Genomic DNA, 1153433 nt, shown 5'->3' on the forward strand with positions numbered 1-1153433 from the left:
GTTACACAGCTAGTAAGTATCTGAGGCTGGATCTAAGCTCAGGCCCCCCTGACTCCAAGGCCAATTCTCTATCCACTGTGCCACCTAGCTGCCCTTTTATTTATATTTTTGTTAAGCTTAAATGAGCTCTCAAAATTATTTTTCTATTGAAGGAATGTTTTGAGTTTTAATGTCTGCAATATATTCTTTGTTTAGCACTGTATTTTTTTCTCATTTTGTAACAACAATGTAATATTTTATAGCTTGTTTTGACGAAAACTCAATTTGTCTGTTTCCTCCTCTGTAAAATTAGGAGACTGAATAAGATGATTTGAAAAAAAAGATTCCTTCTAGTTTTAAGATTATATGTTCTAAAATTCTGTGTTCTTTGGACTGTCATTGTATATTCTGGGCCCCTTCTCTCTCCACTATGCTATATTCTTGGGGTCAATTTTAAATCCAACATTGTGTTATGACATTCTATGTTTTAGAGTTTCTTCTGTCTCACATAGTCTATAAACTCTGAATCTTCAAGATAATGTCAACATTTCATTCTTCTTCCATTAAACGTCCTTTTGGTACAATTTCCATTACAAACTCTCCTGAACATTTTTCGATTGGAATAATATTTTTGTCTTTGCTGAAGCCTGTGGTTGATTAATTATATACATATTTTATTTTGTATGTATAAACACAAAAACAAACTTTCATAAGTTGTGTGTGTGAGAAGGGGGAGAGAGAGCACGAGCAAGAGAGAAAGTGAGAGGAAGAGAATGAGAGAGGTGATTTCCAGACCTATGGTTTCATCTTATATCAGAGACAAAACATGAATTTTAATCGTCTTTAAAAGGAAATAGCTAGGTGGCACAGTGGATAGCAAGGACTTTGAAGTCAGGAAGATGAGTTCAAATTCTGCTTCTGGCACTTAGAACCTGTGTGAACTTCTTGCCTCAGTTTCCTCATCTGGAAAATGAGGATAAAAATAGCACCTACATCACAGGGTTGTTATGAGGGGAAATGAATTATTTAAAATGCTTTGCAAATCTTGAAGCACTATACAAATGCTAGTTGCTGTTTTTGTTATTCTTACTATTACTATTGCTGCTGCTGTAGCTACTGTTATTGTTATTCCTAACCCCAAGGCTTGATTTTTGTCCCCTATGCCACGTCATTTCTCAAAAACAATTCTCTTGAGGCAGCTAGGTGGCACAGTGAGTAGAGCACCTGCCCTGGGGTCAGGAGGACCTGAGTTCAAATCCAGTCTCAGACACTTGACACATGTACTAACTGTGTGATCCTGGGCAAGTCACTTAACTGCAATTGCCCTGCTTTCCCCCTTCAAGAAAAAAAATCCAAAAAACAAAAACAATTATCTTTTACTCTCTCTCTCTCAGTATCTGATCACTTTGAGAGTTATATGTGTGTGGATAGATATTTATATCTATCTACAGAGAGAAAGAGAGGGAGAGAAAAAAAAGTGGGAGGGGGGACAGAGTGGAGGGGGAGAGAGACGGGGAGAGAGAGAGAGAGAGAGAGAGAGAGAGAGAGAATGCTGGAAGTGATTGATCATGTACTTGGAATTGGCTTTCCCTACATATTTTACATGTTTTTTTTAATAGTTCTCTATGGTTCCAAAATGGTTTTTAATGACTTCTTAATGACTCTCAATTATAAAAGTAGATAAATACAACTAATGCGGCTTAGTAAACAGAACACCAACTTGGTAATCTGAAATACTGTTCTATCACAGACTCACTGACCCTGAGCAAGTCACTGTTAGAGCTTCAGTTTCCTTAACTGTTTTTTTCCTCTAAAAAGGAGGTTTCAACAATATATTCTCTTAAATTTTCAAGTTATATAAAATGAGGGATATTCTTATTACAGATTTCCTCTACATTTTCAAAATACTTATCATCCCTAAGCCAATCAATTATATTATAATTCAATAAGCATCAAAATAAAGTGGACAAATCACTCTGAGAAGTACGGGATTTTTGGAACATATCAAATATAAAATCACCACTAAAATGTGATGTCATTAAATTAAAAAATAATTATTTGGCAAAATACATAGCATATACTATTGTTTTCATGATAGAAATTCATTGCTGTCTTTGCTTTTCTCTGAAAACCCATTACATTTGAAATGTTGGTAGGAAATTCACAGCAAAAAAAAATATGTGGAGGTGTACAGTCAGGAAAGGAAATAAAACACAATTTTATTGAATGCATATTTTGTTTAAATGTAAATAGACTGTAGTTTCTTAAAGTAGGAACAACATGCAGAAAGATAATATCTGATTTAAGACCATAGAAAACAAATGCTGCCTGCAAATAATCATATAACCCTGGTTTAGGGTATCAATTTTTAAGGTACAAATGTCTGGTCAATATACCTCACCACCTTACCTAGTAAAAAATGAATCTTTCCTTCTTTCTTTCTTTCTTCTTCTTCTTCCTTCCTTCCTTCCTTCCTTCTTCCCTCCCTTGCTTTCTTCTTTCCTTCCTTTTTTCTTCCTTCCTTCCTTCCTCTTTCTGTCTTTCTTCCTTCCTTCCTTCCTTCCTTCCTTCCTTCCTTCCTTCCTTCCTTCCTTCCTTCCTTTCTTTCTTTCTTTCTTTCTTTCTTTCTTTCTTTCTTTCTTTCTTTCTTTCTTTCTTTCTTTCTTTCTTTCTTTCTTTCTTTCTTTCTTTTTCTTGTCTCCATCCTTCCTTCTCTCCCTCTTTCTTTTTTTCCCTCCCTGCCCCCTTTTATTAACAGGAAATATAAAAGTTCTTTAGGACATATGGTTCCTTTCTCTCTTACTTTATGAGTTTATATTAAATTAACTGTTGAGGATACCAACACAATAGCTCAGGGCCCACAGTTAGGAAAATTCCTAACATTTAGGCAGGGCTTTAGATCCCTATTCTAATTTAAATTTATGGTTTTTCTAGATCATAATAAAAATAGTTTATAGTTAGCATTTATATAGTACTATGATGTTTACAAAGCACTTTACATATATTATTTCACTTGATCCTCTCAACAATCCTGTGCAGTTGGTGTTATTTTTATCCCTATTTTATGGATAAGGAAGCCAACACTTTGAGAGAATGACTTGCTTGTTCAGAGTCACACAGCTTATAAGTGTCTAAAGCAGAAGTTGAATCCAGGTCTTCATGGCTCCAAGTTCAGAACTCTATCCATTGTGTCACCTAACTCCAAACCTCTTTATGATTTTGGCAAAAATTCAGGTTACTGGAAATTTGGGGATTAAAATTGAATAGAATACATAAAAGTATCTGCTAATGAATGGGAAGGCACTAGAAAAAGAATTTTGGGAGAAAGTAGTCATTTTCCCCAGAGTTCCTATAATCCTTGAAGAAGTAAGTATGACTGGTAGCTTCAGTCCAAGATGCAGAAGTATCTGGAGACACTCCCCTATCTCTTCTTTCTCTGACTCAGTTCAGCTTTCCTTCCCTCCCCTGCTCCCCATCCCCTTTAACCTATTACCCTTGTGACACCGATTTCTTGCTGCTCAGTTCTTAAGGTCTTCTTTTTCCCTCTCAATTTGTGTGTCAAGACTACATGTGTCTCTTTTTTTTGGAGGGGAGAGGGCAGGGCAATTGGGGTTAAGTGACTTGCCCAAGGTCACACAGCTAGTGTGTCAAATGTCTGAGGTCACATTTGAACTCAGGTCCTCCTGACTCCAGGGCTGGTGCTCTACTCACTGTGCCACCTAGCTGCCTACTATATGTCTCTTTAAGAGATACAGGGTGTGGAGCAATTCTCCCTTCTTGTTTAAAGATTAAGGTAGTCTGAAATAACTCAGGAAAGAGAATATTTATCTCGGATCTGGAAATAAAGTGAGCATGTTAGTTCTCAAACCCCTAACATACTCAAATGACTTTTCTGACATTTATCTATCTATCTATCTATCATCTATCTATGCTTTGGCATGGATCTATGATTCAAGTGGTGCGGGGAACTCCTGGCCCATAATCTTACTCCATGGATGCATATCAGAAACATTTGTAACTTAGACATCTTGAAAGTTTCAAGGTATTGAGAGGTTAAGTAATTTACCAATGTGTTGGATGCAGGACTTGATTGTCTTTCTGATTCCAAGAATTGTCCTCTATACCAAAGGATGGCCCAAAGAATGCCAGGAACAGTAGTAGCACCACAGAAACTACCAGGAATGCTTCTGCCCCATCAATGGTTTCAAACTTTGTGCAGATAGCCCTTTATTTCTACCACCACCACCACTGTTGACCATCGACCAACAACACAGAACTCAAGCCAGGCATCCTGAAGGAGGGCCATCCTGAGTGGTGGCATGGGCTAGGTGGGTCAAACCATCACTGACACCTCACAATCACCATTTCCCCCAGATCCAGGTGAAGACAGATCAGTATGCTATGCCCAAGAGCCTTGGGAATAGTAGTAGACCTTAGATTACCAGTGCAGTTCCTACAGCCATTCCAAAGAGCTATCCTTATGAAGTTATGAATTGGTAACTTCCATTTTAGATGCTACAGACACAGCTATTGAAAATCCCTCAAAATTTTTTTATTACCACCGAAGTTTTTGGTGCCATCAAATCATTAGAAATGAGTACAGTTTTATCAATGGAAATGATGCTAAAGAAGATGAAGTTTTTCTGGTGCACCCTAAGAACCACTGGTCTTTCAATTTGACTTGCAACTGAAACTTTCTATATCATATATGGTTTCCTCTCTAATAGAATATAAGCTCCTTGAGAGCAGGAACTAGATTTGCTTTGCTATTTGTAACCCCCCAAACTTAGTACAGAACTTTGTACATAGCAGACATTTAATAAACACTCATTCATTCATACATGTATTCATTTGGCCACCCGACCTTTCATTGAGTTGACTCAAGGAAGTCAAATGCTGAGGTGACATGTCACAGAGCCCAGGACTACAGCCAAAGAGATCATCTAACTTATTTAGCTTCTCTTTTGACTAATTTAATATTATTCATACTTAATAAGTAATATTAGTATAATTTGTGGCTTAACATGAATCAAAAACACTTTCAGCTTGTAATTAGTACACACTAAAATTGTACTCTTTTATACATATTAATGTTAAAATAGATATTTAATGTTCATCTAAACTAACCAACTTAAATGACAGTACTACAATAACCTTTAAAAAGAACATTAGAATTTCACTTTTTATTGGTAGAATAAGATGAATACTGGTCAAAGACCTTGGTAAAAATTGTAGAAGTTTCATTATTTTATAAGTGACCAGTGGATCTTTAGTAACATATGTGTGTGTGTGTGTGTGTGTGTGTGTATAAATATTTTATTAAGTGTTATCTTAGGTCCCTGATACACTGCAAATTATACCTACATATTCATGATTGTGATTACTCCAATGTACAGATGATATTATCCTGGAAATTTATATTAGTTCTTTTAGTCAAAAAATAAGAAGCAAAACAAAACAAAAACAAACAAAACCTTCCCCAAGATGCCAAATTCAGCCTCCAGGAATACTGGTCGTGAAAGTCTGACAAAATGAGCTTTTAAACGTACCTTAAACTTAAACGAGTTTTATGCATAGGAAAGTAGCTCATAATTTGTCAAAATTATATCCGTTTCCTCCAGCCCTGGACTGTTTTCTTTTCCCTTCTTCTTCTATCTCCTTGCTGCTGCACAAGCTAGTCTGTATTACTGAGTACCCTGAATATACTCCATGTTTTTCTACCACCTCATCTTTTTTCAGTCTGTCTCCTCCAGCTAGAATGTTCTCTGCTCTCATCTCCTGTTAAAATTCTACTCATCCTTCAAGGGTCAAATGTGGTCAAATGTTGTGACATCCCTCCCTCTACAGCTTCATTAACTGGAACTCATCCCTGATTAAGTCCCATTCCTTCACAAGGGTATACATTTCTTCTCTGAGCCCTTGAACACAGTATGTAATTGCACAAAAGATCTATTATTTTGTTGTTTATGGAACTCCTGAAATGAGTAATTCTTATATCGATAGAGATCTCAACCTCTCCTATGTGAGTCCTAGGGAATTAACTGGCATTTACAGACTTCCCTGATTTCCTTTTAAGACCATTTTCTCTGGCTGTCCCCCATTTCAGTACCTTCCCTCTTCTAATTTATTATTATTAAATTTTATTAATTTAATTTATTTATCAATATTTATTTTTTAGTAAATTCAATTTATTAAGTAATATTGGTTTTGCTTAATTGCCCTTTTTTGTTAGAAAAGTTTTATTTTGGCAAGGGGAGGGGGAAAAATAAATACTTGAAAATTTAAGAAATAAAATTCAACCTAAAAGACAACTCAAACACTATCTTCTACATGAAGTCCTAGTCAAGAGTTTTGACCGGGAATGGTTTCCATTGAGAAATTCAACCTTTGCATCATGACAGCTTTCTTGATTGCCTCAACTGTCAGTCCTCTCACAAACTACTTTATTTTTAATTACTTTGAATTTATTTGTATTTACTCATTTTATAGTTATTCTACATGTATTATATGTATGCACTTGTTTCTCCCACTAGAATGTAAGTTCTTTGCAAGCAGGGATAATTTAATTCATCATGTTTACATTGGTAGCACTTGGGATGATGCTTGGCACCTACTAGATCCTATCTAAATACTGATTTATAGATTGTCTGAAGTGAGTAGTTCAAGTATTAATGTACTCATATTATAGATGGGGAAACAGAAACAGACAGGGCAAGTGTCTTGCTTAAGGTTACTGAGTGGCCTGGCCAACATTTTTCCACTCTTCCAAACTGTCTACCACAAGTAATGCATATAATACTCAATGAATGTGGAAGCCTAATCATATTTATACATATGTGCTGACTTGACAAACAGGCAGAAACATTACTGCAAAATGAAGATCATCTTCCAAGGCACACAAAAACATAAGAAAGACTGAAAGTTTTGCGGTCACAAATTTTAAGGGTATTATCTGAGTATGTTTTTAGTTACTTGAATTTTTTCCCATGTGATTTGATCTCCTACTGACTTAGTTTATTGTTTTAGTGCTTATAATTATTTTGTGCAACGATAAGTACAAATTATCATTAGGACTGAAGCTAATTCAAAGCTTCTTTTATGGCTTCTAAAAATACTGCCTTACAACTATAATGCTTATATTAGTTATAAAAATTTTTCCTTCTCCTTTATTAAGTTGGAAGAAGGCACATGTTCTTTATCTGTAGGTCATGGAAAACAACTAAAATTAAATAACAAATAAGATGAATTAAAAAAAGACAGTACTCCCATAAAAAATTAACCAAAACTCTGTTTTATTAAATATTAAGTAGAATTGCATTGTGACTAATTTTAACCTTAGGGTTTTAAATCAAATAACACACAATGGGCATGCCATGTGTTTTTTTCAAGAATGCCCCTGACTTGGTGAGACAGCACCTACTATTATGTGGAGTTCTATAGGGCTCCAATTCTTAATGCCCCATCCATTATGGAGGTGGGATGACTAATTTGTTGTTTCAGACTAGAACATAAATTTCAGCCCTATAGAAACTGGAAAATGGGCTGCTCCTGATGGGGTACTTGGGTGCTTGTGCTTGGGCCATAACTCTAACATTTCTCCTTAGCCTCTGCTTGAGTGCCTGTGCCTGGACCCCTGTTCTAAAGTCACATTTCTCTCTAGCTTCAAAGCATTGGCCCTCGCAGTCCCTCTGCAGTTCAAGGGCAGCATGCCTTAGCAAAACACTTATCTGTCCTCCTGATACTACATCTAGCTGTGCCTACCTACAGAATTTATTAGCTTGGACTCCCTGTGTATTGCTAATTGGCTATGCACTAGGACATAACAATATTTACTACTTACTGACCTTACTGATATGTATCCTAGACATAGTCAAATGTATATTCCCTTACATTCATCTTGTCTAACAAGACATTTGACAGAAGCAACCTGGATATCTTCAGCCAGCCCTGACCTTTGGTTGACTTAGTGACATTTTGCAGTCAAAACCACACTCCCAGGTAGCCCCCTCCTTGGGTTATTTCCCAGTGAACTCTGGGTAAGATACCTGCATAGTACATACAAAAAGTGCACGTTCCTTTAAGAACTGACCACCCCCTTAACCACTCCCTAATCCCACCTCAAAACACCTAATTGACAGGTTTCACCCCCAAATCTCATATTTAAACTTTCCCTGTAGCCCTCTAAGGTTTCAGGTTCCCTAAGAACTCTTGCCTGCTGTAAAGCGTAATAAATCTTCGCCACCTTGACTTGAAGAATGTTTGAGATCATAAATTCATTCCAGATGGCCCTAACCCTCTCCAATACTCAGGTCTTTGAGGGGCACTCCCTCTCAATGACCCCGTCTGGGAACTCCAGTCTTGGGGCTCTTGGACCTGAGCTCCCCCATCCCTCCACACTCCTACTAGTGGTTATGATTTCCCTAGGTCAAATGAGATAATATATGTAAAGTGCTTAGCACTGTACCTGGGACACAGTAGCCACTAAATAAATGTTTGTTTATTCTTATTCTAGTCTGGAAGTGAATTTGGAACTTAATTTCTGGTAACTGCTATGCAAATCAGCATAGAACATGAAGGACATCACTTCCATGAATGAATGAATGCCACTTTTTTCAACTGTCTTGTGAGTTTACTATGTCATAGTCCAGGTAATTTCTGGTTTATTAAAGAATCACAGAATTTGAGTGTAAGAAGAGACCTCAGCAGCCACCTAGTACAACCCATATGACAAGGATATCTTGTCATCTTTACAGGATGTTGTTGTGAGGTCTTCCTTGCTCTGGAATACACAGGTTGTCAGGGGTTGAGGGTACTTCAGAGGTGTGCTTTTATCAGTAAAGCAAAAGAGAAGTTGTTTCATAGCCTCAGGGCAAGATCTGAAAGAGATGACAGGAAAACTATGACAGACCTTACTAGTTCCAATTCAGGACATAGCTTCCTAGTCCAGTGACCAGCCTTGTTAATAGGCTCACTACTAGTAGCTATGCTGTTAAAAAGTACCAGATACACAGGTCGCATCCTGAAGAATCCAGCCAATGTAATAATGAAATCATTTTCTAAACTAGTAAGGTAGATGAGTAAGAACTGACTTTCAAGCCATGGAAGTAAGAGAATGGGTAAGTGAGCAGAAAACTTGTACCACAAAGCTAGGTGAAATTAAATAGGGCATGAGGGTAAAATGGCAAGCCACTGGAGCCAGGGGTGAGAATAAGAATAGATTAATGAAAAGAGGAGAAGAGGAGGCAAAATAAACTAGCAGAGGAATTGTATGTAGATTAAGGGTGATCTGTGGTAAAGAGTACCTTTAATATTTGGCACCTTGCCCAGCCCCCGCCCCAGTCACCTTCTCAAAGAAGGCTTACCCCAATACCTTATGGGGAGATTGTTTTTGACTCTTATCTTAGCATACAAAGGAATAAAATAGCCTAATCCAATGCTGCTGCTGCACCCCAGGAAGTGCTTTTGATTACAGATTAATATTAAGAATATGTCTTACACAGCACATGGGGAGCAAGGGCAGAAATCACTCATACTGACCTTGTACAAAGCTCACTGTGACAATATGGCAGGCATCTAATTGAATGGAATGTCAATTATGGCAGCTAGGTGGCACAGTGGATATATCACAGGACTTGGAGTTAAGAAGAACCAAGTTTGAATCCTGTCTCAAAACTAAATAGCTATGTGACCCAGGCCAAGTCATTTAATCTCCATTCTTCAGTTTTCTTATTTGTAAAATGGGAAAAATAATAGCACCTACCTCAAAAGAGGTCGTTGAATTAAAACGTAAAGTGCTTTGCAAACCTTGAAGCTCCACATAAATGACAGCTGTTGCTGTTGTTATTAATCTCATAAACTATAAAAAATACCTCAGTAAGGTGGAGCCAAGATGGCTGTGTGAAAGCAGGGACTTGCCAGAGCTCTCCCACAATGTTATGGTAATTAAGGTGGGCCTTTTTTAATTTACTGTTTTCTCTTTTGGAATGCCGAGGTAATCAAGTACCTTTGATGAGTCTTGCCTTTCTAATGTAGTGGCAAGCAAGGTGGACATTTTGTTGTCTTTGTTTGAGTGCTTCTCAGCACTACGGAATCTTTGATTGAATCAGAAGTCTTTGGTGACCTGCTTACATCAAGGGAAGGCCTGGTTCATGTGAGTTTGAGTCACATGGTTGTGATACCCTTTAACCCTGGATTGTGTATATAAGATCTGAGGTTGGTGTTTTGCCTTTGGGGACTCTCACTCACTGGAAGAGCGTCCTGTGATTTCACCAGGTGAGACTCTGGATAGCTGCTGGAGGGCTCCTGGCTTTGAAAACCCCGATGTTGGTGCCTCTCTCTCTGGTAGCTATGTAATTCTTTGGTCAGACAGATACAGGCCTGTCTGTTGATCTCTATGTGTTATTTTCTCTGTTTATATAATGTATGCTTGTAATTTCTGTTACACCCACATCCCTCCAAACACCTGTAAAAAATTACTCTAAACAAATGCTAGAGCTACAGAACCCATGAAATGACAGAGTGAATGAAACAAGTCTCCAGCCCAAGATGGCCTAGATGGTCACAGAGCACAGCCCAGGTTGGGTCACACTGGCACAGACCAAATAGGAGCAGACCAGGTGGGACAGGCCTCAGGGCACTGAATCACTGAGCTGTGGAGGTTTCCAGACATCTCAACCCACAAACGCCAAAGACAACTTAGCAAGTCAGTGGAAAAACTGTTGGACTTGGGTGAGAGAAAGGCAAGGTCCAGACCCAGCCCTGGGGTGGCAGAGGCACAGTGGTGGCAGCAGCAGTAGTAGCAGCTGCTTCCAGAGCTCTAGGTCCACAGACAGTGGGCAGCTGATCAGAGCAGGAGTACAGAGATCTTTTTGCTGGTGCTGAGGCAGGATTCTCTTGCTTTGCCCTGCTTGGATCTGGGTCATAGTCCTGGCTGGTGGTCCTGGGGTGAGGAGGAGTGCTGGTGTGGCAGGGTTTGTGGTGGCTGTGGAGAGGGAGTCCTCCTCATAGTTACATGGCAGAAAAGAGTGCTTGAGATCACACACAGACCAGAGCACAGGCCAGGAGAGGAGTAAACACTTCACCTTGGATCATACACCTGAGAAGAACTGAAAATTTGCAGGTGCCTAGAAGTAGCTCTGAAAACAGCTGTGCAAAACCCATGAAGCTAGGGACAGAGCACTCTCCACTCTTCACTCCACCACACACAACAAGAAGCAGTCATACCTTGACAAAGAGCTCAAAAAGCTGGGAAAATGAGCAGACAGCATAAAAAAACTCAGACTATAGAACCTTACTTTAGTGACAAAATGATCAAAACATACAGCCAGAAGAAGACAACAAAATCAAAGATCCTACATCCAAAGCCTCCAGGAAAAATATGAATTGGTCTCAGGCCATAGAAGAGCTCAAAAAGGAGTTTGAAAATCAAGTAAGAGAAGTAGAGGAAAAATTGGGAAGAGAAATGAGAGTGATGCAAGAAAATCATGACAAACAAGTCAACAGCTTGCTAAAGGAGACCCAAAAAAATACTGAAAAAAAATATTGAAGAAAACAACACTTTAAAAAATAGACTAACTCAAATGTCAAAAGAGCTCCAAAAAGCCAGTAAGCGGAAGGATGCCTTGAAAAGCAGAATTGGCCAAATGGAAAAGGAGGTCCAAAAGATCACTGAAGAAAATAATTCCTTATAAATTAGAATGGAGCATATGGAAGCTAATGACTATGAGAAATCAAGAAATTATAAAACAAAACCAAAAGAATGAAAATAGAAGAAAAATATATCAAAGTCAAGAAAATAAAAGCTAAGAACACTAAGGTTATTAACAACAATTATTAATGGTTTACTTCCTATGAAGTTGTGACATTATTCGAATTCACATTACATATTTCCATTGACCTGAAATGAAATGACTTTATTTTACATAATTATAATGCCAAATATTGCCAATTTTGAATACATATGACCCTTTTACAGAATCCATTATTTGCCATAATGGGGACATAACTGTAAAACATTAAAATTCCTTTGAAAATTTTGAATAACCCACTCCCTGAGTTGTATAGAAAAAAATGAATCATCACAGAAAACTATACCTATATGCATCATTAGAATCACTGTCATAACTGCTGACCTATAATCAGATACTATGATATTCCCCCTAGGTAATATAATTATTCCTTGCAAGTTAGTAGCAATACATAAAATACATACCAGCTACAGTTATATAGATGAGTGTTAGCATTAACTAATCAACAGTATATTATCAATAACATCGCATGCACAGACTTGTGTACAATAACAAAGACATGCATGACTGTAAAATGAGGTGGATGGGTCAATAATAAAAATGAGAGATTATAGTGAGACAGCTTTCCTGCTCCTCCCAAGCTATACTGTGGCTTTGATATAACCAAGTAACGAGAGAGAGGTTCTCAGTGCATTGAGATCTTCTATAGAAGAGTTAGAAAAAAGCTATGAACAATTGCAAGAGAGCAGTTGCAATTACATGGTGAAAGGGATATCCATGTAAATGATGAATTATGTACTAAATGCTCAATAATGAGCATGTAATGAATTAATTTTATTCATATGTCAAGAAAAGAGTTTTGACTAGAAATGATGTTTCCATTGGGGAAGCTGGTGACATAGTATATAGAGACCAGGCCTGAAGTCAAGAGGACTCATCTTCCTGAGTTCAAATTTGGCCTCTGACACTTATTAGCCGTGTGACCCTGAGCAAATCACTTAACCTTTTTTGCCTCAGTTCTTCATCTGTAAAATGAGCAAAGGAAATGGTAAACCACTGTTTCCACAATCTGGCTAGCAGCTTCTGTGGAGGTGTAAGATCCACCCACAGCCAGCACCTAGAAAGCTGCCGGCATGCTGGGAAAGCACAGGTTCTTTTGCTCTGCTTAACTAAGGAAAGCAAGGTGAAGGGGTTGACAACTTACTTTAATTCAGCATACAAATATCATTCACTTAGTTTAGGGGAAGAGACCAGCACACTGAACTTCAGAGCAAATTGCAAACAAATTACAAACGTCAACAGACAGACCTTGTCTGATTCAAATCCCAATACATAGTTACCAGAGTTCAACAAAGTCTCAGCATCCGGGTTTACAAGCTGGAGGGCTCCTTAGCTACAGCTGCCCAGAATCTCCTCATCAACACCATCTCAAGAGCCCTCAAACAAATTACAAACAGACAGACCCAATACAATTCATAGTTACCAACATCTAGGTTCAGCCCGGGAGCTCAGAACAAGGGCTGGCCCAGCCACATGCACCACCACTGCTGTGGGTAAGAGAGCTCCAACGAACAGACAGCCAACCCCTGGTTTTTATATATTTTTCAGCGTCAGGGGTGAGTCACACATGCGACTCACCCACATGACCTAGAATCCTCACAAAGAGGTGACTTAAACCCACGTGGTCTAAGAGCCTCTGCTCTCCCAGACATGTAAAGGAGGCCCTTCCTGGAGTTAGCCCTACCTTGGGCCCCACCTTAGTTGCCAATCCACACCCACTAAGGTTTTACACCTAATAGGGGTTTGGGCCCTGGGGCTTAGCACTTGGTAAGACTCACTGAATTAATCAAAGCAAACAAAAGCCAAACTCTTCAAGGGCACTTGTTGAACTAAGTGCTGAGGAGCCCATTTTGTTTACCAACACAACATCATCTTTGCTAGGAAAACTCCAAATGGGGTCATGAAGAGTCAGATACGACTGAAATGACTGAACAACAACGATGTTTCCATTCAGAAAAAGTACTCTTGCATCAAGGCAGCTTTTCTTAAAAGGAACAACTTTCTATTATTCTTAGCAAGGTTATTTCTGTGTATTTAATTCCCTTCCTATTCCCCACAATTTCTATTAATCTTCATCAACTTAAATATATACATTTCTCCCTTCATATATCCCTAGTAATGAGCTGTAATTTGAACTGTATGTAGGACAACAAATTCTTCCCTCAGGACCCCCATTACACAATACATAGTCAATGGGAGAGAAGTAAGCTATCACAGCTTATTATTTCTCATAATAATCCAGAAAAAGTACAAGTATTCCTGCTTAATGGAATACTCATCAATACACCCAAGCAGTGGTGTCCTTTATAATTTCAAGTTGAAATAATTTCTGCATTATAATTAGGTGACTTTTGTTTTGCCAATGCCAGTACCAACTGCTGACTAATCGCAACCAATGGATACTAACTATAGTTAGAGAGTACTCTTGTAAAATATACCTGCCACATTTTCCTTCACCAAAAGAAATACAAAAATCAATAAAATTAAATGAATTTAGGTTTTCACATTGTTGAGCAAAAGGAGTTCCATATTTATTTTGCTTGACCAATTAAAGATGTGACCAAATCCTTACTTTAGCTCTTATTGGTCTATCACTATCATTAATAAATAGTGATGCAGAAAATTTTAGGAAAAAAAATCCTGTCTATTGCATACATAGTCAGATGTGGTCATCTGTCCCCATTCAATTTTTTCCCTTTGTTACAAATAAGAATTCAGTGCTATAAATTGAGGGAGTAGGTGCAGAGATTTCTATAAGCTATGACAATGATATAAAAAGTAAAAGAAATAAATAAAACTTAGGGTTTCTAATTATTAGGAGCTAACTACCGTATGTTGCTCTTGTAAATAAAGATGAGACCAATATAATTAATATCATATGGAAAAAACAGCCTATATATTGATCCATTAAGCTATCCATATTTGTACCAACCCTGATTATGCAATATAACATTTTAAAATATTTTATTTCATTAAATATTTCCCAATTACTTGTCAAAATATTTTAACATTCATTTTTTTTAAAAAAATTGAGTTCCAAATTTTATCTTTACCTTATACCATCCCCTGACTAGCTGAGTTATATATTGATTATGCATGTGAAGTCATTCATGACATATTTCCATATAAGCCATGTTGCAAAAGAAAACACACACACAAAAACAAACAAAAAAAGAAAACAAAAAAGTAAGCTTCCATCTGCATTCAGAATTGATCATTTTTCTCTCTCTAGAAGTGGATAGCATTTTTTTTTATCATGAGTCCTTTGCCAATTGTCTTAGATAATTGTCTTGAACAGAGTAGCTAAATTTTTCACAGTTGATCATTATAATATTGCTGTTACTAAGTAGAATATTCTCCTGGTTCTTCTCACTTCATTGCCTTAAGTTCATATAAGATGCTCTAGGTTTTCCTGAAATAATTCTGCTTGTTATTTCTTATAGCCTCAATTTCCAATTCCTTGCCACCACAAAAAAAGCTGCTATAAATAGTTTTGTGCAGATCTTTGTACAGATTTCTTTTATCTCTTTGGAACATATATATGTTAGCAGTGGTATTGCTGAGTCAAAGGGGATGAATAGCTTTATAGCCCTTTGGGCATAGTTCCAAATTGTTCTCCAGAATGGTTGGACTAGTCCACAATTCCAACAAGAGCACATTTGATGTCCTAATTTTTCCATATCCATTTTTTTTTGCCTAAAGTATCATACTCAGTTTTACTGGGTAGGTGATTCTTGGTTTTAATTCTAGCTCCTTTGACCTCTGGAATATCATATTCCAAGCCCTTCAATGCCTTAATGTAGGAGCTGCTAGATCTTGTGTTATCCTGATCATGTTTCTACAATACTCAAATTGTTTCTTTCTGGCTGCTTGCAATATTTTCTCCTTGATCTGGGAACTCTGGAATTTGGCTAAAATATTCTTAGGAGTTTTCCTTTTGGGATTTTCTTTCAGGAGGTGATTGGTGGATTCTTTCCATTTCTATTTTGTCCTCTGGTTCTAAAATATCAGGGCAATTTTCCTTGATGATTTCTTGAAAGATGATGTCCAGACTTTTTTTGGTCATGGCTTTCAGGTAGTTCAATAATTTTTAAATTATCTCTCCTGGATCTATTTTCCTGGTCAGTGCTTTTTCCAATGAGATATTTCACATTGTCTACTATTTTTTCATTCTTTTGGTTCTGTTTTATAAATTCTTGCTTTCTCATAAAGTCATTGGCTTCCATTTGCTCCATTCTAATTTTTAAGGCATTATTTTCTTCAGTGATCTTTTGGACCTCCTTTTCCATTTGGCCAATTCTGCCTTTTAAGGCATTCTTCTCCTCATTGGCTTTTTGGACTTCTTTTGCCATTTGTGGGTGGAGACAAAGAAAAATAGGGGCACAACCGGGGTTTTCCTCAGACAGTTTGACAAGATCTGAAGGGAAACCCCACGACTAGGTTTGGTCCCCATGAGGAGTAAACACCTCCAGGCTATGTTCCATTTGCCTGGAGAAGAAGGAAGAGGAAGAATGGGAAAAATTATCTCATAAAAGAGATGCACAAGGAATAACTTTTACAGTGGAGAGGAAATTAGTGGGGTGGTTTGACCTCACTCGCATCTATCTTCTTATGCTTCTTTGCATATTATATTTAAAAGTCACATTTTCTGTTTGGCTCTGGTCTTTTCATCAGGAATGCTTGAAAATCCTCTGTTTCATTAAATTCCATTTTTTCCTTGAAGGATTATATTACATTTTGCTGGGTAATCCTAGCTCTTTTTCCTTCAAGAATATCATGTTTCAATTTTTGTGTTCCTGATTGTGGCTTCACCATATTTGAATTGTTTCTTTCTGGCTGCTAGCAATACTTTCTCCTTAATCTGGGAGCACTGAAATGGGCTATACTATTCCTGGGAGTTTTCATTTTAATATCTCCTTCAGATAATAATCTTTGGAGCCTTGTGATTTCTATTTTGCCCTCTTATTCTGGGATATCAAGGCAGTTTTCTTTGATAATTTCTGGAAATATGAGGTCTAGGCTCTTTGTTTGATCTTGGTTTACATGTAGTACAATATTTCTTAAATTGTTTCTCTGATTTATTTTCTAGGTCAGTTCCTTTTTTTCTGATGACATTCCACATTTTCTTCTATTTCTTCATTTTTTGATTTTATTTCATTGTTTCTTGATGTCTCATGGGATCATTAGCTTCACTTGCCCAATTATAATTTTTAAATTATTATTTTCATTAGTGAAGTTTTCTACATCTTTTTCCACTAAGCCAATTCTGTTTTTTAAAAGTTTTTTTATTTTACCAGAACACAAATATAAAATATAGAAAAGAAACAAAAACATATCATAAACTTAAATATTGAAACTTAAATATAAAGAAAGAAAAAAAGCATGTCATGTGTATAGCAGAACATAGGAGAGGATTCAAAATATGTAACAATAAGTTTTCATTTCAAGAAAGCCTGTATGCTAAATAATACACCTTGTGTTGAGAATTGTCCATCTTTTCTTTGCTTCCTTGTGTTTTCTTTTGTTCTCTGCTGTGCACTTTTTAACTGGTCTCTTCCCTTCTCCCCCCACCCCCAGAAGGCTACAATATAATTTAGATATTTCTTGATATATACATAGACATATATATATATATACATACATACATATATATATATATACATGTATACATATTTACATTACATATTTACATGCATATATAGACATATACTTTCCCAAACATAATCTACTCCTGATCTTTGTTTTTTATGTTTGTACATATCTTTTGTTTCCTGTCCTTCCTGGCTCCTCTACTTGACTTCTACCCGCTACATCGCCTTCCTATTACTTGCCTACCCCTCTCCTCCACCAACTATCCTGCCCTCCTATTACTTGCTTTTCCCCCTCTAAGGATCCCTCCCCTATCCCCCATTCCCATTAATCTAAACTCCCTTTACCTATTCCCTCATCCTCCCCTCTAAAAGTCCCTCCCTTGTCTTAATCCCTACCTTGTCCTTTCCCCCCTCACTATACCCCTACCATTTTATTTCTTCTAACTTTAGAAGAGTTTTATACTCTTCTAAATATATATGTATTGTTCCCTCTTAAACCCATTCCCAATGAAAGTAGGTTACCAGAACTACCAGCCCTCCTCCCCATCTAAATCTTCTGTATCCTTTCTTCTTCTTGCACCTCTTTTGTATGAAATAGTTACTGTTTTTAGTTGTTTTTAAATGGTTTAATTTTTAAATTCATATTGTAGTCACGTTTATCCCCCTCTTTCTTATGAGCTCGACAATTATTAAGAATGTTAGATATGCATTTTACATTTTATGTTATATAAAAGATAAGCAGTCTGTTCTTATAAATACCTTATAGTCAGTCTTTGGTGTGTACCTTATGTTTCTCTTGGTTCTTGTATGTTGAATCTTCTATTAAGTTGAGGATTTTTTTAAACAAAATCTTGAAAGTCTGGGGGTTTGTTAAATGTCCATTTTTTTCCATTCAAGATAATACTGAAATTTGAAGGGTATGATATTTTTGGCCAGAGCCCCAGGTCTTTTGCTCTTCAATATATTGTGTCCCAAGACCTGCGGTCCTTTAATGTCTCTGCTGCTAGGTCTTGTGTTATTTTAATTGTGGCACCATCATATTTAAATTGTTTTAATCTTGATGCTTTTAACATTTTATCCTTGAGCAAGGGGTCTTGGAATTTGACTATGATATTCCTACGAGTTTTCCTCATAGGATATCTTTTAAGTGGTGTGTGATGGATTTTTTTCTATTTCTACTTCCCTGCCTTGTTCTAATGCTTCAGGACAATTTTCTTTAATTATTTCTTGTATTATAGTATCAAGATTCTTTTTTTGATGATAATTTTCAGTTACTCCAATTATTTTTATATTTTCTCTTCTTGATTCATTCTCCAAATCTGTTGTTTTTCTTATAAGATGTTTCACTTTCTTTTCTATTTTTAAATTATTCACGTTTTGTTTAATTATTTCTTGATCTCTTATAATTTCACTGGCTTCACTTTGCCCAATTCTAATTTGCGAGGTGTCATTTTCCTCCTTGAGATTCTGAATCTCCTTTTCTAATTGGTTGGTTTTCCTTTCATAACCTTCTTGTTTTTCTTGAATTATTTTTAGTTTTTGCTTTTCCTCCATTTCTGTCATTTGATTTTTTTTTTAATTTTCATTTTTAATAACAACTGTACAACAGACCATTTTATTCTTGCATCTTTTCAATGGTTTCTTCTTTATATTTGCCCTTCTCCTTTCCAACTTGTCGGGATTTGGCCTTACGTTCAAGAATCTTTTTGCGATCTTTGTCCAGTTTTAGTCTGGTGATAACTACCTTACTAGGGTGAATTCCCACATGGACAGTTGTGCCATTAGCTTTTTCTCGTTGCACACGTTCAATGTAGATGACATATTTCTTTCTGTAAACCTGGACTACCTTGCCAATTTGTTGACCTTTGTAGTGTCCACGAACCACCTGGACCTCGTCGTCCTTCCGGATGGGCATCGAGCGGACGTTGTACTTCTGCCTGAGCTTCTTGGACAGCGGGGACGACATGATCTTGCGCGGGATGCGCGAGGGCGCGTTGAAGTGCCTCTTGCGGTTCTTGCTTCGGTCTGAGGTCACGAACTGATTGAACTTCATTTTGGCTAGCTGGACCACCCGAAAAAGAGACACGTGCGCCGCCCGGTACCGGAAATCTGTGTCATTTGATTTTTAAAGTCTTTTTTTTAAGATCTTCTATAAATTCTTTTTGGGCAAGTGACCATTTCACCTTGCTCTTTGTGGGTTTCTTTACTTCAATCCTCTTCTGAAGATGAACCTCGGTCATCTCTATTCCCGTAATAGGTTTGTATGGTTGGAATCTTTCTCCTTTGCCTCTACATTTTGTTTTTAGTAATAACTTGATTTTTGTAATCACCTCTAGCCCTGGTGCCTCTTGCCCCAGATCTTTAGTTCTCTCCTCTAGCCTGGAACCAAAGTCAAAACTCCAATGTTCTATAAGTGCCCACAGCCAGGGGCTTTCTACCCCACTGCTTCTGTGCTAACCTGGTTCCTTCTCGCCCCCACCACTCTTCACAACACAGCTGGGTGTGGTGTTCCTCGTCAGCAGAGGTTCCTGCAGTCTTCCTGGGCTCAAACGCACCACTCCTTTCACTATCCCGGGGTGAAAAGTTCCAGTGGCTAGGGACAAGGCAGCTTCTCAAAGCAACTAACCCTGGGTCTTGCTGCTAGTTGTTTAAAAGGCTTCCCGGCTTGCTGTTAAAATGGAACCTAGCCAGAAGACGTTTACTCCTCATGGGGACCAAACCTAGTCCTGGGGTTTCTCTTCAGATCTTCTCAAACTGAGGAAAACCCCGGTTGTGCCCCTATTTTTCTTTGTCTCCACCCACACTTTGTTTGCCCTAAGGTGCTATTTTAACTCTTTTGTGGGGGAAAATCTTGAGAGCTTGGAATTTTCTGACCTACTCAGTCATCTTCCCAGAATCCTCTTTTACCAATTCTGTTTTTAAAGTGTTATTTTCTTTGGTATTTTTGTCCCTCTTTTAATAAGCTTTAATAGTATTTTCATAATTTTCTTCCATTCCTCTCATTTTTTAAAACTTATTCTTTTCTATTCTTAGTTGATTTTGGAAATAGTTTTTAGCTCTTTCAGTGAGTCTTATTGGGCTTATGTCCAATTCACATTTTTCTTTGATTTTTTGCTTATAACTGTTTTTACTTCATTGCCTTCTTCTGATTTGCTATCTTGATTTACCCTGTCACCATACAGTTTTTAATAGTCAAATTCTTTTGTTGTTTGTTTGTTTGTTGTTGTTGTCTGCTAATTTATACACCTTATTTCTTGACTTTTAACTTAAAGTTGGGCTTTGTTCCTGACATGGGTAGGGAAGGGTACTTTCCCAAGTTTCAGGCTTTTTTCACAATGCTGTTTTCAGAGCTAGTTCTAGGGATTTGGAAGTTTTCAGTGCTTCCATGGTGGTGTGATATGGAAAGAGGAATTGTCACTCCTCTCCTCGTCTGTACTCTGGGCCTTACCCCACAAAAGGCCCCTGATCTCTTGGGATTGCAATTGATATTACTCCTTAGGAGCCCTGCTCCCTTGGCACCTGGGGTAATACTACTCCTAAGGGACCCTGCTCCTTTGGGACAAGAAGTGATACTGTTTCTCAGGGTGCCTGCTTCCTTCAGATCACAAGTGATATTACTGATCCTCATGGTTCTTGATCTCTTGTGCCTTAATACAGTCCTACTCCTCAGAGCCCCTGCTCCAAAAGTGCACTTCTCTATCCTTTAACTGTGACCCAGAAGTAGATACAGGCAATGGAGTTGTCAAACAGTTCCCTGTCCTATGCCCACTGATAGCACAGAAATTCCCTGCAATCTCCTTCTGACCAGTTACCAGGTCAACTTTCTTTTTCTGGCTTCAGAGTTCCTGAAACTACTGTTGCTTCTTTCACTACAAAACTGGCATTACATCCATGTGTGCTCCAGGTCAGCCTCCACCCCCATGTCACAGATCTTTCCTTTTGACCTCCTAAGTCGTCTTGGGCCGGAAGAATGTCTCACCTTGACCTTTTGTTGGCTTTACCGCTCAAGATTTCTATTTGAGGTCTTCTTTTAGAGCTGTTGGAGGGGAATGTTGGGAGAGGTCAACTGACTATTTCCTTTGCCATCCATGCTAAATAGCATTATAGGAATGTGTTTTTAAATTGATGCATCCCACATGCACATGCTTGAATTTACTCTGTACTTTGACCAATAGAGATGAGCAGTTCAGATACTGCTAATTTACTTGTTTCTAAATTGTAGAGCTCAAGAGAAAAAGAAAAGTGACTTTTTCAAAGGCTATAGATCATTCCCAAGTTCTCTTGTTGTTCTCTATGACAATAGAGCTCTTAGTTCTGTTCTCCAATTCACTGCCACTTTATCACTTTTATCTTGCACCTGAAATTGACTTCTTTCATTGAAATATCCATTCAGTTGATAATTCATTTAAACTTTTGAAGTTTAGTGTCATAAAACTCCATTAAACTGCTACCTAAATGGTTGCTAATGTGTTTAAATTTTAAATTTGACCTTAGAAAGCTTATTCTTAAAGTGATTGCTCTTGGATATTAGGACACAGGTCACATGCTAAAAAGACTGGTTAGTTTAAAAGGCTGTTCCACTAAGTAAACTGATTTTCTGCTTTAAGACATGTTTATAAACTGCTTCCTTTTATAATAAAGTATAGACATTTCCTCATCTGAATTTGATCTACATATTTCAGAATATCACTCAAGCATCAGATGAGGTGCCAAGTGTTTTGTTAACAAACTTATTTCCCAGATGTGGATAGAGAGGGGACAGAAGGCTCAAATGCTCTAACATACCTAACAATTCAATTACAGTTATCTTATGGTGCCATCACATATTTTTCTTCAACAATCAAACAACCTCAGCTGGAAACTCCCAGCAATAACATAAATAAAAGACCATCTGGCAAGAATAATTAAGGATGGCTGGAAATAAAACATTAATTAGTGCAGTATTTCAAACGACCTTCAAAGGCCTTATTATGAAATCATATCCAAAACAGGGAAGCACTTATTTCATATTGCTGAGAAATTTAACTAAGCATGAAAAAATACAAATCCCAAATTTTCTGTCCTTTATTGAATTCTACGAATTCAAACTGTTAATAAAATGTTACCATTTCAGCATGATGATTCATATTTATAGATACAAACAAATGAGTAAGACAGAGACTTCAACTTAGTATTTGGAAGTTCAGGAAATTAGGACATTGAAAACATAGGATGTTCAAGGTGAAGATTCTCTAGAGATCACCTAACCCACCCCTTCATTTTACAGATGAGGAAGCAGAAACTCAATTGATTCAGTTCATATAGTCAGATAGGACTCGTACCTATGACATCTTACTTCTAACCAGTTCTTTTTTTCATAACTGCATTGCCATATTATTAGATTAGAAATAATCTACATTGGAGAAAAGCTACCATCGCATCCTAGTTTGGGGCTTATATGATGGGATGCTATCAAAGGTGATGCAGTACCAAAACATGGTCCTTTGGATATTTACAATAATAAACCAGCTAGAAGGAGGTCAAAGACAGGCTTAGTATATGCTAGAACAGGTCCACATGAAAAATAAACAGTATAAAATCAAATTTAAAAATTTCTTCCCATTCATTATACTGTACCCCACAGTACCTTTTCTATAATGTTTCAATAAAGTTCTTTTCTGTATTGTACATATTATAATAAAAAACTTAGAAAAAATTATAAGACAGGAAGCATATTAAAGTGTAAAGAATACTGGCTGAGGAGTTGGGTCCCTAAATTCTAATCCTAGTTCTGTCATTAACCAGCTATGTAACATCTGGTAAGTCACTTGGGCTATAAATAATAAGGAGGCTGCATTAGATGAGCCTGAAGGTCCCTTTAAACTTTAAACCTCTATAACTCCATGCAATTATCAGTGATATGACATTTCCCTCTCTTCTGATATGGCGTACATGGTTTTATCTTAGGTAATCCATATAATGCAAGCATGAGGCATTTACATTTTTCCCCAGCATTATACATAGCCTCCTTGCAATAAATAGTTTAAGACTGTTCTTTTTTTAGTCTCTCCAGCTTTCTCAGTACCTAGGCTAGGAATCACATTCTGTAAACACTCATTGAAGGTTTGTGCAATCTAATTGAATGTCAGTATAATTACAGTAAGTCCTATGTTAGGACACAATGCCTCTATTGAAATGTATGCAATACATCATTCCCCCCTCCCAAGGTATACTCTTTTTAAAAAAATTATTGATGTCTTTGATCAAGATACCATCGATATCTCTTGTTGCTACAATGCCTCCCTGTATCCCTCCCTTCCCCTTACCAGAAAGTCATCCCTTATAAAAAAAATTATAAATTACATATGAAGAAAAACACTATCTGCATCCAGAGAAAGAACTGAAAAATAGACATATCTATAGAATGATTTTGCATATATGTTTACATATGAAAGAAAAAAAGAAATTTACATGATAATTTTGTTGTATATTTGAAAGGAATAGCAAGTTGTACATAGCAGATTTGCAGCTTCATGTAAAATCATATTTTTATTGTACTATGCTAAGAAAATGTTTTATTTCATAAATTAAAAATAAAATTTAAAAAAGAAAAAATCAGTGAAATCAATCACCATATCAAAAAATCTGACACTACAAGCAATATTTCACACCTGTGGATCCCCACTTTTGCAAAGGACTAAGGGGAGGTATCTTCATAAACCATTTTCAGGGTCAAGCTTAGTCTTTTTTTTGTAATACAAATTTTCAGTTGTTTATGGATATGTCTCTTTCCATTTGCATTGTTATAGTCATTGTGTATATTGTTTTCCTGGCTCTATTTACTTTATTTTGCATCTGCTCTTGTGAGTTTTTTCATGCATTTCTGTATTTATCACATTCATTTTTTCTCATCATATAGTAATAATGTTAATTTATTATATTCACGTACAATATATGTTTAATCATCCCCCAAGTGATAGGTATCAATTTGTTTCTAGGTCTTTTCTACCACAAAAGTGCTTCTGTAAATATGTGGTGTGTATGTGTATGTGTGTTTACACATATACAGACACAAGTTTACATATGTATATCCCTCCTTTCTTTCCTTATGATCTCTTTAGGGTATATGCTTAGCAGTAGAATATCTGGGTCAAAAGTTATGAACATTTAGTCACTTCATTTGCATAACTTCAATTTCTTTCTAGAACAGTTGTACCAATCCTCAGTGCCATCCACCAAAAATGCATTAGTGTGTCTTCAAGGTATACTCTCAATGTTAAAGTTTGGATATCAGCAATATGTTGAAGTTAAATCTTTTTAAGAGTGTCAAAACTGGCAATCAGAAAAAGTTTCCATTGCTTAGTTAGATTCTCTACTCAGGATTTTTAGGAAAAATATGGACAAGAAAACACAGGATAAGATGTCATGGAGATGCCATGATATACTTATAGAACATAGTATACTAATCCTGATGAAATTACAGTTCCACCAAAGTATAAAATTTCAAAGTAAGAATTAATGATGTTAACTGAGAGTCCCTTTATAAGAAATACTATTTAGATAGTAGGTCACACCTTGAGTTCCATTTATTTTATTTTTTGACATTGGATCTCCTTATCTTGCTCAGGGTGAAGTGCAATATTCACTCATTGACCCAATCCCACTACTAACCAATATGTGAACTTTGATCAACTTAGTTTCATTAGCCTGCTGGTCTCCCACTTCTGAGAGCTCACAGTACTAATATCTGAATTAGTGTAAACATCTGATTGACTTTAGCCCTACTGCACAACTCTTAAGCTCAAGTGATCCACCAGCCTCAGCCTCCCCAGGAGCAGGAGTCACATGTCTGCCCCACCTTGCCTGGCTGACCCTGAGTTTTCAAAGGCTACTTCAGTAGAACCCATTCTATTAGCTAGAAAGGTTTTGCTACAACAACAAGCAGTATCAGATTTCTGAGGATCAACCAATCTAAGTATGAAGAACACCATAACCAATAAGTTCACAACTTGGTGATGAGTTAGGTCTCCGTGGCAACTGATGGAAAAATGAAAAATGATCATCAGGTTCCCCTTCATTTTCTGTAGTAACAGGATGTTTGAAAAGGGTGCAGAGGGTCCTAAGAATTATACAATTTTAAGACTATCTAAAAATATTAACTTACTTAATGGCACTTAGAGTGTGTGACATTTTTCGAGTCACCTATGGGTGGTCAAACTAGCACAACAGGATCATATGAATCTTAAGTCCAGAAGGAAAAAGGAGGCTAACCAATACTAAAGTCTAGAATTGTGGTAAACTCCAAACTTAGAACTCCTCTATTATTCAAACTTTAAAGACTAAGTCCACAAACTATGCATATACCACATATAAGAAATTAGGCAGTGAGAGCAGCTTTATTTCTATAGCTAGTGATGAGCATTTAAAATCTATTTATTCAACAAATATTGATTAAATAAATAGCTGCTTTGTGATGAGAGCACCATATTAAGCATTGAAGGAAGTAGAGCATGTAGATAAGAGGAGGCCCTTGACCTCATGGAATTTATGATCAAATTAGAGGGATAGGACACAAACAACCACAATACAATATTATAAAATGTGCAATTATATATCATAAATATACTAATGAGATCCAAACCTAAGTGTCATTTGAATTCTTGGAAGGTTAATTTTTCTTAATTTATTTGATTCTAAACTTAAGAAATAAAACAAGCATTTCCATAATAAAGTGAGGTAGAAAAATAGAGGATTAGACTTGAAATTGCAGATCCATTATGTACAACTTGCTATTCCTTTCGAATAAACAACAAAATTATCATGTAACTTTCTTTTTCCTTTCCACCTACCCCAAACTTTGAGATGGCTACCATTAGACACAAATCTGTGTGTGTATGTGTATACACACACACACAAACACACACATATATATGCATACACACATACATATATGTGTAAACAAAAAAACACACATATATATGCATATACATATACATACGTACATATGTTAGTTCTTATGGATTCAAAAAGCATCTTCCTTCATAGGATCTTTGTGGTTAATTTGGGTATTTATAATAGAATGACTTGGTTGCTCAAAGTTGTTCTTAAAATAATAATACTGTTACTATATACAATGTTCTCTTGGTTCTGTTCATTTTACTCCTCATTATTTTGTGTAGGTCTCTCCATGCTTTTCTAAAATCAGGAAGCTCCTCATTTCTTATAGCAGAGTTATTCCATCATGAACATATGCCACAATTTGTGTAGCCGTTCTCCAATTGATGGGCATTCCAACAATTTCCAGTTCTTTGCCACCACAAAGAGAGCTGCTATAAATATTTTACAACATGTAGGCTCTTTTCCATTTTCCCTAATCATCTTGGGAAACAGACTTAATAGTGGTATTGCTTGGTCAAAGAGCATATATAAGCAGTTTAATAACTCTTTAGGCATAATTACAAATTTCTCTCCAAAATGGTTGGGATTGGATCACAGATCCACCAACAATGAATTAAGGTTCCAATTTTCCACTTCACCTCCAATATTTTTCACTTTTCCTTTCTATTATTTTAGCCAATCTATTAGGTGATATCTCAAAGTTGGTTTAATTTGCTTTTCTCTAATCAATAATGATTGAGAGTAATTTTTTTCATATGACTATAAATTATTTTGATTTCTTCATTGGAAAACTGCCTGTTTATATCCTTTGACCATTTATCGATTGGGGAATGACTTGCATTCTCATAGATTTGACAAAGTTCTTTATATATTTGACATAATGAGACTTTTATCTGAAAAACTATTTATAACCCCGCCCCCCCAGTTTCCTGCTTTCCTTCTCATCTTTGCTACATTTGTTTTTTTGTACAAAAACCTTTTTAATTTAATGTGATCAAAATTACCCATTTGACATATCACAACACTATCTCCTTTTTGTTCACAAATTTGTTCACAAATTTACCTTTCCATAAGTCTGATAGGTAATATGGTCCATGTTCTAATTTTTTTGTAATTTCTCCCTTTATATCTATGTATCCATTTTGTACCATTATCTTGGTAAATGGTGTAAGATATTGATTGGTCTATGCCCAATTTCTGCTAGACTGCTTTCCAGCTTACCCAACAATTCTTATGAAATAATGAATTTTTATCTCCAAAACTTAAGTCTTTACACTTGTCAAACACTGGGTTACTATATTCATTTGCTGCTATAGATTGTATGCCCACTCTGTTCTATCGATCTACCTTTCCATTTCCTAGCCAGTACCAGGTAGTTTTGATAATTAATACCTTATAATATAAGATCTGGTACTGCTAAACCTTCTTCCTTTACATTTTCCCCCATTAGTTCCTTTAACATTCTTGACCTTTTATTCTTCCAACTGAATTTTGTTACTATTTTTCTAACTCCATAGAATAATTTTTTTGGTAATTTAATTGGAATTGCATTGAATATATAATTTTGGTAAAATTGTCATTTTTATTATATTGGTCTTGCCTAGCCACAAACAATTAAAATTTCTCCATTTATTTAAATCTGATTTTATGTGTGTACAAAGTTTTTTTTTAATGGCTTTGTTCATATAGATCCTGGGTTGTTTTGGTAGATGTATTTCCAGGTATTTTATGCTGTCTAGAGCTATTTTAAATGGGGTATCTCTAGCTATCTCTTCCTGCAAGATCCTGTTGGTGATATATAGGAATGCTGATGATTTATGTGGGTTTACTTTATGTCCTTCTACTCTGTTGAAATTATTATTTCAATTAACTTTTTAGTTGAGTTTTTAGGATTTTCCAAGTATATCATCTGCAAAAAAGAGATACCTCATTCCCTATTTTGGTTCCTTCTATTTCTTTTTCTTCTCTTATTACTATTGCTAGGATTTCCAATGCAATATTGAATAATATTGGTGACAGCGGTCATCCTTTTTTCACAACCGATGTTACTGGGAAGGCTGAGGATTAATTGTTAATGAGATTATTTGCCTACTTGAAACCCTGATCAACTGTTCCTCCCTAGCTGTTCTGTGGTGACCTCAGGTCTCTACTTCCCTGACTGAACTGCTACTACTAATGTACTATTGGTGCAAGTCCCTGCAGATTCTTTGACATTTGAAAGGTAGTGTTACCATTCAGACATATTGAATACAGCAAAGGTGGTGGTGGTAGGAATCACTTGTTAGAGTGAGCCAATTAAATTATTAGAAATTATGGCAATAAAAACGTTGCAAACTGAATAGAATTTTCAGAAATCTCTCTATAATAATATACATGTTATTTTTAAAATGTTGGTGATGAAACTGCAGTGAAATCCCTTCAACTAGGTACAACTGAATGTGTCACACTATCACTAATACTATGTGTTTATTTTTAACATTAGCACTCTGCTAGACTGTTTACTTAATTATTTAGTGAAGTAATCACATACTTTTCAAGGGTTCAGAATTAATTTTAGTGTACAATGTTCTGAAGCATTTTATTTGAGCCAATTTCTGCAGCAAGGTGAGGAAATTATGCAGCTAATTAAATTAAATCCTGTGGCGTATTATCTAGAAGTGATAATGAACAGCTTTCTGCAATTTTCCATCTGGGGAACCCACTATTTACAGGAGGATTCCACAAACTGCCACTGTTCACAATGCCTAAGAACATCCTAGCCCAAATAATCCCATAGGTGACCTAAATTATTTAATGAGGAGCTCTATTTGTAAAGGTGCTTGCACCTATGCACATGAGAATTTCTTCCTGAAATTAGTCATAAGCAGTTACCTAAGGCAACATTTGCCTTTTTAAAAAAATAAATAGTAAATCTCCTTCAAGAGTTTAAGAATCAAAAAACCTTGAGATAAGTAAGGTGACGGTTCCTATTAATTCACCATCCTAAGAGGCAGTGGATAATTCATTAAGTTACTATTGTATAGAATGTTGATTTTGGAAGAAGGTACCTGTGGTGGGTGGTAAGGATTGAACATGTAAAAAGAATGTTCAAATCCCAAATTAGAAGGGGAAAGAAAGCTTGCAGGGGAAATATGAAGCCTGGGGTTAAAGATGAGATGAAGATAATCATTTAGTTTGTTAAATAGTCAGTTCAGTTGAGCACTTGCTAGGGGCAGAGCTCCTATACAGTAGGAGAATTTAACTTAAAAGTAATGGGTGAAAAAAAAGAAATAAATCATAAATATATAATTTATTGAACAGGTTGGTTATTGGCCACAGATCAGAACATCAGTAACTATGACATAATCATAGACTCATAAAGATTTAAGGCTGGAAGAAAACATGTACTCCAGCTAAAGCATTTTAGAGATAATGAGACTGGGGCCCTGAACAGGGCAGTGATTTGCCTAAGGTCATACGCCAAGTCACTGGTAGAGCTGGGTCTGTTACAGGTAAAATCATATGTTAAAATCATATTTGGGGAAGGCATTTGCTTGCATATAGAAAAAAGTCAGTTATTAAGCTGATAAATATTTTTAATTGTAGAACAAATATATTACATTTAAGTTGTTTTTAATTTTGATATAAGAGCATAAGACACTCAAGTAAATGATGGCGATGATGATGATCTAACACACAATTTCAGAGTGCTTGTTTTTAATTCCTGTGGGAAGCAGTGCCATGAAGCTTAATAGACTACTAAATTATACAGATTTCTGACATATCATTTGCTTACTAACTGGTGGTCATTTAAACTCATTGTTCCAGTATGAATTTTAGCAGCTATAAAATATTGAGTTTCATTTTTACCATGGTCTAAGACTATCAAATTCCAAATAGATGAACCACTAGTCTTTGAACCGTCCTGTAAATAGGTCAGTGCTTAATATGGTTGATCGAATATAAGTACTATTATAGGCACTAATGAATTGCTATTTGTGTAGCATGAAATGGAAAATCTGTCTCATTGAAGTCACTTAGAAAACAGCAAGGATAATTTGGCAAAGATAATAAAAAAGCATGATAATTATGGCATGTTGTATATCAAAATTTGGACTTATTAAATATGTTTTATCTGGTAAAAATGTTATTATAAAAGAGTTAAGGGAGTTTGCCTTCTAATTTGTTTCTTAAATAATCATTTTAGACCTTGCCCTTTATATTCATAATATTTGGTTGGCACAAAATTATAGATCTTGCTTAATCCATTTTTTTTCCTAAGGAAATAAAAGACACCTGAATGGGGAGACTCAATGGCCTCTTCGTCACAAAGAGAGTAATGAACACAGATGTGAAGATAATAAAACATCCTCTTTACCTTTTGTTAATACTTTACATAAGCCCTTCCCCTTTCATGCCTGCCAAAGGAAATATTGTTCAAAGACACATCCAATAAGCAATGTTTATAAGGCCAATAAATAAGAATATTTTACTATCTAAAAGGTATTTGGGGATTACAATCATGTCTATAGACAGTTATAGAAATAATCTATTTTGTAAAAAACACGTTTTGTCAGTTGATAGCTGAGAGGCAGTAGTGCAGGACAAGTCCACAGTTGGCTGGAGGAGTCAGGAAGATCTGAGTTTAAGTCTTCAGAAGTTATCCAGTTGTGTAAGCCTATGCATATAAATTAATTTCTTTGAACCTCAGCTTTCTTATCTGTAATATGGGGATAAAATAGAAACTACCTCACAGGCTTATATGTCATGATAAATAAGTCTTAAATAAATAGTAGATGAATTCCACTGGCAGACAGAAGTACAGTTAAACTACAATGGTTAGCTTTTGAAAATTCCTAAGGCATAAATGAGCATCAACCTGAATTTCAAAAGATTGCTATGACAAACAAAATCAGATACATATTTTAGTTAAAGTAAGAGAGACTGTGCCAACAAAATTGCTCAATGTAAAAAAGGGTTAAGAAAATGTTTGAGTTGGGGCTAGAACAATGGTCTCAAGTCTTTTCAGTATACTATATTGCCTTTCTCTATATGCTTTTGTTGTAATAAAAAAGAGAAAGCAAGCATATCTTAATCTTTATTAAGACTCAAGTGTTCACTGATTGGGAAATGGCTGAACAAACCAGGGTATGTTAATTAAATGGAATACTATTTTGCAGTAAGAAATGACAAATATAAAGAATACAGAGTAACATTGGAAGATCTATTTGAACTGATGCAAAAACAAGCAAAGCAAAAGAAAACTATACCTATCCACTTGTTGTTGTTGTTCCTCCGACATTTCACTTACGTGTGACTCTTCATGACTCCATTTGGGGTCTTCTTGGCAAAGACAATGGAGTAGTTTGCCATTTCCTTCTCCATACGAGGAAACTGAGGCAAGCAGGGTTAAATGAATTGCCCGGGGACACCCACCTCACAAAAGTCTGAGGCTAGATTTGATCTCAGGTTCTCCTGACTCCAGGGCCAGAACTCTATCCATGGTGCAACTAACTGCCCCACATATTGACTTCTACAATATAAATAAGAAGTTTATTAGACAGAAGTCAAACCAAGTCACTGAAAAACCAATGTGAAACCTATTACTCCAAAGCAGAGGGGCAGGTGACTACTTGGATAGAATATTGTAAACACTGTTATAGGAGGTCAGTATATTAAATATTTTTATTAAATTGTTTTTCTTTATCACAGAGGAAAACTCTGTCAAGATATTGCATGATGGTACTATAAAGATCAAAGTCACTTGAAAATGTATTTTTAAAGACTTGAGATACTATAAAATTTCCAATTTGCAATCAACTCTTAACTATCCACCATTGATTATTTAGGATTTTACCTTGCTCTTAACATCCAGTGTGTCATGAATTCCTGCCTATTATCTAGTAATTAATGCCTTTCAAATCTACCTTCCCCCTTTCCATGTCCAATTTGGTCTTTTATCACCTCAAACTTATACTATTGCAAAAGTCTCATCATTTCTCATAGTCTCATAATTTCAACTCCATTTTTCTCTCTTCTAATCCATTCTTATAACTGACAAATTACTCTTCAAAACCCTTCAATTTTTCAAGTTTTCCAAGGAATAAAATACAAACCTCTTTGATTAGTGCCCAAGAATCTTCAAGTATCTCTCTAACCTCTTCTCCCACTCTATTATAGCCACACTCTTCTCTAAACAAAACATTTCTGGTTTTGCAAATTAGCTCATTCATTTCTTCCTGCATGAAATGTCATGTCTTCTTTTGGCTTCTCTGAATTCTACCCAAAGCTCAGTTCAGGTCCCATTTCCTCTATGAAATTTTCCCTGATGCACAAGCAAGGATGATTTCTCTCCTTTTCTAATCTCTTATAACCATTATCGATTGTACTATTCATTTGTTCTGAACACAAAGTTTCCTGGGAGGTAGGCAGTATAAGTAATATTCCTGAATTGAAGAGGGAAAAACTAAGTCCCAGAAGTGAATTAATTGGTCAAGTTCACAGAGCTGGCTAGTAATGGAGCTGTTACTAGAGACCAGGTCTTCTGACTTAAAGCCCAATGCTCTTTCAGTTATATTTCCTTTCCTCTATATGCTGCCTTATTCTATCAGTTGACTTTGTGTGTCTATATCCTATATCTTCAACTAGAGTGTAATCGCCCTGAGTGTAGCTGTTCTGTTTTTTATACCTACACACTCTTTATGGCACCCAGGACAGGGACTTAAACTGATACACAACGTTGGGAGGTTGTAGCATTAATAATCCAAAACAATTCCTATTTGATTTTGGGATGTCTTACAATTTTCTTTTCATATTCATCTTCCTAATTATGTTTTCATTATTTGAGAATGGGATAATGGAAAAAAGTGATCCCAAAAAACAGTAGATGGCAAGAAGAAGCTAATCTGGGATTAAGTAGTTGTCCAAGTTATTTAAACACAAAGTTCTTATGAATAATTTCTAATCAAATACATAAATACTTTGCAATTTACAAGATTCAAATGCAACCATACTATTTGTTGTGCAGAAAAAGATATGATGAACCTCTGGAGAGTCAATAAATTGTGTTACATGACAATAATGAGATAGATTTGTATTTCACTGTATTTACATCTTGTTCCTGACAGGCATTGTACAGTTGAAATAGTATAGGACACAGAGTTGGAAGATTGATTTCTGATCCCAGATCAGCCACTTAGCAAGTGTATGACTTTGGAAATAATATAACCATTCTGAATCTCATTTTCCTCATGGATAAAATGGGATAATAACATTAGCATTGCCTAATTCACAATGTTGTTGTGAGTACCACATGAAAAAATATGTGTAAAATGTTCTGTGACCGTAAAGTTGTGCACAAATGCCCATTTTTAAAAATAACTTCCAGCTACTGGGACTAACTGGACCATTTTCACTCTGTATTTCTGAATAGCTGAATTGGACCTCTAAGGTCCTGTGGGATCCAGTCTGCTAGATACTCTTTCGAAATGTCAAGTTTCTTTTGAATAAGGTACAACCATCCAGAGCAAGAGTCTAGTAATGGATTTCATCTCAACAAATCTCAGCAATGCATTAGAAGTTAAATGTGCATTAGGACCTCTAGTTCCCTTTATTGTTGCCAAAACAACATATAGATAGACCAGCAGAAAATCACTTAATTCTCAGTGTTCCAATTTACTCTCAGAGCATAAACTAGACATATCATCGATCTGAATTGGTGAAGAGTTTTCCATACTGGGAGTTCTTTCCATTGTGGAAATCACCAAATTAGATCCAAACAACTAAAAGAATATACAAAAAGCAGCAAATGTATACTGAAAGTTAATATGCAGAAATTCTAGGCAGACTGTATAGTAAGGATAATCAAGAATAGGTAGACCATCCATCCAGCAGACTGGATCCCATAGGACCATGAATGGATGACCAGGAGACAGTGGAATTAGTGAATAGAAAAAGATGGAAAATGGAAATACGATGAACAACAAAAGATCTACATGTGGATGTGAAAAATATACTTATCTAACCTTTAGTAACAATTCTTGGAAACTAATTCTAAAGAAAGTCTTAGCCAAATGCTACATAAAAAGACTTATTTGCTATCTAACTATGCAGGGCACAATTAAAATGTATACCTATAGTTGCAACATAATATTAGGAAGCAATTCTTCTTTCAGATCACACTGTTAAAATATTAAAGAAAACATTTTACTTCCCCAGCAGAGAGCATGTTTCAGCATCTGTAGTACTACATAATTTTTAAGTTTTATTATATGCCTTTGAATGTTGGCAGGTTTGTGAAAGTATTATTTCACTGAATATGGTTTTTGTGATTACTAGAAATCAAGTCACAAAAAATGATATTAATTCTGATTCTCCTCTATGGCTTGGGAGAATGTTAACATTGAATCACCTTAAGTTACTATGGAAAGACAAATCTCTCTTCCTTGATGCCACCCTGACACTTTTCATTAATGACATATATAGAATTACTCAGATGAAACTACTGGCCTATTTTTTTTAACTCAATGGAAGCTGCACCTTCCTCAAAAACTATAAGACAGCATAGAAAAAAGTCAAAATATAGTAGTCACAGATATATATCCAAATGAGTACTTGGCAAACCAATAGTTGCTACCACCCTTTTTAGCCCTAAATCTAGTATTCTATATGCAAATACCTGGAGGAAGGAAGAAGGGTGGATAAGATCAGAGATGAGTTAGTAGTCCAAATTGACTTAAGTAAAAAATGTGCGAATGGGAGTAATATGAAATAAGACAGGATAGGAAGTCAGTCTGAGTCAAGCTGGTGGAAACACTCAAACGTAGTTTAACTTCTTTGTATTTTATTCACTTGTGTAATAGGAAGTTAATAAAAGTTTTTAGTCAAAGGAATAATTTAATCAGATCTGGATAATAGGAAGATTACCCTGGCAAATTTGTACAGGATTAATTGAAGATGAGAAGATGAGAGTGATTGGAAGACACCAGTTAGTAGGCTACTGAAATAATCCCGGTGGTGGTGGTGATAAAAGCCTGATGTAGGAGAGTAGCCATGAAAATAGAAAGGATGGGTGAGGGAACAGATTTAGGAGATACTAAAGAGGTAAAATTGGCAAGTCTTGACAATTGAATGGATGGTGAGGGAGTGAGGAATGAGAAAATATCAAACATAATTACGTGGCTTTAAGGCTGGATGACTGGAAGAATGGTGATGTCATAGTGTTTGTTCTAAAGTTCAAAAAACGGAAAACAAAGTAGATGCCCATCAGTTGGGGAACGGTTAAATATTTTTGGTATGTAAATATTTTACCATATTATAAGAACCTATGAATATGATGAATACAGAGAAGCATAGAAGACATATGACAAATGCAAAATGAATTAAGAAGGGTCAGGAAAATAAAACAATATATACACATTGATGGCAATAAGAAAACAAACAAAAATGAATGCTTGGCATCCTGTCTTCACTGCTGGAGCAGATTATGGTTGTAGAACTCTAGAAACCAGCTTAAAATGCTGGACTTTTTTCTGTCTATGCGATGGTTATTTTGCTGAACTATGGATTTTTTCCCCTCCTTTCCATTCTTTGTTATAAGGACGAGCTCTCTGGAAATATAAATGAAATAAATATAGAAGATATCAATAAAACATTTTTTAAAAGAGGCTATGTGATATAGTAGAGAGAAAGCTCTGTTTTTGGAGTCAGGAAGGTCAGGGTTCAAATCCCACCTCAGACACTTACCAGGTACATGAATAAATTGGTTAATCTTTCAGCCTCAGTTTCTTTAACTGCAAAATGAGGAAAATGTTATCTGTAGCACTGCTTTGATAGGGTTATGAGGAATAGTTTTTTTTTTTTTTTTGTAAGCAAAGCTCCAAGTACTTAATTAGATCCCCTTAGGCCTTCTTCCTTATCTTGGGTATTCATTCAGAAGCCAAGGTTTGTTACCACAACATCTCTGCATTCATCTCCAGGTTTTTTTAGTTAAGCTTCTGATCATATCCCTCAGGGATTTCCTAATTGGCCTTCCTTCATCCAGTATCTCTCGTTTTCAATACATCCTTCACATATCTACCAAATTGATATTCGTAAAGTATAGGTCTAACCATGCCACTCCTGCTCTGAAAGCACCAGTTGCTGCGTCTTGCTCCTTAAATAAAATACCAATTCATTTTTTCTTGGTATTTTATATTCAATTTTGTTAAATGATGAAAATCTGCCTTTTTTCCTTCCCTCCTGCTTCCCTCATCTTAACAAGACAGAAAAAGGACCCTTATAACAAATATGAATAGTCAAGCAAACAAATTCCCATTTTGATCAGGTTCAAAAAATATACATCTTATTCTGTCCCTCAAATCCACTTCTCTGTCAGAAGGCAATAGCATGTTTCATCATTAGTCCTCTGGAATTGGCTTGTCATTGTATTGATAACAGACCCAAAAGCAAGGATCTAAGACAACTCCAAAAGACTCATGATGGAAAATGCTATCCACATCCAAAGAAAGAGCTATGGGGTCTGAATGCAGATTGAGGCATACTATTTACTCAGTTTTGTTTTGTTTTTTTTTCTTTCTTGTGGTTCTCCCATTCATTCTAATTGTTCTTTACAACATGACTAATGTGAAAATGTTTAATAAGAATGTATATGTAGAGCCTTTATCAGATTGCATGCCATCTCATAAAAGGGGGAGGAGAGGGGAGAGAAAATTTAAAACTCAAAAGCTTGTGGAAGTGAACGTTGAAAATTAAATTAAATAAATCAATTGAAAAAAAAAAGAGTCCCTAGGTTTTCCAAAGTTGCCTCTCTTTACAATATTGTTGTTGTTGTATAAATTGTCCTCCTCCTAGGTCTATTCATTGCCCTCCTTTATCAACTCATATAAGTGTTCTCAGATTTCACTGAAACTATCTCAATTCTTTGAGTGTAACACTATTCTATCACATTCATATACCATAACTTACAATTATCCCTAATAGATAGGTATTCAAAATACATAGTTTTTTTTGCCATCACAAAAAGAGCTGCTATAAATATTTTTGTATACAAGGGCCCTTTTCTTCTTTTTTGATCTCTTTAGATTATAGACCTCGTAATGGTTTTGCTGTGTCAAAAAGTAGACACAAAATTTAGTATTAGCAAAGGGAACTATAGCAAAATATCACCAAGTTACACATTGTGACTATCCATCATATTATAAATCCAAGCTGGATTTATACCAGGATTTCAAGGCTGGGTCAATGTTAGGAAAATTATAAATATAATTGACAATATTAAAAACAAGAACCACAAGAATCACAGGATCACATTGATAAATGCAGAAAAAATGTTAATGCTAAAATACTAGAAAAAAGAAGAATTAGCAGAGCTTTCCTTAATATAAGTAGCATCTATCTTAAACCAAGAGCCACTACTATCTGCAATGGGGAGCAAATTGAGCCTTTTCCAATAGGATCTAAAAGTATAGGAAGGATTCCATTATCACCATTATTATGCAACATAGTGCTAGAAATGCTAGCTATCACAACAAGATAAGAAAAAGAAATTAAGGGACTATACATAGGCAAAGAGGAAGCAAAACTATCACTTTTTGCAAATTGTATGATGGTTTACTTAGAGAATCCTAAAAAGTCAACTAAAAACTAACTGGAACAATTAACAACTTCAACAAAGTTGCAGGATACAAACTAACAGGAATATGTAAATATATAGCAATCAGCATTACTCTGTATTATCAACAAAATTCAGCAGGAAAAGAAAGAGAAATTCATTTAAAATGAACATAGAGTCTACCTGCTAAGACTATATGAACACAATTATTAAAAAAAGTCTTTACACAAATGAAGCCATCTAAATAATTGGAATATATTAATTATTCATATGTAGGCCAAGGCAATATAATAAAATGATAATACTGTCTAAATTAATTATATTGATTTAGTGAAATACTAAACTACCAAATATTAACTTACATAACTTGAGAATTTAACAAAATTCATTTGGAGGAACAAGAAGTCAAAAATATAAAGGGAATTAATGAAAAAAATGGGAAGAGCATCTAGCAGTACTTGATCTCAAACTATACTACAAAGCAGTAATCACCAAAAGAAGTTGACACAATTAAAGAAATAGGCTGTACAGTGAAATAAATTAGTTTTACAATATACAGAAGCAGGGGGCGGAGCCAAGATGGCAGCTGGTCAGCAGGGACTAGCGTGAGCTCCGTATCCAAGTCCCTCCAAAAACCTATAAAAAATGTCTCTGAACCAATTCTAGAACAGCAGAACCCACAAATCAGCAGAGGGAAGCAGGGCTCCAGCCCAGGACAGCCTGGATGGTCTCTGGGTGAGGTCTATTCCGCACGGAGCTGGGAGCTGGGAGCTGGGAGCTGGGAACGGAGTGGAGCAGAGCCCAGCCTGAGCGGCGTGGACCATCCAGACCAGAAGCCGGGCGGAGGGAGCCCTAGCGCCCTGAATATGTGAGCTGCGGCAGTTACCAGACCCCTCGACCCACAAACACCAAAGACTGCGGAGAAGGTTAGTGGGAAAAGCTGTGGGAGTGGAAGGAGTTCGCGGTTCGGCTTCCAGCCCCGGGGGCAGCGGAGGTGGGGCAGCTACAGTTGCTGCTGCTTCTGGCCCCAGGCCCACCTGGTGGGAGGAATTAAGTGGCGGATCAGAGCAGGAGTGAAACAGACTGCTGAAGATCTAAGCCCAGCCTGGACTGGGAGTTCTTGGGGAAGGAGTAGTGCGGGTCTGACAGAGCTGGCACCTCCCCCCCAAACGTGGAACATAGAACTCCTTAGTCTACAAGCAGTCATACCCCACCGAAAAACTCAAGGGTCAAGTTAGTTGTTTGGGAATATGGCCAAGCAGCGAAAACGTGCCCAGATTCAGTCTCAGACTTTGGATTCTTTCTTTGGTGACAAAGAAGACCAAAACATACAGCCTAAAGAAGACAACAAAGTCATAGAGCCTACAACCAAAGCCTCCAAGAAAAACATGAACTGGCCCCAGGCCATAGAAGAACTCAAAAAGGATTTGGAAAAGCAAGTTAGAGAAGTAGAGGAAAAATCGGGAAGAGAAATGAGAAGGATGCGAGAAAACCATGAAAAACAAGTCAATGACTTGCTAAAGGAGACCCAAAAAAATACTGAAAAATACACTGAAGAAAACAACACCTTAAAAAACAGACTAACTCAAATGGCAAAAGAGCTCCAAAAAGCCAATGAGGAGAAGAATGCCTTGAAAGGCAGAATTAGCCAAATGGAAAAGGAGGTCCAAAACACCACTGAAGAAAATACTACTTTAAAAATTAGATTGGAGCAAGTGGAAGCTAGTGACTTTATGAGAAATCAGGATATTATAAAACAGAACCAAAGGAATGAAAAAATGGAAGACAATGTGAAATATCTCCTTGGAAAAACCACTGACCTGGAAAATAGATCCAGGAGAGATAATTTAAAAATTATTGGACTACCTGAAAGCCATGATCAAAAAAAGAGCCTAGATACCATCTTTCAAGAAACTATCAAGGAGAACTGCCCTGATATTCTAGAGCCACAGGGCAAAATAGAAATTGAAAGAATCCATCGATCGCCTCCGCAAATAGATCCCAAAAAGAAATCTCCTAGGAATATTGTCACCAAATTCCAGAGCTCCCAGATCAAGGAGAAAATACTGCAAGCAGCCAGAAAGAAACAATTTGAGTATTGTGGAAACCCAATCAGAATAACCCAAGATCTGGCAGCTTCTACATTAAGAGATCAAAGGGCTTGGAATGCGATATTCCGGAGGTCAATGGAGCTAGGATTAAAACCTAGAATCACCTACCCAGCAAAACTGAGTATCATGTTCCAAGGCAAAATATGGATTTTCAATAAAATAGAGGACTTTCAAGCTTTCTCAGTGAAAAGACCAGAACTGAATAGAAAATTTGACTTTCAAACACAAGAATCAAGCATGAAAAGGTAATCAAGAAATGGAAATTGCAAGGGACTTACTAAAGTTGAACTGTTTACATTCCTACATGGAAAGATGATGTGTATGATTCATGAGACCTCAGTATTAGGGTAGTTGAAGGGAATATGCATATATATATATGTTTATGTATATATATAAGTGAATGTGAATGTATGTATATATCTATGTGTATATGTATGTATGTGTAGGTTTGTGTATATATATGTTTTTATATATATATATGTAAAAGAGAGAGAGCAGACACAGGGTGAGTTGAAGATGAAGGGAAGATATCTAAAAGAAATAAAATGAAATTAAGGGATGAGAGATCAACATACTGAGAGAGGGAGATAGGGAGAGATAGAATGGGGTGGATTATCTCGCATAAAGGTGGCAAGAGGAAGCAGTTCTGTGGGAGGAGGGGAGAGGGCAGGTGAGGGGGGAATGAGTGAACCTTGCTCTCATCAGATTTGGCCTGAGGGGGAATACCATACATACTCAGTTGGGTATCTTACCCCACAGGAAAGAAGAGGGAGGAAGATAAAAAAAAAATAAAAGGGGGGGGGATGATGGAGGGGAGGACAGATGGGGATGGAGGTAATCAAAACAAACACTTTGGAAAGGGGACAGGGTCAAGGGCGAAAATTCAATAAAGCGGGATGGGTTGGGAAGGAGCAAAATGTAGTTAGCCTTTCACAACATGAGTATTGTAGAAGGGTTATACATAATGATACATGTGTGGCCTAGGTTGAATTGATCGACTTCTTAGGGAGGGTGGGTGGGAATGGAAGAGGGGAGAGAATTTGGAACTCAAAGTTTTAAAATCAGATGTTCAAAAACAAAAAAAGTTTTTGCATGCAACTAAAAAATAAGATAGACAGGCAATGGGGCGTAGAAATTTATCTTGCCCTACAAGAAAGGAAGGGAAAAGGGGATGAGAGGGGAGGGGGGTGATAGAGGGGAGGGCTGACTGGGGAACAGGGCAACCAGAATATAAGCCATCTTGGAGTGGGGGGGAGGGTAGAAATGGGGAGAAAATTTGTAATTCAAACTGTTGTGAAAATCAATGCTGAAAAGCAAATATGTTAAATAAATAAATTTAAATTTAAAAAAATATACAGAAGCAAATGAACACAATAACCCCCTGTTTTAAAAGTATTTTATTTTTTCCAATTACATGGGAAAAACAATTTATAACTTTTTAAAAATTTTTGAGTTTCAAATTTTCTCTTTCCCTTCCACCTGCCTAAGCAATTTGATATAGGTTATACATGGGCAGTCTTGTAAAACATTTCCATATTAGTCATGATGTGAAAGAAAATGTAGACCAAAATAAAAAGAGAAAAATAAAGTAATAAATAGTATGCTTTGATCTGCATTCAAACACTATCAGTTCTTTCTCTGTAGCAAGTCCTTCAGAGTTATCTTGGATCTTTGTATTGCTGAGAATAGCTAAGTCATTCACAGTTAATTATCATAAAATACTGCTGTTACTGTGTACAGGGTTCTCCTGGTTCTGCTCACTTCACTCTGTATCAGTTTATATAAGTCTTTCCAGGTTTTTCTGAAAACATTATGCTCATCATTTCTTACAGCACAATAGTATTCCATCACAATCATCTACCACAACTTGTTTAGCAATTTCCCAATTGATGGACATCCCCTCAATTTCTGTTTCTTTGCCACCACAAAAAGAGTTGCTATAAATATTTTTGTACATATAGGTCCTTTTTCTTTAAAAAATGTCTTTAGAATATAGACCTAATAGTTGTATTGAGAAGTCAAAGAGTATGGACTGTTTTATAAGCCTTTGGGCATAGTTCCAAATTGCTATCTAGAATGATTGGATCAGTTTACAAGTCAACCAACAGTGCATTAGTATCTCAATTTTTTCACACCCCCCTCCAGAATTCATCATTTTCATTTTCTGTCATTTTAACTAATTTGATTGGTGTGAGTTGATACCCCTGAGTTGTTTTAAATTGTATTTCTCTAATTAATAGTGATTTAGAACATTTTTTTCATATGACTCTAGATAGCAATGATCTTCAGCTGAAAATTGCCTGTTCATATCCTTTGACAATTTATCAGTTGGGGAAATGACTCATCTTTTTTTACAAATTGGATTCAGTTCTCCTTACATTTGAGAAATGAAAGAGATATTTGCTGTACTTTCCTTCCTCCAGTTTTTTTTGCTTTCCCTTTAATCTTGGCTCCATTTGTTTTGTATGTACAAAAATTTTTAAATTTAATGTAATCAAAATTATCTATTTTATATCCTCTAATGCTCTCTATATCTTCTTTGGTCATCAATTCTTCCCTTATCCACAGATCTGAAACACAAACTATTCCATGCTCCCCTAATTTGCTTATAGTATCTCCCTTAATGTCTAAATCATGTACCCATTTTGACTTTTATCTTGGTATGTGGTGTGAGATGTTGGCAGCTACATAGTGCATTGGATAGAGTGCCAGGTCCGTAATCATGAAGAGCTGATTTCAAATTCATCTTCAGACACTTATAAGCTATGTGACTCTGGGCAAGTCATTTAAGCCTGTTTGTCCCAGTTAACCTCCTCATCTATAAAATGAGCTGGATAAAGATATGGCAAACTACTCCAGTATCTTTGCAGGAAAACCAAAAATGGGATCAAGAAGATTCAAACATGACTGAAATCACTGAACAACAACAAATCAAAATTATCCATTTTACATCCAGTAATGCTCTCTATGTCTTCTTTACTCATAAATTCATCCCTTACCCATAGATCTGACAGGTAAACTATTCCATGGCCCCCTAATTTGCTTTTGATGTCTCCTTTTATGTCTAAATCATGTACCTATTTCGACCTTATTTTGGTATAGGGTGTGAATGTTGGTCTATACCTAGTTTCTGCCAAACTGCTTTTCAGTTTTCTCAGTAGTTTTTGTCAAATACAGAGTTCTTGTCTCAAAAGCTTGGATCTTTGTGTCTGCCAAACACTAGATGACTATGGTTATCACCTACTGTGTATTGTGTACCCAATCAATTCCACTGATCCACCAATCTACCTCTTTGCCAGTAACAGATTGTTTTGATGATTTCTGCTTTGTAATAGACTATGAAGTCTGGAACTTCTGGGCCACTTTCCTTCACATTTTTTGTTGTTCTTGACCTTTTGTTCTTCCAGATGAATTTTGTTATTATTTTCCCAACTTCATAAAATCATTTTTGGTAGTTTTATTCATACGGCATTGAATAAATAATTTAGGTAGAATTGTCATTTATATTATCCTGGCTTGGCCTCCCCACAACCAATTAATATTTTTTCAATTGTTCAGATCTGACTTAATTTGTGGGAAAAGTGTTTTGTAATTTTGTTCATATATTTCCTAGGGTTGTCTTAGCAGGTAGAATCCCAAGAATTTTATTTTGTATTCAGTTATTTTAAATGAAATTTGTCTTTTTATATCTTCCTGCTGGACTTTTTGGTAATATATAGAAGGCTGATGATCTGTGTGGGTTTATTTTATATCCTGAAATTTCACTGGGGTTGTTAATTATTTCAACTATTTTTAGTTGATTCTCTAGGATTCTCCAAGTACAACATTATATCATCCGCAAAAAGTGATAGTTTCATTTCCTCATTGCCTAGTCTAATTTCTTCAATTACCTTTTCTTGTCTTATTGCTAAGGTTTGTATTCTAGTACAATATTGAATAATTGTGGTGATAATGTACATCCTTGCTTCCCCTCTGATCTTATTGGGAAGTCTACTATAGATAATAGATATAATTCTTGGTGGTTTTAGATAAATACTACTTATCATTTTAAGCTTATTCCTATTCTTTCTAGAATTTTTTAATTAACCTCTTATTTGATAAACCTAAAGATCATCATTGGGAACTGGAGAACACTTACATAGAAATTGGTTTTGATCAGTATCTCATGCTATATGCCAAGATAAGCTTCAAATGAATACATGATTTAGACATAAAAGTTGTAGTAAAAATAAAAATTAATAATAATAATAATTAGCATTTATATTGTATCTGCTATGTGCCAGTGAGTTCTTAAAAATGATAAATTGTGGGAGAAATTGCTTCTCAGACCTATGAATAGGAGAAGAGTTTGTGAAGAGATAGAGAAGTTCACAAAAGGTAAAACGCACAATTTTGATTACATAAATTTAAAAATTTTTTTGCATAAATGATACTAATTCATTTAAAATTAAAAGAAAAGCAGCAAAGCATAAAAACAAGTTTCTCTGACAAATGTCTTATTTCTAAGATATATAGGGAAAAGGAAAGGGAATAAGCATTTATTAAGTGCTTACTATGCATCAGTGCACAATAAATATTGTTTTATTTGACTAAAGAGTTGCTTCGTTTTCTTTCAGCTCTGAGATTCTGTGATTTCTGCCTATCTCTTTTTCAGTCTCCTGATTTATCAGATGTGTCTGCTATCTATTCTAACAGCAGAGGATCTCATTCACCGTTCTGTATTTTTAAGAGTTTTACTATCTTCCTTTATTTGATATAGTTACTAAATCTCTTGAAGTTATGCTTATGACTCTATCTTCTCTTCTATTGTTCTGTGTGTGATTATAGCATTTTTCCTCCCTTCTGAAAATTTATCCTTTCTTTTACTCCAGAGAATTTGTTCATTGTATTTATGGCTTTTTTTGGTTTCTTCATTTCTTGAGCCTCACTACTGTTTTGTTTTGTTGTATTTCTGGCCATGGGTTCCCTAAAAGGATTTCTTTTTGCCTTAGTGATGGTTGTCCTTTCACATTCTGGAGCATTTTTTTCTACAGTTTTTAGGTGGTAAGTGGGATCTGATCTTAGGTCACTAATTTACTATTCTCCTACCTATCAACTCTTTTAGGGAGTTTTCCATATAACTGCCTGCATTCTCTTCTCCCCACCCTCTACCTTTAGCCAAAGTCTGCAGTGTGGCTCAGGTGGTCTTCATTCACCTTAAAAACCTAACAAGACTTGATATCAAATTTGAAAGAAAGATTTTCAGTGTAGCAAATTTGATTTGTCTTGAATTTAAAATAGGCTATCATCTTCCCTTTAGTGCCATACTACAAGCAAGACTCTTTTAAAGAAACTCTTGGAGTAGACTTATCTTTAAATCAAAGGGAGACCTAAATTCACAAGTTTTGTTAATTTAAAAAGAACCTCATCAAAAACTCTCTAAGGTTCTGATATCAGGAGGCATTTATAATATCTTTAACTGGCAAATTTGATGAAATGAGTCATGCTTTGTCTTTTCTTAAAAACCATCCCTTTTCTATGCCAATAAATGAAATCTCCATTTTACACTTTTCAGTTTTCCCTTATGTTTGTACTTCTTTCGAATTTTCTAATACTGGGCAGTTTAGAACCTTTCCTGACAACAAGAATTGGTAGTAAAAAAAAATTACCAAAAATGTAGGTTTAAAAAATACTGTGAAGATTTTAATTTGCATAGTCTATAATCAGGGCAAATAGCTTAGCAATTTGCATGTTCCTGAGTCAATGTCCAGTTCTGTGTTACAGTCTAATGACATTCAATAGATAAAATAAATGAAATAAAAACCTCACCCTCCTAACATTAGTAGAATAAAAAGTATCTCACTTTTCCCTCACAAAATAAAATTCAAACATCTCCCTGTAAGCACAGAATATTCCTTTAAATTTACTGTAATTAAGAACAACACATTGGAAACAAAATTATTTTCTATAGTCTCTTATTGGATCTCCTCTGTTACTCAGTTTATATCAGTCTGCTTATTTAACAACTCAATCTCATGGACAATTAAACAATACCCACAGAGGTATACAAATGTCCAACCCAATCAGTTCCACCTTATTAAACTCTTCTTTCATTGTTTGATTGGATCATGAAGTATACAGTTAAACAGTCCTTTGAAAATAGTTGCACTCTTTCGACTGTGGGGAAAGCCCACTTGCTTTGGTGATTTTTTTCTTTTAAAATGTAAGGTAAATATTCTTTTTATCATTAAAACATTGAAGTTTTCCTTCTGCACTAATTTTCATTAGAGCAGAATGTTAGTGAAAGCACTATATCATTTTGAAATCTACCAAAACTCATAATCGGAGATAAAGGAATTTGCTGGACTTTTAAAAAGAAGGATAGTAAGTTAGGTTTACAAGAATTTATCATATAGTCACAATATTTATCACCAGTTGAAGCCCCAATGAGAAAGTTGAAATAGTAACAAAAAGCAAGGCCAATTCTTATTAGTCTTTTCCCCTAAGGTTTCTAGTGATACTCAAATGCTCATATGGGTGGATCTATGATTTTATCCACTTGAAATTTCCTTCCAACAATGCAGCTCATTACGCAGCCATGTTCATTCATCCAGTGTGATTTCTTAGTCTCCTCCTTACGTCACAAGATGCCGGTAAAACACACTTTTGTCCACCTATGATGCATCCCTTTGTTACATGATTAGATCATCTTCTCTTCCTATCATAAAATTCCTTGACATCATCCAGTATTTTTGTTCTACGCTGATGATTTTCACATCTTACTATCCTGCCCCAATCTTTCTGCTGATTTCCCATCTATCATCTTCAACTGCCTTTTAGACATCTCAAACTGCATGTCCAATAGACACCTTAAATTAAATACATTCAAAATGAAACTCATCATTATCTTTACCCCTACACTCTCCCCCTTCTACTTCTCTATAGTGTAAAGGGTAACACCATTTTCCCAGTCCCTCAGGTTTGCAATCTAGAAGTTATGCTGGATTCCTCATTATCTCTCATTCCTCCATATCCAAGCTGTTGGCCAAAGCCTATTTCACTTTTGAAACATCTCTCAAATCTGTCTCCTTCTTTCCTCTGGTCCTTATCACCTCACACCTGCTTGGGGTGGAGGTGGGGGGAGGTTTGTCTTCCTCAAGTGTCACCCTGCTCCAATCCATCTTCTGTTCAGCCACTAAAGTGATTTTCCTAAGGTATAGATCTGATCATGTCACCCCCCCATTCAATAAATGGCTTCCTATGGCCTCCAGAAGCAAATACAAAATGTATTCAAAGTCCTTAATAACCTACCCTGCTCCTACCTTACCAGCTTTCTTACACCTTACTTCCCAAAAGGTACTTTTAAAACTAGTGATAGTGGCTTCTTGGCTGTTCCACAAACAAGAAGCTCAATCTCTCAGCTCTGGACTTTCTCTGGCCATCCTTTCTAGGGAAAGCTCTCTTTCTTGTGGTCATGCTACTGACCTCCTTGGCTTCCTTTAAGCCCTAACTAAAATACTACCTCCTACAAGAAGCCTTCCCTAATTCCTCCTAATTCTAGTGCCTTTGCTCTGTAAATTATTTCCTACTTATCCTGTATCTTATTTGTACATATTTGTTTGCTTGTTGTCTCCCTCATTAGATTGTGAGCTCCTTGAGAGCAGGGCTTGCCTTTTTCTTCTGTTTCTACTCACAGTGCTTAGGTTGGTGTTTGGCACAGGATAGGCCCTTAATAAAGTTTTACTAGTTGATTGTTCTTCTTTCAAGTTCTTCATTGGCTGGTTATACATCTTGACCTCCTCACACCTGGAATGCATGCTTGCATGCATTGCCTTCTATATGATGACCAGAAATCAAGTGTGAGTATTTGACCCATGATTCCTTAAATAATATAATTACTAGAGAAGAGGTAAAAGTTTTCTCATTCTTGTTCTTACATGTCTGGAATGTACTACATCCTGGGAATATAAGTACAAAAAGTAAAATAGTTACTAGTATTTATACATGGGTATAGATAAATAGAAATGTCTAGATGCTGATATAGATATATAGATATTGACATAGATGCAGAGGAAGTGATAATAGCTATATCGATATTTTATATGTCTATACACATACATACACACAAATACATACACATACATGTAAAGATGTAGTCAAGGAAGGGAATTTTGGATCGAATAGTCACACACAGGGATAATGAATTGATCTATGGGGTGGTCAATTGGTGTGCTATTTCCAGAAGAAATGGTAACAATGAATGTATCATTGTGAGCACGAGTGGTCATGCTCACTAAGTCACTATTCAGGAGTGCTTAGCCCCACAAAGGTAGTTCCAAATAGAAAGAGTCAGGCTATAGAAGATCAGAGTGCCAGACTACGGATTTTGAACTTTCAACAACAATGTAACAATGGCAGCAGCAAGAGCTCTAAATGCACATTTACTGAATAATTTAAGATTTATGAGTGGCATCATGAAATCAAGAGAGAATAAGCCTTGGCATTCGTAAGACACAGGTTCAAGTCAAATCTGAGAATTGCAGGGGTGGTAGGTCTTTAGTCACTTAATATCTTACTGTGTCAGCAACTCAATACAATTGCAAATCTATACTAATAATTTAAGTATCATTACCAGGAATTCCCTACAGCAATGAAACGACTGATTCACACTCTTTCCCTACCACCTTATCTCTACTCCATGATGTTTAAAGCTCTTTATTTATAATCATAGACTGAGGTAGGTAAATAAAATATTATCCCTGCTTTCCAGATGAAGAAACTGAGTCCCAGAGATTTATCTACAATCTATGTAACACATACACACTGGAATTTGAGTTATGGCATCATAATTAATTTAATCTCATGTTATATGACATTGTTTAGTGATTTATAAAAAATAGTTCCTGAAAATCTCAGGATTTTAATCTGTTTAGTACAAATACTTTTTTGCCTTTGTATTCCCAACACTATGGTGGTTGGCACATAGAATATATTATTTAATAAGTGTTTGTTGAATAAATGAATGAATGAATGATATCTTCTACTTTGAGAAAATCAATAGTTACATAGCTTTCATTTCCACTCTTTTTCCCTCCTAGAAGCATTTATGTAGCTACAGTTTGCCTGAGGGGTAGGTAGCATTGCTCCAGCAGTGGCTTCATAACATTAACATAGACATAGCCTCAAAAGGGACCATGAAATCTGTGGTAACTACAATGACAGTGAATTCTTGGGGAATGAAAAACTTATTCAATCCCACATAAACTATATCATTGTAATTCAAAAGGTTTCACCAAGTTCAAATAGTCTAAATTAATTCAACTCAAATGAATTCAATTTGACAGACATTTACTAAATGCCTACCAAATGTGTGAGGCACTAGTGCTAGGTGCTGGATATGAAAAAAGCATAGTCCCCATGCTCAAGGATCTTGCTTTCTACTTTGAAGAGAACAGATAAATGTAGGCTAGATGATAACACAGTTGAATGGATTCCAAACTATTTGGATGGCAATATTCTGATTTTCTAGACTTGTATTTCCCTATTGATAAAATGAGATAGTTGTACCAAGCAAAAACTTCGCAATGATTAGAAATATCTTTAAATGGACTGGGTTGATTTGGGAAGTACTTAGTTCTTGGTTCTAGGAGGGCATCAAGCAGAGGAGAGATGGCATATTTTCAGAGGATTCATGGTTCTAGCAGAGGCTTCCTTAGACAGTTGGCCTCTGAGGTCCTTTTCTTTTCTAAGTTCTTTTGATGTGGTGAGACCTCAGAGACTATCTAGTTTAACTTCTACCAGAATAATAAATGGATTAGATGATCTACAAGATACTTTTTACTCTTATGATCTATGATTCTATGATGACACTGTATGCTGTTAAGCTGTATTGTCTATACTACTAGCAAATTCATATTGCAACTTTTTGAGCAAGGATAGAAATTCTGAACCCAAGTTCAGATCACATTTCTCTCAACATGAAAGTGAAGGGAGAATAAAGATCCTCTGTGTTTGCCAGCACTCATGCTGAAACTTATTTTTTATCTCTTGCCATCTTATACTGCAGCAAAGTAACCTGCAAATTCCCAACAGACAAAATTCTAGAATTTTGTGACAGTGGCATGTATATCAGTGACAGGTCATATCTTTTTTTTTACAATATAAATGTTTAAGTGATACTAAATGAAATTATTATATACAAATATTTCAAGTGATTACTGACATTTAAGGCATTTTAAGTTATAATCGTGAATCTACTGTGATATGTTTGAGCTACTATAATGTACAATTATAATAAATTTTTGCCCAAGAGTATTTTTACATACTTCTCATTATCCTTGTTTTCTGACCTACAGGGATCTTTCATAATCAAAATTCTGACATATGAGTTCACAGTTCAGTTCTGCCTTTCAAATTATCCCTTGGGATTACTTGTACTGATATTGTTTTTTCCCCTCTAGTTTTGACAGCTGAGTTGTGCTCTCCTGATTATAAATTCCATTTTAAATGTTTTTTCATTGGAAAGGGCAGCTATTGGTAATGCCAGTTAATTGCTACATGTGACATTGCTATCAACAAAGGGTTTTTTTTTCAAAGATCTGCAATGTCTCCTTTCAATTTGCTAGTGTAATTTCAGGATAAATCTCTGAGTGCACAGAAGGTCTAGGCCGCTAATAAATGCTATTTAAAACTAAAGAATATCTGATGACATATAGGTGACTATAAGTATCACAGTTGGCTTTTATGGCATAGCCATGAAAATGAAAATATTGGACACAAATCCTTGCAAGTCAATATGCACTTCAGTTGAAGAAGCAGGATCAGCTAAAGTAAATGAAAGTCTATGACTGAGCACTTCTGTTTTTCATCTGAGTAAATCTCCATCATCTCAAATAGTGGCAATTATGAGTATATGAAGAAAGGGTGGGAACAGAATATCATCTGGCACCTTGTCTGAGCCAAGCAGTATGTCACATATTGCAACACTATTAGTATCTGAGATTTAAGTTTGTATTTATGACTACATATAGAGGTAAGCTCCATCAATTCAATTTAACTCCATATAAGTACTTTCATTTGTTTATTTGTTATCCTTCATACTCAAAGAGGGCCAAAATGACATCATGATGTTGGGATCAATGTACATAGTATTTCTGACTATGGCTGATCTGACCAATATGAGTTGAGAAGGCTCTATCATAAGTCAGGCACAAGTGGTCTGTAGGAATATTTGGGATGGAGATGTCTCTAAATTTGCACATCTCATGGTTCTTTTGAGCTACTGTAATTCTGCTTTGCTTGTAGAGCACAGTGCCTTATCTGATGCAGGCATGCCATACTGGTTGGTCCTATGCCAGTGTCTCCCATGTCTCACAATTGATACCAAAATTCTTCACAGAGACTTTAAGAATGTCCTTGTATCACTTCTTCTAGCTTCTGTGTGAGTGCTTACCTTGTGTGAGTTCTCCATAAAATTGTCTTTTAGGCAAATGTATATTTGTCATTTGAACAATGTGGCCAGCCCATTGGAGTTGCACTATTTGCAGTAGAATTAGAATGCTTGGCAGTTCAGCTCAAGAAAGGACCTCACGATCTAGTACCTTAGCTTGGCAGGTGATCTCCAGAATCTTCCTAAGACAATTTAAATGGCAGTGGTTCAACTTTCTGACATGGCATTGATAGAATGTTCAGGTTTCACAAGAACACAACAATGAGGTCAACACAATGGTTCTGCAGACCTTCAGTTGGTAGGCAGCCTAATATCTCTTGTTTCCCACACTTTCAGAAACTCCCAAACGCTGAGGTAGCTCTGGCAATGAATGTGTCAGCCTCATCGTTGGTGTCTACATCCCTGCTAAGTGTACTGCCAAGGTAAGTAAACTTATCCGCAGCATTCAAAATTTCTCCATTTGCTATAACTCATCATTCCTCATATGGATGGAGTGGTGCTGACTGGTAGAGAACTTTTGTTTTCTTGATATTAATTGTCAGGTCAAAATTAGCACAAGAGGCAAAAAATTGACCCATACTCTTGCATCTCAGCCTCAGAGGCTGTATTGAGTTCACAATGATCTGTGAAGAAAAAGTCACATACCAAGTTTCCCTCTCCACTGTAGTTTTGGCTACCAATCTTTTCAAGCAAAATAATTTACCATCAGTGTGGTAGCTGACCATGACGCCATTTTAGACTTTGTTAAAAGTATCTGACAACATCCCTGAAAACATCAGGCTAAAAAGCATGAGAGCAAGTCCAGAGCCCTGCTTTACTCCATTGGTAACTGGGAAAGCTTGGGAGCATTATCCATTATCCAGAATCTGTGCAAGCATGCCATCATGAAACTGATGGTAATGCTGAAGAACTGCTCCAGGCAACCAAATTTCCATATGATCTTCCGCAAGCCATTATGACTGACAGTATCAAAGACTGGTCAGATCAATAAATGTTGTGTACAGATCTCTGTTTTGCTCCTGGCATTTCTCCTGGAGTTGTTAGGCAGCAAACACCATGTTGACAATTCCTCAGCCCTTTCTAAAGCCACACTAACTATCAGGTATATGACTACCTTCCAGGTGAAGGATCAGCCCATTTAGGAAGACTGTGGAAAAATTTTGCAAACAATGAAAAAGTGAAACAGACCCCTATGGCTGTCACAAGACAACCTATTTCCTTTTCCTTTATAGAGACAGACAATGGAGACATCCTTGATCTCCTGTGGGATGACCTCTTCTTGCATAAAACTCAGAAGATTTCAGTCTGTGGACAGTGGACCCCCTGCCTCATAGATCTCTGCTGGAATGGAATCAGCAGCAGGCACTTTGCCATACAAGAGGGCTCTAATGGCATTTAAACCTCTTTTGCAGTTGAAAGTTCAGCTAAACAGGGAATGACTTCAACCTGAGGTATACTGTCAATGGCTTCGGCACCGGTTTATGATGGTCTGTTGAGAACACTATGGAAGTGTTCAGCCTTTCCCTTCACCATCACGTCCTTTTCACTGATCAGTGTAGCTCCTGTAGCACTGGTTAGTTGAGATGCATCGAAAGTCTTTGGCTCATTAATAGCCTTCGGGGCATCATAGAAGCTCTTTGGATTGTAACTATCAGTGTAAAACTGAATCTCATCTGCTCATCTGTCTCCATATATTGAGTAACAGTGATATACAAGACGTCAAGCAAAAGATTGATTTCCAGTGAAGCTTAAGATGGCACCCACATTTTGCAAGCTAAACTATAAATATAAAGATGTCTTATCATTATAGTGGATATTTTCTAAAAAGTTGTATGTATCTTTTGAGAAAAAACTTTATAGATGCAATTCCTAGCCTCTCCACTGATGCATTCTGTGCAATGAGACTCCCCTCTCTAGTATGAATGATAATGTCTCTCATACACAGAACTTAGAGTCTCTTCTAACTTCTTATTGTCAGTTATTATAAACATCATATCCAAATGCCTACTACAACTAGAAAAGATACTCTCTCATCTTTCATGCAATAACTTTCTTTTATATTCAATTTACTTTCTTATGTATCAGTGTACTCCCCTGTTATACCATCTTTGTAACTATCCAAGTCAAAATATACGTCCCTGGACACCATTGTTAGAATATAAGGTCATTGAGGGTAAGGGCCATCTTCACTTTTTAAAAGTTTGTATCTCCAGGTTTTAGTAAAGTGTTTCAAGAGAGACTACATAGGTCCAAATCCCACCTCTGTCACTAGCTGGATGGTCAGCAGCAAAAATTTAAGCTCCAGAGCTCAATTCACTCATTTTACAAATAGAAATAAAAATATCCATAGTCTATTAACAGCCAGCTTGCCAGGCCTGGAGTCAAAGAAGACACATCTTCCTAAGTTAAAATCTTGCCTCAGACACTTACTATCTGTGTGACCTGGGAAAATCACTTTACTCTGTTTACCTTAGTTCTCATCCATAAAATGAGCTGGAGGAGGAAACAGCAATCTACTCTAGTACCTTTGTCAAGTAAACCCCATGTGGGGTCATGAAGAGTCAGACACAATTGATAAACACCTGAACAATAACAACAACAAATAAGTATGATGGAAGGTAAGAGAAAGATAGAACAAGAGAGCCACCAGAGTGTTATAACACTCTCTGGGAAGGGGGAGGCATAAAATATGATGGTAGGAGGGAAGGTTTTAAGGAGGAAGAAACATGAATTTTAGAGGAAGAGAAAGAACCCAAATGATGGTGGTGATGAGGTGGCGCATTCTTAGCATGGAGGTTATTTGTCCAAATGTGTGGAGACTGAAATTGGAATGTAAAGTAAAGGAACAGTCCATAGTATCATTTGGTTAGGGAAAGAGAATACTGTAAAATGAGGCTGCAAAGGCACTTTGTAATCAAACTGTGGAGAAAATTGAATGAATAAATGAAAAAGCTTTATTAAATTTATTAAATACCAGAGTAAGTTTGTGGTTTTGTCCTAAAGGCATTTGGGAGTCACTGAATGTTTTTGTTCAGGGGAATAACATGGTTAGACAAATGCCTTGAAGAATAAACAATATTTTAGCAGCTATGTGAAGGATAGGTAGGAGAAGAGAGAGAGAGAGACTTAATAGTCTGGGCAAAAAGTAACAAGCACCTAAATCACGGTGGTGTAAAAATTAGTAGAGGGATAGAATAGGGATGGGGCTAGATCTGTAATTTTATTGGTAAAGAGAACTCCTGAATGAAGAAACCCAGTAGACCAATGAAAGTCAGCCCCTTCTCTGGAATTTATAGGCTTAGTGAGCTACTTCTTTCAGAGTATGGAGAGCTTAAATGACTCCCCAGGGCCAAACAGTCAGTATGCATCAGAAACAGGATATCATCTCAGCCCTACCAAGCATGGAAGCTGTCTCTCTTTCTATGTAAGGTTGCCCATACAACCAGAAAAAGCGGAGAGAAATAAAAGATATAAAGGTAAAATTCCCATGACTTGGAAATTGATTATATATAGGGGATGAGAAAGAGGGAAGAGTTAAAGATAACATGGGATTGTGAACTTGATTAATTGGGCAGATGATTGACAGTGCTTTCCTCCAAAATATGCAAGTTTAGAAGAGTAGATTTAGAGAGGAAGAAGATTAGTTTGCTTTGTATGAGTTTGATGTGCTGATAGAATGTTTAGATGGAGATGTTCACCAGGTGATTAAGGCAATACGGAGAATCTGGTAGTCTTCTGCATAAAGGTGATATATTAATCCATAGAAAGAGATGAAGTCGCAAAGTAAGAAAATGTGGAGAGGGAAGAGAAGAGAATCCAGGACTAAAACTTGGAGAATGGCTATATGTAAAGGGCAGAATAATAGACAGTTAGGTGGCACTGTGGATAGAGTGTTAGGCCTGGAATTAGGAAGACTCATTTTCCTGAGTTCGAATCCAGCCTCAGACACTTACTAGCTGTGTGACCCTGGAAAAATCATTCAACCTTATTTGCCTCAGTTTCCTTATCTGTAAAATGAGCTCGAGAAGGAAACGGCAAACTACTCCAGTATCTTTGCCAAGAAAATCCCAAATGGAGCCATGAAGAGTCAGAGAAGACTGAAGTACTACTGAACAGCAGCAACAAAGGGGCAGAAAATATGTAGAAGCTTTGATCTTATTGATGGGAAAATATTCCATTTATGGGTAAATGCTAGGAATTTGTTACACAACAGGTTTTTCTTATGTTAAAATTATTTTAGATGTGAGCCGATTTCACAGATTAAGCAGGGTTAAAAATCATCCACTTAGGCGGAGCCAGGATGGCGGCTGGTAAGCACGGACTAGAGTGAGCTCCGTACCCAAGTCCCTCCAAAAACCTATAAAAATGGCTCTGAACCAATTATAGAACGGCAGAACCCACAGAACAGCAGAGGAAAGCAGGGCTCCAGCCCAGGACAGCCTGGATGGTCTCTGGGTGAGCTCTATTCCACACGGAGCTGGGAGCTGGGAGCTGGGAACGGAGTGGAGCAGAGCCCAGCCTGAGCGGCGTGGACGATCCAGAACAGAAGCCGGGCGGAGGGGGCCCTAGCGCCCTGAATATGTGAGCTGCGGCAGTTACCAGACCCCTCGACCCACAAACACCAAAGACTGCGGAGAAGGTTAGTGGGAAAAGCTGTGGGAGTGGAAGGAGTTCGTGGTTCGGCTTCCAGCCCCGGGGGCAGCGGAGGTGGGGCAGCTACAGCTGTTGTTACTTCTGGCTCCAGGCCCACCTGGTGGGAGGAATTAAGTGGCGGATCACAGCAGGGGTGCACAGCCTGCCGAAGATCTGAGCCCAGTCTGGACTGGGGGTCCTTGGGGAAGGAGGAGTGCGGCTCTGACAGAGCTGGCACCTCCCCCCCAAACGTAGAACATAGAACTCTGTAATCTACAAGCAGTCATACCCCACTGAAAAACTCAAGGGTCAAGTTAGTTGGTTGGGAATATGGCCAGGCAGCGAAAACGCGCCCAGATTCAGTCTCAGACTTTGGATTCTTTCTTTGGTGACAAAGAAGACCAAAACATACAGCCTAAAGAAGACAACAAAGTCATAGAGCCTACAACCAAAGCCTCCAAGAAAAACATGAACTGGCCCCAGACCATAGAAGAACTCAAAAAGGATTTGGAAAAGCAAGTTAGAGAAGTAGAGGAAAAATTGGGAAGAGAAATAAGAAGGATGCGAGAAAACCATGAAAAACAAGTCAATGACTTGCTAAAGGAGACCCAAAAAAATACTGAAAAATACACTGAAGAAAACAACACCTTAAAAAATAGACTAACTCAAATGGCAAAAGAGCTCCAAAAAGCCAATGAGGAGAAGAATGCCTTGAAAGGCAGAATTAGCCAAATGGAAAAGGAGGTCCAAAACACCACTGAAGAAAATACTACTTTAAAAATTAGATTGGAGCAAGTGGAAGCTAGTGACTTTATGAGAAATCAGGATATTATAAAACAGAACCAGAGGAATGAAAAAATGGAAGACAATGTGAAATATCTCCTTGGAAAAACCACTGACCTGGAAAATAGATCCAGGAGAGATAATTTAAAAATTATTGGACTACCTGAAAGCCATGATCAAAAAAAGAGCCTAGATACCATCTTTCAGGAAATTATTAAGGAGAACTGCCCTGATATTCTAGAGCCACAGGGCAAAATAGAAATTGAAAGAATCCATCGATCGCCTCTGCAAATAGATCCCAAAAAGAAATCTCCTAGGAATATTGTTGCCAAATTCCAGAGCTCCCAGATCAAGGAGAAAATACTGCAAGCAGCCAGAAAGAAACAATTTGAGTATTGTGGAAACCCAATCAGAATAACCCAAGATCTGGCAGCTTCTACATTAAGAGATCGAAGGGCTTGGAATGCGATATTCCGGAGGTCAATGGAGCTAGGATTAAAACCTAGAATCACCTACCCAGCAAAACTGAGTATCATGTTCCAAGGCAAAATATGGATTTTCAATAAAATAGAGGACTTTCAAGCTTTCTCAGTGAAAAGACCAGAACTGAATAGAAAATTTGACTTTCAAACACAAGAATCAAGAGAAGCATGAAAAGGTAATCAAGAAACGGAAATTGCAAGCGACTTACTAAAGTTGAACAGTTTTGTTTACATTCCTACATGGAAAGATGATGTATATGATTCATGAGACCTCAGTATTAGGGTAGTTGAAGGGAATATGCATATATATATATATGCATATATATATATATATATGTTTAAGTATATATATAAGTGAATGTGTATGTATGTATGTATCTATGTGTATATGTATGTATGTGTATGTATGTGTATATATATATATATATGTAAAAGAGAGAGAGCAGACACAGGGCGAGTTGAGGATGAAGGGAAGATATCTAAAAGAAATAAAATGAAATTAAGGGATGAGAGAGTAACATACTGAGAGAGGGAGATAGGGAAAGATAGAATGGGGTGGATTATCTCACATAAAGGTGGCAAGAGGAAGCAGTTCTATGGGAGGAGGGGAGAGGGCAGGTGAGGGGGGAATGAGTGAACCTTGCTCTCATCAGATTTGGCCTGAGGGGGAATACCATACATACTCAGTTGGGTATCTTACCCCACAGGAAAGAAGAGGGAGGAAGATAAAAAAAAAAATAAAAGGCAGGGGGATGATGGAGTGGAGGGCAGATGGGGGTGGAGGTAATCAAAACAAACACTTTGGAAAGGGGACAGGGTCAAGGGAGAAAATTCAATAAAGCGGGATGGGTTGGGAAGGAGCAAAATGTAGTTAGCCTTTCACAACATGAGTATTGTGGAAGGGTTATACATAATAATACATGTGTGGCCTAGGTTGAATTGCTCAACTTCTTAGGGAGGGTGGGTGGGAAGGGAAGAGGGAAGGGAATTTGGAACTCAAAGTTTTAAAATCAGATGTTCAAAAACAAAAAAACTTTTTGTATGCAACTAAAAAATAAGATACGCAGGCAATGGGGCGTAGAAATTTATCTTGCCCTACAAGAAAGGAAGGGAAAAGGGGATGAGAGGGGAGGGGGGTGATAGAGGGGAGGGCTGACTGGGGAACAGGGCAACCAGAATATACGCCATCTTGGAGTGGGGGGGGAGGGCAGAAATGGGGAGAAAATTTGTAATTCAAACTGTTGTGAAAATCAATGCTGAAAACCAAATATGTTAAATAAATAAATTGCATTTAAAAAAAAAAAAAAAAAAAGAAAAAAAAAATCATCCACTTAGGTCTAGCCATACCAGATCTTAAATTGTATTATAAAGTAGCTATCATCAAAATCACGTGGTACTGGCTAAGAAATAGAGGAGTAGATCAATGGAAGAGGGTAGGCACACAAGACACAGTATTCAATGATTATAGCAATCTACTGTTTGATAAACCCAAAGGCCCCAGCTTCTGGGATAAGAACTCAGTGTTTGACAAAAACTGCTGCGAAAACTGGAAAATAGTATGGAAGAAACTGGGCATAGATCAATGTCTGACACCGTACATCAGAATAAAGTCCAAATGGGTACACGATCTAGGTATAAAGGCTGATACTATAAACAAACTAGGGGAGTAAGGAATAGTTTATCTGTCAGATTTATGGGGAATGGAGAAATTTATGACCAAACAAAAGATAGAGAATGTTACAAAATGCAAAATGGATAATTTTGATTACATTAAATTGAAAAGTTTTTGCAAAAACAAAGCCAACGCAAGATTAGGAGGGAAGCAGAAAATTGGGAAAGAATTTTTACAACTAGTGTCTCTGATAAAAACCTCATTTCTAAAATATATAGCAAAGTGAGTCAAAGTTACAAGAATACAAGTCATTCCCCAATCGATAAATGGTCAAAAGATATGAACAGGCAGTTTTCAGGGGAAGAAATTAAAGCTAACTATAGTCACATAAAAATTCCCTAAAGCACCATTGATTAGAGAGATGCAAATCAAAACAACTCTGAGGTACCACATCACACCTCCCAGATTGGCTAACATGACAAAATAGGAAAGTTATAAATGCTGGAGAAGATGTGGGAAATTTGGAACACTAATTCGTTGTTGGTGGAGCTATGAGCTGATCCAACTATTCTGGAAAGCAATTTGGAACAGTGCCCAAAGGGCTATAAAAATGTGCATATCCTTTGACCCAGCAATCCTGCTTCTAGGGCTGTATCCCAAAGAGATCATAAAAATGGGAAAAGGTCCCACACGTACAAATATATTTATAGCAGCTCTTTTTGTGGTGGTCAAGAACTAGAAATCAAGGGGATGCCCATCATTTGGACATTGGATCAATTGAGCAAGTTATGGCATATGAATGTAATAGAATACCATTGTGCCATAAGAAATGATAAGCAGACAGACTTCGGGAAAACTTGGAAAGACTTATATGAACTGATGCTGAGTAAAGTGAGCAGAACCAGGAGAACATTGTATACAGTGACAGCCACATTGTGTGTAGACTGATTTTGATAGACTTAACCCTTCTTAGCAATTCAAGGATCTAAAACTTTTCCATAGGACTCATGATGGAAAATGCCATCCACACCCAGAGAAAGAACTATGGAGTCAGAATGCAGAGTAAAGCAGACTATTTTCTCTTTTTTCTGTTTTGTTTTGTTTTGTTTTCTTCCTCATGATTTCTCCCATTCATTATAATTTTTCTATGCAACACAGTTAATGTGAAAATGTGTTGAATAGGAATGCATGTGTAGAGCACATATTGGATTCCATGCTGACTTGGGGAGGGAGAAAGTGAGGGGGAGAGAAAATTTAAAACTTATGGAAATGAATGTTGAAAACTGAAAATAAATTAAATATTAAAAAATCCACTTATACATATTTAGTATGAATATTTTATAGCCTATAGTGTGGTAAATTCTTAAAATTAATCTCAAAGAAAATCTGCACAAAACCCCTGAAGCTTAGGACATTGCACCTCCACCCTGGAATCAAAGCTTTACTTTAATAAAGAGTTAAAATTCAAATAATAGGCTTGGAAAATTAGCAAATGATGAGAAAAACTCTGATTATAGAAAGTTACTATGGTGACAAGGAAAATGAAAACACATGCTCAGAAGAAGACAACAAAGTCAAAGCTCCTACATCCAAAGCCTCCAAGAAAAATATGAATTGGTCTCAGGTCATGAAAGAGATCAAAAAGGATTTTGAAAGTCGGAATAAGAGAGAAAGAGGAAAGATTGGGAAAAGAAATGAGAGTGACATAAGAAAATCATGGAAAACAAGTAAACAGCTTGGTAAAGGAGATACAAAAAATACTGAAGGAAATAACACCTTAAAAACCAGACTAACCCAAATGGCAAAAGAGGTCCCAAAAGCCAATGAGGAAAAGAATGCCTTAAAAAGCAGAAGTGACCTAATTGAAAAGGAAATCAAAAAACTCACTGAAGAAAATAATTCCTTAAAAATTGGAATGGAGAAAGTGAAAGCAAATGAAAGCTTATGACTTTATGATAAATTAAGAAACAGTAAAACAAAACCAAAAGAATGAAATAATAGAAGACAATGTGAAATATAAACAACTGACCTAGAAAATAGATCCAGGAGAGATAATTTAAAAATTATTGGACTACCTGAAAGCCATGATAAAAACAAAAGCCCAGACATCATGTTTTAAGAATTTACCAAAGAAAACTGCCCTAATATCCTAGAACCAGAGGGTAAAATGGAAATGGAAAGAATCCACCAATCATCTCTGGAAAAATATCCCAAAATGAAAACTGCCAGGAATGCTATAGTGAAATTCCAGAGTTCCCAGGTCAAGGAGAAAATATTGCAAACAGCCAAAAAGAAACAAGTCAAGTATGGTGGAGCCACAGTCAGGATAATAAGATTTAGCAGCTTTGACATTAAAGGATCAGAGGCCTTGGAATATGATATTCTGGAAGGCAAAGGAACTAGGATTACAAACAAGAATCACCTACACAGTGAAACTGAGTATAATTCTTCAGGGGAAAAAATGGATATTCACTGAGATAAGAGGACTTTCAAGCATTCTTGATGAAAAGATCAGAACTGAATAGAAAATTTGACTTTCAGATACAAGACTCAAGAGAAGTGTAAAAAGGTTAACAGGAAAGGGAAATCATAAGGGACTTAATAAATTTGAGTTGTTTATATTCCTATATGGGAAGATAAAATTTGTAACTAATAAGACCTTCATCATTATTACAGTAGTTGGAGGGAGCATATATAGACAGAAGGCATAGGTGTGAGTTGACTATGAAGGGATGATGTCTAAAAAATAAAATTAAGGGGTGAGAAGGGAACCATTCTGGAGAGGATTTTGGAACTATACCCAAAGGGCTATAAAACCATGCATAACCTTTGACCTAGCAATACCACTACCAGTTCTGTATCCCAAAAGAGAAAAAATAAAAACATAAAGGAAAGAAAATTATAGCAGCTCTTTTATGGGGACAAAGAATTTGAAATTGAAGAGATGCCCCTCAATTGAGTAATGGCTGAACAAATTGTGGCACGTGATTATGATTGAATACTATTGTACTATAAGAGAAAGAGAAAGGGAGTGGTAGAATGGGGTAAATTATCTCACATAAAGGAGGCAGTGGAGGGGGCAGGAGGAAGGTGAGAGAGAATGAATGAAATTTACTCTCATCAGAATTGACTAAGAGGGAATAACATACACACACAATTGGGCATAGAAATCTATCTTACCCTACATGAAAGTAGGAGGAGATAGGGATAAGAGAAGGCATGGTGTTGATAGAAGGGAGGGCAGATTGGGGGGAGGGGTAGTCAGTAGTAAAACACTTTTCAGGAGGGACAGGGTGAAAGGAGAGAGAGAATAGAATAAATGAGGTGAGGAGAGAGAATAGGATAGAGGGAAATACAGTTAGTAATAGTGACTGTGAAAAATATTTTGAAGCAAGTTTCTCTGAAAAACGCCTAATTTCTCAAACACATAGAGAACTAAGTCAAATTTATAAAATAAGAGTCATTCCCCAATTGATATATGATCCAAAGTTATGATCAGTTTCTAGATGAAGTAATCAAAGCTATCTATAGTCATATGAAAAAATAACTCACTATTGATTGGAGAAATGCAAATTAAAACAATTCTGAGGTACTATCTCATATCTATTAGATTGGCTAATAGGACAGAAAAGGTAAATGCCCAATGTTGGAGGGGATGTGGGAAAGATAAGACATCAATCCGTGGTTAGTACAGTTGTGAATTGATTCAACCATTCTAGAGAGGATTTTGGAACTATGCTCAAAGGGCTATAAAGCCATGCATAACCGTTAACCTAGCAATACCACTACTAGGTCTGTATCCCAAAAGGGATAAAATAAAGCAAAAAGGAAAAACATTATAGTAGCTCTTTTCTGTAGACAAAGAATTTGAAATTGAACAGATGCTCCTCAATTGAGTAATGGTTGAACAAGTTGTGGCATGTGATTATGATGGAATACTATTGTACTATAAAAATTGATGAACAGTATCCTCTCAGAAATACCTGGAAAGACTTGCATGGGTTGATGAAAAGTGAAATATACTGTGTACAAAGTAATAGCAATATTGTAAGATGATCAGCTATGAATGACTTAGCTATTTTCAGTCATGTACCAACACTCCCTCCACTTTGGTCTTGGCTTGTACCCTTTCCAAGTTGAAGAATTTACCATCAGTGTGGTAGCTGACTTGATGCTATGTTCATTCTCATTGAAAGCATTTGACGACATGGCTGAAAACATCATGCTAAAAAAAAAGCATGAGCTTTTTAGAGAGCAAGCATACAGCCTGGTTTCACTCCACTGGTGACTGGGAAAGCACAAGAGCATTGTCTATTATCCAGAACCTGGGACAGCATGCCATCACAAAATTGTTGTACTATGCTGATGAACTTCTCTGGGCAACCAGATTGTGACATAATTTTCCATAAGCCCTCATGATCGACAGTATCAAAGGACTTGGTCAGATCTATAAACCAGTATACTAGCACTATACTAGGAAACTGAATTGCTTCCATTTGAATTGTCTTAGGAAGATTCTGAAGATCACCTGGCAGGATTAGATACCAGACTGAGGTCCTGAGGTCCTTTCTCAAACTAAACTGCCAAGCATACAAACTCTGCTTCAGAGAGTGCAATTCTGATAGGCTGGCCATGTTGTTTGAATGCAAAACATATGCTCACCAAAAAAGACTTTTATGGAGAACTCACACAGGGCAAGCATTCACATGGTGGTCAGAAGAAGTGATACAAGGACACTCTCAAGGTCTCTCTTAAGAACTTTGCAATTGATTGTGTGACATGGGAGATACTGGCACAGGACTGCTCAGAATGGCATGCCCACATCAGAGAAGGTGCTGTACTCTGTGAACAAAGCAGAATTGAAACAGCTCAAAGGAAACATGGGATGTGCTAATTGAGAGAATCCACCCCAAATGCTCCCATGGACTATTTGTGCCTGACCTATGATAGAGCATTCCAAGCTTGTGTTGGTCTGATCAGCCATAGCAGGAAACACTGAAACTTGACTCTAGCTTAGTGATGTCATTTTGGTCCTCTTCGAAAATGAAGTATAACAACCAACAGACTGAGCTACTCTCAGTAATACAATGATCCAAGACAACTCTAAAGGATTTATGATAAAAAGTGTTATCCATCCCCAGAGGAAGAACTGATGGTGTCTGAATACAGATTGAAGTATGTGTTTTTTACTTTATTTTTCTTGAGTTTTTTTGTCTGTGTTTTCTTTCAGAACGTGACTATTACGGATGAGTGTTGCATGACTACACATGTATAATTTATATTGAATTGCTTGTTTTCTCAATGGGAAAGGGTGAGGAGGGAGGAAGGAAGAGAATTTGAAACACAAAGTTTTAAAAACAAATTTTTTTTACATATAACTGGGGAAAATAAAATACTAAATAAGATCAAAAAAGCACTATATAAAAAGTTTGGAAAAGAGATAGAAAAGTTTATTTAAGAAAATAATAACTTAAAAATTAGAATTACATGAGTTGAAGCTGATGACTAATTGAGACTACAAGAAACAATAAAGTCAAAAGAATGATAAAATGGAAAAACGTGAAATATCTGATTAAAAAAACAACTGCCTGTAATGTCAAGCAAAGCAGAGCTTTTTGCTGTTTTTTTTCTTTTGGAATACTTCTCAGTACTAAGGTAATCAAGTGCCTTTGAATGAGCCTTGCCTGTTTTTGGATCGAGTCTTTGATTGAATCAAAAGTCTCTGATGACCTACTTAAGTCACAAGAAAGCCTAAGTCACATGAGTTTGAGTCACATGGTTGTGATGCCCTCTGTGAGCTTACCCTGAAGAAGTGTATATATATTCTGAGGTTAGCATTTTGCTTGGGGCGGCTCACTCATTGCAAGACTGTTGTGATTTGGCCAGATGAGACTGTGGGTAGCCATTAAGGAGCATCCCCCTCCCCAGCTTTGAAAACCAAGATGTTGGTGCTTCTCTCTATGGTAATTATGTATGTATTAGAAACCCTGTCTGCTGATTTGTGTTATTTGCTCTGTTTATATAATTTTCTGCTTGTAATTTCTGTGTTTTCTCTGAAGTTCAGGATGCTGACTTTTTCCCCTGAACTAAGTGAATGATATATGTATGCTTAATTAAACTGAGATTGTTAACCCCTTTAAAGTTGCATTCCTTAGAAAAGGAGATAAAAGAACCTGTGCTAGCAGCCCTCCTGTGTGCTGGGGTTGTTGGTCTTACACCTCCACAGCAGCTGCTAGTAACATTGTTATCATACTGCCCTAGAAAAATAGATTGAGGAGATAATTAAGACTTCTTGAACTACCTAAATAGCATAAAAAGAGCCTAGAAAACATATTTAAGGATGTTATCAAGGAAAACTATTCCAATATACTAGAGCCAGAGGGTAAAATAAAAATTGCAAGAATCCATTAGTCACCATATAAAACAAATGCAAATGGGAAAAGTCCCAGGAATATTTTAGCAAAAGTCCAGAGTTCCCAGGTCAAAGAAAAGTACTTCAAGTAGCCAGAAAGAAACCATTTGAATACTGTGGAGCAACACAAAATATAGCAGCTACTACATTAAAGAAGTGGACCTGGAATATGATATTCTCGAAGGCAAAAGAGCAGGTATTACATCCAAGAACAAACAATTCAGCAAAATGCAATCTTTCAAAGGGGGAAAATATATACTTAATGAAAGAGAAGACTTTCAAGCATTCCTAATGAAAAGACCAGAACTGAATAGAAAATCTGACTTTCAAATAAAAGATTCAAGAGAAGCATTAAAAGATAAACGTGAAAGAGAAATCATAAGGGACTCAATAAAGTTAAACTGATTACATTCCTATATAGAAAGATGATACATGTAACTCCTAAGAATTTTATAATTATTAGGGCAGTTAGATGGATTTTACATAGACAGAGGGCATAGAAGTAGGTCTACTATGTTGAAATGAAGGAAAAAGTAAATGGATGGGAGATTGACTTCTGGGAGCCAAGATGGAAGAGTAAGCAGTAAATTGCTGTAAGTCTCCTATACTCACCTCCAAACAATAATAAATACTGCCCCCAAAACAAATCCTGGAACAGCAGAACAAGCAAAAAGATAGGGTGAAACAATCTTTTATTCCAAGAAACTTGGAAGATTAGCAAGAAAAGTCTGCATCACTTGGGTAAAAGGAGATTGCCATCCAGGAAAGGAAGTATCCTAGAGAGCCTGCAGCAAGTGCTACCTCAGCACATTAGCAGTAGATCCTGTGTTCCAGTACAGTTGAGCAGGCAAATGCCAACACTAGGACCCCCCACATACCTCAGCATAGCCAAGTGAATGGGAGACTCCAGCTTGGAGAACTGCCACATGCTTCAGTGTAACCATAGGTAAAGAGGCAACTTGCAGCAGCCAGAGTCCACATACTTCAGTGTAGTTTTGGGCAAACAGGCAACCTCTAGTAGCCAGACCTCCACATGCTTCAATGTAGCCCCAGGGAAGTGCAGAAACACCCCACTGGCATTAGCACAAGCCAGACTCCACCACTAGAACCCCAGCTCAGCACCAGGTAAGTTGCCATACCCTTACAGCCTCCAGCAGTGTCAGCCAGCTCTTACCCCAACCCCTCAGTGAAGCATGAGAAATGAGGGTCCCAAATGGGACTCAGGACAACATCAGTGCAACACCAGGTAAACAGTTCAGGGCCTGCAGCCTTGGCACAAGAAGCCTGACAGAGTTCCCTTTTATCCCAGGAGCAGAGTTCAAAATTAAAAGAAATGAAAAAGGTAAAAAAAGATATGAGAAAAAAGCACCTGACCATAGAAGCTACTATGGTGACAGGAAAGATCAAGACACAAACTCAGAAGAGGACAATGATGTCAAAACACCTATGGGAAAAACCCCCAAAGAAAAATGAGGAGTGGTCTCAAGCCCAAAAAGAACTCATGGAAGAGGTCAAAAGGGGCTTAAAAATAATATGAGAGATAGAAAAAAATTGGGAAAGGAAATGTGAGTTATTCAAGAGAATTATGAAAAAAGACTCAACAGCTTGGAAAAAGAAAACAACTGCTTAAAAATTGGAATTGGCCAAATGGAAAAGGAGATACAAAAATCCACTGAAGAAAAGAACCCCTTAAAGAGTACAACTGGCCAATGGAAAAGAAAGTACAAAGCCTATTTGAGGAAAACTACTCCTTAAAAGTTAGAATTGGGCAAGTGGAAGCTACTGACTCTATGAGACATTAAGAATCAAACAAATTCAAAAGAATGAAAAAATGAAGAAAATGTAAAATACCTCATGGGAAAAACAACTGACCTAGAAAATAGATCCAGGAAAGACAATATTATTAGAATCATTGGACTACTTGAAACCATAAGAAAAATGAGGACCTGAATAGCATCTTTCAAGAAATTATCAAGGAAAGCTGCCCTGATGTCCTGAAACCAGAGGGCAAAATAAATATTAAAAAATCCACACATCACTTCAAGAAAGAGATCCTAAAATAAAAACTCTAAGGCACAGTATAGCCAAATTTCAGAACTACTGGGTCAAGGAAAAAATACTACAAGTATATAGAAAGGAACAATTCAAATAACAAGGAGCTGCAATCAGGATTGCACACAACTTGGCAGATCAGGGGTGGAAGGCAAAGGAGCTAGGACTACAATGAAGAATCACTTACATGGCAAAATTAAGTATAATATACCAAGGGAAAAATGGTCATTCAATGAAATGGAAGGATTTCAGGCCTTCAAATGAAGACAAGAACTAAACCAAAAATTTGATCTCCAATATCAAAAGCCAAGAGAAACATAAATACGTAAAAAAAAAAAAGGAAAAGAAACATGTAAAATGGATAATTTTGATTATATTAAATTAAAAAGCTTTTGCACAAACAAAACCAATGCAACCAAGACTAGAAGGACAGCAGAAATGTGAGAAAGTCTTTATAACAAGTATCTCTGATAGAGCCTCATTTCTCAATTATATAGATAACTATATTAAGTTTATAAAAATACAAGCCATTCCCCAATTGATAAATGATCAAAGGATATGAACAGGCAGTTCAGATGAAGAATTCAAAGCTATCTACAGGCATATGAATAAGTGCCCTAAATCACTTTTGATTAGAAAAATGCAAATTAAAACAATTCTGAGACACTACCTCACACCTATCAGATTGGCTAACACAAAAAAAATGATAAATGTTGAAGAGGATGTGGGAAAATTGGGGCACTAATGTATTGTTGGTGGAGTTGTGAACTGATCCAACCATTCTGGAGAGCAATTTGGAACTATGCGCAAAGGGCAACCAAATTGTGCATATCCTTTGATTTAGCAATACCATTAGTAGATCTGTATTCCAAAGTGATAACAAAAAAGGGAAAAGGACCTATATGTGAAAAATATTCATAGCAACCTTTGTTATGGCGGTAAAATATTAGAAACTGAGGGGATGCCCTTCAATTGGGAAATGCTACAAGCTGTAGTATATTTAATGTAGTACAATTGTGTAATAAGAAATGATAAACAGGCAGATTTCAGAAAAACCTGGAAAGACTTGTATGAAGTGATACAAAGCGAAATGAGCAGAACCCAGAAAACATTGTACACAGTATCAGGACATTGTGTGATGATCAACTATGAAGGACTCAACTCTTCTCAGTGACACAATGATCCAAGACAAGTACAATGGATTCACAAAGGAAAATGCTACTCACATCCATATAGAGAACTGTTGTCTTCTGAATGCAGATCAAAGAATATTATTTCACTTTATTCTTTTTCATGATTTTCCCCCTTTGATTTGTTTCTCTTTTCACAACTGTGACTAATATGGAAATAAGTTTTGCATGATAGCATACATATAACATATCAAATTGCCTAACATTTTCAGAAGAGAGGAGGAGAGGGAGGGAAGGAAAAAAATTTGGAACTCAAAATCTTGTAAAAATGAATGCTAAAAATTGGCTTGACATATAATTATGAAAAAATAAAATACTGTATAAAAATAATTGGGTGGGTAAGAAAGAGAGTTTCCATGGAAGGAGATGGAAAGGAAAAATGGGGAAAATTAAGTCATATAATGGAAGTGCACAAGGAAGAGCTTTTACAAAGTACAAGGAAATGGTGCGGATGGTGGGCAATGCATGATATCTAAAAAAGGTTCAAAGGGGGAAAATATGCATACACTATATTGAGTATAGAAATCCATGTCACCCAAAAGGGAAGTGGGAGGGAAAGGTGATAAGAGAAAATAGGAAGTGATAAAAGAAGGTGGAAAAAGGAAGGCAGAAATCTGAAGCAAAATAGATGTTGGAGAAGAACAGGATAAAAAGAAAGAGGGAGAGAAGGATAAACAGAAGAAAACAGGATGGTGGGAAATGTACCTTTAGGAATCATAATTGTGAATGTGAATAGGATGAACTCACCCATGAAACGGAAGCAGAAAGCAGAATGGATAAGAAACCTTAATTCAACATTATGCTGCTTGCAAGAAATGAAACTGAAACAGACACATACAGATTATTCAACACTATATTAAAATTGTTAACTATAGCAATTAGGCAAGAAAAAGAAATTAAAAGAATAAAAATAGGCAATGAAGAAACAAAACTATGAATCTTTGCAGATAATACCATGGTATACTTAAAGGACCCTACAGAATCAACTAAAAAACTAGTTGAAACAATCATCAATTTTAGCAAAGGTGCAGGATATCCACACACACACGCATGCACGCGCGCGCGCACACACACACACACACACACACACACACACACAATACCAACAGAATCCAGAAAAGATAGAGAAAGAAATTCCATTTAAAATAATTGTAAGCAATGTAAAACTTTAGGGAGTCTACCTCCCAAGACATAACCAGGGGCCACGTGAAGAATATAATTAAAAACACTTTTCGGTGCCATACCAAAGAATTATTTTATAAAGCAAGACAAAATAATAAAAGGACTCAGCTGGAAGAAGAAAAGATTAAGAATATCAAGGGAATTAGTAAAAAAAAATGTAAAGGAAGAAATAGAGTGGTGGAACAGTGGAATAGATTAGCTATAAAATACACAGTAGTAATTAACCATATTATTTTAATGTTTGATAAACCCAAAGATCCAAGGTTTTGGGGTAAGAACACAGAGTTTAACCAAAAATGCTCAGAAAACTGGAAAGCAGTTTGGCAGAAACAAGGCATAGACTAATATCTCACACAGTATACAAGTTGAGGTCAAAATGGACAACGATTTTGACATAAATGGTAATATGAGTAAATTAGGAAGCATGCAAAAATGTACCTGTCAGATATATGGATAAGAGGAGAGAGTTTATGACCAAACAAGAGAAAGAGAGGATCACGGAAAGTAAAACAGATAATGTCAATTACATGAAATTAAAAAGGTTCTGCACAAACAAAACTAATGCAGCCAAAATTAAAAGGAAACTGAGGGGGGAAATTTTACAGCAAGTTTCTCTGAAAAATGCCTCATTTCTCATGTCTGCAGGGTACTGAACCAAATTTAGAAAAATAAGAGGTATTCCCCAGTTGATAGATGGTCACAGGATACAAATACATAGTTTTCAGAAGAAGAAATCAAAGTTTTTGATAGGTATATATGAAAAAATGCTCTAAAGTACTATTTATTAGAGAAATGGAAATTAAAACAACTGTGAGATACCACCTCACACCTATCAGATTAGTTAACATGACAGAAAAAAATTACAAATGCTGGAGGAATATGGAAAAAGAGAGACACTCCACTGTTGGTGGAGTTGTGAACAATATATTCCAGCTATTCTGGAGAGCAACTGTGCATGCTCTTTGACCTAGCAATGCTGCTACTATGTCTGTATCCCAAAGACATGAAGAAAAAGACCTATTTGCAAAAAAAAAAAAGAAATATTTGTAGCCGCTCTTTTTGTGGTGGCAAAGAACTAGAAATAGGGAGGATGCCCATCAATTAGGGGAATGGCTGAAAAATTTGTGGTATATGATTGTGATGGAATACTATTGTGCAATAAGAAATAACAAGCAGGATGGTTTCAGGAAAACCTGGGAAGACTTATATGAACTCGTGCAAAATAAAGTGAGCTTTGAAGTGAACATTGCACACAGCAACGGCAATATTGTAAGGATGTTAAACTGTGAAATACTTAGCTACTCTGATCAAGTGAACTATCCAAAACAATTCCAAGGGACTCATGATGAAAAATGTCTATCTACAGAGACAGAACTGATGAACTCTGAATACAGATTGAATCCCTCCCTCTTCCCTTTCCCTCCCCTACACTCTCTCTTTCCCTTCTTCCCTCCTTCTGTCTCTCTCTCCATCCTGTACTCACTTTCATTCCCTCCCTTTCTTCCTCTCTCTCTCTCTCTCTCTCTCTCTCCAATTTTTCTTGTGTTTTTTTTGTTTTCTTTTGCAACATGGCAAATATGGAAATAATGTTTTACATCACTTCACAGGTATAAATTAATATCCTATTGCTTTCCCTTTCTAAGGGCTGGGAAGGGGTTAGATAGAGGAATAAAATTTGGAACTCAAAATTTTTAAAAATGAATTTAAATATTTTTATATTCAATTGGGAAATATTTAATGTGATAAATAAAAAAATATATTATAAAAAGCAATATAGATATACCAATAGTTGGGAAATGTGTCAACAACTGGGCAACGCTTACTTATTGGCTTTTATAAAATAGGCAATGAAAGAGACTAGGAATGAAACAGAATATGGGGAGGAAGTAAGACAGTTATAGGTACATTTTGACAGCTGAGACTCATGTATATATTTTCTTTATTTTGCATAGCAGAAGGCCCTTAAAATTATTTTCTCAATCAACAAATGAGGGAATATTTCAGCACATCACTTCTGTGTCTTTGCAAATAATGTACTTCTCCCAAAGTAGGCTAGAATATATACATATCAATAAATTAATAAATTATGTATTCAAGATCTACTCTGCTTAGCATTGTTCTATTGTGTTGGCATTATACTTATGCATGTCATTTTTATATATCTAATTGGTTTGCTATGATTCAATCTGACTAAACTGTCCATCAATACAGCTTACTTAATGTAATACCTACATTATTGATACATGGCCTTTAGGTTCTCAATAAATATAAATTGATAAGCAGATGGTCTAGAATCAAATTAACTACAAGTACTTATTGATGATCTGTTAAGAGGAGATGATGTGAGAATATATCCTCTAATATGATTTACAAAATATTTGTATAAGTCAGATTCAGAAACTGAAACATTACCATAACAAGCTAGAGATGTTGTTTCAGATATACACTTATACACTTAACAGGAACAAGAACAATGCCTTACTGCTATCCTATTTTTTTAAAAAGACTGAGTCAAGAGAACAGACAATATTAAACAATATATAGATATACATAGCAAAGAATGAATTATTCCTTTCAGTTGCAAAATGCATTTCCTCAATGTTCAGGAATTCTTCAGAAACTTAAATCAGCATTTTAAAGAACCCAGATCTAAGATTCAAAATATGCCAATTAATAAATGAATTGTTGAAAATTGTAGCTGAATTACATTATCCTGACCTTGAAGAAGAAATCATTGTGAAGCATCATCATTGCATTTATCCTGTTAGCAGTGTAGGAAGACTATGTCCCTCACACTTCATCATGCATCACTGAACTGAAACCAACTCTGACAGGTAGCGAGTGCATCTCTAAACATTATGACACTCTCTTAGTGACAGCTGGAAAGGAAAGGCTGGACACAATCATTTTCCTCTTATTTACCAGAAAAGACATGTCTCTGACCAGATCAGCTTTGTCTCAGAAAAAAAAATATTTAAAATACTTGGTTAAATATCTTTAATTTTACCACTTTAATACAAAGAAAAATGCCAGAGATAATTGCCTAGGCTCTTACCATTAGCAATTTATCTTCAGGTCGTATGCATAACACTGTCACAGAAACTTCTATTAAAAAACCCACAGTGTTCAATAACCTTGCTCCATTATAAAACAATTCATGACAAAGGTCATTTGCAGTAGCAATAATATTTGCATAATAATTGCATGCACGGAATAAAGCTTGAAATGCTACAATAGTATTCCAAGAGTTTTCCTTGTCATAAATTAAGTTTTTGTGCTAAGTACTCTTAAAAGTCAATATTTTATTTCTGAAATTTGTTACTTAAATATTCATTTTAAATAGATTATTACATTCTTGTGCTATACCTTGAAAATTAACAGCAGATAAGAAATCCTCTTAATGAAGACTTTTTGATTAAATAGATTGAGAGAGAAAGGGTATATTTTCAGTATAGCACTAAATTAAGCTTGCAGCTCCCATTAACAGTTTTGGCAGCTGTGCATTTAATTCCATGAGCACCATGCTGGAAATTTACCTCCCTAGATTCAAATATGCAAAGCTTCGTCTGTGTTGCTGCTATCCGAACTTCTGCCTCTCAATTAAAGGGAATATCTGTGTGAAAAATATATCTGAAAACCACAACAATGTTCTTTTGTGAAATGACAGTCACTCAACATATTTCAGTACACAGTCAACCATAGCAACCGGGGCTTGGACTCAACACCTGAAACACAATGAAAATAAATCTTTTCTTATTTCAGATTATAGTGCATAAAAACAGCCTATGTAAGTAGCCTATGTAAGTCTCATTTTGTTAATAAAGTCACAATTTTAAAAATTCAAAGCTCAATTCAAGAAAGCCAAATTATTTCTTAAAACAGTCCCTATGAATGGAGAGAAGATTCAACAGAATATTTTTACTTAGTATGTTATAAATGACATTTTTCGATCAGAAGAACTGATTATCAGTGTTGGCCTATGAATTTCCTCACAAAAATGTTCAGATGTGTCCCTCTATTCAAGGATTCAGAACTCTGCCAAAGAAAATATACAAAAAACATATCATACGTAAATATACATAATTTAAAATAATAAAGTGTGCATTTCCTAATTCAACTGATGATGTCAATTTCAAAATGTTTAACATAGGGTAACTTAAACATTCAACAAAAGATAGTCTATTGTAAGCATAGACTCTCAGAGTTTTAGATCTAAAAGAAACCTTAAAATCCCCTCATTGTGTAGATGAAGCAACCAAGGTGTAGAGAAGATAGTTTGCCTTGGCCAAAGTGACACAAAATGGCAAAGTCAGAACTAGGATCCAGTGCTAAATAAGTGACTTCATTAAGTATGTAGGGAATTAAGGAGACTTAATACATAAAACCAGAATGCACTCTAAGTTGTCTTTTGAAATCTATTAGATATTACTCTATAGACATCCATTCATCTATCTATTGCTCCATTCACTTATCAAGTCTTCTACAAAACAGGCTGCTAACAAAAGTCCTATGAAAGCTTTTTGAGTCTGAGACAAAGTCCATTATACAAGAAAAAGTCAGCAAAAAAAATTATCAAGTATCTACTATGTACCAGGAGCTATACATTGGGGATACAAAGAAAAACAAAAGAGTACTTTTTCTCGAGGAGCTTATAGTCTAATGGGGTAGATAGCATACAAACAACCACATACAAACACACTACATAGAGGAAAAATTGTAAATAATCAACAGAGACGGGGCACTAGAATTATATGGGATTAGGAGAGGTTTGAGGCAGAAGGTAGGATTTTAGCTGAGACTTGAAGGAAGCCAGTTTATGTGAATGATCAGGGTTATATAAATGAGAGATATAGTATCACAGTGCACACTACATTTAGCAAATCAATAAAATGCACTTGGCCACTTCATTAATGTATTCTCCATGTTGTTTCAAACAAAGGATAGTTGCCTTTAAGAACTCTGAAATTAAATTGTATCAAAATCCACATGCATACAAGATTTGAGAATTATGAAAGATAGCCTTGATATTATACAGTTTTGCATTCCAAGAGCCCTATGCAAACTGGCTTATTTCCCAACTACTCGTTTCAAATTGATCTCTCCAAGATGTCTAATGACTTCCTTATTGTTAAATCCAATGGTCTTTTATTCAGTCTTCATTCTCCTGAACTTCTCTTAACACAATAACTTTGTGAATATAAATTATGATTCCAGATATATTTTCCTTCCTTGGCTTGAAGTCTTAGAGGTGCCTTTGAATCTTCCTTCTTTCTCATTCTTGCTTTCTCCTCTCCTCATTCCAATCATTTGCCAAGTACTGCCAGTTCTACCTCCTCGATATCTTTTGAAATACCAGGTAACAGCAAAATTCTACATGATGTGTCAAGTTTACAAACACTTAAATATATTTCACTTGAACGTCTTAACAGCCCTGTGAGTTAGGTACTACAAATATGATTATCTTCACTTAATAGAAATAGAAACAGTGCCCATGACCATACTACTATTTAGAGCACAATGATGCCTTAGTTACCAAGTATAATAGATGTTTCTCTGTCTCCATTTTTCTTGGCCTCTCTGAAGCATTTGATATTGCTGATCACTCTCTCTCCTAGATAAACTCTCCTCTCCATATTTTCATAAAACTTCTCCCACAGCTCTTTTTCTTCCTATCTGACCACTTTCCCCCAGTTTCCTTTCTTAGGCCACCATGCCCTAAGCTCCTGGGCCTTCTTCTCCCTGGGCACTCTCTCCTTGGGTGACCTATTCAGGTCCAATAGGGTAAATCGCCATATCTCTGCAGCTAACTTTCAGATACATATTTCCAACATGTCTCCCTCTTGAGATCTAGTCTTGCATCACCAACTCTCAACTATACATTTTGAATTAGATATCACATAGGTCCTTTAAACTCAACATATCCAAAATACAACTATCACCCTCCCTTTAAACCTACTAAACTTCCCACATTCCCTATTATTGTTACCCAAGCTCATATCTTCTGTATCATCCTCAACTCCTCATTCTCTTTGACCTCATCTATCCACATCAATTGCCAGGTCTTGTTAAGGGAACTACTGCCTAGGGCTACTCCCTACCTAGATGATACCTCCCATCCATTCCCTTTTCTCATCTCATGTCACTACCTTAAGAGATCAAGTGCTTATCACCTCTTTGCTAGATTATTGTGAAAGCTTTCTAATAGATCTACCTTTTTCATCTTTACCTACTTGTATCCATCCTACAAATTGCTGCCAAAGTGCTTTTCCTAAAATTCAGGTCTGACTCTTTCACTCCTATGCTTCAGTGGCTTCCTAACATCTATTGGAACAAATATTAAACTGTTCTGTTTGGCATTCAAAATCTTTCACATTCTGGCCCCAATTTATGTCTTGATATTGCATTCTGACTACCCCTTTTCCCAATCTGCCCTCCCTTCTATCCCCACCCCCTTCACTTATCCCCTTCCCTTCTATTTTCCTGTAGGGCAAAATAGATTCCTCTACCCCATTCCCTGTATATCTTATCTCCCAGTTGCATGTAAAAACAATTTTTAACATTTCTTCTTAAAACTTTGAATTCCACATTCTCTCCCTCCCTCCCTTCCCATCAACCCTCAATGAGAAGGCAAATAATTTAATTAGGTTATACATGTGTAGTTATGCATACACACTTCCATAACAGCCATGCTGTGAAAGACTAACTATATTTCCCTCTATCCTATCCCACCCCCCATTTATTTTATTCTCTTCTTTGGCCTTGTTCCTCCTTGAAAGTGTTTGCTTCTGATTACTCCCCATCCCATTTGCTCTCTCTTCTATCATTACCCGCTCTCTTATCCCCTTCCCCCCTACTTTTCTATAGCGCAAGATAGATTTTCATACCCAAATGAGTGTGTAGGTTATTCCCTCCTTAAGCCAAATCTGATGAGATTAAGGTTTCCCTTATGTTTTCTTTTCTCTTTTCACACTTGTCTTGGGTCTTGGTATTGGAGGCTAGATTTTTGGTTTAGTTCCAGTCTGCTCCTTTTGAAGGCTTGAAATCCTTTTTCATTGAATGTCCATTTTCCCCTTGCTGTATTATGCTTAGTTTTTTTGGGTAAGTGATTCTTGGTTATAGTCCTAGCTCCTTTGCCCTCCAGAATATCATGTTCCATCCACCTCAGTCCTTTAATGTTGCAGTTGCCAAGTCCTGTGTGATCCTGATTACAACTCTCTGATATTTAAATTGTTTCTTTGTCGCTACTTGTATTTTTTCCTTTGCCTGATAGTTCTGAAATTGGCTATAATGTTCCTTGGGGTATTTATTTTGGGATCTCTTTCTTGAGATCCCTCTTGTTTTGGGACATTCAGGGCAGTTTTCTTTGATAATTTCTTGAAAGATGCTGTCCAGGTCCCCCTTTTGAGTATGACTTTCAGGTAGTCCAATGATTCTGATACTATCTCTCCTGGATCTATTTTCTATGCAGTTGTTTTTACCATGAGGTATTTTACATTTTCTTCATTTCTTCCATTCTTTTGAATTTATTTGATTGATTCTTAATGTCTCGCAGTGTCATTAGCTTCCAGTTGCCCAATTCTAACTTATGAGGTGTTGTTTTTCTCAATTAGCTTTTGTACTTTCTTTTTCCATTTGGCCTATTATGCTTTTTAAGGAGTTTTTTTTAGTAGATTTTTATATTTCTATTCCATTTGGCCAATTCTACTTTTTAAGCAGTTTTCCAAGCTGTTGAAACTCTTTTCATAATTCTTTTGCATCATTATCATTTCTTTTCTCATTTTTTTCTTCTATCTCTCTTATATAGTTTTTAAGCTCCTTTTTGAGCTCTTCCATGAGTTTTTTCTGGGCTTAAGACCACTTCAGTTTTTCTTTGAGTTTTTGTCCATAAGTGTTTTGACATTGTTGTTCTCTTCTGAGTTTGTGTCTTGGTCTGCCCTGTCACCATAATAGCTTTCTATGGTCAGATTCTTTTATTGTTGTTTTTGCTCATTTTTTTGGCCTTTTTCCTTTCTTTTAAATTTGAGTTCTACTCCCAGGGTTGAAGGGGCACTGTCTCGGGCTTCCTGTACTAATGCCTGCAGACCCTGGGTATTTACCTATTCTGTGCTGATGTTGCCCTGAAGCCCACAGGGTACCCTCTTTTCTAGTGCTGTGCTGAGGGGTCAGGTGGGTGTTTGCTAGTGCTGCTGGAGGCCATGGGGGTCTGGCAGCTTACTTGGTGATAAGCCGGAGTCCTAGCGGTGGTGTCTGGTGTATGCTAATGTTGATGGGGGTGTTTCTGTATTTCCCCAGGACTGCACTGAAACACGTTTGTCTGGCTGCTGGAGGCTGCCTGTTTGCCTGCAGCTGTGCTGAAGTGTGGTGGGACCAGTGCTGGTGGCTGCCTGTTTGGTTAGGCCTCCATCAGGTTGGTGGCTGTCTCCTTGCCTGGCGCTGTGTTCAAGTATGTGGAGGTCTGGCCACTGGAAGATGCCTGTTTGCCCCAGGCTGTGCTGCAACACATAGAGGTCTAGCCAAGGAGGACACCTGCCCAGCCAGAGCTACACTGAAGCATATGATGGTTCTTGGAGCTGGAATGTGCCAGTTCCCCTGGCAATGCTAAGGCATGTAGTGGGGCAGAGGCAGGGGGTTCCTAGTGTTAACATTTGCCAATTTCACCACACTGGGTTTCAAGATCTCCCACTGATTTGCTGAGATGGGGCTTGCAGCTGGCTTGCTGTGATGCTTCCCTTCAGGGACTGGGTCCCCTTTCACCTGAGTGAGATGGAACTTTCTTGCTACTCCTCCAACTTTCCTAGGCTAAAAAAATATTTGATCCTGTCTTTTTTGGTTCTGTTTTTCTAGGACAAAATGTTGGGGTTCTATTTTATGGTTGTTTGGAGGTGAGTATGGAAGAGTTACAGTGATTTACTGTCTACTTCAGTCCCAGAATTAGTCTCCTTGATCTTGGTATTCTAATATTCGATAAACCCAAAGATCCAAGGTTTGGGGGTAACAAGTCAACATCTGACCAAAATTGCTGAGAAAACTGAAAAGCAGTATGGCAGAAACTAGACATAAATTAACATCTCATACAATATAACAAGATAAGATCAAAATGGATATATGATTAAGAGATAAAAGATGATATCATAAGTGAATTAGGGGAACATCAAAAAATGTATTTGTTTGATCTATGGATAAGGGAAGAATTTATGACCAAGCATGAGAAAAAGAGGATCACGGAAAGTAAAATAATTTCAGTTACATGAAATCAGAAAAGCTTTTGCACAAATAAAATTAACGCAGTCAAAATTAGGAGGAAAATACAAAACCAGGGTAAAAATGTTTGCAACAAGTTTCTCTGATAAAGGCCTTATTTTTCAAATATATAGGGAAGTGAACCAAATTTATAAAAATAAGAGCCATTCCTCAGTTGATAAATGATTAAAATATAGGAACAGATAGTTTGCAGAAGAAAAAACCCAAAACTATCAAGAGTTACATGGTAAAATGCTCTAAATCACCACTAATTTGAGAAATGCATATTAAAACAACTCTGAGATAACACCTCAAACCTATCAAATTGGCTAACATGACAGAAAAGAAAAACGACAAATATTGTAGGGGATGCAGAAAAATTGGGACACTGATGCACTCTTGACAGAACTGTGGACTAGTCCAACCATCCTGGATAGCAATTCGAAATTTTTCTCAAAGGACTGAGAAACTGGGCATAATCTTTGATCTAGCAATACTACTACATGTCTGTATCCTAAAGAGATTAGAGAATAGGGAAGAGGACCTAGACATACAAAAATATTTGTAGCAGTTCTTTTTGTGGCGGCAAAGAATTGGAAATGGAGTGGATACCCAGCAGTTGGGGATGGCTAAACAAGTTGTCACATATGAACTCTTTTGTATTCTAGAATATCATATTCCAAGCCCTCAGCTCCTTTAACATTACAGCTACTAAATCTTAGGTGATCCTGACTGCGGCTCCATCGTATTTGAATGTTTTTTTTTTCTTTTTTCTGGCTGCTTGAAGTATTTTCTCTTTGACCTGGGAGCTCTGAAATTATTTTTATAATATTGTTGGGAGTTTTCATTTTCACATATTTTTCAGGTGGTGATAGGTGGATTCCTTCAATTTCTATTTTATCTTCTGGACTGAGGATATGAAGGTAGTTTTCCTTGATGATTTCTTGAAGTATGAGGTCTAGGCTAGTTTTTTGATCATGCCTTTCAGGTAATCCAACAATTGTTAAATTATCTCTCCTGGATCTATTTTCCAGGTTTACTGTTTTCCCAATTAAACATTTCACATTTTCTTCTTTGTTTCATTCATTTGACTTTTTAAAAAATTGTTTCTTAAAGTCTCATGGAGCCATCAGCTTTCACTTTCTCATTCCAATTTTTAAGGGATTATTCTTTCACTGAACATTTTTACCTCTTTTTCCATTTCACCAATTATGCTTTTTAAGGAGTTATTTTCATCAATGAATTTTTGTTTCTCTTTTTCTATTTGGCCAATTTTGTTTTTAAAGTTTTTTTTTTCCTTCAGTATGTTTTACCTCTTTTTTACCAACTTGTTAATTGTCTTTTCATAATTTTCTTCCTTTGCTTTAATTTCTCAGTTTAAATTTTTCCCCTACCCCTCTTCTCTGATTTTGAAAAAAAATTTTTTTGTTCCCCTAGGAATTTGTTTTTACTTTGAGGCTTTGTTTATAGCAATTTTGATTTCCTTCATTGTCTTCTGAGTTTGTGCCTTAATCTTCTCTGTTACCATTGTAGATTTTTGTGGTCAGGTTCTTTTATCATTATTATTATTGTTTGCTCATTTTCCCACACAACTTCTTGACTTGGAATTTTACGTTAATGTTGAGCTCTATTCCTGTAATGGCAGGGGCAAGGAGGAGGGAGATGGAGCTTTGCTTCAATCTTCAGGCTTTTTCACCTTACCATTTTCAGAGCTAATTCTGGGGGTTTGGAATTTTTCAGTGCTTCAAAGGTCATGTGATCTGGGAAGAAGTGTGATCAATGCTTTCTTGGTCTGCACTCTGGTCCTTACTCAGGAAAGGCCCCTGACCCCTTGGGATTGCAATTGATACTGTTCCTCAGCACCTGTAATATCAATTGAGTTGGGACTTTCTTACTGTTTTAAAATGATTAATCAAGTGTCTTTGAGTCTTACTAGGTGCTAAGCCCCAGGCCCAAACCCCAATTAGGTGCTAAACCTATGTGGGTGTGAATTGGTAACCAAGGTGGGGCCCCAGGTGGGGCTAACTAAGGGAGGGCCTACACATGAGTTTGAGTGATAAGTTTGGGACATCAGAGGCTTATAGACCACGTGGGTTTAAGTTGCCTCTTTGTGACCATTCTAGGTCATGTGGGTGAGTCACATGTGTGACTCACCCCTGACCCTGATAAAGATATAAAACCAGGGGTTGGCTTTCTACTCTTCGGAGCTCTTACCCACAGCAGTGGTGGCACGAGTCACTCTAGGCCAGCCCCTTTCATGAGCTCCCAGGCTGAACCTAGCTCCCGGCAGCTGTAGCTTTTTAACTATCAATCGAGGAGCAGTTTTCATTTTTATAAATTTGATTCTATTCCTTATATATCTCAGGAATGAGAGCTGTATCAGAAAAACTTCGTGCAAAGGATTTTTTTTCCCTCTCAACATTATCTATTTTATCTTCTGTTATTTTCTCTATCCTTTATTTGGTCATGAAATCGTACTTATCCAAATATTTGAAAGGTTAATTTTTCCTTTTTTCTGTAATTTGTTTATGATGCCGTCCTTTATATTTAAGTCATGTATCCTTTTGGAGCTTATCTTGGCATATGGTGTGAGGCATTAGTCTATGTCTAGTTTCTGCCAGATGACTTTTAAATTTTTTCCAGACATTGTTGTCAAATAGGGAATCTTTACCCTAGTAGTTGGGGTATTTGGGTTTATCAAGCATGTACCATTTTCATCTGCTTTTAGATGCTGCACACCTAATGCTTCCATGGATCATTTTTTACCAGTACCAAGAAGAATTGCAGACTTTAAGGGATTATGACATATTACCCATATGGACTTGTGACTAGGAAGTAGGATACATTATCAAGAACATGCATGCCAGGAAAAAAGTTGCACTGGTCCTATTGCAAGAATAAAGAATAACAGCCAAACATACTACCCTACTAGAGCACGGATATTCCTATAACATGAAAAGAACTCCAGGAATTTATCTAGTACCTTGAGTATATTCTTTGATAATTAATTCTTTGTATTATAATTTGAGATGCTCAGCCTCGCCCCCTTCCCTATTCTTCTTCATTATTTACCTGGAGATTCTTGACCTTTTTTTTTTTTTCAGATGAATTTTGTTTTTATCTTTCTATTTCTATAAAACAATCCTTTTATAGTTTGATATGGCATGGAATAAGTAAATTAATTAGGCATAATTGGCATTTGTTAGATCAGCTGGCCTGCTTTTGAGTAATTAATACTTCTCCAATTATTTAGGCTTATATTCTGTAAAGAGTATTTTGTATTTGTATTCATAAAAGTCCTGTGTCTATCTTGGTAGGTAGACCCCCAAGTATTTTATTTAGTCTGAAGTCCTTTTCCTTTTCCAAAACAAAATATGCCTCTGTAGCCACCCTCATATAATATATATACAATTGTGAATGTATACATACATACATACCTATATATGTTTGTATACACACACACCCATATATATATACACACATACACACATACCAACATCTCATTTATACATATACATACATGCACACATATATTTGTTTCTATAGCAATGGAAGCTCCTTGAAAATAGAGATTTTTTTTTTTACTTTTGAATTCCCAATTTAGTACCACAGTAAGAATATCTGTCTTAAGGAGATAGGTCATTGTTTCACCGAAAAGATTGGAATCATTAAAGGCACTGCAAAATTTCACAAATGTAGACCAGCCTGTTCTCCTCCTCCTATCCAATTATGGGGACAGTTCATTGTCCATCTGCAGTATCTGAGAGGAGGCTAATAAAGCAAGATCCAATTTAGCATGATATTACAAAGAAGCCTATAGCCTCACAACTCCACCCTCAGTTTTCATATTCATTTTTAAAAGCTGAAAATGTTGAAAAATGTTTTCCCTTTGTCATAAAATCTCATCTTCAATTTCAGATATACGGCAAGCTTAACTAATAAAGAAACGGGTGGTGAGGGTGGGCTCAGTATTATGGGGAGATTATTGAGCCAATTTTTCTTGTACTTCCTCCAATCTAACCAATTTATTTTTAGTTTTTATGGTTAAAATATAGACTATGAGATGACAGATTTTTATCATATTAAAAACATAAAATATTAAAAAAACAAAGGCCTATACATCAAATGATCAGTTTCCTGAGTTCACTCTTATACATAAATATCTAGTCCCCTGACCAAAAAGTTGAATCTTATCATCAGGGAACATATCAGGTGTAAAATGTTCAAAAATAAATCTAAGGACAGAGATTTGAGAATATATTTCCCAATTTTTTCCCAAATTAAATAAACCTTAAAATTCATAAAAGGACATAAATATGTTTCTGAAATACATATTTTACTGGCTCTAAGGTCATGACTTTAAAAATTAAGTCATTTGATCCTATGAGGGTAAGTGTTTTTCATTTATTTGTGTATGTACGTTTTTTTTCCTTTGATAAAATGAAGCTCCTGACAGGCCAGGATTGGTTTCTTTTTGTCTTTGCATCCTCTAGTGCCTAGCACATCACCTAGCACACAGTGGATACTAAATAAAATTTATGGATTGATTTTCAGTTTGGATAGCATTCCATTCTTATTGTATTGGATCAACTTGTGAATCATTGGACAAATATCATATTTAAGAATACCAACAGTTAAAATTATGTTTATAGATGGTCTTAGAACTGCACATTCTATTCCTTTCTTGGGAGTTATATAGCACTAATAATCATTTTATATTTTTATTCCTTTCAAGGTTTGCTGTGCCTCCAAATTTTTTTTCTGATACTGGACAGCCTTCTGGATATGAGCCCTCCCTACCTTACTAGTCTAGTTCTTGAATAGCTGACCAAGGTCATTGTTGGATCTTTTCCACCTTGATGGTACCTGTCAGAGCTTATGTTATATTTACACTGTCTTCAAGAAGACAAGGTTTTTTTCCCAAGTTCAATGAAAAATAAGAATATTACTTTTGTGGCATGCCTAATTAAATAATAAAAATTATTTTTCCTCAAGAGCTAGAAAATTGTATCTAAAATTTATAATTACAATACTTAATATTCACATCACTGTACACTTAAACTTTTCTAAAAGACACACTATTATAGCAGTACTATATTGGTAGTGATCTGACAAGTATGCTTTGATTTGTCAATTTCAGGTATAATAATTCCAGCACCAAAAAGGATGATAACCATCCAGATAGCCCAGTCTCTGTGTAAATTATGGTACAGATATGCATTCTAGAGTCCATCTAATCCATATCCTGAAAAACCTGATGCAAAAGTGCACCCCCATCTCTTTTGAACTACAACAATAAAGTAGCCCCAAACAACCATAAACCCTCCCCAAAGTTACCTTACTCTGAAAATGATTTAATGGCCTTTGTTCAAAACTAAATGTAATCAATGTATCTTAACACAGACCTTCCAAAATAGGTTTAAGCCTAAGAAGGGAATTCTTTGGTTAGTGATGATCTATTATGAGAAATAAAAGTTAATGCAACTGCCAAGGAGATATTTCTCTCTGCACCGCTCCCCCCCCCCCTACATTTTTTGGTACAACATTGTAGTCAACCAACTAGAAAAGAAGAAATAAATTCAATCTTGCAAAAGTTTTTGTAACATGAAATGAGATTAATGTTAAAAAATATATAAATGTGACATTATTATCACTATCATAATCATGATCTAAAAAGTGGGCAATACTAATCTTAACCTGATTTCGGCAGTGATCTCAGTTCATTTCTAAGTAAGAAAATTTGGCCAAAGGACCCCTTTGTTTTTAAAGGCAGCATGATATACTGAGTGAAAAAAGTCCTGGAGTTGGAGGTAGAAGATTAGAGTTTGAGTTCTGTCTCTGTAACATACTTAGTTGTATGATAATAGGTATTTCAATATCCTTCTTTAAGCCTCAATTTCATCACTTAAAAATAGGCAGAGTATTTGCAATACCTGCTTCATAGTGTTCAGAAGAAATCTTTTATAAATGATAAAGCCCTATGTAAACCTATGCTACTCTTATTATCTCTAACATATGCTAATCAATCATGTTACTGATTAATCAACAAGCATTTAAGTACTGATTATGTGCCAGACGGTGCTGGCCATAGATAAAAATATAGTCCCTTGCCTCAAAGAGGTTATATTCTAGAAGTATCTATTCCTAGATTTTTCTTTAATATGGGATATATTTTTATATCCTCCTTTATGCAGCTTTAAGCTATTAAAGCTTAAAATCAAACAAAGAGTTTTGGGACACCTTGTATTCACCCTTTAGACACAGTGATGGAGGTGGGGGTTGGGGTAGGTTTCAAAAAAACTAAGGAATTGAGAATGAACTCTTGAAAGAGGTTGCTTTTGAAATGAGACTTGAAAAGAGCTCAAAGCAACAAATGCTAAGAGGGAACACACTCCAGGCATGGGGGAGATCCTGGGCAATGGAACAGAGGCAGATGGAATGTCATGTACAGAGAACAGGAAGCAGGGCATTTTGGCAGGAGTGTAGAGTGTGTAAGGAGGAAAGATATGTAATCAGTGTTGAAAGATAGACTAGACCCAGATTGTGAAAGCCTTTAAATGCCAGATAGAGAAGTTATTAGTTAAATGTAAAGTCTGCTAAAGCTTCTTAAACATGAATGACATGGCCAGAGATATGTTTTAGGAATGTTTATGTAGCACAAACATATAACATGTAACATATGTAACATAAGGATATCATTGTGGAGTTTGAAGGGAAACAGAATAGACATTTCTATTCTCTTCTCTCCCCATCCTTCTCTGAGGGAGACTTTATATGCTGCCAGGAGGAGAAGCAGGAGGCTGGGGCCAGAAGTTTGGGTCACTCTGCTCCCCAAAGCGAGAGGGGGTGCTGGGCTAGACTTGTATCTTTCTGCTCCTTTAAATATTGTAGTTTAGATGATGTGGTTTTCAGGTTTAAGCTAAACTTCTGAGCTCTGTTCATTATTGGGAAAGGAGGAGCAAAGCTTTATTATGCAAGTTTTGACTTCCCACCAAAAACCAGTTCCATAATGAGCCACATAGAAAGAAGCAAAGAAATACATTTACCCAAGTCAATGTAAAGATGAAATCAGAGAAAGTACACATAGACGAATATATACCAGGCAATACAGACTAAAGGCGCTTTCCCAAAGGGAGTGAGGTAACTCAGCTCAACCAAAAGAGGAAGTCCCAGATGTTACTCAGGGGGAAATTCCCTGCAGTCTCTAATGTAGCAACCTGAAGACAGGGAGATGATGAAGACTGCTAGCTCTTCTTATGTTTGTTTCTTCCCAGGATCTTATTCTCCTTTTTGGCAACCTGAATAGGTGTTTGGCATCACCTATCATCTCTATAAGAAGCAGGAATCCAGAAGAGTCCTGGAGATCCTCAAGAGAATTGCCGAGAGTCAAAGAAAGTCCAAAGAGGCCTGAGCTTTCCTCTTTCATTCTCTCACCAACTTTGCCTTATCCCTCATGCAGGTATGTGAAACTGATCTCTACTAATAAGGAGAGAGCCATGTATCAACTGCCTCTGGAACGTGGGTTATACTTATTTTGCTGCTGTGTGGAGGATGGACTTGAAAGAATAGAGAATGGATTGTGTGAGACAAATTAGGAAGCTACTATAATAGTCCAGGTGAAAGGTGATGAGAACCTAGACTAGGGTGGGTGTGGAATAAGAATAGAGAAGGGATCAGATGCAAAAGGCATAGAGGAGGTCTAACTGACAACACACAGGAGCAGATGGTACAAAGGTGAAATCAACATACCTTGGCAACAGATTAGATTTAGGGGGTGAGAGATAGTGAGGAATACAGATTTAGAGGAAAAGACAATGAGTTCTGTTTTAGACATGTTGAGTTTAAGATATCTACTGGACATCCAGTTTGAGATGTCTAAAATTAGGTGTTTGGAGATGTAAGACTGGAGGTCAGAGACTGGGACAGAATAGGTAGATTTGACAATCATTACTTAAATCCACGGGAGCTGATGAGATCACCAAGTGGAGTAGTATAGTTGAAGAAGAGGGCCCTGTGTTATGTGCTGAGAGTTATTCAAGATCAGATAATAAGTTCCTTAAGAAATTCAGCACATAACATGGTGTTTTGCACATAGTAGACCCTTAATGTTTCTTGAATGAATATGGAACACTTAGATGCAACATCCAACAATTATCTTCAGATCATCAGGCTATAGCACAATTCCCTGCACATAGTAGGTCCTTAACGTTTTTTAAATGAATATAGAATACTTCCATTCATTTACACATGCTATTTCCTTTGTCAGATATGTAAATGGAACTCGATGGCAGGAAAACAGGAACAAAATCTTTTTGCTGTTGTTCCTTATTTCTTTTATTTATTTATTGAAACCATTAATGTCATTTCACTCATCAGATAAAAGTAACCAGGAAACTCATAGCTTTTAAAATGACATTCATAAACACAATTTACAGCCCTGTTATGAGTGTCTGTTTGCTACTCTGGCAGTTGGAAGGGAAAAAATGAGATCTTCACTTTAAGAATGATCTTAGTAGTTTAGCTGTATAGACATACACCACATCTGACTAACAGTATAGTCAAATCTTAGACTATCAAGCTGCTTCATAACAAATACACTGACCTTTGGAATTTCAGGCTTTAATTATGCCAATTAGCAGTTCATCACTAAAGTGCTTAGTGATGATTAATTCTAACCTTTCCAACATAAGATCAATTATCGTATTGCAACATTTCAAGCAAATAGTGAATCAATTTTTAAAAGTTGAATCATAAGTGAAAATACTGACTAATGCCGCATTTATGATCTCAAATCTGAAATTTTTAAATCAAATATTATTATGATTAAATTTGCTCATGAGTGACCGAGTACCACAGGTGGCTTGTCACTAATAAAAAAAATGACTTGGTCGTTGGCATATGACAATGTCTAAATCATAGTCTGAAAAACCTTGGGTAAGCTTAAAGAATATATGAGTATAAGCTTCCCAGAGAATGCTAAAAGGAAGTCTTAATACCAGATGCCTGTCTCATCAAACCTTTTTGAGATTTATTACAAAAAAAAAAACTATTGCCAAAGGTATCTCTTTGCTTTATAGATGGCAACAATGTCAGGGTCTAAAATCCTGAGGCATTTCCCTCTTCACATTTTAAGAGAAATCCAAGGCTAAGTAACATATCTTTCTTGAATCTTCCCAGTAAAAGAGAAAATATCTATGCCATGGATGATGGAAACAAGTAAATATATATTTTATTCCTTCTAGAAAAGAAAATGAAGAAAAAAATATATGTAGTATAAAAGAGAAGGTAAATAAAAAACTAATGCAAAGAAAGCAAATTCTGGAAATTTTCTACTGAAAGATCAGTTAATAACACTGACCAAATGTTAGCTTTCAAAAGTCTTCCTAGCAAATTATAGAAATCTAACTCTCTTGGGTCATTTAAATACAGATTACACAAAGTACTAGCATATTTGCTGAACACAGACTGTGAAAAAGACTCGATGACCAATCAAATCATCATTAAAAAACGAGGCTATAATAATAAATGTGTGCACAATGTGAAGGGTTTTCTTTTTAAGGAAATAAATTTCCATTTAAAGAAGATCATGAGGGCTGGTTAGAAGCCCTGCATGCCAAGTTTTTGCCCAAAGTGGATTTTAGAGATAGTTATAAACTTCTGACATTAAAAATAAATGTCTAAAATTGGAACACAGATACATGGTTTACTACCATAGCACAGATGTACCACTAAAATAAACCTGTTAGTGGTGTGTTGTAATGCAAGTTTTAATGTACTCTTGATTTTCTGAAAAGGCCTTCTGGAAAAAAAAGAAATTCATATCAATTACTTGTCCCCCAAACGAAACCATTCGCTTGCTGAAACAGAAAGATGGGAGTATATTAAAAAAAATGTATAATTATCTAAACTGAACAAAAGGCCTAATGTTTTTTAATGGATATCAGAAAACTCCTTTATAAAACATGAAAAGCCGACTGCATTTGATCTCATAAGCTAAAAAAAAAAAGGCAAAAGAACTGATTTTTTAAAAATTTCTTGTTAGTGAGACAGTCAACATTTTACCATCAATAGATTAGCCACATCTAAGATATATCTTGAATTCTATGACAGAAAAAGTATTCTTTGCTCCCCAGAAGACTACTAAATGAACAGAGGCTGTTTTCATGGCAAAACATTGAACTTTTTTTAAACAGTGAAAATGACAATCAGGAATTGATCTTTTCTATCATTAAACTTTTAGCTGCCAGATAGAAGATAAATGGTCATTGTAGATTCTTATCTTTTAAATAAGCAATGGGCTTAAAACCCAATGAAATGGAAATCAAAGGTAAGGGAATAAATACACTAAATATGACCAAAGAAAAGAAAAAAAAAGCTGTGGTTTGATATCAAAAGAGAGCTGCAGAAGGAAAATACCCTGTGAAAGGAAGGAACTGATTGTGACCATGATAAGCGTAGAGTGACTCTGATGGTACAAGCTTGTTCAACATGAAGAACAAAAGTGCAATTCATACGCCTGAATAAGCTAGCTAATCTTGTTAGGATATGCATTCATGTAAAATTAGTCTCTGCATCTCTCTCTGAAAGAAGCATTTAGACCTTTTTAATTTTTATAGCCTATGGCAGTAAAGGATTATAATCATTTAACAATCAGACTCTTTACAATTCAGATTTGTTCTGAATGCTCATAGATTCAGTGCTTCCAATTTAACAAGGCTTAAATTGAATTCATTTATTTTGCCACAGTACGTCCTATACTGTAAATTTTACAATCCTGGAATAAGTTGTTATGTTAAAACTTTCTGACAGAGAGCTAACACACAAAGCTGTGTTAGCCACATTTCACTTTCTTTCACAAAAGAAAACAATAAAAAATAGTAGTTAAGATAGCCTAATTACTGAAATGGTCAGATGATCATACAACTGTTGATTGAACTTTTGACTTTTTTGTGGAGAGATTCAGAGTCCCCTATTTGGTCAACACTCATTTCAATATACTTGTTATAACATTTTTTTGTCCTAACATGTCTTGGATAAATTTATTTCAGACCAAAGTATGTCACAGAAAGTTAAAATAAAAATGATCAGGAGGTGCTAATTCCTTGTCTGAAATTATCATAGCCCCTAAGCAGTTTGCTAGTAAGCAGTCATCATAGTTGATGTTGGTAGAGGAGGTTTCTTAAAAACTAAAACTTGTGAATATTTTATGGCTACTTACTTATTTTATAGCTGCAGGACATATTCTTCTAAACAAACAGAACATAACTTTTATCCCCAGAACTTAGCACAGTGCCTGGCCCATGGTGGTTAGCTGATTGACTCTTGTTCATTATTTGAAAAGAGAAATTTCATTTCACTTTTCAAAAGCATTTTATAACTAAAAATTAAAGCTTAATCTTTGGAGAATGGAGTCATTTGCTATAGTTCTTGTCAGTTTCTGTCAAAGAGTTAGAGTTTAAAATAGAAGATCAATGACCAATAAATACATTTTCTTCATTAATAAAAATGAACCTACTGGCAAACTCAAATAATGACTGCATCTGAAAACACTTGCAACATATCATGCCTGCAGCATCCACCCACCTTTCTATTAAGAAAAAAAATCTATTTTCTCTCACTCCTACCCCTGCAATGCCCAGAAAACCCACCCCAACAAATTTCTTGTAACAAATATGCTTGGTCAATCAAAAAATATTTTCCTCAATGGTGGTATATAAAAATATTTGTGTCTCATTCTACACCTTAAATCTGTCATGACTCTGTCACAGATAGCATGTTTATCATTAGTCCTCTCGATAATAATCAATCATTGCATTGGTTATTATTCTTACAGGCTTCAAAGTTGTTTGTTTTTACAGTTTTGTTATTGTACAATTGTTCCTGGTTCTGATCGTTTCATTCTTGTTTGTAAAAGTCCTCAAAATTGTTCATTTTTATAATATTGATGTTAAAGCATAAAGTTTTCTCCTGGTTCTGCTTATTTTGCATCAGTTCATATAAGTCTTTCCAAAGCTTTTAAAAATCCATTTCTTCATTCCTTATGGCACAATAGTACTCCAACACAGTTATATACTACAATTCTTAATTTCCAAGTAGTTTTTTTTTTTTGCCACCACAAAATCAAGCAATGAAACCATCAGTCAATCAACACTTATTAAGCTCCTACTAAGAGCCAGGAAGTGTGCTAAGTGCTGGAGCACTGTTATAAAAAATGTTTGTATTAACGGGATTGCTTTTTCTTTCTTTTATCTCTTTTGGGTATAGGCCTAGCAATGATACAGCTCAGTCAAAGGGTACTATGCACTGTGCAGTAACTTTTTGTGGGTAATTTAAATTTCTTCATGTAGCTAAATGTTTAGCGTTCAAATCTGGGAAAAAAAAATCCACAAAATATATTTTTAACATTTATCGGCATTATTAACATTTCCCCTATGCTTCTTTTAAAAACCAAGCAATCAACAAAATAATAAATCAAGTCCTGATTTGTAGCTTATTTTTTATTTCTTGTTTCTGAGGTGTAAATGCTTACACTGACAATTAAACAATCATCTCTCAAGGGCCAATTTCACTTAACTCCAGAAGACTTCTAGCTATACTTCTGGTTCAATCACTGGTGTATTAACAATACACCAACGTGCCTGTTTTCCCAGCATCCCTCCAACTTTTGTCAGTGTGGGGTGTGGGGTGTGTGGTGGAGTATCAGTATTGCTTTAATTTGAATTTCTCTAATTAGTAGCAATCTGTAGTATTTTTTTAGCATCCTTTGATCACTTATCCATCAGGGAATGACTTTGGTCTTATACTTTTATTTTAGCTGTCTATATATCTTGGATATCAGGAAATTATCAGAGACATCTCATGCAACATTTTCCTACCCTTAGATCTATAGTTTCCCTTCTTGTCATAGTTCCCTTGATTTTATTTGTGGCAAAGTTGTTTTTTTTTTAAATTTAATGGAATCAATATGATTGTCTCATGTTTTGTGATTGCCTCTATCTCTTGTATAGTTAAGAAATTCTTCCCTAGTCATAAATGTAAAAATAACTTGATATGGTTCTCTTTTAATTTCTATATCTTATGACCCTTGTAAATTTTATTTATTTTATTTTTAATTTATGGAATAAAACAAGCTTTTCCATAACAAAGCATAAAAATGATTGTACATGAAACTTCAAATCTATTATGTACAATTTGCTATTCCTTTTAAATACATAATTATTTGCCGAGGGTTGCTCAGTAAATGTGCATCAGAGGTAGGAATTAAACCCAGATCAGCTGAACTCAGTGACTAGCTTTATAACCATTGGCAATGGCTTGTATACAATTGTATTGGTGAAAACTTAAAAAAAAATCTCTGTTACATGGTTCATGTTTATGAACATGCTAATTGTCATTAGGGCTTTTTTTAACATTAAGTTCTAAGTAGTATTTTTCTAACCTTATTAAAAATTATTTCCTTTCTCCAATGTTCAATATGACTCACATAAATGCATACTTTTACTTACAGTCCCTGTCATGCCCACCATTTCTGACAACCAATATTGTGCAATTTACCACCAGCTGGAAAGGCAGGGATGTAATTGTTTGAGCAGCCAATGTAAATGGCAATATCAGCCGGAAAAATGGTTCCCATAAAAACACACATACACAATAGCCTTAATGAAGTTAATAAGAAAATCATTTCTACCTGCTTTACTAATGTACCTGAAGTCTGTATCAAACAAAAGTTGGTTGCTGAAAACAGTTGCAGCAAATAATAGGTAAGGCATAAAAAGGAATAAGGTTATCAGCATTTGGAAAACACTTGCTAGGATGGCAAATAGCTGTGTGATCAACAATGGAGAGAGTGAAGCACATTATACTAACATACTGAGAAACACTCCAGATGTCAACAACAATAAAGCCTCAGCCATTCAGATAATAACAAATGCAACAATATACCCACAGTTTGCTTCTCAACTTAATCCTAGTTAGGGCTAAAGTCTGTCACTATTCTCTGCTTCACTGCAAATGACAGGAACGTTCTTTCATGCAATGTATTCTATTCTGAGGGGTTTACTACATGCATAATTGCCAGGATTCAGTTCCAGCTTACTAAACAAAATGCTATTGCTAAAAAAGAAAGTGTTTAACTGGATCGAAACTAGATGTCCTATTACCAACTTTTATTTCCTAAACTCATCTTGAAGGAGGAGGGGAGAGAGATATATTTATAAGAGAATATGTACTATGTATACATATATGTACGTATATAATATACATGTATATTACATCGTCACTTTAAAATATTTTAAACTATCCTAAGTAGTTTAAGAAAATTTTTTTCCTAAATGGAGTATTTTATTGGCAATAAGAAAATGTTCAATACCAGTGCATTATATCAACAGATCTAACTGGGTTCAGATTCACATGATAAGCTCTCAATTATTCAGAAAGTTTGCAAAGCTTCAACCACAAATTCAGCTGTATGATTCTCATTATAGCTAACTGTCAGAACTAAAATGCTATATGCTGGTTAGAAGATATATCTGAACAAATATCTATAGTGTCTAGTCATTTCCAAAATGATTTACATTTGCTTATTCAGCAATTTCATTTAATTGAAGATTTCTTTCTGAAAGCTTTCAAAGAAATAAGGCCACGTCCCAGATGAATATGCAGGCAGAGAAAGATGGAAGACTTTGTCCTAGCACCCTGCTACGTGCAGAGAAAATTGTTGCCAAGAACAAGATTGTGCAAACTTTAAATGGCTTTGATGTTAGCAATTGGCAGGAGAATTTCTAGATATGAGCAGATTTGAGCAACGAAAATCAGCTAAGGAGTAAATGGTGCCCAAAGTAATGTTGCATTCAAAGGAAACTAGACAGAGTTGACAAGGTATTTAGCAAGGAATATCAGCAACCAACTGAAAATTTTTGGCTTTCATTTCATTTAAGAGCACAGGCATATGAACAAATCTGAAGAATGGAGCATCTACTATTAAATATTCTTGACATCAAAAGGTACCCAGTGATGACAAATGCTCTGGTCCTGATGTAAGGTTACAAAAACAGGTAGAGATGATATAAAGAAACTATAGTTGATTTTAGGATTAAAAATCCCCAGCAATACTAGCACTTTTATAGGAAATTACTAAGAAAGGCATATTTATGAAGTTATAAGCTCTCACACCATTACCCATCCTTGATGTCTTTCCCCATCCCTGCACTGCTATCTTTGTGGCTCATGTTCCTACCCAGGGTTGCCTCTAAGGAATCTCCAAATATAACTCATGTCTCAGTCCCCCAAAATGTGGGGGGAAAGTATAATTACTCAAGATGAACACTACATACTCAGTTATAGGGCAGTCTTTATTACACCACACAGAAAAATGTTGAAAACACGAAGGAAAATCAATTCAATAGCAGGGAAACTGCCTCATTTCAGCTTGTCCCACTTAAAGCCAGTTTTATGATACTGCAATGAGAGGTTGCCTGCTTCCTCCCCTCCCTTCCAAAAAGGAATGCGCTTTATGCCTTTCCACCAGAGCTGTTCTTTTGGTATAGCTCACGCTTACAATGGAAGGTAAAGCTCAGCTCTTTTGCTCTCCCAGATCAAGACAGATTTCCTTGTTGCCACTTCAGACAGAAAAGGACAAGGGTGGAAGAAATGTATTATCCTCTTCTTTCTCCAAGGAGTTGGGTGATCTTGAAAATGATGTTTCAAACTATAATGTGAGTTCTATTCAGGAACCCCCCTTCTCAAGCCAGAAGGCTGAATTCTAGGAATGGACTTCCAAGAACTGCCTCTTTTGGTTCTAGTAGGCTGGACTCCAGAGACCTAAAATTTGGGGTTGCTATCAAGGCAAAACCAAAGTTGGCACTAAACAGGACATCACGTTTCTTCCTAGACTGCTAGATTATTACATCATGAAAATCCTTACCTCCTTCCTTTACCCCTCTATCTAGGAGGCTAAGATTCAGAAATTCTTTCTACTTGGCCACGTGGTTCTCTTCTGCTAAAGCTGGGCTTGCTGAAGCTCAGGCCAGAATATGTAGCCCAGCAACTCTCCTCTTAGGTCATGTGGTCTAGAGCAAATGTAGTTATCATATTCCTCTGCCCTGAGGCATTCATTGCAGTTCTATGGTTTGAGGTTGGGGTGTGTAATCTCCATGCTCCAGGACCCAAGAAATGACCCTCCCCCTTGCCTGGATGCAAAGCCACTCTTCGGACTGTTGTACTTACAATGTAACCCAGCAGAAAGACAGAGAAAGTAAAATTCCATTTAAAATGAGAACAGAATGAAATAATTGAGATCCTACCTACCAAGATACACAAAAGAACTATATACTGTAACTACAAAACACTTTTGTAGAAATAAAGACAAAACTGTAGAGCTCTAGGCAGCTCTTCTGTCCTCCTACAACTACTTAGCAGTTGTTTTACCTACTCATGCCTGGAAAGACTTCCTGGCCTACCTGGTCTACCATTCCATTACACAACAGGCAACCTCTCTGGCACCCTATAACTACAAAACAGTTGCCTTGTTTATCCTTCCTCTACTCTAACTTTCCAGCAGCACACAGCTATTTGACATCCAGGACTAACACTACATCAAGGGTGAACTCTTCCGGACAATAACACCCTAACTAAATTACCTAATCGGTGTTCTCTCTCATCCTGAACAAAACTGTTTTCAGAATTACTGCTGTTTAGGATAACTGGAAATCTGCTATGGTAAGGCCCCTTTCATTCCTGCCCCCCATTTTTTCATTATTTTCCTTGAGATTATTGATTTTTATTGCTTCAATATGAATTATATTATGTTTCTAGTTCTACAAAGTAATCTTTTGACAGTTTGATTGGTATGGAACTTAACAAGTAAATTAATTTACATATTACTGTAATTTTTTATCATATTGGCTCTGCTTACCAATGAAAAATTAATATTTCCCCAAGTATTTGGGTGTTGTCATGATTCATCCTTCCTTCTGGAAGAGGACCAATGACATCACAAGGGTGATGTCTTCACTTGCACATGAATTAGATTTAAGTGAGGCCAAGCTGCTGAAAGTCATCAGCCTCACTCTCTTCTCCAGAGTCAATAAAGTTCAATGACAAGACAAAAGTCAAGATGACTGGAGATGGCTGAGGATGCAGTGGGTGACCTTGGCCTTTCGAAATTAAGGGCTTTCCCAGATCTCAGTTTGTCTGAGGCAATGCCCGATGACATAAGGCTAGGTAAGAATTGAGACAGAGGATGGCCTAATTTACCATCACAAAATAAACAATGAGCAACTGAGGGAGCTGGGGGCTATTATCAAGCATTCAATAAAAGCCAAAGTGATTTGGGTTTAAAGGTTTAGTGAAGTAGCTCCATTTGAATCACAAGTGGCTTTTTTTAAGCTTGTTTTTTCCCAGCTATGTTTCAAGAAATCACAAAAGAAAATAGTGAGGACAAAAAAGCAAATTGTCCCAGATGTTTGATAAACAAAGAAATAAATAGATTTTTTAAAAAAAGTTAAAGTCAACAAGCATTATTAAAGTTCTATTATGTGAAAGGCACTATGATAAATTTGTTGGGGACAAAAAGAAAAGCAAAAACAAAAGAATAAACAACAAAAAAAAAATAAACAAACACACAGCCCTTGCTCTAAAGGAGCTTATAGTCAAAATGAAGGAAAGAACTTAGAAGTAAATTGTATAAAAAAGATATATACAAGCTTAATTGGAGAGAATGTTAGAGAGAAGACACTGCATTTAACAAGGCCCAAGAAAGGCTTCTAGAAGAAAGGGGGACTTAAGCTGAGACTTGAAGGAAGCCAAGAGATAGAGGTGAGGAAGGAGAGTATTCAATGTATGGTACAGCCAGTGAAACTGCCTCCAATAAGAAGGTGGGGTGTTATGTGAAAGAAACAATAGAGTCCAGGGCCACTGGATTACAGAATAGATGGGGAAGAGTAAAGTGTAAGAAGACAGGAAAAGTGGGAAGAGTTTATGTTATGAAAGGCTTTGAAAGTCAAACAAAATTTTATATTTGATCTTGAGGGTAATAGGGAGCCACTGGAGTTTATTAATTAGAGGTGTGACTTACATGTTTGGAAGAATAACTTGACAAGTTGGATAGAAGATGAACTGAAGTAGGAAGAGACATGAAAGCTGTTGTAATAGCTCAGGCAGGAAGTGATGAGGACCTGCTCCAGGGCGATGGCAGTCCCAAAGGAGAAAAATGTGTACATGAGAGAAGGTAGAGTCGACAGGCTTTGATAAATGACTAAATATTTGGCATAAGAGTGAGGAATCAGAAATGATATCTAAGTCGGGAGTCTGGGTGACTGGGAGCATGGCTGTATCCTCAACAAAAATAGAGAACAACCATGATTACAGAGAATACTGTGTACCTTGTGACAGAAAGATGATGGACTAATATATGGAATAAGAATTGCATTTTTGAACACGAACAATGCCGGAATGAACATACTTTGCTTGTGGGATATGACTTCCTTCTTTCCATTATATTGTGGGAAATAGGAGGGAGAAAAAAATGAACACTTGATAATTGAAAAAAAAAATTAAAACTGTTCTACTTTAGTTTTTTTTTTCTCAGAAAAGAGAAAAGAAACTTAAAATCTTCAAATGAAAATGTTATTTTATATAAGGTTGCATAAGATTGGCTCCTTTCACAACATAACTTAACTAATTAATAAGAATTACAAAGACCCATGTTCCATGGAGCACTAAGGTGTATGTAGGTCCATATCTTCCATTAGAAGAAAACAAACAAAAGTCCTAAACAAAGACTCACCCTCTGCAAGTTTATCAAGTTAGTCAAGAACCTCTCCTAATCAGTCATCTATATTTTTAAAGTAGTAAATTAAGTAGATAATAATCAGAATGCTATGATACTTCCAGGGATTCTTCCAGTGCTTTGGTTTCTCACTGATACCCTGGTCTCCATATTGTCACTTTCTCTCAAGTAAGATCAATATATTAAAAGTTGTAGTGATTAAGTGGGCCAGTCCATACACATATTTAGGCTACCTAAAAAAACTGAAGTTGAGTAAGACAATGAAGTTTAGTAGAAACAACAACACCAATAACAACAAGATACCAAGTCATTTAAATTTGTGTATAGTAGTCCTAATTCAGACACTAAATTCTAGGACCTTGACATATCACTTAGCTTTGCTAGGCCTGACTCCCCATGTGTAAAGTGTATCAAGTAATTCTTCTGCCTGCCTGCCTGCCTCACATGGTTATTGTGAGGAAATAAATAAAATTATGGGTGATTATTTGTTCTTTTGATGGAAGGTACCATGTTAAATTAAATTTTTTTTTCTGATGGGAAATCTCTACCTTTTGTGACAACTATAAAGCTAAAGTATTATCTAATTGACAATTTGGGAGACCCAAAAGTAAATATTCCTATTTTTAAGAGGGAAAATTCTTATGATGGAATCTTTTTTTCCTCTGGTAAAAAAAATTGACTATTTTTTCAATATACACACTATAAGTCAGTATGCACTGTGTCTCCAGAGTAACATAAATAGCCTTCCCATGTGCAGTTCCTCCCAGTTGTTGTGGCAGGCAAGTTATTACAGACTTATCCCTAGGCATATGCAATTTATACTATTTTTATAGAATTTAGTTGTCTTCTCCCTCTCAACAGCCACATTATTCCTATTTGGGGCCGAATGTAATTGTTTTCATCTAATCTCAATCATGATCTATGATCTTTGTTTCCTTCTAATGTGCTGCTCAAATCTAGGATATAATAATGGAAAGTTTGCTAGTAGTTCAAGGAAGGAAGCAATTTTAATAAATCTCTTAAGGGAGTTCCGTATGGGCTTAAATTTTTATCCTTACCTGTACTACCTGACAGCTAGAAGTTGATTATTTCAGATTCTTCTAAAGTTCCTTGATAGGCTCTGAGCTCTCTCCCAAGGTACAGTCACAGATTTCCTACTAACCCAAAGTTTTACGACATCTAAAACCAAAATTGTTATCTACGTATGCAAATCAGACTCTTCTCTTAACTTTCTTATTCCTGTCAGTCATCCCACAATTATTTTGGTTGTCTAGTCATAAACACTTTTTAACGGTCCCCCCCTCCAAATTTAGTTAGTTGTCGAGTCTTCTCATTTTGTTCTTCACAATATCTTGGTTGCTTCATTTTTCTGCTTTTCATTGATACTATTATGGCAGCAAATAAAGTCCTTATTACATCATGCATGGTAATAGTCTCTTCATCACTTTCCTTGCCCCTTTCTTCTTTGTCCTCTAAATCTATCCTGTGACACTAAGACAGCCTGTTTATAATAATACTTAGATTATGTCACTTTCTTGCTCCCAAACTTTCATTGGTTCACCATTGCCTACAGGAAAAAGTTTAGTATTCAATTTCCCCCATAATTTGGATCCAGTCTAATTTTCCAAAATTAATCCTAATACTTTCTTACATAAACCCTCTGCACTAGCCAAAAAATGCTTTGGTTTCTCACTGATACCTCTAAATCCTCAAAACCATTTATGGATTGTGTTGTATTTGTCCTTTGTTTTTGAAGAAGACCATGGGATCAGGAAAATGATGACATAACTTGCAGTTGACCTTGATTTGAATGAGAGAGGGCTGTGCAAGGTCACCAGTCTCACGTTCTCCTCCAGAGCCATCTGGATATAGTGACCAGATATTCAAGAGGATGACTGGAGATGGCCCAGGATACAATGGGAGACCCTGTCCCTTTTAGGCTAAGGTCTTTAAAGTTAGGTACTCATTTTAAGTGAGGTAACACACATTCAGTGAATAGGCCTTTTTAAGAAGTGAGTCAAGGGATGACCCCTTTAGAAAAAGAAAAAAAATCAAGCTAACAGGGGAAGACCCTCAGGGTTGCAGTTCCAAAGAGACATTCACCCAGCCCAAAATACAGCCATTAAATGGAGCTTGGACAGGAACCAATTGTGGCCCAATCTATGAGCTTCAGAGTAAACTGGGTTTAAGGTTTTGTGAAAGAGAGAAAGAAAGAGAGAGAGAGAGAAAGAAAGAAAGAAAGAAAGAAAGAAAGAAAGAAAGAAAGAAAGAAAGAAAGAAAGAAAGAAAGAAAGAAAGAAAGAAAAAGAAAGGAAGGAAGGAAGAATGGAAGGAAGGAAGGAAGGAAGGGAGGAAGGAAGAAGGAGGAAGGAAGGAAGGAGGAAAGAAGCAAAGAAAGAAAGAAAGATTCTACCATTAATGGAGACCCTTTTTTAAATGGATATATGTTGTTCTTTTTGCCAAAACCTATGACATGTATACAATAATTGGCATTTACATAGCACTTTAAGGTTTACAAAGTGTTGTACCTATATGATTTCATTTGATCCTCACAATAATTCTGTGAGGTAGGTTATACATTGCTTAGCACATTGCCTGGCACATATGGTCAATTGATTTCAATCATGTCTGACTCTTTGTGACGCCATTTGGGGTTTCTTGCAAAACTGAGGCAAACAGGGTTAAATGACTTACCCAGGGGGTCATGCAGCAAGTAAGTGTCTCAGGCCAGATTTTAATTCAAGTACTCTAGCCTCCAGGGTTGGTACTGTATCCAATGTGCCACCTAGCTGCCTCGCAAATGGTAGAAGCACAATAAATGTTGTTCACTCATTTCACTGTCTGACTCTTTGTAACATCACTTGGGATTTTCTTGGCAAAGATACTGGAGTGATTTGCCATTTCCTTTCTCCAGGTCATTTTACAGATGAGGAAATAGAGACAAATAGTGTTAAGTAACTTGTCCAGGGTCACACAGCCAGAAAGTGTCTGAGGTTGAATTTGAACTCAAGAAGATGAGTCTTCCTGATTCCAGGCTTGGGAAGCTGCCTGTTGATAGACTATAAGTATTATTGTTTTCATTTTACAAATGAGTAAATTGAGCTCTAGAGGTTAACTTTTTTTGCTCATGATTATACACCTATAACAGAGTTGGGATTTAGACCTATGTAGTCTCTCTCCTGACTCCAAGTCCAACACTATACACCAAAAATAGACAGTGCCAAAGCTGAATATACATACATACACACACACATATATATGACTATACATATAAACATATTCATATGCATATGATAGATACAATAATTTAAAGTTTTATACATAAATATATACATTGAATGATATGTAAATATCTTTCTTTTTATTATTTTTTTTTTAGTTTACAACATTCAGTTCCACAAGTTTTTGAGTTTCAAATTTTTTCTCCCTCCTTCTCCTCCCCCAAGATGGCATGTAATCTGATATAGGCTCTACATATACCTTCACATTAAACTTCTTTTCCAGTAATCAAATTGTAAAGAAGAATTATAACCAATGAAATGAACTGTGACCAAGATGTAACAAAACCAAAAGTAAACTTTTTTTTAAAAAGAGAGAGCAAATAGTTGGCTTTAATCTGTATTCAGATTCCATAATTATTTCTCTGAATGTGGATAGCCTTTTCCTTCATGGGTCTTTTGGTGCTGTCTTAGAACCTTGCATCGTTGAGAAGAGCCAAGTCCATCAAAATTAGTCATCACAGAAGCAATGTGTCTGTGGTTGTGTACAATGTTCTCCTAGTTCTGCTCCCTTCACTCATCATCAGATCACATAAGACTCTCCAGGTTCTTAAGATGTCGATCTGTTCCTCATTTCTTATAGCACAATAGTATTCCATTACATTCATATACCACAATTTGTTCAGCCATTCCGCAATTGATGGGCATCTCCTTGGTTTCCAATTCTTTGCCACCACAAAAAGGGCTGCTACAAATATTTTTGTACATATAGGTCCTTTTCCCCCTTGTATGATCTCTTTGGGATATAGCCCTAGAAGTGGTATTGCTGGATCAAAGGGTATGCACATTTTTATAGCCCTTTGGGCATAGTTGCCAGATTGCTCTCCAGAATAGTTGGATCAGTTTGCAAATCCACCAACAAGCAACAGTGTTCCAATTTTCCCACATCTTCTCCAGAATTTATCATTTTCCTGTTTTGACATGTTAGCCAATCTGACAGGAGAGATATGGTACCTGAGAGTTGTTTTAATTTGCATTTCTCTAATCAATAGTGATTTGAGCATTTTTTTCATGTGACTATAGATAGCTTTAATTTCTTTCTCTGAAAACTGCCTGTTTATATCCTTGACCATTTCTCAATTAGGGAATGACTTGTGTTCTTATTATTTTGACTCAGTTTGCTGTACGTTTTAGAGATAAGGCCTTTGTTAGAGACACTGGTTGTAAAAATTCTTTCCCAATTTTCTGCTTGCCTCCTAATCTTGGCTCCATTGGCTTTGTTTGTATAGAAACTTTTCAATTTAACATAATCAAAATTATCCATTTTGCATTTTATAATGCTCTCTAGCTCTTGTTTAGTCATAAAGTCTTCCCTTCTCTATAAGTATGACAGGTAAACTATTCCCTTTTCTCCCAAATTGCTTATAGTATCAGCCTTTATATTTAAATCATGAGCCCATTTTGACTTTATTTTGGTATATGGAGTAAGCTATTGGTCTGTGCCCAATTTCTGCCCTATAGATATCTTTCAACTTAGATTATATGTATATTTAGAGATGCACACATACACAACACATATGTATATATATATATATATATAGTGATAGATAATAAAAGTTAAGATATATACATTTTATACTTATCTATATATGTATTATTCTTCCCATATGTACTTGCACACACACATACATATGCGTGTAACACACATATTCAAATAAGTATTTATAGACCTTTATGTGTATGCAATTTATATCTATATGAATTCACAAACATATATACATGTACAACACATGCTAATTTACATATGTTTATGCTTGTATGTATACACAAATAGATATAAACATTAACATATGTAAATTTTGTATCAGTATTCCCAAATATCTGCAATTTCATTGCTGTAGATATTCTTTCCACAGATAGAAAAAAATAACTTCTTTATTACAAATGATAAGAATGGCAAATGTTGGAGAAGTTGGAGGGAAACCATGCACACAAGGACTACAATAATGCAAATGGAAGGAACAACAAAAACGATGGGATGCTTTCTAATCTTAACAATCAGGCTTGTCCCTGAAGACATAATGATAAAATGCACTTCCGTCCCTTTGGAGAGGTGGAGGCCTATGGCTTTCAGACTCCCTTAATGTGTTGTTTAATTCTGGTTTTGTTTTCTTGCTTTTTTATTCTGTTACAAAGGGGGCTCTCTGGAGATGGGAGGAGAAAGGGATGTTCTTGGAAATGAAGATGATGTAATAACAAAAGATACAATTTTTTAAAAATTAAAAGTAGCCACAAATAGAGCTATAGTGGCTCTAATTCTCAAAGAAACTTGAATAATCTACTTTAAGAATTAAGAAATTTATTTTATATATGAAAGGCTAAACTATTGCTTCAAAGAATCTTCTAATGGAACATCAAAGGATATCTAGTCTAACCTATTCCTAAACAGGAATCTCTTTTATAATAGGCTCGACAAGTGGTTATCTAGCCTTTGCTTGAAAGGCTGTAATGAGGAAAAATATAATATATCCTAAGGAATCCCATTCCATTTTGGATAAATATAATTATTAGGAAGATTTTTCCTTACTAAAACCAAAATGTTCTTCTTTGTATTTTATACTCATTGCCCCTAGTTATTCCCTACAGCCTAAAGAAAACAAGGCTCATCCCTTTGCATGTGATCTAATGCATCTTAAAATTTCATTAAATTTGTTAGCTGCTATAGGGCACTATTCATTAATGTTGGTCTTGTATTATACCAAAATAGCAAATCTTTTTCAAATGAACTGTCTCAAGGCACACCTTCCCCACATTAAACTTGTCATTACAAGCTAATAATAATTCCTTGTTATCTCCCCCACTTCATTCTTTTACAATCTCTCTTCATTATTCAAGTTCTTCCCTTTTCTTTTCCTTCCTGTGGCTGAGCAGAATTAGCATCTGCCATCTTTTTGGTGGGGTTAGTGGGGTAAGATGGCGGGGGGGGGCATTCTACTCAGAGTCTCTCTATCCTTGGAGAGGTCACTAACTTAGGGCTGAGCTCCAGGAAAAAAAAGTATGTTTTCAAACCCTTTGTTTTCTTTTTTGCAACAGCTTCATGTGGCTGGGCACAAGGAGCTCTACTGCTCCTTTTATGAGTGAGACAGGCTCCTTTGGCAGAATCTCCACAGTGGTGGGTGAACTCATGATGAACTAGACTAAAAAATACCTGTGTGTTAGTTTATGCTCTATCCATGGGTCTATGAAAGCTGGTGGGGGAGGCTGTGGAATGAGTACCTTAAGTTTAGAGTTCCCTGGTGTTGATTCATTAAAAATTTGACCTAATCATCAGTATTCTATTTTCTTTTTTCTCTGGGAATTTAGTTGTAATGACTTTCCATCTGATACATAATTCCTCATTTTGGGGAGCTGGAGAATTGAAGTGATTTGTATATACTGAATAATCAATCTGCCATTTTGTTGGTTGCATGATCATTTCCTTTTTTTTCTCATATATAGTCATTTTCTCCATCTCCAAAAATACTCTCAGATTTCCCAAATTTTAAAGAAAAACACTGCTTTCCTTGAAACATATCCCTCATCAAGTCCTACCACTCTACTTCCTTTCATCACCAACTTCTTGAAAAAGTAGTTTACAACTACTTTTACACTTGTTTCACCACCTACTTTTCTCCCTAGAATCACAGAATTTCATTTGATTTTTTCTTTTAATTCAATTTATTTTTAGTTTACAACATTCAGTTCCACAAAGTTTTGAGTTCAAAATTTTCTCTTCCTTTTCCTTCCCCCCTCCCCAAGATGGCATGCAGTCTGATACACACTTTATATATCCATTCACATTAAACAGATTTTCACATTAGTCATGAATTTCATTTTAGAAGAGGACTGCATAGACCACCCAGTAAAACCTATACTTGAATAAAATCTCTTCCACAAAATTGCCAACAAGTGGTCCTCCAAACTTTGCTTGAAACCTTCTAAGGAAGGAAAAAACACTGCCTCCCATGACAGCCCATTCCACTTTTGGATAGCTCTGTTAGGATTCTTTTCCATGCATCAAGTCAAAATTTGTCTCTCTGTAACTCATGCCCATTGCTTTTACTTCTGTACTCTGAGTACAAGGAGAACAATGCTAATGTTCTATATGACCATCCTTTGGCTTTCTGAAGACTATGGCGTTCTTAAGTCTTTTATTTTTAAAATCTAACTCAGGTGCTAGTGCTAGCATGGGTCAGATAAGTGAATCCACTGCTACAACCTTACCTCCCCTCCTATCTCCATGGAGATAGCAAAGGGACAAGAATCCAAGAGCCCTAGGAATATCAATCTCCCTGCCCCACCAACTGACCATCAGCTCAAATTCTAGCCAGGTCCCATGAACTATCATTAAGAGGGAACAATTACCTTCCTCACTGTCATCTATACCACGTGATGACCAACTGCCGCCATTAAACAAATGAGCCTAAGAGCCTAAAGAAAAGCAGTAACTAAACTGATTCTGCTGGTGCTGAAGTCCCTACCTAGCCAGTAATTGCACCTACTAGAGACCTAAGAAAGAAATGTTCTTACCACCAAATTCCTTGGCACTGTAATTTAGTGACAGAAACATTTTTTAAAACATGGAAATAACATTAAAAAAGATGCATTACCATCTGTTTCGCTGCTGCACCCTAAGGATCATAGTACCTTTCCATCTGAATTTCAGGTGAAAGCTCTTATTTGTGTTGTCTTCCCTATTTGAAGGTGAATAGAAAGTGTCTCCACTTTTCCATTTGTATTCCTAGTGCTGCTTAGCACAATGCTTTGCACATAGTAAGAGCTTAATAAATGCTTTTTCATCCATCCATCCATTCATTTCAATGATCCTAATAATATTGATTAATCTCCACATGGCATGATTGTGATCCCCTTCACAATCCTAATAACTTTCCATCTTTTCCATGTCACTTTGCTTATCTATTGGCTCCTTCTCTGCTTTCCTGTTGTGCCTTATTCATTTCAGTTCTGTCCAACTCTTTGCGATCCCATCTGGGGTTTTCTTGGCAAAGATACTGAAATAATTTGCCATATCCTTCTCCAGCTCACTTTACGAAAGAAAAAACTGAGGCAAACAGAGTTAAGTGACTTGCCCAGGGTCACAAAGCTACTAAGTGTCTGAGGCCAGATTTGAATTCAGGTCTTCCTGACTCCAGATCTGGTACTCTATCCACTGAGCCACCTAGCTGCCTCTACCTACAAACATGACCATAAGCAACTCAGCAAATAGGGCCAAGATGCTTTCTCTAAAAACATAGTAATGCCTTCAGCAAGACCAGGTTAAACATAATTTTCAGTATGAAGGACTGCTAATAAAGTCAACTTGAAAAGAATTATTCCTTTTTCAAAGACAAAAGCCAAAATCACTTTGACAGTAAACAACAATTTTCATTTCATCAGAAGAGAATAAAATGTCAAACATCACTAACATGCAAATCATTTAGTTTCCAAACATTTTAGTACCTTAAAATATAATTAACAAAATATATGTAGATTTCAACTAAGAGGTAAATATTAGCATAAAACACATGCCAAAACAGAACACAAAATACTATTTTGGGTTCTAATTCCCTGCTGCTCAAGTAAGTTTCATTTACACTCTTTTTAAAGTGCTAGAAGATGAATAAACTAGAATAATTCTCCAAGGTATTTTACAGAATGGTTAGAAATGCTTAAATGAAAGTCAAGATTTTTAATCACAAATAAATTGAAACTAAATTAAAAATCAATGTCTTTTTTCTTTCTAAATATACAATTCCTCAAAACGAATTTGGCTTTTTTTCCAATCAAAATTGATAGGCTTAATAGCATTCTCTTCAATTACGCATTTTTGATAAATTTACATGTTGCTATTAAACTTATTCTCCTGAAGGTAAGCCACAATTTTTAAGCCTGAAGTTTCACCTGCTATTAACATTCCTTTCTTATTCCTAGTTCCCTAATCATATTTGTACAATTGTGCTCACAGTAATGGTTATGACCCTCCTGAAGCATTGAGAAAATGGCTAGGCAGCATGAACTGTTCATTCTTTGTATGTGTCAAATACACTCCACTTCTACTTTGATTGCTATTGAATTTGGTCTTTGTGTATAATGAGATGTCTCTCTAGGGATTACTAAGTGTACCTTCTTAGTGTGGAGAACCATCAAACTTGAATCACTTACTTATTAGAGAATACAGAATAGTTGAAAACCAATGTGCCAAACTTTAGTTACTGTTTACAGTTAGGAAGGCATGAAATAGTTGTCTTGTAACAGGTGATTTTGTTGTTGTTCAGTCACTTCAGTAATGTCCAATTCTTTGTGACCCCATTTGAAGTTTTCTTGGCAAGGATACTGGAATGGTTTGCCATTTTCTTTTCCAGCTCATTTTTAGAGGGGAGGAACTGAGGGAAATAGAGTTAAGTGACTTGCCCAGGATGATACAGCTAGTAAGTTTCTGAGAATGGATTTGAATTCATGAAGATGAGTCTTCCTGAATCCAAGTCCACTGACCTATTTATTGTGCCACCTAGCTGCCCTTACAAGTTTGTTTAAAAAAGGTAGGATTTAAATGCCTTTCTTCTCCCACCCCCACATACTTATTGGTTTGTCATTCTATGATCAAAATGCCTTTGAGAAGCTTGTCCCAGAGTGAAATTATTTCATTTTCAAGTCATTTAATCAATAACCAGCCATTTAATTTTGGTCTATAAATTTGGAAAAGACCCTACATAATCTCAATATACCAGCAATCTAAAAAAATACATTTCTTATTTGTATCTTAATTATGTTCTAATACACTTATGTGTGGCCATGTTTCTTATGTTGGGGTTTAACCTGCTATTAATGTCAAACATATCACTATAAATGAATAAGATATTTTACACTATGATTTTATCTTGGAGATAATGACATATCATCTTGTTCCTAAACTCTTTATAATGTTACACTACAAGGTAAATAGAAAACTTCGAAGATATTCTTAGTGGAAGCATTTCAAACTATTTGTAATGTCTGCTGATTTGAAAGGGATAAGTCATATCAAACTTAAGACAATTAAGCTCTCATAATTAAATTCAGAGAATTCTTTGAAAACTTGTCTCTACAATGAGATATCTTTGGGATTTTCATTTCTGTGTAACAAATCCCTTAAATATTATCATCTTAGAATATCTGAAAATGTTCCTGCTGAAGAAAGATTTTGTCAGTTTTAACTATAATACCTCTCTCCATTTAGTCTATCAATCCATTCATTTCATTTCAGGCACACCTCCTCAAATCTTGACTGCAACATTCAGTATGTCATGTATTGGAAGAAAGAGGTGGTTAGGGAAAATGGCCAATTAGATTGATAAGAGGATGGAAATGGAGCATTTCAGGTGAGTTAATTTTTTCTTTTTCAATAGCTGACTTTTTTTAAAACAAAACTACCTCTAAGTCCAGGGAAAGAAAACCATGTTCTGTCACATCTTTCTGTATTGAAAAGAAGAATTTTCTCATATTGTGAACATTTATGCAACATTTTAATACTGGTTTTCTTTTCTTCTGTTACAAAAAAATTAATGGATTGCCCAGAATTTTATTAAACTATATTATCTGCAAACTGTCTTCATGGAGATATCACTAAGTTGAGGAGATAAGGTTCGTGAATTCATGTCTGACACAGGGGATACCATAACCTTGTCCTTTGTGTAGAAGAGAGACCTTTAAAACCACACTAGAGAACACATGTTTTTAGTTATTTTTCAAGTAGTGGGGATGAATTTCATCTATCAATTCAAAATGTCTCACCCACATCCTCTTGTAATCAAATGGCATATGTTTGGAAGACAGCTGTCCAATGTTAAAGACAAAGTCTCTGCCAGGAACAAAAAGATGCTACTGATCCAGGCATGACTAATATCCTCTCAATATTACATCACATATACTACAGTACATGCCAGAAAACATTGAATTCTTTTTTAATTCTTTTGAATGAAAACATACACACACTACTTGAATAATTAACTGTATCTATGACACTGAAATGAAGTCATTTTGAGTAGTTTTGAAAAGTTTTTTTTAATTATATTCGTCTAATTAAAATTTTTAAAAGCCCGCAACATTTGCAGAGCTTTCTCCATATTAACTCCACTCCTTTCAAAGTATCACTATTTAGTATATTGTAGGCTCTTCTTCTTCTCATTAAAGGCTGACAGAGCTATTAAAAATTGCTTTTACAATGCCTACAATGGCTTTACCTATTCTCTTGTGCTTAATAATTATGAAGCTGCAAACTTTTAAAATGAAAGACATTAATAAAAATGCAGTGTATAGATATTAAAATCTTTAAAATGGTTAATAAATTACTGTACGGAAATCTGATTATATCTAGTTTTTATTTTGGAAAAACTTGCAGCTTTATTTTTCTTAACAATTACCATGAAACTGCTTGTTGAACTAGTGAGAAATAGGAAGCCATTAGTGAAATTTAAAGCCTACATTTCTATCTATCCTAAGTGATGCTTATAACATTAAAAAAGAAATAACATATAATTTACTTCTTTTTTCCTTAGAGAAAAGAAAACAGAATATATTAGTGGGAAGACACAACAAAATGAATTCATATAGAAATTGTCTTTGTTGAGTCAAAGGCATTACCTGAGCATTTAATTGGCATGCATTTGGCTATGAAAGGGAGAAGACTGAGAATAATATAAGAAGAGACAGAGGACAATACGTTTTGATAAAAGAGTTGTATACACTCACCACCATTACTTGAATCACTTCTTTCTCAGGTCTGCCATATCCTCAAAAGATCTTCACTTGATTCATCCCAATATTTCTCTTCTTTTTAGTAGCTAAACTTGAAAATGCCATTTACAATAGGTGTCTCCAAATCCTTTCCTTTCACTCTCTTCTTAACTTTTCACCTGGTTTCTGACCTCATTATTCAACTGAAATTGCTCTCTTCAAAGTTACCAGTGATTTCTTAACCATCAGATCTCAGTCTTGTTTCAATCTTTAATCTTCATGACTTTTGTAATCTTTGACATTGTTAATTAACCTCTTCTCCTTGATAGTTTCTTTTTCTTTAAATTCTTGTAAAGCTCCTCTGTCCTGATTCTACTCCTACCTATCTGACTGTTCCCTCTGGGTTTCCTTTACTTGTTTATCATCAAAATCATTTCCATCCAATCACCACGGGTGTTTACCACGGCTCTGTCTTGGGCCCTGTTTTCTTCTTCCTATATACTATTTCCCTTAGTGATTTCATCTGCTCCCATTGATTCAATTTTATTTCTACAACAGTTATTATTAATTCTACTTATCCATACCTTAACCTCTCTCCTGACATTCAGCCTCCCATCTCCAATTGCCCATTAGATATCTCAAATTGTATGTCCTGTGGACATTTTAAGCTCAACACATCTAAAACTCAACCTTTCATATTTCCACTCAAACCTTCTCTTCTTCCAAATCCTCATATTATTGTTTTGGGTATCATAAGCCCTCAACTCACCATGGCCTGCAATGTAGGTGGTCCTTCTTGATGCCAAAATACATGTTGAGGTAATGATTTACGACCTAAAGTAAAAAAAATTTTATGTACTTTTCTCCTTCAAAATGGCCTTCAAATCACAGCAGGCAGTGTTTCCAGGCCATTTCCTTTTCTTTTGGTACAAACTAAAGCATTTCTGAATCAATGTTTTCCCCCAAGTGTCTTCCTCATTTATAAATCAAATTCATCTTTAATTCATTTTTTAAATAGAGCAAACTATTCTCTACAAATAGAATAAACCTGTTCAAAATTGGATAGTAATGCAGAAAAAAACAGTTACTTCTGTATCCTGCTTTTCTTAGTGTTGAAGATCTAACCTATCCCTGATTGATTCACTGTTTTCACAAGGTGAATCTTTATTCACTTCAGGCAAATGGGGCAAAGCACAGGACTTGTATTTTGGAAATGCTTTACATGATTTAGTTTTCATCTATCTGTCTACCTTTTCAAAATTGAAAACACTTTAGACTTTATCTTTCTCCAAAATATGACTCTATACTGTTGACTTTAAATCTAAGGTGTTGCACCAGGTACATGCCACTCTCTCAGCACAGAGCAGACAAGCTGCTAATCCATAAATATTACCAAGGCTTACAAAGTATGTTTTTATCATATTCCTTTTTAGAGAGAATAACTGACAACTTTGATCCTCATGTCATAGCATGAGTGGATCCTGAGGCTAAGCCAAGCAATAAGTTCCAGAGTTGAAGATCTCCTAAACTTTAAAGGGATTTAGTCTCTTCTGCTACCTCCCTTTATCTGATATGTCATCTCCCTTGCTACGTCGTGTTGATTCCATCTTTGCAATATCTCTCATATATGCCCCACTCTCTTCTCTCACACTGCTACTGTTCATTACCTCATGCCTAGGTTAACAGCCTTCTAGTTGATCTCCCTGCATCAAGTCTTTACCTACAACACTCCATCCTCCACTCAGGAACCAGTGTTCTTCCTAAAGTGCATTCTGACCATGCCACACCTTTATTAAATACACTCCAGTGGATCTCTAACTAACCTCTAAGATCAAATATAAAACCTTCTATTTGGCTTTTGAAGCTTTTCATAATCTGTCCACTTCTTAACTTTTTAGTCTTCTTACACCTTACTTCACATATTCTACTATCCAGTAACAACCCAACAAACACACATGCCTGAATTCTCCACTTTATAAAATCTTTATGAGAAGGGAAGCAGGGTTGAAAGGGATATGTATTATCAGAAAAGGATATGGGCCAGTCATAGTGAGAAAGGAATCACAAATGGATGACCCAATACAATATTACTACACAAGATCTCTTCTACATACTTACAGTTGTAATTCAAATTTGAGCAAGCTCAAATATGCATACCACGAAGCTCCCTGAGTCCCCAACAATATGGGTTGGGATAGCCTCCTTGATTGGCTATCTGCTTCTTTAAAAGTAGTACCCCCAAGCTGTTGTCTCTCACTTTCCACCATGGTTTTGTCTGTGCCCCTAGCTGATGAAAGCAGCATGGGCATCATGAGCTGAACCAATAAGAAGAAAGGGACTTGCCTTCCCTTGCTTTTACCCTAGTTCTAAGAAATGGAACTGGGGGTGTTAATTTCTATTTTGTGTTGTTTGTCCTCAGTTTCAGGTGCTACAGGTGATCCTCACTGAACTGAGAATTCAAGTCATGATGACCTTGGAGGCAGGACTGTCCTGTATAGCCAGACAGACCAGCGTAGAAGCCCTAAGAAGTCAGGGTGCCTGGGACTTGAGCCCCAGTGGTTTTTCAACCTGGATCTGGGACTGTGCTCTAAGAGAATAGAGCTAATCTATGAACCTAATCTCCTTCCTTTCTCCAAATACTAGAGTGGTGCATTTATTTATTTTTAGTTTTCAACATTCATTTCCACAAGATTTTGAGTTACAAATTTTCTTTCCAGCTCTTCCCTCCCCCCATCCCAAGATGGCATATATTCTGATTGCCCCTTTCCCCAGTTTGCCCTCCCTTCTATCACCCCACTCACCACCCTCCATCCCTTTTCCCCTTAATTTCTTATAGGGAAAGATAGATTTCTATACCCCATTGGCTGTACATCTTATTTCCCAGTTGCATGTGAAAACAACTTTAAACATTTGTTTTTAGAACTTTTGAGTTCCAAATTCTCTCCCTTCTTTCCTCCCCACCCACCCTCCTTGAGAAGGCACGCAATTCACATAGGTTATACATGGATTGTTATGTAAAACACTTCCATAATAGTCATGCTGTGAAAGAATAACTGTATTTCCCTCCATGCTATCCCATTCCCCATTTATTCAATTTTCTCCTTTGACCCTGTCCCTTTTCAAATGTGCTTCTGACTACCCCCTCCCCCAATGTGTCTTCCCTTTTATCATCCCCACCCTTTATCCGTTTCCCCCCTACTTTCCTGTAGGGTAAGACACCCAATTTAGTGGGTATGTTATTCCCTCCTTAAGCCAAATCCAATGAGAGTAAGGTTTACTCATTCCCTTTCCCCTCCCCTCTCTGAAGTACTGAGTATTGAAATACTGGGATGTCAAATGCGAGACAGATTTCTTCTATTTAGTTGGACCTATTTACATTAAAGTTATAAAACACAATATTCTCTATTATAGATTCTATGATATATACAACTTATAATCCTATAGAAGACTTACAAAAACATAATGATCCAACCAAACAAGCAATATCCAATTATGCATCTTGATCTTTGGACTTCATACTTCAGAGCTTCACTGGACCCAAGATCTCACTGAGATCACTGAGACCTGAGAAGTGTCTCCCTCTGCCCATACTAATCATAACTCATTTAAACCTTTACCCTTTAGTAGGATATGTCTTCATGTCCTACTATCTATTCTCCAGAGAAGAACTACCTAATAGGCAAGAGCCTTTCTTTGATTTTTTTTGACATTTCCTGGGTATGTAGTACCTAGGCTCTCCATCTGTTTTTTTTTTTTCCTTTCTATGAGCTCAGACCACTTCCTTTTGATTTATACATTCCCTAGATAATACCCCCTTGTGAGGCAGCATGACCACTCAAATAAAGCACTAGTCCTGGAGTCAGAAGACTTGGATTCAAATCCCATCATATATACTAACTTGCTAGGTGATTACGGGTATGTGATTTTCTCAGAACTCCAGTTGCCAAATTTCTAAAGTGGGGATAATTATACATGTATTACCTAACTCACAGGGTTGTTGTTAGAAAATCATTTTGTAAACCTTACCCAAATGTGAGTTGTTAGTATTATTATAATAGTTTTGCAAATGGATCTTTGCTTTATGTGTGCTGTATGTAGCCTTCTTTCATTCACCATGCATGTCACCAGTGAACTTTGTGTGACTCAATTATAATTCCTTGGAGATTATAGTGTTTCATGATTTGTAATCATGCAGCATCACTTGGAGAATACTGGTATTAAAAATTGAGTTATTGTGTTGGAAAGCAGCTTGAAATTGTGAAATACATAGCAAAACTTTCCAAATAAAATACAGCCTGCTCTTTTTTGCCCATTCAATTCTGGGCTCAATTCACTGTGCATCTGTAGTGCCTATCCTAGCTAAAACTGATGTACTAAACTTGTTCTCAGGACCAAAGAAAAGAATGTATGTGAAAATGCTTTTTAAATTACAAATATTTTACATATGTAAAATATTACTTGGGATCTAGGATTTTGTCTCTGTGGATACTCCTTCCATTAAGACAGATCCCAACACCTTGCTGCCTTAGTAGATGGTATTGGTTGCTAAAGTTGAAAGGAATCACTAGACTGCAACCTGATTCTAGAATAGAGGAAAATGGTTCCTGCCCAATTCCAGCGGAAATCCTTTCCTATTGGTGGGACCTGCCAGAACTTGTGTTCTTCTGGCATGGTTTTCAGGAAACCAGAATCACCTCCGTATCCTGATGGATTTTTAGTGTAAGTCTTTAGTGAAAGATTAGTGTCATTATTAATTCTGGAATTTGGTAGAGGTCTATTGGGAACTGTGAGGTGGCCATGAGGGACAATGAATAGTCTGGAGTCAGGAATACATGATTTCAAATCCAGCCTCAGGCAGATACTAGCTGTAGGACCTTGGGAAAGTCATTTAACCTCTGTTTGTTTCAGTTTCATCAATTATAAAATAGGGACAGCAACTGTATCTACCTCTGAGGGGTTGTTGTGAAGATTAAATGACATGTTTGTTAAGTATTTAGTCCAGTGCCTGGCACATAGTAGATGCTACATAAATGCTTATTCTTTTCCTTTGGGAGCAGCAAATAAGGATATACAGATCTAAAATGATTCACTCTGTTACTAGAATTAGGGACTTTGTATACAGGTAGGGAAGGTACAACCTAAACTGAAGGCTCAGGGGACTTATGATTTCATTTGGACCAAGACTCCAAGTGATTCATAGTTTATGTACCAGACATGTTGCCCTCATTTAATACTATGCTTCAGGAGAGTGGACCCACCAAAAGGATATGGGTCTCCTGAAGCAACGTGTTTCTGTTGCCCTAATTTCAATAGACAATTGCCCCCTTTTTTGTCTACAATACAAGGTGAAAGAGGAGAAAAATTCAGGAATGACTCTGGGATCAGGAACCTGAGTATCCAGGAGCATCATGATTCTCAGAAGTTGGAGGGCAGATACAGACCTAAAAAGGAATGACCTTGCTATATCTTCAGCATCCTGACATCACCACACTGGAAGGACAGGATGGCCTTTGATCTAGGTATTAGCTCATCTAGCCAGCCTCCCAGACTCTTAAAAGTACATCCCACACATGTCCTTGGGACTTTCCTTTTTATATTCCATATTAGGCTGATTGAATCATCCTTCACTGGCAGATCTATAGCTGAGTATCCATCTCTCATCTCAAGCCTTACCATTTATTAAATGTGCAACATGAAAAAAAGGTCAGAACCACCAGTGATCACTGAAAAAATGCAAAGTTATATTTAGTAGGCTATAGAAACCAAGTAGGTACAAACATTCTTGCTGAGACTACTTTTAAGAACAGACAATACACAAGTGTGTGTGTGTGTGTGTGTGTGTGTGTGTGTGTGTGTGTGTGTGTGTGTGTGTGTACAATGGAAGTAGGCATAAAGGTTGAGAGAAGCAATTTGTTGTTGTTCAGTACTTTCAGACTCTTTGTGACCCCAATTTGGTGTTTTCTTGGCAAAGACACTGGAATGGTTTGCTCTGTCCTTCTCCAGCTCATTTTATAGATGAGGAAACTGAGACAAACAGGGTTGAATGACTTGCCTAGGGTCACACAACTAGTAAGTGTCTGAGATAGGATTTGAACTCAGAAAGATGAGTCTCCCGGATTCCAAGCCCTGTGCTCTACCCACTGTGCCACCTAGTTGTCCAAGAGAGCTTCTAGGAGCTACCATCAGATTGTGAGCTCTTTGAGGGCAAATATTTTCTCTTGCCTTTCTTTGTATCCCAGGCACTTAGCACAGTTCCTGGCATATAGTAAGTGCTTAATAAATGTTTATTCACTGACTGGTTTCTACAGTGCACAAGTTTAGATGCTAGACTAACTGTGACATAGGGGTGCAGTGATCAAGGTAAAATTCAGTCTAAGGAATGAGAGAACTCCACAAGCTGGGCCAGTTGCAAGCAGCTAATTGCTCCTGTGCTCCAAAGGCAAAGAGAGTAGTTTGGACACAACTGTGGGAGGGAGGCTTTGAAGACAGGAAAAGAAGAAAGATCCCATGTTGGAGGAAAGGTATAATAATGCCTCTAAATGGACAAATATAGAGTCAGGAAGTGAAGATGATGTGGACTGATGGAAAAGGAGCTTCTGGGGTTGGGAAAGTAGAGATCCTTGTAAATGTGAGGCTTGAGAATGAAGGAAGAAGGTAGATGGGAACTTGGAGATAGGAAGGAAAGGGAATCATAGAAAAAGTGAGAACTAAGGGGGGAAGGCAAAGTTCATGGAGATAAAGTTTGAGGCAGGAAAATTTGAAGGAGTGTAGCAGTGGTCAGTGTCTGAGACCCAGCCTGCCAATGCCAATAGGGGTTGGGAGAGGTATTCCACAGCATGCTTTACATAAATATAACTTTTCATTATTTTCTCATCTTTCCCCTTGAGGCACAAAAATTCTATGTATATGTAATATATGAGATATGATATATTAAAATAATATAATTAATATTATACTCAAATACATTTCTGAAACAGATAAACGCATAGAGATTTTGCTTGTGGATTATGTGCCCCACATTTTGGCTGAAATTGCATCCTCAGTCCTTAGTCTAGCCTCAGAAACCCTCCCAAGAGTTGACTCTGTTACCTTCAGGGTTTCAATTCCAACAAGGCAATATGATGAAAAGCCAGATCTTGTGGGCATTTGGATGCTTGTGCTTTGTGGATCAATACTTACTGAAAATTATAATACCAAAGCGATGTTGCTGGCATTTAAAATCTTTAATAAAACAAAAGGCTGGAACATGACTTTTGAAATTGAATAGCCCATCTTCAGAGGTCATACTTTATTGCTTTCAGTGTTCTTATATCTAGAATATTCAATTCTCTTTCAAGATTTAATTTTCTGTATTAAAAAAATAACTGAAGCTAAACTAGACTTTTTTCCTTTACTGGTGGACTTTTATGTTTGGAAAGGGATTAGTAAAATATCCCCTTTTCTCTTGCTAAAATAAAGATACTACTAGAGTTCAACAACCTGTGCTAAGTATGCTGGCCACATACTACACATAACAATAACCTCCTCAGCTAGCCACTATTATAGGGACACATTCTCATAAAAGTTGCTTCACTGTTATCATTAACAGGCAGCCTTTCAGCATCAAAGGCACCTTCATCTGAGATCCAACAAACATTTATCTTGAGAAAAAAAGGCTTGAAGCACAATAATGAGGAACATTATATATGCACAACAGCAAAAATGGAAATGAGGTTACCATAGATGGAGCTTCAGAGATAGGCCACTGAAAATAACATTGAGACTGCTACCAAATATTTCAATCATTAGCTAGGAAGACTATAAGGATTTTTAAGGTAAAAAACAAATAACAAGCTTCTCAGAATAGTAGTTATATTAACTCTTTTGTACTATTTCCCTTTCCAACATTTTCTGGAGAATATATTTAGTTGTTACCTTCCTAATTAAACTAAATGCTATCAAAATATCTCCTAGTTGTCCACTAATATGCAAATAATTTACTAATCAGGAAATGGGAAAATATAATTAAGAAATTTATAAAAAATCAGCTTCTTTAAGGACCTAAAGTTATGCATTTAAGAAATGTGATTTAGTATCTAATTAATATTTTCAATTGGTAACAGCAGAAATATAAAGCTTTATACCCACTCAAATGTTACAGCAGAGGCAGGATCACTTTGAGATACCTCTAATAAATCTTATCTACTCTAGAAAAGTCTGGGATCTGTTCTACATTTGGCCTTTTTCACCCTGCTGTTAGTGTGGATGTGTGAAAGTGAAAATTGTTTTTCATGTGAAAGCTTAGAAAATATAACCCCCTTCCTTAATAGATGATTGGATCTTAGATTTAGAACTAGAAGGAACAGTGGAAGTCATTGAATCCAAATTTCTAACTTTTTAGATGAAGAAATAGGTTCAACAAAGCCAAGTAAATTGCCCAAGATCAAACAGGTAGAAGATGACATGGCTTAAATTTGAATCCTACTAGGTCCTTTTATTCCAATCCCATACTCATTCCATTTTAACAAAGCAAAGTTAAATTTAACAAATTCTATTTTCCTACTGAATGTGGTATAAAATAAAATAAATGTTCCCTTAAAATATTTGGTCATTGGAAAAATGTGGTTACAACTTGTTTTAATGATATGGGGGGCATCAAATACAAATATAATTATGCAACATTTCCATTTAAATATTTTACTGTAAGCACTCAAGTTATGCTTAAAATCTGAATGAAGTGGAAAATTTTGCTTTATGTCAAATGAAAGGAAAATTTTGCAAAATATTACAAAAGAAGTGATATATATAGTATTTGGGAAGTATTGTATTGTGGTTGTTGCTGTTTTACCTTTACAGTCTTGTTAGTTGATGTAAATTAATGATATATTGATATAAAATCTCCATAACTCATTTAAGGTGACTTCATTTTCATTTCCTATGTGCTCAATAAATATATGTTGATCAAATCAAGTCAACAAACACATATCAAGTTCCAATGATGTGCCAGACACATACTTTTCCAAATTAGACATTTCATAATTCTGTTAAATAGATAAATGTACCAAAAGCCTTTACAATATAGCTATTTTTATGTAATATCTTATTAATGATATTTTTCTAAATTTAGACAAGAACAGAAGTCCCTCCCTACACCCCCCCTCAAATTCTCTAAATGTTCATTTCAGCTCTAATTTTGTTAATTACTTGTGTTTTGACTGATGGGTAAAATGGCCTAATGTAATGTACATAGATTATAATTTAGTGCCATGTCATGCTGCATTCATTCTCAGAAACTTAAAACAAAATACCTTGTCATTTTCCACAAATTACCTGAACATTTCAGTATGATAGCAGGGAGCACAAATAATGGACTTTTCAAATATTCATGTTATTCTCAATGGTGTCATTCAACTGCACAACTGTCCTAAAGTAAAAGTGCATTCACGTAATTAGATTTTGCATTTCAAAGCACTTTTTAATACAGAATATGATTTTATGAGACTTATATCAATACTCTAAGATAAAAGAATAGCCAAAGGTTATATGTAAATTACTAATTATCTAAAGGAAGTAAAACTGACTTATTGCTTAATTTATGTTAGCTCATCTGTTAGGCAAATAACTATTCTGAGAGCAATAATATATTCTCAGTCTTCATTTAAGAAAAATGTTTCATATAAGAGGATGAAATACAAAAATGATCTCTGAAGATAAAGTTTTTTTTAATTTCTATTAGAAAACAATGCTGCAGAGTTTTGGAAATATCTGTCTATGTATCTATCTGTCTATGTTTAAGGATGGCTCCTAGATGGATAGAGTCAACAATTCCTATTCTTTATGGTATACCTAAAAAGATGTTACAGTCTTAATTTTTTTTAAAGAAATATTGAAGACAGAGGGTTTTCTTGATTCCATCAAGACACATATGTTCAAAGGTTATTACCACTATGATTGTCACAACGTGTAGTTAATATTTTCAGAATATTTTTTCTAAAAAGAATGGAAATTATAATGCATGTGAAATGAAGCTCTATGTTTTAAGCTAATAGTCTATCATAAGAAAGGCTTTCTAAACCTTTAGTTAAGTTTCCAGTTAGTTAACCATACAGTTAGATATTTTTGTTTCAAAAATAGTCACAGATTTTAAAGCTAAATGTTATAATGCACAAAATTATTTATAGTCATAGCATTTATAGTAAGGTTTGCAAAATCACTTACATTTTTAATATCCTTGGATCCTTACAACAACCTTGTGAGGGAGGTCCCTACTTTAAAGATGAGGAAACTGAGGCTAAGAATGTTTAAGAAATTTTCCCAGGATTACATATCTTCTAAGTGTCTAAAGCAGGATTTGAACTTGTCTTTCTGATTCCAGCATTCTATTCACTGTGACACCTAGCCACCTGCTTAGAGTAGTAGATAAAATATACACTTTAACCTCAAAGATAAATGAGTTTAAATGAGCCACAACATCTACTAAAAATAGCTTCGAAATAGTACTGGATCTCAGTGTCCTAGGTAGGAGATTAGTGGAATAATGCCTCACAAACTTTCTTCATTCACTTAACTATACTTTCTCTAAAAAGCTGAAATGTGGCATATTTGTCCATGTGATGGTCTCAGTGGGAATGTAAACCAGAGGTGTCCAGCTCAAATAGAAAGGGGGCCACTAAACCACACATAAGGACCCTGTGCACTTTATATTATTTTAGAAAACCATATGTGAGCATTATCTATGTTCTACTGTATTTTTATTTATTTTCATAATTATTTCCCAATTACATTTTAATATGGTTCTACTGGGGAGTGTTTTGGCACATTGTTATCATGTTTGTAGCATTAATCTAAAACTTACCTAAAAGTCTTTAATAGCTACTCATAGACAATACTGAAACTAATGAATTGAAGTTTTTCTAAATTTATGCAGCAGAAAAAAGTAGTGAAGGCAAAGCGTGGGTTGTAGTTGCCTCTTATTTATAAATATTTCAGTTGATATGAAAATTAATCTGAAATGATTTACTGAGATTATAATTTAGTTCCCTGTCATTCCAAGAAATTCTAGCAAAAACTCTCAGTCATTAGATTTAAGTGACTTGTGTAAAATTGAACAGGAAGGATAAAAATAAAGATCCCTTTCAAATATTCATGATATTCCCCCAAAGTATTTTGCTTCTGTACAAGTGCTTAAAATAACAGTGCATTCATTTTAATTATATTTTGCATTTCAAAGCATTTCCCCCACACATGGCATGATTTTATATGACTTATGTCAATATTTGAAGATGAAAGAAAAGCCAAAGGTTATATGCAAATTTTTATCTGAGGAAAATAAAATGAAACTTAGTATATATTAGCTCACATTAACTCTCAGCTGTTGTACAAGCACTGGAATGATAATGACTACAAAAGATCCCAGGAAGATAAGGTGTCAATGAATTGCAAGAATAGAACAAAAGCACTGAGACATTTTTAGACAGCTCAGCGCTGCAGAGAATCTACAGTACACTGAAACAACTCACCAAACATCAGGTACTTCTGGATGTAAAATCAGTCCTGCCAGTTTGGTGTCACATAGCTAAAGGAATTAACCAACTGCACTTTTCACCTTTCAAATAGTTATTTTTTCCATTGAGTCACACTTCAAAAAAATAGCTAACCCAAGTCATTTCAACAATAGCAAACTATTTTTGAAACTATTACCATAAAAGTAGCCATAAAACAACCATAAAAATAGCCTTCATTCTAGTGATTGGCATTCCAATTTTCACAAAAGCTCTCATCGCTATTTAGGGAGAAAATACATAGCAATTGTTTTCTGTTTTTGCCAGAAACTGAGGGTCTTCCCCTTCCAAACTGGTATTTTTGTGATGGCAAACTGGGCCATATTTAGTCTCAATTCTTACCTGGCCCTTAGTCATTCCTTCAAGACACACTGAGATCTGGGAAAGACCTTAATTTAGAAAGCCCAAGGTCACCCACTGGATCCTGGGCCATTGCCAGTCATCTTGACTTTTGTCTTGCCACTGGACTTTGATTACTCTGGAGGAGATAGTGAGGCTGACAACTTTGCAAAGCTCTGTTTCACTGGAATTCAATTCACAGTCAAGTCAAGACATCACCCTTGTCATGTCCTTGATCTTCTTAAAGAATGAAGGATGAACAACAATAATTTTTGTTCATATACGTTTTGTAAAATACATTGGTGATTAAGAGCTAGCTTTATTTTTCTTAAATTAAGATTTAAAAAAATATTTATTTTAAAAGCTAAGCCAATGTGGTTTTGTCCTGTGCAGTTTTAATTTATAATTTCTTGAAATACAGCTATGAAAAAAAAAAACAAACCAACAGGCTTTTAAAAAGCTCATTGTATTTCAAATGGAGCTACATGAGTTTTTGAACCCAAATCACTCAGGATTTCATTGTGTAGCCAATAATAGCCCCAGCCTAAGCCTCAACTGATCATTGTTTAGGTTTTGATCACTTAGAATAAGTGTACCATATTTCACCATGTATAAGATGTACCCCTTTTTGAAAAAATTTGGGATCTAGAAACTGGGTGTGTCATACAGTGGTTGTAGATTTTTTTACTTGCATTTCCCACTTGTCTTTGCGCTCACTGTTTCGTATTTGTTACTGGTATATTAGGCTACCTTTTGCCACATTCTGCCCAGAAATGGCTCAGAAAAGATGTTCGTACAATGCCGAATTCAAATTAAAAGTGATTCAGTTTGCAAAAGTGAATGGAAATCATGCTGCTGAATGTAAGTTTGGTCCTCCTCCAACTGAGAAAACAATACAAGACTGGCTACATGAAGAAGAAACCCTACTGAAAATGCCATGGCAGAAGAAGGCCATGAGAGGCAAGTCAGCAAAATGGCCTGATTTAGAGAGAGAATTGAAGATATGGATTGAAGAGCAAAGGGCAATTGGAATTCCTGTGTCCGCAAAGATGGTTCAGCATGAGGCGAGAAGAATTGCTAAAGAAAAAGAAGTTACTGACTTCAAAGGAGGACACAATCGGAACTTCAGGTTCATGAAACGAAATGGACTAAGCCTGTGTACACACACTAAACTTGCCCAAAAGATGCCTGAAAGCTATGAGCAGATGAATAAAACTTGAGTTCAATAACTTTATGTAATACATTTTTTTTTCAAATTTCAGGCTCCAAAATTAAGGTACATCTTATACATGGGGAAATGAGGTAAATAGCAATTGTTTTCAGTTTTGACCAGAAACTCAGAGGGCCTTCCCCATCTAGACTGAGTTTTTTTAATGGCAAATTGGACCATATCGACTCTGACCTAGCACTCAGTCAAATGATGGGCATTGCCTCAGACAAACTGAGACCTGGAAAAGACTTTAATTTAAAAAGGCCAAGGTCAGCCACTGCACCCTGGGTCATCACTAGTCATCTTAAATTTCTCTTGCCACTGGACTTGTGAAAAATGATTATTAATAACCAATATCTTCAAGATTCAGAGATTCCCCCGTCCCCTTCTTCCAAAATTGTGAATTTTAAGTTCAGTTTTTCTTCAGAAGGACATCACTGATAATGAGATTGCATTGGCTCTCCTTATCCTGGTCAGTCCCACCCAAACTGAGAAGTAATTTAATCTAAGGAAGCCCATAGTGTTCTATTCTAGCTTGGGTGGAGACAAATTCTTTTGTCTAGATAGTCCAAATTAGGGAGTAGGGTTCGGGGTGTACCCTGTCCCCCAGTTTACCTTCCATCTTATCCCAGCTCACCCCATAGTTTGTGCTCTCATCTCCACGGATATAATCCTGCCTCAGCTTGTCCCACTGTGTTCCCATCTCCAAGGAAATCAGTTTGTGTTTTTTCCCTTTAAATAACCTGACCTGGTCGGGGCTGTTCGATTTGAGCCTTTACTCTCAACAGTCATGAGCTTGAATAAATCCACATCAAAATTTATATCCTGGTCCGATAAAAGAGAAATTTCCTCTATCTAGAGGTGAAATGATGATGGTTTGACATCAGCCCCTATTGAAAGGATATATAAACTGTACACCCTAACCCCAAAATGAACCTATTTCCAGAGTGGCTTTTGTGCATGCATGCCACCCACTTTAAGAGAAATAAACATGGATATGACTTAATCCTGTTTGTCTTTCTTAGACCCAACTCTGGAGGTTGACAACTTCAATGACTCTGGAGTAGAGTGAAGTTGATTTTGCATGGCTCTGCTTCACTCAAATCCAATTTACTCACAAGTAAAGACATTCCTCTTGTGATATCATTGGTCCTCTCCAAGAAAGGAGGACAAACAACAACATTGAGGGAGGGAAGAAGAGGAGGTAAACTTTTATTTTATTTTTATGTACTTCTCTTTAAGCTCTGTTTTAGCTGTCAATATTAACTTCAAAATGGGCTCAATTTTTTTTCTGAATAATACAAGGTAGTTTTCTCTTCTTTGTGACCACAAAGTCTACTCATTCCCCAAGAGGCCTACTTTCTCTGAAACAATCTCAATTTTACCTAAAAAAAAAAAATTGAGTTGAGGGCAGAGCCAAGATGGTGGCTGGAAAGCAGGGGCTTGCATGAGCTCCCACCCAGGTCCATCCAAATATCTATTAAAAAATGGCTCTGAACAAATTTTAGAACTGCAGAACCCACAAAATAGCAGAGGGAAGCAGGGCTCCAGCCCAGGACAGCCTGGATAGTCTTGGGGTAAGGTCTATCACACGGACCTGGGAGGGGAGCAGAGCAGAGCCCAGCGTGGGCTGTGCCCAGAATAACCAGACTGGGAGCCGGGTGTAACAAGCCCTAGCGCCCTAAATCAGTGAGCTGTGGCAGTTGCCAGACTTCTCAACCCACAAACACCAAAGACAACAGAGAAGGTTAGTGGGAAAAACTGTAGGGGACAGAGTGAAAGGAATTCATGGTTTGGCCATGCCCCGGGAACAGCAGAGGTAAGCAGAATGGCCTTTGTTTTCTTTGAGTAACTCAGTTTATCTCATTGAGCCTTGCTGGGTGCTGGGCCCCAGGCCCAGAGCCCTGTTAGGTGTGGAACCTTGGTAGGGTAGGGCTAACTCCAGGGAGGGCCTATGTTGGATTAAAGTAAGCTTGTCAACCTCTTCACCTTGCTTCCCTTGGTTAAGCAGATCGAAAGAACCTGTGCTTTCCCGATCAACCCCTTCACCTTGCTTAAGCAGATGGAAAGAACCTGTGCTTACCTGGCATGCCAGCAGAAGTTGTGGGTGGAGCTTACACCCCCACAGAAGCTGCTAGCTGGATTGTTAAAAACAGCTTCCGTTGGAGCCAGAGACAGCTGAAGCCGAAGCTGAAGCAGGAGCTGCCGGTAGCAGAGCTGACCTACGTGTGGATTGAGGAGTGCTGAACAGGGACTTGAGGCCAGTGGGTAATCTTTTTACCATAGAGGGGAAGGGGAAGCATGTATATGATTTTGCTTTATACCATCATGCTTCTCTGTGGCCTCCTGGCTATTCTTGTGACTTATTTGGCCTGGAGGCTTTTCATCAATATATCAAAGTGGGGATGCTGGTTTGTGGGTCTCTTACTCTGGAGCTTAAATACATGCTTTAATTCTTCTGCCTCCTATCTAGAGAATTTCTTATATCCTGCGGTTCCGAACCTTTCAGACATATATATGATTCTCTTTGAAATTATAAATTCTGCCCTCCTATTATACCAACCAGACCGGGAGCCGGGCATAACAGGCCCTAGCGCCCTGAATCAGTGAGCTGTGGCAGTTTCCAGACTTCTCAACCCACAAACACCAAAGACAACAGAGAAGGTTAGTGGGAAAAACTGCAGGGGACAGAGTGAAAGGAGTTCATGGTTTGGCCACCGCCCCTGGGAACAACAGAGGTGGTGCAGCTACAGAAGAGCTACAGCTGCAGTTGCTTCCAGGCCCAGGTCCACCTGGTGGGAGGAATTAAGTGATACGGTCAGAAGAAGTCAACAACATCAAAGAACCTACATCAAAAGCCTCCAAGAAAAATGTGAACTCGTCTCAGGCCATGGAAGAGCTCAAAAAGGATTTGGAAAAGCAAGTTACAGAAGTAGAGGAAAAATGGGGAAGAGAAATGAGAGTGATGCAGGAAAACCAAGAAAAACAAGTCAATGACTTGCTAAAAGAGACCCCAAAAAATACTGAAGAAAATAACACCTTAAAAAATAGACTAACTCAAATGGCAAAAAGAACTCTAAAAAGCCAATGAGGAGAAGAATGCTTTGAAAGGCAGCATTAGCCAAAAGGAAAAGGAGGTTCCAAAGACCACTCAAGAAAATGCCACCTTAAAAATTAGATTGGAGCAAGTGGAAGCTAGTGACGTTGGGAGAAATCAAGATATTATAAAACAGAACCAAAAGAATGAAAAAATGGAAGACAATGTGAAATAGATCATTGGAAAAACCACTGACCTGGAAAATAGATCCAGGAGAGATAATTTAAAAATTATTGTACTACCTGAAAGCCATGATCAAAAAAAGAGCCTAGATATCATCTTTCAAGAAGTTATCAAGGAGAACTGCCCTGATATTCTACAGCCAGACGGTAAAACAGAAATTGAAAGAATCCACCAAACACCTCTTGACAAAGATCCCAGAAAGAAAACTTCTAGGAATATTGTTGGCAAATTCTGGAGCTCCCAGATCAAGGAGAAAATACTGCAAGCAGCCAGAAAGAAACAATTTGAGTATCATGGAAACATAATCAGGATAACACGGGATCTAGCAGCTTCTACATTAAGGGATAGAAGGGCTTGGAATATGATATTCTGGAGGTCAATGGAACTAGGATTAAAACCAAGTATCACCTACCCAGCAAAACTGAGTATCATGCTCCAAGGCAAAATATGGATTTTCAATAAAATAGAGGACTTTCAAGCTTTCTCAGGGAAAAGAGCAGAGCTAAATAGAAAATTTGACTTTCAAACACAAGAATCAATAAAAGCATGAAAAGGTAAACAAGAAAGAGAAATCATAAGGGACTTACTAAAGTTGAACTGTTTTCTTTACATTCCTACATGGAAAGATGATGTATATAATTCATGAGACCTCAGTATTAGGGTAGCTGAAGGGAATACACATATATAGAGAGACAGAGGGCACAGGGTAAGTTGAATATAAAGGGATGATATCTAAAAAAAATCAAATTAAGGGATGAGAGAGGAATATATTGAGAGAGGGAGAAAGGGAGAGATAGAATGGGGTAAGTTATCTCACATAAAAGTGGCAAGAAAAAGCAGTTCTGTAGGAAGGGAAGAGGGGGAAGGTGAGGGGAAATGAGTGAATCTTGCTGTCATTGGAATTGACCTAAGGAGGGAATAACATACACACTCAATTGGGTATTTTACCCCACAGGAAAGAAGGAGGAAGGAGATCAGAATGGGGGGACGATAGAAGGGAGGGCAGATGTGGGAGGAGGTAATAAAAAACAAACACTTTTGAAAAGGGACAGGGTCAAGGGAGAAAACTGAATAAAGGTGATAGGTTAGGAAGGAGCAAAACATAGTTAGTCTTTCACTACATGAGTATTGTGGAAGGGTTTTGCATAATGATCCACATGTGGCCTATGTGGAATTGCTTGGCTTCTTAGGGAGGGTGGATGGGGAGGGAAGAGGGGAGAGAATTTGGAACTCAAAGTTTTAAAAGCAGATGTTCAAAAAAAAAGTTTTTGTATGCAACTAGGAAATAAGATATACAGGCAAGGGGCACAGAAATCCATCTCACCCTACAAGAAAGTAAGGGAAAAGGGGATGGTGGGAGTGGGGTGACAGGAGGGCTGACCGGGGAATAGGGCAACCAGAATATATGCCATCTTGGAGTGGGGGGGAGGGTAGAAATGGGGAGAATATTTGTAACTCAAACTCTTGTGAAAATCAATGCTGAAAAGTAAAAATATTAAATAAATAAAATAAAGAAAAAAAATTGAGTTAATATTTTCCTAAAACCAGACCTTTGGAACTCTGCTTTTATTATTTTGTTGACTTAGAAAAGGTATACTTACTGAACCCCACTTCTTTAACTGACAATGTTTTCTATATCATCTATGACATGAAATACCAGTGAAGATTTTTAAAATACAAAATGAAATTTTGGCCAATGTGCTTTACATTAACAATCAGGCAGTAGGCACAATTAACTCTTAAAAGAGGCATTTACTAAATTAATATAATTAGGACAGTAGCAAAAAAAGTAATTTCTCTCATAAACTTGAGGCAAACTCTCCTACAATACATGTCATTGATTGGAAGAGAAGTTTCAAACTTAGAACAGTACAAATACAGAGTACACATGTGGCCAAGGCAACTCACAACTATAATCCTGTAAGGTCCCAATGTCCTTTCACTCTTACGGAGTACACACAAAATCATCCTTGAGTTTGGAGTCTCTGCTGGGCAAGTTGTTCATCTGAGTTCTCAGGACTGCTCTTCTTCACAGGTTGATTTTCAATTTTCACAGCTTTCTCCCATTCATAGAGTGCTCTCTTCTCTGCTGCAAGAGTTTTCAACACTTCCTTCTCCCTTGAGTGATTGTCTTTCAATATTGAAGGCTATCTGATGAGTGTGTCTCTGCTCACTCAGTTGTTCCACAAACTCTCTTGAATTGATAAATCTTGAACTGATGGACAAATTGCTAAATGAAGTGTCTCCCTGTGGGAAAATTGGGAATAAATGCCAAGGACAGTGGGAGATGGAAGAAGAAAATATTCCTTATGCCTCATTCCCCCTTCAATGGGTTTCCTACCCAAAACTCTTAAAGCTTCTGTCTCTAAATACTTTAGGTTTTAGATGTCAAATGCCTTAAATGAGCTTGGTCAATTTTGTTAGTCAAATTAGTGGTATTCACATTTGTAAAATGGTTTTTAGCAAAAAAAATCCTCCTTTAAATAAATCCTTTTTCTTATGCATTCTCAAATTTCTCCCACTTTTACTACTCTGATGCTTCATCATGACATAGAATTCTATAAAATACTGTTTTCTCTAAAGCAACAACATTGGAATGTTAGCTCTGCCAGGTCCTACCAACTTAGAAAGGTTCTGGCTTTGAGTCTGATACCATCTGTTGTTTGAGCATAAGCTTACCCAAATCTCAGAGAATGTAATCATCAGTAGAACAGTCCAAAGGGGAGACTATAATAACCTTTAAAGGTCTCTTCTAGTTTTACTTGGAAATTTTATGAGATTATGTTCTAAGGAAAATCAACAATGATGTAATTCTATAAAAGAACTCCCAAATGAATACCACATTAGAGAGGGAAAGGCACTAACTGAAGAAAAAAGGAAAGTGATTTTTGGTACAGTTGGCTATGTATTAGGTGGTTCTGAAGTGGGTGTGGGAAAATTGGGACACTAGTGAATTGTTGGTGGAGTTGTGAAGTAATCCAAACATTCTGGAGAATAATTTGGAGATATACCCAAAGGGCTATAAAACTATTTACCCCATAATATCATTACTAGGTATGCACCCCAAAGAGATCAGAGAAAAAGGAAAAAGGACCTATATGTACAAAAATATTAATAGCAGCTGTTTTTGTCATGGCAAAGAACAGAAATTGCAGGGATGTCCACCACCTGGGGAATGGCTAAACAAGTTATTATATGTTATATATAAAATACTGTTGTGATAAAGATGAGCAGGATGGTTTCAGAAAAATCTGGGAAGACATATGAATTCATGAAAAGTGAAGTGAGCAGAATCAGAACATATACATAGTAATAGCAAGATCGTAAGGATAATCAACTGTGAAAGTCATACATACTCTGATCAAGACAATGACCCAGGGTAATTCCAAATGAATCATGATGAAAAATGCTATTCATCTCCAGAGACAGAACTGATGAACTCTGAATGCAGATTGAAGCATACTTAAAAAAATTATATTTGTATTTTGTTTGTGTTTTCTTTAGAAATGTGGCTAATACGGAAATATGTGTTGCATAACTTCAAATTGTTTGCCTTCTCCAGGATGGGTGAGGGGCTAAAGGGAAGAAGTTAATGTGGAACTCAAAATTTCAAAAAATATTTGTTAAAAATATTTTTATATAGTAAATATTTAATAAATGAACAAAATAATAAAAAAGCATGGAAATACTTTGATGAACTGGTGCTGAATGAAGAAAGGAGACCAAAAATAACAATCTATCTCTAATACCAATATTATTAAATAAGCAAACTTGAAGCCTTTTATAAATTAGTGAATATTGAATTGAGCAGAACCAGAACAATTTATATAGTAACAACATCACTGTAACAACAATAAAATTTGAAAGGTATAATAACCTAGACAAATATAACCATCATTCATGAATCCAAAGGAACAATGATTGATTAAACATGCTATCCATGACAGAGAGGTCATAGAATTTATTTTTACATATAAGTATACACACATATATACATACATACATACACACATATATTTTCATATGTGTATAAAGCCACTGAGAATGTATTTTGCTGATTATACTGACACAACCCAGCTGTAAACACTTAATATTCCTCTAGCCATTTAAGTTGTATTTTATTTCTTTAAGGAGTAATTTGCAATTGAATCTATATAAGTATTGAATCTATATAAGTATTTGGTAAATTGATTCCTACATGTTTTAACCATTTTATAGGTATTTTGAGTAGAATTATCCTTACTTTTGTTGCCTCCTGGATTTTGCATAATATACTCCATGACCCAACTTTGTACTTTTTTCACAGGGTATCTCTCATTCCTGGACTGTTCTGTCTTTATTTCTGCCTCTTGCTTTACTTGGCTTCCCTTAAATTTTAGCTAAGACTCCATCTTCTGCAAGGAATCCCTGTTAATACTAATGCTAACCTCTGAGATTACCTTTAATTTACCTGTACCCATGTTGCTTGTCCAAGCTCTTTGAAAGTTGCCTCCCTCATTGTATAGTGTGCTTCTCGAGGGCAGGGATTATTTTTGCATTTCTTTCCCTAGCTATTAACACACAGCCTAACAAATAGTGCTTAACAAATGCTTGTTGACTTGACTTTGTTGTTATTATCGAAATATCATTGACTTTTCTGAGTTGATTTTGTAGCTTAAAATATTGCTGAAGCTATTGTCTCTACTTTCTCTGCTGATTTCCAGAGATTTTCTAAGTAAATCATCTAATCATCAGCAAATAAGGGTGGTTTTATTCTCCTCATTGCTTATTTTTAAATTTTTTTCTTGTCCTGTTACTATTACTAACATTTTGAGAAAAATATCAAACAATAATGGGAGAGTGGACATTCTTTATTTGCTCCTTTATTTACTGGCAAAACTTCCAGTATATTGAGGTTGCATATGATGCTTGCTTTGGGCTTCATATACCTTTGATGATGTTAAATCCTCCTATGCTTATATTTTTAGAGGTTTTTTTTAAGGATAAATGGATGTTGCGCTTTGTCAGTAGTGTTATTTCTCCATTTATTAAGATAATCTTATGATTTTATATATAATCTCAGAGGAAAACAAATTAGGAGTTGTTGGGGCTGGGAAAAGTCTGTAGAATGTAGCATTTGAGCTGAATGTAGAAAGTAGACAGAGAATCTAAGAGATAGAGTTGAAGGAGAAGAATTTGTGGGGATAGCTAATGCAAAGGTGTATAAATGGGATATGGAATGTTGTTTCTGAGAAACTGTAAGTAGTCCACTGTAGCTAGATCGTTGAGTATGTAAAAGGGATTAAGACGAAGGAAGGCTGAAAAGGTAAAAAAGAGCCAGATTCTGAAGATATTTAAATGCCAAACCAATGACTTCATATTTGATCATGGAGGTAATAAGGAAACACTAGGGTTTATGGACTTGGGTGTGTGTGACATGGTCACACCTATGTTTTCTTTTTTTTTTTTTCTTTTAGCAAAATCATTTTGGCAACTGAATGAAGAAAGGACTGTATTAGAGGAGGCTTGAGGCAGGTAGACTAGTGAGAAGTAGTCTACATGAGAGGTAATGAGAACCTGTTGTGGTTTTGTGAAGAGAAAGAAGGGGCAGTATGCCAAATATATGGTGAAGGTAGAAATGAAATATATATGAGTGGTGAGTAAAAGTGAGGGGTGAAGGCTGACCCTAAGATTTTCAGCCTGAGTATTTGGAAGAAGGTAGGACCTTTAAGAGTAATAGGGAGGGCAGAGCCAAGATGGCAGAGTAAAAGCAGGGACTTGCTTACGCTCTCCCCCAAACCCCTTCAAATGCCTGTAAAGAATGACTCTAAACAAATTCTAGAGAAGCAGAGCCCACAAAATGACAGAGTGAAACAAATTTCCAGCTCAAGACAACCTGGAAGGTCCACAGGAAAGGTCTCTTGCACCAGTCTGAAAGAAGAGCATAGTCCAGTGTGGGCCATGCCTGCATTGACAGGGCCTGAGCAGGCCTCAGGGGACTGAATCATTGGCAGCTGTGATGGTTTCCAGACTTCAGATCCCAAACTGAGCTGTCTGAGAACCTGGAAAAGCATAACACTGAATACTCCAAAAAAGCAGCCACAGAAATGAAGAAGATGAATCAGCCCAGACATTCCCTCCGTAAGTACACAGAGCTACCCCTAACATGAAGTCCAAAGTCAAGAAAAAGGTGGGAAGAATGTGCAAAAAACAACAACAGCAACACAATACAAAAAGCTATTATGGTGTCAAGGACATTAAAGAAACAAACTGGAAGAAGGAAATTATTCCAAAATATCTACAAGAAAAAACTCTAAGAAAAAAATGGGCACAAGCTGTAATGGAATTCCTAGAAGATATAAAGTGAGAGTTAAAATATTTTTATAAATGAAATGACAGTGTTAAAGGAAAAAAAATGAGAGCCATGGAAACAAGAGTTAGAAAAGGAATTAATAGCTTAGCACAAGAGGCATAAAACTTTGCCCACAAAGGAAACGCTGAAAATTAGAATAGGAATAAAAGATAAATGACTCCATAAAACAACAATACATATTAAATCAAATTTGAGACTGAAAGAAAATAGAAGAAAATACAAGGTGTCACATGGTAAAAACAATTGACCTGAAAAACAGATTGAGGAGAGATAATTTAAGAATCATTGAACTACCTTAAAGCCATGACCAATAAAAAGAGCCTGACATCATTTAAAAATCATAAAACTGTCCAAATCTCTTGTAATCAGAAGACAAATAAGAAATAGAAAGAATTCACCAAACACTTCTTGAAAGAAAACCACAAATGAAAACTCTTAAGAACATTATATCAAAAATCTAGAGTTGTCATGTCAAAGGAAAAAAAAAATACTTCAAGCAGCCAGGAAGAATTCATATTCTAAGGAATCAGAGTCACACAAGATTTGGCAGCCACAATTTTAAAAGAGTAGAGAGCTTGGAATATGATATTCCTGAAGTCAAAAGATAGAGACATAATCAAGAATAACTCACTTACAAGGCAACTCAAGAATAACTCACCTATAAGACAGCAAGAGGATCTTAAACGGAATAGAGGACTTTCAAGCATTATTGAAGAAAAAACTAGAGTCATGTAGAAACTTTGAAATACAAATATAGGAGTCTAGAGAAACATAAAAAGGTAAACATGATTGAGTAATCATAAGAGACTAAACAAGGATAAATTGTTTACATTCTGATATGGGGAGATGATAAATGTGTCCCCTCAGAACCCTATATTCAGGGGTCATAGAAGAAATTTAATTGGACAGCTAGGTGACATGGTAGATAAAATACCTGGCCTGGAGTCATGAAGACTCATCTTTCTGAACTCAAATCTGGCCTCAGATACTTACTAGCTGTGTTACACTGAGCAAATCACTTAATCCTGTTTTGCTTTAGATTCCTCATCTGTAAAATGAGCTGAAGAAGAAAATGGCAAATCACTCCAGTATCTTTTTCAAGAAAACCCCAAATGGAGTTATTAATAGTTGGTCATGACTGAAAAGACAGAACAACAAACTGGACAGAAGATGTGCATATCAGTATACTATATTTTGATGATCTTAAAAGAAGAATGGAAATGGAAGGCAAGACAAATATATAATGTGGGAATGGCTGAATGATTGGGAAAATTATCTCATAAAATTGGGGTATGCAAGTAGATGTCTATAAATGCCAAGATGAAAGGGTATAGGTAGCAGATGACTCCTGGACCTTACTTTCATCTCAACTAGTTAAAAAAGAAAAGAAGTCACATGTAGTTGAATATAGGCATGAATTTGATTCCATAGAAAAACAGGCAAGAATGGGGAGAATGAAAGGAAGAATAAGAGGGAAAGTAAATTAAGGGAAGTTTTTGTCCTAAGCAAAACAAACTTAAAGTATGGTAGGTTTTGAAGATAAACATAAAAAAAAAGACTGAAACGGACTTGTAATTGAGCTCTGGGTGAGGGGAGGAGACCAAAGAGCAGAGCAGAAGAACCCCAAACAACACAACAACCAACCCACAATTCCAGATCCTCCTGATAGAGCAGTGATGTACTCAGAATACAGATTGATGTACATTTTGGGGGAGACATAGACATTAACGGAATTTTTCTTCTTGATTATAAATGTTAGCACCACAGGTTTTCCTTTCTTTCTTTCTTAATGGAGGATCAGGAGGTATGAGTGGGAGATGGGAAGGAGAACAGGCAGCTTCTGATTGATTGAAAAAATAATTATTAAAAAAACAGCAGTAACTATTATATGTGGGTTCATATATTAATGTTTATACAAAGAAATGAATGTATTAGTACAGTTATGTTAACTAAGGTAATGAACCAAATGATAGATAGCATTTTAAAAATCTATTAAAATATAAGATATACTAAAACACATTTATTTAATTTCAAAACATTTTATGTAAAAGAATAAAGACAATATATGTTGAGATACATATTTAATAGTCTTAATATAGTATGATCCAGATTTTTTACTTTTTAAAATTTTTATTTTCTATATCCTAAGAAGGTTGGGAAAATCAGTTCTTTAGGAAGCTATCATTATAAGGTACTTTGTATAAAACTATCTAATGTGTTTGAAAATGATTAATATTATATCCAAAACACAATGCATCAAAATAAAACTACTTAAAATATATAAAGTACAGATTTCTATGTGACTTATTAAGTGACAAATTTTGATTTCATAAATTTAAAAAATGTACAACTAAGAATCATATCATTCATTTGGAAGCATTTTTCATAAACAAAAGTAGGATATTTTCAAAAAGCTCAGAAACTAAGAAATTTTACCTCATTAAAACTCTATGCACCACTCTGCTCTGTCTATTGGAAATTAGATTTTGATAGATTGCGCATATATCTAAAAACCCACAAATATCTCATGTAATTTTTCTGAGTGATTTAAACATGTGAAAAATCATTAACTAATGCTTCAAAACACATTTCCATGTTTCCCATGGAGAATCATTATGCATATTTAGTGTACAGTTTATTAAAGATAAAGTTGCTAATGTAATGGTACTATACAAAACTAACCATAACTAGTATTTATATAGTACTTTAAGATTTGCAAACAGCTTTACAGTTGTAATCTCATTTGGTCTTCATAACAACTATGTGGGAGTAGGTGCTCCCTTTTATGGATGAGGAAACTGAGGTACACTGAGGTGAAGTGATTTTCCCAGGGTTACACACCTTGTATGTAACAGGCCAAATTTGAATTCAGCTTTTCCTTCCTTCCCACCTACAGATCCACAGCTCATGCCACTGAGCCACTTAACTGCCTTGTAATGACTTCAATGTGTCTACTTTACTATAACTCAGTGTTATTCTATTTATACCTTTCATGTAATATATTTATGCATCAACAATGTCTATACTCAATTGCTCTGAAAAATCACTCCAGATAATTGTTTTATTTGGCAAAATTTTTAGATGCCAGACCCATAACTGGTCCCTAGTCATCTACAAGATGAATAAAAGGTAAAAAATAATAACATTTCCCTTCTAGTCTTCTTTAGGCTTTTTGTTATGTTGATCTACATAAGAGATTGTCAAAGAGAAATTGTTATGTGAGACTTCAAAAGGATAAAATATAATTAACTTGCTTTGTTGAACTTTCCCAATTAATGTTTTATGCATACAAAACAAATAAAAAAATGACTAGTTAAAAAGTAAAACATAACCTCAAACAAAACTATTCTGTTTTACATATGTACCTCAGATTGGTTTGACTTACTCACTGAGATGATTGTAGTTATCTTTATTTGGACATTTTATGTAACTCGGTAACTATGGCAGTTGAGAGGATAGAATTCAGTGGGAAATATGAATGTAATAACTAGGATTTACACCACTTTCGAACCATCTCCTCACCATGCCCTTCTCACTGCATTCTAGCACCTCTATATGTATTGTCCTCCCCAATAGAATACAAGCTCCTTTAGGATACAGCCACTCTGGCTTTGCATTTCTATCTCTAGGGTTTAGCACATTGTTTGACTTATAGTGAGTGCCTAATAATCCTCAATCTCTCTCTCTCTCTCTCTCTCTCTCTCTCTCTCTCTCTCTCTCTTCTCTCTCTCTCTCTCTCTCTCTCTCTCTCCCTTCCTCCCTCCCTCCCTCCCCCCCCCCTTTCTCTTTCCCATTTAGGATAAAAATCAAGCAGACATTTGAGGTATAAAGCCTAAATTCTATCCTGAGTAAGAAATTTACAAGAATAATACTTTGAATGGGATATGTGAATATAGGAAGCTATGTGAACAGTATATCCTACTATATTTTATTAGCATTCAGGTTAGTATGGTATAAAGATATTAATAGTGTTTGAGAGTAACAGTGCTTTCCTTTTATAAAAGTCTCATGTATATACATTTTAACACCTTAAGAAATAATGGCTATTAGCTTTCCTTTTGATATGTGTACTATTAGTAATACATACTATCAGTCAGATCCATTTTTAATAAGCAACAGCACTCTCTGAAGTTCAGGCTTCCATTATTAAGAACTCATTAGTAATGGATGGGTGGGAGTGGAGTGGCAAAGATAACTCTAGCTTCCGTCTAGATTCTCAGCTTATGTTTTTGCTGTTTTACCATTGCTCCTTAAAATAAGAGCAACTCCTTTAAGGTCTTCTCAATATGACAGTTTACTCCTCTCACTGTCCCTCTTGCCTCCTCTGACGTATTTTAAACTCTGAGTGGAAGGCCATCTTGCTAGTCTATCATCTACTAAAGAGTCATGCTTATTTTTATTATCTCAAGGCTACATAAAGAAAAGGTCTTACTGTAAATAAAATTAATGTAAAATAGTTGTTTGGGTTTGCTTTCAATGCAAATTTATCAAATTAAATTAGGCCTGTGTCTTTAAATGCCAGGCAACTACAATGAATTGGATTATGACATGACTATGTAGGGTGTAATTTACTATTAATCTATCTTTGTTTAAGTCTTTTTTTCCTTCTGTTTCACAATTTTCTTTCCCCTTTGTACATATATTAGATGGATCAAATTACATTTGATTAATCAAACTGTGAAAACCTTGAGGGCAGAAAAAACATTGATTGTCATTTGTTTAGCTAGCACCACAGGGACTCAAAATGTAAATTGAAAAAAAGTAATAAATGACTATTTAAAATAAGCACTTAAAAACAATTGAAAATATATTCTACATTTCCACCACTATGTTAATCCATAGAAAACAGGTATAATACAAATTAGTGCAATAATTTATAGCTTCTTTTCACCCTTTCTAGTAAACATTACATCAGATTGGATAGATTTATAGCAATGTTGAAGTCAGACAGCCTACTTTGAAATTCTGTGTTATGCTAACTGATGAGGGCACAGTCTCTGGGAACCCCCTTGAATCTGGAATACAGTCTCTGGGAGCCCCCTTGAACTGTCCTTGAATCTTCCAACTAGATCTGGCCTTCCCCTAAGGCCATAAGCTTTACATTATCATTAGGCCCAAGTCTCTACCTAGCCTTGCCCTTTATTGTCCAGCTACTTCCCACCCTTGATACTATCAGCATCCATGCCTTCAGCTACTTCCAACCCTTAATTCCATTCTCTTGGTTCTTGGACTCTGTCCTCATCTTGCCCTCCTCCTCAAAAGACCCTCCCTAAACCCCTCCTCTCTAGTCACTGCAGACCACCCCTCAATCCCTCCTACAATCTTTGTGTATATAATCTCCATCTTGCCTCCATGAAAGTGCTCAGTAGGTTGAATCTGGCCCGCTTGTGAAAACAGGCATCCCAAAGGGTGGGATTTCTTACAACAACCCATTATGGTGAATCCCTAATAAACTTTCTCTTTTCCCTTGGCTGAGAAGGCTTGAGTCAAATTCTTTCTGCAGGACCAGGCGTGTTGGTATTTTGGGGTCACGAGCACCACTAGAAACCTATGGTTCCCTTCCCCATCATCATTTTGCTTAAACCTCTTCACTAACCACCAACTAATCAAAGAAGCATTCTCTTGTGGGTAGAGCACAATGAGCACTTGACAGGTTCAGAAGATCTAGGTTCTAGTCACAATTGCAATACTCAGGAGTTAAATGATCATTGTTGAGTCACTTAATCATTTTCCTCATGTGAAAAATGGTTATAATATTATATGCAACCTATGCCTTACAGAATTGTTGAAAATAGTAAAAGCTTAAAAATTAATAATATCCCTGAAAGTAAATAACAAAACATATCTTCCTCCTCTCAGCAGAGAGAGCACTGGGGGCTACAGGAGCAGAATGTTGCACAGAATGTCAGGTAGAGTCACTGTGTTGTTGCTTTTTCTTAACTACTTCTATTTAGTACAAGGGAATGGTATAATCTCATAGTCGTGAAGTTGGTTCATTTGTGTCTGTGGCAGGGAAAGAGTATGGCATCTAAGAATGATCGTGCTGTCAATAATAATAATAATGATGATAATACTGGCAAGGCCCTATATCAATGTGTTGGTGGTGGTGGCAATAGCAGTAATCATAATCATTATTGTAATCTCAGTTGTAGTCATAGTCAGCGGAGTATTGGTAGAGCATATAAGTAGACATCAATCCTCCTTCAACATCTTATCATTATGTGGAAGTCACCCCAGCAACTCAAAAGCTGTGCGTGAGGGCCATTTATAAGGTCTAAAACCAAGGTTTTTTTTTTTTGTTTGTTTGTTTGTTTGTTTTTTTATTGTGGACCTATAAATGGATGTCACTCAGGTTGTCTGTAATCAACTTAGAGACATTTGGAGAGGCTTATCACCAAAGTTTATCTACTAGGGGATGAATTTGTTTCTGGCTAGGAAATCAACGAAGCCACTGACTAAGACACAGTTTGATTATAATAGCACATACGGAGGAAATCTCACCCTGATGATGTGATGGGTCCTTGAACAATAACAGCAGTACTTATTGTATTATTCATAGTATCATTTAAGAATATGTCTACCAAAATTTTGTTAGTTCACTTTCTGGCTATTTTAAGTATGTACTTTATATTAATTCTCTAAGTATAGTAACATAATAATTATATAGGCATTTATGATAATTTCATTGTAAAATTAGCAACTGTATTTTTCATTTGGGAAAATCAAAAGAAAGATGATAAGTTCTAGGCACTCATGCAAAAGACAGAAGATTTTAACAGGTTTTACTTTTTTTTTCTTGGAGCTAAGACTATAAGTATTTGACATGCAGAATTGTTTTATGGTTTTTTTCTAATGGGGGTCTAGTGTACTATAGACCACATTGGCTAGTTAGGAGATGTTACTTTGGGTGAATTGCAATGATATGTGAGGGGATATATGTGGATGGACATGTAACTGGTTTTGACTGACCTATAATACAAAGGTTGGGTGATCAGAAGGAATCTTTTCCCATTGATTATATAGATGGAAGAGCCAAATCCTTTTAAAAGAGACTAAGATAGCACTGAGTGACTCTCTTTGCAGCATTAACATCTGGGAGATGAACTAACTCCTTCACCCATGCTATATAATAAGGAGGTCAAGGCCTTAGGGCTTCTTTCTTCCCCTAACCCCCACCAAAGCTATAAGGTCCCTAGGAAATTGGGCTTTCTTGGTTTCTTGATTTGTTCTTTTCTGTGTTAGGTTCAAGGAGCTGATTATTTGACCTTAGGAATTTCAAAAGTCAGGAGATAAGTCAGAGGAATCAGGAAATATATACAAATCTAGATCAGATTTGGAGTCAGGCTAGCATTGAGGTCTTGAAGAACATGGAGCTATCATTTAAAATAAGCTTCTGGACTTTACCCCAGCAATCTAACACGTGCAAAGCCAGGAATCTGGCTGCCTTTTGATATAAATTTGGTAGGACCCATGCTATGTGAGAAATGAGCTAAGTTGTGAGCCCAAATCCCAATAGAGACTGACGAGCTTTAGGGGGAATTATGGTCCCAATATGTTGAAGAAAGTATTTGCTCTCCTTATAGCTTCCTTTTTAAATCTACCTGATATAGAATGGTTAAATGGAACTGAAGTGATAATTACTAGCCCCTTAAAATAGAGGGAAACACAAGTAGTGAGAACTCAAGTTAACCGGAGAAAAAAAGAGACATACAACCTAGAAACCTGAAGGTAGATGCAGTAGACCTGTCAGTGAGAGAATAGGGCCAGGGTATATTTGTCACACATTTAAACCAAAACAGAGTCACTCAGTCAGTGATTAATGGAAAGAACACTGGACTCAAGATCAAAATAACTGGATTTAAGTTCTGGCTCTGAGTCTAACTACCTGTGTGACCTTGGACAAATCATTTAAACTGACCCTAGACCTCAATGTTTTCATGTGAAAAATGAGGAGGTTGTATGAAATATAAAATTGTTTTAAGGTCTAAATGCCATGATTCAATGTGTAATAAGCATATTTCATTTTATAATGAGAAAGGTTACAATCAAATTCCTCAAAACGGATTAATTTGGAAAACAAATTCTCAGAAGTTCTGCATGATATTTTGCCTATTTAAAATGTAGCTAACATATATTGTTAATATTTTTCAGGGACATAGCAGAAAATGCCACCAGGAAGTTTTGAAATCATCCAGAAGTTTAGAGAATAGAGGTTGCCTAAGATAATCTTACAATTGATAAATGTGCCCTGGTTCATTGTTGGAGGTGGAAGAGAAAACAGTGTTGCAACGTAAAGAAACTTGGAGTTCTAGATGTGGTTATGCCACATAAGTGACCTATACATAAAATAATAATTATGATAAGAAGCATTGTTTATGGTTCAAAAGACTTTTGACTTTTAAAACAAGTAAATTTGGCTAAGATCAAAACATTCGTAGGAAAAAGCAACTACTTGGGCTCCCCGCCACCCCCTCACCCCGGAAAAATGTTTGTGGTTTCATCTGTAGATATTAATATAGTCTCAACACTTTTCACTAAACATTAGGATTTACATATGTAAAATATCAATTAAATTATACTATTTTCAATAATATTTCCACCCTATTTTATGAAAATGAATGTGATAAAAAGTGATTTGTGCATAATTTCTAATTTAATTATCTTTACTGCTCCCTATGCAAGTCTTAGTTGTAAATTCAGAATCTGAGGTGTCAGATTTCCTGTATTAATTCATTATTACTGTCCTGTCTGTGATCTAGGCACCATGGAGAATTCTAGAACATAATTGTAGATATTGCACAGTTTCTATCATAAATTAAAGTATATAAACATTAAATAATAAACTACTAGATAACTAAGGCTATGTATTATTCATCTTTTTGTCCTCTCATGAAAAGCCCTCAACAAATATTTCACAGGCCCACAGAATTAGAGCCATAAATATAACAACCATGTTGCTAGCAGCTGCTGTGGAAGTGAAAGACCAAATACAAGACCAACAACAAGAGTACACAGGAGGGCTGCTAGCACATGTCCTTTGATCTGCTTTTCTAAGGAAAGTAACTTTAAGGGGTTAGCAATATTACTTTAATTAAACAAACATATATCTTTCACTTAATTCAGGGGAAAAAGTTACCACCCTAAACTTCAGAGCAAATACAAACAGAAACTACAAACAGATCAACAGACAGGCTTTGTCTGATCAAGACATCACATATAGAGTTACCAAGAAGAGAAGTACCAACGTCTTGGTTTTCAAAACAGAGGGGCTCTTAACAATGGCTACTCAGAGTCTCATCTGGTCAAATCACACGGCACTCTTCCAGTGAGTGAGAGCCTCAAAACAAAATGCCAACCTCAGATCTTATACCCTTCTCAGGGTCAGAGGGTGTCAAAACCATGGGACTCAAAACCATGTGATGCTTCTTCAGGGTCAGAAGGCATCACAACCATGCGACCGAAACCTATATGAACTAGGGTTTCTTATTTCTTAAGCAGGTCAAAGACTCTTGAGTCAATCAAAGAAACAAAAGACAACAAAAAGTCCACTTTGCTTGCCATTAAATTTGAAAGGCAAGACTCATCAAAGGTACTTGATTACAAAAACAAAAAAGTCCCACCCTAATTACCATAACAATAAAGTACCTTGTAGATCATCTCTTTCAATACTTCCATTTTACAGATGAGGAAAATGAGGACCAGAAAGGTGAGTCACTAAAAAGAGCAAGACTTGAATCTAGGTCCTCTGACTCAAAATCCAGTGCTCACATAATACTACCCATTTGTTGAATTGAATTGAACCAACTAGTCTAATTTGTAGGCTATTTTTATGCCCATGTTTGCTTATGATAACTTGTAAGCCTTAGAAACTGATACCTTTGAATGTTCATGTTTTGTGATCCTCTGGCAAGCATTATACTTATACATAGATATTGCTATATATTTATCCCTAAAGTAAGAATCTCCAAAAAGACTGATGAATCCTAAAATCTTATTGCAGCTTTTATATGCTTAAATTATAGAAAACTTCATCTTATACATGTAATAGGAAATCGAGGTCCTTAAGGATGGTCTACACATAAACTTTTCACAAAAAACAAAAAAAAGTTTTATAATATAACTACAGTATGGAAAATAAAGAAATCAACAAACTGAGTGTCATTTCACTGACCTGAGGGAAAAAGTGTTAATTTATATTTAAAAGAAATATCAGAATATACTGTAAAAAACATAGATAACATGATGTATTATACAATAATATGTATTCATAATATTTCAAAAAGTGGCTAGGGAAAAGACTAAAATAAGTTAGGGGAGGTGGTAGAAGAGAGGGGGGAAGTTATTCATAAATCATATGAAGATAGTGTAGGTTGAAAAACAGCTCATTTGACTGTAGGATGTCCATTACTTGATTATTTAGTGAAGCTAGATTTTAATAAATTTAAATCACATGATAAAATATGTGGGAGGATTTTTTTTTCTAATTGGAAAGGTTAACTTTTTCTGTAGTTATTAAAATAAACATGATATTTTCCCTGATGATACTATTTTAGCTAGTCAGTCCTGTGACTTAAATAGATACAATGCAGGGAGAAATGATACAGTTTTGATTTTTATGTTCAACAAGTTATACCGACACTCTCGTATTTCAATTAAAAATTAATATCACCTCACATTGAAACAATTCCAATGATTTCTTTCAACTTATGTTTACTCTTGACAAAAACCTATGTCAAAAACAATATGTCACAGAAAAACCTGACATTTTAAAGTAAAATTATAAAGGACATGTAGTAAGAATGAATGGACCAATCTTTCTGTTATTATTGTAATCCTCTAACCAAAATTCACTTATTGTTCCCATTCATTAGCACAGAATAAAAGAAAATTTTCATATCTTTAATAAGGTTAGCAGAGAAATGAGCTTAGAGCTATTATATGAATCGGTAATATTATTAAAAAGAAGTCTTATGAAGTTTCATTTGTGTATTTTTAAAACCCTTTGAATTCTCAGGAGAACTCCTCAGAAGCAATCATATTAATAAAAGAACTCTGATATTAAAATTATACTCAGGTTACTTTTCTATATCCATAAGCTTATCTAATTAATAAAAAGTGGTAACATGTCTGATAGTGAGAACATTTTAGTTGCATTTAAAGTATCTATGGTCTACATGCTTTTTAAAAAATTTTAAACATTCTCTAGATCTTCAAAAAAATAATACAGATTACTGCAATAGAATGAAAAGAATGTATTGGATGAGTGTTTACTATGAAAGATACTCTAGAACATTATGAATACATAGATAGTCTGAAAATTAAGATTTTTGAATTTTTCCCTTTTTTTCAAGACAATGTATCATTACTTAAGACATGATTGAAGCTGAAAAAGCAGTATAGTGAAATATTACCTTTTAGCTGAAATTTTAAAAAAATAATCATGGCAATAATTATTTCAGCCAAGGTAAGTATTTTTAAAACGGTTAACAAAAGGGACATTACTTTATACTTAAAGGCAACATAGATAATGAATACGTTTATATCAAATATCCATACACTGACTGGCATAATGTCTAAGTACTTAAAGGAGAAGGTAACCGAGACAGTAAGACAAAAATTTTCAATGACTTTAGCATCTTTCAGACTTTATTATATCTAACGGATAAGAAAGAAATTAATGATCTGAAAAAAAGTTAAAATAATTTGAAATTACATACCTTTGGAAATTACTAAATGGGAATTTTAAGGAATACATTTATTTTTTAGTATCATACAGCACTTTTACAAAAATTGGTCACATAAAACAGCCTTAAATAAAGGAGTAACAAATATAGAATGACAAAAATATTAAATGAATCCCTTACAGACCATAATGCAGTAATATATACATACATGTATGTATGTATATATATAATATACGTGCACATATATATATATACATATGTGTTTTGCATGTGTGTATTAGATACCCCCCAAAATCTCAAACTTAAAGAGATTAAAACGTAAATCAATAGTCCCACCCCACTCTCCATCACCTACTCTCATTCTAAACGTCTTTATTTATATCTAGGGTACTTCTATCCTTCTAGCCACTTAAGTTTGCTATCTTGTTATCTTCCTCAATTCCTCACTTTCACTCATCCCACTTATGCAATCAATTGCCAAATCCTGTCACTTCCATCTTCACAACATCCTTCATACCTATATCCTTCTCCATGCACATGGTTATTATGCTAGTCAAGGACTTCATCATCTCTCATTTGGACTATTAAAATATAGTTTCTTAATTCATATCCTTGTCTTATATCTCTCATCACGCCAATTCCATTCTTTGCCCAACTGCCAAAGAAATTTTCTTAAATTTAAGCATCACTGCATCACTCTCCCACCCAATAAGTCATTGTGGCTCTCCATTAATTCAAAGATCAAATGGTTAGCATTCAAAGCCAAATATAACCTGCCCCAACCTACCTTTCCAGTTTTGTTACAGATTACTCCCCTTCATATGCATGATAGTGTAGCCAAAATGGCCTCTCATTTGTTTGTCATATACAACATTTCATCTCCCATCTCCATGTGCAGCCCATATAAGCTATGTGGATTCTTATCTCAACTCCCATTGCTACATAGGAATCAGGTCCCTAGAGCTTAGCTACTTTTCTCCTTCAGGATCCTAAAAGTACCCCTAATAATTTAGTAATTTTTTTAGAAAGGAGGTATTTACTAGGGTGGAACAATAAGTATAAGAGATACAAAACATCTCCCCAAAAGTCCATGACATCTTCTTCTACAAGTATAGGTCTAGTGGGAAATAAGCTCAAGCTTAGAGATCATATGGAACAAAGGGATAATTCACAGCTCCTACTTGCTGGAAGTCCTGTTCTCCTATTCATGGGGTGCTCAAGAAGCACCCCTTAAGAAAGGTAAATCTGCATATACCCATCATTGGCTCCTGATGCAGTCATTGTTTTTAGCTTATCCAGAAATCGGTCTCTGACATAAATGCAAAGATGAGAGCTAAAATATCCTCTTACCCTTTCATACTAGCAAGTCCCTCCTTTGGCCAAGTGTTGAGGGTTGAGGGAAGAGAAATGGTTAAGGCTAATACCAAGGCCTCTTTTCCACTCTCCAGGGAGCAGATCTTCAGAGATGTTCTACAAAGTCATGCTTGCTCCAACCTCTTGAATGAATCTAGTTCTAACAAGCTTGCTAATTTGTAAACCATTCCTATATGGCCAAATTGCCTTGGCCTACCCAATCAAGAATCTTGTGCATTGTCACTTCAATTCAGGGGACTTGTTCGGACTTAATCTAAACCCTACATCTCATCTAGTTAAGATATCATGTCTAAAATGGCATGGGGATGGTTTCAACCCTACTTTTATACATCCTTTTATCCCCCAACTCTGTCTATGCATTACCCCTGTGAAATGCCTAGTCGTTTCCAAGACTTAGTTCAAATTCTACGGTTTACATGAAAGGCCTTTCATGATTCCCACTTCCCTCTCCTCCCAAGAAGTGGGTGCTTTCACTCAAAAACTACAATGTATCTATTTTGTATATGTTTATATGTGAATGAGTTGTCTCTCCTTGCTATGATGTAAGCTTCTTTAGGAAAGGAAATTCCTTTTTTGTCTTTTTATCCTCATTGCTTGGAACATAGTAGATGCTTAATAAATGCTTGCTGACTGACTGAAATATTAACAAAGGACAGGTACTTAAATGGTCACCAAATAATGTTATATTAAATAGTGGCCAAAATAGGGTCAAAGAATGGATCATAGAAATGCCAAACAAGTATATTAAGCTCAACAGAGTTTGCTTCCACAGGAGGTTATGGTTTCCCCTTGACTAGAGTTCTTAAAGAAAAGTGAAGAATATTACTTGATAAATGTGATGTAAAGAGAATTCCTATTTAGGTAGTAGTGGGCCTAGATGACCTCAAAGGTCAATTACTACTCTTTACTTCTGCAATGAATGCTTTTCTTTCCATTGGCTCTAAAATTTGCCGCTCTAGGTCACAAGAAAAGCCTAGAATACACTCTTCCTCCTTATTAGACAAACACACTTGTTCCCTTTGCTAAAGAACAATATTTCTACAATAACAGAATATTTGAACGTGGAGATTTATTCCAAATTATTAGCTTTAGTTGGTAAATTCAGCAGAAATCTGTGCATATGAAAGCAATCTGTTTGATTGAATTATTTATTACCTATTACAGTACTATGACAGGTAAAATCTCTTTAGAAATCAGGAAATATAAAGCCTTGAATATTACACTGGGAAAAAATCAGAATAAATCTGACAGACCAGTTTGAGAGAATAGAAGCTGAATATAAGTTATAAGAACAGTAATAGGTTCCTAGTGTTTAATGAAATTTTAAAACATATCCAGGAGAATAATTAGGGAAAACTGAATACATACACTAAACTTATTGATTCTGTAAAAACAGACTTGCTTTCTATTTAAATATTTTTAAATAGAGATAATCACAGTATCATAGCATTAAATCATTGTTGAACAAAATTACTCACATGGAAAGAATCACAAAATATAGAATCAAAAAGAATACTATGTACTAAAAAGTAAATTTCACTTAAAAACTCTAAGGAAAGAAACGATAAATGTATACAGAATACTTGCTGAGCAAGGATTTGACTGTGACATTCCTTTGAACCTTTGAATAAAAGGAAATTCATGCAACAAAAATTAAATTGTCTAATATATACATCAGTGGATTACGAAAATTGATTGTGGTTATATAATTATTTGTCCTTTATATATTACCAAATTGCCCTAGACTTCTAAGGAAAACAAATCTTTAACCCTCACATGCAGATTTCATATATAGATATATAGATATATATATACACACACACATATAAATTAAATTTTTTAACCTAAAATATACTAGATGATCAAGATAGATAAATTGAGACCATTCCATTCTCTAAGAAAATAATTATTACATTTTGAATGAATTATAACAAAATAACCTTTCCCCAAACTCACATGATCATCGCTAAAATTATATATGACCTTAAATATATTACCTAAATTACAGCAGGTTTTTAAACACCATACTGATTGAGACAAATGATTTTCTTGAGATTTGAGGGTTAACTTGGACACAACTGTTTACCTTCATAAGTCTGAGCATTTATCTACTGTTTGCCTTCAATGTTGTTATTTATAAATTCATACAACACAAGAAGAAAAGAAATTACAGGAAAACACTACAACCAGTGATACGATCAGGTCCTATTTTACCCACCTTCTTCTAGCTAATCAACTTTTAGATACTGACTCAATTTAACTATAGCTTAAAATTTGTCACATAGTACAAACCTAATATTGCATTAGAGCTCCTTGCTCTACCTAAACACATGAAATTAGACAAGTTAGTTCATAAATTTAAAATAACCACACTAATACCATATGAGTGCTTGCATCTCTAAATTCACTATGTGAAACATATACATAAGCATTGATAATAGATATGATTTGGATACCTCTCTCCGTCGAGAAGCCCAACAAGTTTGTTTGATCTTCCAGACAACAGCAGCTACCAGTAGGAGGGATAAGAAACAACTGGAAAAAAAGAACAAAGAACAATGTTATAAGTAAAAAATATAATTACAACATCAAATCAAATAAAGAAAAGGAATCACAGACTATTTAGAAGTAACTTCCTTTAATTGAAAATTATTCAACAAAATAAGGATAAATATACAAGTCTTAAATACCACCAAAATATTATCTTTGCTTCTGCTAAAGCTGGAAACTTATCTTCAGGCCTTTATGCAAATATGCATAAGGCCTTTAAGCAAGCAGGTGAAAAACAAAAGAAAAATGAAATCTGAGGCTAATCTACCGGCAGAAAAAGGCAATTCTCTCTGCTTTTTATTTTTCATTAAGACCCAAGAGATATACAATTTAAGGCTTTCCTCAGAGGGGATAACCAATGTAATTTTCCATTTGGTTTTTATGGAGATATGATGATTGCAAAAAGAATCTTTACCATTTCATACTATCAATATTATTATATTTTATTTTTATATAAAAATGTAACTGAAAAGAGCAACAAAGGTTGTTGTCTTGCTTTGCAAAACAAGATTAATCCTTCCCCAAATATGTATTGTTTTCGCCATTCATATTCTATACTTCTCTGAATTTCTGCTTTTTTTGCGAAACATAACCATGTGAGTTTAGTGGCCAACCTGAAGATCCACCTATTCATTCCTTCATTAAATCATTCAGTATACTATCAAATTGCTATTATAGCTACTATGTGCACTGTGCTGTGTGCTGGGTGCCAGGGGATATAGAAATAAATAAAACAATTCCTTCTAAGAGCTCACAAGTCTGTGGGGATGATTAGAAAACATACATGTTTGAGTACGCAAATAAGAAAAGGGTAAGTGCAAAAGAGCAATCCAAAATATCTTGACACTGGGGGATAGAGGAAGTCTAACTGGGAGCATCAGAGATGGCTTCCTAGGAGAAGTAATATTTGAGGTGGGATAGGCAGGACAGGTATTTTATCAAAAGGCAGGTGTGAGAGGAGTATCACAGGTGCAGGGGAAAGTGCAGAGGTGGAAAAACATGGGACAAGTTGACTAGAGTGTGGGCAATATGAGCGTAAAGAGTGTCAGGGGAGGATCTAAAAGGAATGTGAATCAAGCTTGAGAATGGTCTTCAAAGAAAATTCAAAGGTAATTTAGAGCTATTAAGTGCTTGTGAGTAGGGGTGAGGCATTATCAAAAAGGGTAGAGGGTGTGATTGGAAGTAACTTGATCCATTTGAAAAGGATGAGAGTTTTGTTATTTTATTTATTTATGTAGGGGCAAGGCTTTCCCACAGGGAAAGATTAGTACAGTTTTACAAACAGAAACTGACCCTTTTGATTTTTCAAATCTGAAAAAAATTTGATACTATTTTGAAAAAATTGAAAAAGTTAGGAATTTTTTTTCCTTTGTGAAGTCTGTATCATCTCTGGCACTAATCATTGGAATACTGATATCCCAAGGCACTTGGAGATATTAATTGAATATCTTTTGTTAGAGGTTTGAGCCACTCACTGAGATTTGGGCTTTTAAAAGGAAGCAGTGAACAGAAGAGAAAGGAGGCCAGAAATTGGTGAGAAAAGTTTTGGGGAAAAATAGGAGAAAAAAGAGAAGGGCTTGATCTGAGTAAGGAGAAAGAAATTATCAGTGATTTCAAAGGTTTTGGACTTGTGAAAACCAATGGCTATGCCCTTATTTCTTTCTTGTAATATTGCCACACTAGCATTTCTAGAATTATGTCAAATAATGAGGAATGGGGGAGGGTGTAGGGCCATACTTGATTTACTCCTTTAGTAATCAGAAACGTTTTTTGTTTTTTTTTTGCTTTCCCCATTGAAATTGTGGCTACTTTCTGGTTTTAGATATGTGTTTGGGGGTTTTAGAATAAATCAATAATCAATAAATATTTATTAAGTATGTGAGAAACAAAAGAAGAAATTCTGTTTCCACAGGATTAGAAGTTCTCCCAGCTTAAAGTGATAACAGAATGTGAGAGGTGACTGGTTCTAATCAGAGCTGTGAGCCAGAATAACCAGATTTCTGATAAGATAAAAGGTCAGAAGCTTGTAGGCATGCTTAATGAGCTGTTTGAGGGGAGAATATGAAGTGGGCAGTTCAAGAGGTTGCATTTAGCCAGTGGAGAGCAAGGGGGGAAATACAAATTGGGAACAGCATAAAAAGCGTTGCATTTGTCTGAGCAAGTGTACTCCTTTAGACAGCTACCCATTCACTAGGAATGTAGGATAAATATAAAATAAAATGAGAGCCTTCCTGGCTTCATGAGTATTGTTCTTTCTAGAATAAGCACTTTTCTCACAAGAACCTACTACATGTCAGACACTTCATTATCATTTATTCTGGGTTGTGTTATCAATTGTCTTGGTTTTTAATATGATTCATTATGTTAATTTCCTTAATGTTTCCTTAAAGAACCATTCTTGCATGTCTTCTGGAACACCAACTTCATCACAGTAAATAATTTTTGGATGCACTGTTATAATCTTTTTGCTATGGTTTTATTTAAAATTTTTTTATTCATTTGCGATTTGAACCAATAATTCTCTTTCTTTACTTTGTTTTTCTCTTATTTAGGTATTAGAGTCATTTTTATTCCATAAAAGGAATTTGATAGAATTTTTGTCTCAAATTTTCTACAGATTAGATATCAGTCACTTTTTAATGCTTCATAGAGTTCGCTTATAAAATAACATAAAAGAGATTACATAATAGAACAGAAGATAGAACACTGGACTTAGGCATCAGGCAAAGGAGTTCAAATCTTGCCTCAGATACTTACTAGTCACGTGACCCTAGGTAATTTACTTAACCTTTCTCAGCTTCAATTTCCTCATACATAAAACGAAGATAATAACAGTTAGATCACAGAGTTGTTGTTGTGAGGATCAACTCAGATAACATATGTAAAGTATTTTGCAAATTGTTAAGTATTGTATAAATGCTAGTTTAATGAACTATCATTATTTGGAGCATAAAAGTTTAGCACTGATATTACTTTATTATCTACATTTTCTTTTAGTGTTATTTAATTACCCTGTTTATCTCGCTTGACTATAACTTTTTTTTAATTTTTGCTTTGTCTTATAGAATGATCGAAATCTCCTTTTTGGGCATCAATTGATGCACAGTCAATTTTGTTCTAGTCTCCATTTTCATTTTGTATACTTCTTTATTTTTAGAAATATTTCTTGCATACAGTATATTTTGAGATTTCGTTTTCTCAGCCATTATGCCACTCTTTTTTTATTTTCTCGCAGAATTTTCTGCAGATAATAAGCAGACCTTATCTGTTACATTTTTCTGAAAGATCCATCTCTCATTATTTTGTTTTTAAGGTTAATTTTTTTTGGGAGGGGGGTGACTTGCCCAAGGTCACACAGCAAGTAGGTGTGACAAGTGTTTGAAGCTGGATTTGGATTCAGGTCCTCCTGACTCCAGGGCCGGTGCTCTACTCACTGTGCCACCTAGTTTCCCCAATGGGTTTTTTTTTAATTGCATAAAAATTTATATGCTGTTTTCAAGTTGTTTCCTGTTCTATCTCTTCTAACAAAGATTCTTCCACTTCTGAATTTTTGTCCTCCAAAAGAGTTATGTTCTCTCTCTCTCTGTCTCTCTCTCTGTCTCTGTCAGTCTGTCTGTCTGTCTGTCTGTCTGTTTCTGTCTCATTCTTTGCATACATTATCCAAGATGTCTTCTGTCTTCCAAGGCCTGGTGCTGTACATGTGTGTGTGTATGTGTACAGACAGATGTATGTGTATGCAATACACACATATAATAGAATATGTGCATATGTGTATATACATATATAGCCTAAATCCAAGTTAACATTTAAATAAGCCTACAAAAATGCTGGTGAAAGAAAAATAGACTTTTAAAATAAAATAATGCACATAACAAGGGACTGGAAATCTAGCAGAGGTCAGTCCTCCAGACCCATAATCTAGTTTGAAAAAGTACTTGAGGTTGGCCTCCATATACCTCAATGTGAGAAGGCTAAAGATATATATTACATATGTATCTCTCTCTCAATATATACATGCACGCATTATATATACACACATACCTATATACACGTAGGTGCATGTGTATATTGTATACATATGAATATACATCTATAGGATATACACATGTATACATAGACAACCTATTTTTAATTTGCATTGAGAAGTCTGATTTCTGACCCATTTTATTCAGGATGTCTTCATGAAAAAGATTTCTCTTTTGAGCCATTCTGGAGATTTTGCTGATGTTCCATGATTTTTGAGAATCCTTACAATTCTCTTTTTGATTGGAAAGTTTTATTTTTTCTCATAGTATAATATCTGTTAATTTTGTTCCGGCCTCTTTTAAAGTTTTCTCTTCTCTAACATAATGAACATTTTTATTGGTTTGTGTGTTTGTTAGCTAGGTTGTTACTCAGATTTTCTCATTTGGCTTTATGGTCTTTTAGCTTTTTGCTTGTATTTATTCCTTTTCATTTATTTCTGATTTCCTCCTTACTCTGATTCCTCTTCATTCCACTGCTATACACATTCCCAAATCTTGGCATCTTCAACTTTTTCACATAGAAAGGTGTGGAAGCCCACATCGGCTCTTTGTTCAAAGTAAATGCTGGGTCTAGATGGCACAACATATAGAGAGCCAGGCCTGGAGTCAAGAAGACTCAGTTTCATAAGTTCCAATCTGGGCTCAGACATTGGCTTTGTCACCCTGGGCAAGTAACTGAAACATGTTTGCCTTGGTTTCCTTATCTCTAAATGAACTGGAAAAGGAAATGGCAAACCATTCCAGCATCTTTACCAAGAATACTGCAAATGGGGCCATGAAGAATCAGACATGATTGAACAGAGGACTGGCCACTGATGGATTTCCAGTCCCCTAGTGTGTTTATTATTTTAATTAAAAAGTCTATATTTCTCTCACCTACAGTTTTTGAAGGCTCATTTAAATCTTAACGGGTATTTAGGGACTGTTGTGAAAAAGAAAATGAGCTCTCATTGTCTTCTTCTGGGTATATTTTATTAAAATTATACAGTGCTTTTTATTGTTTCTGGGTTCAGATCTTTTTGCAAGGTGAGTTTTCAGTGGTTTCTAAAGCTATAAGACAGCAATGTTGGCAAATCTGAACTATTCTACATACTTCAGAATAATTTACCATATAGAAATCAAAAGAAATAAATGAACACCTGGGGGGAAAAGGGACATAGTGCTGTTGAGGGAAGCTTTGAGGTAGAGAGGGATATATTTCAATATTTTTAACCTTTCTGAAATGGTTATTATTGAAATGATTCAAATATGGAAGCATATCATTGATGAGGTAGCCTCATTTAGGGGGTGAAAAACCCCCACAACATTCTATAGAATTAACATTAGAAAGCAAAATGTTATATTCTAGCAAATGTTTTTGGCGACAAAGAAATATCCTCTAGTGGCAATCTAGTGAGGTGAGTGCAAAGAGAGATAATATTGTTGCTATTTTGTGCCAATTTAAGGTTAACTGATTATGGGCATCAAGACCAGAATGCATATTTCTGTAAAGTATGATTAAAAGCCTTTTGAGGACTGTTAATCTTCCATTTCTCTGAAAAGGTTAGAAACTAGGGAATTGTGTTAAAAATGTACTAGGAGAAGGCAATGATGTCCTTCCCAGAATCTGCTATCCTAGTATCTAATATCTTCAAACATATTTTTCAAAACTTGAGTTTTTTTCTCCCAAGAAAAGAACTTGTAATTTAAATATCTTGTTGGCAAAATGTACATTTTGCATTTTATTAGTGAATATTTAAGTTATATTGGAAACCATGTAGATGCTAGCTATGTTTCTTTTTTAATTTTAATTTTTTTATTAATTAATTTATTTTTAGTTTTCAACATTCACTTCCATAAGTTTTAAATTTTCTCTCCCTTCCTCTCCCCTCCCCAAGATGGCTTGCAACATGATATAGACTCTACATAAACATTTCTCTTAAACATATTTTCACATTACTCATATTGTATAGAAGAATTATAATGGATGGGAGAAACTATGAGAAAGAAAAACAAAACAAAAAAATAGTCTGCTTTACTCTGCATTCAGACTCCATAGTTCTTTCTCTGGATTTGGATAGCATTTTCCATTATGAGTCTTTTGGAATTGTTTTAGGTCCTTGCATTGATGAGAAGGGCTAAGTCTATCAAAATCAATCATTGAACACTGTGGCTGTTACTGTGTGCAATGTTCTCCTGTTTCTGCTCACTTCACTCAGTATCAGTTCATATAAGTCTTTCCCAGGTTTTTCTGAATTCTGCTTGTTTAGCTATTCACCAATTGATGAGCATCCCCTTGATTTCTAGTTTTTGGCTATGAAAAAAGAGAGCTGCTATAAATATTTTTGTACATGTGGGTCCTTTTCCCATTTTTATGATCTCTTTGGGATGTAGCCCTAGAAGCAGGATTGCTGTGTCAAAGGATATGCACATTTTTATAGCCATTCGGGCATAATTCCAAATTGCTCTCCAGAATGGTTGGATCAGCTCACAGCTCCACCAAAAATGAATTAGTGTCCGAACTTTCCCACATCTTCTCCAACATTTACCATTTTCCTGTTTTGTCATGTTAGCCAATCTAATAGGTGGGATGTGGTACTTCAGAGTTATTTTGATTTTCATCTCTCTAATCAACAGTGATTTACAGCATTTTTTCATATGACTATAGATAGCTTTAATTTCTTCCTTGGAAAACTGCCTGTTATATTCTTTGACTATCAATTGGGGAATGACTTGTATTCTTGTAGCTTTGACTCAGTTCTCTATATATTTTAGAAATGAGGCCTTTATTAGAGAGACTAGTAAAAGTTCTTTCCCAATTTTCTACTTTCTTCTTAATCTTGGTTGCATTCACTTTGTGCAAAAACTTTTCAATTTAATGTAATCAAAATTATCCATCTTGCATTTAATAATGTTCTCTATCTCTTGTTTGGTTATAAATTATTCCATTCTCTATAAATCTGACAAACTATTCCTTCCTCCCTTAATTTGTTTATAATAAGTCTTTATATCTAAATTGTTTACCCATTGGGACTTTATTTTGGTATACAGTGTCAAACATTATTCTATGCCCAATTTCTTCCATACTATTTTCCAGTTTTCCCAGCAGTTTTTGTCAAAGAATGAGTTCTTATCACAGAATCCTGCATCTTTGGGTTTATCAAACAGTAGATTGCTATAATCATTGACTACTGTATCTTGTGTACCTTACCTATTCCACTGATCTACTCCTCTATTTCTTAGTCACTACCAAGTAGTTTTAATGATTACTGCTTTATAATACAATTTATGATCTGGTATGACTTAGCCACCTTCCCCAGCATTTCTTTTCATTAATTTCCTTGATATTCTGGAACTTTTGTCCTTTCAGATGAATTATGATATTATTTTGTCTAGTTCTATAAATAATTTTTGGCAGTTTTATGGTACGGCACTGAATAAGTAAATTAATTTAGGTAGTATTGTCATTTTTATTATATTAACTTGGCCTATCTACAAGCAACTGATGTTTTTCCAATTGTTTAGATCTGACTTTATTTGTGTTAAAAGTGTTTTGTAATTGTGTTCCTACAGTTCCTGGGTTTGTTTTGGCAGAGCTAGCTATGATTCTTAACCAAATGTTTAGTCTGCAAAATAATGCACCATTCTCTGTCCAGAAGGCAAGATGATAAAGTACAGGAAGGATAGTGTGGTGGAAAGAGCACTGAACAGAAAAACTTTATTCTAGCCCTGATGTGAAATCTTAGATAAATTTCTTCCCCTCCTTGGGTCAAAATTTAATCATCATTATAATGAGAAGGCTGGATCATTCATTCAGCATCCATCCATCCATCCATCCATCCATCCATTCATCCATCCATCCATCCATCCATCCATCCATTCATCCATCCAGTCCATTAATTAATTTGACAAAAAATGTGTTAAGAACCTACTGATTAGAGATATGGATTCTGTGATGACTAACCTTGATAGACTTCACTCTTCTCAGCAATACAAGGTTCAAAGACAACTCCAAAGAACTCATGAGGGAGAGAGCTATCTACATCCAGAGAAAGAACTATGGAGACTGAATGCAGATTGGAGCAAACTGCTTACTCTCCTTTTTTTTCTCTTGTGTTTTTGTTTTTGTCTTTGTTTTTTTTATTTTTTTTTGGTTTTGTTTCTTCTTTCCCATGATTCATTCCATTGGTCATAATTCTTCTTTACAACTTGACTATTGTGTAAATAAGTTCAATGCAAAGTTATATGTAGAAGATATATCGGATTCCATGACATCTTGTGGAGGGGTGGGGGAAGAAAATCTGGAACTCAAAGTCATGTGGAACTGAGTATCATAAACTAAAAATAAAAAATCGTAATAAAAAAGGAAGAAAAAAAAAGAACCTACTGGTTGCAGAGCACTACAGTAGTTACTATGGAAGATAAAAAGTTGAGAAAAGACAAAGTCTTTATTCTCATGAGGTCTACGATGTAGGGAAAAGACACTGTCACACATAATTATAACGTACAATATTCCTTGATAAATGCCCAAGAATAGTCAAAAAAGTGCTATATAAGGTCCAAAGGAGGAAGTTGTTACATAGCAGGAGATGAGAGAAAGAAAGCTTCATGGGGAAAATGGTATTTCAGGTGGTTTTTGCAGGACCCAGAAAAACTTGATACCAAAGAATGAGTAGGTCAGTAGGAGAATAGATCTAAGAAAGGCACAGAGATAGAAGTATGTGCTCAAAAAGCAGAAAGCAGTCTGGTGTGGATACAGCACAGAGTATAAAGAGAGGAGTAAAATGAAGGAAGCCTAGCAAGGCGGGTTGGGAAAGGATCATTAGAGCCAAAGAAATCTCAGTAATGTTAATCAGATAATAGGAAATCATTAAAAATTTCTGAGCTGAAGAAAGGTACAACCACATCTATACATAAGAATTACATGATTGGTTAAAACTTCTCCAAATCTAACATTCTATAACTCATCCCCAACACACTGATGGTGTCTTCCACCACTGGTTTGCCTTCTGCCTGAAAATCTATCATCTGTTATTTACTGCTTTGAAATAATAAGTTCTTTTAATATTCAAATAGCCCTGAGCGACAAAACAAATTTAACTACTGCTAGTTATTCATTCCCTCACAAGTTCTCTTTGCTATAACTGGTAAAAATACCATGAAATAAATTAGAATTGAGGGAGAAAGGAAGAAGAAGAATATTTTTGGATTGTTGAGCACTGTCTAGAAAAGGTAGGCAAGGATGGGCTTTCATAGTGATAAAAATGATGGCAAGGAAAGAAAGGTGATGGAGAAAGTTCATACATTAAAAAAATACTTTAAAGTTAAGTGCAGAATATTAGACCTATTTTATAAACAGCAAAACTGAAATTTAAGGTTAAGTGGTTTTCTAATAGTCCTATCACTATTAAATAACAAAGCTTGTGCTGAGTATAGGTAGGAAAGTATATATTCATAAGTGAAGGACATGTAAAAACAAATGACATCAATGAAATTCTAAAATAATAATAATAACTAACATTTATGTGGCACCTACTATGTGCCAGGCATTGTACTAAGCATTTTTGTAGTTATTATCTCATGTGGTTTTCACAACAATCCTAGAGGTAGGTGCTATTATTGTCTCCATTTTACAGATGAAAAAACTGAGGCAAACAGAGGTTAAATAACTTGCCTAGGGTCACACAGGTAGGAAGTGTTTGAGATCAGATTTGAACTCAGGTCTCCCTGACTTCAGACCAGGTGCTCAATCCACTTAGCTACCTAGTTCTAAAGGAAGAAAAAAGTGTTCATATTTGAATATAGATCTCTTGACTCAAAGTCCAGTTTTTTTTTCCACTATACCAAGTTATTGTCCCTAAGCTTACAGATAAAATTTAATGTATTTCATAATTTTTATCAGATTAACTTTGACCAAGCAGTGTTTTATTTTTTTCTGTAGAATGTGGGGCATTGCTATCAGACATGTAATGTCCCCAAAATAGCTAACCTAGATCCAAGGAGCCCTGTTGATTAGAATTTACTTAAAATTATACTTCAAGAATCTTGACAGATGTGTTTGCTTTATCTTTAGCCAACCAGAGAACACAATTAGTGAAGTTTAATGAATTATAATAAGAAATATTGCAACAAAGCATTCCTCATATAATCCTAGGGCACAGTCTATCACCATTAGTGGGTAGAGTATGTGAACATGGGAATTACAAATGAGGGATGCATATATGACCATGACACACACAGAAGATCAATTCATGCTTCCGATGCTACAGGGGCATTGATATTATCTGGTACTATCATTGCAGTACTCATAAAGGGCCTGCTTCCCATGGGATGTAGTCTCCAATGAGCTCATTACTCTACTCCTCCTTGATAGTTTTATGGTGACTGCTGGGGAAGTACTGTTAGCTGAGCATTTCTCCCCAGGACCTGTAACATGTCAGTCAATAAGCATTTATTAAGTGCATACTAAGTTGTATTATGTTTAGCACTGGGATACAAATACAAAAATAATCCTTGTTCACAAGGAGTTTACAATTTTATGGGGTGGGGCATGAATGACACACAGAAAGAAGCTAAAAAGTAGAGGGCGTAAGGACGGAAGGTTCCTGGTGCAGAGGATATGAGGGAAAGGTCTAAAGGAGTACAGCCAGATGGAAAATGAAGAGATAACTGGTCTGGAAACCCTCCATGGAGGGTTGGGAGGAGCTTCTTGCTCAGCTCTGTAATCAAAGGGTTCCCAGGGAAAGAGAAGATTGATGGGGTGTGAGTTCTAGAGCTGATTTTATCTTGCAGGATGAAGAGGTAATTAAGACATAATTAAGAAATCCAAAGGAGTGCAGCCAGGGGAAAATGAAGATCAATTTTTCTGGGTACATTGCTGATCCCCACTAGTTTCATGGTGACTGCTGAGGATGTCTTCCCCTGGCCTTCATGACATTAGCTAAATTTGCAGCCGTCTCTACTCGACATCACTCTGCTATCCACTTCACAGTTTATCTCTTAAAGGTTACCCTCTGGGTATGGTACCTCAACTCTATCTTTTTAAAGTGCAGTGGCTAGAACCTTTCCCGATACAGGTAGTCTGACAAATCTTCACAGCTACCACACCCTACCAACAAAACCACATACAGGGTCCCCTATCTCTGAGTGGAGATTGAAGCCCTCTGTTACCCACAATTATGTAAATTAGTGTTAACCACTACCAAGGCCTTTTGGGGCTAGGCAATGTAATCAAATTTGAATCAGAACAAAAGGTAAGATAAGGTTGTAAAGTCATTATTCTCTATCTACCTGGCTGAATTCCTGTCTATATTATGCTCGTCAGCTTCAAAGACCCTTTGCTTTGGTTTTGGATTTTGGCCAGCAAAAACCTTGCCTTTTCCCCACACTTCAATAAATCTGTTATCTTACTGAAGTGAGTATCTCCTTCAAAGGTACAGATGGCAACTCATCCATGCCTTCTTATTTGTGAGACTCCTGTCTGTATCTTTCCATAAATTCTCCACAGGGAGTCCATCCCTTTAGCTGGGGTAGAGGGGGAAGGAGCTTTTGCTGTTTCCTGACATCACCTGGGTACCAATATACCAAGCTGGCTATCCATCTGTTATCTGTCAATGCTGCTAATGATAAGAAGCACTAATAAAATAAAATTTTGTTTCTAAAATGTATGATTATAACTTTTCATAATGTATTTGTATTTAAGTAAGGCAAACATTCATCTCTAATCATAGTAAATAATGCCATCTGTTTATGCACTCCTAACACAAACAAAATACCTTTAAAATATAACATGGTTGCATAAAGAACACATACTCAAACGTTAAAAAAGCTAATCATAGATTTAATTGTCATTTTGTTGCTTCCTGTTGACTCTTCACATTTCATATTCTTATTCCATTTATTCAGAAAGAAATAAGTTTATCAGTAATATAATTTTGTCTACAGATGTCTTTATATCCTTTATAGAAAAATACAGACTTTGTTAAAAGGAACTAGTGATCTTTAGTGTAAAGATGACTTACAGTGAACATTATCATCATCTTAGAATATTTGAAAGGTTATTATTATACAAAGAAAAATTAGATTTACTCTACTTGTCTTCAAAAAGCAGAACAAAAATCAATGGGTCAAAATTACAGGGAACCAAATGTTGGTTCAATAAAATAAACCTCCAACAGAACCAGGACTAGGGATAGGAAAGTTAGATAGCAAGAGTTCAAAATACAACAACAGAAGATAGTAGCCTGCTAGGAGGCAGAGGGTTCCAAATTCCTAGTAAACATTCAAAGATGCATTTCTTTACTAAATCATAAAAAAGGTCAATAATAGTCACCCCACACAACTCAGGCATTCACAGAAGTCTCCCAGGGTCTTGGGTTAGATACACCACCAGGGAAGGTTGAAAGCACATCACACAGGGCAGAGGGCAGGCAGCTATTCCTAGAGACTTTTAGAAGTCTTTTTTGCTTGAGTTTTATATTCCTAAAGCCCATCCCAGGACAGGCCAAATGTTTTCATAAGCCAGAGGCTGGAGCTAGAGTAGAATGATTTGGGGGAGTTCTGGGCCCGTCTAGTATACTGCATTCTCCCTACCTAAGTCAGGCAGAAGGAGCCTTTCCTCAGGCCTGGAGATGGTTGCCTCAGTATTGCTCCCAGGATGGATAGCATCAGAGATTCTGGGAGTACAGCACTTCTAGAAAGAGGCTCTGAGACAAGACAAGTTTGAACAGAAACTAATCCAGGCATAGCCTAACAGAAAGAACAGACCCAGGTTATTCAAGGTAGGATCCACATGGTAACAGGAGCCAGCCAAACTTTGGGGAAAACATCATAAGCAAAACCCAGTCCAAGAAGTTCCTAAGGCCTGAGGTGGAGCCCAGAGCAAGAGGAGCCCTTGAGTCTAAAAGCATATTGGTATCTGTAGCCAGTAGAGGTGCTGAGAGTCCTGTAATAAGAGTAAAAGCCCAAGCATAGCCCAGCACCAGAGTAGCCCCAGAATCTCCTAAAGGAAGGGCCTACTCTGGCCCACTAGACTCAGAACAAGGTAGGTTCTGATCATACACTGAGATGTAGAGTTTGACCTTAGGGCAGGTGCCTTTAAAAAGAAAACTAACAGAGACTTTGAACATCATGACACATTACTTTGGTTTGAAGAATACTAAGAGAGTAAGGCAGCTGTGAAATGGTCTAACCATTCTGGAAGACAATTTGGAACTACACAAAAAAGGCTATAAAATTGTGCATACTTTCTGACCCAGCAACATCATTACTAATTGTGTATCCCAATGAGATCGAAGAAAAGGGAAGTGTACCTATCTTTTGGGAAAAAAAAAATTAGAAGCTTTTTTTGCGGTGGCAAAGATATGGAAATGGAAGGGATGAATATCAATTGGGGAATGGCTTAATAAATTGTGGCATATTATTGTAATGGAATATTATTTTCCTATAAGAAATAATGAGCATGATAGTTTTAGAAAAATATGGGAAAACCTATATTAACTGATATAAAGTGAAGTGAGCAGAACAAGGAAAACAGAAATAGGGACACAGTAACAAGATGGCAGAGTAAGGCAGGAACTCACCTGATCTCTCCCAAATTCACCTCCAGACAACTATAAAATAATGCCTCAAAACAAATTTTGGAGTGGAAGAACCAACAAAAAGATATGAGTGGGGGAAGAGAACAATTTATCAGCTTAAGTCAACTTATAAAGTCAACAGGAACAATATGTCTCACCTGGGAAAAAGGGGAGTACAATCTAAAGTAGGTGGCATTCAAGTAAGCCAGTAATAGGCCATTCATCAGAAAGCTAGTGGCAAGGCACCAAGCCCAGCCAGTTCATCTGCAAAGCCCCACAGCCATGGCACAGCAGGTCAGTGGCCAGGCTGTGTGGCCTCAGTGCAACAGGCCAGCAGGAAAGCCCATGTTCCTGGCATGGCAAGCCAAGAGTGAGGCTTTACAACCCCTAGTGATGGAGGCCAATAGAGAGGGCCTGAACAACTTGAGACAGTGCCCCCTCCACCCTAGCAGCACAGTCCACCTTTAAAAATCACAAAATACATTGAAAAGTTAGCAATATAAAAAATAACACAAGAACCTGACCATAGAAAGTTACTATGGTTACAGGGAAGATCAAAACAAACTCAGAAGAGATGACAACAATGTCAAAACACCTACATGCAAAGGCCTCAAAGAAAAATGTGAATTAGTCTTAAGCCCACAAAGAACTCTGAGAAGAGTTTAAAAAAAGTATTTTAAAAATCAAATAAAAGAGATAGAAGAAAAATTGGGAAAATAAATGAGAGTCATGCAATGGAACCATGAAAAAAGAATCAACAGCTTGGTAGAAGGAGTACAAAAAATGGAAAAAGATGAACAAAAATCCACTGAGGAAAACAACTCCTTGAAAAAAGAATTCACTAAATTGAGAGGGAGGCACAAAAGCTCACTAAAGAAAATAATTCCTTAAAAATTAGAATTAGGCAAGTGGAAGCTCATGACTCCATGAGATAACAATAAGTAATAAAATAAAATAAGAAAAAAGAAGAAAGTATGAAATATCTACCAGGAAAAACAACTGACCTGGAAAATAGATACAGAAAGTATAATTTAAGAATTATTGGACTACCTAAAAGTCATTATCCAAAAAGAAACTTGAATATTGTATTTCAAGAAAATAACAAGAAAAACTGTCTTGATATCCTAGAACCAGAGGGTAAAAGAGACGTTTAAAGAATTCACCAAAGATGGCAGCTGGAAAGTAGGGACTTGTTTAAGCTCTCCCCCAGGTGTCTCCAAACACCTACAAAAATGGCTCTGAACAAATTCTAGAGCTGCAGAACCCATGAAATAGCAGAGGGAAACAGGTATCCTGTCCAGGAGGGCCTGGATGGTTGCCTGGAAGGGTCTATGGCATGGAGCTGGGAGCGGAGTGGAACGGAGCCCAGCATGGGCTGTGCCAGAACCAACCAGATTGGCAGCTGGGTGGAACAGGCCATAGGGCCCTGAATCATTGAGCTGTGGCAGTTACCAGACTTCTCAGTCCACAAATGCCAAAGACAATAGAGCAGGTTAGCGGAAAAGCTGCTGGGACAGAGTGAAAGAAGCGTGCAGTTGGCCCTAGCCCCGGGGGTGCTGGAGGTGGTGCAGCTCTGAAGCTGCTTCCAGACCTACAGCTGCAGTTGCTTCTGACCCTAGACCCACCTGGTGGGAGGAATTAACTGGCGGATTAGAGCAGGAGTGCAAAGCCTGCTTTGCCCTGCCTGTATCTGGATCTCAATCCTGGTTGGCAGTTCTTGGGAGAGAAGGAACGCTGGTGTGGCAGAACTTGCTGTATAGAAGCAGCTCTGAAAACAACAGCACAGCCTCTCAAGCTTCAGACAAAGTACTCTCTACTCTACAAGCAGTCATATCACAAAAAAAAAAAAAAGCTCAAGGGTCAAGTAGTTGGCTGGGAACATAAACAGGCAGCAAAAACAGACTCAGACTTTGGAATCTTTATTTTGGTGACAAAGAAGACCAAAATGTGCAGCCAGAACAAGTCAACAAAGTCAAAGAGCCTACATCAAAAGCCTCTAAGAAAAATATGAATTGGTCTCAGGCCATGGAAGAGCTCAAAAAGGATTTGGAAAAGCAACTTAGAGAAGTAGAGGAAAAAATGGGAAAAGAAATGAGAAGGATGCAAGAAAACCATGAAAAACAAGTCAATGACTTGCTAAAGGAGACCCCCAAAAAAATACTGAAGAAAATAACACCTTAAAAAATAGACTAACTCAAATGGCAAAAAAGCTCCAAAAAGCCAACGAAGAAAAGAATGCCCTGAAAGGAAGAATTAGCCAAATGGAAAAGAGGTCCAAAAGACCACTGAAGAAAATACTACCTGTGCTAGTAGGCCATCCTGAGTATGCTAGGGTTGCTTGCTCATACAGGAGGGGAATTGATAGAAGGCAGGGTAGATAGGAGGAGGTTGTAGTTAGGAGTGAAAAACTTTTGAGGATTGACAAGGTGAAAGGAGAAAGAGACACAGAGAGAGACAGAGAGAGAGAGAAAGAGAGAGAGAGAGAGAGAAAGAGACAGAGAGAGAGAGAGAGAGAGAGAGAGAGAGAGAGAGATAGAGAGAGAGAGAGAGAAAGAGAGAGAGAGACAGAGAGAGACAGAATTAAATAGGGGAGAAAAAGGATGGAGGGAAATAGGAAGTACAAAGTAATCATAACTAAGAATGTATATGGAATTAACTCATCCATAAAGTAAAATCAGAAAGCACAGTGGATGAAAAACCAGATTTCTACAATATGTAGTTTGCGAGAAACACATTTGAATATGTTGTTTACAAGAAAAACATTTTAAGCAAAGAGATACACACAGAGTAAAGGTAAGGAGCTTGAGCAGAATCTATTATGCTTCAGCTGAAGCAAAAAAAAAAAGCAGGGGTCACAATCATGATTTCAGAGAAAGCAAAAGCAAAAATAGATCTAATTAAAAGAGATAAGGAAGGAAACTACATCTTGTTAAGAGGTACCAGAAAAAATTAAGTAATATCAATACCAAACATTTATTCACCAAAAGGTATAGCATCCAAATTTTAAAGGACAAGTTAAATGAGCTATAGGAAAAAATAAACAATAAAATTATGCCAGTGAAGGATCTCAACTTTCTCCTCTCAGTAATAGATAAATCTAACCAAAAATAAATAGTAAAGAAGTTAAGGAGGTGAACAAAATTTTAGAAAAGTTAGATATGATGGACTTCTGGAGAAAACTGAAAGGCTATAGAAAGGAATATGCCTTCTTCTCAGTGCTACATTGCACCTACACAAAACTGACTAAATATTAGGGCATTAAAAACCTTACAGTCAAATACAGAAAGACAGAAATATTAAATGCATCGTTTTCACATCATAATGCAATGAAAATGACATTCAATAAAGGGCCATGGAAAGAGACAATAAAAATAAATTGGAACCTAAATAATTTACTCCTAAAAAATTAGTGGTTCAAAGAAGAAATCACAGAAACAATAACTTCATTAAGGAGAAAAATAACAATGGGACAATACACCAAAAGTTATGGGATGCAATCAAAGCAGCATTTAGGGGAAAATTTCTATCTCTGAACACTTACATCAATAAAAGAGAGGAAAAGCAGAAAAATGAATTGGGCATGCAGCAGCAGCAACAACAACAACACAACAACAACTAGGAAAAGAACAAATTAAAAACCACCAATTAAACACCAAATTGGAAATCCTGAAAATCAAATAAGAAAGTAATAAAATTGTAAGAGAGAAAACCACTGAACTAACAAATAAACTAGAAGCTTATTTCAGGAAAAAAAAACAAAAAAAAAAACAAAAAGTAGATAAACCATTAGTTAATTTGTTTTTTTTTAAAAGAAAACCAAATTACTGAAATCAAAAATGAAAAGGGTGAATTTACCACCAATGAAGATAAAATTCAAACAATTATTAGGACCTATTTTGCCAAATTATATAGAATAAATCTGGCAATCTAAGTAAAATAGATAAATGTTTACAAAAATATAAATTGCCCAGATTAACAGGAGAGGGAATAGAGTACTTAAATAACCCCACCTTAGAAAAATAATTTTAACAAGCCATCAACAAATTCCATAAGAGAAAATCACCAGGGTCTGATAGATTCACAAGTGAATTTTACCAAACATTTAAAGAACAATTAATCATTATATAAGTAATTTGGAAAAATAGGTAAAGAAAGAGTCCTATGAAATTTTCTTTTATGACACAAATATGGAGCTAATACCTAAACAAGGAAGAGCAAAAACAGAGAAGGAAAACTATAGATTAATTTCCCTAATGAATATGGATGCAAAAATTTTAAATAAAATAGAAGCAAGAAGATTATAGCACTATATCACAAGGATCATACATTATGACCAGGTGGAATTTATACCAAGAATTTAGGTCTTGTATAAAGAAAACTAACCATATAATTGACCATATAAATAACAAAAACAATAAATATGATATGATTATGTCAATAGATGCAAAAAACCCAAAAACAATACCCATTCCTATTAATAACAGTAGCAAGCATAGGAATCAATGGAAACCTTCTTAAAATTACAAGTAATATCTACATAAAACCAAGAATAAGAATTATCTCTAATGGAAATAAACTTGAAGCTTTCCCAATAAGATTAGGAGTGAAGCAAGCATGTCCATTATCACCACTATTATTCAATATTGCACTAAAGATGCCGGGTATAACAATAAGACAAGAAAAAGAAATTGGAGAAATAAAAATAGACAATGAGGAAACAAAACTATCACACTTCGCAGATGACATACTGGTATACTTAGAGAATCCTAGAGAATAAACTAAAAACTACTTGAAATTATTAATAACTTTAGCAAAGTTATAGTATATAAAATAAATTCATATAAATCATTAGCAATTCTATATATTACCAACAAAGTCCAGCAGCAAGACACAGAAGGAGTAATTACATTTAAAATAACTAGGGATGGTATAAAATTTGTGAATCTAGCTGAAAAGACAAACCCAGGACTTATATGAACACAGTTACAAAACACTTTTCATACAAATAAAGTCAGATCTTAAATAACTATAAAAATATCAATTGCTCATGGGTAGACTGAGCCAATATAATAAATTGACAAATCTACCTAAATTCATTTATTATTCAGTGCCATAACAATCAGATAACCAAAAAATGTTTTATAGTGCTAGTAAAATGACAAAAGTCAGCTGGAAGAACGAAAAGGTAAAAAATTTCAAAAGGATTAATGAAAAAAAAAAACATGAAGGATGGTGGCCTGGCCTTACCAGATCTGAAACTGGAATATAAAGTGGTAATCATAAAACAATCTGGTACTGGCAGATCTGTGGAGAAGTGTAGAATTAACAACCAAACAAGAGATAGCATTACAGGATATAAAATGGATAATTTTTATTATGTTATATTAAAAAGATTTTACAAAACTAAAACAAATACTATGAAGATTAGAAGGGAAGCAGAAAGTCCAGAAACAAATTTCATAGTAAATGTCTTTGATACAGTCTCATTTCTCAAGTATATAGAAAAGAATCAAATTTGTAAGAATACAAGTTATTGCACAATTAATAAATGGTCAAAGGATATGAACAGTTTTCCAATGAAAAAATTAATGCTGTTTATAGTCATAAGAAAAATGTTCTAAATCAGTATTGATTAGAGAAATGCAAATTAAAACAACTCTGAGGTACTACCTCACACCTATCAAATTAGCTATTATGACAGAATGGAAAATTATGAATCTTTGAGGGGATGTGGGAAATTGGGACATTAATGTACTGTTGGTAGAGTTGTGAAATGATCCAACCATTCTGGAGAGCAATTTGGAACTATGATTAAAGGGACATAAGACTGTGTATACCCCAAACCAGCAGTACTACTAATTCCATATTCCAAGGAAATTTTTTTAAAAGGGAAAAGAACCTATTGGTACAAAAATATTTATAGCAGCTCTTTTTGCGGAGGCCAGTTTGAAATTGAGTGGATGTCCATCAACTGGGGAATGGCTAAAGATGTTGTAGTGTATGACTGTAATGGGAATACTACTATATTATAAGAAATGATAAGCAGGACATCTCAATACCCCACAGGCAACTCTCTAAGACTGTGAATTGCAGAGTACTTGCCAATCGGTACTAGTGGAGAGTTTCCTCATGTAATCAAAAGTCAATAAAAGAGTGGTACTTGATTTGCCCATTGTAAAACTATCTTTCTATTTGTTTTTCCTTCTTTGGGGGGACTTAGACAATGTAAAGTTAATTTTGGAATTACTGCATTATTTTAAACTACTGTTTATTTTTAATACATTTTATTTCATTACATATTTTCTATTATATACAAAAACTAGCATTTAAAAACATTTTGAGTTCTAAATCCTCTCCCTTCCTCCTATTTCTCACCTTCCTTGAGAAGGCAATCAATTTGATATCAGTTATACACATGAAGACTTGCAAAAAATATTTCCATATTAGACATTTTGAAAAAAAAACACAGACCAAAAAAATCAAGAAAAATACGGAAACTTTAAAAAGTATCCTTCAATCTGCTTTCAAAATTTGTCAGTTCTCTCTAAAGGTGGGTAACAATTTTTTCATCATGACTCCTTTGGAATTGTCTTTGGCAATGTCTTGATGAGAGTAGGTTAAGTCTTTTCCAGTTGATCATCCTTACAATATTGCTGTTGTTACATACAACGTTTTCCTGGTTCTTTTTATTTGATATTTTATTTTCCCTAATTACATATTAGGGAATTAGCATATTTTTAAAATTTGAGTTCCTAATTCTTTCCCTCCCTTCTTCTCTCCATCCCTTTGCCCCTCCCTGAGATGGTAAGCAATTTGATAATGCATGTGAAATCATGCAAGACATATCTCCATGTTAGTGATGTTGTCAATGAAGACAGACCAAAAAAAACAGCACCATCCCATCAATAAAACAAAATGAAGAATAGCATGCTTTGATCTGCATTCAGACTATGAGTTCTTTCTCTGGAGGTGGACAGTATTTTTCATCATGAGTTCTTTGTAATTATCTTTGATTATTGTATTTCTGAGAATAGCCTTCATTCACAATTAGTCATTGTACAATATTGTTGTTACCATGTACAATGTTCTCTCAGTTCTGCTCACTTCACTTTGCGTTTGTTGATATAAGTCTTTCCAGATTTCTCTGAAAGCATGTTAAGTGATTTGTTCAGGGCCACACAGCTAGACTGTCAGAGGCTAACTTTGTACCTATGTCTTCTTAACTCAGAGGCCATACATCTATCGAATGTTCCATGTTTCTAGCATAGACATGCTTGCATAAATATTCACTAAACAACATGGTGTTAAAGTAAGCACAGAAAATTTCAAGGAAGCTTCTAAGAAAAAAAAAACCATTACCATGCATATTTGTTCTTTTCAGTCCTGTGTTTAAACAAACATAAAAACCTAAGAAACTATGTACAAGTTGCCATTTGGATCATTGGGTTGTTTCTAAGTCACTTATAGAACATTACAACAGATATTACTACAATTGGTAAATGAAAAGAAAGTGACTCAGAGTACAAGAAAATGGCTGAAATGTATCTGTGACTAAATCACTACTAGTCTAGAGATTTGCTAATTTGAGGAAAAATAAATTTAATGCATTGTTAACAACACATCACCTTACTATATAATTCAACTACAACTTAAAAAAAATACAAAAACAATGCTGGCAATGAAGCCCATTATTATGGAAATTATATTGTTTTAAAAGGTCTTTTATCAACCAGTTTACATTTGTTTTTCTGTGAGTTTCAAGAAAATGTGCCAGATTTGCAATCAAGAAAACCCCCACAACAAACAACAAACCCACAAAGGATCCCTATAACAGAGTTGAATAATACTATGCAAGAATTCTGGCAGATCACTTTTTCTATTTAATATAATACTGATCTCACCAATATTGCATTTTCTTGTGGAACTAACCACAAAGAAACATCTGAACCTGCAAAATCTTCTAGCTAGGTGATAGGAGCCATAGCCATTAACTCTCTATTGGAGCTCAACTTAAGGGCAAAGTTGAAATTTTGTTGTCTGAACTCAAACCAAGACCTAGAGCCTGAAAAACTTAGATTGGTAGGGCAGTGACTAAAATGAGTCCCAGATCAGACCACTTAAAGCAGAGTTCTGATTAATTTGTTGATCAACCACTATTCCAGAGTACCAATAATGAAGCATGTACCCACTTTCTGACAGAAAGGATGGGTTCAACTTGTAGAATGTAACATGTAGTTTTGGATATGCCCAACAAGGGAATTGATTTTGTTTGACTATGGATATTTGTTATGAGGGTCTGTCATCTTTTCTCACTTTTGGCAATTTGCTATGTGTAAGGTGAAACCTCAGAGTTGTTATGATTTACTTTTCAGTTACTATTAGTGATTTGGAGCATTCTTTCACATAGGTACAAATAGTTTGCAATTCTAAAAACTATTTGTTAATATTGTTTGAACAAAATTTGTCAGAAATGTTTTTATCAATTTTATTAATCCTTTCATTTACCAGCGATTTTTGACATTTTTGCTTTTCTTCCCCCACAGTCAAGTCTTTTCTTATTATTTTAATTGCATTGTGAGTATAACTGATTTGTCCAGTCACACAGTTAATATATGTCAGAGACAGAATTTGCATCTAAATTTTTCTACCTTACTGGCTCACTCTACAACCACTGGGCCATGTTGCTTTTCCTATGAATTTAAAAACAATGATTTATTGTTGCAGAAGAAACATAAACCATCTAGGAATAGAACAAACACATAATTTGCAACTGGAATTTTCCCCAACATGCTTTCAGTGAGTCTATAGAAAGTGAGCTTCTACAAACACCATCCCAATAAAACTTATTCAATTACAAAAGTGGTCATTTTTATCAACTTACAAAATAACCTGCAGAATACTACATTTAAAATAGAATAACAACTTCTCAGATCATTGCTATCAGCACTCTATCAAACAGATAACATGAAAATAATGATGATATTTATAATATGATCATATAATAATACTATAATATCTCAAGACTAATTGCTATGATGTGAGGGCAGAAAAGATGGTAAGGTAGTACCAGCCAGGATGATGTACACTAGAAATTTTATGTGCCCTGAGATTAATATGAGATTTGTAAAGACCTGGTAGACCTTATAGTGATAGCAAACTAGACTTGGAAGATATGACTATTTGTGTTAGGATGCAGTCTTTGTGAAAGAATACTCCTATGAATCTAAAGAATACATGAGATGGCACAGGGTTTTGGGCTAACCAGACCAAGACCATTGTGACATGGCAAGAGCTGTATGACAGATGAATGGATACAGCTGTCTTTTGAGTTCTGGTATCACAACAATGCATGATAGACTAAAAAATTCATAACTGTCAATACCTTACCTGGTTTAAATACTTCATTACAAATGGCACTGAAATACAAATCAGGTAACCCTTGAGTATTCATGATATTGAGTGAAGGTATGAATATTTCCATTATGTGCCAACAAACTTGGATACAGATTATACCACTTATAAGGAAGGGTTTCTTATTCTTTTTTTTAAATAGTATCTTCTTCTCCAATTCACATAAGAACATTCTATTGACCAGTATAGGGCAATTATTAAATTAAAATAAAACTTCATTCCTATCCTTGTATAAGATAACATAACAGATGGAATTAGAGGGGCTATTAAAATATGGAAGGGAATTATTACAGACTTTGAGGTCACTGAAATTTTTCCTTTAGAGCAGACTCTAGAAATCATACACAATAATGAAATGGATGAGAAAAGTAGTTCTGGTGTCACAAATTATTTTCATAAGGAGATAGCCATACTAAGATGGGAATCCTTAACAAGTCCCTTTGTTAGTTTGATGGTATGGATACAAATATTAGATCAATTCTACACAATATATTTTATAATCTTAATGAATGAATATATTCTCAAATAATATTTGATAGAATATGGCAAGATATTTCAGGACCTACATAAAGCAGGATAAGTGGCAGCTTTTACTAGGAAAAGAAATATCATAGAAGAAAGGTAGAATTATCAAAAAGTACCCATGAGGACATGCATCAAACACCACCATGGAAGAACTGACTTGACTATTGATTATTCGAGGAAAAAATAGAAGATTATATCAATATGTAGGTGCAGCATACAACAAAAGGCTTGAATGCCTTACTACATAATTAAAGGTAAAAATAATGAATATTGGAATGGAATCTGGAAAACAAAAATATAACAAATATTCTAGATTCCTGCCATCAATAATTGAAAGGAAAACCCAAAAGGTTAAAGTGATATAATGAGTCAATAAGTGTAAAAAATAAACAATTCAATAGAAATAAAAAGTTTACCACGTACAGAGGTGTGTGACAAGTAAAGAAATGTGAGAGAGAAGGAGAGATAGAGATAGAGAGAAAGACAGACAAAGAGAGGGAAGACAGAGACAAAGATAGAAATGGGAGGAAAACAGACAGATAGACTGAGATAGACAGACAGTCAGAAACAGAGAAACAGATACCCTAGAGGAGGTTGTGTGAAATTTCAGGTCTTTGCCTTTCAAACACAACAATCAAGAGAAGCATGAAAAAGTAAACAAGAAAGAGAAATCATAAGGGACTTACTAAAGTTGAACTGCTTTGTTTACATTCCTACATGGTAAGATGATGTGTGTAATGCATGAGACCTCAGTATTAGGGTAGCTGAAGGGAATATACACACCTGAACATCATGATCAAAAAAAGAACCTAAGCATCATATTTCCAGAAATTATGAAGGAAAACTGCCTTGACATTTTACATTCGGTAAGTAAAATAGAAATTGAAACAATTCACTGATCACCTCCTAAAAGAGGTCACAAAATCAAAACTCCCTAGAATGTTATAGCCAAATTTTACAGCTTCTAGGTCAAGAAGAAAATATTTCAATCAGATGGAAAAAAAACATATTTAAATACTATGGAGCCAAAATCAGGATCACACAAGATTTAGCAGTTCCCACATTAAGAGAGCAAAGGGCTTATTCTGGAAGGCAAAGGAACTAGGATTACAATCAAGAATACCCAGAAAAATTGAGTATATTCTTTCAAGGGAAAAAATGGACACAATGAAATAGAGGACTTTAAAATATTCCTGATGAAAAGACCTGAGATGAATAGAAAATGTGGCTTTCAAATAGACTCAAGAGAAGCATAGAAAGGTAATCATAAAGGAGAAATCATAAGGGACTCAATAAGGATAAACAGTTTACATTCCTTTATAGGAAAATGGAACATGTAACTTCTAAGAACTTGATCAATTAGAAGGATTCTCCATAGACAAACAGAGGGCATGGGTATGAGTCTATTATGTTGAGATAATCACAAAAAGCCCTGAAGGAGTGAGAGAGAGGGATGCACTGGGAGAAGTGGGAAGGTAATGGAAGAATGGACAAAATTATCTCACAAAAAGAGGTATGCAAAGAAGAGTTTTTACAGTGAAGTGGAATATTGGGGGGGGGGGTGGACAGTGCTTGAACCTTAATCTCACAGGATTTAGTTCAAAGAGGGATGTATGTGTGTGTGTGTATGTCTGTATGTATACCCATTTTTGATAGGGAACTGAGTCAAATTTATAAAAATAAGAGGCATTCTCCAAATGATAAATGCTAAAGGGATATGAATAGGCAGTTTTCAGAAGAAGAAATCAAAGTTATTGATAGTCATATGAAAAAATGCTCTAAATCAGGGCTTCATATACTTTCTCCACTCACTACCCCTTTAGAGCTTCTTAAACTGTAAGTCATAACCCCATACGGGGGTCACTAAATCATTATAAATTAGGGAGATCGCAATAAATTAAAATCATTATAAATCAGAGAAATGCAAATTAAAACCCTCTGAGATACCTATCAGAAATGACAAACCTATCAGAAATCACAAACCTATCAGAAATGACAAACACTGGAGGGGATGTGGGAAAACAGGTACACTAATGCACTGTTTGCATGCTTCTCAGGACTAAGGGTTGAGTGCCTTTAATTGAGTTTTGCCTTTGTTTCAATCAAGAGTCTTTTATTGAATCAAGAGTCTTTGATGACCTGCTTAAGTCACAAGAAAGCCTAAGTCCCATGAGTTTGAGTCACATGGGAGTTGTGAACTGGTCCAACCAATCTGGAGAACAAATCAAAACTGTGGCCAAAAGGCTATAAAACTGACCCAGCAATACCACAACTAGGTCTGTATCCCAAAGATATCAAAGAAAAAGGAAAAATACCTTTTGTACAAAAATATTTATAGCAACTCTTTTGTGGTTTCATAAATTTGGAAACAGAGGGGATGGCTATCAATTGGGGAATGCCTGAAAAAGTTATGGTATATAATTGTGATATAACACTATAGTGCTATAAGAAATGACAAACAGGATGGTTTCAGAAAAATAAATATAGTAAGACGTATGTAAACTGATGTAAAGGGAAGCCAGCAGAACCAGAAGATCATTGTATACAGTAACAGCAATATTAGAATTATGATCAACCATGAAAGACTTACCTACTTGGATGGATACAATGATCCAAGACAATTCTGAAGGACTCATGATGAAAACTGCTATCCGCCTCCAGAAAAGGATCTGATTCACTGAGTGTAAATCAAAGTATAATTTTTTCACTTTCTTTATTTTTCTTGTGTGTGTGTGTGTGTGTGTGTGTGTGTTTTGCAGTACAGTTAATATGGAAATACATTTCTAGCAATTACACGTGAATAATGGGTATCACATTGCTTGCCTCCTCAATGGGGGGGGGGGGGAGAGTTTTAGGGAGGGACAGAACTTGGAACTCGAAAAATTTTTTAAAGTATCAATAGTGAATTTGAAAAATTGCTGATCATTGGATAACCGCTGCAATGTCTTGCATTGATCATACCTGAGAACAAAGCTTGTACTTGCAGTTAAGCTTCAGGATTTATCACCTCTTGGCTGAACATTCCATAATGAATTCTTTTGTTTATAAAATGAAAATTCATAATGGCAAAATTCAGCCTCTTGCATTATTAAATGCAGAATGATGGAAAAGGAGGAAGAGGGTGCTAAGACTCACACAGTTTTTAAACTCTCTGTAAATGTTAACTATACTGTTAATATTCTAAATATGAGATTCTTATCCATAGACTAAACTGTTCCTTCTGTTCCTACAGAAGGAAATGATTCACAGAAATCTGAACATTTTTATTATAAACTAAACCAGAAGAAAACAGGATCTCTTAGCAAAATGGAAGGATGTTTCAGAGCATCTCCTCAGAAAGACAGATAAAAGAGCTGGCTTTATCATGTATCCAAGCACAACAAGCAATACTATTTCATGGAAAATTTGATTATCTCTTGCTGCATAGTACATTTGATCAGTACTTGAAGAAAAGTCATAAAAATAATTGTAGCTTATTAACCATATTAGTTGTAGAGGATGAGGAGGTAAAAAAAACTTTATGAACTTGATAAATCCTCCAAATTATATCAAAATACACTTATAACTCAGTGACATTCATTCACCTCAGTGACATGAGGAGGATGAAAAAAAATCAACAAATTGTTGGAAAATATGATTCACAAGTTCGGAATGAGAGGGAACAAAGAATAAGAGACTACCAAGAAGCCCAGCACCCATAAGTCATGAGTACTTTGAGAAAAGAATTGGCAAGGGACTGGCCACAGTGAGCACAAAATCATATCACAAAAATTAAGATTACTGTATTTTGACAGACAGTAAAGGACTCAATACTGACATGACATTACCAGATTAGCTATCTGTGAGCAGTCAGACCACTTTGTTAAAGCAAAGACAAAAATTAATGAAACTAGAATAAAGAAGGAAAAAAGAAAATACAGTATTCCATGAACATAGCTCCAATTTAATTTATTATAAAAAGTTATTGACACAAAAATGGTTGGATAGAATGACATTGTCACTGGCCTTAACAACTGTGTATGTAAGTTTAAATAATATAAATCAACTGCCATAATGAAAAAGACTTAAAAGAGCCCATAAACTATCTTAATCAGCAAGTACTTGAATTACTTGCTAAAAAGAAAGATATGGCAGCTAAGGGAAGCACTTATTTAGAAAATAAATGCTGTTGCAAAATCTTACAGTGTGGTAATGGAGCAGGAAAAATTTGTTTAAAGAAGGCTTGGCAAAGTGCTCAGTTACCTTCAGGCCATTTAAGGCTAAAAAGGGGAAGGAGGAAAACAAAGAAATACAATATGGAAAAGATCAGCAAAGAATATTGTAACAAATTATTAACAAGAAATAACAAATGGTTGAAGAATGCCTATTGTCTACTCTGATCTACTGTTAGAGGAATAACATAGAGCTTGGAGATCAAGTTATATCTTGCATAGGCACTGCAGAAATAGTGAGAAAGTTTAGAATAGAATAGGTGGAGAAGAGTGTAATAGGTTGTTTTTGGCAAACTGCTAACATTTTCAGATGACTCCAAGTTTCTCTCTGAAATGAAGGACCCCCTTTTCAATACCAATATTTTTCTAATATAACATATAGTACTACAGGTTATGAAACATGATACTGCATTAAGAATGACACAATCAGTGAATGACAAAATTATACAGGGGTAAGAAATGTCAGAAGTCCTAGTTCATACCATATTACCACTGAAAAATCCCAACCTAGTTCAAACCATCTGAAGTTCAGGGTCACCCAAAAGGCAATGGACAGGTCAAAGCACATGTGAGTAAGCTATAACATATTACAAGGAAGGAATTATGTAAGAGAAGTAGTATAAAAATGTCATCAAAATGTATAAACAAAATGGACTGGTCACGTAGCAAGAGCAAGGGATAGCCAATGGATGGTCTGTGTGCTCTGCTGATACCTTAGTGATTTCAAGAGAACACAAAAAAGACCCCTCAAAATATTTAGTGGATCAATTGGGATGAACTTTTAAGAGGATATATCATAAAGTATTGCTCAGGATGGGCAAGAATAGATGAATTGTTATCTGCATCATTAGAAGACATCAGTGAGATATTACAAATCCACTAAAGCACTGGAGTATGGATTAAGCATGTTAATGTGTCCTGCTTTAGAAACCTGCCTGCCATTAACAGCATGACTTACTGGGAAAATTTGTTCAAAGTTTCAAACTTGTAGAATGTTGTGAATGGGAATTTGAAATGAAAGCAAAGCGTATCTAAAATGCACTATCAAACAAGTATTAATAGTGTCTGAATACAATATAGTTTCTACTACCTGTTTTAGAAGTAAAGTTTAATAATTTAAACCAACTTTTACTTTTATGTCCCTCAATTGTAAAGAAGAGATGATGTATGAATAGGGATTTAATTTAGACTAGGCAGATATAAGCTACCTTTCTTTAACCTGCAAGCTCAGAATTTTGGTTATGACATTCCTAGGAATTTACATTTTTAGGTTTATTTTAGAAGGTGATTGGTGGATTCCATTTTCAATTTCTCCTTTGATTCTAAAGTTCTGAGCAGTTTTCATTGATACGGCACACAAGCTTTTAACTTTCCCTTAGTGATTTTTAGGTAGTTTGAAGCCTTGTTGTTATCTCTCTTTACCCTATTTCCCAGCTGAACTATTTTAAATATTATATTCCCTACCCTCTGTTCTTTCTTTTTAAAATCATTTAATTTTGTTTTTTAATATTTCTTGTACTCAGGGAAGAGCCAAGATGGCGGCTGGAAAGCAGGGACTAGCATGAGCTCCCTGCCGAACCCCTCCAAAAACCTATAAAAATGGCTCTGAACCAATTCTAGAACTGCAGAACCTAGAAAATAGCAGGGGGAAGCAGGGCTACAGCCCAGGACAGCCTGGATGGTATCTGGGTGAGGTCTATCCCACATGGAGCTGGGAGCGGAGGTGAGCAGAGCACAGCAGAACCCAGCATGCGCTGCACGGACCAACCAGACCAGGAGCCAGGCGGAGCATGCCCTAGCACCCTGAATCAGTGAGCTGCAACAGTTACCAGACTTCTTAACCCACAAACACCAAAGACAGCAGAGAAGGTTAGTGGGAAAAGCTGTAGGAGTGGAAGGAGTTCCCGGTTTGGTTACCACCCAGGGGCAGCAGAGGTGGGGCAGCTACAGAACTACAGCTGCAGTTGCTTCCGGCCTCAGGCCCACCTGGTGGGAGGAATTAAGTGGCAGATCAGAGCAGGAATGAAGAGCCTGCTGAAGATCTAAGTCCAGTCCGAGTTGGGGGTTCTTGAGGAAGGAGGAGTGCTGGTGTGGCAGAGCTGGTGCATCCCCCCAGGCTTGGAACATAGTTCTCTTAACTCAGCAAGCAATCATACCCCATTGAAAAACTCAAGGGTCAAGTTAGTTGGCTGCGAATATGGCCAGGCAACGAAAACGCACCCAGATTCAGTCTCAGACTTTGGAATCTTTCTTTGGTGACAAAGAAGACCAAAACATACAGCCAGCAGAAATCAACAAAGTCCAAGAGCCTACAACAAAAGCCTCCAAGAAAAACATGAACTGGTCTCAGGCCATGGAAGAGCTCAAAAAGGATTTGGAAAAGCAAGTTAGAGAAGTAGAGGAAAAATTGGGAAGAGAAATGAGAAGGATGCGAGAAAACCATGAAAAACAAGTCAATGACTTGCTAAAGGAGACCCAAAAAAATACTGAAAAATACACTGAAGAAAACAACACCTTAAAAAACAGACTAACTCAAATGGCAAAAGAGCTCCAAAAAGCCAATGAGAAGAAGAATGCCTTGAAAGGCAGAATTAGCCAAATGGAAAAGGAGGTCCAAAAGACCACTGAAGAAAATACTACCTTAAAAATTAGACTGGAGCAAGTGGAAGCTAGTGCCTTGATGAGAAATCAAGACATTATAAAACAGAACCAAAGGAATGAAAAAATGGAAGATGATGTGAAATATCTCATTGGAAAAACCACTGACCTGGAAAATAGATCCAGGAGAGATAATTTAAAAATTATTGGACTACCTGAAAGCCATGCTCAAAAAAAGAGCCTGGATATCATCTTTCAAGAAATTATCAAGGAGAACTGCCCTGATATTCTAGAGCCACAGGGCAAAATAGAAATTGAAAGAATCCACCAATCACCTCCTCAATTAGATCCCAAAAAGAAATCTCCTAGGAATATTGTCGCCAAATTCCAGAGCTCCCAGATCAAGGAGAAAATACTGAAAGCAGCCAGAAAGAAACAATTTGAGTATTGTGGAAACACAATCAGAATAACACAAGATCTGGCAGCTTCTACATTAAGAGATCGAAGGGCTTGGAATATGATATTCTGGAGGTCAATGGAGCTAGGATTAAAACCTAGAATCACCTACCCATCAAAACTGAGTATCATGTTCCAAGGCAAAATATGGACTTTTAATAAAATAGAGGACTTTCAAGCTTTCTCAGTGAAAAGACCAGAGCTGAATAGAAAATTTGACTTTCAAACACAAGAATCAAGAGAAGCATGAAAAGATAATCAAGAAAAAGAACAAGAAAAAGAAATTGCAAGGGACTTACTAAAGTTGAACTGTTTTGTTTACATTCCTACATGGAAAGATGATGATGTTTATGATTCATGAGACCTCAGTATTAGGGTAGCTGAAGGGAATACGCATATATATATCTTTCTGTATATATATGTATATGTGAGTGTGTATGTATATATATATATATATATATGTATGTGTATATATATATAGAGACAGAGAGAGAGAAAGAGAGAGTGGGCACAGGGTGAGTTGAAGATGAAGGGAAGATATATAAAAGAAATAAAATCAAATTAAGGGATTAGAGAAGAATATATTGAGAGAGGGAGATAGGGAGAGATAGAATGGGGTAAATTATGCTGCATAAAAATGGCAAGAAAAAGCAGTTCTGCAGGAAGAGAAGAGAAGGCAGGTGAGGGGGAATGAGTGAATCTTGCTCTCATCAAATTTAACCTGAGAAGGGAATACCATACATACTCATTTGGGTATCTTACCCCACAGGATAAAAGGAGGAAGAAGATAAAAAAAGGGGGGATAATAGAAGGGAGGGAGGATGGGGGTGGAGGTAATCAAAAACAAACACTTTCAAAAGGGAACAGGGCCAAGGGAGAAAATTCAATAAAGGGGGATCATTAGGAAGGAGCAAAACATAGTTAGTCTTTCGCAACATGAGTATTGTGGAAGGGTTATACATAATGATAAGCACGTGGCCTATGTTGAATTGGTTGACTTCTTAGGGAGGGTGGGTGGGAAGGGAAGAGGAGAGAGAATTTTGTACTCAAAGTTTTAAAAACAGATGTTCAAAAACAAAAAAAGTTTTTGCATGCAACTAGAAAATAAGATACACAGGCAATGGGGCATAGAAATTTATCTTGCCCTACAAGAAAGGAAGGGAAAAGGGGCTGGGAGGGGAGTGGGGTGACAGTGGGCTGACTGGGGAACAGGACAACCAGAATATACACCATCTTGGAGTGGGGGGGAGGGTAGAAATGGGGAGAAAATTTGTAATTCAAACTCTTGTGAAAATCAATGCTGAAAACTAAATAAATAAAAAGTTACACGGAAAAAAAATTTAAAAAAAAATCTTTCCTGTACTCTCACTGATTTCATTGCTGCTTGGCTCATTCTAATTTTCAAGGCATCCAGTCCTTGAGTATGATTTTCCATCTGTCCTGAGGCATCACTTCTCATTGCCATTTTTCTCCTCCTAACTATTCCATTCTGTGCTGCTTGTTTCATTTTTCCAGGGCCTCTGGTAGACCTTAGAGCTAGGATTTTCTTTTCTCTGAGGCTCTATTTGGACTTGATGTGGAGTTACTTTTTTTTCTTCTGGGTTTATGTCTTTATGCCTTTCAGTCTAAGGTATTTCTTCATTGCATTTGGTACTTGCTCTGGTTTACTCATGTCAGGAGCTAGTGCTTGGATCAAACTAATCTTGTTTTCCTATATGGTGTGGGCAGGCCCTGCTTGCTCCTAAGTATTGTGGCTAAGATTAGGCCACTCTGTACATGAATTTTTCAGCCTTGTCTCCTCTGTTTTGTGCTCAGGCTATCTAGATTCTTTTCATTCTGCTCAGGGCCTTTCTCTTCTTTTCTATTGTCCTCCCTGGCAGGCCATTTGGGGTCTTTCTCTCCCTTTCTGCTCTAACCATGAGACTTCTGGTGCTCTTCTCCTGTTGGCAAAATACAGAACTCTGGGGTCATTCTGCCTGTGGCATCAGACTGCTTTTTATTGCATTTCAGCTTCAATGTACCCTGGCTTATATTTATGTTTAGGGTTTCTTCAGGAATCCAGCAGTCTTTTGTGCAGTTCTGGACTGTGTGGAGGAGTTTATAGCTTATTCTCTTTATTTTTTTCAATCTGGTGTATTTTTAGAGCTTACTGGGGTACTTAGGAGCAATCTGAGCTCTTCTGGTTCCTCACACTCCAACCTATTCCTAAAAAACTCCTGCACTTTCTTTTCTAAAAAAAGCCAGTTCTTTCATTTTTTGGTGCATTTTTGTCTGTTTTGTGGAGGTACAGGAAAGGCTAGGCTTATTCATGACACCCAGATTCTTTGAGGGAAATTTTTAGGTTCTTAATTTCATTTTTATATCTGTGTCATGAGAACTGCTTATGGCTAGGTAGATTCAGCTATTCTTACAGGAATGTGACTTTATTCTCTGGATCTGGGTACTTTGTCCATATCCTTGTCCTCTATGAGGACCTAGGAGTTCTATAGCTTGGGGCTTTAAAAAAAAAACAGAATCCAGTTATTTCTTCAAAAATCTTCGCCTCTCTGAAAACTTCTCCCTCCCTGGACCAGGAATTTGGGGCCTTAGCCTCCAGATATACTATTTTAATACCAGATTTGTCTTGACCAAGAAATTCCCTTGATTGTAACATGGTCAACTCTGGTCACCAAGCTACAACTAAATGGAATCTCCATTTAGGCACAAGTCATTTACATTTCATTTATTTTTAGCTTATTTATTTAGGTAATAATTCACATTTATAATGTACTTTCATAATTAAAATTTTTGTGGTATAGGTAATACTGGTAATTATGTCTCCTTTTCATAGATGAAGACATAGGCTCAGAGAAATTAACTTGTCCAAAGTCTCATAACTGGCCAGTGCTGAAGTTTTGTAGGAAGAAATTTGGCTGGCAAGTTGGTGGCCACTTGTTCCCATTCCAATGGCACTACCACAATATACTAGACTCTGCCAGTGAGCTATTGCCACATATCTCTTTTGTAGTTTCAAAAAAAAACCAAACATTCTCTACCTCTGTGATGCAAAGTGAATATTGCTTACTATTGACTGATTCCACTCCCTCCCTCCACACAATTTTGTTTTGCCATTTGGCCTGTTGCTATGTTTGTTAGGTCAATAGATATGCTAAAATTTATTCCACAGCTTAACAATACAAAATGTCCTTTCAGCGTGAACATTTCTTTAATATATTCCAACAGAAAATTGATTCAAGTACTGAACTGATCCTTTGTGGGAGGGTGGAGTCATCCACTAAAAGTACTTCATTCTTATCATGTTTGACAATTTCCAGTACTTTGCTCGAAGACTGTATCTATTCATTCTTTCTCTATCTTCTTTGAAAAAATTAGAGAAAAAGTATGCCACTATTTGCCTGCCAAACTTACTTACCCAAAAAGAGGGTTTGGAGTAGGAAAGGTAAATCATAGGACAATGCTTAAATATTTCTTTGTTGAAAACTTCTGAATGAATCATTATAATTAATTATAATCTCTTCTAACCACATGAATTAAGGCCTCATTTTTACAAGAAGAGTTTCTGATAAAAGTAGATTTTCTTGTATTAGACAGCGCATAGGAATTGATATACATGTACATGCACACATGCATATATATGCCATTTGTTTGCTTACCAAAAATGTAATAGCACCATCCTCTTTTCCCCTTTTGATATCTAATCAACTCCTGTGGTGTTTTGAGGGGGCTTTCTGTCTAAAAAGTAAAAATGACTACATGGGTAATTGGCATGTAAACGTAACCGTGCAGACCACAGGCCAAAGCCAAGGTCTTACACTCATGACCTTGTATAACAAAGGTCAGGCATTCTCAGCCAATCTGACATTACTCTTTCAGCCAGTCATTGTCTTATTACCCTCATGACTTAGATCAAGAAGAATAAAACAAGTAACAATTCCATAAAGAGGAATTTTAAGTTCCAAAAGTCCAGAAGCTGGGTAATCTCATGCATTCTCAACTTTCTACCAATGTAGGACTTCACCATTAGTATTTATATCTAAATACTAAAAACAGCTTTGTGAGGAATAATGAAGGTATCCATGCTCTATTATTAGGGGACTGGCTAGTAATGCTACATTTTTCAATAAACCCTTGAATACACAGGTTGAGTGTGAGCTATTTTTATTATTCCTGTGTATGACTTCTGATTTAACACCCATTTGGAAAACTTTTTTTTTGATAAATAGTAGGTAAAGACAGGATAATCTGATTACTTATCCACTTAGCCTACTCCAAACTCTTCACAATATTGAACCACAATTTGAGCTCAGCACTTTTTACTCTAAAGCTTCTAGTATTTCAATATTCCATATTTTCTCCAAGGTCAAGGGCCTGAAGAGGAAAAATTCTTTGAAGAACTTAACCAAATACCACATTAAATCAACATGTACTGTGATACTCAGTGACTTGCATGTGCAGGTGGCACAATGAAGGTCAATGAAACATGTTGAAGTAACAATTCAGGTTAGCCAAGAAGATGGTGAAGTAGTATGGAGAACTATATGTGAGTTCTATCCCACAGCTCTTCCACACAGATCTAGAAAATGTACTGAACTGAGCCCTAATCCTGAAATCCAAGATAAAAATGATACATTTTTCTAGCCCGAGTGGACAAAAGGAGATTGAGAAGTCTTCAGATTCCTAGCCAGGAATAGCTACATGGAACATTCCAGCACAGAAAGAGGCTATGCATCAGAGCAAGAAGTAGTCCCAGATACGGTTTAGAGTTCCTGATATTGTGCAAGGTCTAGAAATAATTAGCAACTCATAGCTCTGTTGCTCACTACCCCAGGTCTAGGTTACACATCAAGGGTCGAGACTGAAATAACTTAAGAATCACTGAAAGCGAGGTGGAGTCAAGAAGGAGGCTGGAAAGCAGGGACGTGCCTAAAGCTCTCCCCAAGGACCCACCAAACACCAATAAAAATGGCTCTGAACAAATTCTAAAACTGCAGAACCTACGAAATAGCAGAGAGAAGCAGGGCTCCAGCCTGGAAGTGCCTGGATGCTTGCTGGGTAAGGTCTGTTGCACCGTGATGGGAGCGGAGCAGAACAGAGCCCAGCGTGGGCCGCCCAGACCAACCAGACTAAGAGGCGGGCAGGACAGGACCTAGTGTCCTCAATCAGTGAGCTGTGGCAGTTACCAGACTTCTTAGCCCACAAACACCAGACAAAAGAGCAGGTTAGTGGGAAAAAACTGCGGGGACAGAGTGAAAGGAGTTCGAGATTCAGGCAAGGCCTGGGGGACAGCAGAGGTGGTACAGCTACAGAACTACAGCTGCAGTTGCTTCTGCCCCAAGGCCCACCTGGTAGGAGGAATTAAATGGCAGATACCAGCAGGAATGCAGAGCCTGCTCAGATCTGAGTCACAGTAAGGGGTAGTGGTCCTTGGGGAAGGAGGAACACTGGTGTGGCAGACCTTGCTGTGTAGAAAAAGCTCTGAAAACAACAGCGCAGCCTTTGCTTGGGACAACATACTCTCTACTCTACAAGCAGTCATACCCCCACGAAAAACTCAAGGGTCAAGGAGTTGGCTGGGAACATGGCCAGGCAGGCAGCAAAAACAGACTCAGATTCAGTCTCAGACTTTGGAACCTTTTTTTGGGGACAAACAAGATCAAAACATACAGCCAGAAGAAGTCAACAAAGTCAAAGAGCCTTCATCAAAAGCCTCCAAGTAAAACATGAACTGGTCTCAGGCCATGGAAGAGCTCAAAAAGGATTTGGAAAAGCAAGTTAGAGAAGTAGAGGAAAATTTGGGAAGAGAAAGGAGAGTGATGCAGGAAAACCATGAAAAACAAGTCAATGACTTGCTAAAGGAGACCCAAAAAATACTGAAAAATATACTGAAGAAAAAAACACCTTAAAAAATAGACTAACTCAAATGGCATAAGAGGTCCAAAAAGCCAGTGAGGAGAACAATGCCTTGAAAGGCAGAATTAGCCAAATGGAAAAGGAGGTCCAAAAGACCACTGAAGAAAATACTGTCTCAAAAATTAGATTGGAGCAAGTGGAAGCTAGTGACTTTATGAGAAATCAAGATATTATAAAACAGAACCAAAGGAATGAAAAAATGGAAGATGATGTGAAATATCTCACTGGAAAAACCACTGACCTGAAATTAGATCCAGGAGAGATAATTTAAAAAACTATTGGACTACCTGAAAGCCATGATCAAAAAAAGAAGCTTGATATATCACCTTTCAAGAAATTATCAAGATAAACTGCCTGGATATTCTAGAACCAGAGGGTAAATTAGAAATTGAAAGAATCCACCGATTGCCTCCTGAAAAAGATCCCAAAAAGAAGACTCCCAGGAATATTGTTGCCAAATTCCAGAGCTCCCAGATCAAGGAGAAAATATTGCAAGCAGCCAGAAAGAAACAATTTGAGTATTGTGGAAACACAATCAGAATAATACAAGATCTAGCAGCTTCTGTATTAAGGGATCCAAGTACTTGGAATATGATATTCTGGAGGTCAATGGAACTAGGATTAAAACCAAGAATCACCTACCCAGAAAAACTGAGTATCATGCTCCAAGGCAAAACATGGATTTTCAATAAAATAGAGGACTTTCAAGCTTTCTCAGTGAAAAGACCAGAGATGAAGAGAAAATTTGATTTTCAAACACAAGAATCAAGAGAAGCATGAAAAGGTAAACAAGAAAGAAATCACAAGGGATTTACTAAAGTTGAACTGTTTTGTTTACACTCCTACATGGAAAGATGAGGTGCATAATTCATGAGACCTCAGTATTAGGGTAGCTGAAGGGAATATATATACATATATATATATATACACATACACATATACCTATACATACAGAGGGCACAGGGTGACTTGAATATGAAGGGAAGATATCTAAAAAAATAAAATCAAATTAAGGGATGAGAGGAATATATTAAGAGAGGGAGAATGGAAAGATAGAATGGGGTAAATTATCTCACATAAAAGTGGTAAGAAAAAGCAGTTCTGTAGGAAGGGAAGAAAGGGCAGGTGAGGGGGAATGAGTGAATCTTGCTGTCATCAGATTTGACCTGAGGAGGGAATAACATACACACTCAATTGGGTATCTTACCCCACTGGAAAGAAGGAGGAAGGAGATCAAAATGGGGGGACAATAGAAGGGAGGGCAGATGGCGGAGGAAGTAATCAAAAGCAAACACTTTTGAAATGGGACAGGATTAAGGGAGAAAATTGAATAAAGGAGGATAGGATAGGAAGGAGCAAAATATACTTAGTCTTTCACAACATGAGTATTGTGGAAGGGTTTTACATAATGATACACATGTAGCCTATGTTGAATTTCTTGCCTTCTTAGAGAGGGTGGGTGGGGAGGGATGAGGGGAAAGAATTTGGAACTCAAAGTCTTAAAAGCAGATGTTCAAAATAAAAGTTTTGCATGCAACTAGGAAATAAGACATACAGGCAGTGGGGCATAGAAATCTATCTTGGCCTATGAGAAAGTAAGGGAAAAGGGGATGGGGGGGAGTGGGGTGACAGAAGGGAGGGCTGACTGGGGAAAGGGGCAATCAGAATACATGCCATCTTGGAGTGGGGGGCATGGTAGAAATGGGGAGAAAATTTGTAATTCAAACTCGTGAAAATCAATGCTGAAAACTAAAAATATTAAACAAACAAACAAAAAAAATAAACAAACAAATAAATAAAAGAACAGCAACAAAGAACCTGAAATGGAAATGTTGTAAAATATTATAACAATGAAGCCAATCCCCAAAGAAGAAAAAAAAAGAATCACTGAAAGCTATAATTTCTTTTTTAAAAAAAAGAGCTTGGAAACCATATTTCAAGAAATCATAAAAGAAAATTGTCCAGATCTATCAGCAAAGTGGAAATAGGAAAAAAAAATTCCTCAATCACCTCCTGCAGGAAATCTTAAATAGAGTGGTAGATCAGTGGAATAGGTTCAGTACAGAAGACGCAGAAGGCAATGACTATAGCAATCTACTCTTTGATAAACCCAAAGAATCCAGCTTCTCGGCTAAGAATTCACTATTACACAAAAACTGCTGAGAAAATTGGAAAATGGTATGGCAGAAACTGGACATAGACCAATATCTTACACTGTATACCAAAATAAAATCAAAATGAGTTCATGATTTAGGTATAAAGGCTAATACTGTAAGCAGGTTGGGGGAGCACAGAATAGTTTATCTATCAGATCTAGGGGAAAGGGAAGAATTCATGACCCAACAAGAGACAGAGAGCATTACAAAATGCAAAATGGATAATTTTGATCATGTTAAACTGAAATGTTTTTATATAAAAAAGCCAATGCAACAAAGATTATGAGGGAAGCAGAAAATTGGGATAAAATCTTTACAACCAATGTCTCTGATAAAGGCCTCATATCTAAAATATACAGGGGACTGAGCCAAATTTATAGGAATAAAACTCATTCCCCAATTGAGAAATGGTCAAAAGATATGAACAGGCAGTTTTCAGAGGAAGAAATTAAAGATATCTATAAGTATATGAAAAAATGCTCAAATAACTTCTGATTAGAGAAATGCAAGTCAAAACAATTCTTAGGTACCATATCTCTCCTGTCAGATTGGCTAACACGACAAAACAGGAAAATAATAAATGCTGGAGAGGATGTGGGAAAACTGCAACATTAATACATTGTTGGTGGAGTTGTGAACAGATCCAGCCATTCTGGAGAGCAATTTGGAACTATGCCCAAAGGGCTATAAAAATGTGCATACCCTTTGACCCAGTGATACCACTCATAGGGCTCTATCTCAAAGAGATCACACAAGTGGGAAAGGGACCTGCATGTACAAAAATATTTATAGCAGCTCTGTTTGTGGTAGCTAAGAATGGGAAATCAAGGGGATGCCCATCAATTGGGGAATGGCTGAACCAGTTTGTGGTATATGAATGTAATGGAATACTATTGTGCTATAAGAAATGGGGAAGATACAGACTTCGTAATAACATGGAAAGACCTACATGATATGATGCTAAATGAGAGGAGCAGAACCAGGAGAACATTGTCCCCAACCACAGACATATTGATTCTGTGACGACTCACTCTGATTAACTTGGCTCTCCTCAGCAATACAAGGCTCAAAGGACTCATCATGGAGAAAGCTAGCTATATCCAGAGAAAGAACTGTGGAGTCTGAATGCAGACTGAGGCAAACTATTTGCTCTCTTTTTTTTCTCTTTCTTTTTGTTTTTTTTTCTTCTCTCTCATGACTCATTCCATTGGTCATAATTCTTCTTTGCAACTTGACTATTGTGTAAATAAGTTTAATGTAAAGGTTTATGTAGAATCTATATCAGACTGCATGCTGTTTTGGGGGGTAGGGAGGAGGGGAGGGAAGGGAAGAAAATTTGAAACTCAAGAACATGTAGAACTAAGTGTTGTAAACTAAAAATAAAAAATCTAATAAAAAAGAAAATTCCAAGGAACATTATAGCTAAAGGCAAGGAGGCAGAAATAAAGAATATAGGTAACAAGGAGACATAGGCTCATAGAAGATTTAGTAGCCACCACTTTAAAGTAAGGGAGAATTTGAAGTACTATGATGGCAAAAGAAAAAGGGTTACCAGCATAATAACTTACTCAAGAAAATTGAAAATGATCCTAGAAAGGAAAAAGAGATTTTTTTTTAAAAATAGTGAACTTGCTAATATTCCCAATCAAATGAACAGAACTGTGTAGAAACTTGGAAGTTCAAGCACAAGAAGAAAAGCAAAACACAAAGAGTTAAACATAAGCAAACAATCATAAAGATAACCTATAAAAAGGATAACCTATTTACATTCTAATATGATGAGAAAACATATGTGTCTTTCAGAGGCCTATCAGCAATAGCATTCATAGAGGGATTTTGGACAGAGGACTTGGGAATGGATCTATAATATTTTGATGACCTTAAAAGAAGAGCAGAAAGGGAGGGAAAGAGAAATACACTAGATATGCAGAAAAGGAGAGGAAAAATGGGAAAAATTTATCACACATATGGTGGGAAAACAGAAGTCTATTCAAACAGAGCAGAGGGGGTAGGAGGAATGATCAATACTTAAATTTCATTCTCATCTGTAATGGTCAAAGGAGAAAAGAATGCACACATGCACAGTTGGTTATATAAATCCATTTCATTTTACAGGGAAACAGGAGGAAAAAGAAACAAGCCAGATTGAAGGAGCAATAAGAGTGAGTATGGATTAAAGAAGGGCTTACTCCTAAGCCAAAAAAGGATGTTCAAAAATCTTTATAGTAACTCATTTTGCAGTGGCTAAAAAAGAGGAATCTAAGGGATTTCCATAAATTGGAGGGGAAGTGGTGGTTGTTGTCCATTCTTGAAGAGGACCAAAATAATGTCACTACACTTGAGTTAAGATTCAATGTGGGGGGACTGAATAAGTTATTGTATAGATAGAATTGTATAGATAGAATACTATTGTGATGCAAGAAATGATGAAGAGTATTATGGTTCCAGAGAACCCTAAGAAGACTTAAATGAAAAGATGCAGAGTTAAGTGAGAAGAAGCAGTAGAACAATTTATACAATAACAAAGTTCTAAAGACAAACAACTTTGAAAAATTAGTGAACTATGATCAATTAAGTTTCCAGAGGACTCATGAAGAAAATGACAGACATGTGACAGATTCAGATAAAGTGCAAAGTGAGGCATATTGTTTTGGATATGGCTAATACAGGAATCTAACTAGAGAGAATACAATTGATTCTCAAATAGAAATAGAGAATCAACTGCATGTATGAATTCAAATCATTGACTTGTTAAAGCAAAAGTCAAAATCAATTCCCAAAGGAAAAGATAAATTTGAGAAGACTGTGCTATTTTGATAGTTCCAATCAAACTTCTTTAAACAAGTTGTTTTCTCTGCTAAAAGAGGAAATGGATAAAAGTAGACATTGATTCTGATTATCACCATTTCTTAGAAAAGTGTAACTGACATAAAATAGTTGTTACATTGATAAGTCCAAGAATCCCCCTCAGCCTGAAAATGCCTGATTCCCTTTCCATGAAGAGAGACATGTAGCCAAGGATGATACAATTTCCTTTTCCTTTTTCTTTAGAAGTTTATGTTATATTTATTTAATATTTTATTTTCAGCATTGATTTCCACAAGAGTGTGAATTAAAAATTTTCTCCCCATTTCTACCATCTCCCCCACTCCAAGATGGCATATATTCTGATTGCCCTGTTCCCCAGTCTGACTGCCCTTCTGTCACCCCACTCCCCCCCATCCCCTTTTCCCTCACTTTCTCGTAGGGCAAGACAGATTTCGATGTCCCACTGCCTGTATATCTTATTTCCTAGTTGCATGAAAAACTTTTTTTTGAATATCTTCTTTTAAAACTTTGAGTTCCAAATTCTTTCCCCTCTTCCCTTCCCACCCACTCTCCCTAAGAAGGCAAGCAACTCAACATAGGCCACATGTGTATCATTATGCAAAACCCTTCCACAATACTCATGTTGTGGAAGATTAACTATATTTTGCTCCATCCTATCCTATCCAGCTTTATCCAATTTTCTTCTTAACCCTGCCCCTTTTCAAAAGTGTTTGTTTTTGATTACTTCCTCCCCCTATCTGCCTTCCCTTCTATTGTCCCCCCTTTTTGATCTCCTTGCTCCTTCTTTCCAGTGGCGTAAGATACCCAATTGAGTGTGTATGGTATTTCCTCCTCAGGTCAAATCTGATGACAGCAAGATTCACCCATTCCCCCTCACCTGCCCTCTCTTCTCTTCCTACAGAACTGCTTTTTCTTGCCACTTTTATGCGAGATAATTTACCCCATTCTATCTCTCCCTTTCTCCTTCTCTCAATATGCTCCTCTCTCATCCCTTAATTTGATTTTTTTTTAGATATTTTCCCTTCATATTCAACTCACCCTGTGCCCTCTGCCTATATGTGCGCGTGTGTGTGTACGTATATATATACACACACACACATACACACACACACACACACACACACACACACACATATATATTCCCTTCAGCTACCCTAATACTGAGGTCTCATGAATTATACACATCATCTTTCCATATAGGAATGTAGACAAAACAGTTCAACTTTAGTAAGTCCCTTGTGATTTCTCTTTCTTGTTTATCTTTTCATGCTTCTCTTCATTCTTGTGTTTGAAAATCAAATTTTCTCTTCAGCTCTGGTCTTTTCACTGAGAAAGCTTGAAAGTCCTCTATTTTATTGAAAATCCATATTTTGCCTTGGAGCATGATACTCAGTTTTTCTGGGTAGGTGATTCTTGGTTTTAATCCTAGCTCCATTGATCTCTGGAATATCATATTCCAAGCCCTTCGACCCCTTATTATAGAAGCTGCTAGATCTTGTATTATTCTGATTGTGTTTCCACAATACTCAAATTGTTTCTTTCTGGCTGCTTGCAGTATTTTCTCCTTGATCTGGGAGCTCTGGAATTTGGCAACAATATTGCTAGGAGTTTTCTTTTTGGGATCTTTTTCAGGAGGTGTTTGGTGGATTCTTTCAATTTCTATTTTACCCTCTGGCCCTAGAATATCAGGGCAGTTCTCTTTGATAATTTCTTGAAAGATGATATCTAGGCTCTTTTTTGATCATACCTTTCAGATTCCCCAAGAGTTTTTAAATTATCTCTCCTGGATCTATTTTCCAGGTCAGTGTTTTTCAATGAGATATTTCACATTGTCTTCCACTTTTTCATTCCTTTCATTCTGTTGTATAATATCTTGATTTCTCATAAAGTCACTAGCTTCCACTTGCTCCAATCTAATTTTTGAGGCAGTATTTTCTTCAGTGGTCTTTTGGACCTCCTTTTCCATTTGGTTAATTCTGCCTTTCAAGGAATTCTTCTCCTCATTGGCTTTTTGGACCTCTTATGCCATTTGAGTTAGTCTATTTTTAAGGTGTTGTTTTCTTCAATATTTTTTGGGGTCTCCTTTAGCAAGTCAGTGACTTGTTTTTCATGGTTTTCTTGTATCACTCTCCTTTCTCTTCCCAAATTTTCCTCTACTTCTCTAACTTGCTTTTCCAAATCCTTTTTGAGCTCTTCCATGGCCTGAGACCAGTTCACATTTTTCTTGGAGGCTTTTGATGTTGGCTCTTTGACTTTGTTGACTTCTTCTGGCTGTATGTTTTGGTCTTCTTTGTCACCAGAGAAAGATTCCAAAATCTGAGTCTGAATCTGATTCCGTTTTCGCTGCCAGACCATGTTCCCAGCCAACTCCTTGACCCTTGAGTTTTTCAGGGGGGTATGACTGCTTGTAGAGTAGAAAGTACTTTGTTCCAAGCTTGAGGGGATGCGCTGTTGTTTTCAGAGCTATTCCTACACAGCAAGCTCTGCCACACCAGCACTACTCCTCCCCCAAGAAGTGCCAACCCAGACTGGATTCAGATCTTAAGCAGGCTCTGCACTCCAGCTCTAATTCACCACTTAATTCCTCCCATCAGGTGGGCCTGGGGATGGAAGTAACTGCAGCTGTAGTTTTGTAGCTGCAACACCTCTGCTGCCCTGGGGAGGTAGCTGAATCACAAAACTCCTTTCACTCTGTCCCCTGCAGCTTTTCCTACTAATCTTCTGTGTTGTCTTTGGTGTTTGTGGGTTGAGAAGTCTGGTATATTCCAAAGCTCACTGATTCAGGGCACTGGGGCCTATTCCGCCCAGCTCCTGGTCTGGTTGGTCTGGGTGCAGCCCACACTGGGCTATGCTCTGCCCCCAGCTCCATGCAAGATAGACCTTACCCAGCAACCATCCAGGCTGTCCTGGGCTGGAGCCCTGCTTCCCTTTGCTATTTTGTGGGTTCTGCAGTTCTAGAATTTGTTCAAAGCCATTTTTTTAGTCGGTATTTGGAGAGTCCTGGGGCAGAGCTCTAGGCAAGTCCCTGCTTTCCAGCTGCCATCTTCTACAATTTTCAATTACATGCAAATTTGCCATACATGTGAGAGAATAAAAAATTATAAGCAAGGTTATGTCACAAAATTGTAAAAAGGAGTACATGGGAAAAGGATTCTGTAAAAAGCTTGGAATGTGAACACATAAACCAGATTATCTCAAGAACATTCAAAGATTAAACTAAATGGAGAATAGATATAAAATAGGTTACACTTTTCAGCACTCCTCTAGTGATTTATTCTCATTTCTCATGAGAATAGAAGTACCACATTTTAGATTTTAAACCCTTGAGGACACAGACTGTGTATTTTTATTTTCTAATACTCAGCATTTGCCATAGTTTCTTGTACACAGTAATGACTTTGTGTTTCTTGTATTGAATTTCAGAAAATTCCATGATGCCTACATATCAAATGTATTTATTTATTGATGAGAATTCTTAGCATTAAGGTGGGTCTCCTTCCACATTTTTGCCCCATTCTGGTTCATTGGAGGTTAGACATTTTGTAAGAATGACTCAGTAAAGCAGATTAAAATAAAACACTCAAAACTCTTAATAGGTAACAATAGCAAGGGTAGAAAATACATTTATGGGCATAGCTCTCCAGTTCCTCTAGTTATTCATGATGAAGTCTTAGGAATAGAACACATATGAGATTGAAGAGTCTGTTGGGTCAATTAATTAATAAATAAACATTTATTAAGGCATGCACTGTGACAAGTACTGGGGATACAGAAAGTGGCAAAAGACAGTCCCTGCCCTCAAGGAGTTTATAATCTAATGGGGAGACAACATGCAAACATATACACAAAGCAAACTATACACAGGATAATTAGGAAATAACTAACAGAGGGACGGCAGTAGACTTAAGAGGGATTGGTAAAGGCTTCCTGTAAAAGATAGAATTTTAATTGGCACTTAAAGGAAGCATTCAAGTACTTCTTGATAGGCAGTTACTTACATGGGGTTTATCAAATCACCAAAGACCTTAAGGTATTTAGTCAATCTGTGAAGCTCACAGGGATCTCTCACTTAAACTGGAATTTGAATATGCTTCCTATTTTAGTCATTTTTTCAGTCACGTCCAACGTTTTGTGAACCCCCTCCCTTTCAGGATTTTCTTAGCAAAGACACTGGAGTGGCTTGCCATTTCCTTCTCCAGCTCATTTTTTTTCTTTTCCTTTTCTCTTTTTCTTACAGACAAGGAACTGAGGCAAATAGATTTAAATGACTTGCCCAGAGTCACACAGACAATAAGTGTCTGAGGCTGCATTTGAACTCATGAAAATGAGTCTTCTTGATTCCAAGTCCAGCACTCTACCCACCACACCACCTAGCTTACCTTGAATAGGCTACTTTTTTGTAAAGAACAATACCCTATTAAGCTGCTACCTATATCCATTTTCTGGATGTCTATGTTATATACCCATGACTGGGAAAGGCATGCCTCTCTTGAATTTCTAAATGTCCTGTGGCCAAGTTAGACCTTTAATGACTGAGGCCTAGGGAAAATGTGCGTTGCTGTCTATAATCCCCTTATTGAACAAATGGAGGACTCCCATTGTACGGAAGTAATTTGAAACTATATCTTATCATTTCTTCAGGCTTCATTTCTCTTTCAGATGTTACCCAAAACTATGGCTTATGTGGTCCCCTTATCAGGGAATGAGGACATAGGAGCTTTCTTTTTTGCCCTTCTCTGTCCTTATTTTTAATAAGAGATTAAGACATGGAAAATTTGGAAGTGGAAAAATTGTAAAAACATAGAATTGAGCACCTTCTCCAAATCTTGATTACTGAGAATTCTACCATCACTTTTTCTACTACTGCTAATTCTTGTGTGTGCCATAATGGAATGTTTTCTCTTTTCCCCCTCTATTGCTACAAATCCTACTATTTATTGCATTGTTTAGATTTTCCTGCCTGCACCTGAGTTGTTATTTCCTTTCCCTGCCAGATTTTTCTTTATACAAGCCTTCTCAAAGCCACAGAACAGCTATCCAATATTACATAGCACAATTTGTTTTTAGATCCTCATACTTTTAGAAGCCACAGGGATAATATGCATCCTGGTAATTGAAGCTAATGGTAATGATCAAGACACTACATCATAAGCACAGGGCGATGTCACCTATATGGGTAAAAAATCCTCATGGCCATGACCTCTCATTGAATGACAGATATATACAGTCTTGCACACTTACTCAGCAATAGAAATAATAGCATTCTAACAACAAAATGCTTAAATTGTTTAGGAACATATTCCAGGCAGTGCTGATATTAAATCTACTGTATTTACAGAGATACAATTAAGACTGTATCCAATATTCATATGGCCAAGTAAAAGTAAAATTGTATAGTTAAATGTTCCCTTACAGGAAAATTTTATTAAACAATTTTATTAACTTTCTATTTTAAAACTTATTAGTTGTAATTCCTTATGAATCTAGATCTCTCTTCAGTGGTAATAATTGGATTTAAAATTTTAATAACTAAAGAAGTTAGAGCAGCTTCAATACTCTATCTTTGCTTGTCCCCTTGGATTATTACAATTCAGCTCAAGGACCAGCAATATTTCTTTACTGCTGTAAACAGGTTGCTCATTTCTTTGATGTCACTCATTTTGAGAGTGCTATACCCACTGTGTCTGACAGGGATGGAGATTGGCAGACTGAGAAAGCCATTTGTCATTTGTTATAACTTAAGATGACATTGTTGCTGTGAGCAAACCTTCACTGCTTTATTTTTTTAAACTTCACTAACCTTCACCCCACTATACCACATGCTTACATTTTAAAGATGAAACCTCAGAGTTAACATTTGCTACAAGTTCTTAGACTATGCCACAGAAGGAGAGAACCATTTCTGCTATGAATGTAAATGAAGAAAGCATAATTTCAAGACCATTTGTCACAGATGAGTATACATTCTAGCAGGTCTAGTGTGAGCTTTCAAATTAAAGGATGATGGAATTGATTTATGTAAAAGGAAGTGATGAGGACTAAAGGATGGGTACAAGAAAAACAGCTCTTAACAGTAGCTTATTTAACCTAAGAATGTAATTTATTAGCACTCCCTATGAAAACCCTCCATCAAATATAGATGACTGTATTCAGAATATATGATAAGACATCTAATTGAAACCATTTTATCTTCCTTCAGGAACAAAGGACCTGAAGAAGTAAAGGATTCAATGAAAATAATCAAAGCTCCAAATAAATTGAATATATACATATACATATATAATGACATACTAATTCATATGTTTTATTTACATAAAAATATGCATTTGCATGTATATTTGATCTTTTTGTTTATTTCTAGGCATACATTCATAAGTGCCTATGTACCCAAATTTAAAATGTATATGTGAACTGGTCAACATAATGATCAACATATTTAATGCAGATAAATTGATAACTCTCCATTTATCCAGCACAGAATAAAGTTATCCATACTGATGAATTTTCTAGAGAACTAAAATTTACTCTTTAAAGAGGCAAAACTATTATTTTTTAAAAAATCAGTTTGAATGGACATCTTTTCCCCCAATTATGCAAATCTTTCCTCTTCAATAGAGTTCACTGAATAAAATTAAAATTTTTCTTGATGATCAATACTTTAATATTCCTAAACATCCATGTGATTTCACTGATGTGAGTACTGCTTCCACCAGTACTGCTGTAACTGCTTCCATTTCTAGATCACATTTCTTCTACATCTTGATAAGTAGTTCATGGATTGTTGTAATAAACAAGATTCGTCATCTCAGTGCTTTTTGGTGATGAGCTTCTATAAAATTAGCCATGTTGGTCCTCAAATTATAACCAATTTCAATGTTCTTAAATGAAGCACTTCCCATTTGGTACAACTTTCCTGGGCCCTTAATTCATTGGTATGGCCTTCAGGAATGTAGGACCACCATCACACCACATATTGGCACTTGAGGACTGTGTCAGAGGTATCATTATAAATAATAATTATTCTAATATTATATAGTATATAAAGCCTCTATAGACTATGTTAAAAGCTTGATATTAAACAGTCCCGGATTCCTATGAGTTTTAATTTCTCTCACAACTTTTTAGAGTTATTATGTCTATGATGAAATTATCAGTTTATTCTTCCTGCTCACCCTAGGCAATTTTCTACCTTTCACAATATCATTTAACAATTAATAGTGATACAACGTGACTATGTTTTACATTACTGAACATGTATAACCTATATCAGATTCCTTTCCATCTTGGGAAGGAGGGAGAAAAATTTGTAACTCAAAATCTTTCAAAAAACAAATGTTGAAAATTGTCTATATGTGTAATTGGAAAAAATACTATTAATTAAAAAAAAAACAATAGTGATGTCTATAGTCTTTCACATGCATGTGTCCAAGACATTACAATCAACTTTTAAATATGTACAAATGATAAGAAGTTTTCTTTTATATTAAGCCTAGATTTATCTCCATCTTCTCCAATGTAGTCCTTGAGAATTTCTTTATACTGTATCACATATTAGAATAATCAATGCCAATAAGAATGCCCTTAACAAAGGTCTATTATAATGCCTATTTGAAATGGAGGGGAGATAGGTGATACTGGGTTGGTGAAGAACATTTGAATGGATTGTAAATTTTGGAAGGTCATAGCAAACTGGGAATCTTTCAAGTATGAGCCATGAACACACTACAAGATCAGGATTTTTATTGGAGATAAGAGCAAGATCAATATCAAATAAAAAGAAAATATTCAATGTGAAGACATCATGTATAACTGAGACAACTCCAACATGGTTTGTTTTAAAAAGCTCTGGGCATGAAAAATAAGAAGTCTGTGAAATGACAAACATTTCTTAAGGATATTAAACAAATATAAATTAATTGCTACAACAAGGAAACAAAAAGAGCCTAGAATTTGCTTCAGCTAGCAAATATCCAATCTCCTTGCTAAGTGAAGAGCTATGGCAACCAAGGAGACACTAGTTTAGACTATAAATAGTCCTAATTATAGAGTTTAGAGTATAAAACAGTTCCTGCTCTATTCAGACCAAATTTGGAATATAGTTTTTAGTTGGGATGTGTGTGGATAATCACATTTTAGAAGGACTATTGATAAGATGGAGAATATATGAACAGAGAAATAAGAATGATAAAGTATCTTAAGTTTATGACATATGAAGACTGGCTGTAGGAATTGTAAATATTTAGCTTGGAGAAAAGAAGACAGGGGAGAGATGAGAACTTCATTCACATATTTGAAGATCTGCACGTTTCCAATTTGCTTCCATAGGACAGCTTTGGGAGTAATGGATGAAATTTCTACAGAGGCACATTTAGTCACAACTATAAGGGAAACTTCCTAAAAATAAGAACAATCTAAATGTGAAATTGGTTGTTTCAGGAGGCAGTGGCTTAGTGGACATCTTCAAACAAAGCATGAATGATTAGTTGGTAGATATGTAATAGAAGGAATTCTTGTCCACATAAAAGTGGGACTAGATGGCCACTGAGGTCACTTGAAAAGCTGATATTTTATAGTTCTTTTAGGGACACAGCTGACAATCCAGCTTGTTAATGAAGTCTTCTTTTCAAATCACAGCCCATCATACTCTCCCAACTGTTTATTGCTGTTATTCATGCTACACTTGTCATTGTTAGTTATTTTCTTAAGAACGTATCTCCTGAAATATCTTTAATGTAAATGTATATGTAGAGCCTATATTGGATTGCATGCTGTCTTGAGGAGGGGGGAAAGAGAAAAAATTTGGAACTCAAAAGCTTGTGGAACTGAATGTTGTAAACTAAAAATAAATTAATTAAAAAAGAACATGTCCTGACTTCTACATTAGAACTGCTTTTGAGGGACTTTTAATTAAAAACAAAAAAAAATCCCCAAAGCACCTAGTACATAGTAACTGCTGAACAAATATTGACTAACTGAATGATAAATCATTAATATTTGACTTAAGAATATATGTGCATTTTAAATTTTAATCTACTTGATAACTCTAATTTTAATATTTTGATGGTAGGTACCTGGGTATCCCTGGAATTCTTATTTTACCATTCATTGACTTTAAAGTTATTACAAAACAAACAAATAGACCAGCTTGATTTTTAAACCTCCTAGTTCAGACTCTGACTATTCTGGATTAAAGATTCTGCTGGGTTTTTTGAATTTAAAATATACATTCTCTCTTACTCCTCCCCTAAAATCACTCCATCTCCCTTAAAAATTAGTCTTGAGCTAGCTTAAATATATATCTTTCAAAATAGTTTACTCACAAAAATTTATACCATTATAATATTAGCTATATTTATAGGCATTTCAAGTTGAAAATATATATTAATATGAATTTTAGATATTTAATATTATAAATGTACTGAAAACTCATAACAAAAATTAGCAATGACTATTTTAATTTCATTTATTATTCCTTTAATTTTCTTTTGCAAATATAGGAAAAAATCCACAAAATAGGGGACAATTCAACATCAAAATCAAGCAAACAACAAAGAAATTTAAAGTTTTATTATGATATACGATATTTTCATGCAAAATATTTGGAATTTAAAACTTTGAAAAACAAAAATGATAGTTTATACAAATATTCTTGCCTTTCACATTTTCAAAACTGGTACATACAACATTAGTAAATTGCCAAATTTAAATTGTACTTATTTTTGGAACTTTGTAAGCAGTTTTTATATGTTTCTTAAAAATCTATAAGCTACATTTTATTAATAGTATTAGGAACTGTTGCGAGCCGAGTTAGAGCTGAGCCCTGTCCTCCTCAGACCTCCAGGCCCAGGGGCCTGCTGAGATAAACTCAGGGCTTTGAGATATGGGTGGAGCCAGGAGGAGGGGTCTTGCCTTTGTTGCCTCCCTAGCAATTCCAGGTCTTTGCCCGGACCTGCCTGACCACGTGGAACTTCCGGCTCTCTGTCTGGGCTTGCCAAAGCCCGTGGAGTTTCCGGTTCTTTGCCTGGACTGCCTACCCGCAGGGAGCATCGGGTTAGCGCGGGAAGAGAAGAGGAGGAGAGTAGGCGGAGTCGGGGCAGTCCTAGTTACCCAGGTGAATTGAGTTTTACCTGTCCTTCACCCATGTAACCAAAGAATGTACCTACGTCACTAAAGATATAAATGTGCTGCTTGCTGAAATAATAAATGGAGTCATTCACCATCGTTGGGCTCCCGCCCTGTTCATTGTCCGCGAGATCAGGTCCTTTGCCTAGGCAAAGGCCTGGGGCTTGGGGGGAACCCCGAGCATAGTTACAAGGCTTCGGAAGCCTGTAACAAGGAACACTGTTACATTGCTGGTGGAGTTGTGAACTGATCCAGCCATTCTGGAGAGCAATTTGGGACTATGCCCAAAGGGCTTTAAAAATGTGCATACCCTTTGACCCAGTGTTACCACTCCTAGAGCTATATCCCAAAGAGATCACACAAGTGGGAAAGGGACCTGTATGTACAAAAATATCTATAGCAGCTCTCTTTGTGGTAGCAAAGAATTGGAAATCAAGGGGATGCCCATCAATAGGGGAATGGCTGAACAAGTTGTGGTATACAAATGTAATGGAATACTATTGTGCTATAAGAAATGGGGAAGATACAGACTTCATAATAACCTGGAAAAACCTACATGATATAATGTTGAGTGAGCAGAGCAGAACCAGGAGAACATTATACACAACCACAGATACATTGATTCTGTGATGACTAACCTTGATAGACTTGGCTCTTCTCAGCAATACAAGGTTTATAGACAACTCCAAAGGACTCATGATGGAGAATGCTATCTACATCCAGAGAAAGAACTATGGAGTCCGAATACAGATTGAGGCAAACTATTTGCTCTCCTTTTTTTTTCTTTTATTTTTTTTCTCTTTCGTTTTTGTTTTTTTTGGTTTTGTTTCTTCTTTCTCATGATTCATTCCATTGGTCATAATTCTTCTTTACAAATTGACTATTGTGTAAATAAGTCTAATGTGAAGTTATATGTAGAAGATATATTGAATTCCATACCGTCTTGGGGAGGAGGGGGGAAGAAAATCTGGAACGGAAAATCATGTGGAACTGAGTGTTGTAAACTAAAAATAAAAAATCTTAATCTAAAAAAAATAGTATTAGTGACTAGAAGCCTGCAGAGACTCTGAGGACAAATTTTCAATACATAAAAATTACATTTAGATTCTTCTTCCCAGAGCCAATAAGGTAGAATGAGCAGTAAATTGCTGAAGCTCTCCCATATTCACCTCCAATAGTGCCCTAGAACAAATCCTAAAAAGACAGCCAGCAGAAAAATTGGGTGAAGTGATCTTTTAGGCTGGGAGGATCAGCAAGATAGATTTGTCTCACTCAGGTAAAAGGGGAGTGCATTCCCAAACAGAAAGCATCTCAGCAAGCCAGCAGCAAGCCTCACCCAGGAAATCAGTGGGAGATCCTGCACCCACTGTGGTGAAGCAGACAAATGTTGATACCAGGATCCCCCACAGGCCTCAGTATGGCCAGAGGAACTGGCAGACCCCAGCTCTGAGAACCACCAATACTTCAGCATAGTCCCAAGCAAATAGGCATCTTCCAGCACCCAGACCTCCACATGCTTTAGCACAGCTCTGGGCAAACAGGCATCCTCCAGCTTGACAAGAAAGGAGGCCAGACTTTCACATGATTCAGCACAACTTAGTGTAAACAGGCACACTCCAGTGACCAGATCTTCAGTGCAGTCCTTCAGTGTAGTCCTAGGGAAAGACAGAAAAACCCCACCAGGCCTCAGCATACACCAGACACCATGACTAGGACCCGAGCTCAGCACCAGGTAATCTGCCAGGCCCCCTATGGCCTCCAGCAGCACCACCAAGCCAAGCCTGTCCTCAACACAGCATCAAACAAAGGGTCCCCTGGGGGCCTCAGGGCAACATCAGTACAGCACCATATAAACAGCCAGAGCCTGCAACCACTAGCACAAGAAGCCTGAGACTGAGCTGCTGCCACCCTTTGAGCAGAGATCAAATTTAAAAGAAAGAAAAAAGGCCAAAGTAGAGCAAAAAAAAAAACAACGACAAAAAAGAATCTGACCACAGAAAGTTATTGTAGTGACAGCCAGACCCCTCCCCAACACCTCAGGAAACTGAAGGCTATAATACACTAAGATGCAAACTCAGAAAATGATGACAATGTCAAAATACTTATGGGCAAGACCCCAAAGAAAAATCCAAAGTGTCTCAATCCCAGAATTAACTTATGGAAGAGCTCAAAAAGTAGCTTAAAGTCATATAAGAAAGACAGAAAAAAATTGGGGAAAGAATTGAGAGCAATGCAAGAGAATTATGAAAAAAGAATCAAAAGTTTAGAAAACTGCTTTAAAAGGAGAATTGGCCAAATAGAAAAGGAGATACAAAAATCCATTGAAGAAAACTCCTTAAAGAGTACAATTGGCAAAATGCAAAAGAAAATAAAAAGGCTAATTGAGGAAAACAACACCTTAAAAGTTAGAATTGGGTAAGTGGAAGCTAATGAATCTATGAGACATCAAGACTCAATCAAACAAATTCAAAAGAATGGAAAATGGAAGAAGGTGGAGCCAAGATGGCCTTGTGAAAACAGCATCTTACCGGAGCTGTCTCACAAGTTCTGTCTGATTCCTGTAAAAAAGTGAATCTGAGCAGACTTGAGAGAGTTAGAAACCCGAGCAATCTGAGTAAGGCAAATTTCCAAGCCAGGAGAGTCTGAAAGGCCAATGGGACGAATCTGTAGGCTGGGAGAGCAGTCAGCGTGCGGAGCTGCTCCAAACATAACCAAAGCGGAAGCAGCTGCGGAAACCAACATGCAAGACACGCTGGGAGAAAGTTGGGCTCCCAAAACCAGCAGAAGTCCCCAGGCCTCCCAACACAGGATGGCAGTCTGTGGAAGCAATGAGAGGCAGCAGCGCAAAGCCACTGGCCATGAGACATCAACTCCTGGGGTTTGCAGCCCAAAGGTATGAAATGAGTCTTCTTGAACTTCCGGGAGACATAATGGCCAAGTAAAGGGCTCTAATCCCTCCTGCCACCCAGAGAATTCCTTGGGAAAAAATGCTGGAATAGAGGAGACAGAAGTGGGGCTTCACTGGCCAAGTAGTAGGAGTTCCTGAGTCCCAGAGGAGCAGAGCCAGCAGGGGTCAATGTCAGAAGCCCAGATGTACCCTTGCACTCCCAGGGGAAGTGCCAGACACCAGCACAAATAACAAACGGCTGAGACTGTTGCTGAAGAGCAACGGTGGTGGAGAGCAACCCCAAGGGAAGAGGAGGCTTCAGACAGCCAGACCCCTCCCCAACACCTCAGGAAACTGAAGGCTATAATACACAAAGGCACTTAACTAGACCCACAATCCCCAGAATAAGAAACCTGGGACAGAGAGCCCTGAGCCCCCAAAGCAGGTATTCATTGTAAAGCTGGGAAAAGGCTAACCAACATGTAGAAGAACACAAAAAAACCGAGAACCATTGATTCTTTTTATGGAGACAAGCATGATCAAAATACAAATTTGGAAGAGGATAACAATGACACTATACCCACATCTGATACCTCAAAGGGGAATGTGAACTGGTCTCAAGCCCAAAAAAGCATTACTGGAAGAACTAAAGGAGGATTTTAAAAACCAAATTACAGAGGTAAAAGAAAAAAAATGGAAAAAAATGAAAAAAAAAACACTGACAAAATTAAGTCCTTAAAAAATAAGATTGGTGAAATGGCTATGGAGATTCAGAATCTAAATAGAGAAAATGACACCCTGAAAGGTAAAATCAGCCAACTGGAAAAGGAGACTCAAAAGCAATATGAAGAAAGCAACTCACTAAAAGTTAGAATTGAGCAAGTGGAAGCTAATGACTCTATGAGGCATCAAGAAGTAGTCAAACAAAATGTAAAGAATGAAAAAATAGAAAAATGTGAAATATCTGATTGGAAAAACAACTGACCTGGAAAACAGATCTAGGAGAAACAATTTAAGAATTATTGGTCTGCTGGAAATCTATGATGAAAAAAAGAGGCTTGATAGTATCTTTGAAGAAATTATCAAAGATAACTGCTGACAGGAGAAATTGGAATATGATATTCTGAAGGGCAAAGGAGCTGGGACTACAACCAAAGATCAACTACCTAGCAAAATTAAGCATAATTTTTCAGGCAAGGAGATGAACATTCAACGAAATAAGGGAACTCCAGACTTTCCTGATGAAAAGGCCAGAACTCAATGGAAAATTTGATCTTCAAATACAAAACTCAAGAGAGACATAAAAAGATAAATGGGGAAAAATACCCCCATGAACCTTATTAATCAATAAGGGCAAATTAGTTATATCTTTATGTAGGATTATATCATCTTATGCATGTTATACATATGCATATATATGTATGTGTATATATATATATATATATACACATACATATATATATGTTAATCTTGGGAATAGTACAGCTACTATGACAATTGAAAGGGATACACATAGGCTGTAAATGTCTGTACAAAATAACTGATATAAGGATAAAAATATAATTAAGAGATGTAAAGGGAGGGTTATGGGAGAAGAGGTAAGGAGGTAGTAGAAAAGGGTAAATTACACCAAATGAAGAGGCACAAAAACACATGATAGTAGTGGGAAAGAAGGGAGAGAGAAAAGTAGTATTTGAGCTTTACTGTCATCTGATCTGGTTCAAGAAGGGAATAACATACCCTGATAAGTACAGAAATCTAACTTATCCTACGGGCAGTAGGAGCTGAAAGGGGGAAAAAGGGATGGGGGTGGTCAGAAGGGAGGGAAGAAGTAGCAAGTGGAAAATGGTAAGATAAGGGAGGGGAATCAAGAGGGAGGGTAAAGGGAGGAAGGCAGCGGACAAAACAAAACTTTGTTGAGGAGTGGAAGGGGAAAGGGAGAAATAAAAGCATAAATGGGGGAAATAGGATGGAGAAAAAGACACAGAAATCATAACTGTGAATGTGAATGGGATAAACTCTCCCATAAAACGGAAGCAGATAGCAGAATGGATTAAAAATCATAATTCTACAATACGCTGTTTACAAGCAACACATTTGAAACAGGGGGATACACACAGGGTAAAGGTAAAAGGCTGGAGTAAAATATATTGTGCTTCAGCTAAAGCAAAAAAAAAAAACAAACAGGTGTAGCAATACTAATCTCAGACAAATCAAAAGAGATAAGAAAGGACACTACATCCTGCTAAAAGGCACCATAAACAAATGAAGCAATATCATTGTTTAACATATATGCACCCAAGTGATATAGCATGCAAATTCTTAGAGGAGAAGTTAAGGGAGTTATAGGAAGAAATCGACAGCAAAACTATAATAATGGGAGACCTCAACCTCCTCCTCTCTGAACCTGATAAATCTAACTTCAGAATAAATAAGAAAGAAGGAGGTGAATAGGATTTTAGAAAAGGCAGATATGATAGACCTCTGGAGAAAACTGAATGGGGATAAAAAGGAATATACTTTCTTCTCAGTGGTACATGGCACATATTCAAAAATTGATCCTGTATTAGGGCATAAAAACCTCACAATCCAGTGCAGAAAGGCAGAAGTAGTGAAAGCATACTTTTCAGATCATGATGCAATAAAAATTATTTGTAATAAAGAACCAAGGAAAAATAAGCTAAAAATTAATTGGAAACTAAATAATCTAATTCTAAAGAATGAATGGGCCAAAGAAGAAATCAGAGAAACAATTAATAACTTCATTCAAGAGAATGATAATAATTAGACAACATACCAAAACTTATGGGATGCAGCAAAAGCAGGTCTTAGGGGAAGTTTTATATCTCTAAATGCTCACATGAATAAAATAGAGAAAAAGGAGATCAATGAATTGGGCATGCAACTGAAAAAAGCTAGAAAAAGAACAAATTGAAAATCCCCAATTAAATACCAAATTAGAAATATTGAAAATCAAAGGAGAGATTAATAAAATTGAAACAAAAAAACTATTGAATTAATAAATAAAACAAAGTGCTGGTTTTATGAAAAAAACCAATAAAATTGATAAACCTTTGGTCAATTTGATTTAAAAAAAGAAGAAAATCAAATTACCAGTATCAAAAATGAAAAGGGTGAATTCACCTCTAATGAAGAAGAAATCAAAACAATAATTGGGAATTATTTTGCCTAATTGTATGCCCATAAATTTGACAACCTTACGGATATGGATGAATATCTACAAAAACATAAATTACCCAAGTTAACAGAAGAGGAAGTAAAATTTCTAAATAACTCCATCTCAGAAAAAGAAATTGAACAAGCCATCAAAGATCTCCCTAGGAAAGAATCTCCAGGGCCAGATGGTTTTACATGTGAATTTTATCAAACATTTATAGAACAATTAATTCCTATACTTTGTAGACTATTTTGGAAAATAGGTGAAGAAGGAGTCCAACCAAATTCTTTTTAAGATGCAAATATGGTACTAATACCCAAACCAGGTAGAGTCAAAAAAGAGAAAGAAAATTATAGACCAATTTCCCTAATGAATATTCATGCAAACATTTTAAATAAAATATTAGCCAAAAGATTGCAGCAACTTATCACAAGAATAATACACTATGACCAGGTAGGATTTGTTCCAGGAATGCAAGGCTGGTTCAATATTAGGAAAACGATTAGCATGATTGACCATATCAACAAAAAAACTAGCAGAAATATGTGATCATCTCCATAGATACAGAAAAAGCCTTTGACAAAATACAACACCCACTCCTATTAAAAACACTAGAAAGCATAGAAATAAATGGAGCCTTCCTTAAAATTATAAATAGCATCTACCTAAAACCATCAACAAGCATTATTTGCAATGGGGATAAGCTAGGTGCATTCCCAATAAGATCATGGGTGAAACAAGGATGTCCATTATCACCCCTACTATTCAATTTGGTACTAGAAATGTTAGCTGTAGCAGTAAGAGGAGAAAAAGAAATTGAAGGAATTAGAATAGGAAAAGAAGAAACTAAATTATCACTTTTTGCAGATGATATGATGATTTATCTAGAGAATTCTAGAGATTCAAGTAAAAAACTACTTGAAATAATAAAACAACTTTAGCAAAGTTGCAAGATATAAAATAAACCCACATAAATCCTCAGCATTCCTACACATTACTAACAAAGCCCAACAGCAAGAGATAGAAAGAGAAATTCCATTCAAAGTTACTGTAGACATAATAAAATATTTGGAAGTCTATCTGCCAAGATGGACCCAGGGACTATATGAACATAATTATGAAACAGTTTTCATGCGAATAAAGTCAGATCTAAATAAGTGGGAAAATATCAGTTGCTCATGGTTAGGCTGAGCTAATAGAAATGACAATTTTACCTAAATTAATCTATCTATTCAGTGCCATACCAATCGAACTACCAAAAATTATTTTACAGAGCTGGATAAAATAATAACAAAATTAATCGGGAAGAACAAGAGGTCTAGAATATCTAGGGTATTAATGAAAAGAAATGCTAGGGAAGGTGGCCTAGCCATACCTGGTATTAAACTGTACTATAAAGCAGCAGTCATCAAAACTACTTGGTACTGCCTAAGAAACAGAGTCATGGTTCAGTGGAATAGGATAGGTATACAAGATGGAGAAGTCAATGACTATAGCAATCTACTCTTTGATAAACCCAAAGAATCCAGCTTCTGGGCTAAGAATTCACTATTTCACAAAAACTGCTGGGAAAATTGGAAAATGGTAGGGCAGAAACTGGATCTTACACCATATAGCAAAATAAAGTCAAAATGGGTTCATGATTTAGGAATAAAGCCTGATACTATAAGCAATTTGGGAGAGCAAGGAATAGTTTACCTATCAGATTTATGGAAAAGAAAAGAATTCATGACACAACAAGAGATAGAGAGCATTACAAAATACAAAATGGATAATTTTGATTATGTTAAACTGAAATGTTTTGTATTAAAAAAAGCCAATGCAACAAGGATTAGGAGGGAAGCAGAAAACTGGGAGAAAATCTTTACAACCAGTGTCTCTGATAAAGGCCTCATCATATCTAAAATATACAGGGAACTGAGCCAAATATATAGGAATACAAGTCCTTCCCTAATTGAGAAATGGTCAAAGGATATGAACAGGCACTTTTCAGAGGAAGAAATTAAAGATATCTATAGGCATATGAAAAAATGTTCGAAATCACTATTGATTAGAGAAATGAAAATCAAAACAACTCTTAGGCACCACATCTCTCCTGTCAGATTGGCTAAAATGACAAAACAGGAAAATGATAAATGCTGGAGAAGATGTGGGAAAATTGGAACATTGTTACATTGCTCCTGGAGTTGTGAAGTGATACAGCCATTCTGGAGAGAAATTTGTAACTATGCCCAAAGCGCTATAAAAATGTTCATACCCTTTGACCCAGCAATACCACTTCTAGGGTTGTATCCCAAAGAGATCACAGAAGTGGGAAAAGGATCCATATGTACAGAAATATTTATAGCAGCTCTTTCTGTCATAGCTAAGAATGGGAAATCAAGGGGATGCCCATCAACTGGGGAATGGCTGAACAAGTTGTGGCATATGAAGGTAATGGAATACTATTGTGCTATAAGCAATGGGGATGATACGGACTTCATAACAACCTGGAAAAACCTACATGATATAATGCTGAGTGAGCAGAGCAGAACCAAGAGAATATTATACACAACCACAAATATATGGATTCTGTGAGGACTAACCCTGATAGACTTTGCTCTTCTCAGCAGCACAAGGTGCAAAGACAACTCCAAAGGACTCACGATGGAGAATGCTATCTACATCCAGAGAAAGAACTATGAAGCATGAATGCAGATTGAGGCACACTTTATGCCTGCCTTTTCCCCCTTTTTTCCTCTCTTTTTTTTTGTTTTTAGGGTTTTTTTTGGTTCTGTTTCTTCTTTCTCATGATTCATTCCATTGGTCAGAATTTTTCTTCACAACTTGACTAGTGTATAAATAAGTTCAATGCGAAGTTATACGTAGAAGATATATCAGATTCCATGCCATCTTGCGGAGGGATGGGGGGTGGGGGGGAAGAAAATCTGGAACTCAAAATTATGTAGAACTGAGTGTTGTAAACTAAAAATAAAAAAAAATAAAATGGAAGAAAATGTAAAATACCTCATTGTAGCCAGAATGGACTTTGTTTTCTTTGAATGACTCAGCTTGCCTCGTTGAGCTTCCCTGGACGCTGGGGCTTGCTCTTCTGGGGCAAGAGGCCCAGCGACCATGCCAGGGATCGGAGAGCTTCCTGTGTGATGAGTCATGGGGCTGGCTGAGGGGAGGTGTGTTAACGTGGTCTACGCTATGGGGAGGGGCCAAGTCAAGAACCAATCGGCCCTGGTCATTCAGGCGGCGCTTGATGATGTCAAAAACTCTGTAAGAGGGGAGAGGACAGCTTGAAGATCCTCCTTTCCTTTTCTGGTTGGAGCCAGAGACGCCTACAGCCGAAGCTGAGCTGCCGGTAGCAGAGCTGACTAGAGGCTAGTGGGTAATCTTCTTACCGTAGAGGGGAAGCATGTATACGATTTTGCCTTATACCATCTCGCTTCTCTGTGACCTCCTGGTTACCCTTGTAAGGCGGACTTATTGGGCCTGGAAGCTTTTGATGAAAATATCAAAATGGGGATGCTGGTTTGTGGGCTTGTTATTGTGGAGTGTAAATACATGTTTTAGTTCTCCTGCCTTCTGCCTAGAGAATTCCTTATATCCTGCGGTTCCGGACCTTTTAGGCACATATGAGATTCTCTTTGAAATCATAAATTCTGCCTTCCTAATATACTCATGGGAAAAAGAGCTAAGCTGGAAAACAGATCCAGGAAAGACAATATCAGAATCATTAGACTACCTGAAAGCCACAATGAAAAGGAAGGCCTGGACACCATCTTTCAAGAAATTCTTAAGGAAAACTGCCCTGATGTCCTGGAACCAGAGGACAAAATAGGCATTGAAAGAATCCAGTGATCAGCTCAGAAAAGAAATCCCCAAATAAAAACTTCAACAAACGTTATAGCCAAATTTCAGTACTATCAGGTCAAGGAAAAAATACCACAGGTGGCCAGAAAGAAAAAAATATCAGGGAGTCAAAATCGGGATTACACAGGATTTGGCAGCTGCAACATTAAAGGATGAGAAGTCATGGAACACAATATTCTAGACAGTAAAGGATCTAGCACTACAACAAAGAATCATTTACCCAGGAAAATTAAGCATAATACATCAATTGAAAAATGGTCATTCAATGAAACAGAAGGATTCAAGCTTTCATGAGAAAAAGACTAGAACTAAATAAAAAATTTGGCCTCCATTATCAATACCCAAGAGAAGTACAAACAGGTAAAAAGGGAAAAAATCTTAATGGATTCAATAAAGCTAAACAATTTGCATCCCTACATGGGAAGATTATACTTGTAATTCTTAAAAATTGTACAACTAGTGGTACAGCTATAAGGAATATATATAGACAGAGCATGCAGACATAATATGAATTTGAGGGAATAACATAAAAAATTTAAGGGATAAAGAAGAGGAGCACCATGAGTGCAGAAGGAAGGGAGAGGTAGAAGAGGGTAAATTATTCCACATGAAGAGACATGAAAGACCTATGACAATAGAGGGGAAAATGGCATAGTGGGCAAGGAGCATTGCTTGAACGTTACTCTCATCAGTATTGGTGCAAACAGGGAATAGTATATGCAATTAGTTGAATATAGACATCTATCTTACTCAAAAGGGAAGTAAGAGGGAAGGAGATGAAGTAAGGTGAGGTGACAACTGACAGAAGGGAGGAAGATCAGGAGAGGTGGTAAACAGAAGCAAAACTCTGGTGAGGAGGGAAAGGATGAAAGGAGATAGAGGATAAACAGGAGGAAGAATAGGATGGTGGGAAATACACAGTAATCATAATTGTGAATGCGAATAGGATGAAATCTCCCATAAAACAGAAACAGATAACAGAGTAGATCAAAAACCAGAATCCTACAAGATGTTATTTACATGAAACACACTTGAAGTAGAGAGATACACACAGAGTAAAAGTAAGGGGCTGAACCAGAATATATTATGCTTCAGCTGAAGTAAAAAAGCAAAGGTAGAAATCCTGATTTCAGACAGTCAATAAAAAAGGTGTAATTAAAAGAGGTAAGGAAGGAAACTACATCTTGATAAAAGGTACCATAGACAATGAAGCAATATTGATACTAAACATATATGCACCAAGTGGTAAAGCATCCAAATTATTTTTTAATTTAAATTTATTTATTTTTAGTTTTCAACATTTGCTTTTATAAGATTTTGAGTTCTAAATTATTTATTCCCCTCTCCTTTCACTCTCCCCTCCCCAAGATGGCATACAATATGATATAGGCTATACATGAATGATCACATGAAACATATTTCCACATTAGTCATGTTGTGAAAGAAGAATCAGAACAAAAGGGAAAATCATTAGAAAGAAAATACAACAAAAGAGACAGAAAATGGTATGCTTCGATCTGCATTCAGACTCCATAGTTCTTTCTCTGGATGTGGATAACATTTTTCACTATGAGTCTTTTAGAATTGTCTTAGCTCAGAAGAGCTAAGTCTGACAAAGCTGGTCATTGCACATTGTTGCTGTTATTGTGTACAGTATTCTCCTGGTTCTGTTCATTTCAGTCAGAATCAGTTCATTCAAGTCTTCCCAGGTTTTTCTGAAGTCTGCCTCCTCACCATTTCTTATGGAACAATAGTATTCCATTGCATTCATATACCACAACTTGTTCAGCCATTCCCCAATTGATGGGTATCCTCTTAATTTCCAATTCTTTGGTACCACAAAAAGAGCTGCTATAAATATTTTTGTATATGTTGGTCCTTTCCCCTTTTTTGTGATCTCTTTGGGATACAAACTTTGTAGTGGTATTGCTAGATGAAAGATCACAGTTTGGTTGCCCTTTCAGCATAGTTCCAAATTGTTCTCTGGAATGGTTAGGTCAGTTCACAATTCCATCAACAACGCATTAGTGTTCCAATTTTCCCACATCTTCTCCAACATTTATCATTTTCCTATTTTGTCACGTTAGCCAATCTTATAGGTGTGATGTGGTATCTCAGAGTTGCTTTAATTTGCATTTCTCTAATCAGTAGTGATTTAGAGCTTTTTTCATATGACTATAGATAGCTTTAATTTCTTTATCCAAAATCTACTCTTCATATCCTTTGACCATTTATCGATTGGGTAATGATTTGTATTCTTATAGACTTGACTTAGTTCTCCACATATTTTAGAAATGAGACCTCTATGAGAGACATTTACTATAAAAATTGTTTCCCAGCTTTCTGCTTCCCTTCTAATCTGGGGTGCATTGAATTTGTTTGTAGCATCCAAATTATTAAAGAAGAATCTAAATGAGTTGCAGGAAAAAATAGACAGCAAAACTACACTAGTAGGGGACATCAACTATCTTCTCTCAGAACTTGGCAAATCTAACCAAAGAATAAACAATGAGAAACTAAGGAAGTAAAAAGAATATTAGAAAAATTAGCTACTACAGACCTTTGGAGAAAACTGAATGGGCACAGAAAGGAATATACATTTTTCTCAGCAGCACAAAAATTGTGCATAAAACCCTCAAAATCAAATGTGAAATGGCAGAAATAGGAAGTGAATTCTTTTTGTATCATAATGCAACAAAAATTACATTCAACAAATGGCAGTGGAAATATAGATTAAAATTAATTGGAAACTAAATAATCTAATTCTCAAGAATAAGTGGGTCAAATAACAAATCATAGAAGCAAATAATTTTATTAAAGAGAATGACAACAATGAGACAACGTAACCAAAATTTATGAGATGCAGCCAAAGCAGTACTTAGAGGAAATTTATTTCTCTTAATTCTTACATGAACAAAATGGAAAAAAGAACAAATCAATGCATTGGGCATGCAACTAAAATTGGAAAAAGAACTAATTAAAAATCCCCAATTGAACACCAAATTGTAATCCTGAAAATAAAAGGTGAAATTAATAAGTTTGAGAGTTAAAAATAAACAAACTGTTGTCCTAATAAATTAATCTGGGAAGTGGTTTTATGAAAAAACCAATAAGATAGATAAGCCATTGGTTAATTTAATTTAACAGAAAGAAAGAAGAAAGCAAACATCCAGTATCAAAAACGAAAAGAGTGAAATCACCACCAATGAAGAAGAAATTACAACAATCATTAGGAAATATTTTGCTCATATATATGCCAATAAATCTGACAATCTGAGTGAAATAGATGAATATTAACAAAAAAACTATAGATAACCTAGATTAACAGATCTGGAACTAGAAAGCCCAATAACACTATCTTAGAAAAAGAAATTGAAGAAGCCATTAAGGAACTTCCTAGGAAAAAATCACTAGAGCCAGATGTATTCATAAGTGAATTCCACTATGCATTTAAAAACAATTAATTCAAATATAATATAAACTATTTGGAAAAACAGGCAAAGAAGGAGTCCTCTCAAACCCTTTTATAACACAAATATGGTGCTGATACCTAAACCAGGAAGAACAAAAACAGAAAAGGAAAATTATAGGACAGTTTCCCTAATGAATATCGATGCAAAAATTCTGAACCAAATACTAGCAAGGCAATTACAGCAATATGTCACAAAGATTATACATTATGCCCAGGTGGGATTTATACCAGAAATGTAGGGTTGGTTCAGTATTAGGCAAACTATCAACATAATTGACCGTATCAATAACAAAACCAACAGAACTCATGATTATCTCAATAGATGCTGAAAAGGTTTTTGACAAAATATAGCACCCGTTCCTATTTTAAAAAAAACACTAGAGAGCATAGAAATAAAGGGAGTCTTCCTTAAAATGATAAGTGGTATCTATCTAAAATCATCATCCAGCACTATACATAACAGATATATACTAGAAGCCTTCCCAATAATATCAGAGGTGAATAAAGGGTGAGCATTATCATGTTATTATTGAATCTAGTACTAGAAATGTTAGTTATGCAATAAGAGAAGAAAAAGAAATTGAAGGAATTAGAATAGGCAATGAGAAAACAAAACTATCACTCTTTGCAGATGATAAGATGACTTAAAGAGTCCTAGAACATCAAATAAAAAATTACTTGAAATAATTAACAACTTTAGCAAAGTTACAGGACATAAGGTAAATCCACATAAATCATTGTATTTCTTCTCAGAGCTTCTTAAACTTTTTTCCACTTATGATCTTTTCAGCATTTCTTAAACTGTGGGTTGTAACCCCATATAGTTCACTTAAAGTTCTGCTTTAGATGACTAGTAAAGCCCAGCAGTAAGAGATAGAAAGCAGAATTCCATTTAAAATAACTGTAAACAATATAAAATACTTAGAAGTCTACCTGCCAAGAGAAATCCAGGAACTATATGAACACAATTACAAAACACTTTTCACCCAAATAAAATCAGATCTAAACAACTGGAAAATATCAACTGCTTATGGGTAGGCTAAGTCAATCTTTTAAAAATTACAATTCTGCTTAAACTTATTTACCTTTTCAGTGCCATACCAATCAAACTACCAAAAATTATTCAATATAGCTAGAAAAAAATAGCAACAAAATTCATTTATGAGAACAAAAAATCAAAAATATCAAAGGAATTAATGTAAAAAAAATACAAAGAAGGTGGCCTAGCAATACTAGATATCAAACTATACTATAAAGCAGTAATCATCAAAACTATCTGGTACTGGCTAAAAAATAAAGTAGTGGATCATTGGAATAGATTAGGTACAGAAGACACAGTAATCAATGACCATAGTAACCTAGTGTTTGATAAACCCAAAGACCCCAGCTTTGGGGATAATAACTCACTATTTGAAAAAACTGCTAGGAGAACTGGAAAACAGTAGGATACAAACTAGGTATAGACTAGCATTTCACACCATATACCAAGATGGGGTCAAAATGGGTGCATGATTTAAACAAAAAGGGAGACATAGTAAGCAAAGTAGAAGAGCAAGGAATAGTCTACCTGTCTCATCTATGGGGAGAGGAAGACATCATGACCAAACAAGAATTAGAGAGCATTATGAAATGTAAAATATATAATTTTGATTACATTAAATTAAAAAGCTTTTGTACAAACAAAACCAATATAGCCAGGATTAGAAGGAAAGCAGAAAGCTGGGAAACAATCTTTACAGCATTTGTCTCTGATAAAGGCCTCCTTTCTCAAATACGTAGAGAACGGAGTCAATTTTATAGGAATACAAGTCATTCCCCAATAGATAAATGGTCAAAGGATATGAACAGGCAGTTTTCAGATGAAGAAAGCAAAGCTATCTATAGGCATATGAAAAAGTGCTCCAAATCACTTTTGATTAAAGAAATGCATATTAAAACAAATCTGAGATTCCACCTCACACCTATCTGACTGGCTAATATGACAAAACAGGAAAATGATAAATGTTGGAGAGGATGTGGGAAAATGGGACACTGATGGGACACTGATGCACTATTGATGGAGTTTTGAACTGATCCAACCATTCTGGAGACCTATTAGGAACTCTGCCCAAAGGTCAACCAAACTGTGGATACCCTGTGAACCAGCAATACCACTAGTAGGCCTGTATCCCAAACAGATCATAAAAAAGGGAAGAGGACTCACATGTACAAAAATATAGCAGTATAGCAGCTCTTTTTGTGGTGGCCAAGAATTGGAAATCGAGAGGATGCCAATCAATTGGGGAATGACTGAACAAGGTGTGGCATATGACTATAACGGAATACTATTGTGCAATAAGAAATGATGAACAGGGAGATTTCAGAAAATCCTGGAAAGACTTCTATGAAATGATGCAAAGTGAAGCGAGCAGGACCAGGAAAACATTGTACACAGTATTAGCATTATCATGTGATGACCAACTATGAATGACTCAGCTCTTCTCAGCAACACAATGATCCAACACAAGTACAAAGGACTCATGAAGGAAAAATGCTATGTCCAGATGAAGAACTGATAGACTGAATACAGATCAAAGCATATTGTTTCACTTTATTCTTTCTCATGTTTTTATCCCCTTTTGATCAGTTTCTTCTTTCACAACTGTGACTAATATGAAAATATTTTTACATGGCTAATCTTTTATTTTCATTAATTTTTTTTACACTACACAGAGAGAAATGTCCTTTGCTTTTTGAAATTTGAAAATAATTATATTTCTAATTCAGGATATTATTATAACCAAAAGATACTATTAATGTAGCTCTGTTTTTCGATTATGTGAGATCACATTTTCTTGAGTATTATTGTATTTTTTCATCAATGTATTTGGATTTGTCCATTATTGAAGCACTATCGATGCTGTTTTATCAATCATTATCTATCTACAACAGCATGTGGTGATATTTCCTACAGTTATCATACAGTATCTCTATTGTGTTAAAGAGTAATGAGAGTTGTTCTTTGGTGGGAAATAATGGCCTCCACTGCCATAAAACATATTAATTGTGTCACATTATTACTTGATAATGGTGTTATTACCTCCCACTACCACTGTAAATCAATTCTAGTGAGTAAGTTTTCATGTGTTATATCAAACACAGTTTCTAGATCTTCAAAACTATTCATCTTGACTAGTTATTATATTCATTTTAATATTGTTAAAATCCCCTGGAGTATTGTGTGTAAAGATGAAAGATTTCAATCATATTCAACTTATTTTGTGTTCCTTTAAGATTAAACATTTTTATGGGCAGCTAGCCACCACAGTGGATAGAGCACTAGCCCTGGAGTCAGGAGGACCTGAGTTCAAATTTGGCCTCAGACAATAGACACTTACTAGCTGTGTGATGCTGGGCAAGTCACATAACCCCAACTACCTTGTAAAAAAGGATATAACATTTTTATAACTAAGATTTTTCTAGATTTTAATCCCAAAACAAGCTAGCAGACATTTTCATATAGAGATTCAACTTTTTTTCATCCCTAATTCTTGTAACCCTTTGATTACCATTATTCTCTTGGTTATCCTTTTCTCTTGTCTTACTCCAAAAATATGACCCTTTCTATTTTCTTTCTATTTTCCCCTATATGACACATGAGGAAAATCTATTTTACCTTTTCATTTAATTACTATTTTGATTTATAATTTCTCAAGTGCATGGAAAAAAGGATTGGGATATAATAAAAATGTTAGATCTGAAGCTATCTTTGAAAATTACTTGCTAACTATGTAATTTCATTAGTCATTTCAAGTGTTTGAGATTCCATTTCTTTATTTCTTCCCCCCTCCCCCCAAAAGAAGGGATTTAACTAGATCTCTCTAGGTTCCTCTCAGTTAGATTCACTGATAAGATACTTCTGTAGACTAAGAATGTTTTTGGTGATTGACTGAACAGATATACAACATGAAAGGGGGGGGGGGAACTCATGAACATTAAAGGCAGATTAGTCTAGCCAGTGAACAGAGTAGAATCCAAGTAATTTGAATGTAATGTCAGTTTTATCAAAATGACTGAACTCTTTTCACTGAGACATAGGCTAAATGATTTTGCAGTCAAGAACTTATGGTTTTAGAAAAAGTACTAAACTAAAATCCCATTAATTCAATAAATTGAATACAATTACTTGTTATTAAATTATTAAATTAATTCAATAATTAATTCTATTAATGATGAAACAGGAACAGGGCTAAAGGTAACATTTCATAAGGAGACTTCATAGATTGTGAAAATTATTAATGAAGGAAAGATTGAGGAGTAAAGTGGATGATACTTCAAATAAGTGCGAGGAAAAAAACTTTTCAAGTATCAAATATCTATGGCAATTATACATCTTTCTAATGCGCTAATCAAAGCAGATGACCTAAGCATTGTTATCCTGGTTAGAGTTACAGTCTATATTTGAAAATAATAAAGGAGCATTTAATTTTAAAAAATACTCAAAAATTGAGGTGATAAACTATTTCTTTTTACAGATAATATGATGATATTCTTGAAAACTCTGACTCAGCTAAAAAGTTAGTTGAAACAATTAATTTTAGCAAAGTCATAGGATATAAATCGACATAAATTATCAATATTCCTATATATCACAAACAAAACTCTGCAAGAAGAGATAGTGAAAAATACCCCATTTTAAATAACCCTAGACCATATAAAATGCTTGTGAGTATGCCTGCCAAAACAAACCCAGGAACTATATAAATAAAATTATGAAAAAAATCTTTTCATACAAATAAAATCAGATTTAAATTATTGGGGAGATTATAATTGTTCATGGGTAGGCAGGGCCAATATAATAAAAATGACAATTTTACCCAAACTAATTTATATATTCGATGCCTTCCAAATTAAATTACCAAAAATTATTTTACTAAATTAGAAAAATAAAAACAAAATTCATTTGGAAAAACAGAAAAATCAAGAATATCAAAGGAAATAATGATAAAAGTATAGAGGAAGGAGGTTTAGCAGTGCCAGATCATATATTGTATTATAAGGCAGTAATTATCAAAACTATCTGGTTCTGGCTAAGAAATACAAAGACAGATGGAACAGAGGAGACATACAATTTACCGCAGCAAATAAACACAATATCATTTTATTTGATCGTTCTAAACACAAAGTTTTGGGATAAGAATACACTATTTGGTAAAAATCGTTAAGAAAATTGGAAAGCAATATGACAGAAATGTGCCATGGACCAATTTACCAAGATAAGGTCAAAATGGATATATGTCCTAGATATAAAGAGAGATTTCATGAGAAAATTAGAAAACATGGAATATACTACTTATCAGTCTTACAGATGGGTGAATAATTTATGAATAAACAAGACATATAAAGCAAATTTAGGTGTAAAATGGACAATTTTGATCACATTAAATTAAAAATGATTTGTACAAATAAAAATGAATATGCCAAGATTAGAAGGAAAGCAGAAAATTGGGAAAAAAATTTATAGACAATTTATCAGATAAAGGTCTCATGACTAAAATATATCAAGAACTCTGTCAAATTTATAAGAATACAAATCATTCCCCAATTGATAAATGGTCAAAGAATATGAACAGGCAGTTTTCCAATGAATAAATCAAAACAATTTATAGTCATGTAAAATATACTAAATTATTATTGATTAGGTAAATGCAAAATTAAAAACAACCTTAAGATATCATTTTACACCTACCAGACTGGCTAAAATGATGGAAGGGGCAAGTGACAAATGCTGGAGAAGAAGTGGAAAAATTGGGACACTAATTCATTGTTGGTTGAATTGCAAAATTGATCCAACCATTTTGGAGAGCAATCTGGAATTATGCCCAAAGAGTTATTAAACTATTTATGCCTTTTGACCCATCAATACTAATACTTGATCTATTTCCAAAGTTGATTAGGGGAAAAAGAAAAGAACTTATATGTTCTAAAATGTTTATAGCAGCTCTCTTTGTGGTAGCAAAGAACTGGAAATTGCAGGGATACCCATCAATTGGGGAACGGTGAACAAATTGTGCTATATGATTGCGATAGAATATTACTGTGCTACATGAAATCATGAGCTCAATGATTTTAGCAAAACATGAAAAGACTTGTATGAAATAATGAAGGGCAAAATAAGTAGAATCAAGAGAGCATTATATACATAACAGCAATACTGTTTTAAGAACAACTTTGAATAAGTTATTTTGTGTATTATAAATACCCAAATTAACTATAAAAGACATATGAAGAAAGATGATGTCAACATCCATAGAAAGAAATGATAAATAGTAGTATGCATAGAATAATTTTACATATATATATATGTATCTATTAGTGTATTAGTGTCTAACGGTAGCCATCTCTAGGGCAGGAGGGGGGAAGGGAAAAAAAGAAATTTACATGATAATTTTGTTGTATATTTGAAAGGAATATCAAGTTGTACATTGCATATTTGCAGTTTCATATACAATCATCTTTTTTATTGTACTATATTTTAGAAATTCTTGCTTTATTCCATAAATGAAAAATAAAATTAAAAAAAACAAAAAATACTTAAAAATTCAGGGTTCTTGATAATTTAGATTGCCCTACTCTTTGGATTCAAGTTTGTGAGATTTTATTATATTATTTCTCCACATTCCACTCTTCTATGATATATCAAATAATTACAGAATTTTTAGACTTATACAGGACAAGAGAGATTATTCCAGTCCCATTATTTTATAGACTGGGACACAGATATTTAGGAAAAGTGACTTGTCAGAGGCCCTCAAAATTGAGTGTAAACTTTTGCAAGAGTGTTTGCACATGTTCTTCAAACAAACATTGGTCTTAACAAGTTAACTGCTAGGGACACCCATGGTGTAGGGCAATTTTGACAGGGATTACTCTACTTTGTGGCTGATTACCCTGTTACCATGGCTTGTTGGAAAGCTTTCATATTTACTTCTACCAGTCATAACTGTAGAGTCTATAACAGTAGTAGCAATAGTGATAGCATATGTTACTGGCCTGAAAGAATGATGACTATTACTTTGTATCTTGATGCCCAGGGATTAAAGGGTGAGGGTACTGCCTAATGCTTCACTCTTACCAAGTACCCTTATAATAGTAATTATCATTGAAATATTTGAGCAAACTTTATTCAGATCAATTTGGGGATATAAAAATTTATTGTTAATTTAACTTTAAGTTTCAGCATATTTTTCTGCTTTAAAAAAATTCTAACTTAGTGATGTTATATGGAAAATCAACTTCAAAACATTCTGGGCATTTTATTGCTCAACAATAAAACAATCTTAAAACAATTTACATTTCATTGCTTGAAGAAATTTAAATGACAAAAAAACCTATCAAACATATTTTGTCCTGCACAACAATTAGAACATTTTACTTCACTCCATATCTAATGACAGTCTAAATAAACAGAATCATCTCTAAGACAAGGTGCATATTAACATCAAATTACTTTTACTTAATAAAATAGTTATTGAATTTAAAGCTCACAATTTTTAAAACTCAAAGTGGGAAACCTAAACATATTTATGCAATTTGCATATATATTCAGCTTTGTGAATTTTTATAAGATATCTGAACTTTTCAGAATTGTTCAATCCACCATTATTCTGCATCAAAGAATAGTTCTATTTTTACACATCAAGAATATTCATTCAATTGTAACTTCCATTAGTATCCACAAACATATTGTAACCCAGCTAATAGCTTTAAAAGGTTCATTTCTATTCAGAATTACAAAGGTACAAATTGTCCAATATGCTTTGGATCATTTCTACAATTGAATCTTTTTAGAAGAAAAATTTAAAATATAATTAAAACTTAACACTATTTTAATGGAATGCTACTTTGTTCTCTTAAGCATTGTTATCTTAGTAGGGTGTTTTCCATGGAAAAGCAATACAATGGAGATAGCATTATTAAAATGCTTGTATATGAATTAAATGTGGCAGTAATGAATAAAAATGTATTTAGCATAAGAAAACCAAACTTTCAAATGCTGACTTTACAAAAACTGCCACCTTGAACTTTAGGATAAATATACCTGTTTGTTAATCTAGAAAATATAGATAAAATACTTGCAGCAAAACCTAGTAGGATTGTTGTAAGGAAAACATTTTGAAAGCTATAAAGTTCTAGATAAATGAGTTATTATGTTGTTGTTGTGATTATTATTATTATCTGGGTTCATGTTTCATTGCCCCTTACTAGATTTTAAGTTCCTAAAGGTAGAGAATGGATATTTATCTAGTATACTTTTGAACTCGAAGTTAGAGGGGCCTGAGTTAAGTTACTGCCTCAGACATTTACTAGCTGTGTGACTCTCAGTCAGTAGCTTAACTTCGTTTTGACTCCATTTCCTCATCTATAAAATTGAGATGGAATTGATAGTCTTTAAAGAATCTTTTCCAGGACTAAATCCTATAACCCCATGATTACATACATACATACATATATACACAGACACAGATACGGAAACACACACAGACATATACACAGTATACATATATACACACATAGTGTGTGTGTGTGTATAAATACAAAAATTGAGCTATTGATTTCATTGGTATAAGGAGCATCCAGTAAAGAACTTCCTCTACTGATGCAAATCAATGCCTCTAATCTAATTTATAGTCTTAGAAAGTTGCGTGGAACAGTGAGAGACTTGCCCGGGGTCACGCAGCCAGTATGTATCAAAAGCAAAATATGAACAGAAGTCTTCCTGACACTTTCTATCCACTATATCATACTGTATATAGAGAGTAAATGTTTAATGCATTTTGGTGGTGGTATTGAATGAATGAAAGAAAGAATCTATATAGCCTTGTCTTCTACTGATCAAATCTCCCATCTTAAGAAGATTTTGTGAGAAGGAAAGAAAACTGAGATTTAGGGTCAACACGAGACTTGTCCTTAAGTAGAAGAGCTGTCACCTACCTCTAAGAAGGTTTTTTTTTTCTTTTTGGCCTGAGAGGAAAAAAAACTAGGAGTAATAAGTGGAAATTACTGAAAGGAAGGGAAAAATTTACAATTCTCTGGTCCCAAACACAGAAAGGCTGCCTATGGAGGTGGTTGGTCCCCCTTACTGGAAGTCTTCACCCAAAGTCTGGATAACCACTTCTCAGTGGTGTGATATATTTCCTGCACCTACATGGCCCCTTGGATCCTTTTCAGCTCAAAAATTCTGATTCTCTTATCTCTGATGTAACAACACACTTAGTATGTCTACCATATAAAATTCTTGAGAATAGAGATTATATGAAATAGTTCCTTTTCTGTTTCTAACAAAGTCTAGCATAGTAGGAATTCTATCAAAATTTGAAATATATTAACTTGTGTTTCTACTCACAGCCTCTGAAATATATGCAGTTTGTGATCATCTAATTAAGATGCCTACAAATTACCTAAGCTAGAGAACCCATATTTCCACAAACTTTTCCACAAAGAAAGTATTTCTTGTTATATTACAGAACAATAAGATCTTTTCTAAGACAAGGCAAGTTAGAGTTTAAGATTTCATCTGCTCGATGAGGTGTGCACTTAAGTGAATAAATCCTTTCAAGGTATGAAGTATGATATTTTAAGGTTAAAGAATTTCTAAATGACATAAAATATTGACAGGACATAAATCACAATGCAAGCTTAACAAGTCAAAAGTCAGCAAAAGCAATTTACCTGAAGAAGGTGACAAAGAATTGCACAAGATCCATGATAGTATTGTGTTGTGAGAATGCAATCTGTAAATCAAAAGAAAAGCAGGTAAGTATAAAATTTAGTAAATCTGTTCTTTCCCTTTGAGTTTCTAAGATAATCTAAAATTGGCACTATTTTTAAAACACTTGGTTTTACAATAGGAAGTTCATTTATATCATGTTATTAGGGTATTAATTTGCATATCACTAATCACATGTGAATCTTCATAAAACATTTGCAAATGATTAGACAATCTGTACTCTTCACACATCCTTAACCATCAAACATTAGGAAATCAAAGAGATTTTCTTCACATAAATAAAGATAAGTGACTAATAGTTTCATTCAAAACTTGAAATGGATGAAATATACCCTGTAAAAGACTGATATAACTGTTTTCTCCATCTAATATCTCAAGATACTTTCAGACATAAATCATAAAATCCCATTTAAAGCATAGGAATAATTTTCAGCTAACAAAGATATGTTAAGGGCAATGAGTATCATCCCCATTAACTCTTACATAAAGAAGAAATGTACACATTATACATAATATAACATTCTAAAGAATAAAATACTGTTGTATAATTTAAGACACTCAAATGATCTGAAAGGGAGTTTAGGTAGGAGAATCAGGTAACTATTTAAGACTCACTATTTCTTTCTTCAGTATGATAGCTAAAACTATGGTAATGCCTCATTTTTCCAAATGATGTTATCACAAATAAGTAATCAATCCCTTTTAAGAGTCAAAACTTGAAAAAATACATTTTACCTGAAATCTTAATACAACAATTATATACCTGGATTCTTAAATAGTGTATCCCTCCTTGACTCAGGGTCACCACTAAGAATATTAGTTATCACAACATCTAACTTGACCACATGCTTCTTCTTTCCTTTCTCAATCCTATTCCACAAGCCTGTTTCTTTTTCTTTTCTATGAACAGGTTGTGTAAATTTCTGGTTTTGTGTTCTTGCTTAAACTGTTCCCTATAGATTAAATATCTTTCTGACTTACGTGACAATATTAAAATTGTTTGAAAACTTTAAGACCCTTGAGAGGTAAATGTAGGCTTTATGTAAAGAAAAAAAATTCCTAACCATTAATGTTATTAAAAAAGCAAAATGGGCTGCCTTTCAAGGGCTAGTTGACAAAGTCCATAAGAGGACTTGACTTGGACTGAGGAAAACTAGAGTTCAAATTCAGCCTCACTTACTACCTATGTTTCCATGGATAAGTCATTTAACTTATCTGCCTCAATTTTTGCATCTATAAAATAGGGATAACAACAGTACCTACCTCCTAAAGTTGTTGTTAGAATAAAATGAGATATATTTTTAAAGTGTTCTGCAAAACATAAAGTGCTGTAAATAGAAAGCGGAGTCAAGATGGTGGAATAAGGCAGGAATTTGCCTGACCTTTGCTACATTCCCTTCCCATTAACTTTACAATAATGCTTTAAAGTGAATTTTGGAGTGGCAGAACCAACAAAAGGATGGGGTGAAATAACTTTTCAGTCCAAAACAACTTAGAATATCAAGAGGAAAGATCTGTCTTACTGAGGTGAGAGTGGAGCAGCTGGGCAGCCAGTAGAAAACCCTGTCCCAAAAAGTCAGTGCAGGCCTTAGAAGCAACTGAATCATCATGGCAATCCCCAGATCTTTCAGCCCACAGATGGTAAATGGGGGCAGAAAGCTGGTCATAAAGAGACTACAGGGGACATTTTTTCAGGACTCTATTGCATTGACAAAACAAGGATGTGGGTCACAAACTAAGTTCACAGTACCAGGGTGAGAAGGAGCACTAGTACACTAGAGTATAGCCACAGGGGACCAGGTTTCCTGGTCACAGGTCCAGGACAGAAAAGAGTACGTGCAGTCACTCACAGACCAGAACATGGGCCAGGAGAGCAGTGAACACATCTCCATTTAGATCATAACACCTTGGAAGAATTGAAAATTTATAGGTCCTGAGACTTAGCACTGAAAACAACAGCATGCAAAACCTGAAGTTTGGCACAGTGCCCTCTCCACCCCAGGAGCAGAGCCCAACTTTAGCATGAAATTAAAAGTCAATAAATAGCCTGGAAAAAATAGTAAAAACAAAAAAATATATAAACTGACCATGGAAAGGGACAGGGAAGCTCAAAATACAAAGTCAGAAGAAGATAACAATATCAAAACAGCTATATATTAAGCTTCAACGAAAAATGTAAATTGGAGTCAAGTACAAAAGGAACTCCTGATGTAAAAAAAAACTCAAATAAGAGAGATATAGGAAGAGTTGAGAAAAGAAATGAGGATGATGCAAAAGAATCTTGAAAAATGAGACAACAGTTTGGTTAAAAAAGTACAAAAATGGGAAAAGATGTGTAAAAGTTCACTAAAGAAAACAGCTCCTTAAAAAAGTAGCACTGGCCAAATTGAGAAGGAAATACAAAAACTCACTGAAAAAAATAATTCCTTAAAATTCAGACTTGGGCAAGTGGAAGTTAATGAGTCTTTGAGACATCAAGAAAATCAAATAAAGTCAAAAGAATGAAAAAATAGAGGAAAATGTGAAATATCTGATTGGAAGAACAGGGAGATAGATCAGGGAGAGATAATTTGAGAATTAATGGATAAGACAAAAGCCAAAAGAGTCTACTCATCATCTTTAAAGAAATGATCCAGAAAAACTGTCCTAATATCCTAGAATGAAAGGGCAAAATAGAAACTGAAAGAATTCACCAATCACCTCCTAAAAGAGGAAAACTCCCAGGAATAGCCTCACCAGATTTGGGGGCTCCCAGGCCAAGAAGAAAATATTTCAAGAAGGCAGAAATAAATAATTCAAAAATTATGGAGCCACAGTCAAGATTACAGAAGATTTAGCAACTTCTACATTAAAGATCAGGGGGCTTGGAATATGATATTTCCAAAGGCAAAGGAGCTAGAATTATAATCAAGGATCACCTAGCTAGTGAAACAGTATAATTCTTCAGGGGGAAAATGGATATTCAATGAAATAGAGTACTTTAAAGCATTCCTGATGAAAAGAGCAGAGCTGAAAAGAATTTTTGATTTTCAAATACAAGACTCAAGAAAAGCATAATAATAAAATTCATATGGAAGAACAAAAGGTCATCAATGTCAAAGGAAATAATTAAAAAATGTGAAGGAAGGTGGCCTAGCTATACTATATCTGAAACTGTATTACAAACTAGTAATCATGGAAACGATCTGTTACTGGCTGGAATATAGAGTTTAGGACCAGTAGAATAGATTAGAGACACAACAGATTATAGTAAATGACCCCAGTAATCTAGCGTTCAATAAACTCAGAGCTCTAAGCTTTTGGGATAAAAATTCATTATTTGACAAAAACTGCTGGGAAAAGTGAGAAACAGTTTGGAAACTAGGTATAGACCAACATTTCATACCTTATACCAAAATAAAGTCAGAATGGGCACATGATTACGACATAAAGGGTGACACCATGGGCAAATAGGAAAGTATAGGACAATTTTCCTGTCAGATCTATGGATGTGGGAAGAATTCCTGACAAAAAAAGAGAGCATTATGAGATGTCAAATAAATATCTTTGATTGTATTAAGTTAAAAAAGTTTTGCACAAACAGAACCAATGTAGCCAGTATTAGAAGGAAAGCAGAAAGCTGAGAGAAAAAAAAAAAAAAACTTTTTTACTAACTGTTGCTGATAAAGGCCTCATTTCTCAAATATCTAGGGAATAACTGAATTTATAAGAATACAAGTCACTGGGGGGGGGGTGGCGTTGAGCCAAGATGGCAGATGAAAAGCAGGGACTAGGGTGAACTCCCCGCTGAGCCCCTCCAAAAACCTATAAAAATAGCTCTGAACCAATTCTAGAACTGCAGAACCCAGAAAATAGCAGAGGGAAGCAGGGCTCCAGCCCAGGACAGCCTGGATGGTCTCTGGGTGAGGTCTATCCAGCACGGAGCTGGGAGCGGAGAGGAGCGGAGCGGAGCAGAGCCCAGTGTGCGCTGTGCAGACCAACCAGACCAGGAGCCGGAAGGAGCATGCCCTAGTGCTCTGAATCAGTGAGCTGGGGCAGTTACCAGACTTCTTCTCAACCCACAAACACCAAAGACAACAGAGAAGGTTAGTGGGAAAAGCTGCGGGAGTAGAAGGAGTTCGCAGTTTGGCCACCGCTTGGGGTCAGCGGAACTGGGGCAACTACAGAACTACAGCTGCAGGTTCACCTGGTGGGAGGAATAAAGTGGCAGATCAGAAGAAGGAGTGAAGAGCCTGCTGAAGATCTAAGTCCAGTCCGGGTTGGGGGTTCTTGGGGAAGGAGGAGTGCTGGTGTGGCAGAGCTGGCGCATCCCCCCAGGCATAGAACATAGTTCTCTTAACTCTACAAGCAGTCATATCCTGCTGAAAAACTCAAGGGTCAAGTTAGTTGGCTGGGAACATGGCCAGGCAGTGAAAATACACCCAGATTCAGTCTCAGGCTCTGGAATCTTTCTTTGGTGACAAAGAAGACCAAAACATACAGCCAGAAGAAGTTAACAAAGTCAAAGAGCCTACACCAAAAGCCTCCAAGAAAAATATGAACTGGTGTCAGGCCACGGAAGAGCTCAAAAAGGATTTGGAAAAGCAAGTTACAGAAGTAGAGGAAAAAATGGGAAGAGAAATGAGAAGGATGTGAGAAAACCGTGAAAAACAAGTCAATGACTTGCTAAAGGAGACCCAAAAAATGCTGAAAAATATACTGAAGAAAATAACACCTTAAAAAATAGACTAACTCAAATGGCAAAAGAACTCCAAAAAGCCAATGAGGAGAAGAATGCCTTGAAAGGCAGAATTAGCCAAATGGAAAAGGAGGTCCAAAAGACCACTGAAGAAAATACTACCTTAATAATTAGACTGGAAGAAGTGGAAGCTAGTGACTTGATGAGAAATCAAGATATCATAAAACAGAGCCAAAGGAATGAAAAAATGGAAGACAATGTGAAATATCTCATTGGAAAAACCACTGACCTGGAAAATAGATCCAGGAGAGATAATTTAAAAATTATTGAACTACCTGAAAGCCAAGATCAAAAAAAGAGCCTAGATATCATCTTTCAAGAAATTATCAAGGAGAACTGCCCTGATATTCTAGAGCCACAGGGCAAAATAGAAATTGAAAGAATCCACCGATCGCCTCCTCAAATAGATCCCAAAAAGAAATCTCCTAGGAATATTGTCGCCAAATTCCAGAGCTCCCAGATCAAGGAGAAAATACTGAAAGCAGCCAGAAAGAAACAATTTGAGTATTGTGGAAACACAATCAGAATAATCCAACATCTAGCAGCTTCTGCATTAAGAGATCGAAGGGCTTGGAATATGATATTCCAGAGGTCAATGGAGCTAGGATTAAAACCAAGAATCACCTAACCAGCAAAACTGAGTATCATGCTCCAAGGCAAAATATGGATTTTTAATAAAATAGAGGACTTTCAAGCTTTCTCAGTGAAAAGACCAGAGCTGAATAGAAAATTTGACTTTCAAACACAAGAATCAAGAGAAGCATGGAAAGGTAATCAAGAAAAAGAACAAGAAAAAGAAATTGCAAGGGACTTACTAAAGTTGACCTGTTTTTTTTACATTCCTACATGGAAAGATGATGTGTATGATTCATGAGACCTCAGTATTAGGGTAGCTGAAGGGAATATGCATATATATATATATATAGATAGATAGATATATATATATATATATAGATATAGATATATATATATATCTTTATGTATATATATGTATATGTGTATGTATGTATATGTGTGTGAGTGTGAGTGTGTATGTATGTATATATGTATGTCTATATAAATAGGCACAGGGTGAGTTGAAGATGAAGGGAAGATATCTAAAAGAAATGAAATCAAATTAAGGGATGAGAGAGGAATATATTGAGAGAGGGAGATAGGGAGAGATAGAATGGGGTAAATTATCTCGCATAAAAGTGGCAAGAAAAAGCAGTTCTGTAGGAGGGGAAGAGAAGGCAGGTGAGGAGGAATGAGTGAATCTTGCTCTCATCAAATTTGACCTGAGGAGGGAATATCATACATACTCATTTGGGTATCTTACCCCACAGGAAAAAAGGAGGAAGAAGATAATAAAGGGGGAGTGATAGAAGGGAGGGCAGATGGGGGTGGAGGTAATCAAAAAGAAACACTTTCAAAAGGAGACAGGGCCAAGGGAGAAAATTCAATAAAGGGGGATAGGTTAGGAAGAAGCAAAATATAGTTAGTCTTTCACAACATGAGTATTCTGGAAGGGTTATAAATAATGATACGCATGTGGCCTATGTTGAATTGGTTGACTTCTTAGGGAGGGTGGGTGGGAAGGGAAGAGGGGAGAGAATTTGGAATTCAAAGTTTTAAAAACAGATGTTCAAAAACAAAAACAAAAAAAGTTTTTGCATGCAACTAGGAAATAAGATACACAGGCAATGGGGCGTAGAAATTTATCTTGCCCTACAAGAAAGGAAGGGAAAAGGGGATGGGAGGGGAGTGGGGTGACAGAAGGGAGGCCTGACTGGGGAACAGGGCAACCCGAATATACACCATCTTGGAGTGGGGGGGAGGGTAGAAATGGGGAGAAAATTTGTTATTCAAACTCTTGTGAAAATCAATGCTGAAAACTAAATAAATTAAAAAAAAAGAATACAAGTCATTCCCCAATTGATATGATATGAACAGGCAGTTTTCAGAAGAAGAAATCAATAGTCACACAAAAGTGCTCTATATCACTAGTGATTAAAGAAATACAAATTAAAACAACTCTCAGATACCACCTTACATTTAATTATATACATGTTGTCTCCCTTATTATAATATGAGCTCATTAAAACATGACAGAAAATAAGAAATGTTGGAGGGGATATAGAAAAAAAAACACCATAAACTTCACCCACAATTCATACTATCAAATTTGATACACCTATCAAATCCATGAGTTACCTGATTTTATTCTAATGTTATAGATGAAGAAAATAAGGTCTGACAACTTAAATGACTGATCAAAGGCAATAAAGTCAGTTGGAATAAGGTCCACAATTAAGTCCTCTCACAATTCAGAGCTCTTTCCAATATGTCAATCTCCAAACAGATTACTTATAAATAATTTCCATAAAAATTATTCCATTTTTCAGATTATTCATGATATTATGTTGTTTATCACTCTGAACTCTTTTAGATGTGTATGATTTCTTTTCCATCTTGGCCCTTTTTCAGAAGCAAAAGCCCCAAACAACTTATAGCTATATATTAGCAAATGAACAAAGTGAGTTCTCTGTTTCAACTTAGGTGTTTTGACATTTATATTTTCAGTTTGTTTTAGGTGATTTTAGAAGGAATTGACTTATTTTGGCAGAAATGGACAAATTACTAAAAAGATATCAGGATACTTTTCAGCTATAATATACACATTTTTAATGGTTGCTCAGGCCCACCATTTAAAATATTGGTAGGATGGAAAGAGAATAAGCATTTATATAGTGCCCATTATGTGTCAGTCACTGGGCTAAGAAATTTTTACAAATATTATCTCATGTGATACTCATAACAACCTTGGGAGGTAGGTACTATTATTACTCACATTTTACAGTTGAGGAAACTGAGACAAAGGTTAAATGATATGTAAAGGTTACACAGGTATCAAGTATCTGAAGCTGTATTTGAACTCAGGTATTCCTAACTCCAAGGAGTCAGCAAGGTGGCTCAGTGGATTCAGTGCTGGGCCTGGGTCAAAAATTCCTTAGTCTAAATGTGACCTCGGACACTTACTAGATATGCGACCTTAAACAAGTCACTTCACCTCTGTTTGCCTCAGATTCATCATCTGTACAATGAAGAAGGGAAGGAAATGGCAAACAATTCCACTAACTTTGCCAAGAAAATTCAAAAATGGGGTCACAAAGACTGAAATAACTCAACAACAACATTTTAAACTCCAGGTAACACTCTATCCCCTGTGCCTCCCCAGAAACTCTGAAAGACTAATTGAAATAAGAACTGATGAAAGATTTTGCAGTGTCTATGTGAAAGAGTAAATAGCCAAAAGACAAACATTTTGTTCTTTTATTTAGGTTTCTGTTATAGATAATAAATGCCAAAGTGGCCAAGGGGTAGACTATTTACTAGTGTCATCAGATGACAGCCAAAGTGAATTGTCATCTCCTATAAACACTCATATTCGACATTCAGAAGCTAAAAGCTGACAACTACAGGCAGAAAAGAAAACAAAAAGCCAAGGTCAGCTTAAATGATATTGATGCCAAATGTACTAATAACAATTTTCACTTCTACATAAAACCCTTTAATATGCTAAGTTGTATTTTTCCACTGGACTACAAAATTTAACATTGAAGCATTTATTTATTTAAATAATTTCATCATGTAGTTTTCATTATTTTTTATTTTAATTTGTTGACCAAAAAAAAGAAACCTAAAATCTAATCATTAATGCAAGTCAAACTTCAAATGCCTATCTATTTTTACTATGAGCCATCTTCCAGAACCGTAATAATACTTCTGTCACTCTACTCTGGTAGGTATGAATGTTGATTCATATTACCAACAAATTAATTAAAATTAAAACCCCTATATTTTGACCTGGTAACCATACAGCAATGCTTAAGATATTGTAGATATTTAATAGATACTTACAAATTAATTTTTAATGTGGCTCCTTTAATGTGCTTAGAGGTGAAAGGTGATATAAAGATGTAGGGCTATTTTACCCTGCACATAGATGGATAGAGAGTAAAGAGGGAAAGAGAGGTAGAGGGAGAAAGAAAAGGTGAGAGTGAGTGAGAGAGAGACAGAGATAGAGAGACAGAGAGAAAAAGAGGGACACAGAGAGACAGAGATGTGAAAGGAAGGAAAAGAGAAAGAGGGAGAAGAGAGAGAGAGAAAAGAGAGAAACATATTTGAGTAACTACACACATTAGTACTCTGATGCCTCATTATAGCATAGAGGTGAACCCAGGTCATAAATTCTACCAGTGGGTCACAAGTGAGTTCTGTCTGCCATGCTGGAAATGTTTTGAGTATAATACAAGGTGGGTGGAACTATATCTGCTTTCTAAACACTAGTCTACATAAGAATAATTGAGAACATTTTCAGTAATAGATTCTGCATTTGCTGATGAATTATTTCAGCACGATAAATTATGAAAAAAAGAAAAGACAAAGCAGCCTCCTTTTGCCAGTAATGGCAGCAATATGGTTGAAAAGGGACAGATCACAAATTAATTTAGCTCTTGGTACTCTAAATGTGAGATCCTTGTCCAACAAGTAGAAATACTACTAGATAAAGAAATCATATCAATTTTGGTAGTAGCAATATCAATGAAACCTGAAGACAAAAGGAAATTGCATCCAAACAAAGGAAAACAGATTTTCCATGATCTTATGCAAACTTCTTTTACCTCTTCAACACATACATATGTATTCTTGCTTGATTAAATAAAAATATCCTGATTCCTTCAGGATCTAGTACTGATTTTGGGTATTTGGTATCAATTTTGGGGATTTGCTTTGCTGTGTACATGTCTCCATCACTGCTGAAGGGATTTAAATTTCAAATCTGTCACAGAAATAGTAACAGAATTTACAGAAGATGATGAGTTGAGAGGAAGGGAAGTAAAGAGAAAAGTAGAGAGGGAAAGAGAACAAGAATAGAGGAAGAAAACTGTGATGTAGAATTAGATGGATGTGATGTCAATCAGTGATTAAAGATCTTTCCCACCCATTCAATAGGCCTCAGGTGGGGCCAGTTAAAGGAGGTTTGATTACAGGCAGGCCCACACCCTTTACTTACTATAAGCCCCAGGCCTACACCCTTTTGCTGATTGGGTGTGAAGACATGAGGCCCTAAAAAGAGTATAAATACCCAGAAGGTAGCCACTGTAAGTTCAGAATTCAGAATTCATCCCAAGGAAAAGAAGTAGGAACTCTGAGATAACAGAGTTGAGAATCTGCAGACTAGCAAACTATAGAACTTAAAGAGCTGTGGAGACACAAGTGAGAGCTGCAGAGAAAGTGCAGAGCAAAGAGTCAAAACCAGGATGCTGTGGAGACCAGAGAACTGAGGAGGGAGAGAACACAGGCAAGGAGACAGTTGGGATTTGTGTGTGTTTACAGGAAGCTGTAAACCCTGTAAACCCTGTAAAACCCTGCTGGGGGTAAGGTTACAGGATGACTTGGTTCCTTGATGTAATACTGTGTTCTAATTTCCTTGTTGTTACATTGAGGTGGACTTACTGGTTTTGGAATACAATTACTGCTATATCAAATTGGAATTACTGGTTCTGTTATTTGATCCTCTGGTGACTAAATAAATGTTATACTTCCTCTTCCTTCTATCTAGAGAATCTCTTACACTTTGTGATACTGAATTACACAGGCATGTTCATGGTCATCTTTGAGGTCATGAATCTTGCCTTACTGATACAATAGGCCATCCACAGAGTTAAGCCATCAATACCTGCATTTCAAATAGACACTATTCATGGACAATGAGCTGGACACATAATTGAAGCACAGTATTGAACTATAGGCTAGATTGCCTTTGGGAAATGGTATAGTACTTTTAGCCCAAGCTTCTTGAAACAAACATTCCTCTTTTTAACTATAGATTTCCAGTGATGCTATATATAGCTGTTACCGAAACCTGGCTCCCCACTGAGGATGAAGGCTCCTTGGCCACCCTTTCCATTACTGACTTTACCTTTACTCATTCCCCTTAGCTCACTGGCCAAGATAGGGAAATTGGGATTTTCCTTGATTCCCATTGCCATTTCTAGGTTGCCCCCTACCTCCATCACTCAGCAACCTCTTCTACCTTGAAGTTCATGCTATTCATATCTTTTACTCCAAGTCCTGATAGTTGTTTTCTACAGATTTTCAAATTACTCTCCTTCCTTCTTCAATGAATTGAGTACATGACTCACAATTTTCTCCCCTCTTCAACACCTGACTTCACACTAGGGAATTTCAACATACATATTAGCTCTCCCTCAAAAACTCAAACCACCATTTCCTTAACCTATTCACTTGAGCTACTCCTTCACCCTACCTAAGCCATACTCAAAAGATGGTCATGCCTTTGACCCAAAATGAACCTCTTCCATGTTTGACTTAAAAAGCCCTTTTATTTCACCATAAACTATTTAATTTTTTTTTATTTTTATTTATTTATTTATTTTTATTTTATTTTATTTTTTATTTTATTTTTTTAAATTTATTTAACATATTTAGTTTTCAGCATTGATTTTCACAAGAGTTTGGATTACAAATTTTCTCCCCATTTCTACCCTCCCCCCCACTCCAAGATGGCGTATATTCTGGTTGCCCTGTTCCCCAGTCAGCGCTCCCCTCTGTCACCCCACTCCCCTCCCATCCCCTTTTCCCTTCCTTTCTTGTAGGGCAAGATAAATTTTTACGCCCCATTGCCTGTGTATCTTATTTTCTTGTTGCATGCAAAAACATTTTTGTTTGTTTTTGAACATCTGTTTTTAAAACTTTGAGTTCCAAATTCTCTCCCCTCTTCCCTTCTCACCCTCCCACAAAGAAGTCAAGCAATTCAACATAGGCCACATGTGTGTCATTATGTATAACCCTTCCACAATACTCATGTTGTGAAAGACTAACTATATTTTGCTCCTTCCCAACCCATCCCCCTTTGTTGAATTTTCCCCCTTGACACTGTCCCCTTTCGAAAGTGTTTGTTTTTGACTACCTCCACCCCCATCTGCCCTCCCCTCCATCATCCCCCCCATTTTTTTTATCTTCTTCCCTCTTCTTTCCTGTGGGGTAAGATTCCCAATTGGTTATGTATGGTATTCCCTCCTTAGGCCAAATCTGATGAGAGCAATGTTCACTCATTCCCCCCTCATCCCACAGAACTGCTTCCTCTTGACACCTTTATGGGAGATAATCCATCCCATTCTATCTCTCCTTATCTCCCTCTCTCAGTATGTTCCTCTCTCATCCCTTAATTTGATTTTATTTCTTTTAGATATCTTCCCTTCATCTTCAACTCACCCTGTGTCTGCTCTCTCCCTCTCTCCCTCTGTCTCTCTCTGTCTCTGTCTCTCTCTCTCTCTCTCTCTCTCCATATATATATATATATATATATATATATATATATATATATATATATATACATACACACACATAGATATATACATACATACACATTCAACCATATATATATATATATATATATACAGAAACATATATGTATGCATATTCCCTTCAGCTACCCTAATACTGAGGTCTCATGAATCATACACATCATCTTTCAATGTAGGAATGTCAACAAAACAGTTCACCTTTAGTAAGTCCCTTGCAATTTCTTTTTCTTGTTTTTTTCTTGATTACCTCTTCATGCTTCTCTTGATTCTTGTGTTTGAAAGTCAAATTTTCTATTCAGTTCTGGTCTTTTCACTGAGAAAGCTTGAAAGTCCTCTATTTTATTGAAAATCCATATTTTGCCTTGGAGCATGATACTCAGTTTTGCTGGGTAGGTGATTCTAGGTTTTAATCCTAGCTCCATTGACCTCCGGAATATCGTATTCCAAGCCCTTCGATCTCTTAATGTAGAGGCTGCCAGATCTTTGGTTATTCTGATTGGGTTTCCACAATACTCAAATTGTTTCTTTCTGGCTGCTTGCAGTATTTTCTCCTTGATCTGGGAGCTCTGGAATTTGGCGACAATATTCCTGGGAGATTTCTTTTTGGGATCTATTTGAGGAAGTGATCGATGGATTCTTTCAATTTCTATTTTGCCCTGTGGCTCTAGAATATCAGGGCAGTTCTCCTTGATAATTTCTTGAAAGATGATATCTAGGCTCTTTTTTCGATCATGGCTTTCAGGTAGTCCAATAATTTTTAAATTATCTCTCCTGGATCTATTTTCCAGGTCAGTGCTTTTTCCAATGAGATATTTCACATCATCTTCCATTTTTTCATTCCTTTGGTTCTGTTTTATAATATCTTGATTTCTCACAAAATCAGTAGCTTCCACTTGCTCCAATCTAATTTTTAAAGTAGTATTTTCTTCAGTGGTCTTTTGGACCTCCTTTTCCATTTGGCTAATTCTGCCTTTCAAGGCATTCTTCTCCTCATTGGCTTTTTGGAGCTCTTTTGCCATTTGAGTTAGTCTGTTTTTTAAGGTGTTGTTTTCTTCAGTGTATTTTTCAGTATTTTTTGGGGTCTCCTTTAGCAAGTCATTGACTTGTTTTTCATGGTTTTCTCGCATCCTTCTCATTTCTCTTCCCAATTTTTCCTCTACTTCTCTAACTTGCTTTTCCAAATCCTTTTTGAGCTCTTCCATGGCCTGGGACCAGTTCATGTTTTTCTTGGTGGCTGTTGGTGTAGGCTCTTGCACTTTATTGACTTCTTTAGGCTGTATGTTTTGGTCCTCTTTGTCAGCAAAGAAAAAATGCAAAGTCTGAGACTGGATCTCGGTGCGTTTTCGCTGCCTGGCCATATTCCCAGCCAACTAACTTGACCTTTGAGTTTTTCAGTGGGGTATGACTGCTTGTAGACTACAGAGTTCTATGTTCCACGTTTGGGGGGGAGTTGCCAGCTCTGCCACACCAGCACTGCTCCTTCCCCAACCCCCAACCCGGACTGGGCTTAGATCTTCAGCAGGCTGAGCACTCCTACTCTGATCCGCCACTTAATTCCTCCCACCAGGTGGGCCTGGAGCCGGAAGCAGCAACAGCCATAGCTGCCCCACCTCCGCTGCCCCCGGGGCTGGAAGCTGAACCGCGAACTCCTTCCACTCCCGCAGCTTTTCCCACTAACCTCCTCCGCAGTCTTTGGTGTTTGTGGGTTAAGGAGTCTGGTAACTGCCGCAGCTCACTGATTCAGGGCGCTAGGGCCCCCTCCGCCCGGCTTCTGTTCTGGATGGCCCATGCCGTTCAGGCTGGGTTCTGCTCCATTCCGTTCCCAGTTCCCAGCTCCCAGCTCCCACCTCTGTGTGGGATAGACCTCGCCCAGAGACTATCCAGGCTGTCCTGGGCTGGAGCCCTGCTTTCCTCTGCTGTTTTATGGGTTCTGCCGTTCTAGAATTGGTTCAGAGCCATTTTTTATAGGTTTTTGGAGGGACTCAGTACGGAGCTCACACTAGTTCCTGCTTACCAGCTGCCATCTTGGCTCCGCCCCCCCAACTATTGAATTTTTACCTCTCTCTCTGTATTTCCTTACAAAACCAGATTCTTTGTCTGCACATGACCCCTCAGTTTTTCCCAGGCCATTTTCTCTGAACTAGCCACTGTCTCCTCTTTTCCTCACCTTGATCTCCTGATGAATCAACTCTACACTATCTTCCTCTTGTGCATTCCTATTCCACTTCATTATTTTGCCAAATGCAACCTGCTAAGCCTAAGTTTTGGATCACTGCTATCATTCATGTTTGCCTCCAGCCCTACACATGTGCTACTGGATGAAGGTATAGAAAATCATGCAATCATTTTTATTAGGTTCTCTACAAATCTATGTTTTTGCAGCTTCAACTGGGTCCTCACTGATGCTAGGCAATCCTTCTATATCTGTCTTATCAATTCACCATCCCATTCTCCACAGTGACTCTTCCAAATCGTTTTGTTCCTCCTCAAATTTCCCATAGCTCTCTGTCTTCCGCACACTCTTGGATAACAACTTTGACTCATACTTTGCAGAAAAATTAAGGCTAACCAGCAGAAGATCCCTCTTGTCATGTTTTCCTCATCTCACGTTACTCATATTCTTTCTTCCAGTATTTCCTCCTTTATCCTCTCTCATAGGATGACATGAACTTACTCCTTACCAAGTCTACCGTGTCTACCTGTTTGACCAGCCTCATTCCTTCCCATCTCCTCCAAGAAATTCTCTATTCTCTTATTCTTACTCTGTCATTTATTTTCAATTTCTCACTTTCTGCTGGCTCATTCTCTATGGCCTATTAGTATGTTCATGTCTCCCTTATTCTAGAAAAACCAATAAAACAAACAAAAAAACCAACAACCAAAAAAACCTCAACTGCCATTTCAATTCTCTCTGATTATTATCCTATTATCCCTTCCAGTCTTTATGGATAAACTCCCCGAAAAAGCCATCCATAGTAATTGCCTCCATTTTCTCTCTTCTTATTCTCTTCTTAAACTCTTAGAGTCCAGCTTCTAACATTACCATTTCACCAAAAGTGTTCTCTCCAGTTACCAATGATCTTTCAATTGCAAAAGTCAATGGCCTTTTGTCATTCCTCTTCTCTCTCAGTTGTCAAGATACCACCTTCTTGAGATTTTCCTCCCACTTATCCTAACACTCCTCGGCCTTCTTTGCTGGATCTTCATCTAGCTCACACCCTCTAACTGTAAATATTCCATAAAGTTCTGTCCTGAGTCCTCTTCTCTTCTCCCTCTATACTACTTTATTCATTCCTCATCAGATCCCATGTATTGAATTACCATCTCCATGCTGACTATTCTCAAATATACCTATTGAACCCCACCCCTCTAATGACTTCCAATCTCTCATCTCCAACTGCCTTTCAGATATCTTGAACTAGATAGGATTTAGACCTTTTGAACACAGTATGTCTAAAATGAAACTCATTATCTTTTCCCCTAAACCTTCCCCACCTGCTAACTTCCATAGCACTGATAAGAACAATATCATCCTCCCAAACACTCAGGCTCAAAACCTATCTCTCAACATACCATATCCAATTTGTTTCCAGGGTTGTTGGCATGACTTTTGCAACATCTCTCAAATACAGACCCCCTTTTCTCCTCTGACATGGCCACTAATATGGTACAGGCCTCCACAACCTCATACCTGGACTACTACAATAGCCTGCTGGTGGGTCTGCATATCTCAACTCTCTTCCCATTTTAATCCAGCCTCCATTCAGCCACTAAGGTGATTTACCTAAAGCAGGGGTAAAACCATATCAATCTCCTACTCAATAAATTCTAGTGACTATATATTGCCTGTAGTATCATATACAAAATGGTCTGCTTGGCATACAAAGTCATTCATAACCTAGTCCCCATGACCAGCCTTGTGAGTTTTCATAAACTTTACTCCATCCAGACACTGTTCAATTTAGTGACATTCTCCTCCTTGTTATTATATGAATAAGCTCTTGGCATTTTTTCTGGTTGTCCCCTATGCCTGAATTACTCTCAGTCCTTATCTCCAGTTATTGGTTTCCCTGGTTTCCTTTAAACACCAACAAAAAATCCATCTTCTATTTGAAGCCTTCTCTAACTTCTCAATTTTGTGCTTTCTCTCAACTAATTCCCATTTTCCTACATCTGTCTTACTCATTTATATTTGTTTGTTTGTTGTTTCCCCCATTAGACTGTTATCTTCTTGAGGGTAGGAACCAATTTTTTTTTTGCCTCTCTTTGTATACTCTGAGTACAGTGTTTGGCACAGAGAAGATACTAAATGAGTGTTTCTTGATTGATTATACAGTTAAAAGTCAGGGAATACCATAGTCTCCAAAAAATTAAGGTCCATGATCTTCCAAAGGGATACGCCTGTAAAACTTTACTACACAAGAATTATATTATAGAAGTAGTGGAAAGAATATCATCAGAGAGATGTATTATCAGAAAAATTGCAATCTTAGTGTGGTGAATGCAAGGGATAATCTGCATTGTTCACTGGGAATCCATTCAATAAGTAGATGTAGAATAAGAGGAAAACTGCCAGGATATTGACTGAATGCCCTATGGAGGATGGTGGGGGGGCAGGTCATAGACAAGAATCCAATCACAGAGAGAATAAATAGGTTGTTGTGTTCACTGCTGGAGGGGGAATCCCCACTGATGTGATTACAGATCAATGGATGCATTCAAACATGTCAGATCTGTGTTACTGTAAAATTCTCCTTAAAATAATATACGCTACTTGGATTATATTATTGGATACCAGGGGCAGCTGGCAGATACCTAGAATCTCTTTCAACAACCTTCACAAATATGAAAATGTATTGACACCATATATTATTAAAAAGTCACTGCCACCAAATGAATAAAGCACAGGATTCAGAGTACAGTAAGGTTTTGTTGCAATATTACTATATTATGGACACAAACTCTCCATTCTTTATGTCTCTAAAATAACATTATCATGCCCTAAATTCATCATCCATTATAAAGTATAATGAAACATGCTATACTGGAAAGTATAATGGATTTGTAGTAAGAGGTCTTGGTCAAATCTGAGTGACCTTAGGCAGGTCACATTAGCTCTCTGAGACTCAGATTCCTCACGTGTAAAATGAAGAGATTGAACCTGGTGTTCTCTAAGTGCCTTTCCAGATTTAAATCAACAATCCTGTGATACAAAGATACTCACTCAGATATACCTATGTGTGTGTGTGTGTGTGTGTGTGTGTAAAATACCTTAAATTTTTTAGAACTTAATGCCTTAAGTTCCTTTGAATAAAATCACAGGATCAGGAGATGAAAGCATTTTAAATATGTCTTTGTCTATTCGGTACAACTCACATGGAAAAAAAAAAACGTATGGCTCAGTAAAACAGGTACCTAATAACATTCTTTCTTGAGTAAAAATACCTAAATTAGCACTAAACAATACACACTTTATGCTCAGATTCCAAATCCATAATAATTTTAAGTTCCACTTTGAAGAAAATATATTTGCTTATCTAGATGATGTTTTAAATAAATCTTCAAGTTCTCTGTCCTGGAAAATAAATATTTTCCAAAATCTCATTAGGAGGTGAAGAAGAAATAAAAGCATTAGGCCCATAAAACTTATGTATTGATTTAAAAAAAACTTCTAAAATGTATTTAATGTTTAAAATAGATATTTCCCTTTCTAGAACATTTGTCAGAATATAATATTTCAAGAGACATACCAGCATACAGAGACAAAACACAAGCAATTTTCAATAGATTTCCTAAGTGACGCCATTAAAAAGCTATTTGTCAGGGAAAGCTTTACATTTTACATTCCTGCAATTATTTTCACTTAAAATGTCAGCATTTGTAGGAAATGTCCCTTGTTTCAAAAACAATTATTGTCAAGGAAAAGTATGGCAATCAATAACTACAGTTCTTCTGATTATAAATGATGGAAATATAAGATAACTTCTACATCAAATATTTCCAACAGAGGCCAGTACCTTTATTCTTCTTTTTCTACAACATATTATAAAGGCCTTCATTTATATCTGTTGAATAAATTTTAGATCACTATAAGCTTTTAATGATACTATCTACAAATATTTATAATGGGGAGGAGAGCACTTTTAACAGATATAGTCATGATGGAATATGCATTTCATAAGCTAGCATAAACCAGTGGAACCACAATATAAGGAAAGTGCCAGCTTGATAAAATACAGTATGTGTAGGGATCATCAGTAACAGTACTCGTCACCTGCAGTGCCCCCAATCAAAAATTATCTTACCCTTGTTAGAAGATCAGGCATAGTGCTTTGTATGGCTTGCACATTCTTATTATGGCATACTCGACATTGCAGTTTGTATATCTGTGCCCTATAAGCCCTTTAATATATTCACTATACCCTTCCAATAGACTAAAAGCTCCATGAGGATGAGGTATGTTTTATTTATCTTTCTAGCTCCCTGAGAAACTCACATAGAACTCTGCATAGAATAGGCAATTAATGTTTATTGAACTGAATGGAATATACCTCATAGAATGTAGAACTACTTTGGACCTCATCTTCTTTCTGGAGAAGCAGTAACAGTTTCCTCAAATCCTTAGGACAAAAGTCATCCCTGTTAGTGATAGCAAGGGTCAACTGACTGCATTCATGTTTAATCGAATGTGCACTATACATTACTTGTAGTCAGAAATGTCTTAGAAATGTTTCTCCTTCAGAAACAATTTCTTTTCACTACTGCTAACCAGAAATTATTATGGATATATTATTCAGCCAAATCAAAACATATTGATGATATATATGTACACAAAATAAGCCTTATATTAATTTAGCAAATAAGTGGCTAAATTATAACATGTTTATAGTTATAATTAAAAGCAGCTCTTCTCCAAATAGATATTTCCATAAGGTTAAAGAATTGACTTAAAAAATTTTCCCATGAAAGGAGGATTGTACATAAAAAAAAACTTTTGGGTTTATTACAAGACAAAATTTAAGATATCAAGATCATCTTTGACCTGTCCTTATATAAATGAAGGTTATCATAAATGTATTTTTCTGTTAACGAGACCATATTTCAGTTGGGCAGCTAGGTGGCACAAAGGATAGAGAGCTGGGCCTAGAGTCGTGAAGACCTGAGTTCCAATCCAGCCTTGGACATTTACTAGCTGTGTTATCCTGGGAAAGTCACTTAACCTTTGTTTATCTGAGCTTCCTTAATTGTAAGGAGAGATAATAATAGCACCTACCTCCCAAAGTTTTTATGAGGAACAAATGAGAGAATATTTGTAGAACAGTTAGCACAATGCTTGGTTCATGGTAGGCAATATATAGAAATTGTCCATAATTAAATTTCTCTTTCCACTCTTGGGCTTCTTGATTATGATTAATATCTCCAAAAGAAAGTACTTTGAATGCTTTCCCTCCTCCTCTCCACCTATTGGCTTCCTCTGCTTTCTTCAATCCCTAGTCAAGACCCCACCTTCTTCAGGAAGCTCTTTTTGACCACCCCAACCCCTTAATCCTAGTGACTTCCCTCTGTTCATTCTTTACAATTTACCCTGTATATCACTTGCTTGTACACAGTCATTTGTATGTTGTCTCTTCTATTGGACTTTGAGCCCCTTGAAAGTAGACAATATCTTTTACCTTTCCTCATATATTGAGAGTTTAGCAGTGCCTGGAATATAGTAGGCATTTATAAATGGTTATTGATTGACTGACTGACATAGGAGAAGAAAGGCTAAAAAGGACTAGACTAAGTGTCACATATATCTGTATTATTATAAATGAAGGAATAATGAAGCTTTACATGATCTTGTAATTTAAGGGCACATCTATATGTCCTTTTTTTAAGGGGCAGCTATGTGGTGAGGTAAACATAGTTATGAACTCAGATTCAGGAAGACCTGAGTTCGAATCAAGCCTTAGACACTTGCTAGCTGTATAACGCTGTGCATGTCACTTAGCCCTGTTTGCTCAGTTTTCTTATTCATAAAATGAGCTGGAGAAGGAAATGCAAACTATTCCAGTATCTTTGCCAAGAAAACCTCAAGTCAGGTCATGAAGAGTCAGAAATGACTGAAAAATAACAAACGTATCTTTTTTCTCTTTATTTCATCTCTTTAAAGTATAGGTTTAGTAGTAATATTACTGGTATAACAGGACACTTAAAAGCACTATCTCCAGAGCATTCTCACTCTGTTCTGCTTACTCCCAAGAAAGTGCCAAGTAAAGCCCTTCTGACATTGGTTGATGGTACAAAATGAATGGTCCTGGCTCTTTATTTAGAAATGACTATTTCCATTCCACTGACCATGTGGTAAAACAACAACAACAAAGTCAGGCTTCTCATTGGTTTCAGAGCCAGAACTGGGAGTACATACAAGTGAATCCTTGGGTGGGACCTGTCCCGTTTCCCTTTTGTATAGTAAAGAAATCAAGCTATTGTGGACCTCTGGGTGAGTCATGAGCCAGTAGGTCACTTAATAAGCATTTATTAAGTCCCTACAATATGCCAAGCACTATGCTAAGTGCTGAGAACATAAAGGCAAAAGACAGCCCCTGCCCTCAAAAAGCTCACAATCTAATGGAGAAACAAGAAGCAAATAAATATGTAAAAAAACAAGCTACATATAGGATCAATAGGAAATACTTTAAAACAGAGAAGATACAATCATTAAGAGGTTGGGAAAGGCTTCCTGCAACATGGGATTTTACTTGGGACACAGAGAAGGAGTGAGAGTATTCCAGGCATGGGGGACAGTCAGAGGAAGTAAACAGAGCCTAGAAATGAAGTGTTTGATTCAGGAACAGCAAGGAGGAGCCAATACTGAATTGTGTCCCAGACCAATTCACAGCCTCATTAACAGTGCATTGATGTACATACTTTCTTGCAGCTCCTTCAAGAATTATCATTTTTAAAATGGGGCAATTTTTAACAAATACAGTCATAATGGAATATGCATATTAGCCATTTTGCAAAAAAGAAAGGACAAGAAAAATAAAGTAAAAATATGCTTCAATCTGCACTCAGAGGTCATTGGTTTTCTCCTTTCAGGTGGACAGCATTTTTCATCATTAGTCCTTTGGAATTTTCACGGATCGTTACGGTGTTGATCAGAGTAGCTAAGTCTTCACAGTTGACTATTATTACAATATTGACATTACAGTGTAAAATGTTATGCTAGTTCTGCTTATTTCACTTTCCATCAATTCATCCAAATCTTCTCAGGCTTTTCTGAAACCACTTCTTTCATAATTTCTTAAAGCACAATAGTATGTTCAGCCATTACCCAATAAATGAGCATTCCCACAATTTCCAATTCTTTGCTACCACAAAAAGAGCTGCAATAAATATTTTTGTACATATGGATCATTTTCCTTTTTCTTTGATCTATTTGGAATACAGACCTAGTAGTGATATTGCTGGGTCAAAAGGTATGTACAGTTTTATAGTCCTTTAGGCATACTTCCAAATTGTTCTCCGGAATGGTTATACCAATCCACAACTCCACCAATGGTGCATTAGCATGCCTATTTTTCTATAATCCCTTCCAGCATTTTTCATTTTCCCTTTGTATCATGTTATGCAACCCAATGGGTTTAATTTGCATTTCTCTAGTAGTGATTGACAGCATTTTTTAAAAAATCTGACTAATGGTAGTTTTGATTTCTTCTGAAAACTAAATGTTCACATCTTTTGACCATTATAAAGTTGGCTCAATTTCTTATAGATTTGAGAACCAAGGCCTTTTTCAGAGAAAATTGCTGTGAATCCTCTCCCCCCTCCAAATTTCCTGTCTTTCTTCTAATTTTAACTGCACTTGTTCTGTTTGTGCAAGATCATTTTAATTCTCCTGGATCACTACATTGTCACATTGAAGGGGGATGTATAGGTCAATGAAACTATGAACATGCAGGGTTACCCAAGAAGGGCTGGTCATAGTAGAGACTTCTGATAAAATGTAATCAACCAGGGGCGGAGCCAAGATGGCAGCTGGTAAGCACAGACTAGAGTGAGCTCCGTACCCGAGTCCCTCCAAAAACCTATAAAAATGGCTCTGAACCAATTCTAGAACAGCAGGACCCACAGAACAGCAGAGGGAAGCAGGGCTCCAGCCCAGGACAGCCTGGATGGTCTCTGGGTGAGGTCTATTCCACACGGAGCTGGGAGCTGGGAACAGAGTGGAGCAGAGCCCAGCCTGAGCGGCGTGGACGATCCAGACCAGAAGCCAGGCGGAGGGGGCCCTAGCACCCTGAATATGTGAGCTGCCGGCAGTTACCAGACCCCTCGACCCACAAACACCAAAGACTGCTGAGAAGGTTAGTGGGAAAAGCTGCGGGAGTGGAAGGAGTTCGCGGTTCGGCTTCCAGCCCCGGGGGCAGCGGAGGTGGGGCAGCTACAGCTGTTGTTACTTCCGGCTCCAGGCCCACCTGGTGGGAGGAATTAAGTGGCGGATCAGAGCAGCGGTGCACAGCCTGCTGAAGATCTAAGCCCAGTCTGGACTGGTGGTCCTTGGGGAAGGAGGAGTGCGGCTCTGACAGAGCTGGCACCTCCCCCCCAAACGTAGAACATAGAACTCGTTAGTCTACAAGCAGTCATACCCCACTGAAAAACTCAAGGGTCAAGTTAGTTGGCTGGGAATATGGCCAGGCAGCGAAAACGCGCCCAGATTCAGTCTCAGACTTTGGATTCTTTCTTTGGTGACAAAGAAGACCAAAACATACAGCCTAAAGAAGACAACAAAGTCAGAGAGCCTACAACAAAAGCCTCCAAGAAAAACATGAACTGGCCCCAGGCCATAGAAGAACTCAAAAAGGATTTGGAAAAGCAAGTTAGAGAAGTAGAGGAAAAATTGGGAAGAGAAATGAGAAGGATGCGAGAAAACCATGAAAAACAAGTCAATGACTTGCTAAAGGAGACCCAAAAAAATACTGAAAAATACACTGAAGAAAACAACACCTTAAAAAATAGACTAACTCAAATGGCAAAAGAGCTCCAAAAAGCCAATGAGGAGAAGAATGCCTTGAAAGGCAGAATTACCCAAATGGAAAAGGAGGTCCAAAAGACCACTGAAGAAAATACTACTTTAAAAATTAGATTGGAGCAAGTGGAAGCTAGTGACTTTATGAGAAATCAGGATATTATAAAACAGAACCAGAGGAATGAAAAAATGGAAGACAATGTGAAATATCTCCTTGGAAAAACCACTGACCTGGAAAATAGATCCAGGAGAGATAATTTAAAAATTATTGGACTACCTGAAAGCCATGATCAAAAAAAGAGCCTAGATACCATCTTTCAGGAAATTATCAAGGAGAACTGCCCTGATATTCTAGAGCCACAGGGCAAAATAGAAATTGAAAGAATCCATCGATCGCCTCCTCAAATAGATCCCAAAAAGAAATCTCCTAGGAATATTGTCGCCAAATTCCAGAGCTCCCAGATCAAGGAGAAAATACTGCAAGCAGCCAGAAAGAAACAATTTGAGTATTGTGGAAACCCAATCAGAATAACCCAAGATCTGGCAGCTTCTACATTAAGAGATCGAAGGGCTTGGAATGCGATATTCCGGAGGTCAATGGAACTAGGATTAAAACCTAGAATCACCTACCCAGGAAAACTGAGTATCATGTTCCAAGGCAAAATATGGAGTTTCAATAAAATAGAGGACTTTCAAGCTTTCTCAGTGAAAAGACCAGAACTGAATAGAAAATTTGACTTTCAAACACAAGAATCAAGAGAAGCATGAAAAGGTAATCAAGAAACGGAAATTGCAAGGGACTTACTAAAGTTGAACTGTTTTGTTTACATTCCTACATGGAAAGATGATGAGTATGATTCATGAGACCTCAGTATTAGGGTAGTTGAAGGGAATATGCATATATATATATGTATGTATATATATATATGTATATGTTTATGTATATATATAAGTGAATGTGTATGTATGTATATATCTATGTGTATATGTATGTATGTGTATATATATATGTTAAATAAATAAATTTCATTTAAAAAAAATGTAATCAACCAGAGGAGGAAATGGCAAACCACTCTAGTATTTTTTGCCAAGAAAACCCATGGACAGTCTTAAAATGATAAAAGATATGACATCAGAAGATGACCCCTTCATGTCAGCAGGTATCCAACACACTACTGGGGAAGAGAACTATAAGTAGGTCCAGTACTAAGTTCACAACTGGGCAAAAGCTGAAAGGAAGCTTAGCTGCAGATATGTCTGGTGATGAAAGGAAAGTCCTGTGCTGTGAAGATAAATATTGTGTAGGAACCTGAAATATAAGCTCTATGAACCATGGTAAGCTGGTTGTAGTCAAACAGGAGACAGAAAGCTTAAACAATGACATCTTTTGTGTCAGTGAACTTATATGGATGGGCATGGGTGAATTTAATTTAGAAGATCACTATATATACTACTTCGAAGAAGAATCCCTTAGAAGAAATGGGTAGCCCTCAGAGTCAATAAAAGGGTAAGAATAGCAGTACTGGGCTGTAATTTCAAAAATGACAGAATGATATCTATTTGAATCCAAGGCAAACTATTAACCATAACAGTAATATAAGTCTATGTTCCAACCACTAATGACAAAGAGGCAAAAGTTGATCAGTTCAATGAAGACCTACAACATCCAGACATAATACCTAAAAAAATGTCACATTCATCAGAGAGGGTTAGAATGCTAAAGTAAGAAATCAAGTAGCCAGAGACCTGGACCTAGACCAAGACAAAGCCTGAGCCCGAGCAGTAGGCTGGAAGCAAGCAGGGCCAGCGAGCTGAGCCGGCAGGCAGGGGCAGGCCAGCCCACGATAGTGATGTTCCCCAGCCTCTTGGCCTCAACACAAGGGTGGCAGCACCTCCCTGCCAGAGCCTGGGTCAGTGCCCCACAGCTCCTGGCTGGCTAGGTGCCGGCAGCAAGAGTGGCCTCGAGGCCCAGTACAGCTGCCCCATCTGCCTGGAAGTCTACCAGCAGCCCGTGGCTATCAGCAGCTGCAGACACACATTCTATGGGGAGTGTCTGCAGCCTTGTCTCCAAGTGCCATCTCCACCCTGCCCAATCTGCCAAATGCCCTTTGACCCAAAGAAAGTGGACAAAGCCTCTGATGTGGAAAAGCAGCTGTCATCCTACAAGGTTCCATGCTGGGGATGCAGCAAGAAAGTGACTCTTGCAAAGATGAGGTCACACATTCTTCCTGCATGAAGGTCCAGGAGCAGATGGCCAACTGTCCCAAGTTTGTCCCAGTAGTGCCAACATCCCAGCTCATTTGAATGGTCTGTCTCATCTGTTCAGCCATGCCCTGGGGCTATCCCAGCTACAAGAGTTCCAACTTGCTACAGCACCTCCTCCATCAACACAAATTCTCCTGACACCTTTGTGGACTACAACATCTACAAAGAAGCTGTGTTTCAGACTGCCTTGGTGCTGTCTCTCTCTGAGAACTGAAGGTAACTTTGGCTGGGCCTGAACCCAAATCTGTGGTCAAAAGTCACCTTTTCCATATGGAGGGACAAGAGACTTGCTCATTCTTCAGCATTCTCTAGCAGTGAGACCTTCTTGTCACCTTTATTTGAATTGTACCTTTTTTATAAGATGGAATCTTTATTCCTTGCAAAAGGAGAGCAGGCCAACCCCAGGGGCCAATACTTAGTGTTGTTCCATGGCTGGGAAAAGATTGATGCACGGTTTACCAGTTCAAAGGTTCGGTCTAAGTGAGGACTTTCACCTCTCTTCTGGGTTGTTTGGTGACCCAGATGATCCCTAGAGGGCAGCTGAGTAGAGGGAGGAATGTTTGGCTTTGCAACATCGAGTTCATTTTATTTTTCTAAACAGTGGTTTGGCTTCCATGCTTCTTAAGAATTCATGGAGAGCCCTGACTCTCTATCGTTGCTGATGCAGAGAGGATAGACTTGAGAGGAGTGGAGAAGTGGGAGAGACTGAAAGAGAAACTTAGCTGAAGACCTGAATGGGAAGAATATTTTCCTAAGCCTCATCTTAACATCTGGCATTCAGTAAAGTTTCCACCTTGGTCATTTGGTACCAACTTCTGTGATGCTTAGAGATTCTGGCATTTTTCTATATTAAACAGTGTGATAACCTTTTCATATTTTATAGAGCGAGGAAAAAGCAGTTACTCTTCATATTGCAATATCTGCATTTGACCGGGAAAATAGCATTTTTATGGAACATTTTAAAAAATTACATTTTTAAAATTAAAAACAAACCCAGCATAGTATCAGCATAGGGGGAGTGATAGGGAGCCTGGGAAAGCCTGAACCAAAACTGGAATTAAGAGGGTTTTTCCACTCCCACTTGTGTGAGTTTGAGGTGGCCATGTTAGTTAGATTATGTCTGTATTTTTAAAGTTCTCATTGTGTCTGGTTACCTTTTGCTACCCTTGTGTAAGCTGTGACACTGCTGGGGTGTCAGGTTCTGGGGCCCAGATGGATCCTTACACAGTGGAAACAGAGTTGTTCCCAGGCTTGGGAGAAGACTAGACCAGAAGGGAGAATAGAGGAGAAGAGGTGGCTCCCCGGCCCCTTTTATCACCTTCCCAAAGAGATGACTAGAATTCACTCCTCAGGCAGAGACTTGGGGATAGCCTTACTGTAGGACAGGGTCTCAGGGTCTGTAGCATCCCACAGAGCCAGGCCAGGGGAGCAGTGTTGAGCTCTGGACTATCTTCCCCCACCAGTATTTGGGCTCAGCTTTGGGGCTTGGGAAGAAGGTCGTTCAGCTTTCTGGTTTCTTTAATGATATGAATTATTGTTGTCTTTTTTTAAAAAATAAAATATAAAGTTTCAGAGCATCCACAGCCAAAAAAATAAAGTGAAAAATTAAAAAAATAATAGGAATAACAGGCATTTGACCTTGGAGTACAAAATGAAGCAGAACAGAGATTAATAGAGTATTTTCAAGATAACCCGCCAGTCATAGCAAACATTCTTTCAACAACTCAAAAAGGCAACTCTACATATTGACATAAGAGTTGGACATGAATGACAACAAAACAACAACAAAATCAAAATTATCCATTTGACTTTCTATAATTCTCCCTATTTTTTATTTGGCCTGAAACTCTTCCCTTATCCATAGATATGAAAGGTAAATATTTTTGACCCCTTAATTTGTTATCTCAATCTGTAGGTCCAAACCATGTATGGGGCATGAGATGTTAGTTTATGCCAAGTTGCTGCAAGACTGCTTTCCAGTTTTCCTGAAAGCTTGTCATGTAATGAATTCTTTTCCCAAAGGCTTGGATCTTCTGGTTTATCAAACACTAGATTAACTATGGTGAATTTACTTCCATATATTGAATACTTAATTTCTTCTACTAATCAACCACTCTATTTCTTATCCAGTACAAGATTATTTTGATGATTATCCCCTTGCTAATATAATTTGAAATCTAGTATTGCTAGGCTGACTTCCTTCACATTTTAAATAATTGATTTTCTTGATATTCTTGACCTTTGTTCTTCCAGGTGAAATTTGTTATTATTTTTTAGCTCTATAAAATAATTTTATGGTTGTTTTATTGGTATGGTACTGAATAATTAAATTAATTTAGGTAGAATTACAATTTTTATTACATTGAATCAGCCTACCCATAAGCAATTAATATTTCTTCAATTGTGTAGATCTGGTTTTATTTGTAAAAGAATTTTGTAATTGCATTCATGTAGTCCTTGGGTCTGTCTTAGTAATTAGATTCTAAAGTATTTTATATTGTCTGTAGTTATTTTAAATGGAATTTTTCCTTTTCTTTTTGCTGGGCTTTTTTGGTAATACATAGAAATGCTGGTGATTTATGTAGTTTTATTTTATATCTTGCCACTCTGCTAAAGAAAATTGTTTCAACTAGTTTTTTAAGGTGATTCTCAAAGTATATTAGTATCTGCAAAATGTGATAGTTTAATCCTCTCATCACCTATTCTTGTTCCTTCAATTTATTTTTCTTGTCCTATTGCTATAGCTAACTATAGCTAATACGATGTTGAATAGTAGTGGTGATAATGTACATCCTCGCTTGATCTTGGATCTTATTAGGTAGGCTTCTAATTTAGCCCTATTACAGATAACTTTTGCTTTTGCTTTTAGACATATGCTACTTACCATTTTAAGAAACTCCATTTATCCCTATGCTTTCTAGTGTTTTATTAGGAATTAGTGTTGTATTTTATTAAAAGCTTTTTTGGTAACTACTGATAAAATCATACGATTTTTGTTGTTTGTTACTGATATGGTCAATTATGCACATAGCTTTTTTAAAAATATTGAACCAGCCCTGCATTCCTGATATAAATTCCATCTGGTCATAGTGTATGATTTTTGTGATATAGTACTGTAATTCCTTGCTAGAACTATATTTAAAATTTTTACATTAGGGGCATCTAGGTGGCACAGTGAGTAGAGAACCTGCCTTGGAGTCAGGAGGACCTGAGTTCAAATTCAGCCTCAGATACTTGAAACACAGAGAAATGATGGGGTGCTTGGGTGCCTGTGTTTGGACCCTAATTCTAACATCACATTTCTCCTTAGCCTCTGCTTGGGTGCCTGTGCCTAGACCCCAGGTCCAAAATCACAACCAGTTCTAAAATTACATTTCTTCCTAGCCTCAAAACATTGGCCCTAGCAGTTCCTCTCCAGTTCAAGGGCAGCATGCCTTAACAAAACATTTATCTGTCCTCCTGATACTGCAGCCAGCTGCACCTCTAGAATTAATAGTTTAGACTCCCTGTGTATGTGCTAATTGGCTGTGCTCTGGGTCATAACAATATTTACTACTTACTGACCTTCCTGATACACAGTCAAATGTAGACTCCCTTACATTCATTTTGTCTAACAAGACATTTGACGGAAGCCACCTGGATATTTCCAGTCAGCCCCTACCATTAGTTGACTTAGTAAGTTTCACAGTCAAAACCTCACTTCCAGGTCACCCCCACCCCCACCTTGGGCTATTCCCCAATGAACTCTGGGTAAGATACCTGCGCAGTAGATACAAAAAATGTATGTTCCTTTAAGAACTGACCACCCCTTAACCACTCCCTAAATCCACCTAAAAACACCTAACTGACATGTTTCACCCCCAAATCTCATATAAAAACTTTCATGTACCTGTGTAAGCTTGCAGGTTCCCTAAGAACTCTTGCCCACTGTAAAGTGTAATAAATCTTTGCCACCTTGACTTAAAGAATGCTTGAGATCGTGAATTGATTCCAGACAGCCCCAACCCTCTCCAGTACTCAGGTCCTTAAGGGGCACTCCACCTCAATGAACCGGTCTGGGAACTCTAGTCTTGGGGTTCCTGGAGCTCATCTCTCAACTCTCAACATTACTAGTTGTGTGACCTTGAACAAGTCACTTAACCCCAATTGCCCTGCCTTCCCCCCTCCAAAAAAATAAAAAAAAATTAAAATTTTACATTAATATTCATTAGGGCAACTATTTATAGTTTTCTTTCTATGCTTTTGCTCTCCCTAGTTTAGGTATCAAAACCATATTTACATCACAGAAGGAATTGGGTGACTCCTACTTTTTCAAATAGTTTATATCATATCACAAAATAATTTTTAAAAATATGTGGTAGAATTCATTTGTAAATTCATCAGTCCTGGGGATTTTTTCCTTAAGCAGCTCTTTTATTGCATTTTCAAATGACTTTTATTTAAAATTTAGGGTTTTTAAGTATTATATTTCCTCTCTTGTTAATCTGGGCAATTTATATTTTTTTCTAAATACTCATTAATTTCACTTAGATTGTCAGTTTCATTGTCACATAATTGGGCAAAATTGCACTTAATAATTGATTTAATTTCATCTTCATTGGTGGTACATTCACCCTTTTCATTTTTGGTGGTGGTATTTGGTTTTCTTCTTTGTTTAAATCAAATTTACCAATGGGTTTATATATTTTATTGTTCTTGTTAGTTTTTTTCCCATAAAACTGGTTCTTTGTTTTATTAGTTCAATGGGGTTTTTTTTTAAAAAAAACTTTCAATTTTATTAACCTCTTCTTTGTTTTCAAGATTTCTATTTTGTTGTTTAATTAGGGATTTTTAATTTATTCCTTTACTAGTTTTTTAGTTCCTTAATTCATTGATCTGCTCTTTCTCTCTTTTACTGATGTCGGCAAGTAGACATGCAATTTTTACTCTAATTATTAATTTGGTTGTATCCTATCAATTTTTGTATGTTGTCCTGTCATTGTCATTATTTTTAAGGAAATTATTTCTACAATTTGTTATTTGACCCCCTGATTCTTTGGGATAAGATTATTTAGTTACCAATTATTTTTAATCTATGCTTCCAAGTATCTGTATTGAATGTAATTTTTATTTCTTTTTTTTAATTTAAATTTATTTATTTAACACATTTGGTTTTCAGCATTGATTTTCACAACAGTTTGAATTACAAATTTTCTCCCCATTTCTACCCTCCCCCTCACTCCAAGATGGCATATATTCTGGTTGCCCTGTTCCCCAGTCAGCCCTCCCCTCTATCACCCCCCTCCCCTCTCATCCCCTTTTCCCTTCCTTTCTTGTAGGGCAAGATAAATTTCTACCCCCCATTGCCTGTGTATCTTATTTTTTAGTTGCATGCAAAAACTTTTTTTTTGAACATCTGATTTTAAAACTTTGAGTTCCAAATTCTCTCCCCTCTTCCCTTCCTACCCACCCTCCCTAAGAAGTCGAGCAATTCAACCTAGGCCACACATGTATCATTATGTATAACCCTTCCACAATACTCATGTTGTGAAAGGCTAACTACATTTTGCTCCTTTTCAACCCATCCCACTTTACTGAATTTTCTCCCTTGACCCTGCCCCCTTTCCAAAGTGTTTGTTTTGATTACCTCCACCCCCATCTGCCCTCCCCTCCATCATCCCCCCCCCCTTTTATTTTTATTATCTTCCTCCCTCTTCTTTCCTGTGCGGTAAGATACCCAACTGAGTATGTATGGTATTCCCCCGCAGGCCAAATCTGATGAGAGCAAGGTTCACTCATTCCCCCCTCACCTGCCCTCTCCCCTCCTCCCACAGAACTGCTTCCTCTTGCCACCTTTACGCAAGATAATCCACCCCATTCTATCTCTCCCTATCTCCCTCTCTCAGTACGTTGCTCTCTCATCCCTTAATTTCATTTTATTTCTTTTAGATATCTTCCCTTCATCTTCAACTCACCCTGTGTCTGCTCTCTCTCTTTTACATATATATAAAAACAGACATATATATATATATATACACACACACACACACACATACATACACATACATACATATACACATAGATATATACATACATACACATTCACTTATATATATACATAAACATATACATATATATATATGCATATTCCCTTCAACTACCCTAATACTGAGGTCTCATGAATCATACACATCATCTTTCAATGTAGGAATGTCAACAAAACAGTTCTTCTTTAGTAAAGTCCCTTGCAATTTCCGTTTCTTGATTACCTTTTCATGCTTCTCTTGATTCTTGTGTTTGAAAGTCAAATTTTCTATTCAGTTCTGGTCTTTTCACTGAGAAAGCTTGAAAGTCCTCTATTTTATTGAAAGTCTATATTTTGCCTTGGAACATGATACTCAGTTTTGCTGGGTAGGTGATTCTAGGTTTTAATCCTAGCTCCATTGACCTCCGGAATATCGCATTCCAAGCCCTTCGATCTCTTAATGTAGAAGCTGCCAGATCTTGGGTTATTCTGATTGGGTCTCCACAATACTCAAATTGTTTCTTTCTGACTGCTTGTAGTATTTTCTCCTTGATCTGGGAGCTCTGGAATTTGGCGACAATATTCCTAGGAGATTTCTTTTTGGGATCTATTTGAGGAGGCGATCAATGGATTCTTTCAATTTCTATTTTGCCCTGTGGCTCTAGAATATCAGGGCAGTTCTCCTTGATAATTTCTTGAAAGATGGTATCTAGGCTCTTTTTTTGATCATGCCTCTCAGGTAGTCCAATAATTTTTAAATTATCTCTCCTGGATCTATTTTCCAGGTCAGTGGTTTTTCCAGGGAGATATTTCACATTGTCTTCCATTTTTTCATTCCTTTGGTTCTGTTTTATAATATCCTGATTCCTCATAAAGTCACTAGCTTCCACTTGCTCCAATCTAATTTTTAAAGTAGTATTTTCTTCAGTGGTCTTTTGGACCTCCTTTTCCATTTGGGTAATTCTGCCTTTCAAGGCATTCTTCTCCTCATTGGCTTTTTGGAGCTCTTTTGCCATTTGAGTTAGTCTATTTTTTAAGGTGTTGTTTTCTTCAGTGTATTTTTCGGTATTTTTTTGGGTCTCCTTTAGCAAGTCATTGACTTGTTTTTCATGGTTTTCTCGCATCCTTCTCATTTCTCTTCCCAATTTTTCCTCTACTTCTCTAACTTGCTTTTCCAAATCCTTTTTGAGTTCTCCTATGGCCTGGGGCCAGTTCATGTTTTTCTTGGAGGCTTTTGTTGTAGGCTCTCTGACTTTGTTGTCTTCTTTAGGCTGTATGTTTTGGTCTTCTTTGTCACCAAAGAAAGAATCCAAAGTCTGAGACTGAATCTGGGCGTGTTTTCGCTGCCTGGCCATATTCCCAACCAACTAATTTGACCCTTGAGTTTTTCAGTGGGGTATGACTGCTTGTAGACTAACGAGTTCTATGTTCCACGTTTGGGGGGGAGGTGCCAGCTCTGTCAGACCCACACTGCTCCTTGCCCAAGAACCCCCAACCCGAACTGGGCTTAGATCTTCAGCAGGCTGTGCACCGCTGCTCTGATCCGCCACTTAATTCCTCCCACCAGGTGGGCCTGGAGCCGGAAGTAACAACAGCTGTAGCTGCCCCACCTCTGCTGCCCCCGGGGCTGGAAGCCGAACCGTGAACTCCTTCCACTCCCGCAGCTTTTCCCACTAACCTTCTCCGCAGTCTTTGGTGTTTGTGGGTCAAGGGGTCCGGTAAGTGCTGCAGCTCACATATTCAGGGCGCTAGGGGCCCCATCCGCCTGACTCCAAGTTTGGTTGTTCCATGCCGCTCAGGCTGGGCTCTGCTCCACTCTGTTCCCAGCTCCCAGCTCCGTGTGGAATAGACCTCACCCAGAGATCATCCAGGCTGTCCGGGGTTGGAGCCCTGCTTCCCTCTGCTGTTCTGTGGGTTCTGCCGTTCTAGAACTGGTTCAGAGCCATTTTTTATAGGTTTTTGGAGGGACTCGGTAACAGAGCTCACTCTAGTCCCTGCTTACCAGCCGCCATCTTCGGGAATTTCCTCTGTAATTTTTATTTCATTATGGTCCAAAAGGGTGCCTTTAATATTTATGTTTTACCGCATTTATTCGTGAGATTTTAATGTGCTGGTATATTTTCAATTTTTTTTGAAACCTCCATGTACATCTGAGTAAAAATGGCATATTTATTTATATTCCCATTGGATTTTTCCACAAATCAAACATATAACTTTTTAAAAATTCTATTCATCTCCTTAACTGCCTATCTAATTTATGTTTAAATTTATCTAGTTCTGAGAGGGGAAAATTAAAATCCCTCTCTAATATGGTTTTATTGTCTATTTTCTCCTGTAACTAATATAACTTTTCCTTTAGGAATTTGTATGCTATGACATTTGTGGTGCCTATATATTTACTATTGACATTACTTCATTGGATTTGGTACCTTTCAGTAAAATGTAAATTCCCTGCTTGTCTCTTTTAATTAGGTCTATTTTTTTTTGCTTTTGCCTTATCTGAGATCATGATTGCCACCCCTGACTTTTTTTTTTTTTACTTCAGCTGAAGCCTAATAGCTTCTGTTTGAGCCTTTCATTTTAACTCTATGGATATCTTTCTCTTTCAATTAAGTTTCTTGTAAACAACACGTTGTTCAATTCTGGTTTCTAATATGCTTTGCTATCCTCTTATGTGTAAGGATGAGTTCATCCCATTTTACATTCACACTTATGATTGCTAAATGTTTATTTCCTTCCATCCCATTTTCTTATGTTCATTCTCATATTCTCTCTCTCCTTTCTCTCTCTCTCCCTCTCCCTCCCTCCTTCTCTCTCTCTCTCTCTCTCTCTCTCTCTCTCTCTCTTTTTTCTCTCCAACTTCCCTCTTCCAACTGAGTATGTATATGTATTCTTTCCTCTTTGAAGTAGTTCAGATGAAAAAGAGAATCAAGCATTAACCCCGCCCCCAATTTTCCTCTCCATTGCTAAAACTCTTCCATAGGTCTTTCTTTTATATGAAATCATTTACCCCATTCTTCCTCTCTGTCCCCACTTCTCCCAGTAAATCCCTTTTTCTCAGCCCCTTTTAAATGGAGATTAAAATTTTAATCCCAAGAAAGTGGAGAAGCAACATAATTCAATGGGTAGGACTGGATTTAGAATCTAAAAAACCTGAATTTGAGAACCTTCCACTTTCTTGGGATTAAAAATTTAATCTCCATTTTAAAGAAAAATTATTGGTTACTCAAGTCATTTTCAAAATGGAAAAGGAATAATACCATTCTAAACTTTAAATGGACTGCCTCATTGGGATACATGATATTTTGAAAATTATAAGCACCTTTGAAATGTGTGGTAAATAACACAATTTGCAAATATATATATATATACACTATATGTATATGCATATATACATATACATAGTCATTACTTTCATTACTATACTTTCATCAGAAACAGGAAGCTAATATATCTGATGGATATGATTTTAAATTATAAAATTATCATGTCTCTTTGGTATAACAAAAAATGTTGAGTTATTCATTTTATTCTAAAAAACAAAATTTTATACTGAACAAGGGAAAGACAGCTAGGGAATTTAAATGGTGGTGATTTTTTTTCTTTTGCAAACAAAACAACTATACTTCCTTATATAGAGTAAAGCTCTAAGGTCAGTGGAAAGAGCAGCTAGGCTTATTTAACATAATTGCCAGCTTAAATACAGTGGCACTCATTTTTGCTGTTACTGTGCATAAAATCACAAGGCATTTTAACAGAGACAGAAGAAAGATAATTGCTATATGAAGTTGCTTGTAGATTTTTATAAAAAGACAAAATGCCTTAGGAGAATAGGGGGAGGGTATTCAAAGTTTAAAGCAGAAAAGCTGCAAGTTATTTTTTTTTCTGGTGATTTTCAAATAGAAAAAAAGTAAAAAGGCAATGCACCAAAGAAATAAGACTCAAAAGCAACCTTACACACATAAGATAATGATTGAGATACTTAACAAGAAAATTCCACAGATGACAATCAAATAATTTCCTGGACAGTAAAGAAAACAAAACATAGAAAAGATCAATTGACTTATTACAGTAATATTGTCACAGAGTAGGTACTTCATAAATATTTGTTGAATCAAATATTCTCAAACATTCAAAGTGTCCTTAATAAAATAAAGGGATATACTATAGGTGACACTATAGGACATAATCACTATTGTGGAAAAATCTGCTAAAAGACTATTCTTATTGAACCACTAGAATACAACACCAATTGAGGAATGGAATTAAATGCATATATTATTTAATAATCAAAATATGTGTTTTCCAGTGCCAAGAGGGCAGAGTGAGGAAGGAACCCTCTGAAGCCTTCCAAAATTCTGCTCCAAACAACTAGAAAACCAACCCAGAACTGATCTAATAGTAGGGAAGCAGCTTACCAATGGCCAGGAAAGGTCTGTGTTGCTGGGGTGGGAGGGGAACAAGGTCCAAAAGAAGCAGCAGCAGCCAGGGTCACAGTAGGGGACATAAAGCAAGGCTCCAAGCCTAAGGAAATCCACCAGCAAGGTCCTGCCCTCCTGTAAGCCAGCAGCCCCCAGACAAGTGAACAGTCTGTCTAGCACCCACACCAGTGACACTACCTGCAGCACAAGCCACCAGGAGGGCTCTACCCCATTACTGACTAGTAGTAAAGCCCTGCACCCAGTTCTGGCCATGTGCAAGACCCTGCCCCGGGGGTATACAAGCAGAGAGACCCTGTTTCCACAACAACCCAGTAGCAGGGTCCCATCCCTAGAACAAGCCAGCAGCTAAATTCCTCAGGGGAGGCCAACAGGGAGGCACACCCCACTCTAGTAGTACAAGCTAGAAGGAACACTACCCTCCAGAGAAAGCAAGCAGCTAAGCCTTAAAGCCCAGTGAAAGCCAGCAGAAAGACCCACGACTCCAGCACAAAAAAAAATTGGGAAAGAGCAGGACCAGAGCCCAATTCTCACATAAAAATATCAAGTCACAAAAAAGGACAGAAAAAATAAGCAAAAAAAAAGTGCTTGACTATGGAAAGTTGCTAAGGTCATAGGGAGGATCAAGGCATAAACTTAGAAGAAGACAATAGTGTCAAAATGGATACATGTGAACCTCAAAGAAAAATGTAATTTAATCTATGGCCCAAAAAGAATACCTGGAAGAGCTTAAAAAGATTTTAAAAAGCTAAGTAGAGAAGTAGAAGAAAAATTGGGAAAAGAAGTGAGAGTAATTCAAGAGAGTCATGAAAAGAGTCAATAGCATGGGAAAAGATATACAAAAATTTACTGAGGAAAATAACTACCTGAAAAATGGAATTGGCTAAATGGAAAAGGAAGTACAAAAGCTCACTGAAGAAAATAATTTCTTAAAAATTAGAATTAAACAAGTGGAAACTACTGACTCTATGAGACATCAATATACAATAAAACCAAATCAAAAAAGTAAAAAAAATTGAAGAAAATTTGAAATTTCTCATTGGAAAAGCAACTGACTTAGAAAATAGCTCTAGGAAACATAAGATAACAATTAGTGTACTACCTGAAAGCCATGATTTAAAAAAGGCCTGGACAACATCTTTCAAGAAATTATCAAGGAAAAGTGCCCTGGTATATTAGAACCAAAGGGCAAAATAGAAATTGAAAGAATCCAGTGATCACTGCTTGATAAAGATCCCCAAGTGAAAACTCCCAGGAACATCATAGCCAAATGCCAGAGCTCACAGATCAAGGACAAGGTATTGCAAACAGCTGAAATGAAACAATTCAAATATCATGGAGTTAAAGGGAGGATTACCAGGATTTGGCAGTTTGCACATGTAAGAACTAGAGGGCTTGGAAAATGATATATGGGAAGGCAAAGGAGTTAGGATTACAGCCAAGAATCACCTGCCCAGCAAAATTGAATATAATCTTTATGGGGGAAAATGGATATTTAATGAAATAGAGGTCTTTCAAGCATTTCTAGTTAAAAGACCAGAGCTGAATAAAAAAAAATGTCCTCCACATACGAGACTCAAGGGAAACATAGAAAGGCAAAAAAAAAAAAAAAAAAAGAAACAAGGAAGAGAAAACATAAGAAATTCAATAGGGCTAAATATTTATATTTTTATATAGCAAGATAATTTGTATAACTCTTAACAACTTTATTACTATAAGAGCAATTAGAAGAAATATATGCATGTAGATGGTGTGGATATAAGGTGACTTTGATGGAATGACACCCCCAAAACAAAAAAAAGGGATGAGAAAGAAAATTTCACAAAAAAGAAGGAGGGGAGATTGAATGGGGTAAATCATCCCACATAAAAGAACCATGAAAGAGCTATTATCATGGAGGGGAAGATGAGGTGTGATGGGGATGGCGAGCAATGCTTAAATCTTACTCTTATCAAAATTGGCTCAAAGAGGGAAAAACATACACACCCAGTTGGATATAGAAATCTTACTCTATAAGAAGTGAAAAGCAATGAGGATAACAGAAGGGGGAGGAGGGACCGATAAAAGTGAAGGCATATTGGGGATGGTGGTGATCAGAAGGGAAAAAAAAACTTGTGAGAAGGGAAAGAGTGAGGTATAAAAGAGGGGGTAGGGATAAACAAATGAAAAATACCATGGAGGGAAATACACGGTTAGTTATCATAACTATAAATGTGAATAGGATTAATTCACCCATAAAACGGAAGCAGATAGCATAATAGATTAAAAACCAGAATCCTACTATATGTTATTTACGAGAAACATATTTGAAGAAGAGATATACATACAGGGTTATGGTAAGGGAACAGAATCTATTATGTTTCAGCTGAAGCAAAGAAAACAGGGGTAGCAATCATGATTTCAGATAAAGCAAAAGAAATACATCTAATTAAAAGAGATTAAGAAGCAAAATATATCTTACAGAAAGATACCATAGACAATGAAGTCATATCAATACCAAACATATATGCATCACTTGGTATAACATCTACATTTTGGAAGGAGAATTTGAATGAGTTACAAGAGGAAATAGACAATAAAACAATGCTTGTTGGGGACCTCAACTGTCCCCTCTCAGAACTAGTTCATTGTAACCAAAACATAAACAAGAAAGAAGTTAAGGAGGTGAATAAAATTCTGGAAAAGTTGGATATGATAGATCTCAGGAGAAAACTGAATGGTAAGAGAAAGGAATATACATTTTGCTCAACAATACATGGTACCTACACAAAAATTGACCAAGTATTGGGACATAAAAATCTCACAACCAATTGCAGAAAAGCAGAAATAGTAAATATATCCTTTTCAAATCACAATGAAACAAAAATTACATTCAATAATGGACAATGGAGAGAATAAAAGTTAATTGGAAATTGAATAATCTAATCCCAAAAACACACCAAAATTTATGGGATGCAGCCAAAGCAATACTCAGGGAAAATGTATATCTTTATTTGCTTACATCAATAAAACAGAGAAAAAGCATATCAATTAACTGGGCACACAACTAAAAAAAAACCTAGAAAAAGAGCAAATTAAAAATCCCCAACCAAACAACAAATTGGAAATTCTGAAAATCAGAGGAGAGATTAATAAAACTGAAAGTAAGAAAACCATTGAACTAATAAATTTAGAAGCTCCTTTTTTTTGGAACAAAAATAAAATAAATAAACTATTGGTTAATTTAATTTAAAAAAGGAAAGAAGAAAACCAAATTACTAGTATCAAAAAATGCACCAATGAAGAAGAAATTAAGACAATTGTTAGGAGCTATTTTGCCCAATTATATGACAATAAATTTGACAATCTAAATGAAATGGACAAATATCTACAAAAATATAAATTATCCAGATTAACAGTAGAAAAGGTAAAATACTTAAATAACCCAATCTTAGAAAAAGAAATTGCACAAGCCATCAATCAATTTCCCACGAAAAAAATCCCAAGGACTAGATGGATTCACAAGTGAATTCTACCAAACATTTAATGAACAGTTAAGGGGGCAGCTTATGTGGCACAGTGAGTAGAGCACCTGCCCTGGAGTCAGGAGGACCTGAGTTCAAATTCGATCTCAGACACTTGACACACTTACCAGATCTGTGACCTTAGGTAAGTCACTTAATCCCAATTGCCCTGCTTTCCCCCCTCCAAAAGAAACAAAAAGACCCAAAAAGCAAAGAACAGTTAATCCCAATACTATATAAATTGTTTGGAAAAATAGGCAAAGAAGGAGTCCTCCCAAATGCCTTTTATGACACAAATATGGTGTTGATACCCAAAATAGGAAGAGTCAAAACAGAGAAAGAAAATTATAGACTGATTTTCCTAATGAATATTCATGCAAAATTTTTAAATAAAATACTAGCAAAGAGATTATAGCAATACAGCACAAGGATCATATACTATGACCAGGTGGGATTTATACCAGGGATGTAGGGTTGATTCAATATTATGAAAACTATCAGCATAACTGACCACATTAGTTAAAAAAAAACAAAAAAAAAACCAGAAATCTTATGATTATCTCAATAGATGCAGAAAAAGCCTTTGGCAAAATACAGCACCCATTCCTATTTAAAAAAAAAAACTGGAGCACATAGGAATAGAGCTTACCTTAAAATGATAAGTAATATTTATCTAAAACCATCAGCAAGCATTATCTGTAATGGGGATAAGCTAGAAGCATTCCCAATACAATCATGGATGAAGCAAGGATGCCCATTATAACCTCTATTATTGAATATTGTACTAGAAATGTTAACTATAGTAATAAAAGAAGAAAAAGAAATTGAATGAATTAGAATAGGCAATGCAGAAACAAAACTATCACTTTTTGAAGATGATATGATAGTATACCTAGAGAATCAACTAAAAAACAACTTGAAATTATAAACAATTTTAGCAAAGTTGCACAATTTAAAACAAACCCACATAAATCATCAGCATTTCTATATATTATCACCAAAGTCCAGTAGCAAAAGATAGAAATAGAAATTTCATTTGAGATAGCTGTGGACAATATAAAATACTTGGGATTCTACCTGCCAATACAAACCCAGAAACTATATGAACACAACAATAAAAAACTTTTCACACAAATAAAGTCAGATCTAAAGAATTTGAAAAAATATTAACTGCTCATTGGCAGGCCAAACCAACATAATAAAAATGACAATTCTAACTAAATTAATCTTTTTATTCAGTGCCATACCAATCAATCAAAAATTATTTTATAAACCTAGAAAAACAATTAAAAAATTCATTGAGAAGAACAAAACCTCAAGTATATCAATGAAATTAATGAAAAAAATGCAAAAAGTGGTCAAGCCATACTATATCTCAAACTGTGTTATAAAGCAGTAATTATCAAAACAATCTGTACTGGCTAAGAAACAGAGTGGTGGATCAGTGGAATAGATTAGGTAGAAATTACATTATAGGAAAGGACCATAGTAATCTAGTATATGATAAACCCAAAGTTCCAAGCTTTTGGAACAAAAACTCATTATTCAACAAAAACCACTGGGAAAACTGGAAAACAATATGGGAGAAACTAGGTACAGACCAACATCTCACACCATATACCAAGATAAGGTCAAAATGGGTATATATTTTACACATAAGGGCAATACCATAAGCAAATTAAGAGAGCATGGAATAGTTTATCTGTCAGATTTATGGATAAAGGCAGAACTTAGGACCAAAGAGGACATAAACAGCACTACAAAATATAAAATAGATAATTTTGATTGTAAAAATATTTAAAGTTTTTGTATAAACCAATGCAACCAAAATTACAAGGAAAGCAGAAAACTGGGAAAATTTTTTTGTAAGAAGTATCTCATAAAGGCCTCATTTCTCAAATATATAGAGAACTGAATCAAATTTATAAAAATGCAAGTCATTTCCCAATTGATAAATGCTCAAAGGATATGAACAGGCAGTTTTTAGACCAAGGAATCAAAGCTATTTAAAATCATATGAAAAGATACTCTAAACTACTATTGTTTAGAAAAAATGCAAATTAAAACACTTTTGAGATACTACCTCATACCCCTCAGCATGGTTAATATGACAAAAAGGGAAAATGTCGGATGTTGGATGTGGGCTAACTGGGACACTAATGCACTAATGGTGGAATTGTTAACTGATCCAACCATTCTGGAGAGCAATTTGGAGCTATGCCCAAAGGTCTGTGCGTACTCTTTTTTTTTTTTTCTTTTTTTTTTTAATGCAATTTATTTATTTAACATATTTGGTTTTCAGCATTGATTTTCACAACAGTTTGAATTACAAATTTTCTCCCCATTTCTGCCCTCCCCCCCCACTCCAAGATGGCGTATATTCTGGTTGCCCTGTTCCCCAGTCAGCCCTCCCCTCTATCACCCCCCTCCCCTCTCATCCCCTTTTCCCTTCCTTTCTTGTAGGGCAAGATAAATTTCTACGCCCCATTGCCTGTGTATCTTATTTTTTAGTTGCATACAAAAAGTTTTTTGTTTTTGAACATCTGATTTTAAAACTTTGAGTTCCAAATTCCCTTACCTCTTCCCTTCCCACCCACCCTCCCTAAGAAGTTGAGCAATTCAACCTAGGCCACACATGTATTATTATGTATAACCCTTCCACAATATTCATGTTGTGAAAGGCTAACTACATTTTGCTCCTTCCCAACCCATCCCGCTTTATTGAATTTTCTTCCTTGACCCTGTCCCCTTTCCAAAGTGTTTGTTTTGATTACCTCCACCCCCATCTGCCCTCCACTCCATCATCCCCCTGCCTTTTATTTTTTTTTTTTATCTTCCTCCCTCTTCTTTCCTGTGGGGTAAGATACCCAACTGAGTATGTATGGTATTCCCCCTCAGGCCAAATCTGATGAGAGCAAGGTTCACTCATTCCCCCCTCACCTGCCCACTCCCCACCTCTCCTAGAACTGCTTCCTCTTGCCACCTTTATGGGAGATAATCCACCCCATTCTATCTCTCCCTATCTCCCTCTCTCAGTAAGTTACTCTCTCATCCCTTAATTTCATTTTATTTCTTTTAGCTATCTTCCCTTCATCCTCAACTCACCCTGTGTCTGCTCTCTTTCTTTTACATATATATATATATATATATACACATACATACACATACATACATATACACATAGCTGTGCGTACTCTTTGATCCATCAATATCACTGCTATGTCTATATCCTAAAGACATACAAAAAGGGGAAAAGGACCTATTTGTACAAAAAAAATATTTATAGCAGCTGTTTTGTGGTGGCTAAGAATTGGAAATCTAAGGGATATGCACAATTGGGGATTGAATAAACAAGCTGTGATATATGATTGTAATGGAATATTATTGTGCTACAAGAAATGACAAGCAGGATGATTTCAGAAAAACTGGGAAAGACTTACATGAATTGATACATAGTGAAGTGACTAGAACCAGGAGAATGTTGTACACAGCAACAGTAATATTTTTGATAAAGAATTGTAAATGACTAAGCTATTCTCAGCAATACAATGATCTAAAACAAACCCAAAGAACTCATGATGAAGCATATTATCTGCCTCTGGAGAAAGAACTGATTTTGATTGAATATAGACTAAAGCATGCTATTTTTCCACATTGAAAAAAATGAGCCTTTAAGCAGGAGGCCTGATTATTCTGTTGGAACCCAATGAAAATACAAATACACAGGATAAATAAGAAATCAAAAGAGGGAAACCACTGAAATTAAGAGGGGTAAAGAAAGATTTCCTGTAGAAAGTGTGATTTTAGCAGGAATTTAAATGAAACCAGGGAGGTCAGTAATCTGAGCAGAGGAAGGAGATCATTTTAGATATGGGGGACAGTCAGAGAGAAAATGCCCAGAGCCAAGAGATGGAGTGTCTTGAATAGCCAGGAGGTCAGAGTCAGGGAATTGAAGAGTTCATGTTGGAAAGCAAGGTATAAGATGATTGGAAATGGAGGAAACAGTCAGGGTATAAAAGCCTTTGAATGCTAAACAGAGCATTTTCTCCCAGAGGCAAGCGGAAGCCACTGGAGTTTATTGAGTAGGGGAGTGGCTTGACTTAATGGAAGATGTGTTGGAGCTAGGTGAGACTTGAGGCAGGCAGACACACCAGCAGGCTATTGCAGTAGTCCAGGCATGAGGTGATGCACTAGGGTGGTGGTAGTGATGGACAAGAGAAGAGGAAGTTTTTGAGAGATTTTGCAAAGGTGAAATTGACGGGTCTTGACAATAGCTTGTATATGAGGGCTTGGAGGGGGGAATGTAAAAGACAGCGAGGAATCCAGGATGACTCCTAGGTTGCAAGTTTAAAGGACGGCTTGGGGATGGTGTAGCCCTCTATAATAATCAGGGGCTTTAGGGACAAAGATAATGAATTCAGTTTTGGACACATTGGATTTAAGATGTCTACTGGATATCCAGTTTGAGAAGACTGATAGGTAATGGGAGATGAAAGACTAGAGATCCTCAGGACAAACTTTGTGGAATATATAGAGTTTGAGGGTATAACCCTGGATGAGGATCCAGCAAAGTACACTAAGAAGGAATTATTTTCAAGGAGTTTAACTACAAAAGGCAGGAAAGAAATAGGAAGATTGTTAGCAGAGATGGAAGCATCAAAATGAGGGTTTTTTCAGGGTAGAGAAGACAAGGGTATGTTTGTAGAAAAACTGAAAACAAGTGAAGAGACAGAATGACTGAGGGGACAATCTGTTCAAGGAGGTAGGATAGAACGGAATACTTTGAACAAGGAGTAGGGTTAACCTTGGAAAGGAATAAGGCCACTTCCTCATGAGAGGCAAGGGTAAAGGAAGAGAAAGTGGCAGAAGGCACCTGAACAATAAGAAATGAGAAAGGAGGGGAAGGGAGAGCTCATGGTGAATGGCCTAATTTTTTCCAGTAAAACATAAGGTAAGGTTCTCAGCTGAGAGAGTGTGGGGGTGTGTGAGAGGGAGAGGGGAGTCGTATGAGATTTGAGGAGAGATGAAAAGGTTTGGAAGAGCTGCTGTTAAAAGTGGGATCATAAGCTGATGAGGGAGGTAAAATAGAAATGTGTAGCAGTAGTGAGGCTAGTTAAGGTTGTGTAACAAATTTGCAGTGGACCTAATCAGAATGGTTGTGTGATTTTCTCTACCTTTGCTCAGCAGCACATGTGTAGGTGTCAAGGTGACAAATGATGGGAGTGATCCAAAGGTGAGGCTTAGCACAGTACAATTGGTGATATAAGGGGGCCAGAAACTCAAGAGAGGAGCATAGTCAAATTAGTTCACCAAGGAATCAGGATGGGGAGAAAAGGAGAGAGTAGCTAGTAAAGGGGAGATGTCCTGGGAAGAGAATTGAAAAGTCAAGAGACTGGAGGTTGCAATGATGATAAAAAGTTGGCTATGTAAGGGTAGGCAGAGGGATAGGTGAAAAGCCAATAGATTATGGTTAGAGTAGGAAGATTTTGGAATTTTTGAACATGGAGGTGGTGTATTTGTGGGTAATGGTAAGATTGAAGGTACGATAATCTTTGTGTGTGGCTGAGTTGGGGTGGATTTGTAGCTCATAGGAGGTCAGTAGGTTGAAGAACTGAGCTGTTAGAAGACTTGAAGGAGAATCAATATACCTGTTAGCCAGTATGAGGGCAGAAACTGAAAAGAGAAAAAACTGTAAGCCAGGTATCAAACTCAATGAGGAAGAAAGGGGAGTGACCTTAAGCATGAAAGTACACATATAGGACTATAAATATCCAGTATAATTTCATAAAGAAGAGAAAACTCTAAAAATGAGACAGATAAATAACTTTTTCAGTAAAGAATTTGCTGGCAACAGTGAATAAGATGCACCTAATCAAATAAGAATAATAATTATTAGAAAAATAAGTTATTTTCCACTACACAATCTGCTCATTTAAAAAAAAATCTCATTTTTACTTTTGTGAAATCATTGAAAAGTTAGTATTTTTTCTCTTCTCCTAGGCAGATACTTATCTACAATAACTCATCTCAAAAAGAGAAATATATTAATCAGGAGAAGAATAGTGCTTGCCTACTAAGTATCAGTATTCAGAAACAAAAACAAAAGCAGAATAGTTCTTTCCCTAAGGGAGTTTACATTCGATGGGGAGAGAATAATATCTATCTCATTCTTAAATATCTCTGTGGATACTTGAAACTTACTTTTAAAATTAATTGATAAATGTCATAAGCTTTATATTTAGAAACATTCCTTATACCTAGCCTAAATTCTTCTGCTACTGTTATGTCAATATCTTCTTGCTGACCACTTATATTCCAATAATAACTTTATAACTTTAAAGTTGATAGATTAAAGTGATGAAGCAATATGATGATGCACAGCTCAACTTTGGTCTATGATGGCCTTTGGTTTAAAATAAGTGAAAAAAACCTTCTGTCCCTATTTATGACATTACAGTTACAAGTTGAAGTTGCTGGGTTCTTGTCCTTAGTTACTGGGGGCATCTGTCAGTTTGTCACTAACTTATTTTGTCACCTGAAGCTTGCTCATACATAGCAGTGAATTACCAGAAGATGACTTCCTTCCAAATCTCTCCTGCTCTGGTCCTTTTTTCCTGCCAAAGCACGCGTTTTATTCCTCCTAACTGTATCCAAACCTTTTGCTTCCCTTATTTGTGATCCATGACTATTAAAATCATTTTTTTCTTTTCTGAAATAATTGACCTTTTTGTTAATGTTTAATTCTATTTCAAATTATAACTTGCTACATGTGACAAGATGGAATATATCCTGGTATTTCTTCTAGTTATGGAAAAGAGTGTTATTACTGGACTGATTCTTTCAGTTAAAATACATATTATAGTAAAGGCTCAAAATTTTTTTTGTTATTTTTGTTATATACTTCTTTAGTAGGATGAGTAAACATCTTATTAATGCTTTAGAAAGTTGATTTACCTTCTACAGAAGAAAAGCCTTATCCCCTGAGCCTACTTTAGTCATCACAAGACAAGAAATACTATTATTAATAACTGTAAAATAATGAAAGCATAGCTGTTGTTTTGAGAACCCTTGGACATATATTTTTTCTTTAGCAGCACTAATGATGTGCTACATTTCCTAATGAAATCAACAATTTATATAGTCTGATAACACTTTTCCACTCCAGAGAAGCACTAAAATATTAAATAATCTTCTTCAAGGCATTATAAGGTTGATAGGTATTTATTATATAGTTTAGATGGCCTTGAACAATATATATTTCTGTGGCAGTATATACAGGTGACATGCCTAGGGCTTTTTCTTAGCCTTTAATCAAAGGAAATAGTCTTCTCACAAGGGCTATGCCTGAAATATGACATAGAGTTGGCTGTAATATGAACAAGATAGTTTTTTGAAACTAAACAATCTGAAAATTGTTTCTTTACAGGTCTTCCTCCTTTCCCTACTCAAATCTCTAAATTCTAAGGATCAGCAATGTGGCTAAAGGACAAGCATTTTTCACTGTGTTAGTTTCCAAGAATCTCTTTACTTCTGGAGATAAATTCCATCCAAGCACAGTCTTCTATGCTAAATTAGGCCACTTTGCATGGAACATGACATGCTGTGAAAAAAGTAGGTGGTGCCCTTGAAACAATAATTACTTAGCAAGTTAGATTTAGAAAACATCAGTGGAAAAATAGTACTCTTTTCATAAAAATCTTCATGCATTCTTCATGAAGAAATTGTGATCTGTGAAGGTAAAAAATCCAACAGTCTACTATGACACGCAGGAAAGATGAATCTTTTCACCCAATTCATCATAGGAGGACAACAGAGCTAATCTTATTTGGATAAGATTATTAATATATCATTTATATTTGGAGATTATTCTCACCAAAAGTTCTATGCAGAGGGCATTTTTAAAAGTTATTTGCTGTTCTTCATTCAGCATCAATGCAATAAATTCCCTGATTTCGTACCTGTTTTTTTTGTTATTTTTCAGTTTATTCAGAGATATCACAGAAAGTAATTTAAATCCTGAATCTAATCAATAGTATCACTTCACAATAATGTTCTCTTCCCCATATTTTTAAAAGTAACCTTCCCTTAAATGACTGGTAAACTAATATACTTATAAAGCCAAGTTAATCAAAACATGAATATTGCCTATACCTGTACAGATGGTACTTGATATTGAAAGGACATTCCAAAATTGTATTCTAGGCACTCAAGCTTAAGGTAAATATATTTCCTCCTATATAAATAACAAGGAATGATCAGTCTTATGCCTATGACTTACCAAAAAAAAGAACTAAATGCAGTTGGATATTGAATCAGTCTACTAGTGTGATATTTCCCACAAAATGTCAGAATTTACAAGTTGTGAAAAAATAAGCTCATATTATGAAGGGCAAATTAGTATGTGCAAAATGTCAACTCACCACAAATAATACTGATATGATATACAAGATAAACAAAGGAAAAATGCAACATAAAGAGATGCTGAGATTGCCATGCTAATCAAAAATAACTTTTAACAATATTTTTCAAGTCAGCCATCTTTCAAAATGGTCACATAAAAGTAATTACACAGTGAAAATTTATCAAATAATATTTGACATATATTTTGGTTGATTCAAGGCAAATGGCTTTGATACATAAATGTTATTATAATTATTATTAATACATCACTTAACATTTTTCTTTTTATATATTAGGATCTTTTAATACTCTTACACTAATTTCTGAATTTGCCATTTACTCCCTCCTTTACTCTGGGAGCCTTCTCTTGGAACAAAGATTTAAAAAGAAAAAAAAAGTTTCACAAAATCAACTGATGTATCAGCTACACCTGACAGCTATATAATATTACACACCCAGGGCTGGAGGGAGGTATATTTTCTCATCTCTGTAGAGTACTTATCTTGGTTATTATAATGACATCATGTTCGGATTTATTGTATTGTTCTTTGGTTTGCCTTGTTAAATTCATTGTATATATTGTTTTATTGCTTCTGCTTACTTCATTCTCCATCAATCCATATTAGTCTTCTCATGTTACTCTGAAATATTCATACCTGTTATTTCTTATGATTACTAATATATATATATGTATAATATTACATTCATGTACTCTAATTTGTTTAGTCTTTCCTCCAGTACCCTTCACTTTAGATAAGCATAAAAAAGATACTAGGATACACTTTGATATATATTCTATGTAATCTAACTGATAGGAGATCTTCCTCACACCAAAATCCCATTCAAGCTCTTCTATCCCATGCAACCCTTTTTCAAATCCTTCTATCCTTAGAAAAATTCTCTCAATTCACATCCAACATATTGATGTCCTTCCCATGAAGGATCTTCTGAATATTACTAGGATACCAATAGAACAAATAGAATATTCATCTGTTCTCCATCTTGTACAGTCATACATCTTTCTGTTGCTATCCTTTATGCTATTTCTCTTGTCCAACTATTAGCTGGTAATTAGTAACAAGTTACCAGTGTCTACCAGAAACCTTTCCGTTGCCCTTTGCAATTTAAACTACATACAAATTATGTTATCATTTAAAACCAAACAACATCAAAGGGAAAATATTTTTAAGAGCAAGGACACTTGTTTCAGTAAAGAATTTAAGGCTATTAAAATCATTATGAAATCTCATAAATTAAATCAAGTCTATCCCCCTCATCTTGTTCAATACTTATCTTAACTCATTAATGTACCCTTGTACTGAGTACCCAAGCACTGAGACTGTCTAAGACAGTAGTACTGATGGAACTCCATAGATTGGCCATCCGACCATATCATAGTCTAGCTAATAGATATTCTTCATGTACCTGATTTTTCCAATAGAGAAATCTAGGCCAAACTCTTCTGAGTAAATATTCAGCTCATTTGGTAATCAAAGCTCAAATTTAAGGTTTAAGGTTCAAAAATTGCTCTACATAAAATAGGTAAACAGAAGATAGATGATAAATGAGGGAGGGAATGAGGGGGAAAGATTGAGGGGGGAAGAAAGGGAGGGAGGAAGGGAGGGAGGGAGGGACAGAGAGAGAGAAAGAAAGAGAGAGAGAGAGAGAGAGAGAGAGAGAAAGAGAGAGAGAGAGAGAGAGAGAGAAGATATAATATCATTTGGTTCTAATAAAACCCCTTTGAAGTAAGTTCTTTTATCATAATCCTCATTTTACAAAGCAGAAAACTGAGAGCCAGAGAAGTGAGCTCAGTGTCTTATAGCTAGTAGGTGTCTAATGCAGGACTCAAATCCAGGACTTCCTGACAATAAATTTAGCATGCTATCCACTATGCCATGTTGTCTCTCTAATTAAAAGTTCTACAACATTCTAGTGCTAAATGGAATGAATACAACACCATCCATAAAGAGAAACATCTAGCGAGCCATACTATCTAAGAAGAATCTCTTTGAAAATAGGCTCTCAGTTGGAAATTCTCCAATAGGGTATGAAACACATTTGATGAGTTTACATTTTCCTGTTTTATGACTCTCTTGTTTCTAATAACAAGAGAGTCATTAAACACTGTTATCTTTACTGCCACATTTTCAAGAACTCTCATATGATATTGACATATGCATAGGAGGTAGCTTATTGAGGGAGAACTTTTAAAGTGGCATTTTTTTTTTACTATTTTTTATAGTCCATAAACAATACATTTTTTAGGATCATGAATTACCTACATGTTTCAGTCAGTTGTATAACAATAAAGATGTGATTTGCTACAAAAGCGTTTACACAAACCTATTTCCTCCTCATATCTTCATCAAAGATGCTCTCAATGACCATGTAAATTGTTTTCATAAAAAATTTTGAGAAAAAGGCAGATGGATTCTTAATATTCTCTCACTCAATTTTTTTCTTTTTTGGGTACCAATAAGGTCTGAAATTTCCCACAAAGTATTTGGCATCCTCCTCACTTTCAGGTAGCTTGGGAAACAATCCCTTAAAGCTTTACATGCTTGTTGAATCTTCTACATATATTTTGACTAATCTAGCTGCTCTCCATAACTTTCTTTTCATTTTTTCCCTTGATCAGTTTTCCCATATTTTTGTTTAATGCCATTTCTACTTCTTCATAAAACACATTGATAATTATTGGGTTAAATTACAAGTGAGATGAGATTCCCTTGTAACTGAAGGAGAAGAGTTTGCTACAAATATCTGTACTACTGTTGGGCTTTTTTTTAAAGTATATTTTGTTTGTTAGCTCCTCTTTACCTTTATCCCTAACTACTTTCTTGGTGTATATACACTGTTGCTTTCTTTAAACTTGCTTGTCCTTGACTTGCTTCTTGCTGTTTTGTGAGGTGCTACTGCTCATGCTCTTTCACTATTCTCCCTTTTTGTGATAGCACCAATGATTTTATACACTAAATCTGTTTCCCTTATCTGCCATATTCTTCCATTTAGCCAGGAGAACAAGTTAGCTGACTGAGACAGCCTCTAGGTTCTTTTCTTCTCTTTGTGGTAAGCAATTTTCATTAGGTAAAGTTCCTTAGGAAACAATGATTGTCTGTATTGATGTTTGTTATTTTATGCATTTCACATTTTTTTGTCTGAAGTTTGTTTTCCTGTTCTAGTAAACCAGCAGATTAAATGCATACAGAATGCTGAGTCAAAAATTGTTCCTCTGTTATTAACTAGTCATTTTCTGTGTAATAAAATACAACCAGTTTCAATTTTATGTTATTTGTTTCTTGCTATGTACAAGAACTTCAACCTTTTTCTCAAAGAAAATTTTCATGACAAATATCCATGAAGCTGCAAGAAATCTTAATAAGTCTCCAAGCTTTTGGTCTTGCTAGTTTCCTCTTCCTGAATCACATTTTCCATTGGATTTTCCTTAAACCACCTATATGACTCACCTGTATAATGAATTCACATAGTAAAGTATATGTTTGTGTCTTACTGAGTCCTTTATAAACTTTCTCTACATACTCATATTTAGCAACAGATGTTGCTCTATAGGTAGTAATTATATTAATGATGACTTTGAAAATGTTTATCATGAGAGTTACAATAAGAAATGACCAAATATCCCACGAAAAGAAATATTGTGCTCTCCTGGAACATACAACAAAATCTATTCTGTGAGCGTTTTTACTTGATTTTCTTTTTTAAAATTCTGAACTCTCTCCCTCCCTTCCTTACCCATTAAGAAGGCAAGAAATATTCACTACACATATGAAGATTTCTGCATTAGCTGAGGGCGGGGGGGGGGGGCTTCAATCTAAACTCTGAGCCATGAGTTATCTATCTAGAGGTTGACAGCATTTTTTTAATCAAGAGTCCTTTGGAGCTGTGGTAGATAATTGTAAGGAACAGGTTTTCTATGACTTTCATCAGCCATTCTTTTACTTAGCTGCAACATCCCATTGTTTTCTAGTTTCATTTAATTCACTCCTGATATGATGCATTTACTCCAGCATTGTGTCCTTCTATCGGTCAATGGATAGGGGTAAAAATTTGGAGTAACAATGATTAAGTTAGTATTTATAGATTATCTAAAAGTTATGATTTTTAACACTCACTGCTCCCTTTTGCCATTGTTGTGCCATGGTGCTCCAGCAGTAGAAGAATCATTTTGTAATTTTTCATTTCATGGTTTGCCATACCCAAGAAATCATCACCCAATGGTCAGCCAGTGGTGAGAACCCATTCCATATTTAGCTGGTCTAGTCCTTAGAAAATAGATAATAGTGTGCTGGTAGAAATAACATAGAAGGCATTAGAATGTATTTCAACATATCAACTATAACATACCATTCCAATATGACAGAATTTGTTGGAACCTATGTGACCCAGTGACATAGGACTTAAAAACCCAGGGCTAATTCCATATCACAATTAGGTGCCAAAGAAAGACATTATGGACAATTATTTAGAAATGAATTATTATAAGATACACTTATTGATAATATATAGTTTCTGCTGAGGGGTGATTTCCCGAAAATTTGAGAAAGGCGGAAAATATGTATTTTTTAAAGCAACAGAACACAAGATAGATAATCCCATGAATGAAATATGCTAAGGTTAAAACCATATTAACTCTTTCCAAATGAGCACGTGACAGGTTAAACTCATTTGAAACCTGTGATAATGATAGTTTGATATGCCCGGAATTTTTATACCCAATAAAATTTGTACTAATAATAAAGAATAATTTGTCTTTTAAAAGCCTGTCAATCCTGTATATTTCAATATGTTCTCTATCCATCTATCTACCTATCTATCTATCCACACATACATATATATATATACACATATGTGTATACATGCATATCCATATATGAATGCTTTTAAATGTATATACAGTACCTTTGTTCACTTCATTTGTTGGACCTAACAATTACAATACAAGTATGTATTTTGGATTTTTAGATTTAAAGTAATAATGTCAGTATCATTCTATTAAAAGTCAATTTCAACAAGAGGAAATGAACTTTACATCAACATTTTATCATTCAGAATATATAAAAATGTATATCTCTATGAGAAGTATGACAAGGTAGTACAGTGAATTTTCTTGATTTTGAAGAGTGTAATTTACCAAAAATGTATGTAAAGCATGAAACAAACCCGTTGGAAATGCTGAATAAAAATTCTCTATTTGTAATACTACTTGTTCTTGATTACCCTGGATTAGCATATTTATGAGGTTACTCATAGAGCCTCAGGTTTTAACCCACAAATCAAAGGTTTATATCAGCAAGGGAAATGGATTACACAGAAGTCTATGGCCTATGATATCCCAAAGGTATCTGCCTTTTTATACAATTTATGATTATAATGCTACTTTGTAGAAATTGCATTCCGTGATCTTTTGCTTGGCCTGGTTTTTCTGTCACAAATTGTTAGATGACCAAAAGAGACCTCCTTTCAAGGAGAGATTGACTCAGTATTTCAACTTTACTATTCCTTCTTGCTTCTAACATAAACACACACACACACACACACACATATGAAATGGAAGGCATAACACTGTTGCCACAAATATGACTTATATAACATATGTAAAAAAAACCAAACAGTACACTTACTAAAAAACTCAAAGCTGAATGTATAGGTAGGATCAGTTGAATTCACACAAAAAAATGCACTAGAATTAAGTCATTTTTATAGATACTCTACATTTATGATATCAAACAACAAATGTATGATTAATTCAACCTTCTGTTCACTGTGCCAGAGACTAATGAAAAGGAATTTGAAAACAATGTTGCCATTCAGAAGGAAAAGGTAAAAAAAGTAAGTTGGAAGGGGAACCTCAATTGACATAGTTTTTTTTTTCTCTCAAAATTGTTAGATGATAATTTAGAACCTCTTGAAAATTTCTGACACAGTAGAGGGGAAGGGTTTTAATGTGGAGCAAAGCAGCTAGGTAATAGCAATTTAGTTCAGAGAATGGGAGTTATTTTAATGGGAAATAGAGGAACTGAGGCAGTGATTTCATGGAATAAAATTTAGATGAACAAGAAGCCTTTGCAAACGGTTTGTGGAGGTTTTTTTTTTTCCTTTAGATTTTAAAAACTTGAGCTGGTCAAGCCTTTTCACCTTTATAAGAAGAAACAAGTAGATCAAAACACACAACCAGAAGAAGACAACAAAGTCAAAGTTCCTACAACCATAGCCTCTAAGGAAAGTATGAATTGGTCTCAGGCCATGGAAGAGCTCAAAAAAGAGTTTGAAAATCAAGTAAGAGAAGTAGAGGAAAAACTGGGAAGAGAAATGAGAGTGATGCAAGAAAATTATGAAAAACAAGTCAACAGCTTCCTAAATGAGACCCCCCAAAATACTAAAGAAAATAACACCTTAAAAATAGACTAACCCAAATGGCAAAAGAGGTCCAAAAAGCCAATGAGGAGAAGAATGCCTTAAAAAGCAGAATTGGCCAAATGGAAAAGTCCAAAAGCTCACTGAAGAAAATAATACCTTAAAAATTAGAATGGAGCAAATGGAAGCTAATGACTTTATGAGAAATCAAGAAATTATAAAACAGAAGCAAAAGAATGAAAAAATAGAAGACAATGTGAGAAGAAACAAGTTCACGTGTTAGTACAGTCTCTATCTATGATAGAGCCAAGAGGAAAGGGCAACTAGGTGGTGCAATGGAAAGAGCGCTGGGCCTGGAGTCAGGAAGACATGTTCATGACTTCAAATCTGCCCTGAAACACTTACTAGCTGTGTGACCCTGGGCAAGTCACTTAACCCTTTGTCTCAGTTTCCTCAGCTGTAAAATTATCTGGAGGAGATAGGAAACTATTCTACTATGTTTGCCAAGAAAACCCAAAATGGTTCTTGAAGAGTCAGACATGATTAAAGTGACTGAACAAAAACCCTTCAAAGCTTGGCCACAACCTTTCCTTCTTACATTTTACTTTCCTCCATCCACTCTACAATTCAGCCAAACTGCCCTTTGTGTTGTCCTTCACAACACTTTGTTTCCCTTATTCATGCTTTTGCCCAGGCTGCCACCCAATACTTATGTATTCCCTCCTAAGTTCTATCCCTTAAAATTCCTGGTTTCCTTCAAAACTCACTTTAAGAGCTAACTTCTTCAGGTCTTTCCTGATCCTACAGCTAATAGCCATCATTCCTACCTCCCAAAATAATCCTATATTAATTCTGAGTATATCTTGTGTATATTTATAGTAGCATATGTAGTTTCCTTCATGGGATAAATGCCTCTTATGAGCAGGAACTGTTCAATTTTTCCCCACTTTGGACCCTCAGAGCCTTACACAACATGTGTTATTACAGTAGCTATAACACTGGCAGGGCCAGGCTGACACATATGCTAATTTACACAAAATTTTCTAAACACATATTGAATATAATTTTACTAAAATTGTGTCAATCCACACAAGAATTTTAATGCCTTTATAATTTTACTGTAATTTCTCCTATCTGTGCAAATGCAAATAATTACAAGTTGATATCATTTTACTTTGAAACAACAACCTTCATCCCTAATCTCTATTTTCTTTGCCTTATGGATTAAAAAGAAATCAGTACATCAATTGACATAGCTTGGTCTTTTGAGTTATTATTGAATTCCAGTCCTTCTAATGTTCAATAACTGCTTTGTTCCTTGACAAGGTAATATACATGTATGTATGAAAATTCTTGTACCCAGCCAATGCATCATTGAGGAACTTTGAGCCAGATGCCTGTGTTGCAATGACAATTTCTTCATCCAGAAAATGACAAAAGTGACACAGCACTGATGTCCTTCATAGACCTTCACTGAGGAATATCCAAGAAATGCGAATATATACAAAGAACGTAGAAGAGCGCTTATCATTCAAAGTCATAGAGTGAAATACATAAACATCCAAAATATTTCCAACAAAAGCGGCTGTTCAGAGTTTTCTGAAATATTTACATACATGTGTGCACATATGTATACATACATATATATTCTAAAACAGCATCCCTTTTCTGACAAATATAAAGTGTCAGCTTAAAATGACGCTACTTCCTTTGTCCCTAAGTTTTCTCTATTTTCAGTTCAATTTTATTTGTGGGAAGTTGTCAGTTACTCTGTTTTAAAAAGTCTTAGTGGAAAGTAGGTTACATAGAGCAAAAGTTAAAAACAAACAGGGGGCAGCTAGTTGGTATAGTGAGTAGAGCACTGGCCCTGGAGTCAGGAGGACCTGAGTTCAAATCCAGCCTCAGACACTTGACACACTTACTAGCTGTGTGACCCTGGGCAAGTTACTTAACTCCAATGGCCCTGCCTTCCCTCCTCCAAAAAAAAAAGTTAAAAACAAACAGTGAATTGGGGCAAAAACAAATTTGCGTGTGTATATGTATACTTGTATGCTTCTTTTACTTTTGTGGATATACACACATGTAATAAATATGTATGTGCATGTATGTTTATATGTATATAAACATGTATATCTAGGTCTATTCTGTATGCATGCATGTATAGACATAGCTTGATCTATCATTTATCATATAGTTAGGCAATAGGGATAGAGACTGTACCCGTCATTTCATTAATTCAGAGAGTTTCGATGCAGATTCCTAAACAGCTGATTAGAGAACAGAGGCTAAGGGACTTGCTGCTGGTCACACAACTCCTATGTGCCAGAGGTAGGACTTAAGCTCAGGTCTTCCTATGACTCCAGGTCTGTCTCCACTCAAGTGCTGTCAAACTTATCACTGGCAAAGTTCATGAGGCCAAGTCATATTAAAATATAATTGGAAAATGTTTAACAAATAAATAAATATACACCACAGAAGAGATCACATTAATTTGTTATTTTTGAGCCAATATACAGAAACAGGGCTATTTGGGCTTTGATAACAGTGCACTATAACATACTGCCTCTTATATCTATCACGTGAATCACGAAATTTCGTAAGCCCTGAAGAATCAAAATGGTGGTTGCTCCAAAGAACAATGGAAAGACAGATGGCAGGTATAAATGGACTTCGATAACACATTATAACAAGGATGACTCGGATACAAGAAGTAATATAAAGGATATCATCAAAGAAGTGTGTGGAGAGGAGATGATGCAAAGCAGTCATGTAGCAAGGGAAAAGAGAACAGGCCAATTTATCATACTATTCTGTGATCCAAAATGTTCAAAGACCTAGAGGATGCATTTGTAGATCCTCTGTAAAGGACTTATAGAAAAGTATGAATAAAAATAACACAGTATGAGAATGAATGGGGATGATGCAATCTACACTGGTAGAGGGAACATCTACATTTGAGCTCACCAAAGTATGCATATGAGTATATTCTGCTTCACCCTCATATTGTCCAAGAACATTGATTTAGACCTGGTAGGGACCTAAGAGGGCATATTACTTAACCCTCCTTATTTTATAGATGAGGGAACTGAGGCCCAGAGAGGACGAGCGACATGCCCAAGGCCACACAGGCAGCATATAGTAGATTTGAGGGTCAAACCTCAGTGCTCTGATTCTAAATCTTACTGTATCATGCCAATTCTAATCAACTGATTCTGCCATGTATAACATCTCTCAAATCTTATCTCCTTTTCACCTCATGGGTACTTTTTAATTCAGGTCCTCATTACCCCCTTTCTGGTTTATTATAATAGCCTTCTAACTGGTCTCTCTCCACACAGCTATTAAAACCTATACCTGAAGTGCACTTCTAATCACCTCCTCTATAGTTGGGAAATTTTCACCTTAATATCTGCCTTTCAGAATACTCATTTTCATTCAAATCTTAGCTCAGATGTCAATTTTCCTGACTACCCTACTTATCATTTGCTTCTTCCTCAAACTATCTTGTATTATTCATATCTGTTTGTATATTGTATCCTTCTAGTAAATTATAAAGTTCTGAAAGTACAACTGGTTAATTCTTATAGCCAGATTATTGTATTGCGCATAGTAAGTGCTTAAATAATATTTGATGGAACTGGATGCATGGTCATATACATGCAGAATGTAAAATGCAGGTATGAATACACAGAAACATTATATAATGCATATGTGTAATAGATAGTGCATCTACACACACCAGAATTATAGTGAATGAGATAGCATGGATGACTTCACTCATCCACTAAAAGACCTAAGTAGCTTTCCCAAGTTTCACCTTTTATGTACAAATTCAGTGGTGCTTTAATTTTGCTTTAGCTTAAATGGAGTTTGTTTTCCATTTCTTAACATGTTCCTCTACAAATCTGATATTGATTTATATTGTTTATTCCATGTTTGCATTAACTTCCCAAGCAATAACTCATAGGAAAATAAATCAAGCAACCATATTTAAAATCACTTTTAAAAAAAGCTCTTGAGGTCTTGTGTTAAAGCATGCAAGTCTGATTTCCCAATTAATCCATTAAATGGGGCCCTAAATATTAAAACAAAAATTACTGTAGCTGAGCAGATCTTTTTTTAAAAAGTTTTTATTTCCATTTGAGTTATACCATAGGGTACTATTTTAATTTTGGATTGCATTGTGAATATATGAGAGAGAAAAATCCAAGGAGATTGCCTATTTAAATCACTACAAGATTTTCTCTCTTGAATTATGTCATAGTTATTTGATATATGTGTGGGCCATGAATACTAAAATACTTATAATTCAAAAAGATATTATATTTTCAGTGTTATGTCATTGTGGTATTATCATGACAACTATATGTATTTTAAACATTACTCAATGAAAATACTGAAAATCCTTTATTTCCTAAGATAGAAAACCTAAACTATGTAAGCTTATAATTATTAAAAAAGTAAAAACTTAAATTTTAAAGGAAAAAAATAAAATATCATTTGGATATTTGAATTCTATAAGTATAAAAAGCATTTTATTTCCTTGATTTTGTATAATAGCTATTATACCTTGTATTATAAATACTAGTTATTATAATAGGAAGGAACATGGTCCTTTTTTAAACTTGCATATAAAGATATATTAAAACCATATAAGACTTCTTGAAATTTCAGGTTACACACACACACACACACACACACACACACACACACACACACACACAGAACCCTTAGAATCCAGGCATTAGAAGAGAAATCAAAGGTTGTTTAGTCCAATCTATATCTTAAGAGAGGCCCCTCAATAATGTCCCTGAAAAGCCACCATCCAGGCTCTTCCCCATGATCTCAGGGAACTCTTTACCTTATTAGTCAGCCCATTACACTCTACTTGTTAGAAAGTTCTCCCTTATATCAATCTAAAATCTGTCTCCCAGAGCAGTTTCTAGCCACTAACCCTAGCTCTGCCCTCTGGGACCAAACAGAACAAGGGTAATATGTGACAACCTTTTAAATGCTTGACGATAGCTCTCATGTTTCCCTCTTAATGTGCTCCCTGTTCTACATTCTCTCCCTTTACCCACAATTCTCTTTAGCAGGCTATATATTACTAGTTCCTTTAATTTATGACATAGGACTGTGGTCCCTAGCCATTCTGCTCACCTCTCTCTGGACATTCTGGTCTATATAATCAATGAACTCTATACAATATAATATCCAGGGACAAACATAATTGATATGATATGGTCTAGCCAAGACAATGATCCTGTGATATTTACTGGTGGAGGAAACTTGGGCTAAGAAAAGTTGTCCTACCAATGCACTGCACCATCTTTCTGTGACTTATATTCTTGGAGAATTACCTAGAGAATTGAGAGGTCAACTGACTTGTCCAAGATCACATAGCTAGAAAGAGGCTGGATTGAACTCAGCTATTCTCACACTCTGAGGCTAGCTCTCTATCTAGTACACCATGTTACCTTTCACTTCTATCAATACAAGTCTAAGATTCCATCAGTTTCTTTAGTTTCTACATCAAGCTTCTGGCTCATAGAGAATTTGCTGTTCATTAAAAACCCCTAAGTATTTTTCACATAAACTCTTGCCTGTCCACATAGACCCCACTGCTGTACTTGTATACCTTATTTATTTTTAACACAAGTATAGGAATTTAAATTTAGCCCTATGTAATTGCACATTGTATTCAGACTATAATCCTATTTTGTAAAGTTATTTCTGGATACTAAGTTTCTCATCCAATATTTTAATTATTCTTTTTAATACTACATTACTACATATTAAATACTACCTGCATGTCATACACATATTTAACAAGCATGCCATATATTTCTCATCTAAATCATTGATAAAAAGTGTCAAAGGTAACAAGGCCATGGGCCCTATAGCACTTTAGTAGGGAATTCTTTAAAATTCTGCCACAGATGTAATAAATACTTTTTGGATCTCATCATTTAGCCAGTACAAAATAAATGAATGTTTATAGTCCAAGTCTATCATTTTAACCAGCATTCTGTGAAAGAATCTGTTAGTCCTCTTATCAAATTTTATTTGATTACAAAATGCAGTATTATTTTTGAAACCTTGTATGGATCTCTCCATGAAGCACTGGAAAATTCTAGAACCAGCAGAAATCTTTACCTGAAAACATTCAACTCAAAATAACACAGACTAGTCCTTGGGCATCCATACTAACATTGTTGATGAGCAGCCATTAATAGACTTTGGTTAGGGCAAATTTTATTAAGAACTTGCCCCCAACAAGAACAGCAAGAAATTGGCTTCAGGTACTGGATATGAATGCTGTTCAAATATCCTTTCACATTATGCCAATAATCTCCACAAAATTTCAATTTCTCATTGAATATCTCTTTAATGTCTCCCTTTAATAGTAGCACTGAAAAGTTTACTCTTATTTAGCATACTTCACATAACACAGGCTAATTAATTAAACAAAAATCAGAGAGCCTCTGATCATAGTATTCTTGATGCGTGATGCAAACAAATGAAACAGAGGTAATGGATTTGAGAAATCCCATCTTGTTTCAACTGTCTCCTCTTCTGACTGTCCTGATTTCTATAACACTGCATGTCCTAAGGAGCTTCCCTTCATGGCTTTCAAGAAGACAAAGGAATTCTCCCAAACTGATATTGCATAAACAGATTAAAGATCTGCCCCTGTCCTTACATTTTTTACTTGGGGAAAGACAGTAATTACTGCTTTTTAAACCAAGCTGCCAAGTCCATAGAGGAAATGGTCCTTAAATATGTATGATAAAACTCAAAATTCAAAGTCTTTATTCATCTGCATTACAAAATACACTCAGGCAAATATGCATGGAATACGTGGTGAAATGGTTCATAATTATTGGATGAAAATCATACATACATAAAAGATTCTTTATTGTTTCTTGATTTAAGTAACAAAATCTACTTAAGTAATTTCTATAGCTAAAATCAAATTGTATTATAGATCTCAAAGCCTTTTCATGCCTATGTATGCTTTCCTGTGTTCAAGATTAGAATGGATAATGTTGATGGGGATTAAAGAAAAAATGTTGAAATGATTCCATGAAAATATGCATCTTATATTCATTTTACATAGGTATTCATTTGTATATACTATTATATCAAAATAATATTTGATGTTTAGATATGGCAACACCTGGTCCTATGCTCAGAAAATAGCTAACATTTTATAGAACTTGAAGGTTTGCAAAGTGCTTTACAAATATTATATCATTTGACCTTCACAACAACCCTGAGAGTTAATTGCTATTACTGTTCCTCATTTATAGATGAGGAAATTGAGCCAGTATGAGGTTAAGTGATTTGCTCGGGGTCATATGGTATGTAAGTATCTGAGTCTGAATTTGAAGTCCAGCACTCTGTCCACCGAACTACATAGCTGCCTCTTATGGCACAACAGCAGAGGATCACTGTAACCTCCTTCTTCCAAAAAGAACCATTAAGTGAAGCAGAAAGTTAAGAAATATACAACCAAGTTACTAAAAGTAATAAGTTCCTAAAAGTAAAGTAAGTTGCTAGTAAAAGTAATAATGGATGCACACTTTTAAAAAAAAATGCAATTACCAAAGTATAATATCAATCTGCTTTCTCAAATATCCCTTAGAAAAGAAATTTCAAAAGTAGGCATTCCTTTGGGACAAACATTTCTGTGACTTTGTATTAGTTGATTTTATACTTGCTTTTCCCCACATGGCTTAGTTCTAATTTTTATAGCTTCCTGCCATAAATCATGCAACAAATTTCAGTACTGGCTTTAGGAGACAATTAAACTCACAGATGCAGATGTCCCCCAACAGGAGGTCAATGTGGAATGAGTGACTTCTTTTTCTACTACTGTGTAGTTTAGTAAATGAAGAATTATAAATAGTGGGACATAATTTGTGATTTGACAGGAGCAATCCTTGGAGGAGTTTTAGGAAAAATATAATTATTATCCAGCAGTGTTGAATTTCAAAACCATATATGTTATTTTTTATTAGAAAACAGATGCCCCACCACTAGGGCCATGTTTCTGTAGCCTACAGTAGAGACTTAAATGAGAAATAAATAGGAAAATACAATTTTCAGAATATCTGGGGAGATTCTAGGAAATGAACAACTACAATCACAGTTATCTTTTCTTTTGGGCCAGCCTATTAGTTATTACCATAATTGTCATGATTAAATCAAAAGTGATTCTTGGGGAAAAAACCTTTCCCATTTTAAATGACCTTAGCTCCACATCTCAGAAGGTTGGGTATAAACTTTCCTTGCATATAGAAATGATATTCTATTTTGCACACTTTAATTTCATGTGTTTTCAATAAACTTTAATTCAAACTTAAAGCAAATTAATCAATGCTTATTGTCGCATTATTCAAATATCAAATTACCAATGTACAGTAAAAAAAAAAAACAACAGAAAACGTATCTGTTTTTGTGGACTTCAGTATATTATATCCATTGGAACTTGAATAATATCTAACTTTTAGGATATCAAATTAATCAAAATTAAAATGTCATTATCTTAGAAATTATTTTTTATTCATCAACTTTTTTCTCATGAAAATACAGGTCACAGTAGATATATAATGAATGTAACAACAACTCACTGATACACTGATTTAAAAGCTCTAAGGTACTCTCCTTAAATACCCCAGGGTGTTCACTTGGCTATTTGGGACCAACCTGTGGTAGAAAATTGCAAGCCTGTACTGGTCTGATCAGCCAGAGTTGGAAACACCGTAACTTGCCTCTAGCAAGTAATATCATTTTGGTCCTCTTTGAGAATGAAGGACAACAACCAACCAACCAACTTATATCCATTTTGTAGAGGATGAACTAGGATATCATAGGGATTAAATAATTTATCTATGGCCACACAAATAGTAAGTTTTAGAAATACTTCTCAACTCCTATAAAAACAACTTTACTGATGACAATGCCAACAGAATACAATTTCCATCATTAAAATGGATAATGACAGATAAAATACTATTCTATCCATAGTTATCACCACAATTGAAACTAGGCCAGGAATGCATTCCCAACTCCACCCCAAGGAAAAACTTCTGACATAAACTCCTTCCAGTAAGGGAATTGTGGGAACTGAGTCAACCACACAGACTCCTTCTTGTAATTCAATTCTGGAGCTACCTCAGTTTTCTTTCTATTTAATTAAGGGCCTTGTCCAATTCCTATTTTGTGAGAAAACTTTATCTCATTGTTTGAACCTAAATTTGCATGGCAAGGAAGCTGGACCACCTCTATCTATTGCTTAACTAAGACCTAAGGTATGCAGACCAGAAATCCAATCAGATTCTAAGATTGACGGAAGGAGTTTTCTCACAGTTACACATCTCAAGGAACCCATATTTCTTATCTGAAAACTGTCCCCATACAGTTTCCTTGTTCCTTTTACTGAATACAGACATTTGGGGGAAATGGGACACCTTTTTTCTGATTTCAGAGAATTGCACCTGGTCAATCTCCCCCTCCCAACTTAAAAAGGCCCTAATCTTTCCTCTAGTTAGAAATCAGATTACCTAATCTTGTATTCTGGTTTATATCCCATTTTTTTTCTTTTAATGCAGAAAAATCTGTCTTCCTATGTATTTGGGGTCTAGTTACAAGCAGCAGAAGCCTGGTCTCAATTTGTTATGCAGTTGGCACCTATCATTTAATAGATAGATATACTTGGAAGGTTGAATCTTTGTTTCCTCAGTAATTTCAATCAATCCATTAACCACACAAGGCTTGACCTTCTGTATCCCAGACAACAAAGAGTCTGCATATTCTCTTTGTCACCTTAATAGATAAGCATAAGCTACATAAATGGGTGTCACTCCTATTATGGGGGTAAAGGACAATGAAAAATCAAAGATTACTCTGAGTTTTCAAGCTTGGATCACCAGGAGAATGCAAAAACCAGAAATTTGAGCTTAAGGTGTTAGAAGCTCACTGTGTTGTTGAAATTGAAGCCATCAGAAATGTGGGACTACAGATCAGGGGAGAAATTAGAGCTAGGGATATATCAATTTAGGAATTATCTGAATAAAGGTAAAAAGACAATAACTGAAGCCAAAGGAGTAGATGAGACTACCAAGGGAGAGAATATATAGAATTAGAAAAGCATAGCTTTGTTTAATGCCTACACTTAGGGAACAAAAAGAGATCTAGAATTTACAAGTATTGCTCTGTAACAAGTGATTTGGAAAAAAAAGATGGTTTCAGAAAGACCAGGGAAGAATTATATGAACTGATACATTTAGCAGAACCATCAGAACCATTTATATTATGATGTACATGTTATAAAAATGAACAATTCTAATGAATCTTCATCAAGGAAATGATCAAACATGATTCCAAAATAATAATAATAATGATAATAAATTAAATTTATATAGCACTTACTATGTACAAGGTACTATGCTGAACAATTATTACCTTCGATCCATGCAACAACCATGAGAGGTAGGTGCTATTATTATTCCCATTTTACAGAAGAGGAAACTAAGGCAAATAGAGATTTAAGTGACACACCAAGGATCACACAGTGTCTGAAGCCAAAATCGAATGCAGGTCTTCCTGTCTCCAAGCTCAATTCTCTATGCGCTTTGCCAAGAGTCTTGCCAAACTAATGGTCAAGATAAGATACACTTTTTTTTTGCACATGTAGCCATTTGTTTGCTTGACTGTGCTTATCTGATGCAACGGTTTTATATTTCTTTCTTTTCCTTGCTTTAATTGTTTTTTTTAGTGGGTGTTGAAAGATGAGAGGAAGAAAGAAACATTGAAAAAAATTATTTGAAAAAAGAGGTATAAGAACCAGCAAAGGAAACAGAGAAGAAATGTTAAAGAGGCAAGGGAAAAAGCAGGAAGGTCAATGTAACAAAAGCCAAGGGGGAAAAGCAGTGGTAGTCAATAGGATGATACATTTTTGGTTGAAAATACAAATTAAGTGCATAAATTCCAGTGTAAAGGGATTTTACGTCAGACTGGTAACACTAAAAAATTACTAGATGCAACTAAAGGATGAATACAGCGCCTTTTCTACTTCTTTCTTTCAAATATTATCTATATGTTATGGTAATACTACAAGATTTTGAACATTCTTGAAGTTTTAATCCTACCTCCTGACATAAATGAAAACCACTAAACATACACACAAACATGCATACATACATACACAGATACATATATGTAAAATAAATGCACAATTTCAGATCAGTTATAGCATTGTTGTATGCTGATAGCTTCTGAAACATTTCCTGCACTGATAAAATATCAACATTTCACTTGACATGCATTTTAAAATTTTATTTTCTAAATCCACGACATTAATTAGGTTTAAAGGTAAAACAATGTCACAAATCAAGCAAAAGCAAAATCTATATGCCTTGGTGCTTCTACAGCATAATTCAGGTCTGTCTTTCATTCTGGAAATTTAAGTTCTTAATACATTTTCAAAGGTAGTCCATATAAAAATGACAAAAAGCAAAATAAACTAATATATTAATAGTCCATAAATTCATATATCAAATGAATATTAAATGGAAGATATTTAATGTAAATTTTTTATTAGAAAGTTGCTATAAGTCTGACTTTTAAGGAAGGTACATGTTTCAACCATTCTTTAAAATTTATTTTGGTGTCATTGTTATTGTCTTGTTCTATGTAATGTTTAATTATCTTGAAACCTATTACCTAAATATTCTAAACACAAATTCTAGAAAAATACAAAAATTATTTATTGTGAATCTATATTAAAATCCATGTTATAGGTTTTAAAATATTATCTACCATGAAAATATTTAAAATAATATATTTTTTAGAAACACTTCCTAAGCCTCCCAGCAGCTGATACCATTAAGTAGAAGCTTAATATTTGTTGAAATATTAAGTTAATTATGGAGAGTTTGAGATGACATTCAATTTGAAATGACCAGTAGGCATTTGGTGATATAAGAATGGAGTTCAGGAAAGAAAGCTATACAGATAGAGAGATAGCCACCCACATGGATGATAATTGAACCTATGGCAGCTGAAATCACCAAAAGGGTATAAAAAAAGAAGACCCAAACAACAGTATTGAAGTAGACCATCTGTTCGTTAGCTTGTTCTGATCAAGGTGATTATTCTTGGAAGATTTTTAAGTAGAATAGTGAAGGGATAGGAATATCATTTTGGCAGCTATATGGAAGATGAATGAGAGAAAGGAAATACTAAAATCAAGGAGACTAATTACAAGACTATTACATTAGGCTACAACACATGACAAATGAAGAAAGGATTATGCATAAGGGGTATAGATAATGTCATTGAAGAAATGTATGACTTGGAGAAAAGATGGTTAGTCATATAACAAGAGTGAGGAGTGACCAATGTATAGTCACTTTGCTCAATTAGTGTATCTATGCAATATCAAGAAAATGATGAGAAGACCAGTCACGTGTTGGATGCAACTCCAGATTTAGGGGAGAATGAGAATAAACTATGCAGGACAAGCAGACATGGGTGGCTTATAAACTGTATCAGTGGAGGGAATGCTTATGCCAATGAATTCATAGATTCATTGGTGTATTATAATAATCCAGGAAAGAGATGAAGGCTTTTAGGGTGGAGATTGCAGGAGTAAAGGGAAGAGGATCTTGATATGAGATGTTGGGAAGATAAGATTGACAATATTTGGCAACTGATTCAATATGGGCAGAAATGTGGGAGACAGAAGAGGTACAAAACTTTTAATTTGGAAGGATCCTCAGAGGTTATCTAATACAACTCTTATATTAAAGGAATACCCACTATAATACCCCCAAGAAGTGGTTGTTTTGTAAATATGTGAATACCTCCATGAAAGAAGCCCATTCTATCTTTTAACAGCTCTGATTAACAAATAATTCCATAGGTTCAGCATGATTACAAGATTATAAATCTATATAGCCAGAAGGATTGTGGCACCTTTGATACAAATTAAGAACTCTTTTAGAAAGACAGGTTTGTGGAAAAATATGAATTTTACTTTGAATATGTTGAATTTGACCTATTTATTGGATATCCAGGTAGCTATATTAACCAGAAGGTTAAATGATACGCCTGGAATTCAGGAGGAAGATCATAATTTTATACATATATATTTATTTATTTAGCTGCATAAAGATAACAATTGAATCCATAGAGCTAATAACATCACAGAGGGAAAAATCCTAAAGAAAAATAAAATAGACCAATGCAAATGCTTTACAGAAACCTATGTCTGATGGGCAGGAGGATAATTATCCAGCAAAGGAGACTAATGAGAAATAGTCAAATGGATAGAAGAAACAGAGAGGAGAGTCATTAAAGCAAGGGAGGAGAGATTGTCCAGAAGGAGAAGATACTTGATAGTATCAAAAAACTACAGAAGTCAAGTAGAATAAAGGATGAGAAAAGATGATTCCATTTTATGGTTAATAGATTTCTGGTAACCTTGGGAGAACAATTCTAGTCAGTAGCAGGGTTCGAAGGTAGAATGAAAAGATTTGAGAAATGATTGGAAAGTGGGAAGATGTAGGCATTGAATATGGACAACCCTTTCCAGAAATGTGACTATAAAAGGATAGCTTGAGTAATGGTAGGTAAGATAAAATCGAAGGTGATAGAAAGAGTGATCAACATAGGCTAGCTCCCATAAAGACCAGTGGGGAAGGGATCAAGAAAACAATGGAAGATCTGGCTTCTATTTTCTAAATATTATCAGAAACAAGATCCTTTACTGAGAAGGTAGAGAAAGGGGTGGTGTAGGAGGTATATAAAAGGAAAAGATTTAGAATAGCAGTTGTGGCAAAAAGGATTTTTTAAAATACATGTTTGGGGAAGTTAAAAATAATGACAAAATATGATGGATAATGCCACTAAGGAACACATATACAAGAGCATCTCTATCAATACTTTTCTGTTATAGACCTTACTTTTAAACTCTGATAAACACAATTTCCCCTTGGCATCAGTGTCTACAGAAATAGTTGCTTTCAATTATTGTGTATGCATATAACATAACAACCTAGTTATGATAAAAACTTAAGGACATTATTATTAGGATCCAGCTCAGTTCCTATCTTGCCTTTTATACCTTAATCATTATTAGCAATGGGATGTCACCTATTCTCAAATGGAAATTAGAATTGCAAAGTGAAAAATAATTCTTAGCATCATTCTCATAAAAAATCAAATCTAAATTATGACATCAGTTGCAGATTGACTTAATAGTGAATTACCAAATCCAATTTACTCAGGACCTGGTAATTTAGATTCAATCTAATTTAATTCAATTTAAACTGTGATGTATAAATGTTGATGAGCAACACTACTGCAGAAGAATACAAAGTACTTAAACCCAATGTGCTCTTTCAGTTTTCCAAGTTATTAGCACTGCAGCTACAGTAGTGATTTTTTTCTCCTTTCTGCTGTCAAGATGCAATTGCCAGACATAAAAGCCATAAAAAGTAAATGTTACCAACATAAAATCTCATTCCAGATTCATGCAAGCTAATTCAATAACATAGTTTCTCTATGCTCCAGAAATTTAAAAAAAGCAAAATCCCAATGCGATTGAATGGTAAATTATAGATATGGCTATCCTTCATCAGATAATACTGTCAGGTGACCTCTCGCCACATTTCTCAAATGATATTCCAACACTAAAGTTTTGAGTAAATCATACAAACCCAATTGTTTATGATGTTTTCACTGAAGGCACACATATTTGACAAGAATTCCAAAGCCTAATTAAATTTACAACTACTTTAAATTCACCATTTTAAAAACTAAATACCAATAGTTATGAGAGTAAATAAAAATTTCTTATGTGCTTGAAGAATGTTTAAAGTTTAACTAACTGCATACGAATTGCTATTGAAATCTGCAGATTGATAGGGCATTTTGTTATAGAACTAAGAAAAAAAATTAATTCCTCTTACAATATGATTCCTTAAGACATATGAGGAGAATTGTGATTTCATAGGATTAAGACGAAAAAAAGCAAAGACCAATAAAAAGAAGCCAAAGATACTTACATAAATTTCAGCAAAGGGTTGAAAAAAAGAGACATTTCCAGCCATATAATAACAGTATTGTTTCCAATTTGACCCAAGTATAACTGATCAACCAAGACATGTTAACCTTTCTCATTGAGTTTATAAATTCACATTTAAAAGAAGAACAAGTCTCTTGGTTCCTGACAGTAGGAATGCTAGCACTTATTAGAATAAGTCATGATTTGCTTTTCAGCTTAAGTCTCTACGGTAATCACTAAAAATTAGTGGTTACTATGACAGCCTTTACACCACATGAGGCTAAACACTTGCCTCTGGGCTCTAAGAACTCTCAAAGAAGTACTAACAAAGTATTGGATAATTAATTTTCATTCCAAATTTTTACATTGTTTTAAGTGTAATAAACACTTGATGGCAAAGCAATAAATTTCCTTTAGTTATTTTTGTTCACTGTCAGACAAAATGGTCTGCCCTTGAGCAATATGTGTGTATGTGATGTATGATTAACACTAAAATTTAATTCCTTAAAAAAGATTTAAGGGAACTTTTTAGGAAAGGGGAGAGAGATGAATAAGGAAGCTGAAGAGTTCTATAGTATTATAACCTATGGCTTTTAAAAAAGTTTTATTGGTGTGCTTTGTTTTTACAATACAAATTTTAACAGATTACCCCCATATAATGACAAGTCTCTTGTAATAAAGTAAAATTAATACCAAAGTGACCTCAACTAAAAATGCATTCAATGATTCACATCTGTATTACCTTGACCTATTTGAAAAAAAAATTAACAGAAATCAATTTTTCTTCTACCTCTCAATCATTAGGAAAAAATAAAGAAAAGAAAAACAAATTCTTTGAAATAAATATACATAAGCAAGGAAAACATATTCCTTCAATGCCTGCTTACTTTCAGATAGATAGATAGATCAATATCTAGATGTAGTTGTATGTATATATCTATCTAGATAAATATACACACATATAAACAAATATATTTAGGTAAATGTAGATCCCTATATGTATATCCATCTAATCATACACCCTAAATCTATTATCTCCATATCATGGATAATGTGTTTCATCATTAGTCCTCTGGAATAATGAATGGTTATTTTGAGGATCATTGTTCTTACAGCTGTCAAAGCTGGTGGCTTTTACAGTGTTGCTATTTATAAATTGTTATCCTGTTCATTAAAATCTTTAAAATTGTTCATTATTATAATATTGATGTTATACTACAAATTATTCTTCTGGTTCTGCTTACTGCATTCTGTATCCACTCATATAAGTCTTTCCATGTCTTTTTGAAATCATTCATCTCCTTACTTCTTAAAGCACAATAGCATTCCATCACACTTATATACCACAATTTATTCAGTAATTGCTCAGTTGTTAGAGGGGCTATGGGAAAAGAGGAACATGAATATATTGTTTGTTGGCTTATAAGTGAGCACAATTTCTGGAAAGCAATTATATTACATCTAAAAACTTACTAAACAAACAATGTCCTTTGACTCAGGTACACCACTGCTAGGTATATAACCCAAAGAGATCGAAGAAAGGGGAGAGGGTCTTAGAAGTACAAAAATATTTTTGTACCTTTTTTTGTCATGACAAAAAATAGAAATCAAGGACATAATCTTTTTAACCTCATCATTGTCATATACTGTGGGCAAAAGTAGCAATCGCTATTTCAAGAACTAAAGTTCAAAACCAGCCAGTGTTGTATGTTAGACCCTACTTCAATAAGGCTATGTTTATTTTAAGAAAGGGATACAATGTTATAATATGGAAGAAAAAACCTTTTAAACAAGCAAACTCAATTAAATAGATTTTGAGCACTGACTACGCCAGTGTTCAACCATGTAGGATTCCATATCGCCAGGTACTTCCATTCACTTTTAAATTAAAAGCCAAAAATTATTTCTTCTAAAATTATTTCCCCTAATTACTTTGACACTTCAATAAATCTATCATTTCATTAAAATATGTATTCCCTGCAAGGATGTAGATCACAACTCATCCAGGCCCTCTTATCTTGTATAACTCCACATACCCCTATCACAGCTCTACAGGAGAGGAGAGGAGGGTAAGGGAGGGGAGGGGAGGAGATCTTGATTATCCATTATCCATGATATGGAGATAACAGATTTAGGGTGTATAATTAGATAGATATACATATAGGCATCTACATCTATCTAAATATATTTGTTTATATGTGTGTATATTTATCTAGATAGATATATACATACAAACATATCTAGATATTGATCTCTCTACAGGAGGTCCACCCAGCCTATCTAGGTATTTTGACATTACATATATAATGGAGTACATGATCTTTCCATATGCAATCTTTCTTTTTGATATATGTTCAGTTACTACTCAATCCACTTCCTGTTGCCACAATCCTGACACCCAGCTTCTACATGCACCCAGAATTCTAGTTTCTATCCCGGCACCTTGGCCATCTTGTGATTATTCACTATATCTAACTCCCGGGGTAAGCTAGAGCTGTCTCTTTCTAGCTGAAAAGCCAATTGTTAAATTTTCAATGTAAGCATTTATACCTCAGAAATTAGTAAATAGTACAAATCAGGGTTTTAATTAATATTTTGTTAATTGTCTAGGCTTAAGAAAGTGATGGAGAAAATGTTAATACAGATTAAATGATAAAGTATGCTGTGTGCACAACTTTTTTTCAGAGACCTTATTATTAAACATTTTCTAGTACATCCCTAACTGATCCAGATACACCAAATAACTCTCCAGCCATCTTCACATTACCATGCTCCTGAGTTCCGGCTTCCACCTTTAATCAGGTGTGTAAACTATGACTTGGAAGGTAACCTTCTGATTGGGAAGGCTTAGACCTATTATGCTACTCACCAGCCATTTAATGCCATGTCTCCTGGAAAGCTGCCATTTCTGGAAATCCACTGTCCCTATGAATCTGTCCCTCCAGGCCCAATCTGACCTCTATTCCTCGATATGTGTGGCTTCTTTCTAAGTTAAGCACCTTAAGTTCAGAGATTGTATTGTTTGCTTATATTTGCATTTCCTTAAGGCTTAAAAGGGTAGCTGGAACATAGTGTTTGCTAAATATTTTTTAAAACATTATTCATTCTTTCAGTTCATGTTTTCCTATTTCTTTGCTAGTTCCCTGCTTCTCTGGTATTTCTCTTTGTTGGTAATATAGTGCATGAATTTCATGAATTTTAGAGTGGGATTTTATGTTCTAACACTTTTTCTTTATGGCTTTTAATATCTCATAAGTGCATCTTCTCATGCCCACCAGACATTTCTCCATCTCTTTAGGTTATCTTTAACTTTTCAGAAGCTCTGGGATTCTAATGCTATTTCCCAACAAGGTGTGTAATTAGTGTAATCTATCTCTCACCAGACCGTATCACATGTATTCTGTCTTTCATATCTTCTACTCCTTCATGAATTTTTTTAGTTGAAATAAGTTAATCTCTCCAATTGAAGTGAAGTGACTTGCTCAAAGTGGCACAAGCACTAAGTGGAAAAACTGGGATTCAAATACAGGTTTGCTGATTCTAAATGTAGCCATATTTCTGCTATGCTACAGTTTCCACTATATCATCTCTGGCTAGCACTTTACAAACTTGTAAGTACTATAAAATGTGAATTATGTGGTTATCCAGCCTCTTCTTGACTAACTTCAATGATTCAGAAGTCACTATCTTCTAAGACAGCCCATTCCACTTCTGAATGACTCTAACTGGTAGAAGGAAGGATCTTTCCCCCTCGCAATCTGAAATTTATCTTGCTCTAATCATACAACATTGGATTTGTAAGAAATATAGGAAATTTAATCCATTTTTTTCAAATGTAATGATATCCTCCACAGAAGTTTTTGAGTTTCTGATCATATCTGCTAATGACAGAACAGCAAAAATGGAAGGGACCTCAAAGGTCATCACATCCAAGGTCTATTACCAAAAGCATGACTCACACCTGCAAGTAACCAAAGTGATCATTCAGCATCTGCTACAACTCAAAATATTAGGAAGTTTGGGATTTTCTTGAGTCAAAAACTTCTTGTAATGTTCAACAATGATCCTAGCTCTGTTCTGCTTGAATACTTTGCAGAATCACAGAATTTCAGTATTAGAAGGATGGTTGGTAGTCATCTACTTCAATGCATCTAAAATACATCCTACAAGTGATTAGCAAACATTGTATGAAAACCTACCATGAGGAAGAATCTACAAGCACTCAAGGCAGCCAGTTTGACTGGGACTAACCATTTCTACCAGCCTACGAGGAGGGAAAATGGGGACCTTCCTCTTCCCCACTCCATCCCATCAAAGGATGGTTGAGAGGCATACCAATGAGACATGCTACAACCAAAGGGAGCCACAAACCTTTCCTTTCCCAATCAAACTTCACCACATCATTTCCCTGTTCTCACCATTTGAAGGATGTCCATTGCCAAGTAGATGCTAGCTTCTCCATTCTACTTGCTGGAGCTGTCTCAAAGCCTCACTCTATTGTTACATACTCCTACACAAGTATATTAGAAGTGACAGTAGAAGCAGAAATTTTTTTCTGATTGATAGCAAGGTGGTCCTAGAGCCCTGTTTATTACCTTGAAATCAACAAAAACTCCTAGGTGCTATGTCAATTATTTTTCAGATATGCTTATTAAAAAATAAGCTCAGGTTATTTAATTTTATCTAGCAAATTCCATTTCCCTCCCCTGAAATCCTTCCCCAATAAGATTCACTTTCATATAAAGATAGCCCAATATTCTTCAAGGCTGTTCAAGCTAATCAAAAACTCAGGCTGGTGGTCAAGATGGAAAGACTTATAAGTATGGGTCTCAGAAGAGAATGAATTTCTCTCATCCAACAGCTAGAGTAGTTAAGTTTGGGGAAGCTCATTACCAGACTATATATAAAGTGATTAATCTTTTGGTCACAGAAAAGTCTCAAAGACTATCAAATTATAGAGGGGTTGAGATATCTATCGTTTGACCTTTTAAAATCATGATTCTCTCAATACATTAAATCTGTATCCCCTCTAATGTGCGAAGCATGACTTCATAATTTCTGGAGCTCAATCTAACAGTTTTATATAAACATTGAGAAGAACTGGACCAAACCCAAACTTATTCAGAAGACCACTGGAGACATTTCAATTAAAAAACAATTACAAAGCACATCATGCTGTATATTCACATCACTGCATTGGGTTTGGGGAATACAAAACTATGACTATATAATCATTATATAAATTTTATTTCATATTATCTCACATTTGTCATATATTTTAAAACATGTAATTTTCTTTTACTAATTATATAATTTCACAAAATTTTTGCAAAATAGTTGAGCGCCTCTCTCTTGTCCCTAATAATTACTTCTATTTGTTAAAAGAAAAAAATTATCTCCTCTTTACAACTGAGAAAATACATTATTCTATTTTCTTCTATGTTTTTTATAGTTTCTCTTTAAGTTTAAATCTATCGTCTAGCAGCAATTCACTGAGATATATGATGCAAGTTGTCAATTTACATTCGTTTTATAGCAAATTGTGAAACAATTCTTCCCAAGTACATTTGTTAGGTAATAAGTCCTTTACTTTGGTTTTCATTCTGGAGACTTATCAAAATACTAGTTATTTCTTCACAAATTACATCCCATAGCATTTCAGGATCAAAGAAGTGGAAAGGATAGGTCATCTAGTCCAGCACTCTCATTTCTAGACATTCTGCCCTTACAAATGAATCTAATTCCTACCTGTTCAGATTCTATTAATGGATAAATTTTGGCAGCATTATCACTTTTTCTCATGCCTGCTGGCCTAAGCATCAGCAAAGAATGCCTTTCTAATTACTTGTCTTTCTTTATTTCAATAGAGTATCCTTTCATTGTGAACTCCTTAATGTCTCTTATAAATGCCCCACTTTTCTTCCTCTGACACTGTCTCCACCTGGTATAGACTCTCATCACTTCACTCATAGACTATTGTGGCAAGTAAGATGAGAGTAATTGAAAGGAAGGATTAGACCAAGGGGAATGTAAACCTAGTCCCATGCAGAAAGAGAAATGAAGAAGTACTGTTAAAACACAATCCTTTCTACAAAGAAAGTAGAGGAAGAGGAAAGTAAACAGCTTCATGATGGGCTTTGTTTGGAGGGATAAACTAGCTTTTCCCAGAAAGAGTTATGTTTCCTACAACTACATCCCCATTGCAGGAGCAGGGATATACATTCAACCACCTATCCCAAATCCCCCCACACACATCATAGCCATGGCTTCTGGTAGATGTTCCTGCCTCAACTCCACTCCAGTCCATCCTCCACTAAGCTGACAAAGTGGCCTTTCTAGTCAAGTCTGTCCAAGTCACCCCAGTATTCGATAAATTCCAATGGCTCCCTGTTGCCTACAAGATCAAGTATAAAATCCTTTGTTTGGTATTCTAAGTGCTTCATACCCTGCTCCCTTCTCCAATCACACACACACACACACACACACACACACACACACACTTTCCAGTCGTCTTATACCTTATGCTCGCATTCACCTCCCACAACATACTCAGTGATCCTGTGTCATGGGCCTCCTTGCTATTCTTTGCTCAAGCCACTCCATGTCTAGACTCTGGGCATTTTCACTGACTGTACCCCATAACTAAAATGTGCTCCCTTCTCATCTCTACCTGATATCCTCTCTAATTTTCTTCAAGTCCCAGCTAAAATCCTATTGTCTAAAAGAAGTCTTTCTCAGTTCTTCTTAATTCTAGTGCCTTCCCTCTGTTGATTACCTACAATTTATCCTATACAGAGCTTGCTTATACATAGTTCTTTGCATGTCATACCAGTCACTGGACTGTGCACTACTTGAAAGCAGTCACTGTCTTTTTTTCCATTCTTTGAATTCTCAGGACAGTGCCTGGCATACAGTAGGAATTTAAGAATAAACGTTTATAGATATATTAGGATAAATGTTTGTAGACTGGCTGTATTGTAATTCTATTTATTTACTCTTGAGTGTGTGTTGGTAGGCTGACAACCAGATATTTCCTGTATTCTGTAGTCAGTTTGCATGAGATTTCTCTTGCCATCATATCCTAATGGCTTTTGTTATTTCAATATTGAATGAAAATGGATTTTAAGGAATTATTTGGGATCTTGATACATCAGTAAAATAATTAACTGCCTTGAATAGTTTCTGATCTCTATCCCTCACATAGCATGGTGCATCTCCCATCTTGGCACCTTTGCCATCCTCAATGCCTAGAATGTCCTCCTCACTTTTGCCTTCTTGTCTTACTCTATGATACAGCAGATGTACCACTTTTGACATGAAGCCTTTTCTGTGTCCTACAATTGCTAGTGCCCTCCTACTGAAACTAATTTGCATTTGCTATATGGAAAGCAAGCTATACTTTAAGAGAGATTGGTATTTACATGTACATATACAACTTCTGTTCTACTCTGTATGTAGGAATATTTATCTGGTCTTTTGTGTTCAGAAGATTTTAAAATATGTTATTTATATGTTACATACATATATGTATATATACACACATACATACATGTGTATGTGTATATATATATATATATATATATATATATACATATATATATATGAGGGGGGGGGGAAAGGAGGGAGGCTTGTTTCCTCCATTAAAAAGTATACTCTCTATGAGTTAGAATTGTTTCATTCTTTCTATTTCTATCCCCAATGTGTAGCACTGTACCTAGCATGTAGTAGGCATTCAATAAATACTTGTTGTTAATTAAATGATTGCCTTGGAAGGAAGCCATTATAATATCTGTGAAGAGGAATAATTTTTTGAGTATCACTGGATTATTTGGCAATGTATATATACCTTTAATTTCTTAACTTGGTCATATGATACTGCAAGTAGGTGGGTGACAGCATCCTTGCTTTAATTTATTTTTACTCAAGAAAATGTTTTTATCAAGTAAATTTTACTGATATTTACCAAGAAAAATCTAGTCTTTCCCTACTTGAAGTATTGCTATCTTTTCAATTTATATGGCTTTGATAATGTTAAAATATTTCTTCTATTTCTATACTTGAAAGATATACTATGAAAGATACCCACTGAATAGGCCTCAGGTGTGGTCAACAAAGGGAGGCCTGATTAGAGGCAGGCCCACACCCTTTCACTAACTAGATGTGAGGCCCCAGGCCCACACCCTCTTGCTAGTTAAGCCATTGTGGGCCTGAAGCCCTCAGGACCCTAAGAGGAGTTGCGAAAACCAGAGTCAACGATATGTGCACTGAGTTCTAGTCAATAAGATGCAGTCTAGGACTGTATAAAAAGAGTCCAGATTTGAGAGCATCAGAACTTAGAGCAGCAGAACTGAGAGTGGCAGTATTCAGAAGCAGACATCAAAAGGACATTGAGGCAGAGAAAGCTGCAGGAATTGGAATTCAGCCCAAGGAGAAGGAGCAGGAACTCAGAGTCTACAGAGCTGTAGAAAAGAGTGCTGAGCAGAGAGTTAGGATTCGTGAGTGATTGTTTACAGGGAGGCCCTAGCAGGGGGGAAGGTTACAGGATGTCTTGGCTCCTTGCTATAATACTGTGTTATAATTTCCTTGTTGCTACATTGAGGTAGGCTTACTGGCTTTGGAATATTATTGCTACTATATGGGATTGGAATTACTGGTCCTGGGATTGGATTCTCTTATGTCTAAATAAATGTTATATTTCTTCTGCCTTCTACTTGGAGAATTTCTTATACTTCACGATTCCAAACCATTCAGGCATGTTCATGGTCATTCTTGAGGTCATGAATCTTGCTTTGCTGATGTAATACTTTATAGGCCTTTAAAAAAAAGTATTAGCAAATAAGAATTTTTTAAAGGAATTTCAATATCTAGTATTAAGATCATATAGCTATTATTTTGTTACTTATATGGGAATTATTCTAATTATTTTTAAATAGTGACTCATCTTTGCATTTCTACTATAAATCCAACTAGGTCATAATGAATAATTTCTGCAAATGTTGCTCTAGTCTTTTTGCGAGAATTTTTTTTGGAAATTTCATATTGATATTCATTAATTATATTGCTCTATATTTCTCATTTGCTCTCCTTATCTCTTTATGTTTTCCTTATCTAATCTAGCTTTTAGGATCTCATTTCTCTCATATATGGGCTTTACTGGATTGCTTTCTCAATTATTGAGAATAACTTTTTGTAGCAGATACTCATACCTCTTTAAATATTCAATGTAACTTATTTCAAAATTAATTGGATTAAACTCCCCTCCTCCCCCCTGCAAACACACACACATACACACACAGACACAAAAAAACACTTTTGGTAGTTCCTTTTTGGCTTCATCAATTACTCTTTCAAAGATTGGATTGCTTTAAGATCTCAATTCCCTGTTTTATTAATTAAGGTCCTCTACATATTTAGATGCTATAGATGTAGATAGATTGATAGATAATTTGATTTTCCTTGGTGTCTTTAAGAATACAGTATCACTTTTGACCTCTTGGCATTATGAATTTTAATGTTATCTTATCTGATAAAATTATTGTATACAACTTCTACCTTTTTTGAAATTATCTGATATATAGTATGTTTTATTCTCACCTCTTATTTTCATTCTATATGTGTTCTTACACTTAGGAATGTTTACTCTCTACAATAAATTGTTGGGCTTTGCCTCTTATCCATCAAGGCATGTGCTTTTGTTTTATTTCATCATCATTTAATCCATTTATATTTAAAATTACAATTGTTGGATTTGTGTTTTGCTCCATTTATTTCTTTTGCATTGATTTCATCCCTGATTCTTATCTTTTTCTCTTTTAAATCAACATTATTTCCTTGTGATTTTTTTTGCTTGAACAAATTGGAAGCTTTTTCTTTTCCTCCTTAGGCTCATTCTCATTTACTCGGTCTATCCCAAGTTCTTTGAATTTACTTAAACTGTAACTTTACTTTTTTTAAAATCTATTTTACAATTCTCTTTTACTCTTCTTTCTCCTTTCCCTCCCAAAAAAGAGAATGATTTAAAATCCTCCCTTCCTGCCTTTCCATCTAACCTCTTAATTAATATCCTTTTATGCTGCTTTTTTCCAAGAAGTATTCATTTATTTTCTTCCTTATCTCTTCCCTTGCCCAGGGTATTCTGAATGCTATTTCTTCATTCATGGTGATACGCTATTTGCATTTATGGCCATACACTAAGTCTATTTAGATCCCTTATGAAAAAGATAGTCTTCCTGGAAAGCAAATGCTAAGCTCTGTCTTTCCCCCACTAGTACATTAATAGATTTGAAAAATTCATCCTGTCCTTCCTTCCACTTATTTTTTTTTTGTTTAGAAGTATTTTTCCCCAGGGAAGGTATATTATTTGCTGTGTCTTTCTCCTTGAAATATTAATGTATGAAGGAGAAGCATTGGAGTATGGTAAAAAGTCATTATAACCTGAGCCATGAGACCTATTTTCTGCCTTCATTTTGACCACACATTTTTCCTCAGGCCAATACTTTGGACATATGTCCTCTCTACCACCTTAGTCGTAAGCCATGCCTGTCATGTGTGCACATGCATTTGGGATAGGTGGTTGAATATATATCCCTGCTGTTGCAATGAGGATGTAGTTGTAGGAAACATAACTCTTTCTTGGAGAAGGTAGTTTAGCAGAATCCATTCCACCCAAATAAACCCCATGTTGAAGCTTTTTGCTTTCTTCTTCCTCTGCTTCCCTTGGAGGAAGGAAATGTGTTTTGACAGTACTTCTTCATTTCCTTTTGTGCATTAGACTAGACTTATATTTCCCCTACTCTAATCCTTCCTTTCAATCATTGTCATCTTACCCTTCCATGACTGTCAATCCCTATCAAGAAACTGAAGAAATTATTGTCTCTGCTAATATCCTGACTGGTTTAGGAGGTATCTTCTTCTCCCCTCTCTACTGCATCTTCCTTCTCCCCACTTGAGTGGATTCCAATATGATACCTGCATAATCCTACATACACACACACACACACACACACACACACACACACACACACACACACTTATTTCTTAGAGAATGCGGGTCTTAGTCCATTTGGTACTTTGGTGCTTCTTCCTTTCCTTCTATCTTTAGTACCTTAGATTCCTTTTTGTTTGTTTTCCATGATTCCTCTTTGCTTTTTTATTCAAGCTTCAAACAGATTTCTTTTGTGTGAATGTAATGGGGTGGGGGAGATCTTGTGAATGAGTACCCAGGCCTTAGAGCGTGTGTTTTGTTATTTGTCTACTGCAAACCCACATGGAGTCTTAGCAAGCCTGCTTTGAGGATGAGTAGTAGAAGAGCTCAGCTTTAGTTCAGGGGAATGAGAAAGAATCTAATAACTGTCTATGACTAACTCACTGTGTAGTGATAAAAAGCCATTGTAATTGACTGATCAGCCAAAATTAGATTAAATACAAAAAGCCCTACTGGGGACCAAGCCCTCTCTCACACTAATAGATTTCAAGTAAGGAGGGAAAATCTCCAGGTAGAAGAACCCCTACTCCACCTGGTTGCCATGTGGCCTCAAATACACGTCACTTTCATTTCTTCTATCTCTATTGTTTATTCTTCCCTGAATGTAGGTCAATGAATACTGAAGGCAAAAAAATGCCCTTGTGAACTTTCTAACAGCTAGAAGTTTTAGCAAGAGCAGCAGCATCTGAGTCTAGTTAACCAGAATATAACTGAGGAGTGAGTTGCCTGAACAAGGCCAGCACTGGATCGACCTAGGATCTGAGACACTGTGATGTGCCAGCTAGGAAATGACATTTCAATCAGCTATCACCAGAAGTGAACTTGGTAAGAAAAATGCTTTGTAGCTATACTTTATATTTGAGCCCTCCTCAGGGACTGGGGGAGTAGAGGGCAAATGTGCCCTGGTTTAAGGAGATTTAAAAAAAATAGTTCTTGATCTATCTTACCAGGAAATATCCCTTTGTAAAAGCTCATTGACATTAGTTATCAGTTATATCAATTGATCAAAATTACATTAGGGCAGTCATCACTGAAAATCTTTATTCAGGGAATACACTGGATAGGGGCTCCAGAGTGATAGCTAGCTAGAGAAAACACCTCCAGGTGCCTAGGATCCTAAAGGGAGAAGTAGCAGCTACTCTCTGGGGATATATCCTGCCAGTGTGAGTGACCACCAGAGCTTAACTTGCTTATATGAACTATCCTTATCTAGTCCAAGAAAGAGAAGATAATTGACTTTCTTGCTTTTTTACTGAAGATTGCACTTATTTTTAACTTTTCTTGAGTTTCTCTTCTTTGGAGTGTGCATGAATTGAATGTTCTGTGTTTTTGTTTCTATTGCAAGAATAACTCAAATGCTGCTCTTTATGAAGAACTGTATGTTCATTCTAGAGTAGGCTTATTTTTGCCTAAGGTATTGGAGTGCAAATTTCAGTATCTCTTGCTTGTAAAAATACCATATTCCAAGTTTCATTTTTTTCTGATTTCTTACAGATTTAGAAAAATCCTGGGCCATTCACATTAGCTTTTCTTTTTACTTGAAGGTCATTCTTCTAGTTTTTTGAAAAATGAGTAATTGACCATTGTACTTCTGAAATTTGGCCACTACATGCCTCGGGATTTCAAGGTGCCCCCCACGTTGGATATTCATGGATTATATCAGTCAGCAGCTTCCTCCCCACAGCTATAGAGCTTTATTATATAACTTCCTTCAGTATAGTATTTGTGCTTTTTAATTAATCACATTTTTTTCTGGAAAATATCTGATTCTTAAAATATCCCTCTACATCCTATCTACAAGGTCATTTGCTTTGGCTTGTAAAGAATTCATATGTTCTTGTTGCTCTTCTGCCAAATGTTGTTCCACTCTGTATTTTTGAGTGCCAAGTCTTTTACAGAGGCTCAACTTTTTTTAAAAAAATGATCTCCTTATATATTCAAAGTGTCTACCCCTGTCTTATTTATTTATTCTTATGGCTCTGATTTCCAACCTATTTTTCAATTTTTTTTAAAAAAATGTATTTCTATTTTGAGGCATTCTAGAATTGCTTGCTATTTTTCTACACACATCTAGGAAACACCAGAATTTAATTGCACTCTTTTCATTAAGGGTTTTCATTATAGGTTTTGGATTTGAATTCCTTTAATGTATAAAACGTACTGTGTTGTAACTTTGGCCATTTTCGCCTCTATCCTGATAGGTCTCAATGGGGCCTTATCTGCTTCAGAATTAGCCTTACGTAGAATCTTCAACTGACCTTTTTTTTTCTTTTATAATTTTTTTTTCTTACATTCAAAGAAGTTATCATGCTTCCCACCTCATGATGTGTTCCCCTTCCATGGTCTTGGTGTACATTTTCTCCCAGTATGTCCCTAAATACTTACAGAATTGTTGTGACGACCAAAAGAGATAAAATTTGAAAAATGCCTAATACATTTAATAAATGCTTGCTTCCATTCTCCATACCTTCCTTCACTTCCTTAAGTTCGGTGGCCTTAGTTTATGGTAAATAAGGAGTATAACAGAGCAAAATATGGCCCATGCTTGATCACTCACACCCTCCATTCCTTCTTCCTTTCTCCCTTACTCCTTTTCTCCTTTCCTTTCTTTCTTCCTCCCTCCTTCCCTTTCCTTCATCCCTTCTTCCCTTTTTCCCTGCCTCCCTCCCTCCTCTTCCCTTTCTTCCTTTTTCCTTCCCTCCCATCCTTTCTTCTCTCCTTTACTTCCTCCCTCCTTCCCTTTTTTTCTCCACCTCTCCCTTCCTTTCTCCCTCTTCTCCTTCCTTCCTTCTTCACTTCCTCCCTCTCTTTCTTCCCTTCTTTTCTCCTCCTTCCTTCCTTTTTTTCTTAAGTGGAGTGGCCTTAATTTGCTCAAGCTAAGGAGCATAAAAGAGAAAAATCTGGCCTATGCTTATCACCACTCAGCTTCTATACCACTTTACTCTAGGCAATGAAATCTCCACTTTTGCTAGATTTGTTCTCTCCTCTCTCAGTACAGTAGTTATACTTCCTTTCAATCACAGTTTTTGGTCAGGATCATTGGTTTCCACCTCTTATAGCTTATAAGGAATTCAGGGTGTGTCACTTCCATAAATGATCAAGACAAAGGTCAATATCATCAAAACACAAAATACAAGACTTTCACATTGTTTACACTGGTTATACATAGTGTTTAGGAAGGCCCTAGGGAGGGGGAAGGGGAATGGGAGCTTTTGAAATTTAATAGGTTAGCAGTTTGTTTCTCTGCTGGTCTATAGGAGGGATTACCATGATTCTTCTTTTTATGCAGCTTTAATTACTAAAAATAGATTTGAAACATTTTCCTCATATTTTGAGGTTATTAAGGTAAAAGAATTATGCTTGAAAAAAAACCTACCCCACTATCTTACTTATCATGTGCCATTTTATTACTCATTTTTTTTGTCCAGGAATGGAAATAGCAAAAGCATACTTGGTGCGATTTGGAGTTGCTAAGCTACATAGAAGAATTTTGTTAGGTTCAGGCATGGGAGGAAGGGTTTTGTACTACCCATGGTCTCCCCTTAGCTTTTAGTGGACACTAGTATGGGAGTTTTCCAATGAGTGTTAAAATGGGAAACACTGGGTTGGGCTACTAGCAGTAAGTCTCGGACAGACCTGAGGCCCCAGTACCTGAGTTTACAAGTGTGAGGGTAGGAAGCTTGGTAGATAGTAGTATTGTTTTCCTGAGTGAGTCAGAATGAGGCTGAAGAGTGGCTAGTCCTAAAATCTCTCAGCTTCTAGCTGTGGTCAGATTTTAGTCATTCATTATTTATTTACTTATTTGTTGTACATTAATTTGTACATTTATACATTAATTTGTTCATTCATTTATTTGTTCAGCTTTTAAATTTACTTTGTCCAGGAAAAGAAGATAAGCAACAGTCAAGGAAGTACTTGAGAAGTGTGAGCACCTTTTCCCTTTGGATAAGATTGAGCAAGGTAGGTAAGGAATTCCTAGGTTTTGGTAACTGCATGGGAGAGATAAAAGCAAAGGCCAACCCTCTTTTGGGGCCTAATTGCTATAGGAAGACAGAAAGCAGCTACTTATGGCAACTCTAGAATCCTGATCACATAGGAGAGCCACAGAATCAATTCAGTACAGTTTCCTGGGACAAAAAAAAAGAAAAACAAGAAATCCTACACTCTTTGAACCTGTCCATGAACAATGCATCGAGACATGATTGGATGAAACCAGAATGTAGGTCAGAAGACAGCAATGTAGAAAAGAGCCCTAAAACCTTTTCCCCTACACTCTGACCCCAAAACTTTTTTCTCTCCATTCTCCCTCAAGCATGAAGATCAGAGGTAGTAGTGGGAGATGTAAGCTCATGTTTATCAAACTAAACTGGAAGGAGCTTTGATATGGAACTGATGATAACTATAAGAACATCATTTTATCTTCATTACTAATACATAAAGATAAAGCATTCAAAAGGGATTAGCCTCTAAAGTATCTCATAAAAGATAAACAGCAGTATCACTAAGCATACTCCTCCGAGTAGAAAGATTCAATTCAGCTATCTAAACATAAAGCTTCCCTAATTTTTCTTCTAATAAAACAAATCATACACAATTCTATAGTTTATAACATGAATGGTTGGACAGAAAAAGGCACTTAACAGTCAACAATAGAGACTTCAGAATCAATTGTTAAGAACCTATCCTATTTACTTTTAAAATATTTGTGCAAAGATTTCTAGAGTTTAAAAGAGGTACAACTTAATTCCTCTGGTACCAGCTTCATTAACTGCATTTTAATGATTATTGCATAATGCAATTGAGTATTTTAAAAACTTAATTAGTGATCCTCCTTTCCCACTTCAATGCCAATTAGAGTATCTCTTCACCCATATCAGTATTACTTTTCTGAAAATACCAAATGTTGACTACAGAAAGATATTTCTAAATTCTTCAGACCTTCAAATGCTCATTGGTGAAGGTTAGTTCATTAACTATTTTATTTCCTTACAAATCAAAGAGAAGGAAGACTAATAATATCAGTCAATCTAAAACTATGATTCTAAGTTGGCGATGACTGTTCATAATGAAATGAGTATAAACAAGGATTCATAGTGTTCCTTTTGAAACATAATTCAGAGTCTACAATGAGGAGACATTTTAAAAATCTAATTCATATCATGTGATTTCATTTTTTCCTTCAAAAAATAACTTCTATAAAATACTTCTGCATATACTTGATGAATTATTGTCATATATTAACTTTCTTTGTAGGTCATTCAACAAGCATTTATTAAATACTTATTATGTACTAGGCATTATACTAAGCACTGAGGATATAAAGGAAGGCAAAAAATTAGTCTCTAAGTTCAAGGAACTCAAAGGAAAGGGAATGGTTTTGAAAGGCTTTAAAGAGCAAATAGAGAATTTTATATCTTATTATGGAAGTTGAGTCACTGGGAGTTTATTGAGTGGTGTGTGTGTATGTATGCATGTGCATGTATGTGCATGTATGTGCATGTGTGTGCATGAGTGTGCTTGTTACAAGATAGGTCTGTGCTCTAGGGGAATCACTTTAGCAGCTGAAGGAAGAAAGGATTGAGTAGGGAAAGACCTCGAAGAGAGGCCACTCTGAAGGCTACTACAATAGTCAAGTCATAAGATGAGTAGAACCTGCACCAGTGTGGCTGCTGTGTAAGTAGAGTAAAGAAAGAGATGTTGTTAAGGGAGAAATAAGACTTGGCAACAGATTGGATATATGGCATGAAGATGAGATAGCAGTGGAGAATGATACCAGGGTAGGAAGATGGTGGTGTCCTCAACAGTTATGGGGGAGCTGGGAAGAAAAGAGGATTTTAGAGGAAATGTGATAAATTCTCTTTGGGGCATGTTTAGTTTTCTATGCTTAAGGAAATGCTTAAATCTACTTTGAGACATTTTGGAGGCAGGTGGTGAAGATGTAAGACTAGACCTCAGAAAATGGATTGGAGATGAATATATGGATCTGGGAATACTCTTAATAGAGGTGATAATTGAAACCATGGTTGCTGATGAAATTGCCAAGAGAGATATAATGGAGGGAGAAAAGAAGATGGTCTAAGACAACACCTTAGTGGGTTTGATCTGGTTAAAAAAATAAAGGATATTAAGAAGTAGTCGGATTGGTAGAAGAATAAAGAGCAGTGTCATGCAAACCTAGCGAAGAGGGTCACTGACAGTGGCAAAGGCTGCAGAAAAATAAGGAAAGATGGGGGAAAGCCCTTAGATTTGGCAAGTAAGAAACTGGTGACTTTGGGGACAGCAGTTTCAGTGGTGATGGTGAAAGTCCAGATGAGAAAGGTTTAAAAGAAATTCAAAGGAGAATAGTTAAAGGCACCAATTATACATTGCTTTCTCTTTGAAAATATTTACACTGCTTTTATTGGTTACGTCTAAGCCTTTGATTCAGTTCCACACTAAAGAATTGGTGATGAATTTCAAAAACAGAAAATAGATCGAAACAAGTGAAAACAGTAGAGCATTGGACGTCCACAGGGAAAACTTTTCTGTATTACAAATATAAAAAATACACAAAAATATTGTGCCAGAATAACAAAATAATATCAATAAAGTTGATTTAATATGCAACATCTTCAGGGAGACAGCTTAAGCCTACTATGGTTCTACTTAGACTTAAATTCATTAACATCATTGCTGAACAGAACTGAGTCTAGTTTTCTTTTAAAAATATATTTTGTCAATAAATAAAAAATATTTTCTATTCCTCTTACCTTCCATTTTCATTTTAAATTAAAAAACAAAACCTGTGTGGCAACAATGTATAATTAATCAAAACAAATTTCTGTATTGGCCAGGTCAAAAAATGTTTCAATCTGTACTCCATCCATCATCTCTCTAAAATGTCTTTTTCAAGAAGTTTAGCCAAGAAATAATGTAGCTAAAATGAATGGTAGGATTAATGGTTCAAGTAAAGTTTATTTAAAGGGTAGAGGAGATATTAATGTGTTTGTAGGTGGCAAGGAGCCAGTAGATAAAGAGAAATCAGAGAATGGAGAGAGATAAAGAAGGATAAAGGGGGCAAACAGAGAAGATAGGATGAGTAGGATCACTTTTAATTTTAGCTTTTTTCAAATTACCAAAATAATTATTTTCTCTCCATCCCACTCTCCCTTCCTATTAAAAACAATAAAGAGAGAAACAAAACTCTTTTTAGTAAATATGCATAGCTAAGTAAAACTAATTTCAACAATGGCTATGTCAAAAAATTACATGTCAAAACTGCACCACTGTCAGGAAGTGGATAGTATGCTTGTTTCATCATAGGGATTTTAGAATTGTGGTTTGTCAATGTATTGAACAAAATCCATAAGTCTTTCAAAGATGTCTTTCTGATATTTTGTGTGCATTGCTCTCTAGGTTCTTCCTATTTCACCCTGCATTGGTTCATAGTTCATATACATTCACACACACACCCAAACACATACACACACACACACACACACACACACACACACACAATTTGTTTAGCCATTCACCATTTGGATAATTGTAAGCACTGTGGTGGCACAGTGAATAGAATTCTGGACTTGGAATCAGGAATACTTGCATTTGAATACCACCTTGCATATTTACTGGCTGTGTGACTCTGGGCAAGTCATTTAAATACTCTAACCTGTTTGCTATTTGATAATCCATCTCTGACTTTGCATAAGCTGTCATGATTGAAGCACTCTCCTTCTTCGCTTCTGCTCTGTTGAATCCCCTCATGCGAAATTATTTTGCATTTACTTTGAAGATTTGTTGCATTTACTTATCTGTTTACATGTTTTCTGCCAGTAGAATGTAAATTCTTTGATGTCAGGGATGCTTTTGTTTTCTATCTCCAGAGTCTAGCACTGTTTCTAGCACACAGTAGATGCTTAATAATTAAATAAACAATAAATAATGAACATGATTACACATTTGATATAACAAAGTTTCTAAGGGCTTATAAAACTTTCTAATATGAAAATACTTAATAAAATATTAATATAGCACTTGATGCCTCATTTGAAACAGTACAGCAGTGACCTTGACCATGAACTTGTTAAAATTAATTTGATAACTATATTTTGATGTAATTGGTTTCCTTGATAATCCTCTGAATTTTATTTTGTGAATTTAAAACATTATTCTAAGAAGGGCTTAATCATATTCACAAAGTGGTCCATGACACAAAAAAGGCTAAGTATCCCTGGACTAAAATAAGACATACAAAAAACCATGATGAGAAATGGTAGTGAACATTCACAATGATAAGCTTTACTTAAGTAACATGATCCTGTACTTTGAACATATTCAGTCATCAAAAATGAATATAAATATTGCCGAAGAACCCCACAAATAAAAGAAGACAAGGGCCAAATATTCTAGAAAACTGCATACTGAATGATTAATAAATGGGAATTTGACATTCTCAAATTTTTGTCTTGAGGCCTAAGATTAAAATTGATACTATTTACGACATTAACATTCGTTAAGTATTGCCCACAATCATGCATTCTATTTATATCATATTAATTTTTAATAACCTGATGTTTTAAGTTTTTATTTATTGTAATCAAGGTTAACTGGGGAGTTGTTGTTGACACTGTTTTTTATTTAAAAATTCATTATAATGCTAATTTAAACTACTTCCTCCTTTTCAAATACAGTGACTTTCAAAGTACAAACGCAAACCTAAAGGTTTTATAGAGTTAGCAAATTGAATTTTATTATCAGTTCCAATGTCTCATGTGCACAGTATTTACCCCTATTTTGCCATAACCAGAAATTACTGTTTCAAATAGCTGACAATATCTTTGACCCTATAATATCCTGATTTGCATAAAACTGTACAAGTTCACCTCTGTGTCATGCACATTTTCCAATTAAAATTGGATATGTCTGGAAAGTATACTTTCTCTCATCTCCATTTAGTTGGCTACTTGAGTCATAATTAATTAATAAGATTATTAGAAGACTTTTATAACAAGTTATGTAACTGCTTAAGCTCTATTAAATTTCATAAAATGCCTCTGTTTTCTTTGAAAGCAAATACATTTAAACTAGGGATATGTAAGTAACAATTATGTTTTGGAAAACTTAAGACAACATAAAATTATTCACGTTTTACTTTGGGTGTAACCTGGAGGAATGTACTATGGTAAAAAAGACTGTCTAAGAGTTAGTATCATTATACCTAAGTAGTACCAAAAAATCCTACACACACACACACACACACACACACACACACACATATATATATAATGGAATATGTAAAACAATTTTGTACAAAGGACATTATGATTCAAATTGTGTACTTAAAAGGAGTTTACTTTAATTTCCAAAAGAGATATCAACTCAATTCAATATGAGGAAGATATAACTCACTGAAAAACATGACAGAAAATCATAGAATGTCAATATAGAACTAGAAAGGACCTTGGAGACCATCTACTTTTAATTGTTCTCTTTACAGTTGAGAAAAATAGAAGCCCAGAAAGATTAATTTTTTCCCTCTTAGGGTCAAAGAGCCAGAACTAGAATTCAAGTCTCCTAACTAATCCACTGCTCTCTTATTGTGAGAATTTTTTTTACAAAGAGATTCATGAAGGCAAAAGACATTTCACTTACTTGGTAATTCTCATTTGGTCCCATGATCTGGGAAAAGCTAAACAAAACGGTTTACTGACTCATACAACAGGCATTAAATATACAGTCCTCATGATTCCCAGAAAATCATAAAAAAGTGAATATATAAATTCATACCTTCACCCTTAAAATAAATCAATTTACTTCGCCATGATGGTTGCAGTGTAGTTTAAAAAGGAGCAGAGTTGGGGTGCAGCCAAGATGGGGGATGGAAAGCAGGGACTTGTGTGAGCTCTCCCCACCAGGTCCCTTCAAACACCTGTAAAAAATGGCTCTGAACAAATTCTAGAGCTGCAGAACCCATGAAATAGCAGAGGGAAGCAGGGCTCCAGCTGAGGAAAGCCTAGATGGCCACTGGGAAGGGTCTATCACACAGAGCTGGGAACAGAGCAGAGCACAGCCCAATGTGGGCTGCTCCAGGACCAAGCAGACAAGGAGCTGGGCAGAACAGGCTGTAGGGCCCTGTATCATTGAGCTGTGGCAGTTACCAGATGTCTCAACCCAGAAACGCCAAAGACAACAGAGCAGGTTAGTGGGAAAAGCTTCTGGGGCACTGTGAAAGGAGTGTGCAGTTGGCCTCAGGCCCAAGGGCACGTAAGTAGTGTACCTCTGAGGCTGCTTCCAGGGCTCCAGCTGTGGTCACTTCCAGCCTCAGGCCTACCCGGTGGGAGGAATTAAGTGGTGGATCACAGCGGGAGTACAGAGCCTGTTTGGATCTGAGTCATGGTCTGGGTTGTCAGTTCTTGGGGGAGAAAGAGTGATGATATGGCAGAGCTTCCTGTGTAGGAGTATCTCTGAAAACAGCAGCACAGCCCCTAAAGCCTGGGACAAATACTTTCTACTCTACAAGCAGTCACACCCTGACAAAAAGCTCAAGGGTCAAGTAGTTGGCTGTGAACATGAACAGGCAGCAAAAACAGTCTCAGATTCAGACTCAGACTTTGGAATATTTTGGGGGGACAAAGAAGATCAAATCATACAGCCAGAAGAATTCAACAAAGTCAAAGAGCCTACATCAAAAGCCTCCTAGAAAAATATGAATTGGTCTCAGGCCATGGAAGAGCTCAAAAAGGATTTCGAAAAGCAAGTAAGAGAAGTAGAGGGAAAATTGGGAAGAGAAAGGAGAGTGATGCAAGAGAATCATGAAAAACAACTCAATGACTTCCTAAGGGAGACCCAAAAAATAACACCTTAAAAAATATACTAACTCAAATGGCAAAAGACCTTCAAAAAGCCAATGAGAAGAAGAATGCCTTCAAAGGCAGAATTAGATCAGTCATGGGGGGCGGAGCCAAAATGGCAGCTGGAAAGCAGGAACCAGTGTGAGCTCCCCACCAAGTCCCTCCAAAAACCTATAAAAATGGCTCTGAACCAATTCTAGAACTGCAGAACCCATGAAACAGCAGAGGGAAGCAGGGCTCTAGCCCAGGACAGCCTGGACGATCTCTGGGTGAGGTCTGTCACACACAGAGCTGGGAGCTGGGAGCTGGGAGCGGAGCTCAGCAGAGCCCAGTGTGAGCAGCCAGGACCAACCAGACGAGGAGCCAGGCAGAGCGAGCCCAAGCGCCCTGAATCAGTGAGCTGCGGCAGTTACCAGACTTCTCAACCCACAAACACCAAAGACAGCAGAGAAGGTTAGTGGGAAAAGCTGCTGAAGTGGAAGGCGCTCGAGGTTCAGCCACCACCCCCGGGGCAGCGGAGGTGGGGCAGCTACAGTTGTTTTTGCTTCTGGCCCCAGGCCCACCTGTGGGAGGAATTAAGTGGCGGATCAGAGCAGGAGTGCACAGCCTGCTGAAGATCTAAGCCGAGTCCAGGTTGGGGGTTCTGGGGGAAGGAGGAGTGCTGGTGTGGCAGAGCTGGCACATCCCGCCCAAACATGGAACATAGAACTCTTTAGTCTACAAGCAGTCATACACCGCTGAAAAACTCAAGGGTCAAGTTAGTTGGTTGGGAATTTGGCCACACAGTGAAAACACACCCAGATTCAGTCTCAGACTTTGGATTCTTTCTTTGGTGACAAAGAAGACCAAAACATACAGCCTAAAGAAGTCAACAAAGTGCAAAAGCCTACACCAAAAGCCTCCAAGAAAAACATGAACTGGTCCCAGGCCATGAAAGAGCTCAAAAAGGATTTGGAAAAGCAAGTTAGAGAAGTAGAGGAAGAATTGGGAAGAGAAATGAGAAAGATGCGAGAAAACCATGAAAAATAAGTCAATGACTTGCTAAAGGAGACCCAAAAAAATACAGAAAAATACACTGAAGAAAACAACACCCTAAAAAAATAGACTAACTCAAATGGCAAAAGAGCTCCAAAAAGGCAACGAGGAGAAGAATGCCTTGAAAGGCAGAATTAGCCAAATGGAAAAGGAGGTCCAAAAGACCACTGAAGAAAATACTACCTTAAAAAACAGACTGGAGCAAGTGGAAACTAGTGACTTGATGAGAAATCAAAACATTGTAAAACAGAACCAAAGGAATGAAAAAATGGAAGACAATGTGAAATATCTCCTTGGAAAAACTACTGACCTGGAAAATAGATCCAGGAGAGATAATTTAAAAATTATTGGACTACCTGAGAGCCATGATCAAAAAAAGAGCCTAGATATCATCTTTCAAGAAATTATCAAGGAGAACTGCCCTGATATTCTAGAGCCACAGGCCAAAATAGAAATTGAAAGAATCCATCGATCGCCTCCTCAAATAGATCCCAAAAAGAAATCTCCTAGGAATATTGTTGCCAAATTCCAGAGCTCCAAGATCAAGGAGAAAATACTGCAAGCAGCCAGAAAGAAACAATTTGAGTATTGTGGAAACACAATCAGAATATCCAAGATCTGGCAGCTTCTACATTAAGAGATCGAAGGGCTTGGAATACGATATTACAGAGGTCAATGGAGCTAGGATTAAAACCAAGAATCACCTACCCAGCAAAACTGAGTATCATGCTCCAAGGCAAAATATGGATTTTTAATCAAATAGAGGACTTTCAAGCTTTCTCAGTGAAAAGACCAGAGCTGAATAGAAAATTTGACTTTCAAACACAAGAATCAAGAGAAGCATGAAAAGGTAATCAAGAAAAAGAACAAGGAAAAGAAATTGCAAGGGACTTACTAAAGTTGAACTGTTTTGTTTACATTCCTACATGGAAAGGTGATGTGTATGACTCATGAGACCTCAGTATTAGGGTAGCTGAAGGGAATATGCATATATATATATATATATATATATATATATATATATATATATATATGTTTATGTGTATATATATAAGTGAATGTGTATGTGTATATATGTATGTGTGTGTATATATATATATATATATATATATATAGAGAGAGAGAGAGAGAGAGAGAGAGCGAGCAGACACAGGGTGAATTGAAGATGAAGGGAAAATATCTAAAAGAAATAAAATCAAATTAAGGGATGAGAGAGGAATATATTGAGAGAAGGCGATAGGAAGAGATAGAATGGGGTAAATTATCTCGCATAAAGGTGGCAAGAGGAAGCAGTTCTGTGGGAGGAGGGGAGAGGGAAGGTGAGGGGGAAATGAGTGAATCTTGCTCTCATCAAATCTGGCCTGAGGAGGGAATACCATACATACTCAATTGGGTATCTTACCCCACAGGAACGAAGAGGGAAGAAGATAAAAAAGGGGGGATGATGGAGGAGAGGGAAGATGGGGGTGGAGGTAATCAAAAACAAACACTTTGGAAAGGGGACAGGGTCAAGGGAGAAAATTCAATAAAGCGGGATGGGTTGGGAAGTAGCAAAGTATAGTTAGTCTTTCACAACATGAGTATTGTGGAAGGGTTATACATAATGATACAAATGTGGCCTATGTTGAATTACTTGACTTCTTAGGGAGGGGGGGTGGGAAGGGAAGAGGGGAGAGAATTTGGAACTCAAAGTTTTAAAAACAGATGTTCAAAAACAAAAAAAAAAGTTTTTGCATGCAACTAGAAAATAAGATACACAGGCAATGGGGCGTGGAAATTTATCTTGCCCTACAAGAAAGGAAGGGAAAAGGGGATGGGAGGGAAGTGGGGTGACAGAAGGAAGGGCTGACTGGGGAACAGGGCAACCAGAATATACGCCATCTTGGAGTGGGGGGGAGGGTAGAAATGGGGAGAAAATTTGTAATTCAAACTCTTATGAAAATCAATGCTGAAAACTAAATATGTTAGATAAGTAAATTTTAAAAAAAGAAAGGCAGAATTAGCCAAATGGAAAAGGATGTCCAAAAGACCACTGAAGAAAATATTAGCTTAAAAATTAGATTGGAGAAAGTAGAAGCTAGTGAGTATGAGAAATCAAGATATTTTGAGACAGAACCAAAGTAATGAAAAAATGGAAAACAATGTGAAATATCTGATTGGAAAAACCACTGACCTGGAAAATAGATCCAGGAGAGATAATTTAAAACTTATTGGACTACCTTAAAGCCATGATAAAAAAAGAGCCTAGATATAATCTTTCAAGAAATTATCAAGGAAAAATGCCCTGATATTCTAGAGCCAGAATGTAAAATAGAAATTGAAAGAATCCACTGATCACCTCTTGAAAAAGATCCCAAAAAGAAAAATCCCAGGAATATTGTTGCCAAATTCCAGAATTCCCAGGTCAAGGAGAAAATACTGAAAGCAGCCAGAAAGAAACAATTCAAGTACTGTGGAAACACAATCAGAATAACACAAGATCTGGCAACTACCACATTAAGGGACTGAAGGGCTTTCTATATGATATTCCAGAGGTCAATGGAGCTAGGATTAAAACCAAGAATCACTGACCCAGCAAAACTGAGTATCATGAAACAAGGCAAAACATGGGCTTTCAATAAAATACAGGACTTTCAAGCTTTCTCGGTGAAAAGAACAGAGCTGAATAGAAAATCTGACTTTCAAACAGAAGAATCAAGAGAAGCATGAAAAGGTAATCAAGAAAAAGAAAAAGAAAAAGAAATTGCAAGGGACTTACTGAAGTTGAACTGTTTTGCTTACATTCCTACATGGAAAGATGATGTGTGTAATTCATGAGACCTATCTCTATATTAAGGTAGTTGAAGGGAATATACATATATACAGACAGAGGGCACAGGGTGAGTTGAATATGAAGGGATGATATCTAAAAAAATAAAATAAAATTAAGGGATGAGAGAAGAATATATTGAGGGAGGGAGAAAGGGAGAGATAGAGTGGGGTAAATTATCTCACACATAAGTGGCAAGAAAAAGCAGTTCTATTGGAAGGGAAGAGGCGGCAGATGAGGGGAAATGAGTGAATCTTGCTTTCATTGGATTTGACTTGAGGAGGGAATAACATACACACTCAATTGGGTATCTTACCCCACATGAAAGGAGGGGGAAGGGGATAAAAAAGGGGGGACAATAGAAGGGAGTACAGATAGGGGGAAGATGTAATCAAAAGCAAACACTTTTGAAAAGGGACAGGGTCAAAGGAGAAAACTGAATAAAGGGGGACAGAATAGGAGGGAGGAAAATATAGGTAGTCTGTCACAACATGACTATTTATGGGAGTGTCATGCATAATGATACATGTGTGACCTATGTTGAATTGCTAGCCTTCCTAGGGTTGTTGGGTGGGAATGGAAGAGGGGAGAGAATTTGGAACTCAGTTTTAAAAGCAGATGTTGAAAAAAATGTTTTTGCATGCAACTGGGAAATATGATATACAGGCAATGTGGCATAGGAATCTATCTTGCCCTATGAGAAAGTAAGTGGAAAAAGAATGGGGGTAAGGGGAGTAGGGAGGGCTGACTGGGGAGAGGGGCAATCAGAATATATGCCATCTTGGAGAAGGGGAAAGGGCAGAAATGGGAAGAAAATTTTTAACTCAAAATTGTGTGGAAATTAATGCTGAAAACCAAAAAATATTAAATAATAATGTATGGAATCAAAAAATAAAATAATAAAATAATAAAAAAGGAGCAGAGTTGGAAAGAGCCAAGATGGTGGAGGAGATGAAGCACTTAGGTTATCTCGCCAATATTCCCCTCCAAATAACTTTAATTTAATACCTCAAATTAAAATCTTGGGTGGCAAAACCAACAAAGGTCAGGGTGAGATATTCTTCTGGGCCAAGAAAACTTAGGAAGATCGAAGGAGAGATCTGAATGGAGCCTAGCCTTGAACCCATATGGATACAACACCAGTGGTGGGCCTAGATCGTAGCAACAGAAAGGGCAGCAATTTTTTGAGCTCTTAAACCAGAGATTGTAAAGTGATCTCGAAAGAAAGATTATAGGGAACCCTTGCGGTAGCACTGGTTGCAAGATCAGAAGCTGTTTGGCAACTCCATCACCTATATCCACTTGTGGATCAAGACTCAAGAGCACAGAGGAGCACTTTAGGTCAAGAGGAAGGAGGAGCCCTGAGAAGCAGTTGCTTTCAAACACAAGAGGTCAAGGACCTTAAGGAACAGAATCTCAAAGGATCAGGGACACTTCTTGCATAAGGACCAGAGAATAGACCAGATGGACAGTGACCACACTTTTCCTCAGTTCATACTACCTTGGAAACAAAAAACTTCTAAGCCCCCAGAACTAGCTCAGAAAACAGTACTGCAAAAAAGCCTTTAAAGCTTGGGACAGTCCCTTACACCTGTCCACCCCCCACTCTGGATGTCAGGAATAGAGTGCAGCTTAAATATGAAATCAAATTTAAAAAATAGGCAAGAAAATGAACAAACAATAGAAAAGGACTTGACCATAAAAACCTTCTTTGGTAACAGGGAAGATCAAAATACAAACTCAGAAGATGATAATGAAGTTAAATCAGATACAAGCAAAGCCACAAAGGAAAAAAAATGGGAATTGGAAGAGATTAAAAAATAAGATTTTCAAAGTCAAATAATGGTGATAAGAAGTGAAATTAATAAAGAAATGAGAGCAAGAAAAAGCTAGGTAAATCTAACTAAAAATAAATAGTTAAGGAGATGAATAGAATCTTAGAAAAGATAGATACGATAGCTCTTTGGAGAAAACTGAATGGGAATAGAAAGGAAAAACCCATTTTCTAAGCTATACATGGCACCTTTACAAAAACTGACCATGTTATTAGGCCATGAAAAATTCACAACGAAATGAAGAAAAGCAGAAATGTTAAATGCAATCTTTAAGACCATAATGCAACAAAAATTATATCCAATTGTGGGCTGCAGAAGCATAGATTAAAATTAATTTTAAACTAAATGGCCTAATTCAAAAGAATGATTGAGTCAAAGAACAAATCAAAGAAACAATCTGTAATTTCATCAAATAATATGACAATGAGAGAACATGCCAGAATTTGTAGGATGCAACAAAAACAGTACTCAGGGGAAAATTAATATTTCTAAGCATACACTGATAAAAGAGAGGGAGAAGAGATTGATTGGGTATCCAACTTCAATAAACTAGAAAAAGAACAAATTAAAAATTTCTAATTAAACACCAAAATGTAAATCTTGAAAAGGAAATGAGAGATTAATAAAATTGAAAGTTAAAAAATGAGCTCTTAAATAAAACTAGGATCTGGTTTTATGAAAAAAAATAATTAAATAGATGAACCATTGGTTAATTGAACTTTAAAAAGGAATAAGAAAATCAAATTACTATGATCAATGAAAAAGAAATTAAAACAATTATTATTAGTTTTTGCCCAATTGTATGCCAGTAAAACTGCCAAACTAAGTGAAACGGATGAATATTTACAAAAAATATAAATTGCCCAGATTAACAAAAGACTTAGAATAGTTAAATAACCCTATTTTAGAAGAAGAAATTAAACAAACCATCAATTAGCTCCCTAAGAAAAAATCCCCAGAATTAGACAGATTTACAAGTGAATTGTACCAAACATTCAGGGAACAATTAATCCCAATTCTAAATAAGTTATGGAATAATTAATCTCAATCCTACACAAGTTACTTGAAAAAGTTGGTAAAGAATGAATCCTACCAAATTCCTTTTATTAGAAAATATGGTATTAATATCTAACCAACAAGAGCAAAAACAGAATATGAAAACTATAAACCATTTTCCTTAATGAATATTAATGCAAAAATATTAAATAAAATACTAACGAGGAGATTACAGCCATATATCACAAAGCTCAAATACTATAACCATATGATATTTTCATTCTGAAAATGTAAGCCTGGTTCAATGTTAGGGAATTTATAGGTATAACTGAACACAAAAATGACAAAAACAAAATCATATGATTATATCAATAGATGTGTAGAATAACTTTGATAAAATACAATGTCCATTCATATTAAAAACTCTAGAAAACACAGGAATCAATGGAAACTTTCCTAAAATGATAAACAGTATATATCCTAAACCAAGAGTAAGCATTATCTGTATCAGAAATAAAGCCTTCCCAATAAGCTCAGGGGTGAAGTAAGAATGGACACTATCAACATTATTATTCAATATGGTTTCTACAAATGCTATTTAGAGCAATAAGAAAAGAAAAAGAAATTTAAGGAATTAGAACAGGCAATGAGGGAACAAAACTATCACTCTTTACAGATGATATGATGGTATGCTTTGAGAACCCTGGAGATTCAACTAAACAAACTAGTTGAAACAATTAAAAAAACTTGAGCAAAGTTGCAGGATACAACAATAAACCCAAATAAATCATCAGCATTTTGATATATAAAACTACAAACAAAACCCAACAGGAAGAGATAAAAAGAAAAATCCCATTTAAAATCACTGCCAATAGTATAAAATACTTAGAATTCCACCTTTGAAGACAAACCCAAGGACTATATAACACAATTACAAAAAACTTCACAGCTTAAGGCCATGAATCATTGAGCTGTGGCAGTTACAAGACTTATCAACCCACAAAAATCAAAGAGCAGCTTAGTGGGAAACTGCCGGACCCAGTTCAGAGCGGTCCAGCCACCAGCCCCAGGGTGGCGGAGGTGGTGCAGCGGTGGGGGTGGCAGCAGCAGGAAGCTCCTGAGGCTGCTTCCAGAGTTCCAGTGTCAGTTGCTTCTCCAGTCCCTGGTTCACATGGGGTGGGGCGGGGGAGGGGGAGGAGGAGAGGAATCTAGCAGCAGATCAAAGCGGGAGTGCAAGGAGTGCTTTGTGGGCACAAAGGCAAGTTCTCTTGCTGTGCCCTGCTTGGATCCGGATTGAAGTCCTGGTTGGCAGTTCTGGAGGGAGGAGGAGCGCTGCTCTGACAAAACCTGGGGTGACGGTGTAGAAGAAGTAGCTCTGAAAACAGTAGTGCTTGGACCCTAAAGCTTGGGACAAAGTACTCTCTACTCTGCAAAAAGACATACCCTGCCAAAAAGCTCAAAGGTCAAGTAGTTGGCTGGGAACATGAACAGGCAGTGAAAATGAACTCAGACTCAACTCAGACTCAAACTCAAACGCTAGACTCCTTTTTTGGTGACAAAGAAGATCAAAACACACAGCCAGAAGAAGTCAACAAAGTCAAAGAGCCTACATCAAAAGCCTCCAAGAAAAATATGAATTGGTCTCAGGCCATGGAAGAGCTCAAAAAGGATTTGGAAAAGCAAGTTAGAGAAGTAGAGGAAAAATTGGGAAGAGAAATGAGAGTGATGCAAGAAAATAATGAAAAACAAGTCAACAGCTTGCTAAAGGAGACCCCCCAAAAATATTGAAGAAAATAACACCTTAAAGAATAGACTAACCCAAATATCAAAAGAGATCCAAAAAGCCAATGAGGAGAAGAATGTCTTGAAAGGCAGAATTAGCCAAATGGAAAAGGAGGAATAAAGACCACTGAAGAAAATACCACCTTAAAAATTAGATTGGAGAAAGTAGAAGCTAGTGACTTTATGAGAAATCAAGATATTATACAAGAGAACCAAAGGAATGAAAAAATGGAAGACAATGTGAAATATCTCATTGGAAAAACCACTGACCTAGAAAATAGATCCAGGAGAGATAATTTAAGAATTATTGGACTACCTGAAAGCCATGATAAAAAAAAAAGCCTAGACATCATCTTTCAAGAAATTATCAAGGAAAACTGCCCTGACATTCTAGAACCAGAGGGTAAAATAGAAACCCAATGATCACTTCTTGAAAAAGATCCCAGAAAGAAAAATCCTAGGAATATTGTTGCCAAATTCCAGAGTTTCCAGGTCAAAGAGAAAATACTGCAAGCAGCCAGAAAGAAACAGTTTCAATATTGTGGAAGCACAATCAGGATAACACAAGATCTAGCAGCTTCTACATTAAGGCATCGAAGGGCTTTGAATATGATATTCCAGAGGTCAAAGGAGCTAGGATTAAAACCAAGAATCGCCTACCCAGCAAAACTGAGTATAATGCTCCAAGGCAAAATATGGATTTTCAATAAAATACAGGACTTTCAAGCTTTCTCAGTGAAAAGACCAGAGCTGAATAGAAAATTTGACCTTCAAATACAAGAATCAAGAGAAGCATGAAAAGGTAAACAAGAAAGGGAATTCATAAGGGACTTACTAAAGTTGAACTGTTTTGTTTACATTCCCACATGGAAAGATGATGTGTGTAATTCATGAGACCTTTCTCAGTATTAGCATAGTTGAAGGGAATATACACACATATATAGACAGAGGGCACAGGGTGAGTTGAATATGAAGGGATGATATAAAAAAATAAAATTAAGGGGTGAGAGAGGAATATATTGAGAGAGGGAGAAAGGGAGAGATAGAATGGGGTAAATTATCTCACATAAAATTGGCAAGAAAAATTCAGTTCTGTTGGAAAGGAAGAGGGGACAGGTGAGGGAGAATGAGTAAATCTTACTCTCATCAGATTCAGCTTGAGGAGGGAATAACATATACACTCAATTGGGTATCTTACTCCACAGGAAAGTAAGAGGAAGGGGAATAAAAAAGTGGGGATGATAGAAGGGAGGGCAGATAGGGGGAAGAGATAATGAAAAGCAAACACTTTTGAAAAGGGACAGGGTCAAGGGAGAAAACTGAATAAAGGGGGACAGGATAGGATGGAAGGAAATATAGTTAGCATTTCACAACATGAGCATTGTGGAAATGTTTTACATAATGATAGATGTGTGATCTATGTTGAATTGCTTGCCTTCCTAGGAGGGAAGAGGGGAAAGAATTTGGAACTCAAAGTTTTAAAAGCAGATGCTCAAAAAAAGTTAGGTTTTTGTTTTGCATGCAGCTGGGAAACAAGATATATGGGAAACGTGGCAAAAAAATCTATCCAACCCTACAAGAAAGTAGGGGGAAAGAGAATGGGGGCAAGGGCGGGGTGACAGAAGGGAGGGCTCACTGGGGAACGAGACAATCAGAATATGTGCCATCGTGGAATGGGGGGGAGGGTAGAAATTGGAAGAAAATCTGTAACTCAAAATCTTGTGGAAATCAATGTTGAAAACTAAAATATTAAATAAAAAATGATAAAATTAAAAAAAACACTTCACATAAAGAGACACACCTAGATAATTCAAGAAATATTAATTGCTCTTAGGTAAGCAAAGCCAATACAATAAAAATGACAATTTTACCTAGGTTAATTTACTTATTCAGCATCATATCAATCAAAGTACCAAAAAATCACTTTATGGAGCTAGAAAAATAATCACAGAATTCGTCTGGAAGAAAAAAAGATCAAGCATAATAAAGGAATCAAAGAAAAAAATATAAGCAAGATACCCTAGGAATCTATCATGAAAACAGTCTGGTACTGGCTAAGGAACAGAGAAGTAGATTGTTGAAACAGAGTAGGTACACAATACAGAGTAATAACTGACCTTAGTAATCTAGTGTTTGATAAACCCAAAGATCCAAGCTTTGGGAGTAAGAACTGACCAACTGAAAAAATTGCTGGGAAAAAAATGCATTTGCAAGGAACGAAACATAGGCCAATATCTCACACTGTATACCAAGATAGGGTCATAATTCATAAATGATTTAGACATAAATGATGATATCATAAGTAAACTATGGGAGCATAGAAAAATGCACCTTACAGATCTATGGATAAGGGAAGAGTTCTAAAACAGAGATAGGCAGGATCATCAAAAGTAAAATAGATAATTTTGATACATGAAATAAAAAGGTTTTGCACAAACAAAACTAATGCAGTTAAAATTGGAAGGAAAACAGGAAATTGAGGAACAAAACTTTCCTCTGATAAAAGACTCATAACTAAGCCAAATTTATAAAAACAAGAGCCATTCTCTATTTGATAAATGATCAAAAGTTATGAATAGGATGTTTCGAGAAGAAATCAAAACTATCAATTATCACATGAAAAATGCTGTAAATCATTATTGACTAGAGAAATACAAACTCTAACAACTCTGAGGTGCCACCTCACACCTATCAGATTGGCTAGCATGATAGAAAAGGAAAATAACAAATTTTGGAGACGTGTAAAAATTGTGACACTACTGAAACGGTGAATAAGTCCAACCATTCTGGAGAACAATTTGGAGCTATGCCAAAAGGTCTATAATTTTGTACATACCCTTTGACACAGCAATATCACTACTAGGTCTGTATCCCAAAGTGATCAAAGAAAAAGGAAAAATGCCTATTTGCACAAAAATTTTTATAGTAGATCTTTTGTAGTAGCAAAGAATTGGAAATTGAGGGGAAGCCTTTCAATTGAGGAATAGCTGAATAAGTTATGGTATATGATTGTGATGGAATACTATTCTGTTATAAGAAATGATGAAGAATATGGTTTCACAAAAGCTTGGTGAGACTTATATGAACTCATGTAAAGTGAAGTCAGCAGAACCAGGAAAACACCGTACACAGTAACAGAAATATTATAATAAGGATTAACTGTGAAAGATTTTGTTAGTCTGGTCAAGACAACGATCCAAGACAATTCCAAAAGACTCATGATGAAAAATGCTATCCATCTCCAGAGAAAGAATTAATGAACTCAGTGCAGATTGAAACATACTTTTAAATTAAATTAATTTTTTGTTTTGTTTGGGTGTTTGCCATTGCAAAATGGCAAATATGGGAAGATATCTTGCATGACTTCACATGAATACTCTATTTCATACTGCTAGCTTTCTCAAGGGGTAGAGGAGGAAAGCAATGGAGAAAATTTAAAAATCAAAACTTTAAAAAAAGAAATGTTAGAATTTTTAAAAGTAATTGTAAAATACTTTATGAAAAAATAAAAATATATATTTGAATAAAAGGAGCAGAAGGTTTTAAGAATTATACTGCATGGACCCTAATATATGAGATACTTACTAAATAATAAACAATTGGTCCTAATATTAGAGTGACTGAATCCAACCACCTGTAACTTTCCAACGAAGGAAACCAAATGGAAGAAGAGAATTTTTGCTAAATGTAAACATGGTTATTGGGTTTTCTTTGAAGTGCTAAATAGACAATAAGAAACAATATTCCACATGAAATTTAGTCATCGCATGTTGTAATATTTATGATAATGAGTGGTTTAAAAATCACATTGAAAATTATTGCAATTCATAATATCTTTGAAGTGAATGAAGTCAAGAAATTCTTTTTAAAAATAGCTTAAGATTATCCAAATTAATCAACATATATTTTGAAAATCAGCAATTTCAGTGTAAAAGGGGGCATAAGTAAAGATGGTGAAATATGCTACAAAATTGATTGAGGATTAAGAAATGAGAGAAGACAAAGAATTAATGACTGTATAACTTTAATACCTATCCATCATGAATACGGTTTCTAAGAAAAGAAACAAAATGCTGGACATAATAACCACCAAAAACACTAAAAAAATAAATTTTATTAAATGTAATTGATAGGAAAAAACCCACTAGTGATGTGTGGAATCATTCTTGAATGTATGTATACATTGAGACCACCGACTTATTAAAAAAAATTAAAATTAATTTAAAAAAATTAAGAATAGTGAGAAAGAATATGGTATACACTTAAAACATCTCCTACTTTACCTATTTAAATAAGTCACTTAAAATATATTTACCATTTTAACACAAGCCTCAAAATACAGTCAAAGTTGGGGAGAGATTCCTACTAGATGGTATGTTCTCCATATGCACCTATTTGTTAAAGATATTGTATTTATCATAACAAGTCCCAGAACAAAGATCTTCTAAGTAAAATTCATAATTAGTCTGTCCATGTGAGAAAAAACCCACTGTGAATGAAGAATGCCTATTCTCCAAACTGCAATAGGCCATTGGTTAAAAATCTGTAGAACTTATCCTTTAGTGTGGATATAAACACACATATGTGTGATGGTATGTACATATGCATGCACATAAATTAGTATATATGCACAAATGTACCCATATCTATGATTTTGTACAGATGCTAGAAATGGAAAGATGGCTAGGCACAAAATTAAATAGGAGAAAGAGAGTGGGTTAGATTGTATTTGGAAAAACTATAAGAATTTTCTAACAACTCCAATTTTCTTTATAAAATAAAGGTCTATTTTTGAATACCTATATTTTCCCTGTGAAATGTGGGTATGAGTCATAGGAAATTAGAGTCTCTGAAAATGTTGACATCATACAAATGGAAATGGATAGACCAATGATGGATATAAACAGGATACAGAACAGTGCAGAGAAGGGATTTAATGGAAGTGGTATAAAGAATATCATCAAAGAAACAGGTATTAGAAAAAATAATATGAAAGGATCACATAGGAAGAATGAAGAGAAACCACTAGGGAGTTTGAGTGTGAAATTAATTTCCTTAAAATCTCATAGATCCCCTCTGGTGATCTTATTGGAAGACAGAGAAAAATATTACATCAGTAAAGCGAATACCCACATTATTCAAGTTCAATGGAATATTGGAATAAATCCTTTTATTATAAAGAAAAGCGATATATTTGGGGGAATTTACTTAAATTCTGGGAATGAAATCTTACACATATTAAAAAATTTGCTTCATAAGAAAAAATGGGGGTGTGGCTGACTTATTCTTTATCAGTATAATGGGATTTTCTTTTAGATGATTATGTTATTTCATAATTTCTGTAGTCTTTTAATTTTACATATTAACTATTTCTATACTAATATTCTAGGTTTCTATTTTTTGTTTTTTTTAAATTTTTCTAATTAATTGCATACTCAGTTCATTAATTCTTTCTATTGACCCTGTCAGTATATGCTTTTCAGAATCTTTTCCTCTGAGGATCCCTTTGGCAGAATCTCAAAAGTTTTGATATGTTGTCTCATTATTATAATTTTCTTTATATAATTAGTATTTCTATTTCTCCTTTGAATGACTCATTTTTCATGATGTTTTCTTACTTGCCAGAAGGGGCCAGGATTGTGAAGAGTCTGAAGGGACAAATAAAGGAATTTGTACTTTATCCCAGAGACAATAGGAAGCCAGGAACCTGATGAACTGGAATACTTCAATGGCCCCCTACTTGTTTTCCTTGCCTCTAATATCTCCCCTTTCTAATTCATCCTATATATCTGCCAAATGGATGTTCCTAAAATACAGATTTGGCCATATCATTACCATGCTCAAGAAGTTTCAGTGGCTCCCCGTTGCTGCTAGGATAAAATACAAATTTATTTGTGTGGAACTTCAAACCCTGTATAATGTGACTGATTGATTTCACATTATGCCACCTCACATTCTCTGTGTCCCACCCATATTAACATTTGCTATTCTTTGTACATGGCCATACTTATTTTGCCTTCCTATCTTTGCAAAGATTGTGCCACACATGTGAAGTTCTGACCTTCATTACTCATGCCTCTTGGCATCCTGAGCCCCCTTCAAAGCTAAGCTCAAGTTCTAGGGGCTACTGGAGGCCCTTCCTGATACCCCTAGCTGTGAGTGCCCCTCTCGTTTAAAAGAACAAAAACATGATGAAACAAAAAGCTTATTTTGTATGTACCTTTCTATATACCTTGTCTATACTTCACACTGGCTTAACTGTGTATAAGCTTTTTATAGGTAGGAACTGTTTTGTTTTCATCTCTGTAACCATAGTGCCTTATCAGGCACTTAATAAGCAATTTTAGAATTTGAATAAATTAATAAATATTTTGTTGCATTTTGATCTGTAAAGGAAGTGTTGTTTATTTTTTACCTTTAATGATAATGTCTCTATTTTCCAACATATGGTCTATTTTTATAAAAGTATTATGTGGTAATTGCAAAAATATGTATATTTTTAATATTCTCATTCTGTATATGCCATAAGCTTTTCAAATCTTTCTCTTTCAACAGTCTATACAATTCTATATTTTTATTTACGTTTCACTTATATTTATCAAGCCATAAGAGAAAAAACATTAAAGAATCTTGCAATTATCATATAACTAGTTACTTCTTTTTTCCATTGTTATCCTTTGTGAATTTAGACATTGTGCCATTTGGTGCATATACATTTAATAATATTATTTTATGGACTATGTTGCCTTTAAGCATACTGTAGTTTCCATGTTTATTTCTATTGGCATTATGAATTTTTTTAAAAAATTTTATGCTTTGTCAGATAGCATAATTGCAACTCCTGCTTATTTTAAGAGTAACCTGAAAAAGTTAACAAAAATGGAGCTTTCCATGCAGCACATTTTGTGGTTTCATTTTCTTATGAATTCCACTGCGACTGACTGCACAGCAAAGTAGATTCAGGAAGATCTGAATTCATGTCCAGACTCTCATACACATTAACCGTGAAACAGTAGGCAAGTCACTTAACCTTGTAGGGCTTCAAGCACCCTGCTACAATTATAAATTGAGATGGAACTTCCTCACCAGGAGATCCCCTTCACAATGAAAATCTAGGTTCCATCCCATCCCGTGTATTCTGTCATTCTCTTTTATCTTAATGGGAAGTTTAATTCATTCACATTCCAGGCTATACCTGTCAGGTTTATGTTGCCCTCCATTTATTTCTTTTGCATTTATTTTGATACCATTTCTCTTCTAAATCTGTCCCTTGTGCCTATGATTGGTTTTCCTTACACTCGTGTTTTTAAGCTATTGTTTTTTCCGTCACAGGATTTCTCTCTTTACCCTATAACCTCCCATTTACCTGCCCTATGCCAGATTCCTTTAGTTTACATAAATTGTTATGTTATATTTTAGCTGTTTGTTCAACAATTTAATTATTTTCTTCTCTTCGTCACTTTCCTCTCTCTATTTAAGAATGTGATTCAAAATAACTTCTCCCTATCTTGCATCCAACTTCTTAATTTGAGTAATATTTACTTGTTTTTCAAGAAATATTCATTGAATTTGGATATACAGCTATGTACTTTTCAGAATTTGGTTTTTTTTTTACATTTTATGAAATATATCTACTTTTTCTTTGCTGAAATTTTAGTTACTATAGATTTGGTTTTGGTGGATTTTTTTCTGCTTTGGTATTGCTTAGAAGGCAAAATTATATTGAAAAAACTATATTTCCTACATTGCCAGTCACGTAACACTAGAGGCAAGTTTCTAAAGATCATAAATCTATCATAGAAGCACAATACATTTGTGATTGAAAACTTCAATCATGTATATAGGCCTCTGTCACTAAGAGTAGAAAATATTATAAATATTGATTTTACTTTGCTGATATTGTAATTTTCAGAAGACAATGATGATATTAGCTAACTATCTAATACCGTATGATTTAAGAAGCATTTCATACATGCTCTCTCCAAAAAGCATAGGCAATGAAGGGAATTGCTATTCTGTATCTGACTGACAAAAAGATAGAATAGCTGGTGAATCTTGGGAGGAAGTAACCATGCTAACTCAAGATTTGTGAAAGATAAAGAATAGGAAGCACAGACTTAACATATGGCAAATTTTAGAATTCAAAGAAAGGAGAAAAACTTGAGAATCCCATTATTCTATTCCACAAGGAAAGACAGCTCAAGAGAGATCCAAGATCCTCAGGAGAAGAAAAATTTAAAGATAAAAACATAAATTATTACAAGGAGGAAGAAAAGGAGGAGCTAGCAAAGAAGAACATTATGGCTGCACCAAAAAGGCATATACACTAGGAAAGCAGAGGCTGGTAAGTGATTGTAAATACAAACGAACAGCACAGCCATGAAAGAATAACAACAGAAAAGGTAAAATACAGAATGCACTGAAGCCTTTTAATATGGCAAAGAACTGAAGGGTCTTTAAAAAAACACACAAAAAAAATCTGTTTTGGGGACAATAAGAGTAACAAAGAAAAGCTAGGATCCCTGTTTGGGTTTGACTATAAGATAAAGAATGATGGAGGGCAGATAACAATACTACACCACTATTTTGCCTTTTTTCCCCTACCAATTGGGATAAACAAAAATATCCCAGGAAATTAAAAATCAAGTGAGGAAATGTGAAGCAAATACCCAGATGATGTTGTTCAATTCAAGTCAACTGGCCTGAGAAGACTCCACCCCAGGGTACCAAAAAAAACCAAAACAACTTGCAGGTATAATTGCTGGACCTTGGTCAGTGACAATTGAAAGATCATGGAAGAATAAAAGAGGTACCACAAGACTGAAGATTGATAAAAATTGTCCCAGTTTTCATTCATTACTCATGAAGGCCCCTTCTTAGTTCCTGACATGGTAGCTCCTCAGCAATACCAACATGCTTAGGGCATCTGACATTCTAGTCAGGGGTCCTCCTGTGTGGGATACAAGATTGTTTGTGAAAGCTTCCCATGAATAAATCAAGCAAGGTAATACTCAGATAGTACAAATTTAGTTAGGATGTAGACCTCACTAGGCCTAAGCTTCATTTTCCTGTAAATCATATGCTTTCGGGGAAATCAGGTGGTCTCCCCCTCTCCTCCTCACCTAGCCTACTCGCATGCTGTCATCTTAACATTGAGATTTCCCTATAAGGTAATTCTGTGGTTTCTGTGCTAGTATTGGATAAACTTATTCTGGGATAGATTGTGAGGCCACCTGTCCCAGCAAATAGGGACAGGGGTCCAGCCTCTAGGGGTGGAATTTCTTAGAATTGTTTGTACAAGGTTATATATCCCCTTGCTTGCCCTCTCCCCCTTGCCTCTCCGCACTACCATCCCGCCCTGGTAGTGGGAGATGCCCAATTCTCGCGAGACTTGATCAAATAAAGCTTCTGTTTTGTTTCTACCTTGAGAAAACCGAGACACCTCTGTTTTTGTTTATTTTGAGCCTGTGGTTTGTCCCACACAGTTGGGGGCTCGTCCGGGACCCCCTCGATTGGGGGGGTTCTCCTCACCAGGGAGCAGGATCCAGCGCGCACCACAAAGATTTATTGGGGGTTCCTGGTCCTGGTGTGGGGCTCCACCCAGTTGGGGGAAAATCCCGAAGAGAGGGACTCGGAGGAACAGAAGCTGTGCTAGGTTCCAACATTCCAAAAGTAAGAGATAAGAGAAAAGTCCGGCCGGCCGGTGTGGTGTGTGTTGAAGTCATAAACAAGTACGGGTACTCTCTGAAGGTAAGCAGTCAGAGGTCTGGGGGTGAGTCTGTTGAGTCTCTGACTCGGGGAGTGCAGCGACGGCTCCCGACCAAATTAGGGTGGGATATAACCCCAATGCAAGGATGCTCTCGAGAACGCTTCGCGGGGGACTTTGGGGGAGTAGCTGCCCCCTGGGGAGTTGAGGCATGTGTGCCCTCCCCGTTCAGCTAAGTTCTGTTGAGTCTCGGACTCGGGGAGTGCGGCAACGGCTCCTGACCAAATTATGGGGAAAAACCAATCTAAATCTGTGCAGTCAGAGCACAACTGTGAGGTACCTGTAGATAGACCTTTAGGCAATTGATTGCAAAATTGGAATGAACAACAAAAGCAGAAAGGGAAAATGGCCATAGACAAAAGCTCTTAAAATATTTGACCTAGGTGGGTGGAATGGATTTTTCCTGGTGTTTTGAGGAAAGCTCTCCCGGGGAAAACGAAAAAAAAAGGCTTTTGGATTTCTGTATCTTTGTGTCTGTTTCTGTCTGTATCTGTGCTTCTGTGTGTGTGTGTAATCTGACACCCTGTAATGTCCACTATCTGGCTTTCTCTCCCTCCCTGACTCCTCCTGGCATGCAGAGGAGCAGGAGGGCGGGGGAGAGACAAAGAGAGAGAAAATGTTTTCTTGTTTAAGTTATGTGATGGAAAAGGCAAGGTAAAGAGGAGTGTCAGGTCAGAATTAGAAAGAAATAAAGTATGTGCAGTTTTACAGGGGCTTTCATCAAAGTCCACCAGAAAGGAAAGGCAAGAAAGTTTAACCATATAGGGAAGAGACATGTGAAGGAAGTTTAAAAAAGGCATAATCTATTTGCACAAATAGTGTGAATAGAGGTTTTGAGAGTGCAAGGTGGAAACTTTTGGGAAGTTGTTTTAAAAAAATTATGTATATATATGTTATGTATATATACATTATATGTATATATATGTTCTTTCTGTCTCCCTCCATCCCAGATCTGGCCAATTTGGAATGTGGAGAGATAAGAAAGAAAGTGGGAACTTTTCCCTTAAATTTAAGTGAAATGTGTTACTTCTAATTTGATGCTCAGAATTTATTATGCTATTTGGTACTAAGGCAAATTCAGAAAATGCATAGATATGAAAAAGAGACACTTTGAGCTCCCTAGTATGAGGAGAAAAGGAAAAATCTAGAATGTGTACTACGATGCATTGTAATTATGGTTTCCCAATTTTCAGACTTACGAACTTTAAGTAATGATCTTACAAATGGAATTGGAAAATATTTAATAACGTAAAGGTATTAAATAAATCTATAGAGTTAGTAAGTACTCTTTTTTTTACATACAACTACAGAGATCCTTATGTGCAATTTAGTGACCCTTGTTCCTATTTGAATTTAAAAATGGCTTAAAGTTTCCAAAATAGAGAAATATGACCAGAGAATGAGAGGCAATCTGAACATATTTTACCCAAAAGACTGTTGCTTATTACATTCCTGAGAAACAGAAATACTTCCTAGAATAGGAATTAGCTCAATAGATATAGATATTTCTAACTTGCTGTGATTTTCCTAAGTTTGTGACTCGAAAAGTTTAAAAAGTGATTCGGCTGCGAATATACAATAGAGAGTTGGCTCCTTTTCAAAAATAATTACCCCACTGACAACAGCCCTGGACCCCGGGCACCCTGAAGCCCACACTTCTAGGCAATTGCCACCCCCCCACACACACCACTGGAACCTGGAATTTTTGCTCCTAGTCTTCCAAACCCGACAACCCCTGTTAGAAAGTAAAGATCTCTCAGAGACCCTCCTAAATGATTCCTTAGACCTTTAATTCAGGTGCTGGACTCTGCAGCTTCCCAGTACCTTCCCCCTCCATTCGCCCCCCCCTCCCGCCTTCGGTCCACAGCTAGGCTCTGCAACTATGAGGAGAGAAGAAAAGCCTTTATGCTTGGTAAGCCTAAAATATGTAATGATTTGGGAATGCAATTAATGTCATCTGAAAATCTTTCTATTTGTACTATTACTGTGCTTCTAAATTGTAGTAAAATGTCCTATATTGCAAAACTTAAGTAACCGAAAATAGTGTTAGACAAAGCAATTATTAATCTGAATTCTGTTGAGGAGAAGAAAAAAAATGATATGAAAACAATTATGTAAAACTGGTTAAGTTACTTTCTCAGCCTTAATTGCCGTTTAGAAGACCAGGTATTTTCTACTTTACCTGTAGTTAATGGAAGGTCACAGCTAAAACAATTCAGCCAGCACTTACTTGTAAGATTGTTAACTAGGTTATTTGGGATTACTGTTTTAATGTTAAAGACCAAGACAGTTCTGAAGAGATAAATTATGTCCATCCATCTTTTGGGCTAGATTTGTGGGTGGGTTCTATTAAGTCTTATATGGATATTAATTAGGGTAAAGATATTGATTGTTGTGAGTTATTATTGTTGCTGTTCAATTAATTATCAACCCCCTCCGCCTGGAAGGGAGGCTGACTATACCTTGTTGACAATGATTCAAATTTCTTAGGCTTCCTTTTTACCTGGGGCAAAAAGAAGTAGTTACTGGCCCAGCACATTTTAAACTGATCTAATTATAACAGGTGATTGCAAACTATTTGTAATGTGAATGAAACTTAGAAATGCATATGTGAATAATTTTCTAGAAAAAGTGCATATTGTTATTTGGCATTGAGAAATTTATTAACTATATAGCCCCAAGAAAATTCTATTTACTGTAGTTCACTGTTCAATAAGGGGATGGTGGTGGAATCCATTCCCAGGGATATTACAAGGATCGCATGATTGTAAAGGTGCTTGGCACAATGCTTGGCGTAGAATAAATGCTATTTGAATGTACACTGTTTTAAGTTAAAAATAATTGCTTCATATTTATTAACCTTATGTGGATTTTCTTCACTGTGAAGTTTTGGTGATGAGATGAATGATTCTCTGTATCAGGCAGTTCGGGGACATATCTGAGGTAAAGCCACCACAATGGAAATTAATTGGTTTTGGTTTTCAAGTTTAAATAGATGATAATTGTTTATGATATTGTTATATGTCTAAAATTCTTCTTATTGCATAACTTGGTAAGCAGCTGTATCATCTGTGTTGTTGGAGAAGCAATTTCTTTTACAATCTAAATGTTATTAGGTTAAGAACTGTAATTTAAGAAATCTTAAATTACCAAATTTTGTCTTTAATTGTTTTGCTATCATTTGGGAAATTTGTGAGATCATTAATTAAGCTGTTGATGTTACTGCTTAGAGATAGTATTTACCAGAGTATGTTTAGTTTTGGTTTTTTCTCAATTATGTGGAAAAGGTTTGGTGATCAAAATTTGGGAATTGTTTAGCACTTAGGAATTAATAATAATATCAGGATAAATTATGAGCTGTTTCTGAGAAGGAGAGATTTTTTTTTATAAAAAACTTTTGTAAAATCCTTTGTATGATTTTTAGAAAGCCTCGACCTTGGATAAGTATGCTCAGAGAAACAGCAAAAGATAGCAAAAAGACCCAAGGTTTTTCTATTTAACCCCTTCTTGGGGTCCATGTTACTTCTCCTTATTTTGTAAAATTGCCAAGGCACCTGGAAAACTATCTGCATGGGCAAGGTCATCAGCCCCAGACAAAGAACTTCTTTGAGTTATGTAGGTCCTAAACACTGAACTTAGCTTGCTGAGAAATTAAAAGTTTATGTACAATAGATAGAAAGGATTCTAATATTTGGCTTTTACACCACGACAAATTTAAAGTGGAGAACGAGAATATTTAATTAAATCCCTTATGTATGTGAGTCCTGGTAAATCTTTACTGCTTATTGCAGCTCCGTATCTGACTCTAAGCTGTGACTGCTGGGACTTGCTGTTTAAGGTTAAAAAGGAGTTGGGACTATAACTACTTTTGTTTTAAGTTTGAATCTGGGTATGGTTGTCTACAGTACACAAGTATCTGAGAGAAATGCCACAAGCTACTCAGAAAGAATGTGATCCATACTTTTAACAGTGGAGATCTGCATTTGGGACAAAAGCCGAGGGGACAATCTTAGCCTCAGTCTAGGATGGGATCCTCCTGGCCTCAGTTTCCCCCGTGTTCCTTTGGAAAGGAAGTTTCCCACCTATTTCTGAGTGTAGCAATGTGGTGGCAGAGATACTACATAACTGAGGAATCAAAACTATATCTGGATTATAAACAAGAGCCAAGAATGTTTTATCCTGTAATATTTGACATATCACGTGTCCCTGCCTTTTTTTCCTTCTATAGCAAATTTCTGTGATCAGAGCAAGTAGTCAGTAAAAGATATGAGCTCTTTTTGTGTTATCTTACTGGGCAATCTAATATTATTTTATCTAGAACTAGGGCAGGTACGGAAATTTAAACAAACTGCTTAAGGCTCACTTTAAGATGTTCCCTTTGTCTAAAAGGAATCTAAGAGCAGTAGTATTTTCCTATGATCACTCTCTTACTGCTATCAATGTGAGATTCTATTACAACACCTCTTTGACTAAGAAACTTTGTAATATTTAGGAATCCTGCTATAACTAGAAACTTTGTTTGTTATGATGCTTTGAAATTAGTGTTACTTATGGACTTTTGCACCAACTTAGTAAAGCTTTATGAAGAAGAGTAGAAATGCATACGAGCCACTTAGAACTCACTTTGTAAATGTTCCCTAAGCAATGTGAGAATGTTATTTTGTTATTTGATTAATATCATGCATGCTTAAAATTTTGGGAAAATATGGGAGGAAAGGGGGGATGATAAATAGTAAAGGACGAGACCTGGCCCATGTCACCTTGGTCTCTCAAGTGTTAGAAAACTTATTATTACCAGAAAATATATCAATAATCCATGTGAATAGTCATCAATCCAGACAATCCTTTGAGGTTAGAGGTAACCGCCTGGCAGATGAGGAAGCACGGAAAATAGGAGCTATAGAATCTGAACTACCCAACCATTTGCTGGTACTAATTCCCTCTTTTCCTCTGAGTCTTCCTTCCCCAACCTTTACTACAGAAGAACAGAAGAAGGTGTCATCTTTAGGGGCCGAGGAGCGGGAAGGCCGATGGTATCTCCCAGATGGAAGAAAGGTACTGACCAAGTCAGGTATGAGGCAGGTCCTTCACCATTTACACCAGGGCAGTCACTGGGACGTCCAGAACCTGTGCGATGCTGTTCTCACACGGTATGTGTCAACCGGCCTTTACACCCTAGCAAGACAGTTGGTACAGGGTTGCCTTGTTTGTCGAAGGACGAACAGGACTGCTTTGTGCCGAACCCCGATGGGTGGAAGGCCACCAGGTCTTCGGCCGTTTCAAAGCATACAGGTGGACTTTACTGAGCTGCCCCCCATAGGCCGTCTCAAATACCGGCTGGTCGTAGTGGACCATCTGACATCTTGGGTGGAGGCTTTTCCCTTGCCCCGGGCTACTGCCCCTATGGTATGTAAGATTTTGCTGGAACAAATAATCCCACGGTATGGGATGGTGGAACGAATTGACTCAGACCAGGGGACTCATTTTGCGGGTAAGATCCTGCAGTTCCTTATGCAAGCCTTGGATCTTACATGGGAGTTTCATATTCTTTGGCATCCTCCCTCATCAAGCAAGGTAGAAAGGATGAATCGGGAGACCAAGAGACAGCTCATGAAGTTGATATTAGAAACGCAGTTACCTTGGACTAAGTGTCTCCCCCTGGCCCTACTCAGAATACTAAAGTACTAAACCTCAAAGGGACATGTGGTTGTCTCCTTACGAACTCCTATTTGGTCACCCTTATCTAGGAAGAGGAGAAACTTGGGATCCTACATATGAACAGAAAGATAGGTTTTTAAGGGAATATGTATCTGCCTTGGCAAAACACCTCCTTATTTTACAGACTAAGGGGTTGATCGCTCAGACCCCACCTTTAGGCTTTCCGGTGCATACGTACCAAGTAGGAGACTGGATCCTGATCCAGATGTGGAAGGAGGAAAAGCTTGCCCTGACCTGGGAGGGGCCTTTCCAAGTCCTGTTGACATTGGACACCGTGGTGTGGACCACAGAGCGAGGCTGGACCCATCACTCCCGAGTGAAGACATTCACTAAGCCGCCCAGCGAATTTGAACCCTCGTCCCAGGGGGACCCATTAAAAATACATCTGGGGTGTAAGCCTCCCACCGGCTGGATGCATGAACCCTGAACCCCTACTTGATCCATAAGATTGCTAATAGCTATAAATGGAGCTGTGCTCCTTCCAATTTGCCTCCCGTGTATGCTGCAATTGATTACCAGAATGATAATAAGGACTCTATCAAAGATGATTAAGTTAGAAGGTACAGCCAGTGGATCTATCAGACGGATGATCCTTAAAGGGGGGGAATGGGAACCAGTTGAGCAGGAGGACCCACTAGAGCAGACCAACGAGTTGGATCGTGCAGTTGAAGCAGTGTATATGAATTGGCGTGGGAAGCTTTCAACTATGGAATAAGAGGGGGGATTTTGTGTGGGATACAAGATTGTTTGTGAAAGCTACCCATGAATAAATCAAGCAAGGTAATACTCAGATAGTACAAATTTAGTTAGGATGTAGACCTCACTAGGCCTAAGTTTCGTTTTCCTGCAAATCATATGATTTCGGGGAAATCAGGTGGTCTCCCCCTCTCCTCCTCACCTAGCCTACTCGCATGCCGTCATCTTAACATTGAGATTTCCCTATAAGGTAATTCTGTAGTTTCTGTGCTAGTATTGGATAAACTTATTTTGGGATAGATTGTGAGGCCACCTGTCCCAGCAAATAGGAACAGGGGTCCAGCCTCTAGGGGTGGAATTTCTTAGAATTGTTTGTACAAGGTTATATATCCCCTTGCTTGCCCTCTCCCCCTTGCCTCTCTGCACTACCATCCCACCCTGGTAGTGGGAGATGCCCAATTCTCGCGAGACTTGATCAAATAAAGCTTCTGTTTTGCTTCTACCTTGAGAAAACCGAGGCACCTCTGTTTTTGTTTATTTTGAGCCTGTGGTTGTCCCACACACTCCTATGACATAATGGGGGTCACAGGTCAAGGTTAGCGCTCTGATTAGATTCTTCACAATATCCCTTGGAGTCTCATTAAAAAAAGTGTAAGCATTCTAACTCTAAATTTGTGTAGCTTCAGTGAGTTGGGTTTTTCCCTACTGGAAGTCATAAAAAAAATCATTGATCCAGGAGGTATTTGAGGTACAGTGGTAGGTCAAAAGAGCTAACAATCATCTTGCTGTACAGAGATACTAGGTGCATATGCCAACATTAGCTACCTCATCCTGTTTTGTAATTAACTAAAGGAAGCTTCTTGATAATGGCTATCATCAACACATAAGGAAGACCAAAGAAGTGAATTCAGGAAAGGAAGATGAGTAAAACCTATAAAAAACAGGATAAGGGCAAAATTGAATGAGCTGGGAATTTACTGAACTTCCTCAATGACCTGGGCACAATACACATAGTACTACTGAAAATCAGGTTAATTATTATTACTATATGGATAACATACATGACAGTCTCTTATCTTTGAGATGTTATTTCATACACTTTACAAATATCCCATATTTGCCAACAAAATAACCAATAAATATCATATAACTTTCAATTATATTACATTCCCTAATTATCTCATTTCCACATAGGATTTTGAGGTTAGAAAATAACAGTTAGCAAAATTCTTTCTACTTTAGTTTTATCTCTACATAAATAGTAATGGGACAATAGAAAGCTGTGACTACTGGATTCATCCTTGACAAGAGAATGTCTCCCTTAACAAAATATCACCATTAAATATCATATTTTTGATAGTAAAAATGATTTTCAAGAAAATATTTAAGTTCTAAATAAAACATAAGGAATGTAAAAATGTAAAGTTACTGCTGCTATTCCTTAGTTAACAGATGTCATCATCTCTCTAATATATTGTGTTTTCAAATAGAGAAATAACTATGATTATCAATACACATTCTTTGTTTTACAATGGTGTTGAATTAAAAAATAAAATCAATAATCACTTCATTTTCTGAATTCTTTATATGTAATATTTTACTGTTAACCATTATTTAAGAAATATAGTATTATATCTGAAAAGATTTTAAATGGGAAAGAAAATAAGATTAGATACCTTATAAAGCATCAGCTCTAGCAAAAGAAAACGTTGTAATCTGCTGTAGAGCAAAAACCAAGTGCATAATATAATAGAGCATTTTACAACAATCAAAAAAGGGAAATATTTTAAAAATTTTAATGTTAGCATTGTATTCTTACTAAATTAAGCTACATATCATAAGTGAACAAAATATTCAAGTAGTGAAAACAGTGCTGCAGGGCCAAAGCAAAAAAAAGCAACAAAAAGCTAATCTGATTGAGACCAACATTTACGTAACTTTCCTATAACTCTCTTTCACATGAGCACTAAATAAAAACCAAAGGGAGTAGATTAGAAATGTGTGGATCAAGTCTCCACACCCCACCTCCAAAAAAGATAAAACCCCAGCTATATCAAATCAGTGTAATTTTCTTTCAACCCTTCAGGGTGCCTCTTTTGGATGTGAATTGAGAAATGAATTTATTACTTTGCAAATAATACCACCACAATTGATTTTTACACCTCCCCTCACCACAGATGAATAGAGTTTACCAAAGTATTTTCTAAACAAATTCAGTTTTGTAGTTTATATCAATAGAATCAGAATGAATTGATATTAGTTTTTAAAATCCAATGTATTAAATGTGAATTTGTAGCTTGGTCATAAGTCACCCCCCTGAAAAGAATCAAATTTTCTCTCTTTTTCTAATTTAAAACCATTTTTGTGCCTTCACAAAGTTTTACTTGTTGCTTATAAAGATATTATAAATGAAAGGGGCATCAAAGACTTGATTAAAAGCTATTTTCATCTAAAGGTATAACAGATCGAATTTCAAATTATTTCTAACTCTGACAATAGGGAAAATATACTATACAAGGTCTTTTCCTTACCTCATACTGATTTGTACCATCTTAAATAAGTAAATGTTTGCACACTATATAATTTGCATAGTCCATATGGGAAAGACACCCTTCACAATGTTGGTTCATATATTTACTTGGTCGGTAAACAAAGTGGTTACCCTCAGCCTTTCTCTGCTGGGTGTTGAAAATACAAAGACAAAAATGAGATATCTCTGCTGTCTACCTTTAAAAAACTTACTTTTATGGGGGAAAGATAACATGTACACATAAAAGCATAAACAAAATGAATACAATGTATTTCTTTTTGATAGGGGGAGATACTTTGGCTGGAGGAGATCAGGAAAGGGTTCATGTAGAAGTTAACAGCTGATCTAAGCTTTGATGGGGGGTAAGAGATTACCAGGATCACTTTATTCCAAGTAATATAATTTAGAACCAAGCATTTGTGAAGCCCATTTTGTGCCATATGAGGTAAGGTGCTGTAAGGTGCTGGATTAAAGATGCAAAAGCAAACTAGTCACTACCCTCAAAAATTTCAAATCCTATTGAGGAGACACAAAAGAGTTTATTTCAATAAAAGATCTATCACTTTTTGATGAAGATGTTTCTTTTTTTGAGGGGGAAAGGCAGGGCAATTGGGGTTAAGTGACCTGCCCAAGGTCACACAGCTAGTACGTGTGTCAAATGTCTGAGGCCGGATTTGAACTCAGGTCCTCCTGACTCCAGGACTCTGATCACTGCGTCACCCAGCTCCCCCAGATGAAGATGGTTTTAGGGGAACCTGGGAAGATTGCTATGAATTGGTGCAGAGTGAAATGAACAGAAATAGGAGAATAATTTACACAGTGAGTAAAATATGGCAAACAACTTTAAAAGAATTAGAGAGTTTGAGCAGTGCAACAACAAACCACAATTCCAGAAAACTAATAATGAAACATTCCAAAAACTTCCTTTTTTTTTTGTTTTGGAGAGGGGAAGGCAGGGCAATTGGGGTTAGGTGACTTAGCCAAGGTCACACAACTAGTGTTTCAAGTATCTGAGGCTGGATTTGAACTCATGTCCTCCTGACTCCAGGGTCACTATGCCACCTAGCTGCCCCTCTACTAACTTCTTGACAGAGAAATAAAGGATTCAGAATGAATAATAAGACACACACACACAAGTGCACACATACACACACACACACACAACATAGACAATCCAGAAACTTGTTTGTTTGACTATTAGTGTTTTTAACAGTCTTTTTTTTGTTGTTGTTGTTTTACTTTTGTTCTTATTGGGGGAGGGGGACTTGTAAAAGGAAGAAAAGAAGAAATTTTTGTTGATTCAAAAAAATGTATATTTTTTTAAAAAAAATCTATTTTAATAGAATGAGTTCAATCAGATTTATCATTGTTACATAGTAGTCAAGAAAGCTAATACAATCTTAGAGAATATAAGAAAGCTTCCAGCAGCTTGTAGTTATACTGACCTCAGCAGTAGTAACAAGAGATCCCGAGTATCCTCTTAATTCTGTTGATCATATATTCAAAGGGCTCTCATACAAAAGAGAGATTAGACTTGTGTAAGAGTGTGAGATCAGGAAAGAGACTGCCCCAAGCAAAACAAACTAGAAAATTACTGGGAAGGGAGTTGCAAGATCTGGTGATTTCCATATCCCTATGAGGCTGGAGTACTTATTAAGCTAAATCTAACAAGACGATATTTAATCAGAGAGGGGTGGTGGAACCAAGATAGCAGAGAGAAGGCAGGGACTTGGCAGAGCTCTCCCTTAAAGCCCTCTGAACACCTTTAAATGATGCCATAAAACAAATCCTGGAGTAGCAGAACCCACAAATGGACAGGGTGAACCCTGTACAGCCCAAGACAACTGAAAAGTTTGTCAGGAAAGGTCTATTGCACCTGGATGAGAGCGGAGTACAGTCCAGTTCATGCCCTGCCAGCATAGCCACAGCCCTAGTAAAGCAGGAGAAGGGTTTGGGAGCCACTGAATTAGCAGAGGCAGTCACTGCTTTCAGAACTCTTGGCCCACAGAAGGTAAGGGGGTGTTGAACAACTGGTCAGAAAGAGATTACAGGGGTCTCTTTGCTGGTACTGGAGGAAGAACTCTGTTTTGCCCATACTCAGATCTGGATCACAGTCCTGGGTGGCAGTCCCAGAACAAGGAAGAGCACTAGCACACCAGCACTTATGGCCACAGTGGGGCAGGGACCCTTGTTACAGTTCCAGGGCAGAAAAGAGTGCTTGTGATCACTCATGGACCAGAGCACAGGCCAGTAGAATAGAACATGCCTCTCTTTAGATCAAACTTATTGGTCCCTAGAAGTATCTCTGAAAATAGATGTACAAAACCCGTGAAGCTTGGGACAGTGCACCTTCCACGTTGGAAGCAGAGCTCCACTTTGTAAAGAGTTAAAAGTTAAGAAACAGGCTGGGAAAATCAGCAAACAGAAGAAAAAAAATATAATCAAGAAGACAGTAAAGTCAAAAGTCCAAAGGCCTACCAGAAAAACATAAATTGGTCTGAGAACATGGAAGAGCTCAAAAAGAATTTTTAAAATCAAGTAAGAGAAGTATAGGAAAACCTGGGAAGAGAAATAAAAGTGATGTAAGAAAATAATCAAAAAAGAGTCAGCAGCTGGATAAAGAAGGGATAAAAAATGCTGAAGAAAATAACACCTTAAGAAACCAAATAGGCCAAACGGTTAAAAAAAAAAGGTTCAAAAATCAAATGAAGAGAAGAATGCCTTGAAAAGCAGAATTGGCCAATTGGAAAAAGATATACAAAAATTCACTGAAGAAAAAAATTCTTTAAAAAAACAGAATTGGACAAATGGAAAAAGAGACACAAAAATTATCTGAAGAAAACAAGTCATTAAAAAACAAAACTAGCGAAATAGAAAAGGAGTCACAAAACCTTGCTGAAGAAAGTAGATCTTGAAAAATTAGAAATGAGCAAGTGAAAGCTAATGATTCTATGAGACATAAAGAAAAAACAAAACAAAATGAAAGGAATGAAAAATAGAAGACAAGGTGAATATCTTATTAGAAAAACAAATGACTGGGAGTGGAGCCAAGATGGTAGCTAGAAAGCAGGGACTTCCTTATGTTTCCCACCAGGTCCCTCCAAACACCAATAAAAATGGATCTAAACAAATTCTAGAGCTGCAGAACCCAAGAAATAGCAAAGGAAAGCAGGGCTCCAGCCCAGGACAGCCTGGATGGTTGCTGGGAAGAATGAATCACAAGGAGCTGGAAGCAGAGCACAGCTTGGGCTGCACCAGGACCAACTAGACCAGGAGCCAGGTGGAACAGATGTAGCACCCCAAATCAGTGAGCCGTAGCAGTTATCAGACTTCTCAACACACAAAAGCCAAAGAAAACAGAACAGGTTAGTGGGAAAAGCTGCTGGGAAAGAGTGAAAGGAATTCTGGGCTGGCCACCGCCCTGGAGGCAACAGAGGTGGTGCAGGTCTGAGGCTACTTCCAGAGCTACAGCTGCAGTTGCTTCCAGCCCCAGGCCACCTGGTGGGAGGAATTAAGCCTCAGATTAGAGCTGGAGGACAAAGCCTGCTTTGCCCTGCCTGGTTCTGGGATGCAATCCTGGTTGGCGGTTCTTGGGGGAGAAGGAGCGCTGGTATGGCAGAGCTTGCTTTGTAGAAGTACCTTCGAAAACAGCAGCGCAGCCCCACAAGCTTGGGACAAAGTACTCTCTACTCTACAAGCAGTCATATGCCGAGAAAAAGCTCAAGGGTCAAGTAGTTGGCTGTGAACATGAACAGGCAGCAAAAACAGACTCAGATTCAGACTCAGACTTTGGAATCTTAATTCAGTGACAAAGAAGATCAAATCAAACAGCCAGAAGAAGTCAACAAAGTCAAGGAGCCTACATCAAAAGCTTCCAAGAAAAATATGAATTGGTCTCTGGCCACGGAACAGTTCAAAAAGGATTTGGAAAGGCAAGGAAGAGAAGTAAAGGAAAAATTAGGAAGATAAATGAGAGTGATGTGAGAAAACCATGAAAAACAAGTCAATGACTTGCTAAAGGAGACCCCCCCAAAATACTGAGGAAAATAACACCTTAAAATAGACTAACTCAAACGGCAAAAGAGCTCCAAAAAACCAATGGGGAGAAGAATGCCTTGAAAGGCAGAATTAGCCAAATGGAAAAGGAGGTCCAAAAGAGCACTGAAGAAAATACTACCTTAAAAATTAGACTGTAGGGGTGGAGCCAAGATGGTGGCTGGAAAGCATGGCTTTCCATGAGCTCCCACCCAGGTCCCTCCAAACACCTATAAAAAATGGCCCTGAACAAATTCTAGAACTGCAGAACCCATGAAATAGCAGAGGGAAGCAGGGCTCCAGCCCAGGACAGCCTGGATGGTTGTGGGGTAAGGTCTATCACACAGACATGGGAGTGGAGCAGAGCAGAGCCCAGCCTGGGCTGCACCAGGACCAACCAGACCAGGAGCTGGGCAGAGCAGGCTGTAGTGCCCTGAATCAGTGAGCTGTAGCAGTTACCAGATTTCTCAACCCCAAAACACCAAAGGCAACAGAAAAGATTAGTGGGAAATGCTTCCTCAATAGAATGAAAGGAGTTCATGGTTTGGCTACTGCCCCCAGGGCAGTGGAGGTGGTGGAGCTCTGAGGACAGAAGTACAGCTGCAGTGGCTTCTGGCCCCAGGCCCACCTGGTGGGAGGAATTAAGCGGCAGATCTGAGCAGGAATGCAGAGGCAGCTTAGATCTGAATCCAGTATGGGTTGGCTGTTCTTGGGGGATGAGGAGCACTTGTGTGGCAGAGCTTGCTGTGCAGAAAAAGCTCTGAAAACAACAATGCAGCCTCTAAAGCTTAGAACAAAGTACTCTATACTCTGCAAGCAGTCGCACACCAATGAAAAGCTCAAGGGTCAAGTAGTTGACTGGGAACATGGCCAGGCAGCAAAAATGGACTCAGATTCCGACTCAGACTTTGGAATCTTTTTTTGGTGACAAAGAAGACCAAAACATTCAGCCAGAAGAAGTCAACAAAGTCAAAGGGCCTACATCAAAAGCCTCCAAGAAAAATATGAACTAGTCTCAGGCCATGGAAGAGCTCAAAAAGGATTTGGAAAAGCAACTTAGAGAAGTAGAGGAAAAATTGGGAAGAGAAATGAGAGTGATGCAAGAAAACCATGAAAAACAAGTCAATGACTTGCTAAAGGAGAGCCAAAAAATACTGAAGAAAATAACTCCTTAAAAATAGATTAACTCAAATGGCAAAAGAGCTCCAAAAAGCCAATGAGGAGAAGAATGCCTTGAAAGGCAGAATTAGCCAAATGGAAAAGGAGGTCCAAAAGACCACTGAAGAAAATACTACCTTAAAAATTAGATTGGAGAAAGTGGAAGCTAATGACTTCATGAGAAATCAAGACATTATAAAACAGAACCAAAGGAATGAACAAAAGGGAAGGCAATGTGAAATATCTCATTGGAAAAACCACTGACCTGGAAAATAGATCCAGGAGAGATAATTTTAAAATTATTGGACTACCTGAAAACCATGATCAAAAAAAGAGCCTAGATATCATCTTTCAAGAAATTATCAAGGAAAACTGCCCTGATATTCTAGAGCCAGTAGGTAAAATAGAAATTGAAAGAATCTACCAATTGCCTCCTGAAAAAGATCGCAAAAAGAAAACTCCTAGGAATATTGTTGCCAAATTCCAGAGCTCCCAGATCAAGGAGAAAATACTGCAAGCAGCCAGAAACAAACAATTAGGTGATTGTGAAAACACAATCAGGATAACACAAGATCTAGCAGCTTCCACATTAAGGGATCCAAGGACTTGGAATACGATATTCCGGAGGTCAACGGAGCTAGGATTAAGACCAAGAATCACCTACCCAGAAAAACTGAGTATCATGCTCCAAGGCAAAATATGGACTTTCAATAAAATACAGGACTTTCAAGCTTTCTCAGTGAAAAGACCAGAGCTGAATGGAAAATCTGACTTTCAAACACAAGAATCAAGAGAAGCATGAAAACATAAACAAGAAAGAGAAATCATAAGAGACTTACTAAAGTTGAACTGTTTTGTTTACATTCCTACATGGAAAAATGATATTTGTAACTCATGAGACCTTTTACAGTATTAGGGTAGTCGAAGGGAATATACATATATATATATATATATATATATATATATATATATATATATATATATATAGAAAGAGAGAGGGCACAGGTTAAGTTGAATATGAAGGGATGATATCTAAAAAAATAAAATTAAATTATGGGATGAGAGAGGAATATATTGAGAGAGGGAGAAAGGGAGAGATAGAATGGGGTAAATTATCTCACACAAAAGTGGCAAGAAAAAGCAGTTTGTTGGAAGGCAAGAGGGGACAGGTGAGGAGGAATGAGTGAATCTTGCTCTCATCGGATTTGACTTGAGGATGGAATAACATACACACTCAATTTTGTATCCTACCCCACAGGAGAGAAGGAGGAAGGAGATAAAAAGGGGGTACAATAGAAAGGAGGGCAGATAGGGGGAGGAGGCAATCAAAAGCAAACACTTTCGAAAAGGGACAGGGTCAAGGGAGAAAATTGAATAAAGGGGGATAGGATAGGAAGGAACAAAATATAGTTAGTCTTTCACAACATGACTATTGTGGAATGGTTTTACATAATGATACATGTGTGGCCTATGTGGAATTGCTTGTCTTCTTAGGGTGGGTGGGTGGGGAGGGAAGAGGGGAGAGAACTGGGAACTCAAAGTTTTAAAAGCAGATGCTCAAAATAAAAGTTGTTTTTGCATGCAACTGGGAAATAAGATATACAGGCAATGGGACACAGAAATCTATCTTGCCCTACAAGAAAGTAAGGGAAAAGGGGATGGGGGGAGTGGGGTGACAGAAGGGAGGGCTGACTGGGGAATGGGGCAATCAGAATATATATCATCTTGGAGTTGGGGAGTGGCTAGAAATGGGGAGAAAATTTGTAATTCAAAATCTTATGGAAATCAATGCTGAAAACTAAAAATATTAAATAAATAAAGAAAAACAAGACCTAGAAAATAGATCCAGGAAAGATAATTTAGAGATTACTAGACTACCTGAAAGCCATGAGCAAAAAAGAGCCTACATATAATCTTTCAAGAAATTTTCAAGGAAACTTGCACTGAAATTCTAGAACCAGAGGGTAAAATAGAAATGAAAAGAATCCACCAATCACCTCCTGAAAGAAATCCCAAAATTTAAATTCCCAGGAATATTATAGCCAAATCCAAAGCTTCTAAATTAGGGAGAAAATACTGCAATCAAAAAGAAACAATTCAGGTATTGTACAGCCACTGCCAGGATAACACAAGATTTAGCAGCTTCTACATTAAAGGATCAGAGGGTTTGGAATATGACATTCTGGATGGCAAAGAAGCTGGGATTATAACCAAGAACCAACTACCCTGCAAAACTGAGTATAATCCTTCAGGCAGGAAAAATGGACATTCAATGAAACAGAGGACTTTCAAGCATTTCTGATGAAAAGAACAGAGCTGAAGAGACAATCTGACTCCGATATAAAAGATTCAAAGAAGCATAAAAAGGCAAACAGGAAAGGGAAATCATAAGGGACTTGATAAGGTCAAAACTGCTTACATTCCTACATGGGAAGATGATACTTGTAACTCATAAGAATTTTCTAATTACTAAGGCAGTTAGAAGGAACAGATATAGACTGAAGGCACAGGTGTGAGTTGAATATGATTGGATGATATTTTTAAAAATAACATTAAGGAGTAAGAGGAATCCACTGGGAAAAATGGATAGAGGTAGAATGGTTTAAATTATCTCACATGAAAAAGGGAACAAAGATCTATTAAAGTGGAGGGGAAGATGGGGGAGGATCAGGGAATGCATGAAACTTACTCTTATGAGAACTGGATCAAAGAGGGAATACCATAGACACTCAATTGGGTATAGAAATCTATCTTACCCTACAGGAAAGTAGGAGAAGGGGACAAGCAAAGCAAGGGTGCTCATACAAAGGAGGGTAGATTGGGGGAGGCAATAATCAGAAGCAAAACACTTTGGAGGAGGAACAGGGTGAAAAGAGAGAGAGAGTAGAATAAACATGGGGGGAATAGCATGGAGGGAAATATAGTTAGCAATAACAACTGTGAAAAAAAATTTTGAAGCAAGTTTCTCTGATAAAGTCCTCATCTCTCAAATATATAGAGAAATGAGTCAAATTTATAAAAATAAGAGTTATTTCCCCAATTGACAAATGATCAAATAATATGAGCAGTCATTTTTCAGATGAAGTAGTCAAAGCTATTGATAGCCATACAAAAATGCTCTAAATCACTATTCATTGGAGAAACGCAAATTCAAAAAATACTGAAGTATTATCTCATATCTATTAAATTGGCTAATAGGACAATGATAAATGTTGGAAGAGGTGTGGAAAAATTGAGACACTAATGCACTGTTGGTGAAGTTGTGAACTGATTCAACCATCATGCAGAACAATTTGGGACTATCCCCAAATATTTATAGCAGCTCTTTCCTGGTGGCAAAGAATTGGAAACTGAAAGGATGCCCACAAATTGGGGAATGGCTGAACAATTTGTGGTATATGATTGTGATGGAATACTACTGTGATACAAGAAATGATGAACTAGATGCTCTCAGGAAAACCTGGAGAGATTTACATAAACTGAAATGAGTAGAACCAACAGAACATTGTACACAGCAATATTGTAAGATAACCAACCATGAATGACTTAGCTATTCTCAGCAATACAATAATCCAAGATAACTCTGAAGGACTTATCATGAAAAATGCTATCTGTCCCCATAGAAAGAACTAAGTACAGATTGAAGTATACTTTTTTACATTTTTTCTTGGGTTTTGTTTTGGTCTATGTTTTCTTTTACCAGATGGCTAATACGGAAATATATTTTGCATTATTACACATGTATAACCTATATCAAATTGCTTACCTTCTCAATGTGGGGGAGGAGAAGAATTTGGATCTCAATTTTTAAAATGAATATTGTTTTATGTAATTGCGGGAAGATAAAATGCTAAATAAAATGATATTCAATGGAGGTCAATGTAAGTCTATAATTAAGTTCAATAAGTCAACTTTACAAGTGTGATACTGAGGAAGCATGGTTAACAGTAGTTTTTTTCTTCTAAAAAAAATCCTGGGATTTTAGTGGACTACAAACTCAGGAAAAATCAGCAGTGTGATATGGTAGCTAAAAATACTGGTGAGATCTTGCGTTTTATTAAGGGAATCTACTGACATAGTTTACAGTAATAATGGTATGACAGTCTCTCTATACTTTGCCTTTGTCAGACCACATCTGACATACTGTGTTCAGCTGTGGGTACACAACTCATGAAGGATATTGACATTGACCTCAATTCTTTGACTTTTCCTTCATCAGGTAGATGTCTGCTTCAGCTAAATATACAAATAAATCATCATAATGAACAAGAACTTTTTAAAATCCCCCCCAAAGAATAAAAAATAGAAATGTTCCAACAGCCTTGAGCAAAGCCAAAAACAAAAGGTACCAAACATTGGCACTCATTATTTCATTTCTACATGAGATAAATAAAACTAGATGAGTGGAGGCAAAAAGAAATAACATGACTGATAATTACATAAGATGGGCAAACCAGAAATTTTCATCACATATGTACTGATGTCTATTGATATATTTCCCAAGCCTCTGAATATCATATTTAGCATGTTGTGACTAAAAAAATAAACACAGAAACAAAATATAAAATTATGCACAATGAAAAATTCATGGAGCATACTTTAAGGTTATATTGTAAAAATTATATTAATTTAAAAAACATTTAGCATTCTCACTATTTTTTAATGTTTAGGAAAATTATAACTACATTAGCCTAAGTGTCATCCTTAATTCCTCTCTTTATCTCACCTCCCATATCCAATCTGTTGACACATTGGTTGAATTTACCTTCATAAAATCACTCCTAACACAATACACTCCTGTCCACTCCAAGCATTTTCACTGGTTATTCCCCATGCCTAGAATTCTCTACTTCCTCATCACCATCTCCTGGGTTCCTTCAAATCTCAGCTCCTGTCCCACCTTCTACAAGAAGTCTTTTTAGATCCCTCTTAATGCTTGTGTGTTCCCTCTGCAAAGATTTCCAATTTATCCTGTATGTAACTTGTTTATACATAGCTACTTATATGTCATCTCCCTCATTAGACTGTGAGCTTTTTGAGAACTGTGACTATTTTCTTCTTTTTTTTGCCTTTCTTTGTTTAGCACTTATCATAGTGCCTGATACATAGTGGACAATAAATCCTTGTTGACTGACTTTCTGACAGCGTGTACTGTACCTAAAACACTTTATAACCAGATATTTTCAAAGAAAGCAGAAAGGTCGAGATTAAGTGAATCACATTTTTTATCTTTCTATTAAAAATAAAGTCAGAAAAATTATTAAAAAGAAAAAGGCAACAAATAAAATAGAATAAAACTTCATTTTAGTACGTGTAATTTGAATTTCAATAAAATATTCTTCAACACCAAAACATCCTAACTTACCATGGACTTACCGAAATTTCAGCATAAATTGTATTATATTCCTGTTCAAAAATATCCTAGTGGCTCCCTATTGTCTCTGGGATAAAATACAAATTTGTCAGTATGATTTTCAAGATCCTATACTATCTGGCTCCAAAATACCTGACAAGACTTCTTTCCCATCTGCCCCTCCTCTATTCAGCCTTCTTTCTAGGCTAGACTACAAGCTCTTCCCCTAACTAAACATGACATTTCTTTACTCTATACATTGATGTTAGCAGTTTAATTGCTTAGATTTCATTCTTTCTTCTCTGCATTTTGGAATCCTCATCTATGTCTCAGGTCAGATACAACCTTCTTCCCTAGTACTCCAATTGGTAGTATATTATCCCTGCACAAATTATCTTGTATTTATCTGTGTGCATAATTCTCCTAGTAGACTGTCAGCTCCCAGAGGGCAGAGATACCTTAATTTTTGTTATGATATTACCCAATGCATGAACACTTAATATTTAGTCAATGAACAAGTATTTAAGTGTTTAATATCTTCCAGGCACTATAAATACAGGCAAAATACTGTCCTCGCTCTCAAAAAGCTCATAGTCTAATAAAGGGACATTATTCAAACAATTATGTACTATATACATATATATGTGCTAAATGAGAAGGAATCAACAGAGGGAAGGCATAGAATTCAGGGGAATTAGAAAGGGTTTTTTAAAAAGGTGTGATTTTAGCTGAGACTTGAAAAAAGGTAAGGTAGTAAGAGCCAAAGCTGAGTTGCTCCAAGCATTGAAGATAGCAAGTAAAAATGCCCAGAATTTAGAGGTAGATGTCATATGGGAGGAATGGCAGGAAGCCTGGTGTAGCTGGATTACAGAGAACATAGAGGGAGTGGAGGTAAGGAGCAAGAACACTGGAAAGTTGGGAAGGGGCCAGGTTACGGAGGACTTTAAAAGCCAAGTGGAGTATTTTATATTTGATCCTGGAGGCAACAGGGAGCCACTGGAGTTGGCTAAATGAGGAGTATGTGTGACATGGTCAAACCTACACTTCAGGATGACTAATTTGACAGATAAAGGGAGGAAAAATCAGAGTCAGGAGAGAATTGAGGCAGGGAAATAAACCCATTCCTACTTCAGGAAGCATATACAAAATGTTATGAAGGCAGAAAAAAAGAAGTTCAATTATAAATGGGACAAGAATAAGCAATTGAGGCTGACACCTAGGTTACAATTTGGGGTGTTTGGGAGGGTGGTGGTATACTCCATAGTAACAGGGAATACAGGAAAAGAGGAGGGATTTTGCGGGGGAGAGTGACAGCAGTTTTGGATGTGTTGGCTTTAAGATGTCTACAAGATATCTAATTCAAAATGTTCAATAAACAGTAGGACAGGGGAACCTGGAGTTCAGGAGAGATGTTAGCACTAGACAAATCTGATCATCTGATCATCACTGTCTACATAGAAATCCCAGTTGAAACCAAGGAACTTGATGATATCAGCTTAATAGTATAGAGGAAGAAGAGAAGAGCACCTAGGGTACAAATGCTAGTGGAATCTCAGATGGGATAAACAAACACTTCTAGAACACAAGAAAAGATGTACTTATTTGTAACTTCTGTATGTAGTTTCTTGAGCACGTTAAAGTCTGAATCCCAAATCAACATCCTATAGGCATCCCAGAATCATAGAATTTTAGATTTGGAAAGGACCTCAGCCTCCATCCAGTCCTACTTATACCATTAAGGGGACTCTACAACATAATACTCCAAGATGGCATTTAACCTATTTGATGACTTCTAATGAGGGGGCAGGGGATACACTACTTACCATTGCAGCCCATTCTAAATATGGATAATTTTAATAATATCAAATTCAACATGTCTAGTATGGAGCTCATCTTTTGCCCCAAACTCAGTCTCTGTCCAGATTCCCTGGTTTCTATTGAGGGTACAACATCCTTCCAAAAACTGAGGTTTAAAACATTAGAATCATTCAGCACCCTCACTAAGCCTTAGAAAAGTTAAAAGATAATTGTCTTGTGTCTTTCTAGGACGGCCTTTCCATACTATATGGACCAACTTGATATTAAGCTTCTTTTGTCTAGTGAATTTGCATTTCAAAAGAGACAGCTCAACTCTGGCTATCTCATGAATGATGGAAAGGATAGATTTTGATTAAAGTTACCTTTTCCAAGTGAGAATGAGCTTATCTTTGCAAAATAAGTTACCCTTAGGTGTATGTTGTTGTGCTTTTATGCACATCAGTATATCATATTTCACCTTTATTTTTGCTTGCTCATTTCTTCATTCAGTTCCTTTACTGATTTTCCTACAAAGTTTTCCCCATGAAACTTTCTTTTTGAAAGCATATATCTTGTCGTTTTGAAGTGATGAGGAAAAACTGGGCATAGATATAACTGTTTACTCATCCTTATTTCTGGAAGTCTACTAATCATCAGTAACAAATATTTAATTCAAAAACATTTATTAAGTGTTTACTTTGTGCCTTACTATGCTAGATGATCTGAACTGAAAGAAGAAATTCATCCTCTACATTTTTCATGGGCTGTCCAAAATCCTTTAACGGGCTCAATGTTGTGCAGGTCTGAAATAGACTGTTCTCTAGGAGCTTACATTCTATACAGTACAAACATACATATATCTAAATTATAACCTACAGACAGCTAAGTTAATACAAAATATATGCAAAGTAATAAAAGGATTTCAATAGAGAAAGAATGTGAAAAAATGATCTAATTGTGTTTTGAAGGCAGTTAAGAATTTCTTGAGGTGAAGGAGACAAGGAAGGGGATGGGTCAAGACAGTAAGAGCCATCTATGCAAAGTTAAGAAAGCAGGAGGTGGAATATCATGTATGAGGAATAATGAAAATAAAGAATTCAGGGAAACAGGGAAAGCTGGTGTGAATAGATAAGGAAATAGTCACCAAAAATATTAACAATACCAAAACAATCAAATAAAGATGACAAAACAGATCAAATAATAAAAATAATTTTAGTCCTAACCTACTGAAGTTTAAACACATGTTCTTTTTGGATAACAAAGTGGAAAGTAGAATGTCACATATACAAACATATTTAATGGTTTTCAGGGAATGTATTTTGTGGAGAGAGGACAATTTGTTTTTGAGTTGATTAGAAAATGAATCTTCTACCAAAACAAAATACTTTAGAATGTAAAAATTCAAAAAGTAGTCATGCTTTTTTCCTAGAAAAGTAATACCTTTGCATATTTTAATGCATATGTGATCTCATCAATGTGGCCTCTCTATCAAATTACATAGAATACACCCACCCATAGCTTCTTGTCCACTGTAACTTTTAACCAGGTCCCCACGTAAATTCTGTAAAGGAGATCCATCTAATGTGCTGGTAGAATTTTTGCATATCTCTCAAAGTTTATAAGCAACGATTTTATGATTATATTCATTCATTCATTCATTACTTAATTCATTTATTCATTCATCTAACAAATATTCATTGAGAGCTTTACTTTGATAAATCACTAATCTCACAGCATGGGTATATGCTCCAATGTTGCACATTACAATGATCTAAATGTTTAATTCTCAATTTTTCCTGTAATTCCACAACAGAGGATCCACTCTACATGTTGAGGGCTTTCCTAAGGTATAACGGTATTATGTGTATACCAACGTGCACAATTAGACTCTTCGCAGAAATAAAAAAATACTTAAATATTGGAGGTATAGTCATTGTTTATGGTTGAGTCATAGGAATATAATAGCAATAATCATAGTACCCAAATTAACTTAAAGATCTGGTGGTAAAAATAAAAATTACTCAGTGATTATATTAGAGAAATAGATAAAATAATAACAAAATTTCATTTGCAGAAAGAATCTGGAATTTAAAAGATAATAATGGACAAATGTAAAAATGCAAACTCACACTAATTGTAAAATAAAGAAGTTATATATGTGTGTGCATGTGTATATACACACATACACACATACATATATACACACACATAAATACATATATATGTATCAATGGAATATACACCCATATATCAGTGGAATCTCTCAATGTACTCTATATATAGTGGAATAATAGTGATCAAAATAATCATCAAACAGTAGCTCAGTGTTTAAAAAACTCAATGACATGAACTTTTCTGATAAGGATTTTCTATTTAACAAGAATTTCTGTGGAGAAAACAACAGAAAGTAGTTTAGCATAAAATAACTTTAGATGAGGATCTTATACAAATAGTATAATGCATTTCAAATGCATAATATGCAACCCAAGTATTAAATTCACACCATATACATAATTAGGGGAAAAGGGTGCTACATTTCAAAATTATGATGACGGGGATCTCTCTTAATCAAATAAGGGACTGAAATAATTATAAAAGAGAAATTAATTATTATATACATTTAAGAAGCATCCCAAAATGCAATCAATGCAGCAAGCTTAAGAAAAACTCTGGTAAGTAAAAAAAAAAATTGGATTCAATATCTCTCATAAAAGCTTGACCCAAGCTATGCAAGAAATTGCTTGTTAGCTCACTGTTCCTTGTAACAGCCATTTAAGGTAGGTACTCCATACCATTTTACAAATAAGGAAACTAAGGCTGAAAGAAGTTATGTGACTTGCCTAGGGTCATACAGCTATTAAGTGTCTTAGGGAGGATTTGAACTCATGCCTTCCTGACTCCAAGTCCACTAGCTACTGAAATATCACAATGGCTAGCTAGGTGAACAATTTTCCAGAAAACTGAAAAATAACAAGAAGCAATTTTTTTAAAAAACTACTAGCATTTAAATCAGATTTTAAAATGAAAATTGAAATTTCTCTGAGATTTTACCTTATACAAAGAAAATTGGCAATGACCAAAGGAAGAAATAGTCAATGCTGTAGATAATGTGGGAATATAGGCCCACTAAATATTGTTGGTATAGCTAAGTATTGGCCCACCTACCTGGGAAAACAGTTTGAAACTATTTGAGGAAAGTAATTAATCTATTCATACCCTATCACTCAGAGATCTCACTACTGCAAGGAGGTCAAAGACAGAAAGACCAAATGTTACCAGAATATTCACTGAAATAACAGATGGGGGCTACACAGAACTGAGAACTATTTTGCACCTCCCCCCCAAAATTGGTTGCTATTACTAAAGAATTTATTAGCAGTCAATGGGTTCTTATTAATTGCCTACCCTGGCCCTCATAAAGCACATATCAGAGAAGCAGAGCCACTATGGCAGAGAAAAGGCAGAGACTCACTTGAGCTCCCCCCTCCAAAACCCTCTGAACACCTTTAAATAATGCCATAAAACAATTCCTGGAGCAGCAGAACCCACAAAAGAATGGGGTAAAATAATTTCCAGCCAAAAATAACTTTGAAGGTCAGCAAGAAAATTCTGACACACTTGGGTGAGAATGAGCACAACCTAACACAGGCCCTGCCAGCACAACCCCAGCCCCAGCAAACCAGGAGTAGGTCTGGGAAGCCACTGAATCAGCAACTATAGTGGATGCTTTGAGAGCTCTCAGCCCACAGATGGTCAGGCAATTGAACAACTGATCAGAAGGAGATTACAGGGGTCTCTTTGTTGGAACTGGGAGCAGGATTTTGTTTCTTTACCCATACTCAGATCTGGGTCACAGTCCTGGGTGGCAGTCCCAAATATTTAAAAAAGTCAAACCTCCTACATCCAAAGCCTACAAAAAAAAATATGAATTGGTCTCAGGCAATAGAAGACCTAGAAAAGGATTTTAAAAGTCAAGTAAGAGAGGTAGAGGAAAAAATGGGAAGACAAATGAGAGTGATGGAAGAAAATCATGAAAAATGAGTTAACAGCTTGGTAAAGGAGACACAAAAAATACTGAAGAAAATAACACCTTTTATTTTTAATTTATTTTTAGCTTTCAACATTCATTTCCACAAGATTTGGAGTTACAAATTTTCTCCCCATCTCTAGCCTCCCTCCCACCACAAGATGTCATATATTCTGATTGCCCCTTTCCCCTGTCTGCCCTCCCTTCTGTCACCCAACTCTCCCCACCCATCCCTTTTCCCCTTACTTTCTTATAGAGCAAGATAGATTTCTATGCTTTCTATATTGCCTGTATATCTTATTTCCCAGTTGCATGTAAAAACAATTTTTTAACATTTGTTTTTAGAAATTTGAGTTCCAAATTCTCTCCCTTCTTCCCTCCCCACCCACCCTCCTTGAGAAGGCAAGCAATTCAATATAGGTTATACATATATCATTATGTAAAACACTTCCATAACAGTCATGTTGTGAAAGACTATATTTTCCTCCATCCTATACAGTCCCCCTTTATTAGATTTTCTCCTTTGCCACTGTCCCTTTTGAAAAGGGTTTGCTTTTGACTACCTCCTCCCCCAATCTGCCCTCCCTTCTATCATCCTCCCCCTCTTATCCCCTTCCCCCTTACTTTCCTGTAGGGGTAAGATACCCAATTCAGTGTGTATGTTATTTCTTCCTTAAGCCAAGTCCAATAAGAGCAAGATTCACTCATTCCCTTTCACCTACCCCCTCTTCCCTTCCATTATAACAGGTTTTTATTGCCACTTTTATGTGAGATAATTTACCTCATTCTATCTCTCCCTTTCTCCTCACAATATATTCCTCTCTCACCCCTTAGTTTTATTTTTTTAGATATTATCCCTTCATATTCAACTCATCCTGTGTTTTCTTTCTATATATATGTGTGTATATATATATATGTATATATATATATATATGTACATATATATATATATATATGTACATATATATATATATATATTTATGTATATTTCCTTCAACTAACCTAACACTGAAAAAGGTCTCATGAGTTACAAATATCATTTTTCCATGTAGGAATGTAAACAAAACAGTTCAACTTTAGTAAGTCCCTTTTGATTTCTCTTTCCTGTTTACCTTTTCATGCATCTCTTGAGTCTTGCATTTGAAAGTCAAATTTTCTATTTGACTCGGGTTTTTTCATCAAGAATGCTTGAAAGTCCTCTATTTAATTGAAAATCTATACTTGGTCCTGAAGTATTATACTCAGTTTTTCTGGGTAGGTGATTTTGGTTTTAATCCTAGCTCCGCTGACCTCCAGAATATCATATTCCAAGCCCTTCAATCCCTTAATGCAGAAGCTGCTAGATCTTGTGTTATCCTGACTGTGTTTCCACAATACTCAAATTGTTTCTTTCTGACTGCTTGTAATATTTTCTCCTTGATCTGGAAACTCTGGAATTTGGCTACAATATTCCTAGGAGTTTTCCTTTTGGGATCTTTTTCAAGAGGTGACTAGTGGATTCTTTCAATTTCTAACTTACCCTCTGGTTCTAGAATATTAGGGCAGTTTTCCTTGATAATTTCTTGAAAGATGATGTCTAGGCTCTTTTTTATCATAGCTTTCAGGAAGTTCAATAGTTTTTAAATTATCTCTCCTGGATCTATTCTCAAGGTCAGTGGTTTTTCCAATGACATATTTCACATTGTCTTCCATTTTTCATTCTTTTTCTTCTGTTTTATAATTTCTTGATTTCTCATAAAGTCCCTAGCTTCCACTTGCACCATTCTAATTTTTAAGGCAGTATTTTCTTCAGTGGTCTTTTGGACCTCCTTTTCCATTTGACTAATTCTGCTTTTTAAGGTATTCTTCTCCTCATTGGATTTTTGGGGCTCTTTTCCCATTTGGGTTAGTCTTTTTTTAAAGTGCTATTTTCTTCAGTATTTGGGCGGGGGGTCTCCTTTAGCAAGTCGTTGACTTGTTTTTCATGATTTTCTTTCATCACTCTCATTTCTCTTCCTAATTTTTCTTCTACTTCTCTTACTTGATTTTCCAAATCCTTTTTGAGCTCTTCCATGGCCTGAGACCAATTCATATTTTTCTTGGAGGCTTTTGATGTAGGATCTTTGACTTTGTTGACTTCTTCTGACTGTATATTTTGATCTTCTTTGTCACCAAAGTAAGATTCTATAGTCTGAGTCTTTTTATTCTGCCTGCTCATTTCCCCAGACAATTATTTGACCTTTTAGCTTTCTGTCAGGGTATGACTGCTTTCAGAATAGAGAGTGCTCTGGTGCAAGCTTTAGGGGTTTTGTGCTGCTGTTTTCAGACCTGCTTCTATTCTGAGGTGATATGATACTCCTCTCCTGGCCTGTTCTCTGGTCTGTGAGTGCAAGCACTCCTTTCTGCCATGTAAATACCAGGAGGACTCCCTCTCCAAAGCTACCACAACCTCTGTCACACCAGCACTCCTCCTCCCCCAGTGACTGCCAACCAGGACTGTGACCTAAATACAAGCAGGGCAAAGCAAGAGAATGTTGCCTCAGTGCCAGCAAAGAGATCCCTGCACTCCTGCTCTGATCAGCTGTCTGATTTCCCCCACTGTCTATGAGTGTGGCACTCTGGAAGCAGCATCAGCCATTGCTGCTGCTGCAGCTATCTCTGCCACCCTGGGGCTGGGGCTGGACCACACTATTCTCTCACCTAGGTCCAACAGTTTTCCCACTGACTTGTTAAGTTGTCTTTGGTGTTTGTAGGTTGAGAAGTCTGGAAACTACCACAGCTCAATGATTCAGGGCCCTGAGGCCTGCTCTGCCCAATCTACTCTGCACTGTTCTCTTCTGGCGAAGCCCCAGTTGAGCTGTGCTCTGCTCCCAGCATGGTGAAATAGACCCTTCCCAGCAACCATCCAGGCCATCTTGGGCTAGAGACTTGTTTCACTCTGTAATTTCATGAGTTCTGTAGCTCTAAAATTTAATTAAAGTCATTTTTTACAGTTCTTTGGAGGAATTTGGGGGAAAGGTCAAGCAAGTCCCTGTTTTGCTTCCACCCCCCAAAAAAATAACATCTTAAAACGCTGACCAGGACAAATGGTAAAAGAGGGTACAAGTCAATGAGGAGGAGAATGCCTTAAAAAGCATAATTGGCCAAATGGAATAAGAGGTGTAAAAATTCACTGAAGGAAAGAACTCCCTAAAAAACAGAACTGGCCAAATGCAAAAGGAGGTACAAAAATTCATTGAAGAAAATAATTCCTTAAAATTAGAATTGAGTATGTAGAAGTCAATAACTTTATGCAAAATCAACAAACAATAAAACAAAGCTAAAAGAAAGAAAAGATAGGAGACAATGTGAAATATCTCACCGGAAAAACAACTGACCTGGAAAATAGATCCAGGAGAGATAATTTTAAAAATTATTAGACTACCTGAAAACCATGATAAAAAAAGAACCTAAACATCATCTTTCAAGAAACTCTCAAGGCAAACTGCCCTGATATTCTAGAATCAAAGGGTAAAATAGAAATTGAAAGAAGAAAAAAAATAAAATAAAGAAGAAAGAAGAATGTACTGGGACAAAGTAAAAGGGAGAGGTAGAATGACATAAAGTATCTCATAAAAAAGACACAAGAAAAAGCTTCTACAGTAGAGAGGAAGGAGGGAAAAGAGGGTGAATAAGTGAACTTTACTCCCATCAAAAATGGCTCAAAGAGGGAATAACATACACACTTAACGGGGTATAGAAATCTATCTAACCCTACAGGAAAGTAGAAGCAGAAGAGGATAAAAGAAAGGGGGGTGATAGAAGGCAAAATGGGGGAATCAGTAGTCAGAAGAAAACTACTTTTGAGGAGGGACAGGGTGAAAGGAGAGAGAGGGAAAAGAATAAATGTGGGCGGGGAAGATAGGATGGAAGGAAATCCAGTTAGCAGGAGTAACTGAAAAAATTTTTGAAGTAAGTTTCTCTGATAAAGGCCTCATATCTCAAACTTATAGAGAACTGAGTCAAATTTTTAAAAATAAGAGCCATTCCCCAATTGATAAGTGATAAATAGATGAACAGTTTCCAGATGAAGTAATCAAAGCTATCTATAGTCATGTGAAAAAGTGCTACAACTCAATATTGATTGGAGAAATACAAATTAAAACAATTCTGAGGTACTACCTCATCCCTATTATATTGGCTAAAAGGACAGGAAAGGTAAATGACAAATGTTGGAGGGGATGTGGGAAAAATGATACATTAATACACTGTTGGTGGAGTGATGAACTGATTGCACCGTTCTGTAGAACAATTTGGAACTATGCCCAAAGGGATATAAAACCAGCATACCCTTTGACCTAGCAATACCATGATTAGGTCTCTGTTCTAAAAGAAATAAAAAAAAACAAAAAGGAAAAGGACCTATATGTACAAAAATATTTATAGCAGCTCTTTTCTGGTGGCAAAGAATTGGAAATTGAAGGGATGCCCATCGACTGGGGAATGGCTGAACAAATTGTGGTGTGTGATTTTGATGGAATCTTGTTGTGCTATAAGAAATGATGAGCAGGATGCTCTCAGAAAAACCTGGAAAGACTTACATGAGCTGATGCAAAGTAAAATATACTGTATCCAAAGTGACAGTAATGTCAGAAGATGATTAGCTCTGAATGACTTAGCTATTTTCAACAATACAATGATCTAAGACAACTCTAAAGTACTTATGATGAAAAATGTTTCCATCTCCAGAGAAAGAACTGATGGTGTCTCAATACAGATAGAGGCATATTTTTTTTTACTTTCTTTATTTGTCTTGAGGGCTTTTTTGGTCTATATTTTCTTTCACAACATGACTAAAACGAAAATGTTTTACATGACTACAACTGTATAAGCTATATCAAATTATTTACTTTCTCAATGATAGGGGGTGAGTTTGGGGATGAAGGGAGAGAATTTGAAACTCAAAGTTTTAAAAAATGAATGCTAAAATTGTTTACATGTAAATAGGGGAAAATAAAGTATTAAATAAATTCCAAAAAAAAAAAAAGAAAAAGAAACCACATACCATCCACTGCCAGGAGTAGCATAAAATTTGTTTCCCCTCTTTCGATCATGATAGAATATACCAGAACTTATGTTCTTCTGGCTTAGCCTTCAAAATCTTGGGGTCAATTATTAATGATGACATTGAAATAATATTTTATGGATGCCTTCGAATTCCTAGTAGACACAAAACCCCAATGGAAGAGACTTTGTGTGATAAAGGAATATACAGACTTCTCTCATGGGGCTTATATTCTAGAAGAAAGAATATATTGGCTAATTAGGTTTTAGCTAATTAGGTAATAGGTTTTCCTATTCTCAGTTTTGAGTTGAAGGAAAAACCTATTGATCAAGGATCATTGTTCATAGAGCATAAAACATTTGATCTAGGCAACTAGGTGGCATAATGAACAGAGATGGATTTTGAGTTTGGAAGACAGAAATTCAAATCCTCTGTTAGACATACTGTTCTAGTTCTGATGCTGGACAAGTCACTTAACCTCTCTCTGCTTCAGTTTCCCCGACTGTAGAATGGGGATAATAATGTCTACCTTGCAGGTCATAATGATCCAATGAGGTAATATATAAGAAGTACCTTGCAAACAAAATACTTCTTGAAGTCAAGCTTCTTTTACATTGATCTGGAAGTGACCTCAGAGCTTTAAATAACCTCTATGTTCTTATTCCACATAAACAAGAAGAAAGAATACAGTATTTTATTTTTGAAAAATTTCCCCCTTTCTACCAGTTTGCCACAGTGACTACAAAAGTGCAAGAGGACTACAAAGGATGGAGAGCTATTTTGTGTTTTTGAAGATGTATTTGAAAGCAAAGACATATTTTTTCCTAGAGAAGCTTAACTGGGAATTTTTCCCCCTACCCAGTAAGTATCCATTAAGTATCATTAAATTATTGAACATGTGAAAGATTAGTAGTAAGTTTGTCAAATGAAAACATTAAAAACAAAGGAAGGTAATGATAGCACAAAATACAGGCATAATGATAATTTCAGGTAAGTACAAACAGCTTTTACTTCACTCATTTAGAACATCTGACAGCTGTAATGTTGTTCATGTACCTAGAATGCAAGTTAATATGGCAATTTTAACAAGACTGCAATCTATAATATAATGTCAGCTTTGTGTATTTTTTTCTGTCACAATAAACAACAAAGTAAAACTACAAGAAAATCAAATCGATGGGGTAGAACCTTGTAACATAAGTAGAGAAAAACAAAATAGTAGCACATTTCTAGATATTTTGGTAATAGGTCTATACCTTTGGGAAAAAAATACCCTAAAATTATTACATAAACATTAACTATGGTAAAACTTAAGTTTATCACAAAAGTGATGAATTTAATAATCAAGAATGCTAAATTCAATAACCTAATAATATTCTTTGGTTATTAGCAAAACTCTGCTGGTGTGCTTAGCATGAACTAATTTAACCAAATAGTTTGTTATCACTAAAATGATACTTTAATTAAAATTAATCTTATTAATACATACTTTTTATTTATTCTCCTCAAGGGACATATTATCACCTAATTAACTATCCTAGACCATACAGCTATACTTTCTAAATGAATGACAATATTTAGAGTAAAATAAAGACTATCTCACAAAAGTGACATTTGTTATCACTGATGTAGGATTGAATTTGCAAGTTACATCCTATAAAAGCCATCTCATTTATGTATCTGTAATTCATGCAGATGTTATCAGGTGCCTTTTGGAACATATCAGATTATTCAACCCTTCTCCAATAGAGATAATGAAAATGTTAGTTTAAAACATGTACTTTTCAATTAAATATGCCTTCTCTACAGAAACAAACTATTCTATGCATACACTGACACACACATACACATGTTGATAATTTGAACTAAACACTAATTTCCTTTATCTAACAAAAAATAAGAAAAATACAATCTTAGGTATTTTTTTTAAAAAAAAATGCCAATTCCTAGTAATGAATTGGTGCCTTCTCTCTGGTAGTAACCATTTTCTAAAAAAATCAATTCCTATGATCTTTAGTTAATATCATTCACAACATAGCAATGTCAGTTGCAGCTCACTTTGTACTTTTCTCTGGTTTTTCTTTACTCTCAGAAGAGTTTGACATGATGACTACGTAGTATCATCCATTTCCCATGATTCATCTTTTTCCCTACTAAGAAAAGTTAGAATTCATTTGTACTTCTCCTTGATGGACTTTGCTCCTAGTTATCTTAATTGAAAATTTGTAAGATTTCCTAGAGATCAGCTAGTCCAACATCTTTGTATAGATGAAAAAAAATTGCTTGCCCAAGGTTTGCTAGTCAATTAACAATAGAGCTAAAAGTAGAAATTATTTCTCTTGAATCTCAATTCAGCAGCATTTCCAGTACAACATATTATCTCCCTTTCAGCTCTCTTGATAATCTGTATAATCCAGAACTGCCTTAAAGCAGGGCTTCTTAAACTTTTCTGTCACAGACCCCATGGCAATGTAGTGAAACCTATGGACCCCTTCTCATAACAATGTTTTAAAATGTATAATACAAAAAATTCCATAGGATTATATTGGAATAGTGAATTAAAACAAATAATATCAAAGATTCTTTCTGACACAATCAATTCTCCAAAATGACAATGTTTTCTTCAGTTCCTGAAAGAAACTTTGCCGTGTTTATAAATGCAAAACCTTATGAACACCTGATTCTTTGAAAAATAGCCATTTGATATTCAATTCTAGAAAACCCTAGCAAACTTTCCCCATTCTCTTAAAAGCTGTAAAAATTCATCCATAGAACAATTCTTAGAGACCGAAGGGGTTGTGAAGGTTGACATCTTATCTAATCATGTATTTTGTGATAGCTATTTTAAGATAATAATTGTAAAGTGCTTAGCATAGTACCTGTGACATTGAAACAAGTAAGTCCCATAGAAATGTTAGCTATTATTATTACCATTAACATTATTTCATATGCACATACTATAGGTGTAAATATATTTATTTGCGCAAGTACATATATGTACACAGCTATGTGATGTTCACATATAGTATCTATATTGCACCTTTAGTTAGAAAGCCTTTCATATATATTATTATCACATTGATTGTTGAGAAAGTGCCCACCTTCCTCATCACCATAAGCAACAACTGCTCACCAACCAACACTAATAGGCAATTAAGAGAGCCTTACAAGAGACAGTAATCCCTCTAAACAGTCCTGCTTCCAGCCCACCCTTGTAGCTATCGTCCAGGTAAATAGTTCCTGTGGATAAAAGGGTAAATAATGTCCACTAACTACCAACCAAATGCCACCCATAGAGTAGGCAAGCCAGGATAGCTGAAGCAGCCAAAGAGGAAGAGACAAGAGGTAGCATGTGTCAGACAAGTCAAACAACCACCACCACTGTGTTTCCCTTCAAACTCTGATGGAGACAGCCCAAGACCCCAAACCAAAGAGACAATCAAATATAATTGCTTCCATCCCATAGTCCTCAGCCATCATCCTTGGAAGCAATCCCTGTGGAAATACAGGTTGGGAACTGCTCACATAGGTGCTATAGACACAGATACTGAACACCCAGAGAAACAGGTTCTTGCCACCAAATACAAGTACACTATCAATTGGTGTAACAATGGAAACCAATAAGATTTTATAGATAAGTAAAGGAATTTAAAATGGCTGTTTTGACACTTTTAAGTGTTATGACTGGTTTCCATAAGACATGCTCTTGCCACATGGAAAAAGAGGCATTGCTTTCTGCTTTGCTACTGCATCCTAAGAACCATGAGGCCTTTCTAATTGACTTGGAGATGAAACCTTCTACATGTGCTGTCATCTTTCTATTAGAATGTGAGCTCCTGGAGAGCACAGATTATTTTGTTTTTTAGTCTGTATTTCCAGCACTCTTAGCCCAGTAATTTGCACATAGCAAATGCTTAACAAATGCATTTTTAATTCATTTCATTCACTCATATTAAATGTCTCCTAAGTTCATTATAATTTATTCTAAAAGAGTGGGGATTGTCAAATAGCTCACAAGTGAATATTTGAGCCTTTCAAATATCAGCCAGATTAATTAGGTGTGTCTGAGGATTAATTGTCTTTATCAAGGATTTCAGTCATTTTTGTATTAATAAAGTCAGTCACCTAGTCTCATTCATAGATACCATTTTTCAACTCAAAAGTTGTGAATTTGTTTTTGTATTTATAAGATTTGTACCTAGAAAAAGCTACTTAATTTTTTTGTTAAAAAATTATTTTGTCTGTTTATTTCTCTAACTTTTTTCTAATGTTAAACCAAAAAAAGGTAACACCTTCCCCTTTCCTTGGCAGTTCTTCCAGTTATAAGTAGCTTTTATAGAACTGTATTGTAAGTTTCAATGTACAACTTTTTAAGTGTACAAATAAAACAATACGTTTTTCAAAGAAAAAAGAAATCACTATCAATATTCATTCCACATAAAAATAATGTATTTTGGGATTCAATTTTCTATTAAGAACATAGATTAATAAATAATAATATTCAGTGCAAGAAATATTTTAAAATAGAAATAAGATTCAATAGTCCTTAAAGGAATTAAGAAATTTTGTTATGGATTGTTTGTTGCCAAAAATGTCCTAGGCACTATTCATATGAATTCATCCCTACCTTGTGCAAATATGTATAAAAGACCACAAAATATGTATGTTACAGAAACACTGATCATTTTGATTGACCAATTTTAGCTCTTTTCTTCTTTTTGATTTTCTTTTTTTCTTCTTTTTTTCTTATTTAGTTGAAATGGCATAAGCATTATAGAAAAAGACAATTACTACAAATGGGGCTATAAGATGAACATTCTTAGCTATCCCACTTAGGCTGAGTAGGCTATAAAGTTATAATGTTTTTAAATAACTTTAGAGTAATTGTTTTTAGAAAGTTGTACCTTAAAGAAAACATTCTCCTTTGTAGCAAAAACCATATTGGGGGGGGGCGGAGCCAAGATGGCAGCTGGTAAGCACGGACTAGAGTGAGCTCCGTACCCGAGTCCTTCCAAAAACCTATAAAAATGGCTCTGAACCAATTCTAGAACGGCAGAACCCACAGAACAGCAGAGGGAAGCAGGGCTCCAGCCCAGGACAGCCCGGATGGTCTCTGGGTGAGCTCTATTCCACACGGAGCTGGGAGCTGGGAGCTGGGAGCTGGGAGCTGGGAACGGAGTGGAGCAGAGCCCAGCCTGAGCGGCGTGGACGATCCAGACTGGAAGCCGGGCGGAGGGGGCCCTAGCGCCCTGAATACGTGAGCAGTTACCAGACCCCTCGACCCACAAACACCAAAGACTGCGGAGAAGGTTAGTGGGAAAAGCTGCGGGAGTGGAAGGAGTTCGCGGTTCGGCTTCCAGCCCCGGGGGCAGCGGAGGTGGGGCAGCTACAGCTGTTGTTACTTCCGGCTCCAGGCCCACCTGGTGGGGGGAATTAAGTGGCGGATCACAGCAGGGGTGCACAGCCTGCCGAAGATCTGAGCCCAGTCTGGACTGGGGGTCCTTGGGGAAGGAGGAGTGTGGCTCTGACAGAGCTGGCACCTCCCCCCCAAACGTAGAACATAGAACTCTGTAATCTACAAGCAGTCATACCCCACTGAAAAGCTCAAGGGTCAAGTTAGTTGGTTGGGAATATGGCCAGGACGCGAAAACGCGCCCAGATTCAGTCTCAGACTTTGGATTCTTTCTTTGGTGACAAAGAAGACCAAAACATACAGCCTAAAGAAGACAGCAAAGTCATAGAGCCTACAACCAAAGCCTCCAAGAAAAACATGAACTGGCCCCAGACCATAGAAGAACTCAAAAAGGATTTGGAAAAGCAAGTTAGAGAAGTAGAGGAAAAATTGGGAAGAGAAATAAGAAGGATGCGAGAAAACCATGAAAAACAAGTCAATGACTTGCTAAAGGAGACCCAAAAAAATACTGAAAAATACACTGAAGAAAACAACACCTTACAAAATAGACTAACTCAAATGGCAAAAGAGCTCCAAAAAGCCAATGAGGAGAAGAATTCCTTGAAAGGGAGAATTAGCCAAATGGAAAAGGAGGTCCAAAAGACCACTAAAGAAAATACTACTTTAAAAATTAGATTGGAGCAAGTGGAAGCTAGTGACTTTATGAGAAATCAGGATATTATAAAACAGAACCAGAGGAATGAAAAAATGGAAGACAATGTGAAATATCTCCTTGGAAAAACCACTGACCTGGAAAATAGATCCAGGAGAGATAATTTAAAAATTATTGGACTACCTGAAAGCCATGATCAAAAAAAGAGCCTAGATACCATCTTTCAGGAAATTATCAAGGAGAACTGCCCTGATATTCTAGAGCCACAGGGCAAAATAGAAATTGAAAGAATCCATCGATCGCCTCCGCAAATAGATCCCCAAAAGAAATCTCCTAGGAATATTGTTGCCAAATTCCAGAGCTCCCAGATCAAGGAGAAAATACTGCAAGCAGCCAGAAAGAAACAATTTGAATATTGTGGAAACCCAATCAGAATAACCCAAGACCTGGCAGCTTCTACATTAAGAGATCGAAGGGCGTGGAATGCGATATTCCGGAGGTCAATGGAGCTAGGATTAAAACCTAGAATCACCTACCCAGCAAAACTGAGTATCATGTTCCAAGGCAAAATATGGATTTTCAATAAAATGGAGGACTTTCAAGCTTTCTCAGTGAAAAGACCAGAACTGAATAGAAAATTTGACTTTCAAACACAAGAATCAAGAGAAGCATGAAAAGGTAATCAAGAAACGGAAATTGCAAGGGACTTACTAAAGTTGAACTGTTTTGTTTACATTCCTACATGGAAAGATGATGAGTATGATTCATGAGACCTCAGTATTAGGGTAGTTGAAGGGAATATGCATATATATATATGCATATATATATATGTTTATGTATATATATAAGTGAATGTGTATGTATGCATGTATCTATGTGTATATGTATGTATGTGTATGTATGTGTATATATATATATATATGTAAAAGAAAGAGAGCAGACACAGGGTGAGTTGAGGATGAAGGGAAGATAGCTAAAAGAAATAAAATGAAATTAAGGGATGAGAGAGTAACTTACTGAGAGAGGGAGATAGGGAGAGATAGAATGGGGTGGATTATCTCCCATAAAAGTGGCAAGAGGAAGCAGTTCTAGGAGAGGAGGGGAGTGGGCAGGTGAGGGGGGAATGAGTGAACCTTGCTCTCATCAGATTTGGCCTGAGGGGGAATACCATACATACTCAGTTGGGTATCTTACCCCACAGGAAAGAAGAGGGAGGAAGATAAAAAAAAAAAATAAAAGGCAGGGGGATGATGGAGTGGAGGGCAGATGGGGGTGGAGGTAATCAAAACAAACACTTTGGAAAGGGGACAGGGTCAAGGAAGAAAATTCAATAAAGCGGGATGGGTTGGGAAGGAGCAAAATGTAGTTAGCCTTTCACAACATGAATATTGTGGAAGGGTTATACATAATAATACATGTGTGGCCTAGGTTGAATTGCTCAACTTCTTAGGGAGGGTGGGTGGGAAGGGAAGAGGGAAGGGAATTTGGAACTCAAAGTTTTAAAATCAGATGTTCAAAAACAAAAAAACTTTTTGTATGCAACTAAAAAATAAGATACACAGGCAATGGGGCGTAGAAATTTATCTTGCCCTACAAGAAAGGAAGGGAAAAGGGGATGAGAGGGGAGGGCTGACTGGGGAACAGGGCAACCAGAATATACGCCATCTTGGAGTGGGGGGGGGGGCAGAAATGGGGAGAAAATTTGTAATTCAAACTGTTGTGAAAATCAATGCTGAAAACCAAATATGTTAAATATTCCACAAGAAACTAATTCAACACCAAAATAAATTACTTAACATCTGAAAAAAAAAACCATATTGTACTTGCATACACTATAATGATATTTTCACTTAAGAAATTGATTATAGAAAATATAAAAATAATCCCAATTTTGGTCATTAATTTCTCCTTTATTTAACATGAATTGATTGTTATCAAGTAACCTTTGATATTATGGATGTTTCATTTTTAATAAAATTCATAGATACAGTGAAATAGGAAATGAAAAACCTTGAGAAGGAAATTAAATTCACGCATCAAAATTTCTTTTCTCCATTTCCTAATCTCTGGGCATCTATTATGTTGCTAGATTTTGGCTGTTACAAAACAAAAGCTGATATATTTTGTTGTATATTATAAATTTCTTTTTATCACTGACCTTTTAGCTTTGACTAGGAACAGGACTACAGGGATGAAGAAAATAAATGTATTAGTCACTTAATGTCAAACGAGTTTCCAGAATTTTTACCTAATTCAAATTACCACTAACAGTGTCTTGGTGTGTATGTCTTCCCATAGCCCCTTTAACATTAAATATTACTATGTTTTTTTCACCTTTTCCTATTTTCTCATTTTAAAGAGAAATTTTAGAATTGTTTTAATTTTTATTTCTCTTGTGATTAGGAATAGGCTTTCATAGGATTTTTAGATTGCAATTCTTCACTGTAGTCATCCTATCCTTGTTTTATTGGAATTAACCATTTTAGGACAGGAAAGGATTGTATATGATATTGAGAATCTCTTATGTAGAGCTTGCTTTTCTCTTTAGTACAAATTAAATTCAGCAGGTTATTTTCAAAGCTGTCCTCTTTGTCTAGGATTCATTTTGGCCTTCTTTCTTTCTTTCTCTTTTCTTTTTTTTGGGGGGGGGGTGAGCAGAGTGAAGAGGGGGAGAGTAGGGAAAGCCTATGCTTACCTCCTTTTCCCTTCCTACTTCCTCTCCATCAAATTAAAATAAAGAGAAGAAAATCAAAACTCTTACAATAAAATTGCATAGTGAAGCAAAACAAATTCCCATACTAGCCACATATTTCTTATTTACATCTGGAATCTGTCACCTCTCCTAGAGATGGATTAGTATCATTGGTACTCTGGAATCAGGATTAGTCCTTTAATTCATCAAAGTTCTTAAATCTTTGAAAGTTGTATGCCTTTACAATGTCTCCTTCATCTTTTAAGTAAGTACTTTGTCTCTGTGATTAGTTTTGGTTGAACTTATTGAAATGATAATTTGTTGCCAAAGATTCTCCAGCTCCTATTTGCCTGCCTTTTCCCTTTTTCTTTCATTATATGTTGTAATTAGTCAAAAAAATTTCCTTTCCTTCATCCTCTTCTATTTAATTTTTAATTTGTTTGCTAAGATTTTTCACTATTTTCACTTTCAGTCTATTCTGAATTTTATTTTCTTATTTGTGAGTTTTACACATATATGGTTTATCTTTGTTCTACATTCCTTGTGGGGTTAAAGTTCCTGGAGTAACAGGATTTGAACTTTCTCTCCTACCTCTCTAAATACTATTGCCTGAATAGATTTTTTTCTTCTTCCTTTTTTTATGCTATGCCTCATATTAATTTATGAGAGAAACAATGTTGAATGAAAATAGCATCATATGCTAGAAATCACCCTGTTTCCCAAATTATGTGGCTCACTTGTACTTTCTGCCATGACCACTCTCTTTTTCAAAGTCTGTGCCTTTTCATCTCAGGTTCTATGTCCTCCCCATCATTCTGGGTGCCAAGTACCCCCTGAAATCATATACTTCTCCTAGGTCAGAGTGCTGTTGTTGGAGAAATAACATTCCCTCCTAGATGGTGGCCCCCCAACACAAATTCCTCTCAATCTAATCCATCACAAAGTTCCCATCTCCAAACAAGGGCATATAACTCTTCAACCCACGGAAATTCACTTTACTGGGATTACTCTTATCTGCTGGATTAAAATGCCCTTTCAAGCTGTATGGTCTTCCAAGACTTCCTCTTTTGACAGACTATTTAAATTATCATTTTCTTGCTCAACACTGATTTTGGCAGGAATGTATCACATATTTTCCTCTTTCTAATACTCTCTCCATCTAAGTAATCTGCCATTCTGTAATTATATCCCATGAAAGACACTGATATAGTTATGAGAAAAAGTAAATATCTTTTCTTCTGCTTAAATTTTTGTCCATTTTTCACTATTTGATGCTTCATTTGTTCTTTTTCTTACCCTCTAAGTTAATCTGTGTCTCTCCCTCTCTTTAAAAAATGATAAACATTTTTCAATTGATTTTATGATTTTTCTTCTCTTGATAGTTGCACTTTATCTTGATACGTTTATTTTATTTTATTGTATTGGGTTTTTTTTTTGGAATGGCGTTTACAAGCCAAACATTCTATTCATGTATTTTTTCCTTCATCTTGAATATTTTATATTAATCTTTTGTTAAACATCCTTTTTTTTCTTTGATAATCACACTCAGTTTTGCAGGATATGTCTTTTTTGGGTGTCACTGAATGATCTTGAGCTCATTTCTCTCTCCAAATATATTATTTCATTTCTTTCTATAATTTCTCATGACTTCAGAATAATCTTGTGTCATTCCAATTTTTTTCTCTTCACATCTAAAGGTCTTATTCCAGGACCACTTGCATAATTTATTTCCTACCAAAAATGTTAAATTTACACACAATGTATCTTAGAATATGAAACATTTTTTCCTAGCACTGATGCTCAGATTCTCTTGAATGATACTTTATTGTCTGTATTCAGAAGTTCTAGATAGCTTTCTTGAATTATTCCCTACATTATTGTATTCAGGTTTTTTATTTGTCATTTTTTAGAAGAACTATGATCTAGTTTCTCTCTGCATCTTGTCTTCAAATTCAGTTGCTTTGGTTTGTATAGGACTCATATGCTCCTTTGAAATTGTTGCCTTTTACTTCTATTCTGCCAAATTTGTCTCTACTTCAGTATTTTGTGTTCTAAACCTGTTCTTTCACTGTTTTAGGAGAGAGTCTCCACCATGGATTCATTTTAAATCATTTTTTTTTAATTTATGCATTGTGAGCTCAAATGTTTGATACTTTCATTTCTGAATGTTTAAACTTAATTTTATTCATTCTAGGGTTTCTTAGTTTTTTTTCAGCTTTCAAAGGAGTCAATAGGACTGCAGCATTATTGGTTTATATTTCTTCACCTTAAAATACTTGTTAAGAAAGGTTTGTATTCTCTTTGAGATTTTACTCATTCCTCTTTCTGCTTGTAGGCTCTACTTTGTTGGTTTATCTACCTGTGGTCTGTGATTTCTTTTTAGATATTCTCTCGATAGCTTTGGTGTTACAGCTTTTTTACCTTTATTTTAACCAGGGCTTCTGAGAGTTCCCTATAACCCATTGTCTGGCTCTTCCCTGTAACTCACTGTCTGGCTTCTTCTGCCACTCTATAAGGCAGATCCTAGAGGCTGAGCTACAAGGCTACAACTCTTCATAGTATGGGATATAGGGTTTGCTGGCAAGGGTCCCTATCATGGGGACCAGGGGCCATGCCCTAGTGAAAATGCCATGAGACTTCTTTTGTAGGATTAGAGGATAAAGAGCTATTCTAGTAGAGTCATTGCAACAGCATGAGAAGTCAAAACGGGCCCCAAACAAGTCTGTACATTTGTTTCTGCTCCTGCTACAAAACCATGGAAGGTGGTGGAGGAAGTAAGCAAACACTCTAAGTACAAATGTTCCCTGGTATTCATTTGTAAAGGATTTTGCCTTGTTGAATCCTGTAATCTTTAATTTCAATTATTCACTGACACATAATTCCATTTTTGAGGTGTGAGTAGGGAAGTATTATAGAAAATGCTTAATTGACCCTTTTTCTGATCACATGATATTAACTTAGATATTGGGGAAAAATGAAATTTAACACATAGAAATTTCAAGGAAGTAAATCTGACAAAAGAAAAAATTTCATAATAGTTTTGGTGTTATCCAAAAGTGGGATAGGGTGCCTCAGGCAGCTGCAGGCTACCCATCACTTGAGTTCTTTAAGCAAAATACAGGTGAGAACTCACAAGATCATTTTTTTAGGTAGAAGTTATACTACAAGGCATGTGAGTTCTCTTCCCTCTCTGAAATTTTACAATTTTTTGGCTTCCCAGTTCCTAAAGACAGATACAACAAAAAACCTTCTATGTTTCATTTTCAAATTCATTTTAATAAAGTAATTGGATTTGTAGTACCTCATTAACAACAGATTGCTAAAACTCCTCATGGCATTTACCGATAACTTCTACTCCTCAGAGTTTTTAAATCAGTATTTGTCACTGAGCAATGTTAAATATTCAGAAGGAACTCCAAAACAAAGAAAGTTGAAATAATTAAATATGCTACACTGAGTAAATTTTATTATGAGGACAGATGTTCTTTTTGACTTTTATTAAGCAATTTTTTCAGTTACAAGGTTTAGTCTATTAACATGGGAGATAACATCTTCATAGAACTCTGAAACCAGAACTAGTGTAGCAAGAGGACTACTGACTGTATTTTCCACAAACTCTACCAGTGAAACTTGAGATAGAAAGTATTTCATTATTCAAGGGAGGACATTCATTTTAAAACTTCACAATTACCGGAGGCAAATCCCTAAGGAAAAAAATCCCATTCTTGTCATTGGCCAAAAAATATGTTAAAGGAAAACAATAAAATGTTACAAATATCCATCATTTCAGTAAAAGTGTTTTCACTAATGTATTTTATTATACTTCAAGGCATTACTATAGTCACATTGTTCTTGTCATAATGCAAAATTCTGTTAGGAACAGAAAATTAAGATGAATATGTTTCTCAACAATAGCAGGTACTTTCCATATTCTCATTATTTCAGATCATCTTAATGAGGAAGATTTAAAGTTAGATATCTTTAACATTAATCCTGGTGGTATTTTTGATGTGGTAAACACATACATACACCCTACTCATTCAAACACAGGGAAAAATTCCAACATAGAAATAACATTTGGCTTTCTATCATATAAACCATGATATCCCGTAGACTTTACTTAAATTAATGAAAATTATATTATTGATGAATAAAACACATGAAAACATTATGATAATGCATTTCAATTTCAAATATTATTTACAAAGATCTATTCATGGAAATAATGTTTTACTTATTAAACTTGCTTGAACACAATCTTAAAATCCAAGCTATATCAATAATGGCAAATGAACAATTCTGTATTAATCACTGTCCATAGCAGAGTTAGGAAAATAGTATGGAAAATAATGCTGGTACCTTTTGTCCTTGGAAAAAAATTTTAATCAGTCAGTTATTGAAAATTTTTGATCCTTGAGTACCCAATCTCTATCACTACATATACAAACAACTTAAGTGCCTTTTTAAAATTTAAAGATGGTTTCACATAAATAATTTTCTTCTTACTAAATATTCAGTTCCCTTCTTTTAGAGGTTATACCCTAAACTATAAATAGATTTTTTGTCAATTAATATTTATATCAGTCTTTCATCCTCTAAGAATCACATAGGTAGTAACATAAATAAAATGGTTATGGTTTTATTACTCACTTGATAAATTATTTTTTGATTTATAAGGGAAAAAAGTTAGTTGCAAAACCATAATTTAAAAAATAGTAGTTACTATCTCATATAAAGGTAATTTCAAGTGATATTTTTCTTTTAATCCAGTCCACAATAATCACTATAAATTTTTTTTGGAGGGGGGAAGGCAGGGCAATTGGGGTTAAGTGACTTGCCCAAGGTCACAGAGCTATTAAGTGTGTCAAGTATATGAGGCCAGATTTGAACTCAGGTCTTCTTGACTCCAAGGCCAGTGCTCTACTCACTGTGTCACCTAGCTGCCCCCACTATAAATATTAGTATAAATATTTAAGTATTTAATTTTTCCTTTCTCTGAGAAATCAAAATAATAATAAAATTAATTAAATTAATTAAATATTTATTAAGCACCTACTGTTTACCAAGTAGTCTAGTACCTGCTATGGAATACAAAGAACCTGTTTCCTGACTGTAAGGAGTTCATAGTCTAGTGAGAATTCACATGTATAGAAATGACTGTAAGTTAGAATGTGATAATTACATAGGAATGCTATTCAAAAGAGACTCCTACTCCAGGACTTTATTGTGATTTTTTGATCTTACCAAGTGGGAAGTGCTCTGAGTATAGACCGTCTAATGGATTCTATGTCTATCATATAAGTACCAGCCTTAAGAGGTTCACTACCAGGTTGGCCAAAGATTGATGATGCATTTTTCAGTCACACTAATTCTTAACAAGTCATAAAGAAGTTGTGATCTATAGTGATCAAAGGAGTAACAACATTTATACCAATAAATCCTTGGGTTCCTGAAGCACTAAAGGCTATCAATGATGCTTAGAAGCAGAAATTCACCTCTTTTTAGGAGAGTGATGATTTAGAGCTAGAAGGGAACTCAGAAATCACCTAGTCCTGCTGCCTCATCTTACGGATGAGGAAGCTGAGGTCCTGAGAAGCTAAGTGACATCACGGTTAAGTCAAAATCTGCTCCCCTAACCTCATACCTTTCACTAACCTGGTTTTCTTACAGACCAAGGATGCCAAGTTTAATACACATGACAACTCTTCAAATCCTTAAAAGACTAATTCAGGCTCCAGTCCAACCCCTCTCATACACATAGCTAATGATTTTATTAATTGAAATCTTATACCTCCTTCAATTTGGATATGTGTACATGTATAATGCTGCTAAAATATCAGTTGTTTTTATTAATGCAGACTGTTAAGCCAAACAGATGAAATATAATTTGCACTTACCTGTATTTTAATTGGCCAAGAAAAGTTGCTGACATACACATAGAATGTAATGTTAGGATTGCCTCTGAAATTAAATTTTTCACAGGAAAAACTATCTCTGAATTCCTTTATTTTGACCCTGTAAATCAGCAGAATTTCCTCTCCAGATATTGTCCCAGCTAAAATGCAAATAATCATATTTTAGAACCCATATCAAGCAACACAGTCATATTAAAATCAAGCAATATAATTTCATACTCACTCATTAAAAAGAAAACTACTGTATATTTTAAAACATAGTCTGAATACATTTACCTTTATCACATATTACAAATTAGGAATAAGACCTGGCTCTGTGATTTCTATGATAAGCAGAATTTCCAGATAAGGGTACCTTCCCTCCTAATTAGAGACTTAAAGAGTTTCTCAGAGCACTGAGAGGTAAGATGATTTGCCTAGGCTCATACAGCTACTATATGTCAGAAGGAGAATTTGAACTCAGGTCTTCCTGGTTCTCGGTCTAACTCCTGATCCACTATAACATGCTTGATGATATCACAAATATTCAACTGGCTAAAAGTAGATATTATCAATGAAACTTTGAAAATAATAATTTAACTACATCAGAAAATTCTCAGACAGCTATTATTTACAATGAAAAGTACAAAATTAAGCCAATGAGTTGGTATTTCTCAATTTCCAAATAAAGACCCCTACTAATTTAAAAATAATTGGGAATCAGAGGAAAAGTCCATATTTTAAAACTTGAACTAATTGCTCATTTCCTGAAATACATGGTAGGCATTAAATAACTGCTTCTGGAATTTAATTGAACAAAGTGATGCCAAGTTGATCCTGCTTCAATGTTAGATTGACATCTAATTAGCATACTGTTATATGCTTACTGGTATTTCTAGACTGACTAGTCTAGAAATGTCTGGTCTAACTCCAAATGTTAAGCATCCCCTTTTATAATCTCTTTCATATGATTAAACAAAAGAAAATATCAGCCCAACTTAAAGCCAATGATCATGAATCTTGAATTAATGAATTTTACACTGTTGAAGTTTAGCTATAATTTGGGTACATAAAACTAGGTGTAAAAATATCTAGATGTCAATTACATTTTTTATTTTTACCTGAATGTTTTGATAATTGTGCAAAATCCTTAAGTCCCTTATAATACTGTTTATATCCATGTATCTCTACCTATATATCTCTATTTATATAATATACATTATATATACACATATACACATTATATATGCACATAATATATATTATATACACATTATATATGCACATAATACACATTATATATACACATGTGGGTATAGTGATAGTTATACTTATGGAAACTAGGAAATGTATACTACTGTTTTTTAAGATTTTATAAGGTTATGGGCTGGACCTATATTTGATTGTTACAGGGAGCTACCAGATGAGAGAACTCTCTTTACCAATAAAGTCCTATATGTTCTTTGTGATTTTTAGTTATATAAAGTTGACTAGAGCATTGAGAGATAAAGGGATTTCATGCCAGGGTCATGCAACCAGAATGTTGTGAGAGGCAGGACTTGAACTCAGATCTTCAAGGCTCTGAGATCAAGGCTTTCCATTTTAACCATTTATCCAAATGATAGCTATAAATATAAACTTCCACATTTTTGCAAGATAAAAACTGGTAACTTTCAGTCTTATTCAAGTGTATTTATGACTTAGTAAACTAAGATGGAGCAATGCATTTCATTCATAGAAGTATAAGAAAAGAGGAAGGGAACATGCTTTTCCCCCTGGGGGTGATAGTAGTGGTAGTGGTGGTGATGTGGCGGTGTAATTCAACATGAGCATTTGTATTTCTCCTTGGATGTATTTTTCAAATGGCAATAAATCCAATTCATAAATGCTTTCTTTAAAAAGACTTATTAAATAAAGCTTTTATTCTCTCAACACCAAAGTTGAAAGGGGGAGGGATTTTATAGGTTGAAAATAACAGATAAGCCAGTGTTATCACCACACACAGAAGAATTTCATTGTATAATATCAACATTAAGGTTAATAATTAAATTTTAGCTTCAACACTGAAACAAAGAATTTAAATCTCAGTCTCTCCAGTCATTAACAGAGTAATTTATCTTAATTAAAATCACAGCTTTTCATAACAGTACCATTTAAAATTTTTAAATAGAATACAAGTATTTGTTATCCAAGTAATTTTAATTGAATAAGGGAGAAAGTTAACATGTTAATGAAGCTTTATTCATATTACAAATTATTATCCGTGTTTAACTAACACAATTAATAAAAACATAATGATAGTGGCAAAGAATATTTTAAGTTTGTTACTGAATTTGAACAAAAAGTCAATCATATTAGAATAACTTCTAGAAGTAGTGCTTTTTAACAACACAGAGAAAAGAGATATATCATTAAAAATGTTCTTACCTGTTGAACTAACGGACCATGTAATATTCAGATTAAAGTTGTTTGAAGCATTAATAGAAATATCCAAGTTTTTGTTTGACTGACAATAAAAAGAAAATTAAATGTAAAAGGCCAGAATTAAACAACATGGCATCTTAACTATTATGCCTTACCCAATAGATTTCTCAAACAAGCCTTCAATCCTAGGTATCTTTCACTGGAGAATAAATGTTGGATTTCAACCCAAAAGAGAGATTTTTTCTTTTGAAAAAAAAATCAATATAGATTTTACTATACTTTTACACAAAATAGAAGCAAATTATTTTATTATATTAGCAATCTAGAATAGCTTCATAAAATTTTTTCTCTAGTGATTTTTCCATTATAGATAAGGGTGACTGATTTTATGCCCTTTTTGTCACTAAGGTAGCTTTCTTCACAGATTTCATTGTCAGTTAATATTTTGTTATTAGCTTTTTTCCCTGACCAAGTTTTAATCCTGTTCATCTTAATTTATACCTCAACTTTTGACCTAAAAATTAATCTGCTCCTGGGTCAATGACCACTTGTTATAATGGAAATGTTTTTAGGTATTGATGATACATAGCCACTAAGGTACCTTACAATTCTGAAAATTCTGTAATTTTGTGATTCTAACTATGAGTGACATCTATTTTCTATTTACTATTGGTTTTTATTTTTAATTTGCAAACAATGAAAACATAATGTTTATACTTTCCCTAAATCTTCAGAAAAATATACTTTGAGGGCTCCCTATTTCAAAGCACTAGGCTTATATATTAATATTAAAAACTAAAAAAAAAACACTTTTATTACATTTTATGTTGACTATTCTATTTTTCAAGAGTGTGTTCTCTTAAAGTAAATCACATGGTTAAATAGCTGAAATTCAGCCACAGACTGTGGCTAGATAATATTCTCATCATTAAAGTTTTGGCAAAGCTTTCTCCATTTTAGTAGCCTAACACAGAATTATATTGGTTTTAGACAATTTAGTTTTCAATTTTACTGACACAATACAAATTTAAAACATATTTATTTTATTTGGAATATTATCATATACATGTATATATGAGTATACACACACAGAGATGTATATATGTATGTGTGTGTTTGTATAAAATAATCTAATGGTCTTCCGCTAAAAGTCCTAACTTTATATTCCACTGTGGCATGAAAGTGACTTTAGGCTCCTGATCATTATAAAAGTGCTATCCAAGTTCTAACAGTTCCTTCCCAAGCTGAAAAGGATCTGAATTAGGGCACACACGGAGAGTACATGCTGGTTGTCTGAGGACTGGCTAATTCAGAGAAGCTCATTACTCAGTTGACTGCATGATGATTAACATTTTTGGTAAGAGAAATTCTTGAAAATTGTCTATTTGAGTTATAAAGTGATTATAATCTATATTGGGCAGTTAGGTGGTGCAGTGATTAGAGTGCACGCCCTAGAGTGATGAGGATCTGAGTTCAAATTGGACCCCAGATACTAACAAGGTGTCTGACTGATCAGGTATGTTACTTAATCCTGTTTGATTCAGTTTCCTCATCTGTAAAATAAGGAGGATAAGGAAATGGCAAACCACTCGAGCATCTTTGCCAAAAAAAAAAAAAACCCAAATGCAATTACAAAGAGTGAGGAATGGTGACTGTAATGACTGAAAAAGAAATGAGCTACATGGTAGAAGAAGTAGACTCATTGAGGAAATTACAAATATTACAGTATTTACATATTATCTAAGACATTAACTAGTCACCAATTTCAAAGACAGTGAACAAATATATTTAGAAGTATTATTTGCCTATGTATTTGCCTTATTTCTTTGGTCACAAGTTTTGATGGTTTTAAAGCATGAATTCCTGTTTAAAGCATGAATTCTTCAGGGGGCGGAGCCAAGATAGCAGCTGGTAAGCAGGGAATAGCGTGAGCTCCCTATCGAGTCCCTCCAAAAACTTATAAAAAATGGCTCTAAACGAATTCTAGAACGGCAGAACCCACAAAACAGCAGAGGGAAGCAGGGCTCCAGCCCAGGACAGCCTGGATGGTCTCTGGGTAAGGTCTATCCCACACAGAGCTCGGAGCTGGGAGCTGGAAGCTGGGAACGGAGTAGAGCAGAGCCCAGCCTGAGTGGCGTGGAACAACCAAACTTGGAGTCGGGCGGATGGGGCCCCTAGAGCCCTGAATATGTGAGCTGTGGTAGTTACCAGACTCCTCAATCCACAAACACCAAAGACTGCTGAGAAGGTTAGTGGGAAAAGCTGCGGGAGTGGAAGGAGTTCGCGGTTCGGCTTCCAGCCCCGGGGGCAGCGGAGGTGGGGCAGCTATGGCTGTTGCTGCTTCCGGCTCCAGGCCCACCTGGTGGGAGGAATTAAGTGGCGGATCAGAGCAGGGGTGCACAGCCTGCTGAAGATCTAAGCCCAGTTCGGGTTGGGGGTTCTTGGGGAAGAAGCAGTGCTGGTGTGGCAGAGCTGGCACCTCCCCCCCAAACGTGGAACATAGAACTCTGTAGTCTACAAGCAGTCATACCCCACTGAAAAACTCAAAGGTCAAGTTAGTTGGCTGGGAAGATGGCCAGGCAGCGAAAACGCACCGAGATTCAGTCTCAGACTTTGCATTCTTTCTTTGCTGACAAAGAAGACCAAAACATACAGACAGAAGAAATTAATAAAGTCAAAGAGCCTGCAACAGAAACCTCCAAGAAAAAACATGAACTGGTCCCAGGCCATGGAAGAGCTCAAAAAGGATTTGGAAAAGCAAGTTAGAGAAGTAGAGGAAAAATTGGGAAGAGAAATGAGAAGGATGCGAGAAAACCATGAAAAACAAGTCAATGGCTTGCTAAAGGAGACCCAAAAAAATACTGAAAAATACACTGAAGAAAACAACACCTTAAAAAACAGACTAACTCAAATGGCAAAAGAGCTCCAAAAAGCCAATGAGGAGAAGAATGCCTTGAAAGGCAGAATTAGCCAAATGGAAAAGGAGGTCCAAAAGACCACTGAAGAAAATACTACTTTAAAAATTAGACTGGAGCAAGTGGAAGCTAGTGACTTGATGAAAAATCAAGATATTATAAAACAGAACCAAAGGAATGAAAAAATGGAAAAACCACTGACCTGGAAAATAGATCCAGGAGAGATAATTTAAAAATTATTGGACTACCTGAAAGCCATGATCAAAAAAAGAGCCTAGATATCATCTTTCAAGAAATTATCAAGGAGAACTGCCCTGATATTCTAAAGCCACAGGGCAAAATAGAAATTGAAAGAATCCATCAATCGCCTCCTCAAATAGATCCCAAAAAGAAGTCTCCCAGGAATATTGTCACCAAATTCCAGAGCTCCCAGATCAAGGAGAAAATACTGCAAGCAGCCAGAAAGAAACACTTTGAGTATTGTGGAAACCCAATCAGAATAACCCAAGATCTGGCAGCCTCTACATTAAGAGATCGAAGGGCTTGGAATACGATATTCCGGAGGTCAATGGAGCTAGGATTAAAACCTAGAATCACCTACCCAGCAAAACTGAGTATCATGCTCCAAGGCAAAATATGGATTTTCAATAAAACAGAGGACTTTCAAGCTTTCTCAGTGAAAAGACCAGAACTGAATAGAAAATTTGACTTTCAAACACAAGAATCAAGAGAAGCATGAAAAGGTAATCAAGAAAAAGAACAAGAAAAAGAAATTGCAAGGAACTTACTAAAGGTGAACTGTTTTGTTGACATTCCTACATGGAAAGATGGCGTGTATGATTCATGAGACCTCAGTATTAGGGTAGCTGAAGGGAATACGCATACATATATGTTTTTATATATATATATATATATGTTTATATATATATATATATATATATATATATATATATATATATATATATATGTTTATATATATGGGTGAATGTGTATATATATATATATATATATATATATATATATAGAGAGAGAGAGAGAGAGAGAGAGAGAGAGAGAGAGAGAGAGAGGGGACACAGGGTGAGTTGAAGATGAAGGGAAGATATCTAAAAGAAATAAAATCAAATTAAGGGATGAGAGAGGAACATACTGAGAGAGGGAGATAAGGAGAGATAGAATGGGGTGGATTATCTCACGTAAAGGAGGCAAGAGCAAGCAGTTCTGTGGGAGGAGGGGAGAGGGCGGATGAGGGGAAGAATGAGTGAACATTGCTCTCATCAGATTTGGCCTAAGGAGGGAATACCATACATACCCAATGGGGAATCTTACCCCACAGGAAAGAAGAGGGAAGAAGATAAAAATAAATGGGGGGGATGATGGAGGGGAAGGCTAATGGGGGTGGAGGTAGTCAAAAACAAACACTTTCAAAAGGGGACAGGGTCAAGGCAGAAAATTCAATAAAGGGTGATGGGTTGGGAAGGAGCAAAATATAGTTAGTCTTTCACAACATGAGTATTGTGGAAGGGTTATACATAATGATACACATGTGATGTTGAATTGCTTGACTTCTTAGGGAGGGTGGGTGGGAAGGGAAGAGGGGAGAGAATTTGGAACTCAAAGTTTTAAAAACAGATGTTCAAAAACAAAAAAAAAATGTTTTTGCATGCAACTAGAAAATAAGATACACAGACAAGAGGGTGTAGAAGTTTATCTTGCCCTACAAGAAAGGAAGGGAAAAGGGGATGGGAGGGGAGTGGGGTGACAGAGGGGAACGCTGACTGGGGAACAGGGCAACCAGAATATACGCCATCTTGGAGTGGGTGGGAGGGTAGAAATGGGGAGAAAATTCGTAATTCAAACTCTTGTGAAAATCAATGCTGAAAACTAAATATGTTAAATAAATTTAAAAAAATAAATAAAATAAAAATAAAAAAAATTTTCTCATGTTTTTTTTTTCTGTCAAAGGGCAAAATTACAAATGTTATTATAGCCTAATTAATTATGGCAATGGGTAGAGGGCTGGTCCTGGAGTAAGGAAGACCTGAGTTCAAATCTGACCATAAACATTTACTGGCTGGTGATTCTGAGTAAGTCATTTAAACTCTACTTTCCTAAGTTTCTTCATCTGTAAAATGGAGTTAATAATAGCACCTACCTCACAGGGTTGTTTTGAGAATCAAATAAGATAATACTTAAAATGATCAAATATTTAAAACAATGCCTGGTACATATTAAGTGGTACATAAATGTTAGCTATTACCATTAATATTATCATTACCATGACATGACATAAGAGACTCAATCTGACACATTTTTAAAGCATGTCTTCTAGTCCGCCTATTTCCTTTAATTTTAAAATTTTTTAACTGGTGCCTTTCCTTTTTAAGTTACATTTATTTTTTTATCATGCTGCTTCTTTACCAAGGAGGCTTTGCATTTAAAAAAAGATAGCAAAAGGGGGAGGGGGTAGACCTGTTAAGAAAAAATGAACTAACACACTGAACAATTCTGCTAATGCATGCAATAGCACACCCTGAATAAACTATTATTTCTAATGGACAAAAAGAAAACAAAATAAATAAATAAACCACTTATAAAAAGAGTATGACTTTTTAAAGACAAGTGCCAAAGAGTGTGCCCAGTAATAACAGCTGCTATTTACTAGGATAGAAGACTGAAAGGAAAAGAAAAAGGGAATTTTAGAATGAATTATCTGATCTAATTATTTAATTTGCTTCTCTTCCTTTTCTCTCTCTTTCTATGATTTCATTAGACCTTCTAGCTAAGGGTATACTCTAAATATACCAGTAATGGATGGAAAATATTTTTTCTCCTGGGCAATTCTCATGAAAATTTGTTTTTCAAGCAAAGATTTAAAAATTTGTAAAATATTTATGGTTTTCAACAATCTCAAGCCTCATTGGTATAATTTAATTTTATAAATGTTCAGAACATCTTTTACAAATATAAAACAATTCATATTAACCAAAAGAACAAAAAGTACACATCATGAAGAAATAAACATTTCTCAACGCTTTTATATTGAGTAACAGTACATAGAATGGATAGCAAAATATTCACATTATTTTGTGTCATCTTAAGTGGCTTTGCCTTGATATATTTTCCATTTGGTTTGAATCAAATGATGCAATGATTTAAAAATATATACAATTTAAATTATATATCTAAAATAGTTTGTACATCAATATATCAATCAACAACCTATTAAGTTGCAAGAACCATAATTCAAGCAACTCAGAAAAATTACTGCAATTACAAGAGGACCAAAAAAGATTCAAGTTTTAGTAAAAAGAAAATATTTTCAATATCCTTTATATCAGGAATGTCCAATTTATTAGAATTTTCCTAGTTTGAGAGAATGATTACAAGATGAATGCTTGTATATATTAAGTGTGAAAATGATAAATATAAATATATTTTAAATTACAAAATATCTTGGAAAAGGTTCCTATATTTATATTTTTGAAAACAAAAGAGGAGATAGGGTTGGGATCGTCCATAAAACTCTATGAAGTGATAACTCTGGGCAGAGGTAAAATCACGATGAAATATAACAAAAAAGTTGAATCCCTTGCTCCAGTATTATTATGTTGTGGAAGATGAATGATGTTTTCTTACCTGTTCTGGATTTGCTATGAAGTTTATGGCTGTATGATGGCGATCATCTTCCTGTAACAAACTGAAGGTAAACTGGTAGTCAATCAAAAGGCTGTCTGTGGACAAAGAAAAGAATAAGCATGAAAGTCTCCATACCTACTTAAAATTATATATGCCAAATTTAATATAGTATCTAAAATAGAGTGCAGACTTTTAGTTAAGATATGGGTTTCATTAGATGTTAGAAGGAGATTTCTGGCCTGAAAACATAAAATTTATCATCAAGCAACTGATGGAAAAAAAATGAAAAAACAGAAAGAAGTTCCTAATTCCAGATGGGTAAGACAATTATTGAAAAGATGCAAGCAAAAACTATTTAATCAGCATATAAATGTTATTGCCAACTAAATAAAACTCTAAATGTAACACAATGTAAAAATTTTTCCACAATAAATGAGAAACTGAAAAACTGGATAATAAGCAATCATAAAAATATTTTTAAAATTATTTCAAATAATCCATAGCCTATATTTTATTTTGTGCATTCCTGTGTGATTTTAAATTTTAACCTACTAATCTCTGTATAGACAAAATATCTATGGAATACTGCTACCATTTTGGTCTCAGATTTTTAGAAGCTAGTCAACAGAAAGAAGAGACGAAGTATTTGAATGGTCAGTATCTTTTACTTCAGCACTGTGGAAATATTTCATACAGTATAGCCAATTGATATTTAATGAGCCAATTATCACTGAAATATACTGTTACTATGTATAAATTTAAATTACTTGTGGAAAACAGGTATAGTGTTATATTTGTGCAGAATTAACAAGAAATCTATATTAACAACCAGAACTCTCCTATTCACAAATGAGTAAGGAAGTCCTATGGTAAAGAATAGTCTTTAGTCAAAGAACTATGCCCATAGTTTCTAGCATACCAAGTGAAAAGTCCATTTAAGGGATATGTCTTCTTTCTTTTTCTTATAGATAGGCACATTTAAGCTCTAGGCCCAAAACTTTAACCAACTGGTAGTAATCATTGTAAAGCATCTAAAAGGTTCACAGCACAGTTTGAAAAACAAAAGAAGTGTGTGTTAGGGAAAAAAGGCAGAGGTAAACCATATTATTTTGCCTGTAAATTCCTATACAACACAGAAAGAAAGTATGAATATATATTTTATTTATGGATTCATCTATTTTCCTTAAGAAGACTTACATACACATTTATGGAACAGTGCATTTTTAAGACCAGGCTTTCCAAATAGATTCGAATAAGAAAATATTACAAAAAAATTCTTTCTTTCATCCTTTCTCTCTCTCTCTCTCTCTCTCTCTCTCTCTCTCTCTCTCACACACACACACACACTACACACACACACATTCAGTTCCATTTTTAAATTAGTTCATATTATTAAGATGAAAATGATATTTTAATAACTACCAAAAATAATAATGTACACAGTCAAGATTAATTTTAATTATGATGATAATAATTTACCCTGGATATTAAATGTCAGTGGGTCTCATTATAGTTGGAGATATTATATTTTAAGGTTTGATAAAGATTGAAATTTGAAAGGAATCTTAGTATTTGTTACAATTTTTGAAGACTAGTGGAAAGTTGAGAACAAATGATATTGATAAATATGAACAGGGCCAAGGAAATTTTTGTCCAATGAGGGACAAATTTTTGACATTATCTTTGTCAGAGAAGCAGAAGTGATTGTCCATTTTTAGTTTATTGGAATAAGGCATGTGAGAACATTACAATCACAAACAATAAATGTTCATTTGGATTAAAGAACAAGTAGTTTGAGCCAGAGGAAAGGCAAATGTTTTATGATTTTTATTACTCCTCCTCCTCCTATTCTACTACTATTGCTACTTACATTTAAATAAGATTTTGAAGTTTATATAAAAGATCATTACTTCATCTGAGCCTGACAACAAACTCATTATATTTTGTGAATTTATCTTTTCAAAACCTTAGACTTCATTACTACTGAAAATGTCCTACTTGCATGGAGAATAAAAATATTCCTAGAATGGAAAAATAAGATTTAGAAAGCTACTCATGAGGTAAATCTGAATACAAATAAATTCTAATAATTATTTTACAATATTGATGAAAATAAAATTATCCCATAAACTGAAAAGAATTTACTGAAATTGCTAACATTGTCATTAACCAGAGCTTCTTGGAAATGCAGCTGCAGATGATTAAATCCAGACCAAACTTTACTGAAAACAGCATATTGAGGCTCTAAAGCATCTAAACATTAAAAAAGTTGAAATTTCAAGTAATGATATCATCAAAAGACTGTTATATTCTTTTTCAAGAAATAAAACCTTTTCTGTTTGGATCCTAAGACACATAAAATCTAATGGGATGATTAAATCCGTTGTTTACTTTTCTTCATTTTCTTGTACCTTGATGGAACTATGACATTAAAGAATTTAGTTTGCTTTTTGAGACATAATGGAATGATTAGTCTTCAGCTGTTATTGTCTGCTAATATACTGTTTTAAATGAATTGGCTATACCACTGCGATAAGTTAGAGGTTGCTAAGAATATTGAACATTTCCTTTTTTGCAATTTCCATTAATTAATATTTCTTATTGAAACCTTTAAGGACGGTGGACTTATGCTCTAAGATTCTTTTTAGTTCTAAATCTACAATCCTGTGGTAAGTACATTACTGAAAGTAAGTATAAAATGTTAAAGGTACTAAATCATCCCAACTTTCAAAGAAAATTTCATGACTTCTAGGTAGCACACTGAATAAAGTACAATGCTTGGAGTAAGAAAGGCCTGAGTTCAAATCCTACTGTATACACTTACAAGTTGTGTGACTCTGGACAAGTTATTTAACCTATTTGTATCTCAGCTTCCTTATCTGCAGGATATGAGGATAATAACAGCCCCTATGTCACAGTGTTGTTGGGAAGGTCTATTTAAGTAACATGTAAAGTGCTTTGCAAACCGTAAATGCTATGTAAATGCCAACTAGTATTTTTATCTCTAGCTATAATAAAGCAAAAGATCAAAATATAATTACTTAGAGTAACACAATGGTATATATGTATGTAGATATGATATATTTAGAGTTCATTGTTGTAAGTATCTGAGTCCTGTCACTTAAATTGTTACTCATTTGCATGTTATTTGACTAAACAAAGACTTGTAAGTAACTGACCATGTAGAAAGGAAGAAATTTTCTGGAATAAAGTATTTAAACTGTCCATGGATACCACTTCCTTGAAGATACCACTGTTATCTTACTTTTCTTTTAAAGTATTAACCTGGAAATTTATATATGCAAATTGATGCATATGCACATATTACCTCCAATTTACTCTGTACATACTTTGCACCTACATAATCCTTTGCATGCTGCCTCCCTAGGTAGAATATGAACTCCTTGAGAATAAGGACTATTTTTACTTTTCTTTGTATCCTCAGCACTTAGCACAGTACCTGGCATATAGTAAATGCTTAATAAATACTTGTTGATTGACTACATGTATAGTATTAGGTAGATTTAGAATCATATGAATGACCAGACACACACAGACACACACAATGATTCATGTCAACCTAGAAAAAGGTCTCTAGTGTGTGGAATGCCATAGGACTTTGCCTTGCCCTTGTTTAGCAATTTTTTCAATAATTTAGTTGAAGGCATAAATCCTATGCTTATCAAATTTGTTGCTAAAGCAAAGTATGAGGAAATAGCTAATGGGTATGATGGGAGAGTTTGATATAAACATACTCTAAAAGATTAGAGAGGACAATTCTAATAAGAAAAAATTTAAAAGATATAGAATTACTAAGTCACAGTAAGAATTTCAGAGTCAGAAGGGATAAGTTAAGCCTAAACCTAAAAATGAAGCCCTTAGCCTACCAGTGGTCACAGAGATTTTGCTTAAAGATTTCCAAAGAGAGGCAACCACTATCTCCACTGTATCCCATTTTACGTTAAGGTAACCCTAATTATTAGGAGAATTTTCCTTACATCCAGCATGTTTGCCTCTAAAAGTGATATTTATCTTTTTAAAAACCTGAAGCCAACTTTTATGCCCCACCTAAATCTTCTCAAGCCTAAGTATTCCCAGGTTCTTCCACAGCTCTAGAAATATATGAACTCCAGGGCATACAACATCATAAATACTCTCCTCTGTTTACTCTCCAGATTATAAGTATTCCTTCAAAATGTGATACTCAGAATTTAGCTCAATTCTACAAAAATGGTCTGACACAGGGCAAAGTATAGTAGGATTATCAACTTCTTATTATTAACAGCTATGACCTACATTCTTAGTATCTTCCACATTTCCCTGTCATTTCATATTAATTATACTGTCTACCAAAACCACCAAAAGATAGTATAGATAGCATAGAGTGCTGGAATTTTAATCAGGATGACTTTTGTTTGAATCCTGCCTCAGACATTTGCTATTTGTTTTTGCCTGGGAAAGTCATTCAACTTTCATCCCCAGGTTCTTCAACTGCAAAATGGGGGAATAATAACTTCTACCTCACAATAAAAGCTTCTATCTGCAGGTTTATCATAAGGATCAAATGAGGCAGTATATTTAAAATGTTATGTGCTTAAAGCGCTATAGGTGAGAACCATAGAGATATATAGGGTAAGTACAGTTCAATTACTTTTTTGAGTATAGTTCCAAAGTGTTTTCCAGAAAGGTGAAAATTTTATAACAAGTCTTCCCATAGCCTCTCCAAAATTTAGCATTTTCATTTTTCTATCTGTCCCAATTTGCTAACTTGAAGCAAAACATTAGACTTTAAAATTTTTTAAATATCTATTATTATTGATGTTTTGTAGAATTCTTTCATATACTCTTCATTTTTTTTCTTTTGAAAGCTGTTTGTTTACTAGTAGGGGATCTCAAATTTCACCTCTCAGAAAGCTAACCAAAAAATAAACAAGAAACAAGTTACAGAGCTGAACAGAATTTTAGAAAAGTTTGATATTTTAGACCTCTTCAGAAAACTGAATGGGAATAGAAAGGGATATACTTTTTCTCAATAGTACATGGTACTTGAACAAAAATTGATCATGTATTAGAGCATAAAAACTTCACAACAAAATACAGAAAAGCAGAAATACTAAATGCATCTTGCAATGCATTTAGAATTATAATGCAATAAAAATGGCCTTTAATAAAGGGCAATGGAAAGATCGATTAAAAATTAATTGAAAATTAAATAACCTAATCCTAAAGAATAAATGGGTAAAAGAACAAATTACAGAAATAATAAATAATTTCACTGAAGAGAATGACAACAATGAGTCAACATACCAAAATTTATGGGATACAGCCAAAGCAGTATTTAGGGGAAAATTGATATTTTTAAGTGCTTACATCAATAAAACAAGAGAAAGAGCAGATCAATTAGTTGGGCATGTAACTAAAAAAAAGTAAAGAACAAATTAATCCCCCCCATTAAACACCAAATTGGAAATTCTGAAAATCAAAGGTGAGATTAATAATAGACAGTAAGAAAACCATTAAACTAATAAATAAAACTAGAAGCTGATTTTCTGAAAAATCAACAACAACAACAATAGAAAAGATAAACCATTGGCTAACTTAATTTGAAAAAAAACTCAACAAATTACTAGTATCAAAAATGAAAGGGGTGAATTAATCACCAGTGAAAAGGAAATTAAAAGAATTATTAGGAGATATTTTGCCTAATTGTATGCCAATAAATCTGACAAACTAAGTGACATGGATAAATACTTACAAAAATACAAATGGCCCACATTCACAGAAGAGGAAATAACTCCATCTTAGAGTTAAATTGCCCAGATTCACAAAAGAGTTAAGAAAAAGTTAAGAAAGTTAGGAAAAAGAAATTGAACAAGCCATCGAGGAGCTCTCTAAGAAAAAATCCTCAGGGTCAGATGGATTCACAATTGTATCAAACCTTTAAAGAACGATTAATTCCAATAATAGGGAAAACAGGTGAAGGAGTCCTACCAAATTCCTTTTATGACATAAATGTGGTGATGATAGCTAAAGCAGGAAGAACAAAAACAGAGAAAGAAAACTATAGATCAATTTCCCTAATAAATATTGATGAAAATTTTTAAATAAAAAAGTAGCAAGGAGATTACAGCAATATGTGGTAAGGATCATACATTATGAACACATGGTAGTTATAGTTCAATATTAGAAAATCATCAGAATAATTGACCATATCAGGAACAAAACCAAAAGAAATCATATGATTATCTCAATAGATGCAGAAAAAGCCTTTGATAACATTCAATACCCATTCCTATTGAAAACACTAGAGAACATTGGAGCTTTCCTTCAAATGAGAAGTAACATCTATCTAAAATCATAAGCAAGCATTATCTATAATAGAAATTAGCTACAAGCCTTCCCAATAAGATCAGGCATGAAAAATGTATGCCTACTGTCACCATCATTACTCCATATTGCACGAGAAATGCTATCTATAAGCAATAAGAGAAGAAAAAAAATTGAAGGAATTAGAATAGGCAATGAGGAAACAAAACTATCATTCTCTGAAGAGGATATGTCATATAATATACTTAGTGAATCCTAGAGAATCAGCTAAAAAACTACTTGAAATAATTAACAACTTTAGCAAAGTTGCAGAATATAAAATAAGCACACACAAATAAACAGCATTTCTACATGTTACCAACTAAGTCCAGCAGCAAGAGACAGAAAGAGCAATTCCATTTAAAATAACTGTAGACAATATAAAATACTTTGCAGTCTACCTGCCAAGACAAATCCAGGAACCATATGAAAAGAATTACAAAGCACTTCTCACACAATAAAGTCAGATCTAGACAACTGGAAAACTATTAATTGTTCATTAGTAGTCTGAGTCAATAGTAATAAAAATGACAATTCTACTTAAATTCATCTACTTATTCAGTGGCACACCAATCAAACTACTAAAATATTATTTTATAGAGCTAAGACAAGTAATAACAAAATTCATCTAGGAGAACAAAAGATCAAGAATATCGAGGGAATCAATAAAAAATATGCAAAGGAAGGTGGCCTAGCCATACCAGATCTTAAACTGTATTATAAAGTGGTAATCATCAAAACAATTTGATACTAAGAAATAGAGTGGTGGATCAGCAGACTAGATTAGGTATATCATATACAGTAGTAAATGACCATAATACTTTAGTGTTTGATAAATACAAAGATTCAAGCTTTTGGGACAAAAACTCATTATTTGATTAAAAACTGCTGGGAAAACTAGAAAACCATACGTCAGAAACTAGCCATGGACTAACACCTCATGCTGTGTACTAAGATAAGTTCAAAATGGGTACGTGATTTACACATATTGGGTGATATCATTAACAAATCAGGAGAGCATGGAATAGTTTACCTGTCAGATCTATGGATAAAGGAGGAATTTAGGACTAAACAAGAGATAGCATCATGAAATGTAAAATATATAATTTTAATTGTATAAAATTTTAAAAAGGTTTTACACAAACAAAACCAATGAAACCAAAATTAGAAGGAAAGCAGAAAACTGCAGAAAATTTTATAGTGAGTATCTTTGATAAAGGCCTTATTTCTCAAATATGTAGAGAACTGAATAAAATTTATAAGAATATAAATCATTCCCCAATTAACAAATAGTCAAAGGATATGAACAGGCAGTCCTCAGATAAAGAAATCAAGGCTATCTATAGTCATATAAAAAATGCTCTAAATCACAATTGATTAGAGAAATAGAAATTAAAACAACTCTGAGGTACCATCTCATACCTATCAGATTGGCTAATATGACAGAAAAAGAAAAGAATAAGGGTTAGGAGGAGGTGAGGGAAAATTTGGACACCACCGCACTGTTGGTGAAGGTGTAAAGGGATACAATCATTCTCAAGAGCAATTTGGAACTATATTCAAAGAACTATCAATTTCTGCATACCTTTTGATCCAGTATTCCTACTAATAGATCTGTATCCCAAAGATATATAAAGGAGGGGAAAGAACCTGTTTGTATAAAAATATTTAGAGCAGTTCTTTTTGTAGTGGCTAAGAATTGGAAATCAAGGGGACATCCATCAATTGGAGAGTGGCTGAACAAGTTGTGGTATATGATTGTAAGGGAATACTATGTGCTACAAGAAATGATGAGCAGGATACTTTCAGAAAAACCTGGATTTAGACAAACTGATGCAAAGTGAAGTAAGCAGAACAAAGAGAACACTGTACACTTTAAGAGCAATACTGTATGTTGAACAACTGTGAATAAGGTAGCTATTCTCAGCAATACAATGATTTAAGACAATCTCAAAGGACTCATGATAAAAAATACTATCCATCTCCAGAGAAAGAACTGATGGCATCTGAAAATGGACCAAAGTATACTATTCTTCCTTTCTTTCCTCTCTCCATCTTTCCTTTCTTCCTTTATCCTTTCCTTCCTTTCAAGTTTTTCCATGCAAAATGACTATATGGAAACATTTTACATGATTGCATAAGAATAACCTGGATCAGGTTGCTTATCATCTCAGGGAATAGGGAGGGAAGGGAAGGAGGAATAAAATCTGGAAGTCACCACTTGAGAATGAATGTTAAAAATTGTTTTTACCTATAATTGGGGAAAAGTGAGATAATTTTTAAAACTAGAAAAGGTGCTTCTTCTTAGACTGTGTCCATGTATTTATTTGGGAATGGCTTTTGATTTTTTATATTTGCATGAATTCCTTCTCTATACTAGATACCTAACTTTTATCAGAAATCTGGAATGCAATTTCTTTTTGTAACTACTCCTCCTGAGTTTTAAAATCATTGTAGAGAATGGATTATGAATTTTGTGGGTTTGTTTTATGTTCTGCTACTTTACTGAATTTATCAATTTTCTATTGAATCTCTAGTATTCTCTAAATAAACTTATAATTTCTTTGCACAGAGACAATGGGCAGCTTTGCTTTACTTGTGATCTCACTGGGAAAGATGTTTTTTAGCAATTTTCAAACACAAATAAAGCTAGCTTTTGTTTTTACAAACTGTTCAGTAATTCAAGGAATGATCAGTTTTTTCTTGTAATAGTTAATGAGTTGTTTGGTGGTGTTGGTGGTGTTTCAACACACAATGGAGTGTTATATTTTGTCGACGGCTTTATTTCGGTATCTATAGATATAATTATGTGATTTTTATTTTCCTAACATTGAAAATTCTTGAATTTCTGTCATAAATCCAATGTAGAGCAAATGGCACAATATAGTATTGTCCTAGTCTCTTTATTAAGATGTTGTTTACTATTATTGTACCAATATTCCTTAGTTCAATTGGTGTGAATCTTTCTTTTTCTGCTTTATCTTCCTGATTTCAGTATCAGGAAAACGTTTTTGTTCTTGCAATTGTTTATTAAGGTAAAGTCTATCCCCATTTTTAAAAATGCAATATAAGAACCGTACCACAAATAACATACTGATTTGCATATTGAAAGGTTTTTAGCTATAAAGAAAGCTTGTTGTACCATTTTATATAAATGTGCTACATTGCTTAAAAATATAGCCAAAACAATTGTTTAGTTAAAAAGAAATCTTTGATCCCACTTGTTAACATCCTTTTAACATCTTTTTAATCATTTAAAAATGTTTCAAGAACTTGATTACTTACTAAATTAAGAAAAATAAGAGTGGTTAGGAAGATTACAATGATCCCTTATACAAAACAAGAACCATTTTAACTAAAGAGGAAAACAAATTTTAAAACAATACTTTTCATTTATACACTGAAACTCATTTCAAAAGGACTATTCTCACTCATGAATGCAAGCTGCCTCATTGGGATTAATGATGTCTGTGGGTTAATAGTCAAAAGAGGACAGATTTGTTGACACCATGCAAGTCTTTATATCAAGTTTTCCTTTAAGGACTATTCCCATTTTTACACATATATATTCTGAGCAGAAAGGAATAGGTCAAAACATCCAAACTTAATATTACATCATACAATTCAACAACTGTGAATAATCTAATTTTTAATTTTAAAAAAATCTAATGCATCTCTCTGCTTAGTTATAGTGTCTTAGCGGGTTCCTAACACAACTGATTAAACTACATATGATTTCAGTAGACTTTTTTGACAAGCCCTTCTTTTCAGCATCACTCCTAAGAATAGAGTTAAAAGTTTTTCATTTAGAATTGGAAAATGCCAGTGCATTGCTAGGTATGACTACAACAGGAGAAAGAAGAACACTGTTAATAATGATCTAAAATATGCACATTGAATATTCTGGGTCAGAATAAACTATAGTTGGTCAATATAAGAAAAACAATTACTCTATTAACTGGATGTTTTGTATCATTTTGATTCAGAAAGTACAATAAATGTATTTTAACAAAAACTAAAGTATTTTAAAACATAATTTATTCCATTGTATTGATAACCAGAGAATGGCATTCTTGTTCACTGGGGCTAATAGAGGTTTAATTACCTGTTTTCTTTGCTTTGGTACAACTTCTAAGAACACTACATCTATAGAGAAGCAAATGATTGTGTGCATGCACATGGACATAAGAGTTGGTATTTGGGGAGAGAAGAGAGGATGAAGGGCATGAAGGACAGCTTTTCTGCTATAAAGCTATCATTCTATATCTCTCCTCCTGTTTTTAGTGAAACCTATAGAAAAAGCTGTCTCCATTTACTCTTACTTCACCTCTTCTCATTAATGGTTTAACTGTTGACTTCCAACTCATCATTCAACTGAAACTGCCCTCTCCAGAGTTTCTACATGCTTCTTAATTGACACATCTGATGGTTTTCCTCATTCTATATTCTTCTTGACATCTCTGCTGCAATTGATTCTATTGATCACTCTCTCCTATATGATATTTTATCCCCTCCGAATTTTCATGACACTAATCTCTCAGTCTCCTTATCATCAATCTCCTTATTATTGATACCACATCCCTTAACTCTGCATATTCATCAAAGCTATATCCCAAGCCCTTAGTTACCATGAGCTTCATCATTACCTATAAGAAGACTGTTCCTCACAGATCTCTATATCCAGACACAATCTTTCTCCTTGGCTTTAGTCACATCACAATGTCTACTGGACACTTAAACTGGAAGTCCCTGAGCCATGTCAAATTCAAATTTTCCAAAACAGAAATGATCATCTTTCCCCACAAACACACCACTCTACTGGACTTCCCTATATCTTTTGAAGTTGCTACCTTTCTTCAATTTTCCAAGTTCATAGCTTCAGTACTGTCCTCAACTCTTTACTCTCTTTCAAAATTTGGTATTTCTATATCCATCACATTTCTTGCATCTATCTCATTCTGTAACATAGTCAGCTAGCATTTATTAAGTGCCTAACATGTGCCAGGCACTCTCCTCAGCCACCAATTTAGGGAAGTCCCTTATCATCTGTCACCTAGACTATTGCAATGACTTCTTAATTTATCTCCCTGACCTATGCTACTCTATATTCCAATCCAACCTTCCGACAGCTGACAAATTTATTTTTGTTAAGCATATGTTATCTCATAATCAATAAACTTCTGTGGCTTAATGCCTCCAGAATAAACTTGACATTCCTCTTATTGACTTCTAAAGTCTCTCCATCTCTCCTCTCCATTTCTACGCATTTGCCATCCTCTATCCGAGAATTCACACCCTCCTTGCCTCTGGCTCATTGAATTCCACTCTTCCTTCAGTATGCAACTCCAGTACTCTCTTCAATACTTTCCTAATTCACTCCCATGATTGCTAGTACCCTCCCTCCAAACTATTTTGTATTTAACTATTATATATTTGTTTTGTATTTATTCTGAATACTTACATGTATAAATTCTGTCTCCACTAATTAATGTGAGCTCTTTGAGATTATGGATTATTTCTTTTTTTTGTATCCACAACACATCATACAGTGTCTGCCACATATTGGATACTTAATAAATGTTTACTGATTGATTGATCCCAATATGCAGAGTCTGACCTGTAACTTTTAGCTAGGTTCTAGTTCAGTACGTGATGGTATCTTTTACAATAACATCACCTTATATTCAATAAGAATAAATGAGTTGGATGTTTGAATAGCACATCATACTTTTAAAATGCTATCATATCCATATCTTAATAACAGGGCTAAGAGGTAACCAGGGCAGGTCTATTATTTTCCTTTTTACAGAAGTGGAAACTAAACCCAACACATTTTAGGTGTTCTCTACAAAGTCACACAGATTGTAAGCAACAAAACCCTAATGAGAAGGCTAGTCAGACTCTTTGATACTGTGTGTCTGATAATAAATACCCTTGATTACTTTGAATTGGCTCTCAGATAACTTTACATATCTCGGTATGAGAAGATGCCTAACCTTCAGATGTTGTGTAGAGATTTAGTGTAGTTTAGTGTAAATATAACTGTATTTTAGTGAATAAATGAATGAAAAGTATATTAAACATTAAATGTGTGCAAAGCACTATACTAAGTATTGGGGATACAAATAGAAAAGTGGAGAAATGCCTTATTCTCAAGGAATTTACAGTCTAATGGAGAAGGCAACACATATAAGAGGTTTCAGCTGCAAGTCAGATGGAAAGGTGACACAGTCCATGATGTACAGTGGATGTTGATACAACTTCTGTAATGTTATTTCCACTGATAAAATGATATTTTTTTGCTTCCATTTGTTGAAGCATTTGGTGGTTCCAAGGATTTTGGTGGCCAAAATTTTATTTTCCAGGTTATCAATAGCTATCTGTTGAAAAGATAGAGGCAGAAGCACCTGCAGAAGAAATCACTAGGTGGCATCTCTACAACTGTTGTTTCTCTGGGTGATGGCTGCAGGGGCTAGACTGAAAGCAAGAAAGTAATTTAGGATAGGGATACTACTATTTTCAGGGTTTGGGAGTTCAGAGTATTGGGCAATCTCCATTAGGGTCAGGATGGAGGTGGTAGTGGAGGTGGTAGTAGAAGTGGTAGTAGTGATCTGATTCACCTGGCACATGCTGCCTCCAATTTCTCCCTTAGGCTTTCTCACTTCTCTATTTAAGCTGGCTTGCCTAGCCCATAGGTGACAGTTAACTACCAGTTGGTGGGGACAGATGACCCCTTGTTCAGAGCATTTCTTCCTTAGATGATGGCTGCAGGGGCTGTGCCAGAAGAAGGGCTAGAGGTCTAGGAGACTTTTATCAAAACTCAGGTTTACCTGCCTATTCATAAGAGTTGGTCAGCAGATGTGTTGGTAAGAATTATGGGTCTCCTTTTTCACATTGAAGGTTGCTCTCTTCAATGAGTGTTGCATGAAGTCATAATATCAAATTTGGAAAAGTTTCTTTCCTATGTACTGGTTATGTGACCTTGGGAAAATAATTTATCCTTATACGGATGATTTAGTTTCCTTATCAATAAAATGAGGATGTGAGAGAGATGATCCCTAAGGTTTTGGTCTGAATCCTTTGATCATCATGCCTCACAATGCCTACATATACTTTCTACCTCTTGCCCAACCCCATGCTGATTTTCTCTCCTTGCCATGCGCTAATTACAATACAACTAAGGGCTATGCTTACATTTATTTATCTATCTAGATAATAAAAAGCAATCTCAGTCTTTGTACCTTTTCAGAGGAAATTGTTTTCCATTTAATAGTTCAAAATGTTTGTAGGTTTGAGGATTTCAATTCAAGTAAATTCAAGAAACAAATAAGAGCCTACTATGTATCATTCACTCTACCAGGTCCTTTGGACACAAGGACACAAATTACACAATCTTGAGCTTCAAGGAGCTTTCTTTCTCCTGAAGAACATGATATGGATTCAAACAAGTACAATGCATGGTACACTAAAGGAGAGGACAAGAGAAATTAAGAGAAGCATCAGGGATGGCTTTCCAGAGGAGGTGAAACCTGAGTTGAGACAATAAAAGGCAAAAATTCTGACATCTGTAAATAAAGGGGTTGGGCAACTAGGTGGCACTGTGGCTAGAGTGCCAGGCCGAGAGTCAGGAAAATGCATCTTCCTGAGTTCAAATCTGGCCTCAGACACTTGTTTGACCCTGGGCAAGTCACTTAACCCTGTTTGCCTCAGTTTCCTAATCTGTAAAATAAGCAGGAAAAGGAAATGGCAAACTACTCCAATATGTTTGCAAAGAAAATCCCAAATCACGTCAGGAAGCATAGCACGTAACTAAAACAACTGATCAACAACAAAAATAAAAAGGGAGTGTGTTCCACAAGTGAGGGACCACTCATGAAAAAATATAGAGATAGAAGAAGACACAGCATATATGTGGAAGAGCTAGAAAGGTAATTTGACTAGAGTGAAGAATTCAGGACAGGGTGTATTAAGTTGACAAAAATAGTAGGTGGGAGGCAGATTGTGGAGGGCTTTAAATGTCAAGCTATGAAGTTCATATTTTATCCTGTAGGTAATGGTGAGCTATGGGAGGATTTTTAGCAGGACAGCAACAAGCAGTGACATCTGCATTTTAAAAATATTATATCAGCCTACATGGGAATGAATTGAAATAAGAAGAGAATGAAATGAAGAAGCTTACGCCAGTGCAGGCATAAGGATCTGAACTTCGGTAACTCTCTAAGGGAGAGGAGATACAGCATCTAAAACTTGACAACAAGATACATAGGGAAGATGAGGAAGAAAGTAGTTAGATATAATCCAAGCTTCTGAATCTAGGTAAACTTGAAAAATGAATTTATAATTCCAATTTAATATGATAATTCCTGCCCTGTTTGTGTCAAGCTCCTTTATGAACCAAATGGTTTCAAGTATTCCAGAACTCCTATTAGAGAAACCAAGTGTAACTATGTTCTAAGCCTTAATCAATGTTAGATGAAGTGTGGCATAATGTGAGATCAATCTTCTTAACTAGGATTTTTAAAGTATTCCTCTATGAATCTGGAAACCCAGACATCCAGTGTACACTTTAATGATAACTATGCCACTACACTGCCTGTGGCTTGGCTTTTAGTTAGACTAGCTACTAATATTGGCATTCTAAAACTCAAGTTCCTGCAGGAGAAGGAAGTCCTTAAGGACATGGGCTGAGGAGTTTTGTCTTTAATCTTCATGCTTTTTTTGAATTGAATTGAATTTATTCCTTGAGGGTTTTATTCAGTAGGACCACAAAAGATTCCATAGGTCCAGTACAACTCCAATAAAGGTGATAAATAATTCAAATATATGAGTTCTTGTATTAGATATAATAATTGTTATAATTAATAATATTATTTGTCATGATTTAGAAATATTATACACTATGATACTATGATTGTTTATTATGATAAATAATATTTAAAACTGCCACCTATAAAATTCATTATACCTGATTGCTGAAATCTGGATGAGTAATTTCCTAAATACTAATGTGTCTTTGACAAGGAAGACTGAATAATAACAATAATAAAAGCTAGCATTTATAGTGCCTACTATGTGCCAGGCACTGCATTAAGTGCTCTTATAAATATCCTATGATTCTGACACAACCCTCAGAGGTATTTGTTATTATTATTATCTCCATTTTACAGATGAGGAAACTGAGCCAAATAGAGGTTGAATAACATGCCCAAGATCACATACCTAGTAAGTGTCTGAGGCCAAATTTGAACTTGTTTCTCTGATTCTAGCCAAGCACTCCATGTACTGCACCCCATCTGAATAATTAAAACTTTATTCTAGTTTTCATGAAAAGATGGAAATAAAATTAAAAGTCTTATGAGAGGAATCCCTCTACCTCTCAACACCCTATCACCAGTGAGGTAATCAATTATTTTTCTTGTAATTATTGTTAGGAACCCAAATGAAATTTGAAAGTGGGCTTCTCATTAGGAAGATATGAATACTGAAGATCAGTTAAAAATACTTGAAAATTGTTCCTAGCTCCCATATTCCAGTCCAGGCAGTTATGAAAATCAAACCTTTGTTGTTGTTATTGTTCAGTCATGTCTGACTCTTTGTGACTCTGTAAACCATAGCATGTCAATACTGTCTGGAGTTTCCTTGGCAAAGATACTAGAGTAGTTTGCCATTTCCTTCCCCAGTGGATTAAGGCAAACAAAGGTTAAGTGACTTGCCCCAGGATCACACAGCTAGTAATTGTTGGAGGCTGGATTTAAACTCAGGTCTTCCTGACTCCATGCCCAGCACTCTATCCACTGAGCTATCTGGCTGCCTCTTCAATATGCTCCTCCCCACCCCCATCCCCCACAGGATGGTGAATTCCAAGATCATCTGAGTAAGATACAAGTTCCAAAACAAGTAATTTTTAAAAGTGTGAGCCTAATGCAATAGGAAGAGAAGAGAGGCAAAATGAATTAAGTAAGAGTGTACGTAGATGGAGAAAGGGAATCGTGTGACCTCAAAACACTGAAAAATTTTAACGATCCTTTAGTCCAGGCCCCTTGGTCCTAACAATTATAAAAAAACACTAAGAACTTCAAGCACTTCAAAGATCCAGGATTAAGACTTTATCCTCTCTGGATTTTGACAGGTGTGTGTGTGTGTGTGTGTGTGTGTGTGTGTGTGTGTGTGTGAGAGAGAGAGAGAGAGAGAGAGAGAGAGAGAGAGAGAGAGAGAGTGAGGGAGGGAGAGAGTGTGTGTCATGGTAAAATAACAACATTAATAATAAAAATGATTTCCTGAAATGCTGGCAAATTAGGCTCAGGTGATAGCATTTATTGAGTTAGCACTCCAATCCATGTACTTAATTGTTCACCAAAGTCTAAGAGATTGACAAGGTGACAGAGGGTTGCAGAATGATCCTATTGAAATGATTGGTATAATCACTTTTTTAATATAGCATGGTTTCTTAACCTGTTTTTGTGTGAAAGACTCCTTTGGAAATCTAGTAAAATTCATGGACTCATTTTTAGAATAGCATCTTTAAATATATAAAATAAGATACACGGAATTAGAAGGGAAACCAATTATATTGAAATAGGGATTTTTCCCCATGAAAATTTATGGACTCCTGAAATACATCCATTGACCCTTTGGGGGTCTATGAATTTCAAGTTAAGAAGGATAACAGAGTAAGTAAAGCTCCTTAGCGTTCCGATAGCACAAGAAGGAAAGACAGATTGGAACAAATTAGAAATACCAATACACCCATCAGCTGGAAATGCTTCAAGGCAGATGATGTTTGAGCACTAAAACAGGCAAACCACAAGTGTGCATGAAATTGACTTAAGAACAAATTAATTTCATTACTTGCTAGTAGTATTATTTCACAACAAAATTGGAAATAGATTTCACCAGCCACAGGCAATAGTTTCATACTGCTTTTTGTCAACTTCAAATCATACAACAGCAAATTGTAAAAAAACAAAAACAGAAAAATGCAGAACTACAATAATCAATAATTATATCTGTAAGCCTAGGTTAGACAAAATAAATTATGAAATCAAGGTGATACTAAAATATTATGAGCAAAAAGTTGACTAATATCAGATCATTGAAAATCTTTAAAAATCTAGAAATTATACCAAATAATTAAACAGATAACAAAAGTAGTAAGAAAGTCTCAAGTGATTTTTGAATAGGAGATGGAGAAACTCAGACCGGAATTTTTGAAAAAACTTTTTCTCTGTTTGATGGCATAAGTTCATTTAGTGAACTAATTATACTAAAACAGTATTCAACAAATCTGGTAACTGCTGCAACCATTATGAATGATCATATGCTGTGACAGTAATCTGACAAAAACGTAATTTGAAAGAATGTGTAAAAATATTTTAGTTAAAGGCTGATAACAAGTACAAACTACAGGAATTGCTTAATGTAACTAAAAGTGACTTACACACAGGTAAAGTCAATAAATGTTTAAACTTTAAGAATGAAAACAAAAGACCCTTCATGGGCACCAATAGCATAAACTTATCCAAAATATATCAACAAAGAAACGAGGCTGAGTTGTGTAGATTTGTTTATCAAACCAGGTGATGTTTGTGGTAATAATTGATGAGTTAACTTCCACTAGAACATAAAGGGATTCCTTAAAGAGCCCTGACTTAGTGATCAATGTAGATTGTTCAAGAAAGCAGTAGAAACTGTGTAATGCAAAACTGCAGGCTATAAAAATTTACTACCTGCTAAATACCTAGCAAGACATGAACTAGTCATTAGAATTGGACATAAGAAACTTACTTCTTTTCATGAACTGACAGATGGCAAATCTCCATACTACAAATATATGTTCTAGAGAACTCAACCACTAAACTATATGAAGTGATCATTATCAAATATTAAACTTACAGAATATTATTTAGACAAACAGTGAGCCAAATAAATTTAAGAATATTTTTAATAGGGGGCGGAGCCAAGATGGCGGCTGGTAAGCACGGACTACAGTGAGCTCCCTACCCGAGTCCCTCCAAAAACCTATAAAAATGGCTCTGAACCAATTCTAGAATGGCAGAACCCACAGAACAGCAGAGGGAAGCAGGGCTCCAGCCCAGGACAGCCTGGATGGTCTCTGGGTGAGGTCTATTCCACACGGAGCTGGGAGCTGGGAACAGAGTGGAGCAGAGCCCAGCCTGAGCGGCGTGGACCATCCAGACCAGAAGCCGGGCGGAGGGGGCCCTAGCGCCCTGAATATGTGAGCTGCGGAAGTTACCAGACCCCTCGACCCACAAACACCAAAGACTGCTGAGAAGGTTAGTGGGAAAAGCTGCAGGAGTGGAAGGAGTTCACGGTTCAGCTTCCAGCCCCGGGGGCAGCGGAGGTGGGGCAGCTACAGCTGTTGTTACTTCCGGCTCCAGGCCCACCTGGTGGGAGGAATTAAGTGGCGGATCAGAGCAGGAGTGCAACAGCCTGCTGAAGATCTAAGCCCAGTCTGCACTGGGGGTCCTTGGGGAAGGAGGAGTGCGGCTCTGACAGAGCTGGCACCTCCCCCCCAAATGTAGAACATAGAACTCGTTATTCTACAAGCAGTCATACCCCACTGAAAAACTCAAGGGTCAAGTTAGTTGGTTGGGAATATGGCCAGGCAGCGAAAACGCGCCCAGATTTAGTCTCAGACTTTGGATTCTTTCTTTGGTGACAAAGAAGACCAAAACATACAGCCTAAAGAAGACAACAAAGTCATAGAGCCTACAACAAAAGCCTCCAAGAAAAACATGAACTGGCCCCAGGCCATAGAAGAACTCAAAAAGGATTTGGAAAAGCAAGTTAGAGAAGTAGAGGAAAAATTGGGAAGAGAAATGAGAAGGATACGAGAAAACCATGAAAAACAAGTCAATGGCTTGCTAAAGGAGACCCAAAAAAATACTGAAAAATACACTGAAGAAAACAACACCTTAAAAAACAGACTAACTCAAATGGCAAAAGAGCTCCAAAAAGCCAATGAGGAGAAGAATGCCTTGAAAGGCAGAATTAGCCAAATGGAAAAGGAGGTCCAAAACACCACTGAAGAAAATACTACTTTAAAAATTAGATTGGAGCAAGTAGAAGCTAGTGACTTTATGAGAAATCAGGATATTATAAAACAGAACCAGAGGAATGAAAAAATGGAAGACAATGTGAAATATCTCCTTGGAAAAACCACTGACCTGGAAAATAGATCCAGGAGAGATAATTTAAAAATTATTGGACTACCTGAAAGCCATGATCAAAAAAAGAGCCTTGATACCATCTTTCAAGAAATTATCAAGGAGAACTGCCCTGATATTCTAGAGCCACAGGGCAAAATAGAAATTGAAAGAATCCAAGAAATCTCCTAGGAATATTGTCGCCAAATTCCAGACCTCCCAGATCAAGGGGAAAATACTGCAAGCAGCCAGAAAGAAACAATTTGAGTATTGTGGAAACCCAATCAGAATAACCCAAGATCTGGCAGCTTCTACATTAAGAGATTGAAGGGCTTGGAATGCGATATTCCGGAGGTCAATGGAGCTAGGATTAAAACCTAGAATCACCTACCCAGCAAAACTGAGTATCATGTTCCAAGGCAAAATATGGAGTTTCAATAAAATAGAGGACTTTCAAGCTTTCTCAGTGAAAAGACCAGAACTGAATAGAAAATTTGACTTTCAAACACAAGAATCAAGAGAAGCATGAAAAGGTAATCAAGAAACAGAAATTGCAAGGGACTTACTAAAGTTGAACTGTTTTGTTTACATTCCTACATGGAAAGATGATGAGTATGATTCATGAGACCTCAGTATTAGGGTAGTTGAAGGGAATATGCATATATATGTATATATGTATGTGTATATATATATATGTTTATGTATATATATAAGTGAATGTGTATGTAGGTATATATCTATGTGTATGTGTATGTATGTGTATATATATATGTGTGTTTATATATGTATGTATGTATGTATGTATGTATATATATATATATATATATATGTAAAAGAGAGAGAGCAGACACAGGGTGAGTTGAAGATGAAGAGAAGATATCTAAAAGAAAAAGAAATTAAGGGATGAGAGAGTAACATACTGAGAGAGGGAGATAGGGAGAGATAGAATTTGGTGGATTATCTCGCATAAAGGTGGCAAGAGGAAGCAGTTCTATGGGAGGAGGGGAGATGGCAGGTGAGGGGGGAATGAGTGAACCTTGCTCTCATCAGATTTGGCCTGAGGGGGAATACCATACATACTCAGTTGGGTATCTTACCCCACAGGAAAGAAGAGGGAGGAAGATAAAAAAAAAATAAAAGGTGGGGGGATGATGGAGGGGAGGGCAGATGGGGGTGGAGGTAATCAAAACAAACACTTTGGAAAGGGGACAGGGTCAAGGGAGAAAATTCAATAAAGCGGGATGGGTTGGGAAGGAGCAAAATGTAGTTAGCCTTTCACAACATGAGTATTGTGGAAGGGTTATACATAATAATACATGTGTGGCCTAGGTTGAATTGCTCAACTTCTTAGGGAGGGTGGGTGGGAAGGGAAGAGGGAAGAGAATTTGGAACTCAAAGTTTTAAAATCAGATGTTCAAAAACAAAAAAAAGTTTTTGTATGCAACTAAAAAATAAGATACACAGGCAATGGGGCGTAGAAATTTATCTTGCCCTACAAGAAAGGAAGGGAAAAGGGATGAGAGGGGAGGGGGGTGATAGATGGGAGGGCTGACTGGGGAACAGGGCAACCAGAATATAAGCCATCTTGGAGTGGGGGGGAGGGTAGAAATGGGGAGAAAATTTGTAATTCAAAATGTTGTGATAATCAATGCTGAAAACCAAATATGTTAAATAAATAAATTGCATTAAAAAAAAAAGAAAAAAAAATTAAAAAAAAAGAATATTTTTAATAAAGGTTACTTACTATACCAAATATTCATTATTATCAAAGTACATAGAATGAAGCACTTTCAAAATAGAGAAGCCTAGCAAAGTTAGAAATCATGTGGGAATCCGATGAGGTGCACATTGTTCCTGTTGTCTTATCTACACTACCGAAGCTACACAAAGGATCCTTTTAGTAAACCTATGGAGGATATCTGATTATTTTTATTCAAATATAACAAGCAGTTGTTTTATACATCTATAATACACTGTAAAACATTTAAAATAATAGCAAGATAACTACTTACCAAAGCATAATTTCTATCTGAACACCATAAAAATAATAATGATGATAATATAGTGCTTTTGTTGATTATCACAAAATCTTTGATTTGGTGTCATACTTGTACCATTTTTTAGGTATTATAACTATATAAAATAGATTCAGAATGGTGAAAATACTAGAGTATTTTATGTTCATGAAAGTGTTCTTTATTTAAAGCATTCCTTGAATATAATGATGTTAAGAGAAATGGATATAAAATGTGGCATCTTTTACAGAGATAGCTTGAGCTCTTTACAATTCTTCTCTAGGCTTAAATTTATTATTAATTCTCCTAAATAGAACTGAGTATGACTTTCCAATTAAAGTGGCAGCTAGGTGAGGAAGAGCAAAAAGTGCTGCACTTGGAGTCTGAAAGACCTGAGTTCAAATGTTGTCTGAAGCACTTACTGGTTATATGACTCTGGGTAAGTACCTTAACTTCTATCAGCCTTACTTTCCTCATCTGTAAAATGAGGAAAATGAGAATACCTACTTCCCAGGATGGTTGTGAATATCAAATGAGATAACAAATATAGAGGGCTTTATAAACCTTAAAGGGTTATATAAATGCTGTTATTATTACTATTGTTTTTATTATTATAATTACCAGAAGTATACTGTATTACTTGATATACATGGTTAACATAAATTTTATGACTCCATAGAAGGATATATTCAATATCTTCATCATCTTATGTAATCTTTGTCTGATAATATCAAAATGTTACTTATACTTAATAAATGAAAATTTTTCATGTATACCAAGGACAGACAGATACTAAAGACTTTAAGCTTGATTTCAGAAGTCAAACTGTAATAATGGATGAAGATGATGCTTATGAACACCTTGGTTTCCTCCAGTCATGTCAAATGAAGCAAAAGCTTTTAGGAGAATACTATGGCTGTGTATATTAAAGGCCTAACAGAATCAGATCTCAATGGGAAAAACACATTTACGACAATGAACATCTATGGAATATCAGTATTAATGGGCATTTTCAGAATAATAACAGTATACTGTAACATGTTTAGAAAGTTTCCTAATAGAAACCAATATATAAAACTGACAAAACATAGCATCCATTGCCCTAAGGTAACTATGGAAATATTAATATTTCATCAATAGGAGGAAGAGGATTGATAGATATAAGAACACATGATAAATAGATTTAAAAGTTACAGAAATATTTTTTGAATGAGCAGACATTACTGAGCAATAGTAAAAGTAGATAACAGGTATATACGTTTGACCATTTTGATCTTCAACACCAAAAATGATTTACATGTGGATGTAATTTATGCAACAACTATGAACCAAGGGTGGAAGCAAAAAGTTCTTTATAGACGACATGCACATGAACCTAACCAACATCATAGCGAGATAGTGACAAAGAGTCTAACAAATGGTTGTCATATTACTTTGCTTGTGGACACTGATACATTTGTGAGGGCAATTCAGGATTAGGTCATTGGCACTCCAAAATATAGATAGGTTATCCTTATGGTCCCCAAAACTACTTCACATTGCAAACTGCTATCATTGCAAAAAGACTGTGCAATAAAAAACTGTAAAAAAGTTAGTACCTACCAAATAGCCAGAAAGACATAGCTATTGGCTAAAATTATACAAGAAAAGGTCACTTTCTTTCATAAAGAAATAGACAACATAACTCATGCCATAAATACAAATATATAAATATCCTCAAGAGCTTAACAAAAACTACAGTGAAACCAGAACTTTGTCACAGATAGAATTGATGATTAAAATTACCTGGTTATAACATTGATCTATAAACATTTAAGAACAATATATTTTTTTTAATTTAAATTTATTTATATAACATATTTGGTTTTCAGTTATCTGATTTTAAAACTTTGAGTTCCAAATTCTCTTCCCTCTTCCCTTCCCACCCACCCTCCCTAAGAAGTTGAGCAATTCAACCTGGGCCACACATGTGTTATTATGTATAACCCTTCCACAATACTCATGTTGTGAAAGGCTAACTACATTTTGCTCCTTCCCAACCCATCCCGCTTTATTGAATTTTCTCCCTTGACCCTGTCCCCTTTCCAAAGTGTTTGTTTTGATTACCTCCACCCCCATCTGCCCTCCCCTCCATCATCCCCCCACCTTTTATTTTTTTTTTATCTTCCTCCCTCTTCTTTCCTGTGGGGTAAGATACCCAACTGAGTATGTATGGTATTCCCCCTCAGGCCAAATCTGATGAGAGCAAGGTTCACTCATTCCCCCCTCACCTGCCATCTCCCCTCCTCCCATAGAACTGCTTCCTCTTGCCACCTTTATGCGAGATAATCCACCAAATTCTATCTCTCCCTATCTCCCTCTCTCAGTATGTTACTCTCTCATCCCTTAATTTCTTTTTCTTTTAGATATCTTCTCTTCATCTTCAACTCACCCTGTGTCTGCTCTCTCTCTTTTACATATATATATATATATATATATACATACATACATACATATATAAACACATATATATATACATACATACATACACATACACATAGATATATACCTACATACACATTCACTTATATATATACATAAACATATATATATACACATACATATATACATATATATGCATATTCCCTTCAACTACCCTAATACTGAGGTCTCATGAATCATACTCATCATCTTTCCATGTAGGAATGTAAACAAAACAGTTCAACTTTAGTAAGTCCCTTGCAATTTCTGTTTCTTGATTACCTTTTCATGCTTCTCTTGATTCTTGTGTTTGAAAGTCAAATTTTCTATTCAGTTCTGGTCTTTTCACTGAGAAAGCTTGAAAGTCCTCTATTTTATTGAAACTCCATATTTTGCCTTGGAACATGATACTCAGTTTTGCTGGGTAGGTGACTCTAGGTTTTAATCCTAGCTCCATTGACCTCTGGAATATCGCATTCCAAGCCCTTCAATCTCTTAATGTAGAAGCTGCCAGATCTTGGGTTATTCTGATTGGGTTTCCACAATACTCAAATTGTTTCTTTCTGGCTGCTTGCAGTATTTTCCCCTTGATCTGGGAGGTCTGGAATTTGGCGACAATATTCCTAGGAGATTTCTTGGATTCTTTCAATTTCTATTTTGCCCTGTGGCTCTAGAATATCAGGGCAGTTCTCCTTGATAATTTCTTGAAAGATGGTATCAAGGCTCTTTTTTTGATCATGGCTTTCAGGTAGTCCAATAATTTTTAAATTATCTCTCCTGGATCTATTTTCCAGGTCAGTGGTTTTTCCAAGGAGATATTTCACATTGTCTTCCATTTTTTCATTCCTTTGGTTCTGTTTTATAATATCCTGATTTCTCATAAAGTCACTAGCTTCCACTTGCTCCAATCTAATTTTTAAAGTAGTATTTTCTTCAGTGGTCTTTTGGATCTCCTTTTCCATTTGGCTAATTCTGCCTTTCAAGGCATTCTTCTCCTCATTGGCTTTTTGGAGCTCTTTTGCCATTTGAGTTAGTCTGTTTTTTAAGGTGTTGTTTTCTTCAGTGTATTTTTCAGTATTTTTTTGGGTCTCCTTTAGCAAGCCATTGACTTGTTTTTCATGGTTTTCTCGTATCCTTCTCATTTCTCTTCCCAATTTTTCCTCTACTTCTCTAACTTGCTTTTCCAAATCCTTTTTGAGCTCTTCCATGGCTTGGGACCAGTTCATGTTTTTCTTGGAGGTTTCTGTTGAAGGCTCTTTGACTTTATTAATTTCTTCCGTCTGTATGTTTTGGTCTTCTTTGTCAGCAAAGAAAGAATGCAAAGTCTGAGAGTGAATCTGGGTGCGTTTTTGCTGCCTGGCCATATTCCCAGCCAACTAACTTGACCCTTGAGTTTTTCAGTGGGGTATGTCTGCTTGTAGATTACAGAGTTCTATGTTCCACGTTTGGGGGGAGGTGCCAGCTCTGCCACACCAGCACTGCTCCTTCCCCAAGAACCCCCAACCCGAACTGGGCTTAGATCTTCGGCAGGCTGTGCACCCCTGCTCTGATCCGCCACTTAATTCCTCCCACCAGGTGGGCCTGGAGCCGGAAGTAACAACAGCTGTAGCTGCCCCACCTCCGCTGCCCCCGGGGCTGGAAGCTGAACCACGAACTCCTTCCACTCCTGCAGCTTTTCCCACTAACCTTCTCAGCAGTCTTTGGTGTTTGTGGGTTGAGAAGTCTCGTAACTGCTGCAGCTCACTGAATCAGGGCGCTAGGGCCCCCTCCGCCCGGCTTCTGGTCTGGATGGTCCACGCCGCTCAGGCTGGGCTCTGCTCCACTCCGTTCCCAGCTTCCAGCTCCCAGCTCCGAGCTCCGTGTGGGATAGACCTCACCCAGAGACCATCCAGGCTGTCCTGGGCTGGAGCCCTGCTTCCCTCTGCTGTTTTGTGGGTTCTGCCGTTCTAGAATTGGTTCAGAGCCATTTTTTATAAGTTTTTGGAGGGTCTCGGTAGGGAGCTCACACTATTCCCTGCTTACCATAAGAACAATATTTTAACAGATGCTGTCATAGCAAATATTCATTATCTCTAAACTATGCATAAGAAGCATTTAAAAATAATCGAGATCTAGCAAAAGAAACCAACCTCATGTGAGAACAGAATGTGGTGTGTGTGTGTATATAAACATATAATCATATATATGTATGTATGTCCCATCATTCTGTCTGCTACTTGAGTTACCCCAAAGATGTTTTCAGTGAGCATCTGGGACATGAGCTTATATCCCTATACTTTTACTCAATTTAAAAAGTTATCATATCTACTTGTGAAATAGTTCACAGAATATTAAATATTAAAGAAAAGAACTACAGTGACTAGTCCTAGATTAACTTCTATTTGAATTCCATAAAAAGAGAACAATAGGAATAACAAGGACAGTAGTAATAATTGTTAACTGATATGAGAATGAGTTTCTCCACACTTAGTCAAGCTGCTACTCAGAGGACAAGAATCAAAGCTTTTCCAACTTGATAGAAACTACCAGAACTTGCACTGCACTAAAAACCTCACACAGAATCCAGGATTCCTGCCACGCAGGAGTAGGATAAGGAGGAAGGAAATATGGAAAGAGCATGTGAGGTCTGGTTCAAACAAAGAGAGAAGTCTTTGCTTCAATAAGTGTGGTGGGGACCAAGGACAATAACAACTTTTCCCTTTCCATAGTGTTTTACGGCTTACAAAGGCCCAAAAAATAGCCATGTAATGGTAGACCTAGTTAAGCTATCTCCATTTTTTTCAAGGAGAAAAATGAGTTTCAGAGAGAGAATATGGTTTTCCCGGTGGTTATATATTGAGTAGTCAACTAGCATTTGAAGCCAGGTTTCATGTTTTAAGTTCAGTCCTCTTTCCACATCAGGCTGCCTTATCAGTACCACATCTTTCTCATATCACATAGTAATGCTACCTTGTGCATACAACCCAAAGCCCTTTCTTTTTTTTGAGGGGGGGAGGCAGGACAATTGGGGTTAAGTGACTTGCCCAAGGTCACACAGCTAGTAAGTGTGTCATGTGTCTGAAACTGGATTTGAACTCAGGTCCTCCGGACTCCAGGGCCTGTGCTCTACTCACTGCACCACTTAGCTGCCCCTACAAAGCCGTTTCTTGAAAATTACCCCATTTATATTTTACAACTACCTTGTGAGGAAGGCAGAGAATTTTACATAAAAGGAAACTAATATTGAGGGAGCTCTTTTTTTGGCTTTCAATATAAATTTTCCTTCATTGAACAAAAAAAAATAGTAAGGCAAAAAAGGTTGCCACCTTTTATTTGTGTTTTCCATTTCAGCTTGAATAGGTACACAGTATTTATAGTAAGTGTTACTGTTGCAATAACTGAAGCAGGGAAGGACAGTCATTTAGCAGGAGCCACATATCCAGATATTTGGAGGAAATACTTTAATTTTTATTTAGAAACCCTCAAAAGTAAGCCTCACACTTGGCTCATTTGGCATGCTGGTAATGGAATCCAGCTCCTAAGCAGAGAATAATTATTGAGTGCATACAGAAAAATGGGGCATGTAAAAGAAAATGGCAGAAGTGGACAAGTTATTGACTAGGTGAGGAGTTGCTTATACTACAGAGAGCAACCATAAAATGGCCTCTAAATGTTGACCTTTGATCTAATTAGGGATTCAGTAGAAGATGGAGAAAAATGGTAGCAAAGTTCAGCCTCTTGAAGCTAATTCTGGGCTGGGCATATGGATAATGGGTTCTATGCCCAGTTAAAGTTGATGATCCCTGTCTACAGAGTTGATACATGAATCACAGATCACATATCATTTCTCATGGAGTGATATTTGTATTTGGAGGTCTGTGATGATGAAACCCTAGTGGATGTGAACAAGTGGTTGGAGCATTTCTGGGCCCCAGTAATCTCTTGGTGCAAAAAAAAATGCAGGCAGAAGCTGTTGTACCCCAAACTGAAGGTGAATGTTAGAGGGTCAATGTCATAAATGGGATTAATTTTAAGGTAGTAAAATCCCTTTAGGTGTGTCTATAAAAATGAATATATGGGCAGATAGATAGATAGATATAGAGAGATTCCATTATGCCTCATGTATTGCCTAAAGAATAAATAAAAAGGATTGAACCTTGGGTTTCTTTTCATGATGCATACCCATTTCCCCACCAGGAACTGAGAGGGGGGAATCTTTCCTGACATGGATTCCATAATCAACGTGTCTGATTATTTAATAAAATGATTTTGTATTATTTAAGGAGAAAATAAAGGTATACTATCTACTGTCTCCAGTTACATAATTATTGGATTATATAAAGAACTTCAATTATCTCAGATAAAAGGAATTACACATAAGTCAAATTAAAGTTTCTACTACACCAGTTATCTTTTGAAATCTTTCTGAATTGCTTTAACATAAATGGATGCCACGATCCAAGGAGAAAATGTAATAGTGAGCCACTAGTTCAGTGTCTTATTTGTATCACTCGAATACTGCCAATTATTATGGAAGAGGAAATACAAAATGGATGAAGATCTGCTAGAAAGGTGAAATTGAAAGGAAATCCTTAGAAGTGGAAGTACTGGATTAACAAGTGATTATTAAGAATTGTCTGAAGTACCAATTTCCTAGCACATTATCTTCTCTTTCAAAAAGTGGTGCCAGTATGACATGTTCCTAGCTAACAAAAAGTAAAAAAAAAATCCCTTTTTAATGGAAAATGAAGAAGAATAAGAACATGAAATGACCTTTTAAAATATAAGAATGCTTTATAAGTACAGAATATATGCTAGGAAAGTATTCTAGTTTAAAAACAGCAATTTTTAATCAGGGAAAACTTTTTGTAAAATTATTTATCTTTATCCCTTAAGTACTGAATTAATATTTTACATATGACAGAAATCACAATTTTTTGTTTTGTGTGGTTATATTAGTTATATTAATAATATAATATTATTATATTATACATACATACATACATATGTACTGCATAGTATATATATGTACATATATATATACTGAATATTAATTATTTCATTGTTTAATCGATTATCAATGTAGGCAGTTTTTTTTCCCTGAAAATAAAATGTTCTTAAACTTCTACTTTTATCCACTAAAATTTTGCTTAAAATAGAAAGGAAAAGAATTTTAATTGTTATTGGTCTACCCACATCTCTTTTTAGTGTATTAACTTATCCTTCTGGACAGTCAAATTGAATAAGACATTATAATTACTTAGGATTATTTTAGGATCATCAGATTTAGAGTTAATTTCATTGATGAAGATCCTGGGTCCCACTTTAGCAGTGTAGTATGTATAAATTCTATTCGTGTGCATCCATGGAGTTTGAAACAAGATATTAACTTTTGCTGAATCAAAGCAATTAATGAAGAAATTAAGGTTCAGGCATATGTTCAGTGCTCAATAAAAGTGTTTTGGGATAATTGAATGAATAATTGTTGCTAGAAACTTTTATGATATGACACTAAATAAGAAAATATATTCTTTATTACCTTAAAATGTAATTACATGACCAAAAATAGGATTGTATCTCTATACAACAGAAACTAATAGTTATCTATGGTAAGAGATTATAATGAATGTCAATAAATGAAATAAAGAGATAATTTAAAATCTCATTTTTCCATAGTTTCTTTCAATTCAATCCAACTCCCCTCTCTCCCTGTCCCCATTAAGAACCAACTATGAGTTCTATTTTGAACATGTTGTACCTGAGATACTGAAGGGAATATTCCAACTGAGATACCCAGCAGGCAGTTTTCAATGCAAGAATGTAAGTCGTGTAATATAAAAGGGCTAGATATATAAATATAGAATTTATATAGAATGGATATAGAATGTTATATTTAGGGAACAGCTAGTAGTAAAATTTGAATGAATCACAGTTCATGACAGGGAGTATAATGAAATAAGGCTGGAAAAGTAGGTAGAAATCAGATTGTGGAAGGTACTAACCATTAGCTAAGGAGTTTGTATTTTAGAGCAGAGGTAATGGTGAGTCCCTGGTTTCTGAGAAAGAGAGTGACTTTTTAGATGATTATTTTATTAAGTCTAGGTGTAACAACAATCTACTAGCAGCTACTGTGGCTGTGTAAGACCAACAACAACCAGCATACAGGAAGGGCTATCAACACAGGTTCTTTGATCTGCTTTTCTAAGGAAAGCAACTTTAAGGGGTTAACAATCTCAGTTTAATTAAGCATGCATATATCATTCACTTAGTTCGGGGCAAAAAGATCAGCCCCCCCTGAACTTCAGGGCACATACAAACAGAAATTACAAACATCAACAGACAGACCTTGTCTGATTTAAATCACAATTCATAGTTACCAGAGAAGCACCAATATCTGTCTGGGTTACAGAGCTGAGGAGGTTATTTCAATGACTTGCCCAGAGTCTCATCACCCATATTCTTTCAATGAGTGTACCCCCAAAACAAAATGCCAATCTTGGATCTTATATACCCATCTCACAGCCCTGGGGCACTTGAGGCTCACCATTTAGAGCGTGAGAAATCAGTGTGGGAAAGCTCCAACCACCAGCACCCACATCATATACAATTCAATGACTCTCGATTGTCTTAGTGCAGAGAAACACTCCAAGACAAAAGATCCCACTTTACCTGCCCCATTCAAACCCAGACCAGACTCATTTTTTGCTGATTAACATTACAGGAGGACATATTGGAGAGGAGAGAAACTGGAAGCAGGGAGATCAATTAGGAATCAGTTCCAGTAGTCCAAAAAAGAGTGATGAGTGTGGTGGCGATATAATTTCAGATAATGGAGGAAGATATGAGACATTTTGTGCAGGTAGCATTAATGAGACTTGGCAAATGATTAGCTATGATGGCGGGAGGTAAGGGAAAGAGAAATGTCAAGGATGACTCCAAGGTTCTGAACTTCAGTGGCAGGAAGAATGGTGGCCCCTTTAATAGACATGGGGGTATTTAAGAGAGAGTAGATTTTTGAGAGAACCTTGTAAGCAATGTTGGGTTCAGAGAAAGATTAGAAGGGACTTAGAAGGAGGTGATAAGGAAGTATAGCTAGCTGGGTCAGATGACCCTTTCTAGGAGTTTCCAGTAAAAGGGAAGAGATATAGGATGATAATTTGAGGCTATGGCAAGGTGAACCAACAGGACTGTTTGTTTATCTGTTTGAGTATGGAGGGGACTTATATGTTTTTGTAAATAGAAGGAAAAGAGAAGGTGTGGAGAGACAACATATATGGATGAGAGTAATGATAAAAGAGTCAATATCTCAGAGGAATCGAAAGGGAAAAGAATCAATGTCATAATTACAGAGTCTGATCTTGGCTAGGAGGATTACTTCTTCCTCAGAGATTAAAGAAAAGGTAGAGAGGATGGGTAAAGAGTTCAGAGACTTGAAATAGGGATGACAAGAGAAAGTGTTGACTTTCCCAGTAAGAGGTGAAGGGGCTTAAAGAAAGAAAAAAAGGTTGCGAACAACTACTGTATGAAAAAATATTGAGAGTTAATTGAGGAATAAAAAGGAGTGTTTTAAAGTAGCAAGGGGCTAGTTGGTAAATACTTCAATTGATTTTTTTAACAGAGTATTTATTAATAACCATAACAGAACATTCCAATTAACGCACAAAAAATAAAAACTAAAATACTTAAAACTCTAAAATCTAAATTGTAGCTTGCTAAAATTACATTCCTATCTCAATATATAAATGCATGTATATGTTTATAATAATATACAAAATCACAATATCTTAGTTGATTCTTTGTCCCCTTCTGATGTATTTTTCTTCTGAATAATTTCTTGGAATTTATTTGTGGCTATTATTCTTGCAAGTATACATGTGCAGGTGTGGGGAGATAAAGACAGAGACAGAGACACAATATATAACATAATTTGATTTGCTAGAACAGCATCTCCTAAACTTATTTAGACTTGAACTAAACTAAAAGAAGCCATAAAGGCTAGTCCAAGTAATCTGGAGTAACAGAAAATCCTAGGATAAAAAGGGAAGTAGGAGCATTTTTAGAAAAAAACAAGCAGCCTGTATTCATACTTTAACATGCTATCATGTAAGTATTTTGGTAATTTATCTTATGTTTAGTGTTTTAAGGATAAAATATTGCTTAATGTATTATTTAATCACATAGCCCCTAGTTATATAATAGAAAACCCTGGGAATATATTGAAAACTGGCATTCTACCTCATGAAAATGATCATTTTCCCCCTGTGTTTATTGTTTGTTTCTCTTTATCAACATTTTGAGAAATTCTTCACTTGTTTAAAATTATGTTACAATTCAATAAACAATATTAAGATAAAGTGGAAGGTTTAACTAAAATATTTAGAAATTTTGAAATACATATAATAGAAATATGCCAATAAGACAGAGGATATAGCTCTACATAATTATCTACAGGGGTTACTTGACTGCTTTAATTTAACAGATTGTTAGATTATGCCAAACTACCACTTAAATATATGCATATGTTTCTATAATATTCATTTAAATGCATATTAAAATTTACCTATGTAAATACATGTGTAAATTTATCAATTTAAATTCAATGATTCTAGAAAGAAATTTAGATCAATGACCCAAAGAGATCAAAGAAAGAGGAAAATTACTCATTTGTACAAACACTTAAAACAGTTCTTTCTGTTGTGGCAAAGAATTAGAAACTGAGGGAGCACTTCTTATGGCATATGACTGAACAAGTTTTGGTAGGTGAATGTGATGAAACACTATTGTGTTATAATAAATGATGAAGACTGTGTTTTCAGAGAAATCTGGGAAGACTTGTATGAACTGATACAAAGTGAAATGAACAGAACAAGAACAATTTATGCAATAATACTATTTTAAAGACAAAGAACTTTGAAAAACTTAGGAACTATGATCAATACCTCAACCAGCCACAATTTCAGAAGGCTCATGATGAAAGATTGGTAAGAGTTTTACATTTTTATTATTTCTGCTTTTGCTTCTATTGAGAAAATAGTGCAATTATTATTGCTTTTGTCCTCTCATTTAATAAACATCTATTTTTATTAGTAATGATATAATAATAACATTTACATAATTCTTTAAGACTTGCAAAGCACTTTATATATTTTATCTGATTTAATCCTTGCAATATCCCTGGGATGTAGTTGCTATTAATATTTCTACTTTTCAAATTAAGAAAATGAGCCTGAGTCAGGTCAAGTGACTTGCCCAGGGTCACATAGATTTTAACTTTGGACTTCCTGATTCTGAGTCCAGCATTCTATAACTCTAAGAGTCAATGATCTCATCATAATTATTTTGTGTGAATGGAAGGCACACTGGTGGGGGCTCAGAAGCTACAGTTGTTGTGTGAATATATATCTCCCCCACATTAGGGTGATCCCTAGAGTCTTGAAAATTATTTGCAGCCAAGTGGTCAAGCTTTAGGCTCCCTCCCCCTACATCCTTTCTTCATCCCTATCCCTTCAAACCTGCCAGCCAGAATTAACTTTACAGTGATTGTGCTCACCTTGAAAGAGCAAAGGGGAGTTAGACTCTAGGGGAAGTGACATATCTGGTCTACCCAAATATAGAAAACATGAATATACAGGGAATAAATATAGATAATTACATGCAAGGTAGTTAGGAAGGAAGTTGGGGCATCAGGAAAAGCTTCATGTAGAAGATGTTGCTCAAAGAAAAAGAAGGCTGCTATGAGTAAAAGGTGAGTAGCAAGTGCTTTGCAGACATGAAGGATACCCAATAGAGACACAGGGTATGATAATGTTTTGTAACAACCAAAGAGAACAATTAAGATGGACTGTAGGGCATAGGAAAAGCAGCAATATGTGTCTGGAAAGATAGGGTAGTGCCAGGTTGTGAAGATCTTTAGAAGTTAAACAAGAATTTACATGTTTGTTATATAGTCATATCTACACTTGGGAAAAATCACTTTAGCATCATTGTAGAGGATGGACTGGAATAAAAAGGAACATGAGGTTTGGAGACTCAATAGGAGTACATTATAACAACCTAGGCAAGGTGTGATGAGGGACTGAACTAAGTTGGTGGCTGTGCAAATAGAAAGGGTCAGAAGTGAGAAATGATGGGGAGGTAAGAACATGAACATTGGTGTTACTAACTGTATATCTTTGTTATAAGGGAGGGTTATTTTTGGGTGAAAGGATTCTTGGAAGTTAATGCACCAGAAGCTTTTATTAAACACTTACCATTTACAAAGCACTGTGCCAGGTGCAATAGATACAATTGAAAAAGCAAAACAGGGCCTGCTCCCAACAAGCTCCCATCAGAGTGGAGGAGACAACATACATGGGAAGTTCCAGCTACAAGTCAGATGTAAAGTCTCACATTCTTTAGGGAATAGTGGCAAAGCAGATTAATAGGCTTCTCCTTTAATGTCATTTTCACTGATAAAATCGTATCAGTCTCTGATGTTGAACTATTTGACTATACCAAGGACTTTGGTGTTAAGAACTTTGCTTTCTGGGTTTTCGGTAGCTATGGCTGCAGCCCCTGAAGGAATAGTTGTCAGGCTGCACCTCTGTAGGGGCTGCTTTCTAGAATGATGGCTGTGGACACTGGATTGGAAGCAATGCTACTCCCACCACTGTTGGCTTCAGAGTCCTGGCCTGTTTCCATTGGGGTCTGAGGGGATATAATGGTTGAAGTCACAGTTTTGGTTTGATTTGCCTTCTACTGGAGACTGCACATAAGTTGATGGAGTCCTTCTTTCAGAGTTCATGACACTGTCAAGGATAACTAACATAGAGTCTATTAGCAAACCTTAACTCTCCTATATAATTGCCCCTTTTTTCTTTTCATATCATGTAATTCTCTCCTGATATCTTCTCACCACTTCTCCTGTGCTAGTCCCTATTACTAATATGCTACATTCTACTAATGTCCACTATACAGCTTTCTACTGCTGTTTGGATGACTGTCAATTTCATAAAGATTGGTATTTCATGACCAGTAGCTACGCATTGTCATGAGAAAAATGGTGGCATATTTTTAAAAGAGCTTTCTGCTTAACCTTTCTTCTTTAAGGGAGTAGCTTGAGGTAACTAAAGAACACTGATCAATTTCCCCAAAAGGGATCTATCCCACTCTTCTCTTCAGTAGTAAATGTATGTCAAGCAATACAAAATGTCAGTCCTTATGGAACTGCTCAATAGGTTGCTTATCCAACTTTGGGTAACAGGCATTCCTCCTTTGTTCTTCTACTGTGCAGATAGTTGAAACTAATATGTGTTGTTATGGATATCAATTATAAGGTTCTGCAATGTTCTAGGTAGCACAGTGAACATAATACTGGACTGGAATCAGGAAAATCTGAGTTCAAATCCAGCCTCAGATATTTACTTAGCTATGTGATCCTGGGCAATTCACTTAACTTCTGTCTTCCTCATATTATTTGTAAAGGGAGTTAAATAATAGCATCTGCTTCACTGACTTGTTGCGAGGACAAAGTAAGATAACATCTGTAAAGTGCTCAACAAAACTTAAAGTGTTATACAATGCTATTTTAATTATTATTATTAATCAAATAAGATGAAATTCAATAAGTATACATGTAAAGTCTTGTTCTTGAGTACCAAAAAATAATTTCAGAAGTATAAAATGTGAAAGGCATGGATAGGCAAGAGTTGTTCTGAAGAGATTTGGTTGGTTTTAGTGGAATGCAAGTGCATAAGAAGTCAGTAGTGTGATGCCACAACCAAAAATCTAATCTTGAGTTGCATTAATGGGGTATACCTTTTAGGAATAGGGGAGTAATAGTCCCTCTGTACTCCTCCCACATCAGAACTCTTCTGTAGTGTTGTGATCATTTCTAGGCATCAGAGTTCCCACCAGAGTGGGAAAACAGGACGGTAAAGGGCATTGAATCTATGTAATATGAGGATCACTTGAAGGAATTGGACATGTTTGGTTTAGAGAAGAGAAGACCAGGGGAGACATAATGATGATAATCTTCATGATTTGAAGAACGTTCTTGTGGACTAGACTTGTTTCACCTGGTCTCATTGTACAGAAGGAGGAGAAATGGGTAGCAGTTGCAAAGTGGCAAATTTTGGCACAATGTAAAGGAAAAACTCCTAAGAATCACAGCTGTCCAAAAGTGGAAAATGTAACCTAGAGAGGTGGTGGTTTTCCCTTCCCTTGAGGTCTCATAGAAAGGGCTGTTGGAATACACCTCTTTTGCTATTGGAAATGAAGAGCAGGCAAATTTCAGAAAATGCTGGAAAGACTTACATGAACTAATGCTGAGTGAAATATGCAGAACCAGGAGAACACTGTACAAAGCAACAGCTACATTGTGTGATGATTAACCATGAGACTTAACTCTTCTGAGTAATACAATGATCTAAGACTATTCCAAAAGAATTGTGATGGAAAATGCTAACCACATCCAGAGAAAGAACTATGGAGTCTGAATGCAGATCAAAGCATATTATTCTCACTTTTTTTCTTTCTTGTGGTTTTTCCCGTTTGTTCTGATTCTTCATTCACAAAATGACTAATGTGGAAGTGTTTAACATGATTGTACATGTATAACCTGTATCAGATTGCTTACTGTCTTGTGCAGGGGAGAAGAGAGGGAGGGAAGGAGAAAAATTTTACAAAAAATGAACATTGAAAACTATCTTTACATGTAATTGGAAAAACAGTATTAAGGAAAAAAAGAAAAAGCTGGATAACTACTTGTTATAGCAGTAATTTTTTCCACGCATTTGGTTTGACTAGGCAGTTGCTAAGGCCTCTTCCAACTTTCAAATTCAGCTACTATATGATTATGTGTCAATAATGCAGATATCTTAAGACCATCTCTCAATGCCCTACAAATGGTATTGCCTCTAGCAAAGATGTATTTTACAAGTATTTGTTCTAGTCCAATAAGTCTCTGCATTTTGGTTTTCTTTAGGGTCATTTCCATTTCTTCATGTAGTATGTCAGAGTTTGTGATGGTAAAGTCAAAAGAGAGTGCAGGTTTTCTGCTTCCAGGAGCTAAGATGGCTGAGTAAGAAATAACTTGCTCTCACCCTCCCTTATTGAGCTCTAAAAGCCCAGAAAATATCACTCCAGGAAAACCCTTGGAACAGCTGAGCCAGTGGAAAAATGGAGTGCAGCAGTCTTGTAGCCCAAGAAGTTTGGAGGGTTAACAGGAAAGGCCCCTCCAGCTCTGGGGGAGGGAGAGAAATACAAGACAGGAGGCACTGTAGCCCTACTTAAGCAAATCAGGGGGAAATTCTGAGCCCCAGGGTGGTGAAGCAGGCAAATGCCAAAACCAGGATCCCCACCCCCTGATCTGAGTGCCTCAGCACAGGCAGGGGAACGGGTAGACATCAGCTCAGAAAACCACTGCATGTGCTGGCATTCTCCAGCAGCCAAATCTCCCAGTGCTTCAGCACAATTCCAGGAAGTATAACTCCAAGAGGCATAACTCTAGGCTAACAGAATCCTCCAACAGGCAAACATTCGAGTGCAAGGCCTGGGTGAACAGGCTCCCCTCCAGGAGCCAGACTCCCCACCCCCACCCCAAGAGCTCCAGTGTTGCTGACCCCAACTTAGCATCAGGTAAGCTACCAGACCCCTACAGCCTCCAGCACCTTAGGACCCAGCACACAAAGCCAGTGTGACTAGCTCCCAGGCTCCTAGCACAAGACATTTAGGTCCGTACTCTTTGCACTCCAGAAGGAGAGCTCAATTCTAAAAGCCAGATAATAGGCAAACACCATGAGCAAAAAGCAGAAACAGACAATGACCACAGTCTTATTATGGGGACAAATAAGATCAAGGCACAAATACAGAAGACAACACTGTCAATATAGCCACATCTAAAGCCTCAAAGGGAAATATGAACTGGTCTCAAGCCCAAAAAGCCTTCTTGGAAGAGCTCAAGAAGGATTTTAGAAGTCAAATAAGAAGAAAAATTGGGAAAAGAATGGAGAGATATACAAGAGAGACTCAATAGACTGTAGGAAGTAAGTCTTTAAAAGTTAGAATTGGTCAAATGGAAAAGGAGTCACAAAAACTCACTGAAGAGAAGAACTCATTAAAAAGTAAAATGGGCCAAATGGAAAAGGAGATACAAAATCTAATAGAAGAAACAATTTGTTAAAAATTAGAATTGGGCAAGTGGAAGCTAATGACTATAAGATATCAAGAATCAGTCAAACAGGAACAAAAGAATCAAAATATAGAAGAAAACATAAAATACCCCATTGGTAAAACAACTAACCTGGAAAATAGATCCAGGAGAGACAATTTAAAATTATTGGTCTATCTGAAAACCAGGATGAAAAAAAGAGCCTGGACAGCATCTTTCAGGAAATCATCAAGGAAAACTGCCCTGAGGTCCTAGAACCAGAAGGCAAAACAGTCACTGAAAAATTCCACAAATCACTTCCTGAAAGAGATCCCAAAAACACACTAAGGAATATTGTAGCCAAATGCCAAAATTACAAGGTGAAAGAGAAAATACTGCAAACAACCAGAAAGAAACAATTTAAATACCATGGAACTACAGTCAGGATTATGAAGGACCTTGCAGCTTTTACATTAAAAGATCAGAGGCCATGGAATATGACATTCTGTAACACAAAGGTGCACGGATTGCAATCAAGGATCAGCTATCCAGCAAAATTGAGCATAATCTTTCAGGGGAGATGATAGACATTCAATGAAATAGGTGACTTCCAAACTTCCTGATGAAAAGATCAGAGATCAACAGAAAATTTGGTCTTCAAATACAAGACTCAAGAGAGGTATAAGAAGATAAAGAACAAAGAGAAAAACAACATATTATTAATAAGGGCAAACTGTTTACATTCCTATAAGGGAATATGACATTTGGAACTCTTGAGAAGAACTGTACTGCTATTACAATATTTTTTTTTGGGGGGGTTGAGTTGTATAATGTTAACAACAAAGTAAAATGAACATTTGCTTCTGTAGCAGCTTATTAACAAATCAATAACATACAGAGGTCAATGAAGAGTTGCTTTAAAAAATAATCAAGTCCTAGACAGGAAAAAGAGCCAGGTCCCTTTCCAGTTCTGGATGGTGAACTGTTTCCCTGGTATCAAATATCAGTCACCCCAAAAAACCCAGAAAGCAACCCCCCCCAACCTCCTTCAGAGGGCGGCTCCCTGATATTTGTCATTCAGCTCAGCTACGTTGTCACTGGAGACGCGGATCCAGCCATCTTCTCGGACGTGGTATAGGTTGACCACACCTCCGGAGTAGGCATCCCGATATGTGGCCTGGTAGATGGCTCTCCGGGCCAGGTCGTAGGCATCTTCCACAGAAAGATCAAATGAGTAGCCCTGGTCCATAACCCCATAAGCATAGACAGAACCGGAACCCACAGAAAAGGTGACTCCAGAGACGCGGTTTCCCTCACTGTCCACGTAGTACAAGCCAGGCCCTCGCTTATCCCAGCCACAAATCATGGTACCCATGGACAGCCCCATGCCTTTGTACTGATAGACCATGTTGGCCAGCAGCTTGGAGGCTGCGGCCACAGAGATGCGCTCCTTGTTTCGGAGCTCGTAGATGCGGCACTGTCGGGCCAGCAGGCGCTCCCAGAAGCTGCAATCCGCAGCTCCCCCAGCCATGGTGCCCAGCAGGTAAGGGTTGATCTCAATCACCTTCTTCACTGTCTGGGAAGCGATGTAAGAACCGGCTGTGGCCCGGGAGTCCACGGCAACAATTACACCATGCCGAAACTTGAAGGCCAGAGTGGTGGTTCCGTGAAGAAGCTCGATCCCCGGCTCGTCCGGGGCACCCCAGCCGGGAGCCGCCAGGCACAGCTCATCTCCGGACCCCCCCCGGACCCAGGTCCAGCAGGTCCGAGCGACCCCCGAGCCCGAAAAATCCGACCCCGTTCACAGGCAGCGAGCTCTCCAACACACTGGCCAGCGCCATGTTTACTAAGGGAAAGCGGAAGTCCTGCTATTACAATATTTAAAAGCGGTATATGTAGACAGAGGGCATGGGTATAAACTGACTTTGATATAATGATAAAAAATCTAGTTAAGTAGTGAAAAGGGACTGTACTCTGAGAAGAGGAAAGGAGGAGGCAGACTAGGGTAAATTACATCACATGAAAAGGCATAAAAACCTATTGCAGTAGAGGGAAAAAAGGTAGGGAGATGAGCATTGTTTGAACTTTGCTCTCATCAGATTTGGCTCAAAAAGAGATTAACATAATCAGGTACAGAAATCCAATTTACCCTATAGGAAGAAGGAGGTGAAAGGGAAAATATATGGGAGAGGATGGGTAGAATGGAGGGAATAAGTTGTAAGGATAAACTTCTAGGGCTGTATCACAAGTGGCAAATGGATCTATATATACAAAAATATTTCAAAGCAGCTCTTTTTGTGGTGGCAAAGAATTGGAAATCAATGGGATGCCCATCAATTGGGAAATGGCTATACAAGATGTGGTATATGAATGTAATGGACTACTATTGTGCTATAAGAAATGAGGAACAGATGGACTTCATAATAACCTGGAAAGATTTATATGATCTGATGCTGAGTGAGGGGAGCAGAACCAGGAGAACAGCATACACAATTACAGACACAGAGTATCTGTGATGACTAACTTTGATAGACTTGGCTCTTCTCAGTAATACAAGGTTCAAAGACAGCTCCAAAAGACTCATGATGGAAAAAGCTATCCACATCGAGAGAAAGAATTATGGAGTCTCAATGCAGATCGAGGCAAACTATATGCTCTCCCTTTTTTTCCTTCTTTTTTGGTTTTGTTTCTTCTTTCTCATGATTCATTCCATCGGTAATAATTCTTCTTTACAACTTGACTATTGTGTAAATAAGTTTAATGTGAAGGTATATGTAGAACCTATATTGGATTACATGCCATCTTGGGTGGGGAGTGGGGAGAAGAAAGAGGGGGAGAAAATTTGGGACTCAAAAACTTGCGGAATGGAGTGCTGTAAACTAAAAAATAAGTTAAAAAACAGAATAGAGGTTGTAAGCGTAAAGGGGAAAAGCAAGGGGGCTAATAGAAGGAAGGGCTGATAGATGGAGGAGGTGGTCAAAAACAAAATTCCAGTGAGGAAGGAAGGGGAGAAAGGAGAGAGAAAAGAATAAACACAGGGGGAAATAGGATGGAGAGAAAGACATAGAGAGTACATTAAGTTGAAAAGTTTTTCCACAAACAAAGCCAATGAAACCAAGATTAGAAGGGAAGCAGAAAGCTGGGAAACAATTTTTACAGCCAATGTCTCTGATAAAGGCATCATTTCTAAATATGTAGAGAACTGAGTAGCATTTACGAGAACATAAGTCATAACCCAGTTGATAATTGGTCAAAGGATATGAACAGGCAGTTTTCATAGGAAGAAATTAAAGCTATCCATAGTTATATGAAAAAATGTTTTAAATCACTACTGATAAGAGAAATGTAAATCAAAACAACTCTGAGGTACCACATCAAACCTATCAGATTGGCTAACATGACAAAACAGGAAAATGATAAACATTGGAGAGGGAAAACTGAAACACTAATGCATTGATGGTAAAACTGTGAACTGATCCAATCATTCTGGAAAGCAATTTGGAAATAAGCCAAAGAGGCTATAAAATTGTACATACCCTTTGACCCAGCAACACCACTTCTTGGTCTGTATCCCAAAGAGGTCATAAAAGCAGGAAAAGGACCCACATGTACAAAAATATTTAAAGCATCCCTTTTTGTGGTAGCAAAGAAATGGAAATTGAGGGGATGCCCATCAACTGGGGAGTGGCTGAACAAGTTGTGATATATAAATGTAATGGAATACTATTATGCTATAAGAAATGATGAGCAGGCAGACTTCAGAAAAACTTGGAAAGAATTATAAGAACTGATGCCGAGTGAAATGAGCAGAATCAGAACACTGTAGACAGTAACAGCCAGACTGTGTGATGACTGACTTTGATAGACTTAGCCCTTCTCAGCAATGCAAAGATCTAAGACAACTCCAAAAGACCCACAATGGAAAATGCTATCCACATCTAGAGAAAGAAATGAGTCTGAATGCAGATGGAAGCTTACTATTTGCTCTCATTTTCTTTTGTTTCGTTTTGTTTCTTCTTTCTCATGGTTCCTTCCATTAGTTTTAATTCTTCTTTACATCATGAGTAATAGGAAAACATTTTTAATATGAATGTATAAATAGAGCCTATATCAGATTGCATACTGTCTTGGGGAGGCGGAGGAAAGTTAGGGGGAGAAATCTTATGGAAGTGAATGTTGAAAACTAAAAATTAATTAATTATATTTTTGAAAAAGAGAGAATGGAGCTCTACTGTCATTAATAAAGAAAAAATATTTAGAAATTTTTTGCAGATACTGTTTTTTTATCTGCTCATTGTTGTCCTTCCAATTTTATCCTTAAATTACCTTGGATTGATTTAATTTTCTCTGTAACATTCCTTAGGAATATTCTCTCAACTCTTACTGGACCCTGCATTCCCATGTAAGTACGACATATAAAGTGAATTATTGAGGATTGGATGGTGAATGAATGAAACTAATTAGCACTTATAATGTGCAAAGCATTGTGCTAAGTTTGGGGGATGCAAATAAGAAAGTAAGGTAGTCCCTGTCCTTAAGGAGTTCACATTCTAACAGAAGAGTCAGTACATAATATGAGTAAGTCAAATGGAAAGGTCTCATGGTCCTTAGGGTACAGAGGCAAAGCAGAGGGTAATACCTTTTCTTTAATGTCATTTCCATGGATAAAATCATATTGGTTGCTGATATTGAACTATTTGACAATTTTATTTTTAAAAGTTGGAAGGATTCTTTTAACAATGTTAATGCAACATTATTTTTAATTTTATCACTTAAAACACTCTTCAAATGTTTTTAAGCTTTAGATGCCTCTTAACCACAACAAGGCTGCCATCTAGTGCTTTATGATTATTTTCATTCTCAAAAAAACTTTGTAATTAAGGAGGAAAGGAGGCTTAAGTTTCCCGTAATTTTTTTTTTTTTACGATTAAGTAAAGTACTGCCAAATTTAGGTATTCTGTCTATAGATTATAACTGTGAAGCCATTATAGCCACACAGAAGAGTAATAGGGCATCAAAGATAAAATAAATCAAATAGACTTTTGCAACTTAGTTTTTCACTTGACTATAAAGAAATAAAATCAAATTTGGGAATATTCTCCTACATGCCCCTTTATATTTTCTAGGATAATGCATGAAAGAGGAGTAGCATGATTCTGATGTTTCCATATCTTTCCATCCCATAGTGTTTTTCTTTCCAATTATAGTCTTTTTTATAATTTAATTTATTTACTATATTTAGTTTTTCAGCACTGATTTTCACAAGAGTTTGAATGATGAATTGTATCCCCATTTTTACCCTCCTGCCCACTCCAAGATGGCATATATTTTGGTTGCCAGTTCCCCAGTCAGCCCTCCCTTCTGTCATCCTACTCCACTCCCATCCTCCTTTCCCTTCTTCTCTTGTAGTGCAAGATAAATTTCTATGCCCCATTGCCCGTGTATCTTATTTCCTAGTTGCCTGCAAAAACTTTTTTTTTTGGTTTTTGAATGTCTGTTTTTAAAACTTTGAGTTACAAATTCTCTCCCCTCTTCCCTCCCTGCCCACCCTCCCTAAGAAGGCAAGCAATTCGACATAGGCCACATAAGTATCAATATGTAAAACTCTTCCACAATATTCATGTTGTGAAAGATTGACTATATTGTGCTCCTTCCTAACGTATCCCCCTTTACTGAATTTTCTCCCTTGACCCCGTCCCTTTTTGAAAGTGTTTGTTTTTGATTACCTCCTCCCCCGTCTGCCCTCCCTTCTATCGTCCCCCCTTTTTTATCTTCTTCCAAATTCTTTCCTGTGGGGTGAGATACCCAATTGAGTGTGTATGGTATTCCCTCCTCAGGTCAAATCCAATGAGAGCAAGATTTACTAATTCTTCCTCACCTGCCCTCTCTTCCCTTCCTACAGAATTGCTTTTTCTTGCCACTTTTATGTGAGATAATTTACCCCATTCTATTTGTCCCTTTCTCCCTCTCTCAATATATTCCTCTCTTATCCCTTAATTTAATTTTAATTTTTTTAGATATCGTCCCTTCATATTCAACTCACCCTGTGCCCTCTGTCTATATATATATATATATATATATATATATATATATATATATATATATATATATACATATATACATACACATATATATGTATATGTATATATAACCTACATATCTACATACATAGGCACACACATATGTATATATATATGCATATACACATATACATATATATATGCATATTCCTTTCAGCTACTATGATACTGAGGTCTCATGAATTATACACATCATCTTTCCATGTAGGAATGTAAACAAAACAGTTCAACTTTAGTAAGTCCCTTATGATTTCTCTTTCTTTCTTGTTTACCTTTTCATGCTTCTCTTGATTCTTGTGTTTGAAAGTCAAATTTTCTATTCAGCTCTGGTCTTTTCACTGAGAAAGCTTGAAAGTCCTGTATTTTGTTGAAAATCCATCTTTTGCCTTGGAGCATGATACTCAGTTTTGCTGGGTAAGTGATTCTTGCTTTTAATCCTAGCTCCTTTGACCTCTAGAATATCATATTCCAAGCCCTTCGGTCCCTCAAAGTGGAAGCTGCTAGATCCTGTGTTATCCTGATTGTTTTTCCACAATACTCAAATTCTTTCTTTCTGGCTGCTTGAAGTATTTTCTCCTTGATATGGGAGCTCTGGAATTTGGTGACAATATTCCTAGGAGTTTTCTTTTTGGGATCTTTTTGAGGAGGCGATCTGTGGATTCTTTCAATTTCTATTTTACCCTCTGGCTCTAGGATATCAGGGCAGTTCTCCTTGATAAAATCTCTTGAAAGATGATATCTAGGCTCTTTTTTGATCATGGCTTTCAGGTAGTCCAATAATTTTTAAATTATCTCTCCTGTGTCTATTTTCCAAGTCCATGGTTTTTCCAATGAGATATTTCACATTGTCTTCCACTTTTTCATTCCTTTGGTTCTGTTTTATAATATCTTGATTTCTCATAAAGTCACTAGTTTCCACTTATTGCAATCTAATTTTTAAGGTAGTATTTTCTTCAGTGGTCTTTTGGACCTCCTTTTCCATTTGGCTAATTCTGCCTTTCAAGGCATTCTTCTCCTCATTGGCTTTTTGGAGCTCTTTTGCCATTTGAGTTAGTCTATTTTTAAGGTGTTGTTTTCTTCAGTATTTTTTTCAGTATTTTTGGGGTCTCCCTTAGCAATTCATTGACTTGTTTTTCATGGTTTTCTTGCATCATTCTCATTTCTCGTCCCAATTTTTCCTCTACTTCTCTAACTTGCTTTTCCAAATCGTTTTTGGGCTCTTCCATGGCCTGAGACCAGTTCATGTTTTTCTTGGAGGCTTTTGATGTAGGCTCTTTGACTTTGTTGACTTCTTCTGGCTGTATGTTTTGGTCTTCTTTGTCACCAAAGAACAATTCCAAAGTCTGAGACTGAATCTGAGTGTGTTTTCGCTGCCTGGCCATATTCCCAGCCAACTTCCTTGACCCTTGAGTTTTTCAGCAGGGTATGACTGCTTGTAGCGTAAAGAGTACTTTCTTCCAAGCTTGAGGGGATGTGCCACTGATTTTAGAGCTATTTCTATACAGCCAGCTCTGCCACACCAGCACTCCTCCTTCCCCAAGAACTGCCAACCCGGACCTGATGAAAATCTTAAGCAGGCTCTACACTCCTGCTCTTATCCGCCACTTAATTCCTCCCACCAGTTCTGTAGCTGCACCTCCCCCCACTGCCCCTGGGGCAGTGGCCGAACTGTGAACTCTTTTCACTCTGTCCACCCTCCCCCCGCCCCGCCCTGCAGCTTTTCCCACTAACCTTCTCTGTTGTTTTTGGTGTTTGTGGGTTGAGAAGTCTGGTAACTGCCCCAGCTCACTGATTCAGGGTGCTAGGGCCCATTCCACCTGGCTCCTGGTCTGGTTGGTCCTGCTGCCATCTACACTGGACTCTGCTCCCCTCCGCTCTGTGCACGATAGACCTCATCCAGCGACCATCCAGGCTGTCCTGGGCTGGATCTCTGCTTCCCTCTGCTATTTTGTGGGTTCTGCAGTTCTAGAATTTGTTCAGAGTCATTTTTATAGGTTTTTGGAGGGACCTGGCGGGGAGCTCACACAAGTCCCTGCTTTCCAGCCGCCATCTATATATTTAGTCTTGATATCTTATTCTTGACTTTCCTATTCTTTCCTTATCCTCTTGGCAAATTTCTTATACTTTTCTTTTTTATTCTTGCCCCAATCTATTTAAACATTTAACTGTTTTTGTTTCATTATAAAGGAAAATAACTACCAAAAATTGTTGAAAAATTATATATATATATATACACACCTCTTTTTCCAGGTTAAACAAAGAAATGAATCATAAGTCCCTGAAAATACCTAATATCTTTTTTTCCCCTGAGTTCATAGCTACCTCATTTTCTTTCCATGAAAGCTTATTTATTCTTTCTGACCTAAATCAACTTAAAACAACTTCATGGAACTTTTCTGGCCAGAAGTCTGAATTCTTGTAGCACTTTTCTCTGCAATTCATAGATTATTTATCACATAGAAGACCCTTCGCACAATGAATCCACTAATACCATGGATATATATCCTTCTTTTCTTCCCCTGCCCCTTTCATTCTGAAGGGCCTCATGACAATTATTCATGGGCTTAGAGAAATCATCCACCTGTCACAAATAGTGATAATGAGGACATTATCACTATAAGTATCGCATCCTGGTTACTCTATTACAATTGTACCTTTGTCTAAAAACAATTTAGTATCACCAACTATTCCTAAGGATCTACAAATTCTTAAGGACTTGGCTACCTTGGAGACAATAAATTAGCACTGAAGATTCAGTTCTATACCTTTATGACAGGCCAGTTAAGATTGACTTTGTAAAAGGAATATTAAGGAGAGGTTGTGCTCAATCAGGTGATTTCCAGGAAAGAAAAAGGATGACGACTAATGAAAGATAATAGACACTATAACAAAAGCTTCTCAACTTTGTTCTACTATCTGTGTCATAAATATGATGTAATCAGAGCACCTTCAATATAATTTATATGTAACATAGTTGTTACAGAAAAGGCTGATTCCTGATAAAGAGCATAGCATAAATTTGAGAAAATATCAATCCCTATATGAGGCAGAAGCTCACATGGAACAGGTAAAGATGATGCTAGGAGAAAAAGACATGACAATAGACAAGGTAATATTTTGGTTCTTGGAGCTAATACAATATGATGTCAGCTCTGAACAGAGTTTAGGCCATGCATTTTTACCACATAAGCACAGGTCTTACCATGTCCCTCCATTAACCAAGAAGCTTCTTTGGCCACCCATTGCACTGGTGACAAAATACAAACCTCTGTTTGGCATTTCAAACCCTTTAAAATCTAGTTCAAAACTACCTTTCTAGGCTAATTATAAGTTAATTCTTTCTTTTAAAACTATACTTTGGCTAAATTGGGATCTGCCTCTTATCAGCTCTGTGTCCTTAGGTAAGGATGTGGTTCTCACTTTTCCTTTTCTATAAAATGGAGTTGTACTATATGGATAACCACTAGAGTTTTCTTCTAGCTCAAAGTCTATGATTCTAGTCTAAAATTCAATGCTTATTCTTTGAACAATTTATTTTTCTTACATTAATGCTAAAACTAGCATTGCTAAAACTATGTTAAATACTAATGATGAAAGCAGACAACATTCTCTATCTTGGTTCTCAACGGGAAAAATTTCTAATATTTCTCATTACATACAAAGCTGCCTCATGCATTCAGATAAATTTTTGTGATTGTATTAAAGAAAAATATATTCCTATATTTCAGTACTTCCACATAAATGAGTATTGAATTTTAATAAATACTTTTCATTCATCTGTTAGTATAATCAGATGGTTTTATTCCTTACATAATTTACTGTGGTCAAAATAATTTCTCCAAAATAAAATACTTGGTAAAAATAATAAAAATAATCTTGCATATTGCATCTTTTATATGATGGCTGTTTTTGACACTTCTGCTCAAAAAAGAAGTTTGTTTTCCTGTAAAGATGAATCTGGATTGATAAATCCATCCAGAGAAAACCTGGGTTGAATTTTCATATAGTGATTGTTCTCAGACTCTTTCCTAGGACACGACAAGGCTTTGAGGGGCTTTAAAAAACAAGCTGTCATTTGAATAAAAAGAAACCTAATATTTTCTGATTAATTTTATTCAAAATGTAACAATTTTAAAACATATTTATTGAAGAGGAGATATGTAACTTTAATAACTAGGAATAATATTCCATATAATAGGTAACCATGTAAGATGATTCACAATTTTACATTTGCTATTTCCTTATATTAATCTTTAATTTGGGAGAAATATTTCAACACTTTGTATATATGCTTTGAAAATTTGAGATTTTTGTTTTAAATTTTCTTTGTAAGTTTGTAAATGACTTTTGTAATTTTGTATATCATTTTTAAAAATATTCTGACTACAACACACCACACATCAAGATCATTAGAAGTAAACCCCAGTTGAAAGTTGCTACTGTCATATATGCATTCTTCTGTAATGAAGTTTTGTTACGTGAACCAATATTTGAACTTGTAATTGAAATACTGAGCTAGGATATTTGTTTCATTGTCATAGTCTTCATTAATAATATGTTTGCTTTTTTGTCTCTTCTACCTTCTTGGTTTTATTATTCTGTCATTTAAATTGTTACAGCAAAAGACTTATGGTATTGAAAAAATCAAAGTAGATAAACATTAGATTATTTTTATATGCATATATATTGGTTAGTTGGTTACTGTCCTTTGTTTTGAAGAGGACCAAAGTGACATCACTATGCTAGAGTCAAGTTTCAGTTTGTTCAACTATGGCTGATCAGATCAATATGACCTCAGAAGGCTCTACCACAGGTTGGGCACAAATAGTCCACATGAACATTTGGGGTGGACTCTAAATTTGTACATCCTGCATTTATTTGAGCTGTCTCAATTCTGCTTTGGTCACAGCGCACAGCACCTTGTTAGATGTGGGCACACCATGCTGAGCTGTCTCGTGCCAGTGTCTCCCATGTCACACAATCAATTCCAAAGTTCTTAAGAGAGACCTTAAGAGTGTCTTGGTATCACTTCTTCTGACTACCCTGTGAGCACCTGCACAGTCTTTCAGGCAAGCAAATGTTTTGCATTCAAACAATGTGGCCAGCCCACTGGAGTTGTGCTCTCTGAAGCAGAGTTTGAATGCTTGGCAGTTTAGTTCAAGAAAGGACCTCAGTGTTTGGTATCTTATCCTACCAGGTGATCTTCAGAATCTTCCTAAGACAATTCAAATTGAAATGATCCAGTTTCCTGGCATGGCACTGGTATACTGTCCAGGTTTCACAGGCATACAACAATGAGGTCAGTACAATGACTCTGTAGACCTCCAGTTTGGTAGTTACTCTAATACCTCTTCTCTCACATACTTTCCTTTGGAGCCTCTGAAACCCTGAGCTAGCCCTGGTAGTGCATGTATCAACCTCATCATCGATGTGTAAATCCCTAGAAAGTACACTACGAAGGTAAGTGAACTTAAACACAGCTTTCAAAATTTCTCCATTTGCTGTAACCAATAGTTCCACATATGGAGGGTGTGCAGGTGGCTGATGGAGGACCTGTGTCTTCTTGGTGTTAACTGTTAGGTCAAAATTAGCAAAAGCAGCAGAGAATTTATCCATACTTTGTTGCATCTCAGGTTCACAGGCTGCATTCAGTGCACGATCATTTGCAAACAGAAAATCATGCTCCAATATGACTTGGTCCCTCCACTTTGGTCTTGGCTTGTAGCCTTTTCAAGTTGAAGAATTTACCATCAATGCGGTAGCCGACCTTGATGCCATGTTTATCCTCATTGAAAGCATTTGACAACATGGCTGAAAACATCATGCTAAAAAGCATGGGAGCAAGTACACACCCTTGTTTTATGCCATTGGGGACTGAGAAGGCATGAGGGCATTGTCCATTATCTGGAACCCCAAGGCAAGCATACCATCATGAAATTGAGATACGATACTGATGAACTTCTGTGGGCAATCAAATGCAGAGGCCATCGACTATTTTCCTCAGGTTGAAGTTAATCCCTCTCTAGCTGAAGTTCCAACTGAAGAAGAGGTTTGCAATGCCATTAGGTTCCTTTCATGTGGCAAAGCACCTGGTGTTGATTCTATTCCTGATGAGATTTACAAGGTAGATGGTCCATTGTTCATATAAAAGCTGACTAAAACATTCCAGGTTATATGGCAAGAGGAGGTTATCCCCTAGGAGTTCAAGGATGCCTCCATTGTCCACCTCTATAAAGGTAAAGGAAATAGATTGTCCTGTAACAATCACAGGGCGAGGGGGGAGGGGAGGAGTGCAGAGCCAAGATGGTGGCCGGAAAACTGGGACTTGCTCAAGCTCTCCCCCAAATCCCTCCAAATACCTACAAAATGGCTCTGAACAAATTCTAAAGCTGTGGAACCCACAAAATAGCAGAGGGAAACAGGTCTCCAGGCCAGGAGAGCCTGGATGGTCACTGGGAAGGGTCTATTGCATGGTGCTGGGAGCGGAGCACAGCCCAGTGTGGGCCATGCCAGGACAGACCAGACTGGGATTCAGCTGGCCAGAACAGGCCTTAGGGCCATAAATCATTGAGCTGTGGCAGTTACCGAACTTCTCAACCCACAAACGTCAAAGAGCAGGTTAGTGAGAAACTGCGGGATCGTGTTCAGAGTGGTATGCCCACCAGCCCTGGGGGGTGGCATAGGTGGTGCAGTGGTGGGGGTGGCAGCAGCAGGAAGCTCCTGAGGCTTCTCCCAGAGCTCCAGCATCAGCTGCTTCCCGAATCCCTGGCTCAAGTGGTGGAAGGAATCTAGCAGCGGTTCAGAGTGGGAGTGCAAGGAGTTCTTTATGGGCACAAAGGCAGGTTCTCTTGCCTTAGATCTGGATTGCAGTCGTGGTTGGTGATTCTTGGGGGGAGGAGGAGCACTACTGTGACAGAGCCTGGGGTGATGGTGGAGTAGAATTAGCTCTGAAAACAGCAGTGCTTGGACCCTAAAGCTTGGGACAAAGTAATCTCTACTCTACAAGGAGTCATACCCTGACAAAAAGCTCAAGGGTCAAGTAGTTGGCTGGGAACATGAACAGGCAGTGAAAACAAACTCAGACTCAAACTCAAACTCTAGATTCCATTTTTGGTGACAAAGAAGATCAAAACATACAGCCAGAAGAAGTCAACAAAGTCAAAGAACTTACATCAAAAGCCAGTTAGAGAAGAAGAAAAGCAAGTTAGAGAAGTAGAGGAAAAATTGGGAAGAGAAATGAGAAGGATGCAAGAAAACCATGAAAAACAAGTCAATGACTTGCTAAAGGAGACCCAAAAAAATACTGAAAAAATACACTGAAGAAAACAACACCTTAAAAAACAGACTAACTCAAATGGCAAAAGAGCTCCAAAAAGCCAATGAGGAGAAGAATGCCTTGAAAGGCAGAATTAGCCAAATGGAAAAGGAGGTCCAAAAGACCACTGAAGAAAATACTACTTTAAAAATTAGATTGGAGCAAGTAGAAGCTAGTGACTTTATGAGAAATCAGGATATTATAAAATAGAACCAGAGGAATGAAAAAATGGAAGACAATGTGAAATATCTCATTGGAAAAACCACTGACCTGGAAAATAGATCCAGGAGAGATAATTTAAAAATTATTGGACTACCTGAAAGCCATGATCAAAAAAAGAGCCTAGATATCATCTTTCAAGAAATTATCAAGGAGAACTGCCCTGATATTCTAGAGCCACAGGGCAAAATAGAAATTGAAAGAATCCATCTATCGCCTCTTGAAAAAGATCCCAAAAAGAAAACTCCTAGGAATATTGTCACCAAATTCCAGAGTTTCCTGGTCAAAGAGAAAATACTGCAAACAGCCAGAAAGAAACAGTTTCAATATTGTGAAAACACAATCAGAATAACACAAGATCTAGCAGCTTCTACTTTACAGGATCAAAGGGCTTAGAATATGATATTCTAGAGGTCAAAGGAGCTAGGATTAAAACCAAGAATCACCTATCCAGCAAAACTGAATATAATGATACAAGGCAATATATGGACTTTCAATAAAATATAGGACTTTCAAGCTTTGCCAATGAAAATTCCAGAGCTGAATAAAAAATTCGAGTTTCAAATACAAGAATTAAGAGAATCATGAAAAGGTAAACAAGAAAGAGAATTCATAAGGGATTTACTAAAGTTGAACTGTTATGTTTACATTCCTACATGGAAAGATGATGTGTGTAATTCATGAGACCTTTCTCAGCATTAGGGTAGTTGAAGGAAATATATATATATATATATATTTAGATATATATAGATATATAGATAGATAGATAGATAGATAGATAGAGATAGAGATAGAGATAGAGATAGAGATAGAGATAGAGACAGAGATAGAGATAGAGGTATAGATATATTTGTGGACAGAGGGCACAGGGTGAGTTGAATATGAAGGGATGATATCTAAAAAATGAAATAAAATTAAGGGGTGAGAGACAAATATATTGAGATGGGAGAAAGGGAGAGATAGAATGGGGTAAATTATCTCACATAAAAGTGGCAAGAAAAAGCAGTTCTGTTGGAAGAGAAGAGGGGGCAGGTGAGGGGGAATGAGTGAATCTTGCTCTCATCAGATTTGACTTGAGGAGGAAATAACATACACACTCAATTGGGTATCTTACTCCACAGGAAAGTAAGGGGGAGGGGATAAAAAAGAGGAGATGATAGAAGGGAGGGCATCTAGATGGAGGAGGTAATCAAAAGCAAACACTTTTGAAAAGGGACAGGGTCAAGGGAGAAAATTGAATAAAGGGGGACAAGATAGGATGGAAGGAAATATAGTTAGCCTTTTACAACACGAGTATTGTGGAAGTGTTTTACACAATGATAAATGTGTGACCTACATTGAATTGCTTGCCTTCCTAGGGGGGGATGGGTGGGAAGGGAAGAGGGGAGAGAATTTGGAGCTCAAAGTTTTAAAATCAGATGCTCAAAAGAAAAAGTTGTTTTTGCATGCAGCTGGGAAATAAGATATATAGTGAATGGGGTATAGAAATCTATTCTGCCCTACTAGAAAGTAAAGGGATGGGGGTGGGGAGTGGGGTGACAGAAGGGAGGGTTGACTGGCAAATGAGGCAATTAGAATATATGCCACCTTGGAATGGGGGGAGAGTAGAAATGGGAAGAAAATTTGTAACTCAAAATCTTGTTGAAATCAATGTTGAAAACTAAAATATTAAATAAAAATGATAAAATAGAAAAAAAACAATCACAGGGTGGTCTTTCTCTTAGTCATTGCTGGCAAGATTCTTGCCAGAATCCTCCTTAATAGCCTGATCCTTCACCTGGAAGATGGTCATCTATCTGAGAGCCAGTGTGGCTTCAGAAAGGGCCAAGGAATGGTTGATATGGTGTTTGCTGCCTGACAACTCCAGGAGAAATTCCAGGAGCAGAAAAGAGGTCTGTACACAATATTTGTAGATCTAATGAAGACCTTTGATACTGTCAGTCATAAGGGCTTGTGGAAAATTATGTCAAAATTTGGTTGCACTCTATATATTGATAGTTGAATGCTTATAACACTATGAATTATGGGGCATTAATGATTAATTTTAGATGATCAATAAGCCAGCTTTTAAATCATGTGATCAAAATTTCCCAATCTCTGCTGGCTCTCTAATAATAATAAACAACAACAAAAGTAGTAACTAACACTTTATATTACACTTATTATATGCCAATCACTTTGTAAATATCTCATTTGACCCTCACGACAACCATAATAAAATGGTTACTTATCATCCACATTATACAGTTAAGGAAACTGAGGTAAACAAGTCAAGTGACTTCCTTAAGTCATACAGCTCATTACTACCTAAAGCATTTATACGCAAAATTTCTTCACTCAAAAACCGGCTATCATTCCTTAGTCAACATGGAAAAGTAGAGACAGTAACTCAACAAAACTCTCCCCAAATTCCCCTTCAGACAACTTTAAAATAACATCCAAAATATAATTCTGGAGTAGCTGAACAACAAAAAGTCAAAGTGAGGCATTTTTCCAGCCTAAGAGAGGAAAGGTCTGTGATACTGGAATGTGGGCCAGACCAGAGTGCAGAGCACTTTGCAGCAAAACCTGCATCATACCTATGAGGCAGATGCCATAGCAGCAGCAGCTTCAGGCACTTTCAGCCCAGAGATGGTAAGGAGTCAGATAACTTGTCAGAAAAAGATTAGAAGGGACCCTTTTCTGGCACTAGGTGCAAGACCCAGTTGCACTGCCCACATACAGCCCTAGATCTCAGTTCCAAGGCCAAGAAGAATACTAGTACTTGCAGCCCCAGAAAAGAAAGGTCCATTCCTGGGTAAAGAGCAGAGCACAGACATCTTTGCTTCACCCATGGTCTAACTGGGAAGGCTTCTAGCTTATCCTCATTACAGATAATGCTTGCTCATGGTGGTAGACAGATACTACTTATTTTAAGGAAACCTCTGTTTATTCCTATGCTTTCTAGTGTTTTTTAATAGGCAATGAGGAAACAAAACTACCATTTTTTTGCAGATGAGAAAGAATTCCAGAGATCAACTAAAAAGCTAACTTAAACAATTACCAACTTTAGCAAAGTTGCAAAATATAAAATAAATCCATATAAATAATCAGCATTTCTACATACTACCAATAAAACCCAGCAGGAAGAGACAGAAAGAAAAATTCCATTTAGAATTACTGTGATAATATAAAATATTTGTGAGTCGACCTGCTAAAACAAACCCAGGAACTAAATGAACATATAATTAAAAAACATTTCAAACAGAGAAATCTAAATAATTGGATAAATCTTAATTACTAATGTGTAGGCTGAGCCAATATAATAAAAATGACAATTATATCCAAATTAATGTACTTTTTCAGTGTCATACATAAAAAATTATTTTACAGAGATAGAAAAATAATAATGAACTTTATCTCAAAGAACAAAACATCAAAAATATCGAGGAAATTGATGAAAAATGAGAAGGAAGGTGGCCTTGAAGTATCAGATTTTAAAATATATTACAAAACAGTAAACAGGAAAACATAATAGTTCTGGCTAATAAAGAGAGTGGTGGATCAGTAGAATAGATTAGATACAGAATAAACAGTAGTAATGACTACAGTAATCTAGTGTTTGATAAACCCAAAGATCCAAGTTTTGGGGGTAAGACTTCAACATTTAATAAAAATTGTAGGTAAAACTGGAAAGCAGATTGGCAGAAACTAGATATGGAATAAAATCTCATACTAGATACCAAGATAAGGTCAATATGAATACATGATTTAGATACAGAGTGATATCATAAGCAAATTAAAGGAAAAAGGAAAATTTTACCTATCATATCTGTAGATAAAAGAAAAATCTATGACCAAATAAGAGATAGAGGGGACCATGGGAAGTAAAATGGAAAATTTTGATTATAGTAAATTAAACAGGGTTTGCACAGACAAAATCAATGCAGCTAAGATTAGAAGGAAAGTAGGAAACTGAGGGAAATTTTTACAGTAAATTTCTCTGATAAAGACTTCATTTCTCACACGTGTAGGGACATGAGGCATATTTATTAAAATATGAGCCATTCCCCAATTGGTAAATGGTCAAAGGATATGAACAGGCAGTTTTCAGATAAAGCAATAAAAGCAATCTATAGCTATATGCAAAAATGCTCTGAATCAATATTGATTAGAGGAAGGCAAATTGAAACAACTCTGAGGTACCATCTCACACCTATCAGATTGGCTAACATGACAGAAAAGGAAAATGACAGATGTTAGGGGAATGTGGAAAAATTGGGACACTAATGTACTGTTGGTGAAGTTACAAACTAGTTCAACCATTCTGGAGTATAATTTGGAACTATATCCAAAGACCTATAAAATTGTGCATACCCTTTGATCTAGCAATGCCACTACTGTGTCTATAGAAATCAAAGAAAAGGGAAGAGAACTTATTTTTTGAAAAATATTACAATAGCCCTTTTTGTGGTGGCAAAGAGTCAGAAATCAAGGGGATGCCCATCAATTGTGGAACGTCTGAACAAGCTGTGGTATATGGTTGTGATAGAATATTATTGCATTATAAGAAATGATGAGTAGTAAGATTTCAGAAAAATCTGGTAAGACACATGAGCTGATATACAGTGAGGTGATCAGAACCAGAAGACTGCTCATAGTAACAGCAATATTGTAAGGATGATCAGCTGTGAATGATTTGGCTTTTCTGACCAATGCTGTGATCCAAGACAATTTTCAAGGACTTATTATAAATGCTACCCACCTCCAAAGAAATGATCAATAGAGTATAAGTGCAAATAGAAGAACAATTTTTCACTTTCTTTTTCTTTTTTTTTTCAACATGGCTAATATGGAAATATATTTTGTAAGATTTCACTTGTATAACTGATATTACATTTCTTCTCTGTTTCATGAATGGAAAGACAACAGGGAGAGAATTTCGTACTCAAAATAAATTTTAAATGAATGTGAAAAATAAAGAAATAACAAAGAATTTTTTAAAAAAAATTTAAAGAAGTTTTTACTTTAAAATTTTGGTTATCAACAATTTAAGGCATTTTATGGTTCTCTAATGATAGATTTTTTATTTAAGAACAAACACATTCTACTTATAACAATGATGCAAGAATCTTAAAGATGTTATCCTAAATTCTTTCCTCCTAAGCTTTGTCAAATCTGTATAATTTACATGAGAAATTTATGAGACATGGCATCCAAGAAAAAAAAGTGATAGTCTCACTATACTGTGCTACTAAGATCACATCTGAAGTATCAAGTTCAGTTCTGGGTATTACATTTTAGAAATGGCATTAATAAGCTAAAGATCATTCAGAAGAAAGCAGTCAGAATGGTAATGGGTCTCAAGTTTGTGTCATATTAAAATGAGCGGAAGAATCCTTGGATGGTAATCCTGAAGAAGAGGAGACGTAGAGGGCAAATTATAGCTGTCTATCATTATGTGGATGATTGCCATGTGGAAGTAGAAATTAAAAAGTGGCAAATTTAGGCTTGATGTTGGGCAAAAAACAACAAAACAATTAGAGATGCTAAAAAAAATAGAATGGGCTGCCTCAGAAAGTAGTGGATTATTCCTTACTAGAAGTCTTCAAGAAAAGGTTGAATGACCACCTATGATGTAAGCTATAGAGGGCATTCTTGTTCAGGTAAAGGTTGACACTAATACACTTTGAGGTACTGTCTAATTAATTCTGGCCTCCAATAATTTCATTGCCTCTACTAATTTCATTTAATATTTAGCCCAAAGTGCTAAAGCTTAGAATTAGAATTTTATTTGTGAAGAACCACTTAACACAGAAAAACGAAATGGAGATATGAAGTAGCATAATAATGTATGGATTGCTATTCTAAGTCTTAGATTTATGGAACTATTTGTGATTAGGTCCCAGGTCTACCTCTTATAATGAAAAATATGCTATTCCTCCTTCCTTGATAAAAGATCTGTAATAGTAGTTAAGGTGGAACTTTTTGCTGTTTACCTTTAATGATTCTGGCCTTTGTTTGAATGGGGCAGATAAAGTGGGATGGTTTTGTATTTCTCAGCACTGAGACAATTGGGCATTATTGATTTGTATCTGATGTGATATTGGGGGTGGGGAACTTTTCTATGCCCAGCCTGGGTGAGGTCAGGGTCCTCGGGGCCCTGAACAGGACATATAAGAGAGGTTAGCGTTCTCTCTCAGGGCTCTGAGCCACAGCAGGAGTGGCGAGTGACTCTGGGCCAGCCATTGTAATGAGCTCCCCAGCCAAATACTCAGATGTTGATAATTACGAATTGTATTTGGTCTGTAATTCAGGATGCTGGTTTTTTCCCCTGAACTAAGTAAATGATATTTGTATGCTGGATTAAAGTAAGGTTGTTAACCCCTTAACGTTGCTTTCCTTAATAAAGCAGATCCAAAGGACCCAGGTTTACAGTGTTCTGTGTGCTGGGTGTTGTTGGTTTTACACCCACACAGCAGCTGCTAGCTGGATTGTTGATACAAGATCTCCTCCCCCCTTTTTTTAACTCAAAAGGAGTTCCTTTTACTGCTACCATAAGAAGCTTAGTCTGTAGTTGGGGGAACTAGCATAAAGTTAACTGTACCAGAAAGAAACGTTCTCATATGATATTTTCTCAATGAATATGGAATCTGAGATAGAATTTTCTCCATCACTATTCATGAACACAAACTCAAAGCTTGTTGTTGTCATTTCAAATAATATGTACTTCTTTCCTTATGCCTGCCATAGACAAACAAAAAAATCATAAAGCTTTCCATATCAAGTAAATGAATCCATAAGCCACAGACTACCTAATACTTAACAACACAGACACTGAATTTTAATATTGCAAAATATGACTACATGGACTCTGACAACCCAGTAATACAAGGTGTTCGAGAGGCAGTTGTAGACACATACATAAATAAAAAAGGCTTTACTTGACATGTTTGTTAAAGAACAACTAAAGGATAAGAATGCAGATATAAGTTTTTTTGTACAGGTTTACAGTGAGCAGTGCTGATATCAGTGCAATGGTGTGTGAAGCCAGAGTACTAAAAAGGGAATGCTGCCAAATCATAAAGACTTTTTTATAGTACCTTGTTATTTAATACCAAGCAGGTAATGAATGAAATATGATGTAAATATCACAGAGTGAGTTCCTTGATCCCAGGATAGTGACAAGAAAGTAAAATAATCAATAAGCATTTAGTAAGAGCCTATTTTGTGTAAGGTTACTGTGCTCAGTGCTGGCAAAATAAAGACCATGAGCACAGTCTGGATCTCCCTTCTAGTGTCCATAAACATGAAAATGCTTGCTAGTGATGTTGGAAAATATGTAAAAATGTGGAGAGCTTTGAATATAGTAGACACTTAGTAAAAACTGAATTTAATTTATTGGATGTTGAGCATATACTCAAGTGTCAGCTGTTTTTCTTTCAAGACAACAATTTATAAACTCTCAAGTATTTCTTTACTTATTCAGACATCTCAACCGTAGAATAAAACACTGGCTATCTGGAATCTTGACAACCAGAATTGCAATGCAAAGTGGTACAGTGGCCACGATATTGAACTTGGAGCGAGAGGACATGAGTTCAAATTGTGTCTAGGCTCCTTATTATTCATGTGATGTGCAAATTGTTTAACCTCTTTGGTTGTCAGTTTCTTCATCCATAAAATGAAAGAATTAAATGATACAAACTAACTAACACCTTTCAGCTCTACAACCATGATATTGTGAACTATATGTCTAAATTTTCCAGATAATCAACAGTTATCTTTCAAGTGGTAGCATACTTTTTAAAACTTTGCATAGGTTTATATGGCTCTTTCTAAAAATATAATATTGTTTCCCTCTCTCTTTAATCATAGTATACTGAAAATAATTTAAATAGCTCAAAGTCTTGGTAATGACAGGAAAAGATCATGACAAGACTTTTGATTTCATTAGTCCAGGGAACTCCAAATGAGGGGTCTTTCTGTCAATGTACTTCAGTACCTTCTCTTCCATTTAAAAGCTTAAAGAACTACCTAGGGCATTAATTTATTTACCCAAGGTCACAAAGCCATTATGTATCAGGTCTTCTTGGCTTCTCTAGCCATTATATCATACTAGCTCTATCATTATGAACATCAATCCATAAGAGAAAGCAGTAGATTCAAATCACTTGTGCTGTGATATGACATTGGTCTTATCTTTAACCACTTCAATTAAACACGGCCATTTTTCTTGAATTCCTCATGCTTGCACACCATGCATCCCTTGCCAAACCCTAACCTTCTCTTACCCCCAACATCATCCTTCTCCTCTCTTATTCACATGCTCATTGATGGATTTCCTCTCTATTGTGCTTTCCACAATGGCAATTTCAAACTATTTTTTTCTTTTCTTAAGACTCCTTCAATACCTTTCCTTATCTCTAAGGAATCTCCTACTTTATTGGTTAAAAAGAAAATATCCACTATGAGCATCCTCTTCTTCCCTACTCTACATCTCTTGAAGGAAAAAGTTCCATCTCACCATGTCATTTACCTGCTCAAGAAACTCCAGTGGCTCTCTACTCCTTTTAATATACGGGCAAACTTCCCTGAAACCCTTCACAATCTGACACAATTATGTTTTTCCAGACCGATCTATTTGATGTTTACAACATTCTCTCTCTCCTCTGTTATCAGTTCCCATGCCATCTCCTTCATGGGGCCTAGCTTGATTTCCCTGGTTGTTATTGCTCTGCCAACAATATCTTTGAATTCAATTCATACACATTTTTCCTTTTGTAGGAAATGCTGTTTTTCCTCAGTAGAATCCAAAATTCTTGAAAACAAGGACTATTTTATCTTTTGTTTCTGTAACTCCAGTGACTAGTACATGGCCTGGCATCTAAACAGTATATAATAAAGTCTTTTTCTATATCTATTGATATACCTGAATGATTTTTGCTGATATGGGATGAGTCTTCAGAAAGTGACTAGAGTGGGTTATGATATAGAAGTAGAAATCTTTTCCACAGAGTTATCATTAGATTCACAGAAATGGCTGAAACTATCAATAGAGATGGTATGGGAAAAAAACAGAGTAAAGGGCTCAAGACACAGCCTTGGGGAAAACCTATCATTAGGATATGGGAGATGCAGCTATGATCCTACAGAGGAAGCCGAGATGAAGCAATCAGAAATGTAAGAGAACAGATAGCATTGTCACAAAAGTAGAGAAAAAAGAGACTATGCAAGAGTAGATGGTGGTCAATAGCTTCAAAAGAAAGCCCAAAGAGTTTATTAAATTGCTTATATCCATTGACCCAGCAATAACACTACTAGGTCTATTTCCCAAGATGATTAGAGAAAAAAGAAAAGAATTTATATTTTCTTAAATATTTATAGCAACTCTTTTGGTGGTATCAAAGAACTGGAAATTGTGGGGATGCCTGTCAGTGGCAGAATGGTTGAACAAGTTTTGGTATATGATTCTTATGGAATGCTACTGTGCTGTAAGAAATTATGACCTTGGTGATCTTAGAAAAACATGGATATACTTGCACAAAATAATGAAGAGTGAAATGAGCAGAACCAAGAGATGTTGTATACAGCAAAAGCAATATTGTTTTAAGAACAACTCTGAACAACTAAGTAATTTTATTATAAATACTCAAATTAACTACAAAGGACATATGATGTAAGAAACTATCTGCATCCAGAGAAAGAACTGATAAATACATTATGGAATGGTTTTACATACAATTACATATGTGTATATGCATATGTATGTGTATGTAGATATATGTATGTGTATATATATGACATATATATGTATATATACATATATATACATATGATTTGTATCTAATGGTAGCCATCTCTAGGGTGGGGGGAGGGAAGAAAAAAAAGAAATTTACATGATAACTTTATTATATACTTAAAGGAAATAGCAATTTGTATATAACAGATTCATAGTTTCATGTATAATCATCTTTTTTTCCTATTCTACCATGTTATGGAAGTGTTTGTTTTATTTCTTAAGTCCAGGATAAAATTTTAAAAATTTTAAAGGATAAGGATGGAGAAAAGGGTACTGGATTTAGCAATTATGAGGTTTTAAGATTAGAAGATGTTTCATTGAATAGTGGGGTAGGCGCCATATTGCAAGAAGTTGAGATGTGAGTTGGAGCAGTGGTGAAGTGCAAGCAAATGAGTGTGACATTTCCCTCTAACCCCACCCCTACTAAACTCTCTATTTTTAGTGGTCACAACTATCCTTATCTTCACCTCTTTACTTTCTTTAACTCCTCAAATGAGATAATATTGTTAAAGCACTTAGCACAGGGCCTGTCACATAGTAAGCACCATACAAATGCTTATTACCTTTTTCTTTCCCCACCTCCTCCAAGTCCACTAAGTTGCCAAGCCTTATCAGTTCTCGGTATCACTTTCATCCATCACCACTATGGATGGACTATTGTAATAGCTTCCTAACTGGTCTCCCTACATCTTTTCTCTCTCCTACATAATCCATATTCTGCATAGCTACCAAACTGATAGTCTTAAAGCTCAGTTCTGATTTTTGTCATTTTTGTTATTGATATGATCAGTTTTCCTAATATTGACTAGCCCTGCATTCCTGATATAAATCTTACCTCATCATAAAGGATGATTTATGTGATATATTACTGTAATCTTCTTGCTAGTATTTTATTTAAATTTTTTCATAATATTTATTAGGGAAACTTGTCTGCAGTTTTCTTTCTCTGTTTTTGCCCTCTCTAGTTTAAGTATCAAAAGCATATTTGTGTCATAGAAGAAAGTGGGTAAGACTCTTATTTTTTCAAATAATTTATATGGTATTGTAATCAATTTTTAAAAAACATTTGGTAGATTTCACTTGTAAATCTATATGGTCCTGGGGAGTTTTGCTTAAGTAGCTCTTCTATGCCTTGTTCAAATTATTTTTTAAGATAGAGTTATTTAAGTATTCTGTCTTTCTGTTAATCTGGGCAGTTTTTAGTTTTCTAAACATTCATCCATTTCACTTAGATTTTCTGTTTTATTGGCAAACAATTGGCAGAATAGCTTCTAACAATTGCTTTCATTTCATCCTCATTGGTGGTGCATTCACATGTTTAATTTTTTATAACAGTATTTTCACTTTCTTCTTTTGTTACTCAAATCAACCAATGGCTTGTCTATTTAATTGTTTCTTTCGTAAAACAGCACCTAGTTTTATTTATTAGCTCAATGGCTTCTCTATTTAAAATTTTTAATCTCCCCTTTGATTTTCAGGATTTTTATCTTAGTGTTTAATTAGAGATTTTTAATTTGTTCTTTTTCTAGTTTTTTTAATTGAATGCAAAATTCATTATCTGCTTTTTCTCTTTATTTTTCAAGTAAGCCTTTATAGATAACAGTTTTTCTCATAAGTACTGCTTTGGCTAAATCCCACAAATTTTAATATGTTGTCTCATTGTTAGCATTCCCTTTAATAAAATTGTTTGTTGTTTCTATGATCTGTTCTTTGACCCTCTCATTCTTTAAAATTAGATTATTTATTTAGATTAATAGTTGTTATTTAATTTTCTGTTATCTATGAGATTTTTATGCTCCAAAACATGGTCAATTTTTGTGAAGGTGCCACATGCAGCTCAGAAAAAGGCATACTTCTTCCTATTTCCATTAATTTTTCTCCAGAGGTCTATCATATTTAACTTTTCTAAAATTCTGTTCATCTCCTTAACTTCCTTCCTGTTTATTTTATAGCTAGTCATCTAGTTTTGAAAGGGGAAAGTTGAGGTTCCCTACCAGTTTAGTTATAGTCTATTTGTTCCTATAACTCACTTAACTTTTTCTTTAAGAATTTGGATTCCATACCATTTAAGGAACATATGTTTAGCATTAATATCTCTTCATTGTCTATGGTACCTTTTTAGTAAAATATAGTTTCCCTGATTGTCTTTTTTGATAAGGTCCATTTTTGCTTTAGCCTTCTTTGAGATAATGATTGTTGCCCCTGACTATTTTTTCTACTTTAGCTGAAGCATAATAGATTCTACCCCAGTCCCTCTTTTAAACTCTGTATGTGTCTTTCCATTTCAAGTACCTTTCTTTTAAACAACATATTGTTGATTTTCGTATCTAATCCATTCTATCTGCTTCCATTTTATGAGTATGTTCATTCCATTCAAATTAACAGTTCTGATTACTATACATTTCTCTCCATCCTATTTTCTTCTGTTTAACCTTCTCTATATCTTTTTATTCTTTCCCTCTTCAAAAGTTGATTAGAAAATTTCTAACACTGCCTCCATTAAGTTGCCCTCCTTCTTATTATCCCCCTTTTCTCTTACCCCTTTTCCTTTCTACGTTTGGTAAGATATATGTCTATACAGAACTGAGTGTGTGTGTGTGTGTGTGTGTACACATAGAACATATTCTCCCCTTTTTTAATCAATTCTGATGAGAGTGAGCTTTAAGTGTTGCCTGCCCCTTCAATTCTCCCTCCACCATAAAATCTTTGCATTACATGCTTCTTTTATGTAAGATAATTTCCCCCACTCTTCCTCTCTCTCTTCCCCCTTCTCCTAATGCACCCCTCTTTTTCATCCCTTCATTTTTTGATCATCCCATCACAGTTAACTCACACCCATGCACCCAATGTACACTCCTTCTAACTGCTCTAATAATGATAAAGTTCTTAGGAGTTAAAAGTATCCTCTTCCCACATACAGGAACATAAATAGTTTAACCTTACTGAATCCCTTGTGATTTCTCTTCCCTGTTTACCTTTTTATGCTTTTCTTGAGTCATGTCTGAATGCCAAATTTTCTATTCATCTCTCATATTTTAATCAGGAATGCTTAAAAGTTCTCTAGTTCATAAGTGTCCATTTTTTACTCTGAAGAATATACTCAATTTTGCTAGGTAAGTTATTTTTGGCTGTAACTCTACCCCATTTGCCTTCTGAAATATCATATTCCAAGGCCTCTGTTCCTTTAACATGAAAGTTGCTAAATCTTTTGTGATCTTGACTATGGCTCCATGAAATTTTAATGGTTTCTTTCTGGCAGTTTTCCTTGATGATGGCTTGAAATATGATGGGAAGGCTTTTTTTAATCATGGCTTTCAGGTAATACAACAATCCTTAAATTCTCTTTCTTCAATCTACTATGTTTGTTAGTTCTTTTTCCAATGAGATCTTTCACATTTTCTTCCATTTTTGCATTCTTTTGACTTTGTTTTATTGTTCCTTTATGTCCCATGGAGTCATTAGTTTCCACTGATTGAATTCTAATTTTTAAGAAATTATTTTCTTCAGTGAACCTTTGTACCTCTTTTTTGATTTGTCTAATTCTGCTTTTAAGGAGTTATTTTCTTCGATGTATTTTTGTGCCTCTTTTTTCATTTGGCAAATTCCATTTTTCAAGGTTTATTTGCTTCAGCATTTTTATGCCTCCTTCATCAAGTTGTTAATTCTCTTTTCATAATTTTCTTCATAACATTTCTTTTCCCAATTTTTCCTCTTCCACTGGTATCTCTTTCTTTAGTTCTTCCAGGAATTCTTATTGGGCCTATTTTTTTTTCCTTTGAGACTTTGATTATAGCTCTTTTCAAATTGTTTTCTCCTGAGTTTGTGTCTTGGTATTTCTTGTCTCATTGTAGATTTTTATGATCATATTCTTTTTTTTTGTTTGCTCACATTTCCAGACTATTTCTTGACTTTAGACTTCATGTTAAAGTTTGGGTTTTGCTCACCTAGTGGTTGGAAGACACTGAGCCAATCTTTAAGCTTTTTCCGAATGCTATTTTTAGAACCAGGTCTGGGACCTGAATGTTTTTGGTGATTCCAAAGCAATATGATCCAGGGAGAGGTCTGCTCACTGATCTCTGGGTCTATGCCCTGGTCTTTACCCAAGAGGGGCCCTTTCTCTCCTGTAACTGCAAACACTAGAACTTCTCTGGGAGTTCTCCCTGGGACTACAACACAGAACTGTATATAGGGTGCCTTGTACTGAAACCAGTGCCATATTAGCTCTTTCTGACTAGTTTTCTGATTTCCTTCCCATTTCTGTGCTGAGAGCTACTAAAGTGGCTGTAGCTGTATACTACTTGTGTTGTTGCTGCATGTGTTCCAGGCCAGCTCCCCTCCTGTGTCACAAATCTGTGAAATTTTCTTGATCTGAAAAAATATTTCACCACAACTTTTTGTAGGATGCGCCACTCCAGAATTTGATTTGACATGTTATTTGAAAGTTGTTTGAAGGGAAATGTTGCAAGAGTGTGGCGAGGTTGCTGCCTCTACTGTGCCATCTTGCCTATACCTCTTGTGAATTTTTCCCTTTTATTTATTTTAATAAGTTAATGAATTTATTTTTAGTTTTCAACATTCACTTACATAAGTTTTAAATTTTCTCCCTCTCCCTCTCCTCCCTCCTCCCCAAGACAACATGCAATCTGATATAGGCTTTACATGTAAATATATATATATATATACATACATATATATATGTATGTATGTATACTCCTATTAAACATATTTTCACATTAGTCATGTTGAATTAGAATGAATGGAACAACTAGAAAGAAAAAAAACAAAAAAAGTAAATAGTCTGCTTCTCACTGTATTCAGATTCCATAGTTCTTTGTCTGGATATGGATGGCATTTTCCATGATGAGTCTTTAAAATTGTTTCAGGTCCTTGAATTGCTGGAAAGAGCTAAGTCTATCAGTCAGTCATTGCACACTGTGGCTGTTACTGTGTACAATGTTCTCCTGGTTCTGCTCACTTCACTCAGCATCAGTTCATATAGGTCTTTCCAAGTTTTTTCTGAAGTCTGTCTGTCCATCATTTCATATAACACAATAGTATTACATTACATTCATATAACACAACTTGTTCAGCCAATACCCAATTGGTGGGCATCCTCTCAATTTCCAGTTCTTGGCCACCACCACAGATCCATCCCCTTTTGCCCACTAACATGGTCACAAACTTAATTCAAGGTTTCATATCTTGTTTCAAACACAGACTATTATAATAGCCTTCTGATTAATCTTCTGCCTCAGATCTTCTTCTGCTTCAATCCATTCCACATATACCTCAGAAAATAATATACTCTTAAAACACAAGTCTTACTCCATCATTGTTCAAAATCTTCAGTGATTCTCCATTCTCCAACATTTATCATTTGGCTTTTCTGTCCCATTAGCCAATCAAATAGGATGAGGTAGTACCTTAGAATTATTTTCATTCACATTTCTCCAATCAATAGTGAGTTACAGCATTTTTTAATGTGGCTATAGATAGCTTTGGTTACTTCATCTGAAAATTTAAATAAGTCCTTTACTAAGTAATTTTTTCACTCTAAAGAAAAATCCTCTTTGTCTTTTGTTTCTCTCAATGGCTTTAGGACATCAACACTATTCAAAGCACTGTCTATGGTTTTTACAAGTCCATGTAATATGAATAGTTAATAGACTTTCACCAATTATTCTACGTAGCTTGCACAATTTTCTCATGAAACAAAGTGGGACTAGTTCTTAACTTTTCAAGAATTTTGGGTCAGGGTGTTCTCTGTTCTCTAGGATAATATACAAACTTTCCAGTTGGTACTTAAAATCCTTTATAATATCATTCCAACTTTCTAACTTTGTAAACTTATTTTCTACTACTTGTGTTCATAAAAGTTACATTCCTACCAAAATGCCCCACCTGAGGTTCTAGAGATCTAGCATTCCATCTGCTGCCTCCAGTCTTTTGCACAGGTTGTCCCTAATGTCCAGAGCATATTACCTTCTCAAATATTCCTCAAAGAAGCCTTAGAATTCTAAAAGTCTCAGTTCATGTCCCTTATTACATCCTCAAATTATGTTATATTTACTTATCTATTTATGGGTTGTATCTCCCCTTGCAACATAAAATCTTTGAGGCAGAAACTGTGCATACGGGAGGCGGGGAGGGTTCTTCTGTTTCTGTTTCTGACTTTCCAGTACTTCGTACAGCATCTTAAATGTAGTCAGACTTAATACATACTTCTCGAAGGGAAATGAAGTGAAGTGAATTGGGCCACATAGATACTGACTGATACAGTTGACCTAGAACTTTTGCTGACCACAGTAACCAAATTAGAACTTTTTTAATAAAATAAACTGAGATCCCTTGAAGCTTTTTTATTTGCTCCTTTTTCAATAAAGTTGAAATGAAACATGTGTAGCTGTATTATTCTTGGGTTGCATAATTGGGCTGCTTTTCTACAAAATTAATTAGTGAATCAAAACGTAAACAAGCCCTTTCTTTTTTATATATTTCATGTCATTCTTCTTCTTAACACTAATTTTTTAACTGATTGAGTATTTTATTTATCCCCAATTACATATAAAAACAATTTTTAACATTTATTTTTAAAAACTTTAAGTTCCAAATTCTCTCTTTTTCTCCTTTCCCACTCCTCTCATTGAGAAGGCAAGCAATTTGATATAGGTTATAGCTGTGTAGTCATAAAAAAACATTTCTATATTAGACATGTTGTGAAAGAAAACAGACAAAAAAAACTCAAGAAAAATAAAGTAAAAAGTATGCTTCAATCTCTATTCAGACACCATCAATTCTTTCTCTGTGGATGGATAGCATTTTTCAATCATAAGTCCTTCAGAGTTGTCTTGCATTATCGTATTGCTGATAATAGCTGTTATTTACAGCTGATCATGGTACAATATTCCTTTCACTTTGTACACAGTACATTTCACTTCATATCAGATCATATAAGTCTTTCCAGATTTTTTATGAGAGCATCCTGCTCTTCATTTTTTATAGCAAAATAGTGTTCTATCGCAATCACATACCACAATTTGTTCAGCCACCCCCCAATTTACAGGAATCCCCTCAATATCCAATTCTTTGCCACCAGAAAACAGGTGCTACAAATATTTTTGTATATATGGTCCTTTCACTTTTTGTTTTTTAATCTCTTTTGGGATACAGACATAGTAATGGTATTGCTAGGTCAATGAGCAATGGTATTGCTTAGTTTTATAGCCCTTTGGGCATAGTTCCAAATTGCTCTACAGAGTTGTTGAATCAGTTCACAACTCTACCAACATTGCATTGATGTCTCATTTTTCCCACTTCCCCTCCAACATTTATTATTTAACTTTTCTGTCCCATTAGCCAATCAAATAGGTATGAGGTAGTACCTTAGAATTATTTTCATTCACATTTCTCCAATCAATAGTGAGTTAGAACATTTTTTAATGTGGCTATAGATAATTTTTGTTGCTTCATCTGAAAATTTAAAATAAGTCCTTTATTAAGTAATTTTTTCAATCTAAAGAAAAATCCTCTTTGTCTTTTGTTTCTCTCAATGGCTTTAGGACATCAACACTATTCAAAGCACGGTCTATGGTTTTTACAAGTCCATGTAACATGAATAGTTAATAGACTTTCACCAATTATTTTATGTAACTTGCACAATTTGCTCATGAAACAAAGTGGGACTAGCTCTTATCTTTTCCAGAATTTTGGGTCAGGGTGTTTTGAGGAAGGTTTACTCAAAAACCTACATAACTTTTACCAAAAGATGAGTATGATAGCTATAAACCTATCCCCTTCATTCCCATCTACATTTGTACTTTAAAACATAATTCAGAGTGTTTCAACTAAAATAGTGTACTAGCTTAATCAGTCTTCTTGCCTCTGGTGTTTCCCCTGCTGCATTCCAATCTTCAGCCACCTGCCCAAGTAATCTTCTTAATTCATTAATCTATTCACTTCATTCTTCTGCTCATAGAGTCTCTCAGTGGTTCCCCACTGCTTATGGGAAAAAATGTTAACTCAATAAATTTTCATGTCCCTTCATAATCTGATCCCAACAAACCTTGTGAGCTTTGTTTCACACTATTATCCTTGTACCCACCACCTAGCTAAATTATACTAGTTCCCTAATCTTGCCCTGCCTTCTCTATCATACATGAATTTGCATATTCTATTACCCATGCCTAGAACAGATGCCCCCACTATCTTCACCTACTGACTACCTTCTCTTTCTTTAAAGTCCACATAAGATACCATGTCCTCCAAAAGTACTTTCTGAAGTAAGCTAGAAGCCATACTTCATCTCTTACTCCTTTTGGTCCAACTTCTCCTATGATATTGTGCATTGACATGATGCCTCTTCATCTTCTTCTACAGACTGCTTCCTAAATCATGACATTACCCCAATATTGGAACTCTCCCTATTTGCTGGTTCTTCTCTTCTACATGTAAACATGCCCATTCTCCCCCAATCCTTAGAGCAAAAACAAAACACTTCACTAGAACCTATCCTTCCTTCACATTATGATCTTATGTTTCTCTTCTCTTTTTCAGCCAAATTCAGGAAAAGAATGTGGGGATGGGAAGTGCCTTTGAGGATAAGGAGAAGCTATTTATAAGTGTTGTCTCTACTTCCTCTCTCTCACTACTAAACCCTTTGAGATTTGGCTTCTAACCTCATCACTCAACTAAAACTGCTCCCTCCATTGATGTCTGAATTGAAAATGAGATATTCCCCCTCAGTTCCCATCTGTCTTGAATCTTGTTGGCATCATTTGACACTGCTGAGCACCTTCTGCTTTTGGATTCTTTCTCCATTAAGTGTTTTTGTGACATTGTTCTCTCTTCGTTCTCCTTTCTGATTATTCTTTCCCATCCTTTGCTGGATGATAATATAGTATTTATTAAACTCTTACTATGTGAAAGGCATGGTACTAACTGCTGGGGAAACAAATAAACCTAATATAGTACCTGCCTTCAAGGATCTTACATTCTATTGCAGAATGACGACACATGCAGAAAAATTAGAAAAGGGAGAGGGAGTACATCAGGTGGAGTATACTTTAGAAATATCCAAGTGATAGTGAGGCCTGGTTTAGGCAAAAAAAGACAAAAGCTCAACTATCAGAGCCCAAGTTCTAAGAGGTAGAGCATAAGTTCTTGTTAAAGGAAGATGGAAAATCTGGAAAGATTTAAATGGACTGATGCCAAGTGAAGTGGGAAGAACGAGGAAAACGTTTTACACAGTAACAGCAATATGGTAATGATGATCAACTGTGAAAGAAAGACTTAGCTATTCTGATCAACACAATGATCTATAACAATTCCAAAGGACTTATGATGAAAAATGCTATCTACCTCCAGGGAGAGAACTAATGAAGTCTGATTTTAGATCAAAGTATATTTTCCCAGTTTTTTTGTTTTTTTTCCAACATGATTAATGTGGAACTATATTTTGTATGACTTCACATATATAATGGGTATCATATTGGTTGGCTTCTCAATAAGTAGTGGGGGTGCTGGAGGAAGGGATAGAATTGGGAACCAAAAACTTAAACACTTAATGTTAAAAACAAATAAATAAAGTTTCTGCTCACTTCATTTTGCATGGAGTTCGAGCAACATAAATAATCTCATTTCTCAGGGACAGCAGTACCAGAATTCCATTATTGATGAAGAGGAGGATCATGGTAAGGAGAGAGAGGTAGAGATCTAAAGGACCTCAGTTTTCTCAACTCTACCCACATTCTTTCCTCATCTCCCTTTTCCTCTGATATTTGCATTTTCTGATAGCATTGTCTTTTTCTCCCCTTTGAGGGTGTTGAGCTCTCTGCCCTATGTTCTTTGTTCTTTATGAACTGTTACCTCAATAACATACTCTCTGCCTCTCCATCCCAAGATTTCTTTCCTTCAAGAGGCAGAATATGTCTCCACCCCAGAAACTCAACTTAAGGACTTTTGTTCATACTAGGTGCCCTGAACTAAAAGGGTAACAAGGGGAAAGGTCTAGAGCTCTTTGGTCTCCCTCTTTGGCTTACCTTGTTGGAGGAGTGAACAAGGTGATATAATCTTAATTGAGAGTTCACTCAGTGGGTGTTTGGGGAGAAGAGAGGAAATGGAGTGTTCCGTTGCATAAAAGTCTTTTGGGGGTGCTGACTTTCTATTCTATCATCTCCAAATACCTGCTGACTTGTTTTATTCCTACCTCAATGTGCTCCTTCCTTTTCTACCTGTCTACTCCCCACCTCTGGGGGAAGTGTTTACAGCATTATTCTTCCCAAATTCAGTTCTTCTCCTCAATGTTTACTTTTCTTCAGAGGGGTCTGTGCCTCACTCTGCCAGGTACACTACCCCCTCTGCTCTATGCCCCCCATATTTGGGGAGTCAATTGCCCTTTACAATCTAAGAAGTGAGTAAAAAGAATTGCTTCAATTCTCAAAATTCCAGAAAAGTCCATTATTTGGGGGGATTTCAATTCCCCCTCCACTCCAAAAAAAATCAGTTCCCTCTGAGGGAGGTGAGTAGGAGTAACAAGAAAACCCTTCCCCTCTCATAATCAAATCTTTACTTCATTCTTTCTCATCCTTTCCACTGCCAAAATTCCATCGTCCAATGTCTTTGGCTTTCCTCTCCTACTTCCTAGGTTTCTCTTTTATGTTAAAACAAACACTTAAGCCTGACATTTACGGATCTCTATAATCTGGATCCAACCTATCTTTCATATACCCTAACTGTAGGCATCCCCTGCTATTACTCTATCCTGGGCCTCCTATTTTCTTTCAATAATCTCTAAGTGAAATAATTAGCTCTCATGGGTTCAAGCATCATCTATTTCCAGATGATTCACAATTCCATATATCCAGCTTGAAACTCTTCCCTGATTCCACAAATGTCTATTGAACATTTAAAACTACAAACCCTAGACACATCTCAAACTCAATGATCAAAACAGAAATAATTCTTTTTCATTCCAAACTCATCCTTCTTATGAACCATTATCCTGTCAGTCTCCTAGAAATATAACCTAGGTGTTATATTTGACTCATCATTCTCTACCGCATACATTCAGTGGCCAGGTTTCATTATTTCTTCCTCTACAACACCTCTTATCTGTCTTCTCTTAATTTACAAAACTATATTAGTTCACTGGTAATCACCTCTATTACTGCAATGGGTTCCTAATTAGCATCCCTGCCTTGGGCTTCTTTTCACTAGAATCCAGTCTATACAGTTATCAAAAGGATTTTCCTTACCACATATTTGACTGTGTCACTCTTTTACTCAATCAACTCTAGTGGCTCACTATTACCTCTCAGATAAAATATAAACTCTTTTTTTTAGCCTTCAGAGCCATTAGAAACCTAGCTTAACCTTTCTTTCCAGGTTCATGATATATTTATTCCTCTCCCTACACTCCATAGGTCATCTACAATGGCTCGTCTTACTATTCCTCTCATATGACACTCCATTTCCCTTCTCCTTGTCTTTGCATTGGCCTTCCTCCCATGACCAGAATGGACTCCCTCCTCACCTCTGCCTTATAAAATCATTTGTATTTCTTTTGTATTTACATAATACATTTTGTATTTAGTCTGTATATACCATATGCCCAGGACAGTGTGGTGTTGTGGATAGAGCCCTGGCCTTGGAGTCAAAGCAACTTGGTTTTAAGTCTTCCCTCTCTCACACACACTTGCTATGTGACTCTAGGAAAGTGATTTAACTTCTCAACGCTGCAGGCAACTCTCAAAACAATAAGTTTAAATAAGGTGCTATCTTGCTTGGTACAATGAATTTACCCATGTGTAAGTTCCTTACATCAATGAAGTTACAGGTCCAGTATCCTATCTTTATTCACTATATGAATACATATATACATATATACATACATACATACATATGCTTGTGTGTATGTATATGTATTTATATATACATACACACACACACACACACACACATACATGTTGTCTTCTTCAGTAGAACGTGAGCTCCTCAAGATCAGGGACTGTTTTATTTCTGTCTTTGTATCTTCTACCTAGCACAGTATCTGGCACAAAGAGGGTCTTAATCACTGCTTGTTGACTGACTGATTGGCTCTCCTCCTTGGTTAACTTTTCCTTGTTTGCAGACTAGACTATAGGCTCCTTGAGTAAACAGAATAAGCAGCTTTTCCAGTATAATGTTCAAAGTAGGTACTTAATAAATTTTCATTGAATTAAAGGGAATATAATTAAGTCAGTGGACTTAAATTTACTACAAAAGGAAGAGCTTCGTTTATTTAATTCATTTATAACCCAGTCTAACAGTTATGGAGGCTGGGTAAATGCCATAGTAAGCTACAACTTAAAATTGCTAAACCTGTTATCTATCAGACAAAAAATATAATAATTTAAAATAGCTTAAAAATCTGACAGAAAACTAATAGTATTAGAGACTTAATGGTGAAAGGCTATCTGGAATATAATACAATTTGTTTCAGACAAATTTATAGTTTTTACTCAATAAAGGAGAGAGTGCAGCAATTTTTTTTTTCTTTTGAAGTGTCTCAGATCTAAAAATATAATTGCTCGGGGGGATATGGGAGGGATCCTTAGAAGGGGAAAAGCAAGTAATAGGAGGGCAGAGTGATTGCTGGAGGAGGTGGGTGGGCAAGTAATAGGAAGATGATATAGCAGGTAGAAGTAAAGTAGAGGAGGCAGGAAGGATAGGAAACAAAAGATATGTACAAATAAAAAAACAAAGATCAGGAGTAGATTATGTTTGGGAAAGTATATGTCTATATACACATGTATATATGTATAAGTGTATGTATATATCTGTGTGTATGTATATATCAAGAAATATCTAAATTATATTGTAGCCTTCTGGGGGGTAGGGAGAGGGGAAAAAAGAACAAAGTTAAAAAGTGCACAGCAGAGAACAAAAGAAAACACAAGGAAGCAAAGCAAAGATGGACAATTCTCAACACAAGGTGTACTATTTATCATACAAGCTTTCTTGAAATGAAAATTTATTGTTAAATATTCTGAATCTTCTCCTATGTTCTGCTATGCACATGACATGATTTTTTTCTTTTTACTTTATATTTGTTTCAATATTTAAGTTTATGATATGTTTTTGTTACTTTTCTTTATTTTGTATTTGTGTTCCAGTAAAATAAAATTCAATTAAAAAATAAAAAAATAAAAATATAATTACTTTCATGTGCCTTTTTCTACAACTGCAATTTATATTCATACTCTCAAACTAATGTTTGAAAAGCTTGACTTCTCTAGGTATTTTCAATTAACTCCAAAATATGTCACTTTTGAAAAACCTCTTGGTCCAAGAATAAACCTCAATAAGAGATGTTATGCTGAAATCTAACTATGTTTATTATACTACTTTATTGGGTCCTATGCTAAGAACATAGGCCCACTCTTGCATAGTCTTGTGAGCAGGAAGAAAATTTTATGTATGTATATATGTATGTATGTATGTATCTATATGTTAGCCTAGACTTTAAAGCAGGAGTTCAAGTATTGGTTTAAGGAAAAAGAGAAGAGTACTTTGACATAGGAATTATAGCACCAAGACCTCAAAGTTTTTTTTTAAAGTTAATAAAACTAGAATGTATCAGATTAACTAATAATGTAAAACATATTAAGAAGTAATAAAAATAAAAGATGCAACTACTTACAATAACATGTTCCTCTGAGTGGGTTACCAACATAACGATTTTCAGAATCACATCTGCCAAAATATAAAATCTCAATCATTATTAAGCAATAACTTAAAAGAATTTTTATGTTATTCAAGTGAAAAAAGTATTGGAATGCTACAGTGAGAAATTCCAAAAAAAAGTAGATATTTTAAAGGTAGAACACAACTCAAGTAACAAAAAATATAAAATTTCTGCCTCAGCTTCAAAATCCTTTTACTTCAAGCTCCATGTAGAAGGGCCTTAGATTTTTTGCTGTTAGGCTTTTAAAGAGGTGAACTCTTCTTAGAAATAAATTATTGTTTGTTTCCTGAGTCTTTTCCATATTTTCTTTTGATAGCTCAGAGCTCTGATAACCTAAAAATTGTTAAGAAATAATAATTCCAATATAAAATACTTGGGAGTCTACCTGCCAAGACAAACCCAAGGACTGTGTGAACACAATTATAATACATTTTCCATGCAAATAAAGACAGATCTAAACAATTCAAGAGCTACAAAGTGCTCGTGGATAGGCTGAGCTAATAAAATAAAAATGACAAGTCCACCTGTGTTAATTTACTTATTCAATGCCATACCAATCACACTACCAAAAGATATTTCATAGAGACAGAAAAAGTAATAAAATTTATCTGGAAGACAAAAGGTCAAGAACACAAAGGAAATCAATAAAAAATGTGAAGGTATGCAGCCTAGCCATAGAAGATTTCAAACTATATTAAAAATCTATAATCATCAAAATAATCTGGCACTAGCTAAGAGATAGAGTGAGAGGTAAGTGGAATAGATGAGGCATACAATACACAATAGTAAATGACCATAGTAATCTAGTGTTTGATAAACCCAAAGATCCAAGCAATGTGGAAATGATTTGACAAAAAAAAAACTGGAAAACAGTTTGGTAGAAACTAGGTATAGACATACATTTCACACCATATACCAAGATAATGTCAAAATGGGTACATGATTTAGATGTAAAAGGATGATATCATAAGTTAATTAGGACAGCATAGAAAATTCTACCTATCAGATCTATGGATAAGGGAAGAATTGATGGCCAAAAAAGAGACAGAGAGTATCACAGAAAGTTAAATTGATAATTTTGATTATATGAAATTAAAAAGCTTTTGCACAAACAAAACAAATGCAGCAAAAATTAAAAGGAAAACTGAAAATGGGGGAAATTTTATAGCAAGTTTCTCTGATAAAGGCCTCATTTCTCAAGTATATAATGAACTGAATCAAATTTATAAAAACAAGAGCCACTCCTCAGTTGACAAATAGTCAAAGCATGTTTCGGAAGAAAAAATCAAAGCTATCGATAGTTATACGAAAACATGCTCTAAATCACTACTGATTAGAGAAATTCACACTAAAACAACTCAGCTACTACCTCACACTTATCACATTGACTAACATGACAGAAAAGAAAAATGACAAATGCTAGAAGAGATGTGGGAAAATAGGGACACTAATGCACTGCTAGTAGAGTTGTAAACTAGTCCAACCATTCTGGACCACAATTTGGAACTACACACAAAGGGCAATAAAATTGTGCATACCTCTTTACCCCAGCAATACCACTAGGGGTTCTATGTCCCAAATCTCCAATGAAATTCAGGACCTTATAATCTAAGAATGTCCCAAAAGGATTAAAGGAAAGAGAAATGAACTATTTATATAAAAATATTTATAGAAGCTGTTTGTGGTGGCTGAACAAGTTATGATATATGATTGTGATGGAATACTATTTTGCCATAAGAAATGATCAACAGGATGGTTTCACAAAAAACCCAGGATGTCTTATATGAACTGATATAAAGTGAAGTGAGCAGAACCAGGATAACATTGTACATAGTGACAGCAGTATTGTACGGATGTTCAATTGCAAAAGACTTAGCTGTTCTGCCAATGACACTGATGCAAGACAATTCCAAAGGACTCATGATGAAAAATCCTATTTACCTATAGAAAACTGATAAACTTTGAATGCAGATTGAAGCATATTTTTTAACTTTATTTTCTTCTGTATTTTCTTTTGAACTATGGTTAAATATGGAAATTGTTTTGCATGACTTCAGATATATGATCAGTATCAAATAGCTTGACTTCTCAAGGAGGGAGGAGAGAGGAAGGGAAAAATCTGGAACTCATAATGTTAAAAAAGAATGTTAAAAATTTATACGTAATTGGGAAATATTTAACAAAAAAAATATATTTAAAAGAAAATACAAAACAGTAATTCCGAGGTGAATGCTTTTTCAAAGCTTTACTCATAAAGTTAAAAGAAAAACTTAGCTTCAATTTCCAGATCTGTCACTGATTATCTGTGTAACTCTAGACAAATAATTTTTAACCTCTCTAAGCCCATTTCCTTATATACATGTTTTCAGAAGTGCTACATAAATGTTATTGTTATAATTTTATTAATAATTATATTTATAATTATACAACAATAATATATTTTAATCAGAAGAACTCTCATTTGTCCAAAGAAATATTTACTTTATCCATGACTTAACGCCCCCACACACACACAAGTAATAGAACAAATCTGTATTTATTTGTTAGCTGATGCAGAAAGACTGCTTCCAAAACCTGTGGGGCCAGATCAATTCCAAAGCAATCAGGACTTAAACAAAAGCCATCAGAGACTGATATCAATACCTCAAACTACAGGAGTATGTAAAAGGATCATGAAAGAATATGACAAGACACAAGAACTTCAAGGTTTTTATAGAATTAGAGTTGTGAAGTTATGAGATCACCTAATTCAACCATCTCTTTTAAAAAAAATGTGACAATTTAGGCCCAAAGTAGTGAGATTATTTACTCTAGTTCTAAGTACATAGCACTGAGTTTTAATCAAGTAAACAGAAAAATGTTACACTAGCTACCTAGAATAGTACCAAGAATTTAAATTAATTTCAACATTTGTGAAGACTATACAAGATTTTCTGATAAGCAATAATCAAAGAAACCATAAAATGCAGATGTATACCACTCAAATGGGTTTGTTGTTGCTATGATGGACTCCTGTACAGTATACAAAGAAGGAATCCCTATGAATGAGCTAGTTCTCAAGACATCCTGCCTTGGTGATTGAATTGTGCTGATTGCATTGAGCTCCAAAACATTACACAGCTTCTCCAATGAGATTCAAGACCTTATAGCCTAAGAGTCTATACAGAAAAAAGAAAAGAGTAATGACTATTGTTTAAAGCGTGTCTTTGATAGATAGTCTATTGCTAAATATATCTTGCACAGAGACATTGCAGACAATGAGCTGGGTCCAGAATTGACCAAAGAAGTATAGAGAGAGCTAAACAAAGTTTGAAAAACTAATCAGTACTTTGAATGAAGTCAAGATGCTCCTTGAAACCAAGACTCATCGTCTTAATGTTAGTATCTGTCCAGGAGTCCTATATGGTACTAAATCATGGAATGTCACAATCTCCAAAGTATTAAAACTTCAGTTGAGCCAGAGGATAATGGAGAACAAAATGATTGATATGAGGAAACTATAGTGTATCACTGACAATGACCTCTTTGCAAGAAATGTGTGAGTGGTAAAGAAGGTGGGTTAGTCCTGTGGCTAAAGAAATGCTTAGCAGAGTGCTTCACTGGCAACCATGGAATATTAACAGATACAGAGAGGGGTGTGGGGTGGGGGTAGGGAAGAGAAATTTAGACCAAAGCTTACAGTACATTGTATAGATCCTCTAATGAATGATTTTTGGAGGACATGGTTAAGAATCCCACAGTATGGAAGGTATGGATAGATATGATCTGTGTTGTTGGGAGTAGTATAAAGATGAGATCACAGATTCATTCACATGTTGATGTAACAAAGAATATATGACTTCGATTTGTTTTGTATGCATAAATAAATTAATCTTTATAATGCTGTGGTGGATAGTCAACAACACAAGCAATTTTGTAATACTCAGTTCTATTTTCCTGCCTTCATATAACACATGTAATTAAACCAGAATATAATACCAGTAGGCTAATTAATTAGGTTACATGTTATTATGTTATAATTCTCAGTCTCATATTTGCTATAAAATGTGCATTTTGCAAAAACTGAATTACAGTAAGAGTGACTAGCTTTATGGTTATATAAGGAAATAAATTAGACATGACATACCCCTTTAATCCTCCTAATTTCATCCCCTAAAGAAACAACATAGCTTATAGGGCTTGATTTTCTCTAATTCCTCAAATCCCCCTTTGGAAATCAGAACCACAATAAGTTTTTTTCTGGCTATAGCTATTGCATAAAAATAAACAAATCACTAAGAATGCCCAAAAGTTAAACATCAGATATTGTTGTAGTAGGATCAGTCCTTAAAAATCTCTGAGCGCTGCATTTTTGTTCCTTCCTCCACTTTTACCTCTTCAAACCCTATCATTCTTATTAAGTACAAGCAAGGTTTGTACAGTAGGATCAATTTACCAACAGTTACAAGTCCCTTTTCCATCACAAGAATAAACCTGAATTGTTGCAATTTAGTATCTCACCACCTTATCTACAATGTTTTAAGAACAGAAGAGGAGTAAACATAATATTCCCTGCATTGTGATAGTAACTTTCTTGTTCAAATGGATGTCATTCAAAGTCCTAGAGCAACCTCAAAATACTAACTCTGGGAAATTACAAGAAATTTTTAGAAAGTGACTTTAAGTAGATAATATTGACATTAAGAACTCAGCTACTGATCCATTTCCCAAAATGTGTTGAATTATAAAGCTTTTCATTTTTGTTACCTGAAGTTGATATCATTCAAACCACCCACTACTGTAGCAAGATAATGTGCTAAAAAGTATTGTAGACTGATTATACTGACCAAGAAGTTATTATGACAGGTTTTTTTTAGTCATTCTGCACTTTTATTCTCATGTAAGGTGAAGCACCATCAGACTTGTTTTTACAGATAAGATATTTTTTTAAATCATGATAACAGCACAATTTTTATTGCTAAAAACAGAATATCTAATTTTAGAGCCAAAAAATCATGAATCATTTTAGGAGGGAAGAAATATGAAATTAGACAGCTCCTAAAGCATACAAAGGAACTTTTGCCCAGTAGTAGTTACAGTAAGACAGATTTTAAAATAATTAAGGTAAGTACTTTCTAACAGTTACAACTGCCTAAAAATGGAATGTGCTGCATTGTGAAGGAGTGAGATCCTCATTATTGGATATGTCCAGATAAAGGCTGAATAATTCTCCAATATAATATAGAGAGGATTTTACCTATATTGCCTGTGATGTTCAATTATTAGTCACTTGGTAAATGTAGAAACATAAGCATTTCATGCTGGTCAAAAAATGTTACATAACCAGTGATTTTGTAGCTTGCAGGTATTCATAACTGTGAAAATACAAACTAAGGCAGCCATAAGCAAAGCCTCACTGCTTCATTTACCCCTAATTTCTTGCTCTGCGTTCATCTGTATATTAAACAAGGAACCTTTAGGAACTAAGATGAATCTTATTGCCACAAATCCCAAACTGTTCCTATGAGTTTTATCAGATGACTCCCCAAAGCAGACTTTGGAGACATTGACTAACAATTCAGGATTTAGAAGATGTTAAAAAGAATTGTCTAAGACTCATCAGACAGTTGGCACAGGCAAGGGAATCTAAGTCAGCCTCAAGAAAAAAGAAGTTAAAAGAATAGATGTAATATCAGCCTGAGGGCTTTGTTGGCTACCTGGTAAGACATAATGATTCTTAGCCCTATACACTGAAAAAGTTATAGTGCTCCTTTGCAAGAGATAGATCTACTAGTTAGTAAACCTCAGCAGATGGTAGCAGAGAGCAGCAGATGGACCTAAAGAGGCTGAAGATTGTCCGATGGTAAAAGGGAGCAGTTCAATGACCATGAGGGGAGTGGAAATATCCAGAAAAGTCAGTGTCACACCCATAAAAACCTAGCAGAAGGTAGAATGTCAAAATCACTGGAGGATATTGGAGGCTCTGTATTTCCAGAGGTGTAATTGGCTTGAGAAGATGTGTGTCCTGGCCATGTATTTCCCTATATATGTACCCATCATTCATGTGACTGAGCCGTATGCGTACTACGTTGGGGGAACCTTTCATGCATTTTCCCTGCTTGCACATGTATATTTTCTTTGTGAATCTCCAGGGCGCTTCTCACTTTTCAAAAACTAATTGGGAAGGAATACATGAATTTCATGGAGGTGTTAATATAAATGGAAGATTTCATTGTCTTCTGAAAGACAAAAGAAATGCAAAAGAAAAGAATAATACAAATGTATTCGACTGGCTAGAAGATTCCGATCTGAAACTGTCAATTGTAAACTGACAAAGAGCACCTCTGTCAAATATCTGGGTCATATGTATCTCAGTAGAAAATGAGCACTAACCAAGAAAAAATAAAGGCACCTGTCAAAAAGCCACATTCAAAGAATCTTCAGTAAGACTTTCATAGAATTCATGGTTATCATCAAAAATTCAAGAAGACTGGCAGGTTCCAGGTCACATGTGCAATGAGGTGATATTTTCTCAAATTTCCACAATCTCTCAAACCTCCCCAAAACAGAAAAAAATGAGCCAAACATAAAGTAATGTCAGTTGTTTCCATGATCTAGGATACCAAGAATTCAAAATGAGATTAAAAAATAGCTCAGGAACTGATACTTACTGATCCTGAGCTCAAACTGGACCCCTCCCCAACTTCCCTTGGCATCCTTTGCTTGACATCAATGCCTCACTAGTAGACAAAAGGAGATAACACAGGCTTACATCAAAACCAGTCCCTTCATTCTGCCTCCCAGCTTTTCAATGCCACAGAGACCCTGACTGCAGGCTGTGGAAGTTTTCTTAGGCCTCCACAGTGTGACTACAACCCTTCGGGAGCAAAAGCCTGTTAGGAGCTACAACATTCAAGTACCAACACTGCAAAGCTCTGAACTGCCAGTGTCAGGAAAAGCAGGCTCTGAACTGCTGATGCCAACGGGATATGAAATATGAGTGCAAACCAAAGAACTAAGAACAGAGGGAGTGGGACAGGTCATTGCCTATGTGGAGCTGTGCAGAATTCCACCAATCCTCAGGGAAGAGAGGAGCATCCAGCTGGGTTCAGTTATGACCACCCAAAAGTCTACTGGGGCAGAGAACTAGGTTGGTGAACTGTGAATTACCCAGTATCAGAAGAGACAGAGAAACTTTAAGATCTAGCCTCCAAGGAAAACACAATAAGAGGGGTAGGAATCAGAAGTGAACAATAAAGAAAATAAGGAAGAGGGGGAGACAAAAAGTACTAAAGATTAGAGAAAGAAGAAATCTCAAAGACCTTGATCGTAAATAGATAAATCAACAGGAAAAAGTAACAATGGAAGGAAATATGGACTAGATATCTAGTAAATTATTTCATGCATCTGTGAATAAATACTGGAAAATGAAGGAAAATGATCCAACATTTGATGAGATGGAGGACCGTGTAGAAGTTGAGGAGAACATGGAACCATAATATGTTGTTCCTGAGTGGTTCAAAAAAGAAACGAAATTTTGAGAGGAGAATTCATGACCTGGACAGCAAACATAATGAACGGAACAGAAAAACTTGAATCTGCAATGGCAAGCCTCAGCAAAGAAACAAAAGAGAGACCAAAGGATTAGTACTGCAAATACAAAGAAATGAAAGACAACCTAGAAGAGAATCAAAGGAACAAGAACATTAATAGTTAATATGTTTACTACGTAAGCAAAATATATGGATCTCAAAGACAGGATAGATAAAGACAATCTAAGGATCATAGGTCTCCCAGGAGAACAAAAAACAGGACAAAAAAACTTTAACACCATAATGAAGACAATATTAGAAGAGAACTCCACAGAACATTGGAACACTGAAAATGAAATTCCAGTTGAAAGGATTCACAGACTGCTTCAAGAGAAAATTTTTAAAACAAAGGGTATAAACTCCAAGACACCTAGTAGCTGAATTTAACAATTCAATTCAGAAAAAAAGTCCTGCAAGCCATCAGGAGAAAACCTTCAAATACAAAGCCAAGGATATTTGAATGATATAAAACTATTCTGCACCCAAAAGGAAAAAATGGAAGATGGATGGAACAAGGTATTCAAAACACCACTGGACTACAGGACCCAACCCAGGGTGACCTATCTAGCAAATCTAAGTCTCACCCTACAAGACAAAATTTGGGACATTCAATAATGAAGAAGACTTCGAAGCATTTTTAGGAAGAAAATGAGAACAGAAGAGATTATTTACATCTCAAATACCTCAAACAACTAATATGCAGGGGGAGCAAATAAATGCAAACAGTCATAGCAACAGAGTGACAACTGAAAGACCTGTAAAAGACTTCTATCTAACTGTACAAAAGGATACAGGGGTGAACATCAAAATCTGACAGAAGTATCAGTGAAGAGGCAGAAAGGTGGAATTATGGACAGAACTGAATGACATACTGTCTGTTGGTGAATGTGTCTTTGGTGGGATGATACTGCAATATGGGAGGGTACATGAAAAGCAGAGGAGGATCAGGGAGATATAGAAGAGGGAGTGAGGTGCCAGGGTCAAATCAATTGCCAGTAGTGAAGGAAAGGTGACCTTTGTGGTGAACTCAGAAAGAGGAGAGCCTGAAGTAGAGTAAGGAGAAGAGGGAAAAGACTAAAAAAAGGAGGAAAGAAGGCCATGCTTTGGAAGTGGGAGGGAGCTGCACTGAAGAATTCTCTGATGGGTGAAGGGAGATGAGGACTTTCCACCGGATAAAGGTTGGGGGTGACTTTGGTGACTGAAAAGTCTAATTGTCCTGACGTGGGAAAAGTGGGAAAGGAGTTGGAACCTCTAAGAGTAACTGGCACCTGGACCTTCTGTGATAGCTAACAATTAGAAACAAAGTCAGTTCCCATGTATTGGGGAACGGCTAACAAACTGGCACAACAATGTAATGGAGTGGTACTGTGCTGTAAGAAATGATGTATATGATGAATACAGAGAAGCATGGAAAGATCTATATGAACTCATGCAGAGTAAAGTAAGCAGAGCCAAGAAAACAGTATACCCAGAACTACAACAATATACATGGAAAACAAACAAACAACGACACACCAAAGTATCAAAAGTAAATGTAACAAAATTATAAAGAATAAATAAGACTAACACAAAGAGACGTGAGAAGATATCTCCAATCTATCCCTTGTTGGAGGTGGGAGGTCCACATATGTTACACATTGCACATGCTTTTAGACCTTCTCAATGTATCAATCAGTTATGCTGTCTTTTTTTTCGCCTCTTTAAAAAAAGATCACTATTTGTCATTTAGAGTGGCTCTCCAGGAAGAAAAGGGGGAGAGATACATGGAATAACATGCTGACATAAGAAACAGTAAACATGAATAAAAATATTTTTTAAAAATAAAGTTTATTTTTTTTAAAAAGAGAACATGGGTGATGTTAACGAAGACAATTTCAAAGACATTTATATTCCTAAGACAAGTTTGACAATGGCACATCCCTGCTGTGTGACCCTGGACAAATCACTTAACTTCTTTAAGCCTCAGTTCCCTCATCCATAAAAAGAGAGAATAGTATTTACGTAACTTTGTAGTTGTGGTTAAAAACCTTACACCATACCTAAAAATGTGCCTTACACATAATGTGCTCAATAAATTTTGAAGTAAACTTTTTCAAAAGTCATGAATATCTAGCTATGCCATCATTGCTAAGGATGTCTCCCATGGATGTACAGTCAAAACGAATCAAGAAAAATAGATTTTTAACCAAAAAAAATTTAAAAATTTACTTTTTAAAAGAACTAAAATAAATGAACAAGAAAGAATAACCTGCCCTTATCCCTTTGATACCATTTGGACATTAATGGGATGAGAAATGTAAAAAGACCTTTAAGGACTTTAAGATGATCATCTGTCTCAAGAATGTATTGGTTCTGGTTTATGCAGATTCAACCAAGGTCTATTCCTTAGATACCTACTCTTGCCTAGCAAGACTGAAAGCAGTTTTATACCAAGAGAATGGTAGCCATTGGAAATATATTACATTTTATATTACAGAAGTCATTATCCTATACATAAATTGAGGCTCTTTACTTTGAAGTGACTAGAACTGAATTTCAAGTATAAACATAACAATTCATTGTTATGTACTTACTGTAGCTAAGTCACATACTACTTGTCACAGATGTGTAGAAACAATTGACAACGAGGAGTTCAGTGTGCACTCTCATCTAGGGAAAACTAATGTGGATGCAGATGCCTTGTGCCATAGGTCATGTACACCCAAAGCTATGATGATAACCACAAAAGGAAGAAAGCTGATTTGACAGGAAATCAGACCTCTCCCACATGAGAGTGCTACTGACATTCAGGGATTTGCCACCAAGAAGTATATCGTCAGAGGATGTGAATTTTGTTGTGTTGAGCTAATACTTGTCTTAACTGTCCTGGGATAACTAGTAGCAAAAGGATGTAGATCTACAATTGTTTATTGACATTGAACTATAATTGAGGGCCTCACCCTATTGTGGTGAGGCAGAAATTGGAGCTCTGCAATGGAGTACTATATCAGACTGTGACTGATCTTGATCCGGTACTAGGAAGCAATTAATGCTACTCAAAAATCTAACTCTATTGCCATGATGAAAATGGATACATGAATTGAGGAAAGCCCCCTCTAACTGGCAATAAATGGCTTCTATTTGCCCAAGTTGGTAGCAGATAACTGAATGCAGTATAAGACTTGTACTGGATGTATTCAGGAGATAGAACCAACATACAATGCATACACAGAGAGTATAAGTACTAGAAAAAGCACTGTATCTCATATATAGATGTTTTGTACTGGAAAGGGATAAATAGAACATGACTATCTGGGTGAAGATAGATTAATCCATTTTGTATGAAGTCACACCTAAACAGAAACCTTAAAAGCTTCAGGAATGTAAAGGTCTTGTGAAAAAGACATGCTGTGTTTATGGCTTCTCCAAGATCATTTTTTCTGCTCAAGGGAGAGACTTTGAGAGAAAGCTAATGAAAAGTATACTCTTAACAGGAGCATTATCTTTGCATCCTGAGATAGATCTGCAGTATGAACTCAGCCATGTTCCCACACATACACCTTTCTTGTATGTGCCTTGGTAGCATGTTATGGAGTATATTTGTGTTTTCTGTTCATGTTCCCCGCTCACAAAATTGCCTTTTCCATATGCATTCCTACTGGTGGTATGGTTACCCATGGAAGAGTATTCCTCATGCCCATAGTGGGTTAATTTTTTATTGTCTCTCAATTTGCTACAATGATTGAATGTCACTTGGTATGAACTAATGTGCCCCTGCTTGTTGGCTTAACAAAAGTAAACACACTGGAGAGACTTATTAGCTATGATTTTGAGAAGATGCTGATCCAAGTGCCTCAAACTTGGGTTATGACTCACAAGGCCTCACCTCCTGAGGGGATACTATAATCAATTTTTAATGGATTCAAAGCATCTCTGATGATTCTCATTTCTCAGATTAACATTCATTTAAACTGGTAGGCTGTATGCAACTACAGAAGCCAAATATGTCCTTTAAGAATTGCACTAATATAACAGTATTCCATTAATTCACAGAAACAGAATAGAAACATAGACTCTATCTAAAGCATTCTGTATTGACATTAATACCTTTAGGAAATTAAATATATGTGTATGTATGTATATATAGATACACAATGAAAATTTATTTCACTACTTTGATCTTTAAGTTCTTCAGTGCATGAATTCCCTTTACTGATTGTAGCCAGAATGGCCTTTGTTTTCTTTGAATGACTCAGCTTACCTCATTGAGCCTCTGGACACTGTGGCTTGCTCTTCCGGGGCAGGAAGCCCAAAGAGCATCCCAGGAAGCAGACAACTTCCTGTGTGATGAGTCATGGGGCTGGCTGAGGGGAGGTGTTAACGGCTACGCTAGGGGGAGGGGCCAAGTCAAGAACCAATCGGCCCTGGTCGTTCAGGCGGTGCTTGATGATGTCAAAAACTCTATAAGAGGGGAGAGGACAGCTTGAAGATCCTCTTTTCCTTTTCCGGTTGGAGCCAGAGACAGTTACAGCGACAGTTACAGCGACAGTTACAGCGACAGTTACAGCCACAGCCACAGCTGAAGCAGGAGCTGCCAGTAGCAGAGCTGACCTACGGGAGAAAGCTGAACAAAGACTTCAGGCCAGTGGGTAATCTTATTACCATAGAGGGGGAAACATGATTTTGCTTTACGCAATCATGCTTCTCTGTAGCCTCCTGGTTACTCTTTCAAGGCGTACTTATTGGGCCTGGAAGCTTTTGATCAATATATCAAAATGGGGTTGCTGGTTCATGGGTTGGTTACTGTGGAGCCTAAATAAATGTTTTGATTCTTCTGCCTTCTACTTTGAGAGTTTCTTATATCCGGCGGTTCCGAACGTTTCAGACATGTTTATGATTCTCTTTGAGATTATAAACTCTGCCCTCCTAATACATTTGGCGACCAGGATGGGATCGCTAGGTATAAGATCTCTATTTAGAAGCAGAACAATTCCAGAGGAAGAGATGAATATCCCAGGATGGGAGGATCCATTTTATTCCTCCCTAGCAAAAGAATTGGCTAAAAAAGCTGGACCCTGTGAAAACTGGGAACCAAGGCTACGGAGAGGAGATCCTAGGGATTTGGAAAAGTGTTTACGAGAAGTTGGGATTCAGTCAGGGGCATCACTATCTAGGCAAAGCTGGATAGTGTTATCAGCCTACCGGCTAGTATACGAAAGATTGAGATTAAGTGAAAGACATGGGGGCACTCCTACCCCACAGGAAGAAGGGGAATCTCAGATAGCAGGAGACCAAACTGACTCAAATGAGAACTTTTCTATTAATGTGGCTAAGAGCAACAGGAGACCAAAAAAGCCCAGAGTGCATTTCAACCCAGCCCAGAAAGAGCCTGACTGCCTGCTTCGTCCTAGCCATGGTGGCAGAGGAAGTGAGTGGGGAGAGAATGAGACAATGTTAGGGGCTGAGGCACAAAACACTACTGGGGTTCAGGATGTGCCTCACACAGAGAATAGGAGATGGTTAAATGATCAGACAAGGGCTCGACCCATACAAAGGAGGAAGACAGAAACCCGAGGTGAAGATTCAGTTACAAGGGAAATTCAGGAAGATTTCTCACTAGCAAGAGGTCACAGATATTTTGAGTAGATTCAGCCAAAGAATAGGAGAACCATTGATATCTTGGATGGTAAGACTCAGTGATCAAGGGGCCAGTGGAATATCAGTAGATAGGACAGACTGCATGAGATTCATAGGTATCAGCCATGATCCTCTAGTTCAACAAGCTTTTAGGGAACATCATCAGCAAGGAGATGGTGATAGCAGGACTACTCTGTTGGCATTAGCCGCTGTGGGATGCAATAAGAGATATGCTACTGATTCTATGTGGCCCACTGAGCACAGACCCTGGTATTCACTTAGAGATTGTATCATGAGACTAAAGGAGGAGGTAATGAAGACTGCCATTATGATAGGAACTGCAGACAAATATTACAATGATCCAATGGAACTGCCTCATAGGAATTTAATAATTAGGACAGCTCCCCCTGCTTATAAACAACTAATTTTGAATTTATTACTTGGAGAAGTAGGGAGCCGTCTTACAACAGTGATAAATAAGATTTTACAGTTACATGACTTAGGTGACTGGGGAAGGGATAGATCTCCTCGAGAGAGAAGGGTGAATAACCAGCAAACTTGGCGCCAAAGGAGAGTAACAAGGAAAGAAATGTTTACTGCTTTATTGAGAGCAGGGGTAGGTTTTGAAATGATAGATGGAATTCCAACCAATGAATTATATAGAATGTACAGAGATAAAGGCCTTGATAACAGGAGAGATAGGGAAATAAGAACTGCTCCTGCAAGCCCACAAGCCACTCAGACTGAAGGTGACCTTGTGTGATTAACGGATGAAAACTTGTACATTTGGGGAAAGGCTGGGAGGACAATCTTAGTCTCTATCTAGGGTGGGATCCTCTTGGCTTCCTCATTATGTTCCTTTTGAAAAGAAACATTTCCCACCTGAGTTTGGCTCTGATGTTGGATCTTTGCATAACTGAAATCTCAACCAAACTTGAGATGATTTTATTTGAAGAATTATAGTCCATACTTGTCTATTCTTTTTGTCCTTTGTTTTGGCTAACCTTGTTGCTAGTTTTGTTTCCTTCAGGCTTAAGCACCCTGCACTTTCCGGTGACTGCCTAAGCATGTAGCATTCTTGGAATTCCTGCCAGCTCGTTAAAGAAATGACCTCTGGAATGGGACTTTTTGGGGGCAGGGCCATCTCTACATCCAATTTCAGCATGAAGAAGCTATGGAAAATGAGACCTTCACCCCTCACCCCAAGATTTTGAGCCCCAATCGTTCAAGGGGGGTGGAAATGATGATAGTGTTCTGTTTACTTATTTTGTGTTATCCTTGCTGTGTTGTTTTATTGTTATGATATTATTGATCCTATGTAATGGATACAAGGATTTAGGGGTGGACATTTGAATTATTAATAATTATTTTGGGGATGATTAATTGAAGAGATTATCTTGCTGGGACCTAGGGGTGGATCACATTTGAATCGTAAACCAATATTTAGGAATGTCACCAAATGATATGTTTTGCTTTATAATGAATGATATGTTTTAGTTTCCTTTGTAATTGGATCACAATGTATGTTCTAGGATACATGGCTGATTAGATTATGTATCCTATAACAAGGGGTGGAGTGTAGCCAGAATGGCCTTTGTTTTCTTTGAATGACTCAGCTTACCTCATTGAGCCTCTGGACACTGTGGCTTGCTCTTCCGGGGCAGGAAGCCCAAAGAGCATCCCAGGAAGCAGACAACTTCCTGTGTGATGAGTCATGGGGCTGGCTGAGGGGAGGTGTTAACGGCTACGCTAGGGGGAGGGGCCAAGTCAAGAACCAATCGGCCCTGGTCGTTCAGGCGGTGCTTGATGATGTCAAAAACTCTATAAGAGGGGAGAGGACAGCTTGAAGATCCTCTTTTCCTTTTCCGGTTGGAGCCAGAGACAGTTACAGCGACAGTTACAGCGACAGTTACAGCGACAGTTACAGCCACAGCCACAGCTGAAGCAGGAGCTGCCAGTAGCAGAGCTGACCTACGGGAGAAAGCTGAACAAAGACTTCAGGCCAGTGGGTAATCTTATTACCATAGAGGGGGAAACATGATTTTGCTTTACGCAATCATGCTTCTCTGTAGCCTCCTGGTTACTCTTTCAAGGCGTACTTATTGGGCCTGGAAGCTTTTGATCAATATATCAAAATGGGGTTGCTGGTTCATGGGTTGGTTACTGTGGAGCCTAAATAAATGTTTTGATTCTTCTGCCTTCTACTTTGAGAGTTTCTTATATCCGGCGGTTCCGAACGTTTCAGACATGTTTATGATCCTCTTTGAGATTATAAACTCTGCCCTCCTAATACACTGATACAAATTATAATTCTTCTACCTATTCCGGCACTGTGTGATTTTTGTCCATATCCTTTTGTCAATTTCTCAATGAAGTCTCACCCAACAAACTAGAGGACTTCAGCTGACTGGCTATCTTAAGACTGTTTTGATACCATCATGGTACTTAAGCTGTTATTCATCTTTATCACCACATAACCAGCCTACCTGGTTATGTAAAGTCATATTTGTCCTTGAGGATGTCTTTTACATTAATTACTCCTTGTCCATAAACCATTGTTGGTTATATAGTACAGCATTCTTACATCCATCAGTTGTTTTTTCCATTAAATTTGAATCTATTGAAGTACTGATTCTTCTGGAGTAGGGATGTTTCATATTTCTCAGGCATATAGCCTCATTTCTTAAATATAAATCATGTATTGCACTACATTTTTGGCCACCACTGTCCTGAATCTACCTTCCTATAGAAATCAATTAGTAAATGAGTATTTACAGTATGTGGATTTAGTTTAGTGGATACTGTCAATTCTTCACAGAATTTCTTTATTTCCTCCTCTGCAACAGCTGATGGTATAAAAGTTGCAGTTAAATTTATGATGGTCTGTCTGTCATCTCATCCTTATTAACCTGAAGTGAAATAAGCATAGGTTTCACGATATGAAATATCTTGCTGCCTTTGAGTTAATGATGAAACCAAATTCTGTACTCACTTTGGACTTCTTTGACTTCTGCACTATGCCCTCACACTGGATACCTTCCCCCTTACTTTTCAGCTTTCTTTTGTGTGTTGTCTTGTTCCACTAGACAGTAAATTACTTGATTGTGACTTTTTTTCTTTATTTGTCTCCACAAGTGCTTGCCATAGTGTCTAGCACATAGTAGGTATTTAATAAATGTTTACTGACTACTGACTGTTAAAATTTATCACTTTGAGTGAACATATATTTGCTTTCATTAAGCTGCCACTTCTTTATATTTTTAGTTTTATTTATAGTAAGAATGTGACTATTTTAATAATAATTAATATTTTCATGCCACTTTGAGGTTTACAAAGCCAGTTCCTTAACAAATCTTCCAATTATTGAAAGTCATCAAGTGAAAGCTAGATGACCACTTGTAAGAAATATAAATGGGACTCACACAGGTAGGAGTTTTGCTAGATTCACTCTAAGGTCTCTTTCAGATGAAGTTCTTAATTCTGAGAGCATTTCATTAGGGTTATAATGCTATGGCACAAAAAAGGAGAGGAATAAAAAATGAAGGAGAATATAGACTAAGAAAGAAAGAGGGACCTATTGTGTGGTTTGAAAGTAGTACCTTGGTTGTCTTAGAAGGCATCAATTGTATAGGCTCCCTTATCCTATATACAAACATACATTAGCATTTATGAATCAATTAATTCTTATTGAGTACCTATGTCCTAGGTAAGAGCTAGGTGGTCTGCTAGATAGAGCACTGTACATTGAGTCAGGAAGACCTGAGTTCAAATCTGGCCCCAGACATTTAATAGCTGTGTGATGCAGGGCAAGTCACTGGACCTTTCTCTGCCTTTGTTTCATCAACTATAAAATGAGAATAATAATGGCACCTACCTTGTAGCGGTTTTATGAAGATCAACTGAGATAATATTTATATAGTTAGTATTTAATAAATTTTGTTTCCATACGTCCTATATATCAAGGACTATGTTAATGGGAAATACAAAAGAAATATAAGATGTGCTCCCTTTGCCTCATGGATCTAATGGAAGAAACAAGATATGCATTCATGAAATAATATTGTGAGTAATAAGTGCTGATCAGTGCGGTAGAAAATTAAAAAAAGAATGAGAAGTTTTGAAATTCTAAGAGTGCTAGGGAATTTAAGAGGAAAGCAAGAACAATCATTTCCAGAACACTTTTCCGTAGTTGTTAAGAAGATCATCTGTCAGTGTTACTATGGGAAGAGAATTAACTTTAGGATTCAAGACTTGGGCCCTAGCCCTCCTATTTATTAGCTGGGTATCAGGTCCCTGATTCTCTGTTTTCTCTACTGTAAAACAGGGGTGATGATAATATAATCTGCCTCACAGATAATACTGTAAAGCGTTACAGTATTAGTATCATGTGTAAGCATGTTGGAAAAAGGGCTGCCTTGCCTTTAGTCTCTCCTCTTTCCAATTTGTCCTCCACACAACTGTCAAGAAAGCATTTAATTATTAAGGAAACCAAAAAATATGGAAGGATTATAGATATAGCTTAGTTCCTCTAGTGATGTAACTACTCATTAGCTAATGAAAAATTATTAATATTAAGAGGTCCAACAGTTAAAAGACTGGTTGATGTATGTCTGAGAAATATGTGATTTTTAGCAAATATTCTTCCATTTCCCACCTCTCTACAACTAAAAAAAGAAGCCACACAGGAATAAGGGGGTGGTTTGTATTTTTCTATTTCAGGAGTTGCCATTACCCAAAATACTTGTATCTTTAGGGACAACCTTATGGCCAAGACACTCTCTGTACTTAATTGGGTAGATTCTTGAACATCATTCAGAGTCCGTCATCAGATTTGTTTGGCAGTCTTTTGTTTTTGTAAATCCTACCAGAGCATGTGCTCTCCTGGCATTACCCTTCAAAAAACCCAGGGTTACCTCCACACTATGATGAGGCTTCATTGTAAGACTTTTAAAATGTAGTTAACATATCTGAATATGCACCATTTTACAATTTAATCTAAATTAAGGATGATTTTAAGAGACGTCTAGTCTTGAGAACAATTTGAAAAGAGACTATGATTAGTTCTAAAGGAAATAAACCAAAGTGATTTTGTCATATAATTTAATCAAATATGATCTTGAGAAATCAATATAATATTCATAATATAAAATACATGACTACACAATGCATCATCATAACATGATGATGTATCTTTATACTCTTGTTTTTTTAACTCCAAAGGTTTTATAAACACTGAAAAAGTATTATCAAGAATATACGAAAAAGAAAAACAAACAAAAAAAAGAATATATGAAAAAGTCTTAATATACTCTTTGAAAGATACCAATCAATTGAAAGGGGAGAAGTAAAAAACTAAAGAGAAATAATTTGGTTGGAAAAATTAATGTATTGCAATGTTAATGGTTATTTCTAGAAATATATGTGTGTGTATAAATGTGTGAGATTTGTGTATATATGTGCATATGTGTGTTTGTGTGTGTATGTTCTAAGTCCCAGTTTAATTCTGTTCCCAAACTGTTACTATTCTCCATTAAACATGCATAGTGTAGCTCATGTGAATTGCTTTGAATAAGTCAAGAAATATAGTTCCAATTATGAAACTGCTATTCAGTGAATTAGTTCTACCATTATACATTTTAGTTATTGAAGTAATTGTTTTGTACTTTTCCAAAAAGCCAAATTACAGGGTGTTTAAAATATAATGTTGAAACCAAGGTGGACATATTTTACCTCTGAAATATTTTCAGCTCTTAGGAGAAGCACTTAGATTAATATAATATTATTATTACCCTCTCCACTTAAAATATTCTCATAGTCCAAAGATTTTAAAGTTCTATACAAAAAAGCCCATATTTTCTTATATCTTATTTTAGGTGAAGAGGTTTAATAAGTGCCATGATCAAGTAATTAGGCTGCCACAAAGAAATACAATAATGACAATAGAAATGAGGTTCTGCCATCTTTCCCCCCAATTCTTCCAATATTAAACTGCAGTATGGTGTTCTATGTTACCCCCCTATTGTGATGCACAGTATCTGTGCCTCAGTTGTTTGTTTTAATAATACAGAAATGGCCTATGCTGTTGCTTTCACGTAAAGGGGGCATTTAAAAAATTTATACTTTTTTTCTGGCTATAATGTCTACTTATATGGAAATCACCTAGAAAGCACAAATTTTCTATTTCTCAGAAGTTTCCCTCAAATGGTGAATCCTTTTTTTAAAATGATTTTATTATTTATTTAATATTTTAGTTTTCAACATTGATTTTCACAAGATTTTGAGTTACAAATTTTCTCGCCATTTCTACCCTCCCCCACTCCAAGATGACATATATTCTGATTGCCTTGTTCCCCAGTCAGCCCTCCCTTCTGTCACCCTACTCCCCCCAATCCCCATTCCCCTTATTTTCTTGTAGGGCAAAATAGATTTCTATGCCCCATTCCCTACATATCTTGTTTCACAGCTGAATGCAAAAACATCTTTTTCTTTTGAGCATCTGATTTTAAAAATTTGAGTTCCAAATTCTCTCCCCTCTTCCCTTCCTACCCATCCTCCCTTAGAAAGCAAGCAATTCAATATAGGCCACACATGTATCATTACATGAAACACTTCCACAATACTCATGTTGGGAAAGAATAACTATATTTCCCTCCATCCTATCCAGTCCCACTATATTCAATTTTCTCCCTCGACCTTATCCCTTTTCAAAAGTGTTTGCTTTTCATTACCTCCTCCCCCATCTGCCCTCCCTTCTATCATACGCCCTTTTTATCCACTTCCACCTACTTTCCTGTGGGGTAAGATATCCAACTGAGTGGGTATGTTGTTCTTTCCTGAAGTCAAATCCTATGACAGCAAGATTCACTCATTCCCTTTCACCTGCCCCCTCTTCCCTTCCAATAGAACTGCTTTGTCTTGACATTTTTATGTGAGACAATTTACCCCATTCTATCTCTCCCTTTCTCCCTATCTCAATATATTCCTCTCTCACCCCTTAATTTTATTTTTTTAGATGCCATCCCTTTATATTCAACTCACCCTGTGCCCTCGGTCTGTGTGTGTGTGTGTGTGTATTCCCTTCAAATATACTAATACTGAGAAAGGTCTCATGAATTACACACATCATCTTTCCACGTAGGAACGTAAACAAAACAGTTCAATTTTAGTAAGTCCCTAATGATTTCTCGTTCTTGTTTATCTTTTCATGCTTCTCTTGATTCTTGTATTTGAAAGTCAAATTTTTTATTCAGCTCTGGTCTTTTCATTGAGAAAGCTTGAAAGTCCTCTATTTTATTGAAAATCCATATTTTTTTTTATATTTTTTTTATTTTTTTTTATATTTTTTTTAAATGCAATTTATTTATTTAAAATATTTGGTTTTCAGCATTGATTTTCACAACATTTTGAATTACAAATTTTCTCCCCATTTCTACCCTGCCCCCCACTCCAAGATGGCTTATATTCTGGTTGCCCTGTTCCCCAGTCAGCCCTCCCCTCTATCACCCCCCCTCCCCTCTCATCCCCTTTTCCCTTCCTTTCTTGTAGGGCAAGATAAATTTCTACGCCCCATTGCCTGTGTATCTTATTTTTTAGTTGCATACAAAAACTTTTTTTGTTTTTGAACATCTGATTTTAAAACTTTGAGTTCCAAATTCCCTTCCCTCTTCCCTTCCCACCCACCCTCCCTAAGAAGTTGAGCAATTCAACCTAGGCCACACATGTATTATTATGTATAACCCTTCCACAATACTCATGTTGTGAAAGGCTAACTACATTTTGCTCCTTCCCAACCCATCCCGCTTTATTGAATTTTCTCCCTTGACCCTGTCCCCTTTCCAAAGTGTTTGTTTTGATTACCTCCACCCCCATCTGCCCTCCCCTCCATCATCCCCCCCCCTTTTATTTTTTTTTATCTTCCTCTCTCTTCTTTCCTGTGGGGTAAGATACCCAACTGAGTATGTATGGTATTCCCCCTCAGGCCAAATCTGATGAGAGCAAGGTTCACTCATTCCCCCCTCACCTGTCCTCTCCCTTCCTCCCATAGAACTGCTTCCTCTTGCCACCTTTATGCGAGATAATCCACCCCATTCTATCTCTCCCTATCTCCCTCTCTCAGTATGTTACTCTCTCATCCCTTAATTTCATTTTATTTCTTTTAGATATCTTCCCTTCATCTTCAACTCACCCTGTGTCTGCTCTCTCTCTTTTACATATATATATATATATATATATATAAACACATATATATATACACATACATACATATACACATAGATATATACATACATACACATTCACTTATATATATACATAAACATATATATATATATATATACACATATATATACATATATGCATATTCCCTTCAACTACCCTAATACTGAGGTCTCATAAATCATACTCATCATCTTTCCATGTAGGAATGTAAACAAAACAGTTCAACTTTAGTAAGTCCCTTGCAATTTCCGTTTCTTGATTACCTTTTCATGCTTCTCTTGATTCTTGTGTTTGAAAGTCAAATTTTCTATTCAGCTCTGGTCTTTTCACTGAGAAAGCTTGAAAGTCCTCTATTTTATTGAAACTCCATATTTTGCCTTGGAACATGATACTCAGTTTTGCTGGGTAGGTGATTCTAGGTTTTAATCCTAGCTCCATTGACCTCCGGAATATCGCATTCCAAGCCCTTCGATCTCTTAATGTAGAAGCTGCCAGATCTTGGGTTATTCTGATTGGGTTTCCACAATATTCAAATTGTTTCTTTCTGGCTGCTTGCAGTATTTTCTCCTTGATCTGGGAGCTCTGGAATTTGGCAACAATATTCCTAGGAGATTTCTTTTTGGGATCTATTTGAGGAGGCGATCGATGGATTCTTTCAATTTCTATTTTGCCCTGTGGCTCTAGAATATCAGGGCAGTTCTCCTTGATAATTTCCTGAAAGATGGTATCTAGGCTCTTTTTTTGATCATGGCTTTCAGGTAGTCCAATAATTTTTAAATTATCTCTCCTGGATCTATTTTCCAGGTCAGTGGTTTTTCCAAGGAGATATTTCACATTGTCTTCCATTTTTTCATTCCTCTGGTTCTGTTTTATAATATCCTGATTTCTCATAAAGTCACTAGCTTCCACTTGCTCCAATCTAATTTTTAAAGTAGTATTTTCTTCAGTGGTCTTTTGGACCTCCTTTTCCATTTGGCTAATTCTGCCTTTCAAGGCATTCTTCTCCTCATTGGCTTTTTGGAGCTCTTTTGCCATTTGAGTTAGTCTGTTTTTTAAGGTGTTGTTTTCTTCAGTGTATTTTTCAGTATTTTTTGGGTCTCCTTTAGCAAGTCATTGACTTGTTTTTCATGGTTTTCTCGCATCCTTCTCATTTCTCTTCCCAATTTTTCCTCTACTTCTCTAACTTGCTTTTCCAAATCCTTTTTGAGTTCTTCTATGGCCTGGGGCCAGTTCATGTTTTTCTTGGAGGCTTTGGTTGTAGGCTCTATGACTTTGTTGTCTTCTTTAGGCTGTATGTTTTGGTCTTCTTTGTCACCAAAGAAAGAATCCAAAGTCTGAGACTGAATCTGGGCGCGTTTTCGCTGCCTGGCCATATTCCCAAACAACTAACTTGACACTTGAGTTTTTCAGTAGGGTATGACTGCTTGTAGACTAATGAGTTCTATGTTCTACGTTTGGGGGGGAGGTGCCAGCTCTGTCAGAGCCGCACTCCTCCTTCCCCAAGGACCCCCAGTCCAGACTGGGCTTAGATCTTCAGCAGGCTGTTGCACTCCTGCTCTGATCCGCCACTTAATTCCTCCCACCAGGTGGGCCTGGAGCCGGAAGTAACAACAGCTGTAGCTGCCCCACCTCCGCTGCCCCCGGGGCTGGAAGCCGAACCGCGAACTCCTTCCACTCCCGCAGCTTTTCCCACTAACCTTCTCCGCAGTCTTTGGTGTTTGTGGGTCGAGGGGTCTGGTAACTGCCGCAGCTCACATATTCAGGGCGCTAGGGCCCCCTCCGCCCGGCTTCTGGTCTGGATGGTCCACGCCGCTCAGGCTGGGCTCTGCTCCACTCCGTTCCCAGCTCCCAGCTCCGTGTGGAATAGACCTCACCCAGAGACCATCCAGGCTGTCCTGGGCTGGAGCCCTGCTTCCCTCTGCTGTTCTGTGGGTTCTGCCATTCTAGAATTGGTTCAGAGCCATTTTTATAGGTTTTTGGAGGGACTTGGGTACGGAGCTCACTCTAGTCCGTGCTTACCAGCCGCCATCTTGGCTCCTGAAAATCCATATTTTGCCTTGGAGCACGATACTAAGTTTTGCTGGGTAGGTGATTCTTGGTTTTAATCCTAACTCCTTTGACCTCCAGAATATCATATTCCAAGCCCTTTGATCCCTTAATGTAGAAGCTGCTAGATCTGTGTTATCCTGACTGTGTTTCCACAATACTCAAATTGTTTCTTTCTGGCTGCTTGCAGTATTTTCTCCTTGATCTGGGAATTCTGGAATTTGGCAACAATATTCCTAGGAGTTTTCCTTCTGGGACCTTTTTCAAGAGGTGATCAGTGGATTCTTTCAATTTTTATTTTACCCTCTGGCTCTAGAATACCAGGGCAGTGCTCCTAGATAATTTCTCCAAAGATGATATCTAGGCTCTTTTTTTCATCATGGCTTTCAGGTAGTCCAATAATTTTTAAATTATCTCTCCTGGATCTATTTTCCAGGTCAGTGGTTTTTCCAATGAGATATTTCACATTGTCTTCCATTTTTTCATTCCTTTGATTGTGTTTTATAATATCTTCATTTCTCATAAAGTCACTAGCTTCCACTTGCTCCAATCTAATTTTTAAGGTAGTATTTTCTTCAGTGGTCTTTTGGACCTCCTTTTCCATTTGGGTAATTCTGCCTTTCAAGGAATTCTTCTCCTCATTGACTTTTTGGAGCTCTTTTGCCATTTGAGTTAGTCTATTTTTTAAGGTGTTATTTTCTTCAGTATTTTTTGGGTCTCCTTTAGCAAGTTGTTGACTTGTTTTCATGGTTTTCTTGCATCTCTCTCATTTCTCTTCTCAATTTTTCCTCCACTTCTCTTATTTGCTTTTCCAAATCCTTCTTGAGCCCTTCCATGGCCTGAGACCAATTCACATTTTTCTTGGAGGCTTTTGTTGTAGGCTCTTTGATTTTGTGGACTTCTTCTGGCTGTATGTTTTGATCTTCTTTGTCACCAAAAAAAAGATTCTAGAGTCTGAGTCTGAGTCTGCATCCTTTTTTGCTCTCTGGCCATGTTCCCAGCCAACTACCTGACCTTTGAGCCTTTTGTCAGGGTATGACTGCATGTAGAGTAGAAAGTGCTTTGTCCCAAGCTTTAGGGGCTGCACTGCTGTTTTCAGAGCTACTTCTACTCCACTGTCACCACAATCTCTGCCACACCAGCACTCCTCCTCCTCCAAGAACTGCCAACCAGGATTATGACTCAGATCCAAGCAGGGCAAAGCAAGCCCTGCACTCCTGCTCTGGTCTGCCACTCTTTCCTCCCATCGTGTGAGCCAGGGACTCTGGAAGCAGCTGATGCTGGAGCTCTGAAAGCAGCCACAGGAGCTTCCACGTACCACCTCTGTCACCCCCAGGGCCAGGGCCTGACTGCTTTCTAACCCAATCTAGCAGTTTCCCACTAACCTACTCCATGGTCTTTGGTGTTTGTCGGTTGAGAAGTCTGGTAACTGCCACAGTTCAATGATTCATGATCCTAGGGCCTGCTCCAGGCCAATTCCCGGTACGGTCTGTCCTGGGCAGCCCATGCTGGGCTGTGCTCTGTTCCCAGCACCGTATGATAGATCCTTCCCAGCAACCACCCAGGATGTCCTGGGCTGGAGACCTGCTTCCCTCTGCTATTTCGTGGGTTCCACAGTTCTAGAATTTGTTCAGAGCCATTTTTTACAGGTGTTTGGAGGAATTTGGGGGAGAGCTTAAGCAAGTCCCTGCTTTTCAGCTGCCATCTTGGCTCTGCCCCCCCCCAAATGGTGAATTGTTTACTACAGAAGATGAAGACTTTGCATTTATTAAACATTAGGCTACAAGGCTACTAGGTCTCTGCATCAATGCATTTAATCTGTTTCACTGATTTACTTCACTATCTTTTAACCAGTACCAAAAAGTTTTGATGATTTAATATTTTGTAATATAATTTAAGATCCAGTACTGCTAAGCCCCTTTCCTTTCCATTTTTTTATTATTTCTCTTGAGATTTGTTCCCTGTAATGAATTTTGTTATATTTTTCTAGTTCTATAAAGTAATTATTTGTTATTTTAATTGCTATGATACAAAATAATTTAATTAGGTAATACTATCATTTTATTAGTTTATTATTGGCTCAGCCTATTCATCCATGAACAATTAATATTTCTCCAAATGTCTAGGTCTATCTTTATGTAAAGAGTGCTGTGTGATTGTGTGTGTATGTATATGCATGCATATGCATATATGCATGTATATATATACACACACACAATCGTGGAGGTGTGGGATGTCTGTGTGTTTGAACTATGGAACAAATGCCCCCTCTCAGGATAAGCTGATCACTTGAAATCCATTCATCATCTTGCTAAGTCATTGCCTTGGATATATATATATATATATATATATATATATATATATATATATATATATATATATATATATATATATATATATATATATATATATATATATATATATATATATATATATATATATATATATATATCCCCCTTTCCAACTTCCTCAGTCTCTTTTCCCCACTGACTAGAAGGCTGGAGGGTGGAGCACTAAAATGCTCCTGAACTTTTCCTTATAGAAGGCATGATCTGGACTTTCCAGGTCACTCTACACTTTCCACTCTCCATCTATAGCTCTGCTTGATTTGAAATCCACAGAACAAGATGCCCTCCATGTGGGTGCCACCTAGATGTTCTCACCTTACCAACTTCCTTTTGTGTGTTATATTCCCTCATTCAATACTAAGTTCTTTGAAGGCAGGGAGTATCTTTCCTTGTTCTTACATGTATCAGTAAGTATTACTGTATTATCCAGCGGTCCCTTTTCATCCTTAGTTCTTAGGTTCCCTGGCTACCCTAAAGTCTCATAAATAGGAAATAAATAAAGGAGGGAAGATACTAGAATCAAGAGGGGTCAAGACAGGCCTCTTGTGGAAGATAGGATTTTAGCTGGGACTTAAAAGCAAGACAAGAAATCTGGTTTGTGGAAATGAGGATGAAGAGCATTCCAGGCATGGGGGACAGTTAAAGAAAATGCTTGGAGCTGAGATGGAGTGTCTTCTTCAAGGTACATCAAGAAGACCAATGCCACTGGATCAAGAAATACATGATGGAGAGTAAGGTATAAGAATACTGGAGATGTAGGAAGAAGGTAGATTACAAAGGGTTCTGAAAATCAAACAGAGGATCACTGAAATACATTATTTTTGATTCTGTCAGTCAATAATAATCAATAAGCATTTATTAAGAATGCATCATGTGCCAGGCACTATCACAAACAGAGGGGATCCAAAAAGTGACAAAAGACAGTCCCTGACCTCAAGTTTTCATCTAAAAGGTAAGACAACAAGCAACAATATTGCCCCTTCATTTCTACTTTTTTATTATTTCTCTTTATATTCAAGATGTTTTGTTATTCCACATGATTATTATTTTGTCACATTATATAAAGAATCCCTTTTATAGTTTGATTGCTGCAGAATTAAACTGTAAATTAGCTTTCATAGCACTGTCATTTTTTTCCATTGGCATAGCCCAGCCATGTGTACTTAATATTACTCAGTTTAAAAAAAAAACACTGAAACAAACCCATGATTTCATTGGCATAAAGAACTCCATGTATCAATGAAGATGAGCAGCTGCTTTATAATTTATAGTTTTATTAAGTCACCTGTGGCACTGACAGGTTAAGTTTCTTGGGTATGGTCCCATAGCCTTTATGTGTCAGAGGCAGAAACTGAACTAAGCCTTCTCACCTTCAAGGACAGTACCTATTCTCCGCAACACAGTTGCAGTATCTTTCTCTGCAACACAGTCTCAATATCTTTTATTTCTTCAAGGACCAATGTGTAGGTGAATCTATGTGAATATTTTGTGTATTTTGGCAGATTGATCCCAAAACATTATATTCATTTTGTTTTTACTTCAAATGGAGATTTCTGATTCTAGAAGTGCCTCTTGGATTTTGTCAATATTTTATGAAAAGTTTATTGATTTTTGTGAGTGTAGTTTTTAATCTGAATCTTTACTATTGTCTCCATTAGTATTTCTGCTGATGCCCTAGGATTTCCCAATTAAACCATATGCTATGCAGAAATAGCAATACTTTCATCTTCTCTTTTTCTTATCTTTATGTTATAAATTCCCCTTGTCTTATTCCTAGCATTTCTAGAATTATTTCAAATAATAATGGGGAGAGTGGGCATTCTTGCTTTATTCCTGTATTAACTGGGAAAGCTTCTAATGATTCCCCATTGCATGTGACACTTACTATTGCAATCCTGTTGAGAAAGAAATCATAAATATTTTAGTTCTAATTTCTCAAGCAATTTAAAACATTTCTATATTTTCTTCTGTTTATATTTCTGAGAGAAGAACACTGAAGTCTCTTAGACACCATGCTGAAATAATGACAGTAACCATTTCCTTCATATTGCAGTACCTGGCTCTGTCTCAGCAACTCAGATTCACAGAGCAGGGCATGCCCACACTTCATCAGCCTATCTACATGGAGCTGTGACATACAAACTGTGAGCCTTTGGCCCCAGGTCCCCAACACTATATGAAAGCTAGAGAAAATATTTCCCTGTCTGACCTGTAAAAACCTATTTCTTTTTCTCTCTGAACTCCATGTCTTCCTCTTATACCTATCTGTTTTTCCCCATATCTCTTTTCCCATTCTTCGATAGTCCCTTTCTTCTTTAGAGATTACATATGTTATCCTCCCTTCATTATTTACCATTGACAATTTGGGTATGTCACACATTCTCTTCTAACTTCTCCCTTTAATAATAATTATATGTAAGTGTGTGTATATATATATATGTATATATATATACACATACATATGAGAAGCAAACATATCATTCCTCAAAAAAGAAAAGTAAAACAGACATGAGCAGATTGCTAGCTTTGCAAACAACCCAAATGAGAAATAGAAGAAAAGTAAATAAATATAGCTACTGAAGAAAGGATAAGTAGCAAAATAAGTTAATATGCAGAGAGAGAGAGGGAAAGAGAGAGAAAGAGAGAGACAGAGAGAGAGAGAGAGAGAGAGAGAGAGAAAGAGAGAGAGAGAGAGGGAGGGAAGGAGGGAGGGAGGGACTACTAAGAGGAAAGAAATAACCTCAAAAGTAAAATGCAACCATGGGATTGAACAACAAAATAAAAATAGGAGCCCATTAAGAGATTTCTTTCCAAAAGTACACAAGGGGATTAAGACTGAAGAGAAATTTATACATGAGAACTGGAAATAGAGGAAAATGTCTGTAATATCATAGATTAAACCTTAACTACATGTCACTCATTCATTAATCAATAGGTTTTTTATATTTATATTTGAAGGTCTTCTGATTACCTGCAGGATTTGCTCATCGTCATTGGAATTGTTATATTTAACAACTATGTGTCTTACAATTTATAACATACTTTCTGAAGGAAATCTGTATATTTTTGGATCAGCAGTGTTTTTTCCCATAGTGAGAAGCTCTGGGCAGTTTTCCTGAATTATTTCATGAATTACAGAGTTTAGGTTTTTTCATGTATCATGGTCTTATGAGATGCATATATAATCCTTAAATTGTCTTTATGCATCTTGTTTTTGAGATCAGTGTGCATTATTTATACAGAAATCATATATTCTTTATTACCACAATTTGCTTTTCTTCTTCTAGATAGTCTTTCATTTCACTATATTTGTATTCACAATTATTTATTTTCTCTTTCACTTCTTTGGAGAGAGGCACTACTTTGGATTCAAAATTTTGTCTTCCACTAATTATTTCTGCTCTGCAGGTCAGAAATTTTACTATTTTTTCTCTTTTCACATATGCTTTCAAGAATATTTCTCTCTAACTACTTGTGATGATCTTGCTGTGAATCCATGGCTTCTTGAGAATCCCCAGGTCCTCTACATGATCAGATATGGGTTTAATTTTCTTTGTCTTTCAATGTTTATTTACAGATATTTAGACTCCTTTTGACGTTTTAGTAGCTATCTTCCCTTCTGTTTTTAATATTTTCCCTTAGGTTTATTTGTTTCTGCTGTAGGGTTTCTAATTGTGCTTTCTTCCTCCCAAGATCATGGGTAATTTCAGCTCCCCTCCCCGCACAATTTTACCCTATTTCTCACTTTCTGAGTCCTTGTACATTTATGATAGATCTCCTGGCAGTAGAATCTCACATAATTCTCCATCTCCTCCCAAGTTGAGGAATTTCCTTTCCACCAGCCTCAGTTCTTGCACCAAGTGATTTCTGGGACAGAATTTATTTTAACCAGATGCAAGCCTCCTCTCCTTCAGGCTTTTTGGAGCACCTCATATGCTGATGCCTTTATTCCCATTATTTTCTATTCTTGAATTCTCTGGATAAGCATTGCTTCAGAGTGCTACTTCCTCATGCAAAGCACAATTCCGCTTTTCTATACCTCTCCCTCCTCTGGAAAGGAGTGGGAAGAGATAAGATTGATTTCTTGCGGACATAAAGTGGTGGGATGAGGAAAGGGACAGGGATTGTAGCAGTAACAAGGAAATTGCTAAGAGAATCCCAGAGAAGAAACTAGTTGGGATAGGTTAGTGCCCTGTCAGAAAGTAAGGGCTAGTGGGAGAGTGCATAGTGAGTGTCAGAAATTAGCCTTCTCTAGCATTAATTCATTAAGTTAATATGTTGTTATATTTCTCTGTGACTTGGCCTGTGGAAATACTTGCGATCGTTTAACCTCTTGAGAACAATTGCTATCTAGGGGAGTTTTGAGAGTTTGTGAGAAATGGAAAAAAAATGTCTAGTCCTCTATCTTATTGGTCATAAGAAATGGAAGTCTACCTCTTATAATTCTGTCTTTGTTGGTCTCCCTGCCTGCCTCTTTAGTTTCATAAACCACACGTCAAAAAATCTACATAGTTTATTGTTCCCTGAATGCTACATAAGAAAAAAATAAGAACTTAAAGAATACTAGAGTTTAATGAAGAAGTATACTACAACATCTGATAATAGTACTCTGGTGAATTATACAAGCTACTTTGTTTCATACAAAAGCCTAGAAAAAGGGCTTATTGTATGTATTAATCATCCAGTAGCCATCTTTATAATTTGGAATAAAATTTAGAAATTGTAATTAAGGCAATAATACTGAAAAGTACCTTAGAAAATGGTTAAGGCCAAAAATGCTAACAGTCTAACTAGATGAAATCTAACTTTTTTTGAAAGAATAATTTTAATTGCACATGAAATTTAATTAGATTTATGAAATTTATTGTCCAGCTATGTTTAATCCTATGCAAGTTAGGCTACCTAAGGTTAGTACAAAAATTGTAATGTTATTATTTCTGAAAGAATCCCAAATGAAATTATTGAAATATAATTGTTGGGAGGAAAGTGGTCTGTGCATTGTACTTGAAGTCAGGAAAACTCAAGTTTGAACCCCATGTCAGACACTTACTAGCTAAGTGACATTGGGTAAGTCACCTGACCTATCAGCCTCAGTTTTCCTATTTGTAAGATGGACATAATCAAAGCACCTATGTCATAGACTTGTTATGAGGATCAAATGAGACAGTAAATGTAAAGGGACTGGCAAACTCTAAAGTGTTACATAAATACTAGTTGTTGTTATTAATATTATATGTTAAACTTGTTTCTAAGAATGAAGGCTAAATTCTATTCACTAACAAGACAGATAATTCTGCATATGAAACATAAGAACTTTCAAGGTGGTTAAAAAAAAGAAACATAAGAATTCATATACAGAACTCCTAGCATTCACAAGTAAAATTTGTTTGCACCAATTTAGAACCTTATGATATCTGATATACTGACTGACATATTTGAGAAGTAGAATATACTATTATGTAACTTACAGAGCCTTTTTATTTATAGAACAAGTTTGCCATAACTTTGGAATTTTTAGCATTAATATGGTCTCTATTTTATAAAAAACAAACTGAGGCATATTAGGAGTCATGCTACTTTTCAAGGTCAAAGTCATATTAGAAAATTCTGAATAGTATAGGAGGAGCACATAATATAGACAAAACAATGATTTAAAAGCAACATGAATACATGCATCAATATTCAAACTACATTTATGAATTAGATAAATGTCTTCTGAGATGTAGGTTAAATAAGATTTTGAAAACTGATGGCATTTTTGTACAAAGAATCTTCAAAATACTTCCTCATAGCTTGATTAAAAATATAACATCAAAGACTTGAATGCCATTAAGCAAACAGCAAGAGATATTTTTAAAAAACTGAATTGGGTTGAAATATTTATAAGGAATTTTAAATAATGTTGCTAAAAGACTCCCTAATAATGGCCATAACATGTAAATGTGTGCATTATATTATAGCTATTTTAATTATGGTAATTATGAAGTATTAATATTTTCTCTCATGATGCTATTTTACAAGATGGCATGGCACTCTTTTACATATCTACAATAATACTATTCACAGAATATGACTTGCATTTCCCTAGGGTACAAAATTTGACCTGAATTTTCTTTCTTGTTCATAAACTTAAAAAAAAAAAACAAAAAGACACTTGCAGAGTTAAAATTTTGGTATAGCTTGTCAACAGATGCTTTAAATAAATTGATGTAAATAATTTTCTGATGTTTTTCAAGCAAAAAGAGGAATTAGAACAAAGTAATAAAAACTATTTGATTGTATGTCATACTGAGTCATAATGTTAAATCAAATGTGTGTGCACAAGTCAGGGCAAGTTAGAAATAAACAAACATTGTGGGAAGGAAGACATTCCACATTTCCATTACAAGTCATGTTTGTTCATTAGTGAAAGGAGTTGGTTGGGCTAGATAATTTGTTGGGTCTTATTTTATTCTACATATCATTATTCTATTATTTTCTTTTCCTTAATAGCTCACAGTGCTTTATAGTTATAGAACACTCTACATAATCTCATTTGAGTTTCATAATACTTTTAGTATCAGAAGAATTATTATTTCTCTTTTAAAGATAAACTAAGATTCAAAGAGGATAAATGACTTGCCCAAGGACACAGAGTAAACAACTGAAAATACTGGAACTCTAAGACAGGTTTTCTGGCTCCAAGGCCAGTACTAGGAGACATTACCTCCCATGATTAAAGAAAAAGGATCATGATGGAAATAGCTGTTGTGTTGGGAAATAGCCAATGGTTTAGTTTACATTGAATCATGTAAAGAGGATATGGGATAGAACTCTTGATATTTTCATGAAATAAGCTATCATTATAGATATAACTTTAAGAATATCATTATATAGGTTGACACTGGACTTGGGAAATGCAGGAAGTTCATAGCAGTTTGAGGGAGGAGAGGGTTCTATGGAACTCTTCCCTGGTTAAATCATATCTATTTCTTTTAGAAATATAGCCCAGTGTAGCTGATCTTGGAACTAGGAAGATCTACGCTGAGTCAGGCATCTCATGCCTTCTCGATATGTGATCTTGACCAAATCACTTACATGCAGAGTGCTCTAACAGAGGTGTCAAATTCAAAGCCTTCCAGACAAGACTGAATCAGACTAAAACACAATTGGAAAATTTTTTAACAAAATAAATAAAGTTTTAAAAATACAGTGTAACATAGACAATGTTAATTTGTGATTATCTAAGTGAATATGCAGCCAGCAGGGATCATTTCTATTTCAGTGTGACACCACTGCTCTAAGCAACTCTCTAAGATTACAAGCTGCATAGAATTTATTAATCTGCACTGTTAAAAGTTCTCTCATCTTGAAGTTACCTTTATAGATGATATTCTAGATACTGTGCCTACCCCTTGTTTCATAGAATTTCTCTTTCCTGGTATTTATACTGTTTAGAGGGCATAAGGAGAATAACTGGATTCAATAATGAAAAGGATCACCTTATCAAAGACTAGCTAAGTAGGAGAGAATAGGGCATGGCTTCAGGAGTTTGGAGGTGTGGAGCAGGGAAGAAAAGGAAGCTCATAAGGATACCTTCAGTTCTCTCAAATGCAAGGTTCTCTGGTGGAGAGGGAAAGAGTAGGATAGTGGACTTGATAAGAGAAGGCTTAGCACATCCACTGTGGGGGACTGAAGAGCTAGTTAAGATGAGACCGCACACATCCATAATGGATTTAGGTAAATGATTTACTGAGCTTCCCCCAGAAGTATTTAACAGCACACCAAAAGGAATAGGAAAGGCAGGTTGTAGTACTATTAGGCAGGATTGTAGCTGTACAATGTGTCAGCAACAGATCAAAGAAGCAGCAGCGAGTGATTTCTAAAGTAGAGGACAGTGTATATAGTTACACTAGTTAACCATAGAGTCAAGACTGTAAAGTAGAGAAATCATTCTTAAATGCAAGTCAAAGCACTGATGACAGACTGGGAGAAAAAGAAGGATTTGGAGAACTGGAAATTGTGGTAAAGATGAGGAATAATTTCCTCATGTTTAGGAAGCATGAAATCATGAGAAATAAAAGACTATAATCAAAGAGGGGGATTTCAGTGTTCCATTATGATGGCATTCCAGTATGAAGAAAGGGGAGATTAAGGCTATGACCATCTTTCTGTCTAGGTGGACTAGATGGCTTCTGAGGTCAGTTTTAACTCTGATATCTTATGACTCTACGAAGAAGCATTTGAGCTGCATAGAAAAGCTTCAAATAAAAAATGTAATACCCATCTATAAAAAGTAGATTTATACTAACAACAATTGATATGAGAAAGACTCAATGAAAAGAACTCAGTGGCATTTCAAAAGGTCTAGGAAATTTTCACTCTTGATTTTATTTTTGCTGAATTTGTTATTTTGTTTTCTATGATAGTATAGGTTTTTCTTAGGATTTATGTTGTTTACATAGTTTCTTTTGGAATTTAGAAACACAGAAGAATTGAATGATGCACGTCCATGATGGAGAGGCCTTTCATACAAGTCTGTGGTTCATAATAAGACCGTAACTGTGTAGTTGTAGTTACTTATACTGCAGTCACAGTTTTGTAGCAGAATGTTCTAACCTCTCCAGAAAAGTGACAAGGCAAACAAAACCTCAAGGCCTAGGTTTCATCTGTTACAAATTCCAATTTAAATTGATGTCTCACTGCATCTTTGGTTGTAGTACAGAGATCACTTCTAGAACCACAAAGTGATTGGCTTCCTAGAATAAAGTAATAAGACAGTAATCTATATTAGCAGTACCACTCCATTGTTGTTATAAGTTTGAACAAAATAATCCTAGTCCTGGGAGAAAAGGAGATGGGGAGACAGAATGGTAAAAATACTATATGTAGAGAAATAATTCCTATAGTAACCTATAATATTTCCCATACAACCTTTAATGGCAGATCTTGGGAAATATTGTTAACAAAAATTAATGCTTCAATATAGACACTAAAATTTCAGCTAAAGGGCAAACATACTTTATTATTGATAACTTGTTGTATGAGTTATATTCACAGCTTTGAAAACTAGACGAAAATAATTACATTTAAACAATAAGGGGATTATAATGAATGTGTATATTTGTGAACCTTTCAATCTTGCCTTTGAGTTAAGTGAAAACGAGTATAGAGAATAGAAATATCACATAGAAATTACCAGAAATCAACAAAATCAAGATGTACTGTTCATTTTTGTCCATGTATCTTTCTTTTACTCAATTCTAGTGACTTAAAATGTGACTTTTCTTCAGACAACTTGACTATAATTTGCAAGTATGTTTTTAAAGGGTTGCTTCTTCAATATATTTGATTTTATTGATAATCAAAATGTGAACATAAGACATTCTGCTATACAAGGTGTTCTACAAGTCATAATGCAATTTAAGCTTTAATGACCTCAGAAATATAAATACTACAAACTTACTGAAAATGATATTTGAAAGATTAATTACTTAAATTTTAAAATATTAATGTTTCTTTTGAAAACTTAACATAATCACCTTATGTTCTATATCACTCTAGTCAATTTTCTGAATTCTGTAAGACCTTTCACCAGCTGCTGCTCAGTAAGTGAGATGATTTCATTTGTAATCCTAGACTTAAAGTCATTGTAAGAGTGAGGTTTTGCTTCACACATAACAATTTTGACTTGAACCCCCATAAGAAAAAGTCTAATGAAGACAGATCACAGGATGAGGTGGCCAAGCCAAAGGACCTCCTCTAAGTCTGATCTATTAGTCTAATAAATTATAATACAGAAAACTAAATTAAAATAAAAAATACATTACCCAAAATTCATAAAAGTGAGTATAAAAAAATTTAAGCAATTACATATTCAAATTATATTTTACAACATTTATACTTCTAAAGTTATTAAAACTTAAAACTACACTAAGACTTTTGAGATACCCTGAATTTTAGCTAACTTTTAATAGAGTACAGATCAAGTCTTACAACAACCATACTTGTAACATGGCTGCTCTACTCCAGAAATCAGATCCTAAACTATATCTACTACTTTCATTGTCCAATGCTGTGAGGTTCTACTTCTTCAAATATCCTAGTGACTCACTATTAAATGCTCCCAGGGGCATGGAAAATTTCTTTGCTTATCCAACCTCATTGGTTCCTTCTGACTAAATCAGAGATATATTTGGATTTTATAAAGTGATGACCAGATATGATCACAGTTTTATAATTAGTTTACTACATTGTTGCCACATTAAAATTTTATCAGCTGTGACTGCAGAAATTGAAGCGGGGAGATTGAGGCAGGAAATAACAGTTATTAAAAATAGGAAGCAAATGAAAAAAATTAGACTTTGTGGAACAGAATTGGATGGACTGCCACACCTAGAATTTCAATAGCATATTCTTCATTATACTAATGAACTATAGATTCCATGGAAGCAGAAACTGTTTTATTTTCACTTTTATATATCCAGAACCTAAAACAGTTCTTTTCACATAGTACATACCTTCAATAAATACATGCTTGTTGAATTGAATTGAATTATCAAAGCACTTTTAATCTATCCATTCACCTCATTTTACTTACCCAAAAATCCCTATGAGGAAGGAATGGCAGGTATCATCCCTATTTTTATTTTGAATAGAGATGAACAAACTGTTAAGACTCACTGTTTCTACACTAACTTATTATATGTGTACCTATACTATGCAGAGTGGTTGTAGAGCATGGAATGATGTGGGGAATGGGAGTTTTTAAGTCAGTGGAGGGAGAAAGAAGCATGGGAGATACCAAGGGATTATAAAGAAGATTATTTGGCTAAACACAAATTAGAAATCAGTATAGTGCCAAGAATCAGAAAAGAGAAATGGTGAGTTAATTAAGACAGTGGAAGATTCAGATATCAGGTGCTAGATACAAGAATAGAACAAGGCTAGGAGGTCTTCATGCAAACAGTATGATCAGATCAGTCAATAAGCATTTATTAAGTGCTCTCAGGGTGCTCCCAGGCTAATGGGAGAGACAACATGAAAACAATTAAGTACAAATAAGATATATACAAAATTATGTGGAGATAATCAACAAAGGAAAGTAATCATTAGCATTAAGAGGATCAGGAAAGGCTTTTCATAGAAGACAGGATTTTAGCTGGGACTTGAAGGAAGTAAGAGAGACCAGAAGGTGGAAATGAAGAGAGTACTTCAGGCATGGGAGCAGCCAGTGGATAGGCACAAAATCTGAAGGTGAAATGTATTATTCAAGAAACAGCACAGAAGCCAGAATCACCGGATGAAAGGGTAGATGAGGGAGGAGTAAGTATATGACTGGAAAGGTAGGAAAAGGTCAGATTAAAAAGGACTTTGAATGATAGAGGATTTTATATTTGATCCTGGAGATGACAGGAAGTCAATGGAATTTATTGAATATTGAGATAGCATGGTCAAATTGTACTTTAGAAAAATTAATTTGAAAGCTGAGTAGAGAGTGTAATGGAGTGGAGGCAATTACAATGGTCCAGGCAAGAAATGATGAGGGCTTGCACAAGGTGGTGGCAGTGTCAAAGGAGAGAAGAGGTTATAAGGGAGAGATGTCAAGAAGGTAAAAACAGCAAGCCTTGGCCACCAACTACAAGTGGTGGGGGTAAGGGAGAATGAAGAGTTGAGAAAGACAGCTAGATTGTAAGCCTTGGTCACTGGGGAGTCCTCTGGTTGATGTCCAGTCCATCTTCCAATCAGCAGTCAAACTGAGCTTTCTAAAGCACAGATCACTTCCTCATTCAATGAATTCAAGTGTCTCCCTATCACCTCTAGGATCAAATATAAAACCCTCTGTTCGGAGTTCAAAGCCTTTGTGAAACTACCCTCCTCCACTTTTCCAATTTTCTCACACCTCATTTACACTTACATACTCTGGGATCCATATACACTGACTGCCTTGCCGTACCTTAGACAAAAACTCCAATGCCAGCATTTTTGCTGGCTGTCCCCTATGTTTGGAATTCTCTCCCTTCTCATATCTGCCTTCTGGCTTCCCTGGATTCCTTTAAGACAGAGCTAAAACTAAAATAAGCTTTTGACATCTTCTTTAATGCTAATACTTTCCCTCCATTTTCTCCAATTTATCCTGCATATATCTGTACATAGTTGTTTGCATATTGTTTCCTCCATTAAAGGGTGAACTCCTTGAAAGCCTCACTTTGTTTCCCCAGTGCTTAGTACAATTTCTGGTATATAGTTGGCATTTAATAAATGCCTATTGATTGACTACATCAGCAAGTCCAATTTGATGGGAAAGGTAGTTGTAAGAACCCAAAAAGAATATATATGAAAATCCTTTGAGAATTTAAAGTATTATATAAATTGTTATTAATATCATTACTATACAATGGCTCCTCTCTGACTAACAACATCATGAGGTAAAAATAAGGGTGAAATTCAGTTGCTCAGAAAGAAAAAAGAAGTTAAATGATTTGTTCAAGATTACAATGCTAGTGAGTTTACCCAGAACTAAAATTCAGGCTTCCTGCCTCCTAGTTCAGTGCTATTTTTTTTTTCCTAGCAGATCACTCTAGCTAGGAGAAAGTTCTTTTTTTAAAAATCCTATTTTAAACTCAAGGGCCAGAACATAAATACAGAATAGAGAAAAAGAACAAAACATATCATAAACTTAAATATTGAAACTTAAATACAAAGTAAGAAAGAAAAAAGCATGTCATGTGCATAGCAGAATGTAAGAGAGAATTCAAAATATATAACAATATATTTTCATTTCAAGAAAGCCTACATGATAAGTAATACATATTAGGTTGAGAATTGTCCATCTTTTCTTTACTTCCTTGTAAGGTTTCTTTTGTTCTCTGCTGCGCACTTTTTTACTTTGGTTTTTTTCTCCTCCCCCAACTGCCCAGGCTACAATAAAGTTTATATGTGCTTCTCTATAGCTATAGATATATACACACACATATGCATACATATATAGACATATACTTTCCCAAACATACTCTACTCTTGATCTTTGTTTTTATATTTGTACGTATCTCTTGTTTCCTATCCCTCCTGATTCCTCTGCTTCCACTGACTACCTTGCCCTCCTATTATTTGTCTACCTCCCTCCAAGGATCCCTCCACTATCCTCCCATTCCCAGAAATCTAAACACTCTTCTATATCCCCCTTTTACCTGTTCCCTCATTCTCCCCTCTAAAAATCCCTCCCTTGTCCTCTCCGTCCCTCTCTACCACCCCCCCCACCATTTTATTTATACTAAATTTAGAAGGCTTTTATACCCCTATAAACATATATGTATTGTTTCTTCTTAAACCCATTCCCTATTAAAGCAGGTTACCAAAACTACCAGCCCTCCTCCCCCATCTAATTCCTCTGTACCCTTTCTTGCTCTTGTACCTCATTTGTATAAAATAGTTACTCTTTTTAGCTGTTTCTAAATGGTTTTACTTTTAAAATTTATTTCATAGTCAGGTTTACCCCACTCTTTCTTACGAGCTTGCCAATTATCAATAAGAATCTTAGACATACATTTTACATTTTATGTTATATAAAAGGTAAACAGTCTGTCCTTATGAGTCCCTTACAGTCAGTCTTTTGTATGTTCCTTACACTTCTCTTAGTTCTTGTGTGCTGAATCTTCTATTAAGTTCAGGATTTTTTTAACAAAGTCTTGAAAATCTGAGAGTTTGTCAAATATCCATTTTTTTCATTCAAGATAATACTTAAATTTGCAGGGTATGATATTTTTGGCCAGAGCCCCAGGAGCCCCAGGTCTTTTGCTCTTTGACATACTGTGTTTCAAGACCTGTGGTCCTATATGTCTCTGCTACTAGGTCTTGTGTAATTCTAATTGTGGCACCATCATATTTAAATTCTTTTAATCTTGATGCTTTTAATATTGTGTCCTTGAGCTGGGGGTCTTGGAATTTGACTATGATGTTCCTATGAGCTTTCCTCATAGGATCTCTTTTAAGTGGTATTTTATGGATTTTTTCTATTTCTACTCCCCTGCCTTGTTCTAATGCTTCAGGACAAGTTTCTTTAATTGTTTCTTGTATTATTGTATCAAGAATTTTTTTTGATCATAACTTTCAGTTAGTCCAATTATTTTTATACTTTTCTACTTGATCTATTCTCCAAATCTGTTGTTTTTCTTTTCAGATGTTTCACTTTCTCTTCTATTTTTTTCCTTATTCATGTTTTGTTTAATTATTTCTTGATCTCTTATAATTTTACTGGCTTCACTTTGAACAAATCTAATTTTCAAGGTGTCATTTTCCTCCTTAAGATTTTGGATCTCCTTTTATAATTGGTTGACCTTTCTTTCATAACCTTCTTGTTCTTCTTGGATTATTTTTTTTAGTCTTTCCTCCACCTCTGTCATTTGATTTTTAAAGTCTTTTTCAAGATCTTCTATAAACTCTTTTTAGGCAGGTGACCATTTGACATTACTCCTTGGGGGTTTCTTTACTTCAGCATCCTCCTCTGAAGATGAACCCCAGTCATCTCTATTCCTGTAATAGCTTTCTATGGTTGGATTCTTGCTCCTTCAGCTGTGCATTTTTGTGGTAAAATGTTGATTTTTGTAATCACCTCTAGCACTGGGGTTTGGGAAATGGTGCCTCTTGCCCCAGATCTTCAGTTCTGCCTTCCAGTCTGGAACCAAAACCAAACCTCCAACCTCCTGTAAGTGCCCACAGCCAATGGCTTTCTGCCCCACTGCTTCTGCACTCACCAGGCATGTGCTGATTCCTTCTTGCCTCCACTGTTCTTTGCAGCATAGCTGGGTCTGGTGTTCCTCATCAGCAGAGGTGCCCTCAATCTTCTTGGGCTCAAACGCCAAACTCCCCTCACTATCCAAGGGTGAAAAGCTCCTGTGGCTGAGGCTTGATGTAGCCTCTCAAACCAACTAACCCCAGGACTTGCCACTAGTTGTTTAAGCTGCTTGCCTCTTGGTGTTAAAAGGGAACCTAGCCTCAAGGTGTTTACTCTTCCCAGGGACCAAACCTCACTCTAGGATTTTTCTTAGGATCTTCTCAAATTGTCCCAGGAAGATCCCTGTTGTGCGTTGTGCTTCTATTCTTCTTTGTCTCCACCCACACTTTGCTCATCTTACGGTGCTATTTTAACTCTTTTGTGGGGGAAAATCTTGAGAGCTTGGGATTTTCTGACTACTCTTCCTTCTTCCCAGAATTCTCCAAGAAAGTTCTACTAAGAATCTTCCTTCCTTTTCTTCTCTACAATGCTGGCCCTCTATGGTGACAAGATGAATAGTAAAGGTTGTTGGTCATTTGCTTTATTCCTCATTTCTCAAAAGGATTTTGTTATTGTTTCATAAAATGAGAAAAGATAAAAGTAGAAACCCTGAATAAATTTCTTTTAATCATCCTTAGCAATGCTGACTGTTTTTTCTGATTAATAAAATGAGATCTACCTGCCCAATAATAGCAGATTAGCGTCAATGCTACCATCATACATAATTTCTGGAGGATTTTAAAACCTGGTCATTGGATAGTCAGTAAGGCCTAGTAAGTTCATCTCTGTTTCTGTGCCTTTAGATTTGTATACAAATGCCAATTACTTCTTTTCAGTTATAATCCTTTAATGAAATATATATGTAGCTTCATGTAAATATCAAAGAAATACAATATCGACAATATTATGTAAAATCAACAAAAGGACAACTAAAGCTGCTTTTTTCACATACATTCTTTTGATGTGTTTAAAGCACTTTTTATTTTATTTCTATAATGAGGTCTAAGTTTTCCCTGAAAGGTACAAACTGGAAAAGAACAATCTACAAAGGTGGCACATTAAGCCATATGAGCAATTTTATACAAAACTCCAGTAATATCTAAAAGGAAAATGCAGTAAGCTCTTTCTCCTCATTTTCAATATAAACTATATATTGAAAAACATTTTTCCAATTTATTACATACAAAGTTCATTAGCACATTCAAATAAAATCAACATGAGAAATTTTAACTATGCTTAAAACTATAACAAAAGGAGGTCAAGAAATCATGTTAATCTTATCTTTCTATATAAAATTACTATTTTTTTTACTATCTTGAACACAAAATTTAATATAAAAGGCAAACAAAAGTAAGAATAAATTAGAATAAAATTATACTGTACTTGGTGACTCCGAAGAACATTTAAGAAAATTCAGGAAATAAAAATTTTATCTAAATTAAATTTGGTACTGAAATAGAAACTTTTTATTATAACAAGATACTCTCCTAATATGAAACATGTTGGTTAAACATTATAATGGTTTCAAAAATAATAGACAATAACCGGTAAGCCAACCTCTGCATTGTAGTAGACCAGACTTCAGCTATTGCTGAAGATTTTCAAATTATATTTGAGATACTTATGCTAGATTAGAGAAAGCCTAACAAAACACCTCGAACATTTTTCCCTAGTTTCCTAAACTTTACATCAAAAAACACAAAGGACATTTTTTTCAATTGACTATAAGTGATGAAAAAAGAAACTTAACATTGATTCCTGATTTTCCAGTAAGAGTTATAAAAATACCAAGAACATAAATATATATACATATATATGTATATATATATACATATATATGTATATATATATATATATATATACATATATATATATATTTCTTTTTTAAGACTCTAAGTGTAACTGAGAAACAAGTAGATATATAAGTGTTTATACCTATCTTTGAAGTGAGGACAACTGAAGTGTCAAGAGGACAAGTGACAACTAAGATTAATACATTAGTGGTATAAGCTATTCACAGAAATGTGCAGGTTGGTACAGCTTCCACCCTTCACAACTGCATATATAACATTATATTTACACCAATGCATTGTATTCCAAACCTTATTTCAGATCGAATTATCTATATATTAACATTACTTATGTTTTCAGTAGCTCAAGAATAGTAGAGAAGCAGTGTGATAGAGTATGATAGAACTGGCTTTGGAGTCAGGAGAATCTCAGGTTTGAATTTCACTTCTGACACTGATTTATTCTCTCCGAACCTCAGTTTAATTCCTTATATAATGGGAAAAGTAATACCTGTAGTTTATATTTCACAGAGTTTTAAGTATCAAATGAGATAACATATGTAAAGTGCTTTTCAAACACTAAAGCTATGTAAATATCAGTTTTTTGTTATTACACAATAGGTTTTAAGAAGATATAAAGTAAATTAAAGACATATAAATTATCCTTTTAGAAAAAAAATTATCCTTTTAGGAATCAGAGGTCTGATAGAATAACAGAGAAAAGTTGCCTTTGTTTTAAGAGAAATATATGAACAAATACATGCTCATATTGTAAAAATTATAAACAAAAGTATGCAAAAGTAACACTAGTTTCAGTTATGGGTAATGACAAACAGGACCATAAATAGGAATTTTTGCACATAGTACAAATCACAAAACTGGGGGTAGAAAGAGACGCGGACACTTAGCATGGGGACAACACAACAGAAATCCAGGACACTGGCTACAGGCCTCCTGGGCCATACTACACCATGTCCAAAAATGGTACAGATAAGAATTTCTTGACATGTTGTGGCAGGGCCAACAAAACTTTAATGGTTTCAATGAAGTTAAATGTCTTGTTTCTGAAGTTATATATATTATTTTATTATTACTTGTCCATACTTTTGTTCATTACAGATTTTGCAAGAGCAATTGCTATACATCTCAGTCTGAAAAATGTAAACCAATCGAAATTTCTTCCTATAAAATACATACATGTATATATCCACAGAAATATATACATTTATGAATAGCTATATTAACAAGTAAGGCTTTGTCAGGATCTTTGGATATTGAAAATTTATACCACCTTGGGTATGGAATACAAATTATCACTAATATTTATTACCCAAGAAAAAAATAAAAACATCTTCCTACTTAATATCAATCCAAGACCAGCCTCTTGTCATCTGCCATATCAATTGGTATTTAAACATTTTAATTTTCCATTTCTTTGTCCTCTCACCTCTAATAATCTCACATAGTTAAGTGTTCTTCCGATCCCAGAAAGCTTCACACTTATAAGACAATTCATCTCCCAAACTCTCTGCTATCTAACCCTTAGCAAACCAGTGAACACTTCAGTCCCATACTCTAATCCTTCTCAATCATAGTCTATACTCAATGTTGCAAATGTAATCCCCCAAAAGGAGGAAGCATCTCTAACACATGTCAAAGAAGGGATTTTTCCTATACAAAAAAAGAGGAGGAGATGAGAGGCGAGAAGAAGGGAGGGGAGAAGTGCAGAGAGAGGAAGGAAGGAAGAAAGCCATGAAGCCATCTTTGGAACTCGCACAACACCCAAATCTTGAGAGCTGTCAAACCACCTCCATAATCTGAATACATATTTGGAGTCTCACAGCATCCCAGTCTCCTCTCCAGACAGCTTGAAAGAATAACCCTTCATAAATTACCATTGGATATATGAACTCTTATGTGTGAATTTTCTTTTCTCTCTTTTGCAAATACATGGGTATACATAACCACTAATTTGGCAAGGCATTCACCACCAAATAAAGGAACAGAAATGGTATTTTACCTTGATTAGGAATTGATTCCTCAAACAGGCAGGACCCATTCTGATTGTTGTAGTGAGTAGCCCTAATTTATTTCTATTGTAATAATTTTCTTCCACAAAAGATAAAATATATAATACATTAAGTTAATCTCTCATTCTGAAGCTGATGTTTAACCAAAAAGAAAGAACTGGTTGAAGTAGAAAAAAAAAGAGATTTTGGAAAAAAATTGAATATTTCACTATACAACATATGTGGGTGTGTTTGAGAGGCAGGGTTGTCCTTCATTCACAAAGAGGACCATGACAACAGGGAGATGATGACATGAATTGCAACTGACTTTGATTTAATTAAGTAAGGGCTGCACAGAGTAATCAGCTGCACTTTCTCCTCCACAGCCATCTGGGTCCAGTGTCCAAATATGGATCAGGATGACTGGAGATGGCCCAGGATGCAGTGGGAGACCTTGGTCCTTTTAAGCTAAGGTCTTCTTAAATTTTCACTTTGAGCGAGGCAATGCCCATTCAGTGAATAGGAGTCTTTAAGAAGTGAATCAAAAGATGGCTCCTTTAACAAAAAAAAAATCAAACTCAGAGGGGAAGACCTTCAGGGTTACTGGACAACAGAAAGACAACAGGAAAAAATGAATTATACATGCAATATAGATTTGGGAAAACTAGAGTCTCTAGGTTAAATTATGAAAAGACAGAGAAAAAATGAGAAAGAAAAAAGGCATCTTTCTAAGGAAAATAATGAGGATAGATTGGGAGCTAACTATTAGGTGGGAGAGGTACATAATTAGAAGTTGAAGGCAATAAAATATAATAAAAGATGCATGAAGATGTCAAAATCCTGTAAAAACAAAATGAAGTACAAAAACCCAAAATGAGCTGAGAAATATGTTGAATGCTAAGGACAATAAAATGTTGTTGCTTGTTGTTGGGGGATGGGAGTGGATGAAGAACAAAAAAAAAGGAACAGGAATATACCTCAAGGTGAATACAAAAATGATTAGAGACAACAGAGAAAATAGAGAATTGATAAGATCTTTTTTGTTAGTTTCTTCCAAAGAGTGTAATGTTCAAACTAGAATAACAAAATGGTAAAAACAAAAAAAAACAAAATAATGAAGAAAAAGTAAAGGAACACCTAACTGCCCTTGTCACAATGCCTAGAAAACTTCTAACACAAGGCACTGTAAGAATTTACGGAAATGGGGGCAGAGCCAAGATAGTGGCTGGAAAACAGGGACTTTAAGCTGTCTCCCAAATCCCTCCAAACACCTGTAAAAAATGGCTCTGAACAAATTCTAGAGCTACAGAAGCTATGAAATAACAGAGAGAAACAAGTCTCCAGCCCAAGGTGACTTGGATGGTGGCTGGGACAGGTCTATCACACTGTGTTGGGAGTGGAGCAGAGCCCAGGTTGGCTGTGCCAGGACAGACAAGACTGGGAATCGGACAGAGGAGGCTTCAGGCCCATGAATCACTGAGCTGTAGCAGTTACCAGACTTCTCAACCCACAAACACCAAAGACAATGGAGCACTTTAGTGGGAAAACTGCTGGATCTGGGTGAGATAAGTGGGCGGGCCAGCCCCAGCCCCTGTGGAGGTGGCAGGGCATGGCGGCAGCAGGAAGCTCCTGTGGCTGCTTCCAGAGCTCCATCTGCAGCTGCTTTGGGGCCCAGGCCCACCTGGTAGGAGGAATCAAGTGGTAGATCAGAGCAGAAGTGCACGATTGCTTTGCTGGTGCAGATGCAGGGTTCTTTTGCTTTGCGCTGCTTGGATCTGGGTCACAGTCCTGGTTGGCAGTTCTTGGGGGAAGAGGGGTGCTGGTGAATGGAGCAGAAGTAGCTCTGAAAACAGGAGTGCAAAGCCCCTAAAGCTTGGGACAAAGTATTCTCTACTCAAAGCAGTCATACCCTGACAAAAAGCTCAAGAGACAAGTAGTTGGCTGGGAACATGGCCAGGCAGTGAGAAAGGACTCAGACTACAGAATCTTTTTTTGATGACAAGGAAGATCAAAACATACAGCCAGAAATCAACAAAGTCAAAGAGCCTACATCAAAAGCTTCCAAGAAAAATATAAATTGGTCTCAGGCCATGGAAGAGCTCAAAAAGGATTTGGAAAAGCAAGTAAGAGAAGGAAGAGGAAAAATTCAGAAGTAAAATGACAGTGATGCAAGAAAATCATGAACAACTCCTCTTCCTTAAGGAGACCCAAAAAATACTGAAGAAAATAACACCTTAAAAATAGACTAATCTAAATGGCAAAAGAGCTCCAAAAAGCCAATGAGGAGAAGAATGCCTTGAAAGGCAGAATTAGCCAAATGGAAAAGGAGGTCCAAAAAACCATTGAAGAAAATATCACCTTAAAAATTAGATCAGAGCAAGTAGAAGCTGGTGATTTTATGAGAAATTGAGAAATTATAAAACAGAACCAAAAGAATGAAAAAAATGGAAGACAATGTGAAATATCTCATTGGAAAAACCACTGACCTGGAGAACAGATTCAGGAGAGGTAATTTAAAAATTATTGGACTACCTGAAAGCCATGATCAAAAAAAAAATCCTAGACATCATCTTTCAAGAAATTATCAAGGAAAACTGCCCTGATAGTCTAGAACCAGAGGGTAAAATAGAAATTGGAAGAATCTACTGATCCCAAAAAGAAAACTCCTAGGAGTATTGCTGCCAAATTCCAGAGCTCCTAGATCAAGGAGAAAATATTGCAAGCAGCCAGAAAGAAACAATTCAAGTATTGTGGAAACACAATTAGGATAACACAGATCTAACAGCTTCTACATTAAGGGATTGAAGGGCTTCGAATATGATTTTTCAGAGGTCAAAGGAGCTATGATTAAAACCAAGAATCAACTGCCCAGCAAAACTGAGGATAATACTACAAGGCAAAATATGGACTTTCAAGCTTTTTCAATGAAATGACCAGAGCTGAATAGAAAATTTGACTTTCTAATACAAAAATCAAGAGAAGCATGAAAAGGTAATCAGGAAAGAGAAATCATAAGAGACTTACTAAAATTAAACTGTTTTGTTTACATTCCTACTTGGAAAGATGATATTTGTAACTCATGAGACCTTTCTCAGTATTGGGGTAGTTGAAGGAAACATACATACATATATATATATATATATAGACAGAGGGCACAGGGTGAGTTGAATATGAAGGGATGATATCTAAAAAAATAAAAGAAAATTAAGAGGTAAGAGAGGAATATATTGGGAGAAGGAGAAAGGGAGAGATAGAATGGGGTAAATTATCTCACATAAAAGTGGCAAGAAAAAGCAGTTCTATTAAAAGGGAAGAGGAGGCAGGTGAAAGGAAATGAGTGAATCTTGCTCTGATAGGATTTGACTTAGGGAGTGAATAACATGCACACTCAATTGGGTACCATACCCCACAAGAAAGTAGGGGGAAAGGAGATAGGAAAGAGGGGATGATAGAAGGGAGAGCAGATTGGGGGAGGAGGTGATCAAAAGCAAACACTTCTGGGAGAAAACCGAGTAAAGGAGGGCAGAATAGGATGGAGGAAAATATAGTTAGTCTTTCACAACATGATTATTATGGAAGTGTTTTGCATAATGATACAGGTGTGGCCTATGTTGAATTGCTTGCCCTCTCAAGGAATGTGGGTGGGGAGGGAAGAAGGGAGAGAATTTGGAACCCAAAGTTCTAAAAATAAATGCTCAAAATAAAAATTGTTTTTACATACAACTGTGAAATAAGATATACAGACAATGGGGTATGGAAATCTATCTAGCCCTACAAGAAAGAAAAGGGAAAGGGATAAGAGAGGGGCAGTGGGCTGACAGATGGGAGGGCAGACTGGGGAAAGGGGCAATCAGAATATATGCCATCTTGGAGTAGGGGGGAGGGTAAAAATGGGGAGAAAATTTGTAACTCAAAATCTTGTGGAAATCAATGTTGAAAACTAAAAATATTAAATAAATAATAAAAATATGAAAAAACTTAAAAATAAAAAGAATTGATGGAAATGATTTTTGTCTAGGTCTCAGTGATCTTTTTAATATCACAGAGAATGGGAAAACTACACATGAATGGAGAAGGTTCAATGTTGATTTTCAAAAAAGCCATGAGTCTGCAATGTATATGCTAGTCATTGTGGCTTTGATCCTTGGCAGCATTCCAGACTCTATGATTCGTGAGCAGTTTGGAAAGAGAAGTGCTCATTACTAATATAGCCAGTTCTCAAATTGGTAAAGTCTTTCCTAAAATGTGATGCCCAGAAACAAACACATTAAATATGTTTTAAATGTATTGTGAAAAAGACTGACTAGAGCAGAACTACCACCTCTGGATTCTGAATGGGACTTCTCTTTCAATGAAGCCTAAGACCAAGATCACAATTATTTATTTGTCATGTCACACTGTTCAGATATTTTTAACATACATTTATGCATGTGTCTGTGTATATATGGAGCAGCTAGGTGATACAGTAGAAAGAGCACTAGGCTTGGAGTCAAAAAGACTCATCTTTGTAAGTTAAAATACAGCCTGAGACATTTACTAGAGGTGATACCCTGGACAAGTCATTTAAACCTTTTTGCCTTGGTTCCTCATCTGTAAAATGAGTTGCAGAAGGAAATTGTAAACTACTCTAGTATTTTTGCAAAAAACAAAGAAACCAAAAATCAAACACCAAAACAAAACAAAAACAGAACACAAATGGGATCAGACATTACTGAAATGGCTAAACAACAACATGTGTGTGTGTGTATGTGTGTGTGTGTGTGTGTGTGTGTGTATATATATATATATATATATAAATATACACACACACACACACACATACACACACACATATATATATATATGTGTGTGTGTATGTGTGTGTGTGTGTGTGTGTTCCATAAACATACATCCTTGTATGTGGAATATATATATATCCATATTATAGATAGAATATATATATCCATATTATAGATGGAATATATGTATCCATATTATATATGGATTAGATATATATATATATATGGAACATAGGCAGGCAGAAATGCCTGCCATTCATGTGTGCAGTTTTTAAATTAAAATGTAATATTCTAATTGTATCCCTTTTAATCTTCATTTTATGAGATTTAGTCTATAGTTCTAGCCTACCCAATATTGAGACCCTGAATCTGTTACACAGGGTATTAACTATTTCTCTCAGCTTAGTGCCTGCATAACTCTAATAAGCATACAACTATGACCTCATTCAATTCACTATTCCTACATGGAAAGATGACATGTATGATTCATGAGACCTCAGTATTAGGGTAGCTGAAGGGAATATGCATATTATATATATATATATGTTATGTGTATATATATATATAAGTGAATGTGTATGTCTGTATATATGTATGTGTGTGTGTATATATATATATATATATATATATATATATATATATATATATATATATATAGAGAGAGAGAGAGAGAGAGAGAGCAGACACAGGGTGAGTTGAAGTGAATGTGTATGTATGTATATATGTATGTGTGTATATATATATATATATATATATATATATATATAAAGAGAGAGAGAGAGCAGACACAGGGTGAGTTGAAGATGAAGGGAAGATGTCTAAAAGAAATAAAATGAAATTAAGGGATGAGAGAGGAATATATTGATAGAGGGAGATAGGGAGGGACAGAATGGGGTAAATTATCTCGCATAAAAGTGGCAAGAAAAAGCAGTTCTGTGGGAGGAGGGGAGAGGGCAGGTGAGGGGTGAATGAGTGAATCTTGCTCTCATCAAATGTGGTCTGAGGAGGGAATAACATACATACTCAATTGGGTATCTTACCCCACAGGAAAGAAGAGGGAAGAAGATAAAAAAGGGGGGGGATGATGGAGGGGAGCGCAGATGGGAGTGGAGGTAATCAAAAACAAACACTTTCAAAAAGGGACAGGGTCAAGGGAGAAAATTCAATAAAGGGGGATACATTAGGAAGGAGCAAAATATAGTTAGTCTTTCACAACATGAGTATTGTGGAAGGGTTATACATAATGATATACATGTGGCCTATGTTGTATTACTTGACTTCTTAGGGAGGGGGGGTGGGAAGGGAAGAGGGGAGAGAATTTGGAATTCAAAGTTTTAAAAACAGATGTTCAAAAGCAAAAAAAAATTTTTGCATGTAACTAGAAAATAAGATAACAGGCAATGGGGCGTAGAAATTTATCTTGCCCTACAAGAAAGGAAGGGAAAAGGGTATGGAAGGGGAATGGGGTGACAGAAGGGAGGGCTGACTGGGGAACAGGGCAACCAGAATATACACCATCTTGGAGTGGGGGGGAGGGTAGAAATGGGGAGAAAATTTGTAATTCAAACTCTTGTGAAAATCAATGCTGAAAACTAAATATGCTAAATAAATAAATTTAAAACAAACAAACAAAAAAGAATGTGAAGCAATACAGTGATAAGCACAGACCTCTAGGGCAAAAAAAGAGGTAGTTTTAGATGTAATTACACTTTGTCCTGGTTATATCACATGTGTAATATTGTCTTCAGTTCCAGGTACTATATTTTAGGAAGGGTATTGACAAACTGGAATGTATTTAGGAAAGGGTAACAAAATAATAAGTGAACTGGACAACATGCCATATGATAATCACATGAAAGAACTAAGGATGTTTAACTAAGACTTAGAGAGGCTATGACAACTATCCTCAAGTATTTTAAAATGTCATATAGAAGATTTATTCCACTGAGCTTCAGGTGTTAGAACAAGGAACAATGAATGAAAATTTCAGTCAGATTTAAGCTTGACATAAAGGAAAATTTCTGAACAATTATACATGTCCAAAAGTGGAATGACCTTCCTTGGGAGGTAGTGGGCTCCCACTCACTGAAGTTCTTCAAATAGAAGCTAGTTGTGCACTTGTTGTGAATGTTATAGACTGAATTCCTGTTAAGTTAGAGATTTAATTAGATACCATCTGTTGTCTTTCCCAGGTCTGACATTTTGTGATCTTAATGCAATCACTAAGATACAAAAACATCTTCGATACAATTGGGGAATGGCCTCCAGGGGTTTTGTGCCTCTGTAAGTGATCACCAATAGTATACACCATCCGCATCAAATCATGTGTGCGTATATTAGATGAGTAAGCCTAGCATTCGAATATTACATTAAAGTTTGCAAGTCTGCATATATTGTCTCATTTGCTCCTCATCACGACACTGTAAGGTAAGTCCTATTATCCTCATTTAAAAATAAGAAAACTGACTGGCCCACTTAACACAGCAGTTAAATGCCTACAGGATTCAAACTCAGTTTTTTTTGGCTCCAAAGTCAATGCTCTATCCCTGTTACTACCTCTCTGACTATGAATATTTATAAAGAATAAGAATGGCAGAGCCATGACCAGTTCAGGTGCAACAAATACTTAAATGACTCTTCTAGTAGAGAATTACTGCTGATGATGTAGATCAACATCCATGTGTGCCTGTCTCTCTTGGGTGACTCTTGCCCTTGCTCCATCATATCTTTACCAGAGAGGGTCCCATCCAAGTTGCTGGAGGCTTCCCTCATTTTCACCCAACATTATGAGAGGGCTAATAGATCATTCTAGCTGTCTAGGTTTCCTCCCTGGCTTTTGCCACATAATCAACCCATCTTCTCTTCCTATCATAACTTCTTGATGACTATTATTTCTCTTATTTTTTGGAGATTTCATGATGAAAAGAAAGGCCTTTGCTTTCATAAGAAGCTTGGAATCAGTAAAAGAGCATTACAATTTCCTAAGAACTATCAAATTAACTCTCCTTCTATTTAACTCAGGGCCCAATCCTTGTCCATCTGTACTGTCTGTCCCAGGTTTTATATGTTGTTGGACATGCTTTATAGAGTGTACATGCAAATGCATGTATATATCTGAGGCAAGATATCTTCCTCATCCAATTAGACATTCCTATACGAATGAACAGGCTAAACTCATTTTATTAATAAAACATCTATTCCAGAAGACTCTATAATGTCATGGGACTTGATGAAATAAGTACTTTGTCATTCATAATAGGTTTACCTGGAAGACCTCATCATCCCCATAAGATACACCTAAAATCTAGACTCTATGCTGGATCTCCTGCACAGTGGCAAATATCTTTGGTGAAGACATATCTTCTATTTTTATTCCTTGCCTAATATTTATTACCAGAGTCACTGAGCAGAGTTATTTTTGTTATTGAATATTCCAAGGAGTCATAAATAAATTCCATGTATGGATGAGAGGAGCCTAGTTGTGAAAAAGTCTGTTAAACAGTATTTTATTCTACCAAATGAAAGACTTTTGTATAGAAGATGGCCAAGTAAAGGCAAAGACTTGCCTGAGCTCCCCCAAATTCCCCTCCAATCATGTTAAAATAATGCTTCACAACAAATTCTGAAATGGGAGAACCAACAAAAGGATGGGGTAAAACAATTTTCCAGTGTAAGACAACTTAGAAGGCAGGCAGGAAAGTCCCATCTCATTGGGGTAAGAATGAAACACAGTCCAGTGTAGGCTGAGCCCTGGCAAGCCAGTATGAGGCCATGGGGGTGACTGAATTGATAACTCTAGCTTCCAGAGCGCTCAGTCCAATTGACAGTAGAGTTGCCAGATGATTGGTCGGGAGATTACAGGGGACCCTTTGCTGGCACTGGGAGCAGGACTCTGTTTCATTGGCCAAATGCAGCTCTGGTTTGCAATCCCATAGTAAGAAGGAGCACTAGCAGAGAAGCAGGGACCCTGTATGCAATGCTACAGCAGAAGAAAGTGCTTGTGAGTTCTAACAGAGCAGAGCACAGGCCAGGAAAGCAGTGACCACACTTCTTCTCAAATAATTTCACCTTGCTAGAACTGAAAATTTACAGACCAACTTATAGCAACTTGAAAAAACTGAAGCTTGAGACTGGGTTCCCTCCTGTCCAGGAGCAGAGTCCAACTTGAACATAAAGTTAAAAGTCAAGAAAAAGTCTGGAAAATGAGCAAACAATAACAAAATAACCTGACCATAGAAAGTTACTTTGATAAAAAGGAAGGCTAAAACACAAACTCGAAAGAAGACAACAATGTCAAAACAGCTACATGCAAAGCCTCAAAGAAAAAAATGTAAATTGGTTTTAGGACCAAAAAGAATTCCTGGTAGAGCTCAAAAAGGATTTAAAAAATCACAGACGTTGAGAAAGACTGGGGAAAGAAAAGAGAGTGATTCAAGAAAATCTTGAAAAAGGAGTCAACATCTTGTTAACTGAGGCACAAAAAAATACTGGGGAAAAAAACACCTTAAAAAACAGAATAGGCCAACTGGTAAAAGAGACACAAAAATCTAACTAAGGGAAGAACTCCTTAAAAAGCAGAATTGACAAAATGGAAAAAAGTTGTACAAAAGTTCACTGAAGAGAAGAACTTATTACAATCAACAAACAATAAGCACAATAAGGTTCAATGTCCTCTACACCTTTTGGATAACTGTAAAATTATAAGTAGGTAACCAACTGTTAAATATAACTTGTGAAAATCTGCTTGTTCTCTACTAATATTAACACTGAAAATAACCTTGATTATCTTGGAGGTGATTTTCATAAAGATTTTATAGAGATGGAAGCATAAGCATATAATTCCATAGTTACTGATATTCTCAGTCATCTTTTTTCAGTATTAAAGAGGTCTGAGATACTATATTTGGTATCTTCCCCTTCTTTACATACCATATATATCAGTACCTTAATGCCCTCCTAGTTATACCTGCTCTACCACATTGGTGCTCTAAATATGCTTGCTCCAATGAAGATTCTTTTTCTATCTTTTTTTAAAATTTTTAAATTTAATTTAATATATTTAGTTTTCAGCATTTTCACAAGAGTTTAAATTATGAATTTTCTCCCCATTTCTACCCCCCTCCACTCCAAGATGGCATATATTCTGGTTGCCCCGTTCACCACTCAGCCCTCCCTTCTGACAACCCACTCCCCTCCAATCCCCTGTTTCCCTTCCTTTCTTGTAGGGCAAGATAAATTTCTATCCCCCATTGCCTGTGCATCTTATTTTCTACTTGCACACGAAAATTTTTTTTTTGTTCTTGAACATCTGTTTTTAAAACTTTGAGTTCCAAATTCTCTCCCCTCCTCCCTTCCCACCCACTCTCCCTAAGAAGTCAAGCAATTCAACATAGGCCACATGCATATCATTATGTAAAACCCTTCCACAATACTCATGTTGTGAAAGACTAACTATATTTTGCTCCTTCCTAATGTATCCCCCTTTATTGAATTTTCTCCCTTGACCCTGTCCCTTTTTGAAAGTGTTTGTTTTTGATTACCTCCTCCCCCATCTGCCCTCCCTTCTATCATCCCCCCTTTTTTTATCTTCTTCTTCCTTCTTTCCTGGAGGGTAAGATATCCAATTGAGTGTGTATGGTATTCCCTCCTCAGGTCAGATCTGATGAGAGCAAGATTCACTCATTCCCCCTCACCTGCCTCCTCTTCCCTTCCTAGAGAACTGCTTTTTATTGTAATTTTTAGGTGAGATAATTTACCCCATTCTATCTTCCTCTCTCATCCCTTAATTTGATTTTATTTTTTTTAGATATCATCCCTTCATATTCAACTCACCCTGTACCCTCTGTCTATATATACATATATATATATACACATATACATATATACATGCACACATACACACATATATATATACATATATACATACACACATGTATATGTGTGTGTGTATATATATGGATACACACACACACACACACACACATACATGCATATTCCCTTCAGCTACCCTAATACTGAGGTCTCATGAATCATACACATCATCTTTCCACATAGGAATATAAACAAAACAGTTCAACTTTAGTAAGTCCCTTGCGATTTCTTTTTCTTGTTCTTTAACTTGGTTACTTTTTCATGCTTCTCTTGATTCTTGTGTTTGAAAGTCAAATTTTCTATTCAGCTCTGGTCTTTTCACTGAGAAAGCTTGAAAGTCCTCTATTTTGTTGAAAATCCATATTTTGCCTTGGAGCATGATACTCAGTTTTGCTGGGTAGATGATTCTTGGTTTTAATCCTAGCTCCACTGTCCTCCAGAATATCATATTCTAAGCCCTTCGATCTCTTAATGTAGAAGCTGCTAGATCTTGGATTATTATGATTATGTTTCCAGAATACTCAAATTATTTCTTTCTGGCTGCTTGCAGTATTTTCTCCTTGACCTGGGAGCTCTGGAATTTGGTGACAATATTCCTAGGAGTTTTCTTTTTGGGATCTATTTGAGGAGGTGATCTGTGGATTCTTTCAATTTCTATTTTGCCCTCTGGCCCTAGAATATCAGGGCAGTTCTCCTTGATAATTTCTTAAAAGATGATATCTAGGCTCTTTTTTTGATCATGGCTTTCTGGTAGTCCAATAATTTTTAAATTTTCTCTCCTGGATCTATTTTCCAGGTCAATGGTTTTTCTAATGAAATATTTCACACTGTCTTCCACTTTTTCATTCCTTTGGTTCTGTTTTATAATATCTTGATTTCTCCTAAAGTCACTAGCTTCCACTTGTTCCAATCTCATTTTTAAGGTAGTATTTTCTTCAGTGGTCTTTTGGACTTCCTTTTCCATTTGGCTAATTCTGCCTTTCAAGGCATTCTTCTTCTCATTGGCTTTCTGGAGCTCTTTTGCCATTTGAGTTAGTCTATTTTTTAAGGTGTTGTTTTCTTCAGTATTTTTTTCTGTATTTTTTGGGTCTCCTTTAGCAAGTCATTGACTTGTTTTTCATGGTTTTCTTGCATCATTCTCATTTCACTTCCGAATTTTTCCTCCACTTCTCTAACTTGCTTTTCCAACTCCTTTTTGAGCTCTTCCATGGCCTGAGACCAGTTCATGTTTTTCTTGGAGGCCTCTAATGTAGGCTCTTTGACTTTGTTAACTTCTTCTGTCTGTATGTTTTGGTCTTCTTTGTCACCAAAGAAAGATTCCAAAGTCTGAGACTGAATTCAAGTGCATTTTTGCTGCCTGGCCATGTTCCAAGCCAACTTACTTGACCTTGACTTTTTCAGCAGGGTATGATTGCTTGTAAAGAGTACTTTGTTCCAAGCTTGAGGGGATGCACCGTTGACTTCAGAGCTATTTCTATACAGCCAGCTCTGCCACACCAGCACTCCTCCTTCCCCAAGAACCCCCAACCCAGACTGGACTCAGATCTTAAGCAGGCTCTGCACTCCTGCTCTGATCTGCCATTTAGTTCCTCCACCCAGGTGGGCCTGGGGCCAGAAGCAACTGCAGCTGTAGTTCTGTAGCTGCACCACCTCCGTTGTCCCAGAAGCGGTGGCCAAACCAGGAACTCCTATCACTCTGTCCCCTGCAGCTTTTCCCACTAATTTTCTCTGTTGTCTTTGGTGTTTGTGGGTTGAGAAATCTGGTAACTGCCCCAGCTCACTGATTCAGGGCGCTAGGGCCCGCTCCGCCTGGCTCCTGGTCTGGTTGGTACTGCCACCACCCACACTGGGCTCTGCTCTGCTCCCAGCTCCATGTGTGACAGACCTTACCCAGAGACCATCCAGGCTGTCCTGGGCTGGAGCCCTGCTTCCCTCCACTATTTTGTGGGTTCTGCAGTTCTTCTCTGTTGTCTTTGGTGTTTGTGGGTTGAGAAATCTGGTAACTGCCCCAGCTCACTGATTCAGGGCGCTAGGGCCCGCTCCGCCTGGCTCCTGGTCTGGTTGGTACTGCCACCACCCACACTGGGCTCTGCTCTGCTCTTTTTTGCCTTTTCTATATCCTCTATAAGCACATCCGGCATTGTGACATCAGGGTTCAAACATGGTGATTCTGTCATCCTTGATGGAGAAAAAAATTTTCACAAATTGTTTTTCCAAATCTTTAATCTTTTACTTGTATCCTTAAGTGTCTTTTGGATGCACAAGCGGGAAAAGGACCCATATGTACAAGGATATTTATAGCAGCTCTTTTTGTGGTAGCCAAGAATTGGAAATCAAAGGGATGCCCATCAATTGGGGAATGGCTGAACAAGCTGTGGTATATGAAGGTGATGGAATACTATTGTGTCATAAGAAATGGGGATGACGCAGACTTCGTAACAACCTGGAAAAACCTACACGACATAATGCTGAGTGAGCGGAGCAGAGCCAGGAGAACGTTGTGCACAGCCACAGATATATGGATGCCGTGAGGACCAACCCTGACATACTTTGTTCTTCTCAGCAACCTAACGTGCAAGGACAACTCCAGGGGACTCACGATGGAGAATGCTATCTTCATCCAGAGAAAGAACTGTGAAGTTTGAATACAGACTGAGGCGCACTACATGCTCGCCTTTTTTGCTTCTCTTTTGTTTTTGTTTTTAGGGGGTTTTTTTGGTTCTGTTTCTTCTTTCTCATGATTCATTCCATTGGTTATGGTTCTTCTCCACAACTTGACTAGTGTGTGGATTGATTCAATGCGAAGTTATACATGGTAGTTATATGAGATTCCATGCCATCTTGGGAAGGGAGAGGGGAGGGAGAGGAGAAAATCTGAAACTCAAAATTATATGTAGAACCGTGTGTGGTAAACTAAAAATAAATAAATAAACCCAAAATAAATAAATGAATGAATGAATGAATGAATGAATGAATAAAAAAAAAGAAAAAAGTTTTCTTTTTTCAATTTTTAGTCTAATTTAATTTTTCATTATATTTTAACTTACAAACTGTCTCCCTTACTCTCTCCCCACCTCTCATAAGAAAAGGCCATTTGACACAGATTTATAAATACGTATATGAACCATACTATGCATACTTCTCTTTATCACTTCTTTCTCTGGAGGTGGATAGCTTCTTCTTTCACATGTCCTTTGTAGTTGATTTGCATATTTATAATACTCAGAATAACTTGGTTGTTCACAGTTATTCTCTGAACAATATTGCTGTTACTGTATACAGCATTCCCTTGGTCCCACTATTTCACTTTTCATTATTTCACGCATGTCTTTTCATGGATTTTTTCATTAAAATGATAAAAAGTATGTACCTAAAACCATCAGCAAGCATTATTTGTAATGGGGATAAGTTAGAAGCCTTTCTAATATGATCAGGAGTAAAACAAAGATACCCATTATCACCAATATTATTCAATATTGTATTAGAAATACTAGCAATAGCAATAAGAGAAGAAAAAGAAATTGAAGGAATCAGAATAGGCAATGTTGTGATAAAGTTAGTTGATAACTTTTAGCAAAGAAACAGGATATAAAATAAACCCACATAAGTCTTCAGCATTTCTATATATCACCCAACAAAACCCTGCAAAAGAGAGGAAGAGATACTACATTTAAATAACTGTAGACAGTATAAAATAGCTGGGAGCATACCTGCTGAGACAAACTCAAGCTTTCTTTAAACTGCTTTTACCCTGTCCTGCTTCTCTCTGCTTTAGGAGAAAATGCTGCTCATAATCATGCATCATTGTTCTCCATAAGATTTTGTAAACTACTTTATATTCTGTCCCAGTGTTGATTTTGATAGCCATTTCTCTGCTTTGGCTAAATAATTCAAATGTTTGCTAACAAACTCTAATTCTAAGGGCAAGCAGAGATCCAGAAAAAGTGTTATATGAAAATTTAGGGAGGAAAAAACATACTTTTATAAGAAAAAAAAAACAAGGAAATCTTCATAGAACAATGAACATCTGACCTGGTTCTTAAAGGGAGAAAAGGATTCCAATATATGAAGATAATCAATGAGAACATTCTAGGCATGGAGGTGACAGAGCACAGTATTTGATCAGGGAATGATTGGTGGAACATTTGGGTTGAGCCACAAGTGTATGAACTTGGACTTAAAAGGCAGATTGGAGCCAGATTATGAAGAGCCTAAGGAATTTATATTTTTATCTAGTGGACAACAGAGAACCAGTAAAAGTTTTTGAGAAAGGTAAAGACATAGCAAAATATTATTTTGTACCTTCCAAAGATAGCTGGGTAAAAGATGGTTTTAAGGGTAAGAAAAGAGTGACAAGTTGGGAAACTACTAAAATTGTCTAGGTGACACATGATGAAATTACAAATCAGCGTGGTAGAAGTATGAATGGAAAAGAGATGACAGTTGCTGGAGACACAGTGAGAATAAATTCAGTGGGACTTGGCACTTGGATGTGGAAGATAAGAGAGAAGGAAGTATTTTTAAGTTTTGAAGTTAGATGACCATAGGACAGAAGTGCCAACAAAAGAAAGAAGTTATATGTTTAGAGAAGGAAGTTATGAGTTCAGTTTAGGGCATGTTGAATCAGAAGTTCCAGCAAGCTCTCCAAGAAGACAAATCCACCAATGAATTAGATATCATAAGATCATAATTCTAGAGCTGGAAGTTACCTCAGAAGCCATACAGCTCAAGCCTTTCATTTCACAGATGAGAAAACTGAAGCAGAGTAAATGACTTGCCTAAAGTCTTATAGGTAGTCAAAGGTCAGATCTGAAGACAAGTCCTCTGACACCAGAACTACAACATGTTTTCTATAGTACAGCAATAGCTAAGGGAGAAATTTAGGCTGTATGTATAGATTTGTGAGCCATCTAAAAGGAAGTAATAATTGAAGCTGTGGGAGTTTATGAGTTCCCCAAGAGATAAAGTATGGAGAAAGGAGAGAAGATCAAGAGTAGAGTTTTAGGGAACATACATACTAAGAAGGCAACATGAAGACAATGAGCTATGCTACACAGAAGGAGGTCAAGGAGCAGCAGTTAGTCAGGCAGAAGAACCAAAAGAGAATTGTGTCATAGAATTCAAAGAAGGAAAAAATATCAAGAAGTACAGAGTGATAAACTTTATTATATATAACAGAGGGGTCAAGGAGGATGCAGATTGAAAAAAGGCCACTAGAATTGGCTGTTAAGAGGTCATTGGTGACAATGGAGGGAGTGCTTTCAATAGAGAGATAGGAATGGAAGCTATATTTCAGGATGTTGAGGAATGAATAAGTTATGAGGAAGTAGAGACAGTGAGTATAAAAGACTCTACAAGTTTAGCAATGAAAGAGAAGAGATTTGGAATACTGGCTTGATAAGATAATAAGGTTTAGAGAAGTGTGATGCCTACTACAATGGTCCTATCTACAGATGCCTGCTTCATTCTAATGTGAAATTATCTTCCTAGAATTAACATCACTTTATTATTGACATTATATGTTATAACTAATGAAAACAATTGCTTTTTAAAATAATATATAATATTTTATGTCTCTAATGACATTTGGTCAAATTCTCATTGTGACAAGAAAGAAAATGAATATGTGAGCAAAGGCTTAGGACTGAGCACGTTGTGTACATAGTCATACACCATAGTCAAGAACAGACTGTAATTAACAAAACTGTAGTTTTGGAGGGCTGATGAATGTGGTGCAGTAAGGATTACAGACTGCACAAAGTCACTAAAAGGTCCCATATTTCCTGTGATGTTACTGAGTAATAAAGACCTGGGGAAGCACAGAAATATTTTATTCAGTAAATTGAAAGTTTCATTTTGTGGAGAAAAATTTTGACTGTGGCCACTGTTTACTTTCTTTAAAGAATCTCAGACACTGCCTTCAAATAACTTATATTATGAACCAATCCTTTCCCCTTCATCTGATGGTTTGTTCTACTTAAGCTTTTTAAGTCACACAATAATTGGCTCCTGTTAGATTTACTACCTTTCCCAGCTGACAATATTCCAATCTGTTCTAAATGCCAGCATGGAAATATGTCCCACCTCATTTTGTTTCAATCACATAAATAATAGGATTTTAAGTATAATATTTATATCATTTTATATATTACTGAAGAGATTCTCTATTTACTCCTCTAACACAATGTTTTACCCTGATTTGATATGGAATAAAGACATCTACGTCAAATTCTTTTATTCCTACAAACAACCAAAGTAAAATGTAATGATAACAATGACACTTCATCATTGAAAACATAATTTTATAGATTTCTTTTCATCTAAATCTGTTTTTTCTCCTTTTGTCAACATCTCTCATTGAAGGTTATGAAATGTGAAATCAGCTTTCTCAAAGCTACATTACATAATGAGAGTATTTGATTTTGAAATATCACCAGCCAGTCAGAAATATGGAACTTCTGAATGTCACCTCAAATAATTTTAGGTTACGTGCTGAGGTACTTCATCATCCAGTGAATACAAAGCATGATCTATATATTCCATAAATTCAAGAAATGAGAGTGCATGTTCTAAGGAAAGAGAAAGCTCTTTTGGCAGGTTTTCCAAGAAAACATTCCAAAAATTCACTCTTTATGATAATTCAACATTTGCAGAATATTCTAGTGCATAATTGGAACCAAGTAGTGCTTGGGTTAAGTTTAATGGCCAGCAGTTAAGCTTTCATTTTTAAAATCTTCAGATTAATACCAATGACTCAAAAGTATTACACTTCCTGCCACCTTATCAGGGGGAGGAGAGGAAAGGAACATGAATTAATAAATCCAGAAAGCTAGCAAAAATGACCCTCCTTTTAAAGATTAATTTTGATAAGTCTTCATAAGTCACAATGGTGGCACATGCCCTGTATGTTTAACTATGTACCATTCAACTGATATTTGAAAAGCAGAGTTACCTCTGGCATTTAAAACTAAATTAAAAGAACATATTCTGACTATTGCTTTTAGCAATTCCTAAATATTGATCATTGAAATAAATTGTATTGTAAATAAGCCTATGACTTTTGTGAAAAACACTATACAAATGCCCTTTCATGCTATTAAATGCCAGACAAATATTCCCTATTCTCTGAAATTTTTATAATTTGGAATTTAACTCCTTAATTTGAATGTGACTCATTTGTTAAAATGAAGCCTTCCTTATTCTTGAATTTTAAATTTTGATATACTTATTCGTACCCAGAAAACACTGAAGACTCTGAATCTTCAACTACAATTTACATTCATTTTTACTGATGTTAAATAGTTTATTAGGGAAGTTCCATGAGGAACTTGATGAGGATAGAGGGTGCTTATATGCCCGATGGCACCATCTTGAGAGTACTGAGGATGATTTCTGGACATGGGTACTTGTCTGACCCATTCACACCTCAGTGAAAATTACTGATTGAGTCTCCGAATGGAGTATGATTTAATAAGCCAGTATTTGTGCAGCAGAGCAATTCTTAGTGTTGGGCTTATACAAAAGAACCAACTTTTTGTGGGACTTCATTCCTTTTTTTTCTAGGAGATCCTGAGGGTAATTAGGAACAAGTCAGCAACTTAGGTGCAGATGTGAGCATTCAGTAAAAAAAAAAAAAGCCCATATATCCACAACATACACCCTCATCTCTACTCCTGCATGAGAGGAATTTTGTAATTAGAGGTTTTCCCAGCCACATGCCCTGAGAGGCAATGATAGGGCTTCTCAGCCACATAGTCATAGGAAAGTAACTAGACCTCTAAGTTCCTAGTGCCAGGAACAGTAAGGTAGTAAGTAGAATTGACTCTGAGTCTGAAAAAATGGTTATAGTAATTATAGTGAGGAAATGTCTGAGTAAAGGGAATTCGTACACCCTATCCTTCTGAAGGAAGGTCAAGATTTCTCTATCTGAGAATCCTAGCAAGAAGATCAAAAACAAGATGAGTGACAAGGGATTGCACAAAGGCATATAGGAGTAAAACACCTGGATTTAGCCTTCTATTTAGTTGGTCAGTGCAGGTCCAAAATTGCTGCTCTAGAAATCCCAAATTCATCTCCTTCCTCAGGGAAGTTGAAGCCCTAAGGGTAGTATCATAAGGCCAGAGGCTTGTATGGTCCCCTGGGGGTAAGGACATATTGGAAAGGGAAAAAAAAATTTTAGTGACTATTTCATGGCTACTATAAGTCTTGTATGTTGTCTCCATTTTCCAAGAAATTAAATAAATTTTCTACTGTATATGAAAATGACAGTTGTTAATCACTGTTACCTTACATGCAAGCCAGGGCAAATTTTACCACATGGGAAGAGTACTATGTCCTTTCTTTATTCTCCCTTATTGATATTCATTTTGGTCCATTGAGCCCTATTACTAAGTAATTAAAATGTATAGACTAATTAGTGACTAATCTGAAACTTGGCAAAATTACAAATACAACAATGTGTTTATAATGTGAAGAGATTAAAAGGTTTTAGATCAAGAGTTTTTAACCTTTTTTGTTGTTTCATAGACATCTTTGGAATTTTGATGAAGTCTATGGACCCCTTCTCACAATGTTTTCAAACAAATAAAAGTAAAAGCACAGAATTACAACAGAAACAATTATATTGAAAATAGTCATAATTTTAAAACAAGTTCATGAACATGAGAGCAAGGAGCCCTGCAGGTCAATTAATTCTTTATTAAAAAAAATTCTCAAGGATTTTGACAACAAAAAATCATATAAACCATGACCAGTGTTCTCCACTCCACCGAAGACTCTGGGATCATACAGCCCAGGCATGAGCCTGGACTCCTGAAACAAACATGGTCAGTTTCTTTCTTTGCTCATTGCCCCAGTTAAAGAGTTTTGCTCAAGAGAGCCTTGAAAAATACATATCAGTTCATGTCGAGGTTTCTCCAAATGAGGGTAAGAGTGTTCTTAACTCCCACATAGGCACTCAATGAGCTAGTCAAATCATTAAGCATTTATCAAGTGCCTTCTACATACATGTCACTGTGGTAAGTGCTGAGGATACAAGGAACAAAAGATAAAAAACAAACAAACAAAAACAGTCCCTGATTTAATGGAGCACACAGTCTAATGGGGGAGACAACATGAAATCAACTATGAGCTAACAGACATATACAGGTTAAATTGGAGATAATCAACAGAGAGAAGATGATTGAATAAGAGGATCAATAAAGGTTTCTTACAGTAAGTGGAATGTTAACTAAGACTTGAGGGAAGTTGGGGAATCCAGGAGGTAAAGATGAGAAGACAGAAAATTCCAGGCATGGGGGACAGCCAGTGAAACTTCAGAGTTGGGAGATGGATATGGGTATAAGATAAGGGGCAACCTTTATTTCACTCCTACAGAAAAATAAGATATCAAATACTGACAGGAGACTGAGAACAAATATATAAAGATGAAATACTCAAACATCCCTTTGGAAGGCAGTTATTTGCTAAACAAGGTTGCCCCTACATCTCAGATGTGCACTGTCTGAGGAACTCCCCACCTTTGCTTTCCAAGTAGGGTGCTGCATGAGATTTATGTGGATATACCTTCTTCCTCCAAGGAAGTCATTGCATCAGGAATATTCTCATATTCTCTCTCTCTCTCTCTCTCTCTCTCTCTCTCTCTCTCTCATTACCTGAGCTCAGAAATTTTCTAACTTGGAAACTCTGGAAGAGGGAACTACCAGTGGGGTAATTAAAGGCAGGTCACATTTTCCCAAAACAACTCCTTTTGAACCCTTTCGAGCCATATGCAAGCATGTGCTGACCAGTATCACGTACCTTTGTAGGAACTCCACCACAGTTCTGACCACTATCATATATTATGGGCATGAAAGTCCACTTTCATAAACCTTAATCTCTAATCTCTGACCATGAAAAACAGATTGGCTAAACAAGACTATATAGCAATTGGGTAATTCACCTAGGTAGGAAATTACCCCTTGAAAGATTTACATTGTGGGAGATCTACAAGTCCAGGATAGAGTATGTGAAAAAGTCTGGGGTCCATTATTTTCTGTTTATCTCAAGGGAGAGATAACCTTTTCCAACAAGAGTATGTTTCACCTGATTTTCTGTTGCCAGTCACCTTGGAGGAAGCCCTAGGCATTTGCAACTAGTCAGACAAGTTCCCTGTGTCTTCTCAGCAGGATGCCAGGGTACATGCACAGCTAGGTGGGAGATACCTTTCAGACAAAAGTCCTCATGCTGGAATTTTGCCAAGTTGTTTGAAGAACTCATCAGAATAATCAGGAAGTGCCCTGAAGAAACCCTCTTAAACATAAATCCAATATTATTTGAAATGTTTGAAATAGAGTGGCTTGTATTTATCATGTACTTAACATATATTAAATTGGAAAACATTTTTATATTAAATATGCATAAATACAAAAGTAATGAACCTATTATGTGTACAAGTGATTATGTGTAATCCAATGCTAGTGTAGCTGATTTGAGATATTGTTTCCATGAGGTAGCAAGAGATTCAGAGTAGATATAGATCATGGTTGTTCTTGTAGTAAAAGGAACCAGATTTCTGTTGCCTATTTTAATACTACCTGACACAACAAACTATCAATATTGTTTTCAAGTTTACAGGAAAAAAACTGGAAAATATTGTTTTGACTCAGATTTGCTGAACATTTTTAATAAAGGGAGAAAATGTCATGCTTGCATTAGATTTTTTATTCTGCTCAATTTTTGATTGAATCATAAGTAAAATGGCGATGATTATTCCAGTAAGAGAGTCCTCTAAAATATTTTCAATCATGCTCCACTTTTCTCAAGAGGGTGAAATGTGCTTAACTACGTAACATTTCCATTGGGCATTAAGGAATGAATCAAGCTGACACACTGTTGTATCACAACAATTTATCACATGATTCATATGTATTGTGAATGATTCCTTATTTTGATAAAGCATGCACAGATATGTGATAAATACATTTTTACACTAAGTGCCGAAATGTATTTGAGTTTACCATTATCACAAAAGGACAAATTGAAATATATTCAGGGGACTATCTATTTCACAACTCGATGGTCCAACTTAACTTTCAATAATAATTATAATGGCATGTCACCAGTGATTTAAAATTGAGAGGCAGCACAATGTAGTAGTAAAGAATGACAGACTTAGAACCAGGAGATCAAACACCATGGACAAATCACTTCACATGCTGAAGCCTCAGTTTCCTCATTTGGATATGAGGGAGAATAATATTAAATTCACAGTGCTATTATAAGGATCAAGTGAAATAATATATGTAAAGCATTTTTAAAATCTTGAAGCACTATGGAAATACCAGTTATTATTGTTATTATTACAACTACTAGCTTCACAAAGTCCTGGCTCTATACAGCACCTTTACAAAAAAATGACCATGTGTTAGAGCATAAAGCCTCAGAAAGAAATGCAGAAAATCAGAAATACTAAACATTTTAGTGACCATAGTGCAACAAAAATTATATTCAAATAAAGTGTCTGAATAAAAAGACAAAATTAATTGGAGATTAAATAAGTTAATCCTAAAAATAAAATGGCATATTAAACTGTAGCATTTAAGAACACTGATCAGTTCAATAACTAACCACAATTCCAAAGGTCCAATGATGAAACATTCTACTCACCTCCTAATAGAAAGGTGATGGAATCAGGATGCAGATAGAAATATAATTTTGGAAATGACCAGTGTGGCAATTTGTTTTGCTTGCAATGCATATCTGTTACAAGAGAGGGTTTTTTTCCTATTTTAATGTGGGGAGGAAGGTGAGGGTTGGAGGAGGGAAAATAGATTTTTAGTAAAAAAAAAATAACTTTTTAAAAATTCCTGGCTAGGGAGTTTGCATTTATCCTAAAGAAAAAAAGCAGCCACAGAAAATTTTTTTAGGAGAGTAATACCATCACACCTCTGTCTTAGCAATATTTGTTTGCCATGTTTGTAGAGCATGAGTAAATAAAGAAAAGACTTCATTTTTTATTTATTCAACAAACATTTATTAAGTGCCTATTATATTCCAAGTACCGTATTAGCCATTGAGGTATAGAAATGAAATAAAATTGGTCCTACCTTCAAAGTACTTCTACTAGGGGGAAAAGAAACCTAAATAAATAAATACGAAGTTAAGAACAACATAGGATCATAGGATCATAAATTTAGAGTTGTGATGTACCTTAGAGGCCATCAAGTCCAACCCTCTGATTTAACAGATAAGGAAACTGATGTAGAGAGTTTAAGTGTGACCCCAGGATCACAAAACTAGTAAGTGTATGAGGCAGGATTTGAATCTAGCCCTTCCTGACTGTCCAGCAGCTGGGGGAAGTTAAGATAAGAGGTAGAACAGAAAAAGCATTCCATAGGAGATGGTATTTGACCTGAGTTGTAAAGGAATTTAAAATGTCTAAGAGGCAGAGGTAACATCTTGTGCAAAGGCACAGAAATGGGAAATTGAGTATCATGTTTCAGGAAAAACAAGATCCATTTACCTTTACTGAGTAATGTGGAATGGCAAGTAAAATATAATGAGGACAAGTTGTGAAGGGTTTTAAAAGCTAAAAAGAGGAGTTTATATTTTATCCTAGAGGCAATAAGGAACCACTAGAGTTTAGTAAGTGTACCAGTAAGGCAAGATTCATGACCTCAAGGATGACCATGTACATGCCTGTATGGTTCAGAATCACAAAGTATGAAAAGCTCTCTAGGTAGAAGGCAGAGGAAGTATAACATTTACTTAGACACCAGAGCTTCCAATCCCAAGACCAATAACCCCAATTTGATATAGCAGTAATTATATTCCAAAACCAGTAAGCCCACCTCCATGGAGCAACAAGGAAATTATAATACTGTATGATAGCAAGGAACCAAGTCATCCAGTAACCTTCTCCCTTGCTAGGGCCTTCCTGTAAACAATCACTCACAAATCCTAAGTGTTTGCTTGCCTATGTCCTCTCCCACAGTTCTGAAAGCCCTTGCAGTTCTCAGAGTCCTTGCAGTCTCCTGGATTTTCTGGATTCTCAGTTCTCCAATCTCTTGATGCTGTACATTCTCAGTTCTTTGATCTCCACAACTCTCTGGTCTACACTCTCCGCTCCCCAGTGTCTCTCTGGATGCTGGCTTTCTCAATGTTTGCTCTTCAAGGCCCTCTTGATGTCTACTGCCTTAATATCTTCTTGATGTCTGTTCTCAATTCTGCTGCTCTCACACTCTGGGCTCTCCTTATATACAGTTCTGGCTAGCATCTGATTGGCTAGAACTCAGGTCTCTGATTGGCTGAATTCATGCACATCTGATTGGTTAGAATTCAGTGCACATACAACTGGCTCTGGTCTTAGCATCTCTCCTTAGGGCCCCGAGGGCTTCACAGGGCTGGTGTCCTAATTAGCAAAAGGTGTGGGCCTGGAGCTTTGTATCTAGTAAGTAAGGGTACAAGTAAAGGCCCTATTGAATGGGAAAGATCTTTAATCACATTAACACCATACTAAGTGACATGATCAGATTAGCACTTAAAAGGAAATGATTTTGGCAGCTGGGTAGACAGATTAGGGAAAGAACTGGCATAAAACAGGGAAACTATTACAATAATCTAGATGAGGTATAATGAATGTTTGAACTAAGACAATGAGTACAAAGAAGGGGTCCAATTCAAGAGATGTTGTATAAATAGAAATAATGGTATTTGGCAACTGAATGAATATGTATGGTGAGGAAGACTAAGGAGTGGAAAGAAACACTGACTTAGATTGCAAGCCTGAAAGATTAGAATTGTGTTGCTTTTTATAGAAGTAGAGAAGTTTGACATAGGGATGTTATATTTTATACATGCTGAGTATGAGATGTCTCTGATACATCTAGTTTCAACGACCAATACACAGTTCTGATGTGGGAATGAAGTGAGAAGAGAGGCTGGGACTGAATATATAAATATGAGTTATTTTCATAGAAAAGATAATTAAATCAAGAGTTTTGTGACTTTCTCCAGTACTGTTAAACATCCTTTGAGTAGGGGCAGAGGAAGCAGTTGGTGGGGGTAATCTGAGGTTTGGTTTTGTACTTAGCCAAGAGGTCCAGGGATTTGAGAGCAATGACTAGGTGTAGTTTAACTAGTTAATAAGGTCAAGATTGGGAATCAAGAAAAAAAAGAAACCACCTTTCTGAAAAACCACTAGAGAATTGAGGATATAGAGCTCATTGTGAGCATGACATATTCTAAAGAATACCTTTAGAAAGAGTGAGACACAGAGGGATATAATAGCATAGTAGGTTATGCTCACATAAGACAACTTAGTTGCTGACCAGTGAAACGAAACACGTACGGATTATAGCAAGATCAAGGGTATGAGATGCCTGTATTCGACAGAAGGGATGTAAAGGTAGGTCATGGAAGTTGACATTGTTGATGGATTCAGAAAACAGACTATGAGCACACTACCTGATTCCTTGAGAAAGGAGGAAGAATGATATGCGAAATGGTAGATAATTGCTACCAGGATCTGGACAAGGTGATGTAACTATGTGAAGCAAACCCAAAAGGCAGAGGGGTTGCTGAGGGAAGGTGGTAGAGGAAGAATCTGGAAATGGCAATGAAAAGCAAGGATATACTTACTCCTCCTTTGCTCTGGATATTGTCAATGAAAGAAGATTAATTCAGTATTAGAAAGGATGTCCAGGTATATAACATCTTTAGGGAAAACCCAAATCTCCAAGAGTGCCTGAAGAAAGAGTGAACATTAGACAAAACGGTCTAAAATGAAGAGACTGAGAGTTGCAGGGAGCACAATAAAAGAGTAGGACAGAACTAGAAAGGTAGTTGGGAGGGATGATTAGAAATGAAAAAATAGCAGAGGAGCAAGGAGCAAGGGTTTTTTTTTTTCTTAAGTAGCTGGCAATTCTAAATTACCTGAATTATAATGAGAGCTGAGAGTTTGCTAGCTACAAGGTAGGGATGTAGTACTTTCTGACTGAAAACAATTGGGAAGATATTATTATAGCACACCTGATGAAATCAGAGCTGAGATTACAGCTGTATTAGTAGAAATAAGGGAACACATGCTAGAGATCTGGTGGAGGTAGGATCAGTAAGTCTTGACAAGTGATTGGATATTCTGGAGAAAGGGAGATTAAAGAGGCCTTACCCTTGAAGACCATAATAACATTACTTTTAGGCTTTCTATTCCCCAAGTTCAACAGTGTAAGTTCCTATGAGTTCTTTTCCAAAAAAAGAAAAATCATTCCTTTAATTATTGAAAATTCTATTATGTTAATAATTTTTGTGGTTGTAACATTTTTCAAGTTTATCCTGTGTAGACTATAACAGAACAAAGAACTTTACTAGGGGTTATTTCTATTGTTAAGTATAAAGGGAAAAGTGGTCTCACTGTACATGTGATATCACTTTATTTATGGTTCCAATATCAGAATCATATTTGCTAGAGTCATGTTTGATGATTCATAGCCTCATAGATTTAGAGCTTGAAGAACCTTAGAAGTTTAGCTCATGGTTCAATATGATCCCTGGGGCCTTTGCTATTCCCTCAATTGTATTTTTACTTCTTTTTTTCTAAATCCAATTACTTGTACATACTGAACTCCATCATTCTTACAATTCCTCCATTTGTTAACTCCACTCAGTGTGTTGGCAACCAAAAATGGGCTCCTTAGCACTTAGTCAACAAGTGGCCTTGACTAGTTTGGCTTTTTCCCCTGAACTGAATGCTGTCTGTATGTTGGACTGGAGTAAGCTTGTCGGCCCCTTCACCTTGCTTCCCTTGCTTAAGCCGATGAAAAGAACCTGTGCTTTCCCGGTCAACCCCTTCACCTTGCTTAAGCAGATTGAAAGAACCTGTGCTTTCCCCGGCGTACCTTACACCCCCGCAGAAGCTGGATGGTTAAAAGCAGCTCCCGTTGGAGCCAGAGGCTGCTACAGCCGCAGCCGAAGCAGGAGCTGCCAGTAGCAGAGCTGACCTACGGGAGAAAGCTGAACAAAGACTTCAGGCCAGTGGGTAATCTTATTACCATAGAGGGGGAAGCATGATTTTGCTTTACACAATCATGCTTCTCTGTAGCCTCCTGGTTACTCTTTCAAGTCGTACTTATTGGGCCTGGAAGCTTTTGTTCAATATATCAAAATGGGGTTGCTGGTTCATGGGTTGGTTACTGTGGAGCCTAAATATATGTTTTGATTCTTCTGCCTTCTACTTTGAGAGTTTCTTATATCCGGCAGTTCCGAACCTTTCAGACATGTTTATGATCCTCTTTGAGATTATAAACTCTGCCCTCCTAATACATTTGGCGACCAGGATGGGATCGCTAGGTATAAGATCTCTATTTAGAAGCAGAACAATTCCAGAGGAAGAGATGAATATCCCAGGATGGGAGGATCCATTTTATTCCTCCCTAGCAAAAGAATTGGCTAAAAAAGCTGGACCCTGTGAAAACTGGGAACCAAGGCTACGGAGAGGAGATCCTAGGAATTTAGAAAAGTGTTTACAAGAAGTTGGGATTCAGTCAGGGGCATCACTATCTAGGCAAAGCTGGATAGTGTTATCAGCCTACCGGATAGTATACGAAAGATTGAGATTAAGTGAAAGACATGGGGCACTCCTACCCCACAGGAAGAAGGGGAATCTCAGATAGCAGGAGACCAAACTGACTCAAATGAGAACTTTCCTATTAATGTGGCTAAGAGCAACAGGAGACCAAAAAAGCCCAGAGTGCATTTCAACCCAGCCCAGAAAGAGCCTGACTGCCTGCTTCGTCCTAGCCATGGTGGCAGAGGAAGTGAGTGGGGGGAAAATGAGACAATGTTAGGAGCTGAGGCACAAAACACTACTGGGATTCAGGATGTCCCTCACACAGAGAATAGGAGATGGTTAAATGATCAGACAAGGGCTCGACCCATACAAAGGAGGAAGACAGAAACCCGAGGTGAAGATTCAGTTACAAGGGAAATTCAGGAAGATTTCTCACCGCAAGAGGTCACAGATATTTTGAGTAGATTCAGCCAAAGAATAGGAGAACCATTGATATCTTGGACGGTAAGACTCAGTGATCAAGGGGCCAGTGGAATATCAGTAGATAGGACAGACTGTATGAGATTCATAGGTATCAGCCATGATCCTCTAGTTCAACAAGCTTTTAGGGAACATCATCAGCAAGGAGATGGTGATAGCAGGACTACTCTGTTGGCATTAGCCGCTGTGGGATGCAATAAGAGATATGCTACTGATTCTATGTGGCCCACTGAGCACAGACCCTGGTATTCATTTAGAGATTGTATCATGAGACTAAAGGAGGAGGTGATGAAGACTGCCATTATGATAGGAACCGCAGACAAATATTACAATGATCCAATGGGACTGCCTCATAGGAATTTAATAATTAGGACAGCTCCCCCTGCTTATAAACAACTAATTTTGAATTTATTACTTGGAGAAGTAGGGAGCTGTCTTACAACAGTGATAAATAAGATTTTACAGTTACATGACTTAGGTGACTGGGGAAGGGATAGATCTCCTCGAGAGAGAAGGGTGAATAACCAGCAAACTTGGCGCCAAAGGAGAGTAACAAGGAAAGAAATGTTTACTGCTCTATTGAGAGCAGGGGTAGGTTTTGAAATGATAGATGGCATTCCAACCAATGAATTGTACGGGATGTACCGAGATAAAGGACTTGATAACAGGAGAAATAGGGAAATAAGAACTGCTCCTGCAAGCCCACAAGCCACTCAGAGTGAAGGTGACCTTGTGTGATTAACGGATGAAAACTTGTACATCTGGGGAAAGGCTGGGAGGACAATCCTAGTCTCTACCTAGGATGGGATCCTCTTAGTTTAATTTTCCCATTGTGTTTCCTTGTACATCTGGGGAAAGGCTGAGAGGACAATCTTAGTCTCTATCTAGGGTGGGATCCTCTTGGCTTCCTCATTATGTTCCTTTTGAAAAGAAACATTTCCCACCTGAGTTTGGCTCTGATGTTGGATCTTTGCATAACTGAAATCTCAACCAAACTTGAGATGATTTTATTTGAAGAATAATAGTCCATACTTGTCTACTCTTTTTGTCCTTTGTTTTGGCTAACGTTGTTGCTAGTTTTGTTTCCTTTAGGCTTAAGCACCCTGCACTTTCTGGTGACTGCCTAAGCACATAGCATTCTTGGAATTCCTGCCAGCTCGTTAAAGAACTGACCTCTGGAATGGGACTTTTTGGGGCATTAACTGATTGTCTTACTGTTCCAATCACCATCTTGATTTGCCAGACAATAACTCTATTTCCTTGCCACCACTCTCCTCCTCTCCACCACTGGGATGCATGCTACTTGAGGACAAGGATTGTCTTAATTGTGTATTTTTATCCCTAGTGTTTAGCATACAATAAATGCTTAATAAATGCTTTTTGTTAATTCATACCTCCAGTAAATTCCTACTCCAATGAGCCTAGTTTCTGGAATCACAAGGTCAAAAGGATTTTGATATGAGCTCAGTGCCTGAGATTTAAGAACTAGCCATTTTAAGATTAGAGACGTTCATCTCCAGAATATTGGCAATAAATGGTTATTTTTTTCAGCTACTGAAACTTGTAAAAACTATTTATTAATAGTCTTTACTTATTATCATGGAAGGCTTGTGACCTGCATCAGTGAAAAGAATATTCACTCTTAATAAGATAATGAATACTTTTATGTTGAACATATATATATATGTATATATATAAAATACATATTTGTGTATAGACATTTATATAGTATAAAGTAGCTACCAATATATTTTTGTTATAAAACTATTTTTATCACATTATCTAGAAAATAAATTGAAAAAGAAAAACTCAAGCTTCCAAAGGTTAACTCTTAAAACAAAGTATTATAGTACAATATGATATGATAGGAGAAACCCATCACTACATTACACAGTCCTTGCAAATATATGGAAAACAATGAAATTTTTGATTTTTTAAAAAATTATTGGTGGTTTATCTAGAATTCTTAGTAGAAATCCAAGGAAGCTCAAAAGTGATGAGAGTTAGATTTAATGTTATAGTCCTTTGAGTGCACAGAAGGAGAGAGATGTGTAAAGTGTTGGACAGGTAGAATGGACAAGACTTGAAAATGGAAGTGTAAGGGAGAGAAAAGTGTCAAAAAATACCCTAAGTCTATAAACCTGAGTGTCTGGGAGGATGGTGGTATCCTCAACAAAGGAAGGAAAGTTTGGGAGTGAAAAGATGTAATGGGGAAGTAATTAATTCTAATTTAGACAAGTTCATTTTGAGATTTTTATCTCAAATCTATCTAGGAGCTGTCATTCAGTCAGTAGTTGACCACATGGGATTGGAAGTCTAAGGGACTGACTAAGGATGGAGATGTAGATTTGAGAATTGACTCTAGAATGAAGATCCTTACAGTACAAAGATGCAGGACACAACAACTGCTCTCAAACATATGAAAATGGATGAATGAATAAAAGTTTGTTCAGTTTAACTGAAACTGTCTGAATGATTTTCAGAAAAAAACATTTGTATTCAACATTCCTTGAACCTGGTTCACTCTAACAAAAACCACAAAGGTAAAATCATCCCCTTAATGAGATACTAAGAAGTTTTTTTTTCCTTCTTAAGCTAATTTTATCAGTTTACTTTATTTTCTGCTGTCATATCATTTTTTCTTGCCTGCCCAAAATTGCAGTGTCATATTTCTACTCGATGAAATTTCTTCACACCATAGGCAAGGCCACTTTATAGGCCAGGTTACATTTCAGTTAATCAGTACATAAGGTACTTTCAACAATGCCACTATTTTTAAATCATCTTATGATATTTTCATTGATTTTTTTGCTTGATTATACACTGCCCTTTTATAACTCCCCACTCAGTAAAATTATGAGGCTATAAATTTAGAAGAAATACTCACACAGGATATAATCAGCTTCACAAATTCACTGCTGCCAAAGGTCACTAAATGAAACATGGCTCACAACTAAATATCTGAAGGTATGTAAATTATTATATCCTTTGGGGTATAATCTGATCATATAGAAGGTCAAATAAGATTGTTGCTTCCTTTCATATCCCTTTCACCAATGTAATATCATTCATACCATTACTTTTCTCTAAGGAAATGCTCACTATGTATAAGGTAAATTAGCAGGATCCAGCTTGACACAATTTACTTTCCTAACATATTGGAAAGTTGCTTTTCTTTTCCTGAATGAAAAGGGATCATGAAACATCGTGATAAAACTACTAAAAATATTTAAAAATATAAATCCCCAAGAGAATACAATTCAGGTTATTTTAGATTCAGGAACTTTTACCTTGAATTTTTTTTTTTACTCTGAACAATTTTACTGTGCTGTTCCACCAATGACCATTCTATATACAAAGGAGCAATAAGGTAACTATGAATTTTTTTGGTTACATATAATTGGAGTGCTCTGTTGAACTTGAATCTCTTTATCACATAAATACATAGACTTCAGAGATGGTTCAAATAAATGATCAGTTGGGGGGAAATAAAAACTACTATACTGAGGAAAGCATAACAAAATTGGAGCAAAACAAAATACCAGACTATTTAGCATCTTTCATATACCTAACAGAGTATCATAGAAATGAAATTAACTATAAAAAAATCCTCCAGATATGATAATGGAATTTATGCAGAAGTTAAATACCAGAATTTCAGAATCTCAGAGTTGGGCATGATCTCAGGTAAAATCTCTGAGGATTTCTAGGCCACCTGCACCTAAACAAGAATAACTTCTACTGCATTCCTGACAGATGATCATGCAGCCTCTGCTCAAGACTTCCAGGAATGTGGAAAGTCTTCCTGAGGCAGACCATTCCAGTTTCAAGTAGTTCTAATTATGAGGAAGCTTCTCCTTGCACTGAGCCAAAATTCACCCCTTTGCAACTTCAGTCTACTGCTCCTAGTTCTTCCTTCTTGGCCCAAACAGAGAAAACCTCATTTCCTCTTCTACAACATGGCCTTTCAGATAAATGATAACAGCTGTTATGTCTCCCTTCCACCAGCAAGTCTTCTCATCTCCAGGATCAACACCTCCAGTTTCTACAAATTGTTAATGGGTTGTAACAGTTTCAAACCCCTTCACATCATATTGGTCACTATGGAGCTAAGAATTGAACACAATATTCCAGATGTGCTATGACCTCTCTCCTTCTAGACACTATGTTTTTCTCTCTTAATGTAGTTGTAAGATCAACTTGGCTTTTTGCAAGAGTCTAAATTGAGATTACATATATCAGCTAGCATTTCTTGACTATGGTCTAACAATTCTAACTTCTTTTCTCTCTTATGGGTTGGATCCCTAGTGGGCGTCTAATGCTCCCAGTGTCTAGAGAGTAGTTGGGGGCTATACTCCTAAGATTACAGTTCACAAGCCCTCACTGGTGTGCTTCCACTTAAAAGTTAGCCCAGTTGAAATAATTAGCTTTTAGCAAGGGCATTTACTAAGATGGCATAGTAGAAATAGTAGCTATGAAAAAAAAATCATCCCTGTAAACCTGGAACATGTACACAGCATTTGTGGCAAGAGTAGTCCCAAACAGAATAAAATATTAATGAGGCATAAATGTAAAAAAAAATATGTTGCCAAGACTATTAGCTCCTCCTATAAGGCAGGGCCTCAATGAACTTTTTTTCCTGACTTATCCTCACAAAGCCCCCCTCCACCCTGGGCACAGAGTCTCTCGTGAGTGGATTGTTTAGCTGTTTCTGAGGGTCTGTTCATTTCCATATCATAACTCTCTCTTGAGTCTTTTCTCTACTACTAGGGGTGATACTGCTTGAAACTGCATTAACCTTCAATTGACTGCCTCTGCATCTCTGTCTACCTCAATCAACCTCTCTCAAGTTGCCTCTCCACTTTATGGAAGGGATGTCTTCTTCTGGCAAGTAGCTCTGCCACTAGATGTCATGATTGGCTGGAACAGAGAAAATCCTTTCCCACTCCAAAGAAGTAAAGATCTGTGTTATTCTTGGATGGATGGCTCAATCTTGGACTCCTCTAACTGAAAGGACTGAGTTTTTAAGAGTTGTTTAACTCCTTTAAATCTATAAAAGGAGGTAACTTGAAAGTACAAATTATCAGGTAAACTTTTGGAATTTTCTCTAAGAAAGATAATTCAGAAAAGGGGAGCCTTCACCCCATAGAATAATGGGCATTTATATACTATTTTAAGGTTTGTAATATGTTTTACAAATGTTAACTCATTTTATCCTCACAACATGAGAGGAAGATACTATTATTATGCCCATTTTACAAGAGAGGAAACTGAGGCTGACAGAAGTTAAACCCAGGCTGACACGCTTAGTAAGGGAGTAAGGCTGGATTTGAACTCATGACTTTCTGAGTTCAGGAACATCACTTGTAGATAATGATGTGCTAAAGTACCACAGGGCATCCTCAGACTTGGGCCCAAAAAAGCCTATTTTTTTGAGTCATTCAAAAATCAAAATCAGATTTTATGGGCTTCCACTAATGTCTTTATTTTAGTAGGTCAACCTGGGAACTTATTAGTTCAAAGCAAAACACATGTGATGAAACAATATAGCAAAACAAATGACAAAGGTTTTCCTCATAGACACAGGAGTACACCTTCCCATAGGTTACCCACATGAACATTTGGGAAGAAAATACGTTCAGGGAATATGCATGACAAGAGGGAACACACAGAAGGCATCTGCACAGGAAATGTGTGTGTCCAAGAAAGATGTGATCAGAGATATATGCACAGAGGATATATGTGCTCACAGACACAAATATCCCCGGGTACTGACCTTATACTTCTCTCTGCTGCCACCTGTTGCACTTCATCATCAATGTTGTTTCTCTATTATTGCTCTTCTGTGCTGCATCCTGCTGGCCTCAGTCAGTGAAGATTTAAGAGCCAGCAATTCTCCTTAGCTCTTTTGTGATATGGACTCCAGTCACACCCAGTAAAATCGTAACTGAAGACTTTGGGCTTTTAATTTTTTCCTTATTGGCCATTTCCTTTCTCCTACTCTGAGTTATAGCTCCAAATTCCTTTCAATCCTTAAGTCCCCTTTAAGTGATCTAGTGACTCCACTTATCAAAACTAAAAGAACTGGGTGGAGTTGGGATAAGGAGAAACTTTCCAACTCTCCTAACACAAGTGGTTGTCATGTAAATAAAGTCAGAAGCAAGAATGACAAAGGATAAGCTAACAAAGTAAAGTTTGTGATCTTTGTTCTACTTTGGCCCAGTAATCAAAATTGCTACACTCCATATATTGCCAATGTGTGCCATTGGAGGCTGGTTCTTAGCTTATAATTCTTCTATATTTGTGACTAAGGGTCTTTCGAAAAATGAAATCAATAAACCTGGAAAGTAATAAGTCATCAAGTTACATAATGTTATAGGAAAGAGAGAACATCAAATACAGCTTCTTCATTGTAAAGATAAAAAAAAAAAAAACCTGAGATCCAGAAAGAAGATTATTAGCCCAAGGTCAAAATTCTATTCAAAGATAAAACTGAGCTCATAACCTAGATCTCTGGAGCCTCAAAATAACGTAATTCCATTAACCCAGTGGTCTTCAAGGTGGAGGTAGGGAGAGGGCATATATAGTGACCACAAGGGGTATATATTCAGACAATTAGGGGGTGGGAGTGTAACAGATTGCATGCTACATTTGCTGAGACAGCCACTTGTGGAGCTTGTCTCCAATACAACCACATCTCCCCTATCCTCCAACACTCCCCTACTTCTCCTCCTACTGTGCAAGCTCCCATATTCCCTCTTCTGAGCTTCCAGGTACCCACAGCAACAGTCATACAGGTGTCATAGAGAAAATTCTGTCCCCACTCCCTGCCCTTGTAGTTCATCTAGTGGCTTTAGTAGCCATCCTGCAAAAGGATTCTCTGTTCTTGTGGGCCATGATAAGCAAAAACTCCACTTTTCGATTTTGAGTAAGAATGAGTCACACAGGATCTGCATCACAAGTATGATTACATTTTCTTTCCCTTCAAACCTACCCCTGATCCAAATTTCCTTTTCTTGTTAAGTATACCATAATCCTTCCAGCCCCACAAGTTCTCACCATGTCAGTGTCATCTTCAGCTTTTCATTTTCCCTCACCCTATATTTCCAATCACTTGCCAAATCTTGTTGGGTCTTATATTCGCAAGCACCATAGCACACCCAGGTTGGCCTGCTAGCACAAGTTTTTTGATCTGCTTTTATAAAGGAAAGGCAACTTTAAGTGGGTCGACAATATTGCTTTAATGAAACATATATGAATCGTTCATTAGTTCAGGGGAAAGATCACCACCCTGAACATGGAGAAAATACAGGCAGAGAATACAAGCAGAGCAATTAGCACAGAGATCAACAGACATGGCTCCAGCTGTCTGAACAAAGTAATACAACCACCTACATACACCACCAGATTGGAGAAGCATCAACATCTGAGTAGCTGGGGGTGAGGGTGGGCCCCCCCTTAACAAATGGTTACTCAGAGACGCATCCAGAGAACCAAAAGGTCCTTCTCAGGAGCAAGCCCCCAAAGCAAAATCTCACCTCAGAATATATGTACCAATAGGCTCAGAGCCAGAAGGCATCACAACGCTCCTTGGTGCCTAATTAGCTTAGTACCAAAAGCTGTGAAAGCCTTCCTACAAGTAAGCTTCCCTTAAGCAAGCTTTCCCTTAGGCAAGTTCCTCCCCCATTGGGATCTATGTGACTCAGGATGTATCACAGCTGTGATTGAACACATGTGGTCACATAGATCTATTAATGGACAGTGAAGATCTTATATTCCATTAATATTACAGGTCTACCTTCACATCTCTCACGTCTGTCCATTTCTCTTTACTCATGTGGTCACTATCAAAGGTCACATCCTAATCATTTCTCTCCAGAATCCCTATGATAGCTCTGCAGGTCTCCCTGCCTCAAGTATCTCCCCCTTCACATCCACACAGCCATCAAAGTGATTTTCCTAAAGTGTAGGTCTATCCATGTCATTCCCCTATTCACAAAATTCCGGTGACTCCTTATTCCTAGGATCAAGTATTATTTTGCCTTTATCTCATCCTTTTAAAATTTTTGTTAAAAAACTGAAACTTTTTTGTTTTATAATATATATATAATATTTCAATAATATGCATATTTAATTTAAAATAGTAAATACATGCTAGTCAAAATATTTTTAACTGATAGGAATATGCTATCAAAGTTTGAAAACCACTATATTATATTATAGAAATAAAAAGTTGTGTTTTCTCTTAATTGGTAGAACATATTTTAAAAGATAAACAGAACCTGAATTCTTGCTCCACATACGTAAGAATGTAATACAATAATATTTCATCTATATGACATTGCTCCACTTAAGAGAATTTTACAGGTAATTAAAGTTTATCACTTTATGTGATAAAACTTTTCAGGGAAACAATTTTAATGGTAACTTTCTTAAATATAAACATAATAAATCTGCATGGTCTTTTTAAGCAAAACAGAATGAACATCATTTTGTCTTTTCTTTAGGAGTCAGAGTCACCATTACGAACATCAATAATTATATAACAATGCCCTCAAGGGCTATTGAGTTGTTCAGTGCTATCTTTCTCACTACAGTAATAGCCCCAGATTTCTTGACTTTGATTACTTCTTTTCTCTGCTTCTTAAAGTAAATCTGTCCTCTCTTTGCTCCTAGGTGAGAAGCAGTATAGTATAATTGAAAACGTACCAATCATCTTTCTAGATCTAAGTGAAAGGATCACTCCACAGTCAGGTCACAATAAGCATAAATAATGACTTCCTTGAAGTCAATGTGTATATTTGTATTTTTACTATTTGAAGTTAAAATTACATAAAATATGGTAATTGGTTATAGCTCAATAGAAATAATGCAAATTTGAATAATGCAGTCACTTCACGGGATGATTACTCCCATTAAGCATTAATCAGAATCAACCCATCCTATCCCCTACCACCTGTTTGACTCTGGGCAAGTGAGATCTACAGATCTCAGTTTCTTCCCTTGTACATCTCTATAAAATGAAGGGGTTAGACCAGAAAGTATCTAAGTTCTGTTGCAACTCTAAATCTGGCATCCAAATGCTGGCTTCCAGTAGCCCTGCCACATGCTAAATTATTATCTTCAATATTTTATGGAAAGGAAAACCAACATAGCAAACAGTATTCAGTCCAATGGAATTTTTTTTTGGTGGTGAACGACATTAACGTATCTTATTTAGTCTTGTCTTTGTCCAAGATTAGGAATGGCCAAGTTACAGAGCTGGTATGGAGGCAGTTAGGTGGCACATTGGCTACAGCGTTGGACCCGGAATGAGGAAAACCTGAGTTCACATATAGCTTCAGACAATTACAAAGTGTGTGACCATGGGCAAGACACAGCATCTGCCTCAGTTTCCTCATCTGTAAAATGGGGATAATAGTAGCACCTATCTCACAGGGTTGTTGTGAGGATAAAATGAAATAATAATATATGTAAAGTATGTTGTAAACCCCAGAAGTGTCATAGAATTGCTAAGTATTGTTACTGTTATTGTCATTGTTACTGTTATTAGACACTCTAAGAATCTGCAGACATCCAAAGCAGTCTCTAACAGAAATGAATATAGCCTAAATTTTGGAACATTATCAAGCCTTTGACTAAATGATGCTTTTTTTACAAAGTAATTTAAAAGTATATTGGCAAACAACTACTTATCATTCATTTTTCTTATCATTTTCACCTTTGTTTTTTGTGCCACCACATAAATTCAGGCCATTATACTCTACAAATTGATCTCCTTTCTCCTAATCTTTCCCCCTTATAATCCATCTAGCAAGCAGCCCCCAAATTAATGTTAATAGACCACTTTCATAATCACATAATTTTAGTAAAGGAAATGATCTTCCTAATCACCTAATCTCATTTCTTTTTTATATATTAGAAAATTTAATGCCCTATAAACATCTTAAATGTCACATGTCCAAAACATGACCCATTATGTTCCCCCAATACTGCCCAGTAGCTACCCCTCTTCATCACTTTCCTATTTTTCTTGAAGACAACCATTGTTCCAGGGGGCAGCTAGGTGGCACAATGGATAAAGGGCTAGGCCTGGAATCAAGAAGACTCATTCTCCTGAGTTCAAAAGGCCTCAGACACATAATAGCTGCATGACCATGGACAAGTCATTTAACTCTGTTTCTCTGAGATTCCTCATCTATAGAATGAGCTGGAGAAGAAAATGACAAATCACTTCAGTATCTTTGCCAAGAAAACCCCAAATGGATTCATGAAGAGTTGGACACAACTGAAAAAAATGACTGACCAACATCATAGTTCCTTTCACAGAAGTTAGCTGGAACAATCCCTAGTTCTTTTTTTCTCTCTTAGTCTACATGGCCAGTTGATAAGTGTTGGGGATCCTATCTCTACGTCATTTTTATTTTTTTTTTGTCACCTCTCCACTCAATCTTCCCCTACCCTAGTTCAGGCAGTCATATGGTCTCCCTCTCTCAAATCTCTTTTCTCTCCAATCTATCTTCCACACAATTGTCAAACCAGTATTTACCAAACACAGGTCTGACTATGTCACAGACCTGCTCAAAAATCTCTAGAAACTTACTATTGACTACAGAATAAAATATAAACTCTGTTGTTTGTCATTTAAATTCCTTCATAATCTGGCTGTAGACTACCTATCCAGGCATATTATATATTACTCCTGTTTTTCTGGACTTTGCACAGGCTGGTCCCCCACTCTCTTCTCACCTCAACTTCTTAAAATCCCTTGTTTCATTAAAAGATATGCTTAAACACCACCTCCTCTATGAGACCTTTCCTGAAAGGCCCCAACTATCAATACTCCACCATGAAAATTACTTGGTATCTACTTTGTATATATTTTATATTCAGATATATGTACTACATAAATGTTAGCTATAATAGTAATAATATGTTGTTGTTAATAATAATAATAATAATAATTAAATGCCAGATGTGAACTCAGTAAGATGAGTCTTCCCGACTCCTGGCACAGGATTTTATCCACTAGCTACCATGAATTGCCCATTGCCAATAGGACAAGTTTAAATTCCTTATCTTATCATTCAAGGCCTTCTACACCGTGTTCTCAATATACTTTTATAAATATATTTTCCATTATTCAACAAGTTCTTCAAATAAAGGCTTGATTTATTGTTTTGAGGATTATCTAGACTTAAGAAAATGGAGAAAATGTTAATAATATACATTACACTTTAAAGTATATTGTGCATACTTACACTTCCTCCCCACCTTGAGATCTGGTTGTTAAACAATTATCAGCAAACCCCTAAATATAAGTAAATACAAAACTTATTCAAAGTAGACATGTGGTTTGGCATTTGTAGCTATAACAAATGATCTAGTTCAGTCAGATAATTAAGATATAAATAAATAGGAAGTAATTTCTAGGAATTAAGGGAGACACGTAAAAATGTAAAAAAAAAAATCAGAAAAGGTCTCTTACAGGACATATCACTGAGCCCAACTAGGAAAAGCACTAGAGATTCCAGGAGGTAGAGGTAAGGAGGGAAAACTTTCTAAAAATTGGGGACAGTTTATGAAAAGTCACGGAAGAGAGGGAGGGAATGTTCCCTCCATGGAGCATTAAGTAGGCCAGTTTGGCTAGAATACAAGGTGTATCAGAGGAATAATGTGAAATCAATCTGAAAAGATACAATTGAGACATTGCGAAGGACTTGGACACTTGCTGGTTATATTATAGTGGGGATACCTTTCCTATATGGGTTAGACTAGATAATCAGTGAGGTCCCTTGGAACTTTAAAATACTGTGATTCTGTCTCTTTAAATTTCAAAGTAGAATACCATAAAGGAAATCAGGAGCCTCTAAAGCCTCCTATTTAGAGAAATGGTTTGGTTGGACCTGTGCTATTTATTTAGGATTATCAATTTAAAAGATATATGAAGATGCATTACAGAGGAGTTAGAATCAATTAGAACATTATTGCAAGACCCCTAGAAGTGATCATTTCTTTAATAATTTTCAATTCCTACTATCTATTGGCTTCTTTCCTACTATCTATATACATATTGAGGTATATGCCATATTTAACCTTTCACTTGATGCTACCATACATACATGAGGCTATTTCCCCCCTTTTACATACACACTCAAAGAAAAAGTCATATATGTTTAACCTGTCCCTTCTAATTTTTCTCCCAAGGCCGTATTCTCAACCCCTCACAATCTGCCTTCTGACCTCATGGTTCACTTGAAACTGCTCTCTAAAGTTACTAATAATCTTTTAGTTGCAAACTGATGGCCTTTCATCAGTCTACAACTTTAAGTACATAATAAAAAAGAAAAGAAAAGAATCCAGGGTTACCTCCAAGTCACATTGAACCACAGGAGTAAAGTTTTGTGGAGGTTGTGACTGAATTTTTAAAAAATTAAATACAAAATTAAGTAACACAGATTGATAAGCTAACAACCCATAGATTCAATCATTTAATATGTAAAAAACCTAACTTTTAAAATAATATGCTATAATATCAAAACTTGTATATAAAGTTTATTATATTAATGACCTGAAAGATACTTTCAAAAAACATTAACAAAAGCTCCACCACTTAAGATTTCTAACACTTGGTCTAGTCTTCACGTCCCAGATAGTCTGAAGCAATATGGTCTCTTCAGAGTTTCCCAATAATAAAGTAAAGATTAGAATTTAATGTGGATTTTGTAATAGGCCATTTCACATTTTGAACTGAGCTAAAATATCTACCAAATTTTTGTTCTATATTAAAGGTTTCACTTGGGCATCCTCTCTCAACTTCTTCCTCTTCTCCTTCCTCATCTACAACTCCCACTTCTCAACCAAAGTGGCTTTGTGAATATGAAATATCACATATTTCATAATCATGCAGAATGGATAGCCCTTAGGAATATGAGATACTAGTTCTTTAGCTCTAAGACTAAACTCCTTCATTACTCTAGACAAATACACTGGATTAAATATTTTCAATGAATTCAGGGGTTTTTTGTGCTAATTTATCCAGAAAGTAGTTTTCTGTACCACATTTATGAATAGCTAACATTCTTCACAAACAAATTGATAAAAAGTCAGAAACAAATCTCTGCATCAATTATAAACATCTATTAAGCACCTACTATGTGTCAGGCATTGTGCTAAGATCATTCATAAAATGTAACACTGTGTAATACCTAATGAATTTGTTATTTCTTATTTCACAAAAGCACTCGAAGAATGGTTAGTTTCATACAAGTATATTTACATAAATTGGAGAGAGAGAGACAGAAAGAAACAGAGACAGAGAAACAGAGAGAGACAGAGATAGAGAGAGAGAGAAACAGAGAGAGAAAGGATGATTTGATACGTCCTACTGGTATAGTTTTTATTTCGTTTTTGACTGCACCTGTGATTTTTTTTCAAACAACTTTCAATTTATTTTTAAATAAATTCATTTTTTACATTTTGAATTCCAAAATCTCTCCCTCACTCCTTTGCTTCCCCCAAACACTGAGAAGGCAAGCAATATGATATCGATTATACATGTGAAATAATATAAAACATATTTTCATATTAGCCATGTTGCAACAAAAGGCAAGAAAAACAAAGTTAAAATTTATACTTTAATTTGCACTCAGAGTTCATTAGTTCTCTGAAGGTGGATAGAATTTTTCCAGAATGATTGGACTAGTTTACAAGTCCATCAACAGTGGAATAGTGTCCCTATTTTTCCACATTCCCTCCAGCATTTGTCATTTTTCTTTTCCGTCATGTTAACCAAGCTGATAGGTATAAGATAGTAACTCAGAAGTATTTTAATCTGCACTTCTCTAATAAATAATTATTTAGAGCATTTTTCATCTGAATTATGACAGTTTAGATTTCTTTTAAAAACTGCCTATTGATATCCTTTCACAATTTGTCAATTGGAGAATGGCTCTTATCTTTAGAAATTTGGCTCAGTTCCCTGTATATTTGAGAAATGAGGACTTTATCAAAAAATTTTGCTGCAAATTTCCCCCTCAATTTCCTGCTTTTCTTCTAATTTTGGCTGCATTGACTTTGTGCCTTAAAAATTTGAATGTAATTCATTATTGACTATTTCCCTCCTCATGATCAGCTCCAATTTATATTGACACCTCTACACTAGGTCCATGCCCTTCTACTTTTCTGAGTTTCAGTTGTTCCCAGAAGCTCTGATTTCCCTTCCCCTCAGATAGGATGAGTGACCTCTCTAAGCAGCAAATTCAGAAGATAATATCTATAATATAATCCCAATCTCTCTTCACATGAGATCCCTTATCAGCAATCAAAATGCATACTCTTTGATCCAGCAATACCACTTCTAGGTCTCTACCCCAAAGAGATCATAAAATAGGGGAAAGGACCTACATGTACAAAAATATTTATAGCAGCTTTTTGTGGTGATAAGGAATTGGAAATTGAGGAGATGCTCATCAAATGGGGAATGGCCAAACAGCTGTGATATATGAATGTAATGGAATACTGTTGTGCTATAAGAAACGACAAGCATGGGGATCTCAGAAAAATATGGAAAGCTTTACATGAACTAATGCAAAGTGAAGTAAGCAGAACCAGGAGAACATGGTAGGTAATAACAGCAACTTTGTATGATCATCAATTCTGACTGATGTAACTGTTTTACACAATAAATACAATGATCCAAGACACATCCAAAAGACTCATGATGGAAAATGCTCTCTTCATCCAGAGAAAGAACTGATGGAGTCTGAATACAGATTCAAGTACACTATTTTCACTTTTATTATTTTTTTCATTTTTTTCCTTTTGTTCTATTTTTTTCCTTTGTGATGTAACTAATATGGAAATGTTTTACATGATTGTACACATATAACCTAAATCAAATTGCATAGTGTCTTAAAGAGAAAGGAGGAGAGGAGGAGAGAGGGAGAAAGGGAGAGAGAGAGAGGGAGAATTCAGAACTCAAAATTACATAAAAATGAATGTTAAAAATTGTCTTTACAAGTAATTGGGGGGGAAAGTACTTTTTAAAAGAAAAAAAGAATTTGGATGTTCTGCCAATTTGACGCATAAATGTTTAGTATTGATATTACTTCATTGTCTATAGTAACTTTTAGCAAAATATAGTTTCCCTGATTATCTCTTCTAATTAGGTCTATTTAAAAACTTGAAAACACTTACACAAACTGATACAAAGTGAAGCAAGCAGAACCAGGGACACATGATACACAGTAACAGCAATACTATATGAAGAGCAACTGTGAATGCCTTGGCTATTCACAGCAATACAAGGATCCATGACAAGCAACCCCAAAGGACTAAGGATAAAAAATGCTATCTGCTTCCAGAGAAAAAAACTGATATCATCTGAATACAAACCAAAGCATATTTTTCATTTTCTTACTTTCTTTTCTGTTTGTGTTTTCTCGCACAAAATGGCTAACATGGAAATGTCTCACATTGATCTTTTGTTAGCTATCCTAATCCAGAATTTGATTTGACATATTATTATTAAATTGCTTGGTGGGGAACATCAGGAGATCTTGGATGGGTTACTGCCTCTACTCTACCATTCTGTCCCCATTCCAATCTGTAATTTCTTAAGTATAAGGAGCTCTCAAGGAGTTACTATCTCTGCCAATGTAGATTAAAATTGTCTCTGCTTTACAGAGTCACTGGGGCCACTGACAAGTTAAGTGATTTGCCCAGATTCACACTGCCAAAATGAGGTGGGGTTAGGGAGAGACTTGAACCCAGGTCTTCCTAACTTTGAAGGCAGTGCTTTATCATCACTACCACTTACCTGTATATGTTAATAATTAGTTAATTTGAAAGACTGGGGGAAATTACTGGTCAAGACAAGCAATGACTAACAAATTTGATTACATATGGACTATCTTGGTATGTGGGTGGAAGGTGAAAAAGAATGTACGCATTCATTACTTTATGGGCTACGATTACTATAGATGTCAGTTTCTTCCTTAAACTGATATTTAAGTATTTTTGCTTCTTATTCAGTTATTCAGCTTTTAAATAAATACATAAATACTTTGGAGAAATGCTAATTTTCAAAAATCATTCCTTTTGGGGATTATGTTAGAACTTGTGAAGCTCTGCAGGAATCTTATAGGGATTATTTTTCTCCTTCAATGTGTAAGTGCATTTTTAGGATCATTATTTTTAAATCTTAGTTCCTATTTGTGCCCAGAAGTCCCAATTTCACATTCATTTCACTGTTTGTGAATGCAATTAACCACTGCCATCAAAATGACTAACACAAAGGGGATTGGAAACAAAAAATAATTAAACTATAAAAAGGAACACATGCTTGAAAATTTTATTTTGTTCTGTTTATTATCAGGACAATTTTCTCAACTTTAACTTTACAAAGCACGCACTAAATTTGCGACTGCAACACAAATAAGTAGGCACTTATTAAGCACCTATATTATGCATGTGATACTGCTATATGTGTGCTACCATGTATCTCCACTGTGCTGGGAATACAGCAACAATAGCCAACCTGTGCTCCATAAGCTTTCTAATCATCTAGATAAGCTCATTATTGCCTACAGAGTCCTGTTCAAACTCCTTTCCTGGTTCTCAATGTCCTCCACGATCTGGCACTCTCCTCACCTTTCCAGCTTGATTTTATATCACTCCCTTAAATCTCTATGATACAGCCAGAGGGGACTTTTCATTAACCCCTGTATATGTTCCATACTTTTATGCCTACCTAACTTGGTTCATAGTCTTCCTTATTCCTGAGATAAATTCCTCCTTTCCTTTAGAGCAAATGAATTCCTATCTATCGTCCAAAACCCAAATCAAATATCATCTCCAGGCCAACAAATGTTCATTAACTATCCAGAAAACATTCCCTATCCCCACAGTCAGTAATGAGGATGGTGGGGGTGGAAGTGGGGAGGAAATAAGGATTTAAATGGACTTCCTAAGAACCAGGCATTATGCTAAGCACTTTACAAATATTATCTCATTTAAACTTCACAACAACCCTGAGAGATAGGTGTTGTTATCAGAAACTGAGGCGAACATAGTCTAAGTGACTTCCCCAGGGTCACATAGCTAGTAAGTGTCTGAGGTCAGATTTGAAGTCACACTTTCCTTGACTCTAGGCCTAGCTCTATCCACTCCTAGCTGCCCTAATGCCATCCTTCCCCCATCACCAACAACCCCGCATAATACTTTGCTGCTTCTCTCTTAGGTACTTATCATGCTTTATTTTGTATTATGTATGTTATCTCTTTTATGAATCTGAGGAAAGTCAACAGAGCACCAAGGTAGATCCTTTTTGGAAGACTTAAAGAAATATGAGGACAAAGTATTATATGGGAAAAAGGCATGGATTGAGTGAGAACTGCCATGGTGGAAGATGTACCCATATTAATGAAATCACAGATATATTGCAGGACTGAAGGATAGTTGGATAGTTTTCATACCTGTATCATCTAAAATTTGAATCTACACCCTTACTCAGCTCAATCTAGGGCTTAAAAAACATTTACTAAGTTGAATTGAACTTACGATTTATCTTTCTTCCCTGATAGAAAATTAAACATTTTATGGCTTCCTTTTTCATGACTCTGTTCTTTGACTTTATTTTGTCAGTTAAAATGTATAATTTGGAAGGTTTTTTTAATAACACGAAATGTTTCATTTTACTATGAAGTGTTGAGCAAAAGAGGTGAGCTCATGAATCTGATTCAATGATTCAGATTGTATGAAACATGTGAAATGCAACAAGAAAAACGTTAAAATCAAGTGAACTCCTGAATGATGAACTACTGTGCAAAGCTGACTCAGCAAGCACACCATACATGTGCGCACATACAGAGAGAGAGAGAGAGAGAGAGAGAGAGAGAGAAAATGACAGAAGTTCTTAAAAGATCAGGCAATGCTTAAGGGCTTAATATCCCATAACGTGAAAATTGTTTGAATATTAATTGATATTTTGCTACAATGTAAGCTTGTCATTTTAAAACTATATGTATTTAATACTATTCTAAGAAAACATATGAAAATATGCTGTTTTCCAACTATGTGGCTCTACAATCTATTTTTTAGGCTTTTCTGAGCAATGTTTTTTCTTTGTTATATATCGTATTATAAATCTTAACAACTAGGCTGGAAAGACCTAGCAGGATCTCTGGAGATGGACATTCTCAACACACATAAATGATGTTGAAAAGATTTTCACTACCTGCTTACCACTAGTTCATTTCTCTACATCCTGCAATATGGGTTCTGTCCCCACTACTTCACTGAACCATCTCCCCCCAAGGTAACTGTGACCCAGTGCTTAGCACAATGCCTCATATATAATAGGTGAATAATGTTTACTGATTAACTGATGCCATGACAGCTAAATACAATAGCTATTTTTTTTATTTCTCCTTCCCTCATCCCCTTTGAGTGTTCTCCAGCATCAGACATAGTGGACAATCCCCTTGGATTTCCATGTCCTCTTATCTCTTGGGAGAGGGTACCTGATGCAGTGGAGAAGCAGGAAATGTGAAGTTAGGAGACCTGGGTTTGAATCTTAGTTTTGATTTTCCGGGACCATGGATAAATCACTTTTCCTTGCTAAACTTCGGTTTCTTTATTTATAAAATGAGATTAATAATGTCTGTTCTCCCTTTGCTAAAGACCTACTAGGTGGAAACAACTTCATAAATCCTGAAGTAATATAAAAACATAACATGATTATTATTCTGGTAAATTACTGTTCCAATGTGGCACGGTAGAAAACCACTGGATTTGGACTGGGAGAGCCCAGGTTAAAATTCTGGATCTACTATTTACTATCAGATGAGATGCTGAGGTTAGTCAATTAGCTCCTTTAATCCTCCTCTTTCTCACCTTCAGAAAAAGGAGTATACCTCTAAAATCCCTTCAACCTCTAAAGTCTATATGTACTCACCTGATTCTCTGTCCTTCTGTTCTTCCTCAGCCCCTATTATGCATACTTGATCTTACTTTTGTTCCTTAAACACTGGTGTGACTCAATTTTCTGTCCATTGTCCTCTATTTTCCTCTCTTTACACTCTTCCCTGGCAAGCTATTTTACTCTCATAGCTTCAATCATCTACAAATGACTCCCAAATCTATATCTAATTCTACCCCTCCCCCCCAATTCCTCTTATATCTGCAGTCTCATATTTTCAACTACCTGTTGGATATCTCAATCTGCATGTCTCACTGGTATTTTAAACTCCATTTTATCAGAAACTGAACTGCTCTTTTCCCCTGTTCTGTACTCCCTTCTCCCAGCTTCTCAATTTCTGTTCATAGCACCACCATTCTTCACCCCCCCCCCCACACACACACATAAGATATAACCTTGGATTCATTTTTGACTCTTCCTTCTCCTCTCCCCAAGTAAAATGCTAAAGCTTGTCATTTCTGTCACTTCTATAGGACCCCTCCCCTTTGCACCTGTACAATTTCCTAGTTTAAGGTGTTATTTCTTCTCAGTTAAACCATTCTGATAGTCTCCTAATTGGTCTTCTTACCTTCATCTTGTCCCTTCTCCAATACTCCCTCCATACCACTGGCTGAGCTCTCTTCCTTATACACTGTTTTGGCAGGTATCTTGTTTCCTGAGATACCTTTTCCTCTCTCAACCAAATAAAGCAGAAATTCAAGATCCTGATATTTAAGCCTTCTGTCATCTAGATCCAGCTTACTTGTCCAGTTTTATTGCTTGTTGTCTACAGTTATCACTCCTCTGAACTTTAAATTATTGTTTTATTAGCTTATTTGTTTACTCTCTGTCCCCCACACTTTCAAGAGAATATAAGACGCTTGAGAGTAGGGACTATTTTCATTTTTTTGTATCTTTAATTTTGAGAGAAACACTTACTAGCTATGTGGTCCTGGGCAAGTCACTTACCCTTAGCCTCAGTTTTCTCATCTGTAAAATGGGATTATTAACAGCACCTACTTTCTAAGGTTATTGGGAAGACCAAATGAAATGATATGCATAAAGTACTTTGTAAACCATGAAATGTATAAACAGTAATTATCACTATAATATATAGTGAGTTCTTACTAAATACATCTTTAATTGAATAGAGTCAATTTAAAATCACATATTCTACATTACAACCAAACCAGGCTGACCTCCAGGTCTGGTTCTTTCCCAACCCTCTCCTCTCTCTAGGTCTTTGCTCAATGCTTGGACGGGACTCTTCTCCCACAGTCTCAAGCTATTAATGTCTCCCTTTCCCTTCAAAGTTGAATTCAGATCTAATATTCTTCTTGATGCTTTCTCTGATAGTCCTTGACTTGTCAGTCAGGGAGATAAAACTGATGTCCTCCTCCTCAGATACATTATGTCACTTTGCTTGAATCTTTCTTTTGTCCTGTATATTTTTTCTTGTATCCCAGTTATTTCTGTGTTTGTCCTCCTCCCTACCCCCACTCCTATTAGACTGTAAGTTCTTGAGAGAAGCATTGAGGTTATATTTCTCATTGTTCACCCAATGGCTCCCACATAGCCCTGCATATCATAGTAGTTTAACCAATGCCTGTTGAATTTAAAATGGTGGAGAAATTTCATCTGAGTCATAGACAAGACACTAAATCTGCCCCAAGGCTTTCCTTGGTTTAAGAGCAAGGTAGAATTCTCAAGTTTACACAACCTTGTACTTTGTTTCTCAAGTATCACAGTCATTAAATATTAATTTTTTGCTAAGTTTTTTTTAATTTCAGCTCAATTTTGTCTTAGTGAGTTAAAATCATAAAGATTTTTATTAATACGTCTTCTTTACTCATTCACAATCAATTCTATTCTTTTTTTTTTAAATAAATACACCAAAGAAAAGGCCTGGCTTTCTGAAAGTGGCACTTCTTCCACTGTAGTCTTAGTATAGAGATCATTTCTCTTTCCAAGGGTAACATAACCCCCTCATCAAACACCTACTCTTCAGAAGGGTATATAAACTGTGAGCCATCTGCCATGACTGTCTTTGGTCTAAGAGAAGGGCCAAATGACCATCTTTTTATTAAACCTGGCCTTATTAATAAAATGATTAAATTACCCCGAAACTGTGTCTCTCAAACCTTTTTAATTAACACAATATCAGACTGTAGCTATGTAATCAAAGGATGGTCTTTAAGTTAAAAAAGTTGAGAGCTGATGATTTTTGCTCTTCATTAATTAGGGTAATTCCTAATGAAACCAGAGCATATGTTATTTTAATATGGTACTTTGTGGGTACCACAAGTAGTACAAGTACCTCAAAAATATGAAGACAGAAGTAATATTACCGTCAAAGGTATCAAATAAAAGTAGTCTGCCTTGCAGCCCTTTCTGAAAGTTAACTGTTCTCTTTTGGAAGGGAAAATTAAAAATAAAAATCAATCTTTAGTGCCCTCTAGTGGACGAAGATAAGTGATATAGCAGAGAAGGTTGTACAATCTCAAAAGTTCGATAGTTTTCTCGTTGGTAAATTCCAAAGAAAGGGTCAAAAAAATCCTATAATTATAGGGTATAAAATTCCATAGAGACAATTATGAAAGAGTATAATGACAGCCTCTAAAGCAGACCTACACAACTTTACAGTAGGTAGGGGCCAAAATCAAAATAGGTTAAACTCCTTCGGGCCACCAATAGGTTTTTAGGGACTCATTTTCCAAGTAAAGGTATAATTAATGATTAAATTATTTTGCAAATAAAACATATTAAAAAGGGAAATTTCATTTAATATCAATTAATTACACTTACTACTTAAGATTTTTATCATGAAATCACATTAAGATTAAAAAATTGCTTTGCTAAGCAGTGCATGTTATATTTTTCAGGTTTTCTTAATGTTTACATTTAGTTAATGGGATATATTAAACTTCTTGTCAGCAATCAGTTTATCGTACTCTGGAATCATGTTTGAAATCAATTCCTTTAGAAATCTGAAAACTAAGCTTAGCAGACACTTCATTTCCTATGTTTACTTTCTGGAAAAACCATTGTTCCCCACTAAGATTTTTCAACAATTCGGATGCTTTAATTTGTTTTTCATTGCTGTCCAATTTGCTTAAGTCAGGATGTTTTGAATCGAAATGGCAACAAAGATTGTACTCCTTCGGAATGACTATTACTTCTTGGCAAACAAGGCACAATATTGTGTCCCTTGTATAAGTAAACAAGTATCTATTTGTCCACTCTGGATTAAATACTCTATGCTTTGATTCAATCTTTTGTTTCTTTTTATCACCCATTTTACAAAGTCACTCCAAAAACTTTAATGTTAGAACCAAAAAAAATCTCTACTGCAACTGCTCACAAAGAAATACTGAGCTGAGTGCCTGGCCTTGGAGAGATCACCAGACACTGATCTAACTTGGAGGGGGGTTGTGCAGCAAGGGAGAGGAAGAAGCCCTCCCGTTGTTGCCACTCATCGCATAGCAGGAGTCAGCAGCCTTATGTGTGGCTGCACCCACTTTGTCCCTGTTTAACGCCAGTAAAAACCAAAAACATAGGGAAAAGATACAACTCTTGCTCCTCCCGAACTAGAGAGAGACAGACAATGGTTGGTTGCCACAGGTCACCTGACAAACGAGAGGGAGTACAGTGGCAACCCATCTGCCACGTTACATGATGGGCACAATAGTGACTAGTGCAAGGCGGGTTAAGAGGGGCATGGACAAAGCACTCATTACATCTATAATTTCTTTTACATCATCTACATTTTCCACAAGCACCTGAAGTTCTTTGGCAGGCCACAAGCAGCCCCCATTTGCTGTGCAGGCTGGTTCTAAAGCATAATTTTTTTTTCCTTTTTCCAGAGGTACTTCTACTTCATTGAAATATTTTTTCATCCACTTCATATAATAAGCACAGACATGTATTGAAGGGAGTATTTAATTTTTCAAAATAGGACAAATAATATAAGTGTAGCATTTCTAAAATTTTAGGTAGGCACACTACTGAAAAACCTATTTTTATGACTTTTGCTTAAAGTTAAAATCAAATGAAAACACTTAAAATACTCCATTTTTATACTTCAGTATTAAATATCTAGAAGGTACCTCAGAGAGCTTCTAATCTACCCTCTTCAGATGACATATCACACCTTTCACAAATAAAGGAACAGAGTCCAAGTGAGGTTAAGTAATCTCTATTGGTATTTCATTAATGTAGGCAAAAGTTAAGGAGATGCCCTTTCCACAGCAGAATAAGTAAATGACCACTCAGCAGCTTTGTGCCTTAGAGAGTTACCTAGGGTACTGTGCTAAGATCACTAGCAGTGAAGGTTCATCCTCCCTGTCCTGTACTCCCCATCCCAAGGGGTCTCTGGACTTGATTGATGCAGGGGGGTGAAATCCAAGCTTCATCTCCCGTGATGCGACTATCTGGTCCTTTCAATGATACTGAGTTACTTCCTGGTCTTCTACGGGAATAAAAAGGCTCAACAACATGGAGTACAGATATTTCTGACATGATGGCTATCCCAGGAACACCTGAGTAATCTTGTATCCTGCTGACTATATCTTTCCATAAAGAGGTGGAGGGTGAGGTGGGAAAGACTGAGTCTACTTAAGCTAAGCGCTTTGGTGGGTATCCTCTATGTACTATGGCTAAGTAAATACTGTTTAGCCACTGAATGACCTGTGAGTGTCCCATTTCATTTCAACACAAAACCTAAAATGACAATGAACTGGCCTGAATCAGATCCATCCATTATAGGTACTGAAGGGATAAATGACTGGTCCAGGGTAACACAGCCAGTAGTGTCAGAGGTGAGACTTGAAAATGAGTTTTCTGACTCTGAGATCAACCTTCTGTCTACCATACCAAGCAAGATAATGGCTTGTCACACAGACAGAAAGTACCTTCTAAAGGATAAATCAATCAAGGGCTTTCTTGATTCCATGTCTAAAGCTCTAACCATTATATCACATTGCCTATCTATCACATAGGTGACAGGGTTGAGAATGGAACCTAGATCTAATCTAAATGTTGAGTCTCTTTTGATTCTCTGAAAGGCACTTAATGGTTAGTTGTTGCTTTGGATTTCAAAGAATTATTGTTGCTCAGTTGTTCAGAAATGTCTGACTCTTCACGACTCCATGGATTATAGCATATCGGGCCTTTCTGTCCTCCACTATCTCTCAAAGTCTGTCCAAGTTCATGTTTGCTTTTTCTATGACACAATCTATCCATCCATTTCATCCTTTGTGCTCTCCTTTTCGTTATGCCTTCAATCTTTCCCAATATTCCAGTTTTTTCCAAGTCCCATCTTCTCATTATATGACCAAAGTACTTAAGCTTCAGCTTCAGTATTTAACCTTCCAAGGAAAAACCTGAATTCATTTCTTTAAGTATTGACTGATTTGCTCGCCTTGATGTCCAAGGGACTCTCAAAAGTTTTCTACAGCACAATTTGAAGCACCAATTCTGTGGCGCGCAGCTTTTCTTTACTGTCCAATTCTCACTGCTGTGCATTGCTACTGGAAAAGCCATAGCTTTGACTAAAAAGACCTTTGCTGGCAAGGTCTCTGCTTTTTAGTATGCTGTCTAGATTTGCCACAGTTTTCCTTCCAAGGAGCAAGCATTTTTTAATTTCATGGCTGTAGTGGCCATCTGCAGTGATCTTCGAGACCAAGAATATATGACACTGTTTCCATTTCTTCTCACTCTATTTGCCAGGAAATGATGGAACCAGTTGCCAAGATCTTAGGTGTTTTTTTTAATGTTAAGCTTCAAGTCAGTTTTTTTATATCATCCTCTTTCACCCTCAAGAGGGTTCTTAATTCTTCTTCACTTTCTGCCATCAAAGTGGTATATAGTCTGCGCATTTGAAACTGCTGATATTTAGGATTTGGCAATCATAGAGTTTATCCTATAAAATGAAAAAGAACACTTTATAAAAAATATATTTACCCAGCTTTGAAAGGAAGACCTCCAGTGAAGGAGACTTGACTGCAGAAGAAGGTTATTATACAATGGGATGACTCTAATTGTTGGTAAGTCTGTCTTCACATCAAATCTAAATTTCTACTTTGTAACTTCTACCTTTTGCTCCTTATTCTGTTGTATGGGATCAAACAGACCCAGCCTAATCTTTCTTCCACATAATACAATTCTCATGTCACCCCTAAGTGTTTTCTTCTCCAAACTAAACATTCCTTGCTTAAATTAAATTCCTTTAATTAACCTTGTTATTCTATGAACTAGATGCATTTCACCAACGTACATGCCCTTCCTAGGACATACTCTGATTAGCCAACATCCTGTCTAAAATGTGATTCTTGGAACTAAATATTTTACACCAGTTATAATCTGATCAGAGCAAAGTAGGACCATCACTACTCTATTCTTGAAAATTTTGCATCACTCCCAGATTTTGTCATTTGCAAGAACATCCACAGTTTACACCTACTTTTTCAAAATCAGACCTATGACTTCATCAGTTTATAGAGGCTCGCAGTGAGAGAACACTTATCAAAGAAAATTAGTACCTTCTCTACAATTCAGTCTCAGAAAGTTGAAAAGGGCACTAAGAGGTTGAGTGACTTACCAAAGGTCACAAAGTCATTATGTGGCAGAAGCAGGTCATGAACCCCTGACTCAGATTCTAGATCTTAATCTATTATGCAATTCAGCTTCTCAGTTTTTAACTATGTCAAATAAAATCCAATACAAATCTATGTAATGACTTCTAATTCAACCCAAAACCCTTTAGAAAGTATGAAAGTGTACAAAGGAGTCATGAAGGAAAATGTTATTCACATCCAGATAAAGAACAAATGGACTCTGAATGCAGAGAAAAACATTTTTTTCAACTTATTTTATTCTTTCTCATGTCTTTTTTACAATCTGTTTCTTCTTTCACAACTGTGACTAATATGAAAATATTTTTATATGATAGCACATGTATAGATTATGTTGAACTGCCTAACATTTTCAGAAGAGGGGAGAGGAGGGAGAGAGGGAGAAAATTTAGAACTCAAAATCTTGTAAAAAGGAATGCTAAAAATTTTCTTGACATGTAACCATGGAAAAAATAAAGTATTATTAAACTTCAAAAAAAAAGAGAGGATGAAAGTATTCTTACTTATGTATCACAAGTGTTTAATTTTTTAAAATCAACATCTTAATTACAGATAACCTGAAATTTTGTGAGTGTGGGTACTTCCTCCACCAACCCAAACCATAAGCACTTTACAACTGGATGCTCTTAGAGAATTACTGTGACTGAAAAAAAATTCCTGATCTCGTGGTCCAACCAGTGTTTAAGTCTCTTAATATTTCGCTAATCCATACTGCTCCTCAAATAACAAATATACAGTATGTAGTTGAACATTTGTTGTGAAAGTAACATTGGATACAAGTTATTTTAAAATGAGCCAAGAATCAATAAAGAGTTTTTAAAGTCACTGACTCAGTTGATAAGCCTAATTATTTCCCCAAATTTATCACACTAGTTACATTTTTTGAGGAGAAGGGACAGAAGTCAAACATACCCCAAGCATATCGTCTTATGAACGACACTATTTCATAACATCTCCGTACCACAGCATTTCTCTGATAAAATTTTCATATTATAATAAAAGAATTATAGTAAGAACTATGACCTCATTCTTTTTTTCCCCACATGCGCAGAAGCAACAAAAAGCAAGAAGGGGGAGGGGAATAGAGAAGGATTGCTTTCACTTCAACAGTTGAATGTATTATACTGTTTTTTTTTCTCTTGTAAATAATCACAAATAAGCATCAAGGCAAAAATGTGACATTTTTCATCACCAAAGCACAATCTAAAACCAATGTTTCACTTAAAATTAAAACATCATGGTTTTTAACATCGTACTTTCACTAATTCTCATAACTCTGTATTTATAAACTTAGAAATGCATGATGGAAGTCTAGTGTTCATATATATCTCCAAAAATTAAAAAAAAATCCGAAAAACATATTCACATAAATGGTCCTAGTCCTTTTCATCTTCTCTGTCCATCCTTGTTCTTCAAATGATTGCTTAGAAATATAGACACTTAATGTTAAATGTTTTAAACTTAAAAAACAAAATCAGAAAAGACAAACTTAAATACTATAACTAAAATAATACAAAATAAGAAAAATAGTATTGCCATGTGCACAGCAGAACATGAGAGGATTCAAAATATACATCAATAAATTTCCATTTCAAGAAAGCCTACATAACAAATACTACACATTATGTTGAGAGCTTTCCATCTTTTCTTTAATTCTTTCAAAATTTTCTTTTGTTCTCTGCTATGCACTTTTTACTTTGTTCTTTTTTGCTCTTCCCCCAAGTCAGAAGGCTACAATTAAGTCTGTGTGTATACACACATATATGAATACATACACACACATATATGTATACATACATATATAGACATATTTACACATACATATGCTTAGATATCAATAATTATACTCACATATAGACATATACATTCATATGCATCTATGTAAGAACATACTATGCTTCTTTACCCTCTGCTTCTCTTAGGGTGGATAACCTCTAACTTCGTAAGTCCAAGTCTTTCCATATTTTTCCAAGTCCACCAATTCATTATTTCCTATACTACAGCAATATTCCTACCTTGTAGTGTTTTAAATAGTCCAAAACCACAATGATAAATATGGCTGACATAGAGTAGTTTCCCTGTTTTTCTCTTTTGATTAAATCTATTTTAGCCTTAACTTTGTCTGAGATAATGATTACCACCCCTGCTCCTTTTTCCTTAACAAATCCTACTCCCAATCTTTATGTTTGTGCATATCTCTTATTTCCTATCCCTCCTGACTTCTCTACTTTACTTCTACTCTCTACCTTGCCCTCCTATTATTTAACCTAAACACCCTCCCCCCAGGATCCCTCCCTTATCCTCCCATTCCCATTAATCTAAACACCCTTCTATATCCCCCTTTAACTTATTCCCTCACCATCCCCTCTAAAGATTCCTCCCTTATCCTCTTCCCTCTTCTCTACTCCCTTAGCATTTTATCTCTTTCTGAATTGAGAAGACTTTTATACTCTTCTAGATAGATATTTATTGTTCCCTCTTGAACCCATTACCATTGAAAATAGGTTTCCAGAACTAACAGCCCTCCCCCCTCATCTAATTCCTCTGTGTCAGTTCATCCTCTAGCATCTCATTTGTATAAGATAACTACTCTTTTCAGCTGTTCCTAAATGGTTTTACTTTATAAAACCATATTAAACTCAGGTCTACCTCAATCTTTCTTATAAAATACTCAATTTCTAATAACAATCTTAGACATATGGTTTACATTTTACACACATAAAAGATAAACAGTCTGTCCTTATTGAGTCCCTTGTAATTAGTCTTTGGTATGTACCTTATATTTCTCTTGGCTCTGTATGTGAAATCTCCTATTAAGTTCAGACTTTTTTTTTCTTTAACAAAATCCTGAAAGTCTGACAATTCATTTTCCATCCAGGATTATGTTTAGCTTTGCTGGGTATATTTTCAGCTGAAACCCCAGTTCTTTTGCTCTTCAATATATAGTGTTTCAAGACCTGTTGTCTTTCAGTGTCACTGCTACTAGGTTTTGTGTGATTCTAACTGTGGCACCACCATATTTAAGTTGTTTTTTTCTTGTTGACTGTAATATTTTATCCTGGAGTTTGGGGTATCAGAATTTGGCTAAAATATTCCTGTAGGTTTTCCTTGTAGGATCTCTTTCATGTGGTGATTGGTAGATTTTTTTCTATTTCTACTTTCCCCTCTTGTTCTAATGCTTCAGGAAAATTTTCTTTAATTATTTCTTGTATTATTATATCAAGATTCTTTTTTTTATTAATAGCTTTCTGGTAGTCCAATTATTCTTGTCTTCTCTTCTTGATCTGTTCTCCAGATCAGTTGTTTTTTTTTTCTTAATGAGATGTTTCACATTCTCTTCTATTTTTTCATTCTTTAAATTTTGTTTTATTACCTCTTGGTCTCTTATGACTTCTCTTGCTTCCCCTTGCCCAATTCTGATTTTCAAGTTGTTTTCTTCCTTAACATTCTGGATCTCCTTTTCTAATTGGTTGTCTTTCTTTTCATAATATTGTTTTTTCTTGGATTGTTCTTTTTTTCCTAGTTTTTCCTCAATCTCTCTCATGTGATTTTTAAAGTCTTTTTAAGTTATATGAATTTTTTGGTCAGGTGACCATTTTATGATATATTTATGTAGATGAGAGATTTTTGCTTCAGTAACCTCCTCTGAAGATGAACCCTGGTCTTTTCTATTCTAATAGTAACTTTCTGTGGTTGAATTCCTTCTACTATGCCTGCTCTTTTTTTTTAATTTGTAGCAGCTTATTTTTTGTAATCATCCCTAGTCCTGAAGTATGGGAGATGGTGCCTCTGGCCTCAGATCCTTCAGTTCCCCCTTCTGGCCTGAACCTGAAAGCAAAACCCTCAACCTCTAATAAGTACTCACAGCCACCTGTATCCCTGCCCGACTGTTTCTGAACTCACCAGGTGTGTGCTGATTCCTTCTCACCCAAGGCCATGTCTCACCAGCACATCTGGGGCTGGCATTCCTTGTCAGCAGATAGGCTCAGACGCCCAACTCCCCTCACTGTCCCAAGGATAAAAGTTCCTGTGGCTGGGGTTGAGGCTGCCTCCCAACCCTGCTAACCCTAAAGCTTGCCACTTGTTGTTTAAGCAGAACTAGCCTGGAGGTGTTTACACTGCATAGAGACCAAACCTCATCCCAGAATTTTTCTTCAGATCCCTTATTGTCCCAAAAGGACCACTGTTCTGCTCCTAAGCTTATTTAATTTTACTGCCTTATGTTTGCCCTGAGGCACTATTTTATCTCATCTGTGGGAAGAATCTGGGAAGCTTGGAATTTTCTAACTTAATCTGCCATTTTCCTAGAATCCTCTCAAATTAATGGCAGAGTGAATAGAGCACTGGCCCTGGAGTCAAATCCAGCCTCAAACACTTGACACACTCACTAGCTGTGTGACCTTGGATAAGTCACTTAACCCCAATTGCCCTGCCTTCCCCCCCTATGAAAAAGAAAAGAAGGATTCTTAAATGTTAAAGACCAGTCTTGTGCTGGATATGGAGTTAGATGAGCTGGCTTCAAATTCCAGCTCTATTACTTCTTTCCTATCAGACTATGGGCCTCAGTTTCCCCAACTGTAAAATGTACTAGAACTCTGAGCACCCTTGCAGCTCTAAATCTATGAACCAAGTCATTTTCTGAAAACAAGCTAAACTAAAATCATACTTCCTATAGTTAACAGCCTATATACAACTATGTAGTTTCTCAACCCAAAACCCCATGAATAGACATTTCAGATATTGACTTAAATTGTTTTCTAAAGTTTACTATAACTGTGCCCTAAAAAGTTTTGACAATATTTATTGCTTTTTTACTTATTATCATGTATTTTTATTTCAAAAGAAATTATTTAATCCAGGGATAAATAAAAATTATATTAAAATTTTTAACTCAAAACAATAACTATTAGGCATGAAATTTTAAATTTAACTGAAGGAAATATAAAAAAAAACAACCAAATCACTCCAACTGTAAAAAGGATGAAAAAAATGTTAACAATATTTTTAAAATTCAGGCACCTGGGCCAAGGCCCGATAAAAATAAAGGACAATAAAAGAACTAATCAACAAACAAGTAAAGAATAAAGTGAATGTCAACGAAGGTAAAATCAAAATTGCTCAAATAGTGGTCACACATACATGGAATGAACAAAGACAGAAATAAGAAAAGTATAAGGAGCCATTTGATGAATTGACTGGATCATTTTAAATCGAGTATTCTTAACCTTTTTTGTCATAGATGCATTTGGTAGAATGGTGAAGCTTAATAGTATTGTACTTTACTGTCTAGGACAAACTAAATTTCAGTTAGAAGTCAGTGAAAATAAAAATCCATTTTTTTTCTATCCACGTTTGTAGCTCCCCTGAAATTTATGCACAGATTTTGCAGTTGACTTTGCTTTGAGCGAAGGAGGGCTGTGCAAGGTTACCAGCCTCACTTTCTCCTCCAGAACCATCTGGTTCCAGTGGCCTGATGGAGGGGAGGGGAGTGGAGAGGAGGGGAAATGATGACATAACTTACAGTTGACTTTGATCATGATCCTCTTCGAGAACGAGGGACAAACACAAACTGTGAGTAGCCTCTCCACTCTTCGGCTCCCCTCTGCTCCCCCCCTCCCCTCTTCTCTCCTCTCCTCACCTGAGGGTGCTTTGCCCAAAGGAAGGTACATTTCAATGGCTGAAAGCTGCCTCCTTAACTTTGGGTTTACTGGCTAGATTTCTTTCTCAAAAAACAAGCCTTAAGCCCTACTCACTCTGTAGCTCAGAGATTGGACAATAGGTCCCTGCCCTCCTAGCACAAGATGAGTGTAAATACTAAATAGTAACCATTTCTCCTTTGGGTAGCAACCCTGAGGGTCTTCCCCTCCCACTTTGATTTTTTTTTGAGGTTTTGATTAAAGGGGGCAGTCCTTGATTAGCTTCTTAAAGAGGCCTATTCACTGAATGGGCTTTACCTCACTAGAAGTGAGAACCTGAAAAGACATTAGCCTGTAAAGGCCAGGGTCTCCTAATGCATCCTGGGTCACCTCCAATTGTCCTGGTGAATATCAGGCCACTGTAACCACATGGCTCTAGAGGAAAAAGTGAGGCTGGTGACCTTGCACAGCCCTCCCTCACTCAAATCAAAGTCAACTGCAAGTCATGTCATCATTTCCCTGATGTCATCGCCCTCTTTGAGAACAAAGGACAAACACAAAACAAAATGCATAGATCTATGACCCCAGGTTAAGAAACTCTGATCAAAAGTAACTTCAAATTAACAAAAGACTAGGTAGAAAGTTTAGTATAACTGAAAGATGGTTTTAGAAGTCTTACAGGAAGACACAGTTGTTTTATATTTCAACTACTACCATGATGTAAAGGCATAGAAAAAAGTTAAGAAGAAAAAAATAAGATTTTTCACACACTCATACAGTATTTTAAGGATTGTAAAGCACTTTACATACATAATCTAACTTTCAGTCCAGCCCAACAAGTTTTTATTACCTTCCTGTTATGTATATTGAAGACACTGTCATAAGCACTTGGGATATGAAAGCAAAACAAAACAAAAACAAACAAAAGAACAAACCTCTCTGCTATCAAGGAGCTTATATGCAAATAAATAATTTCTGAAGGGAGGAGAGAGTTCTAACAAGGATTGATAAAGAGAAAGGCTTCATTAAACTTCATTAACTAACTGATTAAATTAATAAATAAAAAAAATTACCAAGCGCTTACTATGTGTTAAGCATTGTATTAAGCACTGAGGACACAAATATAAGAGCGAACAAAATTCCTTCACTGAAAGGGTTTATATTCTAATGGCAGAAACAATTCACATATGTAGCTGATCCATCCCATTTGCTGATCCATCCCCAAAAGACATTTCATTAAATAGCATAGCAAAATGAATAGCAAGGAAGATTCCTATCCACCTCTGTCAAAAAACACAAAGCCACAATCACCCATGAGGGTGGCACCTACAGGGAATATGTGTGGCCAAGGAACTCATATGGCAAGGAAAAACCAGTAAGCAAGTGAACTCATGCCCCTTAGGATATGCATTCCACTGCAGGCACAACCAAAGCAATGGCACAGAGACCACAGGTGGAGTTTCAAGACTGACAGAAAAGCACATTCTAAAAATCTTGATTGAATGTTAAGTTTGTGATGGGAAGCAATGTACAATGAAGTTGGAAAGGTAGTTTGAAATCACATTGTTTAGGGATTTAAACAGCACACTAAAGACTTTGCATGTTACCCTAGATTCATTACTGAAGGCTCTACACTGGTGGTACCATATTGAGAGTGCTGAGCCTGGAGTCAAAAAGACCTAAACTCAAGACAATGCCTATCTGTGTGACCCTGGGCAAGTCACTTCAACTCTGTCTGCTTCAGTTTCCTCAACTGTAAAATAAAAATTATAATAGCACCTACCTCCCAGGGTTGTTGTAAGTATCAAATGAGATAGTTGTAAAGCATTTAGCTTAGAGCCTGGAAATTAGTGGCACTTAAATACTTGTTTTCTTCTCTCTCTCCCCTATGGCTTATACTTTAGGAAAAGTATTTTTGCAGCTATGTGGGAAAAAGTTTCAGAGGGTGTGGTGTTAATGTGATTAAAGATCTTCCTCACCTTCTCAATAGGGCCTTTGCTTACACCCATTCCTCACTAGATACAAAGCCCCAGGCCCACGGGCTTTCACTAACTAGATGACCCCAGGCCCACATGCTTTTGCTAATTAGGTCATGAGAGGTGTGAAGCCCTCAGAGCCCTAAGGAGACGGGTGGTAACACCACAGCCAATTGTATGTGCACTGAGTTCTAGCCAATCAGATGAGCATGAATTCAACCAATCAGAGACCTGAGTTCTAGCAAATCAGATGCCAGCCAGAACTGTATATGAGGAGAGCACAGAGTGTGAGAGCAGCAGAATTGAGAAGCGTACATCAAGAATACATTGAGGCATCGGACATCAAGAGGGTGCTGAAGAGCAGACGTTGAGAGAGCCAGTGTCTAGAGAGACTGCAGAATGGAGAGTACAGAGCAGAGAGTTGCAGAGATCAAAGAATTGAGAATCCACAGCATGGAGAGATTGCAGAACTGAGAATCCAGAGAATCCAAGAGGCTGCAAGGACTCTGGGAACTGCAAGGGCTTTCAGAACTGTGAGAGAGGATGCAGGCAAGCAGACAGGATTCATGAGTGATTGTTACGGCAAGGCCCCAGCAGGGAGGAAGGTTACGGGATGATTTGGTTCCTTGCTATCGTACAGTGTTATAATTTCCTTGTTTCTACATTGAGGTGGGCTTATTGGTTTTGAAATATAATTACTGCTATATCAAATTGGAGTTATTAGTCTTGGGATTTAATACTCTGGTGTCTAAATAACTGTTATACTTCCTCTAACTTCTACCTAAAGAGTTTTTCATACTTTGTGATTCCAAACCATACAGGCATGTTCATGGTCATCCTTGAGGTCATGAGTCTTGCCTTACTGATACAGAGGGTAAAATATTGAAGATAAGTTTCTATTAGGAAGCTGCACAATACTCCAGATGAGAGATGATAATTAAGGTGGTGAATATGTGAATGGAGAGCATGGTTGTGAATGATGTACATATCACAAGACTTGACAGGGAAGAGCTAAGGAAAACTCCAATATTACAAACCTATCTAGAAAGTTGATACTCCATGAGGCTGCCTTAAACAACAATTTAGAGCAAACATGGGTAAGAGAAGATAATTTTGCTAAAGAGCAAAATAAGGTTCTTGAAAAAGCTAAAGTCTTTCTAGCAAAAAAAAAAAGAACAAAATTTCCCAACATATATTATTTATACTTACAACTGGCACTGATCTCCTTTTATTCCTTTAGTTGTGCAGAAACATTTTCCTGTGTGCATATGACAAATATTTGCATGACCACTGCATGTACAAGCTAGAGAGAGAGAGACAGAAAGATTTGTCATAAATATTTACATTACAGAATATGCAGTTGTAGTAACAATGCTTTAGTTATACATGAATCTATATAATCTATGTCATTATGGTCAAAATTAACTGGTACTCAAAAATTACATATTAATTCATGGATGTTAGCCTTACCTAATAAAATAAATATTTTGGAACTGCTACAGTCTTAGTTAATATTTAAGGAACTCTACCAGTAGTATATATGTATAATAAGCACCAATTTTCCCCTCTAAACCATACACTATTTTGCCAATGTTCCCAAAATCTCAAATGAAATTCATCATGCAAAGGATATAAATATAGATGAGTGGGGGTGGGGTGGGGGTGGGTTTCTTGTCATGGTTTTCTCTTATCTAACTAGACTTTAGCAAGCCAGCATATAGTCACACAAGAATCAATGAATTAATCAATCAAGTATTTTATTAAGTGCATTTAAAAATTATTTTATTGAATGCAAGGGGTAGCTAGGTGTTGCAGTAGATAGAGTGCAAGGCCTGGAGTCACGAAGACTCCCCTTTGTGAGTTCAAATCCAGCCCCAGACACTCACTAGCTGTGTGATCCTGGACAAATCACTTAACCCTGTTTGCTGCAGTTCCTCATCTGCAACATCAGCTGGGGAAAAAAAGGGCAAACCACTACAGTATCTTTGAGAAGAAAACCCAAAATGGCATCACAAAGAGTGGGATGAGACAGAAAAATGACTCAATAACAACAACAATTTGCCAGACAGGAATGGCTCTCTCCCAGTAGAAGGTGAGCTCCTTTAAAGAACATACTATTTTTAGTTTTCTTTGTATCCTCATTACTTTGAATAGTGTCTGACATATAGTAAATACTAGCAGGAAATATGAACCAATTTTTTAAAGCAATCTTTTGAAATCTCGACAAATTCTCCAATTTTCAGGTATAATTTTATAGGCATTACTGACAAAAAGACAAGCAAGTAAAATTAGCCTACGATAACTATAATTTAAATAGATATAATATTGAGCCTAAAATAATATTAATGATGACAAATAAGGTTGACAAAGTACTTAAGCATAGTTGCCAAAATGATAGTCATATATAACATTGGTTTCACAATGTCATTTGGCAGCTCAAGAAGATTAAATGACTCCCTCTCACCTCTAGCATAAACTATAAACTTCTCATTTTGAGATATAAAGCCCTTTATAACCTGGTTTGAGCTCTGTGCAAGGAACAAAGAGAAGTCTAGTTATGACTGGACATTAGAGTGCAGAATGGGGAATAATGTGTGATAAAACTGGAAAGGTAGAAAAAGGAGGCTAGGTTGAGCTTTAAATGACATACAGCACTTTAAGTGGCAGAAGAACTCATTTTTCATCCTAGAGGTAATAGAGAACCCCTAAAGTTGATTAAATAGGAAAGAGAAAAGGTTAAATATGTAGTTTAGGAAGCAGCTGGGCCTAAGGTACATTGGAGAGGGGGAAAGACTTGAGGCATGGAGACCAATTAGGTAGATATAGAAATCATCCAGGCAACAGGTGATGAGGGCCAAAAGTGGGGTAACAGTTCTGTAAATGGAGAGAAGGGAACTTTTTTGAGGACGTTGTAGATAGAGAAACAATGAAATTTGGCAACTAAATGGATACTTGGGATGAATGAGAATGAGCATTCACAGATGACACTAAAATCATGGACTTAGGTGAACAGAAAGATAATGGTGTCCTCAACAATGACAGGAAAACTCAGAAAACGTATGGGTTTATGGTACTGGAGCTCAGAAGAGATACAATAGGTAGATGTTTAGGTCTGAAAGTTACCTTCCTCTATCCAATGTCCTTCATGAATTTACAAAAAGATATTAATTCCCTACCTACAAGTGAGTACCACAAGAGTTTAATATTTCAAAAGAGCTATTTGTAATATTCTGGCTCTAAAGAGGAAATTGAGCCTAATATTATAGGTTGAATTGCTATCAAATACATGAAGGACATTTGATAAAAATATACTTAAGCTCTAACTTATATTAAAGTGTTTTCCAAATGCATTGAAGTTGCACTACCAAAATTAAATAATACACGTATAAAAAAGTTAAAGTGAACAGATTCATACAAATAAGGTGTTATTGCTATCTGACAAAACGGTAATTAAGCCCATAGGATCTGATGAGGTTACCAATTAAGAGAGGACAGAGAAAAGGAAAGAGGGCTCGAGAATGAGCATTAAGGAATATCCACAGTCAGGGGTTTAATATGGATGATAAGCCAACAAAAGAGAATGAGGAGGAATAATCATGTTGGATGAGAACCAGAGAATAATGTCATGAAAACCCAAAGAAGAGGGAGTATTCAGGAGGAGAGGGTACCATTTGCTCTGATTAATGAATATGTACAAACATATTCTCTAGCATTGAATACCAACATTTTGGCAATGTCAGGAAAAATAATGCTCTTTCTATAGATTTACTAAAGTCTTTCAAAAGAATTTAAAATCATTTTGTTTAAACTAGCTTAAAAATAGCACCCCAGGGGTACTATCCAAGCACTTGGATCTTAAAAATAAAGGCAAAGAGATAGAGTAGGCAAAGGCAGGAAATAGGGAATGAACTTTTTTTAGGTGGTAGTGGAAGTGGAGGGGTGAACAATATGATAGTTGTCCTCAAATATTTTAGATGCTATCATATAGAAAAGTGATTGGATTTATTTAACATAGCTCTAAAAAAAAGATCTTTCATGACTGAGTAGAAGCTACAGGGAAAAAGATTTCAGTTCAGTATCAGGAAAAAAAATCTATCAGTCAACAATGTTTAACAATCATCAACATGCACATTTATTAAAATTTACTAAGGGACTACTATATACTGAGCACTATGCTCGCAATAGAGATTCAGATAAAAAGAAAGAAATAATCCCTCTTCCCAAAGATTTAAAGAAAGGTAGGTTGGGGCCAGCTTGTGAAGGGTTCCAAAAGTCAAAGTAAGGACTTTATATTTAAAGCTAGAGGCAATGCAGAGCCACTGAAGTTTACCAGGTAATGACTGATTTGAATAGATATACATTTAAGGAAAATTACTTGATGATCTTTGTGAAGCATGGATTGATTTCAGGGGAGAGATCAGTCCTGGATATATCAATCTGTGGATCCTTAACATACAAATGGTAATTAAGCCCATAGGATCTGATGAGGTTACCAATTAAGAGAGGACAGAGAAAAGGAAAGAGGGCTCGAGAATGAGCATTAAGGAATATCCACAGTCAGGGGTTTAATATGGATGATAAGCCAACAAAAGAGAATGAGGAGGAATAATCAGGTTGGATGAGAACCAGAGAATAATGTCATGAAAACCCAAAGAAGAGGGAGTATTCAGGAGGAGAGGGTACCCAATAGGATCAAAGGCATTAGAAAGCTCAAGAAGGGCCTTGATCAGTAATTGGGAAAGAGAGGCAGATGGTGAGTCAGGTAATGAACTCTTTTAAAAATGAGCAAGAATGATCTAAAAGCTGATGGATAGCCATCACAATCTGTAAAGGATGAAAAATTTTAATAGTAAGAAATTCAAAGGATGAAAGATTCCTGAAGTGACAGTGAAGAACAAGAAGCACCCCTCCAAGACCACTATGCAAAGGGTAATAGGGAAGGTAAAGCCAGTGCAGACAGCATGGCCAGGGTCATCATTAGGGGGAAACAGACTGCAATGAGAGCAAGCAGATAGAACAAGTATGAGAGAAAGTGATCCAAAATAAAAGAAAGTTTATTCATTATGCGTCAGACACAATGGAAGGGAAGGGCAGAGTTGAAGTGTTTGTTTTAAATTAGTTTTTCTTTTCTCATATTTTGATGAAGACAAAAAAAATCCACAATATAATGTCCTATATCCCCTTTCTTCATACTTCTAAAAAGAAAAGTTGTATACACTCAGTTCCTCCACTTTCTCTCCTCTAACTCATTCCTCAACCTCTTGCAATCTGGTTTCCAACTTCAAGTGAAATTGCTCTCTCCAAAGTTAGACATGTCCCCTTCAGGGAATCTAAGTATACCTCTAAATAAGTCAGAACATCTTAAGTGAGGAGAAAATGGTTATCACAAACGACTGTAAAGCTAATATAAGCTGCCACTAGCAGCCCCCAAATTCCTTCTGATAGGACTTTTGAATGAGGCATCTAGGTGGTGCAGTGGATAGAGTGCTTGGCCTGGAGTCATAAAGACTCATCTTCTGAGTACAAATCTGACTTTACATGCTTACTAGCTGTGTGACCCTGGACAAGTCACTTAACCTTGTTTGTCTCAGTTTCCTCATCTGTAAAATGAGATGGAGAAAGAAATGGCAAACAGCTCCAGTATCTTTGTCAAGAAAACCCCAAATTAGGTCACAAAGAGTCAAGACATAACCGAAAAAAACTGAACAACAAGGTCTCTTAAATAGAGCAACTCACATCTCACTAACAGTAGATCTACAGAGATGACTACAAAGAGAAGGGAGAGTACAGTCATTCCAAGTACCATGTCTAGTTACTCTAACCATTTTTTTTTCTTTTTAACTACTCATTTCTGCTACAACCTACTGCCTGCTTGACATCTCCACCTGCATAACCCAGAGGCATCTAAAACTCAACAAATCCCAAGCTGAAGCCATTCTTTTGCTATAGAATGTCATTCTGCCACCCTATTCAATATCTGCAGTCTGTCCCCAATGCCTAGAATTCTCTCACACCTCATGGAATTGCAGTTTTCTTCAAGTTCAGCTCAAGTGCTTCCTCCTACATGAAATTTTTCCTGATTTCCTCAATTGGTAATGTTACCATTTACACAGCAAATTACTTTGTCTTTACATTGTATATACTTTATATTGACTTGTTTGTGTAAATGTTGTATCCTTTCAGCAGAATGCAAGTTTTGTGAAAGCAAACATTGTATCCTCACATTTTTTGTATGCTCATTATGAAGTACATAATAGATATTGAATGAATTAATAAAGTATTTATTAAGGACTTACTATGTGCAAAGTATGGGGGATACAGATAGAAAAGTAAGACAATCTCTCTTCTCTCAAGGCACCCACACAGGGGAGAAAACATATATGGAAGCTCTTAGCTACAAGTCAGATGGAAAGGTCCTGTGGTCCTTGGAGAGTAGTGGCAAAGCAGATGGTAGTGTTTCTCCTCTGATTTAATTTCCACTCGTAAAATCCTGTTTCTGATGTTGAACCATGTGATAGTGCCAAAGTCTATGGTGGCAAGAACTTTATATTCTGAGTCTTTAGTAGCTATTAATTTAGCATCTATTGAAGCAGTTACCAGGCTGCATCTCCATAGGAACTGCTTTCTGGGTTGATGCCCGAGCGTACCAAAGTGGTCGCATTGCTATTCCAAAGGCCCGTGGGCTCAGGGTCCTGGGTTATCTTCCATCTGGGTTTGAGGGGAGATAGTGATCAAGGTGGTAGAAGTAGTTTGATTTGTCTGGCCATGCTTCCTCCCATCTAACCCTCAGGGTGCCCTGCTGCTCCAACTAGACGGGCATAGATTTTCATTAATTGCTTGCTAAATACAGTTTTTGTTTGGTATCTTCAGTACCTAACATAATACCTGGAAGATATTTAGTAAATGCTTTATGATTGATTGAATATTGAATGAAATACAGTTAAGCAAAACTGATTAAAACAATGTCAACATCAGAAATCATATGCAACATTATGTTCTCTATTGAGAAGAGAGAAAGGTTTAATTTTGATTTCTTTTAACATTGCACTATATGGGCTCCCAAATCTCAAGATCCATTTAGGGACATGGCAATGAGTCCGGTTTGGCTGAACCAAAGTGCCCATAAAGTGGGGAATAATGGGAGAATGAGACTGAAGAAAAAGTATGTTGGGACCAGATTGTTGAGGGCCTTGAATTCCAGATGAATCAATCTGTAATTTAGACTGTAGTCATTTGAAACAATTGGGGACATAATGAAAACTGTTTTCAAAAGTCATATCTAAGATCAGGTACAGTACAGATCAGAGGAAGGAAGGAATGGAGTCAAGGAGGCCAATTACATTATGTTATAATATCATAATTGGGCTCATATTATATTCCATAAATCAAATGCTTGAAGGCCTGGATTAAAATAATGTCAATGGACTAAAAAGGGACAGGATACAGGCCCATAGAGTGGGAAGGTATAATCTGCTCTCTGTACTCTTTCCCCATGTCCTTTCAGGTATCATTCAATCCCTTTTCATTCAATCATTCTGTCTGAAGATTTTTCTTTTAGAAAAAATTTATTATATTTTAATAAATTTTTGATATCTTTTATTTTTTATCCTTCCTAGATTTCCTCCTATATTCCTCTCTTCCCCCCTCCCAGAAAGCCATCCCTTAAAACAAACACTCTTTTTAAAAGAAGAGAAAAAAATCAGCAAAACCAATCAATACATCCCAAAAAATTCTAACCTATATCCAGGGACTCCCCCCTCTGTAAAGATGTAGGGTAAGATGTCTTCTCATTTCTCTTCATTGGGACCAAGTTTATTCATTGTAATTTTGCAACATCTTGTTCTGAGGGTGGTTCTTTCCTTTTATATTGTTGTAGTCATTATTCATATTATTTTCTTGACTGAGCTTACTTCGCTTTGCATTAACTATAATAATCTATACATTCATGTACCACCAATGTACTAAAAACATGTCTCATTCTGCACCCTAAAGCCATCACCTTTCTGTAATAGATAAAATTATCTTTGGTCCTCTGGAATCATGAATGATCATTGTATTATCACTAAGAAGTGCCTTCAAAGTTCTTTGTTTCTACGATACCATTACTGTGTATATTTTTCTGGTTTTGTTCACGAAATTCTACGTTAGTTTATAGAAGTCTTTAAAATTATTCACTTTTATGATATTGATGCTATAGTATAAATTGTTCAGGGGGAGAGTTTATTTTGTAGGTAATGTTTTTGTTATGTCTTCTTAATTAATACACTTTCATAAAAGCTAATTACTGTCAAGTAACTGATTAATATTGTGGAATACACCTAATGGGTCTCATGAGGACAATATTAGAAAACTCTAAACTGAATTCTCAGGAGAAAAACAGTCAACTGACTTCTGGGGACCCAACTTGCCAATGAAGAGAAGGGGAGGGAATAAACATTTATATAGCAACTACTATATCCTAGCTGGTACTGTGCTAAGTATTTTTTATTTATAATTTTTTAAACTTAATTACAAAATAAGAAAAGAAAAAAGAAACAAACTTAAATACTAAAAGTAAAATAATACAAAATGAGAAAAGGGGGGGAAGTATTGCCATGTGCAAAGTATAACATGAGAGAGGATTCAAAATATATAGCAATAAATTTCCCTTTCAAGAAAGCCTATATAATAAATACTATACATTGTGTTAAGAGCTGTCCATCTTTTCTTTGCTCTTTCCCTGCTTCCCTCCAACTTTGTCTGACATCAAGATTACCACCCCTGCTCCTTTTCCCCTAACAAATCCTACTCCTGATGTTTATTTTGTTTGTATCTCTTATTTCCTATTCCTCCTGACTCCCCTACTTTACTTCTACTCTCTACCTCACCCTCCTTTTACTTAACCTACACCCCACCCCAGGATCCCTCCCTTATCCTCCCATTCCCATTAATCTAAACACCTTTCTATATCCCCCTTTAACTTATTCCCTCACCATCCCCTCTAAAGATTCCTCCCTTATCCTCTTCCTCCTTCTCTACCCCCTTAGCATTTTATCTCTTTCTGAATTGAGAAGATTTTTATACTCTTCTAGATAGATATTTATTGTTCCCTCTTGAACCCATTACCATTAAAAATAGGTTTCCAGAACTAACAGCCCTCCCCCCTCATCTAATTCCTCTGTGTCAGTTCATCCTCTAGCATCTCATTTGTATAAGATAATTACTCTTTTCAGCTGTTCCTCAATAGTTTTACTTTATAAAATCATATTAAACTCAGATCTACCCCAATCTTTCTTACAAAATACTCAATTACTAATAACAATCTTAGACATATGATTTACATTTTATATACATAAAAGGTAAACAGTCTGTCCTTATTGAGTCCCTTGTAATTAGTCTTTAGTATGTACTTTATATTTCTCTTTGCTCTTTTATGTCAAGTCTCCTATTAAGTTCAGGTTTCTTTTTTCTTTAACAAAATCCTGAAAGTCTGATAATTCATTAAGTATCCATTTTTTTTCATTCAGGATTATTCTTAGCTTTGCTGGGTATGATATTTTCAGCTGAAACTCCAGTTCTTTTGCTCTTCAATATATAGTGTTGCAAGACCTGTTGTCTCTCAGTGTCATTGCTGCTAGGTCTTGTGTGATTCTGATTGTGGCACGGCCATATTTAAATTGTTTTTTTCTTGTTGCTTGTAATATTTTATCCTTGAGCTGGGGGCTTTAGAATTTGACTATAATATTCCTGTGGGTTTTCCTTGTAGGATCCCTTTCATGTGGCAATTGATGGATTTTTTTCTATTTCTACTTTCCCCTCTTGTTCTTTGCTTCAGGACAATTTCCTTTAATTGTTTCTTGTATATTGTATCAAGATTCTTTTTTTGATCATAGCTTTCAGGTAATCCAATTATTCTTATGTTTTCTCTTCTTGATCTGTTTTCTAAATCAGTTGTTTCTCATATGAGATGTTTCATATTCTCTTCTATTTTTATTATTTATATTTATTATGTTTTGTTTTATTACCTCTTGGTCTCTTATGACTTCTCTGGCTTCCCCTTGCCCAATTCTGATTTTCAGGGAGTTGTTTTCTTCCTTAAGATTCTATACCTCCTTCTCTAATTGGTTGACTTTCTTTCCATAATCTTGTTTTTTCTTGGATGGTTCTTAATTTTTAAGTTTTCCCTCAATCTCTCTCATTTGATTTTTAAAGTATTTTTTAAATTCTATTAATTTTTTGGGGGGAGCAGGTGATCATTTGATGTTAGTCTTTGGGGTAGAAAAGGGTTTCTTTGTTTCAGGATCCTCCTCTGAAGATGTACCCCAGTCTTGTCTATTCCCATGATAACACCTTATGGCTGGATTCTTTCTCCTTTGCCTGCTCACTTTTTTAAAATTTGTAGCAGCTTAGTTTCTGTAATCACCTCTAGTCCTGGGATATAGGATACAGTACCTCTGGCCTCAGATTCTCCTTCAGTTTTTCCCTCAGGCCTGGAACCAAAATCAAGACTTCCACCTTCCAGTAATTGCTCACAGCTCACTGTGTCCCCACCCCATTACTTTTGCATTCACTAGGTGTGTGCTGGCTCCTTCTTGCCCAGGACTCTACAGCACATCTGGGGCTGGCATTCCTTGTTAGCAGAGGTTCCCTTAATCTTCCCCAACTCAGATGCCCAACTCCCCTCACTCTACTGGTGGTAAAAGTTCCTGTGGCTGCGGCTGAGGCAGTCTCCCAATCCAGCTAACCCAAAGGCTTGCCCCTCGTTTAAGTGGACCTAGCTTGGAGGTGTTTACTCTTCACAGGAACTAAACCTCATCCTGGGATTTTTCCTCAAATCTCCCCTGACTGTCCCAAGAGGACCACCATCCTGCCCCTATTCTTATTTATTTTTATTGCTCTATGCTTGCCCCGAGGGGCTATTTTATCTCATTTGTCAGGAAATCTGGAGAGCTTGGAATTTTCTGGCCTACTCTGCCGTTTTCCCAGAATCCTCTAAGCATTTAAAAAAATGTCATCTCCTTTAGTCTTCACAATAACTTTGCAATATAGTTGTTATTATTTTCCTCATTTTGTAACTGAGGAAATTGAGGCAAGCAGAAGTTAGGTGACTTTCCCAGGGTCACACAAGTAATATCTGAGGCCATATTTGAACTCAGAACTTGCCACCAACTGCCCATATTGGGAGTATAAGTTAGAAAAGGAAGGCCAGAAAGAGTGCTATACAAGGCAAATTTAAAGCTTCTCACAGAAACTTACTTCTATTTGGTGAAGCATCTCTAAACTACATGGGAGCAATTAAAATGAGAACATTGCTGAGCCTCTATTCTGGAAAAACTACCTGCTAAACAATGGGCAATATTCATTTGTCTAGAAGATCAGCACTATTCATTACCAATGAATGCTGCTTCAAAGCATTAATCTCTAAATGAAAAACAATAAATTGCTATTTTAAAAGCTAAAATTCCCAATGCTATTGTTGAATGTAAAAAGTCACATTTAATCCTGTACTTGTAGTTTAATTCAATTTTCATACCACTGGGCTATATTTATAGAAATGTTGTCATCATCAAATTTTCTCTCAACACTGACAATTTTATTTAGTAGTAGTAATAGTAATAATGACTAGCATTTATATAGCACTTTAAGTTTGGCAAAGTAGTTTATATATGTGAAATCATTTTATTCTTACAACAACCCTATGAGGCTGGTGGTATTATACACTTTTTACAGATGTAGAAACTGAGGCTGAGAGAGATTAAGTGACTTGGCCAAGAGGTAGTGTTTGAGGCAGGATGTGAACTCAGATCTTCTTGATACCAAGTTCAGCTCTTTATCCATTGTACTACCTAGGTGCCTATTTGACATTTTACTAATTCTAAGTTTTGCTTTATCTGATGACAACTTACTTTAAGAAAATTGCCATAAAGGCAATTTCCACTACTAATAAGCTTATTAAACATTCACTAATTTCCCTTATTACATGTTTCACTGAACTTTAGTTGTTAATTTCTAACACTAAGATATTTAAAAAATTCAATATTAAAGCAACCAAATTTAAACAATGTTTCTATATTGTTTTAATTCTTGAAAATTAGCTGTTAATAAATTATTTTGGTATACTCAAGGTTCAGTGGTAAATCTGGTTTTCATTCACATGATGCATCAAATCAAGTAAGTAAAAATATTGTTAAAAGTTTCATTAATATTTAAGAAAATTCTATTGTTGATGCTGAAAAACCTGAATTTTCTCTCTAATATTTTGCACCTTTTAAATTTGAAAATTAGAATCAAAATGTTACCCTGTTGCCAGTTTTACTGCTCTTTAAAACCTTTTAATTGCTCATTATATCAAAATAAGCAATTAAAAGGTGATATAAATAAAAGCACAACAGTTAATTGTTATTCAACTGTTAATTAAAAAAAAGCATGGTAAAAGCTGGATATGCCTTAACTCCAATAAGGACAAGGTTGCAGATTCAAACGATATCACTTCTAAAGAACAACATACATTTTATAGGCCATATTAAAGCTTAGTGGAGGCTAAGAACTTCACAAATGCATGAAACTCATCTTTATGGGGCACACTTGAGAGAACATATGTACTATGCAAGTGTATCGCTATTGCTAGAAAAACAACATGGTCTATTGGTGACGGATTAATTATTTCATCTTAATATGTTAAGAACAACACATTTGTGTGCCTTGAAATCAACTGTTTACAAAGTAACTTTTTTGTTTTCACAATATGATTAATAGCCTTATCTTCTAGTTGTCTAGATTAAAAAGCTTAAGTACTTTATTAATTATAATATGGTTCTCTTTCATGTCTACATTCTTTATCTTCTCAACTAGACTATAAATATTTTATTAGGAGAGGTAATATCTTATGCTTTTTTGTATAATTCAGAGTATTTGGCATGAAGTAAGCACTGAATAAACACTTATTTTCTGCATTTATTTATCTCTCTAATTCTATTATAAGCAACATATGGGCACGAACTATTTCAGATTTTGCCTCATAAAAGATTGGCTCCTGAGCAAATTTTGCTGGCCAGCTTGTCAATTACTCATTTACTTGTGCATAACCAATGAATAAAATAATACTTTAAATTTACCAAATAATGTATTATAATTTTCTCTCAACAATTCCATGTGGATGATGTAATACATATGCTAAATTTTATTTAGCATTCCAAATATTTAGCCTAATATCATAAGAATGATAACAATAATGGGCATTTTTATAAATGGCACTTTAAGAGTTTCAATTTTTTACATGCGTTAATTCTCCTGTTGTCAGTATGACAACTTGGTAAGGTAAAAACTACAGGAATTATCATTTTACAGGAAAAACCTGAGGATCATGTAAGTGACCTCTCAGAAGAAGGATATGAACCCATATCTCTCATGATCACAGAGTCACAGAACTAGAGTTGGAAGGGACATTGGAGGTCATTGAGCCCAAGGCCATCAATTTATAGATAAGGAAAATAAGGCCAAGAGAGGTTAAATGACTTGCCCAGAATCACACATGGAATGTATGTGGTGGTAACTGAATCTAGAAACTCCTGATTTCAAGTCTAGTTCTCTGTCTACCAAACCAAGGTGCATCTAAGTTCTTGCAATGTCACCATCATGATGACTCATCAACCCACTAGTGTGGATTTGAATGGTTCTATGAAGGTGCAGACAGAGATACAAAGAAAAGTTAGACAGTCTCTGAATTCCAGTTTATGAAGTAGTAGAAAAGGTACTCCATGAACACAAAAACCTATACTCAAGGATAATAACAATAACTGAAATATGCCTATTTCTTCATGACAAAGCATTATACATTAGCCTATTTGATCATCATAACACTCTTCTGAAGAAGACAATGAAAGTATTTTCCTACTCATTTTATATATGGGAAAACTCAGAGGATCAAAGTGACTAGCCAAAATCACACAGTGATGAAATTAGGAACTTAAAATCAGACCTTCTGATTCTCCTATACAGTACCATTTTGAGTGGAAATATAGAGCAAAATTTGAAATTATTATTACATGGGTACAAAAGAAAAAAGGAAATTCAGGGAAGTAAAATATTATTTCTGACTTGAAGTGATAAAGGGAGACTTCAGGGAGAAGGTGGCATTCAGCATGAGATTTTACTAATTGGCAAGTATTTGGAAAGTCAAATCCAGGAAGGAAAAGATGTGACTGGAAAGAGGAACAGGTGGTAAGTAATTGGGTGAATGAGGACTAATATAATTTGGATAAAGCTCATAAAGGGGAGGATTTCAATAAGCAGAAAGGTGCATTAGGTCCAAACTATAGGAAAAACAATTAGATGCTATTTGATAAGAAGTTGAAGCTATTGAAAAATTTTGGAAGTTGGAATATGTTAAATGAACTTAGCTATCACACTTCAGTGTGATTAATCTCTAAATATCATCTAGGATTTATTAGAGGAAAAGTGAATGGAGAAAGTGAGCCTCCATTAAAAAGTCACTGCAAGAGTTTGGTCAAAGAGCACCTACATTAGGATGTTAAAAATGGGAACGGCCAAATAAAAGAATAAATATAAAAGGATTTGCAGATTTTGACATCAGAATTACCAACTGATTGAATACTTACGCAAACAAAATATTTTCTTCCAGTCAATGTAGCCCTATCTCATAGGTATGAGCCAGCAATGCCTCAGAATAGCTACTCCATGCTGAAAGTACTCTGTGAAAGCACATCTATTCAACATGGTAGCTCTTGAGCTTCCACTAATGTATTTACTTTTTCCCTAACTACTTCAAAGCAAAAGCACTTAGTGAAATAGTATAGTAAGGAGATTTTCAATAAACTATCTTGCTTTAAATTTAGGGCACAGTCTCATAGCTTCCCACACGCATATATGCTATCAGTGGGGGAATGTTCATATATAGGGGTCATGCTTGAGTGGCCCACATACAGAGCATAAATGTGGATGGGCAACTCACACTTCTGATAACTACAGGATCCCTCAGGCTTGCTGGTGATTTCATTGTATTGTTCTCACTTGGTCCTACTTCTCACTGGTTCTGTGATCTCACTAGGCAAGCTATTCTACTGGGTCTGCTCTCCTGGGTAAGTTGCTCTATTTAGTTGACCATGCTACTCCACTGCTTGGTGGTCATGCTGTTCCACTGGGTCTACCCTCTTGACATCTCTCCTGGGTGCATTGCCTTATTTGGCTCTGCTAATCCCTACTGGTTTTAGCAAGCAGGTTATTTAGCTGCCATGAGCATCTCTTCTGGGATTATCTCCTCAGGGCAAGACAATCCATATCAGCTTCAGTCATCCAGGGTGCATATGGCCTCTTCCTGATAAGGGAAGGCTGACAACTTTTTAGTTAAAGCCACCATTGTCCAGTAACAAGAGCCAGAAAGAATAGGGCAGTCAACTGATATACCTTTTCCAAAAAAAAAGGAAGCAATGATCTGATTACTATCAGAAAGAGATGGAAAGGTCAGGGGTTTTATGGTTGTACGCACAGCAACATGACAGGTGAAAGATAGCTATATTGTATATTAAATATGATCTTGTTTGGGGCCAGCTAGATATAGTAAACTGAGTAAGTTTGCAACAAGGTGAGTACCTGCTTGAAGTCAATGGTGAGCTTTCTAAAACTGACTGGATTCACTTTCATGGGGACTACGGGAATGGTTTCTGGAGATCTGGTCTAGAAAATATTATTCTGGATAAAGAAAAAGAAGAAAAAGCAGTATAGATGTCAAGATAGCAGATGGCAGAGTTGCCAGAAGGTAAATAGGTTTTTCTTTTTTGGCCCTTATCTGAGTAGAGAACAATGTCTTCTATTATAGATAACCATCCAATTTAGGGTTCTGGCATTCTTATATATTCCCAAGACTCACTTTGGCTTGGGTGCAAATGAACTTAGAGCAAAAAGCAGGCTAAGCAGACAAAATGCTATCCACCCAGCTAGCCCTAATTCTTGTCTTTATTACACCTTTACACCTATTTGTGTAAACTTCTGTTTCTCTACAGCAATTTTCCATCTATATACTATAAACCTGGTACTGGGATTACTATATAAAAGTACAAACAATACTGTAATGTTTCTTGCATAATTCCATATTACTTTCCAAAATGACCATATCAATTCATGGTTCCAGCAGGAGTAAAAAAGCATTCCTATTTTCCTATAGGCCTGCCTATGTTTACTTTCAACTGAATAATATCACTAGCAAAATGCTTATTCATGGAAAAGGGATACAATACAAGTGTTCTCTCTCCCTTCACTGCCATTCATTTAGCCTTGTGGGAAAGCTAAGCTCTACCCATAGGTAAGTCCCAAGAAATGAAGTCGGTTTAGGAAGCCAGATCATTTTAGATGACTTGAAGATGTGAAGGAGACATAAGGTTTTTATAACCAGATAAACAAAAAAAAAGCTAAGGCTCCAATCTAGGATAAGCTAATTTCAGCTGCCTTTGTTAAATACTTGAAACATGAGTAAGCCAAAAAAAATTTTAAATAGAGATTTGTAGAATTCCTTTTTAGTTAAAAGTCCATATTCATAGACATTCATTAATCACTCCAGTTTTCTTTAACTGCACACACTCGAGCCAAAGGGGGTGATATAAACTGCCAGAATCAATTGAAGAATTAAGCTTAAAAATACATGTTGATTGCACAATGATTCTGAATATGAGAATTTTATAAGAAATAGTTAAAACAAGAAGTTATTTTTCTTCCAACCAAGTTTCTTTTCTTCTTATCATAGCTACTTTTTTATTTGTGTAAAGATTTGTTTTTATGTAATAAAATTATAATTTTTTTCTTTAATAATTTTCTCTGCATAGCAACTAGTTGAGAAAATTTCTCCTATCCACAGCTATATAAATTATAAACTTGAATTTTTTTTTTATTGTGTCACTTTTTATACTGAATTTACCTATATTTTAGATTGACTTCTTGGCACATACTGTTTCTTTCAGTAGTATGTAAACTCTTTGAAGGCAAAGACTATTTGTTTTGTTTTTTTGTCTTTCTTTGCCCAATCCCTTGCATAAGCCCTTGCACATAGTAGGTTCTTGCTAAATGCTGACTGGATAAATGAATGAATGTCTAAATCCATTTAAAATCTGTTGTGGTATTTAGTGCAAAGTACCAGTCTTAATATCCATTTTTCTCCAACAAATTTTCTTTCATGATGAGTTCCTTTCCTAATGATGTTTGTTCTTATATTCCCTAAATACTAGACTATCATAAATATGTTCTTCTAGAGCTGCTTATCTAATCCATTTCATTGGTCTGCTTTCCTATATTTTTATCCAGTATGAGACAGTTACAAAACATATTATTTTATAATATATTTTGAGGTCTAATAATTTTATGTCAGCCCTCTACAATTTTTGTTTATCGTTTGAGAAATTCCTAGTGAAAAGAATGAGCAAGAACAAAGTAAGCACTTGCTAGTAGGCCAAGCATCTCCTAAACTCACTCATATATCATCTTCAGTTGATCAGCTGCCAAATTTAAACACCTAAAGCATAAAGCTAACTATATCATGCCTCCTATCCAGTGATCTTCAATGGCTCCTTGTGGCCTCCAAGATAAAATACAAACTCCTTCCTGAGCTTTTCATTTAAAGTTCAACTCAATCTGGATCTTATCTAAATTGCCAATCATTTCTTATTACACATTTTCATATACTCAATTCCAGTTTATGTTTTCCTTCCAGCTGTTCATCATACATGCTCTTCTATCTCCTACCATCCTGCTTTGAACAAATGGTCCCTTACACCTGGAATGAATTCCCTTTTCACCTATTTCTTACAGAGTCACTAGCTTCCTTCAAAGTATACCTCCTACATAAGGCCTTCCCTGGTGCTCTTGAATTAATAAATTGAACCAACACCTAATGAGGCAGAGGATAAAGGGATTCCCAAGTCAGAAAAGAATCACAGCAGGATGTTCCCAAATGGTTCCAGGGAGAGATAAACATCATGATAACAATATTTATGACCTGCATAGCAGAAATAATTAATAGAATATAAAAACTAGATGACAGATTCATAGCGGAATTGTTTCAACCCTTTAAAGAATAATTAGTTCTTTAAAAAGTGCCTTGCAGTAAGTATTAAGTGCAGTAAGTGCCTTGTTGTAAGTATTAAATGAGATATTATAAAGTGCTTAGCATAGCGCCTGGTAAATAGAAGGTACTATATAATGCTTATTCCCTTCCTCCCCTTAGTACCAATATGATACAAAAGTATTCTCAAAAACTGAAAGGAAGCACTTTACCAGACTCCATTTATGAGACAGACATAGTACTATTTTTCTGTACTATAGTACTAATAAGCTCAGGAAGAATAGAGAAAAGAATTCTAAACCAAAATTATTATTTTATGTAACATAAAATATTGAAATAAAATCCTGTCAAATAGACTACAGAACTTAGCAAAGAAATCATTCATTATGACTAAGTTGGACTTATATCAAAGCCACAGGGATGGTTTTATATCAGGAAAACAATCAATATAATTCATCATATTAATTACAAAAACATTCTAAATCATGTGATCACCTCAATAGATGCAGAAAAAGCTAATACAAGACTTATTTATGCTAAAAAAAAGAGAAATCCTACAAAGTATAGGCAGAGGGGCCTTTTAAAGATTGTAAATATTATATAGGTAAAACCAAAGTCAATCCTCATAAGCAATGGGGATACGTTGGAAGCTTAATCAATGAATATAGAAGTGAAACAAGAATACTCACTTTCCACACCAATATTAGACATAGTTCTAGAAATGTTAGCAATAACATCAAGACAAGAGAAAGAAATTAAAGGTATAACAGTGATGAAAAAGGAGATAAAAACCTTCCCTATTTGCTGATGCCATAAAAGTTTTCTCAAAAAAATAGGTGATCAGGAAAGATAACAATTGAGACAATTCATAGCTTCACCAAAGATGTAGGTTACAAATTAACCCTGCCAAACTCCAATACATCTATAAAATAACCAAAAAAGTCTAGGAGACTATTATGGAAAATGGAATGCCATTCAAAATAACTAGAAAAGAATAAAATATTGGGGATCAATCTTCCAAACCTCACCAAATATTTGCATGGATTTGATAAAAAATGGTACTTAAAAAAATAAAAAACAATTTATACAGCTAGAGTAATATTCAGAAGTTATGGCTATGCAAAGGCAGTATAAATGCCAATTACTACCAAAGTTAATTTATTGTTTTAATACTATAGTGATAAAGCTACCAAAGGGATAATTTAAAGAACTCTGTAGAATAAAATCAAAATTGATTTGGAGAAACAAATGATCTAAAACATCAAGGTAAATCATTTTAAAAGTAGGAAAGAAGGGGCATAGTGCTTCTAGACCTCAAATTATATTATAACCATTTGGCATTAGATAAAAAATAGAGATGTAGATTAATGAAGAAAAATCAGAAACAACTGGACTCAATAACCCAGTGTTCAACAAACCAGAAAACTTAATTACTTAAGAAAGACAGCAAGCTTCAGGATCTCTCAAGCCACAGAGAGTAAAGGGATGAGACAACTAGTCAGAAAGATATGATAGGGTATCAACGTGCTGGACGTAGACCCAGATACTGCTTGGCAATCCCATTGCCTATGCCCACTTGTGGGTCACAGTTCAAGGGTAGAGAGGAGTGCTTTCAGTCAAAAGGAAGTAGGAATACTGAAGAGCAGTATTGCTTGAGCCAGTGAGGGATCATGGGCCCAATGACCAAAACCCTCCCCAGATCATACCATCTTGGAAGCACAAAAAACTTTCAAGCACCCAGAACTAATTCTGACAACGGGGGTGAAAAACACTTAAGGTTGGGACAGAGTTCCACTCCCTCTCATACACTCCTCCACACCAGGAACAGAGACCAACTTTAACATAAAGTTCAAAGTCAAAAAACAAGCTAGAAAAATGAGCAAACAACAACAACAAAAATTGATCCTAAAAATTCATTACATTGACAGGGAACAAACTCAGGGGAAGACAATGATGTCAAAACAGCTACAAGTAAAACCTGGAAAAAAAAATGAATACAAGCCCAATAACAAATCTAGGAAGAGCTAAAATCTTTTATTTCCAAAGTCAAATAAAAGTGACAGAGGAAAAATTGAGAAAAGACATGAGAGTGATGTAAGAAAATCATAAAAAGACCATTAACATCATGGTAAAAGAGCAGCAAAATAATACTGAGAAAAATAAAACTTTGAAAAAGAAGAACTGGTCAAATGGAAAAAGAGGTACAAAATCTCAATGATAAAAATAACTCCTTAAAGAGAAGAAGTGGCCAAATGGAAAAGGAGGTGCAAAAGCTCACTGAAAAAAACAATTCCTTAAAAATTAGAATTGAACTAGTGAAAGCTAGTGACTCAATGAGATATCAAGAAACAATAAAACAAAGTCAAAATGGAAGAAAATGTGAAATATCTCATTGGAAAAACAACTGACTTAGAAAATAGATTGATGTGAGGTGAGTTAAGAATGATTGGGACTTCTGAGACCCAAAGATAGCACAGTAAGCAGTAAATCACTTAACTCTTCCATATTTGCCCCCAAACAACCATAAAATAGTACCCCAAAACAAATCCTAGGAACCAACAAAACAGACGGGGTGAAACAATCTTTTAGCCCAAGAAATTTGGAAGATTGGCAAGAAAGGTCCATCTCACTCAGGTCCCAAACAGGAAGTGTCTCTGCAAACCAGTAGCAAGCCCCACCTCAGCACACCAAAGGGGGATCTGGAGCCCCAGTAGAGCAGGTAGAGCAGGCAAACACCAAGACCAGCCCCCCTTTCCCCTCCCCCGCCCCATCACATGCCTTAGCATAGCCAAGAGAACAGGTAGACTCCCATTTAGAGATCCACCACCTAACCTTGGACAAACAGGCATCCTCCAGTATGTTTAAAATGTGTTTCATTATCTTCCTATCTAAACCCATACTTCCCCAGTTTTTTTTTATTTATTTATACTGAGGACATTATCTTCCATTCAGTAACCAAAGTTTGCAACCTGAGTTATCCTTGACTTTTCTTTCTTCCTCCTCACACCTCAAAACTCATCATTTTCCAAGTTTTGTTCATTCTACCTCAATGAGAGCTCTTATACACCTATGCTCTACTTTATATTCTCATGGTCACGATTCTAGTTCAGGCCCTCCAAGTTCTTGGACTGACCCTTCATAACTGTGTTGGTAAGCAAAATGGGCTCCTTACCAGGAGAACGTTGTGCACAGCCACAGATATATGGAACCCGTGAGGACCAACCCTGACATACTGCGCTCTTCTCAGCAACCTAAGGGGCAAGGACAACTCCAGGGGACTCAAGATGGAGAATGCTATCTTCATCCAGAGAAAGAACTGTGAAGTTTGAATCGGATCGAGGCGTACTACATGCTCACCTTTTTTGCTTCTCTTTTGTTTTTGTTTTTGGGTTGGTTTTTTTTTTTTTGGTTCTGATTCTTCTTTCTCATGATTCATTCCATTGGTCAAAATTCTTCTCCACAACTTGACTGGTGCATAAATTAATTCAATGCGAATTTATACATGACAGTTATATGAGATTCCATGCCGTCTTGGGGAGGGAGGGGGGAAGGAGGGGAGAAAATCTGGAACTCAAAACTATGTAGAACCGTGTGTGGTAAACTAAAAATAAATAAAGAAATTTTTAAAAATGGGCTCCTTAGCACTTAGTTCAACCAAGTGCCCTTGAATAGTTGGCCTTTGTCTCCTTTGAGTAATTACTAGGTGCTAAGCCCCAGGCCCAAACCCCTATTAGGTATGGAACCTATGTAGGTGTGGATTGGTGACTAGGGTGGGGCCCAAGGTGGGGCTGGCTAAGGGGAGGTGCTAACTCCAGAGCCATGCCCTATTAGGTGCTAACCTAACCCATGTGGATGTGAACCTCCCAGGGTCCTAAGGGGAAGGGCTAACTCAAAGAGCCAATCATAGCAGCCTAAGCTCTGGTCATTCAGACAACGTTTGATGACGTCTGAAGCCCTATAAGAAGGGAGGACAGAGCCATTTGTGAAGGGCTCTCGAGATGGTGTTGATGAGGAGACTCTGGGCAGCTGTAGCTAAGGAGCCCTCCAGCTTGTAAACCCAGATGCTGAGACTTTGTTGAACTCTGGTAACTATGTGTTGGGATTTGAATCAGACAAGGTCTGTCTATTGATGTTTGTAATTTGTTTGTATTTTTTTCTGAAGTTCAGGGTGCTGGCTTTTTCCTCTGAACTAAGTGAATGATATTTGTATGCTGAATTAAAGTAAGCTTGTCAACCCCTTCACCTTGCTTTCCTTAGTTAAGCAGATCAAAAGAACCTGTGCTGTTGGTAGCTTTCTGGGTGCTGGCTATGGGTGGATCTTACACCCCCACAGAAGCTGCTAGCCGGATTGTTGAAACAATAACCTGGCTCCAGTCACCTTTCCAGGTTTAATACAAATTATTCCTCTTCATACACTCTATATATACAAGCTCAATTGGTCTATGTCCTAATCCCTAAACTTAACATTCCATCTCCCATCTCAATGCCTTTGGAGAGGCTGTATTTCATGCCTAGAATGCACCTCCTCCTAACCTGTTTCTGAGAATTCCTAGCTTCCTTTAAGGGTTAGTTCTTGCGCTATCTCCTAGGGGAAACCTTTCTCTATCCCAATAGTTGCTTAGTGCTCTCTTACTCCTACCCAAATGCTCAGGTATATAATTCTTGGCTTAAAGATTGTATTTCCTCTCCCCCAAGTAGAATGCAAGGTCTTGGGGAATAGATTGTTTTATTTAAATATTCTCAACTCCAGGAAGGAATAATTCCATATACATAGTAAATACTTGGTAAATACTTGTTGTAATGAACTGGATTAAAAATTGAGCACCTCTACCTTCTCTCTATAAGTCATTCATCATCACCCCACCACCCCATCTATGTTTTAATTCTCTTTTTCCTTCCCCTATATCTTAAAAAATCTTTTTGTTATATTCCTTTACTAACAAAATTCAGCTCACTTTAAATATAAACACTCCCAAAATAGTTTTTACAGAGCCATAGCATATTCTTATATCCATCCTGTTACATGGAATTGTTTACATTTTCTGTAATAATTTTAAGAATCCAAGGTGATTCTCTGTACACCCATATTTCTCAAAACAAATACAATTTTTTTCCTCATTGAAATTGTTACTCTGTGTCATTCTTAAGTATATTACACATCCCTCCTAGGCTAATTTGCATGGTAACATGGTAACATCCATGGGCTCCTATCTATCTTTTCTCTGTACCCTTTACAACCTAGTTTTTTCCAAACTGAGAATAAATATCACACTCACAACACCCCAAGCATTCCTTTCATTGCCACTCCAGAAAGTTCCTTTGCAAATGAGAATCAAGTCCAGAACAGAATTTTCCTTTGTTGGTTCCTCCACCTTTTGAAAGATGAAATTATCACTAAGGCAAGGCAAGATGCTATTAGATGACCCATTTTAGGAAAATATGAAGTGGGTATTTGGATAAATTAAGTCACTCATCATTATTATATCATACCTCTCTGCCAGGCTTGTTATATGTTCCATAAATATCTCATCTTTCTGCCCAGGTGAACGGTAGTGTATTACAAGGAAAATATCACTTCTGTTTCTCCCTCTACTGACCTTTACCCAGATACTGTCCATCATGGAAGAAAAATAAACAGAATCTAATAAGACAGAATTTAATAAGGGTCTATGCCACTTGAGTTAAAAGAATTAATTGTAAAAGTATAGGATGCAGAAGAACTGGCTAACAACAGCCCATTCCCTGTCCTCTCATTAGGTTGACCAAGGATCTCTGAGTTTGGCCAATGACTTCTTTGACCCACACACTCCCCAAAATAAAATGTAATTTCTTCTATTCTGTTAAATACTTTGGTACTGGATGAATTGAATTTATTTTAATGGTACTCGTTTCCCATGTGACTGTGATGTATTAGAAGCCATTTTTTTCCTGGAAACACTCCAAGATGTTTTGCATAATTTTTGCAAATATGTAATAGTTGTAAGAATGTTAATATATCTTCATTTCAGTATAGAATGAAATAGCTGAATTTAATTTCTTTCTTTAAGGAAATAAGCTACATGATGACAAATAATGTCTTTGCTATAAAGCATTATACTTGATAACATTTGTACTATACTATCTAAAAATGTAATCTCCACTCCCTTGAAGTATGTGTATTTTGTGCTTTTTCAGCAGTCCTGCAGAAGGCAGTTCAAGTGTCCCAAAACTGATGATGGTACACTAGTTAGATTAGTTAAAAAAGGATCTAGTAGCTTGATTTATATAATATTCCCTTTATCTTTTTCATGCTCACTCAATCTTTTCTTGAAGAGTGATGATAATCTTAAAATCACTTCCTTTGATATTAGTTATAAAGCCCTCCAATGCATTCATGTATATGCATATTATGACAGTGATAAATAAGTTTGAGTATTTTTGTTTTTCTACTTTTCATTTTCCTATAATATTTAGTTAAGGGCTTAATGTGATACAACACTTGCAGGATAATTATAAATGGCCCTTTCTCATACATGAAAACACCAGGGTAAAGGAATATAATTATCACTCTGCCTTTTAAAAATGCAAATGAATTAATTAAACTGATGGGAGCAGTAGATTTAAGTTTTAGCAAGATATGTGACAAAGAAACTCATCAAATCTCTAAGAAGTGGATGGTAATACAACTCTGTAGATTTCAAGCTAATTAATAGAGTAACCAGAAAGAACAATGATTAATGCCAATCTGGTGGAAGGTCTCTACCAGAATCTCCCTAAGTTCTGTCCTTTGCCTATTCAGTTCAACATGTGTACCGTTGACTTGAATGAAAGCATAAATGTCATGTATATCAAAACTGCTAAAGACATGAAACTGAGAGGAATTGCAAACAAAATGGATGGAAGAATTAGAATCCAATAGTACTCAATAGGCTAGAATGAGTCAAATTTAGCAAGAGGAAATTCAAAAGAGATAAAAATAAAGTCTTATACTTGACTTCAAAAACCTAAATTCATAAGTATAGTGTAGGGAAACACAATTAGCAGTTCCTATCAAAAAAGACTAGGCATTAGTTAATTACAAGCTCAATATGAGTTCACAGTGTGACATGGAAAAGCTAATGCAATCTTAGGCTATTGTGACAGAAATATAATGTATAGCTCAAAGTTGAGAGTAGCACTGTCCTCTGTCCTGAGCAGAATTTGTCTGGGGTCCCAAATTTTGAGAAAAGCAATGAAAAACTGAGTACATCCAGCAGAGGGCAACCAGGATGTTTCAAAGATCTGAAATCATGCCATAATAGCATTGGTTGAAGGAACTGCAATATTTAGCCTACTGAGAGATATTGATAGCTCTCTTCAATTGGAGAGGCAGAGTAGTGCCATGGAATATGTACTCAATTAAGCCCATCAACTCTCTAGCATCTCTTCTAACATTATCATTCCACTGAACTCATGGTTTGTGATTCCATTAAGCAGAAGTCTAAAGTCTTTAAAAGTTGTTGTATACTGTTCTCCTAGTTCTAACTTCACTCTGCATAAGATCACAGATGTCTCCCCAGTCTCCTATGAAACTATCCATTTCATCATTTCTTACTCCATTCCATTAATATACACCATAATTTGTTCAGTTATTCTCCAATAAGTGGTCATACTTTGATTTCCAGTGTGGAGCTACTATAAAAAGGACTGACATAAATATATTTTTGTACATATTAGTCCTTTTCTTCTTTCTTTGATCTCTTTGCCGTATTCTAATCCTAGTAGTAGTATCCCTGGATCAAAGGATGTGAGTAGTTTAGCCACTTTGAGTGCAGAGTTCCCAATTGCTTTCCAGAATGGCTTTATGAATTCATAGTCCACTAACTATGCATTAGTGTTTCTGTTTTCACTTAGCTTCTCCAACATTTGTCATTTTTCTCTTTTGTCATCTTTGGCAACCAGATTGGTATGAAGTAGATCCTCAGGGTTGCTTTGATTTGTTTTTCTCTAATTAGTAGTGATTTAGAGATTTTTATGTGGTTATTGTTAGCTTGAATTTATTCCTTTAAAAACATGAAATTCATATCCTGTAACAATTATCTCTTGGGGAAAACAGTCCTTAGTTTTATAAATCTAAATCAATTCCTCATATATGAAATCTCTATCAGAGACACTTAGCCAAAGATTTTTTCATGCTGCCTGCTTCTCTTCTAATTTTTACATTTGCTTGTGCAATTTTTTAAAATTTTACAGAACCAAAATTGACCATTTCATACTTTATGTTCATCTCATGATTAATCTCATGATTAATCATGAACTCTTCCTCTCACCAGAGATCTGAAAAGTAATTTCATCCTTGCTCCTTTAATTTGATTATGATGTAACTTTTTTTGCATCTGTCCTGTATCCATTTAGAGTTTATCTTGTTATATGGTATGTTATCTTGGTCTACACTCAATTTGCCAAACTGCTTTCTAGTTTTCCCAGCAACCTTCTTAAAATAGTTCTTGCCTAACTACCAGGGAAGAAAAAAAGAGAATAAGTCACTGTAAGCCTTTTGTATGTATACTAAGATCCAGATAGAGAGAATGCAGTAAAGCTTACTATGTGCTAGGCACTATGCTAAGTACTAGGGATATGAATACAAGATAGTCTCTGCCCTAAAAGAGCTTATATACTAATGGGAAAGATAACACAAAAAAGTGATAGAAAGTTGAACTGAGAGAGTACACACGTTGGGCCATGATGAAAAGACTGCAAGAACTGACTTGGAGATATGATTCCAGGCAAGACGAGGCAAAAGTTTCACCCATAAGAGGTAAAGGACCCAGAGGGAGAACCAAAATCCTAGACAGCTGGTGGCACAATGGAAAGAGCATTGGGCCTAGAATTAGGAAGAAGTGAATTTAAATCCTGTTGCTGTGTGACCCATGGCAAATCACAACTTCTACCTGCCTCAATTTTCTCAAATGTAAAATGAAGGAAAATAATAGCATCTATCTCACAGGGATGCTGTGAGGATTAAATGAGGTAATATTTGTAGCACTGACAGAATTTGACAACTGATTCAATATTTCATAATACACCAGACTCTACTTGAGCTTGCCCAGAGGTGGGACTCAAGGACACAATAGCTCTTATCTCATGGCCTACTTCTTCCTAGGTTTTGGAGTTTGGGGAGACAATAATATTGCTGATCCAATCCTCTCTTACTTTCTCCACCCTAGTGAACCGATGAAAAATAAGTCTCTCCCCCTCTAGCTCTCTATTATCTCATTTTCATATGCCTCAGTTTTACCCTGTTAGGGTCCTTCTCCAGAACTGCTCGTCCACTGTGTCCTCAAAAACTTTCCTTCCATAATTAACAAACTTCCTTTCATTTTAATTCCCTTCCTCTCTTTCTACTTCCATCTTCAGCCACTCACTGAGTCCTGGCTCCTTACAGAAAATAACTGCATCCCTGGACATCCTTTCTAATACTGACTACAGTCTGGCCACTAGACTTTCACTTATAGTCTCCCTTAATGTATCAGAAGAAACCCATGTACTAGACCATATTTAACTAAATTAATCTTCAAAAGACATAGCTTTCATTTTTATTTTTGGTGGCTAAGAGGGTCAAAACTTTTGATTTTATTGTCATAGGGGTATACTTGTCAGGAAAATATCCACGATTTGCCTTTATAGATATAGATAGCTGCCTAGAGTACTGAGAAGTGCACAGGGTCACAGAGAGCTGGTGTCAGAGGCAGAACTTGAACCCACAACTTCCTGATTCTGAAGCAGGCTTTTAAAGTATTATTCCATGCTAACTCTCAATGATTTTCTGTATAGGATAAAAATTTGAATACGCCTTATGAAATTTAAGAAATACAGAAAACAGAATAAGCATAAAATTTCAATAATGGAAAAGGTTTTGAGCATCAAAATAGCAGTTATTTTATAATATGTAATTCAATAAAGAAAATAAATTGTCATGTTTTAATAATGACCTTTGTATTAGAAACGTAGCCACCTCTAACATTTGACATTAACACCATGTTTTAAAACCTGCTATGTTTTAGAAATGAATGCCATACATTCAATATTTAAAAGACTTTGAAACTTTTTACTTATTCTTTTGCAGCAGACCTGGATAATGCTTACAGTGGATCTTAAAAGAATTATCAATGTGCAGCCAATTTGCTTTAATAATCTCTGAATCAAACACAAAAAAATTAAGTTAAAATACCTTTTGTACTGAACTCATTTTGAGAGAATTCCCTTTTCGTACTGTTCTTCAGGGAAAAAGCAATAAATGCATTTTAAATCCAATTGTCTAAAATGTGTACTTCATAAAAGTGCTGGTAGTATTCTGTTGCTGTCAGCATGAGCAACTACATTTTTATGCTGAACAAGCAACTCTCAAACCATCAGGCTGTGGCCTTTTGTTTGGCAAATTTTATAGGGTGATAATTTTACAGCCTAAACTGTCTCTAGGAGGATTGCTTTATAGATAAATACTTTACTTCAGTTATTCATCTAAGGTGTAATATCAAGAGGGAAAAATTGCTCATTATTGATATTAAAACATTTTAAAATGTATACAAAGACATCACAAAAAAGTCAAAGAACACCATAGCTTTGAGTCAATGAGGCAGGTTCATGGTAAGTTACATAGAGCAATGGGCCTAGAATCAGGATGATGTGAGTTAGTCAAATCTAGCCTGAGATACTTGCTTAGCTCTGTGACCCTGAGCAGGTCACTTGACTGTTCTCTGCCTCAAATGCCTCAACAGTAAAATGGGAATAATAATAGCACCTACCTCACAAGATTGTGACATTCACATGAAATCATATTTGTAAAGCACTTAGCACAGTTTCTGGCACACAGTAGGCACCTAATAGTTGCTCTCACCTCTCTCTCTCCTCTCTATGGCTGGGGAAAAATTCTTAAACAAACAAGAGTTAGAGACAAGCACCAAAAAAAAAAAAAAAGAATAGATCATTTTTTTTGTTTCATGCAACCAAAAGGCTTTTACACCAACACAGTGGATGCAACGAGTCTAAGAAGGAAAGCTTTTAATTAGGAAAAAAAAATCTGGATCAAATATTTGTCATAAGTGTTTTACAGCCAACGTATATAGAACATTAACACAAATGTAGAAGATAAAAATGAATTGTCAAAGGCTATGAAGAAAGAAACCTCAGGGGCAAATCATTAACCATGTAAAAATTGCTCCAAATCAGCAATAAGAGAAAGGAAAAGCAAAATAACTGAGATTTCACCTCATACCAAACAAACTGGCAAAGATGACAGAGAGAAATAATCAATGCTGGATGGTCTATGGAAAGACGGACATATGGATACTCTATTGGTGATCCTGGAAATCAATTTGAAATGATGCTTAGAAAGTGAGTGAATTTTCCCTTTCTCCTAGAGAACCCATTGTTCTGTTGGGTACTCCCTTCCCTAAGGTGATCAAAGGTAGAAATAAAGGTTTCATATACAGCAAGATATTCATAGCAACATTTTTGTAGTAGCAAAGTACTAGAAACAAAATAGATGCCTATTATTTGAGGAATGGCTAAACAAATTGTGGTTCAATAATGTAACTGGATGTGCTGCAAGAAATTATGAATGTGAAGAATTTAAAGAATGATGAGAAGACAATATAAACTAATTCAGAGGGAAGAAAGCAGAACCAGAAAGACGAATGCCTGCCTTCTAAGGGAAGAGATAGCTTTTCCCTGGAGCGATGCTTAATAAAAGCCTGTTGACTGCCTGAAAATACGTGCAATGACAACAACAAATAAAAAGAGGAAAACAAAAATTGTGCAGTGTGTAGTACCTCCAAAATTTCTTAGTTTTCTTCGAATCTTGGTTCAATCACTGCTTTCTAAATAAGCCCTTTCCTAATCTCTAGAGGGGAGTTCTTTTGCTTCCTCCCCGCCCCCACCCAAATCAGCTTGTATTTACTTTATATATAGATATGGGGGCATAGTATTTAAATGCTTTTGTACACACTGCCTTTTCTAATAGAATATGAGGGCAAGCATTGCTCTACTTCTACTCCTATATTCCAGGCAGGGTCAGTGTTTCATAAATGCTTGCATTCAGCTCATCTTGACCAAGCTTAAAAAAAGAGATGAGAAAAACAACTTCTCTCCTTCTCAGAGGTAGGGGACTATGTCTTTGGAACACTATTAACATCTCCAGGCTCTGCTGTTTTATTGGTTAGTTCTGCTGAATTTTTCCCCATGTTTGTATTCTTTGGGAAACTAACAGAGAAGGGGAGGTCATGGAAAAACAAAAGATGAAATAAAATTTTTATATAAAAAATAAAATAAATTGTATGCAAAGTCATAATATGTAGCATACACATACATTAAAAATACAACTTGTCTATTATTTCTCTAGACCAACCTTCACAAGGCTAGCCAATTTATATTCCTAAAACACACAATTGGGAAAACTCTTGATTAATTTAAAGAGTCCCTCAATAAAATTCATTAAATTGTAGGGTTTGGACAATACCATCAGAAGGACAATTTCAATGGAGTTAGGTAAGAACTCTAGCATCCTGTTGAAAAGGCATAGGGAACTCTTATGAAACTGCTAGGTGGTTAAACAGATAGAGTTCAGAACTCTAAGTCAGGAATCAATTTGAGTTTAAATCCTGCCTCAAATACTTCCTAGCTGTTTGAGCCTGGACAAGTCACTAAAATTCTCTGTGCGTCAGTTTCCTCATATAAAATTGTAATAATAATAGCACCTGCCTTGTAAAGTTGTTGTGAAGATCAAATGAGTTAACATATGTCTAGTATTTTATAAATTTAAAGTGCTATAGAAATGCCTGCTATTATCATTATTAACCTCTGATTCATCTCTAGTGACTGGGACTGCATCCATCATGACTGACAATTAAGAATAAGAGAAATGGGCTGTAGTCAGAACTGCCTTTTTCTCAGAGTCTACAAAAATAAGCCATGATATTGTCCCCTTCCCCTCCACTCCCTTTTTGGTTTTGTTCTCTCTCCCGCAGCCTTCCAAACCAAAGTATAACCAGGAGCAAAAAATACTTTCATATGGTAAGAGGCCTATCCTTGCCCTGGGGAAAATGAGAAGTCCCTGGATCCTCAATTACCGGCTGTCTTCTGATTCTCTATTTACTTTTTTCCTTTCTGAGGAGAGATCAGAGTGTATTTTCTAAGCAAATAGAAGAGTCTCCAAGAGTTTAAGAATTATCAAAATTCTCAGAGCCACTGAACAGGGTTTCTTCTGTTGTTACATCTTCCGGGCAATCTTGGAATAATTTTTATGTGCAAGATATACTTTGTTCTAAGAGTCTGTAAGATAGTATTTTGTCTTTCTTAATTATTTCCCCCCCTTATCGACAAACAATAAGAACAAAGGGATCTTATATTCTCTATATCTTTTGATTAATTGTGAAATGTGGCAATATAACTTGTAAAAGTGTAAACCCTTATTATCAAAGTTCCTAAGAATTTGAACAAATCCAAAGAGAATTTTTAAGTTCAAGGGTTCATCTACTGGACCTTTCAGAGGGAGAAGTTTTTTTCATCATGCATTATTCTTGGAGGAGGAAAAGGAACTTTATCTGACATTTCCCTATAGCAGAAGAATTAAAATCATGCCATGGACATAACTTTGACCACTACCACAACTGCCATCATTCTTGGATATACACTTCCTTCTAACCTACACCTCACAGAATTCCTAATTTCTAGTGAAGTCAGCAAGCTTTTATTAAGCTCCTACTATGTACCAGGCACTGTGCTAAGCACTGAAGAAACAAACAAAAAGGTCAAAAATAGCCTCTGACCTCAAGGAGCTCCCAGTCTAATGGGGGAGACAAAAGAAAATATATACAGCAAACTGGAAATAATCTCAGAGTGAAGGCTAGAGCATTAAGGAGAAAAAGCTTCTTTTAAAAGGTAGAATTTTAACTGAGACTTGAAAGAAGCAAGAGAAGCCAAGCATAGTTCAAATGCTGTTTCTTACTTAACCCTCTCCTGGTTCTCCCTTTCCCTCACTTATAAGCATTTTTTCTATATTAAAGTTATTTTGTTTAACTTTAATTTCCTATTTGGATAATTACAGATCTGTTCAAGGAAGCTATCCAATATTCAGTACCTTGATGCAATTAATACAATGTCATCCTCAAACAGGACTATCCGGAGGAACTCATGATCCAAAGAGAATTCCTCTTCAATCTGGACTCTTCTGGACCTTTTCCAATGGAGTGGCAAATCCCTTTATAAGCATATATTGCCTTGTTTTATACCATCCCTGAAATCAGGTCACTGAACAGGGTTATTTCAGTTGTTATACTTCCAAGTAATCTTGAATGATCTTGATGTAAAGGAAACACCTTGTTCTAAGAGAGTCTGTAAGTTGGCATTCTGTCCTTCTGAACTAATTTTTTTTCATTATTAACAAAAAAATAGAAGAAAGGAATCTTATATTTTTTATATTTTTCAACAAATTGTGAAATGGTAAAGGTATGGACCATTATTGAGTGTCTCTTGTAAAAGTCTTATCCTGTAAGATATTTTCAATATGTATATTAACAACTCTCATAAATATTCTATAAAGAAGGAAGACTAGGCATTTAAGACAGTAGTTGTTGATGTTCTCTTGGTCACTTTTTTCAGTATTGATAGGGTCAGACTTTGGGATCTTTCTCTCCTTCAGACACTATTTATATTGTTCTCTCAATACCTTAAAATTTTATCACATCCATCATGGATCTGTTCTCAAGAATTTTGGCCCAATCCAGCCACTTGACATGTTTGTTCTCTTAACTGCTATTTCTTTCTCCTTCAGATGTACATCTGAGACTGTAATGTTAGGGTACAAAGGTGTCTTTGCTATGGCACTCAATTTACAGGAGTTAAACTTCTAACACGAAATATGTCCTCTTTTTTGTTGTAGTAATTACTAGTTTCTACAATTTGGCCAGGAGATTATATTTTATACATCCTCTTTAATTCATCATGGAACCACACTTGTATTAACATTGTATATTAAGGTTACCTTTGACCAACAGTCCATTTTTCAAAGTCTAGCTTTTATAACATCCATGTTTTCAATGGAGTTTGAATCAAATGAGTTCCCAGGATATTGAAGCATGTTATGGGCATGGACAATGGACAAATTTCTTAACTTTTCATGATACTGGCATGCTGAAAGGTTGTCTTGAAATATCACATATCCATTTGGAAGTTTCTATAATTTTGGACAATTCTGCTTCTCAACATATCAACATATTGATCAGAGTATAACATTCCTTCAGTGGGCATACAATTCTAGGCCCACTGTAAGTAAAAAAAAAATCCCCAAAACATTTTAGTGAATGTTTTATGTTCTGATGAATATTTTAGGTTTTATTGGCACATCTGGTCTTCTGACAACAGTTTTAGTATAGCCTTGAATTAAAAATTGAGTGTTGGAAGTAAAAATTACATCTTTCCAATCATTAGTACTCTAATGTTATTACTGCCTTGTCCATGATAGCTTTTTTCTTCTTCAAAGCAACAGTTAACAGCTAATTTTTACTGGCCTTTTCTCTCTTCTTCCAATTTTTAGAAGCCTATGCTGAAGAATTCATAATGACCGCTCCAGCTGCCAGGTCCCCATAAAGATCCTAGTTTGTTTTCCGAGGATTATGAAGGGTAGTTTATAGCAATGATGTATTAATTAGTTCTTGGTGGTGTTTTTGTTGTTGTTTCTGGGAAGAGATGGAGTGATTATTTTTTTTCATTATGATCTTGAATGATCTTGAAAATGCTTAATGTCCTCACATCAGAAGCTGCCACTATGACTCTGAAATTCATACCTTTCCTTGGAGAATATTCATTCTTAAAAACCAGTTTTAAAAGCATTACAAAAGATAGCAATGAAATGTGCATGTGGAATGAAATCCAGAACTTAACTGACTGTGAACTAATTACAGGTGGAGAAAGCAGCTCAATTTGGTTTCAGCTGGTCAAGGTGAAATGTTTTAAGTCAGTCTATTGCCAATAGAAGTACACACTCAACCAAAGATATCACAAAATGAAACCATAGCAAAATTACAGCTTGTCCCCCATACACCACAGTATACGTTGTCAACATAGGGTTTGATTACAATGCTTAAAAGTATCTTACAAACATTTATAAAAAGTGCAGTGTTTACTTTTTTCATTGTTTTTAGTATCTTACAACCTATGATAAAACCAAAGATTTTTTAAATGCTATCTTTGTAATCATATTTATTCTTAATTTCATTCTCTAGATTCTCTTTTTATTTGGAGCTCTATGTCAAAGCTAACACTATCACCACAACATGTTTTATTTACTAGGGGAAATGAAGCATATTTTTTGTTTCATTTGGGTACCATCAGTGACTAATTTAAAAAAGGGAAGATGATTGAACATATCTTCTTTTTAAGTAGTATAATGCCAAAAAAACTCAATTAATTGTCACTCAAGTGACTGTCTTTTTTTAATGGAAAAAAGTCATACGCAGGGAAGGCTGAAGCTACCAAGGAGACTTTAAATACCAAGGATTTCAAAATCAGCCTTCCTGAAACCCATGGAGAAAATAAAAAAGCTCTTAAGGACAAAGGGCCATTCCAATTATAATCACCTACAAATATTAGACTTGTAATTTCATAATTTATAATTGCTAAAAATATCTACTTTAAACAATAATATACCTCCAAAAATAAAAATCAACATTTGTTACATGAAAAGCTAGAAACCCTACTTTATTATTATAAATACAGGAGCACACAGAATTTTCACTAGAAAACAATGAAAAACACCTTGCTTTTCAAACTAAAAAGGATATGCAATATATTTTACGTGGCTTCCATGAGGACATATTCTAAAACTGGAAATCTTTTAGAGATCAATGAAAGCAAATTTTGCCATGCTGCTTTTTCTTCCCAGACATATACAAAGATTCAAATGTCAAGACTGATGGAATTGTGTTACTGAAATCAACAATGTAAACTGAAACAAACAATGTAAACTGAAGTTTCTTTTTCTTTTTTCTAAAATTTCTAATTAGCTAATAGTTTGAATAAATAATGAAGAACCAGACCACTAAGTTAAGAGGTGAGGCAAAAATCACATTAAAACTGTGCACCATCAAAAGTCCTAAGGACAAACAGTACTATCTGCCTTTAACTAAAGATATTTTCAGCAGTTTTCCTCTCATTTTATCTAGACTTGAAGAACTGATGTTAGTCTCACAAGGGCTGGGGTGTTATACCATCCTTGTTCTGCATCCAGACATAGGATTTAGACTGGGTTTTGACCTAGAAAGCTGCACCAATTGAATTCAAGAGGCCACCTCCAAGCCTGGATACATGCATTTTGAGCCCACTTCTTAGGAAAAGAAGTACAAAAGAGGCAGCTCAAACTTGGGCTCTGGGGGTGGATATGTTTTAGCTGTCATGAACTCATAGCCACATAGAAGCAGAGGTAGGAAATGAGGCTGACTGCCCACTTGACTCTGGATGTAGTTTGAAATTCCTTCATGAGTCATGGTCAAAAAGGAAGAGAAGGTACGACAGAGACTTTCCTTTTAGATATCTGCTAAAATCATTACCTCTTCTGAATCTGTAGTCAATGTGGGGAGTTTCAGCCTCTGGTCCCTTCTCTTTCAGGTAATGTGAATAGATACCTCAACACGTCCAAAACTTTAGCACCACCAGCATGGACCTTTTTGACACATTGTTCAAGTCCAATTTCTCTTCTTGTCTTTGCCTTCTTGCCATTTCTACTTCCTCATAAGCACACTGAGGACTGAGATGTTAAAGTCTAGATGTAACTATGTCAATGTCATTGATAGAGAATATATAGAAAAATTTGAGAGATGATTCTCATTTTTCATCTATTTGTTGTCTTCTATCCAATTTCATCCTTAAGTGCCCTCAGGATGACTTCACTTAGTTCTCTCACCAAGCTTTCTATAAAACTTTCTATCCAACATGTCTTACTTTTTTACGAGATGGTATTACTCACTCTTTGACCATTCGCCTCTATATGATTTTATGAATGAGTTTATATTCCAAACCAGTAATGCCCCTGGCTGTTATCTTTCTCTTCTTGGCAAGGAGATCCAGAATTTATAGCTTTGGGCATTTTATAGGTTCTTTTGAACTTATTATGAAGGTTTATATTATTAAACATATTTAGGAAATGGTAAAAAATCTCCATTGATGGATGGTCTTAAATTAATTTACTGTTTTTTGTCGACAGCTTGTTTAAATAGGTCAGGATGGAGTGGCATTATTTTTATTTCATCTTGTCTCATTTTGATTTCTTTCATTAGTTTGATATGAATTTGATCTTTACACTAACAAGTTGGTGGTTTGACTTTACATAGCCATATGGAGGACTTCCATATTGGCAAGAAGACATTTCATTTTAAAATATAATCAAATTAGTTTTTGTGATATTATTTGGTATTCACCGTCTCCATACTGTTTGTTCAAAGTATTCATCATCTATAGACTTGAGGATTCTTCTGTATGTAGGTCATAAGTTTTGGCCTCTCCTGTTTCTCACTTCTGAACCATATTTTCCAAAATGTCTTGCCATCCTTCCCAAATCCACTTTTACAATGAGGTCACTGAATATAAAAGTCTAAATTGATTTAATTTGGAGGTTATTATATTCTTCCCAGAATTTCCCTACTTTCTCATCCTCTGCAACACATCTTGGCACATATGCTGAAATTACTTTCAGAGGGAGTTTTTTGCAAATATACTGAAATAAGAGATAACCAAATATCCCATGAAATGATGTCTCCTGTTACCTCTGGAAGTATGTTAAAACTAACTTCTTTATTTGTCTCTCAATGGCAAGCCTACAGAGTCATTCTTCCATTTAACTGCAATTTCCTGTTTCACTCACACAAAAATGTCAAGATGGTATAATTGAGCTCTTCAGAAAGTATGACCACTCGTTCATTGGACAAGGAGCTCATATTTAGAGTACCAACTAGGGCAATATTTTATAAAACTGTGATTCTTAGTGCACTCTGCCCCTTTACCCACCACTGAGCCACCATCACCAAAGAAGCAGAAGGGGACTACAAAGAGCTGAAGGTCATTTTGTATTTTTCTTTGCTTCATGAGTTGAAATGGCCAAAGCATTCATGAGTGTCAAATCTACTAGTGATGAGCCTCTCAGTATTTGGCTTGATGAGTCCTTGGAAACCAGACAGTCAGCTGTCAGGCCTCTATTTGAAGCCTTTCTAGAGCCTGTGCTCTCCTGGCACAAACTTAGAGAATCTTGTTATTTTCACTCAAGATGAAGTCTCAGAGGAAGACTTTGTGAAGCTGACAATTATGGTGAAAATAATAAGCAATTCTCTGTAATTTCTCCAGTCTTGGTGGTAAAAACATATCTTACATGGATGAGGTAAAAAAGTCAATTTTTAATATTCAATTTTTCATTACCCTCCAAAATCTGGGTCTTCAAAAAGTTATCTATAAATGGCAGGTGGCATGGAGAGAGGAGCAGGCTAGGTGACAAGGAAGCCCCCTCTCTCTTCCTTTGGGGCATGCATGGCTTTCTTTCATTTTATTCCTCTTTCAGAGTAGGAACTTTCTTTGAAAACCCAAGTGAGCCAAAAATGGCTGCTCAGCAGTTTGAAAGTCCTAAGATAACTGCTCTTCCTGCTCTGAAATCGAGGTTCTTAGCAGCTCTCATCTCCTGAGAATACTGGCACTGGATACTCATTTCTTCCTGCGATAAAGTGCAGTTAAATTTGCTGCTCCAACCCTCAGACCATGTACAAGGGCAAAGCCATATAAAACTTCAGTACTTTAAATCTGCTTCCTTTCTATGTCTATCTTTCCTCTCTTCCCAATCGAACCACCAGCATTTAAGTTAGCAGAATTGGCACAGAAATGAATTCCCCCCAGATTTAATATACTGATTGTCACAAGTATACTCAGAAAACACTTGAGCATCATTTATAGAAAATAATTTTTAAAAGAATCCACAGCTGCAATAGTGCAGGGAGAGAAAGAAGGTCATCACTTTTTTTCTTCTGTTTAGTATGGAATAGTGGCTAAGAGTTCAACCCCAAATTCATGTTCATACTGCCTTGGTTTAGGATGCCTCAGAGATGCCTGACACCTCCCCTGTGCTTACCATGGGGCCTGCTTTTTCCTCTTTCCTGCTTACTTCTTGACATTTCACTTGCTTGGTCTGCCTTCTATCTCTTTCACCCGTAAGTCCTCTCCACAACCCCAATCCCCAAAGTCAGAGTGAAAGGTATTCTGGGTAGTTTTCCCTCAAGTAAAGTGTAAAATCCTCCTAAGACCTTAGGGAATGCTGGCAAATTATCTGATATAGGACAGAACCCACCCCACCCCACCCCACTCTGTCTCCTTTTGCTTCATGTCTAAACCTTTCTGGCTGCATTTTCATTCCTTACCTGAATTCTGAGAGGAATTCTGAGAGGTCTGGCCTTGGAACCAGGAAGATCTGAGTTCAAACTCTACTGCTGACACATAATAGCCATGTGAGGATGGGCAAGTCACTGTACTTCTCAAAGCTCAAGGCAGCTCCCTGAGACTATAAATTGCTGAGAAGGTGCCAATCTGCTTCATCTGAGAGCTGCCTACATCAATGAATTCACTGGTCTAGACCTGATCAACTGACACTAGTATTATGTGTGTATAAAATTTTAATTGTAACTAAAAAGTAAAAGCCAGAGAAATATGAATTTTATCAAAATAGTTATATACGTTTTAATAGTGCTCTTCTACAATTGATAAAATTAGTTCAAATAGGTGAATATACTTAAATTCAAAATGTCTAAGCAGAGCTAATTGAAAGATTTGAAAGAATATGAAAAGGCGATATTTAATTTGTTAGTTTTTTTTACACTGATCTAAGTAGACCACTAATAAGCATTCTTACTAATGTTTCTCCTCAGCTACCAAAAAAAGACACTTCAAGATCCTAAAGCAGAAAAAGCTCTGTTGCAACACTAAGATGAATTTGTTTGATTTAAGAATCTTCAGCTCATGTTTCACTTATTTCCTTCAGTTAAACCCATACATAAGTTTCAGTGAATAGAAATATAAACAGCAATATCCATAAAGTAATAGGTTCTAACTATACTTAAAACCAAATGTGCATCATAACATTCCAATATTTTTGCTTAATTAAAAAAAGTAAGTCAGACTAGAGCACCTGTCTCCTTCAGCTGCATGTGAAATACTTTTGAAGGGGTTACTTACTAATGGAGAATTAATGTTTTCTGTCACTAAAGGAATCCAATCTAGTAAGTCATTTGTTCAAAGATTTTAGTCAAGTAATTAAATTTCTGTGGCTGTATTTCCTCATTTACACAATGTGGATTACAATTTATACATAATACAATGACAGTGGACAAGTCACTCAACTTTTTATTTATTTATGAAATGAAACAATTGGACTAGTTTATCTCTAACATATACTCTAACACTAAAATTTAGAAGTTCATTCTATAATTCTTTCAGGAAAAATGAAATTTGTTTTAATGATTTTAAAAGTACTTTGAAAATCTCTCCAGACATTCTCCTGATCACATTTTAGAAAAGCATTTTACTTTTAAGACCATAAGGAGAATACTGATAGAAGAGAATTTATTCTTTCTAAAAATTGGGGCACTGTTAGTATATAAAACTTTCATTAAATACTGCTCCATCAAAAGTTGAGTGATTCATTTGTAAGTAATCCAATCAACAATAACAACAACAGCTCACATTAACATACCAGTTTAAGGCATACAAAATATTTTACCTCCATTATCCCTTTTAATCCTCAAGACAACTGCATGGGGTTAGTGCTAATATTATGAGAATTTTACAAGTGAGGAAAATGAGATTCAGAAAGGTTAATTGACTTGTCAAGGATTACAAATTTTAGTTAACTACCTGGGTTGAGCTTTGAAGGGAGATCGTCTAATTCCAAATCAAGCACATGATTCACTATGATTTGTCAGAGACTAGAGAGAATAATCCTAACTAGCACCATATAACCAAGGCACTTTAATTATGTTTTCTTATTTGATTTTCACAACAACTCTGTGAAGCAAATACTATTATTAGTCCCATTTTATAGATGAGGAAACTCAGACTGCAAGAGGTTAAGTTATTGGCCCAAAATCTCAAAACTAGAAAAAAACTAGAAAAATATCTGAGGCAGTGTCTTCATGATTAGGTCTTCCTGATTTGAGGTCTAACACTCTATCCATTGTGCCACCAAGCTGCTTCCTATAAAGATAAAATGAAAAAGTCCCCATCTTCAAGAACATATTTATTCCTTTTCAAGAGAGACAACATAATGTAGTTGATGGAGAGCTGGCCTCAAAATCAGTAACTCCTTACTGGGTTCAGATCTTATCTCTTGTTTCAGGCCATGTGACTGTGGGCATCTCTTGACGTTCCTAGAGATCATAAACTACTACACTGGTGCTAACCTATATTGGTTGATGTAGTTTCAATAGCAGGAGTTTTATATAGCTGTGCAATCACAGGATTGGTCAAAAACAGTAATATCCTCCCCATACTTGATGGTCTAGTCAGAGAGGCCTGCTTGCCTAGAGCACATACCGGATTGTAAACCATTTTGGGGAGAAAATTATGGAAATAGATGTCAAAAACTGAAAATAAATTAATTAAATATTAAAAAAAAAGATTTGGCAACTAATTGGAAATGTGAGATGAGTATGAGTGAGGAGCCAATGACGACCAAAGGTTGAAGTGTAAAATAAGGCTGTAAAACAGATGGTGAACTCCCTGAGAAAGGAAGAGAAATCCCCCTGGAGACAAATAGATAACTACAAATAGGATCTGGATAAAATTATAGAGATATACCAAGTGACCCTCTAAGAAAATAAACTGCTGAGTTGTAGCAGCAAAAGGAGAATCTGAAGTGTGCCTACTCCTCCTTCTAGCCCAATGGGTGAGGGAAAGGGTAGCAAGGGATATTGTATTTTCTGAAGGTTTTCCTGAGTGTGGAAGATGGAAGGAGTTTAGTAGGAAGATGTTAAAAATGCTGAGAAATTTTCAAGTTATAGAAGGGAACTATCAAGGAATACAATACAAAGGGAAGGTAAAACTATATAGAGACACGCCTATAGGACTAAGGTAGATAGGGTTGAGACAGAAGAGAGTCGAAGCAGAATGGCATTTTCATCCAGATAGCTAGTAATTTGGGATTATATGAAATAGAAGAAGCTGCAGGATTCTGATAGCCATAGGAGGGCGATGGAGAGCCATTAAACTAGGATTCGCAAAATCAAGTGCCCTATGGGGAGTGTCTCCCAAGAACCAAAGAAGAAATTGGGTCAGATACACGGATCTGCAAATATCTAGCAGTCTGTTCCTCAGTGGCCTGACAGAAATTCATAATCAGTACAAGCTCTTTTGTTTCATCCCATGTTGGTAGGGGGTAATGTATAGAAAATTTCTAGCATAAGGAGTCAAATATCAGTCTGCCAGAGGCCATACAACTAGATGAGGTAACAACAGACAGCAGAATATCTGGCATTTGAAGCTATGATTCTGGGGATAGACTTATCCAGGAAAGATAAACCCACCTCAGTCCTGGCCCAGCGTCAATGGAGAACATTTTAAAGGAAAACATTGCTTCCATGAGTCAGGGTACAGTAGCTATAGACTCTAGCAAAGTAGATTCAAGGTAATGGTGAGGAGGCCTTCAAGTCCAGTCCCTAAATAGGACCGGGACTAGGGTATCCTCTCACACTGGTCAATCAACAAAGGTACAGGTAGCCCTGTGGTCCTAACAGTGGTAGACTTCAAAGCAGTACTTGATCTCTGGAAGCCTGACATTGGTATTTGGGAAAATATAATTTACTTGGATTTCCATTATTTAGGGAAGAGAAAAAATTTCAGGCACAGGAAAGCAGTCAATGATGGACAAAAGAAGAAGAGTGAGTTATTAAGTACCAAGATTTTATTTCCACTAACACCCTGCAACAATGCCTCAGAATGACATGGGTGTGTCCCCAAGTTCTTGAAGGCTATGCTAGTATGGTCCAAGCACTGGGCATCTAGCAAGCTGAAAAGCTTTCAAATATATCCCCATTAATGAGGCCCAACTTATCTAAATTTGACAAGACACATTTAGAATCATTGCAGTGTGATCAATTCTTGGCCATAACAACCCCCAAGCCCAGCTACTAAGTCCTTATCACTAAGGCTACAACCTTCATTAAGAGTTGGAAGTAATCATATTGAGAAAATCACAAATCCTTGAATTATAGAAGTAACTGTCTTTTATTGAGAATTTTACAAGTTTTGTTGCCCCCCCCCATCTTTGTGTTTTTAACCAATAGCAACTGCAATTTTGGTATAAGAAAAAAATTTCATCAATCTCTAAGTAAGGTTTCCAAAAACCATTTTAGATTTGCATTTTTATCACTGCTTCTGCAGGTCTACTGCTTTCCAATCACCCTAGTTTCATTTAGTCATTTCCTACTTATTCTAACCATAACCTGATTTTTACAAAGCTTCTCATTTTACACCAACTTCTAAAGGGTTTTTTTTTCTCTATTTCTACCTTTATGAAGTTTCAGAAAAGTATTTTATTTTTCCCTCTAGGTTTACTATGTTTCAGTAAAGCTACCAGCCAAAGTTCAATTATGTATTTTGATCAGGTCTCTTTCAAAGTACACTGACATCATAGCTGAACATTATAGTCAGTAGACATATTTATCATGAGGGATACTAGAAATATTAGTTTGTACATCTTTCCACCTGGTAAAGTGCTTAATAAAACAGCTTGTACTATGCCATGAATATGAAATTATATGATATGTCTAAGAATGCTGAATTGTTCTCATTATCCCCATGGCTTTATTTGGGAGGGGGGTGGGAAGGGGACAATCTGTGATTTTATCAGTATAGAGAGCACCCAATGAGGAACTTCCTCTATCACTAAAGATTGGCACCTTCTATGAAACTTAAATTTCCTCGTGGGATGTGGAAGTCAAGTGACTGGTTATGCAGCCAAAATGTGGCTGAAGCAGAATCTGAAATCAATGCTTACTGACTCTGAAGTCAGCTTTCTAACTCCTATGTCATACTGTCTTTTCCCTTCATTATTTCTCTAAAAAATTTTTTTTCAAGATATTTAAACCATACCTCTTTTCTAGGTTAACCTATAAGAAATAATACAAAATTTATAAAAGAAATACATAAATTTTCTGTTGCTTTGTGAGCAAAATACAGGGAAATATTTTTATCTGTGTTATATAATGCTATGTAAATAAAATAGACCTTAGAGAGAAAAGAGTATCCTTAAATTACAAAACATGGAGTGTTCTAATGTGCTTATAAAATATTTATATAGACAGTGTTTATGTTAGTGATTCCTTACACCTGCTCTAAGCATTTCTAATATATAATTAACTTCTCCACTATCTCTAATTAGTTGAGGTTTTTCCTATTAGAACAATGCAGCAAAGTGTTTCCAAACTGGCATATAGCTTGGTTTTTCTCTTTAAGAATACACAAATATTAGAGGAAAGCTAAATTATCAACTAATAATTCAAATTTAGCACAAAGCATATTCACATTACAATGAAACAAGTTTTTACAATCTCTTGTTTAACTCCTTGCTTTCCTGTGGTATTTTTTTTAAGGAGGGTAAGAAGAAAACAGGCACTTATCAAGCACTTACTAGAGGGCAGTAAACCAAGCACTGGGGATACAGATAAAAGCAAAAAGATAGCCCCTCCCTCAAGCAGAATACATTCCAATGGGGGAAGACAACACAGAAAAAGGAAATAAAAAGCCCAGAGCTGGGGTTGGGGAAGAATGAAGGCATGGAGTGGGGAGGATGATTTTAAAGTCCAAAGGAAGTCATGAACAGGGTCCAAGACAGTAACATAAGCAGGTCATAGCCCTTCCAAAGAATTAAGGTTCTGAGAGGCATGTAGCAATGAGAGAAGGGGGGAGGACCTTGAAAAGGGATATTCCATGGTGAATGGGGCAGGTAAGTGCAGGCTCTTCCAGGATGAGAAGGTCCCAGGCACTGAGAAAAGTTCAAGGATAAGTCATCTATTAGAGGATTCAAGATATTGAAGTCCAAAGAAAGTCAGGAACAAATCCATGAGGATAAGTAAAATTTTGATTCATTACTACTTTTGTTTCTTTACTATTAAGAATTCAGACATTGTTTTAACTTTTGCATGGTGTCCATGGAGTTAATCCAAATAGGACTTCTTTGGAAACAGTGGTAATGTTGTATCCTTTTCAGGTACGTGTAGAATTCATCTTACGGTCTAGTCACTATTTTAAAAATAAGAATACCTTGAACAAATTATACACTTTTGGTTGCAGGCAACTCATAAAAATTTAAACCCTGATTAATCAGATAAAATATGGTCAGCATTATTTTAGATAAATTAAACAAAAAGCCTTGCTGAGAAGCAGTATGATATAATGGACAGAGTCCTGTCCTCAGCCAGAAGACCTGGGTTCACATACCATCTCTGACCCACTGGTTAGGTGACTTCAAATAAATCACTTGATTTCTCACCATCTCCATCAATTGTCTAGGACTGTAAGTTGCAGAAACATTGCAAATCTGCATTAGTTGAGGAAGTTTCCTCACTAAAAGTTCCCTCACCCATGAAATCACAGCTTCAGAATCACCAAAATATGCACTCACACTTATATTTGACTAATATGGGTAAATGATCAAAAAGTTTAGAGACTAATGCTTTAGTCCAATCAACTAATTTTCAAGAATAATAAACTGGGGTGGGACTTGCTAGAGGGTGCAGGGTTACTTAGTAGCAACCACAGGACTGTTTCAACAATTTGGCTAGCAGCTGTTGTGGGGGTGAAAAAACAACACAAGCCCAACAACAAGAACGCTACCAAAGCCCAGGTTCTTTTGATCTGATTGTTAAGGAGTTAACAAGCTTATTTTAATTCAGCATACAAATACCATTCACTTAGTTCAGGGGAAAAAGCCAGCACCCTGAACTTTGGAACAAATACAAACAAATTACAAACATCGACAGACAGACCAAATACAATTCATAGTTACCAACATCTAGGTTCAGCCCAGGAGCTCATAACAAGGGCTGGCATAGAGTCACATGTACCACCATGGCTGTGGGCAAGAGCTCCAAAAAACAGAAAGCCAACCCCTGGTTTTATATCTTTTTCAGGGTCAAGGGTGAGTCACACATGCGACTCACCCACATGACCTAAAATCTTCACAAAGAGGTGACTTAAACCCATGTGGTTTAAAAGCCTCTGATGTCCCAAACATGTCACTCAAACTCATGTGTAAACTAGGCTCACCCCTGAGGCAAGGAGGTCACCAAGGACTCTCAATCTAATCAAGGAAACAAAGGCCAAACTCTTCAAGGGCACTTGGTTGAACCGACTGTAAGAGCCCATTTTGTTTACCAACACGAGGACCCAAACACAGCTTGACTTTTTACTAATTTGGTGAATTTCTATTTTACCTATGGCCTTACCAACATAACTGATCACTTGCCAAGTTCTGTCAAATAAAATATGTCCATTAATATTGTTCAAATCTGTCTTCTTTTATTTCCTCTAGTAACAAACCAAGGTCAGTCTCACATATGATTTTACCTAAATTACTATGAAAAACCTCTTTAAATATTTTCCTGACTCTAGTCTGTCTCAAATTCCCCCTTAAAACCACTGTCTAAGCAATCTTACAAATGCATCAGTGTAATCAGGTTACTCTTCTAATAAAAAACAATACAGTCAGTAACTTTATGCTGATGCCAAAAGAGTGTATTCCCCTAACCTGGACATTTAAGGTTCTATACCTATATTCCATTAAATTCTACTTGTCAACTTGTGAATAGACCAAGTTGCCTGAATGGGCCCCCAGCTAGTTGGGTAATTCAGCTCATCCTCTCCCTCTCCTAAGGAAGGTAAATTTTGATGGCCAGAAGCTGCTAACTTGGGGTTTACTGACTAGATTCCTTCCTTCCTTCTTTCCTTCCTTCCCTACTTCCTTCCTTCCTTCTGAGTGGGAGATAATTCTTGTGCAGACTTCACAGAGACAGAAAATATAAAAATTAATTTTTTTATTTCTGCAATAAGCAGGGGCAATGGACTTGGGATTTAACCTCGTATGAATGTGATTACCTAACTCTCAGGAATTTGAGGCCTGGGGTAATAAGTGCCTACAGGTTGTTCATTCCCTGCTCCAGGAAGCCTGCTCCCTCTTTACTCATTCCTCCTCTTTACCTTAGCCATATTATTGCCACATCAGCTGCTAGTTACTAAATAAGGAGATATGTTTCAGATTGGCTGTACTAGATTTCCTGGTTCTTTATCTAGCTTTTCATGCCTAGATTGTAAACCCGCCTCCCAGCCAATGGAGAGGAGGGATAGTGGTGAGTGGGAGTTCTTCTGCAATAGGATATATGTTGGTGCTTTGCCTTTGTGAGCCGCCTCCTTTCACTAGTCTGTCCTAGTAGAGGCAACACCCTTTTCTCGCAAGAATTCCTCCTCAAGACACCTCTTTGTTTTATGAATTTTTATTTCATGTTGGTAGAGGTCTTGTATCTCACACACTTCCTTCCTTCCTTCTTCCACAAAACCTTAAACCCAGTTTACTCTGAAGCTCATAAACTAGACCATAATAGGTCCCTGCCCAAGCTCCACTTAATGGCTGTATTTTGGGCCCTCCTGGCTTAAAGTGAATGTCAAAGATAACTGTTTCTCTTTGGAACAGAACCCTGAGGGTCTTCCCCTCCCAGCTTATTTTCTTTTTTTTCTAAATAAAGGGGCTGCCCCTTGACTCACTTCTTAAAAAGGGCTACTCATTGAATGGGCATCACCTCACTCTAGGTGAGTACATGAAAAGACCTGAGCCTAAAAGGGCCAGGGTCTCCCATTGCATCCTGGGTCATCTCCAGTCATCCTAATGAATATCTGGTCACTGGATCCAGTTGGCTCAGGAGGAGAAAGTGAGGCTGGTGACTTTGCACACCCTACTCTCACTCAAATCAAAATCAACTACAAATCATGTTATCGTTTCTTTTATGCCATGGTCCTCTTTGAAAATGAAGGACAAACACAACAATTTGATCACCATTTATTAAGCTTCTACTATGTGCCAGGCATTGGGCTAGGCACTGGGGACACAAAGAGGAGTAAAGGCCTCAATCAGTAAGCATTCATCAAGTGCTTACTATATGTCAGGCACTGTTCCAGATGCTGAAGAGACAAAGACAAAAAATGAAAGTCCCGTCTCTCAAGGAGTTTACATTATGTCAGAGAGTAATGAAGGAAAGTAATGTACAACAAGCTCTGAAAGAAAAGCTGAAGCCACAGAGTAAAAGGCTTTAAAAGTTAAATGGAGAGGAAAAAACAGGACAACAGCACAAGGAATAACAGGATCAAATGAAGGTTTACAAGGATCAGGAAGCCTTGGGCAATTTTGTAAGAAGCAGAAAAGGACCCACTACATAGGGAGAAATTGAAAATTAGACGGGGGCAAGAACTTGGTTGACAGCCAAACTACTGATGAAGATGGGAGCCAATGGGATAAAGGCCCAAAGACAAAGACTGATTATGGTGATGAGAAAGCCTACACCTTCATCAGAGAGTAATGGAGAGAATACAGGATGTTGTCAAGATGTTTGGAGATACAGAACTAGGAAAGGAAGGAGCTCAGCATAAATGCCTTTGATTTTCATGAAAGTAGGAACTAAAGTGCTCTACTGTGATAGATGGATAGAGAGTATGATAGGAGGAATAAGATAAAAAGGGTTAGGAAAGTTGCTAAAAAGGGTTAACATAAATAGTCAATTAGAGAAGAGGAAAAGATTGCCTTGCCATAGTGAGGGCCCAATAGACGATGTAGCAAAACTAATCAGCATGACTGTGTAACTTCCTCCAGTATCTTTCAGTAGCAGACAAACAGTTGGTCAGGGCAGCTCAGGGTTAGGATTAGTGTTGGTTAAAGTTTGAGTAAGGAACTTGAGAATAAAGGTCAGTATACAGTTAAATTGTTTAACTCTAATGGCCAGAATGAAAAGGAAAGAAAGTAAAGCCAAAGTAGGGATGATGGCTTGAGAGAGCACTGAAAGATGAGGAACTGGAGATGATACAAGGATAAGGAATAGGTTTAAGAGGAATGAGGCACAGGGAGAAATATAAGGTTGTAGTTGTAAGGGGAAGAGAAAAGAGCACTACGAACTAGAGCATTAGTTGTTGGAGGTAGTACCTGAATTGCATTTTAAAAAAAGGTAGATATGCTAAGAGTTAGAGGTTAGGAGGGAGACCACTGGTAGCATGGGAGACATCCTATGCAAAGTAATGAGGGCAAAAGATGTAATATTGTTTAAGTATATACATCAAGGACAATTTTGTTGGAACGTAAAATAATGAACAGGAGGGATTTGTGATCAGTCTGAACAGATTGCTGGGAGCTACACCACGAAAGCCTTTAAGTGCCTAAAAAAAGGAGTTTGTATTTTATTTTTGGGGTAATAAGCATCCAACACTAAAGCTTCATGAAAAAGAGACTGACATGATCAGAAAAGGCTTAGGGTTGCTTAGGTGAGTAGTCAATCCTCACCTGTAAAGAGAAAAGAGTACACAGAGGAGAGTGGAGAAAAAAGGATATCCAAAAACTACAGCTTTCTGCCTGAGGTCAATTCTATTTACAGTAAACTGGTAAGAGTTAAATATGAATGTAGATATTTTTGATAAGCAGCTATACACACAGATTAGCCTCTTTTGTTTAAAGGTCAGTCTCCTAGGCATGATATACCCTTATATCATGTGTATTTTCACAAAGTTGCTTTCATATAAAGCAGGTAGCTCAGTATCTCCTAGATGTCATATAATATATTTAATATTTATATATGACATTATTATAAATTCTCTCATTAATGGATTTTCTTTGGATTCTTTAATATCCCAGGATGGTTTCTCCTTCAACTTCAAGGTATTTGAGGATATTTAGCGAATTCTAACTTATTTTAATATTAATTCAATAAAAAAGAAAAAAACCAAATATACTAGTTAGAGGATGACCAAATACACCCCAAAGCTAAAAGATTAGACATTATCTTCTACTCTAGATAATCTGTAACACTGCTCCATTAATATATATAATTAAAAATTAATCCCACTAAGTTTAACATATAAGAGAGAAGGAAACTGACTCCTCTGGTAGTCAAAGATGCCATCCTCTAATGATCTTTTTTTTTGTCAGTCAGTATTTATTTATATATTTTTCCCTTTTTTTTTTATTTTAATTTTAATTTTTTAAAGCTTATTTTTTTAAAATTTATTTAATATATTACATTTTTAGCATTGATTTTCACAACAGTTTGAATTACGAATTTTCTCCCCATTTCTACCATCCTGCCTGCTCCAAGATGGCATATATTCTGGTTGCCCCGTTCCCCACTCAGCCCTCCCTTCTGTCACCCCACTGCCCTCCCATCCCCTTTGCCCTTATTTTCTTGTTGGGCAAGATAAATTTCTATGCCCCATTGCCTGTGTATCTTATTTCCGAGTTGCGTGCAAAAACTTTTTTTTTAAACATATGTTTTTAAAACTTTGAGTTCCAAATTCTCTCCCCTCTTCCCTCCCGGCCCACCCTCCCTAACAAGGCCAGCAATTCAACACAGGCCACATGCATATCATTATGTAAAACCCTTTCACAATATTCATGTTGTGAAAGACTAACTATATTTTGCTCCTTCCTAACCTGTCCCCCTTTATTGAATTTTCTCCCTTGACCCTGTCCCTTTTCGAAAGTGTTTGTTTTTGATTACCTCCTCCCCCTATCTGCCCTCCCTTCTATCATCCCCCCTTTCTTATCTTCTTCCTCCTTCTTTCCTGCAGGGTAAGAAACTCAATTGAGCGTGTATGTTATTCCTTCCTCAGGTCAAATCTGATGAAAGCAAGATTCGCTCATTCCCCCCCACCTGCCCCCTCTTCCGTTCCTACAGAACTGCTTTTTCTTGCCACTTTTATGTGAGATAATTTACCCCATTCTATCTCTCTCTTTCTCCCTCTCTCAACATATTCCTCTCCCATCCATTAATTTGATTTTTTAGATATCATCCCTTCATAGTCAACTCACTCTATGCCCTCTGTCTATATATATGTATGTACATACATATATATGTGTGTATATATATATGTACATATGTGTATGTGTGTGTATATATATACACATACACATATGTGTATACCCTTCAGCTACCCTAATACTGAGGTCTCATGAATCATACACATCATCTTTCCATGTAGGAATGTAAACAAAACAGTTCAACTTTAGTAAGTTCCTTGTAATTTCTCTTTCTTGTTTACCTTCTCATGCTTCTCTTGATTCTTGTGTTTGAAAGTCAAATTTTCTATTCAGCTCTGGTCTTTTCACTGAGAAAGCTTGAAAGTCCTCTATTTTATTGAAAATCCATATTTTGCCTTGGAGCATGATACTCAGTTTTGCTGGGTAGGTGATTCTTGGTTTTAATCCTAGCTCCTTTGATCTTCAGAATATCACATTCCAAGCCTTTCAATCCCTTAATGTAGAAGCTGCTAGATCTTGTGTCATTCTGATTGTGTTTCCACAATACTCAGATTGTTTTTTTCTGGCTGCTTGCAGTATTTTATACTTGACCTGGGAACTCTGGAATTTGGCTACAATATGCCTAGGAGTTTTCTTTCTGGGATCTTTTTCAAGAGGTGATCAGTGGATTCTTTCAATTTCTATTTTACCCTCTGGCTCTAGAATATCAGGGCAGTTCTCCTTAATAATTTCTTGAAAGATGATATCTAGGCTCTTTTTTTGATCATGGCTTTCAGGTAGTCCAATAATTTTTAAATTTTCTCTCCTGGATCTATTTTCCAAGTCAGTGGTTTTTACAATGAGATATTTCACATTGTCTTCCACTTTTTCATTCCTTTAGTTCTGTTGTATAATACCTTGATTTCTCATAAAGTCACTAGCTTCTACTTGCTCTAATTTTTAAGGTAGTATTTTCTTCAGTGGTCTTTTGGACCTCCTTTTCCATTTGGCTAATTCTGCCTTTCAAGGCATTCTTCTCCTCATTGGCTTTTTGGAGCTCTTTTACCATTTGAGTTAGTCTATTCTTTAAGGTGTTATTTTCTTCAGTATTTTTTTGGGTCTCCTTTAGCAAGTCCTTGACTTGTTTTTCATGATTCTCTTGCATCCTTCTCATTTCTTTTCCCAATTTTTCCTCTACTTCTGTAATTTGCTTTTCCAAATCTTTTTTGAGCTCTTCCATGGCCTGAGACCAGTTCATGTTTTTCTTGGAGGCTTTTGATGGAGGCTCTTTGACTTTGTTGACTTCTTCTCGCTGTATGTTTTAGGCTTCTTTGTCACCAAAGAAAGATTCAAGTCTGGGTCTGAATCTGAGTCCATTTTCGCTGCCTAGTCATGCTCCCAGCCAACTTACTTGACCCTTGATTTTTTTGTCGAGGTATGACTGCTTGTAGAGTAGAGAGTACTTTGTTCCAAGCTTCAGGGGATGGGCTGTTGTTTTCAGAGCTATTTCTCAGAGCAAGCTCTGCCACACCAGTGCTCCTCCTCCCCCAAGAACCACCTGGACTGGACTCAGGTCTTAAGGAGGCTCTGCACTCCTGCTCTGATCTGCCACTTAATTCCTCCTACCAGGTGGGCCTGAGGCAGGAAGCAAAGGCAGCTGTAGTTCTGTAGCTGTACCTCCCCTGCTGCCCCTGGGGCTGTGGCTGAACTGCGAACTCCTTCACTCTGTCCCTGCAGCTTTTCCCACTAACCTTCTCTGTTGTCTTTGGTGTTTGTGGGTTGAGAAGTCTGGTAACTGCCACAGCTCACTGATTCAGGACACTAGAGCCTGTTCCGCCTGGCTCTTGGTCTGGTTGGTCCAGGCGCCGCCCATGCTGGGCTCTGCTCCACTCTGCTCCCAGCTCCATGTGCGATAGGCCTTACCCAGCGACCGTCCAAGCAGTCCTGGGCTGGAGTCCTGCTTCCCTCTGCTATTTTGTGGGTTCTGCAGTTCTAGAATTTGTTCAGAGCCATTTTTATAGGTTTTTGGAGGGATGTAGGGGGGGAGCTCACACAAGTCCCTGCTTTCCAGCTGCCATCTTGGCTCCGCCCCCACCATTTTCTAATGATCTTGAGGGCTATTCATATATATCACTGCTTGTCTGTGGCAGGCAATCATTATAAATTTCTGGGCAAGTCTGTTATGGAAAGACATATCAAATATAAAATCGGGATCTGAGCTGTAAAGATGTGAAGTCATAGAATTGCTGTAACTCATTATACCATTCCCTATGAGATCCTCAGGAGTAGGGACTGCCCTTTGCCTTTCTTTGCATCCCCCACTTAGCACAGTGATTGGCACAGCGTAGGTACTTAATAAATGCTGACTGACTGACTATACCTAGAATGTACCCAAAATTCACCTTTAAAAATCCTACACATTTTTATAGGCGCAGTTCATATACCCACCACATCCTTTCATTAAGTTCTTTCTAGTCTACCCAGTTAGAAATGAGCTTTCTAGCCTTGGGCCCCACATAACACTTAGATTTTTTCTTTTACTTTCTATAATGAATTACTGTTATTGTTTAGTATTTCCTGATTGTGTAATTGTTATATCCCTTAACATGAGGCCCTATTATAAGCCTGATAAGAAACAAGTGCTAACCTAGCCACGTTTAGAGAGATTCATCACCCCATATGGGACAGGGTAATGAATTTCTCAGCCTTAGCAACTATCAAATACCACCTACTAAGTTATGGAAGGGTTATGATATGTGGTCAGGGAAGGAAGTAATAGCACCAAAACAAACCATCAAGCAAGCAAACAAACAGTAAAATCAATTGTATCTCTTCTTCTAAATTCACTGAAGCAAAGACAATGTGTTAATTATTTTTGTCTTTCTCAACAGCACCCATACACTATTTTGCAGGTACCAAGCAATTATAGGCATCTGGGTGGTGGAGTGGATAGAGCCACTGGGCCTAAAGTCAGCAAGACCTGAGTTCAAATATGGCCTCCACTGTTTACTAGCTATGTGACCTCAAGTAAGTCATTCAGCTTTTGTTTGCCTCAGTTTCCTCAACTTTGAAATAAAGATATAACAATGCTTAACTCCCACAGCAGTGCCAGGTACAGAGTAGGCAGTATATAAGTGCTAGCTATTGTTATTGAATTAGCATTTTAATAAATAGTCATTGAATGAATGAAAGGTATAAAGGAAATTCCTTATTTTGAAATCTTACCAACATTATAAAAATCAAGTTTATAAGTGTTCTAGCTCCAAATTAGTGGTTTGAAAATTCAATTAAACAATTCAGCAAAAGTTTATTAAATGCAAGGCAGTTGCCACAAATTAAATAATATAGGAAAGATACTGCTAAGCACTGAAGAAACAGAGAAAAATTATTAGAATTGAGATGTATATATCATACTTCAAGAGTGGAGGTAAGGGTGGAGGAGATAATGAGTATTCAAATAAGTGTAATATAAGTAAGGTAGGAGGGGTAGATCCAAACAAAGTATTCCAGAAAAAGCTGAACAAAGAGAGAACATTTTCACCTGGGAATATCAAGGAAGGTGACACAGAGAAGGTGATGTTGAGCTAACCTGTGAAGGAAGAAAATAGTTCTAAAAGGTGGAGATTGGGGAAGAAATGCATTCTTGGAATATTAAGGACAACCTCAGAAAATACACAGTGGGAAATTTAATGGTCTGTTAAGTGTGGGGAATAGCTAGTGAGTGAAATGTAGATTATCTATAGTAGAATAATTTGAAATAATACTGGAAATATAGTTTAGAATTGTAGAAAGCCTTGAATTCCAGGACAAGGAGTTTGTGTATAAAGTACCCGAGAGACAACAGAGAATGCCACTGAAGTTTCTGGGTTTTGTTTTTGTTTGGGACATAGGGTAGAAAGAGTAATGCAAGAGTAATGTAACCTAATTTGTGTATTAGCAAGACAGTTTTGGCAGCTGCATGAAGAGTGAATTTAAAATTCTTCTCATTTTTATTTAAACAATTTGTTCACTTGTTTTAAAAAGGATTTTTCACACATTGCCTGTTTATTTCAATGTACACATGTGATAAAGGAATTCCACAAAAAATGGAAATGACTATAAAAAACAACATAATAAAGAATACAAATTTTTAGAAAACTGTGTATTAATAACACCAAATTCTAGAAACAAAACTATATAGAAAAAAAATCACCTGAAATGGAACCTTAAGAAAACTCTTAGTCCTTTAAAAGAGTAGTAACATCCACATTTAGTGACTATTTCATGATGTACACAACACTTTCATAAGTCTCTGGACTGTTATCTATCCTCATAACTCCCAAAAGGCATGGGAGCACAAAGACTCCTGACTACACAGGGCAAAGGAAGAAACATTCCCCCTCACACCACCCCCTCCCAGAACAGCACTAGAAAGTTGAGGGAATTAGCTGCAATAGCCTTTTAAGCAGAGGTCTAGTTATTTGTCTTCTTATCTCTGGACTGCCATTCTTGAAGTGAAACTTCCACTCTAACATCTAAATTTTGGCTTTCATCTCTGCCCCTGCATTTGTTAAAGAGACTAGTTTTTGAACTGGTCCAAACTAGTTTGTGTTCCTCCTTTGAGGTCTTCTCAATTTTCCCCAGGAAGTAATTTCACGGCCAAGGTCTAATGATTGCCCTAATCACCTGCATGTGACCACTCTGGTCCAATACAATAATCTTAGAAAACCTCGAAGAAGATTAAATTTAATTCATCATACTACTTAATCAGGCAGCTAGTGATATGACAGAAATAATGCTTTCAGTGGAGGTTTTCCAAATATACGTAATCCCATGGCTACCACAGTATAGAGGAAAGGGCCGTAGGAAAATACAGACTAAAGACAGACATAGCATGAATCCTCTTAATGGAAAACAAAATGCTGTTAACACTAATGTTGCCCTCGAAATTCTAGAACATAAATAATCAATATGAAGAGATTCCCAAAAGATATTTAGGTAATAGCTTCTATAAAGTCCATAGCAAATTTTAAAAGTTCCAATCTAACAAAGAATCACAATAAAACTGAACCCCAAGCATATATAGAAAACATTATTTTTTTAAAAGATAATTATAGCAGACAGATATTATTTTAGGAAGGAAAAAAGCTTCTACTAATAAAAAATGAACTCTCCCTCTGTTTGCTACAACTGGGAATGAAGAAACAAGTGGTAAAATTTATCATTTTACAAGACTTATACATAGATTTTAGCCAATATTACCTTAAATATAATTCACTAGAGGTGACACAGTGCTTATTTGGTTAGATAGCAAATGTATCCCTAAAGAATAAAAATGATATTCATATATCACATTGCCACAGCCTCCCTATAGACAACAAAAGGACATTTTATCAACTTCAAGAAACAAGGGAAATATTAAGAATTATTTAAAGCTTCATAAACCACCAGAAAATGTGCAACTGTCAATAAGGGGAGATATTAATCTTCTCATTCTCCTGAATACTATTTTAGTTCATTGTGCCTCAGCTTACTGGATGTGTAACTTTGGAATAATGAGACTACACATTGAATTGCTGAGCTACAGTTCACCCTGTGGGGAAAGTATCATCTCTAGAAGGGAAATGGATGCCAGAACAATCATTGATAAAGCAGAAAATATCATTCTTCTTAAAGTTTTTTTCTTTCCATTCCTGTACCTACTCATCTCCTTGCAGATATAAAAATAGTAGCCAAACTTTAATATTTTCCGGTGTTAATAAATTGGTGAAGAATTGCAGGTGTTAAGAAGTAAAAATGTGGTAGTATGCATATAATACAGAGAAAATAAACAAATATCAGGTAACATAGATTACCCTTTATCATATAATATAACCTAAGCATTAAAATATCTTAGTCCTTAAGTAAACATTTTTCTATGGCAGTTATAGGAGTAAAAAGCCTCAGGAGGACTGGATAATACATCATCATGATAAACTGTTTTCATTAATAAACATAACATAAAGATAGTTAATAATTCTAATTACATATGATTAGATTTAACATTTTAACAAATGCTGCTGATTAGCTATAGCACACAAAATGCATATATGTTTTGTGTTCTATTCATTTTTAACAAAAATTAGTAACAAAGTTACAATCTGTAGTATTTGTATGGATTTAGATTGGCAGAAATATAAGCTTATTGGAATACTGTTACTGGTACACACACATTCTCCCAAACTTCCCACTGTTGTCAAATGTACTTATAGTCAAACTATTGCTCTGATATCTTCCCCAAGATATTTCCTTTCACCTATGGAGACAACTGAAGTTCACATCAGTACAAAACAGATATTTACATCTACCAGGTTATCATTATAGTCCTCAGAGTGTAAATATTGCCACATAATAACAGAAACAATAACCTAAGGCTACACCTCTTCAGTCAGTTTCTCTGGCAGGAGGTGCCTGCCTTGGTCTGGACATAGAACTTGTTGAACAAGCAACCAAGATAGAATTGGCTCCAAGGATTCTCTACTTGGATGACTTTTCTAATGCCCTTACACTGAATAATGCATTAACACTCACTGGCTCTACTTTACTTATATTCACGCCAATATTTAATCATCCATTCATTACACACACACACACAATCTAATCCATATGCACTGGTATCTGTCTCTGTCCATCTCTCCATTCATTTCACTTCTCCAATAATTACTTCTTGCTCCATCATACATCTTCTGGGATGTAGGTCTCATTACTATCATGAAAACTGCAATCACCAGCCTGAATAGCACACAGTTATACTTCAGTGACAATAAATAGGGAGACCCTGTGCTTTTCCCTCTCAGAAACAGTCATATTCACCCCCATATTTTCATTTTCCTCTACTCCAAAAACCTGGCACTCTCCTGTATTGGAGTCATGGCCAATAAGCCCCTGTCTCATACCCTGGAACATGACAAAATGCTCCAAACATAGGAAGCTGATTATAAATCCAGGATGACCATATGTTTTCTGTATACTATAAATATTGATGAAAATACCTAGTTTTGAAAAGCTTTGTTTGCCCCATGGAGGGGAAAACCAATGCTTTTTTATGCTATAACTTGTAAAAATGAACAAAATAAAGCTTTTGATTGTCTTGTGTGCTAAATTGTAAGATGTGGGCCTTTTACTCATGGCAATGCCCTTCCACTACATAGGAGATAAAATAGCAGTTGAAGACAGTTGTGTCAATACTAAGTCATTCAAACAGGAGTCTGAACTCACCAGGCTTCCAAATCTTAATAGATATCTCTAAAAAGCATTTTGGCATAAAAACAAATTATCCATATTTTAAATGTCAAAATGTTGAGGCAGGCCAACCTGTAGCTAAGAAGACAGGAAAAGGATTCATCACTGGTCATCACATCCAAGGAGTTGTGGATGTTTTGTTGGAGATGACAAACTACAAAGAGGTAGGTATGGCTAGAAAGACAATAGATAAATTTAAGGAGCCAAGTATTAATCAGGGGATAAAGGGACAACCAGCTATGAAATTCCATAATAAAATGAAAACATAACAAATATAAAGACTGTGTCTTATTTAGTGATTTAATAGCCATGGAGTATATTCATACTTAGGGAATAGGAGATGATCTAGCAAAGGAGACTGAGGAATGATTAGCCAGGATAGGAGGAAAACCAAGAGAGAGAAGTGCCAAGGGTAGAGAGAATATCTAGGAAGGTGTAGTTAGTCTTTCAAAAGTCACAGAGAGATAAATAATAAAAATAATGACAATAATAATAGCTGACATTAATACAGCACTTCAAGGTTTGTAAAGCACTCTATATAAAAACAAATCTATGCTCTTATCCCCATTTTACTGATAAACAAAAAGATTAAGTGACTTTCTCCAAAAGATGAGAAGGAAAGGTCACTTAAATGCTCAAAAAGCATTTGAGATATCAATGCTAAATCTAGAGAGAAGTATTTAAACCAAGGGAAAGGGTTGGAAGCCAGACTATAATGGATTGAAGAGTGAACAGGGGAGGAAGAAATCTATAAGTGTAGACAATTCTTTTTAGAGCTTGACCATGAAAGGAAGAAAAGACATAGGATTATGACTTGATTGAATTAGAAGGCTAAGTAAAGATTTTTTTTTTGTTGTTGTTGTTTTTATTTGGGAAGATTTGGCCCTATTTTGTAGGAAGCAAGTAGATAAGAAGAGATTAAAGATAAAAAAGAGAAGAGATAATTGAGGGGCAGAGGTGTGAAAGACAGGAAGAATGACACAGGTGTAGGGGTTTACTTTAGGAGAGAGAAGGCCCAGTTCATCATCAGAGATTAGAGTAAAGGAGATACTGGGGGATTATTAAATAGTTTTGTGGTGTGAAGTAGCAGAGAAGAGAAGGGAGCTAGCAATAGATAGCTTCTATGTTTTCAATAAAGGAGGAGAAATAGTCTTCTGATCAAACAAGGGCAGGAGGAAGAACTATAGAAGGTCTGAGGAGAAAGATTTGGAGTCACTTCCACAGAGAATATGACAGTGAATAAGGGAAGAAGACTAGCATTACTATGTAGCTCTCAGGGTCTTATTGAGTTAACATAAATGTACAGCAAAACCATTTGGTATGAATCTGTGACTGTGAAAGAGCATTCAGAATTAGAGAAGACAGATCAAGAAAATCAGGGCTGGAATATAATCAGGTATGACTATCAATAAGGGCGCAAGGGCTTCAATAATAGTTAACAGTGTGCATTTGAACTATTCAAACATAGAAACCTAGCAAAGGTAGAAAAAGGAAGCCAGAACAAGGACAACAGACTGTGAGAAAAGGGGAGAATGGACAGAGAATGGACATCATGACAAGGAATTAGGAGGGATGAAGCAAAAGGAGAGTTTGAAGGCTAGGAGGCTGTGGTCAGAAAGGCAATTTTCAAAGTTCTAGAGCATGGAAGTGAAACAAAAATGAGTGATGAATAGATGAAATATTATAATCATCTCTGTATGGAGCTAGGGGATTAAATGGAAGTCATAGGATTTTAGGGAATTCATTAACTAGAAGGCCATGGTGTTGATGAGGATATCAAAATATATGGTATATCCCTGTATATAAGGGTAGGGATTGAGGGGGAAAGGAGCACTATTGAGAAACAAAGTAAAATAACCTGGAGATTGGTAAATGACGGCAAAACTGTTGGATTTGGGGAAGAAAATAGAATGGAAATTACTTCAAAAAGACAAAAAATGCTGAGTAAACGTACAAAGGGACAGGCTAGAAATGGGAGTAAAGAAAAGGAACTAAGCTGACTCTTACTGCTGCAATGCTTTGGGGAGGCCTAAGAGGAAAGGGATGCAACACACAAGAGTTTGACCATGGATAAAGTGCCTTCTAAGGATATCCAGGTTTTTGATATAACAAGAAAATTTAAGAAAATGAAAAAAATTTTTCAATCAAACATCTCTGATAAAAGTGTAGTAAACATCTACAAGGAACTGACATAAATTTATTTGATTTAAAATGAATCTCAATTAGCTAAGCATTTTAATAATATAATTTTCAAAAGAATAAATGTGAACTATTAATATTTATATGCAAATATGTTAAAATGTGAGAAATATAAATTAAATCATCAATAAAGTATCTCACACCTATAAAACTGATAAAAATTGAAATAGAGAAAACTGGAGAAAGAATCTTTGGGAAGATGGGAATATGAATAAGCCATTGATAAAACTATAAAAATATTTTTTTCTAAAAGACAATTTGTAAACACTTGAGAAAAGTTAATATAAAGTTTATATTTTTTCATGCAGCATGACCCCACTTTGGTTATTGTTGTCCAGTCATTTCAATCATGTCTGACTCTCTGTGACCCCATTTGGAAGGTTTCTTGGCAAAGATACTAGAGTGGTCCGCCATTTCCTTCTCCAGCTCATTTTACAGATGAGGAAACTGTATTGGGAATCAAGGTGAGCTCTTAGCACTTATTCAACCAAGTGCTGTTGAAGAGTTTGGCCTTTGTTTCCTTGATTAAGTTAGGAGTCCTCAATGACCTCCTTGCCTCAAGGGAAAGCCTAGTTTACATGGGTTTCAGTGACATGTTTGTGACATCAAGGCTTTAGACCATGTGGGTTTAAGTTGCATTTTTGTAATGATTTTAGGTCATGTGGGTGAGTCGCATGTGTGACTTACCTTTGACCCTGAACAAGATATATAAACCCAGAGGTTGGCATTTTCTTTTGGAGCTCTGAGCCACAGCAGAAGTGGTGCGTGACTCTAGGCAAGCCATTGTTATGACCTCCCTGGCTTTGAAGAAAACCCAGATGCTGATGCTTCCCTAGTAACTGTATATTGTGATTGTGATTTTCTCAGACAGAAATCTATCTGTTGATATGTTTATTTCCTCTGTTTATATTTGCTCTGAAGCTCAGAGTGCTGGCTTTTCCCCCTGAGCTGAATGATGTTTGTATGTTGGATTAAAGTAAGATTGTTAACCCCCTAACGTTGCTTTCCTTAGTAAAGCAGATCAAAAGAACCTGGGCTTGCAGCATTCTTGTTGTTGGGCTCATGTTGGTTTTTCACCCCCACACCAGCTGCTGGCAGATTATTGCTACAGAAACTGAGGCAGAGTTAAGTGACTTGCCCAGGGTCCCATAGTTCATAAATGACTGAGGATGGATTCAAACTCAGGTCCTCCTGACTCTAGACCTAGTTCTGTATCCACTGTGACACCTACCTACCCCAGGGTCAAATACAGAAAGAAAGGCACCAAAATATTCCTAAACAAGACTATTTATAGTAGCCAATAGTTGCAAACAAATTTTGTGCCCATCAACTGAAGAATGGCTGAACAAAATATACCTAACATAATGAAATATTACTATTCTAAAATCAAAATCCAGGATTTTTCTACATAATTCATTGAAACTTTTGTTTTTACAAAAATAATTATTTTGTGGTTTCTGACAATTTTATGTTAGAAGTAATTATAAAAACAAAACAATATTCTTACTTACTGGTGTTGTAACATACAACTTCACTTATTCCAGATATATATGTGTATATGTACACACACACATATCACATATGTATATATGTGTATGTATGTAGGTATATAACACACAGATATGTGTAGATCTATGCATAATATACATATTATATACATATATATAGTCTCCAGTTTTAAAAGACACAATCAAAATAAATATATAAACACAAAAAGTCGTTAGAAGCAGAAAATTTATCTCCAGCTGCACAACACCCCGAATGTTATAATCAAAAAACATTAAGAAAATATTTTCATCCCTTTTCTTGTTTAAAAAAAGTTGTGAGTACATATTCAGGTTATGAAGGAAAAAAATTACACACTAGATGGAAAAATGCTAACATCTGGAATCTGAACATGAATGATTTTAATGAAAACAGTAAACAACTAATTGTAAGAGTAATATTACTATGAAAATAAATATGACGTTTTTATCTCCCCAAGTCTCTACATGACTCAAAGTGTTAAGACAAAATAAAATTTTGCAAATCATTTTCAATGCAAATAATATAATATCCTAACACAAACAATCCTAGTAACTTCCAAACATCCTAAAAAATATAATTTAAATAGTAAATCTTATTATTTTTCAATACATATGGGCTTTTTAAAAAGTATGTACTTAAACACGATTTCAGCAGTTGTTAGTATTGTACCAGAGGTTCCCAAAGTGGGTGATATCACCCCCTGGGGAGTGCTAGAATGATCGGGGGATAGTAGTAGCCTCAGGTGTAACTGGGGGGTATTGAATAAAAATAGGGGGCAGTGGAAGCATAAGGAAAGAAAAGAAGAGAAGAAAATTTTGAAAAAACTGTTCACACATGTTTCATCTGTTGTGTAACAGAGTTAAAGTCAGAGTGATTACATGATTTTCCAAATAAACACACAAAATGCAAGTTATAACTGATTAGTGGTCAAGTTCACCAACAAGTCTGAAGAAGCAAGTGTTGGCAGATGAGTATACCACACGTTGTCAGGAAGTCTAGCATGCCTTGGCAGGAATACATGTGTGATGACTTGTTTACAATATGATACTATACAGTTACATGACACAATACTATATGGTTACATGACACAACACACAATGACAAAACATCATCAAAATTTCAATGCAGGGAAAAAAACTCCACGAATTTATAATAAATTATTATATTTAAGAAGTGCCATTTTTTTAAAAAAATTGTATTTTTTTTGAAATTATGCAATTTTAAAAAATAATAAAGGGTTAAAGAAAGTAGATTTCCAGTGGAATACTGAGTAATTTTTTTAAAGGGGGAAGTAGGCCAAATAAGTTTGGCAAACTCTGGCATAGCCAAACTACAGAAGCAAATTGAGAAAATAGCTGCCACCTGGAAATTTAGAGGCTAGTAGTAGAAAAAAAAATTGTTATTGAATTTGTGCCTTTCTCGGTTGAGAAAATTTCTCCTTTGAGATAAAATCAAACTACCCTAGGAGAAAAAACAATCTTACCTGTACATTGTCCTCCATTGGTTGGATCTCCATAGTATCCTGGCATACAGTCCTGACACTGTTTTCCTGTAGTAAGATTTTTACACTGCTCACACACATTATTGTTGATGCAAGTGCTGTGTCCATTACACTGGCAAGCTGGAGAGAAAAATATACACAATTACAAATATTTCTTTCAAAATTATCTTGGAAGTATGAAAAAATTAGGCATTTAATGAATAAATTAGGCATTTAATGAAATTTTGAATGAGTCATATTATAGGTTGATTTTGAAAATCTAAAAAATAAAGGTAAGTTGAAATAGCATTTCTAAAATGTCACTTTGAGGTCTCTGATTTAAATTCCATTTTCTGCCTGGATTCTTCAAATTCCTACAAGTATTTATCAAAAAATACATAAAACTTATTTTGTGTTTAATACCTTATGTCCTCCAAAATGCAAGGCTTAGAAACTGAAAATACAAAAATGATAAATGAAGACAGAAAACTACTATGAATTCATGCTAAATTATTCACTTAAACGCAACTTCCATAAATTTTCACTGTAATAATATGGAATATAATTATATTAAATGATTGTAATTTGCACTTAGATAATAGTAATAGATATTTTGAAATCAGGCCATACAATTTGGTAGCATGAAATGCAGTAATATTAAAAATAATGAAATTTGTATTTTTGGTTGTTTAATGTAACACTTAATGTCAGAAAAATTCATTTTGAATATTTGCCTGAAATCCTAATAATATTCTTTGAACAATATGTGACTGATTATAAAGGATATTTTTACATCTTACCATTTTGCACACTGCCTGACATATTGTTGTTCAGTGGTTTTGCAGTTATGTACAACTTTTCATGACCCCATTTGGGGTTTTCTTGACAAAGATACTGGAGTGGCTTGCCACTCCTTATCCAACTTATTTTACAGATGAGGAAACTCAGGCAAATGAAGTTAAGTGACTTGCTCAGGGTCACATAGCTATTAAGTATCTGAGGGAAGATTCTGACTCAGGAAGATGAGTCATATAATAAGTAACAAATTATTACTGGTTGATTTATTTCTTTGTTTTCCTACTGTGGACATTCTATAGGCCCTATTTTCCTTTGGATTTCATGTTTAATAAGGTTATAGAGGAACAAACATTAGAGTGGCTAATGGTAATAGTTCGAAGATCCATGCTCATATCAGTGTGGGAATTCCCTTCAACAATGCAAACCACACTAATCTGTGACTAAGGAAAAGTTCTGGCAGAAGTACTGAGGCCAACTGTATGAACTTAACCAGGCTAGTCCTTAAATAACAATCATATGCTTGGTAATTGAAGGTAAAGTATTATCTCTTTAAAGCACTGTCCTTTTTATATGAAGCAGTTTAGAGCTGCAAAGGGTTAAAAAAAAAGGACTTTCTACATAAACAAAAAATTATATCAACTGATAAATGATTTAAGATGTCTTGGTAAGAGATGGACATTTTGGTGCCTGAAAGTAGAAACACAGCTTTGCTTTAATAAAACCTATTAAAATGCAGAAAAAAAAATTTAGGTAAGATTTGAAAAGTTTGGCACAGAAAATAAATTACATAATAAATATAAATATTTAAATTATCTTGGAAAAATGTATGGTGATTAATAATGCCCCATTTGTATTTGAAGGATTTGGTTCAAGGAGAACAAAAGAACTTTTATTTATCAAAAAGTAGAAAAATGTGTATATAAAGAAATACAATTCCAAGAAAAAATGACATGGTGGACCATGTTGAGAACTTATAATTGCAAAACATTATGTTTCTCCAGTTCATTTGCATAGAACTGCTTTTGAAACTTCACATAAAAACTCACAAAAATTAAAAATGACATAATCCTTTAGAGACTCTGGGATGATGAAATAAGAACTGGCAATTTTACAGGGAAAATTTGGTGATTTCTTAATTTGTAAGTGAAAGGTAACTCAAGAACTCTAAGAGGTTCTGATTGATTTCAGGCATTGAAATTTACAGGGAGATTGAATCTGAGGTTGAAGAGCACAGAACCTGAGAAAAGATTTAAGAAATATCAAAGATTCACAGTCAGAACCAGCAGAGCTGATTGAAGCAGCCAACAGTAAGATGACAACTGGGTTCAGCTACATGATTTCTGATTAGTTGGAGAGAAGTTTAACTGTTGGAGACCCTTCTCTATAACATTCCCTAGTGCTTGAGATGTGGTGAAACCTCTGCTTGGAGGAAGGAAAGCAGAGAGAAAAGATTCTGAAGGTTGTGTATAGGAAGAAAGGCTAAGATCTAATCAGACTATACGTAGAATGCTATTGAGTAAAGAGCTAGGTGGATTTGCCTATCTTGTCTAGGAAAGCTCATTTGATCTGCTTTTTTCTGGACTCTGCTTTCCATAACTAGATTAGTCAACACAGGGTCATGTTAAGTAAACGATTAGCTGGGTTTGGCCTACAGTGTCACTAGATACCCAACCTACTAAGCTATGCAGTTTTCAATTTAAAGGGAATGGTTATTCAAATTAATAGTGTAACATTCTCAACATCCTTCCATGAGAGATTATAAATTGAACAAGCTTGGAAGTATTATATTGAATTGAAAGTACAAGGGAAGGTAGATGGTACCTTTACAAAAATTGACCATATATTAAGGCATAAAAACTTTTTAGTTAAATGCAGAAAAACCAAAATATTAAATGCATCATTTACAGATCATAATGTAATAAAATTATATTTAATACAGGACCACAGAAACAGAGTTTTAAAATTAGAGACTGAACAAAGTAAGGAAAACTATTAACACAATTGATACCAATAACAAAAGTAACAAAAATCATATAATTATGTCAATAAATGCAGAAAAAGCTTTTGACAAAATAGAATACTCATTCCTGTTAAAAACATTCAAAAGCATAGGTATAAATGGCTTTTTCCTTAAAATGATAAAAAGTGACTTCCGGGAGCAGAGCCAAGATGGCGGCTGAAAAGCAGGGACTTGCATGAGCTCCCAACCAGGTCCCTCCAAAACACTATAAAAAATGGCTCTGAAAAAATTCTAGAACAGCAGAACCCACAAAATAGCAGAGGGAAGCAGGGATCTAGCCCAGGACAGCCTGGACGATCGCTGGATGAGGTCTATCATGTACGGAGCAGAGGGGAGTGGAGCTCAGCGTGGGCGGCAGCAGGACCAACCTGACCAGCAGCAGGCTGGAACAGGCCCTAGAGCCCTGAATCAGTGAACTGTGGCAGTTACCAGACTTCTTAACCCACAAACACCAAAGACAACAGAGAAGGTTAGTGGGAAAAGCTTCGGGGGACAGAGTTCCTGGTTCGGCCACTGCCCCAGGGACAGCGGGGGAGGTTCAGCTACAGAACTACAGCTGCAGTTACTTCCGGCCCCAGGCCCATGTGGTGGGAGGAATCAAGTGGCGATCAGAGCAGGAGTGCAGACCCTGCTTAAGATTTGCGTAAAGTCCAGGTTGGTGGTTTTTGAGGAAGGAGGATTGCTGGTGTGGCAGAGCTGGCTGTATAGAAATACCTCTGAAAACAACAGCACATCCCCTCAAGCTTGGAACAAAGTACTCTTTGCTCTACAAGCAGTCATACCCCACTGAAAAACTCAAGGGTCAAGTAAGTTGGCTGGGAACATGGCCAGGCAGCGAAAAAAACACACCCAGATTCAGTCTCAGACTTTGGAATCTTTCTTTGGTGACAAAGAAGACCAAAACATACAGCCTAAAGAAGTCAACAAAGTGCAAGAGCCTACACCAAAAGCCTCCAAGAAAAACATGAACTGGTCTCAGGCCATGGAAGAGCTCAAAAAGGATTTCGAAAAGCAAGTTAGAGAAGTAGAGGAAAAATTGGGAAGAGAAATGAGAAAGATGCAAGAAAACCATGAAAAACAAGTCAATGACTTCCTAAAGGAGACCCAAAAAATACTGAAAAAAATATTGAAGAAAACAACACTTTAAAAAATAGACTAACTCAAATGGCAAAAGAGCTCCAAAAAGCCAATGAGGAGAACAATGCCTTGAAAGGCAGAATTAGCCAAATGGAAAAGGAGGGCCAAAAGACCACTGAAGAAAATACTACCTTAAAAATGAGACTGGAACAAGTGGAAGCTAGTGACTTTATGAGAAATCAAGATATTATAAAACAGAACCAAAGGAATGAAAAAGTGGAAGACAATGTGAAATATCCCATTGGAAAAACCACTGACTTGGAAAATAGATCCAGGAGAGATAGTTTAAAAATTATTGGACTACCTGAAAGCCATGATCAAAAAAAGAGCCTGGATATCATCTTTCAAGAAATTATCAAGGAGAACTGCCCTAATATTCTACAGCCAGAGGGTAAAATAGAAATTGAAAGAATCCACAGATCGCCTCCTCAAATAGATCCCAAAAAGAAAACTCCTAGGAACATTGTCGCCAAATTCCAGAGCTCCCAGGTCAAGGAGAAAATACTGCAAACAGCCAGAAAGAAACAATCTGAGTATTGTGGAAAAATAATCAGGATAACACAAGATCTGGCAGCTTCCACATTAAGGGACTGAAGGGCTAGGAATATGATATTCCGGAGGTCAATGGAGCTAGGATTAAAACCAAGAATCACCTACCCAGCAAAACTGAGTATCATGCTTCAAGGCAAAATATGGACTTTCAATAAAATACAGGACTTTCAAGCTTTCTCAGTGAAAAGACCAGAGCTGAATAGAAAATCTGACTTTCAAACACAAGAATCAAGAGAAGCATGAAAAGGTAAACAAGGAAGAGAAATCATAAGGGACTTACTAAAGTTGAACTGTTTTGTTTATATTCCTACATGGAAAGATGATGTGTGTGATTCATGAGACTTCAATATCATAGTAGCTGAAAGGAATATGCATATATATATATATATATACACATATATATATATATATGTGTGTGTGTGTGCATGTGTGTGTGTACACATATATATACATATGCGTGTGTCTATGTATGTATATATGTAGGTGTGTATATATATGTGTGTGTATATATGTACACACACACACACACACACACAGGGGGCACAGGGTGAGTTGAATATGAAGGGGTGATATCTAAAAAAATAAAATGAAATTAAGGGATAAGAGAGGAATATATTGAGAGAGGGAGAAAGGGAGAGATAGAATGGGGCAAATTATCTCGCATAAGAGCGGCAAGAAAAAGCAATTCTCTAGGAAGGGAAGAGGGGGCAGGTGAGGAGGAATGAGTAAATCTTGCTCTCATCGGATTTGACCTGAGGAGGGAACACCATACACACTCAATGGGGTATCTTACCCCACAGGAAAGAAGGAAGAAGAAGATAAAAAAGGGGCAACGATAGAAGGGAGGGCAGATGGGGGGAGGAGGTAATCAAAAACAAACACTTTTGAAAAGGGACAGGGTCAAGGGAAAAAATTCAATAAAGGGGGATAGGTTAGGAAGCAGCAAAACATAGTTAATCTTTCACAACATGAGTATAGTGGAAGGGTTTTACATAATGATATGCATGTGGCCTATGTCGAATTGCTTGCCTTCTTAGGAAGGGTGGGCAGGGAGGGAAGAGGGGAGAGAATTTGGAACTCAAAGTTTTAAAAAGAGACGTTCAAAAACAACAAAGAAAAAAGTTTTTGCATGCAACTAGGAAATAAGATACACAGGAAATGGGGCATAGAAATTTATCTTGCCCTACAAGAGAAGAAGGGAAAGGGGGTTGGGAGGGGAGTGAGGTGACAGATGGGAGGGCTGACTGGGGAATGGTGCAACCAGAATATACACCATCTTGGAGTGGGCGGCAGGGTAGAAATGAGGAGAAAATTTGTAATTCAAACTCTTGTGAAAATCAATGCTGAAAACTAAATATATTAAATAAATAAAAAAATGATAGAAAGCATTTTCCTAAAACCATCAACAAGCATTATTTGTAATGAGCATAATCTATAAGTCTTCCCAATAAGGGTGAAGCAAGGATGCCCATTATCACCAATATTATTCAATATTGTATTACAAATGCTAGCAAAAACTATTAAAATAAATTGAACGTATCAGAATGGGCAGTGTGATAAAAAAAACTATCTCTTTTTGCAGATGATATCATGATATACTTGGAAAATCCTAGAGATTCAAATAAAAAAGTTAGTTGAAATAACAATTTTAGCAAAGTAGCAGGATATAAAATAAGTCCACGTAAGTCATCAGCATTTCTATATATCAACAACAACGCTCTGTAAAAGATAGTAAATGACACCCCATTGAAAATAACTGTAAACTGTATAAAATACCTGGGAGTACAGCTGACCAGATAAACCCAGAAACTACATGAACATAACTATAAAACACTTTTTGTACAAATAAAGTCAGATTTAAATAATTGGATAAATATAAATGTTTCATAGGTGGGCAGAGCCAACATAATAAAAATGACAATTCTACCTAATCTATTTATTCAATGCCATCCCAATTAAATTACAAAAAGAAAATTTATTGAGCTAGGAAAAATAATAACAAAATTCATTTGGAAGGCAAAAGGCCAAAACTATCAAAATAATTAATGAGGAAAAAAAGGAATGTTTAGCACTACCAGATCTTAAACTATATTATAAGGCAGTAATTATCAAAATCATCTGGTACTGGCTAAGAAATGGAAAATCAGTGGAACAGAGTAGATGTACAATACACAGTACTAAATGATTATAGTAACCTCATGTTTGACAATGTAAAGACTCAAGATTTTGGGATAACAATGCACAATTTGGTTTAAAAAATTGCTGGGAATACTGGAAAGTAGCCTTGCCAAAACTGGGTAGAGACCAATATCTTACACCATTTATGAAGATAAGGCCAAAATGGATGCATTACCTAGAAATAAAGGGAGATATCATAAGAAAACTAGAAAAATATGAAACTCATTACCTATCAGACTTATGGATAGGAGAATAATTTATGAATAAACAAGAAATAGAAAGTATTTAGATGTAAAATGGATAATTTTGATTACACTAAATTTAAAAAGTTTTGTACAAATAAAACCAATGTAGCTAAGATTAGAATGAAAGCAGAAAATTGAAGGGAAAATTTATAGACAGTTTTTTGGATAGAGGTCTCATTTATAATATAAAGAGAACTTTATCAAATTTATAAGAATATGAGTCATTGTGAAAGGATATGAACAGGCAGTTCTTCAATGAAGAAATCAAAATTATATATAGTCATATGAAAAATGCTCTAAATCATTATTGTTTAGAGAAATGTAAATTAAAATAACTTTGAGATATCATCTCACACCTATAAGATTGACTAAAATGATAGAAGTAGAAAAATGACAGATGTTGAAGGGTATATAAAAAACTGGGACATTAATACACTGTTACAGAACGTAAACTGATCCAACCATTTTGGAGAATAATTTAAAATTATACCTAAAGAGTTATAAAACTTTGTATACTCTTTGACCCAGCAATACTACTATTAGGTCTGTTTCCCAAAGTGATCAGGGAAAAATGAAAAGAACTTATTCATTCTAAAATATTTATAGCAGCTTTCCCTGTGTTGGCAAAGAACTGGAAATTGAGGGGATGTCCATCAATTGGGGGATGGTTAAACAAGTTGTGGTAAATGATTGTGATGGAATACTCCTGGTGTTGTAAGAAATGAGTGGTTGATTTTAGAAAAACATTGAAAGATTTGCATGAAATAATGAAAAGCGAAATGAGCACAACCAAGGAGATATTGTATACAGTAACAGCAATATTTTTCTAAGAATAATTGTGAACAACCAAGTTATTCTGAGTATTATAAATACTCAAATCAACTACAAAGGAACTATGAAGGAAGATGCTATCCACCTCCAGCAAAAGAACTTATAGAAATATGTATAGTATGATTTTTACATATATTTATAAATCTGCATCAAATGGTGGCCTCCTCTAGTATGGGATGAGGAGCGAGGGAAGGAGGTAGTTTGGAACTTAAATGTAACAAAATAAATAACTAAAGTTAAATTTTTTAAAAAAGAGATTATCAGGGAAGATTTCCCCAGGTGGAAAATGGTGAAAACAAGCAGTTAGCAGAAAAGTGGCTTCATGGGCAACCGATGTTCCCTGATTAGACCAATGACAACAAAACCAGACATGCACCAGAAATGGGTAACCCTAGATGCATGGATTTTCTTCCCTTATATGCTTCTGTACTGGGCTTCTAGGTGTAATCACACTGCTCCACAGATACTAAATGCATTGGGTGGAGGTGATCCATGTTTAAATATGGATTATAATGTATTTTATTTATACCTTGACTTGATTAATATTAGTACCTAGGATATTACTATTATTTATTGCCTCAATGCTAGGTAAATGTTTATGGCTAAGATGTAAAAGTGTTATCATTGTGGGTGGTTGGTTTCTACAAGCAGAGGCTCAAAACTTTAGGTGGAAATGGGGGAGAATATTACCCTACAAAAGAGCTACCCAAGAATCTTAAGAGAATCTGAGTGTAACCACATGGTGATGGTTCTTCCATTACTCCTGCCAATGAGTAAGCCATCCAAAAAAGTGTATAGATTTCTATATTCCCAGGTAAGAGGCGTAAGGCCCTATATGATAGGTAGCCACCCTTGCCCCAAAGTGAACACTTAGATCTGCAACAGATAAGTGAATGCAAAATATACGCAAAGCAAACAAAAGGTAATTTTACAGGTAAGGAGAAAAGATGTACACTTGGGGCATCAGGAAGGGCCTAAAGAAAGGTCTCATGTCAAAAGAAGAACCTTCGATGAGCCTTCAAGGTGAAGATTGCAAGAGGTCTTAAGGAATGAGAGAATTCCAGGCATGCGGCTGATCAAACACACAGGGGTACAAAATGGAATTTTATGGATAGGAAACACCAAGTAGATTAGTTTGGTAGGAATATGTATGAGGAAGATGATTGTGAAATGTCTGGAAAGACAGGCTGGAGCCAGATTGTAAAATGGTTTAAATGCAAAACAGGAATTTTTATGTTACCCTAAAGACAACAGGAAACCACTGAAGTTTTTTGAACAAGAAATCAATATACTAATAATTAATAAAGTCAAATTAACAAGCATTTATTAAGCATCTACTATGTGCTAAGTACTATGCTAAATTCTGAAGATTTTCTGAGAAAGATAAAAATAGTCCCTAACTTCAAAGAGCTCACCCTCTGTCATTTAAAGCTTTTTATAACCTATATCACTGCTACCTTTCCAGTCTTCTTTCTTCATAGTCCTCTCTCCAAACTCTTTGATTCAGTCGCACTAATTTATTTGCTGTTCTTCATACAGGACACTCCACCTCTCATATCTGTGCCTTTCTGCTGGCTGTTGCACATCCTGGAAATGCTCTTTATCCTCATCTTTGCCTCTCAGCTTTTATGGTTTGCTTCAAGACTCTGATCGGAGGTTGTGAAATGTTTATGAACTGACTTAAATATTCCCTCAATTTCTACTTCTTTGACACCACAAGGAGAGCTCCTATAAATATTTTTAGAATGATTAAATTATTTTCCTTTTTCCCTGACCTATTAGAAAACAGACCTACATATACAAAATATCTCCAAAGAAAATAGTTAATAATATTCAAGGGTAAGGCATTAGCATCTGGAGGACTTGGAAAGGTTTCATGTAGAAGCAAAATTTAATAGCAGAGGATTTTATATTTGATAGTGAAAGTAATAGTAATATTCCTGCCAAACTAATCTACTTGGTGTTTCCTATCCATGAAATTCCATTTCATACCCCTGTGCATTTGATCGGCCCCATGAGTTCAAATCTGGCCTCAGATATTTACTAGATGTGATTCTAGGCAAGTCTCTTGTTTGCTTCACTTCCTCATTTATAAAATGAGCCAGAGTGGCAAACCACTTCAGTATCTTTGCCTACCCCAAAAAAATGGGGTTATGAAGTAAGAGATGAAATGACTCAACAGCAAGAGAGAGAGAAATAAATTGCTATATATCAATTGGCATATATAGATATATGTCAGAACTAAACATATCTATCTAAATAACACATATGTGTGTATATAATTTTATCTGACTCTCAAAAGCAAATTAAGACTAAATGATGGAAGCGATCTGTGATCATCTGTGAAGTTATAAGATTAGTTTTAGCTCAGTATAAGGAAAAGTATTCAAGTAACAAGAATTGTTCAAAATTGTAATGGTTTGCTTTGTTAGTTAATGAGTCCCCACTATTATAAGTGTTGAAACTGAGACTGAATTTTAGGAATGCTACAGCGGGGATTCCCACATTGTCTGGGAAGTTGAACTAGATAATCCATAAAGCCTTTTCCAAATATAGGATTCTAGGTAAAGCAAAACAAATGAATGGAGATTAAATTGGAATATAGTCAAATTGGGTATCCAATGCAGGGCCTACAAAATAAAATTTAATTACAAAGTTGTTTTCACTGGACAGGATACTAGGTCCATTTTCAGCAATAGGTAGACATCTATCTCTAGGAAAGAATATTACATATTTCCTTTTAGAAGCCTATTCTTATTAAAGCAATAACATTTCTGAACTTGACTCTATTAAACAATTTGGGTCATAGAGTCAACCTAGATTCCTGGTAGAAAATTCATAGTACCAATTTCAAACAATGTGAGTTTGGTTCAATTGAGCACAAAATGAAATTAGTTTACCTGTGACAATTTTATCATGCCAGTTCTTACCTGGGCAATAAATAAAAGACCATTCATAATTTTTTTCTTTGGGGCAAAGACTTGTGTCAAGGGTCATCTCACTGGTATGCATCCCAACAAGTTTCATGGGTCCCCTTGAAGAGCCTTCAATGCAGTGTCCTTTCCCTGTGTTACTAGGATCATTGCACCAACCACATCCAGGTTGTTCTAAACACTGTCCACATGTTCTTAATCCAGAACAATTCTGAGCTGCATAACAGAAATGGGATATTAAAAAACATTAAATGACTTTGTACCTCATTTTACAAAGAAAAAATTAGCATAATAACTCTTCAGATTGCTCTCTAGGTAAGGTGAAAATAGATAACTATGAAACTACAGCAAAATGATGGACTGTTGTTAATCTTCAATTTAAGGCAAGTTATCAAAACTAGTATATCAAAAATCAATTGGAAAACTCAAAAAGTCAATTGTTAAGAAATTTTTCAACTTCACATTGTGAAGGTAATACTACTATCAGGCAAACAATAGTGTGTGTATACACACACATATCCTTTCTTAAATTTTAGTAAGTTATTAAATTGTGTAACCATGCATTATAAGTCAATAATTCTACAGAGTAATGCTGAATTTCAAGCCACAATTAACATTTTTCTGCTATTCATCTAAAAATGTTAAAGTTCTAACTGAATCCTTCAAATTGTTATTCAATTTTTTTTAAACATGCAGAATATCACACACATCATAATGGACAGATGTACAGGTGTGTCAGCTCACATAAAGACAAACAGGTAATAGAGAGTTACCTTGATACCTACTGATCATCTAAAACCTTAAGTCAATTTGTACATTTAATAAATTCTTGCTGACTGACTAGATGAAATGAGGAAAAACAAGAAGGCCTATGTCACAAGTAATTTTATAATAACTGAAGAAACAAAGTTTGAGCTATACAATTTATTAGCAAGGCATACAACAACAGAACAAATTGGGTCTAGAGTCTCCTCAGTAGGCACAAGGCAAATGAGGAGATATTAGAAGGGCTTTTTTAATAGTAAACTACAACTACTATTTTAGTAGTTATACTATTTCAAGATTTAGGGATTTGCCAGAGTTCAGGGATTCTGGTTGGTTACATCTACTTGGGTCCTGCAAAATAGTGATATAATAAATGATTTCCCAAAAATTACATGACTTATAGGAAAACCAAACTCAGGAAGATGACATTTAACTACAACAGCTATGCGAAATGTCAGGGATGATCCAAAATGGAGTCAGTTTAGTTCTTTCAGTTCCCCCCCCCCAACTTTTATCCATGGGAGGTTTAAGCTTCCAAGGATCACTATCTATGAGCTAGTTCTGTAAGATTTTTAACATGGTCACGATCATCCAAGGGACTAGCCTGAAACAGACTTTAATGTAGCAACGAATGAAAAGTTTAAAAAGAATATGACAGAGGGCAATAAGGGTCCATTTACCAATGGTGGTTACCAGGCCATTTCCCTGCAGCCAAGTGACCCAACAAGAATTTCACCAAGGATTACTTGGGGTGTGTAGTTGTGTTTCTGCTATACCTTGCTGGATTTTGTAAAAGCTGGTTTCAATTTCTCCTGATCAACTAATATAAGAACAACATGATTGGCTAATCATAGCCCAAGCTCTTCCCTGTGAGGCAGTGATGAAATCTTAGAACTAAGTGAATCTGTAGGAACATGTGGGCAACTGAATCTACTTCAATTTGAAGGGAGTTGATAGACTCACTTGCAGCCTGGGCCAATCTTTCAATGTCGAAGGAGAGATTTCTAGATGCCTGTTCCAACACAGCAATCACCATATATATAGAATAAGGAACCAAAGGAATTTAATTCCATTCCCATGCTTTACAAGGTTTTAGATGATTACTCCTTTCCCAGTGGAAAAGATCTTTCCTTTTTTTTGACACTTGTGCAACCATGCTCCCAAATTTCTAGTGGACTTTATTCTTCTTATAATGTGAAGACTGATACCAGTGGGGTCAAACAAGCATTTCCACAGACACTCTGCCAACTGGCAGAGGCATATAACTTACTGCTGTGCGTGTGAGCGTACACATACGCGCGAACATGCATACACACACACACACATTGCCCAGGGATTACAAGTCCCCAGATAGTTTCATAAGGGTAGAATAGCCTTTTGCAGTATGTTAAATAGGTTCCCTTGTATCCTACTAGGGTAGCTGCTGGCTGGTATCCAACACCCCAAAGTCTCCCATTAAAAACACCAGCTTCTGTGCCATTGTAGGTTAAGTCAGCAAGAAAAACATAATATGGAATAGTCTGATTATCAGTGACACAAATAAAAGGGTCTCCTTTAGAAATAATTGGGAACAAGATAGTTTTAGTGCAATTTGAAACAGCGCCAAAATTTACAGTAGTATTAATTCCCTCTTCTAGGTTAACACAATGGGAAGGTGGGTAAAGGTGATAGTACTGGCAATTCAATGATCCTACTTTTGTGGGCAATGTTGGAATCACTAAGAGCCATAAGGAAGCAGCTATTTTCCATATCAGCAAAGGTGACGGCTTGTGGGTCTGTCCACTTAGGGTTTTTATCCTTTTTAGTTACATAGCATTTTGCTACCAGACATGGGAAAAAGGGCCTTTAAGCCAAGGAGGTGTATTGTCACTTTCCTCAATATGTAGTATTCTCCATCCTTTCACCTGACTGGGGTGTGTAATGTTCTCATTCCCATTAATGAGGAGGACAATCCATTGTTCTAGGTGGCATGCCCAGCACCCATGAGGCCTAATAACTTTAAGACAATACAGAGCATGTCCCACTTCCACAGGGATGTTGCTAATGGCATTTAGTCTTTTCCTATTTTCTTGTGAAGACTAGATGGGAGAAACCCAGCAGCAAGGGATAGAATATGTAAAAGCAGTAATGAGTAATGTAGTTAGGAGAAAACCAAGATGTCCAGAAATCCTTTTCCCCAATCTTGATTGCTGTTGGCATAGTCAGTAGCACTTGGAATGGGGCTTCCTTAGCTGGCTAAGTGCCACTGGTCCATTAGAAAATCTTTGTTGTTGTTTTTCCAATGGAAATTCTTGATGCAGACCTTAGCTCCAAGATCAAAATCATAGATGTACTGAATAAAGATGAGCTCTTGGAAGTGATGGTAGTTAGATTTTGCTGTAGGGTTTGAGAAAACAGGGTAGGTCTTTCTACCTACACTTGAGGTAAATAATTCCATGTCCATTGTGTGTTCTTCCAGGTGAAGGCAAACAGGTACTGAGTATCTAGGTGAATTGGATTGCAAAAGGAAAACAAAAGCTGAGCAAAGTTTTATTACAGAAAAACAAGTAACCTCACAGGGAATTAAGGAAATGATGGTAGCAGGGTTGGACACCACTGGGTGCCCGGGTATAACATAAGTATCAATAGAACACAAATCTGACACAAACAATAAGCAGGTTTGTCACCTGGACCTAGCTAAGGTTTCTTAACAGGGAAGACTGGTGTGCACAAGGCAATGTGCAAGAGTCAATGATGGATGAAACACCTTTAATGGCCTATATGGAGAAGGGGTATTGAGGAACAGATGGCAAAGCGCTTTTGCTAATTTTGATACTAATAGGGATGGCAGATTTTAGGAGTCCCGTATCAGAAGATGAAGAGGCTCATAGAGAGTTGGGGGTGTGTAATGGCAAACGAAGTGGAACTTTCCATTGTTTTTTGTTTTGGAGTATTTCTCAGCACTAAGGCAAGCAAGTGCCTTTGATTGGTTCTTGCCTTTGTCTGTAGGAAGGCCCAAACCCTTTTGTTAGTTAGGTCATGAGAGGTGTGAAACGCTCAAGATGTGTGAAGCCCCAGAAAGGTGTGAAGCCCTTGAGAGGTGTGAAGTGCTCTGACCCTGAGAAAGGGTATACATACCCAGAGGATAACCATTGAACTCAGAATCAAGAATTGAGAATCAAGAATCGAGAACTCTCAGATAGGTTTTGTTTTGGGGGTTCACTCATTGGAAGAGTGTTGGTGTGAAGACTCTGGGTAGTCATTAAGGAACCCCCCCAGCTTTTAAAACCCAGATGTTGGTGCTTCTCTCTCTGGTAACTATGTACGTATAGTTTTTGTCAGACAGCTAGAAATCTGTCTGTTGATTTGTGTTATTTGTTCTGTTTATATTTTCTCTGTTTGTAATTTCTGTTTTTATTTGCTCTGAGGTTCATGGTGCTGGCTTTTCCCCATGAACTAAGTGAATGATATATGATGTTTGAATAAAGTGAGATTGTAAACCCCTTAAAGTTGCTTGCCTTAGAAAAGCAGATCAAAGAATCTATGCTAGCAGCCCTCCTGTATGCTGGTGTTGTTGATCTTACAGCAGCTGCTAGTAACATTGTTGTTACAGGATGTCAGAAGAGATGCTAAGAACATTCCCATTGCCTCTTTGGTATTCTCAATAAGGAAAAGGATCAAAGAGAAAGAATGTTCAGGCAGCACCACTGGGAGAACAGGAAATGGTAGTCTTAAATTTATAGAGATCTCTCCACAAACAGATTTACAGGGGTTTGGGGCATGAGGAGGAAGGAGTGTTCAGCAGAAAGGAGACCAACGGATACCATGTAATGAGATAATTTTGGAAGACTATGACATTTTCTTGAGACCTTTAGAACATTCAGAGACCCAAGACAGATACAGTTACAGTCAGGTTTACTCATTAAAAATTAATCAGAAGCTTTATGATCTAGTTATCAATCATAGATTATCACCAACTTTAAGGGTGACATGGGGTTTACCAGGGCAGGGAGAGGCATGGACTGAGATGGCTGAGGCAGGGACAAAAGGATCAGGGACAAGAGTCCTCTCCAAAATCTACAACCCCTACCCTTCCCCTGCACCTTCATGCCACAGAATATCCCAGGGAATGTCTAGGCTCACTATTATTTATACTCCTAAGGTCCCATTATTTCTTTCTATTTTTTCAGGTTATATTGCTCTTTTGTGGCAGTAAAAACATTTGCTTGATTTGTGAATTCCTGTCTGTGTAGGAGCAAGGATGGCAGTTTGGCCCTTCAACTTAGATTTCTCTTCCACCTTTTCTTTTCCTTCATAAATATATTGGGCAATGTTCTTAAGCTTGCCTACTGACTTTTCATTCCATCCAAAACAACAGTTATGGAAGTACTTTCAATTTCTGACTGGGATTGACTGATAAATGCTGAATTTATAATTCTTGCATCTCATAGGTTGAGTGGATATAGACCCACATACCCCTTAGCACTCTTACATAATCTATCATAAAAATGGGGCTTTCATTTTCTTCCTGAATTGTCCCTTAGAATTTCCTCCAGTTTTCTGGATGGACAGCACAAGTCTCCATTCCACTAATTAAGAACTCTCTAGCCTTAAGTAATTTCATATAATCAGTAGGATTATTGAGATTCCATTGCATATCCTGTAATGATCAATTTAGGAAAGCTGCAGGGTCAGTCCTTCCTCTTGTCCCAGTGTGCTGATTAGTAGCCTCAATAAAGGCAATTCTTTCACTTGAGGAGAGTAAGGTTACCATTATTTCAAGCATGTCTCTCCAGGTGGAATTATTACCTCTAAAAGATGGCCTGAAATTAGGATATAACCACTCCTGGATCATCATCAAATTTGGGAGTGCCCCTTCTCCAGATAGAAAGATCAGAAGGACTGAAAGACTGATGATACCTGATCGTGACCATCTGACCAGGCTGTGCTGGATTATGTAAAAGCTTTTCTTAAAGATAGAAAACAGCAATTGTGGGTCCTTCTGGGTGCAGTTAATTCAGGAGGAGAAAAAGATGGGGGCATAGAAGGTAGGAAAGCGAAGGTGGTAATAGCAGACAAAGGAGTGGCTGAAAAGAGTTACCAAGGAGCAGGAGAGGAAGCCGGCAAGACAGGATAAAAAGAAGATATCCACAAGTATGTCAGACATGTGCCATCAGAAAAGATAGCCCAGCAGAACAAGTATTATAATGTTTAGATGCTCGTTCCATATGGCTAGGCTTAGATACTTTAATTTATAATACTTAAAGGTAACAAATTGAGAACAAAGCAAATTATCTGCTGAATCTCTTGCAATTTTAGAACAAATTTCATGTAACCTAATGGGACACTTCTTGATCATTCTCTGAACAATGGAAGCTTTCCCTGGTCCCACACTGTAAAAAGTTTTTTCCGGGGGGATTCCCTTTGGTATGCTATTACTAAATTTCATTATTTCTTTAATGGGACTTCCCCAACATGTGGACACTTACCTTAGCTCAGGAATTGAGATCAAGTGAGAATCTAACCTCAGAGGTAGGCTTCTGTGGAGAAATCCTTCAGTGAGAAAATCAATCAGAGTTCTCTAATGGATTCTTTGGAGAAGCCATCCCCCAGGGCCAGAGTCCCCTCTCCACCTACTGCCTAGCTCACCAACTGTTATAAGTAATTTTATAATAACTGAGGAAACAAAGCCCAAGCTATGCAATTTATTAGCACAGAATGCAGCTGCAGAACAAATCAGGTCCAGGGTTCCTCAGTAGGCATGAGGACACTGAAGAGAGATTTATAAGAGTTTTTATAGAAAATTACAGTTAACTATTTTAGCAGTTTTACTATTTTAAGATTTAAGGACTTTCCAGAGTGCAGGGACTCTGATTGGCTGCATCCACCTGAATCCTGAGAAACAATTAGTGGTACAATAATAAATGATTTTCCCAAAATCACATGACTTATAGGAAAACTAAACACAGGAAAATGAGACTTAATTATAGCAGCTGTACAAAAGGTCAGAGATGATACAAAATGAAGTCAGTTTGAAGTCATTAGGACTACGTGACCCTCTTGATAATTTCACAAATTTAAATACATATATACAAACTGAAAGACAAGAATTAACTACAATATTAAAGAACTATTGGATATAGCAGTAGATCTCTGAAATCATTAAGCATTCATTAAAGTGCCTAATGTCTATAAGGCACTGTGTAGGAATACAATCATCCACAAGAAAAAAAGAAGACTAATTGCACGCATGGACATATCTGAAACAGAACAGAGACATCATAAATGTCTTTTTTAAAGAAAAATCTGTAGTTTTAATATTTTTAAAATCATCTAGCCTTTAAGAATAAAGGGCAATTTTTCATAACAGACCTATAAGTTTTAAATAAGTATGTATGATCTTATTATGTTAAGAAGATGACAATTAGATTATAAATCAGAGAACAGACAATACTACCTCTTTGCAGTTTTATGTTCTGTTGTTGGAGAGGTGGCATGTTTACACATGCATTGAATTTGACACCAGGACAGACAAAAGTTCAACCTTTCTGCTAATGTTCACCAACTAGGTGTGACCTCAGACAAGTTATTCAATGTCTCTAAAACTCAGTTTTTTAATCATTAAAATTAAAATAATAATTCCTTCACTACCTATCCCCTGGGATCACTGCAAAGAAAATGCTTTGTTGAGAAAAAAAATCATCTTAAAGCACAATATGAATATGAGTCATCATTTTTGTGCACCATTACTCCCCCAGCATTTGGCAAAGGGCTATGGGCAAGTAATCACTCAATAAATAATTATAAATGCAAGGATAAAATATTTTTAAAAAAAACATAAAAGCTACAGTATTAGGGTGTAAAAATAATGATTAAAAAATTCAGATCTGAGAAGGACTCTAATAATCACTTACAATGAGCATTCTCACCCTGAAATGTGTAAACTTGTTTTTGTGGGGTATTTTTATGTTTTGATAACTGCATTTCAATATAATTAGTTTCCTTTGAAATATTATGTAGTTTATTTAATAAATTGTAAAAATACATTATCCTGAGAAGGATACCATAAGTTTTATTAGATTGTCAAAAGGGTCCATGGCACCAAAAAAAATTAAGAATCCCTGACCAACCATAGATTTTACAGATGAGAAAAGAGGATTTAATTCCTGTTCAGCTAAATGATTAGCCAAAATTCAGAAAGCTAAGATATAGTAAAATAGTACTAAGAAATAGCACAATACTACTAAGAAATAGTACAATAGCACAATGGTACTTGGATTTTAATCCAAGTCCTCTGACTCCAAATATTGCGCTACTTACACTGGCACTTTACTACCTTTATATAATCCATACAAGAAAATATGTTTTATCTAACTATTTACAGCTGAAAATACAGATTAATTCCAATGTTTCCTTTAAAAATTTTAACAAAATGTGTTATACTGACTCTACGATCTAGATCACTAATCTTGCTTTTATATCTTCCCAAGCAAGAGGACCAAATCCAAATTTGCTCACAACCAAAGATAAAAAAGCATCTAAATCTAATATAATAACTCTTAAATATTAACTTATTTAAACATTTTTAACTGATTTCTACTTTTTACATATACCATTTCTATAACTCTGAAGCAAGATTTCTTTAAAGTTCAAATAACTAAACCCAATATTTTTATCTCAATGCTTATTTATCCCAAGAAATCTAGCTGCAATATTTCCCCACACCAAAATATTTTTTCTTTCTTAAATGATCAATTGTACAATCATTTAACCTTAATAACAACAGCTTCCTCTGCACTGGAGATTCAGCCTTCTTTCCCCAACAGACTCCTTAAAGATGGAAGTAATGTGAGCAATATATCAATTTTTAGAAATTCTGTATTTTTAGGACAAGCTAAAAAAACTGAACTATTTCTAAGTAACAATTATTGTTAATTTATTAAATCCATATTTACTGAGCACCTGTGTGCAAGGCAGCATGCATCAATTAAATCTACTACAACTTATACACATTTTTCATGACTTCCCAATTCACTATGCTTCTGATTCTGTCCTCCCTAATCAAGACCAAGAACTCATTTTTTTTCTGCCTATATCAACTTATTTGGTAATTTGAGCAGATAAAATGGAAAGAGTTCAAGTGGAGTCTATCAGTCTTACGCTTAACTTAGTCTCTAGTGCATAGAGTTAGTCTTAACTGGGAGTCCATCAACTTTTTAAAAAATATATTTTTGTAACCATATTTTAACATAGTTGGTTTCTTTTGTCATCTGTAATATTTGCTGAATTCTCATGTCTTTTTTATTTGTAATATTGATTAAAAAAAACATAAGGTGAGTCTTTGGGATGCACCCTAAGAATATCCAATCATGAACAATGAAGTCATGAGTTAGAGAAGTAATAAGTAATTATACCCAGGGACTGGGAATAAAGGAAAATATCTAATATCCATTCACCCAAGGGTGTTTTGTCTGTCAGACCAACCTGGCCAATAAGTAAGGAATTGCTATGATGCCAGAAAGAGCTAAAGAGTTAGAATAAGAAAGGAGTTAAATGTGAGAGAGTATGTCATGCCAGAGCATAGGGTTAGCCAGACTTGTTCATTATTGTTCATTAAATATTTAATTAATGTTTATTGTCTTCTTCATGAGCAAATATTGCTCTGAATAGCAAACATTAAGCATTTATTAAATAATAACTTAGGCTATACTCCATTTTATTAGTTTCGTGCTTAATTTATGTTAACACTTTTGTATTTTCATGTGCTATATATACATTTTAGAGTATGCTACCATCTCTTGTATGACCAATGCTAATTTTACAACATAGTACAGTAATATAAAGTTACATAGATTTTAAATGTTTTAATCTTTGATTCTGGGTAAATTGTTTATTATGACTATTGTTTATTTGCATCAAATCTTTAGGAACAGACCGCATAACTATACCACAATTACTAAGGACGTAGATATAGATAAAGAGATTGAGATGGAGATACATTGATATGAATGGATGGATTGTGTGTATGTGGGTGTATATGCACACACATGTATATAAAATCCACTATGTCAAAGTTTCTAGTAATGCTATATTAAAAATGTGATTTCAGGACTTTTTATTTGATCTAAGATCCAGAATTTCTGAGGGAGAGAGGCAGCATGGAATAGTAGGTAGAAGGGTAGCTTTGGAATAAAGAAGCCCTATCTTGAAGTCCTGTTTTTGACACATGATAGCTGTGTGAGCTTCGGCAACATGTTCAATTTCTCAACGACTCCAAACAATTCTCTAAGATGATGTTATAGATGAATTGCTTTTCTGAATCATTGGAGGGAGGTTATCCATCAAGAATTCTCACATGGATGAAATTACAAGTCCAGACCAAAAACAAAAACAAACAAACAAAAATATGAGATATAATTCCTGCTACCTTTGCACATAGGAAGCAAGTACCTATGAAGCTGTGATAATAACAATTAAACCTAGCATGCATCATTTAATTGAAGCATGCTAGCTACATAATTATTTTATTTACCATTATCATTAGATGCTTTCCTTGATATACAGGATCTCATTCCTTGTAAGAAGAGTATAAGAAGGTGTAGTAATTTGGCATAGGCCAAACAATGAGTAATAGGAAATGTCATCTCTGATGGATCCAACCATTCTGGAGACCACCAATGTCATCTCTCATCAACACAGCCTACTCATTCCTAAACAGCATGACACTCTACTTCAATATTTTAATGTAGCTACAATCTCATTAGTATGAATAGTTCCTTTACCAGTTCCATCAAGCAATCAACCCACAAACATATATTAAACAGCCACTAGCTGCCAGGCATTGTACTGGGTTGTAGGAATATGAAGAAGAGAATGAAATAGCCCCTGTACTCAGGAGCTCACATTTGATTAGGGGACAATATATACATAGATAAGGTTGTAAACAATTAATACAGTATAAATATAAGATAGATTAGAGGGGGAGAAAACCAGCATTTGCTGTATAAGGCAATGTTTCATATAAAAAGTAGGACTTAAGCTCAGTGCTGAAGGCAAGTGAAATATTCTATGGGAAGAGGAAAGGACCTTGTTATTCTAGGGATAGCACAGGCAAAATAACAAAGATGAGATCAGCTGAACAGCAAAGTGCTGGAAGGGTATAATGCAATAAGCTATCATGAGACCGGAAAATTAGAATGGAAACAGGTTGTAAAGGGACAGTTTGGATTTAGTCTTTATATCCTCGATATTTAGCACAATGCTTTACATATTGTAATCACTTAATACTTTTTTATTTATTCAAATAGAGATGTCTACCTGAGGGACAATAGGGAGCCTTTAGAATTTACTGAGAAGGGGAGCAAAATGGTCATATCTATACTTAGGAAAAATTACTTCAGCCTCTGGGTAGTAGATGGATTGCATGGGGCAGGGGAATTTAAGACAGGAAGAATAAGCAGGAAGACATTGCAATAGTCTGGAAAAGGGGTGATAAGGGCCACAAAGGTGGCAGTTTTGTTAGTAGTGAAAAGGAGCATGGCAAAACATTGCAGAGGATAAAATTTCAAGATTCGTCAACTACATGGCTATGTTGGGGTGAGGGAGAGAAAAGAACAATGGATAACATCAAGGTTGGGAATTTAGGGAATAAGAAAACAGAGGTATACTAGACTAAAATAGATAAATCCAGAAAAGGAAAAGGTTATCATCCCTGTTTCAGATATGGTAAATTTGGGAAAAAACTGTATATGGCTTCTCTGCATTCCCTCTTTCTGGGTTGGGTATAAGGAGCACATTTGCCTCAAAGAAGGTGTTTGGTGGGATTCTCTCTTTCATTTAATTTGTAAAACAATTTGTGTTATAGGAGAGTTAATTATTACTTGATTGTCAAATAAAATTCACGTATAGATCCATGTGGGTCCAGGTTTGTTGTGTATTTATTGCTTGGGGAGTTCATTTTCTTTTTTTTCTGAAATAGAATTGTTAAATTACTCTATTTCTAGTTTTCTTGATTTGTGTCTTTCAATTTTTTTAAAGTATACAACCATTTCATTTGTACAATCAGGTGGTTTTTTTGGCACAGACTTGGTCAAGATAGTTTCTAAAAACTTCTTGTTTTTTCTATTCAATTGTGAATTCTCTCTCTCTCTTTTGGTACTTTGCTTTTCCTATCTGTTTTTGTGAAATCTAAATTTCTATAAATTTCTATATATATTTCCAAAAATATATATTAACAAAAATAGAGGAAAAAATCATGAAATGAATTGTGATTGAAAGAGGAAATCAAAAACTAAACAAATGTAAAATGAACACAAAAGAAATATTAAAACTAGTGGAGAAAAAGAAAAAAATTAAAAACAAAAGCTGATTGTTTTCAAACTACTATTTCTTTGGAAACATTTTTTAAAACTTGCAAGAGTAAAAGGAGAAATCAAATATCTAAAATAAATAATGGTAAGTGAATAAACACAACCATCAGAACCTATAATACATGATAATCTATTGAACGTGAGAATTTTTTAAAAAGTTGTAACAGCTACAAAATAGGAAACATTCAAATTAACAGAACATGAAACAGATATGCTAAACAAATAAATCTAATAAAATAAAACTGAAGTAGCTCTGAAGGACTTAAAAGAGAATATAGGGGAGTGATGGCCCAGAAGGAATTACATGTGAATTATATCAAAATGTTTACAGAAATATAAATGCCTCTACTATATGAATTATTCTCAAAAAGTGAGAAAAGAAACTGCCAAAAATGATTTTTGAGGCAAATATAATCCTAATTCCAACTAAAAAAAGACAAAGCAAACACAGGGAACTATAGATTGGTTATGGTGCTAAAGAAGACTTTTGGGAATCCCATGGACAGCAAGACCAAATTAGTCAATACTCAAAGACATTAATTCAGATTACTCATTGGAAGGACAAATACTGAAGCTGAAGCTTAAATTCTTTGGCCACATAATGAGAAGACAGTACTCATTAGAAAACACTGATGTTGGGAAAGATTAAAGGCAAAAGATGAAGGGGACAGGAGAGGATGAGATGGATAGAAAGTTTCCTGGAAGCAATGAACATAAGCTTGAATAGAATTTGGGAGACAGTGGAAGATTGAAGGTCCTGGTGTGCTCTGATCCATGGGGTCATGCAGAGCTGGAAATGATTGAATGAACAGCAACAATGGCCCATTAATTTAATATAAACATATTAGATATGTTTTTCAAAATAAACTTTAGCAATATACAACCCCACCAAAAAATCTATAAACAAGTGAAATTTATATTAAGAATGAAGAAATCATTCAAAATTATGGAAACAAGGTAATTAATCACACGAGAATTCTAAATGATTACATTAACATGTGCAGAAAAATCCTTGGGAAAAAATCTAATAAACATTTCTGTTAAAATTCCTATGAATCCAAGAATAAAATGATCATTTCAATATGATAAAAAGATAATATCTGAAAGCAATAGTTAGAATTATTTTGAAATGGAGTAAAACCTAGAAACTTTCCCAATAAAGGCATAAAACATAAATTCCCTTCCCTAATTATCTGCCACAGTTCTACAAGTACTAATTTAATAATAAAAAGTAACTAAATTGATAAGCATTGGCATAGAAGATCCAAAATAATCTATTAATTACACAATCATTTACACAAAAACCCCACATATTTAAAAAAAAAGAAATGGGATTAACAACTTCAGTAAAGTAGGAAAATGCCCAAAAAAGCAATAAAAAGAATTTCTAATTAGGAACAACAAAATTCATAAGGAAATAATAGAAAGGGAAGTCCTATAGTCAAAATAATTATAAAATTTATAAAATCTTTAGGAGCCAATCCAGCAAGGCATTCTAAATATTTATATAAATACAATAACAAGACCCTGCTAAAGAAATAATGACTAACTTCACAGATTGAAAATATATATGTATATTTGGTCAATATCAATAAAATAATAAAGAAAATACTACATACATTGGATGAGGAGTTTGAATGTTGTCTACAAAATACAGCAAGGCAGCCAGTGTCGCTAGACAAGTATACATGTTCATTGAATGTCTGACATCTAAGATACTTAAGTGACTGACCCAAATATGAGATCTATTACCCACTGGATAACTGATCAATGGATATGAACAACTGGTTCTCAAGACAATTGCAAACTATTAATAACTATATGAAAAATGTTGCAAAATAATAAGGGAAATGGAAATCAAAAATCTAAGGTTTCAACCCATGTCAAACAAATTGACAAGATGACAGAGAGATTTGAATAGATAATGTAGGAGGGAATGCAGAAAGACTGACACATTATTCCACTGTTTTGTGGAGCTGTGTATTGATCCAACCTTTCTAAGCTTTTCTGAATCATGCCAAAAAATTATCAAAATGGCCAAAATATTGTTGCAAACTGAGGGAGAACTAGGAAAATGAGAAACAAAATATTGTAGGAAAAAGATCTTTTACTGAAGGTTATAAAGAGTAAATAGAGGAACTCAGATTTCTAGCAGCAAGGAAAAGTCTGGGTAAAAGCTCTGTAAAATGACTACTCATATGGGAACTTTCTGGCTTAATTCAGATGGATGTTTATATGAGCTAATTATGGAATTATTCAGATTACCCTTAGATATGCAAAATAGAGAGTCTTATAGAGGGCTAAGCAAGTGTAAGTAAAAAGAATTCTGACAGTCATTGCCTTACTGAACTGGTGATACATACAAGGAATTCTGATTAGTTAAAACAGCAATTTTATTTTACTTTTTTATTGTTGAAATCAAGAGATCCTTTGTTTACCCTGTCTTTCTGTAGAAAGGCTTCCACAAATTCTCTTTCAACTCTTTGACTCAGAGATCCCACAGGTAAGTATAACCCAAAAAGCGGTCAAATTTAGAAATGTGCATACTAAGGGGGGAGTCAAGACGGCAGAATAAAATCAGGGACTTGCTTGAGCTCTCCCCCAAACTCCTCCAAATATCTGTAAAAAATTACCCTAAACAAATTCTAAAGAAGCAGAACTCACAAAATGACAGAGCAAAACAAATTTCCAGCCCAAGACAACCTGGAAGGTTGACAGGAAAGGACTGCTGTACTATGCTGAGACAGGAGCTCAATCCAGTGTGGGCCATGCCAGCACAGATGAGCCAGAGTAGGACTCAGGGGACTGATTCACTGGCAGCTGTGGTGGTATCCAGACTTCTCAACTCACAAACACCAAAGACAACTTAGAAGGTCACTAGAAAAGGTCTGTCAGACCTGGGTAACAGAGAAGCGCAGTCTAGCCTCAGGCCTGGGGTGATGGTAGCAGCAATGGCAGTAGGAGTGGCTGCTTACACAGCTCTCAGCCAACAAATGGTGGGGGGATCCAGCAGCTGATCAGAGTGGGATTGTAGGGATCTCTTTGGTGGTGCTGAGGCAGGATTCTCTTGCTTTGCCCATGCTTGGATCTGGGTCACAGTCCTGGTTGGTGGTCCCGGGGTGAGGAGGAGCACTAGTGTGGTGGAACTTGTGGTGCCAATGGATAGAGAATCCTCCTCACAGTTCCAAGGCAGAAAAGAGAGCTTGTGATCACCCACAGACCAGAGCACAGACCAAGAGAGGAATAAACACCTCTCCTTTCATCATACAACCTTGGAAGAACAGAAAATTTAAAGTCCCTAGGAATATTTCTGAAAACAGCTGCACAAAACCCCTGAAGCTAGGGACAGTATACCCTCCACACTGGAAGAAGAGACCTACCTTAACAAAGACCTAAAAAGTCAAGTAATTGACTGGGAAAATGAACAAACAGAATAAAAAAATCAGATGCCAAGGAAGATCAAAACATACAACCAGAAGAAGACAACAAAGGCAAAGCTCCTACATCCAAAGCTTCCAAGAAAAATATGAATTGGTTGCAGACCATAGAAGAGCTCAAAAAGGAAGATCAAAATACAAACCCAGAAGAAGACAATGACATCAAAGCAACTGCACGCAAGCCTCAAAGAAAATTTGAATTGGTTACATGCCCAAAAAGAATCCTGGAAGAGCACAAAAGAGATCTTAAAAATTTAAGAAAGGTAGAGGTAAAATTGGAAAAGAAATGAGAGAGATGCAAGAAAATCATGTATAGAGAATTAATAGATTGGTAAAAGAGGCACAAAAATCCACTAAAGAAAACTTCTTTAAAAGCTGAACTAGTCAAATGGAAAAAGAAGTACAAAAATTTTCTAAAGAAAAGAAAACCTTAAAAAGTAGAATTGTCCAAATGCAAAAGGAAATACAAAAGCTCACAGAAAAAAATAATTCCTTAAAAATCAGAATTGGACAAAGTGGAAGTTAATAATTACACAAGACATTAAGAAACAATAACACAAAATAAAAACAAAAAATATGTGGGAAAATTTGAAATGTCTCATTGAAAAAAAAATGATCTGGAAAACACATCAAGGAGAAATAAATTAAGAATTATTGGACTAGGGGCAGAGCCAACACGGCAGCTAGAAAGCAGGGACATGCCTAAACCTCTCCCCCAGAACCCTCCAAACACCTACAAAAAAGGCTCTGAACGAATTCTAGAACTGCAGAACCCACAAAATAGCAGAGGGAAGTAGGGCTCCAGACCAGGACAGCCTGGATGGTCACTGGGTAAGAACTACTGCACAGAACTGGGAGTGGAGTACAGCAGACCCCAGAGTGGGCTGCGCCTGGACCAACCAGACTGGAAGCCAGGCAGAACAGGCCCTAGTGCCCTGAATCAGTGAGCTATGGCAGTTAACAAACTTCTCAATCCACAAACACCAAAGACAACAGAGAAGGTCAGTGGGATAACACTGCAGGGATGGAGTGAAAGGAGTTCACAGTTCAGCCACTGCCCCGGAGGCAGCGGAGGTGGTGCAGCTACAGAACTACAGCTGCAGTTGCTTCTGGCCCCAGGCCCACCTGGTGGGAGGAATGCAGTGGCAGATCAGAGCAGGAGTGCAGAGCCTGCTCAGATCTTAGTCACCTTCCTGGTTGGTAGCTCTTGGGAGAGGAGGAGTACTGGTGTGGCATAGCTTGCTGGGTAGAAAAAGCTTTGAAAAAAACAGCACAGCCCCTCAAGATTGGGATAAAGTACTCTATAATCTACAAGCAGTCATACCCCAACAAAAAGCTCAAGGGTCAAGTAGTTGGCTGGGAACATGGCCAGGCAGCAAAAACAGACTCAGATTCAGACAGACTTTGGAATCTTTCTTTGGTGACAAAGACAACCAAAACATACAGCCAGAAGAAGTCAACAAAGTCAAAGAGCCTATATCAAAAGCCTCCAAGAAAAACATGAACTAGTCTCAGGCCATGGAAGAGCTCAAAATGGATTTGGAAAATCAAGTTAGAGAAGTAGAGGAAAAATGGGGAACAGAAATGAGAATGATGCAGGAAAACCATGAAAAACAAGTCAATGGGGGGGGGGGGGCACAGCCAAGATGGCGGCTGGAAAGCAGGGACTAGCATGAGCTCCCTGCCAAGTCCCTCCAAAAACCTATAAAAACATGGCTCTGAACCAATTCTAGAACTGCAGAACCCACAAAATAGCAGAGGAAACAGGGCTCCAGCCCAGGACAGCCTGGATGGTTGCTGGGTGAGGGCTTTCGCGCATGGAGCTAGGAGCAGAGCAGAGCCCAGTGTGGGTGGTGTGGACCAACCAGACCAGGAGCCGGGCAGAGCAGGCCCTAGCACCCTGAATCAGTGAGCTCTGGTAGTTGCCAGACTTCTCAACCCACAAACACCAAAGACAACAGAGAAGAACTGCAGAACCTACAAAATAGCGGAGGGAAGCAGGGCTCTAGCCCAGGACAGCCTGGATGGTCTCTAGGTAAGGTCTATCCCACACGGAGCTCGGAGCAAAGCAGAGCCCAACATGGGTGGCACAGACCAAGCAGACTAGGAGCCAGGCGGAGCGGGCCCTAGCACCCTGAATCAGTGAGCTGCAGCAGTTACCAGACTTCTCAACCCACAAACACCAAAGACAACAGAGAAGGTTAGTGGGAAAAGCTGCTGGGGACAGGGGGATAGAGTTCGCGGTTCAGCCACCGGCCTGGGGGCAGCGGAGGTGGGGGAGCTACAGAACTACAGCTGCAGTTGCTTCTGGCCCCAGGCCCACCTGGTGGTAGGAATTAAGTGGCGGATCAGAGCAGGAGTGCAGAGCCCTCCGAAGATCTAAATCCAGTCCGGGTTGGGGGTTCTTGGGGAAGGAGGAGTACTGGTGTGGCAGAGCTGGCTGTAATAGCTCTGAAATCAATGGCGCATCCCCCCAAGCTTGGAACATAGTACTCTTTACTCTACAAGCAGTCATACCACGCTGAAAAACTCAAGGGTCAAATTAAGTTGGCTGGGAACATGGCCAGGCAGCAAAAACGCACCCAGATTCAGTCTCAGACTTTGGAATCTTTCTTTGGTGACAAAGACCAAAACATACAGACAGAAGAAGTCAACAAAGTCAAACAGCCTACATCAAAAGCCCCCAAGAAAAACATGAACTGGCCTCAGGCCATGGAAGAGCTCAAAAAGGATTTGGAAAAGCAAGTTAGAGAAGTAGAGGAAAAATTGGGAAGAGAAATGAGAAGGATGCAAGAGAACCATGAAAAACAAGTCAAGGACTTGCTAAAGGAGACCCAAAAAAATACTGAAAAATATACTGAAGAAAACAGCACCTTAAAAAATAGACTAACTCAAATGGCAAAAGAGCTCCAAAAAGCCAATGAGGGGAAGAATGCCTTGAAAGGCAGAATTACCCAAATGGAAAAGGAGGTCCAAAAGAATCACCTACCCAGCAAAACTGAGCATCATGCTCCAAGGCAAAATATGGACTTTCAATAAAATAGAGGACTTTTAAGCTTTCTCAGTCAAAAGACCAGAGCTGAATAAAAAATTTGACTTGCAAACACAAGAATCAAGAGAAGCATGGAAAGGTAAACAAGAAATGATAAGGGACTTACTAAAGTTGAGCTGTTTTGTTTACATTCCTACATGGAAAGATGATGTGTATAATTCATGAGACCTCAGTATTAGGGTAGCTGAAGGGAATATACATATATATATACATATATATATATATATACACACACACACACATATATATATATATATACACACATATGTATATATATATATATATATATATATACAGAGGGCACAGGGTGAGTTGAATATGAAGGGATGATATCTAAAAAAATCAAATTAAGGGATGAGAAAGAAATATATTGAGAGAGGGAAAAAGGGAGAGATAGAACGGGGTAAATTATCTTCCATAAAAGTGGTAAGAAAAAGCAGTTCTGTAGGAAGGGAAGAGGGGGCAGGTGAGGGTGAATGAGTGAATCTTGCTCTCATCAGATTTGACCTGAGTAGGGCACAACATACACACTCAATTGGGTATCTTACCCCACAGGAAAGAAGGAAGAAGGAGATAAAAAATGGGGGACAATAGAAGGAAGGGAATCTAGGGGGAGAAGGCAATCAAAAGCAAACACTTTCAGAAAGGAAGAGGGTCAAGAGAGAAAACTGAACAAAGGGGGATAGGATAGGAAGGAGCAAAATATAGTTAGTCTTTCACAACATGAGTATTGTGGAAGGGTTTTACATAATGATACATATGTGGCCTATGTTGAATTGCTGGCCTTCTTTGGGAGGGTTAGTGGGGAGGGGAGAGGGGAGAGAAGTTGGAACTCAAAGTTTTAATACCAGATGTTCAAAAAAAAGTTTTGCATGCAACTAGAAAATAAGATATACAGGCAATGGGGCATAGAAATCTATCTTGCCCTACAAGAAAGAAAGGGAAAAGGGGATGGGGGGGAGTGGGGTGACAGAAGGGAGGGCTGACTGGAGAATGGGCAATCAGAATATATGCCATCTTGGAGTAGGGGGAGGGTAGAAATGGGGAGAAAATTTGTAATTCAAACTCTTGTGGAAATCAATGCTGAAAACTAAAAATATTAAATAAAGAATTATTGGACTACCTGAAAACCATGTACAAAAAAGAGCCTAGACATCATCTTTGAAGAAATTTTCAAGGAAAACTGTCCTAATATTTTAGAACCAGAGGGTAAAACAAAAATTGAATGAGTCCTCTGATCACCACCTGAAAGAGATCTCAAAATTTTAAATCCCAAGAATATTATAGCCAAATTCCAGAACACCAAGGTAAGGAGAAAATATTGCAAGCAGCCAGAAAGAAACAATTTAAATACCATGGAACTACAGTCAAGAAAACACAAGATTTCACAGCTTTCATGTTAAAGAAGTGGGGGGCTTCAACTATGATATTATGCAAGGCAAAAGAGCTAGGATTTCCACCAAGAATAAGCTACCAAGAAAAATTGATTATATTTTTTCACAGGGAAAAATGGACATTTAGCATAAAGGATTTTCAAGTATTTCTAATAAAAGGACTAAAAGTGGATAGAAATCTGACTTTCAAATACAAGACTTAAGGATATGTAAAGAGGCAAACCTGAAAGAGAAATCATGTAGGATTCAAAAAGGCTAAACTGTTTACATTCCTACATAGAAAGATGATATTTGTAATTCCTAACTCATTGTTAGAATAGTTAGGAGTATACATTGAGAGAAGGCATGGGAGTGAGTGAACTTTAATGGGATGATTTAAAAAAAATTAAATTAAGTGATGAGAAAGAGTGATGCACTGGGAAAGGAAGGACAGATGAAGTAGAATAGGGTATATTATATTACACAGATGAGCTTTTACAGTGGAGGGGAAAATTGGAGTATGGTGGAATAGGCTTGAACCTTACTCATCAGAACTGACTCAAACCACATTCATTTGAGTATAGAAATCAATCTTGCCTTATGGGAAGTAAAAGAGAAGAGAGACAACCAAAGAGGGTGTTCATGGAAGGGAAGGTTGTTGCGGGGAAGGCAGTGAATAGAAGAAAAACACTTATGAGAAGGGACGGCACGAAAGGAGGAAGAGAGAAGGATGAATGGGTGGAAAATAAAATGTAGGGAAATACACAGCAATCATAACTGTCAATATGAATGGGATGAACTCATCCAAAAAACAGAAGCAGATGCGTGGGTTAAAAACCAGAATCCTGCAATACATTGTTTACGAAAAACATTTGAAGCAGAGAGAAACACATAGAATAAAGGTAAGGGAGTGGAGTAGAATCTATCATGCACCAGGCTAAAGTTCAAAAAGCAGCTCATCATTTCTTATAGCACAGTAGTATTCCACCAAAATCACATGGCATAACTTGTTCAGCCATCCCCCAATTTATGGGCATCCCTGCAATTTCCAGTTCTCTATCCCAACAAAGAGATCTGCTATAAACATTTTAAAATTTTCCTGAATCATCTTTGGAAATTGACCAAGTAGTAGCATTGCTGGGTCAAAGGGCATAGGTAGTTTAATAACTCTTTGGGCATAATTCTAGATTATTCTCCAGAATGACTGAATCAGTTCACAATCCCACCAACAAAGAATTAGTGTCCCAATTTTTTCATGTCCTCTCCAACATTTGTCACTTTACCCTTCTATCATTTTAGCCAATCTAGTAGGTATAAAATGATATCTCAATGTTGTTTTAATTTGCATTCCTCTAATTAATAATGACTATAAATTATTTTGATTTTTTCATTAGAAAACTGCTTGTTCATCCCTCGACCATTTATCAATCGAGGAATGATTTGTATTCTTACAGATTTGACAAAGTTGATTATATATTTTAGATACGAAACCTTTATCTGATAAACTGTCTATAAATTTTTCCCCAATTTTCTCCTTCCTTCTGTTGGCTACATGTTTTATTTGAAGAAAACCTTTTTATTTTAAAGTAATCAAAATAATCCACTTTACATCTAACTTTGCTCTCTGTCATGTATTCACGAATTATCGCCTACCCATAAGTCTGATAAATAATATGTTCCATGTTCTTCTAATTTTCTTGTAAAATCTTTTTTTACCTCTGGCATGTATCCATTTTGACCTTATCTTGGCAAATGGTGTAAGATACTGATCTATGCCCAGTTTCTGCCATGTTTTTTTTTAGTTTCTTCTAGATTCTTACCAAATAATGAATTCTTAACTACAAATTTTATGTCTTTACACTTGTCAAATACCAGGTTATTGTGTTTATTTGCTGCTGTAAATTGTATGTCCACTCTATTCTATTGATTCACCTTTCTTAGTCGGTACCAAATAGTTTTGATAATTATTGCCTTATAATACAGTTTAAGATCTGGTACTGCTAAACCTTATTCCTTCACATATTTTTTTCATTATTTCTTTTAATACTCTTGACTTTTTGCTTTTCCTAATGAATTTTAAATGGCCATCCCCATCCATGAAAAATTAATATTTATCCAATTATTTAAATCTGATTTTATTTTGCATAAATATTTTTATAATTTTGTTTATATAGTTCCTGGGTTTTTTGGGCAGGTATACTTCTGCCAGAGGTATTTATACTGTCTAGAGTTATTTGAAATGGCATATTTTTTCTGTCTCTTCTTTTTAAAAAATATTTATCTCTAGTTTAAAACATTCAGTTCCATAAGCTTTTGAGTTCCAAATTTTCTCGCCTTCCCTCCCCTCTCCCCTTCCCTTGACAGCATACAATCTGATATAGGCTTTACATAGACATTCATATTAAACATATTTTCACATCAGTCATGTTGCAAAGAATTATAACCAATGGAATGAACCACAAGAAAGAAGAAACAATACTAAACAAAACAAAGAGAGAGAGAGCAAATAGTACGCGTTGATCTGCTTTCAGACTCCGTAATTCTTTCTCTAGATGTAGATAGCATTTTCCATCATGAGCCTTTTGGAGTTGTCTTAGAATCTTGCATTGCTGAGAAGAGACAAGTCTATCAAAGTTAGTTGTCACACAGTGAGCCTGTAACTGTGTACAATGTTCTCCTGGTTCTTACTCAGCATCAGTTCACATAAGTCTTTCCAGGTTTTTCTGAAGTCTGCCTGCTCATCATTCCTTATGGCATAATAGTATTCCATCGTATTCATATACCGCAACTTGCTCAGCCATTCCCTGATTCATGGACATCCTCTCAATTTCCAGTTCTTGGCCACCACAAAAAGAGCTGCTATAAATATTTTTGTGCATGTGGGTTCTTTTCCCATTTTATGATCTCTTTGGGATACAGTCCTAGAAGTGGTACTGCAGGGTCAAAGGGTATGCACATTTTTATTACCCTTTAGGCATAATCCAAAATGCTCTCCAGAATGGCTGGATCAGTTCACAACTATACCAACAATGTAACAATGCTCCAATTTTCCCACATCTCCAGCTTTTAACATTTCCTGTTTTGTCATGTTAGCCAGTCTCACGGATGTGATGTGGTACCTCAGAATTACTTTGATTGGCATTTCTCTAATTAGTAGTGATTTAGAGCATTTTTTCATGTGTCTATAGATGTCTTTAATTTCTTCCTCTGAAAACTGCCTCTTTATATCCTTTGACCATTTATCAATTGGACAATGATTTGTATTCCTATAAATTTGACTCAGTTCTCTATATATTTCAGAAATGAGGCCTTTATCAGAGACTCTGGTTGTAAAAATTCTTTCCCAGTTTTCTGCTTCCCTCCTAATCTTGGTTAAATTGGCTTTGTTTGTACAAAAACTTTTCAATTTAATGTAATCAAAATAATCCATTTTGCATTTCATAACTATTCTAACTCTTCTTTGGTCAAAAATCCCTCTACTCTCCATAAATCTGACAGGTAAACTATTCCTTGCCCTCTTAATTTGCTTATAATATCAGCCTTTATATCTAAATTGTGTACCATTTAGACTTTGTTTTGTCATACAGTGTAAGATGTTGGTCTATGCCTAGTTTCTGCCAAATTATTTTCTAGTTTTCCCAGCAGTTTTTGTCAAATACTGAGTTCTTGTCCAGGAAGCTGGAGTCTTTAGGTTTATAAAACAGTGGGTTACTATAGTCATTTACTGCTGTGTCTTGTGTACCTAACCTATTCCACTGATCCACCACTCTATTTCTTAGCGAGTACCCAGTAGTTTTGATGATTGCTGCTTTATACTACAATTTAAGATCTGGTATGGCAAGGCCACCTCCCCTAGCATTTCTTTTCATTAATTCCCTTGATATTCTTTATTTTCTGTCTCTTCTTACAAAGTTTTGTTTGTGACATATAGGAATGATGATGATTTATGTGGATTTACTTTATATCCTGCTACTTTGCTAAAATTATTCATTGTTTCAACTAACTTTTGGTTGAGTTTTTGGCATTTTCCAAGTATATATCATCATGTTGTCTGCAAAAAGAGAGTTTTTTAACCTCATTCCCTATTCTGATTCCTTGTATTTTTTTTTCTCTTATTGCTATTGCTAGTATTTCCAATAAAATGTTAAAGTTTAATTTGTTCTTTTTCTAGTTTTTAAACTGCATACCCAATTCATTAGTCTGCTCATTCTCTTTTATTGATGTAAGCATTGAGAGATATAAATTTTCCTCTAATAACTGCTTTTGCTCTATTCCATAGGTTTTGATATGTTGTCTCATTATTGTCCTTCAAAAAACTGACTGCATCAGGACATACAAAGCTGAAAGCAAATGCAGAAAAGTACAATTATCCCTTCCACATTACAACTTTCCCCATCATGGTTTAGATATATTGTGAGCTGGCAAAGAAATTAAATGGGAATTTTTGAGAAGTTTTGCCGAAGCTGAAGATGACACAGGAAGGCCATCAGATACCTATACCAAGAGCAAAAACTATAGACCAATTTCCTGAATTGATGCAATTTTCTTTAAAATGCTAGCAAGTAGATTACCACAATGTATCATAAAGTTCATATACCATGACCAGGTGGGAATGCAGGGCTACTTGAATATCAAAAAAACTATCAGCATAATTGAATATTTCAATAACAAAAACAACAGAAATCATATGATTATCTCTACAGATGCAGAGAGAGCTTATGATAAAATGCGATATTCATTCCTATTAAAACACTAGAAAGCAGGGGAATAAATGGCGCTTTCCTTAAAATGATACAGAGAATTCCTCTAAAAACATCAGCAAGCATTATTTGTAATTGGGACAAGCTAAAAGCCTTTCATATTGACATCAGGGCTGAAACAAGCATGCCCATCATCACCATTGTTATTCAATATTGTACTAGAAATGCTAGCTAAAGCAATAAGAGAAGAAAAAGAAATTTAAGAAATTAGAATGGATAATAAGGAAACAAAACTATCACTCTTTGCAGATGATATGATGGTATACTTAGAGAATCCTAGAGGATCAACTAAATGCTTGATAAAATAATTAATAACTTTAGCAAAGTTGCAGGATATAAACATATAAATCATCAACATTCCTATATATTACCAACAAAGTCCAGCAGCAAGATGTAGAAAGAGAAATGTCAGTTAAAATAACTGCAGACAATATAAAATACTTGGGAATCAATGTGCCAAGACAGACCCGGGAAATATAGGAACATAATTACTGAACATTTTTCACACAAATAAAGTCAGATCTAAACTATATTGAAAAAAATATTGGGGCAGCAAGGTGGTGCAGTGAATAGAACACTGCCCCTGGAGTCAGGAGGACCTGAGTTCAAATCTGGCCTCAGACACTTGAAACTTACTAGCTGTGTGAAGTTGGGCAAGTCACTCAACCCCAACTGCCTTGCCTTCCCCACTCCCCCCTACCAAAATGTTAATTCTCATGGGTAGACTGAGGCAATATAATAAAAATGGCAGTTATACCTAAGTTAAATTATGTGTTCAGTGCCATAGCAATAAAACTATCAAAAAATTATTTTATAGAGTTAGAAAAAAAAGTTACAAATGTCATCTGGAAGAACAAAAAGTTGAGAATATTAAGGGAATTAATGAAAAAAATATGAAGGAAGGTGGCCTAGCCACACCAAATTTCAAACTGTATTTCAAAGTGGTAATCATTAAAACAATCTAGCACTGGCTAAGAAATAGAGTAGTGGATTAGTGGATTATGTACACAATAACACAGTATTAAATCGCCATAGTATTCTAGTCTTTGAAAAAGACAAAGATCCAAGCTTTTAGGACTCATTATTTTAGATACAATTTGCTGGGAAAACTTGAAAGCAGTACAACAGAAACCTGGTAGAAATATACATCTCATACTGTATAAATACCAAGACAAGGTCAAAATTGGTACATGACTTACACATAAATTGTAATAACATAAGCAAATTAGGGGAGCATGGGATATTTTAACTGTCAGATTTGTGGATAAGGGAAAATTTTATGATGAAACAAGAGATTACACTATGGGATGTAAAAATGGATAATTTTGATTACGTTAAATTAATTTTTTTCACAAAGAAAAACTGTAGCCAAGTTTACAACACAAACAGAAAACTGGGGGAAAACTTTTACAAGTTCCTCTGATAAAGGCCTTATTCCTCAAATATATGGGATATGAACAAGTACCATATTTCACCACATAACTATCACAGATTTTATGTCAATTTTTCTTTTTGTGAAAAAGTGGGGTTCGACCATTATGTGAAAATTTTTAAAAAACTATGCCAGTATTACTTGTCTTTTAGTTTCTGCCAGTCTTGCACTAAGTTTTCACTCACTGAAAATTGTCTTTCCTCAGCTCTGTTTCCATGCTGTTCAATAAACACCATCACTGTCAGCTTGAAGCCCGCAGAATAGTTTTTATATATACCCATAATCAGAAAGAAATGCTTCACACATTAATGTATCATCAACAGACAAACTGTACGGTTAGATAGGGTGGGAAGATGCAAGTCTTAACATATCACACGACTTGCTTTTGGCAGCTTCACCTCTCTGCCTGCTCCCCTTGCACCTATGACTCTACACTGAGTTGAGTGACAGTATTGTTAGTACTGCAACACTCTATGCAAACCATGCTGACAATGTGCATGCAATGAGAATTCTAGGAATTTCTAGGCTACATCTTGCAATGTGCAACAGATAAATGTATACCCATATGTCACTGATGAAAACACTGCTGCTCTGTTTACCTCTTAAGAGGCTTGATGAACAGAATTATTCCATGAGATGCTTACTCGATGAAAGGTTATAAACCAATTTTTGGACTAAGAAAACAGGATGCGAGGAGTATGTGGTGGTGATGATTATGCAGTGAAATACAGTAATTTTCAGTAGGAGAAGTAGAGGTATGAAAAAATGCTCTAAATTCTACTTATTATAGAGATACAAATCAAAACAGCTGTAAGGTACCACATCAAATTGGCTAATATGACAGAAAAAGAAATTATAAATGCTCGAGATGTGGGAAAATTTGAACACAAATGCATTATTGGTGGAGTTGTGAACTGATCCAACCATTCTGGAGACCACTTTGGAATTATGCCCAAAGGGCTACAAAGCTATGCATATTCTTTTGACCCAGCAATACCACTAGTAGGTCTGTAGCCCAAAGAGGTAAAAAAAAAGAAGAAAGGACCTATTTGTACAAAATATATTTATAGCAATTCTTTTTGTGGTGGTATAGAACTGGAAATTGAGGGGACACCCATCAACTGGGAATTGGCTTAAGAAGTTGTGGTATATGACTCTAATGGAATATTATTGTACTATAAAAAAATAATGAGCAGGCTGATTTCAGAAAAACCTGGAAAGATTTATATGAATTGATGCAAAATGAAGTGAGCAGAACCAGGAGACTATTGTATACAGTAACATTAATACTATACAATGATCAACTGTGAATAACCTAGTTATTCTCAGCAATATAATGATTCAAGACAATTCTGACACACTTAAGATGAAAAATACTATCCACCCCCAGAAAAATAACTGATGGAATCTGAATGCAGATTGAAGCACAATTTTTTAAACTTTATTTTTTAGGGTTTTTTGTCTGTTTCTTTTACAACACGGCTAATACTGAAATATGTTTTGCATGACTGTACATGCATCAACTATATCTAATTGTTACTGTCTCAAGAAGGAAGGAAGATAAGGAAGGAGGGAAAGAATTTGGAACTCAAAATTTTGAAAAATGAAAACGAAAATTGTTTTTACATGCAATTTGAAAACATAAAATATAAAAATTTTCACATTAAATAGAACCTTAAAGCTTCACAGAGTTAAAATAAGAGGTTGGGAGCAAAATATTTTATTCTTCAGTTGAACTAAAAAAAAAAGAGCAGAAATCACAATCTCAGACAAGGCAACAACAAAAATAGACTTGATTAAAAGAAGTTAACAGAGAAAATCTATTATGCTGATAGTTACCACATGAATGAATTAATACCAATATCTAATATACATACACTGAAAGGCATAGCAACTCAATATTGAAGGAAAATCCAAATGAGTTATTTTTTCCTTCTTCAGTCATGTCTGACTTCATATCCTCACTTGCAATTTTCTTGGCAAAGGTACTAGAGTGGTTTGCTATTTCCTTCTCCAGCTCATTTTACAGATGAGGAAGAAATTGAGGCAAACAAGATTAAGGGACTTGCCCAGGGCCACAAGGATGATTGGAATTGAACTCAAGTTTTCCTGACTCCAGACCCAGCACTCTATCTACTGGCCCACCTCACTGCCCAAAATAGGAAAGAAGGTAATAAAACAAAAAGATAACCAAAAGAACTTTTAAAAACTTTCACACGATAGACTCTGACAATTACTGGATGAAAACAGAATGAAGCAGAACTATTTCTCAGAACAGCATGGCACATTTACAAAAATTGACCACATATTAGGGCATAAAAATCCCATGAATGCATAAAAGTAGAAATATTAAGCATGCTTTCTACTGATGACAATACAATAAAATTATATTTTCATTTTTGACACTCTCCAGTCTGCTGCATCTCTACACCTGTTATCTTGACCCTCTGAGGATGAGTCTACCATGAGGCATATCGCATCTATTAACTTTATGACCATGGGCAAGTTAATTACCTTCTCAGAACCTCATTTTCTTCACCTGTTAAATAGGGAGAATAATACTTCTACTCTTTATACTTCATCAAGTTGTAAGGAAAATGCTTTGCAGATCTTAGAGCGCTATATAAATGTGAGGTATAATTCCTTAATTCTCCTCTTCACCTCACATCGAGTTGTTAGTACACCTGCCTCAAAGTACCTTGTTTTTAATTATCTGTGAGCATGTTATAATACCAAAGCAAAATATAAATTAATCAAGGGCAGGAATTGTTTCATTTTCTTTTTATATTCCCAATAACTAGCCTAGTTCCTTGTGGTAGTAAAAATATTTTTGATCTAAATTGAAATTGATCTCACAGTTTGACCCTAATGATGAAAAACTTTTACACTATTCACTTAAAGTTGGAACTTTTCCTGAGTATTTTATTTTGAAATTTTAAAAAGCTGTATTAGAAGTTATTAACCACTGTTTTCCAAAAAAAAAAGTTTAAAAGGAAGGCAAAAATGTAGAATGAAAAAATATGCAAAATATCTTCTCCTCCCTTTATAAAAATACTTATAGAATGACAACTTTGAAAAAGCACAGCCAAATTCAATTCAGTGTTTATGCAAATACTATTTCACCAACACTGGACTCATCTTCTTACCACTTGTTCATCATTTCTTCTACCACTGAAAGACTCATCTCTATTTTTCCTTACCACACTCAAAACAACGTATTTCCAATCTGAAAACAGTAGGCATCTCAAACTCACCATGTCCAAAACAGAACTCATTATCTTCTACCTTAAACCCCATCCTTCATCCTGTTTCAGCAGGAAAGGGAACAAAAGAGTGCTACCTTCCTTCCAGTCACACAGGTACAAAATCTCAGCATCATCCTCAATTTTTAACATATTCAATCAGTTGCTAAGTCATGTTGCTTGTACCCTCACAAAATGTCATAAGTTAGTTCCTTTCTTTCTACTCACCTAGCAACTACCCTAATCCAGGCCCTCATTATTTTTTGCCTGTACTACTAATATAGCCTCCCGATTAGCCTTCCTGTCACCAACCTCTCTCCTCTCCATCCATTCACTAGTCAGATGACAAAGTGCAGCTCCTAAAGCAAGTCTGACTATATCACTATCCTACACTATCCTACACTCCAATGGCTCCTTGTTGTCTCCAGGATCAAATATAAACTTTGTAAGGCATTGAAGCCAACTACTAGCCTACTTGCTGTTCCTTGTGAATGACCCTTAATATTGCTGATCTGTGCCTTGACTCTGGCTTTCCCTCTTCATTTTTACCTCTTACTCTGTTTTCCTTCAAGGCTCAACTAAAAACCTAACTCCTATAAGAGGTCCTTATATTCATTCTCCAGCAGTTAGGGCCTTCCCCTCAGAGATTACTTCCCATCTACTCTTTACAGTAATCCCTTCCATATAGCAGGGATTAGAGGCTTAGTACTCCTGTGATCAGGAAAATCTACATAAAATTGTTTGGCTCTCCCTTTTTGCTAGGGAAGAAGTTCAAAATGTAATGTTATTAAAAGATAAAATATTTTGATATTATACAATACCATACACATATTTTATGCATTTCTGAGTTTCTGAAGTTTTTTCTATGTCATCTGCTGGCCTCCATGTATTGTCTGTGGGTTCAGCAAAACTTTCAAAATACTCCCATTTAATTTCTTATGCTGACCCACAAAACATCAAAACTGTGATGGGGAAAGCTGCAATGTGGAAGGGATAACTATATCCCTTGTATGTACTTAATTATCTTCTTTTCTCCCCATAAGAATTCAACTTCCTTCAAAAGAAGGTATTTTTGCCTTTCTTTATATCTATAGAGCTTAAAACAATGACTAGCATATAGTAAGCATTTAATAAATGCCTTCTGATTGATTGACTAAATCCTTCAGACCCAATTCCATCCTGTCTTTCCAGGTATTACTAACCCTTTGCACACCCTACATTCCATCCAAATAAATGTTCTTGCTGTCCCTCATAAACAACATCCATCTCCTGTCCTCCTAACTTTGCAAAAAAGTCTCCATAGAAGAAATACACTCCTTCCTTTCCTCTACCAACAAAAATCCCTAGTTTCCTATAAGATGAAGGGCAAGTATCACTTTCTATATAAGACCTTTCCTAATAACTCCAACTATTACTGACTCCTCCCAATAGGCTTATATTTATGTATTTATTTTGTATCTATTCCACAACAGAGTGTAAGCTCCCTGAGGAGAGTCAATTCCTTCCTTCTTTCTTTCCTTCTTTCTTTCTTTTTCTTCCTTCCTTCCCTTTCTTCCCTTCCTTCCTCTCTCCCATCTTTTCTTCCTTTCTTTCCTTTGTAACCCAAGTGAATAGCACAGTGCTTGAGTAGGTGCTTAACGAATATTTAGAGATTATTGATTAATGTGAAGTGGGAAATATTTTTCAAAAATAACTGAATCCTTAATTCTTTAAAGTTTTTTTTAATTAATTGGCACTAGTAAAAATGATTAACCATGCAAAAGGATCCTATCACTCTAAGTAGCTTATCCTTATCTGTAAAAGGTGGATAATGATGACTGCCATATCTATCTTATGGGGTGGAATCTAAAAGGACATGGGAAACTTTAAAATGTTATATAAATAGGAGTTGGTATTAACTTGGTTCTAAATATTTCTTACTTTGTAATATCTTAATAACCATATAATTTTTTTTCTAAATTGAAAAATGTATCACGCAATTAGGTACTACAGACATTAATGGGACATAATATCACCTAAAACTATTGTATTTTTTCTTCTTTTTCTAAACTTTTATTCAAATAGTTATATTTCTGTCAGGGGAAAAATTAATGCCATTTATAACTAATAGAGATTTTTCAGGCTACTGCAGTACTTACGGGAACAAGTGGCAGTTTGCCATTCCAGGCATTGGCCATATGGAAAAGAGATTATATAGGCATTTGAGTCAACACATCGTTTTGTGCTGCTGCACCACATACATTCCATGCCATTGCTCGTGCAGTTAGAACATGTCGTCCTTAAGGAACAGGGCTTTTTACAAGGCCTTGCATTTTGGTTTGGACTAACTGAAATAAATCAACAGTAACAAAAAAAATTATTAAGCACTTACTCCATATAACACATCAATAAATACAAATACATCCTTTGTTCTTATTCTTGTTTTGATTTTTAAAGAATCTTTTTTCTAAATATTTAGTCCTTCTTCTAAATATTTCAACTAAATTTCTAGCATAAAAATGTTATATTTCTTTTCCTAAATGGCTGTACTTCATTTGTGGTGAAGTCCAAAATCATATTATAAGGCAATTGAAAATAAAGAGGATGTTTGAAACTAATTTAACACTTTAATTGATAGTGAATTTTAAAAATTTTAGGGAAATGTAATTCTTCATACACATTTTTCACAAAGTATGATTTTAATTCCCATAACTGACCATAAATCAATGACCTTCTAGTTCTATGGAATATAAGCTAAACAGTATATGGACAATAATGTTATTAACAGCACTGATTTTTTCATTAAATATTATGAACCAAATGCTCACATCATACATACATACATACATGCACACATATCAGATATAAATACAATAAAATGTTACAAGGAAAGGATGATATGAATTTGCAAATTTAAATTAAAATAAACATTCTACATTTTCTATTTAAATAAAACTTCAAAGAATTATGCAAAATATGTAGTTCTCTTTTGATTGTAAAACTAACACATGTACAAGGAAATAATTTTAAATGAATTTTAATTTACTAGTGTGCATTAAAGCCAAGTTTTTCCTACTCTTAATATTTTTCCACCCACAATGAATTAAAACAAAACCAAATGTTCTGCATATTACAAAAGTATCTTACTACATTGTAAATAATTTTATTTACTCATAATTTAAATTCTTAAATCAATCGATATTTCATTATCTGTGATTTTACTGGCTGAAGCATTCTCCTAGACAATTTGGATCATAACCATTGTATACCCTATTTAAATATAATTCATGAGAGACTATGGCCAAAAAGTCATTACTTTGAAGAAAACCTGAGAACGAGCCTTTGAAAATTTAGAAATACTTGTTCTTAGATGAAAGATATAAAACCCATCATTGATGCCCATCTAGGGCAGTCAGACCTGTCATAACTTAAACTTCACTAGCATAGCATAGACTTCAAGAATCCAAGTCTCCTCCATACTATGATGAGGAATCAAGGTACTTCTGTGATTTCAACTGAACTTAAAATAAGGAAAAGATGATCCATGACAACGTAATATTTTCAGTAAGGTTATGACAAGAACCATTATGGACAGTCACTAACTATAACATCCAGCTGAACCAATTATGTGCAGTCAACTTTATTTAAAAGGGTGCTTTTTAGTTAAAAGATAATATATTGAGTTTATCCTGCCTGAGGCTATTAACACTAAGACAAAAATTACAGAAAAGGGAAATATTTATTTTGCTAGTGCCAAAGAATCAATGATATAAAAGGTGTTCTTTACACAGTATGCATTCGAAAATATATAATGACCCAGGAGAACAGTTTTTCAAAAAATGTTAATGGACTGCTTACCAACAGGCTTTTCACAGACAAGGCCATCTGCCACAGATGTACAAGGGTTAGCTTTTAGGCCTGCTACCTCAGCTCTTTCTAGATATGCACAGAATCCAGAGTCATTTGGTTCACCAGGAAGCCACTGTAGGGTTGTATTTGTGAAAGGAGACATGTCTTCCCAACCCCAGTAGGATATATTGATCTTGCGCAACCCTACCCAGGGAGATACTTTCTGCACAATCACAAGAAAGAGAAACAGCACAAAACGTTTCATTAGAATAGTGGTATTTTTAGCAAGAAGAGTACAGTGTAAAGAACAGAGTCATTCTGGTATCTCTCAATGACTAGGATAACAACCATATTTTCCATATTAAATACAGATTTTCTCTATATTTTTTGTAATCAACCAATAAAAATAACACATTAATATCACGGCAGACTGACATATTCCACAATACTGTGAGGTAGACAGGATGAGTGCTACCATTGACCTCTCACAGATTTAGAAACTGAGGTTCAGAGAGTTAAAATCATTAGATTAAAAAATGGTAAAATGTCAATAATGTTAATTAGATATATTCCTATGTAAACATCCATAAACTTGAAGGAGAAATCAGAATAAAAAACAAGGGAGATGGGAAAAAAATCAGGCTCAGAATATACTACATACCACCTAATCAAAAGAAGGAACTGCATAACACATTCCCAATACAGATCACAGAGCTGGCACAGAAACTAAACATAGTTATTACAGGGGACTTCCACTATCTGTCATAAACTGAAGAATCATTTCTTCTCAAAGTAGAGCACCTGACAAATTCTAAACTTGTTCTGCAGAGAATTTATGTTTCAAAATATTCTAAATGGAAGGTTGGCTCCACTGGGATGGGAGGTTTTCAAGAATGAAAGTCTAATGCAAACACATCATTCTACTGAAAAAGAAATGGGAAATTTAAATATTAAATGAATAAATGAGGGATTTATTTTTAAACAAAAACTCTGATAGAAAAGAAACTTTACAAAAGATGGAAAGGAAAGCAGGTACCTGATGATGAATGTAAAAAAGTAGCACAATTTTACATGATAAGTAAAGGACTGTCAAAGCCTAGAAGAAGCTGAGATCTCTTATCAATACATAGGACAACAAAAAGGGATTTTTTAGTTATAATGAGGGCAATGATGAGAGTGGCGAAGAATTTTTAAAAGCTTATTATAAACATAATGACCACCAATAAAAATAATCATACAAACACAGAAAATAAAGGGTAAAATCTTTCATAAACTTTTAGTTCTTAAGAAAGTATACTATAATGAATTAATAAAACTAAAAGAATGTGCTTGCTCAGTGACATTTCAAGTCCATATGAAATTCTATTACCATTGAGTTTGTTACAAATCTGTCATTACAGTCAAAGTATATTCAGTTCTGGTTTGGTTAATCTCACATTTCATGGTTTCAAATAATTCTTTTCCTATTTTCTTTAGTATTTCATACTTTCACTTTTATAGCACCACAACAATTGTTCGCATCAACAGCTCTTTACTCTTTTGTGTTGTGTACATCTCTGGACATTCAGCAAATCTTATGGACCACTATTCAGAATAAGGCTTTTAAATGTATAAATACACAAGTTCATAAAAGAAACAAATTACAGTGATATACAATTATTTTTTTAAAAAGTAGTTGATATCTATTTACAGACTATTTACAGACTATTTTCAGTCTATTTACAGACTGAAATCTTTGCTTTACACTAATATAGCACAATTTTAAGTCATTTTCCAATAAATAAACATATTTGACACCACAAATATTGCAGTTATGAATATTTTCACAAAGCCATGTCCCTTTTTCCCTTTTTAAGATGTTTTTAGAATAAAGTCTTAGCAGCAGCACAACTGAGTCACACAGATAACTCCCTGATATTTTGGCAGCAGTCTACAATCCCAGTGAGTACCTGATTTCCTACAGCACCACCACTGGTTTGTTTTGTTTGAAATTTCAATTGGTATAAGATGGTGTCAACAGGATTAAATTTAATAGACAAAAATATAAATTTCACTCCTGTTAACAAATATCATTTTTACAATTATAGAATAGAGAATAGCTGAAAAAATAATTCATACTAAATTCATATTAAAAACAATTTTGGGGGAAAATACAGAGAACTGTAATTGTAATGAGTCAGCAGTGTGTATAACAGTCAAAAAAAAGCCAAGTATGTCTTAGTTTGAATTAACAAATACATATAAAGGGAGACATGATCATAGTATAAATATTTCAGGGGTTGTCATATGGAAGAAGAGTTAGATTATTCTACTGCCCCAGTCAGTAAAACAAAAACTAAAGGAAGGAACTTAAACAGTTAGACTGTGGGTCAATATAAGAAAACTTCATATCAGAAAGAGCTGTCCAGTAACAGAACAGGCTGCTTCAAAACAATAAATTCTTGAGTTATTCAAAAGAGAAAAAACATACTAGATTACCACTTTGGAGAGTTGGTTATAAAGGGGTCCTACTGAAGGTATACATTGGACTAGACCTATGAGATCTTTTTCAACTTCATGATTATATAAATAAAAATATCAGTACAGTTTGACACTTAACATTCAAATATCACTCAGCTGCATACATAACTTTGAAACACCTTCATATTCCAAGAAGCTATAACATTTATAAAATCCTTAATATTAACAATGGAATTCAACCCAACAAGGATACCTTAGATTAAAAAATGTGCCTCACATTATAGCAGCTCTGCTATAGAGGAAATTAAAACAACAAAAGCTAGTTACTTAAGAAACAAACTTGCCTCTGATTTATCATGATTAGAATTCACAAGCAAGAAACAGACAAGAAAAAAACTCTCTGGAAGCTTCTATAGCTGCTTTCAACACATTCAGAGTAACTTTTATTGAATAAACTGAACTGGCCACAAAGCTATAAATGAAAGAAAAAAAATACTTTAAAAAAGGAAACTAAGTGCAGCCCAGCACAAATTGCTGCATTTCATTAAAAGTTACTGATAAAGGATCATTTTAACCCAGACATCCCTTGAAAGCACACAAACACATCTACCTTTCTATGTCACATGTGATTTATCTTACATTTACAGAACTACAATGACTCAGGATACAAAACATTTAAATATATTCCTGGAGAGATGTCACCTTGTAAAAGTTTCTACGTGTGAAATTTTGCTAAAGCTTGGCTTTCCAAAAAATCAAACAGCCATTTTTCATCTATAGGACATGCTGGTCAGCAAACTGCCAAATCAATACTTCGTCACATATTTGCAGTGTTTATTTACATCTTTGTGCCACTTTCATAACAAGCTAGGGGGAAAAGTCAGCAAATAATGCCACAAGTCAATGCCAATATGTCTTGGCACAGAAAGTTTGTTTTCCAACCTTAACAATATGTTTATTCAAAATAATACATTGCAAGGTTAGAAGTAAAAACAAAGCTGGTAGGGTTAAGAACAAGGGAGTAAGGAAACAGGAAAAAATTACCACAGTCATCAGTATTTTAGAAAAGCTAGTGATGTTGCCCTTACCAATAATAGAGTTCTTTTGAAAATCCGCATTACATTAATATGACTGATTTTAAGTGGAATACTCTGTAATCTGTCCCCCATCTGACAGTAAAGGAAATTGAGCAGATGTTGCAACACAGAAAACAAATCAACTTTGATTACTCTCTGCTTTCCATTAGCATAAAAAGAAAAACTTTACAAATTTACCTTACTATTTTTCATTTAAAAGTGTTTTATATCTTTAGGGTATATTTATAACAAAAATTTTAAAACAACAATTGTGAAGAGCAAAATGATACTGCCATTTCTTTCGGAGAAAACTCACTACAACTATAGCATAATGGCCTTGCAAATCAACTGTTATGTTTATATAAATTTTAATTACTATTCATAATTGCCTTTTTAGCCTGTCTGTAAAATCATAATACACTATAAAACCAATTTTATTGTACATCCAAGGGCTCACAGCATGGTGTAGCATGCATTTTTAAATATTTTATCAATTAATACAAGGAAATGGAAAGATAAATTTCAGTCAAGTAAATCTCAGTTTTAAAATATTAGTACATTCAAAGGAAAAATATTATTAGAACAAATTCCTGGTTCTCTTCCTTTGAAAGTTGAATATTATCAAGCTCCAATTATTGGCATCTCTATGTTAACGTAAGAGGTATGAGAACTTTGGCAAAGTGAATAATTTGCAACTTCAGTATATGTTCTGCAGTCATTTTGTAGTTATAATCAATAAATTATTTTCCAACAGAAAAAGGAGAAAAGAAAAAAAAGCTTTTTACCAATAATGTATATATTTCTACATAGAAATGTATAAGGTCGGGATAAGTCAACCTCTAATCTGATAAACACATTCTCAGTATTAGCTTTGGAAGAGTTTGAAATCCAAAAATATTCTAATTCTCTGATGCTGGGGTAGGTGGGAGAAAAATACAATGTTAAAAGCTAATGTGATTGAATTCAACTCTAATGTCCATAAAGTGTTTGATTTGTACACAAGTATTAATAAGAATTTGTGCAATATCACTGGCATCTTTTCTACTATATCTTTTAATTATCTGTATAAAAATTTCCCACTTTATGAATTACCATAGTTTTTTAAATCCTGAACCTGTTTTCACCACACACATTCTGATATGCACACATGAAATGCTAATTGTATTTATTATAAGGGAAAAAAGGTTGATAATTTATGTGTTGCATAAACTTTTATGAAATGTTTACTATATACAAAGCACTGTATTATGTGAGAGATAATATGCATACACAACATGTATAGTATCCACATACACACACACGTTTTCCAAAAGTAGATTATATCATAAATGAAATAATTTTCGGATTATTATTATAAGATCATAGATCAAGAGCTGAAAGAGATCTCAGAGGCCATATATGCCAGGCCCTCTCATTTTATAGAATAACTTGCCATTTACTCCCACTATTTAACTTGAGATAATCATAAATGAAATATACTATTTATGCAATAGAACTTGTTTGTTTATATTTTCTAAAAACAAACCTCTTCTACATACGAAGTCTGTAACTGACCTCTGTATACAACTACATTCTTTGGTGCCAAACGTTCCAACAACCTTCAACACAATTTCATGGCTTCAAATTTTTTTTCTCAATGGTTTTCTGAAAGTAACCAAACACTTTTATTCCAACATAGTATATTTAAAGGGTAGGAAATGTGAAATTTAGCTATGCGAAAAAATAGATAATTAGTAGAAATTTATCACAAACACAATAACAGAATCTGTTCCGTTTGATGGTACACTGTTGTAATCAATTCCAAATGTACTTACAAAAAATTGTGAGAAAAAGTGATTTAAAAAACTAAATGTTTTAGGGGAACATTTGAAAAACTCAATTAATAAGCAAAAGAAAATAATCTCAGATAGTTAAAATACCTGTTGTGTGTACTTTTGTATTTCATCCAAAACAAATTCTACTTCTTTTGAGCTTGTCAATGAAGCAAGGTTTCCACTCAGGCTATAGCAATAAAGTTTAGCATTGTCATAGTTTTCTTTGCTGGAATTTATTCGAAGGCATGCATCTCCAATATGATTCCATCCCTCTCCACAAAGATGAGCTAGTGAGGAAAAGCCATGCTTAATTGATATATTTACAACAGAAGTTCTGCTTTTTCAATTATTTTTAATTCTCAATAAAAATTCTTGAAATTTACCTAATCTTCAATATAGTTTCCTTATTACAAGAGAATACTAGAAATAGGTTGATGTGATGATCAAGATTTTTTTCACCATTACAAAATGGATGTGATACACTGCCTGTAAAAATTCTGTTAATACAATTTCAGCACTAGATTCAGTTTCTATGCATTCTTTATGGCAGTGCAAGTAAATCACACAATTTATCTGAATAAATAATCAGTTGCACACAAAAAAAAAACACTACTAAATTTCTATTTATGTTCACAGGTCTAATCCAAAAAAGTTGGAAATCATTCTAAAAGAATTCAATTCTAACAGAATTGTAAAAATAATCTCAGAACTACTTCTATATACACAAATCATTCTTTACTTCTGATGTTCTATTGATATACAGTTCCTCTTATTCTTAAAATTATAGCTATTAAGCTGCCTTTTGTATTTTTATTTAGCAGAGAAGCTAAAAATTTTGCTTCCTAATTTTTAGCTCTACATGACTTTTAATTTAGTAATTCATGGTCTACTCACAAGGTGATTTAATCTAACCTGATAGTAGCAGTCTATTTTTAGAGGCTGTACAACAAAGAAAAGACTTGAGGCAGGGAGATAAATCAGAAGGATGTTGTAAAAGTTTAAACCCGAAGGCAGAAAAGCTGTAATAGATGGGGGCTAAGTGGAGAGCGAGGAAATAAAAGTGGGATGTGATGGTAGAAATAGTAAGATTTGGTTACAGATTAGAGTTTTGGTGTGTACATATGTATGTATATAATTCATATGAAGAGAGAGACAGACATATGATATTCTATTGTCAAAAAAGACTAATTTTAGAGAGAGGAAATTAAAAGCAGCTTAATTTCCAAAGAAAGAGCTATCCTCTTCATGTTTGCAATAATTTACGTGACTCTTCTTTAATCCTATCACATACCACCATGTAGCATATTTATTTGCATACATGTTACATCCCTCCATACTTCTATCCCATTGGGTTGCAACACCATGGAGGACAGAAATATATCCTCTTCATCTATGCAGGTTTATTCTTATGCTAGCAGAGTATATTGCACAAGTTGGACCTTTAAAATATCTAACTTGAATGAACCTGAATGCATTTTTCAGGGTCTCATAAAAACCTACATAGTGTTTACTACGCATTTCATTACATGCAAGAATAGCCGAAAGGGTGTGTGTGTGTAGGGTGGGGGGATGATCCAGTTTTTAAAATTTTTTTGCATGTCAATCTAGGCAATAATGAATTATTTACATATATGTGTGCATGTATGTGTGTGTGTATTAAAAGATAACCTTTCTTCTGCCAATTATTACAAACAAATCCCTTAGGTTCCTGTAATGATACTTTAATATTGGGAAGCAAGCAGACCTTTTTATTTTTAGAAAAAAAGCAAATGCTCTTACTTTAACATATTTTAGTTTAATGGTATTTATAAAGCAGACTCTTCATCAAGACCAGTTACAAAATTTCAATGTTGTTACCTGGTAAAGCCTGACACTCTTGCTGTCGTTGATCCCATTGGCAGTTTAAGTTTAATGAACAACTTTTACAGCTGGTCAGTTTATTACAGATCTGTTCATTTTTGACATGACATTTGGTGAAGTTTTTTACCGACTAGGAAATAAAAAGATATGCCAAATTATTTTTTTATTTTTCTAAAAGAGCAATAAGTTTATTTGTTTAAGATTATTCAAATACCCATAACTCCAGCAAGCACCACTGTTTACATACTAAACATCATTTAACATAGTCTAATATATTGGATAGTTTAATTAAAATAAAATAAATCTAAAGTAAGTCATGCAAAAGAGGGTGTCAAAATATAAACATTCTGAGCTGTTATACATCATAACGCATTTTACCATATTAATTTCTACAATGTAAGTATCCCATCTCTCCTCTTTTCATTGCCCAACTACTAGAAAAAATTATTCCGTACTTGCTGTCTTTCTCTTCACCAGTCAGTGGCTTCTCAAATCTTAATGCTCTAACTTCCATTCTGCCGCCTCCCACTCAACCCATTGGACTGAAACTACTCTCTTCAATGCCACCAAAAACCTTCCATTTGACAAAATCTGAGGTCACACCCTCCTTAATTTCTACTTTGTATTTGGGACTGGTTGACCATTCTCTTCTTCTAGAGTCGATCCTTCCTTTGTTTCTGTGAGATGATATGTTCATAGTTTTTCCATTTATCATATCTTTCTCTTTCAATGATTTAGTCATTGTTCTTCTCCACAAATGTACATGTTGTGCAAAGCTATTTCCTCTGCCCTCTCTACTTTTTATCCACATGTTCTTCAACCTCATACACCACCTCAGCTTTAATTATCAACCCAGTGCAGATGATTCACAGTTCTGCATCTTTATCCATATTGTACTTGGATTCGGATTCATTTTTTAAAACTTCCAATTTAATGTTGTTTTTTGAATTGTTCATCAGTACTATTACATATGCAACATTTCTAAAACCAAAATCTACAACTTATTCAAAGGTGTTATAGAAGTATTGGTTATGGAGGTAGAAGAACTGAGTTTAAGTCCCATCTCTTCCATTTCCTAGTTATAAGGCCTTGCAACAGTCATAACTTTTTTATGCCCTCAACACTGTGTTTAGGGAAGTGAGAAAAATAATATTTTATTGCTTGTTTTATAGAGTTACAAGACAATATATGTAAATTATTTTATAAACTGTAAATAATAATCATAAATAGCATATATATACACATATATATAGTGCTTTAAGGCAGTAGTGTCAAACTCAAATAGAAACAGGGGCCACTAAATCACATATAAGGATTCCGATGAGTGCATATTAACTTAGAAAACCACATGTTATGAATGCAGATTGAGGCACACTTCATGCTTGCCTTTTTCCCCCTTTTTTTCCTCTTTTTTTTGTTTTTGAGTTTTTTTTGTTCTGTTTCTTCTTTCTCATGATTCATTCCATTGGTCATAACACTTCTCCACAACTTGACTAGTGTGTAAATTAATTCAATGCAAAGTTATACGCGGAAGTTATATGGGATTCCATGCTGTCTTGGGGAAGGAGTGGGGAAGGGAGGGAAGAAAATCTGGAACTCAAAATTATGTTGAAACATGTGTTGTAAATTAAAAATAAAAAAAAAATAAAAAAAGTAAACCACATGTAACATTATATATGTTTTACTGCATTTTTATTTATTTGGTTAAAATATTTCCCAATTAAAATTTATTCTGGTTCAGGATGCCTTTGGGATTAGACTTTATGTTTGACACCTCTGCTTTAAGGCATATATATTATCTCATTTGATATCAATGAGGTCAGTGATATTATTAACATTTTACAGTTGAGAAAATGGATTAACTAATTTACTCAGAGTCACATGGCTGGTATATTTCTGAGGCAGGATTCGAAACAATATCTTCCTGAGAGCAAGTCCAGCACTATGTGCATCACAGTATGCTATGAAGTATTACATTAAAAGCATCACCTTTTTTAATTCTCAAAGCTATTGTTCCTATAAACTTACCTATTACTATTCATAGCATCCTTCTCCCAATAGCTACCAAATTCTACCCATCTCAAAATCACTCCCATTTGTCCCTTCATTGCCTTTCCTACAACCACCAACCACCATCTGTCAGTTGGTCATTGTCACTCACTCGGACCCTTACTATTCACCTACTATTTTCTCTACCTCATTCTCTTGATTAGCATTATCCAAGAAATCTTACATGCTGCTTTCTTCTTTTTGTCATGATCAGACACACTTTATTTAAAATTTTTATTTTATAATTAACAACAGAAATAAGCAAATATGAAAAGGATTACATAAGAAAACATGAATGTCTATTCTGTATGGCTTGTTTTGCAAGTATATATTAAATTTGACATGGTAGCATTTTCTTGCTTATGTCCCCTTCTAAACTTCTTTCTGCTCTATTTTATGTGTTATTTATATGTTTCATCATCATTTTTCTCTTTTTTCTGCTTAAAATTAGAATCGCTACCCACCATTCCTTTGAACAATTCTCTGCCCACCCCTCTTGGAAAAAATTGTCTCTTTGAATAAATAAATATAGTTTTGTTGCTGTTGTTCAGTAATTTCAGTTGTATCTCAGTCTCTGTGATCCCATTTAGGATTTTCTTGGAAGAGATACTGGAGTGGTTTGTCATTTCCTTCTCCAGCTCATTTTACAGATGAGGAAACTGAGGTAAACAAAGTGACTTGCCCAGGATCACACAGCTAGTTTCTGAGACATCTGAACTCAGCTCCTCCTGAACCCTGGCCCTGAGCTTTATCCACTGCACCACATAGCTGACCACTATAGTAAAGCAAAACAAATTAATGCATAGGAAATATCTGGAAATATATTTCTTATTCTGAACCCACATTCTATCACTTCTCTACCAAGAGATGTGAAGCATTCTTCATCATCAGGGATGAGTTATGACTGGCCATAGCACTGAGCAGAGGTCTTAAATCTTTCAAAGTTGTTTTCCTTTACAATGTTGTAGTAATTGCAAAAGTTGTTCTGGTTTGGCTCAATTCATTCCACATCAGATCATAACTATATTCCCAAGATTCTTTGAAATTATCCCATTATCGTGTTTGATGGTCTAACAGTATTCCATTTTATTAATATACCACAATTTGTTTAGTCATTCCCAAATTGACGGGAAACCACTTTGTTTCCACTTCTTTGCTACAAAAAAGTGTTCTCATAAATATTTTTGTACTTATAAGTCCTTTTCCTCCTTCACTTTTGGGTATGTAACTGATAGTCCTATTTCTGGGACAGAAGTAGGCACAGCTTGAATGCCTTTTGTAGTTTAGTTTCAAATCGCTTCCTAAAATGGTTGAATCAAAACCTACATAGCCAAGAATGGAAAGAATGCAGAAAATCAGGGGAAACTTTCATAGACAATCTCTTGGATAGGATGGGATTATTTGGGAATATTGCTGTCGTATAGGAAATGATGAACTAGTTGATTTAGAAAAAAATCTTGAAAGACTTGGCCTTATGAAGGAAGATGCTAACCACCTTCAGAGAAACAAATGACAGGGGGAAATAAGCATAGCACTGTCTTACATATATGTGTATATATGCATATGTATGTGTGTATGTGGACACACACATATACATGCATATACATATATATATATCCATACTTAATTGTAACCTTCTTTAGGGTGGGGGGAAGAAGGGGAATAAAATAGAAAGCACACAACAGAAAACAAAAGAAAACCAACAAGGAAGCAAAGCTGGGCGATTTTAAAAACAATGTGTATTATTTATATAAATTTTCTTGAAATGAAAATTTTTTGCTTTATATTGAATCATCTCTTATGGTCTGCTCTGTACATGACAATTTTTTTTCATTTCTTATTTTGTATTTGGTTAAAACAGAAAAATTACAAAAAATAAATAAAATGGTTGAATCAATTCATTATCAATATTATCCACAGAACTCCTCCCATAATTCTTCCTACCTTAAAAAGGCCTTAATTATGACAAATAAATATAGACAAGCAGAACAAACCCACACATTGATCATTTTGAGAAAAATACTACATAGTTCATTGGCACCTACATGTCATCATTTCTCTAGTATGAGGTAGAAGTTACAAGAAAAGTTGCTTTATTTTTGTTCATACATATCTTCTCCATCTGTCTTTTGTTACTTTGTGGTACAAGCCTAGTAGTGGTATCACTAGGTCAAACAGCAGTGAATTTGGGGAACAGTTTAAAAATTGCTTTACAAAACTGTTGGGCTAATTCACAGTACCCATCTTCCCACAATTCCTCCAACAGCTGAAATAAAGTTACTTCATGGGGCAAATAGGTTAGATATCAAGAATGGACTTATTTAGAAGGTAGTATTTTAGCAGAGTTTTGAATTAAACTATAGTATCTAAGAGAAGAAAGTGAGAACAAACATTTCTGGTATGAGAGGCCTAAGCAGTAGCACCAGATGAAATATCTTTTGTAAGAGAGACCAAGTAGTCTCGTTTGGCCAAATTAGTGCAACAAGAGTAATAATGTATATAATAAGTTTAGAAAGACAGATTGGAGCCAGGTTTTGAAGAGCAACTGACAAATGAAGAAATGTATTTTATTTTATAGGTAAGAGGGAGTTGCTGGAGTTTATTATTCGTAAGACTGACACTTTAATAAAGAACAACAGGTGCTATATAATTACAGATACTTACAATTAGAGCAATTAGATCCCAGTCCCAAAATAAGTCTAAAGTCAAGAAGTAGGCTAGAAGAATGAGCAAACAAACAAAGAAGAATCTCACCATCAAATTCCATTATGGTTATGGGGATACTCGAGACACAAACCCAGAAGAGTGTGATCTCAAAATATCTGTAAGCAAAGCCTCAAAGTAAAACAAAGTTAGGGAACAAACTCACCTAGAGTTCCTAGAAGACATGAAGCAATATTTTAAAAAGAGTTAAAATAATATTTTTATTAATGAAATGACAGTACTTGAGGAAAAGGTTGGAAAAATAAATGAGACTATGGTAGAAAAAAATGGAAAGTGAATTAATAGTATGACAGAGGAGAAACTAAATGCTGTCCAAGAAAAACTCCCTAAAATTAAAATGGACCAAATGGAAGCCAATGCCTCCATGAGATAATATGAAATATTAAAACAAAGTTAAAAGACTGCAAAAATAGAAGAAAATGGAAGGTATCTCAGGGCAAAAACTGATCAGGAAAATAGAATAAGGAAAAAATATTTAAGAATCATTGGACAACCTGAAAACCAAAAATAAAACAGCCTCATAATATGGAAAGAGCTACCTACATCCAGAGAAAGAACTATGAAAGTATGGATGCAGATTGAGGCACACCGTTTGCTCTCCCTTTTTATCTCTTTGCTTTTTTTTTCTCTTTTGTTTGTTTTTGGTTGTTTTTTTTTATTTGTTTCTTCTTTCTCCTGATTCATTCCATTAGTCATAATTCTTCTTTACAACTTGACTATTGTGGAAATAAGTTCAATGCAAAGTTATATGTAGAAGATCTACCAATTCCATGCCGTCGTGGGGGGAGGGAGGTGGGGAGGGAAGAAAATCTGGAACTCAAAATTATGTGGAACTGAGTGTTGTAAACTAAAAATAAAAAATCTTAGTTATAAAAAACACTGAAATCAAATTCAAAAAAAAGAAAATTGCCTATATCTCTAAGAACCAGAGGACAAAAGGAAATAGAGAGAAACAACTAGTCACCTCCTAAAAGAAATACAAAAATGAAAACTGCCAGGAATATCATATCCCAAATCCAGCGCTATCTGGTCAAAAAAAAATGCTGTAATAGTTAAAAAGAATTAAAGTACTGAGGAGTCACAGGATCACACAAGATGTAGCAGCCACCACTAGGAAGAAGAGATTTAAAATGGATATTCCAGAAGGTGAAGTAAACAGGCTGACAGAAATGATTTACTAATCAAAATTTATTTACCATGATCCTACTGGGGCAAAGGGGAGGGGGGAATGGATCTTTAATGAAATCAAGGGCTTCTAAGCACTCCAGGTGAAAATGAGCTATAGAGATACTTGGTGGTTTGAACTTAGGAGTTAAATGAAACATAAAAAGGTAAGCATTAATGAACAATCATAAGGATCTAAACATGGATGAACTGCTAATATTCAAATATGAGAAGACAAAACATGTTTCTTCTGAACCTTATCATGATTAGGAGATAAAGTGAGTCTAATTAGACAAGACCTCAGAGAGGTTCTGTTATGTCTTGCAATCTTAAGAGAAAAATGGAAAGAGAGAGGAGAGGAATAAACTGATGATGGGAAAGAGAAAGGAAGGTTAGGAAAAATTATCTCACATAATCAGAGTACAAGTGCAGAGGTATACAAAGAGAAACGGTGGGGGGGACACTTAGACTTAACTCTTCTCTGAACTTGTCAAAGCACATAAGAATACACACATGCATACACAATTCAGTGTAAAAAAGTCACTAACAAGAAAATAGGAGAGGAGAAAAGAAAAGGGAAATTTAGAGGAAGATTAAGTTAAGGAAGGGCAGCTATATGATGTAGTGGATCAAGCTCTGGGCCTGGAGTCAGGAAGACTCTTCTTCTGTTCAAATCTAGCCTCAGAAACTTACTAGCTATGTGACCTTGCACAAGCCACATAACCCTATTTGCCTCAGTTTCTTCATCTATTAAATCAGCCAGAGAAAGAAATGGCAAACCACTCCAGTGTCTTTGCCAAGAAAACCTCAAATGGGGTCACAAAGAGTCAGACATGACTGAAAGTGACTAAACAGCAAATAGATTAAGGAAAAGATTAGTCTTAAGCAAAACAAATTCTAAGAATGTACGAAAATACTAATAGCTCTTTTTGAGGTATCAAAGAATTGGAATCTGAAGGGGTACACATAAATTAGGCAATGGCTAGACAAGTAATATTATATAAATATGCTAGAATATTAATTGGGGGATGGATGACAGAGAAGATGGAATATATATATATACATATGAACATATGTAAACCTAATTTTTAGAAGTTATCTGTATAAAAGGTATCTCTACAGAGAGGATAATTGAATCCATGGAAACTGATAAGAACATCAGGAAAATAGGAGAAAGGGGAAAATAAAAGGAGGTAAAACATGGGTGATTGTATTCAGGAAAGAAAATTGAGAATTAGTAGGAAGCACCAGAAGAGATCCAAGAAAGTGTTTGTACTTTATTTTTGAAGAAGACCAGTGACATCACAGATAATGTTTTGATTTGCATGTGACCTGGATTCAAGCAAAGCCGAGTTGTGCTAAGTCATCAGACTTACTCTCTACCTTCCAGAGTCATGTAAGTCCAGTGGCAGGACAAAAGTCAAGATGACTGGTGATGGCCTAAGATGCAGTGGATGACCTTGGTGTTTTCCACATCTACCAAGCTCTAAGTGCTCCACAGCACTTGCTTCAGCTGCCTTCAAAGCCACTGGAACAAATTGTTCTCATCCAACCATTCTATCAGGGGAAGCCTTCAGATGTTTGGAGTGAACATCACCCTAACTCACTGATAGGTTTGAGAGATGTCAGTTACTCTGGTTGAGCCTGTCTGCAGAGGTTTTACCAGGGTACAGCACCTATGCATACTACAGGTTTTCAGAGTCAAACGTAAGAAACTACTTTTTCATGAAAGCCCAGAGAGGAAAGCGAATCTGGGAGATGGGTCTGGAAAGTGATTAGGAGGGAGGAGTATTGAGAAAAGACCACAAGACTGAGAAAATAAGATGTTCTTAATAAAGTTAGAGAAAGCAGTTTTAATTCAATGATAACTACAAACACCAGATTGCAAAGGGTTGGGAAGTGAGGAAGAAGTTATCTTGCCATCATTTATAAGTGTTCCAATTCTATGTTCATGAACTCTGAAACTCCTTATTCTGATATTTGTAATTTTTTTCATTCTTTCTTAACACTAACCTTGTTTTTTATCCACACTGTGGCCTATAATTTATTTATGCCTTAGTCCTTTCCCAGCCTATCATCCCTATACTGATTATTCTCCCCTCCCTTCTCTATCTTAATCCCTTGATGAACCAACAATTCATATATGTCTTCTGCATATAGGACTTCACTATCCCAACCTCCACAGTAGTTAAATCAAATCTTTTCATCCTTCCTCAAATCTCCTATGCCACCCTCTCCTCCAATAGTGTACTAAAACCAGATTAAGGGTGCTTGAAAGCTAATTGTTTAATTTTCAATGTGAACATTTACATCTCAGAAATTGGCAGTCACTACAAATCACAGCTTAATTTACTGTCTTGTTGATTGTTTAGATTTAAGGTGACAAAGAAAATACAAATAATGAAAATTAAACTTTAAAAATATGTCATCTATATATTTTTGGAAAAAATCAATCAGGCAATATTTACTAGCATTCCCCTGCCCTCCTTCAAACTTCTCAGCTGAGAACTCTGCCTCATACTTCACCAAATAAATTGAAGTTAATCTTCAAGAGCTCCTTGATTCTCCCCTCCTCCACATTTTGTATCACTCAGATATTGTCAGTCAAGTAAACAATTATTTATTAAGCATCTACTATCATCCACTGAGCTAAGTACTAGGAATAGAAAGAAAGCCAAGAAAATCCCTCCTCTTAAGGAGCTCACAACATAATGGCAGAGACAACCTGCAAACTATCTATAACCAAGCTACATACAGGATAAATTGGAAATTTATCTCACACAAAGAGGCAAACTTTTTCTTTGCCCAGGCAAACTCTTCTACATGCACCTAAGATTCCATTCCATTCTGTCTTTTCTAGCAGATTACCCCTTCCAACATTACCACTCTCTCCATTATCTTCCATCTTTCTGTCTACTGGCTACTTCCCTACAACCTAAAACAAATCTATGTCTCTTCCAACCTTAAGAAACTTCCACTTGATCCCCAATTCCCTGCTAGTTATTGCCCTATATCTGTCCTCCCTTTGGAGGCTAAAGTCCTAGTGAAAGCTATCAACGACTGGATCTCTAATTCCTCTCCGTTTCTTCTCTTCTAAACCTGAAGTCTGGCTTGAAACCTCACCATTCAAATGAAACTGTTCTTTCAGAGATACCAATGATCTCTTAACTGCCAAATCTAATGATCTTTTTTTCAATTCTCTTGCTTCTCGACTTCTCTCTAGCCTTTGTCACTTTAAGTAACTCTGTTCTTCTCCTTGATATTCTCTTCTCTCAGGTTTTGATGACATTGATCTTTCTGGATTCTCCTCCTACCTCTCTGACCTCTCCTTCTCAGCCTCCTTTCCTGGACCTTCATTCATTTCGCATCCACCAATCATGGGTATCCTCTAGGGCTCTGTCCTGGTTCCTCTTCTCTTCTCTTATTCCATTTCTCTTGATGATCTCACCAGCCCCCATGGATTCAATTACCACCTTTATTCAAGGTATTCTTAGGTCTACTGATCTACCTCTGACCTCTCTCTTTAACTCCAATCCCATATCTCTAACTGCCAACTAGATATCTCAAATTGAATAACCCTCAACAGGTCCAAAATTGAACTAGTTTCTTTCTCTCCAAATTCTCCTCTCTTCCTAACTTCTCTATTACTCCCAGTCAGTTAAGGCTTGTAATGTAGGGGTCACCCTCAACTTCTCTCTCCTATCTTCTACATCCATTCTGTTGCCAAGTCCTGTGGATTCTGTATTTGCCACAACCATCGTATTTGCTCCCCATCTCACCTAACACTACAATTGCCGTGGCACAGGATTTATCACCTTTTGCTTCAACTATTTCAACAGCCTACATGTTGGTGTTCTCACCTCAAGTCTTTCCCCACTCTAGTCCACCCTCCACTCAAATATTAAAGTGACCATCCTAAGGTATATCTGTGACCATGTCACAATCCACTCAAAAACTACAGTGGCTCTTTATTACTTGCAGTATCAAATATAAAATTCTTTGGCTTTTAAAGCCATTCATAACCTGGAACCATCTTTCCAGTCTTCCACTTCATTCCTTTCCATATATTTTATGATATAGTGGGACTTAGCTGGTTGCTATTCCTCAAACATGATGTTCCATCTCCCAACTCCGTGCCTTTTGCTCGCTGTCCCCCGTACATGGAATGTTTTCCCTTCTTGTTCCCCTCTTCTGTTTTCTTTCAAAATTCAGCTCAAGTTCCACATTTCTGCAAGAGGCCTTTGCTGGTCTCTTCCCTACTCTCCTCTCACACACACCACTTGCTAGTACCCTCCCTCTGAGATTTTCATTTTTATACAACTGTACATATACACATATCTGCATGTGTGTATATGTGTGTATGTTTTACATGTTCTCTGCACCTTCAATCTGTTTTTGCCTTTCTTTGTACCCTACTGCTTAGCATAGTGCCTCACAAATAATAAGTCCTTAATAGATGCTTATTGACTAACAAGTTGGCAAAAGACTTATGAAACAAGCATGCCATCTTTCCTGCTGGCTACCACTGAACCAAATCTTCTCAGTGACTTCAGACTGCAGTTTGAGAATGAGGGTCTACCTTAAATATTTTACAAGGGGGGATTTTCACACATATGGTTACTCTATTTGAACAAAAATGTAAATAATCCTAGGAAGTGGAAAGTTATCTAAATATTATTTTATGATAAATAATCTGTCACTTAAAATTATAAAGTAAAACAAGGAAGGAGGAAGTCAAAATCCTAAGAAAATAAGCTAAGTCAGAAAGCTGTGGTTTTTTTTTTCATTTTCATTCACTGAACTTATATTGTATAAAGAAGTGATAAAGTATATATTTTCACATATTCTTGATATATAACCTACCATTTTTGGCACCTCTACATGTTAAGCTAGTAAAAATAAAGCCACAGCATCGACTACATAGCCATATACCCATAAATACTAACCATACTGCAGTTACTGTTTGCTGAAATGCACTTCTTGTCATCACACCACTGGCACCCATTTGTATTGGCAGTACAGCTGGCACAATCTGAATATCTGTAACATCTGTCATCAGTGGCAGCTGTAATACAAATAGAAGACAAAGCAAAACATTGGGGTGAAAGATAAAATGTCACACTTTTGAATTCACAAATTTTTAACAGCTGGTTAGGATATTAGGAGACACTTTGAAAAAAAAAAACATAACTATGACCATCAATCTAAAATGGTGTGCAGTATGAAGTCACTCATGTAATTTAAGTTTATCTAGACAGTTTGTAAAACTTAGTATATTAGCAACACACTCTTTGAAGTTCAGGAATTGCCTACTCTATCTAAAGGAAAATATCTTGATTCCTAACATAATTTTATAACCATCAAATATGTCCTATTTTACTATTTATTCATGAATTTCAAACTAGGAGTCAATAATTTTCTGAGATCTAAGCTTTAAAATGCAAAGAGGATCACTATGCAAGAAAATAAAAAAATTATGAGCACAAAATTTAATAAAAATCTTTTAAATAAACAACCACACTGATTTGAACTTTAAATTTCATACACTGAAGCTCATTAAGCTGCCTCACCTATTCTACTTAATTCCTTCATAAAGGACTAAAGATTAATTAAAATCCATTCCTGGCCTATATTTTAGGTAATAAAGACAGTTCTCATGGCTTTTTATTTGATTGTATATTTAAGAAGATAATGATTTTGAAAAAACTTTTTGTTTTCAAAAGAAAATGTAGCATCAAACATGCAGATGATTCAAAAACAAATTCATGTTATCCTACCAATAATAAGTTTTCACCTCTTTTATTAATCTCTGATATACGCCCTACCCCAAACCTTGCTCCCCATCACATTCCCCACAATGGCTATCTAAAACTGCTTCCTCTTTGCTCAGGACTCCAAAGTCTCCCTAATCTCCTTTTCTGTTACATAAAACTTCACCTACAGCATTACTGTGAAAGTTATAGCTAATAACGAAGTTTCCTTATCTCCCCTTTTTAATATATCAAAACCATTTTCATCTTTGTCCATTCACTTCCTGCTTTAATCTAGTTTAAGAGGATAAGCTAGTCTTTTTCCTCGTCAAGACTACCTCCATCATTTGTATCCATAACCTAATCCCCTCCCATGTCTTTCAAGAGATTTCTACATGGATTGTTTCAGCTTTAACTATATACTTTATCTTTCCATGCTGACTACTAATATGGCTATGTATACCCTATCCTTAAAAATATTCCATTCTGAACCTACAACTCCTTCACAGTATCATTCTTTATCCCTTTCCCATTCACTACTATACTCCTAGAATGAGCAGTCTACACTTACTCTACTTAGTAGTTTTCCTACCACACATTAGTTTCTCATTCCCTCAAAGGTCACCAGTGATCTTTTATTCTTATACCTAATCATCTTTTTTCAGTTCTGATACTTATTAACAATTTTGTGGCATTTGACTTTGGTGACTACTCTCTCCTCCCTGGATTTCAGGAATATTTTTTTCACCTAGTTCTCCCACATAACTACCTCCTCTTTCTCAATATCCTACACACACAGGCCATTTTATTAAGCCAAAACTAAACTAAAAATGTTATCAATTATCCTATAAGCAAAAGTGTTGTTTCTTCTATCAGTCTTCAAATCTTACTAGCTTTGCAAATTAATGTCCTTCCTGGGAGACAGTCCAGAAGAAAAAAAGTCACTGAAATGCAAGCTATGTCACAATAATTCTTAGAGGCACAGAAAGAATGCATGGTTTTAAAGCATTTAAAGCTTTTAAAATGATATAGTAAAATACATTTTTACATGTAAATGCAATGGGTATTTTAGTAAAAATGCATAATTCAGATAATCATATTGTTTAAAAATTTTCTGTGAATGTCAAGCATTGAAGAATTCTAAATTTGCATTTTAAAATGTTAGTTAAAAGTATATCATATGTTTTCTACTATTCAAAATGAAGACACATCATTATAAAAATTTCACAGTTACTGGTAGGGGAAAGGGAACTGAACTGGGAGAGGAAATTTCCTTACCAGTTTTGGGAGAGCATTTTGCTCTAAGAATATTATTTTGATGTCCACCTTCCCATGATTCACAGTGATTCTTGTTCCAAAGACATTTTATCCCTGGACCAGCATTTTTACAGAGTTCCTCATCTCTGAAAGCCTTGCAGTTTGGTGGCTTATACACTAAGATATCATTAAGGAGGACACTAGAAAATCCACCAAATATATACATAGACCTATGAGAAAAAAAGAAAAAGAAATCTTGGAGAAATGTCATTAGGGAAACTCTTGTCCAATTTACCATATCTATATTTCTTTATACAGTTCTCAAGTGATCAGAATTTCCTTTTTTTCTTTTCTGATTAAAAATGCCATATGGATCCCACAGCTGAATACTTCAGAAACTTCCAGGTAAGATGAGATGCACTCAACAAAGCATACTGTAGTATAAACAACCAATGAAACTCCAATACAGTAAAGATCAGTACTAAGGCATAAAAGAAAATAATAAAGATAATAAAAAATAACACTTCTTTGGGAAAAATTAATACTGTATTCTCTTCACTTATTTGAGAGAATTTTAGGAAATAGTTTTGTCAGCTAGATGGTTAGAAAGGAAACTCGATACTTTCTTCTTCGGGAGTGTGGTATTTCTAAATAAATATGGTACTAAGAGCAAAGAAACAGAACAGAAATTAAATGAAGTTTATTTTCCATTAAAGCATTCCCCTCTTTTCTTTAACAAAGTAACTAAAAATTAAACCACTTAAACCTCAAACTTATCTTCAATTCACGATGTCAATCTGGAGTTATGGCATTTCTGTAAAATCCTCACAGTAATCCAATTGAGTTATATTATACAAGCCAGAGAAGTCGTATATGCCTTGATTTGTATTTTTAAAAATTTCTAATAAAAAATAATTAATAAATGGTTAGGATTAGGAAAAACAGAGATTTTCCTTATAAATAGTAGCTCCTTATTATCTCTAGAATCAAACACATGTAAGGACCTATACAACATGACTCCAATCTATCTTCCATGTCTTATCTCACATTATTCACTTTCACTTGTTCTATGTTCTCTGTTCTCATCCAACTGAACTACTAAATATTGCCTTTCCATGCTGCCTCCTACTTTCATGCATTTGCATGAGCTGGAAAAGATTCCCATTTCACAGAATCCTCATCTTCCCTTCATGAATCAGTTTTAGGTGTCACCTTCTCAAAGAAGTTTTCCTACATCCTTTCTTTATTCTCTCTTCCTCGCCCAACTCACTTTGATCTATTGATCTATATAGGTGGCAGAATCTTCAATCTCCTAGAGGAGAGGGTTGGTTTCCTTTTTTTATTATTTGTACCACAGAACTCAGCATAGTTCCTTTCAAACAGTAAGCACTCAATAAATATTTACTAAATTGAACTTCTATATGTAATCAGTACCTTCAACTTCCCTCCTCACAATCTTGAAAGGCCATTCTACCATATTCCTTGAAACATCTGAGGAATCTTACAAAGTGTAAAGTGGAACAGCAAGGAAACCTGTGTCACTGGATCATCAAGTATGGAAAGGGAAGTAAGGTACAAGAATCCTGAAAAGGTAAGAAGGAGCCAGATTACAAAGGACTCCAAAACTCAAAGAGAATTTTACATTTTATTTGAGGTAATACAAAGGCATTGGAGTTTTTTTAAATACAGAGGCAGCATGGCCAATCTTGTGCTTTTGGAAGACCATTTTGATAGTTATGTGGAGGATGAACTGGAGTGAGGAGAGATTTGAGGCAGGGACAGCCACCAGGAGGCTACTGAAATAGTCAAGGCATGAGATGATAAGGGTCTGAACCAGGGTGATGGCAATTTCAGAGAAGAGCTTGCACAGAAGAGCTGTTGCAAAGGCAAAACTGACAGCACTTGGCAACAGATTGAATAGAGGGAGACGGATAAAAGAAAATCAGAATTTGAAAATGGCTTCTAAGTTGTAAGCTTGGGTTACTGGAAGAATAATGGTGCTTTTGACACTAATAAAGGATGTTAGGAAGAAGGAAGTGGTTAGAAAAAAAGACAGTGAGTTATTTTGAACCTGTTAAGTTTCAGAAGTTCAGTAAGAGAGGCAGCTAGGTGGCATAGTGAGGAGAGCACTGGCCCTGGAGTCAGGAGGACCTGAGTTCAAATCCGGCCTCAGACACTTGACACACTTACTAGCTGTGTGACCTTGGGTAAGTCACTTAACCCCAATTGCCCTGCCTTCCCCCCTCCAAAAAAAATCCAGTAAGAAATTGGCAATGTAAGAGTAGAACTCCAAGAGAGCTTAGGACTAAATAAATAGATCTGACAATCATTTGCGTAGAGACAATAATTGAATCCATAAAAGTTGATGAGATCATCAAATATAAAAGTATATAAGGAGAAGGGAAAGGGCCCAGGACAGAGACTTGAGGAAAACACATAATTAGCAGGTGTAAACTAGATGACAATCTAGCAAAGACCACTAAGAAGTGGTCAAATGGAAAGGAGGAGAACCAGGAGAGTGCAGTGTAACCAGAACCTAGAAAGAATAGATTATCAAGGAGAAGAGAGTGATCTAAAATATCAAAACCTACAAAAACTACAAGAAAAATGAGGCATAAGAAGATTTGGAGATTAAGTGATTACTGCCAAGTTTGGGAAAAAGCAGTTTCATTTGAATAATGAGGTCTGAATCCAGATTGCAGAGTTAGGTGAATGAGAGGAAAAAAGTAGAAGCACCAATTGTCAATGGCTTCCTCAAGCAGTTTAGGCATAAAATGAAGAAAGAAATAAAGAATGATAGCTATTAGGGATGTATGGATCAAAGGAAGAGAAGGATGGGAAGGCAGGATTGTGTTTGTAGGCCTCAAGGGAGCAGTCCAAAGAGAAGAAGAGATTGAAGATAAGTGAGTGGGGAGTAATATGAGTGGACATAATCTACTGGAGAAGACAGGATGGAACAGGATCATGTGTGCTTGCAGAGGAGGTTTTCCTTAGCAAAGAGAAGGGCTTTCTCTTCTTGTGAAAGAGCAATAAAGGAGAAGGTACTGGAAGAAAATATCTGAATGACATGAGATATGAGATCTGAGAAGAAGGAACTCTTGGTGAATAACCCAATAACTTATGGAAGTATGAGGCACTCTTGATTGAGAGAGCGAAAGTATGGAGAGATTTGAGGAGAGATGAAAAGTTTGCAGCAGAAGTTTTGGTGAATGGGATAATGAATTCACTAGACAGGGATAAAAGAATTACCTTGCTATAGTGAGGGCCCCATTAAGACTATGTGATATATATATATATATTCATAGTGGATCTATTTGACACAGTTTTGTGATTTGTTCCAATTTTATTCAGGAGCAGGTGAATAGGAGCATGGGTTGCAGATGGTAGGAAAAATCCAAGTTTGGGGTTTGGCAAGGCAAAATCAATGACATGATAAGGGACAAGGGACTCAGATGTATTACAGTGTAGAGTTGGTTAACTAAGAGATTACAACAAAGAAGGGAGAAGACTGCAACCAGTGCAAGGGCGATAGTCTGGGATTCAAGGTCATAGTGAAGATGAAGAACTGGGTTAGGGGAAAAATAACATGATAAAAGATTATAATCAGAGAAATGTCAGAATTCATTAACATGGAAGTGTAACACTTGTGGGTGATGATAAGATCATATGCAGGACCAATTCTGTGTGTAATTGAAGTGGGATGGAGGAGAAGGTCAAGGTAAATGTATAAACTTGGGGAACTGGCAAGTCTAGGTGTTTGAGGGCGTATCAGTATGTATGGTGAAGTCCAGTAGTATGAGGGCAGGAGTCGGGGAAAAGAAAAAGACGGTGAGCCAGGCACTGAACTCTCTGAGGAAAAAAAAGGAGAATGTCCTAGAGATCAACAGATTACAGCCACAAGAATCTAGAATAGGTGACAAATATATTTTTGAATGGCCCTAAGGAGAAGAGGTTACTGAAGGAGTGGAGTAGAAGTGGAGAACCTGGAAGTGTTTCTACAGAGCAAGAGATATTCCAACTCTCCCATTAAGACCAGTAAGTTAGGAGTATGAGTGAAAGTGCAACCAGTATTGTAAAGAATGGAAGCTATTATCAGGAGGGAGCCAGGTTTCAGTGAGTGCAGCAAGATGGAAGGATTGAGAAAAGAAAAAGTTTAAGACAAAAGCAAATTTATTACCTTTAGAACAGGCATCTATTCCAGGGAATACATTCTAGAGAGTTTAAGGAATGTCTCTTTCTCTTTAGAATAACAGAATTTTTCTTAAAAATGGAATATAGGCTTCAAATATAAAAATGAAGAAAAAAGATATAAAGAAGCAGGGAAGAATCCTATTTCTGTCAGGAGTGTGTGACATGGGTGAGAAAGGAAATAAAGGGACCACTTAATATGTTAGGAAACTAAAGAAGAGAGAGGCTAAAACCTCTGAAAAGAAAAAAAAATACAGATTCTGCAAAGAATAATTCTGTAGACACACAAGTGCTATCAGGTGAGTGATCATCTCATAAGGCTTTGAGTAGTGGTATTTGGTGACTCCTTTCTGAGGGGTCCTGAGGCAGCTATTCATTGATCTGATAATAAAAGTGGAACATTCTTCTTTCTTCCTGAAGCATTTACTCAAGATGTGATATAGAACCTACCAAGACAGAGCAAACTAGTTAACTATAAGTAATAGAAGTTATCACTCCTGATGGTTCATGAGGCCACAAATTATACTCAAGAAATGATACTTTATAAGGAATCCAGAAAGCATTACTAAATAACATAGAGTCTTAAGAAAAAAATTAAGACTTTGGAAGTTAGAGGACCTGGCTTCAAATCCTTTCTCAGCTATCTATATGACCCATGACAAGTCACTACTATTTTAGGAATCATTTTTCCATCTGCATAGTTAAGGGTTTATACTAAATTATTCTAGTTCCCTTTCAATCTATGGTCATATGATCTTAGGAGCACTAGTAACATTTATATGACTGCTACCATCAACAAAAACAAGGATATCAGGAGAGAAAAGTTGGATCAGAAAGTGAACATCTAGTTATGTAGCTAGTACCTAAAAATAAATTTCAATTTCCAGGCCAATATTTAAAATACAAAGCAGGGAGAAGGGTTTTGATGAGAGAATTCTCTAATCTTTTTGATGAGTTTATTAGGAGGTAAATTTTTGTGTAAAACTTTTATTGGGTAAAACCATATCTCACCCGCTGCTAGAGTGTGAAAAATACCCATAGAACAAAAGAAAACTCCTAATTATGTCTGATTGAGTAGGTCTGTCCTAGTATGAATTAATTACATCCAGAACTCAATGCAGTTCCTAACCTGAGGCATGTAAACTTATCTTTCTTTTCATATTTTAATAGCAGTATTTCAATATATTTGGTTTCCTTTGTGATCATATACTTTTGGTTTTATGCATTTAAAAACATTACTCTGAGAAGGGGTCTACAGGCTTCAGCAGATTGTCAAAGAGATCCATAACACACACAAAAAGGTTAAGAATGCCCATCTGTAACAACAATGTTACTAGAAGCTGCTGTGGGGGTATAAGGCCAGTAACACCAGTACACAGGAGTGCTGCTAGCACAGGTTCTTTAATCTGCTTTCCAAGGAAACCAACTTTAAGGGGTTTACAATCTCATGTTAAAGACACATATGTCATTCACTTAGTTCAGAGGAAAAAGTCAGCACCCTAAACTTTAGAAAAAACACAAACAGAAATTACAAGCAGAAATTATATAAACAAAGCAAATAACACAAACCAGCAGACAGGGCTTCTAACCATCTTTCCATAGCAATAGTTACCAGAGAAAGAGGCACCAACACCTGGGTTTTCAAAGCCGGTGGGGGAGTGGGGGGGGGGGCGCTCCTTAACAGCTACCCAGAGTCTTGTCTGGTCAAATCACATGAACACTTTTCCAGTGAGTAAGCCCCCAAAGCAAAATACTAACCTCAGAGTATATATACACTTCTTCAGGGTCAGAGGGCATCACAACCATGTGACTCAAACTCATGTGACCCAAACTCATGTGACCTGGGCTTTCTTGTGACTTAAGCAGGTCATCAAAGACTCTTGATTCAATTAAAGACTCTTGATTGAAACAAAAGCAAGTCTCAATCAAAGGCACTTGATTACCTTAGTGCTGAGAAGCACTAGAACTCCGAAAGAAAAAAGAGCAAAACAAAAAGTCCCACTTTGCTTGCCATTACACCATCCTAAGGGATGGGCTATTTTTCTCTGTTGTTCTATAGAGATTAATTTTTGGCAAAGTCGGGGTGGGGAAGAGGCTCTTTTTTATTCCTGATGCCCTTCAGAGTAGAATTCCTCCCTCTCCTATCCCCAAACCCAAAAACTGTTAATGGTTTCCTTAGGGTAAAATCAAAAGGGTACTATATATGCTGACCCATGTGGCCACAGGACTTCATAGACATATTCATGTTTCCCAATTTTAAGAGGAAAGATTTCCTAGACAGCATAATATCTTCTAGTCAGAGAAAGAATATGTATTATACAATGCTAGCCTTGGGAGTTACCTCATGAGTAACTACTAAAATCAAGACTTTATCTACTTGAGAAAGGAGAAATTCTGAGCACCAAGTCGCCTGGAAAGAGAAGACGATTGTTCACAGGGGCCCTTGCTGTTGGAGTATAATAAAAGACTAAAGTGGCTCCACTGAGGAACAAATGACATAGACTATTTTCCATTATTACTGTAAGTCAGGACAGTGTAGATCCAATGGGAAGGGAATTGCCTATCCAGCAGCCTCAGAATATGTTTGTTTTCCAGAAAGAGTCTAAACTGTAGGACAACAATATGAATTCAACAGAATTCCAAGAGGCTTCCCTGCTAGCAACCTGTAATGGCAAGCAAAGTGGAGCTTTTCTGTTTTTTTTTTCTTTTGGAGTGCTTCTCAGCACTAAGGCAATCAAATTTCTTTTTTTTTTAAATAAAATATTTTTTATTTTTAGTTTACCACACATGGTTCTACATAATTTTGAGTTCCAGATTTTCTCCCCTCCCTCCCTCCTCCCTCCCCAAGATGGCATGGAAGCTCACTTTGATTGAGTCTTTGATTGAATCAAGAGTCTTTGATGACCTGCTTAAGTCACAGGAAAGCCTAAGTCACATGAATTTGAGTCAAATGGTTGTGATGCCCTCTGTCCCTAAATAAGCATATATATATATATATATATATATATATATATATATATATATATATATATATATATATATGTATGTATATATACACACACTCTCAGGTTAGCATTTTGTTTTGGGGGCTCACTCATTGGAAAAGCCGGATGAGACACTAGGTAACCGTTAAGGAGCCCCCGGGCTTTGAAAAGCCAGAATTTGATCTTGCTCTCTCTGGTAACTATGCATGTATTGCTATGGACAGACAGAAGCCCTGTCTGCTGATTTACGTTATTTGCTCTGTTTATATAATTTCTGCTTGTAATTTCTGTTTGTGTTTTCTCTAAAGTTCAGGGTGCTGACTTTTTCCCCTGAACTAAGTGAATGATATATGTATGTTTAATTAAATTGAGACTGTAAACCCCTTAAAGTTGCCTTCCTTAGAAAAGCAGATTAAAGAACCTGTGCTAGCAGCCCTCCTGTGTGCTGGTGTTGTTGGTCTTACACCTCCACAGTAGCTGCAAGTAACACTGTTGCTATACAACTTAAGGTTGAGTTCCTTTCTACTGGGTAGTGCTGAATAGGAAGAACTCTAGGACTCTGATAGAAAAGTAGGCATCACTAGAAGGGCAAGAGATTTGTACTGATTACTTAGTGGCTACTTCAAGTGCTTGATATGTCTTCTGTTTATGGGCATCTGTTTTTGGGCTTCATGAATCCTTTGTGGCTTCCTTGGTGAAGAAAAATAACTGTTGTCTTCAATTTAATACTTAATTTGAATATTTGCATGTGAGCTGAGAGACCCCTTTATACATACTTATGAAAAGTTAAACGAAAGCTCTGAAAAAGCTATATTTAAAGATTTTCCATAGTAATCTCTTGCTAGGGACAGAAAAAGTTAAAGAGAGAATGCTGTACAATGTATGAGAAACAGAGGGAACATCAATTTGACACCAAGCAATCAACTCTGAGAGCTTCTTTTTGCCTCTAAGATATACCATGAACTCCTCTGTTTAACTTTTAAAGTACTACTCCAACTGTCTTTCTAGCCTCATTGGCCATTACTTTCCTTCCCACGTACTTCAACCAGTCAAACCGATCTTCCCTCTGTTTCTCATACATCGTACTCCAGCCTCCATTTCTGTGCCCTTGTACTGGCCATCCCTTACTCCTCTCCCCCTTACTTCACAGAGTCTCTCTCTTCCATTAAAAGGCAGCTCAGACACCATCTTCCTTATGAACCCTTTCCTAATCCCTTCAAGTGCTAATATGTTCCTTCTTAAACTACTTTATATTTAAATACTTTTTACATAATTGTATTAATTCACTTTATTTATGCTCTATTTTTATATGTACTTACTCCCTCATTAATATGGAAGCTCACTACATTTGGGATTGTTTCATTCTTTGTACTTGTATACTAAACACGAGAATGTAATAAATGCTTAATAAATATGTTAATTGACTGATTCTCATCCTGGAATCTCTTCTGTTCTCTTTCTACACTTTCTTAATGATTGATTAGTTAATGCCTTTTTCCAAATGTGGTGGGCAGTCTATATTATTGGATGTCAACAAGTTATAATCATGTGTAAAATCCAGCACCTGAATAGTGAGGAGATTGAATAGCATTTGGATAAGGAGTCACAGTTGGATATAGAAGTAATATTGTCATTTGGTGTTTACTATAGTTATAATTTACATGGACAGAAAGAGAAATTGATGAAGATTTTAGGTAGAAGATCACAAGCTTGGCACAGAGTCATGATTAAAAATGAGTGTCTTCAATTTTCCAAGCATCTGGAACTTTCTGCCAAAAGCATAGAAACTGAGAATTTTTTGAGCTCCCTTAATAATTTAATCCTTAAAAATATGGGTGGGAGCTGCTATTTGAGATTTTATTCTGTTCAACAAAGAGAACTGGAGTAAAAAAAGATGCGGAACTTGAGGAGAGCATTTGCTATCTTGGGGTAGAAGAGAGAAGAGAGGAAGGGAGAGGAATTTTGGAACCCAAAAACCTATGGAACTGAATGTTGTAAACTAAAAATAAAAATAAATTAAAAAAAAGAATTTGCAACTAAGGAGAAGAAAGTCAATTTGACATAAACCCTAGATTTTAGGAGAGTTGATTTCACAAGGTTGAAATAAAGGATAAATTTTATTTTATGACATACAATTCTACAGGAGTCAATAAAGGAAAAACTGGAAGGTCTCAATAATGAAATTCTGAAGACAAAAGGAAAAATAATCTCTGGAGTGAAAACAATAACTATCACATGTAGTGATGTTCAGAATGAACTGAAGTTGGCAAAAAAACAATCTAAAGTATTTAAAGGGGTTTGTTTTGTTTTCTATTTGTGGATGTTTTGTTTTTAGTTATATTGGGGACAAAAGAAGAGAGAGGACTGCTGCTCAAGTGGATGAGATAACCAACAATCAAGAGAAATAAGAGCTGCTGAGTTCTTATATTGCTTGTTTCTTCTGCCAAGGAAAATGAAATTTAAATTGGAAAGGAAAGAACAAAAATTATTAATAGGGGGTTCATACCCAAGAGAAGTAAAGAGAGATTAAGAGACCCTCGATAAATTCAAATTGCCAGCCAATATGAAATAGGCTACTGAAAGAATTAGAAAATATGATTAGTGAGCCATTAAATAGTCCTTATGGAGAATGGCAGAGGTACAAAAGAATTTATGTAGAAAATGAGAATAGAGTCTGAAAAACGTGGCACCTCCAAACCAGTGCATTTGACCTTAATCCCGGCACAATTTTAGAACATAATATTAAAGGAATGGTTATTAAACAACTATAAAATGATGCAATGATCCCAAAGATCTGGCATGGCTCCATCAAGAACAGGTCATGGCAGATTAACCTAACTTTTTGAGTCACTAAACTGGTGGATCTGAAAAATATGATATCTGATCTTTAGAAAAAAAATTTGCAAAGTATCTCAAGCTACTTTTTTGGAAAAGATAGAGTGACATGGGCTAAAAAGTAGTGCAAGGAGATTTGAAACTGATAGAATGAGTAGGAAAAAGGAGGAGATATTCATGGTTTGATATCATAATGGGTGCTAGTGGGGATCCCCAGAAATCTGTGCTTGGCAATCTATTTAATATTTTTTCAGTGACTTGGACAAAATTGTAGAAAGCACTTATATCAGATTTGTAAATAGCACAAAGACAAGAGGATAGGGAGCATGTCAAATGACATAATAAACATCCTCAAAGATTTCAATAGCCTAGAAAATTGAGCCAAATCTGTTACATTGGAATTTAATAGGAATAAACATAAAAGACAATTATGTCACTTGGGTTCAAAAAGCTAAGCTTACAAGTATAAAATACAGGAAATGTGGCTCATTTACAATTTGTTTGAAAAAAGATCTGGGTTGTGTGTGTCTGTGTGTGTGCATGTGCGACTATGTGTGTGATGATAGATTGACAACTAGACTCTCATCATTTTATGGAAGAAGTAAGGTCCAAAGAGTTAAGTGATTGGCCAAGGCCACAGGGATAGTGAGTGAGAGATGCAGGACTGGAATACATTTCCTCTGCTTTCAATGCTGAGACTCTTTCAGCACAGTGAGCTCACAGTTGCTGGTGCTTGGTATGTTGTCATGCACGCTGTAGGCATTTAATAGATGTTGACAGCCATGGGTTGAATTATAAGACAGTAATGAAGTAAAATTCTCCTTTTTACTTAGGGATATTTTCTAGCCTGACTCAGAGGCTTTCCCTATAAAGTGTGCCCTGATTTTCTCAGATGTAACATTTTCTAATGTTTCTAGAATACCTCGTCTTCATCTTTTTTCTGTCCTTATCACATTTACCTTGTCTCATACTTATCTCTATACATGTTCTATTTCTGCCTAGTCTCATTTGACTGGGGGTGCATTAGATTAATACTATGTATCTTTCATCTTTGTACATGGTAGGCAATTACATATTTGTTGAATTGAATTGAATTTCCAAAAAGCAATATCATTATTAAATAATTTTTATGCATCTAAACCAGTAAACAAGTGTAACAACAATGCTGCTAGCAGCTGTTGTGGGGGTGAAAGATCAACAACAAGAGCACACAGGAGGGCTGCCAGCACAGTTTTTGATCTGCTTTTCTAAGGAAAGCAATTATAAGGGGTCACCAATCTCACTTTAATTAAACATACATATATCATTCACTTAGTTCAGGGGGAAAAGCCAGCAGCCTGAAACTTCAGAGCAAATACAAACAGAGACAATATAAACAGATCAACAGGAGGAGCCAAGATGGCATCTAGAAAACAGAGACTCGCTTAAGCTTTCCCCAAAATCCCTCCAAACATCTGTAAAAATGTCTCTGAACAAATTCTAGAGCTACAAAACCCACTAAATAATAGAGAGGAACTAGTCTCCAGCCCAAGACAGCCTGAATGGTCACTGGGAAGGGTCTATTGCACTATGCTGGGAGCAGAGCACAGCCCAGTGGGTTGTGCCAGGATCCACCAGACAAGGAGTTGGGCAGAGCAGGCCTTAGGGCCATGAATCACTGAGTTTTGGCCGTTACCAGACTGCTCAACCCACAAACACCAAAGACAATAGAGCAGGTTAGTGGGAAAACTGCTGGATCTGGGAGAGAGAAGTGGGCAGTCTGAGCCCAGGCACAGGGGGGTGGCAGAAGTGGCATGGCAGCAGCAGGAAGCTCCTGAGGCTGCTTCCAGAGCTCCAGCTGTGACTGCTTCTAACCCCAGGTCCAGTGGGAGGAATAAAGTGGCCTATCAGAGTGGGAGTGCAGGGATTGCTTTGCTGGCACAGAAGCAGAGTTCCCTTGCTTTGCCCTGCTTGGATCTGTGTTGCAGTCCTGGCTGGTGGTTCCTGGGAGAAGAGGAGTGCTGGTATGGCAGAGCTTGTGGTCACTGGAGTAGAAGTAGCTCTGAAAACAGCAGCTCAGCACCTAAAGCTTGGGACAAAGTATTCTCTACTCTAAAAGAAGTCATACTCTGACAAAAAGCTCAATGGTCAAGTAGTTGGCTGGGAACATGAGCAGTCAGAGAAAAAGGACTCAGACTACAGAATCTTTTTTGGTGACAAAGAAGATCAAAACATACAGCCAGAAGAAGTCAACAAAGTCAAAGAGCCTACATCAAAAGCCTCCAAGAAAAATATAAATTGGTCTCAGGCCATGGAAGAGCTGAAAAAGGATTTGGAAAAGCAAGTTAGAGAAGTAGAGGAAAAATTAGGATGAGAAATGAGAGTGATGCAAGAAAATCATGAAAAACAAGTCAACGACTTCCTAAAGGAGACCCAAAAAAATACTGAAGAAAACCTTACAAATAGACTAACCCAAATGGCAAAAGAGCTCCAAAAAGCCAATGAGGAGAAGAATGCCTTGAAAGGCAGAATTAGCCAAATGGAAAAGGAGGAACAAAAGCCCACAAAAGAAGATACCACCTTAAAAATTAGATTGGAGCAAGTAGAAGCTAGTGACTTTATGAGAAATCAAGAAATTATAAAACAGAACTAAAGGAATGAAAAAGTGGAAGACAATGTGAAATATCTCATTGGAAAAACCACTGACCTGGAAAATAGATCCAGGAGAGATAATTTAAAAATTATTGGACTATCTGAAAGCCAGGATCAAAATAAGAGCCTAGACATCATCTTTCAAGAAATTATAAAGGAAAACCACACTGATATTCTAGAACTAAAGGGTAAAACAGAAATTCAAAAAATCCACCGATCACCTCTTGAAAAAGAGATCCCAAAAAGAAAACTCCTAGGAACATTGTAGCCAAATTGCAGAGTTCCCAGGTCAAGGAGAAAATACTGCAAGCAGCCAGAAAGAAACAATTTGAGTATTGTGGAAACACAATCAAAATAATACAAGATCTAGCAGCTTCTACATTAAGGGACCAAAGGGTTTGGAATATGATGTTCTGGAGGTAAAAGGAGCTAGAATTAAAACCAAGAATCAACTATGTAGCAAAACTGAGTATAATACTTCCAGGCAAAATATGGATTTTCGATAAAATAGAAGATTTTCAAGCTTTCTCAATAAAAAGACCAGAGCTGAATAGAAAGTTTGACTGTCAAATACGAGAATCAAGGGAAGCATGAAAAGGTAAACAGGAAAGAGAAATCATAAGGGACTTACAAAAGTTGAACTGTTTTGTTTACATTCCTACATGGAAAGATGATATTTGTAACTCATGAGACCTTTCTCGGTATTAGGGTAGTTGAAGGGAATATCCATATATATAGAGGGCACAGGGTGAGTTGAATATGAAGGGATATCTAAAAAAATAAAATTAAATGGTGAGAGAGGAATATATTGGGAGGAGAAAGGGAGAGATAGAATAGGGTAAATTATCTGACATAAAAGTGGCAAGAAAAAACAATTCTATTGGAAGGAAGAGGGGGTAGGTGAAAGGGAACGAGTGAATCTTGCTCTCACCAGATTTGACTTAAGGAGGGAACAACATACACACTCAATTGGGTATCTTACCCCACAGGAAAGTAGTGGGGAAGGGGATAAGAGAAGGGGGATGACAGAAGTGAGGAATGATCAGGGGAGGAGGTAATCAAAAGCAAACATTTTTAAAAGCGACAGGGTCATGGAAGAAAACTGAATAAATGGGGACAGGATAGGATGGAGGGAAATATAGTCTTTCACAACATGACTATTATGGAAGTGTTTTGCATAATGATACACGTGTGACCTATGGTGAATTGCCTACCCTCTCGAGGAAGGTGGGTAGGGAGAGAAGAAGGGAGAGAATTTGGAACTCAAAGTTCTAAAAACAAATGCTCAAAAAAAGTTGTTTTTACATGCAACTTGGAAATAAAATACACAGGCAATGGAGTATAGAAATCTATCTTGTCCTACAAGAAAGTAAGGGGAAAGAGGATGGGGGGAGTGGGGTGACAAAAGGGAGGGCAGACTGGGGAACAGGTCAATCAGAATATATGCCAACTTGGAGTGGAGGGAAGGGTAGAAATGGGGAGAAAATTTGTAACTCAAAATCTTGTGGAAATCAATGTTGAAAACTAAAAATATTTTTAAAATAATAAAAATACAAAAAAAATATTTTCTTTGCAAAGATACTAGAGTGGTTTGTCATTTCCTTCTCAGGCTCATTTTATGGATAAGGAAAGTGAAGCAAACAAGGTTAAGTGACTTGCCCAGAGTCATACAACAAGTAAGTGAGGCCAAATCTGAACTCAGGTTTTAGGGCTCTTACAAGTCATCTAGTTTATTTTACAAATAAAAAACTGAGCAACAACAATATGACCCATGGAATTAAGTGAGTTGCCCATGATGACCCAACTAGTCAGCCACAGGTCTAGGACTAGAACACAAGTCTCATCATGCCATATACTCTATATATCAAGGAGTTAAGTAAGACTGTGTTTCTGAAAATCTGTCTTTGAAAGAAGTCATTCCAGATCTCCTTCCTGGGAGAAGAATATTTATCAGGATTGATCCCAGCCATAATTCTAAAGGAGGTAAAATCCACATATAGTATTTTTCACTTATCTCCTTTTCAGTGCCTACTTCTTAACACCTTTGTCCACTCTCCCTAATGTGCTTAACCCAAAAGAATTAAGAATGAGAATAAAAATTTGTGCAGATTTATATGCATAGAATAAAATAAAAATATTCCATTACGCGCTACTTCAGAATGTTTATGTTTGCATTGATGGTTAGATACATAAAAGTCACTGATATCAAACTTGAAAGGCATCACACTAAACATGTGCAGATAGTCATTTATCCTTCAAAAAATTATGAGTATATTCATTTACCCATTAACAACGACTGCTGAGTGCCCGAATCTGTTGACATCTCTGTGAAGATTGGGTTTAGGTAAAATTTTCCATTCATCACATGCTAAAATGAAAAAAAAAAAACAAATACATTTTCCTGAATAAATAATAAAATTATGCTACAAAGTAATGAAAAAATTAAGTGAAATTTCATGTTACACTAATTTGAAAAGATGAAACAATAAGTTGTAAACTAACATCTCAACTACCTAATATCAATAATTACTTTTTCCTATGAACTAGTTTTCTACAATGAAAATACTAAAAAGTGAATAAGTGAATAGGATAAAAGTAAATCTACTTCACAAATGACATGTTTACAAGGGAATTCAATTTTATAAAATTTTATATCTACAAGCATATCAGGAAAACTAATAAAAATGAAAACATAAGAAATTTTTAACCTAAAACATAAAAATTCAAATTATCTGTGTAATATTTATCAGAGATGTGTTTTGGAAAATCTGTACCAGGATGAAAATAGTAAACCCTCTTCATAACACACACACACACACACACACACACACACACACACACACATACATACGCACAAAAATTTCATAGTAGCTCTTCACATTTTGGAGGAAAAAAACAGTTGATTTTGATTCTAGAGAATTTAGAGACAAAAGAAAGTAATGAAAAATTCGTTAAGTACATAAATGATATGAGAAGTCAAATAGGTCTGAGAAATGTCTGTTATTTACTATACACTTAAAATAAAATTGTAGCAAACACTTGGGGGTTTACTTGGGTTTAGTGATTTGAAAAAAAATCATCAATTATTTGTGATTCTCAATAGAGTGTCATGTGTCATTTATTAGACATTTAGAAATGTCTATGGGCAGACCCTAGCATTTAATGAAATCAATGCAGGCTGCATTTTAGGACAGATATCACCTTCAAAGAGTATATTATCATATAACTACCATAAGGAATAATTAGCCCAAAATGTGCTTAGGAAATTGAGATTTTAGTGAATTACTTATTTCCTTACTTAAATAATTCTGGACATAATAGTAGTAATAAGAATAAACAATCCCTAACTTACTATGACACAAAAATTAAGAATTTCACCAAAATTCAAAGTTAGAGTGCTTGACCAAGAGATAGGTAAAGATTTATAGAGTTATCCATTGGAAAGAGCCTCAGGAGTTGTGTTTAAGCCAAGACTGGATATATGACAAACTGTGTGGGTTACTGAAGAAGGGATTCCTGTTCAGATATGAGTTGGACTAGATCACCTGAGAAGTCCCTTGCAAATCTATGATCCTATTATTCTAGGATTATAAATGCTACATCATGGGAAAATTTTTTAAAAATGAATCTCATCCTACTTGCCTGCATATTCAATTATAACTATCTCCTCATTGTTATAATAATGCTAAATAACAATAACTCAAATTTACATAGTGCTTTACAATTTCTCACAAAAGGCCTGTGAGGTAGGTAGTATCCATATTATTGCCTATTTTAGAACTCATAAAACAGGACCAGAGAAGTTGAGACTTATCTACTATCATATATTTGGTAAGGGTCAAAGCTGGAGGTAATAAATTTTTGTGACTAGACTATTGTATACTACACTCTACAGCACTGACAGTACATTATCTATTCACCATAACTTTAGAACATAATTTTTACATAATATAATATGGAAAACGCAAGTAGTATGGAGTTATCTTTCCTGGAGGTGAGAAGATTAAAGGGTCACTTGTTAATCTTTAATATGAAAGGACTGGTTATTCACAATAATAAAGGATAAAAGTAAATAAATACAACAATAGCATAAGGACTTTAGATGAGAAATAGAAAAGAATCAGCTTTCCTCAACAACTTTAAGGGCTATAAGAAAATATGGTTATAAAGTGCAAAATATTAGTAAGACACAGGAACTTCATATAATAGCCCAAACCAGCAAAGAAAGTTATAAAATACCCTACAGAAATATATTTAAAATGAATGAATTTGACTTAGCCTAAAAACTTAGTGATCTAGCCTGATTTTACTAGTGCCTTTTCAGTCTTGTGATTTAGTGATGCTAATTATGACAAGCAACACATTTCTTTGGATATGCGAAAGAAAAATAACACTAATATTAACAAAAGAGCTAATTCCCAATGCAGTAGAAAAATTACAATACCATTATGAAATTTAAATTCATATGAGCTCATTGGGAAGAGCAACAAGTACGTAACACAATTCGACTAATATAAAAAATTCCATTTAACCTGTGAGAAAAACTTATCATCATCCCTATCTCTCAAAAATCTCTTTCAACTATACTGAAAGATTTTAAAACATGGTCCAATCATTCTGGAAAACAATTTGGAACTATACCCAAAAGGTTATATAAAACTGTGCATACCCTTTGATCCAGCAATATTGCTACTAGGTCCATTCTCCAAAGAAATCAAAGAAAAAGGAAAATATCCAAAAATCCAAAAATATGTATGGCAACTGTTTTTGAGGTAGCAAAGAATTGAGAATTGAGAGGATGCCCATCAGTGAAATAAATTATATGATTTATGATGGAATACTACTGTGCTATAAAAATGATGAAGAGGATGGTTTTAGAAAAACCTGGGGAAGACTTAAATGAATTAATGCACAGCGAAGAGAGCAAAACTAGGACATTGTACACATTAACAGCAACAATTTAATAATAAACAGTAAAAGACCTAACTACTCTGATTAATACAATGAGCCATGATAATTCCAGGGAATTCACAATGAAAAATACTACCAAATCTGGAGAGAGAACTATTTTTAACCCCATGGCTAACATGCAAATATGTTTGCAAGGCTTGATATGTATAATAGATATTGTATCGCTTGCCTTCTCACTGCGGGGGGGGGGGGCAGTAAGGGGAAGAAGAAGATTTGAAAATGAAAATAATTTTTAAAAATATTAAGAAAGATTAAGAATTTTTAAAAGATTTAAATATTGTATATATTTTTCTCTGACAATTATTGCCCAAAGGGCTATAAAACTGTGCATACCCTTCGATCCAGCGATACCATTACTAGGTCTGTATCCCAATAAGAGCCCAAAAAAAAGGAAAAAAGAAAAGAGCCCATTTGTACAAAAATATTTATAGCAGCTCTTTTTATGGTGGCTAAGAACTGGAAATTGAGGTGATGCCCATCAATTGGGGAATGGCTGAACAAGTTGTGGTATATGACTGCAATGGAATGTTATTTTGCTATAAGGAATGACAAGCATTGTGATTTCAGAAAAACCTAGAAATACTGACATGAACTGATATAAAGTGAAGTGAGCAGATCCAGGAGAACATTTTACACAATAACAGCAATATTATAGGATGAACAATTGTGAATTATTTTGCTCTTCTCAACAATATAATGATCCAAGATAATCCCAAAGGACTCATGATGAAAAATGCTATCTGCCTCCAGAGAAAGAATTGATATTGGAATACAGACCCAAGTATACTATTTTCTCTTCCTTCCTTCCTTTCTTTGAATTTTCTTACACAATATGACTAACACAGAAATGTGATTGCACAAGTATAACCTATATCAGATTGATAATTGTCTTAGGGAGGGAGGAGAAGGAAAGATGGATAGAATTTGGAATTAAAACAAAAAAAATGCCAAAAATTGTTTTTACATGTCATGGGGGGGAATATTATGTTTAAAAATTATTGACAAATTGTCAAAAAATTGACAATTATTTTCACCATAAAATTATTTAGAAAAAGTCAAGTAAATCCCACAAAAAGAAGGAATCCCACAAAAGTGTTACTAAAAGCTGGTTTTAAGATAAGTAACACTTGCAGGCCAGAGACAATAACATTGATGTTATTTGTCAAAGTAGCATGTCTTTTCAATAGAGTGAGGAATGGAAAGTATAAGAATAAAGAGGGAAAGCATTACAAATACCCTTTCCTCTTTGTCTCTTCTGTAACTACAGAAGAGTGTTGTACAAGATAACATTTTTGGGGGGAGAGCTTTAAATTACTGATCAAAGTTCTCTGTAAAATAAAGATTCATTCTTGAAAGATATGGGGATTACCAAATGATAAAAATGTTAAAGGCTAAATTAAATACACTTTGTTTCTCTTATAGTCTGCTTCCTTTCTCACACTGTAGAAAGTGTAAATTATTAATTAGTCTGATTTTAATGCTATAATTATACTCCTTGCTGAGAAGAAAATGTATTTCCTAAACACTCAGGTCATTCATAAATTTTTCAAGACTAATCAAATTATAACAAATTACACTAGTTTACTAACAACTTGAGAATTAAGAAAGAAAATAATAATTTATACAAATTGAAAAGCTATGTAGAAAATACTATTCTATCGAAAGCCTAAATGAAAACAGTTTGCACTACCTGGTGGCAAAATATTATACAATAACCAACAATAAAAATGTAAAAGATTAGAGACCAATTATATTCCATACAGCCCAAAGTATTTAAATGAAAATTCACAAGAGGATTTCTATCAAGCAGAAAATGTGTTAAGTACCTCTATCAAGATTAACATGGAATTTTGATACTGGCTTATATTTTGGACATTAGCAAAATAGCTAAGGTTGGAAAAATGTATGCATATTGGCTATGTGAAAGTATACAACGAAAGGACCCTTTAAATTTTAAAGATTTGTTTCATATAATGAGTCAAAATTAAATATCAGGTTTATAGGACATTTACATTATTTTAAATAAATTAAAATGTTGTTGTTGTTGTTGTTCAGTCATTTCAGCCATGTCCAATTCTTTGATCCCATTTGAGATTTTTTGGGAAAGATACTGGAGTGAAAAATTTGAGGTCATAAATAATCTTGACATCCTAGAACAATAGGCTGAAACTAAAAAGATGAAATCTAATGTGGAGAGAAACCAGTGTGTGTGTGTGTGTGTCTGTGTCTGTGTGTCTGTGTCTGTGTGTCTGTGTCTGTGTGCATAGTCTTCTTGTTGTAGTTTAGTCATGTCTGACTCTTCATAATCTCATTTAGAGTTTTCTTGGCAAAATACTGTCATTTCTTTCTCCAGCTCATTTTACAGACACACAGTGGTATGTGACTTCTCCAGGGTCACTCAGCTAGCAAGTGTCTGAGGCTGGATTTGAACTCAAGTCTTCCTGATGCCAGTCCTAGTGCTCTATCTACTGTTCTACCTACCTGCCCCAATTAAAATATAAATTACACTAAAAAACAAACTACATCTATATAATGAGGAAATAGATGAATGAAATTACCATAAAAATAATTATTCATTCACAATCTGTATGCTTTGCTAAAACAAAGACAATTTGCTAGACATTTTCCCCAATATCTAGGGGTTCACATGAATTTTTCATTTTCATTCAAATTTTCATCACGTACATCTTATACAAAATGTTGCAAACACTAAGCAAACACTAAGACTTCCACCTTGGTAGGACTTGTAGAGTGGTTTTGTGGTTTACCTCCTTTAGGCTGACCTTAGTTCCTATTATGATTTGTCAATGACCCCATGCTCCCCTGAAATTACTTTACATTTGCTACTTATATGATTTATAACTTATCTATACCTGTTGCCCTGCACTTCCCAGGGGAATGAAAGGCTCCTGAGGGCAGGGATTGTTTTAGCTTGTTTTTGTTCCTGTCACTTGACAGGCACTTAGCAAATGCTTACTGAATTGGATTAAACTGAATTTTACCTCTCAGGACCCATTTCCTCATCTGAGAAAGAAAGGCCCAAATGCTGTCTACGTATCCTTCCAGATCAGAGATTCTATATCTATTTTAAGACTATCAGTTGATAAGTGACATGATAGAAAGGAGGCATCTATAAGAATTTTTCAAGATGTGTTATAAAATTTTAAGATTGTCAGGCCACAGCGGAGCCAAGATGGCGGCTGGTAAACAGGGACTAGAGTGAGCTCCGTACCTGAGTCCCTCCAAAAACCTATAAAAAATGGCTCTGAACCAATTCTAGAACGGCAGAACCCACAGAACAGCAGAGGGAAGCAGGGCTCCAGCCCAGGACAGCTTGGATGGTCTCTGGGTGAGGTCTATTCCACACGGAGCTGGGAGCTGGGAGCTGGGAACGGAGTGGAACAGAGCCCAGCCTGAGCTGCGTGGACCATCTAGACCAGAAGCCGGGCGGAGGCGGCCCTAGCGCCCTGAATATGTGAGCTGCGGCAGTTACCAGACCCCTCGACCCACAAACACCAAAGACTGCGGAAAAGGTTAGTGGGAAAAGCTGCGGGAGTGGAAGGAGTTCGCGGTTCGGCTTCCAGCCCCAGGGGCAGCAGAGGTAGGGCAGCTACAGCTGTTGTTACTTCCGGCTCCAGGCCCACCTGGTGGGAGGAATTAAGTGGCGGATCAGAGCAGGAGTGCAACAGCCTGCTGAAGATCTAAGCCCAGTCGGGACTGGGGGTTCTTGGGGAAGGAGGAGTGCGGCTCTGACAGAGCTGGCACCTCCCCCCCAAACGTGGAACATAGAACTCGTTAGTCTACAAGCAGTCATACCCCACTGAAAAACTCAAGGGTCATGTTAGTTGTTTGGGAATATGGCCAAGCAGCAAAAACGCGCCCAGATTCAGTCTCAGACTTTGGATTCTTTCTTTGGTGACAAAGAAGACCAAAACATACAGCCTAAAGAAGACAACAAAGTCATAGAGCCTACAACCAAAGCCTCCAAGAAAAACATGAACTGGCCCCAGGCCATAGAAGAACTCAAAAAGGATTTGGAAAAGCAAGTTAGAGAAGTAGAGGAAAAATTGGGAAGAGAAATGAGAAGGATGCGAGAAAACCATGAAAAACAAGTCAATGACTTGCTAAAGGAGACCCAAAAAAATACTGAAAAATACACTGAAGAAAACAACACCTTAAAAAATAGACTAACTCAAATGGCAAAAGAGCTCCAAAAAGCCAATGAGGAGAAGACTGCCTTGAAAGGCAGAATTAGCCAAATGGAAAAGGAGGTCCAAAAGACCACTGAAGAAAATACTACTTTAAAAATTAGATTGGAGCAAGTGGAAGCTAGTGACTTGATGAGAAATCAGGATATTATAAAACAGAACCAAAGGAATGAAAAAATGGAAGACAATGTGAAATATCTCCTTGGGAAAACCACTGACCTGGAAAATAGATCCAGGAGAGATAATTTAAAAATTATTGGACTACCTGAAAGCCATGATCAAAAAAAGAGCCTAGATACCATCTTTCAAGAAATTATCAAGGAGAACTACCCTGATATTCTAGAGCCACAGGGCAAAATAGAAATTGAAAGAATCCATCGATCGCCTCCTCAAATAGATCCCAAAAAGAAATCTCCTAGGAATATTGTTGACAAATTCCAGAGCTCCCAGATCAAAGAGAAAATACTGCAAGCAGCCAGAAAGAAACAATTTGAGTATTGTGGAAACCCAATCAGAATAACCCAAGATCTGGCAGCTTCTACATTAAGAGATCGAAGGGCTTGGAATGCAATATTCCGGAGGTCAATGGAGCTAGGATTAAAACCTAGAATCACCTACCCAGCAAAACTGAGTATCATGTTCCAAGGCAAAATATGGATTTTCAATAAAATAGAGGACTTTCAAGCTTTCTCAGTGAAAAGACCAGAACTGAATAGAAAATTTGACTTTCAAACACAAGAATCAAGAGAAGCATGAAAAGGTAATCAAGAAACGGAAATTGCAAGGGACTTACTAAAGTTGAACTGTTTTGTTTACATTCCTACATGGAAAGATGATGTGTATGATTCATGAGACCTCAGTATTAGGGTGTTGAAGGGAATATGCATGTGTATATATGTATATATGTATATATATGTATGTATGTATATATATATGTTTATGTATATATATGTGAATGTGTGTGTATGTATATATCTATGTGTATAAGTATGTATGTGTATATATATATGTGTTTATATATATATATATGTGTATATATATATATGGATAGATATATATATGTAAAAGAGAGAGAGCAGACACAGGGTGAGTTGAAGATGAAGGGAAGATATCTAAAAGAAATAAAATGAAATTAAGGGATGAGAGAGCAACATACTGAGAGAGGGAGATAGGGGTGGATTATCTCGCATAAAGGTGGCAAGAGGAAGCAGTTCTGTGGGAGGAGGGGAGAGGGCAGGTAGGGGGGGATGAGTGAACCTTGCTCTCATCAGATTTGGCCTGAGGAGGGAATACCATACATACTCAGTTGGGTATCTTACCCCACAGGAAAGAAGAGGGAGGAAGATAAAAAAAAAAAACAAAAGAGGGGGGATGATGGAGGGGAGGGCAGATGGGGGTGGAGGTCAAATCAAAACAAACACTTTGGAAAGGGGACAGGGTCAAGGGAGAAAATTCAATAAAGCGGGATGGGTTGGGAAGGAGCAAAATGTAGTTAGCCTTTCACAACATGAGTATTGTGGAAGGGTTATACATAATGATACATGTGTGGCCTAGGTTGAATTGCTTGACTTCTTAGGGAGGGTGGGTGGGAAGGGAAGAGGGAGAGAATTTGGAACTCAAAGTTTTAAAATCAGATGTTCAAAAACAAAAAAAAGTTTTTGCATGCAACTAAAAAATAAGATACACAGGCAATGGGGCGTAGAAATTTATCTTGCCCTACAAGAAAGGAAGGGAAAAGGGGATGAGAGGGGAGGGGGGTGATAGAGGGGAGGGCTGACTGGGGAACAGGGCAACCAGAATATAAGCCATCTTGGAGGGGGGGGGAGGGTAGAAATGGGGAGAAAATTTGTAATTCAAACTGTTGTGAAAATCAATGCTGAAAACCAAATATGTTAAATAAATAAATTTAAATAAAAAAAAAAAGATAAGAGTGACATAATCAAAAAAAAAAAAAAAGATTGTCAGGCCACAAGTAGTGAAGTGAAAATATTCACTTGCTTATAAATAAAACTCATTTGAGTGTCCAAAAGCCTTGTTATTGCTAGGATACTATATATTAAGCAAATTAAACTCCATTAAATTTTGGCATCATAATAATATTTTCAAGTTACTCCATGTAGGAACAATTTCACTGTAGCTAATAAAATAAAATTATTCCTCTCAACAAAACTTTGTGAGACTATTTTGAAAGAGCATGAAATAAATTTTAACTCCAAGTATAACACCTACAACAGAGCCTACAAATCCACAACAAATCCCCAAATAGTATTAGCAACAAAACAGAAATGTCTCCATAAGAGTGGGTTTGATAACTAACTGAAACCATTGCTGCATTAGACTATTATAAATTTGTTTTTTCTAATACTGCAGGGATAAACACCTAATTGCTATCACAGGCTGTGCCAGAACTTCATTTACGACTTAAGTGTTCAAGAACACATAAAATTTAATCCATTGCAGCTGCTACTTTGCATTCTCTTTGGGATATCATACTGATAATACATTTGTAATTGTAGTTTTTTTCAGAGTCATAATGCCGTATTTTTATTAGCATTTTTTTAGATTTGTAAATACATACGTTATCTCAATATGCATATGAAAACTTGGAGCTTATCCAAGTACATAATAATTTATTGACAATGAAATACATTTTAAAAGAAATGCCATCTATCCCCTGCCAAAAAAGAAGAACCCTATCAAATCATAATAGGAACCAAGGTCAGCCTAAAGGAGGGAAGGAAAAAAAATTAGATAATGATTACCTTATTTAAATATGGCATGGAATATGGCAATTAATTTTATATTTAATATTAATAATCTCCACTAAAGTCCAATTGCAATGCCTTAACGTGGTGTTGAGGTGATCACAGGTTCTTAAAGTCAATATCAGTAAATCACAAGCTCTATAAGTCCTGCCAAGCTGGAAAAGCTTCAGATCTCTGACCTCATAATAAGCTATGTCTGTGTCTTACACATTAAAAATATCTCAGCCAAACTGAGAGATGCTTATCATGAGATGGCTAGTCACTGGATACTCAAATTTTGTTTCCATCCAAAAAAGCTCACCAAGATCATTTACTAAGACCTAGAGGGTCTGCAATATACAAAGGCATTGGGAGTAAATATATCAAATAAACCACAGCTCCTTAAAGAATTAAAATCATAATAATATGAGCAAGAATTTTGCTGAATTTATTAAATCTAATTCAACTGGAAGTCTGGACCTTTTTAAAGTTTTAATTCGCATGTGATTGCAACAAAAGCTTGTAGGGTCAGACTCTCCTTCAAGTGCTGGAAATATCTGTCAAGGGTACCACCATCCTTCAGTAATTCAGCTTCCTAAACTCAGAGTCATCATAGATTTTTCCCTTTCCTTCATCCCTGCTCCCTTTTTGATCAATTTCCAAGACCTACAGGATCTTCCACTATAGCATCTCATATTTCCATTTCTCTTTCTCCATTCATATGGCACTACCTTACTTCAGTCCTCAATCATTTTTTCCTATACTACTATAATAGTCTTCTAGCTGGATCCTCTGTTTTCTGTCTCTCTCCCTTAGAATACATATCCTACACAGCTACTAAAAGATTGCCCTAAGGCACAATCAATAAGTATTTATATTTATTAATTCAGTAACTAATTAAATATATAGGATAAAGGAAAATGAAGAAATTTAGGATTGCAAACCTAGGTGGCAAACAATGGTGACTGTGACCTCGACACATACAGAAAAGTTTGGAAGACAAGTGGGTTTTGTGGGAAAGATAATAAGTGTGACATGTCGAATTTAAGATGCTTATGTGATATCATTTTAAATATACAACATGTACTTGGAGATACGTGACTGGAAGTCAGAAGAGAGACTAGGTCTACGTAGAGATTTGGAATCATCTACATAATTAAACCCATAAGACTTAATGACAAAAACAAACGACAAGAGTAGAGGATAGGAATGAACCCAGGAGAGAACTTTGGGGAAAAGCTCAAATTAGGTGGTGTGATATGGATGATGAATGAGCAATGAAAACTGAGAAAGATCAGCCACAGTCAGGAAAAGAACCAAAAGTGGCAGGGTTGTGAAAGCCCAAAGAGAAAAGACAACCTAGAGAGATGACAATGGGAAGCAGTTGAGGAGGATGAGGACTGAGAAAAGGCTATCTAATTTGGCAATAAGGATATAATCAGTAATTTTGGAAAGAGCAGCTTCAATTGAGTTAAGACTGAAAGCCAGCATACAAAGGGATAAAAAATGAATGACATGAGAGGAAATGGATGGAATAAGTATAGAGTTAGCTTTTTCTTGGAGTTTGGTTGTGAATGAGAGGAGATATACAGTAAGGATAATGTTTATGAGATAGTGGGATCTATTGAGAGATTTTTTCAGAATGATGATGGTTCGGGGATTTTTGTGAGCAGTATGAAAAGGATCTAAAGACAGGAAGAGATTAAATATTAGGGAAACAGGGATGATTGGAGGGACCATCAGTTGGAAATGATGGGAGGGGATGGGATCAAGGGTACATGAAGAGGGACTGGCCTGGGCAAAGAGAAGTGTAAACAATGTAAACAGAGGCAAATCTAATGGACATTGATATTATTTTCTTTGGAACAAATTTTATGTATCTCTAACATTTTCCTTCAGAATTAATCTTTGCATTGAACCAGATGTTCTGGAATACATTTGTTACAATATCCCATTTTCACTATCATCTTAATTGCATTCCTATGGAAACATTTTATTTTTATTTTCAGTAAATATTTTAGTTTAAAATTTTCTCAGTACCAAAGTACTTCCATGCTAAAGCAACCAGACATACATTTTAATCCATGTTTTCTAACGAAATCAAGTTTTTTTTAAATTTTCTACAAGTCTTTGCTAAACATGCACTTGGCTTAAAATTTTAAAATGTACAAATCCTTAGATGAAAACTTAATGGCTTGGAGAGGAAGTAAGGGATAAAGTCTTAGTAGTTACAGAACTACCAAAAAAAATGTTTCTTTTTGACTCATGATGGAAAATACTATCCATATCCAGAACTATTGAGTCTGAATGCAGATTGAAGCATGCTATTTTCACTTTGGGAGGTTTTTTTGTGCCTTTTCCCTTTTATTCTGTTCCTTCTTTCATAACATGACTAATGTGGAAATATATTTACATAACTGTACATGTATAACATATTAGATTGCTTGCCGTCTTGGGGAAGAGGGATAGGAAAGAGGGAGAAAAAAATTTAAAATTCAAAATCTTATAAAATGAATGTTGAAAACTATGTTTACATGTAATTGGAAAAAATAAAATATTCTTTACCAAAAAACAAATGTTTCTCTTTTTTATTTTTAAGGCCTTTGGCTCCATACTATGCAAGAAATGTTTATTTTAATTCAAATTCTTCCATTCACTTTTCAGCAATCAGTGGTATAAAACACATTCAGACCACGTGATAGAAAAGATATTGGATTTCCAAATTACTCCATGCAAGCATTTCTCAAAGATTTTGTTCTCACAACTGCTTTACACACTTAAAAATGATTGAGGACCTTCCAAAGAGCTTTTATATAGGTTGTTGCTATTGACATGCGTCATATTCAAAATTAAAATGTCATTATCATTAAAAAATCATTGTGACTTCTTAGACCCTCTGAAATGGCCTCAGGGGCTCCTAGCAATTCCTTGACCACCACACTGATAACCAATACTCTAAGTGAAATTTTAAGACTAAAAATGCTAAAGGACACAAATTCACATATCACCACTACTGAATAAATGTTTTTAATACTTTACTTTTCAAATGTTCTTCTGAAGATGAAATTTTAAAAAGCAATAACTAAGATAACACATAGTGATTTGAATCAAAGGATTCTACCTTCATAACATTGTCTCCTATTTATAATCATGGTTCAGCTCTCTGTTAACATGCTGTATGGTCTTGGGCCCTTCACTTTAAACCTCTTAGACTCAGTGTCCAAAATTATAAAATGATGACTAGATGACAATTAAGTTCCTTTTCAACTCTAAGATGGTTCTATAAACACAAGAAGTACCTATTCCCTATTCCATCTCGGGATTCAGTTTCAGCAGATTACAATAAATGGATATGATGCTCAGGTTTAAATTCTATTTAAGCTGCTGAGCTGAGAATACAGTATTTTCTTGAAATGTTATTAGTGAATTATTAAACCCTTCTACCAGACTCTAAACTCCACAGAGCAGGGGTTTATTACTTATCCAATCTTTGTATTTCCTGTAGTATCCAGTAAAGCACATATGTCCAATATTTGCTAAGGCTTAAATATTTAAATTATTGATTATTCCTCTACAACATTCCATTATGACATTTCATCATGGCATAGAGATGATTCTGGATTCTTGAGTATAAATTCAGAATGGTTATAATATTCAGTAAAGGTTTTAGGTATAGCCCTAATGACAAAATAAAACTTTCCTGAGGACCATAGTAGCTCAAAACAGAGTCTCATTAGGTGGATTATTAGAAGATAAATCTATTGGCCATAACCAACCAAGAAACAGAAAGAAATTAAAATTCCCCTCAGTCTTCTAGTTCTGCAGTACTAGTGTCAAAGTATAAGGAAAGAGGACAGAGAGCACTAGGAATTACAAACATTTTAGACCACCCATAAACATTAATTTAATTACAGATAATCTAAGAATGAGAAATTTGTCTAATGACCAAAAAACCCCATCACTATAAGAACTGAACCACATCATTACTCACATTCTGGCCATAAATGAACTCAGAGACAAAAGGAAGCTGCAGATCATAAGGAAAGGTAGTCCATAAGTCATTCTTAGAGAGTCAAGAAAGTGAGTTGGTAGAGTTGAATTAATGGTATCATAAGAAATAGGTCATAACAAATAACATTCCATAAGACATTTGGTCATTTCATTTTCTAGTGCTCTTTTTGAACATAAGCAAAAGGTTCATCATGAATATAATTACAGACTATCCATCAATATCTCTTGTTAAAGATGAAAAAGTAGAGATATTCTATGAAAAAACTTACTAAATTCCTACAAACTAAGTAAATATAAATTTTTATAATCAATGACTTTAATGCAAAGATATACACAAAGGAAGCATAGCAAAAACTATAAAATACAGTTCAGATTTAATAAGCAAAAGAGGTTTAGGGAGTGAATATACACTATTCAGAAGCTTCAAAGCTACTCCATAAATATATATTATACAAGCAGAGCAATGGAAGGCACCTAGCACAAACCATTAAAAAATAAAAATGCTCGCCTTATAACAGACAGGAAAAGATTACCTACTAATGGATAAGCCATTTGAAAACAGAGAGAGGTCTTTGTGCAATCAGATCATTGATTATTTAGAAAAAATATGTCAAAATTAAATCAAATTTAAAGCTAAATATGGGAAGATGATATTACATATGATTGACTATAACACCTTTCAGCCAGCCTATTCATATAAATTATAAATGCCTATGATGTGGGAAGGAAAATAATGTTGCTGTTAAGGATTGTAGGGGGCTTAAAAATAAAAAAAGAAAAAGCAATTCATTGATTAGAAAGGTAAATGTGATCCTGCATTCCCAAAAAACACTTAATCTCTTTACCAAAGAAGGTGATATTGCAGATAAATTGAAGTGGTTTTGAATATAAATTTATTTTTAAAAATACTATTGAATGTGTTGCTTATAAGAGACACACGTAAAACAGAAATACACACAAAGTAAAAATAAGAAGGTAGAGCAGAAACTATCATGTTTCATCTGAAGTAATAAAGGCAGGAGTAGCAATCGTGATTTCAGAAAAAGCAAAAGAAAAAAGATCTAATTAAAAGAGATAATCAGAGAAACTACATTTTGATGAAAGATACCATAGACAACAAAATAATAAAAAATTTTACAGAAAGTTTCTCTGATAAAATCCTAGTTTCTGAAATATACATGGAATTGAGTCAAATTTGTAAACATAAGAGCCATTCCCCAAATGGTAAATGGTCAAGGGATATGAATAGGCAAAATTTAGTAAAAGAAATCAAAGCTATCTACAGTCATAGGAAAAAACACAATAAATCTCTATTGATTAGAGAAAGGCAAATTAAAACAACTCTGAGGTACCATCTCACACCTACCAGAAATAACAAATGCTGGAAAAGATGAAGGAAAATAAGTACACTAATGGTGGAAGTGTGAACCAGTCCAACCATTCTGAAGAATATGCTCAAAGTGATATAAACTGTGCTTAAGCAGGTCATCAAAGACTCTTGATTCAAACAAAGGCCAAGACTCAATCAAAGGCACTTGATTGCCTTCTGCTGAGAAGCACTCAAAAAAAAATAGCAGAAAGCCCCACTTTGCTTGTCATTACAGGGAGATATGAAATGATTATTTGAAGGGATGGAATGGTCAAATGAGCCTGGGAGAAACTTGTTTGTAGGCAACAAGGAATGAAGTAATAGTCAATAGTGAATAAATATTTATTAAGTGCCTATGATGTGAAAGGCACTATGCTAAGCAAGGGAATACAAATACAAAAAGAGAAAGACAGTCCATGCCCTCAAGGAGCTTACAACGTTAGGAGGGAAGACAACACACAAAAACAAGCTGAAAATGGAAGAGAGGCATGGTGGAGAAATCAGAGAAGTCCCAAAGTAGCGCAGCCAGGTGGGAAATGACATGTCTGGGCTGAGCTCCCTTTTTAAAAGGAAGTTTTGAAGTCACAAGAAAGGCTAAGTCACACGAGTTTGAGTCACATGGTTGTGATGCCGTCCACCCCTGAAGAAGTGTATACATACTCAAAGGTTAGCATTTTGATTTGGGGGTCTCATTGGAAGAATGTTTATGTGATTTGGCCAGTTGAGAATCCTGCTAGCCATTAAGGAGCCCCCCAGCTTTGAAAGCCCAGATGCTGGTGTGTGTGTGTGTGTGTGTGTGTGTGTGTGTGTGTGTGTGTCTCGCGTGCGCACATGTGCGTAACTATGTATGTATTGCTACGGTCAGACAGTTAGAAGCCTGGCTGTTCACTTGTGTTATTTTCTCCATTATCTCTGTTTGTATTTGCTCTGAAGTTTAGGGTGCTGACCTTTTTCCCTGAACTAAGTGAATGATATATGTATGTTTAATTAAACTAAGATTGTTAACCCCTTATAGTTGCTTTCCTTTAGAAAAGTAGATCAAAGAACCTGTGCTAACAGCCCTCCTGTCTGCTAGTGTTATTGGCCTTACACTTTCATAATAGCTGCAAGTTACTTTGTTGTTACACTCCCTCCACCTTTCATAGCCAAATTCCTAGAAGAAAGTTAACTATTCTCACAAAATCCACTTACTTTTCTCTCACTTCTCTCACTTCAGCCCTTTGCCATCTGGCTTCTGATGTCATCATTCAAGTGAAACTACTCTCCATAAATTTATTAAATGGTCATTTAACCATCAAATTTAATTTTTCTCATTTTTATCCTTTTTAAACTCTCTGTAGTATTGATATTAGTGACCACCTACTTTACATATATATGCTAATATATGGGTTTTATGACACTTCCCTTGGTTTCTCTTCTTTCTGGTATGGCCATTCATTCACATTCTCCTTTCCTGGATTATAATTTATGTCCCACTGTCTCTGTGTATGCTGCTAAGGTTCTGTATTAGGCCTTCTTCTCTTCTGTCTATATATTGTTTATCTTCATGATTGTATCTACAACTACAGGTTCAATTATCACCTCTACAATGACCTCTGATCTATATATCCAGTTGTAGTCTTGTGAAATACTGATTGTATTTCTGCAGTATTTAAATTGTTTTTTTTTCTTGTTTGCAATTATCAGTGATTTATAACATTTTTTCATATGTATCCTAATAGTTTGAACTTCTTCTTTTCAGAACTTACTGTGCATATCTTTTAATCATTTCCCAATTGGGGAATGGTTATCATTTTTTTTTTACATTTTACTGAGTTCCATATAAATTTTAGAAATTTATCTGAGGAAATACTGGAAAAGATATTTTCCCTAATTCATTATTTCCCTTCTAATTTTAACTTGCTTGGAATTAACTTTTCTCAAGTTTGTATAACCAAAATTTTCCATTTTATCTTCTTTAATGCTCTCTATTTGTCTGGTAATGAATTCCCCGCCCCCATCTATATCCATAAAAGGTATTTTCTACCTTGATCCTATAATTTTGTGACATTTAATATTTATTATGTGTCCATTTGGAGTTTACCATTATATATGGTAAGAGATCTTGGGATAAACCTAGTTTCTGTGAGACTAACAGTCTTTACACCAGAAATTGTGCTTTGATTCTACTAAATAATGTTATTATGTTTATTTGAATCTGTATGTACATGTCTAATCTGTTCCACTGAAGAACATTTTTTTAAAAAAAATTTAGGTCAATATGAAATAGTTTTGACAATTACTGCTTTGTAATACACTTGAGAACTGGTAGGCTTTCTACTTTCCCACTGATATTAATTATTTCTCTTGAGAATCCTGACATTTTGTTCCTCCAGACGAATTTTGCTACTGTTTTTTCTAGCTCTCTAAAGTAACTCTTTAGTGGTTTAATTGGTTTGGGACTGATTAAGTGAATTAATTTAGTTAGTATTGATATTTTATCATAGTGGCTCATTCTAACCATAAGCAATTAATATCTCACCACACATTTAAGTGAGTTTTTAGTTGTATTCATATAGTTACCATGTATCTTGGTAAGTAGACTCCAAAGTATTTTATACATTCTCTAGTTATTTTGAGTAGTATTTTTCTGTCTCTTCCTGTTCAGGTTTTTTTTGGGAAGGGAGCAGGGGAATTACCTAGAGAAGCTGATAGCATGTATGAGTTTATTTTATATCCTGCTACTTTACTGATACTATTGCTTGAATTAACTTTAACCAATTCTCTAAGGACCTCTAAGTAAGCCATGATGTTATCTGTAAAACTGAAGTAAACATTAAGTGACTTGCCCAGGACCAAACATTCCTGAGGCTGCATTTAAATTCAGATGTTTTTAACTGTAGTCAATGCACTATATACTGCAGCACTTAGCTGTAGACAGAAATGGGACAGAGAAGGTCCAGGTTCCTCTAGGTGATCTGAAATAAACCAAATCTCTGAACCAGAGCTTGCCATAGCATCAATATAGAACCAAATCAATTCAAGCTGGTAACTGCACAAGTTAAGGAAACAGAAACAGGGTTGATATCATGTCCCAAGAAGATTTAGTAGTATACTCAAGGAGAAGCCAGGGATAAAAGCATAGCATACCCGCAGGTATGGTCCTTCTCCTTAGGAAGAGAAATGCTGGGCTAGCCAGTCCACAAAAATGTGCCAAATTAAGGACAGCAGTAATAAAATAAGTGTCTCACCATTCCATCCAAATATGAGGGGGGAAATTGGCCATAGCACAAAGTTCCAATACCAAAATTGAGGCTGTAAATATGTTTAAAGAGAAGAAAATTCAAAATAAAATTAAGAAAAACTATGGGTTAATTAAAGCCCAATAAGCAAACCCAGAAGAAAAAAGTAACTCCACAATTAATTAACACTGGATTCAAGAAAAAACATTTACCTGGTCACAAAGACTACACTGGTTAGAAGAAATTAAATGAGGAATTAAAAAATAAACTTAGAGCTCTTAAGGGGAAAAAAATGGAAAGAGAATAAATAATTTAAGAGAAAATGAAAAACATGAAAAAACAGAGTATAGAGAACTGTGATATCTAGAAACTTGAAATATTAAACCAAAGTAAAAAGCCTAAAAACACAGATCGTCACAGAAAACACAATATTATAAATATTGACTTACAAAACATATAGAGAAGAGATAATTAAAGTTATGGCCAGGCAAAAAAATCTGGATGCCATATTTTAAGAAATAGTAAAAGTAAACTTCTCAAAACTATTAAAGTTAGGGGACTGAAAGTGAATTTAAAAAACAAAATCTACCAGCCCAGCTGAAAGAAACCTCAAACTGAAAACACTGAGGTATTTCATGGTCAAAATCCAGCCTTAGAGGTAAAAGAAAATTTTCCATAAGAATCCAGAAAGAAAAAAATTGAAGTACCGTCAGTAATCATCAGGGCAACTATGTGGCACAAGGGACAGAGTATCAGGATTGCATAAAACTATGCTATAACTATTATAACAGGGGGAAATATCTTATGATGTAATATATTAAAAGGCAAAATATTAAACCTGCAACCAAGTATAACATCCTGCACAACAGAACATAACCAACAAGCGGGGAGAGGCCCTTTAATAAAAAAAAAAAAAAAAAAAAAGACTTTCAAGCATTCCTGATAAAAGGACCCAAGCTGGTCCTTTGCCTTTGAAAGGCAAAAACAAGAGACAAGAGAAACCTAGAAAGGTAAACACATTTTAGCAACTCTAAGGGGCTAAATGATGAATAAATGCTTATATTCTAAGAGGGGAAGGAGAAACCACAATCTCTTCAGAATCCTATTGTCTTCAAGGGTCACAAAGATAATAAAGAATGTGTTGGTTTTAGGACAGGAAAAAGAAAGGGAGGAACAAAGCAAAAAACTGGAGAAGAAATGGGGAATAAGGAAAAGGAACTTATTTTTCAAATAATATGGGAATGTGGACTACCCACACCGAAATCCCTCAAATTGAGCATGAACCATCTCTCTCTCTCTCTCTCTCTCTCTCTCTCTCTCTCTCTCCCTCTCTCCTTGTCTCTCTGTCTCTGTCTTTGTGTGTGTGTGTGTGTCTTTGTCTCTTTCTCCATCTATTCCACTATCTATCCCTCTATCTATTTTCATCTACACACACACACACACACACATCTATCTCCTCTCTCTCTACCCTAGCTTGTTCATCTCAACCTACCCTACCAGCAGGAAGATCTAAGTAATCAGAGAAAAATTATGACCATACAGATATAGTCTAGGTTTGTTCAGGATTCTAGGGATAACCCCACTGTGGGAAAATATGCCCCTCTACTCATTCCTATAACTCTTCAGTCCCCCACTAAAACACATATATTTACACAAAAATCAGCCATACACAATGATGACAGCATTAGAACTTCAATACGACCCATTACTTAATAATAAGGAAATAATAATAATATATCATAAACATTCAGTATAAAATAAATGCAGGATTAATCAATATATCAGACTATACACACAATCGCAGACATTATACCACCAATGCACACATACATAAACCTGTCATGGAGACACATCAATAAAGAAAAACTATGTTTGCTGGGTAACAACTCTGGACTGCAGGACTTGATATCATCTAGTTCATTCAGCAACACCTGTACCATACAAAACTCCTTATCTGCTAACTTTTCTCCTGGTCTTCAGCACCCTCCTACTATTTACTTCCTGCTCACAAACTGATAAAGGACTGACCATCTATTTCAACTTAATAATCTTAAAAAGAGAATAAAGTTTAGAATTGTTATATTGGCTAGCAGTTCTCTTTTAAGCTAATTGAACTGGTTCACTAGGAGCCTAGTTTCTTAATCTTCCAATCAGGTGTACACCAGCTGACTCAACAGCAACTTAGCTACAAAGCCTCTTCTTCTTCTTTCTAAAAACTGCTGAAATTTCCTTGTCCATTGATCATTCTGCTACTAGTTTCTTCATACAACTCCACCCAAACTGGTTTTTCTATCTCCTGTTGAGGTTTCACTTTCCAGCTCAGTTCTACTCTCTTAATCCTTAAAAGGGGCACATGTAAATGAACTTGAGGGACCATAATCTCAGTCATTCCATCTTCTTCAAAGCAGTTCTTTTCAAGAGTCTGATCTTTTAAAATAGAGTTTAAATACTTATACTTTAAAATTTTTAATAAATAAAAGTTAATTTTCACCTTTTCTCATTTACTAAACTGCACACAAACTAAAAGATCATACTACTGCTAATACACTATAAGTACACAAATATAGCAGAATGGAGAACTAAAAATTGCATGAATTTTAATCTTATTTGAACTTTACAAAGGAGAATTTAGTGCATATATCAACACAAAACACACAGAATTTGGTAAATAAATACATTAAATTCAACAGGTAGAAAAGTAGGGACACAGAGAGGGGTATTTAAAAAGGAAGAATATGAGGGGGGGTGGTAATCATAAGTAAAATAAACTTCAAAGCTCTTCTCAGCAATGCAAGGACCTAAAACAACTCCCAAAGACTCATGAAGGAAAATGCCATCGACATCCAGAGAAAGAAATATGGAGTCTGAATGCAGATCGAAGCAGACTATTTGCTCTATTTCTTTCCTTTGTTTTCCTTTTTCTCTCATGGTTCCTCCCATTTGTTCTAATTCTTCTATACAGCATGACTAATGTGAAAATATGTTTAATAATATGTAGAGTTATATCAGATTACATGCCATCTTGGGGAGGGAAGAGGGTAAGGAGATGAAGAAAATTTAAAACTTATGGAAGTGAATGTTGAAAACTAAAAATAAATAAATTAATTTATAAAAACCTGTCTCAAAAAACAAATTTCAAAGTGATCATAAAGATATTAAAGGAGAAAGTATAGATACATAGATTCATATGTATATATAGATATACACAGATACGCATGTATATATGTGTGTGTATGCGTGTGTGGACATCTGAGCTAAATGAAGAGGGAAAGTGAAGAAGAAGAGATCAGATCGCGCCGGTTAACAGATGAGCAGCGTTGATCCCAATGTTTTCTTTGTAAAGAGCTGAGTGAACAGGAAAGAGATAATTTTCAAAAGAATGTGATAAAAGGAAAACAAGATGTTTAACAATCTTAACCAAATATGAACGGGGTGAACTCATGCAAAACTACTAGGAGGGTGAAATAATTGGATAGAAAACAGAATACAATAATATGATGCTTACAAGAAGCCTGCTTGAATCATAATAAGCAACAAAATTAAACATAAGTATTGGGAGCAGAATTTTCTGCATATCAGGAAATGTAAAAAAAAGGCACAAGAATAATGATGTCATTCATGTCACACCCACTCACCCTGGGTATAGCCCAAAGCTGTGTTCAAAGCTCTCTTCTCTTTTTCTCTCTTATTTTCTCACTTGATCTCACTAACTCAAATAGTTTCATAGGATCAGGATGTACCAGGGCTCTTCTGCCACGAGAGGTTAAGTTAGCTCTTTCCCCAAAGCACAAGGAGGTTGTCCCTGAGACTTGAATGGCCCAGAGGACTGCTGTAAACAATTTGACCAGCAGCTGCTGTGGGGGTGTAAAACCAACAACAACCAGCACACAGAACGCTGCAAGCCCAGGTTCTTGTGATCTGCTTTACTAAGGAAAGCAACGTTAAGGGGTTAACAATCTTACTTTAATCCAACATACAAATATCATTCACTCAGCTCAGGGGGAAAAGCCAGCACCCTGAGCTTCAGAACAAATACAAACAGAGCAAATAAACACGAATCAACAGACAGACTTCTGTCTGACAAAGCCAGGGAGCTAATAACAATGGCTGGCCTAGAGTCACACACCACTCCTGCTGTGGCTCAGAGCTCTGAAAGAGAAAGCCAACCTCTGGGTTTATATATCTTGTTCAGGGTCAAAAGTGAGTCACCCATGTTGACTCAGCCACGTGACCTAAAATCATCACAAAAACGCGACTTAAACCCACATGGTCTAAAAGCCTCTGATGTCACAAACATGTCACTCAAACCCATGTAAACTAGGCTTTCCCTTGAGGCCATGAGGTCATCAAGGACTCCTAATTTAATCAAGGAAACAAAGGCCAAACTCTTCAAGGGTACTCAGTTGAATAAGTGCTAAGAGCCCATCTTGATACCCACTACAAGGACTGAAGCTCAGCACTTCTGTTGATTTAGCTTGGTGGACCACGTTGATGCGGCTTCCTAGTAAACTAAGAGCATAAAAAGCCCTGTCCAGGTTGTGTCAGGGCCCTTCAGACAAAATCACTCAAGTCAACATAATCTATTCTGCTAGCTCATTTTTTATGTGGAGGTGAAGAAATCATACCTGAGATAAATGTTGCATTATTGTTGAGTATCCATGAAAAGCTGTGTCTCATTTCATTCTAATATCAGACTCAAACTACCAATGAGCTGAATTAAGTCAGGCTACCACATGTAGGTTCAATTATCACTTTTTTCCTAACGACTCACTTCCATATCTACATATTCAGCCTTAGACCTAAGCTGCAGTCTCATATCACCACCTACTCACTAGACATTTTGAATGGGATATTACAGAGACATCTCAAAGTAATCATAACCAAAATAGAACTAATTTCACTTTTCCTAAAATCTACATCTCTTCCTAACTTCTCTGTTACTGTGGAGGGCACCAAAATCCTTGAAATCACCCTGGTTTTCAACCTTGACTGCCCACTCTCCCATATATAATATTTTATATAAACATTCAATCATTTGTTAAATATTTTCAGTTCTATTGCTTGTTTATGTCCCTATTTTCCATTCACACAGTCACAACCATAGTACAGGCTTTTGCTAACTTTAATCTAGACTATTGTAACAACCTCCTAACTCAACTAGTTATTCCAATTTATCCTCTGTACAGCCACCAAGGTGATTTTCTTAAAGTGCTTGTTATCTCTCCACACCCAATGATTCCATATTATTTGTAGAAAGAAATATAAAGTTCTGTCTGGTATCCAACACTCATTAAAATCTGGTCACCTCATAACTTTCCAAACACTCTTACACATTATACCCTACACGCACTCTACAACCCAGTTGTTGGGGTTTAGTTTTTTTCATGATGTGTTGTGGTGAAACTATCTCAAAGAATTCTGAGTCAGACCACCTCTAATCCAAGTATAGGCATTTATTGAGATTGATGCCTCTCATGAAGCAGGCTAAGTTCCAAGAGGAACCAGTAATTTCAGAGAAAGCAATGTGGATTTTTATAGGGTAAAGATGCTGATATAAATATATACACGATATAAATTTACACAGAATATGGGAATATGACTAATATTAAAAAGGCAGGAGGAGTTTGTTAAGGGATTAGGTAATGGAGGTAACCACTTTCTATGGTTCAGTGGTCAAACATTCTGGTCATGCTGCCCTCCAATTGGCTAGCTATAGTGGTCCTGTCTGGTCAAGATGGATAATGTTGAGATTGAGTGCATGGACATACCTATTTCTGTGGAAATGGGTCTGAGGACAGTGGCTAGCTAGAGGCAGTGGTTGGGATCCCATCACATTGACACACCTGTTATTTCTGTGAGAACTATGAGTTCATGGACATACCTGTTGTTCTAGTGAGCAGTGAGGCATATATGAAGAAGTTAAAATACTGAATGTGGGGGGGGGGGGTGGGCAGTGAGTGGCTAGGTAGGGGCAATGTGCCTGCTGTTCAGTGGGGCCTATAAGGAAGTTAGAATATTGAGGCTGGGGGCAGCTTTATTAGGATTCCATCACAATTATGATGGTCTACTTGTGATTCCTCACACATAATGTTCCATCTCCTTCTCCATGCCTTTTCATGAGCTACAAAAGCAGTAACTTTTGGAGCATATATATAAAGAGAACTTCATGTGGTCTCTACACATGAGAAATTTAGTAAGGAAGAGGAGTAAGTTACCCCTTTTGCCATACATATTCCTTACACATGACTTTTATTACCTTTGTACTTTACTTGCGAGCTTACTTTTCCCAGAAATGCTGGGTAAGGAGAGTGTGCCCCTAATTTGGGAAGATTTTTTATACCAGCTATTTTTTAACCATTCTCAGTAAATTCCTAAATGGCATCAACTACTGATAATACAAAACACATTGGTGGGAATGAGGAGCTAGAGTACTAGAAATCCCAGCCCTTTAGGGTAAACCCTAGAACCTGAGGATAGGTAGGACCAATCATTACAGATCCTAACCTGTGATTATAAGTACCCAGTTGAAGGAGTGGCTATAGAGAGGCTGTACAAGCTTTTTCCAAGATAATTTTGGGGTTCCTCTATGCACTTATAGAAATTTCCTATAGAAATTCTCTATTTGGAACTCTTGATCTTAGATATATTCTAGTATTCAGGGATCTATCAGAGAAAAATGTAGCATTTTTCTTTATCCTATATTTAAGATGGCAGTCAGTTTCCTGGTTAGTTTCCTTTACATGTCAGCTTCCTTTCTTTTAGATAATTCTTACTCATTTGAATGCTTAAATACTAATATCTATTTATTACTAAATCCTTTATAAGTATAGAAGCTGATAAGAGCAGTAAAATAAATGGTTCCTAGCATTTTACCTAGAGCATGATATAAAAGCTCACAAAATATGCTTTTTTTCTTTCCTTCTTTCTTTTTTCTCTATTCCTTTCTTTGTTCCTTTCACTTAAGCAGACCTATACTGACTGTATTATTGTGACATGAATGAGGTCAGATGTGTCTGAGATCCTTGCGATCTGAAGGTCTATAAGATAACAGTTCCCTGCTGGCCTAAAACCACTGATTAATCAACCCCACATAATCTCTTCGTGGAGTCCCAACCCTGTTTGGGACCTTTCTGATTTTGTTTCCCTTTTAAGCTAACCTGCTTGTCCTGGTGATGGATGAGTTAGAAACTCCAACTGAACTGCCCCATGCATTGGTAAGGAATGTTTAGGAAAATCTGGGGTGCCCTGTGGTGAAGAGATCCAGAGGTCATTTATGTTTAGACTTCCAATGGGATCTCCTTATGTGAGAAAAGGATTATTGGAGATCCTAGATATGCTCTAGTTGTGAAAGAACTACCTAAATGTGTTTTGTCTAAATTTCTATATATGTTAAAGAGAATTATGGAAGAACTTTTTGCCAGTAGAATTTGGATTCTAACCAGGCCATGCCAGGTTCTTAATTCCTTCATAGAGAGCACTATAGGTATTATGCCTTTCCTCTGAGAAGAAAATCTTGATAACTGTCTGTTGTGAACTCAACAAAAGAATCAACTCTTGAACCTAGCAGAACTAAACCTAAGAATTTTCACAAAGGGCAAAGGTTATTTCCAATAGCGAGAATCCATGAGTTGGCCCTTCACCACCCATGTTCTCTACATATATGCCTCACTGCCATTGTAACTCTAATTTTGAGCTTACCATCCACCCAGGATCCTTGTATGTACAGAGGGAAGGTGTACCTTCAGTTTTGGAGAGACAAGATTTGTTTGAACCAACTAGTCTTGATATACTTTCTCAGTAAATTCCTTTAAAAATTAATTGGTAACATTTGGTTGACTGATAATGTTGGAAGTCATAACTCCTCAGCGTCCCCCTTATCATTCTGATGGGAGTAGTAGTCAAATGATCTTACATACATGTGCATATGTATGTATATGTAATACATATGTATCTGTGTGTACATGTATATATGAATGTGTATATGTATATGCCAAATGATATAGCATCTAAATATTTAACAGAAAAGACAGAAATACATGGAGAAATAGACAATAAAATTATAATAGTTACCTCAAAATGAGCCCAATTTTACTGAGACATCTCACCAAGATTCACGCTCCTTGAGGGCAAGCATATTTTTAACTTTCTTTATATCCCCAGAACTTAGGTAGAATTTATAGAACAGAGAAAACAAGAAAATCATGCTGACTAAAAAAGAAATCAAGGGACTTAAAAAAATAAAGTTGTAGATGATATAATTCTCACATTTATAGATCTGGAATTAAAAGTAGCAAATATATATTCTGGCTTTGCAGAGCCACTTTGCAAGAATTCACCATAACAATACTCAAACAAAAAGAGGAAAACAGAAATACTAAAAATATCCTTTACTAACCACAGCAAAATCCAAACTATAACCAATAAAGAACATTTGAAGAAACAATTCAGAGTTAAATGGAGACTACAAAACATAATCCTCAAAAATACATAGTTCAGAGAAAATATCATGGAAAGAATAATTTTATCTTTAATAAGGAAAAGACAACAAAACAAAACTGTTGTAAGGTAATCAGACAGTGCAGAGGGGAAATTTTAGTTCTCTAAACCATTTTATCAACAAAAAGAAAAATTAACATGCACCCAAAAGAAAAAAAATGAGAACAAAAGAAATCAAAATACTCTACTAAGCACAAAATGAATATTTTGGGGGGAAAGAGAAAAGAAGAGAAATAATTTAAAATAAAGAAAATTGAATTGACAAATAATCGAGGAGCTGTTTTTTTAAAGAAAACTTGAAATAAAGAAGCAAGGAATATCAAAAATAAAAAAGTATAAAATAACAGGATGGAAAGAAATAATTAATAATTATACCTGTGAATGTGAATGGGATGAACTTAACAATAAAACAAAAAAAAAAGATTAGCAACATAAATTAGAAATCAAAATCCAACAATATATTGTTTACAATAAACACATTTGAAATATAAAGACACATAGAGTCAAAATAAAGGGTTGAAGCAAAATCTATTTTGCCTTAGCTAAACCCAAAAAAGTGGAGTTTATGATTTCAGATAAGGCAAAGTAAAAAGACTTAACTAAAAGAGATAAAAAGGAAAACTACATTTTGCTGAAAGGTAACAAACAATGAATTGATTCCAATATATAGCATATGCAGTATATTGTATTGCTTGTAATTACTTAGAGAAAAAAATGAATTATAATAGCAGAGGATCTCAATTTAAATTAGCCCTCGATAAATCTAACCAATTAATAAATAAGAAAGAACAAGTACTTAAATAGAATTTTAGAAAACTTAAATATGATAGATCTTTGGTGACTTCTAAAGGGAAACATTAACAGAAGCAGGGAAGAGAGACCAGAACAAGGCTCCTATAGAAGGTGAAATTTGAGCTGGGTCCTAGAGAAGGTTAGGAGGAAGTATGTTCCAGGCATAGTGGACAGACAGTGCAAGGGCACAGTGAGGAGGTGAAGTGTCCTATGTGAGAACAGTTAAGTAAGCTAGTCTCTACACTGTAAAGTGTATGGAGTACATTAAAGTGTAAGAAGACTAAAAAGGGAACAGGTTATGAAGATATGTGAATGTCAAAGAGAACAGTTTGTATTTTTGTTTGTTTGTTTTGAGACTGGGTCTACCTATCTCACCCAGGCTCAAAGTATGACTCCTCCTAGGCTCCAAATAACTGCTGATGCAGTTATTGGCAACTTTGATCTGTATGATATCCACTTTGGCCAGTTTACCCCTCCTTAGGCAGCCTAGTGGCCCCCTGACTCCTAGGTACCAAACTAGTAGTTCAAGTTCAGTATGTCCAAAACTAAGCTTATTATCCCCCAGCCCCTACAACCTAACCATGTTCCCTCAGCCAGTGGAAATGTTGTTTCCTCAGCTTCCTGCTTTCTAAACCTTGGCAAGATAGTCTTTCCTTTCCACTGTATCTTAAGTCTAATCGATTACAATGTCCAACATTTCTGGCATTTTCTTGTCTTTCCCCACTGCTAACACCCTTATTATTCCCTTTCTATATTATTGCAACAGTCTTCTAACAGGTCTTTCCACCTCCACTCATCAACCCCATACCACATTGATAAATGATTCTGATAAATATATTGACTTACTCATGTCACTTTTCTGCTCAAATGTCCACAGTGCCTACTGAATTTGTTCAAACTCCTGTGCCTGAAATTTTAGCCACACTAGAATCTGGTTCCATTCTCATCTTTCAAACTTCCCTGACATTCTGAGAGGCAGGATGGCTTCACAGACAGGGAAACAGGCCAGCCTTGGAGTCTGAAACTCCTAGTTTCAAGTACTTACCCTGAACATGGGCAAATCACTTGATCTCTCAACCAACTCTGTTAGACCATAAATTGCAGATGAGTTAGCAATCTGCACTGGTAGAGGGACTGTCTAGTCCAGGAGCTCTTAAGCATTTTTTGTGATATGGATTCCTTTTCAAAACCATGTTCCTCAATGAAGAAAATAAAATATTAAGAACACAAAGGAAAACAATTCTTTTGAAACAAAAATGTCATTTTTCTTACCCCAGTTCATGGATCTCCTAAAATCTATTTACAGACACTTTGAAGGACCAGTGGGCCCCTGCTTAGAAATTTCTTCTCTACAAATGATATGATGGTATACTTAGAGAACCCTAGAGAATCAACTAAAAAACTATTTGAAATAATTAAAAACTTTAGCAAATTTGCAGGATATAAAATAAACTGACATAAATCATAACCATTTCTATATATGATCAATAAGGTCCAGTGGTAAAAGATAAGAAGAGAAATTCCATTTAAAATAACTTAAAACAATACAAAATACTTAGGACCTACATGCCCAGACAAACCCAGGAACTATATGAACTTACAAAACATTTTTTATACAAATGAAGTCAGATTTAAACAATTGGAAAAATATCAATTGCTCATGGATAGGCCAAGCCAATAAATAAAAATGACAGCTCTATCTAAACTTATTTATTCAGTGACATATGAATCAAACTAGAAAAAAAAACTTTTATAGAGCTAGAAAAAAAATAACAAAAATTCATCTGGAAGAACAAAAGTTCAAAAATATCAAAGGAATTAATGAAAAAAATGCAAAAGAAGGAAGCCTAGCCTTACTAGATCTCAAACAATATTATAAAGCAGCAATCATCAAAACTATTTGGTATTGGCTAAGAAATAGGATGGTGGATCAGTGAAACACATTAGGTACACAAGACCCAGTAGTAAATTACCATAGTAATCTAGTGTTTAATAAACCCAAACACCTCAGTTTTGGAGATAAGAATTCACTATTTGCCAAAAATTGCTGGGAAAACTAGAAAACAGTATGGCAGAAAGAAGGTATAGGAAGGCCCACACCTATATGTGTGTGTGTGTGTATATATACATATATATATGTACATATATATATATACATACATACACACACACACATATATATGCATATATATGTATATGTGTGTGTGTGTGTGTGTGTGTGCGTGTGTGTGTGTATATTGTCTGAGGTTAGCATTTTGTTTGAGGATCACTCATTGGAAGAGTTTTGGTGTGGAGACTCTGGGTAGCCATTAAAGAGCACCACCCTGGCTTTGAAAACCCTAGATGTTGGTGCTTCTCTCTCTGGTAACTGTGTATGTATAGCTTTGGTCAGACAACTAGAAGCCTGTCTGTTGATTTGTGTTATTTGTTCTGTTTACATTTTCTCTGTTTGTAATTTCTGTATATATTTGCTCTGGAGTTCAGGATGCTAACTTTTTCCCCTGAACTAAGTGTATGATATATGCATGTTTGATTGAAGTGAGATTGTAAACCCCCTAAAGTTGCTTTCCTTAGAAAAGCAGACCAAAGAACCTGTGCTAGCAACACTCCTGTGGGCCTTACACAGCCATAGTAGCTACAAGCAGGAATGCTGCTACAATCACTCACCCTCTACAGCAAGATAAGGTCAAAATGGGCACATTATTTAGACATAAAGGATGATACCATAAGAAAATTAAGAGAAAAAGGAATAGTTTACCTGTCAGATCTATGGGGAAAAGAAGAGTTGTTGACCAAACAAGAGATAGAGTACATTATGAGCTATAAAATTGATAATGTTGATAATATTAAATTTAAAAGGTAGGTACAAACAAAACCAATGCAACCAAGGGAAGGGAAGCAGAAAGTTGCAGAAAAACATTTAGAGCAAGTGTCTCTATTAAAGGCCTCATTTCTCAAATATATAGAGGACTGAGTCCAATTTATAAGAATGCAAGTTATTCCCCAATTTATAAATGGCCCATGGATAGGAAGAGACAGTTTTCAGATGAAGCAATCAAAACTATCTATAGTTATATGAAAAAATGCTCTAAATCATTATTGCTTAGACGAATGCAAATTAAAACAATTCTGAGGTTTGTGTTGGTAACCAAAAATGGGCTCCTTAGCACTCAGTTCAACAAGTGCCCTTGAATAGTTTGGCTTTTGTTCCCTTTGAGTAATTCATTGAGCCTTACTAGGTGCTAAGCCCCAGGCCCAAACCCCCATTAGGTGTGGAACCTTAGTGGATGTGGATTGGCAACTAAGGTGGGGCCCAAGGTGGGGTTAGTTTACATGTCTGGGAGAGCAGAGGCTTTTAGACCACGTGGGTTTAAGTCTGCCTCTTTGTGACGATTCTAGGTCACATGGGTGAGTCGCATGTGTGACTCACCCCTGCCGCTGAAAAAGATATAAAAACCAGGGGTTGGCTGTCTGTTCTTTGGAGCTCATTGCCGCAGCAGTGGTGGCACATGTGACTCTGGGACAGCCCTTGTTCTGAGCTCCTGGGCTGAACCTAGATGTTGGTAACTATGAATTGTATTGGGTCTGTCTGTTGATGTTTGTAATTTGTTTGTATTTTGCTCTGAAGTTCAGTGTGCTGGATTTTTCCCCTGAACTAAGGGAATGATATTTGTATGCTGGATTAAAGTAAACTTGTCAACCCCTTCACCTTGCTTTCCTTAGTTAAGCAGATCAAAAGAACCTGTGCTGTTGGCAGCTTTCTGGGTGATGGCTGTGGGTGGATCTTACACCCCCACAGAAGCTGCTAGCCGGATTGTGGAAACAAGGTTCCACCTCACAGCTATCATATTAGCTAATATTACAGAAAAGGAAAATGATAAATGTTGGAAAAGATGTGGGAAAACTGGGACACTAAAGCACTGTTGGTAGGGTTGTGAACTGATCCAACCATTCTGGAAAGCACTTTGGAATTATGCCCAAAGGGCAATCAAACTGTGTATATACCCTTTGATCTAGCAATACTAAGTCTGTATCCCAAAGAGATTATTTAAAAAAAAAAAAGGAAAGGGACCCACATGTACAAAAATATTTATAGCAGCTCTCTTTGTGGTGGCAAAGAATTAGAAATTGAGCAGCTGCACATCAATTGGGGAATGGCTGAAGAATTTGCAACATATGAATGTAATGGAATACTATTGTGCTATAAGATGATGAGCAGGCAGGTTTTAGAAAAAACCTGGGAAGACTTACATGAACTGATGTACAGTGAGGTGAGAAGAACCAAGAGAACACTGTATGAAGTAACAGCAACAGTGTGCAATGATCAACTATGAATGACTCAGCTCTTCTCAGCAATACAATGATCAAAAACAATTAAAAAAGGCTTATGATGGAAAATGCTATCCACCTCCAGAAAAAGAAGTGATGGAGTCTGAATGCATATCAAAGCATACTATTTTCATTTTCTTTATTTTTTTGTGGTTTTTTTTCCTTTCATTCTGTTTCTCCTTTCACAAGATGACTAATATAGAAATATGTTTTACATGATTACACATATATAACCTATATCAAACTGCTTACTATTTTGGGTGGAAGGAAGAAAATTTGGAACACAAAATTTTTTAAATGAATATTAAAAATTGTATTCACATGTAATTGAAAAAACAAGATATTGTTTAAAAAATATACAAGCCTTTTAAAAAAAAGTTCTGGGGCCAGCTAAGTGGTACAGTGAGTAGAACACTGGCCCTGGAGTAAGAAGGACCTGAGTTCGAATCTGACCTCAGACACTTGACACACTTTTTAGATGTGTGACCTTGGACAAGTCTCTTAACCCCAATTGCCCTGCCTTCTCCCCTCAAAAAAAGAGTTCTGCTGTAAGCCAAGATCTTCACACAAATGAAATCAATGGTTGGTATACCCCCCCAAAAAAATAAAACCTCTCATATATCTAGCAAGCTGTACTAAATTCTCTGCCTCTCAAATACACTCTGTGCTTCCTTGCCACCATGACCTTTGGTCCATGGTGTTCTCTATGACTGAAATGTTCTTCACCTTCTTGGCTTATTGAATTCCTATTAATCCTTTAAAAGCCCAACTCAGATTTTACCTCTTCAATGAAATCTACTCTGATCTGTCAGTAATCATGTTATCTTCCTCAGATCTTATGTAACATTTGCTTTAGTTCTTGCATAACACTTATATAGCTGCCCTCAAAATGTTACATTATATAGGAAGAAGTAACACTAAAATAAACAATCAAATACAAAACATACACAAATACCTGGAGGAAAAGCATTAGCATAGGTATGTGGGAAGAGCTAAATAAATAATTGATGAAAAGAATTATCCCCAATTTACAGTTGAATAATATAATTTTCCCATAGTCACATCACTCATAAATACTACAACTGTGGATTCTGCTTCTGGGAGCCAAGATAGCAGAGTAAGAAGTAAGTCACTCTCACTATCACTTATTGACTTCTGAAAGCTGAGAAAATATCACCCCAGGAAAAGTCTTGGAACAACTGAGCCAGCAGAAAGAGGGGTGCAGCAGTTTTTTAACGCAGGAAGCTTGGGGGATTAATGAGCAAGGCCCCTCTTACTCTGGGGGAGGGGGAACAGTACAGCACAAGAGGCATCCCAGTAAGTCAGCAGTAGTGAATGATCTTTCCAGCCCATTGAATAGGCCTCAGGTAGGGCCAACAAAGGGAGGCCTGAATAGAGGCAAGCCTACATCTTTGTGATGCCAATCAGGGATTAAAGACCCTTCCCACTCACTCAATAGACCTCTGTTGGGGCCAATTAAGGGAAGCTTAATTAGAGGTTTGTTTGTAGGCAGGCCTAATCCCTTTATTTACTAGGCACTAAGCCTTAGGCCCACACTCTTTTACCCACTGGGCATGAAGCCCTCAGAGCCACCACCACCCCCCCAAAAGTACATATACCTAGAAGATAGCCATTGAGAACTGAGAATTCAGAAGTCAGAAGTCAGAGAAGCCAGAATTCAGCCCAAGCAGAAGGAGATGACAGAGCTGCAGAAAGAGTATGGAGTGGAGAGTGGAAACCAGGAAGCTGCAGAGACCAGAGAACTTAGGGGAGAGAGAATGCAGGCAAGCAGACAGTTAGGATTCATGAGTGATTGTTTATGGGAAGGCCCTGGGGGTGGGAGGGAGGAGGGAGAGGTTACAGGATGGCTTGGTTCCTTGCTATAATACTATGTTATAATTTCCTTGTTGCTACATTGAGGTGGGCTTCCTGGTTTTGGAATATAATTACTGCTTCATAAAATTGGAGGTGTGGTCCTTGGATTTGATCCTCTGGAGTCTAAATAAATGTTATATTTCCTCTGCCTTCTACCTAGAGAGTTTCTCATACTTTCCAATTCCAAATCATACAGGCGTGTTCATGGTCATCCAAGAGGTCATGAATCTTGCCTTACTGATACACCTGGCAAATATATCCAGGAGAGACAATTTAAAAATTATTCATCTAACCTGAATGAATCATCTGCCATGATGATAAAAAGAGCCTGACAGCATTTCTCAGGAAATCATCAAGGAAAATTTCCCTGAGGGCCTAGAACCAGAAGGTAAAATCGTCATCAAAAGAATACCCCATCACCTCCTGAAAGAGATCCCAAATTGAAAATGCCAAGTAATATTGTAGCCAAATTCCAAAATTACAAGGTCAAAGATAAAATACTGCAAGTAGCCAGAAAGGAACAATTTAAATATCATAGAACTATAGTCAGGATTACACAGGATCTTGCAGCTCCTACATTAAAAGACTGGAGGGTATGGAATACAATATTCCACAAGGCAAATGACCTTGCATTACAACCAAGGATCACCTACCCAGAGAAATTGAGCATAATCTTTCAGGGGAGGAGATGGACATTCCACAAAATAAGGGAGTTCCAAACTTTCCTGATGAAAAGACCAGAGTTCAACAGAAAATTTGATCTTCAAATACAAGACTCGAGAGGCATAAAAAGGTAAACAGGAAAGAAAAAAAAACATGTTAATAAGGGCAAACTGTTTACATCCCTACAAGGGAAGATGACACTTGTAACTCTTCAGAACTGTATTGTTATTATGACATTTAAAAGGGGTATATATAGACAGAAGGTGTAGGTATAAGTTGACTTTGATGTGATGATATAAAAATAATCTAATTAAGTGGTGAAAAGGGATTGTACTGGGAGAAAAGTATAGGAGGAGGCAGACAAGGGTAAATTACACATGAAAAGGCACAAAAACCTATTACAGTAGAGGGAAAGAAGGGAGGGAGATAAGCATTATTTAAACCTTGCTCTCATCACATTTGGCTCAAAGGGAGAATAACATAATCAGTTAGGTATAAAAATCAAACTTGCCCTATAAGAAGCAGGAAGGCAAAGAGAAAGAAAAAAAGAGGGGGTGGATAAACGGAAAGAAGTAGTAATAAGGGTAAAGGGGAAGAAAAGGGAGGTAGCTGATAGAAGGGAGGGCAGACTTAGGGAGGCTGTGGTCAAAAGCTAAACTCTAGTGAGGAGGGAAAGTGAGAAAGAAGACAGAAAAGTATAAACAAGGGGGAAATAGGATGGAGAGAAAGGCACTTATAGTAATCATAACTGTGAATGTGATGAACTCTCCCATAAAAAAGAAGCAGAGAGCAGAGTGGATTAAGAACCATAATCCTACAATATGTTGTTTACAAGAAACACATTTGAAGCAGAGGGATACATACAGAGTAAAGGTAAAAGGCTAGAGCAGAATAAATAAATAAATAAATAAATATTCAGGAAGATATAATACTGAAGTAAAAAAAAAAGCAGGGGTAGCAATCCTGATCTCAGACAAAGCAAAAGTAAAAAACAGATCTAATTAAAAGGGATAAGGAAGGAAACTACATCCTACTAAAAGGCACCATAGACAGTGAAATAATATCATCAGTAAACATATATGTACCAAATGGGATAGCATCCAAATTCTTAGAGGAGAAGCTAAATGAGTTACAGGAAGAAACAGATAACAAAACTGTACTGGTGGGGGAACCTCAACTTCTCCCTCTCAGAAATAGATAAATCTAACCACAAAATAAACAAGAAAGAAGTTAAGGAGATGAATCGAATTTTAGAAAAGTTAAATATGGTTGAGCTCTGCAGAAAACTGAATGGGAATAGAAAGGAATATGCCTTTTTCTTGGTGGTACATGGCACCTATACAAAAACTGACCATTTATTAGGGCATAAAATCCTCAAACTCAGCCACAAAAGTGATTTTCCTAAAAATGCAGGTCTAAATCACTGGCAGCCCTCTACTCAATAAACTCCAGTGGCTTCCTATTGCCTCTAGGATCAAATACAAAATGCTGTTTGGCATTCAAAGGCCTTCATAACCTAGCCCCCTCCTACCTCTCCAGTATTGTTACACATTACACCTTGACATGTTTCCTTAGATCCGCTGACACTGGCCTCCTGGCTATTCTACAAACAAAACACTCCATCCTTCAGCTCCAGGCATTTTCTCTGGCCATCTGGAATGCCTGGAATGCTCTCCCTCCTCTACTCTGACTACTGACCTCCCTGGTTTCCTTTAAATCCCAGTTAAAATCCTGCTTTCCAGAGGAAGACTTCCTCAACCCATTTTAATTCCAGTGCCTTCACTCTGTTAATCATATCCCTTCACTCTATTAATTATTTTCTATTTACCATGTATATAGCTTGCTTTGTATATATTTCTTGCATGTTTCAATTGGATTATAAGTTCCTTTAGGGCAGGGACTTTCTTTTGCCACTTTTTGTATCATCAGCACTTAGCACAGTGGTTAATAAATATTTACTGACTGATTTAGTGCAACTCCTTAGCTTTGCAGAAAAGGAATTGAGGCCCAGTGAAGTTATGACTTGCCCAAGTGTATACAGGTTGTAAATGGGACAGCCAGGATAAGAAATCCTCCAATTCCAAATCCATCATTCTTTCTACTGCACCACATTGCTTCCTTACCTAACTAGAATTAACATCTTAAGTTAAATTGATGTGATTACAAATTGTTTATCATGAATTCTAAGCTATAAATAATACAGCTGTTCTGCTCTTCTCCAGCACATTCATGCTATTTTGTTGAAAAAAAAAATCTGACCAATATACCACTAACTTTTATTTATTTAAACCTCTGTAAAAGTTTCCTCAACCCTTAACTAGCATTTCCTTACTGAATAAAAACACCAATTTAATTTCTATTTCTCCTTAAGCAAAACATATACAAGTTTTTTATTATAAACTACTGCTTCAAAAAATAAAAACTAAAACTTATGACATATTTACTGCATTTTTGAAAAATATTTTCCCAAAGTTTACTGCAATTTTAGGGACACTTTTAAAGGAATCTTTAAACAGATTCATGTTAGCCTTTCAGTTGAAAATATTTTAAAAATGTATCCATTACCACTAACTAGACAGAAAATAAACTTCTTTACTGGTATCTTTTTTTTCCTTCCCAGTGACTAAGGAAACTAAAAAATAACCAAAAAAAATGTGCAACCCATTTTTTAATAATCATCCAAACTGGATGCTCAAAAATATCAAAGTTATATTTGAGAATTTCACAGGACTAACTCAGAGATGTGTGTTTCCCTCATGCTTTAAGCTAGTTATTTAGCAAATTCCCAGAAAGCTACCTGCAATAATACTCTTCGACCATGAAATAGATATTACTGTTGCTTTCTAAAGATAAAAAAATAAATTCATGAAAAATAGCATTCAAGATTTTAGACCAACCTTTTGCTAGATTGTTAATCTCATATGTAAATGTGTTGTCCTTTACAGACATATTGAATCAATAGCCTACACTTTCTACAGAAACTGATGCCATAAATCATCTCACTGATAAAAACTCAAAAATTAAATTATATTCCTCATGATGAATTTGCTAAGAATGTATAATAAAACATTTCAGAACATATTGAACTATTTCAACATATTCAATGTTGCTTAACCCCAAAGTGAATATTTATATCATCCTCATTTTACCTCCAATATAAATTAACTAAAATAGCCCATTTCCTGAGTATTCTAGAGAAGCGTTCTATGAATATTTTCTTGAACTAACTATGAGAGGCATATTTTTAAAACAAACTTGTTTTTAATTGGCTCCATATTTATTCTTCATTTTGGCAATATTGTGATGCTGATGATCTAGAAAACGAGCTATTCAGAAGAGATGTTACAAGCCCAGTTTTTCATTTAATTGTCAAAATATTTCAAAAAGAAGATAAAATTCAATACTTTAGGCTTAAAAAGTTTTAAAATCTACATATGTTTAGATTTTTATCACCTAATATATATCCATATACAGATATATAGATAGATATATCAGATTTTCAAATCATCTTAACCTTTCTCATTATGAATTTCTATTCATATAAATACACAAGACTTTAAAGATGAAAACTATTTTTAAATGAGTAAAACATAATATCTGTATGCTTCCAATTCAGATAACTTCCTAAGTTGTATAATGGGCCTTGTGCAGCTAAAAAGAAAAAAAACTTGTAATTATATGAAATATAGCATTTTTTCTTTATTTTCACCAAAACAACACATCTTTTAGAATCAGAAATCAAATATTCAAATTCTTCATATATACAATAATTCAAGGATTTCCTTAAGTATTGCTTAAATACATTTTAGCTCACAAAGTGTTCTATTTATAACATAGGAAGCAATGCTTTTAACACTGATCTCTAGTAGCTAATATTTTAGTATTTGACTAACATGTTCATTTTTTAGGATACAGAAATTAATAATAATTTTAGACACAACAGAAAAAAATTAGTGAGAAAAATACTTTATGCAAAAATTAGCTTTTATGATTCTTTACTTAGGACTTTTTACTCCTTCCAAGCCATCCGATAACTTTGTAGAACTTCACTTTAGTTATAAATGTCATCTCTCCTTTTATTGATCTCCACACTTCTTTCTCTTGTGTCATCATATTTCTGTATCACTTAGATTTATCTTTGAAGAAGTACAAACTGAAATCAGGTATAATTCTATTAAAGTAAACTTCAGGGATGACTTGGTGTCCTTATATTTTGTATATATTAATTCTATAGGGTTTTCCATCAAACAATTTTTAATTACAATAGTGAAACATCTGTTTATTTTTTCTAATTCCTCATAATAGTTCCCCACACTTCCCACCAGCAGGAAATGTACAATACCACACACACATACACACACACACACACACACATGCCAAACACCATGATGTACAGGCAGTACTCACAATGGACATAATATGCTAGGGGGTTCTCTAAAATTTATTTCCCTATTGCTCTTTTTATACTTGGTCTTAACATTTTGTTTGGAGACTGGGCTCTAATTTATAACCTTCCACTGAAATAATTTCAAAAATCATAACTATATATGTGTATATATGTGAAGGTATGCAATTCTATCACAGATTTCTGATTTTTTTAGGAAACATTATTGAAATTATGTACTTTTCACATCTCCCAAATATATACATACCTATATCATATGCCAGGAAATCAGCAGAAAAGCATTTTGCACCATTACTCAAGGAAGTATCATTATGAGTGTTTCCTCCAAAAATGAGCATAGCTCCATTGATTAGGACAGCTGAATGAAGATATCTGGCAAACCCACTTTCTTTCAAAATAGTCCTATAGAATAAAATTTTGAAAATATTTACAAAAAAATCAAAGGTCTATTGGCCAGTCACTTAATTACTGTATATAGTTTTTAATTGAATTTCAAAATTCAGCAATCTATTTTCAGCTTTCTCTATAATTCATATTGATGGCCCTGGTCAAAGTAAAGTCATTTTACTTCATTTGCTATAGTGAATTATGAAACTATGAATCATGTAATAGAATGTTTGGAGTTTCAAGCAGAGAAGCTATCACATAACAATACTATTATTATCCTTACAAAACCTCATGTCTTAAACTGACTTTTCCATTCACAAGTGCAAGAAACTGTCAAGAAATTTAAGTGGACATTTATACAAGCAATAGCTTCAGTTTTAAATGTGAAAGATGTCAATGGCAGTTAAATAGAGTATGTTAGTTTGTTTCAATTCACTACCTATGACATTTTTTAAAAAATCATTAAACAGCTACTTAGGCTTAAATAGGTACATTACTATCTATGCTTATTAAAAATAATTAGGAAATAAAACACTGAAATATATAGTCAAAATATTTCTATTTTGTTAAAATGATACAGTAATTCAAAATAACAAATGTTTTCAGTGCCTAGTATATGCAAAGGTACTGTGCCACAAAATAATCACAATGTTATAAATTAGAAATTGATCACTGACTTAAAAATTCCCAGTGAAAAAATGAATGTAACAGAAAGGATGTATAATAATCTTTGGCTTTGTCCTTGAAGATCCCAACTTCCTTATCTGTTAAATAAGGGAGCTGTTCTACCAGATAATCTCAAAGATCCCTTGCAGTTCTAAAAATCATGTTATTATAACTCATTGGTGAGGAAAGAGAGGGAGGCAAAGGAGTATTTTGTAATAAAGCTTTATATTCCTACAGACAACTTCTACCCTGAATATTATAGTATGACTTAAAAGAATTCAGACCATGAAACTATGATAACAAAAAATTTTAAAGCAAACATTTCAGAGAATTTCAAGTTATAAAATTTTGGACAAAAAATTACATAATTTCAGCCATGATTTAATGATGTCTAAATCTCTTCTCACAAAATGATCATTTTTTTTCTCTTCAAAATGGGAAAACAGTAAAATATCCGGATTTGGCAGAGAAGGAAAGAGGAACAATATGGGACAAGGAAATAAATCATTATGTATTCTAATCAAGGATTTGAACCAGTAGAAATTTAAGCTTTGAAAAATGTGACATGAAATATACAGAAATTTACCAAAAAACTCACAAAATATCTATTAAAAAATAAACATCACTAAAGATATAGTAGATTTTTACCTGGTTAGAGGCAAAAAGTATGTAATTGATGAATATATTCAGCTGCTGACTTGCTGGACTTTTATCAAAGCTTAAATTCTAAGCTATATTAAAATATTCTGCCCATTAGGAAGAAAAATCATAAATTCCTACTTAGAAATGTTTTAAAATAAACTTAAACAAGATATAGACAAAAGACATCATTACAAACAACTTGAACACTTAGAGAAACAAAAATAATAAAGAGTTGCAAAATTTTTCTTTAACTTCATTATTTTTATATTCTTTCTCTCTCCTCTATGGCTTTTTAGAAAACTGAGAATATCTGAGTACATTGTTTTTATATTTTCGTGGACTAAAATGTGATTTTTAAAAATATTAGAAATTAAATTATTATTGCTATTAGACACTGACCAGAATGCTTGAGGGTTTTGCATAACATGATAATAACAATCACAAGTTGGGCAAAGAACTTAAAGTATTTTAATTAAATAATTTTTTAATCTTATCACACCACAATAATGATTACTAGTTGATATAAGACATGAAAAATTGTTTCTCAAATACAAAAAATTATAAAATAAGACAGAATAGTTTAGATTTTCACAAAATGTCTACTGCTTTTAAAATTATCAAAATAAGGTAAGGTACATTCACACAAGAGACCAATGTATGGATATTAATCCAAGATGACCATATTGAAATACATAAAATTTTAATGATATAAATAAGAATAAGGAAATAAAATATAGAAGCATTCATTCTAAAGATGCTTAAATTAAATACAGCCTAACTAGGCCCCATAAGATATATACATCTATAGACAGCCACTGGAAAATAAACCTTATGTATCTAAAAATGTATTTATCACTTAACAGGTACACTGAATATGTAAAATTTTCCATGTGCCTCACATCATTTTCTTAATATGTATCTATAGGAAACCAACTCCAAAAATAAAAATCCTAAGAATTAAAGTTGTTCATAAAATCTGTCACGTTAGTTAACTTGACAAAAATTCAAAACCTATTATAAAGGTAAATATATATATATCTATATATATATAAACAGATGCTTCTAGATGACAGCTTTGTACACTCCTTTTCAAAGAAGTATTTAACAATCACACCAGTCCATTTGCATAGAATTTAGATAATGACTGACAGCATTGAAAAAAATGTTCTGCAATAAATAATACATTCATAGGATTATCTTTTGTTTGCATCTTACTGTTCCACCATACTCTTTTCCCAAAATGCTAGACCCTTTACAAGTATTCTTTCATTTCAATTGCATTGGCAGGAAGGTGCCACAATGGATAGAATTCTGGGCGGGCCTGGAGTCAAGAACATGTGAGCTCAAATCCAGCCTCCTACATTTAATAGCTGTATAGACCACAGGCAAGTCCCTTAACCTGTTTACCTCAGTTAGCTCATCTGCAAAATGAAGAAAGTAATAGTACCTACCTCCCAGAGGATCTGGGAGTCTGGCACATAGCGTGCTATATAAATGATAGTTATTATTATTGTTATTATTATTAAACTATATAAAATATATAATATTGTACAATGATCAACTGTGAACGACTTAGCTATCCTGATCGGTAAAATGACTCAAGCCAACTCTGAATGACTTATGATGAAAATGATATACACCTCCAGAGAAAGAACTGATGGAATCTGAGTGCAGACTTATTTTTCTTGGGGTTTTTTTTGCACCATGGAAAACGTAGAAATATTTTTTGTGTCATTTTACATGTGTAACTGATATCACATTTATGTCCTTCTCAGTGGGGTGGGGGGGAAAGGAGTGGGAGGGAGAGAGAGAGAAAATTTGCAATTCAAAACTGTTTAAATGATTGCTAAAAATAATATTTTTTAAAAATTATATGTATGATATAAATTTACATTAATTGAATTATTTTTAAATGTTTCCAAATACTTATAAGTTAAAAGACATATTATTTTAACTTACTTTAAAGAAACTTTAGTCACCTGATTTATCAAAGTACATAGTTCCAGCAATACTTACCTTTAAAAAAGTATTTTCAGGAACATAATTTTAGAAATATTTTGAGTACAGAATTTATATACCTCAGACAACCAATAATCTATTTTAGCTAAAGCAGTACATGAAATTTAGATATCTTCCACAGTACTATGAAATCTTCAAAAAATAGCATTATTTTTTTAAATTTTTATATTTCATTTTTAAAATAAGACACGGGTAAAGTAGCTAGTTTTTACTGACTGCTCTACTATGATTCCAGTGGTTCCAAATTTTTAAAAATTAATATCATCTAATTGGCATAAGCTAGTGGTATTTAAAATAGACTAAGGTAAACTCAAATCATCACTAGTTCCTGAGTGGTGTGAAGAAAGTATCCTCTGGAGTGGTCACAAATATTCATATTACATTATTTGAAGTTGTAATTGTGTAAAATAATTTGTTTCAGTCCAATGGAAAATACAGTATAAATTGAAATAATGTGAGCACTTTATTAGATTCATTATTCACACTAATCCCAAGCTAGTTCTATTTCTTAATATTCCCAATGATTTTTGCCCAGAATAGATTAAGGCAAGTAATGTCCAGGGCAAATATTATGTTAAAGAGGAAAATCTTTTAAGAGAGATCTTGATTTTGAAATAGCTAAGCATTTTTAAGTCAATTAGTGTGTTAGACTCACAACACAGCCAACACTTTAAGCACACTATAACTGAGAATACAGTTATGATAATAAAGATAATTTACACACTGCTCTTCTTTGGTAATTTAATACTTATTCAAAATGTGAAATAAAATTACAACCTATTTACCTAACATGTTTCCTTTGAGATCTAGGAAGAAGTTATAAATCATTATGCAGTCCTGACTTTCTTATGATATATTAAATATTACCTTTATATTACATACTTTAAAACCAAGAAACTTCCACCTAAAAGCCTACCTATGTTCAAGTCCTGTCTCTAATAAGTACTAGCTATGTGCCCCTGGGCAAATCAGTAACCCTCTCAGCATCCATAGATGACTCTCAAAAGCAATCAATTGCAGAACAATTGCCATTCCATAAATATATCAGAATCAAGGTAATGATGATGGAAGATGTTGCTTTTTAATGTACTGATAACAAATAAAACTCCAATGACAAATATATTTATTTTCATCTATTTATATAACTTTTCTCTTTTTAATATTTTTACAATTACATATAAAAACAATTCTTAACATTCATTTTTTACAATTTTGCATTCCAAATTTTCTCCTCCCTTCTGTCTCATACCCCCTCATTGAGAAGGAGAGCAATTTGATTTGTTATACATGTGTAGTCATGCAAAATATATTTCCATATTAGTCATGTTGTGAAAGAAAACACAAACCAAAAAAAGAAAAAGTTTTTTTTAAAAAAGTATGCTTCACTCTGCATTCAGACTCCATCATTTCTTTTTCTCGAAGTGGAAATACTTTTTCATCATGAGTCCTTCAAAATTGCTTTTCATTGCTGAGAATAGCTAAGTCATTCACAATTGATCATCACACAATATTACTGTTACCATATACTATGTTTTCCTGGTTCTGCTCACTTCACTTTGCATTAGTTCATGTAAGTCTTTCCAGGTTTTTCTTAAAGCATCCAGCTCATCATTTCTTATTGTATAATAGTATTCCACACCCTGTTCAGCCATTCCCAAGTTAATGATTATTCCCTAGATTTCCAGTTCTCTGCCACTACACAAAGAGCCAGCTCTCACTCTGTATCTTGGGTTCAAATGAAGGCAAGCCATTGACTTATCCTTTATTAATAGATCACATGCCTCTATTAATAAATTATATTATGCTCAGAAAAATGGCCTCATGTTATTTATTAAATTTCCCCTGTGACAGGAGTTCTTCTCTTCAGTAATTTTTGTATATCTTTTTCCATTTGGTGGATTCTGCTTTTTAAGGAGTTTCCTTCAGTGAATTTTTGTGCCTCTTTTAATATTTGGTCTACTCCCTTTTAATGTGTTATTTTCTTCAGTATTTTTGTGCCTCCTTTAACAAGGTGTTGAGTCTTTATTCACAATATTTTGAACCACTCTCCTTTCTTTTTTTCCAATTTTTCCTCTATCTCTCTTATATGATTTGTAAAAACACTTTTTGAGCTCTACCCAGAGGTCTTTGGGGCCTGAGATCAATTCACATTTTTCTTTGAACTTTGCATGTAGTTGTTTTGACACTGTTGGCTTCTGAGTTTGTGTTTTGATCTTCCCTATCACCATAGTAATTTTCTATAGTCAGATTCACTTTTTATTGTTTGTTCATTTTTGAAGCCTATTTCTTGACTTTTAACTTTATTCTAAAGTTGGGCACTGCTCCTGGGGTGGAGAGGACACAATCTCAAATTTCAGGTTTTTCATGCTGCTCTTTTCAGATATATTTCTAGGGATTTGTATGTTTTCAATTTTTCTAAAGTAGCAAGATCTGGTGTACTAGTGCTCCTCCTCACCCTGGGACTGTGACTGCGAACTGCATGTAGGCAATACAGAGACCTGTCGGGTCCCCTATAATCTTTCTGACCAGTTGTTCAACTCTCTTACCACCTGGGCACTGATAGCTCTGGAAGCCCCTGCTGCCAATTGAGTTGCCCCAAAGGCCTGCTGCTGGTTTGCCAAAGACACAGCCTGCACCAAGGACATTGCGCTCCACTCTCAGTCACAGACCTTTCCTGCCAACCTTCTAAGTCATCATGGATTTTAAAATTATTTCGCTCTATCCTTTTGTTGATTCTGCCATTCCATAATTCATTTTGAGGAGTTACTTTCAAGTTGCTTGGAGGGGAATTTGGGAAAGCTGAGGCAAGGCCCTGCCTTTACAAGGCCACCTTGTTTCTGCTTCAAATCACTTTTTTAAAGGGGTTAGGATTGGGAAGTGTAGTGAACTGAAACAGGAAAAGGCCACACACAATTTGTAAGTGGGAAATAAAGGTAGATTAGGAAAAAAAAAAGAGTCCATGTGATACAGTGAGATGTACCTAAATAACTATCAAACTAAATAAAATAAAAATTTCAGTTACATAAGATCATCTATCATTGATATCACAAGAACTCAAAGGAGGATAAGGTACCTAAAAAAGAAGGTAGAATATGTAACGGGTATGTGTTTTTAAAGGGAGAAGAAGCACTAGCCTTGGAAACGATAAAACTAAACTTTACTATCTAAAACTATAAAAATTTTAAAAATCTGATCAGAAATTTTGCCCATAACATAAACAAAACTGAACAATTACAATTGCAACAATTTGGTAGAAAACAAATCCTAACAGACTAATTGCCTTCTACAACAGAGTAACAGATCTCATAAATAGCAAGAGAAAGGGAATAAGCATTTATATAGCACCGACTATGTGCCAAGCACTATGCTAAGCACTTTAGAAACATTATCTCCTTTGAGCCTGATAACAGCCCCACAAGGTAGGACCTGATGTTATCTTCATTTCACAGGAATTTTTGAGGAAACTGAGACAAAAAGAGGTTAAGTGATCTGCTCTGGGTCATATAGGTATTAAACATCTGAAGCCAAATTTGAACTCATGTCTACCTGGCTCCAAATCCAGTACTCCCACTGAATCATCTAAATATTTCTGAGAGTAAAATATATTGTCTTGGTATTAGTAAACTGACTTTTAATTGTCTTACATTACATTTTTGTCAATAATCTAAAAAAATATGGAGTGCTTGGTGAATCACAAATATGACTATAATTAGAAAATAAGAATGAAAAGGTTAAAGAGATAATGATTATTAAATTTGAAGGAAAAGCTGATAGGTAATTCTCTTTCTAGTGGTCTCTAAATTGGGTAGATCAGTAGTGTCAAACTCAAATAGAAATAGGAACCACCAATCTATACACATGTATCCCTGTGGCTGCATATATTAACTTAGTTTTTACATGTAATGTTATGTATGTTTTTTATTTCATTAAATAGTTCTCAATTACATTTTAATCTCATTCTGCGGCACTGAGCCACATGGGGCCCACATACGTGTTTGATACCTCTAGGGCAGACTTTTAACGTCCTAGAATGCTTTAAATTTCACCATGTCTGCAATTATAATATGGGTTATATGACCTTTAAAAGGGACATCACTGAGTTACAGGTCACAGTCTTTGCTATAGAATATCAGTACATATTAAAGTAGAAGGGGCAGGAATATATATCAAGAAGGAAGTATATGAAACAATTCACTATTTCCAAGACACCATCAGTTTTCCATCACCAGAAATGAGAGGTAGGTAAAAGCATAGAGAAAGAAGAAAAAAACTTAAAATGCATTAGCTTGCATTAATGCAAGAATGCATTAGAATGCAGGACTTGGGTTATAAGGGAATTTAAATGGATGGTAAACAATTTTCAAGTAGCTAGAACACTTCTTAGTCACAGACCAATCCAGTAAAGTGGCTGCCTTTTAAGACTGCTGCATCCATGCAGAGCCAGTTAACACAAGGAGGACCAACATCAGTTCAAAGATCCTAGCATCACAACCCCAGTTCAACTTCAAATCCTTCTTGAATTAAGCAATTTAGCACTATGATCAGAGGCAAGTTAAAATTTTCTATAATCATTCACAGTAATTTCTATATAGAGTATTGTCCCTTCTTTATGAGATAATTTTTTCCATAATGACCTTTTTTATGAATTGATGGAAATCAATTCAAAGAATCATAAAATTACTAAATATCATTTTTATCTGCTTTATATGCAATGATATAGAATTACCTTAAAATAGTGAAATACCACAGAATATCCAACATATGTCACTATTATGTTTAAATATAATATCAGTACTAACACCACATTTTCCCATTCTCTTTTCTTATTTCTGTTCTCCTTTCCCCAAATCAAATTTACTTACCATGTCTTGGTATTAACTTCATATCTATAAAGGTCATCTACTAGTCCATATTTGTTGCCTGGTAAAGCTTTATAACCACCATGTACATAAATGGACTTTGTCATTTCATCATACACACTTGTGTGGCCATATCCACCTTGCACAATTGCTCCTTTTGTTTCTGGAACGAGCCAGGTATTAGATACTATAGGAGAAAGAAAATAAAATATTGAGAAACTATTACAATTCTAACATAGTTAAAAATATAACTACACTATAAACACAATCTCTGAACTTGCAAGTTAATACATTTTGTATTTTACCAAGTAAATATACCATACTAACTACAGGGTATATATGAAACTGAAATGTGACACTTAGCTACTTACACGGAGAAAAATAAAAAGACTACATATGTACTGTATAAGTACATATATAAATTATCCATTTAAAAATGTTAAATAGAATGCAAATCAAAATATTTCTGAAATTTTATTTCACATCCAGCTAATTGGCAAAGATAATAAAAGATAGAAATAGCCCATGATGGATAGAGCTGTGGGAAGACAGGAACAGTAATACACTGATGATAAAGCTGTAAAACCATCCTAGAGAGCAATTTAGAATTATACTAAAGAAGAAACTAAAATATCCACAAATGTCCAAGTACCTTTGAGACCAATATCCAAGATAAAGGTACCATATAAATGTTCATAGAAATACTTTTTGTGGTAGGGAAAAAATACTGGAAACAAAGTAGATGACCATCAATCAGGCAATGGCTAAACAAGTTATAGTACTCAAATATAATGGAATATTAGTGTAAATGGATGAATATGAATAATTTAGAGAACCATGGGAAGAACTATATGAACGGATATAGAATAAGGCATAACCAGAAAAACAATATACACACTGACTACAACAGTATAAATGAAAAGAACAACAACAAGAAGACTGAATGCTAAGTTACTGCAATGTTCGAGGGTAAGTACCAAAGAGGTGAGAAATACTTTTTTCACATTCCTTTATTACATCAGGTTCCACCAGTGTATTAAAATATACTATTAATATGCCATTACACTATTAAACACACTGAATACACTATTAAAATAAAAGTATATGTTAAAATGTTTTTTCTCAATCTTTTTTATTCTTTATTACAAGGAATATTTTGTTGGATTTTAGAGAAGGGAAGATATTTGGAAAGGAAAGTGGTGTAATTACAAATAAAAAATCAATTTTAAAAGATCATATTAAAAAAGCATTTTAGACCAGATCTGTTTCATTGGCACATGCAACTCCTGATGAGGTAACTCCCTCTACTTACAGTCTTACAACACTTGCCTAGGATACTTTAAGATCATAGCCAAGTCTTTCCAATTCCAAGCCTGGCTTCCTATCCACTGTTTTATATATTTTATATTTTGAAAGATTCATATAGTTTATTAACTTAAGAGTAGTTTCAACTGTGGCAAACTTACTTCTGAGTAAGAGAAGTAAAGAGAATGTGTTGAACTTTATGAATTTATAGAATGTGGTTTTGCAATCAGGAACTTGGCTTTAAGGCCTTCCTTTGAAACTAGCTATGTGGCAAGTCACTTCATCTCTCTGCTCATCATCTTTAAAATAGATATGATTGAACTTCAAATGCCCCTCTAGCTCTGAATCTATGATTCTATGATCTATATTTCTATGTTCCTATATTTGTAAATAAAGTGTTAAAATGTATCATCTCACTATACAATTTCAAGGTCCTACCATAAGCTGTGATTTATAAATATGGAAAGGTACAGCATAGTCATTCATTCAACAAATATAATTTAGTTCTACAATAGATATAATGAAGAGTTACATTATCATCACCCTAAGAGAACCTATGGCACTTAAGATACCATCTAGAAATTATACAGGAACTACATGCAACACCTTCTTCCTGTCCTTATCTCTAATTCCATATCCAGAGGGTCTCTGTGCTTTGCAGCCTTGATTAACTAACTAAAATAGTCTAATCGGGAAGAATACAGATGGTGAGGTTCAAAAATGTCATACAGATAATTCTAGAGTAATAAAGTGAGAACTTCTTTAAAGACAACAACATAAGAAATATGGAAAGCATGGTTAGCTAATTTCTACTCATTTAAACTGAATTCAATAAACATCTGCTAAGTGCCTTGAAGACACTGTGCTGGTTATAGAGGATCCAAAGATGAAAAATTATTGAATATTCCTTGCCCTTGATTAGCTTAAGGTTTAGTAATGGGATGACACAAATAAATATAACATGTTACAATGCTGCTTGTTTCCCATTTTGTTTCCCAATTACTCATTTAAATAGTTCAGGACTAGCTTGTATCAACTGTATGTCACATCTTTTCCCTGTTCTTCTTTTTATGTTTTACTAATTCTGATCTTATCTCTAGTCAATAGTCTGACTATACAAAGACAAATGATTCAGGAATAACTCTTGAATCAATGACAAGTCTTTTTAAAATTTACTGTACTTCATTTTGTGGGAATATTTGGTCCTCATCATTTCTATCACTTAACAATATTTTCTCAAAGAAAGTATTTATGATATAAATGTACAAGTCTTCTGTATTATCCACAAGTCTTTATCCTTTCTCATGTCATCTTCCTGAAGGATGCTTTGCCATGGTGTTTCTCCCTACCCTTAGTTTTCACCACTGCTTCACTGAAGTTAATATCAGAGTTTATATTCATTTGAATTGAAGCATCTTATCAAGTTCTTCACAGAGTTTCTCTCCCTCTTCATCCTCAGTAACTAATGTTGGCCCATAAGCTCCAATTATTTTCATTATGTTCATTTTTCATCATTAGTAATACAATACATGTACTGTCCTTAGTAATACAATACATGATGACCAAATATCTCAAGAAACAACATTACTTGTTGTCAGAGTGTTTAATAAAAGTCATCCTCCCAACTTATTTATTTGCTTCTCCAAGAAGTAACTGTAAGCTATCCTTCCATTTATCAGTAATGTACTTCTTTCTCCTGGTTTGGATTATATTAAGAATGTCAAGATTGATACTTTTCGGCTCTTCTATTATTATGTCCACTCACTGGTCATTGGACAAGGATTTCACAGCCATAGTAATTATAATAATCAAATCAAAGCATATGAATAGTCTAAAAACTGATTGTAATTTTGATTTTTTTCTTTGTTTCATTGGCGGCCATTGTCAATGGAAAAGACATAGAAATAAATTATAACTGCCCACATAATTTTAGGCCCTGTAAATAAATTGCCATAACAAGGGGACATGTTGAGCCAAAAAAAGGTCTTAGCAAACATTTGACCTAACAAATAGAGAGAGATGGCTGGCAAAGGCAACTCCAACTTTGAAAATAAAATTATTTATAAAATCTTATGTAAATGGATGATAGAAAATTATGTATAGTATCTCATAAAACAAAGAGAAATATAAGGTAAACGCAAAGGAAATTTGACAACACATTCAATTAAGCAAAATCAGCCTAGTGACGTTAGTAGAACAAACATGGAAAATGAAAAAAAAATTATTTTTTAAAAATCATGGGAGAGGATTCTGGGAAGATGGCAGAGTAGGACAGAAAATTCCAAGCTCTCCAGATTTTTCCTGACAAAAGAGATAAAATAGCACTTTAAGGTTAACAAACTGTGGGCAAAAATAAATAAGAATAGAGGCACAACAGGGGTCGTCCTAGGATAATTTGAGAAGATCAGAAGAAAAATCCTAGGACTAGGTTTGGTCTCTGTGAAGATTAAACACCTCCAGGCTAGGATCTGTTTTAGCAGCAAGCTGCAAGCCCTGGGGTTAGCTGATGTGGGAAGATGCCTCAGCCCCAGCCACAGGAACTTTTACCCCAAGGATAGTGAGGGGAGCTGGGCATCTGAGCCCAGGAATATCGAAGGAAATTCTGCTGACAAGGAACACCAGACAGTGAGGGCAAGAAGGAAAGAGCACATGCCCAGTGAGTGTAGAAGCAGTAGGGCAGAATGTCCATGGCTGTGGGCACTTACAGGAGGTTGGAGGTTTGCCTTGGTTCCAGGCTAGAGGGGGAGAACTGAAGATCTGGGGCAAGAGGCACCACCCCCCATACCTCAGGACTAGAGGTGACTACAAAAATTAAGCTATTACCACAAAAAAAATGCACAGGCAAAGGAGAAAGAATCCAAATATTGAAAGCTATTATAGACACAGAGAAGACCAGGGTTCATCTTCAGAGGAGGATAGTGAAGCAAAGAAACCCCCTTCCACTCCAAAGAGTAACATCAAATGGTCACCTGCCTAAAAAGAATTCATAGAAGATCTTTAAAAAGACTTTTAAAATCAAATGACAGAAATGGAGGAAAAACTAAAAAAAATCCAAGAAAAACAAGAAGATTATGAAAGTAAAATAAACCAATTAGAAAAGGAGATCCAGAATCTTAAGGAAGAAAAAGACACCTTGAAAATTAGAATTGGGCAAGGCAAAGCCAGCAAAATCATAAGAGATCAAAAAATAATTAAATAATATATGAATAATTAAAAATAGAAGAAAAAGTGAAATATCTTATAAGAAAAACAACAGATCTGGAGAATAGATCAAGAAGAAAAAGCATAAAAATAATTGGACTAACTAAAAGCTACGATCAAAAAAAGAATATTGATAGAATAATATAAAAAAACTAAAGAAAACTGCCCTGAAGCACTAGAACAAGGGAGGAAGTAGAAATAGAAAAATCCATTGATCACCACTTAAAAGATATCCTATGAGGAAAACTCATAGGAATACCATAGTCAAATTCTGAAACCCCCAGCTCAATGATAAAATATTAAAAGCAACAAGAATAAAATAATTTAAATATGATGCTGCCACAATTAGAATCGCACAAGACCTAGCAGCAGAGACATTAAAGGACTGCAGGTCTTGGAATACTATATATCAAAAAGCAAAAGACCTAGGGCTCTGGCTGAAAATATCATACCCAGCTAAGTTAAAAATGGACATCTGATCAAGTGTAAGACTTTCAAAACTTTGTAAAAAAAAACTGAACTTAAAAGAAGATTTTACATACAAGAGGCAAGAAAAACATAAGGTACATACCAAAGACTGATTACAATGGATTCAATAAGGACAGGCCATTTACTTTTTATATGTGTAAAATGCAAAACATATGTCTAAGATTCTTATTAATAATTGGGTAGCTCATAAGAAAGATTGGGGTAAACCTGAGTATGATATGAATTTTAAAAAGTAAAACCATTTAGGAACAGCTAAAAAGAGTAATTATTTTATACAAATGAGGTGCAAGAATCGATACAGATTAGATGGGGGAGGAGGGGTGGTAGTTCTGGTGACCTACTTTCATAGGGAATGGGTTTAAGAGGGAACAGTACATTTATATTTAGAAGAATATAAAAAAATCTTCCAAATTAAGAAGAAATAAAACAGTAAGGGGATAGGGAGGGAGGAGAGGCCAAAGGAGGGATCTTTAGAGGGGCGGGTGAGGGAATAGGTAAAAGGGGGTATAGAAGGGTGTTTAGATTTATGAGACTAGGAGGATAGGGGAGAGGGATAGGCAAATAATAGGAGAGCAAGGTAATAGGTAGAAGTAAAGTAGAGGAGGCAGGAGGGATAGGAAACAAGAGATATGCACAAGCATAAAAACAGAGGTCAGGAGTAGAATGTGTTTGGGAAAATATACATAGCCTTCATTGGTGGGGGGTGGGGGAGAGAACAAAGTAAAAAAGTACACAGCAGAGCAAAAGAAAACTTACAAGGAAGCAAAGAAAAGATAGACAGCTCTCAACAAAATGTGTAGTATTTATTATACAGGCTTTCTTGAAATGAAAATTTATTGTTACATATTTTGAATCCTCTCTTACGTTCTGCTATGCACATGACATGTTTTTCCCCTTTCTTACTTTATATTTAAGTTCCAATATTTAAGTTTATGATATGTTTTTGTTTCTTTCCTCTATTCTGTATTTGTGTTCTGGTGTAAAAAAAATAATTACAAACTATCTTTTCAATAAAGAACAATGGAACCATCACTCTTAGATACTAACAATATAGTTCTGGTAGAACTATATAACAATATAGATGGACATGTAGGAGAGATAGAAATGGCACTAAATAGATTGAAGACAAGAAAAACAACCAAATTGGACCAAGTGCATATAGAAGAGGCACATGGTACACAATGTGAAAACACTGAGGGAAAAAATTGTAAGGTATTTCAAAGAAAACATACCACAGACATGGAAAAAAATCTGATTCCATTTGTAGAAGAGAAAAGACAACTAAGGTTACCATCAAGAACTATGGACCTATATCCCTGTTCTCATATCAATATATAACCTTCATGAGAGTCTTCTGTAAACAAATTGATGGCATTCTTGATAAGGGTATTATTAGTAGGAACATGGAGCCTTTCACAAACAATATCTAACAATGGGTTGTTTGCTAATTATAAAAATTTGATTTGGCAAAACAAAAAATGTTGCCTTTCAGGTTCATTTTCCATAAGGCACCTCACATCAATACTGCAAAACCACTAGGATTCCTTGAAAGATAGAGCAACAGAAGCAACACCATAACAACATCATAAAACCATGAGATGTATACTCAACAAAGGTAATCATCACTGTGATGGAGCAGATCTAACAGAGTCCAAGTTAAAGAGGAATTCCTTATGGATTTGGGGTATTATCAATGTTCCTGTTTACATATGACAATGTGATGACTTTATTAAATCCTGTGACACTGCAGAGACTCCTAGAAGAAATCTACAATCATTCAAAGTAATTTGGCCTACCATGCACAGAGTATAAAGTAAGCATATGAAGGATATATATTTCTCGCATTACAGCATGCATTTGAATGGACAAGGTACAAACCTTGATTATCATTATATGTATTTAAAATAGAAAGTAAGATATACATGGAGTTAGGCCCAACACAGAATGGAAAGAGTGGGCTAAACTGCCTTCAGGAAATTGCAAACATCTTTTAATGACTCCAAGCTTCCTACAAAAGCAAAGCCTCATTTTTAAATTACCAATGTTCTACCAGTGATGCTATATAGCAACAAGCCATAAAATACAACAGTCTCTGGAGAATTAAAAGCTAACATCAAAAAGGTCAATTCAGACTACAACATAGGAAAAAGAGGAAGTGAGGGTGAAAAATAACAAGTGGACAAGGAAAGTGCTATAATGACATCCATATGATGTCAGGAGAAAATGAAGAAAACCACTAGTATATTTAATGGCTCCCCTGTGGTAAACTTTTTTGTTGGGGGATGGGGGAACATACGCAAGAATCAAATAATTATGAGTAGGCATAAATGGATTGAGATCTATACCATTGAAAACAAACTTTCAAACCCTTGAGATCACACACCCATTTGAGTATTTGAATAAATTAAAATGAGATGTGAATGCAAAGAACTAAAAACAAAATAAATGCCTGTAGATTAGGTAATATTAAAAAAATTATGGTACATAACTGTATTGGAACATTACTGCATCATTAGAAATTATTAATGTGAAGTGTTTAAGTAAACACACGAAGACTTATACTAAAAGATACAGAGTTAAGTGAGCAGAACCAGATAAACACATTTTTGAAGGGAAGGTCTATGCTGGTCCTGTTCCTACTTTCTGAGGGGTGCTGGGTGTTGTATTACTAGCCGTGTCCAATATAAAATTTATAATCAATGATCTGAATAAAAACCAAAATCAAGCTTATCTAGTATGCAAATGAAACAAAGCTAGAAGGAATAGCTAAAATAAGGTAGATAAGACTAGAGATCTAAAAAATATTTCAAAAGTTTGGAAAAATGGGCCAAAAATAAATCTAAAGAAAAAATTAATATTATATTTGGGTATAAAAAATCAACTGAACAAGCAAAGAATATCATAACTATAGCTTTATAATAATGTATAGTAAGAGAAAAGTACTATTTTACAAGTGCCTTGCCCAAGGTCACAGAGCTAACAAATAGTATAAGAACTTAAATTCAGTCCCTTTGACTACAAGTCCATTCTTCTTTCCATTATATTACACTGCCACTTAAAAAATAGTAACATTTTAGCCATGATTGGTCTTATGTTTATTATTTTATTTTCTCTTGACAACCTTGTGAGGAGTAAGGATTCTGGGGTGAGGGTTAGGAATAAAATAGTGTAGTGTGTGAGGTTTTGTTTCTTTGTTTTCAGAGGGAGGCAGTATTATGTAGTGGACAGTGAGCTGGCCTCAAAGCCAGGGTTCAAGAAGACAATGGGTTCAAGCCCCACCTCTGCTACAAACTGACTTTGTGACCCTGTAGGCAAGTCATTTAACCTCTTGGTATGCTATACAGCTCTCAAAAAGGATAAATGACAGGGAAGATATGGTCCTGCATGGGTAGAGGGAGTTTTCTCATCTGATATTACCAATACCAATGAAATTATAATTATAGTCACTATCTCTATACCCTAGCTCAAGAGTCTTTAATCTTTTTTTGCATGATGTACCCCTTTAGCAGACTAACAAAACATATAGATCCCTTCTCAGAATGTTCTCAGAAATAACATAAAAATACAAGATTACAAAAGAAACCTATTATACTGTAGTATCTATCATCATATCAAATATTTTTAAGAGATCACAAACCATAGTCTAAGAATCCTGACCAGATTATCTTAACCCTCACCCATTTTAACATCTCTGAGCCTTAACTTCTCCCATGTACAATGAGAATGTATTTTGTTGTTGTTGTCATTTAGTCATCTCAGTCATGTCCAACTCTTCAGGATCCCATTTGGGGTTTTCTTGGAAAAAATATTGGAGTGGTTTGCCATTTCCTTTTCCAGCTCATTTTACATATGGAGAAACTGAGGCAAACAGGGTTACGTGACTTGCTCAGGGTCACACAGCTAATAAGTCTTTGTGGCCAGATTTGAAGTTGGATCTTCCTGATTCCAAGACCAGCAATCTATCCACTGTGCCACCTAGCTGCCCTAAGAATGTATTATTTATTTCATATTATTGTAAGGTAAGTACAATATTTCAGAAACAAAGGTGCTATATAAACATGAATGTGAATTGTTTCTATGGAAAATGTATTCTAAATGTAGGGGGGTGGTCAAGGGTCCAGCTTTCCACCGAGGGAAGAATTCCCTGAGCACTGTACTTCTCAGGGAAAGAAGATAATATCCTCATGGACCTGGTGCTGAGATTAAAGTCATCATCTTTGGAGCAAGGTGGTAGTCATTGTACTTCACTGTGAATTGCTAGGATAATTGTGGATCCAACGGGAAGTAGAACTGCCTATCTAGCAGCTCTAAAATATGCTTCTGTCTTAGGGAAGTTCAAACCATAGAACAACATGAAAGTTCCTGGGCCAGGGGGCAGCATTTTGTAGGGCCCTGGAAGAAAGAGTGGTTCACCAAAATGTCAAGAGGTTGAAACAGAAGTGCATATCTCTTCTGAGAGGAATCAAAACCATAGAATGGTACTGAATCTGAAATATTTTCGAAATATTTAGAAATATTTTAGAAAAGTAGGACATACAAGAAAAGGAAGAGAAATATATTGCTTTCTAATTAGCTATTTATTGGGTTCTTTATGAGTTTTATAGGATCTTTTTGCTCTTTCACATCTGCATTTTCTGTGGAATGAAATAAAGGCTGTCCTGTACTTGAAAAAAATCTTCATTTCTTTGAATGCTTCACAAGAGATGAGAACCCTATCATCCACATCTGTTGAGACAAGATAATGAACTATATTGTGAGATTTGCTAGAACATACACTGGATTGGGGAAATATTACTCATCTAATCAATCGACAACATTTATTAAGCTCTTACTCTGTGTTTAGCACTGTGCTAGGAAGTGAGCCAAAGAGAGAGTGATGATCTTTCAGGTAAAGTTTCTAAGATCAAACCCAATTCGTATAATCCCACAGCTTGGAATGCTGAGCCGAGAGTCATATTAATTTACAATGACTAAACTGCAAATGAACTTCTGGAATATAGTCCATTCATAAGTTGGTGACTGCTAATATTCTGAAAATTCACAAGTTTTAGAAAGTATCTGTTGTTTAAATAGAAGAGGTAAAAAGAAAATATATATGTATATATACATATATATACATAATATGAGAGAAAGAGAGAGAATCCTCCTTTGAAGCAGCTAGCAGCTAGTCAGTGAAATGGATAAATAAAGTAATAAAGTACTGGGCCAAGAAACATGAAGACCTGAGTTCAAATTTGATCTCAGATACTTAGCAGCTCTGTGACACTACGCAAGTAACAACCTCTATTTGCTTCAGTTTCCTCAGCTGCAAAATAGGGATAATTGCACACACTACACAGGGTTGTTATGAGAATCAAATGGGATATTAGTAAAACACTTTGTATAAAGCCTAGCATATGGTAGATACTATTTAAAAGTTTATTTCCTCTTCTCTCCCCCTGCCTTTTTCAGGGTAACAAAGATTGCCTTTTGGAAATTGATAAGATGTAACATTCTCTTAGTAATGCCATATGACTTCAAATCATAGAAGAGCATGATATCAAAAGAATAATTTTATGCAACCCAAAGGGAAACAAGAAGATACATGCTATACATAAGGATGCTAACCATGATGACTCACATGTAAGAAATGGCATAAAAATATAATACAGCATATATACATAACTTGAAAAAGGAGGTATGTATGTCATGAAGTGAAAAGGAGAGATAATAGATAAACTTCCAAAATGTTCTACTGGTAATCACTAAGAATTCAAAGAAGTACTCCAGAGCACTCTCTTCTGGGGTAGGGAACTTGTGGCCTCAAGGCCAGATTTGTTCTGTGAAGTTTGGATTCAGTCAAAGGGCCACACTTGAGGACCTAGAGGGACACGTGTAACCTCGAGGCTCCACGTTCCCCATCCCTGCTCTAGGTTTTCTACAAGGAATTTACAGATTCAGTATGAGAAGAGGTTGCTATCTACACAATGGAAGGGAGCAGCTGCTCTAAGATCATGGATCAATTGAATAAGAGTACAGGATCATTAATAAAGCAGAAAGGACCTAGTATTTAGAACTAGAAGGATGCTTTGAGGACTTTGAGGAAATTAAGGCCTAGAGGGGCTGAGTAACATGCCAGGTTGCTTAGGCAGTTGTAAGTGGAAGAACTCTGATTTGAGCCCAGGTGCTCTATCTCCAGAGTCATCATTTTTTTTAACTACGCCATGGTTCCTTCTCCCAATTCGAAATAAAATTTCACTGTCCTTTCTATAAAACAGATCACCTTACCTAACAATGAAGTTCAGTTGATGGCTTTAAAGCTAAAAGAAACAATGTAGTCAAAAGATGTGTTATTAGTTAAGCCTAAACAGACCCCCCCCCCAAAACAATCTAAAGACATGAGACCATTTTGAAGCTTTAACTAAAGCAAAACGCTAATATTATACTCACCTTGAGACTCACATTGAGATTCTTAGAAAGTTTATGAGGTATTGCTAACCTAAAGTGAAATAAATTTCCCTCTGGACTAACCCAGAAAAGCTTTATGGTCCAAGTTAGTAAAACCATCCACATAATTCCCCTCCAGAGATTTATAGATTCCCAAAAAGCAATAACTTTAAGAATAGCACAAAAGGGCAAAGGGAAGCACCTTTACTTCCACTGAAGGTCCAAAGGAATTTTCATCATCTCAGAATTAGAGATAAATTCCATGTAGCCAGATATGTAAGAAAACATAAACCTACTTACTCTACATGTCATGGTTCTATTTTGGGAAAAACATAACTACTACTTTTTTATCAGATGAAATAAATCTTACTTCTTCCTAAGTAAATTAATGCCCAAAGAATTTTGAAACAAGTCCTTTAGGAGACAGGTATATCTGAAGACAAGAGGTAGATTTCCCTGCGATGCAGTAAACTGTGGTACTACATAAACATCATGCAATAACTAAGATTCTACCGAGCCTTCTCTAATCAAAACATACCTAAATCACTGCATATTTAAATAAGGATAGTATTATTTTGAAATTTTTCTTAATTTTTAATTATTTTAAAGTTTTTTTTATAGTTTTTAAATTATTTCCTCAATATGAAAACTTAAAATCAGAAATATAAGCTCTAATTTGGAAAGTCAATTAAATGTGCACTACATTCAAGGTATTTTACTAGACGCTGTGACTACAGAGACAAAAAATGAAACTTCCTACTTTCGACGAACTTCTATCCAACAAATAAAAACCCTTTTTTTCAATTACATCTTTCAAATAATAGATTACATTAGATTTTTACAAGCTCCATTAAACTATAAATTTATCAGTGGGTAGAGGATAGACACTCTTCTGCATATTTCATCTGTTGCTTGTAGTGATACATCTTTACCATGTAGACTACATGTTATTAAATTTGCCCCTCACTATCTCATTGTATACAAAGTCAATCTCTGTGGCAATTGTTGCTCCTCAACATTTGAAATGACTATATTCTTGGGAGCTGTACTTCAGTATATCCAAGTGAAATTTTATTCTACTATTATATTTGTGTTTTTTCAAACTATTTCACTCCAAAACATTTCCGTAAGTACCCACCTTATATCTGTCTTTCATATATATTGAGAGAAGCTGAATCATAATGAAACAAATATCTCTTCAATGCTAAAAGAATGATTCACTTTGGGATTTTATCATAATCAAATGTTTTATCATTTAAAATTCATTGTGACATTGAAAGAATCTCTTGTGAAATGGAACCCTAGAGCCAGAGGATGGCCTAAAGGAACCAATACTTCACCTTTAAGAGAACAGATAGAAATTCAAATCCTGGAGGGCAACAAGCACCCACAGATCCTTCAATAACCTTAAGTCCTTATCACCTACTTTTTCCCCCCTTAACAATTTAAGCCCAAACCACCAGATAAAACGCTTACCATCCGGAGCCCATTATTATCTGTTCCTAATGAGAAAAGCAATAGCTCTTTAAAATCATGAAGGTCCCACAAAAGACAAGAATATTAACAGGCCAAGGTTAATGGTATTCAAATATATTCAGAGAGATCTGTGACTTCTGAAGTATGGGGTAATTGCCTCCAATGATCCAGATCACAATCTAACCATGCTTTTCCATTCTGTTCCATTCATCTGTGTCCTGCAAAAAACTCCTCACAATGGCATCCACCTAGTATCCTTTCTCTTAGCATCATGGGGACAATAATGTAATAGATGTTGTCCATTTATCCCTCACTCTCACCATAAGTTCAACACATCTTTTTTTGCTCATACATTTCTTTGATAACACCTGTTACTTCATATCTTCTAAGTAATTCCTTGTCTCTAAAATTTGCATCTGACTCATACCCACCATGGCCCTCTCTTTTACCATCTGGGTTATAGGAATTTTCAGGTATTTAAACATTACACTTCTACATCATGTTCAGTCATTCCATTCCACCAACAGAAGACTGGCATTAAAAAGACATACTTTATTTCAAATTTTTTTAAAAAACTTTACAATTTTGCAAGGACTATCTAAATCACTAACCTTTCTTATTCAATTCTAAGTACAATTCACTGTCGACTTGTACTGTCTGTCCAATACGTATACTAAAGGACAATCTTTATACCAAGGATGCTTAATCTGAGGTCCACTGACCACTAAGGAATCTAGATTTCAGGAGCCATTTAAATGTAAATGAGAAAAATTGCATCTTTATTTTCTTTAACCTCTAACTGAAATTTCGCATTTCTGTTGATTATGAATGCAAACAAAAATAATCATTCTGAAAAAAAGGATCCACAGGCTTCACCAGATTGCTAAAGGGGTCCTTGACATTAAAAAGTGGTGCAACTCTGTTCCATAGGTTATCCATCCAACTATACATCAACAATAGGCATTCTTAATCTAAGCAGTTTTTCTCAGCAAATATTTAGGCAAAAATATTTGAGTGGCTACGGAGACATTGTAAAGTTCTATACTTTAACACAATCAACACATCATCAACAAACAGGAGCCTTTGGAGGCCTGCGAAGTCTATATGGGATAGCTCAGTGACTTGATCTGTGCACTGGATCTCTTCCATGACCAATGTAAACATTTTGGCAAGTATGTATTTCCCTATTTTATGCCTCATCTGATATTTATGATCCTCTGATCATTCAAAGAGTCATAGAAGAAGCTGTACACATTCCAAAGAATCTTATATAATTTTACATATGCATAGGAGGTAACACATTGGAAGAGAGCATTCAAGGTAGCATTTTGTTCTACCAAATTAAATGTTTTTATTTTATGTTCAAAACAATGAGTAGTAAGCACATACTTCAACAAAAAGTACTGGGAAAAGTGAAAAGCAGTTTAACAGAAACAAAGTTTAAATCAATATCTCATCCCACATACCAAGATACCAACATGTGGATTCATAAAGTGAACATAAATGAACATAAACAAATTAGAGGAACATGGAAGAAATTGCTTTCCAGATCTCTGGATAGGGGACAAGTTTATAACCAAAAATCAGGGAAGATCACAAAAGGTAAAATCAACAATTCTGGTTATATTAAATTTGAATAATTTTGCACAGACAAAACCAATGTACCTAAAATTTTAAAAAGAACCTGGAAAAAATATGAAGGAAGTTTTTCTGAGAAGAGTATCATTTCCAAGTTATAGACCAAGAATCTATTTAGCTGAGGTGTAATGTCTGATGTTAAGAGACAAAGAAAGTACATACTATGATGCAAACAGAGTTCATACCTTAATCAAACAGCTAATCTGTCAAGGTCATAACAAGCTCCTTTGGGAAAGACAAGAAGAATGCAGTAGGGCCTTACTAGAACATGTACTCTATCCCAATTATATCACTCTAAATGTTAAATGATTGTCTTCTTTTTCAGAGTTTTATTTGTTTGTTTTCCAACTTTAGGACACAATCTTAACAAAGACAATTTGCACTCTCTGGGCACGTATGAAAAGAAGCACAAACACAAATTTGCTTTGTAGGGAAAGGCTAAATTTGTCTTGTGCTCTATACCCACTTGAAACAAGGTTCACAGTACTTTCTCTTATGTCAGTACCCTTGGCCAACCCTTGCTACTAATGGTGGCAAACATATTTGGGATGCTAAAATCAAGGAGTGGAAAATAACATGCATCTAGATTGTTTTGCTCTTCCTCTTACTTACAAGTACTTTCTTCTACTTCCCTGGACACTCTGGGGCACCAGTTGAGTATCAAGAGGTAACTAATACAAAAGATAAGACACAAGACACCTAACAGAGCAAGTATTTAATAAATGTTTTTATTACTCTAGCCATTAATAAAGTCATTAATAAGTGCTTATTGATTGATGGTTAATGGATACAAGCAAGACAAAAAGAAAACAAAAAGAAACACTATTATGTAGTGGACAAATGCTGGATTCCAAAGCAAAACTCTAAATTTGAATTCTGGCTCTAATATTTCCTACCTGTGTGAACCTGAGCAAGTCACTAAACCTCTCATGTCTCATTTCTGCATTTGTAAAATGAAAATAATAACATTTTGCAACATGCTTCATAGGGTGATGGTAAAAAAAAAAGTACATTTTAAAGGCAACCCACTACACTAGAAAGAGTTCCTAAAGGCCCTTTCTTCTATTTTTGCAAAGAATCCAAAACTACTTATCATCATTCTCTGAATTCAGCCACTAGTGAAAATAACTCATCCTACCTCTACACACTCACACCTCAGTGCTTTTCAGCTCCCAGTTTTTATGTTTTCCCCCCACAGAATGTAAACAACTGAGGGCAGGAATAGTCTTTTCTTTTTGTTCATATTGGTATATCCTTTGTTTATTACAGTGCCTAGTGCATAGTAGGCTCTTAATAAATGCCCGTGGGTGATACAGCTAGATGACTCAGTGGATAGAGTTATGGGCCTGGGGTCATGAAGACCTGAGTTCAAATGTGGTCTCAGACACTAGCTGTGTGACCCTGTGCAAGTCACTTAACCTCTGTTTACCTTAATCTACCGGAGAAGGAAATGATAAACCACTCCAGTATCTTTGCCAAGAAAAGCCCATGGACAGTATTGGTGTGCTATAGTCCACAGGATCAGAAAGAGTCAGATACAACTGAATGACTGAACATACATGAAGAAAACACTTGTCAACTGACTAGTTTTGTAACCACAAGATCTAGAATAAAACCCTGCCTCTGTCATTTCCTGTGTGGCCTTGAGCAAATAATGTAATACCTTTGGACTTCCTTTTCTTCATCTGTAAAATGGAGGGCCTACAAGGTCCCTTCCATTTTTAAATCTATGAGCTTATAACCCCATATCTACAAAAATAAAATCTACCTAATGACAGCTACATATTTCATTTTCCTTTGCCAAGGACTCAAGAACCTTCCTTCTATTATTCTGGATGCTAAATTCTTAGCATAAGCTTCCATTAACTCTATGATATAACAGGAACTGTCAGCAATCACTAATTATATACCTATTATGCACTTTTCTCTCACTGATATTTACTAGTAATTGTCATTTTTCTCTTCTTATATGATAAATTCTTTAAGAGATATAATCATTTTGTCTGGGTACAGCTTTTTCGTTATCCCTCTGCCTCATTTGTTAAAGATTTCTATCGATCTCTTCAAAATCACATGTATTTATTTCTCTGTGTATATACTGTATCCTCTCAGTAGAATATAAAAGGAGGGCTGTATTGCCAGAGCCTAGGACAGAACATTGCATATAGTAGGCAATTAATATTTGTTTAATTGAATTGAATAAGAAAGGATAGTGGTTTATATGGCTATTACTTCTGAGAATTCAACATAGGCATAATAAAAAAAATATGCCTATTGAGGGTTCAATATATTTACATGTGTTTTTTTTAAACTTATGAAGTCTACCCCAGTACCTTATCATGGCAAATACCCTGGATTCATAAAGACTATGTGGGTAAAGCATAAGACCTGAATGACTTTATGATACTAGAAAGACTTCAAATATGGTATCAATGGCAGGCTGGATTTGCTTTCTAAGGACTAACTTTTAAATAGATAACAACATATAATAATAACAGTGGTAAATATAACAACTGATTTTTAAATAGTGCTTTGAGAATTATAAAACACTTTACATGTATTGTCTCATGATTATGAGTGATCTGAGGTATTACAAGTACTATAACAACCACTGTTCATATAATAAAACTGAGGCTGAGAGAGGTTAAGGGATTTGCTAACGTCTTAAGACATGTAATTATATGGCGTCAGGCTTTTGATATAGGCTTACCTGATTCCAGATTTAGCATTTTACCTACTACATCATGTAGATTCCCATATGTAGCACCTGTGATATATAAAAATTCAAGAGACGTAGTTTCTGGGTATTTAATCATTTTATTAATTATTGCTAGCAGATAATTAATAAAAGGGGTCAGTGGTGCTCTCAAATACCAAAGACCACTCATGCAGGTCTCTCAATGCTCATATGCCCTTGGAAGAGTGGGTGTTCCCCACAGGCAGCAGTCAACTCTGATTGGTTAACAATTAATCAGAGGTAAACCTATTCTAATGAGGGGCTGATCACTCAGTCTTGGACAAAGAGAGTTATCTATATCCATATCAACCCATCTAGGGTAATCTAGACAAAAGGGGCAATCCACTTCTACTCAAACCTGACTAAAACACAATGGGTAGGTGAATTCCTGGTGAATTCCTATTCACCAATTTACCTAAAGGAGAATTTCTTTACTTTTTGATCAGATCTAAGTGTTCCCAGTTGGGTAAGTTTTGCCCAAGATTTCACTTCCTTATCAGCCACGCATTTCAAAGGCTGTCTAAATAGCCTATAGGGGTTGATTTCTGAATGAAGAAGTGGGGGGGGGGGGGGGAGATTAGTCCTAATTCAATAATTAGTTTGTAATATGAGAGAAATAATCATTTTTCTCACACTGTTTAACTACCCTCTGACTGTAAATATAAGCAAAGCATAAAATAGAGAGATACTCATCAAATATATACATGTCACTGTCATAGAAGCGATCCAGTGCAGACTCCAAATGGAAGAAGGGTTCCTTAAAGATGGTGAAGTCCTTTATAGATGATCCCACTTGAGGACATTATTGTGTTGACTGCATAAAGCCCCAGAACACTGCAAATAACTCCAGAGTTTAAACTATCTCTACAAGAAAAATGAAGTGGATAAAAATCTACTGTCCACATAAGTATATGCCATTAATGGAAAGCCCATGGACATGGTGCATCAGTACACATCTTGGATAGATACTGCAGATATATAAGAAGGAATTGAGCAGAATCAAATTGCAGTCAGTAAGTGGGCTAAACTGCATTTGGCAAAGTGACGGTGCTTTTAACGGTACTAAGCTTCTCCCCGAATTAAAGGCTCATCTTTTTACCAATTATATTCTCATGGAGTGACAATGTGATGATATAAGGGATAGAGAACTGGCCTTTAAGTCAGGAATTCCTAGGTTGAAGCCTGCCTGAGACAAATACTGCCTGTATGACCTGGACTAAGTCACTTAACCTCACAGTTCCCAAGATCTTTCTAAGACTGTAATCTGGACAAGTAAAGGAAATTCTTCACTGGAAACTTCTTATACAGAAGAAATCACAGATAGAATAATAACAAAAATTCTCCTGATACGCTATACAGTTTAAATGCATGGAATATCATAGTTTCTAAGGAATTAAAGTTGAAGATAAGTGCAATGGAGGATGTATGGTGGACATGAGAAGACTCTAACGTGTCAACAGTTTTGTGCAGGAGATATGCAATAAAATATATTATTTTAAAAAGTATGATTAAGAACAAGTGATGACCAATGAACTGCCTGCTACTCTGATATCTATGCATCTAGCAAATTGGGTAAACCACCATTCATGTCCCCCTCTCCCAAAAGGGAATTTATAAAAGGACATGGAGAAGAATCAAACAGGAGGACACATGCAAAAATTGGAATATGAACCCACATTGATTATATCACAGAACAATGAAACTTTAAAGTATTTAGTACCTAAACTAAAAAGGTTTTATTGGTATTTGCTAATTCAATGAAAATCATCAAAAAGTAGTTATTTAGATGAGTATTTTAGCTTTTAAAAAATAGTAGTCACAGATAATTAAGTAAAATTATGAGTTCTCTCTCTCTCTGTGAGTCAAACAATCTTGGTCTATCAGCAGCCTCTTTTACCTAAAAGTAACATTGATAAAATTGGGGAACTATTAATTTCAGGGGATTTTTTAAAACTGCTCCATTTTGCAGATCACCACCATCAATTCAGAGTGAAATTCTGATATTAAAAAATTGATAATTACCCTAGCCTATTTCTGATTAGCTTTCTTTTCAATATCATTCCCTTAGTTATTAATTTCATAGATTTTATATCTTAATATGAAATCATTTTGCTTCATCAAACTTTCTTAAAACTTAAAATAGTTCTCATTGGGGGTAGCATTCTTGACAGACAAATGGAGCAAGTACCATTTTAATCCAATATACATTTGAAAGTGTCTAACTCAGGGGTGGGGAACCTATGGCCTCAAGACTGCCTGTGGCCCTCTAGGTCCTCAAGTGCAGCCCTTTGACTGAATCCAAACTTCACAGAACAAATTCCCTTAATAAAAGGATTTGTTTGGTAAAACTTGGACTCAATCAAAAGGTTACACCCAAGGATCCTGAAGGCCACATGTGGCCTTGAAGCCACAGGTTCCCCACCACTGGTCTAACTCTATACTATTAAAATCAGTCAAGAAAAGTTAACTTTTTGTAGCACCACAACATAATACATAACGCTAACATTAGAAAGGAAAAATAACCTCCCTATGGAGATAACCATTCCCCTTATAACTAAGATGATAAATGACCCCATTACTTACATTCAAAATGGCCCTACTTTACTAATGATCATTCCCTAAAGTACTACTTTTAGCAAGGAACTTAATTCTTCTGACAGTGTCTTTTAACTGTATTTGCCCACATTGTTTTGTATACTTTTATTCTAGAGTGCTTTTCAGAATGAAAGCTCTTTTATATAAGCATCTTCTTATAAACATAAAATAGTTTCTGCTTCAATATCACAATCATAATCAAGCCACATTTTAAATAAGATAAATATTAAGGGAAAAGAATTAAGGATATTTTTATTCTTTCTAAAAGGGGTTTTATAATACTTGAAACTCATTTTTACTCAATCCTTTCTATTAATTTTTTTTAGTTCTATTATTCCTCAAATCTTGGTTCTGCCACTTCTTAGACAAATCACTAAACCTCTCGGGGCGTCATTTCTCTCATCTGCAAAATGAGGGAGTTGGACTAGAAGATATGTAATGTCCCTTCTAGTTCTACATTTATGATTATGACTGCCTTCTGATTTCCATCTTACTCCATGTGCCACAAGCAACTTGTAAATGATGTAATCTCTAACATCCAATTAAAAATAACATATAACGATTTCATAGAATCTCAGATTTTAAGGGACCATCTAATCCAAGTTAAAAATTCTTTCTGTAATATCACCTGGCCTCCAATAAGGGAGAACTCCCTCTTTCCTCAGAATACCTTTTCAAATAGTTCTAATTATGAGGCAATCTTTCCTTATATTTAAATGAAACCTCTCTCTGCATCTTCCACCCCTTTTTTCCAAGTCTGCCTTATGGGCCAAGCACAGCAAATGTAATTGTCCTTCCACACAATGGTCCTTCAAATATTTGAAAAACTATCATGTTCTTCCTTAATTTTATCTTCTCCTTTCCAAACCCCATCAGGACCTTTAATCAATCCATGTGGCATGATCTTAATTCTCTTCATCATCTTGGTTACCCTCTTTTATATTCTCTTCAGGTTATCAAGGTCTTCCCTAAAATATGATGCCAAAACTAAATGAAATCCTTACACCCTTCTCAGACAAGATACTACCTAGCTACCCCACTCCATCATGTAACCGTGCAAAAGAGTCTTTGAACTCGTGTTATATATTTATCATCATTAAATTTTACATAATTACATTCAGCCCAACATTTTAAACTATCAAGATCTTTTTAGATTTTGATTCTATCATCTAATATGTTAACCAGCCTTTCCAGATTTGTGTCATCTACAAGTCTGATAAGGCTGTCATTTATTTCTTTATCCAAGTTATGTTATCCAAGAAAAGTTAAACAGTATAAGATAAAACAAAGGTACTGGACCACTCCTAGAGAGTATACTAAAGTGCACTTCCAAGATGCACTGAAGCAATGATGAAGAAATCCAAGGTCTTTCACCTATAACATCACTATACTGACCTCAAGATTATTTTTTCTAATTTCTGAATCTAGTTTTTCTTTAATAACTTTTCAAGTTGCATTTAAAAAGCAGTATAAATTGTTTATTTTATGTTTCAATATTAAAGTACAAATTGTAGTGTTAAAAGAACACTTATAAATAAATAGAACAAGCCTATTTTGAATTTTAACATGCTTTTAAAAAATCATTTCTGAAAGAAAAGAGTTTGGTGATTTTTAAAAAATAAGCCAAACTATAATGAAATAACTGTATAGTCATGGGTCCAACAGGCCCCAGATTTTTAACTGAGAGCTATCTAAGAGATGCCATTGCATTTAAAATGTCACGACTAAAAACAGTTTTCTTCAGAACATATATGTATATCTATGTGTGTACCTGCAGACATATGTATGTGTATACATGTATATACACACATACGTATACTTACGGGTACATACGTACATATACCATATATGCATGTACATATGCTATTGTATATATCTGTGTATGTGCATCTATAGATACAGATATATACATATATAAATAACATATACATAAATAACATAGCTAATAAACTTGTCAAAGTTTCTTATAAAATACTTAAAACTACTTATTAACTAATACTCTCAAGGCAAAACCAACATACTAAAGATATGCATATCATAAATTTCAATTATGTTACAAGTAATAAACAATCTAATCAGTATAGAAATAATTCTTTTAAATTAAGTGAAACAAGAATCTTTTTTCCCTTTAACAATAAAATTAACAAGCTTGGTTTTATAGGATTCTAACACAAAATTTATTATTCTCTTTTTATTCTTCAGCACTTAGTGACTTATTTATTCAGCTTGAATTCTGACTATTTTGAAATTCATAATTCAGAATGGTAAATGTTTATTATTAGAGAATGTGTGAGAACAAAAAAATCAGGCCCTATTGTTGGTGTAGAGGCAGATTTTTCACTGGAGAACATTATCTAAATATCATGTCCATTTATAGAATTGTTCACTTGCCTTCCTCATTTATTTTTAAATATTTAATTTGCAATGCTAGAAAAGATATGATGATAATAATAGTTCACTTTTATATGGCACTTTAATGTTTGCAAAGCACTTTACATATATTATCTCATTTATGACATATGATATGTTCATTAGCACAAATTATCAACAAGGAATGTACTTTGGAAAATTTCAATTTATAAATGTTCAGTTTTATTGTAAGAGCTTTGGCAGCTTAAGAGCTTTTGACATATTTTCAATTGAAAGAATGAGTAATATGAAATTTTTTGTCTAACCCAACTTTGTTCTAAGTTGTTATTTTCCTCTTGGTATTAGGCTTGTACCCAGAAAATATAACAGAGACTTTATGGCAAAAGAATAAGATATTTGAAAGACCTCATTTGTTTAGTTGTTTCAGATGAGAGAGGGAGACAGCATTGTGCAGGAAAAGGGTATGGATCTGGAGTAAAAGAAGCAGGATGGCTCAGATCACAATTCTGCAAGTCACACCCCATGTCATCTCATACAAAGAAATTAACTTGTTTGGTCCTTGGACCATCTGTAAAATTAGAGAGCTGGGATAAATTATATCTAAAGTCACTTCTTTAGCAAAAATTCTATGATTATATGACACATTTGGCACTAATATAATTATATGAATGGAAAGACCATTAAGTTTGGAATCTGAGGATCTGAGTTTGAACCCTAGCCATGCTATTTAGTATATATGTGATCAGATCACTGTAAAAATAACCAACACTTTAGAGGCAAGGCCCTATGTCTACAATATACAATTGCTGATCAGTAACCACAAAAAAGGAAACCATGTGACACAGTGAATAGAATGCTGGGCCTGGAATCAGGAAGACCTAAGTTTAAATTTGGCCTCAGACACTTACTAGCTATGTGACCCTGAAAAATCACTTATCCCCTGTCTGCTTCAGTTTCCTCTTTGGTAAAATTGTGAGATGATATTTGTAAAAGATTTTATAAACTTTAATATGCTATATAAATTCTTGCTATTATAATTACTATCAGTATTATAAATGAAACCCAAATAGGGGAATGTGTTTCACCCACCTCCACCTTAACAAATACTCCTTCCCTTAGTGAACTTACCCCAATTCTCTCAAAAGAAAATGCGATATTGTTATAAGCCATTGAGGGACCCCTGTTAAGATAATCTGAATGCTGATTTTTGCCAGGCCACTTTCTAAACCACAGTGATTTGGGAATATAGCATCTGGTTCCCCCAATCAACAGTCTTGAAGCTAAAACAGTCCAAACCTCAGAGATACCTAGTCATCATCCTAGGGACAATAATTCAAAAACTCTCTCAAAGATCTGGTTAGCTCTGAACAACCAGATGGAATGGAAAAAGCCAATAAGAGGTATAGGAAACTAACCAGATACAACAGCTTTTCAGAGATATCCACAATTTTGGTGGGTCAAAAGAATCATTACTGCATTGGTTCCAGATTTCCCAATAAAATTTCACTAATACTCCCAAAGTTGACCATCAGTCACCTTGCCTAACCTTTGATTTAAAGCCATACACAAAGGTCCTTATAAGGAAGAGTTTAATCACTGTCTGGCCATCTATCACATCAAGGGACATTATAACTCCTCCAGTCATATCCAGGACTCCTCTTTGTGTGAACACCACTATTTTTCTGGACAGCTACTAGGGTTACTCTAATCTCCCAGGGTTCTACAGCAAGCTAGTAGGAAATTCCCATTGCAAAAGCCTGATTGTCAATGAGGTGGAGACATCATTGGCAGGATGAAATCATCCCCAAAGCATGAGCATGAGTAATGCGGAGGTCATGAGGAGAAAGTATATCCAATCCACAAACTTTACCTCTTTTAAAAATGTCACCCCTTCTTTTGCTGTCATTTATAAGGGAATTAGCTGTAGAATTAATTATTTTTTTTCTATCTAAAGAGAGACAAAGAGCAGTTCCCATTTTGAGCTTCCAATTGATTTGACTGACTTTGCAAGAGCCTCATCTGTAAGGTACCTCATATCCAAATAGCCTCTTCTCTCCCTCCAAAGAAATAGCAGATGAGGTCAGTGAGAAATGAACAGTAAAATGAGAATAATGGATGAATTCAGTCAAACCACTGGCTGTTTTAGAGGAAATGATTATTAAACAATCACAAACCATTGATCTGATTTTCTCCAGATACTTTTTTAAAGTCCTGTTTTGTGCACAGCTATAGACACTTCCAATATTTCCAGAGAGTTTTCTTTCCTATTAGTGTATCAGGATCTAAAAATACTGCATTTATCAAAGAATATTTTCTGATCTATTTCCAAAACTTGGCTGCTAGTCCTACCAACTAAGTCTTAGGAAAACATGTTTTGCAATTCTGTCCAGCAGTTTTTCACATTAAGTAATAAAGTACAAGTTTAATCTTTCATGTCACACAGAAATCATGATGAAATTCCTATAAATGGTGATGAAATTATGAGTGATTTTTTTTAAAAAATCAAGCTATGTTATCAATTTTATCAGAGGACAACAATTAACTGTAAATTAAACATACTAATTTATTTATAATTATATTGACTTTAAATTCATCCAACTTTTTATCTTCTGTTAGTTGTTCACTATTCCTTCTGTAATATTTTCCCTCTTTTATTATCACATGGTAAACTTTAAAAAAAAGAGATTTTTCTCTGCCCTGTCAAGTGTTATGACAATTATTATAGCTGTATCATTATATGTATACCCTATACATACCTTCCTTCCAACATGCACCCATAAATCTAGGACTAATACTTAAGCAGATTCAGGAGGCTATTTTGAATAGTAATTATTCAAATCCACAATTCACAAGTCAGTACCTGACACTTACATTATTGATAAACTCACTAGAGACACATAAAGCCAACGAAAAGTGCAATCAAGATAAGAAACAAAGTAACCAATCTATCAATAAGCATTTATCAAGTTCTTGTTTGCCAGGAATTGTGATGGGCACTGGGGATACAAAGACCAAAACAAAACATTGCTCAAGAATAACTTACATTCTAATGAGGGAAATAAAATGTGCATGCACACATCTATCTATATCTATATATAACTACATATAGCATATAAAGGGGTGCGTGTTTGAGTGTGCATATGTACCTATACACATATGCATGCCTATGTATAAACCTATATACATATAAGGAGGAGGGTTCTGGCCAATGAGGGCCCAGTTCTTAAAACATGTACAATATGTCCTCTCTGATATCGATGGAAGCTCATCAAGCCTGTTTCCAAGCATTCGTAGTGGAGGAGGCCTTCTTCCTATATAAGAACATGCACAGGTATCTTCTACTTGTTTCTTGTGGGCTACAGAGAAGGAATCAAATCTGCATACAAAAGGTTCTAATGAAGGAACTTTGCCTTTCTTCTGTGGTGACTTTCAAGGAAGAAGAATTATTGTGCACCCCTGGGGGTCAGGGTGAGAAGGGGCATTGGGCTTGTTTCTTACCCATCTGCTGTATTTCACTGAATACTTGGTTCTTCTGTCTCTGTTGTTTTCTGTAGTCATTCCTTCTTGATCTTATGTGAATGAGTTTTAGGAAACAGAACATACCCGGTTGCAACCTTATGAGCTTTGAAAGATCAGAGAGCCATCAGAAATAGAACTGGTATCAGAACCTTCTGGTAGCCACAGCAGTTGGACCTGGTAAGGAACTTTGAGGAACAACCTGCTTAAGTAACTTGTCACTGTCTATACCACACCAAACAGTAAATTTGGCAGGGATTTCTTGGAAGAAGGGCCATAAAGAAACCATCCCCAAACAGGGGGAGAAGGTATACTTTATAGTAACCACTTTGAGTCTGCTCTCTCCCGGTATAGACTTGGTACAGAGAAGGCAGAGTTTACTTCCAGGTTAATGGGGATTTTGTACTTTAGTCCTTGCTATATTTTCTCAATAAATATATCTTTGTCAAGCTACCTGATGGTACTGGGTCATGGATACTGGAAAAATAATGTCTAGTTAAGGGATGGTAGTGGAGAGAACTCTAGATAAGGGCTTGTGAGTCATACATACCAAAGAGATACATGGGTAACTCTGAGCAAAAGATAATAGCAGCTTTTGAGGAATACCAGCAGGATGTGGCCCTAGAACCAAGTCTTGGAAAACAGGGATTCCAAAAGGTCAAGGTGAAGTATGAATTCATTTATGGAATGAGAGACAATCATTGCAAAGGCCTGGAGACAGGAACTGGTGTGCCAAATTTGAAGAATAGCAAGTTATGAGAATTTCAAAATGTCAAAAAGAAGAGTTTATATTTGGTTCTAGAGATAATAGGGAGTTTGTTAGGTTGGGGAGGGGGTGCGAAGTAAATAACAAAGGAAGAGAATAAGACAGCTAATGTGTTACCCAGATGTCTGAATATTGCCATCCCCACAAAGTAAGCAATTGGTCACAATTCTAACCAATCCCCAGGCATCCCAAACTTTCAGGGGGGCACAATTTAAACTGATAGATTGGTTTTAGAGTGCTAAAGGATAGCACCTGTAAAGAATCTCTCTTAAATAACGTCTCTTTCAATTTTAAGCAGCAGGGAATATTGTCCCGCAGTCACCTGAGCTCTAAACACAAGGCTCAGGATGGCTCATCCTTTTCTCTTTCCCTATCTCCACTGACCGTCTTACACCACTGGTTTCTTTGTGGGTGTTTGCTATCCTGCCTCATACTTTCCCCATGAGATCATTTTTTAAGCTGATAGGCTCACTCATGAACAAGTGAGGGATAAGGTGCCTAATGTAAGCATGTCCCTTACATGCATATGTAAAATACCATCTTGTTTCACCAACATGCCATTAATACAGGAAATTCTCAATGACAAAATTTCTTTTACTAATGAAGGCTAGTACTTGTTCTGCAGCTTACAATTTTACAGTTGACCACAATATTAGCAGGTTAAATGACTTATCCAAACAATTCCAATATGCAACAGAGGCAGGATTTGAACCCAGTCCTTCATGACTCTCAGACAAGCTCTCTATCCACTACCCTACATTGCCTCTCAGAGGGATAGTAAGTATCTGTTTTTCCTACATTAAAGAAATTCATATTAGTAGCAAACATTCTTTATTTCACCCTAAAAATACTCTCAAAACTATGAGCTTTAAAACATATTTCTTGGAACAGCAGGTACATACATGTTTTGAACCTAAAAAGCAACTCTCATGAAATCTAAGTAGCAAACCTCAAAGAAATTTACTATCTAATTCCCCTTTTTTCCTATATCTGTTTTCACACTTGTCCTGGGAAATTACCAAAGGAGATAAGATGATGCAGTGGAAAGAGTGCTGAACTTGGAGTTTTTGTTTTGTTTTGTTTTTCTGCAGCATTGCTAATATAGAAATATGCTTTGCATGATGTCACATGTATAATAGGTACCATATTGCTTACATTCACAATGGGTGGGAGAGTAACTGGAAGGAAGGAGAGAATTTAGAACTTGAAATTTAAAAAAAGAATGCTTAAAAATTTTAATTTAATTTAAATTAAAAAGAGAACAAGGGTTACAGCTCTTTAGCCAAACTGTGATTCCATAATATACCAAGGTGATTGAAAAGTATGTGTTAAGTATAGAAATGACATGGTATATGGCATCATATTGATATGATATATGATAAAATCTAGGCAATTAATTTTAAAAATAACTTGTCCCACATAAATAGGAAACAACAATCACTCATTTTAAAACATATATTCATCAAAAATAGGTTAGTTAGGAAAAACTTGTATCAAAGTACCTATTTCCTTTTTATGGTATTACTAAACTACCAGATCAGAAAAATGCTAGATAGAACATTTTAGCAAGATATATGACCACGTCTCTAAGGATATCTTTCTGGGTAATGCATAAAGATCAAAATTAGATAATAGCACAGCAGGTAGATTCAGTAACTGAAGATTCAATAACCATTTGTGAGGCAGCATAGCATGGTAGATAGGGTGGTGGACTTGAAGTCAAGGAGAATTTGGTTCAAATCTCATACTAGCTATGTGGCCCTGGTCAAATCATTTAACTTCCCATGCCTCAGTTTTCTTATCTCTAAAATGAGGGGGGTTGGACTAGATAGCCATTAAAGTCCCTTCTAGTTCTAAAGCTCTTATCCAGATCATGAAAGCAGTGATTCATGAATCAAAATTAAGTCAGAGAAAGCTGTTTAATGGACTACTAAATGGCTCTATGCTTGACCTTGTTCTAGTCAACATCTTCATCAATTACTTTAATGAATAGATAAATGACATTTTTATCAAATTTGCATATGACACAAAGTTAAAGGAAAGAGTCAATTTACTGGGTGATAAATCACAGGCTGATAGAACCATGGAATTTAGAACTAGAAGTGGTCTCAAAGGTCATCTAGCCCAATCCCAGCCTTTTACAGAAGAAGAAACTAAGGCCAGAAATATTAAGTAACTTGAGATATAAAACAATCTCAACAGAGTAAAATTATAAGTTGATTCTAATAAGATTAAATTTAACCAAGAGTCACAAGGTAAGCAATATGGTAGAATAGTTGCTTTTGACATAATTTATTCACCCTGAAACCTTAAAATAACAAGAAAACTTCAGTAAGAAGGAAAAACAAAACACCTAAATGTAAGGTACAGCCTTCTGAAAGAACAACAGAAGTAAAAATAAATCCTTTTTGACCTTTCCATGGCTTGTGATACTCTCTTATCCTAGTTCTCCTATCTGTATGATTACTTCTCAATGGCCTTTGTTGGATTTTCACCCTGAGCATGCCCACAAACTGGAGGTGTTCCCCAAGAGTCTGTCCTTGGCTCTCTTCTCTCTCTACACTATTATATTGGGTGATCTCATCAGTTCTCATATGTTCAATAATCATTTCTATGAAAAAATCTATGTATCTTTTTATCATCTTTCTCCTGAGCTCCAGTCTCTCATCAACAATTGCCTCTCAGACATCTTGAACCCAACATCCTGTAAACATCTAAAACTCTACACATCCAAAAAAGAACTCCTATCTTTCTGATTAAACCCTCTCTTCTTCTAAGCTCACCTATTTATTGTTGAAAGCACAATAAACTTCCCAGTCACCCAAGCTCCCAACCTTGGTGTCATCCTACACACTTCATTCTTATTACATTCAATATGTTGCCAAATCTTTGTTTCTACTTTTACAACATCTTTCATATATTTTTCCTGCTTGCCACTTATACATTTGCCACTGTAATACAGAAACTCATACCTGGACTATTGTAATAGCATTTTGGCTGGTCTCCCTTCCTCAAGTCTTTCACCACTCCAATCCATCATCTACTCAGCTGTCAAATTGATCTTCCTAAAGCAAAAAGTCTTACCATGTCTCTGCTCATTCCAATGGTTCCCTATTACCACCAGGCTCAAATATAAAGCTCTCTGGTTTTTAAAGCCATTTATAACCTGGCCCCTTCCTATATTCCCTGTCTTCTTATATTTTATATTCCCATCTAATACTCTCCAATACAATGGCACTGGCCTTTATGAAGTTCCTCACATATGTCACTTTATCTCATGACTCTGGACTTCATCAATGACTATCCCAATGGCTGGAATGCTCTCCCTCCTCTCTTCTACCTCCTGGTTTCCTAGCTTCCCACATGACTCAGCTCACATCCCACCTTTTACAGGAGTATTTTCCAAGTCACTCTTCTCCCCAAAAAATCTAGTGCCTTTCCTCTAAGACTGCCTTTAATTTATATTACACATGTCTTGTCTATACACTTTTTAAAATATCTCCTCTATTAGAATGTCTCTCTTTACATCCCGAGAACTTAGCAAAGTACCTGGCCCATAATAAACAGTTAGTAAATTCTTGTTTGCTAACTGCCCAGTGTACCCACTCAATCTAGTCATACCTAACCCAACCAGACTGCAAGCCAAAGAGCTAGTGAGAATAAAGCAACAGGCTCAAGCTTCAAGCCTTGACAACAGTAGATTTTATACTGGTCCCTCAAGGTTCTAACTTGGTCTACTCCAACTGTCACCCTCCCCAATCATATCCTATATCAGGTACAGAATTGATTCTGCCCAGCCAAAGTATGGAAAGGGAGATCAACTGTGCATGGTAAAGGGTGGGGAGAAGCAATCAGCAATTCAAATGAGCTTCTGTGTCTAAGGGAAATGGAGCTATAAACCAGTTACAATCTTTTCTTATCCATGAAGTTTCCACACAGCAGGAATCCAACTGTGCATGTTCTTGCACCTCTGAACTCAAAGAGGCTAACTAACTTTGAAAGCCTAAACAAAAGAAAACACAAGAGCCATGGGTGAGAGAAATAATTTAATTGTGCAGAGACCACTCTACTGGGAAAAGAAGAGAAAGGACCCAAGGGAAGAAAAATAAGTCCATCCCCCAAGAGATAGGCAGTTCATAGTGAAATGAGAAAAATTAGCAAAAGAACTAAGAAATTCAATACTATATAAGAGATTGGGAGCAGCTAGGTGGTGCAGTGAGTAGAGCACCAGCCCTGGAGTCAGGAGGACCTGAGTTCAAATCTGGCCTCAGACATTTGACACATGTGCTAGCTGTGTGACTTTGGGCAAGTCACTTAATCCCAATTGCCCTGCCAAAAAAAAAAAGAACAAACTATATAAGAGATTGATTTTTAAAAAAAGCAGTGAATGATAGAGGCAATAAATTTATCTTATTCCTCTCCTTCCCCCCACCAAGATGATAAAATAGCAACAAGAAAGTCTGGAATTCTTAAAACAAAATATAAAAAGTATATAAATAATTTGCCATTGAAATTGAGCCAATCTATCAATCAATACCTATCAATATCAATCAATGATTAAGTGTCTACCATGCCTAAATGCAAAGCAGTTGAATATACAATAAAGGAGGAGCACTATGTAATATATATATATATATATATACACATACATATATATATACATACATACATATACACACACACACACACACACACACACATACATGGAAGGTGGAGGAGTCAGGAAAGGGTTTGTGTAGAAGGTGCTACTTTAGGTGCATCTTGATGGAACAGCAGGATTCTATGACATGAACTAAAGATGAGGATGGGGGATGGCCCTACGCAAAGGCTTTAAGAGCAGAGGTGGAATGTCTCTTCTGAGGAACAATGAGAAGATCAATTTGTCTGGACTGCACAGTGTAAGAAAGTACAATGATGCTAAAAGAAAGGTTGAGAACAGGTTGTGAAAGACTTCAAAAACTAAGCCATTCATGTTTTAGAGTTCTCAATAGAGAACCACCGTAGTTTATTCAGTAGGGAAATGACATGGGTAGGTCTGCGGCTGAGAAAAATAATTTTTATCAACTTCATGGAGGATAGATTAAAGTAGGGAGATTTCCAGGAGTACACTTTATAGAACCTGACAAAACAATAACAAGATTTATCTGAATTAATAAGAATTCTATAATTTAAAGAGAAAAACTTAAGTGGGAATGAAAGAAGAGAAAAACCATTCATTAAATGCCAACTATGTTTCAGGCACTGTGTTAAGTGCTTCATAAATGTTATCTCATTTGAAGGGGCATAGAAGTTCCAGATTTAAAACTATATTCTAAAGCAGTCATCATCAAAATTATTTGGTACTGGTTAAAAGTTAGAAAAGTCAATGGGTAAAATACATTAAGTAAGGAAGAAGCAAAAATAACCTAACACAGTAATCCAGTGTTTCAGAAGCCTAAGGTCTTAAACTACTAGGAAGATCTCCCATCCAAAAAGAAATTATAAGAAAATTAGAAAGCAATCTAGCAGAAAAATAAATTTAGATCAGCTTCTTACATATATATCACAATGGACCTCATATGGATAGGTAACCTAAAAATAAAACATCATATCAAAAAAGAGGAAAATGATAGGAGGTATCCCACTGATTTTGACTAGAAGGAAAACCTGTAATTAAACAAGATATAGAAGTAATGATAAAAGAGTATTAGGCATTTTGAATTCTTAAAAGGGAAACAATTTCGCAAAAATAAAATCAATGCAGTGAGAATAAGAAAAGCAGTCCAGTGGGGAAAAGTCATTTTATTAAATATTTCTGTAAGAAACTGTCCAAAAGATAAGTGGCAAAGGCTATAAACAGTTTTTAAAAGAATAATTGCAAATTATCAGTAACCATATGAAAGTTTGCCCTAAAGCATTAATAACAAGAATTTCCAATTTTGGACAACTTCAATTCTCACTTAACACCTTTCAAATGGGTTAAGATTACAAAAGACAGAAACAATCAATGTTGGTAGGATGTCAGAAAGTTGGGTATATCAATACATTATTGGTAGAACTCTGAATTTGTATAGCTCTTCTGGAAAACAATTTGCAGTTGTGAGAAAAAAGTCACTAAATTGTTCATAGTCTTTGACCCAGCAGTCCAACTATTGAACATATGCTCAAGAGAGGTAAAACACAGACAGACATGCCCCATATGTGTCAAAATATTAATAGCAGTATTTTTGTGGAAGCAAAACTCTACAAATAAAATGGGTTTTCCTTGGCTGTATAAGAGTGAACTATGGTTCAAGTAAATTGAGTATTATTGTTCTATAAAAAATTATGCATGTGAAGAATTCATAGAAACATGGAAAAACTTAAATGATGTAGAATAAAATAAGTAGAACCAGAATAAGACTAATATACCTAATCAGTACAATAATGCAAACAAAAAGAACACTAAAACAATGCTGAATTCTAAACAATCAGAATAGCCTAAATTACTTCTGAGGAAAAGATGATAAAATGTACCTCCTTCTTATTAGTCAAGAGTTTATGTCTTTTGATGTTGAATGTTGTACACACCACTAGATCTGGAAGCTGTCGATTGATTTTGTTTAATTTTTAGCCAAGGGGTAGGGTCAGAAGCTGGAATGCACGAAGCTCAGAAACGTAGTAGTGAAATAGAGTCAATGAGGCTAGAAGCATTTCAATAGAAGGGAGGAGAGAATATGTAGGGGATGACATCGTCAAATGAAGAAACACTGTAAGCACTGGAGAAGGAATCAGTTAGTGGAAAGATAACACATTTAAAGATAAAGGGAATGATGGATGTAGCAAGTTCCTGGAGGAGAAAAAGGTAATGGGATAAAGATTACAAATAGAAGAGTTAGCAAAGAGATCAAAGAAAGAGTAGCCACATATGAAGAAATATTCATAGCAGCACATTTTGTTGTAGCAAAGAAATTAAAACCATGGCAGTGTTCATCAACTGGGGAATGGCTGCAGAAATATGATACACTGATACAATGGAATGCTGCTGGATTGTAAAAAAAATGATGAAAGGCATAATTTAAGAGAAACTTGGAAAGGCTTGTATCAACTGATCCAGAATAAAGTTATCTGAATCAGGAGTGCAATCTATATAATAAAAACATTGCAAAGAAAAACAATTTTGAAAGCCTTAAGAACTCCAAGCAATGCAATAATCAACTACAAATCCAGAACACAAATGGTGAATCCTGCTTCCCCTCTCTTGACAGAGAGGTGATAAACTAGAAATGTAGAATGAGACATTAATTTTCAGGCATTGCCAGTGTGTGCATTCATTTTGTTCGACTATGCCTATATGACAGTTATATTTGATTATGTTTTTATACAAAGAAGTACTTAGGTGTGGGAATTACAAGGGGCTAACATGGTCAAAAAGAGAGAGAAAGAAAAGAAAATAGCATTGATGAAACTTTTTTTAATACAGAAGTTCAGAGAGACACAAAACAGCTTTGAAACTCATTCTGGATTTGTTATATACTTTGAAAAAACATGATAGACTTCACAGAGGTTTATGATTTTATATGCATTCCTTTTTCTATTCTTCTTTGAATATGGAAATAGCCATGTTTATTGATATTTGTCAAGCTCATAACATTTTTTTCTAAACCAGAACGTTCCACAACATATATTCCAACAACTACCTATTGGAAACATATTGGATACTACCAAAAAATTAAAGTTAGCCTTGACAAGGAAGATCAGTTTCAGAGTAGAGGAGATGAAAGAAAGCACATCTTAATAGTTTCAATTTTATCACTGAAATAGGAGACAAGGCTGTATGCAACTAGAGAGGAGTTTGAAGGTGGAATTAGGGGCTTGAAGGACAGGATTAGAAAGCCTCAAATAGCAACTTCAGGAAGTGTGTTAATGAATTAATCAGAAAAGAATTTCTGTGCTGTAATAAAGGCTCATTCGAGACTTGATAACATAAATATGTAGTGGACTCAGTCACAACGGTTCTATGACTTTCTCCAGCAATGGTCAGTAGCTCAGGAGGAGAGAAGAAGGCACAATGAAAAGATAACTCAGCATTTACAGTTGGCAAGACAAAAGCTTCAAAGGTATCTGTACTTTTGGGAACTAGCTTACTATAAGATTAAGGAAAATGAGGCTGGAGCAAGAGTGGCAGAAAGGTAAAAAGCCAGAAGTTACAGTGAGGAGAGGGAATAAGTTTAGGAATTTTTGGAGGAGAGAGAAATGGGGGAGGGGGGCTTGAGAGTTCAAAACAACACAAATCAAAGCATTTGGGGTATTAACATCTTTGGCATGATCACCTACTGTGAATGGCTATGCTAAATGAAGCTATCCATAGCAAAACTAATGAATAATGCCTTCTATAGTATCAGTGACAACTGGTTAACTAGTCACTGCTTGAAAATTGAGGTAGAACCCATTACAGATCAAGATAGGCCATTTTATTTTTTTCCTGAGATCTAGCCTGAGAAGACTACGAGTCAGGTATTGAGCTTCCTGAGAAAGAAAAGTGACATGAAAAACAACAGATGACTCCAACAAAAATCTAGACATGGTCATATATTTATATCTTTAAGTGCATTTCAAAGAGACTGGTTAGTGATGGTTAAAAAAAGGGTTATGAGGTGCCTATCAAATACAAGGTGTACACAAAATCCTTGCAGGTCCTTTCAGACTATGAAATCCTATGTACTATTATCAAATGAGTCATTAAGATAAAGGTTAAAAATAAAACATTATATAAACAAGAATTCTGAAATCACTACATATACCATAAAGATTTCAGGTTATTTTCTAGTCCTTGTGTACAGTAAAGGCTGTCTCTTCTAAAACCCTGAGGATATAGCACCACCTACTGGTAGCATTTTAAAATCTAATTCAAATTTCTTGGAAAATTTAACTTCTATGGAGAACACAATCAATCAATCAACATTTATTAAGTACCTACTAAATGCCAGGTATTTATGCTCTGGGGATACTAAAACAAAAGAAGGAAAGAAGGAAAAAAATCTGTCTCTCAAGGGGCATTTTTCTCAAAAAGTAGATGAGAATATTTACAGAAGGATTAAATGATAAAGCCTAATAGAAAGATATCTAATAAGAAATTATCAGTCCCTAGCTTTTGGTCCTAATCTCAGACCACTCGGCATTCATTTCAAGACTTTATGAAAGATAAAGTATTCTCAATTATTGATGGGAAAAGGGATATCATTAAATACATTATTAATAGTAACTCACAGATATGGTATTCCTGTATGCTGCTCGTATAACCATATACTGCCGAGTATCCAAAAATTATGATCATGACAACATCTCTACTATCCAGCTCCATAATATGTGCTGAGTGTCCCTCCACAGCATACTGCTGACCGTGTCCAAGGACAGTGGGGGTTTTTGTACTCCATGACTGACTATGTATGTTGAAAACCCACAATTCATCTGTGACATTGCCATTATTTGTTTCAATTTTGCCTCCATACATGAAGATATTTTCCTGTAAATTAAAAAAAATTAAAAGAAAAAGTTATAACTATTTTCTCAGAAACAGATAAATACTGAGGTATTAACTTTTTTGAAAATTTAGTAATCACCCATAAAACGCACAAAACAGTATCTACCACTAAAAAAACAGTGATTTTTAAACTTATCTTTTAAAGAGATAATTCTTTTTGTTTTTTAGTTTTATTTTTTTCAATTTTTAAAAAAAAAAATATAATTGAGTGGAAAAGTATTCCTGACTCTGCTAAGTACATGGTAAGCCTGTTTGTTTGACTCTAATGCCCTATCTTGTCAAGGACTTACATATTTTTTCAGAACCTCTAGTCATATTTACATCAAAAACTTTTGATTTGGCCATTGACCTCCCTCTCTGTAATAAGAGAAACCTTCAACTACTTGTTAGCAAAATGGGAAAGACAGATTTCTTCACTCTTCATCAGCATTTTGTAATATACGTCACTAATGCCTCAAATCTTCTCACGCTCAAATGCCTCACGCTCAAATCTTCTCTAACTTCCTGGAAAATGAGCAAAAAAGAAATTACAAAGTATGGAAATATCACTAATCTGTGCCGAACCTCACCTTTGTCCAATGAAAAGCGAGTCTCATATCAACATAATTAATTTGCAGAAATCATCCTTGCTATTTTCTGATGTTTGCATTGCATCTAGATGCATTTTATATCTTTAGCTGAGACACAAAGTATTATAGACCTCTGCAATTTGATATTAAGGTAACCATATCTCTTATCCTAAAACACATCTAAATGTAACAAGGTTTTTAAATTGAAACATAAAGTGATTTTTTTTATAAAGTGAATAGAAAATAAACTATAAGACAACTAACACTTTATGGAACCAGAACATGACTATTTAAAAAAAAGATCTGTGTATGGGTATAAAAGAAAATTGAATAGAGATGGAAATTTTCAGAAAGAATTTATGAACAATGAAACAGTACAACAAACATTTATTAAGCACCTGCTGTATGCAGACTGCTGTGCTCGGTATTGAGACACAGTTTATGTAACATACTGTCTCTGCCTTCAAAAAGCTTACCCTCTTAATGAGAGATAGAATACCAACTTGGATAGCTAAAAACATAGTATTGTATAATCAATAACATAAAGAAATTCAAAAATAAAGTACTACATGAGGTCTGAGGGGGAATGTTATTATAGATAATGGAATCATTCAAGGTTTTGTGAAGAAATAATATTTTGACTTTTACTTTAGAGAATAGGTAGGAAATTTAATATGCAAAGAAAGGGAAAGAGGGCATTCTAGGAATAATGACCAACCTGAGCAAAGTCATAGAAGCATGAGTGCCTAAGGCATATCTTCAGAGGAGAGTACAATCCACTGTCAGTATACAGTTAGAGTGGAAAAAATATGGGATAAGCCTTGAAAAGAAGCCTAGCAACAGGTTGGGGAGTACCTTGAATGCTAAGCAGAAGAGTTTCAACTTGATTCAGCAGGAATTATGAAACTACTGGAGATTTCTGGTATAATACTTTATAGGAGGTGGGGGATAGAAGGGAACAAGCATTCACATGGTACCTACTATATGCCAGGCACTATGCTCAGCACTTTATAATTATTATCTCATTTAATCCTCACCACAACCCTCCAAAGTAGGTACTATTATTATTCTCACTTTACATTTGAGGAAATTCAGGTAAACAGGGCTTAAGTGACTTGCTCAGAGTCCCACCACTGGTAAGTATTTGAGGCTGCATTTGAACTCAGGTCTTCCTGACTCCAGGCCCAGCACTCTATTCACTGTCCCTCCTAGCTGCCTTTACAACTTGCAAAGTGCTTTCTGAACAAAACCCTGCATTGTAAGTAGAAATAGTATTTCCCAGTTTTACAGATGAGGCAACTTAACCTTAGAATGGTTTCATCCCCTGTCCAAGGTCAGTCATTGCTAAACAACAAGGGTAGAACTTATATTGGTTTTTCCTGACTCTATGTCCTCAAAAACTACAATGATGATGAATTTGAATTTAACCTAATAACCATTCAAGGTTATTAAAGAAAGGCAGGACATGAATAAAAAGAATGGCTTAACAAGATGATTTTAGCAACTTTGTGTCAAATGAAGTGTAATTAAGAGGTTCTGGAATTAAGAAAGATAAACTAGGAAACTCCTAGCAAAGAAGTAATGAAAATTTAACTAAGATAGTAGCTATTAAAATAGAAAAGGAGTAAAATAGCACTGAGATGTTCTTTTAATATTTCATTTACTCAATGAATCTGTTATCTCATTAAGGTAAGTATTCCCTCCTTCAGGACATATTGAGGACAACTAATTCCAGTAACACTAAGGAAAAAACAGCTGGCAGGAATTGGTAATAGACTGCCTGGAGGTGAAGGGAAAGACATAAAGGAAAGAGACAAGAGGGAACTGACTCTAAGCAGCAAGACAAGTTATGAAATCATCTGTAAACACCAGGGTGAGGCAATGCCAAACGTAGATGTCATCATAAATCTGGCTTCCTTCCCACCAACCCTAATATCAGTGTGATTGTAGGATGGCCTTCTGAAAATGGAACAATTGGTGTATATATAGTTTCTTCTACTGTATGGACCAGATTAAGAGGTAAATTCTAATTTCATTTAATCTCATGAATATCTGTCACATAGGTTTTATTCTAGTATAAATCTAGCAGTTTAGTTCTCTAAGTTCTGGAAGCTTGGTTTTGTTTGAGCTTATGCAGGTTTGAAACTTAGAAAAGAAGTGTAAGTCACTGGATATTGAAATCACAGAAACAAAAAATAATGGCCAAATCAAGCCAAAGTAAGCAAAATGCTTCTCAGACACACGTTTTCAGTTTTAAAACACAGGTAAAGCTTCTTTGGGGGCATCTAGGTGGATACAGCACTAGGCCTGGAGTCAGGAAGATCTGACTTCAAATTCAGCCTCAGATGCTAGCTATGTGACCCTAGGCAAATCACTTAACCCCTAAACTGCCTCAGTCCTTCATCTGAAAAATGAGCTAGAGAAGGAAATGGCAAACCATTACAGTATACTTGCCAAGAAAACCTCAAATGGGGTCACAAAGAGTTGGACACGACTGAAATGACTGAACAACAACAAAAAGCCTCTTTAGTAAGAATGAAAATACAATAAAAGCATCAACTGTATTATTAATCATACAATGTAGAAAATAATTTTATTTTTTTCACGACTTCCTAATATCATCTACCAAATAGTATCTGCAGCATACATGCACACACAAAATTTGACATTCTTAGTACTGAGATGATATTTTATTTTCCTAAGCATTATCAAGTACATTCAATTCAGATTTTCAGTGAGAACAGAAGGACAGTTTTACAGTTTCCCAAAACTTTCAAAGTACAAAAATTCTTCCAAATTAATCTGACCAAAATAGAAAGAACACATATGATTTAAACTGACACATAGTAAGTGCTTTAACAATGTCTATATCTACTATTCTCCATAAATAATATACAAAAAAAGATGATGGAGAGATCAACTACTGATACATTTCCCTCTCATATCACAGAAATAAAACTTTTATGAAAATAATTTCTACATGCATTCAGGGCATTCTTGATGAGGGTATCTCAGACAGGCTTTCACAAATTATATTCCACAAGAGATAACTTATTTATCTCCACATAATTCAATGAAAGATGTGGAGAATAAAACATCCTAGTATGCTTATTGTTTGTTGAATAGAAAAAAGTATTTGATCGGCTTAAACCAAATGCCACCTTAAAAGCTCTCTTCCAATAAGGTATCACATATGAATATCAAAATTATGCAAGATTATCTGAAAGATATAACAGTAGAATGACCTTATTTAACAATCCCCTCCTCTGATCACAAGTATTAAAGGAAACAAAAAACAGGAAGAAGTATGCTCATCAAAGGTGTTCACAATTCTTATGAAGGAGAATTGACACTGAGTCCAATATGAAGAGAAAGTAAGGTCTTTCAGATATTTCTATTGGTAGAAGATATTAATCTGGTTACATCAAGTACCAGAATAGTATAGAATTTCAATAAGACCCATAATCATGCAAAAGAATTTGGCCCAACAGGAAAAAAAAACAAGTGAATGAAAATGCCTGTTTGTTGTAAATGGACAAACCAGATAAGTGTTCAGTCAGTATTTTAGCTCAGTGCTAGAAGTGATTTTATACATACATACACAGATACGTGTGTACATATTTACGTGCATATATGTGGGTGTGCATCTCTGTAACGTTGTTCAGTCTTGTCTGACTCTTTGTGACCCCATGGATCATACATAGCATACTAATACCATCCATGGAGTTTTCTTGGCAAGTATACTGGAGTGATTTGCCATTTATTATCTCCACATTTTACAGAGGAGGAACTGAAGCAATTTAGGTAATAAGTGACTTGGCGCAGGGTCACACAGCCACTAAGTGTCTGGGACCAGATTTGAATTCAGGTCTTCCTGACTCCAGGCCCAGCATTCTATCCACTGAGCCACCTAACTGCTGATAGATAGATAGATAGATAGATAGATAGATAGATAGATAGATAGATATAGATATAGATAATAGAAAGATAGACAGGTAGATAGAAAGACAGGTAGACAGAAAGATAGGTAGATAGAAAGATAAAAGGAAGGAAGGAAGGAGGGAAGGAGGGAGGGAGAGAAGGAAGGAAGAGGTGAATGGGGTAGGATTGATTTTGGGAAATTGCAAAGCTCTTATAATGATCCTAAAACTATTTCTGAAAAAAAAAGTATTTTAATAACAAGTATTCTATGAGGTACTGTTATACCATCATGGTCCACTACAGTCTAGAAAGAATTAAAATTCAGTATGACTCTGAAGGCAACATAGAAATAAATGGAGAGTCTGAGCTGAATGAAACACATAGCAAATAAAGAATTATAAAGGACGTTACCTAAAAAATATATGATTGAGAAAATAATGGTTAAACAGAAAGAGTCAAGGACAACCAATGACAACTTATATGGTTCACTTACATCCTGACAACATCAAGAGAAAGCAACGAATTGCTTTAGCAAGTTCAAGGAATAGACTGGCAAGAACAGATGGACTGTTTCATTCTTCATATTTAAGGGAACATTCATGTTGATGAGATCCATTTAAGCATTTCAGTATTCTACTTCATCTCTTGGTGAAATACTTTGGTCTTTTAAAAATAAAAAAATATATATGCCTTCTTAATATATTTGAAGGCACCTTAGTCTAAACTACAATATCAAAGAAAAATGTTAAAACAGCAAGGGTTAGGAACTGTCCCTGTAATTTCACTGGTATAAGGAGCTCATAGGTCAGAAAACTTCCTTTAGCAACGCAGGCTAGCACTTTTGTGCAATTTTTAGTTTTTGAGTATTGTCTAGAGTGCTTGACAGTGACTTGGCAAGAGTACACCATACACTTCCCCTCAAAAAAAAGAATGGTGGCCCAAAGTGTAAGAAATACAAAAAAGGACAAAAATTTTAAAACAAGTTTAAAAAAGAGAATAAAGGTGATATCCAAATAATTAGGCAGAAAGAATTTTTTAAAAAGAGGAAAAATAGAACAAAAAAATATTAAAGGAAAAGGAGAAATTCAACCAGATCTTCATGGAAGCATGGTTTTTAGATTTCTTTAGGGTTTTTTTGGAGAGGGAGGGGAAACAGGGGACATGGAGAACAGTTTAGAATCAGAAAATTTTGGAGCTAAAAAGTAATATCCTCCTTTTAAAAGGAACAAATAATAAGGATACAGTACAACAAAATGAGGATGAATAGTACACAAAATAATTAGACTACAGATAAATATGACAATAAAATGGGAAGAAATAGAAAAATAAAGGCTATGAATAGCATCAAAACTCCTGTGAATGAATTTTATTTATTCATTTTCAAATTCTACTTCAATAAAACTATTTTCCAAATGTTCTGTTCAAAAAAAATCCTTGTTTTATTTATGTATATTAATCGGTAAAAATCAGAAAGAACACTGTGTTGAAAATGTTAAAATATTTTTGGCCAGCTTATGATTTCATCAACTGTAAAGAGCTCTTTTAAGAGGAAACTTGGCCAAAGCAAATAAGTAATTGTTCTGCAAATTAAAGTTCTAGTTGCACTGGGAACTGAAAGATTAGCCAGGATATGTCAGTAAATTAATATTTAGTGTAATTTTAATAAAACTTATATTTTAAATAATATAATAATGCTTATCATTGAAGCCACTAAGTATTAACAAAATAGCTATGGTTTATCAAATCATTATAGAATTCATCACAGTATCATAGAAAAAGCACTGAAATGAGAAAAAGGAGACCTGGGTTCTAGTCCAAACTCTGGGACTAGTCAGTTATTTGACTTTGGGCAAGTAACTTCCCTTCTATAGGCTTCCATACTCCTCATAAAAATGAAGGGGCCAGGACTGTAAGAATCTATAAAATGTCTTTCTCTCCAAAAATTAATGATTTTACTGTTCAGTAGATTTTACCCTTCAGTTTATATGTTCTGAACATATACAACAAATGTGTTTCATAGCACGAAAATTAGATAAGGTAATTTGAGGATTTTAAAAAAAAATTATTTATTCAGACCCCCTCACATAGGGAACCTTCTCCCATGTACTGCAGAATTCTAGATCTCGATAGTCATCCTCCTTCCTAGGTCCTCGGTCAGGAAACATTGATGCAGAAAATTTCACTCTGGCTGTATGGGTACTTAATACTGCTTAATATTTTTGTTGTCACAAATTTCCTAGAAATCTCCCTTACATACTCCAAACCATTTCCTTTCTTCTCAAGGGCCCAATTCCACGCTCCCCCTAAACACAATTCCTCTGGCATCTAAAACTCTTCAAAACATAGCCCCTTTCTACATTTGCAAACTTATAGCACCTGACTACCCTCCGCAAATGTTGTGATCCAGACACACGGGTTGATTGCTGTTTTTCTAACATCACACAACTCCACTCTTTTGCACTAACTAGCTGACCCCAGTCCTAGAAGGCTCTACCTTTTAAACTCCTATTCACTGCTGCAGTAATCCTTTCCTAGTCCCCGAGATGTTATCATCTTCCCCTCTAAAGCTATCTTCCATCTTCTCTAACTTTATCTTATTTATACCTATTTATATACATGATGTCTACCCAATTGGAATGTAGCTCCTTGAGGGCTGGGAGTGTTTGGTCCTCAGCTGATTAACTGAGGAACTTCTCTATCTTCTTGTCAGACTGATGTTTCTCCTTTGCAAGAAAATCATCCATGTCCTACTTCTAAGCATAGCTGTACCACAGGGTTCCATCTCAGGGCTCTCTCATCTTCTCTCTAGACCCTCTCTCTTATCCATCTCATCAGGTATCATGGATTCACCCCTCATTTCTATGCTGATGACTACTAATTCTGTCTGAGATCCAATCAATTAAAAAACTTTTAATTCAGCACCAAGGATACAAAAACAAAAATTAAGCAGTCCCTCCTCTCCAGAAGTTTATATTCTATCAAAAATACATATATGCATTATAAACAAATACAAATTATGTAAAAAATAAATACAAGTTGATTTGGATGGAGGGGTGCTAACACCTGTAGGGGATCATGAAAAGTTTCATGTGGAAGGTGGTATTTGAACTGAACTTTGAAAAAAAAGCCTAGGAATTCTGAGAGGCAGAGGTGAGGAGGGAGTTCATTCAAAACCTGAAAAGGCATAGATATGGGAGACAGTATTACATGGGAGGAACAGCAAGAAGGTCAGTTTGGCTGAACAATAGAGGACATGACACAGAGAAATATATAATACTATAAAGGTGTGGTGTAGGCAAGTTCTTAAAGGCTTTAAATATCAGTCATATATCTCTGACTGATTGCTGGATATCACCTGATTGTCACAAAGGCAGCTCAAACTCAATAAATACAGAATAGAACTTGTTTTGTTTCCCCATAAATCTACCTCTCCTCTTAATTTCCCTCACATCAAAAATACCACCATTCTTCCATTCACCTAGGTTTATAACCTAGGAGTTATATATAATTTTACTCTCATTCACTGTTCCCCACCCCCCATCCAATCAACTGCTGAGCCTTATTGATTTCACCTCCTCAGTATCTCTTAATAACAAAGTCACAAATATCCCCCAGGGGGAACAAATCTTCTGAAGGCATAAAAATTTTGAATAATACAAAATTATTTCACCACTATGAGAAATCATAGGAGGAAATGGAACATTATACTCCTGAAAGCATAGAAAGTTCAAATGAAGCCCAAAATGACATATCTTGCAAATCTGAGCCTCATCATCAATGGAAAAAAATGGATGTTCAACAAAAAAAAGGCAATTGAAGTATTCCTACAAAAAAAGTGAGATATTCAACTTGTAAACACCCTTAAACAACAGAAACATAAATATATATATATATATATATATATATATATATATATGTATGAAGGAAAGTAAATCAATTATTTTATGTTTAGAGGTCACTTGATTATGTCATGTTAAGATATTTCATTAATAATGATTTTAAAGGGACATAGAGAAATATGGGTTTATGTATAATAGAAGGGAAGAAGTGACACAATCTTAGCAAGTCCATAGAAAAATAACAAAAGGATGGTGATTCCCATTGTCTTGGAAAGATGAAACATTGCAGGATAATAAGAGAGATGGCCGGTGGAAAGAATTAAAACCTAGAAGGAGAAAATAGTCCCATGGAAAAACATGCCTATTTGTGAGGAAGTCTGTACATATGGAACAGGATGAGGATCTTGCAATAGGTATAGTCTTGGGAGACTGTGCATTGGAAGGCCACCTTCACTGAGAGTGTTGTGCTTCCATGAGAGCATCCAACCCCAGAAAAGGGAATGTGTGATATCAAAGAGATATCAAATACCCTTAATGGGGGGCAGGGGACGGTGGAGGGAGAAGGTGGTACAGAACAAAGAAGCAGAGATAAGAAGACCAGGACTTTAAGAAGGATTTTGAATGTATATCGTAAGGTAAATAGGATTGGAAAGCATAATTTAGAGCACTAAGTAATTTGTGGTGCATACCATTGCTTCTATTAGATGTTGCTTCTCTCATGAATAGATGCTTTTAAAAGTTAAATACAATGGGGAGGAAATGGAAGTAAGGCAAAATTTATAAAGAAAATTACATAGAAATTGGTCAGAAGAAGGCTCAAACCTGGTAGTTCAGAAGCTTTAACCCCCCCAACCCCCGCAATGAGTTACACTCATAGAATAAAGAAGGAAAAAATAAGGATGTAACCTAAGAATTAGAAAATAAAATTTATATTACACTGGAAGAAGAGAGAAAAACAGAAAAATGTCTCTTTTTAAAATTGTAATAAAAATGAATAAAAATAAGAAATTGAAGGGGAGGAATGAAGGGAAGATTTTGAACTAGCTTCTTAGGTGGGCAGGGAAAAAGAAGCAGCAAAGAGAAGACTATATGTATATTTAAATTAAAAAGTAAATTAATGCTTTTCACAAAATCCAAGATCTTGAAGTATAGGCAAATGGAAGCAAAGTCAGGGGAAAGAACATGTGGGAATAGATGAGTATAAAAATAATTTAAGAAAAATAACTGCTGGGACAAATTACAGGCTTAACATAAGAGGGGGGATTATGAAACCAATATTAAAGAAACAAATAGAAAAAAATATGAATCTAACACTCATAGCTTTAAATGTCAATGCTTTAAGTAATCCAATAAAATGAAAGTGACAAAACAGATAAGAAAACAAAACCCAACAACGTTTTATATAAAGCAAATGCACATGAAATGTAAAGACACATGAAGAATGAAAATGAAAGGTTGAGACACAATTTACTATGCATCAGATGACTGCATCACAAAAGTAGGGATATGAACCATTCCATCAAACAAGGAAAAATAAAAATTCGCAGTATCAATTGAGGTAAACAAGGAAACTATATTATGCTTAAAGGAACCATAGTCAGCGAGTCAGTATCAATATTCAATGTATATACAATGGAATAGCATCATGAATAAAAAGTTAACTAAAGTGAAAAATCCATAGATAACACATAATGATATTAAGAGACTTTAATATTCCTCTCTCAGAGCTGGAAATATTTAATTGGAAGAAAAAGAAAAAAGGAAAATACAGAACCGAACAAACTGTTGGGGAATTTAGAACTGAAAGACCTAAGGTATCTTCTGAATTAAATATTAAATTTAAATTTAAAAATTACTTATTTCTCAGGTACATATAGAATTTTTATTAAATAGACCATGTGCTAAAGCACAGAGAAATTACAAATAAATATTTAAAAAAACAGAAATATTAAAGATAACCTTTATGGACCAAACAATAAAAATAGTAATCAATATAGGAAGTACAAGCAAAAAAAATAAAGATTAAAATGGCATTTTAACAATGACATCCCAAATTATGAATGGTAAAAGAACACTGTAGAATCAGTAAATATCTATTTGAAAGAGGATAAAAATGAGACAAAACACTAAAACTTCTGAGATGTAGCAAAAGCATTCCCTTAAGGAAACATTATATACCTGACAGCATATATTTAAAAATCTCATGGGAATGAATAAAAAAAGCAGGCATGAAGAGGGAAGTGAACTTCCATATTTCAAATTACAGAAAAAAAAAACCTTTAAAATGTTTTAGTACTGGATTAAAAGAAACAGAACAGTAGGTAAGTGGAACAGACTAAAAAAAATGAGGAATAATTGAACTCAATAATCTAATGCTCTCAATTTGAGAATATAAATTACTTGGATAACCCCCTATTTCACAAGGATTATTTGGAAAATTGGAAAGCAGCTTGGCAAAAAATTAGGTTTAGACCAATATGTACTATATTATATGAAAAATAGATATTTTAACTCAACATTAAAGACCATACCACCAAAATAAAATTATAAAATAATTCTGTCAGATTCTTTTCAAAGCTATGGTTAGGGGGAGAATCCTTAACCAAACAATAATCATAATAAATGACATAGATGATTAGGATTATAGGAAAATACAATTATTGTCCCCAAAAAATTAACTAACTGCAATAAAAAAGGAAAAGGTCAATTGGGAAAATATCTTTGTATCAAATTTCTCTAAGGGTTATAGCCATGATACACATAGGGAACTACATATACATGTCTATATTATATATATGCACATATACACACATATATCAATATATACATATATATGTATGTGTGTATATGCACACACGCACACACACATGTGCCCAAAAAGTCTTCATGCAATTTTAAGTTTCACAGTACTAAGATTTTTTTTTAATATTTTGAGCTTTAAGCTTCACAGTACTAAGATTTGTGGCATATCTCGTATAATACCAAAAGGAACTCTCCCAATGAATAAGTGAGGAAATGATATAAATAAACAATTCTCAAAAGAATTGCAAACTACTAACAATTGCATGAAGAACTACTCCCAACTACTACCAATAAGACAACTGTAATTCAAAACAACCCAGAGGTTTTGATTCACATCCACAGATTAGCAAATCATAAAAGATGTGAATCGTCAATGTTGGGGAGGCTGTAGAAAGACAGGTACTTTAATCCACTGTTGTGGAACTAAGAATTAGCCCAATTGTAATGCAAATCAATTTGGAATTATGCTATTAAAATAACTAAAATACCCATATCCTTTGACACACTCCCACTGCTGGGCACAAATCCCAGGTTTTATACACCCCAAAATAATTGTAGAGACAATTTTTGAGGTAAATAAATGGAAACAAAGTGGGTGCCATCAATTAGAAATAGCTAAACATTAATGTGTACATGAATGTAATAAAATATCATTGTACTATAAGAAATGGTATGATGAATAATAGAAGCAGGAGAATATTTATATGAACTCAGGCAAAGTGAAGTAAGCAGGACCATACTATATTTACCAAGGTATGTTATTCGTCATCTTGTATGATACATAATGTTTGTTCAATTGAATTATAGTGTGATGAGAGGGCCCACACTTTCCAACTATAAGTGATGAAAATAATAAGATACCTTTATGAAGTTAAAATATCCCTTTGATTCAGTTGCGTAATCAACTGATCAAAATCTGAGCAATTTTGAATTGCAGTTTTCTTTGGATTACCATAAATTATGAGTAAACAATTCCTATGCATCACTACTGAACCTATTTATCAGTCAAAAATATGAAATAAGTAAGGAGAGAATAAAAGTAGATGTGTCCCACAGGTAATGTGCTTGGTTGAAAAGAAATCAGTCACATCCTGTGGGGCAAGATGACAAGGCAGGCAAGCCAACCCAAATGAAGCATCAGAGTACTCTTAGGGGAATAAAGAAGCAGCATGTCCCAGGCAACTCAAACCACCACCATCAGTTTATCTCCTCTCAAATACTGATGGAAACAGTCCAGGTCACTAAACCCAAGAGCCCTGGGAACAGCTATACTCCTCAACCATCAGAACTGTTTTCATCTCTCAAATCCATCACTGAGGGAAGAAATAATTGTAGATAGAGGACGACCTTCCTCATGACCACCAGAAACAACTACTAACCAACTGCCACCAACAGGCAGGTACAAGAGCCCTGGGAGTGACAGCACCCCTGAGACTACTTGTCTTACTTCTACCCCACAGCCATCATCCAGGAAAACACCTCTTATTGAGAAGGTGTCAGTCACATACCATACACAGGGCAGACAAGCCATTCAAGTTGAGGCAGCAAGCCACCCCTATGGGAGAGACAGGAAAAAAACACATGCCAGGTAAATCAAACTACCACCACCACCATGACCATCATCATCCTTCAGACCCTTAAGGAGAAAGCCCATTACCCTGAAACCAAGAGCCACAGACATAGCGTTGCTTTCATTCAAGTGCACTCTGACCATACCCTGGAAAGCAACAACTCCTGTCAAGTTATAGCCTGACAACTGCTGTTCCAAGTGATACAACCACAACCAAAGGAAAAGTTCTTGCCACAGAGTCTTTGGCTGTCAAAGAGTCTTGCATCTGATAGCTCTAGGGCTGGCAGTAGTATATAGATGCTCCAACCAGAAAACAATCCATAATTGTGTTGCCCAGATACAAACCAGGGTCAGGAACTTACTAAGCTTGGACTAGGAGGACAGTGAGCGACTTTACTTTAGATCAAACCACACAGAGTACACTGAAAGTTTGTAGCTCTCCAGCACAAGGAATTCCTGAGATCCTTGAAGAACAAAGCACTCAATACGCAAAAAAAAAAAAGGAGCAGCAAGATCCCAAAGAAGGCCCAATATTCCCCCCAGAACTACACAGTGTCTACCTCTAAGACAAAGTCCCAATCTGTGAAATAAGGCTAGAAAAATTAGCAAGCAAAAAAAAAAGATTCCAATGATAAAGAGCTATTATGGTGCTAGAGATGCCCAAGACACAAACCCAAATGAAAAGAATAATGCCAAAACATCTACAAGCAAAGCCTCAGCTTTGGCCACAAAGTCAACGGTAAGAATTAGTCAATTAGTCAAGAATAAATCAACAAATAAAGAATTAAGGAAGAGGTGTTATTTTCAAAAAATTTAAATTATATAATAAGTGAAATGAGAGGAAGGAATTGAAATGAGAGAGGAAGGAATTGAAAAAGAAATTAATTTGGGAAGAAGGACTTGGAAAGAGAATTAATAAGACAAATAAAGAAAACACACATTAATTAAGCACAAACTATATGCCAGGTGATTTGCTAAGCATAGAGGATACAAACAAAGGAAAAAAACAGTCTCTGCTTTCATGGAGCTTACAGTCTAAAACAGGAGATAACATGAAAACTATGCACAAGCAAGATATATATATATATATATGTATGTATATGTATATGTATATACATATATAGAATAATAAACTGAAGATAAGTAACAAAAAAAACCACTAGCCAACAGAACGGGATTGGGAAAGGCTTCCTATAGAAGATTAAATGTTAGCTGGGACTTCAAGAAAATTAAGAAAGTCAAGAGGCAGAGAGAAAGAAAATTACCAGGAATAGGGAGAAGCTGTGTCATGTTCAAGGAACAGTAAGGCAGCCAATGCCACTGAATTACAAAGCATATGATGGGGTTAAGGCATAAGAAGATTGGCAAATGCCAGATTTCGAAGCATTCTGAATGCCAAACAGAAGATTTTATATATAATACTGGAGCTTATAAGGAGTCAATGGAATATATTGAATGGAGTGGGGGTGGGGTGACATGGTCAGACTTGTGCTTTAGACATTTCAATTTAACAGCTTAGAGGAGTATAAACTGGAATGGAAAGAGAGTCAAGGCAGAAAGAACAACTAGAAGACAACTGCAATCGTCCAGATGTGAGGTGATAACAGCTTGTACAGAGAGGTTTCAGCATGAGAGGAAAGAAGACTATTTGAGAAGTGTTATGAAGGTAAAATTGACAAGACTTTGAGAGAGGGAAGAGCTTGATAAATAGATCAAAGAATCATCAGCATAGACATGATAATTGAATCCACAGGGTTTTATGTGATCACCTAGCAAAACAATATAATAGATTAGTACAAAAGGCATAAGACCACAACCAAGTAACAAAATTAGAATGGATCTAATAAAAATTAATGATATAATGATACAACAAGGAAACTATTAAAACTAAGTCAAAATGCTTAGGGTGGGGGGTAATAGAAGAAAATATAAAGTATTTTAAGCCTACAAAAAAATCTGACCTGGAAAAATAGATCAAGGAGAAAAAAAATTTAAAATCATCGGATTCACTGAAAGCTATTATGAATATAAGACCATGAACATCATATTCCAGAAATAAAAAGGGGCAAAGAGCTTTGAATACAGTATACCAGAAGGCAAAATAGATAGGTTTACAACCAGGAATAACTTACTCAGCAAAACAGTATATCCTACAGGGAAGAAAAAAAGGACCTTTAATAAAACACAGGAATTCCTGAGGGAAAGATCAGAAATGAGTAGATCCTGAAATACAAATGTAGGAATGGAGAAAAACCTATCTATGTAAATACAAGGGAGCAATTAGTAGATATTACACAAAGATGAAATGCTCCAATAGGATGAAATGATCTGCCTCTGCTCAGAACACTAATGTCATCAGGGATCACAGAGGACTTCAATAAGAAAGAGGACTTTAGAGCAGTTTTGTTATGTTTTTGTGATCTTAAAAGAAAGGAAGAGAAAAGGAGAAAGCCTGAAGAAATGTGTCACATAAAGAAGGTACAAAAGTAGATTATACAAACAAGGAGGAAGGGGTGGGGAGAGCAAGTGTCATTTGAATCTCACTTTCCCCTAAACAGTTTAAAAGAAGGCAGAAGATGCACACACATGCACATACGCAAAAAGAGTGGTGTACAAATATATTCAACTCAACAGGGAAACAGGAGGGAACGGAAACAAGAGAGGGCAGAATAATAAGGAGGGTAAATTCAGGAAGGGATTAGTTATCAGCAAAATAAACTACAGGGGTTTTTCTGGGCAGGCAGGATTATAAGTAGGATTTTAAAGGGAAAGAAAGAAAAGGTAAGAACCTAAGAGAAAAGAGGCAGAAGAGTTGAAAGCAATTTGCATCAGAAATAGAGTACAGATGCTTAGCACACTTATTTTCTCTCACTGTGCTCTTCTTTGTAAAGAGGGGATGGGAAACAAAGACATGAAAAAAATTTAAGAGAATAGGATAGAGGGAAATATACAACTAACAATAATAATGGTGAAGGTGAAAAGATGAACTCACTCATTAAACAAAAGAGAATAGCAGAATGAATTTTAAAAGAGAATTCAACAGTATATTGTTTACAAGAAACTCATTTGAAACAAAGACTCCTACAGTTAAAATAAGGTCCTGGAGCCAAATTCATTTTGCTTCGGCTGACCTCAAAAAAAAAAGCAGGGTGGAAACCAAAATCTCAAATAAGGCAACGGAAAAAACAGATTTTATTAAAAGAGGTAAACAGGGAAACTATATTACACTGAAAGGTACCGAAGATGATGAACTAACACCAAAACATAACAGATACACTGAATGGTGTGACATATAAATATATGAAAAATTAAATAAATTACAGGAAGAAATGTACATTAAAACTATAGTCATGAGGGACTTCAATGTAACCCCCCACCTCTTTTAGAATTAATCAAGTCTAACAAAAATAAAAGAAAGAAGATAAGGACTAAATAGAATATTTAGAAAAGTTAGATATGATAAAACTCTAGCAATTACTGAATGGGAACTGAAAGGAGTACATATATTTCTCACCATTAGGGCTCAAACACTTCAAAAACAAATGCAGAAAAGCAAAAATATTAAATTCATCCTTCTCTGACTATATTGCAATAAAAAGTATATTCAATAAAGAGTCATTAAAGGTAGGATTAAAAATTAGCTGGAGATTGTTTAACCTAATCTTAAAGAACTGATGGGTCAAATAACAAATTATAGCAACTACAGATAATTTCCTTAAAGAAAATGATAACAATAGGACAAGATAACAAAATATGGGGTATGCAGAGATCCCTGGGGAGAAATTTGTATCTCAACACTTTCATCAACAAGAGAGAAAGCACACATTAATGAATTGGAAATACAAATTTTAAAATTTAGAAAACCAAGAAATTAAAAATAACAATCATCCCTTTTTGGATAACAAACTCTTCTGCAATCTGGATTCTTTTGATTGGTATTTTACTTCCTATATTTAGTAGTTCTGGGCATCTGGCTTTACTAGCCTGCTAAGCTAAGCCAACAAAGTTAAAGACTTTATTTTCTCTACATCCTAGAAAGGCATAAAGGCAAAAGCCCAAAGTCTAGAGATTATGACAGAAAGGATGTTCCCCTCCCTTGCTCCTTCATTCCTCCTCAGCGACTTTTGCACATGATACCTTGAATCTGAGAAAGATCGATGGGCTATCCTTACCAGACTTCTCTGTTAGAGAAAATCTCTAGCCCTGGGCCAAAGAAACAGGATTTTCAACCCCAATACTTCTTTTGCTTCCAGTGTTCCTGCTGGCTATTGGCTATGGAGAACTGTTTCCCACTACCTCAACACTTAAACACTCCCAGGCAATAGGGAAGGGGAGGGAGAAACTACATTATTTTCCTTCGCATAAAGCATGCACCTCTAGACAAGTGACCTGGCTCAGTCTGAGAGGGGAAGGATGATTTCACTACACCTGTCAGCCCCATTTCCTGGTCCCTTGCACTTATGGCCTCTTCCTAGTCAAACCACTTAAGTGTATGAACCACAGTCTACTAACCCCAAGATCACCCTCCTTACCCTGACCCTATTGTAGATGCATATGCATATTAAACCTGTACTGCTATGTTTAAAAAGAAGATATTGAAAGTTACTTAGGAAAGAATGCCCTATTTGATAAGAACTGCTGGAAAAACTGGAAAGCAGTCTAGCAGAACCTAGGCTTAGATTAACATTTTATACCATGTTCCACATTAAATGTATATGGAAACATTACCTGAAACTTAAAGATCATATAATTTTAAAAGTTAGAAGAGAACCAGATCATATACTTTTCACAGTCATGGATAGTAAATTAAATTAAACAAGGAGTAGAAGCAACTATAAAAAAATAAGTAAATGATAATAGTAGCTAATATTTACATAGTACACTTTTAGTTCTGCAAAGTATTTTACACAAATTATCTCATTTGATCCTCTGCCCTATGACCCAGAGATTCTCCTGAAAAATATATATCCCAAGAAAGTCATCAACAAAAAGAAAGTTTACATATACTCTAAACTATTGATAGCATTTTCGTGATCTCAAAGAATTAGAAAAAAACTAGGTGCCCATCAATTGGGAAATAGTTAAACAAACTGTGGTGCACGAAGGTAATGGAATATTATTGTACTATGAAAAAATGAGGAATATAGGAACATAGGAAATCCAGAGGGGTATGGCAAGACTTATGTGAACAATGTAAAAGTAAGCAAAGCCAAGAAAACAATATATACAACAACTACAATGTAACTCAAAAGAACAACCATAAAACAAGTATTGAAGGCTCCAAACTTACAAACAACAAGCTTAGCCATGAAGAAGTCATATGAATAGATACCTTTCCTCCTTCCCCCCACTAGTTTTCAGAAGTGAGGAAGCTATGGGCATTGTACATAATATCAGATTTTTTAAATATATTCATTAGTTTTACTGATTTTTTTTTCTCTTCCTCCTTTTTCTTTCTTTAAAAAATTCTTTGTCATATAAGATGGGTCAGGAAAAAAATCTAGGAAATGTAAAGATAAAAATTATCAACAAAATCTATTTCAAAAGAAAATAACATGCTAAAAGTGTTGTATACTTAAAAGGAAACACAAACTATGTACGGCACACATTTGTGGCTGTATGTATAATTTTCTTCTGTTTTGTATATGGAAATGTTTGTCTTGTTTAGTGCTTGTTGAATTTGAAATTTAAAATTTCAATTAACAAATTATACCACAATTATGCATTTCTGTCATCCTCCTGTCTTTTTTCATTAGGAAAGTGTTCACCTGGCAATCAGCTTCATTCAACTTCTTTAACATACTCACTAATGTCTTTTTTAATAATCTCTATAAGCACCTGTCAGTGTTAAGATGTGTTTTTTCAATGGGTCATGCCTTTTTTTCTAGGATCTATGTATTAAAATACATAGACTAAAGATTTAGCAGCCTAATTTTGGGCCCCACAATATATCTGCATATATGTGTACAAAAGCTAATCATATAAAAATATAGGAAAAGAAACCAACAAGCCTCTATGGCAATGAAGTTGAGAAATCCAAAGCCACCATAATCTGATAAGATTAAGCATTCTGGGGAAACTTATGATAAACAATGTCAAAGTGTGCTGTGAGATAGAAAATATTAAGTGCAACAAGTTACCTACTAATTTAACTAGACTTTACAGCCACCCAGTGGAAACTCTGAATAATTGGGTTAAGACAATGTAACAACACTGATTTTAATGAGCACACAAAAGGAATGATGTCCCTGAAATTCAGAGCAGAAAAAGAAATGATTTTACCCAGGTGAAAAGAAAACCCCTGCAGGAGACATTCCCAAAATTTCACTGATGATTTTCTTTAGTTGTTGTAATAATAATAGGTACAACAAAATGCTTTATGGTTTACAAAATGCTTCATGTGTAGTATCTCATTTGTGTTCACTTCAACTTGAGTTAGGCAGTGTAATACTTATCCAAATTTTTCAGGTGAAAAAAGTGATGCTTAGAAAGACTAAATAAATTTCCTCTAGTCTGGGGCAAAGCCAGAATTCACAAACTAGTATTCTTCTGACTCATTCTCCATTGTTCTACAACACCAAAGTGGACTTGCAGTGGCCATAATGACTTAAATCCTCAATACTGACATTTGATTAATTATTAGATGACAAACATAATTTCCAAAAAATGAACTAAGCTGGTCTCTAGAGCTATAACAGTAATTCAAAATTGGATCCCCTAAGTACTCAAGGCTTTAATTTAGAATAAGTTACTAAAAATGCTAAATTCCCCAAGTACTAAGAAATAACAAATAGAAAAAGTTCCTTCACAAAAATGATAATTTTAGCATGTCTCACATTAATATTTAACCAAACAGTATCACGTATCTAGACATACAAATATAGACACAAAAATCTGGTTAAGCCTTATCGCTACTAAAACTAGTAACTGTTTACTATTACACCTATAATCCTAAACTCAAATACAGGCAAATATCCTACATAATATATGTGTAAATTATACCCTAAGAAGACATACAGAGTTCATTGACTAGGGGTGGGAAATTCTCCATAACAATTTCTAAAGCCATATGTAACATCTCCCCTGGAAAGATCAGAATTTTAGCTCATGTCTCTTGATGGACTCTCACCTTCCGAGCCAATCCTCAGGCCAATAAAATATCACCAAAGGGCAAATGTTGGTTTAATTTGTTTAGTTTTGTCCAGCCACTCTTCCCAAATATACTTAAGTACAATTTCTACTTCTTTACGTAGTACATTGGGATCAAAGTTTTAACATCTTTTTTCGAAGTATGGTAGTGCCACTGCATATGACTGTTAGAAAAATACTAGAAAATCTGTTTCACTTTTCCATGTTTGTTGACCATCTAGTTTTATGTATAAATGTTCTAGGGTTAATCAAGTTTGCCTAGATCTCATGTTAAATTTTGGGGAAACTTGTTCCACTACTCATCTTAGCCCAGGTTTTTTTTAGGCAAATACCAATCAATCATATGTTTATGTTTATTAAATATCTATGATGTTCTAAGCACAATGCTAGGGACTAGGGATATAAAATCAAAACTAAAATGATCCCTGTCCTCAAGAAGTTTACATTATCTTGAAGGAAACAACACACACACACACACAAAAGTATATACAAGATACATAAAACAAGGTGGGAACAGTGAAAGGTTTCAATGTGATTTCATCACTATAGAGAACTCCTGAATGAAAAAACAACCTCTACCAAAGCAAGTTGGCACATTCTCTGCAACTTGAGTCTTATATCAAACTCAAATAGAAACAGGAGGCACAAAAAGATCCCTATGGGCTTCATACTGACTTAGAAAAACACATATTAATGTTATCTATGTTCTACCATATTTTTATTTTTAAAAAATATTTCTCAATTATATTTTAATCTGGTTCAGATGGCACAAGGAGGCCTGCATGTTTGACACATCTGGATATTCTGATTTAGCATATCCTTGAGTATACTAGAATATCTAGAAAATCCTCTGTAGGATGTTCTAGAATTAAAAGGGTTTGTTCTGTGAAATTTGGATTCAGTCAAAAAGCCACACATAAGGATCTAGAAGGCTACATGTGGCCTCAAGGCCGCAGGTTCCCCATCACTACTCTAGATCCTCTACGATGTTCTACAAATGACTCCATGTTGCCTTTGGCTATCACATCTCTCCACTTGACAAGGATATCAAATGTTTGGAGAGTTGATTTCTGAGTTTTGGTGACTGCTTTTCATTGGTAACCTTAAGTAAGAAATGAAAATAATTCATGCTAGTCAACCAACATTTATTAAGCACCTAGTATGTGCCAGGCCACTGTGCTATGCACTGAGGATAAAAAGAAAGGTTTTAAAAATAGTCTCTGTTCTCAAGGAATTCACCATTTACTGGGGAAGATAACCTGCAAACAAATGTGTATAAACAAGCTATACTCAGGATAAACTAAAAGTAATCTCAGAAGCAAGTCATTAAAATTAATGAAGATTGAAAAAGAATTCTTGTAGAAGATAGAAATTTAGCTGAGACTTGAAGGAAGCTGGGGAAATTAGAAGGTAGAGATGAGAAGGGAGAGCATTCTAGGTGTGGTGGACAGCCACTGAAAACGCAGTCAGGAGAGGGAGTGTTGTGTAAGAGGAACAGCAAGGACTGTAGTATCACTGGATCACAGAGTGTATGGTTGGGAATGAGGTGTAAGAGGACTGGAAATGTAGGAAAGGGACAGGTAATGAAGTCAACAACTTTACTTTTCTTCACTTCTAATTTTTTCTCCATAAATATGCTTGATAGATTAAATATCCTGTAGGTGCATGTAGTCTTCTCACCTTTCTCCATTCTTCTCATGTGCTGATAATTTTTACTTTTGTTAGAACCAGCTGACAGCCTGAATGACCCAGACAGATGACTCTGACATGATTACCATATCAGCAACCAATAACTTACTAAGATAAAGTTTCATTTTAGTGATGTTCACCAATTTAGTCTCCAGCATTCTCCTAGCCTGTTCTCAAACAAATTATACATGATATACACACATGATCATCTATTTAAGCATGAGATTTCTGAGTGTACTGCAAAATCTTGGCATTATCCATTTCTTAATCTTGAACTACATTTTTCAATATTTTCAGTTATCCATAGGAATGCTCACCACAACTGTCCTCATCATCATCATCTATAAGTCTCCACTTCAATGAACAAAATGAAAGAATATCTTCACCAAACCGTTACCTCATATTGCTCCATTTCTCTCTATGTTCTTCATATCCTGAGTCTATTTTTTGTCCTCACTGGGACATCCAACACTTCATTCCACCCCTTCGGAGTAGTCTTCCAAGCTGTTACACTTGCTCTGATCTTACTTTCCTCCTTTTCCCATATTTACCCTATACCTAATCCGTACAACTGTCCAATGTCTTCTGCTCTCAAATCCCTTGTACTCCAGACTGTTGATATTTATGCCTTGCCAAACTCCAGCCCTGGATTGTTTTCATTACCCACCTTCTCCACTCCTTTCACATATTGTTGAATGGAAGTGAAGAAAATCACCCAACTGGGTTTACTGGGTCCACCACAAATTTATGACATCTCATCTCTACTGATCCCTCACCAGCACTCCCTCCTTTCTCTCATCCTCCCTCCTCCCTCTCTCCCTCCCTACCCTCCTCTCCTTCCTCTTGGTGACTTCCTCAACCCCCACCGGTTTAATTATTATTTCTGAGCAGATGACTCCCAAATCTAAGTATATACAGCCCTTGTCTTTCTTCTGAGCTCCAATCAGACTTTTAAAAATGTCTATTAGATATTTAAACCTAGATTCCCATAGATACTTTGAAATCAATATGCCCATAACTGAATTCAATACTTATTTCTCAAAATCCAATCCTCTTTATAATTTGTCTATTTTTGTTGAGGGCTCATAAAGATGACTTTTAGTCAATCAAATTCATAAATCTAGCATTAGGTGGGGCGGAGCCAAGATGGCGGCTGGAAAGAAGGGACTAGTGTGAACTCCCTGCCGAGTCCCTCCAAAAACATATAAAAAATGGCTCTGAACCAATTCTAGAACTGCAGAACCCACAAAACAGCAGAGGGAAGCAGGGCTCCTGCCCAGGACAGCCTGGACGGTCTCTGGGTGAGGTCTATCCCACACGGAGCTGGGAGCTGGAGCTGGGGACAGAGCAGAGCCCAGCATGAGCAGCTCGGACCAACCAGACCAGGAGCGGGTGGAGCGGGCCCTAGAGCCCTGAATCAGTGAGCTGAAGCAGTTACCAGACTTCTCAACACACAAACACCAAAGACAGTGGAGAAGGTTAGTGGGAAAAGCTGCAGGAGTGGAAGGAGTTCTCGGTTCTTGGCCACTGCCCTCGGGGCAGCAGAGGTGGGGCAGCTACAGCTGCAGTTCCTTCCAGCCCCAGGACCACCAGGTGGGAGGAATTAAGTGGCGGATCAGAGCAGGAGTGCACAGCCTGCTGAAGATCTAAGCCCAGTCTGGGTTGGGAGTTCTTGGGGAAGGAGGAGTGCTGGTGTGGCAGAGCTGGCGCATCCCCCCCAAACGTGGAACATAGAACTCTTTAGTCTACAAGCGGTCATACCCCGCTGAAAAACTCAAGGGTCAAGTTAGTTGGTTGGGAATATGGCCAGACAGCGAAAACTCACCCAGATTCAGTCTCAGACTTTGGATTCTTTCTTTGGTGACAAAGAAGACCAAAACATACAGCCAGAAGAAGTCAACAAAGTCAAAGAGCCTACACCAAAAGCCTCCAAGAAAAACATGAACTGGTCCCAGGCCATGGAAGAGCTCAAAAAGGATTTGGAAAAGCAAGTTACAGAAGTAGAGGAAAAATTGGGAAGAGAAATGAGAAGGATGCAAGAAAACCATGAAAAACAAGTCAATGACTTGCTAAAGGAGACCCAAAAAATACTGAAAAATATACTGAAGAAAACAACACCTTAAAAAATAGACTAACTCAAATGGCAAAAGAGCTCCAAAAAGCCAATGAGGAGAAGAATGCCTTGAAAGGCAGAATTAGTCAAATGGAAAAGGAGGTCCAACGGACCACTGAAGAAAATACTACCTTAAAAATGAGATTGGAGCAAGTGGAAGCTAGTGACTTTATGAGAAATCAAGATATTATAAAACAGAACCAAAGGAATGAAAAAATGGAAGACAATGTGAAATATCTCATTGGAAAAACCACTGACCTGGAAAATAGATCCAGGAGAGATAATTTAAAAATTATTGGACTACCTGAAAGCCATGATCAAAAAAAGAGCCTAGATATCATCTTTCAAGAAATTATTAAGGAGAACTGCCCTGATATTCTAGAGCCACAGGACAAAATAGAAATTGAAAGAATCCATCGATCGCCTCCTCAAATAGATCCCAAAAAGAAATCTCCTAGGAATATTGTCGCCAAATTCCAAAGCTCCCAGATCAAGGAGAAAATACTGTAGGCAGCCAGAAAGAAACAATTTGAGTATTGTGGAAACACAATCAGAATAATCCAAGATCTGGCAGCTTCTACATTAAGAGAAGGGCTTGGAATACGATATTCCGGAGGTCAATGGAGCTAGGATTAAAACCTAGAATCACCTACCCAGAAAAACTGCAGACTTTCAATAAAATAGAGGACTTTAAAGCTTTCTCAGTGAAAAGACCAGAGCTGAATAGAAAATTTGACTTTCAAACACAAGAATCAAGAGAAGCATGAAAAGGTAGTCAAGAAAAAGAACAAGAAAAAGAAATTGCAAGGGACTTACTAAAGTTGAACTGTTTTGTTTACATTCCTACATGGAAAGATGACATGTATGATTCATGAGACCTCAGTATTAGGGTAGCTGAAGGGAATATGCATGTATATATATGTTTATGTATATATATACATATATAAAATGAATTTGTATGTATGTATATATGTATGTGTATATATATAATATATATATATAAAGAGAGAGAGAAAGAGAGAGAGAGAGAGGACACAGGGTAAGTTGAAGATGAAGGGAAGATATCTAAAAGAAATAAAATCAAATTAAGGGATGAGAGAGGAATATATTGAGAGAGGGAGATAAGGAGAGATAGAATGGGGTCAATTATCTCACATAAAAGTGGCAAGAAAAAGCAGTTCTGTGGGAGGAGGGGAGAGGGCAGGTGAGGGGAGAATGAGTGAATCTTGCTCTCATCAAGTCTGGCCTGAGGAGGGAATACCATACATACTCAATTGGGTATCTTACCCCACAGGAAAGAAGAAGGAAGAAGATAAAAAAGGTGGGGACCATGGAGGGGAAGGCAGATGGGGGTGGAGGTAGTCAAAAACAAACACTTTGGAAAGGGGACAGGGTCAAGGGAGAAAATTCAATAAAGCGGGATGGGTTGGGAAGGAGCAAAATATAGTTAGTCTTTCACAACATGAGTATTGTGGAAGGGTTATACATAATGATACACATGTGGCCTCTGTTGAATTGCTTGACTTCTTAGGGGGGTGGGTGGGAAGGGAAGAGGGGAGAGAATTTGGAACTCAAAGTTTTAAAATCAGATGTTCAAAAACAAAAAAAAAATGTTTCTGCATGCAACTTAGAAAAATAGGATACACAGGCAATGGGGCGTAGAAATTTATCTTGCCCTACAAGAAAGGAAGGGAAAAGGAGATGAGAGGGGAGGGGGGTAATAGAGGGGAGGGCTGACTGGAGAACAGGGCAACCAGAATATACGCCATCTTGGAGTGGAGGGGGAGGGTAGAAATGGGGAGAAAATTTGTAATTCAAACTCTTGTGAAAATCAATGCTGAAAACTAAATATGTTAAAATAAATAAATTTAAAAGAAAAAAAATAAATATAACCATACAAAGACAAAAATAAACAAATCCAGCATTAGTCTCAATTCTCTACTCTCCCTCACTTCAAATATACAATCAATGACCAAATCTTGTCAATTATACCAGCAAAATGTCTGTCACACTCAATTCTCCATATATACTAATACTACTCATGTTCTCTATGACTAGAATGTACTTTCTGAACTCTGCCTCCACAATACTTTGATAACCTCAAAACCCTGCTCAAATCTAACTTTTGATCAGTCGACTTTCCAATCTTACTCTATATTACTCTTCCTCTTACCCACTACTACAATTCCGCCAAATTGTCCTTATTGCTGTTGCTCACACATGGCACTAAATCTCATACCCATTTATCTTTATATTGGTTATCCCCCATGTTTGGTATCATCCAAATGAAAAATCACACCTGAAACTCCCACCTAAACCTTATCTTTTAAATTATTTGCTTCCTTCAAAACTCTGCTTAAATGACAGCTTCATGAAGCCTTTCCTGAAACCCCCACCTCCTAGTGCTTTCCTTTATACAGATGCACCTTATATTTATTTCATATACACATATAATTTAGTATATTTTCATTACTTACTTGCTTATTACTATATGTACACACACACGCAAAATACTTATTTAGATACATTTCTCTGGATGGAATGTAAGATCTCTGAGAGGAAAGACTGCTTCATTTTTGTCTTTGTCTCTCCTGCACCTACCACGGTACCTGAAAAATAGTAGTAACTTAATAAACTCCTACTGATTTTGATGAGAGAAGGTGTTAATTATAGAGGATAGAATGTAAATTGAGATATGGAGGGCAACTCAGAGGGTTGGATTTTGTTTCTTTGTTGGTCCAACCATCTTATTTTATAGATAGGGAAACTGAGTTAATGACTTGTCCAACTTCAGACAAGGAGTAAGTGACACAGCTAAGAGTCAGAACCAGAACCATGTGTTCTGACTTTGCACAAAACATTCTTTCCACTGTACCACATTACCCTGACCATATTTTTTGCCATCCTACTCTTTTCTCAGCTTTCTATCAATGCACTGAGTATCAAAGGATATGTGGATTCGGTTTGGAATATACTTTCAAGTCATTCAAATATGTTTTCTTCTTCCTCAAACTCTTCAACCAATGTTAGAACATAAACTGCAATCATCTTCATGGTAATTTTTTGACTTATGATCTTCACACGCATTACAAAAATAGCTGACTAAATAACTCATGAAATGCTGCTTATTATTCTTTGGGCAGACAGAAACCAACCTTATTAACTTTTATTTTATTCTCTGAAGATGGCTTATAAGATGTTCTTCCATATAATTGCAATATACTTATGCCTTCTGGTTTCATTTATAGCAAGTTTGTCATTATTGATCATCCTCTAGTTGTATATCAACTTATCGGTGACTGAATAGTTGCGTATTCAGTGTACCAACAGTTAAATTAATGCATATTGAGGTTAGATTTTGCATGATTCTTTCCACCCTCAACATCTTTTTTTCTGTGCCTGAGGAAAATCTAAATGCATAGCCCAAATATACACAAATCAGAACCACCATTCACTTACTGCCAATTCCTTAAGTGTCCACGTGGTGCCTAAGACTTAATCAGCCTTACAAAGCAGGCTTTGCAATTTTAAAACTTTTAATTGTTGTAATTATTAAAGCAACTCAAAAGAAATACTAATTAACTCATGGCTATTTAAAATAACGAATGTACTTTGAAGATTCCAATAGCTTTGATTATTAACTGGCAATTTCACAAAGAAAAAATCACATTCTTTTTTAAAATATTCAAGTCTCAATTTCTTCAATTTGTCCTCCAAACCCTATCCAACTGAAACTGTCCTCTCAAAGTTCGCTGATGATCTCCTAGTTGCTAAAATCCATGATTTCTTTCAGTCTTGACTTGTCTAAAAAAAAATGACCTCCTTTAATATATTCTCCTGTGAAGAGAAGCTAAGTATTCTTTCTACGTATATTGATACTATGGGAGCAAATGAAATTGCCAAAGCATAGAGATTTCAGATAGGATAATTTCTTGCCTTCACTTTTTCCTCCCTATAATCCAGGAGTTTTTAACCTTTGTGTGTGCATCATGGACCCATTTAGCAGTCTGGTAAATCCCATAAACTCTTTCTCAGAATAATTTGCAAACATATAAAATAAAATGCATAGCATTACAAAAAATTATATTGAAATAGTTATCAAAGTTTTTTTTTAATTCTTCAACCCCCATTTAATAACTCCTACTCTACAATTTGGAGCTATGCACAAAGGGCTATGAAGTTGTGTGTATACATTTTGATCCAGAAAAATCACTCTTAGGTCTATATCCCAAAGAGATAAAAAGGAGGGGGAGGGCCTATTTGAACAAAAATATTTATAGCAGCTCTTTTTGTGGTGACTAAGAATGGGAAATTGAGGGGATGTCTATCAATTGGTGAATGGCTAAATAAGTTGTGGTATGTGATTGTGACAGAATACTATTATGCTGAAAGAAATGACAAGCAGAACGATTTCGGAAAAACCTGAAAAGACTTACATGAACTTAAGCGAAGTGAAGTGAGCAGAGAACAGTGTACAAAGTACACAGCAATATTGTACAATGAAGACTTAGCTATCCTCAGCAACACAATGATCTGAGAAAATCTCAAAGGACTCATGATGAAGTAGCCTATTTGCCTCAAGAGAAAGAACTGATATTGTCTCAATAGACTGAAACATAATATTTTTCACTTTCATTCTTTTTTATGTTCAAGTCTTCTCGCACAAAATAACTAATATCGAAATATTTTACATTAATGCACATGTACAACCTATATGGGATTACTTACCATCTCAGGTTGTGGCAGGAGGAGGGGGGTGAGGGGAGACAGAGATAAAATTTGGAACTCAAAACTTTAAAAAAAGTTTAAAATTTGTTATAACATGTAATTGTAGAAAAATATTATTTAAGAAAATAACTCCTGCTCTAATCCATTCTGCACACCACTATAAAAGTTATCTCCTTTCTACATATATAAAATTATTAGTAATAACAAAAGCTTTAATCTGGGCCAGTTGACTTAGGCTCTATCCCTGGACACCCATCATTTAAAGGAGCATATTTCCTCTACCCGCAATGTTTCTCTAACACATCACAGTCTTTCATTAGTCCCATGTGAAAGCACCCTGCATGACCACCTATATTCACTCAACTATTGCCAATCTCCCAATCCCTGATGATACTAACACATGGCAACCAATACAGCTCCTCAGCCCCAGTGAGCATAAAGGACAACTTCTCACTTTTACTAAAGCCTTTCCTCAATGCTAGTAAAATTCAACATAGTCCTACTTTACTTTCTCTTTTCCCACCAACCTGGAGGCATCCCCAACAGTAACATGTAAGTTTGCTGAGAAAATGCAAGTCAACTTTGAGATCCCTTAATTGCAACTTTCTACCTACTTTGTAACTAATCTATAATATCTAGCTTTGTGGATATTTACAATTCTCTACCCATAGACAAAGATGTAGATCTATATCTATATTCATCCCTTTTTTAGTTTGAAACCATTTTATTAGATTTATAAAATTCAAAGCACATATATTTTTACCATCATTTATTAGGTATTCTTCATCCCTGGCCAGGAGTCTGCCATTCCTACATTTTAAGCCATGGTTCTGAAATTAGAGTTACATTCTCAGACACATTCTTCTTAACCAGGTAGTCTCTTTCCACATCTGTTTTTCTTTTCTAAACCTCTTGCATTTAAGGGGCAGCAGTGGTGAAAGTACCATCTATTCCTACCATCCACTCCTCATTTTCTTGACCAAGATTTCTAATCCTTCCTAATGCTTTAGGTGACTTCCTCCTGTAGCATTCCAGCATCTCTTAAGAAGTCGCAGAAAAGGTGGTGATGGGTATGATCAAGGCTTAAGAAAGGGAATCAGGCAAGGGATGCAAGGATGGAAGATAGTATCTTATTGAACTGGTTATCTAAACGAGGGGAGAAAAGAGAGGCAAGAATGAGATCACAGGATGGAAGAACCGGGACAAATTAAGGAACCAGAGGCCAAGATGAGTAAAAAAAAGAAAAGGCTCAGAGTATTAAGATAGTGAGAGAGATAGAAAGACAAGTGATTGTGATCAGAGAGGAATGTGATGTCTAATTCGTGATCACTCCTATAGAGGACTGAAGCAAAGTATAAATAGGGATCATAAGAGTTAAGGAAATTGGTGAATAGAAAGCCAAGATATTAAAAGAGGCTTTAGCATGAATGGGGGAGTCACCAGAGATGATGGCAAAGCTTAGAGTAATTACAGAGACTGTGAATTAGGTGCTAGATAACTGAGGAAAGAGGGCAATATTTTCAATAATGATAAAAGACTAATTTATTAAAAAATGAGAACATATGAAGTTCCTTTGATCATTGTGTTTATTCCTTCTTAATTCAGGATTGATCCAACATAATCCTGGACCTCTTATATTTGTTCTCTGAAATATGTTCTTTTTGTTTTCTGTCTTTTATTTCCTTCAAATTTATGATATTTTTCTGATACTGAAGCATCCTATACTGTGTATTTCCAGTATAATTTGAACTAGTGAGGTCTTATGAATAAAACAGATGAATTAATGCCCCAATTCTGATAACATGCTTGTCTAAAAGAAAGGCTGTTCAAGATAAAACTGCATAATACTTTAGCTGTAACTAAAAGCATGAATCCATTTTATACACTTTTATATAAATGCATAAAAAGTCAATAGCATCTCAATGGTAGCTCTGATGCTTTTCTTAAATAAAAAGTGCAGCACTTCAACTTGAACTATAGATTCCTACTCAAAGAAACAAGCACTATAAGTTATTTTCATTCTTCAAAGTCAATTATATAGTTTCAATTTACTTTGCATCACCAAAGCAGGGCACTCTGGCTTCATACTCTCACTTCAGTTTGAGTAATTTCAAAATCTCAGCTCTAAGTTAAAAATATAATAGCATTCTTTTTCTTAAAAGTCATTTGTTTTGGTTTCTTTAGCATGACACATTATAGCTTAGATACAGCTCAAAAGTGCCCCCTTTAGAAAGTCTTTTGAACCTAATCAAAATATTTTCTTTAGCTTTTCAGAATTTGAAATACTTGGAAATTTCAAAAGATCCATAATATCAATGTTCTGGGCATCTCCAACATTGTTCATCCTTCCTCACTGCAGTGACTCTTACACTTGCTTTTACACAAATCATCTATGAGGTGCATCTCAGTGTGTTGGGAGCCTTCTGTACATCTCATAGTATTCCATAGATAATGGTATAGAACTTGGAATGGTCATCTGTAATACCCTGCACTAAATAAATTACTTAACCCATTCCAAATAAATTATATCTTTTGTGCAACTTCTTGTATAGAATTCATTGTAGGTAATCTTTCAAACTGTTTACCACATTGTCTTTCAGGTAGAATACAATTTTTATTCCTCAGAAACTGTAATAACCCATGACTTGTAGCCATATAGCATTCTCAGTAGGATACTGGCATTACAAATTACTTTTTGTTTTGGGGGAAGCTTGGAATCATTAAAAGAAATATTCTGTTTCCCAGCTTCATTTCAGCCATGTTCTCTATCCGATTTATTCCTGGACCCAGCTCTTGTTTCCTTGCAACATATATACAATTTGTGTGTACTGAAAGGGCAGGTAAATGAGCTGCCAATTCAACTGTATATTCATGGTCTGCTCAATTGATATCTTTCATCTACTCTTTTCAAAAATAAATATTTTATTGATGCTTTGTATTGTTCTCATTCCCCAATAGATGAAAATACCCCTTTGATGCCATAGAATTGTCCTGGCAACAAAGAGGCTTAAAAAAACCAGCACATTTCCTATGTCTGACAATGTATGCCTTATTCTATACCTATAGTTCCTCCCACTATACTGAGAGAAGATACATCAGTTACCATTTCCCTGGAGTTGATTGATTCATCAAACAATTGCATGAATCAGAGTTCTGAATTCTTACAATGTTGTTGTCTCTAACTAATTTTGGACATTGTGTAAAATGTTCTCTTGTATAATTTGCTTTGTATCAGTTGCTATAAGTGGTCCCATGTTTTTCTGAATTCTTCATATTCATTTTTTCTTAGAAAACAAAAAAAATCTTTTCTTTAATGTAACATTTTTCTTTATATATTCCTGAATTAATAAACAACAGCTTTGTTTCCAGTTGTTTATTACCTCAAAAAGTGCAATTGTGGGTTTTTTCTTATATATGGGACCTTTTTCTTGGTCTCTGATATCTTTGGGATATATGTCCAATTGTTGGAATACTGTCTAAAGATATGACTTTTCTAATATAGCTCTGAATTATCTTCCAGAAGGGACAGATCACTTCACATAATAATAGTTAGAATTTACATAGTGCTGTTAAGTTTACACAGTTTATAAATATTATCTCATTTGTTCCACACAGCAACTCTGGAAAGTAGGGCCATTATTATCTTCATTTTACAGATGAGGAAACTGAGGCAGAAAGAAGCTGAATGACTTGCCCAGGGTTATATACTTAGCAAATCGATGAAACCAGACTTTAATTCTCCACTAATAGTGCATTAATGTGCTTGTCTTCCCATAGCCCAGTCAACATTTGTCATTTTTGTCTTTTGTCATCCTTGCCAATTTGAATGGCTTGAGATGAATCCTTAGGGGTGTTTTAGGTCGACTTCTAGTAAAGATGGCTACCTGAATGAAGGAAGACCTTCCATTTTTCACATACTTACTCTAACAAATACCTGAAATTTGCAGCAGACCAAATAACAGCCAAGAAATGCAATAAGAATATATAATAAATCATTTCCTCTCCCCAGAACTGTACAAAAACTTAGAATCTCATAGGAAAGAGGGTGACCAGCAAGTCAGCACAATCAAAGATGGACCAATAGTCTTTAGGCTTCTCAGCACAGAGCCCCAGGGTGGTCAGAAAGCCCAAAAGTGGGAATGCTGAAAACTCCATGGAGCACCAATGACCAATTCAGCATGACAGAATTCAGGCTAAGACAGCCCAGTAACTCCTAGGTTCCTGGCAATTTGTCCAGAGATAAGAAAGAAGGCTCAGAAGATCTAATACCCTGAACTTCAGAAATCCAGAAGGGGAATTTTTGTGACATGATGAGCCAAAATAGGACAAACCCACTTCAGTCAAAAGTGCAAGAGGGGTTGGAACCCGGTCCTGGCACAAAGACCTAATTCAGCAACAAAGGCTAGAAATATGAACAAACTAAAGAATTAAAAAATTAACCAGGAGAGATAATTTAAAAATTATTGGACTACTGGAAAGCCATGAGCAAAAAAAAGAGCCTAGCTCTCACCTTTTAAGAAATTTCAAGAAAACTGTTCTTATATTCTAGAACCAGAGGGTAAAATAGAAATTGAAAGAATCTACTGATTGCCTCTTGGAAAAGATCCTGAAAACTCCTAGGAATACTGTAGACAAATTCCAGAGTTTCCAGGTCAAGGAGAAAATATTGCAAGCAGCCAGAAAGAAACAATTCGATTATTGTGGAAACACAATCAGGATAACACAAGGTCTAGCAGCTTCTACCCTAAAGGATAGAAGGGCTTGGAATATGATATTACAGAGATCAAAGGAGCTAGGATTAAAACCAAGAATCACCTACCCAGCAAAACTGAGTATAATACTTCAGGGCAAAATATAGACTTTCAATGAAATAGAGGACTTTCAAGCATTCTTGATAAAAAGACCAGAGCTGAATAGAAAATTTGACTTTCAAATACAAGAATCAAGAGAAGCATGAAAAGGTAAACAGGAAATAAAAAGATGATATTTGTAACTAATGAGACCTTTCTCAGTATTAGGGTAGTTGAAGGGAATATACATTACATATAGACAGAGGGCACAGGGTGGGTTGAATATGACAGGATGATCTCTATAAAAAAATAAAAGGATAAGAGAGGAATATAATGGGAGGAGAAAGGGAGAGATAGAATGGGCTAAATTATCTCATATAAAAATGGCAAGAAAAAGCTGTTATAATGGAAGGGAAGAAGGTGTGGGTAAAAGGGAATGAGTGAACTTTATTCTCATTGGATTTGGTTTAAGGAGAGAATAGCATACACATTCAAATGGGTATGTTACCCTACAGAAAAGTAAGGGGGAAAGGGATAAGGAGTGGGGGGAGATGATAGAAGGGAAGGAAGATTGGGGGAGGAGGTAGTCAAAAGCAAACACTTTTGAAAAGGTACAGGGTCAAAGGAAGAAGCTAAATAAAGAGGGACAGGTTAGGCTGGAGGTAAATATAGTTAGTCTTTCACAACATGACTATTATGGAAGTGTTTTGCATAACGATACATGTATAACTTATATTAAATTACTTGCCTTCTCAGGAGGGTGGGTGGGGAGGGAAGAAGGGAGAGAATTTGGAACTCAAAGTTCTAAAAACAAATGTTAAAAAAATTGTTTTTACATGCAACTGGGAAAAAGGATTTATAGCAATGGGGTATAGAAATCTACCTTGCCCTACAAGAAAGTAAGGGGGAGAGAGATAAGGGGAAGGGAAGAGGATGATAGAAGGGAGGGCAGACTGGGGAAAGGGGCAATCAGAATACATGCCATCTTGGGGTGGGGGAGGGTAAAGATGGGGAGAAAATTTGTAACTCAAAATCTTGTGAAAATGAATGTTGAAAACTAAAAATAAAAAAAGAAAATCACTTTTGTAGGTACAAAAAGGATGAACTGGTGAAGGGAGAGAATTGAAGCAGAGAAACCACATAAGTGTTTTAATAGTCCAGGAGAGAGATACTAAGTGCATGAACCAGGGTGGTGACTCTGTGAGTACAGAAAGAGACATATACAAGAGATGTTATTAAGGTATAATTAAAAAGCTAGATTGGATATGGGAGGTGAGAGAGAAGGAAGAGTCAAGAATAAATCCTGGGAAAATAAGGATGCTACTGCCTTTCACAAAAGAAAGAAAGTTTCAAACAAGGTGGGTGGTGCTGAGAAAAGTAACAAATTCTGCTTTTTACATATCAAGTTTAAGAAGCCTACAGAATATCTTATTTGAAATTTCCAATGGGCTATTCCCCAAAAGAGAAACTGCTAAAACTTATAACAGGTCTCAAAAGAATGAAGCCAACTATCAATGACCGTATGAAAAAATACTCCAAATAATTAATTAGAAGAGAAGTGCAAATTATAACAACTCTGAGGTTCTACTTCATTCCCATCACATTGTCAAAGATGACCCAAAAAAATGGAACATGACACCTGTGGGCTATGGAAGGACAAGCACAGTAATGCACTACTGGTTGAGGTATGAATTTATCTAATCATGGTAGAAAGTGCTAAATTGCATGTACTTTTGGACCCACCAATAGCACTACTAGGCATATACCCCAAAGATATCCAAAAAAGGAGTGGTAGGGAAATCCACATGTGCAATTATATTTATATCAATAGTTTTGGTTGTAGCAAAGAATTAGGAACAAAATGGCTGTCCATTGGTTGGGGAATGGCTTAAAAACCTAGGGCATATTAATGGAATATTACTGAATCCTAATAGATGAGAAAAGGGACAGATTTAAAGAAACCTGGGAAGTCTTGTATGAACTGATGCAGACTAAAGTGAACAGAACTGGTAGAACAATTTGTAACATAAATACACTAAATTATAAAACAAGTAATGGGAGACAACTGTCAATGACTTATGAACTATTATTAATCATGACATCAGAAAATACGATTAAGTAAAATTCTTAGCAGAGCTGATATGTTAGTGATTCAGAATGAGGCATACATATTCAGACACAAATAGTGTGCAAACTTGTTTGGTTTGATAATATTTATTTTTATATTAATTTGATTATGTTTATTTTTAGACTTTTTTGAGAGAGAATTGTGAGGGAATCTGTAGGGATGGCAACAATAACAGAAAAATAAAAAGAAAAATTATTAATGAAACATCCAAAGACCAAAAGGAAGTTCAGAGAAGAACACAGAGAAGCAGAATAGTGGAACTACTATGTTTTTTTGAAATGTTGCAATGTCATAGACATCAACAATATCACATACAATCTTTTTTTTTTTGCTCTTCTTTATAGAAGGAATTATTCATGTTTGTTGATGTTTGTCAAGTTTATAATGATACAAAGAAAGTTTTAAATAAATGTTCAACAAGCATGATGATTTAGAACTGAAACTCATAAAAAAGTAACTAGGGCTAGATATGTAGAAAAATAATAGAAAAAAATAGAAGAATCCATTAGTTTACAGGGGGAGAAAGCTGGAAATAACAATTAAGACTTCAGGTACTCAATGAGATGTAAGATCCTTGAGGGTAGAGATTATATTTCATTTTGTCTTTGTATCTTGGGGTAATAGATCCTGTGAATAGTTCTTTACACATATTAGGAACTTAATAAATACTTGTTAAATTGGGATTGGATTAGACTGGATTGAATTACTAGTATTCTGAGTAATCTGAGGAACCATGTTTTTGAATTTTTTGTTATCCTTCCACAGTTCCTAAAATGGTACTCTACATGAAGCAGATACTCAAAAAAAGTGTTGTTCACTAACTGGAACACTGGTGTTGTTCATTTAGGTCATTCAAGTTATGTTCCAATGATTTGATTCTAAAAATTTTGGAAGGAAAAAAACACAAGGGGCCTGAAAAAATCCCATTTACATCCCTAGATTAATGTTATTATCTCTAAATAGCTATGATTTAAAGAAACTTTTTTATTTCCAAGATATGAGTCAGAACTCTTTTACTTCTTGGACAATTTTCTGCCATCATTATGGGAAATTGCACTTCAAGGTTTGGTAATGACTTACACTCTACAAGAATAGGAGCAATGCAGGTCCCTGAACTACATGTTGCAACATTAATGAATATCTAACTTTTTTTTGAGCTGTTTGATTTAGTTTTGAATCCTTCTTTTAATAAATCTACATTTGATATTAAATTCACTTCAATTGTGTGTAGAGTTCAGAAATAAAGGGAAAATGTTTAATTATGAAAAATATTTACCATACTATGGGAAAGAAAAAAATAATATTGATAATTCATTCCACAATGGAATTCCTCTTCATGAAAACCAAAGCAAGTAAATTAAAATATCCTGAACCATTCAGGAAGGATGAGAAATGGATGTCACAAACTTCTCACTTAACAGTTTTTCCTTCATAAAATTTTAATTTTGGAAAAGGAACTATTGTGTTTTTCAGAGAGACTGGTTTTCTGAAATATGGGCATATGCCAGAAGGTAATGGTATATGAATTTATATTATCTGTAAGGGATTTAACTTGCAGAAATGACAGCTCCATACCATGGGCAGAATGATTTACAGGGACTGGCCAGACCCCTGAGAATGCTGAAATATTTATTATCATTTGAACTACCTAAATTTCATGAAAACTGCATATCCATGCATGCAATCATACATGCATACACATTAATTAAAAATCAAAGAGTAAAGTCCAAACCTGATATAAAGCAAGAGAGTGTCCATATCTCTGGAGAGGTCCCCTTGACATAGGCGCCACATTCCATATGCTGCTTTCTAAATTATAACTAAAGGATACATAAAAAAACACAAACTAGCATATCTTTTAATTCAAAATTTTTTTAAAAAACTCAATTGTTTTTTCTTTTTCACTTGTATTCCAAATTATATTAAATTTAATAACAAAAGAGTAACTCAAACTTCTATCCTAGAAATCTTTATAGAGAACAAAATAAAAATGAAATTGTCCTACGCACGTAACATTCATCATCTTGATTTAAGGGATTCCTTGCTCTGCTCATACACTTGACTATGAGAGTACCACTTACTCTCAACCCAACTTCTGGCAGATCTTGAAGCATCAGGGAAAATCAAGGGCTCCCTGGTTTATATCCGGATACCATATTGCCTCACCTTTAGATCAGGATGGTGTAGTAGGAAGAAACTAGATTTCAAATCAGAGGATCAGTGTTCATTCCCTGCTCTGCCACTTACCACCTGTGTGATCTTGGATAAATTACTTCACTTCTATCAGTCTCAGTTTTCCCCATTTGTAAAATGAAAGGACTGAGCTAGATGATCTTTAAGATCACTTTCAATTCTAATGTCCTATGACATGAGAAGTATCTTTTTCACAGAAAGTTGAGGATTGACCCTTGGAATAAGAATTTTGTCTTGTCAACATTTTCAATTTAATCTTTATTTGGTGGACAACTCAACATAAATACTTTATATAAATTTATTTTGTACTAAGACATTCCACCCAAAGACCATTTTTAAATGTTTTAATAGATCATTGGTATGATGTACAAAATGCTAGACCCTTTCTTCAATTTTCCATTAACTAATTTTGCCTCGGAATATTACCATTATACCTTTATCCATACGGCCAGTCTTGATTTCTTGTATTAACAGTTATAATCTCACAAATGAATATCAATCAAGTTATAACTGGCATTATCACTTCTAGAAGCTATTAAAATGACCTGTAGCTGAATTACATTCAGAATAATAAAGAATAATTTATGGCCATGAATTCAGCAGTAAAATTACTTCTAATATGATTCCTATAATTTTTTAAAAATACAAATTTGAACAAATACTATCCCACCAAGAGAACAAGGTTCTAGAAATGAAAAATGAATCCATTTGCTTAAATAAGTAATGTGAAAGTTTAAGACAAAAACATTCACTATCGATTTTTAAATATATTTAATGAACTCAAACAATGATGTACAAATTTCATATCACTAGAATCCCTGATGTTTTTCAAAAACTATGCTTATTTTCATAGGTTGTTCATTTTCTTTCATTATGTCTCAATTTCTGCCTACAGACTTTTATTTTCTTATGTCTTCAGGTTCATTTTATAGTTTCTTGACAACCTTTTTGAATTCATCCCACTAGCTGTTTAAGTGTCTTCTTTTTATTTGGCCCTCAGTATCATTTATTTAGAATTCTCGCTGATCACATGAACTATTTCCCTTCATCTCCCTAGAATTCCATTTCCTTTAATTTGATATAACACAAAAATCAAACCTTTGAATCAATACCTTCCTTCTTCCCCATGGTAACAGTTCTCACATCCCCATTGTAACTGTTACCTCATTTTGCTGAATCCTCCCCTTTCTTACACCTGATTTTAGACTCATAGACTATTAGAATTGGAAAGGGCCTTAGAATCCAACCTTTTAACTTTACAAAGTAAAAAACTGAAATCCAAAAAGGGTATATGATTTACTCAACATTATACATTGTGGCAGAGCTAGATCCAAAAACCAGGTCTTCTGACTCCTAGTAAAGAAGCAAATTCCTGTCTCTCCCCCCAATATACCATTCCAGGAAACACACAGTCACTAACTTTAAAAAAAGAAAAAGAAACAGCAACAGCAGCAGCAAAAAAAATATACATTTGCTGACTAATGTATATCCCTGCGTTGACCACTAATGAAGAAAAAGTAGAAAATTTCTTCTAAGAAAAAATTCCCTTTTCCCTTAGAAACTGCCATAGTTCATGGCAGAAAGATACTTATTTTAAAAAAAAAAAACCTTTTTAAAGTACATGTTTGGATAATCAAAAATTGTAACCCGAAGATACAAACTTTGGACAATTTCAAAGTAATTTCATAATAAAAAGTGATCTCAAAATTCATAATAACCAATAAATTTATAGCTTTTCTCACTTAAAACTAGCATTATCTAAGTCATAAGTTAAGAAAAGATTCTAATATGTTGAGAGTTTCAGAGTTTTTTACCCCAAATCTCAGAGAATCAAATCTAAACACCGATATAATTTGGCAATTCTGATATAAACATGGCAAACAAGTAGAGATTCATGGAATATATAATATATGCATATATATATATGTATATCCTCCTAACTAATCTCATGTCCCCAAAAAGACACTATGTCAAAATAACTAAGTATTCACATTAGAAGTAATTTAACATGCAAAATAGAAGAATCATATTTATGTAATAGGAAACAATTTCTAAAATAAACAATACAAAATATGAGAAAGACAACTTACTTTAAGACCATTTGAAAAGAACTGTAGTTAAAAGTATATCCACCAATCACCCACATAAATTTTCCATGTAAAACTGCCTTATGTGAAGCCCGACCAACAGAAGGACTGAATGGCTTTACATTTGGAAGAATCCAGAAAGACTCCGTGGAAGGTACATTCAAAGAGCAATCAGGACCTATTTTTAAAAAGATATCATGCAATAAAGTTTTAAGTAGCGGAAATATAGAACAGGGATTAATAGAGTTAAAATGATCAATAATTTTCACACTGCTAACATGTAATTTATAATATTCACTTGGACCATAATTTATTTTTTAAACTGACAAGATGAGATTATTACATAATAAATATTGTATTTATTAAATAAATTACATCACATTCAGAGTTTGGAAGAAAATTATCTTTATTATATGCAAATTCTGATTTACCTTAGTATATGCTATATTGTACATATGATAAGGATAGGCAATATTACTATTTGGTTCAGGATGTATTCTCCCACAAAAGTCCTACGCCTTTGCCTCACTGAGGGAGGCATGGAGAGATGACTTCAGATTCTCAAAGACTGTAACATATAGCATGAGCTAGGGTAGATCCTACACCATGAGAGCCTTTCCAGCATAGTCCTTATAACAGACTATGTCTCTTGCCCAAGAACAAGCCTATCTAAGAGTGTAGAGGTTCACCACCAATTCTTTAGCCATTGCAACCCTAGTCGCCAAAAAAAAAAAATGGCCATCAGTATTGTGCAGCTCTTTCAGCTCCTTCTGAGACAGTAGTTAAAGAAGCAAAAAAAAAAAAAAAAAAAAAAAAGGACAGAGGGTGCTAAGAATCATGCAGGTTTTAATACAGTCTACAAATATTGACTATTGTTAGTCTAAACATAAAATCCTAACCCAATAACTAATAAATCAACATGAAGGATATAAATCATATCAATTCTGACATCATCATTATAAATGAACAAGAAAAACATAAGGCAGTTGTGGCTAAATGAAAGGATGGTTTCACATGTTCTCCTTAGAGAAGCAAATAAAGGAGATGGTGGAATTCTACCATAAAGGTGGAATTAGTTTCATTGTATATCCAAAAGTGACAAGAAATATTTCAAGGAATGCTTGGTCATCTTACCTTTCAGTGATCATGGTTAGCATAAGCAAAAAAAAAAAGACTATAATGAAGATGGCTGTAGCTTATGCACCAAGTTTCATTGCAAAGGATGAGGTATTAGACAGTTGTATGAAGAATTCAATAAAAAGCTCCAAATTAAATCAAGATTATTTCAATAGATGGTGACTTCAATGTAAAAATGGTCATGAGGAAAGATGATGAAAAAAGTGTTGAAAGATATGATACAAGATAAAGAAATTATCTCCCTTCTCTATCTTCTTCTCTAAGTGGGTGGTTCATCTATGTTCACAACATACCTCCATTACCTCTATATAGATGACTCCAATATTTATATTTCCAGCACAGAATTCTTTTCCAAGGACCAGATCCAACCAGCACCTCCAATTTAACATGTATCCCCCAAAACTTGCTCCTTTACTCACATCCCTATTTCTTCATGGTTATAACATTCTGTATTCAAAAATATCAGAATAATCTTTAATTTCTCCATCATAATACTAAATCTATTGTTTTACAAAATCCCATCATTTCTACATCTCTGATATTTCTTGCTTCCATACAACCTATACATTCCTCCTTCCAACAACCTGGTTCAGGTCATTACCTCTCACCAGGGTTGGAACAATAATCTCCTGCTCTCTTCGTCTTCAGACTCTTCCCCCTCCAATCAATCCCACATACTACAGCCATATTAATTTCCCGAATACACAGCTCTGATCACATCATTCTACTGTTAAGAAATTTTCATTGGTTGGCCACTGTCTACTGAAAAAAATACAAATTATTTAGCCTAGTATAAAAGGCTTTGTCTCCACATTATCCTTCCAGACTTATCTTGCATTTCTTTTATGTATTCTATGGCCCACGCTAATCATCCCCATTCAAAATCTCCTCAGTACTTCTGCTCATATCATTTCCTATACCTGGAATGTCTTCCCCCATCTGAATATGTTTAAATCCTACTAAATTTTCAAATTCCAAAAGTCAATTTAACCCATTTATTAAACATGTGTACAAAGAGAAAAAAAACCAAAAAAATAATCCTTGCTTATATTCTACTGTAGAGACTTCCTTGATCTCCTCACTGGAAATGAAATCTCAATCCCCTAAACCCTTTAGAACTTTTGTACTTTTCTTATCCCCTCATTATATTCAACTTATTTTATTAGTTATTTGTATTCATGTCTTATCTTCCCTAAAAGATCAGTGATTTATTTGTGGTCAGAAAAGATGTTTTACTCATTTAGTTGTTCCACTCAGTACCTATTTACAAGCAGTAGATAGTCTATAAAGCTTTCAGAACTGAATTATCCCATTCACTTCCTCTAGGATATTTGTACTTGGATAAGAACCAGTGAAACATACAGTATTCCAAAGAGATCATAAAAATGGGAAAAGGACCCACATATACAAAAATATTTATAGCAGCTCTTTTTGTGGTGGCAAAGAATTGGAAATTGAGGGGACGCCCATCAATTGGGGAATAGCTGAACAAGTTGTGGTATGTGAATGTAATGGAATACTATTGTGCTATAAGAAATGATGAGCACGCAGACTTCAGAAAATTCTGGATAGACTTACATGAACTGACACTGAGTGAAGTGAGCAGAACCAAGAGAACATTGTACAGAGTTACAGCCACATTGTGCAATGACTAACTTTGATAGACTTAGCTCTTCTCAGCAATGCAAAGTTCTAAGACAACTCCAAAAGGCTCATGATGGAAAATTCTACCTACAACCAGAGAAAGAACTACAGAGTCGGAATGCAGATCGAAGCACACTATTTGCACATGCTCTCTCTCTCTCTTTCATTTTATTTGTTCTTTCTTGTGGTTCATCCCATTGGTTCTAATTCTTCTTTACAACATGACTGATATGAAAATATGTTTAATATAAATGTATACGTAGAACCTATATCAGATTGTATGCTGTCTTGGGGAAGGGCGAGGGGATGGAGGTAGAGAAAATTTAAAACTCAAAAGCTTACGGAACTAAATGTTGAAAACTAAAAATTAATTAATTAAAAAAAAACCATTGCCATAAATACACATTTAAAGATACATTTCCATAGGTAAAATCTTCAGTATCAAAAACAGGCTGGTCAGGGATCTGGATGCAAATGGTACCTTTCTTGTGATTCACAAGTCATATCAAATATGGAACTATGGAACTACCTACATGTAAGGCTTTAATTTTGCAATTGATTATTGGAATTACTTTTAAAAGAGTAATACTCAGGAATCAACAAGCTCTTATTTAGAGTCTATTATATGGTAAACAGCATTCTAGCCACTGAAAACATAAAGGTAAAAAGGAAATAATTACTCCTTCAAGGAGTAATTCCATGTAAGAGGAAGATAACTTACACACATATAAGGATATAAAAAATATATGCAAAATACATACATTGTTAGGTTTTAGAAGAAGACATAGGAACATCAGGAAATTAAGCAAGGCCTCAAATAGCCTTCAAATAATGGATAAGTACAGGGGTGGAACCTATAGCCTTGAGGCTACATGTGACCCTCTAGGTCCTCAAATAGACCCCTTAGTCAAAGGGGGGTATTTTTGCTTTGTTTTGTTTTTCTCCAGAAGGGGATACGAAGTAGGAGGCCCTTAGTCAAAGGGCCAAACCTGACCTAGAGGACCACATGTGTCCTTAAGGCCTCAGGTTCCCCACTCCTGAATAAGTAAGGTCTGGCAAACTTTGAAGGACACTAGGAATCCTAAGTGGCATAGGTGAAGAGACAATGCATTCTAGGCCTGATGTACAGAGCCAAGAAACAGAATTTTGTCTGTGAGAAGCAGCAAGAATGCCATTTTGACTGGAATGCAGATTGTGCAGGGTAGCCTAATGTCTAAGTTTAGAAAGGAAGGTTTGAGGGAGAATGGAAAGGGATTTAAATAACAAAGGAGTTTATATTTGATCCTGGGCCAATGGGAAACTACTAGAGTTGACTCAGGAGGAGTCTCTTGATCCTGTCATGTAATTGCTATGTAACCATGGGTAACTCTCTTAACGTTTTATTGTCTAAGACAACTTTCTAAGACTCTTAAGCTATAGATGGTTTGCCAATATATGTTGATAAAGAGAGTTTCCATGCCAGGAATTCCGCACATTGATGAAATTAAAAATCTAGATCAAAAAACTGTACAAGTCATTAGACTCTGAGCTTTAAGAACTATCCATTATTTTATGAAAGAGGCAAGTTCTAGAAATTTATTTCAATTTTAGTCAAGAAAAATTTATTTTCCTTCTCACTACTTCTGCACTAATTGTCAGCTATATATGCTTTAGTTATCATTCTTTCCTGACTTTTAATTCTTTTTTGCTACTGTTCTCAGTGCTCTCTCCCCACTTCTGTCCTTCCTAAGCTATAGAAATTTTAACATTCCTGGGGATCTGTGGATTCCATAACCATGAGAAATTTCCTCCCTTTTGTTTGAATACCGATAATCTGAAAGAATTGGGCTGTTTCAGTAAGCCTTGATAATAGTTGTTCTATTTCAGTATGAAAATATCCAAATTTGGATTTCAAGTTTTAGAACCTCATTCTTTCAATTCTAAAAACTTGAAATTTGATAGAATTATTTTATTTTAATTAATGGATAGTTTTCTCTAACTTAATTTCTCTTTCTAACAAAAACTCTTTTAAAAGGAGACTTGAGTTTGCTCATTCCTTTTGAAAGTGGCCAAATGTATGTATTGTAGTTCATGTCAAGTCAATAAATATTTATTAGTGCTTACTCTATGCCAGGCATTGTACTAAATGCTGAGGGTACAAAGATAGCAAAAAGAAAACAACAGCAAAGAAAAACAACAGTCCTTGATCTCCAGGAGAGGAGGACACAGATTTTCATAACAACCCATGATAACATTTTGCACCTTAATTTGCCTTTTAGGATACTCTTTTTTAAAAAAAAAATCACTTCAAGACCACAAGCCACCATTTTCTAGTAATTCATGAAAGACTGAAGATACAAACTAGATGATTTCTAAGGTCTCTTCCAGCTAAAAAATCTATGATCCTATGATTCTGGCTAAGATAAAAGTCTAACTAAAACTTAAAGGTTTTAGCTTCAACTAGTTGAAAAGTCTTCATTTTCTATAGTATTTGTATTTTTTTTAAAGCCAGGTTGAAAATGTCATTGAGTTTGTGAGATGTATTTCACAATCCAGAATACATGAGAGTAAGAAGTCTTGTTTTTCCATTCCTTATGAGTAAAGGTGATGACCTGGAAATTACAAAACTATAAATATTCTACAACAAAGATCAAAAACCTATATCCATAAGAGACCAATTAATATTTTTAAGACTTCCTGCAGTCCCCTATTGATTTGGGGTTTTAAATTCCCATAGTAATAATGATTTCGTTGTTGTTTGGGCCCTTTTCTTGACTACCATTTCAATTTCTAGAGCCATCCTTAACTGCAAGCTGGCAGAGAAGGTACTTTTGTTTTGTTTTTCTTCAGAAAGCGATGAGAAGTGGGAGGAAAAATAGACTTATTTCTTATTTATTAATGTTAGAAGAATGGATTAGTGGATAGAGGGCCAAGGAAGAATTGGGTTCAAGCCCTGTCTTTCATTTATACCAGCTATGTGATTCTAGGCAAGCCATTTGACCTCTTAGACAACTCTTTAAGGTTATACTTGAAATGAAGTTGTAAAACTCTATCCTTAAAAAGAGGTTCTTCATGGAAAACTAACCTTTTAATTAAAAAAAAGGTGGTGAAGAAGGGAAAAGTCAACTCACTTTCAAGTAAATCTGCTCTTCCCAGACAATTGAGGATATTTTTTTAGGGATTATAGGCTTCCACAGAAGAGGAAAGACATCCAATAATGCAGGTGTGTGTATATGCCTTTGCTCAGCATGGTTTAACTCAAATTAAGCTTTTGATTTAATTTGAGACACAGGAGCGTGAGGAGGAAAGCACAGGAAAAGACAAGAAAAAATACCCTGCTCTACTAGCACTCAGGTTGCACCAGGCTCCCTTCATTCCTCCAAGTGTGAATAATGATGGTAATCAATGAGGCAGCTGGGACAAGGATGAAAGTATGTATATCAGAGAGGTCTTGGCTTATGTATATCTTATCTAATCTCATAAGCAGGGAGGTGCCTAAGACATGAGAGTTTCAATTGTTATAGGTTTTAGGCCTAGATTTCAGAAAAACTTGGGGTGTGGGGGAGATTCAGGCAAAGTGAAAGTATGGTTCTAGAAACAGAACAACCTATGGCAAGGAAGGATAGAGAACTTTTCTGGACTGCTACACTTATCTATCTACAAATAAGTGAATCAGCCTTCTACAGATTTAAGAATCGTTATGGATCTTAATCTTTAACAAAATGAAAAACCAGAGTCTCTCTAAAAGAACATATTAGCTATGATTAAAGTATCATGCTATCTATATGTGAAATAAACACAATAAAACCATGAAACAGAAATTTTAAGATCTTGATTTTGATGAATTAGAAAAGCAAGCTTAAACAAGTAGTTACCACTAGGACAGAAATTTCTTTATTCTGCTAGTCTGAAATTAGAGTTAATAATTTTTGCTTATCATAGAACATTCATTATTGCCTGGTTTTCTTAAGAAAAGTAAAATGCTACCTTGTATTTTTCTTGAATACTTGAAATTTTATATAAATATATAAGGGATAATAAGATTGGGAAATGGACATGGGATTTCATCGATATTGGGAACTCTCTACTAATTCAATTGGCACCTAATTTTAAAATGTAAATGATTAACTCTATAATATTTGTATATCAAATGGTTAAATTTTGACTAACAGAACTGTGTAAAGATTATACATTATCTATAAAGATTTATAAAGAATAGGCTTTCCTAAGGTAGATAAAACTTAAAATGCTTCTGTAACATAAATGTTAGTTATAAAATGGCATTTTGATGGTCAATACTGCCACCCTATGGCACAGGCTGAATTCTATCCCCCAGAAGATTAAAACTAGTATTTTGAAGTGTTTTAAAACTCCAAACAACCACAGCTTGGTAAACCAGTATTTAAAATACTGAAATGAAAAATTTCCCTCAATATTTAGGTCCCATATTTCACATATAAAAGTGATGAAGATCTCACATAACATTTCTCAATGTAAAACTCTATAGATTATCTTGATGGTAATACTAAATTTTTAAAAATCATTGTTTTCTAACTTCCTCACCAAGATTATAACGTATTTAATCAATAAGAAAATCAGAGATGATATGCAAAAATAAATTGACATTCTGCATGACTTACATTTCTTTTTCTCCCTTCCTTTTTTTGTAGAAGGTACCAAAGTGTCATTGGTATAGGCAATTCCAGGGCAGGAAACTCCCTCTAAAATTCCAGTACCAAACTGACAACCTTTCTGCAATTTATAATCTTACAAAGTTGGCTGGTGCCCTGAGAGGTTAACACAACAAGCAATTGTTGTAGTACTTTAACAGAGGTCTTGCTAACTTAAAGACTGGCAGAGTCTGTCTTGCATCATAGAATACTAAAATAAAATGGTACTTAAGGCCACAATTACAATTTCTGAGAATCCACAAAAGGTTAGGATTAAAATCTGAGCTAAAGTTTCACATTTTAGTTTCAACTAGCAGAAGGATATACTTAAATGTGTGTGTGTGTGTGTGTGTGTGTGTGTGTGTGTGTGTGTATAGAGACAGACAGTGAAAAAGAGGTCATTGCCTTCTCCAGCTCATTTTAGAGATGAGGAAACTGAAACAATCAGGGTTAAGTGATTTGTCCAGGTTCACACAGCTAGCAAGTGTCTTAGACCATATCTGAATTTAATAAAAGAGTCTTCCTCCCTCCAGGCCTGGCATTCTATCCACTGTACCACCTCTGCTAACTATAGAATTAAAAATCGTTATCTGCATTTAAAGCTCTTCATAACTTGAGATTTCTTACTCTTGAACTCTGTCTCTTGAACTCCAATCCACATTAACACATGACTTTTAAACATGTTGAACTAGATGTCCCACAGGCATGTCAGACAAAATGTGCCAAACAGAAGTCACTCATTCAACCTCCCCTTCTCTTCTGAATTTCTCTAGTATTGTCAAGGGTACCATTATCTTCCTGGTCACCCAGGATTGCAGCCTTAATGTCATATTCAATTCCTCACTGTCATTCACCTCACATATCCAACCTGTTGCCAGATCTTTGCATTTCTTTCACTTCTCTGTGTCCCCTTCTTTTTACTCACATTGCTATCATTCTAGTGCCTTTATCCCCAGTACTACTACAATAGCCTTCTAATTGTTCTCCCTTTCTTTTCCAAAAGCCTCTTCCCACTCAAACCCATCCTCTTAAGGTATAAGTCTGAGTACATCATCCCTACCCCACCTACTTAATAAACTCCTATGATCCCTTGATAACTATTTTCAGTCACATCTGGTTCTTCATGACCCCATTTGGGGTTTTCTTGGCAAAGATATTGCCATTGCCTTCTCCAGCTCATTTTAGAGATGAGGAAACTGAAACAATCAGGGTTAAGTGATTTGTCCAGGTTCACACAGCTAGCAAGTGTCTCAGGCCATATTTGAATTTAATAAAAGAGTCTTCCTGACTCCAGGCCTGACATTCTATCCACTGCACCACCTCTGCTAACTAAAGAATTAAAAATAGTTATCTGCATTTAAAGCTCTTCATAACTTGAGATTTCTTACTCTTTGAATCTTCTTATACTTTCTTCCACTCTAAATATTCCATAATACAGCTACACTGGTCTACCTGCTGCTCCTCATACACCATCTCCTGTCTCTGTGCCTTTGCATTGGCTAAATCCCATGCCTAGTACATTCTTTCTCCCTTCTACCTTTTCATTTCCTTGGATTCCATCAAGACCAATTTGGAATCGCACTTTCTGCTAGAGGTCTTTCCAGATCCTCAGGGGCTAATTACCTTGCTCTGAGCTTGCCTTCTATTTATTCTGTATATAGTTTGTACATGTTTACCTATAGTCTCCTCCATTAGAATACGAATTAATAAAGGGCAGGGACTGTTTTTGCCTTTCTTTGAATCCTAACAACTTATCACACTGCTAAGTATATAGTAAGCTCTTAATATTTGTTTATTAACTAATGCATGTAAAGCAATGCTCAGCAAATCTTAAAATGTTATATAAATGTCAGCTATTTTTACTATAATAACTAATTAAAGTCAAAAAAGGAAAGTGTTGGCCAGTAAATTACAAAACTATAAGCTTTTCCTGTCCAGCAAAATTTTAATGCCTAGAAATTCATCAATCTTCAATTGTAAACACCATGAAAAAATAATTGATATGGCTTTGCAAAGAATCAAATAACCTCTAATAACCTTTTATAGCAATGTTATACCTAGCAGATGAGGAAAATATAAATGTAAATGATCTTAAGTATAGCACTTATTTCTGATTGTGTCTTGTCTAATATAATCACCATTATATTCTATTTTGATCAAACAACTTTTAGTTGCATTTACTTGCTATCAAGGGTCAACATGGTAAAATTAGCTGAAATTAATGTAAGGCTTTAAGGTTCACAAAGCACTTTATATACATTAACCCATTTAAGCCTCACAAGTAACACTGTGAGATAAGTTCTACAGTTACTGTTATCCTGTTCTACAGATGAAAAACGGAGACTCCAAAAATTTAAGTGAATTGTTTGTGATCATTCTGACTCCAAGTTTAGCACTCTATTCCCTACACCACATTGCCTCTCCAGGCACAAGTTTCATCTTAGGCTAATTATTGCTTAAATTTTTCATCACTGACCAGGATAATGAACTAGAGAGAATGCTTATTAAATCTGTAAAGCTTGAAGGGATATGAATATCAAGACCTCAGAAGATATAATTAAAATTCAAAATGATGGTAGTAAAACAGAGATCAGAAAAAAGCCAAATGAAGTGAAATTCTTTCTTTTTATAAAACAGACCACAGAGGAATTTCCCACTAGAAATTATTTTATACGTTTTGAGTTTAATTTTCCTGTGTACATACCTTTCCACTCCCCATTTCTCCCCCTAATATAATGCAAGTTTCCTGAGGGCAGCGACTGTTTCATTTTTATCTTTTGATCACTAGCACTTAGCAGATGCTTACTAAATGCCCATTCAATGAATGTGTTGATCACAGGCCAGAAAAATAAATTTAGAAATCATATTAGATAATAAGATTACAAGAAGTTACAGCGACATAGTTTAAACACAAGTTATTAATGGCACACGTAAGTATAAGTGAGACTGTAGGAATTATGAGATGATATTCTCTTAAAGGAGCCTAGCCAATCACAGCTAGGTAATTAAATTTCATAAAAGCTTTCAAATAAAGGACACACAGTATGGTGGCCATTTATTCTTCAGTACCATAAAGTAAAAGGACAAAACAATTTTAACATAAACCATTAAGGAAAAACATCTAGATAGTGTGATGCTCTTAAAACCCTGGAAAGTCCACCTTAGAAAACCATAGAATCACGTTCTCTGGAGACTTTACAAAAATAGAATGGTTTCTTATATCTATGGGAAAGTCCAAGTGTTCTCTCTGAAAGAAGATAATTGCCTAAAGCAGAGGGTTCTTAACCTTCTTAGTCATAGACCTTTTGGGCAGTCTGTTGAAGCCTATGAATTCCTTCTCCAAATACTGTTTTTAAATGAGAAAAAAAATCCTAAGATTATAAAGGATGAAATAATTATTAAAAATTTTTAAAACAAGTTAAAAGGTTAAGGTTAAAAGCCTGGTCTGCATCATCTCTGATGCATTATGCTGGATCAGTTTGCGTATCATTGAACTTTCAGTTCATTTTTTCCTCTTGGACAATTCTTGTGAGATGGCATGATAAGACCATTCTCTACAACAGAAAATATGTGCTACCAGATGGCAAAAAGTACTGATCTCCTTAAACAAAGCACTTTAAAAATTACAAAGTGCTTTACCTACATTATCTCATTTACATTCTATATTATCTCATAACAATGTTGTGAGATAGGTGCTACACTAACATTAACCATGTTTTGGTTTTGACTTTAGTAACAAATTCCCTATCTATCATTCAATTATAGCTAATACCAGACAACTAGGTGGCACAGTAGGTAGATTGCTGGGCCTGGAGTCAGGAACAACTGAATTCAATATAAACAAAATTCTATCTGTAACAATTAAATAAAAGAATAAATCAAAATTAAAATTCACAATGCTTTCGCAATGTCACAAGCCATGTTAATTAAGCAGGTAAGAAAACCTTATTTGTTATGAAATATATGCCAAAACATCAAAGGAAAATATAATAGCTACCTATTGCTATTATTACTTCTACAGCAACATAGCAAAATCAGCTTTGCCATGTCTGCCTCCCAGCAAGTATATTAGAGCAGCTAAATGAATTTAGTTATTTTAGGCACTAGAGGCAAGGATGAAAATACCACAATGTAAAGTGACCAGTAAACAATGGCAGCCTCTTAAGACAACAACTACATTATACACCACAGGAAAATAAAATATATCAATGAACAACTAGAAGAAATGAGGGCAAAAACAGAGATGAAACATGACAGTTCATGGAGAATGTCTTAAAACGTCTGCCTGCTTTCAACAAAATAAATACAGTGAAATAACCATTTGTTCAAATTGGAAAAACACCACTATAATATGTATATATTAATAGGTATTGTGCATTTATATGTAGGTATATTACACATATATATGAATTTCATTTATATATATATATATAGCTATTTCACTTTCAAGACAAGACTAGAACTAGAGGTAAATAATACTCAAGACTATATTTGTTTTAAGAAAATCTGTAAACATAGCAATTTACCCAAATATAGTCTTAGAGAAAAATTTGTATCTATTAAGAAATTAACCAGTGAAAAGTTAATATTTCTATTTTAAATATTCACATACATTTCAAAACAATGAGAAAATATTTTCTATTCTTCCCAGCTTCCTCAATCTTTTCTTTAAAAGGTGACATGAGTTTGAGTTAGATAAGAGGCTTCATTAATTTATAAAAAAAGACTGAAACAATAGATCTTCCTAACTTTATCAATTCTAATGTTGTAACAGTGGACTCATCAGTATAAGAGAGAATCAACTGGAATAAATATACCATAAAAAGAAAAGCATACAACTACAGGCGGATGCTGGAGATGGCTGAACAGGAATCACTGGTGTTTTGTGAATTACCCTATAAAAATAATGACTTTATTGATCACCTTATTCTTGAGTAAAGATTCTCCCCATTAATTGAATTTCTATGTTGTATTATTTCTAGAAGTCTCTTGAGCTGCAATATAGCTCTGAAGGGAGATAATTCATGTTATTCACACCTTAAAATCTAAGCCAGTGAATTGATCTCACTAGTCTGGAAAATAATTTGGAATGAGAAAAAAAGTAAATTATTTACAACCTTCGAGCTAATGATATACACTATTGGAATATATGCATATATTTGTGTATATATATATACATACATGAAAATGAGATTAAAGACAGAAGAAAAAGTCACATATACATAAATATTCATAATTCATAATATGCCAAATATGCATAACTTTCTGTGGTAACAAAAAAAAACTAGAAACAAAATGGGTATCCATTGATTGGGGAATTAATAAACAAAATGTAGAATGGAATGGAATAAGAAACAAAATATGTGACAAATTCAGGGGAAAATGGGATAATATATAAAAAAGATGAAACAAACAGAACCAGGATAACAATATTTACAATGATATAAACAAAAACATCATTTAAAGGGAGCTGAATTCAGATTAAATGCAACGACTGATACTCCAGGACTCCAAGGTTCCAGGGAACAGATGATGAAGCACCTCTTGTTAGACAGGTGGAAGAGCATAGGAGCAGACTGTTGAACATGTTTTCAGACATAGACCCTATATCAGATTGTTTTCCTTAACTGTTTTTATTTATTACAAGGGAAAACTTGGAGGTGATAGGATATTGGAAACTGTGGTATATAAGATAAAAGGTATCAATAAACTATACTAAATAAAAATGTTGAGCTAAAATTATATGTAATATCAAAAACTAATGGTCTCAGATGCTAGCTATTTACAAAATAACTAAAAATTCTCTTCCAACTTTGTAGTTAAGTTGATTTTCAAAGAATCCACAAGAGGTCACCCTTGCTTAAGAAATATACTTAACACATTTTACCCATTGAGTATTCATTTTTAGAAATTTATTCTACAAGGTATTTACTTTTAACCAAATTAGCACTATTGTGCTTTTATGGCTAAATTACCGTTGAACATTTTAAAAACTTACCAATAAATGATGGGAGAAAGAAAAAAATGATCTTTTCTCATTTTTATTTATTTTTATTCTGAAGAATCATGGCAAATACATGAGAATCAGAAATCCAAACCAGAGTATTATATTTTAAAGGAAAAAATAAATGTAGAAGTCTCTTTTAGTCTAATGGAAACATTAATAATTGCCACTTTAAAAACAATCATATTTTACAACTTACCTTGCCAGCTATCATTGCAGACACATAATTTTTCTCCTGTTAGATCACAGTAGCCATGATCTGGACTGCCACAATTAGCTTTACAGTAAGGGATATCACATGCTTCACCTTTCCAATATTTGTCACACTCACAATATACCCGACTTGGAATGGAAACACTGGTTGTGCATTTCCCATGCCCAGAGCAATTGTTAGGACAGGAATTAATTCTGTAAAATAAATAAATAAATGACAGCAAACATTCAAAATCACATTTTTAAAGCAGGGGTCAAGATTTTTATTGAAAATTATTTTGTGGAATGTTTGAAAATCTTACAATTGCTAGATAAGTCATGAGTCATGGGCCTAGATTACTGCTTCAGTCCTTAATCCTTTCATCACTATACTATTCTAATTATTAATATATTATTTGAGTCATTTTAAGGCAGCTCAAATGCCAACTTTTCAAGCCCCCTCAGCTGCTAGCCTCTTCCTCTCTAAGTCTATCTTCTATCTACTCTATGTGTATCTTTATGCCTACTTATGTACATGTTTTCCCATTAGAATGAAACTTTCTTTGGGTCAACAATTATTTTCACTATTTCTTCCTATCTCCAGACCTTAGCGCAGTGCATGGCACATAATAAGCATGTAACAAATACTTGGTAATCATGAAAAATCATGTATCTATTTTTGCTTCCTGGATTGCAAACTTAAGGGTAAGGAACACACATTCTGATTTTTTTCTAATTCTTCTAATCCAATTTTCTCCCTCTCCCTCCTCTCCCCCCTTCATCTTCCCCTCTTTCTTCCCCTTTCCTCTCTCCCTTTTCTCTAACACACACACACACACACACACACACACGCCCTAGAAGAGTACACTGTAGATAATAAATGTTTCTGGCATATTTTATAAAACAATTTCAACAAATTAAATTCAATTCAATAAATATATTAAATACCTAGTATGCTAGTATGTGTAATCCATTATGCTAAATATAGGGGAAGCAAAGAAAAAAATAAAATAATGTCTCCCCTAAAGGAGTTTTAATTCTACCACTCTACTGGTGGGATACAATACCCACACAGAGAAGTAAACACAAGTCAACAGGAAGAAGGAAAGAACTGGTGGACCAGCAAAGGCTTCATAAAAAAGTGACACCTCAGCTGATTCTTGAAAAAAGATCTAAATTCTGAGAGATAGAAATAAGAAAATATAATGTTCTAGGAATAGGAGACAGCTTGTCTGAAGACACAGAGACAAGAGTGTGTGTCAGATGTTTACAAAATAAGACTGAAAAGGAAAGTATAATAAAGGTTGTGAGGGGCGTTTGTATTTTATTCTGGGAGCATTAGAGGGCCATTGAAAGTTTGGGGGCAGAGGAGTGAAATGGACTCATATCTTGGGAAAATTTTACTCATATGCCTAAATCTATGTAATAAGTCACATTGTGTAAGAATTTTCATATTTACATTTTTACGATGGTTAAAGAATTTTTTTTTTAAAAAATGGTCAAAGGCTCTACCAAGAAGAGACCCAGTAATCAAGGCTCAGGACGGAAGGAAGAAAGTCCTTTAAGGGAATGTACTTAGCTAATTTTACATTCAGGATTTAGGACTTTAAAACATATTATCTTTAAGAAATAAGGGGAGACTATGGGGAAGAGAATAGGATCCTTATCTTAGAAACTGATATATAACCAAATACCTATATAAAAGATACTATGGAAGAAATAGCCCCAAGTGCCCAGAGAAACATAGGATCAGCAGTATCCAAGACGCACTGAGTATAAACTAGGAATGGGTTAAAGTCAATGTGCAAACACCACAGGATGGCTACCAAGACAATGGAGTTTAGACTCTAGTGATTTGTGTGTGAGGTTGTATAAACTGCAACTGTAAAAAAAAACTGAGTAGTATATCTATGAGGGATGACAGAGATAGTGTGGAAGAAGAAAGGAAGAACAAATTGTGACAATGTATATACAATGCTCTGTATTCAGACAATAAGGGAGCTAACTGTACACATAACTGGCTCATCACCACACCTTTTAGCTAGAGTTATGTTGACTTAATAAAGTACTTAGATATGATTTTAAGTCACCCTTCAACCTGGGGAGCTGATATAAATAACATCAGTATTGAAGGAACTACAAAGAGATACCATCTTTTGGAGTACAAACAGGCAGTATATTATACATATACAATTTTATTTAAAACTTTAAAAGGAAGTTTTTATTGGACCATTGACATAAATATCATTTTATATATATTATGCAGATATATAGAAAGGAATAATATATTTATCTTAATTGTAGAACAGAAGCAAATTTTATCTGTTTATTGAAGATAACAAGGACCATATAAAATTTTAATTCTGCATAACAAAAAATATATAACCAAAATAAAAGTCATGGCATTGCAAGGGGGGAGCATGAATTGCCATAAATATACCTAATAAAAGTGTGGTTTCCAAAATCACTAACTGATGAAAAAATTTTTAAATAACTCATTTAATTTAACTTCATTTAAGTTAAACTTGGTAGCACAGTAAATAGAGCACTGGGCCTGGAGTCAAGAAGACTCAAGGTAAAATCTGGCATTAAGATACTAACCAACTGCTCAGGGTCACCTGAGAATGGGAATAATAACAGTATCAATATTACTAGATTGTAGTGAGGATCAAATGAGATGATGCTTGTAAAGGGCTTAGTCCAGCATGTAGTAGGTACTAGAAAAAATGCTTCTTTCTTTTCCTAATCCCTTCTCCTCCCCTCAATGGCCAAATGACATGAAGAAAAATTTATGGGAAAAGAAACACAAATTATAAAGAATTATTTATAAGTGTTAAAACTCTCTAATAATCAGAGAACTACAAATTTAAACAAATCTGAAGTGCCAAATTACACACATTAGGTATAACAAAAGTGGTTAAAAGAGAAAATTAGATATTGGCAGGGCTACAAGGAAAACAGCATGAATTGTGGGTAGAACTATAAATAGATACAATCTCTTTGGAGTAAAATCTGGCAATATACTTTACCACAAAAATTACAAAACTGGTAACACTCCTTGATCCAGTGATAAGGACTATATTCTGAAAGTGCAATTAAAAATGAAAAATATACTTACATGTACAAAAATATCAGTGGCCCTTCTATGTGCAACATCAAAAAGGTGAAAATAACCTTTATATCCATATGTTCAATGGAATGAGTAAACAAATTATTACATAACATAATAGACTATTATTGTTACATTAAAAATAACAATATGTGGAACATAAACATGGAAAACAAGTCATACAAATCAAAGAAATAGCAACTAGAAAAGCACATACATTGACAACTAAATAAGTAAAACATTTTATATGTATGTATGACCACAGTACAGAAATTGAAGGGAGGAGAATAAAATGTTTCATTAATGTCAGTCAACAAACATTTAATGGATGTTTACTCTGTGCTAGACAGTACACTTTTTATGTGCAAAAACTTCTGATTATGTGGTTTCACAGATTATCTAGGATTTCCTCTTTATTTTTTGCTGAGACTGCTATAAGGTTTACAACATTGAAAACATTAGAAATAAATTTTATCACAATGAACTCTTATTATTAACATCTTATATGACTTAATTGGCCTGCTTCTGCTCAGGTGAGTAAAATTTCTTAAGGGCAGGATAAGGTCTATTCACACTGTCAAACCATCAGGGTACAATAATGCTCCCATTTCTGTACTAAATCATTAGAAACAATAGCTGGCCTGGATCAAGTTTATTATTATTCCTTGCTCAAGCTCATCCTGTGGTACTTTATCTATTCTAAGCCCTAGGGATGGGGCTTAAGGCAAATGAAGAGGTTCCTTTCTAACCATCTCTGTAATGCTTGGTGACATTTTCTGGCTACTGCTCTAGTTGCCCAAGACAGGCACAGAAGAAGCAGTCCTTTTCCACAGTGAGTTCTTGGCACTCACCATCCAGTATTTCTTCTGTAGTCACACCCAGGAACTTTACCCTTTCCTATACTTCTACACATTTAGGAGCTTATATTTTGTCAGTGGGGGCACTCCTTCCAAAGAGTCAGATGTCAACCCCTCTAAAAGGTAGAATACATTCTTTGAGAGGTGCTGGAGCTGGGGAAATTCATCAGAATTCAGGTGACCTGGTAATGAGCCTCTTGAATCTTGATTAAAGTTGCATTTTGAAAAGAGACATCCAACTATCACAGAGGTCATACTCAAAGTCTTTCTGGCTTGCTAGAATTCTACAGAACTCCTACTGCTGCTTTGAAAACCCATGTTCACCTCTCTTCCACAATGAGGCATCAGAAGGATTTTCAAATATGAATCCTTATTCAATGTTTAAAAATATTTATGCATTTTAACAGTAACTAATCTATTACTCTAGATTAGTATCAAATATCTGGTACAACATGGCTTGTCTTAGTCCTCTGTTGTAAATTATTTTGATTTTATAGCCTTAGACAAGGACACTGAGATGTTATTGGTATAATAATCCCCCAAAAATCAATCTTCCTAAATGACAACAATAATTCTGAGTTTGAATGAAAATACTTACGAATAAAAAATGTTGAAACCAGTTAGGTTATATGCAGCATCACTAAAAAAGTGAAGCAGTGCATAGCCAGATGTAGTAACAACTTCAGGTACTGTTTCATTCCCCCGAACTTCAGGGACTATCAGGCCACTAAAAAAGGGACAAAAAAAAGTACCCATCGTATAAATTATACATGTGATTTTTAACACATCCCTGAAAAAGAAAAATTTACAACGTAATTAGGTGAAAGTCACTAGGCAAAAGGAGGGTCAATTCAACACAGGTTATGTGAACACTGCTCAGGCCACCAACTACATATCATCTTAGTTCTTATGCTTTATTCTTTCTTGAACCACTGCCACCTGATGTTTGGTCCTTCTTCCATAGCACTACTATCTATCCACCAAAATGCAGATTTGCATAGCTAAGTTCCCCTTCCTCCCATGCAAAATGTATTACCAGCCATATTGCTGACACCACAAGTCCTTACAGTATTTCTTCTCCTGTTCCCAACTTCAATTAAGGATGGGATTTGCAGTAAGACCCTAATAAATGGTCCCAAGAACAGTGAGCTCATTACCATATGAGGAAGCATTTTAAACTTTTGAAGAATTCTAATTGTTAGAAATTTCTTTAAGTTCAGCTAAAATCTACCTTACACTAATTAATGGATTTTGGAGTTTCTATCTATCCTATTTCTTCCCTCAAAGTAAAAAGAATAAGTCTAATCTGTATTCCATATGACACTTTCAAATATTTGAAAATAGATTTGATATCCCTCCCTAAATCTTCTCTCCTCCAGGCTGTGCTTCTGACTTTCTATGCCTCCAGCAGGTACATCACCTCCACATACCTTTTCCATTGGAATGTAAGCTCTTTGAGGACAGAGACTGCTTTTGTTTTTGCATTTTGTGTGTGTGTGTGTGCGTGTGCATGTGCCTAGCATTTATCACAGTGCCTGATACAGTAAATGCTTAAAAAACGTGTGTTGCCTTGTCTTGGCCTTAGTAGGAGACAAGTTGCTCTGTTGAAGAAGACAGTGCAGGGGACGCACATTAGGAGGTTCAAATAGAAAAGAGGAGGTTTGGAACAGCCCCTTTGTAAAAATTATCAGAGACTCAATCAGGGAAGAATAAAAGGACTGTCTTGCAACAATGAATGCCAAGTTGAGATTTTATTGCTTTGATCTAGACTTATGATTTCATTGATGTAGAAACTTCCTCTATTAACTCAAGCTTTCACCTGCTCTTTTGGTAACATACAGTTTAAAAAGTGTCTTTTATCTGAGGAAATGGTAAAAGTGATTGTCTTCCTTCTCAGCAGTAGCTAAAGAAATTATATCACAGTGAAAGCTGGATCTTAGCTTTCTAGCTACATCTCCTATTTTGCTTTTCTTTCCCTGAGGATAGGTGCCTGAAGAACAGTCTTAAGCTGGATGTTCCTAGTCTGGAGACTACCAAAGGTTTGTGGCCATTGGAAGGTCCAGGTTGCTGGTAGCTCAGCGGGAGGCTTCCTGCAGCTACGCCTTTGTAAGAGGAAATAACCTTCAACCAGAGGATGAACCTATGTTCAGCTGGCCAAAACACTTGGACACTGAATGAGATGCTGCTTGGACATTTGAGACTGAGAAGAAAATGAAACCTGTTCAGTAATCCCTCAAGTCTCCAAGGAGTCTTTTCTATCTCCTGAGAAAGTAAAGCAGGCGTGATAAATTACTGTTTAAATATTATTTTAAGTATTTGTCAGTGCATACCTATGAGTCTTTAAGGTTTTAAGCATGTATTTTGTGGTAGGGAAAATAAATAGCTGCCCTATACTTACTATCTACTATTGTGTACAGTGAGGAACTTTTCTAGAAAGGAGCCTCCTAATTCCTTTAGAAGCCTAAACAAAAACCAAACCTAAGAGAGTTTTCCCTGGGGATCCAAGATGATAATGAGCAGGCAAGGGCGAGGGAAAAACATTTATCCTCTCTCTTTGGTGTAAGGCTACCACAGAACTGGACCATTGGCCTGACAACTCCATTCACATGTTCTCAACCATCCTTCCAGATTCAGGCTCATGGATGCTTACAACCTCTTGAAATAGAGTTCTCCTTTCCCATCACTGCTACCACATCTGGTTCCTTCAGACAATATATTCTCCTTAACTAACAACATCCTTTTATATCTATTCTTTTTTCTCCACTCACACAGATATCCCCCTAATTGAGTTCCTCATCATGTCTTGCTTAAACTACTATGATAGCCTCCCAATTAGTCTCTGCCTCCAGTTTCTCTGCTCTCCAATATAGCTCTCCATACAGCTGCCAAATTAATATTCCTCCAACACAAGTCTGATAATGTCACATACCCTTGCCCAAGGATCTGCTTTATATATCTGATAAGATAAAATTAAAACTCTTTCTATTAGACATTTAAAACAATACAGTTCCACCCTCTCTTTCTAGGTTTTCACTTTACTTGCCCTTACGCACTCCAAGCTTCAACCAAACTGCTCTAACTCTATGTTTCATCTCCTACGCCCCAGAGTTTTCATAGACTGTCTATCCCCTTTGCCTCTTCCCCTCTAGCTTCTGCCTCTCATAATTCCTAGCTCCCCTCAAGTGTTATCTCCTACATGAGGTGATTACTGCCCTCTCTCTCCCATAAATTATTAGTGTTCTTACCACTCCATACCATTCACCTCCAAAATTACTTTGTATTTGTTTTGCATATATTTGTAGTGACTTATCTGTGTACATGTTGATGCCTTCCCTCCTCTATATATCAGAGGGAGGATGTGAATCCAGGTCTTCTTGGCTCCAAGGCCAGTTCTTTATCAACTATATCACACTACATAAGTAATGAAAACTGACTTCCAGTTTTATCTATAAATACCCTCAGATAGCCTGACTTGATAGATTCTCACAAAGAGATTCCTGCAGGTTTTCTTTTGCTTTTTGACAGAATATTATAAGCAGTACCTTCTAACATTCCTGCATGATGTTTTACAAATAAACTTCTACACTAAGCTAGTATTATCCTTGGCTTACATGAACCTCCATTTAACTAGGGGATAAATTATTATTGACTGACATGGTTTCTGGGTTCTCTTAGTCATTCTAATTGTGGTAATTTCTAATCACTTCTCTAAGCAACTATAATCAAGTCATATAGACATAGGTGTGTATGTATAAACATCTGGATCTGTGACTGTGCTGTTATGGGGAACTTCCAGTGAGAAAATTCATTCCACCAATACAAACTGGCAATGGTTGGCCAATTTATAATCTTAGAGAATTGCCTAGGGACATGTAGGTTAAATGGCTTGCCCATGATCATATAGCTTTAATATATCAGAGCAGAGAAAGAACCCAATTCTTCTTGACATCAAGACCTTGTCTAGAGGAAAAATTTACAGAATTTGGTATTAAAATTATCAATTACAATGCAAACAATTAATACACAATGGTTCCAAGGTATTATAAAAATATGCCTAAGGATATGATTTTTAAAAACAAATACAACACATCATTCCCTTGAATGGTTATACAATTCTTCCAAAGATACTGCCATCAAAAACTTTTCGAAACTTTCTTTTGGAATTGCCACCGGAGAAACAACCACTGAAAGTGAAGTCTGATGAGTAAGATCCAGCTACATAATCATTTTTGATCAAAATTAAGTTACAGATTCATGGGATTCTGAGTAAGTCTTGAGAGCAAGAAAACTATCCTCTTCATTTTATGCGAGACGCACAGAGTTTAACTGACTATCCAAGGCCATGCAAATTAAGTTAGAACTATAACGTAACATAACTGATTTTCTTGCATGGTTTATAAGCTGAATCAGAATTACAGCATTCCTGGAATAAGTATGAAGTCTCCAAACATGACAATTCTGAAGGACAGTATTCATTGGATGCATGTAATAGCACATTTTAAGAAAATAAGTCCCTCTTACTTTATCATTACAGCAATTATTACTGGTAAACTTAAAAAAATACTGGTATCATGAACAAGAAAAAAAAGCTAGTAAAGGATACAATTGAGGGCAACAGAGGAAAAGATGGGCTTTGCACAGTATTTAGTTTGAGGTGAGAATACATAAGCCATGCATTGAACATAACAAGAGACATAAGAATAGCCAACTATTCTAGAAAGAAATATGGATTTATTGAATAAAATGGCTAAAATGTCCATACACACTGACCCAGAGATTCCATTACGAGGTATATACCAGAAAGAGGTCAATAAAAAAAGAAAGAGCCACATACACCAAGATATTTATAGGAGTACTTCTGTGGTAGTAAAGATGTGAAAACAAAGTAGATGCCCATCAACTGGGGAATGACTAATGAAACTGCAGTACATGAATGTAATTGAACATTACCATGCAATAAGAAATGACAAACACAATTAACACAGAGAAGCATGAGATTCGTATAAGCTGACGTAAAGTGAAGTAAAAAGAAACTAAAAAATATGCACCATGATTATTAAAGTGTAAGTTGAATAAACAACTAAAAAAACCAAAATAACAGAAAGTGAATGCTGCAAAACTATGATGATCAAGTTTGGTCCAAAAACAGCAATCTGAAAAGACAAGTCCCACAGTTGTGAGCTACTCATGTAACATCACACTTCCATAATAGAGTGGGTCATTTTGCTGAAACTTTTTTTCCTTTTTTTTAAAAATCTTTACTATTAGGAATGGCTCTCTGGAAGGAGTGAAATAAAATATATAGTGGGAAATGAAGGATCAGCAAAAATCAAAAAAATCAATAAAATATGTTTTAAAATATGAGCCTAGTAAATCCTAGTCAACAGTCACTTTTATGAAAATTCAGAAGTCAAAATTAAAAATATATACTATGTAGTCAAATAGTCTTCTATATATATTACTTTCATTCTACATATATACTAAGTGAGAGTTTTTCTACTAAAAGATACTATTCTATATTGAAGAAGGCAAATCTTTGATGCCCTAATTTATAATTATGTTGGAATTTTATAATTATGAGTACTAGCACTAATTAAAACTAACATTTATGTATCATTTTAAGGCTTAACAGGTACTTTATATACATTAGCTCATTTGATCCTCTCAACTACCCTGTGAGCTAGGTGCTATTATTATTATTATTTCCATTTTGCAGATAAGAAAACTGAGGTTAAATTACTTCTCCAGAGTCTCACTGCTACTAAGCATTTGAAGCAGGATTTGAACTCAGGTCTTCCTGATTCCAAAATTGCTACTAAGCATTTGAAGCAGGATTTGAACTCAGGTCTCCCTGATTCCAAAGCCTAACTTATCTCCTATGAAAAGCTGATCTATTCCACCAATTTATATTAAAGCAATGAGACACCTCAAGAGAGATAGCGTCAGTCCCTAAATGGAGAGAGAAGGTAGCAACCACCACCTTTCTTCTGACTCTAATGCATAAAACCCAGAATACTAAACCCAAGAGCCCCGAGAACAGCAGTGCACTCCACATCAGGGTACCACGTTCTGATCCCAGCCCAGGTCTCACAGTGATCAACCAGAAAAGAAACCCCTGTGAAGATATAAGCTGACAACTTCATCTGAAAGGCTATAGCCTTTGCCTTCTCAGCAGCCACAACTCAGTATTCAGAAAATAAAATTCTTGCCACCAAAGTCTTTGGAACTGTCAAACTCTTCTATGTTAGAAAGAGCTATGTTTTATTAGTGGAAAGAACAATAAAGAAAATAGATTACCATCTGCTTTGCCAATATATGGGACATTTTCATCTGAAATATCTCCATCATATGCAGAGGACTGAACTGGGAGCACAATCAAGCATAAGTCCTGATAGCACTCGAAATGTGGAAAACAAACCTATCTTAAAGGCAGTTAGATCTGGGTTCAAATCTTGCCTCTAACACATGTATCAGCAATGTGACCCTAGGAAAGTCAGTTATGGCCTTCAACACTCCCAAGTGTTAGCCTGGTGCAGATTAAATTTCAATTGGGGAATATTGAACCAAATAAATAAAATATCATAAAACAGACAATATCATATCTTAAAACTAAGTGATTATGTGGCCCATAGGGTTCATCATGTATGGTTTAGGGGCCCTCAAATCTCTATTTGGGTTTGACACCAATGCTCTAGGTAACTTTCAAAGACTTTAAGTTTCAGAGAAGGTGCCAATCTGCATTAGAAAATGTAGTTTCCTCACTTAAGATTTCCCTATAACAATGAAATCACAATTCAATCCCATCCCTATCCCTTTCCCTATCCACAATGTTTAGCACAATGTTTTGTATATAGTAAGCACCTAATAAATACTTTTTCATTCATCCATCATTAATAATGAATGAACTGAAATTTCATCATTTCACTGAGAGCAATAGAATGTACAGAAGTCTTAACTTGTTAACTTCTTAACTTGATTATATATCACCTATTTCCCCAAGAGATTTTTCACCAAACAAATGAAAGCACTATAGACCCTGCACATCTACAAATCTGTTTCCAGTGATGTAAACAGTCCATTTCAACTATTCATATCACAACCTATCTATCCATACCTCTTCATTTGCTGATGAAACTTTGTTCACAGAAATCCATGCAAGATAATACTCTGTACTCATTAAATAAATTAATGCCACTACTGCAATACAGAGATTCAAAGACCCCCACATACACCAAAATGTTCATAGTGGCACATTTTTGGTAGCAAAAAGCTAGAATGAAAGTGTCCGTCCCACTGTGGTATGTGAATGCAATGGCCTACTACTGTAAGAAACAATAAATAAGGAAAATTCAAAGAAAAACTTATAGAAACTAAATTAGGCCAAAGTAGGCAGAAATAGAACGAGAAACATAATGACTATAATGGCATAAATCAGAGATGTCAAACACATAGCATGACCCACTAGCAAGTATAGCCTTAACCAGATTAAAATGCAAATGGGAAATATTTAACAAAATAAACAAAAATAAAACAGAAAATAAGTAATATGAATAATATTGATATGAGGTATTCTAAGTTAATAGGTGGACTGCAGGGATATACAGTTTAGTGGGCCAATTTCTATTTGAATTTGATACCACTGGTTTAAACAACAATAACACTAGAAGATAGTTAAATCCTTACTAATTTTAGTCACCAATCTTGGTCCCACAGAATGAATGATCAAATGTACTTCCTTTTTCTCAATAGAGAGGTGAGGAACAACAAAATATTGCACATACTGGCAGGCACAGTCATCATATTATGTGGTATTCCTTACATGTTTTTCTTTTTAACAGATGAACATTCAGTGGAGGTGGTTTATTGAGAAATGGGAGCAGTATAAAAAGTCAAACATCAACTTTTTAAACATTATAAGTTCATTAATAAATATATCTTCCAACGCTTAAGTTCAGAGCCTGCCACTCAGTATGAACTTAACAAATGTTTATTATTGACTGAAGATAACATAGTACTTCTGTTTTCTCCCCCAGTGTTTCATGACTTAAGAATTATTGCTTACATTATTAAATATAAAAATAAATTCTGCAGTAGTAATATAGAAATATATCTATTTCATGGAATTTAAATGTCAAGAATTATGTTTAATTATTTTGGGCATATGTTTGTATAATTATAACCAAGCTGAATTTTTGTAGCTTATTGTTCAATTTATAGAAACACAAATGAATAACGTCATTACTCACCTAAGCACAGCTATTAAAGGTGCATATATTGAATCTCCATCATAAACATACATGTGGTCCCAACTACATTCCGTAGCAAAATGATTGAATCTTAATCTTAGGACTGCATTTGGACTGGAAAAAAATTAAATTAGTTCAAGATTAATGGATCCAATAGAAAAATACTATAGTTAGCAGATCTGTAACAATATCAAATATATATCCCTTGCCCCAAATGACTAAATTCATATTATATGCTATATTGTTAACAAATTTAAAGATAAGTGTTGGAATCATTTAATCTGTGTGAAAATAAAATTTTTGAATAGTTTTTCATTATATAAGGTAATTCTTTTCAAAATTCTTTTCAAAACTAAAATTACTTTTATTCATTACATTGTACATAATTGTACAACAGTTGTCTTTCTAAAGCTTCCCTTTCTTAAAATAATAGGAAAAATAACAACCATTTTCTTAAAAGTTAACTAAGAAGGCATGGCAGTGAACTAGCAAATGACTCCAAAAACTATTGAGTTAATACAAGAACATGACTAAATATCTCTTGATTTCTAAAGATTTCCAAAATTACAACAAATAAATGTATTCAAAAAGTTATGATGCTATAAATTTCCATGGAAGTTTTTCATCAAAGAGATGTCACAAGAACTTGACAAATTAAAGTTCCAGCATCCAACCTGACGCACCATTTTAATGAACTGAGGTACAGATACACCAAAAAGAATTCACAAAAAAAATTAAGTAGCATCCCTTTTGAAAGACTCTATTAGAACAAATACAAAGGGAATTATTTCTTCTAGTACTCAATAATCCAAGAAGACAAAGTTTTAAAATATAAAATTCAAGAAAGACTCAAATAAATTCACATAAAGGGAAGTTAGAAATATCCAGAGCCCATCTCTCACTTCTGACAATAACACTGAAAAGAGAAAATATTCTCCCCAAAGATGCCTCTTGGTTTAGCTGCACCAGTGTCAGAGACAGAGTGCTAAACTTTTTGTCATGGCAAAGAACCAGAAACAAGACAAATGTCCATAAATTGGGAAATGGCTGGACAAATGTGAATCTAATGGAATTTTACTGCAACATAAGTAATTATGAATATGACAGATTGAGAAGAATATGGAAAGGCTTATACAAACTTATTAAAAGTGAAAGAAGCAGAACTAAGAGAATAATTTTCATGATAACTAAAAAAGGTAAAATAAATCTCAAAAGACCTCAAAACTTCAATAAAAGTAGCAACCAAATATGACTTCAAGAAACTAATGGTAAAGCATATTTTATACCTCTTGGTAGAGAAATAATAGATTAGATGTATATAACTTGATCTGCATTCTAAGGGCCTATATCTTGATTTGTTTTGTGAAACTATACATGTTTATTATAAGTGAGATCTTTTATTTGAGGGAAGGTAAAATGGTAGACAAAAATACATAAGAAAAATATAAAGAAAACATCAATAAAATAGTTCTAAAGTTTTTTTTTTACCTAGCACTTTTGAAAAATAGCCAATTTCCAAAAAAATTATTCTGCTTCTGTAAAGATCAACTAATAAAGAAGACTACAGAAACAACTATCTAATGACTATATGGAATTATTTAACTGTAACTACAACTGATTGTTTCTATTGATTATATAATATTAAGTTTGTAATGAATATTTAATAAAAACATTTTAGAAGAATAAAAATAAAATGCTGAACTGAATAGACCAGTGGTTTAATCCAGAATGACATTTTGTATGCTTTAATTTTTTTAATCCATGAAGCACCATAATATGATCTTTTAAACACTTCAAGAACTGGTCTTCCATCACCTAGCTCCATAAGAAGAGCATTCAAAATATAGAACATGTAGAAAAAATTACACTGCAATACATGAATTAATTTCCCCTTTACTATTAAAAACCAGATACATTAATGGCAGCATGCTAAAGGAAAGAATATAACATACTACATTCCTAAAGACTAGAAATGTCAGAATTTGAATCAGACATTTTATTTGTGCAGTCTTTACACTATGACATTTTAATGTTGACCTGTTCACTTACTTTTTATTTATCAGCCAACAATATAGCAAGTCTACAACTCAAAAATGCATACTTACTAGCCTTCAATTAGCCATGTACATTTAGTTTTATATTTGTAGTTAATTGGTCCATCTGTTAAATATCCAGAGGGCTCTGTTAACCTAGAAGAGAAAATAAAATCACAAAACCATGAAACAGGCTTAAAGGTGCTTTGAATAGACATTGTAGCATAATATTTATCCATTAAGATAAAAAATATGACAATTAATAATTAAAAAGTAAATATTCATTAACGAATGAATGCAGGGACTGCCCCATTTTTGTCTTTCTGTCCCTGATGCACAGTAACTAGAATACAGTAGCCACATGATAAATGTTTGTTAATAGATCTAGTTGTTGTTTTCTGGTTTCATATGTTATTTGTGAGAGGAACTATGGCATAGTGAATAACAAGTAAGCTTTGAAATCTAGAAAACTTGGGTTCAAATTCTGCCTCTGGCACATAGTGGCTGGTAGACCCTGGACAAGTCACTTAACCTTTTGATGCCCTAGGCAACTATAACTATATTATAATTATATATATAATTTACTATAAATGAGTTACTTAATTGCATTGGTCTAAGGAAGGTCAAACCTTTGCCTAGCCTCTCCTTTCTTGTCATTCCCACCTTGTTCCAAGAAATTAAAAAAAAAATCTTTAGTCAACCAGTCATCAATTTTGACTTTAGGAATATTCATGTAAACACAGAGGCTCCAAAAGTGGATGATACCACCTCCTGGGGGGATGCTGAAATGATCAGGGAGGAGGGCAATAGTAGTCTCAGGTGTAATTGGGGGGCATTGAATAAAAATAAGAGAGTGTTGGAAGCATAAGGAAAGAAGAGAAGAAAATTTCAAAAAGAAGTTTGTACATCTTTCAATTGTTGTATAACAGAGTTAAAGTCATAGTGATTACATAACCACTCAGGAGTCAAGTCTACCGACAGTTCTTAACAAGCAAGTGTTGGCAAGCATGTCACACATTGTCAGAAACTCCAGTATCCATCGGCAGGATTATGTGTGTGAAATGACTTGTTTACAATACAATATGATTACATGACACAATACTGTATCATCAAAATTTCAACACAGAAAAAAAATTACAATGAATTATTAAATTTAAGATGTCATTTAAAATTTTTTTTGAAATGACACAAATTTTTTTTAAAGATTAAAGGGTTAAAGAAAGTAGATTTCTTGGGGGAGGGAGCTAATTTTTTTTAAAAGGAGGCAGTACGCCAAATAAATTTGGGAACTTCTGATGTAGAGGATGGAGAAAAATACTGCAATCCCTTCCTCTTAAGCCCAATGGCTTTTAGCAACACATCACTATGCTCTCCCTTCAATAGTCCCTTCCTTCTGGCTACCAGAGGCTCCTCAAAGATTGCTATGGTGCATAGGTGAACAACTTATGTGGCCTACAATTAGCAAACTCGTTCCTACTATAGACAGCAACAATCTGTTTGAGTCAGAAGCAGCAAGGCAAACTATCTTCATATAGTCTACATGTTTAAAACACACTTTATATGGACCATCCAGGGTGCCTTGAGGAGATGGAAAGGAGGGGATAAAGGAAGGAGTATAAGAGAAGTAACATAATTGATAAAACTTTTCAACCCTTTGAGTTTTAGCAATTCCCTCATAAATCCAAAGTAGCTCAATTTCCTCAAATTGCTCTACATTTTAAATCCACTGGAAAACCTTTCAGCCAAGCCCTTCATTAATGCACTCACAGTGGTATCTCTAGTTAGTGAGCCTAGAATAGCAATACATGAGGGCTAAGAATCATGGATCCTCCTTACAGAAACATATACTCAAGGTCTCCTTTGTCTTAAACTTTCATTTACATTGCTGATACACCTCTTCCTCTGCATAGGTTATCCTTACAACTGACAAACCAAAGAATTTTTCTTGAACCATAGGCCAAAGTGGTGTCCAAAGAGATTATCAGACTCTTGAGGGAAAGAGATAATATTGTCTTCCTAAATATAACTCCTCTGGATGTCTGGGTCCCAATCCATACTGATTAATGCCCCAAACCTCACCTCAGAAACTCGGTAAGGTTGTATTCTGATTTTCAATTCAGGACTGTAAGCCTTATAGCTTGAACAAGAACTTGAATTTCTGGCCTCTCAATACTTAGTTTTTATGGACCTAGTTGAGACATCAAAGTACAGGCTGGGACACAGTTGACCTGTCCCAACATTCCCCTCCAAACAACTTTAAATTACACCTCAAATTAGATCAGAAAGAGCTATTTCTGCAGCCCAGGAGGTCTACAGGAGAGGTCTGTGACACCAGCATAGGCATAGACCCAGAGCATGGCAAGAGAACTAGCTGTGGGCCTTGGAGCAGCAGTGGCAGCAGCTTTAGGAAATCTCAGCCCAGAGACACTAAAGGGGTCAGACAACTGCTCAGAAAGAGATTATGGAGGACCTTTTGTAGATGGGGCTGATTGGCAACTTTGTTGCCCATAAGCAGTTCTAGGTCACAGTTCCAGGGCAGAAAAGAGCACTGGCAGTCAGGCACGAGGGAACAGGGGCCTTAATGACAGTTCCAGGGTCAAGAGAGGCACTAGCACTTGCAGCTACATAGGAGCAGGAGCTCTTCCTGAGTAAAGACCGGAGCATAGACCAGAATAGACCACCTCTCCCAAGATAATATCACCTTTGAAGCACTGAAAACTTCCACACTCCCAAAACTAGCTCTGAAAACAGCAGCACAAAAAAGCCTGAAGTTCAGGATAGTGCCTCCACACCCAAGGTGAAAAGAGTCCAACTTTAACATGAAGTTCAAAGTAAAGAAATAGGCTGGAGAAATGAGCAAACAACAACAATTACAACAAAAACAGAACTTGCCCATAAAAAGCTATTACAGTGGCAAGGAAGACCAAGACATAAACTTAGAAGAAAAGAAGATGAAAGGAGTTACAAACAGAGCCTCAAAGAAAAATGCTAATTGGACCCAAGACCAGCAAGAAATCCTGGAAAAGTTAATGAAGGAGATGGGTAGTAGAAAGTTGGGAGGGGAAGTAGAAAATTTGGAAAAGAAATGAGTGATGTAAGAAAATTATGAAAAGAGAATTAGCAGCTTGCTAAAAGAGGCACAAAAGACATTGAAGAAAATAACAGCTTAAAAAGCAAAATTGGCCTAATGATAAAAGTGGCACAAAAAATCAGTGAAAAAAGAAATCCTTTAAAAGCAGAATAGACCAAATGAAAAAGGAGGCAAAAAAATTCACTGAAGAAAATAATTTCTTAGAAATTAGAATTGGGCAAGTAGAAGCTAATGAATCCATGAGACTTCAAGATATAATAAAACAAAGTTAAAAGAATGAATAGAAGATGTGAAATATCTCACTGGAAAAACAGACAGAAAATAAATCAAGGAGAGATAATTTAAAAATTACTGGCCCACCTGAAAGCCATGATCCAAAAAAAAAAAAAAGAATCTAGACATATATTTCAAGAAATTATAAAGGAAAGCTGCCCCCATATCCTAGATCCAGAGGGTAAAATATATTAATCACTTTCTGAAAGAGATTTCAGAATGAAAACTCCCAGGAACACAGCCAAATTCCAAATCTCCCAAGTCAAGTAGAAAACATTGTAAGAAGCCAGAAAGAAACTATTCATATACCATAGAACCACAATCAAGATCACACGATATTTAACAGCTTCCACATTAAAGAAGCAGAGGACTCAGAATACGATATTCTAGAAGGCAAAGGATCTAGGATTATAACCAAGAATAGCCCATCCAGAAAAACTGAGGGACTCCTTCAGGTGAAAAGAAAATGGAGATTTAATGAAACGGAGAATGTCCAAGCATTCCTGATGAAAAGACCAGAACTAGTGGGAAAATTTGACATTCAAACAGAAGGCTCAAGAGAAGCATGAAAAGGTAAATATGAAAGAGTAATAAAGAGGAACTCAATAAAGTTAAACTGTTTACATTCCTATATAAGAAGATGATACATTTACCTTCTAAGACCTTTATCATTATTTGGACAGTTTGAAGGAGTCTATATAGACAGAGGGTGTGGATGCGAATCAATTATGTTGGGATGATTTTTTAAATGTGGGGTAAGAAGAAGGATAAAATGGGAGAAGAGGGAAGGGAGAGGTACAATAGAGAAAATTTTGTTGCATAAAAGAAGTGCTCAAGGAAGAGCTTTTACAATGGAGGGGTAAATGGGGAGGTGGGATTTTAAAGCTTGAATCTCACTCTGATCAGAACTGACTCAAAAAAGGAAGAATACACACACACACACACACACAGAGAGAGACGACAGAGACGAGAGAGAGACGAGAGAGAGAGAGTTAAGTATAGAAATCTGTCTTCCTCAATAGGGAAATAGGAGGGAAAGGGGATAAAATACACTGAGGGAGATTAGGGATGAAAAAAAGGAAGGGTGGTTACAAGGAGGCAATGGCCAGAAGCAAAAGACTTTTGAGGAAAGACAAGATAAAAGGGAGAAAGGGATAAACAGAAGAAAATAGGATAGAGGGAAATACACAGTTAGTAATCATAACTGTCAACTTGAATGGGATTAGCTAGCCCATAAAAGAGAAGCAAATGGCAGAATGGATTAGAAGCTAGAATCCAATAATATGTGGTATACAACAAGCATACCTGAAATAGAGAGACACACACAAAGTCAAAATAAAGCATAGGAAGAGAATCTATTATGCTTCAACTTACATAAAAAAGGCAGGGGTAGCCATCATGATCTCAGACAAAGCTAAAGCAAATAGAGACTTGATTAAAAGAGATAATCAGGGAATCTACGTTTTGCTAAAGCATACCATAGACAATGAAGTAATATCAAAAAATTTTACACCCAATTTCTCTGATAAAGGCCTCATCTCTCAAATATATGGGGAACTGAGTCAAATTTATAAAAAATAAGATCTATTCCCCAAATGATAAATGGTCAAAGGATATGAACAAGCAGTTTTGAGAAAAAGAAATCAAAGTTATCTATATTCATATGAAAAAATATTCTAAACCACTATTGATTAGAGAAAGAGAAATTAAAACAACTTTGGAATACCATCTCATGCCTACCAGAAATATCAAATGCTGGAGGGGATAAGGGAAAATACGTACAGTAATGAACTGCTGGTAGAGTAGTGAAGTAGTCCGCCATGCTGGAGGATGATCTGGAACTATGCCAAAAAGGCTATAAAACTTCGCATACCTTTTGATCCAGTAATATCATTACTAGGTCTACACCGCAAAGAGATTAAAGAAAAAGGAAAAGTACATATATAAATATATATATATATATATATATATATATATATGTATATATATATATATATATGCAAAAAATATGTTTAGCAGATCTTTTTGTGGCAGCAAAGAATTAGAAATTGAAGGGATGTTCATCAATTGGGCAATGGCTAAATAAGTTGTGACATATAATTGTTGATGGAGCACTAATGTACTATAAGAAAGTATGAGGGGTGTGGTTTCTCAAAAAATATGGCAAGACCTATATGAACTGATGCAAAGTGAAATAAGAAGCACTGGGGGATAGATCATTGCACACAGTAAAAACAATTTTGTAATGATGATCAACTGTGAAAGACTTGGCTACTCTGATCAATATAATGATCTAAGAGAATTCCAAAGGATTCATGATGAAAATTTCTATCCAACTCGAGAGAGAAATGACGAACTCTAAGTAAAAATTGAAATATGATTTTCATGTTTCCTCATTTTTCTGCTTTTTATATGACTAATAAGAAAATATGTTTTACATGATTTTACATGCCTAATTGATATCATATCATTTGCCTTCTCAGTGAGTGGGAGAGTGGTGGGAAGGAAGAAAAGAATTTGGAATTCAAAATTCAAAAAGACAAGAATGTCAAAAATAAATAATTTGTTTAAAATTTCAAAAACTAATGAAGTTTTCAATTTTACCTGCTACCAATTTGAACTGTATCGTGCATTTCTCAGCTATGATTGCTAACAGCAACCTATAACCCTAATCTTAAATTTCCCTAAGTTTACCTCAGGATTTCCTTACCTAAAGCAAAGGTGCCAAGAAGCTTCAAATTTCTGCAGCTCCCTCAACTTTAGAAGAATTGACAGGGTTAATTTGGGGATTTACTCTCTAGAGCAGGGCACTTCCCTCCATTTCACTGCAATAGAGAGCCTGGTGCTGCTTGGCCACATAAAATTAAGTATTTGAGGATTTCCTTTCTGGTATTCTAGCCACTAGTTCAGTGTTCTCCTTATGCCTAGAAGTCCCCATGTGTAGATAAAGCAACAATCAGTACCACCTTGTCTGTACCATCCTCCATATCAAGAAAAAATACATTTGGTACTTCTGAGAAAAAGTCAGGCTTGTATTTAATTAAGCTATCATGGTTTATTGATAGTATAAAAATTAATCTGTTGGACAAAGGACATAAAGGAAAACACATGAGCTCTTCAATCTTACTATTGCCCCAATTCCCATATGTCTGATCCTTATACTAAGAAATAGGATGGTACACAGTCTAAAAATAAACCAATCCTACCCAGAACTGCAGGCTAGGTCTGACTGGTCTGAGTTACTGTTTTTATATACAGAAGTAGAAATGGAAAAGGGGAAAGTTAGTGAGATACCAAAAGGCACCAGAGATAGAAAAACCTAAACCTGCAGGCACACACACAATTTCTCTTTCTTTTTTATTTTTTGTTACTAGAAATGACAATAATCTGCTTGGTATGGAGATAGAGGAGGATATATTCAGGATGTGGGTGATGTACAAATAAACTAAACACACACACATACACACACACACACACACACACACACACATAAACAGAAAAGTGCAAAACACAAACACAGAGGAAAAGAATTACTCCAAAACATCTACAATCAAAGCCTCAAACAAGGCTTAGGCATCAGCTCAACTAGAATTCCTAGCTGAAGGAAATATGAAGTCATAATTTTTTAAAAGCTAGAAAATTATTTTGTAAATGAAATAAGTACTAGAGGAAATGACTGGAAAAGAAAAGAGAACACTAACGGAAAAAATGGAAAGACAATTAAGAACTTGGCAAAAAGGTACCAAACTTTGCCAAAGCAAATAATTCCTTGAAACTTGGAGTAGACCAAATAAAAGCTAATGACTCCATGAGACAATACAAAATACTTTTAAAGTAATAATAATAAAAGAAAAGATAAAGCACCAATTATTAAAAATAAGTGACCTGACCAAGGAGAAAGAATTTTGGAATCATTGGACTCACTGAAACGCATACCCAAAAGAGCAATAAAGACAGAGAGCTCATACCTATGCATATTGGTGTAATGGCAAATACAGTGGGACTTTTTGTTGTCTTTTGTTTTGTCTTGTCTTTGTTTCATTGAAGAGTCTTTGATTGAATCAGGAGTCTTTGATGATGTGCTTCAGTCACAGGACAGCTTAGGTCACATGGGTTGGTGTCACATGGTTGGGAAGCCCTCTGACCCTGAATAAGTGTGTATATACTCTGAGGTTAGCATTTTACTTCGGGCTTATTCACTGGAAGAGTGTTGTGTGATTTGGCAGATGAGACTCTGGGTAGCCATTAAGGAGCCCTTTAGCTTTGAAAAACCCAGATGTTGGTGCTTTTCTCTCTGGCTACTATGTATATAATGTCTTGGACAGACAGCTAGAAGCCTGTCTGCTGATTTGTGTTATTTTGCTCTGTTTATATAATTTCTTCTTGTAACTTCTGTTTGGGTTTTCTCTGAAGTTTAGGGTGCTTTTTCCCTGAAATAAATGAATGATATATGTATGTTTGATTAAAGTGAGATTGTAAACCCCTTAAAGTTGCTTTCCTTAGAAAAGCAGATCAAAGAACCTGTGCCAGTAGCTCTCCTGTGTGCTGGTGTTATTAGCCTTACATAGCCACAGTAGTGGCAAGTAGCATTGTTATTACAATTGGTCATGCAAAACTTTATAGAAATACAAGAAATAATAAAAAGATATGGAAGAACAAAAGGTCAAGAAAATCAAGGAAAACAATGAAAAAAGTGGGAAGGAGGCCTAGTTGTGCCAGTTTTCAAGCTATACTAAAAAGCAATAATTTTCAACAATTTGGTACCAGATAAAAAAGGAGAGATTGATCAACGGAACAGAGTAGGTATACATCTAATACTGAATAAATTGTGGTACTTTAATGCAATGGAATACTATTGTGTTGTAAGAAAAAGATGGTTTCAGAAAGACATGGAAAGAAATCATATGAATTTTTATGCAGAGTCAAGTAAGCAGAACCAGAAGAACATACTATAACATCAATATTACAAAAATAAATTTTAGAAGATTTAAGAACTTCAATCAACTAAATGATCAACCATGATTCTAAAAGACTTATAAAAATGAATGTAGCCTATGACAGAGACATGATCAGCTAATATGCAAAATAATATGTGCAGTTTAAATATGACCAAAGTGGGGTTTTGTTTTTCTTGAAACAAAAAAAAGAGTTTTTTTTTCTTTCATTTTAAATGGGAGCGAGAAGGGCCAGGGAAAGAAGACTGATTTTCACCAATTACAAAAAAAATTAAGCTAAAAAGAACTTAAGTGAATGAGGTATAAGGGAAGAAGCTAACTGAGGGAATTCTTCACAGAAAATTTCTCTGATAAAAGTTGGATTTCCAAGACATATGAGAAAATGATTTGAATGTACAAAAATAAGTCATGTCCCAATAGACAAAAATAAAAATAGGCAATTTTTAAAGCAAGAAACCCAAGCTATCAACATCCATATAAAATGCTCCAAATCACTAACAGAAAGCACTCTGAAATTTCATCTCACATCCCTCATATAGGCTAAGTTGAGGGAAAAAAAGAAAAATCACAAATGTGCTAGAGAGACTGAGGGAAAGCATTCACATTAACCCCCTGTTAGCAGAGTTATTAACTGGTCTAGCCATTATGGAAAGCAATTTGAAACTATGCCCCCCAAAATTACTAAAGTGTACAATTCCTTTGACAGAGCCACACTACTACTAGACTTGTAATGAAAAGAGATCAAAGAAAGATGAAAAGGACTCATGTGCACAAAAAATATGTATAGCAGCTCTTTTTGTAGTGGCTAAAAATTGGAAACTAAGACAATGCTCTGATTGAGAATGGCTGAGCAAACTATGTTATATGAATGTAATAGAACAGCACCATAGAATAAGAGATGACAAAAGGGATGTTTTCAGAAAACCCTGGGAAGACTTGTATGAATTATGAACTAATGAACTAAAGTGAAATGAGCAGAACCAGAAGAATAATTTATACAATAAAAGCAACTTTGTAAAGATAAATAACTTTTAAAAATTTAGGTACTATGATAAATGCAATGACCAACCACAACTCCAAATGATGGATGATAAAGAATGCTATCCATCTATTAACAGAGAGGTGACAGTCTCAAAATGCAAAATGCTATGTACATTTTGACATAGTCAATGTGGGAATTTATTTGCTTGATTTTTTTTGCTTTTTATTATTATTTTACATATTTATAACACATAATATTTACATAAAATATTCCATAGAATACATATTTATTGTATAACATGTAATATATTTGCATATTTATATATTATATTTTCATTTATACATTTTTATACTATGTAATATTTTATTATATATTTTATTTTGCTTAATATTTCTTAAAGGGGGAGGCAGAGCCAAGATGGTGGCTGGAAAGCAGGGACCAGCCTGAGCTCCCTGCCGAGCCCCTCCAAAAACCTATAAAAAATGGCTCTGAACCAATTCTAGAACGGCAGAACCCACAGAACAGCAGAGGGAAGCAGGGCTCCAGCCCAGGACAGCCTGGATGGTTTCTGGGTGAGGTCTATCCCACACGGAGCTCGGAGCTGGGAGCTGGGAGCTGGGAACGGAGTGGAGCAGAGCCCAGCCTGAGCAGCGTGGACCATCCAGACCAGAAACCGGGCGGAGGGGGCCCTAGCGCCCTGATTCAGTGAGCTGCGGCAGTTACGAGACTTCTCAACCCACAAACACCAAAGACTGTGGAGAAGGTTAGTGGGAAAAGCTGCGGGAGTGGAAGGAGTTGGAGGTTCGGCTTCCAGCCCCGGGGGCAGCGGAGGTGGGGCAGCTACGGCTGCTGCTGCTTCCGGCTCCAGGCCCACCTGGTGGGAGGAATTAAGTGGCAGATCAGAGCAGGGGTGCACAGCCTGCCGAGGATCTGAGCCCAGTTTGGGTTGGGGGTCCTTGGGGAAGGAGCAGTGCTGGTGCGGCAGAGCTGGCACCTCCCCCCCAAACGTGGAACATAGAACTCTGTAGTCTACAAGCAGTCATACCCCACTGAAAAACTCAAAGGTCAAGTTAGTTGGCTGGGATTATGGCCAGGCAGCGAAAATGCACCGAGATTCAGTCTCAGACTCTGCATTCTTTCTTTGCTGACAAAGAAGACCAAAACATACAGACAGAAGAAATTAATAAAGTCAAAGAGCCTACAACAGATACCTCCAAGAAAAATATGAACTGGTCCCAGGCCATGGAAGAGCTCAAAAAGGATTTGGAAAAGCAAGTTAGAGAAGTAGAGGAAAAATTGGGAAGAGAAATGAGAAGGATGCGAGAAAACCATGAAAAACAAGTCAATGACTTGCTAAAGGAGACCCAAAAAAATACTGAAAAATACACTGAAGAAAACAACACCTTAAAAAATAGATTAACTCAAATGGCAAAAGAGCTCCAAAAAGCCAATGAGGAGAAGAATGCCTTGAAAGGCAGAATTAGCCAAATGGAAAAGGAGGTCCAAAAGACCACTGAAGAAAATACTACTTTAAAAATTAGATTGGAGCAAGTGGAAGCTAGTGACTTTATGAGAAATCAGGATATTATAAAACAGAACCAAAGGAATGAAAAAATGGAAGACAGTGTGAAATATCTCCTTGGAAAAACCACTGACCTGGAAAATAGATCCAGGAGAGATAATTTAAAAATTATTGGACTACCTGAAAGCCATGATCAAAAAAAGAGCCTAGATATCATCTTTCAAGAAATTATCAAGGAGAACTGCCCTGATATTCTAGAGCCACAGGGCAAAATAGAAATTGAAAGAATCCATCGATCGCCTCCTCAAATAGATCCCAAAAAGAAATCTCCTAGGAATATTGTCACCAAATTCCAGAGCTCCCAGATCAAGGAGAAAATACTGCAAGCAGCCAGAAAGAAACAATTTGAGTATTGTGGAAACTTCTGGCAGCTTCTACATTAAGAGATCGAAGGGCTTGGAATGCGATATTCCGGAGGTCAATGGAGCTAGGATTAAAACCTCGAATCACCTACCCAGCAAAACTGAGTATCATGCTCCAAGGCAAAATATGGAGTTTCAATAAAATAGAGGACTTTCAAGCTTTCTCAGTGAAAAGACCAGAACTGAATAGAAAATTTGACTTTCAAACATAAGAATCAAGAGAAGCATGAAAAGGTAATCAAGAAAAAGAAATTGCAAGGGACTTACTAAAGTTGAACTGTTTTGTTTACATTCCTACATGGAAAGATGACAAGTATGATTCATGAGACCTCAGTATTAGGGTAGCTGAAGGGAATATGCATATATATATATATATGTTTATGTATATATATAAGTGAATGTGTACGTATGTATATATCTATGTGTATATATATATGTGTGACACAGGGTGAGTTGAAGATGAAGGGAAGATATCTAAAAGAAATAAAATGAAATTAAGGGATGAGAGAGCATCATACTGAGAGAGGGAGATAGGGAGAGACAGAATGGGGTGGATTATCTCACATAAAGGTGGCAAGAGGAAGCAGTTTTGTGGGAGGAGGGGAGAGGGCAGGTGAGGGGGGAATGAGTGAACCTTGCGCTCATCAGATTTGGCCTGAGGAGGGAATACCACACATACTCAGTTGTGTATCTTACCCCACAGGAAAGAAGAGGGAGGAAGATAAAAAAAAATAAAAGGGGGGGAATGATGGAGGGGAGGGCAGATGGGGGTGAAGGTAATCAAAAACAAACACTTTGGAAAGGAGACAGGGTCAAGGGAGAAAATTCAATAAAGCGGGATGGGTTGGGAAGGAGCAAAAGGTAATTAGTCTTTCACAACATGAGTATTGTGGAAGGGTTATACATAATGATACACATGTGGCCTAGGTTGAACTGCTCGACTTCTTAGGGAGGGTGGGTGGGAAGGGAAGAGGGGAGAGAATTTGGAACTCAAAGGTTTAAAATTAGATGTTCAAAAACAAAAAAAAAAGTTTTTGCATGCAATTAAAAAAAAGATACACAGGCAATGGGGCGTAGAAATTTATCTTGCCCTACAAGAAAGGAAGGGAAAAGGGAATGAGAGGGGAGGGGGGTGATAGAGGGGAGGGCTGACTGGGGAACAGGGCAACCAGAATATACGCCATCTTGGAGTGGCGGGGAGGGTAGAAATGGGGAGAAAATTTGTAATTCAAACTATTGTGAAAATCAATGCTGAAAACTAAATATGTCAAATAAATAAATTAAAAAAAATAAAAAATAAAAAAAAATATTTCTTAAAGGGATTTTCTTTTTTAAGAGGGAAGGTGAAATGAGGAAAGAAATGCTTGTTCACTGAAAAAAAATTCAATTAAATTTTAAAAAGAGAAAATGAGGGCCAAGATTATATGTAAGGAATAAAAGACTAGACGTTTTTTACAACAAAATTAGGGGTAATGATTCCATTATCATCAACAAATGATTAACACAGTGCTAGAAATACTAACTGTAACAATAAACAGAAAAAATAAATCAAAGGAATATGCATAGCCAAAGAGGAAAAGAAACTGCTGTTTTTTGTAAATGATATAATACTCTACAAAGACAATCAACTAAAAATTAATTGAAATATTAGCTGTAGCACAGTAGCAGAGTATAAAATACATCCACATAAACCATCATAATTTCTGTAAATTACCAATAATATTTTGAAATTACCAGAATTTCATTAGAACATAAGTCCCTTGAGAGCCAGGGCTGTCTTTTTTTTTTGCTTATATTTGTATCCCCAGCACAATCCCCAGTACATATTTAGCAATTAATAAATGTTTTTCACATGACTGACTGAAAAGCAAAAAGGAAGATATAGAAAGAGAAATCCCATTTAAAATACTAAAGAACATATGAAATATTTACAAATCTTCTTGCTAAAACACATAATAAACATATAAACATATGAATATGACTACAAAATACTCTTTACAGAAAGAGACCTAAAGAAATAGAGAAAAATATTCATTGCACATAGGTAGATCATTGAAACATATTAAAATGATAATAGTAGCTAAATGAATTTACTTATTCAATGACATACCAATCAAACTACCAAAGGTTAACTTTGTGGAGTCAGGAAAAAAATAATAATGAAATTCATGTGGAGGAACAAAAGAAAAAAGAAAGAAAGCAAAAGACCCTGGCACTACCAGATCTCCAACTACACAACAGTGGTACTCATCAAAACTATCAGGTACTAGTTTTAAAAAAAATAGAGAGAAAAATAAGTGGAATGTATTATCTATACAATATACAGTAGCAAAAGTAATTAACAGTCTAATGTTTAGTAAACCTCAAGACCCCGACTTGAGAATTAAAGACTCATTATTTGATAATAACTTGCTTGCAAAGTAGTCTGACAGAAACTGGGCATATACCGACACTACATACTATATGTGACAATAAGCTCCAAGTAGATACATAACTTAGGTGGTCACATCCTAAACAAGTAAGAGCATCAGGAAAAAAGATATCTTTAATGACTATGGCTAAGTGGATGAGGAGGCGGATTTAAGATCATAGAGTAGCATGATGAAGTACAGCCAAGCTCTCCCCACCAAAATCCTCTAAGAAAATCTAAAAAACATACTAGATAGAATCTCAATGGAGGAATCCAAAAAAAATCACAGCTAATCACTTTTTCCAACCAAGGGTGGCATGGGAAGAAAGACAAAGAAGTCTGTGGACAATGGAGATAAGAGTCTAGCCAGGAGCTCACTGTATTCCAGTGGCCAGGGACTGAAATTGGACAAGGGTGAATACTGAGTAAGAGAAGGTCCAATACCCATACAGGGGCACCACAACCTCTTTCAGAGTGTGGGAAAGGTGACAAATGACAATTCTGTGAGTCACTGTAGAGGATACCAAGGAGGGGACCTGTGCACAGGAGTGGCACCGAAGGAAGAAGGAGAGTAGTTGCTGGTCCTGGGCTGTATATGGAGACAAGTAAGTTCAGATGTAAGTAATCACAGTATTCCCCAAACCTCAGGAAGAGAAGAGGGTCTCAGTCCTAACTTCCAGTCAAATCTGAAATCTGCAGAGGAACTATCAAGGCAGGAATCCCAAACCACAGAAAAGCTTACAGATTTGTCAGTGAGAACTTCACAGATGGCTAGGAGCGGCTGAGTTCAGCAGAAGTCTACTATTGCTCAGACCCAAAGCCAGGTCAGGAATTTGGAAAGCTAAAACTGGGGTGGAGTGAGGCACAGTTATCAGATTTAGCACTGAAAGTTTGCAGGTCCCCAGCCTAAACTGTTCCTGAGAGCCTGGAATAACACAACTCTCAATATCTCCAAACAAACAGGACCAGTCCAGACCTTCCATCCAGAAGAGTACAGAGTCCAGCCTTAACATCAAGTCTGAAGTTAGGAAGTAGGCCAGAAGAATGTGCAAACAAAAAAAAGAATTCCACCATAAAAATTTAATATGGTTTCAGGGTCACTAAAGACACAAACACGGAAGAGAATGACTCCAAAATATATATAAGCAAAGCCTCAAAGAAAAACACAGGTTAGGCATAAATTCAACTAGAACACCAAAAGAGCTTACGCAAGAGTTTAATTTTTATGAATGAAATGAGAATGCTAGGAGAAAAAGTTGAAAAATAAAAATGAAACTATGGATGAAAGACAAGAAAAGGGAAATAACAGTTTGGCACACTGTACAAAATCTTATCCAAACAATGAACTTCCTAAAAATTAGGATGGGTCAAATAAAAGCCAATGTCTCTATGAGACAACAAGAAATATTAAAGCAAAGTCAAAAGGTTATAAAAATAGAAGGAAATTGCATGAACTTTCATAGCAAAAATAACAAGACCTGGAAAACAAATGGAGGAGGAAAAATGATTAAGAATCATTGGACTACTTGAAAGCCATGACCAAAAAGAAAAAAGCCTAGACATCATATTTCAAGAAATCTTAAAAGACAGATCTCTCACAGCCAGGGGGAAAATATAGAAACAGAAAAGAATTTATGTCAACTCCTTAAGGAAACCTCAAGATAAAAAGTCCAAGGAACATTACAGTCAAAATCCAGAGCTTCTAGGTCAAAGAAAAACTAATTCAAGCAACCAGGAAAAAAAATTCAAGTACTAAGGAACAACAGTCAGAATCACACATGATTTAGTGGCTACCACTATGAAGGATCAGAGAGCTTGGAATACAATATTCCAGAAGGAAAATTATGAAGGTTTATATTCAAGAATAATTTACCCAGAAAAATAGAACATAATCATACAAAGAGAAAAATGGATTTTTGATAAAAACAGAGGACTTCCAAGCATTCCTCATGGGAAGACCTGAACTTTGAGAAACTTTGAAAGTTCTAATACAGGAGTAAAGGGAAACACAAAAAGGCTAATACATATGAACAAAAGAGACAAAATAAGACTAAACTGCTTACATTTTAAAACAGGAAGAAGATATGTGCCCCCTCTGATCCCTATTATCCTTAGGTATAAGAGAAAAGAGTCTAATTAAACAGAAGGTGTGGAAGTGGTTTCATATCTTGATAATCATTAAAGAAGAATGGAGAGAGAGAAGAATACAAGGATGTGAGGGACAAGAAAGAGAAAGGAAAGCTAGGGAAACTCACATAGTCAAGTGCATAAAATGAAGTCGATAGAAACAAGAAAGAAAAAGAAAGTGGCTAACACTTGAACTTCACTCTCATCTGCATTGGTAAAGGAGAGAAGAATACATGTATGTGTGTTTATATATGTGCACATATATATGTACAGAAATATGCTGCATTCAACAGGAAAACAGGAAGGAAAGGGAAGAAGGGGGAATTAGAGGGAGGGTAGATTAAGAAAAGGATTAGTCCTAAGCAAAACAAATTCTAACTAAGGTTAAACCAAAATATTTATAGCTCTTTTTGAAATGGCAAAGAATGAGAATCTGAGGAGGCATTCATCAACTAGAGAAACACTGAACAAGTTATGGTATACAAATATGATAAAATACCATTGTGCTGTAAGAAATGATGAAGAGGATACTGTCTAAGAAGGCAGGAAAACAATTTATACAATGACAATAACAGTATTATAAATATAAGCAACTTTGAAAGACTTTGGAACTCCAATCAACATAATCACCAGCCATTACAGGGGACTAATGATAAAGAATGCTACTTGCATACTGATAGAGGTAAAAGACTCAGAGCACAGAATGGGGCATGTAAATTTGTATAGGTGCACTTCATTTTTTTCTTTTTGGACATTGTAATTCAGAAATTTGTTTTACCTGACTTCATACATACGTAACACAGCGGGTTATTTTCCTTATATTCTCATGGGGGAGGAGAGAGCACTAAAAAAGAAAGATTTTTGATGACTGAAAAAAAAATTTAGCTTAAAAATTATGGATAAATTAAGGGTCCACGACCAAACTAGGAACAGAAAAGATCATAGAAGGTAAAATGGACAATTTGGATTACGTAAAATTTAAAAAATTTTGCTCAAACATTAGCAATGTAGTTAAAATTAGAAAGGAAACAGGTGATTGAGCAGGGCAGAGCCAAGATGGCAGAGAGAAGCCAGGAAATTGCCTGAGCTTTCCCCAGTTTCCCTCAGAAACAATATTAAATCAAGCCTCTAAAAGGCAGAATCCACAAAAAGACAGAGTGAAACAATTTTCCAGCCCAAGATAAATTAGGACTTCAGGAAAGGTCTGTCTCACTTGGGTAAAAGGGGAGCAGAGCCCAGCGGAGGTGGTGTCTGGGCAAGCCACCTGGAGGCTCTCAACCACAGCATTCAGTAGCACCCAAGACCCCAAAGTCCTGGCTCAATAGGCCAGTGGTACAGCAGGTCAGCTGTGAGGCCTCCAGCCCCAGTGAAGAAGACAAACTGCCAGCCCCAGAACCCAGGGCACAACAGGCACAACTAGGCTGGGCCACCAGCAGTGGGCAAGCCACCAGCCCCAGAGGCATTGACGTAGAAAGCCAGTGACCATGTCCCCAGCCCCCAGGGCCAGAAGCTTGGGATGGTGTCTCCTGTATCCCAGGAGTAGAGGTCAACTTTTAAAAATGAGAAAGAAACAAAATAAGATCCCTGACCATAGAAAGCTATTATGATGACAGGGAAGAGCTGAACACAAACTCAGAAGAAGACAACAATGTCAAAATGCCTACATGCAAAGCCTCAAAGGGGAATATGAATTGGTCTAAAGCCCAAAAAATCATCTTAGAGGAGCTCAAAAAGGATTTTAAAAAATCAAGTGAGAAAGGTAGACAAAAAAATTGGGGAAAGAAATGAGAGTTGTGCAAGAGAATTATGAAAAAAGAGTCAACAGCTTGGAAAAGAAAGCACAAAAAGTGACTGAAGAAACAACTCTTTAAAAAATAGAACTAGCCAAATGGAAAAAAAATCCACTGAAGAAAATAACTTCTTTAAATGAAGAATTGGGCAAATGGAAAAAAGAGGTACAAAAGACTGAAGAAAATAATTCCCTAAAAATTAGAACCAGACAAGTAAAAGCTAATGACTTTATGAGACATCAAGAATCAGTCAAAAACAAAAGAATGAAAAAATAGAAAAAAATGCAAAATACCTCACTGAAAAATAACTGACCTGGAAAATAGATCCAGGAGAGATATTTTAAGAATTCTTGGATTACCTTAAATCCATGATCCAAACAATAGCCTGGACAGCAAGCATCTTTTAAGAAATTATCAAAGAAAACTGCCCTGATATTTTAGAATAAGAGGGTAAAATAGTCACTCAAGGCATCCACCAATCACCTCATGAAAGAAATTGCAAAAATGAAAACTTTTAGGAATATTGTAGCCAAATTCCAGAATTATCAGTCAAGGAGAAAATCCTGCAAGCAGCCAGAAAAAATACAATTCAAATATCAAGGAGCCACAGTCAGGATTACACAGGCCTTAGCAGCTTCTACATTAAAGAATTGGAGGGCTTGGAATATGATATTCTGTAAGACAAAGGAGCTTGGGTCCCAACAAAGAATCAATTACCCAGCAAAACTGAGCATAATCTTACAGGGTAAAAAATGACCATTCAATGAAATAAGGGACTTTAAAACTTTCCTGATGAAAAGATCAGAGCTGAACAGAAAATTTGATCTCCAAACATAAGACTCAAGGGAAGTATAAAAAAGTAAACAGGAAAGAAAAAACATGGTATTCAATAAGGTTAAACTGTTCATATCCCTACACAGGAAGATGATAACTTGTAACTCTTAATAACTGTATCTCTATTAGGATGGTTAAAGGAGTATACTTGGAGGGTATGGGTATAAGTTGACTTTGATGTAATGATAAAAAATTATTAAGGGGTAAAAAAAGGATTGTACTGGAAGAGGAAAGGCGGAGGCAGAATGGGGTAAATTATACCACATGAAGAGGCAGGAAAGACATAATACAGTAGAGGAAAAGAAGGAAGGGGAGTGAGCATTGTTTGAACCTTACTCTCATCGGATCTGGATTAAAGAGGGAGTAGCATAGACATTCAATTGGGTAAAGAAATCTATATTACCCTGTAGGGAAGTAGGAGGGGAAAGGAAAAAGATAAGAGGTGTGAGGTGATGGAAGGGAGGGCAGATTGAGGGAGGCACTGGTCAAAAGCAAAACACTGGTGAGGAGAGACAGGATAAAAGGAGAGAAGGGGAGAGAGAGAGAGAGAGAGAGAGAGAGAGAGAGAGAAGTATCAACAGGGGAAAAAATAGGATGGAAGAAAATACAGTTAGTAATCATAACTGTGAATATAATGGGAAGAACACACCAATAAAACAGAAGCAGATAGCAGAGTGGATTAAAAACCAGAATCCTACAATATGTTGTTTACAAGAAACACATTTAAAGAGTAAATGTAAAAGGCTGGAGCAGAATATATTATGCTTCAGCTGAAGCAAAAAAAAAAAAAAAACAGGGGTAGTAATCCTGAACTCATAAAGGAAAAATGGACCTAGTTAAATAGACAAGGAAGGAAACTACATCTTGCTAAAATGTATCATAGACAATGAAATAATATCAATACCAAACGTATATTCACCAAGTGGTACAGCATCCAAATTATTATAAGAGAAGGTAAGTGAATTATAGGATGAAATAGAGAGCAAAACTATACTAGTGGGAGACTTCAAGCTCCCCTCTCAGGACTAGATAAATCTAACCACAAAGTAAACAAAAAAGAAGTTAAGGAGGTGAATAGAATTTTAGAAAAGTTAGATATGATAGACCTCTGGGGAAAACTGAATGGGGAAAGAAAGAAACATATCTTTTTCTTAGTAATACATGGCACCTATACAAAAACTGACCATGTATTAGGGCATAAAAACCTCACATTCCAATGCAGAAAGGCAGAAATACTAAATGCATCCTTTTCAGATCATGAGGCAATAAAAATTACATGTAATAAAAGGACATGGGAAGATAGATTAAAAATTAATTGGAAACTAATCTAATACTAAAGAATGAGTGGGTCAAACAACAAATCATAGAAACAATAAATTAATCAAAGAGAACTAATTATGAGACAACAAACCAAAATTTATGGGATGTAGCCAAAGCAGTTCTTAGGGGAAATTTTACATCTCTAAAAACTTCCATGAATAAAATAAAGAAAAAACAGATCAATGAATTGGGTTCGCAATTTAAAAAGCTAGAAAAAGAACAAATTAAAAATCTTCAATTAAACACCATACTAGAAATTCTGAAAATCAAAAGGAGATTAATAAAATTGAAAGTAAGGAAACTATTGAACTGATAAATAAAACCAAGAGCTGGTTTTATGAAAAAAACCAATATAATAGATGAACCTTTGGTCAATTTTATTTTAAAAAAAGAAGAAAACAAAATTACCCCTATCAAAAAAGTGAAGGATGAATTCACCAATGAAGAGGAAATTAAAGCAACAATTAGGACCTATTTTGCCCAACTGTATGCCAATAAATCTGCCAATCTAAGTGAAACAGATGAATGTTCACAGAAATGTAAATTGCCCAGACTAATAAAAGAGGAAATAAAATATTTAAATAACCCCAATGTAAAGAAGGAAATTTAATAAACCATTAATGAACTCCCTAAGAAAAAACCTCCACAGCCAGATGGATTTACAAGTGAATTCTACCAAATGTTTAAAGAACAATTAATTACACTGCTGTATAAACTACTTGAGAAAATCGGGGAAGGAGTCCTACCAAATTCCTTTTATGACACAAATATCATACTAATACTTAAATCAGGAGGAGCCAAAACAAAGAAAGAAAATTATAGCTCAATTTCCCTAGTGAATATAGATGCAAATATTTTAAATAAAGTGTTAACAGAGATTAGAGCACTTTATCAAAAGGATAGTACACCATAACCAGGTGGTATTTATACCAGGAATGCAGGGCTGGTTCAATATTAGGAAAAGTATAATCATAATTGACCATATCAATAACAAAGCCAACAGAAATCATATGATTATCTCAATAGATGCAGAAAAAGCTTTTGACAAAATACAGCACTCATTCCTATTAAAAACACTAGAGGGCATAGGAATAAATGGAGCTTTTCTTAAAATGATAAGGAGTGTCTATCTAAAACCATTAACAAGCATTATGTGTAATGGGGATAAGCTAGAAGCCTTTCCAATAAGATCAGAGGTGAAAATGGGGATAAGCTGGAAGTCTTCCCAATAAGATCAGAGGTGAAAATGGGGATAAGCTAGAAGTCTTCCCAATAAGATCAGAGGTGAAAAAAGGATGGCCATTATCATCACTGTTATTCAATATTGTACTAGAAATGTTAGATTAAGCAATAAGAAAAGAAAAAGAAATTGAAGGAATTAGAATAGGCAATGGGGAAACAAAAATATCACTCTCTGAAGAAGATATGATGGTATACTTAGAGAATCCTAGAGAATCAAGTAAAAAATCGCTTGAAAAACTTAATAACTTTAGCAAAGTCCCAGAATACAAAATAAACCCACATATATCATCTGCATTTCTATATATTACCAACAAAGCCCAGCAGCAAAAGATAGGAAAAACTCCATTTAAAATAACTGTAGACAATATTAAATATTTGGGAGTCTACTTGTCAAGACAAACCCAAGAATTATAGGAACACAACCACAAAACATGTTTCACACAAATTAAGTCAGATCTAAACAACTGGAAAACATCAATTGCTCGTGGGTAGGCTGAGCTAATATAATAAAAATGACAATTCTTTCTAAATTAATTTACTTATTTAGTGCCATACCAACCAAACTATCAAAAAATTATTTTATAGAGCTAGAAAAAATAATAAAATTGATCTGGAATAACAAAAGGTCAAGAATATCAAGGGAATTAATGAAAAAAATGCAAAGGAAGGTGGTCTGACTATACCAAAACTATATTGTAAAACAGCAGTTATCAAAACTATTTGGCACTGGCTTAGAATACGTAGGGGCGGAGACCGGATGGAGGCTGGAAAGCAGGGACTTGCTTAAGCTCTCCCCCAATTCCCTCCAAACACCTGTAAAAAATGGCTCTGAACAAATTCTAAAACTGCAGAACTCATGAAATAGCGGAGGGAAACAGGTCTCCAGCCCAGGAGAGCCTGGATGGTTGCCAGGAAGGGTCTATCATATGGTGCTGGGAGCAGAGCACAGCCCACCATGGGCCACAGCAGGACAGACCGGGAGTCAGCCAGCCGGAAGAGGCCTTGGGGCCATGAATCAGTGAGCTGTGGCAGTTACCAGACTTCTCAACCCACAAACACCAAAGAGCAGGTTAGAGGAAAACTGTGGAATTGAGTTCAGACCATCTGGCCACCAGTCCTGGGGGTGGTGGAGGTGGTGCAGTGGTGGCGGTGGCAGCAGCAGGAAACTCCTGAGGCTGCCTCCAGAGCTACAATGTCAGCTGCTTCCTGAGTCCCTGGGTCACACAGTGGGAGGAATCTAGCAGCAGATCAGAGCGGGAGTGCAAAGAGCACTTTGTGGGCACAAAGGCAGACTCTCTTGCTGTGCCCTGCTTGGATCTGTATTGCAGTCCTGGTTAGCAGTTCTTGGGGAAGGAGGAGCACTGCGGTGACAAAGCCTGGGGTGATGGTGGAGTAGAAGTAGCTCTGAAAACATCAGTGCTTGGACCCTAAAGTTTGGGACAAAGTACTCTACTCTACAAGCAATCATATGCTGACAAAAAGCTCAAGGGTCAAGTAGTTGTCTGGGAACATGAACAGGCAGTGAAAATGAACTCAGACTCAAACTCAAACTCTGGATTCCTTTTCTGATGACAAAGAAGGTCTAAACATACAGCCAGAAGAAGTCAACAAAGTCAAAGAGCCTACATCAAAAGCCTCCAAGAAAAATATGAATTGGTCTCAGGCCATGGAAGAGCTCAAAAAGGATTTGGAAAAGCAAGTAAGAGAAGTAGAGGAAAAATCGGGAAGCAAAAGGAGAGTGATGTAAGAAACCCATGAAAAACAAGTCAATGAATTGCTAAAGGAGACCCCCAAAAATACTAAAGAAAATAACACCTTAACGAATAGACTTTAAAAAATAGTTGTTGTTTTTTTTTGCATACATCTGGGAAACAAGATATATAGGGAATGGGGCATAGAAATCTATCCTGCCCTACAAGTAAGTAAGGGGAAAAGGGATGGGGGTGGGTGGAGTGGAGTGAAAGAAGGCAGGGCTGACTGGGGAATGAGGCAATCAGAATATATGCCATCTTGGAATAGGAGGGAGGGTAGAAATGGGGAGAATATTTGGACCTCGAAATCTTGTGGAAATCAATGTTGAAAACTCAAATATTAATTATTAAATAAAAATGATGAAATTTGAAAAAAGCAATGCCATTTTTAGGTCTGTATCCCAAAGAGATCATAAAAATGGAAAAAGGGCCCACATGTACAAAAATATTTATAGCAGCTCTTTATGTGGTAGCAAAAAATTGGAAATTGAGGGGATACCCATCAATTGGGAAATGGCTGAACAGGTAATGGTATGTAATGAAGGTAATGGTATACTATTATGCTATGTGAAATGATGAACAGGTGGATTTCAGAAAAACCAGGAAAGACTTACATGAACTCATGTGAGCAGAACCAGAAAAGCATTGTACACAGTAACAGCAATGTTGTGCAATGATCAACTATGATTGACTTAGCTTTTCTCTTCAATACAGTGATCCAAGACAATTCCAAGACTCATGATGGAAAAGGCTATCAACATCCAAAGAAAGAACTATGGAGTCTGAATGGAGATCAAAGCATACTATTTTCATTTTTTGTAGTTTTTTGTTTTTCATGGTTTTTCCCTTTTGTTCTGTTTCTTCTTTCACAGAATGAACAATGTGGAAATATATTTACATGATTGCACATCTATAACCTATATCACATTGCCTGGGAAAGGGGCATGGAAAGGAGGGAGGGAGAAAAAATTTGGAACTCAAAATTTTATAAAACATGAAAGTTGAAAACTGTATTTATATGTAAATGGAAAAAATAAAATACTATTTCTAGGGGGAAAAAGAGAAGTGATGGACTCAAGATGCCTATGTCTTTACATATGAGAATTGTTTTGGTTGACTATACACATTTGTTACAAAGGTTTTGTGCTTTTTCTTCCAACTTGGAAAAGTAGAGATGGAAGAGGTGTGAAAGAAAAAGGAAGGAAGGAAGGTCCAGAAGAAAACAGAGGTACATCAGAATTACAGGCAGCAAGGACAGTTTTGAAAGTTACACGTTTTGACAAACAGGAAAATGATAAATGCTGGAAAGGATGTGGGAAAATCGTAACATTGTTACATTGTTGGTGGAGTTGTGAACTGATCCAGCCATTCTGGAGAGCAATTGGGAACTATGCCCAAAGGGCTATAAAAATCTGCATACCTTCTGACCCAGCAATACCACTTCTAGGGCTGTATCCCAAAGAGATCACACAAGTGGGAAATGGACAGTATGTACAGAAATGCTTATAGCAGCTCTTTTTGTGGTGGCAAAGAACTGAAAATCAAGGGAATGCCCATCAATTGGGGAATGGCTAAACAAATTGTGGTATACGAATGTAAGGGAATACTATTGTGCTTTAAGAAATTAGGAGCAGATGGACTTCATTATAACCTGGAAAGACTTATATGAACTGATGCTGAGTGAGGGGAGCAGAACCAGGAGATCACTATACGCAGTATCTGTAAGGACTAACTTTGATAGACTTGGCTCTTCTCATCAATGCAAGGTTCAAAGACAGCTCCAAAAGACTCAATATGGAAAAAGCTATGCACATCCAGAGAAAGAATTAGGGTCTGAATGCAGATTGAGGCAAACTATTTGTTCTCTTTTTTTTTCCTTCTTTTTTGGTTTCATTTCCTCTTTCTCGTGATTCATTCCATTGGTTATTATTCTTCTTTATAAATGAACTATTACGTAAATAAGTTCAGTGCAAAGGTACATGTAGAACCTATATTGTATTACATGCTATCTTGGGGGGTGAGGGGGAGGAGAGAGAGAGGGAGAGAAATTTTGGAGCTCAAAACTTGTGGAACTGAATATTGTAAACTAAAAATAAAAAAATTTTAAAAAGATCCAGAGAATATCATTTAAAAAATAAAGTTACATTCTAACAAAGAGGTGATGAACCAAAGGTGTAGAACAAGACATAAATTTTTTGAGATATGCCCAATTTGGCAATTTATTTTACTTCACTATGTATATTTGTTACAAGGGTTTTCTTTTTCTTTCTTTTCTCAAGGTAGGGAAGAGGAGCCAGGGAGAGAAAATCAATTCCTATTAATTGAAAGAAATTAAAGAAAAGGTCACATGTTTTGTTTATTGTCTATTTTAAAAGAAAAGCAAGTGGTAAATAATACAGATTTACAGTGCTATGTGCAAACTTCATTGTATGAAAATGCTCATTTCATTTGGTATTCAGAATTAAGAGAAATGATATTTTAAATCATTTGGCTCTCACCTACCTTTCCAGTCTCATTTTATATTACTGCTCTTCAAAACTCTCCATGAAAATGATAAATACTGGAGAGGATGTGGGAAAATTGGGACATTAATACATTGTTGCTGGAGTTGTGAACAGATCCCACCATTTTGGAGAGCAATTTGGAACTATGCCCAAAGGGCTATAAAAATGTGCATACCCTTTGACCCAGCAATACCACTCCTAGGGCTATATCCCAAAGAGATCACACAAGTGAGAAAGGGACCTGTATGTACAAAAATACTATAGCAGCTCTTTTTGTGGTGGCAAAGAAACGGAAATCATGGGGATGCCCATCAATTGGGGAATGGCTGAACAAGTTGTGGTATATGAATGTAATGGAATGCTATTGTGCTTTTAGAAATGGGGAAGATACGGACTTCATGATAACCTGGAAAGACCTACATTATATGATGCTGAGTGAGAGGAGCAGAACCAGGAGAACATTGTACACAACCACAGACATATTGATTCTGTGACGACTAACTCTGATAGACTTGGCTCTCCTCAGCATCACAAGGCTCAAAGACAGCTCCAAATGACTCATGATGAAAAAACCTAGCTACATCCAGAGAAAGAACTGTGGAGTCTGAATGCAGACGGAGGCAAACTATTTGCTCTCTTTTTTTCTCTTCTTTTTTGGTTTTGTTCCTTCTCTCCCATGACTCATTCCATTGGTCATAATTCTTCTTTGCAACTTGACTATTGTGTAAATAAGTTTAATGCAAAGGTTTATGTAGAATCTATATCCGACTGCATGCCATTTCAGGGTGGGGAGGGGGAGAGGGGAGGGAAGGGAAGAAAATTTGAAACTCAAGAACATGTAGAACTAAGTATTGTAAACTAAAAATAAAAAATCTAATTAAAATAAAATAAATAAAATAAAATATAAATGCAAAAAAACTCTCCAAGTACGGAATGCCCTCCCTCCTCACATTTGAACTGTATGTTTAGGTCCCTAAGGATCAGAGCAGGGATGGGGATAAAAAGGTAAGACTGTGAGCCAGATATTGAATTCCTCGATAAAAGATAGTGACTGAGTTGGCAGTTGGTGGATGACTATTACAAGGATTTAGATTAGGCAATGATTGATAAATAATGGTGAGAAAGAGAGAATCTAGAAGCTTCATTAAAGGCTAAACAATATGCCCACTTTCTCTCATGGCTCAATGTGCTGAGAGATGTAAAAGGATGTAAACCTCATCCTGAAGAGAATAGTCACTTTTGGAAAAGTCAAGTTTCCATGACTTCCACTAGATGGATGGTGTGTGAAAATAAGAAGTATCATAAGAAAAGTAGTTATGGAATGGAGGGAAGAAGTGGGGAATGATGGTAGGAGAGGTGGATTCAGAGGACATAGTAGAAGAGGAATAAAGAGAAGATAAGAACTCAAGAGGAGAGAAGTGAATATGGATGAGAAAATCAAGAATGGTAGAAGAATGTGTTTACTCATAAGCATTTGGTAACTCTGAATGACAGAATTAGGAAAGAAGCTAAGAGTTTGTTAACCAAAGGATGAAGTATACATACCATTTGAGTGGATTTTTTACTCTCAGTAGACCTGTGACAATGGTAGACATGGTAGTGTCAATTTGTCTCTCAAACAACAGGAAAGAAGGGCATTGAATTCAGTGAATTCCCTGGTGTTAGGTCCCCAAGAGCCTAAACAAGCACGTAGTAGCAGTCCATTTGTGTTATAACTAGGTCAAAGAGGATAATGCACAGTAAAAAGTACCTTGCACACATGGAGTATACATACGGCTACCAGAGGACATCTACATTCTATTGGTCAAGGTCTCAGTGACAAGAGTGCTTATGCCTGAATGTCTGATGATTATGGAGGGCTGAAGCATCCTTGCTTTTCTCATATGGTTCAATAAAACAGGTAGTCCTTCACATGAAGTAAGGCTCAGGCTTCCAAATTTAGTTTCTAAGACCTCGGTTGTAAGGAAATGCTGAAGTATAGTTATGATACAAGGCAAAGTACATAGAGTTTCTACATAATAAGAAGGCTTTCAATTTCCTTAAAGAAAAGAGATTACATACTCACTCTCCAAAAACTAGTGACAGACAAGATCACTGGTATTAATGGAGGTCTCCACATGTCTGGATGCTCAGTGATAAGGACTGAAGTTTTATTGCAATGACTCAAGATAGAATAGCAGTAGACCCTAAGGTTGTAGGAATGTAAGGAGGCTCCAAACTCAGGCTCTAAGAAGGGGTGAGATCTACAACTTCACTAGTAGAGTAGTGGCAGCTCCATTCCAAATTAGCTCCTAGCTTGGCTGTAACAGAGTTGTAGCTTTTTTTCATTGACTGAGAGAAGAGGAGCAGAAGACATAAGGAAAGCAGATTCCTGAGGGGAGAGGACTCTAGTAGTCTCTGATAGGAGGCAAAGCTGGAGCACATACATTCACTGGTAAAGCAATTGTAATTCTTCTCCTGTTTATCAGCCAGGAAACAGTGGGTCCTGTGGGATGCCATGTACTCCAGCAATGCAACTATTAAATATAAAGGCATTCAAGTCAAAACAAAGATTGCTATTCGTGCTTATGCTATATGAGTTGAATGATAGGGTACTTGGGTGCTTTTGCTTGGACCCCAATTTCAAAATCATATTTCTCCCTAGCCTCAAAACACTATCCCTGGCAGTTTTCTCCCCAACCCAAGGACACTATGCCTAGCCATAACTCATGAGTGGGTCCCAGTAAGACAAACTACCTTTCCCTGCAATTACTCATGAGTGGGTCCAAGGAAAACAAACTATCTTTCCCCATCACAAGAACAAACTGACCTCTGAAGAAATTCTCTTGTAAAAATTGGACTATCTTGTAACCACAAAAATATCATGTATTAATTCCCAAAGTTATCCTATTCAATCCAGAGGTCAAGCTATAGAAATCAACTCTCAAAGCTATCTTGCTACAGACATAACAGACCAAAAATACACCCCTGAGAAACCCCTTCCCCTGGTTTCCCATAGAAAATGATGCCAATGACCAAGGTTGTAAGTTATCATCTAATTAGCATATATACCAAATAATCCACTACTTTTCCTATATAAGCTTTAGCATCATTCCTGTTAGGTTGCAGGTTCCTTAAGAACTCTTGCCCATTGAAAAGTGTAACAATAAATCTTTGCCACCTGGACTTAAAGAATGCTTGAGTCTGTGAATTCATTCCAGATGACCCTATCCAGTACTCCGGTCCTTGATGAATCCTTCAACCTCTCAAATTCCCCTTAAACCTCATAATTAATGATAATAAATTGTAATTATGAAAAACTCTGTGTATCAGGCACCAGGTACTCCCTGGGATCTCTTTCCAAAATGGAAACCCTAAAGTACATTCAGCAGCTTATATTTCAAACAAATTATAAAAGATAAAATTGATCTTATAATTTTTCAAGTTTTTTTTTCTCTGCTGGTCTCTTCTTTGGCATTTATGCTACATGAGGTGGGTATGGATGGAGGGGAGAGGAGTAGGGCATTACTAACAATAAAACAGCAAGCCAAATTTCCATGTCTATAACACATGTTTCTGTAGGGTAAGAGCTCCATGAAACTAAAGGTTCCTTGGCTATGCATTCAATCATTTTTACCATTCAAATTGGTCTTAAAATTTAACAATGCTCACATTTTTACCTGTTAGGTTACACCTAAAACATATCACTTTGGGATCAAAACACTGCAATCAACTGTTCTCTCCACATACTATAACCACTGACCTATACCTTTCAGTCTCTACTATCATACCACATACCTAAGACACATTTGTCACAAATATTGCCTCTCTTCCCATACTGCAAGTTTGCAGAATCTAGACCATCCTCCAAAACACATACACCAATATTCTATGTATTTCCTGATGATACTAAATACAATCCCTCCCCTCAAATTAAATTACAATATCTTACAATAATTTACAACATCTTACAATAACTTGACACTACCCCTACAACAAGTCAGAGATAGAAACTAATATTCCTGGAGGCAGTAACCTTATTATTCCATCTTTTCCTTATTCCCACAGTGCCCAAGCTCCTTACACAAAGATCATATTTGCATCATAAATTTCACATCAATAGAGTGTGTTTGATTGCCACCTGTAGAGAAGGAATCATATCTATTTAATTTCATCTACACTGAGACCCCCTACAAGCAGACTAACACTAATAATTCCAAGTTTAGCTGATCTTAACTTGTCACAATAAAAACTACATCTAAAATCTATATTATAGAGATCATACTCACAAAGTAAATAATTTCACTGTAGACACTAAGCAAATCAGATATATAAAAACTCAGATTTCTATGAGAGAAGCCAAGAAATAGATACTTGCTCTATAAAAAGTTGATGGCAGAATTTAAAAAAAAAATTGGTGTACACTCTTTCTCCAAAAGTCTGGTATAAATTACCCCAAAGAGGTCATTAAGAAGGAGAAAGTCCCCATGTACACCAAAGTATTTTTATAAATAACATTTTTTGACAGCAAAGAAATGGAAACAAAATAGTTTCCAAAATGATCGAATGGCTAAATAAATTGTGGTACATGAATGTAATGGAATATTACTGTGTTATAAGAAACAAAAAGTATGATGAACACAAGGAAACACAGAAAGACTCACATGAACAGATGCAGAATGAGGTAAGCATAGCCAAGAAAACAATATACACAATGACTACAACAACATAAATGAAAAGAACTACCAAAAATTGGAAGGACTACAGAATTACAAAGAATAAGCATGACCCCAAAGAAAAGATAAAAGAATACAAAGAAACACAAAAAGACTTACAGGAATAGATGCAGAGTGAGGTAAGCAGAGCCAAGAAAACAATATACACAATGACCACAAGAATGTAAAAGGAAAGAACCACCACAAAACAAAAGTAAACACTATAGAATTACAAAGAATAAGCATGGCCCCAAAGAAAAGATAAGACCCGACACCTTAACCCACTCCTTTGCAGAGCTGGGAGGTCCATGGGTATGGAATATTGCATACATTTTCTGACTTTTTTTTACATTGATTATTTTTTCTGTTTTTTTTCTTTATTTTCTTTTTTTTTCTTAAAAACATTTTTTGTTACATGGAACAGGTCTCTGGAAGGGGAGGAAGAAATTTAGGCAATATAATAAACAAAGATATATAAAAAATTTCAAACTTGGTATAAAAATCAATTTTTTTTAAATTTGATTTTACACTTTACATAAAATGTATTTGTGATCTAAATCACTGACAAAATGTTGAACAGTACAAACCGCTCTCTAATTTGACATTGAATCAAACCACCAACCACCACAATCGACATTTGTATGCAATTTTAATATGTGCAAAGTACTTCAAAAATAACTTTTTGGCTCTGATCATTCAACCAGTTCTAAATTCACCTAAATGTAGATTAAATGTACATCCACTTCTTCAATGAATGACACTGCCAAATACAACACTGAAATCTAGGTAAACTATAACCACAGCATGCCCTGTTGTTGATAGTGCCCCATTCATTCTCTCTGATCACTACTTCCCCTTCTAAAAGTTCATGGCCTGTTAATTTAGTCTATCAATAGATAAGTACTTTGCTAGGAATACAAAGACAAAAATAAAACAGTCCCTGCCTTCAAAAGTAAATACTAGTGGGGGGAATACTTGTTCAAAAACTTATACATACATGCACATGTATAAACATGTACACACATACACACACACAGAGAATGTAGTTTAAAGGAAGCGCTAACAGCCAAGGGAATCAGAAATTGTTTTAAAAGTCCTGAAGATGGATGGCATAGTAAAATGCAAAACATGCTGTGCTTGGACTGAGAAGGAATCTGGGTTTAAATCTCACCCCTACTACATAACAGTTGTGTGACCAAGCATAAAATTTTAACACCCATAATATTTATCTCACAAGGTTACTTTCAAACAATATGTAAAATGCTATACAAACCATAAAATAGTATATTAATGACCATTGCTATTGAAGATGTAGATTTTCTTGATCAGAACAGGAGGTGAAATGATCATGCAAACACAGAGAAATAAAAGATGGACAGTCCACATGCTATAACAATATCCATAATATGTTAAAAGAGATGAAGGAAACCTGCCAGGATCTCAGGCAGGTCTTCTATCAGAGTTCTTCTATGGGAGGATAAAATTTATGTAAGTGTATACTGCATGCCAAAGCACTCTGACACAATGGGCAAAACAAAGGCAAACATTAAAAGTCCATGACCTCAACAAGTTTCCATTATCAGAGGAAAACAAGTGCACAAACAAGTAAATACAATGTGTGTGTGTGTGTGTGTGTAAAGTAAACAAAAGAGGATTTTAGAGGCAATGGATCCAGTAGCAGAAGAGGAATTTGCATTGAGCTTTGAAGCAAGTTATAAATTCTAGGAGAAATTATACTCAATAAGGCATGGATGTACTGCAATGAGCACTTTGGACAGAGTATCCACATAGATAAGATCACAAAAATCACAGAATTTCAGTGTTGGAAAGGACATTAGCAGCCATCCATTCCAATTCACAACCAGAAAACAAAAAGTCACACAACCTCTGCTTGAAGACCTCCAATTAGTAGGGAACTCACAATTTCCAGGGGTGGCAGTCCATCCTACTACTAGACAAGACCAATTATTAGGAATTTTTTTCTGATCTCAAGCTTAATTTGCCTCATTAGAAATTCACCCACTACTCCTGCATAAGGCCAAACAGAAATAGTCTAATCTCTCTTACAAATAAGAACCTTTGAACTAACATGGAAATGTTTTACATGATTGCACGTACATAACATGTCAAATTGCTTGCTGTTTGGGGGAGGGGAGACAAAGAAAGAAATCTGGAACTCAGATTTTTTTAAATATGAATGTTAAGGGGCAGCTAGGTGGTTCAGTGAATAGAGCACAGGCCTTGGAATCAGGAGGACCTGAGTATAAATCTGGCCTTAGACATTTACTAGCTGTGTGACCCTGGGCAAGTCACTAAACACAGAGTGGCTACACACACACACACACACACACACACACCCAATCTTCTCCAGGTTAAACATTCCTATTTCCTTCCTTCAAACTAAAGGCAATTGGTGGTGCAGTGGATAGAGTGCTGAGCTTGGAGGCAGGAAGACATGAGTTCAAAACCTGCTTCAGACAGGTGTATGACTCTAGGCAAATCACTTCCCTTCTCTGTCTGCCTCAGTTTCCTTCATTCTAAAGTAGGGATAATAAAGCACCTACCTTCCAGGTTTGTTTTGAGACTCAGATGAGATAGTATTCATAAAGTACTTAGCATGGTACCTGGCAAATAGTAGGTGCTTATTAAATGCTTTTCCTCTCTCCTCCTCCTTTCAAACTGTTCTCATCTCAGGATCCAAGAAACTTTCTGGCTGCCCTCTTCTGGATGCTTTCCAGCTTATCAATATTCTCTTAAATTGTGATAATCATAAAGAAATGCAATATTCCAGATGTGATTGACCAGGACAGAAAATAGAGGGATTATCACCGCTTTTTTCCTTGAAGCCATACTTCTTTTAATTCAACCAAAACTACATAAACTTTCTTTGGCTGCCACATCACACACCAGCTATTTATGTTAAGCTTGCAGTCCACTAAAACTCTCAGATCTTTTTCAGAAAAACTAACTACTCCTCTCCTATCCCTGTGATTTTGATTATTGTGAACAGAGAAGACTTTACATTTATCCCTACTGAATTTCATTTATTAGATTCAGCTCAATATTCTTACATATCAAGCTCCTATAAGGACCTCCCTTTTGGGGGGCCCTATCATTTGGCATGCTTGTTATCTTCCCTAGCTTTGTGTCATCTGCAAATTTGATAGGCATGCCTTCTATAACTTTATCCAAGTATCTGATAAAAATTATAAACAATATAGGACCAAGCATAGATCCCTGGGACAATCTATTAGAGCCCTCCTGCCAAGATGATATTGAATAATTAACTACTTTTGAGTCTAGCCATTCAACCATTTCTAAATCTATCTACTTTTATTACTATCTACTTCACATTTCTTCATTTTTTCCACAAGAATAGCATGAGATATTTTGTCAAATATTTATCTAAGTGTAGGTAAATTATATTTACAACATTACCATGATCTGCCAATTTATTAACTCTAACCAAAAAAAAAGGAAATAAGGTTAGTCTGGTATGAACTATTCTCAGTGGAGCCATATTGGCCCTTTCCAATAACCACTTCCTTTGTTAGACATTCACTAACTATATTAATGATTGATTCTGTTAATTTTCCAAGTCAAGGTCATTGACCTATTGCTTACAAAATCTGTTCTCTTCCTTTTGTTTCTTTTTGAAAAATGGGGCATTTGCCTTTCTCCAATCCGGAGGAACCTCTCATGTCTCCCATTCTCTGATATCTTGCAAATATCACCTTTAGCAGCTCAGCAAACACAGCTGCCAATTCACTTGTTACCCAGAAATAGAGTACATTTGGGCCAGGTGCATCGAATTCATCAAGGTCAATTAAACATCCTCTTATGCTTTCTTTACTTATCTTGGACCTCAGTTCCCTGTTAGCCGTGTTTTCCCATCATTTCCAGTGCTGAGGTCATTCTCCTTGGCAGAAAAAAACAAAAGCAAAGTAACACTTGAGCAGCTCTGCCCTCTGTTCTCAGAAATCACCAGCCTGTCCACTCCAGCAGTGGTTCTCTCCCTTCTTTTTTTTTATTTTTAATTTGTGGAATTTTAAATATATAATAGAGTTATCAAGTAAATTTCTTTTTTCTTTCTTCCCAACCACCACCTGCCCTAGACATAAATGGGTATGTATATATGTGTATGTGTGTACATATATACACATATATGTAAAATGACTCTATACATACTTCTATTTGTCAGTTCTTTCTCTGGATGTGGATAGGATCTTTATTCATATGTCCTTTACGTAGCTTTTTTAAGGCCATTACAACATTAGTTTCACCTGTCAGCCTCAGCTCATCCTGACATTCTTTTAGAACTGTTCACATTTGTCCTGTTACCTGCCCTTAATTCCATCCTTTGTATGTAAATGTTTAAAGCTACTTGCTAAGTTCTCTATGCATCTATATCAGTTTCTAAACTCTAATTTTTCTTCCTCATTGGAATTATTTCTTTTGTGTCTCAAGAATTTCCCATAGTTTCCTCAATCCTGTGCGAATTTTCCCTGTAGAATTTTAATCCTTCGAATACTCTCCCCGAGCCTTTGACATCTATTCCAATCATAGCATAAATTTCAGACTACACCTGACTTTTTTTCCTCTCTCTCTATCACAAACTCTAGGAGGGAGTGATATATTCTACTCAACGTTCCCATCATTTTTATTCTAGCAGACAACTTTGTACTATTGGTTAGAATCAAATCCAAGGTATGATTTTCCCTTGTTGGTTCTTCCTTTTGAGGGACATTATTATTAAGATAAGTCAAGAAGATAATGAATGCTCTACTTTTGTCACAAAGCTCTCCAACAGATTCTGGATAATGTAAGCCTCTTATTACTACCATCAAAGTATTTTCCCAGTGACACTCTATTATAAGTCCCAAAATGCCATGATCTTAGAAAAATCACAACTGAAGGTGACTCAAAAGGCAAAGGAAATTATATATGGTAGGTATAAGTAGATTGTAGCGTAATACCAGAATGACTTGTAAACAACAAATAGCACAAAAGACATAATCAAAAATATGGAAGACCATAAAAAGAAGTCAACAGCCATTTGTCAAGAATGAATGATAACAAATGGATAATTCAAATACAATGCTAGTATCCACACAAAAAATAAAGGAAGGCCTCTAGCACACTGGATATATCCTCTATGGAAATTTTATATAAAAACTCAGGATTAAAAGAAATAACTAAGAGCATCGAAAGTTCATAATCTTCAAAGTAGTTATTTTTCATCAGAATTTTTTGAATTAGGCAGTCCTTAGCTTATAGTGATTATTGTTTTCCAGCACTCATAAATTACACCACACATTTTCTATTTATAGCACAGCCAGTAAAAACTGCACAAATGAATACCTGCTTCCCCATGTGTTCTTTGTGTATTCCAGGATCAGTTTGGCCCCACAGGTACTCCTAACCTCCCTCCATCTGCACAGTTCTTTTCTCTATGTTCTCTCAGCTCCTAAACGATTGAAGGCAACAGACATTTGCTAAGCATCTACTACTAGAATGCACCAGCACAAACGCCCCTATATGGTCTCCATGGTTTTTTTTAGCTCCAGTGGCAGAGAGAGGGTAGGGAAAGAGGTAAGGTGAACAAAGTAAAGGAGGGAATGAAAGGTGATGTAAAACCAAGGGAAAATGTCCCAGATTAAAAAGTGATGGTAAGAATAATGAATGAATGAAAGAACCAGAATGCCATAAATTTAACAGCCCAAAAGATGGGAAATGTACCTTTCTCCTTCTTCAAAGAGGTATAGGGTTTTGGGTATAGAATATTGCATATACTGTATGACTTGGTTAATGTATGGGTTGGTTTGGTTTAATTGTCTTTTTTTCTTTTGTTCTTTGTTACAAGGGATAATTCACTTGGTAAAGGAGAGGGGAGGCATATATTCAGAAATGAAGATAATATAAAAACTAAAGATTATTTTAAAATTTCAATATTTAAAGTTAGGATATTGATTTCAATTTTTCCATAGCCAATAAATTGTTTCTCTGCATAAAAGAGGGGTTCAAAAATGCTTTGAGCAATGGCAGCCTTCTTGGAATACGCACATAAAAATCCCTAAAAAAGGCTAAGAAAAAACTCATTAGGAGAAGTTCTAAAATGCTTATTTTAACTATGCTATTATAGTCATATATCATATTGAATTATTTAAAACAATCTGATTTTTAAAGGAAAAGTCATGTTATAATAACTATTTTAATCTACTATTATAAGAAATAGTGTCAGTCTTTTGGCTGCAATCCATTTAGATAGTTTATTTTTGTAAATTTAGGATTGAATTTAGCTCTTTGGTCAACATTCAGGTCAAAGCTCTAAGGTTTTTTTCACATCATAAATACCATTGTAAAGAATCACTGAATGAAAACAAATGAAAATAAGATGTGAATCAAGTATTTTTAAAAGAAGGTATGCCTGTTCTGAGGCAGTAAAACAATCAACAACTTTCTCTTCAATGGTTACATTTAGATAGAAGGCAGTAAAACAAACATCCTTGGATCAAGAAAAGCCATCAAGTAACCACACGCTCCTCTTAACAAAATGTTCCTCAAAGGTGCCTGAAAAAAATTTTGCCACAGCATTCTGATGAAGATACCCCAACACTTCGTTTGACACCGTAATATTTACATACACACACACACACACACACACACACACACACACACACACGTGCACTCCTGCCAGAAAATGTTTAAAAGTTATTTTTTTCAGAATATGTCTATATTTTATAATTTTTTATTTATAAGAAATCTCATTTTAGGAGAACAAAATGTTCATGAACACCTTAAATTTGGACCTCTAATGATTAAAAAAAATCCACTAGCTTTACTCAAAGCAATAACAATAATACTGCCCTATACTCAATATGAGTCACAAAATAAAAGTGTTATAAGAAATAGTGCCATTCTAGTATCTTCTTGGCCCCACACGGCCAAAGCTGCCAAGCCTTTACAAAGGTTGCTTCCCTTAGGCCTTTTTCCTCTCTTCACCCTTTGGCTATAAGAGTTGATCAAAATATGGAATGCTGAACACCCAGTGGGCCAAATAGGTCAGACACCTAAACTTGTATGAATTTCAGAGGATCTTACCTCCAAAGATCCAGATGGTAATTTGGTAGTTTAAGCCAACCACCTCGAGTGTCAACTGCTGACATTTTTGTTGGATGATAAGCAAGATGAATCACTCACATTTATATGCATTATGGATCAATATTTATGAACAGTTCATTAATAAATTATTAAAAGATAAATACAAAAAGTTTCAATAATCAAAATAGGTAACAGAATATTTTGGTTAATTTTGAGGCTGAGAATAGCTTTGTCAATAGCATAATACAGAAAAATAGGTTTCAAAACATTTTTGTTGATAACCTTTCTAAAAATGACTAGTAAATGTTTTCCACTAGTATAGCATATTTTGATTATTTGGGACCATCACATAAATGAATCACTATAGGACAGCAAGGTGGTACAGTGGGATAGAGTGCTAGGCCTAAAGTCAGGAGAACCTGAGTTCAAATCCAGTCTCAGAACCTTACTAGCTTTGTGACTCTGGGCAAGTCACTTCACTGTTTTCTGCCTTAGTTTCTCCAACTCTAAAACGGGGATAATAAAACCTAGTAGGCAGCACCTACCTCCTAGAGTTCTTCTGAGGATCAAATAATATAATATTTATGAAGCACTTGGCTAGACACAGAGAAGGGGTTTAATAAATGTTTCCTTCCTTTCTACTAGGCAAAAGTAATAAAAACACAGAACACATAGGAGATCAGCAAAGCAAGATATGCCCAACAATCTTTTCCCTCAAAAAAAATCCTCCTCAATATGCTGTTTTCTTTTTATTTGGCCCTCTTCTCTTCCCTAAAAGTGGGGTGAATGGAAATGGAGAGGTGGAAAAGATAGTTAATTAAGAAACTGGTTGAGATTTATGTTTTCAATGGTGTAGGAAAATCCCCAGTATAAAACTCCCTCAACCATGTGTGACTGGCAACTTATTTTCTTTAAAAGTGGCCCAGGACAAAGTGGCTCAGTGATCTGCCTGTGTGTCACAGGACTTGAGCACTATGGCTTTCCTGACTCCTAAGCACCAGAGGCAATTGAAAGATACTGGCCAACAAATGTTGTGCCATAATATCCTATAAGACCATTAGAAAAATAGTTCTTCCTACCAATGTAATCTTCATTTTTTTCATTTTAGAGAAATAAAAAGCATTTTTAAAGTTTTTTTACACTAAAGTCATATTTCAATGTACTATTCACAGCAGGAAGTAATCCTTGCTTCTCAAAGGCTATACCAGCAGAGTGTAAGCTTTCAGACTCATCCAACAAAGTTGCCTTTGAATGTAAATTTGTTGCAATCAATGCTGTATTCTATATTGAGCTAAGTTTCAAGCCTACTCTCCCAGAGACTGAAGCAGTACAAGGGAAAGGATGTCCCTGAGATGTTGGGGAAATATATATATACATTTGTTCTTACTATTATCTTTGAAGTAAATATTCGTTTGTAAAATGATAGTAAGTGGTTAAATGGAACTGGGTGCTAGAGATAGAGCTGACATCCTAACTCACCTGCTCTATTTCTTATGCACAATTACAATTCCCATTTCAGTGGGTTTACATACAGTCTGTCCTCTATGCCTACAATTTGCTCTCTCCTCACTTCTCTGTTTTTTAGAATCCCTAGCTTCCTTCAAGGCTTCAAGTGCTACCTCTTACGAGAAGCCTTTTCTGACCTGCTCTCTCCTTCCTACATGGCTATATTCCACTGGACTTCATCATTATGCCTCAAGAACTTCATCATCCTACAAGAACACTTCAAATCTGGCACTCATACCTCATAAGTGCTTCCTTGCACTGGGGCTCCTCCCTACGACTGGAGAATGGAGATGGAAACCTCCCAGAACCTCTGTGTGATGAGGGTACCCATGTTAGCCAGCTCTTCCTTTGCCACCCAGCTATATTCCTCTGGACTTTGTCTTCATGCCCCATGCTGGCTACCACACTTCCTTTCTTCTCAAGTTCCCTTTGTGTGTTGTCTTTCCCCATTAGATTGTAAGCTCCTTCAGAGTGGAGACTGTCTTTTTCATTTTATCTAAAATATTAAAATATTAAAAATGTTTATTGACTTATATCAAATTATCTTGTAATTACTTATCCGCGTACATATTGTCTCCCCCAGTAAAACATAAGCCTCTTAAGAGCAGGGAATTTCACTTTTCCTTTGTATTCTTTACATCATCATCATAGATATTAGCATTTCAAAGTTCACAAAGCATATTATGTATTTTTTTTAAAAATAGCTACATATCTCACTGTCCAAATGACAGCACAAAGCCATATGTTTTTTGTTCCTGACATACATAACAAATGTAGGGATTCATGATAGGTACATAGAGAACAGTGGCCTTACCCACTTTGCTTAGTTTCATCCTAGCTCAAATTTAGATGTATGCCAAGCCTGGGAGCATCTTAAGAATTTTAAACCCTAAGTCAAACAGCAGTCTGGGACAAAGGACTGTAACTTAGCCTCAGAAAACAGACAATTTAAAAGACAGACAATCTTAGCCCAGGACAATTTGGCTGGCATTTGTCCAAGGACTGTTCTGGGTGTGTGGCAAATATCTCACTATAGCCATGAAGAGCTATCAGAAAGACAGAAAATTATTAATGGCAACAAAGCAGACATGGCCTGCATTTGGCCTTACAGAGACCAGAGAAGCATCACACAGCAAGTAATCACAGATTACTTGCCAGCAGTTACCAGACCACAAGCAAGCATCAAACAGAAACATTACACATAGTGAAAAGCAGGCCCAGCACAAAGTGTAATGACATCACTAAAAGACACTGTTGTCCCTAAAGCATCAATGGTATGAGTTGCCCCTCAATTCTATGTCCTGGCCATTTATGTTTCCTATCTGTGTGCCCTTCCATGAATGTGCCCTCACCAAACATATTCTATACATGTTCCCTACGTATAAACATTTTTCCTACAGATGGTACGTATATCTGTAGGAAACAGTGCCTCCAAGCTTACTGGGGGAAGAGGAAGGAACATTCTATAGCAACTTTTCTCACTATACTATTTTGCTAATACCTTTGCTTTATATTATGTTTCCTTCTTCTATGCAGCCAGGGGACACACTTGGAGGAACTCCGGAGTTCTGAGCAGATGCCCACATGCTACACATGTATTTTCACATCTGGACCTCACAATCTTTGGGACAAGTACCATAGTTGTTATCACGATCTTACAGATGAGGGAAATGGAGACTCATGTAGTTTTAAGTGGTTTGTCCCTGGTCACAAAGCTAGTGAGTTTCATAGGCTGGAATAGACTTAGTTCTTCTGGACTCCAAGGAGGGCACTTTCCACTAAGCTGGGCTGCCTCCCAAACACCTCACACACGCTCCCTTGCACACAAAAATGCTTTGTAAATGTCTACTGAATAGGAAGGGAAATTAATTCTCAATTTTAACACCTAACATGCAAAAGAAATTCTAGAATACAACCTATTAGTTGTGTTTCATTTTTATGCTATCTTTTTACTCGAGAATGAAAAGGCAGAGCCCTTAAAGTTCAAGCTAAGAAAGAAATACATGATGTAACATTCTCAATACTTGCAACCAACTTTAGAACATAAGTCAAAGTTTACAAATCATAAAATAAAATGCTTCTATCAAACAAAAAACTCTAAGAAAGTAGTATATAATCAAACAAAACATGACTTACTTGTAGAGGTGACAAAAGCAAGGCCTTAGGAGAGACTTGCCACAAAGTCATACAAATGATTAAGGGGCAGAGTTGGAACTTGAACCCGGGCTCTAAACTATAAATCAAGCACTCTTTCTATTGTACCCTTTAGAAATGAGTACATTATATAGCTACAAAAGGTGAGGGTCAGTTGAGACAAATAATCAATCACACCACAGTACCTTGCTCAGATACAACTACTTCTATTGAATCACTGACTCCAAAACACTAAACTAACGTGCTCATTCATGCTCTGTGGATTTTGTATAACATAGTAAGTTAATTTGAAACTCTAGCATTTGTGTGTCTGGCGGTGTAAAAGAGAGCCATTCCAGTCAAGCTTCTATAACAAAATAGTTTTCAAGGAGAAAGACCAGCCTCAATCTCCTCCCCACCCCCCTGAGGAACTGTAGATTTTGGAAGTGTCAAAGAATTCTGACTTCCAACTGGTGTCCTAGAAGCAGCTCAAAGACTCAAAAGCTAGTGGCAGCACCTTTATCAGGAGCTGAAGACAGGCAGCTTCAAGACTCTACAAGGAGCTCACAAGAAAGCTATACCATGTCTAAGGGAAACTTCATGAATATCTCACAAAGGGAAAGAAAAGGACTTCAGTAAATAAGAGCTATAAATTACTCTTTTGTCACATACTCTCACAGCTTGAGCCTACTTTCCCCTGGACTCCCTATGTATTGGTGGAAGAGTGTATCACAGACTTTTAAAGGGATACTTTGTACCAATTGTTTTTACTATACTACCTTAGTAAATAACTCTTTCTACAAGCTAATTAAGTTTGGCTGACTAATTGACATCAACTGATAGTCATGGGGGGAAAGCACTGCAGTGGAGTCTTACAAGCATTAGAAAGCCATCACTCAGAACCCTAAAAGGAGAAGAAGCAGCTGTCCTTTGGGAACCCAACCTGCTAGTGCAAGTTAGATTCAGGACAGTAGCTCTAGAGCCTATGCTTCACCTTGTATATGATGTCTCTGTTTCCCTATACGATTTCACACTGATGAAATCCTTTGTCATTTTACTATATTGTGACATTTAATACTAGAAGCCTAGTTTTTCAGAAAGGCCTGGGTACATTGAGACAATCTGGCAAAAATTGCTAACTTGAACCTACTTCATTAGAAACATTAGTACAAACTATATAGAACTCTTTAACCAGAAGGCAATCTGAGCACCAAAAATCTCTTCACTCTAGTAATTAATTTCTCCTTAATGTGAAGTCATAGTCCTGCTGGATTTCATAGTTGTATAGTTGCTATGAGGTACATTTCTCCTTCCCTTACAACATAATGAAGCATATTCAAAAGACACTTCTTCAAATTATTCCAGAAATTATTCTAATTTTAAAAGCTCTCTCTATAATAAGGGTGTCTTAAACCTTCAAACATAGCAAATTTTAAAATCAATATACCATGCATAAACAAGTCTGGATGATTTAATTTCTATTGATAAGACTACCACTTTCTTATTCATGGTTCATCGAGCTATAATTCAAGAATACAGTTATGCTAACACATGACATTAATATTTCCTTTCCATGAGATAATTGAAGTAATGAATGATATTTTTGTATAAAATGTTTTCATATAAATTATTGATGTAGAGTTGTCAAAAAAAATTGAAAATGAAGCACAGTATTAAAACATGTCAAGGAAAATAGAGCAATTATTAAAAAAAACAAATATATAGAATCAGCAGGAATGTCCAACTTTACTAAGACAGTCCTTTCTCAAAAATTTGATATTTTAACTAAAAAATGTTTTTAAGCTCTAAAGTAAATTTCTGCATCTCATGTACCAGTTAGAGCGTAACTAAAGTTCTTTCCTTTAGTTTAACCACTCAACATCTATAAAATGAAAGGTTTTGATAAGATTATCTCTAAAGGTCAATTCCTGCTGTAACATTCCAATTCCTTTTTCACAAGTCCCTTTTAGCTATTTATGTTTTATGGATAAGGTTTTCTTCTAAGATTCTTTCTATTTCTTCTGTTCTGTATTGTAAAGTCCCTTTTGGTTCTTAACATTCTTTTTTTTTCTTTAACATTCTAGCACTCTCTAACATTCTAGTGGTCTGAGGTTCCTTCCAAGTCTTATATTTTAAGATCTTTTCCTGCTCCAACATTTTATATTCTCTGTCCTAAGGTCCCTTTCTTCTCCAATGATTTAAAAGTCAAAAGGTCACTTGTTTACATTTAAAATGAAAGTTAAGCATAGTTTGACATTGCTTTCTCTGATAATCTGTTACTCAAACATTACATGTTCCAAACCTGTTAGAGTATTATAACTATAAATAGAAATAATAATTTCACCACTAGCAAAGTTGGTAATGATTGAGAATAAGTTTCAACTGAGAATAGGAGGTTGAAAAGCATTTTATATATTAACCAGGATTAACAAATTGCTTCTGTGTCAGTTAATGGTTTAGCTACTAAAAGACCCCTTAGAAGCTTATTAAAAATAGAAGCAGAAGTGAAAGTTAATTTTTCTCCTCCTACTCCAATACAGTAGAATGGCAGCCTCAGGCACCATACAATATCTTTCCAAAAGGGAATATCTTTTAAAAAACATTTTCTCTCTTTTATGTCTATTACTACTAGATTTTGACAAGAGTTATAAGCAGTTTCAGATGCTCATTATTATAGCAATTTAGAAAAGGTAACCTCGCATCTAGTATTCCAATCTACATTCTCTTCTCTTTCACCTGTCTTTAATCTTACTAGCCACATAATTTTTCCAACTCATCATTTTCATCAAATCAGTAAGTAGTTCTTCATTTGTAATGGAATAAAGTATAAATTCCATATCCTGGCATACACAATCTGGTTACCTTTCTTATCTTATCTCATACTATTTCTCTGCTTACACTTTATTTTCCAACAGGATTATACTTCCTCACCACTCCCTGACCAGGTGGTCTAAATAGCACTTCTTAAACTGTGGGTCACAATCCCATGTGAGGTCTCAAAAAATTTGGCAATAGTAAAAGGTTCCTGAATGCATGATGACCAAAATTAATTCAAAATCAAATTCATAATGAATCCAAAGTGTTTCTGGCAGCAATTGCCAGTGTTGTATCCTGCAACTTAACTGCAGCCTTGGTTCTGATCACAAAGTATCCTCACTCTGCTCTTCCCATCCCCTCAGGCCACACAATGCCAACCAAAGCTGCCAAATGTGAAAAGGGGTGAGGAGTGGAAAAAGTTTAAGAATTCCCAGTCTGGATCCACCTATTAAAATCCCTCCCTTCAAAGCCCACTTTTACCATGAAGTCTTTCCCAAATGGAAGTGATCCTGCCCCATTCAAACTTCAAATAATATGTTGCACGGACCTTACCTTTGAGCTTCACATTCTCTCTTACATTACAATTATTTAGAACAAAACTTGCATTTGTGTAGCACTTGAATGTTTGCAATGTGTTTTCTTCACGACACACAACATGGTATATGGAAAGAATACTAGATTTGGAGTCCAACATCCTCTGTTCTGTCTTTGCCACTTTCTACCTATGTAATCTCAGGTACATTATTTCACTTCTCTGGGTCTCAGTTACCTTATTTGTTAAGGATCCCTTCCCAATTTAACTTTGTTATCCTATGAACCCTTTGAGGTAAGTTGTGCAAACAGTATTATCTCCATTTTACAGATGAAAAAACTAAGGGTCTAAGAGATTGACATGGCCATGGATCCAGGAATTAGTTGAATGTCTTCATCAGGATTTGAAATCAAGGCTCCAGATTCCAATTTTAGTATTCCATTCACTACTCCTCTCTGCTTTTACACATTTCATGAGTTTGCCTACTAAATCATAAACTCCATCAGGACAAGAACTGTCTTATCTTATTATTACCTTCTTATCTTCAGTGCCTAGTATAGCACTCTTCATATAGTACATGCTAAATACTGAAGTAAATGAGCACATGTTTATCATCTGCTACCAGATGGGCTGAGTCCAATGATGTCTTAAAATCAGGAGTTCTGAGCTACAATGGGCTCTAGGGATCAGCCGTCCACACTAAGTTCAGAACGAATATGGTGAGTTCCCAGGAGAAGGGGGCCTCCATGTTGCCTAATGAGGAGCAAATGGGCCCAAGTAGGAAACAGAAAAGGTCCAAAGCAGTAGTGAGATCAGGCCTACGAGTAGCCCCTGCATTTCTAGCCCAAATAAGAAAAGGAAACCCAATTTTCAATTTTTTTAAGAAAAGTATAGAATGATGGATTGATCTTACTCAAGCAAAGCAAGGCATTATTCTAAGAGTTTTATAAATATTATCTCATTTGATCCTCAAAACAAAGATAGGTGTTGTAATTATCCCCATATTACAGATGAGGAAACTGAGGTAAACAGAGGTAAAGTGACTTGCCAACGGTCACAGTTAGTAAGTGTCTGAGGTCAAATTTGACCTCAGGTCTTCCTGATTCCAGGCCAATTGCTCTATCCACTGAATCACCTAGCTGCCTCAAAGAAAAGAAATTGGGGGAAATCTGACAACCTTCCTACGTTTGGAGAGAAACACATTTCAAAAAATCCAGAGAAGAATTAGTAGGATCCCAGAGTATAAAATTCTATGGGGCAAATTAAGTATGAAGCTCTCAAAAATGACATTCTCAGGAAACAGAGAAATACAATTTAATGGGAAAGAAAAAAGGAAAGTTAGTTGTCCAAAGAGAGCAATGTGGATACAAAGAGAACTCATCAATGAATTCAAGTTTTTAAAAGACATGAATCTAAGATGAAAGCTAAGGAATTAATGCAAAAGCATAGCAAAGTCCTGTAAGAATGTGTCAGGAGTGCTTAAGCTCAAAGATCTGAGACTAATGAATAAAGCAAAAAACAGAAATTTTAAAAAGTTATTTTAGCTAGAGGAGGGAAAGAAAGGAGAATAAAAGAAGTGACAGAACCACTCTTCATTGTACATGGCATAATTACAAAAGGGAGAAGAGAACTGCTAATCTTTATTTTGCTTTTGTTTTCTATGCCAATGAGAATGATCCTTGACCCAGGAAGGATAGAACAAAAGTTGTGAATAGAGAGTGGATATCTGAGATAAAGAATAAGAGAGTAACAGAGCACCTAGCTTTCCTCAATGTGTTTGTGTCACCAAGCCCAAGTGCCTGAGGCATTGAAAGAACTGTCATTTTTGAATGATCACAAAGAACAGGAAAGATATCACATGGTGGGGAAAGGAAAATGCCCAGGTCTACAAAAAAGAAGAGACTGGAATATGCAAACTATAAGCCAGTGAGCTTGATTCTGATTCCTGGCATAATTCTAGAATATATTATTAGAGGGGTGGTTAGTGAATAGCTACAAATGGAAATGATGAGCAAAAAGCCAATGTGGCTTCATTACCAGGAAGTCATTCTAGACCACCTTCAGTTCATTTATTTTTGCCAGTGTTATATCAGCATAATGCTGCAAATTTCCCCAGATTTCAACAAAGCATTCGATAAAGTCTCTTATACCATTGTTGCAGCCAAGATCAAGAGATGTAGGCTAGTGTAAAGGCAATCAGTGAATGGGAAGATCTTTCCCACCCATTTGAATAGCCTTTGGGGGCAGGGCTCTCAGGGTCCTGGGGGGAGTGGCTAGGACTGGAGCCAATGGAAGCCTGTGGTGGGAGGAGCTTACTGAACAGTTGGAGCAGAGCTAAGAGGCAGTTGGTGAGAGCAGTTAAGAGCTGAAGGAGAGAGGAAGCAGGCAGCTAGCTGGAACACAGCCCGGAGATTGTCGAGGACGCGGCAGCAACAGCAGCAGGCAGGCGCTACAAAAAAGCAGGACTGACCCTCATGGAGACCGGAGAGTGCTGAGCAGGGGCTTGAGGCCAGTGGGTGGTCTTCTTGCTGGACAGCCCTGGCATTGGGAGGGGGGAGAGGGAAGCACCAATATGGCCTGGCTTGCTGCCATAATGTTTTTCTGTGGCCTCCTAGTCACTATTGTGAGATGGGCATATTGGTTTTGGAAAGTTCTTGCCAGGATGTCAAATTGGGGACACTGGTCCGTGGGTCTGCTACTTTTGAATTTCAATAAATGCTTTAACTCCTCTGCCTTCTACGTAGAGATTTCCTTATATCCTGCGATTCTGGACCATTCAGGCATATTCATGGTTACCTTGGAAGTCATGAATTCTGCCTTAATGATATAGCTATAGTGATCTCCAAACATTTTTGTCCCAGCAGTAAAAATGTCTTGAATATAAACTAACATACTAATAATGTATGTATTTACAAAGTATATATGTATATACTCTACTGATTATGTACTCAATATATTTCAACAGTTATACAAATGAATGAATGGAAAAATATTTATTAAATCAGTGGTATCAAAACCAAACAGAAAAAGAGGCCCCTAACCCATCACATAAGGATCCCTGTGAACTGTACATGAACTTAGAAAACCACATATCTATGTTTTATTTTATTTTTATTTATTTTTGTTAAATATTTCCCAATTACATTTTAATCTGGTTTGGGCAGAACCAAACATATATACTTGTGTGTGTATTTTCACACACTAGTATACATATCTATATTAGATATCTACTAATAATATATGTTTATAAAGAATATATAGGGGGGCAGAGCCAAGATGGCGGCTGGAAAGCAGGGACTTGCATGAGCTCCCCTCCAGGTCCCTCCAAAAACCTATAAAAAATGGCTCTGAACAAATTCTAGAACTGCAGAACCCACAAAATAGCAGAGGGAAGCAGGGATCCAGCCCAGGACAGCCTGGATGGTCGCTGGATGAGGTCTATCACGCACAGAGCAGAGGGGAGCGGAGCTCAGCGTGGGCAGCAACAGAACCAACCAGACCAAAAGCCAGGCGGAACAGGCCCTAGCTCCCTGAATCAGTGAGCTGTGGCAGTTACCAGACTTCTCAACCTACAAACAACAAAGACAACAGAGAAGGTTAGTGGGAAAAGCTGCAGGGGACAAAGTTCACGGTTTGGCCACCACCCCAGGGGCAGCGGAGGTAGTGCAGCTGCAGAACTACAGCTGCAGTTGCTTCCTGCCCCAGGCCCACCTGGTGGGAGGAATTAAGTGGCAGATCAGAGCAGGAGTGCACAGCCTGCTTAAGATTTGTGTCCGGTCCAGGCTGGTGGTTCTTGAGGAAGAGTGCTGGTGCGGCAGAGCTGGCTATACAGAAATAGCTCTGAAATCAATGGCGCCTCCCCTCAAGCTTGGAACAAAGTACTCTTTCCTCTACAAACAGTCATGCCCCGATGAAAAACTCAAGGTCAAGTAAGTTGGCTGGGAACATGGCCAGGCAGAGAAAACGCACTCAGATTCACTCTCAGACTTTGGAATCTTTCTTTGGTGACAAAGAAGACCAAAACATACAGCCAGAAGAAGTCAACAAAGTCAAAGAGCCTACATCAAAAGCCTCCAAGAAAAACATGAACTGGTCTCAGGCCATGGAAGAGCTCAAAAAGAAGTTGAGAAAGCAAGTTAGATAAGTAGAGGAAAAATTGGGAAGAGAAATAAGAGTGATGCAAGAAAACCATGAAAAACAAGTCAATGACTTGCTAAAGGACACCCAAAAAAATACTGAAAAAAATATTGAAGAAAACAATACCTTAAAAAATAGACTAACTCAAATGGCAAAAGAGCTCCAAAAAGCCAATGAGGAGAAGAATGCCTTGATAGGAAGAATTACCCAAGTGGAAATGGAGGTCCAAAAGACCACTGAAGAAAATACCACCTTAAAAATTAGATTGCAGCAAGTGGAACCTAGTGACTTGATGAGAAATCAAGATATTATAAAACAGAACCAAAGGAATGAAAAAGTGGAAGACAATGTGAAATATCTCATTGGAAAAACCACTGACCTGGAAAATAGATCCAGGAGAGATAATTTAAAAATTATTGGACTACCTTAAAGCCATGATCAAAAAAAGAGCCTAGATATCATCTTTCAAGAAATTATCAAGGAGAACTGCCTTGATAGTCTAGAGCCAGAAGGTAAAATAGAAATTGAAAGAATCCACAGATTGCCTCCTCAAAAAGATCCCAAAAAGAAAACTCTTAGGAACATTGTTGCCAAATTCCAGAGCTCCCAGGTCAAGGAGAAAATACTGCAAGCAGCCAGAAAGAAACAATTGGAGTATTGTGGAAAAACAATCAGGATAACAGGATCTAGCAGCTTCCACATTAAGGGACTGAAGGGTTTGGAATACAATATTCCAGAGGTCAATGGAGCTAGGATTAAAACCCAGAATCACCTACCCAGCAAAACTGAGTATCATGCTCCAAGGCAAAATATGGATTTTCAATAAAACAGAAGACTTTCAAGCTTTCTCAGTGAAAAGACCAGAGCTGAATAGAAAATCTGACTTTCAAACACAAGAATCAAGAGAAACATGAAAAGGTAAACAAGAAAGAGAAATCATAAGGGATTTACTAAAGTTGAACTGTTTTGTTTACATTCCTACATGGAAAGATGATGTATATGATTCATGAGACCTCAGTATCATAGTACCTTAAAGGAATATGCATACATATATATATATGTATGTATGTACATATATGCATATATATACATATATATGTATGCATATATATACATATGTGTCTATGTATGTATATATGTAGATATATATATGTATAGACAGAGGGCACAGGGTGAGGTGAATATGAAGGCATGATACCTAAAAAAATAAAATCAAATTAAGGGATAAGAGAGGAATATACTGAAAGAGGAAGAAAAGGAGAAATAGAATGGGGTAAATTATCTTGCATAAAAGTGGCAAGAAAAAGCGGTTCTCTAGGAAAGGAAGAGGGGGCAGGTGAGGTAGAATGAGTAAATCTCGCTCTCATCGGATTTGACCTGAGGAGGGAATACCATACACACTCAATTGGGTATCTTACCCCACAGGAAAGAAGGAGGAAGAAGATAAAAAAGGGGGGATGATAGAAGGGAGGGCAGACAGGGGGAGGAGGTAATCAAAAACAAACACTTTCAAAAAGGGACAGGGTCAAGGGAGAAAATTCAATAAAGTGGGATAGGTTAGGAAGGAGCAAAACATAGTTAATCTTTCACAACATGAGTATTGTTGAAGGGTTTTACATAATGATACACATGTGGCCTATGTTGAATTGCTTGCCTTCTTAGGAAGGGTGGGCGGGGAGGGAAGAGGGGGGAGAATTTGGAACTCAAACTTTTAAAAACAGACGTTCAAAAACAACAACAAAAAAAAACTTTTTGCACGCAACTAGGAAATAAGATACACAGGCAATGGGGCATAGAAATTTATCTTGCCCTACAAGAGAAAAAGGGAAAGGGGGATGGGAGGGGAGTGGGGTGACAGATAGGAGGGCTGACTGGGAAACAGGGCAACCAGAATATACACCATTTTGGAGTGGGTGGGAGGGTAGAAATGGGGAGAAAATTTGTAATTCAAACTCTTGTGAAAATCAATGCTGAAAACTAAATAGATTAAATAAATTAGATATAAAAAAATAAAAAACACACCATCAAAGAAAAAAAACAGAATATATATATTATTCTATTAATTAATCCTGCTAACCTCTCAAGCTAATATTAAGGATATCAAAGACTTAGGAATGTTTGTAGGCAACAGGGGAAAGAGTCAACAACTAAAGACAGACTGAAGATAGACGGGAGTGAAAGATCAATGGGGCAAGCTCCCAGAAGAGATGGGAAAGAATAGGATCAAGGGCACAAGTAGAAGGGATTAGACTTAAAAAAGAACGATCACCTCTTTCTCATAGATTGTAACAAAAAGGCAGTGAAAATGTAAAGACTTTCTAAGTAGCAGAGATAAAGAAGCCTGTGATAGGTGGCCTCAATTTTCTTAATAAAGTAAGAGTTCATCTACTGAGAAGGAAAACTGGTGATGTAGGAAGGGGTTTGAAGAGAAGTTTTGTTGTGGCCACTGTGGGGAGCATAATAGAGAATCAATCCGAAAAAAGAAAGAATTTTCAGATAACGGTTGAGCTCAGGTCAAATAAAATTATAGTGATACCACCTGATATATTTACATGCCTTTCCCCAGCAGCATTGAGAAATACTGGAATAGGAACAGAGAAGGTAAGTCAACATTGGCAGGTCATAATCGGTGGCAGGAAAAGAGTGAGAGATATTGAAGGCTAGAGCACAGTTATGGCTAGACCAGTCAAATCTAAGGTATAACCTGTGATAAGAAAAAGAGGCCACGCTGGAAGTGATGAGATGAACAGGAAAGGATGAAGTGACTGGAGGGTACAGTGAAGACAAAGAACAGTTTTAGGAGGAGTAAGGCAGAGAGAGATGTTTATGTAATTTAATACTAGAGAGGCAGAACTAATGGGTGATGTGCTAGACTTGGAATCAAATGACTTGGGTTCAAGTCCTGCCTCTGACACTTATTAGCTGTATGACAACAAGCAAATCACTTAACTTCTCTGAGAATCTGGCAACTTAACAAGACAAAAAGTTAAAGACAGAATCTGCTCTGCATGTGTGATAGGAATTCCCCTACATCAATGAGGAATTCTCCAACACCAATGAAATCATTAATAAGTTATAGCAGCTCATACTGATAAAGCATTTTGAATCCTGTAAAGTGGATTGAGATACCTCCTATACTATCTCTACCCCGGTAATGGGACAGTTAGGTGACACAATGGATAGGCACCAGGCCTGGAAGTCAAGAAAACCTAGGTTCTAAATCTGGCCTCAGATACCCTTACCACCTATGTGACCCTGGGCAGGCCAGTTAACCTCTGTTCATCTCAGTTTCCTCGTCTGTAAAATAGGGATAATAATAGCACCAACCTTCCAGGGTTGTGGTGAAGATCAAACGAGATAATATTTGTAAAACAGCACAGTGCCTGGCACATAATAAGCACTATATAAATGTCAGCTATTTGTTATTATTATTATTAATGAAGTGTTTAAGAATTAACACTGCCCCTTATCAAATATATTATTGTATGATATTCAACTAGAACTGAAGACAAATGGAACAGAGATCAGAAAAAAGATAGACAAAATCTGCATTGCTCATATTTTCAAAAAGCACCATCAAACACAATTAAGGAAATGAAAGTCAACTGCTGATTATCTGAAACCATCATATATTTACATAACTTTCCAAAGCAACATTACTTTCTTTATAAGAATGCAAGTTTAATGAAGAAATGCCATACCATTTATTTTGGGTTACATCAACAGTTGTAATAGATTTGTTTTGGTGTTTTCCTAAAGCTTTAACATCTATGGAAAGTCTTTTTTTTAACTTTAAAATAGGAATTATCTTTTTAAATTCTGGTTGGTGATTGTTAAATGAGTATTTGTATATTTTAACATTAGCTCAGTGTTTTAAAAAATGACTTTCCAATTGTGAATTATGGGTCAGCTTGCAGTAGAATGAGTGCTAGCATATCCGAATTACTAACTAGAATCGCCTCACTCTATAGCCACCTTAAAGGTCCTTTCACAGTGGGTTTCCACAACCACCGCACATAATACAATCACAGAATGTATAGGCTCCCTCAATGAAGGAATTTTCCTATAATTTTATCATAATGTGTGGATATGTCCATTTGAAACGATCATGGGACTTTTGACCACTGGGTGAAAGACAAGACCACACTACCCAACATGAATCTTCTAATTGGCTGAAAAGATCCAGGATTAAATATAAAATCCTCTACTTAGCTTTTAAAATTTTTCGTAAGCTGCCCCACTCGTGCCTTTGCAGTTGTCTTACACTTTGCTGCCTTCCACATATCTACAGTCCAGGGACACAGGCTTCCTTGTTTTTACTGGCACAGGATACACCATCTCCCAACTCTACTTTTTCACTTGTCTGTCCCCCATGAATAGAATACTCTCCCTATTTACTTTTGCCTCCTTTCTTCCCTGACTTCCTTCAAGTTTCAACTAAAATTCCACCTTGTGCAAGAAAGCCTATGCCAATCCACCTTCATCTTTGTGTCATCTAAGACTACCTCCAATTTATCATGTATATATCTTGTTTGTATGTTGTTTCCCCAACTAGAATGTGATCTACTTGGAGCAGGGACTATTCTTGCCTTTCTTTGTATCCACAGTACTTAGCACTGTGCCTAGTACATAGTAAGTGCTTAATAAATGCTTATTGACTAAGACCTCTGAGCTGCATATAAAAATAGACCAGTCAAGCAGTAGACCAGCCCAGGAGTAAACAACTCCAGGTTCAAGTTTCTGATAGATAATTAAATAATGGAGGGGAGAAGGGAAGAGAAGAAAAAGTTCCTCCATTTCTTTCCTCCCTCTACCTGACTGAATTAATCACATCACTGGGGAGAAGGAATCAGTAGAAGCCAAGGCATCCACCTGAGAGCAGAGAGAAATTATGAGAATAAAGGATCACCTAAGAAAGCAGAAGCTATATACAGTACTTGGTAACAAAAAAGAGATACACCAAAGAAAAAACATGAAAACATCTGGATGTAGAAGGAAAGGTAAGGGAAAATGCAACTTCAAAGGGTGTGATCCCTTGCAACAGAGAAGAGTGCTAACAGAGAAGTGGGTATCTAGGTAGTACAGTAGATAGAACACTAGACCCGGAATCAGGAAGACCTGAGTTCAAATTTGGCATGTGACTCTGGGCAAGTCACTTTGTTTGCCTCAATTTCCTCAGCTTTAAAATTTAGGTAATAATAACACTTACCTACCAGGGTTGTTTCAAGGATCAAATGAGATATTTATAAAGTGCTTAGCACAGGGCTTGGCACATAGTAGGTGCTATAGAAATGGTAGCTATTATTATTAGTTCCAGAGCAGTTCCATAAAATGCCAGGAGTTATGTGTTACCACTTTGATATTTGTGCATCTTCCATGTTATTCACCATGATTGTACTCTAAGTCTGAACCCAGTCTCCCCATGAACCTCTGTGTATTTGTGGAAGAGTTCACTTCAGTTTTTTAGGGGAATTTTTTTTACCAATTATTTTTACTATATCATCTTAGTAAATACCTTTGCTAAAAGATAATTGAGGCTACAATTGGAAATACTCCAATGAATGACTTTAAGGGACAGTACTAGAAACCTAATCCCTCAGGGTCATTCCTAGAACCTTGAGGAAAATAGTAGTCAGCTGCCAGCTGGGAACCTAGCCTGCCAATGCAAGAAGGAGTCAGGAAAGTGGCCCCAGAAAGGGAAACAGAGCAACATAAAGAAAAAAATGTGCCATGTTACTGACTATATGCTGCTATGGACAAAAGAAAGGAATAAAAGAAATATCTAAACCCATACATTTTTCCTACAATGTGACAAGGAAGTCATTTTTTTAGATAGGTTATTTCAAATAGCTACTATCACTCTGAACATGTTCAACAAGAAGGAACACATTAAAGCAGTCTGGAAACTAAGGAAATGCATCACCTCTTTTTCCCCCAAAGGTATATCTATGCATAAAAGCCTAAACTAAGAAAAACCAAATAAACACCTTGCTATGCTACTCCTATAACATTGATGCTAGCATAATTTTAATTTAATTACTTTTTTCTTTCCTCTCTTTGTTTCAGAATATTACCTTAATTGTTCGCAAAATGTTAATTCAATTAATTTAGGAGCTCAAATTTGATTTATTAAAAATATATGAAATTACCCCTATATTGAAGGGCACATATTTATATTTATTGAATAATACAAAAAATTCATGGATATAAGTGATTCATTATTCTTTTGATACATGGCAAAAATAGAATTATATAAGGATACAGAAAAAAATCAATCTAACTTCATTAAAAATTACTTACTTCCCTCTTATTAATGAAAAGAATTTGAAATATATATTTGGCACCAAAGAAAATTGATATTTATTCATTCTACCTGACTTTTCTTGCCCATTTAATAAACTAACTGCATAAACTTGTTCTTACCTCAGTATTTCAACAAGCTGTCGCTGAAATACCATGCCTTAATTGTTCTACTTACATAAGTCAACATGACAGTTTAATTTACCTTACAGGTAAAAAAAAGTGCCTGATACGTTTACAAATTATAAAAAAAACTTTATAGGGGAGATGTTGGTGATGAAGGATTGCTGTTTGTGAATAATATACTATATACTAAAATGGTTTCTAATATCAAAAAAACTAATTTATACATGACTTAATATCAGAAGTTCTCACACCGTCATTAGCAGGAAAATCTTAGACTATGACTGGAATTTGTAGCATGTGTTCAGTTTATGAAATAATTGTTTTCAACAATTCAGCTTCTAAAATAATAGTTCTAGGAAAATAATGCTCAATAAAATGGTTTAGTTCAATTCAATAAGTACCAGGATAAAGTGAATATAATTAAAATGTGATAAATATTGATCACTTTACATTGATCATTACAACTCTAACACCTTGGAAACTTCCAGTCTTGTCGTTCTCCAAAGATAAAAATTGTGTTTTACCTGTGGGAGTAAGAACATAACTCAGTATTCTCCTTTTCAAATAGGAATAGGTGGAAGAATACAATCAATTCTTTTAAAATGGAAGTAAATACACTAAAATACACACAGGTTTTGCTAGAATATCTCCTTTTCCTTTTTTTCCCTATCCATCAATCTTCCATCCCAGCTAAGCATTTGAGGAGTACCCTTATTCCCCAGTGGATTCCCTATAGTAGAAAAGCTAGGTTACCATGGAGCCGGCCAATTAATTTTGACACCTGCTTACTAAGATTGATCAATCATTTCTGATGTCTGTTTGCTAGGTTGCTATCCTTCAGTTTAGAAAGAGATTTCTCAGGATAATTAATGGCTTGAGAATTTCTATTTAGAGACTTTCCCAGTGTATTAATAGTTCAACAGCCTGATAAAACCAGCTACCATCCTCAAAATAAAACCTTCATCAATGCATAGGTTGCCATGTACTTCATTTCAATATTTTTTTCTTTTAAAGATAATATTTCCATTCTTGACTATTATAAAAGACTGAGAGAAAGCAAGTTCATCTAAATTAATGTGATTATGATCACATATTTAGAAATGAAGTGGACTTAGAGATCATCTAGTCCAACTGTCTCATTTTATAGTTGAGGAAAATAAGGCACAGAAGGGTTAAGTTACTTGCTCAAAATTACACAGGTATTAGTGGCAGAGACTGGATACGAACCAAGGGCTTTTGACTCCAAATTCAGGACTCTTTACACTTTACTGTGCTGTCAAATTAGATCTGGAGATAAGAAAAGCATGCATAAGTACTGGAAGTCACAATGAATACTCTATTCTTTAAAAATGATAAATGTGTTAAATGATCAATTTATGAAATATTTTCATTTAAGTGTGCAAACATTTAAAATTCTCTTCATTTTAAATATAAATTGAGAGATATAATTGATAAATGTTATTATTTAAGCCTGTTTTTATTTAATTTACTATCTTCCTTACTGACACAAGCAACATCTGCTTGTGAAGTCACTAGCAAAGAGCCTCCCCATCCCACTCCTTACCCGCCCCCCTCTATCCAGCTGGTCAATAACTAGCTCTACTGCTATAAAATACAGCTGTGAGCCTCTCATAACTCTGCAGATGTTGGTGCTCTTTAGATAGATGGGAAGGATCCAACCACACTAAGCCAAATGTCCCTAAGTTACATGTCATTCAAACAATTTTGGTGTTCCTAGCTAAAGAGATATCAGAAAATGCATATGGCTTCTTCACTCTCAGCCCCTGCTTCCAGTTTATACCTTCTAAAACTCTGTATAACTTATCAGATAATGAAGTTGACTGCCACTGTTATTGGCTAATTAAACCACCTGTCCTAATGGAAAGAAAGCTACAAGCAAATGCTGAAAATAAAACTCTATAAAATGTCACTTTCCTCATCTGAAACTGAATATTCACTTACTTTCTCTAACACAATCTCGATTAGCCTCTCTTAGAAAAAGACTCCTAGACTGTGCTTATTTTAAAAGCATATGCCAAATATGTGCTCTAACCTATGTAAGTAGATCAAAAAAAAACAAAGAATTAACCCTGACTGAAAACTGGCAGACCCTAACAAAAAAAAACCCATAGATTTCTTCTAAATGAAAGTGTCATTTGAAACGTTACACGTTTTCACGTTGAGTTCATAGTCTATTCACAGGGCAAATCAAAATTTCATCAATTCCCTTTTAAAAGGACTATTGGCATTATTTTAACAGTCAAAAAAGCTTGGGAGGAGGAGGTGGAGAGAGCAGAGCTAGGGGCTTTAAAACTCTATGGACACATCTTTGCCTCCCTCATACAGTAATAAGGCATTGCTGTGTTCCTGGCACTAAGATTATGACCTAGATATACAGCATTCTTCCTTTTCCAAGATACCTACAAATAGAACTAATAGGGGTTTCACCTGGATTTCTCTTTCATTCACAGTAATTATGAGTAGTGTTCGGTTTTCCAGGCCACAGACTAACCACACGCTCCATATTCTCAACAAGAGCACTGAGCAACTAATGAACTTTACAACTGTCCATTGCAAGTTAAAGCAGAGCGCATTTATATAGTTTAATGGCTAATTTATTTACTGTCTGCCCTTATCTTTTTTTTTGTCTAAATCAGATTCCACCAAAGTAAAAAGCATGTAAAGTTATATGGCAAATTGTTCACCTCGATATATCTAAGAAACACCCTCAGTGACTACTTTCACAATTTACCTAGAATATCGATGATGAAATAACCTTACTTTGGCTGGCGGTGGTCCAACCATATTCCTCCACACACACATTTCCCAAACCAGATATTCCTAAATTTTTCGGTTATTTCTATTTTTCTTTCACTCTCCCAAAGTCAACCCACCCCCAGTTCACTACATCCCTCAAACCGAAGTTCCCCTCAAAAGAATAGCGAAAGTGAGGAGGCACTTTCGGACGGAGAAATTCAAAACTGCAGGATTATTCCTCGCTGCCGTAGACTGGGACTGGTGAACAGGGCATCCGCCGACACAGGGTTCCCCCAAAGTCCCCGCTCCGTCCTTGGCCTCTGTCCTCCACAGACAGTCCCAACCCACCCATCTTCCTCCTCCTCGTCCTCCTCAGTTACACCTGTCCCCTCTTCACCTTGATGCAGCTGCTGATGCTGATGCTGCCATCCAGGGCACGGCGCCCTGTCCGTGCCCGTGTCTGTTGCCCCGGGAGGTGGAGGTAGACATTAACCGAGAAAAAGAAGACGGGACAGGACCGAAGGAGAGAAGAGGCGAGGCCTGAGCCGTAGGGGTGGAGAAGGGGAAGGAGGAGGTGGCCAAACTACTTACTTGAATCTGCCCTGGCAGTGCTGACACTGGTCCCCCACCCAGCCCTGGTCGCAGAGGCAGGTGGCGTTGACACAGCGGCCCGAGAAGCAAGAGGAGCTCCTGTCGCACGGCTTGGACTGGGACACCTGGGCGTAGAGCACCAGGTAGAGGAATCCGTAGCCGAGTAGCCAGCTGGGGGCATCCAGCAGCCAGGAGGAGGCGCCCCCGCCCCCGCCGCTCCGGGTTCGCCCCAGCGCTGGGGCCCGGGGCTGCGGCGTCTCCGGCTCCATCATCGGCCGCCCGCGGACCCCAAGGCTCTGCAGGAGGATTCGGGCCGGGAAGCCCCGGAGGCTGCAGCCAATGCTACTGTTGCTGCTGCTGCTGCCGCCGCTGCGGGGGCGGCGTGGGCGGAGGAGGCGGTCGCTGCCGTCGCCGTCGCCGTCTTCACCGGCGCCGGCCCCCGTCCCGCTCCCCCCGGAGGACGGATGGAGCTCCGCTGCCGCCGCCGCCTCCGCTCGGCTCCCCCAAGTCCAGCACGGGCATCGCCGCCCCTACCCTCCGTCCCCTCAGGCTCGTGACCTTGGCCTCGCCGGGGCGACCCTACGATAGATAACCGAGGTCTGGACGAAGGGACTGCACGGGATGGCAGGCGGAAGGCACCGCGGCCGTCCGCCACCGTCCCTCCGCGGGGGACCAGATTCGGGGTATTCGGAACGAGAGAGAGGGGCGGGGAGGGAGAGCCCCACGCTCGCGGCTCCGCCTTGCCCTCCTCGCCCAGCCAACTGCCTCGCGCCGGATGGGGGAGGGGGGCGAGGAGGAAGGGGCGACCCAACGGGAGCAATATCCAAGGGGGGGAGCGGGACGATGGAGAGGCGGGGGTTAACCCCAAATAGCCGCTCTAATTGGCGAACGTCCCCCCAGCAGCCATTTTCTCGTTCGTCCAATTAAAAGCGCGTAAGGGTTGCCCATTTTAGCCCGTAGAGCTCTCAGCCGCACCCCACTCCTACCTTTTCAGGGTCCACCCTCTCCCCACGCACCAGCCCAGCGCTTTGGTCTCTTCCCTCTGCCTCCTCCCAAACTACCCCCTCCCTTCCCAGCTTCCAGGTCCTCTGACACCGGCCAGGGATCTCTGTGTATGTGTATCTCTCTCTGGCCCACGGACTAAAGGGACTAGAGGAAGCTGTAGTTCTCCGGCAAAGGATGCTTTGGCAGCTGGGGGGAGCTTAGTCTGCTGCTTCTGATGGAAGAGCGAGAAGACTGAAGCAATCTTTCTCCCTAGGTGTTTTTCTTTTCCCCTTCCAAAGCTGTTGAGGATTGGTGCTGCCCCTTCTCATGGGACCTGGAAGGAGGATGCCACCACTTCCCTTTTCATCCTTCGAAGCTGCACCCAGTCCCTCTCTTATTACTGCTTTTCTCCAAATCCTATCGGACATTTGGAGATGGATTGGGGGAGGCGGGGTGAGAGCAGTTGTCTTGCAGTTTCAGCAGAAATAGTCCACTCCAGTCTCAATGTCTAAAAGAAAGTGCACTGCGTTCCCACCCGCCTGCCTGTTCTTTTCCCTTCATCTACCACCCCCCCCCCATCCTCCTGCAAAGAGAGAGGGAGGGAAAGAGGAAGAAAGAGGGGGAGAAGGAGAGAGAGAGAGAGAGAGAGAGAGAGAGAGAGAGAGAGAGAGAGAGAGAGAGAGAGAGACTCTGAGACTGCAACACAAAGAGCTGAGCATGTGCAGCCGGAGAAAGTCCTAGGGGTACTGCAATTAGGACCAAGGAATTGTAGGGTTCTCGAGGACAGAGAAGAAGGCACATAGTGCACTGGAAGAAAACGAAAGACACGAAGAGGTGCAGTATCTCCAAAGAAAAAAGGGGAAATCCCTTAGAACATCGTGGTGGTGTTGGGTTGTTTGGGTTTTTGGGGGTTTTTTTTGTTTTTTTTAATTGTAACCCAGTAGCATCTCTTCTCCCTGGGCACTGCAATCAACATGAGAGAACCTGAATTCCAGCCCAGCCTGCCTGCCACAAGGGTTAATATTCATCCTAAGTTAATATTTTCTTTTCCTTGTAATATTCCCTTCTCTGGGACAACAGTGGGTTGGGCTTTTTGTTGTTGTTGTTTTTCACCCACGTTCACAGAAATGATATGAAGGAAGAAGGAGGTTTCCTTCTGCAGCTGCAACTTTTCTTCCTTTTGATGGCTTTTCCAGATTTTTATGGCATCTGTTTAAGTATATGGTTTGTACTTTTGCACCTTCTCTAATAGGATATTTGGGCCCCTTCAGGAAAAAAGAGCTGTATGTGGTTCTCCTTCAACATTTTTAGGGTCCAATGCCAAATAAAAGTACACAGTATTTATACAAAATTCCCAAAACCCTAGGGAAGTCATTTCTGACCACAAAAAGTTTTAGCAGAAGTAAGAGTCATTACAATGCTAACAAAGTTACACTACCATACATCTTTGCTTTTATTGCTGAACTCCTAGGAAACATGAGAATACTTTAATTCTCTTTTATTAAAAAAATTTAAAACTTCAGTGAGTTTGCTAAATAACTATCATTTATTAAGCTGAGCACTATAACATATTTAACTTAAGATTTCATGGCTCAGAAGCTAAACCACTCCTCCCCCTTTTTGCTAATAACCAAATAGGTGACCTAGGGTGGCAATCAATAGGGGGAAAGGATCTTAACTGATTTAGGGGAGGAGGATAGGAGAAGACCTTAAGTATACATGCATATAATTGTATATAATCACTACCCTTATCCTCCAAGGAAAACAGGAGTCAGTCCTCTCTACTACCTTAACCCTTTAATTGCCCTTAGGGGGCTTCCTTTCTTCTTTCCTATCCTGGATATTGTTTTAACCTGATTTCACCTGAATATAAATGTTTTACAAATGCAGAAAATGTAGAGAGGTATAAGATACATACATAGTTAGCTTGGATAATTCAGAAATGTTTGAATGTCTGAACTCAAACTAATGCTTCAATGTCATCATGGCAAGAGACCTCTACTGAAGTTCTATTTGGTTCCATGTTTGGCTGTATGCCATTTCATTTTTTTTATTAATGACTTGAATAAATGCTTAGATGGCAATCCTGTCAAATTTGCAGATTATGCAAAACAGGGAGTGATAGTTTAATATTACTACCTGACATATTTGAGGTCAGAAATAATATTGGCAGGTTAGAACACTGGGCTGAATCTAGTAAGATGAAATCTAGTGAGGAGAGAAACCTCTGTGTGTGTGTGTGTGTGTGTTATCTTGTTTATTTGTGTCCAACTCTTCATGACTGTATTTACAGTTTTCTTGGCAAAAATCCTGGCATTTCCTTCTCTAGCTCATTTTACAGATGAGGAAACTGAGGCAAACAGGATTAAGTGACTTGTCCAGGATCACAGAGCTAGTAAGTGTCTGAGACCAGATCTGAACCCATGAAGATGAGTCTTCCTGACTCCAGGCCCAACATTCAATCTACTGTGCCACCTAGATGCCCCATATAGTTTTGTACTTCAGTTCAAAAAATCAACCTCAAAAGTGCAAAATGGTGATCATAGTTAGTTTGTCTGAAAAAAAAAATCTAACGATTTTAGTGGCCTACAGACTCAATATATGTTAGCAATGTGATATGGCACCCAAAAGAAAACCAAGGCGATCTTGAACTGAGTTGAGAAAGACATAACTTCCAATAACAAGGAGGTGACTATGTGCTGCTATACACTGCCCTCTTCAGGCCATATCTGGAGGACTGTGTTTGATTCTGGGGCCACATTTTAGGAAAGACACCAATAAGCCAGAGAATACCTAGACTATGATAACCAGAATAGTGATAGAATGACTTTTAGTCCATGTCATATGAGAATAAGATAAAGAAACTGAAGATGTTTAGCCATGGAAAAGAAAAGACTCAGGACAAGATAAGTCTGTTTTTCAAGAGGTCATTGGATTTTACTTACTATACTAAGCTGTTAATTCTCATTCAATTCTTTCTTTAGTGCTCTCATTTGCTCTATGATTCTTTCCCCTAATGATATCATTTTATTTATGATTTTAGCCCTTTATTTCTTCTAGGAATTCCAGTAAAGCCTGTGACATAGCTGTGAATTTCTTTGAAGCATTACTTATAGACAATATGGAGTAACTCTTCTTCTAGGTTTGTTTCTTGGGTATCCCCAGCTCCAAAATATTTCTTTCTCTTAGCTATTTTCCTCTGTTTACTCTTTTCTTCAGACTTAGTTTATGAATTGGAACTTTCCATCAGGGCCAACCTCTGTGTAGTTCTAGAAAGAAAGGTGAGGCTTTCTTTGGGATTGATCTGTATTATCTAGTATCCAAGTAATGAACAACATATTCTGCAAGGACATAAGCAGCAAATGTGCTAGGATGGAAAGAGGAGGGAAGGGTCTACCTGGGAGCAGTTCCTACCTTGGTGATCTACATAGGGGCTGTCTGTGCCATCTATGCTGGGTTGGTCTACATGGGATAGTCTGTCCAGGGTACACCCTAATTATTGCCCTCTCTGAGGTTCACATGCTTTTGAGGTACAGTTTAGCATCAGAATGATACAGCTGAAAGGCCCAGGCATCCTTGGTTTGATGCAGGTTTTTATGCTGGAAGGGTAATGTACACCAAGCTATCAGATGAATTTTTCTTACTGGATCTCTTCCCTAGTGTCCATGGGCCTCTTTGTGTGGACTCAGCTGGCAAAACATTTTTATTGTAGTTTGTCCTTGAATTACTTAATTAAATTTCTTGAATTTCTCAGGCTGGTGCTACCTTTTTTTTAAGTCCCTGCTAGAGCAATTCTGAAAACTAGGCTTTTCTGCTTTCTCTCACTGGTCATCATCAAGGCTATTTTTGGAAGAGAAATTTGACTGGTTGTTTTTTGCCCCGGGGGTAAGAACCAGGAACGATGGGTGAAAATTGCAAGAGCAAGAAAGCAAAATGGCTGTCTGGCAAGGCTTTACAAATAGCTGAGAAAAGAAGGAAAGGGAAAAGAGAAAGGGAAAGATATATCCAAATGAATGCAGAATTCCATAGAATAGCAAGGAAAGATAAGAAGGATTTCTTAAATGAGCAATGCAACGAAATAACAGAAAACAATAGAACTGGAAAGACAAGAGAGCTCAAGAAAAAGATATCAAGGGAAAATTTCATGCAAAAATGGGTATGATAAAGAAAAAAAATAGTAGGAATTTAAACAGAAGCAAAAGAGATTAAGAAGAGGTTACAAGAATACACAAAAGAACCATTCAAGAAAGATCTTAACATCACCCATAACTACCATGGTGTGGTTACTGATCTACTGCCAGATATCCTGGAGAATGAAGTCAAGTGGGCCTTAGGAAGCATTGCTAACAATAAGACTACTGGAGGTGATGGAATTCCGACTGAGCTATTTAAAATCCTAAAAGATGTTACTGTTAAAGTGCCCTACTCAATATGCCAGCAAATTTGGAAAACAGAAGAGGGGCCACTGGATGGGAAAAGATCCATTTATATCCCAATCCGAAAGAAGGGCAATGCCAATGAATGTTCAAATTACCAAACAATTATACTCGTTTCACATGCCAGCAAAGTTATGCTTGAGATTCTGTAAGCTAGGCTTTAGCAATATGTGAACCAAGGATTACCTAAAGGATAGGTTGGTTTTTGAAGAGGCAGAAGAACTAGAAACCAAATTGCCAACATTTGCTGGGTTATGGAGAAAGCAAGGAAATTCTAGAAAAGCATCTACTACTGCTTCATTGACTATGGATCTGCTATTGACTGTGGATCACGGCACAATATGGCAAATCGTCAAAGAGATGGGAGTACAAGATCATTTTACTCATTTCCTGAGGAACATGTACATGGGCTAAGAAGTAATAGATAGAAGCAAACTTGGAAATGATTGGTTTGAGTTTGGAAAAGGAGTATGACAAGGCTGCATCTTGTCACATTATTTATTTAACTTATATGCAGGGTGTTTCATGTGAAATGCCAGGATGGATGAATCACAAACTGACATTAAGGTTCTGGGTGAAATATCAACCCTCTCAGATGTGTAGATGATACCACTCTGATGGCAGAAAGTGAAGAAGAATTAAGAAGCCTCTTGATGGAGGTGAAAGAGGAAAGTGTAAAGCTGGCATGAAGCTTAACATTAGAAAAAACTAAGATCTTGGCAACTGAGGAGAAGAAATGGAAACACTATCAGATTTCATAGTCTTGTACTCAAAGATTGCTTGAAAACAGTGACAGCAGCCATGAAATTAAAAGATGCTTGCTCCTTGGAAGGAAAACTATGGCATATCTGAACAGCATACTAACGAGCAAAGGCATCACCTTGCTAACAAAGGTCTATATAGTCAAAGCTATGGTTTTTCCAGTAGCAATATTAAGAATTGGACTATAAAAAAAGCTGAGTGCTGCAGAATAAACACTTTTGATTTGTGGTGCTGGAGAAGACTTTTGAGAGTCCCTTTGACAACAAGGAGGTCCAATCGGTCAATCACTACTAAAGAACTTAATTCAGGCTATACACTGGAAGTTTAAATACTGATGCTGAAGCTTAAATACTTTGACCACATAATGAGAAGATGGGATTTATTAAAGAGAAAGGGAAAGATATATCCAAATGAATGCAGAATTCCATAGAATAGCAAGGAAAGATAAGAAGAATTTCTTAAGTGAGCAATGCAAAGAAATAAAAGAAAACAATAGAACTGGGAAGACAAGAGAGCTCAAGAAAAAGAGATATCAAGGGAAAATTTCATGAAAAAACGGGCATGATAACGAAAAAAATAGTAGGGATTTAAACAGAAGCAAAAGAGATTAGAAAAGATCCTAATGTTGGGAAATATTGATGGCAAAAGAAGGGGATGGGAGAGGATGAGATGGATTAAAAATATTGTAGAAACAATGAACATGAACTTGGACAGACTTTGAGAGATAGTGGAGGATAGAAAGGCATGGCATGATATGGTCTGTGGGGTCACAAAGAGTCAGATATGACTGAACAAATGAACAACAAAACTTAGGTTTACTGTTAGTAAATCCTTCCCAAAAATTAGTTATCCATAAGTGGAATTGACTGCCTCAAGTAATAGTAGGTTTCCCCTCATTGGAGGTCTTTGAGCAGCGGTAGATAACCACTTGTTAAATATGTTAAAGTGCAGATTCCCTTTTGGTTGGACTAGATGACCACTGAGCCAACTCTTAAGATTCTATGATCAAGAGAAGGATAAACAAAGGGTGATTTGCAGAGTTGCATCCTCTTGGGAAATTAATTCCACAAACAATTATTAAGGTATTGTTTTGTTTAAGGCATGACACCTCAAACTGGGAATACAAAGACCGAAAAAAAATCCCTTCTCCCAAGGACATACTTATATTTGCAATTTATATTACTGGGATAATGTAAATTCATAGCTAAGTTAGTAAGAAGTATAAACAAGGTAATATAAAGTAATTTCAAGAAGGAGACATGTTAACAAATGCAAAGTTTGGGAAAGGCATCATATAAGAGGTTAGTCAGTCAACACCTAACCCTTTCTCTGACAGAAACTAGGAATTCTAAGAAGTAAAAAGGAACACTCCAGTCAAAGAAGATCACCTATGCAAAGACATGGAAGACAGAAATGGGATATCATTTTTTGGCGTCAATTAGCCAGCCAATTTGACTGGCACAGGAACTCATGAGGGGAAGGTCTGATATGTTGTGGACCACATTGTGAAGAACTTGAAATGACAAGGTAAGGATTTTTTAAAAACTGTCCTAGAGAAAATAGGCAGCAACTAATGATTTCTGAGTAGGATAGTAACACGATCATATCTGCATTTAGGAATCTAGTGTAGGAGCTATAATTCAAGTAAAACTAGAAGTTGTCTTGTTGTCTGAAATCTTCATTATAGTTCCCACCACTTAGTATAAAAATATGAACTCCAGGGGAAAAGCTCCTTCTAAATATGTCTCACCAATGTCTGAACATTTGTGACTGCCTTTTCTCCCATTCCCCTCTAGCCAACCAAAGTTTAGAATAAGCTGTATCCTCCTCACGTCTGATGTGCTTCTAGATATATGGATGGAAGGAAGGAAGGAAGGAAGGGAGGGAGGGAGGGAGGGAGGGAGAGAGAGAAGAGAGAGAGAGAGAGAGAGAGAGAGAGAGAGAGAGAGAGAGAGAGAGAGAGAGAGAGAGAGAGAGAGAAAGAAAGAAAGAAAGAAAGAAAGAAAGAGAGAAAGAAAAGAGAAAAACACCAGCTTGAGAAATCCAAGTTCTTCAACCTGTCAGTGAATACAAAGGTAATTCATAAAAGAACGAGGTCACCCTTTAATAAGAGATATTTCTCTTATTGGTACCTTTATTTAGCCTTTATTTTGGTAATGGATCTACACATTAAAAATAATATCACATATGACAACTGCGAGGTAAATTCTGAACTTTTTACTCAAGGGATGCATTCCTGAAGACTTCCCATCCCTCATTCCCACAAAGAAAATCAAGCTGGATCTCTTGGAGTTTTAGAGCATTTTTTCTTCCTAAAGATCTTAAGGTATTTCCCACATACATATTGTCTCATTTTTCTTCACTAATTTCCTGTGGTGTAAAGAAAGGCAATGAAGGTAAATGATTTACAATGACCACACAGCTTACAGGGCTGATCTAGTGGTCTGGTTCTCCTGATTACCAATCAATTAATCAATAAGCATTTATTAAGCACCTACTATAGGCAAGCTACTTTACTAGTTGCTGGAAATACAAAAACAAAAGGAAACTCTACTAGGAGGATGCAACATGAATACAGACAACTATATATAGGGCAGTGAGTGAAAGAGGGTAAAGGACAGATCAAAGGACTCTAGGAATACTTGTGGCTGGAGACAACTAATAATTTTCCTAAGGTATTTATCAATGTCACTCTTCTATTCAAAAACCTTCAGTTGCTGCTCTTTCCCTCTGGAATAAAATACAGACTTCTTAATCTGGTATTTAATATCCTCCAAAATCAGGTTCCAATCTACCTCTCCACCTTTCTGTCACTTAACCTTAAATTTAATACAGGCCTCCTCAAGGAACAGAAGCATATCTGTATGTTACTTAAATTCTACAGAGTTTATTGATAATTTACAACCCATTGATGGGAGAGAGAGAGAGAGAGAGAGAGAGAGAGAGAGAGAGAGAGAGAGAGAGAGAGAGAGATGCAGTATACATATACCAATCCATTCCACTAGCTCCTCAATCTGGGTTGACTGCTCTGTTCCTTGAGTGGTAAAGCAGCATATGTAATAGGTCCAGCAAGGCCCTGTCCAGTTCCAGGCTAGTTCCAAATGGTAATGGTAGTTAACAGTAGCACTGTTTTATATTCAGGAGGGCAAAGAGAACTGAAGACCTTTTCAAATACAGTGAATTCCAGACACTTTCAAAGCCATCAATAATGAGTAAGTGAGATAAAGATGCACATAGGATTTGATAGTGTTTCTCTGGAGGGAGGGATACAGATGGGAGGAACTGTATTCGTGAATCTATCAGCCACTTTAGCTGTTTCTATCTACCTGTCCAGACAGTGATTCCCCTTTACACACTCTACATTCTTAGACAAAACATTCCCTAAATTCCACATGCAACATTCTGCAAAATACCTTCTCTCCTCACCTCCAGTTTACAGAATCAGTATCTTCCTTCAATTTTCGATTCAGCTACCACTTCCTCTATGAGGCCTTTCCTGATCCCCCTCTCCCTGCAAGCTGAGGCAGCTAGGTGGCACAATGGATAGAGCACTGGGACTGGAGTAAGAAGGATTTAAGTTCAAATCCTGCCTCAGACACTTACTGTGTGGCCCTAGTCAACTTACTTAACCTCTGTCTGCCTTAGTTTCCTCGGCTGCTAAAATGAGGATAATAGCAGTACTTACCTGGCAAGGTTGTTACAAGGACTAAATGAGACATTTGCAAAGCACTTAGGATAGCGCCTGGCATGTAGTAGGAACTAGATGCATGTTTATTTCCTTCTCTTCTCTTTCCCTCCATACCCCCCCTCCAAAAAAATGATTTGGTTTGTTTCATAACAATCCACTTTTACTCATAGGTCTCTAAATATTTGAGGATTTTTAAAAATTTCATTTCTTGAAGCTTAGTAACTACTGCCATTACATGATAGATGAAATCAATAGAATTTAGTGAGGAAAACTTATAGATTCTTTTTCATTAAGGAATAAAGGGTGGTGGTAGATCTATTGATCTTTTGATTGATGCACACAAATTTCTTTCCTCAGTTGCTTGATTTTAGAATGTTGTACAATTATTATCTGCTCTTTGTGTTAGACTGGAGGCTACGTGGAAGCACCTGGGTTTTCAGGATAATGATCACTGCAGATAAGATAGCAGAGAGAAACACAAACATTCACACAAAGACATCCTTAGTAGATTTAGCTATTTAAAAGGCAAAAGGTTCAAGACACTGAAGGAGAAAAACCCATTGATGAGTTTAGAAAATGGATTGTCAGGAAGAATATACACACAACTGTTTTCAAAATGTATTTATTTTACATCTGCCTGACAAAGCAGAACTATCTAATTCAGTCTAGAATAGTATTACGCACTCAGGTGCCCCTTAAAATTATTTATGATGATCTATTTATGGGTGTAAAATCATTTACATAAGTAGTGAACAACTACTTCATATGTAACAGTATTACCTCTTTCAACTCTCAATTTCTCCTCTTTCTGTTTCTGTCTTTCTGTGTCTCTTTCTGTTTCTGTCTCTATCTCTCTCTGTCTCTGTCCCTCTATCTCTCTATCTCTCTCTCTCTATCTCTCTCTCTCTCTTTCTCTCTCTCTCTCTCTCACACACACACACACACACACACACACACAGAGGAAGAAAGGAATACAGTAAGGGACAAGATGTTTTAATAAAGGAGACTTAAGGGAAAGAGTCAGAAGGATCTTAATACCCAAATGAAGGACATGTGCAGTCACATTTTCACAAATGTCTTTACTGAACTCAGGATTTATCTTTACATTGTTGCGGCAGCTTCACCCATCTAGCTACTTCCCTCCAGCAGACATAAAGTTAAACGACTGTAGTACTAGGGGTGCCTCTTCTCTTTCCTATGCCTAGCTAATACATCATGGAAAATAACGACTAGAAGCCTACATAGGAAAAGAATTTTCTTTCATTTCAGTTGACCACAAGTTCAACTTAACCCAGATAATAAGAGGAAAGGAGAGGAATCACTACACTATTTTCATGGCAGAATTCATAATTATTTTGTTCTTAATTAATACCATTTTAACAAATGTCTTTAGTTAATAATCTTTGTGCTCCATTGTCTTTTCTTAAAATGAAAATGGAATGACTTTAAAAGGCATCAGACAACAACAATTCATGTAACTGAAAATACAAAGAGCTATATCTGTAATTTCAGAGAAGTGAGAGCAGTGTTTTGACTGTAAGCTGCAATCCATTATGGCTACCCCCAGACTTTTCGGTGATCTTCAATGAAGATGGATTAGGTAGAATGTTTTTAAACAAGCCAACTGATGTGACTTTCCCCCCTCCTTTTTTTTTATTTTGTAAATGAAAAGTCAGTCATTGTGGGGAGAATAGAAGTTTCTGAACATAGAATCTCCACAAATATGAACTTTCATCAGTTTTTCTAGAGGTCCTGACACTAACAGGAAAATATGCTAACATTTGCAAAAAAAAATAGCTTCTCAGTTCTTATTTGAGAATTATTGTCTCAAAAGAAGAGAGAACAAGAGATAGGGAAGGTAGAGAAATCACATTGCATTGCACTTCAAGGCAAAAACAAACAAAAAAAACCAGCCCCCAAAAAACACAACCAATGCTGGCAGATGAAAGCCAGGCCCCACAAATCCTGATAACATGACATCCTCTTTATTAAAAACATCAGTCTTGGATGACTCTATGCACAGTGATTTCGAAAATGTATACTGGTAAATTAGAACCACGTTTATGATTCTTCCTATTGCAAGTCCTTCACCCGTATCCTTCTGTGAGGATGATGTGAAATTTTCAATTAAATGAGGCAAATCAACATGAGCATTGCTGATTTTAGCATGATAGCCCCAAATTTTCCATTAAAGATTGCTGCTTAAACTGAGTCTGTCAGGGCATTAGAAGGACAGGCTTCCTATCTAGAAAAAGAAAGGAAAAGGGAATATCTAAGTGAACATTTCAGATAGTAATAATCCTTCTATGATCTACCTCATGGGACTGCTGTGAAGTAAGTGTTAACTCTGCTCTTTGGTCCTGGAGGGGTTATATCATCACTGATATTGTAAACTGACACAGATACCACTGCATTAACAAAATCTTCTACAAAATAAAAATCTAAGCATATTGTCTGTAGATAGATTCAAGGCATGAAAGAAATCTTATGGAAGTCATGGATGTTTTTTGCCTAATACAAGTGGAGAGATAAAAGGTGGTGCTTACTTCTCCTGAATACCCTCCCTATGATGGGGAACTAAAGCAAAGTGAACTAATTGAAGCAAAACTAAGAATATTATGAGCTCCAGAAAGTCACTGACCACTTCTATCAAGGAGAATTTCTTTTCTGATATATTACTTGTCCTGGGTGATCCACATATTCATTCACCAATCCAGGAAGGTTCAAAGAGAAGCTGTAATGATTTGAAAGATTCCTGATGGGGTGGGAAGGAAAGAAGAAGGAAATAGAGTGATGGGGGAGTGAGAGAGAGAGACAGAGACAGAAAAATGGAGAGGGGTGAGACAAAAAAAGGCAAAGAGACAGCAAGATTATTGCAAAAGATCAGGCAAAGTTGTCTAAGAGGAAAAACACTGGACTCATTCAGAACACCTGGATTTATCGCTTATTATCAATGTGTCCTTAGCTGTCACAGCCTCTCTGATCCCAAACTTCATTTTCTATAAATTAAAAGTAATAACACTTGCCCTTACCCACCTCACAAGACTGTTGTGAGGAAAGCTTTGTTAGCTACAAAGGCCGCTATGAATATAAATCATTATTCTTATTATTAATGTCAGCAATAATAATATTGTTTCCATCTCATATGAGAATAAACCAACCATAAGAAAATGGCAAGTCAGGATTAGTTCAGCCTAAATCAATATATCATGTAATTTCATCAACATCTATTGGGTGACTATTATGTGTCCAGGGTACATTAGGGCTTTGTCAGTCCATGACAGCAGTCATCAGTAGAACTAGCATTAGGATAAATTATGAAGTAAGGAAAGCGTTTATTGTAGTGAGCCAGCATAGCTTCATCAAGAGCAGGTCATGCCAAACTAACCTCGTTTCCTTTTTTGATGGGGTCTCTAGGCTGGTAGATCAGGAGATTAGTGCTGATACACCTAGATTTTAGGAAAGCATTTGACTAAAGCTATTCAGATGGAAAAGATCAAGAGATGTGGACTGGACAATAGACTAATTAGGTATACCCAGAACTGATTAAATGGGTAGAACCAGAGTAACCATTAATGATTCAATGTCAACCTAGAAGGTGTTCTCTAGAGGAGGGCTTCAGTGACCTGTACTTGGACACTTTCTGCTTAAAATTTTTGACAACGACTTGGACAAAGCCATAGATGATATACTTAATTTGTAGATGTTCCAAAATTAAAAGACATAGCTAACATACAGGATGACAATCAGCTTCCAAAAAGGCTAGAATTATAGGCCAAATCTAATCTGATAAAATTTAATAGTTATGATTGTAAAGTTCTACACTCAGGTTCCCAAAATCAATTTTACAAGCACAATATGGGGGAGAAATAGCTAGCTAACAATGGATGTGACAAAAGATCAATGGATTTTAGTTGCTCTAACCTCAATATGAGTCAACAGTTGTAACATGACAGCCATTTAAGGTAAAACTATCCTGTGCTACATTAAAAGAGGCATAACGTCAAAACTGGGAGAGCTAAGTGGCGAAGTGGATAGAGTAGCAATGTTCTTCCTAAGTTCAAATCCAACCTCAGACACTTACTGGCTGTGTGACCCTCAGCAATTAGCTTAATGTTATTTGCCTCAGTTCCTCACATCCAGTATCTTTACCAAGAAAACCCCAAATGAGAGTCAGACATGACTGACACAAATGAACAATAATGTCCAGACTACAAGAGGTGATTGCCACCTTGAACTCTGATTTGATTAGGCCACATCTGGACTTCTAGAAAATATATTTTAAGAACACTGATAAGCTGAAATATGTCCAAAGGTGACCAGGATGGTACTGATACTAGAAAGACTAGAAAGCATACCATATAAGATCAGTTGAAGGAACTAGAGAGAGTGGGATGGTGGGGAGCAAAAAAAAAAGCTATTGTCAAGTATTTGAAGTTCTATCTTATGGAAAATATATTCTGCTATGTTCCTCAAAGCAGAGCCAGTAACAAGGGATTGAAGTTACAGAGAAGCAGATTTCAGCTCATCCTAGAGAGTGACTTCCTAATAATCATAACTGGCTAAGAGTGGAAAGGACTGCTTTGGGAGACCATGGGTCTATTAAGCCTAGATGACCACTTATTGGCAAAAATGTAGCAGGGATTCTTGTTCAGATATAGGTTGTACTAGACGGCCCCCCAAGGTCCCTTCCAACTCAGAGATTTTGAAAGTCTATGATTTCCAGTGATAGGCTCTTATTATTTCAGGATATCGTTGAACAGCTTTGATTATTATAGTTATGGGTTATACTGCTCTAAAACAACCTACTCTTTTTTCTTCCAACTTAATCCTCTTTCCATGTCCAACAGCAGCCTCCTTTCTAAAAGGTGCCCTGCTAAGTGGAAGATTATATGGCCCAGTTTGATTGTATGCTGATCTAACTCAATTATTTACCTGGAAAAGAAAATGTCAGCCATAGTTTAAAAGCACAGAACATAAGCATTGCTGTTCTAAGAACTCATGTATACTCTCTCCAAAAACACAGTTTTCTTCATACATATTCAAATGGAAGCAAGACTACATGGAAATAGCTGTGAAAAGAACACCCTTTATTTCATTTGAACTTTGTAGCAATCCCTCTTGCTTGACAGAAAATGAAGTGGAGAAAGAGACCGAAACAGGGAGAGAAAGAAGGGGACAGGGGGAGATGCAGAGGGAGAGTGGGGGAGCAGAAGTTTGTTGTTCACAGAAATATGGTTAGTGTTAAACATTAAATGAAGGCAAAGGAAGTAAATTGCATATATTACAACATTGGGTATCTAGATTGATTTGGACCAGGCATGACATGCATACACACAGATACAGATCATTTGGAAAGTGAATCATAGTCCTTGTACAACATGAAGAAACATCTGACTATGCAAGCTGACACCACTAGAAGCCTGAGGCAAAATTATAAAGTTGGAAGAGTTGGCCTTACATATTTCCAGCTCCCCTCTTGGATATGAACCCCCTGAGAGCTTAAAAGAACCAGAGGAAACTCTCCAGTGCATTTGGTGGCTCTCTCTCTACTTCAGTTTCCTCATCTATGAAATGAAGATACTTCATAACCGGAAAAGAGAATCTTAAGAGTTGGAAGAAGTCTCAGAAGTCATCTAGTGCGACCCATATCTAACTGAGAATCTTTCCTACAATGTCTCAGGCAAGTGATCATCCAGACTTCTCTGGAAGTCTTCAAATATCCTTCCTCTTGAGAAAGTCCATCGTCCTTTTGAATAGATCTAAATACTAGGAAGGTTTTTTTCCTTACATGGAGACTAAACCAACTTATCTGTAAATCCTACCCTTTGCTATTTGTTCTGTTCTCAGATGTCAAGCAGAACAAAGCTTTTACCCACGAAAGCCTTTCAAATATGTGAAGAGAGAGGAAGGAGGGAGTTCTCTGAATTTGGAGTGGATCTAGGCTCAAATGCTTTGTTACTTCCTAGAAATATGACCTCAGGCAAGTAACGTATAAGAGATTCACTTTTCTCATCTATAAAGTAAAAAAGTTGAGATTACCTCTAGAATCATTTGTAGCTCTAAATCTTATGATCCCACCCCCCAGAAGCTCTCTCTAAGCTAAAAATCCCCATCTTCTCCCGTTGATACTCATTCGGCATGAACTCAAGGCATCCTGACTGACTTCTTCTGAGTGCTCTCCAATTTATCAATGCCCTTACAAAAATGTGGCACCCAGAACAAAATACAATGTTCCAGATGTGGCATAACAAAGAAAGGCAGGCCTCATGCCACACAGTATTCCTCTAATAATTTTTTGTCTAAGATCACAATTGCTTTTTTAAAAATTATTATTATCATATATGCTGTTGGCACTAAAATCGCAGGGAAAATTCTGGGATGGGCAACACATTAAACAAATTTCAATAATTTATTGTAGGATGTGAATGAGTTCCCAGATCAAATAAGATCATAGAATAATGGATTTAGAGTTAGAAAGGACCTCACAGACCATATAATCCAATCGCCTCATTTTACAGATGAATAAATTAAGACTCAGAGAAGTTCCCACCACAGTCACTCAGCTAGTAAATGTTAGGCAGGAGATTTGAACTCAGGTCTTCTAGACTCTTCATTAATAGCTTTGAAGTTACCTGGTGAACTTCCATATGGGACCATGCTATAAATTTTGTCCTCTCTGGCACCAAGATTAGCAAAGGGTTTATCTTGATTACTCTGTTCTTGTTAACACCTTCTTAATTCTTCCTCATTTTCTCAGGCATGCCCATCTCACAGAATATTTGTGAGAACCAAATAAGTTAATGGACAGAATGTACTTCTAAAATGGTAAAGTGCTAATTACAATAGCATGTGTATAGAAATATAAGAGTTGCAAAGCACTTTACCTATATCATATCATTTGATCCTCTCAGCAACCCCAGGAGGTAGGTTATATTATCATACCCATTTTACAGACTAGTAAACTAAGGCTAAGAGAGGTTAAGTGATTTGCCCACAGTCATACTGCTAGTATGTGTCTAAGGCAGGATTTAAACTCAGGTCTTCCTGTCTCCAAGTCCAACACTATCCACTAGCCCACACCTTGATGCTTCTTTATATTATGTAAATGTGAGCCATTATTATTGCTGCTAATATTCAAACCCTGGTATGATCCTTAGGAATATTTCATCTATTGTCATTGGCATGGAGAGTGCTTAAGAAAAAGTGACTCTCCAAGATTAATGCAAGCTTCCTCTACCTAGACATTCATTATCAGCACATTTTTGGTTTAATACATCTGGCTTTAAATATATACTCTAGTGAAAGTGAAATATTAAAGAGTGGACAAGATGAAACAAGAAATTCACACTGCAAATAAGAGCTGTGTTTCATTCAAAGGGAAAAAATGAATGTATTGATTACACAACATACACACACACATACGCAACACAGTATATGAATCAACAAAGCAGTGGCAAATCTATAGGGCTTGGGGTAATAGTGTTGAAGGTCTGAATAACTAAAGAGAAAGTCAAAAAGAGGACTTTCTCCAGGGAATGTAGGGCAGCAAGTAAGGCCCACATACACAACCAACCCTTACTCCCTTGCTTAGCTCCACCTGCATGTCTATAACATTGTATCATGGAAAAACATTTCCTCTAGCCTGTGATCAACATACAGCCTGAAGCCTGAGGACTTTCTAACACTCATTGCTTTTCATTCTAGCTCTGCCACTCCAGGAGCTCTTCTAGGGTTTAAGAATACCTAATCTTTCTAAATCTTCCTTAACTATATGCCTCAATAATATACCATCATTAAATATTTTAGTTAATGGTCATACAAAAAACCATCTTCCTTTTAATTAGTTTAATTTTTTCTTCTTTTTAAATTTTTATCCCTTGCCCTCTTATTCTATTATTCTTAGAAAGAATAAAGAGAAGTGCCAAATTATCCTATTCTTTAACATTTATTATTTCATATCTATCATCACATTTCCACTTATTCTGTTCTTTCATCAGCTAAATACTCCTAGTCATTCAACCTGTCCTTGCTTCTCTCCTGCCTCTAATTATTTTAGCTGACCTTATTTGAGCTCTTTTTTCCTTACAATGTCATATTTGAAATGAAGAGATTAAAATTGAATATGATATTCAGAATAAGCATGTATACTTTATATACTGACATAACAGTCTCTTGCTGTTTTCTACAAATTTTCTTATCCAGTCCAAGACTTCATTTGCTTCAGACAATGGCTAGACTCCTTTCTCCAAAAGTCAAAATTAATTCATAAAATAATTTAAGCACTTCTTTCAATACTTGATATTTTGTAACTTACTAGGTTCCATTTGTCCAGTTAAGCAAATTTGTTAGGTCCTTCTAGATTGCCACAATAATGTTTGGAGTGATCCAAGGATTTTATTGAATGGGTGAAGTTTGATAGAGGAAGTCTCAGATTTGGAGTCAGAAAACCTCAGATGACACCCAGCTCTGAACTTGAAATAATTGTGAGACACTATCTGGCACTTAGCAACCACGAACTGATAAACCTCTTTGAGAATTAATTTCTCCATAGGGCAATGGATTTAGGGAAACAGGTTTCAGTCATAGGGTGTGTTATAAGGAAAGCACTCTTTGTAGATATATGAGCTATTATTGATGTTGTTACCTACAAACTAATAATAATAGCTCACACATATAGTCCATTAAGACTTGAAAAGTGCTCTGCTGCTATCTGTGGGGTAGCTATTATTAGTCCCATCTTATGGGTAAAGAAACTAAAGGCCAGAGAGGTTGAGTGATTTCATTATTCCTGTTGTGTTAGCATTATCCTTGAGTTATCCAGTGTTGTTACTCATCATTGACTCCTCTCAGCCCCCACAGCCATCCAATTTCCTGTGGATTCTACACTTACATCTGTTCTCTCCTGACTCACACTGCTCATCACACCTCTCTGGTTCAGAAATTTATCACTTCTCACCTAGATTATTGTAATGGTGTCCAACCTTGTCTGCCTTCTGCTAGTCCCTCCCCTCTTTAATCCATCTTTCACTTTTTCAGTGTTTCAAAGATCTGCGATTTCTGTCAGTGTGGATCCTATATCCTCTGAAGCAGATTACAAAAAAAAGTTTTCCTTTTAAAAAAAAATTCACGCCATTGCATAAACATCAGCCAATATGTATACTCCATATTCCATATAGTGTCATGAACCCTAAAGAGTAAAGAAAAATTCTTTTTAATAAAAAAAGTGCAAGTGGTTTTGGTGTTTAAAATTTCAATATGCTACCAAGGATTTGGTTTGGGTTTCCCACCACCACCACCACCAGTTTATCTGAGAAACGGAATTCCTATTCATGTGAAAGATGTTTGGGAAACGTGGATTTTTTACTCATATACGGGACATTGGAAAAGATAAGTTTAGCATGAAAGATTCCACATTGCCAAAAATGTTTTAGGGTTGCAGCAAGTGCTAGAATGATTATAAATTTATCTTTTAATTCTGGACCATATCAAGTCAGTCATTAGAATCTTCCTTTTAAATTATGAGCAGGGACAGCTAAGTGGCACAGTGGATAGGGCACTGAGCCTGGAATCAGGAGGACCTGAGTTCAAATCCATCCTCAGACACTTACTAGCTGTGTGACCCTGGGCAATTCACTAAACCCTGATTGCTTCCTCCTGCCAAAAACAAAAGTTTACAAGCATGTCCCCTCATAAAGTTGCCTTGATCACTGTCATTTTGCTGTCACATTAATATATTATAATCAAATCCCCCTCTAATGTCACAAAACTACTCTGTAATTTCATTTGACTAATCATCTGAGAGATTAAATTAAATTAAATTTAAATGATTTAACTTCAGAAATAACTTACATCACTATTATTGTTGTTTTGCTAAACATACTGATTTTGAAAACCATTTAATGATTGCAAAGAAGTTTTGCCTAGTGTAGTAGAAAGAGCCCTTCCATTTGGAAGAGAAGCAAACACACAAACAAAGACACAGAGAGACAAAGAGAAACAAAGAGGAGAAACAGAGAAAGAGAGACAGAGAGAGAAATGCTTAGTATATACCAGGCACTGTGTTCTGGGGAGATTCGAAAACAAGATGGCCCCTACTCTCAAACTGCTTACAGTCTAATAGAAGAGGACAACACATGGAGGAAGGTCATACACCTAGTGACCATCAGAAACAGTATTTAAACCAAGGTCTTCCTAGAACCAAGTCTAGAACTAAGGACCATTGGGTCTTTCAATCTGGTTGAAATATGGTGACTCTATGTGGTGATTCCCCCCATTAAAATGTGAGCTCTTTAGGGTCAGGAACTGTCTTAATTTTCAGTTTATATTCCCAACATGTCGAACAATACTTTAGACATAGTAAGGGCTTAACATTTTTTTAATTTATTCATTCAAATTTTATCAAAAGATTCTTTTGTTCTGCTATTCAGTGTCAAGAGTTTGTTTGAGGGTAAGACCTGTGGTTGTTTGCCTCAGATATCATGTGGAGCAAGTAAAAGAAAGCAGCCCCTGGATTTTGGCCCTAATAGCAACATTATTATCTGATCATCACTAGAAAAAAATTTCCAGCTATTCAAGAGCCATACCAAAACCAAGTACCCTGTGATTAAAAGGTAACATTTTATATCAAACTCAACAAACAATAAGAATCTATTTGTTACACTAAAAATAGAGATAACAGGAATTTTTCCAGCAATTCTATAAAAATCTCCAGCTGTGAACTTGACTTCAGAAGGCAGTCTGTTCCCAATTTTAATGGACTGGAATTGTTTTGCTTGTTTTACTTCAGAAACAAATTTCTCCTGACAGTTTTTTTCTCAATTTTTCCTGGGAAGAGAGAACTATTTTAATTGGCATTTATTATAATGCTGTGTAAGAGATCATTTTGGTTTTATACTTTTAGAAGAGGCATTTCCCATCTGTTTCAACAGTCCAAGTGGCTAATTACATTGCCAAGGATAGTTTGTCACAAAGGGAAACACCATTCTGTGGAGACATCATACTGTTCTTACATCATTTACTGAGAGACAAGCAGTTCCACAAACCTTAAGATACTGATTTATGATATATGCTTATAGATCCAACCTATGAATAGACAGTAAATTGTACATTAATTACCTATACTGGCCACCAACTAATTTGACTAACTTGAAGGTCTTTTGAGAGTTGCTGGGGCTAAAAAAGTCAAACCATGGCTAATCAAATGATAAATCTTTATGAACTTAGCTAGACTGATCCTCAATCAATCAACAAACATTTATGAAATATCTATTGACTGCCAGAGACTATGACAGCCTTGAAAGTAAAAGACAAAAATGAAATAACCCCTGCCCTCAAGAAACATATTCTATAGGCAGATATATAGTTTATCACCTAGCCAATATTTCTAGTTTATGCTCTGTTAGAAGACATTTCAATAACCCAGGGTCACAAACCCAAAAGACCCTCACTACTGAAGTGAGGACTCACCATGTGACAAAAACTTCTGGAAAAACTGGAAAGCAATCTGACAGAAATCAGGTTTAAACCTACATCTCATATCATATACTACAGTCATTTCCAAATGGCTATATGACCTAGAAAGACAAGGTCGCATCAGAAAAAATAGAGGCACAGAGGAGGAGATATCTTTCACAACTGTGGATAGCAAAGAGTTCTTGACTAAAGAAAGGCTAGAGAGGAGCACAGGAGATAAAATGCTCAATCTTAGTTACATAAATTTGAAAAGATTTTGCACAAATAAAATCAATGTAATGAAAATTAGAAGGGAAACACCTAAGGAGGAGGGACTCTTTGCAGCAAGTTTCTTGGATATTTAAGATAAATAGGGAACCAATTGTAATACATAAGAACAAGAGCCATTCTCCAATAGAAAAATGACAAAAGGCTATGATTAGGTAGTTTTCAAAAGAAGAAAAGCAAGTTATCAATGACCAAATGAAAAAAAATTCTAAATCACTAATAATAAAAGAAATGTGAGTTAAAAGAAGCCCCATCAAATTAGCAAAGAGACCAGGCACACTAGAAAACCATTTGTAAAGCTATGTTGAGATGTCTTTCTCCTGGCCAAGACTAATCCCTCTACATGTACAACTGATCCCATTTCATCCCATCTCGTCCAGCAGATTGTCTCCTCTACTCTCCGCACTCTCGCTTGCCTTCAGTCTTTCCCTGTCTACTGGCTGCTTCCCTGCTGTCCACGAACATGTTCATGTCTTCTCCATCCTCAAAAAGACCTCCCTTGATCATATCCGCTCCCACTATCATCCCATATTTCCTCTAACTTTTGCGGCTACACTCCTTGAGAAGGCCATTTATAACTGATGCTTAACTATGGGTGTCCCATAGGACTCTGCTTTGGGCTTTCTTTTTTTATCCTTCTCTACTACTTCATTTGGTGATCTCATCAGCTCCCATGGATCCAGTTATCATCTCTATGCTGATGATTCTCACATCTACTTATCCAGGCGAACCTCTCTGCTGACCTCCAGCCTTGCATCTCCAACTACCTACTGGATATTCAGGCTTTGATAGAGATAGATAGATAGATAGATAGATAGATAGATAGATAGATAGATAGATGTCAACCATGGCTCCAGAGGAATGAAAATGAAGCATACTTCTTACCTGTTGACAGAGAAGAGGTAGTTGAAAGGTGCAAAAGAGGCATACATCTTTAGACATGGTAAATGTATGGATTTATTTTACTTGACTATGCAAACTTGTGATAAGGGGAAAGTTTTTGGAGAGCTGGGGCTAGTGATAGAGATTGTGCTCAGCTGTTCAGTCATTTTTCAGTCATATCTGACTCTTTGTGACCACATTTGGGGTTTTCTTGGCAAAGATAGTGGAGTAGTTTTTTTTTCCTCCAGCTCATTTTATAGATAAGGAAACTGAGGTAAACAGGGTTAAATGACTTGCCCAAGGTCACACAGCTAACAATTATCTGAGACCTAATTTGAACTAAGGAAGAGAAGTCTTCCTGACTCGAGGCCCAGCACTTTATCCACTCTGCCAGCCAAATGTTAAAAAAGAAAGAAAGAAAAAAGTTTCAATGAAGCAATTTTTTAATGCACAAGAGAACAAAAGGAAATCCAGAGGCAAACACAGACAAGCAGGACAGCTTTAGAACTAACTCTCTGAATTTAGTATCTACTTTTCTATAATACAAGAGGTATAAAATGGAGAATTGAGGTTTCACATGCAATCCCTAATTTTTTAATTCTCCCTTGTATATGGAAACATTCTCTCTTTTTTGGTGTTTTCTAAGTCTAGAATAACAAAAAAAAGGTTTTTTTAAGGAACCTAATATCATTTCTATACCAATAAAGGATGACTTGGAGAGATAAACTGTATTTCATTTTAAAAGGTACAGACTTTTTGATTGGGATTGTTGTTTTGATCCTTCTACGTTTACAATCATATCCTGTCCTGGAGGTATATGTAATTTTTGAAAAAATATTAATTGTACATCAATACATATATTCACCTTATAAAATAAAGCAGAATAGATAGATAATTTCTGGTGTGATTTAAGGATCTGCTCCTAGGGACTTCCATTCCAAAAAAACATAGGAAGAGCTGGCCACCAATTAAGTGCTTTACTTTGAAGGACCGGAACACAGAATAATAATAAGTGCATTTTTAGAGAGCTTTACATATATTATCTCATCTTTACAACAATCTTAAGAAGTATATAGTACAAGAAACCATAGAGACAAATAGGAAAGTGTTGGTTTTATAAACAAGGACTGAGATAGAAATCCTGTCTGCAGCGCTTACTACTTAGGAGGCCTTGGACAAGTCACTTTCTCTCTCTCTCTCTCTCTCTCTCTCTCTCTCTCTCTCTCTTTCTCTCTCTCCCCACCCCCCCACCAAGGTTCTTTATCTGCAACATTAGGGGACTAGAGGTCTTCTAAGGTCCTTTCCAGCTCTAAATCTATGGTCCTGATTTTTTCCCCATAACTGTTTTCATCAGTGTAGGAAACTGCTAGTATAAAAACCCTTCATTGGTGCAAATTAACAACTCATCTGTAACTCATAGTCTTAGGCAGTTTACCTAGGGACACTGAGCATTTAAACAGCTGGACTATGGTCATATAAATACTCTGTGTCAGGAATAGGACTTGAATTCGGGTCTTCCTGATTGGCAGACCAACTGTCTATTAGTCCTTATTTTATGTACAAGGCAACTACAACAGAAAAGGCTACCTAAGTTGTCCAAGTTACACAATTATGGAACTCCTTGAGAACAAGAACTATTTTCTGCCTTTGTAGACTTGGTGCCTAACACAAAGCCAGGTACATAGTAGGTGGCTAACAACCCCTTGCTAAATTGAATTGAGTTGATTCATGCGTAAATTGGATTGAAGTGAGGCAGAGTTGCATGAAGTCATTAGCCTCACTCTCTCTTCTAGAGTCATCCCAGTCCAGTGCCAAGACAAAGTCAAGACAACTGGTGATGGCTGGAGGTGCAGTGGATGACCACCAGGCTCTAAGAGCTCCACAGTGTCTGCTTCAGTTGCCCTCACAGACATCGGAACAAATTCCTCTCATCCAACCATTCCACCAGGGAAAGTCTTCACATGTTACCCTCAACCTGGTTTAGCCCATCTGCCAAAACAGTTTACTGGGGTGTGGCCATTGCCTATACAACAGCTTCTTGGAGCCGAAGGTAAAAGTTCGGTGGATCAGGTAGACACCAAGGGTGGAAAGGAGCCCTGAAAATGGCTCAGCAGCCCTCATACCAGAGATACTAGTCTTCCCTGAACACACCCTACACCCCTTGAACTGAGCTAGCACCAGAACCCATGCCTTCTGACTTCAGTGTTCTTTCAGTTATGGAGGGAAGGGGCAGGGGAAAGAAGAAGAGGAAGGAGGAGCTAAGAAGAGAGATAGAAATTATTTTATCAATCAGATACAAAAATGAAGTAACCTATGCTACTGGGGGAAAACAGCATGTAACCATATATAAATACAAACTATATAAAAAGTGGATAGAGTGCTAGGCCTTGAGTCAGGAAAACCTGAGTTTAAATCGGGCGGCAGTTGTTAGCTCTAATCAAGTCACTTAGCCTCTGTTTGCCTCAGTTTCCTCAACTGCAAAATGGAGATAATAATAGTGCCTTCCTCCCAGTGTTGCTGTAAGGATCCGATGAAATAATATTTATAAAGCACTTCCAGTGCCTGGAATTTAGTAGGTACTATGTAAATACTAATTATTGTTATTACTATATGCAAAGTAATTGGGGAAGGAAAACTAACTGCCAGTCAGATAAGGGCCTCCGGAAGGAAGAAATCTTTCAGCAGAAGAAGCTAAGGATCCTAATGGGCAACTAGGTGGCACAGTGAATGAAATGCCAGGCCTGGAGTCACGAAGACTCATCTTCTTCATTTCAAATCTGGCCTCAGATACTAGCTGTGCGATCCTAGGGAGTCATTTAACCCTGTTTGCCTCAGTTTCCTCATCTGTAAAATGAGTTGGAGAAAGAAATGGCAAACCATTCCAGTATCTTTGCCAAGAAAGCCCAAAGGGGGTGACGAAGAGTCAGATATGACTGAACAACAACAAGAATTCTAAGATGGAAACATGGAGATAGTAGATGAAATGTCATGCGTGATGAACAGGAAGAAGACCATGTGAACTAGACTGGAGAGTTCACAAAGGGCAATAGTGAGAAATGAGTTTAATGAGGTAGGCTGGAGACAGGTTGTGAAGAGATTTAAATGACAGAAGAGTTTGTAGTTTATCCCAGAGGCTTACTATTGTAAGCCACTGAAGCTTTTGGAATAAGAGAATGTCATGGCCAGAATTTGCATTAGAAATATCACTGTTAGAGTTTTGTCAAACTCAAATAGAAATGGATGCTTTGCAGCTGCATGTTGACTTCCAAAACTACAATTAACATTATCTGTGTTGTATTGTAGTTTTATTTATTTTGTTAAACATCTCCAATTGCATGTTAGTCTGGTTCTGGTGACAATCTGGAGTTTTGCTGGTGGCATGGGGGGGGGGGGGAAGGGGACAGTAAACTTAACACCCCTGATGTAATGGGTGCACTGAAGAGGTAAGGAACCTGTGTGACTGCAGAGAGTTGGTAGGTGAGTGTGAGAGATGTTATGGAGATAGACTGGACAAGACTTAGCAACTCATTGAATATGGTGGAGGTTAGGGGTAGCAAGAAAATGAAGAGTCAAGTATGATTGAGACTTCAAACTTCAGTGACTAGAAGAAGAGTGTTGTCTTCAATCGAAATAAGGAAGCTGGAAGAGAGGGTGAATTTCTTCTGAAAGATAATAAGTTTTCTTTTGAAAATCACTGAATCACAGAGCTAGAGTCAGAAGAGACCTCAGTGCTGAGTTTGAGATGCCTGTGGGATACCGAGCTGGAAATGTCCAATGGGCAATTGACAATGCAAGAAGATGCCAAAGACAACCTTTGCCTATTTCATGGAATACTACAGAAGTGGCTGTCCTGCAGGAATAAAATTAAGATAATTAGTTCCCCAGCAAGCCATAGAGGATTTTGTAGAAAGTTAGATATCAGAGCTAACCTCACTATCAGTCCCTATCTATAACTTTTTCTGACTTCACAAATGAACCCTTATGTTTTTCCATTTGTTCAATGCAAAAAAAAAAAGATATCTGAATTTTTGCTCTTAAACTCAATATGGAAATTTCCACAGGCAACCACATTTAAGTGGTGATAAGTAAACCAAGGACTAATTTAGTGTCATCAGTGGGATGATTGGGTTCAACTCAAAGAACTCTCAAAGAGTATGCAGATGAGTTATTTTAAAGGAAGGAAAGATTTAAATGCATTTTAGACAATGAACCAATGTTTTTTTAATTACTTAACAAAACTACTTCATCCTGAACTAAAAAGGGAAAAAAATTGGCGATTGTGCCTACCAATAAAGAGACAGAGACTAAATTGCTGAAGAGGGAACAGGAAAAAGGCTTTTCTATTTCTGAGGCTTCATGAAATTCCAAAGTATTAGCAGTTACAATAATAATGGTGACTCACATTTCTACAGTCCTCTTCTCATAACAGCCTGGGGAGGAGTTGACATCCCATTTTTGACCTGTTTTGACCTTCTAGCCCAAGTACAAAAAACTGAAGGATTAAAACAAATATGAAAACAAACCATTACATTCATTTGAACCATCTATCAAAACATAAAAAGGGCTTTTCTTAGGTTGGCATTGCTCCAGGAGAAAAAGAAAGAGCAAAGAATTGTAGGGGGAAAGAAATGGAGTCAGCAAGGCCTTTAGAGGATGCTGAGCATAACAGCTGGGATTATTTCTAGTGCCTGATATATATTAAGCCACCTTTGGAACTACTCAAATAAATCTTAAAGGTAGGTTCTCTGCCCGCTAAGGGTTAACATCTAAAAATTAAGCCCATGTTTTGGACCCCAAAGCAGGACATAGCCATTATGGATTTCCTCCAGACCAGACCTTGGTTTTCAGATAAATAAATGAATTAATTAAAACAAGGTTAGTAAACTCTGCTGCATTTTCTCTAAGGAATACATTGAACTATTTCCTCATGTGATTTCCTTACAGTTGCTAAGGAAGATTTTCTGTGCCTAAGGGGTTCTCCTCATTCATCACTATCTTCTATTTCTTAAGCAAGGAAAGCTGTGAATTCTGGGAAATTTTAAAAGGGGGAGGGGGGTAGGGGCATTGTTATTGTTTTTAATGTTCTATGTACAAATTACAGGCTTAGACCTCGGTGGGTGACTTTGCAATAAAGCTGAAAATACTACATACAGTGGCAGAAGATTAAATCCAGTGGCAGCACAGAGTGTTCTGAGAACATTCTATTTAAACAACACTAGTGTGGCCAAGAGATGGAGGCTTGATTTTTTTTTAACTGTTTACAATGCTTTTTTTAACCCAGGCTCATTAAGATTTAAATTGGACATAATCTCACAGGGTCAGAGGCCCAGTTTCTCTGGTATCTTTGGCTTGATTTTATGTCTAGGGTTTCATTTGGTAGTTGGGATCAAATGGAATTGAGAAAAAAAGCCCTAAGCTTTATATTGCAAGAGCAGAATTCAGTATCCTGCTTTTAAAAAATATTATCTATAAAGGAAGAAATGGTTCATTGTGCAGGATAGATAATGAACCTCAATGCTGCCACACCTCCTTCTTCCTTCCCGCTATGCTTGAGATTGTGGAAGAAGTCAACTATGACAAGCCAGAAGACATGACTGGGAGGTATTGAGTAGAGCCAACCAATGACTGAAGAAATGGAGAAGTAGTAATTCCACCCTTCCCAGATGAAACTTCTATGAAAGCTACTTCTAAAACGGCATCCTGGTGGTCACGCTGTTACCAATAGGATCATGGGATAGGTACTACACCTATGATTTCATTGGTAAAGGGAACTCCTTTCAGGTTGAATGAGGCAACTCCATTTAAACTGTCGCAGATTGGCACCTTCTCTCAGGCTTAGAAAATTACCTAATGCACTGAAAGTTTACATGACTTGCCCAGGGTCACATGGTCAGTATGTTTCTGAGTCTGGACTTGAATCCAGGTCTTCTTGACCCCAAGCTAGGTTTCTATCCACTATGTCACACAGTTTCCTAACAGAATCCTTGCACACTTTTTTTTCTTTCCAAGGACTCCTCCAGGGGCCAACCCCAATTGCTGGGGATCCACAACTCACATTTTAAAAGCATGTTACAAGTGACAAAGTCACAACAACTCTCTGAGGTGGATAGGGTTGGGTGCTTAGATACCCATTTTGCAGGTGAGGAAACAAGTTCATAGAGATGATGGGCCCATAATCACAGGAGTAATAAGCTACTATCAGTAATTGGCCAAATTTCTCAACTCAGCAAACTAGGTAGTACAGTAATTCAGGAAGAACTAAGTTCAAATCTGATCTCAGAAAATTACTATAGCTGTGTGACCCTGGGTAAGTCATTTAACCTTTGTCTTCCTCAGTTTCCACAACTATAAAATGGGCATAAAATAGCACCTACTTCCCAGAGTTGTTGTGAGGATCAAATAAGGTAATATTTATAAAGCACTTAGCACAGCACCTGGCACATAACAGGTATTTAATAAATACTTGTTCCTCTTTCCTTTGCTCCTCATTGCCTGGTAGACCACTCCCAAATTTTAAGCAGAAAATCAGTCCTTTCATGTATAAAATATATAAAAGTTGTGATCCCTTTATCTTTACCTGTCCCTAACTATCTGAAAATTATAATACTTCCTTCCTTCCATCCAGATGTCTCTGCTCCTTAGGAAGAGAGTGCTGATAGAGTTATATGCATGTAGAAGAGGTACAGAGAATCACCCAAAATCAGCCTTATCCACTTAAAGGAATTCCTTTCAATGCAAGGAATGTTCTCATACCTTAAAAAATGCCTTCCTTAATCTTGCCTGAAATTCCGCCATTACATATTTGTTCATTACTATGTGATATTATTTTCCATTAAAATACAAGCACCCGTGTTGGGGGTTGTAAATTGAAGACAGCAAAGCACCTGAATGTGGAGATGACTCACTCTGAGGCTGACAGATAAAAAGCAGGAGATAAAAGTATGGGACAGCAGAACTTCTGGGCTGGTATTTGTTAGGCTGGTCCATTCTCTTGCTGTTGCAAAGCTGGCTGTCATATGCAGAAGGGAAATGGGAAAGGGAGTGATCTGGGTGAGACCTGCTCGTTGGGGGTCAAAATAGTTGTGAGGTCCTGTTGTTCCTGGGGGGCTTGCCCTGTATGCCTCTGTTTTTGTCCTTCAGAGAAATTATGTGGCAGGCCATGCTGTGAGCTGCCTGTGCTCTAGCCCAGAGACCAGAGCATCTCTGTCACAAGGTCAACAACAGCTGTATCCCCGCCAACTCCCTTCTGAACTCTTTCTTCCTTATTTTCTTAGACATGCTAGTATCAGGGGACCTTATTTGTCAAAGTTTGAGGAATCCTGATCATGACCCTTTTGGACCTTGATTATTCATTTACATGTGTGAATAAGTTAACCAGACACTTGACTGAGAACGGGTTTTGACTGGATGTAGGGAGGGAGAATAGCATCTGGGTGTTAGGTGCCTTTGAGATTTGAGCAGAAGGACGTCTCTGATTGGGGGAAATAACTTCCAAATGGGCAGCTGGAAAAGCCTAAGGCAGTCTTGACCAACTTCGCAATTTTGCCTCAGGCTGGTCCTGGACTCAACCAGCTCTGCCAAATGTCTCTTCTTGTCATGGAAGACCATGAGACTCTCCACAGGACTCCTCTACAGACAAAATCAAAATCACCAAGTTGGTCAAGACTGCCTTAGGCTCTTCCAGCATCCCCCTCTGAAGTTCTTTCCCCCAATCAGGGACATCCTCCTGCTCAAACCCCAAAGGAATCTAATACCCAGATGCTATTCTCCCTCCCTATATCTAGTCAAAATCTATTCTCAGACAAGTGTCTGATTAAATTATTCATACATGTAAATGAATAATCAAGGTCCAAAAGGGTCATGATCAGGATTCTTCGAACTTTGACAAATCAGGTCTGGTGATACCGGCTTGCCCAAGAAAATAAGGAAGGAAGATTCCCTTGGTCTCTGTGCTAGAGCACAGGCAGCTCACAGCATGGCTTCTCACATAATTTCTCTGAAGGGCAAAATTAGAGGCATACAGGGCAAAACCCCAGGAACAACAGGACCTCACAACTACTTTGACGCCCAACAAGCAGGTCTCACCTAAATCAATCCCCTTCCCATTTCCCTTCTCGATATGACAGCCAGCTTTGCAAAGGCAAGATAATGGACCAGCCTAATAAATACCAGCCCAGAAATTCTACTGTCCCATGCTTTTATCTCCTGCTTTTTATCTATCAGCCTCAGAGTGAGCCATCCCCACATTCAGGTGCTTTGCTGTCTTCAATTTAGAAAGTTATACCTATAACATGGGTACTTGTATTTTAATGGAAAATAATACCACAAAGCAATGAACAAATATCTAATGGTAGAATTTCAAGCAAGATTAAAAGACATTTTTTTAAGGTATGGGGACATTCTTGCATTGAAAGAAACCCCTTTCCATGAGGATCTCCACAGTATCTATGTATATAGACACGTCTCATTCCTAATCCTATTCAAGCTAGATCCCCAGTACTTTATTTGTTGCATGTTATTGTCTTTGCTGTCACTTAACTTTTTTTTAAGGCAATCAGGGGTCAGTGATTCCCCCAGGGTAATCACTATCACTTAACTTTTTTTTAAGGCAATCAGGGGTCAGTGATTCCCCCAGGGTAAATACATAATGTCTGAGTCTAGGTTTGAACTCAGGTCCCCCTGACTCCAGGTCCGGTGCTCTATCCACTGTACCACCTAGTTGCCTCTACTTCACTTTCAACTAAAACCCTACTTGCATTGCTGCAGAAAGATCTCCATTGCCCTCCCTCTTATCATTCACTCCCCATCTTATCTATTCATTCTCCCCCAAACAACAGGGATTCCTATGAAAATTCATATCAAATGAAGGGTGTTCTTTTCTCACTTATTTCAATGTAATCATAGTTCTGTTTGAATATGTATGAAGAGAAACCTTTCATTTCAGAAGGAGTATTCATGAGTTCTTAGAATCTTGAGGTTCATGTTCTATGCTTTTGAAACAGCGGCTGACATTTTCTTTTCCAAGTAGACAATTGTGAGTTAAATTAGCATATAATTAAATTGGTCCACCTAATCTCCCACCTAACTGATTAACTTTTAGAAAGGAGACTCTGTGGGGCAAGGAAAGAAGAATAATCCTGAAGAAACAAAGGTAACATTTAGTATAGATCAATATAGGAAGAACTTGTTAAGAACCAAAGCTGTCCAACAGTGAAACAGGTTGCCTCCTGAAGTAGTAAGATCCTATCACAGACTCTCAGAATCGCTGGGTTGGAATGGACTTCAGAGGCCGTTTAGTCCAACCTCTATCTAAATAGGAATCCTATGATACCTCTCCAAAATGGTCATATTGCCTCATCTTGATATCTTTTAGTGGGGGAGAGGGGGAATCAGTCTCCTCTCAAAGTCACTCATTCCTCTTTTTAACAGCTCTAAAAGTTGCTACTTTATACTGAGGAGAAATACGCTTCTTTGCAGACTCCACCCAGTGCTTCTAAGTCAACCTTCTAGGCCCAAATGGAATTAAGTCCAATCAATTTTCCATATGAATTGTTAAAGACAGTTACCATTTCCCCCTTAATCTTCTCTTCTTTAGGGTCTTTCTCCAGTTCCCCACCATCTTGGTCTCTGGCAATATATTTCCAAGAATGTGCTGCTCAGAATTCCAGATGTGGTCTGACCCCATTGGGTGGCGCTACCCCCCTTTGTGGACAATATTCTTTTCTTTATGCATACTAGGACAGCTTTAGCTTGTTTGGCTGCTATGTCATATCGCTGACTCATTACAAGCTAGTAGTCCATTAAAATTCACAAATCTTTTCCACACCAATTATTATGTAGCTATGCCTCCCCGTACTGTACTTGTGAAGTTGATTTGCAGAAACTCAAATATAGAACTTTGTATTCATCCCAATTAAATTTCATCGTGTTAGATTTGGCCCACTATTCTAAGTTATAGAGATCTTTGGGGATCCTGATTGTCATCCAATGTAGTAGCTATATCTCTCAGCTTTGTATCATCTATGACTTCATCTAAATTATTGATTAAAAATATTAACCAGCATTGGCTCTAGGACAGATCCCTGGCACACTCCTCCACAACCTTCTCTCCAAGTTGGTATCAAGTTATTAATATCTACTTTGGGGATCCATTCATTCAATTATTTCTGGATGTACCTACTATACTATTATCCATCCCACCCATCAATCTTTTATCCACAAGAGTAGCATGAGGCCCTTTGTCAAATGCTTTGCTAAAATCTAAGTATACTAGATCTATAGTAGACATAGTCTGATCTAACAATCTATTAACTCTGTCAAAAACATAGTGAAGATAGTGTGTTTTATAGGTGAGTGTCAACCCCTTGGATGTGCATAGCCCCAAGAAACGTGCTCCCTGCCCTGGCCCAGTCCCTAGTTTAACATCAAAGATTATAAATATTGATCTAGAAGGAACCTCAGAAAGCATACCATCAAACCCTTTCATTTTATGGATAAAGAAATTGAGTCCCACTAAAACTTAGCAACTTGCTCAAAGTCATTTTGATCCCAGAAAAGGAAAGGTCCAAAGATCACCCTAAAAATAGTATATGAAGGGACTCCTGTAGGAAATAAAACATCTACCTTCCTAAAAACAGAACTTGAAAATCATATAATGTTAGCACTAGAAAGAACATTCGACGTTATCTAACCCAATTTCTTCATTTTACCTATGAGGAAACTGAGTTCAAGAGGTTAAATGATTTGTTCAAAGTCACATAACTAATTTATGGCCGAGACCAGTCTAGAACCTAGATATATGATTCCTCATGTATGATTATCCAGTATAGCATACTTCCCTCCCCATTCATAATCTCACCTGAGAAAGATCCATGTGATATTACACTTGGACCTTTAGCCCAAGTCATGGTAACAAAAGAGGGGGAAATGGTCAAGTATACAACACGTGGGAGAGGATACCTTCTATTTAAAAAAAAACAGAGACTAGGCAGGTGGCCAAGGGACCCCAGCCAAAAAATGATTGTAGCAAAGGAGCATTGAAGTTGGTGCTTTATCACAATCAATTAATATCTATTGCATGCCTACAGGGTGTAATGGCTCCCTAGAGGCTAAGGGGATCAATGACATTGGGAAGATTTTTGGAAAGGAGGAATTGATGGTCTCTAGGGAGTTTCCTTAGAATTGTATCATCTAAAAATTAACAGGACAGATTCCATCCCCTCATCTTATTTTCCTGAATATAGATATGGACTGCCAACTATTCTTTTCTAGAAGTTCCTTCCCATAAGGAAAAGGCAAAGTGATAGGTTGGCCTAGAAAAGATCATCTGCCCCTCGCTTCTATTTCCTCTATTTCCACTCACTTCTCAGTCCTTTATGATCTGGCTCCCATCTATACCACTTTAATAAATCTGTTCTCTCCATAGTTATGGATAATCTCTTAAGTATTAAACACAATGGTCTTTTTTTCAGTCCTCTTCCTTATGATATTTTTGTCAACCTTCCCCCTTCCTGAAAAATCTTCTCTCCATTGGTTTCTGTGACACTGTTCTTTCTGGGCTCTTCTACACACCTGATAGCTTCCTCTTAGACTTTTTTCACTGCATCCTCCTCTTCTTCCTGCCCACTAAATGTAGATATCTCCACAAAGTACCATTCTCAGTCATTGTCCTCTCTATATATATATACACTCTTTCCCTTGGTGATTTCATCAGCTCCTATGGTTACAATGGTTACAAATGATCATTTTGATACGCAGATAACTCCCTACTATGTGTGTATATATATTATGCATGTATGTATTATAATGATACATAGACATATATTTGTGTGTGTATAGACATATCATGTATATTCAAGAGAGAGAGATGATTAGGGCTGAAAATGTATGTGTGTATGCACATATGTATGTGTATTACACATACATTTTTTCAGCCCTAATCATCTCTCTTGAATTCAGTCCTATGTTAACAATTACCTTTTAGAAATCTCACATTCAGCATGTCTAAAAAGGAACTCTTATTTTCCCTCAAACCTGTTCCTCATTCAGACTTCCCCATGTTTCCATCAGCCTTTTAGTCATCAGGGTTTGCAACTCTGGAGTCATCCGTGATTCTTCTGTCTTCCTCAACTTCCATATTTAATCAGTTGCCAAATCTCTGTCAATTTTACTTCTACATTTTCTCTAGCATCCATTTCCTTCTCTCCACTTACATATCTCCTATCTTACTTTAGGCTCTTGTTACCTCTCACCTGGATTATTACAATAGTCTCCTAAGTGGTCTCCCAATTTATAAACTCTCCAATCCATCATCTTGGTAAGGTACAACAGGCATATAAGTAAACACAAAGCATGTATAATGTACTACAATCCAATTTCAAGAGGGAAAGTAGGAATAACCAGGGAGATGTGCAAGGCCTTCTATAAAAAGTGGCACCTGTGATGTGCTTTGGGGGAAGTTACTTTACAAATCCTGTGAGATGAGGAGACAGTATACCCTGGGTATGGTTAACCATTGATGCAAAAGTGGGAGATAGGATGTCATGTATGGGAAACAAGTAGCAGAGCAATTTGACTGGAATGAAGAATATGTGAACAGGAGTCATGAAATAAGAATGAAAAGATGGATAAGAGCCAGATTGTGGAGGGGCTTAAAAGCCATACTAAGGATTTGGTGTTTTATCCTAAGGAATAAACTTATTGAACCATTGAAGATTTTTGAGGTGGGAGTAGGAAGGAAATGTGGGCAGAGAATAATGTGGTTAAATTTGTGTTTTAGGAATATCAATTTTGCAGCTTTAAGTGCATAAAAACCCTAACCAACTCTAACCCTAATTTTTACCCATAGTAGGTGGCAGAGGTGGCAGAGACAAAATAACCTAAAACACTCTACCATTCACATCATTTCTATTGTTGTTGATGGGGTGGTGGAGCAGGCTACTAAATGCTAGCTCTGCTGCACTCTCCTGAGTGATCAGAGCTAAACAGAATTTATTCAAGATTTGTTTGTGTGGAAGGAAAATGATCATGGACATACATACAACTGCAAATTTGATATTCCTAAAACATGGATCTGATACCATTACAGTCGCTATCTCTCTGTCTCTGTCTGTCTGTCTCTCTCTGTCTCACACACACACACACACACACACACACACACACACATCTTCAATGGTTCCTTATTGTCTCCAGGGTAAAATATACAATCCTCCACATAATATGGGTCTCACCTACTTTTTCAGTTTTATTTCATATGGCTTCCCTTTCTACAGTCTCCATTCCAGTCAAACTGCCCTGTTAGATGTTTCTCATATATGAATTTACCTCTCTCTTTGTCCTTGCACCAATGAAGCCCCATGCCTGGAATATACTCTCTCTATTTCAAAGAATCCCTAACATCTTTCAAGGCACAGCCCAGGTGCTATCTCTTGTATAAGCCCTGGTTATTACTACTCTCTCCCTCATGAAATGACCTTGCAGTACTTTGTACTTTGCTTTTTATTTACCTGTGTACATGATGTATCCTACCACCCTCCTAGTAGAATGTAAGTTCCTTGAGAGCAGGAGCTATTCCCTCCTTGCTATGGCCTGATGTAGTAGCAATTCAGATTTGAAGATCTTTTCCACCCATTAATAGGCCATGTGACCTGCTTACATCACAGGAAGCCTAAGACACACATGTGGTAGGAGGAGCTTCCTGACAGGAAAAGGAAGTTATGTCACAAGGAAATGCTGAGAGAGATGTTATGACTGCTAATGGCCTCCCTCGTGATTGTTGGAACTGAACAGGCTGACATAACTGTACTGTGAGTTTGTTTTGGGGAATACCGGAGCAGGGGGTCAGAGAGGTTTTGGGATGGCCAGGCTCCAGGATGTTATATTGTGTTTTAAGTTCCTTGCTCTTATGACAAAGTGGGCTGACTGACTGTGGGAGCTTGGTTATGGGATTTGGTTATGGGATATGATTTTCTGATGTCTGAATAAATGTTGTACTTCTTTTACCTTCTTTACAGAGAGTCTCTCATACCTTGTAATATAGAACTACATAGGTATTTTCACAATTATCATTGATGGTATGTTTATTGCCTTACTGTTACATTTGGTGTCATGAACAGGATCACAAGGTATAAGATCTCTATTTAGAGGTAGAAGGGCTTTAGAAGAAGAAATGTTTGTCCCAGGTTGGGAGGATGTAACTTATTGCTCCCTAGCAAGGGAATGGTCTAGGGGCACTGGGCTCTGTGAGGACTGGAAGCAGAATCTAGAGTATGGAAGACCTAGAGATTTGGAGCAATGCCTCAGAGAGGTTACTGCTGAGTCAGAAATGGGGATCCCAAGAGCAATCTCTAGACAAGGCTGGATTTTACTCACAGCCTATCATATCATATGTGAACACAGAGAGAAGAATCAGACAGTTGCTGAAAGGTCTTCTTCCATACTACAGCAAAATGGAGACACTCAGGTGGTAGAACAGCAGGAAGCTAACAGCCTTGTTGTAGATTCAGCTAGAAGGTAGAGGGAGCCAAGGAGATCAAGAATACACCTCAGTTCAGTCGAGGTCCAACCTAGCAGTCAGTCTGGTTACCATGGTAACAAGGGCAGAGAATCTAGACAGGAGGATACAATGTCAGAACCACAGGTATGAGGCAATACTTCATCGCATGGTGCTTCTTACAGAGAGAGTGAGGCAGTATCCAACAGACTTCTCAAAGAGCAGAGGAGGCAGGAAACACAAGATCATACTACTCAGTTTAGGCTGGTTTTGGAAGATTTTACACAGCAGGAAATCACAGATATCTTGAGTAGGTTCACCCAGAGAATGGGAGAATCATTAAAATCTTGGATGGTGAGAATCAGTGATGAAGGGGCCTCAGGAGTGTCTGTAGATTCTGTGGGTTGTATGAGATTCATAAGTATGTCAGAATTCTTTTGTAGAGCAAGCTTTTAGGGATTATCATTCACAAAGAACTAATCAAACAACAGATTTGTTGGCTTTGGCTGCTACAGGCTGTAAAGAGGAATATTCTGCTGGCTGACACTGTGTGGCCTACTGCAGATAGACCCCGGTATTCAATTAGGGACTGTTTGAGAAAGTTAAAGGAGGAGGCGATGAAGACTGCTATTATGCTATTATTTTGGGGAATGCTGAAGTTTATTGTGAAACTCTCTTGGGAGTGTCTCATAGGAATTTGATAGTTAAGACAGCACCCCACACACACACTTATAAATATGTGATTCTGACTCTGCTCGTTGCAGAAGTAGGGAGCCCTCTTTCAGAGTTCTGGATAAGATTTCACAGTTAAGTGACTTAGGAGACTGGGGAAGAGATAAATTTCCTTGGGAAAGAAGGGTATATAGCCAACAGATTTGACATCAGAATAGAATGACAAGGAAAGAAATGTTTACTGCTCTATAGAAAGCAGGGATAGATTTTAGAAGAATAGATGGCATTCCAACTAATGAGCTATACAAAATGTACCAAGATAAGGGGCTTAATAGCAAACAGAATAGAGAAGTAAGAACTGCCCCTACAAGTTCTACAGTTCTTGAACCCTTGTATCCAAATGACTCACACCTTCAAGTAGACTAGGGAATAGGCTGAGCCCCAGCTCAGATTAAAGAAACACACAGACGGGATTGCAGACTCCATATCACTCTGACTATATATTGGAAGAATGGATCAAATACTGTAACTAGGGCATTGATAGACACTGGAGCAGAGGCCAGCTTGATTTATGGAAATGCTGACAAATTTAAGCATCACAGGGCTAGGAGGGGCTGAAATACCAGCCAAACAAGTGAAACTGATAATGAAAATTGGACAATTGCCTAAGAAAGAATATACCATGGTTATTGTACCCATTCCTGAATACATCATTGGAATAGATATATTAAAAGGCATGACTCTGAATTTGCCTGAGGGGAGATATCAATTTGCAGTAAGGAAGATAGGTATTAATACAGTTTTGGTGGGAAAAGTAAAGATGGATCTAATCATTTTACCTGAACCTTCTAAAGTAATTACTTTGAAACAGTATCATGTGCCAGGTGGGCAAGATGAAATTGCCAATACTATAAAGGAATATGTTGAAGCAGAAGTGTTAGTGCCTACAACCACTCAATGGAATAATCCTGTGTGGCCAGTAAGAAAGTCAGTTGGAATGTGGAGAATGACAGTGGACTATAGACAATTAAATAAAGTGACTCCACCCTTGTATGCTGCTGTTCCAGATACTGTTACCTTAATAGAAAGGATCCAGAAATATGATGGGACTTGGTATACAGTTATTGATTTGGCCGATGCTTTCTTTATGATCCCAATAGACTCCAAACAATGGAATCAGTTTGCTTTCATATGGCAGGGCCAACAATATACTTTTACCCAATCTCCACAAGGATATCTGCACAGCCCAACTATTTGTCATAGGATTGTGGCTGAACATTTGGATGAATTGAAGTTACCTGTTGTACAGTTTACCCACTACATAAATGATATTTTGATACAGGGAGAAAATGTGAAAGAAGTGAAGAGTTTGATACTTTTAATTGAGCATATGAAAAGCAAAGAATGGGAAATTAGCCCTGCAAAGATTTAAGGACTAGCTCAAATTGTAAAGTGTTGGGGTATACAGTGGAATAAAGGACTGCAAGAAATTCTCCCACAAGCTCAACAGAAGATTCAAGATTTTCCTATCCCCACCAATAAGAAGGAGGCACAGAGAGGCAGCAGAGGGAGGTGGGGACCAGGAGGCAGGTGCCAGGAGGTGAGGGGAGGAGAAGGGAGGACTCTAGCTGAACACAACAGTGGAGCATGTGGAACCCCAGTGCAGGATAGCCAGGGATGTACCCTCCTGGGGATCCAATGCCCCCTTCAATTTCTGGGTGCCCTGGGGTTACTAACTCCAACAACCTACCATCAATCAATCTTGCATACCCTCCAGGCCCCTTTCCTGCCCAGCCTGGGTGTTTCCCAGGGAATCCAGCTTATCCTCCTGGCAATGCTTTTGGCCCTGGGCTGTAGTCTGGATACCCAGGATGCCCACACCTAGGTACCCGCCCACCTCCTGGCCCTTGTATGCCTCCTGTGAATCCCTTGGCCCCAGGGATAGTGGGGTCGGGTGTAGTGATGGAAAAGAAGATGAGGAAGAAGATGAAGAAAGCGCATAAGAAAATGCATAAACATCACAAACATGGCAAGCATTCTTCTTCCTCCTCCTCTTCCAGCAGTGACTCTGACTGAATCCTGGGACCCCCAAGTCACACCACCCCAGCTCTACCATTAAGTCTTGGATGCCATATTGTGCTGGGGAAAGATAGCCTTGCAGCCCCAACCTCAGCCCAACCTCATTCACCTCTTTGCCCAGATTGACTGGTGAAGGTGAGGAAAGGATCCCTATTGGCCTGAGGAACTCTGTTTTCTTACCTACTCGGGGAGGGGGGCACTCCTTTCTGAAGATGTATGTTCTTTGAGCCAAATGCTAAAGAACATTTTAGGATCTGGCAAAATATAAATTTAAAAAAAATTATTTTGTGATTTGTGTGGGAGAAGGGGAAGAAGGCATGTGTGGCATTACCATGAAAGTTGGTCTAGGTATGGTAGTCTTATGATAATGGGATGTGGGAACTACATTTCCCAGCAGACTGTGTAGTCTACTCAGCCCGTTGCCTTCTGGGAAAGAGTTCTTTTGAATAGGATAATGTGGCTGCCATTTTGGAACCTCATTTCTTGGTGAGCTTTTTTCATCCCAAACATTCTCGGGTCTTCCTTTGTTTTTCTCACTGTGCTTCCCAATAAACCTGTTTATCCCAGTCAAAAAAAAAAAGGAGGCACAAAAGTTTATAGGACTGTTTGGATATTGGAGGCATCACATTCCACATCTTGGACAAATTTTGAAACCTTTATGTAAAGTTACCAGGAAAAAATATGAATTGGATTGGGGACTTGAACAGAGTAAAGCTTTTGAAGAAGCTAAAGCTGCTATACAATTAGCTCTGGATTTATGGCCTATGCAAAGTGGATCGGTGGAATTACAAGTGACTGTGCGATGACTATGGGAATTGGAGTTTATGGCAGAAACAACAAGGCCAAAATGTACCCTTAAGATTTGGTCAAGGAAACTACCTTCATCTGGATTACAATATACGCCTTTTGAAAAGCAGTTGTTGGCTGCGTATTGGGCTGTGGTGGAGACTGAACAACTGACTCTGGGCCATGAAGTGATATTAAGGCCTGGAATCCTGATTATGACTTGGGTAATGAGTACCCCAGCATCTCACAGAATTGGACACACATGAGAGGCTAGCATAATTAAATGGAAGTGGTATATTCAGAATAGATTGAAAATAGGCAAAAGTGGAGTTTCTGCCCTACATGAATCTATTGCAATATTGACATTGATGGGAATGACAAATTCCCTGAACCAAGGCAACATTTGGTACAATCCTTGGTAAAATGGAATGACGGGTATGATGGACTAACTGAAGAACAGAAGAAACATGCATGGTGTACTGATGGGACAGCAAAATATTTGCACCACAAAAGACATTGGAAGGCAGTAGCCTATAACCCATGTACTAACAGAATTTTGGAAAGTACTGGAATAGGTGGAAGTAGTCAATACACTGAACTTATGGCAGTACATCAAGCTATTAAAACAGAGAAAGGATGACAGTGTTATATATCCACTGATTCATGGGCAGTAGCTTATGGATTAGCTACATGGATGCCAATGTGGAAAAACCAAAACTGGGAAATTCATAGTAAACAAGTGTGGGGCAAAGAACTATGGGACATGTCTTTGGTTACTAATTTGTCAGTTTTTCTTGTAGAAGCTCACATGCCCCTCACTACACCAGAACATGAATACAATGCACATATTGATCGACTAGCAAAGATTGCTACTGAACATATTATCCTTACTTTGATACCAACTGATGATCTGGTACTAGCAAGATGGGTCCACCAAACGACCAGACATGTAGGGGTCCAGGCCACACACTGGTGGGCACAAGATCAAGGTATTAGTATCTCTTATTCATTGGTAAAGCAAGTAACAGAGGAATGTCACATATATCAGTTGGAAAAGGAACGAACTGTTCCTTGGGTAGTAACTGGAGAAATAGCAAGTGGAAAAGTTCCAGCCCAGATACGGTAGATAGATTATATTGGACCACTACCCCAAGATCAAGGATGCAAATTTATATGTACCTGTGTTGACATCTATTCGGGTGTACTAGTGGCTTGTCCTTATAAGAATGCAACCCAGAAAAACATCTTAAAACTCTAGATATTATAAGTGTATATTATGGAGCCCCAATGTAGATTCAAAGTGACAATGGGTCACATTTCAAAGGTAATAAGATGAAGAGATAATGTGAATTGAACAATATCGAGTGGATATATCATATTCCATACTATCCACAAGCATCTGGATTGATAGAAAGGAATGGATTATTGAAAGAACAGTTAAGAAAGTTAAGTTCTAATAATTCGTATCAACATTGGAAGGATAATTTGTTCACTGCTTTACATAATTTGAATAATAGACCATTAGGAGGAAATACACTTCTGGCCAGAATGATGACCCCAAATCTGCAGATTAGAAAAAAGCAGACACATAAAATCCAAAATATTGAATATTGGACTGTGGTAGGGCTAGGGCAATGGTAATTCACTGGCTCTAAGTATCCCCATGTGGCTATATCCAGGAATACCTAGTTCGGCAGGATATGATTTGCATTGTTTAGAGAACTTTTGGTTGGATAGAAAAGAAATAAGAAAAATCTCTACTGGGATATGTACGAGAATCCCTAAGAATCATTTTGGATGGATATTACCTAAACCAGCTCAAGGAATACATGTATTGGCTGGAGTGATAGATTCTAGTTATCCAGGAGAAATTATTGTGACACTCCAGAATTTGGGTGAAGAACCTATACAGCTGTGTAAAAAGATAGAATAGTTCAATTGATTATTATTCCTTGCAAAACAATACCTCTTGTGAAAACTGATTCTCCTTCCAAAATAACTATCAGAGGAAAGGAAGGATTTGGTTCTACTGATAGAATAAAAGTGGGAGCTAAAGTATGGGTAAAGTGGAAGCTGGCCGATGTTCCAAGAGCTGCAGAAATTATAGCACATGGTAAAGACAATACTGTAACAGTTATTTACCCAGGAGAAAATTATTATGAAATTGTATCCTTGACTCATGTATTCTATTGTAAATAAGGCTATGATAGTCTCTTTGTTTCTTTTTGGCTCTTGTCTCTTAAATTTGTTTGCGAGATTTGTTTCCTGCAGGCTTAGTACAATCCACCTGCAGATGCCTGATCACTTAAGCCAGATATCACCCTCTGATGTGTTTGGATGTCACCTCTGTACCTGTCCACAACTGTGATGTGTCATCTCTAGACCTGTCCATGACTATGATGTGTCATCCCTAGATCTGGCATCCACTGAGTTCCAGATGCCAGCATGCTAATGAACTGACCTACCAAATAAGACGCTTTATCTTTTGGGGCAGGAACAGCTCTACGTCCAATTTCAGCAGGAGGAAGCTTTGGAGGATGAGACCTTCGTCCCTTATCCCAAGATTTTGAGCCCCATTCATTCGAGGAGGGAATGATGACATTGTTTTATATACTTATTTTGTGTTATCCCTGTTATATTGTTGTGTAAAGTTCTGTTGACACCAGTTATCCCAGAATTCTCATTGCCCAGCTAATGGATAAGAAAGATCTTGGGGCTGAATTTTGTAGCAAGTAGATTTGAAGATCTTTCCCACCCATTAATAGGCCATGTGACCTGCTTACATCACAGGAAGCCTAAGACATATGTGGTAGGAGGAGCTTCCTGACAGGAAAAGGAAGTTTTGTCACAAGGAAATGCTGAAGGAGAGAAAGAGAGAGAGAGAGAGAGATGTTACAGCTGCTAATGGCCTCCCTCATGATTGTTAGAACTGAACAGGCTGACTTAGATGTACTGCGAGTTTGTTTTGGGAGAAGATCCCAGCAGGGGGTTGGAGAGGTTTTGGGATGGCCAGGCTCCAGGCTGTTATATGGTGTTTTAAGTTCCTTGCTGTTATGATAAAGTGGGCTGACTGGCTAAACATTTGGGAGCTAAACATTTGGGAGCTAAACATTTGGTTATGGGATATGATTTTCTGGTGTCCAAAAAAATGTTATACTTCTTTTACCTTCTTTATGGAGAGTCTTTCATACCTTGCAATACAGAACTACATAGGCATATTCACAAATATCCTTGATATTGTGCCTTACTGTTACACCTCGTAGATGATTTGCACAGAATAAGTGCTTTAGAAATGATTATTGAATTGAACAAGTATCCACTAAGGCAACAACCAAGTACACATTATTGTGCTAGGAGTTGTAAGGAATATAAAACAAGTGTAAGACAATAACGAAAAAATAAAATAAAATAAAAACAATATCCATCATCAAGGATCTTACTATCTAGTTGGAGAGACAAGATATGATCACCAAGGTGACTAGATTGATTTATGGCTAAACAAAAATATAAGATTATATTTTAAATGTCAAGGTGAAAATATGGACAACATCTGCTTTCAGAAATTCAAAGAAAAGAGAGATCAATATGGGCTATGGTAGTTAAGAAAAGCTTAGGAGGGAGGAATATGAGAGTTTGACTCATTGATTTCTACGGTGCCTTCTGGCTATAAGCATATAGGATTATCTAAGTCTAGGAGGTAGGTAGGAGGAAGTACATTAAATGCAGTATGAGCAAATGCTCAGACATGGAAAGGAGCAAGGAAAGTTACAGGAGGAAAGTGAAGAGAACCACCTAGCTTTAATGTGGGTTTTCTCCTGGGGAAGAGTGGGAAGTAGGCTTAGACATGGTAGACTCAGGCTATAAAGAGACTAGAATGCCAGGCCAAGGAGTTTGGATATATCCCATAGTCAATGGAAGCTCTGGAAAATTTTGAACTATAGAATGACATATTAAAAGCGTTGTTTTAAGAAAATTATGAGAGTGATATGGAGTAGGAATGGAGAAGGGGCAATTAGAGCCAGGGAGACTACTAGAATACTCCAAGCATGAGGCAATAAGGATGTGGAAGGGGGGAATAGAAAAGTGGGAATTGCGATGTTCTGAAAGTATCAAAATGATGTGGCAACTGACTGAATATGGGAGTTGAAGGAAGCAGAGAGTCAGAGAAGATTACTTCTCACTTTCCTCCAAAGTAACTACGACTATTTCTCCACCCTCATAGGTCCTGCTGTAATAGTGTACACTTACCAAATTATTACGGATTTAAGAGTTAAAGCTGATAGGATAAAAGGCAAAAGGGAAGACTTGACAAAAACTCCAGGAGTTGAGATGCCATGGCATTTTTCAATATGTATGACTGTGATTCAAATCAAAGTCAAAGAGTCACGAGCTCTTATGTTGTCTTTCATAGGCAGACATCCATATTTTTATTTTCTGATTTCCCAGACTTAACATTTGAAGATCTTGGTTTAAATTTCAGCTCTTTGTAACAGCAGCAGCAGCAGCAGCAGCAGTAATACAAGAATAGCAGCAGCAACAGTAACAGAAGTAGTAGCAGCAGCAGTAATAGAAGGGTAGCAGCAGTAGTAGTTGTAGTAGTAGAAGAGTGGTGGTAGTAACTTCAGCAGCAGCAGCAGCAGTAATACAAGAATAGCAGCAGCAGCAATAGCAGCAGCAGTGGTAGTAAAGTAGTAGTAGTATCCAGTGTGATGAAAGTGTTACTTCAAAATGAAAATAACAGTATGCATGAAAATCTTGTGAACTCAGTAGAAACATTATGCAAAACAAGTGATTGCAGCATAAGGAGGACATGTTGCATATAGTTTTGTGTTTTGTTTTTTTTGGCATGGCAATTGGGGTTAAGTGACTTGCCCAAGGTCACGCAGCTAGTAAATGTGTCAAGTGTCTGAGGCTGAATTTGAACTCAGGTCCTCCTGACTCCTGGACCAGTGCTGTGCTCACTGCGCCACCTAGCTGCCCTGCATATAGTTTTTAAAGATGTGAAAAGTTGCAAAGTTTATTAGGCAAATCAATGAATTTAATTATTTTACTTTGTCCCCCCAAAAAAATAATTCAGTTCTATGATTGACTGGCTCTGTAATTTTGAGGGGCCTCAATTTCTTCATCTTTCAAATGAGAGGAATTAGACCAGATGATCATTAAGGTCCTTTCCAGACCTGACATTCTGTGGCAATATTAGCAATTTTATGTAGCTGAGTTATCTTCAACAAAATTGTGGCTTACTTCTAAGAATGAACCAAATAAAGGAAATGAGAAGTAGGTTCAGAGAGGACCAGAACAAGCTAAAAATAAAATTCAAATCAAATCAAATGGTCTCAGATGAATAAGAATTACTATTTATCCCAAACTTAGTTATGGGCAGATTGATGACTCCAACTGAATTCAAAGAGCAATAAATACAATTAAACATAGTGTTTAAAAAGTTAAAGTGATCAGTCACAGAAGGAACTTATATGTCTAGTATATTAGTCCTTTTGTCAACTTTTTTTTATTTCTAGCCTCTGTAAATTTAATTTTACCTTCAAATTTCAAGATATAATTTGGATTCTTTGGAATTAAGTATTCCATTTCAAATAAGACTGCCTAGTTCACTGAACTACATTTCAACTATTTTCTCTAGACATCAGTTACCAGAAACCCTTTTAATGAATGCTTTGAGAACTATCTGTCCATTATGCTACTAAGGAGCCTGAGTCAGCAAACTCTTTTAAATTTAAAAATTTAGTTGGATTCCTTCCAATCCTCAATCAAAAGCTAATGCATTTTTTTTCAACGTAACCCTTCCACATTCCCTGCCTAGGGAAGATGGCTGAATTAAAATATCTCAGGGAAATAAGTATCAACCTATAGACCTCTATCATAGTTTCTTTAGGGAAAGGATATTTTAGTCCTTGTTTTTTCAATGAATAATGCAACTACAGACAGTAAGCACATTAATCCCACATTAATGTGAACAAGGTGAACAATGCTGGTAGCATTTTTTTAATACTAGAGAAATATGCTAATGTGTCTGCTAATTAAGAAGAATTTGTGAGCTGACATCATGATCAGAGATGTACACACATTCCAGGGAGCTGGGCAAAGCAAAATTCAGGCAATAAAAACATTTTCAAACTATGGGAGAACATTCAAAATCCCATACACATGAGGACCCTGCCACATGGGGATACTTAGAGCCAGTGAATTACCATAATTGAAAATAAATGCTGGAGTAGAAATAAGTACATGGAAAGAGAATCAGAAGGCCTCAGTTCAAAATCTAAGTAGGCCCCCTACTCAGCAATATGACCTTGGGCAAGTGATATCAGCTTCAGTTTCCTCATCTGTAAAAAAAAAAAAAAAGGTGGGGGCCAGGGGGCAATATTAATGATGATGTCTAATGTCTCTAATATACCTTTTAGGTAGAAATCTTATGAATCACCCTGGACATTTAGAAGCCTTTCCTCATCGAGGAACTCCTGGGCCTGAGCTGGAAGTTACCTTTTTCCCTATGATTGTGGTAAGGTTCCTGTAATTTACCAGTTCATGTTGTGTATCCTCAAACTGCTACTCCTAGCATCATCTCCAGTGCTTTCTTAAGTCAAATCAGGTTGTCAGTGAGGCAGCAAAGGTTTAATAGTAAAATCATAAGCAACAAATATTTATTAAGTGCTTCCCATGTACCAAGGACCGTTCTAAGTGCTGGGAATAAATATAGATACCTTAAAGCCTTGAAGCCTTCACAGCCTCTCCCCTCCCCCCTTGTCTCTTAAGCTCCTGTCCTGAGCAAACTTTCAGACATTTCAAACTGTATGTCCTGTAATTCATGTACAGGTTAAGATATAATCGTGTGATGTCATCGGTCCTCTTCAAAAATGAAAGACAAGGGGAGGTGGAGCCAAGATGGCAGAGTAAAAGCAGGGACTTGTTTGAGCTCTCCCCAAGCCCCTCCAAATAACTGTAAAAAAAAGACCCCTAAATTCTAGAGCTACAGAATCCAAAAATGAAAGAGTGAAACAAATCTCCAGCCCAAGACAACCTGGAAGGCTGACAGGAAGGGTCTGTCACACTGGGCTGGGAGTGGAGCACAGTCCAGCACAGGCCATGCTGGCATAGACTGGGCCAGAGCAGGCCTCAAGGGATTGAATCGCTGGCAGTTATGGAGATTTCTAGACTTCTCAACCCACAAACACCAAAAACAAAGTAGAAGGTCAGTGGGGAAACTCTGTCAGACCTGGGTGAGAGAAGAATGTGATTGGGCCCCAGCCCCAGGGTGGTGGAGGTGGCAGTGGGTGTGGCAGCAGCAGCAGTAGCTGCTACCAGAGTTCCAGGCCCACAGACGGGGGGAAAGGATCAAGTGGCTGATCAGAGGACTATTTCAGGGATCTCTTTGCTGGCCCTGAGGCAGGATTCTATTGCTTTGCCCTGCTTGGATCTGGGTCATAGTCTTGGGTGGTGGTCCTGGGATCAATAGGAGTGCTGGTGTGGCAGAGCTTGTGGTGGCTGTGGAGAGGGAATCCTCCTCACAGTTTCAAGGCACAAGGCAGAAAAGAGTCCTTGTGGTCACTCATAGACCAGAGCACAGGCCAGGAGAGGAGTAAATAGCTCCCCTTTGATCATACCACCTTAGAAGAACTGAAAATTTACAGGTGCCTAGAAGCATCTCTGACAACATATGCACAAAACTTGGGATAGAGCATTCTCCACACTGGAAGCAGAATCCTACCTTGAAAAAGAGCTCAAAAGCCAGGTAATTGACTGGGGAAATGAGCAAACAGTACAAAAAAATTAGATTATAGAAATGTACTTTGGTGACAAAGAAGATCAAAACATACAAGAAGACAACAAAGTCAAAGCTCCTACATCCAAAGCCTCCAAGAAAAATGTGAATTAGTCTCAAACCATGGAAGAGCTCAAAAAGGAGTTTAAAAATCAAGTAAGAGAAGTAGAGGAAAAATTGGGAAGAGAAATGGGAATGATGCAAGAAAATCATGAAAAACGAGTCAACAGCTAACTAAAGGAGACCCAAAAAAATACTGAAGACAGTAACACCTTAATAAATAGACTAACTCAAATGGCAAAAGAGCTCCAAAAAGCCAATGAGGAGAAGAATGCTTTGAAAGGCAGAACTAGCCAAATGGAAAAGGAGGTCCAAAAGACCACTGAGGAAAATACTATCTTAAAAATTATAATGGAGCAAGTGGAAGCTGGTGACTTTATGAGAAATCAAGAAATTATAAAACAGAACCAAAAGAATGAAAAAACAGAAGACAATGTGAAATATCTCATTGGAAAAATCACTGACCTGGAGAATAGATCCAGGAGAGATAATTTAAAAATTATTGGACTACCTGAAAGCCGTGATCAAAAAGAGAGCATAGACATCATCTTTCAAGAAATGATCAAGGAGAACTGCCCTGATATTCTAGAAGCAGAGGGTAAAATAGAAATTGAAAGAATCCATCCATCACCTCTGGAAAAGGTCCCAAAAGGAAAACTCCTAGGCATATTGTAGCCAAATTCCAGAGTTCCCAGGGCAAGGAGAAAATATTGCAAATAGCCAGAAAGAAACAATTTGAGTATTGTAGAAACACAATCAGGATAACACAAGATCTAGTAGCTTCTATGTTAAGGGATCAGAGGGCTTGGAAGATGATATTCCGAAGGTCAAAGGAGCTAGGATTAAAACCAAGAACCACCTACACAGTAAAACTGAGTATAATACTTTAGGGGAAAAAATAGACATTCAGTGAAATAGAGAACTTTCAAGCATTCTTGATGAAAAGACCAGAGCTAAACAGAAAATTTGGTTTTCAAATACAAGAATCAAGAGAAGCATGAAAAGGTAAACAGGAAAGAGAAATCATAAGGGATTTATTAAAGTTGAACTGTTTAGATTCCTGCATGGAAAGATGATATTTGTAACTCATGAGACCTTTCTCAGTATTAGGGTAGTTGAAAGGAATATATATATATATGTATTATATATACATACAGAGAGTGAGAGAGAGAGAGAGAGAGAGAGAGAGAATGAGACAGACAGAGGGCACAGGATGAGTTTTGTATGAAGGGAAGATATCTAGAAAAATAAAATTAAGAGGTGAGAGAGGTATATATTGGGAGAAGGAGAGAGATAGAATTGGGGAAAATTATCTCACATAAAAGAGGCAAGAAAAAACTGTTACAATGGAGGGGAAGGAGGGCGTGAAAGATAATGAGTCAATCTTACTGCCATCAAATTTGACTTAAGGGGGGAATAACATACACACTCAATTGGGTATCTTACCCTACAGGAAAGTAGGGTTGAAGGGGATATGAGGGGTGGATGATAGAAGGGCAGATTGGGGGAGAGGGTAGTCAGAAGCAAACATTTTTGAAAAGGGACAGGGTCAAAGGAGAAAATAGAATAAATGAGGGATGGGATAGGATGGAGGGAAATATAGTTAGTCTTTCACAATATGACTATCATGTAAATGTTTTGCATAACTACACCTGTATAACCTATATTGAATTGCTTGCCTTCTCAATGAGGGTGGGTGGGGAGGGAAGTAGGGAGAGAATCTGGAACTCAAAGTTTTAAAAACAAATGTTAAAAATTGTTTTTACATGCAAACTGGGAAATAAGATACACAGGCAATGCGTATAGAAATCTATCTTGCCCTACAAGAAAATAAGAGGGAAGGGGATAAGAGGGAGTGGGGTGATAGAAGTGAGGACAGACTGGCGGAAGGTATAATGAAAATGCATGCCATCTTGGGGTGGGGGGGAGGGTAGAGATGGGGAGAAAATTTGGAACTCAAAATCTTATGGAAATGAATGTGGAAAACAAAAAATAAATTAATTATTTTTTTAAATGAAGGACAAACAATAAGAAGAAATTCAATATATCCAAAACAGAACTCATTGTCTTCCCTCTTCCAACCCCTCCCCTATTCTGAACTTACTTATTAGTGCACAAGAGTCTCACCATCCTCCCAATCTACCCAAGGCTTGCAATCTCTGTGACATCATCAACTCCTCTCTCTTACTTATCCTATATCCATTTCTAAATCTTGTTATTCTTTCTATGTAGACAGATCTCCCATATATCCCATTCTCTTAACTCACATGGATACTACCCTAGTCTAGGCCCCTATCACCTTCCTCCTAGATTGTTGTTATAGTCTTCTAATTAATTTCCCAGTTTCAAGTCTCTAAACTACTTTAACCAGTCCTCCACTAAATTGCCTAAGTGATTTTGCTAATGCATAAATCAGACCATTTCACACCTTCCCCCTTCTCCTGTGTCAGTAAACTCTAGTCACTTCCTATCATCTCCAAGATCAAATATATATTTTTTTGTTTGATATCAAAGTTCTTCACAGCCTGACCCACCTTTTTAGTCTTCTTACATGTGACTTCCTTTCCACCTACTTTATGATCTAGACACAATGGCTGATTTGTTTCTGCTCCTTGAACAGGGCCTTCCATCACCCTTTCCACTGTCTGTTTCTGGGCCTAGGCCAAAAATCTTCCTTTCAAGCTCTCACTCTTTCAATTTCTCCCAGTCTTCCTTTCAGCCTCAGCACTGGTATCACCTTTTCCCTGAGGCCTTTTCTGGTTCCCCCAACTGCTAATGCTACTCCTCCTAGGGTACTCTTGGTCTACCCTGCACTAAGACTGATTTATTTATGTTGTTTCTCTATTAAAATGTGACCCCCTGAGGGCACAGGCTGTGGGTTTGGGGGGTTTTGGTTGGTTTTTTTCTGTTTGTTTGGGGAGTTTGGGTTGTTTAGGTTGTTTTTTGGTTTGGGGTTTTTTTTTGTTTGTTTATTTTTTTTGGCTTTTTCTTTGTATCTTGAGGACTTAGTACAAGGCCAGATAATAAGTGCCCAGTAAATACCTGCTGTTGTTGGAGAATACCTTAGGGGATTGTCCTTGCCTGCTTGTTTGCATTTTCATAGGGGTCTCTGAAAAAACCGAGGAAGCATCTGCCACTACTAGTGGTATTTGTCAGTCAATGAATAAAGATTTAAGTACCTACTATGAGCTGGGCACTGTGCTAAGCCTGGAAATAGAAAGGCAAAAAATAGTCTCAGTTCTCAAGGACTCAGTCTAATGGGGAAGACAACATGCCAACATCTATGTGCAAACATGCTATATACAGAATAAATAGGAAATAATCAATAGAGAAGAGGAACTAGAATTAAGGGGGATTGAAAAATGTTCCCTGTAAAAAAAGGGGTTTTATCTGGCACTTGAAAGAAGCCAGGAGGCAGAGTGGAGGTGGGAGCACATTCCAGAAATAGCCAGGAATGGGGGGTGGAGGGGTGGGGAGGGGAAAAGCTAGCTAACATGGCCAGAGTCTGGAGATGGATCGTCCTGTGCAAGAAACAGGATAGAAGTCAGTGTCCCTGGATCATGGAGTATGGGGTAAGGTTGAGGTCAGGTGTAAAGTATAAGAATACCAAAAAGGAAGGGGGAGGAGGAGGGGGAGGTGTAGGTTATCAAAAGCTTTAAATGCTACACAAAGGATTTTATATTTAGTCCTGGAGGTGTGACCAGAGGTAGAGAGAGATTTGTAGGGGAGGGTCTGTGAAGTGCCCTAATTATCCCACTTCAGTTGTCAGTTGATTCTCTCCTTAGGATGTGAGGAAAAGGTTGGAAACTAATCTTTTCCCTGTTCTGTGCCTTGAGGACATGTTGCTAGTTATATCCCAGGGCCAATAAGAAGACAGAACAAAATATTGACTATCCATAGTGTAGTGATCAGCCTGAAAGCAAAAATCCCTCCCTCAGAGGAGCCTTATTACAGCGTAAGCCAGAGCCTGTCAGGCCCCAAATCACAGAGGTGCATTAGTCCCTGGGGTTAAACAGATCGCTTGTGAACAAAAGTGAGCAGCATCAGAGCTCTGGGACAGCCCTTAACAACTAGGAAAAGCTATGGAGCAGAATGAATCCTTCTCAAACGGGGGAATTGTTTTCTCCCAGGGTTTCAGTTCAGTGATGTGCTGGATGCAGCTCATCCTGGACCCTAATTGTTAAATTTTCAGTGTGAACATTTACATCAAAGACATCTGCAAATGCTACAAATTAAAGCTTAATTTTTTATTTTGTTGATTGTCTAGATTTAAGAAAGTGACAGAGAAAATGTCAATAATGCAGATTAAACTTTAAAATGCACACATTTAGGGTGGGGGAGGGGAGCAGCTGTTAAACATTTGCCAGCACAGGGGCAGGTAGGTGGTACAGTGGATAGAGCATTGGCCCTGGAGTCAGGAGGACCTGAGTTCAAATCCAACATCGGAAACTTGACACTCAACTAGCTATGTGACTCTGGGCAAGTCACTTAACCCTGTTGCCTTGCAAAAAAAAAAAAAAGAAAGAAAGAAAGAAAGAAAATTACCAGTACAACTCTGCTTCAATTTCTCCTAAAATCTAGCTTAGCTAAGAACAGAAATGCAAATTCTTCCACAGCCAACCCTCGACAATCAACACCTTACAAGGTACAATATTTAAGGTGGCAGTGAAGCCCTATTTCTGAAAGGGTATAAAGGGTCGGTATTACCCATCTAAGGTGGAGATGTTCATTAGAAACACAAATGCTTTTGAATAGAATTCTAATTAGCTAATTAAAAGGTGCCTTTGCATCCAGGAAACTACCTTTTCGCATAATTTCTTGTCTTATTTTTTAACTCTACATTAGATAAACTGGGACCATTCTCTTGATTTGTTGCTTTTAAAATTTTCCTTACCGCACATAAGCATATAACTGGAAAATACTTCTATCTCTTTGGTAAGGATCCCAATAGTGACTTGGACATGTGATTGCTCTAATATAGGCAACTCCAGGATTAAAGAAACTCTTCCTGTCTATACAGGTCAGGGCACCTTCTCTGTGATTTGGAGCATTAGATCCTGTAACACTGAAGGGTTAAGTGACTTGCCCAGGGTCACACACCTAGTACGTGTCAGAGGTGAGTCTTGAACCTAGGTCTTCCTGGCTTTGAGACCAGCTGTCTATCCACAATGCCTGCTGCCTCTCTATGCAGTATTATATATAGATCTCCAGTAGGGATCTTTGTATTAATCACTATAGCCTTTTTATTGATACATTTGGGGAGTAGAAAGAGGACTCTGCTTCCTACACTCTAGCTAAGTTCTAGCCAAGCTGTTCTCTAAACTTGTATCTTCTCCCTCTGTGCATTTGCATAGGCAGTATGCCTAAAGTACCCCACCCCCACCCCAACCATTCCCTCCCACCTAAACTCCCAGCTCTTCCCCACCTCTCAGAATCCTCATCTTCTCTCAAGGCTCAGCTCAAGTACCTCTTATTCCAAGAAGTTTTTTTTTAAAAAAAAAACCCCTCCCTTTCCTAGCTGTTTATGCTTCCTCTTTCCTCAAATTACTTTGTATTTATTCCTATGTGCATCCTCCAGTCAAACATAAGCCCCTGGAGCTAAGGGATTACTTCACTTCTGTCCCTCTATCTCCAGTGCCTACATATTAATTGATGCTGATTGATGTACTTGGATTCAGAATATCTTGGTTCCAGGACTGCTCCATCACTGACTAGCCCATATGACGGTGTCTGAGCCTCGGTTTCTTCATCTGGAAAACATGGATCAGTAACACTTGCTCTACCTACTTTACAGGCATTTTCTTGAGTAAAGTGCTTCATAAATGTGAGCTATTGTGATAGGAAGCATTCCTACTTAGACTCATAGCTGTATTCTTATCCTCAAAGAAAAGGCCATCCTCTGCTCTCAGTGGGGGAAGACTATTATTAGCAAAGCAAAACATTGCATGAGAGAGGGAATTGTGTGTGAATGACTTCCCAGAAAATTGTACAAATTATCACCTGAATCCAAATGTTTTCTGGTAAGTTGGAGGTGGGGGTGGGCATTCATTAAAACTGAAGTTAATCAGAATGGCCAGGCTTTCTTCATCGCCTCTCCCAGCCCACTATTATCTGTCTAATGCTGTGGCATTTTCAAGGGCCAGTCCTGGGTGTTTCCTGGGTTGAGACTGCCAGTCACACTCAGATTGTGCAGTGGTTTTGTCATGCAGACGCTCGCTTCCCTGTGGCAGCCGGCTGGAACCATGACCTAATTCTGAAGAAATGAAGGGCAAAGACAGGTTGTCAAAGAATATGGGCTTCATTTCTGCTGCTACCTTTCAAGTAAAACTAACTCAAGTGATACAGTAGATGTAATAATAATAATAACAACACATTTGCATAGTGTGTTAGGGCTGCACAGGGCTATATATATGCAAATCATCTCCTTTGCTCCTTACTACATTTCAAGGTTGGGTAGTACAAGTAGCATTATCCTCATTGTACAGATAAGGAAACTGAGACTCAGGGGTGAAGTGATTGACTTCTGGTGCAATGTGCTTCCCACTACATTATACTGTCTCCAATCTAATGGTATAAATTAAAATATTTGATTCCTGAATGAAAATGTGCCCTCTAGGAGAAAGTAGGGCCTTTCTTTTTAAGGTCCTTTCTACCTCTAAATCTATGATCTGATGATTCTTTGGGGCTCCCTGAAATCCAAGGGACCACTTGGCCAGTTAGGGCATCTATCAATCCACTTGTTCAATCAGAAATGGTAAAGGATTTTATAACTTAGAATCATCTGTTTTAAGGTTGGAATGGAGCTCAGAATGGCATCAATCTTTACATTCATAAGCCTTTATAATTTTTTTCCCACATTGTCCCACATGCTCCTTTGCAGGACAACTCTGAGATAATAACTCTTTAACATACTGTATCTTATCTCTTTCTCTCTTTCTCCTACCTCTCCTTTCTTCCTCTCTTTGCTTCCCCCCCTTTGCCTCTCTCTTCCTCTCCCTCCTCTCTTTCCCCCCTCTTTCTTCCCTTCTTCCTTTTCCTTTTTGCCTCTCTCTTCCTCTTCCCCCTTTCTTCCCCTTTTCCCCTCACAAACAAATAGGATTATAACAAGTTTATACAGCATACATACTGACATATAAAATGTTTTCACTGTTGCTGACAGAATGAGAGAGCATGCTGCTAAATGCTAGTGCTATTATATTCTCCTGGAGTACACAAAGATAAATACTTTAATTGTGCCCAGCTGAGTTCTCTTGAGGCTTCTATTTGGCTTGAAGCACAGTCATTGGTGATGCTCCTGATATCTCCCACCATTCATTCAGCTGAAATCTATTATCAAGTTAGCTAAGCACCTACAAAGGAAAGGTAGTATGTTGCAGGGCTGTCCAACCTTAGGTTTTTATTAAAACAACAGACAATATATTTTGATTTGCCATTTTAGTGAGAGCTCTGCGGTAGATCGGCTTCATTTACTAAGGTATTTATGCAAATTTCTATGCTTGTAGGCAGACCGTATAAATCGCACTGTGGGCAGCATGCACAGGCTGCATTTTGGCCAGCCCTGGTATGGCGGATAGACCACTGGCCTTGAGGTGAGAAGAGCTAGATTCATATTCCATCTCAACTCTGTGTCCATGGTCAAGTCCCTTAACTCTCTCAATCTCCACGCCCTTATTTGTAAAGTGGAGGTAATGATAGTGACTACCTAACAGGGCTGTTTCAAGAATTAAATATGATAATATATAAGGCACGTTGCCAACCTCCAATTATTATGAAAAGTCAACTGTAGATGTGTAATGGTATGGTACCAGGCACGGTGGGAGACACAAAGAAGTATAAGGCAGAGTCCCTGACCTAATGTAATACACAGTCTAAATGAAGACGCAAGACATAGGGACACAAATACATGACAAACAAATGGTATCTTCGAGATAACTCCAGTAGAATATAGGAAAATGGGGATGATATATGCCTCATCCTATTCCCACATGACTTTGATTTCTTCTGCTAGGAATCTAAAATGTGAATATTTTCCTCCCACATAGCCGGGAGATTATAAGAATTTGGCATGGTGACATCTATTTAAAATGATATTCTTAAATTTTTATGGATCCATGTTGTTCTTATAATTTTTGCCTCTTTGTAGGTAATAGAGAGTCCTGCTAGCCTTCAGAGATGGTTAGCGAAGGAATGGAGGGAGGTGAAGGGAAATAAATGACTGCTCTACATTAGAAGATATAAGCCTGAAAGGTAGGAAGGCCAGGCATTTTCTGGTGTGTGCTCTAGATTTTGAGAGATCAGATTGCAAAGTGTTCACAGATGGTATTGGTTGGGTCTCATGGTCTAAAAATCTGCAGGGGAAGCCAACCATGAAAGGAAACATATTCAAAACAAAAGTGAGGTGATTATACTGCTGCCCTAACCTACCCCATCTCTGGACTATTGTGTTTAGTTTGGGGCACCATATTTTTGGATAAGCTAGCAGACCTCCAGAGGCGGGTGACCCATGGGAGAATTAGTTGAAGGAACTGAGGATGTTTCATCTGGAGAACAGAAGATTTGACAGATGACAAAGAGAGGAGGACAACATAATAGCTGTCTTCAAATATCTGAAGGACTGTTGTATGCACAGTTTGTATGTTCCATTGACACTCATGCAATGTCAAGATATCTAGATGAAGGACCTCAGCATACTAAGTGGACTCCTTGTGGAGAACTGATAGAGGAATAGGAGAAAGTATCAGACAGGATGAGGAGTGAATGGGTTGTCATCTAAACAATTGGAGGGAGTTCTTCATCCATGAGGTCATGATCCACTGGAGTATCAGAGTCATTTGCAAGAGGAATTAGACCTGGCCCCAGAGCAGAGCTTGGAGCAATGGGAAGAACTTACAGATAGGCAGATTTTGACTCCATAAGAATTATAGATATAATTATTAGTAATAATAATAATAATTCACTGAGGAAGGTACTATTATTATTCTTATCTTACAGATGAGGAAATTGAGGCAGACAGTGATAAAATGATTTGGCCATGGTCACATGACTATTAAGTGTCTGGGCTTAGATTTGAGCTCAGGTCTTCCTGACTTGAAATTTATCCCCTTTTTATTCACTGCATCATCCAACTGCCTAGATGGGGAAAAAGCCTTTGAGTCCATGATTCCCTATTTAATAGGTGAGGCAAGTGAAGCCCTGAGATGTTGAATGTCTTGCTAGAGGCCAAATAACATAAATAAGGAGAAGAGAGATTTTAATGCAATTCCTTTGACTCCAGACAGAGTGCTCTCTCCATTGCACTATGTTTCTTTCTGAACAAATAGAGTTGTGCCAAGCTGGAATGGGCTACCAAAGAAGACAGTGGGTTCCCCTTCCTTGGAGGGCATCCTCAAGCAAAGGCTGAATGATGTCCTGCCAGGCCTGATGCTGAGGGAATAGGTGTTCAGGTATGGTTCAGAAGGGATGGCCTCTTGGCTCCCTTCTGTTTCTTTAGCAACATTTTACTGAATGGTCCTAGGTGGTAAGTGATTATAATGAACTGGCACAGATAAAAAAACAGACTGGCACTTAGTCCTGTGCAGGCTTCTTCTAATTCTGCCATTACTGTGACAGACATGTGGAAAAGGGAGCAGAGGTTGACAAAAATCACACAGTTTTTAGACCATCTATAAATATTCGTTTGTCTACTCTAAATACTCTAAATGTGTTGTCCACCAAGCAACAAGTTGCTATGCAACTGGAGGAAGTGAACCGCAATCCCTGACTTCCTTTCTATAAAGAAAATAAAAAGGCATAAAGACACTGTAGCTAAATGAAAGACTGGCCTCACATGTTCTCCTCTGGGTGGCAAATAAATGAGTTGTTGCAATTGGATTCATTGTGTGCCCAAAGGCGGCAAGAAGCATAATTGCTTGAGATAACTGATGATCTTATTTTTCATGGCCCATGCTGAGCAAAAAGATCACTGTGCAATTTATATACCAGCATCACACATGCATGGAGCATTTGAACCCAGGTCTTCCACTCTACCACATTGACATTACTGATTTTCTTCCCAAGTGGAAGGACACGGCATACAAGGGCAGCATTGATTTATAATATAAGCTCATTTATAAAATGTTATAGAAGAAGATAGAAGACTATGAACAGACTCAGATAACAAAATAATTTTTAAATGGTAGAAAAGCATTTAGGGAATATGTCATGGGACCAAACTAATTCAGGTCATCCTATTATTGGTCATTTTGGAAAAACTTATATTTTTGCTGATACTATACTGTAATTTAATCTCTTATCTCATTCCCCACATTAATTCCAAAACTTTTCTCCTCTCCTCTTACTACAAATTGCACCTCCCCACCCCCTTACCTTCGGCAAGTACCCTGCCTTCCTAATTCACTGAAAATGCTGAGGCCATCTGACATGAACTCCACCTTTCTCCTTTTTTCATTTCTCAAACCTTAGCATCAGTATCCACTCTCGAAGAGATATCTCTTCTACTCACTGCTGATAATATTTCTAGCAGTCTTTGATGCCATCTCCTCCTGCCTTCCCTGTGACCTTGTTCCTCCAGTAACCCTCTTATTCTCATTCATTTTTAATCCCCTTCATCTCTAATGGCTCCTTCCTGTTTGCCTACAAAAACTCAGCTCTCCCCAATCTTAAAAAGGTCTTCTCTTAACTTTTATAGCCTATTCAGCTATCACACCATGTATCACATTTCTGTGCCACACATCATGAAAAAGCTGTCTATACTCAATATCGCTACTTGCTAATGTTCCCTGCCCCATCAAATACATACCAGTAGAGTGTGAACAATGATCAAAGTTGTAAAATCAGATTTTTTCCTATATAGTCCAGTTGATTGACTAATATCAGTCAAGCATTTATTAAATGCTGACTATGGGTCAAGGACTCTTCTAGGTACTGGTACTACAAAGAAAGGTAAAAGCATTGTCCCTGACCTCAGGGAGTTTACATTTTAATGGAGAAGATAAGATGCAAATAACTATATGTGGTAGGGGTGTCCCAAAAGTCTTAATGCAAGATGCACTATCCTGTATAATAGTGTAAATGGAAATAATTTAAAAGGGAAAGCATTAGTAGCTGTAAGACCCAAAGCCACTGTAGAAGGTGGGCTTTGAGCTCTCCTGCAGGAAGGAGGTGAAAGTGGAAAAGCATTCTAGGCACATTAACCAGCAAGGGGGCGGGAATGTTGTGAGAGGAACAGCAAATAGGCCAATGTAGCTGGGTCATAGAGAATGAGAAGTAAAACAGAAGAAGCCTGGAAAGGTAGGAAAAAGGCCAGGTTGTGAAGATCTTTAAATGCCCAAAAGAGGATTTTATATTTGGTCCTGTAATAATCAGGAGCCTCTGGATTTTTATCAAGTAGCGGTGTGATGTGATCAGACCTGTAATTTTGGGGGGGGGGAGAGGCAATCAGGGTTAAGTGACTTGCCCTAGATCATACGGCTAGTAAGTGTCTGAGGCCAGAATTGAACTCAGGTTCTCCTGACTCCAGGGCCAGTGCTCTATCCACTATACCACCTGTCCCCACCCCACCCCCGTGTATGTGTGTGTGTGTGTGTGTGTGTGTGTGTATGTGTAGGTATGTGTATGTTTTAATTGCATTAGCATTCTAGATGGTAAAGTTTTCAGAGTTCAGTGTGTGCAAGGCCCTTTTCAGTCCTTGATGAACTCTCACAGGTCTTTCTCATAGCCTTCATGTGCATGCTGTAATAAAACCCTTCGTCAACTCTCACAGCGTCTATCCTTGTCTTTCAGACCTGCAATTTTGGAAGATCACTTTGGAAATTGAGTAGAGGGTGGATTAAAGTGGGGAGATGTTTGAGTCAGGAAAACCAATTTTCTGAATCATGGGTGGGGTATCATCTCCCTCCTGGTGTGAGATTTGGAAGAAGAATGTACAGAGGGTACCAAGTGACAAGACTGGCTAAGTGTCTTCCCCAAGATGAATTAGCTAATAAGTGCCACAGCTGGAGCTGGAGTCCAGGTCTTCTGATTTCCAGCTCTTTTCAAAAAACTGTGATGAAAGTAGGCACTCATCTTTAATTATTGCATTTTTTTATGAGAACTAGATAATTCTGGATATAAGGAAAGTAGTTCTGTTCAATACTTCTCCAAAGCTATTTACTGACCTGTATTTGGCTTAAATCCATCTTTTAGATAGCTTTTTAGTTATAGCATAGCATATCTCTAGATGGTCTTACAAATAGCCTTTAAAAAAAAACTGTTGTTTTTTCGGAAAGTTAAACTAAATGGATGCCTATCATCCCAGATACTGGGAAACTGAAGGCTAGTGGATCTCCTACACTCAGGAGTTCTGAGCTATGGTGGGCTAGGCTGATGGCATGTCCATACTAATTCTGTTACTAGTATGGTGAGCCCTCAGAAGAAGGAATCTACCAGGCTGCCTAAAGAGCGATGAAGCAACCCAGGTCTGAAACAGAGCTGGTCAAAGCTTCTATGTAAATCAGAGTGAAATCAGGCCATGAGTAGCCACTGAATTTACGAACAAGGTGACCTAGACTTTTTTATTAAAAAAAAATTTAATGAAGTTAAAATAAAAATATTGTATATGTTATAAAATAACTTTCCTGAACATCTTACATGAAAATGACTTTTCACAAGCTTTTGCAGAATTTGGGTGGTTCTTTCTACACTAAGCAGAGCATGAAATGAATTCTTAATATTAAGTGTTTAAGTGAAGAGGAATGAATAAAAATACATTATGGCTTTTAAGGTATTGATTAATTATATTCATTTCTCTTTTAAAGTATGTGCCAATATCATACTTCTGTTTGCACACATGGAGGGAGTATTCAATTTTGCAGCCTCTTAAACTCAAAGTGTTGTCAATATTCCTAAATTGTTAAGAAATAAAATCCTACCAGTTATAAAAGTTAATTTGAATTCCAAAATACATGCTTTTTATTCTTCTAAAACTTAATGGTCCAAGAGGAAATTTTGCTTATGTATGAATGTAATGATTTTACAATTGCCACTCTAGTCGTCTCAGTAATCTGTTTGTTCTTAATAGTCATTAAAGATCCCATGATGAAGCAGATTGCTTTGAAGTTTCTACAAACTTTCTGTAAAAAGTTTCCCTTGACTGTGTAAGGCCCAAAATTCCTTGATCCCTGAAGTTCATTTCCTGGGAAAGAGAAGCTATTTGCAAAGTAAATCAATAAACCAGCTTTCAGGTTTTCGGTTAGAGATATCTTACCCCTTCATTTCCATTCAAAGAACTGACCCTTGTGCAATGAAAAGATTCAACAGTTCTTACACATATACATGTATGAGAGAGACCTTATTATCAATTCCAGGTGTTTGCTATTCTTGAAAAACAATCAAAACACGACATCTGAATTCTCCAGAGTTTTTACCTAGATTTGGAAATTCACAATGCATTTTTAAGGCAGAGGGGGAAAAAGCCTGTTTTACAGAAGTCATACCATTTATGATGTCCAGTCATGTGACACTTCTACAAGAGCACATCAAAAGCCAAATAAGATTTTTGTGAGTTGGAGATAAAACTACATCCTTTGTATTTTGACATTTCCTTCAATCCAAGAGTTCCATTTTTTAAAAAAGGAATCCTAAATTACATAAAGATCATAAAAAATCTTTAAGAAGGAACACAATACACAATTCAGATTAAAATGGAAGTTAGCTTAATTCTACAACAGAAGCTTTACCTATGCTGCCGTAGAACTGCGTACTTCCTGAGAAGTCTAAAGTGCTTTAATATAAGTCAAATCTAAGTCAAAATTTTCCATAGAATGTAAATTCACTAATTTTAAAAAATTATCATTTAAAGCAAGAACTACTATATTTCCAGTTTTCTCTGATATGAGTAAGACAATATACACATTAAATTCTAATTTCAACATTTCTAATAGCTTAGCATTAAAAATAAATAAATGAAACAAGAAAAAAGGCACCTTTGTGAATTTTTTTGTCTTGACTCTTTGGACCACAAATCTGCCTCTAGCAGTATTCTTCAAAGTCATGTCTCTTTTCATTAGATAAACCATTGCTCTAATCTTTGCCATGAGGAAGACTCAGTGGGTGCAGATGAATGACAAGCATTTGATGTTACAGTTTATGTTAAAATAACAGATTTGCTATTTGGTACAAATCTAACCAATAGAAAAGACCAGCCAAAACAGACAACCTATAATCTGACTATGCCTTTATTAGTGCTCTATTAAACAAATCTTTTGGCAAAGATCTTTTGAGAGAGAATCACAAAAATTATTTGCTTTTATCAAATTGCCAATGTTCTATGCCTGTTTATATCTTCGATAACTTTGCCAGACTCCCAAGAGATCGGTAAACCAGTGGTCTTACTTTCATGCCACCCAGAGTGAGCCATTCCAAGCACAAAGCTCAAGTCCCTATATTTTGTAAAATGGTGGTACAGCTTCCAATCTAGGTCCCTACCCTCTCAACTCTAAAGCTTAAAAAATAAGATGATAATAATTATGCTAAAGAGAAGTACATGGTAAATATTTTCCCCTCCAAGGAGTTGAAACAAGTATTGACAATATGCTTTCCAGGTGTGTAAGCAATTAGTTATTTTGTTTACTAAAACATATATCATTGGATGACAGTCTTCTTGCTAAATAACTTTCATCATCTCTTCACACATAGTTCTGGAGAATATTTTAGTTCTCATTTTTTTCATTTTTGTCATTTTGTTATTCAGAAATAATGACATAGCCATGTGTGATTCCTTATTGGCAACAATCAAAGCTTAACAGTAAAAATCGACATGGTAATTCTACCAGAGCTATAACTAGCTTAGAACAAACAGGGCTTTTCCCCAGGAGACATCAAGGGGAATGTACTTCATCCCCATAACAATCACCATTCCTGCACCTTGTTGTCCCTGTGTGTTGCCTCCAGTCCGTGCACAACCTGGAATGCCATCCCCAGTGTCCCATCAGCACAGTTCCTCTGCCCCATGGCCCATCTTCCCCTTCTCATCCAATACTCACAAGGAAAAGATTGCATTCTCTAGGAGACAGGTGGCCCCCACTCCTAGGACAACTGTACGAAATCAAACTATCCTCTTTGTCACTACCCCCTCATCTCCATTATCTCCTTTGCCCCCATTCAACTGTTTTTGCCAAGGATGAAAGAGTTCCTAGTTATGGCTCTGACCCCCACTAGGTTTTTGTAGCTTTCTTAGCCGCTTTTTAAAAAACGAACTCCAAGTAAGGAATTTTATGAGATGCCTAGAGGGTGGGTATCTGTGGTCCTTTTTGTTCACTTATTTGTCTAATTTTTAACAAATTTTTATTGATATCATTTGTTTTTCCATTGCCTAGATTTTCCCCAATCCCCCCATCCATCCCCACCTCCACCAGAGAAGAGCCAACTCTACACCTATGGGAAGAAAGAGAGTTGTGAGAGATGTAGTGGAGGTAAAATAAATTGAACAGAGCAACTGAATGAATGTATGGGATGAAGACACTGGCAGGTGTAGAGTTTGCAACAGGTGTGCCAGCATACCCTGTGCGAACATTCCCATTGTTTCTTCTTTTTCCTTTCAGGGTAAGAGCCAATTGCAATGATTTCCCAGGGTGTGCTAGCATATTAGCCCAGCAATCATGCCTTTGGGTGAGGAAGAGGGAAGAGTCAAAAATGATTGCAAGGTTGTCAGCCTGGATGCCTGGAAAGATGGTAGTATCATCAGCAAAAATTAAAAATTGGGGGAAGGGCATGTCTTGGGGAAAAGATACTGAGTTCAGTTTGGGATATTTTGAGGTACTAGCCAGATATTCCATTGGCAAAATCAAGAAAACAGTGGGAAAATACGACTGAAGCCCTGGGAAGAGGCAAGTCATGTATACATAGAATGTAAATCATCTACATAGAAATGAATGTTCAAGCTATAGAAATAGATGAGATCACCCAAGGTGAATATAGCAGAAGAGAAGAGGGGCAAGGACAAAACCTCCAGAGACAGTTATATTTGAGGGACGGGAGGAAGATAGGGAGCCAGTGAAGAAAACAGAAGGAGTTTTCATCAATGTAGAAGAACCAGAGGACAGTATTGTTGTAGAAGCTAAGGGAAAAAAGAGTACCAAAACAAGGAAGGAGTATGTATGATGGAAGCAGGAAAAGAGCATATAAAAAAGGGGTGCTCTATAATGTCAAACATTAGATGAGATCAAAGTGTATGGGGACAGGAAAAATGTCAATTGATTGACTTTTCCTTGTAAACACTGGTGGAGTGGAAGGAACACCATATTAGAGGGCAACCGACCTACAGTGGATTCCAGATCCCCTCTGCCACTTCTTAGATAAGTAATCTTGGATATTACCCTATCTGGACCTCATCAGTCTCATTGGTAAAATGGGAATTTTTTACTTGTTCAGGATCCAAACATTCACAATGAGAAAACAAAAGCTTCTCAACTTCTCTGTATGCCTGTGACTTCTCTCCATTTCTTCTGGTGACTATGATGCTCAAGACTCAGCATCTAGGATAGCAAATCTGTCTAGGACTTATGGCAACCAGAGGACACAAACATACTGAGATCATTCTGTGAGGATCAGTACTGGACCCAGAGCTCTCACCCTCCTAGCCATTCAAGGGTGCTTGCCTACTTTCCATACACAGTGCAGAATAGGTCCCACACATCTGCACTCACTCAGGGCTTGTCTGGCTACACCCAGACATGGAAGTGATTCTGAGGGGCCACACCCTGAGAGGCTTTTCTTTCTGACACCCTCTCACCTACTTGGTTGGCCTACAATGAACAACACTCTCCTCCTCCCACCCCCCACATACCCCTCCTAATTTTCTGTCCACTCCTAACACTTTAGAGCCTCAGAGTTCCATTTTCTCAACACTAACGACTCAGCTATAACCTCCCAGAGGACCAACTCACCAGCCTACTCTACCACAAACCATCTACATATCACTTGAAGCTCTTCTACAGTCTAGTGTAATTAATCATAGCTGTTTCTCTTCCCACCCCACCTCATGACCATCAGGGAATCATTTCCCATTATTTCTGGTCTCCATACATGCATTAAAGATGATTTCAATCATCTCTAACTCCCTTCCTCCTGATTTGGGCATGTTTATAAGCACAAATTTTGATGAAAGCTCTCTTTACTTATTTCACTTTTTAGTGGCATTGATTAAAGGCTATATGTGGCTAGAAGGGAACCCCCTTAACATGCAAGGCCCTCCACAATTTGATGCCACCCCACTATTCCAACCTTATTCTGCACCCCCTCCAGACACACTAGACTATTTTCTGTTCCTAGCGTACACTCAAAATTTCCTCTCCGCCCCCTGCACCATGACTTTGAACAGAGACCACCTGGGATAATGGCCAGAATGCCATACTTTGATCCAGAAGACCTGGGTTCTAATTCAACATCTGACACTTACTAACTATATGACCCTGGGCATATGTTTTAGGAGTTTTCTGCACTCTGGGAAATCCCAGATTGTTTACATATTCAAGAAACTTTCACCAAACTGTTTGTTAAGTTTGAAATACCTTCTGGTTCTCCACCTACTTAATTCCTGCCCTCTAAATTTAGCTCAAGTTTTAAACCCAACACAAATTCCTCTAGGAAGTCTTCTCTGATCAACCACGTTCCCAAATCAGTAATGACCCCTTTTCTAGCACTCCTCAAATGGTACTTTGCACCTCTATAACGCATTTGCCATATATCCCTTTATTCTCTCATAGGTTACCCAACAAATTCATCACCTACTAGTTATCCCTATAAGAGCAAGGTTTGTCCTTGGGGAGGAAGATTCAGTCTATTCCTGGAAACCATGCCAGCTTGCTGTAATAGAAGCCTGAAAGACACTCAGTTGACCTTGCCTTGAACAGCCCAGGGTCAGGCCCAGATGACTATGAGGAATCTGTCAGGGAATTTTGTGTCACAATTTCTTAAGTATGCCTCGTATCATCCTATTACACTGTAAGTTTCATAAGATCAGGGACTCTGATTTCTCCGAGCTCCCAGTAAAATTCTCTGCAGCAGATAAGTGATTAATACCTGTTTGTTGAATTGAATTGGACTAAGCCATTAAAAAAAACCCTAAGGTTCTGTGTTTGGAGGTCATTCCAATTTAAGGCAACCGAAAGACCTCCAGTTTCATTATCAATTATAATGATATTTTCCAAGTGGCTCTTTTTTTTGTACAATATCCTTGAAGCTACATACTTTTCAACATTCTTTGCATTCCTTAACTAGGTTCAGGGACTGGCTTCAGGACTAGCTCCCATTAGCATTAGGCTGCCAGCAAATAACATTCTCTTCTTTCTTTTTTAAAGCACCAGTATTGGATTCCTTCAATAAGCTCCTCAAGAAGAAGGTTCAAGGTGGAAAACATGTTATCCTGGTTCTGATGACCCTCTAAAGACAAGTATAGGGACCATTAAGGCACAAACAGGTTATTTATTAAATCACATAATGAAACTGACCTTCCATGTCTAATTATCAATAACCACAGGGCCACATCCTTTTGTTTGAATGCGTTTTTTTATTATGACCTTAAAAAGCTGAAGACCTTTAAAAAAACATCCAGCAAATTTTCTAGGAACTGCCAGAGCTGGTTTTGAGTGAATTAGTTATAGCACTGAAAGACCTGAAATTGGAAAAATGGGATATTTTTTTCAAAGCACTAGAATGATTCACTAAAATTTTAGAATTAATGTCCAAACTTCTTGAATTGTATCATTCCCTAAGTATGAACATCTATCTCTTCTTAGACCATAAGCTTATAGAATATTCAAGTAGGAAAAGACCAAAGAGAAAACCTAATCCATTTTGTAGATGGGAAAACTAAGGACCAGTGAAGTTAAGTGATTTGCTTTGATGTTTAAAGGAGGTATAAGAACCTCCACTTTGAATTCTGGTCAGATGGGCTAAAGCTCCAAGTTATACTGGTCTGGTGGTTAAAAGTCTGCTGGTATATTTTCCTTTCATAGTTTCCTTTCATATAGAATGTGAGCTGGAAGGGAAATCAGAAGCTATCTATTCCAATATTCTTATTATTTAGATGGAGAAACTGAGGCTCATTCTGGTCAAGCTACTTGCCCCAGGTCACATAGGCAATAAGTGTGACCTGCAGCTCCAAGCCCATTTGTATAAGACTCTTCTCAATGTTCAGTGCTTGTATGCATGGTAAAGTTAGCAAGAGCTTGAGGGAAAAGAAAGATCCTAGTTTTCTAACTTCCAGATTAGAGAAAGAAGACTCATGATTCTAGACCAGGGGTGGGTTACCTGCTAGACTTTCTTTATGTCCCTGAAGAGAAAGAAAGACTCTGGGAAGAAGCAGACATCAAGAGGAGCTGGCACCTCAAATACCCCAGCTTGCTACACTAGAGACTTTGGGGAATTTCCACTTATGTGAGACCTAGGATTTTTTGTTGAGCTGAGATATCTCATTCCCAATGAGACACTTCATTCACTCTGTGTATTATCTGGTATATTCTCATCTGTATACCCTTTTTCTGATTTCTGTTTGTTATTGTATTGGATAAATGAGTTCATTTGGCTGTTTCCTATGTGCGTTATATGTGGAAATGGTATTTGGTGAGAAGAGAAAAGGATTGGACAAACAACTTTGTGCACTATCCCTTTAAAGGATAGTGATCAAGAGCTTGAACCTAGACAAGCTTGGTTTCTTGGCTACTAGGTCACAGCTTGAACCTAGTAATTATTTCCCTTGGATTAACAATATGGGGATGGCAGGGAGGACAGATGGATATAATTGTAGCCTAGCACTCTTCCTCTGAAAGCAAAATGACCAGCCTCTGGCATCAATCTCCTGCCTCCCCTCCTAGCAGGAATCAGTGTTCTTTAGAAAAGGTTGTATGGAGGACACTTTACAAATACCTATTCATGCCTCACTACAAGTCACATTTAGATAGAACCACATTGACAAACACAACATACATGGGCAACACAAACACAGCACACACACACACAACCCCACCTTACATAAGCATCAGAGGCAGGATTTGAGCTCAAATGAAAGGTAGCCTTTTCATTATTCAGATGAGGAAACAGGCTTAAGGAGATTCAGTGATTTTCCCAAGGTCACACAGATAATAAGCATTACACAAAGAATTTGAAGCCAAGTCCTTGATTGCTGAGTCAATGCTGCTACATCCAGCTCAAACACCCTCTCCATCAAAGGGCTTTTCCCAATGCCCACAAGAAGTTCTCTGCCTCCTAGAGAAGCTTAATAAAAATGATTTAATTGAATTGAAATGCCTCATAAGAAATGATAATGCAGCTATTCATGAGTTAAAGCATGGTTACTAAACAACCATCTGCAGAAAGTATACTTTGAGTGGTTTTTGCCCATTGTAGAAATGAATTTGTGTTAATCTATTTATATTATCCACTCTCCCCTGGAACTCATTCACTGATTTATTAATTCAACAAGCATTTATTAAGTACTTCTTGTTTGGTAGACACTGTGCTAGGCACTGGAAAGTTTCAGAAAGAAAATGAAATAATCCCTGCTCTCAAGTTATGTACAGTTTTATTGGGGGTAACAACATGCATTTGTATAAATTATGTCAAGCTAGAAACAAAGGAACACGTACTGGGATTTGTAGGGATTGATGTTGTATCTAAGTTAACCAGTATAGTATCTAAATGAACACTTTTCCCTCCTAATAGAGGATCAGAGAATCTGAAGGGAATTTTAGGGATCAGTGGATCACAAACAGAGTTGGAAGGAACCTTTAAGGTCAGCTAGTCCAAGTCTGATTTTTTAGTAAGGAAAATAGGGCAGGGCTACTAATTCCAAAGCCAAAATTCTTTTCCAATACACCACGCTGCCTCCCATGACATGGAATTTTCTATAGTTTCATTTGTTTGTAGTGATAATGACAACAACCAGCATTTATTTAGTATTTGAAGGTTTACACAGTGATGTACATATATTACCTCATTTGATCTTTACAACAAAAACTAGAATGTAGGTACTATTATCATTCCCATTTTACAGATAAGGAAACTGAGACTAAGAGAGGTTAAGTGACTTGCACAGGCTCATACAGCTAGTAAGTAGCTGAGGTAGGATTTGAATTCCAGTTTTCCTGACTCCCAAATCCTGTACTTTCACCCACTGTGTAGAAAGATCACTGAAATGGGGGCCAGGAGAAACCTACCTTTAAATTCTAGCTCTCACACAGGCCGGTGGTACCTTGGGCATTTCTCAACTTCTTGAACCCTTAGTTTCCCCATCTGTAAAAAGATACAAATATGTATCTATAAATGTATCTATAAAAATATACATGTAAATGTATCTGTAAAAAGATACATTATTACAGATACAAATGTATCTGTGAAAAGAGATACAAATATCAGTAGAAAATACTCCACAGAGTTGTTATGAGTAAAGTGTTTTATAAACCTTAAAATTCTATATAAATGTGAGTTATTATTATTATTAATGATCTCTATAAATTAGGACATTTTGGAAAACATCCAACTAAAATTTATTATTATGGTTTTAGATTTTTCTAGAATCAGCTAAGTATTTTAAGTTCAGTTTTAACTGGTTGAAACAATTGGTGAAAAGTAAAGTTATGAATTGCAATTACCTGAGCTCTCTCTGCCTCCCATTAACATGGAAAATTGAAATAGCACTAGTTCTTTAAGGCTTATCGAGTCTGACCCGAGTGAACCTACCAACAGCTACTAAAAATAATGGCATTTTATAAATAGTATAAGTTTAATATATAAGGCGACTTGTACTAAACTGATAGAAATCTCATCAGAGCCTGCTCAATTAAAATGATAATTACAATACTTTCATTTGCAATTTATGATGGTAGGTTAACTATTTATGATGTTTGGGCTTCTTGCCCTCTCCCACTCTCCACCCCCCAACACAGTCTTCTCTTCTTTCTCAATTTGTCTTCTCTTTAAAGCAGCATGTATTCCCTACAAATATTTATTTAGTTCTGCTCATGGGTGGCTCATCAATTTATAGTATCTCTCTGGAATGTTCATTTCATGCATGACTGAAAGAGTGAAACTCATTGTATTTTAGGTACTTTCACCTCTTCCAAGTTCTGAGGAGCCTTATAAGTTCCATAACTTTGAATATCTTTATGATTCAGATGATCATCGTTGCAGGTAAGCCGAGATAGAACATTGCAGTTAAAAAGTGGCCCTTTATTATTATTTGTTATATGAATAGACAACATGGTATAGTGCAGGAGTGGGGAACTTGCAGCCTTGAAGCCACATGTGGCCCTCTAGGTCCTCAAGTGTGGCCCTTTGACTGACTTGTGAAGTTTGGATTCAGTCAAAGGGCCACACTTGAGGCCCTCCTAGAGGGCCACATGTGGCCTGGAGGCCACCGCTCCCCTATCCCTGAGTGGGTACCTGGCTTTAAGTTTTGCCTTAGACACATCCTGGCTGTGTGACTCTTGCATGCTCTAGGCGACTTTTACTTAAGACTGTAAATCGTAGAGGAAGTACTGACCTGCACAGGTGGACAGGATTTCCTCACCTGGGAATTCCCTATACCAACCAAATCCCAGGCTTAGACTTTACCACTATCTCTTGTTATGAATATGGCAATTCATTTATATAGGACTTCAAGGTTTCAGGAAAAACAAATTGGCTTCCTTGACAACAACCCCATGACATATGCCTATTCTTTCCATTCCTCATTTCGTATTATTTCAACAGCATTAAGATGGTAGAGTCGAAAAGCCTCAATTCCTGTCCCAGCTCTACCTCTTACAAACTGGGCGATCATGAGCAATCACTAGATACCTCTGAGTCTCAGTTTACTCTGAAGAAAAATGTTGACAATCATACTTGTAATATCTACTTCATAAAGTTTTAAGAAATCAAATGAGATAATATTTATTACAACATATGTGAATATATCATATTCATATTATATAACATTATATATATATATATATTATATAATGTAATAATGACTCTATATATACATACTCTGAAGCCCTATCTGAAAGTAAGCTGTTATTTTTATTACAAGAAAGCAATCAGACACAGAATAAAGTACTTGAAGGGCTATGGACCTGACTCAGGCTGTTTTCCTGTTCTTATCCTCCTGCATTTGGCACTATTATAAAAAACAAAAACAATAACAAAAATCTATGCCTGCTAAAAAGCTCCTAGGGCATTTGCAATAGGCACCTTTGAAATGTCACTAGATAACATATATGATTGACTCAGTAAGAGGTAGATTCTCTCTCTTTAGGAGTGAGGGGCATCTGTAGCCAGGTCTCTTCCACCCTTCTAGGCCCCTGGAGGAATGCTGCCATCTCATTTAAAATGTCATGAATGCTGCAGATGAATTAAAGACTGCAACTTTGGCAACCCTTTGCACAAACCTTTCTATTCTGTTCCCTCCAGAGGATGTATTACCTTTTTTAGTGGACTAGTTCGATCTAAAGTTTCAGATGCAAAGCAGCAAGGGCAAAAATACTGCATTGTCTCAAGATGCTAAAATGTTAAGAGAGCAAGGTTTATAAATGTGGTGTCTACATGGAGGTCCATTATGAGGGAGAGGAAGGGAAGAGACCCTATTTTGATGTTATTTAACAGACATAAAGAAGGCAAGGAAGCATAAAACTCCTTTCATGAGCCATCACTACACTTAAGTAGTATGTTCTCAGCAGAGAGCATTTTCGATTGCTTTGCTCTTCCTTGCTTCAGTCATCGAAGACCTGTCTGCTCAGCAGGAACTTGAAGTACAAAACCTTTTCCAAAGAGCAGGATGTAGCAAACTAAGTGGCTCAGGGGAGTGCAGTTCAAACCTAAATCAAAAGTCATTACCATTATTTGAAAGCTATTTGGCAGCCTGAAACAAGTTGCTAGAATCCACCCACCCAGATGGTGGACAGGTAGGCTCACCAGTAACATTATATCCGTAAAGCTGGTTAATGGTTTGCACCAAAAGATCATGGATTAAATTAGCCACAGATCAGCCGAAGTCAATTCCATGGAATAAGTGAAGTCCAATGCAAGCCATACCCCTTTCCTCAGTGAGCCACATTAGATACTCAACAAATATATACTCTTTGGATTAGATTAGCATCATCACCAACTAATATTTATTGACTATTTATGGTCCAGGGTTTAATCTAGAGAAGATTAATTTCCCATGATAGCTGTGTGAAAAAATAAGTTGGAGAGAGGAGACATTTAAAGGAAGGTCAACTAGGAAACTATTGCAATGCTCTTCTTGAGAGGGGATCTAAAGGCCTGAACTAAAGTGGTGGTCATCTGAGTGAAGAGCAAGAGACAGATGCAAGAAATGTTGTAGAAGAAGAATCAAAAAGACATGGCAAATGAATGGATATGGGGAGGAGGAGAAGGAAGTGAAGCATCAAAGATGACTCCAGGATTGCAAACCCGGGTAACCATAAGGATAGCATTTACTTCTGTAGATGGAAACGTAGATTTTGGAAGAAAAATACCAAGTTCCATTTCAGACATGTTGAATTTGAAATGCCATTTGGACATAGTTGAAAATGGAGGTGTATACAGGACAAAATGTGAGACAGAGATAATGGATTACAAAAGGCAGAGAAAACTTCTAAGATCTTATTTCACTTCTTTTTTTGTTTAAGAAGGAAAATTATCTTCAGATTAGGAAAGTCAGAACAAAAATGATGAAGAATTGAAATGCAAAATAATTAAGGAAGTTGGAAGTGAGCACCCAGTAGCCCTTAAAAATTCAATTCAGCATTTATTGATCATCTAACATGTTCAAGACACAGAAAAAAAAGACACAGAAGTATTTACGGTGATAAGAAGATAAAAATAAAATAGTCCCTGACCTTGAGGTGTTTATATTCATATACATATATATATACATATATATATATATACATATATATATATATATATATAGCTTAAAGTATACCATGTAAAAAGTTCAAGTCACCAGAGTAATTTGGGTGGGAAACCTCAAAATGTAGAACCACTCTTAGTGATTGAAAGATGTCTGTTCTTGGTAGTGAGGTAAGAAATAAGAGGTACAGAATATGTATAAATGTCAAATCTATTTGTTATATCAATTGGTTTTGCTTAATTTTGTAATCGTTATTGATATTGTTACACAGGAGGATTCTAAGATAGGATACATCAGAAATTGTTATTGTTCAGTCATTTCAATAAATGTCCAAATCTTCATGACCCAATTTTGGGGTTTTCTTGGCAAAGATACTGAAGTGGTTTGCCATTTCCTTCTCCAGATCATTTTACAGATGAGGAAATTGAGGCATACAGGGTTAAGTGACGTGCCCAGGGTCACACAGGTAGTAAGTGTCTGAGGCTAGATTTGAACTCAGGAAGGTGACTCTTCCTAATTCTGAGCCCAGTGCTCAATCCACTGCACCATCTATCTAGCTGCCCATACCAGAAACTACTATGATGCAAAAACAAAGGCATTTATAAAAAAGACTGGCTATGTTACAAATTTCTGCTCTCCAAACTCAACTGGGCCTTCACAACAGCAAGGTAGTCCTTTGATTCCTCACCAATTCATTTCCTATCTCACTTTCCACACAGTCTATACCAAACCTTCTCATCCTTCTTCAAACCTCTCACACTCTCAGCTGAGGATCTTGCCCATTACTTTACTGAAAAAATCAAGACCATTTAATGTGAGCTCCCTCTTCTCCCTTTGTCTTTGTCCCCAAACCTCTTGACATCACTTCCCCCTCTCTCAGAGATCATCAACCTCTGGTTCTTTCCTACTAATTTCAAATAAGTTTCCCTTAGCCTTAAAAAGCCATTACTAGGCCAAACAAATTATGGCATATGAATGTAATAAAATACTATTGTACTATAAGAAATGATGAAAGGGATAAGTTTCAAAACTTATACAAACCAATGCAAAGTAGAAGCAGGAGAACAATTTTTACAACAAAATAGTGATATTGTAAAGACAAATAACTTTGAAATACTCAAGAACTATGATCAATAGAGTGACCAACTACAAATCCAGTGGACCAATGATAAAGTATATTGCCCATTTCCTGACAGAGAGGTGATGGACTCAGGATGCAAACAGACATGTTTTTTGAATATCGCCAGTGTGAGGAATTTTTGTTTATTTCACTAAGGAGTGTTGTGAATACTTTGTTGTTGTTGTTTTCTTTTTCCTCCTATAGAGAAGAGGGAGGGAGAAAGCAAACAGATTTTTGTTAATTTTTTTAAATATTTCAGGTGTGGTGACATAGTTATGTATCTCTGCTAGGGGAGTTGGAGAGGCTGGTGGATCGCTTGAGCTCAGGAGTTCTGAAGTACAGTGGGGCTCAAGCCAATCAGGCAGCTATACTAAATCTGGCACAATATGGTGAGCTACTGGGAGTATGTGATTGGAGTAGCATTGGCTGTCTAAGGTGGAGTGAACCCACACAGGTTAGAAACAGAGATGATCAAATTCCAGTTAGCAGTGGGATCCAGCCTGTTGAAAATCCTCTCCACTGTACATATAGCCTGGATAGAGACCTAGTCTCAAAACAAACAAATTGAAAAAGTTAAAAAAAAACTTAAAACTATCACTAACTCAACTATCCTTCAAATTATTGTCGTATATCTCTCCTAATTTGCTCAGCTAAATTCCTCTTTAAAAAGCTGTCTGTATTCACTGCCTTCACTTCCTCTCTTTTGACTCCTCAGTCTTTTGCAATCTGTCTTCTAACCTTATCAATCAACTGTAGCTACTCCCTTCATAGTTACTAATTGCCAAATTTTACATTTTCCCCCTCAATAGTCATCCTTTTCAACCCATCTGCTTCATGTGACTCTATTGACCACCTTCTCCTGCTGAAAAGTCTTTCCTCTTTGGGTTTGGGGGACATTTCTTACCTACTTCTCTTCTCCCTGTTTGATCTCTCAGTGTCTTTTGCTAGCTCATCATTCATATGTAAGATATACTGTTCCTCTAAGGTCCTTTTTATGTGACCATCACAGCATAGTGATGAAAAAGGCAAAAAGAAGTATTTTGTGTAAAGGGAAATATAAATATTCATTTTCAAATGGTGCAAGATATTGCCATGGTTATAGAAGAACATTTTGATACCTAATCAGAATAGAAAAAAAAGTTTGTTTTAATATATACCACTAATATATGTATGTGAAGAAACAGTGATTTCATACAGGATTTGGATGATTTTAGAGGGAAAATTATTTGAGATAAAAATAGGAAGTTTCAGATTTCCTTGTGAACAACATAAGAAGATGCCATACTCATTTGAGAATGGTTTGATGTCATAAAGAGGTAGAGAGAAACCTTTTATTTATTAAAAAGCAGAGAAATTATCACAAGTAAACAGTTTTAAAGAGAAGGATGTTGAGGACTTCTGTAAGCATGATGGGTATTTCTCAGCTCATTTACATATAATAGTTTTATAACTACAGAATAGTATTTCTCAATAGATTGAGAAAATTATATAAATATTTGGAGACTCAGATGTGATTTTAAAAGGACTATCAGTTTGATAGGGGAATTTTGAGAGCTGTGACTTTTTAAGCAAAAGACAGTCAAGAGTCTCTCACTCAAGTAATTAAAGGCAATATAAATGAACCTGACATTGAAACCTGGGGAGAATTGAAGGACCAGCATGGGGCCTGAAAAAATCTGCTCTGTTGGAACTGCTTAAGGTAAAAGCAGCCAGCTGATAGAAGGCTTCAGCTGTCTGATTCATTATTGGTTGAAAAGAGAGTTGACTTCATTGGCCAAGAGCTCCAGAGATAGCAATTGCTGTTTAGTTCCCCCTCCTGTAGGAGAGAAGTGAAGCATCTCGTAAGGTTCAGTTTCTCTCTGCTGCCACCTCTGGCTTGAGAAGAAAAAGCAGAAGAGTTTTTTCTGCTCTGTTTAGAGTCGGCTGGAACTTGGTTGCCGCGAGCTCCATTGCGTTTGGCAATATAGCATCTGAGTGAGTGAATAAATGACCGGGTTGGTCTATTTAGCCCAGAGATGGCCACTTTGATGAGCTTTGCAGTTCTCTAACTTAAAGAGAATTGTTGTTCACATTAAGAGCTAACACTTTCTAAACACTGTTTTAAGGGTAATGATTAATTGCAAGAGCTTGTAAATGCTATTTTTAAGTATAAATGAGAAGGGTATTTTCCGAAGTGAAGAGTGGTGAGGCTCAACAGTCAAACAGCGAGCAGGGATGTAGTTTCATGGGGTGCAGAAATTCGTGAATGGATCAATAATGTTGCAACCTAATGTCCACAGTTACAAGTCACCCTAAGCACTTGAGTTTTCCTTTCTCATGAATTTCCCTGCTAGAATCCTGCAAAAGTGTACCCATTCTTCACTATAGATAATTAAGTACATTGGTGAGAGTGTTATAGGTGAACATCTATAATATTATTACTTCTTTTGCTTTATTGTTAGGTAAATAGTTATATTTAAGATCTAAAGTATTATTATTGTGAGTGATTGATTGTAGAAACATCATGCATATACTTTATATTGCCTTGTGAGTTGCTGGTTATGTAGACAGAAAATGCATTGCCATGGTGTTCAAGAGCTAGATTGGTGAATAGTGGAATGTATGTCCCTCCAACAGTTACCCCTATGACCCTGAGAGAGTTTTGAATGTAACCATATGGTGGTAGTCTGTCTCTGGAAACTCACATCTGTGAGTTTGAGAGCATGTTGGAATGAGTGAGCCAAACCCAGACAGTGAGGTTTTGACAAGCCTAGGTGAAAGGGTTAAGACCCCTCCCTACATAATATGGATTTTGTCTATACCTACCATGTAACCCACCAACAATACCACTTTTGTCACATTACACTTTTAATCATTGTCCTAACCTACCCAATTCTCTGTCTTGTTCTTTTCTCTTTCTAAGTAAACTCATTAGCTCCCATGGACCTAAATGTCATCTCTAGGTAGATCACACACACACACACACACACACACACACACACACACGCATGCACGCACATGCACACACATACATACATGCACACATGCACACATCTGTCCCCAGTCTCTCCCAAGCTTCAGTCCCAAATGTCCATAAACATTTCAAACTGGATATCCTGTAGACATCTCAAACACAACATGTTCAATACTGGACTCATCTTTTCCCCTAAACTTCCCCTCTTCAAAAATTTCCCTAATTTTGTCAAAAGTAGCACCATCATTCCAGTCTCCCAGATTCATAGCCTTGGCATTATCCTTGACTCCTGGCTCTCCCTCGCCCCACTTATCGAATCTGTTGCCAAAACTTCTTCTACTACATGTGGAATATTAGATCCCTTCTCTCCATTTGTACAACTACCACCTTTCTTCTATCAGGGGTGGGGGACCTATAGCCTCAAGGCCACATGTGGGCCTCTAGGTCCTCAAGGGCTTCAAACTTCAAGTTTAGATTCTGTCAAAGGGCCACACTTGAGGACCTAGAGGGATACATGTGGCCTCAAGGCAGCAGGTTCCTCATCCCTGCTCTAGATTATGCAATGGTCTCCCTGTCTCAAGTATTTCCCACTACAATCTAGCCTATACATCGCTGCCAAAGTAATTTTCCCTGAGCATAGATCTCACCATATGACTTCCCTACTCTAGTGGCTTCCTGTTACCTCTGGGGTAAAATAGAATCTCCTCTGGATAGTTCATAAAGTCCTTCACAACCTACCTGCAACCTATCTTTCCAGCTTCATTGAAAGTTACTCCCCTTCCCACATTCTGTGATCCAGTCAAACTGGTTTTCTCTTTGTTCCTGTAATATTAGTTAAGGTGGGACGTTTTTTACTGTTTTCTCTTTTGGATCACTTATTTAATCATTTTAGTTCAACCTTTATTTCTTTGATTAAATCAGGAGTCTTTGATGACCTGCTTGCCTCAAGGGAAAGCCTAGTTTACATGGGTTTGAGTCATATGTTTGTGACGCCAGAAGCTTTTAAGCCATGTGGGTTTGTTTCACATGTTTGTGATGCTTCTAGGTCACGTAGATTTGAGTCGCATGTTGTGATGCCCTTTGACTCTGAACAGGGTATATAAACTCAGAGGTTGGCATTTTTCCTTTGGGGCTCTCACTCACTGGAGGAGCATTGATGTGGAGACTCTGGGCAACCATTGCTAGGAGCCCCCCAACTTTGAAGAAACCCATGTGTTTTATTTGGGGGCTCTCACTCACTGGAAGAGTGGCTTGTGACTCTGGGCAAGACATTGGTAACTTAATTGTAATTTGGTCTGTTTATATTGTCTCTGTAATTTGTATTTGCTCTGAAGTTCAGAGTGTTGGCTTTTCCTCCTGAACTAAGTGAGTTAAATTTGTATTGTGATTAAAGTGAGATTATTAACCTCTTAAAGTTACTTTCCTTAGTAAAGCAGAACAAAAGAACCTGTGCTGGCAGCAGCTCTTGTTGCTGGTCTTGTTGGGTCTTCCACCCCTACAGCAGCTGCTAGCCACATTGTTGCTACAGTTCCCATTACATAACACTTTATATCTTGTTTCTATGCCTCTCTACTGACTGTCCCATATGCCTAGAATTCACTCCTTCCAAAGCTCCACCTCATAGAGCTCCTCTCTTCATTTAAGGTGCAGCTCAGGCACCATCCTCTACCGAAAGCCTTCCTTGATCCCTAACCTCCCTTCCCAAATTACCTTCTATTTAACTAATTTGCATTAATGTGCGTTTATTTACTTTTACTCATACTCTATATATTTATATAGGTACTTATTGCCTTCCCCGTTAGAATGCATGTTCCTTGTAAGCAAAGATTGTTTTATTCTTTGTACTTATATCTTCAGTTTCTCGCATAGTATCTGCCACATATTTGACTTCATAAATGCTAGTTGATTGACTGAAAATAAAATAAAAATTCAAGTTCTATGAGATTGGATTGGGTGGGACAAATGTCCCAAATTCCAATAAGTGGAAAAGGGTGGAATGTTCAAACTATAAGCTTATCTTTACTTCAATGACCTGTGAAAATTCTGGAAGTCTTTAATAAAGAGATGGTTGGTGAACATTTAGAAAGTGAAATGATGATCCCTAAGAACCAGCATTACTTTATCAAGAGTAGGTCATGCCAGAATAGCTTCATTTCCTTTTTTGACAGGATAATTATATTGGTAGATCATGGAAATGCTGTTCTCACAGTATACTTGGTTTTCAGCAAGGTATTTTACAAAGTTTTCACCATATCCTTTTGGATAGAATTGAAAGTTGTAGTCTACATGATTACGCAGTTTGATGGATTTGGAACTGGTTGAATGACCAGACCTGAAGACTAATGAATAATGTAATTGATATCAACCCAGAGTGAAGGCTAGTGTAATAATCCAGAGATCTGGTCTATCCTTGATCCTGTGCTCTTCAAGGGTTACTTGGATAAAGGCATAGATGGAATACTTATCAAAACTGCAGATAAAACAAAGTTGGAAGGGATAGCAAGCCTATTGGACCACAGAGTAAAGATCCAAAATGATCTTGAAAGACTAGAATGAATGGGCCATATCAAAGAAGGGTAAGTGTAATGTCCAGTTATTAATGGCTTCTAACAATCAATTATGTAAGTACGAAATAGGAAAATGCATAGTTGGAAAATCACTTGTGTAAAAGAGTTAAGAGCAAACAAGGGACGGCGAACCCAATATAAGTTAGCAGTATGACATAGCAGTCCCTCAAGGCCAATGTAATTTGAGGCTGCATTCATAGAAATGTAGTAACCAGAACAAGGAAGGTGATTGTCCTGTGTATTCTCCCCTCGTCAGGCCACATAGACCACTATATTCAGTTCCGGGTGCCACATTGTCAAAAGGGCTTAGGAAGGACCCTAATACTGCAAGTCTTCAAGCAAAAGCTTGGTTGGTTAGGGTTGTTGTGGAAGGGATCCCTATTCAGATGTGATTAGATAACCTCTGAGGTCTCTTCCATCTAAGTTTCTATAATTTATTTGGAGGAAGTTTCTATAATTTATTATTCTATAATATATTTGGAGGAAAGCCTTGAAAATATGAATATCTTTGTAATATATAGATGGAACTTTATTTAGGAATAGGCAAATTATCATTCTCGCCATCCTAGACCAATGTCATTGTGAAGACAACTTTATCGGGTTCATTTATCATTCATTACTTCTCAGCTCAAGACATTTTACTAGAGCAATACAAAGATGGAAAAAGACATTGTATCCCTCCCCAAGAAGGTTATGGATTCATATTTACTTTACTTTAAATACTTCAGGGATATAGTATCCAGTTGGTGTGGGTATTCCTTCCACCAAATCAGATCACAAATTTGTTTTAACAGTCTTGGTGAGTTTTTGTAGTCAAAATTCTAGGTAGCACACAAAATCAGAGACTCTCAGATTAGAATGGAACTCAAAAGTCATATCCAGGAGTGGGGAACCTGTGGCCTCCAGGCCACATGTGGCCTTTAAGGTCCTCATGTGTGGCCCTTTGACCAAATCCAAAGTAATCTGATTCTAGTCCAAATTCTACACGAATAAGAATCCCCTCTACAAGATATCCAATCTTTGCTTGAAGACTCCTGAAGAGAGAACCCATTACCTCTCAACATAGTATATTCCACTTGTGATAGCTCTATTGTTAGGAATTGTTGTCACTTCCTCCATGAAGCCTTACCTAATCCCCCTCCCCCCAGCTATCAGTACCTTTTCCTTCTTCAAATATTCCTAGAACATTTTTTCCCTGATTTCTCTTTTGTTCCTCTCACTCCTACCTATCCTATTTTATACATGTGAGAAACACAGTTTTGGGGATCACTGGCCTTCCCCAAATTGTGAGAAATGCAGTTTTGGGGATCACTGGACTTCCTAGGCAGGGCCAAAGTCCTGAGGAAGAACCCTGTGATAATCCCTAAGGAAGGCTGTGCAGACCACAGGACTCCCAGAGGAAGGCCAAGTGGTAGCCCCTCCTTAATCTGTGGGGAGCACAGGACTCCTAGGGGTCAGACCCTAAGGAGGACCCAAGTGATGGCCCCTTAGAACGATGGTAAGATCACAAGTCTCCTGAGACAGGGCCGGAAGACCCAAGTGATGTCCCCTTAAGAAGGCTGTGCAGACCACAGGGTTCCCCAGGGAAATCCCGAGTGGTAGCCCTTTTAACACCGCAGTGGGGATCACAGGACTCCCCAAGGCAGGGTCAGGAAGTTAGCCCTAGATGTGCTTCTGCAGCTCATTGCTTTCCTGGTTGCATGACCTTGGGAAGATCCATGTGATTTGCCCATTCTCACCCAAAGAACTCAGGACCAGAGTGGGCAGAGGAAGGCATTTATTACACTTCTCCAGAGAGAGCAGGTGTAGTGCTCACTGGGAACACTCACACTGATACAGCTGCAGGAGCGGGGGTGACCATTCCCTCCACTCCTGCTAGAGCTATGGTTAGTTTACATTCTTTACTTTTTACATAGTTTTCCTAGGTTATACAGTTTGTATAGGTAGGATAATAAGGATACAGAAGCAGAAGTGAAGTTAATTAGATTTTCCTTATCTGAGTTTAGGATTAATCTGCATTCTTTATGTCCCCTACCTTCCCTCTTTAACATAAGCAAATTATGCAAATCAGTAGGTCTGGTCTCTTGACCAAGACCAGACCCTTGAACTGGTTTCTAGTTCCCCTGACTGCCTACGTCATGCTCTCCTCAAATGGCTTGTTTAAGCATGAGTACAAGCCTCTGACCTTTCACCTGACTGACCTAAGGCCTGGTTTCTGCTAAAGCTGGAGGTGGGGGGGTGGGGGAAGTACACCTTCAGTTCTGTGGAAACAAAATTCCTCCTCCCATTTCTTACAATACATATCTCTGTTCATGTTATATCCCATCATAGCTCCCTGAGGACAGGCACTATTTTGTCTTTTGTCTTCGCGTCTCTAGCTCCTAGAAAAATGGCTAAAATATTTAATTCAACAAATTTATCAAGTATGTATGATTAATTAATCTACAAGTTTTATTAAGTGCCCATTGCCATAGTCTCCAAGCACAATACTAAGTATTGGGAATACAAAGACAAAAACAAGTTACAGACTCTAGTAACTTACATAAGGATAAGGAAACACAGAACAGCTTGAGGAAGGAAAGAGCATTAATGGCTGAATTGGATGCACCAAAAAAGGGTGCCTTTAAGAAGTGGCTCCTTAGCAGAGCATTGGAGAAAACTAGGGATTCTCAAAACTGGAGGTGACAAAAGAATACTCAATTAAAATTTAATTAAATTGTTGAACCTAGTGAGAAACTTCTCAAACCTAGCTAGATAATAGTATGTTGTTCAGCCATTCTGGCTTAGTTAGACACTCGAAAGCTTATACTCTAATAGCAAAGTTTTCAAGAATCCAAGATAATCTTCAGGCCATTATGAAGAATCAAAGATCTTTATGGTCTAGGAGGTTAAACATATATGTAAATAAATATAATACAAAATACAAATATGCTAAGTACTTAAGAGAGGGAGCATGAGAGTTCAGTGGATAAAAAAGTGACTTCTGATGAGGTAGGCATTACATCATGGAAGAGATGGTGTTTGAGTTGGGTTTTAAAGGGTAGGTAAGATTCCAACACGCAGAGATGAGAGGATATAGCATTCAGAAATAAGACATGTCCAGGGAATGATGGGTAGTCTAATGTTGCTGCATCATTGAGTATATGAAGGAGAACAGTATGAGATAAGCCTGGAAAGGAAATATGAAACCATTGTGGTGGACCTTGAACATTGTTAAGGCAATCAGATTTTTCCCTGTTCTTCCCTTTTGGGATGCTAAGACTATCAAGTCTCCCCTTTGTTTGAATTGGTGGGAAACCTTTTGCTGCCTTTGTTTTGGAATATTTCTTAGCTATTTCTCAGCACTGAGGCAATCAGGAGTCATTGACTTATGTATGATGTGATTCTGGGGATTGGGAACTTTCACACATCCAGCCCGGGTGAGGTCAGAGCCCTCAGAGCTCCAAACAGGATATAATTGGAGGGAGCTTGGTGTTTGACTTTTGGGGCTCACTCACGGAAGGAGCAAGCTGTAGTAACTGCCCCCCGGCTTTGCTAACCCAGACCCATTGGTTCTTCTGTGGTAACTATGTATTGTGATTTGATCAGATAAGGTCTGTTGATATTTGTAATTTCTATTTGTATTTGCTCTGAAGTTCATGGGGTTGATCTTTTCCCCCAGAACTAAGTGAATGATATATGTTTGTTTGATTAAACTGAGATTGTTAACCCTTTAAAGTTGCTTTCCTTAGAAAAGCAGATCTAAGAACCTGTATTAGCAGCCCTTATGCGTGCTGGTTTTATTGGTCTTATACCCCTACAGTAGCTGCTAGCAACATTGTTGTTACAAACATCAGCTCAAAGAATTTTTACTTTGCACATAGTAGGCATTTAATAAATGTTTGCTGAGGTGAATTACTGAATTGAACTTTTTTCCGTATGCACTAGAAATGATACATTATTCTCCTGTGGAATACAGCCAATAAATATCTGCTCAATTTAAATTATTGGTGTATGAAGTCATGAATAATGAAATAAATATTTAATTCTGCTAAAAATCCAGGTCCTGTCTCTGATAGAAAGCGTATCAAAAATTCATCTCATTTCCAATTTCTCATAAAAGCATTAAGTCTATAAAAGAGAGAAATTTCTATTTCTTATGCTATTATCAGTTTTCCCATCTTTTCAATATTTAATTTGAGTGACTTTCACTTTTACCATATGGTATGATTCTGTTATGGTTCTTCCTACTTTACATCAATAGATCAGAGTAATCCTGAAACAATGAGAGGCCAATATATGAATCAGGATTACATGATTGGTGTCAATGCTAATACAAGATTCTCTGACTATTCTCCCATCTAGCTATATATATGTGTGTATATATATATATATATATATGTGTGTGTGTGTGTGTGTGTGTGTGTGTATGTATATATGTGATAAATCTATCTAAATATATTCCAAAAAGCAATGTGCAAAAGCAGTGTAGTGAGGCTGAAAGAGCTGTGGACTTGCAGTCTGAAGGCCTGGGGTTCAAATCATGGCTTTCTTTCTAGCCATGGAACCTCAAAGGAATCACAACCTCCCTGAACTTCACTTTCCTCCTCTATAAAATGGGCACAATAGATTATACGCCTGCTTCACAGGATTGTCATTATTATCAAATGAATTTATGTGTACAAAAGACTTTGTGCTTATAAAATGCTATGGATTATAATAATAATAATGGCTATCATTTATTTAGGGCTTTAATATTTGCAAAATGCTTTATAAATATTATTTTACCCTCTCAACAACCTTGGGAAGTAGGCACCATTATTATTCCCATTTTAAAGATGAGAAAACTAAAGCAGATAGTGGTTGAGTGACTTGCTCAGAGTTACAGAGTTATTAAATGTCTGAGGAGGGATTTGAACTCTTGTCCAGAGTTCTTGACTACAGGATCAGCACCCTATCCACTATGCCACCTAATTGCCTTTTTATCAAATATTGTCAACTAGCTAGTATTATCATCATCATCAGTAAATTCCTGGATACTGAGCCCTTCTGACCTTTGTGACGATTCGAAATATTGTTCTGAAGAAAATCTCTTAATTACTTTTAAAATCATATGGTGTGGTAGAATGAGTACTGGATTAAGAGTTGAACACCTGGATTTACAGGATCAAAGATTTAGAGCTAAGACAGACTTTGGAGATCTTCTTGCCCAACCCCTTTATTTTGTAGATGAGAAAACTGAGGCCTGAGGTAGGTCGACCAATATCACATCCAAGGTGGGATTTGAACCCAAGTCTGATTCCAAGTTCAGCATGCCATCCACTACACCATCTGTCACTAATTCATTCTATGACCTTGAAGACACTTACCCTTCTCTGTGGCTCAGTTTACCCATCTGTAAATTGACCCCAGATGAACTCTAAGGTCCACTCCAGTGCTAAGATTCTATAAATCTCCATATATAGTACAGAAGCAAAACGATTTTCGTTCCAAGTGATCAACATTTCTATTTATGCCAATAAAACATTTTGAAAGTGTCCTGTATCCATGGTATTCTCTCAACTAATAGTATTTGCATTTGGACCTTTGTGGGTGTTATGAAATACATCAAGCCATCCATCTGCTTGTTCCTTCCACGGTGGAGGAAGCAGTTGCAGGATAACTATTACATTGGGTCCAGCAATTCTCACTTTATCCTCCATTAAAATAAGAACTGGCATTTATTTAGATTGCACTTTCAAGTTTGTTAAGCTCCTTACAAAGATGATCTCACTTAAGTCTCACAAACACCCCATGCGATATTTTTTTTTGCAAGGGGGAAGGCAGGGCAATTGAGGTTAAGTGACTTGCCCAAGGTCACACAGCTAGTAAATGTGTCAAGTGTCTGAGGCCGGATTTGAACTCAGGTACTCCTGACTCCAGGGCCGGTGCTCTACTCACTGCGCCACCTAGCTGCCCCCCATGCGATATTTTTAAAAAGCATTTATTAAGTGCCTACACTATGCTAAGTGTTTTACAAAAATTATCTCATTTGGTCCTTTTTTGATAAGTATTGCAAGTAATATTATGAGGAAACTCAAGTTCAGAGAGGTAATGTGATTTGTCCATGATCACATAGCAAGTATCAGAGCCTGTATTGGAAGCCAGGTCTTCCCATACTCTGCCTTCTATACCATTATGCTCAATTTGGATGGTCATATTTAAGAAGGCTAAGCGGAAACACTAAGACTTTAAAGAACCATTTACCTTGAGCATTAATGCACTGCCAGGGATACAGATCCCTATTTGGAATGTGGACAGCATCCAAAAGCTCTGTATTTCTGCACTGCAGCCAAAATGCTCCTTTATTTCAGCCAGCTGTCTGTGAGCCACCTGGAGCTGATAGGAGCCTTTAGCCTTGCTGCTTTGTCCCTTCTAAGTGCAGATGTTTATGATTTTGTTATTCTTGTTTATGGAATTAAAGAAATGCAATTCATCTCCATGTCCAAAAAGTCCCCAAGTAAAGTTTGTTTCCTAATAAAGACTGGCAAAGCACCCTGAGGAGAAAGCTGCCAAATGTGCATTTCTAAATCAACACTATTCACATCTCCACAGCCTAGCGCACACACAGACCTGACTCTGAGGGAGCTGGTGCTGAGCGTTCTGACTTCACACTGCCTCTTACCCTCCTCCCCCACCCAAAAAAATCTACTAAAAATAGCATTAGTCACAGCCAAGGACCTCAGCCAAGATGGCCACTTTGAAACTTCCTTTATATGTGAGATTTTCAGCTCATATTTACCGGAATAGTTGTTAGATGATAAGGGACACTTCTAAGTTGTAGTTCCTTTATGAATTGCTTTTCCCAGATTAAATTTTCTATTTTCACCAATGTTGGATTCAACTTGATAGCCAGTTCCTTGTCTAGAACACTGCTACTGTTTCCCACTCAGGGTATATTTCCCACTGTCTCCTCCCTACTGTATATTCACCCCACCCCCAACAGGCAAATACTCGAGCACACACATACACACACACACATACATACACACACACACACACCACGAACCTAGAAGGGATTTTGTTTTGTTGTTTTTGTTTTTTTCCAGAGGTGAAACTTATTTAGAACATAAGAAAACAGCAGTTCAAAGTTAGGACTGGACAGGACCTTAGAGATCATCTGATAAAACACCTCCATTTTGTAGATTAAGAAAATGAGGTCCTAAAAGCAGGAATTAAAGACGCGCCCTATCTAATGAGTGTCAGAGTGGGAAATCAAATAGGCTTCCTGTCTAGTTCAGCACGCTATCCAATTCTACCATTCTGCTTCTTGTTCATTCATCAAAACGTGAAGCTCTTCCAAACATTTCCAGGGAATAATGGAATGCTTTTCTTGTTTACCAAACCAGCTGGTAGGAAATGCCGAAATAGATCAGACTCCACAGGAGACCTTTGGACAATGCCCATTTTAGTGCTCTGCATGACTCCATGACATTTTCAGAGAGCTTATCAGGGTTCCCAGTAATTGAAAGAACAGTTAGGCAATTGTTTTCCAGCCATAACAAATTTCAATTTCCGTCTCAGAATCTTAGGGTTGAAAGGAACCTAGGAGGTCATTGGGTTGTTGTTGTTGTTGTTGTCCATTCTCAAAGAGGACCATGACATCAGGAAGATGATGCCATGACTTACAAGTGAATTAGATTTAAGTGAGGAAGGGCTGGGCAAGGTCACCAGCCTCACTTTCTCCTCCAAAGCCATCTGGGTCCAGTGGCAAGATATAGATCAGGACAACTGGGGATGGCCCCCAAATGCTATTTTTAAGTATAAAAGAGAAGTGTGTTTTCCTAAGTGAAGAGTGGTAAGGCTGAACAGTCAACCAGTGAGCAAATAAGTAGTTTCATGGGGTGCAAACATTCCTGAGTGGATCAATAATACTGAAACATAGAGTTCGCAGTTGCAAGTTACCCTAAGCACATGAGTTTTCCTCCCTCATGTGCTTTCCTGACAGATTCCTGCCAATATGTACCCATTCTCATCACAGATAATTGAGTACATTGGTGGGACAGTGTTACAAATTAATATCTATAATATCATTATTTGTTTTGCTTTATTGTTAGGTAAGTGGTTATATTTAAGATCTAAAATATTATTATTGTGAGTGAGTGGTCATATAAACATCATTCGTATCTTGTATATTGCCTTATGAGTGGCTAGTTATGCAGAGAGAAGGTGTATCCCTATAAGAAGACAAAAAACCTCAATACTCTCTATAACCTCCCCCACAGGTGGTCATCCATCCTCAGTTTTAAAACTTTCAGTGACAAAGAAATCACTAAACTCCAAAGCATCTCATTTTATTTCTGAAGAGCTCTGATTATGAAGACATTCTTCATTATACTGAGGTAGAATCTGCCTTCCCATAACTTCCTCCCATTGATTTTGTTTCTGCTTCTGGGACAAAGCAGAACAAACCTAATCCCTCTTCCACAGGGAGCATAGACACTCCCTGAATGTTCTATTACTAGTCTATAGCTACCAGAAGTCTTGAAAGTAAGCAGGGAGAAAGCATTTTAGTCTCTTTGGCAATGCCCCCTGATGACAAAGCAGTCTCCCAAATTAACTATCTGTTGTCTTCACTATTGAGAAGGTCCCCAGCCTCCTTATCTCAGGTCCTGGCCTGAAGCTGTGCCAAAGACTCTTCTCAGACTGGGTGGGGTGGAGTAAAGTAGGGATAGAAGAGCTGGTCTTGCTGGTCACAAACACTTCATAGCAGAAGCCCTTGAAATCTGAGAAATCAATTTCTCTTTAATAGTGTTCTGCTGTGTGAAGTGGCTACCCTTGCCTCAGAATTGGCAACTGTTTGATCACCATGATGATGCCCTGAATTGATGTAGTCCCTTATTTTATCTGATTCATCCTCACAACTGTCAGGGGGAAATAGGACTTGATCATCATCCCCATTATCTATGAGCAATTGGTAGCACTGAAAATTACTTGCCCAGGGTTAGCTAATGCTAGCTAAAATCAGCAGATATGGCCCTTACCATGTGCCAGGCACTGTGCTAAGCAGTTTACAATTATTATTTCTTTCAATCCTCTCAACAACCCTGGGAGGTAGGTGCTATTGTTATCCTCCTTTTACAGGTGAAGAAACTGAGACAAGGAGGGCTTAAGTGACTTGCCCACAGTCACACAGGATGTGTCTGAGGTTTGATTTGAATTCAAGTGTCCTTAACTCCAAGCATGGCACTTTATTCACTGTACCACCTGGCTACTGCCTTAAACTAAGTGACAAAACCGGTATCAAAACCCAGGCTTTCTGCCCTTCAATTCAGTCCTCTGCCCAAAAGATATCAGCTACTGCTTTAGATTTAGTTGCTAAGACCTATTTTCTAGCATCTAAATGAGGAAGCCCTATATGGTACATTGGCATACTTCTGGTCACACTATCATTTCTCTGGTATTGCCTACTATTTTGCTTTCCAAAAAGTATCTGGATTCCTAGTACAGTAATTATTCTCTATCAACCACTCCAGGCCAAGAGGATTTGCAAGGAAGGTCTGCCTCTATTTTCCATGGCTGCAATTATTTATGTGCACAAATAATTGTGCCCATAATTGGCTAATGGAGAGTGCAATCGGCCACATGTGGGCATAATTAGCCACTTGCCCCTCATTTGGAGGGTACAATTATCAGAGCAGACAATCTTACGTCTGCAGATAATTGCACATGCAGGAGAGAAAGCCTGGAAGGAAACACAATCCTTAATTACTTTTAACTTAGTTGTTATTTCCAGAAAGGGTTTTCAAGGAAAACACATTTAAAAAAATATAAAAGTCCACTTGGTTCATGTGACAAATCAAGCAATCTCTTAATCTCAAGTGAAAATTTAGGTAACACGGCCAAGGTAAGAAAGAGCTAGAGCCCATTACAAAAAATTCAATCAAAATCTCCCAGCCCAGAAAAAAAAAGCCACCCTGAAGAAACCAATTAGGCTGGACACTCAAAGGGAGCCCACCTAGTGGTCAGCCATCTGTCTGCACACACAATCGTGTTCAGTCATATTGTTCTTTGGTACTGTTTAAGTGTTCTTAGGATTTGGGCCCTTTTAAAGTTTCTCTTATTCCCCTGTACTGCAGATTGTGTGGCCTGGCACAGTCAATTATTTTCTGCTCTACTGGAAGTGGGTCATTGAAGACACTTTAACAATACATGGAACTCGTCATTTATCTGGGAATGTCCACAGAATCACAAGTTCAGAATACATCTCTGTGTGGTTTTTCAGAAACCTTTGATGACAGAGATTCGACAATCCAGAATCTTTTATTCAATTGTGAACCCTTGATTCTCATGTGTGTGCAGCAATACAAACCCTTTACCACTCTCCCACTCAGCCACACAAAAATACACTTGTCAACAGCAGATTCTAAAAATATATATCACATGCACGCATAAGGAATGTAGAAAAAAAAGAAAAAAAAACATGAATTTACTTTTTAGGAATAAATATGCTGAGTTGTTTGGTGTTTTTTTTAAGCAGCACCCCTCACCCCTAATCTCCTGATAACCAAATCTTGCTGTTCAATTAGGGGGTTCTATCGCTAAGGCCCTTACAACACCCTAAGGCATTTAACTATTTGCTTCAACCCTTCAAATGATTCTTCATATACACTGCCCTGCCTCCCCAGCTAAACTGTGAGCTGTTCACTGAGAACAGGGATGGTGGGTGTCTAGTATTTCTCCATATCCTCCCCACCTAGTGCAGTATCTGACACATAGTAGTTACTCAATTCATATGACAGAATTGAATTCTGGTCCCAGCTCACTCCAAATTATGGGACTTTGACCAAGTAGTTTATATCTCTCTGGGCCTGTTACCTTATCTATAAAACGAGGGTGTTAGATGACCTCAAAGGTCCCTTCTAACTCTGAAATTCTGTGAAAGAAAGGAGAGAGGTAGGGAGGGAAGGAAGGAAAAATGTCTTTATGAGTACTCATGTTTTAGCAGGCAATGAGTCCCATTTTCCTCTACTGTAGTTGCAAAAGGAGATCCTGACTTTGGGCAAGGTATATTGGTTTTGCTCTGAGAAATTAATATCAGTAACGTAGCTGTCAATCAAGAGGTTGCCAAGTATGAGTTTTTTACTTCTCTGATATCTTTCAAATCTGTCCTTTTCTCTCCTCTCCCAAAGCCAATGCTCCATCTCAGATTCTCCTCACCTGTGATACTGACAACCTGCTAATCCAAGGCCTGGTTTCTAGTCTCTCCCTTCTCTAATCCATATTCCAATCCACCAACGTAATCCTCCTGAAACAAAAGTCTGACTTTGTCACTCTCCTGCTGGAAAACCTTCATGAATCTAGCACCTCTAGAACAGAGGTTCTTAATTCTTGTATGTCACAAACCCCTTTTGGCAGTCTGGAGAACTCTATGCACTCCTTTTCAGAATAATGTTTTCCAATGCATAAAATACAAAGGATTTCCAAAAGAAACCAATTATTTTGAAATACAGTTATTAAAATATTAAAACAAACAAGCCAAGTTAAGAACCCCTGTTCTAGAGTAAAATGGAAACTCCTAGGTTAAGCATTTAAAGACCTTCACATTATGGTTTCAACTGTCCTTTCCAGGACTATTTCATATTATTCCCCTTTGTGTACTCTACATTCCAGCTGAACTGGCCTAGTTTCTGTCCCCAAATGCAGCATCCTATCTCCCACCTCCACGCCATTATATAGACTGTCCCTATGTTTGGAAGGCACTCCCTCACCTACACAGCTTATAATCATTAGCTTCCTTCAAGGTTCAGCTCATATAAAACTTTCTATGGCAAGCCTTTCCTGATCACTCTAGTTGTTAATAAATACTCTCTCTCTCCTTCTCCTCAAATAATCATGTATATGTTTAACTGTTTACATATTGTATCTTACCCCTCTATAGAAAGGAAATTCCTTTAGATCTGAGACAGTTTTAAAATTGTCTCTTTATTCCCAGTGCTTGGAATAAGGCCTTCTACCTAGTAGGTGCTAAATAAATGCTTGCTGGATTTGAAATCATCAAATATTTATTCAATTTCTGCTATGTGTAATGCACTGTGCTGGGGATGGGAAGGGATTTAAGAAGAAAAAAAAGATGTACATATGAAAAACTTACTCAAAAAACTTCCATGAAGCTAGTTTGGTTACTGTGGACCCACCATTCAACCCACCCAAGGCCTTTTCATTCTGTTGTCACTCTGACATCAATAGCTCACAATATCAGATCATACATACTGTTGACAACTAAGTGGTATAGTTCATCAGTCCCAGAATTCAGAGGTGGGAAAGATCACTGTAGGCTGGGGTAAGATAGGTGAAGGTTTGATAAAGGTAAGATTGTATGTAGTCCTTGAAGAATGAATTTAAGAATTAAGAATTTAAAAATAGCTGAAGAGGAAGGAGAAGTTATGCCAGGTGTCGGTATGGCATAAGCAAGGGTGAGGAGGTGGATCGGCCCAGCTGGAATGGAGGTTTCCTCACAGGGAAATAGTGTAGTGGGAAAGAAAGTTGGAAACATAGCTTGGGGTAGATTGTGGATAGCCTTAAAATCCAGACCAAGAACAAGGATTTAAAACCACTCACCACAGGGGAGCAAGGACACTGGACCTTGCCTTCTGCTAGCACCATGAGTTAGTCAAATATATGAGACCAAAGAGGAAGGGGATGGCCTAACACTTCCTAGGAGCATCACCCTTCTAAGAGAATAAAAATCACTGGAGGCTGCTATTAATATTGGAGGACTTTTAGACTCTGAAGAGAAGTTGGCATCACCATGGAGGGAGAATCATACTGATTTTTTATGGACTGCTGTGGATCCTTTGTATTTTCTCTATTGTTTATGGACTCCCACAAGTCCTTGTCATTTCCTGCATTTTCTTGGGGGTGAAATGGAGACTATCCTGTACTGATTTTTCTAAAAAAAAGGAAAGGAAAGAAAATCAGACAAGGGATTTTTACCTAGTAGGCAATGGGGAGCCATTGAAGAGTTTAGAGCAGGCTGGTGACATGATGAACTAGTGTTTTAGTAAACTCAATCTGGTAATACTTGGTAGGATAGCTTACAGGGAGACCAGTTAACAATGGGCTGTCCTGTAGTCCAAGTGTGAGGTGAAAAGAGGATGAATTTAATAGAGAGAGGGGAATAAAAGAAAAGAAGGGATGCAAGAGACATTAGAAAGAAAATAATGATATAACTTTGGCAACTAATTGACTGTGAGAGGCAATGAAAACAGTCAAAGACTAAAGTCTTGAGCCTGGATAATTAAGCAGGTGAGTGGAGCTTACACAGAGTGAGAAAGTTATGAGGATTATAAGCTTATCCTTGGGGTAACCTAGCTCAAAAAAAAATGATGGCATGGGATGTGGAGGGGTAAAGGGAAATAGGCGTGGAACTAATATTTTTCTCTCTGCAGCCAAGATGGTTTTTAGCCACCATTCTTGGGTCTCAAAGGGTAAAGAGAGATTATGTTTTCTTAAAGTACAGATTTAACCATGTCACTCACTACCCTTCAAAATACCCTAGTGGCTCCTATTACTTCTAGAAAGAAATATAAACTCATCTGTTAGTCATTTAAAGTCCTTTGCAACCTGGTCCCAAACTTTCTTTTCCAACTTTCATATACATTACTCTTCTTCATGTACTCCTTGATCCAATCAAACTGACCTTATATTTCCTCAAAAATGGCACTTGATTTCCCATCTCTACACTTAGAATGTATACCCTTCGTACCTCATACCTCCACCTTTTAGAATCCCTAGTCTCCTTCAAGATTTAGCTCAAGTACCACCTTTTACAAGAAACCTTTCCTCAGCCCTCCAGAGGCTAATGTTCTCTTGCCCCAAATCGCCATGCATCTGTTATATATGTGTATGTGTTGTCTCTCTCTGCGTAATGTGAGTTCCCTGGGGTCAATGACTCCTTCACTTTTGCCTACAAGTATAGCATGATCTAGGGCCTCTCAACACAACAATGTCTCCACTTTACCTTCAAGAGTTAAGCAGTTAATGCTTTCCTTCTCTTACTCTACAGAAGCCATCCACTTTCCAGATTAAAACCATTACTGTTCTTGAACATTAAAGCATTCTGAATGAGTAATAAATGGCTCGTCATTATTTTCTTGATGGCAATTCTGAAATCTGTAGCCATATTTCATTCAGAAAAACAGGATTTTAGTATTATTATTATCATACTCATCTAATCCCATTTTATTAAGGAAGAAACTAAGGCCTAGAGAAGTAGCTAGAAGACCAAGGTCACACAACTAGTTAGTGACCAAACCAGGACTAGAACCTAGATTGTCTGGTTTCCAGTTCAGTGCTCTTTCTACTATACCACTGAGAGAGTCTAGTCAAACTTGGTCCCTTTCCCTAGCCGGAGAAACAGCCAGAGTGATTGGTAAACCCATAGATATCAAGGGGGGAAAATGGCACCAGACTAAATGTATGCTCCTCTCTGGCCTATTTCTTAATGGATTAGCCTAAGGTATAATGGTGTTAGCCTTTATTGTTTTATAGCATCTGAATTCTCCTTCACACATGAAAGCTACTACTGATTCATAGTACCTTGTAGACATTCACTCAAAACTATTGGTCCTAAGCCCCCACCAATGAGTTTACTTTTCTTTGGCCAACCAGAACATACATTAGTTCAAAGCAAAAGACATTTGATTAAACAGCAGAACAAAGTTGCATAAGTTATTTCCTCCATACAAAAAGATACATTCTCTCATGGTTATCATAGCAACAATGGGGAAGAGGACACGTACAGAGAAAGTACACAGACAGGTAGCATACATGGAAGGTTAAGTCAAGTCTACAAGCATTTATTAAATGCCTACTATAAGTTGATTAGATCACACTCATAGGGAATATGTATGGCAAGGAAATACATGGCCAGTATAACTGACAACTTAGATGCTCTAGAACTTGTGATGTTCTCTGGTGATATAATTTTGCTAGTCTTTGCCAGGCAATGTCAGTGGAGCTGCTGCTGTTCTCTGCATGGTCTCTCCACTGAAGGGATGCCCTCTCTTCTCACCTGCTGCTTATCAATTGTCACTTGGCTTCTTCAATAAGCTGCTGCTCTCTCCCACCATCTTAGTTTATCCATAGGTCCTTGGCTACAATATAACTTCTTTACTGCAACTGTTCTCTGCTGCCACCAGCTGACCTTCAGCTGTAATGGGGGGTGGGGTGGAGAAAGCTCTTTAATTTGTAGAAGTATCTTTTAATTCATGATATAAACCACACCTAGTCAACTAACTACAAAAGCCCTTAGACCTTTTAAAGTCTATCTTTTGAATTCCTTTTCTCTAGCTACCAGTCAGGACTCTCTCAGTCTAAACACTTATTTGAGTTACATACCAAATTCCTTTTAATTACTTTCATAATCCTGTCCCACTAGCTAGAATCCACATCTAAATCATCCTGAGACTCCATTTAGCAAAACTTTATCACTCTAGGTGAAGATAAAAGGGGTGAGGAAAGTCTTCTTAACTCCCATAAAGCCCCTGGTTTCCATGCAGAGCAACTCAAGAGCAAAACTCAAAAGGGTTGGGTGGAGGTGGTGAAACTGCCAACCTGTGGCCTATCTACCCATCTACACCATCTCCCGATGAAAATCACTGTATTCCTTACAGAAGCATTGAAAATAGTACTATCTCCCCTTGTTTGACTAAAGTATAAAAATAGTAGAAGGAGGAGGAAGAAGAGGAGGAGTATTTATATGACTCTTTCAGGCTGAAAAACACTATATATTTTAACTCTTAATCTTCACAACAACCCTGGGAGGTGGATTCCATTTATTATCCCTATTATTCAGAATATACATCCCTGGTTAGTAGATTGTCACTCATGGTTAGTCTGTAGTCCTGGAAGAACTGCCCAATTTCTGGTTGGACCCCACATGTGCCATGGCATGTCCAAAAATCAGGACAAAAGGAACCTGGGTAACTGTTAGAGACTGGCACATGTACCCTTAATGGAGTCTTTGCTTTGAGAGCAATACCTAATAAGTAGATAAGTTCCCTATGAGCCTGAGTTCTGTGTCTACTCCCTAAATCTCCCTAAATCCCTAAAATCTCATTTATTAAATCTTATCACAACCATTTTTGAATCCCTGTAACCCATCCAACATTTCTAGTATGTTCCCTTCTGAGAATCAATCAACATGTATTACTATACACCATTCTCTGTGCTTGGTGTTGAAGACAGAAAGTCAAAAAGCAAATATCCCTGCCCTCGAAGAGCTTAAGTTTGTTGGGGGAGAGAAAACATGTGCCTCTGTAGCTACATACAAAATGAACACAAGGCAATCTTTGAGAATGAATGCACCTGGTGGAATGGGTAGATGAGAACAATTTGTTCCAATGGCTGTGAAGGAGGCTGAAGCAAGAGCTATGGAGTACTTAGAGCTTTGCCAGGCATCCCCTGCATCCTGAGCCATTGGCAGTCTTCCTAACTTTTGTCCTCTCAGTGGACTTAGATCACTCAAAGAAGAGCAAGTGAGGGTAATGCCTTTGTGCAACTCTGCCTCACTTACATCCAATTCACACACAAGTCAAGACCCCACCCTTGATGTCATTGATCCTTTTCCATGTTATATGCTTTTTTTTAATTTAAATTTATTTATTTAACATATTTGGTTTTCAGCATTGATTCATTGATCCTTTTCAAAAATGAAGGACAAACAACAACTAGCAACTCGGGAGGAACAAGAAAGGATTCATGCTTAAGTTGAGTTTAAGATGCAAAGGTGAGGAGGGAAAGCATTCCAAGCTGCCATCCATCACTTACAGTTTATTTCCTGCTATATTATTTTTTAAAAATAGGATAGTCCTTCTTCCCCCTTAAAAAAATCTTTTAAAGAAATAGGTTTTTCCTTCTGCACTCAGTCCTCTCTGGGATTGGACTATTTCTCTCCCGTTACAATTTTTCCGCCCAATTTACATAATATGTTCTGAAATGTACTAAATTTGCTAATGTTTGGCTTTAGCCAGAGGCTTTTTAATGTGACTTTTGATATGTTCTTCTTAGCTTCCAGAGGGAATTCTTTATTGCCCAGTCACACCACTCCCCTAAATCATCTCAGCCTTGAACTGGGCACCAAAACTGATACATCCCTTCCTTGAGAGAGGCAAATCATAAATATTACCTGTTTTTAATTAAAAATCTACCCTGAAGTGCTTACTACAACAGTAATGTATCTTGAGGATGCTTACAATGAAAGACCAATTCATACTAAGTGTTTGGTGTGAGCTAGAACATTGGGAGGAGAGTGAAAGGAGGTAGAAAGTAGGGTAGTAGAAAGGGGCCTGGCCTTAGAATCAGAAGACAATAATAATGATGGTGGTAGCATTTATACAATGCTTCAAGGTTTACAAAGCACTTTGTGTGTTACCTCATTTGATGTTAACTCACTGAATAATAATATTAATAGTAATAATAGCTAACGTTTATATAGGGCATAGTATATGCCGGGCACTGTGCAACGTGCTTTACAGGTATTATCTCATTTGAATAAAGTATAGTGTAATAGAAAGAGCATTAAATTCAAAGTGAATGGGATCAGTTTCAAATCCTGACTCCATTCTCAGTGTAACTTTGAATAGGATTCTTAATTTTTCTGGACCTCAGTTTCTTGATCTGCAAAATGAAGGGTTTGGACTGGATGGTCCTGGATTCTATGACTCTTTGTCTCAGCTCAGGGGGAAGGGAGTGAAGTCCAGTTGAAAGAGCACAGGTTCTAGGAAGAAGACCACCCCCCTCCCCAGTTCGGTTCCCAATGCTTATGCTTACCACCTGTGTGATGTTGGCCAAGTCACTTAGCTCCTTGAGCCTCAGCTTCCTCATCTGTAAAATGGACTAGCCAGCCTCTGAAGTCTCTTCCATAGGTCTGAATCTATGAATCTATGGAAAAACAAACAAAACAAAACACCCAAGCCCCAACTGGGCTGAAGTTACAGCTTAGCCATTTACTAACTGTACAACCTGGAACAAGTCACTTTACTACCATTCAGAGCCTCTGCTTCCTTATATATAAAATGAAAGTAAGTCAAATCAATGGTAAGCATTTATTTAGTGCCTACTGTTTGCATTTGAGCTTACAGCTTCACAACTACTGAAAAGTTTAAATGAAAAAATAAGGGAAAGCATTTTTAAAGCATATGTGGCTATATAAATGAATTATTATTGGATTCAAAATGCATTTTATTGTCAACTTTGTTGCAGGCACTTTGCTAGGCACTGGTGGGGGGGAGACAAAAATGAAAGCAATACCTGTCCCTTCTAGGAGTTCCTAATCTGCCGGGGAGGAGGTGGGGGCGGGCGCTGGAATGATACAAAAATAGTTTGATAACTACCAAGTGCATACAGAGTAATTTCTGGGGAATTCCAAAGGTCAGAGTAAAGAGAGAGCACTCAAAGTGTGTGCAACACCTTGCGGAAGCTGGGAAACAGCTAGAGGCAGCTGGGACGTGCAGAGTGTTGTACTGAACTCAAGAAGAACCAAGTTCAAATTCTTCCTTAGACACCAGCTTGTGACCCTGGACAAGTCACTTCATTTCTGTTGGCTTCCATGTCCTCATCTGTAAAATGGAGATAATTATAGCACCTACCTCCCAGGGTTATTGCAGAGCTCTAATTGTGAAGAGCTCAGCACAGGCCCTAACACAGAGTAAGTGTTATGTGTTACCTGTTATTGGCTATTATTATTAAAAGCAATGGGGAGCCACTGAAGCTTCTTGAATATGGTAGTGATGAGGTCATATTCATGCTTTAGGAATATCATTTTGGCAGCAGCATAGATGATAAATTGGAGGGGAAAGAGGACCCAGAATCAGAAGCAGAGGACCCAGTTAGGAAATTATTGTAATATGTAAATAGGAATGATGTCAAATAGGTTCGACAAAGCACCTGCTATCTGTTAGGCACTGTACTAAGCACTGAGGATGCAGAGACACAATTCTCAGGTTCCCTTATGAGGCTGGGTGGCATCTGGTCTCTGCTAATGCCTCAAACCACTGATAATTATGTTACCCCAATTTTGGGAGTTCAAGTACCCAAGCTCCATTTAACAATTTGACAGTCAGATTAGCTTTTACAAAGGAATATTTACTTTATTGCCCCTTAATACCTGAGGGGGCTATAATTCCCCCATACCACCTTGGTCCTGGGGAAGGGAAGGGGCTTAGGTCCATAGTTCAATATTACAAGTGATGGTGGCCTAAATGAGAGTTGTAGCAGAAGACGAGGCAGATTCAAGAAATGATGTGGCAGAATGAATGAAACATGGCACCTGATTGGATATGAAAGTAGGGAGACAAGATAAAGGAAAGGGTCAAGGATGACTCGGAAGTTCCAAATCTGCTGTTTGAAAGAGTAGTGGTAACCTGCTCCCACCCTCACCACAAATAGGGAAATTAGGAAGAGGAGTAAGGTTTGGGGGTTCTTTTTTCAGAGGGGGGGGGAACAGTGAATTCTGTTTCTGATACATAAAGATCATTATGACTACCAGACATCCAGGTGGAAAGGTTGAGCAAGAAGTTGATAATATGAAGCTGGAGTTCAGGAAAGAGAGGAGGGCCAAGTATAGAGATTATTTAAATAGGTTTTAGAAGTAGAATAGGTTCAACAAAGCATCTACTATGTGTTAGGCACTGTACTAAGCACTGAAGATACAGAGACACAAATGAACAACCCCACTTTCAAGGTGTATCCTGGGGGAGACAAAAGGATGGTGGGGAATTTGTTATTGTTGTTCAGTGGTGTCTGATTCTTTGTGACGCTGTGGACCATAGCACACCAATACTGTCCATGGGGTTTTCTTGGCACAGATACTGGAGTGGTTTGCCATTTCCTTCCCCAATGGTTTAAGGCAGACAGAGGTTAAGTGATTTGCCCAGGGTCACACACCTAATAAGTGTCTGAGGCTGAATTTGAACTCAGGTCTTCCTAGCTCCAGACCCAGACACTCTATCCACTGAGCCATCTGTGTCCACAAATAAGTATAACATAAGGTAAATTGAAGAGAGAATGAGCACTAGTAATGGGGGGCAGGGGGTTGCAGAAAACTGGGGAGACTTCATGGAGGAGGTAACATCTGACCCGAGCCTTGACAAAAACCAAGGATTCAAGAATTTTAAGATGAAGAGGGAGTGCATCCATGAATGGGAGACAGATTGAGGCAAGAAATGGATACCAGAATGGAGCACAGAACAGCAAGTAGTCCAGTTTATGTGAAGAGTTTGTGAAATATCAGGGAATAGCAGGAAATGAGTTTGGAAACATAAGTGGGTGCCAGACTGTGGAGATCCTGAAATGCCAGGCTGAGGAGTTGGTAGTATTTTATCCTATAGACAATGGGAAGTTTGAGTAGGGGAATGACATAGTCAGACCTGTGCCTTAGGGAAGATTTTTCTGCCATCTCTGTGGAGGATGGACTGGAGAAGGAAGAGACTGGATACAGGGAGATCAAATGGGATATTATAATAATATAAGCAAAAGGTGACAGGAAGCTGTACTATATCCCATGAATCCTGACTTCCAGTCTGGTTTCTACTGTAACAGTGATTCTCTAGCCCTTATTATCTGAAGTCCAGGTCTGTTATATGCCATCCTCTTCCCAAGGCTCTCTGGTTCCCTTATGAGGTTGGGTGCCATCTGATCTCTGCTAATGCCTCAAACCATTGGTAATTATGTTACCTCAATTTGGGGATTTCAAGTACTCAAGTTCCATTTAAAAATTTAACAGTCAGATTAGCTTTTACAAAGGAATATTTACTTTAAAGATATAGCAAGAACATGCAAATATTGCCCCCTAACACCTGAGAGGGCTATAATCCCCCCATACCACCTTGGTTCTAGGAAGGGGAAAGGCATTAGGTTCATAGCCCAATTTAATTCCTATATAGCATTAGTCCCACTATCTTCTAAATCCATAGCTCCCCTGAGCTTGTACCCTGGGACCCAGGCTTCTCAGGGTTTTCCTAATGGGCTGACCCCAATGCCTGGCTTGGAATCTCTGGGCTCCAAGGTCTTCATGGCTGGAACTCCCAGTCCAGGATGCTATTAGCTGCACTTAGGATTGAAAGAGGTTCAAACAAACAAATCCAAGACTCTTTCTTGGGGACCCAGGGCAAAAGGGGCAGGGAAAGGTAGTCTTTCCCTGTCTAGCTTACTACACGACATCCCTGCTGTGGGTGGAGTCCTTCACCCCTAGACCCACTTGAAAGAGAGCAACTCTGCCATAGTCAGGTAGATTTAAATACAACAACCAGTTCTGGCTACTCAACCAATGGAAAGAGGCAACACCTACTCATGTGGAAGGCCAACATAAGACTCTCCCAGAAGCAGATGGCTGTTGTCTCCCCCATGAGTCCTTTCATCTTAGGTGGTCTGGACATTCATTGCACCACCGACTTTCTTGTATTCTCCTCCCTTAGACTGCAAACTCCTTGAGGGAAGCACCGAGACTTGTTTGATAGTGTTCTTAAGAGTCCCACAGTTACATAGTATATAGCATACTTCAGACGCCACACCATCATCGTTCGGGGAAGGGTCATTTTTTTCTACCTCATGCCTAAGGGAAGAGAAAACATCATGGATAATCTTGGGGTCTTATGAAAGAGGACTAGTTTCCATTCAGTTCAACAACTATTTATGAATAGTTGTTAACTACTACTGTACATGTAAGGCACTGAGAACATCAAAACAAAGTGGAGCCTCTGTTCTACAGAGGGCGTCCTGCAAACATGCCGATAAGTTAACACAAGATAGATCATTTGAGGAGAGAGTACTCACATTTTGGTAGAGCAGGGAAACATTTCACTGTAGGAGGCTGGCACCTCCTTGAAATCGGCCTTGAAGGTAGCTAGGGGTGAAAAGGCCAAGGTGATCCTAGAGTACCCTCCCAACTCAAATCAGATGACACACCTAATACTTCAGTGGATTCTAGCTCTCAGAGATCACAGGATCCTAGATTGAGAGCTAGAAGGGCCCTTATAATTCATCTAGTCAAACCCTGTCATTTTAGAGATGAGGAAACTGAGGCCCAGAGAAGTGAAGCGATTTGCCCAATATCATACAATGAGTAAAAGTCCTTTCTAAAATGCCACACAAATGTACAAAGGGGTTTACAAACCTTAAAACGCTATCAAAATGCCCACTATTCACACCATCATTAGCTCCACTGGTCCCTAGTTGTTCTTGCTTTTATTTTGTGTCCTGGTTTCCTCTGGAGAAGTTTTAGCCAAATTTAATTCAAGTGCTTCCACACTTAATGCCTTCACAATTCAGCTCCTCCATGACATCAGAAGGAAAGTTCTGAATTTGTGAATTCCAATTAAAAAGCCAATCTGGCAGCTGCTGCCTGAGAGACCAGAAGGCAGTGGGAGACTGTGAAAGCAGGGTTTTTTTCCATTGACCTCATTGTGCCCTTTGGGAAAGCCAGTTTAAGGTGGTTAGAGGCTTTGTGGCTGCTCATCTACCCCAGCCATTACTTCCCACCCAGAAACAAGTCCTAGGCCACATAAGATGAATGAAAATCTGCATTGCTCTTCCTTCAAAGCATCTGCCTGCTCTCCAAGTCATGCACTAGCTCTCCTACTAATTAGAGCAGAACAAAATGTACTAGGGTTTTTTTTCCCTTTTGGTAGAAAATTGAAAACCCAGAAACTATTCTCCCCTAGCCCTCCCCCACCCTTGTGATATGACCTAAGGAGAGTGTGGGTAGGAAAGAAATTCATCCATATTTCAAGACAAAATAAAGAAAATGCCAGGATGTTAATCAAATTCTCAATCTCCTCCTCCGGCAAACAGGCCCAATGAAAGGAAGGCAGTAGGGGCTCTCTCCAGATCAGAATAATCAGTATTATGGCCACTTGCCTCAAGTGAAAATTTTACACACACACACACACACACACACACACAAATACATACATTACCACCCACGTTTGGGGGCTTCCAATTGCAGTATAGACAAATGTTTCTGAGGTGGTCATTATCAGTAATATTATTTTGGCAACTGACTTCATTTTTCTCTCATCTCAGTGCATGTTTTGTAAAAACTCCCAATGGCATCTGTAAAGGATTAAATCATCATTGCTGGCATTTATACAACCACTTTAAAATGCTCAGATAAAAGCTTCACATTCATGCTCTCCTTGGAGCCTCCCAAAAACCCTGTGAGAGAGAGGAATGATTGGCATTTGTATTCACCATTTTACAGGTGAGGAAACTGAGATTCAGAGAAGGCAAAATAACTTACCAAGAGTCACATAGCTAGTAAGTGTCAGAGACTGGATTTGAACCCAAGTCTTCCTGATTCCAAGAACTGCCCACTACTCTCTGCTGCCTCACTATAAAGGCCATCAATAATGGAACTGACTTTCTTAGATGATGCTAGAAAGTCAATCAGACAATCAGTAAGCATTAATTAAGCCATTACAATGTGCCAGGCACTGTGCCAGGTGCTGAGGATACAAGCACAAATAAAGAAACGATCTCCCTTCTCAAGGTACTTATGTTCTGTTGCAGGAGACAAATAAATATATAAGTATATACAGAGTAAATATAAAGAGAATAAATACAAATAAATTGCAAGATAATTAAATACATCGTAGTCATCAGGGAAGGCACTAACATTGGGGGCATAAAACTCCTTTTCCCATAACAACTTTGTGATATAGGTAATGGAAATGCTATTATCTCCATTTTACAGGGAAAGAAACTGTACTGAGGTAGAGGCCAAATAACTTACTCAAGGACATAGAGGTAGGAAATGTCAATGCAGAAGTACAAAGTCAGTTCCTCTGATCCCAAGTCCAGGCACTACTCATTCTGCTATACCAGAATGCCTCCTTGAAAATGAGTACAATGCCTACTGCCTTCTAATTACAGCTCAAGCCAATTAACTTAATTTAGAGGACTACAAGTGAATGGTGAAGACATCTGAATTTGCAACCCTCAATTAATCTTCAAAAGCCACACGCAGACATCTGTCATCTCTCCACCCAAACAAACAAATCCTTCCAGATTTCAGTGTCTTTCCTATTTTCTCCTGGAGAGGACAGCTATTGGGAGGTGGGGGGGTGGAGGGAAAGACAACCTAAGTGAAGGCAGCAAGGTGATCCTCAAGTGATGATAGTAATAATTGGAAGCAATGAGGAAGGTGGAATGAATTAGAAGAGAAGAGGTTAGGGACATTTATGGAAGGGCACTAGAGATCCACTGGTGAAGGAGATGGCAAACCACTCCAGTATCTTTGCCAAGAAAACCCCATGAACAGTATGGTCCACCAGGTTATGAAGAGTCGGATACAATTGAACAATTACATGGAGGAGCAACCCAACGCCATTAGGGTAGCCTCCCCCAGTTCCACCCTTCCCTCTTAAATTCATTAATCATTCAATTCTGATTCGTGCTTAATTAAGAAGCTCAGTTCTCTGTCTCTCATGTAAATATGCTCGGAGAAGTAGTTATAAAACCGAGTTGAACTGGAGGTTTGTATTTCATTCAATTGTTTAAGCCACTCCAGGCTTTTCCCCCAGGGTACATTTCCTGGCTTGAAGGCTAAATCAATGAAGGGCAGCTCTGTGGAGAGTGTTCAGAAAATGGAAAATATTTCTAATCTTTCCAGGGAGCCCAGGGAAAGGAGGGTGGCCCATGATGGCAGTAGATGCTGTAACACCCTACCAAGCATTCCCTATGTACGTGAGGTTTCCAAGCTGGATACAAGGATGTGCTCAAGATGGATTTGCACTTTCCATACAGCTGCTGATGCTTTCATAGGATTACAGATTTTTTTGCTGGAGGGGAAGAACCTTAAAGACCCAGAGAGGATGTCACTAGCCTAAGGTCACACTAGTAGTAAGTGGCAGCCCCGGGATTTGAACTTAGCACCTGTGATCCCAAAGCCAGTGCTCTTCCACTTGCAAAAACCTGGGGCAGCACAGGGAAATAGGAAAAGTCCCAGATTTAGAGTCACACCTGAGTCTGACCACGAACCACTCTGCCAATAACTCCTTATGTGTGTGACTTTGGCTAAGTCATGTCAGTTCTCTGGGCCTCAGGCGACTCTTGCAAAATGGGGTCATTATCAGCTCTGTGATCCTATTAATGCCTTTTATCCCTGCCTGGATCAGTGAATTCCTTCAAATAATAATTCGGGGTTCAGAAAAGCAATAACCCTGCAAAAGTAAGCATTGCCCTTTGTTCTGGGCCAGTAACAGGGTACAAAAAATCTTGTGGGATGAGTTGGAAATGTTTCCAGATCTGGGGCACCTTTACTTTCCTACTAAAGCAAAAATAGTAAAAGGCAGTAAGGGCAAAGAACAGTACTAGCCCATTGCATGGGTGTCAGGGTAGAATCAGGGTCCAAATTTAAGTTCCATCTGCTTTTTGTTCTTCATAGACTGAGGTTTGCTTTGCCTTTTTTTTTCCTTTTAGCATCCTACCCAATGTGTGAGAGTGTGGAAAGAATTGGCTTAGGTTAAGAACTTTGAAATTATACATTAATGTGCTCAATTGAAAGCATCTGCGAATTGCCAAAGTCTATACTGTAGGAGCTAAAAGATGAGAGGTTAGGGGTGGGGGGAGGGAATTCTATCAGAAAATTGGGGAGAAGGGAACTTTAGTTTTTATGTTGAGTAAAGAAATGTTTCTTCTAATTGTGGGGCCATAGCCATGTTTCATAACCAAACCCTCTGAGCTTTAATTTCTTCATTCTTAAAATGAAGATAATACTATGGTACCTGAGGCTCAAATGAGATGGTGTTGGTAAAATACTTTGCAAACCCAATCTTCCTCCTTAAGATAAGATAATGCCAATTTTCAGCTTTCCCCTTCCCCTGCCTCACCCCCATACTAATCCAATGCTTCCTCGCCAACTTCTCGCTGCCCTTTGGCCCAGGTAGAGTATCTACTGTCTCTAACTTGACATCATGGGAATTTAGTGCACCAGCTTGAAGTCATAGCTTCAAAGGGGGAGGGGGAGGAGTCAGGAAAGGGACTGGCAAAGGTGATGACATAGGAAGAAGCAGTACAGCCCAGGTCTACTCCAACCAAGACTGAGGGGGAGCATCAGACCTAGTGATCAGAAAAGCCAAAGAAAAACAACAGTCCAAAGTCATGGGCTGGAAAGTATATCTGACAAGCAAGTGTCCAGCTCTGTCATTCTGACCCCAGAGCAGGGCCTCAGACTCAGCCCAGGGGTAAGTGACCAGGGCATGAGCTGCAGACCAGGAGTAGGCTTACATTTCCATCCCTCTGAACCTGCAGAGCCTTCCAGCTAGCTAACATCAGCTGATGCCAGCAACTATTTTTTGGTGCTCCTACCAGAGCAAGTCTGCAAGTGTTTTGCCCAGACTCAAAGTGGTGGGAACAGGGCCTGAAAAGCTAAGACCAGAAGACTACATCAGACTGCCTAGGGCCCACTGATAGTTTGCAGCTACTCAGCCTCAATCTCCCCTGAGATCCTTGAAGAACACAGCCTAAAATACCCAGAAAACATAGCAGCAGGACCCCAGACAATACAGATTAGGATCATAGGAGGCCCCAATAATCCCTCCAGAAGTGCCAAAATCTAACCTTAACACGAAGATCTAATTCAGGAATTAAGACTGGAAGATTAAATAAACAAAAAAGACTCGAGATAAAGAGACTTCTAAGACACAATTTATAGCTATCTGCCTGGCCTGTCTAAAGGCTAGATAACCTTTGTATGAGTTCATCAAATTTCCAATGCATCGAACCAAAAGTAAAACACAAGTCACTGCTACTCCCTCCCCAAACTTGGGGAATAAGTGATTATCTTTGATTTCACCAGTATGGAGAGCTCTCCCCAACAGGCTCCCTCCGAGTAGATCTTCCAGCTATGATTCAGTAGGTAAGTCTTAGTGGCCTTAGTTAAGTGATCTAATTAGGGTCACACAGCTAGTAGGTGTCAGAGTTGGAATCAGAACCCAGTTTTCTTGACTGTATGTATGAGGCTAGCACCTTATCCATTACATCAGCACCCTACCTCTTCCCCCAGAGAAAAGCTCCTATCAGTCTACCTGGGGTTGATATGGGAATCTGTTCAACTATAATTTCTTTTTTTTTAACTGTACTTATCTCTTCAGGCTTGCTCCCCAGCTCTAGCTGAGGGTAAAATCTATCTTACTTCCCCTCTCCCTTTTCACTCTCATACTTCCAAGTCTCAGCTCAGAATTGTCCCTTTAGACTCAAGATATCTCATTGGGTCCTTCTAGTACTTTAGGAAGCATGACCCTTTGTGGGAATACAATAAATTCCCCATGATATGTGAGGCACAGGTTGTGGCATAGAGGAGATGTAGTTGGCTCCTTGCCCCTAGAAATATACATTTAAAGGAGGCCATTATAATTTCCAAAGTGTTTTGAAGTCAGTCATGACATAACCTTCAAAGATTACAAGAAATCAGGAGGGGGGAGAAGAAGGCTTTAAGAAAATGACTCCAAAGACAAATGCCATTCTGACAGCTTTACTTTTACAGGTACATTTAAGATGATTCAAGCTGTCATCTTTTCCAGTAAGAGTTTGCTTTAATTACACAAATATTGAATATTTTTCAAGATAGGAATGTAAGTAAAGAATTTACTTTGTAATCTTTACCCTTCAAACTACCACGATGTAAAATCCTCATCGAGCCGGGGAAGAAATATGTAAACCTCAGTACTGAGTAACAGGGAATTCTAATGCCCTCATCCAACAATGATTTCTTTAAAGGGCCAACAGATGCTTTATGACTTCAAATATCACAGATCTGGGATTTGTCTGAGAGAAATGAATAATAAATATTAAAGAAATGTCAATGAAGACAACAAGTGAAAATGGGTAAACCATATGGATGGGTCAATCCTAAAGGTAATGAGTTTTGTTTTGTTTTTTGTCAGCAAAACCACTATGAAATAAAAGGGTAAATTCAATTCAAATCAACAAAAATTAATTGAGGACCTACTATGTCATTTAACTTCTCTGACCTTCAGTTTCCTGATCTGTAAAATGAAGATCCATGAGGTGAACTCTATGGTCCTTTGCAGCTCTAAATCTGTGATTCTAAGTTCCTGTGAGCACAGCAGTATGCTAGGAGCTCGAGAGACAAAAAACAAAAATAAGACAATTACTACCTTCAAACAGCTTACATTCTACTCTGGAGACACAGTATGTACATAGGTGAGGAAGGAATGCATGCCAGATATGGGATAGCAGGGAGACAAAAGATGGAGTGCCTTGGTGGGGTAACAGCTACTGTATTAAGAGAGAGGAATGGATATCTAGGTAATATCCAGTATTTCTACAGCACTTTAAGATCTTTGCATGGGTTATATCATTTGTTCCTTATAAGACCTTATGAAATTATTATCCCCATTTTACAGATGAACAAACTGAGGTTGAGGGAGGTTAAGTGATTTTTCTAAGGCCACACAGCTGGAACATGTCTGAGGCAGGATTTGAACTTATGTTTTCATAATCCTGTCCACTGTGACCCCAAGCTGCCTCCTGGGTAAATGGAGATATAGTTAGGTAAATAGAGATACAGAGAGATGCAGAGAGGTGTGTGTGTGTGTGTGAGAGAGAGAGAGAGAGAGAGGGAGAGAAGGAGAGAGGGGGAGAGGGAGAGATTCATAGAGGGATGTATAGATAGACAGATAGATAGATAGATAGATAGATAGATAGATAGGTGATGGGCAGATAGATAGATAGACAGATAGATAGATGTGTAGATAGTAATATAGATGGGTAGATAAGTAGAGACAGACAGACAAAAAAATGATAAAGCATTTAAGTGCTTACTCTGTGGCTCTGGAGGTAAAACTATAAACAAACAAATCAGTCCCTACCTTCAGAGAACTGAATTTGGCTGGAATGTTGGGTGCATAGAGAATAAATATAAAATGTTTGGAAAGGTAAGTTGAAGCCAGATTAGAGAGTTTGAAATGCCAAGCTGAAGAGTTTGTATTTTGCTTGAAGGGGAAATAGAAGGGGGGAATAATTTGTGCAGTATATGATGGTATGGAAGTCTAAATGAGCCAGGCATGACTATGGAACAGGATGACATGGCCCTGCTATAAGGTTTATAATTTCTTTGAACAAAGGATATTAAGAAAGAGACATGGTGCTGCATGAGAAAGACCACAGGGCATGGAACCAAGTGACTTGGGCTTAGAACCTGGTTCCAGTACCTTTTAGCTATGTGACCCTACATCCCAGTTTCCTCCACTCTAAGATGAGGATGATAAAATTCCCATCACCTACATCACAGAGTTGTTGTGAGAGACACCTATAAATTTTAAGGACTATATAAATTTGAGCAACTAAAGCCTGTGGTGGGGAAAAGGCAGTTTGACATAGTGGATAAAAGGCTGGATTTAGAATCAGAAAGACTTGGGTTCAAATCTGACCTAAGACATTTATTGACTGGGTGACCCTGGGCAAGTTGCTTACCCTCTCTCAGCCTCAGTTTTCATATCTGTAAAATAGGGATAATAATAATAGCACCTACCTCACAGGGCTGATATAAGTTTCAAAGAAGATAATGTGTGTAAAACACTGTATAAACCTTAATTATTATATGGATTCAAGTCTTGCACAACCTAACTCTATGACCATGGAAAACTTAACCTCTTAATGTCTCTAGGCATTAACTTTCTAAAATTGTATATCATAGACAAGTTGTTAATCTATATTAGTGAAAGGAATTTCCATACCAGTAGCTCCCCACACTTAAATAAAAGATCCAGAACAAAAAAAAACTAACCACAACTCACAAACATGAAAGAGGAAACAATACAAGACCATATGTCAACCAACCAATCAATAAGCATTTATTAAAGACATACTTTGTGCCAGTCACAGTGCTAAGTGCTGTAGATATAGAGCAAAAGCAGAAACAATCTCTGCCCTCAAGGAGCTTACATACTTATACAAACTGTAGGAATAATAAAGATGGCTTATAATTGTAGGATTCAAATAAGATGTTCTGTACAGTCTGTGATTCTGTTGGAATGTTTGTTGTTGTTAAATGTAGGCCCTCAATAGGCTTCAGATAGGGCTACCTCTTCACAAAGCTGAGGATGCCTACCCCCAAACAAAGCTAGGGTAGGTGAATAGTAGTAAGGCAATGGAAACTGGTTAGATGCTGGTTGAATACAGAGAGAAATCCATTCTCATCAACAGCTTGTCATCATCTGCCATTTCTGCTTGGAAAAAGCCCAATGATGCCTCATACCTGACTGAGACATCATTACCTAGGACATACTGTAGATGTTCATTTTAGCAAAATAAACAAAAGGGCAGAAAATAAGATTAGAGAATTTAGCAGGGGTCACCCTGTCCCCCCTTTCCATTCTCACAGCACACTGTGGGTGTCTGAGATCTATGGGCCACAAAGGGCTTAATTCTCATGATCGTCTTCGGCTCTACTCTTGATGGGAAGTTGTTCTTGTTGTGGTTGTTTGTCCTTCATTCTCGAAGAGAACCGTGACATCAGGAAGGTGACTCCATGACTTGCAAGTGAATTGGATTTCAGTGAGAGAGGGCTGGGCAAGGTCACCAGCCTCACTTTCTCCTCCAGAGCCATCTGAGTCCAGTGGCAAGATATAGATTAAGATGACTGGAGATGGTCCCGAATGCAGTGGGAGTTGACAGGATGTATGCTTATCCTGAAGCTATAGCTTCTGACAAAGGTCTGATAGCCAAGATATATAAGGAGATGTGTGTGTGTATGTATGTATGTATGTATGTATATGTACATATATGTATATATGTACATGTATATATGTGTATGTGTATACATATGTATATATGTATGTGTATGTATATATGTATATGTGTATACATATATAATATATACACATATACACATACATATATGTATATACGTATATGTATGTATATGTGTGTGTACACATATATATATAATATATACAGAGAGAAAGCAATACAGTATATAAGAACAAGAGTCATTCTCCAGTAGATCAGTTGTCAAAGGATATGAACAGGAGAAAAGAAGAAATGCAAGCTATCAGTAACCATGTGAAAACTTCTCCAAATCACTAGTAGTGAGAGAACCTATGATATCCCCGTGTTAAGGAATACGTGTGTATGTGTGTGTGTGTGTGTGTACATTTCTTGGAGTGGATATTCAACAAATATCAACTGATAAATGATTTCAGATACTTGGAGAGTGTTGAAAGAGAGCCCTTCTGCTTTGAGTATACCAGAGAACTAACGTGGCAATGATTTCCCATGTGATAGAATTTTTTTAAATGCTGTACAGGAAGTCAGGAGACCTGAATCCAAACCCACTTTGCCATTCACTAGCTGTGCGATCTCAAGGAAGTCCCTTCTGGGCTGTAGTTTCCTTACACATATAATAAGGGAGATGGATTAAATTATCTCTATGGAAAAAAAATTATCTCTATGGGCTCTTTCAGCATAAAAAATCAGCAGTTCAATGATTCTCTAAATAGGGAATGTGAGTTAAAGGTGAGAGTCACTGACTAGGAATGAGAAAACTGGGATCATTTCCCAGAACTTCAATTTCTTCCACTTCCCCATGTGACCTTGGATAAGTCACTAGGGTTCCTGAGATCCATGTTTCTCCACTGATATAATGAGGTTAATAATACCCTCTACCTATCTCCTAGGGATATTGTCAGAATTAATGAGATAATGTCTCCTGCTGTTAGTTCCTCCAAAGGAAGGCACTATTAAATTTCAAGTAAAACATGACTGCAGTTCACTGTGTCTAGCTTCTCAGATGCTAATTAGCAAGAGAGATAAAGTAGGTTATCTACTTTACATCCCCATCTTCTATTCTCTCCTCTTTCATCTTGTCCTTTACTTTCATATTTTGTTCTTACTAATTCTAATTATGAACAAGAAAATGAATAGATCTAAGATTTTCCTTTTAAATTATGGAGAAGCACACATCCTTCAGGAGTACAATAAGAAAGCGAAATTAATTTTTTCATTTGTTCGATAGACATTTACGGAGCTCATACAAGGGGCTCCAGGAGAATGTCAGTGCCTTGAGGGCAAGGACTATTTTTTTGGTTTTTATCATTGAATTCCCAGTACCTAGAACAGATATTGAGGAGGAGACAAAGTTGAATAAAATATGATTCCTACCTTTGATCCCAGTAAACCAGTAAGTTTTCTCTAAGCATCAGAGGTCTATGAACAGATTGTGCATGTATGTGTGTGTGTATGTATTCATATACAGTTATCCCTTCCACATCACAACTTTCCCCATTGTGGTTTCAATATATTGTGGGCTGGCATAAGAAATTCAATTGGAATTTTGAGAGAGTTTTGTGGAAGCCACAGATAACATGCTAAGGCCAACAGACAACACAGAAAAATCTTAGAAACTCAGAAATGAATAAAATATATTTATAGTATTATATAGTATCAACCCAAATTTTACAAATAAGGTACTAAACACCCCGTAAAAGAGAAAGAAAAAATCAAACTTCTCTGGTGTGAAGGGAGGCTCAAAAGTTTTTTGTGAAATTTCCAGAAGGGATAAGTATATATCATATATATACACACATGTGTGTATGTATATATATATACATGCATATACATATGTGTATATGTAATACACATATGCAGATAACAGTCTGACAGTATTATTTATCTCCTTTATAACCTTATGTATCTTTATGTGTTCAAAAACATTATTCTGAGAAGAGGTCTATACACTTCGCTAGACTGTCACCAAAGGGGTCCATGACACAAAGAGAGTTAAGAACCCCTGGGCTAGATGATGAAAGAGTTTTGCTCCTCAAGGAGCTTCTATACTCTTAGGGAAATAAGACAGCTACGTAAATAATTCCATCAGAAGGAAAGGTGTCATAAGTGTCATAAGAGAAGTACAAAGTACTACGGAACTAATACCTGGCGTTTATGTAGCCCTTTACAGCTTGCAAAAGGATTTCCACACACCTGCAGTTCTCAAACTCTTTGGTCCCAGGGACCCCTTTATATTCTTAAAAAGTATTGAAGACGTCTCAAAGAACTTTTGTTTGTGTGAGTCCTATATATCAATATTTACTGTATTAGAAATTAAAATATCTTATTATTGTTGTGAAAATAGTTTTGACCTCATGAAATAGCATTATTTTATGTATTAATTTATTGGTTTGTTGGTTCCTAGACTTAAGAAAGTGACAGAGAAAATGTCAATAATGCAGATGAAACTGAATTTGTGTTTTCAGCAGGTGGATTGTTCAACATTTCCCAGCATACTCCTGGATTTAGGCCACACATCCATAATATGTGAGGAGCAATAAAAGATAAGGTTAGAAAGGGGAGATTGACTTGGAGTTTGATTGGATATGAGGGGTTATGGAAAAGAAGGAGTCAAAGACGCTGCCAATTTGTCAAGTTTCCAAGTCATGGTGATATCAAGAATGGTGATGTTAGGAAGAATTCTGAAAGTTCACAGGAGGAGCTGGTCTGGAGGAAAGATGATGAGTTAGGTTTGGGACATATAAAGTTTCAGGTGACAAGCAAGATGTCCAAATAGAAAAGCCCATCTAGCAGTTAAAAATACAGAATTGGAGCTCAACTGAGAGGTCAGGCATGGAGATTCTGATGAGAATCATCCGGTATTCAGGAGCATTCTAGGGTCCAGCCGAACTGACCTTGTTGCTATTCCTCACACACAACCCTGCATTCCCCATCTCTATTAATTTATACAAGCTGTTTTCCATTCCTAGAATTTCCTCCTCCCTCCTCTTCTCCTCTTCCTATCCCAAGTCATCTTCAAAGTTCAGCTTCCACATGAATGAGGCTTTCCTGATCTCCCAACTCCTCCTACCTTACCAACACATTATTTTCTATAATATTTATTTCCTACATCAATAGCCTGTAGCTCTTGGGGGAAGGATTGGTTCATTTTTGCATATTTTTATCCATATCATGTAGAATGGTTCCTGGAACATTAATAAGGACTGGCTCAGTGATCCACTGATTGACTGATCTCTATAGACGTGATAGTTGAAATGGAAAAATAGATGAAGTTTTCAAGAAAGAGAGCATAGAGGAAGGAGATAAAAAGATCAAAAACAGAACCTTAGGGGTTATTTATAGCACCAAGCTGTAAGTAGCATTTCTAATACCTTAAAACATGAAGACTTTTTGGAACACCCTGTGTCTAGGGGACAGTGGTAAGAGAAGCTAACCAAAAAACTGGAGAAGGTAGAACTGGAGAAGTAAGAGGAAAATTACCAAAGTTCAGAATCAGAGAAGGTAGGGGCAGCTAGGTGGTACAGTGGATAGAGTACCGGCTCTGGAGTCAGGAGGATGTGAGTTCAAATCCAGACACTCACTAGCTGTGTGACCCTGGGCAAGTCACTTTACTCTGATTGCCTCGAAAAAAAAAACAACCTAGAGTCAGAGAAAAGTGAAGAAAATATTGCTAAAGAGAAGGCAATGATCATCAGTATAAAATGCTTCAGGAAGGTCAATGATGACAAAGAATGGGAAAAAAACTATTGGATTTGGGGGACTAAGAATGTATTGGGGACTTTGGAGAGACAAATTTCAATAGTGTTAGTGGAGACCGCAGGAACTTGAAAAATAAATGGGAGTCAAAGAAGAAGAGACAAGTGAGTGTAGAGTACTCCTTAGAGCAATATGGTCATGAAAGGAGAGAACGGGGTGGGGGGAGCATCTTGAGAGGATTACGGGGTTCAAAGAAAGTTTCTTTGGAATAGAGGAAACCAGAGAATATGTTTGAGTACAGGGGGAAAGAGTTCATGGAGAGGGAAAGAGTGAGTCTTTTTTTTTAAGATGACTGTCAAGTTAAATGTTCTCAGTGATTAAAACCATACTTTTTAAAGTTAGAGACATAGTTGATGAAAACTGAGTTCCCGGAATGTAAACATAAGGCTCATAATTGGACGATTATCAAGGCTGCAGCTTAGGATTCATCATGGAATATGCTTTACCTGGAAAAATGCTAATGCTTAGCCAATTAGTCATCTGGCAGAAGGCTAAGCAGCAGTTTTTCCAGTGGGCACAGAAAACGGAAATGTTTATTACATCAGAGCACTGTTATAAGCTGTTGCAACATTAGGGGGGGAAGATTGAAAATATTTATCTACCTTGTTTTAAAGAAGAGAGGCACTGTGGTGGAGGGGAAGGTACCAACTTCAAATCCACAATGAGGAGGGTTTAACCCCTCCCCACCTCTGACATATCCTGGCTGTATGACCCCCATGCCAGTCACTTAACCTCTAAATACCCATGGTTACTCTCTAAGATTACAAATTGCAAGGGCACCCACTTGTGTTGTTAGAAGGCATTTCTTCACCTGGGAGATCCCTATACTTAATGTACCCCTATATCCCAAGTATATCCCCTATGTACTAAGTATATTCCCTATACCTAATCATAGTTATGGGTCCTGTCCATTTCAAGGAAACTGCTAAAATCCCCATGAGCTGCAGAACATGACTTAATATTTAGCCCTCTTCCTAGGGCCTTATCAATCACACCCTAACACCTGAGCATTCTTTTTGGTACAGTAAAGAAACCACTGACTAACTATGGAAGAGGAGTTCTTAACTCCTATGAATTAGTTTTTAAAAATATTTTGATAGCTGCATTTCAACATAATTGGTTTTCTTTGTAATGTTGTGTATTTTATTTTTTGCCTCAAAAACATTATTCTAAGAAGTGTTCCATCGTCTTCAGCAAACTGCCAAGTGAGTCCATGACACACACCCAAAAAAGGTTCAAAACACCTGCTCTAGAGAAGGAGAATCTGAGTTCAAATGTTATCTCTAGTATTTACTGCCTGTGGGATCTCAGGCCTGACACTTAACCTCCCTGTGTCTCGACTTCCTCAACTGTAAAATGAAGGATTTAGGTGAGATGGTCTCCTTTCCAGCTCTAATCGATGAGCCCATAATCTTTAGCAACAAGCGACTTTAGCAGCAAGAGTACAAATGGCTAGGTCACTCCCAGCTTACCAGATGTGTCCACATACTGATACATTATGCCAGTGCTGACATATTCTCCGTCTACTACTTTGCGTAAGGAATTAATGTCTGCTTTCCTTATTAGAAAATCTTAGATCACCAGCATTGCATGAAAAAAAATAAAATCAGATTTGAAAGTGGGTAGAAGGATGGGGGTAAATAAATATAAGCTCAATGTATTATTTTGTCAAGGCGCAACCAGCACTATTTTAGTGTGAGAAGAGTGGAAGGTATTACTTTAAACACATTTGAGATTGAAAATGTCAACCGAGGCATAATCTATCAATCTGCTGATTTCTAATGAATATTGGAAGTTCAAAGACTTCAAAGACTCCAGCTGTGTCAGATACATAGAGAAATACCAGTCTCCCAGCAATGGCTTCATGAGGGTTTATCTTGAGTGAGAACAAGAACGCTGGCCCATTAAGTTCCTAAATATGAGCAATTGCTCTATGAACTACCAAGGAACATGGAGATTAAATACAGTATTTGATATGAAGTAATTTCAGAGGCCAAATCCTATATTAATTCTCCCTCTGGATTCTGTATCTTTCTTTTCTTGTATAATTCATGAAAAATGAAATGCTTTTCAAAAAAGCAAAAATGCTTTGGAAAATTGGCCTGGTTTTTTTTTTGACTGAAATAGTATCATGGATGGCTTCAGCAGGTGCTCTTGAAAGAGGATTTAAATAATTTTAGGAATTTTCCCAATGAAAACCACATGAACAATAGTGTATGTTTTCCTGGCACACATAAATCAGATAGTTTTTGTGCATAATTGCAAGTACATAGACTTTAGTACATGAATGGATTAACTTGCCAAATTGAGGATTTAAATTTCTTGATTTGATCAAAATATCCTCTCAATTTTTAAAGGGAAAAGATGAGAATACTTGGAAAATGAAAACTTCTTGCAAAGGAAAAAAATCTATGACAATTATTGATTGTTGCTTTGAGGCAAACCCAAAGGCATGAAGTCCACACAAGCCCAGTAGGTCAACATATAGTTAATAAAGAGGCATCAGGAACCATGGAATGTAGAGCTGAAAGGAACCTCAGAGATCATCCAGATCAGGCATTCAACGTCAGATTAAAATGAAATTGGAAAATATTTGACAAAATGAAAGAAATACAATAGAATATAGATAATGCTAATATGTAGTTTTCTAAGCCAATATGCAGCAGAGGGACCCTTATGAATGGTTTGTGGCCCCACTTCTATTTGTTTTCGACACCACTAAGCTAGTCCAACCTTCTCATTTTACAAATAGCAGCTTTTAAATGGCAGAAGTGGAATTTGAACCCAATTACTCTGACTCTAAATCCATCATTCCATGCCACCTCTCAACAGGGCCTGGTAGATAATAAAGGAGTCCAGAGAGGATAATCAAGAATCAACAAGTCAACAACCAGCCAAGTTGAGTACACAGAAGAAAGCATAGAAAATTCCGAGTGAGATTCAATAGAAGTCACAAGCGTTGTTTGGATAAACTAGACAATATCAATTATATAAAATTTTAAAGCTTTCACATGAATAAAATGCATGTAGCTACAATTAAAAGGGAAGCAGTTAATTGAGGAAAATCTTTGCAGCAAATATATCTGATATCTTATTTATATAAGGAATTGATATAAATATATAGGAGTGAGAACCATTCTCTAATGAGGAAGTAGACAAAACATGTATCAATTTTCAAAAGAGGAAATGAAAAATATAAACTACCATGTAAAAAATGCTCCAGATAATTAATAATAAAAGAAATGGAAATTAAGACAACTCAGACCCATCAGATATGCAAAGATGACAAAAGGCAAAAATGAAAAATGTTAGCGCATCTGTGGGAAGACAGGCATACTGCTAGTATGCTGTGTTGGTGGAGCTGTGACTTGGCCCAACTGTTAAGGAAAACTCTTTGGAATTATACTAAAAGTGTCATTAAACTGTGTATACTCTTTGATCTAGTGATCCCACTGGTATATATATATATATATATATATACATATATGTATATATGTATGTGTGTATGTATGTGTATATATATATATATATATATATATATATATATATATATATATATATATATATATACATATCCCAAAGAGGTGAAAGAAAATGGGAAAGTTTTCATATATTTTAAAAATATTCATAACAGTGCCTTTTATAATATCAAAGATCTAGAAGGAAAGTGAGCGACAATTGATGGGGAAATGACTGACAGAAATGTGACATCTAAACATAATAGAATGTTACTGCACCATAAGAAATGAAGAGTCAAAGACTTATATGAAGCAACACAGAGTGAATATACCATAACTAGGAGAAAAATTTACAAATGGCCACAATAATGTCAAGGAAAACAACACTGAATGACTTCATATCTCTGATCAATGCCATAAGCAATCATGACTTCGGAGGACTTCAAACACACCCAAACTGGCAGAGCTGTTACCTCTGTGTGGGCCCAACTGCTAGGCATACACATGGAATAGAGAGCACTGGCCAATAAGAATCTGAAGTTATTTAGGGGAACACGTGGATTCGTACCCTTTCTTTTTACCCATACAGGCCATACAGGCCATACAGGCCTACTAGTTTTTGATGGCTGAATATATAACTTTAGCTTCAGCAAGTACAAGAGTGTGGTCAGAGCACTATCTATTAAGAATTATGGAAAACACACACACACACACCAAACAGTGCTTATTAAAAGGGTATGCTACCCACATTAATAGAACCTGAAGGTGAAGAAAATCTATCTATTAAAAGCTCCAGAGGCTACCCAATTATACCTACAAGATAAAATAATAATATAATATTATGACATAGAATACTGATATAGACTAATCGGGGAAAGGAATGAATCCAGAAGTGGAATGACAGGGAAAGTGAAAGGACATTTGGTGAAAATCAAAGATGCTCTACTTTAAATAACTTCCAAGAAAGAAAAATGAATATGTTTAGAGATACAACCAATGATCTATATTTAACATGCTTTGAAAAGACCCAGAAAAAGGACCCAATTTTTTCCAGCTTTATTTCAATTTGTTACTCCCTCTCCTAATATAGTGTGTGCAAGAAGGGAGAAATAGAAGCTTGAAAAATATTTCCAATCACTGTAGCACTAATAAAACATTTATCAGAGAGGAAGGACATCTTCAGCTGTCTCCCACCTCTACTCACATGTGGCTGCAGCAGTCAATACACTTTTTATTCAGGACTGTGTGGCATCTCCCTAGGGTATGATTGAGAAAATTCTTCTAATGAGATTTTACAAGTTTCTGTGCTGAAAGAAATTTTTAAAAACCTGGAGATTAAAATAATTGGATTAATGAGAGGAAAAAGAAGAAACTAAAAACTACTTTGAATGTATGAATGTAAGATGCATACTCTGTAAGACACATATTCCTGTGTCCTGGAAATGCATTTCTTTCTTCTTTCTCCCTAAAGGACTATACAAGTTGTTTTCACAGGTTCTCTAGGAAGCACAAGATGAGCTTTTGCATTGGGGTTTTTCTGCCCAACTCTCCAATTTTGGAATGAAAATACTTCCCCTGTGTACCGAGGACTCAACTTACAATGAATAGCCTTTTTTATAAAATGCCCCAAGGTTTACAAAGTGCTTTACTCATAACAGCCCAATGAGGAAGGTAGTAAAAAGTATCATTACCCTCCTTTTACAGATGAGACGGCTGTATCTTGGTACGGTTAAATGAGAAGATCGCCATCACCAGCTAGGAAGTTTCTGACACAGAACTCAAGCCCGTATATACTGATTTCAGTTCAAGTGCGTTGTCTCTGTGCCACATTGCCTCATCATTATAATTTAATTTCTAATCATTTCTTGTTCAGTCATTTCAGTCACATCTATCATTTTCTTCTTGTCATTCTTGTTGCTTTCTTCTCCAGCTCATTTGACAGATGAGGAAACTGAGGCAAGCAAGATTAAGTGACTTGCCCAGGGTCACACAGCTAGGAAGTGTCTGAGGCCAGATTTGAACTCAGGACGATGACGCGGTCTTCCCGATTCCATGCTCAGTGTTCTACCCACTGCACCCCCAGCTGCCCCTAATTTCTAATAATACAAACACTTGATTATCATTTACAACAGGCCTCCTATCCTCTATTGCATAGATGATGAGCTGTCACTCCCATGCCTCAGGCTAGGACTGCCCCTAAACCTTCTGGAGGTAGGCATACCAAAGAGATGAAAAAAATCAAAAGACTGAGGCAGAAACCATATAGAGTGTGCCCAGCACACAGGCACTCAGGGAAGATAATAGATTTAAAGATGGAAGGGATCTTAGAAAGTATTGGGCCAACTCAATTCATTTCACAGATGAGACTAAGGCCCAGAGAGGTAAAACAACTTATCTAGGGTTACATTGTCAACAAATGTCTGAGGTAGGATTTGAACCCGAGTCTTCTTGACTCCAAGAGCTATTTCCACAAGAAAGATAACATGGCATCACTACAGAGAGGGAATCTATTTCTAATCTGGGGCAGTGGATAGAGACTTGGACCTTGAGTCAGGAAGACCTGAGCTGACATCCACTTTTAGGCACTTACTAGCAGTGTGACCCTGGGCAAGTCACTAAACTTCCATTTGTCTCAGTTTCCTCAACTGCAAAATGGGGGCAAAGCAGCACCCACCTCACGGGGCTGTATGAGGATGAGATAGTATTCGGAAAGCATTTAGCACAGTTCCTGGCACATAGTAGGCACTATGGAAATGTTTATTCCCTTCCCTTCCTTTCTGATCCAACAGCAATTTTTTTTTCCTCAAATGAACCTGTGATAGTACGGCTGTGCTTCTGATCAGGAGAAGATTCCTAAGGAAAGCAGTAAAGCCAGAGGAACAGGAACGACGGCCGGAGAAGAAGAGCTAATTTCAGATTGCCAATGCCTACTCCAGAGAAGTCAGAAACCAGCCGGGAACTCTGCAGTCTAAGTCCTGCAACTGACCTGGGAACTGATCTTATGTGAGGCCATGAAGGGGAACACTTGCTAACTGTAATATTAAGGATACTCACTAATAAAAGAGATCCTTGTTAAGGCCAGCATCAGGCATACTGGTTAGCACCAGCATGGGGGCAGGTCTCAACCGGGGTAGGGAAGTCTAAGAAATAAGTCTGAAGTTGAAGTATTTTAATTGTTTCTGGGACCTCCTGGGTTTGGTACATGCAGATAGACAAATTAAAGGCAGCTAGAGTCAAGGAGGAGCCAGGAGTATGAATCCTAGATGGTTAGTCGATCAATCAGCATTCAGTAAGTGCCTACTATCTGCTTAATGGTACTGTGCTAAGAGCTGTGGATACAAAGAAAGGCGAAAGACAATCCCTGTCCTCGAGGAGATTGCAATATAATTATTTTAATATATTTGGTTTTGTTTCTTCATTACTCACAAATAAAGAAGGGTATACAGTCAAAGCACGCTTGTATGGTCAGCACCATGATGCCCAGTTCATGTTAGTAGAATCTAACGAAACAAAGCGGGGAGAGGAAAATGGAAGGGTCTCCAATTGGCCTGTGCACAGACTACTCAGCATTGAAAGCCCTTCACAATCTATTTTTCTAGACTAATTTAAATCAATCAATCAACAAGCATTTATCAAGTGCTTACTATGCACTTTTTCTATCCCAGCTAAACTAGTTTATAGTACTTGCTGTTTTCTGTATGTGACCTACACAGGATCATAAATTTAGAGCTTAAAGAAACCTCAGAGGCCATTGAATTCCACTTCCTCATTTGACAAATGAGGAAAATGAGCCCTGGAGAGTTTAAGTGATTTGCCCAAAGTTATATGGGTAGTAGATGGGAATTGAACCCAGGTCCCCCAGTTTAAAATTCATGCTCTTCCCAGTATACAATGACTACCCTCTACTACCTCCTCCTGTTTGTATGCCTTTATACCAGTCATCATCTATGTCTTAAATGCTCTCACTCTTCACCTCTACCTCTTCAGTACTCTAGCTCCATGCTCAGTTTAAGAGCTTCTCCTGTGGGAGGTCTTATGAACGCTGTTCCTGCCACTAAATTACTTTGTATTTATGTTAGTGTAATCTGTAATCCAAAGCCGATTGGTATGGGACTCTTTCTTTATTGGTGGAGATGACTGTCCTGCCCTGCATGGGAGAAGCAGGAAAGGGAGTTAGTAAGAGAGGGAGAAGGACCAGTCACTTTGGGCACTCCTGGTTTCCAAGTTTGAGAAGAAAGATGGAAGAAGCTAATCCCACTTCAAGGCGGCTGATGGAAAAGACTCTGGGAAAACCTAAGAGGAGCACACAGTCTCCATAATGACCCTGTCCCTGGCTTGCTACACTAGAGACTTTAGGGAGTTTCCTCCTGGGCGAAGATATAGAACTCTCTCTTCGTTGAGCTGGGTTATCTCATTCCCAATGGAAGAACTCCTTCATACTGTATTATCTGGTATATATTTTCTGGTATATACCTCCTCTGACTTCAGTTTTGCTATTATTTGCATAAATGACCTTCTTTGCTAGTTTTTGTGTATGCAACTGGTATTAGGTGGGAAGGGGTAAAGCCTTGGATACAAAGCTTGGGGTGCCCTTTCCCCCCAATAATGGCAAAAGTCAGAATTTAGGTTGAATTCATTCACATCACCCAGAGTAGGCTAACAATATCTGAAGGAGAAGATAGATATAATCTGAGCCTGATTGCTTCTCACTCTGAGGAGACTGGAGAGGGCTCTGGTCCCAACTTCCTGCTCCTCTTCCTGAACCTGCGGCCTCAAGGCCATAGTTCTGTGAAGTTTGGATTCAGTCAAAGGGCTGTACTTGAGGATGTAGAGGGAGGCCACAGGTTCCCCACCCCTGCCCTAGAAGGAATGAAGTCTTGTTTGGAGAAGAGTGGGAGAAGGGTATGGAGTCTGTTCTGCCCCGCTTTGAGCCACATAGGGACAGCCTTTGTCATATAGGAGCCTCCTCTACCCATGTGGTCTCTTGTTATGTATCGGGTCCCTGTACGGTTGCATTAAAAAAATATAAATCTTATTTCCTCCCAATAGAATGTAAGTTCGTTGAAGACAAGACTGGATAATTTTTATTCTGAAAGCCTAGCATGATGAGACATATAAGAGACACTCAATAAATGTATGTTGAATTAAATATTTCTGTAGTTAGGCTCCTATAAATTTTGGTGCCCTGGAGAAAAGCCCCGATTGTCCTGCCCAAGTAATAGCTTGGAGTGAAACCCAGGTCTTCTGACCCAAAGTTCACTGCACTTTCTACTATATTTATTTGGAAAGGAAAAGGTCAGAGAGAGTGGAAGGAAGCGTGATGGTATTTATTCAGCCTTCTCAGTGTTTTAGTACATTCAAGATCAGAGCATAAATAAAATGGCATGGCTCTTACTTTACTGCCCTTTCTGGCCTTCCTATCTGAATGACAGTGCTGGTGCTGTATTGTGGATTTCAAAGAAGAAACTAGGGTGAGACAGTTAACTGATACAGGAAATGTGATTTACGGTAAGGGTTAAGAGTCTTACTTTGCAGACTTGTTTAAGGCAAGATAACCTCAAAGTGGCTATTATCATTTCCCCTCCAGAAGAATGCTTTTGTCCAACTGCTTAAAGGAAGATAACTCTGCCGACATCCCCAGATAGATCTCTCTACCCCTGAGCTACAAGCCACCTACACTACAAGTACAGTGAATAATTGGACTGTCTTGATAGCATTTGCTCTCCTTCAGTTTAATCAATGCTGGAATATCAGAGGGGAAAGAAACAATTGAAAATGTTTGAACCAAGGAACTGTTAACAGCACATATCAACAGAACTTAGCACGGTTCTAAGTTTAACTGGTACAGTCCTGGCATTTTCCATTGACGGGTTCTAACAGAATCAGCGCCAATGGGTTCCACTGTCTGCCTAAAGGGCTACACATTATTCTAATAGCAAGTTCTCTAGAGACCACAGGCGATGATGTTTTGCATGTCAGTTTTCTGCCCAACTTTATAGTTTAATAGGGAAAATACTTCTCTCGCTAAGTGCTCTGCTTACCCCCAACAAGCCCCATTTCCTGGCAGTATTGTAATGTGATTATTTCCAAACAATATTGCAAAAAGGTGATTATAATTGCATAAGAAAGCAGAGTAGGACAACCAAAAAAGAGCCTCTTTTCTAAATACCTCAGGAACACCTTTTCTCACAAGGTAGGGAAATGAGAGCTGGATGTAAATTCAGAACAAATTACTAGAAAGGACAAGAGAATAGTGGCAGAATCCCATGGTGTGTAACAATGGGACCTGACTTTAATAACCAGCATCCTTGGTGAATATTTCTGATTCTAGAATCAAAGCTAACAGAATCCCAAATTCTAGCCTTTCCCCAGAGGGTATTGATTCCTGAGTCCTCCTAGAAAAGCTAAATTTAGTTGATTTATTAAGGGAGATGTTTAGTCAAAAGCAAAACTCTGCTTCTAGCAAGGTTTACACATATTATGAACTCTCTATTGCCATTTTTTCTGACTCTAATATATCCCTTGATTTTCTACCAAACCTAACAATTGCTGTCCTGCATAATTCATTAGTATTTCTACTACAATGCTTCTTGAACCAGAAGCTGTGTTAGTTCCTTAGAATAACCCCCGACAAAGAAGCTTCATACAAGAGCTCCAGCGTATGCAGGAGAGAGCAGCCTTTGATGGTAGAGGTAAGTTTCATAGTTCATCCCCCACCTCATTAATTTCCCCATTTAACCATCATGCTGATCTTATGTAGACAGTATTTCCATTTCTGTAGCTGGTCCATGCAGTGTACCATGGAATGGATTAAATAAGATAATCATTGATTTGTTATGAGGTTTCCCTGTATGGCACACATCACAAAGGGATTTTATCCTGTGGCCAGCTCTCTAAATGTAATACAAACCAGAGGGGGTCCATTCACACAGACAGGACATTACAAGGCTCTGTCTCTATGAAACAATTGTGTTTCCCCAGGGAGAAAAGGCCTATAGTATAGACAAGAAAAGGAAGTGGAATCAAACAGTTTAAATTACATGTTAAAAAAAGCTCAAAGTTAAAGGGCAAGCCTATGTTTCTCGCATTTAATTCAAATCTCACTTATGTTTCTGAAAGAAGAAAAAATCTAGGTCAATGTTTTAAAATTTTTTTTATGAATTGAGATGCTATTTAGAGGTATATCGACAACAGTAGAAAACAAAGCATGCAATGTTTGGGGAAAGTATGTTAACATCTACAATACCATCTCTAAATAAATTTTCATTCGTAGGATTCAGCAGCAAGAAACATTTTAATTCAGAATTTCCTGGGTGGTTTAAAAATTTAATAAAAATTCAAGGCTTTGGGGCTTAGTGTGACTACAGGTTTAAGGTCTTGTTTTCAAGGAAATGTTTGATCTAACATAAAGAAAATCTAAAGGGATCCCCAAAATGGTTGTTTAGGGTTGTTCTTCTTAAGTTTCTGTACACTTGAAATAATTCAAATCAGTGATTCTTATAAACCTTTAGCAATGCATAACCCAATGGGGGAAGCAATCTAATACTTTATGCATTTTGAGGATTCTATTAGAATAACGTTTAAGCTGGTTCTACTTTTATTAATGCAAATGTATTCAAAGCAGACAGATTGGAATCTGTACAATTTAGCAATGATCAAAACTAGCATTTTTTTTTTGATGGGGACAGATGTCCGGGCTAGTTACTTTAAGGTACTTTTTACTGAAATGGAGAAACTAATCCAAACATGTAAGACAAGCCAATTTCCACCCCTTCCAAAAAAGAGAAAGAAAAGATGGAAAATAACCATAAATAAGAGCAAGTTATATAAGATTTTATTTCTTCATAGAATTATATGAGCTTAGAACATGAAAGAATCTTAGGGGTCATCTGGGCCAACATTCACCTGAGGCATAAATCTACTCTGTAATTTCTCTGCCACATACTTAGCCAGTCTCTACTTTAACAATTCTAGTAACGGAAAATTCACTATTTTTTTAACTTCTAAAATTTTTTCTTTTTTATTATGAACTTAATGAACATAAACATTTCAATATACAAAGAGCAGGAATAAGCATATGAAACTGAATTTGTTATGTGTATTTTAAGTGAATATTAAATTTAATTCAGTAATAATAAAACTGTCCTGCTTTTGTTTTCCCTTCTTAACTGCCTTTGGCTTTTTTGTGTATTTTTAATGTCTCATTGCCTTCTTTTCTTTTCTTTTTTTTTGTATTACTATTGCTCCTTACCCACTTACACTCTTTAATTCTCCTTCCCCAAATAAAATCCTTCCCTTGTGCCAAAAATTATAGTCAAGCAAAATAAATTTACATGTTGGTCACGCCATCTCGTTCTATACCTCTAGTCCATCACCTCTCTGCCAAAAAGTTAGAAGATATCATTCATTAGGAATCTCCTGGAGTAATGACTGATAATCAGATGTCTCAGAGTTCTTTTCTTTCAAAATTGGCTTCTTTCATATTATTCTAATCTTTGTATAATTTGTTCTCCTGGTTCTGTTTACTTCACTCTGCATCAAATCACACAAGGCTTTCCAGGTTTCTCTGAATCTATCCCTTTCACTACTTCTTATAATGGTATTGACATAGCATTTGTATACCATAATTTGTTTGGCTATTCTCCACTGATGGGTATTCATTCTGTTTCCATCTCATTGCTCCAACAAAAAAGTGCTGGTATAAATTATTTTGTACATACAGGTTATTTCCCTCTTTTTTGACTTCTTTGGGGTACATGAATAGTAGTGATACAGTCACGTCAAATAACTGAAATCAAATAACTGAATCAAAATAACGTGAGTCTGCTACTTTCTAAGGCAGATCGTTCTACTGTTAGCTGGAATTGGGGGAAAGTTATTTCTTTGATATTTTGATGGGCTTGACATAGAGTAAGTGCTTAGCAAATGCCTGTTGATTGAGTGGCTGATGATCTCATCAGTGTGTACATTTCTCTAGGTACAGATCGTATCATCCATTCCTTCTCATGCTGTATAATTCTAGTCCATGCCCACATATTGAGTTCCAATCAGACTCCCTATAACTTCCACTCACAGGTCCCTGATTATGCCTTCTGGAAAAACATCAGCTATGTCTACGCACTCTTCCACATAGCAGCTTTTCAGAAGTTTGGTCTGTGTTTATTCTTAGTTGTTTATCATCTCCTAAGAAGCAGAAAACATATTTATAGTCATTAAAGTTTCAATTTCCTCAGAAATTCAGGACAAGATAAATGTTTGATAAATGAATAGTTATCCATCTTTTAATGATGATTTAGGAAAAGCCTACTTAGAGGATGAGGAGTAGATCAGATAATTCTCCCCCACTTAATAGTATCTTTTTTCTAATTACACATAAAGATAGGTTTCACTTTTATAAGATTTTGATTTCCAAATTTTTCTCCCTCCCCCCACCCACCTCCCCTCTGCAAGACAGCAAGCAACTTGATATAGGTTATACATGTACAATCATATTAAATATATTTCCACATTAGTCATATTGTGAAAGAAGAATCAGAACAAAAGGGGAAAACAAATAAGAAGGAAAAAACAAAAATAAAAAAAAGTGAAAAAAGTATGCTTCGATCTGCATTCAGACTCCTTAGTTTTTTCTCTGAATGTGGATGGCATTTTCCAACATGAGTCTTCTGGAATTGTCTCGGATCATTGTATTGCTGAGAAGAGCTAAGTCCATCATAATTGATCATCACACAATGTTGCTGTTACTGTGTACAATGTTCTCCTGGTTCTGCTCACTTCACTCAGCATCAGTTCACCTAAGTCCTTCCAGGTTTTTCAGAAATCTGCCGCTCATCATTTCTCATGGAACAATAGTATTCCATTACATTCATATGCCACTTTTTCAGCCATTCCCCAATTGATGGACATCCCCTCAATTTCCAATTCTTCACCACCACAAAAAGAGCTGCTATAAATTATTTTGTACATGTAGGTGCTTTTTCCTTTTTTATGATCCCTTTGGGATACAGACCTAGTAGTGGTATTGCTGGATCAAAGGTCATGCACAGTTTTATAGCACTTTGTGTGTAGTTCCAAATCAGATAATTTATTTTTAAAAATTTTATTGACATCTTTAGTTTTTGTCTCACCTTCGCTTCCATATGTGATGCATTATTTCCTCTAGGTGTGTTTCTGAGTTAGGTCTACTCAGAGTTGAAAGAAAAGCAGTTGCCGAAGCAATTATTTATTCTCTAACTCAAAATTCTGAGGTAGTTATTACTGAGTTGGAGTGTTATAAATATCTGTAAACTAGGGAGATAGGGACACTAGAACCATTATATGATTAGGGGACAAATGCAATTTTTCTGATTGCAGAACCCAAAAAGATAAAAGAAGATGAGGTGAAAGGACAGATTTCAAAACAGCATCATTGAAGCTAGAAGGTTGGGTTGATGTATATTACGCTGTCTGTTAAGGAATAAGTCTAGTTGAGCAGAAGAGCAATTTTAAAGCAAACAATCAGTAGATCCACTAGTTAGGCTGAGACAGTATGCATAGTGCAGTATTAGGTGAATACAATGTGAATCAAGTCAGCTTAGCAATAGAAGCATCTATTCAATATAGAAACTGCATTTGTCAAGAAACTTTTATTGTCAGTTACTGTACACCTAAGCGTCCATTTCCAGAATTGTGAGCTACCCTGAGCTCGTGGATTTTTCTCACTCATGTTCTTCCTTGGCAGTTTCCTGTATATGTTAACTACCCCCAGTAGATGCTGAATGAATGCCCTGATGAGAGTGTAATCAAGGTATATATGTAGATGGTGGTACATTTATTATTTTTGTTTTTATATGTTTTATATTATATTATATTTTAATATATGACTAGCTATTATTATTATTTTGCCTCATTAATAAATGATATGTTGAAGATACAGAAGTGTCATTATTGTAAGTTGTGTAAATAGAAATGCATCAGTGTGGACTTAAGAGTTAAAGTGCTATGTAGGAGAAGTATATTCTCTAACCACAAGACTACTCCTAGGACTCTGAGAGAATTTGAATGTAACCACATGATGATGGTCCCTTTCTGAGAACTTAAACCTGCCAAGGTGAGAATAGGATGGAGTGAATGAACCAGCCTAGAGAGTAAGGAGGTGCCCATGTGACCACGTGAGAAGTGAGTTGCTGCATAATAGCCATCCACACATCTATTACCTACACACACATATGTGACCTATTTAATATATATGCATTTAAGCATGCAGGTATTATTATTATCGTTTAGTTTTTTCAATCATGTCTGACTCTTTGTGACCCGATTTGGGATCTTCTTGGCAAAGATACTAGAGTGGTTTGTCAAATATGCATATACGTACATAGGTGTATGTATGTGTATGTGTGTGTTATTTGTATGTATATATTGATATATAGTTATATCCTTCTCCCTTCTCTTGCCTAGAGAATCATTCATAAAACAACAAAGAATAAAAAAGAAAAAAAAAACAGCCTTTCAGCAAAACTCACCAATACATTAACTAAGCCTAACAGTATCCCACACCTATAGCCTTCCATCTTTGCAAAGAAGGAAGAGTAGAGAATTCCCTACCACCACCATCCCATTATCTTTGAGGCCAAGTTTGATCATCCTAATTATACAGCATTAAGTTTCATTGTTTTTCAATTTATATTGTTGTGGTCTTTGTATATACTACTTTCTTAGAACAGATGAAATTTAAAGGTCTCCAGTCTTACAATTGTAGACATTTTTTTTCAACTTAGCTATATAAATGTCTCAGAGTCCTTAAATGCAGATAAAAGAGAGAAAATCAGACAAAATGTCTTCCATTTCAGCATTTAACAGACTAAGGATAGGTTTGTTTTTGTTTTTTAAATAAAGGGCACTTGGACATTTGCTCACTGATCTGCACTGATCTCAGGGATGCGCTAGTAAAAGTTCAACAACCAGCTTTCTAGAAAGAAAAAAACATACGTGACACACTGTTTAATCTGCATTATTAACATTTTCTCTAATAGTTTTTTTTTAATCAGGGGTGGGGAACCTGCAGCCTCGAGGCCAAGCACTGCCCTTTTACTAAATCCAAACTTCACAGAACAAATCCCCTTAGTAAAAGGATTTGTTCTGTAAAACTTGAACTCAGTCAAAAGGCCGCGCTCAAGGACCTAGAAGGCCACATGTAGCCTTGAGGCCGAAGGTTCCCCATCCCTGGGACAATCAACAAAACAACAAATCATGACCTGATTTGTAGTTTGCCAATTTCTGGGATGTGAACGTGCACAAGGAAAACTTAACAGTCAGTCCGTAAGCAAGCTAGCTTCAGCAAACCAGTGACTACAGCCTATGCTTTTCATGAAAAACAAGAAAACAGAGGCAATATAACTGCTACATTTCACTAATGCTGAATCTCTCTAACAGCATCAGACAAGACATCACAATTTTGTAAAGAAATTGTTTCTAGCAGTCCTGCATCTAAAAGTTCATCCCTCTCGATAGCAACCCTCTCACGACCTTGACATAACAGGAATTTTCCATGTTTGGCAGATAGCAGGATGATAGTCTTACTGTACAATGTACCTTTTGGCCTGCTATTCAAAGGCAAAACAAAAGAATTGAGACAAGGATCCTTCTTTCTCAGGAGATCTTGAGTCAATAAGGGAGAGGTAACCCAAAGGTAGTAGAAAGTGGGACCCTTATCACATTTCTTCCTGGTTTCCCCTTTGCCTTAACTATCTTTCTTACCTCTAAATCATTATGTGATATAACATGGTTTGTTACAACATACTTACAAGTTCTATCTAAGAGTTTGAAACGTCATAAGAAATGGAGTTTCCGTAGCTTGCGGAAAGGGGTGGAGTAAAATGCGGAACTGAACTACAACCTAATAGATTTCTTTGTCAGGAAGTTTTTCTTTCTACTCAGCTTAAATTTTCATCCTATTACTGCTTATTATACTGCTTTGGACCATGCTGAATAATTAATCTCCCTCTTTAATGTTTACACATTCCAGATATTTGTAGACATTTAGCTTGTCTCTTCTTAGTCTTTGCTTAGCTAAGCTATACATATTTAATTCTTTTAATCTTCCCTTGTAAATCAATTCCTTCAACCCCTTAATCACATTGTTGCTGTTCTTTGAACTTCCTCCAGTTGGTTTCTAAAAGCCTGAAAGAGATGTTCAAATCTGGATGCATTTTTCCAAGTACAGTCTCAGCCAAACGAAACTGAGCAGGAAGAGGTCACCATTTCTTTATCTTATGTATGGTCCTAAACTATATGAGCCTTACTTTCTGCAATGTCATAATAAAAACAAACATCTTGCTTCCACTCTCATTCCTAGTTCTTTATAGGCATTTCAACTTTTGTTTCTGCCTCCCACTAAACATCTGTGCTTCTGATCATTTTTCTCCAGATGCAAGATTGCATCTCATTTGTCTGCTTGCTTGTATTTCTAAATTATCCAGCATTCTTTATATAGTTCAGCTGTCCTTAAAAAGTATTTGCAGTACATTCCAATTCTGTTTTATATACTGATTTCATTAACTTACTCATTAATCCATAGTTTGATTCATTGATAAAGGGAAGTGAGAATCCAAGCCAATCTTCAGTTTGTATTTTTGTACACAAAGCACACAATTAGATGCATTGATGATTTTCATTCTTAATTCTTTGTTTGCAGTCCATCCAGAGCTTTCCACTTCCTTCTGGATTCTTAACTAAATTCTTAGCCAAATTTTTCTAAATAAAAAATTGGAGGGGGAGGTACCCATTTCTTCATAAGGTGGGGAGAAGTGTCATAACACGGGCAAGGCAAGTGAAGCATTTCTGTATAGCATGCAAAGGGGAAGGGTACAGAAAAAGTGTGTGTGTGTGTGTGTGTGTGTGTGTGTGTGTGTGTGTGTGTGTGTGTGTGGAGAGGAATGACCAGTGAGGGCTCCATCCTTAGAGCATGCACAATGTGTTCTGTGTGGCATCACATAGAAACATGATGAGTTTCCTTCCTGAAGTGTGGGAGGATCCCTTTCAGAACACAAACAGGTATTCCCTAACTGCCTCCTGTCAGCAGACTGTATGATGATGAAATGCTTTTTAATTGGCTGCTGACATAGAATTAATGTACATTTAAAAGGCTTCAACAAATGAAATCTCTCCCTCCTCTCCTCCCTTTTGCTGGATGCCTTATCTTCCTACTCAGCTGATTGAATACATGACACTGCTGTTTCTTTTGGTTATGTTTATTCATTCCTGATCGTAGGTAGATGAATGTTGGTAATGGAACAAACAAGGTTACAACTCTATGAGATAAAAAATGTTGGAAGTGCCATCAGATGTTCAGCAATTGAACAAGTCAACAAAACAATGACAGATATTTATTGATCACTTACTACGTGCCAGGCACAGTGCTAAGTGCTGGGGATAAAAATAGAAGCATAAAACTAAAACACTTCCTTTCCTCAAAGAATTTACACTCTAATGAGGGAAGAAGATGTGTAAAAAGGAGCTGAAAAGCGGGAGGGTGAGGAGGGACACTGAGAAGGTACCTGCAAGGGACATGATAGTGGAGTCCAAAGAGTCAGAAGCACATGGCACATCCCATGGCTAGGAAGAGGCTGAAGCATGACTAGGTTGGGCCCATCCCCAAAACAGACACCATGGAAGGAACTCCCTAGTGAGAGAAAAGGGTGATTCTAGGGTGAGAAGGCAGCGGAGTTACAGTACTGAAGTCCAGGGAGTCAGAAGCAGAAATGAGAGGAACTTTGTTAGTAGTGGAAGCAGCTGAGCTTGGTGAGGACTGTGATGAGAAGAATGCAAAGTGAAATTAGTTTGACTCAGCCCTGCTGTGAATCAACCTTGCAGCTGAAACTCCATGTCCTTGCCAAACCAAAAGGGAACTTGGTGGGGGGAATGTTTTGTAGCAGCCACTTTAAGTTTGAATCCATTCTCCCCAGGAGCTAAAGTGGTAGGAGTGAGTGTACTTGGGATGCTGTCATAGTGGTTCTAGCTATATCTTCTCAGTGAGTATCTCTTTGTAAATGCTAATTGTTGTTAATTGGGAAGAGACTGACAATTGATACGGGTGGGGGGAGAATATACTAGATGGGGCCTGATTAGTCATAGTACTAAAAAGATACCCCCAGCCCCTCAGGATCACTCATAGAACTTTGACTTAGTAGTCACCACCTGGGAACATAGACACTAAGTCATACTATGCCATTAGGCAAGGTGGAAGCATAGAGTAGGGAGAAGTGAGACTCAGTTTCTGTGTTCTATCAACCAGAATTCTTCCTAAAGATTCACAGTGTAGAGAAAAAGTCATTTTCCCACTCTATCTCCTCCTCCATTTGTTGTAATACTCCAACTCTATAGCACTGTGGAACAATAGAAATCTAAGACCATGGTCCTGAAAGGAGGGACGTGTAAGGAGTATTCAGCCAATAGTGTGTGTAACTGGAAATTATTTACTTGTGCTGAGCTCCCACCTACAAGCTTTCTAAGTGTTTCGCAAACCTTAAAGTGTTGTGTAAATGCTAGCTATTGCTATCATCACTACATCGTCATTATTATTATTATTGTTTTTTAAGATAATGTAATGAACTCACGCGCAGCTAGGTGGCCCAGTGGATAGAGCTCCAGACCTGGAAAGTGAAAAACCTGACTTCGAATCCAGCCTCAGACACAGAGTGACCCTGGGCAAGTCACTTAACCCTGTTTGCCTCAGTTTGCTCAACTGTACAATGAGCTGGGGAAGAAAATAGCAAACCACTCCAGTATTTTTGCCAAGAAAACCCCAAATGGGGTGTAACAACAACTTGCATCTACTGTGGCTGTGTTAGACCAATAACACCAGCACACAGAAAGGCTGCTAGCACGGGTTCTTTGATCTGCTTTTCCAAGGAAAGCAACTTTAAGGGGTTTACAATCTCACTTTAATTAACATACATATATCATTCACTTAGTTCAGGGGAAAAAGTCAGTACCCTGAACTTCAGAGAAAATACAGACAGGCTTCTAGCCTCTCCAAGACAGGCTTCTAGCTGTCTGTCCAAGACATTATACACATAGTTATCAGAGAGAGAAGTGACAACATTTGGGTTTTTCAAAGCTGGGGTCTCCAAGACTATCCAGAGTCTCGTCTGATCAAATCACAAGATGCTCTTCCGGTGAGTGAGTCCCAAGCAAAATGCTAACCTCAGAGTATATATACCCTTTTTCAGGGCCCAAGGGCTTCATACCTCTGGAGGGCTTCACATGTCTTGAGGCTTAATTAGCAAAAGGGTGTTGCCCTTTGCAAACAAAGGCAGGACTCACTCAAAGGCATTTGATTGCCTTAGTGCTGAGGAGAACTCCAAAAGAAAAAAACAGTAAAAATTCCCACTTTGCTTGCCCTTACATGGGGTCATGAAGAGTCAGACATGACTGAAACAACTGAACAGCAAACAACAACAAACTTACACAACCAACAGGTGGTACTGACTTCATAAAGAGAAAATCGACTCAAATCATTCATGTCTACTTCAAGCGGGGATCTTGGAAGTATGTTGTAGCAAAAATAATAAGGAAAATTAAGCTTGTTTTGTCAAAATCTATATAATATCTGCTCTTCTATTTGAGTTATTTATTGATCATCTGCCATAAGCCAGGTGCTATACCTAAATAGAATCTCACTATTCTACCAGGAATGTTTTCATTATTATAATATATATACTTTATTGATTTTTCTTCTATTTTGTAACTTAGTGGGAGAGGGGGGAGATCGAGCATTTATGAAATGTCTACTGTGTGCCCACACTGTGATTAATGCTTTTAATATAGTCTCCTTTGATCTTCACAGCACCCTTCTGAGGGAGGGTGTTATCTCCATTTTACAGCTAAGGAAACTGAGATAGACAGAGGGCAGTGTCACACAGCTAGTAAGCGTCTGAGGCTGAATTTGGTCTCAGGTCTTCCTGAATCCAGGCTCAGTTCTTCATTCCCTGTGCCACCTAGTTACCATGTCCTTGTCTCTCTGTTTATATTCTCTCACTGTGGATACAAACTCTTTCACAGGACTATAGACCTAGAGCAGGAAGGACCTCAGAGGTGATCCAGTCCATTCTTTTCCTTTTACAAATGAGGATATGTATCAACAATCTGGCTAGCAGCTGCTGTGGGGGGTTTAAAATCAACAGCGACCAACTCACAGAACGCTGCAAAAGCCCAGGTTCTTTTGATCAGCTTTACTAAGGAAAGCAATGTTAAAAGGTTAACAATCTTACTTTAATCCAGCATACAAATATCATTTACTTAGTTCAGGGGAAAAAAACCAGACCACATTATAGACCAAATACGATTCGTAGTTATCAACATCTGAGTATTCAGCTGCGGAGCTCATTACAATGGCTAGCCCAAAGTCACGAGCCACTCCTGCTGTGGCTCAGAGCTCTGTGCTTATATATCCAGTTCAGGGCTCTGAGGGCCCCCACCTCACCCAGGCTGGGCATGGAAAAGTTCCCCACCCCCAATATCACATCAGATACAAATCAATCAATGACTCCCAATTGTCTCAGTGCTGAGAAATACAAAAACATCCCACTCTATCTGCCCCATTCAAACAAAGGCCAGAATCATTAAAGGTCAACAGCAAAAAGTTCCCACCTTAATTACTATTACAGGATACTAAGGCCCAGAGGTGGTAGCAAGAGTGGAATTCAAACCCAGTTCTTCTCACTCCAAATCCAGTGCTATTTCCATTATACCACACTATTATGTTACATATTCATAAAAATGCCAGACTGGAAAGAGCTAAAAGAAGTCACCTTACTCTATTCTTCATGTTCAGGCACATGCACATTTAAGCCATCTCAGAGATTAACACCTAGGCTTTAAAAAAGAAAAAAAGAAAGAAAACTTCCTGTAGCACCCCCAGTTCTTAAAAAAACATATTCAGCATCCTGGAGAAGCAAGCCAGAAAAAAGCCTTAGGCTTCTGACTTTCAGAGGGGAAGTAAACAAAAGTGGCCACCCAACTTGGGAAAACCTTGCTATCTCTTCAAAGTCAACGTGGCCCCTACTAGATTCCTGCCAAGTGCCTTCTGAGAGCCACATGCTATAGCTCAAAAAGTCAACCTTTTAAGAAGGTTAAACACTAATGACTAAAGAAGGAAACCACGTATACCAAGATATTTATTCATAGCAGTACTTTGTCACAAAATTACAGAATTAAGGAATTGGAAAGGTCTTTAACAGCCATTCTAGTCCAACCTATATTCCAAAGTAATCCATGCTATAAGATATCTTACAAGTAGTCATCTAGCCTCTGCTTGAAGACCTCCAATGTAGAGGGATGGGGACCGCCAATGTAGGGGGATAGGGAAGGAAAGAACCCCACCCCCAACTCAGAAGACAGCCCATACCTCTTTGGGGCATATCTAATTACTAAGAACTTTTTCTTGACAGCAAGCTTAGAATTTCTTCTTTGCAATTTGCACACATTATTCATAGTTTTGCCCTCTGGGGCCAAACAGAGTAAATCTAATCCATTTTCCACATAATAGCTCCTCAAATAATTGATCATGGCTATCATGGCCCAATCATTCTTCTCCTCTCCAAACTAAACGTCTCCAGTTTCTTTAACTGTTCCTCATACAACATGGACTCAAAGCCCTTCACTATCTTTATTTCTCTCCTCTGAAATCTTTCAGCAAATCATTGTCCTTGAGCTGTAGCACCCAGAGCTGAAGGAAGGAGCTCTAGATGAGGGCAGAGAGTAGAGAGGAATTATTTTATTCCTGGAAGGGATGCGTCTCTCAACACAGTCCAAGGTCATGTTGAGGCAAACCTGTCTACACGCTTGATGTCATTCTATCCTATCTTCTTCCCCAAATTGCCCTCTCCACCATCCCCAGTCTCTCTCAAACCTTCAGTGTCTCTGATGGAATGCTTGGGTACCTGTGCTTTGACCCTAATTCTAACATTTCTCCTTAGCCTCTGCTTGGGTGCCTGTGCCTGGACTCCAATTCCAAAACCACATCCAGCTCTAAAATCACATTTTTTCCCTAGCCTCAAAATACCATCTCAGGAAGTTCCTCTCCAGTTCAAGTATACCCTAGCAAAATACTTATCTCTCCTCCTGATACTGCAACCAGCTGTACCTATGGAATTTATTAGTTTGGACTTTCTGTGTATGCACTAAACGGGCCATGTACTGGGTCCTAGAAATATTTACTACTCATTGGCCTATCATGTGCATGCTAGACCCAGACATATGTATACTCCCTTACATTCATCTTGTGTAACAAGACTTTGATGGAAGCAGCCTGGATATTTCCAGTCAGCCCTGACCGTTAGTTGACTTAGTGACATTTCAGGGCTAAAACCACACCTCCAGGTAGCCCCAGCTTGGGCTATTTCCCAGTAAACTCTGAGTAAGATACCTGCACAGCATCTACAAAAAGTGCATGTTCCTTTAAGAACTGACTACCCCTTAACCATTCCCTAATCCCACCCCAAAACAAGTAATTAACACATTTGGCCTATATAAACTTTAACTGGATGCATCTAAGGTTGGAGGTTCCCTAAGAACTCTTGCCAGCTGAAAAGCATAATAAACCTTTGCCACATTGACTTGAAGAATGCCTGAGTCGGCGAATTCATTCCAGGGGGCCCCAATGCTCTCCAGTACCTAGGTCCTTGAGGGGCACTCCCCCTCAACTATCCTGTCTGGGAACTCCAGTCTTGGGGTTCCTGGACCTCATCTCTCCCCAACCCTCAACATTTTCATAACTACTGTCTACTTCAATGATGTCTACAGATGTGTCCATATCTTCCGTATCCTTAAAAAAAAAAAAGCCTTTACGTGATCCCATCATCTGTCCCATATCTTTTCTTTTGTGGCTAAACTCCTTGAGAAAGTCATCTACGATGGGTGCTTCCCCTTTTCCTTGCACTTGCTTTTAAACTCTCCTCACTCTAGCTTCTAATCTTATCATTCAGCTAAAAGTGCTCTTTCCAAAATTAACAGTGATTGATCCTATAATTGCCAAATCTAATGACCTTTTCTCAATTCTCATTCTCTTGACCTCTCTGCAGCCTTTGACACTCCCAATACTCTTGTCTTTCTGGGGTTTGTAATTTTGTCTTCCTCCTCTTCCTCTTCCTCTTCTTCCTCTTCCTCCTCTTCCTTCTCTTCCTCCTCCTCCTCCTCTTCCTCCTTCTTCCTCCTGTCTGCTCTTCTCTGGTTCCTTTGCTGGATTTTCATATAACTCATTCCTCCTAATTGTGGATATTCCCCAAGGGTCTTTTCTGAACTCACTTCTCTTCTCCTTCCATATTGTCTTTCTTGTTGACCTCACTGTCTCAATGCATTCAGTCATCATCTCTATGCAGATGAATCCCAGATCTACATATCCAGACCTAACTTCTCTCCTGAACTCTAATCTTGCATCACCTCTTGTACATCTCAAGTGGGATGTCCTGTAAATATCTTAAGCCCAAAAGCACATTCTAATAAGAGTCAACACAAATAGAAGAGTAGTAGCCAGTTTGGAAATTAAGTTGAGTTGGGAGGAGTAGATTGGCAAGTCCTTTCAAGCAGCACTGACAGTATTGATTTGATTATGGTTCTAGAACTGGGGAGCAAAGGATGCTGTCAGAGAGGAAAGGTAAGAGACTAGTTAGGGGTGGAGAGTATGAGGCAAGACAATTGGCAAAAAGATGGTCAGGGAGGAAAGTGAAAGTTGGCTGGAAACGGTCTAAATATAGGATATATCAGACCACCTGAGGCACTCGCCAATTAGAACAATGAGAGCAGGAGTTCAGGTCCTCAGTACTCCAGGATATGGTCTCTGGTCCAGGCAGCAAAGATTGCCGGTGCCCAAGGACTCCAACCATGCGCAGTAATAGTTACACTTCAGCCTCCACTTGGGTACTTGGTCCTTCCCCCTCCACTTCCCTACTTAACTGAATTTGCCCCAAGTGCTAGAATTCCTACGTATATTTCAGAAAAGCCTTCCCCTGGCTAAACAAGTTATGGTATACAATTATGATGGAATCCTACTATTGTACTATAAGAAACGATGAGCAGGATGCTCTCAGAAAAACCTGGAAAGAGTAGCATGGGTTGACGCAAAGTGAAAAGTAACTGCATTATTGTAAGATGATCAGCTATGAATGACTTAGCTATTCTCAGCAATGCAACGATCCATGACAACTCTGAAGGACTTATGAAGAAAATGCTATTCATCCCCAGAGAAAGAACCGATGGTGTCTGAATACAGATTGACGCATACTTTTACTTTGTTTTTTTTGAGGCTTTTTTTTGTTCTATGTTTTCTTTCACAACCTATTATGAATATGTTTTGCATGGCTATACATGTATAACCTGTATCAAATTGCTTGGCTTCTCAATGAGGAGGAGTGGAGAGGGAAGAAGGGACAGAATTTGGAACTCAGTTTTCAAAAACAAATGTTTAAAATTGTTTTTATATGTAACCAGGGAAAATTTTAGAAATAAATGAAAAAGAAAAACAAAAAAGCCTTCCCCCTCAGATTTCTTCTAGAACTTTATTTTCCACTCTCTAGTGAGTTTCTTGTGTATTTTTTTAATGGATATCTGTGCTTTTCTTATCTCCCTACTAGGCAGGATGTTATGTCCTTCCTAAACTTTTACTAGTGCTTAGCGCAGTGCCATGAACAGAATAAGAGCCTAGTAAATGTTGGTTGATATATTGTATTATGTAGTGCAATACTGCCCCTTAAGAGATTTAGCCATTTGGGGTCAGAAGGCAACTGTTCTGCCTTTTAGAGAAAGCATTCCATTCGATCCAGGGACACTGACCCAAGTGTTCTCCTTTTCCGAGATCTTTTGCATTTCAGGGAAGTTAACCCTGGCAGACTTTATTAAATAGCTAAAATTCAACAGGATAATTGCTAATTACAATGTCACACTAATTCAACACTAAGTCAGTCTTCTAACAGTACATAACCACTTTCATAAACAGCCGTACTACTTGGCTAATTCATGGTATGGTATCAATACTGGACATTGTAGTTACAGTACCTGAGTTTGAGTCCTGACCTAAATACGTAGCTAGCTGAATGAACTTGAACAAGTAGCACTTTAAATAGCCCTGAATCTCAATTTCCTAGCTGAAATAACAGTAGTTGGATGTTGATAGTGGGAAAGAGAACTAGATTTAGAGTCAGTCACTGGATTTGAATTCTAATTTGTTTATTACTTATTTATTACTTACATGACCCTGGGCAAGTCATTTAGTTCCTCTGACCTCAGTTTCTCAAATCTGTAAGGTGGGTAGGCCAAAGTGCTGGATTTACTTCCAGAGGACCTGTGTTCAAATCCTGACTCGTTATCCATGTGAACTTAGGCAATTCACTTAACCTGTCTGAGCATCAATATCCTCACTGGTTACATGATCTCTAAGGTCCTTTCTAACACTAATTTTGTAGCATCGCTCTCAGAACTGTTCCATTTTTCACCCGGAACCTTATCCTTGCAAGAAGATATCGATCCTTTCCCTCCCCCTATCCTTTCCAGTTCTCCTTTATATTTTGTCTTCGTCTATTAGTAGAATGTAAGTTCCTCGAGGGTAGGGATCATCCTGTTTTATTTTATTTGCATCCCCATTGTTTAACACAGCGCCTGGAACTTAGTATGTGCTTAATATATGCTTTATCTTCCTAAATCTGATGGTAGTATAATGAGATGGTCTCTAAACTTCTTTTAGCTCTACGATCCTATATTAGTGTAAAAATTTGATTGTTGCAAATTGTTATTATTTCATTTAATCTTCATTACCTTTAATGACAATTATTAATACTCTGACTCTTGGATCTGATAAATCACTACACTGTTAATTCTTCTTTAGAAATGTCTCTTACAATCGTATCTTTCCATCGCTACCCCTACTCTCCTATTTTGGGGTTTTATCACCTCATGCAGAGACTACTTCATTAATCTCCTGCATCTAAACACTCCCTACGTCAATCTATCTGACATATCACTTTAGATTATCATTTTTAAAATATAACTTCCATCATTTTGCTTTTTGTTTAGTCGTTTCATTCGTGTCTGACTCTTCATGACCCCATTTGGGGTTTTCTTGGCAAAGATACTGGAGTAGTTTGTCATTTCCTTCTCCAGCTTTTTTTTTAACAGATGAGGAATCGAGGCAAACAGAGTTAAGTGACTTGCCCAGGGTTACACAGCTGGTAAGTGTCTGAGACCAGATTTAAACTCAGGAAGACATCTTCATGACTCCAGGCCCAGCACTCTGTCCACTATACCACCTAGCTGCCTCAGTTGTAGTGTGTAGGTCTGTAAAGCAATTTGATTGCAATATCTGAATTTGAATTGCCGTATCATAATCTGAATCTAAATATCTGAAGAAAACAACCATTTGCACCATTCTCATGAGCAGTGAGAATGATAAAAACTTAGAATATCTGGGATCTGATCTTGGCTCAGAGACTTTCTATGCTTGAATTTCCTTATCTAAATGCTGAATTTTTAAAAATAAGCTTCTACATTAACTTGGCTACAGCATTTTCTTAGCCTGAAAAACTAAATGTACTAAATGAACAAATGAATCAATTGAGTTTAATTACCATAAGTACACTTTTTTAATGAAATAACCTTTACGAAAGGAGTTTAAGTTAGAACATGGCAGCTAAATGGTGCAGACAATAGAGTTCAGAAATTGGAGTCAAGAAGACCTGAGTTCAAATTTTCCATCGGAAATTTACCAGCTGTGTGACCCTGGGCAAGTCACTAAACTGTATTAGGCCTGTTTTTTCATCAGTAAAGTGGGGATAATGATAGCACCCACCTCACAGGGTTGTGTAGATCAAATAAGATATATAAAGCTCTTTGCAAACCCTCAATGCCATATAAATGGCAGCTATTATCATTATGACGAATGATGTTTTCCAGTGGGATGCTTCTGATACAGCTTCTTCTCAGCAGACTTGACACTTGGTGGAGACAGAGGGAGATGGAAAGGAAGAAGGCTAACATGGCTGTGGCCAGGGTACAATCGGCAGGAATCTCTCCAGCACTGCAAGGCACGGCATTCAGGCACAGCTTCATCCTCATCCTGCCGAGCCACAGCAATCAATGATCGGTGCAGCATGAGGAGCCAGCACGCCCCAGGAGCGGCTGCCAGCTTCCCAAGCCACTTCCGTAAGAGACTCAACTATTATTCCCTTTTCCTGCTGTGGTGGCAGACAAGCAAGGTTAGAAGGAGGTAAGGGAATTGCCTGCCCTCCACTCCTATGGATGCATGAAGCAGAGGTAGGGGAAAATAGACTCTAGCCTAAGGGTGGATGAGATCATACCGGATTGAAATGAAAGCATTACGTTATCACTGTTTGATGCTTTTTGATATTACCACACTTCCCTTAATCTAATTAAACTGTGTTGCTTTATTATGATATGAGGTTGAAGTTAGTTTCAAAAGCTGAATCTAATTAGGAGTTTCCAGTGAGTGGGTACTGAACCGAGAGAACAGAGTCAACTCGCAAATACACACCAATTACACAACCTGCTACAATTAAAAATCGTGAACTAAAAAAAAATAAAATGTCAATTTCAGCCATTTCAAATGACATCTAGGAGTTACTTGTTTTCAAATAATTTAACTCAGAAAATTAAAATATGGCTCACTGTGTAAGCTTATTGTTCGCAAGGCAAACTAGATCTGCTAAAATGACACAACTTAAAGTGGCTTCAGGACAACCCTATTAAACTAGTCATGGTAATAAATCCAGCGCATAAAGCCCTTAACTGTCTGTAATGTTATTCTTTTAAAATTGTTGTTCAGTTGTATCTGACTTTTCATGACCCCATATAGGGTTTTCTTGGCAAAGATACTGGAGTGGTTTGCCATTTCTTTCTCCAGCTCATTTCACAGATGAGGCAAAACAGGGGTAAGTGACTTGCCCAGGGTCACACAGCTAGGAAGTGTCTCAGGCTAGATTTGAACTCAGGAAGATGAATCCTCCTGACTATAGGTGTGGCACTCTTATCCCCTGCACCACCTAGCTGCCCTATTGACTTAACAAGACAGAAGTCATGGGTATGCCTAAAATAAAGTACCTTTTGCCTTGTGGTGACTCATTCATTACTACTCCATCTGGCTCAAAATATATGCTTATCTGAATAGAAAATTCAAGATTATACACTGAATTCTCATTAATTCAGACAAATAGAAGTGATATGAATTAGTGAAAAAAATCTAAATTGGAAAATAAACATTAAATAGACGTATAATTATTTATGCAAAGTAACTACAACTAGGTTAACAGATTGTTGTCTAGTACAAAATCCTTAGAAACTAGCTAATAACTTTTCCATCCTCCTCGGCCCCTTGGCAGTTTCTCTCTCCCGTGGCTCGACCTCTTGGGCCATACACTGCCCTTCATCCCGCCGCCACTGCCACCATGACCTGAAAAATTGAGGAAATAAAAGACTTCCTGCTCACAACCAGGAGAAAAAATGCCAAACCTGTCGAGATCAAGAAAAACAAGGACAATGTGAAGTTTAAGATTCGATGCAGCAGGTACCTGTACACGTTGGTCATCACAGACAAAGAGAAGGCAGAGAAATTTAAACAGTCTCTGCCTCCTGGTTTGGCTGTGAAGGAGCTAAAGTGAAGGAATCATTCAATGTTCCACCTGTATTAAAATATGGGGGGAGGGGGAGAAAAAAAGGAGAAACTAGCTAATAAATAGGTCAGAATGATTTTTCATTGGCACACTAATGTATAAATGGATTCCTGTAGTCTTTAACAACGGTTAGTCTCTTACATATTTTAAATACCCTCCCTCCAAGTCTCATGGCACAAATACCTATACACGATCACAAATTTCTCTTAACTCTGGTGTCAAAGACGAAGAATAGATTACTCAAGGAGGACATACTTGTCTTTAAATATTTGAAAACAGTTACAAGAGAGAAGGATTAGACTCGGCCCCAGAGTGCAGAACCAGAAACATTGGACTGAAGTTGCAAGGAAGCAAACTTAGGCTTGATGTCAGGAAAAGGTTCCTAACAATTAAAGCTTCCCAAAAGTAGAATGGGATGCCTCAAGGGGTGGTGGGTTCTCCATTGCACACAGTAACAGCAACATTGTTCTATGATCAACTAAGAATGACTTAGCTCTTCTCAGATACACAATGAATGATCCAAGGCAGTTTCAAAGAACTCATGATGGAAAATGCTATCCACATCCAGAGAGAAGTGAGGGAGTTTGAATGGAGATCAAAGCATACTACTTTCACTTTATTTTTGTTCATGGGGTTTTTTTTCCCCTTTTGGTCTGTTTTTTGTTTCACAAAACTAATATAGAAATGTTTTACATGACTGAACATATATAACGTATCAAATTGCTTACTATTTTAGGGAGGGGGAAAGGGACAAAAAAACTTGGAACTCAAATCTTTTTTTAAATGAATGTTAAAATTTATTTTTACATGTAATTGGAAAAAATAAAGGACGATTTAAAAAAAAAAGAGGGGGCAGATTCTCTTTCATAGAAAGTCCTCATGAAGAGGCTATACAGTGGGGAGTTCCTTTTGTGTTTGGGTTGAATTAGGTAGCTGCTCTGATCTTTTTTGTGATTCTGATTTCGCCTGTATTTAACTGCTTTCTTATGAATATATGCAACAAGGTATGAGTGTTGATAGATCAAAGCAAGCTCTTCACATTAGGAAAAAATGATAATTTATTGATTGTCAACCAATGACACCAAAGTTTCATTTATTAATTGGCCCTAATTCTGAAGAAAGGCCTCTAGCACTCAGTGAAACAAGGTCACACGGGATAGTTCCCTAAGCAACAACATAAATAGAAGATATGTTTGAAGTTGGTCAAAATTTAGACCATAAAAATTTTAAATGTCTTTATAGAAGGCTGAAAATAGAATCATGGATAAAGGGCTGGGCTAGGCTATGCTACTTAAGGAAAGGACAACTCAAGTTTAGCAATTATTTATCCAAATAAACAAACCCCAAAGCTATTGCCCACAGATGAATAAAGTACAGACATGCAAAGGAATAGAGCAAAGGAAAAATACTAGGCCCTCATGCAATGTGCGTAAGAGTTGATTAGACTTGGAAGCCAAATTTTGCTAACTTTTCCTTCTCGTATCCAATTCAACAAATATTTATTAAGCATCCAATGTGTTCAAGGTATTATGGGAGGTGCCAGACATGCAAAAACAAACTAACAAGAATAGGAAATTCAATAGGCAGTGACTTCAAACTTAGAGAAATTGGGCATTTGTTTTCCCTTGTCTCTTTTCCCTTACTCAGAGAAGCAGTTTAGGTGGATTAATGAACTTGATATCTTTGCAAAGGATAAGGGCTAGATTGGTGTAAATTATCCTTTTGACATAAAGTACTAACCATCTCTGTGTGATATTCAACCACCCAAATGGAGAGCAGACTTAACTTCAAGGGTGACCCTGTAATAAAACTGCCTAGTTTGGGATATGCCCATATTAAGTAAAAGTAAAATTTTAGCCCAGCTTTCTCTTAAAATAATTTGGCATACCTTCAAATAAACTTTGGATTACTTTACATATCCTATAGGAGGCTCCTTAAAAGCAAAGACAATTACATTTTTGTCTCTGTATCCCCAGCACTTTACACATAGCAGGCATTAAATGTTAGTTAAAATTGAGTTTTAAATCAGGAAAGTGCAAATTGTTAAGTTTTACTATATAATCAATGTGAAACATAAGTAGAGATTGTTTGGCATCACTTTTTATAATTCTCAAAACAAAGTGGGACAAACTCTTTAGGAAGAGCAGAAATTAAAAATGCCACAATAAAATATGTGTGATTTTTCCTTTAGGAATATATTCTGAAAAACCTTTTATGTCAGGAATATTTATGTTTGTCACAGAGCTCCCAGAACAATGACCTTTTAAGATTTCAGAACCTTCTCAATGGTTGAAAAAAATTAAAATAAAAATAAATAAAATCCGTTGGTGAGGATAGGAAAGGAAAAAAACACCAGTAGTGCTTACTAAACTGAAATCAGGGCAATGCTTGATATAGTACACCCAGGAAAGTATTTGAAAAGTCTAGCACTTCCTGTGGACAAGATGAAGATATGCAGAATGATGTTAAGTGGATTCAGGAACTGGTTGAACTGGACCCAAAGATGACTCCGGAGGTTTCTAGTGGTGTTCATTTTTATCAGTATCCTAGATTAAGACAAGCATAGGGTGCTTATCAAATTTCTGGATAACACAAAGCCGGAAGAATATTTAATAGTTGGATGATAGATTTGGGATCCAAAAATGACAATCTAGGACATGAAGCCAAATCTAATAAGATGGAATTTGGTTGGAAGAAATGTGAAGAGCTACATGTGGGTTTAAAAGAAAAATTGCCTACAGGATGGAGTAAACTTAGTTCATGTGAAAAAGAGCTAAGTCTACCAAAAAATTATTTTACAGAGCTGAATAAAATAATAACAAAATTCATCTGGAAGAACAAGAGGTCTAGAATATCTAGGGTATTAATGAAAAGAAATGCTAGAGAAGGTGGCTTAGCCATACCAGATATTAAACTGTACTATAGAGCAGCAGTCATCAAAACTACCTGTTACTGGGTAAGAAACAAAGTTGTGGATCAGTGGAATAGAATAGGAACACAAGATGGAGAAGTCAACAACTATAGCAATCTACTCTTCGATAAACCCAAAGAGGCCAACTTCTGGACTAAGAATGCACTATTTCACAAAAACTGATTGGAAAACTGGAAAATGGTAGGGCAGAAACTGTGCATAGACCAATATCTTACACCATATACCAAAATAAAGTCAAAATGGGTTCCTGATTTAGGAGTAAAGGCTGATACTATAAGTAATTTGGGAGAGCAAGGAATAGTTTACTTATCAGATTCATGGAAAAGCAAAGAATTCATGACCCAACAAGAGATAGAGAGCATTACAAAATGCAAAATGGATAATTTTGATTATGTTAAATTGAAATGTTTTTGTACAAAAAAAGCCAATGCAACAAAAATTAGGAGGGAAGCAGAAAATTGGGAGAAAATCTTTACAACTAGTGTCTCTGATAAAGGCCTCATTTCTAAAATATACAGGGAATTGAGCCAAATATATGGGAATACAAGTCATTCCCCAATTGAGAAATGGTCAAAGGATATGAACAGGCAGTTTTCAGAGGAAGAAATTAAAGCTATCTATAGGCATATGAAAAAATGCTTGAAATCACTACTGATTAGAGAAATGCAAATCAAAACAACTCTTAGATACCACATCTCTCCTGTCAGATTGGCTAAAATAACAAAACAGAAAAATGATAAATGCTGGAGAGGATGTGGGGAAACTGGAACATTGTTACATTGCTGGTGGAGTTGTGAACTGATCCAGCCATTTTGGAGAGTAATTTGGAACCATGCCCAAAGGGCTATAAAAATGTTCATACCCTTTGACCCAGCAATACCACTTCTAGGGTTGTATCCCAAAGAGATCACACAAGCGGGAAAAGGACCCATATGTACAAAAATATTTATAGCAGCTCTTTTTGGGGTAGCTAAGAATTGGAAATCAAAGGGATGCCCATCAATTGGGGAATGGCTGAACAAGCTGTGGTATATGAAGGTAATGGAATACTATTGTGCCACAAGAAATGGGGATGATATGAACTTCATGAACAACCTGGAAAAACCTACACGACATAATGCTGAGTGAGCGGAGCAGAGCCAGGAGAACATTATACACAACCACAGATATATGGATTCTGTGAGGACTAACCCCGATAGACTTTGCTGTTCTCAGCAACACAAGGTACAAAGACAACTCCAAAGGACTCACGATGGAGAATGCTGTCTACATCCAGAGAAAGAACTATGAAGTATGAATGCAGATTGAGGCACACTTCATGCTAGCCTTCCCCCCCTCCCTTTTTTTTTCTCTCTTTTGTTTTTGTTTTGGGGTTGGTTTTTTTTTTTTTTAGTCCTGTCCCTTCTTTCTCATGATTCATTTCATTGATCACAATTCTTCTCCATAACTTGACTTGTGTGTAAATTAATTCAATGTGAAGTTATACGTGGAAGTTATATGGGATTCCATGCTGTCTTGGGGAGGGAGGAGGGGAAGGAGGAGAGAAAATCTGGAACTCAAAATTATGTGGAACCAAGTGTCGTAAACTAAAAATTAAAAAAAAATTTTTTAAAAAAAGAGCTAAGTGCTTTGGTGCTCAATATGGCCAAAAAAGCTAAGATCATAATTCTCCAGATATGATCACAGGTGAACTCAGATCCTATGACTTTAAATTTCACCATGTTAGATACGGACTAGCTTGAGAATATCAAAAGGTTAGCAGCCAAACACATGAAGACTTGAAACGATGTATTACTTTAAGGAACTAAGAGAATACTGACAGTCTGGAGAACACCGGTGATAGGAAGGGTGGAAGAGAGAAGTAAAGGGACATAATAGTTGGCTTTAAATTTTAAAGAAGGCTTCAGCCTGTATAATAGTACATGGGAGGAGTTTGCAGAAAGAGATTTCAAGTTAATGTCAGGAAAACCTTCTTAATAAAGAGTTGTCTAAAAATGGAATGGATTGCCTTCGAGTGAATTCTGGACGGCCATTCAAGTGAATGCCCAGGATGTTGTAGCAGGCAGTGCTACTCACAACATGGTGACTAAATGACCTTTGAGATCCCTTTTTCAACTTTAAGAGTCTATTGTTTTAAGATAAATACAATTCTTTATCATTTTTACTCAGTATAAATTTAAAATTTTTTTCTTTAAAGGAAAGGGGAAGATTGGAAAGAAAGTAGTTGAAAACATATAACTGAAATATATACATGACACCCTGGACTACTGTATTAGTTGGTTCACTTTTGCAAATTGACCAGAAGAATATAAAACAATTAAATATAATTCTGCATACTAGAATTTATAAAGTAGAAGTGCTCAATTGCCTGTCACCCCAACATTAGGAAAAAAATCATTTGAACTGTCAGTCATTATATGAATTGATACTATAATGTCATTAAAATATAGAGTTCCGCTAGTTTTCACAAGTTGTAAGGCATTAAATTTTGGTTAAATTCAAATTACAAACTTCTAAGTTCAAAAATTATTTTTCTATTACAATTAAAGCACCATTAAAAATCATTTCTTTTCAATCCTATATGTGACGCCAAGTAGTATAAAAAATTCTCATTAACGTTGATCAATGCAATGACCAATCAAGATTCCCGAGGACCAATGATGAGGAATGCTACCCACCTGCTGACAAAAAGGAAGTAAGACCAAATAGGTAAAATGAGACACTTTTTTAAACATAGCCTACATGAGAATTTTTTTCAACTATACATGCTCATTTAAAAAGGGGTTTGTTTGTTTGTTTGTTTCCCTAATGGGAAGCGGGGAGAGAAAAGAAATGCTTAATTAAAAAAATTAATTAAAAAAGCTTCTCATTAAATGTGTTATTATACTCTGTATATGCTGATATAGTCTACCAAAACAATGTCTATTTTATAGTAGATGTTAGATTAACTATAATTAAAATTAATTCATTTTGTATTTTTTAATGTGGAATTATAATCAAATGTTTTAGAGGATAAAACAACTTAAAATGATTATTTCAAGAAAATTTTAATGGTCCTGTTTTTGAACTATAAGAATCTGAAGACAGACTATATTAAAAACAGAATAATAAATTAAGTAAAATGTGAAGCCCCTAGAGCCCAAAAACTTGAGTATTGGTTAGTGACTATGTTTTCTAAATTTGCAACTGGAGTGGTACAAAGAATTGGGGGACTCTCTGTATAACCCAACGAAAAAAGCATAATAATCAAGACTTATTATTTAAAGCAGAAGGCTACCTGGACATGTAATGAATCAAATCCAATAAGTATCACTTGAAACAATAACTAAAGTTTAAAAAAAATGTCACAGGTAGGGATAAATTTTTTTAAGAGAAAGATAAATACTTTAGTTAAAAAAAAAAGACTAATCTTCTCTATTCCCAACCCCCAAATTCCCAATGTAAAAGGAAAATATGAAGGGCATGTTACATTTGGTAATGACTTGGAGCAGAGGTCAAAATCTACTGTATCATTGATCCAACCACTAACATAAGAGTCCCTTTGCTACCTACCAATTAATAAGCCTTAACTGCTTTATCTTTCATTTTCATGGGATAATCATCTGAGTTGATAAATATAAAGACTAAATTATAGATTTTAATCCTATTAATGAGGGCAACAGGTAATTATAATTGAATCCATTTACAGATATTTACTGCATCTGATTGGTCCCTAGCCTTAAACTAACAAATGTATTGTTATTATAGTCTTATCCAAGCAATGTTTCTTTATAATGATTAATTCCCCAAAATTATGTTCATGAAGCAAATGAGTTACATAAAGGCCCTTTTTAAGCTCTGTTTAAAAAATTATTCAGCATGACATTGTCTTCAGTGGATTATCAACAAAATTCCTCTGGGTGGTCCAATAAATAAATTTGAATTTCTGAAAACCAAGTACAATAACAATTTTGTTTTCATTAGATTAGAAAATGTATTTATTTACCAGAGTAGGTTCTGATGAGTGACTAAATTCAGAAAATTAAGTTTTCTGAAATTTTGATTTAAAATTTTTATTGTCAATATGGTAACACAAAAACATTCTAAAAGATCATTTAAGGATACAGCAAAGAATTTAGATTAGTGACAAACCCATTTATAATGCAATGTATCAGATGAACAGCATGTTGTAGAAATAAAGAATTATGGACTATTTCCTCCATGCAGAGAGAGAAAAGAGAATTATTTCTTTTCTTTTTTAAACAATGCAGCTTGTTGTTTTGCACATAAAAGGTTATAAATTTAACCAGGAAAACAATAATCCCAGTCCAATCTTAAGATGTTCCAATCACTCCATCTTTTTCCTTAACCTGACTTATTGTTTTGTCTTCAGAGCTCACAGCTTGTACTTTAGAATCTTCAGTTTTTAATTTTTTAACAGATGGTTCTACTGAGAGAAGAGGCATGCAGTGCTCTAGGGATTGTGCTATTCCATCAATTGTCCATTTGTCTTCACGAAGGGCGTGTTCCTCTAATGTAAATGGTCCCTGTTTAGTTCGGGTCAGTTCTTGCACGGTGGCACAGGAAGAAAGCTCTACAGCAGAAATAAGGGAAAAAACAACCCCTAAGACAGGTTTCTTATTTCACATTTTATATTGTTTTATATTAAAAGATCAAGGTTTAAATCATACATATATGTATGTTTGTATGTACATATGTATATCACTTAAAAATAAAAATGGAATAATCCAGAAGAATAAATCACAACAAAATCACTTGGGATTAAAAAATAAGCAACATTTTCTTTCTCAATGGGAAAAGTCTTTTTTCCCCCTCACTGGAGAAAGCCAGAATATAAATATTATTTCTGCTTGTCCAGGAGATTTTGATTTTATACTTTTTAAAAATAGAACTATCTCCTCAAATATCTTTTTAAAGGATAATTATATATGTATATATATTATATGTATGTATATGTGTGCACACATGTATATATACATAAATATATACACACATATCACACACATACATATGTATATACATACGGACAGACAGACACACACACACTCTCTCTCTCTCTTTTTTTCCCCTGAATCTTAATTATAGTCAGGTACTCTTATTTCATATTTTAAAAATTATTTTTTAGATGCTAGTCTTGACTGAAGTCTTAGCCTGGCTCCTGAGTGTGAGCCTTGAGCTTTGGATCACAGCTGACTTATTAAGGGTTCAGTTGAGTTCAAATCACCCAGGTGTATTGGGTTGTTTAAAAAAAAAAACCAAAATCATCGCTTATTTTCATGTATTCTGGACAGTAAAAATGAACTGAAAATTACTATTAAAAAAAAATCCATTTGTCCTTATACTTTCTATTCCATTCTTTACTTTTCTGTTCACTTTTTATCTTCCTCTCCTTGTCTTATCACAAGCATTTCACTGCCACTGCTGATATTTCAAAATTGCAAGCCATAAACCTAACAGTACTATGATGGACGCAAGCAAGGGAGTCCAGAACACAGGGTTAATACTCATAGATGTAGAAAAATTGAATACTGAAAAAAGAATATAGCTCCCCAAGTAGTAATTCTTTTTCATCCATCCTTACCTTTGCCAATGTCACTGACCAAGCTTCTGATATAAAAACCTCCTCCACATTCAACATCTGGAATGTTAACAGTGACATGGTAAATTGCAAACGCCCCATGAAATCTACTTTACATAGAAATGATGCGTCTAAACAAATGTAAAAAATGCACTATGCAAACAATCAAGTGATGAAATATTTATGGGATACAAGATAAATTATTCATCCTGAAGCATATGTGTGTGAGAGATTGCAAAGTCTGAGTACTAGGAAAGCAAACAGAAGCAACCCAATGAACACATTTTAAATTAACTAGCAAGTCATGGCATTTTAATAAATATTGCAACCTAATTCATTTAAGAGGTTTTAAAAGGTTAAATATCTTACTTTGCAGGGCTGAAAAGTAGGCATTTTTAATGTAAATATTTCAGACTTATAGACTCCAAACAGTCAAGATCTTTTCCCAAATGATTAGCTAAAGAAATGACATCTTAAAAGTTTCTTTTTGTGATTGGTTGACAACTGCTTAACAAGTAATCATAAAATAAGCAATCAAATCAGAGAAACCATGAGAATCAACTTTTTTTCCTTAACATTGATGGCCTTATAGGTTGAAGAGGTCAATCAGCATTTGAGTATGGAGTTCACCATTATTCTTACAAGTTCCATCTACCAACAGAGCATCTCTTGTAAATGGTCCCTATGTTTCAAATAGAAAAGGTTACTTATTTTGTTTTTCGCTAGGCAATCAGGGTTAAGTGACTTTCCCAGGGTCACACGGCTTGTACGTGTCAAGTGTCTGAGGGCATACTGAATTCAGGTCCTCCTGATTCCAGGGCTAGTGCTTTATCCACTCTGCCACCTAGCTGCCCAAAGATTATCTTTTTTTCTAGTCTTAACCATACAATATTCCAGTCATGTGAAGAGTAAATCAAAACAACCTGGTGATTTTAATATTTTTGTTTTATAATAAATCGTTAATATGTTCTAAAGTCATGAAGAGTCATTTATTTCCATGTAACTATTAAGTTTGTTACTCCTAGGGCCAAAAATGATCCTCAAGACCAAAGAAAGGTAATGGAATTCTACCACCATATTTGTACTCACAGGCAGTAAGTATTGTTATGTCCTTTATTCTACAAAAATCTTTAAAACTGAAGTGCGGGCAACAAGAAAATCTAGGTTTTCAATCATGTTCAAATATGTTGTTTTCAAAGATAATATCTTTTACTCCAGCCAAACAACTACTACATTTCCATAGAATATTTTTTTAAAAACCATTCATTTTTGTATTTCTTACATATTTCTCAAACAGTTTAGGATCAGAGCTTCTTAAAGACAAAAAAAAAATTCTAACTGTTAAGTATAGCACCCTGTAGGCACACAAGTTATATAATGATGCTAATGGAAAAGGAAATGAAATTCAGAAACAAAACCAATTAGGAGACTATTTCTTAAGGCATCTTTTCTAATATGCCCTGTGAACTGACTTAATAAACTTAAAGAGGGCCTAGAGACTAACTAAATCCTTGGCTCTTGGAAAATCAAGTATGTTTCAAGTTTCATACATCAATCTTACTGTAGGCAGGAAGATTATGAAATGAGCATAAATTTCTCAGGACAAAAATAAACAGTATCCCTTCCCCCCCAAATAATCTACGGTCTAGATTATATAAATTTTATTTATTATTATTTTTCAGGGAGAGGCAAACATGGTAAAGAAAAGCTAAGAAATGCTATAACCTAAATGTAAATCTGATATGTGCCTAAGTAGACATACTCCTTTCCATTTATTTCCAGATTACCAAGGATCTTCAATTGTAAATGTTTTAGGTTACAATGGAGAAAGAAATTATCTGATGGATTCTGATGGATTACCACAGAGGATCAGAGATTCAGAGCAAAAAAAGATGTTCTAGGTCAATTAATCCAAACCCCTTATTTTATTGATAAGACAACTCAAGCCCAGAGAGGTAGGTCACGTGGGTAGTATGCGGCAGAGTCAGGATTCAAACCCAGTTTTTCAGACTCCCAAACCAGCAAATACTACACTATACCATTTTCAGAAAGTCCTTTGCCCCCAAGAGATATTTCATACCAATTAATTCTAACACTGGTGTAGAACTAGTTGGTACAAACAAAAAGAGGAAAGGGTTATAAAATAGGAAATACTGTTATCTGAAAATAAGATATATGACAATAATCCCAACGTTATATATTGATACTTTGATACATGAACATCACAGCTTATATAGAAAAGCATTTATGAGTCTCCACATAGTTGTGGGCCACCTTCTAAACTGTGTTAGCAAGAGAGCAAAGAAATTAGGAAATTTTTGTCTAGTAAAAATTGTCTAATAATCACACACACAAATCTTCATTGTATTCCACAGATCACTCTGAATTGCATCTAAACAATAAAATAAAATGCATGAAAATTGAATCACTACAATTTTGAACTTTTTCCCTTACCTAAGGTAAATAAAGGTGGCTGGAATTTTTGAAGGGAGAGGCTATACACTGTGACTGGTCTGGCAGGTTTTGCCTCTACTATTTCACCTTTCTTCATCAAAGTTGAAAGTCTCTGTCCATCTTTCTTTAAAGCAGAATAGCTAACAAGGGTTAAAAAAAAATCTCATCAGATATTAATGTAGTACACAAATAAAGGACTGCCCTGAATTAAATCTATCATTAACTGAAGTAAATCATTCTACCCTGTCAAACTAAAATTTCACTTTTGATAAAATGGATTAATGTTTTATGTCACAATGGTATCAGAGATAATGAGAATTCCTTAAACATCTTTGAAGCTAATATATCTTATACTGGCATTTTACTGAGCAATGGTGCCGCTTCCAATCTTCAGTCAATTATTCGGTCTAATTCTCTGCAGTCCCTGGCACCACTACCCCAAACTTCAGAATTCTGCAGAATGAAATGAAGGAGAATGTGACAGACTAGAGTAAAAGAATGAGATAAGATTTCTCAGGGAACCATGACCAAATTCTGCTGAAATAATGACGTGATTATTCATGATTTCTCAAATAATGAAAATGCTTCATTTTTACGTGAAAGGAAGTTTTCTTGTTTTAAGATTTCTGGTGGAATGTTATTAAAAAACAAATAAATTACCCACTTAAGAAATCTTGTTGTGTGGTCAAGTTTTATGATTAAAACAGGAAAGCCTTGAAGCAACTACTACAAAGAAAATACTGAAAGTCGACTTAAGTAAATTCAAAAAAACCAAATATTTAATTATTGGGCCCAAAGTATAATTCACACTGCTCCTGTCTGTTAAAGCAATTTATATTTCAGTCAACTTTTACTATTTTTCAAGTCAAATGTGACTCCAAGTCATATAGTATAACAGGTTATAGTTTTCTTTCCCTCCAAATAAGGGAAACTAATTTAATTAGTGTCTATTTCAGGACTAAAGCTTGAGTATATTTTTGTTCTGTTACTTATGAACATCTTTTAATGACCTAAATGAAATAAAATACTGTAAGTTATTATAAATTTAATATTTAAAAATCATTTAGAACACTTCTCACAGGGATTCAATTGTCCTTCTGAAAACTAGTCAACACAATGAGTAGTATGCTCAAACTAACGTTAGTAAACATAATAATTAATCAATGTCCATTCAATCTCATCCCTCTATGTCCACGTACTCAGAGGACACATCCCCGGTCTTTTTTGTTTTAACAATATGAGGAAATGTAAGCTGCTAGTCCTTGAAAGCAAAGTCCATAATCTGTTATTCAGTCACTCTAGTGCACATCAGGCTCTCAAAAGCCTCTGACGCATATCCCTCAATCAGTCCAGATTAGATATGAACAGCAACCTCTAGGGCAGCTCTTTTCTGAAGAGATGATCTGATGCTAGAAAAGAGGCCTAGGTGATAGTAAATATTGTAAATAGAATCTCAAAGCTTAGTGTTCACTCATATAACATGCTATGTTGACACCTAGGCCTAGATGATAGACCACTTCCTGTGTTCTCTATGACATGATAGCATTTCTTAGAGATTATCAGAATGTTCACAGGATCCTATCTAAATTAATATCATATGCATCTATCTGATCATTCACTGTCATATTTAATGTATGCTCTGCTGAACTCTATTACACATAAATGGAACTCTAGTGATTTTTTTACTGTGGAAAGCATTAAAAGTTTATTATTATTAATATAACTTACAGAGGGGGCACTTGCATTATATTTCCTGTAAATTTCTGGAGAATACCTTCAATATCTTCTTGCTTTATCTGATCTGCCAAATGTGGGGGAAAAAAAAATATTGACTCTACACATGACAAAAGAAACATGTGTCATTTTCATTCTAAAAATGTATTCACTTTATTTTTTAAAGTTGCACTATGATGTACACATTACTTACCAATATCTTACTTCTATAAACATAAAATAGCAAATATAAATCTTGCTGTGAGAAACGGGAAGAAATACAGTACAATGTATCTTATTTTAAAGATTAGATGTCTTTTGTCCTAGTTTCCATGAAAAAAAAACGGGCCAATGACCCTTTATGTGTTAGTCGATGCTTACTTACTAAGGGTTTGGGAAGATATGAAAAAAAAATCCTGCAATTTGTCCTGCAGTGATCAATACCTTGGAAAATAAAAAAGGTAAACACACTGCAATGTGTATCAGGGAATGTGGCCCATTGTTAGGGGCCAAATATTTTGATGTCTCACTGAGGATTATGCTTTATCCTACCTTAATTGTCAGTTGCCAGATTCAGAAAACTACTTAAATGTCATAAACTTTGTATGCTTAGATTTAGTTTTGCTTAAATGAACAAGCATCTGTCTTTGTTCTTCCTTCTTCCTGACTTTTACCTCACCATCTCCAAATTGCCTTGAAACCACAACAAATAATCTATCTGGTGGGGAACCAGGGACAGGAATGTAGTCACTAGGTAATTTACACTTTGAGACAGAGAACATAAAACTTCTAAAACGTTTGACACTGGTTTTCAGTTCCTTTTGGTTCTATCCTTTGCCAAATAAAATTATATTTCTCTAACTAAAGAGCTTCAAAAGTTCAATATAAACTTTAGCTCGATAATTACTGTCATCAATTTTGGAGATTTTCATAACTTGCAATCTGAGGATTTTGAACTAGTTCCCAAATATTGATTAGCAATCTAAATCACAGAAAGATTATGTAATTTGTGGGCAGAGTCAGCAGTATCACATGTTCACAATACTCTCACTAGTCTCCTTTCCTACTTTTTCTTCTACCTTTTCGGAACTGTATCTTAATTTTTATTCTAGTACAGATTTGTTACAACAGATCTTATATGGCAAATAGCAAACAAAAATCTTGTGATTAATTTCTAAGTTGTATACAAGCCTTTGTCACACCAAGGGCTCCACAGACTGATCAAATTTTAAAAAAAAGAAAGAAAGAAAGAAAAAAAAAAAAAACAGGACATCCCACCCTCAGACCTTTAATATTAACAGAGCAAGAAACAGACTGACCCTAGTTTGACCTTAATCCTTGAAAACTACACAGGAACAAGTAGCTAAAGTTTACTGAATTCAAATAGGAACAGAAAAAATGCAAAGCACAGGAAATACTAAGATCAAGTACTCTGGTGATATTCAAGTGCTTCAGAACAGTTCTATGTCTATAATCTCTTCTACTAGGGAAGACCAAGGACGGTAGATCACTTGAATTTGGGAGTTCTGAATTGCGGCAAGGCTAAAACTGATTAAGTGGCCACACTAAGTCTAGACCAATAAGGTGAGTCCATGAGAGTATAATGCCATTAGGCTGCCTAAGGCTGGGCAAACCAACCCAAATTTTAAAAATGGAACAGGTTACATCTTCCATACTTATCAGTATCTGGATTGGGCTCATAAGTGGCCACTGTACTTCCAGCTTAAGCAAGATAGAGAGATCCAGTCTCAAAAATTAAAAATGAAAAAAAGGAAAGAGTTTCATATCATCATTATATAAAAGCAAGTTTCACTAGGAATAAACTTTTATTTAGTAGGCTTTATTCTATGTTCTTTAAGTGTTCCTTCTCTTGATTCCAGTTCCTCTCTGACATCTCATGGTATATAGAGAATTTATTCCATGAAGAAAAATTTTATCTCCACTGAAACATAATATCATAATTACTATTGATACCTTAGTTATACCAAGTGGATATTTCTAAAACACAGATGGCAAATGCTTCCCACAATGTCCAGCAGCTGTTTAAAGAAGTGACATTAATGATAATGCTGTAATGATTCATAAATCAGTCAAGGCCACAAGAAAAAAAAATGCATGCTGGAGGTTGTTATGGAAAAACCTTTACATGTGAAACATAAAATAAGCCAATTAAGGGGAACTTATCAGAAAAGTTCTGATATGTTCAGAAATCTTCAATGTTGCATCAATCCCAATATTATGGGTGTCGTATTCAAAGTTTTGCATAGTCTGGTCACTCCTTAACTATATTAATGTATATCCCTCTACTATCAAATGTAAACTATGTTACATAAATACAAATTACAATTAAAAAAAACATTTTGGGGATAGGAACAGGTAAATGAAATATTCTAATAAACCGAGAATTGATTTTACTTTTTGACTGAATCCTTATGAAAATCTTTTAAATAAATATTAGTATTATTATCACCTAAGTAAAGCATAGACTGTAGAGCTTTAGGGTCATAGTAATGAATATCTGTATATCAATTCTCATCAGAGTACTATAAACATATATGAAGGAGACTGTGTTGAATTTTCATGGAAGCAGAGCATAGTAGGCGAATTAATTTTCTTTTTAACAAATTCTTGAGATGACCATATTTACATGGCATTCACCTTTCCCACCTGGAAAAAAAGATTTCTAATTGGATTTCAATTAATTAGAACTTTATCATATTTTCAAAATATATATACAAAATAACTTTTTAAATACTTGAATTGCAATATAATTTAAAAGCTCTGCTTTAAAAGAAAGCCTAAGAAGACATAAGTGCATTTTAAATTTTGCCGACTGATCAAACGGGGTACAAAAGAAACTGCAGAGCTGAAATTCTAATAGCTAGGAAGGTAAATGAGTTCCAGCAGCTACCTAAACTCTCTCCTACCGGGACAATGTTGTAACTCAACACAAGAACACAGGAAGACTAGATAAGCATTCATCTCCTGCAATTGAGTCAAGTGGGAAAAATATCAACCACAGGCAAGAGTTAAAAAAAACAGAACCCTACAAATAATTCACACTTTGTGACAGAATAATGGGGGTGAACTTACTGTATAAACCTACTGTTGTTATAAATAGAATGAGCACTGTGCAGGTTGCTAGGAGACCATTTCATTTATCTTTTTTTTTAGAGTAATGAAAAAAGGGATGGTAGATAAATTAAGATGGGCCCCAATTAGTTCTGTTTTACTTCCAAGAGAAAATAACTCTTTCTCTGCCATATGTTTACATGTTCCAAAAACAAGAGGAAAGAATTAGTCTTAAAACAGTGGCCCTACATACAAAAACTAATGGGCTCACTTATTTAAAACAGTACAAAGTAGTCTGTAAAACAGAGATTGTAAGGCAGGTAAAAAATGAAAAAAAGTTCAAAATTGTAACTACAAAAGGATTTGGACAGGAAGTCGGAATGAAGGAAGAAGGGCAAGTAGTCATTTTGAAATGGTCTCCCTCAGGATGTATTTCAAATGAAGCAATTATAATGAAAAATGTTAATGAATATAATCTAATCCATGTGTTTATTCACTAAAATATTTATTAAGGGCCTAGATTTATTATTAATAGCTGAAATTTATGTAATACAAGGTTTACAAAGATCTCTATGTGTTATTTCGTTTGACTATTAAATACAAGGGACTGAGCTAAGCACTAAAGGAGATAAAAATACATGTTTCTCCATTCTCAAGAAACTAGCAATCTAAAATGTGGCAAATAGATCAACTAATCCACTAATTTCGAACTTCTCTGGTTTATGTACATTGTTTGGAAAAGTGAAATCACTTAAGATTGGTTTTAAATTTAAAACAGAGTTCAGAGTAGCCTTCCTTCCTCTTCTATTTGTTAAAACCAAAGCAATTTAGATTTTAATGTTATAAAGATTACTTCCTACCGTAAGGTTTTTCTTCTGTAATTTTCCCTGTTGAATCCAGTGTATCAGTAGCTTTCCCCAATTCTCCAGTAGCAATATACTTCTACAGGCAGAGGAAACAAGCAAACCATACAATGAAAAGTACTCATGAACATCTCAAGGTTCCTATAAAATTTTATTTCAGTTTAAACTAATACGTTTGATCTGATACAAAACTAGGGTAATAATCAATGACTACATATTTGGTTGTTTTTTTAAATGCACTTTGACAAATTAAAAATGCTTCTGAAAATGTTCTGACCCCCAATATTATAAAAACTAAGTCACTTTTAAAATTAAAGCCTAAAAATACACAATGAAATGTAAAATACAAAAATAATATAATAGCAGACAATTTTTAAAATCATTTTCTGATGCCTAACTATGGCAAGGAGCTAGCCACTATATTCTTAAAAACAACATACCAGGGAAATACAATATAATTCATTAAGCATTTAATAAGTGCAAGGCCCCATGCCAGGCACAAAAACAAAACTGTCCCTGCTCTTAAAGAACTTACTAACCTTTACTAGGGGAAAATCACACGCAGAGGTAAGGTAATTTTTTTGGTGTGGACCTGTGGTTTCAAAGTTCTAGGGAAGTCCTAGTGTAAAAACTAATGTTGGTATCTTCTATATAACTTCTGGTGTTACCAAATTGTTTGGGGGCACTGAGAGGGTAACTTGCCCAGAATCACACATCTAGTTAGTTTATCTTTCACAAAAAGGATTTGAGGGGCAGCTAGGTGACTCAGTGAATAGAGTACCAACCCTGGAGTCAGGAGGACCTGAGTTCAAATTTGGCCTCAGACATTTGACACTTACTAGCTGTATGACCTTGGGCGAGCCACTTAACCCCAATTGCCTTGCCTACCCTCCTCCAAAAATAAATAAATAAATGAATGAATAAATAAATAAATGGAGCAAAAAGGATTTGAATGAACCCTGGTCTTTCTTACTTGAAGGTCAACCCTCTCTTTACTCTGCCAAGCTTCCTCTTGAATGAAAACTATATGCAAAGTAATTTGAGGTGTGGGGTAGAAAAAGAAGTAACAACTGGAGTGATCAGGGAAAAACTTTTATAGCAAGTGGCACAAGAGCAGAAAGATCTTACCCAGCTGAAAAAACTCTGAGTAGAGATCTGATGACAAAGTAAGGTATATAGCTTTCATATGTAAGCCTAGTTATCTTGAGAGGGGTTCACCACCAGAGAGGGACATTTATCAGGTGACACACCTTTTTGACCATGGTAATTCATTAAAGTATTTACAGTCTATGAAAGGGTGGCATCTTCTTTGGAGAGGGAATGCCCACAGTGATGAAATGGAATCATAAATAACTCGGAGCATTGTAGGGTTTTTTAAATATAAGAACAATTAATTCACCTATCCTAATGAGAGGTAATAAAATAAAGCTTAAACAACTTGAAAACATGAATAAAAAGTTAAAACCACATAGAAAGCCACCTTAATTTCATGAACATCATATTTGTTATTGTTCAGTTGTGTCTGATTCTTTGTGACCCCATTTCGGGTTTTCTTGGCAAAGATAGTAGAGTGCTTGGCCATTTCCTTCTCCAGCTCGTTTTACAGATGGGGAGATTGAGGCAAACAGGGTTAAGTGACTTCTCCAGCATCACACAGCTGCCAAGTGTCTGAGGCCAGATTTAAACTCAGGAAGATAAGTCTTCCCAACACTAAGTCCAGCACTCTATCCACTGCTATACATTCTCATAATAAAGATTATATTTTCTGTCTCTACTAAATTTCATTTTTATCAGAATTACTAATTATGTTACTATCAGTGCAGAATTAGTTCATCCCTAGTCCATTGCTAACCAAAGGCTCCGCTTATCATTCCAGAATAACTACAGTACATTTTCGTTCATTCTTCCACTTGCCTATCCGAAACATGTTTTCTTTAGTGTATTGAAGGTTCATTATAAAAAACATAATGAAAATACTGTTTTTATTTTTTAAAAGGGGGTATTCATTGCGTTTCTCAGAAATAACTCATTAATCTCACTATGAGTGCAAATTTATAGCCAATGGAAGACATAGTGGTGAAATGAGAAAAAATTTATATATACATATGTATGTATATAGATGTTATATATGTATGTATACACCCTCACACACACACACACATATGTGATCCTCAGAGCTCGTTTCATCTAACTCTTAGAGATAAGGAAACCAAGGAAACCAAGTTTGCTTAAGTGATTTTTTCCCCCCACTGTCACTCAGGTAGTAAATATACAATGTGAGATTTGGGCCCTGCTACTCTTGATTCCAAGTCTAACAATCATTCTGTTGGAATAAAAATGTCCATCTTTTATGTAGTCTATAAGAAAATCCATGCCCCCTTTGACAGTGTCACTGCCTTCATCTAATTTAATTAAATTCATCAAATATGTAATATTATGCATGCAAGGTACTTTGTTTGCACAGTACATATTACAGAATAACTCAAGATTTGTGCATACCATGCAGAAAGATTTGATTAAGGTTGTAATTTTAAAAAGCCAATATTAGTGACAAAAGTAAGCTGCTGATAACTTTCCTTAGTCATACCATGTTGGCTGTCCATTTTCTGCTATGATTTTGTTCTATTATCTCCTATAATGTAGAATACAAGTACAAAGATGTACAATGAAATCATTTCTATTTTACAAATGGCCCAACTAACAGTCATCAGAATGGCTGCTCTGATTAGAAAGAATGGTTAATAGAAATGACCCTGAACAAAGGCTTCCATATATTATCTCACCCCACTAGACTAGAAACTACATGAAGGCCATGTCTGATTCATCTTTATATTTCCCCCACTTAGCATTTAAAGTCTTACATAAGTTAGATAGTGAATGGATAAATGCTAAAATGAGTTCATGCTGAATAGGCCCTAACTTTGTAACACTTTCTATAATTGTATAAGCTAAATACAACATGAATTCCTTTACTTTCCCTCTAATTAACCTGAGACATTTTACTTAGCAAGTCTCAACTCTTTTTAGAAGGAGAAAGTTAATCAGCATTTCTCCTAAATATGTTTGACTTACTGTAGACTCTCATCTCATTTTCCCTGTTGCCTATCATCCATTTGGCAATTATGTGATATCATTTATTACTATCTCTCTATTTTAGTTGTGCTAGCACCAGCTTTGGAATAAGGATACCTGGATTCAAAGCCTATTATTTACTACATTAGGCAAGTCCTAACCTCCATGGATCTCAGTTTCCTCATATTCAAGATGAAGGGGATGAATTAGATGGTCTCTAAGGTCCCTTCCAGCTCTAAATCTATGATCCTATGAAATAAACTATGAAGTTCTTGAGGGCTGGGATCATGCCTGATATACGTGCTTCTTGTACATTCCCCACAAAGCCTTATACATATAAGGTGTTTAACAGGCTACCATAAAATTATAGGCATGCTGAAGAGGTTCTAATTTATAATGAAAACTGTCTATTCAGCATCCTCCCATGAAAGGGAAGGTTACTAAGACAATTCTCTAGATTACATAATAATAATAATATACATATATACGATATAATAATAGTTGATATTCACATAGACTTTAAGGTTTGTAAAGATTATTTATACACGCACACACACACACATATATATTCTCATTTGATCCCCACAATAATCCTGTGAAGTAAGTGCTGTTATTAAATCTACATTATACTGAGGACTTAGAGAGGTTAAGTAGCTTGTGCAGGTTCACAGAACTAAGTATCTAAGGCAGAATTTGAACTTCTGATTTTCCTGACTCCAGGTCCAACACTACCGATTATTGTGCCACCTATTCATATCTAAACTGTGACTGTTTGCCAGTTAATCAGATAGTTTATTTCATTTTGTTTTATGTTTATAGAATGTGAAAATAAGAAATGAATCACAGAATTTAAGGGTTAGAAGAAACCTCAGTGACCATATAGTCCAACCCATACCAGAAAAAGAACAGGCACTGTAACATACCCAATAATTGGCCAGTCAGCCTGTCTGAAGACCTTTAGTTGCGGTGAAGCAACTACCTTCCAAGGCAGACCATTCCACTTTTGGATAGCTCTAATTATTAGGAAATTTTTCTGATATCAAGTCTAAATTTGCCTCTTTTTACAATATTGCAACATTACTTGCAGTTACCGTGGAGGTGTAAAGCCAAAAACACCACCACACAGGAGGGCTGCTAGCAGAGGTTCTTTGATCTGCTTTTCTAAAGGAAAACAACTTTAAGGGGTTAACAATCTTACTTTCATTAAACATACATACATCATTCACTTAGTTCAGGGGGGAAAGTCAGCACCCTGAACTTCAGGGTAAATACAAACAGAGAAAATAACACAAATCAACAGGCTTCTAACTGTCTGATCATCACAATACATAGTTATGAGAAAGAGAGAGAGAGAGAGAGAGAGAGAGAGAGAGAGAAGCAACAACATCTGGGTTTTCAAAAGCTGGGGGGTGGAGGTAGGGTGTTCCTTAACAGCTACCCAGTCTCATCTGGCCAAATCACACACTCTTCCAATGAATGAGCCCAAAAGCAAAATGCTAACCTCAGAGTATATACTGTTCCCAATCAATGACTCTTGATTCATCAAAGACTCAATTCAAACAAAGGCAAGACTCAATCAAAGGCACTTGACTGCCTTATGGCTGAGAAACACTCCATTACAAATATCCACCCAGTGCTCCTACTTCTGCACCACAGGGTCAAAACAAACAAACAAAAAAAAAGTCTAACCCCTCTTGCACGTGCTAGTTTTCTAACAATATTTAAAGAAAGCTGTCAAGTCCCATCCTGCTCTCTCCTTAGTCCCCCAAGTCTTTTCTTCTCAGGCTAAACATTCCCAGTTACTTCAATTACAGCATTCTGGTTACCTTCCTCTGGAGGCCCTCCATCTCAATAATGCCTTTCCTAAAGTAATACTCAAAACTGAACACAATACCTAGATCAGAGCTGAGTACAGATGAGCTAATGCCTGCTCATTCCCAGACATTATGCTTCTCCTGATGTAGCCCAAGATCTCATTAGCTTTTTGCTAACTTCTCATGTTGATTCAAAGTGACTTATTGTATATCAATCATTAAAACCCCCAAGATCTCTTTCAGAAAAACTATCTAATCATGCCTCCTTCATTTTCTTATGAAGTAGTTCCTCTGAACCCAAGTTTAAGAAATTACATTTATCCTTTTTTTTTTTTGTTTTTGCTTTTTGGCAGGGCAATCAGGGTTAAGTGACTTGCCCAAGGTCACACAACTAGTACATGCGTCAATTGTCTGAGGCCAGATCTGAACTCAGGTCTTCCTGACTCCAGGGCTGGTGCTCTACTCACTGCGCCACCTAGCTGCCCCGTTACATTTATCCTTATAACATTTTGCCTATTAGATTTAGCTAATGATGTGCTAACAGATGTTTAACAAATGGCTCTTTAGGGAAAATGTATGCAAGGTACATTTTAAAATTTAATCTCACATTAACATTTTCTCCATCACTTGCTGAAGTCTAGACAATCAACAAAACAATCATTCAAGTCATGATTTATACGGTTTGCCAATTTCTGAGGTGTAAGTGCTCACACTGAAAATTTAACAATCAGCTCTTGCAAGCTAGTTCAAGCTGACTCTAGCACATCTCTGTATCTAGCCCAACGTTATAGCCTGTTAAGATATTTTTGGATCCTGGATGTCATCCAGTATATTAGCTGTCCCTCTCAGTTTTGCATCATCTGCAAATTCCATAATATCATCTAAGTATGTCACTGATAAAAATGACAAACAGCACAACTCTAACCACATATTCCTGGGTCATGCCACTGAAAACTACAAATTATACCAAACAATTGGTGATTCTGATTCTGGTCATTTAACTAGTCTGAAATCCATTTAACTATATTATTATCCAGCCCACATCTCTCAATCTTTTCCACAAGAATTACATGAGACATTCTATTTAGAACTTTGCTAAAATCTATATAAACCAGAGTTTCAGTATTCTCCTGGACCTGCCAGTCTAATTAGTTACCCTGTTCAAAAAAGACACGTTAGTTCAACGCAAACTACTCCTGACAAAACTTTGTTGGTTCTTTGTTATCACCAATCATCTCTTTAACAATACATTGTAGAATTTTTCCAGGAATCAGTCAAGCTTAAAGTGTATAGACTTTGTTCTCTTCCCTTTGTTGTAAACTGGGAAAATGTGTCCTACTCCAGTATTGTGGTAACTTTTCCATTCTTCATGAATTTTCAAATTATCACTTACAAAGGGTAAGTAGTGACATCCCATCAGTTCTTTTAGTACCCAAGGACATAGTTCTTCTGGGCTAGCTGTCCTGAATCTACCATAAAGCTAAGTATTTACTTTCTCCTCATTTATATTGAAAATCAGCTCCCTATTAGCCATTTTTGTTCTGTCCTTTCCAGACCCAAACTCATCCTCCTTAGCACAGAAAACAAGAGCAAAATGAAAATTAAGCAGCTCTTATTTCTCTGTTATCAATTTTCATTGTGCCATACCTGCTACGGGGGTTTCCTATCCCTTCTTTGATCCTTCTCTTTTCCCCCAAATAGCTTAAAGAAACATTTTATAATGTTCTTAGTTTTCCTGAGAACCTCTTATTGGGAGTTAATTTATATTTTCTTCCCTGACATCTTTTTTCTTTTTTTCTTTTTATTTAATATATTTAGTTGTCAGCATTGATTTTCACAAGAGTTTGAATTACACATTTTCTCCCCATTTCTACCCTCCCCCCCACTCCAAGATGGCGTATATTCTGGTTGCCCTGTTCCCCAGTCAGCCCTCCCTTCTGTCACCCCACTCCCCTCCCATCCCCTTTTCCCTTCTTTTCTTGGAGGGCAAGATAAATTTCTATGCCCCATTGCCTGTGTATCTTATTTTCTAGTTGCATACAAAAACTTTTTTTTTGTTTTTGAACATGTTTTTAAAACTTTGAGTTCCAAATTCTCTCCCCTCTTCCCTTCCCACCCACCCTCCCTAAGAAGTCTAGCAATTCAACATAGGCCACACGCATATCATTATGTATAACCCTTCCACAATACTCATGTTGTGAAAGACTAACTACATTTTGCTCCTTCCTAGCCTATCCCCCTTTACTGAATTTTCTCCCTTGACCCCGCCCCTTTCGAAAGTGTTTGTTTTTGATTACCTCCACCCCCATATGCCCTCCCTTCTATCACCCTGCCCCTTTTTTTTATCTTCTTCCTCCTTCTTTCCTGTGGGTAAGATACCCAATTGAGTATGTATGGTATTCCCTCCTCAGGTCAAATCTGATGACAGCAAGATTCACTCATTCCCCCTCACCTGCCTTTTCTTCTCTTCCTACAGAACTGCTTTTTCTTGCCACTTTTATGCGAGATAATTTACCCCATTCTATCTCTCCCTATCTCCCTCTCTCAATATATTCCTCTCTCATCCCTTAATTTGATTTTATTGCTTTTAGGCAGCTTCCCTCCATCTTCAACTCACCCTGTGCCCGCTCTCTCTCTACACATACATATATACATACATACACACTCACATATATATACATAAACATACATATATATATATGCACATTCCCTTCAGCTACCCTAATACTGAGGTCTCATGAATCATACACATCATCTTTCCATGTAGGAATGTAAACAAAACAGTTCAACTTTAGTAAGTCCCTTGCAATTTCTTTTTCTTGTTTTTTTCTTGATTACCTTTTCATGCTTCTCTTGGTTCTTGTGTTTGAAAGTCAAATTTTCTATTCAGCTCTGATCTTTTCACTGAGAAAGCTTGAAAGTCCTCTATTTTATTGAAACTCCATATTTTGCCTTGGAGCATGATACTCAGTTTTGCTGGGTAATTCTTGGTTTTAAACCTAGCTCCATTGACCTCTGGACTTTGTATTCCAAGCCCTTCAATCTCTTAATGTAGAAGCTGCTTGGGTTATTCTGATTGTGTTCCCACAATACTCAAATTGTTTCTTTCTGGCTGCTTGCAGTATTTTCTCCTTGATCTGGGAGCTCTGGAATTTAGCCACAATATTCCTAGGAGATTTCTTTTTGGGATCTATTTGAGGAGGCGATCGGTGGATTCTTTCAATTTCTATTTTGCCCTGTGGCTCTAGAATATCAGGGCAGTTCTCCTTGATAATTTCTTGAAAGATGATATCTAGGCTCTTTTTTTGATCATGGCTTTCAAGTAGTCCAATAATTTTTAAATTATCTCTCCTGGATCTATTTTCTAGGTCAGTGGTTTTTCCAATGAGATATTTCACATTGTCTTCCACTTTTTCATTCCTTTGGTTCTGTTTTATATCTTGATTTCTCATAAATTCACTAGCTTCCACTTGCTCCAATCTCATTTTTAAGGTAGTATTTTCTTCAGTGGTCTTTTGGACCTCCTTTTCCATTTGGCTAATTCTGCCTTTCAAGGCATTCTTCTCCTCGTTGGCTTTTTGGAGCTCTTTTGCCATTTGAGTTAGTCTATTTTTTAAGGTGTTGTTTTCTTAAGTATTTTTTTTGGGTCTCCTTTAGCAAGTCATTGACTTGTTTTTCATGGTTTTCTTGCATCCTTCTCATTTCTCTTCCCAATTTTTCCTCTACTTCTCTAACTTGCTTTTCCAAATCCTTTTTGAGCTCTTCCATGGCCTGAGACCAGTTCATGTTTTTCTTGGAGGCTTTTGTTGTAGGCTCTTTGACTTTGTTGACTTCTTCTGTCTGTATGTTTTGGTCTTCTTTGTCACCAAAGAAAGAATCCAAAGTCTGAGACTGAATCTGGGTGTGTTTTCGCTGCCTGGCCATGTTCCCAGCCAACTTACTTGACCCTTGAGTTATTTGTCAGGGTACAACTGCTTATAGAGTAAAGAGAACAAGGTTCCAAGCTTGGGGGGATGCGCCAGCTCTGCCGCACCAGCATTCTTCTTTCCCCAAGAACACCCAACCCAGACTGGACTTAGATCTTCAGCAGGCTGTGCACTCCTGCTCTGATCTGCCACTTAATTCCTCCCACCAGGTGGGCTTGGGGCCAGAAGCAACTGCAGCTGTAGTTCTGTAGCTGCCCCACCTCCACTGCCCCCGGGGCAGTGGGTGAACCACAAACTCCTTCCATTCCTGCAGCTTTTCCCACTAACCTTCTCTGTTGTCTTTGGTGTTTGTGAGTTGAGAAGTCTGGTAACTGCTGCAGCTCACTGATTCAGGGCACTAGGGCACGCTCCATCCGGCTCCTGGTCTGGTTGGTCCACGCTGCCCACGCTGGTCTCTGTTCTGCTCCCCTCCACTCCCAGCTCCGTGCAGGTTAGACCTTACCCAGAGACCATCCAGGCTGTTCTGGGATAGAGCCCTGTTTTCCTCTGCTATTTTGTGGCTTCTGCAGTTCTTCTCTGTTGTCTTTGGTGTTTGTGGGTTGAGAAGTCTGGCAACTGCCACAGCTCACTGATTCAGGGCGCTAGGGCCCGCTCCGCCCGGCTCCTGGTCTGGTTGGTCTGCACGGCCCACGCTGGGCTCTGCTCCGCTCCCAGCTCTGTGAGTGAAAGACCTCACCCAGCAACCATCCAGGCTGTCCTGGGCTGGAGCCCTGCTTCCCTCTGCTATTTTGTGGGTTCTGCAGTTCTAGAACTGGTTCAGAGCCATTTTTTATAGGTTTTTGGAGGGACTTGGCAGGGAACTCACTCTAGTCCCTGCTTTCCAGCCGCCATCTTGGCTCCACCCCTCTCTTCCCTGACATCTAATGTTATTTACATTCCAATTTAATACACTTCTCAAAACTATTCACCAAAACAATCATCATCATTAAAGAGACAAAAGACAGGAAGAAGAAAATGTTGGTAGTAATACATAGGTGACTCTATTTCCTTTTTTACTAAGTTTAAAACTCTTACTTTTACTTTTTAGAATTAAAACATGTCGGAGTTGGAAAAAACCTCAGAGGCCACTTGGTTAAACCCCATAAATGAACAAGAAATCATTTCTGTAACATATCTAACGAGATCATTCAGAATTTTTTTAAATACTTCTGATGAGATCTTCATTACCTCTCAAAGCCAAGTCCATCCTTCTTTTGGACAGGTTACATCATTAGGTCACTTCCCCCTACATCTAACCCAAATCTGACTCTCTGCAACTTCTACCCACTGATTCTAGCTCTTCTTTTTAGGAGTTAGCCAGAAAAATTCCAACATTTCTTCCACATGATAACTCTTCAAATACTTGAATTCTGTTATCATGTCCTCAAGGTTAAATAGTCTGTTCCTTCAACCAAAACCCTTGATCATCCTGGTTATCCTCCTCTAGTTGCTTCCCAGTTTGCCAATTTACTGTTTATTCTCCAGGCCCTATAACTAAGAATGTGAATTCAATTAATATTTTAATTATAACAAAAGTCCACTCTAGTAAAGCAATCTGCAGGATTTGTTATAACAAAATTTTTAACTGGTGCAATGTTTGAAATTTAGGACAATGAGAACCTCCTCTTGAACCATTCAAACGCTCTCTGAATCCCACTTCAAATGTTAAGAAAACAAAATTGTCCAAAAATCCTCATGTTTTCCATAAAAAAAAAAAAGAAATGAAGTATATTACAGAAAGGAAGCACAATCATTCCTTTTCCCCTTGGCCGATAATAAGAACCTCCTCTTGAACCATTCAAACGCTCTCTGAATCCCACTTCAAATGTTAAGAAAACAAAATTCTCAAAAAAATCCTCAATGTCTTCAGTGGGGAAAAAAAGAAATGAAATATATTATAGGCAAGAGGCACAATCATTCCATCCAAACAAAAAAAAAGTGTAGTAAATTCAAGCTATCAACAGCCATATAAAAAATCCTCCAAATCACTAAAAATTGATAGTAGCCATTTAAATTTTAATTAATTAAAATATAATACATTAATAGCATTTATCTAGCACCTACAAACTAAAACTGTCAAGGTTTTACCCCATTCCTATCGGATTGTCAAAGATTAAAAAAAAGTAAAATGATCAACATTAGAGGGGCTTGGCTGAAGGCAGGCAGTCACTCAGACTTGGCCGACGCTGGCCCGGCCACTTCAGAAAGTGGTCTGGAATTATGCTGCCAAAGTCATGAGATTGGGCACACTCTGACCCAAGGATAGGAGTACTAGGTCTGAGATTAAGGAAGAACAGGATCCTCAGGTACGAGTTCTAGCAGCTTTCTGTGGGGTCAAAGAGGTGAGAACTAAGGGGATGGCTGACCACTAGGAAATGGCTGAACAAATTATGATACATGAATATGATGAAGCATGATTATGCCATAAGAAAAAAAAGGTCACTTCAGGGAAGACGTGTATGAATCGATTCAGTAAAGTTTCCAGAACCAGGAAAACAACATATACAATAACAACAACAAAGACGGACAATTTTGAAGACCCTTAAAATTTTCAATATGCTTACAAAAATGTGAATATAAGCCGAGTATGAAAAGGCCCAAATTGAAGTGGCTAATATATATCCTAACTTGAAAAAAGCGCACAGAACACGCAGTACTGCAGTAAACTAATGCACTAACAATATGCTACACTTGGGGAAGGATGGTCCCTTTGAAAAGAAACTAGCCTTTAAAGGACTATTGCTATTTAAGATGCATCTGTGGAATTTCTTAGACTAGTGTGGAATTCTTCGTTTCAACAGTGACTATGTACAAGGCAGTGTGCTAGGATTGGGGATACAAAACATCCCATGACCTCAAGGAGAATATATTATGTGGGTGTGGGATAGAGAAGGTGGGAATATATATGCCAATGATGAAATACAAAGAAATTAAGAGGGAATAAGGACTCACAACTGCAGGGAAGGGAGAGGATCAGTGAAGTCACACTGGCGGCAGCTGGACTGTTTTAGGCAGAGGAGAGGACAGGGTGCACTACAGACAGGAGGAACCGCCCGTGCAAAATCCAAGCTGGGGAGGGTGGGTTGGTGAGGGGAAAATGGGGGGAACATGTTGTCTGTAGTGAGCAATGAGAAGGTACTAGGGCAGGTAGGCGGTGCAGTGAGTAGAGCATCGGCCCTGGAGTCAGGAGGACCTGAGTTCAAATCTGGCCTCGGACACTTGACACACTTACGAGCTGTGTGACCCTGGGCAAGTCACTTAACCCCAATTACCCTCCCCCCCAACAGAAAGGAAAAGAAAATAAGGTTGTATGAGTTCCCCTAATCTACTGGGGCAGCGAAGTGGCGCAGTGAATACAGCACCGGCCCTGGAGTCAGGAGGACATATTTTTGGAAATTTTTCTGTTGAACATATTAGTAGCTACTCCATAAAAAAAATTCTTCTCTATATCCCTTTGTATTAGGAATACAGAAATGAATGACACCCTCCCTTGCCCTGAAAATGTGTAAAACTTAATGGGGGCTGCAGTATGATCTTCACAAAAACATCGCAAGGAAGGACAAACAGCCAAGAAATCCAAAGTGCTGAACTAGACTATAAGGCAAGAGAGAATAGGGAAAAAATACAGGGGAAGATGTTTCATAGAGGAGGAAACACTTAAACTGAGGCTTAAATGAAGAGTGTTTCAAAGAGAGCTATGAAAGGAATACATTCCAAGTATTTAGAGCCAGAAAGTGCACACCAGACTAGGGGAGCAGCAAACAGATCCAGGACACTGGAGAGCATGAAAGAAAGGAATCCAGGGGCAGCTATGTGGCGCAGTCAGTAGAGCACCAGCCCTGGAGTCAGGAGGACCTGAGTTCAAATCCGGCCTCAGACACTTGACACATGTACTAGCTGTGTGACCTTGGGCAAGTCACTTAACCCCAACTGCCCTGCCAAAAAGCAAAGAATAAAAAAAAAAATTAAAAATATAAGAAAGGAATCCAAAATCAGGCTGGAAAGGTTGGCTACAGTCAGATTGCAGAGGGCCTTAAATGTCACGTTAAACTTCTAATTTATTATTCAAGTAACAGGGAGCCACTTTGAGCAGAGGAATGAAATGGTCAGAACTCCACAGAAGGAATATTTTTTGTGCCAGCTTGTAAAGGCCTGGAGAGGATAAGTATGAACCATTTGGAGGTACAAAACAACAGTAAACTAACAGAACAAACAGATGTGAGATATATTACTGAGGCAAAATCATCAGGGCATGGTAACTGATGGAAGAAGAGCTTGTTCCCACAGAATCACTAAGGACGCATGTCAAGAAGGATGTTAGCATCCTTCCAGGAGTCACAGGCCCACATAAAAGCATTGGCAAGCCCCCATGAGAATGGGCACGAAGCACTACCTAGAAAAGGACAAACATATCAGACAATCATTGAGGTATATCATAGAAAGCATGCCTCCTAATCTTTGTACAAGGCTTCCCTGATAATAATACTTCTAGCTCTGGCTCCCAGGCTTGCTACTTCTAGACCTTTAAATTTGGCAATCCCAACAAGTATGACTCCTGACTCAGTCTAATTTCTAGCTTTTCATAAGGTTTTTTAGACCCTGCTCTCTTCCTTAGAAGTGAACTGATGAGTTCATTTGGGGAGAGTTTAACAATGGTGCCCTTAGAAATATGGACAGAAACTCAGGAGAAACATGAATGGAACAGAGTGTGTGTGAGTGTGAGAGTGTGTCTGTGTTTTCAGGGTTAAGGTGATAAATGAAATCTTAGACTGTATGATACCCCAAAGGGAGAGTGCGTAGAGAGAGGAAGGACAGGACAGAGTCTTTACTTAGATATAAAGAAGAAAAAAGAGAGTAAGAAATGGCCAGACACAAGAAAAACCAGGAGAGAGTAATGTCTCTGAGTCAAGAAAAAAAGAGGACATGAAGCAGAGAACAGGCGAGTGTTAATAGCTACAAGAGGACTGTGAAAGAACCACCAGGTACGGCAATTACTAGGTCCAAAGACACGGAAAAAGTTTCTTCCTTTTTGGGGCGGGGGGGGGGCAGGGGAGATAGATATGGGAGGAGGGGGAGTTGGAGGAGGCAGCTAGGTGGCTTAGTGGATAGAGTGCGGGGCCTGGAGTCAGGAAGACCCGAGTTCAAATCAAGCCTCACATACTTACTAGCTGTGTGACCTTGAAGAAGTCACTTAACCTCTATTTCATTTAATCTACTGGAGAAGGAAATAGTAAACAACTAAACAGCATGGTCCATGGGTCGCAGAGTCAGACACAACTGGTCGTTAATAAAACAGCAGTCAAACTACAGAGAGCTGAGGGCTAAGTATGTAGTAAAGAAATGAAAGTTCTCTTTCTCCAAGTTCAATAGTAAAGAGTTCATCTTCAATAGCCCCTATTGCCTGTAAGATAAAATCCAGACTCTTTAGCATATTGTTCAAAGCCCTCCGCAATCCAGTCAAAATCTATTTTTTCAACTTAATCTCCTTTTATACACAAACCTTCCACTACAGGCAAACTGGTCTCATCATTCCCTAAAAATCGTATGCCTATTTCTCTGGACCTTTGTACAAGTTATTCTGTTTTGTTTTTTCTAACTCTCAGGTGGTCAATCAGTTCTCCATGCATCCACATCAAAGTCTCCCTTTTCTGCCACTCACACATCATCTTATTAGCTAACTTATCTTCAGGTGGTTCTGCTACAATGTCTATTTCCTGAAGCTAATGGGGAAGGCAGAACAAAGGGCAGCAATTTTTTCTCACCCTATCTGGGACTGGCACTTCTAACTGTTGTGTATGGTTTTTTTTGGTTTTTGTCATGACATATGATTTTATTTAGGTGAAGAATTCCCAATGGGGAGCAAAAACTCCCTCCAAAGTACAGTGATAACTAGAGTAGTTTACAGTCTTAGAATTACCTGAGGCAACTAAGAGGTTAAGAGCCAAGTACCTTTCAATGGCAGGTCTTGAACTAAGGTTTCCTGACCCCTAAGGCTGGTCTTCTATATACTAAGTCACCATGCCACTAACTCTTTAACATGCCCTTTTGCAACACGAAAAGTAACTCCACATAAAAAAGATGGAAGCCTTGCACCAGTGTTGTATAGTATACAACTCTTATGACCCTAGACCGCAAGACTACTCTTACAGCCCATCTTCTAGCCCCAAGACTCATGAACTAAAGCTCTAAGAAGCCTGTTCCAGGTCGAGGCCCAAATCTAAGTTCAGTGTAGTATTACTGCTTATTTGGCTCTAGCTACTGGCATTATTAACAATCCCAAATGATTTAACAGCTATATTATGTAAATGAAATCTACAGTAAAAAGACATTTACTTTTCCAAAATTCAACTTCACTAACCGGTCATTTGTCACTTTTACCTACAATGTTTTTAAAATGTGTTTACTAAGCAAACAGTATAACAAAATATTTAAACCACTTGCCTAGCAGAGTGCTTAATAAATGTTTGTTGAATTCCAGAATGACTATCTCAATTTGAAATGATTCACATCCATTTATTGGGGCAAGACTGGGCATAACCCGACTAGCAGTTTTTCACTAGCCATTACTTTGTATTGTTACACAGAATTGAAAGTAATGACCTGTATTAGTAGGAACTCTACAGGCAAATTAGGGAGCTCTCACTGTAGAACACGACAGATCTCTCTCTAGTAGAATGTAAGCTCCTCAAGGATGGGAGATGCTTTATAAATGCTAGTTGAATTGAAGCGAATATGGCTTTGTTACTTTTTAAAATTTCGTTTATATCTAAGAAATCAAGACTAAGAGAAACACTAACAAATATTTTTAGTTTGCAATATAGACAAGTCTTGTCTATTGACCTATTTGTTCCTAATTCATATTACATATATTTCTGGCAAAACCTAGAGGCTCTGATAAGAAGTTCTTCATTTTGGGCTTATTTTTAATTCTTTCAAGTCAATCTTAGATTAGGTCAAGATATAAGTGTACTTAATTTGGGTAGTATGCATTGACAGAATTATTCTTTTCAAGTAAATTCAGCAGGCATATATCATGGGCATATAACCACGCCAAGGGAAATCAATCTCCTTCTGCTATCGACAAAAAAATAAAGTGATATCCATGTAAGAAGTAAAAAAATAAAAGCTTTTTAAAAAATTCTTTGGAGAAAGAAGGGCATGTAAAAGATTAAACTCGACTGATTTTTAATTTAGCAAAAACAACAGCAAATATTTAGTAAGCATCTACTTGGTGGAATGAGACACAAAGCTGAAATAAAGCCAATTTTTACCTTCTTGAAGTTCATGGTGTCCAGATACAATAAAATAACAATAGTTTAAATCTGTACATTGCATTAAAGCATACAAAGTTAGAGCAGACAACCTTGTATGACAAGTGCACATAGAATTGCAAAACAAGTGTTATATAAGATTGGAAGTGAGGAGGAAGCAATGTGTATCAAGGGTCCTTACTGACCAGAAAAATGAGGCTAAGTTTCCTGAAGAGTGGCATCTGAGGTAGGCTTTAAAGGATGGAGAGAAAATTCAACAAATTAAAACGGAAAGGGAGTATAAGAAAGACAATGAGCAAAGGAGGTGGTAAGGCATGAAAATGCAAGGCACAAAGATGCAGAGGTTGGCTGAAGCAGTACATTGAGAGAAGTATTAAGAGAAAAAAAGCAAATTATAGAAAGTGTAGACTGTCAAAAAAACAAAATTTTATTTGATGATGCCAACTATTTTTTAAATGTATTAATTGAAAATTATGGCAAATTAGGGAAGAGAAAGGGCATGGAAGAAAGGGAAAGAAAAGACAAATATACACATAACCACACAAGGAAGAAAAGAAAGCATTATATACACAAAAGTAGAAAGAGAATAAATCAGTCAATTCTGAGCTAAGTGTTGTAATACCTTATTATTAATTTAGGTGGCTTTAAAGTATTATCACCTCTTATTTTATTCTTTGAAAATGCTAATCACCTGATTAGCTTCAGCACTATTAACAGTTTCATAGCTCTTAAATCTCTAAACTTTCAGAGACTATTTCATACTCTGTAGTACTGAGAAGATTATATGGCCCTCAGCCCCAGGTTCCTCCTATCCAACTGCCAACAAAGAACTCAAGATGAAAGCTAAATGTTCCCAGACACTGCTCTATTAGTCTATTATAATTAATTTGTATGTCATAAATATTATTCTGTAACATTAGATGGTCGGACTAGGGCAGAGGAGGTTCCTAACTCTGTGTGTGTGTGTGTGTGTGTGTGTGTGTGTGTGTGTGTGTGTGTGTGTGTGTCTAACCCCTTAGCACTCTGATGGACCCCTTCTTAGAATGTTTTTAAATGCATAAAACAAAACGCATAGCACTAAAAAAGAAACCAATTATACTGAAATACAGTTATTAATTTTTTTAAGTTTACAAACTCCAGGTTAATCACACCTGAACTAAAGTATCTTTCCATCTATAAAATACAAAACAGAACTTTTAAAAAATGAGATTCTGTTCTAACAAAATAGATTTCAACAACTGTTGATGAAATGTATCTTCAATATAAAGTAAAAAAAGTTTCACCAAACTCCAGTGAGACAGTTTAACTACCAGAAATAAAGCTGTTTTATAATAACTACTTAGAAATATTAACTATTTTCTGAACTGTACAGATTTCTTTAACTAGCTGTAGCTGTGCTTTTATATATATGCTATTCATATGTGAGGACCAGTGCCATCTCACACCACCCTCCAGACCACCTGTCTAATACACTGTACTCTAAGGATTCTAATCTTCACCACCTGCCTTGCAATAGTACCCTAAGGACCATAGGGCTTTTCTATCTGCCTTGTAGCAAAAAACCTTCCTAAATTGCTATCTCCTAATATTAGAATAAGAACTTCTCAAGAGCAAGGTTTTAGGGGGAAGAGTGGGGAAAAAATTGGAAAATTAAAAAATTTTTAAAAACCAATGTCAAAATTTTTCTACACGTAATTGGAAAAAATAAAATATTTGGGGAAAAAAGGGCAAGGTTTTTTCTCATTTTTCTATTTGTATCCTTCAGTATGATGCTTTACATAAAGTGAATAAAAATGCCTTTTCAAGTACAAAATCATTTATTCAGCATCCAAATGTCCAATAGTCTTGACACATTTTTAATCAAAAATTACCAACACAGATTAAAAGGTAGTCAATAAAATTCATCATTCTTACCTTAGAACCTGATAACATACTGGTCAACATTTTTGTTCCTTTTCCAATTCCAACCACTGCAAGTTAAAGAAAAAAATATGATGATGTTCTCTTATGGCAACCGGATTTTAAAATCTATACATTTGTTGTCTTTTGTCATGCACTATTACTAAGCTAAAAAGGGCACTATTTCAGCACAATTTTGGTGCAGCTTCTATTATCCCAATCAGTTAAACTTATTATCCAATAAAAAAAGGGTGGGGGGAGAAAGGGACTATTTCCGGAAGACGTGTGCAATTTTTTTCATCTTTATGTATGTTAAAATGGTGGAGGCTTAAATTTATAGTTATATTTTACAAAAATAAAAATTCTGATAAAAATCTTCTAAGGCTTAGTAGAATTTCTTATGAATATCAATGAAGAATACACAGAGCAATTAACATCGTGGGGTCTGGTTTGATGATGTCTTTTACAGAGTTCATTATTAAGCATGCAAAACCATCATCATGGTTAATGGACCATTTAAAAATTGTTAGGGCCCAGAAGTACATCATCAAGAAAAAAGACAACATTCTGAGGAATTAACTCTACACAGAGAAAAATACAGCAGAGGTTATATGCTAAATCATCAGTCCTCACACTTTTTTGTCTCAGAACCACTTTTACATTCTAAAATGTGATTTATCTATTGACATTTACCTTAGAAATTAAAACTTTTAAATATTTATGAATTCATTTTAAAATAACAATAATAAGCCCATTTTACATGTTAATATAAAAAGTTTTATGAAAATAACTTTTCCAAAAAGAAATTTATATGAGGCTTAATAGAAGATATCTGGATTCTCAAATCTGTTTTTGTATTCAATCAATCTATTACAATCTGTCGTTTTGGTTGAGGTATGTATCGGAAGAAAATTTGGACTCAGAAATATAGTTGGAAAAGGGAGTATTTTCATAGACAAAAAAAAAATCTTAGTAATTTTATGAAAAGAGTTCTGACTTCTTGGACACACCAGGGATCCCCAGGATTTACAGGCTATATTTTGAGAACCACTGTACTAAATAATAACAATAGCAATAATGATAGCTAGCATTTATATAGCATTTTTAAATTTGCAAAGTCCTTTTCAAATATTATCTCATTTAATCCTTACAATAATCCTGGGAGGTAGGTTTTATTACTATCCCCATTTTACAGAGGAGGAAACTAAGACAAAGTTTGGGACTTTCCCAGGGTCACAAAGCTAGTAAGCCTCTGAAGCCATATTTGAATTCATGTCTTCATGATTCCAGGACCAGCACACACTAATCCACTGAGCCATCTAGCTGCCATACATAAATAAACCATATGTAAAAGTATGCTAGAGTTCATTCAGCTCTTCAGTTTGAAGCAACAACTCAGTTTATGCCAGCACACTTCACTAGTAAAGTTAGATAGGGTTAGGAAAGGAGCTCTGGTAATTTCTACACTGAATAACCCAAGTATTTTTTGTTATTAATTGGACAAAACTATAATGTGTTGGGAATGGGTATAGCTGTACCTAAGAATGAAAAAGGAAAGAAGGATATAGATAAGCAGTGCACAACAGACTTATAAGAAACATAAAGAGAAACAACTGCCATAAGAGACAAATTTTGCAATTTTTAACATGTAAGATTCAACAAGATATATACCTATGGGTTTAAAAACAAAGACATCTAGAGCTTGTAATACTAACTTGCTTAACAGAGAAGACAAATAGATGGAAATCACTCTGGCCTCCCCCTCTATTTCTGTCAACAATATCTATCACCATTTTTTCTAGTCATCTAGATTTGAAACCTTAGAATAATCAATGACTCCTCCATTCTTCCTCTGTGAAATTTAGACTGATTATTAATTGAATCTCAATCACTGAAACTAATAGTTATAGATCAGATTTGGATTTAATTGTGAATCCCTCACCAGCAGAATTTGTAAGAGTTCAAGTTCACTAGTTTTATGAGCTACAACATGGTCCTGTCTCAAGAAGGAAGATAAATGGAAGATGAGTGAACCTAGCCAGGAGATGTTTTGCCTGGCACTGAGTCTCTCTGGTGTTAGGTAGCATCTAGCATGAGACTTTCCAGAGGAGGTTGTTCAATTCTGTTTTTCCTCTGTTGCTACAGGTTCCAGAGATTCCCTACTGCAAATCAGCATGAGTTAGTAAAATGTGAGCCCACCCTCCACATGTAGTGTAAACCAATCACAGTCTTAATTTTCACCACTGGACCTTATGTAAGGGACTGTATAAAAAACTGCCCTGTCAGATGAGTTTTTGGCTGCTGATTAAGGAAATGTCAACAGAAGACTTGCAAGTAGAGTTACAGTATCTGATTGGTTACTTTGTAGCCACTACTATTATCACCAAAAAGCTGGTACTAAATAGGAATGTATTTCTTTTAAAATTCAAGTAAATTAAAGTTAATTGTGTCTCTGAAAATGAATATTTTTTGCAACTTGAGACAACTTCATAATTAAGTCAGGATTCAGAATCATCATCATAAAGTCTTAGCTCAATTTTAATTACATCTTTGCTTTTGGCCCTGCAATAAAGTCAGCAAAAGCAATCCATAAATGTTTTAAAGTGAAATTCCCACTGCCCCATACACATTCCACGCTCCCTCCTACCAAAAAGTAATTCAAACGTTAGTCTGTGTCTTTTTGTTTTGTTGTAATACTCCCTCTTGTACTATAAAATGCCAGACTTCAAAATCAATAGTTATGCTGACAGTGAATGCCACCATCATAGCATAATGTCTGATCTTCAATTGTAGTAATAGGTATTAGGAAAATGGTTGAAATATTAGCATGTTAAATCACCATAAAAATCACTGTGATGTCATTCACAAATCAATTTTTATTTTTTTCTCTCCCAAGAATGCTCTTCATACTAGACAGTACAAGATAAAAAAAGATTAATAGCAGTATGCTGTTACCATTGACATTAGATATAACCCAATCCTAAAGACACTTAAATTTTGTCAAAGACAAGACTTAATCAATCAGCAAACATTTATTAAGCACCATAGTACTGTGCAAATCAACTAAGGCAAAGTAAATAACTAAATTAAGCACAACAAACCTTACAACTTCCTGCAACTTTAAAAAATTCAATATGTAAGATGTTCTCCCTTTGTTGCAATCATTCATTTTACATAATTTGGCACTTGGTTCATAAGATCTTGACACATATGCTTTAATTCTTCATCATGAAATCTAACTTTTATCATATTGGATATTAAACTTTTGATAAAGTCCATTTTTCCTAATCAACCTTTGAATATAGCCTGTACATTTTCAATCGGGTTTAAATCAGGTAAGTTCCCAGGCTACTGAAACATGTTCCTTTCTATCTTTAACCTTTTGTTACATGATGCAACACTGTGTTGCAGTCTATCAGTCTAAGCATTTATTAAGCACTTATTATGTCCCAGGAATTGTGCTAAGCACTGGGGATACCAAAAAAAGGTAAAAGACAGTCCCTGCTCTCAAGGAACTCACAGTCTAATAGGAGAGAAAACATGCAATCTATGTATGAACAAGCTATACAAAGGATGAACCAGAAATAATCAATAATGAGAAGGTAGCAGCATTAAGGTAGACAAAGATTTCTTGAAGAAGCTAGGATTTTAGCTAGGACTTGAAAGAAGCCAGAGAGATGGAGAGGGAGAGAATTCCAGGCAGGGAATCAGCCTGTAAAAATGCCCTGAGATGGGTAACGGAGTGTGTGGAGGCCAGTGTCACTGGATCATGGAACACTTGGGGGTAAGGTGTAAGAAGACTGGGGAGGTAAGAGAAGATGAGGTTATGAAGGGCTTTGAACATCAACAGATAATTTAATATTTCCTTCTGAAGGTGACTGGGAGCCACTACAGATTACTTAAGGGGGATAGGTGGAGGTGGGGGGTTGATATGGTCAAATATGGTCTTTAGTAAGATTAATTTGACAGATGAGGGTGGACTGGAGTGGGAAGAGACTTGAGGCAGAGAAGCCAACCAAAAGGCTACTGCAATAATCCAGGTGTGATGAGGGAAATCCTGTAGTTTTGAAACAATTCTTCTTTGATTACCAACACATTTACCAGAGTTCATTCTCTCTTTAGGTACAAGTCTCCCAAGGGCCCCCATTTTGGGGGGTAGATGTTTTAGAGTCTGATGGAGCTATCTAGATCTTATAGGTTTACCTGGATTGCTCCTAACAATGGTTTTGGCATAGTCCTGAACAAAACAGTGAGTGTCATCAGTAAAAATCACCTTTTTCCAATCTTCAGTACTGCAGCCTTTGCATTATCTTGCCCATTAAAAACTTTTTTTTTAAATCACAGCAATAGTTGGCAGCTAGTTTTTTTTTAACTGGTCTTCTCATTGTTCTTCCAGTTGCAGGAACTCCGTCCTGCAAAAGAGAGGAATCAGTAGCAACCTTCCTCGTTGCCAGGTCCCACTGAATCTCTGCTTGTTTTCTGAGGAAACTGAGACATAAGAAAGGTTCTATGATATACCCAAGGTCACAAAATATGAACTCAGATCTTTCTGACTCCAAGTCCCACAATCTCTTCACCATGCCAACAAAGATACCTATCAACTGTGGAATAGCTAAACAAATTATGGTACATAAATGAAACGGAATACACATGTGCGGTAACAAATGATGAGCATGATGGATACACAGCAAGTAAAGACTTACATGAACTAACGCCAAAGCAAAGTAAGCAGAGCCAGGAAAACAATACGCAAAAAGACTGCCACAATGTAAATGGAAAGACCCAACAACAGCCACGAAACAACTGGAACTGAATGTTGCAAAATTATAAAGTACAAGCTTAGCTCCAAAGAAATATTAGGAGATTACCTTCCTGCCTCCCCCTGGGCAGAGGTCGGAGTCCATGGGTGTAAAACACTACATATATTGCCAGACATTTCCAAAGTGGTGATCAGTTTGACAGAATTGTTTCTTTTCTTCCACTTTTTTTTTTAAGTCTTTGTTGCTGGGTGTGGTGGTGTATACTTTTAATCCCAACTGCTAGGAAGGCTGAGGATGGTGGATCCGTTAAGCTCAGAGGTGCGGGGCTTCAGTGTCCTATACTGAACAGGGATCTCCACCCAAAGTAGGAAGCAAGAACAGGGCCACTAGGCTACCTAACAACATTCTGCTGTTTGCTCATTTTCCTAGCCTATTACTTGACCTTTAACTTTTTGTTAAAGTAGGGCTCTGCTTCCAGGATGGAGGGCGCACTGTCCCAAGCTTCAGGGGTTTTGTGCAGCAGTTTTCAGAGATACTTCTAGGGACCTGTAAGTTTTCAGTTCTTCCAAAGTGGTATGATCTAAGGAGAGGTGTTTACTCCTCTCCTGGCCTGTGCTCTGGCCTGTGAGTGACCACAAGCACTCTTTTCTGCCCTGGAACTGTAAGGAGAGCCCCCCTCCACTGTGGCCACAAGCTCTGCTATGGTAGTGCTCCTCCTCACCCTGGGACTGCCACCCAGGACTGCGACCAGGATCCAAGTATAGGTGAAGCAACAGAGTCCTGCCTCAGTGCTAGCAAAAAGACCCCGTAATCTCCTGACCAGTTATTTGACCCCCTTACCGTCTGTGGGCTGAGAGCTCCAAAAGCTGCCGCTGCTGATTCAGTCACTCTCAAGGCCTGCTCCTGGTTTGCTGGGGCTGGGACTGTGCTCACGTGGCCTGCGCTGGACTGTGCTCCACTCTCCCCCAAGTGCGACAGACCCTTCCTGCTGACCTTTCAAATTTTCTTTGGTATCTACGGGCTGAGAGGTCTGGAAACTGCCACAGCTACCAGTGATTCAGTCACCTCAAAATCTGCTCCAAGCTTGATGGGGCCACATCTGTGCTGGTGTGGCCTATGCTGGACTGTGTTCCTCTCTCACCTTGGTCCAATAGACCTTTCCTACCGACCCCCCAAGTTATCTTGGGCTGGAAATCTGCTTTACTCCATCTTTTCGGGGATTCTGCTGCTCCAGAATTTATTTAGACTCATTTTTTAAAGGTATTTCAAGGGGTTTGAGGGAAAACTCAGGTGAGTCCCTGCTTTTATTCTGCCATCTTGTCTCTGCCCGTTACCTAAAAAAATGCAAACCAGCTCAGGTTGAAAATGGAGCATGTGAAAGCTCTTGTGCTGAGATCGGACCCAACGGTGGCCACAGCATTTCCAGCTGGGCAAGACAGGAATACTCAAGTCTCAAAAAAAAATATCATCATAAAACAAATTTTAAAAATAAAAAATCTTTGTCATAAGAAATGGCACTCTAGGAGGGGGAAAAGGAGTAATGTGAGGAGAATCTAGGCAATGTAAAAACAAAGGCTATCAATAAAATACATTTAAAAAAAATTAGATATTTAAGGAAACTTGTATGGTCAGTATAAAACAACATTGTGATGTGGCCAAAAAAGTCAATGCTGTCTTAAATGTACTAATGAAGAATAACTAGAACAAGAGAGATTAAGGTCATGCTATGCTAAACCTGAGTCTAGTCACCAGGGTAGAAAATCCATGAGAACAGAAGCTGTGTCTTCTCTGGATGCTGTATGCTCTGCACAGAGCAGGTGCTAATTAAACTTATTAATTTAAACTGCCTTAGTTAAACCCTATCAGATGTATAGTATTCCTTTCTAGGAACCACATTTTGTGGGGAACACTAACAAGTTTCACATAAGCCTTACTTTGATGCCTCATCATGGTCATGGAGCAACCCTGGGTTCAAGGTTCTACCAAGTTGAAAGACTTCAAGTAAGCTTTGAGAAATAGATTATGCGGTCTAATTAAATAGCAAGGGGTTTATCTCTAATAGGCTGGCCACCAGATGATAAATTCTTTGGTACCATGCATCTGGGGATGCAATCAAAAGTAAAAACAGTCTCTTCTTTTAGAAGCTTACATTCTATATGTATTTTATAGTTACTATTTACATATATTCTATGTTTTTGCACATTAACATATAAATAACTAGGTACTACATAAGAGTATTTGGTAATATGCAGCAGAAAGAAGTTTAGGAAAAAGACTAAAAGCATATAGACACATCTGGGAGTCATCTATATAGAAATGATCATTTAACCAATAGAAATTGATAAGTACACCAACAAAGAGAGGAGAGAGAAAAGAGAGCTCAGAATGGAGCGTTAGGGACATCCACACTTCATGGGCAAAAGAAGGATAATGGTCCAAGTAAGGAGGAGGAGGAGTGATCAAATAGGTAGGAGGAAAATTCAGGAAGAGCAGTGTCACAAGCCAGATGAGAAAATATCCAGAAGGAGGGGGTAGTTGGCAGTGTCAAAATGCAAGGGAGGCTCAGAAGGATGGGGAATGAGATGCAGAAACTCAGCAAGCAAGACTCTGTTGATCACTCCAAAGGGATACATGACCTAGATATAAAAGGTCACACCATAAACAAATTAGAGGAGCATGGATAAAATAAGCTTTTGGATCTATGGAGAGGGGAAGAATTCATAACCAAAGGATGGAGGGAATCACAGGGGATTATGGGACAATTTTGATTACCTAAAATTTTAAGTCTCACACAAACAAATCCAACGCAGCCAAGATTAGAAAGGAAAGTGTTAAAACGGAGGAAAAAAAATCTTTGCACCAAGTTTCTCTGTTAAGTCTTATTTCTAAGATATTCAGGAAACTAACTCAAAATGTCTAAGAATTAAGAGCCATTCCTCAATTGATAAGTGGTCAAAAAATATAAATAGGCAGTTCTCAAGGGAAGAAAACTGTATTTATAGTCAATATTTTTTAAAATGCTCCAAATCATTAACAGAGAAATGCAAATTAAAGCAACTCTGAGGTTCCATCTCATACCCCTCAGATTGGCAAAGCTGACCAAAAAACAAAAACAAAAACCTGACAAATGTTGGAGCGACTTTGGAAAACCAGGACCAGTAATACACTGTTGGTAGAGCTGTGAATTAGTACAGCCATTCTGGAAATCAATTTGTAGCTAGGCTCAAAAAGCTATTAAATTGTGCATACTCTTTGACCTATTATGAGGCCTATACCTTAAAAGGTCAAAGAAAGATGAAAAATGACCCATATGTACAAAAATATTTACAGTAGCACTTTTTGTAGTGGCAAAGTACTGGACATTAAGAAAGAGCCCGTCATTTGAGGATACTATGGTGCTGAAAGAAAAGACAAAGGAGATAGTTAAAGGGAAATTTAGGAATATTTTTATGAACTAATGCAGAGTGCAGTAAGCAAAACGAGAGATCCATTTATACTATACAACATTGCAATACATAATAACTTGGTAACTCTTAAGAATTCTCATCAACACAGTAATAAACTATGATTCCAGAGGACCAAGTATGAAGAATGCTATCCACATCCTGACAGAAAGTTAGGTGATGGAGTAAATGTGCATAATGAGATACACATTTTTTTGACACAGCCAATATGGAAATTTAATTTGATTGACTACGCATATTTGTTACATGGGTTTCTTCCCTCTTTTTTCACCAGTAGGGACGGGAGTAGGAATGGAAGAAAATAAGTGTTTGTTAATTGAAAAAAAAAATTTTAAGGGCTTGTGGACCACTGGCTTTGGAGAAGGAAATGGCAAGCCACTCCAGTATTTTTGCCAAGAAAAATCCAAATGAGGTCATAAAGAGTCAGACACTACTGAACAAAAAAAGGATAACTTGTTGGAAATGTAATAAAGGAAATTCCTCTTCAGATATGTTAGACTAGATGATATCTGAGCTCCTTTCCAACTCTAAGATGCTATAGCTCAAGGCTTCTAAAGGACAAGTATTTTAAAGTAATTGCTATCACACCTACAATCTTTGCCAAATGTATTCCATATCCTACCCCCTCACAGTATTAAGATAAAATTTAAGGGTGAAAATTTCTCAGCTTTCACTCAATATGTGCTTTGGGATTTTGGAATTGTGTGACATGGGAGACACTGGCACAGGACTGCACAGCACGGCGAACTCTCATCAGAAAAGGTGCTGTGCTCTATAGGCAAAGCAGAATTGAAGTAGCTCAACAGAAACGCAAGATGTGCAAATTTAGAGAATCCACCCCAAATGTTCACGTGGACTATTTGTGCCCGACCTGTTGTAGGACATTCTGAGCTTGTATTGGTCCTATCAGCCACAGTCAGACACACTGTAACTTGACTCTAGCATAGTGATGTCATTTTGATCCTCTTCAAGAATGAAGGAGGACAACAACCAACCAACTCTGGGGCTGATTTTGTCTTTCTTTGTAACCCTATAACTAAGAACAGACCTTGGCACATACTAAGAGCTTAGTAAGTGCTTTTTTAAGTGACTGAAATAAATTGAATCATATCTGTCACAACTTTCTGTACAATGGGAGATGGTACTAAAAGTGGAAATAATTTATCTAAGCTAAAATCAAAGCTGTGGGGCAGCTAGGTGGCACAGTGAGTAAGCACTGGCCTTGGAGTCAGGAGGACCTGAGTTTAAATGTGGCCTCAGACACTTGACACACTTACTAGCTGTGTGACCTTGGGCAAGTCGCTTAACCCCAATTGCCCTGCCTCCCCCCCAACTCCAAAAAATAAAAGCTGCATTTTATCTATTGTTGTCTTTTAAGTCTTTATAGTGTAACTATCATGATAGTATGATAAAAAACAAAGACTTTTAACTGGTGAAAATAAATCCATCAAGATTTTCTAATTCATTTAAACAGATTTTCACCTTGATTATTTTCCTAAATTATTTATCCTAAGATTCATAAAGATCCAAAAATTAAGATTCTGCTTCAGTCTTTTTTTTCTTTTGGCAAAGCAAATGATGTTAAGTGACTTGCCCAGGGTCACACACATAGTAAGTGTTATGTCTTGAGGCTGCATTTGAACTGAGGTCCTCCTGACTTCAGGGTCAGTGCTCTATCTACTGCGTGACCTAGCTGCCCCCTTCACTCTTTTCAAGTGCCACCCTAGCAATGCTATCATGTGATTGATGATTTTAGTAAACTGTTTTAATAAATACAATTATATTTGAAATAGGTGCATAATCTAGAAGGTAAATTTTGAAGTGGAGGAAATGTGAAAATAACTAACTAGTCTAGGCTAGTTTGTTTAAAATGAAAACAAAATTTTCCACTTCAATGAAGTTTTTCCTACCATATCTAAATATTTTTTAAAAGTATAAAGTATAATTTTTTTAAAGTATAAAATCACATTTTTAAAAACTGTTTGAAAAGTGTGTTTTTGTCACCAATTTTTTAATTTTTCTGAGTAGTACACATTTGCTTTATTTCTTATGTTAACGTCATTTGGCATTGAACTTATAGGGTTTTTTTTTTTATAGCTTTAATTGCTATAGTATACATACACGCATTTTGTCAAGTCACAGACATACATTGCAAAGCCTAACAAATGCCACTAAACAAAACAGGAAATAAAAAGCATTCAAGATTTTCCCTCTTCAATCAATTCTATTGAGTTCTCTAAATAAACAATAATGTTCTCAATGGGAGCATATCTGTAAAAGAAAGTAGTTCTTGCTACAGAGTGACATCTAATTAAAAACATAAACTTTATTTTTAAAAAACTGGATATAGGTAAGAAAAAGGGGAACATGGTGCTTTAAAGGTCCACTTGTACAAACAAGTGGCTAGTTTTTATTTCTTTTCATTCTATTTTATTTCCTGCTTTTAAGCAAAAAAGGTAACATATATCCTATGCAACAAAACAGTTAAGCAAGATTCTAAAATAAGTTATAAATTAATCTACATTCTATCTTAAATGAAACTACTTTAAACAACTTTCTCTCTTACCAACCTAGGAAAACCACTATAAAAAAAACCAATTATATTAAAATGCTGCTTATATCTATTACCCAGAACTCCTGTGGCAGCACTGTCCAAAGTTCCTCCATGACCAATTTTTAATGCCTGTTTCTTCCTCTTGTTTCCATCTTGAGGAGGCATACCAGCTTCTATTAAAGAAAAATGAATGAAAAGAGTAATCACCCACTATATCTTCAAATACAGCCAGAAAGCCCCCAAATTAATGCAAACAAGTTATTTAAAAAGCATACACTTACAATTAACTTATCATAACAAGAATATAATTAATGCTACTAACAAAAGATTATGACAAATACAATTGAAAGTCTACCAAATTAAAATGAGTTATATTCCAAAAACTCATTTGTAAAATCAGTTGGTTGAACATAGGAACACATTTTTTTCCAAAGAATCAACGTTGTAAAGAGTTGTTTGGTCTCCAGATTACTCTACAAGTCTTTTTAACATAATGTACAACTACAGGCACATCTCAAGTTGAACTTTATTGTTCTCTGAAATAACATGGTTAACGTATCCCAACATAAGATCACAAAAGACTGTTATAATAGCATTGGGGCAACAGCCAATTTATGACTGCCCCTATTACATGAATTTGCCTAATGTATTACCAATTAATAATGATAAGCTGAGTTTGCCAAATTTGTCAAGTTCTGCTAGAACTAGCTAAATTTGGAGTTCTGAGAGTAAGGAGGGGGACATCATACCCCAAAGGGAAAAGCAAGAGTTTTTTGCCAGTCCTAGGAGAAAAATCTAAGTTTGTATTCAATAGCCTCCAACTAGGTATCTTTCTCTACAAACTCCCAAGTGCCGAGTACATTCATGAAGACCTCTACCTATTTCTCCTCTAAGCCCAAAGTATTCCAGACACCCAAAGTATCTGCCTTCCTTCTCTAAGTAATCAATAAATTAATCTCAGTACAAAGGACTCAGCTACACATTTGAAGAAAAATGTGACAGGTCTAATTCACATTCACATGGCCTTCCTAACTACATGTTTTCCTAAATGTGTGTCTTCAGACATGTTGGCTGCACCAGTAACACATATGATCTTAAGGACAAGTACTGTTTTTTGCCTTTGTATCCCCAATGCTTAGCACAGTGCCTGACACACAGGAGCTTAATTAATGATAAATGACTGTTCAACCATTCTCCAACTGACAGCATCTATTGTGTTTCTAGTTCTTTCCTCTCACAAAAAGTCCCACTATAAATATTTTGGCACATATGGGATCCTTCTGATTTTGGCCTCCAAAAGGTATAAATCCAGGAGTGGGATGTCTAGATTAAAAGTATATGAACAGTTTAGTGATTTTTCTTAATTCCAAAATGTTTCTAGACTATTTGGCCCAAGTCCCAACTCCACCAACAGCATATTAGTGTGGTAGGTGTTTTGTAGTTTTGTAGAAACATTGACTATTTCTCTCTTTTATTGTCTTCATCAAAATTTGATGCACATGAGTGAAAGGTCCCATATACACCAGAACACTTACAACACTTTTTACAGTAGCCAAAAACTGGAAACAAAGTAGGCACTTATCAATTGAAGAATGATAAACAATTTGGGGTATATAAACGTAATAGAACATTACTGCCCCATAATAAATTATTACAGAGACACAAAGGAAGGAACACTTATATGAACTGACACAAAATGAAATAAGCAAAACCAGGGATACCATATATACAATAACTATGACAACATAAAAGGAAGGCACAATAACAAAATAAATGAAACAGATGCTGTACAATTATAATGACGTAAACTTTTAATCCCAGAGATGAAAACACACATCCCTTCCTCCTTCTTTGCAATGGAAGGGGCAATGGCTATGGAACACTCTATTTAACTTCAAATGTGGTTGTGTTAGTTTTGCTTGCTGCACTGTTTTTTTCTCATTTTCATTTTTAATAAAGGAAGGTTGACTAGATGGCTTCTGAGGTTCCTTCCTGCTCTAGATCAATAATCTTATGAACTGGATGGGTACCTAGGAGGAGGAATATATTGGGAAATGTAGATGATCTAAAACCAATAGATATCAATAAGAATTGTTTTTAAAAAGACGCAAGAGCATTGGTGGGAGAATTCTTCAGTTTTTTTCAGTTTTGTGTTTTTGGGGCTTTTCTTTGCGGGGGGAAGGCAGGGCATTTGGGGTTAAGTAACTTGCCCAAGGTCACACAGTTATTAAGTGTGTCAAGTATCTGAAGCCACATTTGAACTCAGGTCCTCCTGACTCCAGGGCCAGTGTTCTCCTCACTGCGCCACCTAGCTGCCCCTGGTGGGAGAATTCTTAACCAAACATGTCTTAGGAGAGCATTGAAGAGATAACAATTTTAACTTCATAAAATTAAATAAAGCAGAAGGTTGATTATCACGAAGACCTGGGCTCAAGTTCCACTTCTGACACTACTGGCTCAAACCCTGAGGAAGTCATGTCCGACAGGAATTCAGTAGACTGAAAGATCATTGTGAAAAAGGGCTGGTTCAGATAAGACTTCCTAGGGAAGGAGGAAGTGTACTGAAAAGAACTGGGAGTCAGGATACCTAGCTTCTTTCTAGTCCGGTAAACTTTCTCTTTACTGCTTTCAAAATCCTTCGATTGTGTTCTCACTGCCTAAAGAATCAAGTCTGAAGTTCTTGGCCTGGCATTTAAGGACCTCCAGTTGTCCACTAGGGCAACTAGATGGCAAAGTAGATACCACTTAGAACGGTCTGAAAAGAGTGCTGGACCTGGAGTCAGGAAGACTCATCTTCCTGAGTTCAAATATGTCCTCAGACACTCTCATCTGTAAAATGAGCTAGAGATGGACATGGCAAATCACTCCAGTATCTCTGCCAAGAAAACCCCGTATGTAGTCAACAAGAGTGGCCACACCTGAAACACTCAACAGCAACAGCCAACAGCAGCAGCACCAACAATAGCTGACCATTACCTGTCTCCAATCAACCTTTCCTGGATGGCCTCTTTCCCTAAGAACTTTAAAGTTTACAAATTGCTTTCCTCACCACATAAGGCAGTTAAGTAGTACAAGTATTATTTACTCTCATTTTTCAGAAGAGAAAGCTGAAGGTCAAGGAAGTCCAGTAATTTGCCTAAAATCACACATACCTAATAAAGGTTGGAGCCTAGCCATCACATTAGATTTTCTAACTCTTTCCACCACCCTCTCAAGTTCAGACTAACCAAAAGTATTCCTAGTTCTGTGCCATTGTTCACATCATTTCCTCCCCCACCCCCCTCTACAATTCTCTATTCCCCTTTCCCATTAATCACTGTAATCATTCATACCCATCCTTTAAGACTCAGCTTAAAAAGACTACCCAAGTTCACACTAGCCGTTCTACTTACCACCTACCTGTCTGACCTAAGTCACTTAATCTTTGTTACTTGGCTTCCTCATCTGTAAAATTAAGAAGTTAGACTAGATGACCTCGGAGATCCTTTTCAGTTCTAGATTTATGATCCTATGAAGTATCACCTCTTCCAAAAAGCCTTCCCTGATCCCTTTAACCTGGACAGAAGTAATCTCTCTCTCTGAATCATTTTTTATACCTCTTATATACTTATCACATTCTATTTTTGTTTTGATCTGGACCTGGTTTCAAATATGTGGGAAACTTCCAGTACTTAAAACTCCCTTCACTGATGGAAACTGACAACTCATCTGTAATTTAACTCATCTGTAAGTTTTAGATCACTGAATGCAACACAAATAGGTTTAGTCATTTGTTTATCATTACATAGTTAACATTTATCAGAGGCCAGCACTGTGCCAGATGCTGAAAGGCATGAAAATGAATAATGTGCTTCTGGTTTTCAAAAAACTTGTCACCTAATAGGGGAACAATGGGGTTCTTTAGGAGATATTGGGTCACACCTCACTAGAAATCTTCAAGCAAAGGCTAGATGTCCCACTTGTCAGGGATACAAGATGGGATTCTTGGTCAGATGTGGGTTGACCTAAATTGACCTCTTAGGTGTTTCAACTCAAAGATCCTGCAATTCGGATTCTGAAACCACATATAAATATGCATGTAAATAAATCTATCACAAAGTAGAGTGCAGAAGTGCATAAAAGGTTCAAATCTAGCTTATAAAAACCTTAAGGACAAGGACTGCCTTATAATTTCTCGAATCTCTCTCTATATTTAGCAAACAGAAATATATTAAGTTAGCATCCACTAATCTTTGGTAAGACTAGAAGACTTCAGAGGCAGACTGTAGAGGGTCTCATATCTGGACAAACATTACCACAAGAGGTTGTACAAAGTGATACAAGAGCCATAAAGCCCTATTAAAGGGGATGGAATCCATGTGGAATACCACTCAGAACTGCCTATGAAGAGTGCTGGGGCCTGGAGTCAGGAAAACCTGGGTTCGAGTCTCACCATACTATCTGTCGGAACCTGGGCAGGTCACAGTAACCTGTCTCAGATTCAAATTCCTTACCTATAAAATACGGATAGTCATAGTGCTTGGCACTCTGAAACTGCATATATTGTGGGGTCCAAATGAGATAAGTTCTTATTAGACCTTAGAGCACTATATGTCAGCTATTACTGTAGGAACAATCTCAAGGAAAGCAATCAGTATCATCTCCCAAAGTGCTTTGTAAACGAACTATACGGGGTTATGGATAATATTGCTATACTGTGCAACAGGTGACCGTGAGTTTAAGCCATCATTGGTATTTATTAAGTTTTTATGGTTTATAAGGCCAGAAAAAAAATGGGTCCTATGAAAAACAATGGCAGATGCACAGACCTATGTACAATATTGTACAACATAGCTCCATAAGTTTGGCCCATTATGGCATTTATCAAATTTCTATAGTGTTTATGAAGCCAGGAAAAGATAAATAAAGTTTTATGAAAAGTACCAGACTAAAAGTCTTCTGTCAGAAAAAATAGTACCTACAATCTGATCTAAGAAATCAAACTTATCGGGAACTAGGTCCATTTCCTTTATGTTTGTTTTTTTCTTTGAGCACGTGGCAACCCTAACTATCAAAGGCCACAGGCTCTACTGGGGTCGATTAGGAAAGTGTGAACGAGGTTGTACGAACTGTATACAGGTTCTCGGGCACTGCCCACATTCTCGAAATGCCTAGGATACGAAGGATTAACCCCGGGAGCAGGGTCCTCGCCCCGCCTGCCGGCCCTAGTTGCCATCTCCATTCATCTCGAGGTCCTCCTCCTCCTTTCACGTGGTGTTTTGTCGGGTTTTTTTTCTTTGTCTCAGTGCCAGGGCCGCCAGGGGGCTGGCCACGAGAGCGGCTCCCCGGGGCGCGCTTCAAGAAAGGGTTAAGTTAGGAAAAGCCCGGTTCCCGCCTCCGCCTTCCCCTCGCGCCGCTGCCGCCGCCTCCGCCTCCGCTGCCGCGCTGCCGCCTCGCGTCGCCCGAGCCCCGGGGGCGCTACCTGCCAGGAGTTTCTCCTTCAGCTGGTTCAGCAGCTCGGCCGAAGTGGGGCCCTTGGGCTTGTACACGGCGAACACGCCGCTCAGGGACAGCAGCTTGGCGGCCGCCGCCGAGCGGCCGGCCCCCGCTGCTCCCGCCGCGGCCGTTGTGGCGGCTGCCGTCTCCGTCAGGACAGCCGAGGCCGCCGCCGCCGCCTTCCCCCCGGCGGACGGCACCGCGGCCTTGGCCGAGACCGCCGCCGACGCGGCCGTCCCCGTGATGGCTGCTTTCACCGCCTCTTCGGCCCTCTCTGTCGCTTTCGCCACTCTCGCTGTTGCTGCCACCGCCTCGCAGGCGGCCATCATGCTCCAACCGAAACCTTTTCCTCCTTAAGTCAGAAGCGCAGGCTGATGACGCGACTCGGAGAGCGACACGCCCACCGCCAACTGAATTACCGGGGCTTCGACCAAATTGTAGTCCTTCACCTTCCCGGGGGGGACCGCGGGCGCGGAGGTTGCTGGAAGTTGTAGTGCGTATGCTCGAGGCCTCGCTGCTCGCCTCCCGGTGAGGAGGGGGTGGGGGTGGCGCAGCTCGGGGCGGACGCCGGCGTGTGCTGGCAACTGCAGCTCTGGTCCGAGCACCTGGCTCCATTTGGCGAGAAAGTCCACAAAGCAGCCCGCGGGAAAAGCTCTCCCTCACCTTTTCCCTTAAGATGCCCTGTTTTTCACCTCGTAAACATGCTTCACAAGTCAGCGCATTCATTATTCCTGCAGATTCTTGTAGACGCCTAAGGCTGTAACACAACCGCAATGATAAACAAATAATGGTAATATAATAACTACTGGAAATTAAAATAGCCGTCTCCCCCAAAACGAATGAGATTGGCGTATCTATTTTGGATTTCTAAAAATTGTTTAATGTTTGGCGGCTTCAAAGTGATTGGAATGATTTCACATGTATAATTGATATATTGCTTGCCATCTCCGTAAATGGGGGAGGGACTGGAAGAAGGGAAAGAATTTAGAACTCGAAAAAAAAATTTTTTAAGAATGTTGAAAATAAATATTTTTTAAAACTCAAAAAAAATCTGACTCAAAATTTAAAGACTGGAGTAGTGAAGGTGATAGGCTAAGTATTTTGGAGACAAACAATTCCTGTGTACCCTTAGGATTCTGTGCATTTGGTGATGTAAAAACAAGGTAAAAAAGCCCGTGTCCAGACGTCTTGGGGCAGTTTTCTTTTATAAGCATTAATGAAATGTGCAGGCCCAGTATTAAGCACTGGGAATAACTCTGGGAAAGGGAAAACAGTCTTGAGTTCACAGTCTTGATGGAAGTGCCAATCAATCAATCAATAAACATTTATCAGCTACTGTGGCCAGGCATTGTTATAAGAGCTGGACATACAAAAGAGGCAAAAGACAATCCTTCCCCTCAAGGATCTTGCAATCGAAGGGAGGAGACAAAGCACCAACAACAACGTACAAACGGTCTAGAAAAAGGATAAATTGGAGATAATCAACACAGGGAAAACAATATAATTAAGGAGGATCCCCAGGGCCTTCCTGTAGAAAGTGGGATTTTATCTGGGACTTAAGAAAGTTTATTAAAGTTTTAAAACTGCACTAAGACTTTTGGGACACTTTACTTGGTTTTTTAAATGAGTTTTTATTCATGTCTTTGGGAAGCTTAGGCTTTTTTTTTTCCTTTTTGTTTTTACATCACCAAAATTCCCAATATCTCTCCCCTGTCACTTCTCAGAGAGCTATCCCATATACGTGGAGTTACTGATGGACAAAGGGGACTATGTAGGGAGGTTAGACTATTTTGACATATATGCAATCCAAATAAAAAGTCCTTTCTTCTTCTTTACCTTAATCCTTTTTTTCTTTCTCTAAGCATCAGCCATAATGGCTCCCAAACAGACATATAAATTTTTTTTAAATCTCCTCTCATTCTCAGTGAGATTGGAGCTAGAAATTGGGTGTGATGTAGAGTTTTACCGCTAGGTACATATCAGACACTATCTGTGTGACTCCGTTTGCCTCAGTTTCCCCAAATGTCAATGAAGGAAATGGCAAACCACTCCACTATCTTTACCAAGAAAATTCCATAAAAATGGGAGTCAAAAAGAGTCAGACATGACTAAACAACTTAACATGATATTTAAGATTGCTAATATGTACACCTTGTATAAGGGGGAAAACAAAAAACTCAGGGATCTGTCCTCAGTAGTTAGATCTTATAACGCTCTAGCCTAGGATTGATCACAATTGCTTAAAATGTTATTTCATTTAAGGGATTAATTGAAAAAGGTTTGGAAGGGACATCAGGGAAGGAATCAAAATTAAAAGATTATCTTTAAATGTATAAAATTTGCCAGTCAAACTATATAACCAACACACTATGAATTAATAAATCAATTGTCATTGACATTTTCCTAATATGAATGTGATTCCTATTAATCCTAGCAGTTATATATACTTTGCAATAATGGTGATTTTTTAAATTTGTTTTTGAAATTTACTCTCAGTATAAGCACAAAAATCAAAAGAGATTGTTGCAACATATAAATAAAGGGATACTGTCCCTGTGACTGAATCAGCCTAGCTATTCTTGTTTCATGGGGTACTCTCTTCCCCTCTGATGGGATCCTCTCCATTTAAGAGGGGTCTCAGTACAATCCTATCATTTCCCACTGCAGTTGCTTTGCTTGTGGACTTCTTTGGCCTTCTCCATCATTCCTCCTCCTTGGGACTTTCCATTCCCTCCCTTCCAGCTTTTCAGCTTCCTTTTATGTATTGTCTTCCCCCACTAGGTTGTAAACACCTTGAAGGCTGAGACTGTCTTGCTTTTTATTTGTTTTTGTATCCCCAGCTATATCTTCTTGTTACTTGTCCTTCATTTTTAAAGAGGACCAATGACATCATAGGCGATGTCTTGACTTGCATGTGAATTGGATTTAAGTGAGGCAGAGTGGCACAAAATCATCAGCCTCACTTTTCCAGAATCATTGAAGTCCAGTAGCAGGACAAAAGTCTGGACTGCTGGCGATGGCCCAGGATACAATGGATGGCCTTGGAATCTTGATGTCTGAGCAAGCTCCAAGTGCTCCACAGAACCTGCTTCAGTTGCCTTCATGGCTGTTGGAACAAATTGCTCTTATCTGCCCATTCCTCTAGGGGAAATCGTCACATGCTTGGGGTAGACATTCCTCTGACTCAGTGATGGCTTGAGACCTGTCAGTTCCCCTCACCCTGGTTTTAGCTCATCTGCCAAGACAGTTTAACCAGGGTATGGTTGCTACATGTGCTGTAGCTTCTTGGAGCCACATATAGAAGACTCCTACGTGAGGAATCTCCCATTTTCAAGTCAAGTGGGCACTTTTTCTGCAACATGAAGTGTTAGAGCATTGCCTACAGCAGTGAGAAGGAAAATAAAGCCATTATGTCCAACTGAAAGGTCTCACAACTGTGAGAGATGGGTAAAAGTTAGGGAAAGTTAGGTTTCCACAGAAGAGTTAAATAAGTTCCACAGAATAATTAATGAAGTGTCAGCTTGAACAAAGAAGGAGTAAAAATTAACCAGGATGAGAGTCCTCAGCCAATGGAAATAGAGTTTGTGGTTTTGCAGAAAACACAGTTTCAGGATGTTAGGAAAACCAGTCTAAACAGACCAGGTAAGGGTCAGGGTTGAAGAGAGAACTGAGTGAAATGGCTACCACGCATGCTTAATTGACTAATTGAATATTACCTTACACACCCACAGGGAGGAGTTTTCTGCCGTTTTTGAACATGGGACATATGTTGAGGAAGGGGCAAGATTGTAACCCCGAAGGAAGCGGACCAATCTGTTCTCTGAAGGGAGGTACTGAGCTGATGATTCATCAATCTATGTCAGTCTAACAGAATAAAGTTGGTCTCACTCCTGTATTGCCCACTCCCTCTTCCCAAAGAAGGGTGGAGTTTGCTACTGTCAAGGAATGTTTACCAATTCCTTTGAATTCCTCAATAATAATAAATTGCCCTTGATACCTGAATTTCAGTGTCAAGCATATTTCTAACACAACCAATAAGTGATAATAGCAGGACTTGAATCCAGATTTTCCTGGGTAACAAAGAGTTGGGCATGACTGAACAACAATAGGATTAAACATTAAACCTTGTTGGATAAATGTATAGGCTGTATTTGTTTTTCAGTAATAGCCTTTTTCATCTAGACAATTGTTCCATAACCTCTATCTATCCATATACCAGATGATGCTGAGATTTAAAATTAAAGAAAATATACCATTTCCCAAACTTTTATGAGCTTCCTTTCAAAAGAATGGCAGGGACAATCACAAACTGAATTTACAATGTTTTTAATAGTCTTTGGTAGTATAACAAAATATGATCAAAATTAAACACTTTCCAATGTTATCAAAGAGTAACCAACATAGAAAAGAAACCTAATTTATTTTGTTGCTTGACATGGGTCCATAAAGAAGTAAACGTGATTACATTCTTATTTCAAGACCTAAAGGATTTGTATTTTACAGAGGACTCTGCCATATGTACAAAATGTCCAAATAAATGAAGCTCTAATATGATGGCAGTGGGAGTGATGCTTTTGAGCAGGGAGATTTTTCTGGCACCCCTCAAACTACATCATGTAGATAAGTACCTGTTCACCTTTGCCTGACACTAGCCCAAAGAGTAGAGATTCCAAGTTTACACCACCCCCATTCACTTCTAACAAAAGAAAAAGAGGAATAATTCCCTAAAATTTTCTTTCCTTAAGAGCAATAGAGGACTCCTTTTCAGAAGGCAAAACAGTTCTTTTTTCTTTTAACAAAACAACAATAAAAATTATGTGAAATCACAAATCACTATTACAACTTACTTTTAAAATATATGTTTGTATGTGTATATATGTGTGTGTGTGTGTATACACACATACGCACATATATACACATATACATATACATATATACATACACACACATAATTCAACCTGTTGTTTTCAGTGCTGTCCTACTGGTCTATATCTCTTCAAAATTCCTTCTGTACATTTTCAAAGATGCTTCAGTGACTCTCTCTGTCTCTATCTCTGTCTTTTGTCTCTGTCTCTCTGTCTCTGTATCTCTCTCTCTGTGTATGTGTGTGTGTGTGTGTGTGTCTGTCTCTCTGTATCTCTGTGTCTCTGTCTCTGTATCTCTGTCTCTGTCTCTCTCTCTCCCCCTCTTCCCCCCTCTCTCTCCACAAATCCATACATTTACCATATGCAAAAATCTACACCTGTGGTAAGAAAGCTCAGCTCAACATTGGCAATGTCCTCCCAGTTGGCACTATGCCTGAAGGGACCATAGTATGCTGTCGAAGAAAAGCCTGGGAACCGGGGTAAGCATGACCGTGCATCTGGAAACTATGCCACAGTGATTTCTCACAATCCTGAAACCAAGAAGACATGGGTGAAGCTACCTTCAGGCTCTAAGAAAGTGATCGCCTCTGCAAACAGAGCTGTGGTTGGTGTTGTTGCTGGAGGAGGTCATATTGATAAAGCCATCCTTAAGGCACAACGTGTCTACTACAAATACAAGGCCAAGAGAAACTGCTGGCCTCATGTCCGGGGTGTGGCCATGAATCCTGTGGAACATCCCATTGGAGGAGGTAATCACCAGCATATTGGAAAACCATCCACCCTTCAAAGAGATGCCCCAGCTGGACAGAAGGTCAGTCTCATTGCTGCCTGGTCAATAGATTTCCATGGCCATGTATTGAAACAGCCTAGAAGAAAGCACAACTTACTTTGATTTTTAAATTAGCACAGATAAAGAATTGTTTAACAACAATCTTATGATTACTTTCCAAAGGTAAAGAAAATTCTTTATTTCTTTAGTAACCTGTGTTGCCAGCAATGGAAATTTATTACTTATAATAAAAAAGAAAGATTTGATAGGAAATATATGCATACGCACACACACATGAGCACACACACACACACACACAATTCCCTTCAAGCTTTTAATAAAATATAACACTTAAAATTTTAAAGCTACTATCCAAAACTGCAAAAACAATTTATATTTGTTATTGTAGAATTGGTTGAAAATTGTCTTATTTAACATGGACTATGCTTAGGGGCTAGAAAGCAGAGAAACAATTCTCCAACCTATTATTTGATGTCTCAGAACTGCTGAAGGCTTCAACCTTTTCAATGGATCATTACTTAATTGAATTTAGAAAAGACCATCTTTTTTTTTTGTAAACTTAAGTTTTAACTTGTGGAATTGTGAGTTGCCTGGGGGTAAATTTAGATTCATTTTTCACTCTGCTTTGTATTTTATTTCTGTTCAGCAATTTTAAAAATATATGAATGTTTTGTTCAGCTTAAGAACATTTTTTTTCCATTTGAGCTGAAGAATCTCTATGATTTTATTGTTTCTTGTGGCTTTGTCTAATTCTGGAAAAGGATTTTTGAAGCAAAGTAAATCTTAGGCAAGAAATGCTAAAATTATTTTTTTTTTACTATTTTACATTCTGATTACATACTAATTACTATTGTCTACCTGAGAGTTTGGTTAAAGGAGGCAAACAAGCTACATGATAGAAAATTTTATATTACTCATTTATTCCCTTAAGTCAGCACATACATACATGCATGTATGGGGCCAGACAAAGTCTGACTTCCTGAACAGAAGAATGAACAGGTTTAAATATTTTTAGAACAGTCACAATTCAGCATATTTGTGTTACTCAATTTTATGATCCCTGTGTATGTTTAACCATGATACAGGACAAGGATTTTCCTTAATAAAATAGGTTGTAAATACAATAAATAAGAGAGTTGATAAAGCGTCAACTGGAATTACAACCCAGCATTTCTGTGTTTAATTTACCATTAACATTCCATAACATAGCATATGCCCATAAAATATTAAGATAAGAAAAAGGCACATTATTCAAAATAGTTTCTCAGGTTAAGGATCTCATCCTTAATGGCTAATTGGACAGAGAAAAGAATGTTCTTAGGTCAGCCCAATCTGGACTTGTTGACATAGGAAGAGGCATCCTCTGAGCTTACTCAGAGAACAAAGAGGTTGTTTGTTTAAACTGGTTAATCAGCTCAGGCTCTGGCCCTTATTGAAATTACAAAAATGATATTAAATAATATTAATTATCACCACCATATAGAACCTAGAATTAGAAAGGACTAAGAAATAAGTGTTGATCTTTCCCCAAAAAATGCTTTTCCTTGTAGAGGCATGGTAGTAAACCTAGAACAGGGGTTCTTTACCTTTCTTTTTAAAGAAGCCTAGGCCCTACTTAAAGTAACTGAGAAGAAATTAACTGATACCACTGTCAGGTAAGAACACATTTCATTTGAATCAATTGGAAGTAAGAACCATTTCTAAATAAGGCCTTAACAACAATCAGTCATCAAAAGGAATTTCAGCTAAATAGAAGTCTGTTGAGAGTGGTTGAGATACTTGGTCATGTCCCGAGGATTTTCTTTAAATAGCAGACCAGTTCAGAATCCAAGAGATTTGAATGCCTGACATTGTGGAGGAGAGAGCATTCTAGCTAAACCTTTGGGAAGGGATCAAGTGGGAAGGGGATAAGGATAGAGTTCCAGAACTTCCTCTCCCTGTTGAGGTTTAGGGGTGCTGGGACCCAAAATAGTGACATGCCAGGTCCTACCAGAATGAATTTGACCCAAGCCTTTTTTCGGCCAGGGTAAAAAAAGTTTATTAAAGATCCGCCACATTGGATAGACCCTTAAGGAATCTGAGCATTTGTATCACTAAAGCCAGCCGGCCAGATTGAACCTTGAGCCTTGTAATGCTAATCTAAGTAAGCTGGCTACAATTTGAGCACTTTCTTGGAAACAAGATGGATCTTATATACTAAAAGACTGAGGAAAGAATGGAGGAGTGGCCAAGTAGTATAGGAGTTCCAGGGATGGTCTCCATGGGAGTGGTTAGTAGCCTGGGGTAACTAGAGGTAGAATCTGGAGAAGATCTTGATGGGGGTGGCCAGTCACCTGGAGAATGGGATTAAGAGTGGGAAGTAGCTGAACAGAGGTTTGGACATAGCCATAATTAAAGGCTTATGGCCTCAGGCAAATGCCTGATTGAGTGGGAAGGTTCCAGGGGGTTCCCACAGCCTATACCCCATCATCCCCACCCTAATCTTGGCTGGAGGACTTTGTAAGCTTCACCGCCCTGGAATGTTTGGTCTTTTTCATAAGCAGTTGTGTTGGTAAGCAAAATGGGCTCCTTAGCACTTAGTTCAACAAGTGCCCTTGAAGAGTTTGACTTTTTGTTTGCTTTGAGTAATTCAGTGTATTTCATTGAGTCTTACTAGGTGCTAAGTCCCAGGCCCTAACCCCTATTAGGTGTAAAAACTATGTGGGTGTGGATTGGCAACTAAGGTGGGGCCCAAGGTGGGGCTAACTCCAGGGAGGGCCTAGTTTACATGTCTGGGACAGCAGAGGCTTTTAGACCACGTGGGTTTAAGTCGCCTCTTTGTGACGATTCTAGGTCACGTGGGTGAGCCGCATGTGTGACTAACCCCTGACGCTGAAAATGATATAAAACCGGGGTTGGCCTCCTCTTCCTTGGAGCTCATACCTACAGCAGTGGTGGCTCGTGACTCTGGGCCAGCCCTTGTTCTGAGCTCCCGGGCTGAACCTAGATGTTAGTAACTCTGAATCTGTATTTGGTCTGTCTGTTGATGTTTGTAATTTGTTTGTAATTTGCTCTGAAGTTCAGTATGCTGGTCTCTTCCCCTGAACTAAGTGAATGATATTTGTATGCTGAATTAAAGTAAGCTTCTCAACCCCTTCACCTTGCTTTCCTTATTTAAGCAGATCAAAAGAACCTGTGCTGTTGGCAGCTTTCTGGGTGATGGCTGTGGGTGGATCTTACACCCCCACAGAAGCTGCTAGCTGGATTATTGAAACAGCAGTTAAGCAGTGTCCCCTGAACATCAATATTTGGTGGCAGCATCAGAAAAAAAGCGGAGAATTCGAGCAAAAGGATTTCCAGAAACTCAGAAGCATCTTTTGACAAAATGGGCACTCTAAAAATGAAACCAATTTCCCCCTGGAGACTGCACTGTGTTTGGGGAGATATTTTATGTTAACTATGCTATCATAGTAAATATGCCTTTCTAGAAGCTAATTAAGTATGGTTGGTTAATTGATGTCAACTAAAAATTATGGAGGGAAACACATTGGTTATAAAATTAAAAATCTCCCTCCTCTTTCCTGTCAAGTCATCTCAAAGTTCCCTAAAACTGGTAACTAACCCTGAGGACTTAACCTGCCAGTGCAAATGGAGGTTGGGAGAGTAGCTCCAGAGCCCATATGAATTACATTTTTTTCCCCATTCTGTTCACCCTGGTCTCACAGTTTCTCAACTTTTTCCATATTAATGACCTCTTTCTCTTTTTATCTTATGGACTCTCTCAGGTAAGTCACACTTTAAAGTTCATGGTCACTTAAAATTGCTTCTTCTCCACAATTTTTAACTCTGAAATTTCCCTCCTTGGGCCACAATCTCCTTACCTTTCCTTCTCATCTATTAACTCACTCCCCCTGAATCTACTTAGGCTGACCCCAAGTTTCTTGAGCTCAACATTTTTGCCTGGGTCACCAACCTTGTTCTCAGATTCATTTCCTTCCCTCCAGTCTTGACCCATTAGACAGCTATTTGAACTTTGTTCACTCTTTCACTTTTTTCCCCTCACCTCTTAGGTATCTGCTGTTCTGACTCTGCTGGGCAGTCCACTGCAAAACTAGATAATCCTCACCATCTGCCTTCTCAGTTCCTACTCAAAAGCACCAAGCACTGTTGGAGGAAGTCATAAAAGATAGCTGACTGGATCTATTTCTCAAATCCTTGCAATCTGACTTCTTTGCTTACTCTGTGGAAAGGGGACTAAAATCCCTAATAGCTTGCTGCTGAATTAAATGGAAATTAATTAAATGGAAATTGTAAACAACAAATTCAGTTCTCATTCTCCTAGACCTCACTGAAGCATGATGTTGACTACAGGATTGTTGTGAAGAAAAACATTTTGTAAAACTTAGAAAGCTATATAAATATAAGGTGTCTAAAAGCCAGAGAGGCTTGTTGCAGGCCACATATACATAATAACCTAACAGATGGAAGGGAATAACGTTGCTCTCTTTGCTTATGCAAATATATGTATGTGGACAGATCCAAAGAATTTAGGGGTTCTGTTAGAGGGGGTGGAAACAAAACGCAATGTCTCAGATACACAGCTCTGTTGGATTCTTTGCCAAAGTCCCATAAAATGAGTTTAGGGACACAGGATTCTCACAAGTGAATTAAGTTAGAAGCATAAAGAATTTCTAATTATATGTCAAATAGAGGCTTGTGTCAAGGACATGAATCCTCCTAATAGAAAGAAAAAAGTTCAGAATTCTGATTGAAACTTATTATCATGGTACTACATCTGACTTGTGACTCTATCCAGAGTGTGATTTTCAAAGCTAGCCTTGGCTATGACTAATAAGCTTTTAGGCCACCCTTATCAAGATGAGACTTTCTGTTTTCTGTACCCTAGAAAATAGGAGAATAGATGACCTGCATCATAGAGATAAAGTCTAGATTTAATGAGAAGCTCAAACAGCCTTGAGACCATTGCCGCTCAATGTTAACATGAGCATTGCCTCCCAGAGACTATACAGCATATTCGTGTGCCCAGCAGAGATTATATATCTAACAGAGACTGCATGCATGAGATCATCTGGGAGCAGAAGTAGGAACAGCACCATGGCATCATTATGTGAGAAATGTGCTGGCTCTAGAAAGAACAGTACTTGTTGTGAAGCCAGGAAAGATATTATTTTACATTCATTGTGAATAAGTAACTCCCTAAAGGAGCACACTTGCTCAGATAAATGCAAGGCTATTTATTTCCTGTTCTCGATTCAGATTTCCTCCTTTGTTCCCCACAGGCTACATGCAACTTCCTGAACCGCCTATTTCATGTTCTCCTCCTTGATATGTTCCCCCTCCCTTGTCATGCATCGAATGTGCTTTTAAATTGGCTTGCTCCACCCTAGGGGTGAGTTGGATAATATTAAACAGCTTGTTAAGCTGGAGTACAAGCTTCTGACCTTTTACTTGTTCAGAAGCCTGGTTCTGTTAGGTCACAGCTCTGATTAGAACCTCTGACTTACATCCTGTTATCACTTTTGAAAAGCTGGGACTAGTTTTAATCCTGTGGAAACAGAATTCCTTCTTTTGTTTCTCACAATTAGATCTGCAAAGTTGTATGAGTTGCTACCTCCTCCATACACGTACAGTGGCCCCACATACTCCTTGTATGTATGCCTCTCCATGTGTTCCCTAGTTCTATCTTCTCTTCCTGTGAATGGGAAGTATATTTATGGGTCCATATGCCCCACACAGTTTGGGCAGAAGAGGGGTCAAGAATGGACATTCCTGCTACTTTCCTTAATATGCTATTTTTATTAAGTGCCTTTACTTCAACTAATGATGCCCTTTTCCTGGCCAGAAAAAATAAACACATTGGTGGTTGCTCATAATCTGTCATGTTTTTTGAGTGAATGTTGTATGGGGTGAGACCACCTGCCAGCAAGTAATTAAAAGAGTCAGAGAAGCTAGTAGGAGAGACCCAGTACAGGAAGTAAAACATGATTATATACCTTATCCCATTCCATCCTCCTCCCACCACTGACCTTCACTCTCATTGGTGGAGTTCAGGTTCACAATCTCCAGAGAAATATAACCCAGGAACAAGGAAGTGCTAGTTTAGCCAATGCAAACTCATAAAAACATCTTTATCCTGATTTGGCAAGGCTCATGCTGAGGTGGTAGTGGGGAGGAAGTGGGTCCCACTACTCTAAGTTCCGGATTCCAATAAGTCAGGTGATTTCTCAGTAACTCAAGACTTTGGCCTAGCTGTCAATCAGAAGCCCTGAACCATACTGATCCCGTTCAATTTACAGAAAAGTTGAGATTTAGATTTCATGATTTCATGAGAGGTCCTCACTATCCCACTCAATGTGGAGCTACAGAGATCTATGAAAATGGGGGAGGAAAGAATGACCCTTATATATTAGGCCTTTATGTATCTTATAGTCAGCTCTATCAAATTTTATAGATCAGGAATTTGAGAGCCCAAGAGGTGGGCTGGGACTAAAATTCACTTCTTTATACTCACAGTCCAACATTCTTTTCATTATACTGTGAGAAATTAGTTATTTCTTTCTTATATTTAATAACTAATTATTAAATGAGGACCAAAGTTTTTCCCCTTTTTCTGCCTCCTTATCCAGAAATCAATGAGCATGGGAAATCTCTCTTAAAGATTTACCCTGGCCAAGATCTAAACAGATAGCAAAAGAAATTCTAATTTTGGGCTAATGGGCTCTGGCAGGTCTGGGAAGTATTGGTTCTCCCTTTTTGTCAGACAGGAGATATGGAAATTTATAAGTCTCCTTACATCATGATGTGGGTGATCCAAGTCACAAACCCCAAGACCCTCAATTTAAAATATTCTCCACCTTCCATTATAATATTTCTTCTCTTGTTGACTAGTCAGAGTTCATTTTCTCCCTCAGGTGCACCCCTTTTTCAAAAGACTTTATAAATACCAGAGATTCAAGAGGCTGAGTCTCTTTGGCTACTGAGGGGATGATGAGCCTGTTTTTGTTGACTGCTTTCTAGATGTAGTCAATAAAAGTGATTGCGATTTACCTAGAACCTTGGTCTTCCAGAATTTTTTAATTCTCACAATACCATGACCTCTCAAGCCAAAGATAATATCTATACTCAATAAATGTCGCCCCCCCCAGTTTTATTTATTTTAAAGAAAAAAATCTGTCCTTTTTAAACAATTACTGGAAGAATATTTGGTAGCTGATTTCATAAATGGGGAGGCGGGAGTGCTATATTTCACCAGAATTATAGGATACAGTGAACTCTAGCTATGGTATTTATAGTGCTGCAGATCTATACAACTATTCACCAATAAGAACAGGACTGGATTTGAGTTTTTTAGCCTGGATTCACTTCAGAGTTTATAGCCAACTTGTTGTGGAGCATCTTATTTATATGATATTTACATATTTCCTGAATATAAATTATATTTTCCAGTTATTGTAAAGATGTGCTGAGCTTACTCTCTATCACCTAGCAGGTATGGTTGTCAGATAAGCATTTTTAGATACTATATCATTTTCCTGAAAGATACATTCTTTTCTGATAAATGACTTGGAAAGCAGTTATAAAGTCTTCCCCTTCCCTCCTTTCCTACGCAGCACAGTATTAATCATTGCATCTTTGGTTCCTGCCTTGAAAGAATTATAATCCACTATGTTGCTTCTCAGTCCATTAATCGTTCTTCTGTGGCAGTTTCCTGAAAGAAGATATCCCTAGAGTATCTTTTCCATTCCAGTCATCCTATTAGTTTCTTTGGTAATTCCTTTTAAAAGGTTATGGCCCTCACCACCACCACCCCCTCCAAACTCCCTCCATCCTCCAGGCTCCCTGCCGATATTTGGGAAAAGAGCTAGATAGATAATTTGTCTCAGTATTCTTTCATGAAATTGTGGTTGCCACCAATTTATAGGAAATTCACTCTAAAGACTGTTAGGTGGCACCATGGATAGAACACCAGTCCTGGAGTGAGGAGGGCCTGAGTTTAAATCTGGTCTCAGACTCTAGCTGTGTGACCCTGGGCAAGTCACTTAGCCCCAACTGCCTTCCAAAAAAGTCACTCTTCCCGACAGGACACTTCTTTAATAAGAAAGAAACATTTTATCCTTTGGTTTTTGAAAGAATAAGGTAGTTTTTACCATAGTTCTGCATCTAGGATGATTAGACTTTTCATAAATGTAAAATTTAGAGAAGTCTATTGCAAACTGACTAAAAGGTATTGTATAAAATTGGTCTAAGTGGACAAGAATGACCAGCATTGAGCCCCAGAAGGAAGTACAATGATTTCATTAGTGCAAGGGTCCTCAACCTTTCTTGCATCATGTATCCCCATGCCAGTCTAGTGAAACCTACAGACCCCTTCTTGGAATAATATTTTTAAACATATAAAATAAAACACATGGGATTACAAAGGAAACAAATTAAATTGAAATAGTTATCAAAAAAATTTAAGTCCTTGGACTTAAGGATAAGAACCCTTGCTTACTGTGTCATTGTCTATTTCCAATGTAGGCTGCTCATTTCCGCAGCTTAAGGTGGAACAGGCTATGGGAGGTAGTATGATATGATGGAGAAAGCACTCGATTTAAAATTGTACGACCTGGGTTCAAATCCTGATTCTACCAATGAATGTCTATGTGACCTCAGGCAAATCACTTCACTTCTCTGGCTCTCAGTTAACTCACCTGTGAAGTTTGGACCATATAATGTCTAAGGTCCCTTTGAGATCTAAATCTATTATCCTATCACACATATAGGCAGCTAGATGGCACAGTGGAGAGTTCCTAGCCTGGAGTCAGGAAGATTCATCTTCCTAAGTTCAAATCCAAACCCAGACTCTGGGCAAGTCACTTAATCCTGTTTGCCTCAGTTTCCTCGTCTGTAAAATGAGCTGGACAAGGAAATGGCAAACCACTCCAATATCTCTGCCAAGAAAACCCCAAGCCAGTTAACAAAGAGTTGGATATGACTGAACGACTAAACAACAACCATCACACATATAAATGAAATCTTAAATATGTGATATTCAGGATTTGGGGGAGGACCCTTTAAGGAAATTCTACAAAGGAACATTTTCTAGTGTCTTATCATGGCTTGCCATGACAAATTCCCTATAGGCTGGTTCCCTTAAGTCATGAATAAGCAATTTCTGATTGCTAAGTACATAAAATGCTCAGGTACTCCTCTATAAATAACAAATAACACAGTTATTTCTATATTCTTCATATGCAACAGCCCTGAGAAAATATTAAAAACATTATATCACAGAAACTTTGCACTGTTAAATGCTCCACCAAGATATGATGAATTACAAAATTTTCAACAAATAGGATATGTACCGTATCATCAGAACTAACCCACAAAGGCCATCAGTAACTGTGGTCAAGTTTATGGCAAAGAGAAATGTGTTTGAGTCACTGAATTGTTGATGAATATATTAACTCTAATTCCAGTTTCACCAAGAAATCTATATTGGAAGTCAGAAAGTTGATATGTTTGAACACAAATGCCTTTATTTCTGAAACTCTAATGAGCACAATTTGCAAGGTCCAATGGGTAAAAGTTACCCATTTCATCTCAATATAGGAAAGAACTTCCCAACAATTAGAAATGCCTTAAAATGTCATGATTTGCTCTGTAAGGTATTGAATTCTCCATCACTAACGTTATCTGATAATTTCTTAATTAAGGATATTTGGAAGGGATTCTGGCATCAGGAAGAACTTGAAATAAACTAGATTTTCTACTGTACCCTAAGAACTACTGAACTTTTCTATCTGACTTGTCCCTGAAACCTTCCATATGTATTGTCTTCCCCATTTGAAAGTAAGTTTTGAGAGGAGAGGCTGTCTTCCTTTTCTGTCTGTATCTCTAATACTTAGCATAGTGTTTTGCACATAATAAGTGCTTGATAAATATTTCATTCAATCATTTATCTCCCTTCTAACTCTGATAGTCTATGATTTTATAAAAGCCATTAGGCATTCATGTTGGGAAAAGATATAATATGAACATGCCCAGTGCATTTCAGACAAATAATGAAAACGATTAACAGTTAGAATCTTTATTTTTCCCAAGTAAATCATTGTCCAAAAGTTAAAAGATTCACATGTCCTTCTAACTGTGCCCTTCTAATCTACTAATATGCTTCTTCCCCCACCCCCTTAGATATTTTGCCTCAAAAATATTAATATCGCTTCTAGGTATAACAGTCTGTGATTCTAAATCATCATTGATTATTCACTTGGTAAGCTTAGAAATAAAGGGGAAAAAAACCTTTTGTGCCTTCTCCCTCCACCCCTAGAAGTGGTGAATGAAAAATGGTAAATGAAATTTTATTTGTTAATGAACCTTCAAAAGTGTGTTCTTAAAATTTGCAGAGCTGAAAAGGGAAAAGTATGATGAAACAGTCATAAAAAATTACATGGTTAATTGCCGATGAGGGTTCAGAATCAGGTCACTCTCTTTTCCTTAAGATGTTGGAGACCTGCTTATACTGATCTTAGCTGAAATCTTTGGGGTTAAGTGACTTGCCCAAGGTCACACAGCAAGTAAGTGTGTCAAGTGTCTGGGGTCAGATTTGAACTCAGGTCCTCCTGACTCCAGGGCCAGTGCCCTACTCACTGCACCACCTAGCTGCCCCTTAGCTGAAATCTTCAAGCAATTGATCAACACATAAAGTGACTTTTTCCTTTCAGATCAGAACTCTTTTGTCACTTCTTGAACCCTACTCAGCCTTAAATGATCTTGAAAAACAGACATTGGTAAAGCATGCTTAGCTTAATTTATCCCAAGAAAAAAGAAACTGAATGTCAGTGCTTTGCAACATGAAGTAGTTTGGTCTTAATAGAGCAGAGCTTACTATGAAGAGAGCAGTGCCAGCATAGGCTAAGTGATGTTATTTATAACCCGCCACTCTATTCATGATTGCCTGTGGAGACTAGAGAGCTCTGTGTCTTTTTGCTGATGATGTCAGATATTTTACTGTGTGCTGTTGGAACATAGTATTTTCTAAAGCCATTGATATAATGGGAAATCATACAGGCAGCCTCTGGTTTGTTGCGCAATTAGAGTAATAAAAATATAAATGAATATTAGTGTTCGATGATTCATTTTAAGACTCCATCCTATTTTTCTTTTTGTTTTGTTTTGCTTTTTTTCTTTTGAAGGGAATAATTACCATTGGAAACGCTGAACTTTAGGTCCTCAGGTGCAGAACGGCTCCTATCTGAATGTTTTAAACATTTCCTGGAAGTTTACCCAGACCATTCTCTCTAGATCTATGATTGATTTGATCAGAGGTTACTTCCTCTTTCAAAGACTTAACTCATTATTTCCAGTAAGAGATAGATTTTCATTTTTACTTTGGGCCGAATTAAAATACCCAATTTTCAGTAATAATGGGCTACTGAGTATAGTTAGGGTACTTAGTATGATAATTATTTCTCTGAATGAGAATTGATAATGGTCTCAATTCTCTGAGGTAATTCTCTTTCATTTGTAGGCCTGAGTGGGGAGGGGGGTAAGGTGGGGGAGGGGGACATGCTTCTGAATATAGTACATTATGGATAATGCAGATTATCAATCCTCATTTCTATAAACAAAGTTTAATTTTTATCATGTTGAGTTTAGGATATCCTTATATTTTCTCTTACTCTGATTTTTAAAAAAAATGACAAATGATTCAGCTAGACAAATAATTTTAAGCCGATAATCAAATTAGATATCAGCCAAGCAAAAGATATTTAATAAAGGATATTTTTCCCTTCAAAAGAACTAAATATTAGTAAGTGCGGAAATGCAGTATAGATAATTAGCAATGTATAAGATGTAATGGCTCATCTTTGATATCTGCTTCATTGAGACCATTAAAACAGATACCAAGCAGAGTCTGACATTAGAAGCATCAGACGGCCCTGGGGAAAACAAATGAAATACATTTTACAGTCCTTTGATTTCTTTCTAACTAAAATCTCAGTGGGACTTTGATTCTTAGTTCAAATTAGTAAGATTTATTATTCTTCTACTTGCTATGAAAATATGCTCTTTTTCTAAGCAGTGATTCCCTAATTATGAAAGGAGAAAAGAATTACTTTATCACAAAGGAATGTAGGGGTTTTAAAGCTTTTTTTTTTTTTAAAGGAGGCTAATGTAAATAAACAGTCATCAAAGACAGGTGATAGGTCATTTTCTTGATTGGACAAGTTAAAAGAGAGGAAAGAATTCCTTATAAATTTCCTTCCCTGTCTGTGAAAAAGAAAGACAAAGACCAGATTTTATGCTCAGATATACAGGAACCATTCACAGTAAGGGTTGTTTATGAGAATCTTAGAGCAGGACTTGGTTCCCTGTCGAAAATGTGACAAGCACCAGCTGTGCTCTTTAGATTGCCCTAGGATATAAAGGCCTAGAATTTAGAGATAGTTTTCCATTTTCATTTGGAAAACACCTAGATCATACCCAGCAATCCCCCCACCCATCCGCTTCCTTTTGCTCCAACTTAAGATTTAGAGAAATAAATTTATTTGAAGCATTTTTTAAATTGTCACCAAAACGTACAAACCATTGTTTATTAATGTTTCTCTCACTTCTTTTGTCTATTCTCACACTCCATTTTTCTGACACTTCTGTCAGTGGCTCACACGTTGCCATCACACGTTGAACTTAATGTTCAATTTTATTTCTTTCCTCCACCAAACAAGCTAAAATAAAAAAAAGGACCATAACAGGCAGAAGTTTTCTTCATCCATATTTATAAATCTTTAGAATATAGGTTCAGTGGGCCACTGACAAATACAAATGACATAAGCTTGTCAGTGAGGGCAGAAGTTTGTCTTTTCTCCTTCAGAGACATTTTCCCAACTGCTTCTGGCCCCATCCCACTCCACCACCACCCCAACCCAGTCAAGACCACCCTAAGTTCCTCATTCATGCTAAGTTATAAATGATTTACAACAATTTAAATGAAGTCCAAGAGGAATCTGAATCAACCTGATGAGGGCACAGTCTCTGGGAACCCCCTTGAATATGGAATTCAGTCTCTTGGAGGCCCTTTGAACTGTCCTTGAATCTTCCAACTAGATCTGGCCTTCCTCTAAGGCCATAAGCCTTACATTATCATTAGGCCCAAATCTCTACCTAGCCTTGCCCTTTGTTGTCCAGCTACTTCTCACCCTTGCTACTATCAATATCCATGCCTTCAGCTTCTTCCCACCCTTAATTCCATCCTCTTGGTTGCTAGAGTCTGACCTCATCTTGTCCTCCTTAGACTCCTCCTCAAGACCCTCCCCTAAAGCCCTCCTCTAATCACCCCAGACCGCCCCTCAATCCCTCCTACAATCTTTGTGTATATAATCTCCATCTTGCCTCCATGAAGGGGCTCAGATTCAATCTAGCTTAGCTCAGATTGAATCTGGCCCACTTGTAAAAACAGGCATCACAAAGGGTGGGATTTCTTAAGACAACCCATTATGGTGAATCCCTAATAAAGTTTGTCTTTTCCCTTGGCTGAGAAGGCTTGAATCGAATTTTTTCGGCAGGACCCAGCATGTCGGTATTTTGGGGTCACGAGCACTCCTAGAAACCTATGGTTCACTAACAATCATCATTTTGATTTAACCTCTTCAAGCAGGGATCAAAATCTTAAAGCAAAAAGATTATACCATTACTGAAGATTTCCCAGTCACTCAACTAGAATTTATTAAGTACATACTATGTGCCAGGCATTGTGCTAAGTGTTGGGAATACAACAAAATAGAGACAGTCCCTGCCTTCAAGGAGTTTACAATCTAATGGAGCAAGACAACCAACAAAAGGAAGCTTAAAAGACAGGGATCAGCTTGTACCCAGGGTAGGGGTTCTTTCTGTGGAGTCAAAGCAGAGCAAGTGAAGAAAAATTGCTACCTCAGTACTCATCCTCCTCCCCTCCCTTCCAGGGAGTCATCAGTAAACAGCATTTATTTCTTCTTCTGACCCTTAATAGATGACCTCTCACCTGACATCACCATATCATTAATCCTTGGAGGATAAACAAGAAGCTTCTTTCTCAGAGGATTTTTCTCTCTTCTCAGCTCCAAATGTTCAGTGGTCATTCTTTGATCCAGGTCATATTCTTGCACTTTCAACCTCCTACCATAGGGCATGATTTCCCTCTGCCCCTTTGATACCAGAAAGATCGGAATTCAATAATATCTTAAAGGAACACAGTATATATACATATATATATATATATATATATATATATATATATATATATATATACATACACACACACACACACACACACACACACATTTTTAATCCATAAGCAAAGGAAATAGAGATAATTGGTTGAAAGTTTTAATTTCAAAGGTAAATTATAATAATTTTTTAAAGCATCAACTGGCATGCCTGGTCCTTCCAGTGGTGTTGTTTTTCTTTGTTTTTATACTTCAGCTTTTCTTTCATATTTTAGGGACTGCTTCATTCTTTCTGATAAACCTGGAGAATGGAAGGATACCTCTAACTCCATTACCTTCTTTTAAAAGGGAGACCAGTCTGCTCTTTAATCATAGATTACAGTCATCTTGCTGTGGTAGAAATACAAATTTTGCATACCCTATCCATGCCATTGCAAAATACTACTATCCATATTTGCAGGAAAGTTAAACAATCCTTTTTGACAGTGAATTTGTTTTGCCCCTATTTCTCTGATGGCCAGGTCTGTTACATTTCTCCTCTCTTCCAGAGTTCTCCAGTAGACTAAAAGGTGGGGGGTGGGGTGGTGGAGGAAGCATCTCATCTCTGCCATTGGCTAGTGCCTCCACTAATTATGTTTTCCCAATTTTGGAAGTCTAAGCACTCCAGTTCTATTTAACCACTTAATAATCAGGTTAGCTTTTACAAAGGAACGTTTACTTCAAAGGTATAACAAGCAAAACAAACATATAAACATTTTCCCTAATACCTGGGGCATAATCCACTCTATACCACCTCAATGTTTGAGGAGAAAGGAGGATTAGGCTCACAGTTTAACTCAGTTCCTAGGTAGCATTAATCCCACCATATTCAGGTCCCTGGTCCCTGCCTCCTGGTCTAGCACCCTGAGATGGATTCTCTGGGCTTCCTTGCTATCCTGGTGTTTCAACAATTCGGCTAGCAGCTGCTGTGGGGGTGAAAAACCACCAACAACTAGTACACAGAACGCTGCAAGCCCAGGTTCTTTTGATCTGCTTTACTAAGGAAAGCAACGTTAAGGGGTTAACAATCTTGCTTTAATCCAGCATACAAATATCATTCACTTAGCTCACGGGGAAAATCCAGCACCCTGAACTTCAGAGCAAATACAAACAAATTACAAACATACATTTATGAACAGACCAAATACAATTCATAGTTACCAAGGAACCATCAACATCTGAGTACAGCCGGGAGCTCAACAAGGCTGGCTCAGAGTCACATGCTACTCCTGCTGTGGCTCAGAGCTCCAAAAGAGAAAGCCAACCTCTGTGTTTATATATCTTGTTCAGGGTCAAAGGTGAGTCACACATGCAACTCACCCACGTGACCTAAAATCATCACAAAATTGCAACTTAAATCCACATGGTCTAAAAGCCTCTGATGTCACAAACATATCACTCAAACCCATGTAAACTAGGCTTTCCCTTGAGGCAAGGAGGTCATCAAGGACTCCTAATTTAATCAAGGAAACAAAGGCCAAACTCTTCAACGGCACTTGGTTGAATAAGTGCTAAGAACCGTCTTGATTCCCAATACACCTGGTTGCAACGTCCACTTGGAATTCTAGACTCTAAGGTTCCCATGAATTTGAATCCCCGGTCAGGGATTCCATTGCAGCTAATGGAAAGAGATTGCTCCCAATCATGTGGTAGGCCAGCAAAGAATGTCCACACATATGCCATTCCTCTTGTCTTCCAGCAGCAAGTCCATAAAGGGGCGATGCCATTTCAGGTGGAATGAGGATGCACCAAACCCCCATTAATCCTTCTCTCTAGAAGATCTTGCTGCAGAACAGCAGTGGAAAGCTATTTGAGGTGAGGAATCTTCCACCTCAGAGGGGTTGTTTTCCTTCTTACCACTGGCACTTCATCACCTCACTATTACTTGACTGCCACAGCCAACTTCCTTTACATTATTTTATTAACCTTTTACCTTATCTGACCAACAGGTTTTCAGCCAACTTATTTTACTTACCTCCCTTTATTTAGCTTGTCTTACCATATTCCTTCCCCTTTCCTTAAATCCACCTTTTCTATCTGCTCCTATTTCATCTCTTTTTCCTTGGATCCTCTCCTTCTGTTTCTCCTAATCCTTCTTAGGTCTTTCTGATTGAGTCATCATGCTATAGTGTGAAGAGGACTATCTTTGGGGTCAGATGATCTAGGTATAAATCCTGCCTCTGATAGTTTATGTTAGGCAAGTCACTTATCCTCTCTGAGTTTTAGTTTCTTCATTTATAAAATGAACAGGTTAGACTAGATGGCCTTAGAAGTTCTTTCCAGCTCTATACCTATGATCCTGTGAATCCTCCTCTAATTCTTCTCTTTTAGTTGGTGTTCTTCAGTTACTCCCCAAATCCTCTGAAATTTCCCCTATGCAAATTAAGTCTCTAGCCTTCTTCATAACTGCAAAACCCTCTAAATCTCCATTTCCTTCTTCTGCCTCTTTCACACACAACATTCTCCCACTAAAACCACCAGCAGAATCTTTTGATGGAACACATTCATTTTATGTCAACTCAATTATCCTAATTCCCAGTTTTAAATCACTTTGAAGATTTCTGGGCATTCCAGGTAGAAAAGGAATCTTTCCAAACCCATCCTTAAGACAGATTGTTCATTTACTGACCCACTTGAATTATTAAAACTAATTGACAGTAAAAATGAGAGAAGCAAAAGCAATAATCATTTAAAATAGATTTTCATTTTAATTTTTATAATAACTACGTGGCAAATCTTTAATTCACACTTTTATCCTAGAAGATTCATAGGCTATGGCTGCCTAATAAATATACTCTGCCTTAATTTCCCTGAAGATTACCAACCTTGACAATGTATAAAATGGTGCTATTTAGAACGACATTCTATCTTTTGGGAATATAAAATAATTTACAGCTATTCTCTAGAGTAGCATACATTTGCAAAGTAACAAGACCTCTTTCATTACCTAAACTATGATTATTTTCTTTCAAAAGAACAATGGATATTAAATTTGGATCATAAAATTAACCCCCAAAAGCTAATACACAGCTATACATTTCCATTACCAGAGTTTTTCAACAAAAACAGAATGAAAATTATCTACTGATGAGTGATATCAACTATCTTGAGTATTGGGTTTTCAGCATTATAGTCTACATTAGCCATAGGGAAGAAAGAAGTTAATTTTTGAAACAGTCCCAAGTCATCTTAAATTAATTTTCATGTATTTCACATAGACAGAAAGCCACTACAAGTCTGATTCTACCCACTTAAACTAATAAGTGCTCCTAGCAAGGTTTTATATATTCAAAAACTATAATTCATTCATTCCTTCCACAGCAAAATGCACTGAGCTCCTGCTTTGTACAAGTCATTGTGCTGAGCACAATGTGTAAACATCTATATACAGGTGATACAAAGATGAATAACAAATATACATAAATAACTACAAGACAAGACAGTCTACAACCATTAACAAAGAAATAGTATGAAGTAAGTGTTATATAAATAAAGAAGGATCATTCTGGTTACAGAGAAGGCTGAGTAGAAGAGATGACATTTGATCTATGAGTAGTATTTCAATATATGGAAATGAAGAAGGTGGGAAGCTTACTAAAATAGTGTGTTAAGAATTATAGTAACAAATGAAGATGAAATCAAAGTAATGATTATGAGTTATTTTGCCCAACTACACGTCAATAAAACTGACAATCAAAATGAAATGGATAAATTCTTACAAAAATATAAGGTGGCCAGATTAACAGAAGAGGAAATAGAATACTGAAATAACTCTACCTTAGAAAAAAGAAACTGAAGGGCAGCTAGGTGGCGCAGTGAGTAGAGCACCAGCCCTGGAGGCAGGAGGACCTGAGTTCAAATCCGGCCTCAGACACTTGACACATTTACTAGCTGTGTGACCTTGGGCAAGTCACTTAACCCCAATTGCCCTGCCTTCCCCCCTGCAAAAAAAAAAAGAATAAAAACAAATGTAGAAAAAAGAAACTGAGCAAGCCATAAATGAACACCTTAAAGGGAAAAAACTCCAGAACCAAATGAATTTACATGCAAATTCTACCAAACATTTAAAGAACAATTAATTCTAATGTTATATAAGTTTTGAAAAAAATACAGGCATAGAAGGAGTTCTGACAAATTTCTTCTATGACACATATATGGTTTTGGCACCTAAACCATGGAAAGCAAAAATAGAGAAAGAAAACTATCATAGTTTCCCAAAGCAGGGTGCTGAAACAATGGGGGAGGGGGTGATAGTAGCCTTAGGTGCAATTGGGGGCTGTTGAATAAAAATAAGGGGTCAGTGGAAGCACAAGGAAAGAAGAGGAGAGAAGAAAATTTTGAAAAAACTATTTGTACATGTTTCATTTGTTGCATAACAGAGTTAAAGTCATAGTGATTACATTATTTTCCAAATAAGCACACAAAATGCAAGTTATAACCTATCAGTGGTTAAGTCCACTGACAGGTCTTAACAAGCAAGTGTTGGCAGGTGAGTATATCATGCATTGTCAGGAAGTCCAGCATGCATAGGCAGGAATATGTGCCTGTAATGACTTGTTTGAAATACAATACTATATGGTTATATGACATAATATTGCATCATCAAAATTTCAATGCAGGAAAAACAATAAATTGTTAAATTTATTGTAAAATTATTATTAAATGCACCGTATTTAAAAAAATTATATTTTTTGAAATGATTCAAATTTAAAAAAAAACTGTTAAAGGATCAAAGAAAGTAGATTTCCAAGGGGGCACTGAATAATTTTTTTTTGAAAAGGAGGTGATAGGCCAAATAAGTTTGGAAACCTCTGCAAGACCCATTTCCTTGAAGAATATTGATGCAAAAAAATGTAAAAAAAAGTACTAGCAAGGAGATTACAGTATATCACAAAGACCATACACTATGACTAGGCTGGTTTATACCAGGAATGCAGGGCTGGTTTGATATTAGGACAATTAGAAACATAATTGGCCATATCAATAATAAAAAGAACAAAAATGATAAGATTAATTCAACACATACCAAAAAAGCTTTTTGACAAAATAGAACATCCATTCCTATGAAAAACACTAGAAAACACAGAGATAAATGGAAGACCAGCACCTCTGGTAAGAGGGTTTGCTGAGCCCTTTTCAGGACCGCTCATCTACCTTTGGTGTCCATCTGATTCACCTAGCTGTCACCTGTGGCTCCAAGAAGCTGTGGTATGCACAGTGATTACTCCCAAGCAAATTCTCTTGGCAAATGGGCTAAACTAGATTGAGGGTAACTGACAGACCTCAAACCTGTCAGTGAGTTAGAGGGATGTCTACCCCAAACATGTGAAGATTTTCCCTGTTGGAATGGGTGGATGGGAATAATTTGTTCCAATGGCCATAAAGGTTGGAGTTTGGTCAGGCATTGAAGATGCCAAGGTCATATACTACATCCAGAGTCACTGACAGTCATCTTGACTTATCGAGAAGTGAGGCTGATGATTTTGTGCCTCATAAATCCAATTTACAGGCAAGTCAAGACATCACCCATAATGTCATTGGTCCTCTTCAAAAATGAAGGACAAACACCAACAACAATCTAAAACCAAGAGCAAACGGTACCTGTAGTGCAGATAAACTAGAATCTTTTCCAATAAGATCAGAGGTGAAATAAGTATGTCCATTATCACCATTATTATTCAAGACTGTATTAGAAAGCCTAGCTATAACAATAATACAAGAAAAAGAAATTTAAAGAATAAACATAGGCTTGAAATTTAAAGAATACACGTAGGCTTGAGGAGGAAATTATAATACAAATTCCAAGGGAGTGATGGACCCAACTCAGACTCTCCTACTTGAGTTATCATGGTGAGCAAATGACAAATGTTACAATTCAGGGCTTGATTTATTGTTGTATTGATTATCTAGACACCAAAAATAAGAAAATGCTAATAATGTGAATCAAGCATAAAAGTATGTCATGTATACATTCTCCCACAAACACCTAGAGAGCTGATTGTTAAAAATGTACCAGCATACCCCTGGTAAATTCAATACCTAATATGAACACAGGCTCTGTCAAGCCATGTATGCCAACCATATGAAGTCTGCCATTGCCAGCCATTCATGCATGGTCTCTGGATTCTATAAGGCACATAGTATAATGTGAAAAGAACTAATTATGGCATCAGAGGACCTGTGTTTGAATTCTGGTTTTTATATGGTGACCTTGGGCAAAACATTTAACCTCTCTGGCATAAGTTTTTTTTTTAATGGTTTTTATTGGGGGGGGCAATTGGGGTTAAGTGACTTGCCCAAGGTCACACAGCTAGTGAGTGTGTCAAATGTCTGAGGCCAGATTTGAACTCAGGTCCTCCTGACTCCAGGGCTGGTGCTCTACTCACTGACCCACCTAGCTGCCCCTTGGCATAAGTTTTTAAGCTATAAAATGAAAGGGTTGGACTATATAATTATTCATTTCTAGCTCCTTTGAAATTCCTTGTGTCCATAAAATGTAAAATGTCCATTAAACTGTTATTATTAAGACTGCAAGATAATTATTTTTTATCTTAAATTTCCATTTTTAATCTATTAAATTAATTATCTGAATGACTACTTCATTTTGTAATGTGTAGACAGTTAAACATTGCTGTTCATAGGCTTCAAACGTCTTTTTTGCTGCAAGTCCTTGTGTTTACTGGAAGGTCACTAAGTTACTTTGCTTTTGAAGTCCATTTATTACTTCTAAATCTAGTGCAGTCTATTTAGTCTTTCTTAATGCTGTCTAGTGAAACATTAATGAGAAACTCACGCATAGTCATAGAATTTGTCTGATTACCCCATTAATTTTTAATCAGCTTGCTGCTTACACTTCTGGGTAACAACAGAAAATTGGATAATGTAATACTTTCTTAGTGGAGTGCCCCTAAATTTGTTTTTAAATTATTAATTCTGCAGACTGAGGGCAATTGAGATCCTATTGACCCTAAGATGTCTAAATCTTTCATTGCTTAATTTCTACCAATTCGTTTTGCTTCCCTGAATTTTCTTCTTATCATTCTTCTACTCAGTTTGAACATGTACAATTTTTATTTGTCTAGAAAAATACTGTAGTCCATTGAATTTAAATCCCAGGAACCAAAGCTTCAGTATAAAATTCAAATTTGAGCCTACTGTTAAGAATTATGAATATACCAATTTCTTACAAAAAAAGTCATTATTTCAAATAGTCTGGCTTTTAAGACTCAGGTAATATCTTTAATGTAATCTAACTATACACAAGTGCACCTAGATCTTCCAAGCTAATTACATTATGAGTTTCCATTTTATTGATTTTCAACTAGGAAAAAACCCAATTTATATATCCAAATGTTAAATAACCTACATCCTATAAGAATAATAATTATAGGATTACTAAGATATTAAGCATCTTTAAAAAAAACACATTGATTATTTTTTTTTCCATGTTGCAAAAGAAAACACAGACCAAAACCAAAGAAACAAAAAATAAAGAATAAAAAAAAATATGCTTCTATCTGTACTCAGACTCCATCAGTTTTTTCTCTGGTGGTAAATAGCATTTTTCATCCTAAGTACTTTGGAATTGTCTTGGATCATTGTATTGCTGAGAATAGCTAAGTCATTCACAGTCAGCCATCATACAGTATTGCTGTTACTGTGTACAATGGTCTCTTGGTTCTGCTCACTTCACTTTGCCTCAATTCATGCAAGTCTTCCCAGGTTACTGTGGAGCTACATAAGACTGGGGTTTATCTTCAGAGGAGGATACTGAAGCAAAAAAAGCCTCTTCTATCCCAAAGAAAAATGTCAAATGGTCACCTGCCAAAAAACAATTCATGGAAGAACTTCAAAAAAGACTTTAAAAATCAAATGAGAGATTGAGGAAAAAAATTTTTTTAAAAAAGAACAATCCAAAAAACCATGAAGACTATGGAAAGAAAGTCAACCAACTGGAAAAGGAGATCTGTTATCTAAAGGAAGAAAATGACTCCTTGAAAATTAGAATGGGGGGGGGTGGTGTGGAGCCAAGATGGTGGCTGGAAAGGAGGGACTTGCGTGAGCTCCCCACCACGTCCCTCCAAAAACCTATAAAAAAATGGCTTTGAACAAATTCTAGAACTGCAGAACACACAAAAAAGCAGAGGGAAGCAGGGATCAAGCCCAGGACAGCCTGGATGGTCACTGGATGAGGTCTATCGCGCACAGAGCGGAGAGGAGAGCTCAGCATGGGCCGCGCTAGGACCAACCAGACTGGGAGCCAGGTGGAGCAGGCCCTAGCACCCTGAATCAGTGAGCTGTGGCAGTTACCAGACTTCTCAACCCACAAACACCAAAGACAACAGAGAAGGTTAATGGGAAAAGCTGCAGGGGACAGAGTTAGCAGTTCGGCCACCACCCCAGGGGCAGCAAGGGAGGTGCAGCTACAGAACTACAGCTGCAGTTACTTCCGGCCCCAGGCCTATGTGGTGGGAGAAATTAAGTGTTGGATCAGAGCAGGAGTGCAGAGCCTGCTTAAGATTTGAGTCAGGTCCAGGTTGGTGGTTCTTGAGGAAGGAGGAGTGCTGGTGTGGCAGAGCTGGCTATATAGAAATAGCTCTGAAATCAACAGCGCATCCCCTCAAGCTTGGAACAAAGTACTCTTTGCTCTACAAGCAGTCATACCCTGACAAAAATCTCAAGGGTCAATAAGTTGGCTGGGAACATGGCCAGGCACTCAGATTCAGTCTCAGACTTTGGAATCTTTCTTTGGTGACAAAGAAGACCAAAACATACAGCCAGAAGAAGTCAACAAAGTCAAAGAGCCTACATCAAAAGCCTCCAAGAAAAACATGAACTGGTCTCAGGCCATGGAAGAGCTCAAAAAGGATTTGGAAAAGCAAGTTAGAGAAGCAGAGGAAAAATTGGGAAGAGAAATGAGAAGGATGCAAGAAAACCATGAAAAACAAGTCAATGACTTGCTAAAGGAGACCCAAAAAAATACTGAAAAAAATATTGAAGAAAACATCACTTTAAAGAATAGACTAACTCAAATGGCAAAAGAGCTCCAAAAAGCCAATGAGGAGAACAATGCCTTGAAAGGTACAATTAGCCAAATGGAAAAGGAGGTCCAAAAGACCACTGAAGAAAATACTACCTTAAAAATGAGATTGAAGCAAGTGGAAGCTAGTGACTTGATGAGAAATCAAGATATTATAAAACAGAACCAAAGGAATGAAAAAGTGGAAGACAATGTGAAATATCTCATTGGAAAAACCACTGACCTAGAAAATAGATCCACGAGAGATAATTTGAAAATTATTGGACTATCTGAAAGCCATGATCAAAAAAAGAGCCTAGACATCATCTTTCAAGAAATTATCAAGGAGAACTGCCCTGATATTCTAGAGCCAGAGGGTAAAATAGAAATTGAAAGAATCCACCAATCGCCTCTTCAAATAGATCCCAAAAAGAAAACTCCTAGGAACATTGTCACCAAATTCCAGTACTCCCAGGTCAAGGAGCAAATACTGCAAGCAGCCAGAAAGAAACAATTGGAGTATTGTGGAAAAACAATCAGGATAACACAGGATCTGGCAACTTCCACATTAAGGGATTGAAGGGCTTAGAATATGATATTCCGGAGGTCAATGGAGCTAGGATTAAAACCAAGAATCACCTACCCAGCAAAACTGAGTATCATGCTCCAAGGAAAAATATGTATTTTCAATAAAATAGAGGACTTTCAAGCTTTCTCAGTGAAAAGACCAGAGCTGAATAGAAAATTTGACTTTCAAACACAAGAATCAAGAGAAGCATGAAAAGGTAAACAAGAAAGAGAAATCATAAGGGACTTACTAAAGTTGAACTGTTTTGTTTACATTCCTACATGGAAAGATGATGTGTATGATTCATGAGACCTCAATATCATAGTAGCTGAAAGGAATATGCATATATATGTGTGTGTGTGTGTGTGTGTGTGTGTGTATACATATATACATATGTGTGTGTCTATGTATGTATATATGTAGGTGTATGTGTATATATATATATGTATATGTATATATATACACACACATACACAGAGGGCACAGGGTGAGCTGAATATGAAGGGATGATATCTAAAAAAATAAAAACAAATTAAGGGATAAGAGAGGAATATATTGAGAGAGGGAGAAACAAGGAGATAGAATGGGGTAAATTATCTCGCATAAAACTGGCAAGAAAAAGCGGTTCTCTAGGAAGGGAAGAGGGGGCAAGTGAGGAGGAATGAGTAAATCTTGCTCTCATTGGATTTGACCTGAGGAGGGAATACCACACACACTCAACTGGGTATCTTACCCCACAGGAAAGAAGGAGGAAGAAGATAAAAAAGGGAGGATAATAGAAGGGAGGGCAGACAGGGGGAGGAGGTAATCAAAAACAAATACTTTCGAAAAGGGACAGGGTCAAGGGAGAAAATTAATAAAGGGGGATAGGTTAGGAAGGAGCAAAACATAGTTAATCTTTCACAACATGAGTATTGTGGAAGGGTTTTACATAATGATACACATGTGGCCTATGTTGAGTTGCTTGACTTCTTAGGGAGGGTGGGTGGGGAAGGAAGAGGGGAGAGAATTTGGAACTCAAAGTTTTAAAAGCAGACGTTCAAAAACAACAACAAAAAAAAGTTTTTGCATGCAACTAGGAAATAAGATACAGAGGCAGTGGGGCATAGAAATTTATCTTGCCCTACAACAGAAGAAGGGAAAGGGGGATGGGAAGGGAGTGGGGTGACAGATGGGAGGGCTGACTGGGGAACGGGACAACCAGAATATATGCCATCTTGGAGTTGGGGGGGGAGGGTAGAAATGGGGAGAAAATTTGTAATTCAAACTCTTGTGAAAATTAATGCTGAAAACTAAATATATTAAATAAATTAAATTTTAAAAAATAATAATAAAAAAAAGAAAACACATACACACACACACACAAAAGAAAATTAGAATTGGGCAAGGGGAAACCAGAAAAGTTGTAAGAGACAAAGAAATAATAAAAGAAAATAGAAAGAATGAAAAAATAGAAGAGAATGTGAAATGTGTCATCAGAAAAACAACTGATCTGAAGAAAATACATAAGAATGATTGGACTACCTGAAAGCCATGATGAAAAAAGAATCTTGATACAGTAATACAAGAAATAATAAAATTGTCCTGAAGCATTAGAACAAGAGTGGAAAGTAGAAATAAAAAATAATCCACTGATCACCACCCGAAAGAAATCCAATGAGGAAAACCTATAGAAATATCATAGTCAAATTCTGAAGCCCCACCAAAGGAGAAAATATTATGAGCAACAAGAAAAAACAATTCAAATATGGTGGAGCCACAATTAGAATCACATAAGACCTAGCAGCAGTGACACTAAACTGCCACAGGATTTAGAAAACCATATATCAAAGAGCAAAAGAACTGGAGCTTTGGCCAAAAATGTCATTCCCAGCAAAGTTAAGCATAATCCTGGATGGAAAAAAATGGATATTCAATGAATTGCCAGACTTTTTGGATTTTGTTGCCAAAAACCAAAAAAAACAAACAAACAAAACAAAAAAAACCTTGAACTCAATAGAAAATTTGACACATAAGATCCAAGAGAAATATAAGGTACACATCAAAGATTAATTACAAGGGACTCAATATAGACAAACTGTTTACTTTTTATAAGAGGAAATGTAAAATGTATGTCTAAGATTTTTATTAGTAATTTGGTAGTTTGAAAGAAAGATTGGGGTAGACCTGAGCATGATGTGGTTCTAAAAAATAACCATTCAGGAAAAGGTAAAAAGAGTAATTATCTTGTATAAATTGAGTGTGAGAGAAAGAACTGACACAAAGGAATTAGATGGGGGAGAAGGACTGGTGGTTCTGGAACCTTACTCTCATTGGGAATGGGTTCAAAAAGGAACAGGACATATACATCTAGAAGGGTATAAAAGTCTTCTAAATTTAGAAAGAAATAAAAGGCTAAGGAGATAGGGAGGGGGGAGAGGATAAGAAAGGGATTTTTAGAGGCAACCCTACTCACATCAAATCTGGGTTAAAGAGAGAACAATAAGTACATTTAAAGGGGAAGAAAAGTCTTCTAAATTTAAAAAGAAATAAGATAGTGAGGGCATGGGATGGGGGAGATAGGGGAATCTTTATATTAATGGAGTGGGAGGGTAAGGGAAGGATCTTTAGAAGGGTGGTAGGTTAAGTAATAGGAGGGCAAGGTGGTGGGTAGAAGTACAGTAGAGGAGTAAGAAGGAATAGGAAATAAGAAATACACACAAACAAAATAAAGATTAGGAGTAGAATTTATTAGGGAAAAAAGCAAGGGTAGTAATCATAATCTCAGACAAAGTTAAAGCTAAAACAGATTTAGTCAAAAGAGAAAAATTTGGAAACCACACTGCATGTTAGCCATATTAATCAATATTGTTTTAGGCTACCTAAAATAGCTAGACAGTATAAGGTTGGAATATTGCCGTGGTGTAGGAAATGATGAGTTGATGGACTTAGAAAAATATGGAAAGACTTGGATTTATGAAGGAAGAGGTTATCCACCCTCAGAGAAACAGAGAACAAATAAGTATAGTATGGTCTTGCATAGATATACATTAATGCATATGTCTATACATAATTATAGATATCTAAGTATATGTATGTGTACACAAGTGTATGTATGTGTATATGTGTGTATATATCTGTGTGTGTGTGTGTGTGTGTGTGTGTGTGTGTGCACAGAACAAAAGAAAACTTAGAAGGAAGCAAAGAAAAGATGGACAGCTCTGAACACAATGCATGGTATTTATTATGTAGGCCTTCTTGACATGGAAATTTATTGCTGTATATTTCGAATCCTCTCTTACATCCTGCTGTGCACATAGCAATGCTTTTATTCTTTTCTTATTTTGTGTTTAAGTTTTAATATTTAAGTTTATAGTGTTTCTTTTTCTTTCTTGTGTTTAGTATTTAACATAAATTAATTTTTAAAAAAAGAAATGTTAACCATAAAGAAGTAATTCTGGAGGCAGCCTGGTGGTGCCATGAGTAGAGCACTGGCCCTGGAGTCACAACTAGCTGTGTGACCTTGGGCAAGTTGCTTAATCCCAATTGCCCTGCCTTCCCCCCTCAAAAAAAAAAAAAGAATGAATTCTGATTAATGATTCTATACTTATGTTTACATCTCTCAAATATACCCCCTTATCTTCTGATACTGGGGACCTGTTTCAGGCCCTCATCCCCTCACACTTGGACTATTTTAATAGCCTGTTGATTGGTCTGCCCGATATAAGTTGTACCCTGTTTCAATCTACCCTCCATCTATCCGCCAAAGTGATTTTTCTAAAGTTCAGGTCCATTTATGTCATCTCCTTACTCAACAAACTCCATTGGCTCCCTATCACCTTTAGGATCAAATACAAAATGCTCTGTCTGACATTCAAAGTCCTTCATAATCTGCACCCCTCCCCACTTTTCCAGCCTTCTTATACATTATTCCTCAGCATGTACTCTTCAAACCAATGATAGTGGCCTCCTTGCTGTTCCATGAATAAGGCACTTCATCTCAGTTCCTGACATTCTTTCTGAATGTCTCCCATGCCTGCAAAGCTCCTCCTCATCTCCATATTCTGGTTTCCCTGGCTTCCTTTAAGTTCCAACTAAAATTCCACTTTCCACAGGAAACCTTTCCGAATCCCTCTTAATTCCAGTGTCTTTCCTCTACTAATTATTTCCTATTTTTCCTGCATATTGCTTGTTTGTACGTGTTAATTTGCCTGTTGTCTCTCCTATTAGATTGCGAGCTCCTTGAGGAAAGGGATAGTCTTTTGCCTCTTTTTTTAACTCAGTACAGTGTCTGCCATATAGTAGGTACTTAATGAATGCTTATTAATTGACTAACTGACTTAGTGGGTTGGCTGTGGGATCAGTTACAAAGCAATTTTTTTTCTCTGAGTCTATGATGACATCTATTGTGACTATGAGTAACAGTAATAATAATGATAACAATAACTAAAATCTAAATAGTATTTTAAAGTTTGTAAAACATTGCCCTTGAATTTAGTATTAGGAGGCTCAAAGAGAAACGGAATGAGGAACAAGGTACACTTTTCTCTTCAGGAGTAGAAAACTGAACTAAGCAAAATGATAAAAGTACTGGAATGGGAGTCAGGAGATATTGATTCTAGTCCCAGGATCCACTTCACCACATCCCTAAGCCCTTCTATCCTCATGTCTAAAAATAGGGGAAAACTGTCTTACCTACCTCCCTTGCAGGGTTACTATGAAAAAGAAGTGAATTAAAATGAATGACCTTCGAAAAGTATAAAACATTATATAAATATAAGGTTTTATTATCTGATAGGAAAAGAGAATCCAAGTATTAATTCAGTTAATTGGGATAATTCTAACTACTTAATGCCATCTAGAAATTAAGAAATGTCAGAATATTTTGCAAACATAGTATGTGTTTGTATGTATGTATATCATTAACAATTCAGTTTCTCACCAATATTACCTAACACTTCCTACAAAGCCTTTAATCTTAAGCCATCGCTTGACCAACCCAATGGCCAGTTTCCATCATTTGCCACTTGTCAGTATGTCTTATTGATTACACATTCTATGTTCAGGTTTCAAATGGCTTTAAGACTAAAACAAAATATTATTATTGAGGATACAATTTGATTTTCTATAATGAAAAATTTCCAAAACCCCCCACAAAAACCTTGACCTGTTGCTTACTGTGATACTTTTCCATATCTATGAATTCATCAATGTAGCTACAGATTGTAATCTATCCATATTTTCTCATCCAGAGTGACACTGTATGATATCCTCCCTGCATATCTTCTTGGACCAGGTGGTTCCATCCCTGCTCAGTTAGTGTACTAAGGGCCTTCCTCTAGATCTCTTCACACTGCCTGGATACCAATGGAACATGTGGACTGTCTGTTTGTTTTCCCTAACTCTTGTTACGTTACCAGTTTACCTTTTCCATTCATACATCTCTTTGATGTTATTTTATATGTAGTATGTGTGTGTATGTATATAGACACACACACATATATTTACATACTCATGTGTGTGTGTGTATATGTATGTGTGTGTGTGTGTGTGTGTGTGTGTGTATACTGATGAGATGGGTCTATGTGTTGCCCAACCAACTGCATATAATAGGCTAGACAATGGGCTCCACTTGGATTTTTACTAAGTAGTTAGGCCAAAGGCTTTTGGGTAATTCTAGATTTTGAATTACAGAAAATTGGACATTGCAAACACCAAGTAACCTCACAAAGCTTAATACATACATATATACATACACATACAGATAGATACACACATATGCATGTAGATATGCATGTGTATATGCACATATACAAACATGTGTGTGTGTGTGTGTGTGTGTGTGTGTGTGTGTGTGTATAAACTAGTTACTGTTATGGGAGTCATTTCTGAACTAGTAGTCTGTGCCCAAATCAGATCAAGATCGCTACCAAATGAAAAGAATGAATGAAAGGGGATGATATGGAGTGTTATTTAAATAATTCTAACCTGACTCAATTAAGCAGACATTGTTGCTGAAAAACAGAAAATGGACAAAAGAACAAATTAACACAGATTATTACTATTTCATAAGAAGTTAACTGATTTAAACAGTTGTCACTAGGAGAATGGCAAATATCAAAAACAGCAAACACTTTATCATCCTGCCAAGCAGAGATATGACAGCCAAGAGCAACATGTGTTTAGAATATAAACTAATTTTTTAAAAATATGTTTTTTGTTTCATTAAATATTTCCCAATTACATGTAACATTTTTAATAGTCATTTAAAAAATTTTGAATTCCAAATTCTCTCCTTCTTTTGTGCCCCTCTCCCCTCCTTGAGAAGGCCAGCAATTTGATATGAATTATACACATGAAGTCAATGTAAAACACATTTCTATATCAACCATGTTGCAAAAGAAATTATAGACAAAAAAACCCCCAAAAAACAAAGTTTAAAAAAAAAAAGGATTCTTCAATCTGGATTCAGAGTTCATCAGTTCTCTCTGGAGGTGGATAACATTTTTTCTTCATGAATAATTTGGGATTGTCTCAGATCAGCGTTTTGATCAGAGTAGCCAAGTCTTTCACAGTTCATCATCACTACAACATTGCTGTTACTATGCACAATGATCTCCCAATTCTCCTCACTTCACTTTACATCAATTCATGTAAGGTCTTGCCATATTTTTTTCTGAAACCATCCACCTTTGTCATTTCTTACAGCACGATAATTGTTGGTTAGTTGTTTTTAGTCATATTCAACTCTCTGTGACCCCATTTGGTGTTTTCTTGATAAAGATACTGGAGGGTTTGCCATTTCCTTCTCTAGCTCTTTGTACAGATGAGGAAACTGAGGCAAACAGGGTTAAGTGATTTGCCCAGGGTCACACAGCTAGCAAATGTCTATGGCAAGATTTGAATTCAGGAAGAAGAGTCTTCCTGACTCCAGGCCCAGCACTCTATGTACTGTGCCACCTAACTGTTTCATCACAACCATATGCCACAACTTGTTCAGTCATAGATTCTGCTCCAGCTGATGGGCACCCCTTAATTTCTAATGCTTTGCCACTACAAAAAGAGCTGCTATACATGTTTTGTACAAGTTGCGGGGTCAAAGGGTATGCACAGTTTTATAACCCTCTGGGCATATTTCCAAATTGTTTTCCAGAATGTTTGGACCAGTTCACAACTCCACCAATGGTGTATTATTATACCTATTTTTCCTCATCCCTTCCAGCATTTGTCATTTATGATAGGTATGAGGTGGTACCTTAGAGTTATTTTAATTTGCATTTCTGTAACAATAGTGGTTAAGAATATTTTTATATGACTATTAATAGCTTTTATTTCTTCTTCTGAAAATTGCCTGTTTATATACCTTGACAATTTATCAATTAATAAATGGATCTTATTTTTTTTAATAATTCAACTCATTTCCCTATATGTTTGAGAAGTAAGGCCTTTATCAGAGAAACTTGCTGTAAAAAAATTTTTTTATATTACTTCATTGTCTAGGATACCTTTTAGTAAAATGTAATTTCCCTGATTATTTCTTTAAATTTGGTTTATTTTTCCTTTTGCTTTGTCTGAGATTATGATTGCCAACCCTACCTTTTTTACTTCAGCTGAAGCATGATAGATTCTGCTCTACCCCTTTATTTTAACTCTGGGGGTATCTTTCTGTTTCAAGTGTGTCTCTTGCAAACAACATATTGTTGGATGCTGATTTCTAATCTATTCCTCTATCCACTTCCATTTTATAGGTGAGCTCATTGCATTCACATTCACAATTATGATTACTAACTGTATATTTCCCTCTATCTCTTTCTCTTTATCCTTTTCTCTCTGTTTTCATCCTCTCCCTCCTCAAAAGTCTAGTTTGCTTCTGACTAGACTGCTGACTCTCTTAATCCACCTTCCCTTTTATCATCTTCTGCCTACCTCCTCTCTGCCCCTCCTGCTGCCATCTATTATCAGATAGAATCTAAGCTAGAATTCTATACCCAACTGAGTGTCTATATATGTATTTTTTTCCCTCTTTGAAATAATTCCAATGAGAGTAAGTTGCAAGCATTGCCTGCCCCACCCCCTCCCATTTCCCCCACTATAAAAGCTCTTCTTTGCAATCTTCTTTTATATGAGAATATTTTCCGCATTCTACCTCTCCCTTTCCCCTTCTCCCAGTGCATCCCTCTTTCTTGCCCCTTCATTTGGGGGTGGGGAGTGGGGAAAATTGTCCAAATATCATTGACTCATATCCATGGACTCTATTTATGTAGACTCCTTTTAACTGCCCTAATAATGATAAAGTTCTTGGGAATTGTACATATCATCTTCCCATATAGGAATATAAATAGTTTAACTTTATTGAGTCTCTTATGATTACTCTTTCATGTTTACCTTTTTTAATGCTTCTCCTAAGTCTTGTGTTTGAATGTTAATTTTTTTATTCAGCTCTGGTCCTTTACCAGGAATACTTAAAAATCTTCTATTTCATTAAATACCCATTTTTCCCCCAAAGAAGTATACTCAGTTTTGCTGGGTAGGTTATTGTTGGTTGTAATCCTAGCTGTTTTGTCTTCCAGAATATTTTATTCCAAGCTCTCTGCTCTTTTAACATGAAAGATGCTAAATTTTGTGTGATCCTGACTATGGATCTAGAATATTTGAATGGTTTCTTTCTGTCTGCTTGCAATATTTTCCCCTTGCCCTGGGAGCTCAGGAATTTGGCTATAATATTGCTGGAAGTTTTTATTTTCAGATCTCTTTTCAAAAAGTGATTGGTGGATTCTTTCAATTTCTATTTTACCCACTAGATCTATGATATGGGGGCAGTTTTCCTTTATAATTTCCTGAAATATGATGTCTAGGCTGTTTTTTTTTGTTGTTGTTGTTGGGAGCAGGGATCATGGCTTTCAGATAGCCCAATAATTCTTAAACTATCTATCCTCAGTCTATTTTTCAGGTCAGTTGTTTTTCTTATGAGGTATTTCACATTTTCTTCTATTTTTTTCTTTTGATTTTGTTTTATTATTTCTTGATGTTCCATGGAGTCATTAGCTTCCACTTGCCCAATTGTAATTGTTAAGGAATCATTTTCTTCAGTGAGCTTTTATGCCTCTTTTTCCATTGGCTAATTCCATTTTTAAGGTATTATTTTCTTCAGTATTTTTGTGTCTCTTTTACCAAGTTGTTAATTCTCTTTCCATAATTTTCTTGCATCACTCTCATTTCTTTTCACAATTTTCCCTCTACCACTCATCTTTTTTTGTTAACTTTTCTAGGAATCCTTGTTGGGTTTGTGTCAATTTAGCATATTTCTTTGAGGCTTTGTTTATAGTCTTTTCATATTATTGTCTTCTTCTGAGTTTATTTTTTGGTTTTCTCTGCCACCATGGTAATTTTTTACAGTCAAATTTTGTTATCATTCTTGTTGTTATCTGTTCATTTTTCCAGCCCTTTTCTTGACTTGGAATTTTATATTAAAGTTGGGCTCTGCTCACCTTGGAGTGGGAAGATGCTATCCCAAGCTTCAGGCTTTTTTATGCTGCTGTTTTCAGAACTTGTTCTGAGGGGTTGGAAATTTTCAGTGCTTGCAAGGTTGTGTGATCTGGGGAAAGGTGTGGTCACTGCTCTCCTGGTCTTCACTCTGTTCCTTACCCTGGAAGGGCCCTGGATCCCTTGGGACTGAAAGTAATGCTGCCCCTCAGGGATTCCACTCTCTCTTGACTGAAAGTGCTACTTTCCACCCTTGAATTATAACTCAGAAGTGGGTAAAGGCAATGGAGTTGCCAAATAGGATCTAGTCTTATGTCCAATGCTAGCACAGGGGTCCCCTGTAACCTCTTACTGATCAGTTGCCAGGCCTCCTTACTATCTCTCACTTGAGAGCTCCTAAAGCTACTATTTTTGTTTTGTTTTTTTTTGATCATCAGTACCTTGTCCCACCCCTAGTGTTTCCTCCACATGGGTTTCAGTTCAGCCTTCACCCCTACATCACATCTCTCTCTATTTTTGACCTTCTAAGTTGTCTTGGATTGGAAGACTGTCTCACTTCTACCTTTTGAGGGCTTTGTCACTCCAGAATTTGATTTGAGATGTTATTTTAAAGTTACTTGGAGGGTAATGTTGGGAGAGCTCAGCTGAGCTCTTTCACTACTCTGCCATCTTGGGTCTGCCCCTAGAAATCTAAACTCATTTTAAAAAATCTTACAGATGAAGTTGGTGAAAGATTATGAGAAATATCCCCTCATAAAACAGTGAGATAAAGTAGAAGAGAAAAATTTTACAAAAAATTTGGAAAGAGACCTAATTAAAGCAAGTTATTTAAGGTTAACTAGAAGGAAGAAAACACACCAGTTAAAATTCCTATTGACATTTCTACAACAAGCCATTTTGATTGTCACTAGCACATTCAGACTCTAATATCCCAGGTCCCAATGTACTATATGGGGAAGTCGAAAGCAGCTGATGTAGATCAAATATACCTATAGGAGGTCGGTGCTGGGGGGACACCATTTTTAAGTCATTGAGGGAACAATTCTCAAGATATTTGAAAGAGAATAGCACATCAAACACTTGGACAAAATCATGGAGATTATTTTTAACCCTCCAAAAATGGGATAAAGAGAATACCAATAACTACTAATACATATGCTTACATTCTCACTTTAACAAAATCTTTGGAAGAATAATCTACATATGTATCAAGGACATCCTTGATATAAATATGAGAAAGGAATAGGCAGGATTTCACAAATAATATTCTGTAGCTGACCACATATTTATAATCACACAAGATACTGAAAGGAACAGAGAAATCAAGACCCAACTGAGCTGATCCTTTATTAACGATAAAAAAACAAAACAAAACATTTCATCCAGTAGAAAAAAAAATATTGCCAAAATGGCTATCCAAAAAGTTGTCACTCATGTATATGTCAAAATCACACAAGAGTCCTTTGTAAGACATAACAACGGAGATAACTCTGTTCAATTACCCTCATTAATTATTTATATGAAGTGAAATGTGAAACGAAGAGACATATGCTCACCAGTTTGCCACTATTGTGGGAGATGTCAAGTACAGAGTTTAAATGGAAGAGAGATTCCCTATAGATGGTGGGGTCCACCAGATGTTTTCGTTTGTGGATGACATTATGTTGATTGCAGTATTGAAATACTGTAGAACTATTCAATGAGGACTATAACCCTCAAAAATTTTTCCTTTTGTTTATATCACAGATAAGTATCATATATCAGTCAATTAAAAAAAATTAAATCACTTACTATGTTCCAGTCAGTGTGCTATTCACTGAGAATACAAAGAAATAAAAATAGCTCTTATCCTCAGGAAGCTCATATTCTAATGGAGGAAGCAACATGTCAATAACTAGGTATATAGAAGACATACAGAGTAGAAAGGAGGTAATTTCATAGGGGTAAGCATTAACAGCTGGGGGACTGGGCAAGGTCTCCTGTGAATGAATTTGACTCCAGCCTTCTTTCAGCCAGAGAAAAATAAGGTTTATTAAAGATCTGTCATATTGACCAGACTCTTAAGGAATCTGAACATTTGTAACACTAATGTAAGCAGGCCAGATGGAATCTAAACACCTTCATGGAGGCCAAGATGGATCTTATATACAGAAAGACTGTGGGAAGAATCTAGGGTTGGCCAAGTAGTCTGGGGTGACTGTGGGAGGAGTCTAGGGAGGATCTTTTTTTTTTTTTGAGGGGAGAAGGCAGGGAAGTTGGGGCTAAGTGACTTGCCCCAGGTTACACAGCTAGTACATGTGTCAAATGTCTGAGTCCAGATTTGAATTCAGGTCCTCCTGACTTCAGGGCCTGCTTTAGTCACTGCACCACCTAGCTGCCCTGCCCCTAGGGAGGATCTTGATGGGAGTGGCCAGTAGGCTGGGGTAACTGGAAGTTGGAGGCCAGGAATCATGAGAGTAGGGTTTTAATAGGATCTAGGGTGGGAAGTAACTGGAGCTGATCAGGAGATAACAGACAATGGAGGGCTAGGCTAGGTTTAGGGTAACAGAGAACTGGGCATAGCAATAATGAAAGGCCAGTTGAGAGGCTTATAGCCTCAGACCAAGGCCAGATCCAGTAGGAAGAGTCAAGGAGAGTTCAAGGAGGGTTTCCAGACTCTGTACCTCATCAGTTCAAGGTGAGGGTTTCTAGAACCTGTACAGAGTCAGAAAGTCTTGTGTGGGTAACAATAATTAGGACAGTGTTGTTGGACTATAGCATGTGTGAAGGGAAGTAAGGTATAAAACTGGACAAGTAGGAAGGGGCCAGATTATGAAGACATTTAAATTTTAAACAAAGGAATTTATATTTGATCCTGGAGGTAATGGGGAGCAATTGGAGCTTACTGAGTAGGGGAGTGACATGATTGGATCAACACTTTAGGAAAATCACCATGGAAACAGAGTGAATGATAGACTGGAGTAGGGGATAATTGTGGCAGTGAGACCAATTAGAAAACCACTGAAATAATCCAAGGAAGACGTAATGGACCAGGATGGTGGCTGTGTGAAAGGAGAGAAGATACATTTGCGTGATGTTAAGATAGAAATTATAAGATTTGGCAACAGATTGGATATATGCTGTGTGGACATGAGTAAAG

General features: G+C 36.4%; 4 protein-coding genes and 2 pseudogenes across 5 annotated transcripts; 2 read left to right on the forward strand and 4 right to left on the reverse strand.

Moving 5' to 3' along the window:
- Positions 1-18951: 18951 nt before the first annotated feature.
- LOC118828013 (60S ribosomal protein L26-like) lies at positions 18952-19442 on the reverse strand. Its single transcript, XM_036734376.1, has one exon. The coding sequence runs from the start codon at positions 19428-19430 to the stop codon at positions 18993-18995; it is 438 nt and encodes a 145-aa protein (XP_036590271.1). The 5' UTR covers positions 19431-19442; the 3' UTR covers positions 18952-18992.
- A 227814-nt stretch (positions 19443-247256) lies between these two features.
- Positions 247257-248621, forward strand: LOC118829587 (annotated as a pseudogene).
- An 89933-nt stretch (positions 248622-338554) lies between these two features.
- On the reverse strand, positions 338555-917246 carry ATRNL1 (attractin like 1). Its single transcript, XM_036736548.1, has 26 exons — positions 916970-917246; positions 859125-859208; positions 857020-857133; positions 849372-849500; positions 844815-845023; positions 831185-831359; positions 828634-828721; positions 791330-791585; positions 755586-755769; positions 747257-747411; positions 728731-728876; positions 708209-708288; positions 693309-693517; positions 691227-691345; positions 680341-680473; positions 678589-678770; positions 673143-673356; positions 671444-671632; positions 639894-640112; positions 629206-629343; positions 567877-567970; positions 461394-461446; positions 386207-386301; positions 379659-379737; positions 377235-377392; positions 338555-338665 (listed from the first exon to the last, which is right to left on the reverse strand). Exons 1-26 carry the CDS (start codon positions 917239-917241, stop codon positions 338555-338557), a joined length of 3885 nt encoding a protein of 1294 aa, XP_036592443.1. The 5' UTR covers positions 917242-917246.
- On the reverse strand, positions 425135-426172 carry LOC118828009 (proteasome subunit beta type-5-like). Its single transcript, XM_036734374.1, is given in 2 exon segments — positions 425135-426064; positions 426066-426172. Coding segments are annotated over 2 exon segments (792 nt in total). The 5' UTR covers positions 426162-426172; the 3' UTR covers positions 425135-425368.
- Positions 917247-1060254: 143008 nt separating the features above from the next.
- Positions 1060255-1060467, forward strand: LOC118859121 (annotated as a pseudogene).
- Positions 1060468-1067447: 6980 nt separating this feature from the next.
- On the reverse strand, positions 1067448-1111750 carry TRUB1 (TruB pseudouridine synthase family member 1). Of its 2 annotated transcripts, XM_036737114.1 has the most exons (8): positions 1111352-1111741; positions 1105965-1106063; positions 1095128-1095183; positions 1077089-1077170; positions 1073172-1073244; positions 1071444-1071583; positions 1068993-1069049; positions 1067448-1067984 (listed from the first exon to the last, which is right to left on the reverse strand). In XM_036737114.1, exons 1-8 carry the CDS (start codon positions 1111692-1111694, stop codon positions 1067725-1067727), a joined length of 1110 nt encoding a protein of 369 aa, XP_036593009.1. In that variant the 5' UTR covers positions 1111695-1111741; the 3' UTR covers positions 1067448-1067724. The 2 variants fall into 2 exon arrangements, with proteins under 2 accessions (XP_036593009.1, XP_036593010.1); XM_036737115.1 differs by lacking the exons at positions 1071444-1071583; positions 1073172-1073244 and having other exon boundaries at positions 1111352-1111750.
- Positions 1111751-1153433: the final 41683 nt, after the last annotated feature.

The sequence above is a fragment of the Trichosurus vulpecula genome, chromosome 8 (assembly GCF_011100635.1).
Source record: "Trichosurus vulpecula isolate mTriVul1 chromosome 8, mTriVul1.pri, whole genome shotgun sequence".
In the NCBI taxonomy this organism is placed as follows: Eukaryota; Metazoa; Chordata; class Mammalia; order Diprotodontia; family Phalangeridae; genus Trichosurus; species Trichosurus vulpecula.

Excerpts from the sequence above, each read along its gene's own strand:
- TRUB1 (XM_036737114.1), bottom strand. The coding sequence starts at position 1,111,694 with ATGATGGCCGCCTGCGAGGCGGTGGCAGCAACAGCGAGAGTGGCGAAA. Across the intron at positions 1,077,171-1,095,127 it reads GTATGTTATCAGGTTCTAAG|AAGTATATTGCTACTGGAGA; the intron begins GTAAGAATGATG and ends CTCTGCCTGTAG. Across the intron at positions 1,069,050-1,071,443 it reads GCCACCTTTATTTACCTTAG|ATGTTGAATGTGGAGGAGGT; the intron begins GTAAGGGAAAAA and ends TTAACATTCCAG.
- LOC118828013 (XM_036734376.1), bottom strand. The coding sequence starts at position 19,430 with ATGAAGTTCAATCAGTTCGTGACCTCAGACCGAAGCAAGAACCGCAAG.
- ATRNL1 (XM_036736548.1), bottom strand. The coding sequence starts at position 917,241 with ATGATGGAGCCGGAGACGCCGCAGCCCCGGGCCCCAGCGCTGGGGCGA. Across the intron at positions 849,501-857,019 it reads CCTTTAATAGCTGTGCTTAG|TGGCCTGATAGTCCCTGAAG; the intron begins GTGAGTAATGAC and ends TCCCTTTTTTAG. Across the intron at positions 377,393-379,658 it reads ATGGTCCGTTAGTTCAACAG|CTGGGACAATATCTGGAGAG; the intron begins GTAAGAACATTT and ends TTTGCATTTTAG.